The sequence below is a fragment of the Siphateles boraxobius genome, unplaced genomic scaffold (assembly GCF_051911475.1).
Source record: "Siphateles boraxobius isolate OS27281-9 unplaced genomic scaffold, OSU_SipBor_1 26, whole genome shotgun sequence".
NCBI lineage: Eukaryota > Metazoa > Chordata > Actinopteri > Cypriniformes > Leuciscidae > Siphateles > Siphateles boraxobius.
The window spans coordinates 10,617,220-11,770,652 of record NW_027508876.1 but is presented as its reverse complement, the minus strand read 5'-3'; the positions used below and the strand labels follow the sequence as shown (position 1 = coordinate 11,770,652).

Here is a 1,153,433-nt window from a genome sequence, read left to right as displayed (position 1 = left end):
AAATAGTCCATAAGGACATCCTATAGTTTTATAAGCCTCTTGAGGACCCTTTGACCAGAAAAGAAGTTCAAAAGGTCGGATACAGATTACTTTCTGGCGGACTTAACATAAGAAAAGAGTCCGAGGACATCATAAAGTTTTATAAACCTCTTGAGGATCCTATGACCAGAAAAAAAGTTCAAACGGTCCGATACAGACAACTGTCTGGCGGACTTATCATAAGAAAAGAGTCTATAAGGACATCATATAGTGTTATAAACCTCTTGAGGAGCCTTTTGACCAGAAAAAAAATTCAAAAGGTCCGATATGGACTAGTGACTGGCGGACTTAACATAAGAAAAGAGTCCGAGGACATCATAAAGTTTTATAAACCTCTTGAGGACCCTATGACCAGAAAAAAAGTTCAAAATGTCTGATACGGACTACTCTCTGGCGTACTTAACATAAGAAAAGAGTCCATAAGGACATCATATAGTTTTATAAACCTCTTGAGGACCCTTTGAGCAGAATTTTTTTTCAAAAGGTTCGATATGGACTACTGTCTGGTGGACTTAACATAAGAAAAGAGTCTATAAGGACATCATATAGTTTTATAAACCTCTTGAGGAGCCTTTTTACCAGAAAATAAATTCAAAAGGTTCGATATGGACTACTGTCTGGCGAACTTAACATAAGAAAATAGTCCATAAGGACATCCTATAGTTTTATAAGCCTCTTGAGGACCCTTTGACCAGAAAAGAAGTTCAAAAGGTCAGATACAGATTACTGTCTGGCGGACTTAACATAAGAAAAGAGTCCGAGGACATCATAAAGTTTTATAAACCTCTTGAGGACCCTATGACCAGAAAACAAGTTCAAACGGTCCGATACAGACAACTTTCTGGCGGACTTATCATAAGAAAAGAGTCCAGAAGGACATCGTATAGTTGTATAAACCTCTTGAGGACCCTTTGACCAGAAAAAAAAGTTCAAAAGGTCCGATACGGACTAGTGACTGGCGGACTTAACATAAGAAAAGAGTCCAGAAGGACATCATATAGTTTTATAAACCTCTTGAGGACCCTTTGACCAGAAAAAAAGTTCAAAAGGTCCGATATGGTCTAAGGTCTGGCGGACTTAATGTAAGAAAAGTGTCCATAAGGACATCAAATAGTTCTATAAACCTCTTGAGGACCCTTTGACTAGAAAAAAAAGTTAAAAAGGTCCGATATTGTCACGGCTTCCAGTCCCGCTGTCTCTAATAGTAACCGGCAACGAACGCCCTCTTCTGAATACTAATATCTCCAGTACTACAAATCCCATTATGCATCACTCGCACTGATTGCCTGTCACCTGTGTCTAATGATTGCCTGTCTGTTACCTATATCAACCATGCCCACGGCTCACTCTGTGCGAAGTATTGTTTCACAGTTGTGTTGCATGTCCGAGCCCTTCCCTGAAAGCTTACCTGACTCTACCCCTTGCAATCCTAGATCTTCGTGTCTGTCAGCAGCCTGCCTATTGACCCTCTGCCTGTCCCTGGACGTCGTTGGTTTGCTGCCCGCCTCTCGATCCCCTGCCTGGCTTACTTCACGTTTCTGCACGCCCCACTACACTGGTTAAAGCTGTCCTGTCTTCTGTTGAGCGACTTTAATAAACGTTGTTGCAAATGGATCTGACTCCGACTTCTGATTCACAACAGATATGGACTAAGGTCTGGCGGACTTAACATAAGAAAATAGTCCATAAGGACATCCTATAGTTTTATAAGCCTCCTGAGGACCCTTTGACCAGAAAAAAAGTTCAAAAGGTCAGATACAGATTACTGTCTGGCGGACTTAACATAAGAAAAGAGTCCATAAGGACATCATATTGATTTATAAACCTTTTGAGGACCCTATGACCAGAAAAAAGGTTAAAAAGGTCCTATACAGACTACTGTCTTGCGGACTTAAAATAAGAAAAGAGTCCGAGGACATCATAAAGTTTTATAAACCTCTTGAGGAGCCTTTTGACCAGAAAAAAACAATTCAAAAGGTTCGATATGGACTACTGTCTGGCGGACTTAACATAAGAAAAGAGTCCATAAGGACATCCTATAGTTTAGTAAACCTCTTGAGGACCCTTTGACCGGAAAAAAGTTCAAAAGATCCGATACAGACTACTGTCTTGCGGACATAACATAAGAAAAGAGTCCATAAGGACATCTTATATTTTTATAAACCTCTTGCAGACCCACTGACCAGAGAAAAAGTTCAAAAGGTCCGATACGGACTTCTGTCTGGCGGACTGAACATAAGAAAACAGTCCATAAGGACATCATATTGATTTATAAACCTTTTGAGGACCCTATGTCCAGAAAAAAGGTTAAAAAGGTCCTATACAGACTACTGTCTGGCGGACTTAAAATAAGAAAAGAGTCCGAGGACATCGTAAAGTTTTATAAACCTCTTGAGGAGCCTTTTGACCAGAAAAAACAATTCAAAAGGTTCGATATGGACTACTGTCTGGCGGACTTAACATAAGAAAAGAGTCCATAAGGACATCCTATAGTTTTATAAACCTCTTGAGGACCCTTTGACCAGAAAAAAGTTCAAAAGGTTCGATATGGACTAGTGTCTGGCGGACTAAACTTAAGTAAAGAGTCCATATAAGGACATCATATAGTTTTATAAACCCCTTGAGGACCCTTTGACCATAACATTTTTTTTCAAAAGGTCCGAGATGGACTAAGGTCTGGCGGACTTAACGTAAGAAAAGATATAGTTTTGTAAACCTCTGGCGGACTAAACTTAAGAAAAGAGTCCATATAAGGACATCATATAGTTTTATAAACCCCGTGAAGACCCTTTGACCATAAAAATTTTTTTCAAAAGGTCCGACATGGACTAAGGTCTGGCGGACTTAACGTAAGAAAAGAGTACATAAGGACATCCTATAGTTTTGTAAACCTCTTGAGGACCCTTTGACCAGAAAAAAGTTCAAAAGATCCGATACGGACTTATGCTAAGTCTTGCTGACTTAGCATAAGAAAAGAGTCCATAAGGACATCATATATTTTTATAAACCTATTGAGGACCCTCTTACCAGAGAAAATGTTCAAAAGGTCCGATACGGACTTCTGTCTGGCGGACTGAACATAAGAAAAGAGTCCATAAGGATGTCATATTGATTTATAAACCTTTTGAGGACCCTATGACCAGAAAAAAGGTTAAAAAGGTCCGATGCAGACTACTGTCTGGCGGACTTAACATTAGAAAAGAGTCCGAGGACATCATAAAGTTTTATCAACCTCTTGAGGAGCCTTTTGACCAGAAAAAACAATTCAAAAGGTTCGATATTGACTACTGTCTGGCGGACTTAACATAAGAAAAGAGTCAATAAGGACATCCTATAGTTTTATAAACCTCTTGAGGAGCCTTTTGACCAGAAAAAACAATTCAAAAGGTCCGATACAGATTACTGTCTGGCGGACTTAACATAAGAAAAGAGTCTATAAGGACATCATATCGTTTTATAAACCTCTTGAGGACCCTTTGAGCAGAATTTTTTTTCAAAAGGTCCGTATCGGACTACTGTCTGGCGGACTTAACATAAGAAAAGAGTCCATAAGGACATCATATAGATTTATAAACCTTTTGAGGACCCTATGACCAGAAAAAAAGTTCAAAAGGTCCGATATGGACTACTGTCTGGCGGACTTAACATAAGAAAAGAGACCATAAGGACATCATGTAGTTTTATAAACCTTTTGAGTACCCTTTGACCAGAAAAAAAGTTCAAAAGGTCCGATAGTCAATGACAATGTGTAGAAAGTTAAATATAGTCTACTCTCTAACCAGAAATATGTTCATTTTGGAATACTTTACGACTGACGTCACATCAGCTGGAGTCCATGAGTTTATAAAGTAAAAAAAAAACATGAATAACAAGAATAGCCAAGAGTTAATGAAAATATATAGTAATTTGCCTTTAGGGGACCCTTTGGCCAGTAATATTTTCAATGGGCCAAATATAGGCTGGCTGATGTAAAATCAGAAGGAGTCCATGAGTTTATATAGTAAACAAATTTTTTGAGGACCCTTTGTATTTCCTTGTACATAACTGAGGACCCCCGTCAGTTTATATAGCAGAAAATACATTTTGCGCACCCTTTGGCCAGAGATATGTTCAATAGATTAGGTATGGGCTACTGTATGGCTGTATGACAATATATTTCGCTGTGCATTAAAGAGATGTGCAATGCAATCTGCTGTTGCATCACATTGCACATACGATTAAGCGTTGTGCATTGAAGAATAACATATAAGCAATGTGCACGCATTGTAATGCATTCAAGAACTAACTCATTTTGTAGTGATTTCAAGAGATGTGCAATGCAATATGTTGTTTTAATAAAATTTTTGTTGTTTCATTCCATTGCATAAAACGTCTGACTTATTCCTTTGTGCAATGAAAAAACTAACCATTATAATTTTTGTATGAAGATAAATCATTGCATTAGCTGTTGAAAAGACAACATCACAGAGCTGTCGCTTTCCAATGCATGCAATAACTTATTCTTTCCTTTGTACAACGAAGTAATGTCCAATGCAGCGTGCAGTGCACAAACGTTGTGCATGGAAGAATAACATAAAGTAAGATGCACCTTGTTGCATTGCAATGCATTCAAAAACTAACTAATTTCGTAGTGCATTGAAGATATGTGCAATGCAATCTGCTGTTGCATTGCATATTACACACGATCAAGCGTTGTGCATTGAAGAATAACCTATAAGCAATATGTATTTTTTTGCGTTGCAATGCATTCAAGAACTAATTCATTCCGTAGTGCATTGAAGATATATGCAATGCGATCTGCTAATGCAATGCATTGCACATACGAACAAGCGTTGTGCATTGAAGAATAACATATAAGCAATATGCACTTTGTTGCACTGCAATACATTCAAGAACTAACTCGTTTTGTAGTGCAAAAAAGAGATGTGCAATAAAATCTGCTGTTGCATAGCATTGTACAAACGATCAAACGTTGTGCATGGAAGAATAACATAAAGTAAGATGCACCTTGTTGCATTGCAATGCATTCAAAAACTAACTAATTTCGTAGTGCATTGAAGATATGTGCAATGCAATCTGCTGTTGCATTGCATATTACACACGATCAAGCGTTGTGCATTGAAGAATAACCTATAAGCAATATGTATTTTTTTGCGTTGCAATGCATTCAAGAACTAATTCATTCCGTAGTGCATTGAAGATATATGCAATGCGATCTGCTAATGCAATGCATTGCACATACGAACAAGCGTTGTGCATTGAAGAATAACATATAAGCAATATGCACTTTGTTGCACTGCAATACATTCAAGAACTAACTCGTTTTGTAGTGCAAAAAAGAGATGTGCAATAAAATCTGCTGTTGCATAGCATTGTACAAACGATCAAGCGTTGTGTAGTGAAGAATAACATAAACAATATGGACTTTTTTGCATTGCAATGCATTCAAGAACTACTAACTCATTCCGTAATGCATTGAGGATATGTGCAATGCAATCTGCTGTTGCATTGCATTATACACACGATCAAGCGTTGTGCATTGAAGAATAACCTATAAGCAATATGTATTTTTTTTGCGTTGGAATGCATTCAAGAACTAACTTATTCCGTAGTGCATTGAAGATATATGCAATGCGATCTGCTAATGCAATGCATTGCACATACGAACAAGCGTTGTGCATTGAAGAATAACATATAAGCAATATGCACTTTGTTGCATTGCAATACATTCAAGAACTAACTCATTTTGTAGTGCAAAAAAGAGATGTGCAATGCAATCTGCTAATGTTGCACTTTGTTGCATTGCAATGCTAACTCATTTTGTAGTGATTTAAAGAGATGTGCAATGCAATATGTTGTTTTAATAACATGTTTGTTGTTTCATTCCATTGCATAAAAGGTCTAAGTTATTCCTTTGTGTAATGAAAAAAACTAACCATTATAATTTTTGTATGGATAAATCATTGCATTAGCAATGTTGTTTAAAAGACAACTCATGGCATATTGTTTTTCGCATGCATACAGCTCATTAATTTGTGCACTAACGAGAAAACATCACAGAGCTGTCGCTTTCCAATGCATGTAATAACTTACTCTTTCCTTTGTACAACGAAGAAATGTCAAATGCAGCGTGCTGTTGTATTGCAATGCACAAGCGTTGTGCATGGAAGAATAACATAAAGTAATATGCACTTTATTGCATTGCAATGCATTCAAAAACTAACTAATTTCGTAGTGCATTGAAAATATGTGCAATGCAATCTGCTGTTGCATCACATTGCACATACGATTAAGCGTTGTGCATTGAAGAATAACATGTAAGCAATGTGCACGCATTGTAATGCATTCAAGAACTAACTCATTTTGTAGTGATTTCAAGAGATGTGCAATGCAATATGTTGTTTTAATAAAATTTTTGTTGTTTCATTCCATTGCATAAAACGTCTGACTTATTCCTTTGTGCAATGAAAAAACTAACCATTATAATTTTTGTATGAAGATAAATCATTGCATTAGCTGTTGAAAATACAACATCACAGAGCTGTCGCTTTCCAATGCATGCAATAACTTACTCTTTCCTTTGTACAACGAAGAAATGTCCAATGCAGCGTGCAGTGCACAAACGTTGTGCATGGAAGAATAACATAAAGTAAGATGCACCTTGTTGCATTGCAATGCATTCAAAAACTAACTAATTTCGTAGTGCATTGAAGATATGTGCAATGCAATCTGCTGTTGCATTTCATTGTACACACGATCAAGCGTTGTGCATTGAAGAATAACCTATAAGCAATATGTATTTTTTTTGCGTTGCAATGCATTCAAGAACTAACTCATTCCGTAGTGCATTGAAGATATATGCAATGCGATCTGCTGTTGCATTGCATTATACACACGATCAAGCGTTGTGCATTGAAGAATAACCTATAAGCAATATGTATTTTTTTTGCGTTGCAATGCATTCAAGAACTAACTCATTCCGTAGTGCATTGAAGATATATGCAATGCGATCTGCTAATGCAACGCATTGCACATACGAACAAGCGTTGTGCATTGAAGAATAACATATAAGCACTTTGTTGCATTGCAATATATTCAAGAACTAACTCATTTTGTAGTGCAAAAAAGAGATGTGCAATAAAATCTGCTGTTGCATAGCATTGTACAAACGATCAAGCGTTGTGAAGTGAAGAATAACATAAACAATATGGACTTTTTTGCATTGCAATGCATTCAAGAACTCCTAACTCATTCCGTAGTGCATTTGGGATATGTGCAATGCAATCTGCTGTTGCATTGCATTGTACACACGATCAAGCGTTGTGCATTGAAGAATAACCTATAAGCAATATGTATTTTTTTTGCGTTGGAATGCATTCAAGAACTAACTTATTCCGTAGTGCATTGAAGATATATGCAATGCGATCTGCTAATGCAATGCATTGCACATACGAACAAGCGTTGTGCATTGAAGAATAACATATAAGCAATATGCACTTTGTTGCATTGCAATACATTCAAGAACTAACTCATTTTGTAGTGCAAAAAAGAGATGTGCAATGCAATCTGCTAATGTTGCACTTTGTTGCATTGCAATGCTAACTCATTTTGTAGTGATTTAAAGAGATGTGCAATGCAATATGTTGTTTTAATAACAAGTTTGTTGTTTCATTCCATTGCATAAAAGGTCTAAGTTATTCCTTTGTGTAATGAAAAAAACTAACCATTATAATTTTTGTATGGATAAATCATTGCATTAGCAATGTTGTTTAAAAGACAACTCATGGCATATTGTTTTTCGCATGCATACAGCTCATTAATTTGTGCACTAACGAGAAAACATCACAGAGCTGTCGCTTTCCAATGCATGTAATAACTTACTCTTTCCTTTGTACAACGAAGAAATGTCAAATGCAGCGTGCTGTTGCAATGCACAAGCGTTGTGCATGGAAGAATAACATAAAGTAATTGCACTTTATTGCATTGCAATGCATTCAAAAACTAACTAATTTCGTAGTGCATTGAAAATATGTGCAATGCAATCTGATGTTGCATCGCATTGCACATACGACCAAGCGTTGTAAATTGAAGAATAACATATAAGCAATATGGACTTTTTTAGATCGCAAGCACTAACTCATTCCGTGGTGCATTGAAGAGACGTGCAATGCAATCTGCTATTGCTATGCATTGCACATACGTTCAAGCGTTCTGCATTGAAGAATAATGTATAAGTAATATGCCTTTTTGCATTGAAATGCATTCATGAACTAGCTCATTCCGTAGTGCGTTGAAGAGATAACATTTTTGCTGTTACAGTATATTGCATATACTAAGGATAGTCAATTAATATTTTTATCAAACTTGCATCAAACCAACCATTTTCAGTTTTATGAAGGAAAATCATTACATTAAATGTTGAAACGACAACACACAACATATTGGTTTTCGCTTTGCATGCAACTGATATATTTGTCTACTAACGAGAAAACATCACAATAGCTGTAGCTTTCCATTGCATAAAATAACTAACTTATTCCATAGTGCGTTGAAGAGATGGATGATGCAATCTGCTCTTACTTAAAAGGTATCTTACTATATTTGATCTCATAGACTCATTTTGAGAAGTCAGTTTGTTATCTATTAAACATATATCTGGCCTAAGAATCCTCAAAAGACTCCTGATGTGAACTCTATCCATAATCTAAAGGTCCTCTATCCATACTCTATATTTAATTTTTAGTCCATATTTAATCTACTGGACATATTACTGACGGAAGAGTTCTCGATTATGAACTTTCTGCACATTCTCATTCTCAGTAACTTCTGTTACTTGTAACTGAATGTTGTAACTTATGTTACTTTCAGCCATCCTGTATTTGTCCAAATATGGACTACTGACTTAACTTTAGAAAAAGTCTATGATAATATATAGTATGGTTCCATTTGACAACCCTTTGGCCAGAAATATGTTTAATAGATCAATCAGATATGGATTTTTTTATGACTGATGAAACAGGAGTCAATGAGTATGCAGAGAATAAGATGTACTCTTTGGCCAGAATATGTTCAGTAGGTTAAATATGGACTACCATTCAACTGAGGTAACATCAGAAAAGAGTTATGTAAAAAAAATTCAAGATCAAGTACTTATTGCGACAGAAATATATATGGTAGGTCAAATATGGACTACTCTCTGGCTGATTTAACATCAGAAAAAGTCTATGAAAATGTAAGGTATGTTGCCTTTTGACAAACCTTTGGCCAGAAATATGTTCAGTAGGTCAATTTTGTACTTGTGTAGGGCTGATATAACATTAGAAGAAGTGAATGAGAATGTATAGAAAGTTTATAGGTCAATTATGAACTACTTTATGGCTGAGATAACATCACAAGGAGTTATTATGTAAAGAATGTTCAAGATCCAGTACTTTTGGTCCAGAAATATCTGAAATAGGTACAGTAATGTACAGTAGGTCAAATATGGACTATTATCTGGCTGATTTAACATCAGAATGAGTTTATGAGAATGTATAGTAAGTTGCCTTTTGGTAACCCTTTGGCCAGAAATATTTTTAATGGGTCAAATAAAGGATTGGCTGATGAAACATCAATAGTAGTCGATGGAAGTCTGTAGAGGGTTCAATACTCTTTGGCCAGAAATATGTTAATTAGGACAAATATGGACTGCCATATGGCTGACGTAACATCAGAAGTATGCATTCATTATATATAGGTTGTTCAAGAGTGATTACTCTTGGCCCAGAAGTATGTAGGGCCTACAGTATCTCAAATATTCACTGTCAATGAGAATGTGTAGAAAGTTAAATGTAGAGTACTCTCTAGCCAGAAATATGTTCATTAGGTCAAATATGGCTGATTTAATATAAGAAGGAGTCTATAATTTTATATAATTTCTAAATTTCTCTCATTTCTTTTGAGGACCCTTTGATCAGAAAAAAGTTCAAAAGGTCCGATATGCACTTCTGTCTGGTCAACTTAACATACTTCGAACTCCTAAAAGTCTATAATAACAAGGATATAAAGCTATACTTTGAGGACCCTTTTATGGATTCTATGGATCTAAAAGATCGATAGAAAAGTGTTTAGGCCCAATTGTATCCCTTTGTAAGCGTTTTCATCTGGGCTTCAGTGTTGCCCTTCAGCTCACAATCTGAACTGGGAACTTGATGCAAAATAAATCTTAGTTATGTCGTCTCTTAATTCCCATTCCACAACCAGTTTTATTAATTTATACTGGTTCTTGAAGGGCAGCTGGGTGGCATAGCTGTACATTTTTTGTGGAGCAAATAGGACACTGAATTCCAGACTTGCAACCATCATCAATAGGGAAAAGGGGCGATCACTCCATGAACCACAGCTTTACTGGTCTGACTCGCAACAGTGCTGCTGAAGGTTACATTGACTGTATAGGACTGTCCCTTATGATGCATGAGAAGGAATGTATGAGTATGTATAGAAAGTTCAAGATCAAGTACTCTTGGGCCAGAAATATATTCAGCAGGTCAAATATCTGTCATGTCATTAGGAGTCAGTCTCTATCTATCGATTGTAAGGCTAGAAAGCTATACTTTGAGGACCCTTTTAACAGAAAAAAATTCAATATGTCCGATATGGACTTCTTTGCGGCCTCTGAAGCATGAGAAGGATCATAAGAAATCAATCTGTATAGTATTGTATAGTATAGTATAGTACAGATAGTATTGTTCAAGAACAATTTGTTCAGAAATATGTTCAGTAGGTCAAAAAGGGACCTCTGTATGGCTGATTTGCATCAGAAGGAGTCTACAGAAGTCATCAGAAGTTTGTATTGTTTAAAACGTTTTGAGGTCCCTTTGACCAAAAGTAAATTCAATAGGTCAGATTTGGACTTCTATATGGCTTATGAAGCATCAGAAGGAGTCTATATAGAAAGTTCAAGATCAAGTACTCTTGGACCAGAAATACGTTCAGTAGGTCAAAAAGGGACCTATCTGTGGCTGATATATAATATTTAAACCCTTTTAAAAACCCTTTGACCAGAAAAAAGTTTTGATATGGTCTCCTCTATGGCGGACTAAACACCACAAAGAATCTATAAGGATATAAAGCTATACTTTGAGGACCCCTTTTAACAGAAAAAAATCAATAGGTCAGATATGGACTCTGAATCATCAGAAGGATCATAAGAACAATCTCTATGAAAAGTTAGTATTGTGCAAGAAATCTATGTCCAGAAATATATATAGTTCATATAGATCATATAGTTCATATAGTTGTATAAACCTCTTGAGGACCTTTTGACCAGAAAAAAAGTTTAAGAGGTCCGATATGGACTTACTGTCTGGCGGACTTAACATAAAAAAAGAGTCCGAGGACATCATAAAGTTTTATAAACCTCTTGAGGAACCTATGACCAGAAAAAAAGTTCAAACGGTCCGATACAAACAACTGTCTGGCGGACTTATCATATGAAAAGAGTCAAGAAGGACATCATATAGTTGTATAAACCTCTTGAGGACCCTTTGACCAGAAAAAAAAGTTCAAAAGGTCCGAAATGGACTAGTGACTGGCAGACTTAACCTAAGAAAATAGTCCAGAAGGACAACATACAGTTTTATAAACCTCTTGAGGACCCTTTGAGCAGAAAAAAAATTCAAAAGGTCCGATACGGACTACTGTCTGGCGGACTTAACTTATAAAAAGAGTCTATAAGGACATCAAACAGTTTTATAAACCTCTTGAGGACCATTTGAGCAGAAAAAAAACTTCAAAAGGTCCGATACGGACTACTGTCTGACGGACTTAACTTAAGAAAAGAGTCCATAATGACATCATATAGTTTTATAAACCTCTTGAGGAGACTTTTGACCAGAAAAAACAATTCAAAAGGTTCGATACGGAATACTGTCTGGTGGACTTGACTTAAGAAAAGAGTCCACAAGGACATCATATAGATTTATAAACCTCTTGAGGACCCTTTGACCAGAAAAAACGTTCAAAAGTTCCGATATGGTCTAAGGTCTGGCGGACTTAATGTAAGAAAAGTGTCCATAAGGACATCAAATAGTTCTATAAACCTCTTGAGGACCCTTTGACTAGAAAAAAGTTCAAAAGGTCCGATATGGACTAAGGTCTGGCGGACGTAACATAAGAAAAGAGTCCATATAAGGACATCATATAGTTTTATAAACCCCTTGAGGACCCCTAGACCAGAAAAAAATTCTAAATGTCCGATATGAACTACTGTCTGGCGGACTTCATATAAGAAAAGAGTCCATCATATAGATTTATAAACCTCTTGAGGACCCTTTGACCAGAAAAAAAGTTCAAAAGGTCCGATATGGACTAGTATCTGGTGGACTTAACATAAGAAAAGAGTCCAAGAAGGACGTCATATAGTTTTATGAACCTCTTGAGGACCCTTTGACCAGAAAAAAAGTACAAAAGGTCTGATACGGACTACTCTCTGGCGGACTTAACATAAGAAAAGAGTCCATAAGGACATCGTATAGTTTTATAAACCTCTTGAGGAGCCTTTTGACCAGAAAAAACAATTCAAAAGGTCCGATGCAGATTACTTTCTGGCGGACTTAACGTAAGAAAAGAGTCTATAAGGACATCATACAGTTTTATAAACCTCTTGAGGACCCAATGAGCAGAAAAAAAATTCAAAAGGTCCGTTATGGACTACTGTCTGGCGGACTTAAGAAAAGAGTCAATGAGGACATCATATAGATTTATAAACCTTTTGAGGACCCTATGACCAGAAAAAAAGTTCAAAAGGTCCGATACGGACTACTGTGTTGCGGACTTAACATAAGAAAAGAGTCTATAAGGACATCATATCGTTTTATAAACCCCTTGAGGACCCCTAGACCAGAAAAAAATTCTAAATGTCCGATATGAACTACTGTCTGGCGGACTTCACATAAGAAAAGAGTCCATCATATAGATTTATAAACCTCTTGAGGACCCTTTGACCAGAAAAAAAGTTCAAAAGGTCCGATATGGACTAGTATCTGGTGGACTTAACATAAGAAAAGAGTCCAAGAAGGACGTCATATAGTTTTATGAACCTCTTGAGGACCCTTTGACCAGAAAAAAAGTTCAAAAGGTCTGATACGGACTACTCTCTGGCGGACTTAACATAAGAAAAGAGTCTATAAGGACATCATACAGTTTTATAAACCTCTTGAGGACCCTATGAGCAGAAAAAAAATTCAAAAGGTCCGTTATGGACTACTGTGTGGCGGACTTAAGAAAAGAGTCAATGAGGACATCATATAGATTTATAAACCTTTTGAGGACCCTATGACCAGAAAAAAAGTTCAAAAGGTCCGATACGGACTACTGTGTTGCGGACTTAACATAAGAAAAGAGTCTATAAGGACATCATATCGTTTTATAAACCTCTTGAGGACCCTTTGAGCAGAATTTTTTTTCAAAAGGTCCGTATCGGACTACTGTCTGGCGGACTTAACATAAGAAAAGAGTCCATAAGGACATCATATAGTTTTATAAACTTCTTGAGGACCCTTTGACCAGAAAAAAAGTTTAAAAGGTCCGATATGGACTAGTGTCTGGCGGACTTAACTTAAGAAAACAGTCTATATAAGGACATCATATAGTATTATAAACCCCTTGAGGACCCTTTGACCAGAAAAAAAGTTCAAAAGGTCCGATATGGACTAAGGTCTGGCGGACTTAACGTAAGAAAAGAGTCCATAAGGACATCCTACAGTTTTGTAAACCTCTTGAGGACCCTTTGACCAGAAAAAAGTTCAAAAGATCCAATACGGACTACTGTCTTGCTGACTTAACATAAGAAAAGAGTCCATAAGGACATCATATTGATTTATAAATCTTTTGAGGACCCTATGACCAGAAAAAAGGTTAAAAAGGTCCGATACAGACTACTGTCTGGCGGACATAAAATAAGAAAAGAGTCCATAAGGACATCCTATAGTTTTATAAACCTCTTGAGGACCCTTTGACCAGAAAAAAAGTTAAAAAGGTCCGATATGGACTACTGTCTGGCGGACTGAACATAAGAAAAGAGTCCATAAGAAAATCATATAGTTTTATAAACCTCTTGAGGACCCTATGACCAGAAAAAATGTTCAAAAGTTCCGATATGGTCTAAGGTCTGGCGGACTTAATGTAAGAAAAGTGTCCATAAGGACATCAAATAGTTCTATAACCTCTTGAGGACCCTTTGACTAGAAAAAAAGTTCAAAAGGTCCGATATGGACTAAGGTCTGGCGGACTTAACATAAGAAAAAAGTAAGGACATATAAGGACATCATATAGTTTTATAAACCCCTTGAGGACCCCTTGACCAGAAAAAAGTTCAAAATGTCCGATATGAACTACTGTCTGGCGGACTGAACATAAGAAAAGAGTCCATAGGGACATCATACAGTTTTACAAACATCGTGAAGACCCTTTGACCAGAAAAAAAGTTCAAAATGTCCGATACGGACTACTGTCTGGCGGACTCAACATAAGAAAAGAGTCCATAAGAAAATCATATAGTTTTATAAACCTCTTGAGGACCCTATGACCAGAAAAAATGTTCAAAAGTTCCGATATGGTCTAAGGTCTGGCGGACTTAATGTAAGAAAAGTGTCCATAAGGACATCAAATAGTTCTATAACCTCTTGAGGACCCTTTGACTAGAAAAAAAGTTCAAAAGGTCCGATATGGACTAAGGTCTGGCGGACTTAACATAAGAAAAAAGTAAGGACATATAAGGACATCATATAGTTTTATAAACCCCTTTAGGACCCCTTGACCAGAAAAAAGTTCAAAATGTCCGATATGAACTACTGTCTGGCGGACTTCACAAAAGAAAAGAGTCCATCATATAGATTTATAAACCTCTTGAGGACCCTTTGACCAGAAAAAAAGTTCAAAAGGTCCGATATGGACTAGTATCTGGTGGACTTAACATAAGAAAAGAGTACAAGAAGGACGTCATATAGTTTTATGAACCTCTTGAGGACCCTTTGACCAGAAAAAAAGTTCAAAAGGTCTGATACGGACTACTCTCTGGCGGACTTAACATAAGAAAAGAGTCCATAAGGACATCGTATAGTTTTATAAACCTCTTGAGGAGCCTTTTGACCAGAAAAAACAATTCAAAAGGTCCGATATGGACTACTGTCTGGCGGACATAACATAAGAAAAGAGTCCATAAGGACATCCTATAGTTTTATAAACCTCTTGAGGACCCTTTGACCAGAAAAAAAGTTAAAAAGGTCCGATATGGACTACTGTCTGGCGGACTGAACATAAGAAAAGAGTCCATAAGGACATCATATAGTTTTATAAACCTTTTGAGGAACATTTGACCAGAAAAAAGTTAAAAAGGTCCGATACAGACAACTGTCTGGCGGACTTAACATAAGAAGAGAGACCGAGGACATCATAAAGTTTTAAAAACCTCTTGAGGACCATTTGACCGGAAAAAAAGTTCAAAATGTCAGATATGGACTATTCTCTGGCGGACTTAACATACGAAAAGAGTCCTTAAGGATATTATATAGTTTTATAAACCTCTTGAGGACCCTTTGACCAGAAAAAAAGTTCAAAATGTCCGATATGGACTACTGTCTGGCGGACTTAACATAAGAAATGAGTCCGAGGACATCATAAAGTTTTGTAAACCTCTTGAGGACCCTTTGACCAGAAAAAAAGTTCAAAAAGTCTGATACGGACTACTCTCTGGCGGACTTAACATAAGAAAAGAGTCCATAAGGTCATCATATAGTTTTATAAACCTCGTGAGGACCCTTTGACCAGAAAAAAAGTTCAAAAGGTCTGATACGGACTACTAAAAATCAAAAGGTCCGATACGGACTACTGTCTAGCGGAATTAGCATAAGAAAAGAGTCCATAAGGACATCATACAGTTTTATAAACCTCGTGAGGACCCTTTGACCAGAAAAAAGTTAAAGAGGTCCGATATGGACTAAGGTCTGGCGGACTCAATATAAGAAAAGAGTCCATAAGGACATCGTATAGTTTTATAAACCTCTTGAGTACCCTTTGACCAGAAAAAACGTTGAAAAGGTCCGATATGGTCTAAGGTCTGGCGGACTTAATGTAAGAAAAGTGTCCATAAGGACATAAAATAGTTCTATAAACCTCTTGAGGACCCTTTGACTAGAAAAAAAGTTAAAAAGGTCCGATATGGACTAAGGTCTGGCGGACTTAACATAAGAAAAGAGTCCATATAAGGACATCATATAGTTTTAAAAACCCCTTGAGGACCCCTTGACCAGAAAAAAGTTCAAAATGTCCGATATGGACTACTGTCTGGCGGACTTCACATAAGAAAAGAGTGCATCATATAGATTTATAATCCTCTTGAGGACCCTTTGACCAGAAAAAAAGTTCAAAAGGTCCGATATGGACTAAGTTCCGGCGGGCTCAACGTAAGAAAAGAGTCCATAAGGACATCATATAGATTTATAAACCTCTTGAGGAGACTTTTAACCAGAAAAAAAATTCAAAAGGTTCGATTTGGACTACTGTCTGGCGGACTTAACATAAGAAAAGAGTCTATAAGGACATCATATAGTTTTATAAACCTCTTGAGGACCCTTTGGGCAGAATTTTTTTTCAAAAGGTTCGATTTGGACTACTGTCTGGCGGACTTAACATAAGAAAAGAGTCTAGAAGGACATCATACAGTTTTATAAACCTCTTGAGGAGCCTTTTGACCAGAAAAAAAATTCAAAAGGTTCGATATGGACTACTGTCTGGCGGACTTTACATAAGAAAAGGGTCTATAAGGACATCATATAGTTTTATAAACCTCTTGAGGAGCCTTTTGACCAGAAAAAATTTTCAAAAGGTTCGATATGGACTACTGTCTGGCGGACTTAACATAAGAAAAGAGTCCATAAGTACATCCTATAGTTTTATAAACCTTTTGAGGACCCTTTGAAGGGGAAAAAAAGTTCAAAAGATCCGATACGGACTACTGTCTTGCGGCCTTAACATAAGAAAAGAGTCCAGAAGGACATCATATAGTTGTATAAAACTCTTGAGGACCCTTTGACAGGAAAAAAAGTTCAAAAGGTCCGATACAGACTACTGTCTGGCGGACTCAACATAAGAAATGAGTCCATAAGGACATCATATAGTTTTATAAAGCTCTTGAGGACCCTTTAACCGGAAAAGAAGTTCAAAAGGTCCGATTTGGACTAGTGTCTGGTGGACTTAACATAAGAAAAGAGTCCAAGAAGGACATCATATAGTTTTATGAACCTCTTGAGGACCCTTTGACCGGAAAAAAGTTCAAAATGTCCGATATGGACTACTGTCTGGCGGACTTAACATAAGAAAAGAGTCCGAGGACATCATAAAGTTTTATAAACCTCTTGAGGACCCTTTGACCAGAAAAAAAGTTCAAAATGTCTGATACGGACTACTCTCTGGCGGACTTAACATACGAAAAGAGTCCATAAGGACATCATATAGATTTATAAACCTTTTGAGGAACCTATGACCAGAAAAAAGTTAAAGAGGTCCGATATGGACTAAGGTCTGGCGGACTCAATATAAGAAAAGAGTCCATAAGGACATCGTATAGTTTTATAAACCTCTTGAGTACCCTTTGACCAGAAAAAACGTTGAAAAGGTCCGATATGGTCTAAGGTCTGGCGGACTTAATGTAAGAAAAGTGTCCATAAGGACATAAAATAGTTCTATAAACCTCTTGAGGACCCTTTGACTAGAAAAAAAGTTAAAAAGGTCCGATATGGACTAAGGTCTGGCGGACTTAACATAAGAAAAGAGTCCATATAAGGACATCATATAGTTTTAAAAACCCCTTGAGGACCCCTTGACCAGAAAAAAGTTCAAAATGTCCGATATGGACTACAGTCTGGCGGACTTCACATAAGAAAAGAGTGCATCATATAGATTTATAATCCTCTTGAGGACCCTTTGACCAGAAAAAAAGTTCAAAAGGTCCGATATGGACTAAGTTCCGGCGGGCTCAACGTAAGAAAAGAGTCCATAAGGACATCATATAGATTTATAAACCTCTTGAGGAGACTTTTAACCAGAAAAAAAATTCAAAAGGTTCGATTTGGACTACTGTCTGGCGGACTTAACATAAGAAAAGAGTCTATAAGGACATCATATAGTTTTATAAACCTCTTGAGGACCCTTTGGGCAGAATTTTTTTTCAAAAGGTTCGATTTGGACTACTGTCTGGCGGACTTAACATAAGAAAAGAGTCTAGAAGGACATCATACAGTTTTATAAACCTCTTGAGGAGCCTTTTGACCAGAAAAAAAATTCAAAAGGTTCGATATGGACTACTGTCTGGCGGACTTTACATAAGAAAAGGGTCTATAAGGACATCATATAGTTTTATAAACCTCTTGAGGAGCCTTTTGACCAGAAAAAAATTTCAAAAGGTTCGATATGGACTACTGTCTGGCGGACTTAACATAAGAAAAGAGTCCATAAGGACATCCTATAGTTTTATAAACCTTTTGAGGACCCTTTGAAGGGGAAAAAAAGTTCAAAAGATCCGATACGGACTACTGTCTTGCGGCCTTAACATAAGAAAAGAGTCCAGAAGGACATCATATAGTTGTATAAAACTCTTGAGGACCCTTTGACAGGAAAAAAAGTTCAAAAGGTCCGATACAGACTACTGTCTGGCGGACTCAACATAAGAAATGAGTCCATAAGGACATCATATAGTTTTATAAAGCTCTTGAGGACCCTTTAACCGGAAAAGAAGTTCAAAAGGTCCGATTTGGACTAGTGTCTGGTGGACTTAACATAAGAAAAGAGTCCAAGAAGGACATCATATAGTTTTATGAACCTCTTGAGGACCCTTTGACCGGAAAAAAGTTCAAAATGTCCGATATGGACTACTGTCTGGCGGACTTAACATAAGAAAAGAGTCCGAGGACATCATAAAGTTTTATAAACCTCTTGAGGACCCTTTGACCAGAAAAAAAGTTCAAAATGTCTGATACGGACTACTCTCTGGCGGACTTAACATACGAAAAAAGTCCATAAGGACATCATATAGATTTATAAACCTTTTGAGGAACCTATGACCAGAAAAAAGTTAAAAAGGTCCGATACAGACAACTGTCTGGCGGACTTAACATGAGAAGAGACACCGAAGACATCATAAAGTTTTATAAACCTCTTGAGGACCCTTTGACCAGAAAAAAAGTTCAAAAGGTCCGATACAGATTACTGTCTGGCGGACTTAACATAAGAAAAGAGTCTATAAGGACATCATACAGTTTTATACACCTCTTGAGGACCCTTTGAGCTAATAAAAAAATCAAAAGGTCCGTTATGGACTACTGTCTGGCGGACTTAACTTAAGAAAAGAGTCCATAAGGACATCATATAGATTTATAAAACTTTTTAGGACCCTATCACCAGAAAAAAAGTTCAAAAGGTCCGATACGGACTACTGTCAGGCGGACTTAACATAAGAAAAGAGTCCATAAGGACATCATATAGATTTATAAAACTTTTGAGGACCCTAAAACCAGAAAAAAAGTTCAAAAGGTCCGATACGGACTACTAAAAATCAAAAGGTCCGATACGGACTACTGTCTGGCGGACTTAGCATAAGAAAAGAGTCCATAAGGACATCATACAGTTTTATAAACCTCGTGAGGACCCTTTGACCAGAAAAAAGTTAAAGAGGTCCGATATGGACTAAGGTCTGGCGGACTCAATACAAGAAAAGTGTCCATAAGGACATCGTATAGTTTTATAAACCTCTTGAGTACCCTTTGACCAGAAAAAACGTTCAAAAGGTCCGATATGGTCTAAGGTCTGGCGGACTTAATGTAAGAAAAGTGTCCATAAGGACATCAAATAGTTTTATAAACCCCTTGAGGACCCCTTGACCAGAAAAAAGTTCAAAATGTCCGATATGGACTACTGTCTGGCGGACTTCACATAAGAAAAGAGTCCAGAAAGGACATCATATAGTTTTATAAACCTCTTGAGGACCTTTTGAGATCAAAAGGTCCGATATGGACTACTGTCTGGCGGACTTAACATAAGAAAAGAGTCCGAGGACATCATAAAGTTTTGTGTACCTCTTGAGGACCCTTTGACCAGAAAAAAAGTTCAAAAAGTCTGATACGGACTACTCTCTGGCGGACTTAACATAAGAAAAGAGTCCATAAGGTCATCATATAGTTTTATAAACCTCGTGAGGACCCTTTGACCAGAAAAAAAGTTCAAAAGGTCTGATACGGACTACTAAAAATCAAAAGGTCCGATACGGACTACTGTCTAGCGGAATTAGCATAAGAAAAGAGTCCATAAGGACATCATACAGTTTTATAAACCTCGTGAGGACCCTTTGACCAGAAAAAAGTTAAAGAGGTCCGATATGGACTAAGGTCTGGCGGACTCACTATAAGAAAAGAGTCCATAATGACATCGTATAGTTTTATAAACCTCTTGAGTACCCTTTGACCAGAAAAAACGTTGAAAAGGTCCGATATGGTCTAAGGTCTGGCGGACTTAATGTAAGAAAATTGTCCATAAGCGCATCAAATAGTTCTATAAACCTCTTGAGGACCCTTTGACTAGAAAAAAAGTTAAAAAGGTCCGATATGAACTAAGGTCTGGCGGACTTAACATAAGAAAAGAGTCCATATAAGGACATCATATAGTTTTATAAACCCCTTGAGGACCCCTTGACCAGAAAAAAGTTCAAAATGTCCGATATGGACTACTGTCTGGCGGACTTCACATAAGAAAAGAGTGCATCATATAGATTTATAAACCTCTTGAGGACCCTTTGACCAGAAAAAAAGTTCAAAAGGTCCGATATGGACTAAGTTCCGGCGGGCTCAACGTAAAAAAAGAGTCCATAAGGACATCATATAGATTTATAAACCTCTTGAGGAGACTTTTAACCAGAAAATAAATTCAAAAGGTTCGATTTGGACTACTGTCTGGCGGCCTTAACATAAGAAAAGAGTCTATAAGGACATCATACAGTTTTATAAACCTCTTGAGGAGCCTTTTGACCAGAAAAAAAATTCAAAAGGTTCGATATGGACTACTGTCTGGCGGACTTTACAAAAGAAAAGGGTCTATAAGGACATCACACAGTTTTATAAACCTCTTGAGGAGCCTTTTGACCAGAAAAAAAATTCAAAAGGTTCGATATGGACTACTGTCTGGCGGACTTTACAAAAGAAAAGGGTCTATAAGGACATCATATAGTTTTATAAACCTCTTGAAGAGCCTTATGACCAGAAAATTTTTTCAAAAGGTTCGATATGGACTACTGTCTGGCGGACTTAACATAAGAAAAGAGTCCATAAGGACATCCTATAGTTTTATAAACCTTTTGAGGACCCTTTGAACAGAAAAAAAGTTCAAAAGATCCGATACGGACTACTGTCTTGCGGACTTAACATAAGAAAAGAGTCCAGAAGGACATCATATAGTTGTATAAAACTCTTGAGGACCCTTTGACCAGAAAAAAAGTTCGAAAGGTCCGATACAGACTACTGTCTGGCGGACTCAACATAAGAAAAGAGTCCAGAAGGACATCATATAGTTGTATAAAACTCTTGAGGACCCTTTGACCAGAAAAAAAGTTCAAAAGGTCCGATACAGACTACTGTCTGGCGGACTCAACATAAGAAAAGAGTCCATAAGGACATCATATAGTTTTATAAAGCTCTTGAGGACCCTTTAACCAGAAAAGAAGTTCAAAAGGTCCGATTTGGACTAGTGTCTGGTGGACTTAACATGAAGAAAAGAGTCCAAGAAGGACATCATATAGTTTTATGAACCTCTTGAGGACCCTTTGACCGGAAAAAAGTTCAAAATGTCCGATATGGACTACTGTCTGGCGGACTTAACATAAGAAAAGAGTCCGAGGACATCATAAAGTTTTATAAACCTCTTGAGGACCCTTTGACCAGAAAAAAAGTTCAAAATGTCTGATACGGACTACTCTCTGGCGGACTTAACATACGAAAAGAGTCCATAAGGACATCATATAGATTTATAAACCTTTTGAGGAACCTATGACCAGAAAAAAGTTAAAAAGGTCCGATACAGACAACTGTCTGGCGGACTTAACATGAGAAGAGACACCGAGGACATCATAAAGTTTTATAAACCTCTTGAGGACCCTTTGACCAGAAAAAAAGTTCAAAAGGTCCGATACAGATTACTGTCTGGCGGACTTAACATAAGAAAAGAGTCTATAAGGACATCATACAGTTTTATACACCTCTTGAGGACCATTTGAGCTAATAAAAAAATCAAAAGGTCCGTTATGGACTACTGTCTGGCGGACTTAACTTAAGAAAAGAGTCCATAAGGACATCATATAGATTTATAAAACTTTTTAGGACCCTATCACCAGAAAAAAAGTTCAAAAGGTCCGATACGGACTACTGTCTGGCGGACTTAACATAAGAAAAGAGTCCATAAGGACATCATATAGATTTATAAAACTTTTTTGAGGACCCTAAAACCAGAAAAAAAGTTCAAAAGGTCCGATACGGACTACTAAAAATCAAAAGGTCCGATACGGACTACTGTCTGGCGGACTTAGCATAAGAAAAGAGTCCATAAGGACATCATACAGTTTTATAAACCTCGTGAGGACCCTTTGACCAGAAAAAAGTTAAAGAGGTCCGATATGGACTAAGGTCTGGCGGACTCAATATAAGAAAAGTGTCCATAAGGACATCGTATAGTTTTATAAACCTCTTGAGTACCCTTTGACCAGAAAAAACGTTCAAAAGGTCCGATATGGTCTAAGGTCTGGCGGACTTAATGTAAGAAAAGCGTCCATAAGGACATCAAATAGTTTTATAAACCCCTTGAGGACCCCTTGACCAGAAAAAAGTTCAAAATGTCCGATATGGACTACTGTCTGGCGGACTTCACATAAGAAAAGAGTCCAGAAAGGACATCATATAGTTTTATAAACCTCTTGAGGACCTTTTGAGATCAAAAGGTCCGATATGGACTACTGTCTGGCGGACTTAACATAAGAAAAGAGTCCGAGGACATCATAAAGTTTTGTAAACCTCTTGAGGACCCTTTCACCAGAAAAAAAGTTCAAAAAGTCTGATACGGACTACTCTCGGACGGAATTAGCATAAGAAAAGAGTCCATAAGGACACCATACAGTTTTATAAACCTCGTGAGGACCCTTTGACCAGAAAAAAGTTAAAGAGGTCCGATATGGACTAAGGTATGGCGGACTCACTATAAGAAAAGAGTCCATAAGGACATCGTATAGTTTTATAAACCTCTTGAGTACCCTTTGACCAGAAAAAACGTTGAAAAGGTCCGATATGGTCTAAGGTCTGGCGGACTTAATGTAAGAAAAGTGTCCATAAGGACATCAAATAGTTCTATAAACCTCTTGAGGACCCTTTGACTAGAAAAAAAGTTAAAAAGGTCCGATATGAACTAAGGTCTGGCGGACTTAACATAAGAAAAGAGTCCATATAAGGACATCATATAGTTTTATAAACCCCTTGAGGACCCCTTGACCAGAAAAAAGTTCAAAATGTCCGATATGGACTACTGTCTGGCGGACTTCACATAAGAAAAGAGTGCATCATATAGATTTATAAACCTCTTGAGGACCCTTTGACCAGAAAAAAAGTTCAAAAGGTCCGATATGGACTAAGTTCCGGCGGGCTCAACGTAAAAAAAGAGTCCATAAGGACATCATATATATTTATAAACCTCTTGAGGAGACTTTTAACCAGAAAATAAATTCAAAAGGTTCGATTTGGACTACTGTCTGGCGGACTTAACATAAGAAAAGAGTCTATAAGGACATCATATAGTTTTATAAACCTCTTGAGGACCCTTTGGGCAGAATTTTTTTTCAAAAGGTTCGATTTGGACTACTGTCTGGCGGACTTAACATAAGAAAAGAGTCTATAAGGACATCATACAGTTTTATAAACCTCTTGAGGAGCCTTTTGACCAGAAAAAAAATTCAAAAGGTTCGATATGGACTACTGTCTGGCGGACTTTACAAAAGAAAAGGGTCTATAAGGACATCATACAGTTTTATAAACCTCTTGAGGAGCCTTTTGACCAGAAAAAAATTTCAAAAGGTTCGATATGGACTACTGTCTGGCGGACTTTACAAAAGAAAAGGGTCTATAAGGACATCATATAGTTTTATAAACCTCTTGAAGAGCCTTATGACCAGAAAAAAAATTCAAAAGGTTCGATATGGACTACTGTCTGGCGGACTTAACATAAGAAAAGAGTCCATAAGGACATCCTATAGTTTTATAAACCTTTTGAGGACCCTTTGAACAGAAAAAAAGTTCAAAAGATCCGATACGGACTACTGTCTTGCGGACTTAACATAAGAAAAGAGTCCAAAAGGACATCATATAGTTGTATAAAACTCTTGAGGACCCTTTGACCAGAAAAAAAGTTCAAAAGGTCCGATACAGACTACTGTCTGGCGGACTCAACATAAGAAAAGAGTCCAGAAGGACATCATATAGTTGTATAAAACTCTTGAGGACCCTTTGACCAGAAAAAAAGTTCAAAAGGTCCGATACAGACTACTGTCTGGCGGACTCAACATAAGAAAAGAGTCCATAAGGACATCATATAGTTTTATAAAGCTCTTGAGGACCCTTTAACCAGAAAAGAAGTTCAAAAGGTTCGATATGGACTACTGTCTGGCGGACTTAACATAAGAAAAGAGTCCATAAGGACATCCTATAGTTTTATAAACCTTTTGAGGACCCTTTGAACAGAAAAAAAGTTCAAAAGGTCCGATACAGATTACTGTCTGGCGGACTTAACATAAGAAAAGAGTCTATAAGGACATCATACAGTTTTATACACCTCTTGAGGACCCTTTGAGCTAATAAAAAATTCAAAAGGTCCGTTATGGACTACTGTCTGGCGGACTTAACTTAAGAAAAGAGTCCATAAGGACATCATATAGATTTATAAAACTTTTTAGGACCCTATCACCAGAAAAAAAGTTCAAAAGGTCTGATACGGACTACTGTCTGGCGGACTTAACATAAGAAAAGAGTCCATAAGAACATCATATAGATTTATAAAACTTTTGAGGACCCTAAAACCAGAAAAAAAGTTCAAAAGGTCCGATACGGACTACTGTCTGGCGGACTTAGCATAAGAAAAGAGTCCATAAGGACATCATACAGTTTTATAAACCTCGTGAGGACCCTTTGACCAGAAAAAAGTTAAAGAGGTCCGATATGGACTAAGGTCTGGCGGACTCAATAAAAGAAAAGTGTCCATAAGGACATCGTATAGTTTTATAAACCTCTTGAGTACCCTTTGACCAGAAAAAACGTTCAAAAGGTCCGATATGGTCTAAGGTCTGGCGGACTTAATGTAAGAAAAGTGTCCATAAGGACATCAAATAGTTCTATAAACCTCTTGAGGATCCTTTGACTAGAAAAAAAGTTCAAATGGTCTGATATGGTCTAAGGTCTGGCGGACCTAATGTAAGAAAAGAGTCCATATAAGGACATCATATAGTTTTATAAACCCCTTGAGGACCCCTTGACCAGAAAAAAGTTCAAAATGTCCGATATGGACTACTGTCTGGCGGACATCACATAAGAAAAGAGTCCAGAAAGGACATCATATAGTTTTATCAACCTCTTGAGGACCTTTTGAGATCAAAAGGTCCGATATGGACTATCTGGCAGACTTAACATAAGAAAAGAGAGTCCAGAAAGGATATCATACAGTTTAATAAACCTCTTGAGGACTCTTTGGCCAGTAAAAAAAGTTCAAAAGGTCGGATACGGACTGTTGTCTGGCGGACTTAACATAAGAAAAGAGTCCATAAGGACATCATATAGTTTTATAAACCTCTTGAGGAACCTTTTGACCAGAAAAAAAATTCAAAACGTTCGATATGGACTACTGTCTGGCTGACTTAACATAAGAAACGAGTCCATAAGGACATCCTATAGTTTTATAAATCTCTTGAGGACCCTTTGGCCAGAAAAAAAGTTCAATAGGACCGATACAGATTAATGTCTGGCGGTCTTTGAGCAGAATTTTTTTTCAAAAGGTTCGATATGGACTACTGTCTGGTGGACTTAACATAAGAAAAGAGTCTATAAGGACATCATATAGTTTTATAAACCTCTTGAGGAGCCTTTTGACCAGAAAAAAAATTCAAAAGGTCCGATATGGACTAGTGACTGGCGGACTTAACATAAGAAAAGAGTCCGAGGACATCATAAAGTTTTATAAACCTCTTGAGGACCCTATGACCAGAAAAAAAGTTCAAAATGTCTGATAAGGACTACTCTCTGGCGTACTTAACGTAAGAAAAGAGTCCATAAGGACATCATATAGTTTTATAAACCTCTTGAGGACCCTTTGAGCAGAATTTTTTTTCAAAAGGTTCGATATGGACTACTGTCTGGTGGACTTAACATAAGAAAAGAGTCCATAAGGACATCGTATAGTTTTATAAACCTATTGAGGAGCCTTTTTACCAAAAAATAAATTCAAAAGGTTCGATACGGACTACTGTCTTGCGGACTTAACATAAGAAAAGAGTCCAGAAGGACATCATATAGTTGTATAAAACTCTTGAGGACCCTTTGAACAGAAAAAAAGTTCAAAAGGTCCGATACAGACTACTGTCTGGCGGACTCAACATAAGAAAAGAGTCCAGAAGGACATCATATAGTTGTATAAAACTCTTGAGGACCCTTTGACCAGAAAAAAAGTTCAAAAGGTCCGATACAGACTACTGTCTGGCGGACTCAACATAAGAAAAGAGTCCATAAGGACATCATATAGTTTTATAAAGCTCTTGAGGACCCTTTAACCAGAAAAGAAGTTCAAAAGGTCCGATTTGGACTAGTGTCTGGTGGACTTAACATGAAGAAAAGAGTCCAAGAAGGACATCATATAGTTTTATGAACCTCTTGAGGACCCTTTGACCAGAAAAAAAGTTCAAAAGGTCCGATACAGACTACTGTCTGGCGGACTCAACATAAGAAAAGAGTCCATAAGGACATCATATAGTTTTATAAAGCTCTTGAGGACCCTTTAACCAGAAAAGAAGTTCAAAAGGTTCGATATGGACTACTGTCTGGCGGACTTAACATAAGAAAAGAGTCCATAAGGACATCCTATAGTTTTATAAACCTTTTGAGGACCCTTTGAACAGAAAAAAAGTTCAAAAGGTCCGATACAGATTACTGTCTGGCGGACTTAACATAAGAAAAGAGTCCATAAGGACATCATATAGATTTATAAACCTTTTGAGGACCCTATGACCAGAAAAAAAGTTCAAAAGGTCCGATACGGACTACTGTCTGGCGGACTTAACGTAAGAGAAGAGTCTATAAGGACATCATACAGTTTTATACACCTCTTGAGGACCCTTTGAGCTAATAAAAAATTCAAAAGGTCCGTTATGGACTACTGTCTGGCGGACTTAACTTAAGAAAAGAGTCCATAAGGACATCATATAGATTTATAAAACTTTTTAGGACCCTATCACCAGAAAAAAAGTTCAAAAGGTCCGATACGGACTACTGTCTGGCGGACTTAACATAAGAAAAGAGTCCATAAGGACATCATATAGATTTATAAAACTTTTGAGGACCCTAAAACCAGAAAAAAAGTTCAAAAGGTCCGATACGGACTACTGTCTGGCGGACTTAGCATAAGAAAAGAGTCCATAAGGACATCATACAGTTTTATAAACCTCGTGAGGACCCTTTGACCAGAAAAAAGTTAAAGAGGTCCGATATGGACTAAGGTCTGGCGGACTCAATAAAAGAAAAGTGTCCATAAGGACATCGTATAGTTTTATAAACCTCTTGAGTACCCTTTGACCAGAAAAAACGTTCAAAAGGTCCGATATGGTCTAAGGTCTGGCGGACTTAATGTAAGAAAAGTGTCCATAAGGACATCAAATAGTCTATAAACCTCTTGAGGATCCTTTGACTAGAAAAAAAGTTCAAATGGTCTGATATGGTCTAAGGTCTGGCGGACCTAATGTAAGAAAAGAGTCCATATAAGGACATCATATAGTTTTATAAACCCCTTGAGGACCCCTTGACCAGAAAAAAGTTCAAAATGTCCGATATGGACTACTGTCTGGCGGACATCACATAAGAAAAGAGTCCAGAAAGGACATCATATAGTTTTATCAACCTCTTGAGGACCTTTTGAGATCAAAAGGTCCGATATGGACTATCTGGCAGACTTAACATAAGAAAAGAGAGTCCAGAAAGGATATCATACAGTTTAATAAACCTCTTGAGGACTCTTTGGCCAGTAAAAAAAGTTCAAAAGGTCGGATACGGACTGTTGTCTGGCGGACTTAACATAAGAAAAGAGTCCATAAGGACATCATATAGTTTAATAAACCTCTTGAGGAACCTTTTGACCAGAAAAAAAATTCAAAACGTTCGATATGGACTACTGTCTGGCTGACTTAACATAAGAAAAGAGTCCATAAGGACATCCTATAGTTTTATAAATCTCTTGAGGACCCTTTGGCCAGAAAAAAAGTTCAATAGGTCCGATACAGATTAATGTCTGGCGGTCTTTGAGCAGAATTTTTTTTCAAAAGGTTCGATATGGACTACTGTCTGGTGGACTTAACATAAGAAAAGAGTCTATAAGGACATCATATAGTTTTATAAACCTCTTGAGGAGCCTTTTGACCAGAAAAAAAATTCAAAAGGTCCGATATGGACTAGTGACTGGCAGACTTAACATAAGAAAAGAGTCCGAGGACATCATAAAGTTTTATAAACCTCTTGAGGACCCTATGACCAGAAAAAAAGTTCAAAATGTCTGATAAAGACTACTCTCTGGCGTACTTAACGTAAGAAAAGAGTCCATAAGGACATCATATAGTTTTATAAACCTCTTGAGGACCCTTTGAGCAGAATTTTTTTTCAAAAGGTTCGATATGGACTACTGTCTGGTGGACTTAACATAAGAAAAGAGTCCATAAGGACATCGTATAGTTTTATAAACCTATTGAGGAGCCTTTTTACCAAAAAATAAATTCAAAAGGTTCGATACGGACTACTGTCTTGCGGACTTAACATAAGAAAAGAGTCCAGAAGGACATCATATAGTTGTATAAAACTCTTGAGGACCCTTTGAACAGAAAAAAAGTTCAAAAGGTCCGATACAGACTACTGTCTGGCGGACTCAACATAAGAAAAGAGTCCAGAAGGACATCATATAGTTGTATAAAACTCTTGAGGACCCTTTGACCAGAAAAAAAGTTCAAAAGGTCCGATACAGACTACTGTCTGGCGGACTCAACATAAGAAAAGAGTCCATAAGGACATCATATAGTTTTATAAAGCTCTTGAGGACCCTTTAACCAGAAAAGAAGTTCAAAAGGTCCGATTTGGACTAGTGTCTGGTGGACTTAACATGAAGAAAAGAGTCCAAGAAGGACATCATATAGTTTTATGAACCTCTTGAGGACCCTTTGACCAGAAAAAAAGTTCAAAAGGTCCGATACAGACTACTGTCTGGGGGACTTAACATAAGAAAAGAGTCCGAGGACATCATAAAGTTTTATAAACCCCTTGAGGACCCTATGACCAGAAAAAAAGTTCAAACGGTCCGATACAGACAACTGTCTGGCGGACTTATCATAAGAAAAGAGTCCAGAAGGACATCATATAGTTGTATAAACCTCTTGAGGACCCTTTGACGAGAAAAAAAAGTTCAAAAGGTCCGATATGGACTAGTGACTGGCGGACTTAACATAAGAAAAGAGTCCATAAGGACATCATATAGATTTATAAACCTTTTGAGGACCCTATGACCAGAAAAAAAGTTCAAAAGGTCCGATACGGACTACTGTCTGGCGGACTTAACGTAAGAAAAGAGTCTATAAGGACATCATATCGTTTTATAAACCTCTTGAGAACCCTTTGAGCAGAATTTTTTTCAAAAGGTCCGTATCGGACTACTGTCTGGCGGACTTAACATAAGAAAAAAGTCCGAGGACATCATAAAGTTTTATAAACCCCTTGAGGACCCTATGACCAGAAAAAAAGTTCAAACGGTCCGATACAGACAACTGTCTGGCGGACTTATCATAAGAAAAGAGTCCAGAAGGACATCATATAGTTGTATAAACCTCTTGAGGACCCTTTGACCAGAAAAAAAAGTTCAAAAGGTCCGATATGGACTAGTGACTGGCGGACTTAACATAAGAAAAGAGTCCATAAGGACATCATATAGATTTATAAACCTTTTGAGGACCCTATGACCAGAAAAAAAGTTCAAAAGGTCCGATACGGACTACTGTCTGGCGGACTTAACGTAAGAAAAGAGTCTATAAGGACATCATATCGTTTTATAAACCTCTTGAGAACCCTTTGAGCAGAATTTTTTTCAAAAGGTCCGTATCGGACTACTGTCTGGCGGACTTAACATAAGAAAATAGTCCATAAGGACATCCTATAGTTTTATAAGCCTCTTGAGGGCCCTTTGACCAGAAAAGAAGTTCAAAAGGTCAGATACATATTACTGTCTGGCGGACTTAACATAAGAAAAGAGTCCGAGGACATCATAAAGTTTTATAAACCCCTTGAGGACCCTATGACCAGAAAAAAAGTTCAAACGGTCCGATACAGACAACTGTCTGGCGGACTTAACATAAGAAAAGAGTCCAGAAGGACATCATATAGTTGTATAAACCTCTTGAGGACCCTTTGACCAGAAAAAAAAGTTCAAAAGGTCCGATATGGACTAGTGACTGGCGGACTTAACATAAGAAAAGAGTCCATAAGGACATCATATAGATTTATAAACCTTTTGAGGACCCTATGACCAGAAAAAAAGTTCAAAAGGTCCGATACGGACTACTGTCTGGCGGACTTAACGTAAGAAAAGAGTCTATAAGGACATCATATCGTTTTATAAACCTCTTGAGAACCCTTTGAGCAGAATTTTTTTCAAAAGGTCCGTATCGGACTACTGTCTGGCGGACTTAACATAAGAAAAGAGTCCATAAGGACATCATATAGATTTATAAACCTTTTGAGGACCCTATGACCAGAAAAAAAGTTCAAAAGGACCGATATGGACTACTGTCTGGCGGACTCAACATAAGAAAAGAGTCCATAAGAACATCATATAGTTTTATAAACCTCTTGAGGACCCCTTGACCAGAAAAAAGTTCAAAATGTCCGATATGGACTACTGTCTAGCGGACTTCACATAAGAAAAGAGTCCATCACATAGATTTATATAAAAAAAAAAGTTCAAAATGTCCGATATGGACTACTGTCTGGCGGACTTAACATAAGAAAAGAGTCCGAGGACATCATAAAGTTTTATAAACCTCTTGAGGACCCTCTGACCAGAAAAAAAGTTCAAAATGTCTGATACGGACTACTCTCTGGCGGACTTAACATAAGAAAAGAGTCCATAAAGACATCATATAGTTTTATAAACCTCTTGAGGATCCTTTGTCTAGAAAAAAAGTTCAAAAGGTCTGATATGGTCTAAGGTCTGGCGGACTTAATGTAAGAAAAGAGTCCATATAAGGACATCATATAGTTTTATAAACCCCTTGAGGACCCCTTGACCAGAAAAAAGTTCATAATGTCCGATATGGACTACTGTCTGGCGGACTTCACATAAGAAAAGAGTCCATCATATAGATTTATAAAAAAAAAGTTCAAAATGTCCGATATGGACTACTGTTTGGCGGACTTAACATAAGAAAAGAGTCCGAGGACATCATAAAGATTTATAAACCTCTTGAGGACCCTCTGACCAGAAAAAAAGTTCAAAATGTCTGATACGGACTACTCTCTGGCGGACTTAACATAAGAAAAGAGTCCATAAAGACATCATATAGTTTATAAACCTCTTGAGGACCCTTTGAGCAGAATTTTTTTTCAAAAGGTTCGATATGGACTACTGTCTGGCGGACTTAACATAAGAAAAGAGTCTATAAGGACATCATATAGTTTTATAAACCTCTTGAGGTCCCTTTGAACAGAAAAAAAGTTCAAACGGTCCGATATGGACTAGTGACTGGCGGACTTAACATAAGAAAATAGTCCAGAAGGATATCATATAGTTTTATAAACCTCTTGAGGACCCTTTGACCAGAAAAAAGTTCAAAAGGTCCGATACAGATTACTGTCTGGCGGACTTAACATAAGAAAAGAGTCTATAAGGACATCATACAGTTTTATAAACCTCTTGAGGACCCTTTCAGCAGAAAAAAAATTCAAAAGGTTCGTTATGGACTACTGTTTGGCAGACTTAACTTAAGAAAAGAGTCCATAAGGACATCATATAGATTTATAAACCTTTTGAGGACCCTATGACCAGAAAAAAAGTTCAAAAGGTCCGATACGGACTACTGTCTGGCGGACTTAACATAAGAAAAGTGTCCATAAGGACATCATATAGATTTATAAACCTTTTGAGGACCCTTACACCAGAAAAAAAGTTCAAAAGGTCTGATACGGACTACTAAAAATCAAAAGGTCCGATACGGACTACTGTCTAGCGGAATTAGCATAAGAAAAGAGTCCATAAGGACATCATACAGTTTTATAAACCTCGTGAGGACCCTTTGACCAGAAAAAAGTTAAAGAGGTCCGATATGGACTAAGCTCTGGCGGACTCAATATAAGAAAAGAGTCCATAAGGACATCGTATAGTTTTATAAATCTCTTGAGTACCCTTTGACCAGAAAAAACGTTGAAAAGGTCCGATATGGTCTAAGGTCTGGCAGACTTAATGTAAGAAAAGTGTCCATAAGGACATCAAATAGTTCTATAAACCTCTTGAGGACCCTTTGACTAGAAAAAAAGTTAAAAAGGTCCGATATGGACTAAGGTCTGGCGGACTTCACATAAGAAAAGAGTGCATCATATAGATTTATAAACCTCTTGAGGACCCTTTGACCAGAAAAAAAGTTCAAAAGGTCCGATATGGACTAAGTTCCGGCGGGCATAACGTAAGAAAAGAGTCCATAAGGCCATCATATAGATTTATAAACCTCTTGAGGAGACTTTTAACCAGAAAAAAAATTCAAAAGGTTCGATTTGGACTACTGTCTGGCGGACTTAACATAAGAAAAGAGTCTATAAGGACATCATATAGTTTTATAAACCTCTTGAGGACCCTTTGGGCAGAATTTTTTTCAAAAGGTTCGATTTGGACTACTGTCTGGCGGACTTAACATAAGAAAAGAGTCCATAAGACATCATATAGTTTTATAAACCTCTTGAGGACCCTTTGACCAGAAAAAAGTTCAAAAGGTCCGATACAGATTACTGTCTGGTGGACTTAACATAAGAAAAGAGTCTATAAGGACATCATACAGTTTTATAAACCTCTTGAGGACCCTTTCAGCAGAAAAAAAATTCAAAAGGTTCGATTTGGACTACTGTCTGGCGGACTTAACATAAGAAAAGAGTCCATAAGGACATCATATAGATTTATAAACCTTTTGAGGACCCTATGACCAGAAAAAAAGTTCAAAAGGTCCGATACGGACTACTGTCTGGCGGACTTAACATAAGAAAAGTGTCCATAAGGACATCATATAGATTTATAAACCTTTTGAGGACCCTTACACCAGAAAAAAAGTTCAAAAGGTCTGATACGGACTACTAAAAATCAAAAGGTCCGATACGGACTACTGTCTAGCGGAATTAGCAAAAGAAAAGAGTCCATAAGGACATCATACAGTTTTATAAACCTCGTGAGGACCCTTTGACCAGAAAAAAGTTAAAGAGGTCCGATATGGACTAAGGTCTGGCGGACTCAATATAAGAAAAGAGTCCATAAGGACATCGTATAGTTTTATAAATCTCTTGAGTACCCTTTGACCAGAAAAAACGTTGAAAAGGTCCGATATGGTCTAAGGTCTGGCAGACTTAATGTAAGAAAAGTGTCCATAAGGACATCAAATAGTTCTATAAACCTCTTGAGGACCCTTTGACTAGAAAAAAAGTTAAAAAGGTCCGATATGGACTAAGGTCTGGCGGACTTCACATAAGAAAAGAGTGCATCATATAGATTTATAAACCTCTTGAGGACCCTTTGACCAGAAAAAAAGTTCAAAAGGTCCGATATGGACTAAGTTCCGGCGGGCATAACGTAAGAAAAGAGTCCATAAGGCCATCATATAGATTTATAAACCTCTTGAGGAGACTTTTAACCAGAAAAAAAATTCAAAAGGTTCGATTTGGACTCCTGTCTGGCGGACTTAACATAAGAAAAGAGTCTATAAGGACATCATATAGTTTTATAAACCTCTTGAGGACCCTTTGGGCAGAATTTTTTTCAAAAGGTTCGATTTGGACTACTGTCTGGCGGACTTAACATAAGAAAAGAGTCCATAAGGACATCATATAGTTTTATAAACCTCTTGAGGACCCTTTGACCAGAAAAAAGTTCAAAAGGTCCGATACAGATTACTGTCTGGTGGACTTAACATAAGAAAAGAGTCTATAAGGACATCATACAGTTTTATAAACCTCTTGAGGACCCTTTCAGCAGAAAAAAAATTCAAAAGGTTCGTTATGGACTACTGTCTGGCGGACTTAACTTAAGAAAAGAGTCCATAAGGACATCATATAGATTTATAAACCTTTTGAGGACCCTATGACCAGAAAAAAAGTTCAAAAGGTCCGATACGGACTACTGTCTGGCGGACTTAACATAAGAAAAGTGTCCATAAGGACATCATATAGATTTATAAACCTTTTGAGGACCCTTACACCAGAAAAAAAGTTCAAAAGGTCTGATACGGACTACTAAAAATCAAAAGGTCCGATACGGACTACTGTCTAGCGGAATTAGCATAAGAAAAGTGTCCATAAGGACATCATACAGTTTTATAAACCTCGTGAGGACCCTTTGACCAGAAAAAAGTTAAAGAGGTCCGATATGGACTAAGGTCTGGCGGACTCAATATAAGAAAAGAGTCCATAAGGACATCGTATAGTTTTATAAATCTCTTGAGTACCCTTTGACCAGAAAAAACATTGAAAAGGTCCGATATGGTCTAAGGTCTGGCAAACTTAATGTAAGAAAAGTGTCCATAAGGACATCAAATAGTTCTATAAACCTCTTGAGGACCCTTTGACTAGAAAAAAAGTTAAAAAGGTCCGATATGGACTAAGGTCTGGCGGACTTCACATAAGAAAAGAGTGCATCATATAGATTTATAAACCTCTTGAGGACCCTTTGACCAGAAAAAAAGTTCAAAAGGTCCGATATGGACTAAGTTCCGGCGGGCATAACGTAAGAAAAGAGTCCATAAGGACATCATATAGATTTATAAACCTCTTGAGGAGACTTTTAACCAAAAAAAAAAATTCAAAAGGTTCGATTTGGACTACTGTCTGGCGGACTTAACATAAGAAAAGAGTCTATAAGGACATCATATAGTTTTATAAACCTCTTGAGGACCCTTTGGGCAGAATTTTTTTCAAAAGGTTCGATTTGGACTACTGTCTGGCGGACTTAACATAAGAAAAGAGTCCATAAGGACATCATATAGTTTTATAAACCTCTTGAGGACCCTTTGACCAGAAAAAAGTTCAAAAGGTCCGATACAGATTACTGTCTGGCGGACTTAACATAAGAAAAGAGTCTATAAGGGCATCATACAGTTTTATAAACCTCTTGAGGACCCTTTCAGCAGAAAAAAAATTCAAAAGGTTCGTTATGGACTACTGTTTGGCAGACTTAACTTAAGAAAAGAGTCCATAAGGACATCATATAGATTTATAAACCTTTTGAGGACCCTATGACCAGAAAAAAAGTTCAAAAGGTCCGATACGGACTACTGTCTGGCGGACTTAACATAAGAAAAGTGTCCATAAGGACATCATATAGATTTATAAACCTTTTGAGGACCCTTACACCAGAAAAAAAGTTCAAAAGGTCTGATACGGACTACTAAAAATCAAAAGGTCCGATACGGACTACTGTCTAGCGGAATTAGCATAAGAAAAGAGTCCATAAGGACATCATACAGTTTTATAAACCTCGTGAGGACCCTTTGACCAGAAAAAAGTTAAAGAGGTCCGATATGGACTAAGCTCTGGCGGACTCAATATAAGAAAAGAGTCCATAAGGACATCGTATAGTTTTATAAATCTCTTGAGTACCCTTTGACCAGAAAAAACGTTGAAAAGGTCCGATATGGTCTAAGGTCTGGCAGACTTAATGTAAGAAAAGTGTCCATAAGGACATCAAATAGTTCTATAAACCTCTTGAGGACCCTTTGACTAGAAAAAAAGTTAAAAAGGTCCGATATGGACTAAGGTCTGGCGGACTTCACATAAGAAAAGAGTGCATCATATAGATTTATAAACCTCTTGAGGACCCTTTGACCAGAAAAAAAGTTCAAAAGGTCCGATATGGACTAAGTTCCGGCGGGCATAACGTAAGAAAAGAGTCCATAAGGCCATCATATAGATTTATAAACCTCTTGAGGAGACTTTTAACCAGAAAAAAAATTCAAAAGGTTCGATTTGGACTACTGTCTGGCGGACTTAACATAAGAAAAGAGTCTATAAGGACATCATATAGTTTTATAAACCTCTTGAGGACCCTTTGGGCAGAATTTTTTTCAAAAGGTTCGATTTGGACTACTGTCTGGCGGACTTAACATAAGAAAAGAGTCCATAAGACATCATATAGTTTTATAAACCTCTTGAGGACCCTTTGACCAGAAAAAAGTTCAAAAGGTCCGATACAGATTACTGTCTGGTGGACTTAACATAAGAAAAGAGTCTATAAGGACATCATACAGTTTTATAAACCTCTTGAGGACCCTTTCAGCAGAAAAAAAATTCAAAAGGTTCGATTTGGACTACTGTCTGGCGGACTTAACATAAGAAAAGAGTCCATAAGGACATCATATAGATTTATAAACCTTTTGAGGACCCTATGACCAGAAAAAAAGTTCAAAAGGTCCGATACGGACTACTGTCTGGCGGACTTAACATAAGAAAAGTGTCCATAAGGACATCATATAGATTTATAAACCTTTTGAGGACCCTTACACCAGAAAAAAAGTTCAAAAGGTCTGATACGGACTACTAAAAATCAAAAGGTCCGATACGGACTACTGTCTAGCGGAATTAGCAAAAGAAAAGAGTCCATAAGGACATCATACAGTTTTATAAACCTCGTGAGGACCCTTTGACCAGAAAAAAGTTAAAGAGGTCCGATATGGACTAAGGTCTGGCGGACTCAATATAAGAAAAGAGTCCATAAGGACATCGTATAGTTTTATAAATCTCTTGAGTACCCTTTGACCAGAAAAAACGTTGAAAAGGTCCGATATGGTCTAAGGTCTGGCAGACTTAATGTAAGAAAAGTGTCCATAAGGACATCAAATAGTTCTATAAACCTCTTGAGGACCCTTTGACTAGAAAAAAAGTTAAAAAGGTCCGATATGGACTAAGGTCTGGCGGACTTCACATAAGAAAAGAGTGCATCATATAGATTTATAAACCTCTTGAGGACCCTTTGACCAGAAAAAAAGTTCAAAAGGTCCGATATGGACTAAGTTCCGGCGGGCATAACGTAAGAAAAGAGTCCATAAGGCCATCATATAGATTTATAAACCTCTTGAGGAGACTTTTAACCAGAAAAAAAATTCAAAAGGTTCGATTTGGACTCCTGTCTGGCGGACTTAACATAAGAAAAGAGTCTATAAGGACATCATATAGTTTTATAAACCTCTTGAGGACCCTTTGGGCAGAATTTTTTTCAAAAGGTTCGATTTGGACTACTGTCTGGCGGACTTAACATAAGAAAAGAGTCCATAAGGACATCATATAGTTTTATAAACCTCTTGAGGACCCTTTGACCAGAAAAAAGTTCAAAAGGTCCGATACAGATTACTGTCTGGTGGACTTAACATAAGAAAAGAGTCTATAAGGACATCATACAGTTTTATAAACCTCTTGAGGACCCTTTCAGCAGAAAAAAAATTCAAAAGGTTCGTTATGGACTACTGTCTGGCGGACTTAACTTAAGAAAAGAGTCCATAAGGACATCATATAGATTTATAAACCTTTTGAGGACCCTATGACCAGAAAAAAAGTTCAAAAGGTCCGATACGGACTACTGTCTGGCGGACTTAACATAAGAAAAGTGTCCATAAGGACATCATATAGATTTATAAACCTTTTGAGGACCCTTACACCAGAAAAAAAGTTCAAAAGGTCTGATACGGACTACTAAAAATCAAAAGGTCCGATACGGACTACTGTCTAGCGGAATTAGCATAAGAAAAGTGTCCATAAGGACATCATACAGTTTTATAAACCTCGTGAGGACCCTTTGACCAGAAAAAAGTTAAAGAGGTCCGATATGGACTAAGGTCTGGCGGACTCAATATAAGAAAAGAGTCCATAAGGACATCGTATAGTTTTATAAATCTCTTGAGTACCCTTTGACCAGAAAAAACATTGAAAAGGTCCGATATGGTCTAAGGTCTGGCAAACTTAATGTAAGAAAAGTGTCCATAAGGACATCAAATAGTTCTATAAACCTCTTGAGGACCCTTTGACTAGAAAAAAAGTTAAAAAGGTCCGATATGGACTAAGGTCTGGCGGACTTCACATAAGAAAAGAGTGCATCATATAGATTTATAAACCTCTTGAGGACCCTTTGACCAGAAAAAAAGTTCAAAAGGTCCGATATGGACTAAGTTCCGGCGGGCATAACGTAAGAAAAGAGTCCATAAGGACATCATATAGATTTATAAACCTCTTGAGGAGACTTTTAACCAAAAAAAAAAATTCAAAAGGTTCGATTTGGACTACTGTCTGGCGGACTTAACATAAGAAAAGAGTCTATAAGGACATCATATAGTTTTATAAACCTCTTGAGGACCCTTTGGGCAGAATTTTTTTCAAAAGGTTCGATTTGGACTACTGTCTGGCGGACTTAACATAAGAAAAGAGTCCATAAGGACATCATATAGTTTTATAAACCTCTTGAGGACCCTTTGACCAGAAAAAAGTTCAAAAGGTCCGATACAGATTACTGTCTGGCGGACTTAACATAAGAAAAGAGTCTATAAGGGCATCATACAGTTTTATAAACCTCTTGAGGACCCTTTCAGCAGAAAAAAAATTCAAAAGGTTCGTTATGGACTACTGTCTGGCGGACTTAACTTAAGAAAAGAGTCCATAAGGACATCATATAGATTTATAAACCTTTTGAGGACCCTATGACCAGAAAAAAAGTTCAAAAGCTCCGATACGGACTACTGTCTGGCGGACTTAACATAAGAAAAGTGTCCATAAGGACATCATATAGATTTATAAACCTTTTGAGGACCCTTACACCAGAAAAAAAGTTCAAAAGGTCTGATACGGACTACTAAAAATCAAAAGGTCCGATACGGACTACTGTCTAGCGGAATTAGCATAAGAAAAGAGTCCATAAGGACATCATACAGTTTTATAAACCTCGTGAGGACCCTTTGACCAGAAAAAAGTTAAAGAGGTCCGATATGGACTAAGGTCTGGCGGACTCAATATAAGAAAAGAGTCCATAAGGACATCGTATAGTTTTATAAATCTTTTGAGTACCCTTTGACCAGAAAAAACATTGAAAAGGTCCGATATGGTCTAAGGTCTGGCAGACTTAATGTAAGAAAAGTGTCCATAAGGACATCAAATAGTTCTATAAACCTCTTGAGGACCCTTTGACTAGAAAAAAAGTTCAAAAGGTCCGATACGGACTACTGTCTGGCGGACTTAACGTAAGAAAAGATTCTATAAGGACATCATATCGTTTTATAAACCTCTTGAGAACCCTTTGAGCAGAATTTTTTTCAAAAGGTCCGTATCGGACTACTCTCTGGCGGACTTAACATAAGAAAAAAGTCCGAGGACATCATAAAGTTTTATAAACCCCTTGAGGACCCTATGACCAGAAAAAAAGTTCAAACGGTCCGATAAAGACAACTGTCTGGCGGACTTATCATAAGAAAAGAGTCCAGAAGGACATCATATAGTTGTATAAACCTCTTGAGGACCCTTTGACCAGAAAAAAAAGTTCAAAAGGTCCGATATGGACTAGTGACTGGCGGACTTAACATAAGAAAAGAGTCCATAAGGACATCATATAGATTTATAAACCTTTTGAGGACCCTATGACCAGAAAAAAAGTTCAAAAGGTCCGATACGGACTACTGTCTGGCGGACTTAACGTAAGAAAAGAGTCTATAAGGACATCATATCGTTTTATAAACCTCTTGAGAACCCTTTGAGCAGAATTTTTTTCAAAAGGTCCGTATCGGACTACTGTCTGGCGGACTTAACATAAGAAAATAGTCCATAAGGACATCCTATAGTTTTATAAGCCTCTTGAGGACCCTATGACCAGAAAAAAAGTTCAAAAGGTCCGATACGGACTACTGTCTGGCGGACTTAACGTAAGAAAAGAGTCTATAAGGACATCATATCGTTTTATAAACCTCTTGAGAACCCTTTGAGCAGAATTTTTTTCAAAAGGTCCGTATCGGACTACTGTCTGGCGGACTTAACATAAGAAAATAGTCCATAAGGACATCCTATAGTTTTATAAGCCTCTTGAGGGCCCTTTGACCAGAAAAGAAGTTCAAAAGGTCAGATACAGATTACTGTCTGGCGGACTTAACATAAGAAAAGAGTCCGAGGACATCATAAAGTTTTATAAACCCCTTGAGGACCCTATGACCAGAAAAAAAGTTCAAACGGTCCGATACAGACAACTGTCTGGCGGACTTATCATAAGAAAAGAGTCCAGAAGGACATCATATAGTTGTATAAACCTCTTGAGGACCATTTGACCAGAAAAAAAAGTTCAAAAGGTCCGATATGGACTAGTGACTGGCGGACTTAACATAAGAAAAGAGTCCATAAGGACATCATATAGATTTATAAACCTTTTGAGGACCCTATGACCAGAAAAAAAGTTCAAAAGGTCCGATACGGACTACTGTCTGGCGGACTTAACGTAAGAAAAGAGTCTATAAGGACATCATATCATTTCATAAACCTCTTGAGAACCCTTTGAGCAGAATTTTTTTCAAAAGGTCCGTATCGGACTACTGTCTGGCGGACTTAACATAAGAAAAGAGTCCATAAGGACATCATATAGATTTATAAACCTTTTGAGGACCCTATGACCAGAAAAAAAGTTCAAAAGGACCGATATGGACTACTGTCTGGCGGACTCAACATAAGAAAAGAGTCCATAAGAACATCATATAGTTTTATAAACCTCTTGAGGACCCCTTGACCAGAAAAAAGTTCAAAATGTCCGATATGGACTACTGTCTAGCGGACTTCACATAAGAAAAGAGTCCATCACATAGATTTATATAAAAAAAAAAGTTCAAAATGTCCGATATGGACTACTGTCTGGCGGACTTAACATAAGAAAAGAGTCCGAGGACATCATAAAGTTTTATAAACCTCTTGAGGACCCTCTGACCAGAAAAAAAGTTCAAAATGTCTGATACGGACTACTCTCTGGCGGACTTAACATAAGAAAAGAGTCCATAAAGACATCATATAGTTTTATAAACCTCTTGAGGATCCTTTGTCTAGAAAAAAAGTTCAAAAGGTCTGATATGGTCTAAGGTCTGGCGGACTTAATGTAAGAAAAGAGTCCATATAAGGACATCATATAGTTTTATAAACCCCTTGAGGACCCCTTGACCAGAAAAAAGTTCATAATGTCCGATATGGACTACTGTCTGGCGGACTTCACATAAGAAAAGAGTCCATCATATAGATTTATAAAAAAAAAAAGTTCAAAATGTCCGATATGGACTACTGTTTGGCGGACTTAACATAAGAAAAGAGTCCGAGGACATCATAAAGTTTTATAAACCGCTTGAGGACCCTCTGACCAGAAAAAAAGTTCAAAATGTCTGATACGGACTACTCTCTGGCGGACTTAACATAAGAAAAGAGTCCATAAAGACATCATATAGTTTATAAACCTCTTGAGGACCCTTTGAGCAGAATTTTTTTTCAAAAGGTTCGATATGGACTACTGTCTGGCGGACTTAACATAAGAAAAGAGTCTATAAGGACATCATATAGTTTTATAAAACTCTTGAGGTCCCTTTGAACAGAAAAAAAGTTCAAACGGTCCGATATGGACTAGTGACTGGCGGACTTAACATAAGAAAATAGTCCAGAAGGATATCATATAGTTTTATAAACCTCTTGAGGACCCTTTGACCAGAAAAAAGTTCAAAAGGTCCGATACAGATTACTGTCTGGCGGACTTAACATAAGAAAAGAGTCCGAGGACATCATAAAGTTTTATAAACCCCTTGAGGACCCTATGACCAGAAAAAAAGTTCAAACGGTCCGATACAGACAACTGTCTGGCAGACTTATCATAAGAAAATAGTCCAGAAGGACATCATATAGTTGTATAAACCTCTTGAGGACCATTTGACCAGAAAAAAAAGTTCAAAAGGTCCGATATGGACTAGTGACTGGCGGACTTAACATAAGAAAAGAGTCCATAAGGACATCATATAGATTTATAAACCTTTTGAGGACCCTATGACCAGAAAAAAAGTTCAAAAGGTCCGATACGGACTACTGTCTGGCGGACTTAACGTAAGAAAAGAGTCTATAAGGACATCATATCGTTTCATAAACCTCTTGAGAACCCTTTGAGCAGAATTTTTTTCAAAAGGTCCGTATCGGACTACTGTCTGGCGGACTTAACATAAGAAAAGAGTCCATAAGGACATCATATAGATTTATAAACCTTTTGAGGACCCTATGACCAGAAAAAAAGTTCAAAAGGACCGATATGGACTACTGTCTGGCGGACTCAACATAAGAAAAGAGTCCATAAGAACATCATATAGTTTTATAAACCTCTTGAGGACCCCTTGACCAGAAAAAAGTTCAAAATGTCCGATATGGACTACTGTCTAGCGGACTTCACATAAGAAAAGAGTCCATCACATAGATTTTTATTAAAAAAAAAGTTCAAAATGTCCGATATGGACTACTGTCTGGCGGACTTAACATAAGAAAAGAGTCCGAGGACATCATAAAGTTTTATAAACCTCTTGAGGACCCTCTGACCAGAAAAAAAGTTCAAAATGTCTGATACGGACTACTCTCTGGCGGACTTAACATAAGAAAAGAGTCCATAAAGACATCATATAGTTTTATAAACCTCTTGAGGATCCTTTGTCTAGAAAAAAAGTTCAAAAGGTCTGATATGGTCTAAGGTCTGGCGGACTCAATGTAAGAAAAGAGTCCATATAAGGACATCATATAGTTTTATAAACCCCTTGAGGACCCCTTGACCAGAAAAAAGTTCATAATGTCCGATATGGACTACTGTCTGGCGGACTTCACATAAGAAAAGAGTCCATCATATAGATTTATAAAAAAAAAAAGTTCAAAATGTCCGATATGGACTACTGTTTGGCGGACTTAACATAAGAAAAGAGTCCGAGGACATCATAAAGTTTTATAAACCTCTTGAGGACCCTCTGACCAGAAAAAAAGTTCAAAATGTCTGTTCCGGACTACTCTCTGGCGGACTTAACATAAGAAAAGAGTCCATAAAGACATCATATAGTTTATAAACCTCTTGAGGACCCTTTGAGCAGAATTTTTTTTCAAAAGGTTCGATATGGACTACTGTCTGGCGGACTTAACATAAGAAAAGAGTCTATAAGGACATCATATAGTTTTATAAACCTCTTGAGGTCCCTTTGAACAGAAAAAAAGTTCAAACGGTCCGATATGGACTACTGTCTGGCGGACTTTACATAAGAAAAGGGTCTATAAGGACATCATATACTTTTATAAACCTCTTGAGGAGCCTTTTGACAAGAAAAAAATTTCAAAAGGTTCGATATGGACTACTGTCTGGCGGATTTAACATAAGAAAAGAGTCCATAAGGACATCCTATAGTTTTATAAACCTTTTGAGGACCCTTTGAACAGAAAAAAAGTTCAAAAGATCCGATACGGACTACTGTCTTGCGGACTTAACATAAGAAAAGAGTCCAGAAGGACATCATATAGTTGTATAAAACTCTTGAGGACACTTTGACCAGAAAAAAAGTTCAAAAGGTCCGATACAGACTACAGTCTGGCGGACTCAACATAAGAAAAGAGTCCAAAAGGACATCATATAGTTTATAAAGCTCTTGAGGACCCTTTAACCAGAAAAGAAGTTCAAAAGGTCCGATTTGGACTAGTGTCTGGTGGACTTAACATAAGAAAAGAGTCCAAGAAGGACATCATATAGTTTTATGAACCTCTTGAGGACCCTTTGACCGGAAAAAAGTTCAAAATGTCCGATATGGACTACTGTCTGGCGGACTTAACATAAGAAAAGAGTCCGAGGACATCATAAAGTTTTATAAACCTCTTGAGGACCCTTTGACCTGAAAAAAAGTTCAAAATGTCTGATACGGACTACTCTCTGGCGGTTTTTTAAACCTCGTGAGTTTTAAAAAAGAAAAGAGTCCATAAGGACATCCTATAGTTTTATAAACCTCTTGAGGACCCTTTGACCAGAAAAAAAGTTCAAAAGGTCCGATACAGATTAATGTCTGGCGGACTTTGAGCAGAATTTTTTTTCAAAAGGTTCAATATGGACTACTGTCTGGTGGACTTAACATAAGAAAAGAGTCTATGAGGACATCATATAGTTTTATAAACCTCTTGAGGAGCCTTTTGACCAGAAAAAAAATTCAAAAGGTCCGATGTGGACTAGTGACTGGCGGACTTAACATAAGAAAAGAGTCCGAGGACATCATAAAGTTTTATAAACCTCTTGAGGACCCTATGACCAGAAAAAAAGTTCAAAATGTCTGATAAGGACTACTCTCTGGCGTACTTAACATAAGAAAAGAGTCCATAAGGACATCATATAGTTTTATAAACCTCTTGAGGACCCTTTGAGCAGAATTTTTTTTCAAAAGGTTCGATATGGACTACTGTCTGGTGGACTTAACATAAGAAAAGAGTCTATAAGGACATCATATAGTTTTATAAACCTCTTGAGGAGCCCTTTTACCAGAAAATAAATTCAAAAGGTTCGATGTGGACTACTGTCTGGCGGACTTAACATAAGAAAATAGTCCATAAGGACATCCTATAGTTTTATAAGCCTCTTGAGGACCCTTTGACCAGAAAAGAAGTTCAAAAGGTCGGATACAGATTACTTTCTGGCGGACTTAACATAAGAAAAGAGTCCGAGGACATCATAAAGTTTTATAAACCTCTTGAGGATCCTATGACCAGAAAAAAAGTTCAAACGGTCCGATACAGACAACTGTCTGGCGGACTTATCATAAGAAAAGAGTCTATAAGGACATCATATAGTGTTATAAACCTCTTGAGGAGCCTTTTGACCAGAAAAAAAATTCAAAAGGTCCGATATGGACTAGTGACTGGCGGACTTAACATAAGAAAAGAGTCCGAGGACATCATAAAGTTTTATAAACCTCTTGAGGACCCTATGACCAGAAAAAAAGTTCAAAATGTCTGATACGGACTACTCTCTGGCGTACTTAACATAAGAAAAGAGTCCATAAGGACATCATATAGTTTTATAAACCTCTTGAGGACCCTTTGAGCAGAATTTTTTTTCAAAAGGTTCGATATGGACTACTGTCTGGTGGACTTAACATAAGAAAAGAGTCTATAAGGACATCATATAGTTTTATAAACCTCTTGAGGAGCCTTTTTACCAGAAAATAAATTCAAAAGGTTCGATATGGACTACTGTCTGGCGAACTTAACATAAGAAAATAGTCCATAAGGACATCCTATAGTTTTATAAGCCTCTTGAGGACCCTTTGACCAGAAAAGAAGTTCAAAAGGTCAGATACAGATTACTGTCTGGCGGACTTAACATAAGAAAAGAGTCCGAGGACATCATAAAGTTTTATAAACCTCTTGAGGACCCTATGACCAGAAAACAAGTTCAAACGGTCCGATACAGACAACTTTCTGGCGGACTTATCATAAGAAAAGAGTCCAGAAGGACATCGTATAGTTGTATAAACCTCTTGAGGACCCTTTGACCAGAAAAAAAAGTTAAAAAGGTCCGATACGGACTAGTGACTGGCGGACTTAACATAAGAAAAGAGTCCAGAAGGACATCATATAGTTTTATAAACCTCTTGAGGACCCTTTGACCAGAAAAAAAGTTCAAAAGGTCCGATATGGTCTAAGGTCTGGCGGACTTAATGTAAGAAAAGTGTCCATAAGGACATCAAATAGTTCTATAAACCTCTTGAGGACCCTTTGACTAGAAAAAAAAGTTAAAAAGGTCCGATATTGTCACGGCTTCCAGTCCCGCTGTCTCTAATAGTAACCGGCAACGAACGCCCTCTTCTGAATACTAATATCTCCAGTACTACAAATCCCATTATGCATCACTCGCACTGATTGCCTGTCACCTGTGTCTAATGATTGCCTGTCTGTTACCTATATCAACCATGCCCACGGCTCACTCTGTGCGAAGTATTGTTTCACAGTTGTGTTGCATGTCCGAGCCCTTCCCTGAAAGCTTACCTGACTCTACCCCTTGCAATCCTAGATCTTCGTGTCTGTCAGCAGCCTGCCTATTGACCCTCTGCCTGTCCCTGGACGTCGTTGGTTTGCTGCCCGCCTCTCGATCCCCTGCCTGGCCTACTTCACGTTTCTGCACGCCCCACTACACTGGTTAAAGCTGTCCTGTCTTCTGTTGAGCGACTTTAATAAACGTTGTTGCAAATGGATCTGACTCCGACTTCTGATTCACAACAGATATGGACTAAGGTCTGGCGGACTTAACATAAGAAAATAGTCCATAAGGACATCCTATAGTTTTATAAGCCTCCTGAGGACCCTTTGACCAGAAAAAAAGTTCAAAAGGTCAGATACAGATTACTGTCTGGCGGACTTAACATAAGAAAAGAGTCCATAAGGACATCATATTGATTTATAAACCTTTTGAGGACCCTATGACCAGAAAAAAGGTTAAAAAGGTCCTATACAGACTACTGTCTTGCGGACTTAAAATAAGAAAAGAGTCCGAGGACATCATAAAGTTTTATAAACCTCTTGAGGAGCCTTTTGACCAGAAAAAAACAATTCAAAAGGTTCGATATGGACTACTGTCTGGCGGACTTAACATAAGAAAAGAGTCCATAAGGACATCCTATAGTTTAGTAAACCTCTTGAGGACCCTTTGACCGGAAAAAAGTTCAAAAGATCCGATACAGACTACTGTCTTGCGGACATAACATAAGAAAAGAGTCCATAAGGACATCTTATATTTTTATAAACCTCTTGCAGACCCACTGACCAGAGAAAAAGTTCAAAAGGTCCGATACGGACTTCTGTCTGGCGGACTGAACATAAGAAAACAGTCCATAAGGACATCATATTGATTTATAAACCTTTTGAGGACCCTATGTCCAGAAAAAAGGTTAAAAAGGTCCTATACAGACTACTGTCTGGCGGACTTAAAATAAGAAAAGAGTCCGAGGACATCGTAAAGTTTTATAAACCTCTTGAGGAGCCTTTTGACCAGAAAAAACAATTCAAAAGGTTCGATATGGACTACTGTCTGGCGGACTTAACATAAGAAAAGAGTCCATAAGGACATCCTATAGTTTTATAAACCTCTTGAGGACCCTTTGACCAGAAAAAAGTTCAAAAGGTTCGATATGGACTAGTGTCTGGCGGACTAAACTTAAGTAAAGAGTCCATATAAGGACATCATATAGTTTTATAAACCCCTTGAGGACCCTTTGACCATAACATTTTTTTTCAAAAGGTCCGAGATGGACTAAGGTCTGGCGGACTTAACGTAAGAAAAGATATAGTTTTGTAAACCTCTGGCGGACTAAACTTAAGAAAAGAGTCCATATAAGGACATCATATAGTTTTATAAACCCCGTGAAGACCCTTTGACCATAAAATTTTTTTTCAAAAGGTCCGACATGGACTAAGATCTGGCGGACTTAACGTAAGAAAAGAGTACATAAGGACATCCTATAGTTTTGTAAACCTCTTGAGGACCCTTTGACCAGAAAAAAGTTCAAAAGATCCAATACGGACTACTGTCTTGCTGACTTAGCATAAGAAAAGAGTCCATAAGGACATCATATATTTTTATAAACCTATTGAGGACCCTCTTACCAGAGAAAATGTTCAAAAGGTCCGATACGGACTTCTGTCTGGCGGACTGAACATAAGAAAAGAGTCCATAAGGATGTCATATTGATTTATAAACCTTTTGAGGACCCTATGACCAGAAAAAAGGTTAAAAAGGTCCGATGCAGACTACTGTCTGGCGGACTTAACATTAGAAAAGAGTCCGAGGACATCATAAAGTTTTATCAACCTCTTGAGGAGCCTTTTGACCAGAAAAAACAATTCAAAAGGTTCGATATTGACTACTGTCTGGCGGACTTAACATAAGAAAAGAGTCAATAAGGACATCCTATAGTTTTATAAACCTCTTGAGGAGCCTTTTGACCAGAAAAAACAATTCAAAAGGTCCGATACAGATTACTGTCTGGCGGACTTAACATAAGAAAAGAGTCTATAAGGACATCATATCGTTTTATAAACCTCTTGAGGACCCTTTGAGCAGAATTTTTTTTCAAAAGGTCCGTATCGGACTACTGTCTGGCGGACTTAACATAAGAAAAGAGTCCATAAGGACATCATATAGATTTATAAACCTTTTGAGGACCCTATGACCAGAAAAAAAGTTCAAAAGGTCCGATATGGACTACTGTCTGGCGGACTTAACATAAGAAAAGAGACCATAAGGACATCATGTAGTTTTATAAACCTTTTGAGTACCCTTTGACCAGAAAAAAAGTTCAAAAGGTCCGATAGTCAATGACAATGTGTAGAAAGTTAAATATAGTCTACTCTCTAACCAGAAATATGTTCATTTTGGAATACTTTACGACTGACGTCACATCAGCTGGAGTCCATGAGTTTATAAAGTAAAAAAAAAACATGAATAACAAGAATAGCCAAGAGTTAATGAAAATATATAGTAATTTGCCTTTAGGGGACCCTTTGGCCAGTAATATTTTCAATGGGCCAAATATAGGCTGGCTGATGTAAAATCAGAAGGAGTCCATGAGTTTATATAGTAAACAAATTTTTTGAGGACCCTTTGTATTTCCTTGTACATAACTGAGGATCCCCGTCAGTTTATATAGCAGAAAATACATTTTGCGCACCCTTTGGCCAGAGATATGTTCAATAGATTAGGTATGGGCTACTGTATGGCTGTATGACAATATATTTCGCTGTGCATTAAAGAGATGTGCAATGCAATCTGCTGTTGCATCACATTGCACATACGATTAAGCGTTGTGCATTGAAGAATAACATATAAGCAATGTGCACGCATTGTAATGCATTCAAGAACTAACTCATTTTGTAGTGATTTCAAGAGATGTGCAATGCAATATGTTGTTTTAATAAAATTTTTGTTGTTTCATTCCATTGCATAAAACGTCTGACTTATTCCTTTGTGCAATGAAAAAACTAACCATTATAATTTTTGTATGAAGATAAATCATTGCATTAGCTGTTGAAAAGACAACATCACAGAGCTGTCGCTTTCCAATGCATGCAATAACTTATTCTTTCCTTTGTACAACGAAGTAATGTCCAATGCAGCGTGCAGTGCACAAACGTTGTGCATGGAAGAATAACATAAAGTAAGATGCACCTTGTTGCATTGCAATGCATTCAAAAACTAACTAATTTCGTAGTGCATTGAAGATATGTGCAATGCAATCTGCTGTTGCATTGCATATTACACACGATCAAGCGTTGTGCATTGAAGAATAACCTATAAGCAATATGTATTTTTTTGCGTTGCAATGCATTCAAGAACTAATTCATTCCGTAGTGCATTGAAGATATATGCAATGCGATCTGCTAATGCAATGCATTGCACATACGAACAAGCGTTGTGCATTGAAGAATAACATATAAGCAATATGCACTTTGTTGCACTGCAATACATTCAAGAACTAACTCGTTTTGTAGTGCAAAAAAGAGATGTGCAATAAAATCTGCTGTTGCATAGCATTGTACAAACGATCAAGCGTTGTGTAGTGAAGAATAACATAAACAATATGGACTTTTTTGCATTGCAATGCATTCAAGAACTACTAACTCATTCCGTAATGCATTGAGGATATGTGCAATGCAATCTGCTGTTGCATTGCATTATACACACGATCAAGCGTTGTGCATTGAAGAATAACCTATAAGCAATATGTATTTTTTTTGCGTTGCAATGCATTCAAGAACTAACTCATTCCGTAGTGCATTGAAGATATATGCAATGCGATCTGCTAATGCAATGCATTGCACATACGAACAAGCGTTGTGCATTGAAGAATAACATATAAGCAATATGCACTTTGTTGCATTGCAATACATTCAAGAACTAACTCATTTTGTAGTGCAAAAAAGAGATGTGCAATAAAATCTGCTGTTGCATAGCATTGTACAAACGATCAAGCGTTGTGAAGTGAAGAATAACATAAACAATATGGACTTTTTTGCATTGCAATGCATTCAAGAACTACTAACTCATTCCGTAGTGCATTGAGGATATGTGCAATGCAATCTGCTGTTGCATTGCATTGTACACACGATCAAGCGTTGTGCATTGAAGAATAACCTATAAGCAATATGTATTTTTTTTGCGTTGGAATGCATTCAAGAACTAACTTATTCCGTAGTGCATTGAAGATATATGCAATGCGATCTGCTAATGCAATGCATTGCACATACGAACAAGCGTTGTGCATTGAAGAATAACATATAAGCAATATGCACTTTGTTGCATTGCAATACATTCAAGAACTAACTCATTTTGTAGTGCAAAAAAGAGATGTGCAATGCAATCTGCTAATGTTGCACTTTGTTGCATTGCAATGCTAACTCATTTTGTAGTGATTTAAAGAGATGTGCAATGCAATATGTTGTTTTAATAACATGTTTGTTGTTTCATTCCATTGCATAAAAGGTCTAAGTTATTCCTTTGTGTAATGAAAAAAACTAACCATTATAATTTTTGTATGGATAAATCATTGCATTAGCAATGTTGTTTGAAAGACAACTCATGGCATATTGTTTTTCGCATGCATACAGCTCATTAATTTGTGCACTAACGAGAAAACATCACAGAGCTGTCGCTTTCCAATGCATGTAATAACTTACTCTTTCCTTTGTACAACGAAGAAATGTCAAATGCAGCGTGCTGTTGTATTGCAATGCACAAGCGTTGTGCATGGAAGAATAACATAAAGTAATATGCACTTTATTGCATTGCAATGCATTCAAAAACTAACTAATTTCGTAGTGCATTGAAAATATGTGCAATGCAATCTGCTGTTGCATCACATTGCACATACGATTAAGCGTTGTGCATTGAAGAATAACATGTAAGCAATGTGCACGCATTGTAATGCATTCAAGAACTAACTCATTTTGTAGTGATTTCAAGAGATGTGCAATGCAATATGTTGTTTTAATAAAATTTTTGTTGTTTCATTCCATTGCATAAAACGTCTGACTTATTCCTTTGTGCAATGAAAAAACTAACCATTATAATTTTTGTATGAAGATAAATCATTGCATTAGCTGTTGAAAATACAACATCACAGAGCTGTCGCTTTCCAATGCATGCAATAACTTACTCTTTCCTTTGTACAACGAAGAAATGTCCAATGCAGCGTGCAGTGCACAAACGTTGTGCATGGAAGAATAACATAAAGTAAGATGCACCTTGTTGCATTGCAATGCATTCAAAAACTAACTAATTTCGTAGTGCATTGAAGATATGTGCAATGCAATCTGCTGTTGCATTTCATTGTACACACGATCAAGCGTTGTGCATTGAAGAATAACCTATAAGCAATATGTATTTTTTTTGCGTTGCAATGCATTCAAGAACTAACTCATTCCGTAGTGCATTGAAGATATATGCAATGCGATCTGCTGTTGCATTGCATTATACACACGATCAAGCGTTGTGCATTGAAGAATAACCTATAAGCAATATGTATTTTTTTTGCGTTGCAATGCATTCAAGAACTAACTCATTCCGTAGTGCATTGAAGATATATGCAATGCGATCTGCTAATGCAATGCATTGCACATACGAACAAGCGTTGTGCATTGAAGAATAACATATAAGCACTTTGTTGCATTGCAATATATTCAAGAACTAACTCATTTTGTAGTGCAAAAAAGAGATGTGCAATAAAATCTGCTGTTGCATAGCATTGTACAAACGATCAAGCGTTGTGAAGTGAAGAATAACATAAACAATATGGACTTTTTTGCATTGCAATGCATTCAAGAACTCCTAACTCATTCCGTAGTGCATTTGGGATATGTGCAATGCAATCTGCTGTTGCATTGCATTGTACACACGATCAAGCGTTGTGCATTGAAGAATAACCTATAAGCAATATGTATTTTTTTTGCGTTGGAATGCATTCAAGAACTAACTTATTCCGTAGTGCATTGAAGATATATGCAATGCGATCTGCTAATGCAATGCATTGCACATACGAACAAGCGTTGTGCATTGAAGAATAACATATAAGCAATATGCACTTTGTTGCATTGCAATACATTCAAGAACTAACTCATTTTGTAGTGCAAAAAAGAGATGTGCAATGCAATCTGCTAATGTTGCACTTTGTTGCATTGCAATGCTAACTCATTTTGTAGTGATTTAAAGAGATGTGCAATGCAATATGTTGTTTTAATAACATGTTTGTTGTTTCATTCCATTGCATAAAAGGTCTAAGTTATTCCTTTGTGTAATGAAAAAAACTAACCATTATAATTTTTGTATGGATAAATCATTGCATTAGCAATGTTGTTTAAAAGACAACTCATGGCATATTGTTTTTCGCATGCATACAGCTCATTAATTTGTGCACTAACGAGAAAACATCACAGAGCTGTCGCTTTCCAATGCATGTAATAACTTACTCTTTCCTTTGTACAACGAAGAAATGTCAAATGCAGCGTGCTGTTGTATTGCAATGCACAAGCGTTGTGCATGGAAGAATAACATAAAGTAATATGCACTTTATTGCATTGCAATGCATTCAAAAACTAACTAATTTCGTAGTGCATTGAAAATATGTGCAATGCAATCTGATGTTGCATCGCATTGCACATACGACCAAGCGTTGTAAATTAAAGAATAACATATAAGCAATATGGACTTTTTTGGATCGCAAGAACTAACTCATTCCGTGGTGCATTGAAGAGACGTGCAATGCAATCTGCTATTGCAATGCATTGCACATACGTTCAAGCGTTCTGCATTGAAGAATAATGTATAAGTAATATGCCTTTTTGCATTGAAATGCATTCATGAACTAGCTCATTCCGTAGTGCGTTGAAGAGATAACATTTTTGCTGTTACAGTATATTGCATATACTAAGGATAGTCAATTGATATTTTTATCAAACTTGCATCAAACCAACCATTTTCAGTTTTATGAAGGAAAATCATTGCATTAAATGTTGAAACGACAACACACAACATATTGGTTTTCGCTTTGCATGCAACTGATATATTTGTTTTCTAACGAGAAAACATCACAATAGCTGTAGCTTTCCATTGCATAAAATAACTAACTTATTCCATAGTGCGTTGAAGGATGGATGATGCAGTTGGATGATGCAATCTGCTCTTACTTAAAAGGTATCTTACTATATTTGATCTCATAGACTCATTTTGAGAAGTCAGTTTGTTATCTATTAAACATATATCTGGCCTAAGAATCCTCATAAGACTCCTGATGTGAACTCTATCCATAATCTAAAGGTCCTCTATCCATACTCTATATTTAATTTTTAGTCCATATTTAATCTACTGGACATATTACTGACGGAAGAGTTCTCGATTATGAACTTTCTGCACATTCTCATTCTCAGTAACTTCTGTTACTTGTAACTGAATGTTGTAACTTCTGTTACTTTCAGCCATCCTGTATTTGTCCAAATATGGACTACTGACTTAACTTTAGAAAAAGTCTATGATAATATATAGTATGGTTCCATTTGACAACCCTTTGGCCAGAAATATGTTTAATAGATCAGATATGGATTTTTTTTATGACTGATGAAACAGGAGTCAATGAGTATGCAGAGAATAAGATGTACTCTTTGGCCAGAATATGTTCAGTAGGTTAAATATGGACTACCATTCAACTGAGGTAACATCAGAAAAGAGTTATTATGTAAAAAAAATTAAAGATCAAGTACTTATTGCGACAGAAATATATATGGTAGGTCAAATATGGACTACTCTCTGGCTGATTTAACATCAGAAAAAGTCTATGAAAATGTAAGGTATGTTGCCTTTTGACAAACCTTTGGCCAGAAATATGTTCAGTAGGTCAATTTTGTACTTGTGTAGGGCTGATGTAACATTAGAAGAAGTGAATCAGAATGTATAGAAAGTTTATAGGTCAATTATGGACTACTTTATGGCTGAGATAACATCACAAGGAGTTATTATGTAAAGAATGTTCAAGATCCAGTACTTTTGGTCCAGAAATATCTGAAATAGGTACAGTAATGTACAGTAGGTCAAATATGGACTACTATCTGGCTGATTTAACATCAGAATGAGTTTATGAGAATGTATAGTAAGTTGCCTTTTGGTAACCCTTTGGCCAGAAATATTTTCAATGGGTCAAATAAAGGCTTGGCTGATGAAACATCAATAGTAGTCGATGGAAGTGTGTAGAGGGTTCAATACTCTTTGGCCAGAAATATGTTAATTAGGACAAATATGGACTGCTATATGGCTGACAACATCAGAAGTATGCATTCATTATATATAGGTTGTTCAAGAGTGATTACTCTTGGCCCAGAAGTATGTACAGTATCTCAAATATTCACTGTCAATGAGAATGTGTAGAAAGTTAAATATAGAGTACTCTCTAGCCAGAAATATGTTCATTAGGTCAAATATGGCTGATTTAATATAAGAAGGAGTCTATAATTTTATATAATTTCTAAATTTCTCTCATTTCTTTTGAGGACCCTTTGATCAGAAAAAAGTTCAAAAGGTCCGATATGCACTTCTGTCTGGTCAACTTAACATACTTCGAACTCCTAAAAGTCTATAATAACAAGGATATAAAGCTATACTTTGAGGACCCTTTTATGGATTCTATGGATCTAAAAGATCGATAGAAAAGTGTTTAGGCCCAATTGTATCCCTTTGTAAGCGTTTTCATCTGGGATTTCAGTGTTGCCCTTCAGCTCACAATCTGAACTGGGAACTTGATGCAAAATAAATCTTAGTTAAGTCGTCTCTTAATTCCCATTCCACAACCAGTTTTATTAATTTATACTGGTTCTTGACGGGCAGCTGGGTGGCATAGCTGTAAATTTTTTGTGGAGCAAATAGGACACTGAATTCCAGACTTGCAACCATCATCAATAGGGAAAAGGGGCGATCACTCCATGAACCACAGCTTTACTGGTCTGACTCGCAACAATGCTGCTGAAGGTTACATTGACTGTATAGGACTGTCCCTTATGATGCATGAGAAGGAATATATGAGTATGTATAGAAAGTTCAAGATCAAGTACTCTTGGGCCAGAAATATATTCAGCAGGTCAAATATCTGTCATGTCATTAGAAGTCAGTCTCTATCTATCGATTGTAAGGATAGAAAGCTATACTTTGAGGACCCTTTTAACAGAAAAAAATTCAATATGTCCGATATGGACTTCTTTGCGGCCTCTGAAGCATGAGAAAGATCATAAGAAGTCAATCTGTATGAAAAGATAGTATTGTTCAAGAACAATTTGTCCAGAAATATGTTCAGTAGGTCAAAAAGGGACCTCTGTATGGCTGATTTACATCAGAAGGAGTCTACAGAAGTCATCAGAAGTTTATATTGTTTAAAACGTCTTGAGGTGCCTTTGACCAAAAGTAAGTTCAATAGGTCAGATATGGACTTCTATATGGCTTATGAAGCATCAGAAGGAGTCTATATAGAAAGTTCAAGATCAAGTACTCTTGGACCAGAAATATGTTCAGTAGGTCAAAAAGGGACCTATCTGTGGCTGATATATAATATTTAAACCCTTTTAAAAACCCTTTGACCAGAAAAAAGTTTTGATATGGTCTCCTCTATGGCGGACTAAACACCACAAAGAATCAATAAGGATATAAAGCTATACTTTGAGGACCCCTTTAACAGAAAAAAATCAATAGGTCAGATATGGACTCTGAATCATCAGAAGGATGATAAGAACAATCTCTATGAAAAGTTAGTATTGTGCAAGAAATCTATGTCCAGAAATATATATAGTTCATATAGATCATATAGTTCATATAGTTGTATAAACCTCTTGAGGACCTTTTGACCAGAAAAAAAGTTTAAGATGTCCGATATGGACTACTGTCTGGCGGACTTAACATAAAAAAAGAGTCCGAGGACATCATAAAGTTTTATAAACCTCTTGAGGACCCTATGACCAGAAAAAAAGTTCAAACGGTCCGATACAAACAACTGTCTGGCGGACTTATCATATGAAAAGAGTCAAGAAGGACATCATATAGTTGTATAAACCTCTTGAGGACCCTTTGACCAGAAAAAAAAGTTCAAAAGGTCCGAAATGGACTAGTGACTGGCAGACTTAACCTAAGAAAATAGTCCAGAAGGACAACATACAGTTTTATAAACCTCTTGAGGACCCTTTGAGCAGAAAAAAAATTCAAAAGGTCCGATACGGACTACTGTCTGGCGGACTTAACTTAAAAAAAGAGTCTATAAGGACATCAAACAGTTTTATAAACCTCTTGAGGACCATTTGAGCAGAAAAAAAACTTCAAAAGGTCCGATACGGACTACTGTCTGACGGACTTAACATAAGAAAAGAGTCCATAATGACATCATATAGTTTTATAAACCTCTTGAGGAGACTTTTGACCAGAAAAAACAATTCAAAAGGTTCGATATGGACTACTGTCTGGCGGACTTATAAGAAAAGAGTCCATAAGGACATCATATAGATTTATAAACCTCTTGAGGACCCTTTGACCAGAAAAAAAGTTCAAAAGGTCCGATATGGACTACTGTCTGGCGGACTTAACATAAGAAAAGAGTCCAAGAAGAAAGTAATATAGTTTTATGAACCTCTTGAGCACCCTTTGACCAGAAAAAAAGTTCAAAAGGTCTGATACGGACTACTCTCTGGCGGACTTAACATAAGAAAAGAGTCCATAAGGACATCATATAGTTTTATAAACCTCTTGAGGAGCCTTTTGAACAGAAAAAACAATTCAAAAGGTTCGATATTGACTACTGTCTGGCGGACTTAACATAAGAAAAGAGTCCATTAGGACATCCTATAGTTTTATAAACCTCTTGAGGACCCTTTGACCAGAAAAAAAGTTAAAAAGGTCCGATATGGACTACTGTCTGGCGGACTGAACATAAGAAAAGAGTCCATAAGGACATCATAAAGTTTTGTAAACCTCTTGAGGACCCTTTGACCAGAAAAAAAGTTCAAAATTTCTAATACGGACTACTCTCTGGCGGACTTAACATAAGAAAAGAGTCCATAAGGTCATCATATAGTTTTATAAACCTCTTGAGGACCCTTTGACCAGAAAAAAAGTTCAAAAAGTCTGATACGGACTACTCTCTGGCGGACTTAACATAAGAAAAGAGTCCATAAGGACATCATATAGTTTTATAAACCTCTTGAGGACCCTTTGACCAGAAAAAAAGTTCAAAAGGTCCGATATGGACTAGTGTCTGGCGGACTTAACTTAAGAAAAGAGTCTATATAAGGACATCATATAGTTTTATAAACCCCTTGCGGACCCTTTGACCAGAAAAAAAGTTCAAAAGGTCCGATATGGACTAAGGTCTGGCGGACTTAACGTGAGAAAACAGTCCATAAGGACATCCTACAGTTTTGTAAACCTCTTGAGGACCCTTTGACCAGAAAAAAGTTCAAAAGATCCGATACGGACTACTGTCTTGCGGACTTAATATAAGAAAAGAGGCGGACAAAACATAAGAATAGAGTCCATAGGGACATCATATAGTTGTATAAACCTCTTGAGGACCCTTTGACCAGAAAAAAAGTTCAAAAGGTCCGATACAGACTACTGTCTGGCGGACGTAACATCAGAAAAGTCCAAGAAGGACGTCATATAGTTTTATGAACCTCTTGAGGACCCTTTGACCAGAAAAAAAGTTCAAAAGGTCCGATACAGATTACTGTCTGGCGGACTTAACATAAGAGAAGAGTCTATAAGGACATCATGCAGTTTTATAAAACTTTTTTGGACCATTTGAGCAGAAAAAAAATTCAAAAGGTCCGATATGGACTAGTATCTGGTGGACTTAACATAAGAAAAGAGTCCAAGAAGAAAGTAATATAGTTTTATGAACCTCTTGAGCACCCTTTGACCAGAAAAAAAGTTCAAAAGGTCTGATACGGACTACTCTCTGGCGGACTTAACATAAGAAAAGAGTCCATAAGGACATCATATAGTTTTATAAACCTCTTGAGGAGCCTTTTGAACAGAAAAAACAATTCAAAAGGTTCGATATTGACTACTGTCTGGCGGACTTAACATAAGAAAAGAGTCCATTAGGACATCCTATAGTTTTATAAACCTCTTGAGGACCCTTTGACCAGAAAAAAAGTTAAAAAGGTCCGATATGGACTACTGTCTGGCGGACTGAACATAAGAAAAGAGTCCATAAGGACATCATAAAGTTTTGTAAACCTCTTGAGGACCCTTTGACCAGAAAAAAAGTTCAAAATTTCTAATACGGACTACTCTCTGGCGGACTTAACATAAGAAAAGAGTCCATAAGGTCATCATATAGTTTTATAAACCTCTTGAGGACCCTTTGACCAGAAAAAAAGTTCAAAAAGTCTGATACGGACTACTCTCTGGCGGACTTAACATAAGAAAAGAGTCCATAAGGACATCATATAGTTTTATAAACCTCTTGAGGACCCTTTGACCAGAAAAAAAGTTCAAAAGGTCCGATATGGACTAGTGTCTGGCGGACTTAACTTAAGAAAAGAGTCTATATAAGGACATCATATAGTTTTATAAACCCCTTGCGGACCCTTTGACCAGAAAAAAAGTTCAAAAGGTCCGATATGGACTAAGGTCTGGCGGACTTAACGTGAGAAAACAGTCCATAAGGACATCCTACAGTTTTGTAAACCTCTTGAGGACCCTTTGACCAGAAAAAAGTTCAAAAGATCCGATACGGACTACTGTCTTGCGGACTTAACATAAGAAAAGAGGCGGACAAAACATAAGAATAGAGTCCATAGGGACATCATATAGTTGTATAAACCTCTTGAGGACCCTTTGACCAGAAAAAAAGTTCAAAAGGTCCGATACAGACTACTGTCTGGCGGACGTAACATCAGAAAAAAGTCCAAGAAGGACGTTATATAGTTTTATGAACCTCTTGAGGACCCTTTGACCAGAAAAAAAGTTCAAAAGGTCCGATACAGATTACTGTCTGGCGGACTTAACATAAGAGAAGAGTCTATAAGGACATCATGCAGTTTTATAAAACTTTTTTGGACCATTTGAGCAGAAAAAAAATTCAAAAGGTCCGTTATGGACTACTGTCTGGTGGCCTTAACTTAAGAAAAGAGTACATAAGGACATCATATAGATTTATAAACCTTTTGAGGACCCTATGACCAGAAAAAAAGTTCAAAAGGTCCGTTATGGACTACTGTCTGGTGGCCTTAACTTAAGAAAAGAGTCTATAAGGACATCATATCGGTTTATAAACCTCTTGAGGACCCTTTGAGCAGAATTTTTTTTCAAAAGGTCCGTATCGGACTACTGTCTGGCGGACTTCACATAAGAAAAGAGTCCATAAGGACATCATACAGTTTTACAAACATCGTGAGGACACTTTGACCAGAAAAAAAGTTCAAAAGGTCCGATACAGATTACTGTCTGGCGGACTTAACATAAGAAAAGAGTCTATAAGGACATCATATCGATTTATAAACCTCTTGAGGACCCTTAGAGCAGAATTTTTTTTCAAAAGGTCCGTATCAAACTACTGTCTGGCGGACTTAACATAAGAAAAGAGTCCATAAGGACATAATATAGATTGATAAACCTTTTGAGGACCCTATGACCAGAACAAAAGTTCAAAAGGTCCGATATGGACTACTCTCTGGCGGACTTAACATAAGAAAAGAGTCCATAGGGACATCATACAGTTTTACAAACCTCGTGAGGACCCTTTGACCAGAAAAAAAGTTCAAAATGTCCGATACGGACTACTGTCTGGCGGACTCAACATAAGAAAAGAGTCCATAAGAAAATCATATAGTTTTATAAACCTCTTGAGGACCCTATGACCAGAAAAAATGTTCAAAAGTTCCGATATGGTCTAAGGTCTGGCGGACTTGATGTAAGAAAAGTGTCCATAAGGACATCAAATAGTTCTATAACCTCTTGAGGACCCTTTGACTAGAAAAAAAGTTCAAAAGGTCCGATATGGACTAAGGTCTGGCGGACTTAACATAAGAAAAGAGTAAGGACATATAAGGACATCATATAGTTTTATAAACCCCTTGAGGACCCCTTCACCAGAAAAAAGTTCAAAAGGTCCGATATGGACTAAGGTCTGGCGGACTAAACATAAGAAAAGAGTAAGGACATATAAGGACATCATATAGTTTTATAAACCCCTTGAGGACCCCTTGACCAGAAAAAAGTTCAAAATGTCCGATATGAACTACTGTCTGGCGGACTTCACATAAGAAAAGAGTCCATCATATAGATTTATAAACCTCTTGAGGACCCTTTGACCAGAAAAAAAGTTCAAAAGATCCGATATGGACTAGTATCTGGTGGACTTAACATAAGAAAAGAGTCCATAAGGACATCATATAGATTTATAAACCTTTTGAGGAACCTTTGACCAGAAAAAAGTTAAAAAGGTCCGATACAGACAACTGTCTGGCGGACTTAACATAAGAGAGACCGAGGACATCATAAAGTTCTATAAACCTCTTGAGGACCCTTTGACGGGAAAAAAAGTTCAAAATGTCTGATATGGACTACTCTCTGGCAGACTTAACATAAGAAAAGAGTCCATAAGGACATCATATAGTTTTATGAACCTCTTGAGGACCCTTTGACCAGAAAAAAAGTTAAAAGGTCCGATATGGACTACTGTCTGGCGGACTGAACATAAGAAAAGAGTCCATAAGGACACCATATAGATTTATAAACCTTTTCAGGAACCTATGACCAGAAAAAAGTTAAAAAGGTCCGATACAGACAACTGTCTGGCCGACTTAACATAAGAAGAGAGACCGAGGACGTCATAAAGTTTTATAAACCTCTTGAGGACCCTTTGACCAGAAAAAAAGTTCAAAATGTCTGATACGGACTACTCTCTGTCGGTCTTAACATAAGAAAAGAGTCGATAAGGACATCATATAGTTTTATAAACCTCTTGAGGACCCTTTGACCAGAAAAAAAGTTCAAAAGGTCCAATTTGGACTAGTATCTAGTGGGCTTAACATAAGAAAAGAGTCCAAGAAGGACGTCATATATTTTTATGAACCTCTTGAGGACCTTTTGACCAGATAAAAGTTCAAAATGTCCGATATGGACTACTGTCTGGCGGACTTAACATAAGAAAAGAGTCCGAGGACATCATAAAGTTTTGTAAACCTCTTGAGGACCCTTTGACCAGAAAAAAAGTTCAAAAAGTCTGATACGGACTACTCTCTGGCGGACTTAACATAAAAAAAGAGTCCATAAGGTCATCATATAGTTTTATAAACCTCTTGAGGACCCTTTGACCAGAAAAAAAGTTCAAAAAATCTGATACGGACTACTCTCTGACGGACTTAACATAAGAAAAGAGTCCATAAGGACATCATATAGTTTTATAAACCTCTTGAGGAACCTTTGACCAGAAAAAAAGTTCAAAAGGTCCGATTTGGACTAGTGTCTGGCGGACTTAACTTAAGAAAAGAGTCTATATTAGGACATCATATATTTTTATAAACCCCTTGAGGACCCTTTGACCAGAAAAAAAGTTCAAAAGGTCCTATGTGGACTAAGGTCTGGCGGACTTAACATAAGAAAAGAGTCCATAAGGACATCATATAGATTTATAAACCTTTTGAGGAACCTTTGACCAGAAAAAAGTTAAAAAGGTCCGATACAGACAACTGTCTGGCGGACTTAACATAAGAGAGACCGAGGACATCATAAAGTTCTATAAACCTCTTGAGGACCCTTTGACGGGAAAAAAAGTTCAAAATGTCTGATATGGACTACTCTCTGGCAGACTTAACATAAGAAAAGAGTCCATAAGGACATCATATAGTTTTATAAACCTCTTGAGGACCCTTTGACCAGAAAAAAAGTTCAAAAGGTCCGATATGGACTACTGTCTGGCGGACTGAACATAAGAAAAGAGTCCATAAGGACACCATATAGATTTATAAACCTTTTCAGGAACCTATGACCAGAAAAAAGTTAAAAAGGTCCGATACAGACAACTGTCTGGCCGACTTAACATAAGAAGAGAGACCGAGGACGTCATAAAGTTTTATAAACCTCTTGAGGACCCTTTGACCAGAAAAAAAGTTCAAAATGTCTGATACGGACTACTCTCTGTCGGTCTTAACATAAGAAAAGAGTCGATAAGGACATCATATAGTTTTATAAACCTCTTGAGGACCCTTTGACCAGAAAAAAAGTTCAAAAGGTCCAATTTGGACTAGTATCTAGTTGGCTTAACATAAGAAAAGAGTCCAAGAAGGACGTCATATATTTTTATGAACCTCTTGAGGACCTTTTGACCAGATAAAAGTTCAAAATGTCCGATATGGACTACTGTCTGGCGGACTTAACATAAGAAAAGAGTCCGAGGACATCATAAAGTTTTGTAAACCTCTTGAGGACCCTTTGACCAGAAAAAAAGTTCAAAAAGTCTGATACGGACTACTCTCTGGCGGACTTAACATAAAAAAAGAGTCCATAAGGTCATCATATAGTTTTATAAACCTCTTGAGGACCCTTTGACCAGAAAAAAAGTTCAAAAAATCTGATACGGACTACTCTCTGACGGACTTAACATAAGAAAAGAGTCCATAAGGACATCATATAGTTTTATAAACCTCTTGAGGAACCTTTGACCAGAAAAAAAGTTCAAAAGGTCCGATTTGGACTAGTGTCTGGCGGACTTAACTTAAGAAAAGAGTCTATATTAGGACATCATATATTTTTATAAACCCCTTGAGGACCCTTTGACCAGAAAAAAAGTTCAAAAGGTCCTATGTGGACTAAGGTCTGGCGGACTTAGCGTAAGAAAAGAGTCCATAAGGACATCATATAGTTTTGTAAACCTCTTGAGGACCCTTTGACCAGAAAAAAGTTCAAAAGATCCGATATGGACTAAGGTCTGGCGGACTTAACATAAGAAAAGAGTAAGGACATATAAGGACATCATATAGTTTTATAAACCCCTTGAGGACCCCTTGACCAGAAAAAAGTTCAAAATGTCCGATATGAACTACTGTCTGGCGGACTTCAAAAAAGAAAAGAGTCCATCATATAGATTTATAAACCTCTTGAGGACCCTTTGACCAGAAAAAAAGTTCAAAAGGTCCAATATGGACTACTATCTGGTGGACTTAACATAAGAAAAGAGTCAAGGAAGGATGTCATATAGTTTTATGAACCTCTTGAGGACCCTTTGACCAGAAAAAAAGTTCAAAAGGTCTGATACGGACTACTCTCTGGCGGACTTAACATAGGAAAAGAGTCCATAAGGACATCGTATAGTTTTATAAACCTCTTGAGGAGTCTTTTGACCGGAAAAAACAATTCAAAAGGTCCGATATGGACTACTGTCTGGCGGACATAACATAAGAAAAGAGTCCATAAGGACATTCTATAGTTTTATAAACCTCTTGAGGACCCTTTGACCAGAAAAAAAGTTAAAAAGGTCCGATATGGACTACTGTCTGGCGGACTGAACATAAGAAAAGAGTACATAAGGACATCATATAGATTTATAAACCTTTTGAGGAACATTTGACCAGAAAAAAGTTAAAAAGGTCCGATACAGACAACTGTCTGGCGGACTTAACATAAGAAGAGAGACCAAGGACATCATAAAGTTTTAAAAACCTCTTGAGGACCCTTTGACCGGAAAAAAAGTTCAAAATGTCTGATATGGACTACTCTCTGGCGGACTTAACATAAGAAAAGAGACCTTAAGGATATCATATAGTTTTATAAACCTCTTGAGGACCCTTTGACCAGAAAAAAGTTCAAAAGGTCCGATATGGACTACTGTCTGGCGGACTGAACATAAGAAAAGAGTCCATAAGGATATCATATAGATTTATAAAACTCTTGAGGAACCTATGACCAGAAAAAAGTTAAAAAGGTCCGATACAGACAACTGTCTGGCCGACTTAACATAAGAAGAGAGACCGAGGACATCATAAAGTTTTATAAACCTCTTGAGGACCCTTTGACCAGAAAAAAAGTTCAAAATGTCTGATACGGACTACTCTCTGTCGGTCTTAACATAAGAAAAGAGTCCATAAGGACATCATATAGTTTTATAAACCTCTTGAGCACCCTTTGACCAGAAAAAAAGTTCAAAAGGTCCGATTTGGACTAGTATCTAGTGGACTTAACATAAGAAAAGAGTCCAAGAAGGACGTCATATAGTTTTATGAACCTTTTGAGGACCTTTTGACCAGAAAAAAGTTCAAAATGTCTGATATGGACTACTGTCTGGCGGACTTAACATAAGAAAAGAGTCCGAGGACATCATAAAGTTTTATAAACCTCTTGAGGACCCTTTGACCAGAAAAAAAGTTCAAAAAGTCTAATACGGACTACTCTCTGGCGGACTTAACATAAGAAAAGAGTCCATAAGGTCATCATATAGTTTTATAAACCTCTTGAGGAGCCTTTTGAACAGAAAAAACAATTCAAAAGGTTCGATATTGACTACTGTCTGGCGGACTTAACATAAGAAAAGAGTCCATAAGGACATCCTATAGTTTTATAAACCTCTTGAGGACCCTTTGACCAGAAAAAAAGTTAAAAAGGTCCGATATGGACTACTGTCTGGCGGACTGAACATAAGAAAAGAGTCCATAAGGACATCATAAAGTTTTGTAAACCTCTTGAGGACCCTTTGACCAGAAAAAAAGTTCAAAATTTCTAATACGGACTACTCTCTGGCGGACTTAACATAAGAAAAGAGTCCATAAGGTCATCATATAGTTTTATAAACCTCTTGAGGACCCTTTGACCAGAAAAAAAGTTCAAAAAGTCTGATACGGACTACTCTCTGGCGGACTTAACATAAGAAAAGAGTCCATAAGGACATCATATAGTTTTATAAACCTCTTGAGGACCCTTTGACCAGAAAAAAAGTTCAAAAGGTCCGATATGGACTAGTGTCTGGCGGACTTAACTTAAGAAAAGAGTCTATATAAGGACATCATATAGTTTTATAAACCCCTTGCGGACCCTTTGACCAGAAAAAAAGTTCAAAAGGTCCGATATGGACTAAGGTCTGGCGGACTTAATGTGAGAAAACAGTCCATAAGGACATCCTACAGTTTTGTAAACCTCTTGAGGACCCTTTGACCAGAAAAAAGTTCAAAAGATCCGATACGGACTACTGTCTTGCGGACTTAACATAAGAAAAGAGGCGGACAAAACATAAGAATAGAGTCCATAGGGACATCATATAGTTGTATAAACCTCTTGAGGACCCTTTGACCAGAAAAAAAGTTCAAAAGGTCCGATACAGACTACTGTCTGGCGGACGTAACATCAGAAAAGTCCAAGAAGGACGTCATATAGTTTTATGAACCTCTTGAGGACCCTTTGACCAGAAAAAAAGTTCAAAAGGTCCGATACAGATTTTGTCTGGCGGACTTAACATAAGAGAAGAGTCTATAAGGACATCATGCAGTTTTATAAAACTTTTTTGGACCCTTTGAGCAGAAAAAAAATTCAAAAGGTCCGTTATGGACTACTGTCTGGTGGCCTTAACTTAAGAAAAGAGTACATAAGAACATCATATAGATTTATAAACCTTTTGAGGACCCTATGACCAGAAAAAAAGTTCAAAAGGTCCGATACAGACTACTGTGTTACGGACTTAACATAAGAAAAGAGTCTATAAGGACATCATATCGGTTTATAAACCTCTTGAGGACCCTTTGAGCAGAATTTTTTTTCAAAAGGTCCGTATCGGACTACTGTCTGGCGGACTTCACATAAGAAAAGAGTCTATAAGGACATCATACAGTTTTACAAACATCGTGAGGACCCTTTGACCAGAAGAAAAGTTCAAAAGGTCCTATACAGATTACTGTCTGGCGGACTTAACATAAGAAAAGAGTCTATAAGGACATCATATCGATTTATAAACCTCTTGAGGACCCTTAGAGCAGAATTTTTTTTCAAAAGGTCCGTATCAGACTACTGTCTGGCGGACTTAACATAAGAAAAGAGTCCATAAGGACATAATATAGATTGATAAACCTTTTGAGGACCCTATGACCAGAACAAAAGTTCAAAAGGTCCGATATGGACTACTCTCTGGCGGACTTAACATAAGAAAAGAGTCCATAGGGACATCATACAGTTTTACAAACCTCGTGAGGACCCTTTGACCAGAAAAAAAGTTCAAAATGTCCGATACGGACTACTGTCTGGCGGACTCAACATAAGAAAAGAGTCCATAAGAAAATCATATAGTTTTATAAACCTCTTGAGGACCCTATGACCAGAAAAAATGTTCAAAAGTTCCGATATGGTCTAAGGTCTGGCGGACTTAATGTAAGAAAAGTGTCCATAAGGACATCAAATAGTTCTATAACCTCTTGAGGACCCTTTGACTAGAAAAAAAGTTCAAAAGGTCCGATATGGACTAAGGTCTGGCGGACTTAACATAAGAAAAGAGTAAGGACATATAAGGACATCATATAGTTTTATAAACCCCTTGAGGACCCCTTGACCAGAAAAAAGTTCAAAAGGTCCGATATGGACTAAGGTCTGGCGGACTTAACATAAGAAAAGAGTAAGGACATATAAGGACATCATATAGTTTTATAAACCCCTTGAGGACCCCTTGACCAGAAAAAAGTTCAAAATGTCCGATATGAACTACTGTCTGGCGGACTTCACATAAGAAAAGAGTCCATCATATAGATTTATAAACCTCTTGAGGACCCTTTGACCAGAAAAAAAGTTCAAAAGATCCGATATGGACTAGTATCTGGTGGACTTAACATAAGAAAAGAGTCCATAAGGACATCATATAGATTTATAAACCTTTTGAGGAACCTTTGACCAGAAAAAAGTTAAAAAGGTCCGATACAGACAACTGTCTGGCGGACTTAACATAAGAAGAGAGACCGAGGACATCATAAAGTTCTATAAACCTCTTGAGGACCCTTTGACCGGAAAAAAAGTTCAAAATGTCTGATATGGACTACTCTCTGGCGGACTTAACATAAGAAAAGAGTCCATAAGGACATCATATAGTTTTATAAACCTCTTGAGGACCCTTTGACCAGAAAAAAAGTTCAAAAGGTCCGATATGGACTACTGTCTGGCGGACTGAACATAAGAAAAGAGTCCATAAGGACACCATATAGATTTATAAACCTTTTCAGGAACCTATGACCAGAAAAAAGTTAAAAAGGTCCGATACAGACAACTGTCTGGCCGACTTAACATAAGAAGAGAGACCGAGGACATCAAAAAGTTTTATAAACCTCTTGAGGACCCTTTGACCAGAAAAAAAGTTCAAAATGTCTGATACGGACTACTCTCTGTCGGTCTTAACATAAGAAAAGAGTCGATAAGGACATCATATAGTTTTATAAACCTCTTGAGGACCCTTTGACCAGAAAAAAAGTTCAAAAGGTCCAATTTGGACTAGTATCTAGTGGTCTTAACATAAGAAAAGACTCCAAGAAGGACGTCATATAGTTTTATGAACCTCTTGAGGACCTTTTGACCAGATAAAAGTTCAAAATGTCCGATATGGACTACTGTCTGGCGGACTTAACATAAGAAAAGAGTCTGAGGATATCATAAAGTTTTGTAAACCTCTTTAGGACCCTTTGACCAGAAAAAAAGTTCAAAAAGTCTGATACGGACTACTCTCTGGCGGACTTAACATAAAAAAAAGAGTCCATAAGGTCATCATATAGTTTTATAAACCTCTTGAGGACCCTTTGACCAGAAAAAAAGTTCAAAAAATCTGATACGGACTACTCTCTGACGGACTTAACATAAGAAAAGAGTCCATAAGGACATCATATAGTTTTATAAACCTCTTGAGGAACCTTTGACCAGAAAAAAAGTTCAAAAGGTCCGATTTGGACTAGTGTCTGGCGGACTTACCTGAAGAAAAGAGTCTATATTAGGACATCATATATTTTTATAAACCCCTTGAGGACCCTTTGACCAGAAAAAAAGTTCAAAAGGTCCTATGTGGACTAAGGTCTGGCGGACTTAGCGTAAGAAAAGAGTCCATAAGGACATCATATAGTTTTGTAAACCTCTTGAGGACCCTTTGACCAGAAAAAAGTTCAAAAGATCCGATATGGACTATGGTCTGGCGGACTTAACATAAGAAAAGAGTAAGGACATATAAGGACATCATATAGTTTTATAAACCCCTTGAGGACCCCTTGACCAGAAAAAAGTTCAAAATGTCCGATATGAACTACTGTCTGGCGGACTTCAAAAAAGAAAAGAGTCCATCATATAGATTTATAAACCTCTTGAGGACCCTTTGACCAGAAAAAAAGTTCAAAAGGTCCGATATGGACTACTCTCTGGCGGACTTAACATAAGAAAAGAGTCCATAAGGACATCGTATAGTTTTATAAACCTCTTGAGGAGTCTTTTGACCGGAAAAAACAATTCAAAAGGTCCGATATGGACTACTGTCTGGCGGACATAACATAAGAAAAGAGTCCATAAGGACATTCTATAGTTTTATAAATCTCTTGAGGACCCTTTGACCAGAAAAAAAGTTAAAAAGGTCCGATAATGACTACTGTCTGGCGGACTGAACATAAGAAAAGAGTCCATAAGGACATCATATAGATTTATAAACCTTTTGAGGAACATTTGACCAGAAAAAAGTTAAAAAGGTCCGATACAGACAACTGTCTGGCGGACTTAACATAAGAAGAGAGACCAAGGACATCATACAGTTTTATAAACCTCGTGAGGACCCTTTGACCAGAAAAAAGTTAAAGAGGTCCGATATGGACTAAGGTCTGGCGGACTCAATATAAGAAAAGAGTCCATAAGGACATCGTATAGTTTTATAAACCTCTTGAGTATCCTTTGACCAGAAAAAACGTTGAAAAGGTCTGATATGGTCTAAGGTCTGGCGGACTTAATGTAAGAAAAGTGTCCATAAGGACATCAAATAGTTCTATAAACCTCTTGAGGACACTTTGACTAGAAAAAAAGTTAAAAAGGTCCGATATGGACTAAGGTCTGGCGGACTTAACATAAGAAAAGAGTCCATATAAGGACATCATATAGTTTTATAAACCCCTTGAGGACCCCTTGACCAGAAAAAAGTTCAAAATGTCCGATATGGACTACTGTCTGGCGGACTTCACGTAAGAAAAGAGTGCATAATATAGATTTATAAACCTCTTGAGGACCCTTTGACCAGAAAAAAAGTTCAAAAGGTATGGATATGGACTAAGTTCCGGTGGGCTCAACGTAAGAAAAGAGTCCATAAGGACATCATATAGATTTATAAACCTCTTGAGGACCCTTTGGGCAGAATTTTTTTTCAAAAGGTTCGATTTTGACTACTGTCTGGCGGACTTAACATAAGAAAAGAGTCTATAAGGATATCATACAGTTTTATAAACCTCTTGAGGAGCCTTTTGACCAGAAAAAAAATTCAAAAGGTTCGATATGGCTTACTGTCTGGCGGACTTTACATAAGAAAAGGGTCTATAAGGACATCATATAGTTTTATAAACCTCTTGAGGTGCCTTTTGACCAGAAAAAAATTTCAAAAGGTTCGATACGGACTACTGTCTTGCGGACTTAACATAAGAAAAGAGTCCAGAAGGACATCATATAGTTGTATAAAACTCTTGAGGACCCTTTGACCAGAAAAAAAGTTCAAAAGGTCCGATACAGACTACTGTCTGGCGGACTCAACATAAGAAATGAGTCCATAAGGACATCATATAGTTTTAGAAAGCTCTTGAGGACCCTTTAACCAGAAAAGAAGTTCAAGAGGTCCGATTTGGACTAGTGTGTGGTGGACTTAACATAAGAAAAGAGTCCAAGAAGGACATCATATAGTTTTATGAACCTCTTGAGGACCCTTTGACCGGAAAAAAGTTCAAAATGTCCGATATGGACTACTGTCTGGCGGACCTAACATAAGAAAAGAGTCCGAGGACATCATAAAGTTTTATAAACCTCTTGAGGACCCTTTGACCAGAAAAATAGTTCAAAATGTCTGATACGGACTACTCTCTGGCGGACTTAACATACGAAAAGAGTCCATAAGGACATCATATAGATTTATAAACCTTTTGAGGAACCTATGACCAGAAAAAAGTTAAAAAGGTCCGATACAGACAACTGTCTTGCGGACTTAACATGAGAAGAGACACCGAGGACATCATAAAGTTTTATAAACCTCTTGAGGACCCTTTGACCAGAAAAAAAGTTCAAAATGTCTGATACGGACTACTCTCTGGCAGACTTAGCATAAGAAAAGAGTCCATAAGGACATCATACAGTTTTATAAACCTCGTGAGGACCCTTTGACCAGAAAAAAGTTAAAGAGGTCCGATATGGACTAAGGTCTGGCGGACTTAATGTAAGAAAAGTGTCCATAAGGACATCAAATAGTTTTATAAACCCCTTGAGGACCCCTTGACCAGAAAAAAGTTCAAAATGTCCGATATGGACTACTGTCTGGCGGACTTCACATAAGAAAAGAGTCCAGAAAGGACATCCTATAGTTTTATAAACCTCTTGAGGATCTTTTGAGATCAAAAGGTCCGATATGGACTACTGTCTGGCGGACTTAACATAAGAAAAGAGTCCGAGGACATCATAAAGTTTTGTAAACCTCTTGAGGACCCTTTGACCAGAAAAAAAGTTCAAAAAGTCTGATACGGACTACTCTCTGGCGGACTTAACATAAGAAAAGAGTCCATAAGGTCATCATATAGTTTTATAAACCTCGTGAGGACCCTTTGACCAGAAAAAAAGTTCAAAAGGTCTGATACGGACTACTAAAAATCAAAAAAATCCGATACGGACTACTGTCTAGCGGAATTAGCATAAGAAAAGAGTCCATAAGGACATCATACAGTTTTATAAACCTCGTGAGGACCCTTTGACCAGAAAAAAGTTAAAGAGGTCCGATATGGACTAAGGTGTGGCGGACTCAATATAAGAAAAGAGTCCATAAGGACATCGTATAGTTTTATAAACCTCTTGAGTACCCTTTGACCAGAAAAAACGTTGAAAAGGTCCGATATGGTCTAAGGTCTGGCGGACTTAATGTAAGAAAAGTGTCCATAAGGACATCAAATAGTTCTATAAACCTCTTGAGGACCCTTTGAATAGAAAAAAAGTTAAAAAGGTCCGATATGGACTAAGGTCTGGCGGACTTAACATAAGAAAAGAGTCCATATAAGAACATCATATAGTTTTATAAACCCCTTGAGGACCCCTTGACCAGAAAAAAGTTCAAAATTTCCGATATGGACTACTGTCTGGCGGACTCAACATAAGAAAAGAGTCCATAAGGACATCATATAGATTTATAAACCTCTTGAGGACCCTTTGACCAGAAAAAAAGTTCAAAAGGTCCGATATGGACTAAGTTCCAGCGGGCTCAACGTAAGAAAAGAGTCCATAAGGACATCATATAGATTTATAAACCTCTTGAGGAGACTTTTAACCAGAAAAAAAATTCAAAAGGTTCGATTTGGACTACTGTCTGGCGGACTTAACATAAGAAAAGAGTCTATAAGGACATCATATAGTTTTATAAACCTCTTGAGGACCCTTTGGGCAGAATTTTTTTTTCAAAAGGTTCGATTTGGACTACTGTCTGGCGGACTTAACATAAGAAAAGAGTCTATAAGGACATCATATAGTTTTATAAACCTCTTGAGGAGCCTTTTGACCAGAAAAAAAATTCAAAAGGTTCGATATGGACTACTGTCTGGCGGACTTTACATAAGAAAAGGGTCTATAAGGACATCATATAGTTTTATAAACCTCTTGAGGAGCCTTTTGACCAGAAAATTTTTTCAAAAGGTTCGATATGGACTACTGTCTGGCGGACTTAACATAAGAAAAGAGTCCATAAGGACATCATATAGTTTTATGAAGTTCTTGAGGACCCTTTAACCAGAAAAGAAGTTCAAAAGGTCCGATTTGGACTAGTGTCTGGTGGACTTAACATAAGAAAAGAGTCCAAGAAGGACATCATATAGTTTTATGAACCTCTTGAGGACCCTTTGACCGGAAAAAAGTTCAAAATGTCCGATATGGACTACTGTCTGGCGGACTTAACATAAGAAAAGAGTCCGAGGACATCATAAAGTTTTATAAACCTCTTGAGGACCCTTTGACCAGAAAAAAAGTTCAAAATGTCTGATACGGACTACTCTCTGGCGGACTTAACATACGAAAAGAGTCCATAAGGACATCATATAGATTTATAAACCTTTTGAGGAACCTATGACCAGAAAAAAGTTAAAAAGGTCCGATACAGACGACTGTCTGGCGGACTTAACATGAGAAGAGACACCGAGGACATCATAAAGTTTTATAAACCTCTTGAGGACCCTTTGACCAGAAAAAAAGTTCAAAAGGTCCGATACAGATTACTGTCTGGCGGACTTAACATAAGAAAAGAGTCTATAAGGACATCATATAGATTTATAAAACTTTTTAGCACCCTATCACCAGAAAAAAAGTTCAAAAGGTCCGATACGGACTACTGTCTGGCGGACTTAACATAAGAAAAGAGTCCATAAGGACATTTAACATCAAGAGGTGTTAACTAAGGTTATACACCTCTTGAGGACCCTTTGAGCTAATAAAAAATTCAAAAGGTCCGTTATGGACTACTGTCTGGCGGACTTAACTTAAGAAAAGAGTCCATAAGGACATCATATAGATTTATAAAACTTTTTAGCACCCTATCACCAGAAAAAAAGTTCAAAAGGTCCGATACGGACTACTGTCTGGCGGACTTAACATAAGAAAAGAGTCCATAAGGACATCGTATAGATTTATAAAACTTTTGAGGACCCTAAAACCAGAAAAAGAGTTCAAAAGGTCCGATACGGACTACTAAAAATCAAAAGGTCCGATACGGACTACTGTCTGGCGGACTTAGCATAAGAAAAGAGTCCATAAGGACATCATACAGTTTTATAAACCTCGTGAGGACCCTTTGACCAGAAAATAGTTAAAGAGGTCCGATATGGACTAAGGTCTGGCGGACTCAATATAAGAAAAGTGTCCATAAGGACATCGTATAGTTTTATAAACCTCTTGAGTACCCTTTGACCAGAAAAAACGTTCAAAAGGTCCGATATGGTCTAAGGTCTGGCGGACTCAATATAAGAAAAGTGTCCATAAGGACATCGTATAGTTTTATAAACCTCTTGAGTACCCTTTGACCAGAAAAAACGTTCAAAAGGTCCGATATGGTCTAAGGTCTGGCGGACTTAATGTAAGAAAAGTGTCCATAAGGACATCAAATAGTTCTATAAACCTCTTGAGGATCCTTTGACTAGAAAAAAAGTTCAAAAGGTCTGATATGGTCTAAGGTCTGGCGGACTTAATGTAAGAAAAGAGTCCATATAAGGACATCATATAGTTTTATAAACCCCTTGAGGACCCCTTGACCAGAAAAAAGTTCAAAATGTCCGATATGGACTACTGTCTGGCGGACTTCACATAAGAAAAGAGTCCAGAAAGGACATCATATAGTTTTATAAACCTCTTGAGGACCTTTTGAGATCAAAAGGTCCGATATGGACTATCTGGCAGACTTAACATAAGAAAAGAGAGTCCAGAAAGGATATCATACAGTTTAATAAACCTCTTGAGGACTCTTTGGCCAGTAAAAAAAGTTCAAAAGGTCGGATACGGACTGTTGTCTGGCGGACTTAACATAAGAAAAGAGTCCATAAGGACATCCTATAGTTTTATAAACCTCTTGAGGACCCTTTGACCAGAAAAAAAGTTCAAAAGGTCCGATACAGATTAATGTCTGGCGGACTTTGAGCAGAATTTTTTTTCAAAAGGTTCGATATGGACTACTGTCTGGTGGACTTAACATAAGAAAAGAGTCTATAATGACATCATATAGTTTTATAAACCTCTTGAGGAGCCTTTTGACCAGAAAAAAAAATCAAAAGGTCCGATATGGACTAGTGACTGGCGGACTTAACATAAGAAAAGAGTCCGAGGACATCATAAAGTTTTATAAACCCCTTGAGGACCCCTTGACCAGAAAAAAGTTCAAAATGTCCGATATGGACTACTGTCTGGCGGACTTCACATAAGAAAAGAGTCCAGAAAGGACATCCTATAGTTTTATAAACCTCTTGAGGATCTTTTGAGATCAAAAGGTCCGATATGGACTACTGTCTGGCGGACTTAACATAAGAAAAGAGTCCGAGGACATCATAAAGTTTTGTAAACCTCTTGAGGACCCTTTGACCAGAAAAAAAGTTCAAAAAGTCTGATACGGACTACTCTCTGGCGGACTTAACATAAGAAAAGAGTCCATAAGGTCATCATATAGTTTTATAAACCTCGTGAGGACCCTTTGACCAGAAAAAAAGTTCAAAAGGTCTGATACGGACTACTAAAAATCAAAAAAATCCGATACGGACTACTGTCTAGCGGAATTAGCATAAGAAAAGAGTCCATAAGGACATCATACAGTTTTATAAACCTCGTGAGGACCCTTTGACCAGAAAAAAGTTAAAGAGGTCCGATATGGACTAAGGTCTGGCGGACTCAATATAAGAAAAGAGTCCATAAGGACATCGTATAGTTTTATAAACCTCTTGAGTACCCTTTGACCAGAAAAAACGTTGAAAAGGTCCGATATGGTCTAAGGTCTGGCGGACTTAATGTAAGAAAAGTGTCCATAAGGACATCAAATAGTTCTATAAACCTCTTGAGGACCCTTTGAATAGAAAAAAAGTTAAAAAGGTCCGATATGGACTAAGGTCTGGCGGACTTAACATAAGAAAAGAGTCCATATAAGAACATCATATAGTTTTATAAACCCCTTGAGGACCCCTTGACCAGAAAAAAGTTCAAAATTTCCGATATGGACTACTGTCTGGCGGACTCAACATAAGAAAAGAGTCCATAAGGACATCATATAGATTTATAAACCTCTTGAGGACCCTTTGACCAGAAAAAAAGTTCAAAAGGTCCGATATGGACTAAGTTCCAGCGGGCTCAACGTAAGAAAAGAGTCCATAAGGACATCATATAGATTTATAAACCTCTTGAGGAGACTTTTAACCAGAAAAAAAATTCAAAAGGTTCGATTTGGACTACTGTCTGGCGGACTTAACATAAGAAAAGAGTCTATAAGGACATCATATAGTTTTATAAACCTCTTGAGGACCCTTTGGGCAGAATTTTTTTTTCAAAAGGTTCGATTTGGACTACTGTCTGGCGGACTTAACATAAGAAAAGAGTCTATAAGGACATCATATAGTTTTATAAACCTCTTGAGGAGCCTTTTGACCAGAAAAAAAATTCAAAAGGTTCGATATGGACTACTGTCTGGCGGACTTTACATAAGAAAAGGGTCTATAAGGACATCATATAGTTTTATAAACCTCTTGAGGAGCCTTTTGACCAGAAAATTTTTTCAAAAGGTTCGATATGGACTACTGTCTGGCGGACTTAACATAAGAAAAGAGTCCATAAGGACATCATATAGTTTTATGAAGTTCTTGAGGACCCTTTAACCAGAAAAGAAGTTCAAAAGGTCCGATTTGGACTAGTGTCTGGTGGACTTAACATAAGAAAAGAGTCCAAGAAGGACATCATATAGTTTTATGAACCTCTTGAGGACCCTTTGACCGGAAAAAAGTTCAAAATGTCCGATATGGACTACTGTCTGGCGGACTTAACATAAGAAAAGAGTCTATAAGGACATCATAAAGTTTTATAAACCTCTTGAGGACCCTTTGACCAGAAAAAAAGTTCAAAATGTCTGATACGGACTACTCTCTGGCGGACTTAACATACGAAAAGAGTCCATAAGGACATCATATAGATTTATAAACCTTTTGAGGAACCTATGACCAGAAAAAAGTTAAAAAGGTCCGATACAGACGACTGTCTGGCGGACTTAACATGAGAAGAGACACCGAGGACATCATAAAGTTTTATAAACCTCTTGAGGACCCTTTGACCAGAAAAAAAGTTCAAAAGGTCCGATACAGATTACTGTCTGGCGGACTTAACATAAGAAAAGAGTCTATAAGGACATCATATAGATTTATAAAACTTTTTAGCACCCTATCACCAGAAAAAAAGTTCAAAAGGTCCGATACGGACTACTGTCTGGCGGACTTAACATAAGAAAAGAGTCCATAAGGACATTTAACATCAAGAGGTGTTAACTAAGGTTATACACCTCTTGAGGACCCTTTGAGCTAATAAAAAATTCAAAAGGTCCGTTATGGACTACTGTCTGGCGGACTTAACTTAAGAAAAGAGTCCATAAGGACATCATATAGATTTATAAAACTTTTTAGCACCCTATCACCAGAAAAAAAGTTCAAAAGGTCCGATACGGACTACTGTCTGGCGGACTTAACATAAGAAAAGAGTCCATAAGGACATCGTATAGATTTATAAAACTTTTGAGGACCCTAAAACCAGAAAAAGAGTTCAAAAGGTCCGATACGGACTACTAAAAATCAAAAGGTCCGATACGGACTACTGTCTGGCGGACTTAGCATAAGAAAAGAGTCCATAAGGACATCATACAGTTTTATAAACCTCGTGAGGACCCTTTGACCAGAAAATAGTTAAAGAGGTCCGATATGGACTAAGGTCTGGCGGACTCAATATAAGAAAAGTGTCCATAAGGACATCGTATAGTTTTATAAACCTCTTGAGTACCCTTTGACCAGAAAAAACGTTCAAAAGGTCCGATATGGTCTAAGGTCTGGCGGACTCAATATAAGAAAAGTGTCCATAAGGACATCGTATAGTTTTATAAACCTCTTGAGTACCCTTTGACCAGAAAAAACGTTCAAAAGGTCCGATATGGTCTAAGGTCTGGCGGACTTAATGTAAGAAAAGTGTCCATAAGGACATCAAATAGTTCTATAAACCTCTTGAGGATCCTTTGACTAGAAAAAAAGTTCAAAAGGTCTGATATGGTCTAAGGTCTGGCGGACTTAATGTAAGAAAAGAGTCCATATAAGGACATCATATAGTTTTATAAACCCCTTGAGGACCCCTTGACCAGAAAAAAGTTCAAAATGTCCGATATGGACTACTGTCTGGCGGACTTCACATAAGAAAAGAGTCCAGAAAGGACATCATATAGTTTTATAAACCTCTTGAGGACCTTTTGAGATCAAAAGGTCCGATATGGACTATCTGGCACACTTAACATAAGAAAAGAGAGTCCAGAAAGGATATCATACAGTTTAATAAACCTCTTGAGGACTCTTTGGCCAGTAAAAAAAGTTCAAAAGGTCGGATACGGACTGTTGTCTGGCGGACTTAACATAAGAAAAGAGTCCATAAGGACATCATATAGTTTTATAAACCTCTTGAGGAACCTTTTGACCAGAAAAAAAATTCAAAACGTTCGATATGGACTACTGTCTGGCTGACTTAACATAAGAAAAGAGTCCATAAGGACATCCTATAGTTTTATAAACCTCTTGAGGACCCTTTGACCAGAAAAAAAGTTCAAAAGGTCCGATACAGATTAATGTCTGGCGGACTTTGAGCAGAATTTTTTTTCAAAAGGTTCGATATGGACTACTGTCTGGTGGACTTAACATAAGAAAAGAGTCTATAATGACATCATATACTTTTATAAACCTCTTGAGGAGCCTTTTGACCAGAAAAAAAAATCAAAAGGTCCGATATGGACTAGTGACTGGCGGACTTAACATAAGAAAAGAGTCCGAGGACATCATAAAGTTTTATAAACCTCTTGAGGACCCTATGACCAGAAAAAAAGTTCAAAATGTCTGATACGGACTACTCTCTGGCGTACTTAACATAAGAAAAGAGTCCATAAGGACATCATATAGTTTTATAAACCTCTTGAGGACCCTTTGAGCAGAATTTTTTTTCAAAAGGTTCGATATGGACTACTGTCTGGTGGACTTAACATAAGAAAAGAGTCTTTAAGGACATCATATAGTTTTATAAACCTCTTGAGGAGCCTTTTTACCGAAAAATAAATTCAAATGGTTCGATATGGACTATTGTCTGGCGGACTTAACATAAGAAAATAGTCCATAAGGACATCCTATAGTTTTATAAGCCTCTTGAGGGCCCTTTGACCAGAAAAGAAGTTCAAAAGGTCACATACAGATTACTGTCTGGCGGACTTAACATAAGAAAAGAGTCCGAGGACATCATAAAGTTTTATAAACCTCTTGAGGACCCTATGACCAGAAAAAAAGTTCAAACGGTCCGATACAGACAACTGTCTGGCGGACTTATCATAAGAAAAGAGTCCAGAAGGACATCATATAGTTGTATAAACCTTTTGAGGACCCTTTGACCAGAAAAAAAAGTTCAAAAGGTCCGATATGGACTAGTGACTGGCGGACTTAACATAAGAAAAGAGTCCATAAGGACATCATATAGATTTATAAACCTTTTGAGGACCCTATGACCAGAAAAAAAGTTCAAAAGGTCCGATACGGACTACTGTCTGCCGGACTTAACGTAAGAAAAGAGTCTATGAGGACATCATATCGTTTTATAAACCTCTTGAGAACCCTTTGAGCAGAATTTTTTTCAAAAGGTCCGTATCGGCCTACTGTCTGGCGGACTTAACATAAGAAAAGAGTCCATAAGGACATCATATAGATTTATAAACCTTTTGAGGACCCTATGACCAGAAAAAAAGTTCAAAAGGTCCGATATGGACTACTGTCTGGCGGACTCAACATAAGAAAAGAGTCCATAAGAACATCATATAGTTTTATAAACCTCTTGAGGACCCCTTGACCAGAAAAAAGTTCAAAATGTCCGATATGGACTACTGTCTTGCGGACTTCACATAAGAAAAGAGTCCATCACATAGATTTATATTTAAAAAAAAGTTCAAAATGTTCGATATGGACTACTGTCTGGCGGACTTAACATAAGAAAAGAGTCCATCAAGACATCATATAGTTTTATAAACCTCTTGAGGATCCTTTGTCTAGAAAAAAAGTTCAAAAGGTCTGATATGGTCTAAGGTGTGGCGGACTTAACGTAAGAAAAGAGTCCATATAAGGACATCATATAGTTTTATAAACCCCTTGAGGACCCCTTGACCAGAAAAAAGTTCATAATGTCCGATATGGACTACTGTCTGGCGGACTCAATATAAGAAAAGTGTCCATAAGGACATCGTATAGTTTTATAAACCTCTTGAGTACCCTTTGACCAGAAAAAACGTTCAAAAGGTCCGATATGGTCTAAGGTCTGGCGGACTCAATATAAGAAAAGTGTCCATAAGGACATCGTATAGTTTTATAAACCTCTTGAGTACCCTTTGACCAGAAAAAACGTTCAAAAGGTCCGATATGGTCTAAGGTCTGGCGGACTTAATGTAAGAAAAGTGTCCATAAGGACATCAAATAGTTCTATAAACCTCTTGAGGATCCTTTGACTAGAAAAAAAGTTCAAAAGGTCTGATATGGTCTAAGGTCTGGCGGACTTAATGTAAGAAAAGAGTCCATATAAGGACATCATATAGTTTTATAAACCCCTTGAGGACCCCTTGACCAGAAAAAAGTTCAAAATGTCCGATATGGACTACTGTCTGGCGGACTTCACATAAGAAAAGAGTCCAGAAAGGACATCATATAGTTTTATAAACCTCTTGAGGACCTTTTGAGATCAAAAGGTCCGATATGGACTATCTGGCACACTTAACATAAGAAAAGAGAGTCCAGAAAGGATATCATACAGTTTAATAAACCTCTTGAGGACTCTTTGGCCAGTAAAAAAAGTTCAAAAGGTCGGATACGGACTGTTGTCTGGCGGACTTAACATAAGAAAAGAGTCCATAAGGACATCATATAGTTTTATAAACCTCTTGAGGAACCTTTTGACCAGAATAAAAATTCAAAACGTTCGATATGGACTACTGTCTGGCTGACTTAACATAAGAAAAGAGTCCATAAGGACATCCTATAGTTTTATAAACCTCTTGAGGACCCTTTGACCAGAAAAAAAGTTCAAAAGGTCCGATACAGATTAATGTCTGGCGGACTTTGAGCAGAATTTTTTTTCAAAAGGTTCGATATGGACTACTGTCTGGTGGACTTAACATAAGAAAAGAGTCTATAATGACATCATATACTTTTATAAACCTCTTGAGGAGCCTTTTGACCAGAAAAAAAAATCAAAAGGTCCGATATGGACTAGTGACTGGCGGACTTAACATAAGAAAAGAGTCCGAGGACATCATAAAGTTTTATAAACCTCTTGAGGACCCTATGACCAGAAAAAAAGTTCAAAATGTCTGATACGGACTACTCTCTGGCGTACTTAACATAAGAAAAGAGTCCATAAGGACATCATATAGTTTTATAAACCTCTTGAGGACCCTTTGAGCAGAATTTTTTTTCAAAAGGTTCGATATGGACTACTGTCTGGTGGACTTAACATAAGAAAAGAGTCTATAAGGACATCATATAGTTTTATAAACCTCTTGAGGAGCCTTTTTACCGAAAAATAAATTCAAATGGTTCGATATGGACTATTGTCTGGCGGACTTAACATAAGAAAATAGTCCATAAGGACATCCTATAGTTTTATAAGCCTCTTGAGGGCCCTTTGACCAGAAAAGAAGTTCAAAAGGTCACATACAGATTACTGTCTGGCGGACTTAACATAAGAAAAGAGTCCGAGGACATCATAAAGTTTTATAAACCTCTTGAGGACCCTATGACCAGAAAAAAAGTTCAAACGGTCCGATACAGACAACTGTCTGGCGGACTTATCATAAGAAAAGAGTCCAGAAGGACATCATATAGTTGTATAAACCTTTTGAGGACCCTTTGACCAGAAAAAAAAGTTCAAAAGGTCCGATATGGACTAGTGACTGGCGGACTTAACATAAGAAAAGAGTCCATAAGGACATCATATAGATTTATAAACCTTTTGAGGACCCTATGACCAGAAAAAAAGTTCAAAAGGTCCGATACGGACTACTGTCTGCCGGACTTAACGTAAGAAAAGAGTCTATGAGGACATTATATCGTTTTATAAACCTCTTGAGAACCCTTTGAGCAGAATTTTTTTCAAAAGGTCCGTATCGGCCTACTGTCTGGCGGACTTAACATAAGAAAAGAGTCCATAAGGACATCATATAGATTTATAAACCTTTTGAGGACCCTATGACCAGAAAAAAAGTTCAAAAGGTCCGATATGGACTACTCTCTGGCGGACTCAACATAAGAAAAGAGTCCATAAGAACATCATATAGTTTTATAAACCTCTTGAGGACCCCTTGACCAGAAAAAAGTTCAAAATGTCCGATATGGACTACTGTCTTGCGGACTTCACATAAGAAAAGAGTCCATCACATAGATTTATATTTAAAAAAAAGTTCAAAATGTTCGATATGGACTACTGTCTGGCGGACTTAACATAAGAAAAGAGTCCGAGGACATCATAAAGTTTTATAAACCTCTTGAGGACCCTCTGACCAGAAAAAAAGTTCAAAATGTCTGATACGGACTACTCTCTGGCGGACTTAACATAAGAAAAGAGTCCATCAAGACATCATAAAGTTTTATAAACCTCTTGAGGACCCTTTGAGCAGAATTTTTTTTCAAAAGGGTTCGATATGGACTACTGTTTGGCGGACTTAACATAAGAAAAGAGTCCGAGGACATCATAAAGTTTTATAAACCTCTTGAGGACCCTTTGAGCAGAATTTTTTTTCAAAAGGGTTCGATATGGACTACTGTCTGGCGGACTTAACATAAGAAAAGAGTCTATAAGGACATCATATAGTTTTATAAACCTCTTGAGGACCCTTTGACCAGAAAAAAGTTCAAAAGGTCCGATACAGATTACTGTCTGGCGGACTTAACATAAGAAAAGAGTCTATAAGGACATCATACAGTTTTATAAACCTCTTGAGGACCCTTTCAGCAGAAAAAAAATTCAAAAGGTTCGTTATGGACTACTGTCTGGCGGATTTAACTTAAGAAAAGAGTCCATAAGGACATCATATAGATTTATAAACCTTTTGAGGACCCTATGACCAGAAAAAAAGTTCAAAAGGTCCGATACGGACTACTGTCTGGCGGATTTAACATAAGAAAAGTGTCCATAAGGACATCATATAGATTTATAAACCTTTTGAGGACCCTTACACCAGAAAAAAAGTTCAAAAGGTCTGATACGGACTACTAAAAATCAAAAGGTCCGATACGGACTACTGTCTAGCGGAAGTAGCATAAGAAAAGAGTCCATAAGGACATCATACAGTTTTATAAACCTCTTGAGGACCCTTTGACCAGAAAAAAGTTAAAGAGGTCCGATATGGACTACGGTCTGGCGGACTCAATATAAGAAAAGAGTCCATAAGGACATCATATAAATTTATAAACCTCTTGAGGAGACTTTTAACCAGAAAAAAAATTCAAAAGGTTCGATTTGGACTACTGTCTGGCGGACTTAACATAAGAAAAGAGTCTATAAGGACATCATATAGTTTTATTAACCTCTTGAGGACCCTTTGGGCAGAATTTTTTTTCAAAAGGTTCGATTTGGACTACTGTCTGGCGGACTTAACATAAGAAAAGAGTCTATAAGGACATCATATAGTTTTATAAACCTCGTGAGGACCCTTTGACCAGAAAAAAGTTAAAGAGGTCCGATATGGACTAAGGTCTGGCGGACTCAATATAAGAAAAGAGTCCATAAGGACATCATATAGATTTATAAACCTCTTGAGGAGACTTTTAACCAGAAAAAAAATTCAAAAGGTTCGATTTGGACTACTGTCTGGCGGACTTAACATAAGAAAAGAGTCTATAAGGACATCATATAGTTTTATAAACCTCTTGAGGACCCTTTGGGCAGAATTTTTTTTCAAAAGGTTCGATTTGGACTACTGTCTGGCGGACTTAACATAAGAAAAGGGTCTATTAGGACATCATATAGTTTTATAAACCTCTTGAGGAGCCTTTTGACCAGAAAAAAATTTCAAAAGGTTCGATATGGACTACTGTCTGGCGGACTTAACATAAGAAAAGAGTGCATAAGGACAACCTATAGTTTTATAAACCTTTTGAGGACCCTTTGAACAGAAAAAAAGTTCAAAAGGACCGATACGGACTACTGTCTTGCGGACTTAACATAAGAAAAGAGTCCAGAAGGACATCATATAGTTGTATAAAACTATTGAGGACCCTTTGACCAGAAAAAAAGTTCAAAAGGTCCGATACAGACTACTGTCTGGCGGACTTAACATAAGAAAATAGTCCATAAGGACATCCTATAGTTGTATAAGCCTCTTGAGGGCCCTTTGACCAGAAAAGAAGTTCAAAAGGTCACATACAGATTACTGTCTGGCGGACTTAACATAAGAAAAGAGTCCGAGGACATCATAAAGTTTTATAAACCTCTTGAGGACCCTATGACCAGAAAAAAAGTTCAAACGGTCCGATACAGACAACTGTCTGGCGGACTTATCATAAGAAAAGAGTCCAGAAGGACATCATATAGTTGTATAAACCTTTTGAGGACCCTTTGACCAGAAAAAAAAGTTCAAAAGGTCCGATATGGACTAGTGACTGGCGGACTTAACATAAGAAAAGAGTCCATAAGGACATCATATAGATTTATAAACCTTTTGAGGACCCTATGACCAGAAAAAAAGTTCAAAAGGTCCGATACGGACTACTGTCTGCCGGACTTAACGTAAGAAAAGAGTCTATGAGGACATCATATCGTTTTATAAACCTCTTGAGAACCCTTTGAGCAGAATTTTTTTCAAAAGGTCCGTATCGGCCTACTGTCTGGCGGACTTAACATAAGAAAAGAGTCCATAAGGACATCATATAGATTTATAAACCTTTTGAGGACCCTATGACCAGAAAAAAAGTTCAAAAGGTCCGATATGGACTACTGTCTGGCGGACTCAACATAAGAAAAGAGTCCATAAGAACATCATATAGTTTTATAAACCTCTTGAGGACCCCTTGACCAGAAAAAAGTTCAAAATGTCCGATATGGACTACTGTCTTGCGGACTTCACATAAGAAAAGAGTCCATCACATAGATTTATATTTAAAAAAAAGTTCAAAATGTTCGATATGGACTACTGTCTGGCGGACTTAACATAAGAAAAGAGTCCATCAAGACATCATATAGTTTTATAAACCTCTTGAGGATCCTTTGTCTAGAAAAAAAGTTCAAAAGGTCTGATATGGTCTAAGGTGTGGCGGACTTAACGTAAGAAAAGAGTCCATATAAGGACATCATATAGTTTTATAAACCCCTTGAGGACCCCTTGACCAGAAAAAAGTTCATAATGTCCGATATGGACTACTGTCTGGCGGACTCAATATAAGAAAAGTGTCCATAAGGACATCGTATAGTTTTATAAACCTCTTGAGTACCCTTTGACCAGAAAAAACGTTCAAAAGGTCCGATATGGTCTAAGGTCTGGCGGACTCAATATAAGAAAAGTGTCCATAAGGACATCGTATAGTTTTATAAACCTCTTGAGTACCCTTTGACCAGAAAAAACGTTCAAAAGGTCCGATATGGTCTAAGGTCTGGCGGACTTAATGTAAGAAAAGTGTCCATAAGGACATCAAATAGTTCTATAAACCTCTTGAGGATCCTTTGACTAGAAAAAAAGTTCAAAAGGTCTGATATGGTCTAAGGTCTGGCGGACTTAATGTAAGAAAAGAGTCCATATAAGGACATCATATAGTTTTATAAACCCCTTGAGGACCCCTTGACCAGAAAAAAGTTCAAAATGTCCGATATGGACTACTGTCTGGCGGACTTCACATAAGAAAAGAGTCCAGAAAGGACATCATATAGTTTTATAAACCTCTTGAGGACCTTTTGAGATCAAAAGGTCCGATATGGACTATCTGGCACACTTAACATAAGAAAAGAGAGTCCAGAAAGGATATCATACAGTTTAATAAACCTCTTGAGGACTCTTTGGCCAGTAAAAAAAGTTCAAAAGGTCGGATACGGACTGTTGTCTGGCGGACTTAACATAAGAAAAGAGTCCATAAGGACATCATATAGTTTTATAAACCTCTTGAGGAACCTTTTGACCAGAATAAAAATTCAAAACGTTCGATATGGACTACTGTCTGGCTGACTTAACATAAGAAAAGAGTCCATAAGGACATCCTATAGTTTTATAAACCTCTTGAGGACCCTTTGACCAGAAAAAAAGTTCAAAAGGTCCGATACAGATTAATGTCTGGCGGACTTTGAGCAGAATTTTTTTTCAAAAGGTTCGATATGGACTACTGTCTGGTGGACTTAACATAAGAAAAGAGTCTATAATGACATCATATACTTTTATAAACCTCTTGAGGAGCCTTTTGACCAGAAAAAAAAATCAAAAGGTCCGATATGGACTAGTGACTGGCGGACTTAACATAAGAAAAGAGTCCGAGGACATCATAAAGTTTTATAAACCTCTTGAGGACCCTATGACCAGAAAAAAAGTTCAAAATGTCTGATACGGACTACTCTCTGGCGTACTTAACATAAGAAAAGAGTCCATAAGGACATCATATAGTTTTATAAACCTCTTGAGGACCCTTTGAGCAGAATTTTTTTTCAAAAGGTTCGATATGGACTACTGTCTGGTGGACTTAACATAAGAAAAGAGTCTATAAGGACATCATATAGTTTTATAAACCTCTTGAGGAGCCTTTTTACCGAAAAATAAATTCAAATGGTTCGATATGGACTATTGTCTGGCGGACTTAACATAAGAAAATAGTCCATAAGGACATCCTATAGTTTTATAAGCCTCTTGAGGGCCCTTTGACCAGAAAAGAAGTTCAAAAGGTCACATACAGATTACTGTCTGGCGGACTTAACATAAGAAAAGAGTCCGAGGACATCATAAAGTTTTATAAACCTCTTGAGGACCCTATGACCAGAAAAAAAGTTCAAACGGTCCGATACAGACAACTGTCTGGCGGACTTATCATAAGAAAAGAGTCCAGAAGGACATCATATAGTTGTATAAACCTTTTGAGGACCCTTTGACCAGAAAAAAAAGTTCAAAAGGTCCGATATGGACTAGTGACTGGCGGACTTAACATAAGAAAAGAGTCCATAAGGACATCATATAGATTTATAAACCTTTTGAGGACCCTATGACCAGAAAAAAAGTTCAAAAGGTCCGATACGGACTACTGTCTGCCGGACTTAACGTAAGAAAAGAGTCTATGAGGACATTATATCGTTTTATAAACCTCTTGAGAACCCTTTGAGCAGAATTTTTTTCAAAAGGTCCGTATCGGCCTACTGTCTGGCGGACTTAACATAAGAAAAGAGTCCATAAGGACATCATATAGATTTATAAACCTTTTGAGGACCCTATGACCAGAAAAAAAGTTCAAAAGGTCCGATATGGACTACTCTCTGGCGGACTCAACATAAGAAAAGAGTCCATAAGAACATCATATAGTTTTATAAACCTCTTGAGGACCCCTTGACCAGAAAAAAGTTCAAAATGTCCGATATGGACTACTGTCTTGCGGACTTCACATAAGAAAAGAGTCCATCACATAGATTTATATTTAAAAAAAAGTTCAAAATGTTCGATATGGACTACTGTCTGGCGGACTTAACATAAGAAAAGAGTCCGAGGACATCATAAAGTTTTATAAACCTCTTGAGGACCCTCTGACCAGAAAAAAAGTTCAAAATGTCTGATACGGACTACTCTCTGGCGGACTTAACATAAGAAAAGAGTCCATCAAGACATCATAAAGTTTTATAAACCTCTTGAGGACCCTTTGAGCAGAATTTTTTTTCAAAAGGGTTCGATATGGACTACTGTTTGGCGGACTTAACATAAGAAAAGAGTCCGAGGACATCATAAAGTTTTATAAACCTCTTGAGGACCCTTTGAGCAGAATTTTTTTTCAAAAGGGTTCGATATGGACTACTGTCTGGCGGACTTAACATAAGAAAAGAGTCTATAAGGACATCATATAGTTTTATAAACCTCTTGAGGACCCTTTGACCAGAAAAAAGTTCAAAAGGTCCGATACAGATTACTGTCTGGCGGACTTAACATAAGAAAAGAGTCTATAAGGACATCATACAGTTTTATAAACCTCTTGAGGACCCTTTCAGCAGAAAAAAAATTCAAAAGGTTCGTTATGGACTACTGTCTGGCGGATTTAACTTAAGAAAAGAGTCCATAAGGACATCATATAGATTTATAAACCTTTTGAGGACCCTATGACCAGAAAAAAAGTTCAAAAGGTCCGATACGGACTACTGTCTGGCGGATTTAACATAAGAAAAGTGTCCATAAGGACATCATATAGATTTATAAACCTTTTGAGGACCCTTACACCAGAAAAAAAGTTCAAAAGGTCTGATACGGACTACTAAAAATCAAAAGGTCCGATACGGACTACTGTCTAGCGGAAGTAGCATAAGAAAAGAGTCCATAAGGACATCATACAGTTTTATAAACCTCTTGAGGACCCTTTGACCAGAAAAAAGTTAAAGAGGTCCGATATGGACTACGGTCTGGCGGACTCAATATAAGAAAAGAGTCCATAAGGACATCATATAAATTTATAAACCTCTTGAGGAGACTTTTAACCAGAAAAAAAATTCAAAAGGTTCGATTTGGACTACTGTCTGGCGGACTTAACATAAGAAAAGAGTCTATAAGGACATCATATAGTTTTATTAACCTCTTGAGGACCCTTTGGGCAGAATTTTTTTTCAAAAGGTTCGATTTGGACTACTGTCTGGCGGACTTAACATAAGAAAAGAGTCTATAAGGACATCATATAGTTTTATAAACCTCGTGAGGACCCTTTGACCAGAAAAAAGTTAAAGAGGTCCGATATGGACTAAGGTCTGGCGGACTCAATATAAGAAAAGAGTCCATAAGGACATCATATAGATTTATAAACCTCTTGAGGAGACTTTTAACCAGAAAAAAAATTCAAAAGGTTCGATTTGGACTACTGTCTGGCGGACTTAACATAAGAAAAGAGTCTATAAGGACATCATATAGTTTTATAAACCTCTTGAGGACCCTTTGGGCAGAATTTTTTTTCAAAAGGTTCGATTTGGACTACTGTCTGGCGGACTTAACATAAGAAAAGGGTCTATTAGGACATCATATAGTTTTATAAACCTCTTGAGGAGCCTTTTGACCAGAAAAAAATTTCAAAAGGTTCGATATGGACTACTGTCTGGCGGACTTAACATAAGAAAAGAGTGCATAAGGACAACCTATAGTTTTATAAACCTTTTGAGGACCCTTTGAACAGAAAAAAAGTTCAAAAGGACCGATACGGACTACTGTCTTGCGGACTTAACATAAGAAAAGAGTCCAGAAGGACATCATATAGTTGTATAAAACTATTGAGGACCCTTTGACCAGAAAAAAAGTTCAAAAGGTCCGATACAGACTACTGTCTGGCGGACTTAACATAAGAAAATAGTCCATAAGGACATCCTATAGTTGTATAAACCTCTTGAGGACCCTTTGACCAGAAAAAAAAGTTCAAAAGGTCCGATATGGACTAGTGACTGGCGGACTTAACATAAGAAAAGAGTCCAGAAGGACATCATATAGTTTTATAAACCTCTTGAGGACCCTTTGACTAGAAAAAAAGTTAAAAAGGTCCGATATGGACTAAGGTCTGGCGGACTCAATATAAGAAAAGAGTCCATAAGGACATCGTATAATTTTATAAACCTCTTGAGTACCCTTTGACAAGAAAAAACGTTCAAAGGGTCCGATATGGTCTAAGGACTGGCGGACTTTATGTAAGAAAAGTGTCCATAAGGACATCAAATAGTTCTATAAACCTCTTGAGGACCCTTTGACCATAAAAAAAGTTTGAAAGGTCCGATATGGACTACTGTTTGGCGGACTTAACATAAGAAAATAGTCCATAAGGACATCCTATAGTTTTATAAGCCTCCTGAGGACCCTTTGACCAGAAAAAAAGTTCAAAAGGTCAGATACAGATTACTGTCTGGCGGACTTAACATAAGAAAAGAGTCCATAAGGACATCATATTGATTTATAAACCTTTTGAGGACCCTATGACCAGAAAAAAGGTTAAAAAGGTCCTATACAGACTACTGTCTGGCGGACTTAAAATAAGAAAAGAGTCCGAGGACGTCATAAAGTTTTATAAACCTGTTGAGGACCCTTTGACCAGAAAAAAAGTTCAAAATGTCTGATACGGACTACTCTCTTGTTGACTTAACATACGAAAAGAGTCCATAAGGACATCCTATAGTTTAGTAAACCTCTTGAGGACCCTTTGACTGGAAAAAAGTTCAAAAGATCCGATACGGACTACTGTCTTGCGGACATAACATAAGAAAACAGTACATAAGGACATCATATTGATTTATAAACCTTTTGAGGACCCTATGTCCAGAAAAAAGGTTAAAAAGGTCCTATACAGACTACTGTCTGGCGGACTTAAAATAAGAAAAGAGTCCGAGGACATCATAAAGTTTTATAAACCTCTTGAGGAGCCTTTTGACCAGAACAAACAATTCAAAAGGTTCGATATGGACTACTGTCTGGCGGACTTAACATAAGAAAAGAGTCCATAAGGACATCCTATAGTTTTATAAACCTCTTGAGGACCCTTTGACCAGAAAAAAAGTTCAAAAGGTTCGATATGGACTAGTGTCTGGCGGACTAAACTTAAGTAAAGAGTCCATATAAGGACATCATATAGTTTTATAAACCTTTTGAGGAACCTATGACCAGAAAAAAGTTAAAAAGGTCCGATACAGACGACTGTCTGGCGGACTTAACATGAGAAGAGACACCGAGGACATCATAAAGTTTTATAAACCTCTTGAGGACCCTTTGACCAGAAAAAAAGTTCAAAAGGTCCGATACAGATTACTGTCTGGCGGACTTAACATAAGAAAAGAGTCTATAAGGACATCATATAGATTTATAAAACTTTTTAGCACCCTATCACCAGAAAAAAAGTTCAAAAGGTCCGATACGGACTACTGTCTGGCGGACTTAACATAAGAAAAGAGTCCATAAGGACATTTAACATCAAGAGGTGTTAACTAAGGTTATACACCTCTTGAGGACCCTTTGAGCTAATAAAAAATTCAAAAGGTCCGTTATGGACTACTGTCTGGCGGACTTAACTTAAGAAAAGAGTCCATAAGGACATCATATAGATTTATAAAACTTTTTAGCACCCTATCACCAGAAAAAAAGTTCAAAAGGTCCGATACGGACTACTGTCTGGCGGACTTAACATAAGAAAAGAGTCCATAAGGACATCGTATAGATTTATAAAACTTTTGAGGACCCTAAAACCAGAAAAAGAGTTCAAAAGGTCCGATACGGACTACTAAAAATCAAAAGGTCCGATACGGACTACTGTCTGGCGGACTTAGCATAAGAAAAGAGTCCATAAGGACATCATACAGTTTTATAAACCTCGTGAGGACCCTTTGACCAGAAAATAGTTAAAGAGGTCCGATATGGACTAAGGTCTGGCGGACTCAATATAAGAAAAGTGTCCATAAGGACATCGTATAGTTTTATAAACCTCTTGAGTACCCTTTGACCAGAAAAAACGTTCAAAAGGTCCGATATGGTCTAAGGTCTGGCGGACTCAATATAAGAAAAGTGTCCATAAGGACATCGTATAGTTTTATAAACCTCTTGAGTACCCTTTGACCAGAAAAAACGTTCAAAAGGTCCGATATGGTCTAAGGTCTGGCGGACTTAATGTAAGAAAAGTGTCCATAAGGACATCAAATAGTTCTATAAACCTCTTGAGGATCCTTTGACTAGAAAAAAAGTTCAAAAGGTCTGATATGGTCTAAGGTCTGGCGGACTTAATGTAAGAAAAGAGTCCATATAAGGACATCATATAGTTTTATAAACCCCTTGAGGACCCCTTGACCAGAAAAAAGTTCAAAATGTCCGATATGGACTACTGTCTGGCGGACTTCACATAAGAAAAGAGTCCAGAAAGGACATCATATAGTTTTATAAACCTCTTGAGGACCTTTTGAGATCAAAAGGTCCGATATGGACTATCTGGCACACTTAACATAAGAAAAGAGAGTCCAGAAAGGATATCATACAGTTTAATAAACCTCTTGAGGACTCTTTGGCCAGTAAAAAAAGTTCAAAAGGTCGGATACGGACTGTTGTCTGGCGGACTTAACATAAGAAAAGAGTCCATAAGGACATCATATAGTTTTATAAACCTCTTGAGGAACCTTTTGACCAGAAAAAAAATTCAAAACGTTCGATATGGACTACTGTCTGGCTGACTTAACATAAGAAAAGAGTCCATAAGGACATCCTATAGTTTTATAAACCTCTTGAGGACCCTTTGACCAGAAAAAAAGTTCAAAAGGTCCGATACAGATTAATGTCTGGCGGACTTTGAGCAGAATTTTTTTTCAAAAGGTTCGATATGGACTACTGTCTGGTGGACTTAACATAAGAAAAGAGTCTATAATGACATCATATACTTTTATAAACCTCTTGAGGAGCCTTTTGACCAGAAAAAAAAATCAAAAGGTCCGATATGGACTAGTGACTGGCGGACTTAACATAAGAAAAGAGTCCGAGGACATCATAAAGTTTTATAAACCTCTTGAGGACCCTATGACCAGAAAAAAAGTTCAAAATGTCTGATACGGACTACTCTCTGGCGTACTTAACATAAGAAAAGAGTCCATAAGGACATCATATAGTTTTATAAACCTCTTGAGGACCCTTTGAGCAGAATTTTTTTTCAAAAGGTTCGATATGGACTACTGTCTGGTGGACTTAACATAAGAAAAGAGTCTTTAAGGACATCATATAGTTTTATAAACCTCTTGAGGAGCCTTTTTACCGAAAAATAAATTCAAATGGTTCGATATGGACTATTGTCTGGCGGACTTAACATAAGAAAATAGTCCATAAGGACATCCTATAGTTTTATAAGCCTCTTGAGGGCCCTTTGACCAGAAAAGAAGTTCAAAAGGTCACATACAGATTACTGTCTGGCGGACTTAACATAAGAAAAGAGTCCGAGGACATCATAAAGTTTTATAAACCTCTTGAGGACCCTATGACCAGAAAAAAAGTTCAAACGGTCCGATACAGACAACTGTCTGGCGGACTTATCATAAGAAAAGAGTCCAGAAGGACATCATATAGTTGTATAAACCTTTTGAGGACCCTTTGACCAGAAAAAAAAGTTCAAAAGGTCCGATATGGACTAGTGACTGGCGGACTTAACATAAGAAAAGAGTCCATAAGGACATCATATAGATTTATAAACCTTTTGAGGACCCTATGACCAGAAAAAAAGTTCAAAAGGTCCGATACGGACTACTGTCTGCCGGACTTAACGTAAGAAAAGAGTCTATGAGGACATCATATCGTTTTATAAACCTCTTGAGAACCCTTTGAGCAGAATTTTTTTCAAAAGGTCCGTATCGGCCTACTGTCTGGCGGACTTAACATAAGAAAAGAGTCCATAAGGACATCATATAGATTTATAAACCTTTTGAGGACCCTATGACCAGAAAAAAAGTTCAAAAGGTCCGATATGGACTACTGTCTGGCGGACTCAACATAAGAAAAGAGTCCATAAGAACATCATATAGTTTTATAAACCTCTTGAGGACCCCTTGACCAGAAAAAAGTTCAAAATGTCCGATATGGACTACTGTCTTGCGGACTTCACATAAGAAAAGAGTCCATCACATAGATTTATATTTAAAAAAAAGTTCAAAATGTTCGATATGGACTACTGTCTGGCGGACTTAACATAAGAAAAGAGTCCATCAAGACATCATATAGTTTTATAAACCTCTTGAGGATCCTTTGTCTAGAAAAAAAGTTCAAAAGGTCTGATATGGTCTAAGGTGTGGCGGACTTAACGTAAGAAAAGAGTCCATATAAGGACATCATATAGTTTTATAAACCCCTTGAGGACCCCTTGACCAGAAAAAAGTTCATAATGTCCGATATGGACTACTGTCTGGCGGACTCAATATAAGAAAAGTGTCCATAAGGACATCGTATAGTTTTATAAACCTCTTGAGTACCCTTTGACCAGAAAAAACGTTCAAAAGGTCCGATATGGTCTAAGGTCTGGCGGACTCAATATAAGAAAAGTGTCCATAAGGACATCGTATAGTTTTATAAACCTCTTGAGTACCCTTTGACCAGAAAAAACGTTCAAAAGGTCCGATATGGTCTAAGGTCTGGCGGACTTAATGTAAGAAAAGTGTCCATAAGGACATCAAATAGTTCTATAAACCTCTTGAGGATCCTTTGACTAGAAAAAAAGTTCAAAAGGTCTGATATGGTCTAAGGTCTGGCGGACTTAATGTAAGAAAAGAGTCCATATAAGGACATCATATAGTTTTATAAACCCCTTGAGGACCCCTTGACCAGAAAAAAGTTCAAAATGTCCGATATGGACTACTGTCTGGCGGACTTCACATAAGAAAAGAGTCCAGAAAGGACATCATATAGTTTTATAAACCTCTTGAGGACCTTTTGAGATCAAAAGGTCCGATATGGACTATCTGGCACACTTAACATAAGAAAAGAGAGTCCAGAAAGGATATCATACAGTTTAATAAACCTCTTGAGGACTCTTTGGCCAGTAAAAAAAGTTCAAAAGGTCGGATACGGACTGTTGTCTGGCGGACTTAACATAAGAAAAGAGTCCATAAGGACATCATATAGTTTTATAAACCTCTTGAGGAACCTTTTGACCAGAATAAAAATTCAAAACGTTCGATATGGACTACTGTCTGGCTGACTTAACATAAGAAAAGAGTCCATAAGGACATCCTATAGTTTTATAAACCTCTTGAGGACCCTTTGACCAGAAAAAAAGTTCAAAAGGTCCGATACAGATTAATGTCTGGCGGACTTTGAGCAGAATTTTTTTTCAAAAGGTTCGATATGGACTACTGTCTGGTGGACTTAACATAAGAAAAGAGTCTATAATGACATCATATACTTTTATAAACCTCTTGAGGAGCCTTTTGACCAGAAAAAAAAATCAAAAGGTCCGATATGGACTAGTGACTGGCGGACTTAACATAAGAAAAGAGTCCGAGGACATCATAAAGTTTTATAAACCTCTTGAGGACCCTATGACCAGAAAAAAAGTTCAAAATGTCTGATACGGACTACTCTCTGGCGTACTTAACATAAGAAAAGAGTCCATAAGGACATCATATAGTTTTATAAACCTCTTGAGGACCCTTTGAGCAGAATTTTTTTTCAAAAGGTTCGATATGGACTACTGTCTGGTGGACTTAACATAAGAAAAGAGTCTTTAAGGACATCATATAGTTTTATAAACCTCTTGAGGAGCCTTTTTACCGAAAAATAAATTCAAATGGTTCGATATGGACTATTGTCTGGCGGACTTAACATAAGAAAATAGTCCATAAGGACATCCTATAGTTTTATAAGCCTCTTGAGGGCCCTTTGACCAGAAAAGAAGTTCAAAAGGTCACATACAGATTACTGTCTGGCGGACTTAACATAAGAAAAGAGTCCGAGGACATCATAAAGTTTTATAAACCTCTTGAGGACCCTATGACCAGAAAAAAAGTTCAAACGGTCCGATACAGACAACTGTCTGGCGGACTTATCATAAGAAAAGAGTCCAGAAGGACATCATATAGTTGTATAAACCTTTTGAGGACCCTTTGACCAGAAAAAAAAGTTCAAAAGGTCCGATATGGACTAGTGACTGGCGGACTTAACATAAGAAAAGAGTCCATAAGGACATCATATAGATTTATAAACCTTTTGAGGACCCTATGACCAGAAAAAAAGTTCAAAAGGTCCGATACGGACTACTGTCTGCCGGACTTAACGTAAGAAAAGAGTCTATGAGGACATCATATCGTTTTATAAACCTCTTGAGAACCCTTTGAGCAGAATTTTTTTCAAAAGGTCCGTATCGGCCTACTGTCTGGCGGACTTAACATAAGAAAAGAGTCCATAAGGACATCATATAGATTTATAAACCTTTTGAGGACCCTATGACCAGAAAAAAAGTTCAAAAGGTCCGATATGGACTACTGTCTGGCGGACTCAACATAAGAAAAGAGTCCATAAGAACATCATATAGTTTTATAAACCTCTTGAGGACCCCTTGACCAGAAAAAAGTTCAAAATGTCCGATATGGACTACTGTCTTGCGGACTTCACATAAGAAAAGAGTCCATCACATAGATTTATATTTAAAAAAAAGTTCAAAATGTTCGATATGGACTACTGTCTGGCGGACTTAACATAAGAAAAGAGTCCATCAAGACATCATATAGTTTTATAAACCTCTTGAGGATCCTTTGTCTAGAAAAAAAGTTCAAAAGGTCTGATATGGTCTAAGGTGTGGCGGACTTAACGTAAGAAAAGAGTCCATATAAGGACATCATATAGTTTTATAAACCCCTTGAGGACCCCTTGACCAGAAAAAAGTTCATAATGTCCGATATGGACTACTGTCTGGCGGACTCAATATAAGAAAAGTGTCCATAAGGACATCGTATAGTTTTATAAACCTCTTGAGTACCCTTTGACCAGAAAAAACGTTCAAAAGGTCCGATATGGTCTAAGGTCTGGCGGACTCAATATAAGAAAAGTGTCCATAAGGACATCGTATAGTTTTATAAACCTCTTGAGTACCCTTTGACCAGAAAAAACGTTCAAAAGGTCCGATATGGTCTAAGGTCTGGCGGACTTAATGTAAGAAAAGTGTCCATAAGGACATCAAATAGTTCTATAAACCTCTTGAGGATCCTTTGACTAGAAAAAAAGTTCAAAAGGTCTGATATGGTCTAAGGTCTGGCGGACTTAATGTAAGAAAAGAGTCCATATAAGGACATCATATAGTTTTATAAACCCCTTGAGGACCCCTTGACCAGAAAAAAGTTCAAAATGTCCGATATGGACTACTGTCTGGCGGACTTCACATAAGAAAAGAGTCCAGAAAGGACATCATATAGTTTTATAAACCTCTTGAGGACCTTTTGAGATCAAAAGGTCCGATATGGACTATCTGGCACACTTAACATAAGAAAAGAGAGTCCAGAAAGGATATCATACAGTTTAATAAACCTCTTGAGGACTCTTTGGCCAGTAAAAAAAGTTCAAAAGGTCGGATACGGACTGTTGTCTGGCGGACTTAACATAAGAAAAGAGTCCATAAGGACATCATATAGTTTTATAAACCTCTTGAGGAACCTTTTGACCAGAATAAAAATTCAAAACGTTCGATATGGACTACTGTCTGGCTGACTTAACATAAGAAAAGAGTCCATAAGGACATCCTATAGTTTTATAAACCTCTTGAGGACCCTTTGACCAGAAAAAAAGTTCAAAAGGTCCGATACAGATTAATGTCTGGCGGACTTTGAGCAGAATTTTTTTTCAAAAGGTTCGATATGGACTACTGTCTGGTGGACTTAACATAAGAAAAGAGTCTATAATGACATCATATACTTTTATAAACCTCTTGAGGAGCCTTTTGACCAGAAAAAAAAATCAAAAGGTCCGATATGGACTAGTGACTGGCGGACTTAACATAAGAAAAGAGTCCGAGGACATCATAAAGTTTTATAAACCTCTTGAGGACCCTATGACCAGAAAAAAAGTTCAAAATGTCTGATACGGACTACTCTCTGGCGTACTTAACATAAGAAAAGAGTCCATAAGGACATCATATAGTTTTATAAACCTCTTGAGGACCCTTTGAGCAGAATTTTTTTTCAAAAGGTTCGATATGGACTACTGTCTGGTGGACTTAACATAAGAAAAGAGTCTATAAGGACATCATATAGTTTTATAAACCTCTTGAGGAGCCTTTTTACCGAAAAATAAATTCAAATGGTTCGATATGGACTATTGTCTGGCGGACTTAACATAAGAAAATAGTCCATAAGGACATCCTATAGTTTTATAAGCCTCTTGAGGGCCCTTTGACCAGAAAAGAAGTTCAAAAGGTCACATACAGATTACTGTCTGGCGGACTTAACATAAGAAAAGAGTCCGAGGACATCATAAAGTTTTATAAACCTCTTGAGGACCCTATGACCAGAAAAAAAGTTCAAACGGTCCGATACAGACAACTGTCTGGCGGACTTATCATAAGAAAAGAGTCCAGAAGGACATCATATAGTTGTATAAACCTTTTGAGGACCCTTTGACCAGAAAAAAAAGTTCAAAAGGTCCGATATGGACTAGTGACTGGCGGACTTAACATAAGAAAAGAGTCCATAAGGACATCATATAGATTTATAAACCTTTTGAGGACCCTATGACCAGAAAAAAAGTTCAAAAGGTCCGATACGGACTACTGTCTGCCGGACTTAACGTAAGAAAAGAGTCTATGAGGACATTATATCGTTTTATAAACCTCTTGAGAACCCTTTGAGCAGAATTTTTTTCAAAAGGTCCGTATCGGCCTACTGTCTGGCGGACTTAACATAAGAAAAGAGTCCATAAGGACATCATATAGATTTATAAACCTTTTGAGGACCCTATGACCAGAAAAAAAGTTCAAAAGGTCCGATATGGACTACTCTCTGGCGGACTCAACATAAGAAAAGAGTCCATAAGAACATCATATAGTTTTATAAACCTCTTGAGGACCCCTTGACCAGAAAAAAGTTCAAAATGTCCGATATGGACTACTGTCTTGCGGACTTCACATAAGAAAAGAGTCCATCACATAGATTTATATTTAAAAAAAAGTTCAAAATGTTCGATATGGACTACTGTCTGGCGGACTTAACATAAGAAAAGAGTCCGAGGACATCATAAAGTTTTATAAACCTCTTGAGGACCCTCTGACCAGAAAAAAAGTTCAAAATGTCTGATACGGACTACTCTCTGGCGGACTTAACATAAGAAAAGAGTCCATCAAGACATCATAAAGTTTTATAAACCTCTTGAGGACCCTTTGAGCAGAATTTTTTTTCAAAAGGGTTCGATATGGACTACTGTTTGGCGGACTTAACATAAGAAAAGAGTCCGAGGACATCATAAAGTTTTATAAACCTCTTGAGGACCCTTTGAGCAGAATTTTTTTTCAAAAGGGTTCGATATGGACTACTGTCTGGCGGACTTAACATAAGAAAAGAGTCTATAAGGACATCATATAGTTTTATAAACCTCTTGAGGACCCTTTGACCAGAAAAAAGTTCAAAAGGTCCGATACAGATTACTGTCTGGCGGACTTAACATAAGAAAAGAGTCTATAAGGACATCATACAGTTTTATAAACCTCTTGAGGACCCTTTCAGCAGAAAAAAAATTCAAAAGGTTCGTTATGGACTACTGTCTGGCGGATTTAACTTAAGAAAAGAGTCCATAAGGACATCATATAGATTTATAAACCTTTTGAGGACCCTATGACCAGAAAAAAAGTTCAAAAGGTCCGATACGGACTACTGTCTGGCGGACTTAACATAAGAAAAGTGTCCATAAGGACATCATATAGATTTATAAACCTTTTGAGGACCCTTACACCAGAAAAAAAGTTCAAAAGGTCTGATACGGACTACTAAAAATCAAAAGGTCCGATACGGACTACTGTCTAGCGGAAGTAGCATAAGAAAAGAGTCCATAAGGACATCATACAGTTTTATAAACCTCTTGAGGACCCTTTGACCAGAAAAAAGTTAAAGAGGTCCGATATGGACTACGGTCTGGCGGACTCAATATAAGAAAAGAGTCCATAAGGACATCATATAAATTTATAAACCTCTTGAGGAGACTTTTAACCAGAAAAAAAATTCAAAAGGTTCGATTTGGACTACTGTCTGGCGGACTTAACATAAGAAAAGAGTCTATAAGGACATCATATAGTTTTATAAACCTCTTGAGGACCCTTTGGGCAGAATTTTTTTTCAAAAGGTTCGATTTGGACTACTGTCTGGCGGACTTAACATAAGAAAAGGGTCTATTAGGACATCATATAGTTTTATAAACCTCTTGAGGAGCCTTTTGACCAGAAAAAAATTTCAAAAGGTTCGATATGGACTACTGTCTGGCGGACTTAACATAAGAAAAGAGTGCATAAGGACAACCTATAGTTTTATAAACCTTTTGAGGACCCTTTGAACAGAAAAAAAGTTCAAAAGGACCGATACGGACTACTGTCTTGCGGACTTAACATAAGAAAAGAGTCCAGAAGGACATCATATAGTTGTATAAAACTATTGAGGACCCTTTGACCAGAAAAAAAGTTCAAAAGGTCCGATACAGACTACTGTCTGGCGGACTTAACATAAGAAAATAGTCCATAAGGACATCCTATAGTTGTATAAGCCTCTTGAGGGCCCTTTGACCAGAAAAGAAGTTCAAAAGGTCACATACAGATTACTGTCTGGCGGACTTAACATAAGAAAAGAGTCCGAGGACATCATAAAGTTTTATAAACCTCTTGAGGACCCTATGACCAGAAAAAAAGTTCAAACGGTCCGATACAGACAACTGTCTGGCGGACTTATCATAAGAAAAGAGTCCAGAAGGACATCATATAGTTGTATAAACCTTTTGAGGACCCTTTGACCAGAAAAAAAAGTTCAAAAGGTCCGATATGGACTAGTGACTGGCGGACTTAACATAAGAAAAGAGTCCATAAGGACATCATATAGATTTATAAACCTTTTGAGGACCCTATGACCAGAAAAAAAGTTCAAAAGGTCCGATACGGACTACTGTCTGCCGGACTTAACGTAAGAAAAGAGTCTATGAGGACATCATATCGTTTTATAAACCTCTTGAGAACCCTTTGAGCAGAATTTTTTTCAAAAGGTCCGTATCGGCCTACTGTCTGGCGGACTTAACATAAGAAAAGAGTCCATAAGGACATCATATAGATTTATAAACCTTTTGAGGACCCTATGACCAGAAAAAAAGTTCAAAAGGTCCGATATGGACTACTGTCTGGCGGACTCAACATAAGAAAAGAGTCCATAAGAACATCATATAGTTTTATAAACCTCTTGAGGACCCCTTGACCAGAAAAAAGTTCAAAATGTCCGATATGGACTACTGTCTTGCGGACTTCACATAAGAAAAGAGTCCATCACATAGATTTATATTTAAAAAAAAGTTCAAAATGTTCGATATGGACTACTGTCTGGCGGACTTAACATAAGAAAAGAGTCCATCAAGACATCATATAGTTTTATAAACCTCTTGAGGATCCTTTGTCTAGAAAAAAAGTTCAAAAGGTCTGATATGGTCTAAGGTGTGGCGGACTTAACGTAAGAAAAGAGTCCATATAAGGACATCATATAGTTTTATAAACCCCTTGAGGACCCCTTGACCAGAAAAAAGTTCATAATGTCCGATATGGACTACTGTCTGGCGGACTCAATATAAGAAAAGTGTCCATAAGGACATCGTATAGTTTTATAAACCTCTTGAGTACCCTTTGACCAGAAAAAACGTTCAAAAGGTCCGATATGGTCTAAGGTCTGGCGGACTCAATATAAGAAAAGTGTCCATAAGGACATCGTATAGTTTTATAAACCTCTTGAGTACCCTTTGACCAGAAAAAACGTTCAAAAGGTCCGATATGGTCTAAGGTCTGGCGGACTTAATGTAAGAAAAGTGTCCATAAGGACATCAAATAGTTCTATAAACCTCTTGAGGATCCTTTGACTAGAAAAAAAGTTCAAAAGGTCTGATATGGTCTAAGGTCTGGCGGACTTAATGTAAGAAAAGAGTCCATATAAGGACATCATATAGTTTTATAAACCCCTTGAGGACCCCTTGACCAGAAAAAAGTTCAAAATGTCCGATATGGACTACTGTCTGGCGGACTTCACATAAGAAAAGAGTCCAGAAAGGACATCATATAGTTTTATAAACCTCTTGAGGACCTTTTGAGATCAAAAGGTCCGATATGGACTATCTGGCACACTTAACATAAGAAAAGAGAGTCCAGAAAGGATATCATACAGTTTAATAAACCTCTTGAGGACTCTTTGGCCAGTAAAAAAAGTTCAAAAGGTCGGATACGGACTGTTGTCTGGCGGACTTAACATAAGAAAAGAGTCCATAAGGACATCATATAGTTTTATAAACCTCTTGAGGAACCTTTTGACCAGAATAAAAATTCAAAACGTTCGATATGGACTACTGTCTGGCTGACTTAACATAAGAAAAGAGTCCATAAGGACATCCTATAGTTTTATAAACCTCTTGAGGACCCTTTGACCAGAAAAAAAGTTCAAAAGGTCCGATACAGATTAATGTCTGGCGGACTTTGAGCAGAATTTTTTTTCAAAAGGTTCGATATGGACTACTGTCTGGTGGACTTAACATAAGAAAAGAGTCTATAATGACATCATATACTTTTATAAACCTCTTGAGGAGCCTTTTGACCAGAAAAAAAAATCAAAAGGTCCGATATGGACTAGTGACTGGCGGACTTAACATAAGAAAAGAGTCCGAGGACATCATAAAGTTTTATAAACCTCTTGAGGACCCTATGACCAGAAAAAAAGTTCAAAATGTCTGATACGGACTACTCTCTGGCGTACTTAACATAAGAAAAGAGTCCATAAGGACATCATATAGTTTTATAAACCTCTTGAGGACCCTTTGAGCAGAATTTTTTTTCAAAAGGTTCGATATGGACTACTGTCTGGTGGACTTAACATAAGAAAAGAGTCTATAAGGACATCATATAGTTTTATAAACCTCTTGAGGAGCCTTTTTACCGAAAAATAAATTCAAATGGTTCGATATGGACTATTGTCTGGCGGACTTAACATAAGAAAATAGTCCATAAGGACATCCTATAGTTTTATAAGCCTCTTGAGGGCCCTTTGACCAGAAAAGAAGTTCAAAAGGTCACATACAGATTACTGTCTGGCGGACTTAACATAAGAAAAGAGTCCGAGGACATCATAAAGTTTTATAAACCTCTTGAGGACCCTATGACCAGAAAAAAAGTTCAAACGGTCCGATACAGACAACTGTCTGGCGGACTTATCATAAGAAAAGAGTCCAGAAGGACATCATATAGTTGTATAAACCTTTTGAGGACCCTTTGACCAGAAAAAAAAGTTCAAAAGGTCCGATATGGACTAGTGACTGGCGGACTTAACATAAGAAAAGAGTCCATAAGGACATCATATAGATTTATAAACCTTTTGAGGACCCTATGACCAGAAAAAAAGTTCAAAAGGTCCGATACGGACTACTGTCTGCCGGACTTAACGTAAGAAAAGAGTCTATGAGGACATTATATCGTTTTATAAACCTCTTGAGAACCCTTTGAGCAGAATTTTTTTCAAAAGGTCCGTATCGGCCTACTGTCTGGCGGACTTAACATAAGAAAAGAGTCCATAAGGACATCATATAGATTTATAAACCTTTTGAGGACCCTATGACCAGAAAAAAAGTTCAAAAGGTCCGATATGGACTACTCTCTGGCGGACTCAACATAAGAAAAGAGTCCATAAGAACATCATATAGTTTTATAAACCTCTTGAGGACCCCTTGACCAGAAAAAAGTTCAAAATGTCCGATATGGACTACTGTCTTGCGGACTTCACATAAGAAAAGAGTCCATCACATAGATTTATATTTAAAAAAAAGTTCAAAATGTTCGATATGGACTACTGTCTGGCGGACTTAACATAAGAAAAGAGTCCGAGGACATCATAAAGTTTTATAAACCTCTTGAGGACCCTCTGACCAGAAAAAAAGTTCAAAATGTCTGATACGGACTACTCTCTGGCGGACTTAACATAAGAAAAGAGTCCATCAAGACATCATAAAGTTTTATAAACCTCTTGAGGACCCTTTGAGCAGAATTTTTTTTCAAAAGGGTTCGATATGGACTACTGTTTGGCGGACTTAACATAAGAAAAGAGTCCGAGGACATCATAAAGTTTTATAAACCTCTTGAGGACCCTTTGAGCAGAATTTTTTTTCAAAAGGGTTCGATATGGACTACTGTCTGGCGGACTTAACATAAGAAAAGAGTCTATAAGGACATCATATAGTTTTATAAACCTCTTGAGGACCCTTTGACCAGAAAAAAGTTCAAAAGGTCCGATACAGATTACTGTCTGGCGGACTTAACATAAGAAAAGAGTCTATAAGGACATCATACAGTTTTATAAACCTCTTGAGGACCCTTTCAGCAGAAAAAAAATTCAAAAGGTTCGTTATGGACTACTGTCTGGCGGATTTAACTTAAGAAAAGAGTCCATAAGGACATCATATAGATTTATAAACCTTTTGAGGACCCTATGACCAGAAAAAAAGTTCAAAAGGTCCGATACGGACTACTGTCTGGCGGATTTAACATAAGAAAAGTGTCCATAAGGACATCATATAGATTTATAAACCTTTTGAGGACCCTTACACCAGAAAAAAAGTTCAAAAGGTCTGATACGGACTACTAAAAATCAAAAGGTCCGATACGGACTACTGTCTAGCGGAAGTAGCATAAGAAAAGAGTCCATAAGGACATCATACAGTTTTATAAACCTCTTGAGGACCCTTTGACCAGAAAAAAGTTAAAGAGGTCCGATATGGACTACGGTCTGGCGGACTCAATATAAGAAAAGAGTCCATAAGGACATCATATAAATTTATAAACCTCTTGAGGAGACTTTTAACCAGAAAAAAAATTCAAAAGGTTCGATTTGGACTACTGTCTGGCGGACTTAACATAAGAAAAGAGTCTATAAGGACATCATATAGTTTTATTAACCTCTTGAGGACCCTTTGGGCAGAATTTTTTTTCAAAAGGTTCGATTTGGACTACTGTCTGGCGGACTTAACATAAGAAAAGAGTCTATAAGGACATCATATAGTTTTATAAACCTCGTGAGGACCCTTTGACCAGAAAAAAGTTAAAGAGGTCCGATATGGACTAAGGTCTGGCGGACTCAATATAAGAAAAGAGTCCATAAGGACATCATATAGATTTATAAACCTCTTGAGGAGACTTTTAACCAGAAAAAAAATTCAAAAGGTTCGATTTGGACTACTGTCTGGCGGACTTAACATAAGAAAAGAGTCTATAAGGACATCATATAGTTTTATAAACCTCTTGAGGACCCTTTGGGCAGAATTTTTTTTCAAAAGGTTCGATTTGGACTACTGTCTGGCGGACTTAACATAAGAAAAGGGTCTATTAGGACATCATATAGTTTTATAAACCTCTTGAGGAGCCTTTTGACCAGAAAAAAATTTCAAAAGGTTCGATATGGACTACTGTCTGGCGGACTTAACATAAGAAAAGAGTGCATAAGGACAACCTATAGTTTTATAAACCTTTTGAGGACCCTTTGAACAGAAAAAAAGTTCAAAAGGACCGATACGGACTACTGTCTTGCGGACTTAACATAAGAAAAGAGTCCAGAAGGACATCATATAGTTGTATAAAACTATTGAGGACCCTTTGACCAGAAAAAAAGTTCAAAAGGTCCGATACAGACTACTGTCTGGCGGACTTAACATAAGAAAATAGTCCATAAGGACATCCTATAGTTGTATAAACCTCTTGAGGACCCTTTGACCAGAAAAAAAAGTTCAAAAGGTCCGATATGGACTAGTGACTGGCGGACTTAACATAAGAAAAGAGTCCAGAAGGACATCATATAGTTTTATAAACCTCTTGAGGACCCTTTGACTAGAAAAAAAGTTAAAAAGGTCCGATATGGACTAAGGTCTGGCGGACTCAATATAAGAAAAGAGTCCATAAGGACATCGTATAATTTTATAAACCTCTTGAGTACCCTTTGACAAGAAAAAACGTTCAAAGGGTCCGATATGGTCTAAGGACTGGCGGACTTTATGTAAGAAAAGTGTCCATAAGGACATCAAATAGTTCTATAAACCTCTTGAGGACCCTTTGACCATAAAAAAAGTTTGAAAGGTCCGATATGGACTACTGTTTGGCGGACTTAACATAAGAAAATAGTCCATAAGGACATCCTATAGTTTTATAAGCCTCCTGAGGACCCTTTGACCAGAAAAAAAGTTCAAAAGGTCAGATACAGATTACTGTCTGGCGGACTTAACATAAGAAAAGAGTCCATAAGGACATCATATTGATTTATAAACCTTTTGAGGACCCTATGACCAGAAAAAAGGTTAAAAAGGTCCTATACAGACTACTGTCTGGCGGACTTAAAATAAGAAAAGAGTCCGAGGACGTCATAAAGTTTTATAAACCTGTTGAGGACCCTTTGACCAGAAAAAAAGTTCAAAATGTCTGATACGGACTACTCTCTTGTTGACTTAACATACGAAAAGAGTCCATAAGGACATCCTATAGTTTAGTAAACCTCTTGAGGACCCTTTGACTGGAAAAAAGTTCAAAAGATCCGATACGGACTACTGTCTTGCGGACATAACATAAGAAAACAGTACATAAGGACATCATATTGATTTATAAACCTTTTGAGGACCCTATGTCCAGAAAAAAGGTTAAAAAGGTCCTATACAGACTACTGTCTGGCGGACTTAAAATAAGAAAAGAGTCCGAGGACATCATAAAGTTTTATAAACCTCTTGAGGAGCCTTTTGACCAGAACAAACAATTCAAAAGGTTCGATATGGACTACTGTCTGGCGGACTTAACATAAGAAAAGAGTCCATAAGGACATCCTATAGTTTTATAAACCTCTTGAGGACCCTTTGACCAGAAAAAAAGTTCAAAAGGTTCGATATGGACTAGTGTCTGGCGGACTAAACTTAAGTAAAGAGTCCATATAAGGACATCATATAGTTTTATAAACCTTTTGAGGAACCTATGACCAGAAAAAAGTTAAAAAGGTCCGATACAGACGACTGTCTGGCGGACTTAACATGAGAAGAGACACCGAGGACATCATAAAGTTTTATAAACCTCTTGAGGACCCTTTGACCAGAAAAAAAGTTCAAAAGGTCCGATACAGATTACTGTCTGGCGGACTTAACATAAGAAAAGAGTCTATAAGGACATCATATAGATTTATAAAACTTTTTAGCACCCTATCACCAGAAAAAAAGTTCAAAAGGTCCGATACGGACTACTGTCTGGCGGACTTAACATAAGAAAAGAGTCCATAAGGACATTTAACATCAAGAGGTGTTAACTAAGGTTATACACCTCTTGAGGACCCTTTGAGCTAATAAAAAATTCAAAAGGTCCGTTATGGACTACTGTCTGGCGGACTTAACTTAAGAAAAGAGTCCATAAGGACATCATATAGATTTATAAAACTTTTTAGCACCCTATCACCAGAAAAAAAGTTCAAAAGGTCCGATACGGACTACTGTCTGGCGGACTTAACATAAGAAAAGAGTCCATAAGGACATCGTATAGATTTATAAAACTTTTGAGGACCCTAAAACCAGAAAAAGAGTTCAAAAGGTCCGATACGGACTACTAAAAATCAAAAGGTCCGATACGGACTACTGTCTGGCGGACTTAGCATAAGAAAAGAGTCCATAAGGACATCATACAGTTTTATAAACCTCGTGAGGACCCTTTGACCAGAAAATAGTTAAAGAGGTCCGATATGGACTAAGGTCTGGCGGACTCAATATAAGAAAAGTGTCCATAAGGACATCGTATAGTTTTATAAACCTCTTGAGTACCCTTTGACCAGAAAAAACGTTCAAAAGGTCCGATATGGTCTAAGGTCTGGCGGACTCAATATAAGAAAAGTGTCCATAAGGACATCGTATAGTTTTATAAACCTCTTGAGTACCCTTTGACCAGAAAAAACGTTCAAAAGGTCCGATATGGTCTAAGGTCTGGCGGACTTAATGTAAGAAAAGTGTCCATAAGGACATCAAATAGTTCTATAAACCTCTTGAGGATCCTTTGACTAGAAAAAAAGTTCAAAAGGTCTGATATGGTCTAAGGTCTGGCGGACTTAATGTAAGAAAAGAGTCCATATAAGGACATCATATAGTTTTATAAACCCCTTGAGGACCCCTTGACCAGAAAAAAGTTCAAAATGTCCGATATGGACTACTGTCTGGCGGACTTCACATAAGAAAAGAGTCCAGAAAGGACATCATATAGTTTTATAAACCTCTTGAGGACCTTTTGAGATCAAAAGGTCCGATATGGACTATCTGGCACACTTAACATAAGAAAAGAGAGTCCAGAAAGGATATCATACAGTTTAATAAACCTCTTGAGGACTCTTTGGCCAGTAAAAAAAGTTCAAAAGGTCGGATACGGACTGTTGTCTGGCGGACTTAACATAAGAAAAGAGTCCATAAGGACATCATATAGTTTTATAAACCTCTTGAGGAACCTTTTGACCAGAAAAAAAATTCAAAACGTTCGATATGGACTACTGTCTGGCTGACTTAACATAAGAAAAGAGTCCATAAGGACATCCTATAGTTTTATAAACCTCTTGAGGACCCTTTGACCAGAAAAAAAGTTCAAAAGGTCCGATACAGATTAATGTCTGGCGGACTTTGAGCAGAATTTTTTTTCAAAAGGTTCGATATGGACTACTGTCTGGTGGACTTAACATAAGAAAAGAGTCTATAATGACATCATATACTTTTATAAACCTCTTGAGGAGCCTTTTGACCAGAAAAAAAAATCAAAAGGTCCGATATGGACTAGTGACTGGCGGACTTAACATAAGAAAAGAGTCCGAGGACATCATAAAGTTTTATAAACCTCTTGAGGACCCTATGACCAGAAAAAAAGTTCAAAATGTCTGATACGGACTACTCTCTGGCGTACTTAACATAAGAAAAGAGTCCATAAGGACATCATATAGTTTTATAAACCTCTTGAGGACCCTTTGAGCAGAATTTTTTTTCAAAAGGTTCGATATGGACTACTGTCTGGTGGACTTAACATAAGAAAAGAGTCTTTAAGGACATCATATAGTTTTATAAACCTCTTGAGGAGCCTTTTTACCGAAAAATAAATTCAAATGGTTCGATATGGACTATTGTCTGGCGGACTTAACATAAGAAAATAGTCCATAAGGACATCCTATAGTTTTATAAGCCTCTTGAGGGCCCTTTGACCAGAAAAGAAGTTCAAAAGGTCACATACAGATTACTGTCTGGCGGACTTAACATAAGAAAAGAGTCCGAGGACATCATAAAGTTTTATAAACCTCTTGAGGACCCTATGACCAGAAAAAAAGTTCAAACGGTCCGATACAGACAACTGTCTGGCGGACTTATCATAAGAAAAGAGTCCAGAAGGACATCATATAGTTGTATAAACCTTTTGAGGACCCTTTGACCAGAAAAAAAAGTTCAAAAGGTCCGATATGGACTAGTGACTGGCGGACTTAACATAAGAAAAGAGTCCATAAGGACATCATATAGATTTATAAACCTTTTGAGGACCCTATGACCAGAAAAAAAGTTCAAAAGGTCCGATACGGACTACTGTCTGCCGGACTTAACGTAAGAAAAGAGTCTATGAGGACATCATATCGTTTTATAAACCTCTTGAGAACCCTTTGAGCAGAATTTTTTTCAAAAGGTCCGTATCGGCCTACTGTCTGGCGGACTTAACATAAGAAAAGAGTCCATAAGGACATCATATAGATTTATAAACCTTTTGAGGACCCTATGACCAGAAAAAAAGTTCAAAAGGTCCGATATGGACTACTGTCTGGCGGACTCAACATAAGAAAAGAGTCCATAAGAACATCATATAGTTTTATAAACCTCTTGAGGACCCCTTGACCAGAAAAAAGTTCAAAATGTCCGATATGGACTACTGTCTTGCGGACTTCACATAAGAAAAGAGTCCATCACATAGATTTATATTTAAAAAAAAGTTCAAAATGTTCGATATGGACTACTGTCTGGCGGACTTAACATAAGAAAAGAGTCCATCAAGACATCATATAGTTTTATAAACCTCTTGAGGATCCTTTGTCTAGAAAAAAAGTTCAAAAGGTCTGATATGGTCTAAGGTGTGGCGGACTTAACGTAAGAAAAGAGTCCATATAAGGACATCATATAGTTTTATAAACCCCTTGAGGACCCCTTGACCAGAAAAAAGTTCATAATGTCCGATATGGACTACTGTCTGGCGGACTCAATATAAGAAAAGTGTCCATAAGGACATCGTATAGTTTTATAAACCTCTTGAGTACCCTTTGACCAGAAAAAACGTTCAAAAGGTCCGATATGGTCTAAGGTCTGGCGGACTCAATATAAGAAAAGTGTCCATAAGGACATCGTATAGTTTTATAAACCTCTTGAGTACCCTTTGACCAGAAAAAACGTTCAAAAGGTCCGATATGGTCTAAGGTCTGGCGGACTTAATGTAAGAAAAGTGTCCATAAGGACATCAAATAGTTCTATAAACCTCTTGAGGATCCTTTGACTAGAAAAAAAGTTCAAAAGGTCTGATATGGTCTAAGGTCTGGCGGACTTAATGTAAGAAAAGAGTCCATATAAGGACATCATATAGTTTTATAAACCCCTTGAGGACCCCTTGACCAGAAAAAAGTTCAAAATGTCCGATATGGACTACTGTCTGGCGGACTTCACATAAGAAAAGAGTCCAGAAAGGACATCATATAGTTTTATAAACCTCTTGAGGACCTTTTGAGATCAAAAGGTCCGATATGGACTATCTGGCACACTTAACATAAGAAAAGAGAGTCCAGAAAGGATATCATACAGTTTAATAAACCTCTTGAGGACTCTTTGGCCAGTAAAAAAAGTTCAAAAGGTCGGATACGGACTGTTGTCTGGCGGACTTAACATAAGAAAAGAGTCCATAAGGACATCATATAGTTTTATAAACCTCTTGAGGAACCTTTTGACCAGAATAAAAATTCAAAACGTTCGATATGGACTACTGTCTGGCTGACTTAACATAAGAAAAGAGTCCATAAGGACATCCTATAGTTTTATAAACCTCTTGAGGACCCTTTGACCAGAAAAAAAGTTCAAAAGGTCCGATACAGATTAATGTCTGGCGGACTTTGAGCAGAATTTTTTTTCAAAAGGTTCGATATGGACTACTGTCTGGTGGACTTAACATAAGAAAAGAGTCTATAATGACATCATATACTTTTATAAACCTCTTGAGGAGCCTTTTGACCAGAAAAAAAAATCAAAAGGTCCGATATGGACTAGTGACTGGCGGACTTAACATAAGAAAAGAGTCCGAGGACATCATAAAGTTTTATAAACCTCTTGAGGACCCTATGACCAGAAAAAAAGTTCAAAATGTCTGATACGGACTACTCTCTGGCGTACTTAACATAAGAAAAGAGTCCATAAGGACATCATATAGTTTTATAAACCTCTTGAGGACCCTTTGAGCAGAATTTTTTTTCAAAAGGTTCGATATGGACTACTGTCTGGTGGACTTAACATAAGAAAAGAGTCTTTAAGGACATCATATAGTTTTATAAACCTCTTGAGGAGCCTTTTTACCGAAAAATAAATTCAAATGGTTCGATATGGACTATTGTCTGGCGGACTTAACATAAGAAAATAGTCCATAAGGACATCCTATAGTTTTATAAGCCTCTTGAGGGCCCTTTGACCAGAAAAGAAGTTCAAAAGGTCACATACAGATTACTGTCTGGCGGACTTAACATAAGAAAAGAGTCCGAGGACATCATAAAGTTTTATAAACCTCTTGAGGACCCTATGACCAGAAAAAAAGTTCAAACGGTCCGATACAGACAACTGTCTGGCGGACTTATCATAAGAAAAGAGTCCAGAAGGACATCATATAGTTGTATAAACCTTTTGAGGACCCTTTGACCAGAAAAAAAAGTTCAAAAGGTCCGATATGGACTAGTGACTGGCGGACTTAACATAAGAAAAGAGTCCATAAGGACATCATATAGATTTATAAACCTTTTGAGGACCCTATGACCAGAAAAAAAGTTCAAAAGGTCCGATACGGACTACTGTCTGCCGGACTTAACGTAAGAAAAGAGTCTATGAGGACATCATATCGTTTTATAAACCTCTTGAGAACCCTTTGAGCAGAATTTTTTTCAAAAGGTCCGTATCGGCCTACTGTCTGGCGGACTTAACATAAGAAAAGAGTCCATAAGGACATCATATAGATTTATAAACCTTTTGAGGACCCTATGACCAGAAAAAAAGTTCAAAAGGTCCGATATGGACTACTGTCTGGCGGACTCAACATAAGAAAAGAGTCCATAAGAACATCATATAGTTTTATAAACCTCTTGAGGACCCCTTGACCAGAAAAAAGTTCAAAATGTCCGATATGGACTACTGTCTTGCGGACTTCACATAAGAAAAGAGTCCATCACATAGATTTATATTTAAAAAAAAGTTCAAAATGTTCGATATGGACTACTGTCTGGCGGACTTAACATAAGAAAAGAGTCCATCAAGACATCATATAGTTTTATAAACCTCTTGAGGATCCTTTGTCTAGAAAAAAAGTTCAAAAGGTCTGATATGGTCTAAGGTGTGGCGGACTTAACGTAAGAAAAGAGTCCATATAAGGACATCATATAGTTTTATAAACCCCTTGAGGACCCCTTGACCAGAAAAAAGTTCATAATGTCCGATATGGACTACTGTCTGGCGGACTCAATATAAGAAAAGTGTCCATAAGGACATCGTATAGTTTTATAAACCTCTTGAGTACCCTTTGACCAGAAAAAACGTTCAAAAGGTCCGATATGGTCTAAGGTCTGGCGGACTCAATATAAGAAAAGTGTCCATAAGGACATCGTATAGTTTTATAAACCTCTTGAGTACCCTTTGACCAGAAAAAACGTTCAAAAGGTCCGATATGGTCTAAGGTCTGGCGGACTTAATGTAAGAAAAGTGTCCATAAGGACATCAAATAGTTCTATAAACCTCTTGAGGATCCTTTGACTAGAAAAAAAGTTCAAAAGGTCTGATATGGTCTAAGGTCTGGCGGACTTAATGTAAGAAAAGAGTCCATATAAGGACATCATATAGTTTTATAAACCCCTTGAGGACCCCTTGACCAGAAAAAAGTTCAAAATGTCCGATATGGACTACTGTCTGGCGGACTTCACATAAGAAAAGAGTCCAGAAAGGACATCATATAGTTTTATAAACCTCTTGAGGACCTTTTGAGATCAAAAGGTCCGATATGGACTATCTGGCACACTTAACATAAGAAAAGAGAGTCCAGAAAGGATATCATACAGTTTAATAAACCTCTTGAGGACTCTTTGGCCAGTAAAAAAAGTTCAAAAGGTCGGATACGGACTGTTGTCTGGCGGACTTAACATAAGAAAAGAGTCCATAAGGACATCATATAGTTTTATAAACCTCTTGAGGAACCTTTTGACCAGAATAAAAATTCAAAACGTTCGATATGGACTACTGTCTGGCTGACTTAACATAAGAAAAGAGTCCATAAGGACATCCTATAGTTTTATAAACCTCTTGAGGACCCTTTGACCAGAAAAAAAGTTCAAAAGGTCCGATACAGATTAATGTCTGGCGGACTTTGAGCAGAATTTTTTTTCAAAAGGTTCGATATGGACTACTGTCTGGTGGACTTAACATAAGAAAAGAGTCTATAATGACATCATATACTTTTATAAACCTCTTGAGGAGCCTTTTGACCAGAAAAAAAAATCAAAAGGTCCGATATGGACTAGTGACTGGCGGACTTAACATAAGAAAAGAGTCCGAGGACATCATAAAGTTTTATAAACCTCTTGAGGACCCTATGACCAGAAAAAAAGTTCAAAATGTCTGATACGGACTACTCTCTGGCGTACTTAACATAAGAAAAGAGTCCATAAGGACATCATATAGTTTTATAAACCTCTTGAGGACCCTTTGAGCAGAATTTTTTTTCAAAAGGTTCGATATGGACTACTGTCTGGTGGACTTAACATAAGAAAAGAGTCTATAAGGACATCATATAGTTTTATAAACCTCTTGAGGAGCCTTTTTACCGAAAAATAAATTCAAATGGTTCGATATGGACTATTGTCTGGCGGACTTAACATAAGAAAATAGTCCATAAGGACATCCTATAGTTTTATAAGCCTCTTGAGGGCCCTTTGACCAGAAAAGAAGTTCAAAAGGTCACATACAGATTACTGTCTGGCGGACTTAACATAAGAAAAGAGTCCGAGGACATCATAAAGTTTTATAAACCTCTTGAGGACCCTATGACCAGAAAAAAAGTTCAAACGGTCCGATACAGACAACTGTCTGGCGGACTTATCATAAGAAAAGAGTCCAGAAGGACATCATATAGTTGTATAAACCTTTTGAGGACCCTTTGACCAGAAAAAAAAGTTCAAAAGGTCCGATATGGACTAGTGACTGGCGGACTTAACATAAGAAAAGAGTCCATAAGGACATCATATAGATTTATAAACCTTTTGAGGACCCTATGACCAGAAAAAAAGTTCAAAAGGTCCGATACGGACTACTGTCTGCCGGACTTAACGTAAGAAAAGAGTCTATGAGGACATTATATCGTTTTATAAACCTCTTGAGAACCCTTTGAGCAGAATTTTTTTCAAAAGGTCCGTATCGGCCTACTGTCTGGCGGACTTAACATAAGAAAAGAGTCCATAAGGACATCATATAGATTTATAAACCTTTTGAGGACCCTATGACCAGAAAAAAAGTTCAAAAGGTCCGATATGGACTACTCTCTGGCGGACTCAACATAAGAAAAGAGTCCATAAGAACATCATATAGTTTTATAAACCTCTTGAGGACCCCTTGACCAGAAAAAAGTTCAAAATGTCCGATATGGACTACTGTCTTGCGGACTTCACATAAGAAAAGAGTCCATCACATAGATTTATATTTAAAAAAAAGTTCAAAATGTTCGATATGGACTACTGTCTGGCGGACTTAACATAAGAAAAGAGTCCGAGGACATCATAAAGTTTTATAAACCTCTTGAGGACCCTCTGACCAGAAAAAAAGTTCAAAATGTCTGATACGGACTACTCTCTGGCGGACTTAACATAAGAAAAGAGTCCATCAAGACATCATAAAGTTTTATAAACCTCTTGAGGACCCTTTGAGCAGAATTTTTTTTCAAAAGGGTTCGATATGGACTACTGTTTGGCGGACTTAACATAAGAAAAGAGTCCGAGGACATCATAAAGTTTTATAAACCTCTTGAGGACCCTTTGAGCAGAATTTTTTTTCAAAAGGGTTCGATATGGACTACTGTCTGGCGGACTTAACATAAGAAAAGAGTCTATAAGGACATCATATAGTTTTATAAACCTCTTGAGGACCCTTTGACCAGAAAAAAGTTCAAAAGGTCCGATACAGATTACTGTCTGGCGGACTTAACATAAGAAAAGAGTCTATAAGGACATCATACAGTTTTATAAACCTCTTGAGGACCCTTTCAGCAGAAAAAAAATTCAAAAGGTTCGTTATGGACTACTGTCTGGCGGATTTAACTTAAGAAAAGAGTCCATAAGGACATCATATAGATTTATAAACCTTTTGAGGACCCTATGACCAGAAAAAAAGTTCAAAAGGTCCGATACGGACTACTGTCTGGCGGACTTAACATAAGAAAAGTGTCCATAAGGACATCATATAGATTTATAAACCTTTTGAGGACCCTTACACCAGAAAAAAAGTTCAAAAGGTCTGATACGGACTACTAAAAATCAAAAGGTCCGATACGGACTACTGTCTAGCGGAAGTAGCATAAGAAAAGAGTCCATAAGGACATCATACAGTTTTATAAACCTCTTGAGGACCCTTTGACCAGAAAAAAGTTAAAGAGGTCCGATATGGACTACGGTCTGGCGGACTCAATATAAGAAAAGAGTCCATAAGGACATCATATAAATTTATAAACCTCTTGAGGAGACTTTTAACCAGAAAAAAAATTCAAAAGGTTCGATTTGGACTACTGTCTGGCGGACTTAACATAAGAAAAGAGTCTATAAGGACATCATATAGTTTTATTAACCTCTTGAGGACCCTTTGGGCAGAATTTTTTTTCAAAAGGTTCGATTTGGACTACTGTCTGGCGGACTTAACATAAGAAAAGAGTCTATAAGGACATCATATAGTTTTATAAACCTCGTGAGGACCCTTTGACCAGAAAAAAGTTAAAGAGGTCCGATATGGACTAAGGTCTGGCGGACTCAATATAAGAAAAGAGTCCATAAGGACATCATATAGATTTATAAACCTCTTGAGGAGACTTTTAACCAGAAAAAAAATTCAAAAGGTTCGATTTGGACTACTGTCTGGCGGACTTAACATAAGAAAAGAGTCTATAAGGACATCATATAGTTTTATAAACCTCTTGAGGACCCTTTGGGCAGAATTTTTTTTCAAAAGGTTCGATTTGGACTACTGTCTGGCGGACTTAACATAAGAAAAGGGTCTATTAGGACATCATATAGTTTTATAAACCTCTTGAGGAGCCTTTTGACCAGAAAAAAATTTCAAAAGGTTCGATATGGACTACTGTCTGGCGGACTTAACATAAGAAAAGAGTGCATAAGGACAACCTATAGTTTTATAAACCTTTTGAGGACCCTTTGAACAGAAAAAAAGTTCAAAAGGACCGATACGGACTACTGTCTTGCGGACTTAACATAAGAAAAGAGTCCAGAAGGACATCATATAGTTGTATAAAACTATTGAGGACCCTTTGACCAGAAAAAAAGTTCAAAAGGTCCGATACAGACTACTGTCTGGCGGACTTAACATAAGAAAATAGTCCATAAGGACATCCTATAGTTGTATAAACCTCTTGAGGACCCTTTGACCAGAAAAAAAAGTTCAAAAGGTCCGATATGGACTAGTGACTGGCGGACTTAACATAAGAAAAGAGTCCAGAAGGACATCATATAGTTTTATAAACCTCTTGAGGACCCTTTGACTAGAAAAAAAGTTAAAAAGGTCCGATATGGACTAAGGTCTGGCGGACTCAATATAAGAAAAGAGTCCATAAGGACATCGTATAATTTTATAAACCTCTTGAGTACCCTTTGACAAGAAAAAACGTTCAAAGGGTCCGATATGGTCTAAGGACTGGCGGACTTTATGTAAGAAAAGTGTCCATAAGGACATCAAATAGTTCTATAAACCTCTTGAGGACCCTTTGACCATAAAAAAAGTTTGAAAGGTCCGATATGGACTACTGTTTGGCGGACTTAACATAAGAAAATAGTCCATAAGGACATCCTATAGTTTTATAAGCCTCCTGAGGACCCTTTGACCAGAAAAAAAGTTCAAAAGGTCAGATACAGATTACTGTCTGGCGGACTTAACATAAGAAAAGAGTCCATAAGGACATCATATTGATTTATAAACCTTTTGAGGACCCTATGACCAGAAAAAAGGTTAAAAAGGTCCTATACAGACTACTGTCTGGCGGACTTAAAATAAGAAAAGAGTCCGAGGACGTCATAAAGTTTTATAAACCTGTTGAGGACCCTTTGACCAGAAAAAAAGTTCAAAATGTCTGATACGGACTACTCTCTTGTTGACTTAACATACGAAAAGAGTCCATAAGGACATCCTATAGTTTAGTAAACCTCTTGAGGACCCTTTGACTGGAAAAAAGTTCAAAAGATCCGATACGGACTACTGTCTTGCGGACATAACATAAGAAAACAGTACATAAGGACATCATATTGATTTATAAACCTTTTGAGGACCCTATGTCCAGAAAAAAGGTTAAAAAGGTCCTATACAGACTACTGTCTGGCGGACTTAAAATAAGAAAAGAGTCCGAGGACATCATAAAGTTTTATAAACCTCTTGAGGAGCCTTTTGACCAGAACAAACAATTCAAAAGGTTCGATATGGACTACTGTCTGGCGGACTTAACATAAGAAAAGAGTCCATAAGGACATCCTATAGTTTTATAAACCTCTTGAGGACCCTTTGACCAGAAAAAAAGTTCAAAAGGTTCGATATGGACTAGTGTCTGGCGGACTAAACTTAAGTAAAGAGTCCATATAAGGACATCATATAGTTTTATAAACCCCTTGAGGACCTTTTGACCATAAAATTTTTTTTTCAAAAGATCCGATATGGACTAAGGTCTGCCGGACTTAAAGTAAGAAAAGATATAGTTTTGTAAACCTCTGGCGGACTAAACTTAAGAAAAGAGTCCATATAAGGACATCATATAGTTTTATAAACCCCTTGAAGACCCTTTGACCATAAATTTTTTTTTCAAAAGGTCCGATATGGACTAAGGTCTGGCGGACTTAACGTAAGAAAAGAGTACATAAGGACATCCTATAGTTTTGTAAACCTCTTGAGGACCCTTTGACCAGAAAAAAAGTTCAAAAGTTCCGATACGGACTACTGTCTTGCGGACTTAGCATAAGAAAAGAGTCCATAAGGACATCATATATTTTTATAAACCTATTAGGACCCTCTTACCAGAACAAAAGTTCAAAAGGTCCGATACGGACTTCTGTCTGGCGGACTGAACATAAGAAAAGAGTCCATAAGGATGTCATATTGATTTATAAACCTTTTGAGGACCCTATGACCAGAAAAAAGGTTAAAAAGGTCCGATACAGACTACTGTCTGGCGGACTCAACATAAGAAAAGAGTCCGAGGACATCATAAAGTTTTATCAACCTCTTGAGGAGCCTTTTGACCAGAAAAAACAATTCAAAAGGTTCGATATGGACTACTCTCTGGCGGACTTAACATAAGAAAAGAGTCTATAAGGACATCATATCGTTTTATAAACCTCTTGAGGACCCTTTGAGCAGAATTTTTTTTCAAAAGGGCCGTATCGGACTACTGTCTGGCGGACTTAACAAAGAAAAGAGACCATAAGGACATCATGTAGTTTTATAAACCTTTTGAGTACCCTTTGACCAGAAAAAAAGTTCAAAAGGTCCGATAGTCAATGACAATGTGTAGAAAGTTAAATATAGTCTACTCTCTAACCAGAAATATGTTCATTAGGTCAAATATGGAATACTTTACGACTGACGTCACATCAGCTGGAGTCCATGAGTTTATAAAGTAAAAAAAAAAAACATGAATAACAAGAATAGCCAAGAGTTAATGAAAATATATAGTAATTTGCCTTTAGGGGACCCTTTGGACAGAAATATTTTCAATGGGCCAAATATAGGCTGGCTGATGTAAAATCAGAAGGAGTCCATGAGTTTATATAGTAAACAAATTTTTTGAGGACCCTTTGTATTTCCTTGTATATAACTGAGGACCCCGTCAGTTTATATAGCAGAAAATACATTTTGCGCACCCTTTGGCCAGAGATATGTTCAATAGATTAGGTATGGACTACTGTATGGCTGTATGACAATATATAGTAAATTGCTATATATTTAGCAACAAGTTCTTAATCTTAATCTTTGCTGGACCCCTTGGGCAGAAATATTTTCAGTGTGCCAAACATAGAATGGCTGATGTAAAATGAGTTTTATATTGCGAAAAAAACATTTTTAGGAAACTTATTAACTAATTGATTTAACATTAGAAAGTGTCTTTGAGAATAAATAGTAAGTTGACTTTTGGTGACCCTTTTGCCAGAATTATTTTCAATGGGCTAAATATAGCCAATAATTCCGTAGAGCATTGCACATTTGTGTTGTTTCATTCCATTGTATACAAAGTCTAACTTATTCCTCTGTACAATGAAAAGAAAATACATAAAATAACACATGTGCATTGAATTCCCATACTATAACTAACTTATTCCGATTTGCATTGAGGAGATAACATTTTTGTTGTTTCCATTCCATTGCATAAAAGGTCTAACTTAATCCTTGGTGCGATGAAAAAGCTAACCATTATCAGTTGTGTATGATGGGAAATAATTGCATTAGCTGTTGAAAAGACAACCCACACTTTCCTTTGCACAACGAATAGATGAGAACTAACTCATTTTGTAGTGAATTAAATAGATGTGCATTGCATTGCACATATGATAAAGCGTTGTGCAGTGAAGAATAGCATACAAGCAATGCACTATGTTGCATTGCAATGAATTCAAGAACTAACTCATTTCGGTGTGCATTGAAGAGATGTGCAATGCAATCTGCTGTTGCATCGCATTGCACATAATTTTAAGCGTTGTGCATTGAAGTATAACATATAAGCAATGTGCACGCATTGTAATGCATTCAAGAACTAACTCATTTTGTAGTGATTTCAAGAGATGTGCAATATAATATGTTGTTTTAATAACATTTTGTTGTTTCATTCCATTGCATAAAACGTCTAACTTATTCCTTTGTGCAATGAAAAAACTAACCATTATAATTTTTGTATGAAGATAAATCATTGCATTAGCTGTTGAAAAGACAACATCACAGAGCTGTCGCTTTCCAATGCATGCAATAACTTACTCTTTCCTTTGTACAACGAAGAAATGTCCAATGCAGCGTGCAGTGCACAAACGTTGTGCATGGAAGAATAACATAAAGTAAGATGCACCTTGTTGCATTGCAATGCATTCAAAAACTAACTAATTTCGTAGTGCATTGAAGAGATGTGTAATAAAATCTGCTGTTGCATAGCATTGTACAAACGATCAAGCGTTGTGAAGTGAAGAATAACATAAACAATATGGACTTTTTTGCATTGCAATGCATTCAAGAACTACTAACTCATTCCGTAATGCATTGAGGATATGTGCAATGCAATCTGCTGTTGCATTGCATTGTACACACGATCAAGCGTTGTGCATTGAAGAATAACCTATAAGCAATATGTATTTTTTTGCGTTGCAATGCATTCAAGAACTAACTCATTCCGTAGTGCATTGAAGATATATGCAATGCGATCTGCTAATGCAATGCATTGAACATACGAACATGCGTTGTGCATTGAAGAATAACATATAAGCAATATGCACTTTATTGTATTGGAATGCATTCAAAAACTAACTAATTTCGTAGTGCATTGAAAATATCTGCAATGCAATCTGATGTTGCATCGCATTGCACATACGACCAAGCGTTGTAAATTGAAGAATAACATATAAGCAATATGGACTTTTTTGGATCGCAAGAACTAACTCATTCCATGGTGCATTGAAGAGACGTGCAATGCAATCTGCTATTGCAATGCATTGCACTTACGTTCAAGCGTTCTGCATTGAAGAATAATGTATAAGTAATATGCCTTTTTGCATTGAAATGCATTCATGAACTAGCTCATTCCGTAGTGCGTTGAAGAGATAACATTTTTGCTGTTACAGTATATTGCATATACTAAGCTATATATATAGCTATATACTATATAAAATGTCAATTGATATTTTTATCAAACTTGCATCAAACCAACCATTTTCAGTTTTATGAAGGAAAATCATTGCATGAAATGTTGAAACGACAACACACAACATATTGGTTTTCGCTTTGCATGCAACTGATATATTTGTCTACTAACGAGAAAACATCACAATAGCTGTAGCTTTCCATTGCATAAAATAACTAACTTATTCCATAGTGCGTTGAAGAGATGGATGATGCAATCTGCTCTTACTTAAAAGGTATCTTACTATATTTGATCTCATAGACTCATTTTGAGAAGTCAGTTTGTTATCTATTAAACATATATCTGGCCTAAGAATCCTCAAAAGACTCCTAATGTGAACTCTATCCATAATCTAAAGGTCCTCTATCCATACTCTATATTTAATTTTTAGTCCATATTTAATCTACTGGACATATTACTGACGGAAGAGTTCTCGATTATGAACTTTCTGCACATTCTCATTCTCAGTAACTTCTGTTACTTGTAACTGAATGTTGTAACTTCTGTTACTTTCAGCCATCCTGTATTTGTCCAAATATGGACTACTGACTTAACTTTAGAAAAAGTCTATGATAATATATAGTATGGTTCCATTTGACAACCCTTTGGCCAGAAATATGTTTAATAGATCAGATATGGATTTTTTTATGACTGATGAAACAGGAGTCAATGAGTATGCAGAGAATAAGATGTACTCTTTGGCCAGAATATGTTCAGTAGGTTAAATATGGACTACCATTCAACTGAGGTAACATCAGAAAAGAGTTATTATGTAAAAAAAAATTCAAGATCAAGCTAGGTCAAATATGGACTACTCTCTGGCTGATTTAACATCAGAAAAAGTCTATGAGAATGTAAGGTATGTTGCCTTTTGACAAGCCTTTGGCCAGAAATATGTTCAGCAGGTCAATTTTGTACTTGTGTAGGGCTGATATAACATTAGAAGAAGTGAATGAGAATGTATAGAAAGTTTATAGGTCAATTATGGACTACTTTATGGCTGAGATAACATCACAAGGAGTTATTATGTAAAGAATGTTCAAGATCCAGTACTTTTGGTCCAGAAATATCTAAAATAGGTACAGTAATGTACAGTAGGTCAAATATGGACTACTATCTGTCTGATTTAACATCAGAATGAGTTTATGATAATGTATATTTCTAAGGGTTCTAAGGCAACTTACCCTTTTGGTAACCCTTTGGCCAGAAATATTTTCAATGGGTCAAATAAAGGCTTGGCTGATGAAACATCAATAGTAGTCGATGGAAGTCTGTAGAGGGTTCAATACTCTTTGGCCAGAAATATGTTAATTAGGACAAATATGGACTGCTATATGGCTGACGTAACATCAGAAGTATGCATTCATTATATATAGGTTGTTCAAGAGTGATTACTCTTGGCCCAGAAGTATGTACAGTATCTCAAATATTCACTGTCAATGAGAATGTGTAGAAAGTTAAATATATAGAGTACTCTCTAGCCAGAAATATGTTCATTAGGTCAAATATGGCTGATTTAATATAAGAAGGAGTCTATAATTTTATATAATTTCTAAATTTCTCTCATTTCTTTTGAGGACCCTTTGATCAGAAAAAAGTTCAAAAGGTCCGATATGCACTTCTGTCTGGTCAACTTAACATACATCGAACTCCTAAAAGTCTATAATAACAAGGATATAAAGCTATACTTTGAGGACCCTTTTATGGATTCTATGGATCTAAAAGATCGATAGAAAAGTGTTTAGGCCCAATTGTATCCCTTTGTAAGCGTTTTCATCTGGGCTTCAGTGTTGCCCTTCAGCTCACAATCTGAACTGGGAACTTGATGCAAAATAAATCTTAGTTAAGTCGTCTCTTAATTCCCATTCCACAACCAGTTTTATTAATTTATACTGGTTCTTGACGGGCAGCTGGGTGGCATAGCTGTACATTTTTTGTGGAGCAAATAGGACACTGAATTCCAGACTTGCAACCATCATCAATAGGGAAAAGGGGCGATCACTCCATGAACCACAGCTTTACTGGTCTGACTCGCAACAATGCTGCTGAAGGTTACATTGACTGTATAGGACTGTCCCTTATGATGCATGAGAAGGAATGTATGAGTATGTATAGAAAGTTCAAGATCAAGTACTCTTGGGCCAGAAATATATTCAGCAGGTCAAATATCTGTCATGTCATTAGAAGTCAGTCTCTATCTATCGATTGTAAGGATAGAAAGCTATACTTTGAGGACCCTTTTAACAGAAAAAAATTCAATATGTCCGATATGGACTTCTTTGCGGCCTCTGAAGCATGAGAAGGATCATAAGAAGTCAATCTGTATGAGAAAATAGTATTGTTCAAGAACAATTTGTCCAGAAATATGTTCAGTAGGTCAAAAAGGGACCTCTGTATGGCTGATTTACATCAGAAGGAGTCTACAGAAGTCATCAGAAGTTTATATTGTTTAAAACGTTTTGAGGTCCCTTTGACCAAAAGTAAGTTCAATAGGTCAGATATGGACTTCTATATGGCTTATGAAGCATCAGAAGGAGTCTATATAGAAAGTTCAAGATCAAGTACTCTTGGACCAGAAATATGTTCAGTAGGTCAAAAAGGGACCTATCTGTGGCTGATATATAATATTTAAACCCTTTTAAAAACCCTTTGACCAGAAAAAAGTTTTGATATGGTCTCCTCTATGGCGGACTAAACACCACAAAGAATCTATAAGGATATAAAGCTATACTTTGAGGACCCCTTTAACAGAAAAAAATCAATAGGTCAGATATGGACTCTGAATCATCAGAAGGATCATAAAAACAATCTCTATGAAAAGTTAGTATTGTGCAAGAAATCTATGTCCAGAAATATATATAGGACCTTTTGACCAGAAAAAAAGTTTAAGAGGTCCGATATGGACTACTGTCTGGCGGACTTAACATAAAAAAAGAGTCCGAGGACATCATAAAGTTTTATAAACCTCTTGAGGACCCTATGACAAGAAAAAAAGTTCAAACGGTCCGATACAAACAACTGTCTGGCGGACTTATCATATGAAAAGAGTCAAGAAGGACATCATATAGTTGTATAAACCTCTTGAGGACCCTTTGACCAGAAAAAAAAGTTCAAAAGGTCCAAAATGGACCAGTGACTGGCAGACTTAAACCTAAGAAAATAGTCCAGAAGGACAACATACCGTTTTATAAACCTCTTGAGGACCCTTTGAGCAGAAAAAAAATTCAAAAGGTCCGATACGGACTACTGTCTGGCGGACTTAACTTAAAAAAAGAGTCTATAAGGACATCAAACAGTTTTATAAACCTCTTGAGGACCATTTGAGCAGAAAAAAAACTTCAAAAGGTCCGATACGGACTACTGTCTGACGGACTTAACATAAGAAAAGAGTCCATAATGACATCATATAGTTTTATAAACCTCTTGAGGAGACTTTTGACCAGAAAAAAAGTTCAAAAGGTCTGATACGGACTACTCTCTGGCGGACTTAACATAAGAAAAGAGTCCATAAGGACATCATATAGTTTTATAAACCTCTTGAGGAGCCTTTTGACCAGAAAAAACAATTCAAAAGGTCTGATACGGACTACTCTCTGGCGGACTTAACATAAGAAAAGAGTCCATAAGGACATCATATAGTTTTATAAACCTCTTGAGGAGCCTTTTGATCAGAAAAAACAATTCAAAAGGTCCGATACAGATTACTGTCTGGCGGACTTAACATAAGAAAAGAGTCTATAAGGACATCATATAGATAAACCTTTTGAGGACCCTATGACCAGAAAAAAAAGTTCAAAAGGTCCGATACGGACTACTGTGTTGCGGACTTAACATAAGAAAAGAGTCTATAAGGACATCATATCGTTTTATAAACCCCTTGAGGACCCCTAGACCAGAAAAAAATTCTAAATGTCCGATATGAACTACTGTCTGGCGGACTTAACATAAGAAAAGAGTCCATCATATAGATTTATAAACCTCTAGAGGACCCTTTGACCAGAAAAAAAGTTCAAAAGGTCCGATATGGACTAATATCTGGTGGACTTAACATAAGAAAAGAGTCCAAGAAGGACGTCATATAGTTTTATGAACCTCTTGAGGACCCTTTGACCAGAAAAAACAATTCAAAAGGTCCGATACAGATAACTGTCTGGCGGATTTAACATAAGAAAAGAGTCTATAAGGACATCATACAGTTTTATAAACCTCTTGAGGACCCTATGAGCAGAAAAAAAATTCAAAAGGTCCGTTATGGACTACTGTCTGGTGGCCTTAAATTAAGAAAAGAGTCCATAAGGACATAATATAGATTTATAAACCTTTTGAGGACCCTATGACCAGAAAAAGAGTTCAAAAGGTCCGATACGGACTACTGTGTTGCGGACTTAACATAAGAAAAGAGTCTATAAGGACATCATATCGATTTATAAACCTCTTGAGGACCCTTTGAGCAGAATTTTTTTTCAAAAGGTCCTTTATCGGACTACTGTCTGGCGGACTTAACATAAGAAAAGAGTCCATAAGGACATAATATAGATTTATAAACCTTTTGAGGACCCTATGACCAGAACAAAAGTTCATAAGGTCCTTTATCGGACTACTGTCTGGCGGACTTAACATAAGAAAAGAGTCCATAAGGACATAATATAGATTTATAAACCTTTTGAAGACCCTATGACCAGAACAAAAGTTCAAAAGGTCCGATACGGACTACTGTCTGACGGACTTAACATAAGAAAAGAGTCCATAATGACATCATATAGTTTTATAAACCTCTTGAGGAGACTTTTGACCAGAAAAAAAGTTCAAAAGGTCTGATACGGACTACTCTCTGGCGGACTTAACATAAGAAAAGAGTCCATAAGGACATCATATAGTTTTATAAACCTCTTGAGGAGCCTTTTGACCAGAAAAAACAATTCAAAAGGTCTGATACGGACTACTCTCTGGCGGACTTAACATAAGAAAAGAGTCCATAAGGACATCATATAGTTTTATAAACCTCTTGAGGAGCCTTTTGACCAGAAAAAACAATTCAAAAGGTCCGATACAGATTACTGTCTGGCGGACTTAACATAAGAAAAGAGTCTATAAGGACATCATACAGTTTTATAAACCTCTTGAGGACCCTATGAGCAGAAAAAAAATTCAAAAGGTCCGTTATGGACTACTGTCTGGCGGACTTAAGAAAAGAGTCAATGAGGACATCATATAGATAAACCTTTTGAGGACCCTATGACCAGAAAAAAAAGTTCAAAAGGTCCGATACGGACTACTGTGTTGCGGACTTAACATAAGAAAAGAGTCTATAAGGACATCATATCGTTTTATAAACCCCTTGAGGACCCCTAGACCAGAAAAAAATTCTAAATGTCCGATATGAACTACTGTCTGGCGGACTTAACATAAGAAAAGAGTCCATCATATAGATTTATAAACCTCTAGAGGACCCTTTGACCAGAAAAAAAGTTCAAAAGGTCCGATATGGACTAATATCTGGTGGACTTAACATAAGAAAAGAGTCCAAGAAGGACGTCATATAGTTTTATGAACCTCTTGAGGACCCTTTGACCAGAAAAAACAATTCAAAAGGTCCGATACAGATAACTGTCTGGCGGATTTAACATAAGAAAAGAGTCTATAAGGACATCATACAGTTTTATAAACCTCTTGAGGACCCTATGAGCAGAAAAAAAATTCAAAAGGTCCGTTATGGACTACTGTCTGGTGGCCTTAAATTAAGAAAAGAGTCCATAAGGACATAATATAGATTTATAAACCTTTTGAGGACCCTATGACCAGAAAAAGAGTTCAAAAGGTCCGATACGGACTACTGTGTTGCGGACTTAACATAAGAAAAGAGTCTATAAGGACATCATATCGATTTATAAACCTCTTGAGGACCCTTTGAGCAGAATTTTTTTTCAAAAGGTCCTTTATCGGACTACTGTCTGGCGGACTTAACATAAGAAAAGAGTCCATAAGGACATAATATAGATTTATAAACCTTTTGAGGACCCTATGACCAGAACAAAAGTTCAAAAGGTCCTTTATCGGACTACTGTCTGGCGGACTTAACATAAGAAAAGAGTCCATAAGGACATAATATAGATTTATAAACCTTTTGAGGACCCTATGACCAGAACAAAAGTTCAAAAGGTCCGATACGGACTACTGTCTGACGGACTTAACATAAGAAAAGAGTCCATAATGACATCATATAGTTTTATAAACCTCTTGAGGAGACTTTTGACCAGAAAAAAAGTTCAAAAGGTCTGATACGGACTACTCTCTGGCGGACTTAACATAAGAAAAGAGTCCATAAGGACATCATATAGTTTTATAAACCTCTTGAGGAGCCTTTTGACCAGAAAAAACAATTCAAAAGGTCTGATACGGACTACTCTCTGGCGGACTTAACATAAGAAAAGAGTCCATAAGGACATCATATAGTTTTATAAACCTCTTGAGGAGCCTTTTGACCAGAAAAAACAATTCAAAAGGTCCGATACAGATTACTGTCTGGCGGACTTAACATAAGAAAAGAGTCTATAAGGACATCATACAGTTTTATAAACCTCTTGAGGACCCTATGAGCAGAAAAAAAATTCAAAAGGTCCGTTATGGACTACTGTCTGGCGGACTTAAGAAAAGAGTCAATGAGGACATCATATAGATAAACCTTTTGAGGACCCTATGACCAGAAAAAAAAGTTCAAAAGGTCCGATACGGACTACTGTGTTGCGGACTTAACATAAGAAAAGAGTCTATAAGGACATCATATCGTTTTATAAACCCCTTGAGGACCCCTAGACCAGAAAAAAATTCTAAATGTCCGATATGAACTACTGTCTGGCGGACTTAACATAAGAAAAGAGTCCATCATATAGATTTATAAACCTCTAGAGGACCCTTTGACCAGAAAAAAAGTTCAAAAGGTCCGATATGGACTAATATCTGGTGGACTTAACATAAGAAAAGAGTCCAAGAAGGACGTCATATAGTTTTATGAACCTCTTGAGGACCCTTTGACCAGAAAAAACAATTCAAAAGGTCCGATACAGATAACTGTCTGGCGGATTTAACATAAGAAAAGAGTCTATAAGGACATCATACAGTTTTATAAACCTCTTGAGGACCCTATGAGCAGAAAAAAAATTCAAAAGGTCCGTTATGGACTACTGTCTGGTGGCCTTAAATTAAGAAAAGAGTCCATAAGGACATAATATAGATTTATAAACCTTTTGAGGACCCTATGACCAGAAAAAGAGTTCAAAAGGTCCGATACGGACTACTGTGTTGCGGACTTAACATAAGAAAAGAGTCTATAAGGACATCATATCGATTTATAAACCTCTTGAGGACCCTTTGAGCAGAATTTTTTTTCAAAAGGACCTTTATCGGACTACTGTCTGGCGGACTTAACATAAGAAAAGAGTCCATAAGGACATAATATAGATTTATAAACCTTTTGAGGACCCTATGACCAGAACAAAAGTTCAAAAGGTCCGATATGGACTACTGTCTGGCGGACTTAACATAAGAAAAGAGTCCATAGGGACATCATACAGTTTTACAAACCTCGTGAGGACCCTTTGACCAGAAAAAAAGTTCAAAATGTCCGATACGGACTACTGTCTGGCGGACTTAATGTAAGAAAAGTGTCCATAAGGACATCAAATAGTTCTATAACCTCTTGAGGACCCTTTGACTAGAAAAAAAGTTCAAAAGGTCCGATATGGACTAAGGTCTGGTGGACTTAACATAAGAAAAGAGTAAGGACATATAAGGACATCCTATAGTTTTATAAACCCCTTGAGGACCCCTTGACCAGAAAAAAGTTCAAAATGTCCGATATGAACTACTGTCTGGCGGACTTCACAAAAGAAAAGAGTCCATCATATAGATTTATAAACCTCTTGAGGACCCTTTGACCAGAAAAAAAGTTCAAAAGGTCCGATATGGACTAGTAATCTGGTGGACTTAACATAAGAAAAGAGTCCAAGAAGGACGTCATATAGTTTTATGAACCTCTTGAGGACCCTTTGACCAGAAAAAAAGCTTAAAATGTCTGATACGGACTACTCTCTGGCGGACTTAACATAAGAAAAGAGTCCATAAGGACATCATATAGTTTTATAAACCTCTTGAGGAGCCTTTTGACCAGAAAAAACAATTCAAAAGGTCCGATATGGACTACTGTCCGGCGAACACAACATAAGAAAAGAGTCCATAAGGACATCCTATAGTTTTATAAACCTCTTGAGGACCCTTTGACCAGAAAAAAAGTTCAAAAGGTCCGATATGGACTACTGTCTGGCGGACTGAACATAAGAAAAGAGTCCATAAGGACATCATATAGATTTATAAACCTTTTGAGGAACCTTTGACCAGAAAAAAGTTAAAAAGGTCCGATACAGACAACTGTCTGGTGGACTTAACATAAGAAGAGAGGCCGAGGACATCATAAAGTTTTATAAACCTCTTGAGGACCCTTTGACCGGAAAAAAAGTTCAAAATGTCTGATATGGACTACTGTCTGGCGGACTTAACATAAGAAAAGAGTCCATAGGGACATCATACAGTTTTACAAACCTCGTGAGGACCCTTTGACCAGAAAAAAAGTTAAAAATGTCTGATATGGACTACTGTCTGGCGGACTCAACATAAGAAAAGAGTCCATAAGAAAATCATATAGTTTTATAAACCTCTTGAGGACCCTATGACCAGAAAAAATGTTCAAAAGTTCCGATATGGTCTAAGGTCTGGCGGACTTAATGTAAGAAAAGTGTCCATAAGGACATCAAATAGTTCTATAACCTCTTGAGGACCCTTTGACTAGAAAAAAAGTTCAAAAGGTCCGATATGGACTAAGGTCTGGCGGACTTAACATAAGAAAAGAGTAAGGACATATAAGGACATCCTATAGTTTTATAAACCCCTTGAGGACCCCTTGACCAGAAAAAAGTTCAAAATGTCCGATATGAACTACTGTCTGGCGGACTTCACAAAAGAAAAGAGTCCATCATATAGATTTATAAACCTCTTGAGGACCCTTTGACCAGAAAAAAAGTTCAAAAGGTCCGATATGGACTAGTATCTGGTGGACTTAACATAAGAAAAGAGTCCAAGAAGGACGTCATATAGTTTTATGAACCTCTTGAGGACCCTTTGACCAGAAAAAAAGCTTAAAATGTCTGATACGGACTACTCTCTGGCGGACTTAACATAAGAAAAGAGTCCATAAGGACATCATATAGTTTTATAAACCTCTTGAGGAGCCTTTTGACCAGAAAAAACAATTCAAAAGGTCCGATATGGACTACTGTCCGGCGAACACAACATAAGAAAAGAGTCCATAAGGACATCCTATCGTTTTATAAACCTCTTGAGGACCCTTTGACCAGAAAAAAAGTTCAAAAGGTCCGATATGGACTACTGTCTGGCGGACTGAACATAAGAAAAGAGTCCATAAGGACATCATATAGATTTATAAACCTTTTGAGGAACCTTTGACCAGAAAAAAGTTAAAAAGGTCCGATACAGACAACTGTCTGGCGGACTTAACATAAGAAGAGAGACCGAGGACATCATAAAGTTTTATAAACCTCTTGAGGACCCTTTGACCGGAAAAAAAGTTCAAAATGTCTGATATGGACTACTCTCTGGCGGACTTAACATAAGAAAAGAGTCCATAAGGACATCATATAGTTTTATAAACCTGTTGAGGACCCTTTGACCAGAAAAAAAGTTCAAAAGGTCCGATATGGACTACTGTCTGGCGGACTGAACATAAGAAAAGAGTCCATAAGGACACCATATAGATTTATAAACCTTTTGAGGAACCTATGACCAGAAAAAAAATAAAAAGGTCCGATACAGACAACTGTCTGGCCGACTTAACATAAGAAGAGAGACCGAGGACATCATAAAGTTTTATAAACCTCTTGAGGACCCTTTGACCAGAAAAATAGTTCAAAATGTCTGATACGGACTACTCTCTGTCGGTCTTAACATAAGAAAAGAGTCCATAAGGACATCATATAGTTTTATAAACCTCTTCAGGACCCTTTGACCAGACAAAAAGTTCAAAAGGTCCGATTTGAACTAGTATCTAGTGGTCTTAACACAAGAAAAGAGTCCAAGAAGGACGTCATATAGTTTTATGAACCTCTTGAGGACCTTTTGACCAGAAAAAAGTTCAAAATGTCCGATATGGACTACTGTCTGGCGGACTTAACATAAGAAAAGAGTCCGAGGACATCATAAAGTTTTGTAAACCTCTTGAGGACCCTTTGACCAGAAAAAAAGTTCAAAAAGTCTGATACGGACTACTCTCTGGCGGACTTAACATAAAAAAAGAGTCCATAAGGTCATCATATATTTTTTAAACCTCTTGAGGACCCTTTGACCAGAAAAAAAGTTCAAAAAGTCTGATACGGACTACTCTCTGGCGGACTTAACATAAGAAAAGAGTCCATAAGGACATCATATAGTTTTATAAACCTCTTGAGGAACCTTTGACCAGAAAAAAAGTTCAAAAGGTCCGATATGGACTAGTGTCTTGCGGACTTAACATAAGAAAAGAGTCCATTAGGACATCCTATAATTTTATAAACCTATTGACGACCCTCTGACCAGAGAAAAAGTTCAAAAGGTCCGATACGGACTTCTGTCTGGCAGACTGAACATAAGAAAAGAGTCCATAAGGACATCATATTGATTTATAAACCTTTTGAGTACCCTATGACCAGAAAAAAGGTTAAAAAGGTCCGATACAGACTACTGTCTGGCGGACTTAACATAAGAAAAGAGTCCGAGGACATCATAAAGTTTATAAACCTCTTGAGGACCCTTTGACCAGAAAGAAAGTTCAAAAGGTCCGAAATGGACTAAGGTCTGGCGGACAAAACATAAGAAAAGAGTCCATAAGGACATCATACAGTTTTTTAAACCTTTTGAGGACCCTATGACCAGAAAAAAAGTTAAAACGGTCCTATACAGACAACTGTCTGGCGGACTTAACATAAGAAAAGAGTCCAGAAGGACATCATATAGTTGTATAAACCTCTTGAGGACCCTTTGACCAGAAAAAAAGTTCAAAAGGTCAGATACAGACTACTGTCTGGCGGACGTAACATCAGAAAAGAGTCCAAGAAGGACGTCATATAGCTTTATGAACCTCTTGAGGACCATTTGACCAGAAAAAAAGTTCAAAAGGTCTGATACGGACTGCTCTCTGGCGGACTTAACGTAAGAAAAGAGTCCATAAGGACATCGTACAGTTTTATAAACCTCGTGAGGACCCTTTGACCAGAAAAAAAGTTCAAAAGGTCCGATACAGATTACTGTCTGGCGGACTTAACATAAGACAAGAGTCTATAAGGACATCATGCAGTTTTATAAACCTCTTGAGGACCCTTTGAGCAGAAAAAAATTCAAAAGGTCCGTTATGGACTACTGTCTGGTGGCCTTAACTTAAGAAAAGAGTCCATAAGGACATAATATAGATTTATAAACCTTTTGAGGACCCTATGACCAGAAAAAGAGTTCAAAAGGTCCGATACGGACTACTGTGTTGCGGACTTAACATAAGAAAAGAGTCTATAAGGACATCATATCGATTTATAAACCTCTTGAGGACCCTTTGAGCAGAATTTTTTTTCAAAAGGTCCGTATCGGACTACTGTCTGGCGGACTTAACATAAGAAAAGAGTCCATAAGGACATAATATAGATTTATAAACCTTTTGAGGACCCTATGACCAGAACAAAAGTTCAAAATGTCCGATACGGACTACTGTCTGGCGGACTCAACATAAGAAAAGAGTCCATAAGAAAATCATATAGTTTTATAAACCTCTTGAGGACCCTATGACCAGAAAAATTTTTCAAAAGTTCCGATATGGTCTAAGGTCTGGCGGACTTAATGTAAGAAAAGTGTCCATAAGGACATCAAATAGTTCTATAACCTCTTGAGGACCCTTTGACTAGAAAAAAAGTTCAAAAGGTCCGATATGGACTAAGGTCTGGCGGACTTAACATAAGAAAAGAGTAAGGACATATAAGGACATCCTATAGTTTTATAAACCCCTTGAGGACCCCTTGACCAGAAAAAAGTTCAAAATGTCCGATATGAACTACTGTCTGGCGGAAAAGAGTCCATCATATAGAAAAGAGTCCATCATATAGATTTATAAACCTCTTGAGGACCCTTTGACCAGAAAAAAAGTTCAAAAGGTCCGATATGGACCAGTATCTGGTGGACTTAACATAAGAAAAGAGTCCAAGAAGGACGTCATATAGTTTTATGAACCTCTTGAGGACCCTTTGACCAGAAAAAAAGCTTAAAATGTCTGATACGGACTACTCTCTGGCGGACTTAACATAAGAAAAGAGTCCATAAGGACATCCTATAGTTTTATAAACCTCTTGAGGACCCTTTGAGCAGAATTTTTTTTCAAAAGGTCCGGATCGGACTACTGTCTGGCAGACTTAACATAAGACAAGAGTCCATAAGGACATCATATTGATTTATAAACCTTTTGAGGACCCTATGACCAGAAAAATAGTTCAAAAGGTCCGATATGGACTACTGTCTGGCGGACTTAGCATAAGAAAAGAGTCCGAGGACATCATAAAGTTTTATAAACCTCTTGAGGACCCTATGACCAGAAAAAAAGTTCAAATGGTCCGATACAAACAACTGTCTGGCAGACTTATCATATGAAAAGAGTCCCTTACTGTCTCTTGAGGACACTTTGACCAGAAAAAAAGTTAAAAAGGTCCGATACAGACTACTTTCTGGCGGACGTAACATAAGAAAAGAGGCTGAGGACATCTTAAAGTTTTATAAACCTCTTGAGGACCCTTTGACCAGAAAAAAAGTTCAAAAGGTCCGATATGGACTAGTATCTGGTGGACTTAACATAAGAAAAGAGTCAAAGAAGGACGTCATATAGTTTTATGAACCTCTTGAGGACCCTTTGACCAGAAAAAAAGTTCAAAAGGTCTGATACCGACTGCTCTCTGGCAGACTTAACATAAGAAAAGAGTCCATAAGGACATTATACAGTTTTATAAACCTCGTGAGGACCCTTTAAACAGAAAAAAAGTTCAAAAGGTCCGATACAGATTACTGTCTGGCGGACTTAACATAAGAAAAGAGTCCGAGGACATCGTAAAGTTTATAAACCTCTTGAGGACACTTTGACCAGAAACAAAGTTCAAACGGTCCGAAATGGACTAAGGTCTGGCGGACTAAACATAAGAAAAGAGTCCATAAGGACATCATACAGTTTTTTAAACCTTTTGAGGAACCTATGACCAGAAAAAAAGTTACAACGGTCCGATACAGACAACTGTCTGGCGGACTAAACATAAGAAAAGAGTCCATAAGGACATCATACAGTTTTTTAAACCTTTTGAGGAACCTATGACCAGAAAAAAAGTTAAAACGGTCTGATACAGACAACTGTCTGGCGGACTTAACATCAGAAAAGTGTCCAGAAGGTACGGACTACTGTCTGGCGGACTCAACATAAGAAAAGAGTCCATAAGAACATCATATAGTTTTATAAATCTTTTGAGTACCCTTTGACCAGAAAAAAAGTTCAAAAGGTCCGTATCGGACTACTGTCTGGCGGACTTAACATAAGAAAAGAGTCCGAGGACATCGTACAGTTCTATAAACCTCTTGAGGACCCTTTGACTAGAAAAAAAGTTCAAAAGGTCCGATATGGACTAAGGTCTGGCGGACTTAACATAAGATAAGAGTCCATATAAGGACATCATATAGTTTTATAAACCCCTTGAGGACCCCTTGACCAGAAAAAAGTTCAAAATGTCCGATATGAACTACTGTCTGGCGGACTTCACATAAGAAAAGAGTCCATCATATAGATTTACAAACCTTTTGAGGACCCTATGACCAGAAAAAAAGTTCAAAAGGTCCGATATGGTCTACTGTCTGGCGGACTTAACATAAGAAAAGAGTCCATAAGGACATCATACAGTTTTACAAACCTCGTGAGGACCCTTTGACCAGAAAAAAAAGTTCAAAATGTCCGATACGGACTACTGTCTGGCGGACTCAACATAAGAAAAGAGTTCATAAGAACATCATACAGATTTATAAACCTCTTGAGGACCCTTTTAACCAGAAAAAAAATCCAAAGGGTTCGATATGGGCTACTGTCTGGCGAACTTAACATAAGAAAAGAGTTCGTAAGGACATCCTATAGTTTTATAAACCTCTTGAGGACCCTTGGAGCAGAATTTTTTTTCAAAAGGTTCGATATTGACTACTGTCTGGCGGACTTAACATAAGAAAAGAGTCTATAAGGACATCCTATAGTTTTATAAACCTCTTGAGGACTATATGACCAGAGAAAAAGTTTAAAAGGTCCGATACGGACTACTGTCTGGCGGACTGAACATAAGAAAAGAGTCCATAAGGACATCATATAGATTTGTAAACCTTTTGAGGACCCTATAACCAGAAAAAAGGTTAAAAAGGTCCGATACAGACTACTGTCTGGCGGAGTTAACATAAGAAAAGAGGTAAAACTATAGGATGTCCTTATAGACTCTTTTCTTATGTTAAGTCCGCCAGACAGTAGTCCATATCAAACCTTTTGAATTTTTTTCATCATAAAGTTTATAAACCTCTTGAGGACCCTTTGACCAGAAAGAAAGTTCAGAAGGTCCGAAATGGACTAAGGTCTGGCGGACTAAACATAAGAAAAGAGTCCATAAGGACATCATACAGTTCCCTTACGAAGGGAACTCAACGATGCGTCCATCGACGCCATGGGAACGCCCCCAGCGTGACTGCGTCTGAAGCATCTATGTCAACTAGTCCAATGGAAAGAATGAGCGTCACGGGCGGGTGACGTCATGACCAGGAATTGATAAAAGCACATCCGGTGCAAACCGGCATCAGCTTCTGTTGCCTCAGCAAGCGATCTGTGTTATACTGTCTCTGTCTATTTATTGTTGTCTGTTGCAATTTATTCGGAAACGTTATGGCGAAACAAGTGTACAAGCAGTGTGTTCCTCCCTGCCCGCGTTATTTAACGGGTGGGGACACACACGAGCTTTGTGTCATTTGTTTGGGAGTGGAGCATGCGGTCTCAGCCTTCGAGGGGGCTGAGTGTCAACACTGTGAAATGCTACCGCTCCGCATGCTCCGCTCTCGCCTGTCACTCTTTGATGAAAAGAGTGGGCAGGCTCGCGATCCTCAGGGATCAGGACCCGCGTCTGCCGAGGCGGCGCGGAGAATGCATTCCTGGGGATCGCAAAAGGATCTTTCGGAGGGGTTGGAGACGGGTCCGCGGGCCTTTTCTCCTTCCTTACCCGGAAGATCCAGCGCTCTCCCCCCGGTGTCGGAAGCACGCACTGCGGTTTCTTCCGCCCGGGGAGAGAGCCCTCCATTACTTCAATGCTCTTCCTCCGAGGAGGTCGATGTTATGAGTATGGAGAGTGAAAGCACACACATGGGGGAAAGAGATTCACAATTTATTTCCCCAGCATATGATGAGCTGGTGGATGTTATGTCACGGGTTGTAGAGAAATTAAATATTGAATGGCCATCTGAGAATAAAGGCGCTCGTCCTAAAAGTAAATTAGATGAGCGCTTTTTATCTTCCACGACATTATCTCCACCACGAGGGCTTCCCTTTTTTCCCGATCTTCATAATGAAATATCGAAATCGTGGAATAAACCTTACTCTTCACGACTTTTTAGCCCTCAAGTTAACACTTATTCGAGAATAAGATGGCTAAAAGAGTATGGTTATGAGGCGATGCCCCAGGCGGAACAGAATTTAGCCAGCTATCTTTCGCCTGGTCCCGCATCGTCCCTGAAAGCCTCGGCTTTGCCCACTAGACCGCTTAAAGCCACCTCGGTTTTAGTGGGCAAAGCTTATACGGCAGCAGGTCAAGCTGGAGCATGTCTGCACACAATGGCAGTGCTTCAGGCTTATCAAGCTGACCTGCTGGGGGATCTGGATAGTAGTGAGGGAATTTCTCATGACGATATTCGAGAACTTCGTCGGGCTACCGATCTTTCTCTCAGGGCTACTAAGGAGACCGCCAGAGCAATTGGGCGGTCTATGGCAGCCTTGGTAGCTACTGAGAGACATTTATGGTTAAATCTGTCAGAGATTAAAGAAAAAGATCGAGCTTTTTTATTAGATGCTCCGCTTGAACCTTCTGGTCTCTTCGGCGACGCAGTCCACGCGGTCGTCGAGAGATTTCAGGAGTCTAAAAAACAAGCTGACGCTTTTAAAAAGTTTATCCCTCGCCGTGTCCAGCCCCCTGGGGCTGCTGGGCGTGAGCAGCCCAGCCGTCGAGCTCATCATATCGTGTGCATCAGAAAGAGAGTGTTGCATCTCGTGCACCTCCACGTAGAGACTGGAGACAGACGCAACCCTCTCAACCGAAGTCTTCTAAGTCGAAGCCGGATCTGAGGACCGTTCTTCAGGCGAAGAAGACTTCGGTTCAAAAAAAAAAAATGTGATGTTCACGCATCAGGCCTGTGAGGACAGCCCCGACCGAAGTGGAGCGGTGTACACCTCATTTTACGGTGCCCGTTCCATTTCGGGGTCCTCACGTGACCGTTCTGCCAACCCTGCCACCCTCGGTGCTTCAGGGCGCAGCGGTCTCCAGCGAGTCGCTGATGCTATGCTGCGGCACAGCATCGGTTTCGCGCCCTCTGAGGGGGGCCTTAGAGCGGCCAGTTCAGGTAGTTCCTGCCATTATGTTTCAGGCTCCGGAATTGGCTGTCTCGATAACACCAGAGACCAGCCTCGAGAGGCTGGTTCCCTTAGTAAATTTTCTGGCAGCGTGGAAGCTTCTGCCGAATATTCTCATTGGGTCCTGCAGATTGTAGAGAAAGGATACAGAATCCAGTTTGGTTTTCGTCCTCCTCGTTACAACGGGGTGCTGCCCACAGTGGTGCATCCCGAGCAGGCTCTGGTAATGGAGCAAGAGGTAAAGGCCCTGTTAGCAAAGGAAGCTATAGAACAGGTGTACTCACCCGACAGAGAGTCGGGTTTTTACAGCCGTTATTTCATTGTTCCAAAAAAGGATGGGGGGTTGCGTCCCATTTTAGATCTTCGTCTGTTGAATCGTTCAGTACAGAAACTCAAGTTCAAGATGCTGACACTCAAACAGATCGCGACTCAAATCAGATCCGAGGACTGGTTTGTCACGATAGATCTGAAGGACGCCTACTTCCATATCTCCATCCTCCCTCAGCACAGGAAGTTCCTAAGGTTTTCTTTCGGGGGCAAAGAATACCAATATCGGGTTCTTCCTTTCGGTCTAGCTTTATCACCCCGCACGTTCACGAAATGCGTGGATGCAGCTCTAGCCCCTCTCAGGCTTCAGGGCATACGTATTCTGAACTACATCGACGACTGGCTGGTTCTGGCGGAATCAGAGCAGTCGGCGGTTCGGCACCGAGGTGTCGTTCTCGCTCATATGCAGATGTTGGGGTTGAGGCTCAACGCCAAGAAGAGTGTTCTTTCTCCAGTACAGAGAACCACTTTCCTTGGTGTGGTATGGGATTCAGTGACGATGCGGGCCACTCTATCGCCCGTTCGTGTAGCTGCTATCCTGACAGCCACCAAAGAGCTAAAGCTAGGCCAGTCACGCACTGTGAAACAGTTCGAGAGACTGTTGGGTCTCTTGGCGGCAGCGTCCAACGTGATTCCTTTTGGCCTGCTGTACATGAGACCTTTACAGTGGTGGCTAAGGACCAGAGGGTTCTCCCCGAGGGGAAACCCACTTCGTATGATCAAGGTCACGCGGCGGTGCCTTCGTGCCTTAATTATATGGAGGAAACATTGGTTCTTAACCCAGGGTCCGGTATTGGGAGCTCTTTGCCATCGTGTTACGATCTCGACAGATGCTTCCCTCACCGGCTGGGGAGCGGTAATGGAAGGCCCCTCGGTTCAGGGTCTGTGGAAAAGTCATCATCTTTCGTGGCACATCAATTGCCTGGAGATGATGGCTGTCTTCAATGCGTTGAGACAGTTTCTCCCAGACCTGAGGGGCCATCATGTGCTTGTACGAACAGACAACACATCAGTGGTCTCTTATCTGAACCGTCAGGGGGGTCTGCGGTCGCGTCCGCTCTGCAAACTGGCGCACCAGATCCTCCTGTGGTCTCTGGGGAAGGTACTCTCCCTGAGGGCAGTGTATATTCCTGGGGACCAGAATGTGGGGGCAGACATCCTGTCGAGGCAGGAGCTGAGGCCAGGGGATTGGAGACTCCACCCCGAGGCGGTGGAGAAAATTTGGGAGTTTTACGGCCAAGCAGAGTTGGATCTGTTTGCGTCTCAGCACACGACGCACTGTCCACTTTGGTTCTCCCTTACTCACCCAGCCCCCCTGGGGCTGGATGCTATGGTGCAGACGTGGCCGAGGCTACGTCTGTACGCATTTCCCCCTGTTGCTCTGCTCCCAGGAGTTCTGGAACGAGTCCGCCAGTACGGAATAAGCCTACTGCTTGTAGCACCACGCTGGCCGAGTCGGATCTGGTTTGCGGACCTGATCCATCTCTTAGACGGTCCTCCCTTGGAGATCCCGATCAGGAGAGACCTTCTGTCTCAGGCCGGGGGCACAATATTTCACCCTCGGCCAGAGATTTGGAACCTGTGGGTTTGGCCTCTGAGGGGGCCCAACTCATAGAGAGTGGTCTCTCAGCTGAGGCTGCTGAGACCATCCTAAGCTCCAGAGCTCCAGCTACTAGGAAACTATATGCGCTGAAATGGAAAGTTTTTTCTGTATGGTGTCACCGACATCAGTGGGATCCGGTTAACTGTTCTGTGAACACAGTACTCGAGTTCTTGCAGGAGCGCTTTACGTCAGGTTTATGTCCTTCCACACTTAAGGTTTACGTGGCGGCCATTGCGGCTTACCACGCCCTGGGTGGGGGTACATCGTTGGGTCGAGACCCCCTGATTACACGTTTCCTTCGTGGCACACTGAGGCTGAGGCCTGCAACTCGCACTAGGGTGCCAGCTTGGGATTTGGCATTAGTACTAGAAGGCCTGTCTAGGGCTCCATTCGAGCCCTTAGATTCGGTTTCAGAGAAATTTCTTACCCTTAAGACTATCTTTCTGCTAGCTATTTCGTCCCTTAAGAGAGTTGGAGACCTTCAGGCCCTTTCGGTTTCCCCCACTTGCCTTGAGTTTGCACCGGGGATGGTCAAGGCATTCTTATATCCAAAACAGGGATACGTCCCTAAGGTGCCGACCTTGATTCCGAGGCCTATCGTGCTGCAGGCTTTCTGTCCTCCTCCTTTTACATCTGCGGACCAGGAAAGGCTGAACCTCTTGTGTCCAGTGCGAGCACTGGATACTTATGTTCATCGGACATCTTCTATGAGGAAGTCCGACCAGTTATTTATTTGCTTTGGATCACCTAAGAAGGGTCTTCCTGCTTCTAAACAGACGGTTAGCAAGTGGATAGTCGAGGCTATTTCACTTGCATACGAGTACTCTGACCATCCGTGTCCCTTGGTGGTCAGAGCTCACTCAACGAGGGGTATGGCGGCCTCTAAAGCCTTGTTATTTGGGGTTTCCCTCCAAGACGTTTGTGATGCGGCAGGCTGGTCCTCACCGCTCACATTCGTCAGGTTTTACAGTTTGGACCTGGATGCTGCCCCAGGTTCTCAGGTGCTTAGTGCTTAGTTACAAAAGACTGACACTCAGGTACTTGGAATTCTGGCGCTTTGGGTATTCTCGTTCCCATGGCGTCGATGGACGCATCGTTGAGTTCCCTTCGTAAGGGAACGTCTCAGGTTACTATTGTAACCATAGTTCCCTGAGAACAGGGAACGAGACGATGCGTCACCCTGCCATACTTCCTGCATCCCTGTGATCGGCTTGCTTCGGCAATTTTCGAAGCTAATGCCGGTTTGCACCGGATGTGCTTTTATCAATTCCTGGTCATGACGTCACCCGCCCGTGACGCTCATTCTTTCCATTGGACTAGTTAACATAGATGCTTCAGACGCAGTCACGCTGGGGGCGTTCCCATGGCGTCGATGGACGCATCGTCTCGTTCCCTGTTCTCAGGGAACTATGGTTACAATAGTAACCTGAGACGTTTTTTAAACCTTTTGAGGACCCTATGACCAGAATTTTTTTTAAAACGGTCTGATACAGACAACTGTCTGGCGGACTTAACATAAGAAAAGAGTCCAGAAGGACATCATAAAGTTTTATAAACCCTCTTGATGACCCTTTGACCAGAAAAAAAGTTCAAAAGGTCCGATATGGACTAGTATCTGGTGGACTTAACATAAGAAAAGAGTCTATATGGACATCATATAGTTTTATAAACCTCCTGAGGAGCCTTTGACCAGAAAAAATGTTCAAAAGGTCCGATATGGACTAAGGTCTGGCGGACTTAACGTAAGAAAAGAGTCCATAAGGACATCCAATAGTTTTTAAACCTCTTGAGGACCCTTTGACCAGAAAAAAAGTTCAAAAGATCCGATACGGACTACTGTCTTGCGGACTTAACATAAGAAAAGAGTCCATAAGGACATCGTATAGTTTTATAAACCTCTTGAGGGCCCTTTGACAAAAAAAAAATTCAAAATGACCGATACGGATTACTGTCTGGCGGACTCAACATAAGAAAAGAGTCCATAAGAACATCATATAGTTTTATAAATCTTTTGAGTACCCTTTGACCAGAAAAACGTTCAAAAGGTCCGATATGGTCTAAGGTCTGGCGGACTTAATGTAAGAAAAGTGTCCATAAGGACATCAAATAGTTCTATAAACCTCTTGAGGACCCTTTGACTAGAAAAAAAGTTCAAAAGGTCCGATATGGACTAAGTTCTGGCGGACTTAACACAAGAAAAGAGTCTATAAGGACATCATATAGTTTTATAAACCTCTTGAGGACTATATGACCAGAGAAAAAGTTTAAAAGGTCCGATACGGACTACTGTCTGGCGGACTGAACATAAGAAAAGAGTCCATAAGGACATCATATAGATTTGTAAACCTTTTGAGGACCCTATAACCAGAAAAAAGGTTAAAAAGGTCCGATACAGACTACTGTCTGGCGGAGTTAACATAAGAAAAGAGGTAAAACTATAGGATGTCCTTATAGACTCTTTTCTTATGTTAAGTCCGCCAGACAGTAGTCCATATCAAACCTTTTGAATTTTTTTCATCATAAAGTTTATAAACCTCTTGAGGACCCTTTGACCAGAAAGAAAGTTCAGAAGGTCCGAAATGGACTAAGGTCTGGCGGACTAAACATAAGAAAAGAGTCCATAAGGACATCATACAGTTTTTTAAACCTTTTGAGGACCCTATGACCAGAATTTTTTTTAAAACGGTCTGATACAGACAACTGTCTGGCGGACTTAACATAAGAAAAGAGTCCAGAAGGACATCATAAAGTTTTATAAACCCTCTTGTTGACCCTTTGACCAGAAAAAAAGTTCAAAAGGTCCGATATGGACTAGTATCTGGTGGACTTAACATAAGAAAAGAGTCTATATGGACATCATATAGTTTTATAAACCTCCTGAGGAGCCTTTGACCAGAAAAAAAGTTCAAAAGGTCCGATATGGACTAAGGTCTGGCTGACTTAACGTAAGAAAAGAGTCCATAAGGACATCCAATAGTTTTTAAACCTCTTGAGGACCCTTTGACCAGAAAAAAAGTTCAAAAGATCCGATACGGACTACTGTCTTGCGGACTTAACATAAGAAAAGAGTCCATAAGGACATCGTATAGTTTTATAAACCTCTTGAGGGCCCTTTGACAAAAAAAAAATTCAAAATGACCGATACGGATTACTGTCTGGCGGACTCAACATAAGAAAAGAGTCCATAAGAACATCATATAGTTTTATAAATCTTTTGAGTACCCTTTGACCAGAAAAACGTTCAAAAGGTCCGATATGGTCTAAGGTCTGGCGGACTTAATGTAAGAAAAGTGTCCATAAGGACATCAAATAGTTCTATAAACCTCTTGAGGACCCTTTGACTAGAAAAAAAGTTCAAAAGGTCCGATATGGACTAAGGTCTGGCGGACTTAACACAAGAAAAGAGTCTATAAGGACATCATATAGTTTTATAAACCTCTTGAGGACACTTTGAGCAGAATTTTTTTTCCAAAGGTCCGATACGGACTACTCTCTGGCGGACTTAACATATGAAAAGAGTTCATATAAGTACATTATATAGTATTATAATCCCCTTGAGGACCCTTTGACCAGAAAAAAAGTTCAAAAGGTCCGTATCGGACTACTGTCTGGCGGACTTAACATAAGAAAAGAGTCCGAGGACATCATACAGTTTTATAAACCTCGTGAGGACCCTTTGACCAGAAAAAAAGTTAAAGAGGTCCGATATGGAATAAGGTCTGGCGGACTCAATATAAGAAAAGAGTCCATAAGGACATCGTATAGTTTTATAAACCTCTTGAGGACCCTTTGACCAAAAAAAAGTTCAAAAGGTCCGATATGGACTAAGGTCTGGCGGACTTAACACAAGAAAAGAGTCTATAAGGACATCATATAGTTTTATAAACCTCTTGAGGACACTTTGAGCAGAATTTTTTTTCCAAAGGTCCGATACGGACTACTCTCTGGCGGACTTAACATATGAAAAGAGTCCATATAAGTACATTATATAGTATTATAATCCCCTTGAGGACCCTTTGACCAGAAAAAAAGTTCAAAAGGTCCGTATCGGACTACTGTCTGGCGGACTTAACATAAGAAAAGAGTCCGAGGACAACATAAAGTTTTTTAAGCCTTTTGAGGAACCTATGACCAGAAAAAAAGTCAAAACGGTCCGATACAGACAACTGTCTGGCGGACTTCACATGAGAAAAGAGTCCAGAAGGACATCGTATAGTTGTATAAACCTCTTGAGGACCCTTTGACCAGAAAAAAAGTTAAAAAGGTCCGATATGGACTAGTATCCGGTGGACTTAACATTAGAAAAGAGTCCATGAAGGACGTCATATAGTTTTATGAACCTCTTGAGGACCCTTTGACCAGAAAAAAGTTCAAAAGGTCTGATACGGACTGCTCTCTGGCGGACTTAACATAAGAAAAGAGTCCATAAGGACATCCTATAGTTTTATAAACCTCTTGAGGACCCTTTGAGCAGAATTTTTTTTCAAAAGGTCCGGATCGGACTACTGTCTGGCAGACTTAACATAAGACAAGAGTCCATAAGGACATCATATTGATTTATAAACCTTTTGAGGACCCTATGACCAGAAAAATAGTTCAAAAGGTCCGATATGGACTACTGTCTGGCGGACTTAGCATAAGAAAAGAGTCCGAGGACATCATAAAGTTTTATAAACCTCTTGAGGACCCTATGACCAGAAAAAAAGTTCAAATGGTCCGATACAAACAACTGTCTGGCAGACTTATCATATGAAAAGAGTCCCTTACTGTCTCTTGAGGACACTTTGACCAGAAAAAAAGTTAAAAAGGTCCGATACAGACTACTTTCTGGCGGACGTAACATAAGAAAAGAGGCTGAGGACATCTTAAAGTTTTATAAACCTCTTGAGGACCCTTTGACCAGAAAAAAAGTTCAAAAGGTCCGATATGGACTAGTATCTGGTGGACTTAACATAAGAAAAGAGTCAAAGAAGGACGTCATATAGTTTTATGAACCTCTTGAGGACCCTTTGACCAGAAAAAAAGTTCAAAAGGTCTGATACCGACTGCTCTCTGGCAGACTTAACATAAGAAAAGAGTCCATAAGGACATTATACAGTTTTATAAACCTCGTGAGGACCCTTTGACCAGAAAAAAAGTTCAAAAGGTCCGATACAGATTACTGTCTGGCGGACTTAACATAAGAAAAGAGTCCGAGGACATCGTAAAGTTTATAAACCTCTTGAGGACACTTTGACCAGAAACAAAGTTCAAACGGTCCGAAATGGACTAAGGTCTGGCGGACTAAACATAAGAAAAGAGTCCATAAGGACATCATACAGTTTTTTAAACCTTTTGAGGAACCTATGACCAGAAAAAAAGTTACAACGGTCCGATACAGACAACTGTCTGGCGGACTAAACATAAGAAAAGAGTCCATAAGGACATCATACAGTTTTTTAAACCTTTTGAGGAACCTATGACCAGAAAAAAAGTTAAAACGGTCTGATACAGACAACTGTTTGGCGGACTTAACATCAGAAAAGTGTCCAGAAGGTACGGACTACTGTCTGGCGGACTCAACATAAGAAAAGAGTCCATAAGAACATCATATAGTTTTATAAATCTTTTGAGTACCCTTTGACCAGAAAAAAAGTTCAAAAGGTCCGTATCGGACTACTGTCTGGCGGACTTAACATAAGAAAAGAGTCCGAGGACATCGTACAGTTCTATAAACCTCTTGAGGACCCTTTGACTAGAAAAAAAGTTCAAAAGGTCCGATATGGACTAAGGTCTGGCGGACTTAACATAATATAAGAGTCCATATAAGGACATCATATAGTTTTATAAACCCGTTGAGGACCCCTTGACCAGAAAAAAGTTCAAAATGTCCGATATGAACTACTGTCTGGCGGACTTCACATAAGAAAAGAGTCCATCATATAGATTTATAAACCTTTTGAGGACCCTATGACCAGAAAAAAAGTTCAAAAGGTCCGATATGGTCTACTGTCTGGCGGACTTAACATAAGAAAAGAGTCCATAAGGACATCATACAGTTTTACAAACCTCGTGAGGACCCTTTGACCAGAAAAAAAAGTTCAAAATGTCCGATACGGACTACTGTCTGGCGGACTCAACATAAGAAAAGAGTTCATAAGAACATCATACAGATTTATAAACCTCTTGAGGAGCCTTTTAACCAGAAAAAAAATCCAAAGGGTTCGATATGGGCTACTGTCTGGCGAACTGAACATGAGAAAAGAGTTCGTAAGGACATCCTATAGTTTTATAAACCTCTTGAGGACCCTTGGAGCAGAATTTTTTTTCAAAAGGTTCGATATTGACTACTGTCTGGCGGACTTAACATAAGAAAAGAGTCTATAAGGACATCATATAGTTTTATAAACATCTTGAGGACCCTTTGACCAGAAAAAAAGTTCAAAAGGTCCGATACAGATTACTGTCTGGCGGACTTAACATAAGAAAAGAGTCTATAAGGACATCATATAGTTTTATAAACCTCTTGAGGAGCCTTTTTACCAAAAAAAAAATTCAAAAGGTTTGATATGGACTACTGTCTGGCGGACTTAACATAAGAAAAGAGTCTATAAGGACATCCTATAGTTTTATAAACCTCTTGAGGACTATATGACCAGAGAAAAAGTTTAAAAGGTCCGATACGGACTACTGTCTGGCGGACTGAACATAAGAAAAGAGTCCATAAGGACATCATATAGATTTGTAAACCTTTTGAGGACCCTATAACCAGAAAAAAGGTTAAAAAGGTCCGATACAGACTACTGTCTGGCGGAGTTAACATAAGAAAAGAGGTAAAACTATAGGATGTCCTTATAGACTCTTTTCTTATGTTAAGTCCACCAGACAGTAGTCCATATCAAACCTTTTGAATTTTTTTCATCATAAAGTTTATAAACCTCTTGAGGACCCTTTGACCAGAAAGAAAGTTCAGAAGGTCCGAAATGGACTAAGGTCTGGCGGACTAAACATAAGAAAAGAGTCCATAAGGACATCATACAGTTTTTTAAACCTTTTGAGGACCCTATGACCAGAATTTTTTTTAAAACGGTCTGATACAGACAACTGTCTGGCGGACTTAACATAAGAAAAGAGTCCAGAAGGACATCATAAAGTTTTATAAACCCTCTTGATGACCCTTTGACCAGAAAAAAAGTTCAAAAGGTCCGATATGGACTAGTATCTGGTGGACTTAACATAAGAAAAGAGTCTATATGGACATCATATAGTTTTATAAACCTCCTGAGGAGCCTTTGACCAGAAAAAAAGTTCAAAAGGTCCGATATGGACTAAGGTCTGGCGGACTTAACGTAAGAAAAGAGTCCATAAGGACATCCAATAGTTTTTAAACCTCTTGAGGACCCTTTGACCAGAAAAAAAGTTCAAAAGATCCGATACGGACTACTGTCTTGCGGACTTAACATAAGAAAAGAGTCCATAAGGACATCGTATAGTTTTATAAACCTCTTGAGGGCCCTTTGACAAAAAAAAAATTCAAAATGACCGATACGGATTACTGTCTGGCGGACTCAACATAAGAAAAGAGTCCATAAGAACATCATATAGTTTTATAAATCTTTTGAGTACCCTTTGACCAGAAAAACGTTCAAAAGGTCCGATATGGTCTAAGGTCTGGCGGACTTAATGTAAGAAAAGTGTCCATAAGGACATCAAATAGTTCTATAAACCTCTTGAGGACCCTTTGACTAGAAAAAAAGTTCAAAAGGTCCGATATGGACTAAGGTCTGGCGGACTTAACACAAGAAAAGAGTCTATAAGGACATCATATAGTTTTATAAACCTCTTGAGGACACTTTGAGCAGAATTTTTTTTCCAAAGGTCCGATACGGACTACTCTCTGGCGGACTTAACATATGAAAAGAGTCCATATAAGTACATTATATAGTATTATAATCCCCTTGAGGACCCTTTGACCAGAAAAAAAGTTCAAAAGGTCCGTATCGGACTACTGTCTGGCGGACTTAACATAAGAAAAGAGTCCGAGGACATCATACAGTTTTATAAACCTCGTGAGGACCCTTTGACCAGAAAAAAAGTTAAAGAGGTCCGATATGGAATAAGGTCTGGCGGACTCAATATAAGAAAAGAGTCCATAAGGACATCGTATAGTTTTAAAAACCTCTTGAGGACCCTTTGACCAAAAAAAAGTTCAAAAGGTCCGATATGGACTAAGGTCTGGCGGACTTAACACAAGAAAAGAGTCTATAAGGACATCATATAGTTTTATAAACCTCTTGAGGACACTTTGAGCGAAATTTTTTTTCCAAAGGTCCGATACGGACTACTCTCTGGCGGACTTAACATATGAAAAGAGTCCATATAAGTACATTATATAGTATTATTATCCCCTTGAGGACCCTTTGACCAGAAAAAAAGTTCAAAAGGTCCGTATCGGACTACTGTCTGGCGGACTTAACATAAGTAAAGAGTCCGAGGACATCGTACAGTTTTATAAACCTCGTGAGGACCCTTTGACCAGAAAAAAAGTTAAAGAGGTCCGATATGGAATAAGGTCTGGCGGACTCAATATAAGAAAAGAGTCCATAAGGACATCGTATAGTTTTATAAACCTCTTGAGGACCCTTTGACCAAAAAAAAGTTCAAAATGTCCGATACGGACTACTGTCTGGCTGACTCAACATAAGAAAAGAGTCCATAAGAACATCATATAGTTTTATAAATCTTTTGAGTACCCTTTGACCAGAAAAAAACGTTCAAAAGGTCCGATATGGTCTAAGGTCTGGCGGACTTAATGTAAGAAAAGTGTCAATAAGGACATCAAATAGTTCTATAAACCTCTTGAGGACCCTTTGACTAGAAAAAAAGTTCAAAAAGTCCGATATGGACTAAGGTCTGGCGGACTTAACATAAGAAAAGAGTCCATATAAGGACATCATATAGTTTTATAAACCCCTTGAGGACCCCTTGACCAGAAAAAAAGTTCAAAATGTCCGATATGGAATACTGTCTGGCGGACTTCACATAAGAAAAGAGACAATCATATAGATTTATAAACCTCTTGAGGACCCTTTGACCAGAAAAAAAGTTCAAAAGGTCCGATATGGACTAAGTTCTGACGGACTCAACGTAAGAAAAGAGTCCATAAGGACATCATATAGATTTATAAACCTCTTGAGGAGCCTTTTAACCAGAAAAAAAATTCAAAGGGTTCGATATGGACTACTGTCTGGCGGACTTAACACAAGAAAAGAGTTCCTAAGGACATCCTATAGTTTTATAAACCTCTTGAGGACACTTTGACCAGAAAAAAGTTCAAAAGGTCCGATACAGATTACTGTCTGGCGGACTTAACATAAGAAAAGAGTCTATAAGGACATCATATAGTTTTATAAACCTCTTGAGGACTCTTTGTGCAGAATTCTTTATCAAAAGGGTCGATATGGACTACTGTCTGGCGGACAACATAAGAAAAGAGTCTATAAGGACATGATATAGTTTTATAAACCTCTTGAGGAGCCTTTTGACCAGAAAAAAATTCAAAAGGTTCGATATGGACTGCTGTCCATAAAAAAAGGTGGACTAAGGTCTGACCAGAAAAAAAGTTTAAAAAAAAAGTTTCTAAGGTCTGGCGGACTCAATGTAAGAAAAGAGTCCATGAGGACATCATATAGTTTTATAAACCTCTTGAGGACCCTTTGACTAGAAAAAAAGTTCAAAAGGTCCGATATGGACTAAGGTCTGGGGGACTTAACATAAGATAAGAGTCCATATAAGGACATCATATAGTTTTATAAACCCCTTGAGGACCCCTTGACCAGAAAAAAGTTCAAATTGTCCGATATGAACTACTGTCTGGCGGACTTCATATAAGAAAAGAGTCCATAAGGACATCATACAGTTTTAGAAACCTCGTGAGGACCCTTTGACCAGAAAAAAAAGTTCAAAATGTCCGATACGGACTACTGCCTGGCGGACTCAACATAAGAAAAGAGTCCATAAGAACATCATGCAGATTTATAAACCTCTTGAGGAGCCTTTGACCAGAAAAAAAAGTTCAAAATGTCCGATACGGACTACTGCCTGGCGGACTCAACATAAGAAAAGAGTCCATAAGAACATCATGCAGATTTATAAACCTCTTGAGGAGCCTTTTAACCAGAAAAAAATTTCAAAGGGTTCGATATGGGCTACTGTCTGGCGAACTTAACATAAGAAAAGAGTTCGTAAGGACACCCTATAGTTTTATAAACCTTTTGAGGAGCCTTTTGACCAGAAAAAAAGTTCAAAAGGTCCGAGATGGACCACTGTCTGGCGGACTTAACATAAGAAAAGAGTCCATAAGGACATCATATAGTTTTATAAACATCTTGAGGACCCTTTGACCAGAAAAACAGTTCAAAAGGTCCGATACAGATTACTGTCTGGCGGACTTAACATAAGAAAAGAGTCTATAAGGACATCATATAGTTTTATAAACCTCTTGAGGAGCCTTTTTACCAGAAAAAAAATTCAAAAGGTTTGATATGGACTACTGTCTGGCGGACTTAACATAAGAAAAGAGTCTATAAGGACATCCTATAGTTTTATAAACCTCTTGAGGACCATCTGACCAGAAAAAAAGATCAAATGGTCCGATACAGACAACTGTCTGGCGGACTTAACATAAGAAAAGAGTCCAGAAGGACATCATATAGTTGTATAAACCTCTTGACCAGAAAAAAATGTTCAAAAGGTCCGATATGGACTAAGGTCTGGCGGACTTAATAAAAGAAAAGTGTCCATAAGGACATCAAATAGTTCTTTAAACCTCTTGAGGACCCTTCGACTGGATAAAAGTTCAAAAGGTCCGATATGGACTACTCTCTGGTGGACTTAACATAAGAAAAGAGTCCATATAAGGATATCATATAGTTTTCTAAACCTCTTGAGGACTCTTCGACCAGAGAAAAAGTTCAAAAGGTCCGATACAGATTACAGTCTGGAGGACTTAACATAAGAAAAGAGTCTATAACGACATCATGTAGTTTTATAAACCTCTTGAGGACCCTTTGACCAGAAAAAAAGTTCAAAATCTCCGATACGGACTACTGTCTGGTGGACTAAACATAAGAAAAGAGTCCAGAAGGACATTCTACAGTTTTATAAACCTCTTGAGGACCCTTTGACCTGAGAAAAAGTTCAAAATCTCCGATACGGACTACTGTCTGGTGGACTAAACATAAGAAAAGAGTCCAGAAGGACATCATACAGTTTTATAAACCTCTTGAGGACCCTTGGACCAGAGAAAAAGTTCAAAAGGTCCGATACAGATTACAGTCTGGAGGACTTAACATAAGAAAAGAGTCTATAAGGACATCATATAGTTTTATAAACCTCTTGAGGACCCTTTGAGCAGAATTTTTTTCAAAAGGTCCGATACGGACTACTGTCTGGCAGACTTAACCTAAAAAAAGAGTCCATAAGGACATCATATAGATTTATAAACCTTTTGAGGAGCCTTTTGACCAGAAAAAAAGTTCAAAAGGTCCGAGATGAACCACTGTCTGGCGGACTTAACATAAGAAAAGAGTCCATAAGGACATCATATAGATTTATAAACCTCTTGAGGACCCTTTGACCAGAAAAAAAGATCAAAATGTCCTATACGGACTACTGTCTGGCGGACAAAACATAAGAAAAGAGTCCATGAGGACATCATGTAGTTTTATAAACCATTTGAGGAGCCTTTTGACCAGAAAAAAAATTGAAAAGTTCCAATATGCTCTACTGTCTGGCGGACTTAACATAAGAAAGGTCTCCATAAGGACATCAAATAGTTCTATAAACCTCTTGAGGACCCTTTGACCAGAGAAAAAGTTCAAAAGGTACGAAATGGACTACTGTCTGGCGGACTCAATATAAGAAAAGAGTCCATAAGGACATCAAATTGTTTTATAAACCTCTTGAGGACCCTTTGACCACAGAAAAAGTTCAAAATGTCCGATACGGACTACTGTCTGGCGGACTAAACATAAGAAAAGAGTCCAGAAGGACATCATACAGTTTTATAAACCTCTTGAGGACCCTTTGACCTGAGAAAAAGTTCAAAATCTCCGATACGGACTACTGTCTGGCGGACTAAGCATAAGAAAAGAGTCCAGAAGGACATCATACAGTTTTATAAACCTCTTGAGGACCCTTGGACCAGAGAAAAAGTTCAAAAGGTCCGATACAGATTACAGTCTGGAGGACTTAACATAAGAAAAGAGTCTATAAGGACATCATATAGTTTTATAAACCTCTTGAGGACCCTTTGAGCAGAATTTTTTTCAAAAGGTCCGATACGGACTACTGTCTGGCGGACTTAACCTAAAAAAAGAGTCCATAAGGACATCATATAGATTTATAAACCTTTTGAGGAGCCTTTTGACCAGAAAAAAAAGTTCAAAAGGTCCGAGATGGACCACTGTCTGGCGGACTTAACACAAGAAAAGAGTCCATAAGAACATCATATAGATTTATAAACCTCTTGAGGACCCTTTGACCAGAAAAAAAGATCAAAATGTCCTATACGGACTACTGTCTGGCGGACAAAACATAAGAAAAGAGTCCATGAGGACATCATATAGTTTTATAAACCGTTTGAGGAGCCTTTTGACCAGAAAAAAAATTGAAAAGTTCCAATATGCTCTACTGTCTGGCGGACCTAACATAAGAAAGGTGTCCATAAGGACATCAAATAGTTCTATAAACCTCTTGAGGACCCTTTGACCAGAGAAAAAGTTCAAAATGTCCGATATGAACTACTGTCTGTCAGACTTAACATTAGAAAAGAGTCCATAAGGACATCATATAGATTTATCAACCTTTTGAGGACTCTGAGACCAGAAAAAAAGTTCAAAAGGTCGGATATGGACCACTCTCTGGCGGACTTAACATAAGAAAAGAGTCTAAAAGGACACCATATAGTTTTATAAACCTCTTGAGGACCCTTTGACCAGAAAAAAAAACGTTCAAAAGGTCCGATATGGACTAAGGTCTGGCGGACTTAATGCAAGAAAAGTGTCCATAAGGACATCAAATAGTTCTATAAACCTCTTGAGGACCCTTTAACTAAAAAAAAGTTCAAACGGTCCGATTTGGACTACTGTCTGGCGAACTTAACATAAGTAAAGAGTCCATATAAGGACATCATATAGTTTTATAAACCCCTTGAGGACCCTTCGATCAGGAAAAAAAGTCCAAAAGATCCGATTACGGACTACAGTCTGGGGGACTTAACATAAGAAAAGAGTCTATAAGGACATCATATAGTTTTATAAACCTCTTGAGGACTCTTTGAGCAGAATTTTTTTTCAAAAGGTCCGACACGGACTACTGTTTTGCGGACTTAACATAAAAAAGAGTCCATAAGGACATCATATAGATTTATAAACCTTTTGAGGACACTATGACCAGAAAAAAAGTTAAAAATGTCCGATACGGACTACTATCTGGCGGACTTAACATAAGAAAAGAGTCCATAAGGACATCATACAGTTTTATAAATCTCGTGAGGACCCTTTGACCAGAAAAACAGTTAAAGAGGTCCGATTTGGACTACTGTCTGGCGGACTTATAAGAAAAGAGTCCATGAGGACATCATAAAGTTTTATAAACTTCTTGAGGACCCTTTGACTAGAATGAAAGTTCAAAAGGTCAGATATGGACTAAGGTCTGAAGGACACAAAATAAGAAAGGATTCCATAAGGACATCATATAGATTTATAAACCTCTTGAGGACCCTTTGACCAGAAAAAAAGTTAAAAAGGTCCTATATGGACTACTGTCTGGCGGAGTTAACATAAGAAAAGAGTCCATAAGAACATCATATAGTTTTTATAAACCTTTTGAGGACACTATGACCAGAAAAAAAGTTAAAAATGTCCGATACGGACTACTGTCTGGCGGACTTAACATCAGTAAGAGTCCATAAGGACATCATATAGATTTATAAACCTTTTGAGGACCCTATGACCAGTAAAAAGTTCAAAAGGTCCGATACGGACTACTCTCTTGCGGACCTAACATAAGAAAAGGGATCATAAGGACATCATATAGTTTTATAAACCTTTTGAGTACCCTTTAACCAGAAAAAAAGTTCAAAAGTTCCGAGAGTCAATGAGAATGTGTAGAAAGTTAATTATAGATTTTTGCCAGCAACACAGGGTATGTTCATCAGGTCAAATATGGACTACTGTATGGCTGACAGAAGATCAGAAGGAGTCCCTGATTTTATATTGTAAAAAAAAAAACATTTCAAGGACCCTTTTGCCAGAAATATAGGTCAAAATATAGGAAAAAAATAGGTCAAATATGGACTACTGGTATGGCTGACGTCAAATCAGCAGGAGTGTATGAGTTTATATAGCAGAAAATACATTTTGCGCACCCTTGGGCCAGAGATATGATCAATAGATCAGATATGGACTACTGTACGGCTGAGGTAACACCAGGAGTATTTACAGAATATTTAACATCGAGTTCTCCTTGTCAAGAAATATGTTCAGTAGGTTAAATATGGACTTCCATCTAAGGTAATATCAGAAAGAGTCGAAAATATAGTAAATCTATATATTTAGCAACAAGTTCTTAATCTTAATCTTAACTCGACCCTTTGGCCAGAAATATTTTCAGTGGGCCAAACATAGACTGGCTGATGTAAAATGAGTTTTATATTGTGAAAAAAACATTTTTAAGAAACTTAACTAATTGATTTAATTTAACTAATTGATGTAAGTTGACTTTTGGTGACCCTTTTGCCAGACTTATTTTCAATGGGCTAAATATAGCCAATAATTCCGTAGAGCATTGCACATTTATGTTTTTTCATTCCATTGTATACAAAGTCTAACTTATTCCTCTGTACAATGAAAAGAAAATACATAAAATAACACATTTGCATTGAATTCCCATACTATAACTAACTTATTCCGATTTGCATTGAGGAGATATTATTTTTGTTATTTCCATTCCATTGCATAAAAGGTCTTCCTTATTTATATTTTTATATTTATTTACTTATTTATATTTGTTTACGTATTATATCATTTGTGTATGAAGGGAAATAATTGCATTAGCTGTTGAAAAGACAACCCACAGCATATTGATTTTCGCATTGCATACAGTTCATCAATTTGTGTACTCACGAGAAAACATCACAGAGCTGTCGCTTTCCAATGCATGCAATAACTAACTCTTCCCTTTGCACAACGAAGAGATGAGAACTGACTCATTTTGTAGTGAATTAAATAGATGTGCATTGCATTGCACATATGATAAAGCGTTGTGCATTGAAGAATAACATATAAGCAATATGCATCTGTCGCATTGTAATGTATTCAAGAACTAACTCATTTTGTAGTGATTTAAAGAGATGTGCAATGCAATATGTTGTTTTAATAACATTTTTGTTGTTTCATTCCATTGCATCTAACTTGTTCTTTTGTGCAATGAAAAAACTAACCATTATCAATTTTGTATGAAGATAAATCATTGCATTAGCTGTTGAAAAGACAACATCACAGAGCTGTCGCTTTCCAATGCATGCAATAACTTACTCTATCCTTTGTACAACGAATAAATGTCCAATGCAGCGTGCAGTGCACAAGCGTTGTGCATGGAAGAATAACATAAAGTAATATGCACTTTGTTGCATTGCAATACATTCAAGAACTAACTAATTTCGTAGTGCAAAAAAGAGATGTGCAATGCAATCTGCTGTTGCACAGCATTGTACAAACGATCAAGCGTTGTGAAGTGAAGAATAACATCAACAATATGCACTTTTTTGCATTGCAATGCATTCAAGAACTAACTAACTCATTCCGTAGTGCATTGAGGATATGTGCAATGCAATCTGCTAATGCAATGCATTGCACATACGATCAAACGTTGCGAATTGAAGAATAACATATAAGCAATGTGCACTTTGTTGCATTGCAATGCTAACTCATTTTGTAGTGATTTAAAGAGATGTGCAATGCAATATGTTGTTTTAATAACTTTTTTGTTGTTTCATCCCATTGCATAAAAGGTCTAACTTATTCCTTTGTGTAATGAAAAAAACTAACCATTATAATTTTTGTATGAAGATAAATCATTGCATTAGCTGTTTAAAAGACATTTAAGACATAAAAGAAGATATTGTTTTTCGCATTGCATACAGCTCATTAATTTGTGCACTCACGAAAAAACATCACAGAGCTGTCGCTTTCCAATGTATGTAATAACTATTTCCTTTGTACAACGAAGAAATGTCAAATGCAGCGTGCTGTTGTATTGCAATGCACAAGCGTTGTGCATGGAAGAATAACATAAAGTAATATGCACTTTGTTGCATTGCAATGCATTCAAAAACTAACTAATTTCGTAGTGCATTGAAGATATGTGCAATGCAATCTGATGTTGCATCGCATTGCACATACGATCAAGCGTTGTACATTGAAGCAATATGGACTTTTTTGCATCGCAAGAACTAACTCATTCAGTAAGTGAATTGAAGAGATGTGCAATGCAATCTGCTATTGCAATGCATTGCACATACGTTCAAGTGTTCTGCATTGAAGAATAATATATGTAATATGCTTTTTTGCATTGCAATGCATTCATGAACTAGCTCATTCCGTAGTGCGTTGAAGAGATAACATTTTTGCTGTTGCAGTATATTGCATTTACTAAGGATAGTCTGATATTTTTAGCAAACTTGCATCAAACCAACCATTTTCAGTTTTTATGAAGGAAAATCATTGCATGAAATGTTGAAACGACAACACACAACATATTGGTTTTGGCTTTGCATGCAACTGATATATTGGTCTACTAACGAGAAAATATAACATTAGCTGTAGCTTTCCATTCCATAAAACTTATTCCATAGTGCATTGAAGAGATGGACGATGCAATCTGCTCTTACTATTCTTAAAAGGTATCTTACTATTTGATCTCATAGACTCATTTTGAGAAGTCAATTTGTTATCCATTAAACATATATCTGGCCTAAGAATCCTCAAAAGACTCCTGATGTGAACTCTATCCATACTCTAAAGGTCCTCTATCCATACTCTATATTTAATTTTAGTCCATATTTAATCTACTGGACATATTACTGACGGAAGAGTTCTCGATTATAGGCTTTCTGCACATTCTTATTCTCAGTAACTTCTGTTACTTGTAACTGAATGATGTAACTGATGTTACTTTCAGCCAGCCTGTATTTGTCCAAATATGGATTACTGACTTAACTTTAGAAAAAGTCTATGATAATATATAGTATGTTTCCATTTGACAACTCTTTGGCCAGAAATATTTTTAATAGATCAGATATGGATTTTTTTATGACTTATGAAACAGAAGTCCATGAGTATGCAGAGAATAAGATGTACTCTTCGGCCAGAATATGTTCAGTAGGTTAAATATGGACTACCATTCAACTGAGTTAACATCAGAAAAGAGTAATTATATAAAAAAAAATTCAAGATCAAGTACTTATTGCAACAGAAATATATATGGTAGGTCAAATATGGACTACTCTCTGGCTGATTTAACATCAGAAAAGTCTATGAGAATGGTATGTTGCCTTTTGACAACCCTTTGGCCAGAAATATGTTCATTAGGTCAATTTTGTACTTGTGTAGGGCTGATATAACATTAGAAGAAGTGAATGAGAAAATATAGAAAGTTTATAGGTCAATTATGGACTACTTTATGGCTGAGATAACATCACAAGGAGTTATTATGTAAAGAATGTTCAAGATCCAGTACTTTTGGTCCAGAAATATCTACAATAGGTACAGTAATGTACAGTAGGTCAAATATGGACTACTATCTGGCTGATTTAACATTAGAAAGAGTCTTTGAGAATATATAGTAAGTTGACTTTTGGTGACCCTTTTGCCAGAAATATTTTCAATGGGCTAAATACAGCCAATAATTCCGTAGAGCATTGCACATTTATGTTGTTTCATTCCATTGTATACAAAATCTAACTTATTCCTCTGTACAATGAAAAGAAAATACATAAAATAACACATGTGCATTGAATTCCCATACTATAACTAACTTATTCCGATTTGCATTGAGAAGATCCCCATGTTTGTTATTTCCATTCCATTGCATAAAACGTCTAACTTATTCCTTTGTGCGATGAAAAAACTAACCATTATCATTTGTGTATGAAGGGAAATAATTGCATTAGCTGTTGAAAAGACAATCCACAGCATATTGGTTTTCGCATTGCATACAGTTCATCAATTTGTGTACTCACGAGAAAACATCACAGAGCTGTCGCTTTCCAATGCATGCAATAACTAACTCTTTCCTTTGCACAACGAAGAGATGAGAACTAACTAATTTTGTAGTGAATTAAATAGATGTGCATTGCATTGCACATATGGTAAAGCGTTGTGCAGGGAAGATTAGCATACAAGCATAATGCACTATGTTGCATTGTAATGAATTCAAGAAGTAACTCATTTCGGTGTGCATTGAAGAGATGTGCAATGCAATCTGCTGTGGCATCGCATTTGCATATACGATTAAGCGTTGTGCATTGAAGAATAACATATAAGCAATATGCACTTTGTCGCATTGTAATGCATTCAAGAACTAACTCATTTTTTAGTGATTTAAAGAGATGTGCAATGCAATACGTTGTTTTAATAACATTTTTGTTGTTTCATTCCATTGCATAAAAGGTCTAACTTGTTCCTTTGTGCAATGAAAAAACTAACCATTATAATTTTTTGTATGAAGATAAATCATTGCATAGACAACATCACAGAGCTGTCGCTTTCCAATGCATGCAATAACTTACTTTTTCCTTTGTACAACGAATAAATGTCCAATGCAGCGTGCAGTGCTCAAGCGTTGTGCATGGAAGAATAACAGAAAGTAATATGCACTTTGTTGCATTGCAATACATTCAAGAACCAACTAATTTCGTAGTGCAAAAAAGAGATGTGCAATGCAATCTGCTGTTGCACAGCATTGTACAAACGATCAAGCGTTGTGAAGTGAAGAATAACATCAACAATATGCACTTTTTTGCATTGCAATGCATTCAAGAACTAACTAACTCATTTCGTAGTGCATTGAGGATATGTGCAATGCAATCTGCTAATGCAATGCATTGCACATACGATCAAGCGTTGCGAATTGAAGAATAACATATAAGCAATGTGCACTTTGTTGCATTGCAGTGCTAACTCATTTTGTAGTGATTTAAAGAGATGTGCAATGCAATATGTTGTTTTAATAACATTTTTGTTGTTTCATCCCATTGCTTAAAAGGTCTAACTTATTCCTTTGTGTAATGAAAAAAACTAACCATTATAATTTTTGTATGAAGATAAATCATTGCATTAGCGGTTTAAAAGACAACTCATAGCATATTGTTTTTCGCATTGCATACAGCTCATTAATTTGTGCACTCAAGAGAAAACATCTAAGAGCTGTCGCTTTCCAATGCATGTAATAAATATTTCCTGTGTACAACGAAGAAATGTCAAATGCAGCGTGCTGTTGTATTGCAATGCACAAGCGTTGTGCATGGAAGAATAACATAAAGTAATATGCACTTTGTTGCATTGCAATACATTCAAAAACTAACTAATTTCATAGTGCATTGAAGATATGTACAATGCAACCTGATGTTGCATCGCATTGCACATACGATCAAGCGTTTGTACATTGAAGCAATATGGACTTTTTTGGATCGCAAGAACTAACTCACTCCGTAGTGCATTGAAGAGATGTACAATGCAATCTGCTATTGCAGATAGCTACTGCTATCTGCTAACAAGAAAACATAACATTAGCTGTAGCTTTCCATTCATAAAATAACTAACTTATTCCATAGTGCGTTCAAGAGATGGACGATGCAATCTGCTCTTACTACTGCTCTTAAAAGGTATCTTACTATTTGATCTGATAGACTCATTTTGAGAAGTCAATATGTTATCTATTAAACATATATCTGGCCTAAGAAACCTCAAAATACTCCTGATGTGAACTCTATCCATACTCTAAAGGTCCTGTGTCCATACTCTATATTTCATTTTTAGGTCATATTTAATCTACTGGACATATTACTGATGGAAGAGTTCTCGATTATGAGCTTTCTGCACATTCTCATTCTCAGTAACTTCTGTTACTTGTAACTGAATGATGTAACTGATGTTACTTTCAGCCAGCCTGTATTTGTCAAAATATGGACTACTGACTTAACTTTAGAAAAAGTCTATGATAATATATAGTATGGTTCCATTTGACAACTCTTTGGCCAGAAATATTTTTAATAGATCAGATATGGATTTTTTTTATGACTGATGAAACAGGAGTCAATGAGTATGCAGAGAATAAGATGTACTCTTTGGCCAGAATATGTTCAGTAGGTTAAATATAGACTACCATTCAACTGAGGTAACATCAGAAAAGAGTAATTATGTAAAAAAATTCAAGATCAAGTACTTATTGCAACAGAAATATATATAGTAGGTCAAATATGGACTACTCTCTGGCTGATTTAACATCAGAAAAAGTCTATGAGAATGTAAGGTATGTTGCCTTTTGACAACCCTTTGGCCAGAAATATGTTCAGTAGGTTAAATATAGACTACCATTCAACTGAGGTAACATCAGAAAAGAGTAATGTAAAAAAAATTCAATATCAAGTACTTATTGGAACAGAAACATATATGGTAGGTCAAATATGGACTACTCTCTGGCTGATTTAACATCAGAAAAAGTCTATGAGAATGTAAGGTATGTTGCCTTTTGACAACCCTTTGGCCAGAAATATGTTCAGTAGGTCAATTTTGTACTTGTGTAGGGCTGATATAACATTAGAAGAAGTGAATGAGAATGTATAGAAAGTTCATGATCGAGGACTGTTTGAACATATGTATAGGTCAATAGGTCAATTATGGACTACTTTATGGCTGAGATAACATCACAAGGACACAAGGACCTTTTGAGTAGTCTCTAGCCAGAAATAATATTTATGTTCGTTAGGTCAAATATCGCTGATTTAATATCAGAAGGAGTCTATAATTTTATATATTTCTAAATTTCTCTAATTTCTTTTGAGGACCCTTTGACCAGAAAAAAGTTCAAAAGGTCCGATATGCACTTCTGTCTGGTAAACTTAACATACTTCGAACTCCTAAAAGTCTATAATAACAAGGATATAAAGCTATACTTTGAGGACCCTTTTATGGATTCTATGGATCTAAAAGGTCCATAGAAAAGTGTTTAGGCACAATTGTATCCCTTTGTAAGCGTTTTCATCTGGGCTTCAGTGTTGCCCTTCAGCTCACAATCTGAACTGGGAACTTAATGCAAAATAAATCTTAGTTAAGTCGTCTCTTAATTCCCATTCCACAACCAGTTTTATTAATGGATACTGGTTCTTGACGGGCAGCTGGGTGGCATTGCTGTACATGTTTTGAGGAACCTATGACCAGAAAAAAAGTTCAAAAGGTCCGATATGGACCACTTAACATGAGAAAAGAGTCCATAAGACATCATATAGTTTTATAAACCTCTTGAGAACACTTTGACCAGAAAAAAAGTTCAAAATGGCCTATACGGACTACTCTCTGGCGGACTAAACATAAGAAAGAGTCCATAAGGACATCATACAGTTTTATAAAACTCTTGAGGACCCTTTGACCAGAAAAAAGTTCAAAAGGTCCGATACGGACTACTGTCTTGCGGACTTAACATAAGAAAAGATTCCATGAGGAGATCATTAGGTTTTATAAACCTCTTGAGGACCCTCTGCCCAGAAAAAAAGTTCAAAAGGTCGGTCAAAAGATATGGACTACTGTCTGGCGGACCAACATAAGGAAAGTGTCCAGAATAGACAACATATAGTTTTATAAACCTCTTGAGGAAACTTTGACCAGAAAAAAATATCAAAAGGTCCAATATGGACCACTGTCTGGCAGACTTAACACAAGAAAAGTGTCCATAAGGACATCAAATAGTTCTATAAACCTATTGAGGACTCTTTGAACAGAAAAAAAGATAAAAAGGTCCTATATGGACTACTGTCTAGCGGATTTAACATAAGAAAAGAGTCCATAAGGACATCATATAGTTTTATAAACATTTTGAGGACCCTATGGCCAGAAAAAAGTTCAAAAGGTCCGATACGGACTACTGTCTGTCGGACTTAACATAAGAAAAGATTCCATAAGGACATCAAATAGTTCTACAAACCTTTTGAGGACCCTTTGACTAGAGAAAAAAAGTTCAAAAGACTTGCCTCAACCTAAAAGTAAGTCTATGAGTATATATAGTTTATAAACCTCTTGAGGACCCTTTGACCAGAAAAAAAGTTCACAAGGTCCGATATAGACTAAGGTCTGGCGGACTCCACATAAGTCCAGAAAGGACATCATATAGTTTTATAAACCTCTTGAGGACCCTTTGACCAGAAAAAAAGTTCAAAAGGTCCGATATAGACTAAGGTCTGGCGGACTCAACATAAGGAAAGAGTCCATAAGGACATCATATAATTGTATAAACATTTTGAGGACCCCTTGACCAGAAAAAAGTTCAAAAGGTCCGATATGGACTACTGTCTGGCGGACTTAATGTAAGAGGTGTCCATAAGGACATCAAATAGTTCTATAAACCTCTTGAGGACCCTTTGACTAGAAATAAAGTTCAAAAGGTCCGATACGGACTACTGTCTGGCGGATTTAACATAAGAAAAGAGTCCAGAAAGGACATCAAAGAGTTTTTATAAACCTCTTGAGGACCATTTGACCAGAAAAAAAGATCAAAACGTCCGATATGGACTACTGTCTGGCGGACTTAACATAAGAAAAGTGTCCATAAGGACATCAAATAGTTCTATATTTATAGTTCTATTGAGGACCCTTTGACCAGAAAAAAAGGTCCAATATGGACTACTGTCTGCCGGATTTACATTAGAAAAGAGTCCAGAAAGTACATCATATAGTTTTATAAACCTTTGAGGACCCTTTGACCAGAGAAAAAAAGATCAAAAGACTTTCCTTAACATAAAAGTAAGAGTCTATGAGTATATATAGTTTTTAAAACTCTTGAGGACCCTTTGACCAGAAAAAAATAATAAAATGGTCCCATATGGACTACTGTCTGGCAGACTTAACATAAGAAAAGAGTCCATAAGGACATCACATAGTTTTATAAACCTTTTGAGGACCCTTTGACCAGAAAAAGGTTCAAAAGGTCCAATATGGACTACTGTCTGGCGGTCTTAACATAAGAATAGAGTCCAGAAGGACATCATATAGTTTTATAAACCATTTGAGGACTCTCTGGCCAGAAAAAAATGTTCAAAAGGTCGGATACGGATTGCTGTCTGGCGGACTTAACATAAGAAAAGAGTCCAGAAGGACATCATATAGTTTTATAAACCTCTTGAGGACCCTTTGACTAGAAAAGTCCAGAAGGACATCTTATAGTTGCATAAACTTCTCAGGGACCCTTTGACCAGAAAAAAAGTTCAAAAGGTCCGATATGGACTAGTCTCTGGCGGACTTAACATAAGAAAAGAGTCCAGAAGGACATCATATAGTTTTATAAACCTCTTGAGGACCCTTTGACCAGAAAATAAGTTCAAAAGGTCCGATACGGACTACTGTCTGGCGGACTCAACATAAGAAAAGAGTCCATAAGGACATCATATAGTTTTATAAACGTCTTGAGGACCCTTTGACCAGAAAAAAAGTTCAAAAGGTCCTATATGGACTAAGTTCTGGCCGACTAAACATAAGAAAAGAGTCCATAAGGACATCATATAGTTTTATAAATCCTCTTGAGGACCCTTTGACCAGAAAAAAAGTTCAAAAGGTCCGATATGGACTACTGTGTGGCGGACTCAACATAAGAAAAGAGTCCAGAAGGACATCGTATAGTTTTATAAACCTCTTGAGGACCATTTTACCCGAAAAATAGTTCAAAAGGTCCGATACGGACTGCTGTCTGGCGGACTTAACATAAGAATACAGTCCAGAAGGACATCATATAGTTTTATAAACCTCTTGAGGACCCTATGACCAGAAAAAAAGTTCATAAGGTCCGATATGGACTTCTGTCTGGTGGACTTAACATAAGAATAGAGTCCATAAGGACATCATATAGTTTTATAATCCTCTTGAGGACCCTTTGACCAGAAAAAAAGTTCAAAAGGTCCGATATGGACTACTGTCTGGCGGACTTAACATAAGAAAAGACCAAAAATAAGTTCAGTACGTCAGGTTATGGACTTCTTATGAAGCATCAGAAGGAGTCTATATAGAAAGTTCAAGATCAAGTAATCTTGGACCAGAAATATCTTTAGTAGGTCAAAAAGGGACCTATTTAACATCAGAAATAGTCTTTGAGTATATATAGTAAGTTGCCTTTAGTTAACCCTTTTGCCAGAATTATTTCCAATGGGCCAATAATTCCGTAGTGCATTGAATATATTGAATTTTTGTTGTTTCATTCCATTGTATACAAAGTCTAAAAGAAAATACATGAAATAACACGTGCTTTCTTATTGAATTCCCATACTAACTTATACCGATTTGCATTGAAGGAGATAACATTTTTGTTGTTTCATTCCATTGCATAAAAGGTCTAACATTCCTTTGTGCGATGAAAAAACAAACCATTATAATTTGTGTGTGTGATGCATTGCACATACGATATAGTGTTGTGCATTGAAGAATAAGATATAAGCAATATGCACTTTTTTGCATTGCAATGCATTATTTAAGAACTAACTCATTTTGTAATGATTTATAGAAATTTGCTGTTTAATAACATTTTTGTTGTTTTAATCCATTGCATAAAAGGTCTAAATTATTCAAAATTATTTCTTTGTGCAATGAAAAATCTAACCATTATCAATTACATATGAAGGAAAATCATTGCATAAACTCATAAACGCATAAACAAAAAGACAACTCACAGCATATTGTTTTTCGCATTGCATACAGCTTATTAATTTGTGTACTCGCGAGAAAACATCACAGAGCTGTCGCTTTACTATTCAATGACTAACTATTTCCTTTGTACAACGAAGATATGTGTAATGCAGCGTGCTGTTGCATTGCATTGCACTGCACAAGCGTTTTGCATGGAAGAATAACATTTATTAATATGAACTGTATTTGCATTGCAATGCATTCAAGAACTACCTCATTCCGAAGTGCATTGAAGAGATTGTAATGCATTCTTTTGTTGCATCCCATTGCACATCGATCAAGCGTTGTGCATTGAAGAATAACATATAAGCAATATTCACTTTGTTGCATTGCAATGAATTCAAGAAGTAAACTCATTTCGTAGTGCATTGAAGAGATGCCATTGCACATCGATCAAGCGTTGTGCATTGAAGAATAACATATAAGCAATATGCACTTTTTTGCATTGCAATGAATTCAAGAACTAACAAATTTCGTAGTGGATTGGAAGAGATGTGCAATGCAATCTGTTGTTGCATCGCATTGATCAAGCGTTGTTTTTCGCATTGCTTACAGCTCATTAATTTGTGTACTCACGAGAAAACATCTAAGAGCTGTCGCTTTCCAATGCATGCAATAACTAACTCTTTCCTTTGTACAACGAAGAGATGTGCAAAGCAGCGTGCGTTTGCATGGCACAAGCGTTTTGCATGGAAAAATAACATTAAGTAATATGCACTTTGTTGCATTGCAATGCATTCAAGAACTAACTCATTCCGAAGTGCATTGAAGAGATTGCAATGCTATCCGTTGTTCATTGCATTGCACATATGATAAAAGCGTTGTGCAGTGAACAATAACATATGCACATTTTTGCATTGCAATGCATTCAAGAACCAACTTATTCCGTAGTGCATTGAAAATTTGCTATGCAATGCATTGCACATCGATCAAGCGTTGTGCATTGAAGAATAACATATAAGCAATATGCACTTTTTTGTATTGCAATGAATTCAAGAACTAACTAATTCCGTAGTGTATTAAAGAGATAACATTTGAGTTGTTTCATTCCATTGTATACAAAGTCTGACTTATTCCTCTCGGCTCTGAAAATAAAATACATAAAACTCATTAATTTGTGTACAGACGGGAAACTATCACATGAGCTGTCCCTTTCCAATGCATGCAATAACTAATTGTTTCTTTGTACAACGAAGCAATGTGCAATGAATCGGATGTTGCATTGCATTGCACGTATGATAAAACCTTGTGCATTGAAGAATAACATATAAGCAATATGCACTTTGTTGCATTGCAATGCATTTAAGAACTAACTCATTCCGTATAGTGGATTGAAGAGATGTGCTGTTGCGTTGCATTGCACATACGATCAAGCGTTGTGCATTGAAGAATAACATATAATCAATATGCACTTTGTTGCATTGCAATGGATTCAAGAACTAACTCATTCCGTAGTGTAATGAAGATATGTGCAATGCAATCCACTAATGCAATGTACTATTCTTCAAAGCATTATGCAATATGCACTTTATTGCATTGCAATGAATTCAAGAACTAACTCATTTTGTAGTGCATTAAAGAGATGGGCAATGCAATCTGCTAATGCAATGCGTTGCACATACGATCAAGCACTGTGCATTGAAGAATAACATATAAGCAAAAATGCACTTTGTTGCATTGCAATGAATTCAAGAACTAAGTCATTTTGAAGTGCATCAAGAGATGGGCAATGAAATCTGCCGTTTTAATAACATTTTTTGTTGTTTCATTCCATTGCATGAAAGTCTAACTTATTCCTTTGTGCAACGAAAAAACTAACCATTATCATTTGTGTAGGAAGGAAAATCATTGCATTAGCTGTTGAAAAGACAACTCACAGCATATTGTAATTCGCATTGCATACAGCTCATTAATTTGTGCACTCAGAGAAAACCTCACAGAGCTGTCGCTTTCGAATGCATGCAATTACTAACTCTTTCCTTTGTACAACGAAGAGATGTGCAATGCAGCGTGCTGGCATTGCATAAGCGTTGTGCATGGAAAAATAACATTAAGTAATATGCACTTTGTTGCATTGCAATGCATTCAAGAACTAACTTTTGCATTGAAAAAACCTTGTTTCTAAAGCTTGTTCTCATACACAGATATGGCCTAGTTATGATTGAAATTCATGCCTTTATTTATCATTTAAACTGATGCAAACAGGGAAAGACAGTAGAAAAGAATTATTATCCTGTAGCCCCCTCTAGTGGACAGCTTTAAGTATTACGGCCTTCATTGCTCAGATAACGCAAATCCATGGGATTTTTTGGGACAGTAAATCTGACTGATAATCTGAAAAGTTATAAGCGAGTTATTCCTCATTAACTTATAACTTATTCCTTTGTGCAACGAAAAAACTAACCATTACCATTTGTGTATGAAGGAAAATCATTGCATTAGCTGTTGAAAAGACAACTCACAGCATATTGTTTTTCGCATTGCATACAGCTCATTAATTAGTTCTAGGTCTTTTGTTGTTTGACTAGAATTAATGGCTCAATCGTCAGCAGGTTTATTAGACTGAGTGCAGTCTACTTTAAGACCGAGTGCAGATCTAATAGGTGACTGATGCACCATAATTTTCTCCCAACTATTTACGTCCATTGAAGACATACACTGTGAATAAACTGTTTCAGTGAATCTCAGAGCTGGTAATTTTTATATTTTTATGTATATTTGATAGTTTAGATGCGCACATGAAGACCAAAGTTAAGTATAGGCCTACGTTTCTTGTCTCCTTGCAGTCCATTTCGGAGCGCGCGTTACCTTGTGAACTACACGCGTCCGCAATTTAGCAACAGAAGAGACTACATTTTACAACAATCATGTTGATTCTGACGGTACGGTGTCTGCATCACAGACAAATGGTTTAATATTATTATTATTATAAATGGCTGGCGAGATAAACATGTTCAAGATTACGTCTTTATAGCAATAATAAATACGTGTATTTTCTTAATTTCCCCAGTACCGACAGCAGAACCCATAACGCCCGAGCTTATCGATACAGCGGTCTTTCAAAATTCCGTTAATACCGAGTTTCGGTACCCATCCACTGATTCTAGCTTCTCTCTTTTCTGTCTCTTTCTTTTCATGTGAAATGAGTAGGCTACACATGCTTATAAATATAAACTTCATTTCTATTCAATTTTCAAAATTATTTACATGTGTCGGTCGGCTACACGCCAGTAGCCTACCTGCCTTTTGATGTAAATACTTTTAAAAACGAGAGTGGTCAATGTAATGGACATATTAGGCTATCATGGTCCAGTTCAGCCTATTATTGATTTTTATTTCCACTTCTCTTTTATCCTAAGAGACGGAACTATTTGCACTGTATTTATCAATGGGAAATACATCATGCTAAAATAATCTGTCATATACTGTGGTTCACATTAATGGGGTCGCTTGCAAGTCGCAGCAGCACAGATTACGTGACCAGCAACATATTTCTGCTTCAAATACTTCAAATACGTTGTTAACAGTGAGTGGGGGTTTCAGACATTATTTTATTAAAGTGCATTTGTCAGTGCCGCCCTCGTAGTGACTCTTATTCTGCCTAACAGGGCAGAATAAGATTAACCATAGAATGGATTAACCATTAGGGCAACTGGGCATTTGCCCAGGGGCCCACGACATCTAAGGGACATCTAAGGGGCCCTGGGCACCAGGGGCGGAGTGGCAATCGGGAGAGTCGGGAGTTTCCCCGGTGGGCCGGTAGTGTTTCGAGGCCGCGAGGGCCGTACTGATAAAATGTATTATCATTTTTGTATGAAGATAAATCATTGCATTAGCTGTTGAAAAGACAACATCACAGAGCTGTCGCTTTCCAATGCATGCAATAACTTACTCTTTCCTTTGTACAACGAAGAAATGTCCAATGCGGCGTGCAGTGCACAAGCGTTTTGCATGGATGAATAACATAAAGTAATATGCACTTTGTTGCATTGCAATGCATTCAAAAACTAACTAATTTCGTAGTGCATTGAATATATATGCAATGCGATCTACTAATGCAATGCATTTCACATACGAACAAGGGTTGTGCATTGAAGAATAACATATAAGCACTTTGTTGCATTGCAATACTTTCAAGAACTAACTAATTTCGTAGTGCAAAAAAGAGATGTGCAATGCAATCTGCTGTTGCATAGCATTGTACAAACGATCAAGCGTTGTGAAGTGAAGAATAACATCAACAATATGCACTTTTTTGCATCGCAATGCATTCAAGAACTACCTAACGCATTCCGTAGTGCATTGAGGATATGTGCAATGCAATCTGCTAATGCAATGCATTGCACATACGATCAAGCGTTGCGAATTGAAGAATAGCATATAAGCAATGTGCACTTTGTTGCATTGCAATGCTATCTCATTTTGTAGTGATTTAAAGAGATGTGCAATGCAATATGTTGTTTTAACATTTTTGTTGTTTCATCCCATTGCATAAAAGGTCTAACTTATTCCTTTGTGTAATGAAAAAAACTAACCATTATAATTTTTCTATGAAGATAAATCATTGCATTAGCTGTTTAAAAGACAACTCATAGCATATTGTTTTTCGCTTTGCATACAGCTCATTAATTTGTGCACTCACGAGAAAACATCACAGAGCTGTCACTTTCCAATGCATGTAATAACTATTTCCTTTGTACAACGAAGAAATGTCAAATGCAGCGTGCTGTTGTATTGCAATGCACAAGCGTTGTGCATGGAAGAATAAACATAAAGTAATATGCACTTTGTTGCATTGCAATGCAATTAAAAAACAAACTAATTTCGTAGTGCATTGAAGATATGTGCAATGCAATCTGATTTTGCATCGCATTGCACCTACGATCAAGCGTTGTACATTGAAGAATAACATATAAGCAATATGGACTTTTTGAATTGCAATGCATTCATGAACTAGCTCATTCCGTAGTGCGTTGAAGAGATAACATTTTTGCTGTTGCAGTATATTGCATATACTAAGGATAGTCAATTGATATTTTTATCAAACTTGCATCAAACCAACCATTTTCAGTTTTTATGAAGGAAAATCATTGCATTAAATGTTGAAACGACAACACACAACATATTGGTTTTCGCTTTGCATGCAACTGATATATTTGTCTACTAACGAGAAAACATCACATTAGCTGTAGCTTTCCATTCAATAAAATAACTAACTTATTCCATAGTGCGTTGAAGATATGGACGATGCAATCTGCTCTTACTATTCTTAAAAGGTATCTTACTATTTGATCTCATAGACTCACTTTGAGAAGTCAATTTGTTATCTATTAAACATATATCTTGCCTAAGAATCCTCAAAAGATTCCTGATGTGAATATCCATACTCTAAAGGTCCTCTATCCATACTCTATATTTAATTTTTAGTCCATATTTAATCTACTGGACATATTACTGACGGAAGAGTTCTCGATTATGAACTTTCTGCACATTCTCATTCTCAGTAACTTCTGTTACTTGTAACTGAATGTTGTAACTGATGTTACTTTCAGCCAGCCTGTATTTGTCCAAATATGGACTACTGACTTAACTTTAGAAAAAGTCTATGATAATATATAGTATGGTTCCATTTGACAACCCTTTGGCCAGAAATATGTTTAATAGTTCAGATATGGATTTTTTTTTATGACTGATGAAACAGGAGTCAATTGAGTATGCAGAGAATGTTTAAGATATTGTACTCTTTGGCCAGAATATGTTTAGTAGGTAAATATGGACTACCATTCAACTGAGGTAACATCAGAAAAGAGTAATGTAAAAAAAATGCAATATCAAGTACTTATTGGAACAGAAATATATATGGTAGGTCAAATATGGACTACTCTCTGGCTGATTTAACATCAGAAAAAGTCTATGAGAATGTAAGGTATGTTGCCTTTTGACAACCCTTTGGCCAGAAATATGTTCAATAGGTCAATTTTGTACTTGTGTAGGGCTGATATAACATTAGAAGAAGTGAATGAGAATGTATAGAAAGTTTATAGGTCAATTATGGACTACTTTATGGCTGAGATAACACCACAAGGACTTATTATGTAAAGAATGTTCAATATCCAGTACTTTTGGTCCAGAAATATCTACCATAGGTACAGCAATGTACAGTAGGTCAAATATGGACTACTATTTGGCTGTTTTAACATCAGAATGAGTTTATGAGAATGTATTGTAAGTTGCCTTTTGGTAACCCTTTGGCCAGAAATATTTTCAATGGGTCAAATAAAGGCTGGCTGATGAAACATCAATAGTAGTCGATGGAAGTCTGCAGAGAGTTCAATACTCTTTGGCCAGAAATATGTTAATTAGGACAAATATGGCTGACGTAACATCAGAAGTATGCATTCATTATATATAGGTTATTCAAGAGTGGCCCAGAAATATGTACAGTAGCTCAAATATTCACTGTTTTCTGGCTGATTTAACATCAGAAAAAGTCTATAATAGTGTACATTATGTTGTCTTTTGACAACCCTTTGGCCAGAAACATGTTTAGTAGGTAAATTATAGAATTGTCTATGGCTGACGTAACATCAGAAGAAGTTAATGAGAATGTATAGAAGTTCATGATCGAGGATATATGTTAAGTAGGTCAAATTTGGACTACTATATGGCAAAAAGATAAGAATGAGTCAATGAGAAAGTATAATATGTTCATGCTCGAGGACTTTTGGGTAAAAAATGTGTTAAGTAGGTTAAATATTGACTTCTGTCTGGCTGAGGTAATATCAGTAAGAGTCTCTGCCCAAACATCAGAATTAGTCAATGAGAATGTCTAGAAAGTTAAATATAGAGTAGTCTCTAGCCAGAAATAATATTTATGTTCGTTAGGTCAAATATCGCTGATTTAATATCAGAAGGAGTCTATAATTTTATATATTTCTAAATTTCTCTAATTTCTTTTGAGGACCCTTTGACCAGAAAAAAGTTCAAAAGGTCCGATATGCACTTCTGTCTGGTAAACTTAACATACTTCGAACTCCTAAAAGTCTATAATAACAAGGATATAAAGCTATACTTTGAGGACCCTTTTATGGATTCTATGGATCTAAAAGGTCCATAGAAAAGTGTTTAGGCACAATTGTATCCCTTTGTAAGCGTTTTCATCTGGGCTTCAGTGTTGCCCTTCAGCTCACAATCTGAACTGGGAACTTAATGCAAAATAAATCTTAGTTAAGTCGTCTCTTAATTCCCATTCCACAACCAGTTTTATTAATGGATACTGGTTCTTGACTGGCAGCTGGGTGGCATTGGACACCCTATAGTAAGGACACCCTATAGTTTTATAAACCTTTTGAGGAGCCTTTTGACCAGAAAAAAAGTTCAAAAGGTCCGAGATGGACCTAACCAGTCTGGCGGACTTAACATAAGAAAAGAGTCCATAAGGACATCATATAGTTTTATAAACCTCTTGAGGACCCTTTGACCAGAAAAAAAGTTAAAAAGGTCCAATACAGATTGCTGTATGGCGGACGTAACATAAGAAAAGAGACTGAGGACATCATAAAGTTTTATAAACCTCTTGAGGACCCTTTGACCAGAAAAAAAGTTAAAAAAGTCATATATGGACTAGTATCTGGTGGACTTAACATAAGAAAAGAGTCCAAGAAGGACGTCATATAGTTTTATGAACCTCTTGAGGACCCTTTGACCAGAAAAAAAGTTCAAAAGGTCTGATACGGACTGCTCTCTGGCGGACTTAACATAAGAATAGAGTCCAGAAGGACATCATATAGTTTTATAAACCATTTGAGGACTCTCTGGCCAGTAAAAAATGTTCAAAAGGTTGGATACGGATTGGTGTCTGGCGGACTTAACATAAGAAAAGAGTCCAGAAGGACATCATATAGTTTTATAAACCTCTTGAGGACCCTTTGACTAGAAAAGTCCAGAAGGACATCTTATAGTTGTATAAACTTCTCAGGGACCCTTTGACCAGAAAAAAAGTTCAAAAGGTCCGATATGGACTAGTGTCTGGCGGACTTAACATAAGTAAAGAGCCCAGAAGGACATCATATAGTTTTATAAACCTCTTGAGGACCCTTTGACCAGAAAAAAAGTTCAAAAGGTCCGATATGGACTACTGTCCGGCGGACTCAACATAAGAAAAGAGTCCAGAAGGAGATTATATAGTTTTATAAACGTCTTGAGGACCCTTTGACCAGAAAAAAAGTTCAAAAGGTCCTATATGGACTAAGTTCTGGCCGACTTAACATAAGAAAAGAGTCCATAAGGACATCATATAGTTTTATAAAACCTCTTGAGGACCCTTTGACCAGAAAAAAAGTTCAAAATGTCCGATATGGACTACTGTGTGGCGGACTCAACATAAGAAAAGAGTCCAGAAGGACATCGTATAGTTTTATAAACCTCTTGAGGACAATTTTACCCGAAAAATAGTTGAAAAAGTCCAATACGGACTACTGTCTGGCGGACTTAACATAAGAAAAGAGTCCATAAGGACATCACATAGTTTTATAAACCTTTTGAGGACACTATGACCAGAAAAAAAGTTCAAACTCTCCGATACGGACAACTGTCTGGCGGACTTAACATAAGAAAAGAGTCCATAAGGACATCATATAGTTGTATAAACCTCTTGAGGATCCTTTGACCCGAAAAATAGTTGAAAAGGTCCAATACGGACTACTGTCTGGCGGACTTAACATAAGAAAAGAGTCCAGAAGGACATCATACAGTTTTATAAACCTCTTGAGGACCCTTTGACCCGAAAAAAAATTCAAAAGGTCCGATATGGGCTACTGTCTGGCAGACTCAACATAAGAAAAGAGTCCAGAAGGACATCATATAGTTTTATAAACCTCTCGAGGACCCTTTGACCAAAAAAAAAGATCAAAAGGTCTGAAATGGACTACTGTCTGACAGACTTAACATAAGAAAACTGTCCAAGGACATCAAATAGTTCTATAAACCTTTTGAGGACCCTTTGAATAGAAAAAAAAGTTCAAAAGGTCCGATATGGACTGCTGTCTAGCGGACTTAACATAAGAAACGTGTCCATAAGGACGTCAAATAGTTCTATAAACCTATTGAGGACCCTTTGACTAGAAAAAAAGTTCAAAAGGTCCGATATGGACTAAGGTCTGGCGGACTTAACACAAGAAAATAGTCCATATAAGGACATCATATAGTTTTATAAACCCCTTGAGGACCCCTTGACCAGAAAAAAGTTCAAAATGTCCGATATGAACTACTGTCTGGCGGACTTCACATAAGAAAAGAGTCCATAAGGACATCATACAGTTTTACAAACCTCGTGAGGACCCTTTGACCAGAAAAAAAGTTCAAAATGTCCGATACGGACTACTGTCTGGCGGACTCAACATAAGAAAAGAGTCCATAAGAACATCATATAGTTTTATAAACCTCTTGAGGACCCTTTGACCAGAAAAAACGTTCAAAAGGTCCGATAAGGTCTAAGGTCTGGCGGACTTAATGTAAGAAAAGTGTCCATAAGGACATCAAATAGTTCTATAAACCTCTTGAGGACCCTTTGACTAGAAAAAAAGTTCAAAAGGTCCGATATGGACTAAGGTCTGGCGGACTTAACATAAGAAAAGAGTCCATATAAGGACATCATATAGTTTTATAAACCCCTTGAGGACCCCTTGACCAGAAAAAAGTTCAAAATGTCCGATATGAACTACTGTCTGGCGGACTTCACATAAGAAAAGTCCAGCATATAGATTTATAAACCTCTTGAGGACCCTTTGACCAGAAAAAAAGTTCAAAAGGTCCGAAATGGACTAGTATCTGGTGGACTTAACATAAGAAAAGAGTCCAAGAAGGACGTCATATAGTTTTAAGAACCTCGTGAGGACCCTTTGACCAGAAAAAAAGTTCAAAATGTCCGATACAGATTGCTGTATGGCGGACTTAACATAAGAAAAGAGTCTATAAGGACATACAGTTTTATAAACCTCGTGAGGCCCCTTTGACCAGAAGAAAAATTCAAAAGGTCCGTTATGGACTACTGTCTGGCGGACTTAACTTAAGAAAAGAGTCCATAAGGACACCATATAGATTTATAAACCTTTTGAGGACCCTATGACCAGAAAAAAAGTTCAAAAGGTCCAATATGGACTAAGGTATGGCGGACTTAACATAAGAAAAGAGTCCATATAAGGACATCATATAGTTTTATAAACCCCTTGAGGACCCCTTGACCAGAAAAAAGTTCAAAATGTCCGATATGAACTACTGTCTGGCGGACTTCACATAAGAAAAGTCCATCATATAGATTTATAAACCTTTTGAGGACCCTATGACCAGAAAAAAAGTTAAAAAGGTCCGATATGGTCTACTGTCTGGTGGACTTAACATAAGAAAAGAGTCCATAAGGACATCATACAGATTTACAAACCTCGTGAGGACCCTTTGACCAGAAAAAAAGTTCAAAATGTCCGATACGGACTACTGTCTGGCGGACTCAACATAAGAAAAGAGTCCATAAGAACATCATATAGTTTTATAAACCTCTTGAGGACCCTTTGACCAGAAAAAACTTTCAAAAGGTCCGATATGGTCTAAGGTCTGGCGGACTTAATGTAAGAAAAGTGTCCTTAAGGACATCAAATAGTTCTATAAACCTCTTGAGGACCCTTTGACTAGAAAAAAAGTTCAAAAGGTCCGATATGGACTAAGGTCTGGCGGACTTAACATAAGAAAAGAGTCAATATAAGGACATCATATAGTTTTATAAACCCCTTGAGGACCCCTTGACCAGAAAAAAGTTCAAAATGTCCAATATGAACTACTGTCTGGCGGACTTCACTTAAGAAAAGTCCATCATATAGATTTATAAACCTCTTGAGGACCCTTTGACCAGAAAAAAAGTTCAAAAGGTCCGAAATGGACTAGTATCTGGTGGACTTAACATAAGAAAAGAGTCCAAGAAGGACGTCATATAGTTTTAAGAACCTCTTGAGGACCCTTTGACCAGAAAAAAAGTTCAAAAGGTCTGATACGGACTGCTCTCTGGCGGACTTAACATAAGAAAAGAGTCCATAAGGACATCATATGGTTTTATAAACCTCTTGAGGACCCTTTGACCAGAAAAAACGTTCAAAAGGTCCGATATGGTCTAAGGTCTGGCGGACTTAATGTAAGAAAAGTGTCCATAAGGACATCATATGGTTTTATAAACCTCTTGAGGAGCCTTTTGACCAGAAAAAAAAGTTCAAAAGGTCCGATACAGATAACTGTCTGGCGGACTTAACATAAGAAAAGAGTCTATAAGGACATCATATCATTTTATAAACCTCTTGAGGACCCTTTGAGCAGAATTTTTTTTCAAAAGGTCCGTATCGGACTACTGTCTGGCGGACTCAATATAAAAAAAGAGTCCATAAGGACATTATATAGTTTTATAAACCTTTTGAGAACCCTATGACCAGAAAAAAAGTTCAAAAGGTCCGATATGGACCACAGTCCACGGACTTAACATTAGAAAAGAGTCCATAAGGACATCATACAGTTTTATAAACCTCGTCAGGACCCTTTGACCAGAAAAAAAGTTCAAAATGTCCGATACAGATTGCTGTATGGCGGACTTAACCTAAGAAAAGAGTCTATAAGGACAACATACAGTTATATAAACCTCTTGAGGACCCTTTGAGCTGAAAAAAAATTCAAGAGGTCCGTTATGGACCACTGTCTGAAGGACTTAACATAAGAAAAGAGTCCATAAGGACATCACATAGTTTTAAGAACCTCTTGAGGACCCTTTGACCAGAAAAAAAGTTCAAAAGGTCTGATACGGACTGCTCTCTGGCGGACTTAAAATAAGAAAAGAGTCCATAAGGACATCATATGGTTTTATAAACCTCTTGAGGAGCCTTTTGACCAGAAAAAAAAGTTCAAAAGGTCCGATATGGACCACAGTCTGGCGGACTTAACATTAGAAAAGAGTCCATAAGGACATCATACAGTTTTATAAACCTCGTGAGGACCCTTTGACCAGAAAAAAAGTTCAAAATGTCCGATACAGATTGCTGTATGGCGGACTTAACATAAGAAAAGAGTCTATAAGGACATCATACAGTTTTATAAACCTCTTGAGGACCCTTTGAGCAGAAAAAAAATTCAAAAGGTCCGTTATGGACCACTGTCTGGCGGACTTAACATAAGAAAAGAGTCCATAAGGACATCACATAGTTTTATTAACCTCTTGAGGACCCTTTGACCAGAAAAAAGTTCAAAAGGTCCGATGTGGAGTACGGTCTGGCGGACTCAATATAAAAAAAGAGTCCATAAGGACATTAAATAGTTTTATAAACCGTTTGAGGACCCTATGACCAGAAAAAAAGTTCAAAAGGTCCGATATGGACCACAGTCTGGCGGACTTAACATAAGAAAAGAGTCCATAAGGACATCATATGGTTTTATAAACCTCTTGAGGAGCCTTTTGACCAGAAAAAAAAGTTCAAAAGGTTCGATACGGACTACTGTCTGGCGTACTCAACATAAGAAAAGAGTCCATAAGAACATCATATAGTTTTATAAACATCTTGAGGACCCTTTGACCAGAAAAAACGTTCAAAAGGTCCGATATGGTCTAAGGTCTGGCGGACTTAATGTAAGAAAAGTGTCCATAAGGACATCATATGGTTTTATAAACCTCTTGAGGAGCCTTTTGACCAGAAAAAAAAGTTCAAAAGGTCCGATACAGATAACTGTCTGGCGGACTTAACATAAGAAAAGAGTCTATAAGGACATCATATCATTTTATAAACCTCTTGAGGACCCTTTGAAGAGAATTTTTTTTCAAAAGGTCCGTATCGGACTAGTGTCTGGCGGGCTTAACATAAGAAAAGAGTTCAAAAGGACATCATATTTATTTATAAACTATTTGAGGACCCTATGACCAGAAAAAAAGTTCAAAAGGTCCGATATGGACTACTGTCTGGCGGACTTAACATAAGAAAAGAGTCCATAAGGACATCATACAGTTTTATAAACCTCGTGAGGACCCTTTGACCAGAAAAAAAGTTCAAAATGTCCGATACCGATTGGTGTATGGCGGACTTAACATAAGAAAAGAGTCTATAAGGACATCATACAGTTTTATAAACCTCTTGAGGACCCTTTGAGCAGAAAAAAAATTCAAAAGGTCCGTTATGGACTACTGTCTGGCGGACTTAACTTAAGAAAAGAGTCCATAAGGACACCGTACAGATTTATAAACCTTTTGAGGACCCTATGACCAGAAAAAAAGTTCAAAAGTTCCGATTTGGACTACTGTCTGGCGACTTAACATAAGAAAAGAGTCTATAAGGACATCATATCGTTTTATAAACCTCTTGAGGACCCTTTAAGCAGAATTTTTTTTCAAAAGGTCCGTATCGGACTACTGTCTGGCGGACTCAACATAAGAAAAGAGTCCATAAGAACATCATATAGTTTTATAAACCTCTTGAGGAACCTTTGACCAGAAAAAACGTTCAAAAGGTCCGTTTTGGTCTAAGGTCTGGCGGACTTAATGTAAGAAAAGTGTCCATAAGGACATCAAATAGTTCTATAAACCTCTTGAGGACCCTTTGACTAGAAACAAGTTCAAAAGGTCCGATATGAACTACTGTCTGGCGGACTTCACATAAGAAAAGAGTCCATAAGGACATCATACAGTTTTACAAACCTCGTGAGGACCCTTTGACAAGAAAAAAAGTTCAAAATGTCCGATACGGACTACTGTCTGGCGGACTCAATATAAGAAAAGAGTCCATAAGGACATCGTATAGTTTTATAAACCTCTTGAGGACCCTTTGACAAAAAAAAATTCAAAATGTCCGATAGGGACTACTGTCTGGCGGACTCAACATAAGAAAAGAGTCCATAAGGACATCATATAGTTTTATAAAGCTCTTGAGGACCCTTTAACCAGAAAAGAAGTTCAAAAGGTCCGATTTGGACTAAGGTCTGGCGGACTTAACATAAGAAAAGAGTCCATATAAGGACATCATATAGTTTTATAAACCCCTTGAGGACCCCTTGACCAGAAAAAAAGTTCAAAATGTCCGATATGGACTACTGTCTGGCGGACTTCACATAAGAAAAGAGACAATCATATAGATTCATAAACCTCTTGAGGACCCTTTGACCAGAAAAAAAGTTCAAAAGGTCCGATATGGACTAAGTTCTGACGGACTCAACGTAAGAAAAGAGTCCATAAGGACATCATATAGATTTATAAACCTCTTGAGGAGCCTTTTAACCAGAAAAAAAAATCAAAGGGTTCGATATGGACTACTGTCTGGCGGACTTAACATAGGAAAAGAGTTCCTAAGGACATCCTATAGTTTTATAAACCTCTTGAGGACACTTTGACCAGAAAAAATTCAAAAGGTCCGATACAGATTACTGTCTGGCGGACTTAACATAAGAAAAGAGTCTATAAGGACATCATATAGTTTTATAAACCTCTTGAGGACTCTTTGAGCAGAATTCTTTATCAAAAGGGTCGATATGGACTACTGTCTGGCGGACTTAACATAAGAAAAGAGTCTATAAGGACATCATATAGTTTTATAAACCTCTTGAGGAGCCTTTTGACCAGATAAAAAATTCAAAAGGTTCGATATGGACTGCTGTCCATAAAAAAAGGTGGACTAATGTCTGACCAGAAAAAAAGTTAAAAAAAAAAAGTTTCTAAGGTCTGGCGGACTCAATGTAAGAAAAGAGTCCATGAGGACATCATATAGTTTTATAAACCTCTTGAGGACCCTTTGACCAGAAAAAAAGTTCAAGAGGTCCGATATGGACTAAGGTCTGGCGGTCTCAACGTAAGAAAAGAGCCCATAAGGACATCATACAGTTTTATAAACCTTTTGAGGACCCTTTGACCAGAAAAAAAGTTCAAGAGGTCCGATATGGACTAAGGTCTGGCGGACTCAACATAAGAAAAGAGTCCATAAGGACATCATATAGTTTTATAAACCTTTTGAGGACCCTATGACCAGAAAAAAAGTTCAAAAAGGTCCGATACGGACTACTGTCTGGCGGACTTTATAAAAAAAAAGAGTCCATAAGGACATCAAATAGTTTTATAAACCTTTTGAGGACCCCTTAACCAGAAAAAAGTTCAAAAGGTCCGATATGGACTACTGTCTGGTGGACTTAACTTAAGAAAAGAGTCCATATAAGGAAATCATATAGTTTTATAAACCCCTTGAGGACCCTTTGACCAGAAATAAGTTCAAAAGGTCCAATATGGACTAAGGTCTGGCGGACTTCACGTAAGAAAAGACTCCATAAGGACATCATATAGTTTTATAAACCCCTTGAGGACCCTTTGACCAGAAAAAAAGTTCAAAAGATCCGATACGGACTACTGTCTTGCGGACTTAACATAAGAAAAGAGTCCATAAGGACATCATAAAGTTTATAAACCTCTTGAGGACCCTTTGACCAGAAAGAAAGTTCGAAAGGTCCGAAATGGACTAAGGTCTCGCGGACTAAACAAAAGAAATGAGTCCATAAGGACATCATACAGTTTTTTAAACCTTTTAAGGACCCTATGACCAGAAATTTTTTTAAAACGGTCAGATACAGACAACTGTCTGGCGGACTTAACATAAGAAAAGAGTCCAGAAGGACATCATAAAGTTTTATAAACCTCTTGAGGACCCTTTGACCAGAAAAAAAGTTCAAAAGGTCCGATATGGACTAGTATCTGGCGGACTTAACATAAGAAAAGAGTCCGAGGACATAATAAAGTTTTATAAACCTCTTGAGGACCCTTTGACCAGAAAGAAAGTTCAAAAGTTCCAATATGGACTAAGGTCTGGCAGCCTATCCATAAGAAAAGAGTCCATAAGGACATCATATAGATTTATAAACCTTTTGAGGACCCTATGACCAGAAAAAAAGTTCAAAAGGTCCGATACGGACTACTGTCTGGCGGACTTAACTTAAGAAAAGAGTCTATAAGGACATCATATAGTTTTATAAACCTCTTGAGGACACTTTGAGCAGATTTTTTTTTCCAAAGGTCCGATACGGACTACTGTATGGCGGACTTAACATATGAAAAGAGTCCATATAATTACATTATATAGTATTATAATCCCTTTGAGGACCCTTTGACCAGAAAAAAAGTTCAAAAGGTCCGATATGGACTAAGGTCTGGCGGACTTAACGTAAGAAAAGAGTCCATAAGGACATCCAATAGTTTTTAAACCTCTTGAGGACCCTTTGACCAGAAAAAAAGTTCAAAAGATCCGATACGGACTACTGTCTTGCGGACTTAACATTAGAAAAGAGTCCATAAGGACATCGTATTGTTTTATAAACCTCTTGAGGGCCCTTTGACAAAAAAAAAATTCAAAATGACCGATACGGACTACTGTCTGGCGGACTCAACATAAGAAAAGAGTCCATAAGAACATCATATAGTTTTATAAATCTTTTGAGTACCCTTTGACCAGAAAAAACGTTCAAAAGGTCCGATATGGTCTAAGGTCTGGTGGACTTAATGTAAGAAAAGTGTCCATAAGGACATCAAATAATTCTATAAACCTCTTGAGGACCCTTTGACTAGAAAAAAAGTTCAAAAGGTCCGATATGAACTACTGTGTGGCGGACTTCACATAAGAAAAGAGTCCATAAGGACATCATACAGTTTTACAAACCTCGTGAGGACCCTTTGACAAGAAAAAAAGTTCAAAATGTCCGATACGGACTACTGTCTGGCGAACTCAATATAAGAAAAGAGTCCATAAGGACATCGTATAGTTTTATAAACCTCTTGAGGACCCTTTGACCAAAAAAAAGTTCAAAATGTCCGATACGGACTACTGTCTGGCGGACTCAACATAAGAAAAGAGTCCATAAGAACATCATATAGTTTTATAAATCTTTTGAGTACCCTTTGACCAGAAAAAAACGTTCAAAAGGTCCGATATGGTCTAAGGTCTGGCGGACTTAATGTAAGAAAACTGTCAATAAGGACATCAAATAGTTCTATAAACCTCTTGAGGACCCTTTGACTAGAAAAAAAGTTCAAAAGGTCCGATATGGACTAAGGTCTGGCGGACTTAACATAAGAAAAGAGTCCATATAAGGACATCATATAGTTTTATAAACCCCTTGAGGACCCCTTGACCAGAAAAAAAGTTCAAAATGTCCGATATGGACTACTGTCTGGCGGACTTCACATAAGAAAAGAGACAATCATATAGATTTATAAACCTCTTGAGGACCCTTTGACCAGAAAAAAAGTTCAAAAGGTCCGATATGAACTAAGTTCTGACGGACTCAACGTAAGAAAAGAGTCCATAAGGACATCATATAGATTTATAAACCTCTTGAGGAGCCTTTTAACCAGAAAAAAAAATCAAAGGGTTCGATATGGACTACTGTCTGGCGGACTTAACATAGGAAAAGAGTTCCTAAGGACATCCTATAGTTTTATAAACCTCTTGAGGACACTTTGACCAGAAAAAATTCAAAAGGTCCGATACAGATTACTGTCTGGCGGACTTAACATAAGAAAAGAGTCTATAAGGACATCATATAGTTTTATAAACCTCTTGAGGACTCTTTGAGCAGAATTCTTTATCAAAAGGGTCGATATGGACTACTGTCTGGCGGACTTAACATAAGAAAAGAGTCCGAGGACATAATAAAGTTTTATAAACCTCTTGAGGACCCTTTGACCAGAAAGAAAGTTCAAAAGTTCCGATATGGACTAAGGTCTGGCAGCCTATCCATAAGAAAAGAGTCCATAAGGACATCATATAGATTTATAAACCTTTTGAGGACCCTATGACCAGAAAAAAAGTTCAAAAGGTCCGATACGGACTACTGTCTGGCGGACTTAACTTAAGAAAAGAGTCTATAAGGACATCATATAGTTTTATAAACCTCTTGAGGACACTTTGAGCAGATTTTTTTTTCCAAAGGTCCGATACGGACTACTGTATGGCGGACTTAACATATGAAAAGAGTCCATATAATTACATTATATAGTATTATAATCCCTTTGAGGACCCTTTGACCAGAAAAAAAGTTCAAAAGGTCCGATATGGACTAAGGTCTGGCGGACTTAACGTAAGAAAAGAGTCCATAAGGACATCCAATAGTTTTTAAACCTCTTGAGGACCCTTTGACCAGAAAAAAAGTTCAAAAGATCCGATACGGACTACTGTCTTGCGGACTTAACATAAGAAAAGAGTCCATAAGGACATCGTATTGTTTTATAAACCTCTTGAGGGCCCTTTGACAAAAAAAAAATTCAAAATGACCGATACGGATTACTGTCTGGCGGACTCAACATAAGAAAAGAGTCCATAAGAACATCATATAGTTTTATAAATCTTTTGAGTACCCTTTGACCAGAAAAAACGTTCAAAAGGTCCGATATGGTCTAAGGTCTGGCGGACTTAATGTAAGAAAAGTGTCCATAAAGACATCAAATAATTCTATAAACCTCTTGAGGACCCTTTGACTAGAAAAAAAGTTCAAAAGGTCCGATATGAACTACTGTCTGGCGGACTTCACATAAGAAAAGAGTCCATAAGGACATCATACAGTTTTACAAACCTCGTGAGGACCCTTTGACAAGAAAAAAAGTTCAAAATGTCCGATACGGACTACTGTCTGGCGGACTCAATATAAGAAAAGAGTCCATAAGGACATCGTATAGTTTTATAAACCTCTTGAGGACCCTTTGACCAAAAAAAAGTTCAAAATGTCCGATACGGACTACTGTCTGGCGGACTCAACATAAGAAAAGAGTCCATAAGAACATCATATAGTTTTATAAATCTTTTGAGTACCCTTTGACCAGAAAAAACCGTTCAAAAGGTCCGATATGGTCTAAGGTCTGGCGGACTTAATGTAAGAAAACTGTCAATAAGGACATCAAATAGTTCTATAAACCTCTTGAGGACCCTTTGACTAGAAAAAAAGTTCAAAAGGTCCGATATGGACTAAGGTCTGGCGGACTTAAAATAAGAAAAGAGTCCATATAAGGACATCATATTTTTTTATAAACCCCTTGAGGACCCCTTGACCAGAAAAAAAGTTCAAAATGTCCGATATGGACTACTGTCTGGCGGACTTCACATAAGAAAAGAGACAATCATATAGATTTATAAACCTCTTGAGGACCCTTTGACCAGAAAAAAAGTTCAAAAGGTCCGATATGAACTAAGTTCTGACGGACTCAACGTAAGAAAAGAGTCCATAAGGACATCATATAGATTTATAAACCTCTTGAGGAGCCTTTTAACCAGAAAAAAAAATCAAAGGGTTCGATATGGACTACTGTCTGGCGGACTTAACATAGGAAAAGAGTTCCTAAGGACATCCTATAGTTTTATAAACCTCTTGAGGACACTTTGACCAGAAAAAATTCAAAAGGTCCGATACAGATTACTGTCTGGCGGACTTAACATAAGAAAAGAGTCTATAAGGACATCATATAGTTTTATAAACCTCTTGAGGACTCTTTGAGCAGAATTCTTTATCAAAAGGGTCGATATGGACTACTGTCTGGCGGACTTAACATAAGAAAAGAGTCTATAAGGACATCATATAGTTTTATAAACCTCTTGAGGAGCCTTTTGACCAGAAAAAAAATTCAAAAGGTTCGATATGGACTGCTGTCCATAAAAAAAAGGTGGACTAAGGTCTGACCAGAAAAAAAGTTCAAAAAAAAAAAAGTTTCTAAGGTCTGGCGGACTCAATGTAAGAAAAGAGTCCATGAGGACATCATATAGTTTTATAAACCTCTTGAGGACCCTTTGACCAGAAAAAAAGTTCAAGAGGTCCGATATGGACTAAGGTCTGGCGGTCTCAACGTAAGAATAGAGCCCATAAGGACATCATACAGTTTTATAAACCTTTTGAGGACCCTTTGACCAGAAAAAAAGTTCAAGAGGTCCGAAATGGACTAAGTTCTGGCGGACTCAACATAAGAAAAGAGTCCATAAGGACATCATATAGTTTTATAAACCTTTTGAGGACCCTATGACCAGAAAAAAAGTTCAAAAAGGTCCGATATGGACTACTGTCTGGCGGACTTTATATAAAAAAATAGTCCAAAAGGACATCAAATAGTTTTATAAACCTTTTGAGGACCCCTTAACCAGAAAAAAGTTCAAAAGGTCCGATATGGACTACTGTCTGGCGGACTTAACTTAAGAAAAGAGTCCATATAAGGAAATCATATAGTTTTATAAACCCCTTGAGGACCCTTTGACCAGAAACAAGTTCAAAAGGTCCAATATGGACTAAGGTCTGGCGGACTTCACGTAAGAAAAGAGTCCATAAGGATATCATATAGTTTTATAAACCTCTTGAGGACCCTTTGACCAGAAAAAAAGTTCAAAAGATCCGATACGGACTACTGTCTTGCGGACTTAACATAAGAAAAGAGTCCATAAGGACATCATATAGTTTTATAAACCTCTTGAGGACCCTTTGAACAGAGAAAAAGTTCAAAAGGTCTGATACGGACTACTGTCTGGCGGACGTAACATAAGAAAAGAGTCCATAAGGACATCATATAGATTTATAAACCTTTTGAGGACCCTATGACCAGAAAAAAGGTTGAAAAGGTCCGATACAGACTAGTGTCTGGCGGACTTAACATAAGAAAAGAGTCCGAGGACATAATAAAGTTTTATAAACTTCTTGAGGACCCTTTGACCAGAAAGAAAGTTCAAAAGTTCCGATATGGACTAAGGTCTGGCAGCCTATCCATAAGAAAAGAGTCCATAAGGACATCATATAGATTTATAAACCTTTTGAGGACCCTATTACCAGAAAAAAAGTTCAAAAGGTCCGATACGGACTACTGTCTGGCGGACTTAACTTAAGAAAAGAGTCCACAAGGACATCATATAGATTTATAAACTTTTTGAGGACCCTATTACCAGAAAAAAAGTTCAAAAGGTCCGATACGGACTACTGTCTGGCGGACTTAACATAAGAAAAGAGTCTATAAGGACATCATATCATTTTATAAACCTCTTGACGACTCTTTAAGCAGAATTTTTTATCAAAAGGTCCGTATCGGACTACTGTCTGGCGGACTTAACATAAGAAAAGAGTCCATAAGGACATCATATAGATTTATAAACCTTTTGAGGACCCTATGACCAGAAAAAAAGTTCAAAAGGTCCGATATGGACTACTGTCTGGCGGACTTAACATAAGAAAAGAGTCCATAAGGACATCATACAGTTTTACCAACCTCGTGAGGACCCTTTGACCAGAAAAAAAGTTCAAAATGTCCGATACGGACTATTGTCTGGCGGACTTAACATAAGATAAGAGTCCATATAAGGACATCATATAGTTTTATAAACCCCTTGAGGACCCCTTGACCAGAAAAAAGTTCAAATTGTCCGATATGAACTACTGTCTGGCGGACTTCACATAAGAAAAGAGTGCATCATATAGATTTATAAACCTTTTGAGGACCCTATGACCAGAAAAAAAGTTCAAAAGGTCAGACATGGTCTACCGTCTGGCGGACTTAACATAAGAAAAGAGTCCATAAGGACATCATACAGTTTTAGAATCCTCGTGAGGACCCTTTGACAAGAAAAAAAAGTTCAAAATGTCCGATACGGACTACTGTCTGGCGGACTCAACATAAGATAAGGGTCCATAAGAACATCATACAGATTTATAAACCTCTTGAGGAGCCTTTTAACCAGAAAAAAAATTCAAAGGGTTCGATATGGGCTACTGTCTGGCGAACTTAACATAAGAAAAGAGTTCGTAAGGACATCCTATAGTTTTATAAACCTCTTGAGGACCCTTTGAGCAGAATTTTTTTTCAAAAGGTTCGATATTGACTACTGTCTGGCGGACTTAACATAAGAAAAGAGTCTATAAGGATATCATATAGTTTTATAAACATCTTGAGGACCCTTTGACCAGAAAAAAAGTTCAAAAGGTCCGATACAGATTACTGTCTGGCGGACTTAACATAAGAAAAGAGTCTATAAGGACATCATATAGTTTTATAAACCTCTTGAGGAGCCTTTTTACCAGAAAAAAAATTCAAAAGGTTTGATATGGACTACTGTCTGGCGGACTTAACATAAGAAAAGAGTCTATAAGGACTTCCTATAGTTTTATAAACCTTTTGAGGACCATATGACCAGAGAAAAAGTTTAAAAGGTCCGATACGGACTACTGTCTGGCGGACTGAACATAAGAAAAGAGTCCATAAGGACATCATATAGATTTGTAAACCTTTTGAGGACCCTATAACCAGAAAAAAGGTTAAAAAGGTCCGATACAGACTACTGTCTGGCGGACTTAACATAAGAAAAGAGTCCGAGGACATCATAAAGTTTATAAACCTCTTGAGGACCCTTTGACCAGAAAGAAAGTTCAAAAGGTCCGAAATGGACTAAGGTCTGGCGGACTAAACAAAAGAAAAGAGTCCATAAGGACATCATACAGTTTTTTAAACCTTTTGAGGACCCTATGACCAGAATTTTTTTTAAAACGGTCCGATACAGACAACTGTCTGGCGGACTTAACATAAGAAAAGAGTCCAGAAGGACATCATAAAGTTTTATAAACCTCTTGAGGACCCTTTGACTAGAAAAAAAGTTCAAAAGGTCCGATATGGAGTAGTATCTGGTGGACTTAACATAAGAAAAGAGTCTATATGGACATCATATAGTTTTATAAACCTCTTGAGGAGCCTTTTTACCAGAAAAAAAACTCAAAAGGTTCGATATGGACTACTGTCTGGCGGACTTAACATAAGAAAAGAGTCTATAAGGACATCATATAGTTTTATAAACCTCTTGAGGACACTTTGAGCAGATTTTTTTTTCCAAAGGTCCGATACGGACTACTGTATGGCGGACTTAACATATATAAAAGAGTCCATATAATTACATTATATAGTTTTATAATCCCCTTGAGGACCCTTTGACCAGAAAAAAAGTTCAAAAGGTCCGATATGGACTGAGGTCTGGCGGACTTAACGTAAGAAAAGAGTCCATAAGGACATCCAATAGTTTTTAAACCTCCTGAGGACCCTTTGACCAGAAAAAAAGTTCAAAAGATCCGATATTCTCCACCGTCCTTCTACTCGCCTCGGGAATTTTCCTCTTTCATTCTCGTGAATGTTTACATCCCTCCAGACGCGTGCGCGAGCGCGGCGCTACAACAGCTGGCTGAACAAATATCTGAAACGGAACAAAGGTACCCAGACTCTCTTTTAATCATTCTTGGGGATTTTAACAAAGCAAATCTTTCCCGTGAACTACCAAAATACAGACAGCACGTTACATGTCCCACCAGAGACAGTAATATACTGGACCACTGTTACACCACAATAAGAAATGCATATCACTCCGTCCCACGGGCAGCTTTGGGGCTCTCTGATCACTGTTTGGTTCATCTCATACCGACCTACAGGCAGAAACTGAAATCAGCTAAACCTAAGGACTGTGAAAAGATGGACTAATGAAGCAGAGCAGAATCTACAGGCCTGCTTTGATTGCACTGATTGGACTGTTTTTGAAGCTGCTACCAATGATCTGGATGAGCTCACAGATACTGTAACATCATATATAAGTTTCTGTGAGGATACATGCATTCCTACCAGGACATTCTTATCATTCACTAATGATAAACCATGGTTTACTGGGAAACTCAAACACCTTCGTCATGCCAAAGAGGATGCTTACAGAAGTGGGGATAAAATCTTGTATAACCAGGCCAGAAACAGATTGACAAAGGAGATCAGAGTTGCTAAAAGGAACTACTCTGATAAACTGAAAAACCAGTTTTCATCCAACGACCCATCATCAGTCTGGAATGGCCTGAGGAACATTACCAACTACAAGTCACCATCCCCTCGATCTGTGGACAATCAACACCTGGCTGACGATTTAAATTCATTTTACTGCCGGTTTGAAAAGCCCTCATTCACACCACACACCCGGTCTGATCTGCACTTCACACATTCAGCATCACCTCCTGTTCTCCAATTATCACTCCCCCCTCCTGCCATCCAACCTGAGCTTAAGGTCTGTGTGTAGGACGTGAGCCGAGTCTTCAAAAAACAGAAGACTAGGAAAGCCTCAGGCCCAGACGGCATCTCATCTGCTTGTTTAAAAGCCTGCGCTGACCAACTGGCCCCGGTCTTCACGCAGATCTTCAACAGATCATTGGAGCAGTGTGAAGTTCCCTGCTGCTTCAAACGCTCCACTATCATTCCTGTCCCCAAAAAACCCAAAATCACTGGACTTAATGACTACAGACCTGTCGCTCTCACGTCTGTGGTCATGAAGTCGTTTGAAAGACTGGTGCTGGCCCACCTGAAGGACATCACTGGACCCCTGCTGGATCCCTTTCAGTTTGCTTACAGAGCAAACAGGTCTGTGGATGATGCAGTCAACATGGGACTGCATTATATCCTGCAACATCTCGACAGACCAGGGACTTATGCAAGGATCCTCTTTGTGGACTTCAGTTCGGCCTTCAATACCATCATGCCTGGTCTTCTCACAGCCAAACTGACCCAGCTCTCCATACCATCCTCGATCTGTCAGTGGATCACCAGCTTCCTGACGGACCGGCAGCAGCGAGTGAGACTGGGGAAACACACATCCAAGACACTCACAATCAGCACTGGTGCTCCCCAAGGGTGCGTTCTCTCCCCACTGCTCTTCTCCCTGTACACTAATGACTGCACTTCTAAAGACCCCACTGTCAAGCTCCTGAAATTTGCAGACGACACCACTGTCATCGGTCTCATCCGAAACGGTGACGAGTCTGCTTACAGACTGGAGGTTGAACAGCTGGCTGCCTGGTGCAGTTATAACAACCTTGAGCTGAACACGCTCAAAACAGTGGAGATGATCGTGGACTTCAGGAGGAACAGCTCAGCACTCCTCCCACTCACCATCATGAACAGCACTGTGGAAGCAGTGGAGTCATTCAGGTTCCTGGGCACTATCATCTCTCAGGACCTGAAGTGGGACAATCACATTGACTCCACTGTGAAAAAGGCCCAGCAGAGACTGTACTTCCTTCGCCAGCTGAGGAAGTTCAACCTGCCACAGGAGCTGCTGATTCAGTTCTACTCAGCCGTCATTGAGTCTGTCCTGTGCGCTTCCATCACTGTCTGGTTTGGTTCAGCTACCAAATCAGACATCAGGAGACTACAACGGACAGTCCGGACTGCGGAGAGGATTATTGGTGCCCCCCTGCCAAACCTCCAGGACCTGTACTCTTCCAGAGTGAGGAAGAGAGCAGGTAAAATCATCACAGACTCCACTCACCCTGGACACCACCTGTTTGAACTGTTACCGTCAAGACGGAGACTCAGATCACTGGCCACAAGAACATCTCGGCACAGGAACAGTTTCTTCCCACAGGCCATTTCCCTCCTGAACAGTTAACACTCCTCCCAAGGCATATGCCTGTAAGTGCAATACTGCCACTGTTTAGTGCAATATCCCACAACTCAGGTGATACTTATATGTAGATTTATTTATTTATAATATTCAAAACACTGTAAATAGGTTCATAATCTGTAAATCTGAAAATGTCTATTCTGACTAAACCCAACTGTGATAGTTTTATTCTCATATATTTATATTTTTATTTTTTATTCTTATAATTTGTAGTATTATGTTTCATGTTGTATTTGTATATGTCCACTGGAAGCCTCAGTACCAAAACAAATTCCTTGTGTGTGCAAGCACACTTGGCAATAAAGCTCTTTCTGATTCTGATTCTGATTCTGATTCTGATACGGACTACTGTCTTGCGGACTTAACATAAGAAAAGAGTCCATAAGGACATCGTATTGTTTTATAAACCTCTTGAGGGCCCTTTGACAAAAAAAAATTCAAAATGACCGATACGGATTACTGTCTGGCGGACTCAACATAAGAAAAGAGTCCATAAGAACATCATATAGTTTTATAAATCTTTTGAGTACCCTTTGACCAGAAAAAACGTTCAAAAGGTCCGATATGGTCTAAGGTCTGGCGGACTTAATGTAAGAAAAGTGTCCATAAGGACATCCAAATAGTTCTATAAACCTCTTGAGGACCCTTTGACTAGAAAAAAAGTTCAAAAGGTCCGATATGGACTAAGGTCTGGCGGACTTAACACAAGAAAAGAGTCTATAAGGACATCATATAGTTTTATAAACCTCTTGAGGACACTTTGAGCAGAATTTTTTTTCCAAAGGTCCGATACGGACTATTGTCTGGCGGACTTAACATATGAAAAGAGTCCATATAAGTACATTATATAGTATTATAATCCCCTTGAGGACCCTTTGACCAGAAAAAAAGTTCAAAAGGTCCGTATCGGACTACTGTCTGGCGGACTTAACATAAGAAAAGAGTCCGAGGACATCATACAGTTTTATAAACCTTGTGAGGACCCCTTGACCAGAAAAAAAGTTCAAAATGTCCGATATGGACTACTGTCTGGCGGACTTCACATAAGAAAAGAGACAATCATATAGATTTATAAACCTCTTGAGGACCCTTTGACCAGAAAAAAAGTTCAAAAGGTCCGATATGTACTAAGTTCTGACGGACTCAACGTAAGAAAAGAGTCCATAAGGACATCATATAGATTTATAAACCTCTTGAGGAGCCTTTTAACCAGAAAAAAAAATCAAAGGGTTCGATATGGACTACTGTCTGGCGGACTTAACATAGGAAAAGAGTTCCTAAGGACATTCTATAGTTTTATAAACCTCTTGAGGACACTTTGACCAGAAAAAATTCAAAAGGTCCGATACAGATTACTGTCTGGCGGACTTAACATAAGAAAAGAGTCTATAAGGACATCATATAGTTTTATAAACCTCTTGAGGACCCTTTGAACAGAGAAAAAGTTCAAAAGGTCCGATACGGACTACTGTCTGGCGGACGTAACATAAGAAAAGAGTCCATAAGGACATCATATAGATTTATAAACCTTTTGAGGACCCTATGACCAGAAAAAAGGTTGAAAAGGTCCGATCCAGACTAGTGTCTGGCGGACTTAACATAAGAAAAGAGTCCGAGGACATCATAAAGTTTTATAAACTTCTTGAGGACCCTTTGACCAGAAAGAAAGTTCAAAAGTTCCGATATGGTCTAAGGTCTGGCGGACTTAACATAGGAAAAGAGTTCCTAAGGACATCCTATAGTTTTATAAACCTCTTGAGGACTCTTTGAGCAGAATTCTTTATCAAAAGGGTGGATTGTCTATAAAGTATAGATTTATAAACCTCTTGAGGAGCCTTTTAACCAGAAAAAAAAATCAAAGGGTTTGAGTCTGGCGGACTTAACATAAGAAAAGAGTCTATAAGGACATCATATAGTTTTATAAACCTCTTGAGGAGCCTTTTGACCAGAAAAAAAATTCAAAAGGTTCGATATGGACTGCTGTCCATAAAAAAAAGGTGGACTAAGGTCTGACCAGAAAAAAAGTTCAAAAAAAAAAGTTTCTAAGGTCTGGCGGACTCAATGTAAGAAAAAAGTCCATGAGGACATCATATAGTTTTATAAACCTCTTGAGGACCCTTTGACCAGAAAAAAAGTTCAAGAGGTCCGATATGGACTAAGGTCTGGCGGTCTCAACGTAAGAAAAGAGCCCATAAGGACATCATACAGTTTTATAAACCTTTTGAGGACCCTTTGACCAGAAAAAAAGTTCAAGAGGTCCGATATGGACTAAGGTCTGGCGGACTCAACATAAGAAAAGAGTCCATAAGGACATCATATAGTTTTATAAACCTTTTGAGGACCCTATGACCAGAAAAAAAGTTCAAAAGGTCCGATACGGACTACTGTCTGGCGGACTTTATATAAAAAAAGAGTCCATAAGGACATCAAATAGTTTTATAAACCTTTTGATGACCCCTTAACCAGAAAAAAGTTCAAAAGGTCTGATATGGACTACTGTCTGGCGGACTTAACATAAGAAAAGAGTCCATATAAGGAAATCATATAGTTTTATAAACCCCTTGAGGACCCTTTGACCAGAAATAAGTTCAAAAGGTCCAATATGGACTAAGGTCTGGCGGACTTCACGTAAGAAAAGAGTCCATAAGGACATCATATAGTTTTATAAACCTCTTGAGGACCCTTTGACCAGAAAAAAAGTTCAAAAGATCCGATACGGACTACTGTCTTGCGGACTTAACATAAGAAAAGAGTCCATAAGGACATCATATAGTTTTATAAACCTCTTGAGGACCCTTTGAACAGAGAAAAAGTTCAAAAGGTCCGATACGGACTACTGTCTGGCGGACATAACATAAGAAAAGAGTCCATAAGGACATCATATAGATTTATAAACCTTTTGAGGACCCTATGACCAGAAAAAAGGTTGAAAAGGTCCGATACAGACTAGTGTCTGGCGGACTTAACATAAGAAAAGAGTCCGAGGACATCAAAAAGTTTTATAAACTTCTTGAGGACCCTTTGACCAGAAAGAAAGTTAAAAAGTTCCGATATTGACTAAGGTCTGGCAGCCTATCCATAAGAAAAGAGTCCATAAGGACATCATATAGATTTATAAACCTTTTGAGGACCCTATGACCAGAAAAAAAGTTCAAAAGGTCCGATACGGACTACTGTCTGGCGGACTTAACTTAAGAAAAGAGTCCACAAGGACATCATATATATTTATAAACTTTTTGAGGACCCTATGACCAGAAAAAAAGTTCAAAAGGTCCGATACGGACTACTGTCTGGCGGACTTAACATAAGAAAAGAGTCTATAAGGACATCATATCATTTTATAAACCTCTTGAGGACCCTATGACCAGAAAAAAAGTTCAAAAGGTCCGATATGGACTACTGTCTGGCGGACTTAACATAAGAAAAGAGTCCATAAGGACATCATACAGTTGTACAAACCTCGTGAGCACCCTTTGACCAGAAAAAAAGTTCAAAATGTCCGATACGGACTATTGTCTGGCGGACTCAACATAAGAAAAGTGTCCATAAGAACATCATATAGTTCTATAAACCTCTTGAGGACCCTTTGACCAGAAAGAAAGTTAAAAAGTTCCGATATTGACTAAGGTCTGGCAGCCTATCCATAAGAAAAGAGTCCATAAGGACATCATATAGATTTATAAACCTTTTGAGGACCCTATGACCAGAAAAAAAGTTCAAAAGGTCCGATACGGACTACTGTCTGGCGGACTTAACTTAAGAAAAGAGTCCACAAGGACATCATATATATTTATAAACTTTTTGAGGACCCTATGACCAGAAAAAAAATTCAAAAGGTCCGATACAGATTACTGTCTGGCGGACTTAACATAAGAAAAGAGTCTATAAGGACATCATATAGTTTTATAAACCTCTTGAGGACCCTTTGAACAGAGAAAAAGTTCAAAAGGTCCGATACGGACTACTGTCTGGCGGACGTAACATAAGAAAAGAGTCCATAAGGACATCATATAGATTTATAAACCTTTTGAGGACCCTATGACCAGAAAAAAGGTTGAAAAGGTCCGATCCAGACTAGTGTCTGGCGGACTTAACATAAGAAAAGAGTCCGAGGACATCATAAAGTTTTATAAACTTCTTGAGGACCCTTTGACCAGAAAGAAAGTTCAAAAGTTCCGATATGGACTACTGTCTGGCGGACTTAACATAAGAAAAGAGTCCATAAGGACATCATACAGTTTTACAAACCTCGTGAGCACCCTTTGACCAGAAAAAAAGTTCAAAATGTCCGATACGGACTATTGTCTGGCGGACTCAACATAAGAAAAGTGTCCATAAGAACATCATATAGTTCTATAAACCTCTTGAGGACCCTTTGACTAGAAAAAAAGTTTAAAAGGTCAGATATGGACTAAGGTCTGGCGGACTTAACATAAGATAAGAGTCCATATAAGGACATCATATAGTTTTATAAACCCCTTGAGGACCCCTTGACCAGAAAAAAGTTCAAATTGTCCGATATGAACTACTGTCTGGCGGACTTCACATAAGAAAAGAGTCCATCATATAGATTTATAAACCTTTTGAGGACCCTATGACCAGAAAAAAAGTTCAAAACGTCCGATATGGTCTACTGTCTGGCGGACTTAACATAAGAAAAGAGTCCATAAGGACATCATACAGTTTTAGAATCCTCGTGAGGACCCTTTGACAAGAAAAAAAGTTCAAAATGTCCGATACGGACTACTGTCTGGCGGACTCAACATAAGAAAAGAGTCCATAAGAACATCATACAGATTTATAAACCTCTTGAGGAGCCTTTTAACCAGAAAAAAAATTCAAAGGGTTCGATATGGGCTACTGTCTGGCGAACTTAACATAAGAAAAGAGTTCGTAAGGACATCCTATAGTTTTATAAACCTCTTGAGGACCCTTTGAGCAGAATTTTTTTTCAAAAGGTTCGATATTGACTACTGTCTGGCGGACTTAACATAAGAAAAGAGTCTATAAGGACATCATATAGTTTTATAAACATCTTGAGGACCCTTTGACCAGAAAAAAAGTTCAAAAGGTCCGATACAGATTACTGTCTGGCGGACTTAACATAAGAAAAGAGTCTATAAGGACATCATATAGTTTTATAAACCTCTTGAGGAGCCTTTTTACCAGAAAAAAAATTCAAAAGGTTTGATATGGACTACTGTCTGGCGGACTTAACATAAGAAAAGAGTCTATAAGGACATCCTATAGTTTTATAAACCTCTTGAGGACCATCTGACCAGAAAAAAAGATCAAATGGTCCGATACAGACAACTGTCTGGCGGACTTAAAATAAGAAAAGAGTCCAGACGGACATCATATAGTTGTATAAACCTCTTGACCAGAAAAAAATGTTCAAAAGGTCCGATATGGACTAAGGTCTGGCGGACTTAATGCAAGAAAAGTGTCCATAAGGACATCAAATAGTTCTTTAAACCTCTTGAGGACCCTTTGACTAGATAAAAGTTCAAAAGGACCGATATGGACTACTGTCTGGTGGACTTAACATAAGAAAAGAGTCCATATAAGGATATCATATAGTTTTATAAACCTCTTGAGGACTCTTCGACCAGAGAAAAAGTTCAAAAGGTCCGATACAGATTACAGTCTGGAGGACTTAACATAAGAAAAGAGTCTATAAGGACATCATATAGTTTTATAAACCTCTTGAGGACCCTTTGACCAGAAAAAAAGTTCAAAATGTCCGATACGGACTACTGTCTGGCGGACTAAACATAAGAAAAGAGTCCAGAAGGACATCATACAGTTTAATAAACCTCTTGAGGACCCTTGGACCAGACAAAAAGTTCAAAAGGTCCGATACAGATTACAGTCTGGAGGACTTAACATAAGAAAAGAGTCTATAAGGACATCATATAGTTTTTTAAACCTCTTGAGGACCCTTTGAGCAGAATTTTTTTCAAAAGGTCCGATACGGACTACTGTATGGCGGACTTAACCTAAAAAAAGAGTCCATAAGGACATCATATAGATTTATAAACCTTTTGAGGAGCCTTTTGACCAGAAAAAAAAGTTCAAAAGGTCCGAGATGGACCACTGTCTGGCGGACTTAACATAAGAAAAGAGTCCATAAGGACATCATATAGATTTATAAACCTCTTGGTGACCCTTTGACCAGAAAAAAAGATCAAAATGTCCTATACGGACTACTGTCTGGCGGACAAAACATAAGAAAAGAGTCCATGAGGACATCATATAGTTTTATAAACCGTTTGAGGAGCCTTTTGACCAGAAAAAAAATTGAAAAGTTCCGATATGCTCTACTGTCTGGCGGACTTAACATAAGAAAGGTGTCCATAAGGACATCAAATAGTTCTATAAACCTCTTGAGGACCCTTTGACCAGAGAAAAAGTTCAAAAGGTCCGATATGGACTACTGTCTGGCAGACTTAACATTAGAAAAGAGTCCATAAGGACATCAAATTGTTTTATAAACCTCTTGAGGACCCTTTAACTAAAAAAAGTTCAAACGGTCCGATATGGACTAAGGTCTGGCGAACTTAACATAAGTAAAGAGTCCATATAAGGACATCATATAGTTTTATAAACCCCTTGAGGACCCTTCGATCAGAAAAAAAGTCCAAAAGATCCGATTACGGACTACAGTCTGGGGGACTTAACATAAGAAAAGAGTCCATAAGGACATCATACAGTCTAATAAACCTCGTGAGGACCCTTTGACCAGAAAAACAGTTAAAGAGGTCCGATATGGACTACTGTCTGGCGGACTTATAAGAAAAGAGTCCATGAGGACATCATAAAGTTTTATAAACTTCTTGAGGACCCTTTGACTAGAATGAAAGTTCAAAAGGTCAGATATGGACTAAGGTCTGAAGGACTCAAAATAAGAAAGGATTCCATAAGGACATCATATAGATTTATAAACCTCTTGAGGACCCTTTGACCAGAAAAAAAGTTAAAAAGGTCCTATATGGACTACTGTCTGGCGGAGTTAACATAAGAAAAGAGTCCATAAGGACATCATATAGTTTTTATAAACCTTTTGAGGACACTATGACCAGAAAAAAAGTTAAAAATGTCCGATACGGATTACTGTCTGGCGGACTTAACATCAGTAAGAGTCCATAAGGACATCATATAGATTTATAAACCTATTTATAAACCTATTTGAGGACCCTATGACCAGTAAAAAGTTCAAAAGGTCCGATACGGACTACTTCTCTGGCGGACCTAACATAAGAAAAGAGATCTTAAGGACATCAGATAGTTTTATAAACCTTTTGAGTACCCTTTAACCAGAAAAAAAGTTCAAAAGGTCCGAGAGTCAATGAGAATGTGTAGAAAGTTAATTATAGATTTTTGCCAGCAATACAGGGTATGTTCATTAGGTCAAATATGGACTACTGTATGGCTGACAGAAGATCAGAAGGAGTCCCTGATTTTATATTGTAAAAAAAAAAAACATTTCAAGGACCCTTTTGCCAGAAATGTAGGTCAAAATATAGGTCAAAATAGGTCAAATATGGACTACTGGTATGGCTGACGTCACATCAGCAGGAGTCTATGAGTTTATATAGCAGAAAATACATTTTGCGCACCTTTGGGCCAGAGATATGTTCAATAGATCAGATATGGACTACTGTACGGCTGAGGTAACACCAGGAGTATTTACAGAATATTTAACATCGAGTTCTCCTTGTCAAGAAATATGTTCAGTAGGTTAAATATGGACTTCCATCTAAGGTAATATCAGAAAGAGTCTATGAAAATATAGTAAATCTATATATTTAGCAACAAGTTCTTAATCTTAATCTTTACTGGACCCTTTGGCCAGAAATATTTTCAGTGGGCCAAACATAGACTGGCTGATGTAAAATGAGTTTTATATTGTGAAAAAAACATTTTTAAGAAACTTAACTAATTGATTTAATTTAACTAATTGATGTAAGTTGACTTTTGGTGACCCTTTTGCCAGACTTATTTTCAATGGGCTACATATAGCCAATAATTCCGTAGAGCATTGCACATTTATGTTTTTTCATTCCATTATATACAAAGTCTAACTTATTCCTCTGTACAATGAAAAGAAAATACATAAAATAACACGTGCATTGAATTCCCATACTATAACTAACTTATTCCGATTTGCATTGAGGAGATAACATTTTTGTTATTTCCATTCCATTGCATAAATTGTCTAACTTATTCCTTTGTGCGATGAAAAAACTAACCATTATCATTTGTGTATGAAGGGAAATAATTGCATTAGCTGTTGAAAAGACAACCCACAGCATATTGGTTTTCGCATTGCATACAGTTCATCAATTTGTGTACTCACGAGAAAACATCACAGAGCTGTCGCTTTCCAATGCATGCAATAACTAACTCTTTCCTTTGCACAACGAAGAGATGAGAACTAACTCATTTTGTAGTGAATTAAATAGATGTGCATTGCATTGCACATATGATAAAGCAGTGAAGAATAGCATACAAGCAATATGCAATATGTTGGATTGCAATGAATTCAAGAACTAACTCATTTCGGTGTGCATTGAAGAGATGTGCAATGCAACTGCTGTTGCATCGCATTTGCACATACGATTAAGCGTTGTGCATTGAAGAATAACATATAAGTAATATGATTTAAAGAGAAATGCAATGCAATATGTTGTTTTAATAACATTTTTGTTGTTTCATTCCATTGCATAAAAGGTCTAACTTGTTCCTTTGTGTAATGAAAAAACTAACCATTATCATTTTTGTATGAAGATAAATCATTGCATTAGCTGTTGAAAAGACAACATCACAGAGCTGTCGCTTTCCAATGCATGCAATAACTTACTCTTTCCTTTGTACAACGAAGAAATGTCCAATGCGGCGTGCAGTGCACAAGCGTTTTGCATGGATGAATAACATAAAGTAATATGCACTTTGTTGCATTGCAATGCATTCAAAAACTAACTAATTTCGTAGTGCATTGAAGATATATGCAATGCGATCTACTAATGCAATGCATTTCACATACGAACAAGGGTTGTGCATTGAAGAATAACATATAAGCACTTTGTTGCATTGCAATACTTTCAAGAACTAACTAATTTCTTAGTGCAAAAAAGAGATGTGCAATGCAATCTGCTGTTGCATGGCATTGTACAAACGATCAAGCGTTGTGAAGTGAAGAATAACATCAACAATATGCACTTTTTTTGCATCGCAATGCATTCAAGAACTAACTAACGCATTCCGTAGTGCATTGAGGATATGTGCAATGCAATCTGCTAATGCAATGCATTGCACATACGATCAAGCGTTGCGAATTGAAGAATAGCATATACGCAACTAAAAAAAAATTAGTTTGTAGTGCAACTTTGTTGCATTGCAATGCTATCCTCATTTTGTAGTGATTTAAAGAGATGTGCAATGCAATATATTGTTTTAACATTTTTGTTGTTTCATCCCATTGCATAAAAGGTCTAACTTATTCCTTTGTGTAATGAAAAAAACTAACCATTATAATTTTTCTATGAAGATAAATCATTGCATTAGCTGTTTAAAAGACAACTCATAGCATATTGTTTTTCTCATTGCATACAGCTCATTAATTTGTGCACTCACGAGAAAACATCACAGAGCTGTCACTTTCCAATGCATGTAATAACTATTTCCTTTGTACAACGAAGAAATGTCAAATGCAGCGTGCTGTTGTATTGCAATGCACAAGCGTTGTGCATGGAAGAATAAACATAAAGTAATATGCACTTTGTTGCATTGCAATGCAATTAAAAAACAAACTAATTTCGTAGTGCATTGAAGATATGTGCAATGCAATCTGATTTTGCATCGCATTGCACCTACGATCAAGCGTTGTACATTGAAGAATAACATATAAGCAAATGGACTTTTTGAATTGCAATGCATTCATGAACTAGCTCATTCCGTAGTGCGTTGAAGAGATATCATTTTTGCTGTTGCATTATATTGCATATACTAAGGATAGTCAATTGATATTTTTATCAAACTTGCATCAAACCAACCATTTTCAGTTTTTATGAAGGAAAATCATTGCATTAAATGTTGAAACGACAACACACAACATATTGGTTTTCGCTTTGCATGCAACTGATATATTTGTCTACTAACGAGAAAACATCACATTAGCTGTAGCTTTCCATTCAATAAAATAACTAACTTATTCCATAGTGCGTTGAAGAGATGGACGATGCAATCTGCTCTTACTATTCTTAAAAGGTATCTTACTATTTGATCTCATAGACTCATTTTGAGAAGTCAATTTGTTATCTATTAAACATATATCTTGCCTGAATCCTCAAAAGATTCCTGATGTGAATATCCATACTCTAAAGGTCCTCTATCCATACTCTATATTTAATTTTTAGTCCATATTGGACATATTACTGACGGAAGAGTTCTCGATTATGAACTTTCTGCACATTCTCATTCTCAGTAACTTCTGTTACTTGTAACTGAATGTTGTAACTGATGTTACTTTCAGCCAGCCTGTATTTGTCCAAATATGGACTACTGACGTAACTTTAGAAAAAGTCTATGATAATATATAGTATGGTTCCATTTGACAACCCTTTGGCCAGAAATATGTTTAATAGTTCAGATATGGATTTTTTTTATGACTGATGAAACAGGAGTCAATTGAGTATGCAGAGAATGTTTAAGATATTGTACTCTTTGGCCAGAATATGTTCAGTAGGTTAAATATAGACTACCATTCAACTGAGGTAACATCAGAAAAGAGTAATGTAAAAAAATTTCAATATCAAGTACTTATTGGAACAGAAACATATATGGTAGGTCAAATATGGACTACTCTATGGCTGATTTAACATCAGAAAAAGTCTATGAGAATGTAAGGTATGTTGCCTTTTGACAACCCTTTGGCCAGAAATATGTTCAGTAGGTCAATTTTGTACTTGTGTAGGGCTGATATAACATTAGAAGAAGTGAATGAGAATGTATAGAAAGTTCATGATCGAGGACTGTTTGAACATATGTATAGGTCAATAGGTCAATTATGGACTACTTTATGGCTGAGATAACATCACAAGGACACAAGGACCTTTTGAGTAGTCTCTAGCCAGAAATAACATCAAATAGTTTTATAAACCCCCTGAGGACCCTTTGATCAGAAAAAAAGTTCAAAAGGTCCGATATGGACTAAGTTCTGGTGGATTCAACGTAAGAAAAGAGTCCATAAGGACATCATATAGATTTATAAACCTTTTGAGGACCCTATGACCAGAAAAAAAGTTCAAAAGGTCCGATATGGACAACTGTCTGGCGGACTTAACATAAGAAAAGAGTCCAGAAGGACATCATATAGTTGTATAAACTTCTTGAGGACCCTTTGACCAGAAAAAAAGTTCAAAAGGTCCGATATGGACTACTGTCTGGCGGACTTAACATAAGAAAAGAGTCCAAAAGGACATCCTATAGGTTTATAAACCTCTTGAGGACCCTTTGACCAGAATAAAAGTCCAAAAGGTCTGATATGGCGTACAGTCTGGCGGATTTAACATAAGAAAAGAGTCCATAACGACATCATATAGTTTTATAAACCTTTTGAGGACCCTATGGCCAGAAAAAAGTTCAAAAGGTCCGATATGGACTACTGTCTGGAGGACTTCACATAAGAAAAGAGTCCAGAAGGACATCATATAGTTTTATAAACCTCTTGAGGACCCTTTGACCAGAAAAAAGTCCAAAAGGTCCGATGTGGACTAAGGTCTGGCAGACTCAACATAAGAAAACAGTCCATAAGGACATCATATGTAGTTTTATAAACCTTTTGAGGACCCTATGGCCAGAAAAAAGTTCAAAAGGTCCAATACGGACTACTGTCTTGCGGACTTAACATAAGAAAAGATTCCATGAGGAGATCATTAGGTTTTATAAACCTCTTGAGGACCCTCTGCCCAGAAAAAAAGTTCAAAAGGTCGGTCAAAAGATATGGACTACTGTCTGGCGGACCAACATAAGGAAAGTGTCCAGAATAGACAACATATAGTTTTATAAACCTCTTGAGGAAACTTTGACCAGAAAAAAATATCAAAAGGTCCAATATGGACCACTGTCTGGCAGACTTAACACAAGAAAAGTGTCCATAAGGACATCAAATAGTTCTATAAACCTATTGAGGACTCTTTGACCAGAAAAAAAGATAAAAAGGTCCTATATGGACTACTGTCTAGCGGACTTAACATAAGAAAAGAGTCCATAAGGACATCATATAGTTTTATAAACATTTTGAGGACCCTATGGCCAGAAAAAAGTTCAAAAGGTCCGATACGGACTACTGTCTGTCGGACTTAACATAAGAAAAGATTCCATAAGGACATCAAATAGTTCTACAAACCTTTTGAGGACCCTTTGACTAGAGAAAAAAAGTTCAAAAGACTTGCCTCAACCTAAAAGTAAGAGTCTATGAGTATATATAGTTTATAAACCTCTTGAGGACCCTTTGACCAGAAAAAAAGTTCACAAGGTCCGATATAGACTAAGGTCTGGCGGACTCAACATAAGTCCAGAAAGGACATCATGTTTTATAAACCTTTTGAGGACCCTTTGACCAGAAAAAAAGTTCAAAAGGTCCGATATAGACTAAGGTCTGGCGGACTCAACATAAGGAAAGAGTCCATAAGGACATCATATAATTTTATAAACATTTTGAGGACCCCTTGACCAGAAAAAAGTTCAAAAGGTCCGATATGGACTACTGTCTGGCGGCCTTAATGTAAGAGGTGTCCATAAGGACATCAAATAGTTCTATAAACCTCTTGAGGACCGTTTGACTAGAAAAAAAGTTCAAAAGGTCCGATACGGACTACTGTCTGGCGGATTTAACATAAGAAAAGAGTCCAGAAAGGACATCAAAGAGTTTTTATAAACCTCTTGAGGACCATTTGACCAGAAAAAAAGATCAAAACGTCCGATATGGACCACTGTCTGGCGGACTTAACATAAGAAAAGTGTCCATAAGGACATCAAATAGTTCTATAAACCTATAGAGGACCCTTTGACCAGAAAAAAAGGTCCAATATGGACTACTGTCTGCCGGATTTACATAAGAAAAGAGTCCAGAAAGTACATCATATAGTTTTATAAACCTTTGAGGGCCCTTTGACCAGAGAAAAAAAGATCAAAAGACTTTCCTTAACATAAAAGTAAGAGTCTATGAGTATATATAGTTTTTAAAACTCTTGAGGACCCTTTGACCAGAAAAAAATAATAAAATGGTCCCATATGGACTACTGTCTGGCAGACTTAACATAAGAAAAGAGTCCATAAGGACATCACATAGTTTTATAAACCTTTTGAGGACCCTTTGACCAGAAAAAGGTTCAAAAGGTCCAATATGGACTACTGTCTGGCGGTCTTAACATAAGAATAGAGTCCAGAAGGACATCATATAGTTTTATAAACCATTTGAGGCCAGAAAAAAATGTTCAAAAGGTCGGATACGGATTGCTGTCTGGCGGACTTAAGAAAAGAGTCCAGAAGGACATCATATAGTTTTATAAACCTCTTGAGGACCCTTTGACTAGAAAAGTCCAGAAGGACATCTTATAGTTGTATAAACTTCTCAGGGACCCTTTGACCAGAAAGGTTCAAAAGGTCCGATATGGACTAGTGTCTGGCGGACTTAACATAAGAAAAGAGTCCAGAAGGACATCATATAGTTTTATAAACCTCTTGAGGACCCTTTGACCAGAAAATAAGTTCAAAAGGTCCGATACGGACTACTGTCTGGCGGACTCAACATAAGAAAAGAGTCCATAAGGACATCATATAGTTTTATAAACGTCTTGAGGACCCTTTGACCAGAAAAAAAGTTCAAAAGGTCCTATATGGACTAAGTTCTGGCTGACTAAACATAAGAAAAGAGTCCATAAGGACATCATATAGTTTTATAAATCCTTTTGAGGACCCTTTGACCAGAAAAAAAGTTCAAAAGGTCCGATATGGACTACTGTGTGGCGGACTCAACATAAGAAAAGAGTCCAGAAGGACATCGTATAGTTTTATAAACCTCTTGAGGACCATTTTACCCGAAAAATAGTTCAAAAGGTCCGATACGGACTGCTGTCTGGCGGACTTAACATAAGAATACAGTCCAGAATGACATCATATAGTTTTATAAACCTCTTGAGGACCAGAAAAAAAGTTCAAAAGTTCGGATACGGACTGCTGTCTGGCGAACTTAACATAAGAAAAGATTCCAGAGGGACATCATATAGTTTTATAAACCTCTTGAGGACCCTTTGACCAGAAAAAAAGTTCAAAAGGTCCGATATGGACTTCTGTCTGGTGGACTTAACATAAGAATAGAGTCCATAAGGACATCATATAGTTTTATAATCCTCTTGAGGACCCTTTGACCAGAAAAAAAGTTCAAAAGGTCCGATATGGACTACTGTCTGGCGGACTTAACATAAGAAAAGACCAAAAATAAGTTCAGTACGTCAGGTTATGGACTTCTTATGAAGCATCAGAAGGAGTCTATATAGAAAGTTCAAGATCAAGTAATCTTGGACCAGAAATATCTTCAGTAGGTCAAAAAGGGACCTATTTAACATCAGAAATAGTCTTTGAGTATATATAGTAAGTTGCCTTTAGTTAACCCTTTTGCCAGAATTATTTCCAATGGGCCAATAATTCCGTAGTGCATTGAATAGATTGAATTTTTGTTGTTTCATTCCATTGTATCAAAGTCTAAAAGAAAATACATGAAATAACACGTGCTTTCTTATTGAATTCCCATACTAACTTATACCGATTTGCATTGAAGGAGATAACATTTTTGTTGTTTCATTCCATTGCATAAAAGGTCTAACATTCCTTTGTGCGATGAAAAAACAAACCATTATAATTTGTGTGTGTGATGCATTGCACATACGATATAGTGTTGTGCATTGAAGAATAAGATATAAGCAATATGCACTTTTTTGCATTGCAATGCATTATTTAAGAACTAACTCATTTTGTAATGATTTATAGAAATTTGCTGTTTAATAACATTTTTGTTGTTTTAATCCATTGCATAAAAGGTCTAAATTATTCAAAATTATTTCTTTGTGCAATGAAAAATCTAACCATTATCAATTACATATGAAGGAAAATCATTGCATAAACTCATAAACGCATAAACAAAAAGACAACTCACAGCATATTGTTTTTCGCATTGCATACAGCTTATTAATTTGTGTACTCGCGAGAAAACATCACAGAGCTGTCGCTTTACTATGCAATGACTAACTATTTCCTTTGTACAACGAAGATATGTGTAATGCAGCGTGCTGTTGCATTGCATTGCACTGCACAAGCGTTTTGCATGGAAGAATAACATTTATTAATATGAACTGTATTTGCATTGCAATGCATTCAAGAACTACCTCATTCCGAAGTGCATTGAAGAGATTGTAATGCATTCTTTTGTTGCATCCCATTGCACATCGATCAAGCGTTGTGCATTGAAGAATAACATATAAGCAATATTCACTTTGTTGCATTGCAATGAATTCAAGAAGTAAACTCATTTCGTAGTGCATTGAAGAGATGCCATTGCACATCGATCAAGCGTTGTGCATTGAAGAATAACATATACGCAATATGCACTTTTTTGCATTGCAATGAATTCAAGAACTAACAAATTTCGTAGTGGATTGGAAGAGATGTGCAATGCAATCTGTTGTTGCATCGCATTGATCAAGCGTTGTTTTTCGCATTGCTTACAGCTCATTAATTTGTGTACTCACGAGAAAACATCTAAGAGCTGTCTCTTTCCAATGCATGCAATAACTAACTCTTTCCTTTGTACAACGAAGAGATGTGCAAAGCAGCGTGCGTTTGCATGGCACAAGCGTTTTGCATGGAAAAATAGCATTAAGTAATATGCACTTTGTTGCATTGCAATGCATTCAAGAACTAACTCATTCCGAAGTGCATTGAAGAGATTGCAATGCTATCCGTTGTTCATTGCATTGCACATATGATAAAAGCGTTGTGCAGTGAACAATAACATATGCACATTTTTGCATTGCAATGCATTCAAGAACCAACTTATTCCGTAGTGCATTGAAAATTTGCTATGCAATGCATTGCACATCGATCAAGCGTTGTGCATTGAAGAATAACATATAAGCAATATGCACTTTTTGTATTGCAATGAATTCAAGAACTAACTAATTCCGTAGTGTATTAAAGAGATAACATTTGAGTTGTTTCATTCCATTGTATACAAAGTCTGACTTATTCCTCTCGGCTCTGAAAATAAAATACATAAAACTCATTAATTTGTGTACAGACGGGAAACTATCACATGAGCTGTCCCTTTCCAATGCATGCAATAACTAATTGTTTCTTTGTACAACGAAGCAATGTGCAATGAATCGGATGTTGCATTGCATTGCACGTATGATAAAACCTTGTGCATTGAAGAATAACATATAAGCAATATGCACTTTGTTGCATTGCAATGCATTTAAGAACTAACTCATTCCGTATAGTGGATTGAAGAGATGTGCTGTTGCGTTGCATTGCACATACGATCAAGCGTTGTGCATTGAAGAATAACATATAATCAATATGCACTTTGTTGCATTGCAATGGATTCAAGAACTAACTCATTCGGTAGTTTAATGAAGATATGTGCAATGCAATCCACTAATGCAATGTACTATTCTTCAAAGCATTATGCAATATGCACTTTATTGCATTGCAATGAATTCAAGAACTAACTCATTTTGTAGTGCATTAAAGAGATGGGCAATGCAATCTGCTAATGCAATGCGTTGCACATCTAATACATCATACTTCAAGCACTGTGCATTGAAGAATAACATATAAGCAAAAATGCACTTTGTTGCATTGCAATGAATTCAAGAACTAAGTCATTTTGAAGTGCATCAAGAGATGGGCAATGAAATCTGCCGTTTTAATAACATTTTTTGTTGTTTCATTCCATTGCATGAAAGTCTAACTTATTCCTTTGTGCAACGAAAAAACTAACCATTATCATTTGTGTAGGAAGGAAAATCATTGCATTAGCTGTTGAAAAGACAACTCACAGCATATTGTAATTCGCATTGCATACAGCTCATTAATTTGTGCACTCAGAGAAAACCTCACAGAGCTGTCGCTTTCGAATGCATGCAATTACTAACTCTTTCCTTTGTACAACGAAGAGATGTGCAATGCAGCGTGCTGGCATTGCATAAGCGTTGTGCATGGAAAAATAACATTAAGTAATATGCACTTTGTTGCATTGCAATGCATTCAAGAACTAACTTTTGCATTGAAAAAACCTTGTTTCTAAAGCTTGTTCTCATACACAGATATGGCCTAGTTATGATTGAAATTCATGCCTTTATTTATCATTTAAACTGATGCAAACAGGGAAAGACAGTAGAAAAGAATTATTATCCTGTAGCCCCCTCTAGTGGACAGCTTTAAGTATTACGGCCTTCATTGCTCAGATAACGCAAATCCATGGGATTTTTTGGGACAGTAAATCTGACTGATAATCTGAAAAGTTATAAGCGAGTTATTCCTCATTAACTTATAACTTATTCCTTTGTGCAACGAAAAAACTAACCATCACCATTTGTGTATGAAGGAAAATCATTGCATTAGCTGTTGAAAAGACAACTCACAGCATATTGTTTTTCGCATTGCATACAGCTCATTAATTAGTTCTAGGCCTTTTGTTGTTTGACTAGAATTAATGGCTCAATCGTCAGCAGGTTTATTAGACTGAGTGCAGTCTACTTTAAGACCGAGTGCAGATCTAATAGGTGACTGATGCACCATAATTTTCTCCCAACTATTTACGTCCATTGAAGACATACACTGTGAATAAACTGTTTCAGTGAATCTCAGAGCTGGTAATTTTTATATTTTTATGTATATTTGATAGTTTAGATGCGCACATGAAGACCAAAGTTAAGTATAGGCCTACGTTTCTTGTCTCCTTGCAGTCCATTTCGGAGCGCGCGTTACCTTGTGAACTACACGCGTCCGCAATTTAGCAACAGAAGAGACTACATTTTACAACAATCATGTTGATTCTGACGGTACGGTGTCTGCATCACAGACAAATGGTTTAATATTATTATTATTATAAATGGCTGGCGAGATAAACATGTTCAAGATTACGTCTTTATAGCAATAATAAATACGTGTATTTTCTTAATTTCCCCAGTACCGACAGCAGAACCCATAACGCCCGAGCTTATCGATACAGCGGTCTTTCAAAATTCCGTTAATACCGAGTTTCGGTACCCATCCACTGATTCTAGCTTCTCTCTTTTCTGTCTCTTTCTTTTCATGTGAAATGAGTAGGCTACACATGCTTATAAATATAAACTTCATTTCTATTCAATTTTCAAAATTATTTACATGTGTCGGTCGGCTACACGCCAGTAGCCTACCTGCCTTTTGATGTAAATACTTTTAAAAACGAGAGTGGTCAATGTAATGGACATATTAGGCTATCATGGTCCAGTTTATTATTGTCCTATTATTGATTTTTATTTCCACTTCTCTTTTATCCTAAGAGACGGAACTATTTGCACTGTATTTATCAATGGGAAATACATCATGCTAAAATAATCTGTCATATACTGTGGTTCACATTAATGGGGTCGCTTGCAAGTCGCAGCAGCACAGATTACGTGACCAGCAACATATTTCTGCTTCAAATACTTCAAATACGTTGTTAACAGTGAGTGGGGGTTTCAGACATTATTTTATTAAAGTGCATTTGTCAGTGCCGCCCTCGTAGTGACTCTTATTCTGCCTAACAGGGCAGAATAAGATTAACCATAGAATGGATTAACCATTAGGGCAACTGGGCACTTGCCCAGGGGCCCACGACATCTAAGGGACATCTAAGGGGCCCTGGGCACCAGGGGCGGAGTGGCAATCGGGAGAGTCGGGAGTTTCCCCGGTGGGCCGGTAGTGTTTCGAGGCCGCGAGGGCCGTACTGATAAAATGTATTAATTGCAAGTTCGCCATGCGCACTTGTGGCCCAAGCGAGGGGAATAAAACAAATATTTTAGATAACGGAGCGTATATTTATATAGCTACAGTGGCGCAGGTCGTAGCGCGTGAGGTACTGGAAAGCATCTTTTGATGCGCTCGACCCGAGTTCGAATCCGCCTTTTGCCGAACTCTCTCTTCTCCCTTTTCCCAACACATATGAGATGTAAAATGTATAACTTTACCTAACATAAAGGTCTCTAGCGTTATATTTTGCCAACGAACTAAAATCGAAACCATGATATGGCTTTGTGCCTTTATAAAACAGCACACGACTTTAAGAATATAGGCATCCTGTTTGTGCTGCGTGATTTAAAGAAAAGTGCGCTCTTTGCTCACGCGATCAGCATGGTTATCTAGTGTGTTCTCCTAAATAAAAGCTCAAGGGTTTATTTCTTGCAAGTAAAGAAATTAGGACAAAAGTATTTTAATGTTCCTGTATTATAGTGTAATGTAGACTAAAATATACTTTTGAAATATTCATTTTCATTTATATAGAACATTTATAGGCTATATGGATTTTACGTCATAGGAATAATTATATAAATAATTATTACATTATTATAATAATTGTTTTGGCATCCTAAAACACCATTGATAATGTAATGTAGACTGAGACTCTCATAACTAAAAAGATGTTCGAGCCCTCTTTATTTTCCTGGTACAAATCACAAGGCACAGAGGTCCACCCAACATAGTTTTACAAATTCCAATGGGAAAGAACGACCATTTAGGAACTTTACTCCAGCATAGTACAACAAGGTTTCTTTTAAGTCTGTAAAACTGTAAATGCCATATTAAAATGTCCTTGGACAAAATATACATTTGGCCTGCCTAAGGGGGGGCCTACAAGACATTGTGCCCAGGGGCCTCTGAACCCTTAATCCGGCCCTGCTGCCTAATAATGTAAAATCCAATATTCGATTATTTTGTCATAATCAGATCAGTTACACTGCTGATAACTGTCCTGTTTGCATTTAAATCATGTTATTTTTAAACAAGTTCATATGATTATTGCTTGCTATTAAAGACATACTTTTAATCATGCCCACATATCAGTGAACTTACATAAATGCATTTAACATTTAATTATGCAACACTTTTTACTGAAAAATATCCCACAGTTATGGATAACAGCATCATCATCAAGTCCTGTGCTGGGCATATTGGGCAACAAGTTCTCCACATCTTCCCATGGAACACTGTGACATTCTTCAGATCTTCGGGAAACATCTGTCTCCATGTCTTCCTTGGTCTTCCCTGTCTCCTGGTGGTGTCCACTTCATAACTGTCTTTGGGTGTTGTTGTTTGGGCATACGCAGGATGTGTCCAGCGAAATGTGCACCCTTTGCTCTGTCACAGTTTCTGAAAGTCTTCATGTGGAGTCACACTCCTCCTCATGATCTCTTTGATAAATGCAGAACCAATATTTAAAATAATCGTTTACCTTTTTCCACATTGTTAAAGCATTTTGTTTTCTATTTTCAGCTTCATAAACTGTCAATGACTGTCAGCTACGGCTGCCAAACAAAAACCGTAAAAATAAAGTAAAATATACTAATTTAAATAAAGTGCAAAAAGCTTTTACAGAATTTTTCCTTAAATGTTTTACAGAAAACAGTGTTATTTTACAGCTATTTCCTCCAGCTATTATTACGATCAAACACCTTTACTGTAAAAAAACCCCAATAAAAACAGTCAAATGACTGTTGGTTGCCATACAAAAACCATAAAATGAATGCAAAATATCCTAATTTAAATAAGTGCAAAAATCTTTTACACATATCTTCAATAAACTTTTGAACAAGAAACACAGTTATTTCATATATATTTCCTGAATTTTTACTAAAAACACATTCACTAAAGTGAATCTCTTGCACTGAACTACATGCATGATTTACTGTGACTATGCCCACTGCATCAGCAACTACACAGTTACTGTCAGTTATTTAAAGCAACATGCGGCATTATCATCAGTGTTTCTCTGCTCATCCTGGACTGAAGCACAGGCTCTACTCTTCAGCTTAATGCTGACACACAAAACAGACCATTCAGAAACACTTTAATAGAACATTAAACACTAACAGATCTCTCAAGATCTCAGCATCTTCACTTATTACAAACCAGACTTTATTTCTTCCATACTAACATCCTTGTTGAGAATTAACAGAGTTGATTCTCAACAAGAAGTTGATGTTTTATTGAAAATAATAAAGTTTGATGTCACCATTTTGATGATCAGTGTTTGCTTTAGTTGGCCTCTTGACCCTTCCGATTTTAACTTTAGTTTTTCTCTGGTTGCTTTAACTGTGTGTCTCTGATACATATTTGTTAATGTAGGAACCAAGCAAAAGAAACTCAGATCAAGTAGTGCCTCGATTTATAGATACTACCTGAAGTCTAATATCTGATTAAGTCGTTAAATATTAGTTGTTAGTTTTGTATGCCAAAACTGGTGCAGAAATTCCTGCAGTGTACTCTGAAAGATTTTATTGAGTCATTATACAGAAAATGTTTTGACAGATTCACTCAGACATCAAGAATCAGCTTATGAAGCGCAACAATGGTGACAATGTTAAAAAATTCAGATGAACTCTGAACTCGTCACAATATAAACTACTAAAGTAACAAAAAAACTTTGTTGATTGTCACCATTGTTGAGATTGATATGTTGATTCTTCATGTCTCTATACTCCTAAATAAATAAAGCAGGGGCCCGTTCTTCGTACGTTGCTTAAAACATCCGAGATCAAATGAGACATCCAAGATAATATCATTGTGCTAATCATGATCCGGCTAATTGGGTTCTTCTAACACACCTGTTGTTTATGATTAGTATCACTGGATTGAGTTATCTGAGATAATTGCGCGTTCATGCGCTGGGTTAAAAGGACTTGTATCCATAGTAGAAACATTGATCAACATTGCTATTGGCTGTTCACCGTGGCCAAAGAGCGCACTCAGTTTTTCACCGCAGCAGAGCAAGAGTTATTGCTTGAAGGATATGCAGAGTTTGAAAACTTAATTAAAAGTTTTAACCTCAAATGTGCAAGAGAGGGCTGGCAAAAAGTTGGCTACCAAATTAAGTGTGTAGTGACTATGCTAGATGTTTTTATCACTTAGCCTATTACAGTAGGCATATATATTTTAGTATTTTAACATCTAAATAATTAATAACTTTGTTCATTGTAATGTCAGTCATGTTGGTTGCACCTGGGTGCAGCCGCTACTAGAACATGGGAACAAGTAAAAGTAAATTACTAGACTATTCTACTTAATGGTAATTTGTACTTATAAGGCACTGCTAATAAATGTTTGCCTTTTTATAAAAGCATCCAAAAAAAAAAAAAAGCTGAGAAAAAATGAAAAGAAAAACAAACAAGTGGTCCTGCACCCCCACATTATACCCAGGCAGAAGAGCTGGCCCTTGAGTTAAATGTGAACCGACCCATTGTGGAGGGCATCCCTGGGGGCCGCTCTTCCTCAGACCCAGAGGCCAGTCGAAGCAACACCTTCATTACTGGTAAATGAGCATTAAATGATCCTAGTACACTGTAAAATAATTAGTTTCTGCATTAAATTAAGTAGGCCTATAAGCCCAATGGCAGTCCAGTCATATCAACTGTTAAACGTTGATTAGTAATGAATTGCTTTGACTTGTGAAACAATTGTGAAACTACATGTAGTTAATGTAAAAAAAATATGTTGCCATGAGTTATTGATCACATTTCCCCCCAGTGTATTTCATTGCAATGAAATTGTGTTTTCCTCTTTTGTGCAGTTTTAAACAATACACCAACACTTTTATCTGTTCCCAAGAAAGTGTTGGCTGAAGCCTGCAGGAAGACTTTTTCTAACTTTACATCAAAAGGGAAGAAAGTACAACACTTTGTAATGCCCATTTTCCCCAATGCACAGGACAGTGAAGAAACCCACTCAGGTGACTGTCTTTTGGAGAAAGTATCTGTAAGTGCTTAAATAACTTTACTTCATTTACACTTGAGTTACCTATTATTTCTGAATGCAATATGAGTTGCAGGAGTCCACATCTACAGAAGAGTCTGCACAAAGCAGTGATACAGAGGTGGCCAGTGTTGTACTTTTCCTTTTAATGTTTGTTGCATAAGGCTTGTGTTGACAGGTATACCCCAAGTTCCCCTGCCCCACCACCCCACCCCTAGAAAATAGAGTATTTTGAAAAAAACTTGACAACTTAAAGAAAAAAAAAACTGGCTCTAGAGATAGAGTTGCTTCAAAGGAACTTCAGAGTAAGTGCTAATATTATTTCACACGGAGTACTATTGCTGACCTTGCAAAATATCTCTTGCAGGCAAACTTTTCTTTACAAAGAACAATTGAAATAAAACTCAAGGAACTAACCATTTTGTCTTGTCTTTTATTAATGAAAAGTTTTTTTTTCTTTTTCTGATGGTGGCAAATGTTGTGTAATATGGCACATGTAATGTCACAGGCCCTGTCAGGTGCAATAGTTGGCCAAAGTTAATTTCATTGTGTGCCCTTGTCCTGGCTAGAGCTGCATTGTAACTGGTCTGGGGTTTGGGTCAGGGAATGGGGTCATAAAACACCTCTTTGTCTTTGTGTATATAACACAGTGAGCTTTATTTATATTTTTCCTTACCACATTCAAATAATGTGCGTAATGTGAATCTCTGAAAATTATTGAGTCATGCATTTTGCTTCCACATTTGTGATATGGAACATAGTCACACACCATCTAAGAGATTTTAGTCTGTCAACCATAGGTGTCATTTACACTGGGGACGCTCGGAACATGTCCCCACCGCTTTTTGAAATGGCTGATTTTGTCCCCACCACTTTTTGAAAGCATTTGGTTAAAATGTTCAGAAAAATCAAGCAAACCAAGAAATGTTAAAGGTTTATTTGCACAAAATAAAACATGCAATACAGTTTATATACAGAAAGAAACAATGTACATTGTCCAAAAAAAGTAACTTAAAATAAACTATTACTGATTCTAAAATGACCCAAGAACATGCATGCGCCGATCAGTAACTTGAACAAATTCTTGACACAGTTTCTTCTTGTCCAAGTTATCCATTCTCTCTCATGACAAACAGGCACTGCATTCTATGTGGGTTGCAAATCCAACATTGTTTTAATTTTATCTGGTGTTATTTGATGCAGATATGTTGCGTTGTATGCTTATGGTGTGTGTTTTCTTTTACATATTGTAGGATTACAAATTTTATTTAAATGTTTAATTGAGCTTCCAATACAATAGTATAGAAACTGAGAAAGTTATGTCACAAACCTGCCTGTTCCTGTCTGTCCAGCTCTCTATTGTAAGTTAAATTGGTCAGAGCACTGAGACTATCACCTTTTGTCTTTATGCACTGCCTGGCCATTAAGATAATGTGAAGGTATCGGTGAAGAGTCTGGCTGATTGGATTACGATATTTACATTACACTGTTATGCTGATTGGATTAGGATTGGTAACACTCTCAGTCTAGGGCACATTCCTTAACCGGTATGCCTCATTTACATGCTTTTGTTTCCACCTTTATGTAACTCCTCCCCCTGAAAGGGTATATGAACTAAATGTATACTGCCTTAGTTAGACTTGATTGAGATGACTACAGCGACGAAATAAAGAACTTATACCTCAACAATCTCCTGGTCTGCAACTCTATCTTTTCTACACTTGAGAAGAAAAAGTTCACAACAGATGCTGCCGTGACCCGGATGGAGAAACTGAAACTCAACAAAGAATGAACTTTTCCCGACTGATTTGAAACTTCAAAGCTCAAAGATCTCAACAAAGCTAACTGAGTTCCAGAACTGAAGCTCAACAAAGATCTCAACAAAGATCTCAACATCTGACTTTCCAGTTCCAGACTGAATCTTTTGAAATCAGATTGAGCTCAACAAAGATCTGACTTTCCAGTTCCAGACTGAATCTTGAAACTTCAAGCTCAACAAAGAAAGAACTTTCTTACTGAGTGTCCAGACGGAACTTTTCCGTACAGCGAACGATTTGGTGAGTTTCACTCTATTCAAAGAACCAATAAAGACCAGTACAAATTTGTCATTCCTCTGCGCCGCCAGAGAAGAAGTTAACAGACAGCTGTAGGGTTTGTTAACTAAAGTTATCCTCTAAAGTTGCTTTTAGAGATGAAATGTATCCTCTGTTTTTCAGGCAGGGAAGATTAACGTACATGTTAATATTGCTTATCCTCTAAAGTTTCTGTTAGAGATGAAAGTGATCCTCTGTTGTCAGGCAGGGAAGATTTTAGCATTACGTGTTATTATTTGGTGATCCTCTGTTTCAGGCAGGGAAGTTTAGCATTACGTGCTAGTTATTTTGTTTTTGTTTTTTGGTGATCCTCTGTCCACGGAGTAGAATTAGCATTATGTGCTAGTTATTTGTTTTTTTGTTGTTCATCCTCTGTTCACAGAGAAGGTTAGCATTACTTGCTAATATTTGCTATCCTCTGTTTTCAGCAGAGAAGAATTGTTTTTATCCTCTGTAAAGTTAGGGAAGACTTATCCTCTGCTTTACCAGGGAAGGTGATACATCCTCTGTGTAGTCATAGAAGATTAATCCTCTGTTCAACAAGGGACGTTTAACAGCAGTTACAACAGTTAATAGTTTAAACTGTTAACAGTAGTTTGTCCTCTACTTTGCTTAAGAAGGTACATCCTCTGTTTAATCAGGAAAATTTAACAACTGTTAAAAGTGTGTTTGCAAAGTGGTATACCCTCTGCTTTGCCAGGGAAGTGTTTTATCCTCTATAAAGTTAGGGAAGATTAGCATCAAGTGCTAATATATTGTATCCTCTGTTTTCAGGCAGGGAAGATTTTAGTATAAATTGCTAATATTTTGTGTGTTACCCTTTGCTCTGGGCAAGGAAGGTTAACTGTGTTATCGAGTGTAGCCTCTTTTGATCAGAGAAGATTTAGTGTTTTTGTTTGTTTTATCCTCTAAAAGTTAAGAAGGTGAAAGATCCTTTGCATTTTTCTTTTAGGGAAGATTAGCGTAACATGCTAATAGTTTGTGATGTGTTGGTAACAAGGAAGTTTAACAAGATTTGATCTGTGTTAACAAGTATACCCTCTGTTGATCAGAGAAGTTTATTTTTTGATTGTGTGGTAACAAAAGAAATCCACAAAATGGTTAGAAGAAATGCTAGGCTAGTTCCATCAACTGAGAAAAATGGACTACCTAACCCTTTATGGACAGACAGTGAGTTCAAGTCATTGTTAGGAGAGAAAATGGATTCCATAGTGACTGAGTCAGTTAGATTGGATTTGACAAAGAAATTTGGTATTGATCCAGACAAAGTTTGGTCTATTGAAGGATTCAAGAAAGTGTTAGGTGCATGTATCAGAAAGAAAAACATGAAAGGCATAATCTGTTGCCATAGAGAATATAGCTTATCCATTGCACAAGAACAAAGTAGGTGTATTGATAAGTTAAATGAACAAAACAAACAATTGCAGACTCAAGTGTCCTGTTTCAAGACAAAGGTGAGCCATAACAAGGCCTCAACCAAATGTGACTCAGAAGACCAACAGTCAGATGAAACTTATCCTGACTTACAAGCATTCTTTGAAACAGATGTAGACATCCCATCAGTAACTGATAAGCCTGTAGATTCGGTAAAGGTATGTGTCGCAAGAAGATCTCAGGGAATTGAGAGAACTGAAAGTGTTCCTCCCAACTCTTCTGTTGTCCAAAACCAAAATGTTGCCAAAGCACTCGGACCTAGAGACATAGAAACACTATCCCAAAGCTTACCTTCAGTACGCACAGATTTTTCTGAATTTAGAAGGGCATTGATCAGTAAAATGCGTCTTTACGACATGCCGTTGGCAGAAGTCACACAGCTGATGTCACAAATTCTAACTGAATCTGAATTCAACAATTTTGAGTCTGCTGTTACTTCTGAACTACAACATGCCAGAAAAGATGAATCGAGAGAGGGAGTTCTGAAAGCGTTGAAGAACATTGTTGGACCCAAAATTGACTGGTCGAAGATCACTTGTTGTTTACAGAAGAAGGGTGAAACTGTTAGTGAGTACACTCAAAGATTTTGCCAGTCAGCAGCAGCATACAGTTGAAGCTGACACTTCAGAGAAGGTGCTAGAAGATAATGGTCCCCTAGTTCGCACATGGTTTGATGGTCTGTTGTCAGAACATAGAAAAGCATTGCCTTTCTTAGACTTAACATGGTCCACTAGAACCATACAAAACAACTTGGAGAGGTTAGCTACTTGGGAAAGAGATTCTGATGTCAAGGCAAGAGTAAAAATTGCAGCAGCATCCTTTAAGGTCAACACAGAGAATCAACAGAAACGCAAATGTCCTAAGAGAGAGGGCAGCAGTTGTTATTACTGTGGTAAACATGGACATTGGGGAAAGGAGTGTAGGAAAAACAAAAAGAACTTTAAACAAGTTAACAATGTTACTCAGCTCCTACTCAGTCTGCTTGCTACTCTGAAGCAGCCCGTCCCCTCGTCATTAAACTCGTTGGGCAGCTTGTTGATGTGTTAACAATTTGGGCTGTGAGTGCTTAATTTCCCCAGTAACTTCCAACAAAGATGAAAGACTTATTTTTGTTTAATAGAACAAAAGGAAAGTGACTGTCTCACCCTTCCTTTGGGGAACACCACGTTAAGTAGACTCACAGCCTTAAATGTTATGCTACAGCACAGGCCCTTCATCAGTAATGATGTTAGGTCAGACTGTAAATGTAAAATGCCTTCATGCAGTGTCCACACTGATGAATGAAACAAAAGAAACTTCTGTCACCTCCTCCCATTGGGGAAATTGGTTAGCAACTCTCACAACTCCGAACATTGTCTTACAGCGTGCACCTGTCACAAATCCGTCCTCATGTATGATGTCTGCTATGACTGAAGTTTTGTTAGAGGATGAATGAGAAATTACTCACGGTTGTGTTACGCTTACATATACACCTATGAGTGAAGTAAAATAAAAAGGTAACAGACGAGCAGGTTATGCAGTAACGTCCACCACGGAAGTGTTAGCTTCAGGACGTCTTCCAGATCATTTTTCAGCTCAAGCTGCAGAACTAGTAGCCCTAACAAGAGCATGCACGCTAGCTTCAGGATCAGTTGCTAATATCTACACAGATTCCAGATATGCTTTTGGGGTAATTCATGATTTTGGTGTCTTTGGCAAACCAGGCAGTTTCTAACTTCTGCGGGATCCCCCATTAAGCATGCTGAATTAGTGAAAGATCTAATGTTTTCCATGAAACTTCCAAAGAAATTAGCTGTGATCAAAGTGAAAGCTGATCTCACAACTAATACTACAGAAGCTAAAGGTAATGCTCTTGCTGATATGGCAGCTAAACAGGCTTGTTTCTATACAACTGTACAAGTGTGTTCAGGTAGTGCAGCACAGAAGAAAATGATGCCTCCTGAATCAATAATTGATCTGTATAAAGACGTTTCCTCCATTAGAACCAAAGTGACATGGGACACATTAAGTGATGTTGATTACAGCAGCTGCAGTATTGTGTCAGGGAAGGAAAACCTGGACTCATATGTCACACTGTAAGGTTGTTCCTGCTCCAACAGGGATAGGATAGGACACGAACCAGTGGGGAACCGAGGGAAGAACCGATTGCAACAGGCGTCGGGGGGACCAACCCTTCGGTGAAGAATCCCTCATAGGCCTTCCCATCCATTAATCCATCCTCACCTCACTGCGTTCTTTAGGTGTCAAAGGAATTAAGAAATAGGGAAAGATGGAACAACAATAGCAGACCCAGAAAAAGTTTACAACCCTAGTGTTTGAACAAATACTGCTCTACTGTCTAGCAGACTCAGAAAAAGTTTACAACCCCAGTGTGTGAACAAATACTGCTCTCCTGTCTTTTGTTTTCTTTCTTACTCTGTGCAGATACCACTGATGACTTCCCGAGACCCATACGCACTGACCTCGTCATCTGCGTATGAAGCCACAAGAAAACCTCAAGAAACAACTTGACCCACTTCCGAGCCAACTATCACAAAAGGATAAAGAAAAGAAAAAGAAAAAAATACACAACGCAGAGACTACGAAACCTTCAGTCATCCATCGACATGATCAAGATTGTCCTACTACTACACATCATAAAGATCGCACAAAGTCCGGACTCCAGAAACAACATATTCTTAGAGCTGATGAATATGTCACAAATGCCTTGTTTGCTGGAAAGAAAGTGTGCATGTCACATCCGAAGATGACTGCATTCCAGGACTCACTTGTGCACAAACATGTTGGTCCAACAAGACATTCTTGATCTTTCAGCAAAATTACACCAAGATGACTGAAGATAATTCTTCATGGTTCAGAAACTTGATTGATCACAAGAAAATCACAGTTCCAACCAGAAAAGCGCACGGACCCTAATTGCATGTTTTGTTTCTGTGTCAACATGCAATTACAGAAAAACAAACACAGAACATGCCTTATGTGCCTGTAACTATCACAAGTTGAAGAATGAATTTTTAATTGTTTAAATTTGTATATAATGTGAGAGTAATTTAGAACTCTCAAAGGGGGAAATGTAGGATTACAAATTTTATTTAAATGTTTAATTGAGCTTCCAATAAGTATAGAAACTGAGAAAGTTATGTCACAAACCTGCCTGTTCCTGTCTGTCCAGCTCTCTATTGTAAGTTAAATTGGTCAGAGCACTGAGACTATCACCTTTTGTCTTTATGCACTGCCTGGCCATTAAGATAATGTGAAGCTATCGGTGAAGAGTCTGGTTGATTGGATTAGGATATTTACATTACACTGTTGTGCTGATTGGATTAGGATTGGTAACACTCTCAGTCTAGGGCACATTCCTTAACCGGTATGCCTCATTTACATGCTTTTGTTTCCACCTTTATGTAACTCCTCCCCCTGAAAGGGTATATGAACTAAATGTATACTGCCTTAGTTAGACTTGATTGAGATGACTACAGCGACGAAATAAAGAACTTATACCTCAACAATCTCCTGGTCTGCAACTCTATCTTTTCTGCACTTGAGAAGGAAAAAGTTCACAACAATATGTAATGAATTTCATTGTAATCATTAACTTAACGCACTGCTGTTTTCTACATTAGACATTAAGCCTTTTCATGTGCTTGTCCTTCGGACAAGTAATTCTGTCATTCACTTGTCCGAGTAAAAAAGTTGCTTGTCCGGATTTTTTTTGTGAGTGTGTGTGTTAATTTATTCTGAAGCAATATTCTCATCAGTGTTCAATCAGCTTTGATATTTAAATCGGCATATTGTAATATCTGCACCTTTAAAGCTGAATGCATTCATGAATGCATGAATGCATCTCCTCCCCCAATCTTATTAAATGTATGCTTTATCTTTCATTTTAAAATCCTTAATTTGATCAATAAATTCAATTATTAAGAATAATAAAACACTATAAGGCTTTTACCCTAGGTAGGGCTGATCAAATTAAATCATTTAAACTGAAAAATTACTCTTGCATAAAATAATGTTATTAATAATGTTAATTGATAAAAGTGGCATGGGAAAAGCAGGTTGTACCTTGAGCATGGCGCGGAACAGGTGGAGTCTTTATACCTAAAGAAAAAGATGCTACAAGCATCAGTCAGTTTCGTACTATTTCACTATTAAACTTCAAAGGTAAGATTTTCTTCAGCATTATTGCGCAGAGATTGTCAACCTACCTATTAAAGAATGGCTTCATTGACACTTCAGTTCAAAAAGCGGGAATTACAGGGTTCTCAGGATGCTTAGAACACATCAATGTTATCTGGCAACGAATTCAATCAGCTAAAAAGGAGAGGAAGGAGCTCCATGTGACATTCCTGGATTTGGCTAATGCATATGGTTCAGTGCCACATGAGCTTCTTTGGGCCAATGTCAATGTCAATGTCCAATGTAGGCTACCAATGTCAATAACAAATTTAGTGAAAGCCTATTTTGGAGATTTGCAATTTAGTTTCTCAACTCCAAAATTCAGCACCGCATGGCAATGCGCTGGAATAATGGCAGGATGCACCATTTCTCCACTGGCTTTTACCATTGCAATGGAAGTAATCATTAGGGCATCAAGATGGGTAGTAGGAGGAGAGCGCTTGGCTTCTGGGATGCGACTACCACCAATCAGAGCATACATGGATGACATGACAACCATGACTACAACAGTAGCCTGCACTAATCGGTTATTGGGGAAGTTAACAGATAATATCGAATGGGCATGAATGCAATTCAAGCCCTCTAAATCAAGGAGCATCTCGATAGTTAAAGGAAAGTTAGTTGATAAAACATTCTTCATTAATGGTGAGGCAATACCAACAGTTTCTGAGAAGCCAGTGAAGAGTCTTGGGAGATGGTATGATGGGGATCTAAAGGACACAGTTCGAGTGGGAGAAGTTAGACGACAAGCGGTGGAAGGGTTGAAGAGCATAAACAGCTGTGCTCTACCAGGCAAACTAAAACTCTGGTGCTTTCAGTTTGGTCTACTGCCAAGGTTGCTGTGGCCACTGACTCTGTACGAGGTTTCTTTGACAACAGTGGATAAGCTGGACGCGTTAATAAGTTCATACATCAGGAAATGGTTGGGAGTTCCACGCTGCCTCAGTAGAGTGGGACTTTATAGTAAAGGAGTATTGCAGCTGCCAGTCTCTGCTTTAACCGAGGAGTTTAAGTGTGCCAAGGTCAGACTGGAAATGACTTTAGATGCAGCCTCCATGCACTTTAACTACCCAGGCCAGGAATCCTTGCGAAATGCCAATCAGAAAACGGATGGGAGGAGATTTCACTCATGGACTGTTAACATGGCTTTATGATATAAGCGTACATTTTACCAGTTGTTACTTACAGTTTATACAAAATTTATCGACCAGTGGTTGATATCTCAAACATAATAATAGCGTGTTAAATAATACGATCGCATTATGATTCTTTACATAAATAGAACCGAATGTCATGGCTTTACTGAGTCATATAAACGTAGTATGAATTGAAACCTATAAATTTTTCTTAAACTCATTTACATTTTAATTTTGTGTTAAAATTGAACATTATGTATTATTATGTACAACTGTATTGATCATTTACATAACCATGACATCTATTCTAATGCCCAGGTGGCATATACAATTATAGAACTGTAAAAGCAGGCTGTGTAGTTCACATGGACAAAAGATTTGGGAAAATAAAATAAATCCTGTTCTCGATGCTAAAGACTGTAATTTTTTTTAATGATATTTGTGATATTTTTCTAATAAAGGGACTGATGAGATGACCTTTAAGTTTATTCAGCTTTGACGTCTGAGCTGAGACCTTCTTCCTGTTTCCGGCGTGACGATCGACTCTGTCCCAAAAATACCTCTCAATGCGCCCTCGCGGACTCGCGCTAAGGGCCCTATAGGTCTGCACTACATGACGTCACCGAAGTCGGGACTCTGAGGAAGTCCAGAAGTCCGGAGTGTGCCATTTGGGAAGGGCCACAGATGTTTATGAATGGGTCATTGAATCTTTGACTTAACCGATTGTTCAAAATTCTGAATCATTCAGTAATGAAAACAGGTTAAGTGTTCCTGTAAGATGGGCCGTGGTTCTGCTGTGATTTTTGTTTGGAACTATTTTTGCTGCTGTAACAGAACAAAAACAGGCAATATTGCATCTAAAATGTAATTAACTTAATTTTAACTGTTTATTGAACTGTTGTAGGAAATCAATGTCACATTTTCAATCGTGATAGTATTCAGGAAAAATAATTGAGGTTGCTTAACATATGTTAAAAATATAAAAACTAGATTTTTTATAGGCAGTACGTTGTTAACTGAGTGTGTGTGTGTGTGCTCAGTGCTGCGCTCATTTGTGTAGATTTCTCCTCGAGAGGCTGCGCGAGCGTCAACAGCTCAACCTTACCGTCAGTAATACATTATCCACAATCGATCCCAACTTACAATAAATGTAATAAAATCAGAATCATTCTCTCGGATTAGTGATTCCCTAGTTATTTGTTTATTTTTGTTATTGATATATATATATATTTGTTCTAATCAGGCTACTTGTCCGGTCGGGCAAGTAAAATTCTCTTTTACTTGTCCCTTCAAAAAATCCACTTGTCCCGAACAAGCGTTAATGTTGAGCCCTATATGGGCCACAGTATGGTGCTTTGGCACTGTTTGGTTGAGCTGGTGTTGCAGGGACTGTTACATGTGCAGTTGACATTGTTGAGGGTTTTATGCTGAGTATTTTTGTGTTGCTGACTGGCCTACGCTATGCCTATTTATGATGCGTCGTACTCAATATTTTTCCCGCCCTGCTGTAATGTTTTTTTCATCTGATCTTTTGTCCCCACCACTTTTCAACACAAACTGACGCCCCTGCTGTCAACTGCCTTTTTTTTTAAATTTGATATAATATTAATAATACGGAATATTAAGAATCGCTATTATAGTAACTTATAGCCTACACATTTACATTGTGATCCCCCTTTCCATTCACAGAATCCCCTTAACTGCACTGTGTGCGCAGTCTATGGCACCAACCAAAACCCATTCTCACTCCCAAGGCGTCAACAACTGAAGCATGGTCAAGCGCCCGAGGCGTCACATAGCAGGCGCCCCTTGGCGTCACTCTGTGACACATTAGGAACTCCATTGCTTTCAATGGGAAACCTGTGGCGTCAATAACAGATGCGAATTTTATCAGTAGGAAATCGCGCTGAAGAAGTCTCATTCCGAACCCATCGCGATGTTTGGCATCATGTCACGTGTGCCAGATGTTTTAATTCTCATTATTGTTTGTAAGTAGTCGTAAATACGCTGTCCAAATAATGTTTGTTATAATGTCTTTTGTGTTTGTCGATATTAATCAGATTAGCTCTCTCATGTTCAGTCACTGCATTATATCTATCATCTCCACGGAGGCTTTGCGTTTCATTGGTTTCTAATTCAAAACACATTACTATACTAACGTGATTAAACACTGTCTGTCACGTGACGTGCTATAGGCCTAGACCTTCAATCAGTTAATCATATTATATATCTGTTAGAATGGAAATGAAATGGTCCAAACGAAAAGTGCCCCAAATCTTGGTCTTTATTATGAACAGAGAATACAATATACCCGGCGCCGGCTGGAGTAAAAAGCTCAGCTCAATATCCTTTGTCTAGAGTTTATATAGTGAAAGTCTTAAAGAAAAGAATACAGGTCTAACCAATAAAATCAAACATTACATCATAGATATCATATAGACGTTATATAACAGCTTCTTAATATGGGCAATATCCTGTTAGATTTCCAACATATCCCTGGGACCCTAGAAGCTTTTCAAACACACAATGTATAGAAAGGAACGAACATTGAGAAAGGAGGGGCTGAGTAGTCCTCTATTAATGGATACCAGATGTTTAGCTTAAACAAAAGAAAAGAAGAATGTGCAGACGTGGCAGTTATGCTGGCTAGAATAAAGAAATGCACATAGACTGCAATATTGTATGCTGAAGGAGAAAGATATTCTAACAATATCCTATATTCATTTCAGGGTTCAAAGTAGTAATTTGTTCCAAAGTGGTATTTGTGGTAAATGCACATTAACCACATGATTTCCATTACACAAGAGTAGATGTTAAAACTTCATGCTGATTTGTACTCGGCTTTCGCCAAGATAAGCACCAACTAAGACGTAGCTTTACAGTAACCTATGCTTCTCCTCCATTTACGCTTCTTTCCAAATGGTGATGTGTATCTCCTTCTGTCTGGTGTTTATAACTGCAGTGTATTTGCGCACACAACGGCTGCAACCACAGTGCGGTCCCCTCATGAAAACCGTCTGGATTGAGCAGAGTAGGGGACATCTATAGGGTTTTCAAGTGGGCACCTTCCGTCCTCAGTGTTTCGTCGACTAGCCCACGACACCTCAAGAGGGCTCGACAGTGACGCTGGCGTCCCAGAGTCACCCCCTCCGCCCCCCACTGTACTCAGCCCAGCTTTCTGACCTTTACATCCCTCCTGCTGCTGAGGCTGCTCCTTTGACCTAACCACAATCTCTCGCAAACTCTCCACAACCCGACCATACGAGCCAACCCGTTTGACTAAGGCTGTCGAGCCCTACTGCGGACGTTAAAGCAGTCAGTGGCAACGGTTCCGTATGACATACTACCGCAAAACACAATATCTGTCCAAACACCAATCCTCATTCACGCAAAATACACAGGAACGTAATAACTGTAATTACTATGCAAACTATACAAATAAACCAACAGACTCATCAAATTTTCAAGAATTTTTCGAAACCGTAGCATGGCGGCCTGTACACAGCCAGTTGCTGCTCATCTCTGCTGCTTCAGATAAGTTCTTTACTCTGTGACGCAACTCTTGGCCACTGAATCCGACGTCTCTGAGAAACCGGGTTGTGGAGTGTGCCACAAATCCTCGACAACCCACTTCCACTGGATAAACCCGACTCTCCATCCTCGCTGTTCTGCTTCAGTGGCCAGCTGAGCATAGAAACTGTGGAGTTTCTTCCTCTCATATGCCTCATCTACAGCATCCTCCCATGGCACTGTTAACTCTATCAGTTGAACAATGCGTGCTGATCCAGACCACAAAACAATATCTGGTCGGAGGTTAGTGGTGGCAATCTCAGGTGGAAAAATAAGCCGTTAATCAAGATCAGCCAGCATTTTCCAGTCCCTAGCAGCTTCCAGTTGTCCTGAGCGAGAATTGGTTTTAACACCTTTTCTTGGTGGTTGCTCGCCTGGGCGGAGGAATATTGTCTTCTGTGTGTAATGTTTTGCTAGAACAGGTGGCAACTTATTTGTCATGTTACGCTTGTCTTCCAATGCTAAAGCCAAACATCGGAGTACTTGGTCATGGCGCCAAGGTAACCGACCTTGGCTAAGAGCCACCTTAAATCCTGTCAAAATGTGCCTTAATGTGGCAGGTGATGAACACAAAGGACAAGAGGGATCCTCTCCTACCCAGAGGTTTAGGTTCTATGGTGATGGGAGAACATCATATGTTGACCTGATAAGGAAACTGATCCTACTGTCTTCCATTGACCAAGGGTCTTGCCAGCCCATCTTGCGTTGTTCCACACTATCCCATCTCATCCACTCTCCCTGCTTGGCCTGGGAAATGGCCTTTATACACCTCCTCCTCTCCTCCTGCTTTCGCACCTCGTTGACTACCAGCTTCCTCCTTTGAGCACAGGCTGCCTTGTGCCATTTAGGAAGCTAAACTGAGCCCAAAACCCCCTCTTCCATGCTGTACCTGCCCCACGATATCACCAATTTGGAGGGCAGCCTTTGCCTCTTCCACAGATTTCTTTGCTGACCACTTTCTACCAGTTTTAACACAGGTGCTGCCCACATTTGTGGCGTGACTCTACTAAGGTCATTTCCAGTCTGACCTTGGCGCACTTAAACTCCTCAGTTAAAGCAGAGACTGGCAGCTGCAATATTCCTTTACTATAAAGTCCCACTCTGCTGAGGCAGCGTGGAACTCCCAACCCTTTCCTGATATATGAACTTATTAACGCTTCCAGCTTATCCACTGTTGTCAAAGAAACCTCGTACACAGTCAGTGGCCAAAGCGACCTCGGCAGTAGACCAAACTGAAAGCACCAGAGTTTTATTTTCCCTGGTAAAGCGCAGCTGTTTATGCTCTCTTTAACCATTCCACTGCTTGTCGTCTAACTTCTCCCACTCGAACTGTGTCCTTTAGATCCCCATCGTACCATCTCCCAAGACTCTTCACTGGCTTCTCAGAAACTGTTGGTATTGCCTCACCATTAATGAAGAATGTTTTATCTACCACCTTGCCTTTAATTATCGAGATGCTCCTTGATTTAGAGGGCTTAAATTGCATTTGTGCCCATTCAATGTTATAGGTTAACTTGCCCAATAACCGATTAGTGCAGGCTACTGTTGTAGTCATGGTTATCATGTCATCCATGTATGCTTTGATTGGTGGTAGTCGCATCCCAGAAGCCAATCGCTCTCCTCCTACTACCCATTTTGATGCCCTAATTGGTACTTCCATTGCCATGGTAAAAGCCAGTGGAGAAATTGTGCATCCTGCCATTGTTCCAACCTCTAAGCATTGCCATGTAGTGCTGAATTCTGGAGTTGAGAAACTAAATGGCAAATCTCCAAAATAGGCTTTCACTAAATTTGTTATCAACATCAGTACCCTGAAAAAATCAAATGCTGCCCAAAGAAGCTCATGTGGCACTGAACCATATGCATTAGCCAAATCCAGGAATGTCACATGGAGCTCCTTCCTCTCATTTTTAGCTGATTGAATTTGCCAGATAACATTGATGTGTTTTAAGCATCCTGAGAACCCTGGAATGCCTGCTTTTTGAACTGAAGTGTCAATAAAGCCATTCTTTAATAGGTTAATAGGTAGGTTGACAATCTCTGAGCAATAATGCTGAAGAAAATCTTACCTTCGACGTTTAATAGTGAAATAGGACGAAACTGACTGATGCTTGTAGCATCTTTTTCTTTAGGTATAAAGACTCCACCTGCTCGGCGCCATGCTCTAGGTACAACCTGCTTTTCCCATGCCACTTTTATCAATTTCCACAGTATTCGTAGAATTCCTGAAGCACTCTTGTACACTCTGTACGGAACTCCATTGGAGATGATGAATCCACTCCGTGGAGATGATGAAGCCCTTGCCTTTCTCACAACCTGCTCTATCTCATTCCACTTAGGTGCACAGACCTGCATTTTGTACTCTGGTGGATTGAAAGGTGGGATGTCTGACGGAATTGACATAGGCTCATGCCTTTTTGCATCTGTATGCGTTTCCTCCAAATATTTCTCTAGCTCAAACCTAGATGCTTTTAAAGTGCCATTCTTCTCACTGTTGAATAACTTCTTGACGAATTTGAATGGGGCTTTATAGAAATTAGCCCTTGCACGCTCCTTCTTTTTGTAGCGTTTCCGTAGGCGCTCAGCTCTGCGTAATGTTGCAAGCTTATCTTTTATGGCCCTTTGTAAGAGATTGAGTCCCTCCTTCTCACCTTGCTCTGCTCTTTTCCATTGCTTCCTCAGCTGCCTCCTTTCTCTAACTAACCCTTCAATTTTCTGCTGCCGTCTAGACATTCCAGGAGTAGTTTGTACTTTTTCCTTCCTTTTTTCCACACCAAACCTCTCACTTCCATATGCGTAAATGATGTCCCCAAATTTATCCAGCTTCTTTTCAACTGTACCAGTTAATCTTTCCAATGCAAAGCAAAGATCTGTGTTTACCGTGTCCCATGCAGTTTTCTCACAAGCTCTTGGCCATCTAACTCCAGGCATATGCCCGTTGAGGTTCTTTTCTCTCTTTTGCTGGTTAATCAAGTATCAATGTGTTCATCACTAACTGTGCAAACCCTCCTCTACTCTATGAGAGGGGTGCTGATATCCTGCGAACTGTGGTTTGCTTCCTGTCGCTGGATTTCATTCGACTGACTTGACTGACTTCGTAAGAAGTACTGATCAATGCGAGGCCCTTGTCCCTTGTCTCTCAAGCATTTCATTTTCCCTTGATGAATCTTCAAACCCCTGACCGTTGTCGCCTTGCTCCAGCCACAGACACAAGCTTGGAATTCAATGACTTTGCTAACTGCAGAACCTGAACTAGTCTTTTGTGAAGTACTCTCCATACTCATATCCGTTTCCATTCCAAAGTCGTTAACCATGTTGTCCAAAATTGAGTCATCTTCCGCCCCCGCTCTCGCAGACTCTAGGGGTATTTTCCTCTTTCCGAAGGAACCTTGGGCTGGTGTCTCCAGCATCCTGTAAACACAGAGCTGGATACTGCCGACAAGGGTAGCTAACCCTTATCAGCCCCATTGGGGTCTCTTTCCTCCTTTCAGCTGTCTCTCCAGGCTGTCGCAAGGTCTTTCCCTTGTTGCCAGCAGCACTATTCACCGCAGTCAATGGACGTATCCAGATAGAGGATACGTATGAAGACTTTGGTTAAAATGTTCAGGTGTGCTCAATTAGGGTTTGATGTAAACTTTCCACCTCAAAAAGGAGAACGCAAAAGGGCCAGAGTTGCGTGTTCCTTATTTAGATTTACAAAGCAGCAGTCAGTACATTATATAATATACACATTGAAGTAGTATATATATATATATATATATATATAAAATTGTAGCACATACAGGTGAAACTCGAAAAATTAGAATATCGTGCAAAAGTTCATTTATTTCAGTTATTCAACTTAAAAGGTGAAACTATATATAGACTAATTATATATAGAAACATTATATAGACTAATTACATGTAAAGTGAGATATTTTAAGCCTTTATTTGTTATCATTTGGATGATTATGGCTTACAGCTATGAAAACCCCAAAATTAGATTATTGTGAAAAGGTTTTCATAGCTGTAAGCCATAATCATCAAAATTATAACAAATAAAGGCTTGAAATCCCACTGTCAGGAGCCAATCAGATCCCTCACATGTCACCACGCAAAGATCACTGTCCCCAGATTACTGATCACCTGCACCTGTTTCCACTCAGCACTCACTTCCCAGCCAGCACAAAAGCACCCGATTCACTCCCAGTCATTGTCAAGCCTCCAACAGGAACGACCCTTACCAGTCACCACTTGTCTCACTCTGAGCCATCCTTCTGCAACGGACGTAAAGTATACTTACCTGAAAGAAACTAACCTTGTTGTCCTTGTTCTGATGTTCCCAGGATCCGCTCCATGACTCATGTTCTCCGTTTCCTGGAATCCGCCACGAGTCCCGTTTCCCACTGGATGAGCTGCAAGAGAAAGGGAAAGTATCACTGAACTGGTGAGCTCATTGTCAAGTGCACTTCAAAGGATCTACTCACCTGGAATCCTTCCTGAATCACGCCTATCCACGAACGATCTGAAAAGAGAGAAAAACTCAAGTTATTGATCTGTGTTACCCGCCACGTTATTCCTTAAGAAGAGGATTCACTCACCTGGATGCATTCCTGCCACATATATCCTCTTCGAGATCACCGTTGAACTCCCGAAACCCTGCATACTTACCTTTGAGTTAAATAAAGATACATTTATGTTTATCACTTACCTCTGTCTCCGAGCCTGAATCCTGACAGAAGGCTTGACCTAACAACAGAAAGAGGTGAGAGATGGATTCCGGACAGCCCGCTGTTGCTACCAGCTCCACACCTACCACCGATCCTCCGACAGAACCCATGTTTACTCCAGTGAGAACTTCCGCGAGCGCCGCTTCTTCGATTACCTGCTTTGCAACTCCCCCGTCGCGCCCAGCGCCCTTCTCTGGCCGGGCGGAGGACTGCAACGGATTTTTACTCCAGTGTTCGCTAGCTATGGAACAGCAAGTTCAGCTCTATCCCAATGAGAGATCGAAAGTGGCATTTATCATTCAGCAACTCTCTGGAGCAGCTCTGAGGTGGGCAGAGGCGTTATGGGTGCAGGAATCCACAGTGGTTGCGTCAGTTCAAGAGTTTGTCAAACATTTTAAGGAAGTTTTCGGACGACCCGTGGATGATTCCTCATTTGGAGAACAGCTCCTACAATTACGTCAAGGAAAGAAGTCATTGACTGAGTATTCTGTGGAATTTCGCACACTTGCATCAAATAGTGGATGGAATGAGAGAGCTCTGATTTCTGTTTTCCGTCGAGGTTTAAACCCAGCTTTGCGCCTCCAACTGGCGATCTATGATGACAGCTTAGGAATTGAGAAATTCATTCAGCAAGCCAAGCGAGTCCATCAACGATCTTTGAGTTGTTACGCTGATCAGTCTCATCACCATCCTGTGTCTTTTCAGAATCCCAAGAATCTCAATCCAGAAAATCAAGTTGAAGAGATGCAAGTCGACACTTCAAAAATTTCTCAGGCTGAACGTGTTCGTCGAAGAGAGATGAAGTTATGTATGTACTGTGGTACCAAGGGTCACTTCAGACTTAACTGCCCAATTCGACCGGGGAAAATGATGGTAAGCTCAGTCTTTAATCAACCCATTGTCTCAGCACCACTCACGATTCCTGTGATATTAAAGATTCAAGAAAAACACATCTCTGTAACAGCTATCATCGACTCAGGGTCCGCGGGAAACTTCATTTCTGGAGAACTCTGTAAGAGGCTCAGTCTGCGAGAGATCAACACTCCCAAGTCTTACGCCATCTACGCTGTAACGGGTGAGTTAATTAACAAGACGAACGTTACTACCCAGATTGGTCCTATTCAATTGTGTGTGGGAGAGACGCACCAAGAGTGGTTTGAACCATTTGTGTTGCTAAACAGCCAAACAGATCTCATCCTTGGTCGGCCATGGCTCGTCCATCACCAACCCACCATTGATTGGACGTCTGGGAAAATCCTGCAATGGGGATGTCAATGTCCAGAGATCAACTATCCAGTATCCCGTTCATCCAGTAACCCAAGGACCCAAGTGCTCAAAGTTAACTCCACGTCCATAGAGAGTCCCATGGAAAACTTGTCAACTAATATCCCAGCCTGTTATTCTAAGTTCTCTGACGTCTTCAATCCTGTCACTGCTTCCAAGTTACCCCCTCATCGACCATGGGATTGTGCTATAGACCTGATCCCTGATGCACGTCTCCCCAAGGGTCGGATTTACTCCTTGTCCATTCCAGAGCAAGAATCCATGAAGAAATATATCCACGAAGCTTTAGATCTGGGTTACCTCCGACCCTCCACATCTCCTGCCGCCGCAAGTTTCTTCTTCGTGGCCAAGAAAGACGGTGGTTTAAGACCATGCATTGATTACAGAGCCTTGAATCAAGTCACTGTGAAGTTCAGCTACCCTTTGCCTCTCATACCTGCTGCTCTCGAACAACTCAGAGAGGCAAAGATGTTCACCAAGCTTGACTTACGGAGTGCGTACAATCTAATCCGTATCAAAGGAGGAGATGAGTGGAAGACTGCTTTCATAACCCCTGCTGGCCACTACGAATATCTTGTCATGCCATATGGTTTGGTCAACGCTCCTTCCGTTTTCCAAAGTTTCATGGATGAGATCCTCAGAGACTTTCTAGGGAAGTTTGTTCTGGTCTATATCGATGACATCTTGATCTATTCCAAGAATCCAATCGAACACCAGAGACATGTGTCTCTAGTCCTACAACGTCTCAGAGAATTCACTCTGTTCCTGAAAGCTGAGAAGTGTACCTTTCATCAAAGCACCATCGACTTCCTGGGATACATACTCAGCGATCGAGGAGTGGAGATGGACCAACAAAAGACAGAGACCGTCCTGTCCTGGCCAACTCCCAAGTCCGTGAAGGAGCTTCAGAGATTTCTCGGGTTCGCCAACTTCTATAGGAGATTTATCAACCAGTACAGTCTTCTCACTTCTCCATTGACCTCCTTGCTAAAAGGAAAACCTAAGATCCTGCAGTGGAACCCCGAGGCTGAGAAAGCTTTTCATGCTCTGAAATCTGCCTTCACCAGTGCCCCTTTGCTTCACCATCCAGACCCTGAAAAACCATTCATGGTGGAAGTCGATGCCTCCACCACCGGGGTTGGAGGAATCCTGTCCCAATGTTCCGAGTTCTCCTCAAAGCCACTCCCTTGTGCATTCTTCTCCAAAAAGTTTTCTCCAGCAGAGGCAAACTACGATATTGGAAATCGAGAACTTCTCGCAGTAAAACTTGCCTTGGAAGAATGGCGACATTGGCTAGAGGGAGCCAAGAACCCATTTCTAGTCCTAACCGATCATAAGAATCTCCAATACCTGAGAGATGCCAAGCGGTTAAATCCACGTCAGGCCCGATGGGCGTTATTCTTTACACGCTTTCATTTCAAGATTGCCTATCGTCCAGGATCCAAGAATACCCGTGCAGACGCTCTTTCCCGTATCCATGCCCCTGAGAGCCCTGTTGATCAACCTGAGACCATTCTACCCGAGAGGTTATTCGTAAATCCTATCCAGTGGGAAATAAACGAACAGCTTCAAGAATTGGCTCATCAGCAACCCAGAGTTCCCGGATGTCCTCCCGGGAAGATTCATGTCCCTGAAGAATTTCGCAACGCCTTGATTTCCTCAGCTCATTCTTCAGTGGCCACTGGACACCCAGGTATAACCAAGACCTTAGCCACACTTCAGGAGAAGTATTGGTGGGCTCACATGCGCCAAGATGTCACTCAGTTCATTCAAGGTTGCATCCCATGTGCCATCTCCAAGGTCCCAAGAAATCTGCCAGTGGGGAAACTGGTCCCCTTGCCTATTCCAAATAGACCTTGGTCCCACATCGGAGTGGACTTTGTTACTGACCTTCCGATTTCTGACGGAAATACTTGCATCCTAGTAGCCATCGATCGGTTCGCGAAGGCATGCAAGTTCATTCCATTAAAGGGACTTCCAACCGCCTTTGATACTGCTGAGCTTCTCATGGAACATGTCTTTCGAAATTTCGGTCTGCCAGAGGACATTGTCTCCGATCGAGGGCCACAGTTCATTTCCCGAGTCTGGCGATCATTTTTCACTCTCATGAATGTGACAGTGAGTCTGTCTTCCGGGTATCATCCACAAACCAATGGACAAACCGAGAGAAAGATCCAGGATCTAGGTCGGTTCTTGCGCACATTCTGCCACTCCAACCAGAACATCTGGAGTAGGTACCTCATCTGGGCAGAATATGCACAGAATTCCCTCCGACAAGCATCCACTCAATTGACTCCATTCCAATGTATCCTTGGTTACCAACCTCCGTTATTCCCATGGTCCGGTGAACCTTCAGAAGTGCCCACGGTTAACAAATGGTTTGAGGAGAGCGAACAGGTCTGGAACCAAACTCATCAGCACATCCGACAAGCTGTGAATAGACAACAGCAGTTCGCTGACACCCGCCGAAGATCCACGCCAGAATACCAACCTGAGCAACTAGTCTGGCTTTCCACTCGAGATATCAAACTGCGCCAGTCATGTAAGAAATTAAATCCCAAGTACATCGGACCCTTTCCAATTGTCAAGCAAGTCAACCCAGTCACTTACCAGCTCCGGTTGCCCCCAGAATACCGTATCCATCCCACGTTTCACGTCTCACTTCTGAAACCCCATCATCCACAGATTCCCCAGTCAGTCAACGAGGTCGAACCCGAAGAAAACTCCCCGATACCACCCGTTGAACCCGAGCCCATCTACCTCATCAAGGAGATCTTGGACTCTCGACGTCGGGGAGGTCAGTTAGAATACCTCATTGATTGGGAGGGATATGGGCCAGAAGAGAGAAGTTGGGTACCTCGTAATGATGTTCTTGATCCCAGTCTGCTCCTAGAATTCCATGCTCAGCATCCCGAGAAACCTGCACCACGACCCAGAGGCAGACCCCCACGACGTCGAGGTCTAAGGTCCGCTGGCGCGGACTCTGGAGGGGGGGGGGGGTACTGTCAGGAGCCAATCAGATCCTTCACATGTCACCACGCAAAGATCACTGTCCCCAGATTACTGATCACCTGCACCTGTTTCCACTCAGCACTCACTTCCCAGCCAGCACAAAAGCACCCGATTCACTCCCAGTCATTGTCAAGCCTCCAACAGGAACGACCCTTACCAGTCCCCACTTTTCTCACTCTGAGCCATCCTTCTGCAACGGACGTAAAGTATACTTACCTGAAAGAAACTAACCTTGTTGTCCTTGTTCTGATGTTCCCAGGATCCGCTCCATGACTCATGTTCTCCGTTTCCTGGAATCCGCCACGAGTCCCGTTTCCCACTGGATGAGCTGCAAGAGAAAGGGAGAGTATCACTGAACTGGTGAGCTCATTGTCAAGTGCACTTCAAAGGATCTACTCACCTGGAATCCTTCCTGAATCACGCCTATCCACGAACGATCTGAAAAGAGAGAAAAACTCAAGTTATTGATCTGTGTTACCCGCCACGTTATTCCTTAAGAAGAGGATTCACTCACCTGGATGCATTCCTGCCACATATATCCTCTTCGAGATCACCGTTGAACTCCCGAAACCCTGCATACTTACCTTTGAGTTAAATAAAGATACATTTATGTTTATCACTTACCTCTGTCTCCGAGCCTGAATCCTGACACCCACTTTGCATGTAATGAAGCCCACTTTGCTATATAATATATTAGTTTCACCTTATAAGTTGAATTTTCTGAAATAAATGAACTTTTGCACTATATTCTAATTTTTTGCCTAATCTTTTCACCTGTAATATAAGCCAAGTACTGAAAAAAAACTGTTTTACCCATATCAACAGTAACCTGTTTTAAAAGATATTTTAGAAAGGCATGGTCTCTTTTGAGCCTTTGCCAGTGATGCTTGATTTCTTTCAAGACAACATACTCTTCTGTCACTTGTTTCAAGAGCTTTACTTGGTCAAAAACCAATTGATAACCTGTACAATGTAAAATTGTCAACATCAAATGATGTACTAGTCTACATATTACAGCATTGTTTCAATACAAGACATACCAATGGACTCGCACACCTTTCTGTCTTTGGGCACCGGATGTTCCTTCCTCACCGAAACAAAAGATTCATTAGGACTGATCTTCCTTCTCTGCTGTAAAACAAAAAAAGTCTCTACTCTACTATGTGCAATTACTATTGTTCTTAAAACATATAAATGAAGACAGTTATAAATAAGTTATTTTACCATACGATTCAGGAGAGAGCATTTGATGAGTAAATACTGATTGAAATATTGTAGAAACTTTACCTGGGATGGGCTGATCACGGCAAGATTTGCTGCGACTCACTAGTAGCTCTTGTGAGGGTTGGCTCTTAAAAGAGCTGTTGAGTTTGATGTTAAGAGATCTTAAAAAAGGACTAAGTGATCCTGCAAGACAGAAAGGAAGGTAATTTTATTACATTACATTCAAGTAAAAAGTTTATAAATAACAGTAGGATTTATTTCTGTATAGAGTGTTGCATAATTAAATGTTAAATGCATTTATGTAATAAGTTTACTGATATGTGGGCATGATTAAAAGTATGTCATTAATAGCAAGCAATAATCATATGTATTTGTTTAAAAATAACACGATTTAAATGGGACAGTTATCAGCAGTGTAACTGATCTGATCATGACAAAATAATCGAGTATCTGATGTCGTGTGACAAGTCAATTTAGCTTTTCCACTCTTGCAAACAGAGGAAGATTATGAGGTGTGGAGAGACATCATGTATCATTGGAACATGAACAGACAGGGTCCAATTTGTCATAATTTTAAATAATACAATGCAATTAATATAAACTTTCTGACAGTCAGTGGGGCATCCGCCACGGATTTGCAAATATTGCGATAAATATGTACAGGAATTGAGGCAGTAGCCAATGACAGCACTAGGAGTAAAAGCTGCAGGATTATGTACGAGTATACAAATATGTATGAGCTTCTTATGAATTTGAGAACTTGTTAAATCTTGTGAATTATTAAGACTAAGAGACTATGTTTGTACTGATTGGGCTATGGGTTGTGTAAGAAAAGGTTTAAGAAACAACAAATGCTTGATAAAATGTTTGATTACAGGTTAAAACCAACACATACATACCATTGTGAGTAATGTCTTTGTAGCTTTTCGTCTCCTCCGTTTACTTCTCCTCAAACAATAATGAGCTGACTGGATCCGAAAGGCCCTTTTGGTCTTTTCAGCTGAAAAAAAAAGAGTAAATAATAAAATAAATAAATAAATAAAATAAATAAATTTCATAAATAAATAAATAATTTAATAAAAATAAATAAATAAAATATCATTATGTATAATATATAGGATTATTTAAAGGAAAAATTACAGATTTACCTTCCAATTTTCGGATTTTAAATTATTAGGCATTAAAAGCATGGTAAGTGTTGTGGTTACTATGTATTTACAACAAATGACACATTAAAACTGCAAATACTGTGGTAAAAGCATAGTAAGTGTTGTGGTTACTGTGCATTTACAACAAATGACACATTAAAACTGCAAATACTGTGGTAAAAGCATGGTAAGTGTTGTGGTCACTGTGCATTTATAACAAATGACACATTAAAACTGCAAATATTGTGGTAAAAGCATGGTAAGTTTTGTGGTTACTGTGCATTTACAATAAATGACACATTACAACTGCAAATACTGTGGTAAAAGCATGGTAAGTGTTGTGTTTACTGTGCATTTACAACAAATGACACATTAAAACTGCAAATACTGTGGTAAAAGCATGGTAAATGTTGTGGTTACTGTGCATTTACAACAAATACCACTTTGGAACTAATTACTACTTTGAACCTGATAAGAATATATGATATATCATGATTAACTGATTGAAGGTCTAGGCCTATAGCACGTCACGTGACAGACAGTGTTTAATCACGTTAGTTTAGTAATGTGTTTTGAATTAGAAACCAATGAAATGCAAAACCTCCGTGGAGATGACAGATATATGCAGTGACTGAACATGAGAGAGCTAATCTGATTAATATCGACAAACAGAAAAGACATTATAACAAACATTATTTGGACAGCGTATTTACGACTACTTACCAACATCTGGCACACGTGACCTGAGGGTTGTTCCATAAACCAAGATTAGAGTATAAGCCAGGCTTATTTCGGTTAGTCAGGCTTATTTTTGGTAGATTCGGTTTCATAAATCAAACTTAAAAAAGTTCAAACTTAGTTACCCCGGCAACTTATGCTGGCAAATTAACCTGGTCCGGGGCAGGCTAACTGTCAGGCTAAGTCTGAGTTCAGGCTTAACGAGCATACCATTTATAATCACCTGCTGGTATTTCGATGTCATTTTATTTTACTTAACCACTATTAATAAATAAAAAAAATTAAATAAATAAATAAAGACGGAAATGTACTTTACTAATAAATGTAAGAAATTATAAGGTATAAATACACTAAGAAATGTTCAAAACTTGTGTGTTTAATTGGTGAGTTTGGTTAATGAGTTTGGTAATTAATTAATTAAAAGTATATAAATAGGGAGCTGAACTCGTTTCCAAACTTAACCATGGTGAGTCATTTCATAGATTAGGTGGTGGATGAGGGGGCTATAGTCTTGCGGAGGGCATTTCAAAGAGAGAGAACTTTCAGAGACAGGTCAGACCCATTGGCTTTTAATTACAGCTACCTGTATGAGCGATATGGGTTCTCAAGAGATGGGATTGCATATATTTGTAGATTACTAAGCCCATACATTGCAAATAATACACGCCGCAACAGAGCGCTCACAGTCCCACAGACTGTGCATTGCGTTTCGCTTTTTTGCCAGTGGAACATTTTTGTACACAGTTGGAGATGCAGAGAATATCAGCAAAGCATCAGTTTGCCGCTCTGTACTAACTGTGTACCTTTCTTTAAAAAGACTACTCAATGTGTTCATCACATTCCCTGGCAACAAAGCTATTCGTACCATTAAACATGCCTTTCATGGAATAGCTATGAAGTTCAAATATCTATAAAACATGGAAATATTTCTTGACTGTTGATTTTACATGGGACATATTTAAAACAAACAAATAATTTTCCTAGGTTTCCCAAATGTTATCGGTGCATTGGACTGCACCCATGTGTGTATTAAGTGTCCGTCTGGTCCACATGAAGCGGACTTTGTGAATAGGAAATCAGTACACAGCATTAATGTACAGGTATGATCCCACTGAGTTGATATTGAAGGCTATGCTCTAGCACTGAGTGTTCTGTACTAAGCTGAGCACCAGTGTTTAGTTCATTGCAATTAAAATGTAGTGACCTACAGCTTTAATTTATTTTAAATGATAAGTGATGCAGATTGCATCATCACAAATGTAGAGGCCAAATGGCCAGGCTCTGTGCATGACTCCAGAATCTTTGGAGCCTCATCTCTCTACCAGCAACTAGCAAGAGGTATGCTAGTAATCACTTAATCGCAAAAAGTCCTAAAAAAAAAAGAAGAAAAAAAACTACATTATATATCTATATATATTCATTCATTCTGTCTATGCAGGAGAATTCTCAGGAGTTTTGCTGGGAGACAAGGGATACCCATGCCTGCCTTACCTCTTGACTCCCTATCAGGAGCCCCAGACAGAGGCACAGCACCGCTACAACATTGCCCATGCACGCACAAGAGGTCGTATTGAGATGGCATTTGGGCTGATAAAGTCAAGGTTTCAGTGCCTGAAGCACCTCAGAGGGACTCCACCCAGGGCATGTGACATTGTAGTTGCTTGTGTAGTGCTCCATAACATTGCTTGTCTGAGGAGAGAGAGGCAACCAATGATGGTTCAAGAGGAAGACTGGGGCAATGAAGCAGTATTGGAAGAAAACGATACAGGCAGACTTATGAGACACATATGCAAATAATTATTTTGCTTAATATGGTCTAAACCATGTGTAGCCTTTAAAATTTTCCACTGGCCCCTCAACTTTCTCCTTAGTTGAACAAACACACAGAAGTCAAAGTATTTAATGTAATTTGTCTTTATTCATAGTGAATCTGCCTGTTAGGGGTGAAAACACACAAATAAATGTTGTGGGAAGTGATCAAAAAGGTAATGTTTTTTTTTTTTTTTTTAAATGGTAGTTCTACTGTTGAATTTCCAGCTCCAACTTCCTCATCTTCAGTTTTTTATACTGGATGTCGATATCAATCGCTTCCATTTGTATAAGGACGTAGCGTTTATACACTCCTTTTATGTTTTCTGGGTTCTGTAGCAACATAGATTTAAAGCTACACTGTGTAACTTTTTTAGTTTATTCTTAGCTAAAAACACTAAGTTCTTTCAAAAATATATGTGCTCATTAATGTATATTTACTTCGTTCAAGTAATAAAGTATTCTCGTGAGTGTATAATATGCCATTGAAAATACATACGGGTGGGGGGTTCTAATGTCGGTCGCCATGTTGCCCCTCCATCTTGAAAGTACATTAGCCAAAGAGGGACATACGGTTAATTCAAGCTTCACCTTTCACTCATGGACGAGGTCGAACTGGAAGCCATGCTAATCTTGGACTACATTGGCCACCGTAGGAGTTAAAACGAAATCGGAATTGAGAGGAACAGAAACTAATATTCACTGGATGGTCATATACCTTTTCACCGCTAGATGGGGGTAAAAATCACAAAGTGTAGCTTTAAGTTATTTCATTGAATACTCTTGTCACATTGTTTTCATTTCTTAATACTCACTTTGTCACATGTGGTCCCAGACTGAGAGGGCTCTAGAACAGTGTCAGCATCCTGAAATCAGATTATGATCATTTTATCACACAAGTACACTTTTTAATATTCAATACAGTATAGCATGGAACCTGTAAGTACCTCAGGCCTCCTTGAACATACAGACACAGTCTCCTTATCCTCCTCAACTGATGGGCCTTCTCTCTGTGACCACTGATTAAACTCAGTTAAACTCATTAGCTTACATGACTGATTTAAAAGGTCTCATACTCACAGGCAACATGATGTCTGGTGGATCCATAAAGCATACAGAATCTTGATAGAAAAAAATATATATTTTTGTACCAAAATGCACCATTACAGTAGCACAAGTACCTCTACATGACATTACTGCTATGATGTACTTAGGCTTACAATGCCTAAGGAAGGAGGAAATCAGTTAGTCAGGAAGGAATAATGACAATAAAACACACACACACACACACACCTTTTATATACTCACTCCTTATACTATGTGATATGATTTTAGGTGATGCCCCCCCCCCCCCAATTAAAAATAATAATAAAAAAACCCTGAATAGTTGTAACTTCAAGCTGGCATTGATTACATATGTACATACCATTAGATTTACTTACCATTCTGAACTATATTTTTATATTTTATTTTCATCTGCTGCCAGGTTCTTTTTCCTTCACTTAAGTTGCTGCTGCGTGAAAGCAATTAACGTTACTGTTATTCACACAAACTTTGCAATGTATTGTGACACACATTCAATGTTGATAAAGTATTTTAAATAGTTTACACCGCTACTTACGTATTGAGACGATCAGCAATTTCCTGCCAACCTTTCTCTCTTGCTTTATTTATTGCCGCTGTATTGCCTTTTTTGGTGATGACATCTTTAAATTCTTCATATGTTTCCAATAGCAAACGCTGTTCCGTTGCTGTGAACATCGCTGTTCTATCTTTTCCTATTGTTGCCATGGTAGCCCACAGTAAATCGATTGACCCATGCTCGACTTCTCAGGACTTTTAAACAATGGCGTGCACGCGCATTTATCTAGACTATTTAAACCTGACTCAAATTAGTAAGATCACATGATCCTCAACTTACTGTTATGGAACCAATTTAAGCGCGGATGTTTAGCTCGGCTCATTCAAGTCAGGTTTTGGACTTTAATCCCCGCTTTTCTAAGCGGCTTTTATGAAACAACCCTCTGATGCCAAACACCGCGATGTGTTCGGAATGAGACTTCTTCAGCGCGATTTCCTACTGATAAAATTTGCATCTGTTATTGACGCCACAGGTTTCCCATTGAAAGCAATGGAGTTCCTAATGCGTCACAGAGTGACGCCAAGAAGCGCTTTCGGTGTCTGCTATGTGACGCCTCGGGTGCTTGACCATGCTTCAGTTGTTGATGCCTTGGGAGTGAGAATGGGTTGACATTAGGGAAGCCTGAGGGACATACTGTGTCATATTAATCGGCATGGTCATGATTGCATGATCTTCATTAAAAATTATAATATACCTGCGTTGGCACAAAAACAAAACAAAAAAACTGCTATAGCCTACAAGTACAACCTTGGGTCTTAAGTGGCTTGGAAATGTCACAAAACCCCCCTAAAAACTGCTTGAGCGCCGGGTAAACTTTGCGAATGGCACAACAGACAGCACTTTTCAAGTTCTCCGCATCTATGGATGAAAGAGCCACTCGCAAAGAATCTCAGGACAATGCACACAGTTTGTGCTGTTATTAAAGGCCAACTCCGAGTCGAACATTGAATGTGCGTTTAGAAAAAATTAATGATGTAAACAACATCCTCACGAGTCTTGAGAAATATTATATATCTAAAAAAAAGTACACTATAGCGATGCGTTTAAAGACCTCCCATATCACCTCTGCATATTAAGCCGCGATCTAATCCTGTTTACATGAAATAAGCCTGCTCGCGAGCAGGTTCAAGCTAGCGCACCTGTTGCTATGACAGCAAGTCTAGCATGAGCTTCGAAGAACCAAACAATCCAAGATCATGCCAAATCGTCAACAATCAAATCCAGCTAACTGAGTTAGCGACGCACGAAGAACGGGCCCCAGCTCAGAACTTTATCTGTATAATATTTTTTTGTTTTAAATTGCAGAATTGTTATAATACTAATGCCACAATATAACAAGAGTCATGTAAAAATTATGACATTAATCATAAAATTTGTATAAAACTAAAGTCTGTATCTGTATATCATGTAATCTTAGCTAATATATTCAGAGTTTTGACTCAAAGTCATATCATTGAATTAGGTGTCCATGACTATTACATCATCTGATGACATTTTCTACTGCATTTATTGCCATAACAAATGTGTATCAAAAATACAGTTACAACATCCAGAAAATAACTTAAGTTAATAACTCAAGAGCCAAGAGTCCAACTAAAGCAAACACTGTTCCCTTTCGAAGGGAACTCAACAATATGTCATCGACGCTATGGGGAACGCCTCAGGCGTGACAGGTGTCTGAAATCAAGTATCAACTCACAGCAATCATGTTGACCGGCGACAGCCCGTGCTTCATCAGCTCGAATGATGAGCATGCAACCTGGATGTATAAAAAGGGCGCCTTATGACAGTGACAACATCATTTTCGTCTTCAGGGACTGTTTTGTCTGTTTGAAAGATAATCAACTAAGAAAATGAAGCGTACAGAGAAGAGGAAGAATTCCTTTCGCAAGTGTGCCGACCCGTGTCCCAGATATCTGACACCGGAGGACTCACACGATCTGTGCGTTTTCTGCCTGGGTGAAGAGCTCTCGAGGGAGCTTCCTGCGCAAACTGTGGGAGTTTTTCTATCAGAACTCTCCGCTCTCGTCTGTCCCATTTCTCGAGGGGAGTGGGTGCGGCATCTGAACCCCGCGGTTTCGGTCCCGCTCGGGCTGAGGCTCGGCTGCGCTTGAGTTCGTGGGGCTCTCAGATGGAGCTGGCAGATCGTCTAGAGAGGGGCCTTAACCTCGCGGGTGATCTGCCAGCTGACGAGGGTGAGTAACAGGTCGATGTTGAAGAGGTTCTTTCTCTTTCTGATGGATCTGTAACTGGTTCTCTTCGGGCCGGGAAGGAGTTGGCTGCTGATGATGTCAGTCTGGTTGAGACTGAACCATCTCAGCCCTCCTTCCCAGTGTACGCTGAGTTGCTGGACGTTATGGGGCGCGCCACCAACAGATTGCAGCTACAGTCTCCACTCTGAGATCGAGAAGGCATGGAAGAACCCGTTCTCTGCGCGTCTTCATCTGCATCAGCGGAATAATTTCGCTGCTGTGGATGGGGCCGCGGAGCACGGGTATGTGTCGATGCCGCCAGTGGACGAGACGTTGGCCGACTATCTCGTCTCTGGTTGGTCTTCTTCACTAGGAGCTCCGTCTCTGCCATCCAAGCCGCTTAAGACTACATCACGCTTGAATGGCAGAGCGTACAAAGCAGCAGGTCAGGCAGGAGCGGTTCTGCACACCCTTGCGGTCCTTCAGGCCTACCAGTCCGACCTGCTGCGGGACCTCGATCAGGGGGTCGGTCTGTCCCCTGACGCGGTCGCAGAGCTGCGCCGCACCACGGATTTGTCTCTCCGGGCCACCAAACAGTCTGCTGCCTCCATCAGTCGTTCGATGGCGGCTATGGTGGCCACGGAAGGTATCTGTGGCTCAACCAGGCTGACATCGGGTAGAAAGAAAAAACCTTTCTCCTCGATTCGCCGGTTTCGCCTTCCGAGCTTTTCGGACCTTCCGTCGAGACGGTGGTCGATAAGTTCAGGGAAGCTAAGGCACGCTCTGCGGTGTTTAAGAGCTGCATACCCACGGAGGTCCTCGGCCCAGCCCAGGCAGGCGGGAGGGCCTGGTCCATCGTGGTCTGAGGATCACAGACAGACCCAGAAGGCCAGTGTCGCTTCCCGCGCGCCCCCTCCTCCTAGCAGAGGGAGCAGGGCGCGCAGGAAGCGTAACTCCTGCGCACGGGAGGCACGATCTCAGGGAGGTGATCCAGAGCAAACGTTCTCAGACCAAACGTTAACATCACCTCCCTGGATCTTGTCTCCTAACCACCATCGCTCCCAGGCTCCTCCTACATCAGGCCTGGGGCGGGGCCCATGATGAGTTCATGAATTCTCTGATGGCCCGCTTCAGCTTGGTTGATAAGAGCGCCTTACTTTTACTTGTGAAACAGTAAAAAAAAAAGAAAAAAAAGAGGGGGTTACTGAGTTTCTCAGTCCCGGTGTGCCTCATTCCGCACGCTGCAGGTTTTTATGCTGAGTGAAAATGTTCTTTTGCGCAAATAACATTTTTCTCCTCTTTTTTCAGAACTTGCCTCCTGTATAGAGCCGGGGACATGTTCGGTAAGCAAGGTTGTGAGTCGAGCTCCCACATACTGTGGTTGCCAGGTTACAGGCCTAGCCAGGCCTTCCGGGTTATGAGCTTCCATATGTCAGGCTACAAGCCTTACCCGGTACTTTCTAAAATGCATATTTATGGCCTTTCTGGAAGTAGCCCCACATGGTGTGGTTGTCAGGTTACAGGCCTCACCAACCTTCCTGAGTTTGAGCTCCCACCTACTATGGTCGCCAGGTTACAGGCCTCACCTGGCCTTCCTGAATATGGGCTCCCACATATTGTGGTCACCAGGTTACAGGCCTCACCCGGCCTTCCTGAATATGAGCTCCCACATACTGTGGTCGCCAGGTTACAGGCCTCACCCGGCCTTCCTGAATATGAGCTCCCACATACTGTGGTCGTCAGGTTTCAGGCCTCACCGGCCTTCCTGATATGAGCCCTCATGTAATGGAGCTCCCCACATAGGGGGTCATCAGGTCTTAGGCTTCAGAAGACCTTCCTGGTTTTGATCCCTCTTACTTTCTCAGTGTTCAGAACGAGCACTGGGTAGACCCATGGATTGAGTGGACGTCTTCCGTCATTTCTTGAGGTTGAGTCACCCTCTCCGGGGAATCCCATCTCTGTGATCCGGAACTGAATGGTTTCTGCCAGCTTCGCAGGCTATCAGTTTTTCGGATGCCTTATTCACTGCAATTTCCGGAGGCTCTGTCTCGGACAGACAGGCAATGGCCAGTTGGTGCGTCTTAGTATAGGGAAGCATTTCAGGAAGCATGCTCTCCTGAATAGTGACTGGCTGGGGTCCCTTGGGTCCCCTAGCCACACTCCCTAGAAGGGACCCCTTCTATTAGGAAGTTTTGGTCCTAAGCCTCTGAGCTGGCCCAGATATTTCCCCCATTAACTATGTTCTGGCACTTTCTCGGCTCATTAGCTTGGGCTATGACCGGTAGGGAGTGCTGTCACTGACAGCCCAATGTGACCTTAGGTTGAGTGGTTTCAGTGTTCTTTGAATTACTGGTTCTGACGGTTGTCACTGCCCTTGGGCATGCACTCCCCTCAGCATGGTCGAGTGGGTATTTCATTCACCATAGCGTCGATGACGTATTGTTGAGTTCCCTTCGAAAGGAAACATCTGAGGTTACGACTGTAACCTATGTTCCCTGAGAACAGGGAACGAGACAATACGTCTCCCTGCCTGCCTGCAACAGTCCCTTCAGACGATAGGATGTTTTCACGGTCTCAAGGCGCTCTTTTTATACATCCAGGTTGCATGCTCATCATTCGAGCTGATGAAGCACGGGCTGTCGCCGGTCGACATGATTGCTGTGAGTTGATACTTGATTTGAGACACCCGATCTGAGGCGTTCCCCATAGCGTCGATGATGTATTGTCTCGTTCCCTGTTCTCAGGAAACATCGGTTACAGTCGTAACCTGAGACGATCTCCATCATGGTGACATCCAATTTCTGATTAAATTATTGATTATTAAAATAAAAAGTTGTATTTGTTAACATTACTTAATGCACTGAGAACTAACAGGGTACTAAAAGGGCACACTTCTCAGATTATTAAAGAAGTAAAACAAAGTTGTAAAAGTAAAGTTTAGAAGTGAATGAAAATTAAAAAAATATATAAAATACATATTGTTGTATTTTGTATATATTTACAAAGCATTTTCAACTCTAAAACGTCAAGAAAACCAATGCGGCCATGAATACTATTAATTAAAAATACTATTAATCACAACCGCAAAAGAACTGAAATGACAGTCTTCATCTTCGTCATCTTCTTCTTCTTCTTCTTCTTCTTCTTCAGCAAGTCAGCTTTTGTTCATTTCCGCCACATTCCGCCATATCTGAACAAGTTCTGGGCCAGATTTTAGGATGATGTCTCAATAAATGAGCTTTAAGAAAGATTGTTTTGTGCGCAGTACCAAATTTTCCACTAGATGACATCCAGACTCCACCGATGACTCTTCGATTTCCATACATGTTTTTAGTGATCTGAAACTTGTATTTCCATACTTTTCCAAATATTTATGAAGTGCACATCCTATTCAGAAATAGTTAGGGCAGTAATGTTAATATTTGATTTCAATTCAATCTCTAAAACATATAATAAAAATGTATGGAAAGAATCGAAGCGCATGTTATAAGTTGCCTCCACACCACAAATGAAGAATATATTGGTATTTGTCTATTGCTGTTATTTCTTTTGATAATTAGTCTTCGAATATGAATAATAGTGTCTGAAAGCTTTTAAATTATATCTAGTCAAGATTACTTAAGGTTTAGACTAAGATAATTATTGTTATAAATGTAGAATGGCAAGTGTCCCGTACATTATTATACTAACCACATTTTATGACATGCATTGTAGATCCGTACACAGAAGCTAACTGCATTTTTAATGTATCTTCCAAAAACAATGTTGACAGCAACAAACTTTTCCATAAAGAGATAAAGATAATTCCGCTATAAATTGATTTCCTGGGGCATATTTTAAAACCTTATTATAGGCTATATGCATCATCATGTAGCCTATAAGTTTTTAAGTTTAACTGATCAATTCAGTTAATAAGGCACTACTATAGGGCTGTTACCAGTCAAATTAAATCAGTTTCAACAAAATCTATCTTCGCACTGCAGATGTGACGTGCAGACGCTGACTCTGAATGGCATTAGATATTATTTACACAGACTGTTAATGCAGAGGAGCCATGGATGCATTTACACTGCAATTACAATTGCGTAAATAATGTTATGAGATTCATTTTTTAATATAATATTTTGAATATTGAAATATGAAATGATAGAATCGATGAAATTATACGTTTAAGTATGAAACTAAAACAGCCAGTAGGTGGTGCCAAGCCACCGTCTTAACGGGTGAGTTCAATCATTACAGTTTTTTACAGTCGCTAGGACACATTTCTCAATTTCTTAGGTCACTTTTTTAAAACTCTTCACACAGTGAGCACAACAGAAGTATGTGGGCTAAACTATGGATCATTTATCATTGCTTTGGCACAAAATGCATTCAATGTATTCAAATCTTTCAAATTACATTAATTCTTTTCTCACTTCGACACAACAACCACCAAAACTCTGTGTACTTACAGGCGAATTTGCACATGCTTACATACTGTTTTCAAAACTGGTAAACTTAAGTTCAAAACTATAACATAATACAAAACATAATATAACAGCGATTTGCTACATTTCTTGTAATGAAATATATTTAATAATGAAATGCTATAAAAACAATTGGACAATTGGACCAACCACAGCTGATTCCTATTGTATCTGTATCGTTGATGGTGTGTAAATTATTGTATTTTAGAATTACTCCGTGCAAAAAAAAAAAAAGACAAAATATATTGAAGCATTCTGCATCATGTCTGATTCATTCCAGTAACATATATTGCAGTGAATTCTAAACAGTAGAGATGTGTGCTTGTTTTACAGAAGAAAACATTGTATAATGCTACCTGTTGTTAGTGTTTATTAGGTCATTGTTTTGTGGGTGACAAAGTGTGTTTGTTGTCTGTCAACCTTTAGTGTGATGGAAGAATATGTTGATTTGAGACATGTATGAAGTGATTTGGTAGTTTTAGTGCATTTTGAAAGTGAAATTAACTGCTGTGCCGAGCTGAAAGTTGGTTTGGAGAACTGTGTGAAGAGTTTTGAAAAAGTGACCTAAGTATTGAGAAATGTGTCCTAGCGACTGTAAAAAACTGTAATATAATTAACTTAATGTAGTAAAATTAATTTTTACTTCAACCCACCTGTTTGTCTCGTGGACACTCAGCTTTAATTGTTTATTAATTCTAAGAAATACTAATTTCCGGGGAAGGGATATGTCTTTCTTACTGTACAGTACTGCTGACTATTAAGAGCATGTAGTCACAATCTAGATCGTAAGGTAAACTTCGTATGCAAGCAGATAATCAGAACCAAATGCATATTGTGCACAAGTTTTATTAACGAAAATATAACTAACATACAAACACTTTCATTCATGCATTCAAATGGAGATGGTTAAAGTGACAGAATTAAACCGGAGGTAGGAAATGGAACTAAGGAAAAGATCCATTTAACTATGAAAAGAACCATCAATATTATCATTGTCAAAGCACCTTCTTAAAATGGCCTTGCAGAGAACATAATTCTTGAAGTTGTTGAAAATTGACGTTTGTTGGTTCTGTGAGTGTCATATGTGGAAGTTGCAATCGTTTTCTTCTCCGTTGGATGAAGAAGGTATGATGAACTTGCGTGGTTAGTTCGACTCTGTTGGGAGAGCCTGCTGGGGCCCATGGGCCCTGGTGGGGGGTCCATGCAGACATCAACCCAAAGTAGTGAAGGCCAGAGAAAGAGAGGACTAAGAGAACCAACGGTAGGAGTTGCAATGGACTTCTGCGTTGAATGAAGACGTTGTGCGAAACTGCTGAGGTTGTCCTGCATGCTGTAGTGGTTGAGAGAGTCTTCTCTCTCCTGAATGAGCACATGGCTGGTTGTGAGTCAAGGCCCGGGGCCCTGGGCCTGCTGAGGCCATGCAGGACAGCACAACACCGCAAACGTACTGAGAAGTAAAGAAGAGGAGGGCTTGTTGAGGATGCAATTTGAAGCTTGAGAAAGGTTCCACCTCTCAGGGTTGGCTCAACAAATTATAAAGGTGGAGTTTCCAGGTGGGAGAATTTGATTTATGGGTCTTTGTTCCAAGAGCTTTAATTTGCATGTGCACGGTGGATGGGTGGTAGCTTGATGAAGAATGAAATATTCTTGTAATACTAATATGTTGTTGTTATCAATATATCATGTACACAGCCATTTCTATCTTCAAAGTACCAAGTAAGATCAAACACCGCGTAGGTGAGGTTACATTGACCGTTGGTTCCACCAAAATAATCCACAGCATCAAAACAATAAAAGTTAATACAATTAAAAGACACTACACAAAACAGTAAATCATTCACACAATTTCCTGGCGGTGCGTGTTCATTTATAGATCCGTTCGTTTATTTATTAATGCAGCAAAGTTTGTTTCAAAGTCTGTTTCTGTCTTCACATTCTTTCACAGCAATAAAACCAACTTATCTAATCGTAGTCATAGTAACCAAAGATCCTTCTTGTCCTTGTTGGGGGATGGGACCACAGGTCCCAGAGTGAGTTTTAAATATTATTTGTTACCTAAAACAAATAATTGTGTCTGATTTTTCTCAGTCGTAACAAGTGATTTGTCTCAGTCGTAACAAGTGATAGTTTTGGTGCATTTTTAAAGTGAAATTAACTGCTGTGCAGAGCTGAAAGTTGCTTTGGAGAACTGTGTGAAGAGTTTTGAAAAAGTGACCTAAGTATTGTCCTAGCGACTGTAAAAAACTGTAACAATTTACAATTCTCAAAAGGTAGATGTAGTTGCAAATTACAATAAATAACATCAATGAAGTCTCAAATCATATACAACCATGAAAGGCAAGGAAGAGAAAATAAATAAATACATTTAAAATATTATATTTTAAATAATTGAAAGAACAACATTTGCAGTTTTTTTCAATCGCTAACAAGCGCTTACACATACTTCAGTTCAGATACTTTTTCTAAACTCTTAACACAGACTTAAGACTACAAAACTACAAAACACAATTGGCCAAATGGATAATTTTCTTCTCAAAAACAGATTTTGTTAAATATATACTAACTCTTCATTTAAAAATAGAACACATCTTTCACACTAACTTTACCAAAACACTGGAAATCTGACTCAAAATGAAATTATTCTGTCAAAGAATAACACATATGTGACTGGATGAGGGAAAAGCAAAGCAAGAAGGAAGCATTTTAGTTTAGGTTTAGTTTTTCAGTCACATACTGTAACTCCAGTGTTTGCCCTGCCTTGTACTTATTGTACTTGTTCCTATCAGAGGATGCAGAAAGGGTGCATTTCTCAAAGCACTGGCTATCACATTGTGGACAAAATTGGCTTATGAATCACATTGTTCGCAGAGACCATTGTTATTAAATTGTTATTAAATTATTAATGTGTTATTAAAGTTATTTATGTTTATACATTGACGCAATGTCTGCATCTCAGAGATCTATATTGAAAAAGCTAAGCTTGTTTCTGCCACAGAATAAAAAATAAAAAATCTAATTTCGACTTTTTATCTTTACTATTCCGACTTTTTCCCCTCACAATTTTGAGTTTACATCTCGCAATTCTAACTTTATAACAAACAATTGTGAGATAGTCAGTCAGAATTGCATGATATAAAGTCGCAATTGCGTGTTGTAAATTCTAATCAGAATTAGATGAACTATCAATTAAATAGTATTTACAAAATAGCAACCACATGTACATGTGCATGTGGTTGCTATTTGCTAAATGTTAAAAAGTTCATTACAGGTAAAATTCTTTCATCATTTACTCACCATAAGGCGAGGCATGGAAATAAATCAAATAATTTGAGACGTTTTCAAAGAGACTTTTATGTTGAAATTATTGTGTGACGTCATTTAAACATGGCTGAACTAGACGTTGGAAAACATTGTGAAATTAAATCTTGCAAACAAAAAGGTATGCTCTATATAATGTCATCCAACCAGCTTAAAAATGTCAGTACATCAATAATTAGGTTTCCACGGTCTTTATTTGTACAAATAGCCATTGTAAACAGTGTTAACTTCACTGTGACGTGAGTCAGCAGCACAGCAGCAGCCATCTGCTCTCATGCTAATTATGTTTGTATAACACAATCATAAGAATTATTTTAAACTTTGTTTTATGTTTTAATGCAGATTTTCTACCATTCGTTTGTAGCAGCTGTTCTGGAGTGTTTTGGTAAGATTTTGTGTCGTTGGTTTTGAAAACTCTCACAATTACAATACAAGTAAACATCAAGATTAATAATTACGACAAGGAAATGACTGAACAGAAAAAAGTAGGCTACTATGGTCCTACCATGCTTTTTTTGTGTGCCATCATTGGCTTTTTTGTGTGTGGAATACATACCAAAATTGTAAATAATACCATGATACACGGTAATCACTTGCTGGTTGCTACCATTGCATTTGAGACATTTCACTCTATTCATTGCAATAATTTTATTTTTAATGTAACATTTTATCTCCTCTACTGGTTATAGTTTGGAACACAGAAGCCGGGACTCCCATTCTTGTCCAGAGGTGAGTGAGAAATGTCAGGTGGTAATTACTGACAGTTTTACTAAAGACGATGAAATAAAACCATTACAAGTAAATATAACCATTACAAGTAAATATATTTATATATATATATATATATATATATAAATAAATGTGTGTGTATATATATATATATATATATATATATATATATATATATATATGTGTGTATATATCACTGAGTGACTGTTTTGATGATTATGGATGATTCTTTCAGGTCACAGTGAAGAGAGAGATCTCTGTGTCTGAGGGAATCTCATCATATCCGTGTAGCTTTGAGGACTGCAAAGGGAAAGAGTTGCTGCCTGTCGTCTGTCCACACTGTGAAAAACACTTCTGCCTCATGTACAAAACCTCTTACAAATGTCATTTTAATAACCCTACATTTTTTACTTTAAACTGACTTGCTCAAAGTCTCACCCTGACTATATACGCTGACTATACATTCACTATACGAATGACTATAGTGGGAAAACAATAAATATTATTATTTTGTGTATATAATCACAGCAGCTGGAGTACTAGGTGGTGTGTCCTAATCTAATATGCAGTGCTCTTCTAAGAATGACTAAGAATGACTGTTTTTGTCTGGTCTCAGACATCGGCATCAGGATGACCATAAGTGTGAGAAGCTGCAGACCCCGAAGCCTCGCATGGCTGCAACACAGGAGCTGGTGCAGAAGATAGTAGGTCCGTTTTTTTAGCAGTAAACTGCAAACTTACATTCAGATCTGCTAAAGCACTGTTTTATATTGGCTTTAAATCGTTTAGATTGCAAATGGTGTACTTGCTCTTCTTGACCACATGAGGGCAATGGAGTCTCATTTTGAAGAGCTTGTGATGCCAAAGAATTCTTAGAAATCCAAAAAATTATTTCATCTTTACTTCCAACAGAGTCAAAGAAGAATGTACCACCAAGTAAAGGTAGAAAAGGAGCGAAAAATGCTGCAACTGCTGCAAAAGTTGCCTTGATGAAGCTGAAAATGCATGCGTCAGGAGATAAAGGCCTGCCACAGGTATCAGAGCAAAACTGATATTATAATGTACCTGTCATTGCATTCATTTATGAGCAAATATCTCATCAGAAATTCCTCTACTGATGTCCTCTGAAGACAGAACGGACATATTTCCAGGTGTTTCTGCCCAAAGAGGCTAAAGACTCTAGTTTGCCCATGTACTTCTGCTCTAAATGGAGTGTTGGCAAAGTAGTGGACTTTGCAGCATCTCAGGCCAGTCTGAAGAACAACAACAATGTGCTCACAGCTAAGGTCAGCCACACAGAACTACATTAAACTTTGTTCACATTATACTGTTACTTAGATTTATTAATTTATTGTTTGTTGAATACAATTTGCATTACCATAACCAACCATATACTCTGCACAGAAACTGTGTTTGTGTCACCCCGAGACGGGTGAAGCCTTTAAGATGGACACTAGCCTCCAGTCGCTGCTTTTCCACACAGACTGTCCCCTGCACAACGGAGGCAACGTCATTCTGGAATATCTGGATAATGAGAGCTCTGGACTAGATGATGTCACAGCCTATATTCCATCCTCCTGATAGAAAATCCCACAACCACTCAGAAGAGTTTTATAGTAGTTTGAGGAAAGCAGGAAACAAAGGGTGTTAGATTGGTAACCAGAGGATTGTTATATCATAGAGTCTGTCTATTGTAAATGTATTCCACATGATTTTCTATTAAATGAGTCAATGACATGATGCTTTTTCTTTTGTCTCATGTTTCATGTATGAAATTACTTGAATACTCCCAATTTATGCTCCCAATTTAATTGACCATGCAAGGTTTCAGAGTAAATGCATTGATGGAAAGGTGCTTGGTTCTAGAAAAGAATTTCCACACTTAAGCCATGAGAGAATGGTACATTGCTGTCAGGCAGAAATTATGTACTTATGTATCCTCTCACCAATCTAAAGCCATTAAGCAGAATGTGACGCATTGATGTGTCCCCTAATTGCCTCAAATATCTCAAGGCTGCCAGAGACAGATATTTTTCTTCTCTACTTTTTTTTGTGTAAAACAGAGCTTTAGTTCACATGATGAAATGGTATAGACTGCATTATATGACTAACTTTCAGAATGCATTATATATAAATATATTATATAATGCATTCTGAAAGTTAATGTGTGAATTAAATATGATTAAATATTGCAACGATAAAGATCTGTATTTAAACTAATCCCTTGCCTGAGTAACGGAACATAATGTAAACTTATATCAGATAATTTGACATTTTCGATTTTCTCTGGAACTTACAGATTAATTGATAACTACAAATTTAACTTTCCAAGTTCTTGATTTTTACATTATAGAATGAAATTGTAAAGTTTCCAACAAAATGATTTAGTAAAGAACTGCTTGTTATTATTCTCCTTTGTTAGTCGCTTTATTTAAAAGTACAGTGTTTGCTAAATGAATATTTATATAAATGCCAAAAAGCAAGTTATGTTCTTCTATAGAGGCCTGACAAATGACATGATAAAACTAGACGTCAATAGACGCACTCCTACTGACTTTTATATTTTCGATTGAGGAAGGTTTTACCTTCCTTCCAGACCTTTTCTTGCTCTTGATTGGTTGTTGCAGGTCATTTCACTGTTGGTTTATTAAAGATCTGTATATTAAGGGGCATAGTGAGTAAAATAATTACACTTTATTTCAATGGTCCATTTTAGACATTCTACTAACTTTGCAACTACATGTCAACTTATGTTGACTAACTAACTAACTAACAGAGTTAGTAAAAGATTAACTGTAGAGTACTAACCCGAACTCTAACACCGAACAGTCTAATACTCTACTGAGAGTTAGTTGATGCAGTTGCAAAGGTACTTATAGTAGTTGTCTTAAGTGGACCATCAAAAATAAAATGTAACCACAAATTAAAATACATTTAAAAAGCTAACCTGCAGTAAATTTGGCAATTGATAAAAAAAAAAAAAGACTGTGAGGTCAGAGACCTCTAATATTGTTTTTTGGATATTTGTGTTTCTGAATTTGCTAAAACACTAAACCCCATTCTCTGAACCAAATAGCCTTTAGCCTAAATCAATTTGTCAAATACATAACTGTTAAACCTTAAACAAGTTTAGGCAGTTAAAAACCATTTGCAAATCTCATGCACTCTAAACACAATCTCACTCACTAAAACACATTTCACACTGTGATGCACTTGTCTTGCAAAATGCTAAACCTCAGGCAGGCAGAAGTTAAACACAACTAAAACATAGTTGTTATCGTTAAACACAACAACTCAAAATTGTTCACACATTTCTAATGATTCGATCAAACCAACTGTACAAAATAAGCCAGTTCAGAGTGCACATGTGGCACAGGTGCACTGAATGTTGATATGAACAATAGATGGAAACAATCTGAGAGGAGGAAGAGGATGAGAAAGAACAAGGTGTGGACAGTGTTGTCAAGGCTGGATCTGGCACACTACAGGGGTTTTCCCCTTTGCATTGCAAGAGACATGATGCTGAGGCAAAATGAATCTCTCTCACTGACTTTGCTTTAGCAGTTACACAACTCTTTAAATTATACTGTAACATGCTTTTCATTGAGAGTTTTTTTCTTTCTTCCTTTTTGGCTTTTGCAGTTGGTCTACTGTATGTTTACAGTATACAAGAGCTCATTATACAGACATTCACTAATATTCAGTACAAAATACTTGCCGTGCATACAGTATACAATACATTCACCATTCAAGTTGCGATTACTATAATTTTTTTAACGTAATTACTGTTACAATATGCTTTTTTCTGTAACTGCATGCTTTGAATGCTGTGTTCTCCATTTAAGTGGACAGTTAAGAGGTCGTTATACTATACAAATATCCTGATACTCAATTTTTTTTAATGTAGTGTCTAATGAATTGTCTGTAGTTTTTATATTTTGACTGTGTGTAAGCATTATTTGATTTTGATCACAGATAAAATGATTTTGAGGGAATTGTTTGATTTTTGCCAGAAGAGTCAGATGTTCTCTGACTGTAGTTTGACGATTTGGTTTTGTTTAAGGTTTTGAGAAAGTGGGTGATGGTTTCGAGAAATGTGTTTTAGCAAATCTGAAAAACTGTAATATAACATTCAATGGAAAATGTCTGACTCGTTACAAAACAGAAATCGTCTGTATCAACAGCAGCAAAGAATATAAACATGGCTGTTGCTGAGGAAAAGAACACATGCACTTAATCTTTACTGTTGGTTTAAGAGAGGCTTCTACATTGTGACTATTATTATGCAAAATATGTCTCTTGTGGAAGGCTTGTCAAAAGCATTAAATCGAAAGCATTATTTAAATATGGTGACAAACGAGTCCCTTGACTTTTCAGTCACGAAGTAGTCAAGAAACTGAACTCCATATAAAAAGTATAATTTATATAACAAGTTATAAAGTCCACATATACATTACATTTATAAACTGAGAATTAAAATATTCCTTGATCTTTTGACAGTTAAGAGGTAAACGATACTAGAATAATATAGTATTTAGTATAGTATAACGATACTATACAAATATCCTGATATCCTGAAAAAACTGGATGACTAGTAATTTCCTACTACTTAAGTCTAAAAAAACAGAGATTCTAATCTCTGATTAAAGACAAAAAACTTCTAATTGGAAAAAGCATTGACAAATGCGGAACAGTTAGTTCATGCGTTCATGACATCAAGGCTAGATTATTGTAATGCTCTTATGGATGCATGATATTATGGATGCATGCATATTATACCCTGTATGCATAATAAACAAACTACAGCTGGTCCAAAATGCAGCAGCTAGAGTTCTTACCAGAACCAGGAAGTATGACCATGACCCGGTTCTGTCAACACTGCATTGGCTCCCTGTCACAATTATGTTCTGTCTAGTCTGCAACTGTTCTCGTTCTTGTTAAATTAGTCCCTGATTAGTTTACCTTTCTCCACCTGTGTCTAGTTAGTTTCCTCATTTCCTAATGTGTATTTATACTCCCTGTTCTGTTTAGTCCCTTGTCGGTTCTTGTTAATGATGGATGTGGTTGTGTTTGTCCTGCGAGTGAGTGAGTGAGTGAGTGAGTGAGTGAGTGAGTGAGTGAGTGAGTGAGTGAGTGAGTGAGTCAGTGAGTGAGTGAGTCAGTGAGTGAAAGTAAGTAGATCTTCGTCTTGTGCCTTCAACTACCACCACATAAGAAGATTTGATAAAAAAGAAATGGACAAGATCAGTGTGTCTTTGCCCACTGGCGCATAAGTGAAATGAGAACGAGAAAAAAATCGACACAGGATCATTACCTTCCAATGGGTCATAATGCTAGTTTTTTTTTTCAACAATGTGAATGTTTTAGCAGTGCATTTTTTTTTTGTATTCGGTGCATTTCACTGTGGATTATTTGGTAAATCAGTCGCAATTACGACGCAGGCTTTGAAACAGACTTTTACAATATGGATCTGCCAGCAACACCACAACTCACCATGGTAAATAACCATGTTTATTGAGCCCGTTCTCATCCTTTGGCGGCATATGTGACGCCATATGACAAAACGGCGAAATACTACGCACATGGCACCCTTTAGCGTGAATATAACACGCGAACCCAAGGCGCCATAAAGTTGACTGGCATCCTTTAGCGTGAATATGAGACGCAGACCCTACCCCACACCTAAACCTACCCATCACAGTGCCTGTTATATTGACGATAAAGGGTGCCATGTGCGTAGTATTTCGCCGTTTTGTCATATGGCGTCACATATGACGCCAAAGGATGAGAATGCGTTGGTTTATTCTAATGTCTCATCTGTGATCAGTGATTTCTGATGTGTAATTATTCAAGTTCAAACAGATTATCTTTCTCTCAAAATCGTTTAATATTGTTTATGCAGCAGTAAATCAAGCAGTGACTAAACGATCAACTTCACATTGTTTCTCTTAGTAGGATGAAAATAATCTCATTTAAACTGTGATTAAATTATATACAGAAAGTAATCAAAGAATGCTCCCTTTCCAATCGGTCAATTGTCAATCACACAGTTTATCTGGACACTTGCCAAAACTCGTTATGAAATCAATGATGCTGTTACACTGCACAACTTAGCTCTTACTATATTTACATCGTGTTTACATTATTATTAGGTGAAAGCATTTGTGAGTTCAGAAGTTGCATTGCAATGATGAGATCACTTCATTCACACGATCAACAGACTGTCTGTCATCTGCTCAATGCTCATCACTGCAACCTCTCATGGGATGGGAATAGATCTAAATATAATGCTATAATAAATAGTTTTCACGATTCGTTAATCTCGATAGCTGTAATAGAAAAAAAGTAAAAGTTTTCGAGAGAGTTCAACATGCAATACTAGCTATTTCATATGTCATATGCAACATGTCTGACCAGTACCGCTGCTAGACATTTTGGTGCCCTAAGCATAATTCCTTTATGGTGCCCCCCGCCCCCGGGGGAAAAAAAAACGTTTATTTTTACCGGTTTAACTTTAACTTTTTAACGCGCAATCCAACGGAACACTGAGGCGGCGGCGGCACCATCGTTACTTTCTAGAGCAATTAAATACTCTTGTTCCGCCTGTCTTGTTATATACATCCCTAAAAAGTGCCTAATAATATTTCTATAATGAAATAATATCGGCACTATAATTATTATGACTATGATATGATGATTGATTTTTCATTTAATAGGCTATTTTTGGTGCCCCCCTCAGCACTTGGTGCCCTACGCACAGCGCGTGATGCGCGTGGTGGGAGCGGCGGCGCTGAAATCACAGCAGTGGGCGTTTACATTGAAGTCTCACAGCAGATATGCCCCTTCAAACAGAGCGTTCAAATCAGACGGCTAAAATCAGGGTAGGAAAAATGCCTTTTATTTCTAAATTATGACAATTTTTGATGTAAATCAAGCAATCAGGCAAAATTATAAAATAAAATAATCCAGTTCATAACCCCTCTAAATAATTTGAAATAATTGGACTCTTTATTGTTTTGCAAATAAAAAAAAACTTCTGTTTACACCTCCTCTTCCCCAACACCACCTGTAGAGATCTGCAATGGCGGTTTTAATATATTCTTGAAGCAGTATGTCCTTTGTTATTTTAACTAAGCTGTGTTTGCTCAGCAGCAACAGCGTAGCAGATCTCATCCACCGAAATCAAGCATATGTACATTCCATGCCACATGCCAATAAATGCTGGTTACTTAATTCACTCCGAGAGTTGTCATGATTGAATTTTGAGTTTTTTATTTTTTTTTTTTGTCATTTTGATTTCCAGGGTTAAGTATTACTATAAGGTCTAACAATTTCTGCAAAATGCAAGTAAATTATTAATATCAATTCATTTGACAAGAATATTTGTCCTGATGTTACAAGCCTAGAAACTATGCATTTAAGCAATCAGCATTCAAGTTACTTAATATGCTGGACATTTACCTGTGCAGTGACTATTAATATTGAACCAATCATGCTGCTGTGTCCACATTAATCAAGCATGAGTCAGAATAAAAATAGCTGCATTCTCAAAGATTGTGTGCAAGTTATAAAGATAATCAAAAATCAAATCAGGTTTGTGTGTTTAAAATGCACCACTGAACTGCATACTGATTCTGGCCTTCACAATAATTGTCTCTGCAAGTCATGCCTGCTCACACACACATACACACCCACACTGGTTAGACACACATGATTGCTCATTGAACAGTTTGTAAGGATTGCTGCTAGTCTGGACTTTATCGCAGAGAAAACTACAGTTGATCAATGCTTGTACCAACCCACTCTCTGTGTAGGCTAAGATTTACACCCCAAATGTCCCCAAAACAGCACGGGGTGAATGTGAATGATGGAAGTTGCTGTGTCTTTGGGGTGAAACCTCTTAATAAATCCGTCAAACACCGTCTCAATGAAAGCCACACAGCTAGAAAAAGTCCATTCACTCCCATCATAGCTCAGTTTAGTAATAAGATTAGGTTTAGATTAACTAACAGAGAGGGTTTGTTTAGAGATTGGCATTGATACTTTATTGATCCTTTGCAGGAAATTATATTCTCACGGCAGCTTTAACACTCAATAACAATACATAATACATAACAATAATACCTATATAGAATATTCAGTAACAGATGCATATTCAAAACAGGATATTCAATAACATAATTAATGTAATATATTCAGTAACATGTGAATTCATAACTCATTGGCATGTTTCAATGACTAAAAATTTGAATTGTATGAAAACAAATCCTTCCTTGTTCTGGATATTTAACTATAGAACTTTCACTTGCGATTGTTACATTTAAAACTAGATATATTCATATACAAGCTTGAAATGATAAAACTGATAGATGATTCCAGTTACACTTTACTGATAAGCTGTATCGTACTTACTCAATGTAAGTACGATACACTTTACAAAAAGATGTGATGGACAATTGCCGAAAAACCCTCAAGGGGCTTAATTAGTGGCAATCATAGAAACAATTATATTTAACAAATTAAAAACATTTATAAAACAATTTCAAATTGGATTTAGAACACAAACCCATATGGAAAATTCAGACAACTTAGTAGCAACAATTTTACTCTGTTTAAACTGTTCTTTAGAAACCTCAATAAGTGACGTGGAAGACTGTTCCATACCTGTGTTTGAGTCGTACGAGAGTAGCAAGGCCTAATAAGACTACTATAGTATATGAGGTATACACTAGTATACAGAAATGAGAAACATAGATGTGTACTTAGTTTACCACTGTTACACTTCTAGTACACTTAAAAGTTTACTTTACTAAAGGTGGGCCAATTTAGTCCCAAACAATATTGAAATAGTGAAACAAATAAGTTTACTTCAAGTACTCATTGTTATTAGTCTACTATACTAATATGTATACTACATCTACTATATATACTTAAAAATATACTTGAACTTTACTTAAGTATATATGAATATAGTAGTACTACTAGTGTATATATATATATATATATATATATATATATATATATAATAGTAGTACTACTATTTTAATACAAGTAGTAACTTTTTTAGTTTATGAAAGTACACACTGAAGTGTACTCAGTAAACTACTAGTTTAGTAGTTTATACTGCAAGTATACTTGTAATTGAACATAAAATTATATTTATAATTCACTATTTATATACTATTTGCACTTGCAGTATACTACTATGTTCAAATGTAGCTATTTTTTATACTTGAAAAATACCTTTAACTGTACTTTTAAATAATTTTAAAAACATTTTATTAGCTTTATTAGCAAAGGGCGGGATTGCCGCTGAAGTGGTTTGGTACTGAAGTGGTTTGGTACAAAAAAATGAGTACTACATACTCAATGAGTAGGTACTTAATTTCAATGAGTACTTACTTAAAGAGCGCTAAAAGAGTAGGTAGGCTACTTTATAGCCAAATCTCGTTGAGTATGAATGCGATCCGGACATCATACGTCATGTTGACGTTATCATGTGACCTACGACACGTTATCACACTTAAAAGATATGAACAATACACTTAATTCATCTATCTGTAAATATCTTGATATTGATGAAACTTGCTCAATTTGTGGTAGCCTATTGTTGAAGAAACAGCTGTCCATTATTTTGTGAATATATTTAGGGTTGATTTAAGTTGTTATATTTTAAACCCTACTAATGTGACCCACAGTTTTATCCTTATAGGGCCTAACGATATAACTTTTTACTAAGAAACACCAACATCGTCATCTCTTGAATATGTTGTTAATTTCTTTATTTTATATCCAAAAAGTTTCTCCTTTAAGTTTTCCTCTTTTTCTTGATGAATTTACCTCTTGTTTGATCCCTCAGAATTTTTTATGTATTATGAAAAACTATTTAAAGATATTTAGCCTTGTTATTGTTCTTTTTTCCTGTAAAGCCTATAAATATCATATTATGATGTACACAAACCAATTATGATTGTTCATTGTTAGATACAACTATGGTACAGTATCTTTCCATGATCTTGTATGTAATAAGTTTAAATGATATGAGCGACAGGTGCACTAACAATTCATAACATCAGTAACTCGACAGCACAACCTAGAACCGTTTTCCTCTGCGTTTGTAATGTCTGCACAAAGGAGACGGGCAGCTGCTCGAAGATCTCTCCTTTGGAGAAAACTGTTGATTTTATACTCGAAAATTTTAAGTATCGCTCCTTAAAAATTAATATTAGCTCAGAATGAATTACATTGTTGGCCCACCCCAAAACTTAAACAAAATAATAATATTAAATGCTGACCAATACTTAATTATATTACTTTTTTACATACAATAAATTATATAATTTAATAAAACATACAAAATGTAATTTGTTTTGTCATATGACATAGTTATGCATGAATACACACTAGATAAATGCAGTGAAACATCTCAATTGTCAGTCAAGCAATTGATTCATTAATTAAATGATTATATTTTATATACGGACAACAATAAGAAACATGAATAAATGAGTAAAAGAACAAATAAAAGTAACCATCACAATAAACAAATGCATATACAAGTCAACAACACATGAAACAAAGCTTTATTCAAACTACAAGCATGTATTTACAGGCGCTGAACCCCACATTCTGCCATCTCAACACAGCGGTTCCCATTCTGCGGCTTTATTCTGATGAATTCACCAGAGGTGACCGTGCCTTCGTGCCGGAGCTTGTTGCTGTGCTGCGCTTCACAATCTGAGGCAATAAGGGCCGGTGGAGTGATGGAGCGTCTCATCCATGGCACCGTTTCCAGGATTCAGCTACGGGCTCCTCATCCTCAGTGCTCACACCAGTCTGCAGACATTTCAGATCCTACAAAAATGCACAAACATTATACAAAAGCAGTCATCGACAGTTATATGGAACAGATAAAATATATAATATGTTTAGTTACTTTATAGATTTGTTTATTTACCTTATTTATAGCACATTTGTCTAATGTAAACAGTGTTGACAACAGTGAATTATCCTACATAATAGTACACATAAATCACTCAGATGTCTTTATCATGTTGTGATGTGCTCATCTGCAAAACTTATACAATATTTTCCTTTCAGATGTAAATAGACATTTTAAATAAGCGTGTTTAAGATGTATATGGTTATGTAAATCCACTTTAGAGACGCAACTTTAACGTTACATGTGCTTACTGGAGCTCCCCTGTTAGCTAGCTATACATAATAAAACATGTTTTTACAGCATAATCACAACTATAATATACTGTGTAACTCCTTTACACCTTCAACAGTTAAAACATTTACTCTATAGTAGTTTAACATATAAGTTACTATTTAAACATTTAAACAAACTATTTTACGCAGTGGGGAAACTCCTTTTCCTCGATTTACTGAAGCCTTTATGTAAAGCGCATTTGCAGCTGCACAGCTAGAACATGAGCGTCTGGCTCGCTCATAGGCTGCGCTGTGGCAACTGCACATCCAATGGCGCGGGCGCCTCTGACGTGCGACCAATGAGATCACTCTGCGTCATACACATCAGAGCCCGCCAAGGGCGCGTGACCTCAGTCTATAATAGTCCCCGAATTCGCCATTATAGTAGGTTTAACGACTGAAGTGACAACTTGCCATATAACCGGGCAAAGCGGGTTTTATATATGTATGGAATATAACCGGCAAAAGCGGGTTTTATATATGTCATATAACCGGCCAAAAGCGGGTTTTATATATATGTAAATATAACCGGCAACAGCGGGTTTATGCATGAAATACAACCGGCCAGCAGCGGGTTTTATATATATATGTGAATGTGATAGTGCACAGTAATATATGACAAGACCGGCCACCGACCGGTCTTATTCACACCGAAAGCACCTTCGCCTGCAGGGAAGGCAATTCCCTACTATAGAAACACATAAATGTGGAAGGCCGGCCGCATCACAAATATCACTAATGGGAATACCAGATGACCAAGCCCATGACGAGGCCATATCTCTGGTCATATGGGCCTTGATACCTATAGGGCAAACTTGACCCGCTGCGGTATAAGCCATAGAAATAGCATCCACTATCCATCTAGACAGTCTATGCTTAGTGACTGGATCCCCCTTGGATCTACACCAAAGCAGACAAAAAGCTGTTCTGATTGTCTAAAAGACGCAGAACACTCCCGATAGATTCTCAGCGCTCAGACAGGGCAGAAAAGATTAACCCTCCATCCTCTGCAGAAGGAGGTAGGGCTGATAATGTTCAGGTGGTGACCTGTGCTCTGAACAGTGTTGAGGCACTTTAGGAACGTAACCATGTCTGGGCTTGAGGATGACTCAGGAGTCATCTGGACCCAACTGCAAACATGCAGGGCTCACAGAGCATGCCTGCAGATCTCCCACTTGCTTGATAGATGCCAACGCAAAAAGGAGACCGGTCTTCAGCGAGAGGGTTTTTAGATCAAACGACTGGAGCGATGTAGTGCTTAAAACTTACTCAGGAAGGTCCTTGGGTACCCGTTGAGGGGCCAAACATGGAGGGCCCATAAATCGGGTCTCGGATGCCACAATGTCCCGTTCGCCTGTGTGAGGAGGTCTTTCCTCAGTGGGACAGGCCATGGGATTGTGTCCGATAACTGAACCAGTTCCGGGAACCACGGTCTGGTTTTCCAGAGAGGGGCCACCAGAAGGACTGGGCACCCGCTCTCTCTGACCCGTTTGATGACTTGTGGAATCATCGAGAGGGGGGGGGGGGGGGGGGGGGCATAAAGGGGACGGTTGGGCCAGCGCGCCCCTGTTCTTCGAGAAGAACAATTTGCAGTGGATGTTGATTCTCGAGCCGAAAAGGTCGATTTCGGCCTCGTCAAACACCTTCCATATCAGACTGACCGTCTGTGGGTTCATGAGCTGCTCTCAGAGAGCTCAGGTTGGTTTGTGCCCATATAGAGGAGGTCTCTCGCCATCGCATGCAGGTTCCCTGACCTGATGCCCCCCTGGCGATTCATGTAGGCCACCACTGACATATTATCTGCGCGGACTAAGACGTGGTGACCTCTGAGGTTCGACAGAAATGCCTTCAGGGCCAACCCAATGCTTTCATGATGCTTTCATCTCCAGACAGTTGATATGTAAGCTCTGCTCCCTGCTCGACCAGAGGCCGGATGCAGGCATGCCCTCGTGCAGCGCTCCCCAACCCAAGTTGGACGTATCTGTAAGAACCACTTTCCTCCTGGAAATTGTTCCCATTGTCACCCCCCCGTGGTGCCATTTCTGAGCCCGCCAGGGAATCAGGGTTCTTAAACAACCGTGATTCACCATAACAAGCTGCCTGACTGCCATGCATGAGTTGACACACGTCGTTTCAGTCAATGCTGCATCGGGCGCATGCGCAGTAATCCCAATGCATACTGGCAATGCTGCTGCCATGAGACCAAGCAATTTCTGAAATTGAAACTGCAACTGTGATCGCTCGCGCAATCTGAAAGTGCCTGCAAGCGCTCGCACCGAGAGTGTGCGCTCTGGTGTGAGTCGCGCTGTCATAGCTCTCGAGTCTAAAACTGTGCCCAGAAAGATCATGCTCTGGCTGGGGGTTAGTTTGCTTTTTGAAACATTGATTGTGAAACCCAGGCATTTTAGATGGCCGAGAATCAAATCCCTGTGAGCTAATAAGTCGATTCTCGACTGTGCCAGCTGTCGAATTTAACATGCGCACTCCCTAATGTCTCAGAGGAGAAACCGCTGCATCCACACACTTCGTGAATGTACGGGGTGCCAACGATAGACCGAACGGCAGAACGGTGTATTGATAAGCCCGGCCCTCGAAGGCGAATCTCAAGAATGGCCTGTGACGAGGATTTATTTGAATGTGAAAGTAAGCATCCTTAAGATCGTTAAGACCATAGGTGAAGGCTGTCCGGCCGCTTCATAAGCCAATGAAATAGCCTCGACTATCCATTTACTCATCACCTGTTTAGATACAGGGCATCCTCTCTTGAGTGAACAAACAAATCAACAAATAATTGCTCAGATTTACGCCACAGAGCAGCTCTGTGAACGTAGGCATCTAAAGCCCGGACTGGACATAACAGGTTAAGCTGTTCCTGATCTGGGGTATTAAAGGGTGGAGGATAAAAGGCCTGCCGCACTATTGGGCCCCCAACATTTAGTGGGACATTAGGAATATAACCCGGTCTAGGGTAGAGGAATGCTTTCACCATACCAGGTGCAAATTCCAGACATGAAGGAGCAACCGACAGAGCATGTAAATCACCAATTCTCTTGATAGATGAAATAGCAAGGAGAAATATAGTCTTTAGAGTGAGGAATTTTTCTGAAACCTCCTAGATGGGCTCGAAGGGAGCCAAGGCCAGACCCTCAAGTACAATGGCCAAATCCCAAGCCGGTGCTCTAGATTGCAGTGCAGGCCTGAGCCTCAATGTACCACGGAGAAAACAAATAATAAGAGGATCTCTCCCAAGAGAAGAAGCCCCGAGAGGGGTGATAAGCAGATATAGCCGCTACGTACACCTTTAAGGTGAAGGGAGATAATCCAGCAGAGAAACGGTCTTGTAGGAAATCGAGAACTGTACCAACCGGGCAGTTAACAAGATTAAAAAACGTTCTCCACGCCATGTAGAGAACAGTTTCCATTTCAATGTACATAGTTTTCTCGTGGAAGGAGCTCTGGATTGATGGACGGTCTCAACGACCTCAGTCGAGAGACCGGATTCTATGAGCTGGGCCCCCTCAGAGGCCAAGCCCACCGTTTCCACAACTCCGTTTAACCCTTTTCTATTATGTGCAGGACCCATAGAGAAATATTTGGCAGAAGTTTCCACGCTGCTAGAAATTCCAATAAGGGAACCAGTCTCTCGAGATTGGCCTCTGGATTTGATTGAACAATCATTTCGGTGCCCTGAAGCGGCGAACCGGCAGGGAACAACCGAACTGACCGTTCTACAACCCTCCTCAGAGGATTGCACGGGGACGCTGACACCTCGGCGCCCTGAAGCGGCGAACCGGCAGGGAACAACCGAACTGGCAGCGCTGCGACCCTCCTCAGAGAGTCGCACCCCAGAGGGCGCCGTTAGGAGAAACGATTTCTCAAAACCGTCCCTCTTTTTTTTTTTTTTTTCATTCGACAGGACTTCTTGTCTAAGCTTTATTAGAGATGACGACAGTCCTCAGATCTTGCCTACCTCTAACTAGCTTAGTTCCTACGACCCTCCTCGGAGGATCCTAGGAAAAAGCAGGCACCTCGGCACCCTGAAACGGCGAACCGCCAGGGAGACCGAACTGACTGCTCTACGACCCTCCTCGGAGGATCGTATGGGGACGCTGACACCTCGGTGCCCTGAACGGCGAACCGGCAGGGAACAACCGAACTGGCAGCGCTGCGACCCTCCTCAGTGAGTCGCACCCCAGAGGGCACCGAGGAGAAACGATTTCTCAAAACCGTCCCTACCCCGGAGGGGACCACCCTTAGAAGCCTGTTAGCCTCGGCATCAGGTCTTCTTCTTTGTACTCTATGCCAGTTTCAGGAACATAGATTGGTGAGGAAGAAACCTCTGGAACGCCGCTGAAAGGTTTAGTTTTCTTGAAAGCGGAGCGTCCAGAAGAACAGACATTTTTATCTTTCTTTTTCTTTATTTTTATATCAGAAAAACGTATACATATAAACATACATATATATATATATATATTCTCGAATAGAGTCAATGCTGACATCCTCACATTCATCTATGTCCTTAAATACTTTACCCAACAGTACTGCCTAATAATATTTATTTATTATTAAAGATGGCTGGTGGGTAACGTCGGGGTTAAAAATGATGACGCCGACTCGGGAGAGAGAAGGCTCGCAAGCGTCTCTATAATCCAAGGCACTGTCATACCATGATACTTAATACCCATAACATTACTCTAGTTAGACGTTTGGGTATTAAACACATAAAATAGAAACCGGTTTATTCCACGATCTTGACACCTCAGTGTGGAGATAGGGAAAAACCAGTAGTCCCCGACGAGGAGGCTGAGATACAGAGTTTTCCTGTTTTTTTTAGATATATTTCATCTAATAAACTCTTTTTATTTTCACTCTCATAATGTTCAGCTGTCCAGTAAATATTTAACTAGCAACAGCATTAGAAAAACCTCCTTTTTAAAAGCTCCTCTTTATTCAACAGAGTTATGAGCTGCCTATTTATTGAAAAATCAAACATCTGCCTAAAAAACAATATTTTTATTTGTTTTGTTCACTTTTTCTTAACAAAACACTAACGATACCAATTCCTCAGAACTGGAAATCGCAGCACACTGGATCTGCAGGTGAAAGCTGAGATAGGGCGGGGCCCGTCCCAACCCACGCTGTCAGATCCGTTTTCGAACCCCAAAATGCGAGTCGCCGCCGTGTCTAGACAACCGCGGGACCCGCGCGGGGAGCGCGAACCGTACCGTCCTCCTCAAAGAACGATCGGCGAGAGCAGAGCGTCTTCATAGATAGACTCATACACTGCTCACAATCAGCCCCCTCGAGGACTGACTGAGCATGCTCCACTCCCAAACAAGCAACACAAAGCTGATGTGTGTGTCCCCACCCGTATATAACGAGGGCAGGGAACAACACACCGTCTATACTCTTGCTTGCTCACCATAATAATGATAGATATATTGGGCTTGACAGACAACAATAAATAGACAAGGACAGATATACAGAGAGCGCTTGCTGAAGGTGCATAAGCTGTCGCGGTCTGATTTCAAGGGTGCTTTATAGTTTCCTGGTCAATGACGTCACCTATGTCGTAGCGGGCTTCCATTGGACTGATTTTACACGTGCTTCACGACGTATCACGCAGAGCGTTCCCACCGCGTCTCAAACGCAGCTCGAGTTCCCTTGAAAGGGAACCCTAATTCTATCGCCCCTTTTGCTAATGAATTCTGTACATCGGTGCGAAGCATGTGACCCACGTTGCTTCTGACCGAAGTGTCGAGAACCGCCTGAAACTTTGGGGGTCAGCGAGCGAATTGGAGCGAGTAGCCTCGCTTTATAGTGTTTATAACCCAACTCGACACATCGGGGATAGCTTGTCAGGCTATAACCCGTGTGGCTAGGGCTTGACACACTGATTGGGACGGGCCGCCTAACATAGGGTGACCTGATACCCTTATATTGTGATTTTTGCACACATTGAGTGTTGGACTTACTGTACAAGCATTTGCGTGTGGGGAAGTCAGTGTTACAACAGGGGAGGGGCCGCCTAGTGAAGGGGGACCGTGAACCCATATATTGTGATTTGTGCACACATTGAATGTTGGACTGACTGCACAAGCATTTGTGTGTGGGGAAGTCAGTGTTACAACAGGTGAGGGGCCGCCTAGTGAAGGGGGACCGTGAACCCATGTGTTGTGCTCGTGTGCTTTATTTGGGTTGCCGTGAAAACGGCGTTTGTTTGCAAAGACGCGCTCACTGCTGCGGGCCGGTTTACAATAATAAAATCCCCAGCCGCCTGAACTGAACAGGGGGCTGATCTCCCTCGAACAGGACCGGAGATGACTGAGCTGGAGGTTGAGATGTGTGGTCTCACAACTGTAGCTCGCTCAGGCTGAAGGCTTGTTCGACGGCGAAGGCTCAATAAATGGTCAGAGACGTGAAGTTTGTCGCTGAAGGAGTAAAATCTGCTATAATGGCGAATTCGGGGACTATTATAGACTGAGGTCACGCCCCCTTGGTGGGCAATGAGTGATCATTGGTCGCACATCAGAGGCACCCGCGCCATTGGATGTGCAGTTGCCGCAGCGTAGCCTATGAACGAGCCAGACGTTCATGTTCTAGCTGTGCAGCTGCAAATACGCTTTACACAAAGGCTTCAGTAAATCGAGGAAAAGGTTTCCCCACTGCGTATAGCTACGCAATACGAAGTGACCGTTCGAAAGGGAACCGTGTTTACTCACATTTGAAAACCCCCACGTCGCTGATCTCCATGATGTTTGATAACGTATCCTCTCGCGTGGTCTTCTGGGATAGAAGAGTATCCATTGGTTGAGCACTCAAAAATCTGGGCGAAAGCAGTAAGCCATCCGGGAACTTCTCGCCTACTCTTTTATGAATACTGATGTTTCGAACGTACTGCTTCTTTCACATACTTTTTTCGCCTACTATATAGTAGGAAAGTAGGCATATTCGAACGCACTATCGTCCGAATCTCGCGATAATTAGCACGTCACCCAGGTAATTCTCGCCTACTCTTTTATGATTCGTACATACTTTTCGCTCGCCTACTGTTTTTCCCCTACTATATAGTAGGGAAGTATACGATTCTGAACGCAGCCACGCACTTGTTTCAGCTTCTTCTTCTCCTGTGTTTTGATCCTGAGATTCTGTACTAGAAGATGTGTCATAGTTCCCCCTACAGTATAGCAGTGAAAACATGGATAGCTGGAAAATTCTGTCAATGGTGGGGAAAGAGTAAAGCAGAATGAAAGTAAATTCCTATGTACACTTTCAGTGGACTAGCCTACACAAAAATTCAGATACGCAGAATTAGAAACATATCTGTTTTATATCAATATTCTAATCAATATTTTCAAACAATGTAAGTTTCGTAAGACGGTATGAAAAACTATGTAAAAAAAAACTGTATTTAATAGGCTTCTCGATCAAAAGAGTTAAAACAACTACAAGCCAAGTGTACTTTGAATACTTAATTGTACTTTTAAGTACATCTCGATCAAAAAATTTAGTACAAATACTGAGAGAAAAGCCCAAGTATATTTGGCCTGTACAAGTCAAGTACACTTAAGTGTAATTTTAAGTATATTTCTGAGAAGTACATAAAGTATATTTTTGAGAAGTATAAAATGTAGAATGAAAGTAAACTTATTTTTAGTTTAAAAGAAGTATACTAATAGAACATCTAAGTTCAACTAATGGTGCAATGCAAAAAATATTTAGTAGTGCGAAAGTTATATCTTTGTGCCCATTTACGTCAGAACTAGGCTAAGTTGTAACTTACGCACAGACATGGGCAGTATTTCAATTAAATGTATTTTAAATACGTATTTAATTACTTTAGTATATTTTGTAATTTGTATTTTGCAGGTGTGGAAAAATTTAAATGTATTTTGTAACAAAATATTTTGAGGGAGTGTATTTGGAGTATTTCAAATACTTAAATACTTTAAAAAAATCACCATAGTAAATGACTTTGCCATATTTTCGGTCTGATGTTGGCAATGCAATGTCCAGGTTAGATGCACGAAAATCACGTGACCCGTGACCCTGAACCCTGTAGGCTCCCTCCAAGAAGTGAATGAGTTTCGAACTCTTAAAAACGGCATTAAAGGGTTAGTTCAATCAAAAATAGTTCTGCTAACACTAAAAATTCTCGGGACAGCAGCATTTGTCCAAATTTTAATCTTAACCATTCTATTTCATCAGAAACGATCTTAAAACAGGGCTTTAATTGTAAAATACCAAACTTTTCCTTTAAGGCACGAGTAGAGTAATGGTGATAATATGGCTACGTAGCTTACATCAAACACGTTTTGCTATTAAGGGCAGCCTACCAGACCATTGATGTGAACTTAGCTATACATGCCATTTACGTCAGAGGGAGCTATTTCAGGCCCTGTAGAGGTTTAGTGAAATGCCCATACTTTTTTATTTTGCTTCTTCGCCATTTTTAATTTACACATGTCTCATATTTGTGTTATTGCTACTATTTGTGTTATTGAACTTTCAGTAATAAAAAAAAAGACTTAAGATTATTGTGGGAGTATTTTTTTATTTTCAAAATACTAATTACTTGTATTTTATTTAAATACAATTTTCACATCAGTATTTTGTATTTTATTTTGTTACATTTTATGAGCCAGTATTTGTATTTTGTAACAAAATAGTTTTTGATGTATTTGTGCCCACCTCTGCTTACGCACATACTTACGTTGGTGCAACCGGCCCCTGACCTCAACCCGATAGAACACCTTTGGGATGAATTAAAGCGGAGGCTGCGAGCCAGGCCTTCTCGTCCAACATCACTGCCTGACCTCACAAATGCGCTTCTAGAAGAATGGTCAAAAATCCCTATAAACACACTCCTAAACCTTGTGGAAAGCCTTCCCAGATGAGTTGAAGCTGTTATAGCTGCAAAGGGTGGGCCAACTCCCTATTAAACCCAACAAATTAAGAATGGGATGTAATTAAAGTTCTTGTGCATGTAAAGGCAGAGGTGTTAAAACTTTTGGCAATATACATTACTGTGTACTCAATTGGACCAGTTGACTCTATCAAAATTGGATGTAATAAATGTGGTAGTCAATCATTACATATTTACTACATACAAATGTACTAAATTTACAGTAATTAAATAGGTTAACAGGGGGCCATAACTATACATTTCATAAGCAAATACTTGTCAGACATGTTTTTTAGATGATGGTGTGACATGGCAAATAATTAGAAGATTACAGGTGTTAACAGAATTATATTAATATTAGCCTGTGGTTCTTGAAATCAACAATCAGTCATTAAAGCTACTCAAACTTGACACAAAAAAGCTACTCAAAAAATACACTCCGTGATCAAATAGGAGCAGAGGATATCTGAAAAATATATATAATATAATATATATAATATATGAAAAAAAATTCATCACACCATGTAGCTCGGATTTGACAAAATGAGTTGTCCTCAAAGCAATTGTTTACAACATTACATACACATTATTCATAATATTGAACATGCTAAATAATATCAGTAGGGCTCCAGCACATTCAATGCTTGAGCCCATAATGACAGGAACATCAGCTCATCTCTAGCATCTCATTGGATGCATACTCCAGAAAAGAGGATTTTATTTGTGGTCCATCTGTTTGGTTTGGGGACATCTCATATTTGTAATATCATTATGGTAATTAATGCGGACGGATTTAGGCCTTATTTGCTGCATGTATGATAGTGGGGCTATTCTCTCCTTCTCATCATTATACATCTTCATCATGTTCCTCAAACCATTTTTGAACAATGTGTGAACACTGTGCGGTGCGGCAGGATGCATTATTCTGCTGAAAGATGCCACTTCCACCAGGAAACACCATTGTCATGAAAGGGTATATCTAGGCTGAAACAATGTTTGTGGCACTTGTCAAGTTTATGTCCCTCATGAATGGCCAGACTCAGGGTTTCCCAGCAGAACATTGCCTAGAACATCAAACTCCCTCTACGTGGCTTGACGTTGTCCCACATTCCATCCTGGTGCCATCATTTACCCAGGTAAATGGCGCACACATACCGTTGGCCGTTCACGTGATGTAAAAGAAAACGGGACTCATCCGACCAGGCGACGTTCTTCCACTGCTCTAATGTTCAGTTCTGATGCTCGCATTGTAGGTGCTTTCGACGGTGAACAGTGGCACTCCGATTGGTCTACGCACCCCATACACAGCAGTGTTGTGACACATTTCTCCTATAGCCATCATTCAAATTTTGTGTGACTTGTGCCACAGTAGACTTTCTGTTGGCTTGGACCAAAAGGGATAGCCTTTGTTGCCCTCATATATCGATGAGCCTTGGGTGCCCAACACCCTGTCGCCAGATTGTGGTTCTAGGACCACTATTGGTAAATTCTCACTAATGCTGAGCAGTTTTAATCAAAACTTAAACCATCTAAAGGAATAATTCGCTCATAAATTTAAATATTTGGCTTCTGCTGCAGCTTTCAAATTCAAAATCTCAGTCAACATGTTGTATTTGTGTTTTTTTGTTTTAAAAAAAGTTTATGTGTCGTGTCAGATCTGCTGATGTAGTGTGTCAGAACGTGTCTGATTCACAAATGGACGAGTTCTCTCATTGCTCTTTCACTGCAGTGGGTCCAAGTCAAGGGATCAAAGCAGTGGAGATGCTGATGGGAGATGAGAAGAGGAGGAGGAGGAGAGGAGAAAGGGGGGGAAGTGGGAGGTGTGCGTGTGTAAGGAGGCACACCTCCCACTCCCAATCCTGCAAGATTGACGTGATCTAATCCATTTTGTGACAGACTCCTCGCAATATATAAACACGACATCTTCACATTCCTGAATTACTTGGACTCTGACCCCAGAACAGGTGTTACTGAAGAGCAAACGTCCAAAGACACGTGTAAGTTCAACAACTCTTTCTGATTTAATCAATAGAGGTATATATTAAGTAAAAATGTGTATGGTGATTTCTAAAGTTAATTTCTCAACAGAAATTTATCTGAGAAAGTTCATTCATTAAAGTAATTTATATATAGGTGAAAATAATTAATTTTATTAATTCTGTGAGGAATTTGATTACAATTACTAGTGCACAAAAAATGTGCGACCTGATCTGACTCTTAAAATTACTTTCAATGTTGTGATAGTTGATCAGTCACAAAAAAATTCTTACTTGTATTTTATTCAATTATCGGCATAGTATGCAGCTATACTACGATTAATTCAAGTGTTGTGCTTACTGTCATAGCTCTTTGTGTCGTACAGTGCCCTGTCTCACACTCAGCATGCTGCCCGCCGCCTTCACTCGGCCCGTGACGAAGTGCCTGATTGGCTCGCGCTTGGGGACCGTCGCGTTCCTGCTTCTGCTCGTTCTGTCTGCCACTGAATCCTCTGCACACGGCACCACAGTCGAGCACGACCTCCACATCATCCACAACGTTGATAACAGAAGTAAGTTTTTTTGTTGTTGTTTTTTTCTCGATCAGTTTTTTCATTGTAACGAATTTATTATTCATAGTATTCATATAACAGCTTCAAGAGACCTGACTTAACATTGGATAGAGCAGCACGCAATGTCATTAAGTGGAGCAGCTTTCAGACGTTCTTGGATTTTAAAAATATTCATAATGGGCTTAAAATGCACTGTGTAATCAGTTATATCTTTTCATAAATAAGATGTAAATTTTATACAGTGATTACAAAGTAAAATAACATGTTAATATCTTAAGTTTACCAGTAAATAAAATGAATAAAAAAAGATCAGTGATACAGCATTTTTTTTTGTGCCTGTATGTTTATACCAGTTAATTAAATATAATGTCATGCTGTTAAAATGCCAACCCTGACTGAATTGCTTAAATCTGCTGTGGCTTGATTTAATGATTAATGCAGATGGTGAAATAAATGGCCAACGCTTCCTCAAAAATGCCCTTTCCATTAAGCATTGCAAACAAACATAATCAGGAGACTTATTTTTGCTTACAAAAATATTTTACTTTAAAATATAGAATTTGACTGTAAACGATGTGGAAAAAAATAAAGTTTATAATCAGTTTATATATGTACAGTGTAAATTTAGATTTAAAATAACTATTCTAGTTATTTTACTGTTAAAACACTGCTATTTCGCAAGTTATCTGCCATATACAATTGTTTGAGCATTTTACCCTCTTTTAGTCAAATCACTGTGCTGTTGCTATCTTAAAGAACAATTTGAATTTGATTTAACTCCTAAAATAATGTTCATTGGTTTAACCTCGTTCATTCAAGTTGATTCAGTCAATATTAAATTATGTTTTTGACTTGAATAAAACCAGTTAATTTATAGATTTGACCATGGCACATTGATTTTTTCTTTTTTTTCCCCTTTGGCAACCTAAACAATGTACTTTGAAGATTCTATGCATTCTAAAATGTGAAATTTGGTGTTGCTTATTTGTTTTAATGCATTTTATAACTGTGCATTACAAGAACATAAAACAATCATAAGACTAATGTGTTTAATGTTAGATATAATCTAAAATAATCTAAGATAATCTTTAATCTAAGATATAACAACCAGAAATATCGATATAACAGTGAAACTGGAATTAGATACATTTTTGACAAGAAATAGACAAACATGATTTGTTATATGCATGCATGTGCCAAATATACACTTTAATAGTGACATTTGTCTTAACCTGCCCCAATCAGGCCCAGAGATCGACCCGTTCTGGTATGTGGGTCGCGGTGTGAGACCCATCGGGCGGTTTGGAAAGAGACAGAGCGGAGGTGATCTGCAGCCGGTGGTCAAATCTCTGGAGCTCCTGTTGAACACTATCAGGAATAAAGAGAGCTTGCGGAATGCGCTGGCACAAGAGGAGTCAGACTGGTTACCATGAGATCTACTACCTACAGCAACCTGTTGCCTGTGATATTCCAATGTGTTTTAGTGTGTATAACTAATCGCAGTTTTATCATTATCTCCATGGCTGTGTGCCTCTCAATATTCATTTAAAATAAACTGACTGGCAGGTGAAAATATCTGTACATATTACATATGCAATCTATATTAATAAATAAATGTAAAAATGTATGTATACGTTTTCCTCTTATTAGTTGTTTACTGAAATGGATTATGCAAACTACTGCGCCACAATTTAATTAAAATATAATCTACCAAAGAAAAACAAACATCTCTGAATCTCTTCAGGAATGCACACTTTATTCATATTTATTTGAACACTGCTTGTCAGAACAAATTTGGCACATTGGCTTTTTTCTTTTCGCTACAGAATATTTTATCCCCCCTTCCCATTAAATCTTTATTACAACCCTAAATTACACAGAACATTCTGATAAGAGGCAGTTAAGAGGCTAATGCCCTTTCATTCAAGACAAACGCAAAGAAACACTTGAAAAGCCTACGATATTTCATATCCTGTCTTTTTATACCTCATTCAAATGTAAATATGCATTCGATTTTTAAATAGAAAAATACATGACACTGTAGGACATTTTCAATTTCTTGACTGTGCTTTTCATGGGATATTTTAGACCTATTAGAAACGTGATACATGCTTTTATACACTAACATTGCCATAGACAACAAGGAGCAGGACCCGTTTAAGAGCATGAATGCTGAATAGCTCTGTAGAGAGAGTGGAATGGAGAAGACAAGTTTGGGATTATGGTGCAAATTGTAATTTGCATGCTAGTTTAGTCTTCATTAGCTAAAAAAAAGAGAAGACAGTTCTGTGAAATATCTCAAGGTAACTAAAGATCAATCTTTCACACTTCTGTGATTTCTCTGAGCTAAAAGGGCCAATTTGTGTGACTGAACACACATCACACAGAACAGACGTCATCTTAGTCACTCACTAAGACAATAATGCACAGCTGTAATTCTGCATAAAGAGGTGGATATTCCTGCTTTATAAAATGCTCAAAAAGAATAACTCAGCTATTATTGTAAGATTTCTAATGTTAATTACAATAGCTTAAATTTAGGCTATTGTGATTTGTATTGTGGTACAAATGTCCAGGCTAAATAGCATTATAACAAACTTAAAGATTATCTCTGTGAGAACATAATGCTGTGATAAAACACACAGGTGGTTTGGCTTAGTTTATACAGTTTATACAGCTCAAAGAAACAACTCCAAAGTGACCATCGGAAAAAGTAACCTGAGATATTTGCACCAGATATGAGCAGAACAGAAACACAACAATGAAAATCAAACAGGTCCTGTAGATATTTTGTGTTTACTTTCACACAGACATTTCACACATTTAAAACTTTTACCAAATGTGCTCCAGCTTCTTTGCAAAACAAAAGAATAATAAAATAAAGGTCACATTGGTCATCCCGAGAGGGCTTTTTCTAATCACATTGCTGATATACAGATTTTAAACATGTACAACACTCAGCAAAAAAGAGGTGAGTTCCCAGATTTTTAACATTTACAATAGTTTATTGTTACACATACAGTAATTACATGAGTAATTACATGAGTTTAAATCAACAATTACAACCCTCTGTGATGGTTAATTGTAGGAGTTTGGTCTCCATTAAGGCAGAGAGAGAGAGAGAGAGAGAGAGAGAGAGAGAGAGAGAGAGAGAGAGAGAGAGAGAGAGGTCCCCTGGTAACCAGAGGTGTTGAGCTCCAGGGTTTGGTAGAGTTCTTGGGGTTAGACGTTATATCAACCCTACATAGGTTGAAGGACCAGAAGTTGGATCAAGGCACTGGTGTGGAACAGCCTGATGGTCCTAGCAGTCACAAGCGGTGCGATATTGAGCCATATAGCTTATCTGAGGATCACAGAGGTCACGTCCTCTTCTCATGGCCTCATAGATCTCACCTGCAGCTCAGATTTGACTTCCGTTTCTGCTTAGAAGAAATTCAAAACGCCCTCTTAGAAAACACATTTTCTTTTATGGAAATCCATTTTCATAATGATATATTGGCTTAATGTGCAGATGTGTTTAACACTTAGCCCTCTTAGCCCAGAATGAAAATGTACTTTTGGATAATCTAATTACATGAATCTTGAATAAGCTGTTGATTACCTGTGATTGTAATAGCCAATTAGGGGTGTCACGATTCTCCAAATCCTCAATTCGATTACATTTTCGATTCTAAGGTCACGGTTAGATTCGATTCTCGATTTTTTTTTTAAGCACAGGTTGCTGTTGCTCCTAAAAAACTGACATCAGTTCATCGCAATCTCACACATCTCTGTTATTATCAGTGAAGCTGACTGCACAATGCATCTTTCATAATATATAGCCTACACTTTGTTTGTTATAATTAGAGGATTTGCCAGCTTACAGAATTCAGCACTGAACAAAAAGTCAGTTTTTAACGGTGAGGAGAGTCTATCTTAAATGCTTCTGATTGGTCATTGCGTTCAAGAAATCAACACATTATGTCTGTGATTGGCTAAATCGTTCAACGCTGCAAACATGTTATAAATAGAAACTCTGGCCTGTAAATCGTTACTGTTTTGTTTTAGTTGTTCTTGTTGCTTTTCTGCAACAGATGTAAACAATGTATTCGTTTTTTATGTTTTATTCATAGATATTTCTAGTTTGCGGGAGTCAACTAAATCGTTTTATTCTCCCGCACACACAGAGTGAGTGCATTACCGCCCGCGCTCACACTCGGCCATCAAATCTAGTCCCGCGCCGCACTCTATTGCGTTGGGAGTGCACGTCTATAGATCAAGAGCCCGGCCCGAGAATAGTGACGGGAAATATCGGCCAAGTTCGGGCTCGGGCATAGAATCCAAGTTAGAGGACTCACAGCCTTTCAACACGTGTGTTTTTTTCCCGCGCCGTGATGAGTCGTTCATGAACGATCCGTTCATTGCCTCTGTCACGCGACAAATGAACAAAAGACTCGGAAGGTCAAGTAATTATTAATGTTCCCTGTAAATTACTTTTGACTGCATTTTAATGATTTCTTAATTCAGAATATGATCAAGTTGGTGGATGTGTTCGGGGAATTTGCCTGTTAAAAGTATAACATTTAAAGACCCTGAAATGACTAGAAAAAAGATTAGTTCATTTTGATGAACGAGATTGAACAATAGAGTCAGTAAAAGGATCCGAACTTTCCATCACGGGCGCGACATGGGGTGTGGCAGTATCAACGATTCCATTTTTTATTTCGATTTTTGAGTTTGTGAATTAATTTCGATCGATTTCGATTTAAAATCGAAATCGTGACACCCTTATAGCCAATAGAAGGGAATTTAAAGGGATATAGTTCACGCAAAACTTGAAATCCTTACATCATCGGTAACACAGCTGGGTTCTTCAACCTTGCTCCTGGAGATCTACCTTCCTGCAGACTTCAGTTCGGCCCAGTCACAAAAGGCACCCTAAACACTCACTGTCTTTCTATGAGTCCCCCTCTACGAGTCGGGTAGAAGTCTGCCGCGGAGCTCGTTTCAGTGCGCATTTTCCTCGATCTTCTCAGTCTGGCAACCATGTGCCAGAAACCAGAAACAAGCCATAATCTCTCTCTGCGCTGCAAAAAAGTGGCCTTTTATAATAATACGTCTGACAACACGACAAACATTGATGTTAGAGTTTAGCGATGTTCGTTGTGAAGTTTTGCTTGAATTAAAGTTTCATTCAGTCAGTCTGTTCTTTCATGAGCAATTTGATTCTACTAAGAAGCTTCGTTGTAACGAACTATAATAAATCCGAACATGATTCTTGACCTTAGTGACGAGAAATGGCAATTATTGGAATTATTTTGATAATTATGCAATTGAGGGTAAATATATATTTAAGCCATAATGGTGATTACCATTTTAACCATTATCGGTCTGCCCTACTTGCAAGCACCCTTCTGAAACCTACAGTAAATTGACAAATGGGACACCCTGTCTCGTTCAGTGGCCTAGTAGTGCAGCCCAGTAGTTCACAACACAATGAAATTTAAACAACACAACAGAAACAAGCCACAACAACGGAAACAAACCACAACACAACGAAATCGCCACAACACAACAGAAACAAGCCACAACACAACAGAAACAAGCCATAATACAACGGACACAAGCCACAACACAACAGAAACAAGCCACAACACAACAGAACCAAGCCACAACACAACAGAAACAATCCTCAACACAACAGAAACAAGCCACAACACAACAGAAACAAGCCATAATACAACGGACACAAGCCACAACACAACAGAAACAAGCCTCAACACAACAGAAACAAGCCATAATACAACGGACACAAGCCACAACAGAAACAAGCCTCAACACAACAGAAACAAGCCATAATACAACGGACACAAGCCACAACACAACAGAAACAAGCCTCAACACAACAGAAACAAGATATAAAACAACAGACACAAGCCACAACACAACAGAAACAAGCCATAATACTACAGAAACAAGCCACAACACAACAGAAACAAGCCATAATACAACGGAAACAAGCAACAACGCAACAGAAATCAGCCCTAATACAAAGAAAATGCTCCCACTCCCTTTCTAGGTCACTATAGAGGGTACGTTAAGGCTAAGGACTTAAAAATGACTAAGGACTTACGAAAAGGACTAAGGACTTAGGTCAAAGCTAAAAATAAAAATAAAATAAAATAAAACACCTCGGCAAATATATTTGAATGAACTGTTATTGCCGCTTCCATAGACACTATTGTGTATTTTACAAACTATAAATGTATTGTTCTTCTATAAATTATATGTATTTAAATGTCTGAAACCTAAAATAAACATGATGTGGTTAAAAACACTGAATAGTTATCATATACGGTATGACAAGCGCTGAAAGTCCGTCTTTAGCTCAGCGTGAAAGCACAATTTGAATCTGGCAGTTATGTCGCGTCAGAGCGGGCCGACATCGATGATGAGATGTAGAGGAAAATATCTAGTGGAAAATGAGTATGTTACGTTATGTCATTATATGAAAGGCACAGGAGATTACCTATCAACACTAAATTTTCCCCGGCCTTAATTTGAGACCGGCCTTTATTTGTCTGTGTTGACTCCGCCCCCGGCCACTATCAGAGGCCCGGCGTTTAATTGACTAACGTTACCGGTTTTTATTTAAGGAATTACGGTTTTCAGATAATTTTTTTATGGGCCATAATGAAGAAGAAAAAAACTAATTACAAAATGTAATTATTGTAAAGAACTTAGTTTAACAATCTAATTTTTAACAAAACTGCTCCACTGCTTACTAATATTTGAAAGAAGAATATTTGACCTTTTTATGACAAGGCAAGGTGAGTACAGGTTGCAAAATATAACTTGGTGTGGTGACTCCTTTATTAATTCAGAATTTCAAAAAATAAGGGCAGCATGAACGTTCTGCAAAACATAATTTTTTGTGTTCCACATAAGAAAGTCATACTGGTTTTAAATTACGTGGAGGAGTTACAACAACATAATGTTCTTTTTTTTTACTTTAATGTCAACATACAGAACACTGTCCAGCTTTCTGATGTGTTGACTTGGATTCTGCAGTATTAGAACATGCAACATTGACTAAAGAACCACTTCAGGCTTTGTACAAGCTGTTACCGTCTCCTATTGGTAAATTTGTGTGACTAACAGCTGAACTGGAAAAGTAAGCTTGTCCTTTGAAGCTGCAGCTAATGTGAAATAAAGAAATCAAGATGAATCATGGTCATATCAATGGGCAGCGCTAAACAGAAACCCTGATAATTAGTAGGAAGATTAAGCAGAAAAAGACAAGAGATGAAAAAAGATAATAATGCTGGCCGACTCTCTGTTTTTTCTCTAATGGACCCTCTTTTCTTCTCCCAGTGTCTCCACATGGTGCATTAAGTTTTGCACCTTTTCACTGGTTGCTCATTCCACCTTTCTTTTCAAATCAAAATGTGTAATGTCACTAGGTGTGAATATAGATCCCCCCCCCTTCCTCAACGTCAGTGGAAGAAGAAGCAGCTTCTTTTTTTTCTGAACAACATGAAATTGTTGCCTGTGGGATTTTAGCAGGTTCATGATGTGATCACACTTACAGTACACAGAGTTCTGCATCTATAAGACATGCAGGATTTAAGCGTCGTTGTGTTTCTAAAAATTCTACTGATTCCATGGAGGGTATTACAACCTCTTTAGAGATACAAGATATTTCTCATAAAAAAAAAAAGACCGAAGATTAATTTAGATTTCTTAAGACAATGATTCCTTAATCAGAGTTTGAGACTAACGCTTTAACCTTAGACAAAATAACATATACAGTAAAAATGTACCAATAAATCACATTTGGCATACACTAGATACTTTCTTAACTGCGGCAAGATGGCGCCGCAGATGGCTGCCTCGGTGTGGAGCTCTCCAGCTATTGTGTTGTTTTTGTTGGTTTGTCCTGTGTTTAGTCAATATAGGAGCAACAACCGTAGATAAATTCCTACAAAAACAGCGGTAGAATCCCACCAGACCTAGAAAGCTCATTAACTCCTTTTTAGTGTTCGGAACAGGATATTCATCTATTGCTCTCATCTTCTCCCTCACTGGACGCACCTGTCCTTGCCCCACTATCTTACCGAGATACGTAACGGTCGCTCCTGCAAATTCGCACTTAGCAAGATTCAGTGTAAGAATTGATTGAGAAAGACAGACTAAAAGTAACCGTAACCGTTTAAGATGTTCTGACCATGTATCACTTACCACGATCGTATCATCCAAATAAACAGTCACGCCTTTCAGTCCTGCTATTACTCTATTCATCATCCTTTGAAACGTCGCCGCAGCGTTTCGAAGACCGAAGCTCATAACCCGGTAAGAAAATAATCAGTAAGGTGTTATAAATGAGGATACCTCGCGCGCGCGTTCTGTCAGTGGAATCTGCCAATAGCCTTTAAGTAAATCTAATTTTGTCACAAATTTCGCGGCACTGACCTGATCGACACAGTCCTCCATTCTCGGCAGAGGAAAGGAGTCTGGTCTTGAAACAGAATTCGGTTTCCTGTAATCTGTGCAAAAACGGAACGTACCATCAGATTTTTTTACCAACAAACACGGCGAAGACCAGCTGAAAAATTAAGGCTCGGCTAATCCATTATCCAGCAAATACTGCACTTCCTTTTCCAAAACCTCTGGTTTATTCAGCGGAACCCTGTAAAAACGCTGACGGACAGGAGCAGCCTCGCCCACCTCTATATCATGCTCTAACTGTGTCGTTTGGGTTGGAACATCCGAAAACAGCTCCGGAAACTCAGAAAGCAAACTAATCAATTCATGACTTTGCGTCTCGTCTAAATGTTTAAGATTAGAAGACAGATTTTTCAACGTTTCAGCATTCTTTAGACGACCCAGTAACAGGCCGTCATCAGGAGACTCTAATTCGTCCACAGACATAAGGCCCGTTCACACCAAGCACGATAACTATAAAGATAACGATAAAGATATAATTCTAAAAATCGTTCTCCATATTAAAGATAACGATAAAGATATAATTCTAAAAATCGTTCTCCATATTACAGAATAGCAGAGTTCACACCACAACTATAACGATAAAGATATGAGGAACGATATCGTTGGGATCACTTTCAGAACGATTTTTTTCCAGCTGTCGAACGATAAAACACTGACAGCCAATCAGAATCCATTCTAATTTAAAGGTCTCGCGCATTTAAAATGGCAAATGACATTGCAGAGAATTTAATCGTCGAGTTACAAAAAAATCCTCCACTGTTTGACAAGTCAACCCCCCCTTTTCAAGGATACGTTAAAAAAGATGGATATATGGAAAGCAATCGGTCGTATCCTGGGAATAAATGGTGAGAAGTATTAACGATGAGATATTATGCAGTCTAGCATAGTGTAACAAAATTACCTCAAGTAACTTAGGCTATAACTTACAGCGCTAGTTTTGACAACATTGCTGAAGTTGCAGTGAAAAAGGCGTTGTATACATAAAGGTGTTGTTGACTAGGCGATATTTTTATCCATCATTGACTTCGTCAGCTGAATTCACAGTTAGATTAGATCGATTACACTAGACTTGCTAGATTCACTGTTTAGATTTGCTCGGGACATAGCATGCTGGCTGAGGACATCTGCTGGCAAAGACGTGTAAAGGCAATAAGAACAGCAAAAACATATTCAATGACATTGTTGTAAACAACAATTATAATAAAATGTAATCTATAAAATCAGTCAATATCATTAAAGCTATTGTAGTACGTTTTTATGAATGAAACTGTTGTTGATTCATTCGAAAATATGAATACAATTTGTCTTCAAAAGACGTCAACTCTCTAATCAGTGATGGATTCTCCCAACTCCCAACTTTTCGCTATTTTGAAACCGTAGCGCGGGCGCGCGCGTGCTTAGAATAAAAAGACCGTTATCGGTTGTTGGTGTGGACGCATATATAGTTATCTTTATCGTTATCTTTATAGTTATCGTGCTTGGTGTGAACGGGCCTATACTCATCATGTCCTGTGGAATGCCTGACTGAGGGGAGCTGTCTACTAGCACCACAGGCGCAACTGGCACTGAGACTGGTCGGTTTCGCTGATAATAAGGCCTAAGGAGATTTACATGACAGACTTGGGATTTCTTTCATTGGTCTGGTGTAAGAATCGTGTAATTATCCATGGCCCCGCAATGTATTCTCATACGGCCCAGTATATTTGGCCTGAAACGGGGAATGTATTACAGGCAGAAGCGCGATGACCTGATCTCCTACACTAAACTTTCGATGTTCAGTGTAACGGTCAAACAACTTTTTCATTTTCCCCTGAGTTCTACTCAAACTTTTCCCAGCTAACTCCCCAGCCAATGAAAGCCGACGACGAAAACCCAGCACGTACTCCGAAAAACGTATCGGTGGTTCTGACTCAATCCATTGAACACGTAAAACAGCTAATAGTCCACGTACTTTATGTGCAAAAACCAGCTCGTTAGGGCTAAACCCAATGCTCTGCTGGGTGACTTCCCTGGCTGCTAACATCAACCACGGAAGACCCTCTTCCCTGTCCCGCTGCATTTTCAGACAGTAGGCTCTCAATAGTGATTTTAACGTGGAATGAAAACGTTCGAGTGCCCCTTGGCTCTGGGCGTGATACGCTGTTGACAAATTGTGTTTAATACCCAGCTCGAACAACACCTCCGCAAACAATTTCGAAGTAAAATTACTTCCTTGGTCCGATTGAATAATTTTCGGCAACCCAAAAATAGACACGAACTGAGTGAGCGCCTTCACAATAGATTTTGTATTTATCGAGCGCATTGGGTACGCAGCTGGATAACGCGTAACTTGACACATCACGGTCAACAGGTACTCACTTCCAGCTTTCGAACGAGGAAGAGGGCCGACGCAATCAACAATAAGGTGTTCAAACGGTTGACATACAACCGGAATTGGACGCAGAGGAGCCGGTTTTAACGACTGGTTCGGTTTGCCGGTAAGTTGGCACGTATGACAGGTCTTAATAAAACTGGCAACGTCCTTTTTAACACGAGGCCAGTTAAAGTAACGCAGATTTCTGTCATACGTTTTCTGTACACCCGCATGACCGGCGAGCTGATCGTGAGCCATTTTCAACACTAACGAACGAAACTTTACTGGTATCACGACTTGAATGACAGAATCTCCCATACCATCAATAGCATGCGGGGACCACTTCCTCAGTAGAACATTCTATTTTCCTATCAGTTTCACCAAAGACGAACTACTGGACATTAGGAAACACACACCAGAAAATTAAAAATACTATTAATCACAGCCGCTAAAGAACTGAAATGACAGTCTTCGTCTTCGTCGTCTTCTTTGATTATTCAGACGTTTTGCTGGACATTCTCGTCGGAGGTGCAGCGGTGTTGTTCAAACGCGCGGTCAGACGCAAACGCGGGAAGCGTGCAGGCGCGCTGGTTAAACTCCGCGAGCGCGGCCTGCGCACTGCATTCACCAGCATTCATCTTGCGAACCTCCGATCCCTTCCTAACAAAATGGACGAACTACTTCTCCTCACAAGGATTAACAAGGATTTTTCTAACTCTGCTGCTCTGTGCTTCACTGAAACCTGGCTGAGTTAAGCCATACCGGACAACGCAATACATCTGCCGTGTTTCCAACTGTTCCGAGCGGATCGCATCGCGGAGCTAACGGGGAAAACGAGAGGTGGTGGATTGTGTTTCTACATTAACGAAAATTGGTGTTCAGATATAACAACACTGAACAAGATATGCTCTCCTAACTTAGAGACCCATTTCATTAATTGCAAACCTTTCTACTCGCCACGGGAGTTTTCCTCTTTCATGCTCGTGAATGTTTACATCCCTCCAGACGCGTGCGTGAGCGCGGCGCTACAACAGCTGGCTGAACAAATATCTGAAACGGAACAAAGGCACCCGGACTCTCTTCTAATAATTATTGGGGATTTTAAGAAAGCAAATCTTTCCCGTGAACTACCAAAATACAGACAGCACGTTACATGTCCCACCAGAGACAGTAATATACTGGACCACTGTTACACCACAACAAGGAATGCGTATCACTCCGTTTCACGAGCAGCTTTAGGGCTCTCTGATCACTGTTTGGTTCATCTTATTCCGACCTACAGGCAGAAACTGAAATCAGCTAAACCTGTGTTAAGGACTGTTAAAAGATGGACTAATGAAGCAGAGCAGGATCTACAGGCCTGCTTTGATTGCACTGTTTTTGAAGCTGCTCCCACCGATCTGGATGAGCTCACAGATACTGTAACATCATATATAAGTTTCTGTTAGGATACATGCATTCCTAACAGGACATTCTTATCATTCACTAATGATAAACCATGGTTTACTGAGAAACTCAAACACCTTCGTCATGCCAAAGAGGATGCTTACAGAAGTGGGGATAAAAGCTTGTATAACCAGGCCAGAAACAGACTGACAAAGGAGATCAGAGTTGCTAAAAGAAGCTACTCTGAAAAACCAGTTTCCATCCAACGACCCATTATCAGTCTGGAATGGCCTGAGGAACATCACCAACTACAAGTCACCACTCCCCCGATCTGTGGACAATCAACACCTGGCTGACGATTTAAATTCATTTTATTGCAGGTTTGAAAAGCCCTCATTCACACCACACACCGGCTCTAACCTGCACTTCACACATTCACCATCACCTCCTGCACTCCCACTCCCCCCTCCTGCCATCCATCCTGAGCTTAAGGTCTGTGTGGAGGACGTGAGCCGAGTCTTCAAAAAACAGAAGACTAGGAAAGCCTCAGGCCCAGACGGCATCTCATCTGCTCATCTGTCTTGGTCTTCACACAGATCTTCAATAGATCATTGGAGCAGTGTGAAGTTCCCTGCTGCTTCAAACGCTCCACTATCATTCCGGTCCCCAAAAAACCCCAAATCACTGGACTTAATGACTACAGACCTGTCGCTCTCACGTCTGTGGTCATGAAGTCGTTCGAAAGACTGGTGCTGGCCCAACTGAAGGACATCACTGGACCCCTGCTGGATCCCTTTCAGTTTGCTTACAGAGCAAACGGGTCTGTGGATGATGCAGTCAACATGGGACTGCATTATATCCTGCAACATCTCGACAGACCTGGGACTTATGCAAGGATCCTCTTTGTGGACTTCAGTTCAGCCTTCAATACCATCATGTCTGATCTTCTCACAGCCAAACTGACCCAGCTCTCCATACCATCCTCGATCCGTCAGTGGATCTCCAGCTTCCTGATGGACCGGCAGCAGCGAGTGAGACTGGGGAAACACACATCCAGGACTCTCACCACCAGCACTGGCACCCCTCAAGGGTGCGTTCTCTCCCCACTGCTCTTCTCCCTGTACACTAATGACTGCACTTCTAAAGACCCCACTGTCAAGCTCCTGAAATTTGCCGACGACACCGTCATCGGTCTCATCCGGAACGGTGACGAGTCTGCTTACAGACTGGAGGTTGAACAGCTGGCTGTCTGGTGCAGTTACAACAACCTTGAGCTGAACACGCTCAAAACAGTGGAGATGATCGTAGACTTCAGGAGGAACAGCTCAGCACTCCCCCCACTCACCATCATGAACAGCACTGTGGAAGCAGTGGAGTCATTCAGGTTCCTGGGCACTACCATCTCTCAGGATCTGAAGTGGGACAATCACATTGACTCCATTGTAAAAAAATCCCAGCAGAGACTGTACTTCCTTCGCCAGCTGAGGAAGTTCAACTTGCCACAGGAGCTGCTTATTCAGTTCTACTCAGCCGCCATCGAGTCTGTCTTATGCACATCCATCACTGTCTGGTTTGGTTCAGCTACCAAATCAGACATCAGGAGACTACAACGGACAGTCCGGACTGCGGAGAGGATCATTGGTGCCCCCCTGCCATCCCTCCAGGACCTGTACTCTTCCAGAGTGAGGAAGAGAGCAGGTTAAATCATCACAGACTCCACTCACCCTGGACACCACCTGTTTGAACTGTTACCGTCAAGACAGAGACTTAGATCACTGGCCACAAGAACATCTCGGCACAGGAACTGTTTCTTCCCACAGGTCATTTCCCTTCTGAACAGTTAACACACCTCCCAAGGCATATGCCTTTAAGTGCAATACTCCCACTGTTTAGTGCAATATCCTACAACTCAGGTGATATTTATACTTATATTTAGATTTGTAATAATATTCAAAACACTGTAAATATGTTCATAATCTGTAAATCTGTAAATGTCTATTCTGTCTAAACCTAACTGTGATACTTTTATTCTCATATATTTATATTTTTATTCTTTATTCTTATAATTTGTAGTATTATGTTTCATGTTTCTTGTTGTATTTGTATAGTCCACTGGAAGCCTCAGAACCAAAACAAATTCCTTGTGTGTGCAAGCACACTTGGCAATAAAGCTCTTTCTGATTCTGATTCTTCTTATATGTATTGAAAAACATACATGTACAATTGAACATTCTAAATAATGACAGTTACAATTCAAAAATAAAAGATTAGCAAATGTTTCCATAGATGGTCTAATATTTGTTATATTTGATGAAGTTTGCATCATTAATTCTGTTACTTTCCTGTTTAATGTTGTGAAGCTGCTTTGAAAATATTTCAATTGTATAAAGCAAATATATAAAAATAGAGGTGAATTGACTATAGTGCTTGAAAATGGATGGTAAGACATGACTCCAAACAAAATATAATGTCTGTCATTCATAAAATTCACAAGTCCCTTATCAACTTTTGTACGTTTGTTTATTAATTGCTGATTAAGACTTTTTATGAACTGGTTTGAATTCATTAATTGACAAGAACTTACTTGCACAGAACAATTCGCTGAAAAATCGAAAGTCATTATGGCTTGAAAGCAGATTTTGCTCTAAACAAACTTGACTAGATGTGCAATATCGACCTGTTTAAATATTAGAGCAGATTTAAAGCTGAACACAGCTAGAATAACGTATATTACCTAAAGAAATCTTTTTTTAAGTTCAGCAAATTTATTTGTTAATATGTTAATTTAGTTAATTTAAAATGCACATTTTAAAATTCCCTGGTTTTCCATGAGTGTGGAACCTTGTTTATATGAATTAAAAATGTAGGCAAAGTTGATTGTTTCCAGTCAAAACATTTGTCAAGAACGTTCCATAGAATTTCCTACAAAATCGTAAGGAAATGCGAAAAAAAGTAATAGATCATAAATAGAAAGAGATGAAGGTGGAAAATGGCAGAAGGGAAAGGATGTCCTTTCTGCCATTAAAGGACAAGTGCGGTATTTTACACTTAAAGCCCTGTTTTAAGCTTGTTTCTGATGAAATAGAACGGTTAAGATTTGGACAAATGCTGCTGCCCCGAGAATTTTAGGTTTCTGTGTTAGCACCCCCACAATGGTTTCGTAGGGGAACTGGAAGAATCATTCATGAAATCCATTAAACTTTAGTTTACAAAGACGTGAAACTCACGAGTGGTCTGGGGTGTTCACTGATATGCTCACACAAAAATCGCTGCAAAAGATGCTTTCCAACAGGTGTTTTACCATTCGTTGTAAAACTGTGGACCTATTTTTCCAAACGCCTCACAACCGGATATTCTTCCGTTGAGAGCTTGAATAGACACTCCAGCCCAGTTGGTGGCGATAATGCTCCTTTGCCAATGCTTGGATAGCGTTAGCCTACGATACCGCAACTGGAAGACTACAGAAAGAATACAAACAACCCCATTTCCGTTTCCGTCGACACTGAAGCGCAAAAGAAAAGCGAAATCTGAGCGCTTTATTAAACAGAAATTTGATGTTGGTGTGTTAGCCTAAAACAACATGCTCGCCAGATTGTTTATCGCCAGATTGTTTATCTAAATAGCCCTATGTTGTTAGAATTTACTGTTTACCAGGTTTTAGGTTTTTGGTAATTTCCTTGATTTAAATTTTTTTATTCTTTTTTTAAATGAAAACTAACATCATAAAGTATGATTGATATTTGTTTTTCTTTGAGCAATTCTGGAGCTATAATTGACTATTCTTAGGAGCATATAAAACAAAACAGCTCCTTGGAAAAATTTAAATGCAATATTGTAGTAGTTATTAGTGGTCGACCGATATATCGCCACGGCCGATAATCGGCCGATATTTGGCTTTTTTTAAATATCGGCATCGGCCGATAAGTTTTTCTGATTGGCCGATGTGTTGGAAGCGGGACTATTATTTTGACGGCGCTACGGACTTTTATTTTGACGGGTGGCGCTGAGAACACCAGCACCTGAGAAGAGAACACAGCACTCATTCACATTCTCGTCTTCATTAGTTTACGATCTCTGTCAGTCAGATCTAATATTTTGTTAGACAGAACCGGTGGCTACAGAACTGGTCAAAGAAAGTAAATGGTATGCGAAAAAGTAATACGTTTGCTTTTATATTATTTGTAACCGAAAAGGCAAACAATCAGTCTAAAATACTTTCTCATTTACTGTCAACATTCAGCAAATGCGCATCTACATAATTTAAACAAATCTCTTTATATCTAATAAACATTTAATTTCACCAACCTTGCAGATTTAATCGAATCCAGCTGTGATATCTTGTGAAGTGTGCGTTTGTAGCCTGCATAAACGTGTTACTGCGAGTGACGGTCGGTCCGTGTGAAGTGAGTGATTGCGAACAGAAGATCAGCTTCACAGGAGACGCGATCGAAACACTTTAAATCCTTCATTTTAAAATATGCTGTGCTATATCCAGTGGCCCACTGTGTCATATTCATGTTGTTTTCACTGTGTGCTGTATGTAAAATTAGCGTTACCTTGTCAAAAGTCAAAGTAAAAAAAAAAGTATTTATTTGAAAGAATATGATTATCAGTGATTACTGATTAATTACCAGATTACTGAGTGCCCTGTTACAGTGTTTACTTCCTTTTTATTCACATATTCATATATTCAGGGGTGATAGTAGAAAAAAATCCTGAGATAACCCATGGGATTGCGATCACTCCGTGTGATAATAGAATCCAGATTAAGTTAACTCAATACAATACTTCAACTTTCCACATACGCCCCAGCCCGTTTACCTTCAGGAGTCAGAAGTACCGTGACTATACTGTAGCCTACTGTCCTCGCTCATGAACTCAGTCAGACTGCGTGCGGGCCGCGGGAGTGGAAGCGGGATCGAGCGGGATTCTTTATTGCTGTCGATTTTCAGTCTCTTTTTAATGATAGGCCTTACGCATCTGTCAATCATACCCGCTTGCTATTTGGGGAATGAACCCAGCGCTATGATTGGTCGAACTCCGCTTCTTTTGCTGTTGCTTTTTTTTTTTTTTTTTTTCGCAGACACACGTCTGTACGCCGGAAATCCGGCGTGGCGCCGGATCGCTATCAGGCCTGTATATTTTTAAGCAATTACTTTATTTGTGAAAAATTCTGTAATAGGATTGCAGATTCAAGAAGTTGCCATCTAGTATAGGGCCTAAACATTTTTATTTTAAAGATTTTTAAATATGTATTAAATTTATCAAATTTATTAAATATTGATTTATATAAATCTAAAGTGTGTGTGAGTGTATGCATGTATATATATATATATATATATATATATATATAATATGTATATGTGTGTGTGTATATATATGTGTGTATATATATGTGTGTATATATATATATATATATATATATATATAAATATCGGCTTTATATCGGCCATCGGCCACCCTGCTCTCTTAGATATCGGCATCGGCAATCAAAAAACCCATATCGGTCGACCACTAGTAGTTATAAATAAAGGTTTATTTTAGTTCAGATTAGTTTGAGGGCAGCAATTGTATTCATAATGTCAATATAAAACCAACGTAATATTACTTGAAGGCATTATAGCCTACTATTCCTGCCAAACTTCCATGGTTGCAGTTAGTGTTACTACAGTATATCCTTGGTGAATGTTGCTGATCTGTGGAAACTGGATAGTTAATTCATGGCACAATGTTTCTTCCTGGTTTCCACGTCAGTGCTGTTTGATCCGTTAATAACGGAGAAATGTGAATGTTTCTCACTAGATCTCGTAGCAATGTTATTACTTCTGTGGCAAATTCAAATTCTTCCTTTACTTGGGGCCTATACCATGAAGCCGGTTTAGGTGGCTAGCCAGCTATGTTTCAGTTTAGTTTGCGTCAACCCTGGGTTTTAGGGACCATGAAAGTGGTTTGGCTTTTAGCAGTGTATATCGCCATAGTAACTTATGCTCCACGGCTAACCTGGTCCGGGGCAGGTTATGTTCTAGGGAAGAGGTTGCAAACTGAACTTGGACCAATCAGCTGTGAGCAAAGTGACACATGTCGTCTGCGATAAAGTCATTCCACCTGTTTCTACTCCAAATTAAAGGTCACTACATAGCAAATGATTTTTAAAGACAAAATCTTCTGGTTTTTAGTGATGCTTATTTAGAATAATAAATTTGTATGATTTAGATATTATTTATGTAATTATTATACCCTTTATCAATCACACATGTACAATTTTAGTTAATCAATTATTATTACGCAGTTTAAATGAATAAATATATAAAGGTAATATATATACACTTTAGCATCAGTACATGTGAGCTTAAATGTTCAACTCTCTCTATACCTTTATCAGCTGAATAAAATAACTTCACAACTTTACTTGCACTGATATACAGTAGCGAGACTTTTTCTTTTAGTTGTCCTCTTTCATAGACAGCTGTTTTCTTCTTGCTGTGTAAATTTGTTTACATTCTTACTATTTTAATACTTTTATTTAATAAGTGAATTGCGCTGCTTCTCTCGCGAGAAATGAATCTCAGTTTCACTCTTTCTCAAAATGTGATTGGCTGTTCGCTACTGATGTCACACTTAAACTCCTAAACTCAGGATCAAAGCCTGGGTTGACAGAGAAAGCTGATGATCAGCATCATGGTACCAACAAAGCCTGGTTGGATTGGTTTGGTTTTGTCAACTCTAAACTAATCCTGTAACCCAGAGTTTGTTCAACTACCATCATGGTACAGGCCTCTGATCTCTTATTAGCGCTGTGTAGTAACAGTGTCGCTTGATCAAGATCGGCTCGCGCTGGTTTGGTCCAAACTGATAAACGGTCCGTCAACCACATAATAACGAGCAGTTTCGTTCCGCCAGAGCCTAAAAGGTCTTTGGTTCCGCTTGCATTACGTTTGCCATTTGATGTTGGGCAATGTTGTGGTGGCTCCGGCGGATTATGAGCGCGCTTACCACGCGCAACGAGGCTACATTTGAAATAACGAAATTTTGGTCGGAAGGAAAAATTGCTATGATTTTAGCTGTGCTCCAAGGAAAGATAGGAAATCTTACAGGTTAAAAATGACTTAAAACATGATGGTGAGATCCCTTTTGAGTCAATAAACCCTTTCAAAGTGTAGTATTTGTGTGTTCATACCTGATGACAGACTTCTGAGGGGAGGAGCAGGAAGCTTTCTCCTCTGATGACGAGAAGAGTCCAGAGTCTGGGACTGATGTAGGACAAAATTTACATCATTAATAAGTCTTAAATCATGAAGCAAAACCATTTCAATTGTACATGTATACTTGTTTTTAAAGTTTAGTCTTAAGTGTAATATTAAAGTGCATAGGAAACTCACCATGGGTTTAGATTTGTTCTTGGAAAACCGTGTGCATGCAGATACATTTAGACCTGCAGTTTTGAGGGCTGATATTCTTGCCTCAATATCTGAGATCTGCAGATGACAGATAAACTTCTAAATTTACACTCAAAGAGTCTGAGTACTATAGATAGCACATAGCAAGTGCTCACCTGGAGCTCGGACTGCTGCACCTGGGCGGCAGCGGTGGCCACCTGGTCTTCCAGGAAGGCCAGTTCAGTCTCTGTGGTGGAGCTGCTGATGTTGCGTGCACAGTCTTCTAAGTCACTCAGTGCCCCCTCTAGGTTGTAGACAGCACCTGCAGCCAAATACACCTGTACACAGATCACAGAAACCATTAGAATTTCACAGATGAATGTGAGAGCTGAATGATGAGGCAACACAAAAACCACGGATTTTCATAGTGGGATTTTGGGTGTTAAGCTTTCAGTAAGAAAGGTATATATTTAAAAATATATATATTTTAATCATGACAAATTTCTGAGAAGTTTTGGCATGTCAATGAATATGGCAATATTAATGAATTTGGTCTTGGCAGACTAGATCTACTACGTATTCTGCTGCTGCTATGGACTTGCTACTGCCAATAGATTTACATAAACGCTGCTGTGAGCATATAAGATATGCTGCTGCTGCATAAAAAATCATGCATAAATCCCATAGCAAATCTAGGCAGGTGGAGCTGGGAGGAGGTGGAGGATTTTAGAGGAACTCTGATGCGCTGTAGGACGGTGACTACAGCGAACACTGAACCACCAGACTATTTAAATGTTGAGCAAGAAATGTAACTGGCTGCAGAATCAGCAGCTTGTGCCATGTGGTAATGGTGTGATTGCTTGCAGATTGCATGTAAAGGACCTATCAACCTGTGCCATTATTTAATGACTGATCTAGATATTTTAATCATGAAAACTCAAACTCATAAAGTCCTCCTGTGGTGAAAAATCAAGCTAATGTTGTTTATGTTCATGTGGTGTTTTAAATATTCTTGTTTAAGACAAACCATGTGCAAATTCATGTCAACACCATTTTCTCCTTAAAACTACAGTGAACCAAAGACAAATCGCAGGTGTTTCTGTGTTTCATCCCCAACTCAAACATCACAAACACAACTCTTGAGGGTGTATTATTGTAAAATATTAAGAATACTTTTAGCTGTGTTGCTACACATCGTGAGTAAGCAATTAAGTTGGATAACACTGACAAGAGCGAAGAAGAGTATCTTGTTCAACCCAACCCAATGTTCAAAAGATAGGCACATTTTTTGACATGGAACACCACAAATGTTTAGGCATTATAAACTGGCACATTTGTCTTTCTGAACAATTGCATGATGATGCTGTATGATAATGTCTTTCACCGTCTTGAACCCAAAGTGGTCATATCAAATATTGCTTTGATTTAGTTTATAGAAGGTAGTTGATAAATGAAATCTATTTATGATATTCTTATTTTTCTTATTTCATTAACTCTATCGGGACAATTAAAGCAGATGTAAAAGACTAGTACGACGTCATAAATTTCAATCGATTGCTCACAGAAAGTGGTTCCAAGACTTCAGAAAGCCTGAATATACATCACTGGGCTGGTTTTATTGTCGCTTGGTAATTTTTGAAGCTCAGTGTTCCATTAGCATTGCTCCATTCCATGGTAAAACATACATACTTCGAAATACTGTTAAAAGTCCAGTAAACATAAACAATAAACATCGGGGCGAGTCATTGATCTTATTTATACAGCTTTAGAATCATAGCACAAAACTGGGACCGTGAATCACCTTCTTTTTCTTTTTCTTTAAAAAAACAACAAACGGTGACTAGCTGTCTTCCCCGTCTTGATCTCTCCTCTTTTTCGTGCTTTTGTTTCCTCTTTTGGGATCCTGATTTTGCCTACACCATTTTTGCCATCTACCTGATGCACGAAGAGTCAGAACTGTGAAGTGCACTGCCGCGTTTCTGAATCACCCACAAACCTCTTAAGGGGACACACACACATATGACGAATGTCCGTTCATTATAGTGTGCTTCGTAAAAGATTAGAAGATTTTACGAAGAGTTAATTTAAATACCAAAATCATACAAGAAATGATGAGGTTCTGCTGGGCCCCATGTGTGACCAGGGTCCTTAGAATCATCCTCTAATTAGTTTGTCTAAATAAACTGATCTTGGATTTCTTCTCTTTATTAAAACAACAACAACAACAACATTAGAACATTTTCTTGTAATAAATCTTACATTTTCCTCCATCTTAGTGAGGTGCTGATCCAGTTTCCTAGTTCCCGGGCCTGAGGACATGGGTGTGCCAGTCGGAGAAGGGTCAATAACTTTGCCTTCTGCCTCTCCGAGCAATTCCTCTGTAGCATTTAGGACCTTTAGAACCTCTGTGGTGATGCTGCACAAAGACGCGGCGGAGTACTTCTGCTCCATAAACATGAGAGTGAGCATAAAACAGAGGGAGAAAACCACTGATAAACAGATAGGCCTATGCAAAACAGAAGAAATTCAAATGCATCAGGTTTTCTTGAAATGTTCCATAAAATCCATTAAACCTTTTATTAATAAAAGAATAAAAAACATTGAAACATTCAACTGTTGTGTGGATAACAACTTCCAAATAGCTACCCAAGATCTCACTCCCAATTAAGCATGGATGCTTTGCTTGTCATGTACAAGCTGTTCAATCAATGAACAGGATAAGAGGATTGAAATAATTGGTACTATGCTCATGTTTCATGTGAGAAGAGGAGTGTGACATGAATGTATGTGGACGAGAGATGCTCTTACAGAGGTGAAAGGTCATCATTGAGGGTGTATCAAAAGGGAGTAACACACACTCATCAACATACATACAAATAAAGCAAATTATTAATTCAAAAATGAATTTTCTGTCATCATTAAATAACCCTCATGTTGTTCAAATCCACCACAAAAAATAATAGGATCCAGGTTAAGGACATGAGAGTGAGAAAATAAAGACCGAATATTCATTTTAGAGTGAGCTATTTCTGTAAGAGATACAAGGTCAAAACACAATGTGCCAGAGAACGTGACATATAAACTCTCATACGAACATCAGAACGCACGTCATAGCAAGACAGGGAAAGAACAGGGATGAGAAGTATCTAATTACTATTAGTATCTAGTTCTTGTCAATACGTTTTTCAAAGTACAGTATCTCAAGTACTAAGCCATCAATATGAGATGTATATGTTGACGCATGCGTGCATGTGTTTGTAAGTAAGACAGTAAGCACACATGAGAGAGGGTAATATGAAGAGATAAAATGACTTTTCAAGATGAGAAAGTGAGAATGAAAGAGATCGGAAGAAAGAGAGGAGCAGTGGGATTCAGGAATGAATACTTGAGGAATCAATTAATGGTTGGGTTGGTGTATGCTTTGATCACAGAAATAATTGATCCAAACTCAGTCCTCAGGGCATGTGTGGCCCTGAAAGTGGCTGTGTGTGTGTATTTGTGTAAAAACGGACATCTAATGTGAGGGAATATGTAGAAAACAGGTAGGCATGCAGCACTGCATACATCTAACACCCAATGAAAATTACTCAAGAAACACATTCACACTCTGATAAAATATGAACAAATATTAAAATTAAAACAATATGTTAATGCTTGCCCAAAAGACAACAAAATGGTTGTAGGCACTGCCTATTAATAGGGGAAAGTGCTCTTAGTAGACTAATTTCTATATCAATAAAACTCATGTTCTTTAGACATGTCAGACCACTATGTCCGATAAACTATTTTTAACACAAAATTTACAGCATGAAAATGAGCTTGTTTAAAAATATAATTTCAGTTAAGGTTTTTGGCCTCTACACCCTAGCAGGATGTGTCCGTGTCTATTATATCCAATGATTTAATTTTAATTTGTTTTAATATTTTTTTTTACATTACATTTTTACATTCAGATGTGTCCCAGAATTTTAAGCAATCTTGTTATAGCATTATTTTTATGCATAATTTTAATAAAAGAAATACAAATTAAATATTTTTTATATTTTCACACAATTAAATGTTTTTCTCAGCATTTTAACATATTCACCGTACCGTATTTTAACCCTACTATTTTTAAGAAAAATTAACAAAATATAATATAATTAAAATATAAAATGTTTATCTGTACAAACCAACATGTCATCCCACCTTTGCTGAGTACCAGCTTATTTTAAATTAAATTGCAATCCTGTTAACCAATTCTGCCATGTTTCATTTTATTAGAAACTTTTACCCATTATTTAATTAATATGTTTATTTAAATATCACATTTATTTCTTATTGCTGGAAAATCATATGAATCACAATTCTAAACAGTATTCAGAAATAATTAAGTAACATGGTTGCAAATAAATATTATACATACCATTCAAAAGTTTAGGGTAAAAAGTATATTCAAGAAATTAATACTTTTAATCAGCAATGATTTAAACTGATCAACAGTGACAGTTGAACACATTCGAAAGTGTTGCAAAATATTTTTATTTAAAATAAATATTGTTCATTTGAACTTTCTATTCCTCAAAGAATCTTGGAAAAAAAATCAATAATCCTGTGCCATCACAGGAATGATTTACATACTAAAATATTTAAAAAACAATATTTTTTTATAATAATACAAATGCCACAATATTGCTGTATTACTGTCTTTTTGATCAAATAAATGCAGCCTTGGCGAGCCTAAGAGACTTAATTCAAAAATATTTAAAATAACCTTACCGGTCCCTCATTTTTTAACAGTGTAGGCTAATAAAAAGATGTTAGATTTTTTTTGTCCTAGTTTTGAACCAACATATTCAACAGACTGAAGCGAGCAGCTCAGAACCAGAGTGAAAGGCTATTGTACTATTGTACACACCATCATGTGCTGCTCTCAGTATCACCACCAGTACTGAGATAAAAGAGAAGTCTAAAGACCCCACTGTGTATCTGGCTCTAACATACTCTGTAGTGTCATAAGCAGGTTCTGAGACAGGGAATAATGGACTACACATTTGATTCAGGAGGAATCTCTACAGCTCTACTGCATCTTCTCATTATGATGTATCTCACCTGCTCTAAGAGAGAGGAGAGTAACTGAAGCCTCTGCTGTAGGGAACGATCACTCAGACCCCCCTGAACCAACAAGAAAGGGTGGAGAAAGAGAGACACACACACAAAGAGAGAGAGAGAGAGAGAGAGAGAGAGAGAGAGAGAGAGAGAGAGAGAGAGAGAGAGAGAGAGAGAGAGAGAGAGAGAGAGAGAGAGAGAGAGAGAGAGAGAGAGAGAGAGAGAGAGAGAGAGAGAGAGAGAGAGACAAATGAGAAAAAAAGACAGATACAGAGATAAATGGGAATGGAAAGAAAGATAAAAGAGGTGAAAGACACAAGACAGTAAAAAAGGAATAGTTCACTCCAAAATGAAAATTCTTTCATAATTTATTCAATCTCATGCCATTCCAAACTGGTATGACTTACTTTCTTTTTTGCCAAATACATTAAGAAGCCCCGAGGATTGTACTGGTTCTGTGCTTTCAAAGGGATGCAAATGCACCATAAAAAAGTTATTAATGTTGTAAATGTGACTCATGTGCTATTCAAAGTCATATACTGTAGGCTAATCGTCCCCTTTGGTAAGCTGGATCATACAATCAGTGAGTTAAACTCAAGAACCACATTAGTCAGATTTGGGAACTAATCATTCAGACTGGTTTTGTAAACTAAAAATCGGACATTGTTACTACTCTCATGAACTCGCCGAGGAGAGGAAGAGCAGTTCCCTCTCAAGTGGAACTCAGCGGTGCATCATGGCTAGACGCTATGGGAACACTTCACGTGAGCCAGTGTCTGAAGCACGTGTTTACACACGTCAGTCCGTAATTGGTTGAGCATGGTATAGCGACGTAACGTAGTACGTCACCAAAACCATAAATAGATGCCATACCAGTATGTCGCCAGCTTCTTTGTCTTCAGAAGCCGCATGTATAAATGCATGTTTTCTCCTCTGTGTGTGTGTTTGACAAAGATAGGAGTTATGACAAAGATAGGAGTTGTGTGTGTGTTTGTGTAAAAACGGACATCTAAAGTGAGGGAATATGTAGAAAACAGGTAGGCATGCAGCACTGCATAAATCTAACACCCAATGAAAAGTACTCAAGAACCACATTCACATTCTAATAAAATATGAACAAATATTACAATTAAAATAAAAAAACTAAATTTCTAATAGATTCCACGATGTCAGAGAATAAGTATGATACAATACGGGTGATGACCTACACAACATTGTGTGAACTGCATGGGTGAGGAGCATTCAAGGTCAGTCCTCGAAGGGGTTGACTGTGGTCATTACATCAAGTTTAATCTCCGCATGCTCCAATCCTGCTTGGATCTATTCGATGAGAGCGACACATCCTGTGGCTTTGGTCCCGCGGCTGGTCATGGGGCTCTCAGGTAGATAAGGCAGACGAGGAGTGCAAGACGGGCAATCAACCCTTTCTCTCATCCTCTACAACGACTCTGAGGATCCCATTCTGTATCTTGAAGCTCGCTCCATAATTTCTTCAGACCAAAATGTCTGATTCTGAGAAGTTGGATGCAGACAGACAGGTGGGTGCATCAAAAGAGCAGTCCTCTCAGTCAGTCGTGCTCAAGGAGCTGTTCAAGGTTGTGACTCGTGCTGTGGCCAAGTTAAAATTTGAGTGGCCTAATGAAAAGAAACAGTTCACACGGTCTAAACTCGATGACCGCTACCTAACATCTGGCCGAGAGCCACCTCCATACCACCATCTCCCGTTCTTCACTGACCTTCACACAGAATTGTTTAGGTCTTAGAGGAATCCGTAATTGGCAGCAGTGCATATGCAGGCCACCTCAACATTCTCTGCAGTGGTCGTTATGCGTGAGCACAGTTACAGGGTGGTGCCGAGGGTGGAAGAGACACTTGAGGACTACCGCTCCCCCTCAAGTGTATCATTGTGGAGGAAACCCGCCTTACCCATCAAGCTTTGTAGGGCTACTTCAGCCCTTGTGGGTGAGGCTTACACAGCAGCAGCTTAGGCTGGTGTGTCCCTGCATACCATGGGGTGGTATTGCAGGCCTATCAGGCTGAGCTGCTTAAAGAATTGGATTATGGTGAGGAGTTAAAGAGGCCACAGATCTAGGCCCGTGTTCCGTGACTGGAAAGCATACTCAGGCTCAGTCATCCCGGGGGAGACAGGATCTCGGATCTGTTATCACCTCCAGGATGGCAAAAAAAGTCCTGATGGTCATGGGCCCTGGCCCCTGAAGGTGTCCCCTCCTGAGAGAGGTCCGTTCACACAAAGACATCATGTGCCTGACCTTGCTCTGTGTCCTCGGCAGGTCTTTCCACCTAGCCCGCCACTACAGAGGAGGACTTTCAAGGACTTTGCGCGCAGATCAATGCCTTCCACCGTTTATATTTATTCTACGAATCTTTGAGTTAACATGTACTAAACATGATTGGAATTTGCACCGCAGCGCCACCACACCTTGATGCTCATTACAAGAATCGCATATCTGAAGTTATGAGTACATATCAAGTTATCTTTATTGAAGTGAATTAGGTTTAAATCGCCGTCATGCATGCATGAATGAATGAATGAATTATATTTTTGCTGTTTTAGACATAATACTCCACGATGATCACATTACACAAAACTGAAATTGCACGTCAAAATAAAACGTCAATATTTTTGGACTCCCCCTAGCTTACCCATAGTTCTCACCCTGACTATCTGTGCAGAAACACAGCCTTGTGGGCAGTCTCGTGACGTGGCGACATTGGCATTGAAGTTCCCGTAGCATCAAGCCATGATGCGACTGAGTACCACTCGAAAGGGAACGTCTCAGGCAGGCTGCCAAGACCCCCGCCACGCCTGCAATTGTCTTCAGACAATTCGAATCTGGTCTTTCACACAGCATCTATTTATGGTTTTGGTGACGTAATGCGCTACGTCATCACGCTCAGCCAATCGTGGTTCCCATAGCGTCAAGCCATGATGCAGCATCTCGTTCCCCTCTCAAGGAACCAGGTTACATACATTAACCAGAGATGATTTTAAGGTTTTTCAGTGAATCTGGGGTGCTTTAGTTTCCTATATCAAGCAAGAAATCTTCAGTCTCCATTCACTGTAGTTGTATGAACTGGTAAAAAATAGAAGAATAAATTTGGCTTCCCCAAAGAACCTTTCAGCAAACAGTTCTTAAAATATTTTTTTTTTCCTAGTGTGAAGAACATTTAAATAATTTGTAATCTTTTTCCACTATAAAGAGCCTTTTGTGAAATCGAAAGGTTCTTTAGATATTAAAAGTTCAACATGTAACCACAGATGCCAATAAAGAACCTTTATTTTTAAGAGTGTGGAAAAGAGCATGGAAATTTGATTTGTGTGTGTTTGGTGTGTGTGTATTCTGCATAACACAAAAAGTCAAACTGGTTTGGAACATCACGAGGGTGAGTAAATTATGAAATAATTGCCAATTTTGTTTTAACTATTCCTTTAATGGACAAGAAGCAGGCTGAAAATGAAAGGACAGGACAAGATGCAAGGCGAAGAGGATCCATTGAGGAAGACAATACCTTCCTTATGGTGTACATTCCCCTCACATCATCTAGAGAGGTTCTATATTAATTTTGCAGGCTGGTTCATGCATCACACAATGCCTCATGCACGATACAGGTCTGAAGTAGCAACACAGAATTGGGCTTTCATCAGACATGCTTTTCATTATGCGCTTGGCTTCTCATCACCAATAAGAGCGAAGACCTTCATTCTGAGTTCGATCAATAACATAGATGTACATTTTAGGGTTTAAGAGAGAGCAGCTTAGTTCTAGAGGTGCAGGCATCTTCTAAAGGAGCTCAGTCGCAAGGCACCTTGTAATTTACACAAGAATGACATCAGCATCCTTTCATGTTCCTGGAATCCAACCAATCACTACATTCAACCTCAGGTTTTAGGTGTTGGGTTATGATTGGTTGACAGGAATTCTGATTTAGTATCAAAAAGAATGTTGATCCACAAACTCATCCCTTGTTTTGAAATCACTTAACATCTTCATGCTTTTTCTTTATCAGACTGGATAAAGGAAAGTTGGGTGCATACAATCACTTTATATTGACCCATCCACAGTAAAAAAAAAGTAAAAAGTAAATTGGCACTAAATTTCAAACCAAAGTGCCCTACATGCTCTTACAAAAGTACTGTGCCTGTACCACAATACACCTATTAATAGTATATATATATATATATATATATATATATATATATATATATATATATATATATATATATATATACACACAGCATAAATTAGCACACTCCCTCTTAACATAAAATATTTTTTTCTGTTCCATAATGATCATTGTTTCACCTGTGGCACCTGAGACCAGCAGTGACGGATTAATTGACTGCTGCTGCCTGCTGTCAGACTCTGAGGGGGCTTTCACACTGGCAGTTTAGTTCTCGGCACGGTTCACATGAAAAATCGTTAATGTGAACGCTGTCATGTGGACCTGGGTGCGCACTGGGCTACCGAACCCGAGACTACATGGAGGAGGTGGTCTGAGTTCGGTTGCTCCCGAACCGTGCTGCGGTTCGCGTGTATGTGAAAGCAACATGGACCCGACTGCACACTTGTTCAGTAATAAAAGTATCCTGCGCATGTGTTTTAGCCGATTATGATGTATTTAGTTAAATAAAACACATGTAAGGGATGATAGTGTTGATGATTTACCTTGGATACGAGCAAGAGTGATCCTGCAGTGTATTTGCGCGTAGTGCGTGCAATCAGGGCAACAAATTAATGGAAATCCACGGTCTCCTTTTGCAAGGAGCGGAAAGACACGACACACACACACTCACACACACACACAAAACCTTGTGAAAATTTTTTTCACAAAAACACGAAATCCTAACCCCACCCACCTTCTGGCCAATCCATATATGGAGTATAAACTTTAGAGTAAGTTAGACAGGTACTCCAACTCACTACAGATACATTGATCTTTGGCTTTATTTTTTGTGATTAACGTTGCCCATCTCTATACTCATTTTATTATTCGTAATGTAGTTATCCAATGAAACGTTAACTTGACCGTATGACCCTGTGACATAGAATATGCGGCGGCCTTTTCATTGTTAACATTCATTTACGTTAACATCAACTAGCTCGCTTTATTCCGTCAACATTTTGCAAAATCTTAGAATTGTATTAGGTGTACATCATTTATTTATTTTATTATTTTTAACATAATATAACATCTATATTGCGCTAGAGTGGTCAGTGGCATATACAAATATATTAACAATGTGAGACATATCAGTCTATTCTTATGTCACATTTATTCATTTGGCAGACGCATTTACAGTGTTTCAAACATCAGTTATAACAATAGGTAAAGTACCTCGGACACTAACTTATCTGAGGCGATTTAATGGTAACTCCCAGATAGCAAAAAAATATCGGCACGGCTTCTTTTTGCCGCCGGCCCCAAACTGTCGGCTATAGGTGCGCCCCGCTGGCGGAGATGAAACGTTTGCCGCCGAATACGTCACTCCCATTTCTTGCGAGATGCCGCCGGCGAACAGCCGCCGGGCCGCCGACTTCATTCTCTCTGGCGGTTGCCGCCGTCTAAATGAACCGCGGCCGGCTGGCGGCAAGCCGCTTTGAAATCGACCAGCCATGTCATTGGCATGAGTGGAACTGACAGCATTTTAACTTTCACATTTAAAGCGATTATAATTATTATGTGAATTATATCAAATTTTGTTGTTGTTGTTGCTCCAAAGTCATTAGGGTTTATAACAGATTTGACTCAGTCTGATTCCATGATAAGGTTTAGGAAAATACATTTAAATTACGTTGAAACTCTGAAGCGATTCAGTGATATGCCTATGTAAAATATATAGAATTATTTTAGTCACTTAAGGTGACAATTCTTTACATTTCTTTGATTTATGCACAATTGAGATGCACAAATAGTCCAAAAAGAATTCCTTTTGTAAAACTTACTTGGCAATAAATATCTTTCTGATTAGGTTTTAAAATAAATATTTCATTCATGGTATGAACAATTTAGCAGAATAAATGGATGAAGTTAGACTTTTCACCAATGCCTGAAATCAGTGAACAGTGAAAGACATCTGCAACTTGGCCAAAAGCTTGGGTATGCTTTAGATTTTTTTTATTAATTTGCAACCATGGTAATATTTATAATAAACATGAAAATCCCTGTTTTGACCTGAAAGATAAAGTGAAATATTTAGAAATATTTTGTCTCTCTGTCACCCCAGGAAATTTCGTTTATGTCTTTCATTTTTTTACAAGCTCGATTTTTTTATTTATTTGACCTTTTACAGGTATAAGGGATTAATTTGCAATTGCGAGTTTTGCAATCTGTACAAATGTTTAAGAAAGTATTAAAGCACAAACAGAGAAGTACCTCCACCGGCCGAGAGGGGCAGTACCTAAAAAACGGAAGCAGATTTACCAACACAACAGTGGCCACTCGTCACACGATTTCAGTATTTGGAGAGGATATCCTATCTAGTCATTGACTACGATCTTTAAAGTAAGTACATTTTTCCTTTTTGTGTAACGCAATATTATGTTCATTTTTTACATTTTTAGTTCATCTTTTTCAAATATGTTCTTGCCTTACTAGTCAACCTAGTAAGTTAGCCTTGTTTACAAAGTTTCCGTCATGTTTCTGGCATAGCTAACGTTAGTTAGGCTAACGTTACTTAGTTTCTTCCTGGCGTTAGTTTTTTCTTTTCTTCTTTTAACTATATTTACGTATATTTATGCCAGTGTGAGTACTACAGTATGTGGTTTAAGATAGTATTGGTCAGTCGAATAATTAACTAACTTAACCAAATCCTGAAGGACAATTCTCCCGCCCACGTGGGAATGGTAACGTTAGCAAAATCTTTACGACAAGAAAGACTGATCAGTATAACTTGTGTTGTTTTCTAACTAAACATAATGATGTTTTGTTTGATTCGACAACCATGCTGCTAGTCTAGTTTAACTTACAGTGTTAGCTAACACATGCTGCTTCGCCTTTTTTACTCACTGAATTCAAGCATGTTCGACATGAAATGTATCTAGCTACAGTAAATCGCCAATGCTTTACATCTAGAAAGAAAGCTTTACATCTAGAAAGTTTAACTTTTGGTGTTTATATATATATATATATATATATATATGTGTATATATATATATATATGTGTGTGTATATATATATATATATATATATATGTGTGTGTATATGTATGTATATATATATATATATATATATATATATATAATGTGTATATATGTGTTTATATGTATATATGTGTGTGTATATGTATATGATTGTGTTTGTCTGAACATGGTTTTCTGTTGATCCACTTGTGAAAATGACTCGTTTTTTTTAAGGGGTGAGCATTTTAATGTTATTGATTTTGCCTGGAAATTAATCAAAAAGTATACTTTATGCAAAATGTTCTTCTATTTTAGATGGTTCACATTGTTCAGTTTATCAACGAGGAGGATCTGCCATTTGCAGTGGTTCCGCAAGAGTGGCTCAGCGAGAGCATGTGCCATTGGCCCCCATTTAACCTCAGCAAAAAGACGAAGGCAACAATTTAGCCATCCTCTGCACACCTCCACACAGCACCTGGGAGAAACATCATTTTAAGTTCATGAAGGGAGCAGGTAAATGGGTCTGACTTGTGTATTTGATTTTCCTGTATTTCATCTGTGTAATTTATTTTCTGTTTATTGTGATAACTGACTCTTTCATTCATTATTCCCTACTCTAGAATCTTGGAAGTCTCAAGAAAAAAAAAAACTCTAGAAAGATGCATCGATTCCAGAAAACCAGAAAAATGCTGAACTGGTATGTAAAATCTATTGCTGTGATGCTGGATTTGTGATCCTGCCACTAAACTATACCATTTGTTAGATTTTCAAATTTCTGTTTCCTCTTTCTCGCAACCAGGTTTCTCCCCAGTAATCCAGACTCCACTTCACAGAGCCAAGAGTTTGAGTACAAGTAAGTGATGTTATTTGTGAAGTTTTTTTGTCTTGGAAACTATTGCTTCTATTTGATGTCGGCATGAACCGGAAGTTACAAACGACTTTTCTCCAGTGTTGTGACGTATTTAAAAGTGAACCGGTATATTGAACGGAGGGCAGGGTTTTACTCTAGCGCTCCTCTTCTCCATCTCTGCTCATAGCACGGTTTGAGGGGAGTTGCCACGCCCTCGCACCATAGCACATGACCGGAAGAGAAGAGAAGTCGTTTCGAGGGGGGAGGGAAGGGTAACGTATTTGATTAAAGATTATAAGGCTACATGAATTTTAAAAGAATAATGAAGTGCACAGATAAATCATTTATAATAAACACTACAATATTACATATAAAAATACGAATTGTAAAATCTTACTTCAAGAGCAGGTGAAAGAAGTTCAACAAACAATGTTGAAGACGTTTGCTTGCACTGAGCAATTAGGCACAACTTGCAAACAGCACCTGTGGTTGTCGGTTTAATTCCCACTGGGGCTACCTGTACATGTAGTAGACCTAGATATAAAGTAAAATTTAAGATTGTATACTGCATATATTACAGTCTGAATCCTTAGCCTTTCACATTTTTTATTTATTTATGAGAAGCTTCAGAGAAATGTAATTTGTAACACTTTTTTGGATTTTCAGCTTGGTGTAGGGGATAAAGCATGTTTTAGAGACATGTTCCTGAAGACCATTGTTCAAAGTAAGTTGGATATTTTTTTTAGATTTAAGTAGATGTGTATGTCCTATTGTCCTCATGCAATTCAAATTAAATGACAGATCTGTATTTTCTATATTAGCCATCCGGAAGGACCCGGCAACCCAGGATGCACTGATGAGGTGGTCCAGGTTAACGTTACGCGTTACCTGAAAGGAGCATCTGACCGTGAAGGCAGAAAAAGGCGCCGCACAGCTGAGAGGGACCCACAGCCGACCACTTAAAACTAGACTGACTACTGACACCCCAGAATCACTGACAACTGGAATCCTTTCTTTATCTTGCAGTCAGTAGAATCAAGACCCCTAAAGAAGTCAGAAGTGTCAGACTACACTCACTCACTGTGGAAATTACTTTCTTTTTTTCTTTTTCAAATAAAGCTTGTAAATCCTTGTGCCACAGGTCAGCATTGCCGTTATAATGGCCTATTCTACTCCAGAGCTTTACTATAAATTACTACCACTTATCATATTGTTAAAAATGGCTTGTAAATGTAGTTATACTTTTATTTATTTGGTATCTTGCACATTATTTGGTATCAAATATCCTCTTTACTTGTCATAATGTTTACTGGTAATTTTTTACCCTAGAGCTGTCCTTTTTATATGAACACTTATTGTAAGTGTTGTAATTTGCTTGTAAGGCTGTTTAACCAAAATTGAATTGGAAACCTGCATGTTAGTATATTGATTTATTTATTTTTCTGTTATGTTTCAGTGATCTGAAATATCTTGTTTAAATGACAGTTACTGTACTTTGAAATGTGGAATAAAAATGCCAATTGTAAATTTGTCTGGTTTGAGCAATCATTATTCTTGCTAAACTGCATGCTATAAATAAAAAAAATATATATATAGCCAGAATAAGCGGCGGCAGAGCGCTCGAAAATAGCGTTTGCCTCCGGCGGGCCGCGGAAGGACGGCCTTCAATATAAAGGCGGCGGAACGGCGGTTGGCCCGCGGGCCGGCCGCTTAACGAAGGCGGTATGAAGGCGGCTGCCGCTTTTAAAAAGCGGCTGCCGCCGGCGGTGCGCCGTCCAACGTGTTTGCGATGTCGCCATTCTGACGCTTCTACTGCCGCCGGAGAACCGACGGTGGTCCGCCGACTCATTGCTATCTGGGCTGTTGCAGTGCCACTGCCCACAAACATTGATGCTAAATAGTGCTAACTACGTGAAATAGTAGTGGAATGTCACTTACCGGAAAAAATGGGGACAAGTACTCCTACAGTGTCGGTTAGTGCAGCTTATAGCAGAGCAACCGATTTTATGTACGATATTTCAATAAAAATGTTCAGAAAGGATACAGAGGTGGTATGATGTGTTGTGTCAGATCATGGCCGAGACTAGCCTGGGAAAACCCAGACCACTTCCGGCAAATTTAGATTTGCTCTGCAAGTAGGTCTGGCAAAGAGCTCATTGAAGTCCATTTCCAATCCGTCGAAATCGCGGCACCAATCAGAAACGTTGGGGCGGGCTTTACACGATGAGGACAGCACAGACGGTGAAGCAGATTTTTTACATTTACTAAGATGGATGCCGCTGTGGAACTATGTTGAACACCGTCATTAGAACACTATAACCGCCAAAACCATGTTATTAAAATATTTTTTTTCACAAACATTTATCATAGAGAATGTTTAAATACTAATATCAGCTTACAAGGGAAACGGAGGTGGAGTTAGTGGTGCTTCGGAGGCTGCTACTGCTGGAGATGATTCGGGAGAGGTCTGTGCCCCTTTACCGATCAGAGCGCGTGCTGACACGGAGTAAAGCCTTGTTTGTACTCGACGCGTCCGCACGAGCGCGAAGGTGCGCGGGGCAAAAATCACGCGTTCGGTGCGGAAGACCGGCAAGACCCCATTTCGCTTGCCTGTGTGCACGGGTATTTTGTAACAGCGAGCGCGGCGCCGCATCCGAGGATGAACGACTTCAAGCCGAATCTGCCCGAGCCGTTCGTCTCACACCACCGGCACTCAGTTTGCGCGTCTAAATTGCAAAGTTTTTTATGTTAAGGTTTTGTTTACTGTGTGTGATTTATTTAATGGAAAGCACATTCACTTCCAGTTGTCTTGCTGTTAATTTTAAATAAATGTAGAGCAAGTAGCTGATCAGTGTCTGCTCGTTTGTTCAAGCTAAGTTGTTCTATAACAGACGAACGTCACTCTGCATTCGTCATCTTCTTCGCTCTGATTGGTTTTAGGTCTATCCAATTGCTCCAAGAGGCATTTGAGCTACGTCCGTTTGTGACGCCCCTTTGGAAATGATTTGTCTACGAAGCTTTGCCAGACCCTAAAGGCGGGCATACACTGTGCGATGTCTGTGCGATTTCAGCAAGGTACTTTCTCACACTGAACGAGTAAATCGCATCCGATGTAAAGCCAAAGCTCAGGATTTATGTGCTCACACTATACGGTCCGAACGTCGAGCTGCGACTTGACTGCTCACACTATACGTGTGAAATATGTGCGATAACCCCCCGTGTTGGGTTGGTAGACGATATCATATAGCCTATCCAGAGATATTGTCAAAACAAGTATCAGCTATCAAGATGATTTAGCACTTCCAATTTATGTATTAAATTGTTATTAGTATTATTGTATTAGGGAAGGCTAATTTTATTATTAAATTGATCTGCTATTATAATTAATTTGCCACGCAATAATTTCACAGCACATCACCGCAATGCGCGCTGAGGATAATAAAATATTAAATAGAAGCCTACTCCTCGAGGAATAATAAAATAATAATAATATAATTATATGCCTATAATTCATTGTAATCTACCTAAATGTTTTAGACAATTTTCAATGAGGATCCTAATTGAAAATTGTCTTGACATTTAGGCCGATTACAATGAATTATAGGCATATCATTATGTTAACAGTCTATAATATGTCCGAACACTGGAATAATTAGTCATCAATGAAAATTAAAAACAGGTTTATTTCAAAAACATTTTTTGACAAATTAATAAAAGAGGCACGGTGCTACATCGCAGCTTGGAAGACGTGGGTAATAACTGGACAAACTGTAGATAAGCAACAGTAATTTGTAGCTAGTTTGAACTACAGAACTTAAAGACTTCCCTCTGTTCGTTTTTTTTTTTTTTTTCAGATTGAAATGCTTAAACTTCTGTTTTCGCGCAGGCGCAGTGAGGGAAAAAAACACTGAGTTTAGGGCGATCGGTTCGTAGCTCTGCTTCAACTGTGCGATATAGTCACGAGGAGCGACCAAAATTTCTGACATGCCAGAAATTCATCCGACCATCCGATTGCCGATCGGGAGAGGTTAATCGCCTCTCGTTTCCCCTTGTACACTGCACGAACACTGCACGACAAACGACGCACGACAAAGCTGAAAATCGTCCCGACCCGAAAAAGAGTCGCACGAGTTAGAATTCGGCTCAAAATCGGACGAAATTCGCACAGTGTATGCCCACCTTAACTCAATTACAACTGAAAATGGTCTGGTTTTAACCAGGCTAGGCCGAGACATCAAATTTCAAGAATTCCCCTCGGCGCAGCCCATTATCAGCTGTCAATCAAGCTGTCAATCAAAGTTAACCACGCCCTTATTTGTCATACATTTTATATCTACATGCGATCTAAACTAACGAGTTAGAAAAAAATTCACATCCCTCACAGTTGTCAGGCACTCGGAACCTATCGAAAAATACAATAAAAGTCCATGGGACCAACCTGTAAAAACATGAATTTATGCTGTGAAAACGGCCATTTTAACATGGGGTCTATGGACATTTGCTCCCTTTTGGGACCTGCCCCTAGCAGATTTTCGATGTATTGCAGTTTTTCGCATTTCCGTGTAGGCTTCATTTTTCAGATTACAATGTTGCCGCTTGGGAGATACCCAAGGTATAGCTATGAAATATGACAAGACCAGAGTGGTAAGTCCAGTTAATTCATTAATTCATCCTGATCGTTTTCAATACTCGCAATTCAAACTCCTGACTCGCTCGCTACGGTGGTTTTGACGAAACAAGATGGTTTTATACTGCCAAGGGCGTGGTGAGCTGGAACCTGCTTACGCCACCTCCCACCCCTTACGTCACGAACCACCGCAAACATCCAATAGGAAAATTCAACTGCAGTAGCCACCGTTCAACCTGAATAAGACAGCACTCAGACGTTTTTACACCATATATTGTAGAATTAAAACACTTTATACACAAATGTCAAAAAAGTTACTCAAATCAATGAGTAGTACTAATAAAGCCCCATTCTTACAGATCATTAACTAAAAAAAGTTAGTTTAGGGTTTAGTTATTACCCTTTAATAACACCGAGAATTAGGAGAAGGTAGCATCTTGTATTTCATGATTTTTCATGACAAACCATCACACAAAGGTGTGTAAATTCATGACACCATTGATTAAGCACAACTATCCCACTCCTTCAGCTCTCAAACATCATAAGAACCTCTTTAGGACAGAACTTCAATGTGGGGACCAGGCACTTCTCATTGTAATCTTCCCACTTGCAAAGACATAGATTTTAGGTGATGTTAGATCCAAAATGATCGATTTGGTCTAATGAGACCAGAGTATATCCATATACCAGAAGTTCTCCTGATTTTTTCTTAGCAAAAATAAAATAAAATGTAATTAATCACAAAATTAAAGCCTGATTGTTTCAGTCCATTCTTTTGGGGTTTCTGTGTTACTTTTACTATATTTTCACACTTAAAACATTGCATTGGAGATGCGCACACACACACACACACACACACACACACACACACACACACACACACACACACACACACACACACACACACACACACACACACACACACACACACACACACACACACACACACACTTTTTTCTATTATTATTTAATATTATTATATTCCTACAATAATAAAATATACTCATACTAAACCTTCTTTATAGGCTATTAATAGGTATATGCTGAACTTTGTACTACAACTACATCTCCCTTTATATAACACAATCCATACTCTTAATCCTGTTTTACTACTTTTCTTTTACTGCTTTAACATTTCAATTTCACGAGCCATGGCATATTTTACAATTGTCTTTGTAATTATCTGTCTCTTAGTATATCTGTATTCTATTGTTGTAATACAAATTTTAAAGGAAGCCTTCATTATTTGAATTGTAATTGACCATCAATGATGGCCTTAAATATGCATATATTTAAGATTTACAGTGATTTAATGTGAATATGCAAAAAAAAAAAAAGGCTAAAATTATGGGGTTGAAGACAGAACAATCTATTTCCACAATGAAAAATCTTGTAATGTACATTACATTATATTAAAGGCACACTATGCAGGAATTCTGTTTTTGTCAAACAGCGACCCGTAGAGTCGCTGTGGAATACTTGCACTGTCGTAAATTTGTGATGTCATTAGACATGATAATTGCAATTTATCATAATAGTTTGCAAATTGTGCTCGTTTACACATTTTTTACAACCTTCTAGGCTTAACTTAATTTGTGTCCTGATAACTTTGTGAGATATTGACAACTGTTCTCATGATAATCTCATGATAAATTATTGGACTGGTCTAATTATCAACAATGGATGAATGAACATCATCGTAAAAAATGATATACTACAAGCAAGCGCAACAACATACAATATAGAACGCAAACAAGTTCACAAATAAGATATTTACTTACTAGTCCATCAACAAGATCGCCAGGTCAGCATAGCTGTTGCATCCAGTGCTGCTTTTTAGATCGCGCCAACGAGTAAATGCCCGACCAAGTGGGACTCTTGTCCGGTTCCTCACGCGGTCAGATTCTCTTTTCCTTTTCAAACTTTCTTCCGACCGCTTTTTCTTTGCTAGTCGTGATTCTCGCGAGATTTGTCGGGGGGGCTCCTCTCAAACTTACATAGCCGGTTTTTCCAGCGACGACCCCCCCAAGCTTTACTATCAGGATGATTCGTCCTACTATGAGTTTATTTACCACCGAAATTACTTTGAAGCTGTTATATTAAGGTGCAATTGTTACATAGTGTGCCTTTAAATAAAAAAAATCTCCACAATTACTGACTAAGAAAAATAAGCCACATCTTTGAGATTTGAGTGAAAGTCTATCTATCAAGATTCTACGTTAATGGAGAAAAAACTTTTTGGTACTCTACCTATATCATAAACCACTGAAATTTTTTGAGCAATGTAAATATATTGTGCTTTTTATCCAGAAAAACCACAGTTCTTCCATTTATTTATATAATTTAGGGTAGTCTTGGCCAGTCAAATATGGTGGATTTGTTAACATATCGCAGCAATGGGCCAAAGTGGCCAATAAAGCATATTTTAAAGCAAATATAGCAATATTTTCCTCAACTGGATAAAACGTTAAGCTTGTTGCAATTCAGTATGAGCTTTATTTAGGCCTGAGACATAATGCATTATGTGTTGTTGCAAAATGTGTTGCATTACATTCTTATCAGTGCTACAACACTAGACGAGCATTAGCATGCTCTAGTGAGCATTGAACCCTGGTTTACTTTTTTTTTCTCTTTTAGGTCATCTACTGTCCTGGTGGAGCAACAGTTTAAAGAGAATCATGCTGATCAAGGTAGTTAAAGTTGGTAAAACTGTCAAAAAAGTCTTCCTGAATAACTGTACAAGATTTTGCTGTCCAGTTAGGCAGCTCACTTCAATTTAGAACAAAACCTGGGTGAAGTATGTAGGAGAGGAACTTTTAGTGGAACATCCTGGAACCGGTGCTTACCTCTGATGGAGACAGTGGCTCCTCCAGACCACAGGGGATGCTGTCTGGAGATGTAGTTGAAGACCTGGTTGTCTTTGTCTCAATTTGTTCTTGTGTTTCTGACCCTGTTTCTGATTTGCTTCTCTGTAGTGACATTCTCTTCACTTTTTCCTTCTCTGTTTCATTGTCTTCATCTAAATCGTTATTTTGTTTTATTACTCTAGCTGATGCTCCCTTAGTTTCACAGGGCCCTTCCTGTTTATCTTCTTCTTTGGATTTCACACTCAATTTAGGCTCTAATTTCTCTTTTTCCATGCGTATGCTTTTCCTCTTGCTTTTTATCTCTCGCTCAACCTCTGATTGCCTCTCTTGCCCTTGTTTCAGTTGTTTCTCCAGTTCCCTCTGTCTTTCCTGTTTCCTCACAACCTGCACCTCGATCTCTCGTTGTCTTTCTCTGTCCCTCTCGATTTGTTTCTCCAGCTCTCTTTGTCTTTCTCGCTCTCTTTCTACTTGTCTTTCGATTTCTTTCTGTCGCTCCCTTTCTCTTATCAATTCTATCTCTATATTTATCGGTTTCACTGCATCACTTGTGTCCATCTCTCTAACAGTTTGTCTTTCATTCAGCTTCTCGGTTTCCCTCGGTTTCCCCTCCTTCTTGTCTCGTTGGCTCTTGCGTCTCTCTTTCGGTCTCAGTTTCTCACTTTCGTTCTCCCATAACCTGTCTTTTTGCCTGTCGCCCACTTCCCTGATTGGCTCAAAATTAGATGACATTACATCCCACTCGCTGACTTGGCCAACCAGCTCACCGAGCTTGAATCTCAGTTCCATTTCCTGGGTTTCATTTACAGAGGAGCCCCTGAGCAAAGGGCCCTGCAGGTTGAACCCTGGTTTGCTGGCCCCTGATTGGCTCCACGTCAGCGGGCTGGCGGCACTGGGGTTGTGAGCCACAGTGTTCTGATAGTCAGGTTCAGGGGTCATGGCGTCAGAGGTCAAAAGGTCAGGAGGGGTCACAGTCTGGCAATTCAGAGGAACTGGGTTCTCCTGGCTCTGTTGGCGGCGTATCAGCATGGCGTTGAGGAGGACTGCACTGTTCTCCTGAGATGTTTTAAATAGAAGGAGAGTTGAGGAGCAGAGAGAGAGAGATATAAATTATAAAAGGGAAAAATGAGATTATAAAATAAAGACTTCATGGCTGAGATAAATGATTTAATGGATGGTCACACCATTTATCCCAATATAAGCCCAACCCCTGCCCTGCAGTGCCACCTACTGGAGTCAAATCAAACCACATTCAAGTTCACAACATTTCCAAAAAAAGATTGCTGCTTTTCTTAATTTTTGCTTTTAATAATTGTATACTTTCTGTCTCTGTTTCTGCAACTCTTGCTAAAATTGTCCCTCTCATTAGTATCTAAAAGGATGACAAATAATAAGTAACAAACCTTCACCTTTCAGTCATATACTACAATTTTTTTATGTAAATACTCTAAAAACTGTCTTGTTTTAGGAACGATCAAATATGTTCTCTGAAAAAGAGAAAACAGTTATTAATCAATTCATCAAATAAAAATTGCAATAGAGCCCCCCCCCCCCCCCCCAAAAAATGTATGTATGTATGTATATATATATATATATATATATATATATATATATATATATATATATATATATTTAATATTCGATATATATATATAATATGTGAATGCTCCAAATAACTGCAGACTTCCTCAGTAGGAGATATTTGATGTCGTAAAAGCAAAATCTGCCACTTAATTTTTTTAATTAATTATTTTTTTATGAACAGAGGGGGGGATTTCTCCAGAAGATAAAGAGTTGAGTATTAAAAGTTTTTCACTACAAGGAAAGGACAAGAACTCAACAGTAATGCCTTAAAAACACACACACACAAAGCTGAAGAAATTACAACTGAAATATGTTACCACTATATTATAATATTTGAGGTGATAATATATGAATATGATAACATTAATATATTATTGTACATTATTTATATAATATTAATAAGTTGATAAGAATCAAGGCTACAATGATATTCTATAAATTACAATGATATCCTAATCAATTGAGTGGGGTTAAAAAACAGACTGTAAGATACAAGTCCACTTTCATGGCTAGGGTGTCACTCGATTCACTTATTGGTGAAAAGTTGATTAAATTGAGGTATCAATTGCTTGTCAGTTTCTGCACAGCTAGCTGAAAACATCAGTGTATTTTTATGCTAAATTGTGCTTCCAGGCTTGATATCTAAACAGCAGCAAAGACGTTAAATCATTATCATACTATAGTTGAAAACATACCACTATATGTGGCAAAATAGTCTCATTATGATTTTTATCAATCTTATAATTAACCAGAAGGCTGCTCTTTCTCTTACCACTGTGGCAGAGCTGTACAGTTCATCATGTGCTCGGCTGTGCTCTGATGTCTCACGTTTGGTCTTTCTGCGCCTCCTTGACCTTTTGATCTGCGCGCTCCACTCCTCCCCATCACTACTGTCCCCTTCCACATGGGGGTTAAAGTTCACATCAAGAACTTCTGGCCTCAGCAGAGGTGAAGCTACACTGCTCATGGGGTGTCTGTAGGGAGGATACAGGTGTGCTTCAGGCAGCCCTTTTTTCCCATGGGACGTACTGTGGGCTGCTCTGCTCGCTCGAGTGGATGGGGCATGAGAAGTCTCCGAGTCTGAGTTTAGGGTCTCAGTGTTGGTGTACTGACCCGAGGAGGGTGAGGTGATGGGTGGGTGTTGGGTGTACGTCCATTCCGGGTCATGTTGAGAGTCAGTGTAATAGGTTTCGTCAGAGAGACGTCTGCGAAACTGTAACAGGGCAGCCCCCCAGCCTCCCTGGTCCTCGGGGTCTGAATCAGAGCCCATTCCGTCATACGCGGACACAACGCCTGATTCTTTCTCCAGCACACTGAAAACAAGGCTCTTGCGCTTGGTCAGCAGACTGGGCCGGGAATGCTGGAAGCTCTGCAGGGCAATCCAGTTACCATCAGGGGACTGCAGGACTGAAGATGCACCTGTGGAGAGAGACACAAACACCTGGACAGACAAATATAGAGGATATGTGTAATTGTATGTGTGTGTGTGTGTGTGTGTGTGTGTGTGTGTGTGTGTGTGTGTGTGGCACCACATACACAAACAGAAAATGAGAAAATGTCAAATAAAAAAAAAAGGTGGTCATTTTCTTGTGTAATTTTTTTCAATACCAGCCAGATGTGAAATTATTTTTGCAATTATGTTTGACACTCGACACAAAAATAAACACTTTGCCTTGTATGCCTATTTTGCGCCCAGTAAAATGCATCAAACTTTTAAAGAGTTTAAAAGGGACCCTAACCCTAAAGGATAGTTCACCCCAAAATTTAAATTCTCTACTTTACTCAACCTCAAATTCTAAATGACGTTCTTTCTTCTGTGGGATAGCCTACAGAAGACAATTTGCAAAATGTATTTTTGTCCATACAATAAAAGTCATTGGGGTCCAATATTGGTATTTTGGGACCACAATGACTTTTATTGTATGGACAAAAACATTTGAAAACTTCTTCAAAACATCTTTGTGTTCAAAAGAATAAAGAAAGCCAGATTTGGAACAGCATGAGTTATGTTAACAGAATTTTCTTTTTTGTATGAACTATACACTCTCAGAAAAAAAGCTACAAAAGCTGTCACTGGGACGGTATCCTTTCAAAAGGTACTAACATGTACACTTTTGGTACCAATATGTACATTGTAGGTACTAATATGCACTCTTTAGGTACAAATATGTACCTTTTGAAATGGTACTGCCCCCGTGACAACTTTTGGAGTTTTCTAGTGTACCTTTAAATCTTGCAATGAATCAACAATTAAATTATGTAGAAAATTAAATTGTCTGGTGTTTGTTCTGGTGCACTAGACCAATGATGAACAGTGTGTGATGGTATATTCTTACTAGTGTTGTCCAGGCGGTCAACACTCTTCCAACCAGGAAGTGATGATGCTCTGGACTCCCTCCTAAGTGAAGAGTAGTTCTGGATGTCTGTCTCTACCTCCGCACTCTTCGGGACCCCTGGGGCCATTCCCACCTCAGGGCCCTTCTCAGGAGAATCGTCACTTGTCAAAGAGAATGCTGATCTTGACTTCTAAACACACCCATCAACCCACATGGAAATGATGGAAAATGCAAGTGTGAACAAATATATCATTATATATATATCATACCTTTTTTTTTTTTAGGAAATCAATAATTTATTCAGCAAGGATGCATTAAATAGATCAAAATGTAACAATATATAAATTTAGAATGTTACAAAATATTTGTATATATCTAACTTTATTGCAAGATATACAATTTAAAAAATATATGATATACATCTGCCAATTAAATTGTTCCTTTCATCTTGCAATTAGAAACCCTTCAGTCAAATATCTATAATATGAATTAGTTAATTAGTTTACTGTGGTATACATACTGAGTTACACAAAAATAGTAATAACCTCTAGAAGAATAGTAATAATTGTTATGTTATGTACAAATGTCTGACAGTTTTCTGCACAAAGTTTAACTGTTTTGCCTTTATGTACAATTTGCAGTTGGTTATATTTGGTTTGGAAAAATGTATGGGCTTTACCAGTTGGGGGTGCTAGAGACTTGCATTATAGCTTATTGACTTACTGTTATTGCCCATTAGAAATGTCTGTACTACAGCAATATTGAATAACACTAAAACACTGTGTTATTACTGAGAAATAAGCATTTTTCCGTTTTTTTAATTGCTTTTCCAACATTTCAACATTCCATCATTATTCTTACACCATCTTGTTTTTTCAAGCTGCAGTAGAAGAGATTATGTATGTGTTACAGATGAGGTAAGGAATATTTAATAAGCACCGTAAAACACATAAATACTGTATGATAGGTGCTTGTAAAGTTAACTTTAACATGCTCTTACCAACAGTGGATAGAAGCTGGTGATGTCGGCCTGGGCTACAGCGCCATGATGACAGATGGTGTGTGAATGCTGTGTGGCGTGTGTGTGTTGTGTTGAGTTAGGGGACAGTAGCTCACTACTCTGATTCTGAGGCCAAACAAACTCATACTCAGCCTGAATCTCAGACCGTTTTCCCCTTTGAATGATCTACAGAGAGAGAGAGAGAGAGAGACATGGAAAAAGGGAAAAAACAGACCATATTGCATCCGTATGAAACACAATTCATATCTGTACTATATTGTATAGTGTGCAAGATTATGATTATTGCATCTCAAACTGTACCATTTTGTAGTGAAAATAGTATGCTAAAGAAGGTCTATGGATGGATTTTCGAAGTTATTGGGCTAATTTTGATTTTAATACCTTATGACGGGACAAAGTTGACATGTCAAAGAACATGAGGTCAAAACTGCTCTATGAACTCAAATGTGAATGAAGTTATGAATTATACGTAATAAATGTCGTTTTTTTATACTAAGTTTAGTTAGATTATAAACTCTATGGTCTCAAGCATGGAATCAAGCTTTTCTGATGTCGCCAAATATTGTCTCACTACATCCTGTCAAGAGCATTTTCATCACAAAATTAAAAGAAATGAAGTGTAACACTTTAGAAAACTGTTTCGTCATTAATGAATAACCAGGGTGCGAACCATGGGGGAGCTAGGGGAGCTCGGCTCCCCTTAATAAGACATGGGCTCCCCTGAAAACGTGATTCGTGAAATTTTGGGGGGTCTCAAAAAATATTTACTATGTTTTATTTTGACGTGTAATTTCAGTTTTGTGTAATGTAATCCATCGTGGATAATTATGTGTAAAATAGAAAACATATCATTCATTCATGCATGACGGCGATTTAAACCTAATTCACTTCAATAAAGATAACTATACGTGCTATTCTTGTCATGAGCATCAAGTTGTGGTGGCGCTGCGGTGCAAATTCCAATCATGTTTAGTACGTTAACTCAAAGTTTTGTCGAAAAAATATAAACGTTGGAGGCCATTGATCTGTGCACAAAGTCCTTGAAATCCATTCTGTGTTAAAGGCATGTTATTCCCAATTATGTGTTGTGGCTGGGTTGTTAGGTCTGCGTGACTCTCGATATCTTAGGCCGAATTGAACGGAAGAATTATGGTATTCTTCTGTAGCCTGACGAGTAATTTAACCCTTGTTCAAGTGAACTCAAAGACATTTATAGACTTTTTTTAGGTGGCTGTTTGCTGTTTGACTTATCAATTTATGTTGATAAAGTATAATAGGGTGAATCCTGTATATAGTGCATACACTTGTAGCTGTTATGTATCTTTGGAAGTCTTTGAAATGAATGGGTTTCATAGCGCAGCACCGCACATTCTGCGTCCTGTCAGAAATGCGCTTCAGTCCTCGGCACGCGCAAGTGCACAAACCCCCCCAAACAAGTGGGCTCCCCCAAAGGACAAGGTATAGTTCGAACACTGTGAATAACTACACAGGAACAAATGAGTAATGTACTATTAACATTTTAGTAACTGCTATTAACTAACAGGAAACTCTGATTAACAAATTAGTAAGTATTGCGCTCAGTTGAATATGGTAGTTCACTATTAGCTAATCAGTATTTTTTTCATACTAAGAACTATACAGGTTCATAATTAATGTTAATAATGCATAATGTATAATATCAGGTAATGGTAACCCATTAGTAATGGTGACTCTAGTGTTACTACATCCTTCTAAAGGAACTACTAATAATTTGGATCAGTATTCTACATTTACATTTATTCATTTAGCTGACGCTTTTACCCAAAGCGACTTACAATTGCTATTTATGTCAGAGGTCACACGCCTCTGGAGCAACTTGGGGTTAAGTGTCTTGCTCAGGGACACATTGGTGTCTCACAGTGGATTCGAACCCGGGTCTCTCACACCAAAGGAATGCGTCTTATCATTCTAAAGTGAATAGCTTGATAACTACCTAATATTGACTGAAGTCATTGTAAGCTTTTGAGGTTTTTGTAAGATTTTGAATAGTATTGACTCAAGTGTCACTACATCCTTTTAAAGGAACTACTAATTATTTGGATCAGTCTTCTAAAGTAAAGATCATGGGAACACACTAGTAATGACTCAAGCATTACCAAATCCATCAGAAGGAATTATTATTCAAAATCTTACAAAAATCTCAAAAGCTTACAATGACGTCATTACTAGAGAGTTATCACTAGAGAGCAGCTAATTGAGCAACAGAAAATTTATCCATCTCTGTCTTCTTTTTTTTCAGAAGCTATGTCTGAAGAGAACATTGAGCATTCGCCAGACACGGCTATTTTTTACGAGATGGTGTCTTATTGCGCAAGTGGAGACCTCTTATGGCCTCAGCGCAAGATGAGTGGAGAGTTCTTTTGCAAATTGTTGTCCCAGTCTCTTTTCGTGATAAGGTTTTGAGTTTAGCTCATGACCATCACTTTGCAGGTCATCTTGGCGTAAATAAGACCAGTGACAGAATTTTACGGCATTTTTTTTGGCCAGGTATTAAAAGAGATGTCGTGAGATATTGCCGAACATGTCATTTATGTCAGGTCACTGGTAAACCTAACCAGGTGATTCCGCCTGCGCCTTTACAGACGATTCCTGTTACGTCTGAACCTTTTGAAAATGTTATATTAGACTGTGTTGGCCAGTTGCCTCGAACAAAGTCTGGTAATCAGTGGTTACTCACCATAATGTGTAGCGTGACTCGTTTTCCAGAGGCCATTCCGCTCCGTAAAATTACAGCTCCTGTCATCATTAAAGCCCTGATGGGTTTCTTTTCTCTTTTTGGCCTTCCGAAAACCGTTCAGACAGACCGTGGTACCAATTTTATGTCCCGAGTTTTTGCACAAGCTATTTTTCAGCTCGCGGTCCACCATGTTACATCCACCCCGTATCATCCGCAAACTCAAGGTGAACTCGAGAGGTTCCATCAAACTTTGAAAAATATGCTCAAGTGTTTCTGCCTCAAGTTCCAGCGTGATTGGGATGAAGGTGTACCGCTTGCTCTTTTTGCTGTGCGTGAGGTAGTACAAGAGAGTTTGGGTTTTAGCCCGTCGGAACTTGTTTTCGGGCACACGGTTCGTGGGCCTTTAAAGCTGTTGAAGGTGTCGTGGCTCGTTGAGCCTAAAGAGTGTCTCAGTTTGTCTGATTATGTGTCCTACATGCGTAATAGGCTCGGTCGTGCATGTTAGTTGGCTAAAGATAATTTAGGCCTTTGTCAGAGGAGAATGAAGCAGAGGTTTGATCAGAGGGCTGTCTCTCGGAGTTTCAGTCCTGGTGATAAAGTTCTTGTGTTGATTCCTGTGATGGGCTCTGCTTTGCAGGCTCGTTACAGCGGGCCTTATCGTGTTGAACAGCGATTGAATGATTATGTCATCTCCACCCCAGATCGACGGCGAAAGACAACTCTATGTCATATTAAACGTTTGAAGTTGTATTGTGTTCGAGGAGAAGGTTCAATTTCTGAACTTGAATCTCCTTGCACTTCAACTGTCACAAACGATGATGCTCACGCAACGGAAGTAGCGCCGTCCAAGAAGTTTGGTGCTGAGGTTGTTTCTTCGCTGGTGGTTACGGCACAAGCTGAAAATGCGTCTCTGTCGGTACAACACGGTGCTATGGCGAGTGCTTTGTTGGAAGATGAGGGTCATACTCCGTCGGTTGAGGTAATTGAAGTGAGATTGAAGAATTCTGAGGTTCTTAATGACCTGATTCATTTTTGTCTAGTTTATCCACAGTAGAACGTAATGATTTAATCTCCTTGATTAAACAACATGAGAATTTGTTTCCTGATGTGCCTCGTTGCACTACGGTAATCGAACATGACATTGATGTGGGGTCCACATGCCCAATCAAACAGCATCCTTATCGTACAAACCCACATAAAAGGTTGTTGTTTCAGAGTGAGGTAAAATTCATGTTGAAAAATGGCATTGCAGAATCTAGTAATAGCCCATGGAGTTCGCCATGTTTACTTGTTCCAAAGAGCGATGGTTCCATGCGTTTTTGCACAGATTTTAGAAGGATGAATGCCGTTACAAGATCTGACAGCTATCCATTACCGCGTATTGACGATTGTGTTGATTATCTTGGTTCAGCGGTATTTGTCAGTAAAATCGACCTGTTGAAGAGTTACTGGCAAGTTCCGCTGACACTTCGTGCTAAGGAGATCTCAGCCTTTGTGACGCCAGATCACTTTTTACAGTATACCGTCATGGCCTTTGGCCTTCGTACCGCTCCCGCCACTTTTCAACGGCGTTCTTGATGGTGTGTCCAATTGCGAGGCCTATTTGGATGATTTGGTGATCTATAGTGCCACCTGGCCTTCGCATATGGCCCATATGGAAACTGTGTTTCGTAGGCTATCGGAAGCTAATTTGACCATTAACCTGGCTAAATGTGAGTTCGGCCAGGCTACCGTGGTATATCTGGGTAAAGTGGTTGGCCGTGGGCGGAGCGCCAGTCTAAACTTGAGGCGATTTTGAATTATCCTCCTCCCACCACCCGCCGCGAACTCCGTTGCTTTCTTGGCATGGTAGGTTACTATCGGTCATTTTGCAAAACTTTCTCTGCCTTTGCCTCGCCCCTCACTGATTTGCTCAGTTCGAAAGTGACCTACAACTGGACTTCATGAATTCAAGCTGTTTTTCGAGTCTGTTAAAGCACTACTGACTACTGCGCCTGTGCTAGCCACTCCTGATTTCTCCCGGCCTTTTTCCGTCGCTGTGCACGCGAGTGACTTAGTAGTGCTGTTCTTTTACAACAGGACAGGGATGGTCTTGAACCATCAGATGGTCAACAGAGGGATGGTCTGTTTCTTTTCGCGCAAATTTAACTGTCATCAGCGTGCTTACTCGACTATAGAAAAGGAAGCTCTTGCTCTTGTGCTTGCCTTCCAGCACTTTGAAGTTTATGTTGGAGGTGCTGCATGTCCGGTTGTGGTATACACAGATCACAACACATTGGTTTTTCTCGATCGCATTCACAATTCTAATCAGCGCTTAATGCGGTGGAGTTTGATTCTGCAAGGTTATAACTTGGAGATTAGACACATCCGAGGACGTGACAATGTTGTTGCAGATGCATTGTCTCGTGCTTGATGGGAATATCATTGTAAATAAATTGTGGGATATATAAAATGTATTTTTTTGTTTTGTTTCTTCTGCTTTCAGGTTTTCAGGTGTTTGGAGCCATTGCTGAATACTAATACGTTTGTAAATTTGTTCCTTTGTAAATATTTATTAATTATATTGTTAATTTAACCCCCCAATTTTTTTAAAGGGGGGGGGTTATGCTGTTAAGAGCGGAGTGAACAGTGTTTACGATTTGTTGCGTCCGTGGTGTCCCGCTGGCTGCTGATTGTGGGTTGGGCCACCTCTATAAAGACGCCTTGTTTGACGTCCGGGCTCTCTCTCGCTCTTACTTCCCATCCGCTCTTGCCAGCAGACGGAGCGCAGCTCCGCGGTGTCTCGCTGGCAGGGCTCGTTATGTTCTTTGTTGTGGTTTTGGGTGTTGATTTAATGATTTTTATTTGACAAGCACGTTCCCGGTATGGGACTGAATTCTGTTTTCAGTGTTTAATTTATATTTAGAGCTAGTGGTATTTGGTGACGGGTTTTCATGATGTTTAGTTTAGGGTTAGTTTAGTGTAGCAGTTAGAGGAGCCGGAAGACTCACAGCAACTTGTCTTTTGATTTTGGTCGGGAGGTAGGCAAGTTTTTACTTTTCTTGTAGATGTGTGGTCAGGGTTTTCTTTCTGTTTGTTTTGATGTTGTTCATTTTCTTACCACCATGCTCTGTTTATGTCAAATCATTCTTTTTCATTAAATTAAGTTGATATGCACTGTCACTGGGTCTCTATGGCTTTTGTATGTTATGTTGTACCATTTCAGTTTTTTTTTTTGATGGTGACGTAACAGTATGAAAAAAAAGTAGTCACTGATTAGCTAATAGTGAACTACCACATTCAACTGAGCGCTATTACTTTTCTAATTTGTTAATCAGAGTTTCTTGTTAATTAGTTACTAGAATGTTAATAGTGCATTACTCATTTGTTCCTGTGAAGTTATTAATTAATGATGGAACAGTATTCTAAAGTGTTACCGAAGTTGTATTTTACTAACAGGAAATTACATCTAGTTTTACAATTGTTACATTATCTTTACAAATAATTATTTGTTAATAATATAAACTTTTTACTTATCAAAGTGATTTAAAAAATGATCTCTCTCTATTTTCTTAATTTCTTATTTCGTAATAAGTATTTTTATTTGATCAAAAACACAATTAAAACAGTACTATTGTGAATTTTTATAATGTTCTCTATTGTGTTCTATGTTTCTATTCTAAAAGTATTAATTTCTTTAAAAAAAGAAATGAAAGAAAAAAATAGTACTAATCCCAAACTTTTAAACAATAGCGTAAGTTTCATGTTCCTCGATTATTATGATTTTGGGCAAATTTTGACCTTAACATGTTAAGTAATTTTAATAGAATTATGTGATTTGGTATACAGTTACAGTTAATTAAAACTACTATAAACTACAGTATTCTCTCAATCATAGAACAGCTCTTACTTTTTGAACAATTGTCGTTGCAAGTTCCTCTATGAGCTCTTCCTTGTGGTCACGCAAATAGCGAGCCTCATTCTGTTTCTCCTGTCATATAAGACAAAAAGAAAGGCAGCAATAAGAGAGAAAATATCTGCAGTTAGATATCATCATTCTTTATTCAGGACATACATATAAAATGGTCCCTAGCACTATACAAGATAAAATACACACACACACACACACAAAAAAAAAAAAAAAAAAAAAAAAAAATTCAGGAAACATGAGGAAATAGTCTAAATGGAGTGATGGATAAGTCAACAACATCTGAACACTACAAGTTATATTTGGTGTGTAAATGGGTGTGCAGAAGAACAGATGGATGTACGCAAAAATGTCTGATTGATGAGTGAATATTTGGATGTCTGAATGAAAGATGATATATAAACAGGACTTTCTAACCAGGCTGTCTTTGTAGCTCTCTGCTTTAGCGATGGCTTCTTCTATCGCCTCCTCTGCCACACGTAGAGCAACAGTAAGCGTGTCTGCCATGCTGTGACCTGTATCCACACATACACACATCTTATTATATGTTTAATGTCTATAAAACTAGATGCACAATGAAAGCAGATTGTTTTCTCTGTGTTCTTGTGTGTGTTTGTGTATGTCGTGAGTTAATCTTCATAGAAATTCATAGACCATTCGAGTGCCGTAATGATTACAGCAATTGACCAGCACTCATAGGGCCCTATTTTAACGATCTGAAACGCAAGTGTCAAAGCGGAAGTAATTTTGTGGGCGTATCCCGGCGCTGCTGCTATTTTCAAGGCGGGATAAATGCCTTTTGCGCCTGGCTCAAATCTAAAAGGGGTTGGTCTGAAGTAGCTTCATTATTCATAGGTGTGGTTTGGGCGTAACGGGAAACAAACCAATAAGAGCTTTATATCACATTCCCTTTAAGAGCATGATGAACTAGGTGCGCTTGTTCCATGGCGCAATACTATTATAACGGCGCATTTACCAGGCGCGCTTCAGAATCGGTTCACAGCCGAGGAGATCGATGTTCTCGTCAGGGCCGTAAAATAAAGAGAAGTGACATTGGGGATGGAACAAACCCACCCAAATTAGCTTCGGTTAAACATGCATATAATAATTTGGGTAAATGTGTAAGCTTTATGCCTATTTTCCCCATCGTCATGGACACAACAATGATTTCCCTCGTGTTTTAATATTTTCCTTATAATAATGTATCATTTGCAAAAAGTTAAATGCATCTGTGTAGATGAGAGAATCATCTAGAGTGTATGCGCGTTGTTCACACTCTGTATTATGGCCAAGCATGCGTGTCACGGTTGGTAAATCCTATGTCTTCTTCTTGTCTCGTGTATCTGTTGTTGTATGTGTGTGCGCTGATCAGAGGGGCGTGTCCGCTCATCAGCGCTCGTTCAGCAATCACTCATTACCTCATCACCAGCTGCAGTCTATCCATTCCTGTGTATATATTCTCAATCCACTTCTCATCTCCATTGTCAGATCGTTGTTTGTTGGTGTTCGGTGTTGATCCCTCTTCGTTTCCAGTCTCAGTCCTTCATTGTTCCTGTCGTGTTTCCCGTGGATGTCCTGGATTCGTTGTGTTGATCGTCACTCTCCCCTCTCTTGCACCTGGTTTTCATCTGACCATCGGAGTCCCTGCGCCGCTAACCTGCTGCCCTGGGAACCTCTCATATTGACTTCCATTTAATAAACAGAGTGTTTACTTGCAATTGCTTCCGAACTTTATTCGTTACAGAACGATCTGACCTAAGATGGAAGCAGCGAGTAATTCTGCAGAGAGTCTGGACGAGTTCGTCAACAACAGCAGATGCCGAATGGAGAACCAAGAGAAAAATCTCAACGAAACAGCTCGCGCTGTTCAGGCGTTAGTGGCGCAGGTGTCCGGGCTCACCCAGCAAGTCCAACAGCTGCGCATTCCCTCTGCGCCAAACCCACCGCCGATTCCCCAATCACCACCAGCGGACCTCTTCCAGTCAGAGCCCCGCCTACCAGCCCCGGAGACATACTCAGGTGAACCCAACTTCTGTCGAGCTTTTCTAACAAAATGCTCAATGCATTTTTCTCTTCAACCCAGAACCTTCCACGAGGAGAGAACCAAGGTCGCCTTCGTGCTAACACTACTGACTGGGAGAGCGGCTCTATGGGGAACGGCGGTGTGGGAAAACCAGGAAGATTGCTGCACCTCGTTCCAAGCGCTCTCCGACGAAATGAAGCGAGTCTTTGACCGTGCAGTGGCCGGCAGAGAAGCAGCCAGAGTGCTGGCCGATTTGCGTCAAGGACAGCGATCCGTGTCGGACTTCTCGATCGAGTTCCGGACTCTAGCGGCGGAGAGCCAATGGAACGAGGAGGCGCAGTGGGACATGTTCCTGCATGGGCTGGCTGACCGCGTCCAGAAGGAGATTTATGCCATGGACTTACCCCCTAAACACAACGACTTAATCGCCTTAGCATTGAGAGTGGACGCCAGGCTGTCACGAGCGGAACGGCGAGTGCCCACTGTCCGCTCTTCGGCGGAATCCGAAGGCCAACGCTCTGGAGACGGGGACGCGGTCAGCCATGTCTACGATCCCGAGCCCATGCAGGTGGGTAGAGCCCGGCTTTCCCGGGAGGAGAAGGAAAGGCGGAGATCCCAGGGCCTCTGCATGTACTGTGGAGGAACTGGACACTTCGCCTACAACTGTCCTTTAAAAGGCCCAGCCCGGCAGTAAGTATGAGGCTACTGTCGGGTGGGATCTCCGCCGAGAAGACCTCATCAACATCGACTCTCCTTCCGGTTAGACTCCGATGGTCCAACCATCATCACGACTGTCACGCACTTCTGGACTCGGGCGCCGAAGGTAACTTCATGGACCACACCTTTGCACTTAACCACCAAGTTCCCCTCAAACCCCTCACCCATCAGATTGCAGTACACGCCCTCAATGGCCAAGAACTCCCCACCATATCTCTGGTCACTGAAGATATCACCCTCCCACGTCAGGCAACCACTCAGAAACCATCTCCTTTTATATCCTGGACACTCCGCTTGCACCCATCGTTCTTGGTCACCCATGGCTCACTCGTCACAACCCCAAAATAGACTGGCAGCTCAAATCAATAGCGGCGTGGAGCAATTTTTGTCCTGTCTTGTGTCTGCCTGTCCGTCTGTTTCTGTTCATGTGTTGCAGAAGGAGACAGTGGATTTATCTAACGTGCCCACGGAGTATCGGGACCTGAAGGAGGTGTTCAGTAAGTCTCGGGCTGATTCTCTTCCTCCACACCGTCCCTATGACTGTGCTATAGAGTTATTGCCAGGTACATCTCCGCCTAAGGGCAAATTATATTCACTCTCTGTCCCAGAGAGAGAGGTCATGGAGAAATACATTTCTGATTCTCTAGCAACGGGATTCATCCGCCCTTCCTCTTCTCCAGCGGGGGCGGGGTTCTTTTTTGTGGGGAAGAAAGATGGATCGTTGCGACCTTGTATTGATTACCGGGGGTTGAACAACATCACGGTAAAGAATACTTATCCTTTGCCGTTGATGTCTTCAGCCTTCGAGAGGTTGCAAGGAGCATCTATTTTCACGAAATTGGATTTAAGAAACGCATATCATTTGGTCCGCATGAGGGAGGGGGATGAGTGGAAGACCGCTTTCAACACCCCTAGGGGGCACTTTGAATACTTGGTTATGCCGTTCGGCCTTTCCAACTCCCCAGCGGTCTTCCAAGCACTTGTCAATGACGTTTTGCGAGACATGGTCGATCAATTCATATATGTCTACCTGGATGATATATTGATTTTTTCATCGTCTCTCCAGGAACACGTGCAACACGTCCGACAAGTGCTTCAGAGGTTGCTAGAGAATGGGCTTTTTGTCAAGGCGGAGAAATGCGTGTTTCATGCACAGTCTGTTCCTTTTCTAGGTCACATCATCTCGGTTGAGGGAATGCCCATGGATCCTGACAAGGTTAAGGCTGTGGTAAATTGGCCAAGTCCAGATTCCCATAAGGCCCTACAGAGGTTTCTGGGGTTCGCCAATTTTTACCGGCGTTTTATTCGCAATTTCAGCCGACTAGCCGCGCCTCTGACCGCCTTGACCTCCCCCAGAACGACGTTCAGGTGGTCAGACGCAGCAGAAGCTGCGTTTGCCAAACTGAAGAGTTGCTTTGTTTCAGCCACCATCCTGATAACCCCTGATCCATCACGTCAGTTCGTGGTGGAGGTCGATGCGTCAGAGGTGGGGGTAGGTGCAGTGTTATCCCAGCGCTCTCCTTCAGACGACAAGATGCACCCTTGCGCGTTTTTGTCTCATTGTTTATCCCCTGCCGAAAGCAATTATGACATTGGCAACAGAGATTTGTTGGCGGTCAAGCTAGAATTGGAGGAGGGGCGCCACTGGTTAGAAGGGTCGGGGGTACCTTTTATCGTCTGGACCGATCACAAAAATTTGGAATACATTCGTACGGCTAAAAGACTTAATTCCAGGCAGGCTCGGTGGGCTCTTTTTTTCGGACTCTTTGACTTTACTCTCTCGTACCGCCCGGGTTCTAAAAACATCAAACCCGATTCTTTATCGCGCATTTTTGACCGCTCCGATCGCTCGTCTACTCTCGAGTGCATTTTACCAGAGACCCTATTTATCTCTACACTCACATGGGAGGTCGAATCGAAGGTCAAGAAGGCCTTAGAAGGGCTAACGCCTCCGGCTCGTTGCCCATCGAACCGTTTGTTTGTGCCGGAGAGTTTACGGTCCAGCGTTATTCAGTGGGGACACTGTTCCAATGTGGCTTGTCATCCGGGAGTTAATCGTACTATGTTTTTAGTCAAGCAACGATTCTTGTGGCCTCTCATGGCTCGTGATGTTCACAATTTTGTATTGGCCTGCTCAGTTTGTGCCACGGGTAAGACTTCCAATCGACCTTCGGATGGGTTACTCCAACCGCTGCCGGTACCTTCGAGACCCTGGTCCCATATCGCACTAGATTTTATCACCGCCCTCCCACCCTCCCAGGGTCACACGGTAGTTTTGACTGTGGTGGACCGGTTCTCGAAGGCTGCCCATTTTATTCCCTTGCCCAAATTACCTTCAGCCAAGGAGACAGCGTTGATTGTCGTTGATCACGTCTTTCGGATTCATGGCCTCCCGACAGACGTGGTTTCTGACAGGGGACCCCAATTTGTGTCCAAATTTTGGCGAGAGTTTTGTAAACTTCTGGGGGCGACTGTCAGTCTGTCCTCTGGGTTCCATCCCCAGAGCAATGGTCAAACTGAGCGAGCCAACCAGGATTTGGAGCGAACGTTGCGATGTTCAGTGTCCAAGAATCCTTCCTCTTGGAGTCAGCAACTGTCTATGGTGGAGTACGCCAACAACACATTGCCAGTGTCATCCACGGGCCTATCACCATTTGAGTGTAGCGTAGGTTACCAGCCACCTATTTTTCCTAGTCTGGAATCCGAAGTCGCGGTCCCCTCCGCCCACGCCTTCGTCCAGAGGTGTCACCGCACTTGGACTAGAGCTCGTGAGACTCTACTCCAAGTGGGGGCACGCAAGGCCAAAGCCGATCGCCACCGGCGGAGGCCTCCCGTATACGTCGTCGGTTCTAAAGTGTGGCTTTCTACCAAGGACATTCCTCTCCGCTCCGTTTCGAATAAACTCGCACCTAAATTCATTGGCCCGTTTTCTGTCACCAAAATCATTAGTCCGGTGACAGTCCGCCTGAATCTTCCTCCAGTGTACAGGAGGATTCATCCCGTCTTTCATGTATCTAAATTAAGCCCGTTTTTTTTGCTCGCATTAATCCGCCAGCCCCGGTTCCCCCCCCCGCCGCGTCTCGTAGACGGGGAACCCACTTATTCGGTCAATCGTGTTCTGGACTCGAGACGGAGGGGGCGCGGATTCCAGTACTTGGTGGACTGGGAAGGTTACGGTCCTGAGGAGAGAAGTTGGGTACCGGCTAGAGACATCCTGGATCACTCCCTTATCGATGATTACAATCGGCAGGTAAGGGAGTCTGGGAACGCCAGGAGGCGTTCCTAGGGAAGGGGGTACTGTCACGGTTGGTAAATCCTATGTCTTCTTGTCTCGTGTATCTGTTGTTGTATGTGTGTGCGCTGATCAGAGGGGCGTGTCCGCTCATCAGCGCTCGTTCAGCAATCACTCATTACCTCATCACCAGCTGCAGTCTATCCATTCCTGTGTATATATTCTCATCCACTTCTCATCTCCATTGTCAGATCGTTGTTTGTTGGTGTTCGGTGTTGATCCCTCTTCGTTTCCAGTCTCAGTCCTTCATTGTTCCTATCCTGTTTCCCGTGGATGTCCTGGATTCGTTGTGTTGATCGTCACTCTCACCTCTCTTGCACCTGGTTTTCATCTGACCATCGGAGTCCCTGCGCCGCTAACCTGCTGCCCTGGGAACCTCTCATATTGACTTCCATTTAATAAACAGAGTGTTTACTTGCAATTGCTTCCGAACTTTATTCGTTACAATGCGCGCTTAAAATAGCATCTGAATGTACGCGCAACGCGCCATTGACTTTAGACTAGTTTTTTTCTGGTCAGTGGCGCAATTGTTTTATAGAACAGCAAAATAGCATGAGGGAAAGTTTGCGCCAGAACACGCCTCCTCTTTGCGCTGAACCACCCCGGGGAGCGTAAGTGTATTTCTTAGTTAACCGACGTGTGTCTGTGGAGGGAAAAGTCCGCTTTGCGCGGGTGCAAAATAGGAATGATACATGCGTCAGTGTACAAAGTCATTTGCGCCGGGTGCAAGCTAGGGCCCATAGTCAAGAGCCCTTGTTCCTCATGCGAATGGGTAATACAATATACCACAGGATTTATTCCCAAATTTCTGTGTGTGTGTGTGTGTTTGTGTACCTGGTAAACCCTCTATTGTGAGGACCAAATTTAGTTTTCTTGGTCCCCATGAGGAAAACAGCATCATACTAAATTAAGTGTTTTGAAAATCAAAAATTGCAGAGTATTCTCAAATAGGAAGGTACAGTATTAGGGGATAGAATATACAGTTTGTACAGTATAAAAATCATAACATCTATTGGAAGTCCCCATAAAACATGGAAACCAGTATATAATAAGTAAGTGACATGTGAAGGCCATGGTAACCCATGCTCGGAATTTGTCCTCTGCATTTAACCCATCCAAGTTAGTGCACAAACATTAGGAGGAGTGATTAGTGAACACGCACGCACGCACAACAAACTATGCACACAATGTGTGTGTGTGTAGTTACAGATTAGGCAATGTGTTCCATATACAATAGATTAATTACAAAGAAATTAATACTTTAATTCGGCAGGAATGCATTAAATCAAACGTGACAATAAAGACATTTGTAAATTGTAATATACAAAAGATTGCTATTTCAAGTAAATGCTGATCTTTTGGACTTTCTATTCATCAAAAAAAAACTGAATTTTGTTTTATCACGATTTCCACACAACTGTTTGCAACATTGATAAGAAAAGCACTAAATTAAGACTGAGCTGTTTTAAATTCAGCTTTGCCATCACAGGAATAAATTACATATATTAAAATAGAATATATTAAAAACAGTTATTAAAAAATTGTGATAATGACATTACAGGACTGAGATTAAGGATTAAAAGGTACTTGGCAGATTCAAAGTATCGTTATGGGTCTGAAATTTGAAAACATACAGTATGTGCAGTGAGCAGAAGTATATTGATTTTTCATGTTACCTTCACTCTGCCTGTAAAGCGTGGAGTCACTGCCATCACAAACACTGCCATTATCATTACTGCCTTCATGAGCGCTGACCTCTAACAAAACAAGAGAGAAAGAGAGACATAAATCAAAGGAAAACAAAACATTACAAAGCATTACATTACTTAGACATCTAGACAATGTACACAGACGACTCTTTTCAGTAAAGTTCCCTTCTTTACTTGTGTTTGCCAAATAGGTTTTTGAAGAATAATAGGCAACTATTTAAATGCAGACAGCACCTGGTTGAAATTCTAAACTACTATCACTGTTTGGCGAATTCACCGCTCAGGGTTTTAAATGGCCCTCCTTCCACCTCCTCTTTAAATGTCATAAACTCCTCTTTTTGTCTGTGAAAAGTCAGTGTTTGATTTAGAGCAAAATACTTATGGGATGTAATGACGTTTTATATCTGCTAGCTTGTAATTTTTGACAAAACTGATGAGAAATTTACAGAGAAACTAGGAATGTCAGGAATAAAATTTTGCTGGAGTGTGTTTGTGTGTGTTTAACAGTCAGATTCAAAGTACTCAAGTTATATTGTATTATATCTAATAATTATATATTATATAATTCATAAGTTAAATAAAATAAAATAAATAAAATAATTTTAAATAATAAAAAATAAAATAAAATAAAATATTGTTACAAAGTAAAATTTCCAAACTGGTGTCACGGGATAATCTTTCTTATTTACATGCACACTTCCGAAAACACTCGGATACCAGGTTTGTAAATGCAAAAATATATACACACTTCTTATCCATGTTGTGCAGGGACTCTCAGGTCTGTGTGACTAAACACAATGATACACATACTAGTTGGAGGCCAAAACTAAAGGGTTAGCCTGAGAAAAAAAAGTGAGAGACGTTACTGTGAAATGGATATACACGTCATTGCGCCCACCTGACCAGACGGTTACCTTTTCACTTTCTTTTTTCAGCTGACCCCGAGAGCGCTAGCTCAATATCACCATGACAACAGCACAGAGAAAAAGACCACCACACATCCTGCCTGGTCTGTAACCGCAACACGCAGAGCCAGTATCACTACTACAGACAGAACGCAGCCAGGCAGAGATTGTCATGTTTACTGTGTGATTGGAGAGCCATTATCATAAGAAACATCAGGAATGTTTTGAGTAAATATCGTATAAAATAAAATAATCACAATAAAAGAATATTCAGCTAATAATAAAACTTATATAGTAATAATAAAAAAAAAAATATTGAGTTAATACTGTCCAAAATACTACTTAAAAAAAAAAAAAAAAAAAAAAAAAAACACCTCCAAAACAGCAACTTCTGATTTTGATAATATTTTGAGTAAATATTTTGTAAAATTATCATACAAAATACAATAAAACAAATAATAAATCATGTAATTATAATTTATAATAATTTAAATAATACATAATAGAAATGATAATAGAAATGTTTTTGTTAAGCTTTACCAGAGCGCGGACGCACTGAATCGTTCTTTGTTTAAATAGTTCAAAATTACTATTAGAATAATGTTATTACCTTGACAAACTATACATCATTAAAAAGATATAAGACTCAAGTTTCAGTATTTGACAACTATTTTATTCTCAGAAACTTATGGTGACAGTTATGTCATAATTTGTGTCAGGAGATATGAAATTAAAAATAAGTCGATACCACTGATCTATATAGACCTTATGCACCAGAGAAACGAGGGCGCCACCATCTTTAGAATATTGTCTTTGAACTTCCGTTTTTGCGGTTGCTCTGTATATTTCTATGGCATCGCTGTCCAGGAGTAATTAGCTGGTGAAGTTGATTTACTTATTGTAGAGTTAACGAAAGTTATCATGAGCATTGTAATGTTTATGATAAGCATTTTAAAGCATATGTCTTAACAAATGGACCTTGGATTTTTTTTAAACGAGCCGTTCATTCATAACTACGCAAGATCGCTGTGAAAATACAGACCGGAAGTCAAAAGACAACGAGCTCAGTGCTGAAAAGGGGCGTGGCTACATAAGGTATAGAGTGCCGAAGTTATGACATCACTTTGTAGGCCAAAGCGCGGAAGTGAGTTAGCATTTTAGCACTTCCGGTTCACTCGCCCTAAAGTCCATAGCTGCGTCCGAAATCTAGTACTTTGTGAGTAGGTACTACATTTAAATTAGAACGTACTTCTCGACCGTTAAAAAAAGTACGTTCTATATAGTATGAATACGGGTTGTATGAATGGAGTTCGGACGTATTACATGCGCCATGTTGGTATTGTCACGTGACGTGCACTATCACATAAAGAGCCCATTCCACTGACTGCACCAACTTCGAGCAGTGGGTTTAGTTCTGCTTTTTTACACCGTTCGAGCTTACAATTCAGAGTTGTCGTCGGTCAGCTGCTCGCAGATGACGCCTTCGTCGAGAGCTTTTGTGTAATTTCTCAAATAATGTAAGTATCATCATTTATTTAGCTAATCATTTTTACCTTAGAAAAAAAAACACACATGTACATATCTGTGAACACATGTTGATTTTTGGTAATTTGCTTGTGATATTACTATCATTCATGATGGCAATATCACAAGCAGTGTGTGTGTGGGTCACCATGGTGGACAGTAGGATAACGCACTGCGATCAGATACAATACACATACATGTGTATATATGAAGACCTTAGATGTAAAAGCCTCTATGCCATCAGAAATCTTCTAAAATAAGCATTTTTATCAAGCTTGTGTATTTAGGTTCAGTAATTTCACTTTAATAGCAATTAATAGGTCTTTTCCATTGACATTAAATTGAAATAACTGAACACAGACATACAAGCTTGATAAAGTTATCATTCTAGAAGAAAATTTCAGGTGGCACTTAGAGGCTTTTGAATCTGAAGTCTTCATTTATATATATATAGATGCACATGCACAGATAAATACACAAATACATCATACATAAGAAATTGATCATATACATATTTATAAATAAGCCAACACAGGAAACAAGTGTCTTGTCGATTCAAATTGTATTCTAAAATTAACTTTAACTATATACGTGTTTACAGATTGTGAGCCCTACAACCTCAATGCTGCTGTGCCAATTCTTCATCTATATTTTGAAGATGGAGCTGACCTCCACCACCCCTACCTCCGACTCTTACGCCAGTCCATCTGATTGCTGCAGTGAAACCTGATTGTTAATCCAGTGAAACTGGTGCTGGTGTTCTAGCTACATATAACATATTTGAGCTTAATGTTTTTTTTTTTTTTTTTTTTTACAAATTATTTACTTTACATTTGGGTAGGAAAAATTCAAGTGGAAATCCAAAAATGACCCAAGGTGTAAAGTCCTCATTTTGTACACATACTTTGAAAGAAACAGATTTTGAATTATTGTAAAGTGATAACTCAGACCTACAAATGATCACTAGTATCAAAGTCCCTTTAGTTCTTTTAGATACCTGTGAAAGTTACCTTACTGAAGCTGCTGAAGTTCATTTTCTTCTCTCAAGATGACACTATAATACAAATGTTTTAAAACGTTTCCTTTTGGTGGTGCTTTATACTACTTTGTGCCAAAGTTTTGTGATTTTGTTTTAAGCTTTGCATTCTGTATCCATTTAAAAGTTAAATAATACACACACAAAAAAGCAAATACATTTTAAAGGTGTCCGGAGTGTCTGAGTATTTCTCTACAGTGCAGCACTCATTTATACAACATTTTTCAGATAGACCTGCAATTTGCTTCTTCAAAAAACCATCTGGAATCTGCCACAAAATAAGTGCACACACAACACACTTTAAAAATATGAATTACTCAATGTCACATATTAAACACTTTACAACTGACAATCTAGCTACTGTAAATCATTTGGAAGTAAGTGTTTTGTAATAAAACGTGCTTACTTACTAACAAATAAATGGAAAAGTGCTTTCTTTATTAATAATTTTTTAGCAATTATTTCTAAAAGCTGAAGGGATCTTTCCTCTCTCTCTTTTGTCTCCCTTTCTCTCTCTCTCTTTTTCTCTGGCCTCAGGATCTTGTCGCTCTATCTTTTCTTTCTTTCCAGTCTTTAAGAACACAGGCGTGTTCATCAGCCCCCTGCAAAATCAACACAGGATTTAACATTAGTGATAAACCATGATCATTCTATATTATTAATATTAATGTTACAATATTAATGGACAAGTTGAGGTAACACTTGTTAACAGTAGCTTGCTATGTAGCCAACAAATATTACATAATATCAACACTGGTAAAGAAGAAGAAAAATCTTTGTAAAATAAAAAAATAAAAGTTCCCTTTCAAAGGAACTTGAGTTGCGTTGAGACGCGGTGGGAACACTCTGCGTGATTGCGTCGTGAAGCACGTGTATAATCAGTCCAATGGAAGAGCGAGACGTCATAGGCGGTAGAGTTGGGCGGTTGGCGGTTATAGCCGCGGACTCAGTGGATAAACCGCGGATCGGGCGGATGACATGACGAATACAAATATTTTAATTAAATTCGGGCGGGTAGCGGGCGATTTCTAGTCTCGCGGCTGTCATCAGCAGCGCCTTGTATCAGTGGATGGCGGGCGGGAAAATTGGTCAAAAACGTTGGTGCGGATGGATGGCGGACGAATGATGAGTCTTATGATGCGGTTGCGGATGAAATAATTGCCCATCCGCGCATCTCTAATAGGCTCAGAGGATCCAGTTCAGAGGATCTGGATGTCGTCCGTATTGATATGGGGGATTATGAGTCTTCGCCAGCTCATACCCCCGGTAATGATGAGGAGCTTATGGAGGTTTTATCTCTTGCTGTAGCTAGATTAAATATTAAATGGCCAGCCGATGATTCTCAGAGTGTTACTAAAAAGAGTGTACTAGATGAAAGATTTCTACCATCTAGAACACAGCCTCCGCGTCGGGGACTCCCGTTTTTTCCCGATCTCCACACTGAGGTGTCGTCATTCAGAGTGTTTAACCCACAAACTTCCAACTATAGTAATGTTTTGGGTGCATCTGATTATGGTAATTTGACGGTGCCTCGGGCTGAAGAACCGCTCGCGAGCTATCACTCTCCCGAGTCAGCGTCATCATTAAAAGCCCTGACGTTACCCACCAAGCCATTAAAATCTACATCTTCGCTGGTGGGTAAAGCTTATTCGGCAGCAGGTCAAGCTGCGTCATGTCTGCACACTATGTCTATACTGCAGGCATACCAGGCTGATCTGCTGAAGGATATCGATGAACGTGTGGAAGTCAGCGCTGACGCAATTCGAGAATTGCGTCGCGCAACAGACCGGTCTCTCCGGGCCACCAAGGAGACGGCCAAATCAGTGGGCCGTTCTATGGCAGCCCTGGTGGCCACGGAGTGGAATCTTTGGTTAAATCTGTCAGATATAAAAGATAAAGATAGGTCTGTTCTTCTGGACGCAGCACTTTCACCATCAAGTTTGTTCGACAACGCTATCAACTGTGTCGTCGATAGGTTTCAAGAATTGAAAAAACAATCTGCTGCCTTCCAGAGGTTTCTTCCTCGACGTTTCTATGTCCCCAAGACTGCTGGGCGGAAAGTGATAATTAAATCGAGCAGTCTCGTCCGAGTACAAGCTCCTCACAGCACAGAGTGCATCAAAAACAGAGCGTCGCCACTCGGGCTCCTCCATAATCTGGGGAACCTGGCTGGCGGTCGCAGTCCAGGCCAGCTAGGGGTAGACAAGATCTGAGGACTGTCATCTCTAAGAAGGCTTGGGCTAAGAAGAAGTCCTGACGCCCAGGGTGTCAGGCTTCTGAGGGTGGTCCCCTCCGGGAAGGGACGATTTCGAGAGATCGTTCATCCTCGGCGCCCTCTGGGGGGCGATTCTCTGAGGAGAGTCGCAGCGCTGCCACATCGGTTGTTCCCTGCCGGTTCGCTGCTTCAGGGCACCGAGGTGTCAGCATCCCCATACGATTCTCCGAGGAGGGTCGTAGAACGGTCAGTTCGGTTGTTCCCTGCCGGTTCTCCGCTTCAGGGCACCGAAGTGTCCGTTCAACCGAATCCCGAGGCCAGTCTCGAGAGACTGGTCCCCTTAGTAGAATTTCTGGCAGCGTGGAAACTACTGCCAAATATTTCTCATTGGGTCCTGCATATAATAGAAAACGGTTACAGAATACAGGTTCTCGTCCGCCCAGATTTCAAGGGGTCCTTCGCACAGTGGTGGACCCAGAGCAGGCCCGGGTCATGGAGCAAGAAGGAACGACGCTTCTGCAAAAAGGGGCTATAGAAAGGGTTTCTCCTCCCAGCAGAGAGTCAGGGTTTTACAGCCGTTACTTCATCGTTCTCAAGAAAGATGGGGGGTTGCGTCCTATTCTAGATCTGCATCAGTTACACAGCAGAGTTCAGAAACTCAAGTTCAAGATGCTTACACTCAAAAAGATTGTATCACAGATTCAGTCCGAGGACTGGTTGTCACAATAGACTTGAAGGACGCCTACTTTCATGTATCCATTCATCCTCATCACAGGAAGTTCCAGAGGTTTGCTTTCGGGGGCGAAGCATACCAATATCGGGTACTTCCATTCGGCCCAGGTTTATCACCCCGCACCTTTACGAAATGCGTGGATGCAACGCTGGCTCCTCTGAGACTCCAGGGCATTCGCATATTAAACTATATCGACGACTGGTTGATCCTGGCTCGTTCCGAGCAGTTGGCAGTTCGGCATCGAGATGTCGTTCTGTCTCACATAAAGAGGTTGGGGTTGCGGCTAAACACCAAGAAGAGTGTGCTCCTCCCAGCCCAGAGGACCACTTTTCTAGGGGTGATGTGGGATTCGACAACAATGCAAGCACGATTGTCTCCAGCACGTATTTCTGCTATTCTCACAGCCGTAAAGAGGGTAAAACTAGGCCAGTCACTCACTGTGAAACCGTTCCAGAGACTGGTGGGTCTCATGGCAGCTGCGTTCAACGTAATTACTTTTGGCCTTCTGTACATGAGACCCCTGCAGTGGTGGCTCAGGACCAAGGGGTTTTCTCTGAGGGGAAATCAGTTTCGCACGATCAAGGTCACGCGGCAATTCCTACGTGCCTTGGTCATGTGGAAGAAACCTTGGTTCCTCGCCCAGGGCCCAGTATTGGGGGCTTCTTGTCGACGCGTACCGCTATCGACGGATGCTTCGCTCACAGGCTGGGCGGCGGTCATGAGTGGCCGCTCGGCGATAGGTGTCTGGCAGGACCATCAGCTTTCGTGGCATATAAACCGACTAGAGATGATGGCGGTATTTCAGGCTCTCAAATACAGGTCCTTCTCAAAATATTTGCATATTGTGATAAAGTTCATTATTTTCCATAATGTAATGATAAAAATTAAACTTTCATATATTTTAGATTCGTTGCACACCAACTGAAATATTTCAGGTCTTTTATTGTATTAATACTGATGATTTTGGCATACAGCTCATGAAAACCCAAAATTCCTCTCTCAAAAAATTAGCATATCATGAAAAGGGTCTCTAAACGAGCTATTAACCTAATCATCTGAATCAACTAATTAACTCTAAACACCTGCAAAAGATACCTGAGGCTTTTAAAAACTCCCAGCCTGTTTCATTACTCAAAACCGCAATCATGGGTAAGACTGCCGACCTGACTGCTGTCCAGAGGGCCATAATTGACACCCTCAAGCAAGAGGGTAAGACACAGAAAGAAATTTCTACACAAATAGGCTGTTCCTAGAGTGCTGTATCAAGGCACCTCAGTGGGAAGTCTGTGGGAAGGAAAAGTGTGGCAAAAAATGCTGCACAACGAGAAGAGGTGACCGGACCCTGAGGAAGATTGTGGAGAAGGACCGATTCCAGACCTTGGTGGACCTGCGGAAGCAGTGGACTGAGTCTGGAGTAGAAACATCCAGAGCCACCGTGCACAGGTGTGTGCAGGAAATGGGCTACAGGTGCCGCATTCCCCAGGTCAAGCCACTTTTGAACCAGAAACAGCGGCAGAAGTGCCTGACCTGGGCTACAGAGAAGCAGCACTGGACTGTTGCTCAGTGGTCCAAAGTACTTTTTTCGGATGAAAGCAAATTTTGCATGTCATTCGGAAATCAAGGTGCCAGAGTCTGGAGGAAGACTGGGGAGAAGGAAATGCCAAAATGCCTGAAGTCCAGTGTCAAGTACCCACAGTCAGTGATGGTCTGGGGTGCCATGTCAGCTGCTGGTTTTGGTCCACTGTGTTTTATCAAGGGCAGGGTCAATGCAGCTAGCTATCAGGAGATTTTGGAGCACTTTTTATTTTTATTTTTTATTTTTTTTATTTTATTTATCAGGGACAATGGACAGTAAAGAACTGCCCCAGAATTAGCTACAAAGCTAAATTTCATCTGCAGTCCCTGGGCAGGAAAGTACCAAATCACATTACATACAATAAAATCAACTCACAAATGGGAAATATACAAAATAGTATCCACGACTTAGCATTAAAACCACAATCTTAATTAATACCAATTATACCTCAAAATATACATCCTACAAAACGACAGAAAAACATCCTACAAAAAGACGACTTCATGCTTCCATCTGCTGAAAAGCTTTATGGAGATGAAGATTTCATTTTTCAGCACGACCTGGCACCTGCTCCCAGTGCCAAAACCACTGGTAAATGGTTTACTGACCATGGTATTACTGTGCTCAATTGGCCTGCCAACTCTCCTGACCTGAACCCCATTGAGAATCTGTGGGATATTGTGAAGAGAAAGTTGAGAGACGCAAGACCCAACACTCTGGATGAGCTTATGGCCGCTATCGAAGCATCCTGGGCCTCCATAACACCTCAGCAGTGCCACAGGCTGATTGCCTCCATGCCACGCTGCATTGAAGCAGTCATTTCTGCAAAAGGATTCCCTACCAAGTATTGACTGCATAACTGAACATAATTATTTGAAGGTTGACTTTTTTTGTATTAAAAACACTTATTTTATGGGGCAGTCATGGCCTACTGGTAACAGAGTTGGACTGGTGACCCAAAGGTTACTGGTTCGATTCCAGTACTGGCAGGAATATGACTGAGGTGTCCTTGAGCAAGGCATAACCCCCAATCGCTCCCCGGGCGCCACTCAAGGCTGCCCGCTGCTCCTGGTGTGTGTATCCACGTTTGCAGTGTGTGTGTGTTCACTACTCACTACTCTGCTCCTAATGTGTGTGCACTTACATGGATGGGTTAAATGCAGAGGTCAAATTCCAAGTATGGGTTACCATACTTGGCCATCACGTGTCACTTTCACTTCACTTTCACTTTATTGGGCAGATGAAATATACTAATTTTTTGAGATAGGAATTTTGGGTTTTCATGAGCTGTATGCCAAAATCATCAGTATTAAAACAATAAAAGACCTGACATATTTCAGTTGGTGTGCAATGAATCTAAAATATATGAAAGTTTAATTTTTATCATTACATTATGGATAATAATGAACTTTATCACAATATGCTAATTTTTTGAGAAGGACCTGTACTTCCTGCCAGACCTGAGAGTCCATCGTGTGCTTGTCCGCACAGACAACACATCGGTGGTCTCTTACATCAACCATCTGGGAGGTCTGAGGTCCCGATTATTATGCAAACTGGCTCATCAGATCCTCCTATGGGCCCAGGGGAAATTACGGTCAGTCAGGGCAGTTTATATTCCAGGGTGTCTGAATGTGGAAGCAGATGTCAAGGCAGGGGCTGAGGCCCGGGGAGTGGAGACTTCACCCCGAGGTGGTGGAGCTCCTATGGGAGAACTATGGTCAAGCTCAGGTCGATCTTTTCGCATCTTACGATACAACCCACTGTCCGCTTTGGTTCTCCCTCACATATCCAGCTCCTCTCGGACTGGACACTATGGTGCAGCTGTGGCCGAGGCTGCACCTGTACGCATTCCCCCCGATATCATTGCTTCCAGGAGTTCTGGAGAGGGTTCGCCAGGAAGGGGCTCATCTATTATTAGTAGCCCCGCACTGGCCAGCCCGAGTGTGGTTCTCGGACCTAGTGTCCCTTCTGTATGGCTCTCCCATGGAGATTCCTGTTCAGAGGGACTTGTTATCTCAAGCGGGGGGCACGATATTTTACCCTCGCCCGGAGTTGTGGAAACTGTGGGCTTGGCCTCTGAGGGGGCCCAGCTCTTAGAATCCGGTCTCTCGACTGAGGTCGTTGAGACTATCCTTCAATCCAGAGCTCCTTCCACGAGGAAACTATATTCTTTTAAATGGAAACTACATGGTGTGGAGAACGTTTTTTAAATCCTGTTAACTGCCCGGTTGGTACAGTTCCCGATTTCCTACAAGACTGTGTCTCTGCTGGATTATCTCCCTCCACCTTAAAGGTGTACGTAGTGGCTATATCTGCTTATCGCTCCCCTCTGGGGGCTTCTTCTCTTGGGAGAGATCCTCTTATTATTCGTTTTCTCCGTGGTACATTGATGCTGAGGCCTGCACTGCACTCTAGAGCACTGGCTTGGGATTTGGCCATTGTACTTGAGGGTCTGGCCCTGGCTCCCTTCGAGCCTATTGAAGAGGTTTCAGAGAAGTTCCTTACACTAAAAACTCTATTTCTACTCGCTATTTCTTCTATCACGAGAATTGGAGATCTGCAAGCCCTGTCGGTGGCTCCTTCATGCTTGGAATTTGCACCTGGTATGGTGAAAGCATTTTTACACCCTAGGCGGGTTACATTCCTAAGGTCCCCAGTAATGTGACGGGCCCTATTGTGCTGCAGGCTTTTTGCCCTCCACCTTTCAATACCCCATATCAGGAAAGTCTCAATCTGTTATGTCCCATTAGGGCTTTGGATGCCTACGTTCACAGAGCTAACCTGTGGCGTAGATCAGAGCAGTTGTTTGTCTGCTTCGGTTCAACCAAGAAAGGTTGCCCTGCATCGAGACAGGTAATGAGCAAGTTGGTAGTTGAGGCTATCTCACTTGCTTATTAAGCGGCCGGACAGCCTTCACCTATGGCTGTCCACGCCCATCCCACAAGGAGTATGGCTGCCTCTAAGGCTTTAATTTCAGGTGTTTCCCTTCAGGACATTTGTAATGCGGCAGGCTGGTCTTCACCGCATACATTTGTCATATTTTACGACCTAGACCTCTCCACTCCCGGGGCTAGGCTGCTTGCTTCTTACTGTGTGCAAGGACTCCACACAGAACGGGCATTTCTCATTATGGCGTAGTGGGTATGGGGTTCCCACCGCGTCTCAACGCAGCTCGAGTTCCCTTGAAAGGGAACGTCTCAGGTTACGTATGTAACCATGGTTCCCTGATAGGGAACGAGACGCTGCGTTCTCCTGCTATACTTCCTGCATGCCCTGATCGACTTGCTTCAGGCTTTTCAGAAGCTGTCGCGGTCTGTTTTCAGGGGTGCTTTATAGTTTCCTGGTCTATGACGTCACCCGCCTATGACGTCTCGCTATTCCATTGGACTGATTATACACGTGCTTCACGACTTAATCACGCAGAGCATTCCCACCGCGTCTCAACGCAGCGTCTCGTTCCCTATCAGGGAACCAGGGTTACATACGTAACCTGAGATGTTTTGTAACCATCTCATTAAACTGCGAAACAACGAACGTGGTTGTTTAAAGAAAACGTACTCTGTTAATAACATAACCTCGGTTCTCTCTAGAGAGGGAACGAGTACTGCATAATATCTTACGCTATGGGGGAAAACCTCTTTTCCACGAGATATTGAAGCCAAAAATTATCCTTAATTTTGAATTAATGTAAAACGCTGTGCGGCAGCATGCAGACAGGCCAGACGGCTCGCGCGCCTATTGGCTGCCCTGCGGCAACAGCAGCAGCCTATCGAGAGAGGCCCTGCGTGACGTGATACCCAATGGGGGCGCTTCGCGGCCATTTCGTAACGTCCCGCCAGAATAGGCGTGGCCTTGGCCTATAAATACGCTCGACAGGCTGATACAAACTGGTTTTCATCACTGAAGCGAACCAGCGCTGTTGTATGCACGGCATGATACACAGTACTCGTTCCCTCTCTAGAGAGAACCGAGGTTACGTTAGTAACCGAGTACGTTCTCTTACGAGAGTATCTCTCGTACTGCGTAATATCTTACGCTATGGGGAACACAATGCAACACGCCGTGATTACTGGGATCCGACACCAAAGTCCCAAGGGCAGTAGCCCGGGGCTCATATTGTGCATAATCACCGTAGACTCACAGAGAGTCGGAGAAGAGAGGCTACAAGCATCATTCCCCATGAAATAGCATCCCACAGGAGCTAGTTATGTTAACAGTGTTTCACGCAGACAGGGTAAACGTGTTCAGCCTGAACTGGGTATAAGTACGGGTTATTCAACATCCATGGAGCTGTTCTATCGATCAGTGAGCGATGCACAAGCAAAACTCAGCATTCTGCGCCGGCGCAGCGGGGCAGATAGTACTGAATTCTAGACCGACAGCAGCTTGGCCTGTAAGGTGGGAACCTCTAGGTTATAAAACCTGATAAATGTAGACGGCGAGGCTCAGCCTGCCGCCAAACAGATATCCTGCAAGGAAATGCCGCTAGACCACGCCCACGACGAGGCCACGCCTCTCGTGGAGTGCGCCCTGACACCCAAAGGACACTGCAGGCCATTAGAAGTGTAAGCCAGCGCTATGGCATCGACTATCCATCTGGATAGGCTCTGTTTTGATGCAGCCAGTCCCTTGGAGCGTCCGCCGAACAAAACAAAGAGCTGCTCGGTCTGTCTGAAGACAGACGAGCGGGATACATAAGCTCTCAGTGCCCTGACAGGGCAAAGGAGACTCGCATCCTCCTCCTCATCATGAACTGGGAGGGCGCACAGGGAAATAACCTGGGCCCTGAATGGTGTGTTGAGGGATTTGGGCACGTACCCGTGCCTTGGTTTGAGTATGACTTTTGAGTCATTAGGCCCAAACTCCATACATGACGCACTTACTGAGAGCGCTTGTAAGTCTCCTATGCGCTTCACTGAAGCGAGAGCCATAAGAAACACCGTTTTGAAAGACAGATGTTTCATGTCTGACAAATGGATTGGCTTGAATGGGGCACCTTTCATGGCTTCCAAAACCGTAGAAAGGTCCCACACAGGGATTGAGGGGGGTCTGGAAGGATTCAGCCTCCGAGCTCCCCTGAGGAATCGCACGACCAGGTCGTTTTTCCCCAGTGCCTGGCCAGACGTTGGTTTTGCAAACGCCGCTATGGCCGCCACGCATACTTTGAGCGTGGATGGGGTTCTGCCCTTATCCAACAGCTCCTGAAGGAAGGAGAGCACTTCCGTGACCTCGCAGTCTACGGGTGAAAAGCCCTGAGCTTGACACCAGGCAGAGAACACTGACCATTTCGAGGAATACAGCCGTCTAGTAGACGGGGCTCTAGCCTGCGTGATCATGTTTAACACTCCCTCCGGGAGGTTAGCGGGTACCCGTTGATGGCCCATGCATGTAAGGACCATAATTCTTTGCCTGAAGGAGGAGGTCTCTCCTCACCGGTATAGGCCACGGGGCAGTGCTGGTCAGCCGCATTAGGACTGGGAACCAAATCTGGTTCGTCCAGAGCGGAGCCACGAGCAGCACTGGGCATCCGTTCTCCCTGATTCATTCCAGCACTTGAGGGCAGGAGCGAGACGGGGGGAAAAGCATAGAGGGGGTAGCGGGGCCATACGTGGGCCAGTGCATCCCTGCTCTTGGAGAAAAAGTTCAGACAGTGAGCGTTCTCTTGGGACGCGTACAGGTCCACTTGCGCTCTGCCGAATGTATCCCACAGCAGTTGGATCGTCTGCGGGTGCAGCGACCATTCCCCTGCTGGGACATTGTTTCTGTACAGACTGTCTGGTCCCAGATTCAGGCGACCAGGCACATGTGCTGCTTTCAGTGAAAGCAGGTTGTGCTGAGCCCAGACCAGGAGGGGTTCCGTCAGCCTGTAAAGGTTTCGGGACCTGACGCCGACCTGGCGATTTATGTATGCCATCACTGACATGTTGTCCGACTGGACCAAGACGTGGTGGCATTCTAACTGGGGAAAAAAGCGCCGTAGCGCGTTGTCGACTGCCAACAGTTCTAGACAGTTTACGTGTAGAAGCTTCTCCCGTTCTGACCACTGGCCAAAGAACAGTTTGCCCTCGAGCAGCGCTCCTCATCCCGAGATGGAGGCGTCCGTGGACACCACCTTCACACTCAAGGGAGTCCCCTAACTCACGCCTAACTGATACCAGTCGGCTATTTACCAAGGTTCCAGAGCCGAAACGCATTCCATGTCGACCTTGAGGCGAAACAGACCAAAGGTCCATGCCCGGGGTGGAACTCGCGCTTTCAGCCATAACTGCAGTGGGCGCATGCGAAGCAGGCCCAGCTGAAGTACCGAAGATGCTGAGGCCATGAGGCCCAGCATTTTCTGAAACCTTTTGAGCGGGACTATAGAGCCAGAGTGGAAGGATTTTGCGGCGCGCTGAATGTCCAGTCCGCGCTCCGGCGATGGACATGCTGTCATAGACAGCGAGTCCAGCACTGTTCCCAGAAAATAAATTTTCTGGCTGGGAAACAGCGAACTCTTCGCCCAATTGACTGTGAGACCCAGATTCTCGAGATGCTCGAGTAATGTGGTTCTGTGTTCTATGAGCTCTGAGTGTGATCGAGCTAGATTCAGCCAATCGTCCAAGTAGTTCAAGACTTGCATGCCCTGAAGTCTCAGGGGTGCGAGAGCCGCGTCCATGCACTTCGTAAATGTACGGGGTGCTAGGGACAGGCCGAAAGGCATTAACTAGGTATGTGACAAAAAGAATCAATACTAGAAAATTCATAAATAATCATAACCATGTGATAGATAATAAAAATACCTTTAAAATGTTTTTTAAATGATGAAATCGGATAATATTCAAGAAAGTTATGGAATTTTTTAATTCGAAAATTAGGGGTCATTTTTGTACCTAATTAAAACAATAAAACAATGAAAAACTGTGACCTCTTCCGCTTGACCAAACACTTCAAAATATCATAACTTCCTCATTTCTTGGTCTATTTGCATAATTCAAACACCACAGTGTAGGTAATTAAAAGCACAACAAGATTAAGATGGCATCTTTTTAATATGAATTTTTTATTATTTCTAATTAATCACTAATTAATGAAACCGAGAGCATCAATCCACGCATATCTTTCCATATGAAATCAAAATCCTCTGAAATAAAAGCTATATTCACATATTTATTGTATTAAACAGACAATTGGCATTGAATTTAACATGAATTTCATTGTTTATTTAGTATTTCTTAATTGACTAAATGCTGGCGAGCAATTTAAATAGTCAAATATTATTAATACATCTTAATCTACAACTACAAAGCAATTTTACTTCTGCTTACATATTAGGTTAGATAGAGATTAGTTTACATGACAAGATCTAAAGAGACAGGGTTTTCGTCAAAAAATACTAACTTTTATTTTAATTCTGGCTCAAATCAGAAAATTCTGTCAACAAAACGATTACTAAAATAGTTGAAATTATTTTAGTAATTGATTAGTCGTCAATAAATCGTTTCAGCTCTAGGATAATGTTAGATCTTGGCATATAAAGTCTGCTGCTAATTTATACTGCGACACTTCAAAGTCTACAGCAGCATCATACGATTCATTCTCACCCCAATAGGCGATTACATAAGTTTCTTTTTTTCAGTTTCTTGACATGTCCTGAGTAAACAGTCTTCTCCCCAGAATCACTATCAAACCGTAAATGACAAATATTACGGCCCACTAAAGCACCAGAGAGAATATCAGTCACAGCAGAAATGGAGTTTTCTTCCAACTCAGGAAACTCACTCTCGATCAGGGACACAACTAACATTTTAAGTTTGTTTTCAATAGCTTTCCGCTTCTTTTGATCCTTCTTTTGACGCTTCAGGGCAGCCCTTTGTGATAATTCACGCCTCATCTCCACATGACTTTGCAGATTAATTTGTCTTTTCTTTCGAGCCATACCTACTGCCCAATAGATGATCTTTTCCTTTTTAGGATATTTCAGTTCATCGAGGTACTCAACTAGATGTTTTTTTTTAGCCCTATTCCTAGATGACATGAAGCATAGGGTGGTATTAGGAGCTCGGTGCTTGGCAGCACTAAACATACCCATAATTTCTTCAGAGTCAATGTTGTTTGGCCTAGCTGTTTCTGTTTCTTTCCATAATTCATCAGTCACAACCAGTTCTAAATATCATTTGTACTGTCTTTCTTTTTTGTCCGATGGAAAATCTAGGAGTATATATATATATATTTTTAAATAAAAATATTAAAACACGAGGGAAATCATTGTTGTGTCCATGACGATGGGGAAAATAGGCATAAAGCTTACACATTTACCCAAATTATTATATGCATGTTTAACCGAAGCTAATTAGGGTGGGTTTGTCCCAACCCAATGTCACTTCTCTTTCTTTTACGGCCCTGGCGAGAACATCTCCTCGGCTGAGAACCGATTCTGAAGCGTGCCCGGTAAATGCGCCGTTATAATAGTATCTGGCCATGGAACAAGCGCACCTCGTTCATCATGCTCTTAAAGGGAATGTGATATAAAGCTCTTATTGGTTTGTTTCCCGTTACGCCCAAACCACACCTATAAATAATGAAGCTACTTCAGACCAACCCCTTTTAGATTTGCGCCAGGCGCAAGAGGCATTTATCCCGCCAGGAAAATAGCAACAGCGCCGGGATCCGCCCACAAAGTTACTTGCGCTTTGACACTTGCGTTTCAGATCGTTAAAATAGGGCCCAGAGTGTTTCATTCTCTAAGTACCTTATCTCGTCATCTTTTTCAGTTAACAAGTTTGAGAGTCTAGTATGGTCATTCTCATGAAGTTTTATACAAACGGTAGTAAGATGCCTGTTCTTGTTGGACTGCTTCAATCTGCGGTGCTTCTTTATCAGTCTGGCCAACTTAAATTTAGTTTCCTCTAGTTCAGTAGCCCATTTTGTTGTTTTCAGTTTATGTCGAAAAATCCTAATTGTAGATTTTTTCCATCTATGATTTCATCTTTCCTTTTAAGACACTGGTTCAGGTACTTTACACTCTTATGCGGTCTCAGCTGCTTTCTCAACAACTTCATCTCCATAGCATGCTTTTGCTCCATTTCACTTCTAGATTTTGCCATGAATTCCAGTCTTCTCCTGATTTTGAGTTTTCGTGGAGTCGAGACATCTCCCCTTAGCTGTGGAAGGGTGATCGATTCAGTGGTCAAGGCTGAGGGTGAAGGTGTATTCTCAACTGATGATGTAGGTCCTAACGGTGGAAAGGTGGGTTCGTTACTCATAGATGTAGGAGGATCAGTCCTGGAACTAGGGGAATGATGAACAGGGAAAACTTCATTGCAGATCTCCCTAAATTTTGCCATCTCTGCATCACGAGAGAGGTTCTTAAATCTGTGTAATAATCTGGACACAGGGGACACCACTTGATGCAGTAGAATTGAGATTTCAGGAATTTTGTTACTTATATCCCGGACAACATTCATCCAAGAATGGTCATTAGAGATGAATGAGAGTAGCACGTGACCATTCTTTAGCTCCTCATGATTAGCTGGTACAGCAGTGAAATGTTCCATCAAATACTGACAAAACAGGCCTGGCTGAGGAGAAAACGATCCCCGCTTTGACTTTTTCTTTGGTGGCATGATGGTATAACCTAGGGGGAAAAAAATAAGTTTTTATTTAATTTATATCCAATTTAATTAATGAATATTGAATGCAGTTCCAAGATTGCTCATCTAGAAGAAAATTCTATTTTGTTGTTTTGGAAATATAAATATGTAAACACCACAGGATCTACTCCAGTTTTTCAGTATAATTTAAAATAAATATATACATATTAAGACTACTACTCCATAATTTTATTTATTTCAGTTAGGATGAAAAACGACACACCTTGGATGATATGGAAGTCAAGTTATTTTCCCACCACTGGCATCGTTTCATCAAGAAGGGCCGCCCATTAGTAAAAATACCTAGAAAATAGACAATTATTTATTTCTCAGAAGTAATATTAATTCATGATTATGTTATTTATCATTTAGAAATCAATAAATGCATGTATGTTGAATTTTGTTTAAGAATAAACATCTATAGGCCAAAGAAATTCATTCTCACAACACACAGCAATGAGGCCTACAAGTACTACAGACATTTGGTTGTTTTTGCTGCTTTAATTTACTTTTGAAAAAAAAAAAGACATTTCAGTAATTGTGAAAATAATTCAATTTGACCAACTCTGTGCAGAATAATACAGCACACATGGGCTGAAATGTTTGTAAGATTCGGCCAATCAGCTTGCTAGAAACGGGTCACATGACCTAGCAGGCAGCTAGAAGCACAGTTGTTCCTAAACAAATCCATAACCATCCATGGTATTCATTTATATGTTTGACAAAATCATGCCAATAATGTAATCTAGAGATTATAAACCTTCTATAAAAGATTATAAAAGTAAGTATGATTACTTTAAAAAATACTGCACGGATTGATGAAAACTGGGAGAAGTTTGGGAAGCCAATATGGTTGAATGGCCGATTCTGCTTTTGACAACAACGTCACTTGCGGATCGTAAAAAAACACATGTGAATGTTACAATCAATCCCAAACTTCACCTAATTCAAGATAAATGTATATTCTATCAAAAGTATTGGGTTTGAAGCAAAAAAAATACTCACCTTCATAGCGGATTTTGATGCCAAACACGAGAGAAATTTTGCTTCGCTTTTATAACGTTCTTCTTACAGCAGCCATCCAGTAAACTCGAACATGAGAATCAACGTGATGACGTAATTTACGTCACTAGTATATGGGCATTAGAGGTATTCACAAAGCAAAGATATGATAGATTCCTAAGTCACCAGGAAAACCCATCTGGCGATGATTACATGCTGGGAACACAGCCGCTGGAACAAAGCGCTCGTGCGTATATAGGTCAGTTTGTCACATACCTACATTAACGTTAGCTCGTTCTGTTCGGTAATAATAATAATAATGATAAAATTGTAATTTTGCAGCCAATTCACAAAATTGTACCCTCAATTTACATTATTTAGGCTAAACTTTTAACAAGTCAATCGTTTACTTATATGATGTTAAACAAATAAAATTTTACCACAAAGAAACAAAAAGTGTTTTATAAAGTACTTACACTTCATAATAGTTTCCCGTTTTCCGCCATTTTCAAATATAACGACGACAACTTTTCCGTGGCATCATGGGATACTGAAGTGTCCATCGTATGCGCACTTCAGAATCTCGGCGGGAGTAGTAGGTCATCCGGGTACTTTTCGCCTACTGTTTTTCGAATTCTATGATTTCGGACATACTACTCTGCTCGCGTACTGTTTTTTGCCAACTAGGAAAGTATTCGATTTTGGACGCAGCTAAACAAAGCTTCCAGAGATCGCTGATGTAGATAAAGATGTTTTGGAGACAAAAAACATAATTTCAACAATATATTATTTATCTGTGTTCTTCGAGCTATGTCAGGTATTTTCATAATAATAAATTATATTTATAATGTAATGCTAATCGATTCTAGACTTTATCATTGTGCGGAATACTATACAATAATATATTTTCTGTCTGATTTTTTTATCCGAAGCCAAATCAGATCACAGAAGGTTATTTAAAACACTCGACTTGCGTTTTGAAGTTTGGAGCAAAAACATGGTTTTAATTTCACAAATTCTCTTGTATTGATGGTGTGCTAAGCTAACATGCTACATAGTCCTCAGATGCACCTGCCACATAGCTGTTATTTTTATGAAAATTTTTCAATACGAATGCTTAATGAAATGTTTTTTTTTCAAGATGGGCATTTGATACAGTTTCAAATGTGAAGAGAGAAATTTGAAAAAAGAAATGAGGGATTGAAACAGCGTGAATAGCCAGTCGTTAGTAATTATAATGAAGACAAAAGAAAAACATAGAGCCATAACCAGGCTGGAGAGATGTGAATGTGTGCAGGGGAGACTGAGACTGAATGGGGCTCGTTTGCACCACAAAACAATAGAGAAAATAGACTGAATGGATCCTTAGAAGATGACAATAAACATCAGTTTGCATTTTAGAGTCTAATCAAAATAAAGTCATATTACATGATTTTTAAAAACATTTAATTAAATTCAGAGTTTAAAACTTATCATCTTCAAATTTTAAATATAACATGGTCAGACATGTGGAGCAGCAGTGTGTATTTATTGATTGATACAATGCCTACTTCAATATTATTTTTATGGAGATATTTCATAAAAATACATTTCTAATAACTTTACAAAACTTTGAAGCTATTTATAAAATTTTTTTTTTCATTATGACAATAATTAATTCTAAATTTACAATAAACTGTCAAGTGTCAGCTTTCAAATGAGATCATACTTGCTTTTAGTGCAAAGGGTTCATGAACTGTATCTGTTTTAGTTTGGGTATGCCATTTCTGGGGATTTTCCAAAAGTGGGGTTGCAGTTTAACAGGTTAAACAAATACAAATATAATTATTATAATATTATATAAAATATTACAATAATTAACACCAGAAACAGATGTACCTACTAATACCTACTACTACTACAACTACATAAAAAAATAAAACAAACTGTCATGCTGTGGCTGTATAAATGAGTTCATGATGAAAAAGAAAACAGAATCAACAGTCTTTAATAAATACACGTAAGGGAAACACAAGGAGAATGACTGTTTTTAAGTTTTGAGTAAATATTGTGTAAAATAAAATAAAATCTGTATTGGCATTGGTCATCCAAAATCTTATACTGTATGGTTCAAGAACAATCTCACTAAAGATTCACAGAGCTGAAGGTCCTGGTATTCACAGCAAAGCAGAAACAGGAAATGCGATCTGGACACTGGAAAAGTCTACATTCACTGCAGGAAATCATATCACCTCTTGAGTTCAGTACAGTCCCACCTTCACAGAGTCATTTAAACTGAGTCTGGCTCATAGCTTAGGGATCACACACTATGAAATAACTTTCAATATAGAATCACTGAGAATTCAAATGAGTTAATTTAGGAAATGTCAGTTCATGTGTGTGTAAACAAACTGATATAGACTAGCAGACTCACTCACTGACAGACAATCAGTTCTAAGAATAGCCCTTCATTTGCCTGAAAACAAGCTGAAAATCTAGAAACAGTATGTGTGCGTCTGACAAACTGATAATGGCACAGTTTTACACTATGACAACAGTATAATATGTGATCTTTGTCACACCCAAACACATAAACCATAAAAATAAACATGTGCTAACCTTGCAAGGCATTTTCAGTGTATACAGCACACAAAACACATGTCTGTATTACTCTCTCTTATTTATATTAACTCATACACAGAGTATGGGTGTATTTTAGAGTATGGGTGAGTCATATTCCCTACAGTTCAAAGACATAAATCAAGGTCAACTTAGATACAAATACACATCCCAAGCTGAAAGGTTTATCTCCATATTTGCCAGACCAGAGCTTAACAGTAATGATTGTTCTATGACATCAAGGTGACATTATCTGGCACAGATGAAGTTGAAATTGCGAATATGATTTGTGATAAGAAGCATTAGAAAAAAACATGTTTATAAATATTAAAAGTATAAATAAATCCCCATATGCATCTGTTTTCCATTACATTATTTGCCATTTGAAAACCTTATAATAAATGATTTTTTGTAAAATAAAGTTGATTGCTAATTGTTTGATACAATTGCTAATATAGTTGATTAAAATTTGTTCTAAAAACAATTTAATAAAATTAATTATTATAAAATGTTATCCATTAACATTATTTTATTATATTTAATAAGTATACAGTAATAAAGTTCTTACAACTCATTTGCAAACTATTAGTTTATAGATAATTCATAGCTATTTTTTTTAAATTGCTTACAATTTCTCTACACATAAAACCACTTCATTAAAAAATACTTCATTCAAAACTATTTTAACTCTTTAAAAATTGTTTTGGCATATTAACTCTACACACGAACATCAAATGATTAGCCATATAAACATCAAACTACACACAGATGTGAAAAATGTAAAACCACTCTTGTGTCTGTTGCTTGTGTTCAGTGTGCAGCAGTATGTGCACAAATACACTCTATACAGTATGTATGCACAATTGCTAAACTTTATAGTTATTGAACTGAACTGAATCAACACTGAATTGACTTGAGCTCTATGACGACACTATTGGATTGTTAGAGTTGTTTTAAAGCAGAATTTGAATTTGACTATTGTGAAGCTGCTTTGAAATTGTGTAAAGTGCTAAAGAAATAAAGGTGACAACTTGTATGCATATTCAATAGGGGTGCATCGAAATTTCGCCCGCCGAAAATGGCATTATCGGTTTCGGGCCGAAATAAAAAAAAACAGCCGAAAACATAAACCTAAAATGAATGTCACCCGCCCCTCCCATCCGTGCGCGAGCGCTTAGGTTTCACTCACGGTCAAGCTGTTATCACACGTCTGCCTATCAAAGATAGGGATGTCTCCCGCATATTGATAGCGGCTCCCTGATTGCCGCAAATTAGTTCAAATCTCCCGGAAGAGCGAGCGAGCAAGAGCTCATGCTCCAAACCGTGTAGCGCGCGCACGCCAGACAGGGAGAGAGAGAGCGAGAGACCTTGTGTGTGTATGCTAGTGTTCCACATGAAGCGCATGTAAGACCCCAGTTCAATTTTCTATGTATAGCAGTCACATTAAAATTGGCGTAGCACTGCACAACTGTGTTTCCTAAGGCTACATAGGCTTACATGGTGTTTACAGTTTGAGTTTGGATTAAGTTATAGTGCTGTTTTTGCACTGTTGTTTTGCATTGTTTTGCACAGATATTTAAAATGCAAGTAAAAAATTGTTTACATGCAGCAGCAGAATAGAGGCCCACTGCCATTCTGTGATTTTGTGTGCAGTTATTCAGATAATTGTGGATCGTTTTGCACAACTGTTAAAAAAACAATTTTATTTGATGGAACATAAAACTTGAAGAATAATATTATTTTGTATTATTATTTATATTTATTGTTAAAAATATTTTAGGTTTTGTACTGTATATATATATTAGTATACTTTTTTAAAAGAAGCCATTTTCGGCTTCAGTTTCGGTTTTCGGCCAAGTGCATCCTAAATTTTCGGTTTCGGTTATGGCCCAGAATTTTCATTTCGGTGCATCACTAATATTCAATATATATTTACAAAATAAAAAGAGATGCAAGAGGCTGAAAACATTGAGTTTTGATTTATAAGAGATATCTTATTTCACACATGTAGGCAGGGTTTAAAATGAACACCCGCCAACCCGCAAAATGCAGGTAAAAATGAACCGTGGCAGGTAACGCTGTCAAATCACTAGCCAATTTAGCGTGTTACTTGTTATGTTTACTCACTTTGTTGGGGAAGTTCATGGAAGCCAAATCTGCACAGATTTAGTGCAAATACTCAACTCGTAAGTCATCATGATATATTAAATACAGCGTATTGAGCAGAATCTGTGCATATCTGGCTTACTTGAACATGCACTACGCAACAAAAAAAGGTGCGCTTGTTCATTTGCATTGAAGCAATAGTGAAAATTAAAAAGTATTTGTTTAACATAAAAGACATTGTTATTTTCCAACATTCTATTTTTTTTTCATGTTCTTCGTACTGTATTGATCTGTCCACCTAAAAAACATTTTGGTGAAAAGGATGAGGATGAAAGAGGGAGGGAGGAGATGCTGGATGACCTGATTTTGTTTGAATAAGAAATGAATGTATGAAATCCAAAATTTATAGCTGTGATGTTGTTAATCTAGTACATTTTGTAGCCAAATTGGCCGGTGAGTGAAAAAGTAAATCTCAAACCCTGCATGTAGGTAATAGGGAAATTATTGTGGCATTTACAGTTTTTTAAGCTTACACACAATTTCTGAAACTAAGGCTCCATTTCTCAAAACCACAAAAACAAACACACACACACACACACACACACACACACACACACACACACACACACACACACACACACACACACACACACACACACACACACACACACACACACACACACACACACACACACACACACGAAGCAAAACGTCAGACATCTCTTGGAAAAAGCAAACACCTCATTCAAAACTATTTAAACCTTTCTGAAGGATCTGGAGAGATTTTGTATGGAGGAATGGTCTCTGATCTTGTCAGGTGTTCTCCAAACTCATGGCATTATAAAAGAAAACTCAGAGCTGTTATCTTGGAAAAAGGAGGTTGCAAAAAGTATTTAATAAAAGGGGGCAAACAATTGTTCCCTACTCGTTTTGGAGAAAAACATTTATTTCATAATGTGATTTCCCCCCCACTTTCAATTCTTTTACTTCAATGAAAGGTTAGATTTTTGCTAATTTTTTTAAATAATATATCAAAAGGATTAACAATGCAGATTAATTTTTTTATACAGCCATTTTTGATCATATTTACCAAGGGGGCAAATAATTCTGACCAGCACTATATATATATATATATATATATATATATATATATATATATGTGTGTGTGTGTGTATATATTTATATATATATATATATATATATATATATATATATATATATATATATATATATTATACACACACACTGAATATGCATACAAGTCAAATCAGAAAGTCAACTTTATTTCTAAAGCACTGTGTGTGTGTAAATATATATGTCACTGTTCATGGGTTCACTAACTCGCCCTTGTTCTGTGTGTGTGTGTCTGTGTTTGTGTGAGTGGGCGTGATGAACTGATGAACTGATCAGCACCAGCTGTTTCTAATTTAGTCTGATTTCGTCCTGTCTTTGTCAGATCATTGTGAGGCTTCCCTGGGATCACTGCCTAGCTCTGTGCCTTCTGGTTCTCCGTTGCCTGGCTCATGTTGTTTCTCGTTTCCTGGATTTCCTGAAGTTCCTACTGGATCTGCCCGGACTTCCATTTTGCCAAATGCATCCCTGTGTGACTCTCCAGCCTTGGCCCTTCGTCTCTGGCCAGCACTTTCTACTCTGTTCTCCTAACTGTTGTAAATAAACTGTTTTTCACTTGCAACTGGATTCTATTTGCCTTCTTATGTTACAGTTTCTGACCAGTAATGGATCCAGCGAGTTCAGCCGACCTTCAAGATTTCCTGTCTAACAACCGTGTCCAGATGGATCGTCAGGAGGAACAGATAGTGGCTACTGGTCGGGCAGTACAAGCGCTGGTTACGCAGGTGTCCGAGCTCACTACTCAACTACAACAACTGAGATCGCCCACTGCGCCACCCATGCCGCCTGTTCCCCATGATCCACCTAACATCAACCAGCATGAGCCGCGCATTCCAGCCGCGAGAGATATTCCGGTGAGTCAAATCGTTGAAAACCTCATGGGAATTTCTTTGGCTCAGCATCTCCAGATTCCTAATACGTCACCTCTGCACAGGATTTCAGTCAACGCCCTCACCGGACAGGAACTCCTGGATATCACTCACTCTACTGGTCTTCTAACTCTCACCTCGGGGAATCACACTGAAAAGACTTCCTTTTTCATCACCAAGTCACCATTTGCACCTGTTGTATTAGGAGATCCGTGGCTGGTTCAACACCAACCCAAGGTGGAATGGGGTCAGAGCTCAGTTTCGGCTTGGAGTAATCATTGTTATGCCTCTTGTCTTGGGTTTACTTGTCCATCTGTCTCTTGTTCTGTGTTGCAGGAGGAGCCAGGGAATCTGTCAAACGTGCCACAGGAGTATCTCGACCTGAAGGAAGTGTTCAGGAAATCCCGTATTTAATACCCCCAGGACACATTTTCAATATTTGGTTATGCCTTTCGGCCTGTCCAACTTCCCCACAGTTTTCCAAGCACTCATCAATGACGTGTTGAGAGACATGGTCGATCATATACAGTATGTCTACCTGGATGACATATTGATATTTTCTTCTTCTCTCCAGGAACGCGTTCAACATGTCAGGCGAGTGCTCCAGAGGCTGTTCGAGAATGGGCTTCTCAAGGCAGGTTTCATGCACAGTCAGTCCCGTTTTTGGGGTGCATCGTCCGAAGGAGTGCGCATGGATCCTGACAAGGCTACTTTTTCGGTCGTTTTGACTTTTTGTTTTCTTACCGCCCGGGTTCCAAAAACATCAAACCCGACGCATTGTCTCGTATTTTTGATCGTTACGAATGCCCGTCCACTCCCAAGTGCATTCTACCTTGTGCCGTGTCATCCAGGAATTAGTCGTACCAGATTTTTGGTCGAACAAAAGATTCTAGTGGCCCTCTATGGCTCCTGGTATTTGGGATTTTGTTTTGGCCTGCTCAGTTTGTGCCGTGCCAAGACTTCCAATCGACCCCCAAAGGGGTTGCTTCAACCGCTGTCTGTCCCTTCCAGAGCCTGGTCCCATATTTCGCTAGATTTCGTCACAGGTCTCCCACCCTACCACAGCAATACGGTCATTTTGGCTGTAGTGGAGCGGTTCTGTGGGGATTTTATTCCCTTGCCCAAATTACCCTCAGCCAAGGAGACAGCGGTTACTGTCGTAGATCACGTCTTTCGCATTCATGGCCTCCCGACAGACGTGGTTTCCGACAGGGGGCCCCAATTTATCTCCAGGTTTTGAAAAGAGTTTTGTCGGTTACTGGGGTTGAGTGTTAGTCTGTCATCTGGATTCAATCCCCAGACTAACGGTCAGGCCGAGCGGGCCAACCAAAATTTAGAAAGAGTTTTACGATGTCTGGTGTCTCAGAATCCTTCCTCCTGGAGCCAGCGACTCTCTTGGGTTGAGTACGCTCATAACTGGTTACCAGTTTCGTCTACGGGCCTCTCTCCGTTTGAGTGTAGTCTAAGTTACCAGCCACCTATCTTTCCTAGTCTGGAATCCGAAGTTGCGGTCCCCTCTGCTCAAGCCTTCGTCCAGAGGTGTCGCCACACATGGAGAAGAGTCCACGAGACTCTTCTCCAGGTGGGAGCACGCACCAAGGCTCAGGCCAATCGCCACCGGCTGAAATCTCCCGTATACGTCATTGGTCAAAAAGTGTGGCTTTCTTCTAAGAAGATTCTTCTCCGCTCCGTTAGTAATAAACTGGCTCCCAAATTTATCGGCCCGTTCACTGTCTCTAAAATCCTTAGCCCAGTGGCAATCCGCCTAAAACTCCCTCCTGCGTACAGGAGAGTTCATTCTGTCTTTCATGTTTCCAAATTAAAACCCATGTTTCATTCTCGTATAAATCCGCCTGCCCCGGTTCCTCCTCCCGCTGCGTTTTGGATGCGAGACGGAGGGGACGCGGATTTCAGTATTTGGTGGACTGGGAGGGTTACGGTCCGGAGGAGAGAAGTTGAGTCCCTGCTAGGGACATCCTGGATCACTCCCTTATTGATATTACAATCAACGGGTAAGTTCTCCTGGGAGCGCCAGGAGGCGCTCGTAGGAGGGCGGACAATATATGCATACATACATTTATGAATATATATATATATATATATATATATATATATATATATCGTCGCTGTCCGATGAAAACCGCGTATGTCCATTTTGCCGATTTTTAGATTTTTCGACGGATAGAATGTCCAGCTTCATTTCCGTATACAGTATGTTTCACGTTATCTAAATGACCAATGAAAAGTTGTGAAATCATGTCATCTGATTTTCACGTATATCCATTTGGTGTCAAAGCTGTCAATCACGCTGCGTATCTCCCACCCTGTGGAGGCATCTCGCCGGTCTCGTGAAGTTTCATCTTAAGCGTCTCTGGAAGCTCAGCATTGGATAGCCGAATAACACTGTGAGGTAAAGTATCAGCAAACGTTTGTTTTTGACAACTGTTCACAAGTTTAGTATATATTCACAAAATTACGGTAGGACTGTGCAAACAAAGTATCAGTCTAGCATTGCCATGTCAGTGCATTGATTCATTGTCCCTTCATAGTTTGCAAGAGACATTTAATAAACCGAGCGCATTTAATAAACTGAGACGTAGGCTATTTAATAAACTGAGCGTATTTAATAAACTGAGACTTAGGCTATTTAATAAACTGAGCGTAGCCTATTCATCTGTCAATATGAAACGCGACTTGGTCATTCTAATTAATGATCGGAAGAACGCGTATCGACCACCGTTACTGTAAAATATGTACGTTTGTCCATTTAAACTCAATTTTGGTCAAATGTGGTTTTTATCATTACGCTGGCAAGAATATGGTTACATTTAAAGATGCCGTACCAAGTATGCAACGCTACGTTCAACTGCTTTTGAAATTACGGTGTTTTTTTCACTTCCTGAAAAAAGTTTCATCGGGCAGCGACAATATATATATATATATATACATACATACATACATATATGTAAATATATAAACATATATATATATTTACACTATAAACAGAAATTCAAGGGGGTAAAAATAATTTCTTTCTTTCTCAAAACACTGAATTTTGATTCCTAACTAATCAAGTAATGTATGTTTTTTCACATACTGTAGGTCATCAGTAAATTATTGTGTCATTTAAATGGCAGTGTTTCCCAAATGAAACACACGAGCTGTTAGTTTTTTTGAGTAAGTAATTTTGCCCAAAAAGTTTTGCAAAAAGTTATTTTTTCAATTGCAAACTGAGTGTAGAGTGTATAATGTGCTTGCAGTTTTGCAGACTTGGTCTGAAGATTAGGTGCATGAGTAAATGGTTTCGATAAGTGGGCCTCAAGTGCCACTTTTAGTGTCTAAGCAGTTTGAGAAAAAACTGTAAACAGGGATACAAAAAAGTTAACTTTAAAATGTGTTTTTAATACATCACAAAGCACCACATGCATGCTCTAACAAATGTAGTGTGATTGCAGTGTTAAAAAGTAATTATATTATTCCATTATTATATAAATTAATTAATAATTTAATGATATAACATATGATCAAACCTATGAAATAAATATTGCTACTCTATCTGCTCTGTTCTGTCTTTTTGCCTCTCTCTCTCTCTCTCTCTCTCTCTCTCTCTCTCTCTCTCTCTCTCTCTCTCTCTCTCTCTCTCTCTCTCTCTCTCTCTCTCTCTCTCTCTCTCTCTCTCTCTCTCTCTCTCTCTCTCTCTCTCTCTCTCTCCCTCCCTCCCTCCCTCCCTCCCTCCCTCCCTCCCTCCCCCTGGGTGCAGTAAAAATGTGGTGTTATAGAGACAGACCATTTAACAACTGCAGCCATGACCTACTGTGAGATCACTTTGATGTTTCACATCAATGTTACTTGTTTAATTTGATCTGTGTGTTGAGAGAAACAGTCAAGCAAGCTTGAACACACACAAACATGCAATTAATTTGCTTACAAGCTATAGCTGAACTACACAAGCTGCGACTACACATAAATACTCACTCTCCTGCACAGATTAACCTGTACAAGGACGTGAACCCTAATGACACACAAGCACACAGACAAACACGAGGACTAGAGTGGAAATGAAAATATAACACAGTGACAGATCATTTATGAGGAGGAGGAAGTTACTCAATCATCACGTCACTGTCCACACACACATTCAATGTGCTCACTGACTCATGTTGGATAATACGCATTTCTCATTTCAAATGAAAGCCTAGCAGCAGTAATGCTATTTCTTCTGATAGCCAGAGATAGAGAGAGATGAAAGGTATATGTGGGTGTTAGTCTGATGGTAAGGGGATTCTTTCATTTTACACTAAACTACACAAAAAATAGTTTTAGTAGTGACTAGTGAGCTACTGTATATCACCATTACACTGTTACCCTTTTTATCACATGGACTGATAGCAAAGTTATAGTATAGGTCAGTTATGCTAGCATAGTGATACTAACATGATGCTGGGAGATGCTAAAGCATTAGCATATATCACTTGTTAATATGTAGCCTACTGTGGTATCATTAATTTTGGATGTAACTAAACCCTGAATGCTTGTTGAAAGAATATGCCTCTACCTACCTTTTTGCAAAACTCATACATTTCACTGCAATTTCCAGCTGAAATGAACTCTAGATGCAGTAAAACACCAACCTGTTTTTGTTCACAAAAATAATGATCACAAGGGCAGATTATCAATTAATAAAAACTTTTCCTTGAGCGACTCCTTGTACAATAGGCTACTAGCCTATGTTATGACCTCAAAACACTTTTCCATAGTACATTTGTAAACTAATGTATTTTGAGGTTTGCATCACATTATCAACTGCATATGTACTTCTGTACTTCTTTCTAACAGAGTAAACTTGCTCTGCTCACATTACAACATTGCACTTGGGTGCGAGTCCCATAAATGTGACAAATTGAGTTGTATGTAACTTAAAGTATTAAAATTATACACACACTAAATTCTGGATGTATGTGTGTCTTTGGTACCTGGTAACTCAGATAATGCTCCTCTTTCGATGGTGTGTTTCCTGTAGAGGGTCTTCAGCACTTTGGCACTGCCAAATCTCTTAAATCGACTCTTCACATTATTGTAGTACCATTCTAGAGACTGTGTCCTCAAGATCCTACACACAAAAGACAGTGGTTGGATGTTAAATTGAACATAATAGTCTAATTAATTCCACTATACAAATAAACACAAAGAAATAGTAGATGAAATGCTATTCTTATTCTCGCTGCAGGATTATTCTAGTTATAGTAGTGTGTAACCAGTGTCACTGTTTTATTACAAATACTATAAAGCAAATGCTGTATTTCATTTATAATAGACCATTACTTTAAAAATCAATTGTGTATGCATTGCCAAAATAGAAGTAATGTCTTTTCTCTGCACTATTTCATCGAGTAAAAATACTTTGTAATTAGTGTGTAGTCATTGCTCAGTGACAATTATTAGGCTGACATTGCTTTATTATAGACATTGTGCAGCCATTGCTCTATTTTAATGATTGTACTGCCTCTGCTCTATTATAACTATTTAAGATCATTGACCTATTGCAATTCAATGTAAAAATACCTTCATTATTATAAATCTGCATTGCCCTTTGACTTGCTTTATCACATTAATTTTGGAGTCATTGTTCGAGAGTCAACTATTTGGAGTCAACTATTGTGCTTTCACTACTCCGGTTAGGCTATAACACTTCTTTAATAAAACTTTCAATTAATCTCTATGACAACTATGTGCTTTATGGCAATATAAGTAAATTAGTTCTTTACTGTGTTGTACAGTTTATTAAAATGACAAAAATAGAACTGCTCAATTTTATTTTCACATTTTCTCCATAAGAATTCCTATAAATCTTCAGAGTTTTCCCAAAATTCATAGTTATTCAAGAGGAAATTTTCATCTAGATGAGATCTGAATTAAATCTGTGAAGGGAATTAAAATACTCATCTGTGAGTCGGCCAAGCTCCCTGACACTTCCCATGGCAAAAGAGATCATTACCATAATTGGTTTTCTGAAGCTTTTAATGAATATAACTTGTGTCCATTGGGCAACATGAGCAGAGTAGGACAGAGATGGATGACAAGAGAGAATCAGGGACAGGGTTTGTAGTAAACGAAATCCCAAATTAATGTTTTTCTCTTTCTGTGAATACTGAGAAATTATGCTTATTTAGTAGTATTACTAGTATTGCGTCAACATTTTCTCTGTTAAAAGTCAAAAACGTACTTCAGCGAAAGAAACGCTGAAATCAATAGCGAACACGGCTGCGAGCGTAATGTCTCGTTCCTTGCCTTTCAGGGAACCGGGGTTACGAAAGTAACTGGAGACGGCTCCGGAACTTTGATCATTACGGATGTCGTATATGGGAACTGTATAGAATCCTGCCGTGGCAGCATAGCAAACCACTGACAACAGAACCCAACACCAAGACCGCTCCCCAGTATGCAAGCATCTGATAGGCCGAGATTGGCCAATAGCGAACCTCTAACCTCTGATAGGCCCAAAGGGACCAATCATAAGCTCACAAAACACTGCCAGAATTTGCATATCCCGAGCATTATAACCGGGGAAAGTTTGCACTGCCGACCAACAGGGCAACAACAACATTAGCAGAAGGCCAACGCATAGCAGTGACAACAGTAAAAACACACATAATAGCACACAAAACAACTCATGAGCAAAGCGCAGAGCAGCTCTCTCAATGCTGTGCATGCAATCAACTCACCGAAAGCACTCGAGACACTACAGAAGGCAAATCCAACTTGTAAAACCTGGCAAACGTGTTCTGAGAAGACCAGCCAGCCGCAAGACATAAATCCTGAATAGACATACCCTTAGTCCAGGCCCACGAGGAGGAGGTCGACCTCCGCTCTGCCGAAACGTTTCCATATCAGCTGAACCGTCCCGGGGTGAAGCCTCCATTCCCCTTGAGGAATCCCGCTCCTCGAGAGCATATCCGCCCCGCGATTTAGAACACCGGGGATGTGAGCCGCTCTCACAGAGAGGAAAAACCGGTCCGCCCACAGCAGAAGGGATTCCGCCTGCTTGAATAGGGCTGTGGAATGTACACCGCCTTGACGATTTATGTACGAGACCACGGAAGTGTTGTCGGTCCGAATCAACACATGCCGCTGCTCCAGCCGAGACCAGAAAGCTTTTAGAGCTAGAGAGACCGCTTTTAGTTCCAAGCGATTTATGTACCACTCCATCTGAAGGCACCGGGTCACTCCTCTGACCACCGCCCCGTAAGCATCCTTAAGTCCACTGAAGCAAACCAGTCCCCAAATTTGCGCCAGGATCTGCTTCAGAGTAATCAACCTGAAAGCGCGCTTGTGAAGCGCTCTGTTGACGGGTCTCAGATCCAGTATGGGGCGGAGACCCCCTCCCTTCTTCGGCACTACAAAGTAGCGACTGTAGAACCCGCCCTCCCGCTCGCTCGGGGGAACCGGTTCTATCGCCTTCTTCTCGAGCAAGCTGAACACTTCCTGCCGCAGTACATGAGCGTTTTGGGGCAAAGTTAATGACTGGGTTACACCGCGGAAGCGGGGTGGCCTGCGTTTGAACTGAAGTGTGTACCCGTGCTGAATTACATTCAACACCCACGGCGAAATGCCCGGAATAGCTTCCCACGCTGCCTGAAAACGACTGAGCATGGGCTGATCTAAACCTGCGGTCATCGCCGCTCGCGTCTCCCGCGAGATGCCTTTATAGTTATTGACCGTGACTTTGCGCTGCTCGAGGGCAGGGCGGGTAACACAGTCTGTGGTGCAAGAGGGGAAAAAAGCTCTGTTTGTGAGGTAGTATTTTGCTTTATTGAACAAGAAACAACATTTACAACATTCACAACACAACCGCACGTGTCGCTCGTAGAATGTTGAGGGACTAAGTGCTCTAGAGCGCGTCGCTTGGACGCGGGGCCAACTTGGTGCTCTTTCCTCCTCTTGCCTGAGCGGTCAGGACGATTGCTTGGGCCTCGCAGGGGACGCGGCGGGTTTTCTGCGGGGGCTCCTCTGCATCCCCCCTACTTCTATTTAAAGGTGATTCTGTTCCCAGTACTTTTCCAACTCACCACCACTATTCAAGGCCATGCTCTTTGGTTCTTAAATAGGTTTGTGTGAACTAAACTTCAGCCAATCACTGGTGAGTGTCAGTGTTTCTCTGTTCTTTCTCTTATTCATTGTCCTTTTTATTTGGCAGGCTGAGAACCTTATGTTAAATTCATTGCACATCACTGCATTAAAAACAGAGGACAATATCATAATTTTTTCAAACACAGTGTATTTTAATTTCTATTATGACTACACTTGGAAGTGAGGTAATGGTAATGGATATGACAAGGTTAATGTATTTGGTCTTGGTGGAATAGATCTGCTACGCTGCTGCTGCAGAGCAAGGACAGAGACTTGCTACTGCCAATACATACACAAACACACTGCTGTTAGCATGTAAGACATACATATACATATACATAAGCATATATGAAATTACCCATTGCAGATCTATACAGGTGGGGCTGGGGAAGGTGGAGGATTTCAGAGGAACTTTGAAAAAACTGCTTCAGCTCACACTGACCAACTGTTTACACATTGAGCAGCACGCTCATTGGCTACAGATGTTATGTTAAAGTAGTTAATAATGTAATTATCAGCCATGTAGATTAATGAAAGAACTTTGTATTTATTTCGCAATTGAATTTCTGTTATGATTTGAGGTAACGCTAGAAATGATCTTTCCCCATTAAAGAAAATAATCTGTTTTGCACTGAATATGTTATTTCTATATTAGCTTTTAGTTCATTACTTCTATGTTCTTAACTTTAACTGGTGTGTAGGAAAGACAAGCTGCCTTATCTCAGAGCAGTAATTAAAGTTATTGACACATTAGATTGATTTACAAAAATGCATACATGAGAAAATAAAGCACGGGATGTTAAATGAAAAGAGGTATAAAGCATGATAAGTCACAAAAAAATTAGATACTTGCCCTGTCTGACACAGGGGTTTACAAACTGGTCACTGCACATTTTGTATGGGTGCGTCTCAATCAGCACACTAGTTCAGTAGTCAGGGCACAGGGAGTCAGGCTCAGTACATATTGGGAACTGATGACTCTATTTCCACACACATGACAATGTCTTCATTGTACAGCATTACTACTGGTATTTATCAACAACAGCAGAACTGAAATCTTTCTGACGTTATTTTTAAATGTTATTTGTGTATTATGATAAATAATTTGCTTGTTTATAAATTATAAATGCAATCTAGATTATGTCTATTACCTGTCCAACAATTTGTGTTTATAATTAAATAATATAATTAAATGATTAAGCATCTATCACGTGTCATTATGTGTTGTGAGATGAATCACGTGATTTACGTTTTTTTATGCTACAGAACTTCCGTTAAGGGAACATAGTGAGCTTTGATTCACCCTGGTTTTCACGGTGCATTGTGGGCATTTTTAAGGAGCAAACTTTCAGTGCATTGTTATGGTTTTGTCCTTAAAATGGCCGACACCCTATTCAGTGCCCAGACAACTGAACTAGGGATCTGATTGTGACACACCCTTTGTCTCCCCTTTCTGACACACCCACTTCAGTTCTTGCAGTCTCTACTCACAAGCTGATGAGTTGAATCAAGTGTGTTAGATGATGAGACATACAGAATGTGCAGCGCAAGGGGTCCTCCAGGTTTGAATACCCCTGGTCATTATGCATGGCCATACAAATGTGGCCATTGAAAATGCGTGCCAAAGTGAAAGGGACCTGCCAAATCAAGTGGTAGCATTGATTTGGCATTGAGAACACAAGGGATGCTTTAGCACAGCAAAGACATGATCATTAGGGGGCAGTCATGTTTCATTCTGAGTCATGTCACGTAGTGAAGCCAATTATCTGTCTGGCCAGCAGATGTGAACCTGACGTGCTGAATTGAGTTCTTTTTTGTGGATAATTGCACTTGAATGGTCAAATACAAATACAACACTTTTTATTTAATGGGTGAATATCCACCAAAGGACTTGCTGTTTATATCGTGTTCCCCTCTGTTTAGCTGAAAAACTCAAGAGCTGGTAATATGTCAGCGTGATCACGGACAGCTCATTGGGACCGTGACCTTTTGTCGTTCTTTTCTATTGAACATTTACCTTTATAGTTGCAATCTATACGTGAAGTGACTAGAGCATGTATAAGAATGGCTGTGGAATTGGTTGTGAGAAATGGACGAAGACAGCTGATGTTCTGTAAGTGGAAATATGCTGACCGAGTAACATTGTTCACATATGTTTCAAAACACAAAGTACTATCAAGGATGACACCCAGACTCTTAACCTGAGAATCAAGAGAATTAAAAGCTGCAAGATTTTGCCAAATTGGATTTAGTTCCAACAAGAAGAACCTCCGTTGTTTCAGTATTCAGCTTGAGGAAATTGCATGAAAAACAGGATTTAACCTCCTTTAGACAGTCCAAAAGAGAAGAAGGAAGAGTAGAAGGCTTGGAAGACAAGTAGAGCTGGGTGTTGTCGTCCGCATAGCAATGAAAGCTAATACCATATTTCCTAAAAACTTGATGGGAAATAGTATCAAAGACCGTACTCAAATCAAGTAGGATAAGTATAGTTAAGAGTCCAGAATCAGCTGCCATCAGCAGGCCATTAACAACTTTTACCATGGCAGTGTCTGTACTATGCAATGGACGAAAACCGGACAAAATTTTTCAAATAAGATATTTTTTAAAAGGTGACCATGAACCTGAGATGCAAGAACCTTTTCGAGGATTTTTGACAGAAAAGGTAGATTGTAAATTGGGGAAAAGTTATTAGGATCAGCGCCCGGTTTCTTGAGTTTTGGCGTTATTACAGCAACCTTAAAATATGAAGGAACAACACCTGAGATGAGAGAAGAATGTATAATACCAGTTACTATACCAGATGGAGAAGATAAACAGGCTCTGACCAAGTGAGTAGGAAGTAGATCTAACTGACAGGTGGAAGACTTAGATCGTCAAATAAGACATGATGGTCGGACGTTCAAAACAATAAAATAAGGAAAGAAGAGAATCATGGGAAGGCGGATACAAAGGATCATATGGCATATTATTTTGAGGAGTTAAATATACAATATGTAAGATTTTTGTAATAAAATATCCAAAAACCACTTGCACAGTGTGATATACTTCATGCAGTTGTGTACTTACATTATCACAAAAGTTCCCAAGGATTCGAAAACCCAAAGAAATTCCAGTTTTAAATAATGGCTCGTCCCTTCTCATTGTCGCATATCAATTACGTAATATCTGCGCTATCCTCGGTTTTCGCTTGTAGAAACCATATATATATATATTAACTTATTAGCTGCCGTTTCAATGGGCCGCTGTACGTAAAACGCAAGCCGCTAATGAGGATCTATGTAAATATATATCTATGATACAATATCTCGCACGCCGCTATTGTGTCGTTCAGTCATCATGGTACATGATTATTGTTTACGAGTACAGAAAATCCCCCCCAAAAAAAGGTAAACGTAGATCAACTGAGTCAAGCAGGCTTTGGGAAAAACAGAAATAAAACAAGGATCAATATCGGTGTGGCATTTTCGAGATATAGAGAGCTTCACGACAAACTTAGACTTGATCTGTCCACATAGAGTCTGCTCTCGCATGTGTTTTAATAGACAGGTAGGCAAATATATATTATTCATTGTACACATTGCACTTTGTTTGCACTTCAGTGACGGTTTAAATCAAGTCTGGTGACCAAGTCTATGGCAGATAAATTAAATACAGTATGTGTGACACAAAAATATTTAAACATTACTTGCAAATACTCTGGGTTTGTTCAAAAGTACTTCTAGTACGATTGTTTTAAACATGTAATACTGGGCAGCATTAAGCCAAAAAATCATTTGAAAAATAATCACATATCAGTAACAGGCTAATATTGTTCCTTGCAGCTAATTCATTACAATGACATAAAATAGTGTGATCAAACAATTAGGTAATAAAAAACTAATGTATTAGTTAATATATAATTTATATGATTTGTGAATTCCACACATCTTTGCATGGTGAAAACGACATCTCCTATCGTTCCACTCTCCTTCATAGCGCTGTCAAGCTTCGTCTTTGTTATTGGTTTGAAAATGCAACCTCTGGTGGCGAAAAAATTACAGATTGTTTCTTTAATTGTTGATAAATATTGTCAGTTTTGGTATTAAAAAAGGTCATACATCTGTTACATAGATATAATATACTGTAAGTGAAAAGGAAGGGTACCAGGTGCCCTTAAAAGGGTGGTAAAACACGATTTCCCTTTTCTAACTTTAGCTAGTGTGTAATGTTGCTGTTTGAGCATAAAGAATATCTGCAAAGTTACAACGCTCAAAGTTCAAAGCAAACGGAGATATTTGCTTTTAAAGAAATCAATTTCTAAGGACTACAGCAAAAGGCCGGTAGGAACTACACGACATTCCTCCAGGGTTGCTGACATCACTAACCCCACTAAACCCCTCCTCCGAAAATACTAAATAAGGGGGGCGAAGCCATTTTATATTGCTTTGGAGAAGAGTTGTTGTGGTATAACGTTAGTAGGCTGGAGTGTTGCCGCAATGCCGTCAAAACGCTGTTATTTTCATCCGGATTGCAGGTCCACTTTCTTCAGCCTTCCAAGGGTCGGGGGAGTTAGGGATCAATGGTTAAAATTTATTTTTAACTCGGTCCCTCATAATTATTACCCAAATCTCACTCTCTGTGCTGCACATTTTATGGAGGAAAGCTTCCTCAATCTTCGCGAGTTCAATGCAGGATTCGCACAACGGCTTGTCCGTTGGAGCAGTTCCAACTTTAAGAACAGAAGCTGTTGTTTACGGGCCAAAACCTGTAAGTATGATTCATTTTTCGTCGATGTGTTTTCCTGTAATAGTTCGTATTGTTAATTGTATGTTGTAGCAAGGAAGTAAACAATTGACAACGAAAAAGATTTTATGTATTGTTTATCTACATGCTTGTTTATCTACAGGCATGCTAAACATGGTTCTGTGTTTGATTTGGCTACTGTAGTAAAGCCAATGTTTAGTGTTCGTTTTGCGTTAATAGTTCTGGCGAGAGATATTTGGCTACAATCGTTCTAAAAATACAAAAGTAACAGTGCCGTATACAGTCAGAAACGATCACTATACTAGATCCGCAGTCTTTACTCAAAAAAATCCCTTTGAGGACTGTAGTATAATTCGTTAGAACAATTATATGAAATTCTTGTTTATGAAGATTATTTTTTGTAATACTTTAATAATTATTACAATTAAATAACAGCGTATCTAAAAAGTAATGAGAGAACAACAAAAAACAAACCTTTCTGAAATGTCGTTTAACAGCCTTTCTTGAACAGGTTCTGCTCGACCATCTTCACTAACATTCTCTGGGTCCGATTGGTTTTATTGACACCATTGTTTATAATACACCAAAGCATAAACTACCGGTAAAGTTAAGGGGTGTGACGTTTCCAAAAAACATAAACTAGGCGGTTAGCGAATCACAACACACTGGGCCAGCTAACCAATCTGAGCCCATTGCGTATTTTTGAGGGACTGGCTTCATAGAACCCGGAAACCATCAGACCGTTTTTACAAGGAGGGAGCGAGCAGTGTAGAATAAAGGTAAAATATATGAAAAATAATGCAATTTTTTAAAAACAAAGCATGAACACGTTACAGTGCACCCCACAAACACAACCAATCCTTCGAAAAAAATTGTTTTACCACCCCTTTAATATATTATTTACTGTATTAAACAAAGATCTTGTGTTCCCTAATTATAGTAGAATAGTAATCAGATTTAGCTGTTTAGATAGCCTTCTTGCAAGAGAGCATGTGATCTGTATCTTAATGAACAGTAAGTCCAGTTTTAATGCATAAACGTTCCAATCGACGTCCCTTAGTTTTAAGTTGTCTCTGTTCAGATGTTTTTAAAGGTGCAAGTGTATCAACAACACTATGCAGTCCCTCATTATAATAGGAAACCAAGTCATCCGGAGTAGAGAAGGTCCATCAGAAAGAGCGGATAGATCAATGTTCTTAATATTCCGAAATGAGTTGGAACATGATGGTGCCATGGTAATTTGTTTTTACAATTAAGTAAAATTGTGTACAGTTAAGTACAACATAACACTGAATGATTTTCAGCGTTATAAAAGTAATGCATTACAATAACAGATTACTTTTTGCTGTAATGCAGTAGTGTAAGGCATTACTAATCAATTTTCAGTAATATTTTACTCTATTACATGCTCAGTTAGGCTTGCGTTACAACACACTTTTAGTTAATTGTAAAAAAACAACAACAAAAAAACACCAAGACCGCGAGACATTAACGAATGAAAAATGCAAGTAGGCTAAGTTACCTGTTCGTGGTCAGTCAATAGCCGCGTGTGGTGTCCAAGTTTATAAATAAAGACTAAATGGCAGCGTCTGATATATTTTTTAATAGCGATTTATTTTTTACAGGAGTGCTGTGAGGCATGATTTCGGCCTCTGTGCTCGCGCTGCCCAGTGGAAAAGCGGCTAATGGGTGAAGATGCAATGAAGAAGACTGTACATTCGCGAGATGGACCTATGAGCATTAGGCTACTCTATTTGTTCTGTGTTTTCTTTATAAACAGTTAGGCTATGTTTAGGTGGTATTTTTCATGTTTTCATCACGCAATCATTTTTGTGCGTTCACGTAACATGATGTAAGGAAAGCAACTAAAAGCTGTCACAAAGTACCGGCAAAAGCAATGATTATGAATAGGCTATGTGAAATATAGCAAGGAGACATTTTAATTGTTTATTAATAAAGATAAAGTTGACTTTACTGACTCGCGATCTTCGCAGTGAATGCGCCAGAGAGAAATGCACATTTCATACAGATAAGCAGAGAGCAGTCCATTTTGTTTCGTTTTGAATTGTTCTGTTTACAAGTAGACATTTCAATATATATATATTTTTCAGGTCTGTGAAGTAGGCTAGGCTACCTTATAGCCTATGCTGAGTTTCGGTTAATTTATGAGACGCGCTCCAGTTCATGCACAAGCGCCTCCGTGTCCTGATTATCTATTGTCTGCTATATTTACTTCTTATTTATTAAATCCAGGCAATTGGTTGATGAAACATTGATTAAAATTAAGATACAATAAGTACAAATCGAAATTCACTTTAAAGAAATTTGTGTCTTCTGTTTGAGGTCTCTATGAAAGTTTTAAAACAGTCCTTTAGTGCCGCTTCAGAGCGGTCACGTCCGTAACAAGAACTGTCACGTACATTGTTTTTTCCTCATAAATGCCAACACGAAAAATAAAATAAAATGAATATTTAATGTTCTGTGGAGAGCCAACCCTTCTTCACCTCGTGGGTAGTATTACTTTTGATTTGCGCAGTGTAATTCACAGAATTACAAAAAAATATTTTGCCTCCTCAAAGATAATTATTTTTTTTGTCATGCATGAATGAGTGTATTTCCCTCATATTAAATATAAAACGCATGTGTAGACTGATATTTTTCTAATGTCTGGACTCTTTTAAGGGGGTATCCTATGGATAAACAGACGTTTCAATATATTGGTATTAAATGCATTTTCTGAGAATTTATATTTCAAGTTTTGACACGTCCAAAACGCTGGAATTCCCCAATTTAAAATAATTTTTCCTCAACTAGTTTTGTGGTGTAGGTCTACGTATTTCATAATGTTAACTTTAAAATTCAAATAATACTAATAGTAATTTAAAGATGTGGTAGCATTGGATCTGGACGGGAAGGATAACTCTTGGAGTTGGAAGGGGTGTGTCGCCATTCTGCAGGTTTGTGGATCTGAGTGTTTCATATTGCATATCGTTACAGCCTTAGAATATTAAGTTCTAGCCTACTACTGTATAGCTATTTTGGTGAAAGTAACTCAAAAGTAATACAGCAGTAATGTAACGCATTACAATTCTGAGACAGTAATATTGTAAGGTAATTAATTACTTTTAAATTACAGTAACAAGTAATGTATAATGTATTACAGTTTGGAAGTAACTTGCACAACACTGATGATATTAACTTGTGATCTGATATGGGCAAGATATATGGCTACATTAATAAATAAACACAAAAACGAAAGTAAAAGTGACAGCCCCTCACGGACGACCAGGGGCGTGGTAGCGGGGGGAAAAAGGGTACCGAGTACCCAGGGCCCGAGGCAGGGGGGGGGGGCCCTTAGAAGACGCCGAGCTGAAGTCAAAAGTCCGTCCACGGGGGGCGGGGGGCCCAGCTAGATGGTTTGTACCCAGGGTCCAAAATTTGGTACTACACCCCTGCCCACACATATTGGGTCTCATTCATGAAACACGAGCAGAACGAATTTTTGTGTAAATCGTGTGTAAAGTGGTTCTGGCGTAAATTTTCGGATTCATTAAAACGTTCGTATTTTCCAAATGTTAGTTGGTAGGCTACGCAAGAAATCTACACCTGCTCCCAGCCACACGTAAATGCGCTTAACACCCGAACATTTTGCTCATTAATAAGGCTGCATTTTAATTCACCTTAATCGGGTTCATATTTACACAGCATTTTGAAAAATATTATATATAGTAATTAAATACGTTTTTTCTTATTATGAGAGCCAGTAATAGCATCTGCGATGGTGGTCCTTCTCCAGTTTTAATACGATTTTTCCGAAGTGAACTAATTCGTTTTTTGCTCTCAAGCTTAATGTCGAACCATTTTCTTCTCACTTCTGGGAATGTTCGATTAACAGATGAAAGTCCATTGACTGCATCTGTAATATGCTGCCAAGCTTCCTTTTTTTTAGGACCCAATACGCCACTATGTATGCTTGAAAATAAAATCTGGCGTTTTGAATGAACTTCTGATTATAAAACTTCAATTTCTGCATCTGAGAAATTTTTCTTTTTCATTCGCATTCATGTCATAAAATGATGCCCAAATATAGTTGTCAGTCGGATTTAATGGGCGGGATTTATGGTAATTGAGAATGAACGTGCACTGCATCCCATTTACGACTGATTGGAATTCATTAACACACACACACATTTCACTATCACATCTGACATTTACGAAGTATTTGTGAATCAGGAGAAGAGTTTTCAGGAAGGTCTCTTTCCGCGCAAATCACTCAAATATTTACTCGAATATTTACGAATGTTTCATGAATGAGACACATTATGATTAATCATATATTAAAATGGAATTTTGATTTTGTGACGAAAATTCTCGGTCTGTTATTTTTACACAAAAATCGCTGCAAAAGATGCTTTCCAACAGGTTTTATCGTAGTTTTTGTCCAACTCCATTGACTTGTATTGGATGTTCTGTGAGGTACGGTATTACTCCGCCGCCAGAGATGGAAATGGGGTTGTTTTTTTTATTTCTGTAGTCTTCCAGTCGCGGTATCGTAGGCTGCGGTACCGTAGGCTCATAGCGTAGACTACGCTATCCAAACATTGGCAAAGGTGCATTATCGCCACCAACTGGGCTGGAGTGTCTTTATTCAAGCTTTCAACAGAAGAATGTCCGGTTGTGAGGCGTTAGGAAAAATAGGTCCACAGTTTTACAACGAATGGTAAAACACCTGTTGGAAAGCATCTTTTGCAGCGATTTTTGTGTGAACATATCAGTGACCACTCTTTGTAAACTAAAGTTTAATGCGTTTTATGAAAGATTGTTCCAGTGCCCCTATGAAACCATTGTGGAGGTGGGGGGTGCTAATACAGAAACCGAAAATTCTCGGGACAGCAGCATTAGTCCAAATTTCAATCTTAACCGTTCTATTTCATCAGAAAAGATCTTAAAACAGGGCTTTAAGTGTAAAATACCGAACTCGTCCTTTAAGGCACGAGTAGAGTAACGATGATAATATGGCTACGTAGCCTACATAAAATACATTTTGCTATTAAGGGCAGCCTACCACACCATTGATGTGAACTTAGCTATACATGCCATTTACGTCAGAGGGAGCTATTTCAGGCCCTGTAGAGTTTTAGTGAATTGCCCATACTTTTTTATTTTGCTACTTCACCATTATTGTGGGAGTATTTTTGTATTTTCAAAATACTAATTACTTGTATTTTATTTTAAATACATTTTTCACATCCGTATTTTGTATTTTATTTTGATACATTTCATGAGCCAGTATTTGTATTTTGTAACAAAATAGTTTTTGATGTATTTCTGCCCACCTCTGATTGCAGCTATAGCTTACGTGACACTTACGTTAGCTAACTTACGGTAACCTGATGTATATAATATTATTAATAATAATATTAATAGTATATACTGTATATATATGTATATATATATATATATATATATATATATATATATATATATATATATATATATATATATATAAAATATTATATATACATACATACACACACAATTCATTTATTTAAATGGGTTAGGGGTTATGTGTGTATATATGCATATTTGTCAAAATGTGTGTTTGTGTAATACATATAGGCCTACATAAATACAAATGCATGCATATATATATACACACACAATTAATATATTATATGTATGGGTTAGGGTTAGTTATGTGTGATTGAAATATATATACATGTGTACTGTACACAGTACATCGTATACATGTATTTGTGTTTGTTTTCTGATGAATGGTTTAGTCTACGATTAGGGTAGGATGAAGGGGTACATTAGCCATACTGAAATGAATCCCGTTAACAGTTATTTAGCTACGTATTTAGGAACATAGTTAATTCACTCATTAGCCTACTATCTCTCCGGTTTCATTTTATTAAGTTAATATTTACTGAACATTGCTGCAAATATAGTCGTTGCTTTCTACGTTATGGGAGCAGTCCATTTCCCTCCTAAATCATTCATTTGTACATGCACAGCATAATTATTTATATTTTATGTTGGTTGGAATTCTGAACGGAGCGCCACTGCAGACCTCTTTGCGTGATCATGAAGGTAGGCTAATGGCTGAATCGGAATTTAAAAGCAAGATCACGGATCAATAGTCTAATACAGCCCAGTTGTGCTAAAATAAATATCATGAGACGTCCATCATCAGATGAAAGCTGCTAAAGCCAGTGCTAGTACTCATGCGAACATGAACACTAAGCTTTCCCTAAAAAAAAAACCCTAAAACTTATCTAAGTAATATAGGCTGCAGTATTTCGTTGTCCCCCTGCCTCTCCAAATGCAAAACTGACATTAACTAAATGCAATAATGCAGTAACAGCTGAAAAAGTACTTGGGTGTGTGTTTTATTTTATATTTATCGTTCAATAATGTAATCGCTGCTGTCTGTCCCATAGAAGAACATGACAGCCAGCGTATGTTTTGGAACTATTGGGGCTTACATGAACCACGTGACAGCCATAGCGGCGACATCAAAGCATGTCGCAACTCGTTCTCTCTATGGCTCTGGCTCCACACAATAGTCTCTGAAGACACGCCCATTGAAATAGAATTAGCCGACAGAATGAAGTCACACAATGGGCACGTCAAGGAAGCCCGAATATTATGGAGGACCAAACCTGCAGAAATTAAAAATGTATAAATGAATAAATAAACAAATATGCCAATAAATGCAAAAATAAATAAATAAATTACTATTTATACCTTTATTTCCTTATTTATGTATAATTATATTGTTCCCACACTTATTTATTTTTTCATTTATTTATGCATTTATTTATTTTCAATTATATTTATTTATGTATATATGTATTTATGTCTACATTTATTGCTCTGTATGCTAATGTGGGGGGCGTGTTTTACCTAAGACATAGCAATCGAGTGGCAGTGCTGAAACATTGAGGCCACAGTGACACCTTGTGGTGTGACCAAACAATGCGCAAGAGGTTTGTGGGCGTGACTTTACAGGTCACGCGGAAATAAATGACTTAGATGGGAAATATGGGCAAAATCTTATATCATGGTTTATATTTTAAACTGTTGACTTTCAATCAGTTTGGATTTGCCAGTAGGGGACTAGTTCACCACAGATGTCCGGATAGAGACATGAAGAAGCAGCAGAAGTTTTCTTTGCAGCTTTTATTTTCTCCACAACAATTCCATAAAGCTTCAGTAAAGGTTTAGCACATAAGTGCTGATGAGTACAACCCTAATGCCATGAGTATGGGTGTGGTCTAAAACAGTACATAATATATATATATATATATATATATATATATATATATATATATATATATATATATATATATATATATATATATATATATATATATATATATATATATAACATAACAGAAACAAATTGATAAAATAAATACAATGAAAGGTAGCAGAAATGCTTCCATAAACATAAGCAACATCATGTAAATGAGTGAACAAATCAAATCACTACTTCTGTGTGAAGTATCCTTAAACATGGAGTAGACAATAATATCAAACAATTAACATAAGTTGAAATACATAAACCTACTTACTTGTATAATATACGCACACATCAATGGCAAGACAACACAGAGTCTGTTTGCTACACTCACCCCATGCAGAGCGATTACATACAAATGCTAATCAATGCCACCTGCTGGAGTGCCTTTTCACATTGCTGCTTTAACAGCGTGCTCTGCCATTGGCTGATTGCCACAGCAATTCTCACAGACTCAAACACAAATACAATTACACTGAGCCTTTTTAACAGGCGCCCCCAGATTTTTAAAGAATGAGGACATCTGCCCACTATAAAAAAGGTCAAAGTCAAATTTTAGTCTGGAATCTCAGGCAGCTGTATAACCTTAGCCACAGGTCGCACATAAAACTTGTCCTTAATTCTCACTTCAACAGTCCGGACTTTATTATCCATCCCAGGGAATACTTGTGAGATCTGACCAGTAGACCACAGGGCCCTGGGGAACGACGTAAACTCAGTATTTCACCTTGAGGGTATATCACTAGAGGAAGTGATGAATCAGGCCGTCCAATAAGGAGCGAATTAGGAGTAATAGGATCTGGATCAGAGGCATTCAAGGAGATATAACCAAGAGGTTTAGAATTTAAGATCCCTTCAATCTCAATGAGTGTAGTGAGAAGAGTTTCCTCGGGTATAGGCTGAGTTCCCAGAGTGACCTGTAGAGCCTGTTTTAGGGAACGAATCTCCCTTTCCCAACACCCACCGAAGTGTGGAGCATGAGGTGGGTTGAATCGGAAGTTAATCTGCTGATGGGCAAGCTGTTCCTGAAGCTCTGGAACTAGTTCGCCAAATGCCTGTCGTAGCTCCCTTTCCCCTCCTTTAAAATTCATACCTTGATCACATAAAACTTCCAAAGGCTTCCCATGTCGGGCTATAAAACACCTGAGAGTCATAAGGAAGGAGTCTGTATCAAGTCTGGGAAGGAGGCCGATGTACACCGCACGAGTAGTCATGCAATTGAACAAGATACCCCAGCATTTCTCATTCCTGCGTCCAATTTTTACTATACAGGTATATGGCCCGAAACAGTCGATACCAGTAGAATAAAATGCGGGTTTGAAGAGACGTAGTCTGGCTGGAGGCAGATCTGCCATTCGGGGTATATGTGTGTTTTTACGAAGCTTCTGACAATCTGAACAATCCTTATGCTGATAACGTTGGATTGCTTTTCTACCCCGAGGGATCCAATATTTACTATGCATTTCTGCCAATACTCTCTCCTGGGTGAAGCAGCTTGGTATCATAGTCCTTAATGAGAAGGGGTGATAGTGACGGGATGATGGGAATCCAGCACAATAGGATGCATCAACTCAGGCTCAATCTCTTCACAGCAGCGAAGATGACCTCCTACCCCAAGAAGGTGACTTACACAGTCAAGTTCGGGAGCAAGGCTAAGGAGCCGACTGTTACTATTCAGTTGTTTCCCCGCTGTAAGTTGTGCCATATCAGAGGGAAAGCTTTTCCATTGGGCTTGCTAAAGGATAGCTATCTCAGCCTGTTGAAAGGCTTCAGCTGATGGATTGACCCCATCCTCCCGGACAGATTCTGCAATGGCTGTCAGGGACGACTGCCGCACACACATAAACAAAACAATAATAATCCAGGCCTGGTCCTCTCTCGTCCTCCACTGTCATCACTCCTCCTTTTATGATTCCGACGCTCATTATTGTAGCAACTGAGACCAATCAGACACAATTATTTGTTATGGTTAACAAATAATCTTTAAAGCTCACGCTGGCACCTGTGGCCCCATCCCCCTAGCGGGTGCAAGGGGGGCTTTTGGGTTAGCATGGATACGATCAGATAAGTTGCTTTTATTGCTGTCAAAGAAATGTGGCCACATGCGCAAGAGAGAAAACAATCTTTAATACAGACTTTGCTGCATTAATCATAGACTAACTGATCTATAAATGAACCTGCATCCCAGAAACTGTGTGAATGATTTACTGTCTTGTGTACTATTAAGTATATACTATGGTATGTATTTTATTATACAACCAACCAACGGTCAATGTAACCTCACCTGTATTATGTCTCCTACCTAATTAATCTTCATTTAATGACTCGCACTTTGATGTACATCACCTTCTCTTAGAATACAGTGTGGATTTGTTATATCTATCTGAGCATTAATGAACAGAAAAAGGGTTAAGGCAGAGGTCTAACCACACTTAGGACAAAGACTCATAAATCTTGCCCACAGAGGAAACTCCCGCCAGAAAGTCCACCCTTCTCATTGGTAAAGCAAACTCGGAGGTGAGACTTTCTCCTCAGGCTTTATTAGAGACAGTCCACAGTGACCTCGCCCTCTTAGTTTTTCTCATCTGGCCACAACACTGCTTCTGCTGATACTGGGGAACATTATGTATACATGTATGTATGTTTGTTTAGTTGTTATGTTCGTGATTTAGTTAATATAACTTGTGCAAAATATGTATTTGGTTCGACTTCACTGCTTGCAAAACAAAGCCTCTTATACGATTTATGATCTTGTTACATGCTCAAAGCGCTGTACATGCTAATAAATAATTATTCTTCCATGGCCATGGAAGATACCCTTTTCTTAGAATAAATGAATAATAAAAAAAGAGTTCGTTGGAAGAACTGATTAATTGATTGTAATATTAAGTTAGCTACATCAAGTTAATACAATTAACTGACCCAAATATTCATAATTAATCATAACCAGTTATTATTGATTATTAATATTTCCCCTCTGAGCTGACTCCTTACATTATCAATCACACCACCAGCCTCGCGCCAATCTCTCACGGCTCTCGGCCCTGCCCTGCTTGCCCTATAAAAAAACCCTCAGAAATCCAAGATGGCAACAGTGTGAGTGGCCAGCCGACTGTTGCTCCCGGTTGTATGGATGTTTGTCTTGCTTTTATTGACTGATATGAATACTGCAGACTCTCTACTGGTGTACGATTGTCAAACACTTCTGGCCATTAGGTTGGCTAAGGGTAATACGTCGATCTATAATGTTAACCAGGGTGGAAAAAACAACTCGCCCCCTCCTCCGCTCCGGCGTAGATTACCTGCCTATCTCTGCCAGACCCCATGCTCTCTCGGGAGTAAGAACAGCCGGGGCAAACTAGGTGCCAATCTTCGCTGGATTTTGGAAGATCTTGATATGGACTGTCGTCGGTACGTGCTTCAATGCTTTTGGGATCCTGCATATAAGAGGCTGGTACCTGTGATTGACGTGGATAAGGAGCCTCCGGTCATTATTCATCGGCCAGCCCGTCTTAGAAGAGGTGGTGTGGACGCTATTCTCCATCGGTCTTTTGATTATGAATCTCCGTCGTTAGAAGACTCAGCTCCAGTGAGGATAGCCTTGTAAATGCTAGATCACTACATGTAGCTAACAAGTCCTTTATTTGGAATGACTATTTTACTTCCAAGGACCTGGGCATGTTGTGTGTGACTGATTTTAGAAGTTTTACCACTGAACTGTACCTATTTTAACTCTCCACGGCTTACGGGACGAGGAGGTGGAGTAGCAACTATTTTTAAAGAACATTTAAACTGCCGGCATTCGTCATCTTACTCCTATTCCAGCTTTGAACTCAGTGTTTTTTAACTAATGTCACGGTAGACACATTCTCTGTTCCTTCTCGTCTCGTGTTTATGTTGTGGTATGAATACACGTGTGTAGTGGGCGTGAGTGTATGACATCACCTGATCCTCATCCACTTCACCAGCTGCAATCAATCTCACCACTCTACTTATACTTACCGCTGTTCTATCATCCTTGTCAGATCGTTGTTTGATGTCGTTCGTGTTGGTGTTCCAGTGTCCGGTTCCTGCCTTGTCTTCCTGTTCCTGTTCTTCGTCTTCGTCGCTGGGTTTTCGTCTGCCGTCTCACCGTCACCGCACCTCTTCACTTCATCACGGATCCTGACCACCGAAGTCCCTGCGTCACCTTGTTTACATCCGCCTGTACTGTTTCACCTTCATCATTAAATTACCTGTTTACTCGCTATTGTTTCCCGTCATTCATCACACAGATCATGACAACTAAGTCCGAGTTATCCGTTGTTGTGCGCTGTTGTTTATCGCCCACCCAAATATAACAAGGACTTTATTGATGATTTTTTTCAGATTTTTTTTTGCCAGAATCATGACGAAATATGATCGGGTCTTATTTGCGGGGGATATTAATATCCATGTGTGCTGTCCCGCCAAGCTTCTGGCTAAAGCTTTTTTAAATGATCATATCGTCAGTTTGTGTCTAGTCCCACACATATATGTGGACACACTAGATTTGGTTTTATCATTTGGGGTGCCTATTGGTAATATTGAAGTCTGTCATGCCACTTTCTCTCATTTACCTGTTTTATTTGAGATATGTATTTCTTGTGATTCTAAAGTGACGGTTCCAAACCGTCGCTGTCAGACGATTAATCCTTCAACTGCTCAATTATTTTTTGAGGCTTTTAATGGCATTAATGATGATTATTCAATGTCCTCATATGGCCTTAACACCGATGACTTAACCTCAATATTCTTTTTAACCTGTCAAAGTATTTAGGATACAGTGGCCCCTTTTAGGATGGTTCGAGAAAAAACTAGTTCAACCGTGGCTGAATGCTACTATTCGAGCTATACGGCTTGAGTGCAGAAGGGTGGAATGCCGCTGGAAGAAGGATAAATTACAGATCTCTTTTGATATTTTAAAGGAGAATTTGTCTAAATATAAAAAAACTGTTAGATCTGAGAAATCAAAGTATCTCTCTAACATCATCTGTAATAACTCTCATAAGCCAGCTGTGCTGTTCAGTACTATTAACCCTCAGGGGTCTGAGGGGTTTTCTGGGTCCTGGAGGTGTTTTGACATGCTCTGACATTTGTGCTTTTTTCAGTTATTTATAAACATCTTAATGGCAAAGGTGTAAATTCACTCTATATAGCACAAACGGGGCTACCGTAATATGTGAGCAACATGTATGAACATGTTTGTATTTTTGAGAGAATATTGTTTATGCATGGTTATTGAAAAAACTAAAACTTAAAGTGTCTGAAATAAGGCCACAAAACACATACTAAATAAGTGTCTACAAGACTTTTGACTAATGAGTGCTGTTGCCTAGAGTTTTTGCTTCAAAATGATCTGAAAATCATCCTGCCTAATCATTTACACAAAACAATACATTGATTTAAATTTTATAAGACACCTTTTGTTTGGAAAGGCAATATGCGTGGAGGCATGTTCACACCTGAGAAGACAAAGGCCGGATAATGTGCCACATACATAATGAGCTGCATATTAATTAGCCTTTCACACAGGAGTGTCACAGGGTCCCAAAGAACGCAACGACAAAATAAATTATCTATATATACATATTTTACAATTAGAAATTGTAACCATTTACAAATAGGTTACAATTACAACAACAATTACAATTTTAACAATATTTCAAGTGTATTCTTTCTTTGTAAAAAGTATACATTTTATCATACGTATTAAAAAAGGTAAGGATTCATTAGTTTGAATATTGGAACAAACACTATAATAACATCTTAGTTGATAATTCAATATACCAACTTTATTTTTGACAAAACATCATACTATAGTATATTTAACAAGCAGAAATTGGTGAACAAAAGCTTAACTATTTAATGTGACAGTAGTCTTTTTTTACAGTCAAAACGTTATAATCTATCCAAAACTCATCACAAAATCTTGTCTAAACATTCATATTTAGTCTGTAACATATTGTGTATGAAATATTTGCATATATATTATATATTAGCGCGCGTGCCTGTGCCGTTCATTCATCATTTAGCCTACACACAGACACGCAATTCATATTTAAACAGTCTTTTTGCGGTTTATAGAAATTATTCAATATCGCGATTAGAACAAAGCACTTAAGAATAAATGACTTACTACATCAGCTGGATCCGTTGCTCCTCGAAATGAAACTGCCAGCACTTCTGATACATTTTCCAGGGTTATTAGATAGTATCATTCCTCACAGGGTAGGGATACACAGCGGTAGTAAGAAACTTACTAAACATGATGTGTTTTATTATCCAGCTGGTGTGCGTTGGCATGTTTGCATGGCTTGCCTTAGATCATTTGCGTTTGAATACCGCACGCTCTCCGTGGGCGTGGCACATTAACGCGTAATGAGGTATAATGAGCTGGAAAGAAAAATACTGACATCTCTCTCTTTTCATACAGATTACATAAACTGAGAATATTTGTTTTTTATATAAATTACTTCATTTAAAAGAAGAGAATTTCAGCTTCATAAAGAGAAATCTCTCGTATCTCTGTGACACATGAGTCTCTGTACATGACAATGGTTAAATGAAAAATCAAACTCCTTGGAAATGACATGTATGTAGGCTACTATGTTTCAGGAATAGCACGAAGTTATGTGACTGTTCAAGTCTCTGTCTTTAGTTCAATGTGTTCAATAATGTGCTTTTTTGTCCTTTGTTGTGTATCTTTGGATTATGTTGTGTTGTAAATAAATCCAAACAATCAAAAAGCCATTCTTTTTTAAATCTCCTCATTCTTTGTGCAAGGCTCCTCATGATGATAGGGCCTCTATAGCACCTGATGGGGCCATTTGGGGAGGGTCTTTGTCTTTCTCAGGTGTAAAATGCATTCATATTAATGAGAGATCACGCCCCTCCGCATAAAGCTTTCTTACACAAAACACGTCATACAAATTTTAAATGACTTTATTGTCTTATCTGAATGAGTAGTCGGGATGATTTTCACATAGTTTTGGAGCAAATACACTAGGCTGCATAATACCATTTTCAAAAGTCTTGTTAAGAAATAATCAGTTTGGGTTTCATGACCTTATTTCAGTGACAATTAATTTTTTTCACAAACCACGCATAAACGTCATAATCTCAAAACCACAAACTTTTACATACATGCTGCTGACATATTATTGTAGCAGAGTTTGTGTTGAATACAGTGCAATTTAGCCATGAAAATGTCAGAGCATGTCAGAACACCCCCAGGACCCAGAAAACACCTCAGACCCCAGAGGGTTAAATCCTGATGTACTCGTTACATCATAAGAAGAATGGCATCTACACTAATTTTAGTGTCTTTGTTTATCCCAATGTTTTCCCGCAGCCTGCCGGATCCAGGCCGTTTCCAGATCTGTCGAAGGACCTTCGCCTGGACCCGATGACAATGCAGTGCTGAAGTGCCAACTAGCCTCTCCCTATTGAGGATCCCTATACCACTCTACAGATAAAGAGTTGTGGAATTTTCGGTTTTGCGTACCTACCCGAAGTGATAAAATAAAATTGTGCATCAAAATTTACAGGCAAGACAAGTAGTTTGTTAAGGCATGGTTTGTGGGGAATTACAAACCTGCGCACATATATTCAAACGCACATAACTATAGAATCAATTCTTAATGCGCATGTGAACGCCATCAGGGTCTATCACAGGTTCGCGTTTAAAGTCTGTTTTGAGAGAACAGTGTCGTCTTAGCGGCCCCTAATTTAATAACAAATGACCATTTCGACGGAAGTGAATCAATCAAAATTAACTTTAGCTGGAAATAACATTTATTCAAGTACCACTATAAAACCAAACCAATCTCTGTTACCTTAAATTATATGTTTATCTCTGTAAAAAGCTGCTTTGAAACAATCTACATTGTTAAAAGATTTATATAAATGAGGATGACTTGACAGAGTACCTCTGCTCTGATTGAGGGCCCGCGACACAAATGCGATGGGCTTCTCCATGCCCCGCTGAGTCTGTGACAGCACTGCTCCTATGGCTGTAGCTGACGCATCGCAGGTCACCAAGGTGGGGCTAGAGATAACGAAGTGAGCCAACACTGGAGCTGTAGTGAGCTGCACCTTGAGCACACGCACCGCCTCAGAGCATGCCTGTGACCACACCCACGGCTCATCCTTACGCAGCAAACGCCGTAGTGGAGCAGTGGTAGCAGAATAATGTGGCGAATAATCATTCTAAGCTAAAAGCGACTGAAAATAGATAGGTTTTAAGACAGGACTTGAACTCAGACAGAGAGGAAGTTTCTCTAATATAAAGTGGGAGCTTGTTCCAGAGTGTGGGACCAGCCACTTCAAAAGCTCGGTCTCCCCTTGATTTTAGCCGGGTTTTAGGTATCTGAAGAAGAAGTTTCGTTTCAGATCTAAGACTTCTAGTGGGAGAGTAGAAATGAAGTAAATTGGATAGATAAGAAGGTGCTAAATCATTTTAAGATTTATACACCGGTATTAAAATTTTATATTCAATTTTAAAATGTATCGGTAGCCAGTGAATGTATCTCAGCAGGGGGGTGGCATGTTCAAATTTCCCTTTTCCCATAAGGAATCTCGCCGCAGCGCTTTGAACAATCTGTACGGGCCGTTTGGGACTTTGATGCACCGAAATAAAGAAGGTTACAAAAGTCCAGGCGCGAGGTGATAAGAGCATGGATCGCAATCTTCAACGAGCGTTTAGGTAGATAAGATTTCATTTTCGCTATCGAGCGAAGATAGAAAAAGCTAGATCTGATGACAGCACTAATTTGTTTATCGAATTTAAGGGAGCTATCTAAAATCACACCAAAGTTCCGTACGTGGGGAGCAATAGATAGATAGATCTATAGATACCAGGTTAAAATCATAGATTTGCCTAGTTTCTGAGGGGTTAAAAACAATTACTTCTGTTTTGTCTGAGTTCAGAAACAGGAAGTTTCCAGCAAGCCATGCTTTTACCTCCTCAAGACATGTTGTCAGACTGTCTATAGCACTCTTATTTTTCTCAGACAAAGGCATATAAATCTGCATGTCATCAGCATAACAGTGAAATGAGATATTGTGTTTTCTAAAAATAGAGCCCAGAGGAAGAAGATATAGTGAGAATAAGACAGGAGCTAAAATAGAACCCTGAGGCACACTGCAAGATAGATTTTGAAGTGAAGAAGAGAAATGTCCAATTTTTACAGAGAAACGTCTATTAGTTAAAAAAGATTTGAACCAGCTCAGGACCACGCCCCCTAGTCCAACATAAGACTCAAGTCGAGAAATGAGAATCGTGTGGTCAACAGTATCAAAAGCAGAGGACAAATCTAACATAACTAAAATGACGGAATCTCCCAAATCTGTAGTCATATAAATATCATTGAGAACTTTTGTAAGGGCAGTTTCTGTACTATGCAGTGATTTGAACCCTGATTGAAACTTTTCAAAGATATGATTGTCGGTTAAGAAAGTCTGAAGCTGTAAGAATAAAATTTTCTCTAATACCTTTGAAATAAACGGCACAATGGATATAGGACGATAGTAAGATAAAATAGAGGCCATCAATTGAGGGTTTCTTTAGTACCGGTGTAATTGAGGACATTTTCAAGCTTGAGGGTATAACTTCTTCCTGCAAAGATTTATTTAATAACAATCTCAACCCTGGGCTGACAGTATCAAATAATTTTCGCAGATAGCGCGGATGTAAAGTGTCATACATACAAAAGGAAGGTTTAAGTTTAAACATTATTTCCTTTACGTAATGTAAGGAGACAGGATTGAATGAGGTCCAGAGGGTAGATTAACTCATCTCTGTTGGTATTTCCTGTTCAGAGACTTGAAATTGAGCTCTCAGGTTAGAAACTTTATTGCCAAAGAATCTAGCAAGATCCTCACAGAGTGCCAAAGATGGGCAGCGAAGAGAGTTTATAGAAAGATTTAAAATAGAGTTAATGACCGAAAAGAGTGCCTTAGGGGTGTGGTGACATTTCTCAATCAATGTAGTAAAATAAGAAGCTTTAGCTTTCTTAACCGCATTCTGATATAGCGATAGACTGTCTCTTAAGATCTCATACGAGACCTGTAATTTGTCTTTTTTCCACTTCCTTTCTGCTATTCCTATTCACTGCTCACAGGTCGACTCACACCCGTAGGACCCCTGATTTCTTCTGAGCTACCACCAGGTTTGAGACCCAGGGCGATGCATCCACTAGTTCGATAATGCCAGCGTCCAGCAGCTGCTTAAGTTCAGCTGAGACACCATCACGGAAAGCCAGGGGAATGCGGCGAAGTGGTTGAACAGCGGGGTTAAGGAGAGGTTGGTGGGCAAAAAAAAGCATTGAGGCAACCCAAGTCTTCAAACAGGGACGGCCATTTTTGATGCCAAGGGGTGGAGACTGTCAGGATCGCAGCTCCCATTGTGTCCACTAGGGAGAATCCCAGAGCCGAGAACAGATCCAGATCCATCAGATTGGCCCCGCGACGGGCAAAATGGAAGGTAAAGCTGGGTATCAACTATGGACAAGTGGCTGTTGGGTATGGCAACAAGTTAATACCCAGCTTTACCTTCCATGTTGCCCGTCGCGGGGCCAATCTGATGAATCTGGATCTGTTCCCAATCCTGACAGTCTCCACCCCTTGGCATCAAAAATGGCCGTCCCTGTTTGAAGACTTGGGTTGCCTCACTGCTTTTTTTTTGCCCACCAACCTCTCCTTAACCCCGCTGTTAAACCAACCATTCAACCACTTTGCCGCATTCCCCTGGCTTTCCGTGATGGTGTCTCAGCTGAATTTAAGCAGCTGCTGGACGCTGGCATTATCGAACCAGTGGATGCATCGCCCTGGGTCTCAAACCTGGTGGTAGCTCAGTGGAAATCAGGGGTCCTACCCAGTAGATCAATCTTTGAGTCGCCATAGCCACAGAGTGAAGCAGAGGGTGGTGAAAGTGGCAGCGTTCTGAAAAAACAAATGTATGTGTGCCTGTTCAAGACAGACACGCTGGCACCAGTGTCCAAAAGTAGTGGGATACACACATCATTTAGGTGCACTGAAAATGTTTTAAATGGGACTGGTCGAGAGTAAACATTGTGAATGATAGAAGGTGACTCAGCTGGAGCTAAGTGGCAGACTGAAGGAAAATGGTTGCGTTTGCCACAGTTGCAACACGTTTGGCCACGGGCTGGGCAGTTCTGTGCTCTAGACAGATGAGATGAAGATCCACAGTTATCACAGGGCCGTCACGGAGCCCACAAGCTAGTGCTTGTGGGCGTGGCTGAGACCACTGTGGGCATCTCAGTAGCATAACTGAGGAGTCTGCTGCTGCCAAAGTGTTGTTCTGGCTGGGCTATAATGTTGATGGGGGCATGGGGGAGGGGGCTGGGTAGTCTGTGACTGTTTGCTGTTTAGTCAAAGCTGACGCACATGCAGCTGCACTCTCTATTTGTAATGGAATCGCTCTGACCCTCGGCTCCCAAGCAATGCAGTAACAACGCCTTTTTGCGGGCTGTGCTCACATCAGTCAGCCCCACTGCCAAGATGAAAGCCTCGAAGGACTGTAACCAGTGAGTCCAGGGAATCGGAGGCTCACCAAGTAGAGCAAGGAAAGGAGCAGGAGGTGGTAGTGCGATATCAGCCATCCTCGTCGCCAAATGTTATTTTTGAGAAGGATCACACTGACACAGCGAGTAACATTAATTTATCGTAACTTTTACTTCAAAACTCACTGTCCTTTCAGACCCAAGTAAACGAACCATACATTCATCAGGCATAACAGAATGCTCCCAGCACAATCAAACTCTATCCATCCTGAACACTAACTCAATGCATTATTAAACCCCCACTTGAGAACACAACACAGGGGACTGTGCGATTTTAAGTTTACTAGACCTTTCAGCTGCATTTGATACTATAGATCATAAGATCTTAATTACACATGTAGAACAATGTGTTGGTATTAAGGGTACTGTGTTTGCATGGTTTAGATCTTATTTGTCTGAAAGAACTTTCTCAGTTTGTTTTGGAGACTTTGTCTCCTCAATGGCTTCTTTCACATGTGGGGTCCCCCAGAGGTCCATTTTGGGGCCTATTTTGTTCTCCCTGTATATGCTCCCCTTAGGACATATTGTCATGAAATTTGAATTTTTTTTCATTGTTATGCAGACGATACGCAAATTTATCTGCCTTTGAAACGAAAAGATACTCACACTTTAGCGCCTCTATTGCAATGTCTTGAGGAAATTAAGATCTGGATGGCACTAAATTTCCTTAGTTTTAATGAAAAGAACAGAAGTTATGCTGTTTGCACCGGGAGGCACTTATGAGTCATTAGATTTGGACCTTGGTTAATTGAATCCACTTGTGAAGCCCTATGTAAAAAATGTAGGTGTATTATGGATTGCGATTTTAAATTGGACAAACAGATTAACTCGGTAGTTAAATCTATTTTTTTCCAATTGAGACAACTCACCAAGGGGAAATCTTTCCTGTCTAAGAACTCTCTGCGCATCCATGCATCCTAGCATGGATAAGAGCAGGGAGAGTAGCAATAACCCCCCTTAGGGTAAACAGAACAGAACCAACATGAATGCATTGCAGATATCATTAATTCAAGATTTTAAAGTACAACATATTTTGAGAATTATTCTGATTCAAAGGGCAATCAGAATGCCAAATACTGACTGCACGAGAGGAGGAGCTGGGGATGGAGGAGGGTAATTAGCTCCTGAGAAACGCGATAGCTGCTGATAATACTGAGGGAGCTTATATATATATACAGTGATAGGCGTCGTATTCCTATAGGTAGCCGTGGATCAGCTGAGGATCAGCTGAGAGTCAGCTGATGCGAGCATGACTAAGGCCCTGTCCACACGGAGATGCGTTTAGCTGTATAGGTAAAAAAATTTTATCGGATCGGCGTTTCGTCCAGACGGATCCGGCGTTTTGGGAGACTGAAACCGCAATTTTTTGAAACCGGGTCCCAGGGTGGATAAATCTGAAAACGACACCCTTGTGTTTTCGTGTGTACGGCCAATCCGTATATTTTGTGAAACGATGATGTAATCATCCCACGTGTTGACTAGTCAGACACACTAAATCAGTAACAACAACTGCGACTGCTTGCTTGAGTTCATGCTTCAGAAGCTACTGAGCCTCTTTTATTTCTTTATTTATTATTTAGGCCTACTTTAATGGATTTTTATTTTATTTCTTTATTTTACTTCTTTATTTATTTATATTTCTTTCTTATGCTATGATGATTGTATTTAGTCTGATTAAGACATTTTGTACGGATGGGCATTTCAAGCAAAAATAATATTCGACGATCGCTGGGAATTATTTTATTATTATTCAAAAAACGCACCTCTGCCCCCTCATGCTCACCGGTAACACGGCGTTCGCTCCGACATTAACTTTCTCTGTACTGTAGGCCTACATGTTGTAGCCATTAAAGAAAAGTTAGTTTCATATTTATGTTTAAATATTCTGTTATTTTTTCCATTTCATATATGTTGATTATATGAAAAGTGAACAGCGTGAGTAGCCTAATCATAAGATGCGCAATATCGAGACAAATCATTTTGACCACTTCTTTAAGTTTTGTTTTGTATAAAGCCTTCCTTTAAAGTGAATTTCGTTTTGTATAAATTGTCTCTTAATTTTAATCAATGTTTCATCAATCAAATTCCTGGATTTAATAAATAAGAAGCAAATATAGCAGACAATAGCCTATAATCAGGACATGGAGGCGCCGACGCGATATAACTTGCATCGCACGTGAACTTGAGCTTATCTCATAAATGAACAGAAACTCAGAAATATATCTAAGCTTGAAATGTCTACTTTTAAACAAAACATTTCAAAACGAAAAGAAACAGACAACTCTAATAATCCGTATGAAGTGCGCATTTCTCTCTATAGGCACCTTCACAATACTGCAAAGGTGGCGAGTCAGCATCGTCACAGAAAACACTAGTTTATTAATAAACAATTAAAATGTTTCCTTGCTTTATTTGACACATTCATTGTGAGTAGGCTATTTGCCGGTTCTTTGTGGCAAGCTTTATGTTTTAGCTAACCAATCGAATATCGTGACTCATCCCATTTTGGACCAGGCCATTTATGGTTTTTCATATTGTTCAATAAAGTTCTTGGTAAAAAAGAAAAGAAGCTACTGTGCCTAATATTACATACTGTATATTATTGTATACAGCGCGAAAGGTTTATGCGCAAGTCTTCTTCTCTGTTTTTAGTGTATCTGTGTCAGAAATACAGCGCCTCATACTGGTCTGGCATGTATACTACATCGGTTTGAGTCGGTTTCAGTGGTTTCGTGTGTACGCAGATATTTCTTGAGACGGGGAATGTTGCCATGTTTACGGAATCTTTTTTTGGAACGAGGAAAAAAAAGATCGGATAGGGAAAGCTCTGGCTTCATGTGGACGTGGCCTAAAGTGACCTGCCAGGACTGACGCTACGCTTAATTTTTATCAACAGAAACTAATCATTGTAATATGGCTCAACAAGCTTAGTCTTATTGCTTGAATGTCTTGTTTTCTTGATTTACGGCAAGTAACATGTTTGTACCATACCTTAGAGACAATGCTATTTTTTCAAGTGGCTAACATAACATAATCAGAAAGAGCTTTATTTGTAGTAATAGTAATACAGCATTTTCTCCACCATACAATCGATCTAGATTACTACAGGGTGCAACAAGTGTCTTATACAAGCCACCGAGCGAACACATAATAATGTTATAAAATAACTTTTTCAACACATTCAAATGTATTTTAGTATGATTGTTTTGACCAAGTAAAACTGTCCTGCGTTACCCCACAATTTTAATACATCAAATAAAGTGACCTGTGTGAGTAGTAATTCAGCACTTGCACTGTTTTGTTCAAAGAAACTGTGTGATGACGTGTTGTCAATTATAGATTATCAAGGGGCTTAAGTGGTTACATATGTAACTTTGTTGATTGGTCATGTGTGTATTTAAAATAGGAAGAGTTTGTAAATTTGTATATGCCTGATGAAGGTCGAAAGACCGAAACGTTGCTGCTAAATTAAAGTTTTATTTGCAAGCAATGATAGTCTGCAGGGAGTTCCTATTTGTAGATTGTCGATCAAGCTTGGTCTTCCTTTCCTACGCACCTATCACCAACAGGTGTGCGATGGCTTTTGTTTGTTAAAAGGAAATAAAATGTACAACATAAACAATGTACAACAATAAAAGGAGGCAGACGTTAAACGTAACTTTAATCATAAAATAAAATATAAGCAATAAAACGAAAGGAGCGGCAGTGGCCTACTGCTGCATATAAGCATAATAAAAACATCAATGTTAAATGTCCCAGGCTCTCTGCCCCGCCTGTAACGTAAATACAACTTTAATACATTAGCTTATCCATGAGCATTATTTCTGCCTGAATCCCGTCGGATTACTTTCCAAAGGCTGTGAAGGTGAAGAAGACAACTCCCATGATTCCACGCTCATTCACTGTATCATCAAGCTACGCCTTTATTATTGTTTGGAATAAGCGACTTCTAGTGGTGCTACATACCTTTAAGGCAAAAAAAAAAAATACTATATATATAGCGGTGACTTTTTTAATTGGGTATGCTGGGTGACACATTATGTCTTTCAGAAAGTTATCATGACAGAAATACAAAGTTCTTGCATACAACTCTAGATGGGGCAGACTAACTCATTTGGTAGCAATCGCATAGTCATCTTCATAGCGCAGCAGATTAGCTGCTATTGCATCAGTGGCCAATGAGCTGCAGCTCAACATTTAAATACCGGTAGTGTTCCTGTTAGCAGTCTGCAGCGCGCTTCAGAATCCCTCCACCTTCCCCAGCTCCACCTGTATAGATCTGCTACTGGGAGTTATTTTATGTAAGTTGCATTTGCTGCAGCAGAATGTCTTACACTCTCGCAGGAATTTCTGTGATTGTATTGGCAGTAGCAATTCTCTGGACTTGCTCTGCAGCAGCAAATATATTAACATTGTCATATCCATTACCATGCCAATCTCTCAGAGAGTTGTCATAACAGAAATATATACACTCACCTAAAGGATTATTAGGAACACCTGTTCAATTTCTCATTAATGCAATTATCTAATCAACCAATCTCATGGCAGTTACTTCAATGCATTTAGGGGTGTGGTCCTGGTCAAGACAATCTCCTGAACTCCAAACTGAATGTCAGAATGGGAATGAAAGGTGATTTAAGCAATTTTGAGCGTGGCATGGTTTTTGGTGCCAGATGGGCCGGTCTGAGAATTTCACAATCTGCTCAGTTACTGGGATTTTCATGCACAACCATTTCTAGGGTTTACAAAGAATGGTGTGAAAAGGGAAAAACATCCAGTATGCGGTAGTCCTATTTTGCCAATAAGGCAAAAATGCCTTATTGATGCTAGAGGTCAGAGGAGAATGGGCCGACTGATTCAAGCTGATAGAAGAGCAACTTTGACTGAAATAACCACTCGTTACAACCGAGGTATGCAGTAAAGCATTTGTGAAGCCACAACATGCACAACCTTGAGGCGGATGGGCTACAACAGCAGAAGACCCCACTGGGTACCACTCATCTCCACTACAAATAGGAAAAAGAGGCTACAATTTGCAAGAGCTCCCAAAATTCGACAGTTGAAGACTAAAAAAATGTTGCCTGGTCTGATGAGTATCGATTTCTATTGAGACATTCAGATGGTAGAGTCAGAATTTGGCGTAAACAGAATGAGAACATGGATCCATCATGCCTTGTTACCACTGTGCAGGCTGGTGGTGGTGGTGTAATGGTGTGGGGGATGTTTTCTTGGCACACTTTAGGTCCCTTAGTGCCAATTGGGCATCATTTAAATGCCACGGCCTATCTGAGGATTGTTTCTGACCATGTCCATCCCTTTATGGCCACCATGTACCATCCTCTGATGGCTACTTCCAGCAGGATGATGCACCATGTCACAAAGCGTGAATCATTTCAAATTGGTTTCTTGAACATGACAATGAGTTCACTGTACTAAAATGGCCCCCACAGTCACCAGATCTCAGCCCAATAGAGCATCTTTGGGATGTGGTGGAACGGGAGCTTCGTGCCCTGGATGTGCATCCCACAAATCTCCATCAACTGCAAGATGCTATCCAATCAATATGGGCCAACATTTCTAAAGAATGCTTTCATCACCTTGTTGAATCAATGCCACGTAGAATTAAGGCAGTTCTGAAGGCGAAAGGGGGTTGTGATCGATCTGCCATGTACCTTGGCAAATCACATCTAAACTATTAGTCCATCGCCACAAACAGGGAGCAAAGTAGTCTTCAATTGTGATGTTTTATTAAATCTTGGTTACACAAGATAAAAAGTGATCAAGCCTCATTAGAGAGGAAAAAGGCGAAAATTTGTAGCAGTTAAAACAAGAAGGTCCAAAAATTGTATTCCATTCAGGTTACATCACAGGAAAACCCAGTATTCAAAAAGGGCATAATTGGGCTTGAGCCTCTCAAACTGACAGAAGACAAAATTCAAAACCACCTTTCCCAGGGTACAATAAGTAACAACTCTCTCTAGACAAAACATACACTGAATTTATAAGCGGTGGCCAGCACCATAAAAACAAAGGGGAAACATTACCATACAAATTTTCACAACAATAACACAAACCCTGGAATAAAGACAATACATTCAACTAAATTTAGAGCCATGGATACATTTTAGTTAATGCATAAGAATCATATTAAACAAACATCACATTGATCAAGACATCACATTTTCCTATGTCCCCTCTAATACATCAAAGTAGGTACAGTTTCATTTCCTTTAGAACTCCCATAAAACATAACTTCCTGTTTGAATCTCTTTGTCACCAGGCTGGTCCATACCACAACAGAACAGGTACTAAACATTTCAAGTCATCTTAATTACAGAATGAACTAAGAATTTGAGCTATGTTTTTCTAAATCACATTTTAGCTAAAGAGGAATTTTAGCTGGTTTTAATGTTTTAATCTTAAGCCAAATAACTAAGCCCGTGCACTGACTCAGTACAATGACAAATAAAGATCTTAAACCAAACCATAGTAATGTCCTTTTATTTATAAATCAAATGCAAATACGAATAGATAAAACTTGTGTGGCTTAAATACTGGCCATCACAGGGGTCAAACACAGCATTAGTATAGTGTTCCTAATAATCCTTTAGGTGAGTGTATACTGTATATATAAAAACAGTGCTTCATACTAGATATTTGTTCAAGCTAAAACATTACAGATAAAATAGTGTTGAGTGTTAGCACTGATCTATATAAATGACTGGATTGCTCCTGATGTCATAAAACGTGAAGCCACCATGCCGCCATATTGGTATTCCCTAGTATTCCCTCACATTCTGTATTCTGTTGAACAAAACATTTAAATGGTTATTTGTTTAAAGTTGGGTATTTCTCCTCATTAAAAGTTACGTTCATCTTCACTACAGAAGCGAATATCAGATCAGCTGATGGACGAGACACCATTCTTCTCAAATGGGAATTCAGATTTATGCTTTGCAATGCATTCGCATTCAACTTAATTCGTCATGTAAAGTTATTATCTGTGGTTATGTATTCATATCATGGATGGGCAACTTCGGTCCTGGAGGGCCACTGTCCTGCAGAGTTTAGCTTCAACCCTAATTAAACACAACTGAACAAGCTTATCAATGTTTTCAGGATTACTAGAAAAGAGTTTTTGTCAGGGTTGAAGCTAAACTCTGCAGGACAGTGGCCCTCCAGGACCGAAGTTGCCCATCCCTGATTCATATTATGTTATATACTAATACTGTTTTATTTGTACAGTAACTATAAATGATTCAACAGTGCTTTCATTAACAACATGCCATATTCGGAGAAATGACGCTGACTGCGTATGGATTTAAAGCATAGACTGTAAAAAAAGATGGACGACGCCCGCTCTCTTTCATTGGTGAGAAGTGAAGCCGCCAGTGTCCCTATATGGCGCTGACATTTTGGGACTTGAGTCTGCGCAGTTGTGATCTCGGGACCAGACCTGCGCAGTAGTGAGCAGGAAGTAAAGCCTCGAAATCAACGCCCCGCCCTCACTCTCGCCGTATGCACTTTGCACTTTTTTATTTTTAAGTGGCCTATGTCTGCTCCGTTCCTCCATTCTGCTCCAATTTTGATGTTCGTTGATTGCAGTACGCCAAGGGGTTTGTTAAAATAAAGTAAACACAATCTCCTCAGTCCTCCGAAGATCCCGAGTTGGTGCTTCAGTTGGTGCTTCAGTGACTACTTCGCTCAGAGAACCTGTCAATCATGACGTCCCACCACCGTTTTTATAGCATCACATAACTAACTAAAAATCTCGCTTGATCTTCATCGATATGCTTGAATCGAGCCGCTTTGGCTTCACTTTTCAGGGCTTGTGCGGCACGCTTGATTTAAAGACATGAAGCTTTATTTCCAAGCATTTATACAGTCGCTCAGAGCAAGATAATGCACTGAAACATTTTTAATATAATATAGTGCAATTTATGGTAACACTTTACGGTAAGGGTACATGAATTATCATGAATTCATGTATAAACTCATGCATGAATTCTGCATTCATTCATGCATTAATATCTCATGAATCATCAGGAACTAACACGAGTTCAATGTTTTTCATTCATGATTTCATGGATGAACAACACCTTAATTAAAACATTAACTAAGATGAGCACATCATCATGAATTATGATTTATTACGCATGATCATTATGTTTTCTTTGTTCTTTGTCTAGGTCAGTGACCTAGTCACCACTTTAGTTGAGGGGCCACACACATGTTGAAGTCATTTGTTAGATAATGCTTAGTTAATGATGACTACTGTATTGGACAGACCCCAAAATAGACCAATCACAACTCATAGCACACAAATTCTGTTGACATTCAAATACAGTAGTCATCATTAACTAAGCATTATCTATCAATGACTTCATCATGTGTGTGGCCCCTCAACTAAAGTGGTGACTAGTCCTTTGAAACACTGATGAACAATGTGCTATTAATGGTGGCATAACTGTGAACAAAGAAAACATCATGATCATGCGAAATAAATCATAACTCATGATGATGTGCTCATCTTAGTTAATGTTTTAATTAAGGTGTTGTTCATCCATGAAGTCATGAATGAAAAATGTTGAACTTGTGTTAGTTCCTGATGATTCATGAGATATTAATGCATGAATGAATGCAGAATTCATGCATGAATTTATGATAATTCATGTACCCTTACCGTAAAGTGTTACCCAATTTATTAATAGGGAATTGTATGTATTGTAATATTTAATGTATATATGAATCAATTTCTGCTAATAATTCCCAAATATGTTCATGCTTAATATTTCCAGTAAAGTTCATACATAAAGAAATTTATTTTGTGTTTGTTCAGCTACCCGTGTCGGCAGTGTGCAGTAGACACACCCATCTTAACTATTTTTATACATCAATTATCCTGCCCCAAAAGACCATAAACATTACAGATAATGTTCGAAGTATCAATTAATGTTCATACATATTTCTTAAAAAGTTTAAATTATTAATGTGCGACTGATATGCTGCAAATTGGATGATTTTAGGTAATTGTTTTCCCTGCAATTCAATGATGCCCTATGTCGGTAGGAAATCGTAAGATGCTTGAACACTTCCTGTGTCTGCCTGCTGGCAGGTTAGAACCTATTGAACAATCTACTAATTCATATAGCTCATTGAGTGTTATGCAACTTCATGACCCACTTTGAGAAAGAGGATGCAGACTTGAAATTCATTAACCACAATGGCAATGATTTTTGCAGTAATTTACATTATAATATCTTATGCAATGTAATGAAGCCGTGGCCTACAGCAGAGAGCAATCTTTTTCTGTTCAGATGTTCATTTATGTTATAAAGGAGCTGTCTCACACTGAAAAACTCTATGTTCTTCCATTTGATGTCGATCCAGCATGAAAGTTAAGGTCAAAAATAGTGTGGGTGAAACAGACCATGTTAATATTAAAATGAAAATTATGATGACTTAAAAAATTGCAAAAACTTCCCATGTTCTTTCGATAGTACAGTATGTATAGAATGGTATGGCATCATAAGACCCAGGGCAGTAGTTTGCACACATGCAGAATGCACAATAATGAGTCACAGAGTGGTTCAACTGGCCAAATAAAGAGTCCAGGACATAATGTTCACAGACGCAAAACAGCATAATGATAAACACACAAACATACATAGAAGTAAAAATGAGGTATTCAAATATACATAAATACAAAATATTTTATACAGTGCCTAAGAACGTTTTGTCCAACATGCACATGGGTACCTGTACAAATCAAAAATACATAAAAGTGTAAAAGTGGTTCTGTGAGTGTGTGAACTTGAGCTAATATACACATGATCAGGAACGTCCTGGTTGCGTATGCAACCCACCGTTCCCTGAAGGAGGGAACGGAGGACGTAGTCGACGTCGGCTGAATTGGGATCTCGCTAGAGAGCCTGTCTTCTTCGAGTACTATTGAACGAGCCAATGTAATTGGCGTGCGTGATTCGCATCACACACTCCGCCCCCGCGGCGCGGGTATAAATACGGAAGTGGATGCACGCACTAGTTGCTTTTTCGCTGAGGAGCCGAGAGTAACCCGGGGTCAGCGGTGGTCCAGCGGTAGTGGCAAGGGGACTACATCCTCCGTTCCCTCCTTCAGGGAACGGTGGGTTGCATACGCAACCAGGACGTTCCCTTTCAGTCGATAACGTCGGACGTAGTCGACGTCGACTGAATTGGGATCACCCTTTGAACACGCCACTAACGCTGCCACCTTCCAGTGCCTAAACCAAAGCCTCCTGATGCCCCCGCAAATTTAAGGCGGGGAAGGACAGGGCTTAGGCCAGGGAAGTCACTGCTGTTCCTACAGGACCACTGGGAAAGCGTTCCCCGTACATTGGAAGGAAGGGACGCTGCGGAAGCCACGTCCAACCCAGAGGGAGGTAACGTGGAAAATACACATATGAACTGGGTCGGAAACCGGGCAGTCTAACATATGGAATGACACTGGGGTGGCTCCAGCCTAAGACGGGGGGAGACACACCGGACAGTGACGGCAGAGAGACTCTGCCGAGGGAAGACACGGGCTCACCGCAGGGAGCCGTATCGTGGAAGAATACACATATGGGGTCGCCGAAGGGGCCGCAACATATGGACCCAGCCTAACACAGGTTCCACACTGCTTACGAGTGGTAGGCCTAACACCAGACGTTCCACACGTCCGACGTCGGAGGGGTGTGGAGGAACTCAACAGGGTTCAATTTTAAGGGAACTCAACTGGAGTAGAAAAGCGCACGTATCCAGTCCATAGGAGGGGAATGGCGCAGCAAGCCGACACTTGAACCAGGCTCACGGTGAAACTGGCTTCATGAGAAGGGAGCCCACGGGAAGCAGCGGTTCAACTAGGTGTCGTCCAGCCCCCAACTCTAGAATCTGTTTTAGCAAAGCATATCGTCAACGCCCAGGCGGAGCACTTTACACTCTTCATAGAGGAGCTCAACACCTAAGTGGACATGTTGCATCTCGGATCTTTACCGAAATGAAGGCAAGCACTAAGTGCAACTTTGCATGGAAACAGCCTTCCCTCTCTGCTGAATTCCAACAGATATTTGTAGAGCTGGTCTGAGGTCTATGACTTGCATTCTGTACACGTCCAAGCGAACGGACAGAGAAGCCAGGGCTGGATCTGCCTCCTCCAGGGCAGCGCTTGCAGGCTCACCACCTGCTCCTATTACGGGAGAGGTAGGAACCTTGGGCACAATCCGAGCCGGGGTCTCAGCTTGTGAGAGTTAGCCGGCCCAGACTCCAGGCACAATACGTTGACCGAAAGCGAGCAAGTCCCTACCCTCTAGTAGAGACCACGCGAGCAGGAGAACTGATATAACAGATTTTCTAACTCACTGCCTGCAGTGGCTCAGGGGCGGTCTCTGCAGTGCAGTCGCACCAGGGACAAGGCCCAAGAGGATAAAGAGGGACACAAGGATTTACAAGACCTTGCTCCTCAGGAACCTGACGATCAGAACGTGCTTCTGCATACTTCTGCAACACGATGAGCGTCGTTTAAACACCGAGGCAACATCATTTTGAGGGTGAAGGAAAACAGCCTACTGCAACCCATTTAGCAGGAAAGAGAGCACTGAAGTGATCGAAAGCTTTCAGGATCTCCTCTGGAGAGAAGACGCACTCAACGACTAGGTTCCACTTCTAAAGGCGTAAGCACGCTACCCAATTCTAGGGGGTGCTCGCAGAAGTGATGGTAACTATCACATGTTCTTGTGATAGCCACCTGAACCTCCGCGTTCAGATGTAAGATCGCCCGGAATCTCCGGGGGCAGAACGCGTGTGCCATCGTGCCCCGTCCCCGAAAGAGTTTTCAGGGGAAGTCAGGAAGGCTGTTGATGGGAACCAGGTCTAGTTGGCCAATAAGGGGCAACTATGAAGACCTGTTCCTCTCCTGACTTGGCACGTAGGTGCAAGCGACGGGCGCAAAAGACAGGAGCATTGCTCAACACAACATGTGAAGATCACTGGGCTTCAGGAGCATTTTCTGCTCAGCACTTGGGTGTGACAAGTTCACTGAGCTTCAGGAGCATTCCTGCTCAACACCTGAGTGTGATAAACTCACCGAGCTTCAGGAGCATTTCTGCTCAACACTTGAGTGCGAAGAACTTCACTGAGCGACAGGAGCATTTCTGCTCAGCACTTGAGTGTGACAAGTTCACTGAGCTTCAGGAGCATTCCTGCTCAACACCTGAGTGTGATAAACTCACTGAGCTTCAGGAGCATTTCTGCTCAACACTTGAGTGCGAAGAACTTCACTGAGCACCAGGAGCATTTCTGCTCAGCACTGCGTGTGACGAATTCACTGAGCTACATGTGATGAACTCACTGAGCTAGGAGCATTGCTGCTCAACACCTGAGTGCGAAGAACTTCACTGAGTTTCAGGAGCAATTCTGCTCAACATGAAGAGTGATGATTTCACTGACTTGAGCAGGCGCAAGGCGACCATGATTCGCAGTCACTTTTAGAAGGCTCACTGGGGTTAAACGCATTTCTGCGGGCCCCTGGGGCAGCTGAGACCCAGTGTTTGTCCAAGGGTAGTCCGCTCAGTTTACACAAACACTGGCGGAAAAATGAAACCGGGGGGGGGGGGGGGCAACTGAGCGGCCCTGGAATGGTCATGACCCAGCCGGACCCAGGGGATGGAGTCTCCACTTGCCCTGGCTAAAACTGTCGTGAGGCTCGATGGCGGCACGATTGAGTAAGCGGGAGGAGTGGAACAAGGCGCCCTCAGAAGCGTCTGACTCCAAGGAGGAGGTGACGGGTGAGTTGTGACATGCAGGGGAAGCTTGCGCAACGGTCGCAATGTCTAACAACTCGAGGCACGAATGCCCGTGTAGTCGGGGGTCGCCCGGGCCCCTGTTAAAACACGCCCTTTGTACATGGCCCCTCTGTTGAAGAGGGTTTGGCAGCAGACCGGGATGAACTATAGTCACACAGGGTGAGCTGCTCTGCCACTGTCACCTCGGGACTCGATCATGAAGCTAGCGCTGAAGCTTTCACATATGGAGGAAGCCAATGGCTGCAACTACCATATACCCCAGGAGACTCTGAAAGTTCTTCCAGTGGGACCCTTTCTCACTTCAAACACCAGCTGAACACATTCTCATTGGAGAAACGTGTTAGACCGAGTCCATCTCCAAAACTGAAAAAGAGATACTAAGCCCGTGGGCGAGATTACTCTCTTCCAGTTGACCTGAAGACCCAACGGGCTCTGGAGCACTCGAAGGGAAGGACACTGTACTGATACTCCACCCTTACACGCAACCCACAGGATGGCCTGCGGTGCGGAAGGTAGAGATCTGTTTTTAAGCACATGTCTTTCAGGTCGGAGCTGCAGACCAATCTTGGGCCAAGATGGTCACGACCCACCACCTAGTAGCACGAAGAACGAGTTTACAACTGGCCTTCGTACCGGCTGGAGGAGCGGCTATATCAAATCCTTCGCCAGCAGGATAAGATAAGCACGCACAAGTCAGGAGCACTGCTCAACGCTCGGTGTGATGAATATCACTGAATTTTCAGGAGCACGTCTGCTCAACACCTAATGTGATGACTATCACTGACTTGAGCGGGGTAGCCGAGCCTGAGGTGGGGCAGCAAAGTAGAGAGAGTGGTGTTAGTGTGCTGTGCAACACTTACCTGTCCCCACAAGCGGCAGGGGGCACAAAGCGACATTCATCCATTGTTGATAATTAGACCAGTCCAATAATTTATCATGAGATTAACATGAGAACAGTTGTAAATATCTCACAAAGTTATCAGGACACAAATAAAGTTAACCCTAGAAGGTTGTAAAAAGTGTAAACGAGCACAATTTGCAAACTATTATGATAAATTGCAATAATCATGTCTAATGACACCACAACGGCGAATGTTAAGAAATAATGTGACGTACATTTAACTTTATTGATGTCATCTGGCATTTTGTAATGTTTACATTACAATCAAAAAACACAAATGAAATTATACAGTAGTCCTAGACTATAGGCTATTTACTTGTGATTTAGCAGCAATCATGTAAAAACGTTATAAGCCAGCAAACGCGGTAGGCTACTTCATTATTGTAGGTGGGGGGTGGGGGTGGGTGTGGGGTGCATTTACGACAGTGCAAGTATTCCACAGCGACTCCAGGGGTCGCTATTTGACAAAAACAGAATTTCTGCATAGTGTGCCTTTGATTACTTAAAAACAGCGATGTTATCACCTTTTGCTGAGTAATAGCCTCTCTCTCTCTTTCTATTTTCAAAGCATTGAAGCATTACCCTGCCATCTCTCTTGACAGATGTGCCATCTTTAAACATGACATCTGCCAAATGAAAAAAAAATCAGCACATGTGCAATAAAGCTCCCACATTATTGCCATCAGAGACTGATACATAACAGCTTTTCCATAGGAACTTTTGCAGTAAGGCATCATAGGATGCCAAAAATGGAATAGGATGTCTAAAAACTCCAATTTAGTTTAAAGATCAAAATCAAAATGAGTGCATGTTACAAACATGTTGTGGCTTTAAGTCCAACTGAAAATGCCCAATTGACTGACTAGTAAGAAGCAAATCATGGTTAATGGTTGTGATAATTAATTAATTAATTAGTTACATTTATACAGCACTTTTCTAGACACTCAAAGTGCTTGACATATTGAAGGGGGAATCTCCTCAACCACCACCAATCTGCAGCATCCACCTGGATGATGCGACGGCAGCCATATTGCGCCAGAACGCCCACCACACACCAGCTTATTGGTGGAGTGATGAAGCCAATCATTATATATGGGGATGATTAGGAGGCCATGATGGATAGAGGCCAATGGGCAAATTTGGCCAGATAAAACTAAAATATATTTGCTATAAATGGGCCCTTCAATATATACTATACTGTGGTAATACAATATATACTGTGGGCAGTTGTGGCCTAATTGTTAGAGAGTCTAACTCGTAACCTGAAAATTGCAAGTTTGAGTCTCAGTACAGACAGGAAATGTAGGTGAGGGGAGAGAATGAACAGTGCTCTCTTCCAAGCTTTTTACCCACAACTGAGGTGCCCTTGAGTATGCACCTAACCCCCAATTGCTCCCAATTATTATTCTTAAATAATAATAATAAAACTACAACAAAACAAATGCCAGAACTGTTCAGATTAAATAAATCTCACAAATCTGTCTTCAGAGTCAGACTACACAATATTTTTGTATGTTACGGAAACAAGAGCATAAACCGAGTTGCTGAAGCACCTCCGCCATTGCTCCCTAGCATTTATCTTTTTTCACTCGGTCGTGGTAGTCCCTTGAGGAAGATCATAAAGGCAGGAGTATTGTTGCATAGCTCTACGAACCTTTACTCCATTGCATAATTCCACCTAATAGCACCAATACCATCAGCTCTCTCTCATTTCACCATGTTTGAAAGCAGTGTATGGAAGAGCTTCTATGCTCCTATTAGTCAATTTCACAGATATGACAAAAACCCGTTGTAGAGGACCGACAAAAAATTAAACCTGCTAGTCTTTCTGTCGTGACATCGTGAAGCATTGCAGGCATGGCGTCGGTTGTCATCCACTATGACACAATATAAGAGATGAACAGATTAATTCTTGTGTCCAGACGCCCATTGTCATTTACGAACCACCACAACACCCTAGTCAAAATCAGGCTGATATTGTGTAGTCTGAACAAAATCTGTCAGCATTCGGGCTGCTGAACCCTGTGATAAACCCACATATGGGCGGTTCACTTCAGTGCTGCTACATACCCTGTAGCCCTAGAATGAAATCAGTAAAATGGTCAATTAAGGGGATAACACGAGCACAACCTGGGAAAACACACATGAATTATGTTTACCATTTATAAAATAACATTGTTCAAAGATGATCTTTTATTGTCTTTTTATTGCTCTCTCTTTGCCTCTCCTCTTTTTTCCTGTCTTTAAGATGTCCAATGACAGCATAATGTTCTCTATACTGTGCTCTGCTTGACTACAAGTCATTATAAATCATGAAAACCTCCCCAAATATCCTTTCATTTCAAACATCTGTCAGTACATCTAATGAGCTTGATAAATGTATTCATTCTGTCACACCGATCCCAGTGAAGACTATTGCCCAGAATAAGCAGCATCACATCTGTTATCCCGCTGACATTAGCTGACCTAACACACTTGACGTGGACTCTGCACCCACGAAGAAGAGAGTATTAACAGCCTGGGTGAGACTTGTCCTCTGAAGGTGTTGTTACACTTAAGCTGAAGAACATTTTAAAAGCATCTGTGCTCTAAATCAAAATCCCACTTTACAGACAACGCATTAACTGGCTCTCAAGCAGGGCGAGATCTCACAAACATTTCATGAACAATCTCTTCTGTCTCTCACTCAGCGACCACAGTTTCCATCACAGCACTCCTTTTCTCTCCCTCTGTCCAACAAACAGCTTATGCCTATCCTTAAGCTTTCAGGATATGAAACGCCTACACCTGCTCATGAGAATCCATCAAAGATAAAAAAAACAACAACAAAAAACACTCTTATTATTCTGTTTTTCCTGTGTCCACAACAGTTTCATAAGAGATCTTAAGAATGTCTCAACCTGCTCTATTATTAACTTACTATTATTATGCTATGTGAATAAATATTTATTTTATATTAGATGTCTTTTTGCAGTGATGTTAACATGCTTTAAATTGCTAATAGGCTTTATAAAAATGTTAATGACGGCACTGACCGGCGCTGTGAACGTCAATAATAATATAAAACTCATTTTAACAGCACGGATCTATTCAATCTAAATAATTAAGTGAAAATAATAATCCAATCGCTAAAAAGCACATTTCCAAATAAGCACATAAATTCCATTAGGAAAGACTAAATGCGTTCTTACCGGATTCAGTCCATCTTGAATTTTTATTTTTTGTCTGATCCGACAGCTTCAAGTAGGGCCTTCTCATTCATTATGTGTCTGTAGAACTCCTGGCAGGTGTAGCTGTAGTTCACTTTCACCAAGAGTTAACTTTTTCTGAGGTCCACAGTTGCGCGTTTCCTTGTCTCTGTCCACGCAGCGAGAAAACACCCTCTCACTAACGCGTTGGTGACCGGATACCAGAGCTGTTATGTTTGTGGCACGGACATGCTTCAACAGAGCTGTCCACTTAGATGCAACAGGATTTGTTGTTGTTGGCGATAATTCTTGCACACGTTTAGCTGAAGACGAAAAGTGGTTGTAAACTTTTGAGACTATGTTCTCAATGTCAATTCTCAGCTTATCGCCTGCATGCCTTCTTGTCCGTCAGTTTTTTTATACACAGAGTTACGCACACCATAATTGATGCTGGCGTTATCAGCCGCGTATGCAGAGATCTTTTTCTCCCATTCCATATTATACAAACATAGACGCTTTTTCTTCTCGGGAGCTCCGGATAGCTCCATTTTTCTGTTGCAGTTCTTTTTTGTCTGTGTGTATGGTATTTTTTTCTCAGTGTTTATAACTGCTTATAACTTGCGGGACGCGGGACAAAGCTTCAAATTTCGGGACTACCCAGCAGTGGTACGACGCTATGTCGAACAGCCGGTTGGCAACGCTACCTGGTGTCAGTGTGGGAGTTGTCCTGCGATGCCCACCGTGTCAGAGTCCATCTGCTGTCAAGAGGCTGATCTTGACCATGTATTGCAACCATGGTGTTGACAAGAGACAGGAATATGATGGCAGACATTGCAAACAATGTTTCCATGTGCAGTTTGTTAACATATAACATTAGACATCGTCTTTTTGTCTGGTACTAATACACTTCACTAGCTAAACACTAAGTTAGTGTTAGCTAGTTCATGCTTACAGCTGTTAGCTAACAATGACTGTACCTAACGTTAGTTGTTCACTAATTTCGACCAGCTTACATGCATCTTTCACTGTGTTTTACTGAACTTAGCCCAGAGCCAACCAACCCCGTGACATCACAGGTTATGATACAGCACAATGGCGGCGCCCTTGCCGCGAAAGATATAACGGTGTTTCTTTTTTCTTTTATATGTTAACATTTGTCATGTTTCTTATATCATTTTTGATTATAGTGGAAATCCATCTTGTAAATCATGTAAACTTGACTGACTGCTTCATTTCACCTTTAAATTTCAACCAACCGCTTGGCCGTCTCATTCATCATCAAGCAAGGATACGTGAAAATTGCGTTTAATTTACCTCAGCTAAATAAGATACGGAAATTATAAAAACACAACCTACAACTTCCTTGTCTATTGTGACATTTATTTGAACATCTTCTGGTCAGGTACAGTATGACAAATATTTAACTTTATGCCTAAAGTTATAAGCCACAATGAAGCCAAAATGACTTTAATGATGAGTAATTGATTTCAGCACTCCTTGAACAAGTAGCGACTTAAGCGCGTACTTGTTGCATAATGTCTTTTCCTTTTTTTGGAAACGCACAGGGAGAAAACATTTTTTGTAACCGCTCACACACCTGTTTATTTTTCCTTTGACTTGTCGTCTAATTAGTTTCTTTGCTAGATTTTCATATGTCTGCTCATGCTAGTTAACGTTAGTCACTCCCTGTATATAATATGTTTTCTTTTCTCACAAATGTATGACTTTTGGAAGTGCAATTTGATTACCATATGCTTAATAAAGTTGAATTAGCTAACCTTCTATGCAATTTTTACTCTTCAAAGTGTACACTTGCAGGTGTTGATTATAATTAATTTACTGTTAGGCCCATAAATAATAATAAGGATAAACAATATTTTAAAAATATATAATTATTTTACATATGACTAATTAAAAATTAACCACAAAACATAACATGCTATATGGGGGATATCTATATCTAGCATATTAAAAATGTAATTGCCAGAACGTTGTCTCTCAGTTGCTGAATGTCGCACAACAACGTTGACACAGCTCTGTCGCGTCTTACACTTCTACGTTGTTACGTTGCGAGCACGTAGACAGCGACGTTGCCATAGCAGAAATGCAACGTGCCACAGACGTTGCCACAACGTAAATGTGTTTGCAGGGATTCTCCATAATTTTTATTTTGGTTTTTGTTCTAATATTTGTGTGAAATGGCGGATCCACTACTTATTTTCTTCTATCCTTCCGAGCGAATGTCCTGTAAATGACACGACATGGCTTGCAGCAATAACATTAATAAAACACACAAAAAATAGTTAATATGACCTAAATTATCATTATTATTATTATTTAGATGGATTACACTACATGGACGTCATATGGACTACATTTGTGATGCTTTTTGTCTATTTTGGAGCCTTTTCACTTTCACTGTATAGAGAGCAGCCGTGACATTTTGCTAAATTTCTCTTTTGTGTTTCAAAGACAAAAGACAGTAAATGATGATAAAATGATGATTGGGGGCAGTCGTGAGCTAATGGTTAGCGAGTGCAACTGGTAGCCCAAAGGTTGGTTCAATTCCAGTACCAGCAAGAAATGACTGAGGTGCCCTTGAGCAAGGCACCTAACCCCCAATCGCTCCCCTAGCACCACAGCATAAAACAAACATTGTAACTATTGTTACACAAGAAATAAATCATCCATAGAAACACACACTCTACTCATAGATCACTCAGACCGCTGAACCATTCTTAAGATGTCAAAGAAGACAAAAAGCTACAATATTCCAGCTGAAATTGCAGATGGTATTTACTTCTTTATATGCCCAAGATGACTGATTCTACATGGGTCTTAAAGCACAGTGACTAATAGAAATGACACAGAGCTGTGTGCCTAATGGAGTACAGCACATATACGTTCTATTTTCAGAAGAGTATATAACCTTGGTAGCACTCAGATCCATAACAATGACTTGCATTACCCAAGGACTCAATGTTCTATTTTATCTGTTTTATAATTAAAAATAAAGAGCCCTACAATAGTTACAATGTCTATACAGTATAGTTGTGTTTTTATAGTCGATAGTCTGGCCTTTATACAACTGAAACTTTTTCCAAGCAATTTGAAAAGAAAAAGAACCCCTATAATTATGATGTGCACTGAGGAACTAAACAGAGATGCTGCTGTAAAATGTTAGCAGTTTAGTAGTGTGGAACTAATGCTATTAATTAATGTGTTTGAATTGGACTCTTGATTCAGCCTAGTTAATTAACTAGAATTGTATTTCCTAAAGGAAATATCAGTGTTTACAGAGGAACGGAATAGGGTTGTAATTTCAGGTTTTAGGCTTTGGTTCTATGGAAATTAAACACCACATGAGAGCTGCATCTTGTTTGCAGTCAGGTACGTACAAGAATCAATAGATAATCCCTATTGAGAGTGAGGAGTTGTCGTCATTGTACAGAGCCCCTCCCCTCTCCGCCATGTTGGCAGGATTACCGCGGCAAAACAATGAAAACATGATTGTTTACGTGTGTTGTTAACTCGGTAGTAGAGGAGATTCTCGCAATTCCGCACTGTTTTACCATGCCTGGACGTCACTGCTGCGTTAAAAAATGCTCCAGTACCTCACACGATACATACGGAAAACATAGGAACAATGGAATACAGTTTTTTAGGTTACCGAAATGGACACAGCATCAGGGAAAGCAAGTCTCTGACCTGACGAGACGCTGGATTGCTTGGTTGGCTGATGCCTTTGATTGTCTGCTGTGCCTTAACGAACATGTGCAAAAGTGTTGTTTGAGTGCCTTGTTCATTACTTTTTTATTTCTTTGAAATAAATGCTTGAAACAACTTGATATGGCTTAACAATATTTATTGAGAACTGATTATATATTTTTTGGACAACATAAGTAATACTAATAATAGGCCTACTGTTATTAGTGCAAAAGAACAAATATCTTGATGCTACTTCTCCAAATACCGCTGTTTTGCGCTTGGTGTGAGCTTGTACCTGTAAGGTCCCTTTTCTTTCGCCTTATCTTTTTGCATTGCTTTACTTTCTTCCTTTTTTCCCCTCATATTCGTAGATCCGTCTCTGTCCCGCCAAAATAATAAATGCGTGAAAATAATAAATGAGCTCTGGAATGTTTAGTAGCGCCTCTGTGAAGTTCTGAAGGCGTTGCCCCTGGCAACCGATAGCATCTCCTACCATCATGGCCGACAGGCTCAGACCCCGCCCAAATCGGCACGTGACTCCTCACTCTCAATAGTTAAAAGGCAGTTTTAAACAGTTTTAAACATTGTACCTTTTTAGCCTTTTTTCGCCTTTGTTGCCATTGGCTTTTGGCTTGCTTAGTTGGGGACATTTAATTTTATATTTAACAATATTATTACAACATTATTTTCCTGTTATCTCTGTAAAGCTGCTTTGAAACAATCTGTATTGTAAAAAGCGCTATTTATAAATAAAGGTGACTTGACTACTGTAAATACTTGCAGGTGTCAGGGGTTCATTGTTCAGGCAGAATGAAGACAAGGGAGAATCACGATAACAGTCTTTCAATGACAAAACTCAGGAGAATAGGGAGTTCCCAATCAGGGACCTCGAGTTGCGTGACAACGCTTTGGGAATGCCCCTGCGTGAGTGCATCATGAAGCACGTATGAAATCAGTCCAATGGCGAGACGGAACATCATAGGCGGGTGACGTCATCGACCAGGAAACTATATAAGCACCCCAAAACACAAGCGCGTCAGCTTCTGAATCTTCAGCAAGCGCTCTGTGTGTGAAATATATCAGTATGTGTCTCAAGTGTTTTTGTCTGTCCTTAGAATTTGCAAGGCAGGAGTGTTTCACATATAAAGAAACTATAAAGAGACGATATACACACATTTATATATATATATATATATATATATATATATATATATATATAATATGACGAGCGAACAGCAGTTCAGAAAGTGTGTTCATCACTGCCCACGTTATATCACGGGTGGGGACACGGGTGTGTCCCACGTGTGTGTAACAACACGGGTGTGTTGTTTGTATGTGAGTGCAGCATGCCCAGTCAGCTCTCGAGGGAGCTGATTGTGTGCATTGCGAGCGTATGTCTATGGAAACGCTCCGCTCCCGCCGAGCCTTCAGCGAGAAGAGTGCTTCGGTGCGCGCTCCCCGCGGTTTGGGTCCCGCTGCTGCTGAAGCACAGCGGAGGCTTCAATCGTGGGGTTCGCAGATGGATCTATCAGCGGGGATTGAGACGGGCTCTGCCCTATCTCAGCCCTTACCTGGTAGATCCAGCGCCTCAGATCCGGGTTTGGAAGCACGCGCTGCGGTTTCTTCCGCCCGGGCTGAGGCACCATCACTTCAGCTGTCCAGTTCTGAGGAACTGGATGTTGAAAGTGTGGATACTGCAGAGACTGGGGACTCGTCACTTCAGTCTCCTGCTAGTGAGGAGCTAATAGAGGTGTTGACTCGTGCAGTTGAAAAATTAAGCATTGAGTTGCCAGCTGATAGGCAGGAGTCTAGATCTAAGAGCAAGTTGGATGAGAGATTTTTGCCATCTCGCACTGCACCTCTACGCCGGTGTCTGCCATTCTTTCCTGATCTCCACACCGAGGTGTCGAGATCATGGAAAAAAACGGTTTCGTCCAGAATATTTTCACAACAGACATCTATATATTCAAATATTTCTGAGGCTAAAACTTATGGCTACGGGGCGATGCCTAAGGCTGAGGAAGTGTTGGCGAGCCACCTTTCTCCGGACACGGCATCGTCCTTTAAGACACCGGCGTTGCCCACCAGACCACTAAGAAACACCTCGGCTCTGGTGGGCAAAGCTTACTCGGCGGCTGGACAGGCAGCATCTTGTTTACACACGATGTCTATTTTACAAGCTTATCAAGCTGATTTATTGAAAGACATTAGTGAAGGGGAGGAAATGAGTGCTGATGTATTAAGAGAGTTACGTCAGGCAGCCGATCTCTCTCTCCGTGCCACCAAGGAGACGGCCAGATCAGTAGTTCTATGGCAGCCCTGGTGGCAACGGAGAGGCACTTATGGTTAAATCTATCTAACATGAAGGAGAAAGAGAAATCCTTACTTCTGGACGACCCGCTGTCGACCACTGGCCTCTTCGGTGACTCTGTAAATACGGTCATCGAGAGGTTTCAGGAAGAAAAAAAGCAGGCGGCGGCGCTCCAGAAGTTCCTCCCCCTCAGGGTGCATGTCCCTACTCTTTGCCAGCAGCCCCGGCCGTCGAGTAGCTCCTCGCACAGGGCGCAACAGAAAAGTTCTCTCTCGGTTCCCTCGGGGGTCCGTTCTGCCAATCCCGCCTGCGTGCCGGTGCGTAGACGGTCCCAGCGAGAGCTTTCCCGAGGGACGCTCGCTCGCTCCGAGGAGCGGTGTGGAGCAGTTAGACCAGTTGTTCCCTGCCGGTGTGGCGTTACAGGGCACTGTTTCTGCCACTCAAAATATTCCAGAGGCCAGTCTCGAGAGACTGGTACCCTTAGTAGAATTTTTGGCGGATTGGAAGAGCCTTCCAAATATATCTCAGTGGGTCCTGCAGACTATCGAGCACGGGTACGCGATTCCGTTCAGATCACGCCCGCCACGCAGAGGGGTTCTTCCCACAGTGGTGGACCCCGAGCAGGCTCTGGTTATGGAACAGGAGGTGAAAACTCTTCTGCTGAAGGGGGCTATAGAACAAGTTCTTCCTCCCAGCAGAGAGTTGGGTTATTACAGCCGATATTTCATCGTTCCAAAGAAGGATGGGGAGTTGCGTCCAATTTTAGATCTGCGCCTATTAAATCGCTCAGTAGGGAAGCTCAAGTTCTAGATGCTGACTCTCAACCAGATCGTGTCACAGATCAGGTCCGAGGACTGGTTTGTCACGATAGATCTAAAGGACGCATTAGATTCCACATTTCCATCCTTCCACAACACAGGAAGTTCCTGAGGTTCGCTTTCGGGGGCAAGGCGTACCAATATCGGGTTCTTCCGTTCGGCCTAGCACTGTCTCCCCGAACTTACACAAAATGTATGGATGCAGGTCTGGCTCCGCTGCGACTCCAGGGCATCCGCATTATAAACTATATCGACGATTGGTTGATTCTGGCTCAATCGGAGCATCAGGCGATTCGGCATCGAGATGTCGTTCTCGCCCATATAAAAAAGTTAGAGTTGAGGCTCAACACCAAGAAGAGTGTGCTTTCTCCAGTACAGAGGACCACTTTTCTGGGCGTGGTTTTGGATTCGACGACGATGCAGGCACGTCTGTCTCCTGCTCGTATAGCTTCGATTCTCTTAGCCGTCAAACAGGCAAAGCTAGGCCAGTCACTCACTGTTAAAGAATATCAGAGAATTCTGGGTCTGATGGCAGCAGCGTCCAACGTTATACCTTGCGGCCTGCTGTACATGAGACCACTGCAGTGGTGGCTCAGGACCAAGGGGTTCTCCCCTAGGGGAAACCCGCTCCGCAAGATCAAGGTCACGCGACGGTGTCTCCGTGCCCTGACTATGTGGAAAGAACCTTGGTTCCTGTCTAGCGGTCGACCGATATGGGTTTTTTGATGGCCGATGCCGATATCTTAGAGAGCAGGGTGGCCGATGGCCGATATAAAGCCGACATATATATATATATATATATATATATATATATATATATATATATATATATATATATATATATACATACACACACACACTTTATATTTATATAAAGTAATATTTAATAAATTTGATAAATTTAATACATATTTAAAAATCTTTAAAATAATCATGCTTAGGCCCTATACTTTAGATGGCTACTTCTTGAATCTGCAATCCTATTACAGAATTTTTCACAAATAAAGTAATTGTTTAAAAATATATGAATATGTGAATAAAAAGGAAGTAAACACTGTAACAGGGCACTCAGTAATCTGGTAATTAATCAGTTATCACTGATAATCATATTTTTTCAAATAAAGACTTTTTTTTTACTTTGACTTTTGACAAGGTAACACTAATTTTACATACAGCACACAGTGAAAACGAAATGAATATGACACAGTGGGCAACTGGATATAGCACAGCATATTTTAAAATGAAGGATTTAAAGTTTTTCGATCGCTTCTCCTGTGAAGCTGATCTTCTGTTCGCATTCACTCACTGCGCACGGACCGACCGTCACTCGCAGGAACACGTTTATGCAGGCTACAAATGCACACTTCACAAGATATCACAGCTGGATTCGATTAAATCTGCAAGGTTTGTGAAATTAAATGTTTATTAGATATTCAGAGATTTGTTTAAATGATGTAGATGCGCATTTGCTGAATGTTGACTGTAAGTATTTTAGGCTGATTGTTTGCCTTTTCGGTTACAAATAATATAAAAGCAAACGTATTACTTTTTCGCATACCATTTACTTTCTTTGACCAGTTCTGTAGCCACCGGTTCTGTCTAACAAAGATTAGATCTGACTGACAGAGATCATAATGAAGACGGAGAATGTGAGTGAGCGCTGTGTGATCAGGCGCTGCCGTTCTCTTCTCAGGTGCTGGTGTTCTCAGCGCCGCCCGTCAAAATAAAAGTCTGCAGCGCAGTCAAAATAAAAGTCCCGCTTCCAACACATCGGCCAATCAGAAAAACTGATCGGCCGATGCCGATAAAAAGCCAAATATGGGCCGATATATCGGCCGTGGCGATATATCGGTCGACCACTATTCCTGTCCCAAGGGCCTGTGTTGGGGGCTCCGTGTCGTCGTGTAACACTAACGACGGATGCCTCTCTCACAGGCTGGGGGGCGATCATGAGTGGTCGCTCAGCTCAGGGTCTGTGGCAGGACCATCATCTTCAATGGCATATAAATTGTCTAGAAATGCTGGCGGTGTTTCAGGCTCTGAAACACTTCCTCGCAGACCTGCGAGGTCATCATGTTCTTTGGCTGTCCGGGCTCATTCAACCAGGAGTATGGCTGCCTCTAAGGCTATTTTGTCAGGAGTATCAATTCAGGACGTTTGCGATGCGGCAGGATGGTCCTCACCGCATACATTCGTAAAGTGTTATCATCTTGACCTCAGCTCCACTCCAGGGGCGCAGGTGCTTTCGTCCAAATGTGCGCTCTGACTTCACACGACGGACACTTGCTCTTATGGCGGCGTTGGTATTAGCGTTCCCAAAGCGTTGTCACGCAGCTCGAGTTCCCTGATAGGGAACGAGACGCTGCGTGTCTGTGCCATACTCCAAGCATGCCCGTGAGCACTTGCTTCAGTTTAATCAGAAGCTGACGCGTGTTTTGGGGTGCTTATATAGTTTCCTGGTCGATGACATCACCCGCCTATGACGTTCCGTCTCGCCTTTGGACTGATTTCATACGTGCTTTATGACGCACTCACGCAGGGCCGTTCCCAAAGCGTTGTCACGCAGCGTCTCGTTCCCTTCAGAACTTCTTCAAAACAATAACAAAGGTGTAGATTGATGACGAAGTGAATAAGCATGGAATCATGGAACTTGTCGTCATGCTGATTGATCTAATAATGTTTATGGGGAAATAATGTTTATGGATGAGTGAATACATTCATGTTTTTAACTTGATGCTAATGAGAGATAGATATCAGCGACACACGTGAGTCTCGGGGGATATATAGGAAGGAGGACATTTCATTCTACCGAACTACCCGCAAGTGCTGAATTAGGTACTCTTACAAGTCAGTTTATTTAACAAAATAAAATTGTGAGGTAACACAGCGCTGTTTCACTTGTTCTACACTCATAATAAACTGCATTTGAGTGTGTTGAAAGTTATGTTATTCTATGTGTTAGTTTGTTGGCTGAATGAGATTAGCAGTAAGCTAGATCAACATTAGAATATCATACTGATCATATTCTAACATTTCATCATGTTGAGCTTAGCTATACAACATTGACTAGTTGTATGTACATTTGCTCACCTGTCTATTAAAGTACATGCAAGAGTGGCGTCTCTGTCAAGTCGAGGTTTGTCACGGATGTGGAGCTCTCGGCATCTTGAAAACGCCATGCCGATATTTGATCCTCGTTTTAATCCTCCTTTTGTCCCAAAGTCTGCTTGCCATGGTCCATAATGTTTGAACGAAACAACAACAGCCTCTAGACGTTGCGCAGTTGTCCACGTCTGTTGCCATGGTTATTGTGGCAGTACAAGCGGAAGCAAGGGATAACGCAGATGTTATGTCATTGACAAGCGACAAGTGACAAAGGGTGGGCACTATTTAAAATTGTGCATGAACATATGAAATAATAATTGCATTGCTTTTTCTGATCACTTATATTTGCTTATTCTACTGTTAGTTAATTTTTCCGAGGGTTAAAGTCATCTGCTAATTCATTGATACAAATGCTATTTTAACAGTTTCTACCTGGAGATTTTAGTTATATTTTCTAAATCTCAATGCATTTGCCCTGTTTTGTTCCAAGTCTTTCTTGGAAATTTATTTATTTTTATTTTGTCATCATTATTATGTTTTAAGAAGAAAAAATGGTCCTTTTCAACCTTGATTGACATGGGAATACAATTGTATCACATTGTTTTGGAAGTTAAGGTTTTGTGTGGGTTTTTCTTGGAGTGGGCGGGTTTTGGTAAGCTTTTACGTTGGAAATCGTCAAGCTAAATTGGGCAACATTGTCATCGATTGTCGCACGCCATGTTTCAGGTGATGTACAGGTTTGAATGAGTTTATTGGAATACAATTTTCAGCTATTAACAATGTAAATTGTTCCCTTTCGAGGGAACTCGCGATGCGTTGATGACGCTTTGGGAACGCTGAATGCGTCTGAAGCATCTATTTCAACTAGTCCAATGGAAGGAATGAACGTCACGGGCGGGTGACGTCATGACCAGGAAAGGATAAGAGCACATCCGGTGCAACCAGCATTAGCTTCTGTTGCCTCAGGAAGCGATCTGTGTCAAACTGTCTGTTATATTTACTGTTGTCTATATGATATATATATATATATATATATAAATATATATATATATATATATAAATATATATATATATATATATATATATATATATATATATATAAACATTGTGGCGAAACAATTGCACAAACTCTGTGTTCTCCCTGCTCGTGTTATGGGGACACACACAAGCTTTGTGTGATGTGTTTGGGAGTGGAGCATGCAGGGCTGATTGCCAACATTGTGAGAAGCTTTCGCTTCGCATGCTCTGCTTCCGCCTGTCACTTTTCGAGGAGAGTGGCCAGGCTCGTGATTCTCAGGGTGCAGGACCCGCGTCTGCCGAGGCAGCGTGGAGAATGCACTCCTGTGCATCGCAAATGGATCTCTTTATTTACGGGTCCACGGATCTTATCTCCTCCCTTTCCCGAGGGATCCCTTGCTCTTTCACCGGTATCGGAAGCCCGCGCTGCCGTCTCTTCTGCCCGGGGAGAGAGATCAATGCTTCAGTGCTCTACCTCCGAGGAGGTGGATGTGCTGGGCATTGAAAGTGGCACAATCATGGGGTAAGTGGATTCGCCATCTCTTTCCCCAGCGTATGAAAAATATATATATATATACAACTTTGACTGAAATAACCACTCGTTACAACCGAGGTATGCAGCAAAGCATTTGTGAAGCCACAACACGCACAACCTTGAGGCGGATGGGCTACAACAGCAGAAGACCCCACCGGGTACCACTCATCTCCACTACAAATAGGAAAAAGAGGCTAAAATTTGCAAGAGCTCACCAAAATCAGACAGTTGAAGACTGGAAAAATGTTGCCTGGTCTGATGAGTCTCGATTTCTGTTGAGACATTCAGATGGTAGAGTCAGAATTTGGCGTAAACAGAATGAGAACATGGATCCATAATTCCTTGTTACCACTGTGCAGGCTGGTGGTGGTGGTGTAATGGTGTGGGGGATGTTTTCTTGGCACACTTTAGGCCCCTTAGTGCCAATTGGGCATCGTTTAAATGCCACGGCCTACCTGAGCATTGTTTCTGACCATGTCCATCCCTTTATGGCCACCATGTACCCATCCTGTGATGGCTACTTCCAGCAGGATAATGTACCATGTCACAAAGCTTGAATCATTTCAAATTGGTTTCTTGAACATGACAATGAGTTCACTGTACTAAAATGGCTTCCAAAGTCAACAGATCTCAACCCAATAGAGCATCTTTGGGATGTGGTGGAACGGGAGCTTCGTGCCCTGGATGTGCATCCCACAAATCTCCATCAACTGCAAGATGCTATCCTATTAATATGGGCCAACATTTCTAAAGAATGCTTTCAGCACCTTGTTGAATCAATGCCACGTAGAATTAAGGCAGTTTTGAAGGCAAAAGGGGGTCAAACACAGTATGAGTATAATGTTCCTAATAATCCTTTAGGTGAGTGTATATACATATATATATATATATATATATATATATATATTTATTACACATATATATATAAAAGCTGGTGGAGGTGATTACTAGGCTGTAGATAAATTAAATATTTAATGGCCAAAAGAAATAAGGGGGCTCGTCCTAAAAATAAAAATAAATTAAACGAGCTTCCCTCTATTTTTTCACCTCCATCACGGGGCCTTCCTTTTTTTCCGATCTGCACAGCGAGCTGTCTAGATCATGGAAAAAGCCTTACTCATCTTGTCTTTCAGCCCCCAAGTAAGTGTACATTCAGATATTAGGGGGTTAAGAGAGTATCGCTATGGGGCAATACCCCGGGTAGAACAGACGCTTGCGAGCTATCTGTGTCCTGGTTAAGTATCGTCCCTGAAGGCCTCGGTTTCTCTCACTAAACTATTAAAGAAAACTATTTTTAATGTAGTGGGAAAAGCATATATGACAGTGGATCTAGCAGGAGTCTGCTTGTACACTATAGCAATGCTACAAGCATATCAGGCTGACCTGCTGGGGTATTTGGACAGAAGTGAGGGAGTTTGGCCAGATGGGGTTCGAGAACTTCATCGGGCCACAGATTTTACAGTCAGAGGCGTTAAAAAATCTCTCCCTCGCTATGTCCAACCCCCTGGGGCTGCTGGGCGTGAGCAGCTCCAGCTGTCTAGTTTCTCATCCGCAACACAGCAGTCAAAGCCTTCAAATTAGAAGCCGGATCCGAGGACCATTCTTCACGCTGAGAAGACTTCAGCTCAAAAGAAAAGGTCTTGGCGCCACCGGCGTCAGACCGGTGAGGGCAGCCCCAACCGGCGTGAAACGATGTACACCTCATTATACGGTGCCCGTTCCATCTCGGTGCCCTCAGGGGACCATTCTGCCAGCTCCGCCACCCTAGGTGCTTCGGGGCGCAGCGGTCTCCAGCGAGCTTCTGGCGCAGTGTCAACTCGACATTGCGTCAGACTCGCAATGACCTGAGGGGGGTTCAAAAACAGTCAGTTCGGGTAGTTCCTGCCAGTATGCTTCAGGTCCTCGAACTGGCTGTCTCAACTACACCAGAGACCAGCCTCGAGGGGCTGGTTCCCTTGGTAGATTTTTTGGCAGCGCGGAAGCTACTGCCAAATATATCTCTATGGGTCCTGCAGTTAGTAGTAAGAGGCAGATTCCAATTTGGTGCTCACGTTAGTGCATCCCAAGCAGGCTCTGGTAATGGAGCAAGAGGTAAAGGCCCTGTTAGCAAAGAAAGCTATAGAGCAGGTGTACTCACCCGACATTGTGTCGGGTCTTTACAGTCGTTATCCAATTGTTCCAAAAAAGGATGGAGAACTGCGTCACATACTAGATCTTCGTCTATTTGAGTGTTCAGTGCTGGAACTCAAGTCCAAGATGCTGACACTCAAACAGATCGTGGCTCAAATCAGATCAGAGGACTGGTCTGAAAGATGCATACTTCCATATCTTCATCCTCCCTCAGCACAGGAGGTTCCTGAGGTTTTCTTTCAGGGGCAAAGAACACCAGTATCAGGCACTTCCTTTCGGTCTAGCTCTATCACCCTGCACATTCACGAAGCGCGTAGGTGCAGCTCTGCCCCGCTAGGCTGCAGTGCATATGCATATGCATTCTGAATTGCATAGACGACTGGCTGATTCTGGCGGAATCAGAACAGTTAGCGGTTCGGCATCGAGATGTCGTCCTCGTTTATATGCAAAGGTTGGGGTTGAGGCTCAATGCCAAGAAGAGTGTGCACTACAGAGGACCACTTTTCTTGGAGTGGTCTGGGACTCAGTCACGATGCGAGCCGTTCTATCGCCCGCTCGTCTAGCTGTTATCTTTACTGCCACAAAAGAGCTAAAGCTAGGCCAGTCACACTGTGAAACAGTTCAAGAGACTGTTAGGCCTCAGGGCAGCAGCGTCCATTGTGATCCCCTTGGCCTGCTGTACATGATACCTTTTCAGTGGTGGCTCAGGACCAGAGGGTTCTCCCTGAGGGGAAACCCACTCTGTATGATCAAGATCACACAGCAGTATCCCCGCGCCTTGGTTATATGGAGGAAACACTGGTTCTTGTCCCAGGTTCCGGTGTTGGGAGCTCTTTGCCATCGAGTTGCTATCTCGACAGATGCTTCCCTCACCAGCTGGGGAGCGGTATTGGAAGGCTGCTCAGCTCAGGTCTTGTGGAGGAGTCATCATCTCTCTTGGCACATGAATTGCCTAGAGAGGAAACTATGGTTCTTGTCCCACAGACAACACGTTGGTGGCCTCTTATTTTGGTCCCTCAGGAAAATACGCTCTCTGAGGGCACTGTATATTCCAGGGGGACAGAATATAGGAGCAGACACCCTATTGAGGCAGGGGCTGAGGCCAGGGGACTGGAGACTCCACCCCGAGGCGATGGAGCAAATATGGGAGTTTTACGGCCTTGGGTATTTTGTATATATTGGGTATTCTCATTCCCAAAGCGTCATCGACGCATTGCGAGTTCCCTCGAAAGGGAACGTCTCAGGTTACGACTGTAACCATAGTTCCCTGAGAAAGGGAACTAGACAATGCGTCACCCTGCCATACTTCCTGCATCCCTGTGATCGATTTTCGAAGCTAATGCCGGTTGCACCGGATGTGCTCTTATCCTTTCCTGGTCATGACGTCACCCGCCCGTGACGTTCATTCCTTCCATTGGACTAGTTAACGCATTCTCATCCTTTGGCGTCATATGTGACGCTATATGACAAAACGGCGAAATACTACGCACATGGCACCCTTTATCGTCAATATAACACGTACTGTGATGGGTAGGTTTAGGTGTGGGGTAGGGTCTGCGTCTCATATTCACGCTAAAGGATGCCAGTCAACTTTATGACGCCTTGGGTTCGCGTGTTATATTCACGCTAAAGGGTGCCATGTGCGTAGTATTTCGCCGTTTTGTCATATGGCGTCACATATGCCGCCAAAGGATGAGAACGGGCTCGACTAGTTGACATAGATGCTTCAGACGCATTCACACTGGAAGCGTTCCCAAAGCGTCAGATGCATCGTCTCATTCCCTTTCTCAGGGAACTATGGTTACAGTCGTAACCTGAGATGTTCTCTGTATCTCATACAAAACTACCACCAGAGAGAACTGAGAATGCAAAACATCGTCATTTGGTCTACTGTGGTACTGCTTTTTACGGAAGCCCCGAAATGCAATGTAAAAAAATAAAATAAATAATTAATATATATATATATATATATATATATATATATATATATATATCCTAAAAAAGATTAAAGTTGAAATATTTTGAGAATAAAGTGTTCTCAACCCAGATGGCATTGCCTATAGACGAGCACCACAATCCTGGTCCAAACTTTATGTGGCACGTTGAGTCGTAAGTGTCTTCGTGCTCGTCTATATTACAAATGGTAATGCCATGTTGGTATATTAGTATCTGTAGAATTTCCTTTTGTTGAAAGGCAAGCCCAGATAAAAGTAAAAAGCTACTATTATATTTAGATCCTTGTACGAGGCAGTTTGACTTCACGAGCACATTTAATAAAAGAAAAAGAAAAAAGAACTTCTACGGAAGACTGTAGGTTATTCTCATAATTTTGACTTTAACCTCTAAATGTTTTCGACTTTATTCTCGAAATATTTCGACTTAAATCTCAAAATTAGATTTTAAAATTTAGATTTTTATTTTTTACACCGATTTTTTTTTTCTACATTGCGGTTCAGGGCTTCTGTAGCTTTTTGATATTTTGGCAATAAATTTATTATTGTGATTAACTATGCCTATTTGATAAGTTTGTCTTTATATTGTAAATATTTTTAAGAAATGTTTAAGGCTAGGTTTAGAGGTAAGAGTAGGATTAGCGGCTCAAAAATATTTTTAAGGCAATTTCTTTTTGCCCGTTACGTTTTATATATTCTTTTGGTTATGTTTAGGCGGGCTTAGGATTAAGGGATCAAAAATGTATAAAAGGGTTAAAAAATTGCATCAACATATTTATTGTCAGAGTTACGTTCGAGTTTGTTTAGTTTTATTGTGTTTTGGTCTCATTTTCCCTGTTACCATTTTCCTTGTGTTCATGGTCATTATTAGTTTCCATAGTTACTCATTTGTTCCTCGCCTGTTCTCAGTTCTGTTGATTACTCTGTCTTTGTATTTAAACCTGTAGTTTCCTCTGTTTATTGTTTTGTGTTGTTTATGTTGAAGTGGTTGTGTCCTGAGTCTTATTCCTGTATTCTCCTGTGTGTTTTCCAAGAAAAGACTTTATTGAATTTTCTGCGGCGTGCAATTATTACAGCCACCCAAATCGTTACATTTATGTTATGAATGATTTGTATCTTACATTTCTATAGCTGTAAATACATAATGTTTTATGTTTTAAAATGTTTATGTTTTAGATACTGTCAATATGTCCATATTGTACATTTCAGAATCTATCCAAACATATAACAACAAAAAAAGTATTTTTTGTAAATGTTATGTACTAATACCTACATATAAACAATGAGACCATGTTGTTAATACTTACGTTAGGGGATTAAGAAAACAGAATGTACGAGGAATATCAAGCACTGCTAGTATTACCAATGTAATTATCTGTGCATGTCCAGAGCACAAAATTGAGTTTATCCTCAGGCTGTACAAATAAGCACAAAACTCAAATTTAGTCCCACTGGGACTACACTATTTGTACACTACTGGGACTACACTATTCTCAAGAGAAATTAGTTATGCTACAAGAAAACCACTAATAATTATAGACCATATGGTTTTGAAAGCTGGGCATGCAGTACAATGAATAAACTAACATCTCTAAGATGAGGAAAAATACACATGAATTCCAAGTCATTTGTTAGCTTTCTGTGATGAACAGATTAAAATGTAAATTATTTACTAATAATCTTACAATCCAGTGAGTTGTCACCAGACTGCAATTCAGTAAGACAAACTCGAGAACTGAATCACTCTGATTTGTGAACAAACCATTCATACAGGTATTGTAAATTGGAACAACAGAATCATTGTAAATATCTGACTCAAAAGAATAACAGCAAAGCCAGATGTCAAGTTTATCAGTAAACAATAACTTAAATGTGCTTTGTTCCTCATTCAGAGCTATCGTCTGGCTTCAGATAATTGTGGAATACAGGGCACAGGTTGTTTGAACCACATGGTGTTTAAATTGGTATGTAACAACATGAGGGAATTTTCATTTTCAGGTGAACAATTGCTTTAAGACCCTGAAAATGTTTGGTGAGATAAATATGATCAATGTAAACATTGCATCCAGCATCTTTCATACTGGTTCAGACAGACATACAGACAAATTACACGCACTCATGTCAACTTTTGACAATTTACTGTTTGTAATGAGTCGTCTCAGGTCACCTCTCTGCCGAGTCATTTTTCCAGTTTGCAGTAACAGATAACCAGAGCAGTGATTAGTCAGAGTGTTTTGTCACATAGATCCAGAGGCTTCTGTCAGATCTGTCACTTCAGTGACTCAGCTTTAATTTCTATATCATTATACACAAGTTTTTGTTTCTGCTGTGGGGTTATTCATCAGGCAGTGCTTGAACACAAGCAGCCAATCAAGCCTAGATGGTATAAGCAGATAATGTCCGAATAATTACATGTTATTATCCTATAGCTTATGAATATGAATTAACAAATGTCTTCTACATTAAAGTTCAAATGTTTATTTGACATCATTGAAAACTAGGGCTGTATATTTATCACGTTGATTTAAAGGTGGAATTACAAAAGGAATTACAAACCTGCGCACATATATTCAAACGCACATAACTATAGAATCAATTCTTAATGCGCATGTGAACGCCATCAGCGTCTATAACAGGTTCACGTTTAAAGTCTGTTTAGAGAGAACGGTGTCGTCTTAGCGGCCCCTAATTTAATAACAAATGATCATTTAGACGGAAGTGAATCAATCAAAACTAACTTTAGCTGGAAAAAACATTTTTCAAGAGCCACTATAAAACCAAACCAATCTCTGTTACCTTAAATTATATGTTTATCTCTGTAAAGCTGCTTTGAAACAATCTACATTGTTAAAAGCGCTATATAAATGAGGATGACTTGACTTAGCTGCAGTGTGTAACTTTTGGCGACATCTAGCGGTTCGGTTGCGAGTTTGCACTAAGGGCTCAGCCCACTGCTCACCCCTCCCTTTCGAAGAAGCTACGGTGGCTAAAACGGGACAAACAACGTCGTCTGAGACAGCAGAGAATAGCCAGAGTAAACCAAGTTTCTGTACCACAGTCCATTATAAACCACATCATGGATAAAGATTACAAAGCCATTGTCAGGTGAGGATCAAGCGTCTTAATACATAATATAATAATAGTAATCAGCTGATTGTCTCACGAACGTAACCAGCACATTCTCCCCACATAGCAAACCCATAATATAGCGAGGGAGAAGAACCACATGAAACTATGCAACTATATATTTTTTCTAACAGGGTAGTAAAAGTTTAGCTGGCTAATATGAGCTGTTACTGTGGCTGAGCTGGTTAAAGCGTTAAACCTTGTTTATACTCGACGCGTCCGCATGAGCCCAAAGGTGAGTGCGGCAAAAATTACATGATTGTAACAGCGTGCGCGCCTCCGCATCCCCTAGACACCACTTACTACACACAATAGGCTTTTTTCTCTGATTTTGGAAACTCGATCGACCTAAAATGCTTCCAAGTTCGACGGGTTGGTGATTCCTGTAACTGTTTTACGCTCAATGACAAGAGTAGCCTACTAATCAGCTGTCTCACGAACGTAACCAGCACATTTATCCCCACATAGCAAAGCCATAACACAGCGAGGGAGAAGAATTAAGTTACATGAAACAATCCAACTACATATTTACACCACTGACAAGGGAAAAGTCACTACTCACGGTGTTTTTGGCTAGCTTCTTCTAGCTTTCTGCGGCTTCTCTTTCAAGGTAGTGACGAAACGCGCTATGTAACGCTGTTTGTTCGCTGTCGGCTACGGTAGAAACATGACGTCACAATATGGCGACCTTCATAGAAGGGGATTCCCGCGCCTATGTAGATATAAATGTCTCACTCTAAGGTAATAAAAACATTACGGTTTATTAAGTAAGTTCTTTATACACCACTGAACACATAGTTATGGATGTCATATTGCATTTCTGTTAATAGATACTCAGAATGTTTACACACTGCACCTTTAATCAATTACTTTTAAAAATTAAAAAATTAAGCATTAAAATTATTAACGTATTTAACAAACCCGTCCATTTCATAAAGTTGATTTGGTGACGAACATGAAGCAGGCAGACAACTCATTGCATGATGTAGCCTATAGAATGCACCTAAAATTCAAGATATCAGGGCAAAAATAAAGTTAAAGCACATTGATGGCGCGTTGCTATTTTGAGGCAACTAAAATAGACTGCGCCATTGACCAACTGAAACCTGGTCAAAAGCCAATGGCGCACTATTCTTTTTGTTATTTAAGGAGCACGTTAGTAATGTGGCCTATAGGCAGGTCCACAACGCGCATGCACTTTGTCCAGTAGATGGTCTGTTTGCGCACTTTAACCTTGCGCACAAGCAGATCCATTTCCTCGCTAGAGAAGCATTTTTTTGCTTGTAAATTCCATAATGCAAATATCTAATCTGCCACGGCAAGAGCGCAAATGGCTTTTAACGGGAATGTGAGATGAGACTCTGATTTGTTTATTGCACGTTACGCCCAAAACAGACCCATTACTCATTAAGAAAATAGGGACAACCCTTTTAGAACATGTGCCGTCGCGTGCACTTGCGCCGTGCGCTTTAGACCATGTGCTTAGATCGTTAAAATTGGGCCCATTGACTTACTCATTTAGACATTTACCGCCACCTACTGGCAGTTTTAGTTTCTTATTTAGAGTATAATTTCATTAAAAAAAAAAATCACATTTCCATATTAATAAAAAAAACAATAAAAAGTATAGTTCACCCAAAAATGAAAATTCTGTCATCCTTTACTCACCAGCATAGCCGTTAAAGCGTTTAATAAATTCTATGTAGAATCAATTTTTTGAAAAAAAAAATTCTAATGCTAATTTCTTCGCAAATTATTCATTTATCCTTTTGGCTATTGATTAGACTAATACCATTATTTTTTAGATTAGATTAGATTTATATAGACTTAATTGCTAATAATTAATTGCCACATCTTGTAATTAATTAGATTCAAATTTGAATTGCTTGACAGCCCCAGTTTAAATACATGGCATACAAGTTTCAGTAGAAATTCAGTCATTCAGCAGTACACTTTAACTGTAAATGTATATATCGGATTTGGGTCACTTTTAAAAGAAGATGTAAGCTGGATGTCAAACATTCGGATATAGTCAACAATTCAGAATTGGGCATCAAGACCTGCGGTGTAAATGCGGCCATATTTCAGGACACCTAAGTTGGTAATACGAATCAGATAATAGTGATATTTTGTTCAAAACTGCTTACACTTTTAATGGAGACATGGATCGCTTTTTAAGATGCCACTTAACTGTTACAGGCTCATACGGAATACATCTGCAGCTGTGCTTGAGATAGATGTGCATGTCACCAGTGCCATACTGAGATTTGAGAATAATGAGAGAGCTACTGCAGAGACATAAATTCAATGCCTGTTTCCCCTGGAGCCACACACACAAAGACTCAGTCCCACACTGCAGGCATACACACAGCAGCGGCTTTGATGAGGCTCCAAGCGCACGCAAAATGCACCAGCATATACACACTACCCTAGGTCACATTTGCATCTGGGCATTGTCTGTGGAATACAAACAAAATTGTTATTGTATATGTCATTAAAATGAATGCAAGTTCTTATTTCTACATTCACTTCTCTATTTCATCCATCCATTTCTGTCTGCCCATCCATCCACTTGTTTATCCGTCCGACCAGCCAAACATCCAGCCAACCGCTTTTCCATCCATCCCTCGATCTGTGGGTCTACCATTACAGTAAGTGCCAATAAACAAAAGAAACCTGTTAAAGTATTACAGCAAATAACAGAAAACTCTCTAACTGTTGTAAAACACTGTTAAACGCCTGTTATTAGAGCAGGGATTTCCAAACTGGCCTCCAAGAGAGTGCAGTGGAAAAGTTGAGAGAAAAACAGTGTAAATAAAATAATGATAAAAAATTAAATTAAACAAAAAAATATTTAATTTAAATAAAATATTTGAATAAAATAAAACTGAAATTCATTTGGATTTAAATAAATAGATAATCCAACAGAACAGTATAGTGAGTAGTTTTCTAATTTTCGAAATTCTTTAAATAATATTTTACACATTTATCATTTTTTCACAGTATAAACTAGGTTTTTATATATGAAAATATATAGATAGCTACCTTTTAAATTTTAGGATGGAGTACCTCACTCAAGGATATATATTTATATTATCACAATATCATTATTATTATAATCAATTATATTTGGGGGTCTGTACTCTGTAGCATCTAAAATTAAAAAAATAAAAATAAAAACTTGGATAAGAGAACAAAACCTTTGTGTTTACCCAGGGCTGCTGCTCAGCCCTTTAAATCAGTTTAAATCAGACAACATGAATATAGGGAGGGATCCCTCATCCTTGAAAACAGATCCAGTCCAAGCTGGCTGGGAACACTGAAAAAAATTATTTGAAACAGTTTTACCTGAGTCTGTGAGAGAGTGTGTGACTCACCAAACTGAATCAAAGGGTAACCACAGCACAGGAAAACTCGCTTTAAACATCAATGAAGTAAAGTGAATTATATCAATGAAAACATATCTGAAGATTTTCTTCTCTTTAGAAATTTTACCTGAAGATGAAAAGAGAGCCATGTATTTTTCCCCCACAGGAAAAAAAATTGCACACCTCTGTTAAAGCACCAGGGGGCTTTTCCACTGCGCAATCATTGATATGAGAGTGTGTGATTAGTTGGAGTGAGAATGAAAGAAAAGAAACATCAATTAGAAGTGTCTTTGAACAAATGCACATTAGGGACAAAGGAGAATGCACATTAGCATATCCTTTAATTGTTATGCATGCACTCGGTCTCCCTTCAAGGAACCGAACAATGTACTGCGCTAAATATGTGCCCATACACCATACTCATTTGTTTTGTTTTTTACTAGAGAACTGCAAAAGAAAGAGAGAGATAAAGGCAAAAAGGCAGTGTTTGCGGTACTACCAGAATTATTCACATGTATCCTAAGTGAAGCAAACAGATAATACATTGTGATGAGGCTAGTTTATGTGCTGTGTGTTTTATGCTTGTTAGAGTATCACATTGTTAGCATAGCAAAATGCTAACAGCAAAAGCTATTGAAATTAATTGTTAGTCGAGTATACTGTGCACTCAGCATGATTATCCAACCCAGGCACATTGGAAAACCATGGTGACATTTCTGCAAAATTATATTACATTGCTTCTTGCACGTTTTGTATGGAAGTAAAATAACGCCAAATGTTTTTGAAATAAAAAAGCCTGTTGAATTGTTGAAAAATATGCATTGCATTAACCATGCTTTTATTTTTAGGGCTTGCATTTTTATGGGCTGAAATTTAGCATGGTTGAATATTTAAGCTGTGAATATTTACATTCAAAACATTTCAAACACATTTTCATTAGTAAAATTTCAATAATCGATATTCACCTTTCATATTTAACTTCCAAAATATTCAAATTGATTAAAAATACAACCTATAATATTCAACAGGCCGTTTTCAGTCCATTTTATTTCGCTTTGCAAATTCGCTTCCACAAAATCAGTGGTTCAAATTCGACAGTAAATTCAACGTTGACGTCCAGGAACTGCAGTAATTCAGGAAAAAAAAATCTCTGAATGCTCCACATGAAACTTTGGTCTTCCGACCTTTTAACATTGTGTCGATTTATTTTGGTTAATATGTGTATGGGAGAGAGAGCAAGACAGCGCTTAGTGTGGAGATGGTGAAGTCGCCTGGCTCCGAAGTGAGAGAGTGCGCGCGACCGGGTCTCTCTCTCTCTCTCTCTGCTCGTTCTTTCAGTTAAACATGTGCCCTGTCACAAGTGCAGCAGTTCATCTACATTACTCACCGATCAAATAAGACTTTGACGGGACAAAAATTTGCTTTGGCGGGCGCTAAAAAAAATTCAATGCAGGAAAAACCCTGTTATTGCAAACAGGAAACCGCATAATTTGTCTCGTTTAGTAAAATAAAGCCAAGCTTTAGATCGTCTTTTCCACTCCTCCATGTTTACCTCCTCTGCTCAAATCGCTTTGACAACATCATGAATGATGCACAGATGTGTAGCCTATAGGACGTCGCGCTATGGTGCCCGATAAAGGACAAAAGGGAAAGTTGTGAGTTCACGGTCTGTATATTATGGCTGGGACTCGGAGCAGGAGCATCGATAAGAGGGATCGTTAACGTCGAGGGCATACAATATCGATGGTTCGTAAAACTTAGAACCGGTTCTCGAGTGGAACCGGTTTTCGATTCCCATCCCTGTCCCCTACAGTGCAATTCGGCTAGGTATACATCCGCGCTAAAATATCAAGGTGAAAGTCATCATAGCTTGCGTAGTACAGACCCAGCTCCCAACCCAACTTTGAGAATAGATTAACGGCGATATTTTTTTTATCGCCCGATAAGAGTCTCACGTTAACGCAGCATGTTAACGCTGATAACGGCCCAACCACTAATATTTACGTTATGCATCCAGTGCAGATATTATTTATCTATATTGTGGATTATGTAGTTCGATACTTTGAATCCTTTAAGTAGTTATATTCCATATAATCCGTTACTCGTGTATTATTGCCACTCACGTTTCTGTACATGTGACACCACCTAACGGCAGTTCGTATTCATTTGACTGTTAATAGTTATTGCATCGTTACTGTTTAGTATTGGAATGTATATATATATATATATATATATATATATATATATATATATATATATATATATATATATATATATATATATATATATATATATATTCTTAATACTGTTATTCTTATTTATTTGTTTTCATTTAGAACCACACATCTGAATATATACATATTGGAAGATTGTATGCCCATGCCTACTGCAAAAGTTTATTAAACACTGTCTAATCAGTTATTGGTCTGGTTCTTGTGTTCTGACCGACACCTGAGAGTGATTATCACACAAAAGTAGTTATTATACAGCAATAGAAGTATAATACAGTCCTTTTAAGTCTCCCCAACAAAATGGTCCTTCGAGACGGATATGTGGTAATTTCTCTTTAGAAGATGGATGATAGAGTTTCAACCAGACCTAAGTGTCAGACTTACCCGCCACGCCATTATGATGAGTATGAGATGGGGTATGTGCTGCCGCCCAGATCTGAATCAAGAATCAGTGGGCATGGGCTAGAAGAGGCGTTATATTAGAGGGAGCAGCCAAGATGACACCCTTTCCTCTTAGCGACCATCAGACACTGCGGGATGCTGGCTATACAGAAGAAGACCCATATGCTGGATCGAGACAGCGCAGTTACAGACCTGGTCTTGAGAGTCAGCTAGCTGAACCGTACCCAAAAGGAACACATCCTGGCAGATGTAGAGAATCAGCTACACACGTCTGGTCTACAACACTGCAAAATCTGCCCCCAGCCTCTCAGGCAGACCCTCGTCATGTCAGCGAAGAGCAGTTTAGTGCAATCTTAGCAGAGATCCGACAGACTAGATCGGAGTTTAAGTTACTCGCCGAGACGGTGCACAGTCTTCAGCAGACCCCTCAACTAGCTATAACACGCTCTCGTTCCAGTACATCTGAGCCACTAATGCCTGCTAAATTTCCCATATTCCCCCTAGACCACAGATTTGTGCCTCCTCCTTATGCAGAGCCAGTCAGCGATGAAGTCAGCGAATGCGAAGAAGTAGACTGGCCTGACCCTCCCCCCTGGCCAGAGCCAGAGGAGCCACGGCCTATTGGTGATGCTCCCATCGTGGGCCTTTTGGAGAAGATGATGAGTGAATTGCAAGTATTAAAGCAAGCTGCCATCCATCCAAGTAGAAGTCTTGCAGAACCATCAGCGAGTCTTCCTGTCAGAGACTCCAGACCTTCAGACCATCAGACAAACAGGATGCTTCTGGGCCATTCGAGTCAACGACAAAGCCGTCATCCTCAGCCACCTCCCAGAACCGGTCCAGCTTATAAGTCAGAGCAGTACGAGTCTTACCTTCAAGATGAGCATGCAGCGATCTCCCAGCCATACCTGCAGAGGAGGGCCCAGCCGAGAACCCCACTTGATCTTCGGCATCAGACTGTCCCACCCTCTGAGCCGACATACCAAGGTCCAATGCCAACGATCCCCCATTTCAGTCACAGAGACCCCAGTGAGTTTGCTAGATTGAAGATAGCTTTGGAGAATCTACTGCCCCCAGATTGGACGGAGCTGTTCAAATACCAAATCCTAGTGGATCACTTGAAGCTAGAAGAGGCAAAGCTGATAGCAGATTCATATCTGAACTCCCCCACACCTTACAGCAATACCATGGCTGCTCTTAATCAGAAGTTCGGCCAACCCCATCAAATGGCGTTGAACAAAATAGCCAGTGTTATGGACTCGCCTGATATTCGACGCGGTGATCAAGCTGCCTTTGAGAAGTTTGCCCTTCAGATCCAGGCACTCGTGGGCATGCTTCAATCCCTTGGCCCCCCAGGAGAGATAGAGCTACAGTGTGGATCCCACGTAGCAAGCCTGTTGAGTAAGTCACCGCCAGAGATGAGAGCTGAATTCAGGCGCAGCAAGGTCCATCATTCAGGAATAACCTATACCCTGACTGACCTCTCTGAGTGGCTGCAATATGAGTCCTGGTCCCTAGACAGGAACGTCGCCAAAAGAGGTGGACCACCGCTGTGTTGAATGGAAACAGAGAAGCGACGGAGAGAGAAAATTCAACAGTGCCTGTGAATCTCCCTGCCAAAAGCAGAATTAAGCCTTATTGTCCATTCTGTAACAACTCAGATCACTTCTTGAGCCAATACACAGAGGTTGTAAAACTGACAAAGAACCAATTATCAGAATGGATCCGTACCAATAAAAGGTGCTGGCGATGTGCTAGAACCCACCAAGCTGCGCAGTGCAACCTGCGGAAACCCTGTAACATTTGTCAAGGTAAACACCAGTGCTGCATGAAATTAATTCCATGACACCTAAGACTGTGATCAAGACAACCAAAGAGGAGAGCTGTCTGGTAGACAGACCAGTAGATGGTAGTCGTGTGCTATTAACCCTCTGAACGATAGTCTCGTTATTTTTTTGCACTTTATCAGTGCAAAAGAAACTCAAAATACTCTGTTGATTTTGATCTTACATATTAAGTGTTATACATCATTAGATCCTGATAAGTGTCTATTTTTTTGTGGATACACGAGTGTTTTTCCATGATGAAGCTTGAACTGTCCTCTTTTAAATGACTTAATTTATATTAAAAAAAAAATATTCTCAGTTTATGTAATCTGTATGAAAAGAGAAAGATGTCAGTCTTTTTCTTTCCAGCTCATTATACCTGATTACGCGTTAATGTGCCACGCCCACGGAGAGCGCGCGGTATTCAAACGCAAATGATCTAAGGCAAGGCATTCAAACATGCCAACACCCACCAGCTGGATTATAAAACACATTGTGTTTAGTAAGTATCTTACTACAGCTGTGTACACAGCGTATCCATATGCTGTGAGGAATAATAACCCTGTAAAATGTACCAGAAATGCTGGTAGTTTCATTTCGAGGAGCAACGGATCCAGCTGATGTAGTAATTCATTTATTCTTAAGTGCTTTGTTCTAATTGCGATATTGAATAGTGTCTGACTGTAAACTGCAAAAAGACTGTTTAAATATAAATTGCGTGTCTGTGTGTAGGCTAAATGATGAATGAACAGCACAGACGCACGCGCTTTGTTTACTACAGTTATACAGCGCGTGTCTGTGCCGTTCATTCACTCTTGCACCTACATTAGTAAACATTATGTTTACATGAACACATCCAAACTATATTGCTATAGCCTACTAAGATGAATAAAAATAGACTGATTTTGGATAGATTATAAAGTTTTGACTGTAAAAAAAAGACTACTGTCACATTAAATAGGTACGCTTTTGTTCACCAATTTCTGCTCATAGTTAAATATACTATAGTATGATGTTTTGTCAAAAATAAAATAGGTATATTGAATTATCAACTAAGTGTCACAGTGTCTGGTTGTGTTTCCCTTGTTTGTCACTAGAGGTCCTCGTTCTCACGGTGTCCGTCACATTTGACTTCATTTCCCAGCTTCTGTCTGTCACTGTCACTTATCAGTCCATTGCACTCAGCTGTTCCCCGTAATCATTGTTCCCAGCTGTTCATTGTTAGTCTTGTTAGATCTGTGTATATATTCCCAGTCTGTGTCATTATGTGTACGGAGTCGTTGTATTATGTCCCCACACTTCCGTTCTCGTTTGTGTTTCTTGGTCTGTGTTGTTCTTGTCTTTTGGATTGCTACATGGTATTTGACCCCTGCCTGGACTGGATTATGATGTAACGGATTGGCCCTCAATAAATATACTGCGCTTGGATCTTCTCTGTCTCCTTGAGTGTGTATCGTGACAGAACGACTCCGTCTCACCCAGATCCAGTGGTATATTTTCTAATATCTCTTCCCCAGTCACCGAGCGGGAGAGAAGGGAATTTTTTAAGGGGACCCGGTTGGTCAAGTTTCGCGGGTCCCGTGGAGGTCACAGTGGAGGAGGTAGTCGGGAGATGATCCCTGTTCCGGTGGTCCCGGTTCCGGTGGTCCTGAGTCCGGTGGTCCGGAGAAGGAGAAGGAGGAGACACAGCCCGTTTGCCCAGTCAGAGACTGTTCACGTTCCGTCTGCCCAGTCAGAGACTGTTCACGTTCCATCTGCGCAGTCAGAGACTGTTCACGTCCCGTCTGCCCAGTCAGAGACTGTTCACGTCACGTCTGCCCAGTCAGAGACAGATCATAAGATGCCCATTCGTCTGGCCGCCAAGGCAATGCAGGACTATATGGAGCGTCTGGCTCGGATCCTGGACATGCCAGTGTCTGCTGTTCCTGAGCCGGAGCCAGTGTCTGTTCCTGAGCTGGAGCCAGTGTCTGTTCCTGAGCCGGGTTCCGTTCCTGTGCCGTGGCCGCCCGAGTGGTCGTCTTCGCCCTGGTCGTCACCGCCATGGCCGCCCGAAGGGTCTTCACCGCCCTGGCTGGCCGCCCGAAGGGTCTTCACCGCTCCGGCCGCCCGAGGGGTCTGCACCGCCCTGGCCGCCGAGGGGTCTGCACCCCCCTGGCCGCCCGAGGGGTCTTCACCGCCCTGGCCGCCCGAGGGGTCTTCACCACCCTGGCCGCCCGAAGGGTCGTCTGCTTCGCCCTGGCCGCCCAATGGGTCGTTTGCTTCGCCCTGGCCGCCCGATGGGTCGTCTGCTTCGCCCTGGTCGCCCGATGGGTCGTCTGTTTCGCCCTGTCCACCCGATGGGTCGTCTGCTTCGCCCTGGCTGCCCGATGGGTCGCATGCTTCGCCCTGGCCGCCCGATGGGTCGTCTGCTTCGCCCTGGCCGCACGATGGGTCGTCTGCTTCGCCCTGGCCGCCGGCTAAACCATCACCCCCTGTTTCTGTTCCCTTCCAAGTACCTGGCCGCCATCCCTCCCCCTGATCCTCCACCACTACACCTCCCGCCTGGACTCCTGTGTGTTTGTTTGTTATGTTGTGGAGCGTCTGGTAGCCGCTCCAGTAGAGGGGGTGTTATGCCACAGTGTCTGGTTGTGTTACCCTTGTATGTCACTAGAGGTCCTCGTTCTCACGGTGTCCGTCACATTTGACTTCATTTCCCAGCTTCTGTCTGTCACTGTCACTCATCAGTCCATTGCACTCAGCTGTTCCCCGTAATCATTGTTCCCAGCTGTTCATTGTTAGTCTTGTTAGATCTGTGTATATATTCCCTGTCTGTGTCAGTATGTCTACGGAGTTGTTGTATTATGTCCAAACACTTCCGTTCTCGTTTGTGTTTCTTGGTCTGTGTTGTTCTTGTCTTTTGGATTGCTACATGGTATTTGACCCCTGCCTGGACTGGATTATGATGTAACGGATTGGCCCTTAATAAATATACTGCGCTTGGATCTTCTCTGTCTCCTTGAGTGTGTATCGTGACACTAAGATGTTATTATAGTGTTTGTTCCAATATTCAAAATAATGAACCCTTACCTTTTTTTAATATGTATGATAAAATAACCTTACTACCCAAATAGTAACCTATTTGTAATTGGTTACAATTTCTAACTATAACATATGTATATATAGATAATTTATTTTGTCCTTGCATTCTTTGGGATCCTGTGACACACCTGTGTGAAAGGCTACTTAATATGCAGCTCATTATGTATGTGGCACATTATCCGGCCTTTGTCTGCTCAGGTGTGAACACGCCTCCACGCATATTGCCTTTCCAAACAAAAGGTGTCTTATAAAATTTAAATCAATGTATTGTTTTGTGTAAATGATTAGGCAGGATGATTTTCAGATCATTTTGAAGCAAAAATTCTAGGCAACAACACTCATTAGTCAAAAGTCTTGTGGACACATATCTAGTATGTGTTTTGTGGCCTTATATCAGACACTTTAAATTTTAGTTTTTTCAATAACCACGCATAAACATTATTCTCTAAAAAATACAAACATGTACATACATGTTGCTCACATATTACGGTAGCCCCGTTTGTGCTATATAGAGTGAATTCACACCATTGCCATTAACATGTTTATAAATAACTGAAAAAAGCACAAATGTCAGAGCATGTCAGACCACCTCAAGACCTCAGAGGGTTAAAGGTTATTAAAGTACTACTCCACCATGGCAAACACACCCTGAGCACATATGCCATCCTGGACGATGGCTCAGAACGGACTATGCTCTTATCAGCTGCAGCGCGCCATCTGGGCCTCCGAGGGGAGCCAGAAGACCTTCCCCTGCGGACTATAAGACATGACATTCAGTCCTTCATGGGTCCATGTTGTCATTCCGTATTTCACCTGCTGATAAGCCTCAGCACAGCTTCCTCATCCCTGGTGCCTTCACCGCAGAACATCTGGGTCTTGCACTTCACTCTTACCCCATGGACAAATTGCAGAAGAGGTACAAGCACCTTGTGGGCCTCCCAATACAGGCATTCAAGCAGGCGCAGCCCTTGCTGCTTATTGGAGCTGACCACCCTCACTTAATTACTTATTGGAGCTGACCACCCTCACTTAAGCCAGTAAGGTTAGGACCCCCAGGAGGACCTGCAGCTCTTAAGACACATTTAGGATGGACATTGCAGGGTCCCACTAGACTTAGACTCTGGTGTAATGCATCAAATGTTTACATTTATGTTATCAATTGCACATGGTCCTTTTTAAATAAACAAACAAACAAACAAACTTGTCGAGCAGTACATTCACTCGCAGCAGTGTTTGTTGAGGTCCACCATTCCCCACATGGCAGAGCTCTTCAGGAACATCAAGAAACTGTGGCAAGTTGACGTAATTCCCCTCAGAAACGAGAAGGAGGTCACCAGATCTCGACCAATATGCTGTTCATATGCTTCAATCAAAGACTACCCAAGTTGAAGAGGACGGAGTCTTACGTTATGCCACCCTTCTGCTTAGGCGTAAAGAAATGACATTTCCAAGCCCCAAAGGAAATGGTAATTCCCAGCCTCCGGAACACTGAACGGTGCCTCGCTAAACACCCAGATCGAGCCAAGGCGTATATTGCTGAAATTCAGAAACTGACCCTGACAGGAACTGTCAAGAAGTTGAGTTCCCACGAGTCAGGGGAATCATGGTATATTCCACATCAAATGGTGACCCATAACAATAAGAACCGTATTGTGCTCAACTGTTCTTATCAATACCCAGGTCTGAACCTAAATGAGTGGTTGTTACCTGGCCCTACCTTAGGACCTTCACTCCTAGGAGTTCTGTTACGGTTCCGGGAACACATCGTAGTGGTGATGTGAAAGCCATGGTCCGCCTGCTCCCTGAAGATTGCCCCTTCTGATATTTGTCTGTTGTGACATGGAAGGAGACCGAAGTCCATCAGTTTTTGAGTGGCAGGTCCTGCCCTTTGGTACCACATGTAGCCCGTGCTGTGCCACTTTTGCCATGCAGCACCATGTTATCAGTCATAGCCAGCCAGAGGATGATGTGAGGTTTTCCATTGAGAGATGCTTCTATGTTGATAATTGTCTGCAAAGCCTCTCCTCCCCTGACCAAGCACGAACACTGGTAGATAATCTAAGGGAGATTTTAGCCTCTGGTGGATTTGAACTCCGCCAATGGGCCAGCAATAAGCCAGAGGTCATCAGACATCTACCGAAAGAAGCCCGATCAGACAGTCTAGAACTCTGGTTCGCTCACGACCGAATAGATAATCCTGAATCCCCCCTGGGCCTCAGCTGGCACTGTTCCACAGACACACTGAGGTACAAACATCGACCAGTAAATGATGATGCTCCTACCATGCGGAACATCTACAAGGTCTTAGCTAGTCAGTACGACCCCCTCGGGTTTATCCTACCATAAACCACCCGTGCTAAAATACTAGTGAGACAGCTTTGGGACAAACAGAGGGACTGGGATGATCCCATACTGCCCCATGATTTGCTACAAGCTTGGAGAGACTGGGAGGGAGTGTTACAAGTCCTGCCGAGAATCACCTTTCCCCGAGCGTACGGAACTCCTGCCATGAATGAGAGAACTACTCATGAGATACATGTGTTCTGCGATGCTTCGGAGCAAGCATTTGGAGCTGTCGCTTACTTGAGGACAGTAGACAGTCAAAATCAGCCTTATCTCTCCTTTGTTGTGGCCCGTTCAAGAATTGCACCTAAACGACTGCATTCGATGCCCAGATTGGAGCTTTGTGCTGCCCTCACAGGAGCCCAACTCAGTAGGTTGATGGAGCAAGAACTTACCCTGCAAATTAGCCAGATTACCCTCTGGACCGACTCAACCACGGTCTTGTCCTGGCTACAATCTGCGTCGTGCCGATTTAAGGTATTTGTTGGCACCCGAGTGGCGGAAACTCAGGAGCTCACCGATCGACATTCTTGGCGATATGTTGACTCGGCGAATAATCCTGCGGATGATCTCACTAGAGGTAAAAGGTTAGAGGAACTGGCTAAGCCTAACCGTTGGAGCCATGGACCACCATTTCTCCTCCAAAGCTCAGATAAATGGCCAACCCTGCCAGCAACAGTAGTGTAAGAGTGCCACTCAGAAATTTGCAAGTCTATATTCTGTGGAGTTGCGACCATACCTGATGAAGAGCCTCAAATACCCGATGCGCATCAGTACACCACTTGGAAGGAGCTTCTAGAGGCCACAGTGCAGATGCTTCACATGGCGGCAGGTCAGAGCGAGAACCCTAATGCTGACAACTACCGTACAGCCGATATTCTTATCCTGAGAGGGGCACAACAGGATAGCTTTGCAGAGGAGTTCAGACTACTGCGAAATGGGAAACCAGTCCAACGAAGTAGCCGTTTACTTACCCTGTCTCCAGAGCTTGACAAGACCGAGGATCTCATTAGGGTCGGGGGCAGATTGCGCAGATTACCTGGTTGCTGTGCATCCCATCATCTTGAATAATGGCCATCCTACCACTAAGCTTCTGATCCAAGACTATGATACCCGACTCTGCCACCCAACCGCCCTGAGAGAGTGCTCGCAGAGATCCGCCGCAAGTTTTGGATCTTACGAGGCCGAGAAGCAGTTCGACAGTATCAACATGCTTGCACAAAGTGTCGTAGATGGATAGCAAGCCCTCAAGTTCCTAAAACGTCAGACCTACCTGTAGCACGCTTACACCTGTATAAGCCCGCATTCTCCTCGACAGGCATGGACTGCGTCGGACACATTATAGTGAAGGTGGGCAGGCGCACCGAGAAGAGGTGGGGAATTATCTTCAAGTGTCTTACAACAAGATGTGTACATCTAGAGATCCTCACCAATCTGGATACCGACTCCTTCTTGATGGCCTTGAGGAGGTTCATCGCCAGGCGAGGGACACCAGCCGAGTTGTTCTCTGACCAGGGGACAAACTTCCGTGGAGGAGAAAGAGAGTTGCGGGAAGCCCTTGCAGAATTATCTCCAGAACTCCGACTCCAGCTTGCCAAACACAAGATAAAGTTTCACTTCAACCCCCCTGGTGCACCCCACTTCGGCGGAGCTTGGGAGAGGGAAATCCGCTCAGTGAAAACTGCAATGCACCGGGTAGTAGGCAGTCAATCAGTTACGGTGGAAGTGCTACATACTGTTCTTCTGGAAGTAGAAGGTATGTTTAATGCTAAACCATTGGGATATGTGTCTTTCAACCCTAAGGACCTTTGATCCAGTGATGCCAAATGTTCTCCTGATGGGGCGGCGGGACGGGTCCCTGCCCCAAGTGGTCTATCCTAAATCTGAACTCCTGAGCAGACGACGCTGGAGACATTCCCAAATTCTGGCTGACCAGTTTTGGTCTAGTTTCATTAAGAACTATCTCCCGAACCTGCAAACCCGCAAGAAATGGAATGCCAACCCTACAGATATGACCTTAGGATCAGTGGTACTGATGATGGACCCCCAACTGCCCAGAGCATGCTGGTGGGTTGGTCTTGTCACCAAAGTTTACCCCAGTGCAGACGGACACATAATACAGTGGATGTAAGGATAAACAATAGAACTTACACTAGACCTGTAGCCAGGCTGATTGTTCTACCAGAGGTTTCAGATGAGGATGAGAACTAAGACTTTATACCTGTCCCCAGATACTGAACTGATCACCTATTCAGGAACAAATGTGCTGCGCACATTTGGGGGCGGCTGTAAGAAAGGCCGCGCAGATGACTGTATAATCGTGTATGCGCACCTCTGGCGCATATTGACGCGCTCTAACACACCCTGAGCGCACGCAACGTGCAGCGCTCTGCTCTGTGCAGATTCACAGACGATGGTGAAGCAAGTGTGTGACTGGCAGTGTTGGGAGTAACGCGTTACAAAAGTAATGCGTTACAGTAATGTATTACTTTTTGCTGTAACACAGTAGTGTAAGGCATTACTAATTAATTTTTAGTAATATTTTACTCGGTACATGTTCAGGAAAGCTTGCGTTACAACACTTAACATTATTTATTTTATTTTTTTTAAAGACTGCGAGACCGCGAGACATAACATAGTCCAAGGAAGGAGGGTTTAGGGCGCGTTTTACAGGAGTGGCGCGAGGCATGATTTCTGGCTCTGTGCTCGCGCTTGCCAGTGAAAAAGCGGCTAATGAAGATGACAGAAGACGACTGTACATTCACGAGGTGGACGTATGCTCATTACTTCGAATTTGTCAGAGATAAGGACAAGAACGTAATAGTCAAATGCAACCTTTGTGTAAAACCGAAAGAACTGTCGACGTTACAAAATAGTACTTGCAATTTAAAAAAAAACATCTCGAACGGTGCCATGCGACCACTACACTTGCTGAGAAGAGAAAAATAACAGAGGACGAGAGTGATAAGCCAAAGCAGAAGAAATTAAATTTCTCTCGGCCTGCCATCATGCCTCTTGAACCTCGAGAAGTCAGAAGACTTGTGGCAGAGTATGTCGTCGAAGAGATGCTACCATTGACTACGGTGGAATCTCCTGCTTTCAAGAAGTTAGTTAGCAAGATCCCTGTGACCAACAATGACAAGGTAAGATAACGTTTCCATGATGACTAGCTAGAATTTTATATAATCCAGTTCATATAGATTCTAGGTCACTGGGTCAAAATGTATTGTCAAAATATTATAGCCATCAACAGACCTAAACTGAAAAAAAAATGATTTATTGAATTTACAAAATGTTTTAAAGTGGTTGCAATCAATTTGTTTTAGCTACATTTAAAATCAAAAATAATGTTGAAAGTTAGTCACCTAAATGTGTTTATTTAAATTTAGCTAAAATAAATTGACTGCAACCACTTACTTAAAAAAAGCACATTTATTTTTTCAATGTATATACAGCAGCATAATGTGAATGTATACTCTTGCATATGATTGGAACATTGATTTTACAAACGTGTGATTAAGCATAGCATGATCATGAACTGCTGTTTTAATATATATTTTAATAATATATGTGTATTTTACTTATTTTTCAGCATGTACTGCCATGCAGAACAACATTCGCCAAAGAACTGGATAGGACCTATACTGCCATGGAAAAAGAGCTAAAGAAAACAATTGATGAGCAGCAGTACATGTTAACAATTGCAGACATATGGACTGCCTACAACAGGAGTTTTTTGGGGGTGACGGTCCATTGGATCGATTCAGAGACGTTGCAACGGAAGAAGGCTGCGATCGCTTGTATAAGGTTCAGAGGTAGACACACTTATAACGCTATTGCATCTGAACTTTTATATTTCTTCCCAGTATGGATTAACCACTGAAAAAGTGACTGCATGTGTGACAGACAATGGCAGCAACTTTGTTAAAGCTTTTAAGGAATACCAACAAGTCGAAACTGAGGACGAAGAAGAGGAGGTGGAGGAAGATGATGATGGGAAAGTGGCCTTCACTGACCTCCACAGCGTTCCCACTGGAGGAGACGACGAGGATGCACAGCAAGGACTGTGTTTGCTGCCTGCACATCATAGATGTGAGATTCAGAGAGAATGAGATTCATAAATGGTTGGCATCAAACCCAGAATCCAGGGCTGTTTACCGCAGTTCCACAGCTAAGTGTTCAGCACTATGGACCAAAGCTAGCCGGTCCACAGTTGCATCTGAGTGCCTAGAAGAATTCAGTGAAAGGAAGTTGATTGTGCCCTCAGTAACCCGGTGGAACTCTTTTTATGACGCCTATGTTCGGATCATGCCACTAACTGACATTAAAAATTGTAACGAAACCTGGGTCAGGCTGTGGGGATACTTATTCAAAGATTAGTAATTTACAATTAATAATCGTTCATACGGGTTTGACCCAGATAAACATACATGTTAAATCTCCCAAAAAGGGATAATATTTCCCTGCATCTGCATTCATATATGTACTTAGGCAATTAACACAAAGCATTATAATTAATTGCATATGTAGACCATATTTTACAGACAGGTTAAAATTAGCTCAGTTGTACATCAATACTTAATCAAAACGGATTATAATTAAATATTTAATATATCAATTATGCCTATCATAGATCGATCGTCGGGATAATCTTTAAGGGGATTCATTTGTGACCGAATCATCTTTTTGTCCAGCAAAAACCTGATCATTCGACCTCAATCAAACCTCACAAAATTATCCTACTTTATAGACTTTCAGGAGAAGCTATTTCTCTGGCCAGAAGGAACAGCCTTCCTGTTCTATAACGAAGTAGGCTATCAATACATTTGTAAAGCACGTAGCTTTGGATCGAATAACATTAAAGGGACTTGTATCAGCAATAGAGACAGAATCAATAAATGAACATAATGCATTTAATAAAGGAAAACTACGTATACAGTTACTAACGTTACAATAAATGTATTTACAAACACAATAATGGCAACGACAATGGAAAAGAATGCATCAATAAAGAGAGAGAAAGAATGAGAAAGAGAGAGAGAGAGAATCTGGAAGGATCAGTGGCAAATTACAGACCTTAAAACCTTTGAGAGACAACACGGGGTAACACATCTTAATGCTCTAAAAGCCCGATACGAATATATATACTTGCACTGGCTCGTTGTGTGGCTGCTTCGAAGGCATGTGGATGTGTTCCGTGGAAGAGTCACGTGGCCTGCGGATGGGTCCGGAGCGCGCACTTTCGAACGAAGGTTTAAAGGTCTTGGACGTGAAATTACCAAAGAAACGATTCAGGCTAAGTTCAGTTACTCGTCTGAGAAAATTAACAAAGTAGAAAGGAAAAATAAAACTTAAACAAAGAAAAGATCCCCAGAGGGGGATCACGCGGAGCAGTTACATGATGATGCGAAGAGAGGAGAAGGTAAGAGAGGGAGACTGATCTCTATCAGTCATTTAAAAGGGGTGAATGTGAGCCAATCCGAAGTGGTCCCTTTGGAGAGAGATTTTATGACTCTTTGTGTTCAGACAGCACATTTGAATCTGCAATTTCATTGGGTGTTTTAAGAGAAAGAGTCTTTGATTCTTATAATACCCTTGTGTCACAAAGTTAACAAAATGTAATGTAAATTAACAAATGGGGAACTGGAATTCATAGAGACCAAATATGGTTCGGATATTTGTATGCAAATATTAACCCATTAGAGTTTGCAAAAAAACAACGGCTAAAACAACATCCGAAGGAAAATCATGAGATGTGAAAATTAGATACATGTTTATACATTTCTCAAGTGTTTTATATATATATATATATATATATATATATATATATATAAAAGAATAACAGGGTTTATTTCTCCTCCTCAGGAGAATTAAGCGAGTGTCACATCTCTCAGGAATTCCCTTTTAGAGGTCGTAAAAATCCTTATCTATTGTAACAGGATATTCACTAGGCAAAACCAACACTCTGTGTGTGTGTGATTGGTCCAGACACTACAACTACAATACACTTCCCAGATACCTTCATAGGACCAGGGCAATCGGACAGACATAACAACATATCAAATATATTTTGGTAAAGTCTTTATATGATGAAGTTAATGAAAGTTTTGTGTGTGTGTGTGTGTGTGTGGGTGTTACAATGTGCTCTGGTCTCCATTCTGGCCTGGCTCTGAGGAGATAACATTATCTTTGAGGCCTGACCCCCTGCTGTGTTTGTGTGTGTGTGTGTGTGTGTGTGTGTGTGTGTGTGTGTGTGTGTGTGTGTGTGTGTGTGTGTGTGTGTGTGTGTGTGTACACAAGTTGCTTCTCGTTGGAAAGGGGGAAGCTTGGTTTTAACTCACTTCGCTATGAAAGTGTCAATGAACGACATTAGGGGCAGACTCTGTGGTGCCCAACATGAGTTATGAACCAGAGTCAGACAGGTTAGAAGCATTCTTACATGTATAAGTGCATGAGTCATCCTCACAAATTCCAGATACTCTACACAATCTATGCACACAGATTCAGATTAAATGTATGAATGACAGGGAATACCAGTTTCTGTAGGAATACTGCTCCATTATGAAGCCTTTCTGTGTTGCACTGGACATCCTAAAGGCTGAGGAAACTTGTTTTTATGGGACACTTCAACGAACACTTGAAGTTCTAATGACCAAAATTTTAGCAATGCAAAATGGCCTTTCACAGATGATCACTGGGTTGCCTGAAATAATTGTGGGTGCAATTAAAACTCGCTTTGCCACAACAATTGACTCCAAGAATGCCCTACTGGCTGCCGTCTCGCTGCCCAAATTTAAACTTCGCTGTGTAAAAGAGGAAACAAGAAGAGATCACATGAAGTACCTTCTCACCACTGAGTGCCGCACCCTAACAGTTGAAGAGCCTGCCACCCCAATGAGTGATGCTCCTCAACCTGCTGCAGTCACCTCCTGTGAGGATGACTTCTTTTCATTTGATGAAAAGCCCAATGCCATGGCTGATGCACTTATGTCAGTGGAAACAGAGGTAACATCTTATTTCAATTCTGATCCGGTGATAGAAAGCCTGCATCAGTTTCCAAGAATTAAGCAAATTGCATTACGCTATAATGCACCAACACCATCCAGTGCACCAGTAGAAAGACTTTTCAGTCTTGGGAGTCTGGTACTCACCCCAAAACGCAACCGTATTGGTGATGAACGCTTTCAGCGCCTTATTCTGATGCGCACAGATATTTCAGTCAAGTGGGTGTAATGGAATAGGCTAGCCCCCACCATACCTGGAAGCACAGCTTCAATTTCCCTTTACTTTCATTGTTTCAATGTGTTTAGCTTCACGCTACCTCTGTTTTATGTTAGGCAGGAAACGTCTCGGTTACGCATGTAACCCTCGTTCCCGTTCTCGTTACGTCGGATGACCACGAATGGGGTTTCACTTAGAAAGCCTATCGACTTCGAGTATTACAAAACGAGCCAATGGCAAAGAAATGCCATGGGTCTGCGGATATGCATAGCGTATCTCCGCCTTACCTCGTGGGTATAAAAGTAGGCAACGTGAGTAGGGAACGGAGACGTTACGTCGGATGACGACGAATGGGGTTTCACTTAGAAAGCCTATCGACTACGAGTATTACAAAACGAGCCAATGGCAAAGAAATGCCATGGGTCTGCGGATATGCATAGCGTATCTCTGCCTTACCTCGTGGGTATAAAAGTAGGGAACGTGAGTAGGGAACGGAGACGTTACGTCGGATGACGACGAATGGGGTTTCACTTAGAAAGCCTATCGACTACGAGTATTACAAAACGAGCCAATGGCAAAGAAATGCCATGGGTCTGCGGATATGCATAGCGTATCTTCGCCTTACCTCGTGGGTATAAAAGGAGGACGCTGGCAAGATGCAGATATGTGTCTTCACTGAGGAGCCGAGACTGATCTCAGGCGATCCCCTCTGTACAGCGGAAAGTGGCACGCCACCTTCTCAGCTGCTTCCAGTGCCCTGCGTAAATCTGAGATCCCTGTCGTGAGACTGGCACGGACGAAGGACTCCTATTTAGCACAGGAATACCAAGGTACACTGGGGAGCATATCCCAAGGTTTGGGGGAAAATGCAATTATTGCCAACCCAGAGGGGGGTACTTAGAGAATACACATATGACCCGAAGGATGCATACGGAGAACACTGGGGTGTCCAGCCGCAGGTGGAATATTTCAACCCCAGGGGTGGCAAGGTGGCTTGCCAAGGGAAAGACACATGCTCAGAGAGGCTTACAGTAGAAATACACACGTGGGGGTCACTCAGAGGAGGGACCATGCACACGGGAGGCACCTAGCTGACGCGCAGGCAATAGACACTGGCGCCAACGTCAGCAGTGCTGGAGGAACTCAGAGCTTCCGGGGAAGCTCACCTGAGGAGAATATCGCACGTATCCAGTCCGTGGAGTGGAATGGCGAGCAAGCGAAGACACCTGAGCGGGTCCAGTAGTAGCTGGTTGAAGCGAGTACATGAGAGGACACTGGCTCCACTCGGAGATTGTAGAATCTGGCGAATGTGTTCTGTGTCGCCCAGCCTGCAGCTCTGCAGATGTCTGTCAGCGAGGCGCCATGCGCTAGAGCCCAAGAGGACGGAACACTCCGGGTGGGCACATCAAGGGGGCACGGTCGACCTTGCTGCTGGTAAGCCAAAGCAAAGGCGTCCACTATCCAGTGAGACAACCTCTGCTTTTAGAGAGCCTTTCCCTTCAGATTCCCACCATAACAGACAAAGAGCTGGTCTGAGGTCCTGAAACACTGCGTACTGTCAACATAGGTGAGGAGGTTGCGTACTGGACAGAGCAGTGCCAAGGCTGGGTCTGCCTCCTCCAGGGGCAGCGCTTGCAGGTTCACCACCTGGTCCCGGAAGGGAGTGGTTGGAACCTTGGGCACATATCCAGGCCGGGGTCTCAGGATCACGTGAGAGTAAGCCGGCCCGAATTCCAGGCACGCTTCGTCAACGGAGAATGCGTGTAGGACCGCTACCCTCTTGATGGAGGCCAGTGCAACCAGGAGTGCTGTCTTCATTGACAGGAACTTAAGCTCCATTGATTGCAGAGGCTCAAAGGGAGCACTCTGCAGGGCAGTTAGCACCACTGAGAGATCCCAAGAGGGAACGAGAGGAGGGCGAGGAGGATTCAGTCTCCTCGCTCCTCTCAGGAACCTGACGATCAGGTTGTGCCTTCCCAAGGACTTACCTTCAACAAAGTCATGCTGTGCGGCACTGGCGGCGACACAGACTTTTAGGGTGGAGGGAGACAGCCTTCGCTCCAACCCATCTTGTAGGAAGGAAAGCACGACACTGATCGAACATCTCTGGGGGTCTTCTCGTGAGAAGAGCACCAGTTGACGAAGAGGTTCCACTTGAACGCATAGAGATGTCTCGTGGACGATGCTCTAGCGGAAGTGATGGCAGCCACCACCGATGGTGGTAGGGTACTAAAACCTGCCTCGTCCCATCCAGGAGCCACACGTGGAGGTTCCAAAGATCGGGACGAGGGTGCCATAGGGTGCCCCATCCCTGAGAAAGGAGGTCCTTTGGCCGTAACCCACCGGATTTCTCCGGGACAATGAGGTAGGGGCTGTAAAACCCGGACCTCATTTCGGCAGGAGGGACAGTCTCGATCGTACCTTTCGCCAGTAGGGTAGCAACCTCCGCTTCCATGATAAGGGCATAGCCACCGACCATATTGGAGCGGACTCCCCAAAAAGCGGGGAGGAGACCGTGCAAACTGAATCGCATAGCCGAGCTGATGGTCCGCGCGACCCAGCGGAACAGATTGGGAAGCTCTAGCCAGGCTCCCAACAACTGTGCCAGCGGAGTCACGCGAACCACAGACGTCCCCACGGTGGTGTAGCGAAGCGCAATGACCGGCCCGGATGTGGACGGCATAGCGGCCCGGTGTGGGGGCACGGTCATAACCGTGACAGAGGAGGCCAGGGAAGGACCAGCGTTCCGCGGGGGCCTGCTCTGCCAGGAGTCTGGCGACAGAGTGGGATGAGAGCGCTACGGTCCAGGGACGGCACGCACTGTCGTCCGAGAACTCTGTGTGCTCAGAGACGGGAGATTCAGTTCTTTCTGAGAATAAGGGCCGGGGAAAGGAGTGGCCCTGCTACCAGCTTCTGGAAAGAACTGAGTCCCATCTCTGAGCAGCCTGTCTCAAGAGCGCCGCTTAACCTGGCGTATAGCGGGGGTAGGGGCTGGAGAGGGCAATGGCGTCCCCCTGCAGCCTCCAGAACCAGCCCGGGTGAACGGACGGGGTGGGAGCCGCAGGAGGGCGCCTTCGGCGGTGGGCAGACTGAGGGATCTGAGCGGACGGCAGGGCCTTCGGGACAGAATATGCCTCAGTCTGCTCATGGGCGGTTGAGTTCTCAACCACCCATGAGCAGACTGAGGCATATTCTGTCCCGAAGGGCCTGCCGGGAAATGGACATGGCATGCAGTGAGGCGACTGCCTGTCCTGGGCGCTATAGGATTTCGCCACAAGTGTAGACGAAAAACTACAGGCTTCGGATGGGTGCTTAGGATCGCACCGATGTTCAACCGGGGGACCCCATTTTACCCATGGGCAGCGGCCCCATGGAGGGGAGGAAGGGCGGAGAAGATCAACGAGGGATCGCTGGAAGACAGGGTCTTCGAGGATTTCGAGATCTCCTGATGCACATCCGGGAAGAAAGTTATTGGAGTGGACGCCGACAGGTGTCGTGCTGCAGCGAGCGCACAGGACAGGGTGGAAGGTTCCACTCTAGTCCGACGCTCGCGGCGGCCCGGGAAAGCATGGCCGTCATCTCAGGATCTGACTCGACAAATGCCATATGCACACCCGAAAGTGGCAGCACTGTCAAATCTTCACTTCCTGAAGATTCTAGCCCGCCCTGTGATGCTGCGATGGACAACAGATCCGATTCTGGAACGTCAAAGAAAACCCGCGGGGGGTCCGAAGACGGGCCCGCGGGATCCCCTTGATCGTTCACGGGTTGCGTCAATAAAGAGGGGGGCGTGGGGCACGGACAGATAGTCGGCGCCTTTGTTCCACACCATCCCCCTCAGGTCACCCTGGCCACCAGCCGAAGTAGCACCTCACGTGGAGAGTGTTAGATCGGGGTGTGGATGAGGGGACTCTCTCTCTAACGCGATCATTGAGTCTCGACCGTAATGACGCGATGGTCACGTTCCCGCGGGGAGAACGTGAGTCATCCACAAATGCTGCTCTAGCGTGATCAAGCCCAAGCACCCAGAACAGAGAATGTGCCCATCAAAATCGGAAATGAACCAACCGCAACCAGAAATGCACGGGCGAGCCGTCTTTAAAAAGACGTGCTGCGTGCAAGCTCTTTTGTGAGAGGAATAAACTCCACGATGTTGAAGCGAGCAGGGAGAAAAGGTAAGGCGGAGATACACTATGCAAATTCCGCAGACCCATGGCATTTCTTTGCCACTGGCTCGTTTTGTAATACTCAAAGCACTTTATACTTCCTGAGAAAGCATAAGCTATGTTCATCATGTGCACTTTGTTCATGACAGTTTTGTGTTGTGAACCTCTTGAATTCAAAGAGAATAAAGAACAAATGTGCATCTTGTCATGGCATTAGAGTTTACATACAGTTCTGTGTGTCTAATATGAATAGACCCAAGCTATTCACGGATATTGCCAGATAATCACTTTACCTCTACCATACTTTTAACAGACTTGGATCATTTGTGATTTTGTCTGTCATCCTTTCTTGTCTTGAGCCTTCACTTTAACAATTATATGCTACATTGTTAGTGGCCTGGATAGCCCACAGTCATTTTGGAACATCATATTGCCTTCTACTGGATGTAAAATGCTCTGTATTACATTTTGTAATTTTAGAATTTGAAGGTCTACCTTGTAGTTATTTTGGTGAAAGTAACTCAAAAGTAATACAGGAGTAATGTAACATTACAATCTGCTATTGAGACATCTGCTATTTAGTGATTAAGATTATCGTTTTTGTGTGTTATAATTTTATATTTATCACTAATGTCTGACTGACGCGATGCTAGAGTTATTGGAGCCCGTTCTCATCCTTTGGCGGCATATGTGACGCCATATGACAAAACGGCGAAATACTACGCACATGGCACCCTTTAGCGTGAACATAACACGCGAACCCAAGGCGTCATAAAGTTGACTGGCATCCTTTAGCGTGAATATGAGACGCAGACCCTACCCCACACCTAAACCTACCCATCACAGTGCGTGTTATATTGACGATAAAGGGTGCCATGTGCGTAGTATTTCGCCGTTTTGTCATATGGCGTCACATATGACGCCAAAGGATGAGAATGCGTTAGTTATTGTGCTAATCACCTCGTTTATTTTCATTACTCTCCATGTATATTTACATTATGCATCCAGTGCAGATATTATTTATCTATATTGTGGATTATGTAGTTCGATACTTTGAATCCTTTAAGTAGTTATATTCAATATAATCTGTTACTCGTGTATTATTGCCACTCACATTTCTGTACATGTGACACCACCTAACGGCATATATATATACATGTGACCCTGGATCACAAATCCAGTCTTAAGTAGCACGGGTATATTTGTGGGAATAGCCAATAATACATTGTATGGGTCAAAATTATCAATGTGTCTTTTATGCCAAAATTCATTAGGATATTAAGTAAAGATCATGTTCCATGAAGATATTTTGTAAATTTCCAACCGTAAATGTATAAAACATTTATTTTTGTGAGTGAATGCAGCACAATTGCAAACATAAATGGACAACTTTAAAGGCGATTTTCTCAATGTTTGGATTTTTTTGCACCCTCAGATTGCAGATTTTCAAATAGTTGTATATCGGGCAAATATTGTCCTATCCTAACAAACTATACATCAATGGAAAGCTTATTTACTCAGCTTCCATGTGATGTATAGATCTAAATTAAAAAAAAAAAGATCCATATGACTGGTTTTGTCATCCAGGGTCACATTTGTATATTATATATATATATATATATATATATATATATATATATATATATATATATATATATATATATATATATATATATATATATATATATATATATATATATATATATATATATATATATATATATATATATAATATACATGTATATATATGTATATTATTTCATAATACTGTTATTCTTATTTATTTGTTTTCATTTAGAACCACACATCTGAATATATACATATTGGAAGATTGTATGCCCATGCCTACTGCAACAGTTTATTAAACACTGTCTAATCAGTTATTCGTCTGGTTCTTGTGTTCTGACCGACACCCGAGAGTGATTACCACACAAAAGTAGTTCCAGCAATAGAAGTATAATACAGTCCTTTTAAGTCTCCCCAACAACAGTGATATAAAAGACCAAATTCGCAGGTAAGCAGGTGGACTCAGAATATGAACTTAACGCGCAAAGTTTAATGCTGAGCGTTTCCCAGTGATATACTGGCATTAAGCTGGCTTGACATTGGACATTCACACATTTAGGGACCGTCTCTAAAGTTAGATACGACAGTATACACGTTTCCAACTTCAATAGCATTTGAAGAGAACAATTTACAGTCATAAAACCAACTGTGAAGTGTTCATGTGGGTGTCAGGCATAATGCACAATTTATTCAAATAAATTGAAGTTTGCTATTGAAGTTAGAAACGTGTAGGCCTAAACCAATGTTGTGTAGGGTCTGGACCAATCAGACACACCCTATTTATTCATATTCACTATATTTAATGAATATAAAGGTCTATGAAACTCTCCCCCAAAACTAACCTCACAAATGAAGTTACTTTGTCAGCCGGGTGTCCGGTTACAGAACACTTTAAGACTGATAACAGACTTTACGACCTCAAAGGAATGTGGCCACATGCGCCACATGCTTAAGAGAGAGAGACCATCTTTAATTAAATAAACTTTGCGGTGTTACTCTGATCTATGAAGGAACATGCCTCACAGAAACTGTGATGATTTACTGTCTCGTGTACTATTAGGTATAACAACATGGTATGTTTGATTGGGGTGTATGTGGTTGAACGACCACCCAACGGTCAATATAACCTCACCTGTATCATGCTTCCTAGCAAATTAATCCTCATTTAATGACACACACTTTGATGTACATCACCTTCTCTTAGAATGCAATGTGAATTTGTTATGTCTATTTGAGCTTGAATGAACAGTCTAAGCATGCTGGGGACAAAGACCATAAATCAACTAAGAGCCGCTTCCCCTCTCGGACATGTCACCTTACTCATAGGTCCATTCAAACCTTAGGGGTTGGTTCTTTCTCAGGGTATATCAGAGGCAGGCAACAGTGACCGCCCTCTCTTAGTTTTTTCATCCAGCCGCAACACTGTTCTGGTGAGACTGGGGAGCCCCCTCCCCCTCCACGGGGGCCCCAGGGCCCAGCAGGCCTCGATTCCAACCAGATCCGGCCTCATGGAAAAGAGAGACGACTCTCTCACAAAGAACCAAGGACAATCTCAGGAGTTTTGGAACAAAGACTCCAACCAACAAAGACTCCAACCAACAACGACTCCAATCACCCATCATTCCGACTTCCTCACTTCTCCTGGGTGCTCGGCGTGGCCTCAACAGAGTCCCAGGCCTTCACCAAACCAGTCATGCGTTCCTGGAGAAAGAGAACGCTCAACCAACTTCCACTTGACACTGCCGGAACCATCAACGACTCCAATTTTCAACAACTTCAAGAATTGTTCCCATTACAAATGCAAGTATTCAATTCAATGAAATGTGAAAATGAAATTCTGATGGTTCTTCTCATAGACCCTCTTCCGGTTTCCAATTTCATCCTATCACTAACCTATTTATGTATTCATGTGTGTATGTTGTTTAGTTTATTTATATTCATATAAATATCTATATTTAGTTAATAAAACTTGTACATAATATGTATTTGGTTCTGTTTTGTTTGCAATACAAGTCACTTTACGATCACGGTTTTTGCTACTGGCTCAAAGTACTGTACAGGCGAAGAAATAATTATTCTTCGGTGGCCATGGAAGATACCCTTTATTAGAATAAATTAATAATCAACATAGTTCGTTGGAAGAACTGATTAATTGATTGTAATATTAATTCAGCCACATCAAGTTAATCCAATTAACTGACCCAAATATTTATAATTAATAATAACAAGATATTATTGATAATTAATATTTCCAAAAAGCTGAGTTCCTTACAGTTGTATGCCACTTTAGAGACAGTCCCTAAATGTGCGAATGTCCAATGTCAAGCCAATTTTACATTTAGTCATTTAGCAGACGCTTTTATCCAAAGCGACTTACAGTTAAACTAACAATATAGGACAACAATATGCAAGTGCTATGACCCTTCCCAGTTTAATCTAATGCAGTAGGTAGGCATACTTCCCCAATAAGGTGCGATTTGGTCTTTTATATTACTGTATTAGTCCATTAAGCAACGTTAAGCGTTTTGTCCCGACGGAAGGGGAATCCTTGAGTATGAGGAGGTATTGAGGGAAACCGATTATAATCCCGTTCATGGTAGAGAAAGCTGCAACATGCAAGGCTACACAGGGTAAGTAACAATGTAACACAGTTAATGAATGAAACAAACACAGCTTTTGTGCCTTCATCATCTTTCCCGCATATATACTGACCCAGATAATCATCACAAAAACGTAATACATGCTCAATTGCTGTAAATGAGGTTCGTCAACAACATGCGCTTGCACCCCCTGCTAGTGAGGATGACTAACAGGAGATGGAGAGTACTACTGCTTTTCCTGCAATTACTGGATGTCAATGTTGAATTTACTGTCGAATTTGAACCACTGAATTTGTGGAAGCGAATTTGCAAAGCGAAATAAAATGGACCGAAAATTGCCTGTTGAATATTATAGGTTGTATTTTTAAACAGTTTGAATATTTTGGAAGTGAAATATGAAAGGTGAATATGGATTATTTAATTTGTAATAATGAAAATGTGTTTGAAATGTTTGAATTTAAATATTCACAGCTTAAATATGCAACCATGTTGAATTTCAGAACATCAAAATGCAAGCCCTAAAAATACAAAAAAATGCAAGCAGGGTTAATGCAATGCATATTTTTGCAAGTAGTGCAATTCAACAGGCATTTTTGTTTCAAAAACATTTGACATTATTTTACTTCCATAGTTTTGTGACAAATTTTTAATTTCCAGTGGGTGATGCAAAAAGTCTGTTGTGGAACTGTACCAGGTGAGCTACCGAAACAAGTTTACTATTGTCAAAAAAGCCATATATGGAGCTGGTTATGTTATGCAAATGTAAAAATGTATTTGTTTATACAAGTCATGCACTACAGTAAAAGTGTTTTGAGGTTATAACATAGTATTGTGCAAGGAACCACAGCGAAATTAGTCTTTATTAATCGATAATCTGCACCTGTAATCATAATTTGTGATAAGGAATAAAAGTTGTTGGTGTTTAACTGCCTGTAGTGTTCATTTCAACTTTAAACTGCAGTCAAGTATATATGAATAGGTACTTTATTGGACCTCTACGTAAATTTGACAAAAATCTACAAAGAGGCACATATTTCCAATCAGCCTATGTTGTGATTATTGCTATTTATGTAATGCACGGAACTGCTGCCTATGTACAATGTTTCAAATGAATGAAAAAAGAGGTCCATTTCAGTGTGACGTTTGAAAATGAGTCAAGAGGGGAAAAAAGGACAAGAGACTTGTGGCACTGTGACAATGAAAAATTTCAGCAATTATGAAAATGTTTGCACAGAAGCTTGGTTCCCCTCCTTCTCTACCATAGGCCCTTCTCATCTCTTGCTTGCCCTCAGTAACCAGTAATTGGTCAAGCACTGGAGTATGTGTTTGAGTACTTGCCCATAATATTTCTGGCCTAAAATGCACATGTGCATGTGCTGGACAAACACTATTAATAAAAAGCAAAATTTACAATATAATTTTTGTCAGATCTGATTTGCGATTTGACATACAGTACTGTGCAGAAGTCTTAGGCAGTTAGTATTTTCACAAAAAAATTTTTTAAAGTCCCTGTAAAGTCAAAATTAAGTATGTGTTCTGAGTTTGTGTCACCACAGAAAAATGTGTTATTAGCCACCCAGCCAAATTTGAATGATAAAAAAAGTATATAAAATAAGCTATCAAAATCTTGAAAAAATGAGCAGTAGTCTCCGCTCTCAAACACTGGGGGCGTGTCCGCTGGCTGCGCGGAAACCAAGCCCACTCGCGGGAAAGCTGCCGTCGCCACACTCAACTGTCACCGCTACAGCCGGAATGGATGCTCGGTTTGATGACTTTGCCCCAAAATAAGGTTTAAAACGCCTTTTCCCCCCCAGGTTATACTTTTACTACTGAAGGGGGTGGATTGGAATCCACTGCTGCTTCAATGTATATGTAATGATTGATTATAATTAAGGTATTAATCAATATTTTTCCTTCTAAATATCAAATGAGTTGAATGACTTCACTGGAGATTTTACTTTATTTATATAAGTTACCATTGTGATTACTGAAATGTTCTTTTCATGTATTCTTTAATGTCTGTATTTGATATCTGAATGCAGTGCTTGCTTATTTAACCCAGCTTCCAGAAATGAAATAGGGACTTGTTTTGTGTTTGAGAAAGGTCTTCAATGTGTTTAAACATATAGGGGTCATTGAAGCCAATAGTTTAAGGGGCCATTTCTTTGTTAAAGCCTTTCTTTCCAGTTAGACTAAAGTTTAGCTATCCTTGAGAGAAAGAACGCATTATCTTGATGTTTTGAGAGGACTCTCCTGTTTATAGTGAGAGCCTGGCCAAATCCAACCTTGGAAAAGCTGTGTGTCGGTGTGTGTGTTAGTCTTCTTGGTTACAGGTTAAGGAACCACTGGCGTTATTGGAGATTGACTGAGTTGTTGTTCTGGACATGCTGGCGCCCAGCAACCCAAATCTGCGACCTGGAAGGTCATGACGTGCCTAACTTCAGCTGCATAATCGATGGAGATATGCTTCAGTCTATCTGTATATGTGTGGAAAATTACTGTGTTTATCTATTTCATAGCCAATGAGAATCATTCATCCTGTAAGCAATGACGTAGCTTAGACCTTGGAAATCTTATAACTGCTGTGATCTTTGTAACTGTAAGCGGGGCGGCCTACGAACTCCTGTGCGAGTATTGAAGCTGACTTCTGCTGATGAAACTGCAAACTATCTTCAGTAAATATTTTCATTAATTTTTTATAATTCTGACTCTGGGTCTTCATTCTTCATATCTGGTTCTGGGTCTTTAACTGTACACCCCTTACAGTTTGGTGGAGGATGCGGCGGGCAATCATTCCGTGGTGACATCTCTGGCAAATCAACAAACAAGGTAGTAAGCTTTTATTAATTGTTAGGGCTGTCTGACTGGAAGAGATTTTGAAGGAGAGCGGGAGAGCCTTCACTCCGATGAGGCGAGTGAAGGAGTAAGTAGCCTTCACTCCGATGAGGCGAGTGAAGGAGTAAGTTGTAGGCCTACTGCTGAGAGGATAAGAAGTCACTGAGAGCGTCGTTAAGGGTAACGGCAGCAGACAGCGCAAGCGAAGCGTGCTCTGTGGGGGCCCTGCTGGGCATTAATGGTGTAGCACCACCCCAGCAGAGTACGTCCCTGGACGGGAGGTCCAGTGGCACCGTAAACCTGCTCAATCTCTTCCATCTCAGATAGGGGATCCCCGAATTTAGTGAATCAGGCAGTTAGGGATACTAACAAAAATAGGGTTGTTTGCCAGGGATGCATCAGGAACGATCCCGAGGGGGAAAAAAATAAATAAAAAAAAGTTGTGACCCAAATTGGCATGGACCAGTATATGTAACTGTGATTTTGGAGTATACTCTGCAGTTTCATCACGGAGAAGCCAAGCTGTGTTGTTCAAAGATCGCCGCCTCCATTTCTGCAATGACTTCAGGTGAGTTTGAACTGTTATTAAGATATGGCAGACAAACTGAGTAACTTGATCAGTAACCTGAACAGTCCTGAAACTAATAGTGAGACAGAAAAGAGCGAACGCTGTAAGCAGCTGTGCTCTGAAGCCCTCACTTCAGAGAAATTTGCAGAAATTATTAAGTAAATGGTTGTCTTGATAAGTTTTGCCTCTGTTTGGAAATTTAAACAACAACTTGACTGGCTACAAACAAACAAAGAAACTGAAAAATTAAAATGTTTAGCCTTGTATTGCTTACGATGATTACAAAAAGCAAGTATATTAAATTATGGGTCGAAGATCATTTCCTTTGACAAGTGTGACTAAAGTTAAACAGACACTTTGTGAAAACAACTTAGAATATTTTGCAGCTTATGAAAATGAATGTTCTGCCAATAATAATGATGAAGATTATGATTGGGCTATTATTGTCACGAAACTGCTCCGAGACACGAAGGTGGAGAATCCAAATGCAGTTTTTATTAAGGGCTAATCCAAAACAGGCAAGGTCAAACACAGGCAGGCAGTCCGTACAAACAAACACACAAAGCAGGCAGGGGTCAGAGGCAAAAGAGTAATCCAAAACAGGCAAGAAATCCAAAAAGACCAAGAGACAAGAAAACGGGGAGAATGCTCAGAATTGCAGTGTGACACTAAAACAAGACTTCGCGGTGAGTGAAAGAATGAACCTGGTATAAATAGACAGACTAACAGGATGAGACACAGGTGAATGCAATCAGTGAATGAGGTACAGGTGAATGTGATCAGTGATGGTAAGTCCGGGCAGTGAGTTATGGGAAATGTAGTTTGTGAGTGATAATAGTCTTTTCTGAAGTGCCCTCTGGTGGCTCTCAAGGGCACTCCAGCTGGTGACCGTTACATAGCCCCCCCTTTAAGGAGCGGATTCCAGACGCTCCTCAAATTGTCCAGGAGGGAGGTGGAGCGGAGGCGGACCCGGGGGTGGGATGGAGGGCCAGGCCCGTGGAGTGGAAGAGGACCTGGAGACTGCGTCAGGACGGAAGGCCAGGGTGGAGCAGGATGTGCAGGTGACCAGGGCGGAGCAGGCTGTGCAGGCAACCAGGGAGGAGCAGGCAGTTCAGGCGGCCAGGGCGAAGCAGACGACCCATCGGGCGGCCAGGGCGAAGCAGACGACCCATCGGGCGGCCAGGTCGGTGAAGAGCCCTCGGGCGGCCACGGCACAGGAACAGAACCCGGCTCAGGAACAAACACAAGGACAGACACAAACACAGAAACAAAAATGGGTTCAGGAACAGACGCCAGCTCAGGAACAGACACTGGCTCTGGCTCAGGAACAGACACCAGAACAGTAACGGCCACAAGGACAGACACAAACACAGAAACAAACATTGGTTCAGGAGCAGATACCGGCTCCGCTGAGCGTTCAGGTTCAGGCGTGACTTGAACAGTCTCTGGATCGGCAGGCGTGACTTGAACAGTCTCTGGATCGGCAGACGTGACTTGAACAGTCTCTGGATCGGCAGACGTGACGTGAACATTGTCTGGATCGGCAGACGTGACGTGAACAGACTCTGGATCGGCCATCTTGTCCTTAGACACTGGCTCAGAGGCGGCCATCTTGTCCGTAGACACTGGCTCAGAGGCGGCCATCTTGTCCGTAGACACTGGCTCGGAGGCGGCCATCTTGTCCGTAGACACTGGCTCGGAGGCGGCCATCTTGTCCGTAGACACTGGCTCGGAGGCAGCCATCTTGTCCGTAGACACTGGCTGGACGGTCTCTGGCTGGACGGCCTCTGGCTGGACGGTCTCTGGCTGGACGTGAAGCTCTGGCTGGACGTGAAGCTCTGGCTGGACGTGAAGCTCTGGCTGGACGTGAAGCTCTGGCTGGACGTGAAGCTCTGGCTGGACGTGGCTGACGTGAAGCTCTGCCTGGACGTGGCTGACGTGAAGCTCTGGCTGGACGTGGCTGACGTGAAGCTCTGGCTGGACGTGGCTGACGTGAAGCTCTGGCTGGACGTGGCTGACGTGAAGCTCTGGCTGGACGTGGCTGACGTGAAGCTCTGGCTGGACGTGGCTGACGTGAAGCTCTGGTTGGACGTGAAGCTCTGGGTCTGGCTCGGCAGGACTGAACCCTTGAACGATGGCCCTCTTGGCAGCGCGTGCAGACATAAGCGGGGGATCGGCCACGCTGGAAACCGGTCCTGTACGTCCATAGACCGATCCAGTGGCTGGCTTGATAGTTAGCAAGACGTGATGATTCCCAGGCCAGGCAGGCGAGACGTAAACTGACTCTGGCTGGGCAGACTGGACATGGAGCTGTGAAGACCCTGAACTGGACGCGGCCAGCGGTGAGGGTTCTGGGGGTACTGTGAGCTTGCAGGGATTTTCATCAGCCAAGCCCACAGTAAATGCCGTACCGCTCAAGGAGAGGGCTAGGTCGACATACCCTTCTAGGGTCCAGCCGGTATAGTCCTCCGGCATCAATTGAGCAACGTCATCATCCAGCCCACTCAAAAACAGGTCCATGAGCTGGGTGTCATTTAACATTCCCAGATGACAGCAAGACAAAAAGTTCCTTGCATACCTCTCAATAGGCTGGCCATCTTGGAACACAGAAGAAAGGAACTTCCTCAGGGCCTGGTTGCTGACAACTGCTGGATCCATATGTGGCGAAGTCTTCTGTCACGAAACTGCTCCGAGACACGAAGGTGGAGAATCCAAATGCAGTTTTTATTAAGGGCTAATCCAAAACAGGCAAGGTCAAACACAGGCAGGCAGTCCGTACAAACAAACACACAAAGCAGGCAGGGGTCAGAGGCAAAAGAGTAATCCAAAACAGGCAAGAAATCCAAAAAGACCAAGAGACAAGAAAACGGGGAGAATGCTCAGAATTGCAGTGTGACACTAAAACAAGACTTCGCGGTGAGTGAAAGAATGAACCTGGTATAAATAGACAGACTAACAGGATGAGACACAGGTGAATGCAATCAGTGAATGAGGTACAGGTGAATGTGATCAGTGATGGTAAGTCCGGGCAGTGAGTTATGGGAAATGTAGTTTGTGAGTGATAATAGTCTTTTCTGAAGTGCCCTCTGGTGGCTCTCAAGGGCACTCCAGCTGGTGACCGTTACAATTATGATTAAATCAGCCACTGGTGGACTGTAAAAGAATACAGAGAACTGCTTATCAGCTCGGTTTGCATTCCTGTTTGGGACACACTGCTTCAAGGGTGTGCAGTAAGTTGGAGCCGAGAGTGTTTTAATGGTGGTCATTAGGACCATTTAATACCGTTACCCATACCCACCGAGAAGGTGTTTAAAATGTGATAAAATGACAACACATTTTTGGTAATAATATTGGTTTGAAAGTAGATCAGTGTTTAAATGACGACAGTGACATTTTTCGTCCGAGAAATAAGAGATAAAAAGGTCAAAAGATTGAAGTCTTAAAGTGAATCCTTTTGAAGAAAATATCTATAATAGTAATTTCTATAATAGTAATTTTTATAAGTGAATTGATGAATACAGGTTGATGTAAAATTAATGACTCCAACAGATGTGAGTTGCAAAATATATCAAAGTAACTAAAAGGATGATTGTGTTGTAATTAAACATTTTAAAAAGGTTTTAGATGATATAGAGAGACTAATCTCACAGATGATTTACAATAACTGCAAAAGTATCACAAGCAGAGAGTGCTTGCCTCGTCAAACTTATAGTGTGAATCCTAATTGGAGATTGATAAACTCCAAGAGAAAACTAAAGTCAAATATTAAACTATGGTTGAGAACTTGACAATTAAAATTGAGATTGAGAAATGTGAAACGTTATTGAGAACTAGAATAATTATTTTTATGTAAGAACAAATAAGCAGAAGCAGTACTGGATTAACAGTTGCTAAATGCTGATTAAACAAACTGCTTGAAAAGTTGACCATGAAAGAACTAGAAGCTGATGTTTTGCTTTCAAAGGATAAGGTTGTTATTGGCTGTAATGAAACAGTGTGCTTATCTGAATCTGATGTGTGCTGTGGCTGAAATTGCCAGTGCAACAGACTCAATCTGAGTGGAAATTTGTAATGCCTAAATGTCCTGATGTGTGGGCAAAAGACAAATATAAATAATATGTTTATTTGAAACCGTATGTAATATCTGGCAAAGATGCCTTAAGCTGGGATAGAGTTAAAAGATGGTAGATAAAGTTAGACGTTCATGAGAGTGCAGTGTACCCGTCCCTCTCTCATTCAATGTCTCTCTCTCATTCAATGTCAGCTAAAAGCTGTTACCTGAGTCGGTGTCATAAGTGATAAGCTATTTGTAGTGACATCTTTGATTAGGTTATTTTAGGACCAGTAACTTCTTTGTCTGATCTTAGTCCCCACCATGAAACGGGGGCGGGGCCGACGGAAATGTACACTGAATGTACGGTTGTGATGTAAATCCACTGAGTAGCTAGGTTGCTGCTTTTAAGATGGTTAATGGATTTAAGTGATTAAATACTGTTGTTATTAACCTGTCTCCCTGTGTTACAACTATTAGGCAGTCCAAATGGCCCTGGTGACTCTTGATTGTGTCTTTCCTGAGCTCCAGAGAATAACAGATTTTGTTGAAGAAAACGGTCAAAGATTCTGTGATGGGAAAAAGCGGTTACCAGTGGGCACGAGTGACCATCTCTATGACGGGTAAGACCTTCTTTGGCCAGACAGGGGGCAACCTAAGGCAGGGGGGGTTACGTAAAGTCACTGGGCATCTCCTGAATGGAGGTGTGTTATGTGAGACAGGTATGAGAGTTGAGCAGGAGCTGTGAGGCCAGCAGCGACCTTATACCGTTAAGGGGAGATGAAGCGGTGACGAGTTACTGCAGTATGCCCCAGAAACAAAGCTCCTCTATACCACTCCCCAGAAACCGCATTAGTTGTATGGCTTGTTTTTCATTGTGACAAGCGTCTGAAAATATGCCAGGGGGGACAACACCCTGATGGAGGTTATAGATAAAGAGCTAACTGGAATGGGCTTTCGGGGTTCAGTCGGGGCCATGAAGTGATTCCCATTAGTTGTTGTGGAGACAGTAATAAAACTTTTTGATGTCGGTTGCCTTATGGGCAAGGAAAATCATAGTGTTGATTTTGAACTAATATGTCTATAACATAGTTTTAACTCTTGAAGGTCGTTAGACATGGTGGTGGCTAAAGATGAAGACAGCTTTTGATTTAAGAAAAGTCTGGATAACAAAGGTGAATGGTCAAAGATTATTGTAACGAATTTAATATTACATTTTATATAAGTCACAGTCTTAGACATTTATTTATAGTGAGAGAGACTGCTTGAGCGGAGGAAGGGATGGTAACTGTGTCTGTCTTTCTGTCATCGGCCTGCTAGAGCAAGCTGAAGCAAAATAATGATAATGAAACAAAACAACCCAGCTGACCTCGTTAAATTCTAATGAATAATGAACAGGCATGCTTTGAAACTGGTTAAGAGACCATGTAAAATTAGGTAGAAGCTACAGGAAAATGGGAAGTTTAAAATCTTATTTAAAATTTAAATCTTTTAGCAATAATATAAAGAAAAATGAACATTGAAAATGAACAGTTAACATATGTGTGTCTAGTATGAGTGCGTGTGATGGTGACAGCACTTTATGTCTTGTATGTATTAGTTTGGGGTACTATTATTTCCTGATTTTGAGGATATTGTGTCATTAACCTCTGGAATTAGTGTTTTATCATTACAGATGGGTTAAGTGAAATGACCAACTTTAAAAAAGTTGATAATTCTAAGTCAATCTGATGAAAAGACAATGCAGAACATGGGACGAGCTTTAATTGGAGTGGTTCTCCAGCTCTGTCTGCTATTGGTAATTATGAATGCTTTTGTCATTTATGATATTGAACTGAATTACTCTCTGGATTAGTATTTTATATAAATTGGAATTGTAAAGAAGATTGCCGTCCATTCTGGGGTAAAACTCTTGTCTAAATTCAACTGAGGGTCTAAATTTAAATAGACAACTAGGTGGGATCATAAGGATAAACATAGGAAAAAAAAAATATATATATATATATATATATATATGTATATATATATATATATATATATATATATATATATATAGACTTGACGGCAGAGAGACAAAGTGACACATTGGCTAAGTCACTATCCAAATTATCCAGAGTGAGCTCCCTCATTTTTATTGAAAGGCCGGAGGGCGAACAAAGGAGGAGTGAATATAACTTCTAAAAAGAAAAGGTTTTATTTCTCAATCCATTAAATGTATGTATGACATTAGATGTCTAAGAAAACTAAAATTTAATAAAGGTAAAAAGAGAAAGCAGCTATATGGCTGTGGGCTGGGATCTGAGTAACATAATATTTTGGTTTCTGTAAAACTGTAAAGATAAGTGGAACTGAGACAAATACTGTGAGAAGTAGTTATAATGAAAAATAAAGTTGAAGTTAATGATAAGAAAACAAGAGTATTGAAGAATTAATAAAATACCATGATTTCCCTAACGAGGGAACTTTAAGTGTCACTAGGCTGACAGTGGTGAGAGACTCGGATGCAGAAGGAACTGGCATGTAGGGCAAGATGGAAGAAATATAGTAGAAAAAAAAATGTATGTTATGAAAATACAATTTCTGATAGAATTTATGGAAGTCAAATTAAGTTTAAATGGTATGGAAAAGTGAGTTTCAAAATAAAAATAATAAGACATTGTATGATTGACAGGGATTCAAGTGATATAAGGATAAGGAATGAACAAAAGCTTTATTAAGCAGAATGGGGAACGATCCTATATTTTAGTGGTAAAATAATGACTGAAATGATGATGTGAATTTGTTTTATTTTATTTCTATTTTTGAAACAAACAAAAAAGGGTATAAGATGTTATACAATTAAAATGGTACATGCTATGTGACTGTAAACTGAAGGATGATTTCAGTAAAGACTTAAAGTGCTTACATCGATTATTATGGGCCTTAATTATTAATATTTTATTTGTTTGTTGTTTATTTTTAGTTAGACAACCATTGTGTTTTGAACCTTTTGGGTCTATAAATGGGAGTAGTGAAAAGAACGGATTAACTATTCTTCTCAGTTTATTATAAAATGAATTGGAAATTATAAAAACTAGTGCATATATCCTGGTATTTATGATTATAGACAATGTCTGTATTTGGGATCTGAGTAGTGACTGCGGGTCTAGCCCATGCTAGGAATACAGCAACAGTGCTTGCTTATTTAGCCGGCTTCCAGAGAATAAATATGTACTTGTATTGTATCAGTTAATTTGATGATGAAACCAAATTAGCCAAGATGAATAATAGCTGTGAAAGACATGTAAAGACAGCTATGTCCAAAGGTTCTGGAGATCAATATTGTAGTATGTGGGATATTTTGTTGATATTAAGTCATTGAAGGAAAAAGATATTGTTTGTTTTATAAAAATTAACCTGACAGAGCAGCATGGGTCAGAAACCTAACATTTTGAAGCAGCCTCTTTATGGATAGACCTGATGTGGTGTTTAGGACTCCACATTGGTCTAAAACGGGGGACTGAAGGGGGTGGATTGGAATCCACTGCTGCTTCAATGTATATGTAATGATTGATTATAATTAAGGTATTAATCAATATTTTACCTTCTAAATATCAAATGAGTTGAATGACTTCTCTGGAGATTTTACTTTATTTATATAAGTTACCATTGTGATTACTGAAATGTTCTTTTCATGTATTCTTTAATGTCTGTATTTGATATCTGAATGCAGTGCTTGCTTATTTAACCCAGCTACCAGAAATGAAATAGGGACTTGTTTTGTGTTTGAGAAAGGTCTTCAATGTGTTTAAACATATAGGGGTCATTGAAGCCAATAGTTTAAGGGGCCATTTCTTTGTTAAAGCCTTTCTTTCCAGTTAGACTAAAGTTTAGCTATCCTTGAGAGAAAGAACGCATTATCTTGATGTTTTGAGAGGACTCTCCTGTTTATAGTGAGAGCCTGGCCAAATCCAACCTTGGAAAAGCTGTGTGTCGGTGTGTGTGTTAGTCTTCTTGGTAACAGGTTAAGGAACCACTGGCGTTATTGGAGATTGACTGAGTTGTTGTTCTGGACATGCTGGCGCCCAGCAACCCAAATCTGCGACCTGGAAGGTCATGACGTGCCTAACTTCAGCTGCATAATCGGTGGAGATATGCTTCAGTCTATCTGTATATGTGTGGAAAATTACTGTGTTTATCTATTTCATAGCCAATGAGAATCATTCATCCTGTAAGCAATGACGTAGCTTAGACCTTGGAAATCGTATAACTGCTGTGATCTTTGTAACTGTAAGCGGGGCGGCCTACGAACTCCTGTGCGAGTATTGAAGCTGACTTCTGCTGATGAAACTGCAAACTATCTTCAGTAAATATTTTCTTAAATTTTTTATAATTCTGACTCTGGGTCTTCATTCTTCATATCTGGTTCTGGGTCTTTAACTGTACATCCCTTACACTACGCATGCGCAAGGGTTCTCTCCCTCTCTGCCATGCGCGAGCTGCACGATTTGATGCACAGTATGCAAACTACCCGGAACTTCCGGGAGACTTGGGATGTCTGATATTTACACAACGCACACATACACTGCATATCAAATCTGCCGCCTTTTCAAACAGTAACGTATTTTCCGCTGTCGCAAACCTCAACTGTGCGCATGCGTCAGTGGAACCAGACGATAGGCTTAAATGTTTCTCGGCTTGACTGTTAAAAGCAGACGATTGGCTTTCCAGTGGGAGGAGCGGGACATGTGCATATAACCGCCATCTTTGGCGTTAGGGGTTTTCCCTATATAGTTGTATTGAGGATTGAGGAAGTGGCATTTATCTATATAAATTGTCTCTGGTGAATCCCAGTTGTCTCCGACGAAAGTTTATAAAACTATCCCGTGTAAAATGATCACTACAGAGGCGGATTTTGGCGGTGATCCTCAGCTCTCCATCAAGGTGGCTCTTCACAAAATTAATCCACCTCTTCTTGATGTGATTGTTTTTCGGAAATTTAAATAAGGAAACCGATCTGTTACGTGATCGCATCCAGGTAGTTTGCATTTCCGTGACGAAGGCATAGCTAGCTAGCAAACTGTAGGCTGTAGTAACTAATACTAGTACTGACAATAACTCGCGATTGAGCGGCAAACTGATGTGAATGTGCTCTATTTATATTGTTAGGGGAGGGGTAAGCCTCAGTGGCTCCAGTGCTTCATCAAGTAGGGGTGTGTCCAGGAGCTCAGGGGCTCCAGTGCGTCATCGAGCCCCCGGTTTGGCCCCGCCCAAAAAATCCTGGTGGTATTCTACTTCTGGATGAGCGGCGTGGACTCTGAGCCACCCCTGTAATCCCTCCACAGTCCTCTTGAGAAGGCTCAGGAACTGCTTGTTTTCCCTCCTCTGGTGCACAAGGTTGAATCAGTGTGTCAGTCCCAGAACAGTCAGTCTCTTTAACAAGCTCATCCTCTACCACCCGGGGTCTCAGCTGGTCGCCATGTCTCCTGAAAGCGACATCTGTGTCTCGTCCCTGAACCTTGTAAGACACTGGCCCGGTTTGCTTTACTATCATACCTGGAATCCATTTGTTCCCTCCTCCTGTGGTGTTACGGAGGTACACTGCATCTTTTGCAGAAAAAGACCTCTCCACAGCACGTTGGTCATGATAGAACTTTTGCAGGTATTGCTTCCTGCGCACCGCGGCAGTGACATCTGGATGAACAAAGTCCAAGCCAGTGCGCACATGTCTATTAAGGAAAAGATCTGCTGGCGATTGGCCTGTAGTGCAGTTTGGAGTAGTGCAATACTGCATTAGGAAAAGAGAGATCTTATCTTCCAAGCCCATTGTTAAGTGTGCAAGTTTCTTTATTCCGTTTTTAAATGTCTGCTCATACCTTTCAGCAAGGCCGTTGGTAGCTGGATGACCTGGCGCACTCGTTGAATGAAGAATGCCATTGAGCTGCATGAAGTTTTTGAACTCCTCAGACGTAAATTGTGTTCCATTGTCTGTGACAATTTGCTCCGGAAGTCCGTATGCCGCAAACAACCTCAGTCTTGCGATGGTAGCTTGTGAGGTAAGGTTAGGCATTCTAAACACCTCCAGCCACTTTGAGTATGCATCCACAAGTATCATAAATGTCTGTCCAAGAAAAGGACCAGCAAAGTCTATGTGTAGTCTTCTCCAGCTTTGACCTGGAAATTCCCAAGGGTATAACGGAACCTGACGTGGAGCCTTTTGTTCCATCTGGCACGGCTCACAGGCTCTGCTAACCTGCTCCAGATCGGCATCCACTTTAGGCCACCACACATACTTGCGGGCAAGAGTCTTCATCTTTACTATTCCTTGATGACCGACATGCAGTTCTTTCAGCACACTTTTTCTCAGTTTATCAGGTATTATCACCCTGGTGCCCCAGAGCACGCATCCTCTCTCTGCAGACAATTCATATCGGCGGGAGTGGTAAACTTTCAAACTTTCATCCACATCCATCGGCCAACCCTCCATTATATACTTCAGGACTTTGGATAACACCTTGTCTCTGCGTGTTACTCGAGCCACCTGATCTGCATTCAAGGGAGCTTGTTCGAAGTGTTCAGCTATTAGTGCATGAATATTTTCTGACAAGGCAGCTGTGCCCACATCAGTCGTTTCCGGCAGGGGAATACGAGAAAGGCCGTCTGCATTACTGTGTTTCTCTGAGGGACAGTATTCAATATGGTAGTCATACGCTGAAAGAATGATTGCCCATCTTTGAATCCTGGCCGCTGCCATGGTGGGTAGACTTTTATGCTCTCGGAACAGAGTCAACAAAGGTTTATGATCAGTCACCATCTTGAATTTCCTTCCCCACAAGTATTGGTGAAATTTTTTTACCCCGAAGACGAGCGCCAACCCTTCTTTTTCAATTTGTGAATACTTTTTCTCTGCAGGTGCCAGAGTTCGTGAGGCATAAGCCACAGGACATTCCTCTCCAGTGGGCATGGTGTGTTGCAAAACAGCTCCAATCCCATATGCTGAAGAATCGCAAGCTAAGTTGAGTGGTAGACTTGGATCATAATGTACCAGAACCCTTTCGTTCGTCAGCAAGTCTTTACATTTCTCGAAAGCTCTTTGCTCTGACTGCTTCCATTCCCATAGTACATTATCTCTCAACAATCTGTAGAGGGGAGCTGCCACTGTACTTTGGTTGGGCAGAAAACGTCCATAATAGTTGACCAAACCCAGAAATGCTCTCAGCTCCTTCACACAGGTGGGTGCTGGTGCATCCCGGATTGCAGCAACTTTGTCTGGAGATGGATGAAGGCCCTGACTGTCAAGCACAAATCCTACATATTCAATTTGCTTTTTCCCAAACTCACATTTGGACTTTTTCACTCTCAAGCCATTCTCCTGGAGTCTTTGCAGCACTGTCTGTAGCCTCTGCAGATGTTCATGCTCTGTCCTTCCAGTGACCAGTAGGTCATCAAGGTAAACGACGACATCCAGATCTTTCATGATGTTCTCCATAATTCTTTGAAAGATTGAGGGTGCTGAACTGACACCAAATGGTAGTCTATTGTAGACAAATAATCCTCTGTGTGTGTTGATGGTTAGCAGCTGTTTGGACTCATCATCAAGAAGAACCTGCTGGTATGCTGAAGCCAGGTCAACCTTAGAAAACACAGTTCCTCCAGTCAGTGTAGCCATCAACTCCTCAATCCGAGGTATTGGGTAAGTCTCTGTAGTAGCTGCTTGATTCACAGTTAACTTATAATCTCCACACAGTCTTATCGTTTTGTCCTTTTTTACCACTGGCACAATGGGTGCTGCCCATTCACTGTGTTTTACTGGCGTGATTATTCCAGCCTTCTCCAGTCGGTCCAGTTCTGCGTCAACTTGAGCTTTCATGGAAAAAGGCAGTGGGCGTGATTTACAAAAACGTGGGGAAAATTCAGGATTCACCAATATCTTTGCCTTAAGCCCACAGAGTGTGCCTAGTTCATCTTTGAACACATCTGAGCACGAATCTAGCACCTCTTCCTGGGACTTTACTTGATCCACTTGGCTGACATGTTTAATTTTTTTCCAGTTCAAGGTGAGCTTTTGAAGCCAATTTCTGCCACACAGAGCTGGCCCCTCCCCTCTTACTACTATGATGGGTAACAATTCACATTGTTTTTCATAGCTCACATTAGCTTGAAACTGTCCCAACACAGGCATAATCTCCCCTGTGTACGTTTTAAGCTTGACTCCGGCGACCTCTAGTGGCTCTTTTGAGAACGCAGCTTGGAATAATTCCTCAGATATGATACTCACGGCCGCGCCGGTATCAATTTCCATCATAATTTCTTTGCCATTTACTTTAAATGTCTCTATAAATGACTTTTTTGTGTTCTCATCACTTAGTAGGGGAAACATGGGCAACTCAGCTTCCTCTACCCCCACAACTTAGTGTTTTTCTCCACATAACGTTTACTTTTCCCAGCCTCCATTTTTCCTCTGCAAGCTCGTTTGATGTGGCCCGTTTTCCCGCAATTATGGCATTTTGCATCCTTGAAATAACATACCTGAGGGCTGTGATCTTTGCCATGACATCTATAGCACTTTTTCCCTCTCTGATCGGAGTGTTGCTCTGTTCGTGCCCGCGCATCCACTTTATGTACTACTGCCGAGCGCGATTCAAGCCCTCTCAGCTGCTGCGTGTCCTTCTCCGCCGTCTCCATACTCAGTGCGATCTCAAAAGCACGTGCAAACGTCAGATTAGATTCTGACAACAGTCGCCGTTGGCAGGCTTCGTTGCGGATTCCACTTACGAAACGGTCACGGAATGCCTCGTCCAGCGTTGCTCCGAACTCACAAACCACAGAGCACTGTTTCAGCTAAGCTGCATATTCCGTCACCATCTCGTCAGCTCTTTGATTGCAATGATTAAATCGGAATCTTTCCGCTATCAGCAACGGCTTTGGCTCAAAATGATTCTTTAAAGTGTCCACGATGTCTTTGTAAGACTTATCCTTTGGCTTCTCTGGTTGTACCAAGTTCCTTTGTAACCCGTATGTAGTTGCTCCCATCACACTCAACAGGGTCGCAACCTGTTTCTCCTGGTGTATGCCGTTCGCCTCGAAGAACTGCTCAAGCCGTTCAATATAAGCCGACCAAGACTCTGCTTTCGGAACAAACTCGCTTATATTTCCAATAAGCGCCATAATGTGAACAAAACTTTATCCTCATCGCCAATTTTTCTGTGATGTATCTGTTCAAGAATACACGCGAGACGGAATGTCTGTCTTTCTTTTAATCACCACTCTCTTTTCACATGTGCGCGGACGCGCGCCCCCGAACATTACCCGACATTCCCAGCACCAGACTACGGAATCTCTACTGTGTCAAGAATGCAAAACTTACAAGCACACAATCCATCACATAAACATTCTTGTGTAAAATAATTTAAATCTGGTGATGTACCAAAAGCCTTTTTTTTGGTGGAGATGTAATTGAGCCATATACATAGGCTCGATTTCATCATGAGTCATTTTGTACCCACCACTTTTTGAAACATTGAGGCACGGATGTACCTAATACAAATAAATAAAACATCTCCAGTTAACTAGCAGAGCATTCATTTAATTTGCTATTAAATAAGAGATCTAGCGCTAAAATGTGTGCGATCAGTTGCATGGATACAGTGTTCTCTTGCGGCTTGCGCAGTCTTCACTCGGACGCGCGCTTCAATCTATCGCCGTTATGGAGACTCTCTATTCATTCCGGTGAAATCACAAAATAATGAGAGAAACAAAACCTATACGAGTGCGGATTAGAACCCGTGACCTCTGAATCGCTTGGCAAAAGATCTACCACTAGACCATTCAAGAACTCAAACAAAACTTCCTAAATGGATTTATTACTGAGCAGAGAGGCTGCACAGTTTGACAAGTTTGTACCCAGCACTTCCGAATGCGTCTCTGTCCCCAGCACATTTCAAACCAAACTGATGCCCGTGGTCATATAGCAAAAAATATATTTTTTTCTCCATGATCTTAAGAGTTTGATGTATTGTGTAAAAAATAAATGCTGGTCTTTTGAATCAAAGAAAATAGTACCATAGTTTCCATAAAATATTAGGCAGCACAACGGTTTTCAACATTGTTAAAAATAAGAAATGTTACGGTAATACTTTATAATAATGTTCAGTTATAAGTTATTTATAAGTTATTAGTTAATGATGACCTAATCATTTAAACATGACTGTACGTTCATAATTGATTAATAAGTGGTATGCTAACAATTTACAAATGTAGGTAAGCTGGTGTATCCGGGGCCCGGGTGCAGGTTGTTGCTGTGGGCCCCCTTGAAATCACCTGAGGAGGTGGGGTTATTGTTTTGCGCCCCTGTTGAAATTGCGTTCTCGTGGTGAGCGGTTTGGGTTTCCCCTCCCCTCACGTTCTGGGGAGGCCCCCTTAGTTGAAATAGTGGGGCCTTCCTAAGGCTGGGGGCCCCTAATATTGTCACCAACTTTCACCCCGCTAGAGATAGCGATTAGTAAAAAAAACATCGACATAAATATTTAATTTACTTATAATTTATGAATAATATATCAACAAGTTACTTATTTACCATCTACTAATGATCTGTTTGATTTTTTTCATGATTTACATTTTTTTTAAGATAACTTAAAAAAAAAGATAAAAAGAAAAAAAAAGACCTTTAACAAAAGTTCCTGCAAGTTAAAGGGCACTTTCATATGCCAACAAGCTTTTAGAGGCATTAGGTTAGAATTCACTCAACCTTCTTTCTTTCAGCTGCAGTGGCTGACCCACAACTAAAAATACTCCTCCACTGAAAATGAACAAAAGGAAAAGAGAGGGACCCATTCGTTTTATCCCTCCTGGGCTATTCTATCCAATCCTTTTAACTGAGACCAGAGAAAAGAGAGACTAAACAGGCAAGCTGTTGGTGACACTTCAATTTACGGCTGCTTCAAGCTATAACTCAGCGTTTACAACAGTGACATAATCACAGAAATACACACATGCGCAACTAAAAAGCCAAAACCAATCAGGCAGATGGAATACCAGTGCCTTAGATTTTCAAATAAAACAATTGCTGGAAGTGTGTCTAATCTAGATCAGAGAAGACCATTAGAACATATAGCAGCACCTCTTCTAAAACTGTGCCCTTGGGACTCAGCCATGCATTATCGCCAGATATACTCGGCAGAGAAGATCATATCTAATGTGTGTTCTGTTGATTATATAACCGTGTCTGCTGGATGACTGTAATATGATTATGGGCAGCAGAATACACATCAAATGTATGCATTTGGCAGATGCTTCTATCCAAAGCAACTTAACATTTTATCAGTTTGTGGGAAAAATCTTTTGTGCTGCAAGAACCAAAACCATGCTATAGGAAGCGTGTTCATTCCTAATACACATGCTCATACTGCTGGAAGAAAAAAAGTAATTTATAGAGATGAATGATTAATAATCAGGTATTTCTTATGTCTTTTAATAGCACAGATGAGAATCCTCATCCATTAAGATGTCAGATATACACTAATGTATCCATTACCTCAAACCATTAATGTACAGATTAAAGCATTACCACAAATGTACCATTAATGCTAATGATAATGAAGGAAAAGCCATTGTTAGTCTTTCATGACAGAATTTACTCTAGAGGTTGTCATATGGTATCTGAGAGAGAGAGAGAGAGAGAGAGAGAGACAGCTCTCATGCTCAAGATAGTTCACATTAGTTCATGCTTGGCACCGAAATGCACAGTGACAAATAAAAATTAGCAATAAAGCATACAGATACAGCCTATCAACACAATATGACAATCACACATTATTTTTATTATTATTTATTTAGTTTCATGCAGTATTATATTTTTGGAGTATTAGTCAAGTCAAGTCATCCTCATTTATATAGCGCTTTTAACAATGTAGATTGTTTCAAAGCAGCTTTACAGAGATAAACATATAATTTAAGATAACAGAGATTGGTTTAGTTTTATAGTGGTTCTTGAAAAATGTTTTTTCCAGCTAAAGTTAGTTTTGATTGATTCACTTCCGTCTAAATGATAGTTTGTTATTAAATTAGGGGCCGCTAAGACGACACCGTTCTCTCTAAACAGACTTTAAACGCGAACCTGTGATAGACGCTGATGGCGTTCATATGCGCATTAAGAATTGATTCTATAGTTAAATGCGTTTGAATATATGTGTGCAGGTTTGTAATTCCTTACAAACCATGCTTAAACAAACTACTTGTCTTGTTTATAAATTTTTATGCAGAATTTTATTTTATCTTATCACTTCGGGTAGGTACGCGAACCAAAAAAATCCACAACGTTTTATCTGTAGAGTGGTATAGGGATCCTCCATAGGGAGAGGCTAGTTGGCACTTCAGCACTGCATTGTCATCGGGGCCAGGCGAAAGTCCTTCGTCAGATCTGGAAACGGCCTGGATCCGGCAGGCTGCGGGAAAACCTTGGGATAACAAAGACACTAAAATTAGCATAGATCCCATTCTTCTTATGATGTAACGAGTACATCAGGATTTAAGGGAAGTTCTAGCTTTGAACTGACAGACGTGTCTGCTTCCCGGACAATGTTAGGAAGATTGTTCCAAAGTTTTGGTGCTAAATAGGAAAAAGATCTACCGCGAGCAGTCGATTTAGATATTCTAGGTATTATCAACTGGCCAGAACTTTGAGATCGCAATAGACGTGAAGGACTATAATGCGTTAAGAGCTCGCTCAAGTACTGGGGAGCTAAACCATTTAGTGCTTTGTAAGTAATCAGCAATATTTTAAAATTTATACGATGTTTAATAGGGAGCCAATGCAGTGTTGACAGAACCGGGCTAATATGGTCGTACGTACTTGTTCTGGTAAGAACTCTAACGGCTGCGTTTTGAACCAGCTGCAGTTTGCTTATTAAGCGTGCAGGGCAACCACCCATTAAAGCATTACAATAATCTAGCCTTGATGTCATGAACGCATGAACTAGTTGTTCCGCATTTGTCAATGAGAGCATATGACGTGATTTAGATATATTTTTAAGATGGAAAAATGCGGTTTTACACTACAGACACTAGACATGAGACTTTCAAATGAAAGATTGGTATCAAAGAGCACACCCAGGTTCCTAACTGACGGCGAAGACTTAACAGAGCAGCCATCAAGTGTTAAACAGTATTCTAGGTTATTACGTGTGGAAGTTTTTTGTCCAATAATTAGAATCTCTGTTTTTTCTGAATTTAGTAGTAGGAAATTACTAGTCATCCAATTTTTTATATCAACTATGCATTCCGATAATTTTGTGAATTGGTGATTTTCGTTAGGTTTGGAAGAAATATAGAGCTGAGTATCATCAGCATAACAGTGAAAGCTAATTCCATGTTTCCTAATGATATCTTCTAAAGGTAGCATGTACAGAGTGAAAAGCAGCGGTCCGTGAACTGAGCCTTGTGGTACGCCATACCGAACTTTTGATCGATAAGAAATCTCTTCATTACTGCTACAAACTGATAGCGGTCAGATAAATATGATTTAAACCATGCTAATGCAATTCCACTAATGCCAACTTAGATTTTTAGTCTATTTAAGAGAATGTTGTGGTCAATGGTGTCAAATGCAGCAGTAAGATCAAGTAACACTAATAGAGAGATACAACCACGATCGGATGATAAGAGCAAATCATTTGTGACTCTAATGAGAGCTGTCTCAGTGCTATGGTGCGGTCTAAATCCTGACTGGACATCCTCGCAGATATCATTTCCTTTAAGAAAGGAACACAGTTGTGAGGATACTGCTTTTTCTAATATCTTTGATAGAAAAGGTAGATTTGAGATCAGCCTGTAATTGACTAATTCTGTAGGATCAAGTTGCGTTTTTTTAACAAGTGGTTTAATCATAGCCAGCTTAAAGGTTTTTGGTATGTATCCTAGAGACAAAGACGAATTAATGATGTTAAGAAGAGGATCTATGACTTCTGGAAGCATCTCTTTCAATAGTTTAGTCGGTATAGGGTCTAAAATACATGTTGTCGATTTGAATTATGATGAATTAACCAGTTTGCAAAATTCTTCCTCTCCTATGGCAATGAATTAATCAAATTTTACCTCAGGGAGACTGTAATGCACTCCCTGATGCGATGCTGTAGTAGACGGTTGCATAGTTATAATTTTGTCCCTAATATTATCAATCTTATAAGTGAAGAAGTTCATAAAGTCATTACTGCTGTGTTTCTTGGAAACTTCTGGCTTGAAGAAATCTTTTTTTCGTTAGTGTAGCCTCTTTTTCAAATAAATACCTAGGATTATGTTTATTTTCTTCTAATAGGGTTGAAAAATAAGCAGATCTAGCAGCTTTTAAAGCCTCTCTGTAAGCAATCGAGCTCTCCTTCCATGAAATCCGAAATACCTCTAGTTTTGTTTTCTTCCAGTTGCGCTCCATTTTTCTGGCTGCTCTCTTAAGGGCCCTGGTGTGCTCTTTGTACCACGGCGTTGGACTATTTTCTTTAATCTTCTTTAAGCGCAACGGAGCAACTGTGTCTAAAGTGCTGGAAAGGAGAGAGTTAAAAGGTTCTGTTCCAATATCAAGTTCTTCTAAGCTATCTGGAATGCTGAGATGATGAAACTGATTAGGAAGATTATTGATAAAGCAATCTTTAGTGGCAGAAGTGATAGGTCTAACATACTTGTAACATGGAGTTGGCTTTGCAGCCTTGGCTAAATGTAAATTACATGAGACTAGATAATGATCTGAGATGTCGTCGCTCTGCTGCAGAATTTCAACAGCATCAACATTTATTCCATGTGATAATATTAGATCTAGAGTATGATTACGACAATGAGTAGGTCCTGACACGTGTTGTCTAACTCCAATAGAGTTAAGAATGTCTTTAAATGCCAATCCCATTGCATCTTTTTCATTATCTACATGTATATTAAAATCACCAACAATTAGGACTTTATCTGCAGTCAATACTAATTCTGATAGAAAGTCAGCAAATTCATTGATAAAATCTGTATAGTGCCCTGGTGGCCTGTATACAGTTGCCAGCAGAATTCTCAAACTTGATTTATCGTTCACATTATATATTTTTACATTAAGCACCAACACTTCAAAATAAGTATATTTAAAACTAGATTTTTTAGTGGTTTTGAAAATATTACTATAAATTACAGCAACACCTCCCCCTTTGCCTTTCAGGCGAGGTTCATGTTTATAACAGTAATCATGGGGGGTGGACTCATTTAAAGTAATGTAATCGTTGTCATACACGGCACATCTAGGTTATAATCTGAAATCATATCATTAACTATGAGCGCTTTTGAAGTAAGGGATCGGATATTCAGCAACCCAAGCTTTATCGTTTGTTCATTATTATACTAATTTTTTATTTGTTGAATATAAATTACATTTTTAACCTTAGATCGGTTTGGAAGTTTTTTTGATTTCCAAATTCGGGGAACAGACACAGTCTCTATATGATGATATCTAGGTGAAAGAGGCTCTATGTGATGGGATTTATCTGTCCTTGGTGACGCGAGGCCGCTAGCAGACGGTCGGTTTAGCCAGTCTGTCTGCTTCCTGACCTCAGCCCCAGATTGTCATGTTTTGTCTCTAAAACTATGAGCCAAATTACTAGAGAGAAGAGCAGCACCATCCCAGGAGGGATGAATACCATCTCTTTTCAACAGGTCAGGTTTGCCCCAAAAACTTTTCCAATTTTCTATGAATTCTAAATTATTTTGCGGACACCACTTAGACAGCCAGCCATTGAGTGATGACAATCTGCTAACTATCTCATCACTCCTTCGAACAGGAAGGGGGCCAGAGCAAATTACAGTGCCTGACATCGTACTTGCGAGTTCAAACACCTCTTTAATATTAATTTTGGTGATCTCCGACTGGCGGAGTCGAACATCTAAGTGCCGACGTGAACAACAATCTTAGAGAATTTACGATTAGCATTAGCCAGCACTTTTAAATTTGCTTTGATGTCAGGCGCTCTGGCTCCCGGCAAACATGTGACTATGTTGGCTGGTGTCCCTATTTTCACGTTCCGTGTGATCGAATCACCAATTACCAGGGCACAATCAACAGAATTCTCAGTGGGTGTTTCACTGAGCGGGGCAAATCGATTTGTTATGGTAATCGGAACGGAAGAGTGTTTTTTTGATCCGATATTACTATTTCAGGCCATGGGAGATGTTCAAATTCATGTTTCTTGTTTCATAAAACCATTCTGTCATAAGTCTTGCTGTGTTTTGGTGCATTAACATGCTGATACACGGAACCCCCTTCTGGGTACAATGTTTTAACCATTAGGTGCACATGGTCCACCAGAATGGTTCGGTAGTCCTTGGCAGTGACGTGCATATCAAGTACAGTAGGGAACGTCATGGTATTGCAGCCCAAACCATCAATGATCCTCCACCATGCTTCACTTTGGACACGCAACAGTAGGGGGTTACACCTCTTTGGGACTTCTCCACACCGCAACTCCGATGGATGTGGGAAAGACAGTGAAGGTGGACTCAGAACACATTACATGTTTCACATTGTCCACAGCCCAAGATTTGCACTGTTGGCACCAATTGAACCGACATTTCGATTGGCACGAGTGACCAAAGGTTTGGCTATAGCAACCCAACCATGAATATTGACTCTGTGGAGCTCCTGACAAACACTTTTGGTGGAAACAGAAGAGTCGATGTGCACATTTAATTCTGCAGTGAGTTGGGCAGCTGTGATTTTATGTTTTGGGTACAATAAGAGTTAGTAGTTTCTAATTATTGGGCAAAAAACCTGCACGTATTAACCTAGAATACTGTCTAACAATTGATGGCTGCTCTGTCAAGTCTTCGTCGTCGGTTAGGAGCCTGGGTGTGCTCTTTGATACTGATCTTTCATTTGAAAGCCATGTTTCTAGCATCTGTAAAACCGCATTCTTCAATCTTAAAAATTAATCTAAATTACGACGTAAACTTTCAATAAAAAATGCGGAACAGTTATTTAATGCGTTCATGTCCTCAAGGTTAGATTATTGTAATGCTCTTATGGGCGGTTGCCCTAATTATAAACATAATAATAAATAATAATAATAATAATAAACAAACTCTCCCTATTAAACATTGGCTCCCTATTAAACATCGTATACATTTTTTTATATTTGGTGATTACTTAAAGCACTAAAAGTTTTATCTCCCCAGTACTTGAGCGAGCTCTTAACCCATTATAGTCCTTCACGTCTATTGCAATCTCTAAATTCAGGCCAGTTGATAATACCTAGAACATCAAAATCAATTGCAGGTGGTAAATCCTTTTCCTATTTAGCCCCTAAACTTTGGAATAATCTTCCTAGCATTGTTTGAGTAGCAGACACACTCTGTCAGTTTAAATCTAGATTTAAAACACATCTCTTTATCCCTCATACACATAACACATTATACATATATAGGAACACTTCCTATAACACCCGATGTACTCGTTACATCATAAGAAGAATGTCATCTACGCTAACGTTAGTCTTTCTGTTTATTCCGAGGTTTTGTTGTAGTCAGACAGATCCGGGCCGTATCCAGATCATCTGGTGGACCTGCGCCTGGCCCCATCCACAACGCATGATGTAGACAGCCGAATCTGGGCCGTATCCAGATCAGATGGTGGACCTGCGTGTAGACACAACCACAACACATCCCTGAAGTGTCAGCAGAGCTTGTGTCAACTAGACTCTCCCCTGTGAAGGCCTCATCAACACTACAGCCATTGACAGTGATCCTCAACAAACCCGTCTCCATACCGGCATGACTCCGATCTTTAACCGGATGGAATTGGATAAATATTCGGAATGTTCTGAGCCAATCTGACTTCTGAATTAACTAAATTAATAACATTTTTACAACAAAAATGAACCATCACTGAACATACTTAAGCTGGACTTTTTTTTCTAGAAACAAACTTTGTTACATTATTTTCCTGTCATCACTGTAAAGCTGCTTTGAAACAATTTGTATTGTTAAAATGCTATATAAATAAAGGTGACTTGACTTAGTACCTGGACATCCCTTTCAGACATCTTCCTCTTGCGTCAAAAATTACTCCTGTTGGATGTGGTTCGTGCTACGTGGTGGTATGCAGACATTACCCAGAAAAACCATAGCTCTCGATACACCACAAATACTTGTTGTCCTGGTCACAGATGAGCCAGCGAGACACGCAGCAAAAATTTGTCCCCTTTCAAAATTTGAACTCTAATATGTCAACCATTATGTTGTGTGGATTGCAATATTGTATGTATAGCTGTGCTATTGCTCTACTTATTCAACACTCACACTCTGCTCTTACTGATGGAACGTAAAGTCAGTGAAGATCGGCCACCAGGCCGCACACTATGTGTAGGTGTGAAACCACCAACATTATATTGGCCAGTGTTTCAGTTTCATTGTCCAACCCCTGTATTTACAAAAGCATCAAATCTTACCAACCTCAATATATATATATATATATATATATATATATATATATATATATATACACTTTACTTTACTTTATATATTACTCCAGTCTTCGGTGTCACATGATTTGAAGCGCAAGAAACTTTTCTTATTATCATCAATGATTAAAATAGATGTACTGCTTAATATGGAAACCATGATGCATTCTTTACAGGATTCTTTAATAAACACCATTTATTTGTAATAGAAATATTTTGTAATAATATTAATATATATCTTAAAATTAAATAAAATTAATATATGTCTTGACTGTCACTTTTGAATAATTAAATGCATCCTTACTGAATAAAAGCATATTTACACATATTTCTATTTATTTCCACATAACAAGGTTGGGAGTTTATGTGAGGTAAAAGCCTTCAGGACAGGGTCAAGTAAGGAGGCAGAGCCGTCTTTCCAGACGGCTTCCTCTCTGTCAACTCAGATTACAGAACATTTAAAAGCTGCTCTTCTCTCTTCAATTACTGGCATTCTCATCCTGGGATGCTTTATGACTGCCCCATGTCCCTGAGTGTATGCACACTAAAAGCATTTGAAAATCTGTTTTCCAGTAATAGTGTTCAGGTAATGTTCTAAAAATGAATTATTATGATAATTACACTTTAAACTAGAAGACATACTCTAAATATAATTTGTGAGTGTGTGGTGCCGCCACAACGTCAGTGTGTTCTGGATTCTTGCTGGCCCACGTCATTGCTCACTATCAAGTCTATGTGGTATTAAGGTCTGTCTCTGATGCCTCCTAAACAAACATGTTTCAGCCCATTTTATCATCCAGCAAGCAAAACTATTAGTGCATAGGCATAATCCAGGCTTAATCTAAGACCTGTCTGTGAAACTTGGCCTATATTTCAGATAAATGCTGTTCTTTGACTTTCTAATGACTTTCTATTTATCAAAGATTCCTGAAAAAAAATTATCAAGGTTTCCTACAACAACAACAACAACAAAAAAAAAACAAAAAAAAAGAAGGGGAAAAAAAGCCATTGAAAGCTACTGTGACTTCTGAAGGATCACGTGAAACTGAAGAGTGGAGAAATAGCTGCTGAAAATTCAGATATTCCACACAATAATATTATATTTTAAAAAGTAATAAAATAGAAACAAATTATTTGAAATTGCAATAATAATAATAATAATGGTTTAAAAAAAAAAGCTGCTAGAAATGAGTCACACAAACATTTCAAAGGCTCAATATGACATTGATTTCAAATGGGAAATTTGGTGGTTTAATTTCACAGATGGATAAAGGTTATGCTGAGAGAGACCTTTCCCTACATGAAGTTTTCTAGAGGTTTCTTCTTTGCCTCTAGCTTTACACAGATTTCTTGTATCTTTCTTATACACCCACCCACAGAGTGGATGATTGTAGCAGACCTCAACGTATTACGCCTGTCAGGCCCCATCTGCACATGCACACAACATTATTTCACCATCTGTATGTTGCACCATACAAACGCTCGCGTCTGTGTTGCTGTCTGTAGCTTGTGCAGTGATACTTAATGACAGAGCAAAGAGACCAATCTCACTTCAACTTCAAAATGGCAAAAACATAAACATACACAAACACGAAAACACATTTGTTCACAGTTAAAAGAGAACATGCACTCTTATATGTGTTATTGAACTTGTTAATGCACTAAGTGTAAGTGTGAGTGAGAGGAGATGTGTGACTGTAACATCTGAGTCAGCATCTTTCTCTCTCACATTCGATACATCTAGTTAAAGGAATGTTCTGGGTTAAAATAAATATGACTAACAACAGCATCTGTAACAATACCACAGACAATAATGACTTTTACAAAAACAAAACAAAATTGTGCATCTATGGGGCAAGCAATTGTGTATAAATGCAATAAATGTTAAAATACTATTCAAAAATCAATTCAAAGCTTAATTTCCATCCACTATAATTACATCTATAACATAAAATGAGACATTTGTCCATCTAAAAAAGTAATCCTACCGAAATGGCCCAAATTTGGCTTTATAGATCTTAAAACATTTTTTTTTTTTTTTTTTTACAATAAAACCCTCTGTAATATCTTGCCCCATAGACATCAATTTAATTGTCTAAGTGTAAATGTATTTCTTCACTTGTCACAGATTGGATGCTGCCGACAGAAATTAACCTGTTTTGAACCCGGGACATCTCTTTAATTACAAACCCAATAAAAATGCTAATAAAGGCTCTTTACAAAAGCAATTTAAATGCTTTCCTTATCACCCGTAGATGATCATTAAAGCAAAAAAACAACAACAACAAAAAAACAACAACTTAATTTAGATGGAGATATTCATCTCTCTCAAAAGGCCATCTGACTACATAACCACATTAATTTTGAGTAAGGCGTAATTTCATTCCATGTTGGCGTAATCAGTTTTGTGAGTGGAAAGCCGGTGCTACATCTCTTGAAATATTGCTAAGCAAGAGAAAAGGGAAACCATTATTTGCTTATACCATAAAATGCATGTTGATATCTGGTAATGTGAAATCTGTGAGTCTGATTTTTCATACAGTGAACATTTCATGGAGGGAACATGAAAGGAAACTCGCAGAGAATTAATCCTTGTGGAGAATCCACGCCTCGGGCATGGAGTGAGTGTACATGAGAGAAAGAAAGATATGAAGAGAGAGGAGGAAAAGCAAATAAGACAGTAAGAGACAGCGTGAGCAAGAAACAGCTAAGGATGATGGAAGTATTTTCCTGATTGATTCATATTGTGTCGCACACCACTGATTTACACCCCTGATCACTTTTAAAGGAACAGTTGTTCTAAACCTTTTTGCTGTTATATTTACTACATTAAAAATAATAATTCAGGTGGTCTTTTCCATACAAGTCATAGTCATCACAACCATCAAGCTTACATATATGTGTGTGTGTGTGTGTAGAATGCACAATTTTAAGATTCTCCTTTGTGTTCCCCTCAAAGGGTTTGGAGTAAAATATAGAGAATTTTCATTTTTGGGAATGAATTATGCCTTTTACACAAACTCTATCAGGTCATTTGACCCACACAAACTATAAATCAAAATATGCTGCAGATATTCTTACCATCTCTCTCGCTACTGCAGCCTCTCCTTATTTATCCTGCTCTCTCCTATCTTTCCAATCTTGCTTTCTGAAACATGCTTACACACCGTCTCACACAGTCAAAATATCAGTGGACTGTGCACGTATTCAGCAGTCATAAAGCCAGTATTTAGGAAATCAAACAGGGCTAAACATGAGTTATCACACTCTAAAAAAATGCTGGGTTGTTTCAACCCATGTTTGGGTCAAATATGGAGAAACCCAACCGTTGGTCAAAATTTTTAAATTCAATTCTAAACCCAACGGCTGTGTTTGTCCACACTTGACCCAAACATGGGTTGAAACAACCAAGCATTTTTTAGTGGAGACATTAAGTATAGGGCTCTAAGCAAAAATGCTACTGGGAGTGACAAAAAAGAAAACAGCAGACATTTAATATGTTGAGGCCAAAAATTACTAGCTTTACAAGGAATAGTAAGGCTAGGAAGAGGGAACTCCTCGAGATGTTTAAGTCGATGAAGAAGGCGGCAGTGGTCCCCAGTGCTTCCCAACCTATTTTTTCTTAAGTGTCCCCACAGCGCCATCAGTGATGCTCAAGTATCCATTTATAAACACCAAAGCAGACAAATGTGCTTTAAGATCTTATAAAACCGTTTAGTGTAACATTTCAAAATGATTAATCACTTAAAAATAATCAAGGAATACTGAATGTGTAAAACAGAATCACATTACATAGGTTTTGTTTTATTTCCTTATTACCATGTGCCCCTTACATCCTGCTTGAACAGTGTGTGTGTGTTGCCACGTACCAGCAGGTTGTGGTGTCTCCCAGTCCAGATGTTATTCCATATCACTGTGCATTTTGACATAGCATGTCCATTTCTAAGGAAGTACAGATGTGGTCCCTCTGTCCTTCAGTGTACACGTTTATGCACATGTATGTGTTCGTGTGTAACTAAGGACACCTACCTGCTCTTTTGGCAGGCGGTGCAGATATAGCCCCTCTCGCTCTGGCTGTAGGTGCGGCAGGATTTGCAGATGTTGTAGTGGCAGTCCAAACACGGGCGTTTGGGGTTGAGCAGGAAGGCGAAGGGAGAGCAGCAGCGGATGCAGCAATGCTCGTTGAACTTGTGCTGCTTGGACAGAAGCAAACAACGACTGCCCTCCTCCTCCAGCTCCTGCTTCATTTCACTACAGAGAGAGACAGGGGGGATTGGAGGGGAGGGGTTGGTGGAAAGCGAATGAGAGAGGGAGTGGGAGGGGATAAAGAGAGAGAAGGGGGGTGTGAACGAGGGGATGGAGAGAAAGGGAGAGAGAGAGAAAGAGAGAGAGAGAAGGAGAAAGGTGAGCAAGTGCATCTGAAGGAGAGGTTGAAGGCGCACAGTCATGCAGAATAATTGGAGACGCTGCAAGGAATGAAAAATTAAAGGGAGAATAATTCTGGAGAACAATTATTCTATTCCTTTTCTCTTACTAAGTTTCTATTTACACACATACACACACGCAAAAAATTACAGTGTGAGGATAAGGGCTGGACTAGCATTGAAAAACAGACCACACAGCAGATTCCCACTGTATAGTTGTGAAACCTAGCAAGGTGCCTTCTAAGTTGCAGTTCACACAGACAACGTTTTATTTTTTGCATTCCACTATACTGCACTTCCATTGTTTTTCTATGTAAACATGCGCTAGACTGATGCGTTTTACCAGTGTGATCACATTCCGCAACTTTTGCACTACCTCAGTTGGACCTTATGCGGTGTGAGGACGCAGCTTTCCAGAGGGGGGCATACTGTCAGGAGTATGTTTTGTTTCATTGTGTTTGTTATTGTGTTGACCTAGTTTATAGTCTTTGTTTCATTCAGTTCGTTAATTAACTCATTATTTCCCTCGTTTAATTCTGGTATACTCCCTGTTTTGTTCAGTTTTTTTTCCTGTCTTGTCAGTGTTAAGAGGTTGTTTCCTGATTTTTGCTATTATTGTTTAATTAAAGACTATTTCCTGGTATTCTCCTTCATCATGTGCTTCCATGCAACAGATACCCTTGACATAGGGTAACAAAGAACAAATGTGACCAGTCACGGAAACTAGGGACACAAGTCGGTTCTGGGGCATTTTGAGTTATTCATAGATTCTGAGAGTGTAATATCCAAGCTTTCCAACGATGTGTAACATGTGGAAATCTGATAATATTTGGAGAAGTTGTGGCCATTTTAAAGTAGGCACTTAAAAAAGCTCAAAGAGGAGAAAACGAGCTCTAAAGATTGTGCAGTTCTCACCTGTCTCTGCTGCTGGGGGTGACAATAGGGCTCATTTACATCTCATTTAGATAAGCCATACCCCCTGTAAAGCTCCTCCATGTGCTTTACAGCTTTTTTTACACTTCGAATGAGTGCACTTCTGCCGCACTAGGCGAAAAACAATTGTGCTGCCCCTCTATTTGCAACGTACCAGCAACAACACACAAAGACCAATAATGCCATATAGCCTGCATATAACACGAAACCAGCAACAACACATAAAGACCAATATGCCATATACATATAACGCAAAACCAGCAACAACACACAAAGACCAATATGCCATATAGCCTGCATATAACGCAAAACCAGCAACAACACACAAAGGCCAATATGCCATATACATACGTATAACGCAAAACCAGCAACAACACACAAAGACCAATATGCCATATACATATAACGCAAAACCAGCAACAACAAACAAAGACCAATAAGCCATAGGCCTACATATAGCGCAAATAGTGCGCAACGCTCGTGTGCCCAAAATGTCAACAATATTAAAGTTTATGTAGGAGGCAAATGCCTGCTGGCATTTTTCTTTAAGCAGTCATTTCTGCAATTTTCCAAATAATCACATTTCACCTCCTCAAATTACTGTTGCAAATCTCTTTACACCACTTTCTTATGTGCGTATACACACACAAATGAAATGTCCGCAAGCACATTATATCATCAGCAGGTTCAGCATCTTAAATAACGACTAAAGAGCAAATGAAGCTTAACTTACATTTCAGAAACACGCACGGCAGGCCTTCATCGCAGCAAAGGTCTTAACTGCATCCTCTATTTCGATTCTCCGTCACATATGAAATAGCTAGCCACCGCTGTCAGCGAGCCGCGCCGCCGTATTGAAGCACTGAGGCTTCTTCGTGATTTCAATTAACAGATTCTCCAAAAAATTGAAAATCACCAATTTTGAAAAAAAACTCTTCTTTCTCATTTTGCTCGAAAGTTGTGCTGCCGACTTGTGTCCCTGGTTTCTGTGACGGATCACAAATATTGGGTAAAATAACCTATTTTTCTTTTACAGTGTCTCGTGCATGACACCACAGGCCCTATTTTAATGATGGTCTAAAGCGCAAGCGCACTTTTGCCAGTTTAACGACGGGAAAAAGGGTTGGCGTGCCCAGCGCATGGTCTAAAAGGATTGTCCCTATTCTCTTAATAAGTAATGGGTGTGTTTTGGGTGTAACATGCAAAAAAACCAAAAAACAATGAGAGTCTCATCTCCCATTCCCTTTAAAAGCCAGTTGCCCTCGTGCCATGGCGGATTCGCTATTTACATGGAGGAATTTGCAAGAAGAAAAACAGAACATTTCTCTAGCAAGGAAACGGATCTGCTCGTGCGTGATGTTAAAGCGTGCGAGTAGACCATCTACGGGACAAAGTGTATTTATTATCTTTAAATAACAAAATAAATATTGCGCCATTGACTTTAGACCAGGTTTTAGTTGGTCAATGGCACAGTCTATTTTCAGACTAGCCATGGGTGCACATGGGTGCACAAATGCATTTGCTTTTTAAACATCGTGGTGCAGGAGGTGAAAATGATAACTGCGTCGGGCTAAAACTAGCAAAAAACACTTGCGTTGTGCCTGGCGTCTAGGTTTATGATAGGGCCCCATGTTCTAAATCAGGGGTGTCTAAACTCGGTCCTGGAGGGCCACTGACCTGCAGAGTTCAGTTCCAACTTGCCCAATTTGCTTTGTAACATGCCTAGTTAACCCATGATTAGCTGGTTCAGGCGATTAATTGGGGTTGGAGCTAAACTCTGCAGGTCAGTGGCCTTCTAGGAACAGGATTGGACACCCATGTTCTAAATAGTTAAACTTTTAAAAATGAGACTCTAGAAGGTGCTCTTTTTTTCCATTTCACTGCCTCACATCTCGTGTTTTCAAACACAAAAGCCTGTTCTGTGCTTTTTAAAGCTGATCTTGTTTAAACTTGACACTGCATCTTAAAAACATGCCACACAACACTGAAAAAGCAGTGAGATATAGCGTGACTGCAAAAGATGCCCATCTAGCACTTTTACAAAGACAAACAATTAAAAAGCAATGAAATAAAATGTATTTTGAGTAAATCTACCCTAAGAATCTGACTAAAACTAGGTAGGAGACTACATAATTAAATTGCCTACCTTTTGGCCTACCTTAACAGTCTTTGCGTAGGGAGCAAGTCTATGATCCCATTGAAATATTGCCTTCATAGGCAGCTCACAGGTCAACCAGCTCATCAGGAAAAGTTCTGATGCCCTGACTCACATGCTATACTTTTCACTAGGCAAATGAACAGTAGATTTAGTCAACCCACCGTTACTGTGTTTATCAGCACAAACAAATGATCATTCCATAAAATTCTTCTACTTTACGTGTAGAGGATTGCTCCAACTCTTTGCTTTCCTTTTCATATATTCAATATTTTAAACTAGATGTGTTGCTTTGATACTCAGACAACAGGACACCTACACACAAAGCGAGCGGTTACGTTCCAGCAGGGGCGGATGGCCAATAGAGGGCGCTAGTCGACCTCACCTTAAAATAAGATTTAAACTGAGCATATTTTTCAATCAGGTAAAATTCTGTAAATACACAACATCCTTGTGCAGATTTCTGCCTTGGCAAATCGCACTATACTACCGTTCTAGACAATGTACCTTTGTAAAATAAGAGATTTAGCACTTACTAGCATGCAGAACAAATATAGACGCAGGCTGTGCATGGAGATCGATATAAGATTCAAACTCTCTTCGATACAGGCACATTCCCTGTGTGAGTTCCTTTGTTTAATGTTGATCACATTATATGAAGGTCCACACGATTGAAAATGTGACACTGATTTTATACAGTTCAACAAAAGAAATAATATTAAGTGATGTTCATTTAGGCTACACCACAGTTGTCAGTATTTTTTACAACAAAATAATAGCTCCTGTAGTGTTAAAACTGTAGTAAAATGTTTTAATTTAAGTTCAACAGTATTTTAACTGAGAAAGTTACCATTTTGAGGCATAGGACATTAACCGTTTTGTTACTTCTCATCTGATGTCACAGACCTGCCTGTTCCTGTCTGTCCTGCTCTCTCTATTGTAAGTTAAATTGATCAGAGCACTGAGACTATCACCTTTTGTCTTTATGCACTGCCTGGCCATTAAGCTCTATGATAATGTGAAGGTATCGGTGAAGAGTCTGGCTGATTGGATTAGGATATTTAAATCACCCTGTTATGCTGACGAGATCAGGGCTGTGGAACTTCCGGTAAAGTGCTGATTCCTGTACTTCAAATTTACATGCTTTGTTCAGATTGCCTCCCCCCTTTTATGTAATTCCCTCCCCCTTTGGGAGGATAAAACACTGTGTTTTTAGATATTGAGTTAGACTTGAGTAAGAGTTTAGACTTGGTGACTACAGCATCGCAACTGCAAAGTCTTCAATAAAGAGTAACTTCTGCATTGAAAGATATCCCAACGTCTCCTGGTTTTTCGCTTCTAAGTCTCCTACACTTAAGAAGAACAAGGTTTACAACAGATGGTGGCCTGTGACCCGGCTGGAGAAACTGAAACTCAACAAGGAATTAACATTTGAAACTTCAAAGCTCAAAGATCTCAACAAAGCTGACTAAGTCTCCAGACTGAATTTTGAAACATCCAGCTAAACAAAGATTGCCAGACTGAATCTTTCCAGCTTCCTCCAGATTGAAAACTTCAAGGTGAAATAAAATTTCCAGGCGGAATCTTTCAATACAACAAAAATTTGGTGAGTTTCACTCCATTCAAAGAACCGTTGAAAAACCAGAAATTTTTTTTTGTTATTCCTCTGAGCCATCAGAGAAGAAGTTAACAGACAGCTGTGGGGTTTGTTAACTAAAGTTATCCTCTAAAGTTGCTTCTAGAGATGAAATGTATCCTCTGTTCTTCCCCCAGGGAAGATTAGCATCAAGTGCTAATATATTGTACCCTCTGTTTTTCAGGCAGGTACGATTAACGTACATGTTAATTTTGTTTTACCCTCTGCTTTGCCAGGGAAGTGTTTAATCCTCTATAAAGTTAGGGAAGATTAGCATCAAGTGCTAATATATGTGACCGGTCACGGAAACCAGGGACACAAGTCGGTTCTGGGGCATTTTGAGTTATTCATAGATTCTGAAAGTGTAATCTCCAAGCTTTCCAACGATGTGTAACATGTGGAAATCTGATAATATTTGGAGAAGTTGTGGCCATTTTAAAGTAGGCACTTAAAAAAGCTCAAAGAGGAGAAAACGACCTCTAAAGATTGTGCAGTTCTCACCTCTCTCTGCTGCTGGGGGTGACAATAGGGCTCATTTACATCTCATTCAGATAAGCCATACCCTCTGTAAAGCTCCTCCATGTGCTTTACACCTTTTTTTGCACTTCGAATGAGTGCACTTCTGCCGCACTAGGCGAAAAACAATTGCTCTATTTGCAACGTACCAGCAACAACACACAAAGACCAATATGCCATATAGCCTGCATATAACGCAAAACCAGCAACAACACACAAAGACCAATATGCCATATACATATAACGCAAAACCAGCAACAACACACAAAGACCAATATGCCATATACATATAACGCAAAACCAGCAACAACACACAAAGACCAATAAGCCATAGGCCTACGTATAACGCAAATAGTGCGCAACGCTCGTGTGCCCAAAATGTCAACAATATTAAAGTTTATGCAGGAGGCAAATGCCTGCTGGCATTTTTCTTGAAGCAGTCATTTCTGGAATTTTCCAAATAATCACATTTCACCTCCTCAAATTACTGTTGCAAATCTCTTTATACCACTTTCTTATGTGCGTATACACACACAAATGAAATGTCCGCAAGCACATTATATCATCAGCAGGTTCAGCATCTTAAATAACGACTAAAGAGCAAATGAAGCTTAACTTACATTTCAGAAACACGCACAGCAGGCCTTCATCGCAGCAAAGGTCTTAACTGCATCCTCTATTTCGATTCTCTGTGCCAGTTCATGTTCTATGGAGATTGTTGCCAGTCCATTAACTCTGTTCCCTGTTCACAAAACGTTCCCCATTCAAAGCAATCGGGACATCACATATGAAACAGCCAGCCACCGCTGTCAGCGAGCCGAGCCGCCGTATTCAAGCACTGAGGGCACGCGCGCCGCGCCCATACCTCCGGTTCAGTTTCCCGAGCCCACGAAGTGCGGCGAAAACATTTTCGGTGTAACTGCCAGACGGTTCAGCTCGTCTGCGACAATCTTTGCGGCATCCATCTTCATTGAATTTTGATATCAGATAGAGCCGGCCAGAGCACAGCATAATAAGTAGCCATGCGGTTCACTTGGAGGGCGGGGGCAAAAGCGCCGGGTTATTCAGTATGGAAATACACACAGACAATGACACGCCACGCCCCTACTGCATGCTAGAATCTCCGAAAACAAGCCGATTTCAACCTCAAAATGTAAGCTTTTAAATATACCAATACTGCTATCTCAAACATGGAGAGGCTTCTTCGTGATTTCAATTAACAGATTCTCCAAAAAATTGAAAATCACCAATTTTGAAAAAAAACTCTTCTTTCTCATTTTGCTCGAAAGTTGTGCTGCCGACTTGTGTCCCTGGTTTCTGTGACGGGTCACATATTCTACCCTCTGTTTTCAGGCAGGGAAGATTAACGTACATCGCAATATTGTTTTATCCTCTGCTTTGCCAGGGAAGTGGCAAAAGTTATTTTTTTACAGGCAGGGAAGGTTTTTTTGCGTAAATTGCTAGTAATTTGTGTATCCTTTGCTTTAGGCAGAGAAGGTTAGCATTAACAACAGTAATCTGTGTTAACGAGTGTACCCTCTGTGAATCAGAGAAGTTTTAGTGTCTGTTTGTGTTGGCAACAAAGAAAACTCACAACAATGTTTAGAAGGAATGCTAGACTAATCCCCACAACACAAAAAGGTGGTCTTGCTACTCCTTTATGGACAGACAGTGAGTTCAGGTCATTGTTAGGGGAGCAGATGGACTCCATAGTGACTGAGTCAGTCAGATTGGATTTGAGAAAGAAATTTGGTATTCACCCAGAAAAAGTATGGTCTATTGAAGAAAGCAAGAAGGTGTTGGGTGCATGTATCAGGAAGAGACACATAAAAGGCATTATTTTCTGTCACATGGAATTTAGCTTATCCACTGCACAAGAACAAGGAACAAGGAAGGATTATCCTTTGGAAAGATAAAACGCTGTGTTTTTAGATATTGAGTTAGACTTGGGTAAGAGTTTAGACTTGGTGACTACAGCTTTGCAACAGCAAAGTCTTCAATAAAGAGTAACTTCTGCATTTAAAGATATCCCAACGTCTCCTGGTTTTTCGTTTCTAGTCTCCTACACTTAAGAAGAACAAGGTTTACAACACTCCAACGAAAGCCGCAGCAGAACTGCAGCATACAGCAGTGTTTGTGAACAAATCTGAATTTTGAACGAATCATTAGAGTCAATGATTCAATTATTAATTCATAAATACATCCACTTTCTTCGCTACTGAATGAATGACTCGATGACTCACCACCTATTGGCAGTTTTAATTTAACATTTAAAAGCATCACTTTGTTTTTACCATCATTGCGCATTTCTCTATTGATTTTTTTATTTATTTAAATCGATTTAAGGGGGCAAATATCATCCCTTACTGAAAAAAGTGTGAATGAAGAGTGGGGGTACGAAGCAAGATGTTAAAAGCCTCATGGGGTACAACTCTAAAAAGATTGAGAACCACTGGGACTGGGTTAAGGAATAGAACAATCAGCATCAAAGCACAATACACATACCAAGGGCAGAAAGTAGGCCTAATATACAGAGGTCACTTACAATGTTAGGTTAAAGATACAAACAAAGAGGGATTCAAACAAATAGCATATCAATAACAATGTTTAATTTACAGACTGTGAGCTGAAGATTAATATACAGAATCGGATCAAATATGTGTTTTTGAAGGAGAGAAGGGTGGATGTTGGACGGATGTCTTGAGGAAGAGCATTCCACAACCTCAAAGCCACTACACTAAAAGACTCCCATGTTACCGACAGAAAATGACACAGCCCCACCTCAGATATTTTTCACCAGCCGCCACTGCGTTCCAGAGAAACATTCAAGACCAGTATCAAGCCTCTTGTTTCAGAGGAGGGGCTAGAAATTTTATTTACCACAGTGGGGTTTAAATTATCCTAATTAATTGTGGAAAGCTTATGAAGCAAACACTGTAAAGCCATGTGGATGAGAAAAAGATTGAGGGTTTAGGAAACACATGGATGCCTGTGAATGCACACAATGTGCACAATATTCCAGTACTTCAAAAGCATAAATTCAGACTTTAATGGTTAGAGATGTTTAATGGACTTGCACGCTCATATCACCAATTGTTACATTTAGATTACCTTTGCTGGTGTCATCTAATGCCCACTTAAAGTTAATCTTTAAAAGCACAAATAAGTTAATAACACTGTTAAATGTAATCTGCAATCAAACATACGAATAGGCACAGCTGACAGACAGCAGTATGCATTATGCTTTTCTATGAAATGTTACATTACACCACTGTTACAATTGTGTCCACTGGAGGCGAGTTACAGCTAGTGATGTTATGTGGTGGTGAAGCCCATTACCTTCCCTAATAAGTATAGTTGGGTCATTGGCCAATTAGCTGTCACCATGGCAATATAAAGGGCGATAGATCTGTGCTTGAGGTAAGCGTCATTGTAACGTCACTAACGCGTCGCGAACACTCTATTGTTGCTGCTTCCGGTGTTGTGCCGAATTTCGACTCCCTGCCAAATTACTACCCCCCTCTTTGAAATCAGTATCTGATTGCCTAATCCTAACCCCACCCCTAATCCTAACCCCTCGCCCACAACTAATCCTAAACCTACCATACTAGGGGGGTAATAATTTGGCGGGTGTCAGAATTCGGCACCACACCGGCATCAGGTGTGGACATTGGAGAGAGAGGTATGAGCGTTTGGCGACTTTGTGAGGTTGTCTTTTAATTTTAGTAATTAAATGTCGCTGGTTACATGTTTTCTGTACCAGGTGTTTTCAGGTGCTCTCCCTAAAACTTTGGGAGTGTTGACTGCTAGTCCGGGCGCGTTTCACGTCCTGCCCACGGATAGCACGGCTGCTTTGTTTTGTGCTGATTTTGCTTTATATTTTCGATTTCTTTTGTTTTTGTTTAAGTTGTCTTTATTTACATTTAGGTAGAAGTGATGCATTTAGGCAGAAGTGATGCTCTCTATTCTTCTGTGCCTTTGTATTTCCTAATATGATTTTTTGCTCTTGATTCTGTTTGTTAATTTTCATTTGGCAAAGAGCGTTTCAGTGCAATATTTTTGTGTGGCTTGTTTGCTTTTCTTTGTTATTTTCGACTACGAGTTGTGACACTCTGCTTTTGTTTTGCACAATCTTTGTTTGGTATGTTTTTGTTGGCTGTTTTGATTTATTATATCTATAGTTTGTTGAACGCATCTTTGTTTTTTTTCTTTTGTATGTTTGTAGTTATTTGTTTTGTTGCTTAGTTTATTTTCTTGCAGACTGATAAAACCAACTTTTTCGTTTGTATTTTGCTTGTATTTGTTTTTTGTTGAATTTATTCATTGTAATTTGAAGGCAAATACGCCTTGATTGTTTCTTTTGTATTTTTGTTTATCCTTATTTGGTATTTCGGTCTTTTCATTTGCGTGGTTGTCCATCCAGCTTTGGGGGGCAGTTCAGTGCTTTGTCCTTTTATTAATGCTGTACATTTTAGTGTCTCTGTTTCTTGTGTCACAGGACCTGGGTGCCAAAGGCAGGGAGGTCGGCTCAATTCCGTTCTAGCGGTGGTGGTGTTACTGTCTGTACGTTCACACCGCCGCCGACTTGAGCTTCCAAAGCGGCCGGAAGTCATTAATTTTCAATGGAAGCTGGCTTCTCTCAGCTGCAAGGAGCGTCAAATCCCTCGGCGTCGCGTTTTGGGCGTTTTGAGCGTTTTGAGCGTCAATCAGAAAGTTGAAAGAAGCTCAACTTTATGGTAATGAGCTATGACGCGGTTCAGCGGCAAGCAGCGGCAAAACGCCAGAAACCAATCAGAATAAAGACGTCCTTCACTCTGGCTGATTCCGGAGAAACATACGATGTGAACTTTCGTTCCTACTAAAACATTAGTTCCGAGAAAATGGAGGAGAAGCTGATAATCGCTGTTGCTGGGTTTCCTATCATATATAATATGACATTGTTTACTTACAGGGACCAGTTACAAAAGAATGAGGCATGGGATAAAATAGCAGCACCAAACACAACAAATTCGCGATTTTCCATAATGATCCAGTGATACACATTTGAGAATGAGCACAACTTTTATTTGAAATATTTACGAACGCTCGTTTTAAGCGGGAATGCAATTCATTTTCTCACGGTGACAACGATTTGACCAATTGCACTAATGCAAATAATAATAATAATAATAACAATAATAGCTAATTATTATTTTTTCCCCCGACCAAATGTGACCAAAACGGTTATAAAAATGCTGTCATTATAAAAGGTTTCTTCAATGTATTGCTTGTTTTTTCTGTTTATTACATTTCATGTTGTGACACTTCTCTTCTCCCTGCTACGTCAGAGCATCCAAAGCGTCCAAAGCGTCAACGAGCTTCCCCGTGCTTTTTGACAAGCGTCCTTGACAAAGCGGCCAGAGCTTCTTTGACGCTCAAGTCGGCGGCGGTGTGAACGTACAGTTAGTCACAGTGTGCGGTGTCAATCCGTGGAAAGTGATGTGCGTGTGTGTGTTGCGTGCACTGGTGAAAGGAATGATTTGTCTGCTATAGGTAGATGAACCCTCTGATAGTCTGACCCTGCCGGTAAGCCCCAGTTATCTGGTGTCCCCGTGACCTCCTTAGAGCCAAACTCTTGTGAGCTATTCTTTGGCTGAGGGCCGATGTGTTTGAATGATTGTTTAAAAAAGGAACTGTGATTTAATAAAGTGAATTATTTTTGTACTATTCCCCATGCCTCTGAGCGCTTATTTGATGAACTAACTTGCGTGTCCTTTGGTGACACTATTTTCTCTAGGTGGAATTCCCAGAGTGGCGTAGTTGTGCACAATTGTCAATTAAACCCACCTGCGGGTTGCCACATTACATATGACACTGAAGCTTAAAAGCATGTATCGAGTTTGCAGCGCAATTTCTCATGAAGCTCCGTGCCGGAGCGCGTATTGTTTTCAGAGAAACACGTGATCAACGAAAAACAAAGCCTCACTTTCTTTCTAGTCACGTGAATGCTTCACTTTGCGTGCCGGAATGTTTGAACCCAGACCAATACTCCAATAGGTCAGGTTTTTGGATTTACTAACATTTACATTACATGATGCATAGAGCATAGAAACAGCATAGAAACTATAAAAGAATTAGACCACAATTTACTTGCATCAAACAACTCTGTTGGTATTTTTATAATTAGTATTAATATAATTGTTTCCATTTAATTTATTTCCACACTTTAATATGTGAACTATACTATTAGAAAACTGAACATTAAGCGTTGTCAGGCTTTTATTTGTGTTTAATAGATAAAACAATGGCGCTGCGCTCTCAGGTTTATGGCTGCTATAAATTTGACCTGCCACAGAATGCGCTGTTTTCAACACTTTTGATGCTTCAAATCTTTTCCCGGAACAATCAGGGGAAAGCCTCAGTGCTTCATGAGGCTTCATTTGCCCATCCCTAGTTACAGCTGAACCCAAGTGCAGTTTATTTAATATAATCCAAAGTGAGCAAAACAAAGACTTGACTTGCCCAATAACATAAACATGAAAACAACTCACCAACAGAGGTAACACAGACAATACTAAACAAGAGACAATGGGAAAATTAAGGCTCTTTATACACACAAGACTAATGACCAAACAAGAAACACCTGAACACAATGAAACAATGAACCAAATTAAAGCGTGACACATAAGACAAGGGAAGCACAAGACATGATCACATGAGGGCAAGGAAATCACACAGCACAGGTACCATGATTGTGAGAAATTACCAAATTAAAGAAATGAAACTACAAAAGTGAACCAAAACAAACAAACATATATATATATATATATATATATATATATATATATATATGTTTGTTTTGTGTATATATATATATATATATATATATATATATATATATATATATATATATACAGGTCCTTCTAAAAAAAATAGCATATTGTGATAAAGTTCATTATTTTCCATAATGTAATGATACAAATTAAAGTTTCATAGATTTTAGATTCATTGCACACCAACTGAAATATTTCAGGTCTTTTATTGTTTTAATACTGATGATTTTGGCATACAGCTCATGAAAACCCAAAATTCCTATTTCAAAAAATTAGCATATTTCATCCGACCAATAAAAGAAGTGTTTTTAATACCAGAAAAGTAAACCTTCAAATAATTATGTTCAGTTATGCACTCAATACTTGGTCGGGAATCCTTTTGCAGAAATGACTGCTTCAATGCGGCGTGGCATGGACGCCATCAGCCTGTGACACTGCTGAGGTGTTATGGAGGCCCAGGATGCTTCGATAGCGGCCTTAAGCTCATCCAGAGTGTTGGGTTTTGCGTCTCTCAACTTTCTCTTCAGAATATCCCACAGATTCTCTATGGGGTTCAGGTCAGGAGAGTTGGCAGGCCAATTGAGCACAGTAATACCATGGTCAGTAAACTATTTACCAGTGGTTTTGGCATTGTGAGCAGGTGCCAGGTCGTGCTGAAAAATTAAATCTTCATCTCCATAAAGCTTTTCAGCAGATGGAAGCATGAAGTGCTCCAAAATCTCCTGATAGCTAGCTGCATTGACCCTGCCCTTGATAAAACACAGTGGACCAACACCAGCAGCTGACATGGCATCCCAGACCATCGCTGACTGTGGGTACTTGACACTGGACTTCAAGCATTTTGGCTTTTCCTTCTCCCCAGTCTTCCTCCGGACTCTGGCACCTTGATTTCCGAATGACATGCAAAATTTGCTTTCAACCGAAAAAAGTACTTTGGACCACTGAGCAACAGTCCAGTGCTGCTTCTCTGTAGCCCAGTTCAGGCGCTTCTGCCGCTGTTTCTGGTTCAAAAGTGGCTTGACCTGGGGAATGCGGCACCTGTAGCCCATTTCCTGCACACGCCTGTGCACGGTGGATCTGGATGTTTCTACTCCAGACTTAGTCCACTGCTTCTGCAGGTCCCCCAAGGTCTGGAATCAGTCCTTCTCCACAATCTTCCTCAGGGTCCGGTCACCTCTTCTCGTTGTGCAGAGTTTTTTTGCCACACTTTTTCCTTCCCACAGACTTCCCACTGAGGTGCCTTTATACAGCACTCTGGGAACAGCCTATTTGTTCAGAAATTTCTTTCTGTGTCTTACCCTCTTGCTTGAGGGTGTCAATGATGGCCTTCTGGACAGCAGTCAGGTCGGCAGTCTTACCCATGATTGCGGTTTTGAGTAATGAAACAGGCTGGGAGTTTTTAATAGCCTCAGGAATCTTTTGCAGGTGTTTAGAGTTAATTAGTGATTTAGATGATTAGGTTAATAGCTTGTTTAGAGACCCTTTTCATGATATGCAATTTTTTTTAAATCTAAACCTGAACTGGTACAACAGTGGTCAAATTTATATGCGGCCTGCCGTGAATTACCCTGATTCGCCACTCTGGGCCTGGTTGAGACATTGGTACATCAGGCATTGTCAATGACTTATTTTAGCTGCATGGCTACATAGTGCTCAACATTCCTAATATTCAACTGTGTGCAGAATTTATGGGACGCTGTTGGGCAGTTGGTCATTTTGAACTATGGATCTAGCAGTGGTACAAGTGCAGATCTATGAAATGCCATTGCAAATGCACTTGTGCTGTCCATAGCCCTGAAAAAAACAAATCAAACTAGCTACAACAAAAACTACAGCAATATTCCACCATTTCTTGCCTCTGCATGTAGTCTGGTGGTTATCAAGGCTAAAGGCGAATGTACAAAGCCATACTACAATCTGTAGTTTTGATTATTTGTATAACCACATCCGATCGTGGTTGTATCTCTCTATTAGTGTTACTCGATCTTAGTGCTGGATTTGACACTATTGACCACAACATTCTTTTAAATAGACTCGAAAATTATGTTGGCATTAGTGGAATTGCACTAGCATGGTTTAAATCATACTTACCTGGGGCCGTATTCACAAAGAATTTTAAGGCTAAAAGTAGCTCCTAAACTGGTGAATTTAGGAGCAACTCCTAAAAATAATGGGCGTGTCACTCCTAACTTTAGGACTCCTAATTTTTTTCACTAAGAGTAATTCACGAAGCATTTTAGCCCTAAAAGTAGCACCTAAGTCTGGGACAGCTTAAAAGAAGTCGAGAGGACTCCTAACTCACTAAGACCTATTCACAAAGGATTGTAGCGCATACCACCGCCTCTCGCAGTCGTCCGGGCTCCGCGACACAAGCGGGAATGCTGGATTGATCTGCAAACAAAACCTCTCCCATGTCTCACGCTTAGTTTTACTTGATATCCCAGTGTCAAATTTCCCTTTTATTTTTTTATTTTATTTTTTTCAGCACCAACTGGGCCGGCAGGAGTAACTGATCCTGCATCTAGTTGGGCTTTCTTTTCAGTTTTGGCGAGTTCTTAATCCACCGTCATTCAACTATTACATTACTTCAATAGGAGCAACATTTCCTTGCTTTAAGTAGTCTATTTAGGCTATGGAAGCTTGTTTCCGCCACAGAATGAAAAATAAAAAAGGTAATTGCGACTTTTTATCTCACAATTGCGACTTTATTTCTCACAATTACAACTTTATTTCTCACAATTGCGAGTTTATTTCTCACAATTCTGGCATCATATCTCGCAATTGTGAGATAAAAAGTCACAATTATTATTATTTTTTTTATTCAGTGGCGGAAACAAGCTTCTATACTAATAGGATGTCAATTAACCAAGCAAGTGTTGATGCAAGTGTCGTTTTTCATTATTAGGCAAGTGGCGGTTTCATTAGGGTATTAGGCTACCTTAATTTAATTTAATTGAATTCACCACTTTTCTCTCTCTCTCTGCCTATTTAGAATTACACTTCACTGGGGCCTGCACAAAAATGTCATTATATATGCATTTCAATTACATTACTATTATTATTTTGTGTAGGACACAGACATATTTAGATGTCGTAATTCCATGATTTGTTATGTTCCGCATGATGGCCCTGTCATCTAACAACCAATCACCGTGATCATTGCGAGGAAACTCGTGCATGAGAATTGATGTCATCCATAGCAACGAAGACTCACTCTTAGTTTAGGAGTTGTCATTTTTCCTTACTAAGAGTAGGTCTGAAAGGCGTTGTGAATAACTTTTAAGAGAAAACTCCTAGCTAAAATATTTTAGTGTGATTTAGGAGTACTCCTAGTGGTAAAATAAAATTCTTTGTGAATACGGCCCCTGACCATTATCAGTTTGTAGCAGTAAATGAAGAGATGTCTTATCGGTCAAAAGTTCAGTATGGTGCACCACAAGGCTCAGTACTAGGACCGTTGCTGTTCACTCTATACATGCTACCCTTAGGAGACATCATTAGGAAGCATGGCATTAGTTTTCACTGTTATGCTTATGATACTCAGCTCTATATTTCTTCACACCCTGACAAAACTTACCAATCCACAAAATTAATGGAATGCATCGCTGATATAAAAAAACTGGATAACTAGTAATTTCCTACTACTTAATTCTGAAAAAACAGAGATTCTAATTATTGGAAAGAAAAAACTTCCTCACGTTATAATCTAGAATACTGTCTAACACTTGATGGCTGTTCTGTCAAGTCCTCGTCATCGGTTAGGAACCTGTGTGTGCTGTTTGATACCAATCTTTCATTTGAAAGTCACTTGTCTAGTATCTGTAAAACTGCATTTTTTAATCTTAAAAATATATTTAAATGACGTAATATGCTCTCAATTGCTCTCAATGCAGAACAATTAGTTAATCCGTTCATAACATCAAGGCTAGATTATTATAATGCTTTTTGCTTTTTGACATTTAATTTTATATTTAACAATATTATTAGAACATTATTTTCTAATTATCTCTGTAAAGCTGCTTTGAAACAATCTGTATTGTAAAAAGCGCTATATAAATAAAGGTGACTTGCCTTGACTTATTTTGCCACATGGGTATAAATGAATGTACAAGTCTGCTTCATATATGTGTCGTTATACGAATAATATTCCATTCTGTAATACTGTCATATCATTAGTGTTGGGCAGTAAAGCGTTACTAGTAACGCATTACTGTAACGCAGTTACTTTTGACAGTAACTCATACTGTAACGCATTACTTTTTAAATAAATTAACTCTGTTACCGTTACCATATGGTGCGTTGTCCGTTACTTTTTTAAATTAATTAATTTTGGCTGAAGTATAGCCTACAGCCTAACCTGTTTGCAGCAGCGACGCATTGTAGGATTGGTGGTAGGGTTGCTTGCCACCCGTCCCTTAAAATATGGAATTGTCCCGTATTTACAAGTAAAATGATGCGTCCCGTTTCAAATCAATAAGGGAAGCGATTTGTCCCGTATTTTACATAAGGCCCACACATAGCCTAGTTGGATAAAAACATAAGGATTTACTATACTAATAGCAAATAGCCTATAAAGAAATCAATTTCACAATAATGTTACATTATGATTAGAATCAAATGAAATATGTCCATTTTCTAATCTTAGAAAATGCACATTTATACGGGCTGAATTTTATAGGCCTAAAATATTGTTTAGTAATTCTGTGAATTACACTGCGCAAACCAAAGTTGGCTCTCAGTCTCCACAGAACAAAATATTTATTTTATTTTATTTTATTTTTAGTGTTCGCATTTATGAGGAAGAAACAATGTTACGGACGTGATAGTTCTCCGTACGTGACAAGCTCTGAAAGCGGCACTAAAATATGCTTTAAAACTTTCACAGAGACATCAAACAGAAAGCACAAAACCTTTCTTTAAAGTGAATTTCGTTTTGTATTAATTGTATCTTGATTTTAATCAATGTTTTATCAACCAATTGCCTGGATTTAATAAATAAGAAGTAAATATAGCAGAATATAGATAATCACGAAACGGAGGCGCCAGTGCGTGAACTGGAGCTCGTCTCATAAATGAACCGAAACTCGGCGTATAAGGTAACCTACTTGCCTCAGAGACATGTCTACTTTTAAACAGAACAATTCAAAACGAAAGAAAACAGACTACAGACTGCTCTCTGCTTATGTAATCCGTATGAAATGTGCATTTCTCTCTGCCGCGTCTACTGCGAAGATCGCGAGTCAGCATAGCGAGTCACCTCAGAAATCCTTGTGATATATTCAGTTTGTGCTGGTCTGGCATAAATAAAATAGTGTTTAAAAATTACTTTCTGTTTAAGTCAGTTTTGTGTTTGTGTAGACCATAACGCATAAAAGAACATTAATGGGAACAGTAAAGAAACTTTTTTTAAAGTAACTAAAAAGTTACTTTTAACAGTAATGCATTACTTTTTGGTATAAGTAATCAACAAAGTAATTGAGTTACTTTTTGAATGAAGTAACTAGTAACTGTAACTAGTTACTATATCTTAGTAACTAGCACAACACTGCATATCACCAAGGTGAACATGTAAAGATGTTGAAGATGGACTTTTGAATTATTAGAAAATAATGCACACCCGAATTGCACACACATGATGCGAAGCGGGTGTGGATTAGTGTTGTCAAAAATATCGATATTTCGATAAATATCGATACTGAAATATCTGAACGGTACCAATACTAATTTCCCGAAGTATCGATACACCAATACTAGCCGAGCAGTCACTTTCACTTCTCTCCAAAGGCGCGTTGACAAACACCACACGTGACGCACTCGTCTCATTCGCTCTGGTTAAATAGCAAAAGTGAATGGAAAGATGGCGAGTGCGGCGTCCCCGCGACCGGCTTTGGTTGATTGATAAAGAACACCGCGAGCGGGCATGTCGGAGTCGGAGAATGGCGTGGACAGGACACGCGCTACACACCGCGAGCGGGCATGTCGGAGAATAGCGCGGACACGCGCTTCACACTGCGAGCGGGTTGCGGGCACCCAAAAGATTGTTTGACTATCAATATCCCTCTCATCACTCATTTTGTAAAATTATTTAATAGATGAAAACATTTAAGGAATTGGCTCCAGGGGTACCATTTAGCAAGCATATGCTCAGCATCAGGGGTGTTTGTTTTTTGGACAGACCTGCACCACTGCTAAAAACATCCTAACACTGTAACTCTTCTCATTTTAACTTTTCTGAAACATTAACCAAGATGGCCTAGTATTGTTGTTGATATGAGTCTGTGTTTCGTTTTTTCACTGTAATTCTTAAAGTTAACATAATCTGACTGAGGAATCGTAGACAAGTAAATATTGTAACTGTGGTCAGATGTAAATTAACTTGTGTCTGTTTAACTTTATTCAAAAATTATTATTTAATTCTGCAATTTGCCTTCATTAGCGATTATCATCAATTTGATTACACATATACTAATTAAACTAAACTGAGCTAGACAATGGCATCTCTGAATTCAATAATGAAATGCCTTTAACTGAAAATTGAATGTTTAACCTTATTATTATACATTACTGACACTCTATCCTCCAATTTGATACAGTTAAGTGCTTCGTCACAATCTGTATTATTAAAAGCAATATATAAATAAAGGTAACTTGACTAGATGCTGATCCAGTGAGCATTGTTTCCGCGTGTGATGCACACACGTTTGCGTTTAAATCTGTTCATCAAATTAAGTTAATGTATTAACCAGCATTTATGACCGATGACCAATGCATTTGTTACAGTATATTTTAATCTTTGATAACAGTAGGTAATAAAAACACAACGGATCATGTTAGCTCTGGTCCAATGAAAAAATATTAACAGATAGAACTCAGGACATTTTTGTTCATGTAAAATATACCTCATTGTCATGTTCTAGACTTGTAATATTTAGCTTTAAATAAAAAAAAGACCCCCTTAATATTGTGGCAGTTTTTTTCTCTGTGGTATCGAAAATGGTATCGAATATCGATATTTTTCAAGGTATCGTATCGAAGTTAGAAATTCTAGTATCGTGACAACACTAGTGTGGATTATTTTCTAATAATTCAATGGACCGGAGTCAATTATTCCATTTATACTATGTGTGGCAAAGTGGGGAGGAGCATACTCCAAAGGAGTATGGCAACAACGGTAGACTACGCCACACCAGAATACTGGGGAATAAAAGCCCTAAGGGCACACAGGTTCTTAACAAAAATGGGTGAGGAGATGTGGGTCATATATAGAAAAATGTACAAGTTTATTTTCATCAACATTGAATAATAAATAGCTAAAACGTCACAGCAAAATTCTTGAAATCAGCTATACAATAATATGCAGCAATCTGCATCAGACACACACGTATACAAAACAAACAAACCTATATTTAAATTGAGCGAGTTGACCAGTAGCGGAGGTACCTGGAGGTACGGGCTAGCAGACAAATTAGAGAAGCCCCAGTAACCCGATACACGTGCCCACATACACACACATGTAAGGATTGAATGCAAGAAGACACACGGCACTAGATGTAATCACCACACACCATACAGTAGCAGCTAGCCTCCCCTCTCCAGAAACCCCCAGCTCCTGCAAAAAAAAAAAAAAAAAAAAAAAAAAAAATACAATTGGCTTTGCTTTTTTTTTTAGAAAGAACAAATTAAACTTAAAGCACACAATTCGCGTATGATTTGCCAATAGGTAGATTTAATCCACCCTGCTACATATGGTTACCACACCTAAAAAATAAATGGTTCAGATGTTGTATTTCAAGACATTTGTCAGGTTTTTGACCTTAAAACGCTCTTGTGTGAAGGACTATTTTTTTTCGCATCTTATCCCATGCCTATTAATTCCAAAATGTCATTTTGGAGCTAGTAACGGAGGCTCGAGCCATTGCTAGCAGACTAAGCAGTTCTTAATTATTATTAGAGAGAGAGAGAGATTAAGCGTGTGTGAATTACCTGAACCTGTAAGTATCTTAAAAGATTTGTTCACCCATTAATTCCTCTCATTAATTCCTCACCCTCATGTCGTTCCAAACCTGTAAGACCTTCGTTCATCTTCGGAACATGAATTAAGATATTTTTGATGAAATCAGTTACTGAACCATCCATAGGTAGCAACGTCATTGGAACTTTCAAAGCCCAGAAAGATAGTAAGACGTTAAAATAGCCCATGTGACAGACTACATTGGTAACATCTTAATGTTATTATAGTCATGAGAATACTTTTTGTGTGCAAAAACAAAAATATCTTAATTCGTGTTCCGAAGATGAACGAAGGTCTTACGGGTTTGGAACGACATGAGGGTGAGTGAGTAATTAATGACAGATTTTTCATTTTTGGGTGAACTAACCCTTAAACAGTGTTCAGCAGCACCGTCTCTATTAATAGCAAAATTGTACGTTTATCTGCTTCAAGAATAGCACCGTAATTACAGCGCTGAGAAATCTCATATAGATTTTAAGTTGCTAAACTATTTTACTGATAAAATGGACAGAGCAGCGCTGACAACACGTTTCTGTGAGAGTGTGTTACTGCACTGTATGTGTGTGTTTGGAATAATTTGGCGAAGTGATATGGGCATGTAATGTGGTCAAGACCTGCCTGGAACTACTTTAGCCGTGAGTTTCTCTAAAAATAATTGCACACTTTAGAAAGTTTGTCAGCCAATCAGATCAATCAACAAACCCGTTGTATAAAATATATGTGTGTAATCCAATGTACATAATTTTTTAGGTTGTGATAATCATCTGTCAATAATGGACACGACTAGCCTGGCTAACGTCAGACCTAGTCTCATTGAGACGTGGGTCTGGGAACCACATGTTCATTTTCAAGTATTTGAGGCGTGGTTTATGAATGCCCAGAGCCGTTTATTGGGTGCTATGAATGTCTTTCAAATGCGCCTGTACGTAGCTCATAGCCAATCGTTTCAATTATACCAGATGACGTATGTAGAGCGACAGGAATTATACGAGGAAGAAGACGATGGGTCAGAGATTTATGTGTACACGATGGCATTCAGCGACTATTGCCGTTTGTGCTGCATCGAAAGGTAACTTCGCGTCTGCTGCCATGTTGGATCCATAGGTATAAACAAACTGCTTCGGTGTGTCACATAGACGATGTCATCGTCTTGCTGCTCCCTCCCCGTTCTGTGATTGGTCCCCTCGCTGAGGTGAAAATCTGGTCCATGGAATCCAGACTGCCTAGCAGAGTGAATAAAATCATCAAAGCAGCATGGGGAAACCCAGGCTAGGACAGGACTATTATAGAGTCCAAATAGGCATTTTACTTTACTTAAGATCAGCTTGCTGTACCAAAAACCCAACTTACTGTAACTGCAATAATCACAGTCAATAATCACCTATTCCAAATTCCAGAAATGACTGCTTAAAGAAAAATGCCAGCAGGCATTTGCCTCCTGCATAAACTTTAATATTGTTGACATTTTGGGCACACGAGCGTTGCGCACTATTTGCGTTATATGTAGGCCTATGGCTTATTGGTCTTTGTGTGTTGTTGCTGGTTTTGCGTTATATGTATATGGCATATTGGTCTTTGTGTGTTGTTGCTGGTTTTGCGTTATATGTATATGGCATATTGGTCTTTGTGTGTTGTTGCTGGTTTTGCGTTATATGCAGGCTATATGTCATATTGGTCTTTGTGTGTTGTTGCTGGTACGTTGCAAATAGAGGGGCAGCACAATTGTTTTTCGCCTAGTGCGGCAGAAGTGCACTCATTCGAAGTGCAAAAAAGCTGTAAAGCACATGGAAGAGCTTTACAGGGGGTATGGCTTATCTAAATGAGATGTAAATGAGCCCTATGGTCACCCCCAGCAGCAGAGAGAGGTGAGAACTGCACAATCTTTAGAGGTCGTTTTCTCCTCTTTGAGCTTTTTTAAGTGCCTACTTTAAAATGGCCACAACTTCTCCAAATATTATCAGATTTCCACATGTTACACATCGTTGGAAAGCTTGGAGATTACACTTTCAGAATCTATGAATAACTCAAAATGACTTGTGTCCCTAGTTTCTGTGACCGGTCACATATTGGTCTGCTTTTACTAGGGCACTGGGGTATAAAACACAACCTTATTCGCTGAATTAATTTCAGCTGGGTTAGAATAAACAAGTGAATATGTTATTTACTGTACACAGTGAGTACACTGTGAATTAATGAGTGGATGTGTTGTATTGATACAGAACATAACTGGTCAAATATTTGTTTTACAACATTAGAAACACAAATGTGTGAATAAGTCAAAATACTTTTTTTGTTTTATATTAGAATTTAAAATAAAATAAATACATACAAAATAAAATTTAAAATATTAAATGAAATATTAGATTTAATTAAACAGTCTAAATAAATAAGATTTATATGATCAATTATTTTAAAGGTCATACATAGTGTGCAAGAGAAAAGGAGTGTGTGCTTATTTTGTGGTCTGCTTTATGTCAGGTTATATTAAACATTGATTGTAATGGCCAGAGCACCACACCAGCCATGCATAACTTCCCCTCTTATAATTCACTTCCTCCTTAACTGGTGATAATAATGGACCTATTAACATTACATACCCCTGATTGTCCTGCGAGATTGATCACTTCACCAACCAAGCATTCTCACAAAAGAAACAGCTCTTCTCTCCCAGCCTCTCTCTATTCTTCTCTTACAGCAAGTCGACATTCAATCAATCAGAACATAAAAGAGCGCCATATGCAGTTAAAATGGCATGTACATGCCATGAACCAAGAGGAGTATTGATTAATTTCCTTGTTGTCTGACCATTGTGCAAAACACTAAAGAAAATCATCCTAAAAACATTTAATTTTAATTAAATTATGTACATAAATTGAATGTTTATTAATTTAAAATTTATTTAAATATATATCAATAATATTATATTACCTAATTAATAAATGAAATAATATAAACAATATATAATTAATTAAATACAGCATACTTTTTTCATAACCGTAATGAGAATTGGTCCTAAAAACAATTTATTTCAGGGTGAAATATGACCAGGAGAAGTTCTTGTCAGGTTTCGTTACATTCACCCTGCTCTAGTCGGTTACCATAAATTTAGCTCTGTACGCCTCTCTTCTGAAACGGTGAGTCACAGCATTCATAATTCTGGTCTTCAAAGCCCTTTTGGGATCAGGGTTGTGCAGAGAATGTGCAGGCAGCTCAACTCATTTATACTAATTAAAAGGCAGCTGTTTGGCCGTGCAATGTGGTCTACATGCATAAAATTAGGGCTGGGTAAAAATATCGATTCATCAATGCATTGCAATTATTTGTTTCTCAATTCAATATCGATTCATCAAATCCTATGAATCGATTCAGCCCCCCGGCCAGTGGCGGCGCTGTGGGCAACACTCTACTGAGAGCGTTCAGCGTTGTACAAGACGCGCTTTACCAAAACAGCAAGATGACGGACAGCAGCTGCACTCCGTTCAAGCCTGCACCACCAACCAGGGACGTCGTTAGGCCTATTTTAGGGGGGTTGAAGCATAGTTCGAATTACAGGGGGACTGAAATATCAGTTTTGGGGTGGTCAGATAATTTTTCTGATATTGTGAAAAATATATAATTACAGTTACAATACAAGTCAACTCCTATTTTCACTGTAGGAACATTTTAATGTAAAGCGATTTCAGACCCCCCTATTGTGGACCGTACTATTTTTAACCACCGTGGCTAGAAGCAACGGCTATAAAGAACGTTTTGCTGCTGACGTGCATGGATAAATGTAAGTTGCTAGCTGACAACGACGTCTAGCTTGTTGATTTTACAACCTTCATTTATTAGCGTCAGTAGCGGTTTTTGATATGGGGGTGCACCCAAACATGTGGGTGTATTTCTCTTCTCCGTAAATAAATCTTGTAGCAGAGCTACAGCAAGCGTTTTTCTGTGGTGGAAATCCATTAGCTACTAAAACTTCTTTGTCGTTGTCGAGAGCGCAGTGCTTGGTTGCATAGCAACGACAGACGCCATGGGAAAATCAGATCGAATTTAATAATAAAAGATAAGCTAATGTGCATTGTAAATTAGGGATAATCCAAGGCTAGCCATACATTAATGGATTTTAATGCACGACGTAGAGGCGAAGAACTGCAAGAACTACGTTGTGCATTAAAATCCTTTGGCGGCAGTGGCTCAGTGGTTCATGTAGGTTGTCTACAAACCGAAAGGTTGGTGGTTCTATCCCCGGTTCCACCTGACCAAATGTCGAAGTGTCCATGAGCAAGACACCTAACCCCAACTGCTCCCGACGAGCTGGATGGCGCCTTGCATGGCTGGCACCGCCGTCGGTGTATGAGTGAATGGGTGAATGTGAGGCAATATGTAAAGCGCTTTGGTGGCCATTGGGTCAGTGAAAGAGCTATATAAATGCAGTCCATTTACCATTTAATGCATGGCTAGCCGTGGATTATCCCCCTTATACCACGGTTATTTACCAAGTTAAAAATAAGTTAAAGCTGTAACTGATGTTTACAGTGTAATTTTTTAACAGACGTGTAAAAATGACGGTTACTTTCTTAAGTTACGGCTCGTTAGTTCTAGCACTCCGTCCGCTTTAAATAAAGTAGAGCCATCGGATTGCTTTTATTTGAATGAATTATCACATTTATTTAAATTCATTATTAAAAGAGAGAGACAAAGAACTGAAAGAGTCCCAATTGCCAAGATAGTTGAGCCCCATCGGCTCCCTGGTGAACCACATTTCGGTGCTCTCGAGTTTGCACAGAGGGATGCGTCTCGGATGCAAATAGAACGCTCCGGCATTATCTGGACACTTTGACAGATATTTTTTAAAGCTGTCCACGAGACAAAGTGGGTCGCCGGGGCTCGCAAACATAAATCCTCGTAAATTTGTTACGGTTTCCTTCTCTTCCCCGTGCAAAACACAGCTGTATGTCAAACCAAACTTTTCTTACAAGTCCTGTGGGTGTGAAAGGGGAGAGGTCAGGTGCATTTCTAATTTTCTCCAAGTCAGACAGTAATACGCGGATGATGAACCCCAGTGTCTTTTCCATTTTTCCTGTAAGTTAGTGCTTTAAAACTGATTTAAAGATGGCATTGCTTGACTTGAAGTCTTTATCACTTAATGTTGTATTTTGTAATGTGTATACCTGCTCTGAGACACATCAAACTTGCAACTCTGTATTCGCGTCCAGTGGTAGACTGAACAGAGGCATAAAACTCCCGCAATGTCTCATTTAAAAGAGAAGCAGAGTAGGTCTCGAAATCACAATTTTTCTGTCTTTGCCGCAAAAAGTCACTGAAAGTGTTAACTGCCCATTTAGTTGTCTTTTTCGTATTGACCTCATCTTTGTTGTCTTCAATCTTATCCAGCTCTGTCGGTGTGAATTCTTTGTGTCGCTTTTTATCATTCAACGTCTTCTCCAAGTCTTCTATTTCCTCTTGTGCCTGGGCCCATTTCTCAAAATTGCCATATTCACCATTCAAATTAAACGATATTCAAAAATCCTCCATTTAGCCTACCTAAATAAACATTTTCATATGTGTCTCTCACTCTGTTTGCAAGTGTAACTGTGTTACTATGGTTACCAATGATTATAGTAGCGGATTAATTTCGAACTGTAGGCTAATCAAACTGACTGGAACTACCTGTGCATTAAACGGTTTTACTGCACACCTTCCAGCCAATCAGAATCGAGTATTTAAACAGCCCGTGGTATAAATGTCAGAAATGTATCTTTTTTGACTCATTCTTTTTATAAAACCTTTTTTGTCAACTTTATTTGAATGTGTACATGTTAGATAACATAAAATACACTTTAAAATCTGGCCATCATCTTTAATGTTATTATTTTAATGTGTATGTAAACAAAAAGTGCATATTGATGCTAATTTTATACGTTATTTGCAGCTGTAAACTTGGTGAATTGATTTCATTGTGTATTAGTAGGCCTACTTTTTGAACAAGATTCTGTGATAACTGTGATCATTTTGGTCAACCCAAATCAATATGTCATGAAATAGGCAATAGGCTTCTTGTAAAGGTATTACTTTTACTAGTAATTAGAATGGTATTTCAGTGCACTTAACTTCTAGGGAGTTAACTTTTGGGAGTTGATCAAAACGGTTCTCTTTTGGATATATAATAACAATGAGATATTCTGTAGCCTACTGATTTTCAGTTTGTCACATGTTTAGACCTTGTTTGTGTGTTGCACAACACATGTTGCACTTGGCGATCACGGTGGGGATTGATATGGTAGTGGACCATGATGGTCATAGAAGAAGTGAAGGAGCAGTACCCCCCAATTATGGGCTGAAGCTACCCCAAAATGTTCCTAAGCCCCCCTAAATGATAACAAGAACAACAATAAGTCTCCGGGAGTCTCCCGCATATTTATAGCGGCTCCCTGATGTACGCAAATTAGTTCAAATCTCCCGAAATCTAGAGCTCGCGAGCTCCAAACCGCGTAGCGTGCGCACGACAGAGAGGAAGAGTCCTTGCATGTGTGCAAATGTGTGCGCGTGTACCTCACGAAAAGCATTTTTTTTATAAGTATGCACATTTTGTGTTTCTGTTTACATTTCTTTTATAACTTTAATGTATAGGAAGAAAGAAATATACTTTATATTACAGTTATATGCACTTTAGAGGTGTTAATAAAGCACCGTTTGTTACAGTTGTGATTTGTATTCAACAAATGTACAATGTTGTACAGTATGTTCTGCTAAATAAACCATGACAGGAAACATGCTGGGGTCAATTTGTTCTTAAACATTGGTAGTACTGCACACATTATTTAAAAATATACTCAGGTACTTAATTACTTGTGTATTTACTAATTATTGAATCGATATCAAAGCCTCAAGAATCGAAATCGAATCGAATAGTGAAATTCCTAACAATACCCAGCCCTACATAAAATGAGAAAAATTAAGCTGTTAATTATTTCAGAGTTGCAAAATATTCATTGAGCAGGTAGCCCAATAATGAAATAATGAATTATGCCGTTATGCCCCCGCTGAAAAAGTCAGAAAATATACAACACAACTGAACACTTCTTGCTCATTTATCAAATATAATCAGGCTGGTCTCAGGTCTTTACGAATGGAAGAAAGACTGATGCACAGCATGTGAACTCACATCTGCAAACACACACCTACACAACATCAGTTCTGGTGACAGCAGGAAGATACCAGAAGCTGTATATCGAAGCTAAGAGGTGCAACATTTACAGCAGCTGTCCTTACTGTCTCACAAAATTCCTGCAAACCCAGAGTGCACACACACTGATATAGACCCCAGGAGCTTGATCTCCACCCAGCTCTGCTTTCATTAACAGAGGAAGCAAATAAAGCTGGACACACAGCAGTAGTTCACAGGGGCTGTATGACCTGTGTGCGGTCCTACATGAACAGAAGAGCACGGCATGGTCATAAAATGTTTCAAACACACACACACACACACACACACACACACACACACACACACACACACACACACACACACACACACACACACACACACACTCACTCTCACACTCACACTCACACTCACACTCACACACACACACACACACACACACACCTCATTCCTTTCATTTCCCTGTCTCCCTGTCTCTTTGAATGCCAAAAAGTGATACCAGATACTGCCATGTTTTTTGGAGAAATGGTATTGTATATGGTCCAATGGTCATACCATTTTTTAAAGTATATTGACATTACCATGGTATATTGTTTGTATTTGTTTATTTGTTTTCATACATGCACCATTGTGTTATATGGCACTATGTTTTTGGGCATATACCTTGGAAACTATGTTTTTTGCACATTTAGGGTACAATGTATTTTTTTGCACCATGGTAATACGTTGTTGGATGTCATCATGTTTTTTTTTGGACATATACCATGGCAATAGTATGTTTTTAGACAGGTACTATGGTAACGACATACACCATGGTAATACCATGTTGTTGTTTTTTTGGACATTTCCCATGTATATCATGTTTTTTGGAAAGGCAATATAGTTTAGCACCATGCTTATATATATATATATATATATATATATATATATAATGTCCTCAAAAAATTAGAATATTGTGATAAAGTTCATTATTTTCCATAATGTAATGATAAAAATTAAACTTTCATATATTTTAGATTCATTGCACACCAACTGAAATATTTCAGGTCTTTTATTGTTTTAATACTGATGATTTTGGCATACAGCTCTTGAAAACCCAAAATTCCTATCTCAAAAAATGAGCATATCATGAAAAGGGTCTCTAAACGAGCTATTAACCTAATCATCTGAATCAACTAATTAACTCTAAACACCTGCAAAAGATGCCTGAGGCTTTTAAAAACTCCCAGCCTGTTTCATTGCTCAAAACCGCAATCATGGGTAAGAATGCAGACCTGACTGCTGTCCAGAAGGCCATCATTGACACCCTCAAGCAAGAGGGTAAGACACAGAAAGAAATTTCTGAACAAATAGGCTGTTCCCAGAGTGCTGTATAAAGGCACCTCAGTGGGAAGTCTGTGGGAAGGAAAAAGTGTGGCAAAAAAACTCTGCACAACGAGAAGAGGTGACTGGACTCTGAGGAAGATTGTGGAGAAGGACCGATTCCAGACCTTGGGGGACCTGCAGAAGCAGTGGACTAAGTCTGGAGTAGAAACATCCAGATCCACCGTGCACAGGCGTGTGCAGGAAATGGGCTACAGGTGCCGCATTCCCCAGGTCAAGCCACTTTTGAACCAGAAACAGCGGCAGAAGCGCCTGAACTGGGCTACAGAGAAGCAGCACTGGACTGTTGCTCAGTGGTCCAAAGTACTTTTTTCGGTTGAAAGCAAATTTTGCATGTCATTCGGAAATCAAGGTGCCAGAGTCTGGAGGAAGACTGGGGAGAAGGAAATGCCAAAATGCTTGAAGTCCAGTGTCAAGTACCCACAGTCAGCGATGGTCTGGGGTGCCATGTCAGCTGCTGGTGTTGGTCCACTGTGTTTTATCAAGGGCAGGGTCAATGCAGCTAGCTATCAGGAGATTTTGGAGCACTTCATGCTTCCATCTGCTGAAAAGCTTTATGGAGATGAAGATTTCATTTTTCAGCACGACCTGGCACCTGCTCACAGTGCCAAAACCACTGGTAAATGGTTTACTGACCATGGTATTACTGTGCTCAATTGGCCTGCCAACTCTCCTGACCTGAACCCCATAGAGAATCTGTGGGATATTGTGAAGAGAAAGTTGAGAGACGCAAAACCCAACACTCTGGATGAGCTTAAGGCCGCTATCGAAGCATCCTGGGCCTCCATAACACCTCAGCAGTGCCACAGGCTGATGGCGTCCATGCCACGCCGCATTGAAACAGTCATTTCTGCAAAAGGATTCCCGACCAAGTATTGAGTGCATAACTGAACATAATTATTTGAAGGTTTACTTTTCTGGTATTAAAAACACTTATTTTATTGGTCGGATGAAATATGCTATTTTTTTGAAATAGGAATTTTGGGTTTTCATGAGCTGTATGCCAAAATCATCAGTATTAAAACAATAAAAGACCTGAAATATTTCAGTTGGTGTGCAATGAATCTAAAAACTATGAAAGTTAAATTTTTATCATTACATTATAATGAACAAAATAATGAACTATCACAATATGCAATTTTTTTAGAAGGACCTGTGATATATATATATATATATATATATATATATATAACCAATTTTTTGGATATATGCCATTGTGACACTATGCTTTTGGATATTTACTGTGGTGTATCATGCTGTTTTGCACAAGAATCATGGTAACAGGGTACCATGGTAATGCCATTGTTTTATGGACGTGTAGTATGTAGATACCAAGATGTACTTCGAAATACCTTAAAGCTGCATACTGTATAAATACCATAGTACTGTATATATATATATATATATATTGTACTCATTCAGTACCATATATCATAGCATTATTTTGTAGGGTCCCAGTTAGCTCTGTAAATTAATTCTGATTGGTTGTCCATGCTGCAAAGCATAATAGGAATGTGCTGTATTGGTCTCAGCCTCTTGTAGAAGAGAAGAGTATGTGCTAAGTCCAAACTCATTCTGGTCCAACTCTTTTGTCAACTCTGTAACATTATAATTTAAAGAATGATGTTTTTTTTAACCATTTGTGTGTGAATAATGGTTTCATCTTCAGCTCTCAGTCTATAGGAGACTTTGCATCTTTGAATGTGTAGCTTCGAGAACACAACTTGACGGAGCAGAAATGTGAATATGACATTATCAATAATGCATTTACGATCTGATAAGCCCTTGCCGGCAGCTCGCTCTCTCGCTCTCTCTCTCTCTCTCTCTCTCTCTCTCTCTCTGTGTTTATGAGAGTGGTCTTGCAGTGATCTCATTAGGCTGTCCTTTGGAATGCTATAAATAATTCATTCATCAACTCATTAATCTAATTATAGACTAAATCTCAGGATGTTTACCTTGTGTGTATACAATATATGTGCGAGTGAATGTGTTTGAAAGACTAGTGTTTTAGCCATTAACTGTTATACAATTAGAATATGTCAGCATAAAGGAACCTCAAATGTGTTTCTAGTCTTTCACAACAGCCACAACAGAACGAGAATAGAACATCGGGAAAAGTAGCTCAAACACTCCTGACAATGAGTTCAAAAGACTTAGTGACATGATGCTGACAGGAACAGCATTTTTCTGCTTTGTTATTTTTGAAAAATGGCAATACAACAAAAATGTGACCACAAGGCAGTGTTGATGTTTGATGTCTTCAGTAAGGACACAACTCCAAACCCACAAGACCTTAATAAAAGAGGACTGTGTTTTCAGAATATACTGGAGTGTATTAGAACCGATTTATGTGTTTGCCATTTTCAACCAGGAATATGCATACTCTTGTGGTACTTAAGTAGACTTTGCTTATACCAAGAAATCAGAAATGACAGCTATTAGGAACTAATTTTTGTATTAGTATTAATAAAAATATTAATATTTCCAGAAATGTATCAAACATAAGCAGCTTTGATGAGAATAAGAGATAATATATATATATTTTTTTATTTTTTTTCTCCATTCTGTCATCTGATGGAGTTTGGGTTCCTTGCCACTGTCGCCTCTAGCTTGCTTAGTTGGGAACACTTACTATTCTTAATATTTTGTTCTGCCTGCATTGTATAAGAACTGAACTGAGCTGGACGATGACATCCCTGTTTTCTCCAGATAACTAAGGATTTTTACACAACGGAAATGAAACAATGCTAAATTTACTTAAAGCAACAATATGTATTTTTTTTTCACCGCTAGGGGTCGCTAACCTCTTACAATAACAAAGGGACTTGCAGTCAAGCTGATGGATCTAATAATGTTTATGGATGAGTGAAAACATTCATGTATTTTAACATTACAGTGGTATGAAGCATGTCGCAATTGCTAATAAGAGACAGATATCACACGCGAGACCAGCGGATATAAAGGAATAAGGACATTTAATTCTACCAAACTACCCACAAGTGCTGGATTACTACTCACACAGGTCAGTTTATTAGATGAATTAAAACTTGTGAGGTAACTCAGCACTGTTTCATTTGGTCTAACGTTACACTATCACACTAAACAACATTTAAATGTTTTGAAAGTTATGATGTCATTCTATGTGTCATTCACTAGTGTTAGTTTGTTTGCTATATGAAACTAGCAGTAAGCTAGATTAACATTAGAATAACATACTGATCATATTCTAACATTTTATCATGTTGAGCTATATAACATTGATTTGTTTTATGTACATTTGCTCACCTGTCTAATAAAGTATGTGCAAGAGCAGTATCGCTGTCAAGTCGTGACTCGTGAAGCTCTGTCAAGTCCAAGTTAGTCATGGATGTGGAGCTCTCTGCAACTCAAAAACGCCATGCCGATATTGATCCTCATTTTAGTTCTCCTTTTTTGTCCTAGTCAGCTTGCCATGGTCTATAATGTTTGAACAAAACAAGAACAGTGTGCCGCTGTTACGCACGTTACGCACTACGCAGTTGTCCACGTATGTCGCCATGGTAACGTCATGGCTATGGCAGTACGAGCGGAAACCGAGGATAGCGCGGATATTGCGTCAATGACAGGTGACATTTTTTTCCAGGACGAACAATTATTTAAAATTAGAATTTCTCACAGTGTCCTGTTAAATTGATAAGAATTTTTTTACGATCCCTACAAGGGAATTCCTGAGAGATGTGACACTCACTTAATTCTCATGAGAAGGAGAAATAAACCCTGTTAATCCTATATATTCTATATATAACCACTTGAGAAATGTATAAACATGTATCTAATTTTCGCATCTCATGATTTTCCTTCTGATGTCGTTTTGGCCTATGTTTTCTTATAAACTCTAATGGGTTAATGTGTCACGGTTCATGGATCCGTGTGTTCATTTTGCCTATCTGTCGGTTGTGGGGTCTGTGTGTGTGCTGCTTGTTTGTTGCTTAGGAACCAGCTGATCACCCAAATCAGTCTCCACCTGCAGTAAACCTACTGCTTGTTAAGCTGCCTATATCTAGTGGGAGTGTATATTGCCTTGTGTCGGTTCGTCACTCTTGTATGTTCTCTCACCTAGTTCCTGTGTCAGAGTTTCCTAGTGGAGTTATTTCCTCCTTCACGTCTGTGCTTCCAAGCAGTACGGAGACCGCCTTGAGTTCTCTTCAACCAGCCATCGGTCTGAGTTCCATGCTGTGTTGTTTCCTGTCACTGCCTACACTACTTGGATTGTGTATTTCAGGTTGCCCGCCTGCAAACTGTGGCGTATTGAGTTTTGTTTCCTGTGTTGGCCGTCACAATAAACTGTTTACTTGCAATTGGATCTATGACTCTGTTGCTAACAGAATGAACCGACCATAGAATGGAATCCAGCAAGCGCGGCAGAATTGCATGATGTACTGGTCAAGAGCGACGTTCGTCTTCAGCAACAGGAGGAACAAACAATAGTCATGGGCCGTGCTGTTCAGGCGCTCGTAGTCCAAGTGTCGAAACTGATGAGACAGGTAGAACAATTATGAACTGAGGCTAATCAACAATAGACCGCGGTTAACCCACCTGCTTCGGTGATCCAGTCCGTTCTTTCAACGGAACCTCGCCTTCCGCCTCCAGCGTTCTACTCTGGTGAGCCCCAGTTGTGTTGCCCTTTTCTAGCCAAATGCTCTTTATATCTCTCACTTCAACCCTCTTCATTTCCCACGGAGGAATCCAAGGTGGCCTTTGTGATTACCTTGCTCGCGGGAAGAGCGGGCGGCTGGGGAACGACTGTTTGGGAGCAGAAACGTCTGTTAGTAGGTAAGAGGTTACTAACGGGTCGGGTTGCACGGACTGAATCCTCTTTTTCTGCCACTCATCTTCCAGTGAGTTTAATACTACAGACTTCGAACTTTGACTGTGAGGCTCTAATTGACTCAGGAGCTGAGGGTAACTTTTTGGATGCCGATCTGGTACAAAGACTCAAGATACCAGTGGTGGCCCTCTCCCAGCCCATTTCTGTGGTTGCACTTAATACCCTCGGTTACACACTCTACTGTAACTTTAAGATTGGTCATCTCAGGTAACCATTCTGAGAACATTGACTTCATTTTAATTAACACTCCTTCTGCTCCTGTGGTGTTAGATCACCCCTGGCTGGTACTCCATAACCCACATATTAACTGGCGGAGGAATTCTGTTTTTTCCTGGAGTAGATCTTGTCATGCTTCTTGTTTAGTGTCTGCGTGTCCTTCTGTGTCTTCTTCTGTGTTTCAGGATGAACACACCGATTTATCTAACGTGCCACATGAGTATCTTGACCTGAATGAAGTGTTTAGTAAGTCGCGGGCTGCTTCTCTCCCTCCGCATCGTCCCTAAGACTGTGCTATAGATTTACTGCCAGGTATGTCTCCGCCTAAAGGCAAGTTATAAAACACTCTCTGCCCCAGAAAGGGAGGCCATGGAGAAACACATTTCTGATTCTCTGACAGCCGGGTTCATCCGCCCTTCCTCTTCTCCAGTGGAGGCAGGGTTCTTTTTCGTGGGGAAGAAGGCTGGTTCTCTGCGACCGTGTATTGACTACCGAGGGCTGAACAACATCACGGTAAAGAATACCTATCCTTTGCCGTTGATGTCTTCAGCCTTTGTGCGGTTACAGGGAGCATTCATCTTCACGAAATTGGGTTTACGTAATGCTTATCATTTGGTTCGCATAAGGAAGGGGGATGAATGGAAAACTGCCTTTAACATACCCAGGGGGCACTTCGAATATTTGGTCATGCCTTTCGGTCTGTCCAACTCCCCCGCGGTTTTCCAGGCACTCGTGGATGACGTGCTGAGAGAAATGGTAGATCAGTTCATATGTTTACCTGGATGACATATTGATATTTTCTTCTTCTCTCCAGGAACACGTTCAGCACATCAGGCGAGTGCTCCAGAGGCTGTTAGAGAATGGGCTTTTTGTCAAGGCGGAGAAATGTTCATTCCATGCACAGTCGGTTCCATTTCTGGGTTATATCATCTCCTCCGAGGGGGTGAGCATGGATCCCGACAAGGTTAAGGCTGTGGTGGATTGGCCAACCCCAGATTCCCGTAAGGCACTACAGAGGTTTCTGGGGTTCGCCAATTTTTACCGGCGTTTCATTCGCAATATCAGTCAACTAGCCGCTCCTCTGACTGCCTTGACCTCCACCAAGACGACGTTCAGGTGGTCTGGTGCAGCTGAAGCTGCATTTGCCAACCTCAAGAGCCACTTCGTTTCAGCTCCCATTCTTGTAGCCCCTGATCCATCACGTCAGTTTGTGGTGGAGGTCGATGCATCGGAGATGGGGGTAGGAGCAGTTCTTTCCCAGCGCTCACCCACGGATGACAAGATGCATCCTTGCGTGTTTTTTTCTCAGCGTTTATCCCCTGCCGAGCGCAATTATGACATTGGTAACAGAGAGTTGCTGGCAGTCAAGTTAGCGTTGGAGGAGTGGCGTCATTGGTTAGAGGGTTCGGGGGTACCCTTAATCGTCTGGACCGAGCATAAGAACCTAGAATATATCAGATCAGCTAAACGACTCAACTCCAGGCAGGCTCGGTGGGCACTTTTTTCGGCCATTTTGAGTTTTCTCTGTCATATCGTCCGGGCTCCAAAAACATCAAGCCCGATGCTTTATCTCATATTTTTGACCGTTCCGTTCGCCCGTCCACTCCCGAGTGCATTTTTCCTGAGAGACTCATTGTCTCCACACTCGTATGGGAGATCGAGTCGAAGGTCCGTTCGGCCTTAGAAGGGGTAACGCCTCCGCCCGAGTGTCCACCGAGTCGTTTATTCGTGCCGGAGGGATGACGGTCCGACGTCATTCGGTGGGGTCACTGTTCCAACGTAGCATGTCATCCAGGAGTTAATCGCACTAGTTTTTTGGTCAAGCAACGATTCTGGTGGTCCTCTATGGCTCGCGACATTCAAAGTTTTGTTTTGGCATGTTTGGTCTGTGCTCGTGGTAAGACTTCCAATCGCCCACCTGATGGGTTACTCCAACCGTTGTCTGTCCCTTCGAGACCCTGGTCCCACATCGTGCTAGATTTTGTTACTGCCCTCCCAGGGCAATACGGTCGTTTGGACCGTAGTGGACCGGTTATCGAAGGCGGCTCATTGCATCCCCTTGCCCAAATTACCGTCTGCCAAGGAGACAGTGGTTGCTGCCGTAGATCACGTCTTTCGTTTACATGGCCTCCCGATGGACGTGGTTTCTGACAGGGGTCCCCAGTTTATTTCCAAATTTTGGAGAGAGTTTTGTCGTTTATTGGGGGCAAGTGTCAATCTTTCTTCTGGGTTTCATCCTCAGAGCAACGGCCAGACCGAGCGTGCCAACCAAGACATATAGAGAGTGTTTCGATGTTTGGTTTCTCAGAATCTTTCCTCCTGGAGCCAGAAACTCTCATGGGTTGAGTACGCACTTATCTCTTTACCAGTGTCATCCACTTGTCTATCTCCATTTGAGTGTAGCGTAGGCTACCAGCCACATATTTTTCCCAGTCTGGAATCTGAAGTTGCGGTCCCCTCCGCTCACGCGTTTGTCCAGAGGTGCTGCCGCACTTGGAGTAGAGCCTGTGAGACGCTCCTCCAAGTCGGAGCGCGCACGAAGGCCCAGGCCGATCGCCACCGGTCGAAGCCTCCCGTCTATGTCGTGGGGTCAAAAAGTGTGAGTTTCCTCCAAGAACAGTCCTCTCCGCTCTGTATGTAACAAGTTAGCTCCCAAATTCATCGGCCCGTTTCCTTTCACCAAGATTCTTAGTCAAGAATTCATCCCATTTTCATGTATCCAAATTAAAGCCCGTGTTCCATTCACACATTAATCCGGTTCCCCCTCCACCGCGACTCGTAGGTGGGGAACCCACTTATTCGGTCAATCGCATTCTGGACTCGAGAAGGAGGGGATGCGGATTTCAGTACCTGGTGGAGTGGGAGGGTTACGGTCCGGAGGAGAGAAGTTGGGTTCCTGCTAGGGACATACTGGATCACTCCCTTATCGATTATTATAATCGCTAGGTAGGTTCCCCTGGGAGTGCCAGGAGGCACTCTTAAAGGAGGGGGTACTATCACGGTTCATGGATCCGTGTGTTCATTTTGCCTATCTGTCGGGTGTGGGGTCTGTGTGTGTGGTGCTTGTTTGTTGCTTAGGGACCAGCTGATCACCCAAATCAGTCTCATTTGTTAATTTACATTAAATTTTGCTAACTTTGTGACACATGGGTATTATAAGAATGTTGAAGATTCTTTTTCTTGAACACCCAACGAAATTACAGATTCAAACGTCTTGCTCGAACACAAAGGGTCATAAAATCTCCCTCCAAAGGGACAACTTCTTATTGGCTCACACACCTCCAGAGGGTGTGACATCTTCACCCTTTAAATTCACTGAACACAAAATCTCTCTCTCTCTTGTCCCTCTTGACCCTCTTGACTCTGTTAGCTCTTCGCACTCTCTTAGCTCTCTCTTTCTCTTGGTCCTTCCTGAGAAGTCCTGATGTGAAGATGATGCTAGAAGTATTCTAAGGACCCCAAGCTTGTGCCAGGCTGCGGCCTTGTCTTTCCATTCACCAAAGATCCTCTGACTTCAACTGGTTCTCTCTCATCAAAACAACATCAGCAAAGATCAACTGGAGCCTCAACATATTGCATCAGGACAGTTTAATTCAAATGGGCAAGACATGCAAGTATCAAACTTAGTCTAATTATTTGATACATTAAAGGGTTAGTTCACCCAAAAATGAAAATGATGTCATGAATGACTCACCCTCATGTCGCTTCAAGCCCGTAAGACCTCCGTTCATCTTCAGAACACAGTTTAAGATATTTTAGATTGAGTCCGAGAGCTTTCTGTCCCTCCATTGAAAATGTATGAACGGTATACTGTCCTTGTCCATAAAGGAAAGAAAGACATTAACAAAGTAGTCCATGCGACATCAGTGGGTTAGTTAGAATGTTTTGAAGCATCGGAAATACATTTTGGTCCAAAAATAACAAAACTATGGATTTATTCAGCATTGTATTGTCTTCCGGTTCTGTTGGGGATCTAAAATCTAAAATCTGAAATAACTTAAACTGTGTTCTGAAGATGAACGGAGGTCTTATGGGCTTGGAGCGACATGAGGGTGAGTCATTAATGCCATCATTTTCATTTTTGGGTGAACTAACCCTTTTAGTATCCTTACACCTTTTAAAGGACGTGTTAAAACTAAACTGATGGTTTGCTCAAGACTCTCAAGATCTGCTGAATGTCAAACAATGCTATAACTTCTTGCTTTCCTGTATTCTTCTTCAGCTCTCTTTCCCTTAGTAAACTGTATGCATGTATGTATGTGCATGTTAGAGTAGTTTACATATTTAGTCTAGTTAATAAAGTCTTGTTCATATCACATGTAAAGTTGTCCGTGTCTCAAGCTCATATCCGGAGTCACTAATCATTTCGATCTTAACTACTTGCTCTTAGTAGTACTTAGTAAGAAAGACATTTGCCATGCCCCGGAAATGTACATTTCTATTAATTAATTAATAACCAATGTTGAGGGTTCACAGGATGAACTGAGTAATTGGTTGTAATGTTAATGTAGCTACATCAAGTTAACCTGATTAACTGACACAAATATTCATAATCAATTGTAACAAGTTATGATTGGTTATTAATATTTCATGAAGCTAATTCGCTACATAAACATTTCTAGTAACTATGCAGTTAATTATCATACTGTATTTTCAGAAAGTGTTGGAATATATCCTCTCCACAAATGTGTCACTAATAAAAAAAACAATAATAAATAATTTAATGAGAAGGCTTATATTGGCATATTAAGATATTGCTTACTTCTTAGATACCTTGTAAATATATATTTTTGTTATTTTATTAAAAAGTGTTCACATGTAAATCAACAACAATTAAAATTAACAATATTTCAAGTGTAATCTTTCTTTTTTTAAAGTATACATTTTATCATACATATTTCAAAGTTAAGGATTCAAACACTATAATAACATCTTAGTTGATGAGTTTTTTTTGACAAAACATACTATATATTTAACATATGAGCAGAAACTGGCTAACAAAAGTGTATTTGATGTTTATTTTACAATAAAAACTTGCTTTGAATCACTGGACAATGACTTTCTTCTAGAGCTGCTGTACAGCCAAAACAACATTTGTTGCATTCATTTCCTGTTATAACTGTAAAGCTGCTTTGAAACAATCTGTATTGTAAACACCTTTGGTTTAATATTTTCTTATTTTTTCTTTTTTTAAATTCAGCTATTGATTAAACATTTACTGGTAATTGTTGCATGTAATAATCTATCAATTGGAAATTGCTCCTCTAAGATATTTCACAGCTATGAATATGAAATAAAGTATATTACGTTTTTGTGGGTTCTTCCATAAACAGTAGCAATCCAATAGTTCTGCTAATGGAGTTGATAAAGATGCTGCAGTCAATGAGGACTTCCTGGAAAGAAATTTGCAACACACTACTCATGTTTTTAGTTTCATCTCCTTCAGAACCTGCTTTTACTCTTTTGGGTTGACTGGATTGGTTTTGACAGGCATGACAAGCCGAGCACTGAATCCCAGGCTGAATCTCCTCCACATAGCGCAATCATGAATCTTCCTTTCTGTTGTTGGCTAGCTGCCTTGCCCTCAGGACTTCACAGAGATTGTTAGTAGAGCTCCATGACATGTGAATGGTAGTGATTGTCACATATATGAACACAATATGTCCAGAAACAGACCTTAGTCGGAAGCTAAATAAGCTCAGGAGTCAAACAAAGATAAAAGATTGAACTTTTAGACACTCACAGAGCTCTTTAGTGGGATTTTCACTTTCTATTTTAAGACTCTCTTGTGATTATGTGTCTACTGCTACATCTGTCATCATCTAACTGGGAATGCACTGAAGTTCACTAAAATATTCAGGAACAAATTTTAATATTAATTTCCATGTTTGTTTTAAGAGTCGGAGCACTGTGCCCAGTGTGAGTTATAATTGAAGGCTTCATGACAAGAGTTGAGTGGGAGGGAATTTCCAGAATTAACATTTCACCAAGCGGGCTTATGGGATATGTGAACTTGATCTACTATAGCTTATGGATATTAAAGGATTAGTTCACCTCAAAATGAAAATTTCCTAATAATTTACTCACCCCAATGCCATCCAAGATATTCATGTCTTTCTTTCCTCAGTGGAAGAGAAATTAATTTGTTTGAGGAAAACATTTCTGGATTTTTCTTCGAATAATGGACTTCAATGACAACCAACGTTTTGCAGTCCAAATCAATGCAGTTTCAAATGTCTTTGAAGTGCTTCAACGGACTGTGCACGATCGCAGCTGAGGAAGAGGGTCTTATCTAGCGAAACGATAGGTCATTTAAAAAAATAATAATAATTGAATGACAAAATTATTCATGTTAGCAAAAACATGTAAACTTACAAATAAATCAAACATAAACATAAAAGCGTCTGCTAAATGAATAAATGTAAATGTAAATAAAAAAAATAATAAAAATGTCAATAAAATAAGTAAAATGACAAATCTATTTATTTTCAGACTGAAACAAACGTCTCTGCTAGACTTTAGTTGCTTTACGTAATTCAGCTCTGAATTTACTCCCAGCTTAAGTTATTTAACTTCTGCTGGGTGAATGGGGCTGATAAGGCTTTCCAATTAAAATGTTGATACCCTGCAAACTGCAGAGGTTTTTCAGGTGGGCCATATGGTGTGAAGAATCCTGTTAAAGAAACTTGGAGTAGAAGGACGTCTGAGGGGAATCTGTTATGCAATTTGCATTTTAAACTTTATGATTTTGAATTGGTCTGTCCAAAAACTGGGACAAATACTGGGGAAATATGAATATGCTCCAGCTCCATCTATCTTGTAGGACCAATGTGACCAAGAGAACACACAGCCTTCTCCTTGGCCTGATTTTCTTCCAATTGTTCCATTTGCCTTTTGTCCTCAATATTAATTTAGTTTTCAGCACATTTCTCTTTTCTATATGGTCATATTCTAATCTTTTTTTTTCAGAAAAATAATATTGTGAATAAATTTGAGAGGTAATTAATTATGAGAACTTAAGTAGTTATGAGTAATTAGCATATCCAGGTTATGACAAATGAGTGGCAACTACCATTTATAAATGTAATTGTTATTATTATTATTTATTTTAAACAAATTAATTCAGAAAGGAAATGTAAGGGTGGTTTGTCTACAGAGGTTCAGGCTGCGGGATTGCCGAATGACTAAAGAAACGTTATCTGCAAGATGGTAGAAAACTGTACATTTCTTTTCCTTTAGCACCCACTGCTACTTATACCAACAACGGAAATAAGCACAGTTACAATAGCAAAATATGTGGGAGAGCGTTGCTATAGTGTGATGATATTATATTGCAATAGTCAAGTCAAGTCACCTTTATTAATATAGCGCTTTTTATAAAACAGATTGTTAAAGCAATCTTCACAATTCCTTACAGTGATAACAGTATGCATAAATAATGCAACAAAGTTTGTTTCTGCTATATAGCTGATCTAAAAGAAAATAGCATCATAGTCCAGCTTAAGTAGGTTCAATGATGGTTCATTTTTGGCGTAAAAAAGTTATTATTTTAGTTTATTTATATATATATATATTTATATATATATATATGGAGAAAACAGTGGTGTCATCGTCCAGCACACCAATTAGGTGTGACGATGTACACATCTTGACCTACAGTCCTTGATTACTATCAACACCTCTTTGGGCCCTATTTTAATGATCTAAGCGCATACGCATGGCACAAGTGCACTCAGGGCGTGTCCGAATCCACTTTTGCTAGTTTAACGATGGGAAAAATGGCCGGCACGCCCGGCAAATGGTCTAAAAGAGTTGTCCCTTTTCTCTTAATGAGTAATGGGTGTGTTTTGGGCGTACCATGCAAAAAAACAATCAGAGTGCAATTTCCCATTCCCTTTAAAAGCCAGTTGCACTCGTGCCATGGTGGAATCGCTATTTACATGGCGGAATTTGCAAGAAGAAAGACTGAATGCTTCTCCAGAGAGGACACGGATCTGCTCGTGCGCGAGGTTAAAGCGCACAAGCAGACCATCTACGGGACAAGCCGGATTCCACCATATCTTCATGAACACAATATTAATCTTTTACATTGTAATCCTTTTATTTTTAATATTTGGCTAGTTTGTGTAACCTGCATTGCGCTGGGTGTATGATAGGGCCCTGTGTCTTTAGGAATTCCAAATGGCCCTTGTGGTAAGAAATAGAGGGGGGTTGAAACAGTAAAGCAAATGTCTTTGTTCATTTTCAAATATCTTTGATTATTTTCAATCCAACAGACTCGTTCCACGACATCTCAAAGGTGCTCTATTGGATTGAGATCTGGTGACACTGGAGGCTGTTTGAGTATGAACCTGTTTCAGATGATTTAAGCTTTGTGACATGCTGCGTTATTCTGCTGGAAGTAGCCATAAGAAGCTGGGTACACTGTGGTCATAAAGGGATGGACATGGTCAGCAACAATAGGTAGGCTGTGGCATTTAAAACAATGCTCAGTTGGTACTAAGGGGCCCAAAGTGTGCCAAGCAAAATACCCCCCCCCCACACTATTAAAAAAACAGCTTGAACCGTTGATAAAAGGCAGGTTGGATCCATGCTTGCATGTTGTTTATGCCAAATTCTGACCCTACCATCTGAATTTCGCAGCAGAAATCGAGACACATCAGACTAGGCAACGTTTTTCCAATCTTCTATTGTTGGTATTTTTTTTTTTGGTTAGATGAATGTATAAATTAAATAATTAAAAAGGGCAGAAAACTAAAAAAATTAATCTAATAATATAATTTTAATCTAAATTAAATAAATGAACAAAATGAATGAATTAAATTAAATAAATTAAATGAATGAACTCTGTCTTCTGTCAAAAATCTTGCCTTGCTGATGTGCACGAAAACCAGCCATGTATTGGGCATTTCTTGGTTGGCCATGATGTGGCCCCATGCCATCTTTGGCCTCCCACTCCTCCTCCTCCTCCTCCTCCCCCCCTTTTTTTTCCTAGGATGGTAGGGGAAGACTCATAAATGGTATTAACCCCAGTGACGGGTAGGTTTAGGGACGGGGTTGGGGTAGGTCAAATTTTTTATAAATACAGTAATGTAACGTTAAGTCAATGGCGTTGATAAACACGCTGAAAAGCGATTATGCGTGTTGATAGCACGCCAAAAATGGAAATACGAATTGCCGTGTCATGCATATGCCATTTCATGAGATCAGTCTGAAAATGACATTAATCTCCTCTTTTTGAAAAATGTATTTTCTTTGTTTTTTGGTTCAGCCATTTTGCTCGTGTCTCCACCATGGTTTGTGCTTTTATAGATTATTGGCCTCATAGAAAATGCACATAAGGTGAAAACAATTACGCTAAACATTTCAAGATACAAGCGTGTGCTACAATTATGAGCCATTCTACAAGGTGACATTTCAGCACTTGACAAACAGAGAGCGACTCTTAAGTACCACTTTAAGCACAGCTGCGTGCAATCGTGCTAAGTGCGTTTTTGTGAAACGCACGTGAAATGAGCACGAATGTATGTAAAGTCGCTCGTAGAAAATGCTTGTACGTGCTAAAATCCATCGTTATTTCGAAACGCAACCCTGGCCATTTTCCTCTGATCTCTGGCATCAAAAAGGTATATTTTTACCCACAGAACTGCAACTTACTGGATATTTTCTCTTTTTCAGACCATGCTATGTAAACCCTAGAGGTGGTTGTGCATGAAAATTCTAGTAGATCAGCTGTTTCTGAAATACTCAGAGCAGAGCATCTGGCACAAACAGCCATGCCACGTTCTAAGTCACCTAAATCACCTTTCTTCACCATTCTGATGTTAAGTTTGAACTTCAAGAGATCATCTTGACCACATTTACATGCCTACATGCAATGGGCTGCTGTCATGTGATTGGATAATAAGATATTTGTGTTAACGTGCAGTTAAACAGGTGGACACCTGATAAAGTGGCCAGTGAGTGTATGTTTGTACAAATAAAACTAATTTACATAAACATAAACCTTTAATGAGGTATATCTAACTAGAGAATTTGAATAACGTTTGCGGAAGGTTTTGCCAATGTGATGACAACATGACAATATGCCATGAGAAAGCCTGAAAACGAAATGGTGAGGAGATGTGTGAAAAGAAGGAAGGATGACAAAGAACAAGAGAAAAACAGATTGAAGTGTTGTTAAAGCACTTGTCATTTTTTGGAGTGTATGAACAGCAGATGAGCTCTCTAGAAGAGATGATGTTGGTCTTGCAAAGCAGGGTGACAAGGCCCACCTGCTCGTCTCTGAGACCCTGAGTTAACATCCTGCCTAATATATTATTTTTCTCTCTTTCAGCTTCCTGCTCCTTGGTTAAAAGTGTTACGCATAGGTTTCGGATTTCAGTGTTTTGTACAGACACATGGAAAACTGTAGCTATGCTATAAAGTATGGTTTCTAACACAACTATGCACAGCTCACACACACACACACACACACACACACACACACACACACACACACACACACACACACACACACACACACACACACACACACACACACACATTAATTTCAACTTCAACTTCATTGATTGTTTGTGTAAATATTGGTAATATTTAATAAAATGTAATATTGATTCATTGATGAAAAATCTAGACATGATTTATATTCATATTTCACAGGGTGCACAGAATGAGATTTCAAGATTGATGTGGATGCTAATTTGTCAGATATACAGTGGCATCTAAGTCACATTGAAAGCATGTGTAATGGCATACACTGAAGGCAAGTTTGAAGAGAACCCAAGTGCAGTTTATTTATAAATATAACAAGATAAAAAAAAAACCTTAACATGGCGTTAACTCAAAAACATGAACTTGAACATGATGCTTGCCAACAGTGGTTCTTTACAGAAAACTTGACCCACCATGAACCCAGCAGTTGCTCTCCTAAATCTCCGTCAAGGAGATCTCACCATAGAGGATTATGTAGCAGAGTTTTGTGAACTCTCTCACCTGTTGGACTTTCATGATTTGGCCTTTAAGGACATATTTAGGGTAGGTTTAAATGAACCTATCCGGTCATGTTCGCCAGGTGGGAAGATTCGCTTTTGCCTGGCCCAATACATAGACTATGCCCTTTTGCTGAGCGGCTTAACTTTTACTGTGGATTTTGCGGATGAGGAACCCCGCAACCCCACAGAACCTGCCAAGCCTGAGTCTCTTGATGTCATGTCTGCCAAGCCTGAGTCTCTTGACGTCATGTCTGGCAAGTCTGAGTCTCTTCACGTCATGTCTGCCAAGCCTGAGTATCTTCACGTCATGCCTGTCGAGTCTGAGTCTCTTCACGTCAAGCCTACCGAGCCTGAGCTTCTTCACGTCAGGCCTGCCGAGCCTGAGCTTCTTCACATCAGGCCTGTCAAGCCTGAGCTTCTTCACGTCATGTCTGTCAAGCCTGAGCTTCACGTCATGCCTACCCAGCCAGAGATTGTTCACGTCATGAGTGAACAATGTGTCACGTCATGAGTGAACTCTGTGTCTTTGGTCGAGTTGAACGCAACCACCCCAGAGTCTCTTCCCAAGATGGCCGTCACCACGCTGCCTGAGCCCTCAGTGACTGCAACATTGGGCATTATGGCCACAGCCATATGGTGTGTGTGGGGTACGCACACATCGGAGCCGGTGTCTGTTCCTGAGCAGGTGTCTGTTCCTGAGCCGGTGTCTATTCCAGCCCATAATCCCATAGCTGCCACCAAGAATTTTTTTTTGGGGGGGGTGGGGGGGTTTTAACAGTAGGTCCCTTGATGGGTCCCCTGCACTGCCGACGCCCTGGCTTCCTGCGCCGCCCTGGCTCCCTGCACTGCCGGCGCCGCCCTGGCTTCCTGCACCTCCGGCGCCGCCCTGGCTTCCTGCACCTCCTGCGCCACCCTGGCTTCCTGCACTGCCGGCGTCACCCACGCTCCATGGCCCAGGTCCGCCCACGCCATGTCACAGCCCAGGTCCGCCCACGCAATGCCACGTCCCAGGTCCGACCACGCCATGCCACGTCCCATGTCCTGTCCCCCTGCACGGGCCGGGCCCCCTCCCTCCCCAAGACTTCCTCCGCTCCACCACCCTCCTGGAATTATGTTTTGTTTTTTTGGCAGCTCGAGGGGAGGATCTGTCACGTTTTGGTTTTGTTCATGTCATGCTTCATGTCTGTCATGTGATCCCCTGTGTCTTGTCATTGGTTAATCGTCTGTTCATTGTTCACAGGTATCCCTTGTCTTGTCATTAGTCTGTGTATTTAAGCCCTCATGTTTGCCATGAGTCCTTGTCAAGTTTTGTTCTACTGTAACCACTGTTGGTATGTGTCATTTTCATGTTTATGTTTTTGAGTTCATGCCACGCCATGCTTTTGTTTTGAGTTCATGCCACGCCATGCTTTTGTTTTATGTTTAATCTTGTAAACTGCACTTGGGTTCTCATCTACACTTGCCTCCAGTGGATCTTTACAACATGGTATTTAAAATTCCATTTAAACGAGGAAATAAACTGAAAGATCTACGTTTTTGAGACAAACTGAAATTAATTTATTATTAATAATACATTATTATTAATTTATTATTACTACTTGATAATGATATATACATTGTGTGGTTTGAAAATGTACTGCTAAGACAAAACACAACGGCCCTGTTTACACTTGGTGTTAACATGCGCCTTGGGTGATTTGATCACAAGATGTCAATCGAGTAAGACCCCTAACTACAACTGATAAAACATGAGCTGAAATTGGTAGAATAACTACAGATGTCTTCACACCTGTCATAACATTCCTCAAATAGTGATCGACCGATGTATCGGTTTACCGATATTTTTCCCGATATTTAAGCATTTTCCCATAATCGGGAATCGGTTTTGTAATATCGGATTTTCCGATAAACGGCGCCATCTTGTGGCCGTTTTGAGAATTCCGCCATTGCAGCCCGCGTCTGAGGAGATCAGTCAATAACAACTCTGTGCACAGGTAAAGTATATGTTCTACTTGCTTTGCTTTAATTATTCAACTTTATTTAACATAACAGACATGCAGAAATGAGATTTGAGACATAAATGCCTGATATAGTTTATTTATGCAGCTTGGTTCTAAAAAATTGAGACGAACTCATTGAGCCACGTAGCGTAATCCGTCATGTCCTTCCCCAATAAAGACGTAACTTTACATGAATTAAATAAAACAGACATGAATGAGTGCATGTTGAAAATAAAAGCGCTGAATTTAATTCTCTATCTGTTGTATTTGCTCACCATTAGTCTCGAAAAAAAAGTTCGTTCATATTGCTGAGCACTCACTGGGTTGATGATCAGGAATGCTCAAGCACGGCCACTGAATGAAACTTTTGACAAGATTATCTTGTTTAAACACCCTAGATTATATTATCATTTACTACATAGCAATTATTTCGCTAATACACATCTAAATATACCGCTTTGTGGAAATTAATTATTTATTATCTGCACGCGCGATCGCGGTTGAGTAACGTATAGCCTAATGTTATAGTTATGTGTATAGTATAGTTTCGCTTTGTCATAAAGCATTTCATGATCTAGACCGACAAAAATATTAATAATAATTAATAACATACTAGTTGGAAAATGCAATGATGTATATGCTGTTTTGTTTGTTACTTTCCTGATGTTATAGGCTATTCCAGCTAATATTATGCAGTGAATTAATATTACCCTGTGAATTATTCCTCACTCTTAGTTTAAACCTATTAAACGGCACATAAACCTTCTAAAACTGTTTAAAATGAATTACATTTCAGCAAAGGTGATATGACTCCCCTGTCAATTATTTTTCCCATATGAAAACATTAGACTTTTAACATTTATTTTGCATATTGTTAACATTGTTGCTGCTGATGCTTATAAATGATATGTATAATTTAGATATAAATTATATAATGTAATAATATAAATGTTTTTATTGTAATTTGATTAGTTTACCATTTATGAAAACAAATAAACATATCCAAATATGTTAGAATAGTTTTTGTGCTTTATTTTTTACCTCATCAAAGCTTTTATTTTTAAACAAAGACACTTAGTAACAGTGCACTTTATTTTGTGGACTCAGACCCCTCTATTTATTTGTGTATAAATATAAAGGTTTTTTTTTGTATGCAAGGAGGGAGTGATTGTTATAAATAAAATGGTTTGTTCAGTGCATTTGTGTTGTAATAATTGTGCCAAAAACAGAAGTATAACAGTAAATAAATATCGGTTCTGCATATCGGTTATCGGGCACATACACATGCAAATAATCTGTATCGGTATCGGTTATAAAAAATCAATATCGGTCGATCACTACTCATAACGTCCTTTTTTTCTATTACCAAGTGAATATCACAGTAAGAATTAACAGACAAAAACATCTGCTTGCTCACAGTCCTGAACACTAATTCGATCTAAAAAAAGAAAGAAAGAATGTCCACTTGTTCCATTCAACTCAAAAAGAATCAATTTCAAATTTCCGGGCAAAATGCAATTGAATACCATTTGATGTCATGTCTGCCAAATGGTAAAACATAGGTTTCACTGAAAAGTGGGTGTATGACGTCCAGCAAACGTAGCAGTACCTTTTTATTCTTTAAACAGTATGTCATCATAGAAAGCCTTGTATAACAGAGAGCTATAGACTCGGACAAACTTGGAATGGAATGCAGCATTAAAATATGTGTTTAAAACAGTTTACTTAATTCCATATAGTCACTTTATCTCTATAACCTTGTTTTTTTATAGTGGTTTTATAATGTTTATTTGTAAACCAACAAATGTAGTTCAGACAGTCTCTTTACTTGATAACTCACTAGATACACAATGAAGAAGTGTAAACCACATCTATTCACAGACAAGACCGAACAATGAAACACAAACAGAACAGAACGTCCTGGTTGCGTATGCAACCCACCGTTCCCTGAAGGAGGGAACGGAGGACGTAGTCGACGTCGACTGAATTGGGATCACGCTAGGGAGCCTATCATCTTCGATTACTATTGAACGAGCCAATGGAATTTGGCGTGCGTGATTTGCATCACACACTCCGCCCCCGCGGCGCGGGTATAAATACGGAAGTGGATGCACGCACTAGTTGCTTTTCGCTGAGGAGCCGAGAGTAACCCGGGGTCAGCGGTGGTCCAGCGGCAGTGGCAAGGGGACTACGTCCTCCGTTCCCTCCTTCAGGGAACGGTGGGTTGCATACGCAACCAGGACGTTCCCTTTCAGTCGATAACGTAGTCGACGTCGACTGAATTGGGATCACCCTTTGAACACGCCACTAACGCTGCCACCTTCCAGTGCCTAAACCAAAGCCTCCTGATGCCCCCGCAAATTTAAGGCGGGGAAGGACAGGGGTTAGGCCAGGGAAGTCACTGCTGTTCCTACAGGACCACTGGGAAAGCGTTCCCCGTACATTGGAAGGAAGGGACGCTGCGGAAGCCACGTCCAACCCAGAGGGAGGTAACGTGGAAAATACACATATGAGCTGGGCGGAAACCGGGCAGTCTAACATATGGAATGACACTGGGGTGGCTCCAGCCTAAGACGGGGGGAGACACACCGGACAGTGACGGCAGAGACACTCTGCCGAGGGAAGACACGGGCTCACCGCAGGGAGCCGTATCGTGGAAGAATACACATATGGGGTCGCCGAAGGGACCGCAACATATGGACCCAGCCTAACACAGGTTCCACACTGCTTACGAGTGGTAGGCCTAACACCAGACGTTCCGCACGTCCGACGTCGGAGGGGTGTGGAGGAACTCAACAGGGTTCAATTTTAAGGGAACTCAACTGGAGTAGAAAGGCGCACGTATCCAGTCCATAGGAGGGGAATGGCGCAGCAAGCCGACACTTGAACCGGGCTCACGGTGAAACTGGCTTCATGAGAAGGGAGCCCACAGGAAGCAGCGGTTCAACTAGGTGTCGTCCAGCCCCCAACTCTAGAATCTGTTTTAGCAAAGCATATCGTCAACGCCCAGGCGGAGCACTTTACACTCATCACAGAGGAGCTCAACACCTAAGTGGACATGTTTTTCGAAATGAAGGCAAGCACTAAGTGCAACTTTGCATGGAAACAGCCTTCCCTCTGCTGAATTCCAACAGATATTTGTAGAGCTGGTCTGAGGTCTATGACTTGCATTCTGAACACGTCCAAGCGAACGGACAGAGAAGCCAGGGCTGGATCTGCCTCCTCCAGGGCAGCGCTTGCAGGCTCACCACCTGCTCCTATTACGGGAGAGGTAGGAACCTTGGGCACAATCCGAGCCGGGGTCTCAGCTTGTGAGAGTTAGCCGGCCCAGACTCCAGGCACAATACGTTGACCGAAAGCGAGCAAGTCCCTACCCTCTAGTAGAGACCACGCGAGCAGGAGAACTGATATAACAGATTTTTTAACTCACTGCCTGCAGTGGCTCAGGGGCGGTCTCTGCAGTGCAGTTGCACCAGGGACAAGGCCCAAGAGGATAAAGAGGGACACAAGGATTTACAAGACCTTGCTCCTCAGGAACCTGACGATCAGAACGTGCTTCTGCATACTTCTGCAACACGATGAGCGTCGTTTAAACACCGAGGCAACATCATTTTGAGGGTGAAGGAAAACAGCCTACTGCAACCCATTTTGCAGGAAAGAGAGCACTGAAGTGATCGAAAGCTTTTAGGATCTCCTCTGGAGAGAAGACGCACTCAACGACTAGGTTCCACTTCTAACGGCGTAAGCACGCTACCGAATTCTAGGGGGTGCTCGCCGAAGTGATGGTAACTATCACATGTTCTTGTGATAGCCACCTGAACCTCCGCGTTCAGATGTAAGACCGCCCGGAATCTCCGGGGGAAGAACGCGGGTGCCATCGTGCCCCGTCCCCGAAAGAGTTTTCAGGGGAAGTCAGGAAGGCTGTTGATGGGAACCAGGTCTAGTTGGGCCAATAAGGGGCAACTATGAAGACCTGTTCCTCTCCTGACTTGGCACGTAGGTGCAAGCGACGGGCGCAAAAGACAGGAGCATTGCTCAACACAACATGTGAAGATCACTGGGCTTCTGGAGCATTTTCTGCTCAGCACTTGGGTGTGACAAGTTCACTGAGCTTCAGGAGCATTCCTGCTCAACACCTGAGTGTGATAAACTCACCGAGCTTCAGGAGCATTTCTGCTCAACACTTGAGTGCGAAGAACTTCACTGAGCGACAGGCTTCACTGAGCACCAGGAGCATTTCTGCTCAGCACTGCGTGTGACGAATTCACTGAGCTACATGTGATTAACTCACTGAGCTACAGGAGCATTGCTGCTCAACACCTGAGTGCGATGAACTTCACTGAGTTTCAGGAGCAATTCTGCTCAACATGAAGAGTGATGATTTCACTGACTTGAGCAGGCGCAAGGCGACCCTGAGTCGCAGTCACTTTTAGAAGGCTCACTGGGGTTAAACGCATTTCTGCGGGCCACTGGGGCCGCTGAGACCCAGTGTTTGTCCAAGGGTAGTCCGCTCGGTTTACACAAACACTGGCGGATAAATGAAACCGGGGGGCGACTGAGCGGCCCCGGAATGGTCATGACCCACCGGACCCAGGGGATGGAGTCTCCACTTGCCCTGGCTATAACTGTCGTGAGGCTCGATGGCGGCACGATTGAGTAAGCGGGAGGAGTGGAACGAGGCGCCCTCAGAAGCGTCTGACTCCAAGGAGGAGGTGACGGGTGAGTTGTGACATGCAGGGGAAGCTTGCGCAACGGTCGCAATGTCTAACAACTCGAGGCACGAATGCCCGTGTAGTCGGGGGTCGCCCAGGCCCCTGTTAAAACACGCCCTTTGTACATGGCCCCTCTGTTGAAGAGGGTTTGGCAGCAGACCGGGATGAACTATAGTCACACAGGGTATAGTCACACACGGTCACCTCGGGACTCGATCGTGAAGCTAGCGCTGAAGCGGTCACATATGGAGGAAGCCAAAGGCTGCGACTACCATATACCCCAGGAGCCTCTGAAAGTTCTTTCAGTGGGACCCTTTCTCACTTCAACACCAGCTGAACACATTCTCACTGGAGAGACGTGTTAGGCCGAGTACCTCTCCAAAACTGAAAAAGAGATACTCAGCCCGTGGGCGAGATTACTCTCTTCCAGTTGACCTGAAGACCCAACGGGCTCTGGAGCACTCGAGGGGAAGGACACTGTACTGATACTCCACCCTTAGACGCAACCCACAGGATGGCCTGCGGTGCGGGAGGTAGAGATCTGAAGCACATGTCTTTCAGGTCAAAGCTGCAGACCAATCTTGGGCCAAGATGGTCACGACTCACCACCTAGTAGCACGAAGGCGAGTTTGCGACTGGCCTTCGTACCGGCTGGAGGAGCGGCTATATCAAATCCTTCGCCAGCAGGATAAGATAAACACGCACAAGTCAGGAGCACTTTTGCTCCACACTCGGTGTGATGAATATCACTGAATTTTCAGGAGCACGTCTGCTCAACACCTAATGTGATGATTATCACTGACTTGAGCGGGGTAGCCGAGCCTGAGGTGGGGCAGCAAAGTAGAGATAGTGGTGTTAGTGTGCAGTGCAACACTTACCTGTCTCCACTAGCGGCAGGGGACGTGAGAAGGCGGATGACCGGGTCCTCGAACGCCCCAAGCTGCCTGCTGGCGACCAAGGGAAGCTGGGGGATGTAAGGCTAATACAGGGTCACACCCGCCAGACTAGTCCACTTGGGACTCAGGAATAGAAAATTTGCTCTTTTTCTGAATATGTGGGTACCGCTGACCCCGTTTTTATAGGGGCCAGCGGCGGAACAGACACACACATAACAAAAAACTCCAGCCGGCCCTCCAACCAGCCAGAGGGAGTGGATCGGCGACCACTCCACGAGCAACTCCTCCATCCCTGAGAGCCCGTCCAGGTTCAGCGTTTTCTTTTGCGCTGATGCTTACCACCTGGCTTGGCAGCGCCTGGAGCAGGCTGGGCGCCCCTTCCGCGGCCGGCTCCACGCCGGAACCTGGGAGAAGGCTGCTGCGATGGTCCGGCGGGAGCTGAGGCGGCTGTGGGCAGACGCCCTCGGCGACGAGCAGGCGGAGGATCTGACCTCGGTGGGCGGGTGTAGGCAGCAGCGTCCCTCCGAGGCAGGATGTGCCGGATGGCCTCCGTCTGTTTCTGAGCTGTAGAGAACTGTTGGGCAAAGTTCTCCACAGCGTCGCCGAATAACCCAACCTGGGAAATGGGAGAGTCCAGGAACCGAACCTTGTCCGCTTCTCTCATATCGGCCAGGTTGAGCCAGAGATGTCGCTCCTGGACCACCAGTGTGGACATCGCCGAACCGACCGCGCGAGCTGCAACCTTCGCCGCCCGGAGGGCGAGGTCAGTTGCAGTGCGGAGCTCACCCATGAGCTCACGGTCCGAACTACCCTCGTGCATGTTCATGAGTGCCTGGGCCTGGTGGACCTGGAGCAACGCCATGGCATGCAAGGAGGAAGCGGCTTGCCCACAAGCCTTGTAAGCCTTGCCCGTAAGAGCGGACGAGAACTTACAGGCTTTAGAGGGGTGACGAGGATCACCCCTCCAGGAAGCGGCCGCCGTTGGGCATAACTGCATCGCAACGGCCCGCTCCACCGGAGGGATAGCCTCGTAACCCTTCACCGCTCCCCCATCAAGGGTAGTGAGGGGGGAGGAGCTACTCAGGCGGTTTCTGGCAGAGAAATGTGCCATCCATGCCCTCGTCAGCTCCTCATGCACTTCAGGAAAGAAAGGAACCGGGGCGGCGGACTGAGAACCAGTACGGCCCGCCCCGATATACCAATCATCCAACCGAGACGGCTCGGGACACGGTGGAGGGTTCCACACGAGTCCTACCGCCTCGGCGGCCTTTTTCAGCATAGCTGACATCTCTGGATCTGGCTCGGGCAACACTGGTCTCTTGGAGGGAGGCAGTGCAGCTGAGTCATCATCTCCAGCTCCCCCTCCGTTCAGCTCCCCCTCCGATGCTGCGATTGACATCGTATCCCCTGGAGGGGCCCCAAATGACACGGCTGGCCTGTCCATTACAGAGGGACCAGCGGGACCAATGGGGAGCTCCACCGGTTGCGGTGTGAAAGAGGAGTGAGGGACCCCCGGGGCCTGGCCGGGCGGATTACCCCTCGCTGTGATCCTCAGATCACCCAGCTTGGACGGCGCCCCAGTCCTCCTCTGGGAAGGTAACCGAGAGGAAGAACAAGGGCGGGACCCAGAGGTGGGGACTGCACCAACGCTTTTGACGAAGGCGAGTCTAGATCTCAACACCGAGATGGTCATGTTCCCGCAGTGAGAACATGACTCATCCACGAAAGCTGCCTCAGCATGCTGTAAGCCCAAACATGCGACACAACTTTCGTAAACGTCAGAGGGGGATAGTGCCAGACCGCACCCAGAAACGCACGGATGGAATGGCATCTTGAAAAAGACGCACTCACACCCGTGTTGCTCTTTTAGAGCACACAGCTCACAGGGAATGACCGCGGCAAACACTGAATAGTCTTTCAACTAACAGTGAAGCACTCACTTCTCGCCCTCTAACCAACCGTCAACACACAAACAAACAATATAAATTTGATGCTGTTAAAACAGCAGTAGAGAGCTGAGAAGCTCGCGATCACCGCTGCACCACGCTGTAGAACACCAACACTGGAGAGGTCTTCCCGTAAGAACACCGACACACTCGCTCGTTGAACACAACAGCACTCTTCAGAGACATCAAAGACGAACGGCTCCGAAGCGAAAGGCAACTAGTGCGTGCATCCACTTCCGTATTTATACCCGCGCCGCGGGGGCGGAGTGTGTGATGCAATTCACGCACGCCAAATTCCATTGGCTCGTTCAATAGTAATCGAAGATGATAGGCTCCCTAGCGTGATCCCAATTCAGTCGACATCGACTACGTCCGACGTTATCGACTGAAAGGGAACTTAAGTACACGTGATAATGAGTCTGCCTTTTAATGATCTCGAATCTACCTTTTCTGTCAAAGATACTAGAGTATCCTCACAACTATGTTCCTTTTTAGAAAGAAATAATGATAATCTGCGAGGATTTTCAGTCAGAATTTAGACCGTACCATAGTACTGAGACAGCGCTCGTCAGAGTCACAAATGATTTGCTCTTATCATCCGATCGTGGTTGTATCTCTCTATTAGTGTTACTCGATCTTAGTGCTGCATTTGATAGCATTGACCACAACATTATTTTAAATAGACTTGAAAATTATGTTGGCATTAGTGGAATTGCATTAGCATAGTGTAAATCATACTTATCTGACCGTTATTAGTTTGTAGCAGTAAATGAAGAGATGTCTTATCAGTCAAAAGTTCAGAATGGTGTACCACAAGGCTCACTACCAGGACCGTTGCTGTTCACTCTGTACATGCTACCCTTAGGAGATATCATTAAGAAGCATGGCATTAGTGTTCACTGTTATGCTGATGATACTCAGCTCTATATTTCTTCATGCCCTGACGAAACCTACCAATCCACAAAATTAACGGAATGTATAGCTGATATAAAAAACTGGATGACTAGTAATTTCCTACTACGTAATTCTGAAAAAAAAAACAGAGATTCTAATTGTTGGACGAAAAACTTCCTCACATACTAACCTAGAATACTGTCTAACACTAGATGGCTGCTCTGTCAAGTCCTCGTCGTCGGTTAGGAACCTGGGTGTGCTTTTTGATACCAATCTTTCATTTGAAAGTCACGTGTCTAGTATCTGTAAAACCGCATTTTTCCACCTTAAAAATATATATCTAAATTACGTCATATGCTCCCAATGACAAATGCGGAACAGTTAGTTCATGCGTTCATGACATCACGGCTAGATTATTGTAATGCTATTATGGGTGGTTGCCCTGCACGCTTAATAAACAAACTACAGCTGGTCCAAAACACAGCAGCTAGAGTTCTTAGCAGAACCAGGAAGTATGACCATATTAGCCCGGTTCTGTCAACACTGCATTGGCTCCCTATTAAACATCGTATACTTTTTTAAATATTGCTGATTATTTGGTGATGGCGCAATGGATAAGACACATGCCTTTGGTTTGAGAGACCCGGGTTCGAATCCACTGTGAGACACCAATTTGTCCCTGAGCAAGAAATTAAACCCCTAGTTGCTCCAGCGGAATGTGACCTCTGACATATATAGCAATTGTAAGTCGCTTTGGATAAAAGCGTCAGCTAAATGAATAAATGTAAATGTACTTACAAAACACTAAATGGTTTTATAACACTAAAACGCATTATAGTCCGTCACATCTATTGCGATCTCAAAACTCCGTCCAGTTGATAATAACTAGAATCAGGGTTTCCGTTGTCCGGTAATTACCGGACATTGGCCGGTAAAAAAATGAAATGTCCGACAAAATTAAATCTCTCCGGTCAAATTGTCCGATTAAAATTGCCTAAAAATCCCGCCCCCCTAACACAATCTGAATTTGAGAATAAGCCTAAAATGTATAAAGCAAAAATACACCGATCTTTGGCTATGTTATAAATATAAAGGAACAGGCTCTACCGTTTGAAAGTTATATAACAACATCGCATGCTGCATTTCAAATAAAGCGCACACCTAAAACGGCTGTAATATAGGCCTAAACAAAGAACGCTTGAGTGAAACGTTTAAAATATGGCCAGGCCCAGGCAGACTAGCCATAAAAGCTTTTTTCCAGAGGCCAGACGATGGTGAATCAGGAACATCTCATTATAGCCAGTGGTTCTAATCCGCGCACTCGTACAGTTTTTTTTTCTCTCTCATCAAAACTGAATAGCCTAAGGCTATGTTCACCAGTGGTTACAGTCTATATCAACCAGGGACACGTTTGTGTGCATTTTATTTTGTGATTTCACCGGAATGAATAGAGAGTCTCCGCAACGGCGATAGATTGAAACGCGCGTCCGAGTGAAGATTGCGCAACCTGCACAGCGCGTCGTCCATGCAACTGATAGCAGCGGACACGAGCGCTCAGCTTGATTTTAAAAACAATAGATTTTAGCGCTAGATCTCTTATTTAATAGTGAACTAAAGGAATGATCTGCTAGTTAACTGGAGATGTTTTATTTATTTGTATTAGGATCATCCGTGCCTCAATGTTTCAAAAAGTGAATGTGTGTGAAACCGTAGTGAAAAACAATTGGCGTTGATTAACGCCAATCGGACGTTCATGTTTTTTTCCGTCTATTTGAAAGTTAAGCTAATAATAACATGTTGCATTCTATACGGTCTGATTATGTAATTTTTTAAGTTACATAGACTGCCTCCAGTTTTCCTCAACTTGACTAATTAAGAGGCGATATTTGACCGGCATATCATCAAAATGTCCGTAAAACGAAACCTCTGCCGGTCACTTTGACCGGCACCATTTTTTTCTAGCGGAAACTCTGCCTAGAATATCAAAATCGACTGCTGGCGGTAGATCCTTTTCCTATTTCGCACCAAAACTTTGGAACAGTCTTCCTAACATTGTCCAGGAAGCAGACACAATGTGTCAGTTCAAATCTAGTCTAAAAACACATCTCTTTGACTTAGCATACATATAACACATTATAGACATCTATAATTCAATGTTAGGCTGCATATATTAGGTCAGCCGGAACCGGGAACACTTCTCATAAATCCTGATGTACTTGTTACATCATAAGAAGGATGGCGTCTACGCTAATATTAGTCTCTCTGTTTATCCCGAGGTTAACCGGAGTCCGTCGGAGCTGCGCCTGGACAAGATGACAACGCAGTCCAAGTGTCAACTAGAAACTCCACTGTGAAGGCCTCCTTCCCTTCCCTTTACCTCTGTATATATAAAACGTTGTTGGGATAAGTGGAAGCGATAAAAAATTCTGTATTATAAATTTTTCAAGGCTTGTACCTTGCGACCTATTTCATGGTTTGCGTTCTCGAGCCACCAGGCACTGTTTTGTTCAAATGATCATTAAGGTTTTTTTTTTATAACGGTGTTGTTTTAGCGGACCCTAAGTTAATAACTAATGATCGTTGCGACGGAAGTGAATAAATCAAAACTAACTTTAGCTAGACAATAACTTTATTCTAGAGCTGCTGTAAAGCCAAAACAATCTCTGTTACTTTAATGTCCTATTATCACTATAAAGCTTCTTTGAAACAATCTATATAGTTAAAAGCGCTATATAAATGAAGGTGACTTGAGTGAGATAATGAGTGCACAGCTTAACATAATGTGTAACCAAGACAACAAACGACTAACTCAGGCAGAAGGTAGTGAGACACAAAATATCCAAACTAACAGAACCTTGACAGAACACCCCCTCCCGGAAGGTGCGTCCTCTCGCCATAGAGAGGAGGCGGCGAGGAGGATGAGATGGCGAAACAGGCAGAGCACACTGGAGGCGGCTCTGGAGGTGGACGGCTGACCGGGAGGAGGTGAAAAAGAGGAGTCCAGGGCATTGATGACGGTAATGGGACCCAGGGAGGAGCCTTGAACATGAAGCGGCAGATGGTTACCCACGCCACAGCCAGGATGGTGAACCACATCACGCTGGAGAGAGGAGCCATGGTGGTTAAGGCCTCAACGCCACCTCGGAGATAAGCGAAGGCGACGGAGACAAAGGAGGTGGAGCCCACGGTGCAGACGGAGCGCTAATGGAGAGGAGTGAAGCAGAAGACCCAGGTGGCCACGACGGAGCCGCAGCGACTACCCCCCAAGATGGACGTAGGGATCCGGAGGGCTGAGGTTGAGCTAGAGTGACCAAGGGTGGAGGCGGAGCCTGAGGGAGGGTGGAGCTAGCCACAGCCGTAGGGGTGGAGGGCCAGAGAGAATCCGACGGCCCATAGGTCCGTCAGAAAGTGACGTAATGTCAGACTCAGGTGAAGTCTTTTGTCATTTTTGTAATTAAAAATATATATTAATTACAATTAATGATTATTAATTTGGGTAAAATGCATGAATAATAATAATAATAATAAACATGATCAAATAAAAATAATTGTGATTTTTTTTTTAAATATTTTATTATTATTATTAGTAGTAGTAATATATTTTTGCTCCCAAAATGTTTTTTTTGTATAAAACATTTATTTTAATTAATTAAACTTCCAACTATAGATATTATATACATCAAGTACAACAGCACTGGACAAGTAAAGGTGCCTAGATGATCTTAGTTTGTGTCTACAGTAGATGATTCATGAACATTTCATGAGGAAAGATATTTTAATTCAGGCTACATTTGCAACGGCAAACATGTTAACACAATTAATCTGTCAGCTTTATGTATCGTTTTTTCTGTATTTGAATTTAACGCTGAGTTGGTTTTGCTCTGTATTCTGTTTCCTTTGTTCCCGATTCTGGCTAGTCTCCTTGGTTACTCATTGTTTGATTAGTGTTCACACCTACTATTCATTGCATTGATTGGTTTGGTCTGTGTATTTAAGTTCTGTGTTTTCCTCACTTAGTTGTTTGTCTACGTTAGATATCGTTGCATTGTTCTGTTTGTGTTTTGCAAGTTATAGTCAAGTCAGCTTTATTTATATAGCGCTTTTTACGATACAGATTGTTTAAAAGCAGCTTTACAGAGATAACAGAAAAATAATGTTGTGATAATATTGTGAAATATAAAATTAAATGTCCCCAACTAAGCAAGCCAAAAGCCAATGGCAACAAAGGCTTAGAAAGGTGACAGTGGCAAGGAACCAAATCTCCATCAGGTGACAGAATGGAGAAAAAACCTTGGTAAAAACCAGGCTCAGTCGGGGGGCCAGTTCACCTCTGGCCAACGAACGAACAGTATGATTGTGATTCAGGCAGCATTACAGGTCAGTAGTCAGATTGGATCGAAACATTATATTATGCATTTCATCTGGTTGAAGATAGGATTCATCACGCGCGTATGGAGACGAGTTTGTTGAGGATCAGTGCCGATGGCTGTCGTGTCGATGAGGCTTTCACAGGGGTTCTAATCACCTCTTTGAGAGTATCTTGTTATTTTGAATTTTGTTTTATTAAAATAATTGCTGTACTTATATCCTGACTTATCCTGAATTAGGAGGAAAACAGCGCCTCAGCCGCAGCCACCATCCCAGCGATTTTCAAGCCCGAACCCACCGCAGACACAGGGCCGGAGACTGCGATGAGAACAGCGCCAGTGACAAGGGCAAGGGCAAGGCTTGATGATGGACAGGACAGATTTAATGGAGTTGTCACCGAAAGCAACAGATATGAGCTGCATTTTATTGATCATCAGCTAAAATTTAAAAATCAAAGACCGCAATAAGAGAGAGCGGCAACAGCACTGGTAAGATCATTTTGTTTCTTTACTTTTAATGATGATGATGATGGTTGTGTGTTAAGCGTCTGTGACTTACTTTCACTTTGATTTGCGATAGTTTGCTCGTTGGCTTGATGAATAGATGCTCAGCTTCTCATCTGCGGTAATGCGTGTTGCAGTAGCGCCGTCATATCTGGCTATAACATTGTATATAGCATATAACACGCTCCCACATGTTTATTTTTTAGCATTTTTGGGAAGAGTGAAATTTACATATGTGGCTTCAACAACCAGATGCATTTACACTTGTCCAGTTTCGTCTGGAACTAAAGTTTCCTCTTCAATCTCTCTTATTTCGTCTTGTCCCTGAGCAACACACATTTTCTTACTTTTGTGATCTCTCTTTTGCTCCCTTTGCTCTCTCTTTAGGTCCTTTCTTTTCTTTTGCTTCATTTTGTTGTCTCTGTCTATTTCTTCACTGATTTATGTTCCTGCAGAGGCTCCACGCTAGCCTGGCTTCGCCCTCCTACATACTTCCTCTCAATTTTCATTTTCCTTCAGTACTCCGTCTGCATGTCGGACGGGACGCATAAAAAGAAAAAATATCGCATAATTATCGCGAGACTTTCGATAATGATATCGGGCAACGTGATATTGCGATAACGATATTGATTCAATATATCGTGCCCCCCTATTCTGGATAGACTCCTTGATTACTCATTGTTAGTGTTCACACCTGGTATTCATTGCATTGAATGGTTTAGTCTGTGTATTTAAGTTCTTTGTTTTCCTCAGTTCCGGTATTTTGCCAGTTCTTGTCACCAGAGTATGTTAGTTTTTTTTAAATTAAAAGAATTGCTGCAATTAAATCCCGACTTGTATCATCATTGCCTGTAACCAATGCTGACATCATTATTGAATTCAGGAATAATCTACTTCCATATTCCACATAGTCTGATCTGAAAAGATGTGGCAAATCCTCTCATAGATTTCATTATATTAATTTAAACCACATTTCAAAAATACTGTAGGCCTACGCATTTAACAAAGAAAAACAGATCATCCATAGTTAAGACAAAATAAAGGTAAACTGGACCAACTATGTTTAAAATTGAAATACAGGTAATACCTTTTTAAAAGGTCAACGTCATTGTAATATTCCAATATATTTACTTGGCTGTGATGCAGATTTACAACACCAGGCATTCTTCGGTTTGTGAATTAATCCTAATATTAGGAGCAATAAGCCCCTAATTTTTAAGAGTTAATCCTAAATTTACGCATTAGGAGCAACTTTTAGCCTTAATATATATATTTGTATTTGTGAATATTGGCCATGGTTCTCGTCATAGGAGCTATGTTGCCCATTACAGTTCGGTACAGGCGTCAGAACAGCCATCTTCTTGCAGCAGAGGAATTCCTGGCAATCTTTTGACTACAAATTTTATAAGCTCTCTGCGAGTTCTCAGCTGGTAAAAATACCACTGTATGTAATGAGTGCATTTAGCTCAGCACACAGCATTGTTTTGGATGTTCAGTATGTTCCGCTGCAAAATATCATAAAATCTGGCCAGTCAGGTTGTGACCTTATCCTTATGACTTTTGTTTTGAATATTTAAGTTCTGTGTTAAAATTGACAGTGTGAATGCTAAGTGAACCAGGACTAAATGTATCATTCTCTTTTATGGTCCGGGGCAAAAGAACCAAGATAACCAAATTAAGTGTGAACACAGCCTTAGTTTGCTAAACTAATACAGAGAAATGAAAGGTGCAGTGAGGTCATTGGCTGTTCATACACCCTCCGGTTGAAATTCATTCACAAAAAAAAAAAAATACTAACATTCACACACACATTCACAGAACTATTTTTAAGGGACAGCATCAGTGACGCTCCTGTCACACTTTGTCAAATCAGAAAACATCAAGGCACACAAAGAAACACACCCGTACACCCAAGAGGAAACGTTCACTGATGCATTCACAATAGCAGACAAAAAAGTTCAGCCTGCACAGGCATATTTGAAATACAAGAACACACAGCAGTCTATAAACCATTTGCCTCAATGTCACAATACCACGAGGATGTACTTTGGGGATTTGCATGTGACAATTAAGCTGCTTTTGATGATACAATCCAAAGACAGATGGGACTGAATGAAATGACATTTTTGGCTGGGGATGAATATGAATATTTGGACCCATTTTTATATTAATCTATCTTTATCCTAAGGTGACTATAATGCAGTGTGCATTATGGGAATTATCATTTTCATTATTTTCAAATGTTGAAATGTGAGAATTGACGCAAGACTTAGGTTTTCCTAAGAAATGTCATTTAGATTATATAAGATTTCTTTCTTTCTTTCTTTCTTTTATTTATTTTTTATTTTTTGTGGATTAATCCAAGTAGATTTCTGACCAAAACACCCGTTTACATTTTCCTGTTGTGTCACTGTGGACATTATTGCTGCCTCTGTATCAAAAGCTGCCAATGTACATGTTGACCTTGATTAAAGTGGAATGTATTCGCTTTATGGTGCAGAGAACGCCAGTTGGACTCAGTTTACTGCCCAGTGGCTTCAGTGCTGGAGTTCCTCAGAAGCCGTTTCTCTGATGGTCTTTCACCGTCCATGTTTAAGGTCTACGTGACGGTCATAGCTGCCTTCCACACACCTTTAAGTGGTGGCCCTCTTGGGAAACACCAACTAATCGTCCGTTTAGGGTTCCTGTTTGGGACCTGGCAGTAGTTTTTGAGGGGTTATACACCCTGGCACCCTTCAAACCCATTGACGAGGTGTTGGAGAAGTTTCTCGCTTTCATAGTGGCCTTCCTGCTAGCTATTATATTCCTCAAAACATTTGGGAATCTGCATGCTCTGTCAGTGGGTATTCAATTCCCCAAAGTGTCGTCTTAAACACACAGCGAGTTCCCTTGAAAGGCAACGTCTCGGGTTACGACTGTAATTTTTGTTCCCTGAGAAGGGAGTGAGACACTGCATCCCTTTGCCACACTTCCGGAGTGCCTGAGAACGACTTGCTTTGACCTACCAGAAGCTAACACTGTTGTGTGCCGGCTACCCTTTGTAGCTTTCGTGTAGGTTGTCACGTGATGTCTAGGGATGCAGCGATTACCGGATTTCACAATTAACCGCGCTTTAAAACGTCACGGTTAATTAATCGTAAAGACTATGCTACACCGAGTGTTCTGCAGGGAACGGACATTTTGTAACTAAATAAATAATAAAACTAATAAACTAATAAAACCTTGTTTTGAATGACAAAAACTATTAAGAAAACCTATTGACATTTTCGTCAATGAGTAAAAACTAGATGAAAATGTTAGATAGTGACGATTTGGGAAGCGATCCAGTCAGAACTGATGGCATGCGTTTGTGGTAAATGCGCACATTTGTATTGTAACGTGCTGATCTACCCAGCAGTCCAATAAAACGTAAAAAAAAATGTAAACCTCTGGGAGAATGAGTAGAGCAGACATATAGATCTGAATAAGAGTGACGATGCAAAAAAGAGCTCTACTCGGTACGGTTTCTGTGCGCACACACCCGACCCGAAGCGTGCAGCCATGCACATAGACCCCTATACAGCGCGCGAGTACTGAATTGAGCCCTCTTTCGTGTCTGAATAGACAAATACACACAACATTATGTAAATGTCCGTCTTGGAGAGTATTCATGTAAACTATGTCGGCTATGTCTTAAACAGTTTTGAGTGAATCGGATGTGCTTCAGTGCAATTGGATCCGCATGACATTGGACATGATCCGACGTCTTAAAGTGATAGTGAATAATAAAACTAATGCGGTCTGTGTCAAGCAACAAAAGAAGAAGAGAAAAGCATTCACTGTTTGTTAATAGCTTTAATAAGGATTAATTATATTCGTACAAATAAATATGTCTGCTTTAAGGAATAAAGAATGATGTATGCAAGTAGTTGTAAAGAATGCATATATCATTCATTGAAAAGAAGACTGTGTTTTACTTTTGGAAAAGTGGTTTTAATTTTTTACATTTGTTTTCTTTTAAAATAAATACATGGTTAATATTTAGCTTACATTTAATTCAATAGATCCAAAGACTTTGTTTATTCTTATTTTCATTGGGATTTATTATCCCTTTATATTATTATTATTTATGTTTTTAAGTAAAATACCAACAAGATATTGTTTTCATGTTTTCAAGTTTCAACCCAGTCTCACTAAACGCTTGATAATTTTCTGATCTATTTCAATCAAAGAGCCCTGCAGCCTTTGACTTAATTTGTTATTTTTAAAAGGAAAATACTGGATGTTTACAAAGCATTTCTCTTTAATTCCAAAGAAAGAGATTGATTATTGTTTGTCATTTTATAATTTTGTACTGTGTTGTGGCAGCAATAAATAGCACATTAAAATCTAGTATTGAGTGTTCATGTGACATTAGTAGTGTTGTGAAATAAATTGATGCATAATAATCGTGATAATCGTTAAATCGTGATTATTTCTCAGACAATAATCGTACTTACAAAATCTGTAATCGTTGCATCCCTAGTGATGTCATGACTCAACACCAATCGAGATTAGTTTTAGACTAGTTTTGTACTAGAACGTGCTTTAGACGCTATCATGCTAGAAGCGCTCCTCTAAGTGTCATTCTCAGGGAACAAGGGTTAGAGTAGTTTTTTGGACAAGAACTTTTACACTACATTATTTGGAAAGTAATCCAAAGTACACTTTCCATCCCTGTTGGTTACCAGATTAATGTACCATGTTATTTACAATGTATTCCATGACATTTCAAAGAATACCAAGATCAATATTACCAACAAAAAAACAAAATATTAGTGAAACTATAAAATACCTATAACCACAGAGTTTTACAATCACCCTTGGAGATGTCACACAGCCCATTGAAGCTGAGCTACCATTAATAATACACCCATATCAATGATAAAATTATGGCCTTTTTAAATGGCAACCTTCTGCAGAAACACAGCAGTTCAGCACACATCTGCCTGGAAAACCTCACAGACCTGGCTTTAAATTGCATCAGTGATAACTCCCCTGAGAACCTCTTAGAAAAACAACAAGCCATGTTCACAAAATGGCAGAAGAATAAATAGCAGGGCTTTTTAATATGCTCGCAGCTTTCTTCCAGTCCCACTACAGAGTGAAATAAACTGTTTCATCTTAATGACTCCCAAAGGACACTGATACACACAGGAGACTCAGTCCCAGGCTTATATATGTATCTTATACATGTTTTGTTTGCACGTGTAAGTGTAAAACAGACAATGACAAGCCTTAACAGGTCATCAGGGCTCTCATCAGTCTGCTTGTCAATGGAGCAGAGCCTTCACAGCACAGGACTAAGAGCTCACAGGCAGACAGCCAGAGGAACATGAAGTAGGAGCAGAGATTCTGAGGATGAGTCATAATTCTCTCTCTCTCTCTCTCTCTCACACTCACACAGAGAGAGAGAGAGAGAGAGAGAGAGAGAGGGAGAGAGAGAGAGAGAGAGAGAGAGAGAGAGAGACAATACACACACAAACACTCACAATGACAAAAACACTATCAATCTGAAACAAACAAAAAAAATTGACGATGAATAGCAAGAGTTAGCCATTATATACATGAACACACACACACACACACACACACACACACACACACACACACACACACACACACACACACACGCACACACGCACACACGCACACACACACACACACACACACACACACACACACACACACACACACAACTTATACAACTTATAACCGTATATCTGAGATATAATATTTGCCAAGCTACTTGAAATACCAGAATATGATTGTTACCTAAAAATATACTGATAAACCTCTTGATAATGCAGGTGGTAAAATAGAAAGGCACATGATAAATAATTAGAGTTCATCTCAAGTGGCCTCTAAATTAAACTCAATATTCATACATATATAGACGATGCACAGGGTCATACACATACACTAAAAGACCATAAGGGTAATATAAGCGACACTAAAATAAACATTAAAGGCAGGGGGGGTGTTTGGGGCGGGTGAAATGCTATTTCATGCATAGTGAGTTTTTTACACTGTTAAAGAGTTGGATTCCCATGCTAAACATGGACAAAGTATCAAAAATTGCGTTGTACGTTTGATGGAGTATTTCTGTGCAACAAATACTCATTCCGGTTTGTCACAAGTTTCTGAAAGTTTTTTTCGAGTAAGGATGGAGCAGTTCCAACAGTAAAGGTTCTCGGTCGTGCGTTGGAACCGCAGGCGGTAAAACTGCTTCAAATATCTGTGTGTTGTTAACTATCGCCGTGTAAGCACAGCAAGTAAACAACATGATCACGTATAGTTAATGTATCGTACTCGGTTACTAACGTAACCTCGGTTCTCTCTAGAGAGGGAACGAGTACCGCGTAATATCTTACGCTATGGGGGAAATCTCTTTTCCACGAGATATTGAAGCCAAAAATTATCCTTAATTTTGAATTAATGTAATACGCTGTGCAGCAGCATGCAGACATAGGCAAGATGGCTTGCGCGCCTATTGGCTGCCCTACGGCAACAGGAGCAGCCTATCGAGAGAGGCTCTGCGTGACACATATCCAATGGGGGCATTTCGCGCCCATTTCGTCACGTCCCGCCAGAAAAGGGGTGGTCTCGACCCTATAAACATAGCTCGATTAGGCTGGTACAACTGGTTTTCATCGCCGAAGCGAACCAGAGCTGTGTATGCACGGCAAGATACGCAGTACTCGTTCCCTCTCTAGAGAGAACCGAGGTTACGTCAGTAACCGAGTACGTTCTCTTACGAGAGTATCTCTCGTACTGCGTAATATCTTACGCTATGGGGAACACAATGCAAAACGCCGTGCGTACTGGGATCCGACACCAAAGTCCCAAGGGCAGTAGCCCGGGGCTCATATAGTGCATAATCACCACAGACTCACAGAGAGTCGGAGAAGAGATGCTGCAAGTATCATTCCCCATGAAATAGCATCCTACAGGAGCTAGTTATGTTAACAGTGTTTCACGCAGACAGGGTGAACATGTTCAGCCTGAACTGGGTAATAGTACGGGTTATTCAACACCCATGGAGCTGTTTTATCGCTCAGTGAGCGATGCACAAGCAAAACTCAGCATCTGGGCCAGCACAGCGGGGCAGATAGCACTGAATCAGCCCACGGCCGTACAAATATCGGTAACCCCATTATACCACACCCACGATGAGGCCACGCCTCTCGTGGAGTGTGCTCTGACACCCAAAGGACACTGCAGGCCCTTAGAAGTGCAAGCCAGTGCTATGGCGTCGACTATCCATCTGGATAGGCTCTTTTTGGATGCGGCCAGTCCCTTGGAGCGTCCGCCAAACAAAACGAAGAGCTGCTCAGTCTGTCTAAAGACTGACGAGTGGGACACATAAGCTCTCAGTGCCCTGACAGAGCAGAGGAGACTCGCATCCTTCTCCTCATCACGAACCGGGAAGGCGCACAGGGAAATAACCTGGGCCCTGAACGGTGTGTTGAGGGATGTGGGCACGTACCCGTGCCTTGGTTTGAGTATGACTTTTGAGCCATTAGGCCCAAACTCCATGCATGGCGCGTTTACAGAAAGCGCTTGCAAGTGCTTTTGCAAACGCCACTATGGCCGCCACGTATACTTTGAGCGTGGATGGGGTTCTGCCCTTATCCAGCAGCTCCTGAAGGAAGGAGAGCACGTCCGTAACCCCGCAGTCTGCGGGTGAAAAGCCCTGAGCTTGACACCAGGCAGAGAACACTGACCACTTTGAGGAATAGAGCTGTCTAGTAGACGGGGCTCTAGCCTGCGTGATTGTATTTAACACTCCCTCTGGGAGGTTAGCGGGTACCCGTTGATGGCCCATGCATGTAGGGACCATAATTCCGGGCGAGGATGCCAAATCGAGCCCTTTGCCTGAGAGAGGAGGTCTCTCCTCACCAGTATCGGCCACGGGGCAGTGCTGGTCTGGCGCATTAGGACTTGGAACCAATTCTGGTTTGTCCAGAGCGGAGCCACGAGTAGCACTGGGCATCCGTTTTCCCTGATTCGTTCCAGCACTTGAGGCTGGAGCGAGACGGGGGGAAAAGCATAGAGGGGGCAGCGGGGCCATACGTGGGCCAGCGCATCCCTGCTCTTGGAGAAAAAGTTTGGACAGTGAGCGCTTTCTTGGGACGCGAACAGGTCTACCTGCGCTCTGCCGAATGTCTCCCACAGCAGTTGGATCTCCTGCAGGTGCAGCGTCTATTCCCCTGCTGGGACATTGTTTCTGGACAGACGGTCTGGTCCCAGATTCAGGCTACCAGGCACATGCGCTGCTGTCAGTGAAAGCAGGTTGTGCTGAGCCCAGACCAGGAGGCGTTCCATCAGCCTGTAAAGGTTTCGGGACCTGACGCCACCCTGGTGATTTATGTATGCCACCACTGACATGTTGTCCGACCGGACTAAGACGTGGCGGCCTTTTATCTGGGGACAAAAGCGCCATAGCGCGTTGTTGACTGCCAGCATTTCTAGACAGTTTATACGTAGGAGCTTTTACCGTTCTGACCACTGGCCGAAGAACGGTCTGCCCTCGAGCAGCGCTCCTCATCCCGAGGTGGAGGCGGCTGTGGACACCACCGTCACACTCGAGGGAGTCCCCAGACTCACGCCTGACTGATACCAGTCGGCTATTTTCCAAGGTTCCAGAGCCGAAACGCATTTCATGTCGACCCTGAGGTGAAACAGACCAGAGGTCCATGCCCGGGGTGGAACTCGAACTTTCAGCCATAACTGCAGTGGGCGTATGCGAAGCAGGCCCAGCTGGAGTACTGAAGATGCCGAGGCCATGAGGCCCAGCATTTTCTGAAACCTTTTGAGCGGGACTATAGAGCCGCGGCGAAAGGATTTTTGCGGCGCACTGAATGTCCAGTTCTCACTCTGGCGACAAACGTGCTGTCATAGACAGCGAGTCCCGCACTGTTCCCAGAAAAGAGATTTTCTGGCTGGGAAACAGCGAACTCTTCGCCCAATTGACTGCGAGACCCAGATTCTCGAGATTCTCGAGATGCTCGAGTAATGTGGTTCTCTGTTCTATGAGCTCTGAATGTGATCAAGCTAGAAACATCCAATCGTCTGAAGGAATACAACTTTGTCAAATGTTTAATTTAACTTCTAATACTATCATATATAAACTGAGAAAGTTCTGTAAATTGAATTTAGCATTCAGCTGTGGAGCACGAAAGTCCTGTCTTATTCTGTGTCTCTATATACAGCTGTCAGACGGGTTTTCTTTCTATTGTAAGTTAAATGAAACACGTTAGTGAAACTCTTGGAGACTCTCGCGAGCTTTTGTCTTAGCAAGAGAGAGTCCTGTCATTCCTGTTCTGGAGTCTCAGGGTTTGAATAGGTTTTTTCCCTCTCTCTTTTAATACAGGTTCCTAAACCTATATATGAGTTTCCACCATCACAATGTAATCCCTCCCTCTTATAATGTATATATATTACAATGTTTGACTCAAGAAGTCAGACGATGTTGGAATGACTGCAGCTACCGACAAGCAATAAAGAACTTCTGCTTGGAAAACTTCCACCGTCTCCTGGTCTGAGCTTCTAACTTTTCTACAAAGAAAAGGTCACTACAGATGGTGCCGTGAGCCGGATAGACTTAACTTCACCTGAATCCAGATTGGAATTCCAGCTCAAAGATCTGACTGCATTCCAGAGAGAATCTTACCTGAATCCAGAACTGAAATCTCCACTCAACAAAGACTGAGTTCCAGAACTGAAATCTCCACTACTTAGTTCCAGAACTGAAATCTCCACTCAACAAAGACTGAGTTCCAGAACTGAATCCTGAAACTTCAAAGCTCAACAAAGAACAAACTTTTTTTGACTGAGTTCCAGACGGAATCCTTTCCGTATAAACAACGATTTGGTGAGTTTCACTCTATTCAAAGAACCACTGAAGACCAGTACAATCCTCTGCGCCGTCAGAGAACAGTTATCAGACAGCTGCAGTGTCTGGCTAACAAAGTTACCCTTTAAAAGTTTATTTTAAAGATGAAAGTATAGCCTCTACGTTGCTAGAGAAGGTATCCTCTAAAGTTAGGGAAGGTTAACATTACGTGTTGTTGACGATTTGGTGAGTTTCACTCTATTCAAAGAACCACTGAAGACCAGTACAATCCTCTGCGCCGTCAGAGAACAGTTATCAGACAGCTGCAGTGTCTGGCTAACAAAGTTACCCTTTAAAAGTTTATTTTAAAGATGAAAGTATAGCCTCTACGTTGCTAGAGAAGGTATCCTCTAAAGTTAGGGAAGGTTAACATTACGTGTTAATATTGGTGAACCTCTGTTCAAACAGGGATGTGTTTATCCTCTAAAAGTTAGGAAGGTGAAAGATCCTTTACATTTCCTTTTAGAGAAGATTAGCGTAGCGTGCTAATATTTTGTGTTACCCTTTGCTCTGGGCAAGGAAGGTTAACTGTGTTATCGAGTGTAGCCTCTTTTGAGCAAAGAAGATTTAGTGTTTTTGTTTGTTTTATCCTCTAAAAGTTAAGAAGGTGAAAGATCCTTTGCATTTTTCTTTTAGGGAAGATTAGCGTAACATGCTAATAGTTTGTGATGTGTTGGTAACAAGGAAGTTTAACAATAGTTGATTTGTGTTAACAAGTGTACCCTCTGTTGATCAGAGAAGTTTTAGTGTTTTTGATTGTGTGATAAAGAAACATCACAAAATGGTTAGAAAAAATTATCGGCTGGTTCCAACAACGGAAAAAGGTGGTCTTGCTACTCCTTTGTGGTCAGATAACGAATTTAAAACACTGTTAGGAGAACAGATGGATCTAATAGTCACTGAAAAAGTTAGACAAGAACTAACACAGAAATATGAGATTCATCCAGATAAGATGTGGTCTGTAGAAGAGTGTAAAAAGGTTCTAGGAGCAAGTGTTCGCAAGAACAATGTGGAAGCAATTATCTGTTGTCACAGAGAATTTGGTTTAGCAGTAGCTACACAACAGTCTCAGCATAACTCAGAACTAGAAAAAGAGAACAAAGAGCTACGTGCTAGAATTTCTTCTTTGACTAAGAAATTGAACCGCAACAAACCTATAGAAAAAAATGATGTAGAAGAAGTTAGTCAGCCGGATAACATTTACCCTGACTTACGAGCGTTTTTTTGAAACAGATGCGGCTCTCCGCCCAGTAACTGATGTGCCTGTAAATTCAGTAAATGTGTGTGGTGCTAGAAAGAGATCGCAGGGAATTGAGGGAACTGAAAGTGTTCCTCCCAACTCTTCTGTTGTCCAAATCCAAACTGTTGCAAAAGCACTTGGACCTAAAGACATAGAGCGACTGTCCCAGAGCCTACCTTCAGCACGTAAACAGTTTTCTGAATTTAGAAGAACATTAATCAGCAAAATGCGTCTATATGACATGTCGTTAACAGAGGTCACACAGTTAATGTCACAAATTTTAACTGAAACTGAATTCAACAGTTTTGAATCTGCCGTGACTTCTGAACTACAACATGCCAGTAGAAGTGATATGAGAGAAGGTGTTTTGAAAATCCTAAAGAATATCTTAGGGCCCAAAATAGATTGGTCTAGAATTACTAGCTGTGTACAAAAGAAAGATGAAAATGTGTGTGAATATACTGAGAGGTTTTGTCAGTCAGATGTAACGTACAGTGGAATAGTGGATGACTCTGAAAGTGTGCTTGATGACAAAGGACCACTGATTCGTATCTGGTCAGATGGTCTTGTTGCTGAATACAGAAGAGCTTTGCCATTCCTAGATATAGCTTGGTCTAACAGAACTCTCAGAAGTAACTTAGACAGTTTGGCAGCATGGGAAAGAGATACTGATGTTAAAGCCAAAGTGAGAGTAGCAGCAGCAGCTACATTTAGCACAACGCCACCAGTAAACAGGTGGTCTAAAAAAGAAGGCAAATGCCACTACTGTGGAAAATTAGGACATTGGGAGAAAGAGTGTAGGAAGAAGTTGCAAGATACAAAAAGAAATGCTATGCATAATTCTGCTCCTTCTCAGCCTGCATACAACCCTGAAATAGTTCCGCAAGTGTCCACTGAAACTTTAGGACAGCTAGTTCAGGCTCTTCTAAGAGCACAAAAAGACCAGGAAAAAAACTAATTGTTGGGGCTGTGAGTAGCTACCTTTCACCTGTAATCCATCATAATGACAAAAGAATTTTTGTGAAAGGTAGCATACAAGAGAAAGAAATTGATTTTTTGTTGATACAGGTGCAGAGATTACAATAATTCCTACAAAATTGGCTAAAGGTTTAGACATACCGTACAAGAAGACCAAACTTTCTTTAACTGGTGTAGTAGGTGAAGATTCTGTTTTGTATGAAACCCCGCCCATAGAGGTACAATTTGGCCCTAAAACTCTGACTACAAAACTGCTATGTGCTCCATTAAACACAGGTGCAATTTTAGGCATGGATCTCCTGAGACAGGTACATCTAACTTTAGACATGTCCTCAGAATCTGCTAGCATTCGAATTTCCTCAGCACAAGTTTCTACCAATAATGTAATCCCTCCAGAGTATGCTTTCTTACAGAATCATCCAATTTGGGCTAAAGACAAGGATGATTGTGGTTTGTTGACAGGCGTAGAACCAATAAAATTGACGGGGACTCCACCTCCGGTCACCAAACAATATCCGATCAATAAGGAAGCTATACAGGGGATCAAACCTATTGTAGAAAAGTTGCTGATGCAGGGAGTGCTAGTTAAAACCAATAGTCCCTGTAACTCGCCCATATGGCCCATCAAGAAATCCAATGGGACATGGAGACTTACAATAGACTACAGAGTAGCCAATAAAAATATTAATAAAATCACCCCTCTAGTGGCAGATCCTTCCACAATTTGTAATGGCATACTATTAGAGAGTAAGATCTTTTCAGTAATTGATATGTCTAATGGATTCTTTTATGTACCGTTGCACTCTGACAGCCAGCCATGGTTACATTTCACAGTTGACTATGAGCAATACCAGTGGACACGTTTGCCACAGGGATTTCAAAACTCCCCAACCATATACCATCAGGCTGTCAGACGTGATTTGTGTGACCCAGAATGTCCGGTAAAACAGTCCACTATGATCCAATATGTCGATGATATTTTGATTGCCTCAACAGATCACGAGGTACATCAAACTGAATTGGCATCATTGTTGGACTATTTGCATAAGGACACAAATGCAGCTTTCACAAAGCTCAAATTGCTAAAAAGCAAGTCACATTTCTGGGTCAAACAATTGGTGCAGGAAACAGATCCATTACACAGGATCGAGCGGCTTCAGTCAAAGCCATACCCCCGCCTACTACCATTAAAACACTCCGATCATTTTTAGGAACAGCAGGTTACTGTAGACCTTGGATTGAAGACTATGCCTCAATTTCACAGCCGCTCTATGACTTGTTGAAAGGCCATGGTAAAGATTCTGATACTGTTTGTATGGAAGAATGTCACCTCAAAGCGTTCAATGATTTGAAGAGAGCACTATGTCAAGCACCAGCATTAGGAATTGCCCAAACTGATAGACCATTTGTGCTTTATGTCCATGAACATTTAAGCTTCATGACTGCATGTCTAATGCAAGATCATGGGGGCAGTTTACGCTCAATTCATTACTATTCTGGTAAACTTGACATAGTAGCTCAAGGTATGGGCCCATGCCTCAGAGCAGTACAGGCAGTGCATCTAGCGTTTCAGGCTTCATCAGGAATGGTGTTAGGACAGTCTGTAAACGTAAGATGTCCGCACGCAGTGTCCGCATTAATGAATCAAGCAAAAGTCACTTCTGTCACTTCCTCTCGCTGGGGAAATTGGTTAGCAACTCTCACAGCCCCGAATATTGTCTTAGAGCGTGCACCTGTCACGAACCCATCCTCATGTATGATGTCTGCAATGACTGAGAATTTGTTAGAGGATAAAGGAGAAATGACTCACGATTGTGTTACGCTTACATATACACCTACGAGTGTAGTAAAAGAAACTGCCATAGAGAATTCAGATTTGAGTTGTTTGTTGACGGTTCAGCTCAAGTAATTGAAGGTAACAGACAAGCAGGTTATTCAGTAACGTCCACCACGGAAGTGTTAGCTTCAGGACGTCTTCCAGATCATTTTTCAGCTCAAGCTGCAGAACTAGTAGCCCTAACAAGAGCATGCACGCTAGCTTCAGGATCAGTTGCTAATATCTACACAGATTCCAGATATGCTTTTGGGGTAATTCATGATTTTGGTGTCATTTGGCAAACCAGACAGTTTCTAACTTCTGCTGGATCCCCCATTAAGCATGCTGAATTAGTGAAAGATCTAATGTTTTCCATGAAACTTCCAAAGAAATTAGCAGTGATCAAAGTGAAAGCACATCTCACAACTAATACTACGGAAGCTAAAGGTAATGCTCTTGCTGATATAGCAGCTAAACAGGCTTGTTTCTATGCAACTGTACAAGTGTGTTCAGGTAGTGCAGCACAGAAGACAATTATGCCTCCTGAATCAATAATTGATCTTTACAAAGACGTTCCTCTGAATGAAGCATGGACATGGTTAGACAAAGGAGCCACAGTGGATTCATCTGGTTGCTGGACCAAAGAGGGAAAGTATGTTGCTCCCGAATCACTGTTGCCATATTTGGCTCAACAAATACACAATTTGGGTCACAGTGGTCCAGCAACGATGAATCACAGGTTCTCAAATCAGTGGTGGAATCCAAAATTCAGAAATGTAGCCACAGAAACAGCCAAGAGGTGTGTTACATGTCAGAAAAATAATGATGTACCAGCAGCCACTACACCAGCAGCACATACCCCAGCCCCACCAGGACCATTTCGTCACCTGCAAGTTGATTACATATCATTGCCTCATTGTAAGGGAAAAACTGATGTTTAGGAAGTAATAGATAAGTTCTCAAGATGGGTAGAAGCTTATCCAACAGGGCGTGCTACAGCTGCACATACTGCTAAATGTCTTGTCACTGATTTCATTCCCAGATGGGGATTACCAGATTGCATTGACTCAGATCAAGGTACACACTTCACAGGACAGATAGTCAAGGAAGTGTCTAGAATGTTGCAGATTAAGTGGAACCTTCACTGCCCATACAGGCCACAAGCATCAGGACAGGTTGAATGATCGAACAGAACAATCAAAACCAGACTAAGCAGTTGAGTCATGTTGGCAGACTCCACCAGAAGGTGGACACACAATCATCCCAGGTCAATGGGTCATGATAAAGTCATTCAGAAACAAGCCGTTAGAACCTAAGTGGCATGGGCCACATCAAGTGATGTTGATTACAGCAGCTGCAGTATTGTGTCAGGGAAGGAAAACCTGGACTCATGTGTCACACTGTAAGGTTGTTCCTGCTCCAACAGGGATAGGATAGGACACGAACCAGTAAGGAGCCGAGGGAAGAACCGATTGCAACAGGCGTCGTGGGCCAACCCTTCGGTGAAGATTCCCTCATAGGCCCTATCCTAGTCCATCCTTACCTCACTATTCCTTAGGTGTCAAAGGTTTAAGAAATAGGGAAAGATGGAACAACAATAGCAGACTCGGAAAATTTACCACCCTAGTGTTTGAACCAATACTGCTCTACTGTCGAGCAGACTCAGAAAAGTACAACCCTAGAACAAATACTGCTCTCCTGTCTTTTGTTTTCTTTCTTACTCTGTGCAGATACCACTGATGACTTCCCGAGACCCATACGCACTGACCTCGTCATCTGCGTATGAAGCCACAAGAAAACCTCAAGAAACAACTTGACCCACTTCCGAGACAACTATCACAAAAGGATAAAGAAAAGAAAAAGAAAAAAATACACAACACAGAGACTACGAAACCTTCAGTCATCCATCGACATGATCAAGATTGTCCTACTACTACACATCATGAAGATCGCACAAAGTCCGGACTCCAGAAACAACATATTCTTAGAGCTGATGAATATGTCAAAAACGCCTTGTTTGCTGGAAAGAACTTTTGCAGGTCACATCCGAAGATGGTTGCATTCCAGGACTCACTTGTGCACAAACATGATGGTCCACAAGACATTCTTGATCTTTCAGCAAAATTACATCAGATGACTGAAGATAATTCTTCATGGTTCGGAAACTTGATTGGTAAACCCTGGCTGTGGATAAAGGAAATAGCAATTATGTTGTTGTTTGTTCTACTGGCGTACTATCTATGCGTCCACAGTATCAAGTGTTTTATTCAACATATGAATCACGCCTCTCACGAGGAAATCACAGTTCCTACCAGAAAAGACTATTATCCGTAAGAACTTCACAAACCCTGATTGCATGTTTGTTTTCTGTGTCAGCATGCAATTACAGAAAAGCGAACACAGAGCGCATTATGTGCCTGTAACTATCACAAGTTGCAAGAATGAATTTTTAATTGTTTAAATTTGTATATAGTGTGGGAGTTATTTAGAACTCCCAAAGGGGGAATTGAAGGAATACAACTTTGTCAAATGTTTAATTTAACTTCTAATACTATCATTATAAACTGAGAAAGTTCTGTAAATTGAATTTAGCATTCAGCTGTGGAGCACGAAAGTCCTGCCTTATTCTGTGTCTCTATATACAGCTGTCAGACGGGTTTTCTTTCTATTGTAAGTTAAATGAAACACGTTAGTGAAACTCTTGGAGACTCTCGTGAGCTTTTGTCTTAGCAAGAGAGAGTCCTGTCATTCCTGTTCTGGAGTCTCAGGGTTTGAATAGGTTTTTTCCCTCTCTCTTTTAATACAGGTTCCTAAACCTGTATATGAGTTTCCACCATCACAATGTAATCCCTCCCTCTTATAATGTATATACAGGTCCTTCTCAAAAAATTAGCATATTGTGATAAAGTTAATTATTTTCCATAATGTAATGATAAAAATTAAACTTTCATATATTTTAGATTCATTGCACACCAACTGAAATATTTCAGGTCTTTTATTGTTTTAATACTGATGATTTTGGCATACAGCTCATGAAAACCCAAAATTCCTGTCTCAAAAGATTAGCATATCATGAAAAGGGTCTCTAAACAAGCTATTAACCTAATCATCTGAATCAACTAATTAATTATAAACACCTGCAAAAGATTCCTGAGGCTTTTAAAAACTCCCAGCCTGTTTCATTACTAAAAACCGCAATCATGGGTAAGACTGCCGACCTGACTGCTGTCCAGAAGGCCATCATTGACACCCTCAAGCAAGAGGGTAAGACACAGAAAGAAATTTCTGAACAAATAGGCTGTTCCCAGAGTGCTGTATAAAGGCACCTCAGTGGGAAGTCTGTGGGAAGGAAAAAGTGTGGCAAAAAAACGCTGCACAACGAGAAGAGGTGACCGGACCCTGAGGAAGATTGTGGAGAAGGACCGATTCCAGACCTTGGGGGAACTGCGGAACCAGTGGACTGAGTCTGGAGTAGAAACATCCAGAGCCACCGTGCACAGGCGTGTGCAGGAAATGGGCTACAGGTGCCGCATTCCCCAGGTCAAGCCACTTTTGAACCAGAAACAGCGGCAGAAGCGCCTGACCTGGGCTACAGAGAAGCAGCACTGGACTGTTGCTGAGTTTTGCATGTCATTCGGAAATCAAGGTGCCAGAGTCTGGAGGAAGACTGGGGAGAAGGAAATGCCAAAATGCCTGAAGTCCAGTGTCAAGTACCCACAGACAGTGATGGTCTGGGGTGCCATGTCAGCTGCTGGTGTTGGTCCAATGCAGCTAGCTATCAGGAGATTTTGGAGCACTTCATGCTTCCATCTGCTGAAAAGCTTTATGGAGATGAAGATTTCATTTTTCAGCACGACCTGGCACCTGCTCACAGTGCCAAAACCACTGGTAAATGGTTTACTGACCATGGTATTACTGTGCTCAATTGGCCTGCCAACTCTCCTGACCTGAACCCCATAGAGAATCTGTGGGATATTGTGAAGAGAAAGTTGAGAGACGCAAGACCCAACACTCTGGATGAGCTTAAGGCCACTATCGAAGCATCCTGGGCCTCCATAACACCTCAGCAGTGCCACAGGCTGATTGCCTCCATGCCACGCCGCATTGAAGCAGTCATTTCTGCAAAAGTATTCCCGACCAAGTATTGACTATTGTGTGCATAACTGAACATAATTATTTGAAGGTTGACTTTTTTTTTGTTGTATTAAAAACACTTCTTTTATTGGTCGGATGAAATATGCTAATTTTTTGAGACAGGAATTTTGGGTTTTCATGAGCTGTATGCCAAAATCATCAGTATTAAAACAATAAAACACCTGAAATATTTCAGTTGGTGTGCAATGAATCTAAAATATATGAAAGTTTAATTTTTATCATTACATTATGGAAAATAATGAACTTTATCACAATATGCTAATTTTTTGAGAAGGACCTGTATATTACAATGTTTGACTCAAGAAGTCAGACGATGTTGGAATGACTGCAGCTACCGACAAGCAATAAAGAACTTCTGCTTGGAAAACTTCCACCGTCTCCTGGTCTGAGCTTCTAACTTTTCTACAAAGAAAAAGATCACTACACGTCCAAGTAGTTCAAAACTCGCATGCCCTGAAGTCTCAGGGGTGCGATAGCCCCTTTGCTCAGCAGTTTCACTATTTCGGCTCGAAGTAGATGAGATACTTCGTTGTTTACCGTGGTTTCGACTCGCGCCGTGTAACGGCAGGGACGTCGAGCGAACTGTAGCGAATAGCCTCTTTTTATAGTGTTCAACACCCATTCTGATACCCCGGGAAGCTTTGCCCACGCATCTGCGTGAATAGCTAGGGGTAGAATGAAAACCGGGCGCTGGCCACAGCATAGTGGCGGCTGCAGAGCTTCGGTGTGCTGAGACATAAACACTGTGTTTATAGAGTGCGAGGCGGGATCGAATTCTCTATGACAGGTTGTGGAGAGAGAGCGAGCGGGACAAACCCCGTGGGGTTGAGCGTGTCTGTGAAGGAATGTGGGCGCGGGACGGCGGGCACATTCACTGCACTGAGAACACCGTCGGCTTGTGCTGACCGAATGTGTGTCGGTTTCGTTTTTACAAAAAACGAGGGACACGCATCGTGTAGTGTTTGTGCCACATTTACTACATTTTTGCACAATCGACATGAGTCGATTTTATTTATGCTGGCCCTGAACTGTGGCGGGCTGTGTCTGGGAATGGGCACTGAGATGTGGGCATTCTTACAACCCTCATAACTCCATCGGCCGTGGCCGGAATACCAGAAAATACACTCTTTTGGGATTTATCTGGGTCGCCGTAAAAATGGCATTTGTGTGCAGGCAAGCGGGCTGTGGTGCCGGCTTGTTTACTGCGAAATACACTGGAACAGTCACATTGTTTGGAACTGAACGAGCGAGAAGTTTCGGCGGAGTCTGGCCGCGGCGAGACTTAAACACCGTGAGTCTTAGCTGACTGTATGTGTGTTGGTTTCGTTTTACAGAAAACGTGGCACATGCAGTGTGTAGTGTTTGTGGGCACTGGGTTTTCGGCACATTCACTGCATTTAATGCACAATGACATGAGTCGATCTCATTTGTGCGAGACCTGCACTATGGCGGACTGTGTTTGTGTGTAGAAATGAACACTGGGCTATGGGCATTTTTATTACACTCATAACACCATCGGCTGTGGCCGGAATACCAGAAAATACACTGCTTATATGATTTTTCTGGGTCGCCGTGGAAACAGCATTTTTGTGCAGGCAAGCAGGGCCATGGTACCGGCTTGTTTACTGCAAAATACACTGGAACAGTCGCATTTTCTTGGAACTGAACGAGCGAAAAGTTTCGGTGCAAGCCTGGCTGCGGCATGACTAAATTTTATCTGCTGCGAGACCTGGGATCAAACACGGGTCTCCCGTGCGAAGGCTTTGGGTTTCGCCACTGAGCCACAGGGGGAAACGACAAAAGCTTAAAATAGCTCGAGCACATAAGAGAGCGTCATCACAGTTTGTGTGTGTTGGTGTTTGTTTGCAGGCGTGCGTGTTATACAACAGGCTCATTCCTGCAATATTGACATTTTCAGCCGCTCAAACTAAGAGGAGCTGAGAAATGTTTGAGAAATGGAGATTGGTCCGGCCTCGGTGGTACCAAAACACACTCTTTCCTCATTTCGCCGGTGACGCATGTCCACGGGGGGCGGGGTAGCTTTCTTGTAACGTAAAGAAAGCTAGCCGCGCAACGGTTTTGATGCTGGCCCGTTTCCCTGACGACTCTCGGGCAGAGGGGGGGAGGTCCACAGAGCTCGCCCAGTCCTCACTGTCCGACGCCAGGATAGAGCAGCTGGCCTTCTCTACAGATGCAGCTATCTCGTCGTCATTAACGGCGGAAGCGGCGGCGCACGGCGGCCGTTGTCCGTCAGCGAGCGACTCGAGTGAAGCTGGTGAAGCTGGCGGGTGAACCGGCGAGCTATCACGGCCTGGAGAAGGCTTGGGGCTGTTTCGTCGACCTCAATGGCGGAAGCGGCAGCAGACGGCGGCCGCTGTCCGTCGACCGGCGAGCTTTGGCGAGCAAGAGAAGGCTCGGGGCCGCGCTGGGCACGGCGCGGCGCTACAGCGGGCTGAAGTGCAGGCTCTGAGAATGATGCCAGGCGAGTCCTCAGAGTCACCATCAGCAGTAGCTCACAGTGAGGGCATCCGCCGTCGTCGAGAGCGAGAGCCGCATGATCCTCACCCTGGCAGGAAACGCAGATGACATGGCGATCCTCTTGACTGAGTGTGGCTCAGCACGAGCCGCAGGATCTATGCATCTTGAAAAAGACGCAGCTCTTTTAGGAGAGGGAGAGAGACAGTTAAAAAATGTGTGTCGCAGCGGCAAACACACACACACACTTGCAGAAAAGGATATAACGTCGAAAAGCGTAGCAGGTACGGCGGCTAAAGGCGGCGATGCCAGCGACTTCAGACTCAAAGGCTTGTCCCGCTGTGTGCTTTTTCTCAGACGGCGTGGCTTCTCACTCCGGATCCAGCGATGCGGTGATGCTTCGCTGAAGAGATGAAAATCAATTGTACCAGCATAATCGAGCTATGTTTATAGGGCGAGACCCCGCCTTTTCTGGCGGGACGTGACGAAATGGGCGCGAAATGCCCCCATTGGATATGTGTCACGCAGAGCCTCTCTCGATAGGCTGCTGCTGTTGCCGCAGGGCAGCCAATAGGCGCGCAAGCCGTCTTGCCTTTGTCTGCATGCTGCTGCACAGCCTTTTACATTAATTCAATATTAAGGATAATTTTTGGCTTCAATATCTTGTGGAAAAGAGGTTTTCCCCATAGCGTAAGATATTACGCAGTACGAGAGATACTCTCGTAAGAGAACTATGGAGCATGCGATGTATTGTGTATGTGTTTAAATACATCTGTTTAGCTGGCCACTGTAGGTGTCTGTTTGTTTGTAGTAAAACCAAATCATGTCCTCATAAACCACGAGTTAACACACACAAATGTTGTAAACTCACGCATGACATGGTGTTATAAAAACACTGCGCTCAAGTTCAAATAATTTCTACTTTTAAAAAACTCGAGACCATGTGTTTTCCCCCCATTTCACTGCCCATCTAACGGGATCTGATTCGGGATCAAAAATGAATGGCTGAATCTGATTGTTAGCCATGGTTTGTTTTGGGATGTCACAGCTTCCAGACGCTCTCAACGCAAAAGGTTCGCGGGCTCGTGATTATTTAGCTCCGCCCACACCCGCTCGATCTTTCTTTTTTAAATATAATAAAACTAAAGACTTTTTGGAGATATGACGGATGCAATACTACTCTATAGGTACTCGAGATTAACATGAGATTGACCGAAACTGAGTGTTTCACCCCCCCCCCCCCTTTAAACATTAACTGAACAACAGCAAATTAACATAAAACACCATAATGTACATTACTGATAACAACAATTAGAAGAAACTAAATTATTTATACAAAATTTAATAATTTGTGGTATGTCACACAGAGACTTGTTAGGCAGGGAATGTCCTTTTACCATAAATCATTTGGTAATTAATAGTTTTTACTTCCAAAAACCATACATTTGAATGAGTGTGCATGTGTACAAGGGAAAGACTGTTTGTTCTGTGGATCCAAAAAGCATCAGCCTAATGGACTGAGAAAATTCAGCAGCAATTTTATCGCAAAATGAGTCAACCATTTACATTTTCACATAAGATTGACACTTCTCCATGGACAAAACACATATATGCATTAAAACAGTGATGGGTGTTTGTTTGTGTTTGAGAGTGTATCATAATGTTTTTTGATTACAGCAATGCAATAGTAATCTGGTTAGATGGTGGTCTTTCATTTCCTCTCTCTCTCTCTCTCTCTCTCTCTCTCTCTCTCTCTCTCTCTCTCTCTCTCTCTCTCTATGTGTGTCTTTCTCTGGTAAAACATTCTTTATGTCCTATTAATAAACTTTTAAGGCATTAGCTAGACAGATTTTCAGATTAATATTTTCAGATTAAAGTTTTCTAATGCTTAAATCTGTGAAAATATTAATAAAGCCACTCAACCATATTGCAAAGAAAAAGTTCGGCATGACCCATTATGCTCAGTTATGGGAGTCTGTGAGCTAAAAGCAGGGGAGGGAAATGTCTGCTTAGTTCAGAAGGCAGCATTTACTGTGTTTAGAGATCAGAGAGGGTATTTCCGAGTCTCTGCGATGCACCACCAACACTTACAAGAGCCTCAGTAATTATTAAAGCCCAAAGTATGAAGAACACAAGCTGTTCCCTTTCAAAAGCTTCTTTCTATGCTGTGCTGATTGTAGTGCTCTGGGAACACTTTGTGTGACCGGCTATGAAGAATTGTACAAACAATGAAATTGGCCTTGAACTTGGAGGCTACAAATATATGTGCAATGGGTTCGCCTTTCAGGTTTCTTTGTCTTCAGAGACTGTTTTGTGTGTGTTACACTCATTCTGTCACTCTCTTGTCAGGAGTTAGTTTCCAGCTTGCAGTGTGCAGAAATGTATTTGCGTCTACAGCGAAAAGAGAAAAATAAGCGTCACTCAAGGTAAACAGTGTGTGCCTCTGTGTTCACGGTCCATGCCTGAATAAGACACACAACAGTTTTGTTTTGTCTGTTTGGTGGAGCCCCGTGGTGACGAAGCACGAGAGGAACTACTCAAGGTGGTGACTCGTGCTGTGGCTAGACTACAATTAGACTGGCCACAGGAACAAGAGCCCCCAAATGCTCTAAAATGGAGGACAGATTTTTGTCAGGTGGCCAGGAGGTCTCTCCTTTTCTATGACGACCTCCATGGCGAGTTAACTCACTCATGGGGGAAACCTTAAACATTGCATTTCTTTGTGCCTTCTATGTTGACATATTCGACTATCGTGGGTGCAAAGGCACGCGGTTATACGATGATGCCTCAGGTTGAAGAAACACTTGTGTGCTATCTCGCCCCTGAGTCTGCATCATCGCTAATTAAACCAAATCTCCCCACCAAGCCAAAAAGAACAGCCTCCACGCTGGTGGGGAAAGCGTTTCAGGCAGCGGGTCCAGCTGGTGCTGAGCTGCACACTATGGTAGTGTTACAGGCGTACCAGGCTGACCTGCTGAAGGATTTGAGTGCGGATGGTTTGATTGACAAAGAGTTGTTCTCTGAGTTTTGTCGAACCACAGATTTGTCTCTCTATGTGACTAAACAGACGGCCTGGACCATCGGCAGTTCAAGGGGTGCGCTGGTCATCACGGAGAGGCACCAGTGGTTGAACCTAACAGGCATCAAAGACAAAAAAAACAACGATTCTGCTCGATGCCCCTCTTTCATCTTCCGGGCTGTTTGGCGACTCAGTCAGAACAGTCGAAAGCAGATTCCAGGAGGTGAAGAGACACGAGGAAGCGTTCTTCCATTTTCTTCCTCACCACATTCATGGGGAGGGGCTGTCGGCCACCCGGCCAAAACAAGTCCTGCTCAGAGACGTGAACCACAGAAACAGAGTGTGACGAGTCGCGCTCCCCATCGCCAAGATTGGGGACAGGCTCATAGCTCTCAGCAGCCTCATACGAGACATGATGCAAGGAATATCATATCCAAGAAGTCCTGATAACCTTTACCCAGGTCTGTGGGGGTTGCCCCACTCGGAACGGGGCACATACATAAATGAACCAAGTAGTCAAGATGCTGCTAACGCTATTGGCCAACACGGTCTCATCAGTGATCTGCTCAGCTGATACCCTCGCTGCAAATGATTACGCTCAAATAAGGGTGCCCTATTTAAACAGATTCAGTTCACTCCTAACTGCTTGCTGCTCGCTCTCTGCAACTCACCACCTCCCCAGCTCCACCTTGTCGTGTATAACATGGCATTTGCTATTCTGTCATCGTTGCTGCTCTGTTCATGGGGGGGGGGGGATAGTTCTGCTCACAGTGCTAAACTGTGAGCGTTCCCTAATGCTGCTGCTATCCTCTGACTCTGTGCTATTTCATGGTGCTCATGAAAGGTCAGAGGACTCCCTGAACAGAGCCATACTGCCAAATTTCAATTATCAACTGAATTGCAATTTATTTTACAATTACCTAATCATTTCTATTGTCTTGTGTGTTCTTGACTTAAATGGACCTGACAGAACTATGATAAGTACATATGTAACAAGGACACTGTAAAATAAAGTGTTACCGAAATAGGTTACAGAGATCAGTTTGCACACTGCCCTCCGTGTTTCAACAGTGTGGTCCCCACTACCATGAATCCGGAGCAGGTGCATCTGCTGTCATAAGAACTGCAATCTCTGCTGGGCAAAAGGGCCATAGAACATGTTCCCCTCCAAAAGAGAGTCAGGTTACAACAGTTGGTACTCTCTGGTTCCCAAAAAAGATTTTGAATTACATAGATGATTGGCTGATACTGGCCGAGTCTCAAGAGCTTGCGCTTTGACATCGAGATGTCATTCTAGCTCATCTAGTCACTCTGGGACTGAGACTCAGTCAAGAAAAGCGTTCTCTTTCCCACTCAGAGGACAAAGTACTTAGGGGTTATATGGGGCTTGTGTCCAGAAAATTGTAAACACCCTAAGCAATATCAGGCTTGATCAGGACATTCAAAATGACAAAAAGTCATCAGGACATTTCAAAAAGTCCTTAAGTCTCATGACAGTTGCGTCCACTGTGTTCCCTATGGGCCTTTTGAACATGAGACTGATTCAGTTTTAGTTGTAACGGTTACATGATTTCATACAGGCCTTATGAGCCTGAGTGGGGCCACTGAAAGGCTAGGACGCAAGGCCGCTATTCCCCTCAAGTGTCGTGGCCTAAAGAGGACAAGGCGCTATGCCGAAGCCATCGTCCCTCGCGCCTCAGACAGAAGATAGAGAGAAGTGTGTGCGACCACCGGACACTGCCCCCTTACCTGGACCCATCCTATCTGATCACTCCCCATCCTTCACGATGCCCTGGCACAACAAGGACACCAGATCCCCTTTTTGTTTGAACACGTTATTTCCCCATTTTTGGACATTTTATTTTTGTTTGTTACATTTCACCATCATTTCAAACAGAGCAGAATGAAGGTTGAATCACTCTAATGTTGTGTTTCCGAAAGAAATGTGTAAAATGGCGAAGTTTTCTGTTACGAACTGCTCCGAGACAAGGTTGAGGATCCGAATGCAGTTTATTAGAGTACTCCAGAATCGTAATCAAACACAGGCAAAGGATCAAGCACAGGAAGGCAGTCCAAACAAACAAACAAACAAACAAACAAAAAACAAACAAACAAACAGGCAGAGGTCAAAGGCAAAAAGGGAATCCACAAAACAGCCAAAAATCCATGAGACAATGAAACCAGGGGAAAAGCTCATAAATGCAGCGCAACAGCATACAAAACTTCACAGTGAGTGAATGAGAAAACCAGGCTTATATGGGGTGAGCTAAACAAGATAATAAGACACAAGTGAATCTGATCATTAATGATGAGTCCGGGGAGTGACTTATGGGAAATGTAGTTTGTGAGGGAATAAAAATAGTATGATGAGCTGATGCGTTACAGATATTATGAATAATTGTGTTTGTAAGGGTTTATGATGATGTGGTTTTAAGTATTCAGTCTCATTGAGCTTAAATGTTTACCAATGGATCTTTACGCTGATTTGTCATGTGAACATTTTAAATGGGATTGAGCATGAATAGTTGTATATGCCTGATGAAGGTTGTGAGACCAAAACATTGCTAATAAATTTTTGATACTCATTGATAATGTCAGAAAATGTCAGAATCAGAAAATTAATACAGCAATATTTTACCTAAAGGGCAATAGGAAGAGTGCAGAGTTAGATCTTGCATGTGATGAGAGTGAGGATGAGTTAGCCAAATGATAGGGAATGATAGGGATTCCATGATAGGGATCTACTTATTTTTAGTTTGCATGGGTTCCAAGTATATCAATCCATCCATTTTTAAATGAAATGTCCATTTAAATAGAAAAGAAAATCATAATTTGAAAGAGAAACCACTTTTTTGACCGTTTTCCATTGTGGTACAGCGTTGCCACATACCAAAATCTTTTTTTGATTTGTATGATTGAAGTCATATTACCATTTCATGTAATAAAAACTTATTTGAAAAAAATATTTCATGGTTAGAACATAATAGATACCATAGAGGGTTAATATATCCTGCTCACTTTATGACTTAAAATAAGTCCAGAAAATCTGATTAATATTTGTTGCAGAATGCCGAACACATTCAACATTTATTATTAATTCACTGCATTTAGAGGTCTATGTTTGGATGAATATTTTGGTGGGGCTGTGGCTGGTTGGCTCTGGCTGGTGGCTGGTTGCCAAAAAAAAATATTAATCAGCTCAAATTAAAAATAATAAGACCTGTTTCTTGAGTACCAAACATCTCAGTTTACGACTGTAACCAGGCAGGTATATAATTGGTTAGTATACCACGGCAGCAGTTGCAGCAGCCCTCGTGTAAAGCACTTATTGTGTGAAGACCTAAGAGTGTAAAGACCAGCGAGTCTACCTGTGCAAGTCCACCGAGCAAGGACCTCCCTTCCTCTTTTCTACAGCTTGTTCTCATCTGCTTGTTTTTGTGACCGGTATAGATGAAAACTGTCCTTGTATAAAAAAAAAAAGACTTGGCAGGTTTACTCAGTAACCATTTATTCCTGTAACAATAACAGGACAGGTCAGACCAATGACTGGGTCAGACGAACACTCTTCTAACAAATTAATTAATAATACATCCCCACATACATCCAGGCTTAACATTCCTGTAACAACAGATCAGACACACAAGAGGGGAACATTTTCTCTATTCATTAGCAGAAATGTTCAACTGAGTCCATTCACCCCAGTTTACATACTGTAAGTATAATTTGTCAAATACAATTAGCAATATGAACATGACTGTTTAAAACAATATTCTTTTGGCTTCCCAACACAGCCCGTGCGTTTTGAGGTCAAATGTCTCTGCAGCTTTAATAGGTTTAGCGCCACAAAATTTCTCCACATTCAACACACTGCACCTTCGGGTCGCACACCGAATGAGAAGCATTATTTTCTCTTAGTGTACACACACCGGCACCCAGCTACAGCTCAGGACCTTGTTCAAAATCCTGCTGCGCCACAGAGTGCCATTTATATCGTTTTATATTAAATTTACAATATATTTGTCTCAAATCATTGTTAATGTATATACGGACTTGACCCTGTGCTGCAATATACATTTAGTTTTACATTCATTTACAGAAATCAGCTGCGTGGATGAAAATTATCGCATTTTTAGGTGAGATTCTCAATTGATTATGTTTACGTACGTCTTGAGGTAAAGCGTTCAGACTGCAGACTCAGCAACTATTGTATTTAATTGTACAGTACAATCATAACATAGTACAGACATTATCTTAATTTCATAATGTCCTTAAAGAACAATATTGCAGGCCATAAACTGAGAAAGTGCGCGTCCGGTGTGCGATACCTCGAGTTGTCCTAGATGCGGCGCTGCCCTTCTCGTCCGGTGTGCGACCCCCTTTAGTCTCAGTACCTTCCCTTATAAAACTAAATTTAATGAATAGAGGGAATGCATTAACGTCACTTTCCAGCCGGAACACGCCCCCTCAGCCGGACTGAGTGGCAGAAGAGCAGCTGCGTGACTGGATTTAATAGGGGAAACTGCGAAAACTCAAGTAAAACAAACGATTATCAGTTTAAACTAAAGATTGGAGTCAATATAGTGTTCCTTACAACTTACTAAAGATCCAGTGATCATGGATATTGACATGCAGCCAGGAATCGTGTTTCCTGACATTTATATGTGCCTGATTTTGACACCGGGGAAATACATATAGCAAATTTGCCTGTGAACGCTTTATATAAATACAATATAGGCAGGTCTAAATCCAGGTGATCACAATGTTATATATATCATCATATCGTCTAGACTTAAAACTTGTATAGTTTTTTGTCCGTGTTTATTTAAAAATGTAAAATTATACAGAATATACAGTGGTAAATATTTGATTGATGAGTTGTCACTGCAATATATAACAATACAATATATAGAGAATGATTTTACCACCAAATTCATCATATTGACACAAAAATGATAACTGCAAATCCACCTTTCGCTGCCTGGAGTCCAGTTGTTTCTATGAATTGCACTGTAGTGGAAATTTTAATAGTGATTGATCCCAAACAGGTATCATAAGAGAAAGAACCTATTCAATGTATAAAAGTATATGTGTGTACGTGCTTGTGCGTGACGTTTCAGGAACATATAGGACAGGACCTCTGACCTTAGGGACGGTCAGTTTTGGCCAGTTTATTTCAGTACCAGTTTGTGTCTTTAAGTAGAAACTGAACAGCAGTAAGGACCTTATCTGAGTGGATGAAAGGTACAGCAAGGTGAGGAGGAACCTTGAAAACAGTATAAAGGCTGTCTCATATCTTCCTGTTGGGTGTCACTCTCTTGCACAGCGTAACTTCTGTGTACTAGACTGGACCTATTCTTGCAAGAATAAATACTTTTCTTTTTATTAATTTGACTCTGAGTGTCTCTTACGCAGTGATGATGTTTAACAGAATTTTTGCCACAACAGCACCGATCTATTTGCTTCTCTGTTCTGTAGCTTTAGGTAGTCTGTAAAAATATACCTCATTTCTTGTCAAATCTAGTTGTACAGTCAGTCGCAAAGATCGTTCCCGTTTTAGACGCGTTTTGTGTATTTTTCCGCAGCATTCACGCTGAAAACCAATGCTGCCGCTCAGTCTTTTTGCCACTTAGTGGGCGTAACCGCAGTCACTCCGGCCAACGGTGACGTCACATGCATTCCCTCTATTCAGCGTTGTATTTTCTCACCACACACTTCGAAGCTTTTGCTTGCACAGGTCTGTCTCCCACATCTGCTTTTCTTTTCAGAAAACAATCCTTGACTTGATTGTTTTTGATCATATAAATTGATAAGAACTACGCCCACCGGTTGATAATCACTGCTTTAGACCATTACTTTCTTTTCCTACTGGTCTCTGGAATTGCCAGTCTGCTGTAAACAAAGCAGACTTCAATACATCTATTACTAGTCAGACAGGTATCTATCTCATGGCCCTGACTGACACCTGGATCTGACCAGAGAACACTGCCTTATTTACAACATGACAATGTGTAGATTGGACTGATATCTGAATAAGGCTTGTGACACTTGAACGAGTCATGTTTAACCAAGTCTTTACCTTTCTTACACAGAACAACCTCCTGGACCAACCAGTGTGGTTTCAAAAGCGGCCCTTCAACTGAGGCTGCCCGGCTCTGAATCTGTTTGCTGCTTTTGACTCAATTAACCAGATGTCAACCCTTGTGATGAAGGGCATCTCAGGAACTGCACTACTCCAGAGGTTCAAGTCTTACCTTTCAGGTAGGTCCTTCAGATTGTCATGGAGGGCTGAGGTGTCCAAGTTGCAACATCTAGCTACTGGGGTGCCTTAGGGCTCTGTGCTTGGACCCCTTATTTTCTTCCTCTACATTTCATCGCTAGGATCTGTCATTCAGAAACATGTTCTTTTTCCCCTATCACTGCTTTTCTGATGACACACAACTGACTGAGCCTGGTTTCTCCCAAGATTTTTTTCTCCATTCTGTCACCTGATGGAGTTTGGGTTCCTGGCTTGTTTACTTGGGGACACTTAATATTCAACCAAAGTATTGATCTGACTGTACCACCACTGTTGTATGAGAACTGAACGGAGCTGGACAATTTCTTTTTTTCATTTTTTCATAACTGTTTTATAAATTAAATGAACTAATTTCATAATTGATGATCTTTACAATGGAACTGAATCAACACTAAACTGACTTCAGCTTAACAACAGCCAAAATAATTTTCCTGTTATCACTGTAAAGTTGCTTTGAAACAATCTGTATTGTATAAAGCACTATATAAATGCACAACTCTACCTCTCATTCCAACTAGATGATCTGACGGTAGCAGCACTCAGCCTGCCTGACAGACATTTCTTGCTGGATGAGACCATCACCTTCAACTCAACCTTGCAAAGACAGAACTGCTTGTGGTTTTAGCCAACCAAACACTTCATCACAAATTCTCCATTCAGCTAGTTTTGTCAACCATAACTCCATCCAGGACAGCCAGGAACCTTGGAGTTGTGATTGATGATCAGTTAAACTGGAAAATCACGCCCTACCTATTAGAGCATGCTATACATGTCCCAAGTCCAAGCTCTTGTTCTATCCCACCTGGACTATTGTAATGCTCTTTTCCGTCCAGCATGCACTGTCAAACCTCTGTAACTGATCCAGAATTCTGCAGCAAGAGTGGTCTTTCACGAGCCGGAGAGAGCGCACGTCACACCTATCTTCATCAATTTGCACTGGTTTTCAATTGTTGTTCGCATTAAATTCAAGGCACTGATGTTTGTCTATAGAACATCCACTGGCTTTGCACCCCTATACCTAAACTCACAGCTTGCATTCTGCAAGTGAATGGCACCTTGCGGTACATCCCAAAAAGGCACGAAAGCACTTTCACAGAGCTTTACCTTGACTGTTTCATATTGGTGGAATGACCTTCTTAACTAAACCCAAGCTGCTGTCTTAAGACATTTTTAAGAAACGACTATCTTTTTCGCCAATACTTGACCCATTAATACTAACACTTACAAATCTATTCTGTATATCTATTTATGTTTTATTTATTAAAAAAGAAAACTTGCTATGTGTACTGTGCTAGACTGACTGGAACTAGTTAGCTTATCCAGTACAGTGCAGTGCGGCCGCATTGTTACTTTGAAAAATGGCAGAAAAAGGCTACCTGCTGACAAAAACCCTCTCAGTTGGTGGCAAAAATCATGTGGTATGTATCCACATATTGCGCAGCTGGCAAAGACATATTTGGCCATACCTGGCACAGAGCTGAGCATGTTTTCATCAAATGGAAACATTGTCAACAAAAAACGCTCAGCACTCGCTGCAGATCAAGTTGACCGTCTGGTGTTTCTGAAGAACAATATGTAGATATGTAGTGATGTGTAGTGAGTTGAAATGGATTGTTTCTGAATGGCAGTTTTCTATTTTGTGTTCATGTAGTACATTATGCAGTCTGTTGAAGCGTGTTCTCTAAGTTTACTGATGCACTTGTACAGTTTTCTGCACTTTTGTTACCTAATTTTCCCCTGCAGGCACATAAAGTAAAGTAAATTTGATTTAAGAACAATTGTTTGAAAAGGTAATGCACTTTAATAAGTGAATGTCATTTCATTTCAATAAAAGATGCGATGATTGATTTGGTTTCTATTTGCTTATTGTGCTCGCTTGTGCCCTCTTGTGGGCATATGAGACAATAAAGTACTTTTTCCCTTTAACATTAAGTATTGCCTTTAGAATTCAAATATAATTCGAATTTTGATAATATTTAAGAAATAAATTTGAATTTAGCTTTTTAGCCATTTTGACAGAGACGAGACTATCACGGTTCTGTTTAGTTAGTTTCAAATTCCTTGTATTTGTTTCTCACAATTCATTATTTTCTATGGACACTGATTATTCTAACAGCTGCTTATCATTTAAATCTAATATCTCTATGCATTTAAGTTCCTCCCTGTTCAATCTCAGTTGTCGGTTGTTGTTGATGTTTGTGCTTGTGTATAGCTCACGCTGTTATGCCTGATTATTTTCTTGTTTATTAAACCTCCTTTGTATTTTAAATCCTGCCTTCAGTCATCACCTTCTTCAGTATTGTAACAGAACAACCGACCAAAGAAATGGATTAGCTGTGAAATCCGCTGTGATTGCTCAGAAGAGAATACATTTTTTTTAGTTACACTGAACAGTTCTGTCATCTCGCCACCTATGGAAGTAAAATAATGCCAAATGTTTTTGAAACAAAAAGCCTGTTGAATTGTACCACTTGAAAAAAATATACATTGCATTAAAGCTGCAGTAGGGAGTTTTGAGAAAATGTTGACTTGAATTTGAACAAGCACAACTTACAGGTCCAACCCCCTTGCTCTCTGCTGCGCTACAGCCCTCCCTCCACAGCTCCTCCCCCACAGCGGAGCCAGCCGTGAACGCACAGGCTAGTAAGCAGGACCACCGATGACGGCGGATTATAAACAGTTATGGAACATTCACTAATAGGGACGAAACATCAACAATATGCTTTACATTGACTATGGCCTGCCCATACTTTGACTACAAACTTGGTCCTCAAATCATTATGTATTTCGCAATACATGTAACTTTATAATGTTGCACTCTTTCTATAAGTTATAAATAGTTTGTAAGATAACGTTAAAAGATTAGTTCACTTTTAAAAAAACTTTTGCTGATAATTTATTCACCCCCATGTCATCCAAGATGTCCATGTCTTTCTTTCTTCAGTCGAAAAGAAATTAAGGTTTTTGATGAAAACATTACAGGCTTTTTCTCCATATAATGGACTTCAATAGGTCTCAAACGTTTCAAGGACCAAATAACAGTTTCAGTGCAGCTTCAAGGGGCTTTAAACAATACCAGACGATGAATAAGGGTCTTATCTAGCAAAACAATCTGTCATTTCAAAATTAAATAAAAAAAAATTAATTTTTATAAGCACAAATGCTCGCCTTGCTCTGTTCTGTGATGCACGTTCGTGATCCTGTTCAAACTCGTTCATCAAAATGAACAAATCTTTTTTCGAGTCATTTCGTTCGTTGAATGAACAAAATGACTCTGAAAAAGACTCGTTCAAAATGAACGAATCTTTTTTCGAGTCATTTCGTTCGTTGAATGAATTAAATGACTCGAAAAAAGATTTGTTCATTTGGATGAACGAGTTCGAACAGGAGAGTCACGAACGACGGTACGCGCTCGCGCTGTGCAAGAGAGGGGTGATCAGCACGTACACAAACGTGATTGACACTGCTAAGACATTCCTCCTGGCTCTGATTGGTTGTTTCTGACCGGGAGCGGTGTATTTCTGCAAATGACAATAGGACCACTGGGAGGAGCCAGAGGAGCTTGATTTTTTCACAGATTACCTGTCTCATATTCTACTGTCAGGACATAATGACAGTTTTAACAAATATTTGTTTACAAAAGTTACCTACTGGAGCTTTAACCCTGCTTGTATTTTAATGCATTGTATTTTTTGGGTTTGCATTTTTATGGGCTGAAATTTAGCATGGTTGAATATTTAAGCTGTGAATATTTAAATTAAAAAACAAATTCAAACACATTTTCATTAGTAAAATTTCAATACTCCATATTCACCTTTCATATTTCACTTCCAAAATATTCAAACTGATTAAAAATACAACCTATAATATTCAACAGGCGGTTTTCGGTCCATTTTATTTCGCTTTGCAAATTCACTTCCACAAATTCAGTGGTTCAAATTCGACAGTAAATTCAACGTTGACATCCAGGAACTGCAGGAAACGCAGTAGATTACCGAGCATAATCTCCATCTGCTGTTAGTTGACCTCACCAGCAGGGGGTGCAAGCGCGTTGTTGACGAAAGCCCGAGCAACAGTTAGAGCAAGCCATTCATTCATAAAAACTATTTACAACAATTGAGCATGCATTAAGTTTTTTGTGATGATTATCTGGGTCAGTATATATGCAGAAAAGATGATAAAGGCACAAAAGCTATTTTTATGTTTCATTCATTAACTTCATTGTTACTTTCCCTGGGTAGCCTTACATGTTATCAACTTTTTTTTTTTTTTTATAATACCATGAACGGGATTATAATTGGTTTCCCTCAATACCTCATTATACTCAAGGATTCCCCTTCCATCCGGACAAAATGCTTAATGTAGCTTAATGGACTAATACAGTGATATAAAAGACCAAACTCGCACCTTATTGGGGAAGTTTTCCTACATACTGTACATGATTAATCTGGGAAGGGTCTTAGCACTTTCATATTGTTGTCCTATATTGTTAGTTTAACTGTAACTTAAGTCGCTTTGGATAAAAGCGTCAGCTAAATGACTAAATGTAAAATTGACTTGACATTCGCACATTTAGGGACAGTCTCTAAAGCAACATTGGTAGTCCTATAGGCCTAAACATTTCTAACTTCAATAGCAAACTTAAATTTATTTGAATAAATAGCTGGGTTTCAGTCACGTGATTATGATGACGATTATGATGACGCGGGAAGGCGGTGCGATTTCAGATGGAGGGCAGGAAGGAAACATGGAGAGTACGTCTATGGAGGAAACCGTTGCGGAGAGTCCGTATTGAGTCTAATTTACTTTGATCATTTAATGTCCCATTCCCACTGATCCCCTCAACGACAACCTAAACCTTATATGAACACAGACACAAAAAAACACGTTGGCTACCTAACATACCGTCGCTGCAGAAACGGCATTAACAGACTCTGCTCCTCCCAAACCGCAGACGTAACGTTAAAAATCCAGTTTTTACGACGTTGTTCTGTGAGCTTTTTACATTTCTCACCTTTATGAATGACAATCTTAGGTACTCTATATAAACCCTTTCCCTTTCCTCGATTAGAAAGATTGGAGCAGCCGTAAACTACACAAAACATTGATGGCAGATCCTCAGCTATTTCACTTGCTGCCCTCCATCTGAATTTTCGCGCTCTCGCGATGCAGCAGCGTGACGTCACGTGAAACCAACCTATTGCGCATTATGCCTGACACCTACATGAACACTTTACAGTTGGTTTTATGACTGCAAGTCGTTCTCTTCAAATGCTATTGAAGTTAGAAACGTGTATACGAATGTCGTATGTAACTTTAGAGACGGTCCCTAAATGTGCGAATGTCCAATGTCAAGCCAACTTTATGCCAGGATCACTGAGAAACGCTCAGCTTTAAACTTTGTGCATTAAGTTCATATTCTGATTCCTTCTGCTTGCCTGCAAGTTTGGTCTTTTATATCACTGTATACGTTAAGCGTTTTATATGTCCAGCAGGGGAATCCTGACGTATTGAGGGAAACCCTAGTAGCCTACTGCCGCAAAATAACGTTGAGGCAACTAAACAACCAATAGATATGTCAAACTCAAATGTAACATTGGATCTGTATACATCCGCATCGGGGGAATAACATTATAATCTCGTTCACGGTAGAGATGCATGTAGGCTACACAGGAAAAGTAATCGCGAAGACACTGAATTTCACATAAAATAATCACAGATACACTTACATTGTTGTAAATGAGTTTTAATGAATTAATGGCTTCCTCTAACTGTTGCTCTGGTCTTCGTCAACAACACGCGCTTGCACCCCCTGCTGGTGAGGTCGACTAACAGCAGATGAGATTATGCTCGTTAATCTACTGCATTTCCTGCAGTTCCTGGACTTCAACGTTGAATTTACTGTCGAATTTGAACCCTTGAATATGTGGAAGCGAATTTGCAAATCAAAATAAAATGGACCGAAAACCGCCTGTTGAATATTATAGGTTGTATTTTTAATCAGTTTGAATATTTTGGAAGTGAAATATGAAAGGTGAATATGGATTATTGAAATTTTACTAATGAAAATGTGTTTGAAATGTTTTGAATGTAAATATTCACAGCTTAAATATTCAGCCATGTTAAATTTCAGCCCATAAAAATGCAAGCCCAAAAAATACAAAACATTAAAATACAAGCAGGGTTAATGCAATTCATATTTTTTTCAAGTAGTACAATTCAACAGGCTTTTTGTTTCAAAAACATTTGGCATTATTTACTAACATACACCAGTGTGCCATTGGATGACGAGTCACTGAAATCGTTGTTTTGGATCGGGGCCAACTACCACCAGCCAGTAGACCTCCCAGACACCCAGGGACTAGACTGGAGGGAGGGCATCATCTGGTGTCTAAAGAACATTTATCCCCAATCCAGACTACAGCCAGACCCAGAGCCAAGCCCACCACCACCCTTGACTGTGGAGACTTCGCGAGAGCCCCCCGCAGATGGAGAGCACCCGAATGTGATGAGTGAGCCAGAGCCCGAAGAGGAAGAGAAGGCGCCGACCATCGGCTCCAGTCTGCCTGCCTGTCTGCCTGCTGCTGCTGCTGAGTTGGTTTGCGTCTGTAAGCTTTGTATATCTTTCTGTTTTGAATAATTATTAACTATCATTTCCTGTTGTTTATACTGCTAGATATAACTTACTCAACATTCACATATTAACCTTACATCGCTAGCTTCAATCTAAATCGTTGCTAGCACAACACGCTAGTAATTCGCTAACCTGTTAGCGTGCCATCAGTGCACTCTTTATTTATTTATTTATTTTGCTCGTGCGCTCGCGCCTTTAACAATACATAAAATAAATGGCGAGTATCAGTCAGACAAACAAACATGGTGAGTCATGTCATCTTCTCTTATTGTCACTTGCACTTCATGTAACATGTATAGCATAGGCTTCCCTGTCAGCACAGGATTTACATGTGATAAATGCAGGGAGTCTGGCTGACGGAGAAGATTTCAGACACGCATCAAAACTTCAATTGAGGTTAATTGTAAGAGTGCAAGGGCTTTAGATACTACTTTGGGTGTGATTAGCTTAGAGAACACTGTACATTGGTCGGTTCCGGCTGTAGTAGAGCCCGTGCAGCAGGGCAATTGGGTGACGGTGAGACGCTGTAGTCGCGGCACCAAACACCGCTCTTCCGTTCCGATTACAACATCAAATAGATTCTCCCCACTCAGTGAAACACACACTGAGAATCCTGTTGAATGAGCCCTAGTTATTGGCGATTCTATTACACGGAAAGTGAAAATAGAGCCACCAGTCACCATAGTCACATGTTTGCCGGGAGCCAGAGCGCCTGACATCAAAGCAAATTTAAAAGTGCTGGCTAATGCTAATCGTAAATTCTCTAAGATTATTATTCACGTCGGCACTAATGATGTTCGACTTCGCCAGTCGGAGATCACTAAAATTAACTTTAAAGAGGTGTGTGAACTCGCAAGTACGATGTTAGGCACTGTAATTTGCTCTGGCCACCTTCCTGTTCGAAGGAGACATGAGATAGTTAGTAGACTGTCCTCATTCGATGGCTGGCTGTCTAAGTGGTGTCCGCAAAATAATATAGAATTCATAGACAATTGGAAAAGTTTTTTTGGGCAGACCTGACCTGTTGAAAATAAATGATATTCATCCCTTTTGGGATGGTGCTGCTCTTCTTTCTAGTAATATGGCACATAGTCTTAGAGCTCAAACCTGACAATCTGGGCTCAGGTCAGGAAGCAAACAAATTGGCTAAACCGACCGTCTGTTAGCTGTCTCACGTCACTGAGGTCAGATAAATCACATCACATAGAGACTCTTTCACCTAGATATCATCATACAGTATTGAGACTGTGTCTGTTCCCCGAATTAGGAAATACAAAAAACTTCCAAACCCATTTACCCAAGGGTAAAAATTTAATTGGTGTTCAACAAATAAAAAACAGATATAATACAAATGAACAAATGATAAAGCTTGGGTTGCTGAATATTTGATTCCCTTACTTCAAAAGAACTTATTGTTAATGATATGATTACAGACTATAACCTAGATGTGCTGTGTTTGACAGAACCCTGGCTAAAACCAAACAATTGCATTACTTTAAAGGGCACCTATTATGCAAAATTCACTTTTACATGGTGTTTGAACATAAATGTGTGTTGGCAGTATGTGAGCAAATCCACCCAGTGTTTTTTTACAATCTCAATAAATCATAAGCACTGTCTCAGAATGAGCTATTCTAAGATTCGGCTCAGTGTGACGTAGAATTGAGCAAGCCGCACCGACGTGGTTTGATTGACACTGTGGTTTTGGCATAGACCCCGCCCTCGGTGATCTGTTCACCATCCTCCATTGTTTCTATGACAGCCGGTGTTCTGACGATTTGTGCTGCCTTGTCGAAAATGTCTCCTAAGAAACATAATTGTTCTGTTGTGGGATGTAATAATGTTCATAGTAGTTTTCACTTCCGACATCAGAGCCACTGAAAACGCAGTGGATGGATTTTATTTAAGAAGGAAAGGCGCCACTTAAACTTCCAAAATACATTTATGTTTGCATGAATCATTTTCTGGCAGACTGTTTTGTGAACGAGGGTCGCTTCAAAGTTGATCCTCAAGTGTGGATGGTTGCCTACTGTTCGCGATCCAATGTCACCTCCAGTAGAAGTAAGTGTATTTTATGATTTTTGAGCAAATAGTCATATCAGTCGATGTCAGGCAATTCAACAACAAATGCGTCTAAAGTTGTTGTCGTCGTCGTCGTAGGATGTCTGTGTAATAATTTAAACCTTGTTTGTATGGTGTGTAACCACACGTTTATAAATATATTTTTTAAAGATATTGTATTAAAAACTCTGCATGTTTTCTGTAAAGACAAGACATCAAAATTGCTGTTTCATCCGTCTTGTAACCTTCCATACAACGACTAGCGTCAGACAGTTTTATGTCACGTATAATTTTTTGCAACAATTACAAATGTAAATAAATTAATACCTGTTCTATCTCCCTGCAGCATATATTTTATTGTTCTGTAGCCATCTCACATTTGCCACATAAGCACCTGTACGACAAGTAATGTAAACATGACGCAACAGGTCCCTCGCATAAATGTAATTTCGTTTGTACGTAGCAAACGTTATCACAGTATTTGTGTTTGTAGTTTCAAAAAATTGCGCCAACGTTATCACAGTTTGAGTGTGTCTGTGTGTGTGTGGCACATCCATAATTGCAAAGGGGACGCGATTACAACTCTATAAGTACATACATGTATCAAATAACCATTCCGAGACATCCTGGTCCATTCTCATTTGTGTGTTCTGCCCAGACTGATCTCATGAAATGGCGTATGTATGACACGCCAATTCGTATTTCCATTTTTGGCGTGCTATCAACACGCATAATCACTTTTCAGCGTGTTTATCAACGCCGTTGACTTAACGTTACATCACTGTATATATAAATATATGACCTACCCCAACCCCGTCCCTAAACCTACCCGTCACTGGGGTTAATACCATTTATGAGTCTTCCCCTACCATCATAGGAAAAAAAATATCGCTCCCCAGATGTAGATATACATTTTGCTTCGTTTCGCTCGGACATTTAACAGCGTACACATACACGCTGAATCACTCGGACATTTAATGGCGTAGACATACACGCGGAAGATGACAGTTCGTTTCGGCGTGGACATACACGCGGATAGATAAAAATGCGTATAGATAACACGCCACTTGACTTGAAAGTGGCGTGTATGTTTACGCAAAGTCATGATGTCATGTTGGTTCTGCCAGAGTCTCTTCATCATCGGGGTCTGATTCCGGTTCAAACATGTACGGCTGAATGCCATACAAAACAGCGGGTCTCTCACTCACTCTCAGCCATTCTGCTTCTACCCACTGTTTATTGCCATAGGTTTGCAAGTTACGCCCTCCTCCAAAGTCTGGGCGGGGATATGCAGCTCATTTACATTTAAGGTGGTACACACCAAAACAGCTCTTTTTAAAACAGGCCCCAAAAATGACATTTTCAAATGGTTATAATAAATTAATTGTGGGGTATTTTGTGCTGAAAATTGACAAATACATGCTGGGGACACCCAAGACCAATATTACATCTTGTAAAAAGGGGCATAATAGGTGCCCTTTAAATGAGTCCACCCCCCAAGATTATGGTTATAAACATGAACCTTGTATGAAAGGCAAAGGGGGAGGTGTTGCTGTAATTTATAGTAATATTTTAAGAATTACTAAGAAGTCTAGTTTCAAATATAATTATTTTGAAGTGTTGGTGCTTAATGTAACAATATCTAGTGTAAATGATAAATCACATTTGAGATTTTTTTGCTGGCTTCTGTATACAGGCCACCAGGGCACCATACAGAGTTTATCAAAGCATTTGCTGACTTTCTATCAGAATTAGTTCTGGCTGCAGATAAAGTCCTAATTGTTGGTGATTTTAATATACAAGTAGATAACGAAAAAGATGGATTGGCATTTAAAGACATTCTTAACCCTCTGGGGTCGGCAAATGCGCCGTTGGCATTACATACACATTATGTTGGCATTAGTGGAATTGCACTAGCATGGTTTAAATCATACTTATCTGACCGTTATCAGTTTGTAGCAATAAATAAAGATGTCTTATCGGTCAAAAGTTAAATATGGTGTACTACAAGGCTCAGTACTAGGACTGCTGCTGTTCACTCTGTACATGCTACCCTTATCATTAGGAAGCACGGCATTAGTTTTCACTGTTATGCTGATGATACTCAGCTCTTTATTTCGTCACGCCCTGACAAAACTTACCAATTCACAAAATTAACGGAATGCATAGCTGATTAAAAAACTGGATGACTAGTAATTTCCTACTACTTAATTCTGAAAAAACAGAGATTCTAAATATTGGACAACAAACTTCCTCACGTAATAACCTAGAATACTGTCTAACAGTTGATGACTGCTCTGTCAGGTCCTCGTCGTCGGTTAGGAACCTGAGCACTGAGTGTGCTCTTTGATACCAATCTTTCATTTGAAAGTCACGTGTCTAGTATCTGTAAAACAGCATATTTTCATCTTAAAAATGTATCTAAATTACGTCATATGCTATAAATTAAAAATTAGTTCATGCATTCATTACATCAAGGCTAGATTATTGTAACGATCTACTGGGTGGTTGCCCTGCACGTTTAATAAATAAACTACAGCTGGTCCAAAATGCAGCCACTAGAGTTCTTACCAGAACCAGGAAGTATGACCATATTAGCCCAGTTCTGTCAACACTGCATTGGCTCCCTATTAAACATCGTATTAATTTAAAAAAAAATGCTTATTACTTACAAAGCACTAAAATGGTTTAGCTCCCCCAGTACTTGAGCGAGCTCTTAACGCATTATAGTCCTTCACATCTATTGCGATCTCAAAATTCTGGCGACTTGAATGTACATCTAGAATGTAAAAATTGTCTGCTGGCGGTAGATCCTTTTCCTATTTAGCACCAAAACTTTGGAGCAGTCTCCCTAACATTGTCCAGGAAGCAGACACACTCTGTCAGATCAAATCGAGTCTAAAAACACAAACTCGTCCCCATACCGGCGTGATGACTCCGACCCCCAATCAGATGGAACTGGATAAATATTGTGAAAGTTCTGATCCAATCCGACTTCTGACCTATAATGCTGCCTGAATCATAATCATACACAGTCCGTTCGTTGGCCAGAGGAGAACTGGCCCCCTGACTGAGCCTGTGTTCTCCCAAGGTTTTATTCTCCATTCTGTCACCTGATGGAGTTTTGGTTCCCTTTCAGTCGAGAATGCAGACGTAGTCAACGTCGACCTCCCTCCGAGTTACGCTCGGCTCCTCAGCGAAAAAGCAACTAGTGCGTGCATCCACTTCCGTATTAATACCAGTGCCCGCGGGGGCGGAGTGTGTGATGTGTCAAGCACGCCAATTCCATTGGCTCGTTCAATAGTACTCGAAGATGACTGGCTCCCTGGCGTGATCCCATTTCAGTCGACGTCGACTACGTCCTCCGTTACCTCCTTCAGGGAACGGTGGGTTGCATACGCAACCAGGTCATTCCTTGCCACTGTCTCCTTTTTTGCTTTTCTTCGCCTTTGTCGCCATTGGCTTTTGGCTTGCTTAGTTGTGGACATTTAATTTTATATTATTATTATTACCATTTAATTTTAACATTATTAATACAACATTGTTCCTCTTATCTCTGTTAAGCTGCTTTGAAACAATCTGTATTGTAAAAAGCACTATATAAATAATAATAATAAATTAAATTTTTATAGCGCTTTTCTCAAACTCAAAGTCGCTTTACAGGGCAGGTGTGTAAACAAGAAAAGACAAACAAGATTCCGGCACAGATGGAAATGGGAGGGGCGTGGGGCTACGGATAAGCAGAGGTAAAGGGATGGGTCTTGAGGGAATGATTGGAAGATGGTGAGGGACTCAGAGGTGCGGATCTCATGGGGGAGAGAGTTCCAGAGCCTGGGAGCTGCCCTGGAAAAGGCTCTGTCCCCAAAACTGCAGAGCTTTGACTTGTGGCTGCAGAGGAGACTGGCTGAGGTGGATCTGAGGGACCATGAGGGTTGGTAGGGGGAGAGGAGGTTAGTGAGGTAAGAGGGGGACAAGTGGTGAATGGCTTTGTTGGTAAGGACCAGGATTTTGTATGTGATCCGGTGGGAAATGGGAAGCCAGTGTAGTTGTTTTAGGACAGGAGTGATGTGGTGCCAGGATTTGGAGTGGCTGCGTTCTGGACCAGTTGGAGTCTTTATGTAGGTCGAGCTGATACCAAGGAGTAATGAGTTGCAGTAGTCCAGTCGTGAGGAGATGAAGGCGTGAATGAGTCTTTCAGCAGCAGAGGGTCTGAGTGAGGGTCTGATTTTGGCGACATTGCAGAGGTGAAAGGAGGAGGTTTTAATGACATCACGGATGTGAGGCTCAAGGGAGAGGGTTGAATCTAAAATCACGCCGAGATTCCGGGCCTGAGGAGATGGGGAGACAATGGTGAGAGTGGGGTTATTGGTTTTGCTGAGAGTGGATTTGGAGCCTATGAGGAGGAATTCAGTTTTATTGCTGTTGAGTTTGAGGAAGTTGTGTTGAATCCAGGTTTTAATAGCTGAGAGACAGGAATTGATGTGGGAGAGGGGAGGATTGTGGGGGGATTTGGTGCTGAGGTAGATCTGGGTGTCATCGGCATAACAGTGGAAGTTCAGGTTGAAGTGGGGGAGTATCTGGCCAAGGGGGAGGATGTAGATGATGAGATGAGGGGACCGAGTACGGAGCCTTGGGGAACGCCTTGGGTGAATGTGACTGTCGCAGAAGTATGGTTATGAAGAGAGATGAAGTGGGATCTGTTGGAAAGGTAGGAATGGAGCCAGCTGAGTGCAGTACCTTCGATACCAAGGTTTTTGAGTCTGGTGAGCAGGATGTTATGGCTCACGGAATCAAAGGCTGCACTCAGGGCGAGAATAATGAGGGTGTTAAGGGAATCGGTGTCAGCGGAGGTGAGGAGGTCGTTGAGGACTTTGAGAAGAGCGGTTTCTGTGCTGTGGAGGAGGTGAAAACCAGATTGGAGAGGTTCAAGTTGGTTATTGAATAAAGGTGACTTGACTATCGCCCCGAAGCCGGTACCCCATAGTGCGTCTGACCAAGGGTGTGAGCCAGAGACAGCAGCAAAAGAGGGAATACAGTTGGAATTGGACAACGAGGACTGGCTGATTGAGCAGGAAACAGAGGTACTGCATCCCACCCGATATTATCTGTTTATTATTCATCATCGCTGTTTAGAGACAGCACTGAAACTTGTATGGACTGTGAAATCTCTGTTTGTTCGTCATCATCGCTGTTTCAAGCAGCAGTAAGATAGATATATCATCGACCTGTTGGGAATTGGAATTACCGTCATTGATCACGTCAAGCTTCCCTTTCTCACCTTCACCCCAGAGCGCAGCCAGTCCTCCAGCCCCACCTCTGCTGGATGCTTGCAGCCCTTTGTCTTCCCCGTGAACGCCTTGCAGCGATGGAAAGCATCAGGTCATGCTATCACCAGCCTCGCCTGAGCGAAAGGGATCCTTTGGCTCCGCCTCCGGCCTCTGATCCCTTCACCAGATACCCTCAGCCTTACAGCTCCGCCGGGTTCCATCGTCCCACGGCTGCCCCTTGGTAAATAGTCACTCTATTTCCGCCATGGACTTGCGAGCCGTAGTACGCTGCGCTCAATCCCTCCACCCCTAGGGATGCAGCAGGTTCCTCCTCCTTCAGGGCCGGAGCCTGTTGCTGTCGGCCATGAATGGGGGCGGAGCAGGGAAAGGGGGACTCACTGCCGGCTGCCCTCAAAAGGAGGAGTGTCAAGCCATCCCCCAACTGATGTTCAGTACCCTCGCATGGCACCACGATTGAGTCTCTCAGCTGGTTGAGGGCCGAGCGGCAATGTGTCCGGGAACCGGACCAAGATACCCAAGATTAGGTTATGTGGCGAGCAGGACTAGGTTGAGGGCCGTTGAAGGATGGTGCGAGGTCGATGCCGTGATTACTGATGAGCGACACCTGCGCGATGCACCGGTCTCTTATCTCTCATGGAGGAGCGGAAGTATAAAAGGACGACAGTGGAGATCGAGAGAGGCCATGTTTTGTTTCACGTGGCAGCAGTTGTCCATGAGGGACTGCTGACTTTATTTTCGTTTAGTATGTGTTTATTTATTTAAGTCTTTAAATGTTTGCTGGTTCTCGCCTCCTTCTTCCCATAACAACGAACAGTGTTAAAAACCTTGTTTGTAGTAGTACTCAAATGGTACTCCACTGTATGTGCAATGCCATTTACAGTAGTACTTTGGAACTTTTAGTTTAGCGAACTTTAAGTTTATTTATGAAAATGAATTTGCCTTGTTTTTTTGTTGTGATGAAGATTGCTCTTTGTATGGGTGGACTGACTTATCTTCTGGCTGTGTGTTTATAAGTGGTGTTATTTAGTAATTGTGTCATGCCATTTAGCTGTGGTTTAGCTATGATTCACACTGAGGAGCTGCATTCCAAAATAATGCTACATACATGACGTCAGTGAATAATCTTTTAAAATAATCCAAGAATCAAAGGAGGGCTACAAGAATCACAGCATGCATATAAATGAATTGTTCTGGTTGAAATCCCAGCCCCTGATGCAGCTTTCTAAAAATATATAGTTTCTGTAAGAAATAACATGCATTCATGAGTGATAACCGCAGAGGGCAGAAATAAAGCAGTTTATTTTTAAAAGGATAGTTTTAGAAAAATTTTATGATCTTTTTTTCTTCTGATGAACACAAAAGAAGATATTCTGTAGAATGTTGGTCACCAGACAGTTGATGGGCCCCATTGACCATGGTATTTTTTCACTATAAGTCAATATAGAAGTCATCAACTGTTTGGTTACCCATATTCTTCAAAATATCTTACTTTGTGTTTAGCAGAAGAAATAAATGTTTGGAACAACTTGAGTGTGAGTAAACAATAACAGAATTGTCAAGATAGTTCAACCAAAATGAAAAAAAAAAAAATATATATATATATATATATATATGTTGTGTTCTGCAGAAAATCATTAAGGTTTGGAAAGAAATAAGAGTGAATAAAGTGAATAGTTTTGCATTTTGGGGTGAACTATCCCTTTGTATTTAATCACCATTCCCTTCATTGTGTGGAGAAGAGCAGCATGAACATTCACCAAAATATCTTTGAGTTCAACTAAAGAAAGACAAACTTTAGGGTAAGTGGTGAAATATTTATTTAAAATTAGGTCCAAGTTTTCAACTTATTTATGTCAAGTGAGGCTAAACCATCTGAAGTGTGTCTGAAGTGTGTTTTGGCTCAGGGTGTGAAAGTCCTCACAGGGGGGAAAAGTAATCTTCTCTAGCCTGTCGCCTTCAGAGTTCTGCAAATAATTTACTGATGAGGAAGCAGCATGTGTAGGTCTCCTTGCAGATGTGTCATTATGTGGCTGAATTTATATTCGAGTCGAGTTTGGCAAGAAAATTATAGAAAAGAGGGGGAAAACGACTGAAGCCAAGTGAGCTGAGAGAAAGAGAGTCCCGCTGAGACACGCTTAAAGCTGCCATGATAAGCCTGACTTGTACTTTCTGCCCTCGGCATGTGCTGCCTGAGATAAATTTCTCAGTGTGTGTGGCTGTATGTGTGAGTTGATTGTCTTGAATTGTTAATGTGCTCTCTGGTATTCCCTCTGTAAATTTAGTGCTGGGGGTGGGGAGAGTGGATGCATAATTCCAGTAATCTGAGTGATTTGGACATAGCAGCTGATTTGTTTCCATTCTAATAGCATTAAAAGACAACCTTTAAACAATATTGACCCTATACTGCTCCTGTTTCAGTCCGTGAGGGTGCACCTCAGATAATAGTAATAATATACACTAAGAATAAAGCCTGTTTTTGCATTTTTAATATGCGCTGCATTGTGGCATTATTCTAATGACAATTAAACACATTTTCCACCTAATTATTCTGATTCTTATTATTCTCAATGTTGATTCTCATTAGATTTTCATTGCTGTAAATGTAATTCAGAGATGAAAACCACCCTGTCTAGATGCAATTATTAATTTATTCTTACATTACCATTCAAAAATTTGGGGTCGGTAAGATTTTTAAATGTTTTAGAAAGAAGTCTCTATGCTCACCAAGGCTGCATTTGTTTATATATATATATATATATATATATATATATATATATATATATATATATATATATATATATATATATATATATATATAGTAATTGTTTAAAAATATATGAATATGTGAATAAAAAGGAAGTAAACACTGTAACAGGGCACTCAGTAACCTGGTAATTTCATGCGCACTAGGCTTGGGCGGTATCCAAATTTTGATACCGTCAAACCTCCTCCCTATTTTACCGGGGTATACGGTATTACCGTGACTAATTAAAAATTATGACATAAGGCTCAGACAGCATCACCAAACTGTTGGCTTGTGCCTACACAGTTCAGAAACTGAATACCAGATCGGGCAAAAAAAAAAAAAAAAAAAAAATCAAGCCCAACCCGTGCACGTTGTGTCTGATCCCGGCTGACGGCATTAAATGTAATTATGAGCCGGAGCCCTATTTAGACTCGACTATTTTTAATACGTGGGCCGTTATAATATGGTGGCGCCAAATAATTGGTAGATATAAATACTATTTATAAATGAGCAAAAATGGGACACTTAATAATATTTAATTATTTTAATTATTACAAGTAAAGTATTCATTTTATTAATTAATTTAAATTAAATTAACAAGCAACAAGCAAGAAATGCATTTGTAAATCCGGTGACACGCGTCCATTGATTTTTATTAATACAACTTTTCTGTCAGTGCTGCAAGGATTAACTTGACGATCGCCATCTCCTAGTGAACGCGCATATATAGAGAGAAATGCAAATCATGGATTACATAATCAGAAGATATAGGCTAGCCTTTTTCTTTTCGTTTTGAACTGTTTCGTTTAAAGAAATTAATATTGATATCTCCGTAGGGAACGCGCCTATAGAGAGAAATGCACTTCATGGATTAATCAGAGAGTATGCTGCCTATATTTCTTTTCCTTTTGAATTGTTTCGTTTAGAAAAATTGATGAATCGCCATCTCCATAGTGAACGATAGAGAGAAATGCACATCATGGATTACATAATCAGAGAGGTACTAGGCTAGCCTATTTCTTTTCGTTTTGAATAGTTTCGTTTAATGAATTTGATGATCGTCATTTCCGTATGAACGCGCATAGAGAGAAATGCACATCATGGATTAAAATAATCAGCGAGTGGCCTATTTCTTTTCGTTTTGAATTGTTTCGTTTAATGAAATTTCAAGCTTTATTTAGATATAGGCCCATCTGTCATGTCTGTTAGACATACACTGAGTTTCGGTTAATTTATGATGAGATTTCAATGCAAGTGACCGCGGCGCGCCAGCGCACGATCATGTCATGATTATGTTGTCTGCTATATTTGATTCTTATTTATTAAATCCAGGCAATTGGGTGATAAAAAAAATATTAAAATTAAGATTCAATTTATACAAAATGAAATTCACTTTAAAGAAAGGCCTTTTACAAAATGAAACTTAATTAAGTGGTCAATGTCTGACTCCCGATGCATCCCATCTTACTCGTGCTGTTCAGTTTTCATTATCAACGTAAAAAAAATTACATTATAATATTTTAACAAATATAAACTAATGCGCTTATTTAATGAACTCGGCGGAAAATGTATCCTCGCAGCAGTGAGTGGGTGGTTGTTTCGGAGATGCGACATTAGGTGTTTCCATCTCTCGCGGTCACCTTTTTTATTGCAACATTTACAAATTGCCTCATCAGTATTTACCGCCTCTCCCTTCTCTCTCTCTCTCTCTCTCTCTTTCTCCTCCACACTGTCACTTGATGACAACTACATAAGCATTTTTAGGCAATGAATAAATTATATTTATATATATTATATACAAGTGCCGGTAATGACGGTATTGAAACTGATACCGTTGCTATTTTAAGACCCCGCGGTATACGATATTACCGTAATACCGCCCAACCCTAATGCGCACTGATAATCATATTTTTTTTTACTTTGACTTGACAAGGTAACTCTAATTTTACATACAGCACACAGTGAAAACGACATGAATATGACACAGTGGGCAACTGGATATAGCACAGCATATTTTAAAATGAAGGATTTAAAGTTTTTCGATCGCGTCTCCTGTGAAGCTCATCTTCTGTTCGCATTTACTCACTTCGCACGGACCGTCACTCGCAGGAACTAGGGATGGCCCGATACCATTTTTTTTCAAACCGATACGAGTACGAGTATTTACATGTGTACTTGCCGATATCGAGTACCGATACCGATATTTCTACCGCAAAAGTAACTATAGGCTCCCAGAAAAGAAGACAGAAGACTATTTTAGAACACAGGTTAGAAGACTGTTTTTATTTTCTTCTCTGCTTGTTTTAACAAGTCTAAAAATAAATAATAATGAGTAAAATAATAAATGTATTAACAGGCAAACCACTGTTAATTTAACATAAAAGCAAGCAGTTACTGCGTGCATGGTCTGACATGACTGAATGCGCCCAAAGTGCGCTCCCTTAATAGTCTAATTCCTAAAAAGCTGACAGTTCATCGCGATCTCACACATCTGTTATTATCAATGAAGCTGACTGCACAATGAATCTTTCATAATATCCACACACTGTTATAATTAGAGGATTTGCCAGCATACAGAATTCAGCACTGAAACAAAAAAGTTTTGAGCAGTGAGGGGAGTCTATCTTAAATGCTTCTGATTAGCCATTGCGTTCAAGAAATCAACACACATGTCTGTGATTGGCTACATCGCTCAACGCTGCAAACATGTTATGAATAGAAACTCTGGCCTGTAAATCGTTTCTATTTTGTTTTAGTTGTTCTTCTTGCTTTTCTGCAACAGATGAATGAAAATCTATTAGTTTTAATATGTTGTATTCATAGATATTTCTAGTTTGCGGGAGTCCCGCGAATCGTTTTATTCTCCCGGAACCCGCACACACAGAGTGAGTGCATTACCGCCCGCGCCCGCGCTCGCGCTCGGCCATCAGATCTAGTGCTGCGCCGCACTCTTTTGCGTTGGGAGTGCACGTCCCTATGCCTCAGTTCACCTCGACAAAGCACTCGCGGCGGCCAGTTTCGTTTCGCAAAATGTACGTGGTATCGGGGCGTGGTATCGGCGAATTTTTATGAGTACGAGTACGAGTATATGAGGACAGTATCGACCCGATCCCCGATGCCAGTATCGGTATCGGGCCATCCCTAGCAGGAACACGTTTATGCAGGCTACAAATGCACACTTCACAAGATATCACAGCTGGATTCGATTAAATCTGCAAGGTTTGTGAAATTAAATGTTTATTAGATATTCAGAGATTTGTTTAAATGATGTAGATGCGCATTTGCTGAATGTTGACGGTAAATGAGAAAGTATTTTAGCCTGATTGTTTGGCTTTTCGGTTACAAATAATATCAAGGCAAACGCATTACTTTTTCACATACCATTTACTTTCTTTGATTACCAGTTCTGTAGCCACCGGTTCTGTCTAACAAAGTATTAGATATGACTGACAGAGAGAAGGAGAATGTGAGTGAGCGCTGTGTGATCAGATTCAGGCGCTGCCGTTCTCTTCTCAGGTTTGGTGTTCTCAGCGCCGCCCGTCAAAATAAAAGTCTGCAGCGCCGTCAAAATAAAAGTACCGCTTCCAACACATCGGGCAATCAGAAAAACTTATCGGCCGATGCCGATATTTTAAAAAAGCCAAAAATCGGCCGATATAACGGCCGTGGCGTAATATCTGTCGACCACTAGTACATGGTGGCCATAAAGGGATGGACTTGGTCAGAAACAATGCTCAGGTAGGCCGCGGCATTTAAACGATGCCCAATTGGCACTAAGGGGCCTAAAGTGTGCCAAGAAAACATCCCCCACACCATTACACCACGGCCACCAGCCTGCACAGTGGTAACAAGGCATGATGGATCCATGTTCTCATTCTGTTTGCGCCAAATTCTGACTCTACCATCTGAATGTCTCAACAGAAATCGAGACTCATCAGACCAGGCAACATTTTTCCAGTCTTCAACTGTCCAATTTTGATGAGCTCTTGCAAATTGTAGCCTCTTTTTCCTATTTGTAGTGGAGATGAGTGGTACCCGGTGTGGTCTTCTGCTGTTGTAGCCCATCCGCCTCAAGGTTGTGCGTGTTGTGGCTTCACAAATGCTTTGCTGCATACCTCGGTTGTAACGAGTGGTTATTTCAGTCAAAGTTGCTCTTCTATCAGCTTGAATCAGTCGGCCCATTCTCCTCTGACCTCTAGCATTAGCAAGGCATTTCCGCCCACAGGACTGCCGCATACTGGATGTTTTTCCCTTTTCACACCATTATTTGTAAACCCTAGAAATGGTTGTGCGTGAAAATCCCAGTAACTGAGCAGATTGTGAAATACTAAGACCGGCCTGTCTGGCACCAACAACCATGCAATGCTCAAAATTGCTTAAATCATCTTTCTTTCCCATTCTGACATTCAGTTTGGAGTTCAGGAGATTGTCTTGACCAGGACCACACCCCTAAATGCATTGAAGCCACTGCCATGTGATTGGTTGATTAGATAATTGCATTAATGAGAAATTGAACAGGTGTTCCTAATAATCCTTGTTCTTAATAATCCTGAGTGTGTATTTATATATATATATATATATATATATATATATATATATATATATATATTGATTGATTGATTGAATTTTATTGTCCAGTCTGTTTTCACAGACCGGAAATTTTTCTTTGACACTGTAACACATCAACAGCACAAAAAAAAAAAAAAAAAAATTAATATAGTAAAACACTGTAAGAAAGACAAGAAAAATGTAACAATATTAACAGTCGTTCTATTGTTTCAATTAAAACACTGTACGATTTAAGGTAATCACTGCCATTGGAAGAAAAGATCTTTTATAGAAATGTTTTCTAGCCAAGGGAATTTTTAGTCTACGTCCAGATGGGAGCAATTCAAAAGCAGAGTGAAGAGAGTGGGTGTTATCTTTAAAAATCGCAATTGCCATTTTTTTCATTGAATAATCGAACGAGCTCTGAAGAGGCTGTTGTTTTTGTCCAGTAATCTTATTAGCGTAATTAATTATTTGTGAGAGTTTGTTCTTTTGTTTTAATGTTAGATTGCTGTACCATGAAACAATATTGTATGTGAGAATACTCTCAATCATTGATCGATATAACATAGTTAGGGTCTGCTGAATAATATTGAAGCTTCTCAATTTCCTAAGGAGACCCAGTCACCCAGGCGTTGTCGTGCGTTTTTATGAATGTACTCCACATTACTTAACATAACTACTCTCAAACCAACAGATAATACTGTGAATGTACTCAAAATATGAGGTGCATTTCATTTCTTTCTGACATGAGACCAATGCCATATCATCGGCATGTTTTATAAAGGTAAGGTTATCGTCATTGCAATTCAGTTCATTTATGTATACGGAAAAAAAGTATTGGAGACAGTACACATCCCTGCGGTACCCCAGTATCTAAAACCAAGCAATCCGACATAACATTATTATTAACACAGACTCGCTGAGGGCGACCTTTTAAAAACTCCTTAATCCATAAAATCATCCAACTACTAGCACCTAACTCATAAAGGCGCTTTAAGAGAAGATAAGGTTGGACAGTATTCAAAGTGGATGAGAAATCCATAAAGAGTATTGGAACATAGGAATTTGAGTTGTCTAGATGATTTTGAACCTTATTTAAAAGAGTGAGAGAGGCATCCACAGTGCTCCTACTGGCCCGATAGGCAAATTGCAGGGGGTCTATGCATGTCTCAATTTGGGATAACAGTTCCTTACATACTATACGCTCCATACATTTACACAGAATAGATGTGAGTGCGATTGGGCGAAAGTCTTTGAGAGATTTTGCATTAGGTATTTTCGGCACCGGAATGACAATGGAATTCTTCCAGGCTAATTGTACAAAACCATTGTCCATGAGGATTTGAAACAACCTTGTACACACATGACCAATCTGTGCTGCACATTCTTTCAAGACTTTCCCCTTCAGGCCATCTGGGCCAGATGCCTTATGTGGTTTAATTTTATGAAGCACTGCGACAACCTCCCTCTCCTGTATAATCATAGGCTGTGATTGAGTCATGGTCATCATTAATTCATTACTAACAGACAAATCATCATTGTAACTGTCCGCTTGGAGTCATTTAAAAGGTCTTGATTTAATGAGTGTAAATGTATATTTGTGTATTTATAAAGGACGTTTATTAGGATTGTGGTGTAGATATGAGCACATCACTCTGCGCAGGCACCATTGACTTCCACCAGTGGGCAGTATAGTTTCAGCCACTAAGCCAAACTAACCCCTGTAGACCCTAGATAAGCCCTGTGCTTACGAGTACAGCGATCGCAAACTTATAAGCAAAGTAATAGCGAACTGACTGGAACACACAGTAAAGACGCCAAACTTAGGACGATTAGGACGATAAGGAAATTGCAAGGTTTTGGTTAACGCCCTTGGGAAGTGGAACGAGGTACGTTTAGTTGTTTATATGTGGGTGCTGCGGGAAGTGTTCATGTTTATTGGTGTAAGTCGTTTAAGCTATGCATTGACAAAGAGCCATTTTGCTTTGATATGTAAATTAGTGTGTGAGTTAAAGGTTATGATGTAGTGTATATAGATTTTAGTAGAAAGTGATGATTGTTTTAGTGGTGTATTTAACTAGGTTTGTTGCTTGAGTATGTTTGATTTAGCTAAGGAAATGTGTATGAAAGTACTTATGTTTGTATCGATTTGTATATTTTTATAGTTTTCACGATGCATTGCGGATAAGGAAAGGAAACCGTAAAGAAATCAGTCGAGACTCTCTCCATAACACCGAGGGCCGTTACAGTAAAAACTCGCCGCGACGCCCAGAGAGTGAAACTACGGTGCATCCAAATGAGACTCACAGCCTCGGCTGAGGTCCGCATCGAAGAAATCGACTAAAACGGACCACAGTCAGGCAAGAGGAAGATAACACACGTAAGAGGGTGTATAACGGGTGCAACAAAGGACATTTTATAAGAAATGACTAATAAGACTGTGTTCATACTCTCATGAAAGTGGCTTAATCGCAGTAATATAAACTGTGCTTGAAAGCTGAAAGACCCAATTGTTAAAGAGTGTTTTGACTATCCTTAGATAAAGGTTTTACGGTGTGGAGACTATTGTGAAGATGTGGTCAGGGGTTTATAAACAGCAATTTTAAAGCTGTCATTACATAGAGGTTCCAAAGTGTGGAAATGACCTAACTTAAAGCACGAAACTGTCCAGAATTTTTATATTTGGATTTGCAAAAATTCATAATTTGAGTGTCTAAATGAGGTTGTAGACGTGGGTTAAAGGGGTAATACTAAAATAGGGTATTATAACTACTGCTTGCAGAAATAAATCCCAATCGTCTTACATAACATTCAAATTAGCGTCTATTAAAACTTGCAAATCAAAATGTCACTCCACACAGCAGAAACAAGTAAACCTTTAGACCTACCTTCTGGCAGAGCAAGCTCTCGTCAGAGAATTGTGACAGAGAAAATGCAAGAGGTAAATTAACAAAACGTCATTAAACATAAAAAGGCCTTTTACAAGGCTTATGACGCTTGGAAACAGACCGCAAAAGAAAGTAGGGCAACAATGAAATGTTGTTGCTCTATGGACGATCTTGACAACATTGAGCAAAATATTAAAACAAAACGTGATGGGCTTCAATGCCAATACGATCCCATCCTGCGTAACCAAACCAATACTCCAGAGATAGTGGGGAAAATGGATACCTGTGCCCTTCTCACTGATGAAATGCTTGCTCTGGTGAGTAAAAGAAGAGACGCTATGGATGAAGACTACCATGAGCGAGTAGAGAAAGAAAGAGTGAGGATTGTCTTAAATAAAAAAAGAATATGAATCTGTGTTTGGTGGTACAAAAACTGACACTGTTGTTTCTCAGCATACTGACTGTTCCAGTGCAAGTTCCAGCAAACGACAGGACGCAGAAGCAGAGCTTGCATCCAAAAGAGAGCAAGCAAAGGCAATGAAGGACATTCATGCCCATCAGGCACACATTAACAAACTTGAAAATGAATGGAAACTCGAAGAACAGAAAATAGTGGCTGATTTGGAGTGCAAAAGGGAAGAGCGGTGGCTAAAACTGAGAGAAGAACAAATGAAGCTGACACAGTTAAAGGCTGAAAAGGAGGTCCAGATAGCAGCTGCTCGAGTGAGAGCGTACGACACCTCTGGAAGCGACTATGAAGAGGAGAGAAATCTAGTAACAGACAATGACAACTTGGAACCGGAACCTGCCGCTCACATTGACACAAACACTGCATCGCTTCAACCCCAACAAACATTTATAGGAACAACTGTAAATGAGGACACAGCTGGCTTAGTCCAAGCAATAACCAGTTCATTGAGCTTAAATCGCCTGCCTGTGCCTGAGCCGACAACATTTGACGGTGATCCCATGAAATATGTTGACTGTAAAATGTCTTTCACAACTCTCATTGACCGAAAGCCCCTCTCAGCAAACGAAAAAATGTTTTATTTGAAAACCTATCTCACTGGAGATGCACGTAAAGCAGTGGAAGTAATGGCTATTGTAAACAGCCGTCCACTTTCCGTAGATGGAATCAATGACCCTCAAGCACTGGAGCCTCTCACGCCAAATCACCTTATCATGATGAAGTCCAAGGTTGCTTTACCGCCTCCCGGGACATTTGTGAAGGAGGATCTGTATGCTTCCAAGAGGTGGCGCAGAGTTCAGTACCTGGTCGAGCAGTTCTGGAGTCGATGGAAAAAGGAGTATCTTCTTAACCTCTCTATTTCGACAGAAGTGGCATGTGCCTAAATGTAACCTCAAGGTGGATGACGTAGTTATCGTCAAAGACGACAATCTTCCAAGAAATCAGTGGTTGTTAGCACGAGTAGTCGAAGCCATCCAGGACAGCGAAGGATTGGTTCGCAGAGTCAAAATTCAGATAGGAGAATGGACCGCTGTAAAGAAAGGGAACTGCCCTCGTAAACCTTCAATCGTTGAGCGTCCAGTACAGAAATTGGTTCTCCTCCTTGAGAGCAAATAAGATGATCGCACTATATACACCACACATGCTACAGTATATATATATATATATATATATATATATATATATATATATATATATATATATATATATATAACACACACACACATATATATATATATATATATATGTATGTAATTACAACACATGTAAGTGTTTTAGTTTAAAAGACGGGCAAATGTGATGTAGGCAATTCTGCTTAAATTTGCTTGTATATTTAGCAGAATTGTGTGGGAGTGTAACTGTCCGCTTGGAGTCATTTTAAAGGTCTTGATTTAATGAGTGTAAATGTATATTTGTGTATTTATAAAGGACGTTTATTAGGATTGTAGTGTAGATATGAGCACATCACTCTGTGCAGGCACCATTGACTTCCACCAGTGGGCAGTATAGTTTCAGCCACTAAGCCAAACTAACCCCTGTAGACCCTAGATAAACCCTGTGCTTACGAGTACAGCGATTGCAAACTTATAAGCAAAGTAAGAGCGAACTGACTGGAACACACAGTAAAGACGCCAAACTTAGGACGATAAGGAAATTGCCAGGTTTTGGTTAACGCCCTTGGGAAGTGGAACGAGGTACGTTTAGTTGTTTATATGTGGGTGCTGCGGGAGTGAAGTGTTCATGTTTATTGGTGTAAGTTGTTTAAGCTATGTATTGACAAAGAGCCATTTTGCTTTGATATGTAAATTAGTGTGTGATTTAAAGGTTATGGTGTAGTGTATATAGATCTTAGTAGAAAGTGATGATTGTTTTAGTGGTGTATTTAACTAGGTTTGTTGCTTGAGTATGTTTGATTTAGCTAAGGAAATGTGTACGAAAGTACTTGTGTTTGTATCGATTTGTATATTTTCATAGTTTTCACGATGCATTGCGGATAAGGAAAGGAAATAAAGAAACCGTAAAGACATCAGTCGAGACTCTCTCCATCTTGCTTAAATAACACCAGGGGCCGTTACAATCATTAAAATCGTTATCAAATCGTGAATAAAAAATATTAAGATTATTTGCAAAACAATGAGGGTGTTCATATTGTTGAATTCTTTTCTTTTGTCTACCCATCATTGTATTCAAACCCTTCCATGCGTCTCTTACATTCTCTTTATATTCATTCTGTGCATATTTTATCTTATGTTTTACTGCTTTGTTGAACTCTTTTACTGTCTACTGATCATTTTGCAAGAAGGCAATTTTCTTCATGTTTAGGTAATGTTTAAAATCTTTGTTAATCCACGGCTTATTATTTGGATAGACTCTAATATTCTTTGTTTGAACCACTGAATTTACACAGAAATTAACATAACAGGTTATTGTATCATTCAACAATTCATGCTACTACAACAGTCATCATCGTTAAAAAATAAATCCCATACAGTGCAGTCAAAACAGCCTCTTAGCTTTTCTATTTCATCTCTGGACCACCAAAGCATTTGTCCAGAGTCTTGACCAGTCTTGTACGACAGATTACTGTTCAAGGTTTGGCAACAGCGACAAAATACATTGCATTAAAAACTCCAAGCAAGAAGACTGGGTCATCGGCAGAATTGCAAAGCGCTCTGTTGTAACTAGCAGCTATGCATTCGTCAGCAAGTGCAAAGTTTGGTCCAGGCACATAAACTAAAATAATTGTTATTTGTCCAAATTCACGAGGCAAATAGTATGGCCTAAAAGAGACAGTCAATAGTTCATAGTGAGCAGAGCAATGCGTTTCACGTACCGTAATATTATTCGCCCACCTGCTGCTAACGAACAAACACAGTCCTCCTCCAATTGTTTTAGTTGACTTGGCACTGTCGCGGTCAAAACGGATTAATGAGTATCCTTCCAAGTGTATGTTGTCAATCTCCTCCGTCAGCCATGTCTCTGTGATGCAGATCAGGTTAGCTCTTTTAAAGTATCTGTTATATTTCACCAATGCTGTGAGTTCGGACATTTTATTTTGAAGCGAACGAGCATTAGCTAAAGTTATTGTAGGAAGAGGAAACCGACTGCCGCGAGATTTAAGTCTGTTTCGGATTCCGCCTCTAGATCCCCTCCGTTTTATTTTCTTCTTTCTGTTTGTTGTGTGGATGGAACAGATTATTTCAGAGGGTTCATGAAGGAACTTTGGTAGGGTTCTAACATTGTGTCGGAATCTCATCAGATCTTCGCGGCTGTAAAACATTGTCCTCATTAGTCCGTTGTTCCTTAGTTTTCCTGAATCCACTCCATCTCCCAACGCAGATGCACAGTCTATAGCGCATTTTATAATCCAGAACACAACGAATATCTTAAAAAGCATGTTGCTTTTTGGAACGTGGACTGTTTAGACAGTTTAAAGCAAACACACGAGCACACCAGCGTCTGGGGTCAGCACTTGCGCATGCGCCCCCGCCCTAGCAGACGTCCAGACGTATATAAACAGAGAAAGAATATATATTCTATTATTTGTTATCATCATCATGAACTGCATTAAACATTACATCACCCCTGGATTTTTACAAATTGGGGTTCCTGAAAGAGCTGCACGGTGTTTGTGAGTTGATGCAAATCTAATAATTAACGAAACCATTAAAAATTTAAATGAATACATTATTTTATTTTATTTATAAAAATAAAACACTTAAACAGTGAAAATAAAAATACTTTTAATTGTTACTTGCATCTCAGTGTGACATCAGTTTGACTTTAACTGACATCAGAGAACCTTGAACATGCAAATGTGTTATTAAATTGTTGAAATATTAATTTTAAATCTCAGGGGGACTTCAAGTAAATATTTTAGGTCAAAGGAATTTGGCTGAAAAAAAAGATTGGGAACCCCTGCATTACACGAATAAACATAAAAACAGCAATGACATTACATGGACAAAGTCTTCATGTTTTAAATATTTTGTCAAGACTGGATATGATGAAAACAGCTATACATCGCCAGTGTTTAGTAACAGGATTATTTTGCCATTAAAAATCTATGTGTGTGTGGTAACAGATCAGTCCAGTTATATATCTGAATCAAAGTCAAATGGTCTAAAGTTATCATAAAAGCACATTTGTGTACACTTTTAAAGCAGTACACAATTCATAAAACTAAAACAAACTTTACCAAACTAATGCATGTTATTTGGCATGCATGTCTCGATTGTAAATGATGTGATTTTGTGCATTTACATTTTTTTTATAATTGATTATGCATTTTTAGGCTTTATAAGAAATACAATTTTGAAAAAGATAAAATAAGAATCAGGGAGAATCAACTTGTGAAAAATTTACCATTTTGTGAATAATATGTAATCATGTAATCTAGGGATGGCCCGATACCGATACTGGCATCGGGGATCGGGTCGATACTGTCCTCATATACTCGTACTCGTACTCATAAAAATTCGCCGATACCACGCACCGATACCACGTACATTTTGCGAAACGAAACTGGCCGCCGCGAGTGCTTTGTCGAGGTGAACTGAGGCATAGGGACGTGCACTCCCAACACAAAAGAGTGCGGCGGGGCACTAGATCTGATGGCCGAGCGCGAGCGCGGGCGCGGGCGGTAATGCACTCACTCTGTGTGTGCGGGTTCCGGGAGAATAAAACGATTCGCGGGACTCCCGCAAACTAGAAATATCTATGAATACAACATATTAAAACTAATAGATTTTCATTCATCTGTTGCAGAAAAGCAAGAAGAACAACTAAAACAAAATAGAAACGATTTACAGGCCAGAGTTTCTATTCATAACATGTTTGCAGCGTTGAGCGATGTAGCCAATCACAGACATGTGTTTTGATTTCTTGAACGCAATGGCTAATCAGAAGCATTTAAGATAGACTCCCCTCACTGCTCAAAACCTTTTTGTTCAGTGCTGAATTCTGTATGCTGGCAAATCCTCTAATTATAACAAACAAAGTGTGGATATTATGAAAGATTCATTGTGCAGTCAGCTTCATTGATAATAACAGATGTGTGAGATTGCGATGAACTGTCAGCTTTTTAGGAATTAGACTATTAAGGGAGCGCACTTTGGGCGCATTCAGTCATGTCAGACCATGCACGCAGTAACTGCTTGCTTTTATGTTAAATTAACAGTGGTTTGTGTGTTAAAACATTTATTATTTTACTCATTATTATTTATTTTTAGACTTGTTAAAACAAGCAGAGAAGAAAATAAAAACAGTCTTCTAACCTGTGTTCTAAAATAGTCTTCTGTCTTCTTTTCTGGGAGCCTATAGTTACTTTTGCGGTAGAAATATCTGTATCGGTACTCGATATCGGCAAGTACACAAATGTAAATACTCGTACTCGTATCGGTTTGAAAAAAAATTTTTATCGGGCCATCCCTAATGTTATCCATAAAAAAGTAACTATAATCTATTTATGAGCATTCTAAATGTAATATAATCTAATTACAAGTACTTAATTTTAAGAATCTGATTACGTAATCTAGATTACATGTAATCAGTTACTACCCAGCACTGTCATTCTGATATGCTGATTCTCTTACAAGGGCACTGCACGCTGCATCTGACATAAACGCAGTGTCTCTGTAACCCAATGTTGCATGAAGACACGATGATGAAGATAAAGTTCCAACAGAGTCTTTAATATGAATTCACAGGGTAAACGAACAAAGGGCATTGATTAGAACGCAACATACACAGACGAGACCGGACACTGGAACTTAAATATCATGATACATGAATATTGCATTCGGTACCACAGTGTAGCATGATCAATTTTAGTAAGGGAAGACATAGGTGGGGAGGATGTTTCTGAGTACAGCATATAAAATATTCTATGACAGAACTGAAACATTTTCGAGCTTATATATATATATATATAGGCTATATATATATATATATATATAGGCTATATATATATATATATAGGCTATATATATATATATATATATATATATATATATATATGTGTGTGTGTGTGTGTGTATATATATATATATATATATATATATATATATATTTATTTATTTATTTATTTATTAAGGGTGTAACGATATTCAAACCGAACCGAAAACCTGTGATACAGAACCCAAGTTACGAATCGCGATTCTCTCATGGCAAACCGAACATGCCCCGCCCCCTGCTCCCCCGCTCAGCCCTGGGTCATCGGACCTCATGTGTACACAACGAAGTCAGTTATGTAGCCTAACCACTTAACACCATATAATAGCAAGCTCCATGTGTTGTTACTTTAGATAATAAGCAAGGTGTAATCTTTCAAATTCTGTCTATTTGATCACGAAATTCAAACAATAAATGCCGTTTTGGCGCTCTTTGTTGTGGCGTGACAGATCGCTGTACTAGCGCCTCATTTCAAGCGGCAGTGCGGAGCGTGAGTAAACGTAATCATCTCTTCCTCAGTTACAGAATAAACATGAATGGACACCTGAAGGTATGTTGAAAGATACAGTATACTTACTGAAAGGCATCACAACTCGTGTAATCGCTCAATCAGTGTTTCAGCAGCGGAAAGACGTCAATAAAACAGCTTTTTCACATAGCATTATATTTACCTCAGCAGGCAAGTCTCCAAATGAACTCTTGCACTAAATAAATGCACTATATTAGCCTATATTTTAATTAACCTGTTAATGATATCTTGATTATTTAATGTGAGTTTAAAATATCTTTCATGAAAATGACAGCAACTGTGTAAATTATTATATTCCAATAACGAATTAGAGTAAAAACACAAGTTAATGCAAAAACTGCCTTATGTTCAGTTTACATGTTTTCATACAATGTGTTGGGTGTTTATTATTATATCTAAAAAATAAATATCATCTGAATTTAGGCTAAAAGTCTAGGCTCTGTTGTTAACCTTTAATGCTATAGTAATGTACGGGCTCCCTATATAGTTTACAGCATTAGCATATCTTTTTTTTTTTAATCCTTGCAAAACATTTAATTGTAATTGAATTAATTTAAAGACAAAGACACAATTTTTTCATTAAACCACAGTTAGAAAAAAAAAACAATTTTAGCTTTCTAAACCCCACCCAACCGAACCGAAACCGAACTGAGACGTCAAAACCGTGGGAAGAACCGAACCGTCAGTTTTGTGTATTGTTACACCCCTAATATAAAAATATATATAACCGATGACACGTCTGTGACGCTTAACGACAGAAAGATTAGCATGCTTAATTATTTTTGGTCCTCCAAGACAGATTCCGTCACGTCTGTGACATTGACCAATAGGAGCGCAGAAGCTCTTCCATAAACAGCTTTTACACATGGTGAACCAAAAAAGAGACAATGTTATTGGTGCTGCAAGGTGGAATTATGAAATGGAGGAGAGGTATGTGTAGCTGTTGCAACAATAATCCAGCCTTTATGATGTTTATGATGACCACGACGTGAAAAAAGATAAATGTTGGTGAATGATAGCAGAGGCACTTTAAAAACCCAGTGAATTAGCATTTAGGTAACACACCACTTCAGCTTACGTTATTGTTTCTGGAAGTCAGTCACTAATTTCACCTTCTCTATTAACTTACATCACACACTTCGTTAAAGGCGGCAAGCAATGATTGGTCAGGAAGGAAAATGTAGTCTGACATGTTTCTTGTCTGACACGACAATAATTTAGTAGTCAAAATCACATAATCTGACACAGTGACTATCGCACCAGACAACAATATTGTGTAGTCTGAACCTGGCATAAGGATCGCCGAACATTTGCAAAAAAGACAGAAATAGATAGTGTAATGTTTTGTCTTAAAGGGTCACTCCACCCATTTGCATTAAGATTTCCATTGTTAGAAATCCAGTCATACTATTGAATGGTTGTGCAACACTCTTTCATTTTCCCCTGAGACGAGAGAAATCCTCTATTTACCTTTTTCACTTCCTCCTACAATGATGCAAAAATCGTCATTTTACGTCATTGTAGGAGGAAGTGTAAAAGGGGGGGATTTCTGTGAAGACTACAAGCACTAGTTCCCACCCTTTCAAACCCGCCCATAGGGGGTTGGACCTAATGCGCTAACAGACCTATCAGATCAGTGCCAGTGCGTTTGATTTCACCGGGAGAAACTTTTTGAAAATATGGATGATGGTAGTGAATACACAGGCGGATGCATTATAGAGGATCTGGATTTTGACGAAGTTATGGTAGAAACGGATGTTCGTGGCTACCTTTATGAGCCACAGTATAGCGACGAGTAGCTGAGGGCTATGGAGGAACCGGAGGCGGCTGAAGCTGCTGTCACCACAGCCGATGCAGACGATCTGCTTGCCGCGGACGAGGAGCCCGCAATGGCTCGAGCTGGGGCAGATTGGTGGTGCCTGTGCTCTCACTGTGCGCCAATGGACACAGAACAAGAGTCTGTCTGCTGCCGAGAATTGCAGCGGTGCTACGGAATCGGAGGATGACACGGACGTGTGTGTTGTTACTCACCCGAGTTTCGCACCCCATATGGATAGCGGCATCCTGGAGACCTACTTTACAATACCTAAGGTCAACTGGCAACGTCAGCCAAAGCCTACAGGGCAAATGGTCGTCTATCTGTAAAGTAAGTTTATTTTCATTTTGTTAACACGCTAACGTGGCAGGTTCATTGCACAAATATCTTGCAGTTAAGCTAGCTACTGTAGTGGGAGTGGCCTGCGGAGCTGAGCATTGCAATGCACTATGGGGATTGTTGTCTACAATCCACAAGCACTAAAAAGTCATTTTCTGCCTTTTATCGGCCAAGAAGGTCCCAAATTAGAAATTTATGATACTATTCTCCTACATACATGACCCACTTTCAATACATATTCATGTCTCCACTGGTGGAATGACCCTTTAAGTTCCTTGATTTCACCACTAGATGGTGTTATTTCTGCCCAGATTATTTCTCCTTGGTTAAATGGTTGTCATACTCCCACCTGTGTTGAATCACACCTAATGATAAACCCTATTTAAGGCCTCACTGCCTTTTTGTTCTTGTTCAGTCCTGATGTTAGCCAAAGCTTTGTCATTTCTAAGAAACTTTTGGATTTGAGATTTTTTCCCTGCCTTCTGTTTTGTTCTTGGATGGTATGTTTTTGTTAACTTTTTGTGGATTTCTGGTTTTATCTCTCTGGACTGATGTTTAAGAAGATCTCTTCTGTCTGGATTACCCTTTTTTGTATTGCCTCTCAAGGAGAGTTGTTTGAGTTTCCCTGTAGCACATTCACCTAAAGTGCTAACTAAGACCGTTGTTATTACTTTGTTTTTTTCCATCGGAAGTAAAGAGTTAAGATTAAACTCAGACTTTTGGCACTTGACTGTTCTTAATTCCTCTGCATTTGGGTTCAACCTCCTCCAGTGGTGGAGTGGTTAGCATCAAGGACACACACACCGGAGATCCGAGTTCGATCCCCAGCTGGATCATAACAGTAGGACTGAACCATGGATACAAGCCCAGCAGAGGAAGCCCACCCGTTGACCAATTCAGAACAAATCTTAGCTGGTGTTTCAAACCAGGCAGCCACCATGGAACGACATGAAAGAGTCCTTGCACAACAAGAAGTTGCCATTTCAAAACTGGGTAAAGCTATTATAGAGATCCTACAGCAGGGTGACATGATCCAAATTCCCCCTGATTATGCAGACCTTTCAAATCCACAGCGGGATGCTGATTCTCAACCCCATGCACGATCAGTAACTCTGAGATTCATTTGCCTCACCCTGAAAGGTATGATGGAAGTCCTGGTGGATGTAAAGGCTTCCTCACCCAGTGCTCATTGAACTTTGAATTAAAACCTAATAAGTTTCCAACATCACGTAGCAAGGTGGCCTATATCATTACGCTTTTATCTGGGAAAGCCCTAGCCTGGGCCACTGCACTGTGGGAGCAGTCTCCACAACCAGCAGTTTGCTCCGTTTACAGTTGTTTTATTGACGAGATGAGGCGGGATTTTGAACATCCAGTAATGGGACGTCAGACAGCTAGCCGCCTCCTTCAGCTAACCCAGGGTACTCAAAGTGTTGCAGAATTATCTGTGGAATTTCAAACTCTTATCTATGGAGAGTGGCGGGAATCAGGAGGCACTGACTGTTGCTTTCAATAGAGCACTTTCTGATGAACTCAGGGATGAATTGGCAGCCCGAGACCCTGCAACAGACCTAGAATCCCTGATTGATATGGCTATTCGATTAGATAATCGTCTTCGAAAGAGGCGTAGGGAGCGCACAGAGTCTTCTAGATATTTTCCCAGTCAACATCCTTTGGTACTGCCCTTTCCTCATGATCACCCTGTCTCATCTGTAACCTGCACTGAGGAGCCCATGCAGCTAGGCCGATCACGGCTCTCCATATCGGAGCAAAATCGCAGAATCAAGGATAAATGCTGTCTGCACGGTGGCGAACTTGGCCACTTTCAAGCTTTTTGCCCGATCCTTTCGGGAAAAGCCAACTCTCGTCCAGTAAAGGGAGGACTGTGTTGAGAGAGACCACCCCTCCAAACCCAGCATCTTCTGGGGTTCTATTGTCTACCCACCTTTTATGGAATGATCATGGGGTGGTGATGGCGCAATGGATAAGACACATGCCTTTGGTGTGAGAGACCCGGGTTCGAATCCACTGTGAGACAACAATGTGTCCCTGAGCAAGACACTTAACGCCTAGTTGCTCCAGAGGCGTGCAACCTCTGACATATATAGCAATTGTAAGTCGCTTTGGATAAAAGCGTCAGCTAAATAAATAAATGTAAATGTAAATGATCAGTCACATCCCCTAAAGGCCTTAATAGATTCCGGGGCTGCTGGAAACTTTATGGATTTGGAAACTGCCAGACATCTTCAGGTGCCACTTACCAACCTTGATGACCCACTGACCATCACGGTATTGGATGGAAGGCCTCTTGGTTCTGGTCGGGTGAGTCTGAGGACTATTCCTGTAGATCTCGAGGTTGGGGGTCACCAAGAAACTATACAGTTTTATGTAATCAAGTCACCAGAATTTCCTTTAATCCTAGGTTTTCCTTGGCTAGCTCTTCATAACCCCCATATTGACTGGTCCTCCGTTAACATTGTCAAATGGAGGCCTAATTGTGATAACTCGTGTCACTCTACTTCATCTCTTGAACTTCTTGTCTCTCCCGACTTAAGTCAGGCTACCCCATGGGCTGATAAGGACTACTCTGCAATTATCCGGGACACCTCCAGAATTATCTCGTCTTCCCCCTGATTATATAGACCTTTTAGACGTGTTCAGCAAAAAGGCAGCCTTATCCCTCGTTCCCTCTTGGGACCTCTCAGTGGTTTAAACTGCCCTGCAGAGTGCTCCCTTTGAGCCTCTGCAAACAGTGGAGCTTAAGTTTCTGTCAATTACGACAGCGCTCCTTGTTGCATTGGCCTCCATTAAGAGGATAGCGGACCTGCAGGCATTTTTCTCTGACGAAGCATGCCTGGAATTTGGGCCGGCCTATTCTCACGTGCTACAGAGACCCTGGCCTGGATATGTGCCCAAGGTTCCCACCACTCCCTTTTGAGATCACGTGGTGAACCTGCAAGCCCTGCCCCTGGAGAAGGCTGGGAGAAGGCTCCATGGTTCACCACCACCGCTCTCTCCAAGCAAAGGCTGTCTCACTGGATAGTGGATGCCATTGCTTTGGCAAACCAGCAGCAAGGTCGACCATGCCCCCTTGGTGTGAAGGCCCAGTCCACTCAGAGTGTGGTTTCGTCTTGGGCTCTAGCGTATGGCACCTCTCTAACAGATATATGCAGAGCTGCAGGCTGGGCAACACCCAACACATTCGCGAGATTCTACAATCTCCGAGTGGAGCCAGTGTCCTCATGTACTCGCCCCCAGTGGCCGGTAATAGGACCCGCTCGGTGTCATCGCTTCTCTGGGCGACCCCCATGTGTGTATTTCCACTGTAAGCCTCTCTGAGCATGTGTCTTTTCCTTGGCAAGCCACCTTGCCACCCCTGGAGTTGAAAGATTACACCCTATGGGCTGGATACACAGGGCACTGGAAGACAGCTGTGTCATGATTAGACTGGGAACCCCATTCATCCTCACGACGTAACTCGTAGTTACTACAAAAGGGAACGTCTCGTTTACGTATGTAACCCCCGTTCCCTGAGTAGGGAACGGAGACATAACGTCTCCCTGCCACTTCCACTGTACCGCGGGAACGCCCATGGCATTTTCTTGCCATTGGCTTGTTTTAAATTCTCGAAGTGGATAGACTTTCCAAGCGAAACCCCATTCGTTGTCACGACATAACGTCTCCGTTCCCTACTCAGGGAATGAGGGTTACATACATTTTTGGGGGTCTTTTAACATGGTCAACTCTGTTAATGATATCAACTCTGTTACCATCAATGTCAACTCTATTTGTTTAAGGGTTTGCTTTAAAAATTATCAATATATGTGTTTTATTGTCAGAAACTGATTGTTATAACTAGTATTTTTACTACATGAAATGTTAAAGGATTTCCTTAATTTTTAAAAACTATGTTGAGAGAAAATGCACACCTTCTTGGCAACTTTTCAGTTAAATGTGTTAATATTTTTTACTCCAAAACAAAACGTTTCTATTTTATTAGGCTTAAATTTGAATTAATGGATGAAGAGACAAAAGTTTTCTTAGGAAAGACAGGGTTTTAAATTGTGTTACAATTGTTAACTGTATATTTGACCCAATTTGTCTATAACAGACTTGACAGATTTTTCTGTTAGTACATTGATTTTCAGAATTAATATTTTAAATCTTAGAAATTAAAGATCGGCAAATATTGAAATATAGTGTGCTCTATTAAAATAAAAAAAGTTTAACAGAAAATAAATATTCATATTTTTAGTTTTTCTTGCTCTACTTGAAATGTACCTGCAATTTTGGAATCGGTCATATATACAGTGTGTATATATATATATATATATATATATATATATATATATATATATATATATATATATATATATATATATATATATTACTGCATTATAAGTATATTTATCTGTTATACACATTCATGTCAGTTGAAAAAATTAAATAAAAAAATGTACATAAGAATGTGTGTTTGTGGGACAACACAGGAGCAACACTAATCTGGTTATCTGTACAACGACACCACCTGCAGGTCGAATTAAGTAAAATCAATGAAGTAACATGATGTAAAAGCAATTTAATTTTATAAGTAGGCTTCTAATTATATTATTATTATTAGTGGTGATTACTATGGCAAGGAATTGCTACTATTGCTTGCATTAATATTTAGGGATCTGAACTATTACCCGAGTCTGAGTAAGCTATTAAATTTAAAGTTTGTGCTACGGTCATGAATTATACCTCAAATCACAGTTTAGATTTGTTTTTTTGCCTGGCAGAAGAGAAACCAGGTAAAAAAAAAAGAACAAAAATCCATACACTAACACTGACTCACAAGGACTGACCTGAGCCAACTCTAGTGAAAAGAAGTACACTTTAGCATACCTTTAAAAGAGTACTTATTATAGAAGTAATACACTCACCTAAAGGATTATTAGGAACACCATACTAATACTGTGTTTGACCCCCTTTCGCCTTCAGAACTGCCTTAATTCTACGTGGCATTGATTCAACAAGGTGCTGAAAGCATTCTTTGGAAATGTTGGCCCATATTGATAGGATAGCATCTTGCATTTGATGGAGATTTTATGGGATGCACATCCAGGGCACGAAGCTCCCGTTCCACCACATCCCAAAGATGATCTATTGGGTTGAGATCTGGTGACTGTGGGGGCCATTTTAGTACAGTGAACTCAATGTCATGTTCAAGAAACCAATTTGAAATGATTCGAGCTTTGTGACATGGTGCATTATCCTGCTGGAAGTAGCCATCAGAGGATGGGTACATGGTGGCCATAAAGGGATGGACATGGTCAGAAACAATGCTCCGGTAGGCCGTGGCATTTAAACGATCCCCAATTGGCACTAAGGAGCCCAAAGTGTGCCAAGAAAACATCCCCCACACCATTACACCAGCACCACCAGCCTGCACAGTGGTTACAAGGCATGATGGATCCATGTTCTCATTCTGTTTACGCCAAATTCTGACTCTACCATCTGACTGTCTCAACAGAAATCGAGACTCAACAGACCAGGCAACATTTTTCCAGTCTTCAACGGTCCAATTTTGGTGAGCTCTTGCAAATTGTAGCCTCTTTTTCGTGTTTGTAGTGGAGATAAGTGGTACCCGATGGGGTCTTCTGCTGTTGTAGCCCATCCGCCTCAAGGTTGTGTGTGTTGTGGCTTCACAAATGCTTTGCTGCATACCTCGGTTTTAACGAGTGGTTATTTTAGTCAAAGTTGCTCTTCTATCAGCTTGAATCAGTCGGCCCATTCTCCTCTGACCTCTAGCATCAACAAGGCTTTTTTGCCCACAGGACAACTGCATACTGGATGTTTTTCCCTTTTCACACCATTCCATATAAACCCTAGAAATGTTTGTGCATGAAAATCCCAGTAACTGAGCAGATTGTAAAATACTCAGACCGGCCCGTCTGGCACCAACAACCATGCCACGCTCAAAATTGCTTATCACCTTTCTATCCCATTCTGACATTCAGTTTGGAGTTCAGGAGATTGTCTTGACCAGGACCACACCCCTAAATGCATTGAAGCAACTGCCATGTGATTGGTTGATTAGATAATTGCATTAATGAGAAATTGAACAGGAACAGTTGTTCCTAATAATCCTATAGGTGAGTGTATACTTAGATACTTAAGTGCAAAATGAATGTAATGTTTTCATACACTTAGGTGCATGCAGGGCCGGCGATTGCTATAGGCAAACTAGGCGGTTGCCTAGGGCGACAAATGGGTTACGTTACGTTACGTTAGGCAAGTGCTCAGCTGCTGGCGCGTTGATCGAAACCCTCTGATGCACAGGGACGAAAACGGAGAAAGCAACAAGATAAAAAGAAAGCCCAGTATAGAGGTAAGTCTTCTCATCTAAGCCATTTAGAAAAATGTATTTAGTATTGTGCACAGCACAGGCATGCTGGCCTTCGGGACTACCGGGAGCGAATTCTTTTTCCCCCAGGATGGTAGAGATTCCACGTGCTTTTCGGGCCGATACATCATACTTTTATTATTTATTTATTTTGTCTTAGTGGCCCATAAAACTCGTACATCGGCCCATTCATTTTGTTTTGTTTTGTTTAATTGGCGGCGCTGGGTTACTTCCAAGTAACAAAATTAATTATGAAAGTTTCCTTTATTTTTCAGTGCATTTGTTTTACAATAGCTTATGGCTATTACTGTCATGGGATTAATATTATAACTATCATTATGTAGTAGTGTAATGTAGACAGAAACTGTAACTAAAAGAGGTTTGAATTTTTCTTTGTTCAATTTGCACACTAAATATGGGTTGGAGCTTTTAATTTTGAGCTCTCAAAGTGCACCAGATTGATGAATTTACCATTAAAATGCACAAAATGTTCTTACGGGGGGCATACCCCCGAAACTCCCTAACCTTGTAGCAGCCTAATTGATTAGCAATAATAGTAGTGGTGGTAGTATATTACAATTACTTATATTGACCAAGTTATATGGTCAGACAAAATGTATTTGTACAATACAACTATGTAGGAATATCATTGAACGTACTTTGTAGCATTTGTATGAACAATTTATTATACAGTTGAAGTCATAATTTGCTTGTTGAAGTTTTGGAGAGACTATAAGATAATTTTTGTTTAGTTTAATAAATACTTATCATTTGTAAGTATTTTTAATGGGGGGCGCAAAACTCAATCTCGCCTAGGGCAAACAAAGGGCTAGAGCCAGCCCTGGGTGCATGTTAATTGCAATTAAATTAAACACAATAATTAATTTAAGAGTGCTTTTAAATAGGAAAAGAGTGCTGTAAATAGGAAAAGTACACCTTTAGATGTAATTTCATAAGTAATTATATTGTCTTTGAAATATTATTAAAGTGTACTGCTGAATGTACTGACAAGCATTAAATATCCTTCAATGTAATTTCTATTGAAACCTGTAAGTCATGTATTTGAATATGTTTGTATTTAGTACATTTATAATATATTAACTTTAAATGTAATATCGGATAACACACTATACTTAAAATTATAACTGTGTACTTTATATGTGCTTTATGTTATGCAACGCATCAAAATAAATGTACGTCTTTAAAGCACAACAAAAGGTTATTGTTAAAAAGTATTTAAAATATAATTAATTTTACATTATTACAAAGCAGACTTTATAAAAGTGTACTTAAGTGTGTTAGAAACCGTCATGAAAGTCTCTTTAAATACAATTAAGTGGTCTTTTATTTCATTATTTTATATCATAGCTAGAACACCCAGACATCATGCCAGTTGTTGTAACATTGGTTAATTGAGTCTAATGTGCATGTCACATCCAATAATTAGGATTGTACTTAGACTATTCGATTGCACTAAACCTAAATACTAAAATAAAAATACTAACCATGAAACCGTATGAGAAAGATTCTTGTCTGGAGTTATTTGAGTTTTAATATTAGCAGGTGTTTATAACAAACACTTCTGAATCAATATGACTTCCATTAATGTTAAAGCTTGGATCTGTTCTTAAAATGGTTTGATCAAAATAAATCACATTGCTATTATTTTGATAAATTGTGATTTGAACCACAATTTGTGATTTAAACTCTGATTTAAATCTGTGAGATATCTTGAAGTAATCTGTGAGTCATCTTAAAGTAATAAAATGTCAAATAAATATTTTATGTTTAATTATTTTCTTATGTGGCAAGTATTTGCATAATAAGCGGGATAATTTGGCATGGAGTTTTTGTATCATCCTGAAGAGGTTTCTTTTGCATAACAATCTGCTGACTGTAGGCAGAGACAATTTATATAGAGGCATGCCACTTACTCAATCCTCAATACAAATATATAGGGAAAACCCGTAACACCAAAGATGGCGGTTGTATGTACATGTCCCGCCCCTCCCGCTGGAAAGCCAATCGTCTGCTTTTAACAGTCAACCCGGGAAACATTTAAGCCTATCGTCTGGTTCCACTGACGCATGCGCATATTTGAGGTTTGCGACAGGGGAAAATACGTTACTGTTTGAAAAGGCGGCAGATTTGTTATGCAGTGTATGTGTGTGTTGTGTAAATATCAGACATCCCAAGTGTCTACCGCATTTTGATAGCGGCTCCCTGATGCCCGCAAATGAGTTCAAATCTCCCGGAATCTAGAGCGAGTGAGCAAGAACACACACATACTGTGCTTCAAGCTGCATAGCAAGTTTTTCAGCGATTTTTATCATATTTTACTGCTGTTTCTATACATGCAGTTCTTATGTCCCGTTGACCAGTGAAAGTGCAGTTCTGACTCTCTGCCCATTCATTTAGATAGGAGCCTGGTCTTGTTAGTCCGAAATAGCTGCCCGGAGGCGTTGCCAAGATGGCGGCCGAGTGGCATGACTTGCCTAAAAGGACTTTGCTGTAGGTTATACACTAACTATCCCTTGCCCTTTTTATAACTCCGAGCCTTCACTATAGGGGTACGCCCCCTAGTTTGTGAACCACAGGTTTAATAAAAGACAATTTGGTGAATTTGATTCAATTCAGATGAAAGCAGCCCCAGTAGGCAGCTTTCAAGTTTCAAGTTTGTATTTATTTATATAGCACATTTAAAAACAGAAAACAGGGCTGACCAAAGTGCTGAACAATACACAAGATAAAAAAAAGAAACAAAAAAAAGAAAAAAAAGTTAAACCACACATTCATGACAGAAGCTCAAAATGAATTAAAAGCTAAATAAAAAAAATAGGTTTTAAGAGAGGATTTAAAAACAGTTAAAGATTGAGCAGCTCTGATGTAAACCGGAAGGCTGTTCCACAGCCTAGGGCCCGCAATCGCAAAGGCTCTGTCCCCTCTATTCTTTAACTGTGATCTGGGGACAGACAGAAGTCTCTGATCACCAGACCTAAGGTTTCGTATGGGATTGTGTGGGCAGAGTAGCTCAGACAAATAGCTTGCTGCCAGGTTATTTACGGATCACACTTTTAAAAGGCCTCAAATAATCTGTCACTGGTAAAACCTCTGCCTGTTTAATATACAAATGATGCTTTTAAACACAGGTCAGTTAGACAAAGATTTTAAAATTTGGATATGATATTCAAAAATGTGGAAATAGGCGTATGCCAGAAATATAAAAAGAAAATCCTGCAGAAGAATATTGCACAGGGTCAGACAAACAGAAATCTCAGAATGCCAAACTTGCCTTCCTAAAAACAAATTATTCAGTGCAGTAGAAGGAGAAAATCAATATCTTAAAAAAAAAAAAAAAAAAAAAATTGCCAGTGCTCACAAAAACACAAACAAGCTTTCAATCAGTGAGGCCCAGTTCCCCCGGTCACATTCATCTGTGCATGTAATTTCAGCCCATTTCATTGAGTTCTTTGTTTAGACACATTCACAGACCAAATGAAATCAATGCAGTTCCTCGCTTTCTTTACCACAACCTTGAGCCAAGGATCACACTCTGAACTCCTGTTGCCATAGAAATTCACAGACCAAGTCAAGGTGAGACTTCATTGTTGTTGTAACTAAATGTGTCAGTATGTGTGCAGTAAACTGTCAAAAATGTAGCATAAAGGCCCATATTGCAGCTTATTCTGGTAGAGAACCACCTACTTAGACCAGAAGAGACTATGTGATTGGCATTTTAATAAACCAAGTTTTTTCACAACATTTATAGGCAACCCAGACTCATTGGAAAAACAGGGTTTGTGGCAACATCTTCAGCAAATTTATATTACATTGTGTCTTGCACATTTCGCGACACATCGTGAGTGAAGCTAAAAGAGTGTAGTTTTATCGGAAACAGATGAGCCTGAAACTGGCTATGCGTTATTATGTTGGTTGTATGTATTGCAGCACTTCGAAAATGAAATGTCCGGTGAATGATGCTAAAAGGTTAATGCTCTATCAAGTTTGAAAATACTCGTTTCACACCACATCACAAGTGCAATGCTGTACCAGGTATCTACTGAGCAAGGCTGCAATGTTAGAAAAGCTACACATATGGAGCTTGTTATGTACTGCAAACGTTCAAAATGTATTAGTTTAGAAATTATGCATTATGGTAAAAATGTTTTGAGATCATAACATAGTACTACTGTGCATGGAACCGTGCAAAAATAAGTCTTTATTAATCAATAATCTGCCCCTGTAATCATAACTTTGAGTGAAAAGGAATGAAAGCTGTTGCTGCTTTAAGTCAATCAAGTCACCTTTATTTATATAGCGCTTTTTACAATAAAGATTGTTTCAAAGCAGCTTTACAGAGATAACAGGAAAATAATGTTGTAATAATATTGTTAAATATAAAATGAAATGTTCCCAACTAAGCAAGCCAAAAGCCAATGGCAAAAGAAAGGTGAAAAAGGGGACAGTGGCAAGGAACCAAAACTCCATCAGGTGACAGAATGGAGAAAAAAAACCTTGGGAGAACCCAGGCTCAGTCAGGGCGCCAGTCCTCCTTTGGCCAATGAACGAACAGTGTATGATTATGATTTAGGCAGCATTACAGGTCAACACTTAACTCTAGTGTTCGTTTCAGCTGGAAACTGCAGTGGTTTGTATGTATTGGTATGTGTTTCTCGTTTTGCAAGAATGTAGGCATAGGCATTAGTTTCTCTAATGAGACTGTGTTGAGCCTTATACATTTTTCAGGATTCTTTAATGAATATAAAGTCCAAAGAACAGCATTTCTTTGTAATAAATGTAACATTTTGTAATTTGTAAAAAAAAAAATATATATTTCTGTCACATTGGATCAATTTAGTGCATTTTCTGTGAATAAAAGTATTCATTTCTTTATACATATAACCCCAAACTTTTGAAAGTGTATCTTCCAGATTTTCTTTGTGTGACTCTTAAAGGGGTGGTAAAACAAGTTTCTAATACTATTATTTGATGACAACAATACATTTGGGGAACAAAATACAGCCAATTCTGTTTTTTTTTCTTTTAAACAAAAAACCAAGCTGCACCCTTTTTTAAATTTCATATTTCATTCCGAAATAGAATAATGAATGAACGAAAAAGTACACGGACCCTCAAATTAATTTTATTCGATAAATTAATTCTTAAATCTGCCTTGCTCAAGATTTTCTGGGTCAATAAATAAATGTAATTGTAAAAAAATAAAAATGGTCATGGTGGAAATGTTTTTGCTTAAAATACAAGGGATTATGGATTCTAATCCACACTAATGTATAACTTTTTATTCCACACCATAAACCAAAATTGTATCTGTATAAGTCTCAAGTCTTAAATTTTATAAGAAAAGACTTAATTATAATTTCAAGAGGTCTTAATTTTGGGGACAGAAAAACAGGAATCGCAATATGGATTAATATGATCATTAAACTTCACAAGGCTTTAATAGTTGTTTTATTTGTGTCTTATGTTTTATATGTCTTAAAAAAGGTCTTTAAAGGCTTTGAATTTGGAAAACCATGCAGATACACTTTGTTTTTTATTTTTTTATTTTGTGATAGTCTGAGAGCTTTGTGCTGTTTTATAAAGTGGTTGCTAAGTAGAAAAAAGAGAAGAACAGGGATTCTATTCAGACAGCCTGCTCTATTTCAGGCCACAAATGGAATGAACAGAGCAATTACAATAGGGTCCTCTCACCATCCTGCCCATTCTGCTCCCAAAATCAAAATAGGGACTCATTTGCCATTTTAGCTGCTCATGTTTTCATTGTAAAACCATTCATACACACTGTTCACAAACACCCAGCCCTTCACTGTTCATTCATGTTCTCACACCTTCCTTCTCTTTCTCTGATCTTTACTTTTTGATATTCTTCTCTACACTTGCACTGTCAGTTCAGATGCTGAGGTACAGAATGTGTAAATGCTGGATCTCACCTAGGGGAAAGAAAGAGAGACATTCAATAGTTTGGGGAGAGTTTTTTGAAAGAAGAATATTATTTTTGAATGAATTTAATGCTCACTTTTTTTTAATGAATGGTTTCTATTTTCATATATTTTAAAATGTAAATTATTTATGTGATGGCAAAGCTGAAATTTCTATCAAATTTCAATTACTCAAGTCTTCAGTGTCATCTATGATCCATTAGTATGATCTATTAGAAATCGTTTTAATATGCTTATTTTGTGCTTTAGAAACATTTCTCATTATTATCAGTGTTGAAAACAGTTGTGCTGCTTAATATTTTTGTACCAAACATAATATATATATATATATATATATTTAGGGGCCAAGTATGGCGATTCGATTGCACCCTATGACGTCATTTTCCATCAAGAAAATATGGCCGCCATTTTGAAATGTTCAAATAATCTACTTTTTCGAACTCGTCCTAGACGGTTTGTCCAATTTTCACCAAAATTGCATCAGATCATCTTCAGGCAGTGGGGACCAAAAATCTTGGAATTCAAGTTGATTCGTCAAACCGTTTTCGAATACCGTGCAAATTAATTTTACGTAGCGCTTGCGAAAACAGACCTAAGGCTGTATCTCCGCAACGCTTTATCGTATTTAGACCAAACTTGGTACATGTCATCACAAGCATGACCTGAGGCTACATGCTGCGTTTCGGTGCAGCGCCACCTACTGGTCCGGAGATACAGAAAATGGCTATTTTTGCTTATAACTTCAGATAGGTTTGTCCAAAAATCATAAAAGTGGTCTCGTTAGATTTAGGGCGTCATGTCGAGTCGACTGATATCCAATTTTCCCAGATCGGACATTTTGGCTGTCGGCCATTTTGAATTTTGTGCTAAAATGCTGTATTTTCTGAACGCATGAACGAATTGTTACGAAACTCTGTATGGGTCATCAGTACGATGCCCTGAAGGAGCCTGATAAGTTTCGAAACAGCGGCACCTAGTGGTAATTTAAAAAAAAAATGCTTATAACTCTGGGTGTGGTTGACTTATTTTCACGGGAGTCATCTCATTAGGTTCCTGAATCCTTACCAAATATACAGATACCAAACATGCTAGGTTTCGTCTCTAGCGCTTTAGCGCTTAAAAAACATTTACCGATATCTTCGAAACCGTTAGTCCGATCGAGACGAAACCACCGTCAGAACTTTGGAACCATAGCTCGTTAACTACATGTAAATGCCCAAATGTCAAAAAATTGATAGTAAAGGGTAGTAAAATTCAATCAAAGTCACGTGTCAGTCATTTTTTACGTGTTTTTCATATAAATGTCTATAACTCCGAAGCGAATTGAGATATTTTCACCAAATTTGGCACACACATGTATGGGTTCATTCCAAGGACACATAAAAAAAATTGTGAGATTTTGCCTCTTGCTGGCGCTATAATAGAACAGAACATGAAATTCCTATTGACTTCAATACAGTTTTGTGATATAAAATGCTATATTTAACAAATGCATTGCTGTAACATTGTGAAACTCAGAATTTGCCACCAGCACCATCCCCTGAAGGTACTCAAAAGATTTCGAGACAGCTTGGATTTCGAGACTCTTGGTCAAAAGTTAAAATTATATTTTCAAAATGCTAATAAGTTTTGAAAAAATATGCCTATTGTAATGATACTGGTCTTAATAGATTCCTTGGGTCATGCCGAGAACATAGATACCATGTTTGACGTATTTGGACGAACTTCCTGTCCGCCATCTTTATTTACTTTCAAAACCTTCTCTTTCAAACTTCTCCTAGACCATTCGTCCGATTTTCACCAAAATCGAATCATATCATCTCCAGACCATGCCGACTAAAAGTTATGGATTTCGTGACGATAGACGAAACCGATTTTCGTATACCGCAGCAGTTGAGGCATGCTGCCAAAATGACTATTAAGTCTTTATCTCTGCAATGCCTTCACATTTTGACACCAAACTTTGTATGTGTCATTGTCACCTCACTCTGACCTCATCAAATTGATTTCATAACTGCGCCACCTATTTGTCGAAAGTGGTAAATCATTTAATCATCTTAAAAGTTACTGTATATATGATTTTCCAGCCATTTTGCCAAAATCCTCTTAAAATGTCTTTAATTGCTCCTTGCTGCAGTTGGTCTGCCACTCCCACCCATGATGGCATCTGTTGACGCTTATTGCGCTTGGCCCCGGTAATGGCTGCTTGCAGCTATATTTAGGGGCCAAGCACCGAAGGTGCGGAGGCACCTATTGTTATTGTTCCCGTTCTTATTATTATTCCTCTTCTTCCGCTCTTGGAGTCTATGGCAGCCCATAGAACCGATTGCGGGAAAGTTGTTTTGGTTTGACATTCTAATAGAGGACAGTCCCAACATTAAATACACCAATTTTGGTGTTTCTAAGTCATTCCCTCTAGCGCCACCAGCTGTCCAAAATTTCACTTTTTTTTGCTAATAACTTTTGAACCGTAAGGCCAATCGACAAAATTATTTTTTTCATATGATTCCTGAGCTCATGACGGTTCGATTGCACCCTATGCCGTAATTTTCCGTCATAAAAATATGGCCATCATCTTGAACGTCCTGAAAAAGCTACTTTTTTGAACTCGTCCTCGACGGTTTGTCCGATTTGCACGAAAATTGAACCAGATCATCTTCAGGCAGTGCTGACAAAAAGTTATTAGATTCAAATTGATTCGTTAAATCGTTTTCGATAACCACTCGAACAAATTTTACGTAGCGCTAGCAAAAACAGTTGTAAGGCTGTATCTTCGCAACGGTTAATCGTATTCAGACCAAACTTGGTACGTGTCATCACAAGCATAACCTGAGGAAACATGCTGCGTTTCGGCGCAGCACCACCTACTGGTCCGGAGATATGAAAAATGGCTATTTTTGCTTATAACTTCTGAACAGTTTGTCCAAAAATCATAAAATTGGTCTTGTTCGATTCAGGGCGTCATGCCGAGTCGACTGATATCCAATTTTCCCATATCGGCCATTTTGTCTGTCGGCCATTTTGAATTATGTGCCAAAATGCTGTATTTTCTGAACGCAAGAACGAATTGATACGAAACTCGGTATGGGTCATCAGTACGATGCCCTGAAGGAGCCTGAGAAGTTTCGAAACAGCGCCACCTAGTGGTGAATTTTTCCCCAAATGCTTATAACTTTGGGTGTGGTCAACTTATTTTCACGGGAGTCATCATTTTGAGTTCCTGAATCGTTGCCGAGTCCAACGATACCAAACATGCTGGGTTTCGTCTTACGGTTTGTGTAGCGTTGCGATTTAGCGTGAAAAAAACATTTGGCTATATCTTCGAAACCGCTTGTCCTATCAAGACGAAACCACCGTCAGAAGTTTGATACCATAGCTTGTTAACCTCCATTTAATACCCAAATGCGAAAATATGGATAGTAAGGGGTAGTAAAATTCAATCAAAGTCACGTGTCAGTCATTTTTGACGCGTTTTTTCATATAAATGTCTATAACTCCAAAGCGAATTGAGATATTTTCACCAAATTTGGCACACACATGTATGGGCTCATTCCAAGAACACATGAATTTTTTTTTTACATTTTGCCTCTTGGTGGCGCTATAATAGAACAAAACATGAAATTCGCATTGACTTCAATACAGTTTTGTGATGTAAAATGCTATACTTAACAAATGCATTACTGTAACATTATGAAACTCAGAATTTGCCAACAGCACCATCCCCTGAAGGTACTCAAAAAATTTCGAGACAGCACCACCTGTTGGTCAAAAGTTAAAATTATATTTCCAAAAATGCTAATAAGTTTTGAAAAAATATGCCTATTGTAATGATACTGGTCTTAATAGATTTCTTGGGTCATGCCGAGAACATAGATACCAAGTTTGACGTATTTGGATGAACTTCCTGTCCGCCATCTTTATTTACTTTCAAAACCTTCTTTTTCGAACTTCTCCTAGACCATTCGTCCGATTTTCACAAAAATCGAATCATATCATCTCCAGACCATGCCGACTAAAAGTTATGGATTTCGTGAAGATAGACGAAACCGTTTTCATATACCGCAGCAGCAAAGTTGAGGCATGCTGCCAAAATGACTATTAAGTCTTTATCTCTGCAACGCCTTCACATTTTGACACCAAACTTTGTATGTGTCATTGTCACCTCACTCTGACCACATCAAATTGATTTCATAACTGCGCCACCTATTTGTTGAAAGTGATAAACCATTAAATCATCTTAAAAGTTACTGTATATATGATTATCCAGCCATTTTGCCAAAATTCTCTTAAAATGTCTTTAATTGCTCCTTGCTGCAGTTGGTCTGCCACTCCCACCCATGATGGCATCTGTTGCCGCTTCTTACGCTTGGCCCCGGTAATGGCTGCTTGCAGCTATATTTTTTTATTATTCTTGGTGAATAGATTGTCCAAAAGTAGCATTTGTTTGAAACAAAAATATTCAATGTGAAAGTCTGTACTGTCAATTTCATGTCCTTGCTTGAATAAAGAATTTTCTTAAAAAAAAAAAAAAGAAAACCTGACCGAACTTTTGATTAGTAGTGTAGCTACCCCACTGGAATGATGGTCAAGTACTCCTTAAACTGATGTTTCCATTGGTGTTTTATTCGTGACACTCATGAAGACACCGTAAGAGCTACAGCAAAACAAACAATACAAACAAACACTTTATCACTCAAACCCGTTAACCAACATCACAATAAAATGATACAATTACAAAAATGATAAACATTAAACTTAGTTACCTTATAACCCTCAAGTGGGATGCACAAAAACTTCATGGGGAGAGAAAACCGTTGTGTATACAAGCTGCGTCCTTAACAGAAGTGTGCGCACATCAGGGGTGGTAAAAGTACTCAAAAATTATACTCGAGTAAAAGTATATATACCTAAATAAAAAATGACTCCAGTAAAAGTAGAAAGTCCTCCATTCAAATATCACTTGAGTAAAAGTACAAAAGTATCCGATTTAAAACGTACTTAAGTACCGAAAGTAAAAAGTAAATATTCAAACTGTAAATATCAATAATTAAACATTGCATATCACTCCCAAAACAATTGATCTGTTTTAATTGAACAAATTATTAGATACTGCAATTAAGAATTTGTTAGATTTGCAATCAGTCAAGAGACAATGAAGCACCTTGCATCAATTCTAAACAATTTCATTAAGTTTAGTGACAGCATATTATGGTGCAATGACTGGTAGGCCATTCTTTGATACAAATTTTACAATTTCAATTAAATTATTGTGGTTTGATTCCGATCTTGATTCAATAGATTCATTTTGATAAATATTTGGTACAGTAGATGCATGTTAATTTTTAAATTAAGAAAATCTCACCTAATTCTGTAAACATAGGCTACAGAGAGCCCTGTCAGCTGGTATTATTATATGTTAAAAATACATGTGATTTTTATTATAATAACAACTTTATAATATTTTAATGATATAAGTAAAAATATAATAAATATATAGTGCACATTAAACAAAATACTAATTTATACTAATATTACATATATTATAAAATACAAATTTTTCTAGCCAAATAACATACTATGGTCATTAAATGTTTGGTTTTTTTCCTGGGGTAAATGTAACGTTATGTGACATTGTTCTCCAGCTGTTTTATTGACCTCTATCCGCAGTTGAAAAACACTGATTTATTGATATTATGTAAAAGGTATATACATTTTGGTAAGTTGTACTGTATCTTTCAACATAGGCTACCTATTATTGTTCATTTGTGTTTATTTACAATTAACTAGTAGTAAAGAGATTAACGGCACCCCATAGCAGGCGCTAGCTATCTGTCACATCACATTTAAAAGCTCCAAAACGGTATTTATTGTTTGAATTTCATAATAAAATTGACAGAATCTGAGAGCTGAGAATTTGTTCCATATCAAAAGTAACCTACTCTGTCTTGTCTGTTGGTGTCAGTGTCCTCTTTGCTTTGCTTGAGAAAATCTCTCTGCGTGAGAAAATGGATGTGTGTCGTGAGAGCGTGTGGAAAGTGTCAATTGCGTGAGTCTCACACTGAATGAGTGAGAGTTGGCAGCTCTGCAATAGACATGTTCCATAACATTAGCTGCATCAAACAGAAGATCTGCAAGATACAGTGTAAGCGGGAATCTCTGGGTCATTGCTGGGCAGAGCTGCACCTTCACCTGTTTCTGCGGTCATCTTCCACAATGGCGAACTGACTGCTATGTGAGCGTATGCTGGCAAAGAGCTTGCGCGTTCTTTTTTTCAAAATAAAACCAAGTTTTTATTGGTTTGGAAAGCCAGTGTAATAAATACTTGGAGCAGGCATGGGGAAATGTAACTGAGTAAAAAGTAAACTTTGTCTTCAATATTGTAGTGGAGTAAGAGTAAAAGTAGATGCAAATAAAAAATACTCAAGTAAAGTACAGATCCCCGAAAAAAATACTTAAGTAAAGTAACGAAGTATTTCTACTTCGTTACTTACCACCACTGGCGCACATGCACATAGCGGAAACAGAGCGCGCTCTAAACACCCATGATGGCACACATTAAGGCCGTATCAAAATAAAAGTCCTTCAAAATAGCTATACAAATAAATTGATAATGACCTTGTAAATTCAGACAATTTGGCCGTCACTTACACTCCCACCAAATCATGAGTTATAAAAAACGACTGATTTCAAAATTACAATGACACTTCAAACAATACAACCCCCCAAAAAAATAATAATAAAGAAACAAACAAACATCAAAAAAAACTTTAACAAGTCTCCAACAGTAAAACCAACTTCTGAACAGGACGTTTAATAACAGAAGGCTTCCCTAGACGTTCTCCTTTCTTTCCCATATTTTTATCCCCAAGATAAATCCTAACTATCCGCACAAGTCCATCCGAGTCTATAGTCGTTTCTGCAATCCTACCTAATGACCATGTATGTCTAAGTAGATCATTGTCCTTGACGATCACCACGTCCCCTATTAACAGATTTCTCCTAGGGGTGTGCCAACACTGTCTAACTGCAATATTTGAGAGATACTCTTTGCGCCAGCGACTCCAAAATTGTTCAGCAAGATATTGGACATGGCGCCACCTTTTTCTGGCATAAAGATCTTCTCTAGTGAACTTGACTAGCGGAGGTAAGGCAATGGTGGATTTCATGGTAAGAAATTGATTCGGCGTTATGGGTTCAAGGCTATTTGGGTCGCTTAAATTATTGACAGTAAGTGGACGACTGTTTACAATTGACATGGCTTCGTAAAGGAACGCTCTTAAAGATGAATCGTCAATCCTTTCAGAGGCAATTAAAAGTGTAGACACTTCTGACAGTCCTGATCTGTCGCTCCCATACACCTCCTGCATGACTTGTGCATGGTGCATTCATAACAAAGTCGCACTGATTTGAAGCCAAGAAGTTATTCAACTTCTCCGTGTCAAGTTCTTTGAGTGCTTCAGCCAACTCATTCTTAGCCCCCACAAAGTTACTCCCCTGATCAGATCTAATCTGCCGCACAGCCCCACGTATGGCAATAAAACAGCGCAAGCTGTTAATGAAGGAATCTGTTGACATTGAATCAAGCATCTCAATGTGAATGGCACGGGAAGACAGACAGGTAAGGATCAATCCATATCTTTTCTGCACCTTTCGTCCTTGTTTCACAGATATGGGCCAAAACAATCCATACCACAGTAAGTGAATGGAGGGATTCACTCTCTCTGAAGGCAAGTCAGCCATCTTTTGCTCTTCTAGTGGACGCCTGTGTTTTCTACAGGTAACACAATTACGCACATGAGATGCTACAATACGATTGATGCCTGGGATCCAAAACCCCTTTGAACGAATTTCATTGATAGTAAATCCTTTGCTGACTGCCATGAAAGAGTTAAACATCAAGGCAATGATCATCTTAGTAACGTGATGGTCTTTAGGGATAATTGTAGGATGTTTGAGTCGACTACAAAGAGAAGAATTGCGAAATCTTCCTCCCACCTTAAGCACACCATCACTATCAAGAAATGGATTAAGGTTGTACAATTCACTGTGTGATGTCAATTGGATTTACCTTTACCTAATGGCTTCAATTCAATTTCAAACACATGTCTTTGCAGAAGTTTGATTATGAGGCACTCAGCCTTTTCTCTTTCTTCAACCGTAGAAAGTCTGTTTGACTTATCCTTACGAATCCATCGTTGAATGCGTGCGATTGCTCCTATTACCCGAGACCAAGATGAGAACTGCGACAGGCGATTTACAATAATTTCCTGTTCTGCTACCTTTGTGTTAAGTGTTTGAAAACATCTGACTTCTGAGTCACTTGGTTGTAATTCTGGAATCTCATTGGCAGGAATAGCCATTTCCTTATTCCATAGGAATCTTGGCCCTGTGAACCAGTCAGATGAAATCATTTCATTAACGGTAAGACCTCTTGAGACATGATCCGCAGGATTCTCCTTTGATGGAACAAACCGCCATTGCTGCAGAACTGTACTCAAATGAATCCTTCAAACTCTGTTAGCAACAAACGCATGAAATCGTCTGGCCAATTAAAGTATCCTAGAACAACCTTGGAGTCAGTCCAGAAAAACTCTGTGATGTCAATATACCGAAGTTCTTGCTTAAGGATTTTACTGACATTCACTGATACTACTGCAGCCGTCAACTCCAACCTTGGAATAGTTGTAATCTTTAAAGGAGATGCACGAGACTTCCCCATGACAAGAGCAACATGGACATCTTCCCTTTCATTTTTCAATCTCAGATATGAGCACTGTCCATAGCCACTAGTACTAGCATCTGAAAAATGATGCAGCTCTACTTCCTTTACCTTTCCAAACCCAGGAGGAGCATATGTGCGGGGAATATTCACTTTCTTCAATTTGAACAAATCTCTTCTCCAGCACTCCCAACTTGGCTGCAACTCATTTCTCAGTGTCTCATCCCAACCTATACCATGTCTGCATACTTCCTGAAGTATTTTCTTTCCATGAAGAATGAATGGAGCTAAGAAACCTAGTGGGTCTTACAATGATGCAATCGTAGATAAGATTCCACGTCGAGTTGCTGGCTGTTCCTTGAGAGAAATATCAAACTTAAAACAATCAAGTTCCATGTTCCACTGAATCCCCAATGTTCGCTCTGTCAAGGAATCAAATGAGAGATCAGGTTCTTTTACATTTATTGCTCGTTCTGAGGGAGGAATACTTTCCAGCACAGCATTATAATTGGACACAAATTTGTGAAGTCTAAGGCCATCAATGGCACAAAGGTCCCGTGCTTCTTGAGCAAGTTGAATTGCATCCTCTGTTGTTTGTACACTTGTAACACCGTCATCTACATAGAAATCATTCATTACAAACTGAAATCCCAAAGGGTACTCATCCTTGTTACCTTCAGCCAAATGCTTCAATCCGTAGTTCACACATCCTGGAGATGAAGACGCTCCAAAGAGATGAACTGTCATTCTGTACTCTCGAGGTTGTTCTTTCAAGTCTCCATTTTTCCACCACAAGAAACGCAGAAAGTCTCTGTCCGCTTCGGGCACGTGGAACTGATGAAACATTTTCTCAATATCACATATTAGGGCAACAGGGTGCTGGCGAAATCTGAGAAGAACCCTGATCAAATTGTTCATCAAATCGGGTCCTTGAAGGAGATGATCATTTAAACTCATTCCATCATACCTCGCAGAACAATCGAAAACAACTCTCAGCTTGTCTGTTTTTTTCGGGTGATAAACACCGTGATGAGGAACATACCATTTTCCACCTTCACTCCCTCCATCCTTAACCTCCTCTGCCTCTCCTCTGTCAATGACCTCCTCCATAAATTTCACATAATGCTCTTTCTACCTTTGGTCCTTTAACAATTTTCTCTTTAGATGGTTAAGTCTCACAAGAGCAAGTTGTCTGTTGTCTGCCAAATTAGGTCTCTCTTTAAAAAATAGAGGCATTTCATAGTGCCTAGAACTATTTCTCCTTATACCATCACTTAACTTGTTCAAAAAGGTGATGTCATCTTGGGAAAGAGTTTTGTCATCATCATTAGCATCCTTAAAATCAGATTCTAAAATGCGTATGGCATCTTCTGGAGTCAACGGAGGAATTTCTTTAACAGAAAGTCTATGACAGAGACTAGTGATACCTGAAGAGTCAAGCCTGGGTAATGAAGGTCCAACAATGCTCCAACCCAAATCAGTCTTGACAGCATAAGGTTCATCGTTCTCTCCTAAAATCACTTGTCTTGGTGCCAGTGCTCTAGCAAAATTATAGCCAATCAAAATACCATCTTCACAGTCCTTCAAAGAAGGTATCTCTTCAACAATTGCAGAAAGATGATTCCTAAGTTTAGCGATTTCACACGTAGGTATATGTGCATGGTTGACAGGAATACAGTCTTTAGTATAGACAGGGGGGAGTTCAATATAAGTGGCAGAACTATAACCCCTTACACAAAGTCCTGAAATCCTTTCACTCTTCACTATGGTATCCTTTCCAGTCATGGTGGTCAGTTTTAACTTGACAGTAAGTTTATCTACTTGCAAGACATTGCTAAATTCTTGGTCGATAAAGGTTGTATCACTCTGTGAATCGAGCAAGGCATAAACTAGTTTTTCCGTACTTGCATTGTTGCTTGATAACCATACTGGCACAACCATCGATGTATAAGATGATCCCTTTCCGGCCACACTCAGAGACAGAACAGCTGTTGACTCATCTTCTGACCTTGGAGCAGATGCCGTTAATGGAACTAGCCTTTCTCTTTTGGTGAAGTTATCATCATGAAGGCAAGTAGGATGTTTCCTTTTACAGGAGTTACAAGAATGACGATGACGACAGTCTCTTGCTCTATGGCCAGTTTTCAAACATCCATAACAAAGATTATTTTCCTTTATGTATGCCCGTCGTTCTGCTAGTGTCTTGGTCATCAGTTTGGAACAATCATAGAGCTGATGTTTAGGATCTTGACAAAATACACAGGAAGGTTGGACAGTTTTCTTGATGATCTTTGGTCTATTAAAACCCAAATCAGTCTGAGTATTAAGGACATTAGCCTTATTTCCTTTAGACTCTCTGAGATTTTGTTTGTTAACAGATGTTAAACTGTGAGCATAAGATGACGTGACTGGATTACAACCAATCTCTGCTTCTAATGAAACGAATGCTGTAAAGGTCTTAAAGTCAGGAAAAGCATTATTGTCTCTCAAGGCTTGTGTAACTTGTCGATTCCAACGTGAAGCAGCCCATTCAGGTAGTTTTTGAACTAACTTTTGGTTTTCGTCACAGTCATTTAAGATTTGTAGACTTGCAACATAAGGTATGGCATCTTGGCAGGCATTAAGAAAATCCGAAAATTCTGTAAGTCCAATAGCATCCTTTGATTGAATTGGCCAATTTGCAAGCTTCTGGCGAAAAGCACGTTGAATCACAAATGGTTGACCATACCTATTATCCAATTTACTCCAGGCATCCTTATAAGCTTCGTCGTCACTCCTGTATAAGGTACCATCCAAGGTTTTGCGTGCCGATCCACCCACATACCTTTTTAGATAATACAGTTTGTCAGCAGCAGATATACTCTTTCGATCGGTCTACTCTTTTCGATTCGATTCGGTCTTGTAAGGCTTGAACAAGAAAAGCCAGTTCATTTTGAGATGGAGATATATAATTAGCAGGTTGGCTAGAAAGGCTTGGAGGTAGGCAATGTTGTTCTCTGATAACATGGTTTGTTAAAGGATCAGCAACTTCTTGCACTGCTATCCGATTATAGGCCTCGAACCTTGCCTTAGCTACTTTTAAATCCTTTTCTGCCTGTAACTGCTCTAGTTCACGTTTTTGAGCATCTAAGGTTCTTTCTTGCCTTTCTTGCAATTCTTGAATTTTCTCCTTCCGTTTATTTACCTCCATTAACGTTTTGTACTCTTCTTCCTTAGCCGCCAATTCTGCGGCTGCTTCAGCATGTTTTGATGCTACACATGAAGATGCAGTACGATGACTTAATTGAGCACTAAACTTATGGCTAATTCGAGAAACAGTGGAGCCATAGATAGAACGAGCATGGCTAGATTCAAGTAAATCTTTTAAGCGATGTTTTACTTGTTCTACATCGAATTCATCAATGCCTGATATTCTTTCATAAGCAACTTTTATTATTTCTGTTGTCACCGCCTCACAAGCATCAATACGACGTCTCAATTCAGTAGATGGCGTGACATAATTTCGAACTTCAACATAGATAGGCATAACTTTCTCCTTTTCCTCTTCCAAGGTATCAATAAGAGTTGCTAGCTGGCTCTCAGTAATATCAGACTTGAGGTGATCTCTAGCCTTTCGTGCCAACATTTTCCATTGTTCGTACATGGAAATTATCTTTCTTTCTTTCTTCTTAATTTCATCTTTTTGAAATGCAAGCATTTTCTCTGTGGGATTTCGTGGACGAACAGAACGTCGGGGACCTTGAAATTCTGCTAAATCTTCTCGGAGTTTACTTTTAAGTTCACTCAAAGATTGTTCTTTAGCCTCAATTGTCTCTATTATCTGTTGTCGCTTTAAACTCTCTGTTGATGTTTGATACTCATTATTAAGGGTTTCAATATCGTGTTGGAGACTATTAATCAGCCCTTCACATTCAACATTATCAAAAGAACAATTTGACTCAATCATTTTAAAATTACCAGATTAACACACGCAGTAAAAAATGTTCAGCACAGTTAAAAAGTTATTCAAATTCCCAAACAGTAATCATGTAGCCTCAAACATTAATACCAAGTGTTTTTGTCTTTTTAAAACAGCCCTTTGTAAATAAAAATATTTCCTTTCAAAACTCATATATATATATATATATATATATATATATATATATATATATATATATACACACACATATATATATATATATATATATATATATATATACACACACACATATATATATACATATATATATATATATATATATATATATATATATATCACTTCTTCAAACACAATAAATTATTCGGTCTTTCAAAATGCTTTAAATATTTCAAACCTCTGTTTTAAGCTTAATGTCCTTTTACTGCTGTAGAAGTGCGTCAAAGGATAAATGTCACCTGAAGAAGAACACAGTCTTTCTCAATCCGTAGTGTAAGTTTAATCCTCGTTTTCAGCCGTAGTTATCCATAAACGAACCATATTTGGAAATCGACCTGCTGCCTGTGAACATCCACTTCTCACAGACCCGTCGGCATGGACACCAGACATTAACACAGCAGACTCGAACGACGAATGGCCAATCACTTACTGTAGCTACACCACTGGAATGATGGTCAAGTACTCCTTAAACTGATGTTTCCATTGGCGTTTTATTCGTCACACTCATGAAGACACCGTAAGAGCTACAGCAAAACAAACAATACAAACAAACACTGTATCACTCAAACCCGTTAACCAACATCACAATAAAATGATACAATTACAAAAATGATAAACATTAAACTTAGTTACCTTATAACCCTCAAGTGGGATGCGCAAAAACTTCATGGGGAGAGAAAACCGTTGTGTATACAAGCTGCGTCCTTCACAGAAGTGTGCGCACATGCACATAGCGGAAACAGAGCGCGCTTTAAACACCCATGATGGCACACATTTAAAGCCGTATCAAAATAAAAGTCCTTCAAAATAGCTATACAAATAAATTGATAATGACCTTGTAAATTCAGACAATTTGGCCGTCACTTACAAGTAGTAAGTTACTCAATATCAACATCTTGTTCAGTGGCGGCTTGTTAGGGGAGGCAAGGGAGGCACAGCCTACCCAAAATTGTATATCTCAGAATGTGTATTTCTTGTTTATAATTTCACCTCTGTAAGTGTAACCACCGCATGCTTCTTCCCAGAATATGCGGAATCTGCGAAACGTGAGTCTGAGGGGATACTCTCAGTAATCTCTCAGAAATCACCATCGAGTATTTCACTTTCAGCGATTAGGAGTGTTGAAAAAAGTAACATGGCAGAGAAGGCTAGCTTCCCTTGGTATATCAACTAATCATCGACAAGATGATCGACTAACTATACAGAGTAGATTTACTAAAAGCAAATTTACTAAACTACCATTCAAACAACAGCTACAAATTAAAAACAAATGAAGACCACATGCCTAAATTGGATTAAGGCTACAGCAATCAGCTTCAATAAACGGCCGAACGTGCTTTTTTAACTCGGACATTTAAAAGGACCGAAGGATGGATTTTTTGCTTCAAGTGATAAGATTAGGTTAGTGTAGGTGAACTTATATTTGTATTGCATTGATCATTGTCTGTGTCGTTTTCTATAAATATTCAGGTATATAAGTGACCAAAAAAGCAATTTTAAAGTAGTTAAAAAATCAGATCGTTAAAATTGTGTGTGCCTCCTCTATTTTAAAACCCAACAGGTCTTGTTTACCGAACTGGCCATCAGAAATCATGCAATTAGACGCAAAAAGTTGTATCAGTAACTATAGGCTGAAGGAAATAGTTTTCTTTATTACAATTTTTTTATACTGAGATTGATCTGTGAGAAAGAAGTACACAATTACAGTAATATATAATGAACAGTAGTAGAAACTGATCATATAAAATGTATACACTGATGAGTCAAAACATTACGACCACCTGCCTACTATGCTGTTGGTCCTCCGCATGCTGCCAAAACATCATAGACACACTATAAGGCATGGACTCTACAAGACCCTTGAAGTATCTGTGGTATCTGGCACCAAGACGTTAGGATGACATGGCAGAAGGCTGCAGAGTAAGATTGAGGTGATTTTGAGGGAAGTGAGTGAACGCTAGCGCGGTTAGCTGCCGCTACTACAACCCCCCCCCCCCCCCCCCCCCCCTTTTATTGTTTTTAGTCAATTTTACCTGTTCTTGATTTTTTAACTGGTGCACTCTGGCCTGCTTTTTAACTGATGCAGTTTGGCCTGATCTCACGCTGTTTTAACTGACTGTTGAATAGTTGTAGTCTGATCTGCTCCACCCCCTCTGAGGGGGAGGTCTCGCCATAATATACCGCGAGAAGTGGAAAATCTCACCCGTTTCTGTACCTTCTCACGGTTCATTTGAATCCATTGTCCTACAACTGAACGGCCCTACTCCAACTATAGTGGCAACTGTCTATCATCCACCCGAGCCCAATACTGACTTTATAAATGAATTCGCTGCTTTTCTCACATTTATCTGCTCACTCTCCCCTAACGTAATACTTCTGGGGGATTTTAATATACATATGGACAATACCACTAATGCACACACAAGGGAATTTACATCTTGCCTGGACAGTTTTGGATTGGATCCCACTCACTCCAAAGGTCATGTTTTGGACTTGGTTTGCTGCTCTGGTGTCACTCCTCATGGTTGCACTGCGGTCGACATCCCCATTTCTGATCACATGTTAATTTCTTTTAAAGTCAACTTAACACTGTCCAAAATAAAACTGCTATGTGTCATTTCATTCAGAGATATTAACAACATTAATTCAAACACTCTCTCTACTGAAATTGACTGCCTCCCCAGTATAAACTGTTATTCCAACCCTGATGAACTGGTTTCTCACTACAATGAAGGCCTACAAAACATTTTAAATTCTCTGGGTCCTTTAAAAACCCGGACTGTTTCCTTCACCCATTCTGCCCCATGGTTTACATCAGAACTACGTAAGCTCAAGTTAAAAGGTCGTCGCCTGGACGCCTTTACAAGAAAATTGGTCTTGTTGTGCACCAAGAAATGTACAAAAAACACATTTTCCACTACAAGGATGCTCTTTCTACATCCAAATCCAACTATTATGCAGATATAATCAGTTCAGGCGAAGGTAACACCAGAACCCTGTTCTCCATGGTCAACAACAAACTACGATCACCGGACTCTCTCACGCCTCATCTGTACCCATCTGCTTACTGTAACTCCTTAATGTCATTTTTTTAAATTACAAAGAACACAAGATTCACCAGCAACTGACTTCTAATACCTCTCAGAGTCTGACTTTTTCATTTCTCCCGACACCTCTTTCTTGTGCATTTTCAAGTTTCTCGCTTCCTTCTGTTGCTGAAATATTGGACAAACCAACTACTTGTCACGTTGACCCTCTTCCTACCATCTTAGTAAAAGTCTGTTCCCCCCTCTCTCTTCCCCAATAATTAGCATTATAGATACCTCTCTCACCTCTGGTATTGTACTTTCATCTCTAAAATTAGCTGCAATAACTCCTATGCAATGGTCTTCATTTCCTGTTTACACTTCTGGGCTTTGGGGTCCATATGACCTCAACAATTGAACAATTGAATTGTACAAAAAATATACATTTTTAATCATACAAATAATATATACATATATATATTTTGTTAACTTCTCATCTATTCATTAATGCTGTGTTTTGGGAGATATGAAGTACTTTTTTTACCTATTTACTGCAGAATTCCTCAACTACACCATTAGGATACGTATGAAATATTACATTTTCATGAAAAAAAAAACACATTTATGATGATCAAATTTAAATAGGAGTTGTTTCTGGATATTGATGTTAGATGCATAATTCTGCCATCTGCTGGTTAGATGTTTTTTTTTGTAGATAATGTATTTTTGGCCTGAAAGAGTAATTACCATATGCATCCAGCAGAGGCCCCATAGAGATCCATTCATTTTTCTGAATGTGACTTTTTTTATTTTTTTTATTTTTTTTCTGGATATTGATGTTAGATGCATAATTCTGCCATCTGCTGGTTAGATGTTTTTTTGTAGATAATGTATTTTTAGCCTGAAAGAGTAATTACCATATGCATCCAGCCGAGGCCCCATAGAGAACCATTCATTTTTCTGGATGTGATGTTTTTTATTTTTTTTATTTTTTTTAATTGCAAATTAAAGAAAACATACAATAACAGAGAGCAGAAGAGAAAAAGGAAAAGGAAAAAAAAATAATTATACTAACAATAAGAGAGGGGTTACAGACATCAAAATAGAATGCATTAGGTTATACAAAACAATACAATATTACAATTCGTTAAAATAACAAATTTAAGGTTCTTTACAACAGACTCAAGGATATTATTTGTTTTAGAAACCTTAGAGTTTAAAGGTTTTGAAAGATTCTTAAAGGACGAAAAAAGGGACTTTATATCAGATGAGAAAATTCTAAAATCAGGATTACAATGAATTGTTCTGGCTTTGTGAAGATGAAACTTGCCCAGAAGACAAAGCAAAAATACCGTATAATAAAGATTAACATCGTTAGAATGAAAATCTGATAAAAAAAATAATAGGTTCTGAAATTTGTACCAATTTGTTGCAACAGTAAAAAACTAACAAGGTAACATCTGAGCAGAAAGATTTAGAAAATGGGCATTGATAAAATAAATGTAGAATAGATTATTCTTCAATATTGCAAAAGGAGCACAAAGAAGATACATTCTCAGAAAACTTACTCAAAAATAAATTACAAAGGTAATATCTATGAACAATTTTGAAATGGAGTTCTTTTATTTTATTAGGAATAAAAAGTTTGTGAGAAAAAGCCCATAAGTAATTCAAAACAGAGTTTGGATAACAGATACTCCATTTAGAACGAGCTTTAGGAAGAGTTCTTGTAGTTGAAGAAAGAGCATTCCTAATAAAGAAGTTGTTGCATTTTTTATCTAATACATTAACACCATTGAATGCAAGTGTAGGAATAAAGTTGTTTAAACGGTTGTAACTTAAATGCGCTTTAAACAAGGTTCTTACACTTACAGGAATACTTTTAGTCAACTTATTAAAATCTCTTACAGAAATCACAACACATTTCAGGGACATACAATCATAAAAAGAAAGAAGGTCTCCTCGAGCACTAAACAAATCAGAAACAAAAAGAATATTTTGATCCACCCATTCTTTAAAAAAAAGAGATTTGCTACCACACAGTACATTTTCATTATTCCAAATAATACACGTGTGTGGGGAGAAATTATGTTTGAAAGCAATCTTCCAGGATTCAAGAGCTAGTTCATGAAAATTTGAGAGTTTAATAGGTAATTTGCTGCACTTAAAATTACAAGATAATAAGAATTTAAGGTCACCACAGTGTTTAAAGATTTAATTTGGGATCCAAAACCAGGGTAAACTATTGTTAGAAATACAATACTTAATCCAATTAATTTTGAATGTCTGGTTAATAGTTTAAAAATCTAAAGCGTTAAGACCACCCTCCTTGTAACTTCTTATCAAAGATTTCCTTTGAACACATTCTGTTTTATTTTTCCAAATAAAACGGAATAGCAGAGAATCAATAGATTTAATGATTTTTTATCAACATATAGGGAAAGAGCAGGGTAAACTAGGCGAGATATGCCCTCAGCCTTAGACAGCCGGACTCTCCCATAAATTGTCAAGTCTCTCTGCAGCCAGCAACATAATATTTTTTTGGCTTTATCTATCCTTGGTTGAAAATTATTATGAATACGTTCTGAACCTGATTTGCAAATATCAACCCCAAGGTATTTTACCTGATGTTTAACTTTAATACCATCAACAGAAACTTTATCTGAATCATGCACATACAAAATTTCACTTTTCGTAGGATTTACCACCAATCCAGAAGCTTTGGAGAAAAGATTAAAACTGCTTAGGGCACCAGAGACTTGTGAATCATTTTTAAGAAAGAGACAAGTATTGTCAGCTAACTGACTAATTATTAAAGTGTTCTCTCCAATATTTGTACCCTCAATATTTGAGTGTTTTATATACAAACTTAGAAGCTCAGCAGCCAATAGAAATAGAAAAGGAGATATGGGGCATCCCTGGCGAATACCTCGACCCACTGAAAATCAGGGAGAAGTGCTGGAAGCTAAGGAGACACAACTGTTAATACCATTATAAAGAGTACGAATCATATTAATAAAGGAACTACCAAAACCAAATTTAGAAAGGGCTTAAAAAATAAAGGAATGCTCAACTGTATCGAATGCTTTGTAGAAGTCGATAAACAAAATGAAAGCCTCTTCGTTTATTAATTCAGAATAATCAAGAATATCTATAATTAATCTACTATTATTAGAAATATGTCTACCCTTTAGAAAACCAGATTGAGTGTCAGAAATTATGTCTGCCAAACAAGGCTTAAGCTTTTCAGCATATATAGAAGCCAATAACTAATAATCAGAGTTCAAAAGGGTGATCGGGCGCCATTATCTAAAAATTTGTTATCTTAAGTTTGGGTATAAGAGAAATGAGACGTGGTTTCATAGATTCTGCCAATTCACCTTTCATTGAACACTCAATAAGATTCACTCAGAAGATGTTTAATAGAGTCCCAAAGACTTAATAAAATTCAAAAGGTAAACCATCTGGCCCCGGGGATTTATTATTTGGCATTCTTTTGACTATATTATAAAGATCGTCTATATTAAAAGGATCCTTGAATCTTATGAAAAAACAAAGATGAAGCGTTGGGGTCAAAAGAGGAGGTATACAAATTTTGATAAAATTTAAAAACATGGGAAGAAATCAAAGAGGAAACATTAGATAACGTATTATTAATATACAGAGAAGAGTTTTTTTGTTACTGCCGCATTTCTTCTCTAGGTTGAAAAAGTAGGCAGAATTTTTTTCCCCAAACTCAAGCCATTTTGACCTTGATCTAATTAATGCGCCTTTTGCCTTTTCTAGAAAGAGATCATCCAGACAGGCTTATGAAGTATAAAGAGATTTTTTTTTTTAAAGTTTGCAATTTCCTTATTTTTAACGGATATTCTATTTTTCCCAAATTTAACCGAAAATTTCCTACATTCGTATTTATATAGCTCCCATTTAGAAATAGCCGAGATATTAGCCTGAGATTTAACACTCTCTGCGATTTTCTCAATCTCCTGACAATATGATTCAGAGAGTAAAAAGGAGCAATTTAACTTCCAGTACCCAGGGTTCATTTTTCTTCTTCGCCTGGATTTATCATCCGATAACGTAATGTCAATTACTGCATGATCAGTTAAAGGTGAGGGTGAAATTTCTGCTGATACCAAAAACGAATTTGGTTGTTTGACATCAGCCACATCAGCCACAGGTCTATACGTGATTTTTGAGAAAAATCTGATTTAAACCAAGTATACATATCGGGGTTTAAATATCTATGTGCATCGATCAGGTTCAGACAATGACAGAGATTTGCTATCAGGGGGTTGACGCTTTTAGACACATTTCTAGGCGGGACTCTATCAGCAACTAAATCTGGTGCCTCGTTGAAATCGCCACCAAATAAAATAAAAGCAGAGGGATATTTAAGTTTTAAATTACTTATATAAATGACTATACTGTTAAGTAGAGTTTTGTTGTTTGCCGAACTATTGAACCCATATATGTTAATCATTATAAAAAAAATGCTGTCCAAGTGAACAACTGAGATAATCCACCTTCCAATCCCTGAAGAAAGCGTTTCTATAACCTTTCCTTGAAATCCACTATTAAGCAATATAGCGACCCCACCTGATGAACTAGAGTTATGACAGAAAGAAATAGTACTCCCCCACTGATTACGCCAGAATTTTTCATCGTATACACAAGAATGTGTCTCTTGAAAAAAAAATATGTCCCTTTTCACGGATTTACAAAACAAAAATCAAGCTTTTCGCTTTGTTAAGTCACGTAGCCCCCGAACATTCAGAGAGAAACATGAGAAATATGAACTAAACATAAATTCAGAACTCAAACTCTTGAGTAGCCTAATACGACTGTCAGAACAAGTACAGTAACTAAATATGCTACTTAGAAGAAAAAAAAAAAACGCCTCCCCATTTCGCAAAATTCAGAATATAAGGGGCATATTAAATATCGTAAACAGAAATTCTCTTCCCGTTAATGAAGGCAACGGGCCCATTAAACCCAGCTTTCTTTCCTTCCCTTCTTGCCTTTTCAACGAGTGGCCAAAGTTTGTTTCTCGCCTCTTGGTCTTCCTGCGTAAGATCTTCCAAGATCCGAATTTTCTTCTGTTTCAAAAGTTCGGAACGTTTGGCTTCAGCCCAAATTGCATCTCGACAAGTGCGGGATAAAAACTGAACGATGATCCATCGCGGAATGGTGTTTCCAGACTTGGGACCAAGCCGATGTGCTATGTCGACCATGTCCTGCAGTTTCTCTGCGGAGTGTGGAGAGAGGTTCCAGAACAGCTCGATGACGACCATTTTGACGTTTTCCCCTTCGTGCTCAGGTATCCCGGCTACACGGAGGTTCCATCTGCGCTTGTAACTGCCCAAACCGCTGCATTTCTCATTGAGAGCTTTATTTTCCTTTTCCAACTTCACAACTTTAGTTTGCAGAGAAAGCACCTCATCCGTCACATCCTCCACCTGCTTGTTGATAGATTCAAGCGAGCAGGTGAGGTTACAGATTGAAGCAGTGTTTTCCTTCACCGATGCCTCGACGGAATGCAGTTTTACCAAAGACTCTTCTTGTAGCTTGCTAACCTTTTCGATTGCCGCTAGCACCACAGAATTAGAGACCGTGTCGGAGGCATTAGAACGAGGTTTCTTCATAGCAGGGGACTAACTAGGAGTGTTGGGAGAGCCCCCAAATGCATCTTCTAGACGTCTTGTGTAGTTATGTGCCTTTAGATTTTCGTTGTTTGCAGAAGCCTCGACAGAGGCTGTATCCATGTTTTCTTCCATGGTTATATCAACGGCGCTAATGTACTTCACACAGGCGTAGAAATAAACTAACTAAAATAAACGCATGGAGGGTCCCAATAAATGTTAAAAACAGACTTAATTAAAAGGATATGTTAAGATTCCAATACAAGTTATATAGAAAATTGAGCATAGAAGTTCAAGCCTTAAGCACAGCACATAATAAAGGATTAGAGCGTAATAAGGTTCCTGTTAACACGGCGCCATCTTGACCCGAACTCCCTGGATGTGACTTACAGCTCTTATAACAGCGTTTGTTATGAATATATATATATTTATATATTTAAACGTTTAAAATACATTAAATCAGTATTTTGTCAAAGTTTGAGGTCTTTTGAAGTATCTTGTTATTGCAATAATGCTATATAAATTTGCAGTAATGCCAAATAAATTTGCAATAATGCCACATAAGTTGCCACAAAAAGAAAATACTTGATTGTAATTACATATTATTTCAATAATCGAAATGTATAAAATTATTAACTTTAGAATAAAATTATTAACTTTAGAATAAAAACAAAAAACAAACAGCTGCAGGCGGATATGAACAGGAGTAAAGAGTAAACACACCTGTGTGTCTGTGTGTGTTTGTGTGCGCGCACGTGCATGTGTGTGTGTGTAATCATGCTCATTCCACATTGTTTTTTTCTCTAATGCCAGGCCTTCATTAATGTGTGAACATTTTTAGTTTCATGCTGGAATTATTGATTTTATTTCCCAATTTCTATAAAAATGCTCTCTTTTGCTGTAACACCTGTTTGTTTGTGTGTCTCTCTGTGTGTATGTGATCTGTGTGTAGTCATGTTCTTTCCATATTGCATTTGTGCTCTCATACCATACCTTCATTTGTGTGTGAAACATTTTAGATTCATGATTTTATTTCCCAATTTCTATAAAAATGCTCTCTATTGCAGTCACACCTCTCTCTATCTGTGTGTGTATTTGTGTCTGTGTCTGTGTAGTCGCACATGTGTGTGTGATAATGTTCATTCCACACTGTATTAGTGATCTAGTACCAGGCCTTCATTTATGTGTGAGGATTTTCAGATTTATGCTGGAATTATTGATTTTATTTGCCAATTTCAATAAAAATGCTTTCTATTGGAGTCACACCTTTGTGTGTGTGTGTTTGTGTGCGCGTGCATGTGTGTGTGCAAGTGATCATGTTCGTTCCACATTGCATTTGTGCTCTAGTACCAGGACTTCATTGCGGTATGGTAATTTTCAGATTTATTCTGGATTTATTGATTTGTTTTTTTTGACAAATGAAAATTAAAAAACACATTTTTTTCGATTTTCCCATTCAATTCAATGTGGGATCATATTGACCCCGAAGACCAGAAGTGTAATTTTTTTTTTTTACATACCTATAGAACAACTGTGTGTATGGATAGATGATGTAGGAAAAGTCAGATAATTTTATTCCACTGAGATGAAGGGAACCTTTTTTTTTTTACTAAGGAAAAGTTGATTGGTAAATATATAGACCCCGCTAACCAATTGAAGGTTAAGAAACCTGGTCCAGACCCCAACAATTTCAACAACTTCTGTCCTATTTCTAACCTACCTTTTCTTTCTAAAATTCTTGAAAAAAACAATTGCACATCAGGTCCATGTACACATGTCTGACAATAACCTTTATGAACAATTCCAATCTGGTTTCCATCCCTGCCCAGAAACAGCTCTGATAAAAAATCTCCAATGATCTTCTCATGGCAGCAGATTCCAGACTACTAACTATTCTCATCCTCTTTGATCTGAGTGCAGCCTTTGACACCATTTCTCATAACATATTCCTTGACAGATTAGTCTCTATTGCTTTCACTGATACACCCTTGGAGTGGTTTAAATCATATCTCTCTGACCGCACTCAGTTTATCCAGCTCAAACATTTCAAATCAAAGCTATCCCCTGTCACTACTGGTGTTCCCCAAGGCTCTGTCCTGGGGCCCCTTCTGTTCATCATCTATCTGCTTCCTCTTGGCCACATGTTTCGTAAATTTAACATCCATTTCCACTGCTATGCAGATGACACCCAGCTCTACCTGTCCACCAAACCTACCACATCTCTCCCACCTACCTCCCTCTCTGATTGACAAACGGAAATCAAATCCTGGTTCTCTTGCAACTTCCTCAAACTTAACAGTGACAAAACTAAGGTTCTCCTCTTTGGCAGCAAATCCACATTGACTAAATTTGACAGTTTTTCTCTTACCATTGACAACTTCACAGTTTCCCCCTCCCATCAGGTCAAGAGTCTGCGTGTGATCCTCGATAGCACACTTTCATTCCAAGGTCACGTTAATAATGTCACTCGGTCTGCATACTTCCATTTACGTAGCATTAATCGCCTCCGACCATCTCTCTCACCCACTAGTACAGATATTCTCGTTCACACACTGGTTACATCCCGTATTGATTATTGTAATTCTCTTCTTGTTGGTCTTCCTCTCAAATCCATACATAAACTTCAACTGGTTCAGAACTCTGCTGCCCGTATCATCCCCAGAACCCCTTCTATTAAACATATTACTCCTGTCCTTCAGCAGCTTCATTGGCTCCCAGTTAAATACCGCATTGATTTCAAGATTCTGCTCCTGACCTTCAAGGTCACTCATAACCTGGCTCCTCTGTATCTCACTGACCTCCTTCATATTAACACACCCACCCGTACTCTTAGGTCTTCTTCTTCTATTCATCTCACTGTACCTCTGGCTCGTTTGACCACCATGAGGTTCAGAGCCTTCAGTCGCTCTGCCCCTTGTCTCTGGAAATCTCTTCCACCAGACATCCGCAACATTGACTCGCTTTCCATTTTTAAATCCCGCTTGAAAACACATCTTTTTAAACTGGCATATCCCACGTGATCGCTCTTTCTCAATCTTTGTTTCCAGTTGTTATGTACTCTGATTTTATGCACTGTAATTATAGTTGTTAATTTTATCGATTTATTGCCGTACTGTTTTATTATGTTTTGTGAGGTGACCTTGAGTGCTCAGAAAGGCGCCTATCAATAAAATGTATTATTATTATTATTATTATGTGCCCATTGTAGGCACTTTCAATGTTGGATAGATGTCATCGTAAGTACTCTGATTGGTGTGCAGCTACGCACCTCATAGCAGCCATATCACCCTGTGGTCCATGTAGGTCCCATGGCACTTCTCATAAAAGTGTAGGGGTGTAACCCCGGTGTCCTGGCCAGATTCCCTCCATTGGTCTTTATCAATCATGGCCTCTTAATAATCCCCATCCATTGAATTGGCTCGATCACTTTCTCTCATCTCCATCTATAGCCGGTGTGTGGTGAGCGCAGAGGCGCCGCTGTACTGAGGCTGTCGTTGCATCATCCAAGTGGATGTTGCACACTGGTGGTGGTTGAGGAGTATCAGGGGATACAGTATCAGGGGATCTGTAGTACAGTAGTACATATTAAAGCACTATATAAATGCCTCATTTAATTTTATAAACAGCAGAGTGTGATGCTCAGTGTGTTGTGACACAATCCTCCCATTACCATCATTAAAATGTTGTGATTTGTGCCAGAGTAGACCTTCTGTTGGTACGGAGCAGACAGGATAGCCTTCGTTGCCCTCGTACATCGATGAGCCTTGGGCGGCCAACACCCTGACGTCGGTTTGTGGTTTGTCCCTCATCGGACCACTATTGGTAAATTCTCACCACTGCTGACCAGGAGCAACCCATAAGCCTTGCCGTTTCAGGGATACTCTGACTCAGTCACCTTGACATAACAATTTGGCCCTTGTCAAATTCACTCAGATCTTTATTCCTACCAATTTCTCCTGCATCCAACATGTTGATTACAATAACTGATCCACTAGATTTACCATTAGATAAATTACCATCTAATCTCAGACCTTAATATGTGGCTTTGTTAGGAGATGATCAATGCTATTCGCTTCACCTATGACTGGTCATAATGTGACTGGCTCACCAGTATAAAAAGCTAGCTTTAATCTAAAACGCTATCGCTATTACAATGTGTTAGCATTTCGCTAGCCTGTTAACCTGCCATCTGTGCTCACCGTTCTTTTTCTCTCTCACGCTCGCACCTTTTATGAGTCCATCAAACAGCTGTGGTTAGTCGGATCCGTTAACAAACACAGTAAGGCATGTCATCTTCTCCTGTTATTAGAACATTTATAGAATAGCCTTCTCTGTCAGTGGTGACGGTTTTACATGTCATAAATGCAGGAAGATAGTCAGGCTGATGTAGAAGATTTCATAATTAGAGACACGCATCCAAAATCGACACGGCATTGGTTACGGCTTTTGTTCACACAGCGCGGGTTCCGGGACTGATCCCGGCAATGTTGCTAGGTCCCCAACCCGGGATCAATCCCGGATCGTGTTTGCGTTCACACAGAAGGTGTTCTGGCAATTTCCAGGCAATTTCCCGGGATCAACGCGCTGTGTGAAAGGAGCTCTAGTAACATTGCCGGGATCAGTCCCGGAACCCGGGCTGTGTGAACAAAATGCCGTGTCGTAATGATGACGCTGAAGTGAAGTGAAAGCAGGCTAGTGAAACGGTGTGTAATCCACTAGTTTATGATCGAATCAGAGAAAAAAATGCACAAGCGTGGTTTCTCTCGAGAGAAATCGCAGCTCATAAGCAAACTATAGACGCTGCTGAGACATTACATGTCACATCGATGTCACGTGTCTTTACAGGATTTTTACGGGGTGTGTGTGAATGCACTCTCTGATTCCGGAAAATCACTGGCAGTGTGAATGAACCGAAATCAAATGAACCCGGGTCAAATCCCGTGTCGCTTTATCCGTGTATTTTCCGGAATCTCTGTGTGAAATGGGCTTTATATAGACAGTAGAACATTTATAGTTAAAAGTTAAACAGGCTCTTTGATGAATAGCAGCTATTGAGTAAAGTTGAGAAGGCGCTAAAAACAAGGTTTGTAAGTTAACTTTTTGTAACCTAGAAATTCGATAATATATTTTAATAGAGCATATGATTGTTCTTGCATTGTTTGTCATAGCTTTTTGGTACATAACAGCTACCGTATATGCTACACACATTTGAAATAGCGAGACGCTGAAGAGCACAATTCGTTTGAATGCAAAATAAAATTTTACCGCTAGATGGGAGGAATTCCTACACAATGTCCCTTTAACGTTATCCGACAAACACCTAACGTTACAAACCTTTTTTTAACCTAAACAGCAAACTTGGAATTACTGTAAATTATTATTTGATTAGAGCTTTTATGTATTGTTTATTACTGTGTTTGATTTGACTACTGTAGTAAAGGCAATGTTTAGTGTTCGTTTTGGGTTAGTAGTGCTGGCGACAGATATTTGGCTACAATCGTTCTAAAAATACCAAACTAAAGGTGCCATACAGTCAGTAACGATCACTATAGATCCCCAGTCTTTACTCAAAAAATCCCTTTGAGGTCTGTAGTATAATTTATTAGAACGATTATATGAAATTCTTGTTTATGAAGCTTATTTTTTGTTATATTATAATAATTAGTACAATTAAATAACAGCATATCTAAAAAGTAATGAGACAACAACAAGAAACAACAAACCATTCTGAAACGTCGTTTAACAGCCGTTCTTGAACAGTTTCTGCTCGATCATCTTCACTAACATTCTCTGGATCCGACTACAGCTGCTTGAGCGTTGAATCAGTGGCGGCCTGTATACAGCTCACTCCGGGCGGGTCTGTGTCCGTCAACAGTCGTGGGCGGGGCTTGTGCAAAAGTATGTCACATTGCACCAAATCTGAGAACGGCTTCTTCTGAGACAGTGCTTATGTCTCAGACAGTGCCAACACACAATTATGTTCCATCACCATGTTAAAGTGAATTCTGCTTAATAGGTGCCCTTTAAATACACAGACAAACGAGGTGATTACCAATACACAGCTGACAGAGATGATGAATCAAATAAGTATCTATGACAACAAACAGGCAGGGAAATAGTGCAAACAGAAAACAAAGTCACACAGTGATATTGTGTGCATTGTGCAATATTCGTGACAATATTGGGTATTTATGTCTTGCTTTAGATTTTTTTCAAAGGGTATGTTCAGATTACTGTCAAGTTAATGTTACATTTAAAAAACTAACACATTATTTGCTAAAGTGTATATCTGGAGAGGAAAAAATAATTGTTTCATTTTACCTCAGACTTTGCATGAGTTTGTTTTCTCTTTGTCACTCACGGAAGGCTCAGAGAAATGTCAACTCGGAAGATGAGCAAGATGAGGGAGTATACTGGGGACACACTTAATGACTGTAAGGCCAATGCCGATTATGAATGTAATCTGATACTTAACAAATGTCAGAGACATTTGCATTCAGTCGGTTTTCACAGTCGGTGTTTAAAATCTGCTCCAGTCATTGGAAACAGTCTGTAACTGTGTTCAGTTCACTCGTGAGCTAATCGTTAAGTGTGGTTAAGCATTAGAAGAAAACAAAAGTTTTGTGTACATTGTAAAAAAAAAAAATGTGCACAGTTTCATACACGAGAAGAGCGTTCAAACTGGGATGTGCAAGCAGTGGCCATGGTGGTAAAAAACAACACCTTGATGTGCTGGTTTCTGCTAACTAACTTTTATTTGATAAATTCTGAATTATATTGAGTTAGTACTTGTTGGTCTATTGATTCAGTTGATTTTAATAAATCTATATATGCTTATATGACTAATATGTTAATTAAAGGGACGCTTAAATTAAATACAATGATCACAATGCAAGGCATGTGCAAATGTATATGAATTTTTGGCATGTATATGATTTTTTTTTTTGTGGCATTCAGTATTGGATTTGACTATTTTCATAGATTAAGTAGGCAATTTCAAATGGATCGCTTATAGACTTTTTTACTGTCTTCTGGGGGTTTCTAAGACTAGACAACTAGTCGGTTACAAAATTTCTTTGAATGGAATTTAGTCATGACGCACATTCCTAACACTGTGTCTATACCAGACATGAGTGGTGCAATGCAGGTACAAAAAGCAAATAGAATCCATAATCAGTTATTCTGCTTACACTGGATGTGGTGTGAAGTAACACAACAAATTCCCAAAAGTAAACTGATGCCCTGTTCTATTTCTGACATACTCCAAGGCCTCACACTACTTCTGATATTAAGGAAATAAAACAAATGGATTTGCAATGGTTTCTTTGTCACGGCCAGTGTAGCCTCAAGCTATTGCAAAAATACAAAAATAGTATCAAATGAAATATTCATGTATTTTATTACATATTTTTTATTTTATTTTATTTATATTTATTTAATTTAATTACATTTAAATTTAATTTAATACACCACACTGTAAATCTAAATTAAACCTGGAAATAAACAGCAGGGATTTTGGCAGGGCTGTCAATTTAACATTAATTTACTGTAATTAATTAGAAGGAAAACAACACAATTAATCATGTCTTTCCAAACAATACACAAATTGGAGTTTTAATTTATAGATGTTTTGCACATGTTAGAAGAGCTTGAGTAGCTTGAGTTATTTATAGCTTTAGTTAATTTGGCTAACAATTGTTAATTTAGGGCTCCCTTTTGAAAGGGAACTCGCACTGTGTCAAGCGCTATGGGGAAGACCTCAGCGTGACTGATGACTAAAACACTGTATAATCACGACAATCACATTGGCCGGCATCAGCCATTATGTCATTCTATAGCGCTACCTGGAAGTATAAAAGGGGCGCCTAGAGAACATGTCATCCTCTTTTCGTCTTCAGGGACAGTTACACCGTTACTGACAATTATGGCTGGAAACAAGCCCCTTAGGAAGTGTGCCGACCCGTGTGAGAGGTTTCTCACACTTGGAGAAACTCACAACCTATGTGTGCTTTGTCTAAGTGAAGAGCACTCGCACTCGGTCCTTGAGGGGGCGGGGTGTGCAAACTGTGAGCGTTTCTCAATGAGAACGCTCTGTTCTCGTCTGTCTCTCTTCTCGAATCTTTGCCCCACGGTTTGGGTCCTGCTCGCGCAGAGGCCAAGAGGAGACTCAGTTCGTGGGGATCTCAGAGGGAACTCGCGGATGAGTTTTGAGAGAGGGGTGAATCTCTCACACTCGTTGGCGGGTGATGAGAACGACCTGCGGGACGGGGATTGACTCTCTGATGCATCCGGTCCAACAGCCAGTGCTCTTTTGGCTTCGAGCCCGGATGAGCAGGAGGGGGCTGAAGCGGGTGAAGATGCTGAAATGGCTGAACCCGCCCAGCCCCCCTGCCCCGCGTATGCGGAGCTGGTGGAGGTGATAGAGTGCACCACCGCCAGGCTTGAATTGCCATGGCGGCGTGTCAGAGGGGAAGCCGCTCATGGAAGGCTTGATGAGCATGTTCTCTCTGGCCACACCCCACCAGCCCCAGTGAGCCTTCCATTTCTTCCCGACCTCCACGCAGAGGTAATGAAGGCATGGAAGAACCAGTACTCTTCTTGTATTCACCACTTCCAGCATTCCAGTTACTCGAATGTGGAAGGAATGCGAGAGCACGGGTATGTGTCGATGACTCCCGTTGAGGAGACGTTTGCAAGCTATCTCTCGCAATGGGAGAAATCGACACAGAGAGCTCCGACCCTACCATCTAGACCAATTTAGACCACGTCTCGTCTAAATGGCAGGGCATATGCGGCGGCGGGGCAGGCTGGCACTGCACTGCACACAGTGTCAGTGTTGCAGGCGTACCAGGCAGACCTGCTGAGGTACCTGCAGACCTGCTCTAGACCAGGGTCAGAGTTGCACCGCACCACAGACCTGGCTCTCTGGTCCACCAAACAGACGGCTGCCGCGATCGGACGATCGTTGGCGGCCATGGTGGCCACAGAGAGGCATCTGTGGGTGAACTTGGCAGGCACCGTGGAGAAAGAGATAAATAAAGATAAATTCGAGACAGTGGTCAGATCACCTTCCTTCAGGATGGCGTCATGTGGTAAGGCCCTATTTGAGCCTCCATGAGGCTGTTTTTCCAAGTGACATAGATAGTAAGTTTGTTAAGCTTCACAGATCAGCAGTTAAGCTTCTACCCCACTTTTGAAAAATCCCCAGAAATGGCATACCCAAACTAAAACACATACAGTTCATGAACCCTTTGTACTAAAAGTAGAAGTATGATCTCATTTGAAAGCTGACACCTGACAATTTATTGTAAATGTAGAATTAATTATTGTCATCATGAAAGTTTTTTTATAAATAGCTTCAAAGTTTTGTAAAGTAATTAGAAATTTATTTTTTAGGAAATATCTTCATAAAAATAATATTGAAGTTGGCATTGTATCAATCTATGAATGCACTGCAGCTAAAGCCACATGTCTTACCATGTTATATTTAAAATCTGAAGATGACAAGTCTAAAACTCTGTATTTAGTTAAATGTTTATCAAGATCATGTCATATGACTTTATTTTGATTAGACTCTAAAATGCAAACTGATGTTTATTGTCATGTTCTAAGCATCTATTCAGTCTATTGTCTCTATTGTTTTGTGGTGCAAACGAGCCCAATTCAGTCTCAGTCTCCCCTGCACACATTCACACCTCTCCGGCCTGGTTATGGCTCTAAATATTTTTTTCTTTTGTCTTCATTATAATTACTAACGACTGGCTATTCACACTGTTTCAATCCCTAATTTCTTTTTGCAAAGTTCTCACTTCACATTTGAAACTGTATCAACATTTCAGTAAGCATTCTTATTTAGAAAAAATCATAAAAAATAAAAGCTAGCTGGCAGGTGCATCTGAGGGCTATGTAGCATGTTAGCTTAGCACACCATCAATACATGACAATTTATGAGATTAAAATCATGTTTGTTCTCCAAATTTACTTTATAACGCAAGTCGAGTGTTTTAAATAACCTTCTGTGATCTGATTTGGCTTCAGATAAAAAAATCGGACAGAAAATATATTATTTTATAGTATTCAGCACAATGATAAAGTCTATATCGATTAGCATTACATTATAAATATAATCTATTATTATGAAAATACCTGACATGGCTCGAAGAACACAGGTAAATCAAATATCATTGCAATCATGTTTATTGTCTTCAAAACGTCTTTATCTGCATGTTACAGCGATCTCTGGAAGCTTTGTTTTTGTGTCAGGACTTCCTGAATGTCACATGATTATGGCACTTCTTCTAGGGGTGTCGAAATTAATCGTTTATACGATGCATCGCGATGCAGACGAGGACGATTCGGTATCGGTTCAGTAATAGACCATAACCGGTTATACTGACGCTTTTCTGACGTCATTTGTCGCGTGTGTGCTTTGTCGCGGTAGCATACAATGGCAGAGGAGGCGAGACGGGAGTGCGAGTAATTAAAAATGCTCCGAATACTTTAAAAGCCTACATCTATTCTGGGCACATTTCGGCTTTAATGAACAACCTGGTAAGCACGACCTGGAGAAGACACGCGCTGTGCGTGCTCATGTCACGCACACATAGAGCTGATTTAAGTATCCGAACCCGATGGTCAAATTACAATTATTCTGTGTTGTTACGCGTGATTATAAATGGATGATCGTTACCTTCAACAGCGGGCTCGGTGAAGGTTGAGGCCCGCATCTCTATGGTAACATTATACACTGATGAATGAGCGCTGCTTTTAAATGAACATTTCTTTACAACAAAATTTATTTGACACAATTTCATTTACTAAATGGCATAAACAGGCTTTACTCCCTTGAAACTTAAACTGGAATGTCACTGTTTCTGTCAGTGTGACTTCCCGAACAGGCTAACACGCGCACGCACACATCACTTTTGGAGTAAAAATTTAAATTGCAGATGCAGTGCACCGCGATGCATCGCGATATAGAATTGAACTGAATCGATGACATGATAATCGTAATCGAACCGAACCGTGAGACCAGTGTAGGTTCACACCCCTAACTTCTTCATGTGTTCCATATATGGACTGCATGTGCACACGGCGGCCTCAGGCTGCCAGTATGGATAGAAAACACAGTACATCAGAGTATCCAGCGCTCATAATGATTACAACAGCCCATTTGGGTATAAATTCAATAAATATTATTCCTGTCTATATAAATCTGAAGTAAACCTATGAGAATCTATCAATATTTCTCCAAATCTGCAAATTTTTGAGCTAAAAGCCCTGAGAGACGCTGTCATGACGCTTTGTCAAGCGCTGTCATGACGATATCACAGGAGTTTTTTTTTCTGAATGAGACCGGCTGACGCTCATAATTCATATTAAAGGTATCGACTCATTTTTTGATTACATAACTCCTGACACAAATTAAGACATAACTGTCACTATAAGTTTCTTAGAATACAATAGTGGTCAAATACTGAAACTTGAGTCTTTTATCTTTTTAATTATGTATAGTTTGTCAAGGTAATAACTTTAAATCTGATAGTAACTTTGAACTATTTAAACAAAAAAGCGCTTCAGTACGCCGGCGCTCTGGCAATGGTTAACAGGTTAGCAGGGTATTTCTATAGAGTGCTCCATCTCACGGATAGCCACCGAGAAAACCTAGTACTCCCCTGGAGTACTTCGCCTCTGTTCGAAATTTTAGCAGGCCCTCACAAAATTTGGGCCACTATACTCCAAGTAGGCAGGTGTCTTAAGGTGACAGGCTTCCAGTGTTAGCCTCCCTCATATGGTCAGGCCGCCCCAAAGGTAGACTCCAGTACTCCCCTTAGTCTCGGGTAGTTATGCTGAGTATGTCTCCAGCGGCCATATTTCTGAGCACATCAAGATGTTGTAGGCTTCCTCTTATTTGAGAGTTGTCATGCTGAGGCCTCCATCCTCCAGAGTTCCGTGCAGATTGATCTGGTCTCTGCATATGGAAGAGGCCTCTCTCTTTAGTTCAGAGAGTTGTGTTTTGGCCCTTCGCTTCTTCAGCTCTGTGTTGTGCATCGCTAGACCTTAGCTGGTTCTTAAAAGTATGGTAGGCCTCCTCTCCCTTAGGGTAGTCATCCTTCTGCGGCCTCCATGCAAACAGCCTTCCAGATAGAGCTTGAGAAGTGGCCTCTCCCTCTCTGAGGAGGGGGGTTTCAGGCCCCTTGCTCCCTAAACTCTAATGGTAGTCGAGCTAGCTGTCCTAACTATAAGTGTCATGCCTCCTCTCCTTCGATAGTCAACCTGCTGAGGCCTCCAAGCATACAGCTTAGTAGGTAGAGCGTGAAAGGGGTTCTTCCTCATGTCTTGAGTAGCTCCTTGAACCGTCACTCCCTGAACTCTGTGTTTATGTTTTTGGAAACCTTGGTCCAAAAAATCTCTGGTGTGAGTCTGTCAGGCCCCTCTTACTTTAGAGTCATCCTGCTGAGGCCTCCAGGCGAGCAGCCTGTCAGGTAGAGATGGAGGAGCGGTCTCTCTCTCTAAAAAGGAGAGCAGTTAGGCCCCCTCGCTCCCTGAGCACTGCGATAGATGAGCTAGCTGTCCTCTAGCATGTGTCAGGCCTCCTCTCTTTCGAGAGTAATCCTACTGAGGCCTCCATTCAAACAACTTTGCAGGTATTAGTAAAAAGGGCTCTCTCACTAACGGAGAGTTGTTCTTAGGCCCTTCACTATGAACTTTATTCACACTATGAGAAAAAGCTCTAGACCACATTGGTGTAAGTGTGGCAGGCCTCCTCTGCTCTCAGAGTCATCCTGCTGAGGCCTCCACTTCCCATAGCACTGCGAAGGAGCTATCGTCTCTGACTAGAGACTGTGGTTGAGTAATATAAACCCAAACAGGTTGTTGGCTTCAGCGTCAAGCATGATAGCCTCCCTGGTATGGGGGTTGACACTGGTCCCCGCGAAAGTAGCAGGCTAGCGCCCATAAGTTCTGGGCCGTACTCCCTTAACCCCTTAACCCCCTGAGGCCCGCGCGATAGTCTCGCTTATTTTCTTATCAGTGCAAAAGAAACTCAAAATACTCAAAATGTTGATTTTGATCTTACATATTAAGTGTTGTACATCATTAGATCCTGATAAGTGTCTATTTTTTTGTGGTTACTCACAATAAAAACAAAGTGTTGTGCTTTTCGCCAAATAAAGAAAAACAAACATGATGTGCGTTCTGCCTTCTCTCTGTCAGTTAAGTCCATTCTGAAACACGTCCGAAAATTAACTGTAATTCCGCGAATACTTGTCATACAGGCACGAGTGTTTTTCCATAATGAAGCTTGAACTCTCTTCTTTTAAATGAATTAATTTATATAAAAAAACCAAAGTTTTCAGCTTATGTAATCTGTATGAAAAGAGAGAGATGTCAGTCTTTTTCTTTCCAGCTCATTATACCTAATTACGCGTTAATGTGCCACGCCCACGGAGAGCGCGCGGTATTCAAAACCAAATGATCTAAGGCAAGCCATTCAAACATGCCAACGCCCACCAGCTGGATTATAAAACACATCGTGTTTAGTAAGTATCTTACTACAGCTGTGTACACAGCGTATCCATACGCTGTGAGGAATAATACTATCTAATAACCCTGGAAAATGTACCAGAAGTGCTGGTAGTTTAAATTCGAGGAGCAACGGATCCAGCTGATGTAGTAAGTCATTTATTCTTAAGTGCTTTGTTCTAATCACGATATTGAATAGTGTCTGACTGTAAACCGCAAAAAGACTGTTTAAATATGAATCGCGTGTCTGTGTGTAGGCTAAATGATGAATGAACGGCACAGGCGCGCGCGCTTTGTTTACTACAGTTATACAGCGCTTGTCTGTGCCGTTTATTCACTCTCGCACCTACATTAGTAAACGTTATGTTTACATGAACACATCCAAACTATATTGCTATAGCCTACTAAGATGAGTAAAAATAGACTAGAATATGTTGAAATAAAATGTCTGTATAAGCAACAAACTGCAAATTCACATGTATATGCTAATATATCATACACAATATGTTACAGACTAAATATGAATGTTTAGACAAGATTTTGTGATTAGTTTTGGATAGATTATAAAGTTTTGACTGTAAAAAAAGACTACTGTCACATTAAATAGGTACGCTTTTGTTCACCAATTTCTGCTCATAGTTAAATATACTATAGTATGATGTTTTGTCAAAAATAGGTATATTGAATTATCAACTAGTTATTATAGTGTTTGTTCCAATATTCAAACTAATGAATTCTTACCTTTTTTAATACGTATGATAAAATGTATACTTTTTACAAAGAAATACACTTGAAATATTGTTAAAATTGTAATTGTTGTTGTAATTGTAACCTATTTGTAATTGGTTACAATTTCTAATTGTAAAATATGTATATATAGATAATTTCTTTTGTCCTTGCATTCTTTGGGATCCTGTGACACACTTGTGTGAAAGGCTAATTAATATGCAGCTCATTATGTATGTGGCACATTATCCGGCCTTTGTCTTCTCAGGTGTGAACACGCCTCCACGCATATTACCTTTCCAAACAAAAGGTGTCTTATCAAATTTAAATCAATGTATTGTAAAAATTCTAGGCAACAACATTCATTAGTCAAAAGTCTACTCTACATTACTCTCTAAAAAAATACAAACATGTACATGCATGTTGCTCACATATTACGGTAGCCACTTTTGTGCTACATAGAGTGAATTTACACCTTTGCCATTAACATGTTGATAAATAACTGAAAAAGCACAAATGTCAGAGCATGTCAGAACACCTCAAGGTCCCCAAAAACCCCTTAGACCTCAGAGGGTTAAGCCCTGAAGCCATTTTTAGAGTTGTTTTGTCTGAGTGACGCACATAAAAGTAAAGACTCATAACTCCAAAACTATAACAAGGAGAGTCAAAAGGTAGGTATCGTTTGATAGAACACTTTTCACATTTTTTGAAAATATAAATTACATTACATTTGGAAATTCTCCTGCCAAGAAACTGCTGATAAAAGACAAAATATATATATAATTTTTATTATAATTTTGCATATCTTTCTTGTTTGGCATGCAATAACTCTGGAAGGAAATATGGTAGGGGAATTTTTTTTTTTTTTGTGTGAAGTCCCTCTACATGTGAGCTGCATCTGGATAAATTGTTGTGGTGATTGGATAAGGGAATCAAAAGTTACAGCATTTGGAACCAAGATAGCCTTTTGTTCAGTCCTTGGGACTTTTAAATTGTTCCTCCATGGAGAATATCTTGTCATTAACGCAATAGATTGTTCATTTTGGGCTCATTTTAATTGTAATAATTTGCTGTGCCATTTTCAATGATCTGTGAATGTTTCATGAGCAGTATGATGTATTTGACAAATTGCAGTTCATAGTACAAAAAAGTATTAAATAAACTATATTTATCAGCAAATAACTCAGCAATACTTAGGAGTTTTTTTCAGACTCTAAGCTTTCAAATGACACCTATTTTGTGTTAATCAAGGCAATATTTTTGAAAAATATGATAATGAATATTTTCGCAGCTAGGTGGCGCCCGCGGGCGGTACACTCCGGTTTAGAGGGACTAGTCAGCTCTCGTTCAGAGTTGATCAAAGTGCTTAGATGCTTTAAAAGCTGAGATTCTAAGCTTTAAGGTGATACATATTTTGTGTTATTCCACGTTTGAGAAAAAGCACGGATGGTTCTGGGAACATTGGAAAACACATTGCATCCCGGAAGAGACAAGCTTTTTGGCCAAGTATGCATCACTTTGTGAGGTATATCTTGTGATCGACGCAATGGATTATGTTGTGTTTGGGCTCTTTGTAATCGTGAGAATCTGCTGTCAATAAAGATGTTCGATTTTCCGATGTTTCATGGATATATGAGCTGAAAAGTCACATCAAAACAACATAGCATCACTGCTACTTCATCGGTGCGCCTGTGCAACTTCATGTGTTAGAAGTCCATGAGGAATATCTTTAGATCTGAGTGATGGAATACGGTGAGTTTGGGCTCTTTTTAATTATAACAATCTGCTGTAAATAATGATGTGCCATTTTCAACAATTTATGCATGCTTCATTGAGTTATGAGTGAAAACACAACATCAGTGCTATCCATCTATATACAAGGCTCTGTGTTAGAACGACATGAGGAATATCTTTAGATCTGATTGATGGAATATAATGAGTTTGGGCTCTTATTAATCGTGAGCTCCTGCTGTAAATAACGATGTGTCATCTTTCATGATCGATGTATGTTTCATGAAGATACGAGTGAAAAGGCCAAGTCTAAGCTACCTTGCTAGGCTACGTGCGTCTGTGGATGATTTTGTGTTAGAACTCCATGAGGAATATCTTTAGTTCTGAGTGATTATGTTGAGTTGACTCATTTTAATCGTAAGAATCTGCTGTAAGTAATGATCATGCTGTCAATAATGTCATTTTCCATAATCGGAGCATGTTTCATGAAGTTACGAATGCAAATGTGTCTTAAATTAAGCATCCATATATGATTAACATATGGGTCTCTTGAGGGGCTTCTTGTACAAAACCTCGCTCAAGTTTAGTAAAAAGCCGAAACAATTATGCTTGTTGTATTCTACTCCTTTCAAATGACATATGACACAGGACTTTTTGCTGAGAGTGGCTTCTCGTGGCGGAAGACACGGCGGTGGCGGTTTGTTTGTATCTCCAAGAGATATTTTCTTTGCTTTTTTCTTTTGTTGTTTGTTTTGGTTTGTTTTGTTTATTTTTATTTGGCGGTTTGGCATAATCTGATTTGTGACTGGGTCTGGATAGTATAATGGAGGAAGATGATGAGAGTGGGGATTGGTTAAAAGGTCAAGAAGATTGGAAAAATCAAGGTTATGTAATCGGTAGAGGGAGAGGAGGAAATTATACTAGGTCTAATGGGGCTGAGGGAATGGGGAAAGGACCATCGAAGAGGAGTATTGAAGATGTATCTGATGAAGTAGGTAGAGATGTGAGAAGGAAGGTAAGTCAGGAAGATGATTTGAAAGTAATCGTTAAATTTAAAGAGGGGCATGATATAAACGAAATTGGTTTGTTTACATTGACGAGTGGATTGAAAAAGGTAGTAGGAGACATAGAAATGGCAAAAGTGTTACGAGATGGCAGATTACTAATTAAATGCAGGAACATTGAGCAAAGAGAGAAGGCTGAGAGATTACAGTCGGTGTGTAAGAAAGAAGTGAGTGAAGTACGAAGGTTTGTAGGTATAAGAACAAAGGGAGTGATCACAGGTATACCGATTGGGGAAAAATTAGACGATCTTAAAAAGAACATTAAGGGAGGAACTGTAGTGGACATAAAAAGACTTAAAGCAAACCGTAATGGAGAGAAAGTAGATAGCACTACAGTACTTTTGGAGTTCAAGGAGCAAGTGTTGCCAGATAAAGTGATGGTGGGCTATTTGAGTTTCAGGGTGCGGGAGTACATCCCTCCACCAACTCGATGCTATAAATGCCAAAGGTTTGGTCATATAGCAAATGTATGCAAAGGGAAATTAAGATGTGGGAAGTGCGGAGGAGAGCATGAATATGGGAAATGTGGAGAGGGGGTTGAGAGGAGATGTTGTAACTGTGGTGGGGATCATACAGCTGCGTATGGGGGATGTCCTGTAAGCAAAAGGGCAGTGGTGGTACAACAGATACGGACAACAAAAAAAATTACATATGCTGAGGCGGTAAAGGTCGTCAATATGGAAAGGAAAGAGACACAGGAGATAAATGCAACACAAGGTGGTGCTGAATGCAGAAGGCCAAAAGAGGATGTGTTAAGCTCAGAGAAATTGATACTGTTCATTGCGTACGTGGTTAATTGTTCTGATCAAGCTAAAACGAGAACTGAGAAAATAAAAATAATTGTTAAAGCTGCTGCAAAGTTCTTGAATGTGGATAATTTATCGTGGGAAAAAATACAAGCTGATCTTATGCAGGGTGAAACAAATGATCCATCATTAACACCTCTAAGAACTTATTGATTTTACAGTGGAATGCAAGAAGTCTTATAGCAAATGGGCAGGAGTTAAAAGGTTTTATTAATAATTTAGAGGTTAAGCCAGATGTAATTTGCATTCAGGAGACATGGCTTAAACAGTCATTAGATTTTGTTATAAAGGGGTACATAAGTATAAGAAGGGATAGAGTGGAGGGAAGTGGTGGAGGGTGTGCAACATTTGTTAAAAGAGGGATGCAGTTTAGAGAGGTTAAGAAGGGTGTGGATTTAGAATATATTGTAATAGAAATATGGACAGATAGTGGTAGTATGGGTATCATTAATTTTTACAATCCATGCAGACAACTAGAAGATGAGAATCTGGATGAAATGTGGGATAACTTAAATGGTAAAGGTATTTGGTGTGGTGATTTTAATGCGCATAGTACTCTTTGGGGGGATAGGGATGATTCTAATGGAAAAGTTATTGAGGAATATTTGGGTGAGAAGGGGCTAGTATGCTTGAATGATGGATCAGGTACGAGAATAGATATAGCTAGGGGATATGAATCTGCAATAGATCTGACTTTGGTTACAAAGACAGTAGCTGATAAATGTAGCTGGGAAGTATTGAGGGAAAGTAATATAGGCAGTGATCATTTTTTAATTACAATTAAGGTAGGAGTGGAGGTGATAAGAGAGAGTGTAATGAGGGAAGGTAGGTGGATGTTAGAAAGAGCTGATTGGGACACATTTAGAGAGTTGAGTGAATACAGATTGGTAGGTGTAAATAAGGATCAAAGTGTTGAGAATTTATGTAGGGAAATCAGCAGCAGTGTAATAGAAGCAGCAGAAGTAGCTGTACCTAAAACAAAGAATAAAAATGTCATCAAAATTGTTCCTTGGTGGACTAAGGATTGCAGTGAGAGTATAAAGCATAGAAATAGAGCCTTTAGAATTTTGAAAAGATCACACAACTTTCAGAAAATGATTGAATATAAAAGATTGCAAGCAATAGTGAGACAGACAATAAGGAAGGCAAAAAAAATATACTGGGAAAAGTTTTGTGAATCTATTGGTAGAACTACACCAATACAACAAGTGTGGGGTATGATAAAGAAAATGAGGGGTAATGGGAGAGAATATGAATATCCAATAATGTTAGATGATAATAGGATTATTACTAATAGCAGGGACAAGGCTGAAGTTATAGCAAAGACATTAGTAAAGGTACATAGTGAAGCAAATTTAGATCAGATAGAAAGGGAAGGAAGAGAAGCTACTAAACTAAGATATAGTGCTGAGTTGGGTAATGATAAGGAGGAAGGTGGTGTGATGGAGGTTCTATTTACAATGAAGGAACTGAATTGTGCTTTGAAGAAGGTGGGGAAATCTACACCAGGGAATGACAAGGTTTGCTATGCAATGATAGGAAATCTAACTGATAAAAGTAAGGAAGTAATATTGGCTCTTTTTAATAAAATATGGGTAGAAGGGGTAATCCCTTGCACTATGAAGGAGTCAATTATTATTCCTATTAGGAAACCTGGTAAAGACGCTAAATTGCCTAGTAGTTATAGGCCTATTGCACTGACATCTCAGTTGGGTAAGACCATGGAACGAATGGTAAATGATAGATTAGCATTCTATTTAGAAACTAAAAATGCATTGAGGAATTACCAGAGTGGTTTTAGGAAAGGTAGGGGGACTATGGACCCAACTGTGTTACTTGAAGATGACATCAGAAAAGCTCAGGTAAACAAAGAAACAGTTTTAGCTTTATTTTTTGATATAGAGAAAGCATACGACATGATGTGGAAGGAGGGGCTTGTTATCAAATTATATCAGTTGGGAGTAAAGGGGAGAGTGTTAGTGTGGGTAAAATCCTTTTTATCTGGGAGGAAAATTAGAGTTAAAGTAAATGGGGTTTTGAGTGAAGTGTATGAGGTAGACAATGGTACTCCTCAAGGGAGTATTATTAGCCCATTATTTTTTTCAGTAATGATAAATGAGATATTTATAAATGTAGAAAGGTCTATTGGTGTAGCTTTATTTGCAGATGATGGAGCAATGTGGAAAAGGGGAAGAAATATCAATCACATTGTAAATAAGATACAACAAGCAGTGGATACAGTACACACATGGACAATTGAATGGGGATTTAGGATATTTGTGGAAAAAACTAAGGTCATTTTCTTCACAAGGAAGAAAATAAGTCAGGAGTTACAGATTCAAATATCAGGTAAGGAATTGGAAAGAGTAGAGAGCTTTAAATATCTAGGTATATGGTTTGACAAAAGATTAACATGGGCAGTTCATATTCAGAAGATGGTAGAAAAGTGTAAAAAGGTATTGAATGTAATGAGGTGTTTGCATGGGGTGGAATGGGGTGCAACTAGGAGTGCTATGCATACAATATATACTGGACTGATTAGATCAGTTTTTGATTATGGGTGTGTTGTATATGGGTCTGCTGCTAAGACAGCTTTAAATAAATTAGACAGAGTGCAGAGTCGAGGTTTAAGATTATGTTGTGGAGCCATGAAGACAACTCCAGTGGCAGCCATCCAAGTAGAGATGGGGGAGTTGCCTTTAGATCTCAGAAGAGACCAGCTTAGCCTGGTTTTTTGGGCAAACCTTAAAGGTCATAGGGAAGACCATTTGAGTCAATCTACATTGGTAGAGTGTCAAGAGAGACAGAATGGTAGAAAAAGTAGTTTTGGGTGGACTATTGGACAGAAAATAAATGAGATGGAAATAGCCTTGTTGGATATAAGTCCCACGGTAGTATTTTCAAGAGTTCCTTTATGGATTCTTGAAGATCTTTCAGTTGATCTCAGTCTTTTGGAGGAAACTAAGAATGGGGATATAGATAGTAATATGGTGCAGGGGTATTTAGTTGAAAGATATGGGGATAGGATTATAATGTACACAGATGGGTCCAAAAGGGATGGGGGAGTGGGGGTGGCTTTTGTTATTCCAAAATTAAAAGTAGCAACACAAAAAAGAATTAATGATAATTTAGCAGTCTATACAGCAGAACTAATTGCTATTTTAATGGCACTCTCTTGGGCTGTGAGTAACAGGCCAAGAAGTTTAGTAATTGCTTCAGACTCAGCGTCAGCTCTGATGAGTATTCAGAACATAAATTCACAATCTAGACAAGACATTGTTGTAGAAATTGTCCAAATGGCTAGTACATTAATTAAAACTGGAGTCAATGTTGGACTTGTATGGGTTCCTGCCCACAAAGGAGTAATAGGGAATGAGTTGGCTGATAAGTATGCAAAAAAGGCAACAGAAATGGAGTATATAAGTTTAAGCATTAAGTATAGTAAAGAAGAGGTGAAATCAATCATTAAAAGAAAGATAAAGGAGAAGTGGCAAGTGTTGTGGGATAATGGTCAGACTGGTAGGAGACTATATAATATCCAAAAAAGAGTGGGGGTGAGTAGAAGTACTTGCAGAAATACACAGGAGGAGAACATCATTTCAAGAATGAGACTTGGGCATACAGGCTTAAACAGTACATTATTTTTAATGGAAAAACATGCTGATGGGAGGTGTAGTGTATGTAACACACAGGATACCATAGAACATGCTATTGAAGAATGTACTAGATATAGTAATGAGAGACAACAGTTAATCCAGCAGCTAGAAGATGAAGAGATACCTTTGAAAGTAAGAGATATTTTGCTAAGGAATTCGGGAGATTTTTGTTTTGGGTTTTTATTTTCCTTTTTTAGAAGAACAGGTTTAATAAAGATAATTTAAGTGTAGGGAAATAATTTATCCAGACCTACACTCCATTTCAGAAGGTGGCGGTAATGCAACCAGACGTTATTTGCCAACCGCCATAAAAACAAGAAGAAGAAGAAGAAGAAGACTTTTTGCTGATCGATTGCTGATCCTGATCGATTGCTCCTGTCTGCCTAGATGCCTGCTGTGTTTTGTTTGCTTCGAGGCTGTAAGCTCCGTCTAAGCCTCGTATTAGCTTTGTATTTCTTTCTGTTTTGAGCCATCATTTACTACCATTTCTAGTTGTTTATACTACTAAATACAGCTTAGACAACATCTCAGATTAACCTGACATCGCTAGCTTCCGTTATTGTTAGCACAACACGCTAGTAACTCGCTAGCCTGTTAACGCGCCACCCATGCGCTCAGTTATTTATTTATTTTTCTCTCGCGCGCCCGCGCCTCTGAGTTCATAAAAAGCCCAGGTGAGTAAGAATCAGTCAACAAACACGGTGAGTAATGTCTTGTCCTGTTATTGTCACCTGCACTTCATGTTACATGTTTAGCATAGCCTTCCCCGTCGGCAATATAGGGTTTATATGTGATAAATGCAAGGAGACAGTCAGGCTGACGGAGAAGATTTCAGAATTAGAAACACGCATCCAAACTTTATTGAGGATAGTAATTGTGCTAGAGCTTTAGATACTATTTTGGATACGCCTAGCATAGTGAACTCTTTACAGGATTCGGTTCCGGCTGAATTATTGCTTGTGCAGCAAGGCAAAAGGGTGACGGTGAGGGATCGCTCTAGTCGCGGATCAAAAAACCACTCTTCCGATTACCATAACAAATCGATTTGCCCAGCTCAGAGAAACAACCACTGAAAATTCTGTTGATTGTGCCCTGGTAATTGGTGATTCGATCACACGGAACGTGAAAATAGGGACACCAGCCAATATAGTCACATGTTTGCCGGGAGCCAGAGAGCCTGAAATCAAAGCAAATTTAAAAGTGCTGGCTAATGCTAATCGTAAATTCCCTAAGATTGTTATTCACGTCGGCACTAATGATGTTCGACTCCGCCGGTCGGAGATCACCAAAATTAATATTAAAGAGGTGTTTGAACTCGCAAGTACGATGTCAGGCACTTTAATTTGCTCTGGCCCCCTTCCTGTTCGAAGGAGTGATGAGATAGTTAGCAGATTGTCATCACTCAATGGCTGGCTGTCTAAGTGGTGTACGCAAAATAATATAGACTTCATAGACAATTGGAAAATTTTTTGGGGCAAACCTGACCTGTTGAAAAGAGATGGTATTCATCCCTCCTGGGATGGTGCTGCTCTTCTCTCTAGTAATTTGGCTCATAGTCTTAGAGACAAAACATGACAATCTGGGGCTCAGGTCAGGACGCAGACAGACTGGCTAAACCGACCGTCTGCTAGCGGCCTCGCGTCACCAAGGTCAGATAAATCCCATCACATAGAGCCTCTTTCACCTAGATATCATCATATAGAGACTGTGTCCGTTCCCCGAATTTGGAAATCCAAAAAAACTCCAAACCGATCTAAGGTTAAAAATGTAATTGATATTCAACAAATAAAAAATAGATATAATACAGATGAACAAACGATAAAGCTTGGGTTGCTGAATATCCGATCCCTTACTTCAAAAGCGATCATAGTTAATGATATTATTTCAGATTATAACCTAGATGTGCTGTGTATGATAGAAACCTGGCTAAAACCAAACGATTACATTACTTTAAATGAGTCCACGCCCCATGATTACTGTTATAAACATGAACCTCGCCTGAAAGGCAAAGGGGGAGGTGTTTCTGTAATTTATAGTAATATTTTCAAAACCACTAAAAAATCTAGTTTCAAATATACTTATTTTGAAGTGTTGGTGCTTAATGTAAAAATATATAATGTAAACGATAAATCAAGTTTGAGAATTCTGCTGGCAACTGTATACAGGCCACCAGGGCACCATAAACATTTTATCAAAGAATTTGCTGACTTTCTATCAGAATTAGTCTTCACTGCAGATAAAGTCCTAATTGTTGGTGATTTTAATATACATGTAGATAATGAAAAAGATGCAATGGGACTGGCATTTAAAGACATTCTCAACTCTATTGGAGTTAGACAACACGTGTCAGGACCTACTCATTGTCGTAATCATACTCTAGATCTAATATCACATGGAATCAATGTTGATGCTGTTGAAATTCTGCAGCAGAGCGACGACATCTCAGATCATTATCTAGTCTCATGTAAATTACCTTTAGCCTAGGCTGCAAAGCCAACTCCGTGTTACAAGTATGTTAGACCTATCACTTCTGCCACTAAAGATTGCTTTATCAATAATCTTCCTAATCAGTTTCATCATCTCAGCATCCCAGATAGCTTAGAAGAACTTGATATTCCAACAGAAACTTTTAACTCTCTCCTTTCCAGCACTTTAGACACAGTTGCTCCGTTGTGCTTAAAGAAGATTAAAGAAAATAGTCCAACGCCGTGGTACAACGAGCACACCCGGGCCCTTAAAGAGAGCAGCCAGAAAAAATGGAGCGCAACTGGAAGAAAATAAAACTAGAGGTATTTCGGATTTCATGGAAGGAGAGCTCGATTGCTTACAGAGAGGCTTTAAAAGCTGCTAGATCTGCTTATTTTTCAACCCTATTAGAAGAAAATAAACATAATCCTAGGTATTTATTTGAAAAAGTGGCTAAACTAACGAAAAAGAAAGCTTCAAGCCCAGAAGTTTCCAAGAAACACAGCAGTAATGACTTTATGAACTTCTTCACTTATAAGATTGATAATATTAGGGACAAAATTATAACTATGCAACCGTCTACTACAGCATCGCATCAGGGAGTGCATTATAGTCTACCTGAGGTAAAATTTGATTAATTCATTGCCATAGGAGAGGAAGAATTTTGCAAACTCGTTAATTCATCTAAATCGACAACATGTATGTTAGACCCTATACCGTCTAAACTATTGAAAGAGATGCTTCCAGAAGTCATAGATCCTCTTCTTAACATCATTAATTCGTCTTTGTCTCTAGGATACGTACCAAAAACCTTTAAGCTGGCTATGATTAAACCACTTGTTAAAAAAACGCAACTTGATCCTACAGAATTAGTCAATTACAGGCCGATCTGAAATCTGCCTTTTCTATCAAAGATATTAGAAAAAGCAGTATCCTCACAACTGTGTTCATTTCTTGAAGGAAATGATATCTGCAAGGATTTGCAGTCAGGATTTAGACCGCACCATAGCACTGAGACAGCTCTTATTAGAGTCACAAATGATTTGCTCTTATCATCCGATCGTGGTTGTATCTCTCTATTAGTGTTACTTGATCTTAGTGCTGCATTTGACACCATTGACCACAACATTCTCTTAAATAGACTAAAAAACTATGTTGGCATTAGTGGAATTGCATTAGCATGGTTTAAATCATATTTATCTGACCGCTATCAGTTTGTAGCAGTAAATGAAGAGATGTCTTATCGATCACAAGTTCAGTATGGCGTACCACAAGGCTCAGTTCTCGGACCGCTGCTTTTCACTCTGTACATGCTACCTTTAGGAGATATCATTAGGAAACATGGAATTAGCTTTCACTGTTATGCTGATGATACTCAGCTCTATATTTCTTCCAAACCTAACGAAACTCACCAATTCACAAAATTATCGGAATGCATAGTTGATATAAAAAATTGGATGACTAGTAATTTCCTACTACTAAAATCTGAAAAACAGAGATTCTAATTATTGGACAAAAAAACTTCCACACGTAATAACCTAGAATACTGTTTAACACTTGATGGCTGCTCTGTTAAGTCTTCATCGTCAGTTAGGAACCTGGGTGTGCTCTTTGATACCAATCTTTCATTTGAAAGTCACGTGTCTAGTGTCTGTAAAACCGAATTTTTCCATCTTAAAAATATATCTAAATTACATCATATGCTCTCATTGACAAATGCGGAACAACTAGTTAATGCGTTCATGACATCAAGGCTAGATTATTGTAATGCTCTACGGGGTGGTTGCCCTGCACGCTTAATAAACAAACTACAGCTAGTTAAAAACGTAGCCGCTAGAGTTCTTACCAGAACCAGGAAGTACGACCATATTAGCCCGGTTCTGTCAACACTGCATTGGCTCCCTATTAAACATCATATAAATTTTAAAATATTGCTGATTACTTACAAAGCACTAAATGGTTTAGCTCCCAGTACTTGAGCGAGCTCTTAACGCATTATAGTCCTTCACGTCTATTGCGATCTCAAAGTTCTGGCCAGTTGATAATACCTAGAATATCTAAATCGACTGCTGGCGGTAGATCCTTTTCCTATTTAGCACCAAAACTTTGGAACAATCTTCCTAACATTGTCCGGGAAGCAGACACAGTCTGTCAATTCAAAGCTAGACTAAAAACACATCTCTTTGACCTAGCATTCACATAATACATTATCGACTTCTATAATTCAATATTAGGCTGCAAAGATTAGGTCAGCCGGAACTGGGAACACTTCCCTTAAATCCTGATGTACTCGTCACATCATAAGAAGAAAGGCATCTACGCTAATTTTAGTGTCTTTGTTTATCCCGAGGTTTTCCCGCAGCCTGCCAGATCCAGGCCGTTTCCAGATCTGACGAAGGACTTTTGCCTGGACCCGATGACAATGCAGTGCTGAAGTGCCAACTAGTCTCTCCCTATGGAGGATCCCTATACCACTCTACAGATAAAGCGTTGTGGATTTTTTTTGGTTCGCGTACATACCCGAAGTGATAAGATGAAATAAAATTCTGCATCAAAATTTATAGACAAGGCAAGTAGTTTTAGGCATGGTTTGTAAGGAATTACAAACCTGCGCACATATATTCAAACGCCCATAACTATAGAATCAATTCTTAATGCGCATGTGAACGCCATCAGCGTCTATCACAGGTTCGCGTTTAAAGTCTGTTTAGAGAGAACGGTGTCGTCTTAAAGGCCCCTAATTTAATAACAAACTATCATTTAGACGGAAGTGAATCAATCAAAACTAACTTAAGCTGGAATTTTTTTTTTCAAGAACCACTATAAAACTAAACCAATCTCTGTTACCTTAAATTATATGTTTATCTCTGTAAAGCTGCTTTGAAACAATCTACATTGTTAAAAGCGCTATATAAATGAGGATGACTTGACTTGACAGGACTATCGTCTCAGGTTACTACTGTAACCATAGACGTCATGATCAAGAAGAGATAAGAGCGCATCCGGTGAAACCAGCATTAGCTTCGAAAATTGCCGAAGCAAGTCGATCACAGGGATGCAGGAAGTATGACAGGGCGACGCATCGTCTCGTTCCCTATCTTAGGGAACTATGGTTACAGTCGTAACCTGAGACGTTCCCTTTCGAGGGAACTCCCAAAAGCGTTGATGACACTTTGGGAACGAGAATACCCAAATCGCCAGACATTCAAATGCCTGAGTGTCAGCCTGTTGTCATACTTCACTAAGCACCTGAGACCCTGGGGCAGCATCCAGGTCCTGGCTATAAAACCTGACGAATGTGAGTGGAGATGACCAGCCCGCCTAATCGCAAACGTCTCAGAGAGAAACTCCAGATAACAAGGCTTTAGAAGCCGCCATACCCCTAGTGGAATGAGCTCTGACCATCAAAGGTCATTGCTGGTCAGAGGACTCATAAGCAAGAGAAATAGCCTCAACTATCCACTTGCTCACTGTCTGCTTAGAGGTAGGAAGACCTTTCTTGGGTGATCCAAAGCAGACAAATAATTGGTCAGATTTTCTCCACAGAAAAGTACAAGGTTTTGCTCGCACTGGGCACAAGAGGTTCAGCTTTTCTGGTCCGACGAAGTAAACGGAGGAGGACAGAAAGCCGGCAGCACAATAGGCCTCGGAATAATGGTAGGCACCTTCGGAAAATATACATGTTTAGGGTATAAGAATGCCATGACCATCCCCGGTGCAAACTCAAGGCAGATGAGAGAAACCGAAAGGGCCTGAAGGTCTCCGACTCTTTTGAGGGATGAAATATCTTGCAGAAAAATAGCCTTAAAAGTAAGAAACTTCTCTGTGACCGAATCTAAGGGCTCAAAGGGATCCCCAGATAGGCCTTCTAGTACTATTGCCAGGTCCCAAGCCAGAACCCTAGTGCGAGTTGCAGGCCTCAGCCTCAAGGTGCCATGAAGGAAACGAGTGATCAGGGCATTTAGACCCAAAGGTGTACCACCCACCAGCGCGTGGAAAGCCGCAATGGCCGCCACGTAGACCTTAATCCCCTGGAGTCGGCTATCGCGGCGGCGCTATAGTCTCGCTTTTTTTCTTATCAGTGCAAAAGAAACTCAAATAACTCCGTCGATTTTTGTCATACAGGCAAGTGTTATACATCATTAAAAACTGTTAAATGTCTTCTTTTTTTGTGTACACTAATAATAAAACAAAAAGTTGTTTTTCGTAAAATAAAGAAAAAAAAGTTCTGTCTTCTCTCTCAATGTGAAGTTCATTCTGAAACGCGACAGAAAATGATCTGTAACTCAGCCAATACTTGCCACCCACACATGAAAGTAATGTCTTTACAAAGCTTGAAGTCTCCTTTTTTTAAATGAAAAAACAAATATTCTCAGTTTAAGAAATCCGTATGAAAGCATCGACGTACAGTTTCTCCAGCCCGAGCTCATTAACTTTAATTTGACCACACCCCACGTGCTTGAGCTGTTCTCATTCAAATGATCCACGTGAAGGAACGCAGAGCTGTTAACCCCCTCATCAGCTCGAAACAAAGAATCAGCGACTCCAGTATTTCTCTACTTTTCATCAGTTTGGAAGACTGTTTGTGCTGTGGATTTACCTTGGATTTACCTCAGAAGGGCACGTTTTGATTATGAGAACAATTTTTTAAGGTAAGAGACATAATAGTAAGTGTTTTATTGTTGCATAAACTTTACATTGTAGCTACTAAACTGGTGCCAGCCTAAAATGTTATGAAATGAGATACAAGTATGCTAGTATGAGTGTTTATTCTAATATGGTGAATATTTTAATGTTTAGACCTGTGTTTACTGTTAAATACTGTGTTTGTGGATATCTGCTCAAATGTAGATGTATAATGTAACAATAATATTTCATAGTTTGGAGTGGCTCGATCGCTGCACGCGAGTTTGGGTCTGAGTCACGCTGTGTGTTTGAAAAGCAAAACCAACCACACATTAGGCTTCACGCCAAACTCATCTCATTTCATAACGAATATAAATATTTGAAGTAACATATGATAAAAAAATATATGTTTGTCTAGTGTAGTGTTACTGAAGTGTTAATTTTTAACGATTTATAGGCTGCCTGCTATCTAGGCTATTGTTATTATTTTATGCAGCCCTACACATGCCACATAAGGCACAACAAACTAGGTGTTCGTATATATATTTACAAAATACATATACATATATACACTGCCGTTCAAAAGTTTGGGGTCGTTAAGATTTTTAATGTTTTTAAAAGAAGTCACTTATGCTCACCAAGGCTGTATTTATTTGATTAAAAATACAAAACAAACGTCCTCGGGTTACGACTGTAACCCTTGTTCCCTGAGAAAGGGAACGAGAACTGCGTTGAATGACACTTTGGGGGGGAACGCTCTTAGCGTAACGCATCTGAAGTATGAATGAAACTAATCCAATCCTGATTGGTGTTGCGTCATGACGTAACATGTGACGGAATACACGGAAGCTACAAAGGCACTCCGGCACACAACAAAGTTAGCTTCTGCAATGAAGCAAGTCGCTCCCAGGCAGGGGAAGGCGTGGCGAAGGGACGCAGTTCTCGTTCCCTTTCTCAGGGAACAAGGGTTACAGTCATAACCCGAGGACGTTCCCTTCCGAAGGAACTCGAACTGCGTCGAATGACACTTTGGGGGAACGAGTACCCACTATGCCACAACGCGCCCTGCCTGTCCTAGTGTGAAGCTGCTCACAGGCACACCTAGGACGAGAGCACGAGAGTGCCAGGTGTTGACGGAATGTCCAGGCTATAGAACCTAATACAGGTATGAGGGGTGGGCCATCCAGCTGCATCGCAGACTTCCTGGATCGGGGCCCCCCCGAGAAGGGCTCTAGAGGACGCCATGCCGACCAGTAATGGTCGAATGAGCCCTCACGGCAAAAGGTGAAGGCAAATTGCGCACCTGGTAAGCCGTGGATATCGCTTGGACAATCCACTGGTCCGACTTCCGCCATGAAGAGGACTTCTGAATATATAATTTCAACGCTCTGACAGGGCAGAGCCAATGAAGTCTCTCCTCATCCGCCGTCACCTGAGGTGGAGGATGAAAAGCCTGAAGAACCGTAGGCCGTGCCACATTAGATGGCACCTTAGGCAAATAGCCTAATGTAAGATGTAAGATGGCTTTAATGTCGCCTGGAGCAAACTCCAGGCACCCATGTAGAGAGCGCCTGGAGATCTCCTACCCTCCTCAGGGAAGTAATGGACAACAAAACAACCACCTTAAGGGAAAGGTTCTTGGCCTCAGCCGACTCCAGTGGTTCGAAGGGGGACTCGGCCAACCCTTCGAGAACCACCGCCAGGCCCATGTGGGAACCCTGGCACAAGCCGCAGGCCTCATCCTCCAAGCGGTCTGCTGTCTCCCCAGAGGCCCATCACCCAGAGGAGCGTGGAAAGCCATAATGGCAGCCACGTACACCTTGAGTGTGGACGGGGTAGGACCAGCTGAAAAGCGATCTTGGGGGAACTCCAGAACTGAAGCCACTGGGCAGTTAACTGGATCCATCTCACGCTCTCTAAACCAACTGTTAAAGACATTCCACTTTAAGCCGTACAATTTCCTCGTGGAGGGAGCTCTAGAGCTGAGTATGGTCTCCACTACTCCAGCTGATAGGCCGGCCTCTAGGTACTGTGCCCCCTCAGGGGCCAGACCCACAGTTTCCATAACTCGGGCCGAGGGTGAAATATTGAGCCCTCTGCCTCTGTCAGCAGGTCCCTCCTGAGGGGAATCTCCCACGGAGGGCCGTCTAGGAGCGATATAATGTCTGCTTATGTTTTGTTCGCTTCGAGGCTGTAAGCTCCGTCTAAGCCTCGTATTAGCTTTGTATTTCTTTCTGTTTTGAACCATAATTTACTACCATTTCTAGTTGTTTATACTACTAAATACAGCTTAGACAACATCTCAGATTAACCTGACATCGCTAGCTTCCGTTATTGTTAGCACAACACGCTAGTAACTCGCTAGCCTGTTAACGCGCCACCCATGCGCTCAGTTATTTATTTATTTTTCTCTCGCCCGCACCTCTGAGTTCATAAAAAGCCCAGGTGAGTAAGAATCAGTCAACAAACACGGTGAGTAATGTCTTGTCCTGTTATTGTCACCTGCACTTCATGTTACATGTTTAGCATAGCCTTCCCCGTCGGCAATATAGGGTTTATATGTGATAAATGCAAGGAGACAGTCAGGCTGACGGAGAAGATTTCAGAATTAGAAACACGCATCCAAACTTTAATTGAGGATAGTAATTGTGCTAGACCTTTAGATACTATTTTGGATACGCCTAGCATAGTTAACTCTTTACAGGATTCGGTTCCGGCTGAATTATTGCTTGTGCAGCAAGGCAAATGGGTGACGGTGAGGGATCGCTCTAGTCGCGGATCAAAAAACCACTCTTCCATTCCGATTACCATAACAAATCGATTTGCCCAGCTCAGAGAAACACCCACTGAAAATTCTGTTGATTGTGCCCTGGTAATTGGTGATTCGATCACACGGAACGTGAAAATAGGGACACCAGCCAACATAGTCACATGTTTGCCGGGAGCCAGAGCGCCTGAAATCAAAGCAAATTTAAAAGTGCTGGCTAATGCTAATCGTAAATTCCCTAAGATTGTTATTCACGTCGGCACTAATGATGTTCGACTCCGCCAGTCGGAGATCACCAAAATTAATATTAAAGAGGTGTTTGAACTCGCAAGTACGATGTCAGGCACTTTAATTTGCTCTGGCCCCCTTCCTGTTCGAAGGAGTGATGAGATAGTTAGCAGATTGTCATCACTCAATGGCTGGCTGTCTAAGTGGTGTACGCAAAATAATATAGAATTCATAGACAATTGGAAAATTTTTTGGGGCAAACCTGACCTGTTGAAAAGAGATGCTATTCATCCCTCCTGGGATGGTGCTGCTCTTCTCTCTAGTAATTTGGCTCATAGTCTTAGAGACAAAACATGAAAATCTGGGGCTCAGGTCAGGAAGCAGACAGACTGGCTAAACCGACCGTCTGCTAGCTGCCTCGCGTCACCAAGGTCAGATAAATCCCATCACATAGAGCCTCTTTCACCTAGATATCATCATATAGAGACTGTGTCCGTTCCCCGAATTTGGAAATCCAAAAAAACTCCAAACCGATCTAAGGTTAAAAATGTAATTGATATTCAACAAATAAAACATAGATATAATACAGATGAACAAACGATAAAGCTTGGGTTGCTGAATATCCAATCCCTTACTTCAAAAGCGCTCATAGTTAATGATATGATTTCAGATTATAACCTAGATGTGCTGTGTATGACAGAAACCTGGCTAAAACCAAACGATTTCATTACTTTAAATGAGTCCACGCCCCATGATTACTGTTATAAACATGAACCTCGCCTGAAAGGCAAAGGGGGAGGTGTTTCTGTAATTTATAGTAATATTTTCAAAACCACTAAAAAATCTAGTTTCAAATATACTTATTTTGAAGTGTTGGTGCTTAATGTAAAAATATATAATGTAAACGATAAATCAAGTTTGAGAATTCTGTTGGCAACTGTATACAGGCCACCAGGGCACCATAAACATTTTATCAAAGAATTTGCTGACTTTCTATAAGAATTAGTCTTCACTGCAGATAAAGTCCTAATTGTTGGTGATTTTAATATACATGTAGATAATGAAAAAGATGCAATGGGATTGGCATTTAAAGACATTCTCAACTCTATTGGAGTTAGACAACACGTGTCAGGACCTACTCATTGTCGTTATCATACTCTAGATCTAATATAACATGGAATCAATGTTGATGCTGTTGAAATTCTGCAGCAGAGCGACGACATCTCAGATCATTATCTAGTCTCATGTAAATTACATTTAGCCAAGGCTGCAAAGCCAACTCCGTGTTACAAGTTTGTTAGACCTATCACTTCTGCCACTAAAGATTGCTTTATCAATAATCTTCCTAATCAGTTTCATCATCTCCGCATCCCAGATAGCTTAGAAGAACTTGATATTGCAACAGAAACTTTTAACTCTCTCCTTTCCAGCACTTTAGACACAGTTGCTCCGTTGCGCTTAAAGAAGATTAAAGAAAATAGTCCAACGCCGTGGTACAACGAGCACACCCGGGCCCTTAAGAGAGCAGCCAGAAAAATGGAGCGCAACTGGAAGAAAACAAAACTAGAGGTATTTCGGATTTCATGGAAGGAGAGCTCGATTGCTTACAGAGAGGCTTTAAAAGCTGCTAGATCTGCTTATTTTTCAACCCTATTAGAAGAAAATAAACATAATCCTAGGTATTTATTTGAAAAAGTGGCTAAACTAACGAAAAAGAAAGCTTCAAGCCCAGAAGTTTCCAAGAAACACAGCAGTAATGACTTTATGAACTTCTTCACTTATAAGATTGATAATATTAGGGACAAAATTATAACTATGCAACCGTCTACTACAGCATCGCATCAGGGAGTGCATTATAGTCTACCTGAGGTAAAATTTGATTCATTCATTGCCGTAGGAGGGGAAGAATTTTGCAAACTCGTTAATTCATCTAAATCGACAACATGTATGTTAGACCCTATACCGACTAAACTATTGAAAGAGATGCTTCCAGAAGTCATAGATCCTCTTCTTAACATCATTAATTCGTCTTTGTCTCTAGGATACGTACCAAAAACCTTTAAGCTGGCTATGATTAAACCACTTGTTAAAAAAACGCAACTTGATCCTACAGAATTAGTCAATTACAGGCCGATCTGAAATCTACCTTTTCTATCAAAGATATTAGAAAAAGCAGTATCCTCACAACTGTGTTCATTTCTTGAAGGAAATGATATCTGCAAGGATTTCCAGTCAGGATTTAGACCGCACCAAAGCACTGAGACAGCTCTTATTAGAGTCACAAATGATTTGCTCTTATCCGATCGTGGTTGTATCTCTCTATTAGTGTTCTTGATCTTAGTGCTGCATTTGACACCATTGACCACAACATTCTCTTAAATAGACTAAAAAACTATGTTGGCATTAGTGGAATTGCATTAGCATGGTTTAAATCATATTTATCTGACCGCTATCAGTTTGTAGCAGTAAATGAAGAGATGTCTTATCGATCACAAGTTCAGTATGGCGTACCACAAGGCTCAGTTCTCTGACCGCTGCTTTTCACTCTGTACATGCTACCTTTAGGAGATATCATTAGGAAACATGGAATTAGCTTTCACTGTTATGCTGATGATACTCAGCTCTATATTTCTTCCAAACCTAACGAAACTCACCAATTCACAAAATTATCGGAATGCATAGTTGATATAAAAAATTGGATGACTAGTAGTTTCCTAGTACTAAATTCTGAAAAACAGAGATTCTAATTATTGGACAAAAAAACTTCCACACGTAATAACCTAGAATACTGTTTAACACTTGATGGCTGCTCTGTTAAGTCTTCGTCGACAGTTAGGAACCTGGGTGTGCTCTTTGATACCAATCTTTCATTTGAAAGTCACGTGTCTAGTGACTGTAAAACCGAATTTTTCCATCTTAAAAATATATCTAAATTACGTCATATGCTCTTCATTGACAAATGCGGAACAACTAGTTCATGCGTTCATGACATCAAGGCTAGAAGATTGTAATGCTCTACGGGGTGGTTGCCCTGCACGCTTAATAAACAAACTACAGCTAGTTAAAAACGCAGCCGCTAGAGTTCTTACCAGAACCAGGAAGTACGACCATATTAGCCCGGTTCTGTCAACACTACATTGGCTCCCTATTAAACATCATATAAATTTTAAAATATTGCTGATTACTTACAAAGCACTAAATGGTTTAGCTCCCCAGTACTTGAGCGAGCTCTTAACGCATTATAGTCCTTTACGTCTATTGCGATCTCAAAGTTCTGGCCAGTTGATAATACCTAGAATATCTAAATCGACTGCTGGCGGTAGATCCTTTTCCTATTTAGCACCAAAACTTTGGAACAATCTTCCTAACATTGTCCGGGAAGCAGACACAGTCTGTCAATTCAAAGCTAGACTAAAAACACATCTCTTTGACCTAGCATTCACATAATACATTATCGACTTCTATAATTCAATATTAGGCTGCAAAGATTAGGTCAGCCGGAACTGGGAACACTTCCCTTAAATCCTGATGTACTCGTCACATCATAAGAAGAAAGGCATCTACGCTAATTTTAGTGTCTTTGTTTATCCCGAGGTTTTCCCGCAGCCTGCCAGATCCAGGCCGTTTCCAGATCTGACGAAGGACTTTTTCCTGGACCCGATGACAATGCAGTGCTGAAGTGCCTACTAGTCTCTCCCTATGGAGAATCCCTATACCACTCTACAGATAAAGCGTTGTGGATTTTTTTTGGTTCGCGTACATACCCGAAGTGATAAGATGAAATAAAATTCTGCATCAAAATTTATAGACAAGGCAAGTAGTTTTAGGCATGGTTTGTAAGGAATTACAAACCTGCGCACATATATTCAAACGCCCATAACTATAGAATCAATTCTTAATGCGCATGTGAACGCCATCAGCGTCTATCACAGGTTCGCGTTTAAAGTCTGTTTAGAGAGAACGGTGTCGTCTTAAAGGCCCCTAATTTAATAACAAACTATCATTTAGACGAGAGTGAATCAATCAAAACTAACTTAAGCTGGAATTTTTTTTTTTCAAGAACCACTATAAAACTAAACCAATCTCTGTTACCTTAAATTATATGTTTATCTCTGTAAAGCTGCTTTGAAACAATCTACATTGTTAAAAGCGCTATATAAATGAGGATGACTTGACTTGACTTGACTTGACAGGACTATCGTCTCAGGTTACTACTGTAACCATAGACGTCATGATCACGAAGAGATAAGAGCGCATCCGGTGAAACCGGCATTAGCTTCGAAAATTGCCGAAGCAAGTCGATCACAGGGATGCAGGAAGTATGACAGGGCGACGCATCGTCTCGTTCCCTATCTTAGGGAACTATGGTTACAGTCGTAACCTGAGACGTTCCCTTTCGAGGGAACTCCCAAAAGCGTTGATGACACTTTGGGAACGAGAATACCCAAATCGCCAGACATTCAAATGCCTGAGTGTCAGCCTGTTGTCATACTTCACTAAGCACCTGAGACCCTGGGGCAGCATCCAGGTCCTGGCTATAAAACCTGACGAATGTGAGTGGAGATGACCAGCCCGCCTAATCGCAAACGTCTCGGAGAGAAACTCCAGATAACAAGGCTTTAGAAGCTGCCATGCTCCTAGTGGAATGAGCTCTGACCATCAAAGGTCATTGCTGGTCAGAGGACTCATAAGCAAGAGAAATAGCCTCAACTATCCACTTGCTCACTGTCTGCTTAGAGGTAGGAAGACCTTTCTTGGGTGATCCAAAGCAGACAAATAATTGGTGAGATTTTCTCCACAGAAAAGTGGAGTAATAATGCTTACCTTTTATACCACTGCTGAATCAGATCAACGATCAATATACACGTTCCTGTGTATATTGCGTGAATGACGGGTGGTTGGGTAGATATTGTGTTTTGCGGTAGGTGGTATGCCATACGGAACCGTTGCCACTGAACCTGCTTTAACGACGACAGTGGGGCTCGACAGCCTTAGTCAAACGGGTCGGCGCGTATGGTTGGGCTGCGGAGAGATTGTGAGATTGTGGTTGGGTCTCAGCAGCAGGAGGGATGTAGAGGTCAGTAAGCAGGGCTGAGTTGAGTGGGGGACGGAGGGGGGTGACTGTGGGACGCAAGAATCACTGTCTTCATGTTTTTTATCATTTAAGCCCGTGTTATGGAAATCATTATGAACAGCAGCTACGCTAATTATTTTGCCTTTTTGCTTTTCTGCTGTTATCTCGGGACGCGAGTCCCGAGAAAAACGGCGTTCGTCAGCTCCAGTTTGTATGGTTTCTATGGTGGACGGCACTGATCCTCAACAACTCGTCTCAACACCGGCGTGATTACTTGGACTTCCAAAAGATGGAAATGGATAAATATTCTAAATGTTCCGATCCAATCTGCCTTGTATTGCTGCCCGAATCATAAATCATGCACTGTTCCTTCGTTGGCCAGAGGAGGACTGGCCCTCCGACTGAGTCTGGTTTCTCCCAAGGCTTTTTTCTCCATTCTGTCACCTGATGGAGTTTTGGTTCCTTGCCACTGTTGCCTTGGCTTTTGGCTTGCTTAGTTGGGGACATTTAATATTCAATAATATTATTGATCTGCCTTGCTTAAGGTGGACGTTGAATCAATTTTCTTTTAGAAACAAACTCTGTTATATTATTTTCATGTTATCACTGTGAAGCTGCTTTGATACAATCTGTATTGTAAAAAGCGCTATATAATTAAAGGTGACTTGACTTGACTTGAAAAGTACAAGGTTTTACTCGCACTGGGCACAAGAGGTTCAGCTTTTCTGGTCCGACGAAGTAAACGGAGGAGGACAGAAAGCCGGCAGCACAATAGGCCTCGGAATAATGGTAGGCACCTTCGGAAAATATCCATGTTTAAGGTATAAGAATGCCATGACCATCCCCGGTGCAAACTCAAGGCAGGTGAGAGAAACCGAAAGGGCCTGAAGGTCTCCGACTCTTTTGAGGGATGAAATATCTTGCAGAAAAATAGCCTTAAAAGTAAGAAACTTCTCGAAGACCGAATCTAAGGGCTCAAAGGGATCCCCAGCTAGGCCTTCTTTTACTATTTCCAGGTCCCAAGCCAGAACCCTAGTGCGAGTTGCAGGCCTCAGCCTCAAGGTGCCATGAAGGAAACGAGTGATCAGGGCATTTAGACCCAAAGATGTACCACCCACCAGCGCGTGGAAAGCCGCAATGGCCGCCACGTAGACCTTAATCCCCTGGAGTCGGCTATCGCGCCGGCGCTATAATCTCGCTTTTTTTCTTATCAGTGCAAAAGAAACTCAAATAACTCCGTCGATTTTTGTCATACAGGCAAGTGTTATACATCATTAAAAACTGTTAAATGTCTTCTTTTTTTGTGTACACTAATAATAAAACAAAAAGTTGTTTTTCGTAAAATAAAGAAAAAAAAGTTCTGTCTTCTCTCTCAATGTGAAGTTCATTCTGAAACGCGACAGAAAATGATCTGTAACTCAGCCAATACTTGCCACCCACACATGAAAGTAATGTCTTTACAAAGCTTGAAGTCTCCTTTTTTAAATGAAAAAACAAATATTCTCGGTTTAAGAAATCCGTATGAAAGCATCGACGTACAGTTTCTCCAGCCCGAGCTCATTAACTTTAATTTGACCACACCCCCACGCGCGCAAGCTGTTCTCATTCAAATGATCCACGTGAAGGAACGCAGAGCTGTTAACGCCCTCATCAGCTCGAAACAAAGAATCAGCGACTCCAGTATTTCTCTACTTTTCATCAGTTTGGAAGACTGTTTGTGCTGTGGATTTACCTTGGATTTACCTCAGAAGGGCACGTTTTGATTATGAGAACAATTTTTAAGGTAAGAGACATAATAGTAAGTGTTTTATTGTTGCATAAACTTTACATTGTAGCTACTAAATTGGTGCCAGCCTAAAATGTTATGAAATGAGATACAAGTATGCTAGTCTGAGTGTTTATTCTAATATGGTGAATATGTTTAGACCTGTGTTTACTGTTTAATACTGTGTTTGTGGATATCTGCTCAAACGTAGATGTATAATGTAACAATAATATTTCATAGTTTGGAGTGGCTCGATCGCTGCACGCGAGTTTGGGTCTGAGTCACGCTGTGTGTTTGAAAAGCAAAACCAACCACACATTAGGCTTCTTGCCAAACTCATCTCATTTCATAACGAATAGAAATATTTGAAGTAACATATGTTAAAAAATATATGTTTTTCTAGTGTAGTGTTACTGAAGTGTTCATTTTTAACGATTTATAGGCTGCCTGCTATCTAGGCTATTGTTATTATTTTATGCAGCCCTACACATGCCACATAAGGCACAACAAACTAGGTGTTCATATATATATTTACAAAATACATATACATATATACACTGCCGTTCAAAAGTTTGGGGTCGGTAAGATTTTTAATGTTTTTAAAATAAGTCACTTATGCTCACCAAGGCTGTATTTATTTGATTAAAAATACAAAACCCTTGTTCCCTGAGAAAGGGAACGAGAACTGCGTTGAATGACACTTTGGGGGGGAACGCTCTTAGCGTAACGCATCTGAAGTATGAATGAAACTAATCCAATCCTGATTGGTGTTGCGTCATGACGTAACATGTGACGGAATACACGGAAGCTACAAAGGCACTCCGGCACACAACAAAGTTAGCTTCTGCAATGAAGCAAGTCGCTCCCAGGCAGGGGAAGGCGTGGCGAAGGGACGCAGTTCTCGTTCCCTTTATCAGGGAACATCGTAACCCGAGGACGTTCCCTTCCGAAGGAACTCGAACTGCGTTGAATGACACTTTGGGGGAACGAGTACCCACTATGCCACAATGCGCCCTGCCTGTCCTAGTGTGAAGCTGCTCACAGGCACACCTAGGACGAGAGCACGAGAGTGCCAGGTGTTGACGGAATGTCCAGGCTATAGAACCTAATAAAGGTATGAGGGGTGGCCCATCCAGCTGCATCGCAGACTTCCTGGATCGGGCCCCCCCCCCGAGAAGGGCTCTAGAGGACGCCATGCCGACCAGTAATGGTCGAATGAGCCCTCACGGCAAAAGGTGAAGGCAAATTGCGCACCTGGTAAGCCGTGGATATCGCTTGGACAATCCACTGGTCCGACTTCCGCCATGAAGAGGACTTCTGAATATATAATATCAGCGCTCTGACGGGGCAGAGCCAATGAAGTCTCTCCTCATCCGCCGTCACCTGAGGTGGAGGATGAAAAGCCTGAAGAACCGTAGGCCGTGCCACATTAGATGGCACCTTAGGCAAATAGCCTAATGTAAGATGTAAGATGGCTTTAATGTCGCCTGGAGAAAACTCCAGGCACCCATGTAGAGAGCGCCTGGAGATCTCCTACCCTCCTCAGGGAAGTAATGGACAACAGAACAACCACCTTTAGGGAAAGGTTCTTGGCCTCAGCCGACTCCAGTGGTTCGAAGGGGGACTCGGCCAACCCTTCGAGAACCACCGCCAGGTCCCATGTGGGAACCCTGGCACAAGCCGCAGGCCTCATCCTCCAAGCGGTCTGCTGTCTCCCCAGAGGCCCATCACCCAGAGGAGCGTGGAAAGCCATAATGGCAGCCACGTACACCTTGAGTGTGGACGGGGTAGGACCAGCTGAAAAGCGATCTTGGAGGAACTCCAGAACTGAAGCCACTGGGCAGTTAACTGGATCCATCTCACGCTATCTAAACCAACTGTTAAAGACATTCCACTTTAAGCCGTACAATTTCCTCGTGGAGGGAGCTCTAGAGCTGAGTATGGTCTTCACTACTCCAGCTGATAGGCCGGCCTCTAGGTACTGTGCCCCCTCAGGGGCCAGACCCACAGTTTCCATAACTCGGGCCGAGGGTGAAATATTGAGCCCTCTGCCTGTGTCAGCAGGTCCCTCCTGAGGGGAATCTCCCACGGAGGGCCGTCTAGGAGCGATATAATGTCTGATATAAAGCGATCATGCGGAACAAGTTCCCCCTCGGGGAGAACCCCTTGGTTTACAACCACCACTAGAGGGCCCTCATGTGACGCTGGCCGAATGGAAAAATGTTGGACGCTGCCGCCATGAGCCCTAACACTCTCTGAAAATGTTTCACAGTGATGGCTTGGCCTAGCTTTACCCTGGACACTGTGGCCAGAATGGACTCGATTCGTGCAGGAGACAATCGTGCCCGCATCTTGACCGAGTCCCACACCACTCCCAGGAACGTGGTTCTCTGGGCTGGTGTCAACACGCTCTTTTTCGTGTTGAGACTCAACCCCAGGCTTTGGATGTGGGCGAGGACGACATCTCGATGCCGAACCACCAGCTCTTGTGACTGGGCCAGAATCAGCCAGTCGTCGATATAATTGAGCACCCTGATGCCCTTGAGCCTCAGCGGTGCTAGAGCTGCATCCATACATTTGGTAAATGTGCGAGGGGAGAGGTAGGCCGAACAGAAGAACCCGATATTGGTACGCTTCGCCCCCGAAAGCGAACCTCAGTAACTTCCTGTGAGATGGAAGGATGGATATGTGGAAGTATGCGTCCTTTAGATCTATCGTGACAAACCAATCCTCGGATTGAATTTGACTCACGATGATGGGTATAGTGAGCATCATGAACCTGAATCTCCTCAGAGAACGATTCAAGTGCCTGAGATCTATTATTGGACGCAACACTGCATGAAAAGTGGTATTTTCGTCCCTGTAAACGGCCAGAAATCTCCATAATTTTCGTCAGTTAACGACAATTTACAGCATGTGAACGTCGCGTTCGTCTGTGCCACATATTGACGGAAACGAACCATGACGAATGTGGAGAACTCGCGGGCGGTGCGAATGGCTCTAATTAGCATATGAATAGCAGCGCCGCGCGCCTTGCCAGAGAATGGCTTGAATTTCCTCACTCAGTATTGGTTGAACCAATTATAAATTTAAACCCCAAAATTATAATAATAATTATATATATATATATATATTATTTATATACAAATATATATATATTCATATCATATGCTATTATGTTGTATATTCATATTGTTATACTATGGACAACATTATTATTATCATCAAGGACATGTATGAATTTGAGGAAAATATATTGCCAGGGACATGCTGTTTATTCAAAGAAAGAGCTCTATTTGCACAAACACACAAACTATACAAACATATGAGATCTGCCCACACAACAAATTGGAAGCTCACGAGAAGCCCAAAATCCTACAGCACCATGAAGTGTCTGTTTTCAGCTTCGGAGCTGTAGGTAATTCTGTCCGAATTTGGTCCATTTTGCAGACGTCTGTGGTGCGTTGCCCTGTATTTTGGCATCGCCTCTAATCTAGACTGCAGTGTGGCACAGAGTTCTGTGAGTTTCTGGCTATGAAAAGACGGAGGTCGCACAATCCATCCAGACACCCCACCAACAATGCCGTCTTCCTCATCCGACATTAGGTCTATGGTAGCGCACTTCCAAAGGCCCACCTCATCCTCAGCCAGCACACTCTGTCTCGCTTCTAGCAGCTGTGAAAACAACCAATAAAGACAATCAGTACTGCGCGATGCACTGCGTATGGACACAACACATCTATTAATGCACTTGCAAAATAGTCACATTGACCAAAAAAATATCTAATCAAATAAATCTTACCCTCTTTCTTCTCGCTCGACTCCGACCTGAACTCTTCACAGCTTCCGCCTGCGATGCAAGATCTGGTTGTTTGTACATGAAGCTCCTGCGCACGGTCTCGTAATATGTTTTACAGGCAGCAGGAAAACGATTAAATGAGAGTGAAATGAATAAAAAACAAGTCACGGTAAAATTAAACAATAAAGGAGAAAATATTAAAAGTTACTTACACACAAGTATCGTCATTATCAGCATCATGTAAATCTGGACTTGGAGACATAGCTCCGAGCAAATATGAGGTCACGGCCTCGTTATGAGGCGAGGTTAGTCTGAGAAAACAAAATGTACGGTTAAGATCGGTATTAACGGATCTATTTTTCTTATTCAGGAGAATGAAAGTATATGTTTTAATCTTACCCTTGCTCCGGTTCGTAGCACCTACAATTTGTCTCGGAGTTGTGAAGACGGCGTACTGCTTCCTGAAAATGACAAGACCAAAAAATACACTTTAATAAAGCAACTTACACTTGTTCTTTTACAAGAATAAGTTACTTTTAGCTTGTGCTGCTTCTAGGGTACTTTAGCTTAGTTAGCATCTTACCGCAATCTTAGGATTGTGCACCCGTCTTCTCTTCCTAGAGGTAGTCTCTTCTACACCGTTTTTCGACTCCAAAGCAGCCAACCTATCCTCCATGGACAGCAATCTGGAATTTACTACAGTGAACTGCTCATTTACAACGGCAGCAAGCTGAGAAAGCTGACGAGACAGCCCACTGATAGCATTTAATAGTTTCTTCTCGCCGGTCTGCGGACTGTCTGAAAAGGGATGATTGCGTCCATGAAGAGGAGTTGAAGGGGAGTTGAAGGGAAGACGCCGTCCAGCCATTGTAGAACAGGAAAGCAGCAAAAACGTAGGAAATGTAGGAAAATGTCCGAGTAAAGGAGTAAAAACATCTGTCTGTTTATGTGCTCGTCTTGCAAGTACTGCCGTATGCGGCATCATGACCTCGCACCTGATTGGACGAGGTCTAGAAGGCTCGTCGGGCTCCTCCAATCACATGTGAGGTCATTGTTATACGGAAGAACTCGCGAGACAAGCTTGCATGCCTATGATATAAACAAGCTCTGTGATATAAACACTGTCACGGGGTGCCGTCAGTTGAGAGATGGAAGTCCCAAGACTAAATAATTTGGCCTTGATGCTGAATGTGGACTGGTTCCAACCTTTCAAAGATGCACCTTATTCAGTTGGAGCCATCTATTGGTTGTTTTGAATCTACCTCGTGAAGTTTTAAGGAAGAAAATATGATTCTCGTTGGACTGATACCTGGACCAAAAGAGCCATCACTAAACATAAATGCTTTCTTAGACCCCTTAGTTGATGAGCTTCAAGAACTTTGGCATGGCATGATTCTGGAAGACAGCTCTTTCTTAGGACATCAGGTTTACAGAGCAGCTCTGCTTTGTCTTTCGTCAGACATCCCTGCAACTCGAAAATGTGGAGGCTTTGTTGGACATGGAGCATACAGAGGTAATTTAAATATTTAAACATCCTTTGCTATAATTAATAAACATTAATATTGATCATTGAATCAGTAAAATCAATATGTAAATGTTTAAATTGTTTATTTTTTAATGGATAACAGTTGGTCTTTTTCATTGAATGCTCAAATATAAATGTGTGTGTGTAACATATTGTATTTAACTTACATTTGCAGGATGCCACAAGTGTTTGAAGACGTTCAGCAAGAAAGAATTTGTTTCTTTGTCAAGAAAGACTACTCAGGATTTGAACGGTCTTCGTGGGAGCCACGCACGTCGAAGGATCACATACACTATGCTGGGTTATCCAAACGGGCAAGGACGAAAGCAGAACAGAAAAGAGTTGAACGCAAGTATGGAGCTAGATGGTCAGAACTTTTCCGTTTGAGTTACTATGATGCCATCAGATTTGTCGTCATAGATCCAATGCACAACCTTCTCCTTGGTACGGCAAGAAATGTATTCAGATTGTGGAGAGAACTAGGAATTTTAACAACAAAAAGCCTTGATGAACTTCAAGTGGAAAACATCAAAGTACCATATGAGGTTGGAAGAATTCCCTTACGGATTTCATCTGGCTTTACTGGATTTACAACAGATCAGTGGAAAAACTTGACAACCATTTACTCACTTTTTTGTCTGAAGGGGCTTATCAACAACAGACACTATGACATGTGGTTTGACTTTGTGCAGGCTTGTATCATACTCTGCTCCAGAGTCATATCCATCAATAGACTGGAAGTAGCAGATGGATACCTGCAGACATTTCTCTCAAAATTTGTCGAACTGTTTGGCCCATTGCACTGCACCCCCAACATGCATTTACATCTTCATTTGAAAGAGTGCATGTTGGATTATGGACCAATTTATTCTTTTTGGTGTTTTTCATTTGAGCGTTTTAATGGAATACTGGGAAAGTTTAATAACAACAATAGGAGAATTGAAGTCCAGATTATGAGGCAATTTCAGCAGAGCCAACAGCTTAATATGCCATGGACTTGTGAATATGGTGCTGAATTTGCCAGTATTTTAGGAAGACAAATGGTTGGGACTTTGTCATGCAATGACACAGCTGATATAATTTATGTGAAGCACAGTGTTTTGGTGTCAGCAGAAAGACTTCTCTTAGAAAACTGTGCAGTGGTGCCTCTGTCTCCATTCCACCAGACAATCTTGGATGAGCCTGACAGACATGCCATTTTAACAATGTATCATCAGATGTACCCTTGTGTCACTGACGTTGACTGTTTTGCCATGACATGCAAACGGGTAACATATCTGAATGTAACTTACTCAATCGATGGATCTAGAGCGGAAAGGTCAGCATATGTACATGCTAAGTGTTGTGGAAACACTAACAGTTTTGAGGAACCCATCCTTGACCCTCTAGCAGAACTACGACCAGCCATTATAAAGCAGTTTATAGTTGTTAATGTTGTGTCAAAAGGTTCTGCATTCAAACATGTTGTTGTGCAAGTTTCCTGGCTTCATCCCCACCCGGACAGATATTTTTATGGAAAGCCAATAGAAGTTTGGAGCTTGCAGGGAACAGACACGTGATACCCAGCATCATTTCTGCCTGTTGAGCGCATTGCTGGGAGATGTGTGGTTAACACATCCACTGTGCATTTAAGCAAGACCAAAGAAAAGGTCACTGTAGTCATGCCACTATGCACAGTGGTTGAGCTCTAGGAGACTGTGATGTTGTTTGCATGGAATGCACATTTTACCTTTGTGGCAAAGCCTGAATAAAATTAATTGTTGAAATAAATTGTTTGTGTATCTTTTTTACACAATATTGGCCATTGCTAATGACATGCAGTAATTAATTTAGCATACTTTCATTAAATATATACATTTAAAATGTAGGCAAGGCAAGTTAATTTATATAGCACATTTCATACACAATGGTAATTCAAAGTGCTTTACATAGAAGAAATTAAAATAATCAAAATAAATCAGAATAATTAAAACAATTTAGAATAATAAAATAAAATACAGTAAATAATTAAAACAGTTTAGAATAAAATAAAATACAGTAACAGTCGGACGAACCGTGGCACAGTGCTCATTCAGTAAATGCATAGCTAAACAGAAGTGTTTTGAGTCTGGATTTGAATGTGACTGTGGGACCACATCTGATCTCTTCTGGAAGCTGGTTCCAGCTACGGCTGGCATAATAGCTAAAAGCGGACTTGCCATGCTTTGAGTGAACCCTTGGTATTTCCAGCTGATGTGATCCTAATGATCTAAGTGATCTGTTTGGTTTATATTCAGTGAGCATATCTGCAATATATTGCGGTCCTAGCCCATTGAATGATTTATATACCAGTAATAATACTTTAAAATCAATCCTAAATGTAAGAGTCTATAATTACGCTATACTGAGCCTGATCTATTTCTACCAGAGATTTTCTTAGAATTAAGTTATACCTTTTAGAAAAATGTCACCTGGGGTAAAACTCCCCCTGCTACCCTCATTTACATTTGTATAGCTCACAGCATTTTCATTTACATGTTAAAGCCTCCCATAGAATTAGGAGGAGGGGGGTCATGGGGGGACAACTGCCAAGCAAGGCCCACGTCAATTTCCCACAATTCACGGCAGTTTTGGGTGTTGCCTGCAAATTGCCGTGAGCAGTCGTAAACCTGAACTTCCACGACAATCTACAGTGACGCTTACTGACGAAAATCCCACTTTTCATGCAGTGCAACCCCCATCCTTCTTGGGAACTATAAAGTAGCGGCTGTAAAACCTGGACTCCTGGTCTGGTGAAGGAATACGCTCTATAGCCTCCTTTACCAGCAGGAAGTTTACTTCTTGCTCCAATACCCGACCCTGCACTGGGTCGACTACAGTCCAGACCACCCCGTTGAACCTTGGTGGGCGGAAACCGAACTGCAGCCTATACCCCTTTTGTATGGTGCACAGTGGCCAGGGAGAAATATTCGTGAGATTTTTCCATGCATCGAAATATTTTACCAAAGGAACCAGGCTCTCGAGCCTGGCTTCGGGTATCAATCGGGATTCGTTCTCGGACCCCTGAAGTGGATCTCCGGCAGGGTTCGACCGAAAACAATTCTCGATGGGCGAACGATTGCTGCCTGGCCGCAAGCCTGTGGGGCAGACAGAGCAGCGTGCGTTCGGTGGTAACCGATGTGTCCCGAAGCGTACTTAACGGCGGGATACAGACATCGACTTCCTGAGGGCTCTTTCGGTTTCGTTCTCGACACCCTGAAGCGGAGGACCGGCAGGGAATAATCGAAAACCGTTTCCGATTGGCGAACACAAGCAATGCCTGGCCGCAAGCCCTTGGGGCGGACACTGCAGCGCGCATTCGCTGAAAACCGATGTGTCCCGAAGCGCACTTGACGCTGGATACGAACATCGATTTCCTGAGGGCTCCGCGGAGGAGCGATTCTCGCTCGTCCCTCCACGGGGGGATAGCCCTGTTATTTTTGTCTCGTTTTCGATACCCTGAAGCGGAGGACCGGCAGGGAAAAATCGAAAAACGATTTTTGATGTGCAGAAGGAACACTGCATGGCCACAGGCCTGTGGGGCAGACAGAACAGCGTGCGTTCGCTGCTCATCATTTCAATTCCTCAGAATTGAATGCAGCCAAAGTGAAACACGGTCTGAATGGTAGGCCGAATTAAAATATCTAACTTCCTCAAAGTCAGATAAAATTTCATCATTTTAATTTCTTAAAATTAAATGCAGCCATAATTACCAGACAATACTGTTCTGTGTTGTGCCTCGGCAAACGCGAGATTCGAGTTGTTACAATATATTTGGCTTTCATCCCTCAAGAAAAAAGTCAACAGGTGCGAGGCTGAAACATTCGGGAGCGCACGGATATACGCGTCGAGATATTTCTCAATGAACAGCTGCCAGCACCCTCAGGAGCTGAATGTGAATGCCTCGCCCCCAAACAGTATTATTTCACAGATCGCGTGTGTCCCTTTCATTGCAGACCCGTACTCTGCGCGCTGCCTCAGCAAACGCGAGATTCGAGCCGTTCACAATAGAAAATCAACGGGCGCAAGGCTGAAACACCCGAAAACACACGGCTGTGCGCGTCGAGATATTTCTCAATGAACACAGCCAGCCCCCTCAGGAGCTGACTGTTCATGCCTTGCACACAAACAGAATCTTTATTGCAAAGTAGACCCGTAATCTAGGCGCTGCCTCGGCAAACGCGAGATCCGAACCACTAGATTCTGTATTGCAATGTACGAACTTTAATCTATGCGCTGCCTCGAAAACGCGAGATCAAGTCACAGAATCTTTATTGCAGAGTAGACCCGTAATCAACGCGCTGCCTCGGCAAACGCGAGATCCGAGCCACTATAGATTCTGTATTGCAATGCAGACCTTTAATCTACGCGCTGCCTCGACAAAGCGAGATCCCAGTCACATAATCTTTATTGCAGAGTAGACCCGTAATCAACGCGCTGCCTCGGCAAACGCGAGATCCGAGCCACTATAGATTCTATATCGCAATTTCTTTTTTCTTGCAGACCTTTATTTAGGACAATTCTTATGGGACAAACAACACCAAATAGGACAGACAGTTTAACACAGAGCGCTTGCTGAAGAGCAAAAAGCTAACTCTGTTGTGTGCTGGCGTGCCTTTGTAGCTTCCGTGTATGCCGTCACATGTTACGTCATGACGCAACACCATTCAGGATTGGATTAGTTTCATTCATACTTCAAATACGTTACGCTAAGGGCGCCCCCCTACCCCCCTACCCCCCCCCCCCCAAAGTGTCATTCAACGCAGTTCGAGTTCCCTCGAAAGGGAACCCAGTACTATTGTGAAATATTATTTCAATGAAAAACAGCTGTTTTCTATGTGAATATATAGTAAAAAGTGTAATTTATTCCTGTGATCAAAGCTGAATTTTCAGCATCATTACTCCAGTCTTCAGTGTCACATGACCCTTCAGAAATCAGTATAATATGATGATGTGATGCTCAAGAAACATTTATGATTATTATCAATGTTGAAAACAGTTGATTTCAACAGTCAACAGTTGATTGTATCTTTTTTTTAGAATTCTTTGATGAACATAAAGTTAAAAACAACAGCATTCGAGAACATACCAGAAGGATCGATACAAGAGAGAACAAGAGAACAATCAGAGATGGGTGCAGAGATGCCCATTACTGTCATAACTCAATAGCATTGGTTTTTGCTGGAGCAAAACGCAAACAGTATGTTCTTCAAAAGGTTGTTTTTGTCTAATAAGGGATGGACATATGCCAATGAGCAAAAAATGGAGAAACATGTTTTTCCACATTTGTGACCGGTCACGGAAACTAGGGACACAAGTCGGTTCTGGGGCATTTTGAGTTATTCATAGATTCTGAAAGTGTAATCTCCAAGCTTTCCAACGATGTGTAACATGTGGAAATCTGATAATATTTGGAGAAGTTGTGGCCATTTTAAAGTAGGCACTTAAAAAAGCTCAAAGAGGAGAAAACGACCTCAAAAGATTGTGCAGTTCTCACCTCTCTCTGCTGCTGGGGGTGACAATAGGGCTCATTTACATCTCATTTAGATAAGTCATACCCCCTGTAAAGCTCCTCCATGTGCTTTACAGCTTTTTTTGCACTTCGAATGAGTGCACTTCTGCCGCACTAGGCGGAAAACAATTGTGCTGCCCCTCTATTTGCAACGTACCAGCAACACACACAAAGACCTGCATATAACGCAAAACCAGCAACAACACACAAAGACCAATATGCCATATAAATATAACTTAAAACCAGCAACAACACACAAAGACCAATATGCCATATACATATAACGCAAAACCAGCAACAACACACAAAGACCAATAAGCCATAGGCCTACATATAACGCAAATAGTGCGCAACGCTCGTGTGCCCAAAATGTCAACAATATTAAAGTGTATGCAGGAGGCAAATGCCTGCTGGCATTTTTCTTTAAGCAGTCATTTCTGGAATTTTCCAAATAATCACATTTCACCTCCTCAAATTACTGTTGCAAATCTCTTTACACCACTTTCTTATGTGCGTATACACACACAAATGAAATGTCCGCAAGCACATTATATCATCAGCAGGTTCAGCATCTTAAATAACGACTAAAGAGCAAATGAAGCTTAACTTACATTTCAGAAACACGCACGGCAGGCCTTCATCGCAGCAAAGGTCTTAACTGCATCCTCTATTTCGATTCTCTGTGCCAGTTCATGTTCTATGGAGATTGTTGCCAGTCCATTAACTCTGTTCCCTGTTCACAAAACGTTCCCCATTCAAAGCAATCGGGACGTCACATATGAAACAGCCAGCCACCGCTGTCAGTGAGCCGAGCAGCCGTATTCAAGCACTGAGGGCGCGCGCGCCGCGCCCATACCTCCGGTTCAGTTTCCCGAGCCCACAAAGTGCGGCGAAAACATTTTCGGTGTAACTGCCAGACGGTTCAGCTCGTCTGCGACAATCTTTGCGGCATCCATCTTCATTGAATTTTGATATCAGATAGAGCCGGCCAGAGCACAGCATAATAAGCAGCCATGCGGTTCACTTGGAGGGCGGGGGCAAAAGCGCCGGGTTATTCAGTATGGAAATACACACAGACAATTACACGCCACGCCCCTACTGCATGCTAGAATCTCAGAAAACAAGCCGATTTCAACCTCAAAATGTAAGCTTTTAAATATACCAATACTGCTATCTCAAACATGGAGAGGCTTCTTCGTGATTTCAATTAACAGATTCTCCAAAAAATTTAAAATCACCAATTTTGAAAAAAAACTCTTCTTTCTCATTTTGCTCGAAAGTTGTGCTGCCGACTTGTGTCCCTGGTTTCTGTGACGGGTCACATTTACTTCGGCTCACTTTACACAAAGACAATGTAGAAAGGATATAATTTGCAAAAATAAAATAAAAATCATACGTGTTGTTTTAACACCTGATTCACTACTAAATTATGCAAATCAGGTAACATGTAAGCACCGGGTAAATGAACACTGATCACAACTGGATGAATCATTTGATGAATTACTGATGTTATATTATGTTTATCACTAGATTTCTATGGGCAGTAATAGCACAACATTAACTGCATCAGTCAAAAATAGCTGATGTTTGTGAATCATGCGCATCCTATAATGTGACTAATTTGTATAAAAGGGGCATGTCTGTGTGGGAAAAAAATATAATTTACTTGCTTACAGAGTGTAGTTCCTGGTTAAACTGAATTGTGGCTGTTCTGAATAAGAAACAAAGTGATGTGCTGAAATACAGAGTGTAACAAGAGACCTTAAACTGAATTGTGGCTGTTCTGAATAAGAAAAAAAGTGTTGCACTGAAATACAGAGTGTAACTGTTGAATGAATTCACTTCTGAATATTTTACAACAGAAAATACAGGCCTTATAAATGTCTCTGTCCTCTTTCAATACCCCATCAGGAGCACTCAAAAGAAAAGAGCATTTCAACATTCTAAAAATGACTCTCATCCAGTTCATTTAACTGCCCCTATTTGTTCCACATAAAAGCCACACAAAAATCCTTGATTTCCACAAAATTGAAGGGAATGTGAAGCATTTTACATAAATAGGGGTCTTTCAGCAACTCTATCACAGCTCAGCTCTGTCAAACACAAATAACTGAGCCCAGACCTTATACAATCTACACTGGCTCTTGTTGTATTTTTGTCTGCATCCAAAGATGAACTGTAATGCTGCCTGAATTATCATACACTGTTCGTTCGTTGGCCAGAGGTGAACTGGCCCCCCGACTGAGCCTGGTTTCTCCCAAGGTTTTTTTCTCCATTCTGTCACCTGATGGAGTTTTGGTTCCTTGCCACTGTCGCCTTTCTTCGCCTTTGTCGCCATTGGTTTTTGGCTTGCTTAGTTGGGTACATTTAATTTTATATTTAACAATATCATTACAACATTATTTTCCTGTAATCTCTGTAAAGCTGCTTTGAAACAATCTGTATTGTAAAAAGCGCTATATAAATAAAGGTGACTTGACTTGACTTATTTAATTACTCCATGACCACTAGAGAAATGTTTGTTCTATATCTTTTCTGAGTACTGTGAATTCTGACATACTACTCTTGTCACATCCTGTTTGCCGTTTACTATATAGTAGGGAAGTATGCAATTTCGGATGCAGCCGAAATTTCAGGGTACTTAACGTTAAAAAGGTGTGTGAACTCGCAAGTATGATGTCGAGCACTTTAATTTGCTCTGGGCCCCTTCCTGTTCACCGGAGTGAGGAGATACTTACTAGACTGTCCTCACTCAATGGCTGGCTGTCTAAGTGGTGTCCGCAAAATAATATAGGGTTCTTAGACAATTATTGGAAATATTAGACCTGACCTGTTGAAAAGAGATGGTATTTATCCCTCCTGGGATGGTGCCGCTCTTCTCTCTAGTAATATGGCACATAGTCTTAGAGCTGAAACATGAATTGGGGCTTAGGTCTGCTAGCTGTCTCACGTCACTGAGGTCAGATAAATCCCATCAAATACAGACTCTTTTCACCTAGATACAGAGGTGCAAAGTAACTAATTACAAATACTCTTGTTACAGTACTTGAGTAGATTTTTTTTTAAAAAATTCTACTTTCTTGAGTATAATTAAATTGTGGTACTTTTACTTGAGTAGAATAAAAATAAAGTATTCAACTTCGTTACATTTATTTTTCACCAAAAGTACAAAGTACGTTGACAAAGGTGCCAACGGAGCAACAGGGCAAGGTGACATTTGACAGACACTTTTCAAACTCCTGCAGTGGAGCCCTGCGCTTCAGCCAATAACAGACAGGTCTGACTCGGGTGCAAAACCAATCAAAACTTCCAGTTCGGGTGGGGGGCGGGGACTTCAAAATGTGCTTTGACATTCAATAACTGGCGCTCGTGGTTTGAATCAGTATCGCAGCTGATTGAATTATGCAAATATATACAATTATTTTTATTTATTTTATTCATTGCAGCAATTATGTCTCTGTCTTCGTTTTTTCATTACAGTAACCATACATTCTATAAAGCACTCTGAGATGGGTCTTTTTTCATTGAATTTCTGCAGAAAAAGACCTAAACCCAACAAAACTGTAGAGAGGCTTCAAAAGAAACTGCAGTGCAAAACACAATCTATCATCAATTCAATATACTGTCTGTTGTATAAGGGCATACCTGACATATAAAATAATCCAGTTTCTGTAATTCCATCTGATGTTAGTGTTTTTATGACATTGTGTTATGATTGACTAAATCTTCCTGTTGGACGAGAACATATATGTTAGTGTTTTGAAAAATTATTTGATTTTGAGACATGTTTGTGTATTGTTGCTAGTGTATTATTGTATTTTGAAAATTAGTGTTGGAGTTTAGTTTACAATGTGTGATTTTGAGCATGAAATGAACTGTTTTGCCAATTGTGTGTTGTAGGTGTGCTGGTGCGTTAAGAGTTTAGGAAATTTGTTAAAAATATTGAAAAAAAATTCATAGCGATTGTAAAAAACTGTATGTGGTAGAAACGTGAATTATATTTGAATTTGCCATTCCCAAGCCACGCCCTACCGGTAAGAGAGCGCAGTTAAACAACAAGGCTATCTACTAGTGAGTCTCCATGACAAGGCTGTCCGGGATTTCGAGATCGCCAAAAATGTCCGGGATTCGGCTTTTTCGTTCTACAGTCGCAATTCATTATGTTTACTGTGGCGAGCAGGACGACACTGAGGGCCGCGGGAGAACGACGCGAGTGATTACTGATGAGCGACACCTGTGAGACTCACCGGTCTCGTATCTCTCACGGAGGAGCTAGAGTGTTCTTTTATTGCTATATATCTTTTTTGTGCATGTTATAGGTTTACAAAGTGAAAAAGCCCAAAGTCCGCCCCCAAAGGGACTTACCATTTCCCAGAGAAAACACTGTTCACCATCTGCTCTATTGTAGTCCAGCCTTTACTTCAGAGACAAATGTGCTCACTTTGTAACACACGTTATAATGCCCGCCTAGCTGCAAAACATAATGTTGCATGTGACTTTGAAATGTGTTTTACTTTTACCTATTCTGTAAAAAAGAGTGTGTCGCCCGTTGTGTGAGGAGAGTGAGCCGCTGCGTGAGGAAAGTGGACGACGCTTTGCAGGAGACCGCAATGATTGGTCAAAGTTGCAGAAAAGTTGCGGTGATTGGTCAAAATTGAAAGCCGCACTGAATTCACGGGGATTCGTTGAAGTTGCGTTAATTGTTGCGATCGCACCATCGTGAAAATCCTGGAGGGACCGAACAATGTAAGTGTCTTAAAAACATGGACACAGTTCAATTGAATGGAAAAGCTCACCCTTTTTAACATCACAGTTAAACTAAATGTCCGAAGCAAACTTTGTACAAAGTTGAAAAAACCTGAAGAGCAGTGAAATATTATCGCATGATTAATCTGTCAATCAGATGCATGTAAAAGTGTAGTTCGTTACTATAGCAACAGTGGGCTCCCAGCACATTTTCGGTAGAATGAAAAAAGGGGGCATTTAGTTTAACATGTTAACCACACCCCACTTATTTTTATTATTGGCACTTTTTTATTCATACTGTTGTAGGCCTACATCTCTCTTTTTTATTGTTGAAATGATTCAAATGAAAACATTAAAATGATCTTACCTGGACTTACTTTTCAAAATTAGTAAAAAAAAAACAATTGCTCTTAACAAGAGGGAAAGCCAGGGAAAGCTAGTATGTTTGCGATAATACAATACATGTCAGTCGTGTTTGAAATTTCTTCTGTGGTTTCATGTTGCTACTTAACACAGAGTCAGAATGTATCATTTTATTAAATTCTATGATACAGGCTATGTTGATTAGCATTGCATTAAAGGCTTAGTTCACCCAAAAATGAAAATTAGCCCATGATTTCTTCACCCTCAAGTCCTCCTAGGTGTACATGACATTCTTCTTTCAGACGAAAAAAAAAATTAAACCCAAAAAAGTGCATCCATCATGATAAAAAAATACTCTATATGGCTCCAGTTGGTTAATAAAGGCCTTCGGAAGCGAAGCCATGGGTTTTTGTATGAAAAATATCCATATTTTTAACTTTATAATCTTAAATAACTAGCTTTCGCCAGACGACCGTAAGGATACTACACAAATTGACTTGCGCCACAAGAGTGACCTGGGACACATGTATGACATAGGATGTAGGAGTATAATAAACTTAGACGCCTCTCGTGGTTTAAACAAATAGGGCTGTGCAACACACTGAAGCTCCTCTTTTATTATATAGACATCCTCCGGCATTTCTCATTTAAAACTGCTAATTTACGGCCAAGGTTTCGTTTTGCTCTTACCTCTGAGCTTCCACGCTCGCTGTGTGTCGGAAGCTAGAGATTATAGTTTATAAAGTTTTAAATATGGGTATTTTCCTTACACAAACGCATGGATTCACTTCAGAAGGCCTTTATTAACCCCCTGGGGTAAAATTGGAGCACTTTTATTAAGGATGGATGCACTTTTTTGGGCTTCTCCAGCCATTCACTGCCATTATAAAGCTGGGGAGAGCCAGGACATGTTTTAATATAATTCTGATTGTATTCGTCTGAAAGAAGAAAGTCATATACACCTAGGATGGCTTGAGGTTGAGTAAATCATGGGCTAATTTTCCTTTTTGGGTGAACTATCCCTTTAAAAGACATACATCACTCTTTATGAAAATACCTGAGATATCTTGATGAACACAGATATATTATCACTACCATGTGTTTGTCTTCATGTTTCCTCAGTCAAAATGTCTCTATTTGCATGTTATTATATCCATATAAGGTATTTCCTAAAACGTCATAAGTTTAATACTTCTATGAATCTCACTTTCTGCGTGAGGTATGAATCAGTATGTACTGGGCTTCCAGTATGAATGTAACAGATATGACATGAGAGTGTATCTCTATACACTATTGCTGTATCAGCTGAATAGCTATCACTATCATCGCCCCATTTTGGGTAAAATAGAAAAATAATACGAAAGTACTTTGTAACGTAGTTACTTGAGTAGTTTTTAAGCCAACTACTTATTTACTCTTACTTGAGTCATATTATTTTTCAGTACTTCTACTTGTACAAGTAAATTATTACTTAAGTAGCAATACTTTTACTAAAGTACAATATTTTATTACCGTATTTTCCGGACTATAAGTCACACAATTTTTTTCATACCTTGGCTGGTCCTGCGACTTATAGTCAGGTGCGACTTATATATCAAAATTACCAAGATTTACTCGTCACAGGATCGCTGACGGCCCCAGATTATTATTTGCGAGTTTTTGATGTATTTGTGGTATGACGTGAATCCATCATTTGCCGAAATTGGGGGTGACATTACTGTCTACAGCCACGAGAGAGCGCTCTATGCGCTCTAGACTACAGCTAGTTTTACCGCTGAAAAAATTAACTGAAAACAACTGATATTAACTGAAATATTAGACTGAACATCCAACAAAATTCAAACAAAAAGCCCCCAAAAAGAAAATCATATTCTGCAGATTACAAACTGCAGGTAATAAAATATGCAGCCGAAAACGGTAATCGAGCAGCAGAAAGAAAGTTTGGAGTGAATGAGAAACTTGTGAGGGACTGGCGAAAAGCAGAGGTTACTCTAACTGAAATGAAGAAAACAAAGAAAGCTAATCGCGGGCTGAAAGCAAGATGGCCAGAGCTGGAGGAACGAGTCCACAAATGGGTGCTTGAACAACGCGCTGCCGGGAGAGGCTTGTCAACGGTGCAGTTGCGTCTCCACGCCCTGGTAGTTGCTAAGGAGACGAATATAAGTGACTTTGCAGGCGGACTTTCTTGGTGTTACCGCTTCATGCAACGCAACCGCCTCTCTATCAGAGCACGGACAACGTTGTGTCAGAAACTGCCAGCAGACTTCCAAGCTAAGATCGACAGTTTCCGTGAGTTTGTTGAAAAGCAGGTAACTGAACACAACGTGTCACCGGATCATATAATCAACATGGACGAGGTCCCCCTCACATTTGACATCCCCATGGGCCGAAGTGTCGCAGAGAAAGGGCAGAAAAGTGTGAAAATAGTGACAACTGGTCATGAGAAATCACACTTCACAGTGGTGCTGGCATGTTGTGGAGATGGATCGAAATTACCACCGATGGTCATTTTCAAACGGAAAACCATGCCCAAAGACGAATTTCCCCCCACAGTTGTCGTGGACGTGAATGAGAAAGGGTGGATGAATCAAGAAATGATGAACATTTGGCTTGCAAAGTGCTACACTAAGCGTCCTGATGGCTTCTTTAAAACACGCAAAGCCCTGCTTGTGATGGACAGTATGCGAGCGCACATAACGCCACAATTCAAAAATAAAATAAAAACTTTAAACTTGCAGCTTCACGGCAACCGGGAGGATGCGCCATGCAACTTACCAGCAAGTCCTTGGATGGGTCGACACTGCATGGACTGCAGTGACAACCGAAACCATAGTGTCGGGATTCAGAAAGGCTGGAATAACCGGAACTGATGCCGAGTCTGACGACAGCCCCGCAGAAGAGGAGACGGCGCTTCATCTTCCTCCGGAAATAGCGGAGTTGTTCAGAAGCGACACGGAGGATGAAGAATTCAACGGGTTCAGTGATGTGGAATAAGATCGCGGGAGCTTGGTGAAATTGCTTTACCGAAAACTGTTGGACTCGCTGTCTTGTTATGTTATTTTATTTTATTTTATTTTATCTTATTCAGCCTCTCAGGTATGTTCTTTATGCTATTGTGTAGCTAACTGTTGATGTGCTACGTTAACAACATAAGTTACCGGACACATATTCAGCCTGTTGTTCTTTGTGCTATTGTGTGTAGCTGAATAACTTAAATGCCTTCTGTTTTAATGAAGTCTGTTTAAATAACTTTTTCTTGGTCTTGGATTTTGTTAAATAAATTTCTAAATAAATGCGACTTATAGTCCAGTGCGACTTATATATGTTTTTTTCCTCGTCATGACGCATTTTTGGGCTGATGCGACTTATACTCCGGAGCGACTTATAGTCCGGAAAATACGGTACTCTTTCCACCAATGCCTAGATATCATCACATATAGACTTTGACTGTTACCCGATTTAGGAAATAATTATACACTATAAATGCATGTATGTATGTATGTATATATATCGGGCTTGACATTTGTGATAGCTACTGTATACAGGCCATCAGGGCACCATACAGACTTTATCAAAGAACTTGCTGATTTTTTATCCATTTTATCCATTTTTTATATTATTAGTTAGTACTGGCTTTAGATAAAGTCCTAATTGTTGGTGATTTTAATCTACATGTAGATAACGAAAAAGACGCATTGGGCTATACTCCATTTAGTCAAGGTTGCAAAGCCGACTCCTTGTTACAAATATGTTTGAACTATCACTTCTGCCACAAAAGATTGCTTTATTAGGGCCCGAGCACCGATGGTGTGAGGACCCTATTGGAATTGCTCTGTTTATTATTAGGGCCCAAGCCCTGAAAGGGCCCTTAACATGCTTGAAAACTCTTGAAACTTTTCACACAGGCCAGAACCCGTGGCCATCAGGGCCGGGCTGAAGCTGGTACCTGGGCATGGCAGGGGGGCTCGACAGTGCCCCCTTGAACTGGGTCCAAAAACTTGGTCCATATATCAAACACGCTTGCATGAATTAGTATGAAACTCGGTACACATATAGATCTCATCGGGCCGAACAACTTCCGTGCTCTAAGTTTTATGCCAGTCCAACAGGAAGTCAGCTATTATGGGTTGTTTGGAAAATGCATGCTGTGGAATTTGATATACTCCTCAATTCATCCGATCGCCACCAAACTCTGTGCGCATGAAGTAAAAAAATTGAGGATGCTAAATTGCCAGCGGATTGCAGTTTGAATGATGTCCTGTATGAGCTAAATGACGGAGTATGTTTTTATGTTTCCATTGTTCGAATATGTCCGTACCTCACACACACACACACACACACACACACACACACACACACACACACAGTGTTTCCATATTTTATGGGGACTTTCCATAGACATAATGATTTTTATACTGTACAAACTGTATATTCTATTCCCTTACACTAACCCTACCCCCTAAACCTACACATCACAGAAAACTTTATGCATCTTTACATTTTCCAAAAACATCACTTAGTATGATTTATAAGCTGTTTTCCTCATGGGGACCAAAAAATGTCCCCACACGAACAAGGATTTCAGATATTGCCATCCTTATGGGGACATTTTGTCCCGATAATGTAGGGTTTACCAGGCCACACACACACACACACACACACACACACACACACACACACACACACACACACACACACACACACACACACATCTATATTACTAACAGGGGACTATCGCTCTACACTGGCCAAGAGGGGACTAGTGTTTCTAGTCATTTTGAAGAAACAAAAATTACATACAAAATTTTCTTTTAAGGTATTTTTTCATAATATAACTTTAAGTATGCATTACATACCAAGTGGGGACATGAAGGAGGTCTACCTTACCAACAGGGGACTCTCATAGACTGCAATGGAACTCTGTGTGTGTGTGTGTGTGTGTGTGTGTGTGTGTGTGTGTGTGTGTGTGTGTGTGTGTGTGTGTGTGTGTGTGTGTGTGTGTGTGTGTGAGAGAGAAGAGTGAAGTCTGTCTTCATTATGTAAATTGCACGATAAACACAATGCGTGCTATAGAGATGCATTTTCATGAGATCAGGCTGGTCATGCACAAGCATATACCATGTTCACATGTGTACTTATGATCACGTGTTCACATGTTCATTAGTATTACGTGTTCGCCGGGGATTTTTTGACAAAGCGACATCAACTACTGGCCTGGCTTGCATAATACAGCCCTTTTAGTGTTTATAGGGTTTGTTTGTGAACAATGTTGTAAATGTATTTAACAATTTAACAATTACAAGCAGTTTTGACTGATATGTGTAGTGTATTACTTAAGTTTGAAAATTAGTTATCTTTTTAACTGTTAACTGGTTTGAATCTTATTTATGGAACAGAAAGTTTTTGGTCAAGATAGGTAATTTGTCCTCTTCTGTCGCTCACCTCACCTGTGGCCTCCCACACATATCCATCTCGATCCCTCCCTTTACTCGTTGTAAATGCTACCATTGGGGTCTATTTAAGAAGACATGGTGTTTCCTTCCATTTTTATGCTAATCAGTAGTTTTATGCTAAATATTGTTAAATACATTTACAACATTGTTGACAAACAAACCCTATAAACACTAATAGGGCTGTATTATGCAAGCCAGGCCAGTAGTTTATGTTGCTTTGTCAAAAAACCCCGGCGAAACCCCGGCCTCCAAAAGGGCATTTTCGTGTAAATGAGCGGCCAAAACGCATGAAAAGATTACAATTTTCAGTTGAAAATGATGTTGTGTAAATATATATAAATATATAGAGTTATATATACACTTTTATTCTGGTTTAATGTGTTCACAGAAGCACTGCGGGTGCTTGATGTGACGGTGTGTGTGAATTCTCATGTTCTGTTGTTTATGCTGCTATTAGCACATGTAGATTTACATTTTTGAGGTATTTGAATGGGTCACAGACACTTATCTTTTCTTCCATTAATTCTAATCTAATCTTCAAATCATGTCAGTTAACTGATGATGTTGCGCTTTAACAGACCGAGTGGCCACCAAAGCGCTTTACATATTTGCCTCACATTCACCCATTCATACACACATTCATACACCGACGGCGGTGTCAGCCATGCAAGGCGCCACCCAGCTCGTCGGGAGCAGTTGGGGTTAGGTGTCTTGTCATGGACACCTCGACACTTGGTCAGGTGGAACCGGGGATTGAACCACCAACCTTTCGGTTTGTAGACAACCTACATGAACCACTGAGCCACTGCCGCCCCATGATGATGACTGGTTAACAAGTATCGACTGTCAGACAGAAAACAAAATGTTAAATGAACATCCCTCCTTCATATATTTTAACTGAATGAAGTAAAAATGTTCAGTACAGAAAGTCAACATAACATTTTGAGATTGACCTCCAAAATCTTTACAGTGTGTGTGTGATGGCAAGAAATCTACAAAGCAACCAAACTGGTGTCGTTCTTGACCATCCAACTGGGGATGCGAAGGTTAATTTTGATTAATAAAATCATTATTCACTGTATAAAGTAGTGACCTGAAATCGTTACCTTGACGAGCCATTTCTGTTTGATTTATCCCATAAACCCTAAAGGGACTGCATAACCAAGCATAGAAAGTATCTATGAAGAGAGAGCGTTAAAGAAGAAAAACAATATTATGATTGATAAGAATATCTTCTCGCCTCTGCTTTTGAACTGTTGCGTTGGTATTTTTTACACCATTGAAAAACAGATTCAAATGGTCTTTCCTCAAAAATATTATATTTAAATTTTTGATAACTGATGGTTTGGTCATTCTTTTTTAATTGTATATTGAATATTTTTATCCGTGCATATTGTGATCTCTGATGACTGTTTGAAAATTATTTATTAATATATATATATATATATATATATATATATATATATATATATACATATACACACACACACTCACCTAAAGGATTATTAGGAACACCATACTAATACTGTGTTTGACCCCCTTTCGCCTTCAGAACTGCCTTAATTCTATGTGGCATTGATTCAACAAGGTGCTGAAAGCATTCTTTAGAAATGTTGGCCCATATAGATAGAATAGCATCTTGCAGTTGATGGAAATTTGTGGGATGCATATTCAGGGCACCAAGCTCCCATTCCACCACATCCCAAAGATGCTCTATTGGGTTAAGATCTGGTGACTGTGGGGGCCATTTTAGTACAGTGAACTCAATGTCATGTTCAAGAAACCAATTTGAAATGATTCGAGCTTTGTGACATGGTGAATTATCCTGCTGGAAGTAGCCATCAGAGGATGGGTACATGGTGGCCATAAAAGGATGGATATGGTCAGAAACAATGCTCAGGTAGGCCGTGGCATTTAAACGATGCCCAATTGGCACTAAGGGGCCTAGAGTGTGCTAAGAACACATCCCCCACACCATTACACCACCACCACCAGCCTGCACAGTGGTAACAAGGCATGATGGATCCATGTTCTCATTCTGTTTACGCCAAATTCTAACCCTACCATCTGAATGTCTCAACAGAAATCCAGACTCATCAGACCAGGATACATTTTTCCAGTCTTTAACTGTCCAATTTTGATGAGCTCTTGGAAATTGTAGCCTCTTTTTCCTATTTGTAGTGGAGATGAGTGGTACCCGGTGGGGTCTTCTGCTGTTGTAGCCCATCCGCCTCAAGGTTGTGCGTGTTGTGGTTTCACAAATGCTTTGCTGCATACCTCGGTTGTAACGAGTGATTATTTCAGTCAAAGTTGCTCTTCTATCAGCTTGAATCAGTTGGCCCATTCTCCTCTGACCTCTAGCATCAACAAGGCATTGTCACCCACAGGACTGCCGCATACTGGATGTTTTTCCCTTTTCACACCATTCTTTGTAAACCCTAGAAATGGTTGTGCGTGAAAATCCCAGTAACTGAACAGAATGTGAGATACTCAGACCGGCCCGTCTGGCACCAACAACCATGCCACGCTCAAAATTGCTTAAATCACCTTTCTTTCCCATTCTGACATTCAGTTTGGAGTTCAGGAGATTGTCTTGACCAGGCCCACATCCCTAAATGCATTGAAGCAACTGCCATGTGATTGGTTGATTAGATAATTGCTTTAATGAGAAATTGAACAGGTGTTCCTAATAATCCTTTAGGTGAGTGTATATATATACATCTCAGAGATCACAATATGCATATCACAATATGCAATAGATATATAAAAGTTACATAATGAAGACAGACTTCACTGTTCACACACACACAGTTCCATTGCAGGCTATGGGAGTCCCCTGTTCAATAGGTAGACATCGTTCAGGTCCCCACTTAGCCAGTGTAGAGCGATATTGGTCTATAAGTAATATAGACATGAATGTGTGTGTGTGTGTGTGTGTGTGTGTGTGTGTGTGTGTGTGTGTGTGTGTGTGTGTACTGTGTGCAATGGCACATAACAATGGCAAGTAAATTGTTAGGGACTGCATAACCAAGAATAGAAAGTATCTATGAAGAGAGAGCGTTAAAGAAGAAAAATAATACTAATATGAATGATATATTGGTCTTCGCGTCTTCGCGCCTCTGCTTTTGAACTGTTGCCGTCGGTATTTTTTACCCCGTTCTAGATTTAAATGGTCTTTCCTCAAGCAATTCAAATTTTTACATTATTGATAACTGATGGTTTGGTCATTCTTTTTTTGTTGTTGTATATGCTTATCTATGCATATTGTGATCACTGATGCCTGTGTGAACATTATATAATTACGTATGTTTGGGCATGTTTTAAAATACCTGAAAGTTCTGTAACAATTTATAATAACAGCACTCTATTAATAATTAGTTAATCATTAGTAAAGAGTTAATTCATAATGTGTAAAGTATTAATATGCATTAATAAGCAGTTTATAAATAAAGCTATAAATACTTTATTCTTGTATAAATGCTTTATTTTTTATTTAGAAGAATACCAATATTGTGTTTAATAATTGTATTTTCATACTTTATTAATAATCAATTTATAATTTCTAAATGAAGTATAGCATTATTTACAAACCAGTTATTTGGGAGTTGTCAGTGATTCATAAGATCACTTAAGTGTAAGTAAATGCAGTAAATTCAGTAGTGGTCAGTTAAGTATTTTTGTGAGCTCATCTAAAGTGAGGACTAGTTATGCCTTGTAAATCATTTATAAAGGAGATTTAAAGACTCAGTTATCTTCTAAACAGAAAAAGGAAACAAACACAACACTGTGATACAGAACATAGAAATATATAACTGAGCCTTTAAATCTCCTTTATAAAAGCTTTACAAGGCATAACTAGTCCTCACTTTATAAAATAGTTATACTGACCACTACTAAATGCTTTGCAACTACCTGAATTACAGTAGAAATACATGTTAATAAAGCATTTATTAACACACTAAGTATATATTACAATATGTCTGTATAACGTATCAATGTACATTTGAAATAGTTTATTAATCATTTACTCACACTTTCTACGTGATCTTATGAACCACTGACAACTCCTAAATAACCGGTTTGTATACAATGTTATCCATCATTTAAAAATTATAAATTGATCATTAATAAAGTATGAAAATACAACAATTAAACACATTATAAATATGCTTTTAAAATAAGAATAAAGCTTTTATAGCTGTATTTATATATTTATATTATATAAGGTCTGTTAATACTTTATAAATTATGAAATAACTGTTTACTATTGCTTAACTACTTATTAATAGCGGAGTTATTACAAAGTTACCGTAAATTCTTTAACTAAGCAGCAGTTAAACAGCAGGTCTACAGTCTCACAGCCTCTCTGGGACAGCAAGCCATTCAAACAATAGAGAAGTGTGAACGACGTGTTTTTATGGGCCATTGCAGTTCCTGCTCCAGCCTACAGGAGCGCTGCTGAGTATAGGCTTAAACACAAACAAACCTGCAGGTCCCCACCTGGTCAAAAATGTAAAAAATTCACCAGAGCGTATTTTAGATGATTTTAACATGTTTTAAAGCATGACCAACAGGGGACTTGAAAAATGTCCCCACTTGGCTCGGCGGTCCCCTGTTGGTGAGTGTGTAACGACACCGGGTCCCCACTTAGATAGGTAGACAAGTTGTAGGAATTGAGGGCGAACCAAACATATGAATCTTCCAGGTGATTCGTTCCATAATTCCACACAAAACTCAACATTCCAGAACCGTAAAGATCCCGGCTCTAGCTAGTCTACAAAACGACTTTATGGCCCTGCAAGCTTCAAAGAGATGAGCCTAAATAGAGGAAGAACTGGTCAAAGTGAGATGGTTTGGAAAAGGCTGATTGGTTCAGTGATGGCACGGCTCAGAACCCACCAAAATAACGGCAGAGGTTGATTGATCCCAAGACAAAGGATTTAAAACAGACCACCTCCTTTTTAAGGACCTTTTGACGACCCCAGGGTGGGAATCTCTTAAAACCACAGAGAGTGAGATTTTACATATAAAAATACATAAAATCATCCCAAAACAATTATTGACGGACTTCTAATCAAACATTGTTAAACTACATAATCCTATATTGTATCTACCACCTCTGTATGTGTCTATTATGCTTAGATCACATACAAGTCATGTAATTGTTATAACTATTAGATGTTTGAATGAAAGTGTGTCTTGTTTCCTATCAGTACGATCATATCGTCGCTGCCCGATGAAACTCACATATGTCCAAAATTTTCAGGAAGTGAAAAAATCACCATCATTTCAAAAGCAGTCGAACGTAGGGTTAGTTCACCCAAAAATGAAAATTGTCATTACTCGTCCTCATGTCGTTCCAAAGGCTTTAGTTTAACTTCAGAACACAAATGAAGATTATTTTCAATTTTTGGTATTTTGGCATACTTGGTACGGCATCTTTAAATGTAACCATATTCTTGCCAGTGTAATGATATAATCCACATTTGACCAAAATCGAGTTTAAATGGACATAGGCTACGTGCATATTTTACAGTAACGGTGGTCGATACGCGTTCTTCCGATCCCAACCAAGTCGTGTTTCATATTGACAGATGAATAGGCTACGCTCAGTTTATTAAATAGCCTACGTCTCAGTTTATTAAATACGCTCAGTTTATTAAATAGCCTACGTCTCAGTTTATTAAATATGCTCAGTTTATTAAATGTCTCTTGCAAACTATGAAGGGACAATGAATCAATATACTGACATGGCAATGCTAGACTGATACTTTGTTTGCACAGTCCTACCGTAATTTTGTGAATATATAATAAACTTGTGAACAGTTGTCAAATACAAACGTTTGCTGATACTTTACCTCAAAGTGTTATTCGGCTATCCAATGCTGAGCTTCCAGAGACGCTTAAGATGAAACTTCACGAGACCGGCGAGATGCCACCACAGGGTGGGAGATACGCGGCATGATTGACAGCTTTGACACCAAATGGATATACGTGAAAATCAGATGACATGATTTCACAACTTTTCATTGGTCATTTAGATAACGTGTAGCATACTGTATACGGAAATGAACCTGGACAATCTATCCGTCGAAAAATCTCAAAATCGGCAAAATGGACATACGCGGTTTTCATTGGACAGCAACGATGTGTTCTTAATTCATAAGATGGCTTGATTGAAATCTGTGTAAAATGTTTTGCTTTCTTATAATAGGAATCATGTCTAAACTGTACACTTTTGTACTCTGCTAGAGCCGGAGAGTAAAGAGATCACAGATAACGCATGATTTACGATGAGAGGTGAAGAGAACGCCACCTCCCAAATAAAGACAGTGCCTAATTGTTCAGAACTCATCTAAGAGGCTGGACAACAGCTGATTTTAAAATCTTAGTACCCAGAAAAAGAGAGTTAGTAGAAGATTTTGTTAAGTTGGGTTTAGGTTTAGTTTGTGAATTTTTTCGCTAGAGAAAATTTACAGAAGTCATGGAGAAGCCATGACTGGTAACCGGACAGACGAGTAACCATGTAGACCAGCAGACAAAAGAACCCAAACAAGATCAGAAGAACATCCATGGGTTAAACAGCTTCATTTAAGCCATCTATAACTACTCTCGTCTCACTTTTCTTTCTGTTTCTTAGCTTTATTTTTCTTTTCCGTTGAGAGTCTCAAAGTTCCGTTTAAACGATTTGACTGCAAAGCCCGCTTTCCAATTTCAAAGACTTTCATCCATCGCCAACACACCGGGTTAGACATCATGTCCGGGTCACATCATGTGATTGGCTGCCCAGAGACATCTATTCAGGCACGAGGACCCGCCAGTCAACGAACCCGGGAAACACCCTTTTATGCCGACAAAAGGAATCCCAAAGAAATGCACAGACAAACACAAGTATACCTCCAGACTCTTAGCTGAACTGGTGCATTGAGATAAAATTGAATAACCCGCCTAAGAAACGATAGAAGGGTTAAATTAATGATTGACGGTTCGTTCAGGTCATGTCTTATACGTGCATATAGAAACTTGGGATTTCACTATCACACTCTTGAACTCATTTTTCTTTCCTCACTCTCTTTCTTTCTGCAACTCGTATGAATGTGTGTGTGTGTGTGTGCGTGGGTTTGTGTTAGATATTAGTTTTATGTTTTAGAATAATCAATAAAGTCTTATTTATATTTTAAAGATAATTGTCTTGTGTTATGTGCTTACAGATTTAATGTCTTAAACTGCTGATCCAAGTTACCTTGCTAATAAATAGTGTTTCACTATAGTTTGGATATTTATATCCATTTTAGAGCTGATAGTTACGGCCAGTTCAAATGAACGCTGAACGAGTCATTTGCGAGCCGTTTATCCCTATAAATTAATTAATAATTCATTTTGAGCTAAGTTGACCTGTCTAACCCAGACTCGTTACTTACTTAGTTCCTTACAAAGTACACAAACACACACACAGCCTTGTTTTTGTGATTTGTGAGGACATTCCATAGGCGTAATGGTTTTTATACTGGACAAACTGTATATGCTATCCCCTTACACTGCCCCTATCCCTAAACCTACCCATCACAGGAGACATTCTGCATTTTTACATTTTTAATAAAACACTGCTTAGTATGTTTTTAAAGCCATTTGAAATATGAGGACTCATGAGATGTCCTCAGAAATCACGTTCAAGTTGTAATACCAGTGTAATACCCATGTCATTATACACATTTGTGTCCTCACAAATCACAAAAACAAACACACACACACACACACACACACACACACACACACACACACACACACACACACACACACACACACACACACACACACACACACACACACACACACACACACACACACACACACACACACTCCAGCATTGGAATCTTGACTTTGCAGCCTGTTCATTATAGCCGTAATAAAATACAATAATAAAATAGTCAACTTAACATATAAAAATTACACTGCTCTGTTTAAATAGTCAATAGTACAATTCGTACCGTAAGCACCACTCCACGGTGATGTTTCCAAGCACATTTTTGCGCATGTGAACAGGATGATTTTTTATGTCGATATTGGAACGTGAGTGAAGTACAAACACTATAATAAATAATAGTTTAGCATCCAAATACATTGCGATTGTTGAAACATTTTGATTATAATAAGAGAGTTATGTGAGCCCAACGCTGCTTACTTTCACACTTGCTTTAATTTAATTCATTGCTGAATTTTTGTGCCATCTGTCCACAACAGTGTTTTAAATGAGAATAAAGTCAAATGCCCCTTTAGCCACATTGTATATAAGTATTCTTATGCTGCGTTCACACCAAACGTGAATAGAGCGTCAAATTCGCGTCTACCTCATCTAGTTGAACGCTTGAACATTTTGAATCCATTCGCGAATTGAATCCAAAGCGAAATTGACGCGTGTAAAAAGCAAAAAATTGACAAACGTCTGAGGCGAAATCCACTTCTTGTGGGAGGGGCGAGTGGCGGTTTTCTGTTTGCAAGATGGCTGATGTTGATTCATCGAGAGTCACCGCTCTATATTTGCTCTGGAGAGAAGAACAGCGGTGTAGGGGTCATCGTCGCCATACTTGGGTCCACCAGACCCTCCGGAGACATTCCCAATTTACCATTTGCTCCAGGAGCTGCGCTTGAATGACGGCCGCTTTCAGCGGTACTTCCGCCTGTCCCGCGCCCAGTTTGATGACCTGCATCGGAGCGAATCACCCTCACCCTCACCCACCTAATCTGTCATTTATTTAATTGAATCTGTCACATATTATCGTGAACTGGACGCGCGAATGAGGCGAATTCGCGTCTTCCGCGCCGCGCTAAAGGCCTCATTCGCACCGCAGGACCTCTAGACGCGCGTAAACCTGTCTTTACATTGACTTAACATTGAAATCACTTGCGCCAGACGCTCTATTCGCGTTTGGTGTGAATGCACCATTATGCTTGGCTTAAGAATAGGCCTATGGGTCGTGTCGATTTTTAAAAAAAAGGGTCGCTCTTGAAAAAGTTTGAAAACCACTGCTCTAGTGCTGTATGACTGAAAAAACGGAATGATACTTTTAAACATAACACTAAACCGACAGAAGGTGGCGGCAGGCAACCGTCTTAATAAACGAGTCATTGATTCATTAATTCAAACGATTCGTTCAAACAACTGATTCATTCAAGAATGAGACATGTTAATGAATGGTTAAATTAATCTTTGAATCAACCTATTTGTTCAAAATGCTGAATCATTCAGTAATGAGAAAACATGGCTGACTGTTGTTGTGAGATGCGTAATGGTTCTGCTGTGATCTTTGTATTGGAACTATTTTTGCTGCTGAAACAGATCAACATTGCATCGAAAATGTAAGTGACTTAATTGTAACTGTTTATTGAAAAACAGTTTCCTCGTTGTGGGCCGGAGCCTGCTGCCATCCGCTGGTGTAGGGGAGGAGAATGGAGCGGGGGACTCGTGGCCATGGACGCCCGAGGCGGGGCGCTGGAGTGAGTTGCCTGGGGGACGGTGGAGCTCGCTGCCGGCCGCCTGGGAGTTGGAGGGGTGGCTGCCGTCCGGGAGGGAGCGGAGGAGTCGCCACTAGGGGTGGCACGATCCGAATTATTAATACTAAAATAATAATTAAAAAAACAGTGCCAAATTACCTAATAAACTGTATCTGTATGCCTCACTGTGGGGAAGAGACTGTGATTATTATTTTGTTAAAGGCATCAAAGCTTGACTTAAACATTATTTTCCTTACTTTGTAAAACAATACAGACAAAATATATACTATATAATTAAAAGACATTTATTTTTACATTTTAAGCACAACTTTTTAATGAAGCAGCAACATATGATAGATTGGACAGAACAACTAAGGCCATCAATAAACTGCAATTGCGCAAAAGTATTGTAATATGAAAGGCTCCAAATCAGAGCGGCACGAAACCTTATGCGCATCCCGTGCGTAGAATGATGCGCTCGAAGCAACAAGTAGTCACAGCGCGCAGCGCTTCGCATTGAAAAGTTCAAAGCACAAAAGTAAGATATACATATATATATATCTTTATTTATTCATTAGTTTGAGCCTTTTAACAGTTTAAATTTCAGTTAATGTGCGCGTGAAGAGCAATTATATCGCTCTCTACTCCAGTGTTGTGATCACTGATCAGTTGTGTTGTGATCTAACAGACACCCGGTAGAAAGTAACATGTGAAACTCCAGCACGTCAAATTCCTTTTATGCAAACCATAGACCTTTATCTACAGATCTATAGTATAATAATAGGAACATTGACTCATCTTGGAGAGAGTTTCATCGTGTTGACTGTTTTACCCGAGCGCGACGCGCTGTTTGAGTGCTGAGAATGACTGACAGCCGCACCGGAGGGAAGTACTTAGGTGAAGATTAATTTAACAATTTAAATCTGTACCTCACATTAAACTATATGCAATGGCTTCAGAAAACTTGGAATACAGTACACGGAAACATTATAGTGCTTTATGATGTTTTTGTGCCTTTTGTGTTGTATAACAATAACATTCGTAGGCTACAATATCGGATCGGATTTGGATGGTCTCGTCTGGCGATACCCGATCCGGCAAATATTGGTAGTATCGGAGCAATACCGATACTGAGTATTGGATCGGCGCACCCCTAGTCGCCGCCGCTCACCGATGGCCGGAGCCTGCTACCGTCCGCCATGAAGGGGAGGAGCAGGGAACGGGGGACTCCTGCCGGCTGCCCTAGGAACCCAAGGAGCCGTCGCCGTCCACCTGGGCGGCAGAGGAGTGTCGAGCCGTCCACCGAGGGCTACCCAGCGTCACCGCCAAGCACTGTGGAGGAGATCGCCCAGCTGGTGGAGGACCAGATGGCAGCGTGTTGTGGGAACCGGACCTAGTTTTTTTTTTTTTCTCTCTCCCCTCTCTTGTATCTGTCGCTCCTCATGCGTCCGTCTCCATTTCCCTCGGCTCATCGGTCCATCCCCCCCAGGGATCGCCACCGATCCCTTATTTATTTTAATAAAGTTTTTTTGATTGTCTGCCGGTTCTCGCCTCCTTCTTCCCTGAACTATGATCCTTGCTACACATATATTGTAGAATTAAAACACTTTAAACCCAAATGTCAAAAAATTTACTCAAATCAGTGAACAGCATTTATGAAGCTCCATTCTTATAGATCATTAACTAAAAAAAGTTGTTTTAGTGTTTAGTTACCCTTTAACTGTATTGTATGTTAATAATATAAAAACTCCATATTTTAAATTTGTATATGCTGTATGTTGTTAACTGAGTTTATTTTTTGTGTGCTGCACTCATTTGTTTACATTTCTCCTCGAGAGGCTGCCCAAGCTTCAGCAGCGCAAAGTTGTTACCATCAGTAATACATTTTATTACATATTATCCACTATCGATCGCAACTTACAATAAATGTAATACAATCAGAATAATCTCTTGTTTTAGTGATTCCCAAGTTATCTTTTTTCATTCTAAATCATGTGAGTGTGTGTGTGTGGGGGGGTGGGGGATTCAGTTGTCAATTACACTGAGTGACTGACAAGAGTTTAACCCTTCCATTGCTGTGTGCATTAGCCTGCATTGAAGGGTAAGAACTGTTTTAGGCCTTGTCTCATCTTAACAAGTTTGATTAACAAAGTCATAGAACGTCCTGGTTGCGTATGCAACCCACCGTTCCCTGAAGGAGGGAACGGAGGACGTAGTCGACGGTCGACTGAATTGGGATCTCGCTAGAGAGCCTATCCTCTTCGAGTAATATTGAACGAGCCAATGTAATTGGCGTGCGTGATTCGCATCACACACTCCGCCCCCGCGGCGCGGGTATAAATACGGAAGTGGATGCACGCACTAGTTGCTTTTCGCTGAAGAGCCGAGAGTAACCCGGGGTCAGCGGTAGTCCAGCGGTAGTGGCAAGGGGACTACGTCCTCCGTTCCCTCCTTCAGGGAACGGTGTGTTGCATATGCAACCAGGACGTTCCCTTTCAGTCGATAACGTCAGACGTAGTCGACGTTCGACTGAATTGGGATAACCTTTGAAAACGCCACTAACGCTGCCATCTTCCAGTGCCTAAACCAAAGCCTCCTGATGCCCCCGCAAATTTAAGGCGGGGAAGGACAGGGCTTAGGCCAGGGAAGTCACTGCTGTTCCTACAGGACCACTGGGAAAGCATTCCCCGTACATTGGAAGGAAGGGACGCTGCGGAAGCCACATCCAACCCAGAGGGAGGTAACGTGGAGAATACACATATGAACTGGGCGGAAACCGGGCAGTCTAACATATGGAATGTCCCTGGGGTGGCTCCAGCCTAAGACGGGGGGAAACACACCGGACAGTGACGGCAGAGAGACTCTGCCGAGGGAAGACACGGGCTCGCCGCAGGGAGCCGTATCGTGGAAGAATACACATATGGGGTCGCCGTAGGGACCGCAACATATGGACCCAGCCTAACACAGGTTTCACACTGCTTACAAGTGGTAGGCCTAACACCAGACGTTCCGCACGTCCGACGTCGGAGGGGTGTGGAGGAACTCAACAGGGTTCAATTTTAAGGGAACTCAACTGGAGTAGAAAGGCGCACGTATCCAGTCCATAGGAGGGGAATGGCGCAGCAAGCCGACCCTTGAACCGGGCTCACGGTGAAACTGGCTTCATGAGAAGGGAGCCCACGGGAAGCAGCGGTTCAACTAGGTGTCGTCCAGTCCCCAACTCTAGAATCTGTTTAGCAAAGCATATCGTCAACGCCCAGGCGGAGCACTTTACACCCATCATAGAGGAGCTCAACACCTAAGTGGACATGTTGCATCTCGGATTATTACCGAAATGAAGGCAAGACCTAAGTGCAACTTTGCATGGAAACAGCCTTCCCTCTCTGCTGAGTTCCAACAGATATTTGTAGAGCTGGTCTGAGGTCTATGGCTTGTATTCTGTACACGTCCAAGCGAACGGACAGAGAAGCCAGGGCTGGATCTGCCTCCTCCAGGGCAACGCTTGCAGGCTCACCACCTGCTCCTATTACGGGAGAGGTAGGAACCTTGGGCATAATCCGAGCCGGGGTCTCAGCTTGTGAGAGTTAGCCGGCCCAGACTCCAGGCACAATACGTTGACCGAAAGCGAGCAAGTCCCTACCCTCTAGTAGAGACCACGTGAGCAGGAGAACTGATATAACAGAATTTTTAACTCACTGCCTGCAAAGGCTCAGGGGCGGTCTCTGCAGTGCAGTCGCACCAGGGACAAGGCCCAAGAGGATACAGAGGGACGCAAGGATTTACAAGACCTTGCTCCTCAGGAACCTGACGATCAGAACGTGCGTCTGCACACTTCTGCAACACGATGAGCGTCGTTTAAACCCCGAGGCAACATCATTTTGAGGGTGAAGGAAAACAGCCTACTCCAACCCATTTTGCAGGAAAGAGAGCACTGAAGTGATCGAAAGCTTTCAGGATCTCCTCTGGAGAGAAGACACACTCAACGACTAGGTTCCACTTCTAAAGGCGTAAGCACGCTACCCATTTCTAGGGGGGGCTCGCAGAAGTGATGGTAACTATCACATGTCCCTGTGATAGCCACCTGAACCTCCGCGTTCAGATGTAAGACCGCCCGGAATCTCCGGGGGAAGAACGCGGGTGCCATCGTGCCCCGTCCCTGAAAGAGTTTTCAGGGGAAGTCAGGAAGGCTGTCGATGGGAACCAGGTCTAGTTGGGCCAATAAGGGGCAACTATGAAGACCTGTTCCTCTCCTGACTTGGCACGTAGGTGCAAGCGACGGGCGCAAAAAGACAGGAGCATTGCTCAACACAACATGTGGAGATCACTGGGCTTCCGGAGCATTTTCTGCTCAGCACTTGAGTGTGATAAGTTCACTGAGCTTCAGGAGCATTCCTGCTCAACACCTGAGTGTGATAAACTCACTGAGCTTCAGGAGCATTTCTGCTCAACCCTTGAGTGCGAAGAACTTCACTGAGCACCAGGAGCATTTCTGCTCAGCACTGCGTGTGATGAATTCACTGAGCTACAGGAGCATTTCTGCTCAACAACTAAGTGTGATGAACTCACTGAGCTACAGGAGCATTGCTGCTCAACACCTGAGTGCGATGAACTTCACTGAGTTTCAGGAGCATTTCTGCTCAACAGTCGCAGTCGCTTTTAGAAGGCTCACTGGGGTTAAACGCATTTCTGCGGGCCCCTGGGGCAGCTGAGAGCCAGTGTTTGTCCAAGGGTAGTCCGCTCGGTTTGTACAAACACTGGCAGGAAGACGAAACCGGAGGGGCAACTGAGCGGCCCCGGAATAGTCATGACCCAGCTGGACCCAGGGGATGGAGTCTCCACTTGCCCTGGCTATAACTGTCGTGAGGCTCGATGGCGGCACGATTGAGTAGAGCGGGAAGAGTGGAACAAAGCGTCCTCAGAAGCTTCTGACTCCAAGGAGGAGGTGACGGGTGAGTTGTGACATGCAAGGGAAGCTTGCGCAACGGTCGCAATGTCTAACGACTCGAGGCACGAATGCCCGTGTAGTCGAGGGTCGCCCAGGCCCCCGTTAAAACACGCCCTTTGTACATGGCCCCTCTGTTGAAGAGGGTTTGGCAGCAGACCGGGATGAACTATAGTCACACAGGGTGAGCTGCTCTGCCACGGTCACCTCGAGACTCGATCATGAAGCTAGCGCTGAAGCAGTCACATATGGAGGAAGCAAATGGCTGCAACTACCATATACCCCAGGAGCCTCAGAAAGTTCTTTCAGTGGGACCCTTTCTCACTTCAAACACCAGCTGAACACATTCTCATTGGAGAGACGTGTTAGACCGAGTCCATCTCCAAAACTGAAAAAGAGATACTCAGCCCGTGGGCGAGATTACTCTCTTCCATTTGACCTGAAGACCCAACGGGCTCTGGAGCACTCGAAGGGAAGGACACTGTACTGATATTCCACCCTTACACGCAACCCACAGGATGGCCTGCGGTGCGGAAGGTAGAGATCTGTTTTTAAGCACATGTCTTACAGGTCGGAGCTGCAGACCAATCTTGGGCCAAGATGGTTACGACCCACCACCTAGTAGCACGAAGAACGAGTTTACAACTGGCCTTCGTACCGGCTGGAGGAGCGGCTATATCAAATCCTTTGCCAGCAGGATAAGATAAGCACGCACAAGTCAGGAGCACTGCTCAACACTCGGTGTGATGAATATCACTGAATTTTCAGGAGCACGTCTGCTCAACACCTAATGTGATGACTATCACTGACTTGAGCGGGGTAGCCGAGCCTGGGGTGGGGCAGCAAAGTAGAGAGAGTGGTGTTAGTGTGCTGTGCAACACTTACCTGTCTCCACAAGCGGCAGGGGGCGCGTGAGAAGGCGGATGACCGAGTCCTCGAACGCACCAAGCTGCCTGCTGGCGACCAAGGGGGAGCTGAGGGGTGTAAGGCTATACAGGGTCACACCCGCCAGACTGGCCCTCTTGGGACTCAGGAACAGATGAAATTGCTCTCTCTTTGAAGTGTGGGTACCGCTTGCTCCGCTTTTTTTTTTTTTTTTTTAGGGAGCCAGCGGCGGAACAGACACACACACAAACAAAGGCTCCACCCGGCCCTCACCCGGGGGGAGGGAGTGACCGTGCCACTCCAAGAGTATCTCATCCATTCCTGGGCGGCCCGCTCAGGAATGCTTTCGCTGTTGCTTGCTACCTGGCTTGGCAGCGCCAGGAGCGGGCTGGGCGTCTCTACTGTGGCCGGCTCGATGCTGAGGCCTGGGTGGAGGCTGCTGCGGAGGGCCAGCAGGAGCGGCGGCCGGGGAACGCCCACGGCGACGAGCAGGCGGAGGAGCTGCCACCGGCGGCGGGTGGAGGCAGCAGCTGGCCACCGGGGCAGGATGTGCCGGATGACCTCCGTCTGCGCTTGAGCGGCAGAGAACTGTTGGATGCAGTTCTTCACCGCGTCGCCGACCAGCCCAACCTGGGAAATTGGGGAGACCAGGAACCGAACCTTGTCCGCATCCGCCATACCAACCAGGCTGAGCCAAGGAAGGCGCTACTGGACCACCAAGGTGGACATCGCCAGACCGATCACGCACGCTACGACACTCATGCCCCGGAGGGTGAGGTCGGATGCAGTGCGGTGCTCACCTATGAGCGCACGGTCTGGATTACCCTCGTGCATGCCATGGGTGCCCTAGCCTGCAGAAACGCCATTGCACGCAAGAGGAAGCGGCTTGCCCACAGGCTTTGTAAGCTCTGCCCGTCGGAACGGACGAAAACTCACAGGCCTTAGGGGGGAGACGAGGATCCCCCCAAAAGGCAGCGGCCGCCGGACACAGGTGCACCTGTGTCGACAGACCGTTCCAATGGAGGGACACCTCGCAACCCTTCACCGTTCCTCCATCAAGGGTAATAAGGGGGGAAAGCTATTCAGGCAGTTTCTGGCAGAGAAAGATGCTGTTCACCACCTGATAAGCCCTCCATGCATTTCGGGAAAGAAAGGCACTGGGGCGGCGAGCTGAGAACCAGCGCGGCCCGCCCCAAGATACCAAACTCCAGATTCCAACCGAGATTGAACGGGACACGGTGGAGGTTCCACTCGAGCCCGGCAGCCTCGGCGGCCCGTTTCAGCATAGCTGATAATTCTGGATCCGGCTCGGGCTACATTGAACTCCCGGAGGGAGACAATGCAGCCGAGTCATCATCTCTAGAAGTCAGCTCACCCTCCGATGCTGCAATCGGCGTCCGGTCCCCCAGGGGAGCCCCGAGTGAAACCGCTGGCCCACCCATTACAGATGGACCAGCAGACAACACAGGAGGCTCCAGTGGTTGCAGTGGAAGGGAGGAGTGAGGAGCCCACAGGGAATGGTTACCGGGCGGGACATCCAACACTATCCTCCGGTCACCCATCCCACACAGCACCCGAGGGTGGGGCATGGTAATGGGGACTCGCTCTCCGCGAACGAAGGCGAGTCTCGCCCTTAACACTGCGACAGTCATGTTCCCGCAGTGAAAACATGAGCTGTCCACAAAAGCTGTCTCAGCGTGCTGTAACCCCAAACACGTGACACAACAGTTGTGACCATCAGAGAGAGACAGGGAACGACCGCACCCAGAAACGCACGGGCGGAATGACATCTTGAAAAAGACGCAAAAGCACCCGTGTTGCTCTTTCAGAAAATAGGACCGTCACTAGTGCTGGAGCACACAGGGGAATGACCGCGGCAACACTGAACAGAGAACTGAAACAGTGAAGCACTCACTTTTCCGCCCTCTAACCAGCCATCAACACACACAAACATTTAGAAATTTGTTGCTGTTAAATCAGCAGTTGAGAGCTCAAAGCTCGCGATCACCGCTGCACTCGCGCTGTAGAACACCAGCACTGGGAGAGTCTTCCTGAAGAACACCGACACACTCGCTCGTTGTAGACAACAGCACTCTCAGAGACATCAAACGATCGGCTCCTCAGCGAAAGGCAACTAGTGCGTGCATCCACTTCCGTATTTATACCTGCGCCGCGGGGGCGGAGTGTGTGATGCGAATCACGCACGCCAATTACATTGGCTCGTTCAATAGTACTCGAAGAGGATAGGCTCTCTAGCGAGATCCCAATTCAGTCGACCGTCGACTACGTCTGACGTTATCGACTGAAAGGGAACCAGTTTATTAGAAGTACATTGACAACATAGTTTTAAATAATTAGTTTAACAATTAGATTAATAAACATATAAAAAAGACCTTGAGATAAAAACTGTCCTTATGCAAAGGATAACTTCGCACTCAATTTACAGTGACCTATGACATTCATGTGACACCCATTCATGTGACACATGGATGTATCTGTTGTGGTTCACGGTCATAGTGGCACCAGCTGCTGCAGTAAATGTGGCGCATTCAGACGACTTTGATGTGGTTCTTTTACATTTATCGTGTTTTCAATTCATATTGCCCGTCATGAACAGTTACCCTAAACCCTAAAGGGGGCGGTGCCACCGGCTTGGGCCCGTCATTGCTGCTTGCAGCTATATTTATTATTCTTCTCCAAAGTCTGTCGCATTTTTGAGGGCCTAAATATGCTCGAAACCTTATGAAACTTTGCACACGCTTCAGAACTGGTGTAAATTTACATCTGATATGGGTTTCAGAGTTGGGTGGGGCAAAATGGCTGGATAGCACCACCTATAAAGGTTCAACGAAGTGTGCCTTCCGCTATGTTTCATGTACGTGTACGAAAATCGGTACATATACATGTATTGACCCAATACCTACAAAAAAGAATCTTGGAGCGTAGCCCTAAACAAAATAGAAAGTCAGCCATTTTGAACTTCCTTTTAGATTTTTCTGCAGTTTTTGCCTCCTACAGTTTTAATCTCATCTTCAAATTTGGTGAGTGTAATCCTAACCCTCTGGGGTCGGCGGTCACGCCGGCGTGATTGTCTCGCTTTTTTCTTATCAGTGCAAAAGAGACTCAAATAACTCTGTCGATTTTTGTCATACAGGCAAGTGTTAAATGGTTAAATGGTTTTATTCTTTTTTAACTGACAGGGCACAGCAAAGTAAAGGCTAATGAGACACTATCAGAGATTAAATACTGTAACACAGGAGTTCCTCAGGGTTGTGTTGTTTCACCAATACTCTTCACATTGTACACAAATGATTGCAGAAATGTACACTCTAATAACCATATAATGAAATTTGCTGACGATACCGTGATCCTAAGCCTTTTGTACAAGAAAACGGACTCTTCTATGTATCAAAACGAAATAGACACATTTGTTAAATGGTGTGACACCAACCAACTAATTTTAAATATCCAAAAAACAAAGGAGATGGTCTTCGACCCGAGGCAAGTTACAGACCACAAGCCAGTGGTCATTAAAAACCAGGAAGTAACTCAGGTGTCCTCATACAAATATTTAGGTGTCCATATAGACTGTCTTCTTTGTTGGAATACACATGTTGATAACCTGTGTAACAAACTACAGCAGAGGCTATATTTTTTAAGGCGCCTAAGGTTGTGTGGTGTGAGCAGTCGTATCATGATGATCTTCTATCATGCCATCTTAGAGAGTGTCATCCGATATGGAATTACTGCATGGTTTGGCAACCTATCAGTTAAGGTGAAAAATAAGCTTGCTAACATGCACAAAATAGCCATGAAAGTTATAGGGAGGAGAGAATATGAGCCTATACAGAGCCTGTATGATCAGGCAGTTATAAAACAGGCTATGAAAATTAAGTCAGACCCTCAACATCCCCTCTTTCCTGAATATGAAACCTTGCCATCGGGAAGAAGACTCCGTGTACCAAAATGCAAAAGTAATCGCTTAAAATTATCATTCGTGCCAGTCTCTATTAAGCTGCTGAACGATGCGAAATAAAACTGTGTGAGCACTTCAGCACTTTACCTGTGATCTCAGTGCAATAGGGCAATGTGCAATATATATACTAGCACCTTAGCATATGAACTTTACAAAAACTTCAATACAATGGAGTAATTTCCAACAACCATACTAGCGCTTAAGCACTTGCACTTTAATCCATGGAATTGTGTTGTCAATTATGTCTCTTTTTCTTTTGTCTATATTTGCTTCTGTTTGTAATTTGTGATGTTTTGTATGATGTTCATTTTATGAAACAACTCTGCACTGCGCCCAAGCAAAATTTCCCCTCGGGGACAATAAAGTTAACTCAACTCAACTCAACACAACTATACATCATTCCAAACTGTTAAATGTCTTCTTTTATTTGTGTACACTCATAATAAAAACAAAATATTGTGTTTTTCGTAAAATAAAGAAAATAAACATGATGCGCGTTTTGCCGTCTCTCTCAATGTGAAGTTCATTCTGAGACTCGACAGAAAATGCCCTGTAACTCAACGAATGATTGTCACACAGACTTGAAACATATTTCTTTACAAAGCTTGAAGTCTCTATTATTAAATGGTGTAATAATACCATAATAATAATAATAATCATATCAAAATCAAATATTCTCTGCTTAAGTAATCAGTATGAAAGCAACGAGATGTACAGTTTCTCAAACGGTCCTTATTAGCTCTAATGTGACCACACCCACGTGCGCACGAGGGATTCACATGCAAATCGTCCACATGAAGGAACAGACCTGTAAATGCCCTCATTACCTCAAAAACAAAGAATCAGAGACATCAGCACTCCTCTGCTTTTCATCGAGTTTGGAAGACTGTGTTTCTGCTGTAAGAATTAGAAGAATTAGAAGAATATGATTTGAAGTTTGAAGTTTTAAGATAAGATTAAGTTAAGATTTTTAAGAAATTTCTACTCATAATAGTAAGCATGTTATTGTTGCATAAACTTCATATTGTAGCTACTAGTTAAACTGGTGCCAGACTAAAATGTATGTATATATACTGTATATACAGAAACATGTTGAAATATGAACTTTAGACAGGTAGGCAACCTTTCAATGCTAAATTTATATACAAGTACGACACGATGATGTTTTTATGTTCAATTATAAAACACAGCATGATATAGCCTAAAAGTAGGCTAGTATGAGTGTTTATTCTAAAATGGTGAATATTAGAATATGTTAAATACTGTGTTTCTGGATATCTGCTCAAACGTAGATATGTATAATGTGGTAACAATAATGTTTCATAGTTTGGAGTGGCTCGATCGCTTCAGTAAATGTTCTCTGCACGCACTGTGAGTTTGAGTCACTCGCACTGTGCGTTTGAAAAGCAAAACGCGCCAAACATAGGCTTCATGGTTTTACTCCAATCTCATTTCATAACATCATAAGGAATTGAAACATTTGAAGTAACATGATAATCCATATATTTTTCTCTAGTGTAGTGTAGCCTACTGAATTGTTCGTTTTTAACCATTTATAGGCCGTCTGCTACAGGCTATTTTTATTGTTATTTTATGCAGCCCTACAAGTATATGCCTTCAAGGTGTTCATCAGGTGTTCATTTATATATATATATATATATATATATATATATATATTGTAAATTTTAAATCACAATTTTAACTAGAAAAATCTAAAATGTATTCCCAAAATCGTGCAGCCATATAGTTCTCTTACGAGAGGTTCTCTCGTATTGCGTAAGTTTAGCTTACGCTACGGGAAAGATTCATCTTTTCGAGATATTGAAGCCAAAAAATTATCCTTAATTTTGTATCCATTGTCAACGCAGGGCAGCAGCTAGCAGACCTAGACCAGGCTGTCTAGCATGCTCATAGGCTGCCCTGCGGGAACTGCAGCAGCCTACCACTGAGCCCGACGTGATGTCTCGTCCAATATGGGCGTGGCTTAGTGTGTATAAGCAGGGCTCGTAGGCTGTTTTCTCAGATTTTTCATCATTTTTCAACTAGCCAGCTTAGGACAGCGCCTGAAGAAGCCGTCCGTCTTCGCCACCTTCAGCCATCTGTCCGAGCTACGCTATCCGGCGACGTATACTTTCATGCGAAAACTTACTGTCTAAAAGAGCAGCGAGCGTCTTTTTCAAGATGCCTTGCACTTCCTGCGGCTCGTGCAGAGCCCCGCTCAGCGACGGAGACCGCCATGTTATCTGCGCTCTCTGCCTGGGCCAGGAACACGCAGCTCTTGCCCTCTCGACAGGACGTTTGTGAGCTCAGCGACGCACTTCCGATGTCGACCCTGCGGGCTCGGCTGGAAGTGTTCAACCCTCAAGCTGTCACTCCACCCTTTGCAGGGCCGCGCAAAATTAGCGCCGTTTCAAAGGCCGCCGGAATAACTCCCTCGAGCGTCTATCTCTCCTTCTCTGCCCCCCCTCCCGGACGCGCAGCCGCCGGCTCCCGCCCGCGCTGCCACCGCCTCAGGGGACGAGGCGCTTGATATGGATGAGGACGCGCCGCTGACAGCTGTTCTAACCGCGGCTAGCTTTCTTTACATTACAAGAAAGCTACCCCACCCCGTGCGCATGCGTCACCGGCGAAATGAGGAAAGACTGTGTTAGTCCCGCCGAGGCCGGACTATCCCCCATTTCTCAAACATTTGTCAGCTCCTCTTAATTTGAGCGGCTGGTAATGTCAATATTGCAGCAATGAGTCTGTTATATAACACGCACGCCTGCAAACAAACGTCGACACACAAAAACTGTGATGACGCTCTCTTATCTGCTCGCACTTTCGCGCCAGAGACCTGTGTTCGATCCCGGCTCTCGCAGCAGATAAAATTTCTGTGAATCTCCTCAGCGAGCTGCCGTATTCAGATCCGCTTCACGCCGATGGTGTTTTTAGTGTAGAAAAGGTGCCCACATCTCACTGTTCACCCCTACACACAAGCACAACACTTCCCGTGTCACTCACAGAGCCCACTCTCATAAAGCGGAAAATAGCTGCTCGATGTGTCCACGAGTCTGTGCCCACGCCTGCATTCTGCCCGCTCTATCACACCGCTATTAAGACTCATATCAGTCAGAATATAAACGTAAGTCCCGTGCCCACTCACGAGCGCTCAAGCTTACTAACACACATCTCACCCCAAGCACTACACGCGCATTCCAGAGTTGTCACAAAACGCCGCCCATCCCAAGCGATCGCGGCGTCACATATAACTGTAAGTCTCGTGCCCGCTCACGCTTACTTATGAACACCCTGCTCAAAGCGCCGCGCGCGTCACAGAGTTATCATAAAACGCTCCCTATCCAAGCGATCGGGACGTCAAATATGTATGTAAGTCTCGTGCCCGCTCATAAGCGTTCACGCTTACTAATAAACACTTTGCCCAAAGTGCCATGCGCATGTCTCAGGACTATCATAAAACGGTCGCCATCCAAAGCGATCGGGACGTCAAATACGTATACAAGTCTTGTGCCCGCTCACGCTTACTAATAAACATTTTTGCCCAAAGCGCCGTGCGCACGTCACAGGGCTATCGTAAAACGCTCCCCATCCAAGCGATCGGGGCATCGAATATGTATGTAAGTCTCGTGCCTGCTCACAAGCGCTCACGGTTACTAGTAAACGCTTCGCCCAAGGCGCTGCTCGCTCATCATTAAGTGATCACAAGACGCTCCCCATGCAATTGGGATGTCATATATGAAACAGCCTGTGACCGCTGTCAGCGAGCCGTCGTATTCAAGCACCGAGGGCGCGCGCGTCGCGCCCACACCTCCGGTTCAGTTTCTCGAGCCCACGCAGTGTGGCGATCAGAACCCGGAGGCCATTCGGCCCCTAGCTGTACATATATAAAGCATGGAAAGCTATCCCAAGGGTTTCAAAATGGGTGCTAAGCACAATAAGGCAGGGCTATTCGCTAGAGTTCGTTCGCCGTCCCCTGCGCTTCGAGCCTGGACTGCGACTACAGTGAATGCAGAGGTAGCACATCTACTCCGCGCAGAAATAGCGAAGCGGCTGTGCAAAGGGGCTATAGATCTGGTACCACCTTCTCTGAATGAGTCAAGCTTTTACAGCCGTTATTTTCTCGTGCCCAAGAAGGACGGAGCGCTCGGGCTAATCTTAGATCTGAGACATTTGAACGAAGTGCTTATGAAAAGACTGTTCAAAATGCTTACGACCAGGAAAATCCTCGCGCACATTCGCCCGAGGGACTGGTTTATCCCTCTCGATTTGAAAGATGCCCCGTCCTGCCGTTCAGCCTGTCTCTAGCACCCCGTACATTTACGAAGTGCATGGACGCGGCTCTCGCCCCCTTGAGAAATCAGGGCTGGCGAATTATAACTATCTGGACGATTGGCTAGTTTTGGCACAGTCAGAGATGGAACATTTATCTCTCAGAATAGTACTCCTCAGTCATCCAGAAAGCCTGGGTCTCACGGTCAACTGGACCAAGAGCTCATTACTGCCCAGCCAGTCAATTCCTTTCTAGGAATAGAACTGGACTCTGTGGCCATGACGGCTCGTTTATCAACACAGTGTGCGCGCCGTGTTCGACACCTAGCCGCGTTTTTCCAGAAGGGCTGCATCATCCCTCTGAAGACATTACAGAGGATGCTGGGCTATATGGCCTCAGCTGCAGCAGTGCTCCAGCTGGGCTTACTGCGCATGCGCCCACTTCAACGCTGGCTGAATGCTCGAGTGTCTCGCCGAGCTTGGGCCTCCGGTTGCGAACGAATCAGAGTGACTCAGACCGGCATTACGGCTCTGCAGCCCTGGTTAAGCGGCTGACTGGTATCAGCGGGGAGTGATGATGGGAGCTGTCTCATACCGAAAGGTCATCTCTACAGATGCGTCCAACTCAGGTTGGGGCGCTCCCTTCGAGGGCAGACTGGTCTTTGGCCTGTGGCCAGACCAAGAGAAGCTCCTTCACATAAACTGTCTGGAAATGATAGCGGTCGAGAACGCGCTGAAGCGCTTCCTCCCGTTCATACAGGACCACCATGTTCTAGTCCGTTCAGACAACATGTCAGTGGTGTCATACGTGAACCGTCAGGGCGGCGTCAGATCCAGGAACCTCTGCGATCTGACAGAGCGCCTCCTCACGTGGTCTCAGCATCACCTGCGCTCGCTGAGAGCTGCACATGTGCCAGGCCACCTGAACGACGGCCCAGACAAACTATCCAGGGACAACATTCCCCCAGGGGAATGGTCCCTGCACCCCCAAACAGTCCAGAAATTATGACGCCTATTCGGCAAAGCGGAAGTCGACCTATTTGCGTCGACAGACAACGCTCACTGCCCGATGTTGTTTTCAAAGAGTGAGGACGCGCTGGCCCAAATCTGGCCCAGCCGCCCGCTGTATGCTTTCCCTCCGATTTCTCTGTTACCACAGGTAATCAAGAGGAACAGGGAAACGTGCCACTCGGTGCTCCTCATAGCCCCACGCTGGGAAAATCAGATTTGGTTCCCGGATCTGTTTATCACAAACAGCCCTGTGGCCGATTCCGGTGAGAACGGATTTCCTCTCTCAAGCTCGCGTCTTGATCTGGCATCCCCATTGATAGCGTTGGTCTCTGCACGCATGGTTAATCAACGGGTACCCATTGCCCTGCCAGAAGGAGTGATGAACACGATTACGCAGTCTAGAGCGCCTTCTACTAGAAAGCTCTATGCGTCTAAATGGTCTGTGTTCTCTAAATGGTGCACCGACCAAAACCTGGACCCTCGGACATGTGGGGTTTCGCGGCTGCTCAGGTTCCTACAAGAGCTGTTGGATAAGGGAAGGTCCCCATCCACGCTTAAAGTCTACGGGGCGGCCGTTGCAGCGTTCGTAGAGTCGACGCGCGGCCGGTCACTAGGGAAAGACGAGCTTGTCATCCGCTTCCTTATAGAAGCCAGAAGGATGAACCCTCCGCGCCCCCCGTCGGTTCCTATGTGGGATCTTTCGTTGGTCTTCGAAGCCCTGAAAGCTTTTCCCTTTGAACCACTAGATTCCGTGGAATTAAAGTACCTGTCACTCAAAACCGTTTTCCTGACAGCTCTGTCATCAGTAAAACGTGTGGGGGACTTACACGCGCTGTCTGTCAGTGCTGCGTGTCTTGAGTTCGGGCCAAATGACACAAAAGTCATCCTCAAACCTAGACACGGCTATGTTCCTAAAGTGATTGGCACTCCTTTCAGAGCGCAGGCCATTTCTCTATCAGCTCTGCCATCATCCGATAATGAGAGCGACACTAATCTCCTCTGCCCAGTCAGGGCACTGAGGGTTTACACTGCGCGCTCCGCCCCTTTCAGGCGCTCGGAGCAGCTTTTCGTTTCGTTTGGTGGGCGCACCAAGGGTCTCGCCGCCTCGAAACAAAGCTTATCCAGATTGATTGTGGACGCTATAGCAGCCGCTTATGCGTCGAAAGGTCTGCAATGCCCATTGGGCATTAGGGCTCATTCCACTAGAGGCATGGCCTGGTCGTGGGCATGGTCCAGCGGAATTTCTATTCATGACATATGTGTGGCGGCAGGCTGGGCCTCCCCGTCCACCTTTGTCAGGTTTTATAGAAGTTCCCGCTCTGCAGGAAAAACTTCTGTCAGTTTAAGTGAGATGTACGTTCTGTCCAAATATGTTCGTGCGCAGGCTACTCTCACGTGTCCTAGCTCTTCTGGTTGAGCTGCACTATGGGTATGTGCTATATGTTTATGCAGACCGGCGGCGCCGCTCTGTATTCCCTATGAGTGCTTATGTACTAGTGCTGGCCTGCGTTGCTGGCCGCCTTATTTTTCCCACTTATCTGGGTTCCCCGGGAAACCTGGGACTTATGAGTGGATGCTTGGCGTGCACGGCGTTGACAAAGGGTTCCCGTAGTGTAAGCTAAACTTACGCAATACGAGAGAACCTCTCGTAAGATAACGTATCGGTTACCTAACGTAACCTCGGTTCTCTCTAGAAGAGGGAACGAGTATTGCGTAACCTGGCGTACTCGCGCCACGAGTGTTTTCGCTTCAGTCGATGAAAACCAGAGAAAACAGCCTACGAGCCCTGCTTATATACGCTAAGCCACGCCCATATTGGCGGGCTAGGACGCTGTGAAGACGCGAGCGCCCTTTATTTGACGTGACATCACGTCGGGCTCAGTGGTAGGCTGCTGCAGTTCCCGCAGGGCAGCCTATAAGCACGCTAGACAGCCTGCTCTAGGTCTGCTAGCTGCTGCACTGCGTTGACAATGGATACAAAATTAAGGATAATTTTTTGGCTTCAATATCTCAAAAAGATGAATCTTTCCCGTAGCGTAAGCTAAACTTACGCAATACTCGTTCCCTCTTCTAGAGAGAACCGAGGTTATGTTAGGTAACCGATACGTTTCGCTTGATATCAGCATGTTCACAGTTGTTTAGTTTCTTACAGGCACCAGGGGACCGAATTTACAGGGAATTTGGTGCTTTTTGTGCATTCACGCGTTCGGCGCAAATTCGCGTCTGATGCCCGAGTTGAAAAATCTGAACTCTGGCGTCAGAAATCTGAGCCTGCTTGCTGCTGTCACATGGTGAAGTGACGTGATATATTGGGGCAGGCCCGGTTTTCAGTTTATAATGTTATTTTATATGTTTGGCCTCAATAAATTATTTTATATGTTTGGCCTCAATAAATTATTTTGTAATATGACTGTTAATATGGTGTGGTTCTAATGCACAACAAAGCAAATATTTTATCACATAAAAACTTGATTTCAATATATGAGACATTCATTTTGTATTAATTAAAGAAAAATAAATCACAGGACAGGTCAATCAATTTTGGAGGCTGGCTCTATTTATCATAGGGCTGGGCAATATGGCTAAAAAATCATATCTCGGTATCATCCTGCTCAATGACATCCCAACAATGTTTATATTGAAGAATATTGAAACAAATACAGGGAATGTAATGTAGGCTATGCAATATATTATGTGAAAAAAGGTGGTTTAAATCACATTACATTCTAACATTGTAACATTACAATCTAAAAACAAAAATAATGCTTTTGTTTTTAAAATGACTAAAGACTGAACTAAAAACAAAAATAAAAACAAAAGCACAAACTAATTATATTAGCCTGCATTTGATTACCCCATTATAATGGTCAATTTCATTAAAATATACTTGTAGGTTTAAAATGACACATATGGCACATTTATTGTCTCCAACAACAAATATTTTAGCAATATGTATATTTTAGTCAGAATTATTGCGCTAATATTCTATTGTGCTCCGTCTGTTTGGCGCGCATGCGTGCGCGGCGGTGCTCATTAACGGAAGCTTGAATATTAGCGGAGATTCACTTGCAGAAGCTCATCCTCTCCTGACAGTAAAATGGACATATTTGTTTGACTTTCTAACATTTACAGATGGAGAATATACCTGTGAAATGTAAGTTAAGCACTGAGGAAAGCACCACGTCTCAAATGCATTAAACAGCGCAAGTATATCTGTCAGTCAGCAACAGTATCTGTCAGAGCATCTGACAGGGCAAGTTGCTTTAAACTTAACTATATCTTACCAGTCATTTTGAAGCGATAAATATAAGCTTGTGTCATGTTTAGGACAAATTGTACTATGTACTTTCACTGCAGCAGCTCACACTGCATCCTCCGCTATTTTTCAGATGTGCCTGTATCAAACTACTGTATCGATATAAACGGTATTGTATCATTCCATATCGTTGAAATTTTTTTTTTTGATATATTGTACAAACTCGATATACCGCCGAGCCCTAATTTATCATCAAAACAAAAATAAATTACAGATTAGGTGGGTGAGGGCGAGGATGATCCTCGCTCCGATGCGGGACAACAGGTCATCAAACTGGGCGCAGGACAGGCGGAAGTACCGCTGAAAGCGGTCGTCATCCAGGCGCAGCTCCTGGAGCAAATGGTGAAACTCGCCAAACTTGGAACGCCTCCGGTGGGTCTGGTGGACCCAAGTACGGCGACGATGACCCCTACGCCGCTGTTCTGCTCTCCAGAGCAAATACAGAGCGTTGACTCTCTCGATGAATGCTCGATTAACATCAGCCATCTTGCAAACAGACAACCGCCTAGCACTTGCCCCTCCCACAAGAAGCAGATTTCGCCTCAGACGCGCGTCAATTTCGCTTCAAACTTTTGCATTTTAAGTGCGTCCTATTCGCTCTGGAATCGCGCTGAAGGATTCAAAATGTTCAAGCGTCCAACTTGACGCGATAGACGCAAATTTGACGCTCTATTCGCGTTTGGTGTGAACGCAGCATTACACAAAACATGTCTTACAAATATTATATCAATATATTGTTTTATCTGAATGACTACGCATGAGGCTGAATGAGGCTACGTGATACAATTTTCAAAAGTCTTGTGAAGAAATAATCAGTATGGGTTTCATGATCTTATTTCAGTGAGAAATTTTTTTTTCACAAACCACGCTTAAACGTCATTATCTCAAAACTACTAAAATGTCACAAGCAACAGAAATTAGCACAAATGTCAGAGCATGTCAGAACACCTCCAGGGCCCAGAAAACACCTCAGACCCCAGAGGGTTAAGGCCTTTGATACGTTAAATTACGAAGATCTTGGGTTTTCGTCGAATGGCGTGTCCTTGGTGGTCTGACAAATTTCTATGTTTCGCCATGGAACAGGAAGTTGCTGTAACTCAGGCAAACAACGTCCAATCTGCCCCAAACTTCACACGTTTGATAAGAGTTCTGTCCACGATATCCATGCTTATATTCAGTTATAGTCATATCGCCACCTACTGGCAACAGGAAGTGACACGTTTAACATTGTTGTGGACTCCTAATAACATATAAAAAAGTGCCAGCAAGTGTTAAACATGCTAGCAACATACTAGAAACATGCTAAAACATTCTAGCAAACACTTAGCTAAGTGCTAAAGCATGCTATTAATGCAATGAAAAGGGAAGTTGCTGTAACTCAGGCATGGAATGTCCAATCTGCCTTAAACGTCACACGTTTGATAAGAGTCCTGGCCTGAAAACATCGACATGACAATATTCAGTTATAGTAATAGCGCCACCTACTGGCAAAAGGAAGTGACATGTTTAACACTGTGATGCAGTTCTAGCAACATATTAAATATGCCATTGAGTTCTAAACATGCTAGAAACAGGTTAAAACATGCAAGCAATACTTAGCTAAGTGCTAAAGCATGCTAATACAATGAAACCGAAAGTTGTTGTTACCCAAGAAGGCAATGTCCAATCTGCCCCAAACTTCACAAGTTTGATAAGAGTCCTGCCCTGAACATATCTACATGACAATTTTCAGTTAAAGCCATAGCACCACCTGCTGGAAACAGGAAATGGCATGCTTTACACTGTAATTCACTCACAGAAACATATTAAAATATGCCATAAAGAAACAAACATGCTAGAAACATGTTAAATCATGCAACACTTGGCTAAGTGCTAATGTATGCGATTAACGTAAAAAAAAAAACAGGAAGTTTTTAACTCAGTTTTAACAGGCCATACGATGTCCGATCTGCCCCTAACTTCACATGTTTGATAAGAGTCCTGCTCTGAAGATATCTACAGGCCGATATTGAGTTGTAGTAATAGCGCCACCTACTGGCAAAAGGAAGTGACATGTTTAACACTGTAGTACAATGCAGTACTATCCACATACTAAAATATGCCATTGTGTGCTAAACATGCTAGAAACATACTAAACATGCTAGCAACACTTAGCTAAGTGCTAATGCATGCTATTATCACCATAATAAAGGAAATCTTCCTAAAGACACCGGGTGGCGGAGACACGGGTGTGAGGGGCCTTTCATCACTGCTTGCAACTTTAATTAATAATATTCCTGATCAGTTTCATCTCCTCAGCATCCCAAAAAGCTTATAAGAACTTGATATTGCGACAGAAACTTTTGACTCTCTCTTTTCCAGTACTTTAGACACATATGCTCCTTTGCGTTTAAAGGAGATTAAAGAAAATAGTCCATGAAACAACGAGCACACAGAAAACGATAAAAATGATACCGAAAACTTTTAAGCTGGCTATTATTAAACCTATTAAAAAATGCAACTTGATCCTAGAGAATAAGTCAATTACATCTCAAATCTACCCTTTTTGTCAAAGATACTAGAAAAAGCAGTATGTGAGGACAAATATGTTCCTTTTAGAAAGAAATGGTATCTGCGAGGATTTCCAGTCAGGATTTAGACCATACCATAGTACTGAGACTGCTCTCAGTAGAGTTACAAATGATTTGCTTTTATCATCCGGTCGTGGTTGTATCTCTCTATTAGTGTTAACCGTCTGAGGTCTGCGGTATCACCGGCCATACCAGCTCACTTTTTTTCTTATCAGTACAAAAGAGACTCAAAATACTCTGTTGATTTTGATCTTACATATAAGTGTTATATATCATTCAAAACTGTTAAATGTCTTCTTTTATTTGTGTACACTCATTATAAAAACAAAATGTTGTGTTTTTAGTAAAATAAAGAAAATAAACATGATGCGTGTTCTGCCGTTTCTCTCAATGTGAAGTTCATTCTGAAACGTGACAGAACATGATCTGTTACTCAGCTTATGTTTGTCAGACAGACTGAAATGTATGTCTTTACAAAGCTTGGAATCTCTCTTTTTAAATGATGTAAATTATATCAAAAGCAAATATTCTCTGTTTAAGTAATCAGTATGAAAGCAACGACATTTACGGTTCTCAAACGCGTCCTAATTAACTCTAATGTGACCAAACCCACGCGCGCAAGAGCGATTGACATGCAAATGATCCACATGTAGGAGCAGACCTGAAAACGCCCTCGTCACCTCAAAACAAAGAATCAGCGACTTCAGTAGCCTACTCCTCTGCAAGTTTGGAAGACTGTGTTTGTGCTGTGTTGTGCTGAGCACCTTGGATTTACATCAGGTAGAGGAACGCGATTTGAAGATGAGAAAGATTTTTAAGGTAAGACATCCACTCATAATGTTATTGTTATATACACTTTACATTGCGCAACTAGTCAAACTGGTGCCAGACTAAAATGGATGTTATGAAATGAGATTGGAGTAAAAACATGAAGCCTAATTCCAAATTTATATACATGTACACCACAGGAGGATAATAAAACACAGCATGATATACAAGTATCTTGTATAAGCGTTTACTCTAATATTGTCACGGGAACACACAGGAAAACAGGTAGATCCAAAAGCAGTATATTTATTGTTAGGGCAATCCAATTCGTAGTCATCCATGCAGGGTTCAAAATCCATATTAGCAGTCCAATAAACAAAAAAACAAAACAAGAACAGGCGAGAAACAAACGACTCCGTGACAAACACTAACCAGACAGGGTATATATACACAGAAACTAACAATGTGATATAGAAAAGCTGAGTACAATGATGACGGGAAACAGCTGAGTGCCATGAACAGTGATTGGTACAGAAAAGGATTGTGGGGAATGCAGTTCCAGAGTGATGGTGACAGTATGGGGAAGAGACCTCTAGTGGACACCCGAGGAACACAAACCAGACACTGTGACATAACCCCCCCTCTACGGAGCGGCTACCAGACGCTCCAAGACCCACAAAAAACAAACAAAACAAGAGTCCAGGAGGGAGGTGGAACAGTGGAAGATCAGGGGGAGGGATGGGGGGCCAGGTCAATGGAAGGGAACAGAAACAGGGGGTGATGGTTTAGCCGTCGGCCAGGGCGAAACAGAAAGTCCATCTGGCGGCCAGGGCGAAGCAGACGACCCATCGGGCGGCCAGGGCGAAGCAGACAACCCATCGGGCGGCCAGGGCGAAGCAGACAACCCATCGGGCAGCCAGGGCGAAGCAGACAACCCATCGGGCGGCCAGGGCAAAGCAGACGACCCATCGGGCGGCCAGGGTGAAGCAGACGACACATCGGGCGGCCAGGCCGAAGCAGACGACCCATCAGGCGGCCAGGGCGAAGCAGACGACCCATCGGGCGGCCAGAGCGGTGAAGACCCCTCGGGCGGCCAGGGCGGTGAAGACCCCTCGGGCGGCCAGGGCGGTGAAGACCCCTCAGGCGGCCAGGGCGGTGAAGACCCCTCGGGCGGCCAAGGCGGTGAAGACCCCTCGGGCCCCCAGGGCGGTGAAGACCCCTCGGGCGGCCAGGGCGGTGATGACCTCTTGGGCGGCCAGGGCGGTGGCTCAGGAACAGACACTGGCTCAGGCTCAGGAAACACCAACAGACACCGGCTCAGGAACAGACACCGGCTCAGGAACAGCAACAGACACCGGCTCAGGAACAGGAACGGACACCGGCTCAGGCACAGGAACGGACACAGGCTCGGCAGCGGCCATCTTGTCCAGAGACACTGGCTCAGCGGCGGCCATCTTGGCCGGAGACACAGGCTCGGCAGACGTGACCTGAACAGTCTCTGGATCGACAGACGTGACCTGAACAGTCTCTGGATCGGCAGACGTGACCTGAACAGTCTCTGGATCGGCAGACGTGACCTGAACAGTCTCTGGATCGGCAGACGTAACCTGAACTGTCTCTGGATCGGCAGACGTGCTGTGTCTACTCCATGCATGCAGTACTGCCACTGCATAAAAGAGGAAGACCGCCCTCCTTGCCGTGGCAGGATTGATGGTAGGCAGTTCCGAGACGAGATTACAGCGGGCTTCACGGGAACGACCTCCGGGATGACAGCGGGCTGCACGGGAACGACCTTCGGGAACGAAAGTGGGCTGCACTGGGACGATCTCTGGGAAGACAGTGGGCTGCACGGGAACGACAGCAGGTTGCACGAGAACGATCTCCGGGTCATTAGGCGGTTTGTGTTTGTGTTTGTAGCTCCGTCGAATTGATTCATTAATCCTTGATTTTCTTCTTTTCAACTCATTTATAAACAAGCACTTTCTATTTTTATATCATGGGAACTTATCCTCGCTACTATTCCTTATAAAAAAACAATCGGATTACTTTGATATCGCTACTTAGATCCAACTTTGCGAATCTTGGCTACTAGCCTTTAGTCCGCTAGCATTTCACGCGTGGCCTCGCGCCTACCGACCATCTTATTTTACACCCGTTTCACTGAAAGGATACAGGTTATATCCAGCATTTCAGTCCTAAATTAGTAGTGATATTGGTAGTATCACTACTAATTTACTGTTCATCTGTTATAATGGCGAACATATCGGATGTGTGTCTAACGTTACCTCTGAGTGCAGGTGAGGACACATTCGAGCTGATTTCGGTACGATTGGAGCTGGAATCGGTGGAGAAACAGATCCGTGGTCTGCTGGAAAAACAAGCCGAGCTGCGGGATCGGCGATCAGCGCTTGAAACGTCACGCGCCGATGCTCATAAGTCAGTGGTTAGTAACTTTTTGACTCCGACTTCGTCTACTCCGTGCGTTTCTCTGCCCAGGAGGACGCGATTATCTCTGGCATCATTCACTCCGGTACCGACACAACACCATGGACCCTGGGTGATCCCACAGCGAAAGACACGAGCCAGGACCAGAGCAAGAACCTCACCGCCCCTCCCGGTCTTCGAGATCTCCACCCGAAACCGCTTCTTCCCCCTTCGCGAGTCGGAGCACGACGACGCCGTGATCATCGGCAGTTCCATGGTCCGTCATGTCCGCGCTACCTCAGGTAAGGGTACGGTGCGCACTCACTGCTTTCCTGGTGCTCGTGTTCTTGATGTCGCCGCACAGGTTCCCGAGATCCTGAACCGTGACGAGCGCGTCGGAGCTGTGGTGCTGCACACGGGAGTGAATGACATCAGGCTGCGGCAGACGGAGGTTCTGAAGAAGGACTACAAGAGCCTGATCGAGACGGTACGCAGCACAGCGCCTGAGGCAACGATCATCGTGTCTGGACCGCTTCCCACGTACCGACAAGGACAGGAAAGGTTCAGTAGATTATTTGCACTAAATGAATGGTTAATGTCATGGTGTAATGAACAGAAACTGCTCTTTGTAAATAATTGGAATCTGTTCTGGGAGCGACCTAGGCTCTACCGTGCTGATGGCCTTCACCCCAGCAGAATCGGAGCGGCTGTTCTGTCGGACAACATCTCCAAGACGTTGCACACCATATGACTAGAAAATCAAAGTCCAAATCACAGTCTTTGCTGTGCCAAATTAATTGATATAAGTAGTGTAGAACATTATATAGAAACTGTGTCTATTCCTCGTTTAGTGAGGCCATATAATAAATCTACTGTAGGATCTAGGAAAAATCTTATTGTAATTAAACCTGAAAATCTAAATATCAGTGAACAAAAACAATTTCTAAAACTAGGTCTTCTAAACATTAGATCGCTCACACCTAAGGCGGTTATTGTAAATGAAATGGTCACAGATAATAGCTTCGATGTACTTTGCCTTACTGAAACCTGGCTTAAACCAAATGAGTATTTCGGTCTAAATGAGTCTAGTCCACCAGGATACTGTTATAAGCATGAGCCCCGTCTGATCGGTCGTGGCGGCGGTGTTGCAACAATCTATAGAGATATTCTTAATGTTACTCAGGAAACAGGTCACAGGTTTAATTCGTTTGAAGTACTTGTACTAAATATTACGCTCTTAGATGTAAGAAAGAAATCCCTATTATCTCTAGCCTTGGCTACTGTATATAGACCTCCAGGGCCCTATGCTGATTTCCTAAAAGAGTTTGCAGAGTTTCTCTCAGATCTATTGGTCAATACCGATAAAGCAATGATTGTTGGAGATTTTAACATACACGTAGATAACACAAATGATGCGTTAGGGACTGCGTTTACAGATTTATTAAACTCTTTTGGGGTCAAGCAAAACGTCAGTGGTCCCACTCATCGTCTAAATCATACACTAGACTTAATTATATCATATGGAACCAATCCAACTGATATAGATATTATACCGCAAAGTGACGATCTCACTGATCATCACATGGTAACTTGTATAATATGTACTGCTGAAATTTGTCATGTTGCGCCACGTTATAGACCAGGCAGAACAATCGTTCCAACCACTATAGATAGATTCTCAAATAGCTTACCTGATCTATCTCAGCTGCTCAGTGAACCCAAACAAACAGATGAACAGTTTGAGCACCATTTTCTCTAGTACATTAGATATTGTTGCACCAATTAGATCAAAAAAGTTTAGAGAGAAAACTAAAGCACCTTGGTACAACAGTGCTACGCATGTTATCAAGAGAGAAACTCGTAAATTTGAGCGTAAATGGAAACAAACTAATTTAGAGGTCTTTAGAATCGCGTGGAAAGACAGTATGTCACGTTATAAAAAGGCTCTAAAAGCAGCCAGGGCTGAGCATCTCCACAAACTAATAGAAAATAACCAAAATAATCCAAGGTTTTTATTTAACACCGTGGCTAGACTAACAAATATACAGACATCACCAGAGCAAAATATTCCGTTACAGTATAGTAGTAATGATTTTATGAACTACTTTAATGAGAAAATAGAAAGCATCCGTAACACAATTGTAAATGTACACTCTTTTATGGTGTCTTATGATTCAGCCTCAATTATCGCCCCTCTGGAACAACTACACCGCTTTACAACTATAGGACAGGAAGAGCTAAATAAACTTATCATTGCATCGAAACCAACAACATGTTTATTAGATCCAATACCCAATAAACTACTGAAAGAAGTGTTACCTGTGGTGGAAGAGCCTCTTCTCAATATTATTAACTCGTCTTTATTTTAGGTCATGTTCCAAAAATATTCAAGCTGGCAGTAATAAAACCTCTCATTAAGAAACCGCAATTAGACCCAAATAACTTAGCAAATTACAGACCCATTTCAAATCTTCCATTTATGTCTAAAATACTAGAAAAAATTGTGTCCGCTCAATTGTGCTCTTTCTTGCAAGAAAATGAGATATATGAAAAATTCCAGTCAGGATTCAGACCGCATCATAGCACAGAAACTGCGCTAGTTAAAATTACAAATGATTTACTTTTAGCTTCTGACCAAGGCTGTATCTCAATACTAGTTCTACTCGATCTTAGCGCTGCGTTCGACACTATCGATCATAAAATACTCCTGGATCGACTACAAAACTACACTGGTGTTCAGGGACAGGCATTAAGCTGGTTTAGATCGTACTTATCAGACCGTTATCATTTTGTCTGTTTAAATGGGGAAAAATCAAAGATAACGTCAGTAGACTATGGAGTGCCGCAAGGATCGGTGTTAGGCCCTCTGCTATTCTCAATATATATGCTCCCACTTGGTAATATTATAAGAAAACATGGAATTAATTTCCACTGTTATGCTGATGACACTCAATTATATATTTCATCACGGCCAGATGAAAACACTAACTTATCAAATTTGACAGAGTGTCTCAAAGATATAAAATGCTGGATGACGCGTAATTTCCTGCTACTAAATTCAGATAAAACGGAGGTATTACTTATTGGTCCAAAAAACTACCCACAAACTCACTTACAATACAACTTTAATATAGAAGGATGTCCTGTTACTTTATCCACTACAGTGAAAGACCTGGGTGTTATACTAGACCGCAACTTGTCTTTCGAAAATCATATTTCATATGTTACAAGAACAGCCTTTTTCCACCTTAGAAACATTACAAAGCTACGTAACATGCTATCTGTTTCTGATGCAGAAAAGTTAGTTCATGCATTCATGACCTCGAGACTAGATTATTGTAATGCTATATTAGCTGGCTGTCCTGCATCCTCAATAAACAAGCTACAGTTAGTGCAAAATGCAGCTGCTAGAGTTCTTACTAGGTCAAGAAAATATGATCATATAACACCAATTTTATCATCTCTACACTGGTTACCTATCAAATTCCGTATCAATTACAAAGTACTATTACTGACCTATAAAGCCCTAAATGGTTTAGCTCCTGTGTATTTAATGGACCTTCTATCGCCCTACAATCCATCGTGTTCTTTAAGATCACTAAATTCGAGGCTTCTGGTCATTCCTAGGATATCTAAGTCCACTAAAGGAGGAAGGGTGTTCTCACATTTAGCTCCAAAACTCTGGAATAGCCTTCCTGATATTGTTCGAGGCTCTGACTCTGACTGGTTTGTATTTGGAGCTCCGTCGAATTGATTCATTAATCCCTGATTTTCTTCTTTACCACTCATTTATAAACAAGCACTTTCTATTTTTATATCATGCGAACTTATCCTCGACACTATTCCTTATAAAAAAACAATCGGATTGCTTTGATATCGCTACTTAGATCCAACTTTCCGAATCTCGGCTACTAGCCTTTAGCCCGCTAGCATTTCACGCGTGGCCTCGCGCCTATCGACCCTCTCATTTTACACCCGTTTCACTGAAAGGATACGGGTTATATCCATCATTTCAGTCCTAAATTAGTAGTGATATTGGTAGTATCACTACTAATTTACTGTTCATCTGTTATAATGGCGAACATATCAGATGTGTGTCTAACGTTACCTCTGAGTGCAGGTGAGGACACATTCGAGCTGTTTTCGGTACGATTGGAGCCGGAGTCGGTGGAGAAGCAGATCCGTGTTCTGCTGGTGAAGCAAGCCGAGCTGCGAGATCGGCGATCAGCGCTTGAAACATCACGCGCCGATGCTCACAAGTCAGTGGTTAGTAACTTTTTGACTCCGACTTCGTCTACTCCGTGCGTTTCTCTGCCCAGGAGGACGCGATCATCTCTGCCTTCATTCACTCCGGCACCGAGGCAACACCATGGACCCTGGGTGATCCCACAGCGGAAGACACGAGCCAGGACCAGACCAAGGACTTCCCCGCCCCTCCCGGTCTTCGAGATCTCCACCCGGAACCGCTTCTCCCCTCTTCGCGAGCCGGAACGTGACGCCGCCGTGATCATCGGCACTTCCATGGTCCGTCATGTCCGTGCTACCTCAGGTAAGCGTAAGGTGCGCACTCACTGCTTTCCTGGTGCTCGTGTTCTTGATGTCGCTGCACAGATTCCCGAGATCCTGAACGGTGATGAGCACGTCGGAGCTGTGGTGCTACATGCGGGGACGAACGACATCAGGCTGCGGCAGACGGAGGTTCTGAAGAAGGACTACAGAAGCCTGATCGAGACGGTTCGCAGCACATCGCCTGAAGCAACAATCATCGTGTCTGGACCGCTTCCCACGTACCGACTAGGACAAGAAAGGTTCAGTAGATTATTTGCTCTAAATGAATGGTTAATGTCATGGTGTAATGAACAGAAACTGCTCTTTGTAAATAATTGGAATCTGTTCTGGGAGCGACCTAGGCTCTACCGCGCTGATGGCCTGCACCCCAGCAGAATCGGAGCGGCTGTTCTGTCGGACAACATCTCCAAGACGTTACACACCATATGACTAGTAAGTCAAAGTCCAAATCACAGTCTTTGCTGTCCCAACTTAATTGATATAAGTAGTGTAGAACATTATATAGAAACTGTGTCTATTCCTCGTTTAGTGAGGCCAAACAATAAATCTAGTGTAGGATCTAGCAAAAATCTTATTGTAATTAAACCAGAAAATCTAAATATCAGTGAACAAAAACAATTTCTAAAGCTAGGTCTTCTAAACATTAGATCGCTCACACCTAAGGCGGTTATTGTAAATGAAATGGTCACAGATAATAGTTTCGATGTACTTTGCCTTACTGAAACCTGGCTTAAACCAAATGATTATTTCGGTCTAAATGAGTCTACTCCACCAGGATACTGTTATAAGCATGAGCCCCGTCTGATCGGTCGTGGCGGCGGTGTTGCAACAATCTATAGAGATATTCTTAATGTTAGCAGAAATCTGCCTTTCTGCTGTTATCTCGGGACGCTAGTCCCGAAGTAAATAGCGTTCGTCAGCTCCAGTTTGTATCCAGCCTCTCACGGAGACTTTAGATGCCCCAACGCCTGTGAAGAGACGACTCGACGCCTGTGAAGAGACGACTCAAAGCCGGCGATATGTTATGCCATAAATTAATACATGATTAACTAACTGTATTTTTCTATGTACATTTCCGAAATGCACTTTCTGTAAAGCTGCTTTGAGACAATGTGTATTGTGAAAAGCGCTATACAAATAAATTTGAATTGAATTGAATTGAATTGACTCGCTGTCCCAGTTTAAAACTAGATTAAAGACGCATCTCTTTAGCCAAGTATTTACATAATGCTTACCTTTTATACCACTGCTGAATCAGATCAAATGCATTTAATATTATAAAACTTGAAGAGTCTGTAGGTTATTTGTATAGGTTGCATAGTATTTACAGTCATTACGTTCCTGTGTATATTGCGTGAATGACGGGTGGTTGGGTAGATATTGTGTTTTGCGGTAGGTGGTATGCCATACGGAACCGTTGCCACTGAACCTGCTTTAACGACGACAGTGGGGCTCGACAGCCTTAGTCAAACGGGTCGGCGCGTATGGTTGGGCTGCGGAGAGATTGTGAGATTGTGGTTGGGTCTCAGCAGCAGAAGGGATGTAGAGGTCAGTAAGCAGGGCTGAGTTGAGTGGGGGACGGAGGGGGGTGACTCTGGGACGCAAGAATCACTGTCTTCATGTTTTTTATCATTTACGCCCGTGTTATGGAAATCATTATGAACAGCAGCTACGCTAATTATTTTCCCTTTTTGCTTTTCTGCTGTTATCTCGGGACGCGAGTCCCGAGAAAAACGGCGTTCGTCAGCTCCAGTTTGTATCCAGCCTTTCACGGAGACTTCAGATACCCCAATCACAAAGCCTGTGAAGAGACGACTCAACACCGGCGATATGGACCCTCTATGGTGGACGGCACTGATCCTCAACAACTCGTCTCAACACCGGAGTGATTACATGGACTTCTAAAAGATGGAAATGGATAAATTTCTAAATGTTCCGATCCAATCTGCCTTGTAATGCTGCCCGAATCATAAATCATGCACTGTTCCTTCGTTGGCCAGAGGAGAACTGGCCCTCCGACTGAGTCTGGTTTTTCCCAAGGTTTTTTTTCTCCATTCTGTCACCTGATGGAGTTTTGGTTCCTTGCCACTGTTGCCTTGGCTTTTGGCTTGCTTAGTTGGGGACATTTAATATTCAATAATATTATTGATCTGTCTTACTTAAGGTGGACGTTGACTCAATTTTCTTTTAGAAACAAACTCTGTTATATTATTTTCATGTTATCACTGTGAAGCTGCTTTGATACAATCTGTATTGTAAAAAGCGCTATATAAATAAAGGTGACTTGACTTGACTTGACTCATTAGGGAGACGGGAAGTCTTCCTCCTCCGCCGTTTCTTATGGCGAGGAGCAGGCTCCGTGCTGGACAGGACCAGCAGCGAAGGGAGCTCTGGGCTGAGCATCACTGGCCCATGGTCGGAGAAAGACCGAAGTGGAGAGTGGGTCCGGGGCTCACCTCTAGCACCTCCTCCCCTGCGGCCTCGACGAGTCCCCAAAAACCTGGCCAGACGAGTTCCCCCAAAAGACTCTCTGTCATCGGTGGAAGGGTGCTCAGGGGAATTGACCGTCATGGCCTCCTCAGTCTGGCAGGCCCATAATGCAAAGCATTGAAAATGTTCATTCGGGTAGGGACCTCTTCTATTGGCGAATTCCCCCTCTGTTGCCTCCTCTCTGTCTTCGTGGTTGGGAAAGAGACACGAAAAATCCATACCGCTGGATCTATGTTCTGACGGAGTCGTTCTGTCACAGGAACACACAGGAAAACAGGTAGATCCAAAAGCAGTATATTTATTGTTAGGGCAATCCAATTCGTAGTCATCCATGCAGGGTTCAAAATCCATATTAGCAGTCCAATAAACAAAGAAACAAAACAAGAACAGGCGAGAAACAACTTTGGAAGTGTAAGTGACATCAAACAACGACTCCGTGACAAACACTAACCAGACAGGGTATATATACACAGAAACTAACAATGTGATATGGAACAGCTGAGTACAATGATGACGGGAAACAGCTGAGTGCCATGAACAGTGATTGGTACAGACAAGGATTCTGGGGGATGCAGTTCCAGAGTGAATGGTGACAGTATGGGGAAGAGACCTCTAGTTGACACCCGGGGAACACAAACCAGACACTGTATATGCCTACAAGGCACAACCAACCTGGTGTATATATATATATATATATATATATATATATATATATATATATATGTGTGTGTGTGTGTGTGTGTGTGTATTTTGTATTTTAAATCGCAATTTTAACCAGAAAAAATCTAAAATGTATTCCCAAAATTGTGCAGCCTATAGTGTTTATCCTGATATCAGCATGTTCACAGTTGTTTCTTTTTTCTTTTTTTTTTTCTTCTTTTTTTACAGGGACCAGATGCCACTGACGAGTCCTGCTAACTTCAACATTCACACAAGTCTCTGTACATGAACATGGTAAAGTGAAAAATCAAACACCTTGGAGATGACAGGTATGTAGCCTACTATGTTTTAGGAATGGCACAAAGGTGTGTGATTGTCCAATTCTCTGTCTTTAGATCAGTGTGCTTACTAATGTGCTTTTTTGTCATTTGTTGTGTATCTTTGGATTATGTTGTGTTGTAAATAAATCCAAACAATCTAAAAGCCATTCTTTTTTAAATCTCCTCATTCTTTGTGCAAGGCTCCTCATAATGATAGGGCCTGATAGCACCTAATAGGGACATTAGGGGAGGGTCTTTGTATTTCTCAGGTGTGAAAAACTATATATGAATGGGTGGTTTACGCCTCCTCGCATAAAGCTTTCTTACATCAAACATGTCTTACATATTTTAAATCAATATGTTGACTTATCTGAATGAGTAGTCAGGATGATTTTCACATAGTTTTGAAGCAAATATTCTAGGCCATGTGATACAATTTTCAAAAGTCTTGAGAAGAAATAATTAGTGTGGGTTTTATGACCTTAGTTTTTTTCACAAACCACGCATAAACGTAATTATCTCAAAACTAAAAACTTTTACATACATGCTGCTGACATATTACTGTAGAAGATTTTGTGCTGAATACAGTGTAATCAGACTTTAGCCATGAAAATGTCACAAGTAACAGAAATAAGCACAAAAGTCAGAGCATGTCAGAACACCTCCAGGACCCAGAAAACACTTCAGACCCCAGAGGGTTAATTGATCTTAGTGCTGCATTTGATATCTTTGACCACAACATCCTTGTAAATAGACTCGGAATTATGTTGACATTAGTGGAATTGCATTAGCATGGTTTAAATCATACTTATCTGACCGTTATCAGTTTGTAGTAAATGAAGAAATGTCTAATCGATCACAAGTTCAGTATGGAGTACCACAAGGCTCAGTACTAGAACCGTTGCTGTTCACTCTGTACATGCTACCCTTGGGAGATCATTAGGATGCATGGGATTAGTTTCAGCTCTATATCTCTTCGTGCCCCGACGAAACTTGCCAATTCAAGATATTAACAGAATGCATAGCTGATATATAAAAATTTGGATGACTAGTAATTTCCTACTACTTAATTCTAAAAAAACTGAGTTTTTAATGATTGGACCAAAAACCTCTGCACATACTAACCTAGAATACTGTCTAACAATTGATGGCTGCTATGTGAAGTCTTCGTCGTCGGTTAGGAACCTGGGTGTGCTCTTTGATACCAATCTTTCATTTGAAAGCCATGTTTCTAGCATCTGTAAAACCACATTCTTCCATCTTAAAAATACATCTAAATTACGACATATGCTTTCAATGAAAAATGCTGAACAGTTAGTTCATGCGTTCATGACCTCAAGGCTAGATTATTGTAATGCTCTTATGGGTGGTTGCCTGCACACATAATGAACAAATTACAGCTGGTCCAAAACGCAGCAGCTAGAGTTCTTACTAGAACCAGGAATTAAGACCATATTAGCCCGGTTCTGTTAACATTGCATTGGCTCCCTATTGTACATTGTATAAATTTTAAAATATTGCTGATTACTTACGAAGCATTAAATGGTTTAGCTCCCCAGTACTTGAGCAAACTCTTAACGCATAATAGTCCTTCACATCTATTGCGATCTCAAAATTACGGCCAGTTGATAATACCTAGAATATCAAAATCGTCTGCTGGCGGTAGATCCTTTTTCTATTTAGCATCTAAACTCTGGAACAGTCTCCCAAACATTGTCCGGGAAGCAGACACAATCTGTCAGTTTACGTCTAGCCATCGGCACTGATCCTCAACAAACCCGTCTCCATACCGGCGTGGCTCCGATCTTCAACCAGATGGAACTGCATAATATTCTGATTGTTCCAAACCAATCTGACTTCTGTCCTGTAATGCTGCCTGAATCATAATCATACACTGTTTGTTCGTTGGCCAGAGGAGAACTGGCCCTGCTTTGAAACAATCTGTATTGTAAAAAGCGCTATATAAATAAATGTGACTTGACTTGACTATTATTTGCATACTTTTATAGAATTTTTTTAATATTTTGAATTAGCTTTTATTAGTATATTTTCAATTAATTAAAATAATTGTTTTAATTTTTAGCTGACAATAATGGAATCGCAGAATGCACTGAAAAGAGCTCAGTAGACATCTTACAAGATGGCAGACTTAATATTCAACAATATTATTGATCTGCCTGCATTGACAACATTATATGAGAACTGAACTGAGCTGGACAATGACATCACTGTTTTCTCCAGAGCGGCTATCTATATATAAATGAACTAAATTAATAACTTTTTTACAACAAAAATGAACCATCATTGAACTTACTTAAGCTGAATTATGATGTTATATTCTTCTAGATCTGCTGTACAGCAGAAACAAACTTTGCCAACTGTTGCATTATTTTCCTATTACTGTAAAGCTGCTTTAAAACAATATAAGGTCCCACTTTATATTAAGTGGCGTTAAGTACTGTGCATTACATTGAAACTAATAATTTGATACAATGGAATTATTGTGTACATACATGTTTTTACATTGTACTTATATTTTAAAAATAGCTGCATGTAATCACAGCTGTAGTTAATGTATGTAATTACATTTTATTTACACTGTTGACCCTTCCCTTACACCTAAACCCACCCTTAAAACTACCCTCACACCTTACCCGTATCACACCTCAATAGCAGCAAAAGTGGTTTACAATACAACATGAACACAATATATATTTTTCAATGTAAGTACATAATACTTAAAGCCACTTAATATAAAGTGGGACCCAATATAACTATAGAAATAAAGCTGACTTGACTTGACAAAGTTAAGACTCAGAGACATGTTAAATAGACATCGCCAACAGTACAAAAATTATTAATAATAATTGTTTGATCATTTGAAAATAGCCTATTTAAAATTATTTTAATTATGATGGGAATATGAAAAAACAAGATATTAAATTTTTTTAGAAGAAGAAAACCCTAGAAAGAAAATTATACATTATGTAAATACTCCAACCATAGTCAATTATACCGGGAACTGCTCCGTGTTGATTGAGCTGATTCTAAGTCTTCTAAAGTTTTGTTTGAGAAACAAAGCAAAATTTAAGCTGCTATTTGCTGAAAATCATGCCCTTATTTTAGCTCTTAAATATAACATTTGCGCTTAATTCAACTGATCACATCACTATTGGCTGCAAGAACTCAAACCTGGCACAGCATATATTGAGGCACTATCTTTGAATTAGCATTATAGCAAATTCTGACAACATTTTCACTAAAGGAGGCTCATAGATGGCAACAACAGGAAATGAGTGTCATCAGAGCAACTTCACTGAGTGTCTTATTTTTCCTCATCAGCCAATGCAAACAAACACACAAACACAGTCTCATAATCAGACACACACTTAAGAACTGCAAGCCGAAAGAAATCAAATCAAAACTTGACTGATGTCTCACATTACTGTTACCTGAGTCTCTCCTCTTCCTTCTTACGGAGTTGCATGTCCCTCTGTACCACTCTGAGCACATGCTCTGCTTCATCATTGTTCAGACCGGACAGGTCCAGTTTACGTCCCATCACTGCTTCAGAGTCAAGGGTCAAGACGCTGGAACCACAAATGGTTGTCCTTAAATACTTTCAAGCTAAAGCCTGGTGGTCACTGAGGAATAAAAGAGAAATTAAAGTCATTCTGTATTCTATAAGGTCAAAGTTTTCTGTACAGTAGATTAGTGGCATCAAATCTTTAAAAGAATTTGTTTTCACAGTTGCATCTGTGGAATAATCAGTGTTTGTTACTTTTGGGTGGACAGAAATCCTGATTACAAAGTCTTTGTTTGTGATTTCAACTGTTTCATATGATCTCTTTTAAACCGTATATTAAAAAAACACCACAAACAAAGCAAAATACGTTTTGCTTGTATTGCGTCGCGGAACTGCACAAACCTACTATATATTTGTAAGACTGGAAAAACTCGAAGAACTGGAAGAGAGGGCTATTCTCTAAAAGAACAAAGGAAATTACCATTTGAACACACTCTTGTGCACCATTCGAAACGCAAGTCTCACCCCAGAATCATTCTAATCTACATCTTTTACCTTGGCCCCCCATTCTCACCCCACTTATTTTCCCTCATTCTGATATCATCTGAAATACATCCAAAATATATAGGTTTTAATGTGAACAATTATCATACAGTTTTATACATGTTTGGTATCATTTGAAATGTCTCAGTGCGACTGGTACAAATGTCTCATACCCAAAGAAGTAAACCAAAAGGTAATAAAGTTCTTAAGAGTTTAGAAATATCTTGCACACAAAAGGGTGTGACTTTCAGGCAAATGGTCAGAAGGTGTTAACTCAATGCAAATTTCCACTGATAGCAAATGGTTCAATGTAAATCCACTGTGAACTCATGTTTACATTTGAAATGAGGTCTGTCTATATAAAGAACTGCAATGAGAGCTCAGGGCCTTTTCTGTATCTCAGATCAGCCCGTGAGGCTGAGAATTGCCAAACTCTCAGCCTCATGTATTTCTTAAATGTCGGGTTAACATTTCTCTTCTTTATTCAAGAGCATTTGAAGTTTTGTATTGATTATCTTTGAACTGATTATGAAATTGGCATGATACATTTACCCGACATAATAAATTATTATATTTGATTATTCTAGTTGACTTTGACATTATTTTCATTCAAGAGTTGAAAAAGAATAGTAAAAAATTTGCTCACACACTTAATGATGCTCAGATATCATTAAAACCTTTTTCATTTATGGAGTCAGATGAAATAACGAGTGAATACATATGAGAAAATGTATTGAATTTAATCAAAAATACTTTGCCACGAGAAAAGACAGTAACACACAGAGACCTTCCGTGCTGGTTGGATGCCGGACTTTGGGCCAACCGAGCGTGAGTTTACATATCTATATAGCTATATATCTACCCATCTATAAGTGGGCATTTCGCCGTAGGATCTCAGAATAATTCTTCTTCAGCTATGAAGATCTTCTCCTCGCTGGACTCTTAGATTAGACAGAAGAAGGCTTCTCGCCACTGAACGAGCTTCGCAGCAGAGAAAGATGATTTAGCGACGCCCTGCAAGAAAGCTGACAAGCGGGGGTAGCATGGACGTGTAGAAATTAAAGTTGAAGCTCCAATCTCCTCCCAAAAATCCCCCAAAAAGTCTATTGGTGCCTCAGTGACTACTTTGTTTAGAGAAGCTGTCAATCATGACGTCACATTCCCGTTTTTATAGCATAAAATAACTAACTAAGACCAAACTTATTTAAGAAAAACGAACACTTAAACTTAGCATCAGCGTGATAAAAACCTAAAAGGACAGAAAACATCTTTGTAAAAAATGTATTTGAAGTGTAATTTGATTGTTTAGTTTCCATCGCGTCCATTAGACTACATGGATAGGGTGGGGATTATGACCTATACTGGGACCAACCAACGGGGGGCGATCGAGATGCTTTGGCTTCACTTTTGAGGACTTGTGTAGCACGCCTGGTCTTACTCTCCCTGCAGTGAGAGGATTCCCGTGTTGCTTGCCGGGACCACGCCCACCCCAAGCCACGTTCATCAAAGACGGTGATAAACACGATACAAATACACAATCCAGTTGAGAAGCACTCAGAAAATACACTGGACATGAAAATATATGCTTTTCCACAGACAGTGAGGCCTTAAGTGGTCTATGTCATGCTGTTGACTCATCAAAACAAGAAGCCAAAAGATCAAGACAAAAGTGAATCAATGTTCAAAATTATAACATTGAGAAATCTCAAGATTCATAACCTCTGCCCTCCAACAATCTAACCCTGCAACCAACTGCCAAACTTAAGTGGATGACTGATGGATAAGTAGAACCATATTTTGTCCGTAAGAACAATCCACATGTGCATTAAACCTAGGAGGTGTAACGACTGAGACAGACACAATTATAGAGGCAGACGTTATAGTTAACAAATAATATTTAAAACTCACTCTGGGATCTGTGGTCCCATCCCCCAACAAGGGCAAGAAGGGTCTTTGGTTACCATGACTACGATCAGATAATTTGTTTTATTGCTGTTAAAAATGTGATCCTGTGGTCCAGACAGAAAAGACAGAAACAGACTTTAAAACAAACTTTGCTGCATTAATCATAAACGAACGGATCTAGAAATGAACATGCACCACAGAAAATTGATTTGCTGTTTTGTGTAATGTCTTTTAATTCTATTAATTTTTATTCTTGATACTGTGGATTTATTATAGAACCAATGGTCAATGTAACCTCACCTATACCATGTTTGGTCTCTATAAATTGGTACTTTGAAGATCGAAATGACTGTGTACATGATAACATGGTAACATGTTGTCGATAACAACAACAGTATTACAAGAATCTTTCATAGTTTCTTCATCAGCAACCAATCCAGCTGCACATGCAAAAAAAACTTGGGCACAATATGTATTTGGTTCTGATCCTCTGCTTGAAACAATTTTTTTTACGATCTTGACCATGTTAAATGCTCTAAGCGCTGTACATGTGAAGAAAGAATTATTTTTCTGTGGCCATGAAAGATACCCTTTTCTTAGAATAAAAGAATATTCAAAGTAGTTCATTGGACGAACTGATTAATTGATTGTAATGTTAATTTAGCTACCTCAAGTTAATCCAATTAACTGACCCAAATCTTCATAATTATTCATAACAAGTTATGAGTTATTATTAATATTTCCCCTTCGAGCTAACTCGTTACAGAGGCCACCCCAAGCCCCGTTCATCAAAGATGGTCGCTCTTACCACGTGTCTGGCCTCGCTGCTTTCACAGACCACTTTCTCTAAAGAAAGCGGCTCCTCCCCTCGTTCTCCATTGTTCTTTTTCTCTCAAGCATGAGACTAAGAAACAATGGAGTCGCAAGGCTGAGTGAACGAGACTAAGTGAGCTCACGCTGGTCCATATCCCCCGTGTCTCACTCTCCCTGCAGCATGGTGATTCCCCAGTGCTGCTCGCACTGTAAGAGCGAGTACAATGCTGACAGCACTTCAGATGAGCACAGCACTGACTGCTCGGCAGCTGAAAATGACTCTTCTACCCTGTGACTATCAGGTGACACTCATAAAGCATATCTCTATCTAAATAGCATCTAATGAGCCCTCCTGGGAACAGTTCTTGATTTGGCTTAAATGCGGGCCAGACTCACGCCAGAGCAATTCAGCGGCTTGCTGCATCTTTCAGGGTCGGGGCAACTCCACCTGTGCCGGGCAGACTGAACCAAGGGGCAGACATGCTGTCCTGGGGCAATGTGTCCTCAGAAGAATGGACACTCCTTCCCCAGATGGTTCACATGATCTGGAGTATCTTCGGGAGGGCAGAGGTCAACATCTTCACCTCAGAAGACAAGTTTCACTGACATATATTTTTCCTCAAAGGACAAAGATGCGCTGGCCCACAAATGGCCCAGCCTTCCTCAATACGCCATTCCCCCGGTCGCGCTGCTTCCTCGGGTCATCAGATAGATCTGGAAGGACAGACGTGCAGTCCTTCTGGTGGCCCCTCTCTAACAGAACTGGTCATGGCTCCCTGTGGCCAATTCCCCTACGCTCTTGTGGACGGCCAATCTACAGGTAGGAACAACTTAGTTGTTCGTTTTCTGAAGAGGGCCATAAGGCTGAACCCGCCTTGTCCCCTCACTATTCTAAAAAGGGTCCTTAGGGCCCTGAGCTGTGGTGCCTTTCACAAAAGACCCTCCTGCTAGCCATAGCATCGGTCAAGCGAGTGGGTGACTTGCAAGCTCTCTCTGTGAGTCCTTCTCTACTCCGTTCGGAGCACAGGTCATTACTCTCACTGCTCTTCCCCTTTTAGAGAGCGATCAGGAATCACACTTCCTCTGCCCTGTTCAAGCCTTAAGGCGAGACACGGCAGGCAAAAACAGAGATTTTGGGCTATTTGTCTTTAATAACATGTCTTCTTTCAGACTTGTGCTGAAAAAAAGTCCAAAATACACATTAAGGTCTTTATTTTACTATACTTTGTCTGTTTGTGTGTTTGTAGATTTTGCATAAATTCAACAAAAGTTGGCGTTCTAAATCATCCTGCTGCTCCGCGATCGAGATCTGCACCCTGTCATCACACACACCGATAGAAAGCTCTCACTCTCCTTTGCAACGCTATCAGATCCAAATATGGTCATTTCCTGTTTACCAGCAACCAATCGTGAAAGTAAAACGGGCGATTTTACTCGAAATTGTAGGATTACAAATTTTATTTAAATGTTTAATTTAGATTTCCAATACAATAGTATTTTATATTGAGAAAGTTTATAAATGATGAGACCAGGAAATCTCTGCAAACGGTAGAGGTTCCCAGCATCATATCCCTGACTGTCCCATCTCAGTACGAGAAGGCTAGGCCTTTCCTGTTCTCGTGTCTCATGCTGAGCAGGTTCCAAATCTGTATACCTTATTTACATTTGCTTTGTTTCAGAGAAGTCTCCACCTATATGTAATCCCTCCCCCTTGAAATGTATATAAACTACAATGTAAAGTTCCCTTAGTTAGACGATGTTGGAATGACTACAGTAAAGAAAAGCAATAAAGAACTTCTGCTTGGAAAACTTCCACCGTCTCCTGGTCTGAGCTTCTAACTTTTCTACAAAGAAAAAGTTCACAATAAAATAATATAGAATTCGTAGACAATTGGAAAAGTTTTTGGGGCAAACCTGGCCTGTTGAAAAGAGATGGTATTCATCCCTCCTGGATGGTGCTGCTCTTCTCTCTAGTAATTTGGCTCATAGTCTTAGAGATAAAACATGACAATCTGGGGCTCTGGTCAGGAAGCAGACAAACTGGCTAAACCGACCGTCTGCTAGCGGCCTCGCGTCACCAATGTCAGATAAATCCCATCACATAGAGGCTCTTTCACCTAGATATCATCATATAGAGACTGTGTCTGTTCCCAGAATTTGGAAATACAAAAAACTTCCAAACCTATATAAGGTTAAAAATTTAATTGATGTTCAACAAGTAAAAAACAGATATAATACAGATGAGCAAATGATAAAGCTTGGGTTGCTGAATATTCGATCCCTTACTTCAAAAGCACTTATTGTCAATGATATGATTTCAGATTATAACCTAGATGTGCTGTGTTTGACAGAAACCTGGCTAAAACCAAACGATTACATTACTTTAAATGAGTCCACCCCGCAAGATTACTGTTATAAACATGAACCTCGTCCGAAAGGCAAAGGGGGAGGTGTTGCTGTAATTTATAGTAATATTTTCAAAACCACTAAGAAATCTAGTTTTAATATAATTCTTTTGAAGTGTTGGTGCTTAATGTAAAAATATATAGTGTAAACGATAAATCACGTTTGAGAATTCTGCTGGCTACTGTATACAGGCCACCAGGGCACCATAAAGACTTTATCAAAGAATTTGCTGACTTTCTATCAGAATTAGTATTGGCTGCAGATAAAGTCCTAATTGTTGGTGATTTTAATATACATGTAAATAACGAAAAATATTTTTTGGGATTGCCATTTAAAGACATTCTTAACTCTATTGGAGTTAGACAACACGTGTCAGGACCTACTCATTGTCGTAATCATACTCTAGATCTAATATTATCACATGGAAAAGATGTTGATGCCATTGAAATACTGCAGCAGAGCGACGACATCTCAGATCATTATCTAGTCTCATGTAAATTACATTTAGCCAAGGCTGCAAAGCCGACTCCGTGTTATAAATATGTTAGACCTATCACTTCTGCCACGAAAGATTGCTTTATCAATAATCTTCCTGATCAGTTTCATCATCTCAGCATCCCAGATAGCTTAGAAGAACTCGATATTGCAACAGAAACTTTTAACTCTCTATTTTCCAGCACTTTAGACATAGTTGCTCCGCTGCGCTTAAAGAAGATTAAAGAAAATAGTCCAACGCCGTAGTACAATGAGCACACCCGGGCCCTTAAGAGAGCAGCCAGAAAAATGAAGCGCAACTGGAAGAAAACAAAACTAGAGGTATTTCGGATTGCATGGAAGTAGAGCTCGATTGCTTACAGAGAGGCTTTAAAAGCTGCTAGATCTGCTTATTTTTCAACCCTATTAGAAGAAAATAAACATAATCCTAGGTATTTATTTGAAAAAGTGGCTAAACTAACGAAAAAGAAAGCTTTAAGCCCAGAAGTTTCCAAGAAACACAGCAGTAATGACTTTATGAATTCCTTCACTTATAAGATTGATAAAATCAGGGACAAAATTATAACTATGCAACCGTCTACTACAGTATCGCATCAGGGAGTGCATTGTAGTCTCCCTGAGGAAAAATTTGATTCATTTGTTGCTATAGGAGAAGAAGAATTTAGCAAAATCGTTAACTCATCTGAATCAAAAACTTGTATGTTAGACCCTATACCGACTAAACTATTGAAAGAGATGCTTCCAGAAGTCATAGATCCTCTTCTTAACATCATTAATTCATCTTTGTCTCTAGGATACGTACCAAAACCCTTTAAGCTGGCTAATTAAACCGCTTGTTAAAAAAATGCAACTTGATCCTACAGAATTAGTCAATGACAGGCCGATCTCGAGTTTGCCTTTTCTGTCAAAGATATTAGAAAAGGCAGTATACTCACAACTGTGTTCCTTTCTTAAAGGAAATGCTATCTGCGAGGATTTTCAGTCCGGATTTAGACCGTACCATAGTACTGAGACTGCTCTCATTAAAGTCACAAATGATTTGCTTTTATCATCCGATCGTGGTTGTATCTCTCTATTAGTGTTACTTGATCTTAGTGCTGCATTTGACACCATTGACCACAACATTCTATTAAATAGGCTAGAAAACTATGTTGGCATTAGTGGAATTGCACTAGCATGGTTTAAATCATACTTATCTGACCGTTATCAGTTTGTAGCAGTAAATGAAGAGATGTCTTATTTGGTCAAAAGTTCAGTATGGCGTACCACAAGGCTCTACTAGGACCGCTGCTGTTCACTCTTTACATGCTACCGTTAGGAGATATCATTAGGAAACATGGAATTAGTTTTCACTGTTATGCTGATAATACTCAGCTCTATATTTCCTCAAAACCTAACGAAACTTACCAATTCACAAAATTAACGGAATGCATAGCTGATATAAAAAACTGGATGACTAGTAATTTCCTACTACTAAATTCTGAAAAAACAGAGATTCTAATTATTGGACAAAAAAACGTCCACATGCAATAACCTAGAATACTGCTTAACACTTGATGGCTGCTCTGTCAAGTCTTCGTCGTCAGTTAGGAACCTGGGTGTGCTCTTTGATACCAATCTCTCATTTGAAAGTCACGTGTCTAGTATCTGTAAAAGCACATTTTTCCATCTTAAAAATATATCTAAATTACGTCATTTGCTCTCATTGACAAATGCGGAACAATTAGTTCATGCGTTCATGACCTCAAGGCTAGATTATTGTAATGCTCTACTGGGTGGTTGCCCTGTACGCTTAATAAACAAGCTATAGCTGGTCCAAAACGCAGCCGCTAGAGTTCTTACCAGAACCAGGAAGTATGACCATATTAGCCCGGTTCTGTCAACACTGCATTGGCTCCCTATTAAACATCGTATACATTTTAAATATTGCTGATTACTTACAAAGCACTAAATGGTTTGGCTCCGCAGTACTTGAGCGAGCTCTTAACCCATTATAGTTCTTCACATCTATTGCGATCTCATAGTTCTGGCCAGTTGATAATACCTAGAATATCAAAATCAACTGCTGGCGGTAGATCCTTTTCCTACTTGGCACCAAAACTTTGGAACAATCTTCCTAACATTGTCCGGGAAGCAGACACAGTCTGTCAGTTCAAATCTAGACTAAAAACACATCTCTTTGGCTTAGCATACACATAACACATTATAGATTGCTATAATTCAATGTTAGGCTGCATAGTTTAGATCAGCCGGAACCGGGAACACTTCCCATAAATCCTGATGTACTTTGTACATCTTAAGAAGGATGGAGTCTACGCTAATATTAGTCTCTCTGTTTATCCCGAGGTTTACCGCAAACGGCCGGATCCAGGCCATATCTAGATCTGAGGAAGGACCATCACATGGACACGACGACAACGCATCCCTGAAGTGCCAGCCTCATCAACACTGTGAAGGCCTCATGGACACCTCAACAAACTCATCTCCATACCGGCGTGATGACTCCGACCCTTAACCAGATGAACTGGATAAATATTGTGAAAGTTCTGATCCAATCTGACTTCTGACCTATTATGCCGCCTAAATAATATGCCACTGTATCATAATCATACAGTGTTCGTTTGTTGGCCAAAGGAGGACTGGCCCCCCGACTGAGCCTGGGTTCTCCCAAGGTTTTTTTCTCCATTCTGTCACCTGATGGAGTTTTGGTTCCTTGCCACTGTCGCCATTTTTTTTTCGCCTTCATTCGCCATTGGCTTTTGGCTTGCTTAGTTGGGGACATTTAACATTTGACATTTAATTTTGAATTTAACAATACTATTACAACTTTACTTTCCTGTTATCTCTGTAAAGCTGCTTTGAAACAATTTGTATTGTAAAAGCGCTATATAAATAAAGGTGACTTGACAACAAAATGCACAATCTCATCGGCTGATGCCAATTTCTGACAACGTGATTCGTTCAGGATCGTCACGTGACACGCTCTGACATTATATACATGCATCACATATATACAATACTTTACACTATACAAAACAATTACATTACACAACACATTTCAGTTTTTGTATAATATAATTACTATATAATACTAAACAAATCTGTTATTGTGGGATCCTAAAGTGGTTGTGAGTCCCTCAGGCAGATCATATTCACCTGTGTGATGGACTGTTGATGTGTTGTTTTGATGTGTTGAAGTGTTGTTTTGGATGTTATGATCAGTGATGGATGAAGCAATGATGAGTTTTGGATGTTAAACAGTCTGATACATTGATTTTACATGGACCTAAAGCATATTTTGTCTGTAATTCATGGCTTTCAATAGAAATTAGTGGAATTTTGCCATAAAAATCTTTAAAGGCCGTTTTCTCAAAATCTCACACTCCTAGTGGCGATTTTCCACTTCTGTAGCACCTACATACACCAAACTTTACAGTCCTATTCCTAACTATATTGTGAAGGTTTGTTCAGAGGGATTTGTTGATATATCATTCTTGGTCTGATTTATATGAAATTTTAAGCCTAAAAATAGGGCGGAAATCAATATATTAAGGCTATTGGCAGTATTTTCTGATTTACAGGGTAACAAAAGGAGATATTCATAATCCCTTCTGTAAATGTCTTTTCATTCAATATATCAACAAAATGCAAAAATAATTTTGAACCTTGTTTTTTTCATCTTCAAAAAACGTCACTTCAAAATATGTGCAAATCAGTGCATATTTATTTAGATATAGCCTGATTAGCATATTTAAACATAAAATTACAGAAAACTTGCAATAATTTTTTTTCTCCTATTCATGTGAGTAATATACTGGTAAAGTTTCATGGTGATATATGTAAGTTAAAATTTTTACCCTATTCACCTGTAGTGTCTCGCCTTAAGAGTAGCCCAGTTCAGGCAGTCAGAGCATCTCTTCGTGTGCTTCGGGCAGTAGCAACTCAATGCAGTACATGAGATCCACGGGGAGGAGTCGGATCAAGATCCAAGGGGTGGAGATGGGTAGGATTAGGGGTGGGTTTAGGGATTAGGGGTGGGTTTAGGGATCAGGGGGCGGAGATGGGTAGGTTTAGGTGTATGGAAGGTGGGAGGAGTTGGATCTGGATCCGACTCCTCCCCGTGGATTTCATGTTCTGCAGTGAGGACCATCTCGCTTCGGGGGCAGCACCAAAGGGCATCCGGTCAAGAAGCAAAGATTATCCCCATGGATAGTGGATGCGATTGCCCTAGCTTATGCTTCAATGGGCCTCCAGTGCCCAGTCGGAGTGAAGGTACAGTCCACCAGAGGCATGGCATCTGCCTGGGCTTGGTCTAGTGGAGTATCCATTAGCAACATCTGTGCAGCGGCCGGCTGGTCCACCCCAAGTCACGTCCACCTTCTCCAGATTTTACAACTTGGGCATCCCTGCTCTACAAGCATGGGTCTTGTCTGTTTAGCTGGGCTTTGACCTCTATGAGAGCTCAACCCACTTGAACCCTTTCCCTCGTGGCTCCGACATAGTAGTACCTTAGTCTCAGACGAGTACCTTGCCCTATCTTAGCCATGCTGCCTTCAAGGTCCGTATCCTCAAGTGTCTTCGGCCAGTTCTATAGAACAATTGTCGTTCTACAATTATATCATGGCACTTTTGGACTGGATACCCAATGTGTCTAGCGAAGCTATACCATTGAACCGTATCGATAGGTAACGTACTTGATTACTAACGTAACCATGGTTCCCAGAGATAACGGGAATAAGTATTGCGTAGCTGGCCGTGCTATCAAACTGCACAACTCGGCGATAGTCGTTTCAGTCGAACTATTCAGAGATCCTACGGCGAAATGCCCGCTTATATAGATGGCAGCCCCATTTCGGAGGGCTTCAGCGCCATAGTTTTGTGTATTTCTGCTGCACAGCCATTGGCTCGTACAGTTTTACAGCGTGATTTAACAAAGTTTCAGTATTTGGAGAAAAGGGAGTTTTCCCAGTGCGTCTAGCAACAAAATACTTGTTCCCGTTATGTCAGGGAACTGAGATTACGTTTGTAACCGAGTACGTTTCTCTAAAGAGAGACCATATAAACAGATATGAATGCACAAACATAAACCCATAAAATACATTTATTCTAAAAAGTTCCTAAAATACAAGTCTTCTTTAACAAGCAACACATGGATTTGGAGATGCATTAATGTGCTCAGCCAGGCTACAGTTATCGGGAGATTCTAACTGTGCGCCAAGATGTCTCTCTCTCTCTCTCTCTCTCTCTCTCTCTCTCTCTAAGTGCATGCTGGGAGTGAACGGAGTGTGATGAGGGTGAGTGCGTGTTGTGGCCGTGTGTGCTAAAAAAACGTTTCTATCTTCTATCTTGTTTGTGTATGTTTGTTTTTATGCGTTTAACTTGTTCGTGAAATAAAAATGTAAAGGTGTTTACGTCTGCAACCAGTGTTGTGCTGGGGGGCATGACGAACCAAAACACAATGAGTTTTAAAGATTTAACCGGCCGCCATGGAATGAAGGTGGAGTCTAGAGTTAATGTGGAGCAGTGTTGTTTAGCGGTGGGAGAGATTGTGGGACACGATCATATTGTCTCGGCATCGCGAATGAACAGTGCAATTGTTATTTTTTTTAAATCAGTTGAAAAGGCAAATGATGTTGTCCAACGCTGCGTTGTGTTGAACGGTTCACTCGTGACTGTTTTACCTTTGAGTACTCCGTCCAAGAAAGTCATATTGTCCAACGTACCCCCGTTTATCACAGACGAAATACTCGTGCAAGAGTTGTCTCGGTATGGAAAACTGGTTCCCTTTCGTAGTCACTCCGAGTTACGTCGGATGACGGAGAATGGGGGTTTCGCCTAGAAAGCCAATCATCTTCGTGTATTATAAAACGAGCCAATGGCGATGAAATGCCATGGGTCTGCGGAATTTGCATAGCGTATCTCCGCCCCACCTCGTGGGTATAAAAGGAGGACGCCGGCAACATGCAGATATGTTTTCGCTTCGGAGCCAAGAGCTTCTCTTCACTCCACAAGCCAAATCCTGTGACATCATCTTCTTCGAGACGAGCGAACTCTCCGGTGTTGGTGTCACGGCGGTACCCAGCGAGTTCACATTGCCTGCGATCTGAGCAGTGATCTACCAGTCTGTGTGTTTCTCCCTGGTCGCCTCAGCATCGCTGAGTTTTTCTCTAAAAGTGCTGCACGTGGCACGTCTTTTTAAAGATGTCTCGCCCGTGTTCTTCTGGGTGCGGTCGTTTCCTGTCTTCCTTTGATGGGCACAATCGCTGCTTTGCGTGTTTGGGCTTAGAACACGATAAAGCAGCGCTTGTGGATGACTCATGTTCCTTCTGTGGGAACATGCCCATTGCAACACTAAGGTCTAGACTCAATGATCTCATTCGAGAGAGAGTCCCCTCATCCACACCCCGATCTACATCCTCCGCGAGAGGCTGTACTTCGGCTGGTGGACAGGGTGACTTGAGGGTGACGGTGTGGGACAATCCGACGATGCGTCCTCGGACCACGCCCCCCTCTACAGTGTTGCAACCCGCGAGTGCTGCGGTGATTCTACCGGGTTCATCTTCTGTTGCCCCGCGTGTTTTATTCGGCGCTCCAGAGGAAGACTCGATGTCGATCGCGGCATCACAAGACGGGCAAGAGTCATCGGGAAGTGACGATGCGGCTGCGTTGCTGCCTCCTGGAGTTCCAGCGTTGCCCGTATCAGATCCCAAGATGACGGCCATGCTCTCCCGGGCCGCCGCGAGCATCGGGCTTGAGTGGAACCCTCCGCCCTGCCCTGAGCGCTCGCGGTTGGATGATTGGTTTTTGGGTGCGGCTGCCGCCTCACGGCCACAGCCAACCCCAATGCCATTCTTCCTGGAAGCGCATGAGGAGTTGACGAAATCATGGAAGGCTCCCTTGATCTCCCGTGTACGTTCGTCAGCTTTCTCCGCCTTTCCTCCCCTCGATGGGGCGGCCGCCCATGGGTACACTGGGATTCCCCCGGTTGAACGCTCTGTTGCCATGCAACTATGTCCTCAGAGTGCTTCATCTCGTGGTAATCCTAAGCACCCGTCCAAGGCCTGTAGATTTTCGTCCACCCTAGTGGCGAGATCTCACAGAGCTACAGGACAGGCGGCTGCCGCTCTGCATGCGATGAGCACCTTGCAGGTCTACCAGGCCCAGCTGCTCAGAGATATGCATGAGGCGGGGACTGACCCAGGGCTCTTCAATGAGCTGCGTGCCACCACTGACCTCGCTCTCCGTGCGACGAAAGTGGCCTCACGCTCCCTTGGTCAGGTGATGGCCACCTCTGTGGTCCAGGAGCGTCACCTGTGGCTGAACCTGGCTGATATGCGGGACGCCGAGCGAACCCGTCTGCTCGACGCCCCCATATCCCAGGCCGGCCTCTTCGGCGGAGCGGTTGAGGACTTTGCCCAGCAGTTCTCAACCGCACAGAAGCAGTCTGAGGCGATTAAACATATTATGCCCCGACGGCCTGCTGCTGCCTCCACCCAGCCGTCGGTACAGACACCTCAGACTGCCCGCCGCCGTGCCCTTCTGTGGCTCCCTCCCCTCCAGCATGGCCCCAGCAGCAGCCTTCACCCGGGCCGCGTCGTGGAGGAGGCCGCAGGAAGGCGCCACAGCCCTCTCCAGCCCCGCGCCCCGCTAAACGCCAGGCTAAGCGGCACTCCTGAGACGGGCTGCTCAGTGATGGTGTCAGTTTTTTCCCAGGAGGTGGTTGCAGGCCCCCTCCTTCCCCCGGCGGAGGGCCGGGGGAGAATCTTTTGTTCTCCCGCTGCTCACCCACGGGTGGGCAGTACCCTATTATGGTCAAAGAAAGAACCAATACACCCATCACTGAGCACACAGAGCCGGTTGACAGTGCGCGACGCCCCTGGGCCTCGCCGCTCTCATCCCTCTCTGTCACAGAGTTCTCGGACCGCAGTGTGTGTCGCCTCCGGGCCTCGCCACTCCCGTCCCCCTCTGTCCCAGAGGGTGCGGACGAGAGTGTGTGCCATCTCCGGACCTCACCACTCTCGTCCCCCTCTATCGCCAGACCCCTGGCAGAGCAGACCCCCGTGGAACGCTGGTCCTTCCCTGGTCTCCTCTGTCAGGACGCGGAGCATGACCGAGCCCCTGCACCGGGCCGCTTTGCCACCCTCGCCTGGGCCGGTCACTCCGCTTCGCTGCCCCTCCGGGGGGACGCCTGTGGTTCGTATGACTCAGGGGGTTCCTCCCCTGAGTAACCCCCACATGTGTATTTCCACTGTAAGCCTGCTTGAGCATGTGTCTTTCCCTCGGCAAGTCACCTTGCCTCTCCTGGAGTTGAAAGTTGCCACCCCACGGGCTGGTCACTCCAGTGTTCCTCCATATGTAGCCCTCCGGCCATATGTATTCTTAAGTCCTCCCTACGGGTAGGCATGCTGCAGCATATTTCTTCTGCGATATACTTCCCAGTGTACCTTGGTATTCCTGTGCTAAGTAGGACTCCTTCGTCCGTGCCAGTATCACGACAGGGGGATCAGACTTTTTGCAGGGCACTGGAAGACAGCTGTGAAGGTGGCGTGATTACACGGGTACCCCCATTCTCCGTCATCCGACGTAACTCGGAGTGACTACGAAAGGGAACGTCTCGGTTACGTATGTAACCCTCGTTCACTGAGTAAGGAACGTAGACGTTACATCTCCCTCCCACTTCCGCTGTACCGCTGGGTAGACGCCTGAGTTCAGTCTCGGCTCCTCAGCGAAGACATATCTGCATGTTGCGGCGTCCTCCTTTTATACCCACGAGGTGGAGCGGAGATACGCTATGCAAATTCCGCAGACCCATGGCATTTCATCGCCATTGGCTCGTTTTATAATACACGAAGATGATTGGCTTTCTAGGCGAAACCCCCATTCTCCGTCATCCGACGTAACGTCTCCGTTCCCTACTCAGGGAACGAGGGTTACATACGTAACCGAGACGTTTTCCCTATAAAGAAAATCCCTCTCGGGTGCAAGTCCCCCTTAGTGAAGCATCATGTCTCATTCAGAAGACAAGTTTTCATGGTGTTGAAAAATGGAGTTGATGAGATCGATCTGGTTTTTAAGTTCAAAATTGATGGGTTCGATTACACAGTGTTTGCAACATCTGACACTACAATTAAATGTTTTAGTTGTGGTAAGATTGGACATCTTGTTCGTGATTGTCCTAGTAAAAAGGACAGTGCAGGTGCGAGCACAAGCACGGGACAGGGCGTTTCTGTTCTTCTTCCGGCTGAGATCGCGAATCACGCTGATACCGCTGGTATGGCTGTGGTCGAGGCCGGTGAGATTGAGCTCGGGCCGATCGCAGTCGTGGCTGCCGAGAATAGTCAAGTCAAGTCAAGTCATCCTCATTTATATAGCGCTTTTAACAATGTAGATTGTTTCAAAGCAGCTTTACAGAGATAAACATAATTTAAGGTAACAGAGATTGGTTTGGTTTTATAGTTGTTCTTGAATAATGTTTTTCCAGCTAAAGTTAGTTTTGATTGATTCACTTCCGTCTAAATGATCATTTGTTATTAAACTAGAGGCCGCTAAGACGACACCGTTCTCTCTAAACAGACTTTAAACGTGAACCTGTGATAGACGCTTATGGCATTCACATGCGCATTAAGAATTGATTCTATAGTTATGTGCGTTTGAATATATGTGCGCAGGTTTGTAATTCCTTACAAACCATACCTAAACAAACTACTTGTCTTGTCTATAAATTTTGATGCAGAATTTTATTTTATCACTTCGGGTAGGTACGCAAACCGAAAAATTCCACAATGCTTTATTTGTAGAGTGGTATAGGGATCCTCCATAGGGAGAGGCTATTTGGCACTTCAGAACTGCATTGTCATCGGGTCCAGGCGAAGGTCCTTCGTCAGAGCTGGAAACGGCCTGGATCCGGCAGGCTGCAGGAAAACCTCGGGATAAACAAAGACACTAAAATTAGCGTAGATGCCATTCTTCTTATTTTGTAACGAGTACATCAGGATTTAAGGGAAGTGTTCCCAGTTCCGGCTGCCCTGATCTATGCAGCCTAATATTGAATTATAGAAGTCGATAATGTATTATGTGAATGCTAGGTCAAAGAGATGTGTTTTCAGTCTAGCTTTGAACTGACAGGCTGTGTCTGCTTCCCGGACAATGTTAGGAAGATTGTTCCAAAGTTTTGGTGCTAAATAGGAAAAGGATCTACTGCCAGCAGTCGATTTTGATATTCTAGGTATTATCAACTGGCCGGAACTTTGAGATCGCAATAGATGTGAAGGATTATAATGCGTTAAGAGCTCGCTCAAGTACTGGGGAGCTAAACCATTTAGTGCTTTGTAAGTAATCAGCAATATTTTAAAATGTATACGATGTTTAATAGGGAGCCAATGCAGTGTTGAAAGAACCGGGCTAATATGGTCATACTTCCTGGTTCTGGTAAGAACTTTAGCTGCTGCATTTTGAACTAGCTGTAGTTTGTTTATTAAGTGTGCAGGGCAACCACCCAGTAGAGAATTACAATAATCTAGCCTTGAGGTCATTGTTCCGCATTTGTCAATGAGAGCATATGACGTAATTTAGATATATTTTTAAGATCGAAAAATGCGGTTTTACAGACACTAGATACGTGACTTTCAAATGAAAGATTGGTATCAAAGAGCACACCCAGGTTCATAAATGACGACGAAGACTCAACAGAGCAGCCATCAAGTGTTAAGCAGTATTCTAGGTTATTACGTATTGAAGTTTTTTGCCCAATAATTAGAATCTCTGTTTTTTCAGAATTTAGTAGTAGGAAATTACTAGTCATCCAGTTTTTTATATCAACTATGCATTCCGATAATTTTGTGAATTGGTGAGTTTCGTTAGGTTTTTAAGAAATATAGAGCTGAGTATCATCAGCATAACAGTGAAAGCTAATTCCATGTTTCCTAATGATATCTCCTAAAGGTAGCATGTACATAGTGAACAGCAGCGGCCCTAGTACTGAGCCTTGTGGTACACCATACTGAACTTTTGACCGATAAGACATCTCTTCAGTTACTGCTACAAACGGATAGCGGTCAGATAAATATGATTTAAACCATGCTAATCCAATTCCACTAATGCCAACATAGTTTTCTAGTCTATTTAAGAGAATGTTGTGGTCAATGGTGTCAAATGCAGCACTAAGATCAAGTAACACTAATAGAGAGATACAACCACGATCGGATGATAAGAGCAAATCATTTGTGACTCTAATGAGAGCTGTCTCAGTGCTATGGTGCGGTCTAAATCCTAACTGGAAATCCTCGCAGATATTTTGAGTTGCGGTTTTTTAACAAGCGGTTTAATCATAGCCAGCTTAAAGGTTTTTGGTACGTATCCTAGAAACAAAGACGAATTAATGATGTTAGGAAGAGGATCTATGACTTCTGGAAGCATCTCTTTCAGTAGCTTAGTCGGTATAGGGTCTAACATATATGTTGTCGATTTAGATGAATTAACGAGTTTGCAAAATTCTTCCTCTCCAATAGCAACAAATGAATCAAATTTTACCTCAGGGAGACTACAATGCACTCCCTGATGCGATACTGTAGTAGACGGTTGCATAGTTATAATTTTGTCCCTAATATTATCAATCTTATAAGTGAAGAAGTTCATAAAGTCATTACTGCTGTGTTTCTTGGAAACTTCTGGGCTTCAAGCTTTCTTTTTCGTTAGTGTAGCCACTTTTTCAAATAAATACCTAGGATTATGTTTATTTTCTTCAAATAGGGTTGAAAAATAAGCAGATCTAGCAGCTTTTAAAGCCTCTCTGTAGGCAATCGAGCTCTCCTTCCATGAAATCCGAAATTCCTCTAGTTTTGTTTTCTTCCAGTTGCGCTCCATTTTTCTGGCTGCTCTCTTAAGGAGAGGCTCTCTTAACCGAGCCTAGTAAAAATGATACTCTCTCGATGTCCGATGAGCAGGCTGAAAACTCTGAAAATGTTTGTGTAACAGCTGATGAAATTGATGTGGAAGACAATGTTGATTTTGAAAAGGAAGCAAAATCTGTTTTCAAGATCCCAGTTAAAAGAAAGAAAAAAAGCTGTGGACAAGCTTTTAAACAAGTAAAGAAGAATGAGGGTGGTGATGAGAATATGGGATCAGACAGTGATGGGGATGCATCTGATTCAAATGTGTCTCAGGGTTAAAATTTGTCTATAAGTTCTCAAAATGAAAACTTGGTTTGTTTGTATAGAGCGTATGATATTAGTAAATTTTGGCAAGAAACAAATGGATTGAAAGGAGTGCAAGTTGAGAATTTTTTTCCTGATTGTAAACAATTTATCAATGATGCAAGGTATCTAATGAAAGAAGGAGCCTTTCAAGATGTAGAGATTTATCGTCTTAGAAAACTTGTGAACAAACTAAAAAAACAATTTAAAAAAAATTATGAGGCTGTCAACTTCTAAAATCCTGCCAATAATAGTTTTTTGGGCAACTCTTCTCATTTTTTTGTTCTGGTCTCTAAAATAAAAATGACAAATTTTAAAATCAAATCTTTAAACTTAAATGGTGCCAGAGATGGTCATAAAAGAATGATGTTATTTGAGTTTATTAGACAAAAGCAAAGAGATATTCTGTTTTTACAAGAAACACAGTGATTTTAAAAATGAGACCGACTGGAGAAGAGAATGGGACGGACAGATTGTCCTGAGTCACAAATCCTCTATTAGTGGAGGTGTTGCCGTTTTGTTTTCAAAGCATTTTTTACCTCTGTCTTGTGAAGTTGAGGAAATAATTAGTGGTCGTTTTTTAAAGATCAAAGTGAAATTTGAGAAAATCACCATGGTGCTTCTGAATTTATATGCTCCTACAAAAGGATTAGAGAGAGTTCTTTTCTTTGATAAGGTGGATGCTGTTTTGAAAGATTTAAATTCTGAAGATATGTTATTTTTAGGTGGAGATTTTAATTTTACCTCTAATGATAATTTGGACAGGAATCATATTGAACCACACGCTGCTTCTCAGAAAACACTTATACAACTCATTGAAACTCATGATTTATGTGATGTATGGAGAAATATGAATCAAGATGTTAGACAGTACACTTGGGCTCATAGTGCTGAACATACTATCTCTTTGGCACGACTTGACAGAATTTATAGTGTTCAACATCAACGTAATCTTTTTAATTCTTTTAAATTATTCCAGTGGGGTTTTCTGATCACAGTTTAGTTCTGTGCAGTGTTTTAATGAAGTGTGTGAAGTACAAGAGTGCATACTGGAACTTTAATACCTCATTGTTATAAACTTTTTATGGAAAATTTCAATTTTTTTTGGGAAACTTTTAAGCAGCAAAAACATTTTTATACTTCTTTACTGCAATGGTGGGACTGTGGAAAAGTTATTATTAGAGATTTTTGTAAAAAGTACACTGTGAATGTTACTCGAGACATAGCCCAGTCAATGAAGACATTAGAAACGGAAATTATTGTTTTCCAGGATTTATTAGCATCTAAAAAAAATAAAAAGCATTTTGATGGCTTAAAGGGAAAAAAAGCATTTATTTTAGACCTGTTGGGAGTTAAAGCACAGGGAGCTTTAGCCCGTTCACGGTTTCAAACTGTGACACAAATGGAGGCTCCCTCAAAATTCTTTAATTTGGAAATGAAAAAAGGTCAAAGTAAAATGTTCCATGCTTTACGTTCAGCTACAGGACAAGAACTAACTGAGCCTGCTGACATACGTAAACGTGCTGTAGAGTTTTTTTCAGACCTTTATAAATCTGAACTGAGGGAATGGGGTGCAGATGTTGATAATTTCCTTGAAGGACTGCCAAAGGTGGACGAAGAGTCCAACAATGAACTACAACAGACTTTGTCTGTACAAGAGCTTTATACTGCCATGATGAGCATGGAAAATGGTAAATCTCCAGGAATTGACGGGTTACCTGTTGAGTTCTATAAGACTCTACGGCCCGTCATAGGAGAAGATCTGCTGGCAGTTCTTAATGACAGTCTGGAAAGAGGACTATTGCCACTAAGTTGCAGGAGAGCAGTCATCACACTGTTACCTAAGAAAGGTGATCTTCAGTGTATTGGCAATTGGCCCTGTCTCACTCTTATCTTCAGAATACAAAATTTTATCTAAAAGTTTGGCTATAAGACTTAGTAAAGTTTTAAGTACATTGATACATTCTGATCAGTCTTACTGTATACCCAACAGGTCTATTTTTGATAATATTGCTTTAATTCGAGATGTTTTAGATGCTTCTAAACTCCTGGGAATAAACTCTGGTCTGATTTCTCTTGATCAAGAGAAAGCCTTTGACAGAGTTGAACATTTTTTTTTATGGAACACTTTAGAGGCTTTTGGTTTTAATCATTCTTTTATATCAATGATTAAGGCTATGTACTGTAACATTGAGAGTGTTCTTAAGATCAATGGTGATTTGTGTGCTCCGTTCACAGTTGAGAGGGGAATTAGGCAGGGATGTGCCATGTCTGAGATGCTGTATTCCCTTGCCATCGAACCTTTACTTCAAAAGTTGCGAGCTCATTTGAAAGGTCTGATTTTCCCTGGTTGTAATTACTCTGTTCATCTTTCCGCTTATGCTGATGATGTTATTGTCTTTGTAAATGGAAAGGAGGATGTTATTAAGTTAGAGAAGATAGTTAATGATTTAAAATGTGTTTCCTCCGCTAAAGTCAATTGGAAGAAAAGTGAGGCTCTCCTAGCAGCTTATTGGAGTGGAGATCTTCCCGCTTTACCTGGAGGTAGGCATGTGCCGGTATCAAATTTTCATGCTGCGATTAATTGATTGAGCTTTTATCACGGTATACGGTATTATCACGATATTTTAATTGCACAAGAGAAACAGACGGATTGGGGGTATCTAAAAAAAACTTGCATCACAATGTGTAATTGTGATTGTCAAAACATTAATTTTATTTTTTAGTGACAACATGTTATAATGTTTACATGGTACAGTTACTGAGGCTACTGTTTGTATTATTGCTTAACACAATTTTCATGATTTCAATTAAATTCTTGGATTTAATTTCAATCTTGATTCAATATTGACTCATTTGGATAAATATTAGGTAGGCTACAGTAGATAGCCTGCATTTAATTTTTTCTCAAGAAAAAATATATCTCACATAATGCTGTAAACATACAGAGAGAAATTAAATATAATGCATACAATATAAATATAATAATAATATAAATATAAAAATGTAATATGCCGTAATTTTCATTATAATAACAATTATATAATGACAAGTAAACATATATTAAAATATGTAATATAGTGCACATATTTAGCAAAATACTCCTCTCTATAGCTATTTTCTTATAGTCAACTAACATTAAATGGCTTTCCTGAGGTAAATGTAACGTTCTGTGACATAATTGTTCTCCTGCAGTGTTATTGACCTCTTTCCGTGGTTGAAAAACACTGATTGATCGAAAGTACGTATACCTTTCGGTGGGTTGTACTGTATCTTTAATAAAAAGTAACAGATGATCTGTTTACTTGATCTGAGGCGCGCGATCTGTCACGTCATTTACAAGCACCAAAACAGTATTTATTGTCTGAATTTCGTTATAAAACCTGAGAGCTGATATTTTTTTCATATCAAAAGTAACCTGCTCTGTCTAGTCTGTCGGTGTCAGTGTCCTCTTTGCTCCGCGATTTTTCTCTGCGTGAGAAAATGGATGTGTGGCGCGAGACCGTGTGAAAGTGTCAATTGCGTGAGTCTCAAGCTGCTGAATGCGTGAGAGTTGGCAGCCATGCGGGGGATAAATAGTCGGCAGCGTTCCTCCTTCCGCCGTGCTTCTTTTCCATGTGAGGATTGTTTACATTAGACTAGAGTGCACACTGCATTCACACAGTGCTTATACATGTGATGTGGGGATTGTTTACATCAAAGTGCACACGTGTTTTGCGCAGCATATACGCATTGTTTTTTTAAGCGGTTGATGGAAAATAAGCTGATGCGCGTTCTAAAAATCTAAATTCGGATCTATTATTTTTCACGGTATTTCGAAGTCCCCGCGATAACAATATCGTGCATATTCATTACCGCGATTTATCGCATTACCGAATACCGGCACATGTCTACCTGGAGGATTAATTTGGAAAAGAGGAGGTTTAAAATACCTCGGTGTCCATCTAGGAAATGAAAATTTTATTAAGAAAAATTGGGAAGGTTTAATAGAGAAAATAAAAGGTCGATTGGAAAAATGAAATGGCTGCTCCCTCAGATACTTATAGAGGACGTATTCTTATAATTAACAATCTTGTGGCATCTTCATTATGGCATAAACTTGCTTGTGTCGACCCTCCAAATGGACTGCTTGCAAATATTCAAAGAGAACTGGTGAACTTTTTTTGGGACAAGTATCATTGGACTCCTCAAAGAATTCTGTTCTTGCCCAAAGAAGAAGGAGATCAAGGACTGGTTAATCTCGCAAGCAGAAGAGCCACTTACCGTCTCCAATACATACAGAAACTTTTGATGGGACCGTATTCACTTGCATGGCGACCATTGGCTTTAAGCATCTTGAGAAGAGTGAGCAATATGGAATTAGATTTAACTTAGTTTTTAATGGATCATAAAAGATTGACTTTAACTGGAATTCCTCATTTTTGCAGGGTTCCTGCACACTTTTTAAAGTCAAATTTAAGGCTTTTTAAGACCTTTTTAAGACCTGAAGAAATCAAAATGAATACCGTACATTAGGGGTGTGCAATATTGACAAAAATATATCTCGATATTTTAAACGTTTTGTTGATAATAATTAGATGATATTTTACTGATTTGAGTTTTTTTGCTGGTGCAATGGCCGGTATTGGCCTGTTGTTGACAGCAGACTCACGAAAATATTCATATTTTTTATATTCTATGCAGTGGTCAGTTCACAGTAGTGACAGAAATGATTAATTAATGTGCAATATTTGCCACCTTAAATTGATTTCCAGGGGCATTTTCACCTATATATGGACATTTTTTCTAAACTTATTTAGAGTTATGCATTACCTTTTATGTCAAATACTAACATTCAAATTATTCAAATTAAATTATACAGTAATTATACTTATTTATACAATAATACTTAATTACACAATAATTATACAGTACCACCGTTACCAGTCAAATTAAATCATTCAATCAAAATCCATCTTTGCAGTGCAGAGGTGACACAGAAGCGGCATCAGAAGTGGCATTAATATTTACACTCCATTTACAATTGCATAAATAAAGCTATGAGATAGTTTTTAAAAAAATCAATATTCAATATTTAAATATGAAATGATTTCTAATTTTAACGTTTTAATTAAAGGGTACTTTAAATATGAAACTAAAACCGCCAGTAGGCGGCGGCAATTCACTGTCTTAATACTGTAAGCGAGTTGAGGGAGTCATTCATTCAACCGATTTGTTCAAACGGCTGATTCATTCGGGAAAGAAACAACTGATTGTTCATTGAATCGTTAAAATGACTCGTTCAAAACGCGGATTTCAGTCAAGAAATCATCGCTACGGTTTCATTTTGAAATTCTAGTTGGCGAAATAAAGGGAAAACAAACAATATTGACAATATGGTGTCTAAAAAGTAACACAATGTTAATTTATTTTTAATTTAACTATTGTATAACATAAATATATCACACTTGTGCACGGGAAAACGGCACTCTTACTGATGTGATATTCTAATATAAGAACATAATATGATATAAATATAAGACAAAAACTAATTTGGGGACATAGGCCTACCAATAACTGCACACATCATGCAGTGAAAGCACGAGAGACAAATGCGATGTCAGCTCACAGTGCCTCCTACATCATTAAAACAATGATTACAATATCATAGTAGACAACATCGCACACCCCTACCCAGATAGCAAAAAATATCGGCACGGCTTCTTTTTGCCGCCGGCCCCAAACTGTCGGCTATAGGTGCGCCCCGCTGGCGGAGATGAAACGTTTGCCGCCGAATACGTCACTCCCATTTCTTGCGAGATGCCGCCGGCGAACAGCCGCCGGGCCGCCGACTTCATTCTCTCTGGCGGTTGCCGCCGTCTAAATGAACCGCGGCCGGCTGGCGGCAAGCCGCTTTGAAATCGACCAGCCATGTCATTGGCATGAGTGGAACTGACAGCATTTTAACTTTCACATTTAAAGCGATTATAATTATTATGTGAATTATATCAAATTTTGTTGTTGTTGTTACTCCAAAGTCATTAGGGTTTATAACAGATTTGACTCAGTCTGATTCCATGATAAGGTTTAGGAAAATACATTTAAATTACGTTGAAACTCTGAAGCGATTCAGTGATATGCCTATGTAAAATATATAGAATTATTTTAGTCACTTAAGGTGACAATTCTTTACATTTCTTTGATTTATGCACAATTGAGATGCACAAATAGTCCAAAAAGAATTCCTTTTGTAAAACTTACTTGGCAATAAATATCTTTCTGATTAGGTTTTAAAATAAATATTTCATTCATGGTATGAACAATTTAGCAGAATAAATGGATGAAGTTAGACTTTTCACCAATGCCTGAAATCAGTGAACAGTGAAAGACATCTGCAACTTGGCCAAAAGCTTGGGTATGCTTTAGATTTTTTTTATTAATTTGCAACCATGGTAATATTTATAATAAACATGAAAATCCCTGTTTTGACCTGAAAGATAAAGTGAAATATTTAGAAATATTTTGTCTCTCTGTCACCCCAGGAAATTTCGTTTATGTCTTTCATTTTTTTACAAGCTCGATTTTTTTATTTATTTGACCTTTTACAGGTATAAGGGATTAATTTGCAATTGCGAGTTTTGCAATCTGTACAAATGTTTAAGAAAGTATTAAAGCACAAACAGAGAAGTACCTCCACCGGCCGAGAGGGGCAGTACCTAAAAAACGGAAGCAGATTTACCAACACAACAGTGGCCACTCGTCACACGATTTCAGTATTTGGAGAGGATATCCTATCTAGTCATTGACTACGATCTTTAAAGTAAGTACATTTTTCCTTTTTGTGTAACGCAATATTATGTTCATTTTTTACATTTTTAGTTCATCTTTTTCAAATATGTTCTTGCCTTACTAGTCAAGCTAGTAAGTTAGCCTTGTTTACAAAGTTTCCGTCATGTTTCTGACATAGCTAACGTTAGTTAGGCTAACGTTACTTAGTTTCTTCCTGGCGTTAGTTTTTTCTTTTCTTCTTTTAACTATATTTACGTATGTTTATGCCAGTGTGAGTACTACAGTATGTGGTTTAAGATAGTATTGGTCAGTCGAATAATTAACTAACTTACGTAACCAAATCCTGAAGGACAATTCTCCCGCCCACGTGGGAATGGTAACGTTAGCAAAATCTTTACGACAAGAAAGACTGATCAGTATAACTTGTGTTGTTTTCTAACTAAACATAATGATGTTTTGTTTGATTCGACAACCATGCTGCTAGTCTAGTTTAACTTACAGTGTTAGCTAACACATGCTGCTTCGCCTTTTTTACTCACTGATTTCAAGCATGTTCGACATGTTGAAATGTATCTAGCTACAGTAAATCGCCAATGCTTTACATCTAGAAAGTTTAACTTTTGGTGTTTATATATATATATATATATAATGTGTATATATGTGTTTATATGTGTATATATGTGTGTGTATATGTATATGATTGTGTTTGTCTGAACATGGTTTTCTGTTGATCCACTTGTGAAAATGACTCGTTTTTTTGAAGGGGTGAGCATTTTAATGTTATTGATTTTGCCTGGAAATTAATCAAAAAGTATACTTTATGCAAAATGTTCTTCTATTTTAGATGGTTCACATTGTTCAGTTTATCAACGAGGAGGATCTGCCATTTGCAGTGGTTCCGCAAGAGTGGCTCAGCCAGAGCATGTGCCATTGGCCCCCATTTAACCTCAGCAAAAAGACGAAGGCAACAATTTAGCCATCCTCTGCACACCTCCACACAGCACCTGGGAGAAACATCATTTTAAGTTCATGAAGGGAGCAGGTAAATGGGTCTGACTTGTGTATTTGATTTTCCTGTATTTCATCTGTGTAATTTATTTTCTGTTTATTGTGGATAACTGACTCTTTCATTCATTATTCCCTACTCTAGAATCTTGGAAGTCTCAAGAAAAAAAAAAACTCTAGAAAGATGCATCGATTCCAGAAAACCAAAAAAATGCTGAACTGGTATGTAAAATCTATTGCTGTGATGCTGGATTTGTGATCCTGCCACTAAACTATACCATTTGTTAGATTTTCAAATTTCTGTTTCCTCTTTCTCGCAACCAGGTTTCTCCCCAGTAATCCAGACTCCACTTCACAGAGCCAAGAGTTTGAGTACAAGTAAGTGATGTTTTTTTGTCTTGGAAACTATTGCTTCTATTTGATGTCGGCATGAACCGGAAGTTACAAACGACTTTTCTCCAGTGTTGTGACGTATTTAAAAGTGAAACGGTATATTGAACGGAGGGCAGGGTTTTACTCTAGCGCTCCTCTTCTCCATCTCTGCTCATAGCACGGTTTGAGGGGAGTTGCCACGCCCTCGCACCATAGCACATGACCGGAAGAGAAGAGAAGTCGTTTCGAGGGGGGAGGGAAGGGTAACGTATTTGATTAAAGATTATAAGGCTACATGAATTTTAAAAGAATAATGAAGTGCACAGATAAATCATTTATAATAAACACTACAATATTACATATAAAAATACGAATTGTAAAATCTTACTTCAAGAGCAGGTGAAACAAGTTCAACAAACAATGTTGAAGACGTTTGCTTGCACTGAGCAATTAGGCACAACTTGCAAACAGCACCTGTGGTTGTCGGTTTAATTCCCACTGGGGCTACCTGTACATGTAGTAGACCTAGATATAAAGTAAAATTTAAGATTGTATACTGCATATATTACAGTCTGAATCCTTAGCCTTTCACATTTTTTATTTATTTATGAGAAGCTTCAGAGAAATGTAATTTGTAACACTTTTTTGGATTTTCAGCTTGGTGTAGGGGATAAAGCATGTTTTAGAGACATGTTCCTGAAGACCATTGTTCAAAGTAAGTTGGATATTTTTTTTAGATTTAAGTAGATGTGTATGTCCTATTGTCCTCATATAATTCAAATTAAAAGACAGATCTGTATTTTCTATATTAGCCATCCGGAAGGACCCGGCAACCCAGGATGCACTGATGAGGCGGTCCAGGTTAACGTTACGCGTTACCTGAAAGGAGCATCTGACCGTGAAGGCAGAAAAAGGCGCCGCACACCTGAGAGGGACCCACAGCCGACCACTTAAAACTAGACTGACTACTGACACCCCAGAATCACTGACAACTGGAATCCTTTCTTTATCTTGCAGTCAGTAGAATCAAGACCCCTAAAGAAGTCAGAAGTGTCAGACTACACTCACTCACTGTGGAAATTACTTTCTTTTTTTCTTTTTCAAATAAAGCTTGTAAATCCTTGTGCCACAGGTCAGCATTGCCGTTATAATGGCCTATTCTACTCCAGAGCTTTACTATAAATTACTACCACTTATCATATTGTTAGAAATGGCTTGTAAATGTAGTTATACTTTTATTTTTTGGTATCTTGCACATTATTTGGTATCAAATATCCTCTTTACTTGTCATAATGTTTACTGGTAATTTTTTACCCTAGAGCTGTCCTTTTTATATGAACACTTATTGTAAGTGTTGTAATTTGCTTGTAAGGCTGTTTAACCAAAATTGAATTGGAAACCTGCATGTTAGTATATTGATTTATTTATTTTTCTGTTATGTTTCAGTGATCTGAAATATCTTGTTTAAATGACAGTTACTGTACTTTGAAATGTGGAATAAAAATGCCAATTGTAAATTTGTCTGGTTTGAGCAATCATTATTCTTGCTAAACTGCATGCTATAAATAAAAAAATATATATATAGCCAGAATAAGCGGCGGCAGAGCGCTCGAAAATAGCGTTTGCCTCCGGCGGGCCGCGGAAGGACGGCCTTCAATATAAAGGCGGCGGAACGGCGGTTGGCCCGCGGGCCGGCCGCTTAACGAAGGCGGCTGCCGCTTTTAAAAAGCGGCTGCCGCCGGCGGTGCGCCGTCCAACGTGTTTGCGATGTCGCCATTCTGACGCTTCTACTGCCGCCGGAGAACCGACGGTGGTCCGCCGACTCATTGCTATCTGGGTACGCACATAAAGAATGAACTTACGACTGAACTGACATTTGCCAACTTTCTTCTCTCCTCTCTCGCGTGCAGGAGACAGACGTTATTCTGCCGCAAATGTGATGCGAATTGTCACGTGAACAAGCAAATCCCCAAAGATAGAATAATAAAAAATAATACTACGCGTATTAGATAGTTTTAATTTGGAAAACATTTAGATATGTCTAAGTCGAAGTGTCATCTAAAATGTAAGACCTTTCATAAGTAAAAATAAGACTTTATAAGACTTTTTATGGACTTATATTTAAAAAATCTAATTTAAGACTTTTTAATTTGGAAAACATTTAGATATGTCTAAGTCGAAGTGTCATCTAAAATTTAAGACCTTTCATAAGTAAAAATAAGACTTTATAAAACTTTTTATGGCCTTATATTTAAAAAATCTAATTTAAGACTTTTTAAGACTTTTTAAGGATCCGCGGGAACCCTGTTTTTTATCAAAACTTGTTCAAAGTGTGGGATCTCTTTAAACATAGGTGGATGGAACCAGCAATTTCTCTTTATTGGTTGTTGGAAGAACCAGTTGTTTTTGGAGCTAGGTTTGATATTTCGGGAGAAGATTTTCCTAGTTTAATACATATATTATGTTATAAAAAAGCTTTTTAAGCTTAAAAAACATCATAAATGAATCAGGATGTAATTTACTGAGAGCTGAAAAAGTTGCTATCCTTTTAGGAGTTAGATCAATACGCTTTGCAAAGAAGTTTCTTGAAAAACTGAAAAAAATGTTAACTGTTGAAGAGAAGACACTTTTAGAAGAGTTTGGTGCAGCGACTTTAATCCCTGACCATAAAGATATTTTTCCAGATCTGGAAATTTGCCCTTTTATAGAGGAGTCTTGTCTTAATAGCCCCCTGTTAAAATGTGTAATTAATGAGTATATTGATTTTTGTACAGTAGAAGGGAAAATATTGTATAAATGCATTGTGAAAGTTATCCATCAGTGTAATTTAAGTACTAAAACAGATAAAGCATGGAGAAAAAAATTAGGAATTAATTCTGAAACTTAACCTGTTTGGCGAGCACTTTACAAACCACCATTAAAAAAGAAACTTGGTGATTTGCAATGGAGGATTTTACATGTTGCTATTGCTGTAAATGCCTTTGTATCTATTTTAAACCTCACTGTAAGTGACAAATGTCCTTTTTGTTTCGAATGAGAGACCATTTTTCATTGTTTTATGGACTGTAATCGACTTAACCCTCTTTTTGACTTAAGTGTTTTTTTTAGATTCTTTTAATATTTGTTTTTCAAAGCAAGATTATATTTTGGGTTTCTTTTACAGTTCAAAACAAAAGTTCAAATGTCAGGTCATTAATTTTATTGTGGGACAAGCAAAATATGCTGTCTATATCACTATGAGAAATAAGATAGAAGAGAAGTCAGGTCAAGATGTTGTATCAGTCTTTAAAAATATGGTAAAATCAGGAATTCTTATTGATTTTAATTTTCATAAATTGATGAGCACGATAAAAGCTTTTGAAATGCAGTGGTGTTGTAACTATGCTCTGTGTTCAGTTGATGATGAAGAAATTGTTTTTGTAAGAGAGTTAAAATAATTTTTATTTATTTATTTATTTATTTATTTTTTAGGTGTGTGTGTAAATTTGTTTAAAATGTTAACATTTTTTTTCCAATTATTTTAATAAATTGATTGTAAAAATCAAATCTCTCTCTCTCTCTCTCTCTCTCTCTCTCTCTCTCTCTCTCTCTCTCTCTCTCTCTCTCTCTCTCTCTCTCTCTCTCTCTCATTAAAGTCCTACATGGATAGAAGAGATCAGGACAATTCAGAATGGGTTCAGCAGAGGCGAACAATAAAGGACAGACAGATAAGATAAAGAGGGTGAGAGAAATATGCACTATAACAAACAGGAAGGCTACAGTACATTAGTCAGGATTTTTATAGGACATATCAAACATAGATGTTTATTCTGGTAACTGAGCTGTTGGGGTGCACATTAATGGGTGTACTGTGTGTGTGGCTGCTTATTGATAAAGAGCCATGAAATAAAATAGGAAACAAGAGGAGACTATGTGGAAGGAGGTGGGCCAATTATAGGAAGAGACAGAGATGGTTTTACAGAGAAGGAGAGGGGGAGAGATGCTGACAAAGAGAAGGAGAGAGAGTGTATGACGTTAAATGCAGCCTCTAGGTGATGACTCAGTCAGCTGTGCCCTTTAAGCTCCACCAATCACATTACACTCCACCTGTTTACAATCTTCTCTTTCATACGCTTACAACAAATACACACACATACACAGATATATATATATATATATATATATATATATATATATATATATATATATATATATATATATATATATATATATATATATATATATAGATATAGATATAGATATATAGATATATAGATATATATATAGATATATAAACAGATATATAAGGAACTATTTTCTCGCCAGCATTTCAGAAATAATCAAATATCCGGAAGTCTAATTTCACACACAACTACCCAAAACTTATAACACACCTCTATATTCAAAAATCCTGGAAAACTTTTCACAAAAACTTTTTCAGTCTGATAGATACATCCAATAGTGCTAGCTAACTATGCATATACTGGACATAAACTTACTACTTAATAAATTGCCTGATTAACATTAAGTTCTTTTTGTTTTTACATGTGTTTCTGTAGAGATTCAGCTCACCTGTAGAGTTAAATCCGTGTAGGAATGAGGTTGTAATGCATGAAAAACATGCAATACAACTGTAATTTTCCATAGGTTATAGGCTAAGCTAGCAGGCTGATCAGCTAACAATATGCTAGGCTGGTAATCTAATAGGTTTTCACAAAACATAAGCAAAAAAATGCAAAGACCAATAAATGTTTAAATTCACAATCTGTAGCATTACTTATCATATGTAACATTGAATTTAACAGTCAAAATACAGTGTCTTTTAAAGGATTTCTAATCAGACATTGAATAGAGTAACTGTTAAAAGTTATTTTTATATGCTGTAATTTTATTTATTTATTTATTGGCTAGTGTGTAGCACACTGAGGATGAAAAGAGAAAATATTTTGCAGAATGAGAAGCAATAATAATACAGCACAGGGGAATTTGTGTGCGGCAGAGGAAGGTTGTTCTAGAGGCCACTGTCACAATCAAGATTCCTGGTGGACATCTCAGCTGCAGCACATGCATAGAGTATACAATGACCCAACATAACCTTGTTGTTTTGTAAACATCATCTGTTCATGGTCAAAAATTCACTTACTGGGTACAGGCTATTAAGAAAAAAAATACATAAACTCTTTAATCTATAACAAAACTTTTTAATGGTTTACCGTTTGTAGAGGCTGCATGATTTGAGGTATCATTCATGTCCACTGCACAAACATCATCAGTAATAGTAATGTTGGCATTAGCAAGCACTAATCACTGTTCAAAGTGTTAATCATAATGGCATGAAGGTTAATTCGCGAATGGGGCAAATTAAATTACTATGTAGCCATAATCAAAAAAACGTACATTATTGTCAATGGCAATGCCCAGGTTTCATAAATAACAGTCTGCCATTTTCTTTAGAAAGAGATCAGGCATAAATTCGCCCTACAAATAAGAAACATTGTGTGGAGTAATTGTTTTTCTCTCTTTGTCATTTGGGTTGTTTGTATGCACTAAATTATGAAACTGGTGAGAGGAAGAAAATGTGTTCTCTTTTAGGCTCAAACGTAACTATCCCAAACGTAAGACTAGCCTCTGTTTCAGCTCATGCTGCAGTGTTTGATTCAAGTATCATTTTTCAGAGCTGCTCAAAATACCCTGATTGCAAGTTTTCACTACACAAAAGAGTTGGATCACAGGATTCTAGCTTCACAATTATTGTAATTAACAGTCATTATCTCAATTTATTACACGGCTCTGTGGAATACCTGATTCTGATTCGTCAATCGCGCCATCCAGCGGTAAGTTATTCCCAGATAACAACCGCTCAAAACAGATAATGCAGGCTCATCCGGGTCACTAATTCAACAGTGTTATACGCCTGCTAGGAACGGTTTTTCTTCGTGGAAGTTTTGCGTTTGGTGAGCTAATAAAATATTCAAACTCAGTTGATTCAATATTTTGTGTACAGTTATTTAATTATGCCATTCATTAACGTGGACTTGCTCTCTCTTGTTTCATACAAACGCAGCTGCTGCCATTTTGTGACTATTGTTTTGTACAAACAGGAACGATTTTGCAACAGTTTAATCTGAAATCAATATATCTTACACCCAAAATTATTTATGTGGTGAAATGCTGTGTAATAAGTGATATGACTGTATACCGTATCTCTTAAATATCCGTTTAGTCTGAACTTTCCACGCTGCAATGGTTCTCTCCGCGGAAGCTTTGCGTATAAAGACCTAATAAAATATTTCAACTCGGATCAATATTTCGTGTCAAATTATTCACTTATGTGACAAGTAGCCGTGTAATAAGTGGGATAATGTATATCCAGCTGCTGGTTCTCTCAAAATAACCACCAGCTGGATGTACATTATCCCTTACATAAACCACAACTGAACCTCAATACAGGTCTTAAATCACCCTGAAGGGGGTTTATTTTGGAATTATGACTGCACATTGTCCAGCTTTTTATGTGACTACTTGGCAAGGAAATAAATAAATGGACATGAAATATTGATTTGAGAAACACAAAACTATTATATTGTGCTCTTGTCATGTACAGCGGTCAATTAGGCAGTTTAACAGTCATCATATAAAAAATATTTGACCACAAAATGCTGAGATTGGCAAATCAGAATTAATTATTCCAAAGAGCTGAGTAATAAAATACTATAAGAAAAGGTATATTCACTAATTCAATGGTTAAACAGCTATGAAAACCCTACCAACATGCAATGTCTAAAATGGGAACTAGTACTATGGGTAAAGTAAGTCACTAACTCTCCCTGCTCTTGTGACCAAATCTCCATCACAACAGTACTTATGATCTATAAGCGGTCCTGTGACTCTTCCTAATGGGTGTGTGTTCTGTACATCCCCAAAACAATGCAGCGAAAACAGCAGGCATTAGTCTGTCATTATACACTGTCATGTTGAATCAAAGCAGCTGTGCAGGCAGGTTGGCTCAATGCCTGCAGAGAGGTTGATTCATTGAGCTGTCTTCATCCACCACTAACGCAACCATGAGGCAAAATGAAGTGACAGACAGATGTTACATTCACACGATGCATTCTCCGCAAACTCTCTATGTGTTCAGCTGGGATTTACAGAGGAATACTACTGCAATTGTGCAAAAAAGTATGAATGAATGTAAAACCATCAGCTCTCTCTGGAAAGAATATAACATCATTGTGATCAGAAGGGGGAAAGTATGGCAAGCTGTCGTAACATTTATTCCTAAAAACTATATTTACATCTAATAATAAATTTAATTTATTTAGCGCTTTTCTGGGTACTGAAAGCACTTTGCATATGGAAGGGGGAATCTCCTCAACCACCACCAATGTGCAGCATCCACCTGGATGTAGGGCTGGCGATATGACCAAAATCTCATATCACGATATAAGTCATATCACATCCCGATAACGATATCACGATATAGTACCTTTTCTGTAAATTTAATCAATTAAGAGTTGAAATATGTATTGAGTATATATTAAGTATATACTCAAAAATGTACTCATTCATATGTGATTATTTTTTATCTTTTTATTTAGAACTGCTGATGTTTGATTAAGAATGTAGAAATATAAAATATCAATGAAATATAAAACACTTTTCAAAAACAAATGATTACAGGTCCAACATAAAATATTGCTATATAAAATACCAAATGTAAACATTGTACTTTCAAGTTTAAAATGTAGCATAAATCAGGGCTCCGAACCTGTTCGATGAATGAAAACAAACGAACGAAATTTTGACAGGAACATAACCAGAAAAGGAAACAAAATCAAATTGAATCATTCTGAACAGACATGCTTATTTGAAATGGCCATTAACCGGTTAATATCGTTATTTTATCGTTCTGTTAAATATTTTAATTTGCCAGTGAACCAATCACAAATTCAAATAGTATAGACTGTGCAAATGTAATATTTACGCATAGCCTATCCAACGTGAGTGAAATGCCTGCGCTCAGCTGTCAAGTCATCAGGCAAGTCGCAATGGCAATGCGCTGGCGTTAGTTTTCCAAGGATAGGGCTATACTGTATATGTCACCAACTGTCAAACAATTAGGCCTGCATTTCAGCAGGTAATATGCAACTTTTTGTTTTTTGAAACCAGCTAAAATTGCAGGATAGTATAGAACATGGATTCACACAATGCAAATCACGCACTTAAAGCGATTCTGTGAATGGAGAAAACAGAATAAAACTAAATATAGGCTATACAACTAATATATAGGACTATACACGAAATATAGGCTATTTCCCTTTAAAATTACAGATTAACAAAAACATTTTTTTTTTTTTGCTGAGCTTCGCTTCATGCGACGGGGTCCAAACTAAGTTCACAAAAAGGAAACAGAGACGACAGAAAACAGCATTGTGCTTCTGTATGTTTTCTGTATTTTACAAAAGCTTTACAGTTTTGAATAATTTCTTGCTTCTATCCGTATGACCATAAATTACGGAGTAACAGGTTCCTCAGAAGGACAAAACTTCCCGTGATCGATGCCTCACACGCACACGTTCTACCATTGCTAACTTGACATCGTTGAATATTTATTATCGAAATAAAATAGTCAACCAAACATATAGAAATTTAACCAAACCATGTTTCATACTACAGAGGTAGCCCCTCGTTTAGGAACGAGTTCCTCAGTGTTCTGGCTGGTCCTGCTCGGAGCCACCCGGTTCTGTCACCCCTTCACTCGCCAAGTTATTCATGTTTCTGCCTGCATCCCCATGGCAGGGTATAAGATTGCAGTCATGCAAATGATGAAAAAGTTTTGCCATAAACAATGTTTTTTGCGACACCACGATATAAACGATAGAGCATAATATGAAACGATAGACTTTTTATATCGTAAATCCAATATATATATTGTCATATCGCACAGCTCTACCTGGATGATGCGACGGCAGCCATATTACGCCAGAACGCCCACCACACTCCAGCTTATTGGTGGAGAGGAGACAGAGTGATGAAGCCAATCATTATATATGGGGATGATTAGGAGCCAATGAAGATAGAGAGAGACCAATGGGCAAATTTGACCAGGATGCCGGGTTAATTTTTTGATTTTTAATGACCACAGAGAGTCAGGACCGTCGTTTTAACGTCTCATCCGAAGGATGGTGCTTTTTGACAGTATAGTGTCTTCATCCCTATACTGGGGCGTTAGGATCCACACAGACCTCCTTCCCCTAGGAGGTCTCCGATCTAGGTACTAACCAGGCTTAATCCTGCTTAGCTTCAGTGGGCAACCACTGAAGCTAAGCATGTAAAGTTCATTCATGTAACGACTGAGACAAATCAGACACAATTATTTGTTATATTCTTCTGTTTGCTCTGCGTGTCCTCTCCGGCCTCAACCTGCACTCCAGCCAGGGGAAAAGAGTCAAACCAACCACGTAAATTCATCACCATTTCTTCAGTCCGGTCTGAAGAAATCGATTGAGACTCATGGGTAAGGCTGTGACGGTATGGGATTTTTTTTACCGTGGTGGAGCAGCAACATATCACGCGGTTTGGCGGTTAACCGCAAACACACGCGCACACATGCACACTAGAGGTCTGCTACACGACCCAAGCCCAAAGGATCCCGAAAAATTAATGTAGCTACAAACACAGTTTCACCAAGGCACAGCGGCCCCCTCAGCAGTCAGCACACAAGAAAAAAAAGAATAAGCACGGACTTACCAATTACGAAACTTTGCTGTGGTTGAACATTCGTACCCTAACAGTCACAAATTCCTCTGGAACTCAAACATATAACTTCAAAACAAAGTTTGCACACTGTTGCACAACTATTTACACAAATACATCCCTCTCAGTACGAGTTATGAAGGCAGAGAACAGCATCGAAAGTTGATGGTTTCAGCACCGTCCTCATCTGATTTTTGTATAAATGATATATAATGATGAAATAAAAATTATAAATAATTATTTTGTATAGCCTATATATATATTTAGTGTGATTTAACGTACTTGTTTATTTAGGCTACTCATTTATTTAATAATTTACGTGATGTTATCACGGGGAATGTGCATGCAAAATCTAAATCTCTGTCAATCATTTTGCGAGCAATTGTTGATTGGAAAGGAATTGTTGATTGTTGAAAGGAAATTTTGGCACAATGTTGGAAATATTTACATTTTAAACCATGAAGGCAATTCAGTGGATATCACACTTAAGCAATGTGCAAACTTGGCTCTAGAGTTACGGCAGTGATGAAGAAGTCTTAAACCCCAGTCAATTATTCACTATACAGAAAGTGAAAGTAAAAACATTTGACGCTGCATTAACGGTGTATTTTCTCTCAGAGACAATGAGAGCTGAATCTATACTTCAACGTGCTGCTAACGGTAGGCTATATAACGGTCTTAATTTATTTTCTTAATATTTCTCTTGCTGTCCAGAAGTAGTGAAAAATTAGAAGAGAAGTATTTTGTGTTAGACAAGTTGTTTTAGAAATGAGGAGTAAGCTAATCTAACCAATCTTTTATTTTCATCGCAGTGCATCGGTTATGGGGTGATGCGCTATAAAATTATTGCGGGGAAATTGAATTGTAGCCTAATAGCCGATTCATTTAATAATAAAAGTAATAGGCCTAGTAATTATAATTTTATAGGCCTACATTAATGTCAAATCCTCTTGATAAGGCTATCGTCTTATCTAGTCTATCGGCGCATCAGCTGATTCGGTTTTCGCGGGGCTCTCCAACAAGCGTTTGCAACACAGCAAGCAGGCAAGCACACAGCACGCAAACTATATGTATAACCTATACAGTTTTTCTTAGTTACAAACCCAAACCCGAGGCTATTCAATAAACATTAACCCTAACCCGACCCGAAATGTGCACACGCACAAAAAATAAAATAAAATAAAGTCCGGTGATGACCTAAACACCACGGTAGCCATCTCATTACTGCGGTATTAAGGTAATGCAGTTATCGTCACAGCCCTACTCATGGGACCATCAAAAATCCTTCTTCTGGAACTTCACACGAAATGTTTCACTGCAAAGGCCATGCAAAAATGAGGTGTTCTGAAAATGATAAGCTGATTGTTCTTTTAATAGTTAAATGGATCTTTTTCATAGTTCCATTTCCTGCTTCCCGTTTAATTATGTCACTCACCATTTTACCTATGCATGTATGTATGTATGTATGTGTGTTTAGTTTAGTTATTTTTGTGATTTAGTTAATACAACTTGTGCACAATATGTATTTGGTTCTGATTCTCTGCTTGAAACTAAGATTATTTTACGATCTTGATCTTGTTACATGCTCTAAGCGCTGTACATAATAAGAAATAATTATTTTTCTGTGGCCATGAAAGATACATTTTTCTTAGAATAAATGAATAATCAAAAGAGTTTGTTGGGCGAACTGATTAATTGATTGTAATATTAATTTAGCTACATCAAGTTAATCCAATTAACTCACCCAAATATTCATAATTAATCATAACAAGTTATGAGTTATTATTAATATTTCCCCTTTGAGCTAACTCTTTACATATAGCAGATAGAAATTCATCAATTTTATTAGTATGCAAGCAAGAGCTGAAGTGAATGCAGAAAAGAAGAAAAAGAACAAGTTTATGGTTGTGCAGTAGCGAACCGTGACTTGACAGGCAAACGGCACAGTGAGAGTTATAAAAAAATGCGCATAATGGTACTGAGTTGGTAAATTTACTGACCAGGGATTCTGCAAAATGACTGTTTTATAAAAATTAAGCTTAACATATATGTATTTATATATATTTATATATATACCCAAACAGCAAACAATTCCAGCAGTAAAGCTTTTGCTACTTGTTTGCTGCTGTCATCCAGGAGAATCGCTTGTAATTTATGGGGTTGAAATGCTTTCAGAAGCTTTGGTTCCCTTTCGTAGTCACTCCGAGTTACGTCGGATGACGACGAATGGGGGTTTCGCCTAGAAAGCCAATCATCTTCGTGTATTACAAAACGAGCCAATGGCGATGAAATTCACATTGCCTGCGATCTGAGCAGTGATCTGCCAGTCTGTGTGTTCTCCCTGGTCGCCTCAGCATCACTGAGTTTTCCTCTCTAAAAGAGCTGCACGTGGCACGTCTTTTTAAAGATGTCTCGCCCGTGTTCTTCTGGGTGCGGTCGATTCCTGTCTTCCTTTGATGGGCACAATCGCTGCTTTGCGTGTCTGGGCTTTGAGCACGCTAAAGCAGCGCTTGTGGATGACTCATGTTCCTTCTGTGGGAACATGGCCATCGCAACACTAAGGTCGAGACTCAATGATCTCATTCGAGAGAGAGTCCCCTCATCCACACCCCGATCTACACCCTCCACGAGAGGTGGTACTTCGGCTGGTGGACAGGGTGACTTGACGGTGACGGTGTGGAACAATCCGACGATGCTTCTTCGGACCACACCCCCCTCTTCAGTGTTGCAACCCGTGAGTGCTGCGGTGAATTTACCAGGTCCATCTACTGATGCCCCGCGTATTTCATTCGGCGCTCTAGAGGAGGACTCGATGTCGATCGCGGCATCACAAGGCGGGCACGAGTCATCGGGAAGTGACGATGCGGCTGCGTTGCCTCCTTCTGGAGTTCCAGCGTTGTCCGTATCAGATCCCGAGATGACGGCCATGCTCTCCCGGGCCGCTGTGTTTGGGCGATTGGTTTGATTGGATGATTGGTTTTTGGGTGCGGCTGCCGCCTCACGGCCACAGCCAACCCCAATACCATTCTTCCCGGAAGTGCATGAGGAGCTGGCGAAGTCATGGAAGGCTCCTTTGACCTCCCGTGTACGTTCGTCAGCGTATGCCACCCTCGCCTGGGCCGGTCAATCCGCTCCGCTGCCCTTCCGGGGTGACGCCTGTGGTTCGCATGACCCTGCTGGTTCAGTTTCTGGCAGCTTGGTTAGAGCTTCCCTGCCTGTCCCGTTGGGTCGCCCGAACTATCAGGCTCGGTTATGCGATTCAGTTCGCACGGTCTCCTCCCCGCTTCAGGGGAGTTCGCTTCACTATGGTCGGTGGCAATGCCCCTATCATGAGAGCGGAGGTTGCTACCCTGCTGGCGAAGGGTGCAATCGAGACTGTCCCTCCAGCCGAGATGAAGTCAGGGTTTTACAGCCCGTACTTCATTGTCCCCAAGAAGACCGGTGGGTTACGGCCGATCCTGGATCTGCGCGTCTTGAACCGCTCCCTTCACAGGCTGCCGTTCAAGAGGCTCACGGCCAAACGCATTTTCGAATGCGTGCGGCCACAGGATTGGTTTGCAGCGATAGACCTGAAGGACGCCTACTTTCATGTCTCCATTTTACCTCGACACAGACCGTTTCTCCGGTTTGCTTTCGAGGGGCAGGCATACCAGTATGCGGTTCTCCCATTCGGGTTGGCTCTGTCTCCTCGCGTCTTTACGAAAGTCGTCGAGGCAGCCCTTGTTCCCCTACGCCAGTGCTTCTCAATTATTTTCTGTTACGCCCCCCCTAGGAAGAAGTAAACATTTCGTGCCCCCCAACTCTCCGCCACGACTGTAAATAATATAATTTGTCTATAAAATTGTTATAAGTACACCTCTGCAGAACATTGTATCCTTATTAACATAAAAAAGAAATATAGATCAACTTACAACAAAGAATAACTTTATTAACATTGTTTTTTAGTCTGTAACAGAAAAGACTTATGTTTTTTAGGCTGTAACAGAAAAGACTTAAAGTGCATCAATTTGCCTGAAAAAAAAATTAAATCCTTATTTAAACTGTAAACATTTTTTGACCATTTGATACTAAATTTGTTTTTTATATAATCAATAAATAATAATAAATTCAAATTGATCAAATTGATCAAATTGATCAGCAACAGTGCTCGCTGGTTTGCTGAAGTAGCATTCACAAATCGGGGCGATTGTTGACAATATTCGGCACGTTTTCGCTGAAAAAATTCAAGCGGCTTATCAGCGTGATTGGGGTGTAATGTCTTTAAGTGACGCCTTAATTTATTTGGCTTCATGCTGTCCGCTGCCAACATTTTTAGACACAGTAAACATACCGGTCTTTCCTCGTCTCCCACCGTAGTCACAGTGAAGCCAAGCGCTACATACGCTTCGTCATAGTTCCTCGTCTTAGCTTTAGGGAGACTTACGTTTGTCTCATTATCTCCGTCTTTCTCCGCCTTTCTTTTCATCCCTGTTAAATATTTTTCCATGGTGTCTCACGGGTTTGTTATCTGCACTTCATATCTCGTACTCTGTGCTGTGAGTTCTTCTTCGTTGCAAAAAAATCATGTTCCCTGAGGTCACATGCGCCCCTGGCATCGCTTCAAGCCCCCTCAGGGGGGCGTGCCCCACTATTTGAGAAGCACTGCCCTTCACGAACACGGGGTTCGCATCCTGAATTACCTCGATGACTGGCTAATACTGGCTCACTCTCGAGATCAGGTTTGCGAACACAGAGACTTAGTGCTCCGGCACCTAGCCCGTCTGGGCCTTCGGTTCAACTGGGAGAAGAGCAAACTCTGCCCCGGGCAGAGGATCTCTTTTCTCGGTATGGAGATCTACTCGGTCGCTATGTCCGCGCAGCTTACGAGCGAGCACGCACACTCACTGCTGACTTGTCTTCGACAGTTTGATGGCAAGAGTGCGGTCCCACTGAAATTGTTTCAGAGGCTCCTGGGGCATTTGGCATCTGCAGCCGCGGCAACGCCGCTCGGATTGCTTCATATGAGACCGCTTCGCGATCGAGTCCCGAGGTGGGCATGGCATCATGGCACGCTCCGAGTTCCAGTAACTCCGACCTGCCGTCAGACCTTCACCCCGTGGAGGAACCTCAGTTTTCTACGGGCCGGTGTTCCCCTAGAACGAGTTTCCAGGCATGTTGTTGTCTCCACAGATGCCTCTTCCACGGGCTGGGGTACCATGTGCAACGGACATGCTGCCGCGGGCTCCTGGACAGGACCCCAGCGTCTTCTGCATGTCAATTGCCTCGAGTTGCTGGCAGTACGCCTTGCTCTGCACCGTTTTCGCACGTTGCTCAAGGGTCAACACGTACTAGTCCGTTCAGACAATACCGCGACAGTAGCGTACATCAACCGTCAGGGTGGTCTACGCTCCCGCCGTATGTCGCAACTCACACGCCACTCTTATGGAGTCAGAAGCACCTGAGGTCCCTTCGTGCTATCTACATTCCGGGAGATCGGAACTTTGCAGCCGACGAGCTGTCACGGTTTCGGCCCGTTCCTGGTGAATGGGGACTCCATCCCCAGTCGGTCAAGCTGATCTGGGACCAGTTCGGGGATGCACAGATAGACCTGTTTGCCTCCCACGACTCATCCCATTGCGCCCTGTATTACTCCCTGTCCGAGGGCACGGATGCACTGGCGCACAGCTGGCCGCGGGGCCTACGCAAATATGCGTTTCCCCCAGTGAGCCTTCTCGCACGGACCTTGTGCAAGATCAAGGAGGACGAGGAGCAGGTCATTCTGGTTGCGCCGTACTGGCCCACCCGGACCTGGTTCTCCGAGCTGATACTCCTCGTGACAGCACCTCCTTGGCCAATTCCTCTGAGGAAGGATCTCCTTTCTCAGAGAGGGGGCACCCTCTGGCACCCTCGACCCGATCTTTGGAGGCTCCACGTGTGGCTCCTGGATGGGACGAGGCAGGTTTGAGTACCCTGCCACCAGCGGTGGCGGCTACCATCACTTCCGCTAGAGCATCGTCCACTAGACATGTCTATGCGTTGAAGTGGAACCTCTTCGTCAACTGGTGCTCTTCTCGCCGAGAAGACCCCAGGAGATGCCCGATCACTGTCGTGCTTTCCTTCCTGCAAGATGGGCTGGAGCGAAGGCTGTCTCCCTCCACCCTGAAGGTGTATGTGGCCGCTACTGCCGCATATCACAAAGCAGTTGAAAGTAAGTCTCTGGGGAAGCACGACCTGATCGTCAGGTTCCTGAGAGGAGCGAGGAGACTGAATCCTCCTCGCCCTCCTCTCTTTCCCTCTTGGGACCTCTCTGTGGTGTTAAAGCCTTACAGAGGCCTCCCTTTGAGCCTCTGCAATCAGTTGAGCTTAAGTTCCTGTCTATAAAGACAGGCTCCTGGTTGCATTGGCCTCCATCAAGAGGGTAGGGGACCTGCACGCATTCTCCGTTGACGAAGCGTGCCTGGAATTCGGGCCTGGTCACTCTCACGTGATCCTGAGACCCCGGCCTGGATATGTGCCCAATGTTCACACCACTCCCTTCCGGGACCAGGTGGTGAACCTGCAAGCACTGCCCTGAAGGAGGCAGACCCAGCCTTGGCACTGCTCTGTCCAGTACGCGCTCTACGTGCCTACATAGACAGGACGCAGTGTTTCAGGACCTCAGACCAGCTCTTTGTCTGTTATGGTGGGAGACTGAAGGGAAAGGCTCTCTCAAAGCAGAGGTTGTCCCACTGGATAGTGGACGCCATTGCTTTGACTTACCAACAGCAAGGCCGACCGTGCCCCCTTGGTGTGACAGCCCACTCCACCCGGAGTGTGGCTTCCTCTTGGGCTCTAGCGCATGGCGCCTCGCTGGCAGACATCTGTAGAGCTGAAGGCTGGGCGACACCCAACACATTCGCCAGATTTTATAATCTCCGAGTGGAGCCTGTGTCCTCTCGTGTACTCGCTTCAGTTAGCTAGTACTGGACCCCTTCAGGTGTCTTCACTTGCTCGCCATTCCACTCCACGGACTGGATACGTGCGATATATATTCCTCAGGTGAGCCTTCCTCTCTGAAGCCCTGAGTTCCTCCAGCACTGTTGACGCTGGCGCCAGTGTCTATTGCCTGTGCGTCGGCTAGGGGCCTCCGTGTGCATGGTTCCTCCCCTGAGTAACCCCCACATGTGTATTCCCAGTGTAAGCCTGCTTGAGCATGTGTCTTTCCCTTGGCAATCACTTTGCCAGTCCTTGAGTTGAAAGTTGCCACCCCTCGGGCTGGTCGCTCCAGCGTTCCTCCATATGAAGCCCCCCGGCCATATGTGTCTTCTTAAGTCCGCCCTACGGGTAGGCATGCTGCGGCATATTTCCTCTGAGATATGGTTCCCAGTGCACCTTGGTATTCCTGTGTTAAGTAGGACTCCTTCGTCCGTGCCAGTATCACGACAGGGGGATCAGACTTTCGCAGGGCACTGGAATACAGCTGTGAAGGTGGCGTGATTACACGGGGACCTGCCACTTCCACTGTACCGCTGGGTAGACGCCTGAGTTCAGTTCATGTTGCCGCCGTCCTCCTTTTATACCCACGCGGTGGGGCGGAGATACGCTATGCAAATTCCGCAGACCCATGGCATTTCATCGCCATTGGCTCGTTTTGTAATACATGAAGATGATTGGCTTTCCAGGCGAAACCCCCATTCGTCGTCATCCGACGTAACGTCTCCGTTCCCTACTCAAGGAACGAGGGTTACATACGTAACCGAGACGTTTTCTGCACCAAATTAAGCTCTGGTGTAGGTCTTCCTTTGCCAATTAACTTGGCAATTAACTATTAAAAGTTAATCTTGAAAATGGTGTAGATTAAAAGAATTAGCAACAATCCTCATGTTACTTGCAGTTTCCATAGTGAACAGTGCTAGTATTTTATCAGCTTTTTTCCACAAATAGTTTTCCCGCAAATAGTTTTCCCGAAGGCAATTTGTCAAAGTTAGTGATGAAAAACCCCACCCATTTAGAGGGATGATATGATTTGTCCATTTTACTGTCATTTGAAATTACCACACCATGTTGCTTTATTTGGCAAGGGGAGAACAACGACTTGCGATATCTGAATGATTAAGACATTTAAGAGACTTTGCAGAGATACACTGGATGGCTTGCGACTTGCAACTGTTACTTACGTGTGACTTGCTTGACTTTAAAAAGAGTTATTTTACTCTTGTCAGTAATTTACTCATGCACGTCATCCAAGATATTCATGTATTTCTTTCTTCAGTCGAAAAGAAATTAAGATCTTTGAGGAAAATCTTTCTCCATATAGACTTCAACGGGAACCAACGGGTTGAAGATCCAAATTGCAATTTCAATGCAGCTTCAAAGGGCCCTACACGATCCCAGCCGAGGAATAAGGGTCTTATCAAGCGAAATGATCTGTCATTTTCAAAAAAAAAATAAACAAAATAATTTTGTGGGGGGGGGGGGGGGGTCCTCTTTTATGAATGCCTGTGCGGAATAATAACAATTTGGGTGCGGCAATTGCTTGAACGGTGGGTTCAGGGTTCATTCTTATTCTTAATTAAAAACACAACAACAAAACAGTACTAGGGATGCACCGAAATGAAAATTCTGGGCCGAAACCGAAAGTTCTGGATGCACTTGGCCGAAAATTACCATTTAAAAAAAAAAAAATTCTTATTTTAAATTTGTTTGTTTTTTTGTATTATTGTATTATTATTAAACTTTTTAATTAAATTCAATAATTTAATGAATCTGAATAAAAAAAAAATTCAATTCAAAAAATAAAAAAATATTTTATAAAATAAAATAACCACACTGTTATTTCACGTAACACAAAAATTGGACAAAAAAATAGGCCTACTGTATATTAAAATAATATTAAATATCATTGAATTAATATCAAAATTTTCAGTTCTATGCAGCATAATCAGATTTTTTTTGTTTGACCTATTATCAAAATAAAGTAGTCCTACAAAGCAATTATTATCAAAGCATGTGGGCAGATAGAAGGGAGAGGATCAGTGAAGGAGAGGGTATCGTCATTTTACCAGCGTTGCCCAGCACGGCTATACACACCATGTTACAGCACAGGGCTATTGCAAACAGAAACAAGTCCAGCAAAATTTCATGTCGGCACGTTTTTTAGTGGACATAGTGCCATTCCGGTGAGCTTGAGCAGTACATGCGTTTGGGCCGTGAGCGACTGAGCAGAGTGCAGCAACACACACAGAGAGGTTGCAGCGGAACACTGGGCAGAACACACTGCGAACACGGAGCATAGAGCACAGCACACACAGCGGGAACACGTCTCGAAGTTGTGCATCTTCAGAAGCGGAGCCGCTCACAAAGTCACAAAACATGCAGAGCCAGAGTGAAACCTGATCGCCGAACACAGAGGGGCGGGGTGGCATATTTTTGGCCTTTTTTCTCTTTCGACCAAAAACCGAAAATGCCATTTTCCGCCGATAATTTCCGGCAGCCAAACTTTCAGTGCATCCCTAAACAGTACAATGACAAACTCGCTTAAATAGGCACAAACTCGCTTAAATAGGATTTCCTTTTGAAACCAAATATTCGGCCATTATCTTGTCATTCAAGAATGAGGTGAAATCTGACTCCTATTCTGTATAGTATTCCTATACTATTCTGCGACTCTTGATCAGCTCAAGCTGAATTGAGAAGACGCGTTCAGTTTTTAATTCCAGTGTCTGTTCTCTAACTGAAGTAAATGATTTTCATTACTATAAAAAAGAAAAATGAAGGTAGAGGTTGGTGCCGCGGTGGGCAAGTGATGTAACTGTTGTTGCAGCTGAACACCTAGCCTAGTGAGTATTCATGTAAACAATGTTATGTGTTAAGTGAACGTGAACCGTTGGGAAAGAAATCGGATGCGTGTCAGTGTGATCCATGCATTATTTCTTAAAGTGACAGCAACCTATACTGTAAACCTGCAGCTGTCTGTCAAACAACAAATAATAAAGAGAAAATAACTCACTGCTCTTGACTGAAGAGCTTTATTATGAATCAATGTACATTTAATTCATATGAAGACTATGCAGTGTTTAGTTTTACATTTGATTATTCAGTTTCTGTAGTTTCTTACTTGAATGTTACTGCTAAATAAATCTAATGTAAGCCTACCTGAAAAACCTAAAGCAGTTTATTTAATGTGTAACTTGGTTTTATTGTATTTGTCCTATTGTTTGTAATTTGCCTCTTTGTTCTTATTTTTAATAACAAAATTAATTAAAATAACAAAAATAACTAATTGTCCACCCCTAGTAACTAATTGTTACCCCCTTGATGTTAATTTTAAATTTTTTCATCTTAGTTTTCATTTTAAATATATTTAAATATAATTTACATTAATTTTATACACTTAAAGCAATATCGTATTACAGCTATCGCATATCGCATTTTTCTTCAATATCATACAGCCCTAATTTAATCATTATTTTCCTGTTGATCACTGTAAAGCTGCTTTGAAACAATCTGCATTGTAAAAAGCGCTATAAAAATAAAGGTGATTTAACTTGACAATAGTTTAGGCCTCTCTTGAGGGCCCTGAAGGTTCTCCTCTGTGGTTGTGAATTAATGTCCGTTCAATTCCTCCTGGGAAGTTCGTACTTACGAGGTGGGAAGTCATGTTTACAACGGCAGGTGCGTTCAAGTCTTTTTCGTTGGAGCAAGATGACAGTGTATTTTCTCTTAATTAATAACACAAACATACAGCAAGGTTCTTAAACTCTAGTTCTAGAAAATGAAGAACAAAGGAATGTGCATCAGGTGTGCTTTGCTTTTTTATGTTTTTAATTAATTTATGAACTACTGCAAACTTTATTGTTACATATTACATTGTTACAGGGGCGGAGTGGGACAAAAAAATCTACCGGGAAATTTCGTAGACCACCGCCCAGGTTTTTTTTTTTTTTTTTTTTTTGCAAGAACCCTTGCAAAATTATTTTAAATAGATTAAGAAAGCCACAACTACTGGTCACATCTATGGTTAGATTGATTTGTTTAGATCCAGTGAAATCGTGTCCCACCAATTTTTCTCAGGATCGATATTGCCCCCCACCACTTTTTGAAACATTGAGGCACGGATGTACATAATACAAATAAATGAAACCTCTCCAGTTAACTAGCAGAGCATTCATTTAGTTCGCTATTAAATAAGAGATCTAGCGCTAAAATGTGTTGTTTTTGAAATCAAACTGAGCGCTCGTTGCCGCTGCCATCAGCTGCATGGATACAGTGTTCTCTTGTGGAGTCTTCTCACGCAGTCTTCACTCGGACGCGCTCTTCAATCTATCGCCATTGCGAAGACTCTCTATTCATTCCGGTGAAATCACAAAATAAAATGCACACAAACGTGTCCCTGCTTGATATAGACTGTAACGACTGATGAACATATTCAGTTTTGATGAGAGAAAAAAAAAACTATACGAGAGCGGATTAGAACCCGTAACCTCTGACATGCTTGGCAAAAGATCTACCACTAGACCATTTAAAAACTCAAACAAATTTTGCAGATCGATTCATTTATTTACGGCTTTAGCAAAGAGGCTGCACAATTTGACAAGCGGGCAGCGGTCGCACACCAGACCGTCGGATGGTGTTGCTAAGAACTTGCAATGTATAACTATTATCAGACCCGCCCCCGCGGCCTCGAAACATACCGGCCAACCGGGAAAAGTCCCGACTCTCCTGATTGCCTCTCCGCCCCTGCATTGTTATATGCCATCATCTTCTGTGCAGGCAATTAGCTTAATGCGCTGTAAAAAGAAAAGCCTGACAATATCACTGCTAAATACCTTTCGGTATTGTAGTATTCCTCCATGTTTCTCACTGACACGCCCCCAACTCGTAAAGATCGGGGCTTAAAGAGAATCCCGAGCTTCCCACTCATATTTACACATTGTGGAGCCGTTCATGTGCGTTCAACTCGTAACGGTATTTACGAGATGACTTGAAAGCACCATTAGTTAAATGTGGGGTAATTTTATTTTTATAAACACTTGTTTATTTTACTGGTTGAAACTCTTTTTACATCCTGATAACAATCAATAATAGAAGTGGTCTAAAAATACTAAATTTCCGAGCTACCTGCCTGTCAACCAGAGCATGTGAGCGGAGCGGAGCGGTAATACTTCCTCCTGAGCGGAGAGCGCCTTTCTGAAGATTCCGCTCCGCTCGCTCCGTCCGCTCAGCGCCGCTCGCTCTACCCAGAATGCCCTATTGTGATTTGCTAGTTCGAGAATCGGTGAATTAGCTAAAGCAATAGTGGGTTGGTTATGGAGATCAAATATTGTTTTAAGGAAGTTGCGAGCCTTATGCATAAATGCACAGTAAAAATCACAGTTAAGAACGAGCAGGGAGGACAAATTGAAAGGGAGTGTGGAGAGACTGTGAGAGTTTGCTAAAGCCCCTTTCACACAGAGATTCCGGAAAATACACGGAAAAAGTGACCCGGGATTTGACCCGGGTTCGTTTAATTTTTGTTCATTCACACTGCCAGTGATTTTCCGGAATCAAGAGAGTGCGTTCACACACAACCCGTAAAAATTCCGTAAAGACACGTGACATCAATTTGACACATAATGTCTCAACAGCGTCTATAGTTTGCTTATGAGCTGCGATTTCTCTGTGGAGAAACCACGCTTGTGCATTTTTTTCTCTGATTCGTTCATAAACTAGCGCATTGCGTACCGTTTCACTAGCCTGCTTTCACTTCACTTCAGCGTCATCATCACGACACGGTATTGGTTACGGCTTTTGTTCACACAGCGCGCGTTCCGGGACTGATCCCGGCAATGTTACTAAGTCCCCAACCCGGCATCGATCCCGGCATCAATCCCGGGTCGTGTTTGCGTTCACACAGAAGGTGTTCTGGCAATTTCCCGGCAATTTCCCGGGATCAACATGCTGTGTGAAAGGTGCTAAAGATTCATATTGGAATCTAAAGCGTCACATTGCCAGAAAGCAATCCAGGTGTAATTTATACATTTATAAGATGTTGTTAAGTGCATTTCACCTGTGTGTACTTTTATAAGCATGATAGTCCAGACGTGGAGTTCTACATGCATTTCATCTTGTTTGTTTTAATATGCCTGTATTGCAACTACAGTTATGTTCACGGAAATAAAATAACGAAAATCAAATATACCTTTTCAGTTATTGCATTTAATAGGCAAGTTTGCCAAAGGGCTAGACATGATTTTTAATTAAGTTGATTTAATGCATTTAAATGAATAAAAAGAACAGACTTTTATTCAGAATCACCCCGAAATAACTTCTATTTACAATCCTAGCTACTGTAATTTATACATTTATTCCAGATATTCATTACAAAGTACAAACAGAAAGCAAGTAGCCTACAGAGACATTTTATGTCTGAGCGGGATTTGAGCGGGATTTATTTCACCGGTTAGCGTGAGCGATTCATCAGTGGAGCGTTCGCTTGGGACGCGAGCGACTGAGTGGAGCGCTCGCGCATAGAGAGGATTATTGAGCTGAGCGCCACACCGCTCCGCTCGCATGCTCTGCTGTCAACATACAGTGGCCCAGTCCCAATTCGCATACTATTCGTCCTAAATAGTATTCGAAAATAGAATTAGTTCGTCCCAAATCGTAGTATGTTGAAATGAGTGTTCCAAAGATACCCGGACGGTCTACTATTTCCGGTCAGAATCTGAAGTGCAGATCGATGCATACTCTAACCCCTAAAATCCACTGGATCCGTCTACTGCGCGGAACGTCAGCGTCGCGGATGCCGGAGCTAATCGCGGCCATTATAGTCAATGCTCTTAAGTCCACCAGCTGCGGACGCAGAAGCGTCCCAGAAGCGTCTCTCCGCTCCGCTCCGCAGAGAATAGGTAGCAGGTCTATTTTCGCTGCTTGCCGCGTCAAGCAGCACAGAGCACATCGTACCGGGCAGGAAGTCAGACACAGAACGGCATTGAGGATCCGGTCGATTTTCAAAATAAAAAACCCTTGAGTGATTAATTATCAGTATCTAACCTGACGAAAATTTATTTATTCAACGTTGTCTACATTATATTATGATGTACGTTCAACGACTGTCTGAATTCGCGTTCTCGTTTTCATTCACTCCCTCAAGTGAACAATAATTAGTGGACTAACGTAGGGAATAGTGAATGAGGGTTTAGGGAGTGATTTCGGATTCAGCCACAGTCATCAGGCACCAGGCACCATCAACAAACAGCAGCCCTCATTTAGGCCGGGGACACACTGGCTGCGTGGCGTGAGCGTCTCAGCTGCGTGGCGTGTCCGTTTTTATTTCGGCTCCCATGTTAACAGGTTAGAGCTTGCATACTGCCTGCGTGACATGTGCGTCTCAGGCGCCGAAAACGTGTGCATGCTAGAAATAGAACCGACACCAATTTTTCACGCGACACGCAAGCGTGTTGGAAGCGCTTCCAGGCAAAATAGAATAGGAAAAGATGTGTATGTCATTTTGACACAAATACATATTAATAAATTGCATTTTTATGTTCAAAGGGGTCATATAATGCCATTTTTGTACAAGTTAATATGAATCTTTAGGGTCTAAATGAAAACTTTGTAATATACTTTTATTAAAAATTCTCATTAGTATTGTAAGAAAACACAAATTTTACCTGGTCAAAAACAGCTCTGTTTTCAGCATGCCGTTTTAGTGCATATGCCTTTAAATGATAATGAGCTTTGCTCACTCCGCCCCTCTGTTCTGTGGGGCGTTTTGACACCACAGGTGGAGTGTTGCCTTGACAACAGTTTAGGGTATATTTTGGAGAAAGAATGGAGTCTCTGAGGACACATCTGTGCAACCGTATCAATTTTAACCGGAGTCAGACCCGGAACAAGATGACGGCCGCAAAGAAGTTCGACAATTAAGGCTCGAACAGGACGTTTCTGAATGGTTGGTTAACGTAATGTCACTTTGATCTATTTTCATATGTACTGGCAGGGTTTTTAATAACACATTAACCATAACGCGTTGTTCATTATAAATGTGGGATTATGAATTATATTGAGAACGTCGTTACGTTACAGAGAAAACATGGCGCAATATACCCTGAGTGTAAACATTAGCCCGCATTCATTGTGAAGCGTGCAAGCGATTTGCAAAGATTAATATTTAAAGGTTAATAAAACGTTACACTTACTTCTTCTGGAGGTGCAGTAGGAACACGAATAGTTGGTACCGATTCTGTTTTCAGGGCCAGCTTCTTAGCAAAACCAGATTTACACTGACCCTCGTTTAGAAAGCAGTCTGGTGAGAAATGATTTGTGCAAACTTAAAAGCATTGACGTAGATCGTTGGGAATATTCCCTTCAAAAATAAAACTCAGCGGTTCGAGTTTAGGAACACCAAAATGACTGCTGTGTTCCTTATTACAGCCAAGAAAAGCTCCAGTGTATCAACAATGGCGGACTACGATGACAGCTCGCTCAGGGCGGGTCTGTGTTGAAACGCTGCTGTCAATTAACAATCATGGGAGGGGCGTCTGCTTTATCACTAAAGTCACTAAATCAAATGGCTCAATTTGAGGCAGGGGAAAACATATAAGGAAATTAAAACAAAAACGCTGGATGGATTTTTATCATTATAAGATAGTTGTGTACAGGCACTGCAAACACACATTTCAGTACAATCAGCTTGTAAAAATGTACCATTATATGACCCCTTTAAAAGTCTATAGGTTTTGACATAAATGCATATAAATATATATATTTTTTTTAAATAATAATAATTTTCGATTTTCAAATATTGCACCTGTCAATACAGAACAAAATATTCTGTAGCCTATTTTGCAGTCTATACTGCTGACGTTGTCTTTGCTGTATCAGTAGGCTATATATTTGTTTATATAAACATATATAAACGGCGACTATGTCCCGAGATAGCCCTCCCTGTACGTCACCTAGCAGCAGCAGCGCCGCATCAGACACATTTGTGGTGTGCAAAGACACAGAAAACGCCACACAGCCGCCACGCAGCTGACATGCAACAGAAATGCCACGCTCACGTCACGCAGCCAGTGTGTCTCTGGCCTTATACCGGTTTCACACTGCACGTGTTAGCAGAGCGTAAAGGCCTCATTATGCTTCTGCGTCAACTCCACGGCATAGCTACGCCGTCACTCCTACGGCGTCGTGGCTGTTTTATGGTTCTGCGTCAGGTTGAGTTGCATCGCGGTGCATCTGACCAATCACAGCCCTTGTGGTCTGCGTCGCCTCAACGCGTAGTTACAATTTTTTGGAGGTGCACGTCGAGCTACGGCGGAGGGGTTCACGGCGACGCAGAGGGGTCTGCGGGGGTACGCCGTCGATTCGACGCAGAAGCATAAAACAGGCTTAACCCCTAAAATCCACTGGATCCGTCTACGGCGCGGAACGTCAGCGTTGCGGATCCCGCAGCTAATCGCGGCCATTATAGTCAATGCTCTAAAGTCCACCAGCTGCGGTCGCAGCTCGTCTCAAAAGCGTCCCAGAAGCGGCTCTTCGTGCCGCTTCGCTACAGATAGGCGCCTAGTCTATTTTTGACGGACCCGCATCCAAGCCGCACCGTGAATACAAAATAAAAGTCAAAAAACACTATCAATTTCAAAATAAACACCCTGTGGAGACTCCGCATCCCTACAGTTTGGACAACAATGCCTCTGATTGGATACCAAGTAGGAAATAACAACAGAAAAAACTAATAGAAAGAATTCACTTTAAGTAACCCACTTACCTATTGTAGAAGCACAAAGAGGAAAATTGAAGAAAAAAAATCAATAAGGTAGCACAATTAACTGTCTGCTCCTGAGCCAAAAGAAGACAAATGAACAACAAATAAACAACGCTCCGATTCTGAGGAAAAATGAAGACGTCACCAACGCTCCGCTGCTGAAATGCGTCTGAGACGCTTCCAGTGGACTTTGACGCCGAGCTAGGGACGCATCAAAAACGTGGAGCTGACGTTCCGCGCCGTAGACGGATCCAGTGGATTTTAGGGGTAAGCAGCGCATATTTTTTTCCGGCGCCCATGTTAACAGATTAGAGCATTTACACCGCACGCAGAGGCGGCGCAGCAGTGCATGGCAGGAGCAGAGCAGGAGCAGCAGTGCCGCGATAGTTTCGGCGCCCAGTCTATTTTTGCAGTGCCGCTTACGCTGAATTAAAGTGACAATGCATTGATCATGGACAAAATACATAGCAGTTTTACCCAAAAAATCGCATTAATGATAACTATTGTGTTTTAAACAGTCAATCAAATGACCTTCATCAATTTAAAAAGAAAACAAATGTCCAAAAACAAACTTGTTGCCGAAACTACAAAAACAAAGATGAACCAAACGTTATATAATATATGAATTAATAAAATAAGCTAAATGTACTTGAAAACGAAATAAAGCAATGCCAACTTACCCATTATAAAGTACAGTTCAGCCGCGCGGGTCAAACGCTGCCAGTGTGCAAACAAAACGCGCGTCTCCTGCTTCCGCTCACCCTACGCACTGCTTTTCCGCGCGGTTCAAGCGCCTGGGACATTTTTGGAGAGGTGCACGTCAGGGTACGCCGAAGGGTACGCGCGCTACGCACAGCCTACGACGTAGCTACGTCGTACGTTCGACGCAGAAGTATAAATTGGGCTTTACGCTCTGCTAACGCGTGCAGTGTGAAACCGGCGTTACAGTTGACCTTTTTAAGTGAACGCTAAATCGGCTTTCCATAGGCAGATGACTAAATGAGTCAGGTGCACCTAGAACACTTTGCATGTAAAATAAATCGATGACTGTAATAAACACGCGTGGTCACACACTCTCACACGCACAAACATTCACCTCCCTCCATCCTCTCATTGTATTGGTAGTACGATTCACACAGAAACTTTTGCACATTCATTAACGATTCAAACAGCTCAAGCAATAGGATCCAAACAGAATCAATGTGGCATCTGCTTCAAACTTACGTGAAATAAACATCCACGGAATGTCCTCAGGCTACAGACGTACACGCGCTGACAGCGAGGCGGGTTTGGCTCGGTTAACTTCCATTGATCGGTGATCTGTGATTTCCCACGCAGGCACACACAGTCACGCGCTTTGACTTAAGGGGCGCCGACTGGTGCGAAATGATTTACAGGATTTCCTTCTATTTACAGCAATAGGCTATAGCTATTTACAAATATCGGCAGCGGATAAGTTATTGTTTGATGAATAAATGAAACGGCTAAAAATGTATTAGCCCTTTATCAGACAGCTTTCTTTCCCCCCTCAGTGTGGCTATCTCTTCTCAGACACATGGTGACATCCAGCGGCTGCTTGCATCCTCCTCCAACACCTGAGCATCCCGCTGATCAGCCAATCACATCGTAGGGTTCTGCCCGTTTTTGAAACATCCTAACACGCAGAACCAGGCACTCCATGCTCTCTCAAAGTAAAGGCGACTGAAAAGCGAGGTAATCGAATTGGTAATTTTGCAGTTCATATCAGAAAGCTTAATTAAAATAAAGCTGCAACATTTAATTAATTTGGCATTTTTGTGAGTCCAGGAACTTTCAGCTAGATAATATAGCCTAAGTAACTCAGTTGTTAGATGGATTGATGATTGGATGAAGTTATAGAAAAAGGAATATGATTAGACAAATGGATGGATGGATGGATAGATAGGTATTTCACAAATCATTTCAATCTAAAATGTGTGTTTTATTCAATGAAAAAAAATAATTACTATTATGCTCAGATGCAGTGTTTAAATCAGAAAGTTAAATCATTCATTAAATGTATTGACTGCATGGAGCAAGGTTTAAAGTATCACTCGCCAAGCACCAAATGTTTCAAATCAGGCTATGACAAGTAAATAAAATAGTTGGTACTTATGGCTGGCTTTCTTGATTTACCCGCTATTGGCAGGTGACAAAAAGTTTTGACAAAAAGAAAAAAAATTAACCCTGGATATGCAGTGCCTTATAAGTGCTTTATTCCCTGGACCTTTGAATCACAATATAAGATGAGGAGACAGAGACAATAGAAATGACAGAAAGCACTGACTCTCATTAACACATTAAACGTCAACACACATAGTCTCAACAGTCTAATCTATCAGTATGCATCCATACAACCTGTAAACACATTCCTCATGATGGTGGTTTGGAGAGCAGCCAGAAAAAGGATAAAATAGAAAGGCAAGACAACCCTTAGCTCCTTATCGCTACAGTGCAGTGAAACTGCTGAGAGCAGCAGGCTTCAGGGGACTAACTAAAGTGCTTCACGGTGGATGTGAAGAAAATAACAGAAGAGAATTAGGATAAACAACAATCACAGTTCAAATATCCCACAAACAGCCACTTCTAATTGAGCCTGACAGAGATTAGGGGATCCAGCTGCTGCTCAGATTCACGCAAGCCCCTTAATCTAAAGGGACGTGTACAAAAAAAAGACTCCTTTTGTCTCCTATCCATACAAATTACAGTATAAACATGGATCTCTAGTAAAATGTTAGTCTATTTTCAAAAGAAATTAGTCTGTGCATATTGTGCACGTAATGCAAATTGCATGTATGCATACATTATAGCTGACTAATAGTACAGTAATAATTCAGTCTGATTAGATATGTGGTTTAGTTATATATTTTTTATTTTATTATATAGAGTGAATAAGATATGAAGTAATGGTTCCCAACTGGTGGAGAGTAATACAAAAGCAAAGCAAAGTAAAAACAACATGGCATTTCTTTCATTTTTGGACAGATTTTTTAGGGAACATTGTAGACAAAGCTACATTTAAATGGCAAAAGTTTGCATCACACAGGATTTGATCAAAGTCTTAATAAATACAGCCCCATTGCACTACGCAATACACAAAATAAATGGTTATAGGTTTAGGAAGTTAACTTAAGTCAAAAGCACACACACAATTTTTCACTCAAACAATAAATCTCTAAATGTTATGACCAGTGGCGGTTCTAGACCATTTCAACTGGGGGGGCCAAGCTGGGGCCAGTTGTACTGTTAGAGGGGGCAGTTACATTTAGACCTTATTGTTGTCATATCATTTTCTGCACTGCACTGCAGGCATTAACAGGCAAAATACCATGTTTATAATCATTCAACAATGCATTTGCATTTCCATTATATTTTCACATTTGCATTACATATTCAGTATTAGTCACAGTAACTGTAATTGACATGATGTCCTTCTTTCTCTTAATTTTGGTGAGAACTATAGAGCAAAAGCAATGGGGACCAAGAAGCGTATTAATTCATTTACTGAAAATAACTGATTGCTAGGTAACTATGTCTAACCGTTTACAGGGTTCCTGCACACATTTAAAGTCAAATTTAAGGCTTTTTAAGACCTGAAGAAATCAAAATTCATACCGTACATTAGGGGTGTGCAATATTGACAAAAATATATCTCAATATTTTCAATGTTTTGTTTATAATTAGATGATATTTTACTGATTGGGTTTTTGTGCTGGTGACATGGCTGGTTTAGGTCTGTTGTTGACAGCAGACTCACAAAGATATTCATATTTTTTAATATTCTATGCAGTGGTCAGTTAACAGCACATTTTTTATTAATTTAATTTGCCACCTTAAATTGATTTCCAGGGGCATTTTCACCTATATATGGACACTCTTTCTAAACTTATTTAGAGTTATGAATCACCTTTTATGTCAAATACTAACATTCTAATTATACTTATTTATACAATAATACTTAATTATACAATAATTATACAGTACCACTGTTACCAGTCAAATTAAATCATTTAATCAAAATCCATCTTTGCAGTGCAGTCTAGAGGTGACACTGAAGCGGAATTAAAATATATACACTCCATTTATAATTGCATAAATAAAGCTATGAGATTTTTTTTTTAAATCAATATTTAAATATGAAATGATTTCTAATTTTAATGTTTTAATTAAAGGGTACTTTAAATATGAAACTAAAACCGCCAGTAGGCGGCGGCAAGTCACGGTCTTAATAAGTGAGTTGAGGGATTCATTCATTCAACCGATTCGTTCAAACGGCTGATTAATTCGGGAAAGGAGCAAGTGATTCCTTCAAAATGCGGATTTCAGTCAATAAATCATCGCTGTCAGTTGCATTGAGACGCTGCTACGGTTTCATTTTGAAATTCTAGTCGGCGAGATAAAGGGAAAACAAACAATATTGACAATATTGTGTCTAAAAAGTAACTCCCAATGTTAACTTATTGTTAATTTAACTGTTGTATAACATCAATATCACAGTTGCAATTGTGCACGGGAAAACGGCACTCTTTCTGATCTGATATTCTAATATAAGAACATAATATGATATAAATATAAGACATAAACTAATTTGGGGACATAGCCTACCTATGAACCACACACAGCAGTGAAAGGACGATAGACAAATGCGATGTCAGCTCACAGTGCCTCGTATACAGTTAAGACATTGATTACAATATCATAATAGACAATACACATCGCACACCCGACACGCACATAAAGAATGAACTTGCAACTGAACCGACATTTACCAGCTTTCTCCTTCTCTCCTCTCTCGCATGCAGGAGACAGACGTTATTCTGCCGCGATTCCTGCGAATGTGATTCGAATTGTCACATGAACAAGCAAATCCACAAAGATAGAATAATAAAAAAATAATACGCATACAACGATAACAACGATAGCAAAAAAACAGTTTTGTAAAAATTATTTCACACTCCACATTTAGGGGGGCCACAAAGGGGGCCAAGCTTGTTGTCACAGGGGCACGGGCCCCCCTGGCCCCCCCTCTAGAACCGCCACTGGTTATGACATTTGGTCCTAAATGTCTCTAAACTTTCCTATAAATGTTAAGGTCTCATTGTAAGAAATTACCAGAAATATAACAACAACAACAACAACAACAACAAAAAGCTCTAGGACAAAGGGTTAAAAGCTATAAAAGCTATAAGCATAAGAAAAGTGAATTTTTGAACTGGTGGTGGCGCTAACGATTTGGTTCTAGAGACTCCAAATTTGGTCAGATTATTTTTCAGGACCACCCCTATAAGTAAACCTTATTTCATAATTTTAGAAGGTACAGTTCATAAGGCTGCCTTTGACTCCCATTGGAGGAATAATAAAAATAAAGAAAACCGACAGATACAACCAAAGGCTAGGGCACCTTTGGTGCTTGGCCCCTAACAAAACAAAAACAAAGGAAAACACAATATGTTTTAGCTGCAGCTGCTTATTTGACACTCCTGCACACACCTTCAGACAATACTTACATCTACATACTTATTAATCTCTTGGACCGTTCCATTATGGACTCATTGGACTCTGCCTGTTTCACGGGTTGTGTGTTGTGAACTGCTGTGGCTTCAAGCACTGCTTATTGAGTGAATGTTGAATGTTGTATGCTCATTAATAACTTTGACCTGAATACTACCTATGTGCACGTTATTGTCCTATATTTATGTAATACAATTCACAATTGCACTGCAGCAATGAGTCTGTGTTTCATTGAACTCCACCCTTTCCTCCTTGAGCTGAAACTAAGATTTTCTGATACTGGTCCACTATTTTTACATTCATTTGCAGCACTTATATATGCTACATAAGTCTCCTGGCTGGCTCGCCAAACTTATTGACATATAAGTGCTGCAATTGCAAATCTTAGACGCATATCGTTGCAACTGTATTGCTATTTTTATGGCATAATTACCTACAGCACCAACTATACACAAGGCTAGTTCAAATTCGCCAAATGAACGTCCTCGTCGTGCGAACATTTTATCGTCGCCGGCAGGAAAGGAGGAGAAGACTGCAAGCAATCATGAGAGCGTTTTTTCCAGTTGACTTTTTATTAACTGTTATGTCATCAGACTATACTTCAATTAAAAACCTCGTCTCCTCTCCCCATGTGCTACCACGGCTCATTTTTCCTGCCACCTTCTGTTTTTTCGGCTATGCGGGAACCACCGGAACTTCCTGTTAAAGGTCCGAACCATACAGAAATGCTATCACACTAGAAACGAACCAAAGTTTGGTTCAGTTTGATCCGGTTCAGTTTGATCCGGTTCAGTTTGATCCGGACCGAGACTACCTCTTTTCGTCGGACCAAATTTCATCTGTTTGACTGTCCAAACTGAAAAGTCCGAAAGTCCGGACCAAACAAGGTAGGTGTGAAGGGGCCCTAATAAAAAAAATGAAAGCTGCTTGTAAGATCTATTCCCCGGATTGCATGGTCAGTCCCTATAGCAATCCAGGATTTAGTGCTTTTCTCAAGGGTACAGTGGAAAATTGTGATTTCAATAACATCTCAACCTCTTGATGATTGTTGGTCTTTCTGCTTAGAATTGAATCAGATTGACATGGCAAAACAATTATGGCTAGATTACCATGTTCACCTTTTTTCCATTATAGGGATTACAAAGGGTACATCCTGTACAATTATCTAATTACTGACACCCTAGCATAATTGTGAAAACTCAGTATTGCTTTAAAATACATTTTGGGAAGCAATGACCAGTTTTAGTGATAAAATGATTTAAAAAAATTGTTTAGATCCTGTAATCTTAAAATTGTAATCTTGTATTAATTGTGTGTGTGTGTGTGTGTGTGTGTGTGTGTGTGTGTGTGTGTGTGTGTGTGTGTGTGTGTGTGTGTGTGTGTGTGTGTGTGTGTGTGTGTGTGTATGGTTGCATGAGTGCGTGTGCTTGGCTGAATGTGGATAATCTTCAGTGCTGGAATGTTTAAAGCTCTTTCCGACTTGCTTTCCTTTGATTAAATGCTCCCTGTAAGTGCATTCCTCATGAAAATGTCATACTTCAAACTGGAGTAACTGGGCCACGTAACCTCACCGCAACTCAAAAACAGGGTAGCCGTGGATTTATGAGATAAAATAACAGCTCAGGTGGGCCCAGCAATTTAAATTTAACCACTGTTCGGTGGATATATGTTTGTTATTTATTGTGTTCAGGAGAATAATTGTATTGTTGTTGTACTGTTGTACAACCCTGTATTGTTGACTACTGTTTTGAAGTGTTGTGTTCAGACATAATGTGTGGAAAATGGAAGTGATGAGTAAAGAAATGAAGGATGAAGTTTGCTACTCCTGTCTCGTGTGCCTCATGTACTCATTGCTTAACACAGCTACAAAGAATAAAGATGCAGAGAATTGAAAGCCTTTTTTCCTGCCAAAAGCTAACATAGTTGCTGAACGCCATGCCTTCCGTAAACGCTGTCAGGCACCTCACAAGATATTATAGGTATTATCAACTGGCCAGAATTTTGAGATCGCAATAGATGTGAAGGACTATAATGCGTTAAGAGCTCGCTCAAGTACAGGGGAGCTAAACCATTTGTGCTTTGTAAGTAATCAGCAATATTTTAAAATGTATACAATGTTTATAGGGAGGCAATGCAGTGTTGACAGAACCGGGCTAATATGGTCATACTTCCTGGTTCTGGTAAGAGCTCTAGCAGCTGCATTTTGGACCAACTGTAGTTTATGTATTAAACATACAGGGCAACCACCCAGTTGAGCATTACAATAATCTAGCCTTGATGTCATGAACGCATGAACCAATTGTTCTCCATTTTTCATTGAGAGCATATGACGTAATTTAGATATATTTTTAAGATGAAAAAATGCAATTTTACTGATATTTTACATGTGACTTTCAAATGAAAGATTGGTATCAAAAGCACACCCAGGTTCCTAACCGACGACGAAGATTTGACAGAGCAGCCATCAAGTGTTAGACAGTATTCTAGGTTATTACATGTGGAAGTTTTTTGTCCAATAATTAGAATCTCTGTTTTTTCAGAATTAAGCAGTAGGAAATTACTAGTCATCCAGTTTTTTAAATTAGCTATGCATTCCATTAATTTTGTGGATTGGTAAGTTTCGTCAGGGCGTGAAGAAATATAGAGCTGAGTATCATCAGCAAAACAGTGAAAACTAATGCCATGCTTCCTAATGATATCTCCTAAGGGTAGCATGTACAGAGTGAACAGCAACGGTCTTAGTACTGAGCCTTGTGGTACACCATACTGAACTTTTGACCGATAAGACATCTCTTAATTTACTGCTACAAACTGATAAAGGTCAGATAAGTATGATTTAAACCATGCTAGTGCAATTCCACTAATGCCAATATAATTTTCGAGTCTATTCAAAAGAATGTTGTGGTCGATAGTGTCAAATGCAGCACTCAGATCGAGTAACACTAATAGAGAGATACAACCATGATCAGATGATAAGAGCAAATCATTTGTGACTCTAATGAGAGCTGTCTCAGTACTATGATACGGTCTAAATTCTGACTGAAAATTCTCACAGATACTATTTATTTCTAAAAAGGAACATAGTTGTGAAGATACTGCCTTTTCTAGTATCTTTGACAGAAAAAGTAGATTCGAGATCGGCCTGTAATTCACTAATTCTGTGGGATCAAGTTGCATTTTTTTAACAAGTGGTTTAATCATAGCCAGCTTAAAGTTTTTGATACGTATCCTAATGACAAAGATGAATTAATGATATTAAGAAGAGGATCTATGACCTCTGGAAGCATAGAGTTTAGTCGGTATAGGGTCTAACATACATGTTGTCAATTTAGATGATTTAAAGCAACACTAAGTAAGAATTTTTACCTTAAAATAATGTTTCCAAAATCGTTTCAGTGGTTCATCAAGTCGTGACATGGTGAAATGCACTTATGCCACAGCTTTACGATCCTTTATCTGATATATCCACGCTATGTAAGATTGCCAGATCGGGTCGCGTTTCTGTAGTTCTAATGAGACATAAGAAAACTACTAATTTGACTTGCTCTACGGCAAGCGTTACAATTGCTACAATTGCTCGTTTGTGATGTCGCAATACATCATACTTTCATAAAATCATGCATCATACTCTACCTTTTCTTTGGCCATTGTTGATTCCAAAGCCGGTGCTGGATAAACAGAGAGCATGTGCGTGCACGTGCCACAGTAGGCTCCAGTAGGCTAAATTATTTACGACAGCGGTAATTGACAATTCAGCTTCCAACCTGTAGGGCGACCGCAGAAGAAAAGTCACTTGGTGTTGCTTTAACGAGTTTATAAAATTCACCCTCTCCCATAGCAATGAATGAATCGAATTTTTCGTCAGTGAGACTACACTGCACTGTCTGATGCGATACTGTAGTAGATGGTTGCATAGTTATAATTTTCTCCCTGATATTACCAATCTTGTAAGTAAAAAAGTTCATAGAGTCATTACAGCTGTGCTGCTTGGAAACATCTGGGCTTGAAGCTTTATTTTCCGTTAGTTTAGCCACAGTTTCAAATAAATACCTAGGGTTTTGCTTATTTTCTTCTAATAAGGTTGAAAAATAAACAGATCTAGCCGTTTTTAAGGCCTCTCTGTATGCAATCATGCTCTCTTTCCATGAAATGGCGAAATACCTCTAGTTTTGTTTTCTTCCAGTTGCGCTCCGTTTTTCTGGCTGCTCTCTTAAGGGCCTGAGTGTGCTCATTGTACCATGTGTGTGGAATTTTTCTTTCTGCGTTAAAATCTTCTTTAAACGCAAAGGAGCAACTATGTCTAAAGGGCTGGAAAAGAGGGAGTTTAAAGTTTCTGTCGCAATATCAAGTTCTTCTAAGCTATCTGAGATGCTGAGATGATGAAACTGATCAGGAAGATTATTTATAAAGCATTCTTTAGTGGCAAAAGTGATAGGTCTAACATATTTGTAACACGGAGTCGGCTTTGCAGCTTTGGCTAAATGTAGTTTACACAAGACTAGATAGTGATCTGAGATGTCATCGCTCTGCTGCAGAATTTCAACGGCATCAACATTCATTCCATGTGATAATATTAAATCTAGAGTATGATTACGACAATGAGTAGGTCCTGACACGTGTTGTCTAACTCCAATAGAGTTAAGAATGTCTTTAAATGCCAATCCCAAAGAATATTTTTCGTTATTTACATGTATATTAAAATCCCCAACAATTAGGACTTTATCTGCAGCTAGTACTAACTCTGATAGAAAGTCAGCAAATTCTTTGATAAAGTCTGTATGGTGCCCTGGTGGCCTGTATAGAGTAGCCAGCAAAAATCTCAAATGTGATTTATCATTTACACTATATATTGTTACATTTAGCACAAACACTTCAAACGAATTATATTTGAAACTAGACTTCTTAGTAATTCTGAAAATATTACTATAAATTACAGCAACACCTCCCCCTTTGCCTTTCATACATGGGTTCATATTTATAGCTGTAATCTTGGGGGATGCACTCATTTAAAGTAATGTAATTGTTTGGTTTTAGCCAGGTTTCTGTCAAACACAGCACATTTAGGTTATGGTCTGTGGTCATATCATTAACAATAAGTGCTTTTGAAGTAAAGGATCGAATATTCAGCAACCCGAGCTTTATCATTTGTTCATTTGTATTATTTCTGTTTTTATTTGTTGAACATCAATAACATTTTTACCCTTAGATGAGTTTGGAAGTTTTTTGTATTTCCTAATTCGGTGAATATACACAGTCTCTATATGATGATATCTAGGTGAAAGAGGCTCTATGTGATGGGATTTATCTGACCTCAGTGACGTGAGACAGCTAGCAGACGGTTGGTTTAGCCAGTTTTTCTGCTTCCTGACCTGAGCCCCAGATTTTCATGTTTGAGGTCTAAGACCTCAAACTGTAGGGTACGGACCAATGCTGTAGGGTATGGACCAATCAGACACATACTATTTATTCATTATATACAAAGGTTTATGAAACTCCTCACACAGCCCAAATGAACAAACACAAGTGAAAGAAACAGTGTCAGGGCATGATAAGGAGATTTTACGACCTCCGAGGAATGTGGCCACATACTCAAGAGAGAGACTATGAAACAGAAACCCTCTTTAAAACAGACTTTGCTGCGTTAATCATAGACTAACTGATCCAGCGCCGCCGCTCCCACCACGCGCATCACGCGCTGTGCGTAGGGCACCAAGTGCTGAGGGGGGCACCAAAAATAGCCTAATGAAAAATCAATCATCATATCATAGTCATAATAATTATAGTGCCGAAATTATTTCATTATAGAAATATTATTAGGCACTTTTTAGGGATGTATATAACAAGACAGGCGGAACAAGAGTATTTAATTGCTCAAGAAAGTAACGATGGTGACGCCGCCGCCTCAGTGTTCCGTTGGATTGCGCGTTAAAAAGTTAAAGTTAAACCGGTAAAAATAAACGTTTTTTTTTTCCCCCGGGGGCGGGGGGCACCATAAAGGAATTATGCTTAGGGCACCAAAATGTCTAGCAGCGGTACTGAACTGATCTATAAATGAACATGCATAAAACTGTGAAAGAAACAGTGTAAATGGTTTACTGTCTCGTGTACTATTAGGTATATATTATGGTATGTATCCTGGTATACAACCAACTAACGATCAATGTAACCTCACCTGTATAATGCCTCCTACCTAAATAATCCTCATTTAATGACTCACACTTTGATGTACATCACCTTCTTCTAGAATGCAGTGTGGATGTGTTATAGCTATTTTAGCATTAATGAAGGTATAATCATATTATGGGACAAAGATCCGTAAATCAACTAAGAGCCACTTTCCCTCTCAGACATGTCCCCTTTCTGATTGGTCGAGTTCAACCCTTAGGGGAGGATCTTCTCCAGGCCTTATTAGAGACAGTCCACACGTGACCTCCCTCTCTTAGTTCTTTCATCCAGCCGCAACACTGTTCTGGGGATACTGGGGAAACCCCTCCCCCTCCACGGGGGCCCAAGGGCCCAGCAGGCCTCGATTCCAACCAGAGGTGGGCTCAGGCAGGAGAGAGAAGACTCTCTCACAAAGAACCAAGGACAATGGCCTCAACAGAGTCCCAGGCCTTGCCCAAACCAATCATGCGTTCCTGGAGAAAGAGAACGCTCAACCAACTTCCACTTGACGCTGCCGGAACCATCAACGACTTCAATTTTCAACAACTTCAAGAATTGTTCCCATTACAAATGCAAGTATTCAATTCAATGAAATGTGAAAATGAAATTCTGATGGTTCTCCTCATAGACCCTCTTCCGGTTTCCAATTTCATCCTATCACTAACCTATTTATGTATTCATGTGTGTATGTTGTTTAGTTTATTTATATTCATATAAATATCTATATTTAGTTAATAAAACTTGTACATAATATGTATTTGGTTCTGTTTTGTTTGCAATACAAGTCACTTTACGATCACGGTTTTTGCTACTGGCTCAAAGTGCTGTACAGGCGAAGAAATAATTATTCTTCTGTGGCCATGGAAGATACCCTTTTCTTAGAATAAATTAATAATCAAAATAGTTCTTTGGACGAACTGATTAATTGATTGTAATATTAATTCAGCCACATCAAGTTAATCCAATTAACTGACCCAAATATTTATAATTAATAATAAAAAGATATTATTGATTATTAATGTTTCCAAAAAGCTGAGTTCCTTACATATATGGTGGAGAATTTTAAGGCATCGTATTAAACATTGCATGCAAGCAGACAGTAATCAATCATATGTTGTCCCATAAGTTTTATTAACATCTCATACATGCACGTACAAGTTTCTGGGTAAATCAGCAAAACTATAGCTTGAATATGCCTTCCTACGATGGCAGAAAGTTCACAAATGCTATAATGCATATTTAAATCGTACGATAAGAAACTCCTGATATTAGCGAAGACTAATTTCAGATATAAATCGAGCATAAGCCTTCTCTGACGAAGAAATCTCAGATTAGCCGCACGCATAAATGGTACCAGAACAAATTAACCTGATATGGACGAAGAAATCTCCATTTTCAGCATTTTTGAATGTGATCTGAGCGATGTTCCTCAATCACCGATTAAGGCCTTATTATGCGTTACGTCATTGTATTCATATTAAACCGCTGAAGCGCTCATATGAAACAATCGCGTCGAATTAGTGGTATAAATTCTAGCTTAGCTAACTAGTAATTTGCCATTGTCTGTGAAAGAATGGTGCTGTTTTGATTTGTTAAAAAGAGTCACTCACACGCAACGTCGTGTCTAAGCGAGAGACTCAGTGCAAACTGTCAGCACAGCTCCTCCGCTGCTCCGGCCGATCTGTGTTGTTGGTTGGCATTGCGTCCGGAACGCGAGCAGGCGTTCCTATCTAGTTTTTCTGACAACAGCACCAATCTCACAGACCCTCGTGTAAACAAGCGACGGTTGTAGCCAATAGCTCCCTCAATCCTAACTTACACGCATGACTTACAAGTAAAACCCTCTACCTCGAGTGAGTTTTAGCACCGCCTAAAAACTTAGACACGTTAGAGCGTAAAGTGTAACCTTAAACCAAAGACTATAGATTTTGCGTGATTTGAACTGAGTGATTTGAACACGAGTAATGAGAGTCAAAGCTCTTCGAGGCTTTGAATCAAAGGAGTCAACTGAGTCACAAATGATTCTTTGTTTGAAGCGCCCTCGCTGGCGACCCCTGCTGGTCAAAACAGTGGAAGTGTAGCGGAAACTCAAATCAACGGAACACCTTTTACAAACCAATCGCAAAGGTTTTATCAAAAGGTGTAATCAGGTAATGGCAATCCGCGAGCTACCTAATATCGTTTAATATGAGGTGTCTTTCAAGGCATAATATCTTAGTAAACCGTAGGGCTCGTTTTATGAAAGCTTGACTTGAAAGTCAATCAGACCCTTTATCAAATGCGTCATTAAATGTGTACGAATCTATAAAGTGATACGAGATCACATAGAGACCAGATACACAATGGTTCACGAACCGTTGAAATTTAAAACAATTTCGAAACAGCTATGACGCGTAACGAAGCCCAGTTTAATAAAATCACGTGACCTTAGCAGTGATACACTCCGAATGATTTGAGACGAATGATTCACCCTGGTGTCAGAGCTTCACGAAGCACGTCTCATAAGAGGGTTAAACCACCCTCTTCTCTCTCTCTTTCTCTCTCTCGACCCCTTCCTCTTGGTTTCACTTTCAGATTGAAACCCAGATACTTTGGGTTTTTATTTGTGTTTCTTTTATTTTTACTTAAATCTACCCCTATTTTATTTTGTGTATTTACACATGTTGAGCCTGAATAGTCCAATTCAGTTAAATTGAATTTAATTAAATTGGGAATTTAATTAAATCAATTTGCTTAGTCAAGTTCCCCTCTAGTTACCAGAGCTATGAGAACACACAATGTTTACATACATTTTTTTATTTTTTTTTATTTTATTTCAATTTAGTTATTTACGTTTGTTTCAGCCTGAATTCTTATATTCAGCTAAAGAAAAAAAGAAGGGCTTAACTAAATTTGAAATTTAATTAAATTACTTGATACGCTTCCCTTTCCTTTTAGTTTTCTTAGAGCTATAAGGACGTTCTAACTTTACCTTTACCTTATTTTAGATCACTAGTCACTATCCTCATCTTCTCTCTCTCTATAGGATTACAATATCTAGCGACTGTTGTTTCCATAGCGAGTTACACAGGTCATTAATATCCTACTTCCTGTCTGTGTTTTACCCATCCTCACTCCTTAGCACCAAGCTAAGTACATGAAGTACGGCTAAACACAAACGCACAGTAGGCCCCAGACAGAACTGGAAACACTTCCCATTGTTTCTTCTTCCTCTTTTGGACCTTGAGATGTCTGATGTGTCCCTGGTAGCTTAGTCTAACTGCAGCATAACCCATAAGTGACTCCTGTTTACCTATGTCTCCTAGCTAAACCTAAATAGGTAAAACACTCCTTTCTTCCTCTTCTTTTCTGGTTTCATCCCATTGTTTTATTTTGGTTTTGCTCTATCTGTTACTCTCGTAGCACAACATGTGAGAAGAACCATCAGCATTTTTGAGTAATAGGTTATGACATGTAAGAGCCCAGTCATCAGTCGATGCTGCTTAAAGCACGTCAACTAAGATACTCAAAACTTTTTTTTTTTGTTGTGTGTCATAGCCATTCTCCCACACAGATAGCTCACCACCTCTGTAGAAACTTGCATTTGCCTTTGCCATTTCTCTCTCGTGTTCCCACAAGTGTTCCAGTAGGCCTCAGACACCCAGCCCTGCCACCAGGACCACCTGAAGACCCGGCAGAGCAGTGTCATGGACATCCTTCAGCCTGAAGCAGGCAACGACCTGCAACGGCAGAGGAAGGAACAGTTAGGCAAAAATGAAAGCAGACGTCTGACACCCAGCCTGAGCCACCAAGAGCTGACCAGCATTATCTTCTCCTTGGCCATGCTCCCGCAGGCCTCAAACAGGAGGTAAATGAACTAACGCTGCCAGCCACAGGACTCCACAGAGAACGAACCCTGCTCAACGGGAGAAGGCACAGGACAGATGCAAGGACCCTGACAGAGCAGAGCAACTGAAAGAGATCATCAGTTTTCAGGCGGACGACAGCTCTGAGCACCTGCAAACCGACGGGTAAAGAACTGTTTCACTCAAAGAACTTAAAGAAATGGTTGAACTCAAAGAGAGCTAAAGCCATCAATGTGCAGCGGAAGTCCGAACACTGACTTAGCGATGCTGTAACATTATTGACGCACTCCATGTGGTCCAAAGAGAGCTGCAACAGTCCAACCCACTGCAAATGGACCACACAAGAAAGATGGACCCTGCTGACCTTCACATTAGCAGCGTAAGCTTCCCCAGCCCTGCACAAAGGGGGGGAGGAGCCAAAGCCCTCGGCTTAACACTTCACCAGACAGTGTCCTGAGAGCCCCTGCAGCTGCAGGAGGAAAAGGTAACTCAGACAATCCCTGAAATGGCACATGAAGTGACACTCAACAATCTCAAGTGAAAGGTCAGAGACATCCCTGCCAATCCACGCGACATTGATTTTCACCTGCAGTCTGCACCTGCAGCCGGTGTGGCACACCGAGACAGACTCCATCTGATCTAGACACATCCAGCCCAGCTGGGCCCTGCCCAAACACCAAGCAGGACAGACCTAGAAGGGCCTGTGCTACCACCACCGACTCCGAACGAGTTTTCTGTGTAACTTACACACGAACCTGTGACGGAGGAGGACACCAGCTTCAAGAAACTTTTCCTCCAAAACCAGTTAGTCACCATATTTTCACCTGCCCCCACGCAATGCCCACTCAACAATGCGTGACCTGATGCAGAAGGCCTCTAACACAGAAGTCCTCCCCAGATAAGGTTCCTAAGACCCCATTGATTCTGAACTGCAAAGCCAGAAGGCACACAGCATGAAAACAATGCAAGACTCTGCTAAAAAGTCCCTGGTCAACATAGGACATAAAACTTTTAAAGTAGATGAAAATGTGTGCTCAAAGAGCAGCAAGACTCTGCATTAGTAAAAGTAGAATTTTACTGATATAAAGAAAATCTTGAATGGACGTGTAAGCCTCACCTGCCAACAGACTATGCACGACTCTTTTGAAACAAACATTTGCTACATGCTGGTTGAATTGGCACTGCTACACATTAGTTTCCATGACAATGAAGGGTTACAGGAAACACTAGCTCCAAATAGGGCATACCTTGATGCCATAGTGTAGGAAAACCACCTGAGTTTTAAACTACTGTTAACCTACAGGCGTGCATTTGACCATTGCGGTCCAACATGCGATACGCATTTTGATCACTGGTTGCTGGCTTGTCTAAATGCAGATAAAACGATAGCGGGAATTGACATCTCTACTGTAAGTGAAAGAGTCTTAGATTTCCAACTGGTATCAGTAAGTTCAGCATTAAAGCGTAAGTCTGTTTGACAAAGGAATCTCATCTCAGCAGCTTGTAAACTGTACCGATATCTATCCTGCTTTGGTTAAAGAAATCCAAATTGCAGTATTGCTAAACCTGTTTCTGACAAAGAAAGCTCAGGACAGTGTTATATATACGTAGACCTGGGTGATGCTCCCCTTTCTACAATGTAAAGGCCTTACAAATTATTGTTAGATTGATGTAATTCACCTAAATTTTTAGCTGCATCCACAAGCAGAGAGCTACCTAGTGATCAAAACTGTTCACTCCCTGAAAAGTCAGCATTTATGCATGAGAGGGACGTAACTATATAGGCTTAGACAAGCTTTGACTTACAGCAAATCTATTTCCTTACTCTGTAAACAAATAGAATAAGTTGTGTAAAGTAAAGAGAAGAGTTCCATGAGTAAAATCAGCAAATGCCAAAACACATTAGCATTTTACTGAATGTAACATCAAGTTCTTGAAAGACTTAAAGTATAGGCGCCCCCTTTTAACCCGTTTAAACATGCATAACTCATTTAAAATGTGCAGACATTCTTCATGGACTGTTGAATTGTTCTGACATGCACTGGTTCCCATGACAACGACTTGTCACAGGAAGTGCTAACTCGTGACGTCATCTTGTAAACAAACCAGCCTAGGTGGCTAAGCTAACTTAACCTAGCGTCCATCCAGCTTAGGCTAAGCTAAGCTAACCTAGCATCCATCCAGCTTAGGCTAAGCTACATAATAACTTCTACAGTTAGCGGTTAGCATCATTTACTTGAAGCCTTAATTACAGCTTTTATGTATACAGCGCAAAGTATTCTAAAATAATTTCTTTAACCCCATTTAGGGTTTCAAATTTTTCTCTTTCCTTACTTTCAATTCTTCTCAGCTGAATTTCACCTTCACTAGTTTAGGCATAGTCCTTGCTGAGCGCTGTAGGCTAAATTTGCAGATGCCCTGTCAATTAAACCCAAGTTTAATTACATGTAAGTTGTGTAGCTAGAGAAGAATTCTTATAGTTATGAGAATTTTCATCAGCATGTTGACTAAACCTTTGGAGGGACACACACGGTGTGGTCTTAAACACGCAACAGCTGTGACCCACTATGGAGTGTTGGTCCAGGCAAATCTAAAGGTTAGTCACTAGTGCTATTGATTACTCTCAATTTCAGATCATTCCGGCTGTTTTGATCACTTACTTAAGTCCTTTTTATTTTTATTTTACTTCGATAATAATAGCAGTCCGCTATTCACTTGTCTATACTGTCATGTATATGATTTATTTCCATTTCTTCTCTTGTTCAAATGTGGTTCCATTTCCCATAGGGCCCAGAAAGGAACCAGAGACACCTTTATTTGTGATTTTGTTTATTTTCAACAAGTGCACTAATTTTTATGACCCTGCAACACAAGTAACTTCAACGATTACTAGGGCATAACTATAGTCCTGAGGATTGATAATAAGCATAATTTGAATAGGAAAGCTGTCCTTTTTCCTCCTATTCTTCACTTCGTCAATCCGTAGTGAACCACCAGTTAAGTCCAGAGAAATATTTTAGTCATAAGAACCATCTTAAGTCATTTATTTCATCTCGGCTATGCCCTTTCCAGGAAATACTCTCGGAACCACACAAGTCTTAGCCTCCTAACATTCACAGCTAAGATGATAAGGATACAATACACACTTCACTAGCTAGCTACACATGAAATACCTAGCTTTATGCTACATATCTAGCGAACCCATTAAACCGTGGCTATGAACTTTCTAGGGTCATGCATTAGTCTCTCACCACAGGTGTGCCAAAATGTTGCAGATCCTCTGCTTAACCTGACCTTAACCGGTTAGGAGACCGAAAAGACTGACAAGCCATCGCGAGGAACACTGTTCCACCCATGGCTGCTGACATCCGACGGCACCGGAGCCAACGGAACTGCACCATGAGAGAAGAGGACAAACGACCCATGACCCAAGCCAGAGTTACAGCCACACCGGGGTGATCAAGATTCTCATCTCCTTACCCCACCTTATGGGTATAAAACAGAAGGTAAACAACCTCACATAATAGATCACAGCGTCCCACAAGGAGCGGACCTGTGCCCAAAGCCTTACAGACCAGCTAGACACTGAGGTTCGAACCAGATTCAATGCAGCTGGACTGAGCATGCCCAGGACCAGCACAGAACTGTCACCATGGCAACAACCCAGGTACCAGCCAAGCCCCTTGGAGAAGCCATGGAGGACAGCACCCTCAACCTGCAAACACCACAGGAAGACCACGGCTGTCAACGACAGCATCCTCTTCCATACCCTTCACACAGGTGTCAATCTGAGGCTCCGCAAGGACAGCTGGACGCACCTGCCTCAGAGTTACTGGAGCCGCTGACACACGCAAAATAGCTCCCTGCACAGGACTCACCCGAGGAGTCCTGTAAGGTACAAGCTTCCGACTCCTTGCCCACCCCAGCTTAGGCAAGCTTGCGTCGGCACCACCATAAGGACAGAACAACACTTCAATCCTTCAGACCTCTCGTGACTGAGAGGCTAACAACCACCTTCTGACCTCCGGCCACCAGCACCATGTCAGCTTGAAAACCTCTCTATGCTACATAGAGGCCTAACCACTTCCTGCAACCACAAGGAAACACCTGCCCCAAAACTAATGAACTTCAGAATGTCCCAACACCTGCTGCCTCAACACCTGCTGCAGAGACCTGGACTTGGCTACTGTCCACATCACCAGCCGTGGAACGACCACCGCTCCAGAAGACACGAGCAACCAGAGGCCACCATGGCCTTCCAGCCTTCTATGGCAAGTGTGTTTCCGATCTCTCTGCACTTCCAACTTCGCTCGTGGTTGTCCTTGAGGGGGGACAACAACGATCGAGAGGGGGGATCTGTAGGGTATGGACCAATCAGACACATACTATTTATTCATTATATACAAAGGTTTATGAAACTCCTCACACAGCCCAAATGAACAAACACAAGTGAAAGAAACAGTGTCATGTTACAGGGCATGATAAGGAGATTTTACGACCTCCGAGGAATGTGGCCACATACTCAAGAGAGAGACTATGAAACAGAAACCCTCTTTAAAACAGACTTTGCTGCGTTAATCATAGACTAACTGATCTATAAATGAACATGCATAAAACTGTGAAAGAAACAGTGTAAATGGTTTACTGTCTCGTGTACTATTAGGTATATATTATGGTATGTATCCTGGTATACAACCAACTAACGATCAATGTAACCTCACCTGTATAATGCCTCCTACCTAAATAATCCTCATTTAATGACTCACACTTTGATGTACATCACCTTCTTCTAGAATGCAGTGTGGATGTGTTATAGCTATTTTAGCATTAATGAAGGTATAATCATATTATGGGACAAAGATCCGTAAATCAACTAAGAGCCACTTTCCCTCTCAGACATGTCCCCTTTCTGATTGGTCGAGTTCAACCCTTAGGGGAGGATCTTCTCCAGGCCTTATTAGAGACAGTCCACATGTGACCTCCCTCTCTTAGTTCTTTCATCCAGCCGCAACACTGTTCTGGGGATACTGGGGAAACCCCTCCCCCTCCACGGGGGCCCAAGGGCCCAGCAGGCCTCGATTCCAACCAGAGGTGGGCTCAGGCAGGAGAGAGAAGACTCTCTCACAAAGAACCAAGGACAATCTCAGGAGTTTTGGAACAAAGACTCCAACCAACAACGACTCCAATCACCCATCCTTTTGACTTCCTCACTTCTCCTGGGTGCTCGGCGTGGCCTCAACAGAGTCCCAGGCCTTGCCCAAACCAATCATGCGTTCCTGGAGAAAGAGAACGCTCAACCAACTTCCACTTGACGCTGCCGGAACCATCAACGACTTCAATTTTCAACAACTTCAAGAATTGTTCCCATTACAAATGCAAGTATTCAATTCAATGAAATGTGAAAATGAAATTCTGATGGTTCTCCTCATAGACCCTCTTCCGGTTTCCAATTTCATCCTATCACTAACCTATTTATGTATTCATGTGTGTATGTTGTTTAGTTTATTTATATTCATATAAATATCTATATTTAGTTAATAAAACTTGTACATAATATGTATTTGGTTCTGTTTTGTTTGCAATACAAGTCACTTTACGATCACGGTTTTTGCTACTGGCTCAAAGTGCTGTACAGGCGAAGAAATAATTATTCTTCTGTGGCCATGGAAGATACCCTTTTCTTAGAATAAATTAATAATCAAAATAGTTCTTTGGACGAACTGATTAATTGAATGTAATATTAATTCAGCCACATCAAGTTAATCCAATTAACTGACCCAAATATTTATAATTAATAATAAAAAGATATTATTGATTATTAATGTTTCCAAAAAGCTGAGTTCCTTACAGTGCCATATTACTAGAGAGAAGAGCAGCACCTTCCCAGGAGGGATGAATAACATCTCTTTTTAACAGGTCAGGTTTGCCCCAAAAACCTTTCCAATTGTCTATGAATTCTATATTATTTTGCGGGCACCACTTAGACAGCCAGCCATTGAGTAAGGACAGTCTACTAACTATCTCATCACTCCTTCAAACAGGAAGGGGGCCAGAACAAATTACAGTGCCTGACATCGTACTTGCAAGTTCACACACCTCTTTAATTTTTTTTAGTGATCTCCGACCGGCGAAGTAGAACATCATCAGTGCCGAAGTGAATAATAATCTTAATGAATTTACAATTAGCATTAGCCAGCACTTTTAAATTTGCTTTGATGTCAGGCGATCTGGCTCCTGGCAAACATGTGACTATGGTGGCTGGTGTGTCTATTTTCACGTTCCGTGTAATAGAATCGCCAATATCTAGGGCACATTCAACAGGATTCTCAGTGGGTGTTTCACTGAATGGGGAGAATATGTTTGATGTTGTAATCAGAACGGAAGAGCGGTGTTTTTTCCCGCGACAACACCGTCTCAATGTCACCAAATTGCCGTGCTGCACGGACTCTACTACAGCCGGAAACGAACAATGTTCAGTGTTCTCTAAGCTAATCGCATCCAAAGTTGTATGTAAAGCCCTTGCTCTCTTACAATTAACCTCAATTAAAGTTTGGATGCGTGCTCTATTTCTGAAATCTTCTCCGTTAGCCAGACTGTCTCCCTGCATTTATCACATGTAAATCCTGTGCTGACAGAGAAGGCTATGCTATACATGTTACATGAAGTGCAAGTGACAATAAGAGGAGATGATGACACGACTCACCGTGTTTGTTTGACTGACTGATACTCACCTAAGTTGTTGATGGATTGGTAAAAGGCGGGAGAGCGCAACCAAAATAAATAAATAAATGAGCGCACTGATGGCACGCTAACAGGCTAGCGAATTACTAGCGTGTTGTGCTAGCAACGATTTAGATTGAAGCTAGCAATGTAAAGTTAATATGTGATATTGAGTAAGTTTTATTTAGCAGTATAAACAAAAGGAAATGCTTGTAAATAATGATTCAAAACAGAGAGATATACGAGGCTTACAGACGCAAACCAAACCCTATATATAGTCAAGTCAAGTCACAATACAGATTGTTTCAAAGCAGCTTTACAGTAATAACACGAACATTATGAATATTGGCTTGTTCAGCTACACTCACCTAAATGATTATTAGGAACACCTGTTCAATTTCCCATTAATGCAATTATCTAATCAACCAATCACATGGCAGTTGCTTCAATGCATCTAGGGGTGGGGTCCTGGTCAAGACAATCTCCTGAACTCCAAACTGAATGTCAGAATGAGCAATTTTGAGCGTGGCATGGTTGTTGGTGCCAGACGGGCCGGTCTGAGTATTTCACAATCTGCTCAGTTACTGGGATTTTCACGCACAACCATTTCTAGGGTTTACAAAGAATGGTGTGAAAAGGGAAAAACATCCAGTATGCAGCAGTCCTGTGGGCGAAAATGCCTTGTTGATGCTAGAGGTCAGAGGAGAATGGGCCGACTGATTCAAGCTGATAGAAGAGCAACTTTGACTGAAATAACCACTTGTTACAACCGAGGTATGCAGCAAAGTATTTGTCATCATCATCATCATTATTTATTTGTAGAGCACATTTAAAAACAACCCATGGTTGACCAAAGTGCTGAACAGGACAAAATAATCAATACAAAGATATAGTAAAATTGCAAGTGCAGGATACTAAAATAAATAACACATAGAATACAATACAGTTACAGGTTAAGAAAGTAGATTAAGAATCAGCATTAAGAAAGTGTCTTTTAAGCTTTGATTTGAAGGTGGCAACTGACGACTCTGTTCTAATTGATAATGGTAGGGAATTCCATAATTTGGGGCCTGCTATTTCAAAGGCTCGGTCACCTCGATGTTTCAGTCTCGATCGACGTACAGAGAGCAATCCAAGGTTACTAGACCTAAGTGACCTGGGTGGATTGTGGTAGTGTAATAGGTCCGATAGGTACCCCGGTGCTAGGCCGTGTAATGATTTAAAAACAAAAAGTTAAATTTTTAACTCTATTTTCTTTCTAACTGGTATCCAATTTAGAGAAGTTAGGATCGACGTAATGTGATCGAACTTTCGACTACCAGTCAGCAGCCTGGCAGCAGCATTTTGTGCTAATTGAAGGCGCCCAATTGATGATTGGTTAGCTCCAAAATAGAGTGAATTACAATATTCTAGTCATGAAGTGACAAACGCATGAATGACTATTTCGAAATTCTTAGAAGAGAGAAGAGATTTTACTTTTGCGAGACGTCGTAAGTGAAAGAAACAGGATTTAACAACAGAGTTAATTTGTTGATCAAACTTAAGGCCTGAATCGAACAGGAAACCTAGATTTTTTGCTGTGACGTAACATGACGTAACATGAGGATTTAACTCATCAAGATCTAATGTACCAGAGTCGTAGCGATCATTTGGTCCAAACAGTATTACTTCAGTTTTGTTTTCATTAAGAGCTAAAAGGTTTTGTGTAAGCCATAGCTTCACTTCCTGAAAACAGGCAAGAAGGACTTCTAAAGAACTTGAGTTGTTTTGCTTAAATGGAAAGTACAATTGGGTGTCATCAGCATATAAATGAAATGGCACTCCGTGTTTAGAGAAAATAGAACCCAGTGGTAACAGATAAAGAGAGAATAATATAGGAGCTAGAATGGATCCCTGAGGTACACCGCAGGAAAGATGTGCTGCTGAAGAAGTGCAGTTTTCAATACATACAGAGAATGTTCTATTAGTTAAAAAAGACTGAAACCAATTTAAAACAGTGCCATGAATGCCTAAATTCTTCAGTCTAATAATAAGGGTTGAGTGATCGACCATATCAAAGGCAGAGCTCAGATCTAAGAGGACCAGGGCAACAGCACTCCCAGTATCCGTAGCCAGCATAATATCATTAGTAACTTTCAGTAAAGCGGATTCAGTACTATGCAGTTTCCTAAATCCTGACTGGAAAGTATCATATAATGAATTTGTACTCATGTAGGAATGTAATTGATTGAGAACGACCTTTTCCAGGATTTTCTAAATAAATGGAAGATTAGAAATAGGTCTGAAGTTACTTAAATCAGATGTATCGAGATTAGTTTTTTCAATAGGGGAGTGACTGTGGCATGTTTTAAGCAATCTGGTAGCATACCAGTGTTCAAAAAAAAGTTGATAAAAAATAGGAGATCAGGCCCTATGATATCGATAATTTGCTTAAAGGAGCAGTATGTAGGATTGTGGCGAAAACTGGTACTGCAATCACCTTGAAATTACTGTAGAGCGGTGTATCCCCTTCCCCTCCTCCCTGACTCGAGGTTGCCAGATAGGCTGCAGGATACAGCAGGAACGTAGGCTGCTACAGAAGCTTCCAATAGCAAGTGACGAGTCCTACACAGTAGGCTAAGTTTTTTTTCTGTTAATTATGTTTATGCTTCAAATTAGAGATGTTTTGCAAAGTAATTATATATCGCAAAAATTTATTAATGGCGATCAGCCAAATATAATAGTAAAGATGTACGCTTGTATGTGACTGTACATTGTTAGAACAGTAGCTGTTAGTATACTAACGGTAGGTATCTGTCATTAACGTAAGTACAAGCACAAGCCTCGGTCACTGTGTGTAATCAATATCAAAGATACTGCTATTCATTTAGCTGACACTATAAGTGAATTCGACCAGCTGTATTTTTAAATTACTCTGCAGTACACGTCCATAACGCTAAAATATGTGATGTGAAAGACTACATGTCATTCTATTATTTTTGGCTGTAGAACTTGCATGATAAACAAGTAGGCTACAAAACGTTCCAAGTGGGACACATTATTCACATCATAGGCTACAATGTGCTTTGCATTGGTGTTATGGACGTTAGAAAAAGTTATTTTACCGTGGAATTGCGCCTATAGTGCTTCCAATTCGATGACACACCTCCTCCATATGGGCTAACGTAACGTTACTTTGCACGAACATGCATAACTTTGTTCGCCTGTCATGAATATTTGAAATGTCCATTTACATCAAGTACAAGTTAGCCAAACAGAGATGAATCTTACCTGTCCAGAAATTCTTCTCCGTTTTCAGCCGTCTCCATCTTTCAAAGGCATCTCCTATACAGATCCTTGTTTTATTTCGGACTTTGTAACGAAGTATTTCGGATTCATAACGAGTTTATGAGTTTATCAGTTTATCTGATTCGCAACGTTAGACTTTTTTTTATCCGATTCCGACACGTTTGTAGCTGCAGCTGTGGTAACTAGCAGAGCTGGCAACCCGGATGCCGCAACACTACTGAGTTTGTGATTGGTAGATAGGTGGAGGGTGACGCATCAGACCAAAACACAACATGACAACATCAACATCAGTTCAGGGCTGCAACTTCACTTTTTAAATGGCAATATCCTGGCCGGACTACTGTTGTCAGTGATATAAGTATTTTAAATGAACATGATTTCTTAATGTCTAGTGACATATCAGGGCCATTTTATGATTCATTTAAATACATCTCTTACATACAGCTCCTTTAAAAAAGTATGACGGAATAGTATCATTAGGACAAGAAGTAGGTTTTAGATGTTCAACAATGTCTTTGCAGGTAGTTAATGAAATGGGATCAAACATGCTCCATGTAGCTGGGCACCTAGGCACTGCACGGAAAACAGGAGAGCTCTGCGTTGTATCTGGTCTTAACCTTCTTATCTTTGTGATAAAAAGATGCAAAATTTTCACATAAAGAGTCAGACACAGTGGGGAAAGCATCAGCCACAGGGTTTAAAACAGAATGAATGGTGGAAAATAAAATTCTTGGTCTATGCTGATTTTTGGAGACGATTTCAGCAAGATATTTTGATTTAGCAGACTTGACAGCTTTCTGGAAAGCATGAAGAGATTCTCTCAAGATATCATATGACACCTGCAGTCGATCCTTGAGCCATTTGCGTTCTGCTCGTCTACACTTTTGTCGGAGTGAGCGGATAGAGTCATTAACCCAAGGTGAACATTTTTTTATAGAACGTTTATATTTTAAAGGAGCAATGATATTAACAATGTCCAAGCAGGTATTATTGAATAAACTTAGACATGCATCAGCATCCGGGGATTCAGAGATCCGTTTCATAGTTAGTAGTTCATTAGCTGCTTTATAGGCAGTGGAAAAGTCCTCACTAGCTGTGGATGAGAAATAACGAACCCAACGTGTCTGAGCCGGTTTCGTATTTGATCGACAAGATAGGGCAGTTGTAAAAGTAACGGATTTATGATCAGAAAATCCATTGTCTCTTATGTCCATATCTGTGATAAAAAATCCATGAGCAAAGACCAAGTCCAAGATGTGACCATGAACATGCGTAGGACATTGTACATATTGAGAAAAATCAAGAGAATCCATTAGATTACAAAAATCTTTGATTAGCAGCTTATTAGGACAACAGATATGAATGTTAAAATCACCAAGCAGTAAAATTCGGTCATATATTGCTACTACATTCCCTAAAAAGTTCGCAAATTCGCTCAGAAATAGATTGTTGAACTGTGGGGGCCGGTAAACTACTGCGCATAGTACTGGAGTTTCTGTGTTCATTAAGGACATTTGAACCTCAAAGCTTGTGTAAGCGTCTGTCGGAATGAAGCGGCCCTGAAAAGAGTTTTTAAAAACAACGGCCAAACCTCCCCCGCGACCGGAGTGTCGTGGAGAATTAAAAAATGAGCAATTTTGGGGAACAAGTTCAGAAAAAGGACTTGAGTCCCCCCAATTTAGTCCAGGTTTCCGTCATAAACAGGACATCCAGATTTTGTGAAATAAAAAAGTCATGTAAAATGAAAGTCTTATTTACCAAGGATCGCACGTTAAGTAATGCCATCCTTGGCGGCAGAGAATCGCTCTCAGGTTGAATCCCTCTGTTTAGCGGGCGCAGAAGCGGAGGGTTCACTCCACCTCGACGAGCCCGGGGAAGTAGACACACCATAGAAACATTGAGGGAGTCAGGAACAATAGGCCAAATCCAACGACTCCGGTAAGATAGAGCTCCTGTGCAGCACAGCAGACAGAAAAATTCACTCTGGCTTTCAATCTAGTAGCGACACCTCCTCGTTTGCCACGTCTTGTACAGCGTTTTTTGCGAAGAAGATTAGAGGTGTGCCGGCACAGGTGCTCCGGGATATTCATCCAGGGTGATGAGGAGAACGAGTGAGAACCGCTCCATAAATCCTTATTAATATTAATGAATGAAGTTTTCAAATCTAGTAACATTTGCCGATCATAAGTAAAAGTTGTAGGCCACGTTTTGATCACAGAGAAGCAGAAAATACTGAAAATAATCCACAATAGGAAGAGCGACAGACAGCTTGCCAAACACAGCGGCACCATCTTGGATTCCTTGGATTTGTGAAGCCACAACACGCACAACCTTGAGGCGGATGGGCTACAACAGCAGAAGACCCCACCGGGTACCACTCATCTCCACTACAAATAGGAAAAAGAGGCTACAATTTGCAAGAGCTCACCAAAATTTGACAGTTGAAGACTGGAAAAATGTTGCCTGGTCTGATGAGTCTCGATTTCTGTTGAGACATTCAGATGGTAGAGTCAAAATTTGGAGTAAACGGAATGAGAACATGGATCCATCATGCCTTGTTACCACTGTGCAGGCTGGTGGTGGTGGTGTAATGGTGTGAGGGATGTTTTCTTGGCACACTTTAGGCCCCTTAGTGCCAATTGGGCATCGTTTAAATGCCACGGCCTACCTGAGCATTGCTTCTGACCATGTCCATCCCTTTATGGCCACCATGTACCCATCCTCTGATGGCTACTTCCAGCAGGATAATGCACCATGTCACAAAGCTCGAATCATTTCAAATTGGTTTCTTGAACATGACAATGAGTTCACTGTACTAAAATGGCCCCCACAGTCACCAGATATCAACCCAATAGAGCAGTGGCGTGCACAGGAGGGGGGCCGGGGGGGCTCAAGCCCCTGCCCCTTTGGTCTTAAAATGTATTGTGCCCCTCTCTAATAATTGTAAATAATAATAATTATTATTATTATAAATAGTATAATAAATAACAATACACTTATAGACTATTGCCACTTACAATAATAATAATACCAAAAAATAGTATATACATTTTTTTTTTTTTTGGTGGAAGCATTTGGCGGAGATGAAGTGGTAGGCGGAGTTTCCTGTGCAGCGCCTCGTACGAAGCAGTTCGCCACCTAAACAGAAGAGTTAGCATCTTAGCACTTTTGGTTATACTGTATTTGGTTATACTGTATTGAAGTCAATGGGTTTTTGAATGGGTTTTAGGTTAAATGCTTGAAATTAGATCTGTGGCGAGCACAAGCTCAAGATATTTTCACTTTTGTTATGAAATACATCAGTTAACTCTCTTTTGATTTTTTTTAAAAAGCTTTCACTTGTCTTGTTGAAAATGGTGACGTTCAGTCATTACGTGTTCAGTCTATACCTTTTACAGTCTATGGTCTACACGCGTGCAGTGTTTCTTCACAAAGTGACATCGCCAACTACTGGCCTGCTATAATTATGTAGCGTTTCTAGTCATTTTCGAAAATCCTTATGAAAGGGGATTTAAAAAAAATAATATGTTGTTGTCTGTTTGCGAAAAGTCTGTTTTTAGTACATCTGTCATGTCATGTCTTGTTCCTGTTCTTTCTATTTACTCTGTCTCCCTCTGCTGGTCGTATTAGGTTACCTTCTCTTTCTCTCCTCCTCCAGCTGTTCCTCATCTCCTCTAACTACCTCGTTCACCCTCTTCCCACCTGTTCCCTTTCCCCTCTGATTAGGTCTCTATTTCCCTCTCCGTTCCTGCTTCTTTCTTTGTCAGATTCTCGTTAGAGTTTTTCATGCTAGAAACAAACTACAGTCTCGTTTGCTTCATCCTTGTCCTGTTGGAATCCGCCTGGCAAGTGCAACCTGTTCTCAGTTAACTGTCGTGTCATTTGTATTGTGTCCAGTTCATCTGATACTACGAGAGATCAGGTACAGCTGTTTCTCTACGACCCGCGCCTACCCAGAGAGACCTGCAGCCTGTCGCTGCTAACCCTGCTATTCTCCTCTGCTGCTTAAGGCTCTTTTGAAGTTATTAGAAAGACTTTTTTGTTTCTTTTGTGGCCCTCTCTGCGGGTTGTTTATTTTTTCCATTACCACAACTGAAGAAGATCCGTGTCTTCTCCGTTACTTCCCTGTGTTTACATTAAAGACTGTGTTTTTGTTAAACCGCTTTTGGGTCCTCACTTACCTGCACAACAACATCGTTGTCATGTAAACGTACCCTGAAAGAGTTGTCGGAAGTATAGTGATGGTGACGTTGAAGTCATGCAACCGTGGGGTTGTTCATACGCTTCATAATTCATAAAAGTTGTGTTCTAAATAATATTTACTAACATTATAATTTCCCTATTTTCATTTGATGTGTTATTGTAGTACCCTAACCGCTGGTTAGGGGAGATATATAGTCAAAGAAGACACAGGACACGGAGCTGCTGCAATATCTTCTGAGTCTCTGTATTGTCTGACATTAATGCAAATATTTCTGCATTCTCATATGTCAATAAAACGTATAACAACATCTCTTTAGAGAAAAACACAATATACAGAAACCCATATAGAATTACTCGCATACAGCTTCTCAACAACAGGTACTGTTCCCACCAATTAAACAAATAATTTCAATAGAAACTTGAATTACAATGCACATTAATAATACTACGTACTGTATATTGCATACAATATTCACATATGATACTCTACATTTTAAACATATGTGCCGTTTACCATATCTTTAACTCTTTTAAACTTCATAAATTAGCTCAGGAATTATAGCATGTCAGCAAAACTAATTAGCTCTTTATATTACACATACATATTACACTTTCTCTTATGAACCAACAGACTCCTTTTCTTTAAGCACTGTCACCTGTAACTTAACTTTTAAATTAGTTCTCAAAACACCATTATGGTATTAATTATTCACTCGTTTTCACATGTTTATGACCGCATGGTCCAACGCTATCTCACGATCAATTCGTACGAATTTGTACAAGTGATTAAAAACTGGCTAATTCGTATGAATTCGTACGAATTTGTACGATTTGTCTGAACCCACGTGATGGGTAGGTTTAGGGGCGGGGTCAGGGGTAGGTCATTTGTACTAATTCATACGGATTGGGCAACTCGTAGAATATGTACGATTTAGCAAAAATCGTACTAATTAGTATGAGTGAGGCCGTATGAATTCGTACGAATTAGCCACCTCGTAAAATTCTTACCAATTGCCGTGAGATCGGTCTCTGCCATCAGTTAACCAGTTGTACAAGTGATACATAGCCTACGCGGTTAACTTGAACCGAACTTTTAGACATACATATACACAACGAATACACATAAAAACAATGACACTTGCCATTTTTCACATCCTTGAATTATATAAAGCATATTTCTGCTACAATTTACTAATATCATACCTGGTTAGGGGAGATATATAGTCAATAAAAGACAAAGGACACGGAGCTGCTGCAATATCTTCTGAGTCTCTTTATTGTCTGAGCAGCGCGCGCGCCACCTCCCCCAGTATGTGAAAATCCTAAGGCAAAAATAATCAAATGATCGATTATCCATACAAGGCAAGGAATACCAATCGCCATCATCCAAAATCATACACTATGCATGAATGACATTCAGTTTATTTCAATGACAACAACATATTCTGATGACACTAATTATTATTAGTTTTATTTTCTCTTTTCCTTTATATTTGTAACCCCCACATTATGCGTTCTAATTGTATCAACATCTTTTCATAGAATGCCAAGGAAATAAAGATAAAAAAATAACAAAAAAACAAGGAACTCTTCTTCTTTCTTTTTTTTCTTCTTTTTTTTTGCCCTTTTTGGTCCTTCGGCCCCTGCCCCTGAGGAGGTCTGTGCACCCCACTGCAATAGAGATCGCTAAGACATGTGACCAACTGGGCGGCAACGTCATCAGAACGCAAAGAAAGAATTATGGGTATGTTTGGCCCGTTTACATGGGCTGGCATAGCAGGCTAGCAGGGGCGTCACTAGGATTTTCATTTAAGGGGGGCTAAGCCCCCAATGAGGGTATGATTTTTTTTTAAATTATAAAAAAAGGTTTAGGATCTAATGCTCACTATTAACCAGTGCCATTACCATGCAAAGGCAGGGTTTTATAATCACTGTGGTCCCGAATGTGAGGTAGGGCAGATAGGGGGGTTCTGGGTTTCCCCGAGAAAATTTTGATTTCCCTGATCTACATATTTTAAGATGTTTTGAAGGCCAAAAAAATTGGATAACAGCTTTAAAACCATGTGGGCAGATGATTATTTTTCTCTCCTCATCAGACAGCTTCACACTCTTTTTCTCTTTGTTTTTGTCTTGCCCTGTCTCTTCCACTCCTAAAGCTGAGCTTTGACTGATATAGGCTTTTCATTTGTGTCTGTCAGTGAAGAAAGTAAACATAGGGTCAACTGATAGGTTGATTTTGCCTATGAATCATTTTCTCAGATGTGTTTATTTACTGAAAGCTACTAAAGCTGTGTAATTAAGTTTATTAAATACATTCACAGTATGTAGGCTACACATTCATTATTGATCTTATGCCTAATAAAGGCCTGTAGACAGGGTCCTAAATTTGAGGTTGGTAGGGGGTTCAAATTTTTTATTTCTCTGATATGTGCATTTCAAGACGTTTGACAGACCAAAAAAGAAAAGAATAAGAAATAGCTTTAAAACCATGTCATATGGGCAGTGACGTTAGATTATTTGTCAATACCTGCTCTCGCCTCATCTCCATCACTCTTTCTTTTTTTCTGTCTCTTCATCCCTTTCTCTTCTTCTCCTACAGCTTTTTTAATTTACTAAAGGCTACAATTTGTATTATATTCGCAATATGTACATAGTCCAGCGGTTCCCTCGTCTTCATCTGGTGTGTTGGATTCGCTCGCACATTTGTAACTGATTCATTGAGCAATCAAGATTGTCAAGGATCAATGTTCTTCACTTTTTCAACCAACTGACTGGTATTTGCTTTCAGAAACCTTTGATGATCTGAGAATATAAAAATTAAAACAATAACAGGAAAAAGGAAAATGAAGACAAAATGGGAAAGAATATAAAGATTGAATCTAACCCTGTTTCTTTTCTTTCCCAGTATCCCCGTTTGGGCAGTATTTGGCTTTGATCAAATCTGCAGTAAATAAATAAGTTTGATAAGTCTGCAGTAAAATAAAGGGCTGATGAAGGCTGTAGTAATAGTTACAATTCTGAGTCTGAATAATCCAGGAGCATGACACCGCATAAAATAAATTAATCTTGGCTTATTCTACAAAACTCGATCCAATAGTACCAAAAACATTTAAAAAATCTGTATTGCAAATGTGCACATGCCAATGTTAGACCAGAATGCAACCTTCCTTAAAATTGGCCCCAAATAGTTAACTACGACTGCTTAATTAAGATTAATTTTATACATTACATAGTTTCTGGTGTATTAATAGTTTCTCGTGTATTAATAGTTTCTCGTGTATTACACTTACAATATGCCGGCACATTTGGTTTGGCAGAAGTCATATTGATCTCAAAGGAGCCAAGAGTTAAACCAGTTATGATCGGCGAAAACACATGGCCATCATCAGATGCAGAGATTTTGCCTGTTTACATAAAATATCTGTCAGTTCATCTGTCATCATACATAGAGTGCAACAGTGCCTCCCCCCTTTTTCATTCTTATTTCCCATAGTGATTTAAAAAAAAAATATATATATATATATATATATATATATAAATATGCAAAATATGCATATATAGCTTATACAAACATTTCAGTATTTTGAGAGGGTAGGGAGATTATGTCATTCACAGTGCTTCATGGGAGTGGCCAGAGCTATTTTGGAGTGTGTTGCTTTTTTTTATTTTTTTTTACTATGTTTGACATAATTTTCACTACAGCATCATGGCTCATGGGTAATGTAGTTTTCACCAGGAGTTCAACTGTGAAACACGATTATTTACAAAAAAATAAGCTGAAGGCTTTATCAGAAGCAAATACCATGTATTAACAACCTCTTAGCTCACAGTAGGTCTGCCTTTAAAATTAATTTCCGTATGGAGAATGTAAATGTTTTTACTCCCAGAAACCGCCTGATGCACTCTATAATGTTTTCAAATTAAAAATAAAATATAAACCATACTAACATGTTACTTGGATGCCTGATTGTCCTTCAGTGTTTGCTGTCTCTAGAGAGAGAGAAGGAAAGACCATGTTATTTTAAATGGCAATGAAAAGCGCTAGCCTATATAAATAGCTTTGACTTGACTTTTATGTTTTGCTTATCACATTGTGACAGTGTCATTCATATAGCTTACATGTTAAACAATTTATCATGCAAATTGCTAAAAGTTAAAATCAAAGACAGAGTAAAAGAAGAATTAAAAAGTAACCTAGCCAAATTTAAAAAGTAAGTAACTGAAGAGGAATAAAATAGGCCTATGCACATATAAGCATGTCTGACTAAAATAATCTCTAAATAAGATTTAAAACTGAATACATCCAAAACATTTATTTTAAGGTCCTTTATGGAAACCCCGCAGCTTAAATAAAAGATGCTGCAGATTTTAGTTACATCAGATAAAAAATACAACATAGCATAATGCCAAATAAACATTGCTGTAAAACAGTCATGTTAAACTGATACGTTTGTGATATGGTTTAAAAAAAAAACATAGCATAATGAACATAAACAATGTTGTACATTTTTGAAATCATACTTTATGATAAATTAATATAGTAGATACATGTTAATATCTGTATCACATCAATATCATAATACAATGCTCCATATTTAAAAAAAATCATACTTTGATAAATCAATATAGTAGATACATGTGTTGTGAACTTTTTTCTTCTCAAGTGTAGAAAAGATAGAGTTGCAGACCAGGAGATTGTTGAGGTATAAGTTCTTTATTTCGTCACTGTAGTCATCTCAATCAAGTCTGACTTCTTGAGTCAAACATTGTAATATATATACATTATAAGAGGGAGGGATTACATTGTGATGGTGGAAACTCGTATACCAGTTTAGGAACCTGTATTAAAAGAGAGAGGGAAAAACTTATTCAAACCCTGAGACTCCAGAACAGGAGTGACAGGACTCTCTCTTGCTAAGACAAAAGCTTGCGAGAGTCTCCAAGAGTTTCATTAACATGTTTCATTTAACTTACAATAGAAAGAAAACCCGTCTGACAGCTGTATATAGAGACACAGAATAAGACAGGAGTTTCGTGCTCCACAGCTGAATGCTAAATTCAAGTTACAGAACTTTCTCAGTTTATATATGAAACTAAATTAAACATTTGACAAAGTTGTATTCCTTCACATGTTAATATCTGTATCACATCGATATCATAATACTATGCTCCATATTTTTAAACCCATACTTTGATAAATTAATATAGTAGATACATTTTAATATCTGTATCACCAGTTACAGCAGATAAATACTAATAGCATAGTGTGGATAAAACAAATACGTAGCCTGGGCTATTTAAAACACTAATGAATTATACTGTCTTTTCCTTATGTATAAACAATTTTTCAAATTAAACATCATTGCATAATACGGATAAATAGCACCGTAGCATAAATTAATTATAGAGAAAGTACTCACTGTTTTGCATTTTTGATGAGGTGGTCATAGAAGAGAGGGTGCAAAAGTTTTTGGTCCAGACATGGGGTATGGCACACGTCCATGTGTCTTGGCTATTTTATAGCCTTTTACAGTAAGAGCCTGTGGAAAACTATGCTGTGGAAAACGGCGGAGCTGTGTGTCCACTATATCCGTTCAGTACTCTATGAATGGAACTGTTTAGGTTCAAGGCCAATTCACATTCCCAGGGGGTAGCCAGACCTTTTGATTACACGAGCGCCATATTTCACTGATAACTGTCACTCCTGAAAATAGGTCTTATGAATTAAAAGTAATTTATTACCGGTGGTACGAAAACAGCGATGATATCACTTATTTGTCACGCACACTGTCCATGCTGGCAGGCACTACCTGTGTGATTTTTTTCTTCAACCCTGGTGAAAATGTAAGATAATTTTATCTAAATCTAACATAATTGGTACAGTAAATTTGTAAAATATTTATTTTAAATGAACAGAATGCTTTTCAACTTCAGTAATTTAGTAAGATTTTTTAATGAACGGCATGATTTTCAACTTCAGTAATTTAGTAAGATTTTAAATGAACAACAATTAGTAAACTATTTATTTTATATATGATATATTTTAATTTATACACTTTTAAAGGAACACAATGCTTTTCAATGGGCTCAGGAACGTGTCACAAAAAACAGATACCAGGCCAGCCACACGCTGGTGTGACAGAGAGAAAAGACTTCAGGGGAAACACTTGTGGGGTTTTTTTCAGCCATGATGAAACAGTAAGATGATTTTATTTTTGTTTAATTTATGTACTTTTAATTGAACAGCATGGTTTTCCAACTTGAGTCAGTGTCAAACATTTGTGAATGACTAAATGTAAATTTTATAATCATTTCATTTAAATGAACATAATGCTTTTTCAACTTCTGTGTGAGATAAACTTCCAAGGTCCTTAGCAATGCGGAGGGAGGGAAATTCCTGCTTTGACACACACACATACATAGACGCTCAACATGAAACCATAATAGTTCTACATTTTATTCAAACTTTTTGTGTGAGATTTTATTTTATATTCTTTTAAAGAACAGATAAACTTTCACCATTTTATTTAAACTGAAATGCTTGGTTCAGTGAATAGTTCTTCATTTTATTCAAACTTTTTGTGTGAGGTTTTATTTTATATTCTTTTACAGAACAGATCAATTTCCACAATTTTTTCTTATCACTTTCACAGCTGCCCTTGATAAAGCTCAGGGATATTTAGGGGATGCGGTGACCAAAACACCAACTTCAAACAATCAAACTAACTTTCACCATCAAAGCCAAAACATCTCAAACTAACTGTCACACTTTTTCTTGATCAAACTATCTGTCACATCACTTTGTAACTGTAACATCAAAGCTTATGTTAACATCAAAGGCCAATACCTCCATTTTCTTGATCAAATGAACTTCAAACGATCAAACTAACTGTCACCATCCATCATTTTGACAGAAACTGTAACCGCAAGGGGCGGAACTAGATCACAGGTCATCATCCATCATTTTGACAGAAGCTGTAACCGGATGGGGCGGAAACTAGGTCAAAGGTAACAGGAAGGGGCGGAACTAGGTCAAAGGTAACAGGAAGGGGCGGAACCGGAAGGGGCGGGACAAGGGGCAGGGCAGGAAGGGGATGAACCGGAAGGGGCGGGAAGATCAAAGTATAGACACGCCCACCTGTCAATCAATCATTTTGACAGTCGCTGTCTCATATATACTACTACTGTGACATAAAATCACAATCATGAAAAATGAATTGATTTCCTGCTCTAAATTCTATTATAAAACTCAATGAAGTAAAAGCACATGAAAGATGCACACATAGCTACTGACTAAACTTTAGAGTATCTTAAAATTTGCACTCCAAATAACATTCACAAAGTCACATAACTAAGTTATAGTGAAGGTCAAAATATACAGAATGGAGTTTTGGAACAGAATGAATTGATTTCAGAAAGTTGTGATAAAAAAAGAAAGCCAGTAAATCAGTCAGAATCTCAGAAAGGCAGCACTTTCTCTTATCTCATTTTAAAACACTGGATTTTACTTTCATCTTTTCATTCTTTTATTCCAGCCTGTATTTAATAATGAGGTCATTTTGAGGTTTTACTGCTTGCATATATGACAGAAATTTCTTAAAGCTGAATCTTTTTTATCTATTTTTTCAGTTAATCTTTGCTGAGCAGGCAGTATAATTTGCAATCAAAATGGGTTATTTCAATGGTCCACTTTAGACATTCTACTAAACTATAAGTAACTTTGCAACCACACGTCAACTAACTCTCATTAGAGTATTAGTTACAAAGTTACTTATATTCAGTAGAATGTCTGTTGGGGGACAATCACAATAAAGTATTAGCAGATATTAAGCAGACAGTCTACTAATACATAATCTACTAATGTAGGTGCAAAGTTACTTATAGTTAGTAGAATGTCTAAAGTGGACAAAAAGTAAAGTTTTACCTAAAAATGTTGCATACTAATCAAATTAGAAAAGAAAGTAGAAGCATTTCATTTTGAACCCTCTGTATATATATATCAGTGAAAATGGTTTAGAAAGTTGTCAGTGTCTGCACAGAGATTTAAACAGATTTGCTACATTAGGTCTGGTGCAGATGTTGACTCACACTGACACTGACACACACCACACGACGTACTGTAGAAGCAAATACCCAAGTGTGGTCAGGTTGGTTTTGAGATCGGCTTTGATCCCAACTATGGGTTGTAGTCTCATATATGTGTTGCCATGGAAACAGATCAAACATCTCTACAGCACACCACCTAAACATCACTAAAACCGATATTTGGTCAAATCAGGAGTGGGAGAACCAAGACCTGCTATCTCCTGAGCCATTACCATCTCTCTTTAACTCACTCACTCCCTTTACATTCACTTGTTCCTACTATTTGGCTTTCGTTGTGTCCTTGTGCCCAACAACACTCTCTCATGTCATTTCTTATCTTCTGCTGGAGGATCCTCTTTTTCTCCAACCACATCTAACCAAGGGTCTAAAAACCCTTCGTTTAAAGATGTGGCTTCATTTGTGGTTACATGTTTTCCACTTTTGTTCCACTTTACAGCTGCAATTGGCATTTAAAAAAAAAACTTTTTTTTAAGTTGATTAAAATTTGACAGATATTCTTTTAGACCAGTTAAGTTAACATGATATAAATTAACATTTCAAGTTCTCAGTGGTTTCACATTCTACATTTATTGTGCAATTTTGGCACTTTCTGTGTATTTTTGTAGTGAGAACTAAACCAGCACATTAAAAACTGCCAAACTCAAATAAAATAAATACAAAATAAAACAGCTTATTTAATATTTAATTGGACTACCTGAGGGTGACAATTGCCAATTCTATTTCAAATAAATGGTATTCTTTTAACTTTATATTCATCAAAGAAAAAAAGATACATCATGGTTTCCACAATAATATTAAGCAGCAACTGTTTTCAACTGTGATAATAATAAGAAATGGAAGCTTTAGCATTAAGTTCTGCTGGTGTAATGGTCCTCTTTGGATCAGTCTCAATATGTTGTATATGTGGAGCGGCATCTGCACATGGGGAAACCAAGCGGAATCAGGATAGGCATGTCGACATCACGGACAGAGACATAAACAGCCCACAACAGTTATCAGAAGTTCTGCTGTTTTTATTATTAAACTTGTTCAACTGTGATCGTATAGTGAAATGGTTCTTTTAACAAAAGTACAGTGATATATGTTTTACAATACTTTGTCTATTTCACAGTAAAATGAAAAATAAAATAAATTAAATTAAATCATTTCTGCTGTAGAAAACACAGTAGCAGTATATGAAACAGTACAGTGTCTTCACCACCGTAATATAGCTGTTATATTAACATTATACATTTTTCATATAACAAAAGTCAACATCAAATTCTATATCAGTTACCTGCACATGGGGAAACCAAGCTGAATCAGGATAGGCATGTCGGCATCATGGACAGAGACATAAACAGCCCTACACTACACAACGCACATTAAGTCAGACGGAGGAATAGCATTAGATGCCATAAAACTAATGACTCACTCGACTCCAAACAAACGGCATTCATCTCTAAATTACGTCACAACAAAAATACAGTAAATTAAAATATTGTGTGAAGGGCTTTAGAACATTTTGGCTAACATTGTCTCTGCAGCGTTTAACATGCGACTTACCACAACAGTTATCAGAAGTTCTGCTGTGGATTACCCAGAATTCATTATTCTTTAGCGCCGCGATGCAATGTGAAAGTGACGCCAGCAGAGGGCGCTGTCCCCATTTATGCAGCAATTTAAAAGAACCCATATACAACCCGTTACATACACCCCCCTAAATTTCTGCTAAATCAGGAAAGCGCATCCAAAAACAGAGAAAACAGAAGAAAGAAGAGAGAGAAGAAAAAAAATTGGATTACATTGAGCGCTACAGCGTAATAGTCAGTTACAAAACTCCTCCTACAGAAATATGCAAGTGTAGGCTGGTACCAAAACCTAAACCTTAACAGAGACACAAGAGATGCCGTTTACACCTCTCCTAATTGACACAGCTCAAGAAAAATAACTCCAGAGGAAAATGGAGTGTCTGTCTACACTCTTGAACAGAATTACTCAAATGTACATTATAAAGTCTCAGGCTACACTGCAAAAATATATCTCACAAAAGTAACAAAAGAACCCACTGAACACCTTGAATCTTTCACAACCTGGTCATTCATCTCACAAATTAATCTCTTTGGAGGTTTAATGGTCCTACCAGTCCGAGTCATAGGGCCCTATCTTGCACCCGGCGCAAATGACTTTGTACACTGACGCATGTATCATTCCTATTTTGCACCCGCGCAAAGCGGACTTTTCCCTCCACAGACACACGTCGGTTAACTAAGAAATACACTTGTGCTCCCCGGGGCGGATCAGCGCAAAGAGGAGGCGTGTTCCGGCGCAAACTTTCCCTCATGCTATTTTGCTGTTCTATAAAAAAACTGACCAGAAAAAAACTAGTCTAAAGTCAGTGGCACGTTGCGCGTACATTCAGATGCTATTTTAAGCGCGCATGCTTGGCCATAACACAGAGTGTGAACAACGCGCATACACTGTAGATGATTCTCTCATCTACACAGATGCATTTAACTTTTTGCAAATTATACATTATTATAAGGAAAAATCTTAAAACACGAGGGAAATCATTGTTGTGTCCATGACGATGGGGAAAATAGGCATAAAGCTTACACATTTACCCAAATTATTATATGCATGTTTAACCGAAGTTAATTTGGGTGGGTTTGTCCCATCCCCAATGTCACTTCTCTTTCTTTTACGGCCCTGACGAGAACATCGATCTCCTCGGCTGTGAACCGATTCTGTAGCGCGCCTTGTAAATGCGCCGTTATAATAGTATTGCGCCATGGAACAAGCGCACCTCGTTCATCATGCTCTTAAAGGGAATGTGATACAAAGCTCTTATTGGTTTGTTTCCCGTTACGCCCAAACCACACCTATGAATAATGAAGCTACTTCAGACCAACCCCTTTTAGATTTGCGCCAGGCGCAAGAGGCATTTATCCCGCCGGGAAAATAGCAACAGCGCCGGGATCCGCCCACAAAGTTACTTGCGCTTTGACACTTGCGTTTCAGATCATTAAAATAGGGCCCATAGTCATGTCAGGGAATACTCGCTTTGGCTGGGTGCAAATTACAGGCTCAACTGATTCTGAGTTTACACTACTGGAAACCAGTGAGTGTGCATCAGCTGGTGAATCTGTGGGGAGCTTTATGGGGTGTATGGGGTGACTGTGAGCAGACTGATCGTCCAGGAATGATAAATGCCTCACATCACTGTCCCAGCCAGTACATAAATTACTATTTTCAACCACATCATCCACATGAGGAGTATTCACTTTTGCATTGAATGAACTGTCATCGTCATCAGGGACACCATCCAGCCGAGGGGTCCTCTCTACTGCGTTGGATGAACTGGGTAAGTCGACAACAACTTCATCATGTCCAGCAGTCTTTCCCGATTGCAAAATCCAATGCAATGTTTTTTTCATCACTGTCAAGTAAGTCATGAGGCAGAGCATCACCTGATCAGTTCCAGCACCAACTGAGAGGGAATCAGACAACAGGTCAACATCATCGTCTCTCAACAGGAAACTAACAGGAAGGAGTAGGTTTCGGTGAACTGTTTTTTCTTTGCCGGTGACTGTGTCCTTCACACGATAGACATTGATTGCTGATCTTACTGACAACACTTCGTAAGGAACTGATTCCCATTTGTCTGCGTCTTTCCGTTTTCCTCTTTCACCTCTGTTTGCCAACAAAACCCTGTCACCAACAGTCAATGGAGAACCTTTTACCTTGCGGTCGTTGAGCCTGGCATGACGAGCCTGTTCAGCTGAACTGTGCCTCTGAGCAACCTCTGCTGCCTCACTCAGGTCTCTTTTGAGGTGGGACACAAACTTTGAATGGGTAAGGACACGATCATTCTTTAGAGCATGTTGGAACATCAAATTAATCGGGAGTCTGGGGACCCTCCCAAACATGAGGTAAAAAGGTGCGAAGCCTGTTGTTCCGTGGACAGTGCAATTATAACTGAATGTACAGCACTCTTAATGACTGGGGCCACTTTGCTTTAGACTTGGGGGGTAAGGCTATGATCATGCTCCCCAAGGTTCTGTTGAAACGCTCTGTGATCCTGTTACCCATCGGGTGGTAAGGGGTAGTGTGCGATTTCTTTATCCCAGCCATATCCAACAGTTCCTTGATGAGCTTACTCTCGAAATTAGCCCCCTGGTCAGAATGCACACACTTTGGGAAACCACATATGCAGAAAATATCATCCCATAAGCGGCGAGCTGACCGGTTCCTACAAGGAAAAGCAAAGGCCATCTTGGTGAAATGATCTGTCGCTATGGGAACATCAACAGATTTGTTGTCTCCCTGCTCTGTTGTCCAGAAATCAATGCAAATCAATTCCATGGGCTCTGTGGTGTGAATGTTCTCCAGAGGAGCACGAGCATGAGGCTCCGGGTCTTACCAACAATACAACGCTGGCAGTTTCTGACATAATGCACAATATCATGTGCCATGCCTGTCCAAAAAAATCTGTGTCTGGCCAGTGAGAGTGTGAGTGAGCGTCCTTGGTGACCTGCGGTATCATGTATGCCATGAAGCACTTGTTGTTTCAGGCAACCTGGTACAATGAACTGGTAGAGCTTCTTGTTCAAGTTGTGATCTCTTTTCACTTTAACCCTCTGAGGTCTAAGGGGTTTTGGGGATCCTTGAGGTGTTCTGACATGCTCTGACATTTGTGCTTTTTTCAGTTATTTATAAACATGTTAATGGCAAAGGTGTAAATTCACTCTATATAGCACATACGGGGCTACCGTAATATGTGAGCAACATGTATGTACATGTTTGTATTTTTTAGAGAATAATGTTTATGCGTGGTTATTGAAAAAAATAAAACTTAAAGTGTCTGAAATAAGGCCACAAAACACATACTAAATATGTGTCCACAAGACTTTTGAGTGAGTGTTGTTGCCTAGAATTTTTGCTTCAAAATGATCTGAAAATCATCCTGCCTAATCAATTACACAAAACAATACATTGATTTAAATTTTATAAGACACCTTTTGTTTGGAAAGGCAATATGCATGGAAGCGTGTTCACACCTGAGAAGACAAAGGCCGGATAATGTGCCACATACATAATGAGCAGCATATTAATTAGCCCTTTCACACAAAGAATGCAAGGACAAAATAAATTATCTATATATACATATTTTACAATTAGAAATTGTAACCAATTATAAATAGGTTACAATTACAACAACAATTATAATTTTAACAATATTTCAAGTGTATTTCTTTGTAAAAAGTATACATTTTATCATAAGTATTAAAAAGGTAAGGATTCATTAGTTTGATTATTGGAACAAACACTATAATAACATCTTAGTTGATAATTCAATATACCTACTTTATTTTTGACAAAACATCATACTATAGTATATTTAACTATGAGCAGAAATTGGTGAACAAAAGCGTACCTATTTAATGTGACAGTAGTCTTTTTTTACAGTCAAAACTTTATAATCTATCCAAAACTAATCACAAAATCTTGTCTAAACATTCATATTTAGTCTGTAACATATTGTGTATGATATATTAGCATATACCTGTACATGTGAATTTGCAGTTTGTTGCTTATACAGACATTTTATTTCCACATATTTCAGTCTATTTTTACTCATCTTAGTAGGCTATAGCAATATAGTTTGGATGTGTTCATGTAAACATAACGTTGAATAATGTAGGAGCGAGAGTGAATGAACGGCACAGACACGCGCTGTATAACTGTAGTAAACAAAGCGCGTGCGCCTGTGCCGTTCATTCATCATCTAGCCTACACACAGACATGCAATTCATATTTAAACAGTCTTTTTGCGGTTTACAGTCAGACACTAGTCAAGTCAAGTCAAGTCATCCTCATTTATATAGCGCTTTTAACAATGTAGATTGTTTCAAAGCAGCTTTACAGAGATAAAGATATATTTTAAGGTAACAGAGATTGGTTTGGTTTTTTAGTGGCTCTTAAAAAAAATGTTTTTTCCAGCTAAAGTTAGTTTTGATTGATTCACTTCCGTCTAAATGATAGTTTGTTATTAAATTAGGGGCCGCTAAGACGACACCGTTCTCTCTAAACAGACTTTAAACGTGAACCTGTGATAGACGCTGATGGCGTTCACATGCGCATTAAGAATTGATTCTATAGTTATGTGCGTTTGAATATATGTGCGCAGGTTCATAATTCCTTACAAATCATGCCTAAACAAACTACTTGTCTATAAATTTTGATGCAGAATTTTTATTTTATCTTATCACTTTGGGTAGGTACGCGAACCGAAAAATTCCACAACGCTTTATCTGTAGAGTGGTATAGGGATCCTCCATAGGGAGAGGCTAGTTGGCACTTCAGCACTGCATTGTCATCGGGTCCAGGCGAAAGCCCTTCGTCAGATCTGGAAACGGCCTGGATCCGGCAGGCTGCGGGAAAACCTTGGGATAAACAAACACACTAAAATTAGCGTAGATGCCATTCTCCTTATGATGTAACGAGTACATCAGGATTTGAGGGAAGTGTTCCCAGTTCCGGCTGACCTAATCTAAGCAGCCTAATATTAAATTATAGAAGTCTATAGAGTGTTATGTGAATGCTAGGTCAAAGAGATGTGTTTTTAGTCTAGCTTTGAACTGACAGACTGTGTCTGCTTCCCGGACAATGTTAGGAAGATTGTTCCAAAGTTTTGGTGCTAAATAGGAAAAGGATCTACCGCCAGCAGTCGATTTATATATTCTAGGTATTATCAACTGGCCGGAGTTTTGAGATCGCAATAGACGTGAAGGACTATAATGCGTTAAGAGCTCGCTCAAGTACTGGGGAGCTAAACCATTTAGTGCTTTGTAAGTAATCGGCAATATTTTAAAATTTATACGATGTTTAATAGGGAGCCAATGCAGTGTTGACAGAACCGGGCTAATATGGTCGTACTTCCTGGTTCTGGTAAGAACTCTAGCGGCTGCGTTTTGGACTAGCTGTAGTTTGTTTATTAAGCGTGCAGGGCAACCACCCAGTAGAGCATTACAATAATCTAGCCTTGATGTCATGAACGCATGAACTAGTTGTTCCGCATTTGTCAATGAGAGCATATGACGTAATTTAGATATATTTTTTAGATGGAAAAATGCGGTTTTACAGACACTAGACACATGACTTTCAAATGAAAGATTGGTATCAAAGAGCACACCCAGGTTCCTAACTGACGGCGAAGACTTAACAGAGCAGCCATCAAGTGTTAGACGGTATTCTAGGTTATTACGTGTGGAAGTTTTTTGTCCAATAATTAGAATCTCTGTTTTTTCAGAATTTAGTAGTAGGAAATTACTAGTCATCCAATTTTTAATATCAACTATGCATTCCGATAATTTTGTGAATTGGTGAGTTTCGTTAGGTTTGGAAGAAATATAGAGCTGAGTATCATCAGCAAAACAGTGAAAGCTAATTCCATGTTTCCTAATGATATCTCCTAAAGGTAGCATGTAGAGAGTGAACAGCAACGGTCCTAGTACTGAGCCTTGTGGTACGCCATACTGAACTGGTGATCGATAAGACATCTCTTCATTTACTGCTACAAACTGATAGCGGTCAGATAAATATGATTTAAACCATGCTAGTGCAATTCCACTAATGCCAACATAGTTTTCTAGTCTATTTAAGAGAATGTTGTGGTCAATGGTGTCAAATGCAGCACTAAGATCAAGTAACACTAATAGAGAGATAAAACCACGATCGGATGATAAGAGCAAATCATTTGTGACTTTAATGAGAGCTGTCTCAGTGCTATGGTGCGGTCTAAATCCTGACTGGAAATCCTCGCAGATACCATTTCTTTTAAGAAAGGAACACAGTTGTGAGGATACTGCCTTTTCTAGTATCTTTGACAGAAAAGGTAGATTTGAGATCGGCCTGTAATTGACTAATTCTGTAGGATCGAGTTGCGTTTTTTTAACAAGCGGTTTAATCATAGCCAGCTTAAAGGTTTTTGGTACGTATCCTAGAGACAAAGATGAATTAATGATGTTAAGAAGAGGATCTATGACTTCTGGAAGCATCTCTTTCAGTAGTTTAGTCGGTATAGGGTCTAACATACATGTTGTCGATTTAGATGAATTAACGAGTTTGCAAAATTCTTCCTCTCCTATGGCAACAAATGAATCAAATTTTACCTCGGGGAGACTATAATGCACTCCCTGATGCGATGCTGTAGTAGACGGTTGCATAGTTATAATTTTGTCCCTAATATTATCAATCTTATAAGTGAAGAAGTTCATAAAGTCATTACTGCTGTGTTTCTTGGAAACTTCTGGGCTTGAAGCTTTCTTTTTCGTTAGTCTAGCCACTTTTTCAAATAAATACCTTGGATTATGTTTATTTTCTTCTAATAGGGTTGAAAAATAAGCAGATCTAGCAGCTTTTAAAGCCTCTCTGTAAGCAATCGAGCTCTCCTTCCATGAAATCCAAAATACCTCTAGTTTTGTTTTCTTCCAGTTGCGCTCCATTTTTCTGGCTGCTCTCTTAAGGGCCCGGGTGTGCTCGTTGTACCACGGTGTTGGACTATTTTCTTTAATCTTCTTTAAGCGCAACGGAGCAACTGTATCTAAAGTGCTGGAAAGGAGAGAGTTAAAAGTTTCTGTTGCAATATCAGGTTCGTCTAAGCTATCTGGGATGCTGAGACGATGAAACTGATTAGGAAGATTATTGATAAAGCAATCTTTAGTGGCAGAAGTGATAGGTCTAACATACTTGTAACACGGAGTTGGCTTTGCAGCCTTGGCTAAATGTAATTTACATGAGACTAGATAATGATCTGAGATGTCGTCGCTCTGCTGCAGAATTTCAACAGCATCAACATTGATTCCATGTGATAATATTAAATCTAGAGTATGATTACGACAATGAGTAGGTCCTGACACGTGTTGTCTAACTCCAATAGAGTTAAGAATGTCTTTAAATGCCAATCCCATTGCATCTTTTCCATTATCTATATGTATATTAAAATCACCAACAATTAGGACTTTATCTGCAGTCAATACTAATTCTGATAGAAAGTCAGCAAATTCTTTGATAAAATCTCTATGGTGCCCTGGTGGCCTGTAGACAGTTGCCAGCAGAATTCTCAAACTTGATTTATCGTTTACATTATATATTTTTACATTAAGCACCAACACTTCAAAAGAAATATATTTTAAACTAGATTGTGTAAGGAACTCAGCTTTTTGGAAATATTAATAATCAATAATATCTTGTTATTATTAATTATAAATATTTGGGTCAGTTAATTGGATTAACTTGATGTGGCTGAATTAATATTACAATCAATTTATCAGTTCTTCCAACGAACTCTTTTGATTATTAATTTATTCTAAGAAAAGGGTATCTTCCATGGCCACCGAAGAATAATTATTTCTTCGCCTGTACAGTACTTTGAGCCAGTAGCAAAAACCGTGATCGTAAAGTGACTTGTATTGCAAACAAAACAGAACCAAATACATATTATGTACAAGTTTTATTAACTAAATATAGATATTTATATGAATATAAATAAACTAAACAACATACACACATGAATACATAAATAGGTTAGTGATAGGATGAAATTGGAAACCGGAAGAGGGTCTATGAGAAGAACCATCAGAATTTCATTTTCACATTTCATTGAATTGAATACTTGCATTTGTAATGGGAACAATTCTTGAAGTTGTTGAAAATTGAAGTCGTTGATGGTTCCGGCAGTGTTCAAGTGGAAGTTGGTTGAGCGTTCTCTTTCTCCAGGAACGCATGACTGGTTTGGTGAAGGCCTGGGACTCTGTTGAGGCCACGCCGAGCACCCAGGAGAAGTGAGGAAGTCGGAAGGATGGGTGATTGGAGTCGTTGTTGGTTGGAGTCTTTGTTCCAAAACTCTTGAGATTGTCCTTGGTTCTTTGTGAGAGAGTCATCTCTCTCCTGCCTGTGCCCATATCTGGTTGGATTGCGGCCTGCTGGGCCCTGGGGCCCCCGTGGAGGGGGAGGGGGTTCCCCAGAATCACCAGAACAGTGTTGTGGCTGGATGAAAGAACTAAGAGAGGGAGGTCACATGTGGACTGTCTCTAATAAGGCCTGGAAAAGATCCTCCCCTAAGGGTTGAACTCGACCAATCAGAAAGGTGACATGTCTGAGAGGGAAAGTGGCTCTTAGTTGATTTACGGATCTTTGTCCCTAGCATGATTATACCTTCATTAATGTTCAGATAGCTATAACACATCCACACTGCATTCTAGAAGAAGGTGATGTACATCAAAGTGTGAGTCATTAAATGAGCATTAATTAGGTAGGAGGCATGATACAGGTGAGGTTACATTGATCGTTAGTTGGTTGTATACCAGGATACATACCATAATATATACCTAATAGTACACGAGACAGTAAACCATTTACACTGTTTCTTTCACAGTTTTATGCATGTTCATTTATAGATCAGTTAGTCTATGATTAATGCAGCAAAGTCTGTTTTAAAGAGGTTTCTGTTTCATAGTCTTTTTTGTTTATGTGGTTTTGAAAATATTACTATAAATTATAGCGACACCTCCCCCTTTGCCTTTCAGGCGAGGTTCATGTTTATAACAGTAATCATGCGGGGTGGACTGATTTAAAGTAATGTAATCGTCTGGTTTTAGCCAGGTTTCTGTCAGACACAGCACATCTAGGTTATAATCTGAAATCATATCATTAACTATGAGTGCTTTTGAAGTAAGGGATCGAATATTCAGCAACCCAAGCTTTATCGTTTGCTCATCTGTATTATATCTATTTTTTATTTGTTGAATATCAATTACATTTTTAACCTTAGATCGGTTTGGACGTTTTTTGGATTTCCAAATTCGGGGAACAGACACAGTCTCTATATGATGATATCTAGGTGAAAGAGCCTCTATGTGATGGGATTTATCTGACCTTGGTGACGCGAGGCCGCTAGCAGACGGTCGGTTTAGCCAGTTTGTCTGCTTCCTGACCTGATCCCAAGATTGTCATGTTTTGTCTCTATTCAATATCGCGATTAGAACAAAGCACTTAATAATAAATTACTTACTTCATCAGCTGGATCCGTTGCTCCTCGAAATGAAACTACCAGCACTTCTGGTACATTTTCCAGGGTTATTAGATAGTTTTATTGCTCACTGCGTAGGAATACGCTGTGTACACAGCTGTAGTAAGAAACTTACTAAACACGATGTGTTTTATAATCCAGCTGGTGGGCGTTGGCATGTTTGAATGGCTTGCCTTATATCATTTGCGTGGCACATTAACGCGTAATCAGGTATAATGAGCTGGAAAGAAAAAGACTGACATCTCTCTATTTTCATACAGATTACATAAACTGAGAATATTTGTTTTTTTATATAAATTAATTCATTTAAAAAAAGAGAGTTCAATCTTCATTATGGAAAAACACTCGTACCTGTATGACAAGTATTCACGGAATTACAGTTAATTTTCGGACGCGTTTCAGAATGGACTTAACTGACAAAGAGAAGGCAGAACGTCCTGGTTGCGTATGCAACGGAGGACGTAGTCGACGGTCGACTGAATGGGGATCTCGCTAGAGAGCCTATCCTCTTCGAGTACTATTGAACGAGACAATGTAATTGGCGTGCGTGATTCGCATCACACACTCCGCCCCCGCGGCGCGGGTATAAATACGGAAGTGGATGCACGCACTAGTTGCTTTTCGCTGAGGAGCCGAGAGTAACCAGCTGTGGTCCAGCGGTAGTGGCAAGGGGACTACGTCCTCCGTTCCCTCCTTCAGGGAACGGAGGGTTGCATACGCAACCAGGACGTTCCCTTTCAGTCGATAACGTCAGACGTAGTCGACGGTCGACTGAATGGGGATAACCTTTGAAAACGCCACTAACGCTGCCCCCTTCCAGTGCCTAAACCAAAGCCTCCTGATGCCCCCGCAAATTTAAGGCGGGGAAGGACAGGGCTTAGGCCAGGGAAGTCACTGCTGTTCCTACAGGACCACTGGGAAAGCGTTCCCCGTACATTGGAAGGAAGGGACGCTGCGGAAGCCACATCCAACCCAGAGGGAGGTAACATGGAGAATACACATATGAACTGGGCGGAAACCGGGCAGTCTAACATATGGAATGTCCCTGGGGTGGCTCCAGCCTAAGACGGGGGGAGACACACCGGACAGTGACGGCAGAGAGACTCTGCCGAGGGAAGACACGGGCTCGCCGCAGGGAGCCGTATCGTGGAAGAATACACATATAGGGTCGCCGTAGGGACCGCAACATATGGACCCAGCCTAACACAGGTTCCACACTGCTTACGAGTGGTAGGCCTAACACCAGACGTTCCGCACGTCCGACGTCGGAGGGGTGTGGAGGAACTCAACAGGGTTCAATTTTAAGGGAACTCAACTGGAGTAGAAAGGCGCACCTATCCAGTCCATAGGAGGGGAATGGCGCAGCAAGCCGACACTTGAACCGGGCTCACGGTGAAGCTGGCTTCATGAGAAGGGAGCCCACGGGAGGCAGCGGTTCAACTAGGTGTCGTCCAGCCCCCAACTCTAGAATCTGTTTAGCAAAGCATATCGTCAACGCCCAGGCGAGGCACTTTACACTCATCATAGAGGAGCTCAACACCTAAGTGGATTTTTTTTTTTAATCTCGGATTTTTACCGAAATGAAGGCAAGCACTAAGTGCAACTTTGCATGGAAACAGCCTTCCCTCTCTGCTGAGTTCCAACAGATATTTGTAGAGCTGTTCTGAGGTCTATGGCTTGCATTCTGTACACGTCCAAGCGAACGGACAGAGAAGCCAGGGCTGGATCTGCCTCCTCCAGGGCAGCGCTTGCAGGCTCACCACCTGCTCCTATTACGGGACAGGTAGGAACCTTGGGCACAATCCGAGCCGGGGTCTCAGCTTGTGAGAGTTAGCCGGCCCAGACTCCAGGCACAATATGTTGACCGAAAGCGAGCAAGTCCCTACCCTCTTGTAGAGACCACGCGAGCAGGAGAACTGATATAACAGAATTTTTAACTCACTGCCTGCAGTGGCTCAGGGGCGGTCTCTGCAGTGCAGTCGCACCAGGGACAAGACCCAAGACGATAAAGAGGGACGCAAGGATTTACAAGACCTTGCTCCTCAGGAACCTGGCGATCAGAACGTGCTTCTGCACACTTCTGCAACACGATGAGCGTCGTTTAAACACCGAGGCAACATCATTTTGAGGGTGAAGGAAAACAGCCTACTCCAACCCATTTTGCAGGAAAGAGAGCACTGAAGTGATCGAAAGCTTTCAGGATCTCCTCTGGAGAGAAGACGCACTCAACGACTAGGTTCCACTTCTAAATGCGTAAGCACGCTACCCATTTCTAGGGGGTGCTCGCAGAAGTGATGGTAACTATCCCATGTCCCTGTGATAGCCACCTGAACTTCCGCGTTCAGATGTAAGACCGCCCGGAATCTCCGGGGGAAGAACGCGGGTGCCATCGTGCCCCGTCCCTGAAAAAGTTTTCAGGGGAAGTCAGGAAGGCTGTCGATGGGAACCAGGTCTAGTTGGGCCAATAAGGGGCAACTATGAAGACCTGTTCCTCTCCCGACTTGGCACGTAGGTGCTCAACACAACATGTGAAGATAGCTGGGCTTCAGGAGCATTTTCTGCTCAGCACTTGAGTGTGATAAGTTCACTGAGCTTCAGGAGCATTCCTGCTCAACACCTGAGTGTGATAAACTCACTGAGCTTCAGGAGCATTTCTGCTCAACACTTGAGTGCGAAGAACTTCACTGAGCACCAGGAGCATTTCTGCTCAGCACTGCGTGTGATGAATTCACTGAGCTACAGGAGCATTTCTGCTCAACACCTGAGTGCGATGAACTTCACTGAGTTTCAGGAACATTTCTGCTCAACCTGAAGTGTGATGAATTCACTGACTTGAGCAGGCGCAAGGCGACCATGAGTCGCAGTCGCTTTTAGAAGGCTCACTGGGGTTAAACGCATTTCTGGGGGCCCCTGGGGCAGCTGAGAGCCAGTGTTTGTCCAAGGGTAGTCCGCTTGGTTTGTACAAACACTGGCAGGAAGACGAAACCGGAGGGGCAACTGAGCGGCCCCGGAATGGTCATGACCCAGCTGGACCCAGGGGATGGAGTCTCCACTTGCCCTGGCTATAACTGTCGTGAGGCTCGATGGCGGCACGATTGAGTAGAGCGGGAAGAGTGGAACAAAGCATCCTCAGAAGCTTCTGACTCCAAGGAGGAGGTGACGGGTGAGTTGTGACATGCAAGGGAAGCTTGCACAACGGTCGCAATGTCTAACAACTCGAGGCACGAATGTCCGTGTAGTCGAGGGTCGCCCAGGCCCCGATTAAACACGCCCTTTGTACATGGCCCCTCTGTTGAAGAGGGTTTGGCAGCAGACCGGGATGAACTATAGTTCACCTCGGGACTCGATCATGAAGCTAGCGCTGAAGCGGTCACGTATGGAGGAAGCCAGTGGCTGCAACTACCATGTACCCCAGGAGCCTCTGAAAGTTCTTTCAGTGGGACCCTTTCTGACTTCAAACACCAGCTGAACACATTCTCATCGGAGAGACGTGTTAGACCGAGTCCATCTCCAAAACTGAAAAAGAGATACTCAGCCCGTGGGCGAGATTACTCTCTTCCAGTTGACCTGAAGACCCAACGGGCTCTGGAGCACTCGAAGGGAAGGACACTGTACTGATACTCCACCCTTACACGCAACCCACAGGATGGCCTGCGGTGCAGAAGGTAGAGATCTGTTTTTAAGCACATGTCTTTCAGGTCGGAGCTGCAGACCAATCTTGGGCCAAGATGGTCACGACCCACCACCTAGTAGCACGAAGAACGAGTTTACAACTGGCCTTCGTACCGGCTGGAGGAGCGGCTATATCAAATCCTTCGCCAGCAGGATAAGATAAGCATGCACAAGTCAGGAGCACTGCTCAACACTCGGTGTGATGAATATCACTGAATTTTCAGGAGCAAGTCTGCTCAACACCTAATGTGATGATTATCACTGACTTGAGCGGGGTAGCCGAGCCTGAGGTGGGGCAGCAAAGTAGAGAGAGTGGTGTTAGTGTGCTGTGCAACACTTACCTGTCTCCACTAGCGGCAGGGGGCGCTTGAGAAGGGGAATGACCGGGTCCTCGAACGCACCAAGCTGCCTGCTGGCGACCAAGGGGGAGCTGAGGGGTGTAAGGCTATACAGGGTCACACCCGCCAGACTGGCCCTCTTGGGACCCAGGAATAGATGAAATTGCTCTCTGTTTGAAGTGTGGGTACCGCTTGCTCCGCTTTTTTTTTTTTTTTTTTTTTTTTTTAGGGAGCCAGCGGCGGAACAGACACACACACAAACAAAGGCTCCATCCGGCCCTCACCCGGGGGGAGGGAGTGATCGTGCCACTCCAAGAGCATCTCATCCATTCCTGGGTGGCCCGCTCCGGAAAGCTTCCGCTGTCGCTTACATTTACATTTACATTTAATCATTTAGCGGACGCTTTTATCCAAAGCGACTTACAATTGCTATGTATGTCAGAGGTCGCACGCCTCTGGAGCAACTAGGGGTTAAGTGTCTTGCTCAGGGACACATTGGTGTCTCACAGTGGATTCGAACCCGGGTCTCTCACACCAAAGGCATGCGTCTTATCCACTGCGCCATCACCACCCATATGGCTTGCCACCTGGCTTGGCAGCGCCTGGAGCGGGCTGGGCGTCTCTACTGCGGCCGGCTCCATGCTGAGGCCTGGGTGGAGGCTGCTGCAGAGGGCCAGCAGGAGCGGCGGCTGGGGAACGCCCACGGCGACGAGCAGGCGGAGGAGCTGCCACCGGCGGCGGGTGGAGGCAGCAGCTGGCCACCGGGGCAGGATGTGGGGGATGACCTCCGTCTGCGCTTGAGCGGCAGAGAACTGTTGGATGCAGTTCTCCACCGCGTCGCCGACCAGCCCAACCTGGGAAATTGGGGAGACCAGGAACCGAACCTTGTCCGCATCCGTCATACCAACCAGGCTGAGCCAACGAAGGTGCTACTGGACCACCAAGGTGGACATCGCCAGACTGATCACGCACGCTACGACCCTCATGCCCCGGAGGGTGAGGTCGGATGCAGTGCGGTGCTCACCTATGAGCACACGGTCTGGATTACCCTCGTGCATGCCATGGGTGCCCTAGCCTGCAGCAACACCATAGCACGCAAGAGGAAGCGGCTTGCCCACAGGCTTTGTAAGCTCTGCCCGTCGGAACGGATGAAAACTCACAGGCCTTAGGGGGGAGACGAGGATCCCCCCAAAAGGCAGCGGCCGCCGGACACAGGTGCACCTGTGTCGACAGACCGCTCCAATGCTGAGACACCTCGCAACCCTTCACCGTTCCTCCATCAAGGGTAATGAGGGGGAAAAGCTATTCAGGCAGTTTCTGGCAGAGAAAGATGCTGTTCACCACCTGATAAGCTCTCCATACATTTCGGGAAAGAAAGGCACTGGGGCGGCGAGCTGAGAACCAGCACGGCCCGCCCCAAGATACCAAACTAAAGATTCCAACCGAGACTGAACGGGACACGGAACTGTGCCTAAACTGAACTCCCGGAGGGAGACAATGCAGCCGAGTCATCATCTCTAGAAGTCAGCTCACCCTCCGATGCTGCAATCGGCGTCCTGTCCTCCAGGGGGCCCCGAGTGAAACCGCTGGCCCACCCATTACAGATGGACCAGCAGACAACACAGGAGGCTTCCTATACCTCCCAGGGGGTTGGCTGCACCCCTGCCTTCATCTTCAGGCAGGAAATGCAGAGACCGGACCCTCGGATTACGAGCTATGGATGGGGCCGACGCCAAAGAACTTTATTGCTTGCTGGGCTGTCAATACATTTGGAATTGTTCCAGTATTTATTCTTCCGAGTCTTTCTGGTAGAAATGTTTATGGAGCACCCACTGCGTGAAAAGAGCTGTAATCGGGCATGTAAAACTCCTGAGTACTCCTGTGTACTCCACAAATAAACGTGTGTGTACGGGAGTTTGCTCTCCCGTCACACAATCCCGAATACTCCTGGATATGTACCAAGTTTGGGGCACAGCAGGGAGCCACTAAGGGCCATCAGTTACCATGGTGAATAATCCCCCGGTCGGGGTCAATGCAAGAGAAAATTAGCATTTCACACCTTTAGGACACAAGGCAGTGGCATCCTTCAATTGGTCAGAGGTCTTACATAGGATTGGCTGCTCAATGCTTTGTCCCTCCTCTAAACCCCCACACTATTGGTCCAGTTTATGGCCTCATTTGGGTTTATTATTACTCATTATTAATATTTATTATCATTGGTGTTCATGGTTATAATGTCATGACAATCAGATAGACAAAGTTGAGTTTGTTATTTTTATTATTTGTAAATGACACTGGGCACATGACATATATATACACACATTCAAAATTCTATAAATAAAAATACATTAGCACAGAATAAACTTTACTATTAGTCATACAATATATAACCCCATATAATATATAAGGTCTGTGTATAATATATAGAAAACAATATAATATACAAATACTTTAGAATATATAAATAGTACAATATATAAATAATATAATTTATAAATAGATAACAATATGGAATTGTATAGAATATATAAATGCAGTATATATATATAGAAAACTATATAGAATTATATATAATACAATCTATAAATAATACTTTATAATATAAATAATACTATATATAAAAAAACAACAGAATATTCAAATTATACTATAGAATAATATTTAGATGCGTAATACTAAAATAATTCACAGGTCAGCTTCTGTGGTCTCCACCGCGACTCGATCTGCACCAACTCGTGCATGATGAGTTCCCAAGTACTTCTGGTCTACTTCCAGTCTTTTTTGTAGCACCCCACACAGCGCAGACAAAACTGTACTGCGGGTTGGAGGTCGAACAACCCACACTGACTTTTCATCCAAGATAGCATCCTCCTCTTCAGACATGTGGTCAACTGTTGCAGTCTTCCAGATAGCTGCCTCTTCCTCTTGTCTGGAGAACGCCAGTCCTGCTGCTCAGCAGCTGCAAAATAGGAGGGAAAAAAGTAATTAAACCACTGAAAATATCAAATTGTTTGGGATGGGAGCCTCTCCCAGGCTGAGTCTTTTACTGAGATTTATATTTATTTACACTTACTCTTCTTTTTCTTTGTCTCATGCGCACAATGATCCTGCTGTCCTCCATCTTGTTTTTGTTCTCATCTTGGGTCATCCTGTAACCCCTTCTAACAGTTTCAAAATACGTCTTGCAGGATGCTAGAGAGGAAGATAGTGAGGGGGGAGAATGTGTTTATTTATAACTAACTAATCTATACAGATAAATAGTTGTAGCCTTGGGACATTCTCTTGTGACTCACCTTTAAAAACAGCAGGATCTACGTCCAGTACAGCCATGGAGAAGCCATTATAAAGATAGGTTGTGACCTCGAGGTTGTGGGGGGAGGATAGACTGTGGAGCAGTAATTAAAGAAGGTTGATTAAAAATATAATTTAGAAGAAAGGACTGTTATGAAACAATAGTTTTAAAGATATACCTTGTCTGTGGGTCATATTTGTGTATGTTGTTTTCCCCATTGTGCAATCTCAGTACAGCTTTCTGTAAACATCCAACATAGTATGAGGGCTCAATTCAAATATATTAATAAATAAAGCATACGAAATTAAGCGGACACCGTCAAATGTTTGTGACGGTCAGAAAATAACTTACCGCAACAGAATTATTCCCAGCTCGCTTTAATTTCTTTGAAGCAGGCTCCTCTTTTGCCTCTTTGAGCTCATTGATGTCAGCCTCCATCTTATCCAACCTCTTGTCCATCGTCTCCAGCTTTTCAAATATCCTCTTCAAACTTGCATTTACCATATACACCAGTCTGTTTTCGTTCGGACTCGGAGTTTGAATAGCCACATTGTCCCGACGTAAAGGAGTAACATCTCTACCCTGCTCTCCGTAAAACTCCAGCGATCTTTTGCAAGCCATCTTGAAGAGCAGAGGACACCCAGATAAAAACTGCTTTTCAGGGTCTACAGTCTTTGTTGTAGATTGACACAATGTAAAGCACTTATCAGCCCACCTTTCCTGAATACTAATGAGGGGGGCAGGGGAATAGGGGCAATCTTGAGCTGCCAGTCCCAAAACAAATTAGCATTTACAAAGCAAGCCATCAACTAACAGCATGTGGTCAAACAAGTTCCTGTTTTCGGGCCTTTGCGGGCATTTACAGGTACGCGTAACAAAGTTCCAAAGATCCCTGCCAAACAGCACATTTACCGGGCGTATTCATTGTCTGAATTCTCCCGTATACACCCCTTTTGACGCAGTGACCAAAACGGCATACAAGTGACAAAATGATTTTTGAAGGATTATGTGACACTGTAGACTGGAATAATGGCTTTTATGTCATGTCAATGCATCACAAGAGATATCAGTGTTCTACTTCTCATCTCATGACTCCACAATCACCTTAGTGGAGTCAGGGGGTCCACTCTGTGACCTAGGGCCCAAAGATAGCTGTAAGATAAGATCCTAAGAACACTAAAATCTTCTAAAACAGTAAATTAGTTCACCTCAACTGATTTCCTGCAGAGTAGCTCAGCTAAGCAGCAGGGATGCAGGAGCAAAATGGTACTGTTTGCCAAAGGTAGGAATTTATGAAGGATTACCTGTCTGATTGCTGTGGTTCTTAGACAACATGATCAAGCTTCTAGAATTGCTCAACTTCATTGTTTACAATGCTTTAAGCAACCATCTGGCAGCAGAGTCAGTGATGTTTGCCAATCTAAAGAGACTCCAGGGCCAGTGATATGTATTGAATGTGGGTGGATGGAGTGCATTATGCATTGGACTGAAGTATGTGGCATCTGATTGTTTACCACAGCAGTTTCAGAGTTTGATTTACCGATACACCAGAGCTTAGGCTGTCTTATTTGAGTCTGCAGTGCCAATCTGTTAGTCAAACAGTGTGCATTTACTTAGAAAAGAGAGAGAAGGAGAGAGACAGATCAAAAGAATTCTTAAAGGGATAGTTCACACACAAAATAAAAATTCTGTCATCATTCACTCACCCATAGTGTTTAACCCGTAAAACTTTTTTTTTTGCTCTGTAGAAAACAAAAGGAGATATTTGAATAATGTTCAGACTTCTCTTTTTTATAGAATGAAAGTAAATAATGATTTATACTGTTCAGCTCTAAAAAAGAAAATTCAGAAATTCTAAATAAATTCTTTTGAAGCCATACAAAAGCTTTATATGACGGTGTCATGATACCGGCCCCCCTGGTCTGCACCAGTTCTAAGCTGACTGCTAGGCGCAGCACCGGGGGGTTTCCTGCCCAGGCTCTCCCCCGGCCCAGCCCCGCTGCACGTCTCAGCCTGACCGGCCCAGTCCTTAGAACCACTTCTGAACCCCCTGCCTGTTCTGTTACAGCCAAGGACGCCATGTCTGAACTATCTGCCTGCCCTTGTATGGCCAAGGGGGCCATCTGTAAACTTCCTGTCTGCCCTAAGACGACCACGGAGGTCGTGCCTGAACATCTGCTCTGCTGTGGTGGTCTTCAGCTGGTTCTCTGGTTTTCATTAAATAAATGCATTTGGAGCCAGCTCTTCCTCGTTTATTGAGTGCACCTATCATTACAGAGGGAAAGACTGAAATGGTTAGTTCTCCTAAAAATGTTTAACTGTCATAATTTATTCACCTTTTCAAGTTTCCCAAACAATCCCCATGTCTTCTACAGGCCACTTAAACAGATTGCCCCGCCCCTAGCTCACTCTGATGGTTCAGCCATTGCTGTGCCAGGCTGGTCGGATGTTTTGGAGGCACCACACTCAGAGTGACGTTTATACACCTGCAAATGGCTCTTATAACTTGACTCTATATATTAATTTGATTAATATATATTATTTGTTTACCACAGCTTGTTTATTCATTTTATGATTCAATGAATAAAATACAATAATGTTGTGTCCTGACTCTATAAAGTGTTTGATGGCAGAACAGATGATTTTCCCCCCTCATCTTCAATCTCACTGTTTCTCAACAGGTTCATTTTCTCTCTGGTTCATGCTTGAGTGTGAGGGGGTGGAAATCTGACACATACACAACAGCAGTAACAGCAGCAGCTTAAAGCATGACTAATCAAGCATGAAGTGGCATGGATGCAATTGAGCACATTAAAAACCAAAAACAAATGCTAAACAACCATGACTCATATAACAAGTCAATTTCTTTGTGTGCCATTCTGTGCCTCCCAAAACCTCACTAATTTTTGACGTCAATGCCAAGTTATGGCATTCAAATCTCGATGAGCTTTTAAAGCAGGTACAGTATGCCAGGTGCATAAAGAAAAATTATATTAATTTTATTTTTTATAAATTTAAAACATCCCAACATTCTGGTTCATAAACATGACGAAGCACCGAGGTAATGGAGAGATTGCTCTTGGCTTTGCAGACATGCAGAATAAGACCTCAAACACCAGGGCCAATTTCTCACATTTGTTCGTGTGCAAGTTATGTGGCCTACCTATTAAAATGGTAATCTCAGCTCACAGCTGTTTTCACCATCATTCCAGATTGAAGTTTTGTGTCCTGGGTTACTCTTACATGTCACACGGACAATTAAGATGTGCAACAGATGGTAATAAACTGACATTTAAGAAAATAGTAACCATTAAATTTGCATACTGTTGCATACGCCCACTCTCCGAACTGCTTTTTCTTTGCAGGGTGATACCTGGATGCCAGGAGGCTATCCCAGCCAAAGGCAGGGAAACAACCTGGAAAGATGGCCAGTCCATCATAGGGCTACAGTGTACGTTAATTGAATGTGAAATGTAACAATGAACACATACTATTCTGAAACAATATTATTATTTGTTTTAGCAACAAAAAACAAAACAAAAAAAACTACACAAGTGGGTTATTCTCAGGAAATTACATAATTTGTGGGCTATATGTGTGTCTCTTTGACATACTACTGAAATTAGTCATATTATCATACATATCCATTTCCATTTCCATTCATCACCATTATATTTGCATATAAGAATATTAACAGAGTGTTCCTTTTTTACTGAAAGTAGGTTGTTTATGGCAAGAACATTGCAAGCTAAATCGATTATTTGAGATTTATCTTCAACCCAGTCGCATTTGACCCTTTGCTTCACACTTCATTCCTGTGGATTTACTACAGCTGAGCCAACCCTGACAATATTCAAGACATCATATCAAATATGTGCAGAGCATCTGGTGAGGCAGCACACAGGCTGCTGAGGATGAACACACAGTAGCAGAGGCTGTGATTGGTACGTAGAAAGGGGCTTTTCTGTCAAACTCTCTGCCAAAATAAAAATAAAAACACGGAACAGCAACTTCCTGTTTGTTACAGCAGAGAGCCAGAATGGAAGTGAGACAACCCTGGAGCCAAAGAAAAACCCACTGCATCCTGAGACACAGAGATGTAAAAGATTAAATTCTATACTGTAAATAAATAAATAAATAAATAAAATGTTTAGATTAATGTGGATTGTTATTGTATTCAAGCAATGAAATTACAATTAAGGTCTCATGTGGTTGTTTTTGTTTTTAGTTAAAATGTAAATGTTTAACGCTCCTTTCTTTAATCTCTTCATTTCATCTTGTATGCCACAACCTAACTTGAACTCAGTGCCGTCATGGCAACTGAACCGGCAAAGCAAATACGAAAAGAGTAAAAAATGCAGTCATTTTTCACACTGTCTTCCAGATCTGTATGTACTTATGTGCATTAGGTTAAATGGGTCATATCATACTACTCTTTTATACTTTTTTCTATATTTATATAGAACATATTATAAACACTACCTATAATTGTTATAATCATAATAATAATAATAATAATACATATTAACATCTATTATTAAATTCCATTCATACAGTCATTAAGTAATTTTTGGCAAAAGACTTTCACAAATTGTATATGTCAACTTCATAATAAGTTTATAACAACCTCTAATGATGTAGTTAAGCCTATGATTGGTTTAACTTGTACCTGTATGTGAAATGGAAAAACACATGCAATTTAACACACAAACAATCAAACAAACAAACCATGTACAACCTTCATCATTATTTCAATAACAGTGTTTGGTTTTTTGTTTAACCACTATAAGCTGATTTCGGAATATTATCATAAAAGTGGTGTAGAAATGATTGACGTGGGTGAAACACGGTCTCTCCAGAGCTCTTCGGAGAGCGTATGAGGACAGAATGATGGAAAATGCCTCGTCTATCTCCTCCCTCATTCACCTCATACATTTGTCTGCACCATCCTCTCATCCTAATGGATGCCACTAGCTTTTCTTAGATCCTTCCACTCCAGCAGTGTAAAATCTCTCACTGTCTGCACCTGCACTTTTTATATGAAAAATGATTGCATGCTGAGCACTTCAGAGACATGGTGGAGCACCGTTGGGAGAGAGTGCGAGGCAAAGCGTCTGGCTGAACTGAATAACTTCTTATTCATGCTCTCACGCTTGTGAGTGTGAATGTGTGATGGAGAAAATGGAGAATTAGGTTAATGATTCATCAACTCAAAACAAGTGAGGGGAAACTGTGGATCACTTTGTGTGACAGTGAAAGTGCAAATAATGGAGTGTTTTCCAGAAATCCCAGAACTTTCACACTTGCACACTACAGTCCTGTGACTTTTTAGAACCCTATTTTTAGCAAGAACTATTTTTTGCTGTATATAGTTCTTTGGAGATATATATATTTTTAATTATTATTAAAACTTTAAGTACTGGAAGAATCATAAATAAATGGTTTTCCTAAGATAACATGGGATTTTATTTGTCATGGGACAAATTTGCTATGACATCATACAGAACTTCAAAAGGTTATCTTATGACATCATATGGAATTTAAAAAGGCCCTTTTATTGTCTCAGTCGGTTTTGGTTTCAGTTCCTTGTCAAGTATTGTCTTTACGTTGGTTTGTATAGCGTTGCATTTATTTTTTTCTGCAATCTCTCTGTCTTTTTGCTTGTTGTTATCTTTGTTAATTTCATTTAAAACCGTATGTAAAAAGCTGTATTTAGAACATCTCCTCTCCTCCTCTGACACTATCATAACAATTATAGCATAATGGAACGCTGAAAGGAAATTATATTAAAAAATATAAATATATATATAAATTATAATGGCCGACAGGGCCAGGAGCTTGGGCGGCGCTGGAAGGGCTAGAAGCTTGGGCGGCGCCGGCAGGGCGAAACGCTTTGGCGGCTCGGCTGCAGGCCTCACTGGAGGCTTGGGGGTTAGGCTGCAGGCTTCACTGGAGGCTTCGGAGGTTCGGCTGCAGGCTTCAGAACCACCTCCGGGCCCTGTGGTTGGCCGGAAGCTCTCCTCCTCCTCTGTCTACGTGAGCGAGTTGGTGCTACAAGCTCCTCGGCCACCTCTGAGAGCGCTGCAGGGAGAGAGGACAGCTCTGGACCACAGGATTAGCATGTATAGTTATCTTTATTGAAGTGACTTAGGTTTAAATCGCCGTCATGCATGCATGAATAAATGATTGAATGAATGATATTTTTGCTGTTTTTGGCATAATACTCCACGATGATCACATTACACAAAACTGAAATTGCACGTCAAAATAAAACAGTCAATTTTTTTGAGACCCCCCAAAATTTCACGAATCACGTTTTCAGGGGAGACCATGTCTTATTAAGAGCCGAGCTCCCCCTAGCTCCCCCGTTGTCCGCACCCGGGCTGCAACTCCTTGGATCGCACCCTTTCTTCCTCCTCCCTCTCACCGAAGGGGTCATCGGAGGGCTGGGGACTTGGCAGTTTGTGAGGTCAGTCGAAGGTGGGCCAAGAGGTGAAAGACCACCCTCCCAGTCTGCATTGACCCCGCGATTGTAAACGTACCCCACAAACTGCCAGAAAGATAATATCCCCAGCATTCCCATCTCCCAGGTAGGCACAGGCTTATTGAGGCTGATGTTAAATCTGTCCTTAAGCACTGTGTCGCCGATGTTGAGCCCCTCCGCGAAATACAGGAACTTGTAGGCAAGCTCCTTCACACTGCTCTCCCCTTACCAAAGTGAAATGATCTTGTCCAGTTTCTCTGCCATCGAATAAGCAGAGGGGCAGGGAGATGAGAAAAGGAAGATCCCCATTGTTAGCTGAGTCCTCAGTTGGCTGGTTCGTTCTGTCACGGAATGGGTAGCTTAAGGTGTGAGGACTCAAGTGCATAACAATGAGTGATAATTTATTAACAACAAACAAACACAAACTACAAACAAAACTCCCTCGTGGGGGAAAACGACAACGATAACAAGCAAGATCTGGAAATACAGGGGACATGGATAACATGAACACGAACCAGCCCAGGACTGCAAACACAGGGAGATTAAATAGGGGAACAAACATAAGAGGGTAACGAGGCAGGCAGGTGGGGGAAATTAAACAATAACAAAGATAACAAGATGGGCAGGGTTTAGACAATTGACAGGAGAGCACATGGCACAAGGAAATAACATGACAGCAATGTGCTCACGACAGACCAGACTAAACACAAACACATGACAAACCGGGAGTGTCACAGCTCTGTCAATAAACCAAGAGAAAACCCAGACAAGGGTGACAGGACTGTGACACTTAAGAGACAGGATTTTAAGCTCTAGCGACTGCAGCGATTTGAAGGGCAGTCTCTGTAAAGCAGCTAAGATTAAGGAGAGGTCCCAAGAGAGTACCAGACAGCAGCAGCAGGCCGCAGGGGAAGGATGTGCTTAAATCACCACCGTCTGCTTCTGTGCAGCTGAACTGCTGGGCGAAGTTCTCGACTCCTAGAAGATGTTGGCCTGAGAGATCGGGCAGTCGAGAAAATGGTATTTTACCGTGAGCGCATACGCTTCAGTTATTGTGTGCGAGAGATCTCGGGACTGGTGGGAACATACAACACGATCTCATGAAAGTGCACATCTATACCACTAATTTTATTTCTCGCGCCATTTATACGCCAAAAGTATTTTTTGCGTGCATGATACGGACTGTAAACCCCTTGGGTAGGATTAGGGGTGTGGAGTGCGTGCGTATTACACGCAATAAAGTGCATATTATTGAAATTACCATTGCTTATTGAAAGCGCTATATAATTGCCTCATTCATGCATGCGAAAACGACGTATCATATGCACGCAAAAACAATTTTGGCGTAAATGGCACGAGAAATAAAATTTGTGCTATAGACACGCACTTTCATGAGATTGTGGCGGGCTTTAACGAGAACCAGTAGGTCCGAAATTTTAGGATGAGCTAGCCAACCTTTGATTTGTTGTGTCAACGTGTGTCCACACTCCTCTCCGATGACACCATCTGTCTCTTTACAGATGCGCGTCGGGATTGCTCTCATCATTAAACCGCAGAGACGTGGCCAAATGCCTCAGAAAATCCGATCTGCCTGTTTACATGACAGTCGCATTGGCACATATCTGATTCATTTCCACATATGAACGAGGCCTGAAACCGATCTCAAAATATCCGAATGCATGTGTTTTTTTTCCTTTTTACATGGTCATAGAACATATCCGATCTGTGTCACATATGAGCAAAAAATCGGAACTGGGTCACATTTCACTGACAGTGTAAACAAGGCCTTTGACAGAAAAGGTAGATTCAAGATCGGCCTGGAATTGACTAATTCTGTAGGATCAAAATTGCGTTTTTTTAACAAGCGGTTTAATCATAGCCAGCTTAAAGGTTTTTGGTACGTATCCTAATGACAAAGATGAATTAATGATATTAAGAAGAGGATCTATGACCTCTGGAAGCATCTCTTTCAGTAGTTTAGTCAGTGTAGGGTCTAACATACATGTTGTTGATTTAGATGATTTAACGAGTTTATAAAATTCACCCTCTCCTATAGCAATGAATGAATCGAATTTTTCGTCAGTGAGACTACACTGCACTGTCGGATGTGATACTGTAGTAGACGGTTGCATAGTTATAATTTTCTCCGTGATATTATCAATCTTGTAAGTAAAAAATGTCATAAAGTCATTACTGATGAGCTGCTTGGAAACATCTGGGCTTGAAACTTTATTTTTCGTTAGTTTAGTCACTGTTTTAAATAAATACCTAAGGTTTTATTTATTTTCTTCTAATAGGGTTGAAAAATAAGCAGATCTAGCAGTTTTTAAGGCCTCTCTGTATGCAATTGTGCTCTCTTTCCATGAAATGCAAAATACCTCTAGTTTTGTTTTCTTCCAGTTTTGCTCTGTGGCGAGGGGGGCGTGGTTCAGCGAAGTCTGTAGTGGGAGAGCGAGGACGGAGACGAGCGGTGAGTAAGTAGGTCAAGTGCAAAATGACGAACACCTGTCTCTGATTGCAGTAATTGGGATGGGGAGACCGCATAAAAGCTGGCTGGTGCGAGAGAGAAGGACTGGGAACTCGTGCACGACACACGAGCTGAGCGCTGAAAGCCAAAGTGGAAAGAGTGATATTTGATATAGTGGAAAGAGTGTTGCCTTATAGTGATAGAAAGAGTGATATTTTATATGGTGGAAAGAGTGTTCTCTGAACGTGAGTGGAGTTTATGTTAAAGCGCACACAGCGCATTTTTCTGTTCTATTTTTGGATCAAATAAAGTGTATGAGTCCCAGTCACGCCGACCCCTGTCTCCTTCCATCACACCTACACTGAACCTTCACTACACTGGTGCCGAAACCCGGGATGGAAGAAGAGGTCACCGCCAGACAGTCCCCATCACCACTTGCGGACATCATCCACGCGCTCGCGGGACTGGCCATGGAGGAACAACAGGAGCGCCGGTTCAAGACGCTCCTGCGGTCCCAGCAGGAGGACCGCGAGCAGTTCCGGAGCTGGATGGACCGGGAGGTTCGGGCCACACCATCATCGCCAGCTCCAGCCTCGGCCCTGCCCATGCCCCTCCATAAAATGGGCCCACAATGTAACCCAGGACACCCAGTCAAAGCAAGATACAACTCAGTTATTAGTTACGAAAAGCCACCGGGAAATGCTTTTCCAGGCAGCTCACTGTAATCCGATGGCTGGGCATTTAGGGCAGGCAGTTACACTAAATCGTTTAATGGCCCGATTTTTCTGGCTGGGCATTCACGAGAACATTCGCAAGTGGTGCGTGTCTTGTCGCGAATGTCAGTTGGTGAACCCACCGGCCAACCCAAAAGCACCTTTGTGCCCTCTTCCATGAATGGAGGTCCCCTTCGAGAGAATTGGTATGGACCTCATCGGGCCATTAGAACGATCTGAACGGGGGCATCGCTTTGCATTATTCCTGGTGGATTATGCAACGGGATACCCAGAAGTGGATCCGGGTGGGAATCCCGAAAGAGATTCTCACCGATCAAGGCACGGCGTTCATGTCACGCACAATTCGCGAACTGTACGAATTATTGGGCATTAAATCGATGCGTCTATCCAGCGTCTATCACCCACAAACATACGGCTTGGTGCAATGTTTTAATCGCACTTTGAAATCCATGATTGTACGCGAGGTCCCCCAAGCCTCCACGGGGTTTTCCCCCTTTGAGCTTCTCTATGGGCGTCAGCCCCGCTGGACGTGCTTAGAGAAGTTTGGGAGGACGGACCTTTGAATAGCAAAAATGAAATTCAGTATGTCTTGGACCTGAGAACAAAACTCCACACTTTGGGGCGGTTCTCTATGGAGAATTTGTTACAGGCCCAGGACAATCAAAGTCGGTTGTACAACAGGGGGGCTAGACCACGCAAATTTGCACCGGGAGATAAAGTACTTGTATTGCTCCCCACGTCCAGCTCTAAATTACTCAACTATGAGGTTATCTGATCAGATAGGGACAGGGCACATCAAATCTATCACCTCAACCTCCTTAAAAAATGGAATGAGGCGGAGTCAGTGATGCTGGCGACGGTGGTGATTGGGGAGGAGGATCTCGGTCCAGAAGCGAACTCAAAATCCCTCGCTCTGGCATTTGGAGGAGACCACCTCTCGCCGTCCCAAATCACTGGTATACGTAATTTACAAGCAGAGTTTGCTGATGTGTTCTTGCCTCTACCTGGTCGGACAAATCTCATTCAGCACCACGTTGAGACCGAACCGGGCGTAGTAGTGTGTAGCTGACCGTATCGTTTACCTGAACATAAAAAGAAAATAGTTCCGGATGAATTAAAAGCTATGCTGGACATGGGGGTAATAGAAGAATCCAACAGTGACTGGGCAAGCCTGATAGTTTTAATGCCTAAAACCGACAGCTTGGCCCTGTTGTGTGTGTATTATCGGAAGGTGAATGCTGTGTAATTCGATGCGTATCAAATGCCGTGGATTGACGAATTACTTGATCGGCTCGGTACCGCTCGATTTTATTCGACACTGGATTTAACAAAAGGATATTGGCAGATCCCCTTATCTCCAATATCTAAATATCTGCAATATCTGCAGAAGCAATATCTGCTTTCACGACGCCGTTTGGATTACACCAATTTATTACTCTTCCTTTCGGCTTGTTTGGGGCTCCAGCAACCTTCCAGCGCCTGATGGACAGAATTCTCCGGCCGCATACTGCATATGCCGCTGCTTACTTGGATGATATTATCATCAATAGTAACGATTGGCAGCGGCATATGCAGCATTTGCGAGCTGTCCTCAGGACGCTGCGACGGGCGGGGCTCACGGCCAACCCACAGAAGTGTGCAATTGGGCGAGTGGAAGTTAGGTATCTGGGCTTCCACTTGGTCATGGACAGATGCGTCCCCAAATTGATAAGACGGCAGCATTTGCGACCTGTCCGAGACCTAAGACCAAAAAGGGGGTTAGACAGTTCCTGGGGCTAGCGGGATATAACAGAAGGTTTGTGCCTAATTATTCGGACCCTGCTAGCCCGCTGACTGATCTGACTAAAAAGGAAGCACAAGGTACCATCCAGTGGACGGAGCGGTGTCAGCAGGCCTTTACTCAGATAAAGGCTGCTCTATGTGGCGGACCGCTATTACAGGCTCCTAACTTTTATCTCCCTTTTTTCCTACAGACTGACGCATCGGACAGAGGGCTGGGCGCAGTCTTTTCCCAGGAGATAGAGGGTGAAGAGAGGCCGGTGCTGTACATTAGTCGGAAGCTCTCGAAGAGAGAGACTATGTACAGCACCATTGAAAAGGAAGCTTTAACCATCAAGTGGGCCGTTCTCACCCTCCGCTACTACCTCCTGTTCGGACCACGCTCCCCTGCAATGGCTCCACCGCATGAAGGATACCAATGCGCGGATCACCCGTTGGTATCTGCTTTACAGCCTTTTAAGTTCAAGGTGATCCACAGGCCGGGTGCACAGATGGTTGTGGCTGACTTCCTCTCCAGGAGGAGGGGGGAGAGGGGGGAGGCTGCAGGCCGGACGGCTCCCCCGCCTGAGTCGCGCGGTGGGGGTATGTGGCGAGGGGGGCGTGGTTCAGCGAAGTCTGTAGTGGGAGAGCGAGGACGGAGCCGAGCGGTGAGTAAGTAGGTCAAGTGCAAAATGACGAACACCTGTCTCTGATTGCAGTAATTGGCGTGAGAGAGAGAGAGAGAAGGACTGGGAACTCGTGCACGACACGCGAGCTGAGGGCTGAAAGCCAAAGTGGAAAGAGTGATATTTGATATTGTGGAAAGAGTGTTGCCTTATAGTGGAAAGAATGATATTTTATATAGTGGAAAGAGTGTTCTCTGAACGTGAGTGGAGTTTATGTTAAAGCGTGCACAGCACATTTTTTCTGCTCTATTTTTGGATCAAATAAAGTGTACGAGTCCCAGTCCCGTCGACCCCTGTCTTCTTCCATCACAACTACACTGAACCTTCACTACACGCTCCATTTTTCTGTCTGCTCTCTCAAGGGCCTGAGTGTGCTCGGCGTTGGACTATTTTCTTTAATCTTCTTTAAGCGGAGCAACTGTGTCTAAAGTGCTGGAAAAGAGAGAGTTAAAAATGTCTGTCACAATACCGAGTTCTTCTTAGCTATCTGGGATGCTGAGATGATGAAACTGATCAGGAAGATTATTTATAAAGCAATCTTTAGTGGCAAAAGTGATAGGTCTAACATATTTGTAACACAGAGTCGGCTTTGCAGCCTTGGCTAAATGAAGTTTACACAAGACTAGATAATGATCTAAGATGTCATCGCTCTGGTGCAGAATTTCAACGGCATCAACATTTATTCCATGTGATAATATTAGATCTAGAGTATGATTACGACAATGAGTAGGTCCTGACACGTGTTGTCTAACTCCAAATAGAGCTAAGAATGTCTTTAAATGCAAATCCCAATGCATCTTTTTCGTTATCTACATGTATATTAAAATCACCAACAATTAGGACTTTATCTGCTGCCAGTACTAACTCTAATAGAAAGTCAGCAAATTCTTTGAAAAAGTCTGTATGGTCTCTGGTGGCCTGGATACAGTAGCCAGCACAAATCTCAAACGTGATTTATCATTTATAAACACTTAAAAAGAATTATATTTGAAACTAGACTTCTTAGTAATTCTGAAAATATTACTATACATTACAGCAACACCTCCCCCTTTGCCTTTCAGACGAGGTTTATAACCGTAATCTCGGGGGGTGGACTCATTTAAAGTAAATGTAATTGTTTGGTTTTAGCCAGGTTTCTGTCAAACACAGCACATCTAGGTTACAGTCTGTAATCATATCATTAACAATAAGTGCTTTTGAAGTAAGGGAGTGCAACCCAAGCTTTATCATTTGTTCATTTGTATTATATCTGTTTTTTATTTGTTGAACATCAATTAAATTTTTACCCTTAGATGGGTTTTGAAGTTTTTTGCATTTCCTAATTTGGGGAACAGACACAGTCTCTATATGATGATATCTAGGTGAAAGAGTCTCTATGTGATGGGATTTATCTGACCTCAGTGACGTGAGACAGCAAGCAGATGGTCGGTTTAGCCAGTCTGTCTGCTTCCTGACCTGAGCCCCAATTCATGTTTGAGGTCTAAGACTATGTGTAATATTAATAGAGAGAAGAGCAGCACCATCCCAGGAGGGGGAATACTATCTCTTTTCAACAGGTCAGGTCTGCTCCAAAAACTTTTCCAATTGTCTATGAATTCAATATTATTTTGCGGACACCACTTAAACAGCCAGCCATTGAGTGAGGATAGTGAATCTGTGAGAACATAAGACCTCTGGCACCAAAGACAGCAGATACAAATCCTGCAAGTTGCGAGATGTGACAACTATGGATCGTATTTGTTGCTTTAGCACATCCCCATAGATACACATAAACACCAATGTGACAAATTCAACCTTGTCATGTTCCTCAAGCTATACCTATATACCATGTTGCACAATGTATATTTGTATAACGTTATACAGATATAGCTTGAGGAACATGACAAGCCTCAACACAAGTTCCAAGGGTTAATAAAAGGCCTTCTTTTTGAGTTTGTGTAAGAAAAATATTCATATTAAAACTTTATAAAGTAAAATAACTAGCTTTCGGCCAAACAAACATACGGATTCGACTTAAGTCTTAAGCACAACTTATGCAAGTAATGCGACGTACTGCTGATATTTACACTACGCCGTGACACACTACGCTACTTCTGACGTCAAAAGTTGTGCTTTAGGCGCAAGCAGACTGCGTATGGCGGTTTGGCCGGAAGCTAGAATTTTACTTTGTACCGTGTTAAATATGAATATTTTCCTGCCAATGGAAATCCACTGCCATTATAAAGCTCGGAAGCGTCAGGGTGTTTATTAATATAACTCCGATTGTATTCGTCTGAAAGAAGAAAGTCGTATACACATAGGATGGCTTGAGGGTGAGAAAATCATGGGGTAATTTTCATTTTAAAGTGAACTACTCCTTTAACTGACTAAACAGAGGTTTAGTAATAGGCTGTGAACCCTTCAACAAGGCTATGCAAATAATAAACTGATGGTTCTTTTTATAGTAAATTTAATATTTTCCATAGCTTCATTCCCTGTTTCCAGCATCACACACATGACCAGCGTCGGCCAATAGTGAGCCTACGTTCTGACGTAGAACCCAGAAGCGCTGCACTATTTACACTACGTCAACAGCTCTATGAGAATGACATGGAAGAGAAGAGATTGTTGAATAAAGTCATTATTTTAGTTTTTTTTTTTCGCACAAAAAGTATTCTTTTTGAGAGAGGATAGAGAAATGGGGAACAGAGACATTTGGAATGAAGACCACCTCTCATGTAGCCTTATTCTTCTATGCCTGTTTCTCTCATATGTCCGAGACATGTATAAAAATAATAAATAAGAAACCTCTTGGCAAAGTAACTGGTGTAGCTTCCATAATTCAACAAAAATGGGGAAAAGCAAGATTTTCAAATCTACAGCCTTTGAAAGTTGTAATGACATTGCTGTCAATGGAGGGGCAGAAAGCTATCAGATTTCATCAAAAATATCTCCATTTGTGTTACGAAGATTAACGAAGGTCTTATGGGTTTGGAACGACATGAGGGTGAGTAATTAACGACAGAATTTTCATTTTTGGGTTAACTAACCCTTTAAAGATTTATTTTTGATAATATTTTTTTTGCCTTTATTATGACAGGACAGTTATTTTACAGGAAGCAAAGTTGAAGGGAGGGAGAGAGGGGGGTGGAGGGTGGGTGTTTGGGATCGGGAAAGGTCCACGAGGCGGGATTCTAACTCAGAAGGGCCGAAGAGCAACTGCACTATTATATGTTGATGGGCTGCCCACAAGGCTATTGTCACCAACGGGGTTTGCTCATTTGAAAATGAAATTGCCTCTTTAGAATGCCGCTGATGTACCCAGGGGAGCTCTCTTTTGAAATTTTATATCTGTATTTTTTTTTTAATCTCCATAAATATTATTGTATTGATTTTGTAATTTACATGCTGCTAATTAATTTTGGTTTAATGTGTAAATGTTAACTTTTGTGTTGCAGTGCATTTGTGATATTTCATCTGCTTTGGGGTGAATTATGTTGGACTTTGGGTTCTCATAATGCACTAAACAGTCCTATAAAATACATAAAAAAGAGTGTCTTTATTGCAGTTAAAACATCAGGATGTCTTTGCTGAAAGGAAGAAATTACATTTAATATTGAGAGCATAATGTCTAAAGGAGCATAAACGGAGCACTTGTCACTCCTGCACAAAAACTAATAGCTGTTTGGGGAAAGCAGTCTCTTTGTTCAGAATCAGAAACTAAAAATTCATGAATTTAAATTGAACAGAGCTGCTTCCTTTCATTTTCTGCAGTCAGCAGATCTAACAAACCGATGACTATGCAGAAAGGGCTGAGTATATTCTCAATATTTAATCCCTTCTTTCAAAACTCAAACGCCCTCCTGTGATGGAAGATTTGTCGACAAGTGTGCATTTATACTGCAACTCAAGTTTTTTTGGGATGTTTTCCTTCTCCGTCTTTAGATGCATGCCATTATTTTTCTTTCAAGACAAACAGACAAGCAGATTTTTCTTGGCAGATGATTAAACAGGTAAAAAATCCAATCCATTTACAGTGCCATATATAAAGATTACAATCACAGAGACCTGGGGGTTTGCTCTTTTTAGTTGGAGCAGTATGTAATCGTCTAACATCCATAACACCCTAGAAATCACACAGCAACAGCCTAGAAAAATGAAAACCATAGAAACAGCATAGCAACGTCTTGGCAACAACTTACTTGTCTTAATGGAATATTTTGGGTAAAATAAAAGTTAAAATCAATCAACAGCGTTTGTGACAATGTTGGCTAACACTTTATAATAACTGCACGCTATTAGTCATTAGTTAAGCATGAGTAAACAGTTAATTCATCATTGATAAAGCAATAATAGACATTAATAAGCAGTTTATAAATACAGCAATAAATGCTTTTTTCTTGATTTATAAGCATATCTATAATGTTTAACAATTGTATTTTCATACTTTGTTAATGATTAATTAACTTCTAAATGAAGTATAGCATTATTTACAAACCAGTTATTTAAGAGTTGTCAGTGGTTCATAAGATCACTTATGGGATGAATTAACGTCCCATACCGGCGTGATGACTTCGACCCCTAACCAGATGAACTGGATAAATATTGTGAAAGTTCTATTCCAATCTGACTTCTGACCTATTATGCCGCCTAAATCATAATCATACACTGTTCGTTTGTTGGCCAAAGGAGGAATGGCCCCCTGACTGAGCCTGGGTTCTCCCAAGGTTTTTTTCTTCATTCTGACACCTGATGGAGTTTTTGTTCCTTGCCACTGTCGCCTTTTTTCGCCTTTATTCGCCATTGGCTTTTGGCTTGCTTAGTTGGGGACATTTAACATTTAATTTTGAATTTAACCATACTATTACTACTATACTTTCCTGTTATCTCTGTAAAGCTGCTTTGAAACTATTTGTATTGTAAAAAGCGCTATATAAATAAAGGTGACTTGACTTAGAAAGTGTAAGTAAATGGAGTAAATTCAGGTAGTTATAAAGCATTTAGTAGTGGTCAGTTAACTATTTGTGTGAGCTCATCTAAAGTGAGGACTATTCATGCCTTGTAAAGCATTTATAAAGGAGATTTAAAGACGCAGTTATTTTCTAAACAGAAAAATGAAACAAACATAACACAGTGATACAGAACATAGAAATATTTTGTAAATGCTTTACAAGGCATAACTAGTCCTCACTTAAGATGAGCTCACAAAAATAGTTAACGGATCACTACTAAATGCTTTATAACCACCCAAATTAACCCTGAATTAAAGTATAAATACATGTTAATAAAGCACTTATTAACACACTAAGTAACTATTACTCTATGTCTGAATAATAAGATGTATGAATGTACATTTAAATAGTTTATTAATCATTTACTTACACTTTCTAAGTAATCTTATGAACCACTGACAACTTAAATAACTGGTTTATAAATAATGCAATACTTCATTTAGAAATGATAAATTGATCATTAATAAAGTATGAAAAATAAAATACAATTATTAAACACATTATAGATATGCTTTTAAATCAAGAATAAAGCATTTATAGCTGTATTTATAAACTGCTAATTAATGTCTATTAATGCTTTATAAATGATGCTTACTAATGCTTAACTAATGATCAATAGCATGAAGTTATTATAAAGTGCCACCCAATGTGGATTACAACAAATAACATTTTAAACTTGCCCCTCGTTAAGCAGTGTTTCACACTAAAATCATATCACAATTTAGTTGAAATTTGGTAATTCAATAGAAAAAAGTTTAACAGTATGTGTTTGTGCTTGTATTGAACCCAGAATATTTATTTAAGGAAATGTAAACATCTTATATTCCACATCATCATAAGATTCTCTATTGTCTCCATGACTAAAATAATAGTCCAGGTTACAAGAACTGCTAGCTTTACCTATACACCATACAGTGTGTATGTGTGTAACGCTTCCATACATGCCATGTCCGCTACGGGTCTGAGATTTAAATGTGTGTCTGTAAGGGCGCACACATATGTTAAAATGAGTGAACACTTTGCACATTTTCTCATATAAAAACACAGTTACTTCAAAGCATCTTTGCTATGTTCCAGAGGCTGGAATGTGATTATTATGTGGCCACAGAACGCTGCAAAAGGTTTTTTTCCAAACAACCCCACAAATTCCTCCATCTCTTTAGAAACTTTTGGCACAAAAGTTTATCTATATTACTTTTCAGTTACAACAAACTTTCTCTGTATTCTAGGTCTAGATAAATTGTAATCAATAACTGACACCATATATTTGCTAAAGTGTGTATGATATATATGTCTTATAAGAATGTGTGTTTTCTGTGGTTGCAAGCTTTTGGGTTTCAGTTCTTCTAACTGCTTGAATATGTCCGAGGTTTCCTTGCTATGTAGACAACTGCGGATGTGTGTGTGTGTGCGTGTGGTTGGCATGTTTTTTTCTCTCTCATCTCCATCTGGTCTCCATTAGAACTGGGAGTATAAAACTATTGCACTAAGAGAGGGAGCTCCACAGAGCCTCTGATCTCTTAACACACTAAGACACTCTTGCAGCTATGGCCACAATGCTATGGGTCTATCTGCTTTGTCTACAGGGTTGTCTGCTTACCCATGCTCTGGACTGCACAGGCAGAAGTGTGGACTGTGCCGGCACACAGCTTACAGAGGTCAAGGTAAGGTCTGGTTTGAGATCTTGCATGGCTAAAGAATACAATACGCTCCATTTGGGATGCACCATAGTTAGCTTAAAGTGCTTTGTTGTGGCACTAGTATAGTTGAGTTTACTTGTGTAATCACATTAATTACATATTAACAGCACATTAATTACACATTACATCAAAATACAACTGTGCTTAAGTTAATTTCAGGTAAATCACTGAACTTAATATAAGAAACAAGACTTTGTAGTTTGTGGTCTTTACTGGACTACAGTAAAAGCCTTGGAATGCTTACCCAGAACTTTCCATTCCAGCTTGGTTTTGCGTCACAATGGCAAAGCAAAAGAATAGGGCAATTATACTGGCCATGTGGCATTAAGAGTATTTTTTGATATTAAAGGAGGCAGTAAAGACACTGACCAGATGTGTTTGAAGGGTCAGAACCACAGACACAGATGTCATTTCACTCTTCGCTACTGTGGAGTCTGAAGAGCTGTGACTCAATAGTCTGTCATCCCAAAATACCCTGAAAATAACAAAAGTCTCCAACTTTCCATGGGATTTGAACGTGTCAGAGCGCTACTTGACTTTCCACTTACTTAGTTTTCCATTTCTTCTGTCTCATGTCCCCAGTTAACATACAGACATGAATACACACACCTGTGTGTGAACTATCACACAAACACACATACTCTCTACGGTTGCATTTCAATTTCAATTTGGTAGGTTCAGATGAATTTCCATAGTTCAACAGTACTTGGAAAACAATGCTTCATTTTTCTTGGCTTTCTGAAACCGTTATTTCTAGGGAAATATGTGCTGCTACTCTGCTAGATGTGGCTGGTTAATAAAGAAAGAAACATCATAAACACTGCGCTTCTTTAATGTCTAAATTGTTTTAAGTGAATGCAGTACATTAAGATATTGAGGTGGAAAGGAAGGGACGATATGGAGGAAAGAGTAGGAGTGCTGATAGAGTTTAATATTATTTCTTTTAGTCACTTAAAATAATTTTTGAATTTATGAACACATAAATAATTTAATAAAACTAAATAGTGGCTTGGTCGTGAAGAAAAGTATTAATTATAAAGCATAAACAGTATGTGCACTGAGAATGTATTACATAGTGGCCAATTATCAGAGCTTTGATCAATATTTATTTAGTAATATACATACTCCAGAGAAAGGAAATTAAACAGACCAACTGTCTAGCTCAAATGGTCACTATTGTGGATTTTTTTCTAAACAAACAATCTCCAAAGATTGCCATCTTTACAAAACCAGTGGAGGCCAGATAAACACTAGTTTGAATCAAAAAGTTGCTGTTAAAATAATTCATATCCCAATAATAATCCTCTTTCATGTCCTTTCATAGGTTGAAGTAGAGCCTTTCTCTTCTCTGGTGAGTCTGTGGCATACAGTTTAAGCGTTTGGGGTCAGTAAGATTATTAATGTTTTTGAAAAGTCTCATATGTTCACCAAGGCTTAATTTATTTGATCAAAAATACAATAAAAACTGTAATATTGTGAAAACTTATTACAATAAAACCGATTTACTATTTTAATAGATTTTAAAATGTAATTGATTCCTGTGATGGCAAAGCATTCAACAATCATTATTCCAGTCTTGACTGTCACTTGATGCTTCATAAATCATTGCAATATGCTGATCTGGTGCTCAAGAAACATTTATTATTATCAATGTTGAAAATATTTGCGCTCCTTAATATTTGTGTGAAAACTGTGATGCAATTTGTTTTATTGTTTGCTTTATGAATAGAAAGAACAATTTTTTGAAATAATAAACATTTATAATGTGACTTTTTCTTTGATCATAAGGCAAACATTTGCCAACATCTATTCTCTGTTCTCAGGTGAGAATGCGAAGACAAGCTCAACTCACTCAACGGCCTGGATCTTACTCAGTCAAAGGATCTCCAAACACACTCATCCAGGTGAGAAACACATTATTGTAACATACTTTAATAGGAAAAAAAGATTGTACTCTCGGCAGAAAACGAGAGAGAGTATAAAAGTTCATGTACTTTCTGTTCTGTTCTTTAGACCGATAGGTCAAGGCGACATTTGAATGCCAGTAAGAAGAAGCCCAACAGGTCTCGTATCGGCTCTTATTCACTTCTTTCCCACAACCACGCAACTAACCCACTACAGGTGCATATCCATGACAGCCACAATAACATTTTAAATCACAAGTGATGATATACACAAATTAGACTAAAAAAACAAACAATAATAGTCCAATTTTTCAAAATGGTACTATGATATTATCATCTACTACAATTGTACTGTATACTGTACAGACGTTAAATATGCAGCCACTTCAAAAGGCTGAAAAAAGAATAAACTCTGATGATCTCTGCGACAGGTTGTAAGTGTGCATAGACAGTTCGAGGATGTTCCCCATCCAAAAGTGGGTGCATTAAAGGTGAGTTCTATCAAACATACACACATTTCTGACAATTCAGTTTCAAAGGGTATAAGTACAACTCCATCTCTATTTTAGTCTGTGAAGAAGAGGTCAAGAAGAAGTCCACCCAAGAGAAAGAGGAATGTGAGGAATAACACATGCTCATGAGATGTTCTTCGAAGCACCAGACCCACACTTACTTCTGCTGAACTTCCTGTTGACTTTCTAACTCATTTAAATCTGAGATTATGTACTTAAAGAGAGTAGACTCTGTTGTGCAGATAATGTTATCACTATTAATGACAAAATTTGGACGGTCCCAGAATTTAGAATTAAACACACAAAAAAACTACTTCAATATGAACATATATGCAGCATACTAAGTTTCAAACGCTGCATAATACTCATTTAAAAGAAAGTTTATAGTTTGATTATCTTTTGTTAATATGATTCTGAACAATGAACTAAGTTATATAAGTCTATATACACTGCTTGAACCGATACAATATATACAAAATCTTTTGAAGATTCCTGATTAAATAACCTTTCATCAATGTGGATGGTCTGAACTACTTTACATAAAACTGATTATTTCAAACTTTAAAGGTTTAAATTAATATTTGGAGAGAAAAAAAATGCTAAGTAGCATTTAATCATTATATAATGTTTAATATCTAAAAAGGTCTGTACACTGACTGTCTGATGCACATTGCTGGGAAAGCATTTCCTCAATCTGGCTCAATCAAGCTCTAATCTGATTGGTTAGCTTTGCCTTCTGGGAGTCGGGGTACACACCTTATTTTATCAGGTTTATAGCTTAAGATGTTAGTCAAACGGTGGTTTCCTACCTAAGTGGTCGATTTTTGGCCAAGTGCACTGCAAAAGTGGAGCAGACTTGTCTGGTTATGCAAGACCAGCAAAAACCCAGTATGCTTGCAGACTGCCAGAGCACTTTGGCAAAGAGATCGGTGATGCCCAATTAGAGAGAAAACACTCAGACTTCATCTATAGCAACAGACGGCCCATTGTTGTCTGTGTGTGCGCATGTGTCTATATAAGGTACCAAACTACCAGCCCATCTGTGCATAATGTCCTTCCAGTTCTGAAGGAGGGACTGAGAAAATGCACTAAGTAATCTATTTAGTGACATAGCACTAGGCCAACCGACATAACACACACAGACACAGACACAGACACAGACAGACAGACAGACAGACAGACAGACAGACAGACAGACAGACAGACAGACAGACAGACAGACAGACAGACAGACAGACAGACAGACAGACAGACACACACACACACACACACACACACACACACACACACACACACACACACACACACACACACACACACACACACACACACACACACACACACACACACACACAAGCACTAGGGCTTTTATAAACACACCAGACTTAAGGACAACTAGACAAGATCTGATGAGGTGGGATGAAATTCTGTGAGGAAGCTATAACACAGAGACATGAAGAGATGCAATATTTAAACACACACATTCTTCCCTTTTTTCTGCTTAAAGGGGTGGTATAATGCCCTTTTCACAAGATGTAAAATAAGTCTTTGATGTCCCCTTAAGTGTGTATGTGAAATTTTAGCTCAAAATACCCCACATATATATTTTATATAGCATGTTAAAATTGTCACTTTTTGAGGGAGAGCAAAAATACACAGTTTTTGTGTCTGTCCCTTTAAATTCAAATGAGCTACTGCTGAAAAAAGACATACACTGAAAATTTCAAAAACTTTTACCCTTTTATGTTCAAATCGGAGTCAGACAATGATGGGACTCAAGAGACTCAAGAAGAAGTCACAACATGTAGAATGCAACAGGACATTTCTGAATGGTTAGTTGATGAATTTATGTAGCTTATGTGTAGTTATCTTCTAGTCGTTGATTAGCATATTCTGTCTTGATAACCTATAAATAGAGTTCCCGGGGGCGGGGCTTATGTAAATTTTAGGGTTAGTGATGTCACTAACCTGGGAGGAATGTCGTGTAGTCCCTACCAGCTGTTTGTTGTAGTCCTTAAAAAACAATTTCTTTAAAAGAAAATATCTCCCTTTGCTTTGAACTTTGAATATTTTGTTGTTTATGCTCAAACAGCAACATTACACACTAACTAAGGTTAGAAAAGTGAAAACAATCAACCACCCCTTTAAGTCTGACGGGTAGTGGATAGCCCGTGTGTAAGAGAGGAATCGTGCAGTTAGTTTACAAAAAACAATTATATTGCTATAAAATGTGCTCTATAATGTGCTGTATTCCCATTTCGCAAACAGCCATTTTTGATTACAGAATTAAAAATAAAAGAAAAAAACATATTATATACATTAATTTATAATAATATTTGATCTACATTAAATTAAAAAGTACAGTCACATTTCAATTAAAGACACAACTTGAACTTTCAAACATTTTCTTTATATTATGTATGTACTTGTGATATCCCAAAATGATTAGAGTATAAGAGTATGATTCATTGCTTATTTCTGGTTTAAGTAGGTCACTTAGAATCTAATCGCTGTTTTTCTAAGGTAGCCTTTAGTCACTTTTAAGAAATAATTAAGAAGTTTGTGTTTGGCTGATTTAAGGTGAATCAGAGTTTAGCTTGGGCTCGTCTCTGTTGGTCTCTGAGCTCCAGGAGAGCAATGGAGGACAAATGAACCTCATCAGGTCCGTCAGCTATGCGTAGAGTCCGTGCATAAGCATACCTATAAACATACAACCACAAAAAAATGCTTTAATATGACAGCACATCACTAAAAACTTCTAGTGATTCTCAAACAGCTATCAAATAGCTTTAAGAAGGTTGATTGTTTATGGTATACAATTATAATAATAATTACAATAATGACTGTAACATTTATATAATTATGACAATTAGTATTATTATCATCAATAAATAATTATACTAAAAACATTAGAACAATTATTTTAATTTACAATGATTATACATCAATAATAATAATAATAATAATAATAATAATAATAATATGTATATTTTATGATTATTATTATGAAATTATTATTATTATCATCATCATCAATAAATAAAAATTAAACTCTTAACACTAGTATAATTATTTTATTTACAAGTATTACACACCACATTAATAATAATGATGGTAATATAAGTTAATTATATTAGTTAAAATCAACTAACAATTAATTAATATGGTTTCAAATATATAACAACTTTTAAATAACTTTTAACAGATTCAGGTAACAAATACTAAAGAAATCAAGAAAAGTAATTAAATGTGAAAAAAAAACCACTGCATAGTCTTCACTGTGTAATTGAACAGATAAATCTTTATTTAAGCTACAAAAGTTATTCAGAGCAGTGAATGGTTTTCTTTCTTTTTGTTCTTTGAATAACATTAATGACACGGACAGCAGCAGGTCTTTTAGGCTAGTGTCACTTTAAGACCTGACGCACATGATGCAGATCTGACACACACAAATGGGCATTTTGACATAATTCATAATCTCAAAAAAAAAGAAAATTCCAATTCGATACTGCATGCTGTCTGAGAAGCGGCTTCTGTGCTTTTGTTTTTAAAAATATGAATCGCAGATGTTAACAATAAATAACATCTCTATATATTCCAAAACCCTGTCTTGATTATAGATATCAAGGGACTCTGATTCATATGTTCATACACCACATGGTATTTTCTTCAAGATAAAAGCAATGTCTTTCAATAGTATTTTATGGAAATGCCATGGTACTTGAAATAATTTAGAAACTCGTTTACCTCATCTACAAAATTTCAGGAAATGAAAATATGATGTACACATGTTTTCAGGAAACAATAATTTACTCACATTTCTGCCAGTGGGAAGTCATCAGACACTCCTGCACCACCGTAAACTTGAATGGCACAGTCCACCACCTTACTCGCCATCCTGCCTGCTGCCACCTTTATCATAGCAATCTAATGAAGAAGAAAAAAAATCCCACAAGGTCAATTTATTATGGGTGGCAAACAGATCTGTGTGCGTGTGTTTGTTTTGCTTATGTCCTTCATTTGAGAGTGGTTTAATTAAAAAGTACCACACTGGGACCTTACAAGCACAGACAGCTCCACAGGAACATGCAGTAAAAGCTAATAAGATTCCATTTCACTAACGTAATCCTAGGATGTTTCGTAGAATTATAGATTTGTGTGGATCTGGTATGCATCCAACAAGACATTTAATTTTGAATACACAGACATGAGAAGATAAATATGAAATCTGCAATTGTTCGCCTATCTGTTAAAGGACCATTATAAACTAATGTGTGGAATTCAGGAACAGGCTGTATACAGCATGTATCTACTTTTAAAACCACCCCAGCAGGAGACGTGCTTAAGGTGTTTGGCTTTTCTCCGAACCCGCAATATGAATCAAACATAAGGTGTTGGTTCAGCAAGTAGGAAACAGCAGGTAGGCTAACATTAACAGAATCGCTGCAAGAATATGCTTCATCTCTATTAGCTGAAGCCTGAACACTGTGTTACCGTGACTACAGACAGTGGGATACGGAGCCCTACTATTCTGGCTGAACCTAGAGAACTGCAAGTAGAACAAATGACCCCTGCCACAGCTGCAATGGAATGCATGGCAGACGGTGAAAAGTGTGTATATGGAGAGAGTTGAGGGCTGGAAGGGGAACTGGATTAAGACGTGTGTTTTTATTAAGTTTTAAAATAGAATGGTTTTATTCTATTACTTTTTTCCATTATTACAGTAGATGAGGATATATTTTTTGTAATACATAAACACCATCGTCTAGGCATTTACATAAGCACTTTCAAACTTTTTGATGTCAAAGTATGGAGCCCCTAAAGGGACATGGTGATGGTGGGAAAAAATTAAATAAGAGAAAAAACTACATTTCATGGCTTTTGAGTTTCATATTTCAATGCTTTTGCAAATTTTCCCTGGGGAACGCAATACTTTTGGCAGACAACACAAAATGTATTTCTTGAGGTATGAAAAAAAATTTGCGAGAGAATATAAAAGTTTCCCGGGTGAACACAAAACTTTTGTGAGAGAATGCAAAAGCACTGAAATATATATATTTTTACTCTCCTCTGAATTTTTTTTTTCATCACCATGTCAGGGGGTCTGTACTAAAGACCCTGAAAAATAATGATAATCTTGTGAGGGAATATTAAAATATCTCAAAATATTAATATATTTTAATGTATATAAGACAAGTATTCGGTAACACTTTATTTTGAACATTGCAACTACATGTCAACTAACTCTCATTACAGTATTAGTAGACTCTCTGCTTAATACCTGATAACTCTTTATTGTGATGATCCTCCAACAGACATTCTACTGACTATAAGTAACTTTGCAACTACATGTCAACTTATTCTAACCCTGACCCTTCCAGTCTACTAATACTCTACTAACACTCTACTGAGAGTTAGTAGATATGTAGGTGCAACATTACTTATAGTCAACAGAATGTGTTAAAGGGACCATCAAAATGAAGTGAAACCAAGTATTCTAATGTATAATAATAACCCATTTATTTACAGAAATTATGACCAAAATTAAATAACTGTTTCCTAAATTGATATTTACATGGTCATTAATTGTACTAAACAAATCACTACCTCACGATTTGGTGAAAGTATAATAATAATAATAAATTTTTAATACTTTAAGTACACACATGAACTTTAACAGCCCTTCTGAGATAATTCTCATATCTTTCGCACGACCCTTTGCATCCCCTTACAGACTCCTGCACCCCAGTTTTAAAGCACCTCTAACATACAGTACCTGCCAAAATTTTGGAAACATTAAGATTTTTTATGTTTATGAACGAAGTCTCTTATGCTCACCAAGGATGCATTTATTTAATCAAAAATACAGTACAAACAGTAATGTTGTAAAATACTATCACAAATGAAAATAACTGTTTTCTATTTAAATATTTTTTTAAATGTAATTTATTCCTTTGATGGCAAAGCATGAATTTTCAGCATCATTACTCTAGGTTTACACATGATCCTTCCGAAATCATTCTAATATGCTGGTTTGGTGCACAGGTAACATTTCTTATTATTATCATTGTTGAAAACACTTGTGCTGCTTAACATTTTTGTGGAAATGGTGATACTTTTTTCAGATAGAAAGTCAAAAGTTCAATGAACAGCATTTATTTGCATTTATTAAATAGAAATGGTTTTTAACATAATTTTCTTCACTGTCACTTTTAATCAATTTAATGCATCATTGATGAATGCAGACATTCATTTATCTTTTTTTAATCTTACCAAAAATGTTTGAATGGTATCATTATTTTCACAAAAGTTTTAAACAGCAACAACAGTTTGCAACATTGATAACAATAATAAATAGCAGCAAAACAACATATCAGAATGATTTCTGAAGGATCATGTGAAACTTAAGACTGGATTTATGCTGCTCAGGCTCTACTGCTCTCTGGAGCTGGACACATCCTATGTGAACATATCACTCCCACAGACACATCTGTTGATGAGGAGTGACAGAAAGAGAGGGGATGAGTTCTGAGATAAACTTTGTGTGTTTGTGTATGTGTGCGTGCGTGTGTCTGTGTGTGTGTGATGTTATGAAAGGTCAGTCTGTCAGAGTTGACTTCTGCACATCTTCCATCATCTATTGGAGTTTCAGGTCATGCATGAATGTCAAATCAGTTTAATTATTTCAAGAGCAATTCAGAAAATGTAACATGTCAAAGAAACAATAAAGAATGATAATGACAAAGTATAACAGTAAACTTTACCTGTTGTCTTGCAGCCTTGTTGCCCTGTGTGTCCAGTGTGTGAGCAGCATGTAATGTTAACAGACGCGTCTGCGCAATGGCGATTCGACACTCTGCTATCCAATGAGCTACCACCTCCTAGAACCAGAAGCAAACACTGGACAATAACACACTGAATATATTACACGCATTAAACCAAACAAAAAATACAGGATTGATGCATGATTTACAAATACACCAGCTGATATAAACAGCTCATCCACTGGGTGTCAGTAATGAGCCGTTTGCTATGAGGTAAGGCCAGCAAGCGGTCAACCAGAGCCGATTCCAAAAGAGTCCTCTGGCAAACATCTTGCATTATTGAGATCTAAGACTCTCTATGCACAACAATATTTAAAAAGAAGACTCTTCCATTCCATGGTCTATTTGATAATACTGACAGACATAGAATAACTTTCTCTACAACACAACCTCAGGATAACCTTATGAAAAAGAAGCACACAGTAGCATACTTTAATGCACATTACAAAAAAATATATACTTAATTGCTCATATTTGCTAATAAAATATATGCGAACTGGATGTTTTTGGATATTTAGCTGCAATTAAATTGTAATGTTAAATCTTAAACAGTTGTTAAAGGGGTAGTTCACCCAAAAATGAAAATTCTGTCAGTAATTACTCACCCTCATGTTGTTCCAACCCCGTAAGACATTTGTTCATCTTCGGAACACAAATGAAGATATTTTTGATTAAATCTGAGAGCTGGATCCCTCCTTCATAGGCTTCTAAGGGATTGAAACTTGTTCCCCGAAAAGTTATTAAAGTAACACTATGTAAATTTTTTTCACCCTTCGTAATATATTTCCAAGACCCTTGTGATGGTACATCGACTTACAATAGGTTAAATGACACGTCTGCCATAGCCTGACGTTGTCTGTATCACTTTTACTGGCACTATGTAACTTCAGGTTTCGGGTAGTAACCGGAGCACAAAGAGAAACTACAAAATTCGACTGCTTTACGGCATACATAGTTTTACTTCGTTTGTGATGTCTTTCATAAAATCATGCATCATACTCTACCTTGTCTGTGGCCATTGTTTATTCCAAAGCCGGTGCTGGATAAACAGCGAGCGTGCGCGTGCGACAGTAGGCTGCGGTAGGCTAAATTATTTGCGACAGCGGTAATGGACAATTCCGTTTCCAACCTGTAGGTCGACCGCAGAGGAAAAGTTCCTTGATGTTGCTTTAAAGACATCGATAAAATAGTTCAAGTGACTACAGTGGCTCAATCTTAAGTTCATCAAACGACGAGAATACTTTTTGTGCGGAAAAAAAACAAAAATATATTATTTGAACTATTCATTTCTTTCTCTGTTGGCCTTGAGTCAGTTCAATAGTGTAATAGCGTAAGCTTCTGTTGTTATAAGTCACACGCATCACCCACCTGACCAGCGCCGGCCAATAGTGAGCCTACGTGTGACGTAGCACTACGCTATCACACTACGTTAACTGACTAGAGGCCCACATAGAAGGAAATGAATATGGCCCATCCCCTGTTGAAATAAAGTCGTTATTTTTGTTTGTTTTTGCGCACAAAAAGTATTCTCGTCATTTGATAAAATTAAGATTGAGCCACTGTAGTCACTTGGACTATTTTAACAATGTATTTAATGACTTTTCAGGGCTGGCAATTTTCAATCCCTTTGACGCCTATGGTGTCACGGTTTTTAAATTCACTGTCTCTCTCTCGTCTCGCGTGCGGTTGTTTGTAGGGCTGCAACAACTAATCGATAAAATCGATTATAATCGATTATGAAAATCGTTGTCAACGAATGTCATTATCGATTAGTTGGTCTGCTTACGTCACGGGGAGCGTTTACTGGTACGCACACACACGCAAGGTCTCTCTCCCTCAGGCGCTCTGCCGAGCGCGCGCGCTACACGGTTTGGAGCAGTCTCTTCTGTCTATGCGAGACAGAAGAGACTGCTCCAAACCGTGTAGCGCGCGCGCTCTTGCTTGCGCGCTCTAGATTTCGGGAGTTTGAACTAATTCGCGGGCATCAGGGAGCCGCAATCAATATGCGGGAGACTCCCGGGACTTCCGGGATGTCTGTATTTTGTCTCGAGCATCAGGTTGTGCAATCAGTTCGCTCGCAACGTAAGTGATGGATTAAAATAGCGCTTGCGCAGAAATAGGTTAAATTAAAACGGTGTTTACAAAGTGAAGCATTAAATACAAAGGCAGTTAATAACAGCAGCAGTAAAATATTGTTTTTTAGTCACTGTACTCAGTGGTTTTCAGCGAATGCTTGTGCACTAATGCATAATTTCTCCTGTCCTTTACTCAAGCCTGTTAGCTTGCTGGGTAACGTTACTTCCATTCCGTTCTCTTTTTATAGCATTTGTCTACTAAGTTTTAATTGTTTTTCAAACGCGATCTACTGCGCTCTACATTCACACAATTGTTTTCAGTCTTTCTATATTTATTTAATCAATTTATCCTTATATTATATTATTTTATATATTATATATATAATATATATTATATTCTTTATCCTTATATTCCTTATATATAATTAATTTTAAATAAAAATTAAATGAATTATATATTTTAGATGTTTTTAGTTTGTTTTTAGTTCAGATATTCACATCTGAACAACATGTCTGTGTAAATTTGTTTTAACAAAAATTGTGTTAAAACATAATATGTTGGATATCATTTTTTTTAACAATAATCATGTTTGTCAACTTGCCATCAGCAATTATCATTAAAAACAATGCAAATATTGATATTAGTAAAACTCAATGTGTGGCTTTTGCACTTTTTAAAGTACACTTTTACACATAAATACCCTGATTTACGGTTTTATTTAGTTATAATAAAAAAAATCTAATTTAATTTCTATCCGATTAATCGATTAATCGAAAAAAATAATCGTCCGATTAATCGATTATCAAAATAATCGTTAGTTGCAGCCCTAGTTGTTTGTGTGTGTGTGTGTGTCTGTGGGCGTGGTCACTGATCACTGCTGATCAGCAGCGCCAGCTGGTTTCAATCCGTTTGTCCCTTTATAAGTTCAGTAACTGGTGTCTCATGTTGTCAGATCGTTGTGGTTTCCCCGGTGTGTTCCTGTGTTCGTGTTGGATCGTGTTCGTGTTGGATCGTGTTCGTGTTGGATCGTGTTCGTGTTGGATCGTGGATTCCCTGTGTTTTCGTTCATCTGGATTCTTCACCTGCACTGGAATACCAAGCACTGCACTGGTTCTTCACGGGAGATCACCAGCACCAGTCGCTCACCGAGGTCCCTGTGTCACCTTCCATCTAGCGCTGATCGCTTGACCTGCACCTGTTTGGAGAACTATTCCCTGTGTTTTTGTGTCTGATCTACGTGTGTTTGTACACGTTAATAAAGAGTCTTTGCTATTACATCCGTCTCTGTGATCCATTACAGAACGATCTGACCACCATCATGGATGTAGCAGAGACCACGACTTGGGACGAATTCGCCGCTCTAAGCATCTCGAGGATGGATTCTCAAGAGGAGACCATCGCCAATTCAGGTCGGGCGATTCAAGCGCTCGTGACACAGGTGTCCGAGCTCACCCAGCAATTTCAACAACTCAGATTTCCCACTGCGCCACCCACACCGCCTGTTCAACCCATTCCACCGGAGCCGCACCAGCAACGTGAACCTCGTCTTCCTACGCCTGAGGGCTATGCAGGTGAACCAGAGTACTGTAGAGCCTTTTTGACTCGGTGCTCGATGTATTTCTCGTTACAGCCACTGACGTTCAGCCAGGAACAGAGGAAGGTGGCCTTCGTTCTCACCCTGTTGTCTGGGAGGGCGGCTCTTTGGGGAACGGCGGTGTGGGAAAACCAAGACCCATGCTGCACCTCGTTCCTGGCACTCTCCGAGGAGATGAGACGTGTGTTCGATCGGGCGGTAGCGGGTAGGGAGGCGGCCAGACTACTCGCTGATCTCCGCCAAGGTAACGGCTCGGTGTCGGAATATTCCATTCAGTTCCGCACCCTGGCTGCAGAGTGCCGTTGGAACGAGGAGGCGCAGTGGGACCGATTCCTGCATGGGTTGGCTGATCGTGTCCAGAGGGAGATATATATGCTGGACCTTCCCACTAACCTTAATGGACTGATCGAACTGGCATTAAGAGTTGACGCACGACTGGATCGCATGGGCCGCTTCCAGCAGAGGAACCCGTTTCGCGGCATGGAGACCCTGCGCGTCGACAATCTGGACACGGTCAGCCCAGCTTCCGATTCTGAACCCATGCAGGTGGGCAGAGCTCGGCTTTCCCGGGAGGAGAGAGAACGGCGGAGATCCCAGGGACTTTGTCTGTACTGTGGGAAAGCGGGCCACTTCATCTTCGCCTGCCCGGTAAAAGATCAAGCCCGGTAGTAACATTGAGGCTACTATCGGGTGGGATCTCCGCTGGGAAGACCTCATCATCACCATCATCATCTACTCTCCTTCCGGTAAGACTAAGGTGGGCGACTCACATGCACGACACTGAGGCTTTGGTGGATTCGGGAGCGGAAGGTAATTTTTTGGACTCTGGACTGGCTCAACGTCTTCATCTTCCCATCTCCAGGCTCACACACACCATTTCCGTTAATGCTCTCAATGGACAACAACTTCCCCATATTTCTCACACTACTGAACCCATCACACTCATAACATCTGGCAACCACACGGAGACAATCACATTTCTACTCATGGACTCTCCACTGGCACCCGTGGTGCTGGGTCACCCTTGGTTACGGCAACACAATCCCAGAGTCGATTGGGGTCACAATTCTGTTTCCATGTGGAGTAATGTGTGTCATGAGTCATGTCTTGTGTCAGCATGTTCGTCTGTTCCTGTGTCTGTGTTTCAGGAGGAGGCGGTGAATTTGTCTAACGTGCCCGAGGAGTACCAGGATCTGAAGGAAGTGTTCAGTAAGTCTCGGGCTGCTTCTCTTCCTCCTCATCGTCCTTATGACTGTGCCATAGATTTAGTGCCAGGTCAGTCTCCGCCTAAAGGCAAGTTATATTCACTTTCTGTTCCAGAGAGGGAGGCTATGGAGAAATATATTTCTGATTCTCTAGCTTCCAAATTCATTAGACCTTCCTCATCTCCAGCGGGGGCGGGATTCTTTTTTGTGGGAAAGAAGGATGGATCTCTGCGACCGTGTATTGATTACCGGGGGTTGAACAACATCACGGTAAAGAATACTTATCCTTTGCCGTTGATGTCTTCAGCCTTTGAGCGGTTACAGGGAGCATCCATTTTCACAAAATTGGATTTACGTAACGCTTATCATTTGGTTCGCATAAGGAAGGGCGATGAATGGAAGACCGCGTTCAATACCCCTAGGGGGCACTTTGAATATTTGGTTATGCCTTTCGGGCTGTCCAACTCCCCAGCGGTCTTCCAGGCGCTCGTCAATGACGTGCTGAGAGATATGGTTGACCAATTCATTTATGTCTACCTGGATGACATTTTGATTTTTTCATCTTCTCTCCAGGAACACGTTCAGCACGTCAGACGAGTGCTTCAGAGGTTGCTAGAGAATGGGCTTTTTGTCAAGGCGGAGAAATGCGTTTTTCATGCACAGTCTGTTCCTTTCCTAGGGTACATCGTCTCATATGAGGGAATGCGTATGGATCCTGACAAGGTTAAGGCTGTGATAGATTGGCCTAGTCCAGATTCCCGTAAGGCCCTACAGAGGTTTCTGGGGTTTGCCAATTTTTATCGGCGTTTTATTCGCAACTTCAGCCAGCTAGCCTCACCTCTGACTGCCTTGACCTCCTCCAGAACGACGTTCAGGTGGTCTGATGCAGCCGAAGCTGCATTTACCAAACTCAAGAGCCGCTTCAGTTCATGCTCCCATCCTCGTTGCCCCTGATTCATCACGTCAGTTCGTGGTGGAGGTCGACACGTCAGTGGTGGGGGTAGGAGCAGTTCTCTCCCAACGCTCTCCTTCAGATGACAAGATGCATCCTTGCGCGTTTCTTTCTCATCGTTTATCACCTGCCGAACGTAATTATGACATTGGCAACAGAGAGTTGTTGGCAGTCAAGTTGGCACTGGAGGAATGGCGTCACTGGTTAGAAGGGTCAGGGGTACCTTTTATCGTTTGGACCGATCATAAGAACCTAGAATATATCAGAACCGCTAAAAGACTCAACTCTAGGCAGGCTCGGTGGGCACTTTTTTTCGGACGTTTTGACTTTTCTCTCTCGTACCGCCCGGGTTCTAAGAACATCAAACCCGATTCCTTATCTCGTATTTTTGACCAACCCGAACGCACGGCTACTCCCGAGTGTATTTTACCTGAGACATTAGTGGTCTCCACTCTCAGATGGGAGGTCGAATCGAAGGTCATGAAGGCCTTAGAAGGGGTAACGCCTCCGCCCGATTGCACAGTTTTGTTTTGGCTTGCTCGGACTGTGCCACTGGTAAGACTTCCAATCGACCCCCAGATGGGTTACTCCAACCGCTGTCTGTCCCTTCGAGACCCTGGTCCCACATCGCGCTAGATTTTATTACCGCCCTCCCACCCTCCCAGGGCAAGACGGTCGTTTTGACTGTCGTGGACCGGTTCTCGAAAGCGGCCCATTTTATTCCCTTGCCTAAATTACCCTCCGCCAAGGAGACAGCGGTAACTGTCGTAGATCACGTCTTTCGCTTACATGGCCTCCCGACGGACGTGGTCTCCGACAGGGGTCCCCAATTTGTGTCAAAATTTTGGCAAGAGTTTTGTAAATTACTGGGGGCGACTGTCAGTCTTTCTTCGGGTTTTCACCCCCAAAGCAATGGTCAGACCGAGAGAGCCAACCAAGATTTGGAGAGAGTGTTGCGATGTCTGGTTTCCAGGAATCCTTCATCCTGGAGTCAGCAACTCTCTATTGTGGAGTACGCCCACAATTCATTGCCAGTGTCAGCCACGGGCCTCACTCCGTTTGAATGTAGTTTAGGTTACCAGCCACCAGTTTTTGCTAGTACAGAATCCGAGGTCGCGGTCCCCTCCGCTCACGCCTTCGTCCAGAGGTGTCTCCACACTTGGAGAAGAGCCCGTGAGACTCTTCTTCAAGTGGGGGCACGCACTAAGGCTAAAGCCGATCGCCACCGGTCGAAGCCTCCCGTATACGTCGTGGGTCAAAAGGTGTGGCTTTCTACTAAGAACATTCCTCTCCGGTCCGTATCTAATAAACTTGCTCCCAAATTTATCGGCCCGTTCCCTGTCACCAAGATCATTAGTCCGGTGGCATTCCGCCTCAAACTTCCTCCTGCGTACAGGAGAATACATCCCGCCTTCCATGTGTCAAAAATCAAACCCGTGTTTCATTCACGAATTAATCCGCCTGTTCCGGCCCCCCCCCCCGCCGCGTCTCGTAGATGGGGAACCAACGTATTCGGTTAATCGTATTCTGGACTCGAGAAGGAGGGGACGCGGTCCGGAGGAGAGAAGTTGGGTTCCTGCTAGAGACATTCTGGATCACTCCCTTATCGATGATTACAATCGACAGGTAAGGCCATCGGGGAACGCCAGGAGGCGTTCCTAGGGGAGAGGGTACTGTCACGGTTTATAAATTCACTGTCTCTCTCTCGTCTCGCGTGCGGTTGTTTGTGTGTGTGTGTGTGTCTGTGGGCGTGGTCACTGATCACTGCTGATCAGCAGCGCCAGCAGGTTTCAATCCGTTTGTCCCTTTATAAGTTCAGTAACTGGTGTCTCATGTTGTCAGATCGTTGTGGTTTCCCCGGTGTGTTCCTGTGTTCGTGTTCGTGTTGGATCGTGTTCGTGTTGGATCGTGTTCGTGTTGGATCGTGTTGGATCGTGGATTCCCTGTGTTTTTCGTTCATCTGGATTCTTCACCTGCACTGGAATACCAAGCACTGCACTGGTTCTTCACGGGAGATCACCAGCACCAGTCGCTCACCGAGGTCCCTGTGTCACCTTCCATCTAGCGCTGATCGCTTAACCTGCACCTGTTTGGAGAACTATTCCCTGTGTTTTTGTGTCTGATCTACGTGTGTTTGTACACGTTAATAAAGAGTCTTTGCTATTACATCCGTCTCTGTGATCCATTACATATGGGGGAGTGATCCAGCTCTCAGATTTAATCAAAAATATCTTAATTCGTGTTCCGAAGATGAACGAACGTCTTACGGGGCTGGGACAACATGAGGGTGATTAATTACTGACAGAATTTTCATTTTTGGGTGAACTATCCCTTTAACATTTATTTTACAGGTGCTGGTCATATAATTAGAATATAATCAAAAAGTTGATTTATTTCAGTAATTCCATTCAAAAAGTGAAATTTGGATATTATATTCATTCATTACACACAGACTGATATATTTCAAATGTTTATTTCATTTAATTGTGATGATTAAAACTGACAACTAATTAAAATCCCAAATTCAGTATCTCCGAAAATTAGAATATTACTTAAGACCAATACAAAAAAAGGATTTTTAGAAATGTTGGCCAACTGAAAAGTATGAACATGAAAAGTATGAGCATGTACAACTCCTTTTGCCTGAATTACTGCAGCAATGCGGCGTGGCATGGAGTCGATCAGTCTGTGGCACTGCTCAGGTGTTATGAGAGCCCAGGTTGCTCTGATAGTGGCCTTCAGCTATTCTGCATTGTTGGGTCTGGCGTATCACATCTTCCTCTTCACAATACCCCATAGATTTTCTAAAGGGATAAGGTCAGGCGAGTTTGCTGGGCAATTAAGAACAGGGATACCATGGTCCTTAAACCAGGTACTGGTAGCTTTGGCACTGTGTGAAGGTGCCAAGTCCTGTTAGAAAATTAAATCTGCATCTCCATAAAGTTGGTCAGCAGCAGGAAGCATGAAGTGCTCTAAAACTTCCTGGTAGACGGCTGCGTTGACCTTGGACCTCAGAAAACACAGTGGACCAACACCAGCAGATGACATGGTACCCCAAACCATCACTGACTGTGGAAACTTTACACTGGACTTCAAGCAATGTGGATTCTGTGCCTCTCCTCTCTTCCTCCAGACTCTGGGACCTTGATTTCCAAAGGAAATGCAAAATTTACTTTCATCAGAGAACATAACTTTGGACCACTCAGCAGCAGTCCAGTCCTTTTTGTCTTTAGCCCAGGCGAGACGCTTCTGACACTGTGTCTTGTTCAAGAGTGGCTTGACACAAGGAATGCGACAGCTGAAACCCACATACGTCTGTGGGTTGTGGTTCTTCAAACACTGACTCCAGCTGCAGTCCACTCTTTGTGAACCTCCCCTACATTTTTGAATGGGTTTTGTTTCACAATCCTCTCCAGGTTGCGGTTATCCCTATTGCCTGTACACTTTTTTCTACCACATCTTTTCCTTCCCTTCGACTCACTATTAATGTGCTTGGACACAGAGCTCTGTGAACAGCCAGCCTCTTTAGCAATGAAGTTGTGTGTCTTGCCCTCCTTGTGCAAGATGTCAATGGTCGTCTTTTAGACAGCAGTCAAGTCAGCAGTCTTCCCCATGATTGTGTAGCCTACAGAACTAGACTGAGAGACCATTTAAAAGCCTTTGCAGGTGTTTTGAGTTAACCCTCTGAGGTCGGCGGTATCGCCGGCGATACCAGCTCACTTTTTTTCTTATCAGTGCAAAAGAGACTCAAAATACTCTGTTGATTTTGATCTTACATATAAGTGTTATACATCATTCAAAACTGTTAAATGTCTTCTTTTATTTGTGTACACATAATAAAAACAAAAAGTTGTGTTTTTCGTAAAATAAAGAAAATAAACATGATGTGCGTTCTGCCGTCTCTCTCAATGTGAAGTTCATTCTGAAACGCGACAGAAAATGATCTGTAACTCAGCTTATGTTTGTCAGATAGACTTTGTAAACAGGAAAGAGGGCGCACTATGCATAAATTGTTTTATTTGCACAAACGCGTTTGTGCAAATAAAACAATTTATGCATAGTGCGGCCTCTTACCTGTTTATATATTCTAATCATCAGGCCAGCATTCTTAAAGTATTAAGTTTAATCATTGAGTGAAGCCTGCTCCTATTTCGATTCATACATTGTCAGATAGACTTGAAATGTATGTCTTTACAAAGCTTGGAATCTCTATTTTTAAATTATGTAAATTGTATCAAAAGCAAATATTCTCTGTTTAAGTAATCAGTATGAAAGCAACGACATGTATAGTTTCTCAAACGTGTCCTAATTAACTCTAATGTGACCACACCCACGCGCGCAAGAGCGATTGACATGCAAAATGATCCACGTGAAGGAGCAGACCTGTAAACGCCCTCATCACCTCAAAACAAAGAATCAGCGACTTCAGTAGCCAAGCGTTACTCCTCTGCTTTACATCGGGAAGACTGTGTTTGTGCTGTGTTGTGCTGAGCACCTTGGATTTACCTCAGAGGAACGCGATTTGAAGACGAGAAAGATTTTTAAGGTAAGACATCCACTCATAATGTTATTGTTATATAAACTTTACATTGCGCAACTAGTCAAACTGATGCCAGACTAAAATGAAGGCATGAGATGAAATGAGAATGGAGTTAAAACATGAAGCCTAATTCTAAAATTATTTACATGTACACGACAGGAGGATAATAAAACACAACATGATATACAAGTATCTTATATGAGTGTTTACTCTAATATGGTGAATATTTAGAAAAGTGTTTACTGTTAAATAATGTGTTTGTGGGTATCTGCTCAAACGTAGATATGTATATGTGGTAACAATAATGTTTCATATTTTGGAGTGGCTCGATCGCTTCAGTAAATGTTCTCTACACGTGCTGTGAGTTTCAGTCAGTTGCGCTGTGCGTTTGAAAAGCAAAACACGCCAAACAATAGGCTTCATGTTTTTACTCCAATCTCATTTCATAACGTAATAACGAATGGAAACATTTGAAGTAACATAAGATCCATATATTTTTCTCTAGTGTAGTGTTTCTGAAGTGTTCATTTTTAACGATTTACAGGGCGCCTGCGATAGGCTATTGTTATTGTTATTTTATGCAGCCCTACACATAAAATGAACACCAGGTTGGTTGTGCCTTATAGGCATATTTATGTGTAGCCTACACGTATATGCCTACAAGCCACAACCAACCTGGTGTTCATTTTATATATATATATATATATATATATATATATATATATATATATATATATATATATATATATATATATATATATATATATATATATATAAATTAAATTAAAATAATTAAATATATATATATATATAAATATATATTTATATATGTGTAGCCTACACGTATATACACAACCAACCTGGTGTTCATTATATATATATATATATATATATATATATATCCCACGATTTTGGGAATACATTGTATATATATATATAATGTATGTGTGTGCGTGTGTATTTTGTACATTTTAAATCGCAATTTTAACCAGAAAAATCTAAAATGTATTCTCAAAATCGTGCAGCCTATAGTTTATCTTGATATCAGCATGTTCACAGTTGTTTCTTTTTTTTTACAGGGACCAGATGCCACTGATGAGTCCTGCTGACTTCAACATTCACATGAGTCTCTGTACATGAAAATGGTAAAGTGAAAAATCAAACACCTTGGAGATGACAGGTATGTAGCCTACTATGTTTTAGGAATAGCACAAAGGTGTGTGACTGTCCAAGTCTCTGTCTTTAGATCAGTGTGTTTACTAATGTGCTATTTTGTCTTTTGTTGTGTATCTTTGGATTATGTTGTGTTGTAAATAAATCCAAACAATATAAAAGCCATTTCTTTTTTAAATTTCTCCTCATTCTTTGTGCAAGGCTCCTCATAATGATTAGGCCTGATAGCACCTAATAGGGCCGCTAGGGGAGGGTCTTTGTCTTTCTCAGATGTGAAAAACTATATATTAATGGGTGGTTTACGCCTCCTCGCATAAAGCTTTCTTACACAAAACATGTCTTACAAATTTTAAATCAATATATTGTCTTATCTGAATGAGTAGTCAGGATGATTTGAAGCAAATATTCTAGGCCATGTGATACAATTTTCAAAAGTCTTGTGAAGAAATAATCAGTATGGGTTTTAAGACCTTATTTCAGTGAAATTTTTTCACAAACCACCCATAAACGTCATTATCTCAAAACTAAAAACGTTTACATACATGCTGCTGACATATTACTTTAGCAGAGTTTTTCCTGAATACAGTGTAATAAGACTTTAGCCATGAAAATGTCACAAGTAACAGAAATAAGCACAAATGTCAGAGCATGTCAGAATACCTCCAGGACCCAGAAAACACCTCAGACCCCAGAGGGTTAATTAGCTGATTAGAGTGTGGCACTAGGTGTCTTCAATATTGAACCTTTTCACAATATTCAAATTTTCTGAGATACTGATTTTGGGGTTTTCATTAGTTGTCAGTTATAATCATCAAAATTAAACGGAATGAACACTTGAAATGTATCAGTCTGTGTGTAATGAATGAATATAATATCCAAATTTCACTTTTTGAATGGAATTACTGAAATAAATAACTTTTTGATGATATTCTAATTATATGACCAGCACCTGTATATGCAATTAGCTGAACTTACACTTTTTCCCGTACATTTTTAAAGGGGTGGTAAATACATTTTTTCGAAGGCTTGATTGTGTTTGTGGGGTGAACTGTAACGTGTTCATGCTTCGTTTAAAAAAAATTGCATTATTTTTCATAAATTTTACCTTTATTCTACACTGCTCTGTCCCTGGTTTTCAGTCCCTCAAAAATACGCAATGGGGTCAGATTGGTTAGCTGGCCCAGTGTGTTGTGATTCGCTAACCGCCTAGTGCAAAACGTCACGCCCCTTACCTTTACCGGTAGTTTGTGCTTAAGTGTATTATAAACAATGGCGTCAATAAAACCAATCGGACCCGGGTAGAATGTTAGTGAAGATAATCGAGCAGAACCTGTTCAAGAACAGCTGTTAAACGACGTTTCAGAAAGGTTTGTTTTATTGTTGTCGTTGTTGTCTTATTACTTTTTAGATACGCTGTTATTTAATTGTACTAATTATTATAGTATTACAAAAAATAAGCTTCATAAACAAGAATTTCATATAATCTTTCTAACAAATTATACTACAGTCCTCAAAGGGATTTTTTTGAGTAAAGACTGCGGATCTATAGTGATCGTTACTGACTGTATGGCACCATTACTTTTATATTTTTAGAATGATTTTAGCCAAATATCTGTCGCCAGAACTATTAACCCAAAACGAACACTAAACATTGGCTTTTCTACAGTAGCCAACTCAAACACAGAATCATGTTTAGCATGCCTGTAGATAAACAAGCATGTAGATAAACGATACATAAAAGCTCTAATCAAAGAACAATTAACACTAATTCCAAGTTCGCTGTTGAGACTAAAAAAAAGTTTGTAACGTTAGGTGTTGGTCGGATAACGTTAAGAATGAATGAGCATTTAACAACATGGTTTGCAGAGCCAAACAGTGTTGTCATTTGTTTACTTCCTTACTACAACGTACAATTAACAATACGAACTATTACAGGAAAACACATCGACGAAAAATAAATCATACTTACAGGTTGTGGCCTGTAAACAACAGCTTCTGTTCTTAAAGTTGTAACGGCTCCATCTTTCAGGACAAGCCGTTGTGCGAATCCTGCATTGAACTCGCGAAGATTGTGGAAGCTTTCCTCCGTAAATTGTGGAGTACAGAGAACGAGATTTGGGTAATAATTAGGAGGGATGAGTTAAAAATAAATTTTAACCATTGATCCCTAACTCCCTCGACCCTATGAAGGCTGAACAAAGTGGACCTGCAATCCAGATGAAAATAACAGCGTTTCGACGGCATTGCAGCAACAACAGCCAACTATACCACAACAACTCTTCTCCAAAGCAATATAAAATGGCCTCGCCCCCTTATTTAGTAGGTTTAGTGGGGTTAGTGATGTCAGCAACCCTGGAGGAATGTCGTGTAGTTCCTACCGGCCGTTTGCTGTAGTCCTTAAAAAATTGATTTCTTTAAAAGCAAATATGTGACCGATCACGGAAACTAGAGACACAAGTCGGTTCTGGGGAATTTTGAGTTATTCTGTTCATAGATTCTGAAAGTGTAGTCTCCAAGCTTTCCAACGATGTGTAACACATGGAAATCTGATAATATTTGGAGAAGTTGTGGCCATTTGAAGGTAGGCACTCAAAAAAGCTAAAAGGTTAGATAACGGCCTCTAAAGATTGTGCAGTACTCACCTCTCTGCTGCTAGGAGTGACAATAGGGCTTATTTACATCTCATTTAGATAAGCCATACCCCCTGTGCTTTACAGCTTTTTTTTCTTTCCTGAGCTAGCCAATAACAATAGGTAGGTATGGGAAGGTCTAAACATGGACTAAACATAACGTGTACGTGTTCTTAGAATGAACACAAAACGACAAACTTTGATGTTTATTGAAACTCACCCACAGGACCGTCGAATGCACTTCTGCCGGTCTAGGCGAAAAACAATTGTGACGCCCCTCTATTTGCAACGTATACCAGCAACAACACACAAAGACCAATATGCCATATACATAACGCAAAACCAGCAACACAACACAAAGACCAATATGCCATACATATAACGCAAAACCAGCAATAACACACAAAGACCAATAAGCCATAGGCCTAATATTAACGCAAACAGTGCGCAACGCGCATGTGCCCAAAATGTCAACAATATTAAAGTTTATGCAGGAGGCAAATGCCTGCTGTTATTTTTCTTTAAGCAGTTATGACAGGAATTTTCCAAATAATCACATTGCACCTCCTCAAATTACTGTTGCAAATCTCTTTACACCACTTTCTTATGTGCGTGAAACACACACAAATGAAATGTCCGCAAGCACATTGTATCATCAGCAGGTTCAGCATCTTTAAATAACGACTAAAGAGCAAATTAAGCTTAACTTACGTTTCAGAAGCGCGCACGGCGGGCCTTCATCGCAGCAAAGGTCTTAACTCCCTCCTCTATTTCGATTCTCTGTGCCACTTCATGTTCTGTGGAGATTGTTGCCAGTCCATTAAGTCTGTTCCCTGTTCATAAAACGTTCCCCATTCAAAGCAATCGGGACGTCATATATGAAACAGCCAGCCACCGCTGTCAGCGAGTCGCAGTATTCAAGCACCGAGGGCGCGCGCGCCGCGCCCATACCTCTGGTTCAGTTTCCCGAGCCCACGAAGTGCGGCGATCGGAACCCGGAGGCCATTCTGCCCCTAGCTGTACATGTAAAAGCATGGGAAGCGATTCCAGGGATATCAGAATGCAAAGGGGCCATAGAACCGGTACCTCCTTCTCTGAGCGAGTCAGGCTTTTAAAGCCATTTCTATGGCCCCTTGGCACAAAAGTTTTGCTATTTCAGCGCGGCTTGTCGAAGAAGTACTTCAAAACATTTTCGGTGTAACTGCCACGGTTCAGCTCGTCTGCGACAATCTTTGCGGCGTCCATCTTCATTGAATTTTGATATCAGATAGAGACGGCGAGAGCACAGCATAATAAGTAGCCACGCTGTTCACTTGGAGGGCGGGGGCAAAAGCCGGCTTATCCAGTATGGAAATTCACACAGACAATGACACGCCATGCCCCTACTGCATGCTAGAATCTCCGAAAACAAGCCGATTTCAACCTCAAAATGTAAGCTTTTAAATATACCAATACTGCTATCTCAAACATGGAGAGGCTTCTTCGTGATTTCAACTAACAGATTCTGCAAAAAATTGAAATTCACCAATTTTGAAAAAAACAAAAAACGCTTCTTTCTCATTTTGCTCGAAAGTTGTGCTGCCGACTTGTGTCTCTAGTTTCTGTGATCGGTCACATATCTCCCTTTGCTTTGAACTTTGAGCGCTGTAACTTTGCAGATGTTGTTTATGCTCAAACAGCAACATTACACACTAGCTAAAGTGAAATTGTGTTTTACCAAACGTTTAAATGTAAAGTATTTACATTATATGACAATATATGACATTACATAATATGACAAGCATTTATAAATGTAAACTAAAATACACTTAATTCATGACTAGTATTTAAATAATTGTAATTACACATTTGTAATGATGAAGCTGCAATTTAGTATATTTAAAATACATAAATTAAACAATGTGTAATGTCAAACAACACACTACAGTTACAACAATCAAACTATAATCAAGTAATTCACGTGCTTTAGTATTTTAGTCAAAAGTGTACAACTTTAAAGCACGATTTTAGATTTAGAGCACTTAAAGGTGCATTGTGTAATATTTCTGAGGATATAATGACAGAAATGCAATATAAGATCCATAACTATGTTTTCAGTGGTGTATAAAGACCTTGCATAATGAACCTTTTATTTTTTTATTACCTTAGAATGAGACATTTATATCTCCATAACCGCGGGCACCCCCTTCTATGGAGGTCGACATATTGTGTGTTTCTACGGTAGCCAACAGCGAACAAACAGCGCTACAGGGCGTGTTTCAGTTTCAGTTTTCAATTTAAAGTTTTCAGTGGTGTATAAAGACCTTACTTAATGAACCGTTATATTTGAATTACCTTATAATGAGCAGTTTCTATCTACATACACCATGGTCCCCTTATATTGAAATGCGCCGACATGTTTCTACAGTAGCCCTAAACGGATAAACGCGTTTCGTTACTATGTTGCTCTTTGTGCAAGGAAGCAAGCTTAGTTCAGCGAATAAAACACTGACACAATGATGAACAAGTAACAATAATATTCGCAATAACATATAGTTTTTCTGAATAATTAAGTAAACATAATTTCTTAATTTATCCTTGTAAAGGAACTTCATTGCTATTTTCCTGTCGGCCACCGTAACTTTTGTTGGTTGCAATTCGTAACGTCACCACTAAGCGGTCTTTTCATTTCATGAATAATATATTATATGCAAGTTTTCTTTGTAAACCTTTTATGATCTGAAGTAAATTAGTGCACATTCAATACACTTCTTTTTCATAAGGAAAGTCTGACCCAAAATCTTCTTTAATTATAATGAATGAATGAGCATTCATTCATTCATTTTTCTATTGATAATGTTGGGTTGTGCATCAAAGAGTGTAATCTAAAAGATATCCAAGGTAGTACAATTAAAGCGGCACTATGCAGGATTTCTGTTTTTGTCAAACAGCGATCCCTAGAGTTGCTGTAGAGTACTTGTATTTAACGTTACTGTCGTAAACACCACTCACGCAGAGCGTATCTGCACTCACGGCCTCTGCACTTCATAATAATAAAGTAGCCTATCGCGTTAGGCTTACCTGAGCCTAAATGCCAGATGACACCAATAAAGTGTATCATGTACGTCGCATTATTTCGCAGGGCTCTCAAGTTTTGAAGACAGGCAAGAGTGACATCCAGCCGACAGATACATTTTTGTCATTGGTTGTTGCGTTAAATCTTACCCAGATACAATAGTGCTATTTTCTGATTGGCTATTGTGTAGCTTGACGAACAACACCAGAGGAGACGCGCTTGATTCCTGCCGGTTCCACAGTGAGAGCAGCGCGGCCAGAGTTTTGGCATATTAAATATATTACAAATAGTTTTTCAGCGTGAGAAATACAATGTGTGGCGGGAGAGCGTGACAAAAGACCGAAATGAGTGACTGTCACGCTCAATGCGTGACACTTGAGAGCCCTGATTTCGTAACAATGTCCGTTATGATGTTGTTAGACATGATTATTGCAATTTATCATAATAGTTTGCAAATTGCGCTCATTTACACTATTTACAACATGTAGGCTTATTTATGTCCTGATAATTATGTGAGATATTGACAACTGTTCTCATGATAATCGCAGGAATCAACTTTAACAGTGAAAGACTGAGCGAGTGGGACTCTTGTCCGGTTCCTCGTGCTGTCAGATTCTCGTAACCTTTTTTTAGACTCTTCCGACCGCGCTTTCTTAGTTTTTTTTCGCCATTCTGAAAACGCAAGTCCGATGTTTACTCGTGTCTGACTCCTCGCTCGGTCAGTCTGCCATTTCCTCTTTCTCTGCCATGGGACGATAGTTGTTCTTATAGCTAGCCGTATCCTGGATGGGGGCGTCTACGCGCGCAGTGCCGTAAAGCAATTCATTACCTCGCGAGACCTGATATCACACGATACTTCCTAACACTGAGGCCGGCGCCCCACCGGCCCAAAGTTGCAAGGGTGGTTTTGCGGCTCACAGGCACCAGGGGGGTGCGAGACGACCACCATTCAACACGAAATCAGTAATATAAACATTACAATGACTCCAAAGCTGTTCGGTTAAGTTAAAAAAGTTGCTTAGTTCTGCTTTAAAAAACAAAACAACAAACTATGAGTCAATCATATACGTACATGTTGGTACAGTCTCTTTCCAAAGGCTTGTCTATGAGCTGCACGTTGGCATAGCAGTTCCAGTGCCCACTCTGCCAGCCCCACAGCCCTCATACAGTGATGAAGTCTACCTGGTCCCAGCCGTCCCTGAGCGATCTCAAAGCCCCGACCCTCATCTACAAACAAAAGAGCAAACAATTTATCTAATCAATGAATCAATGAATCAAATGGCAACCATACATTAATCAGACAGCTCCACAAATAGTAATGCAAAATTATATTATATAACAAGCATAAATCTGTGCGTGGCAAATTGAGTAATTTTATAACAAGTATTGGGTGTAAAAAATAGGTTAAACCGAACAGTGAATATCCTAAAGGCAAGTTCGTTTTGTTAAGTATTTCCTTTAAGGGGTTTAATCAATATCTATTATGGTTGGTTTAATAAATTGATTCCAAGTATTCCAATAAAGCTTGTTTTATCTCTGCGAGTAAGTGCCCAGGGCACTGAAGTTATTGAAGTTTTTGTGGGCTCATTAATCTGCAAGAACAGTACACAAACATACTCACACACACACACACACACACACATACATACACATACACACACACACACACACACACACACACACACACACACACACACACACACACACACACACACACACACACACACACACACACACACACACACACACACACACACACACACACACACACAGAGTAGGTGCATACATAACGTGCACAGACAAACACACACGCACTCTGATGAATGAATCTTACCAAGAAGAATGTTGGAAGCAGGAACTCTCACATTGTCAAAGTGGATCTCAAAATGGCCACCATGGATCGCATCTACAGAGATAAACAATATTTCACTGTATAGTAAAAGCAAGGAAACCCTCTTTAATCTGTCATCACATATACTGAAAACACAGATGTGGAAGAACAGACAGAATCAAACGGAGGATGCTGATAGGGAGAATGTTGTGATAAGTGAGAGAGGAGGCTTTAAAACACAGAGATGAAAAAAAGATGAGTTGAAGATCTGATAAGCTTCATGTGGCACGGCAGATTGTGTTAATCAGAACTCACCGTCCTGTCCGAAAACAGTAAGCGGTCTTATCTTCTTCACTCCTGGAGTGTTCAGAGGGACCAGGATCATGGTGTGCAGCCCATGCCTGAAAAACATTTGCACATTTACACACACACACACACACACACACACACACACACACACACACACACACACACACACACACACACACACACACACACACACACACACACACACACACACACACACACACACACACACACACACACACTCCTGGGTTTTAAATATCCCCAACAAAGCAAACCAAAAGCAACAGTGACAAGGAACCAAAACTGGAGTTGTATGAGCTTCAAATCCATTTAAAGTTTTTTTTGTTACTTTTTAATGTGTTTAAAGCAGAAAAAGAAACTACACCAAAAATAATTTGAAAAGACAGCAAATAATTACTGAATATACACAAAAGACAAATGATTACTTTTAATTGACTCTTGATACTGCGTGTCGTTACCTGGATGATCAAAAGCTTTTTGAGCATGAATGAATGTTTGCACCTTTTGTAATAGTTGTGTATGACAGTCTGAGCTATAAAGGCTAAAATAAAGGCTATTTTGAAAACAACAAAAAGTACAACATGATTATAAAATATTTTAGAGCTGAGAACAACTGAGGAAAGCTGAGCAAAACTGTTCCACATACATTTTACAAGAAAATTTGATTTTTTTAAAGGTTTTAATTAGTTCCATGATTTTTCACTGACTGAAAAACAGGACTGAAACCCTAATATTTCCATGTTTTCCATGACAGTGTATCAATGTATCAATGATTTGAGCGCTTTGACTAGTGATTAAAGCGCAATTGTGAAAGAGTCCGTCCTGAGAAGTGACCAGACATCAGAAGCGTCAGAAAACAGCTCAGAAAGTTTCTATTATGAGAGTTATAGATAGAGGGGGCGTCATCCTGTAAAGAACAAAAAAAAAAGTAGTGTAGTGTATATAAGCTCAATCTTACTGTACCACCTCAGAGAAACATAAAGTAACATAGAGGCATGACGGGGTGAGAGGAAGGAGAAACAAAGAGATGAGGGGGTGAGGGAGGAGAAACACAGAGAAATGTACTCGGTTACATATGTAACCTCGGTTCTCTCTAGAAGAGGGAACAAGTATTGCGTAAGCTAGCTTACGCTACGGGTAAAGTCGCATCAGCTCCGGGAACCAAGTTTGATTCTCCCAGCGCGGGGCTATAAGGAGCACCGAGTGGAGCGTTTCCCTGATCCTCTTGATTACCTGTGGAAACACAGAGACGGGAGGGAAAGCATAAAGTGGGAGGCTGGGCCAGATTTGGGCCAGCGCATCCTCGTTCTTTGAAAAGAACATCGGGCAATGAGCGTTGTCTTTCGACGCAAACAGGTCGACTTTCGCTTTGCCGAAAAGGCGCAACAATGACTGGACTGTTTGGGGGTGCGAGACCATTCCCCTGGGGAAACGTAGTTCCTGGACAGTTTGTCTGGACCGTCGTTCTAGTGGCCTGGCACATGCGCAGCTCCTAGCAAGCGCAGGAGGTACTGAGACCATACAAGAAGGCGTTCTGTCAGATGGCAGAGGCTTCTGGACCTGACAACGCCCTGACGGTTTATGTAGGACACCGCAGACATGTTGTCCGAGCGGACTAGCACATGGTGGTCCTGTATGAACGGGAGGAAGCATTTGAGCGCGTTCTCGACCGCTATAATTTCCAGACAGTTTATGTGGAAGCGTCTCTCTTGGTCTGACCACAGGCCAAAGACCGGTCTGCCCTTGAAGACGGTGCACCAGCCTGAGTTGGAGGCGTCCGTCGAGATGACCTTTCGGTGCGAGACAGCCCCCATACGCTGATTTCAGGCAGCCGTTATTTTGAAATTGAAATCGAGGCTCCGGTGGGAAGAAAAGCGGAAGTGTCGCCTTTAATCTTTTTAAGTAAAAAAAGAAGCAGTAACGAACTGTATACATATCCTATATTGGATATTTACATCCAATAGTGTAAATCGTGGTAGCAGCTTCAGGTTGGTGGTCCAAGGCATTGTTGTTTATCTTTACTTCCGGGATTCTTCCCACCGGAGCCTCACTTTCGATTTCAAAATGGCAGCTGCGTGAAATCAGCGTATTGTCACTCCCCGCTGGTACCAGTCGGCCGCTAACCAGGGCTGCAGAGCCAAAACGCAGCTCTGAGTCACTCTGATTCGTCTGTAGCCTGAAACCCAATCCTGGTGAGGCACTTGGGCGTTCAGCCAGCGTTGTAGCGGGCGCATGCGCAGCAAGCCCAGCTGAAGCACAGCCGCAGCTGATGCCATGCAGCCTAGCATCCTCTGGAATGTCTTCAGAGATGTGATGCTGCCCTCCTGGAAAGACGCGGCCAGGTGTCGAACACGGCGCGCGCGCTGTGTCGATAGGCGGGCCGTCATAGCCACAGAGTCCAGTTCTATTCCTAGAAAGGAAACTGACTGACTGGGCAGTAAAGAGCTCTTGGTCCAGTTGACCGTGAGGCCCAAGCTTTCCAGATGACTGAGAAGCACTGTTCTGTGAGATAACAGTTCTATCTCTGATTTTGCTAAAATCAGCCGATCGTCCAAGTAGTTCAGAATTGGCCCTTTCACTCTCAAGGGGGCGAGAACCGCATCCATGCACTTCGTAAGTGTATGGGGTGCCAAAGACAGGCCGAACGGGAGGACGGTGTATTGATATGCCCGGCTGTTGAAGGCGAATCTCAAGAATGGCCTGTGACGGGGGACTATCGGGATCTGAAAGTATGCATCTTTCAGATCGAGAGAGATAAACCAGTCCCTCGGGCGAATTTGCGCGTGGATTTGTCTGGTCGTGAGCATTTTGAACGGCCGTCTCATGAGAGCTCTGTTCAAATATCTCAGATCTAAGATAGGTCTTAGAGCTCCGTCTTTTTTGTTAACGAGAAAATAACGGCTGTAAAAGCCTGACTCGCTCAGAGAAGGATATACTGGTTCTATGGCCCCTTTGCACAGCAGTTTGGCTATTTCTGCGCGGAGTAGATGCGCTACATCCGCTTTCACTTTCGTCTCGGTCCGTGCTCGAAAGCGAGGGGGACGTCGAGCGAACTGAAGCGAATAGCCCAGTCTTATTTTTATTCGCCACTTGTCAGTATAGCACGGCTCTATGATCAGTAGTTAATGCTGCTCCATCTGAAAGCAATGCAAGTTTGAGTCACTAATAATGTGCATTTGAAAAAACAACACACAAACATTTTTTTCAAACATGAGAAGCATTTATAAACCACTTGTCCAACAAAAGACAACATTTAATAACATGTTTCCACTCAAAACTCTTCATAATGGTAGCTAAGTGTTTGAACATCCTTCTGTGAGATGATGTGGCTTCTTACATAGAATAAGACATACAACATTATTTTATAGTATTCTATACAGTGGTAAAGGCTATGTCGATTAGCATTGAAGAATAAATATACATTATTATTATGAAAATACCCGAGAAGGCTAAAAGAACTTAGATAAACCATATATTGTCATAGTCGTGTGTTTATTAGTCATGTTTTAATCAAAGCGTTTCAATCTTGTTTATTAAGCTACAGCAATATAGTATGATGCCCATTGGGATATTCTGGACTTCTGCAAGGCATTTTTAGAGCTTCAATGCGAGAGCGCCCTCTGGCTTTCAGATGGAGCAGCATTTACTACTGATCATAGAGCCATGCTAAAAAATATATATATATATTAATAATAATAATAATAATATCACAGTCTATGCCAAATTGTGTCCGGTTCAAATTCGATTAATCGTGCAGACCTAGTATTCTTTTAAACTAAAGCTACGGCTATCTTAACCCCCTCACACAAGTGCTTGTCATTGCGGGCGTCTGTTGTTGTTGCAGTCTTTGTTGTTGTTGGTCCGTCTCTTTAGTTTAGTTTTCTGCAGTGTTGCCACCTTGTTGAACAACTGATTAGTGCAAAACAAATTCAATGCGCATGTGTGACCTACAAAGTATGCTCGGTTACAAAAATAGAGTGGCACGCTTACAGTACTATACAGTACAGTACTTTGCCACACATACTATTCTGGTGACAAAATTTGCGTCACCCTCACGTACGTGTAAAAACCGAAATATACTTTAGGCTGTACCTGAATACTACTGTTAGACCTAACTGAAAATCTTTAAACAGTGTTTATTCCATTTTTATCTTTGTTCTATTGCTTGTAATTTGTTTATTTGTTCTTATTTTATTACAGGCTATTTAAAAAATGACATTTTCGTTAGGCTAGTAGTTTTGGTTGTGGTATAAAATTGGGAATCAAGAATTGTGAAATTTTACTGATATGTAAAATACGAGGTTACATGGGTCAAAAACAATGAAAACAATAACTTTTTGTTGGTGCCTTTATAACATTTAATAAGTAGAATTATAGTATCAGTGATACTGGCCTTCATTGACTGTACTTTGTGAAGGGGGTGTATCCTGCCGCTTCAATGTATATCTAATGAGTGATTATAATCACGTCTCCAACGTGTTAAAACATATATCTACTCTTGTAGCTGACCAAGACAGCCGAGGTCACTGGGGTTACTTCACCTGTAGTTTACGTGACCACTTCTTAATTAAATCATTAAAGGAGCAGTATGTAGGATTGTGGCCAAAACTGGTACTGTAATCACCTTCAAATTACTGTAGAGCGGTGTATCCCCTTCCCCTCCTCCCTGACTCGAGGTTGCCAGATAGGCTGCAGGATACAGCAGGAACGTAGGCAGCTACGGAAGCTTCCAATGGCAAGTGACGAGTCCTACACAGTAGGCTAAGTTTTTTTTTCTTTTAATTCTTTTTATGCTTCAAATGAGAGATGTTTTGCAAACTAATTATATATCGCAAAAATTTACTAATGGCGATTAGCCAAATATAATAGTAAAGATGTACGCTTGTATGTGACAGTACATTGTTAGAACAGTAGCTGTTAGTATACTAACGGTAGGTATCTGTCATTAACGTAAGTACAAGCACAAGCCTCGGTCACTATGTGTAATCGATATCAAAGATACAGCTATTCATTTAGCTGACACTATAAGTGAAAGCGAACAGCTGTATTTTTAAACTTACTCTGCAGTACACGTCCATAACACTAAAATATGTGATGTGAAAGATTACATGTCATTCTATTATTTTTGGCTGTAGAACTTGCATGATAAACAAGTAGGCTACAAAACCTTCCAAGTGGGACACATTATTCACATCATAGGCTACAATGTGCTTTTAATTGGTGTTATGGACGTTAGAAAAAGTTATTTTACCGTGGAATTGCGCCTATAGTTCCAATTCTATGACCCACCTCCTCCATATGAGCTAACGTAACGTTACTTTGCATGAACATGCATAACTTTGTTCGACTGTCATGAATATTTCAAATGTCCATTTACATCAAGTACAAGTCAGCCAAACATAGATGAATCTTACCTGTCCAGAAATTCTTCTCCGTTTTCAGCCGTCTCCATCTTTCAAAGGCATCTCCTACACAGATCCTTGTTTTATTTCGGACTCTGTCACAAAGTATTTCGGATTCATAACGAGTTTATCAGTTTATCTGATTCGCAACGTTAGAGTTTTTTTTTATCAGATTCCGACACATTTGTAGCTGCAGATGTGCTAACTAGAGCAGAGCTGGCAACCCGGATGCCACAACAGTACTGACTTCGTGATTGGTAGATAGGTGGAGGGTGACGAATCAAACCAAAACACAACATGACAACATCAACATCAGTTGAGGGCTGCAACTTCACTTTTTAAATGACAATATCCTGGCCGGACTACTGTTGCCAGTGATATAAGTATTTGAAATGAACATGATTTCTTAATGTCTAGTGACATATCAGGGCCATTTTATGATTAATTTAAATAAATTTCTTATATACAGCTCCTTCAAATTAAACTTTTCATTCATCATATATGGTTCTAGGTCTTTAATATAAATGTGTGTTTAGTCGACTAATGGCTTAAATGAACGGAACAGTTAGTTTAATGACTTAAATATATACTGGAGGGGGCGGAATATATAGCCTATTCCGTGCTCATCAAGACAGTTTCTGTCTTAACTGACCCCACCAGAGACCGCTTTAAGTGCATTTTTACTATGAGCAGAATCAGAAGCAGCTGTCAAATTGTGTCATGACTTCTGTTGTCTGTGTGATCTGGTCTGATTCTGCTGTGTTTAGCAGAAATTTCAGACTGGTTCATATATAGATCAGCAAATATTGACCAACCATATCCCACCCCAAACTGAAAACACTTATGAGAGGAAAGGAAAAAACAAATAATAAGAAATGGAAAACCTGGCAGCAACAGTTGAGAAGGACAGAAAGAAAACTTTAAGGGAAAGAGTAACTAGTGTGTCTGCTTTTATCTCAGAGTAATGAGTAATGACAAATGACTAAAAAGTAATGAGACAACAACAAAAAACAAACCTTTCTGAAACGTCGTTTAACAGCTGTTCTTGAACAGGTTCTGCTCGATCATCTTCACTAACATTCTCTGGGTCCGATTGGTTTTATTGACGCCATTGTTTATAATACACCAAAGCACAAACTACCAGTAAAGGTAAGGGGCGTGACATTTCCGAAAAAACTTGCACTAGGCGGTTAGCAGTGTTGTGCAAGTTACTTCCAAACTGTAATACATTATACATTACTTGTTACTGTAATTGAAAAGTAATTCATTACCTTACAATATTGCTGTCTCAGAATTGTAATGCGTTACATTACTCCTGTATTACTTTTGAGTTACTTTCACCAAAATAGCTATACAGTAGTAGAACTTAACATTCTAAGGCTGTAACGATATGCGATATGAAACCGAAATCGCGACACTCAGATCCACGAACCTGCAGAATCGCGATACACCCCTTCCAACTCCAAGAGTTATCCTTCCCGTCCAGATCCAATGCTACCACATCTTTAAATTACTATTTGTCACGACCCGGCCTAGAACTCGGGTCTCTGGTGTCAGAGCTAGGCGGTAATACCACTGAGCCACCAGAAAGCAGGGGTTGGATCCAATCGAAACACAGGATACGAGGTCTCAGGTAAGATAGTTTAATAAACAGATAAAGATGGTGTCAAAAAAAATACAACAAAGAATCTTCTCACAATGGAGGTATAACAAAAACACAAAATAAAACTCCACGAGGGGAGAAAAACAAACAGATGCAAGAGAACTTCTAAAAATTACAACAAAGAATCTTCTCACAATGGAGGTATAACAAAAACACAAAATAAAACTCCACGAGGGGAGAAAAACAAACAGATGCAAGAGAACTTCTTCAAATAATTTAAACAACAAAAACCTTGCTTACTCACAGGGTCTCAAAAATCCAAAGAAACTCAGGACACCAGGCAGACACCTCATTCAAAGACCAAGTAACAAGAGAGAACCAAGACAGAGCTAAAATACACAGGTACCCCTTTTCCACCAAAAAAGAAATGGTTCGGAACTGGTGCTGGTTCAAAGTTAGTTCGGAGTTGGTTCAACTTGCGAACCTTCTCAGAACCGGTTTGTTTTCCCACTGACTAGAGCGCCCAGCGAACGACGTCGTTACGTCACTGTGTACGTCGCCATACAGAAACGCTAGCAAGTACATTATTTTGGGATTATCTCTAACTTGTGTACCATGAAGGCTTTAAAAACAATTGAAATAAGTAAGTCTTTTAATCTTTTCCTTTGATATGTAATCATTTCTGATTAGTTATGTACCTCTGTCTTGTGTCTTTTTTTCTTTCCGTTTATTTGTTCTATATTTTGACTGTTTTCTTCTTTGCTTACATAATGTTTTAAATAAAAAAATAAAATTTAAAAAAAGCTAGAAACGCTTGCGCCAACTTCAAGCATAATAATTACAATGGTGGACTACATCGTGTTTCTGCAAATGTTTCTCCTGGCTTTGCGGTCATAAAATATGTTTAGGACACATCTAAACCGGCCTCCAGCCCCGCCGTAAGCATGACACGGTGGTAAAAGAACGGTTCTCTGGTTCTAGTCCAGCAAAGAGTTGGTGCCGCTTTGGAACCAGTTTTCCTGGCCGAGAACCGGTTCTTTGGCTGTCGAAACACAAAGAACCGGTTCGCGAGTAGGCACCGGCTCCGAACCGGCTCTCAAAATGCTTTGGTGGAAAAGGGGTAAGGGGGAAACGAGGTGCAGGTGAAGACGATTACACAAATGAGAGGCCACAGGTGAGTGGCATGACATCTAGTGGTAAAACTAAGGAAACAGCAGCCCCAAATGCTGACACTATTAGTATTATTTGAATTTTGAAGTTAACATTATAAAATACGTAGACCTACACCACAAAACTAGTTGAGGATAAATTATTTAAAATTGGGGAATTCCAGCATTTTGGATGTGACATTTGCAGTTAAAACTTGAAATATAAATTCTCAGAAAATGCATTTAATACCAATATATTGGAACGTCTGTTTATCCATAGGATACCCCCTTAAAAGAGTCCAGACATTAGAAAAATATCAGTCTACACATGGGTTTTATATTTAATATAAGGGAAATACACACGCATTCATGCGTGACAAAAAAATATTTAACTTTTAGGAGGCAACATATTTTTTTGTAATTCTGTGAATTACACAGTGCAAATCAAAAGTAATACTACCCACCGGATGCAGAAGGGTTGGCTCTCCACAGAACATAAAATATTCATTTTATTTTTCGTGTTCGAATTTATGAGGAAAAAACAATGTACGTGACAGTTCTCCGTTACGGACGCGACCGCTCTGAAGCGGCACTAAAAGACTGTTTTAAAACTTTCACAGAGACCTCAAACAGAAGACACAAAGCCTTTCTTTAAGTGAATTTCGATTTTTACTAATTGTATCTTAATTTTATTCAATGTTTCATCAAACAATTGCCTGTATTTAATAAATAAGAAGTAAATATAGCAGACAATAGATAATCACGACACGGAGGCGCCTGCGCTTGAACTGGAGCGCGTCTCATAAATTAACCGAAACTCAACGTAGGCTATAAGGTAGCCTAGCCTACTTCACAGACCCGGAAAATATATATACTGAAATGTCTACTTGTAAACAGAACAATTCAAAACGAAATAAAACTGACTACTCTCTGCTTATCTGTATGAAATGTGCATTTCTCTCTGGCGCATTCACTACTGCGAAGATCGCAAGTCAGCAACGTCAACTTCATCTTTATTAATAAACAATTAAAATGTCTCCTTTGCTATATTTGACATATTCATAATCATTGCTTTTGCCAGTTCTTTGTGACAGCTCTTAGTTGCTTTCCTTACATCATGTTACGTGAACGCGTAACCACTGCATCTAAAACATGATTGCGTGATGAGAACAAGAAAAATACCACCTAAACATAGCCTAACTGTTTAGAAAGTAAACACAGAACAAATGGAGTAGCCTATTGCGCATACGTCCATCTCGCGAATGTACAGTCTTCTTCTTCACCCATTAGCCGCTTTTCTACTGGCCAGCGCGAGCACAGAGGCCGAAATCATTTTACTCCTGTAAAAAATAACTTGGACACCACACGCAGCTATTGACTGACCACGAACAGGTAACTTAGCCTACTTGCATTTTTCATTCGTTAATGTCTCGCGGTCGTGGTGTTTTTTTTTTGTTGTTGTTGTTTTTTTACAATTAAAACTAAAAGTGTGTTGTAACGCAAGCGTAACTGAACATGTAATATAGTAAAATATTACTGAAAATTGATTAGTAATGCCTTACACTACTGCCTTACAGCAAAAAGTAATATGTTACTGTTACTGGGTGGTGATGGCGCAGTGGATAAGACACATGCCTTTGATGTGATGGACCCGGGTTCGAGTCCACTGTGCGACACCAATGTGTCCCTGAGCAAGACACTTAACCCCAGTTGCTCCAGAGGCGTGCAACCTCTGAAATATAGCAATTGTAAGTCGCTTTGGATAAAAGCGTCAGCTAAATGAATAAATGTAAATGTAATGCATTACTTTTGTAACGCGTTACTCCCAACACTGGTGGTAAGCAAATCACAACACACTGGCTTCATAGAACCCGGAAACCATCAGACCGTTTTTACAAGGAGGGACAGAGCAGTGTAGAATAAAGGTAAAATATATGAAAAATAATGCAATTTTTTATATACGAAGTATGAACACGTTACAGTGCACCCCACAAACACAATCAAGCCTTTGAAAAAAATGTGTTATCACCCCTTTAAATTATTGACAAATTGATAATTGATTATTTTAGTGGATATCCTAAATTTCTAACCCCATGCATTAAGTTATGCACCATTTGTGCTAAGAACACGAATGAGACCCCCAATTCTGTAAGGGTTTAAGGCTTCAACCTAGTTATTGTTCATATTTGCAAGATCAAAACTCAATTTCACTTTATTTTAATGGTCCCTTTAACACATTCTGTTGGCTATAAGTAACGTTGCACCTACATGTCTACTAACTCTCATTAGAGTGTTATTACAGTATTAGTAGACTGGTAGGGTTAGAGTAAGTTGACATGTAGTTGCAAAGTTACTTGTAGTCAGTAGAACGTCTGTTGGGGGACCAACACAAAGTGTTAGCAGATATTAAGCAGACAGTCTACTAATACTCTAATGAGAATTAGTTGACACTAATTGTAGTTAATACTAATAGTTAGTAGAATGTTTAAAATGAACCATCAAAATAAAGTGTTACCCAAAACTGTAATTTTAATATACGAGTAGTACATTTTTAATATGCTCTGCAGTAAAATGGGATTAAAGTCTATATAGTCAGCTTAGTGACAGAATGCAGGCAAAGCAGATCTCAGAGCTGACCATAGGACCTCATGCCAGAATGTGTGTGTGAGTGAGTGTTTGTGTGTGTGTGTGTGTGTGTGTGTGTGTGTGTGTGTGTGTGTGTGTGTGTGTGTGTGTGTGTGTGTGTGTGTGTGTGTGTGTGTGTGTAACGATCTGCCAACGTTAGCAATACATTTTTTTTTTTTTCAAAATAAGCTCTGTGGGGGAATTTGCCCAGCCTGCCTAAAAAAATACAGGTCCAAAAAGTGACCAAAGTTACTTTATATTGTCAAACATTTAAACTGGCTATATTGCTGATAGAAACTTTTGCCGTGTGTGTCAGAGTTCCAGTACCTGTCACTATTTGAGTCCAGTGACTTGCTCCTGCACATGACTATGGCAATCTCACACTTTGGGTTACCAGCACCTGCAATAAAAAAAAACAAAGAAAAATAAGATCTCACACACACACACACACACACACACACACACACACACACACACACACACACACACACACACACACACACACACACACACACACACACACACACACACACACACACACACACACACACACACACACACACACACACACACAGTTAAACAGTCTGCCAGACAAATGTATAGCTAAATATCATATTTAATATTTAAAGTAGGGAAAAAAAACTTGTAGGTGGTTGCCGAGATGTTATGCACAATATGCAGCTGTCAAGGTGTTCTTTTGTGTTAGTGTCTCTAGAGGGAGCACTTTCTCACACTCACATGCACTTTGCACATGCACTTCTGAGTGTAGCACTAGTTTCTGTTGTACATGAACTGCAGTTGCTAGCATGTGCATGCACTTACACACAAACACTGCAATGCTCAAAGCCCTTACAACAAAAATCATTCACAGACTGCCATAATGTACATCATGACTCAAAGCTGCTATAATTCACAGCAAAGTGAATCAAACACAGGCCTGAGGCCAATCTATGATCCAAGGGACGGACAGATGGGTGTGTTCCATGAACATTCTTTTCCTGTTTATTGTCCAGTTTTCTGACAAACGACATAAGGATAGCAGATCAACATGATACTGCCCCAATCAAAGGAGTAAAGGCTCAGTTTATTGAATGTATAAGAGGTGGGTGTGATAAGAGTCTGCAGGGAAAATCGTCCCACATTGGCACAAATAGTCTTTCCCTACCTGCATATGTCCATTTACAAGATATTAAGAATAAAATAAAAAACAATCCTGAAGGAGGGAATGGAGACGTTATGTCAGACGTGAATTGACGAATTGGGATATCACCGAAGAGCCAAATCACCTTAGAGTGTAAACTAAATGAGCCAATGGACATTGGCGTGCGAGATTTGTATCACAAACTCCGCCCCGTGAAGCAGGCATATAAGAAAGGGCAAGTGCAACGCACATTCAGGTTTTCGCTGAGGATGGGTTGGAACATCTCTTTCAGGAAACAGGGGTTTACAATAGTAACCTAGACGTTCCCTTACGGTTAATCATGTTCGACGTTACGTCAGACGTGAACTGACGAATTGGCAGTCCCTCCAGAAAAACGCGATTATGCGATCGCATGATTTAGTGCATAATCAGCCAAAGTCCGCATATTTATGCGGGGCTGCATTTTTTCAAATACGCCGCACTTTCGCTGCATAAATTGCCGATTTCCGCGCAAAATATGCGGGGCTTGCATGATTTCATAATCCCCACATTTTGATTGCAAAAAAGTCACACATATCTTAGCAGAAAGTTGAAAAATGTTGCGTTTGCTTCACACAAGAGCAGCCATTTCCCTCTGTTGCCATGGGAACGTTATGAAGTCATGTAATTACGCGACGTGAACATCATCGAAAAACTGTAAAACAGGAGCACACTTTATTTTTTTATTTTTTATTTATTCATTTTTACAGAAGTTGTAGCATATTCCTTTTGTAAAGCTACAGAACTTGTTTGACTCATCAATGTTTTGTAAGTTTGATGTTTACTTAAGTCTGAATTAAAACAAGATTGCTGAAATATTTCAGCACTTTCTGTGATGTAGTATGGTTGCTTATCATAGGAAGTAATAAGAAATGACTCTTTACATTAAGGTAGTAGCCTAGTGAGAACAGGGTGTTGGGGAATCACTTTTTTTTCTCTTTTTCATCAAACCGCAATTTTTGCAAGTTCTCGCAATTTTTGCAAGTTCCCGCAATTTCATCGCATAAAATTGCATAAATATCCCGCATATTCCATCGCATTTTTTAAGAAAACGGGCCGCATAATCAAGGATTTTTGCCCACAACAATCACAAAACAACTCCACCTTTTTCTGGAAGGACTGAATTGGGATCACTACCAAAGTGCCACTATTGCTGCCCCTTCCAGCCCTCCACAAAAGTCACCTGATCCCCCCCGCACCTAGTGGGGTGGAAGATGGGACAGGGCTTTACGCAGAGAAGGTCGATCACTGCTGTTCCTTCTGACCCTTACAGTGAGACTACTGGACAACACTGAGAAAGCGTGCTTTTCCCAAGCGGAAAGGAACGCTACGGAGACCACATCCTACCCATAGGGAGGTGTCATGAGGAAGTTACACAAATGGACTGGGCATTAGGGCAGTGCTAAATATGGAAGGCCTCTTGGGTAGCTCCGGCCTAGTTAGGGGGGAGTCAATACCGGCAGAGATGGCGGGCGAGTTGCGACATACAACGGAAGCGTAGACCTCCTTGATGATTAATGTACGCAGCGGCAGCAGTGCTGTCCGTAAGCACCAGTACGTGCTCGCCTAGTAGCAGCTGTTTGATGCGGCCCCACGCAACTCGAGGCAGACATTCTCTCGTGGGAACAAAGGCCGCCTCCATGACTTTCGTGAATACGCGAGGCGACAGGGCCAATTTTCTTTTCATAATATGTTGTTTCAGACTAGTGGAAAGAAAACATCAACATACTTTGTGTTTATTTTATTTATTTTTATCTGTACATTTCAAATACATTACATACCTTTAAAGACTGTTTTCTCAAAATGAGTATTCACTTTTGTACTGAGCCAGAAATCTAATTAAATTTAATTTAATATGTCAACGAAATTAAATAAGCATTTTGAAACTGGCTTTATCTAATGTTCAGATTTCTGTTCTGGAAATGTATGAAAATTGGTGCATGTTTAATTTAGATTTTGCTAATTTAAACTAAGCTTCCGTAAACTTGTAATACAAAAATGTTTGCAATTCTGATGTTATCAATCAACTAGGTTATGGTGATATCTATTATTTTTTTTAGCCTATTCACTTTTAACCTACAGTAGAAAAGAAATACCTGTTATGATATAACCATGGGAAATGAAAACAAAAACCCACAAACTCCCACAAGGTAAAATTTGGACACACTGACTCATGTGCTTTTATGGAAGCGAGCACTGGACAAGATGCTGAATCCACAATTCCACACATAACAGAGGCACACCTTAGATTCTGATACACGCACACCCTTGAAACAAACACTCAAGGTTCACAATTTCTGGAAAGACAAGTGTTTTTCCTAAGGAAGAGTTAGTCACAAGCCTGCATGCGTTTTTGTGTGTGGGTGTGTATGTATATGTGCTGGCAAGCAACGGCTCTTACTTTAGTAATTTGTTTGATGAAAACACAGGTTGTTTCTCAGGGTGTGATATGACAGACTTGTCCTTTCATGTCTGCAGGTTGTCCCCGTACAAGCAGCCAAACACGCGACCGTTAGCTCCATGGTGCATTCCATAAAGAACAGACTCCATTAAACAAACAAATCACGCAGGGCCTTCGTAATGCAGTGCTCTCTTAAATAAAACGATTAAGCACAGATGAGCTCCTGCAAGGAATTACACCACTCAGACAAGACCCTCTATCAAAAAGTTTGTTTCACACCTCACAGCTAATATCCTCCATGAACATGGCCGTTCTTTAGAAAAATAATCACAGTAGCTATTTTCCTATGCAAACAAAGTAAATGATTACACTCGGAAAAGAGCAGTAACAAGACTGTAAAGTTAATTACGCACACTGATTTTCTGAACCACTGCCTATAACTAGCTTTGGAAAATATGCCAGTTGGGAAAAATACCACTAATTTATGTTCCACTGTTCTTTTAGCCCTATTTAGATTAGATAAATGATTTTTCCCCCCCAAAAGTGTATGCACTGTACAGGAATAACAAATGCTTCTGTGATTGAGCTGGTAACTTCGGAAGATATATTTTATTATTGGTGCACAAAAATGTGCAGCTTACCAATATAACCCAAGTCTGCATGGGTGCTGCACTCAGATATTGATCTTAGAGTCAGACTATATGCTCAATGCAGGGATAACATATAAATCATGAAATAAAAGCTATCTGCAAGAGGATAAGAAGATATCTGAGAAGATAAGATAAGACTTTTGCTCAATTTATTTATTTAATATGAGCTAAAGCAACACAAATGCTGAATTTATTATTACAACTCAATTCCATTAAATTTACTCCACTTAAATATATAACTATTAAAGTTTACTTAATCCATTTGTGTTGGGACTACATTAAGCATTTTTGTAGCATTAACAAACTTTTGATTGCTTTAACATCTCTTGCTCTGCATAGGGGATCAGGAGAATAAATGTTGAAATAGTGTTTTTATAATGCGTTTGTTTTATGTGTAAATTCAAGTTAAGTTAAGTAAAAGGAGACGAATGTCAGTGTTTAATGTTCAGTTATGTTGACATTTAAAAGAGTTTCTGTTTTGATAATGCTTTTATAGTTATCATTGTGCTTAATTTTGTGTAACCACTTCGTCATTTTTGGTTTACCTCTAAGTAAATATAATATATTTTATAATAACTTGTATTTGTTTGAATGATATAACCCTTTCGAAAGGTACCACAGTTATATATTATAAACAGTTATTATGCTATAAACACAATATACTGGAATTTCAAGAATTCAGCTTGAAGATGATCAGGAAAACATAGCGAGGGAGTTTGTGTAACCTGCTGGAAAAGGGTGATCCTTATTTTCTCTAAGTCTCTCTCTCTTTCCTCTGACGCACACACAAACACACACCCGTGGCCGTCCTCTTGCCCCAGCTGCAATTATCAACTGAGTGTTTCACTTTTCTGGACTAAAGGCAGTTCTTTCGGAGTGTGACTCAGACGCTACAAACAGAGGTAAGACATATCGCTGCAATTCACATGCAACAGTCGAATTTCAATCATCAAAGCTGCGGGAAGCTCATAGTCTAAGGGTTCTGAGACGCTTAGTATCAGAGCTAAACAGGGGACAATCGTGAGGGTAACTTTAGAGAATCACCATTCAAAGTAAACACTGGTTTAAGAATACAGCAAACAAATGCCAGACAAATTGACAACAGATGATGAATTATGGCAATTACATATACTATGCTTTCAAATGTCAGTATTTAGATTTCTTTAGTTGGTTTTATGTAATTTTGATGTATCACTTTATTACTCTGTATTTATGTATTACTCTTGGCTGTCATGTATTAAGTCAAACCAAAGTCCTGCACACCGATCCTCAAAAGGATTTATGACAGGGAAGGTTAAGTTCAAAATAAACAATGACACAGAAGAATGTAGGTTTCAGGTATACATTATAAATTTGACTCAATGAAAGATGTGTTTCCAAAGAAAGCTCTTGTTTCTGTATGCCAGTGAGAAAGAAGAATGGAATGAGGGTTTACCTGTACAGTGTTAAACTGACAGGGTATAAGGGTGTAACAACCCCTGAGCTGCATAGTAGACAGAGGTAATTCAATAAGACTACAAATTCAGCCATGGATTAATGAATAAGAAAAGTGGATCACCTTTCAGACACTAGATCACAGACACACTTATTATGCAGAGAGGCTACAAAAAACGTCCTGTGTTAACGGTTAAACTGCAACTTTTGTAATTAAATGATACAAGGTACTATGTATACAAACATTTCATATTTCTACAAAATGGCCTGAAAAAGTATCTGGACACTTTTGCCACCCGTCAAAATGAAAGACAAATAACGGAATTTAAAGGGAACAAGGGAACAAAATAAGGGAACTTTTATAGCAAAATACTCCACAAAAAGTTTTATTTTGTTATTTGAAAAATAATAAAGTATAATATAGGCTTTAGCTATGACATTATGAAATATAACACGTTCATGTTCAGAAATGTTGTATGGCCAAAAAATGTTGTATGGTACTCTTCAAGTAACCAAAGCATTTTTTAGAAAAATTAATTGACTAAAATTTAATAGACAAAAACAAACAAAAAAAATCTGCACTAGGTAAAGATCTTCATTTAACAGCAGGTTTGCTGATCACCCAGACACACAAAATCCGATCTGCTCGGAACCCCTATTTAAAGAGCATGTGCTTAGCAGATTGGAAGGTACACTCAGTGCTATGTGCAACTCCAGATGAGCAGATGGCAAAAGTCAAGGATTTGCGGTTTTGAAATGCAAACGACTAGCAGTATGTTTTTCTGGAACCTTCACCTGAAAGCGTTCAGGGTTAAATAAACTCTCCCTCACTCCAAACAAACTATAGCAAATATACAAAGCTTATAATACATCCAAAGCTCAAGTGCTACAAAGCTGCCCATGGGCTTTTCTTTACATGCGCTACTGTATATGTTGAAATAAATAACAGCACTGCAAGCTGCTCGGATACTGTTGGCCAGCTAAAAAAGTTGCACACACGTGCAGGGAGTTTTCTGTCAAAAGTAGATGTCTCTGTGTTGAGTTGCGTATTATCTCAATCAAGACCCTCTGGAAAACTGAGAATGACGAAATGGAAGAAATTAGCAGTATGGTTTTTGTTGCAGAAAAAAATTTAGTCTTGCACACTTAGCTCATTTAAAATGTGCATATTGAAGGTACACGTGGATCAAGCAAACAAAATAACACTCAAGTTAGAGCGAAGCACAGATGACACTAAATTGACAGTTAAATGAAAGAAGAAATAAAAAAAGATAAAGAGTGCACAGACATCTAAAAATCTAATCAGATTTGTTAGGCTGTGCAGAGTCTAACGGCATTATTATTATGTGAGTTTTAAGGCGCTGAATCTTAAGATAACTGATAAACCCCATAATTCAGAATATTGTCACAAAAATTCGCTAAATGAAAGCTCATTGCCTTGTAATGCAGAAAAACACGTGACAACTTTTTTCATCAAGTAAAAATAATATGCACTGAAAGCAGATAAAATATATTATATTAGATAATGTGTTCAATAAAAATTATGAATTTATACATATATTTTCTAAAGTTACAAAATACAATTAGAAGTAAAAACCTGTTTGAACTCTAAAAGCAATGTCCAAAACAAATTCAAAGTAGGGAAGGAGGAAAGCTATTATTTCTTGTTTGGAGGTCTTAATTGTGATTTAAATTATGTTTAAAGCAATTATGTCTGGAAACAAACAGACGTGAGCAATTTCATACTTCTATCTCTACTATTCATTTATTTTTCACTTAGAAGAAAAATCAGCTTTCTAGCACTAACACAGCGAAATAAAGAGCAAAAGACTCACATTAGGTGTGTAAATGATTCTTTGGGTGGCATTTTATTATTCTTGTGTCACCATTTTGTGAATTATTATATACTGATACTCCCAGACTGAACATACATTGAAGTACTTGAGTATTGTTCTAAGATTGTAATTTTAAATGTAAATACATATACACACACATATATACATACATATATATATATATATATATATATATATATATATATATATATATATATAGTTACAGGTATATATATTATTATTTTTTTCTAAGAAGAAACATTTCAGACTGCAAAGTGTTTATCATATCATATTGTATCGTGAAGGTCCACTGTAAAAAATATTTTAAGTTGTAAGTAAAGATTATTTCAGACATTCTACTTAAAAATTTCTAAGTGAAAATTGTTTCAAAGTAAATCCTACACTAAATATTTTTTCCAGTGTACAATTTTTTCACATTTTCTCTGAGAGTGTATAAAGAACTAAATGAAATTATCACCATCAGCAATATTTACATTCGTCCTCTCTCTCTCTCTCTAGATCAAGATGGAACACCTTTTTGATAACGAACATGACTACCACTACCATGACCATAACAACAGTTCTAACCACAGTGACTATGACACGGATTATGAAATACACACAGTTTGCGACAAACAAGAGGTCCGGTCTTTTGCTGGGTTTTTTTTGCCAGTTGCCTACACACTAGCATTGATTCTGGGCCTGGCCGGAAATTCCCTGGTTGTTTTCGTTTACCTTTCCCACAAGCGCTTACGGACCCTGACAGACGTCTTCATCCTCAACCTGGCCTTCGCAGACCTCCTCCTGCTCCTCACGCTGCCCTTCTGGGCAGTAGATGCAGTAAACGGCTGGGAGATTGGTATAGCCGCCTGTAAGATCACCTCCGCCCTCTATTCCACCAACTTCAGCTGTAGCATTCTGCTGCTAGCCTGCATTAGCATAGACCGCTATCGTGCCCTAGCCAGAGGCTCCACCACAACGCATGCCCCAACCAGAAAAAAAGGCCGAAGGCAGAGGATGATCATGTGCCTACTGGTTTGGGGGCTCGCCATTGTCCTGGGATTGCCAGATATGGTGTTCTACACAGTGACGAACTCCAGCGGCCGTAATACCTGCCGGGCGGTTTACCCGCAAAGCATGGCACAGGCAACTAAGGCAACTATGGAAATTCTGGAAGTGTCTCTGAGCTTTCTTCTGCCTTTTCTGGTGATGATGTTCTGCTATTGCAGGGTGGGAGTAGCATTGAGTCAGGCTGCTACAGCGGGGGTACGCGGCGGGAGAAGATGGCGAGCGTTTCGGGTGTTAATAGCGGTAGTAGGGGTGTTTCTATTGACTCAGCTCCCGTATAATCTGGTAAAACTGGTCAGAGCCCTGGATGCGATCTTCATTTTAGTGACGGAATGTGAGCTGAGCAAAAGCCTGGACCGGGCCAATCAAATTACTGAGAGTCTGGCCCTAACGCATTGCTGCCTGAATCCCGTGCTCTACGTCTTTATCGGTTCGTCCTTTAAAATGCATGTTCTGAAGCTCGTCAAACGCTGTAGCCAGACAGGCAGAGGGTATCGGCATGGCAACGAGCAGCCCACTGTCGAGATCTCCCTTAAGTCAGGCACACAAGTCCACACTCACTCGTTGTCGGAAAATGAAGACACGAGTGCGTTCACCATATGACATGGCAATAACTATGAGGACTGACAACTATATACCAGGACTTAATATCTTAATGTAAAGGTGTTTAAGTAACTTTGACAATAACAGTCATGTATAATGTTCATTAAGTATAGTTCAGTTTTGTCCTAGTAGTTTTATACTCCATTTAATAGCGAACACAGGGCCTCAACTGTCCAGTGTCTGTAATATTTCTCTCCAGAAGTTATGACAAATGTTGTTGTATTAGTTTAAACCAGAATTGCAGGTAAAAACAAAAGGCTGTGTTGTCGCATTGTAGACTAATTAATCTGTGCAAAAGAATTTATGGCATATGTGCAAGCTTGAGCATACAGAGTATGTGCAGTTAGAAAAATCCAGCTGGGTGTGTACAGTATGCACATACTATGGTGATGATGAAATTTACATGTGCACTGTACGCATTCCCTAACGAACAAGTAAAAATCTAAGTCAAGTTACCATTAAGTATATAGCACTTTATACAATACAGATTGTTTAAAAGAAGTTTTTGCAGTGATAACAGGAAAATTATTAAATGACGCAAAGAGTTCATTTTGGCTGCACATGTAGCAGCTCTAAAAGAAAATAGTGTCATTGTTCAGCTGAAGTCAGTTAAGTGATGATTCAGTTCCATTGTAAAGATCATCAATTAATAAATCAGTTCATTTAATCTATAAAGCAATCCTGCAGAAAAACAGAAATAACGTCATCCAGCTCAGTTCACTTCTCATCCAATAGTGTCAGTGCAGTCAAATCAATAACATTGTTGAATATTAAGTGTCCCCAACTAAACAAGCCAGAGGCGACAGTGGCAAGGAACCCAAACTCCATCAGGTGGCAGAACGGAGAAACAAAACGTTAAGAGAAACCAGAGTTAGTTCTCCTCTGGCCAACGATCGAACACATTGTGATTATTATTCAAGCTTCATCACAAGTCAGAAATCAGATTGTGGATCAGCAGCATTCAAATATTTAATTCAGTTCCTTTTGCTTGAAGATCAGATTCATCACGGCTGTATTGAGACGAGGCTGGTCATATGTCTGTGCAGAGCACTTGTCTTGTTCTTTCAGATCAAATCATGATGTTCATCAGTAAACTTGCACGGAATCTGTACCTAAAGAATTCCACAGAACCTGTTGTTAACAAGCCTTGTGTGTTTATTAAATATTTTGTTTACTAATGGCACCTGCTAACAAAAATATATTCCACATAATTCCCACATCAGTGCAGAAAATGGGAAAAACAGTGCACAGATTCCATTTGGGAACATTTATCAGTTATTATATTGACTACTTATAGAAAGTGTATAGTGAACTCAGGGATCTTGTGTATTAAAAATACCCTGTTTCCAAGACGTTACATATTTGTAAAGTAATAATATATATCTCCAATTTAAATATATTTTTATATTAAAGCATACTTTATACACTTGGAGTTTTGCCGTTATATGCCAATTTTGAATTACGTATGTGATTTCATAAGTTTGTACAAAAACACAATACACAGACATACACAAGTCACATGTACAGAAGATTATGCTTTATGCACAAGATAGAAGCCACAGCATCTGATTCTGGTTGTAAGTGTGTGGCTTTGATGGAAAGTATGCGAATTAATGGCGAGGTTATTTTGACAGCACAGATGATATATGGAAAGCAGACTGGAAAAAGAGGTCCAGAACAATAAAAGTGGTCAATCATCATTTTATTTAAATGGGGGAGAAAAATAACTATATAAAAAAAGTAAAAGCCCAGAGAGAGGCATGGAGAGAGAAACTACACAGAGATTTTGGGCTTAATGAGCAAGATTTTAGACATAAACAGCCATATGTTTTACTTTTATGAATTATTAATGGCTAAATGAATAAATGTAATGTAAATGTAATGGCATCAGCCATAAAAGTAAAGGAATTTAAGAGACAATTAAATGAAAGTTTTTACATTTTGGTGAAATATTTTAAAAAGACAAAACTTTACAACACATGCACAAAAAACATGAACATGAATTAAAGGGTAACTAAACCCTAAAACAACTTTTTTTAGTTAATGATCTATAAGACTGGGGCTTTATTAGTGCTGTTCATTGATTCGAGGAAATGTTTTGAGATTTGGGTATAAAGTGTTTTAATTCTACAATATATGGTGTAAAACGTCTGAGTGCTGCCCTCTTTGAGTTGAACAGTGGCTACTGCAGTTGAATTTTCCTATTGGAAGTTGTTTCCCCACGTGACGTATAATGGCTCTGCAAACGGCTCACTACCCACGCCCCTGGCACGAGCTCACCACGCCCTTTACTAGCATCGTCGGCTTCGGGAGTTAAGACCGATAAGAGATGACCGATAAGAGATTGATAAGAGATGCTAATACAATGCTAAATCTTTAGCGATGTCCATTACGATGTCCAGCAATCGATTTAAATAGTACATTGTGTTTAATTTGTCATTTAATGAGACCTAATATATGTTGTTAGTGCAGAGAATTTTCACGTGAATAAATAAATCGATCCGACTATTCTACGCATGTAATTTTGTAATACTCACACTATATTATACAGCAGAGTATACAAAATAAATAGGAATGCCTGTTCCCATTTCCTAGTCCCCATAAAAGTCAGGGACAACGGATTAAGCAATAAAATTTGATAAGCCAACAACCTCCGTGTATTTAAAAAACAAAAGAACAGCTACAATACAGTGGCAGAACTTTTGCCAAGTGTGTCAGAGGTTCTGGGTTCTAGTCTGCACTAAGAAGTATAGTTGTTTTTTTTCCTCATCAAAACCGATTATGTTTATCAGTGGTTGTATATCAAGCAGGGACACATTTGTGTGCATTTTGTTTTGTGATTTCACTGGAACGAATAGAAAGTCTCTCCGCAACGGATTGAGGCTGTGAAGCCATGTGAAGACTGTGCGGGAGCAACAAGAGAACCACTGATCGCAACGGCAACAAGCACTTTGATCACTTTTGAGCGCTAGATCATCTCTTATTTAACAAATAAACTAAATTAATGCTCTGCTAGATTTAACTGGAGATGTTTTATTTATTTGTATTGGTACGTCCGTGCCGCAAGATGTTTCAAAAGTGGTGGGGACACAATCGACCCTGGCAAAAAGTGTTGGGGACATGTCCCACCCGCAAATTACGCCCATGTGTCAATCAATCCGCCACTACAGGTCTCAGGTGCCCTGCTCAGCCCCGCCCTCGGTTCACCCCCTCTGTCTACGCTGGCTCTGCCAGGGGTTGAGTTACACTTTAAGAAATTAAAGTAACATATTAGGAAAGTTATGCTGAGCAGCATAAGAATGATTTAACAGCTTATCTAGGGCGCAGATGGTGAGGAACTGGAAAAAGTAAATTCATTGGAAAAAGGCAAGAGACAAAAAACAAAGAATATCATGTAGGCCTCATAGGCCTCGTTTACACTGTCAGTGAAATGTGACCCAGTTCCGATTTTTTGCTCATATGCGACACAGATCAGATATGTTCTATGACCGTGTAAACATGAAAAAAACACATGCATTCGGATATTTCGAGATCGGTTTCAGGCCTCGTTCATATGTGGAAATAAATCAGATATGTGCCAATGCGACTGTCATGTAAACAGGCAGATCGGATTTTCTGAGGCATTAGGCTACGTCTCCACGGTTTAATGAGGAGAGCAATCCCGACGTGCATCTGCAAAGAGACGGATGGTGTCATCGGAGAGGAGTGTGGACACACGTTGACAAAATCAAATAAAAGGTTGGCTAGCTCATCCTTAAATTTCGGACTCACTGGTTCTCATTAAAGCCCGCCACGATCACATGAAAGTGCGTATCTACAGCACACATTTTATTTCTCGTGCCATTTACACCAAAAAAAGTTTTTGCGTGCATATGATACGTCGTTTTCGCGTGCATAAATGAATGAGGCATTAATATAGCGCCTTCAATAAGCAATGGTAATTTCAATAATATGCACTTTATGGCGTGTAATACGCACGCACTCCACACCCCTAATCCTACCCAAGGGGTTTAATGTCCGTATCATGCACGCAAAAACTATTTTTGGCGTATTAATGGTGCGAGAAATAAAATTAGTGGCATAGATGTGCACTTTCATGAGATCGTGTTGTATGTTCCCACCACTCCTGAGATCTCTCGCACACAATAACTGAAGCCTATGCGCTCACTGGCTGCAATGATGTCCCTTTTCGTCCTCCGCCTCAAAATCATGGTGATATTTGGCGAACTTCGCATATATTGCAGAGGTAGCATCAAGCATATTTCGTGTTCGTCCATCTGTGCAAGAACCCCCTTTAAGCATGCGCAATGTTTCAGATAGAATGGCAAGTGTAAACACATGAATCGGATATGGGTCACAATTGAAAGAACGTGTAAACGGACGGTCAAAAAAATCTAATATAGGCAACAAATCAGAATTGGGCATCAAGACCGGCAGTGTAAACGAGGCCATAGATGGAAAATTGTCAAAAATCTAAAGCCAAATCAAGTGATTCAGACCCAAATCAGGTGCCAATAACAATAACTAATGATTTGTCATGCAGACCACATAAAAAAACACATATTCAGCCTCACAGCTTTAGATATTGTAGTATTCATCATGATAAATATTTACATGTATGGATGTCTATGTTTGCAGGGGAGTGTGTCTCGTTCCACCAAAGCAAATGTCAAATGTGTTTGTGCGTGCTTTACAGTGTCAGGACATTCATAGCATGCTCAGGAGCTGTTACTCACTATAATGACAGTGTTTACTACAAATGACTAGATTTCTCCGTTTGTGAGTGGGTGGTCAGATGCAAGCATGACCTGAATGTGACACCCTGTAAGGGATGTAATGACACATGAAGCGGCTGCACAAAGTATCATTGTTTTGTTCAGAAACCCTTTTCAACTTTTAATTTGACAATTTTAAGAAAATCCAGCATTTCAACTTGAAACATTAAAGGGGTAGAACTGTTTTTTATTATTATTTTATAATGTTCTCTGAGGTCCACTTGTAAAATTAAGATTACGATTCTCTCATGGTTCTCAAAAGACAACTAAATAAAATAACATGTTATTTACTGAGTTTCTGACAAATTGTAAATTGCTACAGTGTATTTTAAAAATATTGAATTATTCTGTTTAATTAAATTCTGTTTAATTATACATTTTTTAAATCAGTTTAACTGAATTTGAACTTGCTTCATTATCGAGTAAATCAGCATTTTTGAACAAATCACTTTTTGTTCAATGACAAATACATGTTTTTAACTGTCACTTGGTGTAACGATGTAATGATACAATCGTTATTTAAAGCCGCATTCCGTAACTTTTTTGGGTTAAAAATTATCCAAAATAAATTTGAGCAAGTACATAACCAGCCAGTGTTCAAAACGATCTGCTTGCCTTAGCTCGATTCAAAACGTTTTGGTAAGGCTTCATTTTACAGTACGTGCACTTTCAATGTACTTACAGTGTTCTTCCCACAAAAGTAATGAATAGTGTAAGGTAACTACATGGGTTAAGTTAAGATTTAGGGGCAGGTTCAAGGGTTAGTACCTAGTTAGTGTCATTATTTTTTTTTCATCCTCATTTATATAGCGCTTTTAACAATGTAGATTGTTTCAAAGCAGCTTCACAGAGATAAACATATAATTTAAGGTAAAAGAGATTGGTTTGGTTTTATAGTGGTTCTTGAAAAATGTTTTTTCCAGCTAAAGTTAGTTTTGATTGATTCACTTCCGTCTAAATGATCATTTGTTATTAAATTAGGGGCCGCTAAGACGACACCGTTCTCTCTAAACAGACTTTAAACGTCAACCTGTGATAGACGCTGATGGCGTTCACTTGCGCATTAAGAATTGATTCTATAGTTATGTGCGTTTGAATATATGTGCGCAGGTTTGTAATTCCTTATAAACCGTGCCTAAACAAACTACTTGTCTTGTCTATAAATTTTGATGCAGAATTTTATTTTATCTTATCACTTTGGGTAGGTACGCGAACCGAAAAATTCCACAACGCTTTATCTGTAGAGTGGTACAGGGATCCTCCATAGGGAGAGGCTAGTTGGCACTTCAGCACTGCATTGTCATCAGGTCCAGGCGAAAGTCCTTCGTCAGATCTGGAAACGGCCTGGATCCGGCAGGCTGCGGGAAAACCTCGGGATATACAAAGACACTAAAATTAGCGTAGATGCCATTCTTCTTATGATGTAACGAGTACATCAGGATTTAAGGGAAGTGTTCCCAGTTCCGGCTGTCCTAATCTAAGCAGCCTAATATTGAATTATAGAAGTCTATAGAGTGTTATGTGAATGCTAGGTCAAAGAGATGTGTTTTTAGTCTAGCTTTGAACTGACAGACTGTGTCTGCTTCCCGGACAATGTTAGGAAGATTGTTCCAAAGTTTTGGTGCTAAATAGGAAAAGGATCTACGGCCAGCAGTCGATTTAGATATTCTAGGTATTATCAACTGGCCAGAACTTTGAGATCGCAATAGACGTGAAGGACTATAATGCGTTAAGAGCTCGCTCAAGTACTGGGGAGCTAAACCATTTAGTGCTTTGTAAGTAATCAGCAATATTTTAAAATGTATACGATGTTTAATAGGGAGCCAATGCAGTGTTGATAGAACCGAGCTAATATGGTCGTACTTCCTGGTTCTGGTAAGAACTCTAGCGGCTGCATTTTGAACTAGCTGTAGTTTGTTTATTAAGCGTGCAGAGCAACCACCCAGTAGAGCATTACAATAATCTAGCCTTGATGTCATGAACGCATGAACTAGTTCTTCCGCATTTGTCAATGAGAGCATATGACGTAATTTAGATATATAATTTTTAAGATGGAAAAATGCGGTTTTACAGACACTAGACACGTGACTTTCAAATGAAAGATTGATATCAAAGAGCACACCCAGGTTCCTAACGGACGACGAAGACTTAACAGAGCAGCCATCAAGTGTTAGACGGTATTCTAGGTTATTACGTGTGGAAGTTTTTTGTCCAATAAATTGGAATAAATAGATTCTCTGTTTTTTCAGAATTTAGTAGTAGGAAATTAGTAGTCATCCAATTTTTGATATCAACTATGCATTCCGATAATTTTGTGAATTGGTGAGTTCCGTTAGGTTTGGAAGAAATATAGAGCTGAGTATCATCAGCATAACAGTGAAAGCTAATTCCATGTTTCCTAATGATATCTCCTAAAGGTAGCATGTATAGAGTGAACAGCAGCGGTCCTAGTACTGAGCCTTGTGGTGCGCCATACTGAACTTGTGATCGATGAGATCTCTTCATTTAATGCTACAAACTGATAGCGGTCAGATAAATATGATTTAAACCATGCTAATGCAATTCCACTAATGCCAACATAGTTTTCTAGTCTATTTAAGAGAATGTTGTGGTCAATGGTGTCAAATGCAGCACGAAGATCAAGTAACACTAATAGAGAGATACAACCACGATCGGATGATAAGAGCAAATCATTTGTGACTCTAATGAGAGCTGTCTCAGTGCTATGGTGCAGTCTAAATCCTGACTGGAAATCCTCGCAGATACCATTTCTTTCAAGAAAGGAACACAGTTGTGAGGATACTGCCTTTTCTAGTATCTTTGACAGAAAAGGTAGATTTGAGATCGGCCTAATTCTGTAGGATCAAGTTGCATTTTTTTAACAAGCGGTTTAATCATAGCCAGCTTAAAGGTTTTTGGTACGTATCCTAGAGACAAAGACGAATTAATGATGTTAAGAAGAGGATCTATGACTTCTGGAAGCATCTCTTTCAGTAGTTTAGTCGGTATAGGGTCTAACATACATGTTGTCGATTTAGATGAATTAACGAGTTTGCAAAATTCTTCCTCTCCTATGGCAACAAATGAATCAAATTTTACCTCAGGGAGACTATAATGCACTCCCTGATGTGATGCTGTAGTAGACGGTGACATAGTCATAATTTTGTCCCTAATATTATCAATTTTATAAGCGAAGAAGTTCATAAAGTCATTACTGCTGTGTTTCTTGGAAACTTCTGGGCTTGAAGCTTTCTTTTTCGTTAGTGTAGCCACTTTTTCAAATAAATACCTTGGATTATGTTTATTTTCTTTTAATAGGGTTGAAAAATAAGCAGATCTAGCACCTTTTAAAGACTCTCTGTAAGCAATCGAGCTCTCCTTCCATGAATTCCGAAATACCTCTAGTTTTGTTTTACTACAATAAGTACATAGTATGTTCATGTGGAACAGGACTGTAAAACAAAGTACTACTAATGTTTTTAATTCCAAGGGTACTGGTGGATTTCCGCGGGAAATTCGAGCATGTCTTCGCGTCATTACGTCACATCTGTACACGTAAAGAAGGTGTCGCGGCTAGAAGGCTATATTGCGTGTGAGGATGTTGGAGGTGGAGATTTATAGTGCTTTTCTCACAGCACTTGATATAATTAAACTTAGCAATTTGATGGTGGATATAGAAAGGTTCAAACGACAATCACCAGTGACAACTGGAGATTCATCCGTTGTAAATTGCAAAAGACTTTGTTCAGAATTCGGAGTGGCTACAGAATAATAGAGACCGCAAGCGGGCCCATGCGAAAACAAGGATAATACCGGAAGGGCATTAAATGTAGTCACGCAATGCTGATGTTGTTAACATTTACAATTTGAGAACAAAGTATAATTTGCACGGTTTGACGTGATATGATAAGTGTGATGGATTTTTTAATGAGATAAAGATTAATTATGATACTAACCACAAAGATATGAATTATACTAACATCTCGTGATAAGTTCTAACACTTCCTTTGGTCCTATGTCTGAAGATGACTAAAACTTCCATTCCTGATTCTAACAATAAATCTAAATTGAGCTTACTTCCTTTTTCTTCTAGGATGTAGCAGACTAGAGATGCGCGGATGGGCTATTATTTCATCCGCAACCGCATCACAAGACTCATCATCCGTCCGCCATCCATCCGCACCAACGTTTTTGACCAATTTTCCCGCCCGCCATCCGCTGATACAAGGCGCTGATGATGACAGTCGCGAGACTAGAAGCCGCCCGCCACCCGCCCGAATTTAATTAAAATATTTTTTTTTGTTTCGTCATACGCCCGATCCGCGGTTTATCCGCGGAGTCCACGGCTATAACCGCCAACCACGCATCTCTATAGCAGACAATGTCTAACCTCCTAAACATTTGACTTAATATAACTTTGGTCAAAGGAACTTTTAAATTTGACTAACCGTTATATTGTGAAATGATTGATTGAAATACTAACCTCTCACAATGTTTTTGATGATACAGGATATTTTTGCTGATGTTACTAACAAAGGGTAATGAAAGGGGGGACTTGCTTTGACAATGTAACAAATCGTGATGATTGAGAGCGTGATATGTTAGTCATGATGATTCTGTTTTGAGATGTCTGGGTTTGAGAACTCGTGGTAATGTATCATGTCTATTCTATAAAAACTGTTGTATTCGTGTTTACTGATGGGATTCTCAATGGGATTTGTCTGAGATTCACCGGCCTTGCTTCTACTAGGGAGATTCTCTGAGAACTGCTCGAGAACTCTCCTGGCCGTGATTAAAGCATTTAAAGGACATTTGCTCAAGCCTGTCTGTTATTTTCTGCTGCGCAGCAGGTTCGTTTAGGGTAAGTTAGAAAACAAGTTAGAATTAATACAATGTAAACTCGGCTGTAGTCGACTGTAGACTCGCTGGAGTATAGGACTAGACGGATGCTGTAGTCGACTGTAGACTCGCTGAAGTTTAGGTAAAAGGCTGTAGTCGACTGTAGACTCACCGAAGTGTAAGTTAGAGTAGTTAGGTTTAGGGAAAAATCCACAACATAAGCGATCGTTAGATTTAATCGGTGCAATTAACTGCAATGCATTTTTTACCCTTAGTTGGTCAGAACAAAAGAGTATGTTACTAACTTGTTCAGATTACATTTTCCGGTGAAAATTCTTACTAAGGACTGCAGCTTTAAAGCGTCAAAAAAAGTTATCACTGGGATAGACATCAGTGTTAACATCAGAACTAGAAACGTTTATACCAGTACTTCTGTGATCATTTGAATTATTATAACATTAATTATGATACTGCGTGGTTGAAAAGACTGTTGGGGACCCAGTGTTTCATTCGGGGCTCCGGTGGATGAGGCTCTGGTCCATTCAGACAACATGACGACAGTAGCTTACATCCACCATCAGGGTGGTCTGCGCTCCCGCTGTATGTCGCAACTCGCACGCCATCTCCTCTTATGGAGTCAAAAGCATCTGGGTTCTGTGGAAGATCAGGGAGGACGAGGAGCAGGTCCTTTTGGTTGCGATCTCTGGAACCTGCACGTGTGGGTCCTGGACGGGACACGGAAGGTTTGAGTACCCTCCCACCTCACCCTGTCCACTAGACACACCTACGCTCTGAAGTGCAACCTCTTCGTCACCTGCTGTTCTTCTCGCCGAGAAGATCCCAGAAAATTGGAATGAAGGCTGTCTCCGTCCACCCTGAAGGTTTATGTGGCTGCGATCTCAGTGCATCACTGCCTTGTGGAGTCTACGGCAGCAGGACAGCATGACCTGGTCATCAGGTTCCTCAGTGGGACATATGCCCTCTTGTGACATCGCAGTTGTTTTATCTGCGCTGCAGAGCTCCCTTCAAGCCATTGCACTCAGTCGAGCTAAAGTTCCTCTCCACGAAGGTGGCGCTCCTGGTTGCCTTGGAACACTTAATTTTGTAAAATATAATAATAATAATAATATATATATATAATTCTATAACTTATGAGATGTAAATGATTAGATATAGTTAATAATAATAATAATAATAGTTGTTATTCACATTTTGAATTAATTTATTATTTTTATAAAATAATACACATTTTATTAAAATGTTGAAAACATTTCAGAAATAATATTTTTATTTTGTATATATATATATATATATATATATATATACACACACACATATATATATATATATATATATATATATATATATATATATATATATATATATAACATACAGTATAAATATAATATAAAATATATGTAGTGTTAATATAATTTATTCATTATCGTATATACACAGATACATTTACTTTTGTTAAGAATTTGATAATTGATCATTTTAATAATTTTGAATCCACCATATAATTTAATAAGAAACTAATTGGATTAAAGTTTTAACAGCCCTAATTTAGATGTAATATAAATTGATATTCCATACAGTAAATACATGTGTCTTCTGTTCTGCACTATGATGTCCTTCAATACCCCCTATCCCTTTTCTCCAGTTTTTTCCCTTTCCACAAATCAGTAACTACCACTCTCAAAAGAACCGCACTGTCTTCACCAATTAAGTCATGCTAGAGGCGTCAGCATGCACATGGAAACGCACTAAGCTGCACAGCTTCTCTGGCCTGTTTTTTCCAGTGATGATAAGGGTGGTCTGGAAGTCATTGCACACACGCACAAAGGAGTAAAGGAGCTGTGAAAAGTTGAAGTTCAAAGCCACCAGATATGCACAAAACTCACCATAGGCCTGGGAGCTACCAAAGGAAATTGTCTATCCCAAGAGAGAAAAGTGAAAAGAAGGAAAAGAGGAAAAAATGTGGGGGGAGAAAAACATTGGGAGGGCAGCTAGTTCAGCCTTTGCATTTTTGTGGCTTCGTGGATGTAGCGGAAGTCACAAAAGAAAAGGATATGAGAACGGTTAAATGGAAATAGAGGAGAAGGACAAAGGGTAAAGACGACAGCTGTCTGGTTCTGTTTTTTTGCTCATAGGGATGAGTTAATGTTTAAAACATTCAGAAGGTTAATTCAGAAAAGAATGACAGGAAGAGTGAAGAGTGCTGAGAGAAATTATGTTTGCACAACTAGCAATGACAAAAGACTGTACTGACCAATGGAATACATGGCATTAGGCGAGGATGAAATTTGTTTTGATGAAATTTGTAAACAGATTTCCTATAAAAGCTGGCAAATTGTTAAACCTCATGGGTAATTATGCGAGTCTTAAGACAGCGGCCCATTTGCCAACTCAAAACAAATTGGTAACGGTAGGTTTGGCGAACAGGATGGCCGAGGGACGTGAGAGAACGGCGCGAGGCCGGTGGTGCGATTGCGAATGAGCAACACCTGTGAACACACCGGTCTCGCATCTCTCACGGAGGAGCGGAAGCATAAAGGAGGAGCGACGACGTTGATGATTGAGAGAGGAACAGGCCTGTATTTTAGTTGAGTATTTGTGTTTTATTTTAGCCAGCAGTCGTCCGCGAGGGGCTGCTGGCCGTTATGTTTATTTTAGGTAAGCCAGCAGTCGTCCGCGAGGGGCTGCTGGCGGTATTTTAGTTTGGTTTGTTTTATTTTAATAAAGTTTATTTGAATGTTCGCCAGTTCCCGCCTCCTTCTTCCCTGAACATTGCTACACTGGTGCCGAAACCCGGGAAGAGGGAGGAACGCGCTGTCAGAGAGTCCTCGCCACTGTAGGGGATCCGCGGTGCCATCGAGCATGGTGCGCGAGTCGCCGCCGCTCGCCGTGGGCCGGAGCCTGCTGCCATCCGCAGTACGAGGGGAGGAGCAGGGAGCGGGGGACTCGCGGCCATGGACGCTCGAGGCGGTGCGCTGGAGTGAGTTGCCGGTGGAAAGGTCGAGCTCGCTGCCAGCCGCCTGGGAGTTGGAGGGGCAGCTGCCGTCCGGGAGGGAGAGGGGGAGTCGCCGCCGCTCGCCGTGGGCCGGAGCCTGCTGCCGTCCACCAGGAAAAGGGGAGGAGCAGGGAGCGGGGGACTCCTACCGTCTGCCCTAGAGCCCAAGGAGCCGTCGCCGTCCACCGGGTGGCGGAGGAGCGTCGAGCCGTCCACCGAGGGCTGCCCAGCGTCACCGCCAGGCACCGCGGAGATCGCCCAGCTGGTGGGGGACCAGATGGCAGCGCGTTGTGGGAACCGGACCAATTTTATTTTATTTTTCTCTCTCTCGATCTGTCGCTCCTCATGCTTCCGTCTGCGTTTCCCTCGCCTTGTCGGTCCATACCCCCCAGGGATCGCCGCCGCCGGGGGGGAGTAGGCACAGGCTCGTGGGTACCCCCCGGCCTGTGAGGGGCGATGGGGGTATGTGGCGAACAGGACGGCCGAGGGAAGTGAGAGAACGGTGCGAGTCCGGTGGTGCGAATGCTAATGAGCAACACCTGTGAAGCACACTGATCTCGCATCTCTCACGGAGGAGCGGAAGCATAAAGGAGCGACGACGTTGATGATCGAGAGAGGAACAGGCTTGTATTTTAGTTGAGTTTCGTTTTTGTATTTGTGTTTTATTTTAGCCAGCAGTAGTCCGCGAGGGGCTGCTGGCGGTATTTTAGTTTGGTTTGTTTTATTTTAATAAAGTTTATTTGAATGTTCGCCGGTTCCCGGTTCCCGCCTCCTTCTTCCCTGAACATTGCTACAGTAGGTAATGTCATACTTTAAGATCATTCCTAACACAAAAAAGCTCATGCAGAAACATGTGCCTCGTTGCTAGGAGACGCATCACAAATTAAAACAATATGTGTTCTAAAATCGGCTCAAAATATGATGCATGCTTCATTTCCTCCAACTAGATGGAGTCCCAAGCTTTAAACAAAAAACAAAACAAAAATCAAAACAAAAATTCATACATTATGCTATTTTCCGTGAAAATTGTCAACTCAATTCTGAGTCAATTCTCGGCAACTAGCGCTGAGTCTTCCAAACTGTAAATCAGGGCCAAAAAAATGGGCAAATGTTGTGTTGTGTATTCCAAAATATGCTTTTCACTACTCCCATAGTGTACGGTTGCAGAAAAAATATATATGTTTTTATTGAACATTAAAGAAGCAACAGATTTTGTGTGAAAATAAATCATAAAAGTGGTTGGTTTGTTTGAAAATCTTATAATTGTATGAGGTGGCGAGGGGGGGACACAGGGTAAAAGGCTCACCAGCATGAGGCAAAAATTATTTATACAAATACTTTAGCTAAAATAATGTTTTTTAAAAATTCCTTAAGCTAATACTTGTTCAAAATGATCATTTGAGCAAAGTTTGTACTGTTTTTGATTTATTTTGATAAATAAATAAAAAATCATTTTTGCTCAATAAATAAAATCATTAAACTGTTCATTTTTCAAATACAGACAAAAAATATTCTAAAAAGTAATGTTTCTGAAAGCATTGAATGAGATCCCATAATAAATTAAAATAGCTTTATATTAGTAACAAATAAAGATGACTTCAAATATGCCCCGCAGAAGTACAATAACGCAAGTTGTTACAAAAATCCCCATGGGCATATTGCTGTATTGCCCCTATATTGCTGTAGCTGAATAAACAGAAGTTATTCAAGCCTTCTTGGGTATTTTCATGATAATAAAGTATATTCATACTTCAGTGCTTATCGACATAGCCTTTATCACTGTATAGAATAGTATGAAATAAATAATAATACGTTGTGTGCCTTATTCTGTTTAAAAAGCCACATCATCTCACAGAAGGATGCTCAAATGTCGATATGAAGTGAGTTTGGAGGAAAAGCATGTTATTAAATGTTGTCTTTTGTTGGACAAGAGGTTCATAAATGCTTCATGTTTGGAAAGATGTTTGACATGTGGTGCTTTTTCAAATGGATGTTAAAAGCAACTCAAACTCGCAGTGCTTTCAGATGGAGCAGCATTTATTTGCAACATTTTGGAAAATATCTGTTGACTAAAAAGTGTTTTAATCTGATCACAGAGCCGTGCTTCACTGACAATCTGCATAAAGCATAAAATAAATAAACCGCAGCCTTTGCGATTTCATAATCGCAATTAGCCAAATCGGTTTAAGCACAATTTCATGTTAATTGCGATTTATCGTGCAACCCTAATAATTATTGTGCCTTTCGCCCCAACCGCAGGAGCGCCTTTTACCCCAAATACCATACTTTTACATATTCTAAACTGTTGTGTTAAGCTTGAACAAAATTTAACATCAACAAGACATTTGTCACAAAATATAGTCAACAATTTTATCAATTCTCATTTGCTACATAAATGTACATTTAAAAAAAAAAGCACAGAATCAACTTTGCGTTGCTTTCCGTCAGCCCAATCAGATCAGATCATCTATATATTTCTACATGCATCCTCAAAAGCGTTTTTTAAGAAAAGTTCTGAGCTGAATTTTTATGCCATCTAGTGGCTTAAGAGAATAAAGTCAAATGCGCCTTTTACCCCATGCGCCTTTAGCCCAGTTGTACCCTATATCTCCATTTGTTGTTTGATCTAATTTGGATCGAAAAGAGATGTGTGACGTCAAACTTAACAATCCAACTGGTAGCCCCCTAATCCTACCGAAAAAATCATGATCCTAAACATGATATACATATCGAAATCATAGATGCTCAAACAGTGATTCAACTTTAAAATTGGGTGTCCAAGACGTAGTGAACCCAGAACTTGTAATGTGACTTTTTAAAAGCAGGCAAGTGATCAGCTGAAGACAAAAAATAAAAAAAATCTTGACCCCCCCAACCCCAGCGCAATTATGATTTTAAAAAAATACTATTAAATACAGTCTTGGACCCAGAACCAATTATCTTTGTTTCACGACTTAAGCATATATGGAGCAATTTTTCTCCAAGCAAGTGAATTAAGTTCAATATTCAGTTTAGATATGACAGAGGATTTTAGAAATGTATTGAGATAAGCGAAACAAATGCTTAACACCAGGAATCCAGTACAAGACATTATGACATTTACTGTATATAATCTATAAAATAGACAGTGTATATGGAATATATAAGTAAACAGTATGTATAAATCAAAAATGAACCTCCGATAATCATCCAACAAAATCCAGTTGTACTGTATGTAAATACAAACAAACCGCAATCCTGTAATTCAATAAGTTCTGTTTAATTAAAATCATGTAATTTCTATCTGAATACTGCAAGTGTGCTTAGGAAAACTAACGGAACTTAAACAATAACTACCCATCCGGCAAGACAACAACATGAAAAACAAGAGTTCTTATCGATAAAACAATACTTTGTATCCAATGTTGTCACATAATTCAATGTTTTTTTGTTTTTTTTACTAAAAAGTGTTTTTCCACTAAAAGTAGTTAAACAAAATTAGCCATACTTGCCGAAGGCTCCTAGGTGAAAAGTGTTTGGCCATTGAATGTCATTTCACCAAACTGTCTATGATTAACCGTTTGAAATTCACTCCAGATGTGTCAACAATAAAGATATGTTTAGCAATCCCCAGAACTGATGGTGGTTTATGATAGTAGTGGAAAACAACATCTGAACATCTTCAAAAACAGGAGATATGAAGAACTTCCACACAACAGACTCATCTTGTAACCAAATGATTTGGATTTGCCATACTTCAAATGTACCCTGATGAATCTGTACATCTGCACAAGTTTAACAGGGCAAGAGATACCACTGGACAGCTTGAATTTCCATTTCTCAAAGACACAAAGATCCCTGTTTCCACATACGCTGATGAGAGGTTTTTAAAACTCCTCAGAGAGACACAAAACAACTTTGGTGACAAGTCAGATCAGACAAAAAGATCTCAAACTTGTCACTATTCCTATCTGAAGATACTTCTCCCATAACTGTCAACCGACCACCCGTGAACTTCTCAATCCACAATGTCTTTTATAAGACATATTTCTAAACAACAGAATTTATGAGGTAACAAAATTTTGTTTCATGTGAAAGTGGTCTTTTAGAGGGGAAACTACTACATGCAATGGTAGTGTTGATGCAAAGACATGCACCAAAATAAAAAAAAAATTATTCTTAACTTTAACTTTCTTGTCAAGGTAATCTTTTTAGACCCATATTCAAACAGAAAAATGTGCAACCCATTTTACTGAAACGTGACGATTTAGAGTGAAATAAGATTCAATAATAATAAAAAAGTTTTATAGATAGAATGATAGAACAATAGATAGACAGAACAATAGATAGATAGATAGATAGATAGATAGATAGATAGATAGATAGATAGATAGATAGATAGATAGATAGATAGATAGATAGATAGATAGATAGATAGATAGATAGATAGATAGATAGATGGATACAATGTCTAAGAGGAAAATACCAAAGCAACTGTAAACATCCCATACAGATTAAAAAAACAACCTTCAGCACTGTAAACAGGATAAGATGGCATTTCATTGATGTTATCTCACCACAGTAAACGGTAAAACTGCCTTTCATCACATAAAGTAAATTTTTTTAATCCCTGTCGAGCAAGTCCCAGTCACTCAACACATCAACAAAATGCAATTATGCATGCCTGCGGTCAGCTTTCCTAAAAATATGGATAAAAATAAAAGAAGAGGGCAGACTGTTCATTCAAACGGATTCGGTTTAAAAATGACTCATGAAGATTCAGTTTTTAAGTGGAAAATTAGGTAAAAGACAAGCCACAAACTGGAAGTTTTACAAAAACAATGTTAGCCTGTCATTTACATTGGGAAAATCCAGTGACTTTTCCTGAATCTTGTCAAATGGAGGAAGAGATCATGGCAGGCTTATCCTCGTGGGTTAGATCTAGCTCTGAAGCTGTGAGGCGGGAACTTCGACTAATGGGTCTGTTTCTGCTTTGCCACCCGTTGCGAGCGCTTTGAGTTCCCCAAGTCTGTGTTTATCGTTCACAGATTCTGCATAGCTGGTTTGTGTAAACATCTTAAACAGTTTTTAAATGTCATGCCAGTCATCGTGAAGATTTGGACGAACATGGTCGTTTTGTGGAATGATTCATTCTGGTGATATATTTCTTTATGTCTTTGTGGTGAAATTGTGGTTAAAATACTAAGGCTAAGAAATTGGAACTCCTGCTGTTTCAGTGTTCCTTTTAACGTGTTTAGTCTCCACAGTGGAGAAACCCTAAAAAAATCTACATTTATTTTCTTGACAACTGACAAACAAAATATTTCTTCTCGCCTTCTACTTTCGATCTCATTCTGTGACATTCACACACTTACCGCTGCTCCACCACTTTTTGCCGTTAATGATAAAATGGTCTTTTTCCCTGTGAAGGGTGCACTCCATGTTTGTGGCATCACTTGAAGCAACATCTGGCTCTAAGTAAAAAAAAACAAGACAGAGTATCAGGTTCAGTAATAAAAATTATTTTAGAAAAAATAAGCAGTGAAGAAATGTTATTGAAAAATGTTTTAATATTATGTAAAAGTCTGGTTTTAGGGACAATGTGTTTTTAAAGATGCAAATTCACAAAAGGGTTATTTATTTGGTTATATTTTTGTGAACCAAAGCATAAAAAAATCTTCACATAAGCCCATTATGATAAATGTCATATTTAGCCTGTGCTTTTAATATAGCCGGGCTTTATGGTAATCTTTTTTTTTTCCGATTTTTACTTGCCCTGACAAAAGTTCACTGGCCCCGTCACAAAAAGTTTTTGACCCATGTTACTTTGTTGTTGTTTTTTTGTGTGCCACAATTCTCAATTCCAATTTTTATAGCGCATTAAAAACTCATATACATTTCTAAATATTTATGAAGACAAGTAAACAGTCAGTAAAAAAATGAGGACAAATAATAATAATAATAATAATAATAATAAAAAATGTTATTTATATTGCGCTTTTCTTGTACCCAAAGCGCTACAAGTACAGTACAAAAGTAAATACATTAACAATTAAGATACATTAACATACACCGATTAAGACACAGACACCTTCTTAAAAAAGATGGGTTTTTAACAGTTTCTTAAAACTCGTTAATGTTGTAGCATTCCTAACAGTTAAAGGAAGTGCATTCCACAACCTGGGGGCTGCCACAGAGAAAGCTCTTTCACCCATCGTTTTCAGTCTACAAGAAGGCTGTTTAAGTAGAACAAAGTGGGCGGAGCGGAGGGATCGAGAGGGCATATATGGCGTAATTAAATCACATATATATGATGGTGCAGTTCCATGTACGGCTTTATATGTTAAAATAAGATATTAAAAATTAATACGGGCATGTACCGGAAGCTAATGCAGGTTCCTAAGCACACCAGAGATATGCTGACGAAAAGGAGTATGTGTAAGAACACGTGCAGCTGAGTTCTGTATGTGTTGCAGTCGCTTAATAGACTTTGCAGGTAGGCCAAGATAAAGGGCATTACAATAATCAAGCCTAGAGGTCACAAGTGCATGGACAAGCCTTTCAGCATCAGGTAATGAAAGAAAAGGCCTGATCCTGGCAATATTCCTTAAATGGAAGAATGCAGATTTTGAAATGCTCTTGATATGTGCTTCAAGTGTTAAGTGAGAATCAAAAATTACACCAAGGTTGCGAACTTGAGGTGATGCAGATAGTACATTATTTTCAATGTCCAAATTACATTTTTTTCCATTACAGGAAGCTGCAGGGGTACCATCTAAAAGAACCTCTGACTTTGTACCATTTAATTTAAGAAAATTGTGGTACATCCATAATTTAATTTCCTGCAGACAGTCAGAAAGGGTTGCTGATATACCTGTGATATTAGTTTTTGTGCTAATATAAATCTGAGTATCATCAGCATAGAAGTGGAACCCCAAACCATGCTTTCTAATAATCTGTCCTAAAGGAAGCATGTAAATATTAAAAAGTATTGGGCCAAGGACAGACCCCTGAGGAACACCTTGACATACCTGTCCAATGTTAGATTTATTATTTTCTAAAGTGACAAACTGGCTACGATCAGTGAGGTAAGATTTAAACCATTCCAACACTGTACCGGAAATACCAAGCCAAGTCTCGTGTCTCTCAAACAATATAGAGTGACACACCGTGTCAAAAGCTGCACTCATATCTAACAGCACCAAGATAGTTAGGGCACCAGAGTCAGCAGAGACGAGGAGGTCATTCATAACTCGGACAAAGGCAGTCTCAGTACTATGTCCTGATCGAAAACCAGATTGAAAAGGTTCTTAAAGCTCATTCATGGACAAGTAAGAATGTAGTTGTGACATAACAACACGTTCCAAAACCTTCGCCAAAAAAGGAAGATTAGATATTGGCCTGTAATTAGACACATCAGACACATCACACCCAGGCTTTTTAAGAACGGGTGTGATGGAAGCAACCTTAAGGGCTTGGGGAACAAGTCCAGGGGCCAGTTGCATAAACGGCTAAGACTAGTCTTAAAAGTTAGTCATCACATTTTTTTTCTTTTAAACTGTTCGTAACCGTTTTAAGTCAGTTATATATAAACGTAGATTGGTCTAATTTGATACTAAAAAGTAAGACTAATTGCCCCTTGACTAACTGTTAGTTGGTCATACTAGAACTAAAGACACAGTCTTAACATATTGGCTATGTTTATGCAACTGGCCCCAGTAGTAAGAGAAGCATTAACAATGTTCAAAATGAGAGGACTGATAGATGAAAGACACTCCTTGAGAACATGAGTTGGAATAGGATCCAGAGTACAGGTAGTGGAACTCATCGTTATAATTAATTTGGAAATGTAATCAATGGTGACCGTTTGAAAACTAGAAAACCGGGTAAGTGGAGAATTTACAGGCTGAATCTCAGGAGGTGCACACAAAGAGACAGAAGTAATAGACAGATAAATATTCTCAATTTTATCAGCAAAGAATATCAGAAACTTATTGCACTGCTGCACAGTGGAACAAATAAGTGAATTGGTAGGTTTAAGGAGTTTGTTGATTACTTTAAACATCTTGTTTGGTTTTGCAGTACCGTCATTAATGATTTGAGAGTAATATTCGGTTCTTGCCATTTTGACAAATAAACAAATTACAAGCGATAGTACAAACAAATACAATAGAAGACAAATACAAATTAAATAAACAGTGAAAGGGTAGGTCTAACAGCATTATTCAGGCAAGAAATACTACAGAAATTGAATAACATGATCCAATGTAAAATAACACTTCAAAGTTTTCACAATATAAATTAAATAGAGATGAATCCTTATCAAAGCTACAAAAGCTATTCAGACGAGATCAAGTTATTTTTTTCTCTTTTTCTTTTCTTTTTTATTTGATCTTTGAATAACATTAATAACACAGATTTCAGCAGGTAAATTATGCTGTTGTCACTTTAAAGGGTAAGTTCTGCGTTTTACAAGTAAAGCCCTGTTTTAAGATCGTTTCTGATGAAATCGAACGGTTAAGATTAAAATTTGGACAAATGCTGCTGTCCCGAGAATTTTAGATTTTTGCGTGAGCATATCAGTGAACACCACAGACCACTCGGTGAGTTTCACATCTTTGTAAACTAAAGTTTAATGCGTTTATATGAATGATTGTTCCAATGCACCTATGAAACCATTGTATAGGTGGGGGGGGTGCTAACACAAAAACCTAAAATTCTCGGGAGGGCAGCATTTGTCCAAATTTTAATCTTAACAGTTCGATTTCATCAGAAACAATCTTAAAACAGGGCTTTACTTGTAAAACGCCCAACTTACCCTTTAAGACCTGAAGCATATGATGCTGATTTGACACCCATCCACTTTTCTGTCATCTCTTTACGTTCATTTAAAACTTAAGTAATTTAAGGCTGCTTACGAGGATACAAAACCTGGCATTTTGACATAATTGTATGCGTTTTTGTTTAAGCGCAATAAGACACAAAAGATAACTAAAACCAGTATTGCCGCACAGTCAGAGAAGTGGTGTAGAGAGAGCCGATTCACAGTCTAGACAGTGAGCCAGGCCCAGTACTGAATTTATGGACCATCCTCGGTCATCCACTTTCTCTTGCTTCACAGAGATGAAAACATTTAACAAGGTATTTATTATTTTAATTCACCCCCTCAACAAGAGTTTGTCTATGAAGAACCAGGATTCACATAGTCTTGGAAACCAAACATAGATCTCACATATACACTCTAGATTGTTTAAAACTCCATGACACTTAATTATTTTAACATGAATTATTATTATTTTAGTTACATAATTTAATATATGGACAAAATACTAGTGTTTATAAATTAAAAGGGCGGAGGTGGCTTTGAATATTGTTGTGGACAATAGGGAACCTTGTCAAAAGTCAAAAAGGTGGTAGAGGATAATCTCCTGGTTCTTTGCTAGTGAAAAAAAGAGAGACTGGCTGTAAAGGCGGAAATGATAACCTGGCGTAGAAATTTCATTTGAAATCTGGCATTTGTTACACACACAAGTAAGAATTTCAGCTATTGTCTGTATGACAGCTAAAACGACACACACACACACACACTAGAAATAATGAAATATGAAAACTCTGGGGGCATTACAACACCATCTGTATACGCATGTTGAGAAACTTGATGCCTTTTCAAATCACTATTACACATGTGCTCACACATATATACACTCTATAGCCATCTTTTGGGTTGCTCTATTAGCAGGAGAATCAAAATCACTTTGTTTTCCTAAATCTCATCCACCAGATATTCCACTCCTTGTTCACTCATTGAAAACAGATCTCATTATTAACCTAAATATAAATCCTCCATATAAGTCAAGTACTAATGAGTGTGTAAAATTAGAGAGGCTTGAGTGTGAACCATATCTGGAGACAACTGCGCTCTGTTCTATTATCTTATGCTGCGTTCAGCGGTTTAATAAATCTTATGTAAACACACCAAAGAAAAATGTCCAGTCGCGTTGGCTTTAGGGAGTCATTCATTAACTGGATCAAAATTCTATATAAATCACCTTCAACCAATTGACTAACATCACATAGCTTGAACTACACTGGGAACTAGACAAAAATGCCTACTCTCCCCCTAACTATTCACCATTTTAATTGAACCATTAGCAGCAGCCATCTGTCAAAACATCTATTCTAAAGGAATTCAAACACTAAATATAGGCCTACACCAAAAAATAAACCTTTACGCTGATGATTTATTACTGCAGGGTTCCTGCACACTTTTTAAAGTCAAATTTAAGGCTTTTAAGACCTTTTTAAGACCTGAAGAAATCAAAATGAATACCGTACATTAGGGGTGTGCAATATTGACAAAAATATATCTCGATATTTTAAACGTTTTGTTGATAATAATTAGATGATATTTTTTTACTGATTTGAGTTTTTGTGCTGGTGCAATGGCCGGTATAGGCCTGTTGTTGACAGCAGACTCACGAAGATATTCATATTTTTTATATTCTATGCAGTGATCAGTTCACAGTAATGACAGAAATGATTAATTAATGTGCAGTATTTGCCACCTTAAATTGATTTCCAGGGGCATTTTCACCTATATATGGAAATTTTTTCTAAACTTATTTTGAGTTATTCATCACCTTTTATGTCAAAAACTAACATTCAAATTATTCAAATTAAATTATACAGTAATTATACTTATTTATACAATAATACTTAATTACACAATAATTATAGAGTACCATCGTTACCAGTCAAATTAAATCATTCAATCAAAATCCATCTTTGCAGTGCAGAGGTGACACAGAAGCGGCATCAGAAGTGGCATTAATATTTACACTCCATTTACAATTGCATAAATAAAGCTATGAGATAGTTTTTTTTAAATCAATATTCAATATTTAAATATGAAATGATTTCTAATTTTAACGTTTTAATTAAAGGGTACTTTAAATATGAAACTAAAACCGCCAGTAGGCGGCGGCAATTCACTGTCTTAATACCGTAAGCGAGTTGAGGGAGTCATTCATTCAACCGATTTGTTCAAACGGCTGATTCATTCGGGAAAGAAACAAGTGATTGTTCATTGAATCGTTAAAATGACTCGTTCAAAACGCGGATTTCAGTCAAAAAATCATTGCTGTCTATTGCATTGAGACTCAGCTACGGTTTCATTTTGAAATTCTAGTCGGCGAAATAAAGGGAAAACAAACAATATTGACAATATGGTGTCTAAAAAGTAACTCACAATGTTAATTTATTTTTAATTTAACTATTGTATAACATAAATATATCACACTTGTGCACGGGAAAACGGCATTCTTACTGATGTGATATTCTAATATAAGAACATAATATGATATACAGGTCCTTCTCAAAAAATTAGCATATTGTGATAAAGTTTATTATTTTCCATAATGTAATGATAAAAATTAAACTCTCATATATTTTAGATTCATTTCACACCAACTGAAATATTTCAGGTCTTTTATTGTTTTAATACTGATGATTTTGGCATACAGCTCATGAAAACCCAAAATTCCTATCTCAAAAAATTAGCATATTTCATCCGACCAATAAAATAAGTGTTTTTAATAATAATAAAAAAAGTCAACCTTCAAATAATTATGTTCAGTTATGCACTCAATACTTGGTCGGGAATCCTTTTGCAGAAATGACTGCTTCAATACGGTGTGGCATGGAGGCAATCAGCCTGTGGCACTGCTGAGGTGTTATGGAGGCCCAGGATGCTTCGATAGCGGCCTTAAGCTCATCCAGAGTGTTGGGTCTTGCGTCTCTCAACTTTCTCTTCACAATATCCCACAGATTCGCTATGGGGTTCAGGTCAGGAGAGTTGGCAGGCCAATTGAGCACAGTAATACCATGGTCAGTAAACCATTTACCAGTGGTTTTGGCACTGTGAGCAGGTGCCAGGTCGTGCTGAAAAATGAAATCTTCATCTCCATAAACCTTTTCAGCAGATGGAAGCATGAAGTGCTCCAAAATCTCCTGATAGCTAGCTGCATTGACCCTGCCCTTGATAAAACACAGTGGACCAACACCAGCAGCTGACATGGCACCCCAGACCATCACTGACTGTGGGTACTTGACACTGGACTTTAGGCATTTTGGCATTTCCTTCTCCTCAGTCTTCCTCCAGACTCTGGCACCTTGATTTCCGAATGACATGCAAAATTTGCTTTCATCCGAAAAAAGTACTTTGGACCACTGAGCAACAGTCCAGTGCTGCTTCTCTGTAGCCCAGGTCAGGCGCTTCTGCCGCTGTTTCTGGTTCAAAAGTGGCTTGACCTGGGGAATGCGGCATCTGTAGCCCATTTCCTGCACACGCCTGTGCACGGTGGCTCTGGATGTTTCTACTCCAGACTCAGTCCACTGCTTCCGCAGGTCCCCCAAGGTCTGGAATCGGTCCTTCTCCACAATCTTCCTCAGGGTCCGGTCACCTCTTCTCGTTGTGCAGCGTTTTTTGCCACACTTTTTCCTTCCCACAGACTTCCCACTGAGGTGCCTTGATACAGCACTCTGGGAACAGCCTATTTGGTCAGAAATTTCTTTCTGTGTCTTACCCTCTTGCTTGAGGGTGTCAATGATGGCCTTCTGGACAGCAGTCAGGTCGGCAGTCTTACCCATGATTGCGGTTTTGAGTAATGAAACAGGCTGGGAGTTTTTAAAAGCCTCAGGAATCTTTTGCAGGTGTTTAGAGTTAATTAGTTGAGTCAGATGATTAGGTTAATAGCTCGTTTAGAGACCCTTTTCATGATATGCTAATTTTTTGAGATAGGAATTTGGGGTTTTCATGAGCTGTATGCCAAAATCATCCATATTAATACAATAAAAGACCTGAAATATTTCAGTTGGTGTGCAATGAATCTAAAATATATGAAAGTTTAATTTTTATCATTACATTATGGAAAATAATGGACTTTATCACAATATGCTAATTTTTTGAGAAGGACCTGTAAATATAAGACAAAAACTAATTCGGGGACATAGGCCTACCTATAACTGCACACATCACGCAGTGAAAGCGCGAGAGACAAATGCGATGTCAGCTCACAGTGCCTCCTACATCGTTAAAACAGTAGACAACATCGCACACCCCTACGCACATAAAGAATGAACTTACGACTGAACTGACATTTACCAACTTTCTTCTCTCCTCTCTCGCGTGCAGGAGACAGACGTTATTCTGCCGCGAATGTGATGCGAATTGTCACGTGAACAAGCAAATCCACAAAGATAGAATAATAAAAAATAATACTACGCGTATTAGATAGTTTTAATTTGGAAAACATTTAGACATGTCTAAGTCGAAGTGTCATCTAAAATTTAAGACCTTTCATAAGTAAAAATAAGACTTTATAAGACTTTTTATGGCCTTATATTTTAAAAATATAATTTAAGACTTTTTAAGGATCCGCGGGAACCCTGTACTGTATCCCTATCATCATTACATGAAATTATTATACTCATTGATTCTTTCTCTAATATTTCTGAATACTCATTTAACTGGAGTAAATCTTCTATTCTTTCATTACAGCTTGGATGTGACATCAAATAAACCACCTATTCCTCTGCACCAATCACATTACATACTTAGGCATTCATGTTTCCCCCAGGCTGTCGGAGCTGTTTTGTATTAACTTTACTCCATTCCTCAAAACAAGTGATATCTTCAACGCTGGATGAACTCATCATTATACACTTCGGGCAAAATATCAGTCATAAAAAAAGACAGCACTCACTAAATTAAACTATTTATTCTCAATGACTCCAATACAACTCACCCTCACCTGGTTTAAATCTCTAGACTCAACCATTACCAAATTCTACTGGAAAATAAGACCCCAAGAATTAAATTGACGACCCTACAGAAACTAAAAACACAAGGAGGACTGGAAGCACAACATTTCTACCACTAACTGGATGGAAATAGTTTCTAATAGGATTTACTTCAGAAACCTGTCCACACTGCACACAAAATAACCCACCCACCTAGGTTCACACCATTTGGCATTGCACCCCAATTAAACAAAATCAGGGAAAACGTTACTGAATCACTATCCGACCTTATGGGATGTCACATTCCAATATCTCCCTCCCTCTGCATATTGAGTCACATATCCATAATCAATTTAAACAACACAAACAGTCAATTACTTCTTGTGGCGCAAACTATCGACAAGAAACTATCCTCATCAACTGGAGATTAAGGAACACAATACATATATTGCATCTTGGAAAAACTTACTAATAGACAATATCTCCATGGAAAACCTGTCCACTTCTGTCCAAAACAATACACTAGACTTACACCCTTCTTGGTCATCTCTCATAACCTTTCAACCGTCATGAATCTGCTGAACTTCTTTGCCTGAAACCAACTACAACTTTACCAACTCACAGAGGTATAAATAGTCCACACTTTAGATGAGCTCACAAAAATAGTTAACTGACAACTACTAAATGTGTTATAACTACCTGAATTAATCATGAAATACAGTAGGAATACATGTTAATAAAGCATTTATTAACACACTGAGTAACTACTACTATATGTCTAAATAATAAGATGTATAAATGTACGTTTAAATAGTTTATTAACCATTTACTTACACTTTCTAAATGATCTTGTGAACCACAGACAATTCCTAACTGGTTTGTAAATAATGTAAAACATAATTTAGAAATTATAAACTGATCATTAACCCCTTAGCTGTTTTCCGGCCAAAAATGAACCTAGGGGTAAATAACACATGGGTACCGAGTCGACCGTTCTCTGGGATGCGTTTTCATGATAATCGAATGTACTCAGTTTTAGCTTTAGTTTTACCACAGATTAGCTTATAACGCTAGTATATAGGGCATAGAATAAGTAAAAAATAAAAATCGCTAGTTAATACCACTAACAAGGCTCAAAATAGCCCCACATTAACACGGTAGCATAATGAGGGTCCCTAGCTGCAAACCGAAGCATTGAGAACTTTGTAAGTGTACAGACAGTTTAATAAGAAGATACTTTATAAGGACAGTACACTTCGTGTATACAGGCAGGAGCCATCTTTGGAAAACAGTTTCGACCAGTCGAACCACAAACGTCGTGCTGGTCGATAGTCACAGTTCAGCTCACGTAGCACCGCATTCGTGGTTCGACTGGTCGAAACTGTTTTCCAAAGATGGCTCCAGCCTGAATGTATGAAAATACAATTATTAAATACATTATAGATATGCGTAGTAAATCGAGAATAAAGCATGTATAGCTGTATTTATAAACTGCTTATTAATGTATATTAATGCTTCATAAATGATTAATTAACTTTTTACTAATGCTTAACTAATATTCATAGCATGCAGTTATTATAAAGTTATTATAAAGTGTTACCAAAAATGTAAGAATTAACAGCTTTAAAAAAATGTCCAGACAGTCAGATGAACCAGAAACCAGCTTAATAATAATAAGCTTCCTTAAAACTGATCAGTTAGTTAGTAAGTTTTGAAAATAAGTTGTTTTACACGCATCACCTGTCATACAGAAGCAGGACCGTATGTCTCCTCTCAGCAAGGGCTCCAGCCAGAGTCTCTTCTGTTCCTCAGTGCCAAACAGGTGCAGCACTTCCATATTCCCAGTGTCTGTTAGACATTTACTGTATCAATATTACCATAAGTCACTCAGAATTTAGACTGTTGTTCCAAATTTAAGGTCAGTAAGATTGTTTTTAAGAAATAAATACTTTTATTCTGCAAGGATACATTAAATTGATCAAGTGAAAAACTTGTATAATGCTATTTCTAATATTTTTCTTAATGAGTTCTGAAGGATCATGTGACACTGAAGAGTAACAGATGCTAAAAAAACATTTTAAAATATGTTAAAATAGAAAACTTTAAATTATAATAATATTTTACAATATAACTGTTTTTACTTATTTTGATCAAATAAAAGCAGCTTTCATGAGCATAATAGACTAATGTCTTTCAAAAACATTTAAAATCTTACCAACCCCAAATTTTTGAACGGTACTGTAAATACAGTTATGTTGATTGCTGACATGTAGTATTGAGCGAGATTTTCTGTTTTAAATAGAAAATACGTCTACAAATCACACCAAATATAATTATATGACATTATACAACAATTTACACTAAATATAAAAAAAAATATCAGTATAGACAAAAAAAAAAGTAGATATACTCAAAATATGATATTTCTCTGATGAACCTGATTTTCACGAATTATGGTTGTAAAACTTGTTACATTTCATGTTACTATTATTATTCTGTACTATAATATATAATAATACACTTATATATTATAAGTAAGAAGTGTGTGTACCTTAAGTAGCTTTAGGCCAAAATCAAAAAGCCTCACAAAAACAATCACATTTCTGACTCATGCAGAGGCAACCACCCACCTGGGGCTTGGCAGTTGAAGACTTCGGGGGCGTAAAAGCAGTGTCCGGTCTCTTCTGCGATATGAGCATAATCCAGCTGAGAGAGGCCACTCTCTGCAGGAAGAAACAAATTCCACAAGCCTGCGGCTCGAGCCTTTGCCTGCTCACACAGATACATAGAGAAAATATTACTCGCTCCAGTTCAATTAGATACATTATTCTTTGCAGCTACACCACTGATGGGGTTGGTATAATTTACTCCAGCCATTACTCCAGTCTTCACTATCACATGATCCTTTCAGAAATCCTTCTAATATGCTGATTTGATGTTCAAGAAACATTTCTTATCATTATCAACGTTGAAAAAACAGTTGTGCTGTTTTTTTATGGAATCCAAATTTTTTGTGGAATCCATAATGGATTATTGTCTTTATGTTGTCACTTCTGATCAATTTAATGTAAATCTTAATGACCCCAAACAGCAGTATAAGTTGTGATATGATGGTACTATATAATATTCCAATGATTGTATGTATCATCACCTTCAACTCCTCTAACACAGGAGGTGTGTGCCATCTCTCAGGTGTGTCCTTGTGTTTGGCAAAGTACTCCTTTACTTTCTATACAAGAGAAAATAAAAGGGGGAAATAAGATTCTCCTTATAGTAATTAAAAACACAAACAATATAATTGTACACAAAGAAATAAATGATGATAATAATAATAATAATTATTATTATTAATCAAATACATTATCATTTTATTTTAATTGTATTCATTTTTTAACTATAATTTAATACAAAATTTGTAGACTTTTTTAGCATTTTATATTTGCATAAATTCAAATAACCAGATCATCTCCTGATAATATGAAAGATGTTTTGACATCATATCTTTCTGTTCTCTCGTGAGAATTATCCACACAGCTGACGACAGTGCTGACCTTTTGCGCAGGAAGTATGTGCTTTCTCATAAACTCTTTCACACGCTGAAGGACAACCTGACCTTTGGGTGACTGCATGAACAGCTGATCAGAGATCGGAAGGGATAATGTGGAGCTGCAATCCAAACCCACATCCTTTATAAAATACCATCATTATTTATAATTACATCCAAGCAAAATTTCAACCAACATACCCTGACAATAAAAATACAACCGATAATTATACACCCTGCTTACATGGAAACACCTTTAATTACATATTCTGCTGTTTCCGAAACAACTTCAAAGATAAGCCACAAAATAAAACCAAAACACACCATGCTTTATAAACAAAACTTGTTGTCGAAGTGAAATAATGAAAGATATCCTTATAAAGTCTTTTTAGAAAATTGTAAAACTGAAAATAACCATTAAGTCATGCTAGTAATTCCTCTAATGTGCATGAAGAGTTGAGATTGTGCTCTTGTACCTGAAGGCAATCTGTAAACCCAGCTCGGCTAACGGCTCCACGCTCTCTCCAAACTCAGCTGCGTTCATTGAACTGGCATTGCCCAACAAATGCCTTGCATAAATCCCCTCGCATAAAATGGGGAGAGAAAGAGAATTATTGGTCCTGAATAAGTTTAGCACCTGTGTGTTTTTCTCTGTGTATAGTTGTGTTTCATAAGACAAAATAAACAGAAGGTTCACCGGTCATTCGCAACCATGAACTACTGCATACAACTGACATTCTGGGAGTAAAATAATTTACCTTCATAGAAATATGTTTATTAAATATGTTTTTCTCATTTTAATACATGGCTCTGGAATACTTTGTGACAAGCAGGACAAGGCCAACTTGCCACAACTTGATTCTGATTGGTCAGTTGTAGTCAAACATACTGTAGTGTAGTTGGTTTATGGCCATGAATAATTGACAGTTTTTCCAAGCAACTGATTTCCTTCATGTAATTTGTTCCTGCTGGCAAAACACAGATTTTCAGCAGCCATTACTCCGGTAGTATCAGCTCTGGCAGTATCAGACTCCAGTCTTTAGAGTCACGTGATTCTTCAGAAATCATTCTAATATGCTGATTTTATGCTCAAGAAATTTTTCCTATAATTATCAATACTGAAAACAATTTGACAATGGACATGCTGCTTATCATTCTTGTGGAAGTCGTGATACATTTTGTCAGGATTCTGATGAATAGAAATTAATAGAACAGCATTTATTGTAAACAGATTTTTTTGTAAAATTATAAATGTCTTTACTGTAATTCTTTTTATTAATTTAATGCATTATTGCTGAATAAAGTATTAATTTTCATTAAAGAAAAACTTGATCCCGAACTTTTGCACAGTTTCATGTCTCTCATTGTACTACACTCTCCTTTTCCCCGCAAATAATGAATATTTCAAATCAGAATGATATTAAATGTCCATTAATCATGTAATAATCTTTGAGAAATATTACTGTGGCGAGCAGGATTAGGCCGAGGGCGGGGAGAGAGCGGCGCGAGGCCGGTGGCGTGATTGATAATGAGCAGTCTCGTATCTCTCACGGAGGAGCGGAAGAATAAAGGAGGAGCGACGACAGTGAAGATCGAGAGAGACCGGTGCGTCGCTCATTATCAATCACGCCACCAGCCTCGTGCCGCTCTCTCACAGCCCTCGGCCTCGTCCTTGCTCGCCACAATGACTATTTTATATTACTACTGTAATTTTGTGTAAAACTTTACGGTAACTTTAAAGTCTAGCAGCAGGTGAATGTACTTCCTTTATATAAGTGTGTGTTTTTATCTGATTGGCACAAACAGTTTAACTTTGTTTTAACAACAATGTCTTGACGTGGACTGCATGAACTTAATACCTGCGCAATTGCAGCCATTTTGAAAATGGCCATGGAAATAAAGAAGTTTAGCTGGGGGAGAGAGTTTGGGATCCCTCGACAACAGCAGTAAATGGAGATCAGGTCATCTGATGAGGGAATTCCTGCTCAAAAGCAACAGATGAATTAAAACATAAAATATAGAGAGGAATAATAAAATAGCATAAAAGGACACCGTTTCCTTAAAAGATTAGTTAACCCAAAAATGGAAATTCGGTCATCATTTATTCACAATCATGGTGGTCTAAACCCATAAGACTTTGGTTCATCTTTATTTTTTAAAGAAACCTGAGGGGTTTCTGTCCCTTCACATAAAGTCCAGGTAACCAAAAGTTAAAAGATCTAAAAGGGTTATAAAGGCATAGTAAAACCAAACCAATTAATCAAAGCCTTGTGGGTTTGGAACAACATGAGTATGAGTAAATAATGAATTATCCCATTAACGCTACAAAAATATAATAATAAAAAAAAAGAGATTCTCCACCTTCTACTCCTGTAACTCCGCCCATTGTGCTGATGACTTTGTAGTGACTGGGCCAATAGTGTGGCATGAGGAAATAAGCCAAGTCTGCTATTGGCTGTCCAGTAGTGGACAATTCCCAATCCAGCACAGCCAGCACACGAGCCTGAAGAGAGATAATAAAACTTTCAGGAGACCCATATGTTACCACATGTAAAAGTCTGAACTCTTTCATAGCAGGGACTGAGGTTTTGGTTTGACTGACAGAAACACATTGTTATATCTATTACCCATCATTACAAAATATTATGTGAGAAAATAGTGTTTCAATAAGCTTATTAAGAATGTTCTGCTAAAAGACATGTGACATTATAATGGGTGGTTCAATTAAGACTTGCTCTGCCAGTTGGTTTTGATTTACTTGATCTTTACAATTCTCTCTGTGATAAATCATCCGCTGACAATGGTATGTAAGCTTAAAAAGTCCTGAGGCTCTAAAAAGGTAATGCCACTGTAATAATGAAACATTTTCACTTTGCATTAAACTTGATTGCCAAGATTCTATGGAGGAATTTCCTTACTTCTTATTAAGTCCAACAAATAGACATAACATTTTTAAAAATGAATACTTTTATTCAACAAGGACACATATATTGATCAAAGGTGTCAGTAAAGTAATTTATAACTGTACAAAAGATTATATACAGGTCCTTCTCAAAAAATTAGCATATTGTGATAAAGTTCATTATTTTCCATAATGTAATGATAAAAATTTAACTTTCATATATTTTAGATTCATTGCACACCAACTGAAATATTTCAGGTCTTTTATTGTTTTAATACTGATGATTTTGGCATACAGCTCATGAAAACCCAAAATTCCTATCTCAAAAAATTAGCACATCATCAAAAGGGTCTCTAAACGAGCTATTAACCTAATCATCTGAATCAACTAATTAACTCTAAACACCTGCAAAAGATTCCTGAGGCTTTTAAAAACTCCCAGCCTGTTTCATTACTCAAAACCGCAATCAGTGCGGCGTGGCATGGAGGCAATCAGCCTGTGGCACTGCTGAGGTGTTATGGAGGCCCACGATGCTTCGATAGCGGCCTTAAGCTCATCCAGAGTGTTGGGTCTTGCGTCTCTCAACTTTCTCTTCACAATATCCCACAGATTCTCTATGGGGTTCAGGTCAGGAGAGTTGGCAGGCCAATTGAGCACAGTAATTCCATGGTCAGTAAACCATTTACCAGTGGTTTTGGCACTGTGAGCAGGTGCCAGGTCGTGCTGAAAAATTAAATCTTCATCTCCATATAGCTTTTCAGCAGATGGAAGCATGAAGTGCTCCAAAATCTCCTGATAGCTAGCTGCATTGACCCTGCCCTTGATAAAACACAGTGGACCAACACCAGCAGCTGACATGGCACCCCAGACCATCACTGACTGTTGCTACTTGACACTGGACTTCAGGCATTTTGGCATTCCCTTCTCCCCAGTCTTCCTCCAGACTCTGGCATCTTGATTTCCGAATGACATACAAAATTTGCTTTCATCGGAAAAAAGTACTTTGGACCACTGAGCAACAGTCCAGTGCTGCTTCTCTGTAGCCCAGGTCAGGCGCTTCTGCCGCTGTTTCTGGTTCAAAAGTGGCTTGACCTGGGGAATGCGGCACCTGTAGCCCATTTCCTGCACACGCCTGTGCACGGTGGCTCTGGATGTTTCTACTCCAGACTCAGTCCACTGCTTCCGCAGGTCCCCCAAGGTCTGGAATCGGTCCTTCTCCACAATCTTCCTCAGGGTCCGGTCACCTCTTCTCGTTGTGCAGCGTTTTTTGCCACACTTTTTCCTTCCCACAGACTTCCCACTGAGGTGTCTTGATACAGCACTCTGGGAACAGCCTATTTGTTCAGAAATTTCTTTTTGTGTCTTACCCTCTTGCTTGAGGGTGTCAATGATGGCCTTCTGGACAGCAGTCAGGTCGGCAGTCTTACCCATGATTGCGGTTTTGAGTAATGAAACAGGCTGGGAGTTTTTAAAAGCCTCAGGAATCTTTTGCAGGTGTTTAGAGTTAATTAGTTGATTCAGATGATTAGGTTAATAGCTCGTTTAGAGACCCTTTTCATGATGTGCTAATTTTTTTAGATAGGAATTTTGGGTTTTCATGAGCTGTATGCCAAAATCATCAGTATTAAAACAATAAAAGACCTGAAATATTTCAGTTGGTGTGCAATGAATCTAAAATATATGAAAGTTTAATTTTTATCATTACATTATGGAAAATAATTGACTTTATTACAATATGCTAATTTTTTTAGAAGGACCTGTATATTATTTGATGTCTGATTTTCAAACTTTTAAACATGTGTAACGGTTCAAATTACTCACGGTTCGGACTGTATTACGGTTTTAGTGCTATGTTCAGGAAAAATAAGGACTACTGTCAAATAAAAAAAGAAAATAAGAACAAATAATCAAACTACAAGCAATAGCACAAATAAATACAATAGCAAGACCAAATGTGCAAATAAAATAAAGTGTTTTTCAAGGTTGTCTAACAGTAGTTTTCAGGTACAGAAATTGAATCATCAAATGTAAAATAACACTGAATATAATCTTGACTAAATAAATTGATCCTTATTAAAGTTACAAAAGTGATTCAGTCAAGAGCAGTGACTGTTATGGCATTAATCAACTATTTATTTTGTTGAATTATTTAAGAAGAAAAAAATCATCAGAATGGAGGGAGCCCATAATTCAAATTAGAGCTGCTGTATAGATGAATTGAACTCTTTCCATAATTAAGGAACTTAATACAATAATTGAAAGGAACTGAATCAACACTGAACTGAACAATGACACTATTGTATTTCTAGAGCTGCTTTACAGCAGAATTGACCTCTATTTGCATCACTGATCATTATTTACCCGTTTATCACTGTAAAGCTGCTTTGAATAATCTGTATTGTATAAAGCGCTAATACCTATATAAATAAAGGTGACTTGACTTATCGTAGGTATTAGTACCTCTGTAGGGTGGAATATCAGGTTGTCAATTCGGAAATCTCCATGAACAAGGGACACTTCATTGTCACTGGTTGGCAGGTTGTGGTTTAGCCAATCACAAAGTTTATCCATGGCTGGATTCTCTTTGTGGGCAGAGGCTTTGTACTGCTTTGTCCATGTGGACACCTGAAAACAAGACATAATTTAAAAAATAAGTTCTTGGCGGGTTAAAAGATGACCATAGATATAGAGTTTAATAATAGTCTGAATTTAAAATTTTGATTTCAGGTCAATACCTCATGACTGATAATGTCTTTATCTCACCTGTCTTTTACAATAACCTGACCCCTTTCCGTATCCCAGGAGGCTGAGCGTATCAACGTCCAGAGAGTGAAGTTTGGCTAGAGTCTCCACTGCAGCCACATACAAAGCTGTTCGCTCTGCCGCACTGACCCCTGGGAGCCTCAAGTCCCTGAATATACGTCCCTGATGTGCAGACATACATATACAGAATAACATCACCCTTGATGTTCCTCCATTCTTAAACCATTGAAAACTACACAGACTAAAAAGGTGAGGTGAAAAATCAATCATGACTGCCCCCTTCTGGCATAGTGCAAAACTTGAACTGCTAGAGCTGTTAGATTGAATCTCAGAAAGAATTCAAAAACTGAGAAATGTTGGCTCAATGTGGCTATATTTAACTCCGATATGGTCCAACATTGTAACAACATAAATTAAATTAACAATCAAGGTAACTTCCACGGGGTACGAGTACCTGTACATGCTCCATGATGTAGAACTCTGTGCCGATGACACTAGTATCTGTGCAGTACATCACAGGGTGAGGAACAGGAAAGCCAACAGAATACAGAGCCTTTTGTACAGCATACTCTCTATCTACCTGCACACAAAAATTCAAACACTACATGATCATGTTTTGTTTGAGTGAAACCATGGTGATATTTAATATTACACATAATTACTATTTAATCTGTCTTTAAACAAAAAAATTACTTTAACAGAAATTAAAACATTATAATGTACAGTAGAAAAGGACACTGAATATAATAAGTCTAATGAGGTTTCAGTGTTATCTTAGAAATATTTATATATTAGTATATTATTTATTTATATTTTGAATTAATTTTCATTTATTTTTTTATTTTTTATATTGGTGTAAAGTAGTACATATACAAGTGCTATATAAATGCCTCATTCATTCAATCATTATATATTTTATAATTTAATATTAGTCTTGTGATTTAAAAATTATTTCAATTTTTTTAATTTTAGTACGTTATGTTATTTTAGTTATTTGCCAAGACCACATTTCTCATTTTAGTTTAAGTTTAACTTTTTAATCTAATATATTTTTAATTTCAGCCTTATTTCAATTTATATGTTTAGTTTGTTATATAAGTGTTTGAATATTCACCTGCCTCATCCAAAATGCACCTATTTCGAAATTTTAAGAGGAATAGATAGCAAATATTTTATGGCAGCAGATTTTAGAAATCTGTACGGTTTTGCCTTTTAAACATAAAAGCTGTTCAAGTTAGTTGAAAAACGTGACAAAATACAAAAGATGGATAACTGTTAAGTTACATGGCATAAAAAAAATGTAAAGCATTTACTGAGAAAAAAAAACAGCAAGAAGTTTACAATCTTGCACATTTGACTTAGTATTCTTTGGTTCTGTCTCCCTCTGCTGATTAACGTAGGCTACTACATGTAATTATGTTTTGCGTTGTCAAGTACAGTCACTGGTGTCAAAGTCCTTTTTGCATGTTCACAACAGCGTTTGATTGACCCAACTAAGCTGTATTAAACTCACCATTACAATATTCTATAAATATGCATGTTATCCTGCTTTTTTACATTAATACGATATTTAACAATAGTAGCCTACCTTATGAGCTCCAGGCAGCAGTTCTCCTGGAGGTTTCTTTCTGAGCACATAACGCTTGTCTGCAGTCTCAATGTAAAACGTTGGGTTGGACTGACCAGCTCTATTCAAAACAAATAAATAAAATGCAATACAATAACAAACCAACAAAGCATGGGTTTTGATGAGGTGCATCTAAAGGAGATGTGTTGGGAGATTTCTTACATGTACTGCTGCACAGTTAAAGATCTGTTGCCTGAAAAGCTGTCAAGTTTCCCTGACAAATATATTTTCAAGTTATTGGTGTCAAATCGATGTTCTGGACGGACAGCGGTGGTTTGGCGATCCATGACGACTTAAAATAAATTGAGAAATAAAGTTCACGATTCAAACTGTTGTGGGCGATTTCAAAATAAAAGTCATCAACTAACCGAGGAAAAAAATATCATAAAAGTCCCACTTCTGAAAAGTGGTACAGGAAGCACTTAGATATTTATGGGATAAATCTAAATGCGCTAAAATTCTAAAATCTAAAACTGATCCAAAGTTCTGATAAGATAATAATACAGATGTTCAGAAAAATTTATAGCATGTGCTTAATAACTGTTTACAATTTGACCTTTTAAACAGTAGGCCTATATTAAGCACCAAAATGAGAATTGACAACCTAGTTTAGCTGCAAAAGGTGTACAAATTGTACTAACGAATTAACTAACTTACTAACTAAATAAAGAAATAAATAACTTTTTCATGTTTCAATTTTCATATTAAATTATTTACCCTATAACATGGAATAAATATATGACCATTGCCTTGATTAAATTTCAATAAATGTAATATTTTTAATATATTTCTCTATATTTTATATATTTCTCATTTCTGATATCCCTGATATCCCCTAAGCTACCAGTGTAAATGAGTATGTAGCCCATATACAGCTCATGCATTATTTTATTTCTATTAAGCATTTAGTTGTGCTTGTTCTTTTCTTTTTCTTCAGATTTTTTTTTATTTCTTTTTTTATTTCTTACAAATATAAATTACACACACTTCCATTCCAAAAGTTTGGGGTTGTGGGGTTTTTGAAAAAAGTCTCTTATGCTCACTAAGGCTGCATTTAGTCAATCAAAATGTGAAATATTATTAGTTTAAAATAGCCATTTTACATTTTAATATCTTTTAAAATGTAATTCATTTATATGATGGCAAAGCTTTATTTTGAAGAATTACTCTTTCAGAAATATTCTAATGATTTGGTGATCATGGAAGCATGATCCTGTTTTTCAGGATTCTGATGAGTTAAAGTGTACAGAAACAGCATTTATTTGACATTATATGCATCCTTAATGATTAAAATTATTAATTCATTTAAAATTACTGACCCCAAACTTTTCAAGGGTAATGTATATTTAAGTGTATTCAAACCTTTAGCTATCTATTTTTAAAATGATCTGACAGTTAATAAAAATAATATTATGAATGAACCGCAGGTGTCAGTAAACTTTAAATAAATAATACTATAGGCTAGCTATGATGGTCTTCAGAGAAAAAAAAAGGGAAAATGGAACAGCCTTGTCAATATCCAAATTCATTGTACAGATGTGATTTGTGGAATCAGGTGTTGCATATAAACTTGCTATGAATATCTTTCTGTGAATAAAGTTTTAAATGAGCAAGTTTGATATTATAACCTGAGGATTCTGAAGAAGAAAACAATCTAAAACAATGCAAACTCATCCTTATTTACACAAAAGCTTTAGTGGCATGTTGTTAATAAATTATTCACAAGTTTTGTAAATCATTTCATATACTGTATGAAATACCAATAGCAATACATGATATGGTGCACATCAGTCCTTGACCCCCAAAATGTTAGCATATAAAAGTATGTACAATGTAAAACAATGTGAAATAGTTATTTTCAATGCTTACAAAAATAAAATAATCATTAAAATTCCAATGAACAAAAAAAATAACCTCTGTAAAATCCTTTGTATTGGATATGTAATGAGCTATGCATTTGATCATGTCCATGTAGGCCTACTTTAATCACTTTATGCAAACACAGTCTATTCTTCTGCTCTTGTGTTTGCTTGTGTCCAACAAGACTTCAGTGATATCTCTAGCAGTTTGCTCACATGCATCCAGGTTTAGGTTTGAAAAAGGGAGTCACAATTGTATGGCATGATGGACATGACTGTGATAAAATATATTATATGCATCCTGAAGAATAAAACAATTAAACCAAGCATCATTACTTGCATTTTGCAAAAAATATATAAATATAATCTCAAACCCAATTACTTAACCAAATTTCTAACAGTTGCGATCACTTTCTCAGCAGGGAAACATGACTGTATTACAGAGTGTGTGTTCGTGCATGTGTGTGCGTGCGTGTGTATATATTTGTGTAAGTAGGAGCCGTGAGCCAAGTATGTATGCAAGTCTTTTGTGTTCAAGAGGAAAGAAGAAAGTTCAGCTACTGCCCATATTCGGTGAGTAGAAGAGAGGTCACAAGCTAATAAAATTCACTTCAGAAATATATCTTTATACATTGGCAAATTTAATTTAACTAACCCCAAGTCTTTAAGGCAAAAATGGCTGTTAAGAATAATAAAGCAGTGATTTTGTACAAAATCAAAGGTTTCAGTTGTTGAAATGTACGGAGCCCCTAAAGTGACGTGGTGGTGGAAAAAAATTTAGGATGGGAGATTTTTCTTTTTTTAATCTTTTGCGTTCCCTTGCAAAACTTTTGCGTTCCCCCGAGAAACTTTGCGTTCCCTCGCAAAGTTATTTGCGTTCCCACGCAAAAGTGTTGTTGCGTTCCCTCGCAAAGATATTTGTGTTCCCACGCAGGGCCGGATTAAGAGTTCAGAGGCCCCTGGGCACAATGTCTTGTAGGCCCCCCCTTAGACAGGCCAAATGTATATTTTGTCCAAGGACATTTTAATATGGCATTTACAGTTTTACTGACTTAAAAGGAACCTTGTTGTACTATGCTGGAGTAAAGTTCATAAATGGTCGTTCTTTCCCATAGGAATTTGTAAAACTATGTTGGGTGGACCTCTGTGCCTCTAGGGGGGTTCGTGGGCATGCTCCCCCGCAAGAAAATTTTTTACATTTTAAGGTTAAATGCATCAATCTCGTGCTCTTTGAGAGATCAAAATTAAGAGCTTCAACCCATGAACTGCTCGTTGAACAAAGAAAAAGCATTGATTTGTACCAGGAAAATAAAAAGGGCTCAAACATCTTTTTAGTTAAAAGAGTCTCAGTCTCAGTCAACCCTGGCACCTTGTGTACAGCATGAAGTTTTCTGCTATGAAGGTATATTCTAGGCCTGTCTTAGTGTCCAGTGTTTTAACAGTATTGAAAATAGTGCCTTTAGTTGTATTTTTTTATATGTAGATTTCCAGAGACTCCAGAATGGAAAAACAAGCCCTGAGGGACAGCAATGCACCAGCAGGTGAGAACATGCACACTTTCTTAAATATAACTTTTTTTGTGTGTGATGTAGGTCCAAAATTACCATATGCCCTTCATTTTGTAGCTTCAGATGACAGCGGCTCACTTCGAGAGCAGGTTAAGCAAGTTGGGACAATGTTGAAGACGTTTGCTCGCACTGGGCAATCAGGTAATTCCCACTGGGGTCACCTGTATGTAGTAGACCTAGATATAACTGTCATAGTTTAGTAGTTGAGGGACCAGGACTGACTACTTTATTCTTTTATTCTGGGAACCCCTGTAGGTGCAGATCAGACCCCAATGCTGCAACGTCTTGGAGAGTTTGGTGATGTTGTGCGTAGCATGGACAACAAAATGGACACTATGCTGCAACATTTTCAGTGCCAATGTGTCTGTTGGAGAGTTATCCCTGCCAGGGGATCTGTTACTTCCCCTAGACACCCAGGAAGATTTGGCGTTACTTGACAACAGTATGAGGCAGGATAAAGAGCTCCAGAAACGATTTGTAAGTGTGCTGATTTCGTTTATAACGCCATAGTGAAAGAAAAAAAAACTCGTTAGATAAAGCGTTGTGGATTTTTTTGGTTCGCGTACCTACCCGAAGTGATAAGATAAAATAAAATTCTGCATCAAAATTTATAGACAAGACAAGTAGTTTGTTTAGGCATGGTTTGTAAGGAATTACAAACCTGCGCACATATATTCAAACGCACATAACTATAGAATCAATTCTTAATGCGCATGTGAACGCCATCAGCGTCTATCACAGGTTCACGTTTAAAGTCTGTTTAGAGAGAACGGTGTCGTCTTAGCGGCCCCTAATTTAATAACAAATGATAATTTAGACGGAAGTGAATCAATCAAAACTAACTTTAGCTGGAAAAAACATTTTTCAAGAACCACTATAAAACCAAACCAATCTCTGTTACCTTAAATTATATGTTTATCTCTGTAAAGCCTTTTGAAACAATCTACATTGTTAAAAGCGCTATATAAATGAGGATGACTTGACTTGACTTGATAATATAAATTTATCTCTAAACAGCCGATTGAGAGACAAGTCCAAATAAGGGGCCGTCTGCAAAGTTCAAATCCCAAACCCATCTGCACATTTTATATTATTAAACATATTCTATAGCTTCACTATGACATTGTGGCCAAATTCAGTTCACACATCACCGCTCTCCTGCTGGTTATACTACAATACTTAGTTTGATTAAAAAAAAGCATAGTTGTTATGATTTTTTATGAAATAAAATCAATAACTTCACACTTTTATGTGTAATGCCATCGAAATTCAGTAAGCAAATATAATGCATAAGCTATGATTGTAACTAGCTGCGCACAGTACCAATATAATTTTGTGTAATTAATAGGCCTACTTATTTTTTAGGTGCAATTACTTTCCATACTAGCTTTCCTGTAGCTCAAACAGTAGAGCGTTGGTGCATGTAATACCAAGGTCATAGGTTCGATTCCCAGGGAAGAGCAAGAACTCATAAGAATGTAAATGTATACCTTAGGATATAAGAGTTACATTTACAGTTATGCATTTGGAAGAAAAAGTGTTGTATAACCAATATTAGAGCAGTGATGTGTGAACTAAATTTGGTGTGTTACAGTGGAGTTATTGAATATTTTTCATAATATAAAATGTGCAAAAGCAGTGTAGTATGACCAGTGGGTCACCATTGATGTGTAAGCTGAATTGGGTGGCACTACAGTTTGTAACATTGAAGCTAATGACTATTTTTGTATTTTTGAATATGAGTTGATGCTGTAGTCGTTTGTTGGGTTATATTCCACTTTGCAGATGGTCCCTTGACTTGTCTCTCAGCCGCCTGCACATAAAGATCCATTTAGCCTATATTATAAAGCTCGTTTTGAGGAAAATTGGGTTGTAGCTCGTTGTCTAGGTTACTGTGATTGTAAATAGGTGTCGTTTGTGTTTTAACAACGTTTAGCTCAAGAATATTGATCCGGGAAGTTCCTTGAGTTAAGCACTGACCGCATTTCTTTATATTTGAGTCCAAGTTCAAACACTATGAAACGCTCGATTAACGTACGGAGCTCTGAAGCACTGCCAGCGGGACATTAAACAGGAAGTGTCTGTCCGAGCTCACAACAGGTTTTGCGTGGGAACACAAATAACTTTGCGAGGGAACGCAAAACTTTTGCGAGGGAACGCAAAAGTTTTGCGAGTGAACGCAAAAGATTTAAAAAAAAAAATTCTCCCATCCTAATTTTTTTTTTTCACCACCACATCCCTTTAGGGGCTCCGTAGAAATGGGTTTTCATTTTACATTTTGTCATTTTTTGTCATTATTTGTAATTTTTTTAAGGATTTGGTTGAATCAGCATTTTATGTTCAAGTTCTTTTACTATCACAGCCTTCCATTTTGATAAATCCTTATGCAAATCTTCTTCTTCGGGAGCATCTTTAGATCATCCACCAATGCCAAAGGATTGATTCTCATAGCGCAGACTATTTCTGAATAAGAAAAATAACTTTCCAGGCAGGTTCTGGGAAATCGGCCTTGAAAAAGATGAATCACTGGTACACTGTGGGCTTTAAATAAAAATAGAAATAAAATCTGTCAGGACACCATAAATCTGTGCACCAGGAATCTTTTTTTTTTTTTGTCGGTTCCTATTATATTTTCTTGTCTACAACATGACTCTAGGTTGAATAATGAGGCACGTTGGTGAATACAGTATCATAGTGGGCTCAGGCCAACAAATCTTATGGACAGATTCTGCGTCTAGTGGTGATCTCTTCATTCAGATTTCCTGCAGCATAAACACAATCAGAATTAGCCTCTAAACTGCAGCACATCCCATCGCTTGGCAAAAATGACATACAGGCTATCTGCATCGTAGAGGTGGGGTTTCAGTGCCCCCCTATAAATGTCCACCCATGCAGAATGGTCTGCATCACTCCAAGATGTCAGTTTCGAAGGGAACCAGATGGTAGTAGGACAGGTTAGTGACATAAGCTTCAGGATCATCGTCACTCAGGTCTTGATCCACAGGATCCAGAGATTCTCTCCCGTCCTCATCATACCTGTATTTTCAGAGATTTTTAAACAATAATTATATATGAAATGATGGGAAAACAACATCTTAAGAAACAATATAACTAAAACCCAGCAAGCTGCCTGTCTAGACCATTTTTAAGACATCGTAGGCATAGGCTGTTTTTATTTTTAAAGGGATAGTTCACCCAAAAATGAAAATTCTGTCAGTATTTACTCACCCTCATGTTGTTCCAACCCCATAAGACCTTCGTTCATCTTCGGAACACGAATTAAGATATTTTTGATATTTTTGAAATCTTAGAGCTGGATCACTCCTCCATACTCCTCCATAGGCTGCTTCAGGGATTGAAACTTGCCAGCCACGAAAAGTCATTAAAGACATCGTTAAAATAGTCCAAGTGACTACTGTGGCTCAATCTTAAGTTTACCAAGCGATGAGAATACTTTTTGTGCGCAAAAACAAACAAAAATAACGACTTTATTTCAACTATTCATTTCCTTCTCTGTTGGCCTCTAGTCAGTTAATGTAGTATGATTGCGTAGAGCTACGTCACACGTAGGCTCACTATTGGTCATGTGGGTGATGCGTACAACAACAGAAGCTTTACGCTATTACACTGGTGAACTGACTCGAGGCCCAGAGAGAAGGAAATGAATAGTTGAAATAAACTTGTTATTTTTGTTTGTTTTTGCGCACAAAAAGTATTCTCGTTGTTTGATAAACGTAAGATTGAGCCACTGTAGTCACTTGGACTATATTAACGATATCTTTAATGACTTCTCGGTGCAGGCAAGTTTCAATCCCTTAGAAGCCTATGGAGGAGTGATCCAGCTCTCAGATTTCATCAAAAATATCTTAATTCGTGTTCCGAAGATGAATGAAGGTCTTACGGGGTTGGAACAACATGAGGTTAATAAATACTGACAGAATTATTTTTGGGTGAACTAACCCTTTAACAAGACTTCACCTGCTGTTTTTTTTCCACATAGCAGCAACATAGACTTAAAATACTCTGTCATTTTTGGTCATATAAATAAAATCAATACATGATTATAAACTATAGAGGGTCTTCTTTTTTTGTGTACACTCACATTAACATCAAAACCGTATGCTTTTGTAAAATGAAGAAAATAAACAGGGTGTGCTTTCTGCCTCTCTGTCTCCGTTAACTTTTTTTCTGGAGCACGTCTCTAAACTTAAACAAAGCTCAGCGATTACTATTCACACAAGTGTAACCCGTGTCGTGGCAAGTGTGTTACCCTCACTCTCCTCAGTAAAAGACACGGAGGGGCGTGAACGAAGACACTGCTTCAATCTATGGACCAGCGATCAGAAGACCAGAATTCGCTCAAGAGACTGTGTTAGCAGCAAAGAAGCACAGGGACACACTGTTTAAGTTGGAAAAACAGGCAAGTTATATTTAAAAGGAATAACAAGTGAATAAAATAAAAGAAAGTATGTAGAAAACAATGAAATCAAATTATCACCACATCACATATAAGAAAATAAACCAGAAATTAATAAAGTATAACCCCCTTTGTTTCTCCTTTTATCTATTATAAAGGTGTGTTCCCTATTTAGTTTAAATCTAATTGCACCTGATTAACTTTTAATTTAATATGATTATGGGATACAATTTTCTTATTTATTTAAACTATTCCTAATTTACCTATTTAATATAAGGAATACTTTTCTCCCTTAATTTGATTTAAATATAGTTCTTCCAACTTAACCCTTTAAATTACTCCACGCTTTCAATTCTCGTTTTCCAAAATAGAAAAAATAGAAAAGAACCACCTCTCATCCGTCAAAAATGTCTTGTAGAGAGGTGCTGCTACATTAAATCATCAGGAATTGTAAAAATACAGCAGCCGCACACTCAAAACACTGTGCAAAATCAATTTTAATAGCAAGCTTTCCGTCTTCCGACCTTCTTCAGGCCTGAAGAAGGTCGGAAGACCGAAAGCTTGCTATTAAAATTGATTTTGCACAGTGTTTTGAGTGTGTGGCTGCTGTATTTTTACAATTCTCGTTTTCCAGAAATAGAAAAGATAAAACACTTAATCAATAAATCAAAAGAAATAATCACAATGAGATTGAAAGTACAATAAAGAAAATACATTTACACTCAAATGTGTTCAATGCTCACAGAAATCTCAATGTGATTTGAGATTTTACCAGTTCCAGTTCCAGTTCACAGTTCTTTCACGAGATCCTTCTTCCGCAAATTCAGCTCTGCTTAACAGTTAGGTAGGGAAAAAAAAAACGTGTGCTCAGTCCTACCCATAGACTGTAAAAAAATATGGACGTAGTGTCGATAAACGAAAATGGGCAAAAAGGCGGGACGTGGGTGGACTTGAGGTGCCTGGATGCTGAAACTACGCCCGCCTTGCTCGAGTTTGCTCAGGCTAAGAGCTAATGTGCTACTGGCCTCGCGCTAAAGTGACAGCTGACTTGAAGAAGTAGACCTAAAGCCAATAGTGAAAGTTCATGTTTTTGCCCTTTGAAATACTATAATAGTTAAAAGACATAACTAACCGTGAGACTATGTGTATTGTGATGCATTATTATTCTCATGCAGTAACTTACAATATTTGCTCTGAGTGTGTGTGCGACAGTGATGCGCATACATGTCAGTCAGCGCGGCACTGCACGTCAAGTTCGTAGAGAGCTTTATTCAGTCCATTTTAAATTCTGATAGATATTACCTAAGAAGTTCAAGTAAATGCACTAAAAATACGCGCTAATTTAAGGGACGAATAGAAAGCACTGACACCTGCAGGATTTAATCTGACGGTACTTTTTATTGAACACTAAAAAGTGAAATAAGCATATTATAGTCTATCTGCTCCATAAGATCAACGGTACAGCAGAACGAGTGTGGCCTCTATATCTTAGACGTTTTTAAATCTGAACTCCAAAAAGCAACGATATTGTCAGACATCCATGAGTGCATGTTCACAGAGGAAAACAACTGAAGAACAGCGCTGGTTGTTCACTCGACAACGACGGAATCCAACGGCGTGGGCGAAGGTAAGGGCGGCGTGTAATAAACTGTATAAAATAATCCCGAAAAAAGTAAAAACACGGCAGAGATGACAAGTTCAGCAGCTGGAATCAGCTGAGGTGACATGATGGCTAACAGAGAGCAGACAAACGGCTAGTAAGAGCAGCGGCAATCCACCTGTCACTCAAGTGGCCACGCCCCTGATTATGCAGCATTTTAAGGCTTAATATAATTTAAACTGATGAGTTCTAAAAAAATTCACCCCCCTCACAGTTGTCAGGAAGGGTAAAATTAGCTGTATAGACCAAAACAACTTAAGACACCAGGCTGTAAACTTTTTTTTTTCTGCGGTAAAGTTGGGCATTTTAACATGGGGGAGATACAGATTTGGCTCACTTTTGCAGTCAGCCTCAAGCGGCAAGGCGATGAATTGCAGTTTAATTCACTTCCGTGTTGGTTTCAAGAGAGAGACAGGGAGGTTGCCGCTTGGTCCTACCACACTGTTCATGCTGATTTACAGTTCGATCCTTATATGGGCATGGCTCGCCAGTTCCTGCTTGCAACCGTTTCTCGTTCTTTCGATGTGAAGCAGGGACAATACGCGTGCAAACTTCTCCAACTCGTCCGATGTTCCGGAATGCAGCATCCAACTCAGAAATTAGAAAAAATAACAGACAAAGAACCAACAGAAAACCCAAGAAAAGGAATAAAGGGGGGGAAAAACCAACCAAGAGTACTCTAATATCAATTAGAAAAAGTTTGCGGCAGCTCTTTCAGCTTTAGGCCCGTACTTCAATGCACGTACAAAAAAGCTAGATTCACTTTTACTCAAAATCAATTATAACAATATCAAATTCTGTTTCTATTTCTCAAAACCTTTATGTTCTATATCTCTAAATCTCTCTAAACAAACTACTAGATCGCTCAGTCTAATTCTTTCTCTTCCCAGATCGTGCTCACTGCTTCTTTCTCGGTGCTTCCCTCGGAAAAAGATCATTGCATCGATAGACATAATAAATACATAGACGCCCTATTGGCTGCTGGAGTGTCCGTCAACGGCGCCGCCATATTGCGGAGGGCAACTTTCTCATACTTCTCATAGCGAGAATTGAGAAAAATGCCTGTTTCGTGTGCTGTTTGGGGCTGGACACAATCGCCACACAATTGAAAACAGGTCTCGAGGAATTATCTTTCCCAAGCAAGACTGAACATTTGTTTCTGGTTGTATTTGGTCATGATATAATTAGTAATAGTAACTTCCAGAGGAGAAAAGCCGCGAAATTTAAAAATACTACAGTTATTGTGTCACGAAATGTAGTTTTAATTGTATTTCAGGCTACAATGTAGTTGTTTAAAGCTCAAATATGTGGTTTATTTATAAAGATAGCGCCTATTTAAAAATTTGATCTCGGAGTTGAGATCCAGGGATCAGCGCGCGCTCAGCGCTCTCATGTACCCCATGCTTCTGAAGTTTGACGCTGGCTCTGATGTCTCTAGTCTAATTAATTATATCTTCACAATTCTTATCCAAGAATAAAAAGCCAGATAGCCTACATGACAAGCCGGAGCTTTGACAATTCCTTATTTAAATTTTTTTTTTTTATAAATCTGTCTAACTATCGAGATTTTAAATAAATAGAGATGGAACTTTTTGTACACCACGTATACGTTTATCAAATTAAAATCAAAAATCAAAAATTACATTTATCAACTGATTTCAGTGGTTTGTATACAAACCACTGAAATCAGTTAATAAATGTAATTTTCTTTTTTGTGTTTATCCAGAAAAACCGCAGCTCACCGTTTACTTGCATTTGATTACAGTGCAGTCTTGCCCTCCGCAAAATGGCGGACGCGTTGACGTATCGCAGCAACGTTCCAATGCGGCCAATAGGGCATCTATGTATTTATTATGTCTATGATTGCATCATCTCTCGACTCCGATGACTCCACCAACTAAGGCGGCCAACTCTGATTCGTTTATTAGGACCAATCATCGTCTCATTAAATCAAATCACTCTTCTTTAATTTATGTATTCTTATTTTCTCTTTTCTTTACAGATATTTAATAAAATAACTGTATATTCACATAAGTGTCAGTTTCTTTCTTTTCTATTTCAAAAAATAAAACATCTTTAGGTTACACAAGCATGAGCAATATATCTTTATAATCATTTAAGTTTGTACTTTTAAAATATCTAATTCAAAACTAAAATAAATAGTCTCTGTTTATGTAATCTATAAAAAAAGAGAGAGTTGTCAGCCGATCTCATTACCGTTCTCTCAGCTCATTATTCTGCTAATGTGACACGTCCACGGAGAGCGCGTGTTATTCAAACGCAAATGATCTGAAGCAGCACATAAGTGTCAACGCCCCTCATAAACGCGATAACACAACAAATGTAAACATCAGATTAATGTACTATTTCTCTTGCGAGGCTGTGTGAGGAATAATCCTGGGACATTTACCTCAGAACATGTGCTGTTTTATTTTCATTTCGAGGAGCAACGGATCCATCTGAGAAGTAAGTTTTTTTTAAATTATTGTTCTAATCGCGATATAGTGTATGTAAACCGCAAAAAGACTGTTTTATATGAATCACGTCTGTGTGTGAATGAATGAACTGAACAGTTTTTACCAAACCCTATTGCTATACTGAGATGAGTGAAAATCGACTGAAATATGTTGAAATAACGTTAAAATGTCTTTGTATTAGCAGCGTATTAAACTGCAAATTAATATTTATATGCCCTAATATTGGCTCATAAAAACAACAAACGATATGCCTATGTTACAGACGAAATCTGAAAGACAACATTTCGTTGACTAGTTTTGGATAGATTATAAACTGTTTACTGTAAACTAGACTACTGCCACATTGAATAAGCTTTTGTTCACCAATTTCTGTTCAAATGTTAAATATATTAGGCTATGTTTGTTTTGTCAAAAATAAAGTCATCAACTAGGATGCTATTATAATGTCTGTTCCAATGTAGGCTTTATTGAAACTAATGAATCCTTAACTTTGAAATATGTATGATAAAATGTATACTTTAGTTTTTACAAAGAAATATTACACTTGAAATATTGTTATTTTAATTGTTGCTGTAATTGTAACCTTTTTAATAAAATAGAAAATAATATATTTACAAGGTAGATGTAAACAAAATCTTAAAAGGTCAATATAAGCCTTCTCTTCAAATTATTTGTATTGTGTTTTATTAGTGACAAATTTGGGAAGAGGATACATATCCACAACTTTCTGAAAATACAGTATGAGAATTAACTACACAATTACTAGAAATGTTCACCTTGGATATTATACAATTTGCAAGCAAAAATACAAGTGGAAAAATACTATTTTTTTCTGGATGTTTCCAACTGTGAATCAATTTTGTAGTATATATATATATTTCTTTTCTTGTGTCCTTGTATTCTTTCTTGTGGCTCAGTGACACACCTGTGAAAAGCTCATTATGCAGGCTCATTACATTTAGCTGACGCTTTTATCCAAAGCGACTTACAATTGCTATATGTCAGGGGTCGCACGCCTCTGGAGCAACTAGGGGTTAAGTGTCTTGCTCAGGGACACATTGGTGTCTTGCAGTGTATTCAAACCTGGGTCTCTCACACCAAAGGCATGTGTCTTATCCACTGCGCCATCACCACCCCATTAAGCAGGTCTTTTGTCTTCACATGTGTGAATCAGACCATTATACATGAGTCACGCCCATTTCGCATATTGCCTTTCCAAACAAAAAGTGTTTTACTAAATTTAAATCAATGTATTGTTTTATGTGAATGATTTGGCAGGATGGTTTTCAGATCATTTTGAAGCAAAAATCCTAGGCGAGAACATCCATTAGTCAAAAGTCTTGTGGACACATATTTAGTTTGTGTTTTGTGGCCTTATTTCAGAGACTTTAAGTTTTAGTTTTTTCAATAACCCATGCATAAACAATATTCTCTCAAAAATACAAACATGTACATACATCTTGCTCACATATTATGGTAGCCCTCTTTGTGCTATATAGAGTGAATTTACACCTTTGCCATTAACATGTTTATAAATAACTTAAAAAAAGCACAAATGTCAGAGCATGTCAGAACACCTCCAGGACCCCAAAAACACCTTGGACCCCAGAGGGTTAAAGGGATAGTGTGGCGAGCAGGATGAGGCCGAGGGCCGTGAGAGAGCGGCACGAGGCCGGTGGCATAATTACTGATGTGCGCCACCTGAGCGACGCACCAGTCTTGTATCTCTCAGCGGGAGCAGAAGCATAAAAGGAGGAGTGAAGAGAGTGGAGATCGAGAGAGGCCAGGCCTGGATTTTATTTGATGTTTTGTTTTATTATGTGTGGCAGTTGACCGTGAGGGACTGCCATCTTTACTTTCGTTTTTGTATTTGTTTTATTTTGTTAAAATAATCGTATCCTTCTTCCCATAACATCTGAACTACGTTACAGATAGTTCACCCAAAACCCAAAAATGAAAATTCTGTCATTTACTCACCCTCAAGTTGTTCCAAACCTGTATGAATTTCTTTCTTCTGTTGAACACAAAAGAAGATAATTGAAGAATGTCGGTAACCAAACAGTTGATGGGACCCCATTGATTTCCATATTATTTTTTTCCATACTATGGAAGTCAATGGGGTCTATCAACTGTTTGTTTACCGACATTCTTCAATTATCTTCTTTTGTGTTCAACAGAAGAAAGAAATTCACACAGGTTTGGAACAACTTGAGGGTGAGTAAATAATGACAGAATTTTCATTTTTGGGTGAACTATCCCTTTAATCAGCAGTGTTCAGGATGTAATGAGGAACTGTGTATAATCATGTATAATTGTGGGAATAATGTCATCAGACATCTAATTGAGAGGGTCTTGAGTTTCATTCCAGAGCTTCCTTCTTACACCCAGGGAAGGAAATACCACTTCCTGTGTGTGACACAACTATGCACTCAATGAAAACATTACATCAAGCCTTCTGTCAATGGCTGATGTAAAATGTAATATGTTGTGTGAATGTAATCAAGAGTCTAATACATGAAAGTTTATCACTATACATTTTCGTTATATTTATGTACTCAGAGAATTGGACTGGGATGACACAGAGGGAATGTCAGGCACTTACGAGTGCTGGGCTGAGTCAGTGGAGGAGGGTCTCTCTTTGTCCAGTGGAACGCTCTCATCAAACACAATGGTCTCAGTGTTCGCCAGGCAAAACCCATTAGACCTCATGATTTCTGTAGAGAAGTCAATGAATGATCAGAAATAAAATGATCTCCAAAAAAAAAAGTGTATAATTTTGTTTTTTTGTTATTTATAAAGAACATAATAAGGAAGGCTCTTACAGTATGTGAATCTGTATATATACGTATATATATATATATAAATTGGAAACATTACTATTTTTAATGTTTTTAAAAAGAAGTCTCTTATGCTCATCAAGCCTGCATTTATTTGATCAAAATACAGAAAAAACAGTAATATTGTGAAATATTATTACAAATGGACCTCGTAGAGTGGTCAGAGACCCTTTCTCTACCCTCACCAGCCAGGTCCAGTGCTTTATCTCAGGGTCTGGAAGCACACTTTTTTGGTTTCTTCCGCTCTGGGTGAAGCTCTAGGACCTGCAATTATCCAGTTCTGAGGAGTTGGATGTTGTTAGTATCAAAACAGGAGATACTAAGGACTCGCCACCTCATACACCTGCATATGAGGAGCTCATAGAGGTCGTGACCCATGCTGTGGCCAAACTTAACATTGACTGGCCAGCAGAAAAACAGGAGGTTCATCATAAAAGCAAGTTAGATGAAAGATTTTTACCATCTAGGTCATAACCTCCCCACTGTGGTAGACCCCGAGCAGGCTCTGGTTATGGAGCCAGAGGTAAAGGCTCTGCTGGACACGGGGGCCATAGAACATGTTCCTCCTCCCAGCAGGGAATCCGGGTTTTACAGCCAGCACTTTATAGTTCCAAAAAAGGATAGGAGGGTTACGTCCGATCTTAGATCTGCGCCATCTAAATTGATCTGTAAAGAAGCTCAAATTCAAGATGCTCACTAAAAAGCAAATCATGTCACAAATCAGTTCAGAGGACTGGTTTGTCATGATAGATCTCAAGGACGCATACTTCGACGTCTCCATCCTTCCACAACACAGAAAGTTCCTGAGGTTTGCTTTTTTTCCAGGGCATTCGCATGTTGAATTAGATCAGGGGTCGGCAACCTATTTGTCATAAAGTGCCATTTTTAAGTTTCCGAGTTCATTACTGTGCCATAGCCCCCCCCCCCCTCATGTATAAAAAAACATAAACATATTTTAAATATTCATAATGGCTAACACAGAAATAGTACAGAAATTAAAATGTTTCTCATGAAATTTGTTTTAGATTTGTCATCTTTGTTTTCAGGCCTAAATTAGACTTTGAAGAACAGATTGGATCTGGTCATTCGTGTTTTTACTGACTTCTTTCAGTTTTGTTAAAAGTGTTACACTTTCACTTGGCAACATAACTGCATCTCACTACTTTTAATGAAGACAACTGTGTGTTGAGCTTCAGAATGTAAGCTAAACTTTCAGTTTCATTTGCGCCAGTTTGCACGTCGGCTTGCTGAAGAGATGCGTGTTGCAGCAGCGCTGTCATATCTATAAACCGGGAGCCGTTATAACACTTGCATGTTTTTTGGGTTTTTTTACCAATTTGGGAGGAGTACAATTTACATTTGTGACTTCAACAAGCATATATAATGCATATATGCATTTTGTTCATTTTCATCTGGAATATGTAAAAGTGTGCTCTCAATCAGAGGGCATTTGTCTCACGATTGGATAGCTTTCCAATCAGAGAAAAAACATGAAGTGATCAGGTACGCATGAACGGAGTTTCCACATGCATCGCAGTCATTTTAATGTGTATGGAATGTTTAATAAGGACTCTATACACTTGGTTGAAATTTATAGCATTAACTATTTACAGCGGAACGAGCTTTAAGGTGTCAGTTGGATAACTTGTTTACGCTGATGCACAGTGGTCAGCGCGACCACTCTGACCAATGGTTTGTTAGAGCTGCACGCTTTCATTGAGTTGTGCAGTTTAATACTCACACTTTAATAATATTAATAACTCCTAACTTAATAAAACAAGCTGTTACTACAAGGAATTATTACATAAATATGTAGATCTGTATATAGGTGGGAGGTAGGCTACTTTATCTGAATGAAATACATACACCCCTCTCGCGCTTGCTTGCGTGCCAGCGATTAACCCTCCGCGTGCCAGTGTTGGCACGCGTGCCTTAGGTTGCCGACCCCTGAATTAGATCAATGATTGGTTGATTCTAGCTCACTCAGAGCATATGCCGGTTCAGCATCGAAATGTCGTTCTCGTCCATATGAGGAAGTTGCTGTTAAGGCTCAATGGCATCAAGAGTTTGCTTCTTCCAGCTCAGATAACCACTTTTATAGGCGTGGTTTGGGATTCGACGACGATGTAGGCACGTCTGTCTCCTGCTAGTATCGATTAGATTCTCTCAGCTATAAATGGGTTAAGGCTAGGCCAGTAACTCACTGTCAAACAGTTCCAAAGCCGGTTGGGTCTCATGGCAGCTGCGTCCAACGTGATACCTTTTGGCCAGCTGTACATGAGGCCCCTGCAGTGGTGTCTTAGAATCAAGGGGTTCTACCCGAGGGGAAACCCGCTTCGTGGCGATGCCTGCTTGCCTTGGTTATGTTGAAAAAACCATGGTTTCTTTCCCAAGGCCCTGTGTTTGAGGCTCCTTGTCATCGCGTAACGCTAATGACGGAATTGTTTTGCGACAGGATGTGTGATGCAGCAGGCTCCATTCCTGGGTCTAGGGTGCTTTTTGTCTTAGTGTGGACAACAATTTCACACAGACAGGCACTTGCTAGTATGGTGGTGTGGGTAGAAGGTTCCCACAGCATCTCGACACAGCTTGAGTTCCCTTAAAAGGAAAAGTTTCAGGATACGACTGTAACCCTGGTTCCTTGAAGAGGGAATGAGATGCTGCGTCGCCCTGCCATTCTCCCTGCATGTCTGTGGTTGACTTGCTTCAGCAAACTCTGTTTGTTCCGGGTATGCTTTTTAGTTTCCTGATTGTGACGTCACCCGCCTATGAAAATCCGTCACGCCATTGAGCTGATTTCACACATGCTTGTTGAAGCAGTCACGCAGGGGCGTTCCCACAGTGTCTCAACGCAGTGTCTTGTTCCCTCTTCAGGAAACCAGGGTTACAGTCGTAACCTAAGATGTTTTTTTGTTGTATTTTTGATCAAATAAATGCAGGCATTGTGAGCATAAGAGATTTATTTCGAAAACATTAAAAATAGTAATGTTTCCAAACTTTTGAACGGTAGGTAGGTTAGTTGCATTAGCTATAATAATATAATAATTATATAAAAAATACTATATTAATGTTATATTGTCAGGGTTCTGTCCCTTATGTCTAGTTTATTCTTGGTTTTGTGATAGAGCCCTAACACTACTGTACTGTCTTCTCTTGAGTGAGCATGCGGGAGTGTGCTTGAGCCGTGCGCTCTTCTGTCCAAGTGAGCTGTTTTCGACATTCATGCTCGGTGTGTTTGTCGTCTGTTGTGAGTGCACGAGGTGAGCATTTGGGGTACCCTTTGGGGTAGTTTTTGTTTGTTTTTGTTTCATTTTTTACTAATAAAAAGCCCATCATCAAATTGAGTCCTCGCATCACCCCAACCCTGACATATATAATATTGTAATATTCATCAATATAAACAAGCATTTTAACCTTAAAAAACTACCTGAAATAACTGGACTTTGAAAGCATGGCTGAATTTTGTGGACATTGTCGTTCCTCAGGACCTGATCTAGCGGCGAGCGTTCAAAGAATGTTAAGACAACCTCTGACCTAGAAAACTGAGAAAAACATACTGTTAGAATGAGCTTATGATAAGACCTTAGTAAGTAATTTAGGAAGATGTTCAGGTAATAAAGGAAAATAACAATACATGCTTCTTGTTCGTTGCAGTCACACTTTAATAATATGCAAGCCCTTTTTTCCTTATACTGGTGTCATCAGTTAGATCTCTTACCTTGCAGGGCATGCTAATTGTGTTTTTTAACACTAGCTCCACTTCATTTAGCTTTGTCTCAATGTCTGTTGCTTCTTTAATCTTCACAAGCCCTGTGAGAGCACAAACATATCAGCATATCCAACCTTTCTAAGAATCTTTTACATCAGATCAGTATTCTGCCTCTCAGCTCAAGATATTTTATTTGCAGTCTGTGCCGTTTATATGGCTCATTGACTAATTCACAAACAGGCCAATGACTACTTTACCTCTGACAAGCATTCCGATTATTGTGCTGTCTAGACAAAGTTGTGGTGATATAACTTTCAGGCAACACCTAAAACAACTTTAAGTGGCCCCATAAAATGTAAGAGACCACAGAGAAAACCCTGTCTGGTTTAAAAAAAGGTTGACTTAAAAGTGAGCGAGTCTGATAAAGGTCCTGACATTTGTATTAACAATTCTACAATTGACAATAATGAATCAGAATATCATCTAATAGATGGAATTACTTTTAATGGATTCATACTGAAAGTCATACTGAAAACAATGACAAATGCACGTCTAATCATCCAGACCATCCTAGAGCTGTAATTATGATGATGGTGATGACAAAACACCCACAATCTCTAGTCACAAACAAAGATTTTACACAACAGCCTCTTCTTATTCAGGCAGTGAAAGACTCCACAAAACTCCACACTGATGTAATGACTATTCATTACTAATGTCTCATGCTGATGACATCACCCATACGGGCAGTATATAGGTTTTAGGTCATTAAATCATCTTTCGATCATAATGACTCTACCACCCCTAGATGAATTATGCTATGTCTTTTAAAATCTCCCATGTTAACCATTATCATACATCTGAAAGAAAATGTTTTAGAGGCAACAAATCAGAGGATTTGGCTTGCTGACAGATAAAACCTATATGGAATAATTTCCCCTGTGTTTATTTTAACTTAACACATTTATGCACATCAGAAATACAAATGTAAAAAAAAATGTAATGTAAGGAATTAAAAAACAAAAAAGCATAAGATACTGTACTGTACAGCACTCTACTGATCATATATAACTGACCTTTAAATGTTACAGTGGACAGAAAACTGAGCTCTTTAGACTTACAGAAGTGATAATAACACTTCAGCACCATGAGTCAAGACATATGCATAACAACATTCATGTTGCAGTAAATCATCTATATTTAGGAACAAATGAGATGCTTAAGGAAGACATTGCTCTTTCCCAAACAAGAAGACACCAGCTAAAATTTTACTTAATAAAACTGTACTGTTTGCTGGAACAGATATCCATGCTCTTCCGGTGTTCTTCCTGTCAGGATTAGCTGTGGAAGGGTCCGTTTCCTGTGGGATAAAGATTTAAGCCTATATAAAGATTGCTGTGTTTGTGTGTTTAAAAAGACACTCTCAAGCTCTCTACTGTCAACATTCTCCCTATGGGGAAAGAGCACATATCTGATCCATTTTACATTTTGCCACCGTTTGGTTTGATCTGTTTCCATATGAATAACAAAAGAGGAGGAGCCATGTGTTAATACACACCAAACAGATGGGGGAAACCATTTTGACACCTGGTCTTCCCCAAACCAGCATTCACATTTTCCAAACTGCCCGTCAGACACAATATAACACTATAATATAACATAATTTATATATACATACATATATATATATATATATATATATATATATATATATATATATATATATATATATATATATATATATATATATATATATATATATATATATATATATATATATATATATATATACATTATTCAGTGCAGAATGCTGTTGTAAACACTCAGCATGATGTGGCTAAGCAAGCAGGTCACTCCTGCAGATGTACTAAACTCAAGAACTAATAACAACAAAACAGTTTCATAAGAAACCTGTCTGGTGCAGAAAAAGAGAAATAAGAGCTACAAACAATTTTCTAATGTTTCACAATGAGACAAACCTAACAGTCATCACATCTTGCACAATGAAGACATCTGTCAAAACTGATCACAAAGTCCTAACAGTGTAGTAAGAGAGGACACTACTGAGGAAAGGAAGCTGAACCAATTGCATCATAGTTGATCTATAGCTGAGCTATTGCTGCAGGACTCTTTTTTAAGTGCCTCATGGTGGGACTGTTACAGTTTGGGCTAATTTAAATTTTTAGCACTGCAGTTATGCTGCAATAATGCAGTTATGTGGGTTTCCATTGTAATTTTAGCCTGATTTATCAATTTAATCCCAATAGTAGTGTGTATGGCCTGTCTTGGAATGTGAAATCAAAAGAAAAAAGAAAAGAAAAAAAGGCTGCTCTATATTTAGAAAGCTAGTCACTGACTCATCTGTTTCAGACAGCAAGGAGCCACATGATAAGTCTGATTTGTGTGTCACTATATCTAGTACAGTGTGAATTATTAAGCAGATTACTTGAACCTTGTCCCCAAACAAACAAAAAAAGAAAAGTGTTTGCTTTTCTGGAGGAAAAATCTTAATTTTGAAATTACACAATATCCATGGTCAGGTTACCTTAATATGTGCTAAATTAACTGGTTTTATTCTCGACAAAATTATTATTTAATATGGCTGAATAAACCTTACTACATTGTTAAACCAACAGAAGTCATTTTAAACTGGTAGAAATAGCTTATTAAGATGACAACCGCATTTTTTCTAATTTTGGGGAAAAGTAGTTCAGAATAGAGTAGGGAACTGTAGTAAAATAGAGTATTGTAGCCTGCAATAGTGTAGAATATCCAATTCTATTTTCGTCTAGAGTATAGAGCAGAAAAGAGAAAAACAGAGCACTGTAAAGTACAATAGAGTAGAACAGTCTAGATTATGGAGTGATACAGAATATTTCCTGTGAGTAAACATGAATAGTTGAGTTGGGAGGAACAGGACAGCATGGTAGAGTTGAATAAATAGAAATCAGTTAGAATTAATCATTCAGTTCAATGACTGATTCAAAGAAACGGAATTGAGCAACAATTTGAGCAACATTCATTCGCTACCTGGATATCACTAATTGATCAGCATAGCTTATTTAGCTGAAATTCTTGTTTAGCTTTGCAATCTCAGATGTAAGGAAACGGGTTTTTAAGAAATACATCTGAGTGAAAGTATCAATTTGCTCTTTTAAAGTAACAACAGGTAACTTTTCAACCTTCATAATCAGTGTTGGGGGTAACTTATTACAAGTAACTTGAGTTACGTAATCAGATTACTTTTTCAAGTAACTAGTAAAGTAACGCATTACTTTTTCAATTTACAACAAAATATCTGAGTTACTTTTTCAAATAAGTAACGCTAGTTACTTTTTCACATTTATTGACTGACAGCTCTCCTGTCCCCATGTTGAGAGAAATAAAGTGAGGTGTTGTGTGTTGTGCATTGAACATGCATTTACTCATCTCACTTGCACAAAACATTCAGTATTCCTCAAAATGAATAAAAACAGTCAAATGCAATCTCAGAATTTTGTGCAAAAGTTTTATAATTAACTATGTTAAATTAAACAAGTATACTTTATGTATTTAATCTCACTTTATTAACCAAAGTCTTTGCTGCTGACCTACAATGATCTAATTCAACCATACTAATAAGCAAAAATGACTTTAGATTAGGTTTAGAAATAAGAGTGTTGAACTTCCTTCTCCTGTATCCTATTGTTATTTAATCAAGAACAGCAGCAGCTGAAAGGTTTGTTTGAGCGGCGCCCTCTACTGTACAGTAGTAAATATGCATTTCCTTCAGCCTTAGGCTTATTCATTTAACTTTTGATGTGAAAGGGCCTTAACAATTGGCAAAAATAGATTGTTTTAGCTGTTATTAAAAAACAAACAAACAAGCCCATGCAGGTGAGAAAAAGTAACGCAAAAGTAATGTAACGCATTACTTTCCATAAAAAGTAACTAAGTAACGTACTTAGTTACTTTTTTGGGGAGTAACGCAATATTGTAATGCATTACTTTTAAAAGTAACTTTCCCCAACACTGTTCATAATACATTTCCAAGTCTCTTGTGATGGTACATCGACTTTTTTTTAGTTTGAATGACACGTCTGCCATAGCCTGACGGGGTCTGTAGCGTTTTTAATTGTACTTTTAAACTTCGGGTTTCTGGTAGTAACCGGCGAACAAAGAGAACTACATAATTCGACTGCTTTACGGCGTATACGTCACTTCCACCACCACCCCCACTTCCTTAAAGTCGGACGTGCGAGCCAAATTTTATACTGTCATGGCCGAAGCACCACAGAGAAAAAAGAAAGCAAAGGTTTTGTCGGAGGAAAGCAAAAAGAGAAAAAGAGAAAGTGATCGCATAAAAGGCAGAACGAGGATCAACATTGGGCCAGCTTTTTCTCGCTGGCGTGAGCTGAAAGAGGAGGAGGGGTTCCCGACAGATGCTGACTTGGCTGTCATGCTTTTGGACCAGTAAGTATATTGCGTGCATACTATCTCTTTGTTTTTTTGGCTGTCTGATTATGTTATGGAAGCTATTTTATCCTCCGTTTATCTTCATGAATGAAGTAATGATAGTAGAGTAGCGAATTATCAATCTGGTAGCTAAACGCTATTCTCGTTCTTTTAGCATTCACGATCTGATTGGAACTTTGTAATCGAGGAAATGCAAATAACAAATGTTTGACCTAAAAAGTGTAGCCTACTCAACATGTACAAACAAAGGAGGAAGATAATAATATTATCATTGAGTTCATAGCTTCTCATTTGTTACATGTGTAAAGTTACTTGATTGTGTAATTTCCGATTATTGCTAGATATTATTGCTAGATACAGAGGCAAACGGGATTCTTGTAGCAATTTTTTCGGATGACTAATTTCCACCCTCATGTTGTTCTTGTGCAATACTTCTGTGTGATTGCATTGAAGTATCATATAGATTGAGAAAAAAGGTAACCAATAGACTAGGCTACTATAATGACGCTGGCTTGTAAAAGTGATCATCGCAATCATTTGTCGTTATAAAAAAAATAAAACACATGAAATTATATTCATATGACATGCTGAAATATATGCCACTGTACCTGGGATGAAGACATTTCACACAGGCGAGAACACCTGCATGTGACCTCCTCCTACAGTGTTCAGGGCTATCATGGTTGTCAACAAATGCACGTGCATGTAGGATGACAGTTTACGACAGTAGTAGAGGACAATACTGTTTCCCAACTGTAGGGGGAGCCCGAGAGCAAAAAACTACCTGTTGTTACTTTAAAATGTAGTGACGTAATAGTAGAAGTCAACACAAATGATAAAATGTTGAGACGTATTGTACCGTATTTGTACTTCATTACTATACACCTCAAATAGCATATAGTATCCTAAGTAGAGTTGAACATATAAAAGAATAGAACAGAACAGAATAGAATAGAATAGAATAGAATAGAATAGAATAGAATAGAATAGAATAGAATAAAGTTGGTCAAGTAGAACTGATTGCACTTTATTCATAATAACACTTCGCACACCCACCTACTATCAGAGGACACTTTGATAAATATCGTCTGTCTTCGGTGAAACACTCCAGGAGTCTTTTTAAAAGTCTTCCCAAATCCGAGGAGCTTCTGTGGAGGTAAAGAATGTTTCTGTCTGACCATTCAGTCCTTATTTCAAAGAGCTCCTCTTCCTCTCCTCTAATGATGAGCCTGCGGACCCCGTTAACCCAACAATCCTTCACGAACATGTTAACCAGGGATGTGCCCTCAAAAATCGCCGATGCCATCTTCAGTGCCTTCACTCCAGCATTCTGTGGAAGTTCTGCTCAACTTAAACAGCATTTAAGTCGCTCAAATACGAGTTTGAAGGGGAAACCACAAATGTACTGGTTAATAAATATGAGTTCGCATTTAAAAAAGCCTTTAAAGGAACTTGACGGTTTCGATTCGTAGACTCGTGCAAATAAGTAGCCTATAGTTAAAATATTATCCTAAAAATGTATGTAGTCCTTACGTTTTTCTATCCTGTGGTGGGTAGGTGCTAAAACGTTGCGCGTTTTATCCAAAATTACGCACATCTATCCATCAAAAAGTTTACACGTTCTCCTAAATGTCGGACGCAACTTAATATAACGGATTGCGAAAGTTGCAGTCTTAGCAATCGGCAATTGAGCCTCTTTAGTCCCGTTACCATTAGATGTTATTAATCACAGAAAAATCCAGACTCAATCAGCTGAGCAGAGTAAATAACAGACGCCGAAAACAGGCCGAGAGTTTGAGACATAAAAAAGGCAGCGTTTCCTTCTATTGGCAGAAGTTGCGTCTTCACCCCTCCTTCCCCCTCATTCACTTCCACACAAAGCGCTATGCGAGGAATTCACATAAGAGAGAGAGAGAGAGAGAGAGAGAGAGAGAGAGAGAGAGAGAGAGAGAGAGAGAGAGAGAGAGAGAGAATGAGAGAGAATGACCACTCACTCACACCCAGTGAACGTCATTCTGTGAGCTTGTGTCTATATTTGGAAAGTCTAGTCATTTTAAATGCGTGGTCTGTTGTCGTTTTAAAATCTATAAAATTCTGTGAAAATAATTTAAAATATACTATATATTATACTATATTACACTATATACTATATAACTATATACCACTATACGCAGTTATATTATTGTTGTTACGCAGGGAAGTTGTCACAAGGACAATTCTTAATAATTCATAGTTTTTTTATATTTGTTGGGGCTAAATACCTATAATTTGAGTTATGTATGATAAATTAACATATTTTTTCAATAAAGGTAGACATGTTCAGTAACTTGTAACTTTTTTGTAGTCAAGATTTAAGGTGTCATAGCACAATAGTATACACAGAATCTAACTTATAATTACAGTATTTGGAAAAAAAATACTACCAAGCATTTCCACCATTACATCAATGCACGTGATAAAATTAATTAAACGACTTGACTGGATTCATTTGAAATAAATGAAAATAACTTTCACATTATCACAGCAATTACATCAGTGAAACCAATAAATAACTTTATATTATTATTTTAATTAATTCCTACTTCCTATTCCTCTTTTAGTTTTGGATGATTCTCTTATAAAATAAACCTGCTCACCTGATTCCAATGCTGCTGATATCCACATTGTTGAGAACTTACATAATTAAAGTTATTTATTTTATATATTTTTATTTCTATTTTTTTTTTTTTTGCATAAAACATACACTCTTCAGCTGTCAAACGATGGATATAGTAAGTTCACACACACACACAAAAAAAACAGCCCTTTCAGGTCATTAGTCAAGTCAAGTCAAGTCAAGTCAAATTTATTTATAGAGCACATTTAAAACAACAGCAGTTGACCAAAGTGCTATACATCCAAAATCATAAAATAAACAACACAGATAAAATGACAACGAGAAGACAAAACACACAGCTCTCAGACTGAAGTAAAAGCCAAGGAAAATAAATATATTTTAAGACTAGATTTAAAATTGGAGAGTGTTGGGGCCTGCCTCACAGACAATGGTAAATTATTCCATAGTTTAGGGGCCACAACTGAAAAGGCCCGATCTCCAGTATTTTTTAGCCTTTCTCTATAGGGACAGCCAAGAGCAAGCAATCTGACCTCAATGGAACATGTTTTTGTATAAGGTCAGAGAGGTAGGTCGGGGCTAGACCGTTTAAGGATTTATATGCAAACACTAAAATTTTAAACTCAATCCTAAAATGTACTGGAAGCCAGTGAGGGGAGGCCATTATAGGAGAAATGTGATCACTTTTACGTAACCCTTTTAATAGTCTAGCTGCAGCATTCTGCACCAACTGCAAACGTGAGAGAGATGCCTGGCTGACACCAGCATAGAGGGCATTACAATAGTCTAATCTAGAGGAGATAAAAACATGTATAAGTCTTTCAAAGTCTTTGAATGACAAAAAAAGGTTTCACTTTAGATAAGAGCCTTAACTGATAAAAAACTGGCTTTAACCACAGAATTGATCTGTTTTTCAAGTTTAAAATCACTGTCCATGATTACTCCCAAGTTTTTAACGGATGATTTAACGTACGGAAGTAAGGAACCTAATTCTGTGTCGGGGGCCACATGGGTACTACTTGGGCCAAATATCACAATTTCAGTTTTACTCTCGTTAAAATGTAAACAGTTCATGGCCATCCAAGCTTTAATGTCTGTGAGACAGTCCAACAATAATTTTAAAGAGCTGGTATCCTTTCGCTTCATAGGCAGATAAAGTTGTGTGTCGTCTGCATAACAGTGAAACGAAATTCCATGCTTTCTTAGGATAGACCCTAAAGGAAGGATGTATAAGCAAAACAGCATCGGGCCATTCGGGATCTTTTAATTTTTTAGAGAAAGGTGACAAGAAGGATGGAATGTTATTTTTCTTCAGTTATGCCCATTTGGCATGAGAGCTCAGTAATGTATTTCTGATGTGCGTTGAGTGCTTCCAGTACGCTATCATATCCTCAGCCCAGTCTGAAAAAAACCAAACAATCATAATGGCCTCATATAAAAGCTTATGAATTTAGCTGTAATTAATTGCTGATTTTGATTAAGGCAGAAGGATTATACCTCAAATTAAATGTTGGACAAATAAAAGCAAGACCAAATTATTGCTAAATAAATAATATTTCACTCATAGCTTTATATGCTAAATGTTAAGTTCTGATTTATTACAGCAATTACATTAGAATCATTTTTTAAAATGTAAAAAAGTTTAATGAAATTTAATATACTGTCAAGTCTTTTTTTCTTTTTCTTTTTTATCTGTGCAGCTTCAAACCAGTAATGGTGTTTTCTCAAAATTAAGGCAGTGCTAAACCATTCTGCTTTTGACATATAGCACAATGAGAAATGTATAGTAAAAGGGTAAGATTTCGTATTTGTGCATGTGAGATTTACTTATTGTGGGGATTTATAGAAATTTCTAAACAAGGGAGTGAAACAGGCTAAAGTTGCTGATAATTGTAACATTACTCACACATCCTCCTGAAGTGATGCTGAAATTCAACACCTTCAGTCACAGAAAGATGCAAATGAAGCCAAATCATTTTAAATTACACAAGCTTTCAAGTGCTGACATATTATTGTATATTGAGTGTTCGTGACTGACATTCATGCAATTCTGTTTAAATGAACATTGACATTTTACCATTTCAGAGGGAGGAACAGAATGTTTCAAGTGTCAGATTCAGTAAGAGTCTCACTAGACATTCTCACTCTGAATCACAGATCAGTAATGGTCACACCACTGAGACATGACATTTCTGAATAGATCTGACCAGTCATATTGAGCATCAATTTAAGTCCAAGTTGGTTGCTAGCCAGTATAAAGCTATATGTAATATTTGCCAATCAGTAATTTACAGATATTTGCTTTATAATTTAAAAAATTCTTAAGAAACCAAAAAGACAACCCTTCAATATGAACATATGCCTTAAAATAGAAATTATAGAGAAGTGAAAAAGGGGCAAGCAAGCACGCAAGCACGCAAGCACGCAAGCACGCACGCACGCAAGCACGCACGCACGCACACACACACACACACACACACACACACACACACACACACACACACACACACACACACACACACACACACACACACACACACACACACACACACACACACACACATTCTATTTTAATCCAATGAGAGCCAATGTGTGGTTTAAAGGACACATCTCTATTTATATGCATGAAGAAACATGCAAATAACCATTACACCATTGTCATGTATGTGTCTCTTCCTGTGCATGTTTCTCAATACATATATGCTTGAGGTTATGGCCCTCTGTATGCCATATAAGGGCTTCACACTTCCTGAATAGGAACACAAAAACATTAGAAGGATTTCTAAAAACACACATAAAAAATAAATCTTGAGAAGATTTTCTTTAACAAAATATATTTAATTGAAATGTATGTACAAATATAAATATATCACAGACGATATAAAGAGCTTATTGTAAACTAATCATTGCAATGTTACAGAAAATAATATCAAAAACAGGATACACTGTAAAAAGTGAACATGCAGTTGTTGCTTTAATGAGGTATTTCTACCTGATTCTACTGTGCCTAAACTCTAATATTGTTGTTGTAACCTACTTCATAGGGTTTATAACATAATAATGTAAATGCAGTTATAGTTTAACTTTAATTAAGAGTGATTTAAGTATGTCAGTAGTATTTATGCAGGGGTATGTGTCCAAAATTGATTTATGACCCTTGATTGATTGATTTATGACAGAATGTGTAGATGGGAGGGGTTTTAATGAGCAAGAGGTGATATGTGAACTTTGGCCCCACCATGTTTTTCCGGAGTTTATGACTGTGTGTTTGTGGGTGTGTTTATGAGTGCAATTTGCTTGGTGTGACTGAGAGGAATGTAGGAATGTTTTTACAGGTGGATGTTTGGAATGGGGATGTCTTTTATTACAGCAGGATAATGTTCACAGAATGATGAAATGAAGAAATCTGACACTGGTATGATTTTCAAATGCATTGGCATTGTCCATAATGTCTGTGGAGGGAATGAAAAAAAAAGTGTTTAAAGAAATAGCATTGATTACAAATTATAACAAGCTGTTAATTTATTAAACATTTTACAAACAAGTTAGTTTTTAAATTTAAACAAGTGTTGAACTCGTTGAAAGCATGTTGAAATGAGACTCTGTTTGACTAAGTCTTTTCCTCTACGAGTTTAAGAAAATACAAAGCAATGTGCTTAAATGTATATATAATAAATGAAATAAGCTGTTAATTTTATAAACACAATTAAAAGGAAGCTTTAAACATGTGATGAACATAATGACCCATCTTTATGCGTCTACTTTCTGAACAGAGAAAATACCTTTTTTAATAGTCTAATAATCTAACAGTCTTTTCCTCTATGAGTTTAAGACATCAAAAAGTATTGTACTTAAAGTAAATAAATAAAATGAAATAAGGTGTTAATTTTATTTTAAGTAAGTTTTAAACTTTAAACATGTGTTGAACAATAAATCAAATAAATAATAATAGTTTATATTATTTGAAATAAGATGGTAAATTGACTATACGTATTTTAATCTATTACACCATGAATTGCTGCCTTACACAGTTAAATAAAACATATAAAACTGTGAGTAATAGTGGATATTATGTGAAGTAGAATGTTAAATTATCAAGCATTTTAATCTAATACACTATACTGACTTACAGATAAATAAACCATATATAATAGTGAATAGAAGTGGATATTACGCAAAATAAAATGTTACATTATCAAGTATAAGCATTTTAATCTATTACACTACAATATACTGACTTACAGATAAATAAACCATATAAAATAGTGAATAATAGTTGATATTATATTAAATAAGTTGTTAAATTACCAAGTATACACATTTTAATCTAATACACCACAGTTATAGGGTCACACTGCGATATACTGACTTACATAAATAAATAAAACCCATAAATATTAGATAAATGAAATAATCTGTTAAATTATCAAGTATAAGCATTTTAATCTAATACACTATAATATACTGACTTACAGATAAATAAACAATATAAAATAGTGAATAATAGTTGATATTATATTAAATAAGTTGTTAAATTACCAAGTATACTCATTTTAATCTAATACATCACGGTTAAAGGGTCACACTGCGATATACTGACTTACATAAATAAATAAATCCCATAAATATTAGATAAATGAAAAAATGTGTTAAATTACCAAGTATACAAATTGTAATCTAATAAATGTGAAATACTGTCTTACACAGATAAAAAAAAACATATAAAACAGTGAATAATAGTTGATATTATTTGAAATAAGTTGTTAAATTGCCATGTATACACATTGTAATCTAATACATCAGGGTATAGGGTCACGCTGCAATATACTTGACTTACATAGATAAATAAAACATATAAATTAGCGAATAATAGTTCATATTATTTGAAATAAGCTGTTCAATTATCAAGTATAAGTATTTTAATCTAATACAACACAGAATACTGTCTTATATAGATAAATAAACATATAAACATTGTTTATATAAAATAAGATGACATTGTATATGTATTTTAAATTAGTTTTAAACATATGTTGAAGTGAACTTACCATCAGTGAAATTAGGAGGTCTTTTTGGTTCTGTTTAAAATCACAGGTCTTGAATTTCTGAGCAGAAGAGATGTGTGCTCTCCGTTTGCTAAACTGAAAATGAAGAGTGTCTCCATCATGGCAGGAGCAGCGGACCTCCCCTTCCTCTCTGTGTAGCTGTTATGTGTTAGCATTTGCAGTTTGTTTCAGGAAACATCAAGCATTTAAAAGATAGGGTGGTCACCTGGTGTTTTACAATCAAAGACCACAACTGTCTCCTATCATAAAATCTCCTATCTGTAGCCTTTCATGTCTGGCAGGGAGACCCCAAATGTGACCATTTTGACACTTCACACGGCCCATGGTGTAAGATCAGAATCAGAATCAGAATCAGAAAGAGCTTTATTGCCAAGTGTGCTTGCACACACAAGGAATTTGTTTTGGTACTGAGGCTTCCAGTGGACATATACAAATACAACATGAAACATAATACTACAAATTATAAGAATAAAAAATAAAAATATAAATATATGAGAATAAAACTATCACAGTTGGGTTTAGTCAGAATAGACATTTTCAGATTTACAGATTATGAACCTATTTACAGTGTTTTGAATATTATAAATAAATAAATCTACACATAAGTATCACCTGAGTTGTGGGATATTGCACTAAACAGTGGGAGTATTGCACTTACAGGCATATGCCTTGGGAGGAGTGTTAACTGTTCAGGAGGGAAATGGCCTGTGGGAAGAAACTGTTCCTGTGCCGAGATGTTCTTGTGGCCAGTGATCTGAGTCTCCGTCTTGACGGTAACAGTTCAAACAGGTGGTGTCCAGGGTGAGTGGAGTCTGTGATGATTTTACCTGCTCTCTTCCTCACTCTGGAAGAGTACAGGTCCTGGAGGTTTGGCAGGGGGGCACCAATAATCCTCTCCGCAGTCCGGACTGTCCGTTGTAGTCTCCTGATGTCTGATTTGGTAGCTGAACCAAACCAGACAGTGATGGAAGCGCACAAGACAGACTCAATGACGGCTGAGTAGAACTGAATCAGCAGATCCTGTGGCAGGTTGAACTTCCTCAGCTGGCGAAGGAAGTACAGTCTCTGCTGGGCCTTTTTCACAGTGGAGTCAATGTGATTGTCCCACTTCAGGTCCTGAGAGATGATAGTGCCCAGGAACCTGAATGACTCCACTGCTTCCACAGTGCTGTTCATGATGGTGAGTGGGGGGAGTGCTGAGCTGTTCCTCCTGAAGTCCACGATCATCTCCACTGTTTTGAGCGTGTTCAGCTCAAGGTTGTTATAACTGCACCAGGCAGCCAGCTGTTCAACCTCCAGTCTGTAAGCAGACTCGTCACCGTTTCGGATGAGACCGATGACAGTGGTGTCGTCTGCAAATTTCAGGAGCTTGACAGTGGGGTCTTTAGAAGTGCAGTCATTAGTGTACAGGGAGAAGAGCAGTGGGGAGAGAACGCACCCTTGGGGAGCACCAGTGCTGATTGTGAGTGTCTTGGATGTGTGTTTCCCCAGTCTCACTCGCTGCTGTCGGTCCGTCAGGAAGCTGGTGATCCACTGACAGATCGAGGATGGTATGGAGAGCTGGGTCAGTTTGGCTGTGAGAAGACCAGGCATGATGGTATTGAAGGCCGAACTGAAGTCCACAAAGAGGATCCTTGCGTAAGTCCCTGGTCTGTCGAGATGTTGCAGGATATAATGCAGTCCCATGTTGACTGCATCATCCACAGACCTGTTTGCTCTGTAAGCAAACTGAAAGGGATCCAGCAGGGGTCCAGTGATGTCCTTCAGGTGGGCCAGCACCAGTCTTTCAAACGACTTCATGACCACAGACGTGAGAGCGACAGGTCTGTAGTCATTAAGTCCAGTGATTTTGGGTTTTTTGGGGACAGGAATGATAGTGGAGCGTTTGAAGCAGCAGGGAACTTCACACTGCTCCAATGATCTGTTGAAGATCTGCGTGAAGACCGGGGCCAGTTGGTCAGCGCAGGCTTTTAAACAAGCAGATGAGATGCCGTCTGGGCCTGAGGCTTTCCTAGTCTTCTGTTTTTTGAAGACTCGGCTCACGTCCTCCACACAGACCTTAAGCTCAGGTTGGATGGCAGGAGGGGGGAGTGATAATTGGAGAACAGGAGGTGATGCTGAATGTGTGAAGTGCAGATCAGACCGGGTGTGTGGTGTGAATGAGGGCTTTTCAAACCGACAGTAAAATGAATTTAAATCGTCAGCCAGGTGTTGATTGTCCACAGATCGAGGGGATGGTGACTTGTAGTTGGTAATGTTCCTCAGGCCATTCCAGACTGATGATGGGTCGTTGGATGAAAACTGGTTTTTCAGTTTATCAGAGTAGTTCCTTTTAGCAACTCTGATCTCCTTTGTCAATCTGTTTCTGGCCTGGTTATACAAGATTTTATCCCCACTTCTGTAAGCATCCTCTTTTGCATGACGAAGGTGTTTGAGTTTCCCAGTAAACCATGGTTTATCATTAGTGAATGATAAGAATGTCCTGGTAGGAATGCATGTATCCTCACAGAAACTTATATATGATGTTACAGTATCTGTGAGCTCATCCAGATCATTGGTAGCAGCTTCAAAAACAGTCCAATCAGTGCAATCAAAGCAGGCCTGTAGATTCTGCTCTGCTTCATTAGTCCATCTTTTTACAGTCCTTATTCCAGGTTTAGCTGATTTCAGTTTCTGCCTGTAGGTCGGTATGAGATGAACCAAACAGTGATCAGAGAGCCCCAAAGCTGCCCGTGGGATGGAGTGATACGCATTCCTTATTGTGGTGTAACAGTGGTCCAGTATATTACTGTCTCTGGTGGGACATGTAACGTGCTGTCTGTATTTTGGTAGTTCACGGGAAAGATTTGCTTTGTTAAAATCCCCAAGAATGATTAAAAGAGAGTCTGGGTACCTTTGTTCCGTTTCAGATATTTGTTCAGCCAGCTGTTGTAGCGCCGCGCTCACGCACGCGTCTGGAGGGATGTAAACATTCACGAGAATGAAAGAGGAAAATTCCCGAGGCGAGTAGAAGGGTTTACAGTTTATGAAATGTGCCTCTAAATTAGGAGAGCACATCTTCTTCAGTGTTGTTACATCTGAACACCAACTTTCGTTAATGTAGAAACACAATCCACCACCTCTCGTTTTCCCTGTTAGCTCCGCGATGCGATCCGCTCGGAACAGCTGGAAGCCCGGCAGATGTATTGCGTTGTCCGGTATGGCTTCACTCAGCCAGGTTTCAGTGAAGCACAAAGCAGCAGAGTTTAAAAAATCCTTGTTAGTGTGGGTGAGGAGAAGAAGTTCATCCGTTTTGTTAGGAAGGGATCGGAGATTCGCGAGATGAATGCTGGGGAGTGCAGTGCGCAGGCCGCGCTCGCGGAGTTTAACCAGCGCGCCGGCACGCTTCCCGCGTTTGCGTCTGAACGCGCGTTTGAACAACACCGCTGCCCCTCCGACGAGAATGTCCAGCAAAACGTCCGAATAATCAAAAACTGGAGAAAAGGTTTCTGGTGTGTGTTTCCTAATGTCCAGTAGTTCGTCTTTGGTGAAACTGATAGGAAAAGAATGACTAAACGCAGAACAAACGAACAAAAACAACACAATAGCTGGAGAGCTCCACACCGAGGCAGCCATCCGCGGCGCCATCTTGGATCTATATCCAAGATTTATTTTTTAGATTTATTTTTATTTATTTATTTATTTTAGATTTATTTTTTATAACATGTAAACTTAGAATACAGTATTAGAACACCATTTGACTTTATAAATTTGCACATAAATGACAGCTTAATGATTTTTAAAATATTTTTGTGCATTTATTTAAAGAAAGCATGTAGGCCTACCATTTTGACACGTGTTACCTTACTTCTTTGGCTATATTAAAGGTTTTTAAGAAATAGTATTTTAAAAATTCTCAGCACATGTAGTAAACAGAAATCATTAAGTAGATTTATGTTTTATTTATTTTAATCAGGTTTGTTAAAAGTATGCTTGTGTCACCGGGTGAACAAACCGGGAACCAAAAAATTGTTGACTCGTTTCCAGGGGGAAGGAATGCCGGTGTAACACCGGTCCGGTGCTGGGTTTACCTGTCATGGCCGCCGACCATAACAAGCGCCAGCTGAAGCCAGTGAGTAGCGCTTCATTGAAGCATGTGTCCGGGAAAAAGGAGTATAAAGAGAGGGGCTTGAAGCACAGTAGGGGGAGGAAAAATGCTCGGGCAGTAGGAAAGCTCTACATGAGTGCGCGAGTGGATTGAAGCAGCGGCAGTGAGCGGTGACAGGTGCAGAAAGCAGCGGTTTAAGACCTGATCAGTGTTCTATGTTGAGTCCCCCGAGACATGCTCATTAAGTGAGTCTTTTAAAAGAAACCACGAACAGCAACGCAACGAAGTAAGTGAGAAAACTTCACAGAGAAAGGAGTGTGACTGGCAGAAAAGAGAGTGGAAACCCGCTGCAGGATTCACGCGATTCACCGAGGGAAAGTTAAGTGCACCCTTTTATGATAAACCTTCTGGAGAAAATCACATGTAAAGATTTACCATCACTAGTGTACGACTAACCGGTGTTTGTGGGCAGTGTGTGTTATCCTGTTGACAGCGCAAAGAACAGTAATGGTAACGGCTGGGAAGATCGCTGAATCCATGTTCATCTTCTGAGACCACTATTCCTTGGATCATTCACCCTATGAAGAGAAACGAGTTGATTAATCACTGTGAAGGTAGCGTAAGTTTGCAGTGTCTGAAAGAGTGAAACAAACACGTGCGGAGATTTACAAGAGTGATTTATGCACAAGTGTGGTGAGATCAAACAACTGAGTTTTCTCTGAGTCGCTGGCGGATGAAATTGACCCATAACTTTGAAGATTCGTTCAAACTGATCTGTCCCCTCTGCTGTTCTGTGAACAGAGTCTACCGCTGCCAGGGGTGTAGCCATCATTTCAAAAGTGAGGGGGACAGAATGTCAAGTGTAATACCAGTTTTATTTTTCTTCAGACTTTTGTTGACAGGTTTTTGCTTAATTGGCTTAATATGCTATTTATTTTAAAGCAGAAAAAAAGAAAGTTGTCCAGTACTTTATATTGCACATGCAGGGTTTTTCCTGGCTTAAAATGAGGCGAAGGTGGTAAAATCCTGATCATGTATTTTAATAAGATAATAAAATGTGTATTTTTCATATACCATCATATAGTCTACTGTGTTACCACAGTATTTTCGTAGGTGGATCTCTGTACCTCTAGGGGGGTCCGGGGGCATGCCCCCCTGAAAGAGAATTTTGTACATTTTTTAAAGAGAAATTCACTAATCTGGTACACTTTGAGTGCCCCGAATCCGCTGTTAAAAATAAATAATCCAACTGCCCAAACATATGATATTCTCTGATTTAGATATCTGATCATCGCATTACAATTATTCAAATTATCAGTGTTAAGCATGATAAGATGGTTAAATATCACACTGAAGCTGATTTAAAAATAACATTTACTTAAAATAAAAGTTCTTCTTTTGGCAAAATTACATTTTCTTACTAGCCTAAACAAAGTCTGTCTTACTAAACTAAACTTTCCAATTGAAAACCTTCAAGCTTTTAAAACTACTACAAACTTTCTAGTTAGGCTTTTTCAAGAGAACTTAAAGTTTGTCTACAAACTTTTGTTATCTAATTGTAAAGTGTTACCAAATTATGATAAACATCATGTACACATGTTACAACGCTGCCTGATTCAAGCAGATCGTGGCTGTTAATGCATGAAAATACAAATTCAGCATTAACATTCACCATGTTTATTCTAATTTGAAGGGCTTTGATAACATATCTGTGAAAATAAAATTCATTACGAGTAAAAAAAGATTGAAAATATTGCATGTTTGTTCGGGTAGTGAATTTACAACACAACCTGTTAATTATTCAACAAGAGAAATAGGCGGAGTTATTCATCATTGTGCAACACAATTCGGATACTACATGACAACTTACTTACAGTGCTTGACTTTTTCGTGAAAAAGGAGTGAAGAGTTTTTTGCCATTTTGAACTCTATGAAACTGATGGATTAGGCGCGGGCGTGTCGTAAGCTAATGCACGAGTGACTGATTACCATGGAAACGTGAAAGTCACGTATAGACTATCCTTGACTCTTTTGATTTTAAATAGCGATGTATAACTTACACACCCGTGAAAACCTCAGCTTGTCGTTGAGACACTTGCCCTATGAAAAAGTGCGGGGGACAAATTTACATTGTATAAAAAGTGGGGGGGACACGTCCCCCCCCGTCCCCCACGTAATCTACGCCCATGACCGCTGCATTCTGCTATTGTTGTCCTGTGGTAAGCGAAGATTCAGTTATTAACTGTTGGATTCTGTACTCACCATTGCTGTTCTGTGAACAGAGAAATTCTGCCGTCCGCTGCTGCATTCTGCTATTGTTATCCTGTGGTAAGCAAAGACTCAGTTATTAACTGTTGGATTCTGTACTCCCCATTGCGTTTCTGTGAACAGGGATTCTGCCGTCCGCCGCTGTATACTGCTATTGCTGTTCTGTGAGTCTGCTGACTGCTGTGTTTGATCCACTGTCTGTCCTACGAGCTATTCAACGAGTCTGACGGCGAGAAAAGCCACTGTCTGTCCTACGAGCTGATTCAAAGAGTCTGACGACGAGAAAAGCCACTGTCTGTCCTACGAGCTATTCAACGAGTCTGACGGCGAGAAAAGTCACTGTTCGTCCCACGAGCTATTTAACGAGTCTGACGACGAGAAAAGCCACTGTCTCTCCCACGAGCTGATTCAACGAGTCTGACGAAGAGAGAAGTCACTGTCCGTCCCACGAGCCCACCCAGAGAGGAATATATTTACCTGACGAACGGAAGAATACCTACCAGCACTCCCCTCCCCGTATCGTACCAAAGCCACAGCCCCGAACGTCCCTGCCCCTGCTTTTATCCCTTTTTAATTTTAATAAAAAAAACTTTTTAAACTTACCTTGGTTGTCTGTCCTCTGGTGTCTGCTCCTCCGGAGTGTGGTAAATAACCCTTGGCCTTAACATCGGTGACACTTGAATGATGTTAGTTCATTCGCGCTACCATGTATTTGCGATAACAATGAAAATATTTGAGAGAAATTAAACTCAAGTAATGATGCAATCCTTTAAATCTTAACTTTGAGTGGTTCGGAATTAAATGGATGTAAAATTATTGTCAGGTCACATGTGACATTTTGTTTAACACCACAGTACCACCAATGACACATCAGGAGATCATTATTCTTCAACCATAATTAAGTAGATGAGACTAAATCGTTACATTTGGCATACGATGTAAATGAATAGCTTTGAATAACGTTTCTATAAATCTATTAATGGAGGTCACCGGTGTCACTGGTACCCATAAGAAAGTAAAACCAGTGACCATTTACAAAAGGGATGCTTCAAACCCCATCTTGTCAATCGTGGTATACTAACTAAATTAAGTAGTTTAATCCATAAGTATTCTAGGTTATTTTTTAAATATCATTTATATTTGATAGTTATGTATACATTATTGTATTTTAAATGGGGATAAAGTTGTCATTGACATTAAATTAAAGCATTTTCCCTCTGTAAAATTCTATATAATTAATTAAAAATCAAATATTGTCACATTGATGGCTCAAGAGGTCGTAATTGTTCAAATATAATATTGTTTTATTTTAAAACGTAAATAAATTGTAACCCTAACGTGTCTTTCTAGTGTTTTGTAAGGTTAGTGCCAGAAAATGGACATTTCCATAGAATGATCCAGAAATGATTTTGAATCATCTGAAGAGCTTTCAATTTCAATAACTGTAAGTTACTGAGAGCAGTTTATTTTACTGAAAAGATGACACCTTACACCTTGTGAAGATAGCACATTGTTTTATAATTTTACTGTCAAACACAAAATATGCAAAAATCCCCTATTTTAGAATCAGTTTCTAAAGGGTTTATTTGTATCTTTTAGGAAATAGCAGCGCATTTTCAGAGCCGAGATGTGTCTCTGTGGTCCACGAAGCAGCATAAGTAAAGTTTGTCTTGAGTGAATATTTAATTGTACTTGTCTTAAGGTCTTCAGAAGTCATAACTTCAGGTTCAATGGGGCTCTGAGAATATTTAATTTCCCTTAAAACCAAAGATTAAGCTAAATGACACAACTACTTTTAATCAAATACTTTTACTTTTATAAAATTTACATTTCTTATGTCTACAAAGGTTCAAAGTAAAAATATGATAAATATGGCTGATGCAATGTTTTTTAGAAATACCTGCTGCAATACTCCAAGTTCCTCACACAACGGCAGGATTAAGGATGGTCAATTAGTGAAAACACAACATATGTAAAGAATATTTCTATGCTGTAGTTTTTACAGACCTAAAACCATGATGCTTCAAAGTATGGAATAGAAGTTTTTTAACATTCATATGTTTTTGAACATTTATACATTTGTATGTTGCAAAAGTAGAAGTCTATCTTCTTCAAATAAAGATTCAAATTTATTTGTGCTTTAATTTCTTTAAAACAGTCTGACGACCATTATTTCTGTGATTACTTGATTGGTAATATTGCTAGAGGTTTCCTCACACGAGTAAAAACTCTTTAGATGTGTCTGTGACAGGCACATCATCTCCCCTTTGAAGACTATTTAAAATGTATGACCGAAACTTTTTTTTCTTCTGACAAAACTACATTTCATTAATTACCAGAGGCGTTTAACAACCACCAGAAATGCATGTTGATTAGTAAGTTTCAGGCATCCAGGCATAGGTTTACTAAAAGAAAATATTATGGAAGTCATTTTCAAACTGTAATTATAACATATTTCATTTATTAAGTTGGCTTGAGAAAGCCAACTTACTGAAATCCTATTTAAACTTATTATTAAGTTGGCTTGTGAGAGCCAACTTACTGATATTGTACTTAAAGTTATTATTATTAAGTTGGCTTGTGAGAGCCAACTTACTGATATTGTACTTAAACTTATTATTAAGTTGGCTTGTGAGAGCCAACTTACTGAAATCCTATTTAAACTTATTAGTGGTGCTTGCCTATGGCAAAGCAACACTAGTGTTATTGTGCATACTTATTATTAGTGGTGCTTGCCTATGGCAAAGCAACAGTAGTTATATGATTCGGCTTATGTCAAAATGATTTATGACCCTATGATTGACAGGTGGGCGGGGCTAACCTTTGACCTTCCGGAGGGTGTTCCGGAGGTCCTTTGATGTAGGGATTAACCTTTGACCTTCCGGAGGGGGTTGTTCCGGAGGTCGCTTAATTTAGGGATTAACCTTTGACCTATCGATCAAGTTGACAGTTGTCTTTACCCTATTGACCTTTGTATGATATATGAAGTTGCCAGTTGTCTTTGCCCCATTGATTTTGACCTATTGACCCCGGGGGAAATAACTTCTTGGTGTGGGAAATCCCCTCCGTGTCGGGGTGAGAAAATAATTTTTCTAATGTTGCATATAGATTAGAATAGATTAGAATTACAAAAGTAAAATCATCTTACCGTTTCACTATGGTGAAGAATTGGATTAAAGTTGACAGTCTCCGCACTGTGTGTGTGCGTCTGTCTGTGAGTGTGTGCGTGTCATCCGATATCCTGGCATTCCTGAGCACGCTATATAAATGGGGACTGTGTGTTGTAGCCAGACCAGAAAGAGAACCATGAGCTACATGAGCATGGATGGTTCATCCTCCCCTAAAACCCCAGAGATGGCGCTGACCAGCAAGATGATGGAAAGTCTGACTATGGCACCGAGAAAGGCCATTGGACACGTCCGTTTGACAAACTTTCTCCATGAAACTTCGGAATGGACTCAAGCTGAATATATGATGTGTAGTAACCGTGTATTCGGGTACAAATTTCATAAACCCTCACGAATTGTTATACTCTACACCGCCGACGGCGTGGGTGAGTTTCAGCCTGGGGAAGATCCGTGTGTTGTATTTCCTGAAAAAGACTGGACTCTATTTTACACGTTTGTCTGGAAGGATCTGCACGACATCGGCGAAGAGCCTTTGTACACTGCCGAGTGGGACGGTGTAAGCCCAAACACCCGGTACCGTGTGGTAGGTGACCATACTAAAAAGAAGCCGAATGATTCTGTCTACATATTCTGCTGTAAAGACAAGACAAAGCTCGACAGCACTCGATCAGGAGTTATCCGGCCTAACGAGCATCACGATCTGTACGAAATGCAATTTGTGTTCAATTGGTGCGATCTGAATCTGCTGACTAGTGTTTTTTCAGCCATCAACAAAATGTTCAAATGGTGTGACCTGCACGACGGATACAACAAAATCAAAGTGCAGCTGTTCCACCCCGAGAGATGCGCGCGCAGCAGTTCGTTTACTAAGCCATCCACGCCCATTCACTACAGTCATCCTAAAGCTCGACTGTCAGACCCTCCCAAGCGTCTATATAAACCGTGGTTAAAAGTCTAGAACGTTCCGCCCTCTTCTACAACCTCATAAATTCCAGCGACCAGACCCTCCCGAGCAAACACATATAAACCATGGCTGAAGACGGAGGTCCAGAACCCACACACGTGTGCAGCTGCGGTATCTCTTTCGGCAGCATTTTCGACCCTGACGATAGCGTGATCGACCATATTCTGACCGACGACGCCGGACCATCGGGTCTCCACAAAGACTGGGCCCCGGCCAAAACTACCAGACGTCGCATAGCCTTGGCACCGTGCTTTGAAAACGACTGGGCTCAGACTAAAACTACCAAACGTCGCTTAGACTGGGATTTGGAGATCGAGTGCGACTGCGCTTGCACTAAACCTTCACCACCATCCGACAAAAAGCTTGGATCTCACAACCTGACTTACGAGTCCGACGGACGCGACGACCCCGATGCTAAACCCAATTTAGACGCTACAGACGGATGTTTCAGCGACGTTGGATTCAAAATCATAAAAGCAGCGGTCGTGGTGCTGTTGCAACATCTCATTGGTGATAAGCTCAAGGAGGAATGTGAGGGGTGTGCGATTGATCATCCTAGCCAGCTGCAGCATTCCTGCCTGTTTGACCCTCCCAACTACTTCTTCGACACACACTTTGATGAACTGTCAGGCAAGCTGTTTAAACCCAATTTTCATACCATCATTACTATTATCCTCAACCGGTGTGGGTTAAAATCTCGACCCCACCGTATTCAAGGAACAGTCGGGGGTATTCTGCATGAATTAAAAGACGAACCATTCATCACAGCCAAGCTAGAAGAAATCAGGGGGAGACTTCTGGACAAACCCTGCAAGGAGATCATCTACGACGTCGTTGATCTCTGGGAAGGTCTCTCCATCGTGAATGGCGAGTGACCAAACCTCCTCCGACATGGGCGTTGTGGGGAGTATAACACACTTTATAGCATCCATGTTTAAAGATCATTACAAAGACCAGATCATCGGTCTTATGAACAAGATTATTGAGGACGCATCCGATTCCCCGTTTGAAATTTTACGTGATGATGACGACAGTACACGTGAGACCAATCTCAAGAAAATGATGATAAATGTAAGAGGTCTGGGTCGTAACAATACATGGTGCTCTATGATCTCCGCATGTCTTGACGATGACGAACAAGTATGCTATGTGATAAAACAGGTTCTCGATTGGCTGTACGGTTCACAGTCTGACATCGGTGTCTATGATACGTTATCCATGTTCACGTTTGTAGTTGATGTATGTATCCATTTGGTCAAAAAGTCAAAGGGGATAGACACTGATGATGAGGAGATGGTCGAACGTCGTCAATTGATTAACAACGTCGACCAAATTATTGAACTGTTTACCGATTATGTCCTAAACAGAAACATGTTTGTGTTCCGTGACTTTTTATTCGGGCTAGATTGTGATTAGACCGTTGTATTATATCCGTTTTACTTAGAGTGTAACGTCATTATATCCATTTTTTTACTATGTTGTATTATATACATTTTAACCTTGAGTGTGCATGTAGCATGATTATATCCATTTTTACTTAATGTTTGTTGTATTATATTCATTTTTTTACCTAGCGTGTACAGACATGTCATTATAACCATTTTTACTTAGCCTGTATATTCTGTAACGTCATTATATCCATATTTTTTTAATAAAAGATTGATTCAAATCATCCGTACCTCTCATTCTTTCACAGCGGGTGAAACATCATCATCATCATGTCCGAGCTCATGAAAAAGGCTTATTATACACCGTCCAACCCAGGTTCTTTAGGGGGTAAAAAACGATTAAAAGATGCCGTCTTAAAAGATAGCGGAGTCCGTCTAAGCGATAAACAGGTTTCAGAATGGCTGGCTGGTGAGGATGCTTACACATTACACAAAACAGCGCCGATAAAATACAAACGAAATAGGGTGGTTGTATACGGAATCGATACTCAGTTCCAGGCCGATCTGGTCGACATGACCGCTTATGCCAAGGATAATGACGGTCATAAATATCTGCTGACCTGCGTGGACGTTTTCACCAAACACGCGTGGACCAGGGTGTTGAAGAATAAGAGCGGGGTTGAGGTTACCAAAGCGTTCGAGTCTATACTCGAAGAGGGGCGTGTCCCGCAGAAATTGCAGACGGATCAGGGGAAGGAATTTTTTAACAAACATTTTCAAAATCTCATGAAAAAGCATGACATTAATCATTTCGCTACCGCTACCGATTTGAAAGCCAGCGTCGTCGAACGATTTAATAGAACGTTAAAAAGTCGCATGTGGAGATTTTTAACGGCTACCAATTCACGACGATACATAGATGTTTTACAGGACATTATTCGAGGGTACAATACCAGTTATCATCGCAGTATCAGAATGAGACCCGTGGACGTCAGCAGAGTCAATGAGGGTCAAGTGTTTCAAAACTTGTATGGGGATGTAAAGAAGAATAAGACCGAGAAACCCGTATTAAAGTTCAAAGTCGGCGACGTCGTCAGGATTTCTAAAGTGAGAGGTCCGTTTGCCAAAGGTTATGAGCAGAACTACACAGAAGAGTTTTTCACTGTATCCTCATGTATCCCGCGCCAACCCCCGGTCTACAGACTCAGCGATTATGACGGCGAAGTCCTTGAAGGGGTTTTTTATGAAAAAGAGCTGCAAAAAATAATTGTGAGTAAAAACAAATCTTTTAAGGTGGAAAAGATTTTAGGTCAGAAAAAACAAGGCAAATCTACGCTTGTTTTAGTGAAATGGCTAGGATGGCCTTCAAAATTCAACAGCTATGTAGATAAAAAAACTGTGGTGGACTTGCAATCTCCTTAAAACGCATCGACCATAACGGATGAGATCATACCATCATGGACGAGCACGGGTTCTACGTCACGCTACCATGCAATGCATCGTCGTGGGTTTACCCCCAAAATCGAATATCCAGCTATACAACCAGACTACCAAAAGCTATAAGCTTGAAAGGACCCTGGCAAGTCGGACTAGTCGAAATCGAATATCCTAGAAGTTGGTATAGCTTTAACGACAAAGAAGGATATTTCACCCTAAACATTGCGTCGGATGGTGATACGGTTAAAAAAAACACAGCGAAGCAATTAAACATAGCTGGAGGGTACTACCCGAATATTCGCGCCATCGTACGTGTTATAAATCAACTTATCCTAAATCATGGGGTATTGACTCATGATGAAATAAAAAACAAACTGTTTCTGGTGGCAAAACCCAATGTTTCACTCTACTTCCGAGGGAGACTCGGCATTATTTTAGGATTAGCGAAAGGTGGGTATCTTGGACAATCGAGCTATGATAAAGAAACAGATTTGACGAAAACCATTATGATGTACGCCCCCCATCAATGCGACATCAACGCAGGGTTCTACACACTCTACGTCTACACGGACATTATCCAATATCAAGTGGTCGGCGATTCTCACGTACCCCTTTTGAGATGCGTACATATATCGGGTAAAACCAACGAGACGGTCATTGCTAGATACGACAAGCCGCATTACGCATCGATCGCCAAGGATCACATCACTGACATCACCATAGAGGTTAAGGACGATCAAAACAAACCGGTACCCTTCACTTACGGGAAAGTCATCGTAAAACTACACTTTAAACCAAAAAATGAATTATCATTATAGATCTAGAGAGAGTCCGGACTATGTCGCCTACTATCAAAACCAAGCCGGGGGAGCTTTACCCGGTTATGCCGGGGGAGGGGTTATGTATGGTAGCGGCTTAGGGGGTATTTTTAGAGGTCTGTTCAGGATGGCCGTACCTCTGTTAAAAAGAGGCTTCAGCATTGCAAAGCCCCACCTAAAATCGGCTGCTAAAAATATAGTATCCGACGTCTTCTCAAATGTATTGATGCGTTCCCACGACAATGATGCTAAAGCTCAAGGCGGATCTGGTCTGATGGTCATGGCACGTAAGAGAACGTCCAAACCTCCCGGTGTGAGAAGGCGTGGTCAATCGGGGGTGAAAAGGAAGAAAACAACACATGTATCAAACAAACGCTCACTCGTACGTAGAAAGCGTAAGAAGACTGTTAGGCGAAACGCGTCGGTCAAGAGAGGGGTAAAAACCATATTCTAACATGGCGTTACTGCATCGTATGTCGGGAGAGTGCATCAAGTCCGAGCTGGACTTATTTACGGTACCTCTGACACAGAACATCATCGAGAAAAACAGCTATTTAGAAGTAGCTCCGTTATCGGCCCTTTCGGCCTCTGCCCCGATAGAGTTTTTTATCGCGGGAAACGGGGATGATTATATGGATCTCAATAACACCATGCTCTATCTACGGGTGAAAATCACGCAGCCTGACGGAGACGATATCCCGCATCCGGCTAGGGTTGGACTCATTAACTACCCGGGCGCTACAATATTTTCGCAAGTCGACATAACCCTGGGTGATCGCCTGATATCTCAAAGCTCAAGCACCTATCCTTATCGCTGTATCATAGAGAGTCTTCTCAACTACGGTAAGGATACGTTGGAATCTCTGTTCTCCACATCGTTGTTTCACAAAGATTCGGCGGGTCAGATGGATGTGCATGACCCCCCTGGCAATAACGCGGGACTGACAAAGAGGGCGACCTATACCAGCCGGAGCAGGGAGGTTGAACTGTTTACCCCCATACACGCCGATATATTCTTCCAGGAGAAACTTTTACTGAATGGGGTGGATGTTAAGTTGCGATTTATTCGAGCAAAAGATGAATTCTGCCTGATGAGGGGCGACGACATTGCTTACAAATTAAATATAACGGCGGCATCCCTATTTGTCAAGAAAGTGTCTGTATCACCCCCGGTGAGACTGGCTCACGCACAGGCGTTACTGTCAACAACGGCCAAGTACGCTGTCGACAGGGTCTGTCTAAAAACGTTCTCAATCCCTACTGGGTCTCGTGTTCTGAATCAAGAAAATCTATTTTTAGGAACATTGCCAAAGTCTATCATCATCGCCATGGTCGACAACGATGCATTCACCGGATCCTACACAAAAAATCCATTTGCGTTGAAACATTACAATCTGGAGTTCTTAGCCGTCTACGTCGACTCTCAGCAATTCCCCGCTAAACCTCTACAACCTAATTTCGAAGCCGGTCTGGCGGCGCGTGAATTTTATCAGCTTTCGATGGCGACCGGTAGACACCTTAAAGACCGCGCACTCTGTATCGACAGTAACGATTTCATAAACGGATACACGCTTTATGCGTTTAACCTCACCCCGGATGAAGAGTGTGGCCAGCACATTTCGCTCATCAAGTCCGGAAATATCAGAGTCGAAGCTCGTTTCAGACAACCGCTGCCAAATACCGTTAACTTAATCATTTACGCCGTTTTTGATTCTCTCATTGAAGTGTCTAACCGCAGACAGGTGCTGATCGATTACTATTGAGAGATGAACACGCTTCAACTCACAGCTATCGTGGATAAAATGACGTGCAGAACACATTTTCTTGGGGTTCTACCGAGCGATCAACTACCCAAAAAACCTGTGAGGACCTTACCTGCGATGGGGATCATTAACACCGACCCCGCTCGGCTACCCGGTGAGCATTGGATCGCCGTTTATTTACCCGAAGAGGGGCCCGCTTGTTTTTTCGACAGCTTTGGCAATCCACCCAACAGCACCCGCTTCCCAACCAGCATCGATCACTTTCTAGCGACCACCCACCCCCAAGTATTATATTCCGACAGACAAGTCCAGGATTATTCATCCAATACCTGTGGGGAGCACTGTTTGTTTTTTCTATATCATTTAACTAAAGGTTGTGACTATGACCGTGTGTTGAAACTATACACCGACGATTATATTAAAAATGATAAAATGGTATCCCTATTTGTGAAGAGATTAAGACCGCATGTGTGTAATGATAAAATGTCATCCTGTGTGCAAACGTGTTTGATCTATAAATAAAAAATCTTAAAACATTTTATTTTTTATCGTCTTTATTTAATCGTAAGATACATTCGTTAAAATTCCAACCATTGCCTCGGATCACCGGTCGATATTTTAAACACAGAGTCTTTCGGAGTCCTGTAGCATGAATATTTCCGTGCCTTTTTATAAGGTCTAACATCGGGTGTGGTGGCGGGGGTGGCGGGTTTACTCTTTAGAGACTTAATCACGCTCCTGACCTGTTGATTCGGCACTGTAGAAAAAGGAATGTTTAACTCGCCAAAAGCCTGTAGAAACTCCGTCCATCCCAGAGGTCTCCGGTCATCCCGAACCTTTTGGGGGGCCGTCACATTTTTTAACAAATCAACCATGTGTGAACCTGGTACGACTTTACCCTTGAACACAAACTCCCCCGATTCGTTCCACCCGCTTAGTCCTTTAGCTTTAGACATCTTGTCTAATATGTATCTACTGTTTTTCACGCTTCTCGAAAGGACATTCTTCAGCACTTCATCCACCACAGCCCCCTCAGCAACACCGTCTTCAACATTAGCAGTGCGGGGAGCGGCTGGCGTTTGCGCATCTTTAGGCTCAGGGTCACTATGGGGTAACGAGAGGGTTAAAACCCCGCTCTCACGATCCCCTTGTCTAACGATGGTCAAAAACCTGCTTAGGGTATTGGTGTAAAGTTTGGCTTTTTCGTACGGATTCAAATCGGTGCGATGTAAAATATTTCTTATGGCACCGTCCAAATCGTTTTCAACAGTCTGTTGAATGTTCTCGCGTACATTCTCAGTTTTCATCTTATCCAGCTGATGCTGCGGGACTAAATACATCTTCTCAGCGTACTCCATCCTATCGATTGGCTATCAAGCTTGTCAGGAACGGGACGGCGACGCTTAATAAAGGTAAAAGGAAGCCGCCCTTTTGGTTGATGACTCGTTTCTTGGCCGCTATGCCAATTTTTTTATCGGCCACAAATTTGATTTCCGCTTTTCTCTTTTTCAGTTTTTGGTACTGCTGGCGATTGACCGGGATCGTGCCGTAGAGGATGTTTAGCGCCAATTCGCACAGCGATAAAATGAATTCGTCGGACACCGATTGTAAAATATCACGTCGTTGTTTAGGAGACGCTTTATGTAGCAGTTTTAACACCGGCAGATGTTTACAAAGTCTGGCGGACATGACGATTTATCACGTTCTTCTTTTTTTCGGGATATAAACCACTTGACGGTCGGACAGCAATCCTGTTCTGAGACGGTACTGCTCCGGAGTTTTAGCTTTATAGTCTATCAATAGGTATCCGAAAGATCGGTTGACCGCGTCGTGATAACATTCCATAAAGTATTTTGTGTTTCCCGGGTACATTTGTCGTCCTAGCATCGCTACCTGATTGACGTCCCTGGGGTTTTTAAACAAAATCATATAATTGGCGTTTAAGCTGATGGTTCGACTGGACTTACCCTGTGCAAATAAATTTTGCACTATATAGATGCTGCTGAGATTCCGATGGTGACAATATTGCGTAAATACGCGCTGGAGTTCCAGGTTGGCGCTAGCTTGCTGCATCAAATCATCCACGATGAGAAGATTTGTTTTATGAACAGGGAGCAAATCATCATCATTCAGACTCTCGGGTATTCCATGCACAAATTTAATGTCGTACAATTTCAGTACATCGTCGTACAAAGGCTGCCAGCAATCATACAACCATACAATGTTTTCAATTTTCTTGGAGATTATAGTCAAACCCTTTTCCAACAAAAGTTTTACAAAATAAGACTTTCCAGAATTGGACGGCCCACTTATAACACAACTAAATGGATGTTGAAGTCTGAAATCAAAATCGGAAACAACCTGAGACCCTCTGTGCATCACCTGATCAGTAGCCATAAGGAAGAGTGGTGAAATCGGGCAAAAGTCTGCGTTTATTATACACCACCTTGAACTTTTTATCGACTGATTTGTTGTGCAATGTGAGAGTCTTTTTATTCCTCACAATATTTTCGGTGTGAGCCAGGATGTGTTTGGCGCTATCCTGCGACGTCACATAACCGTCAACCAGACCAATCAGGGATTCCAGACAGATGGCTCGGGAGTTTTTTACATTCAATGTTATACCCTTAGCTTTCATGCACGTCTTACCTTTTGCCGTCTTGTACCCATAAGATTTAGGCCCGCTCGCGCAAAAACACGTTATGAAATCACCGTCGTCTAGCTCGCTCGTCAGCTCCCCCAAATGATCCCCTAGAGGCGGTTCCCAGTCTCCCTCCCTGGACACAAAGACGACTGAGTCCGTATCTGAGTACAGAAGCCGGTCGCCGAGTCTGTCCATCAATTCGTACAATTCCAGTCGGGCGTGAGCCGTTGTAAACGCTCCTAGAAACACGTTAACGTCGCGCGCCTTACAAACATCGTCTTTGTCAGGTTTATGCTGAACGAGAGCTACATCGTCCGAGACGAATGTGAAATAGGTCAGTGTGTCGGTATTACCAAAAACTATTCTGGTGAAATCTTCGGGGTCGTTCACCAGGGTCGTTTGAGGCAGGTTTTGTCTTAACGAGAACCGACCCCAAAGCGAATTGAGAATCAATTTCGTGATTGCCCTCTGGGCGGCGTTGTACTTGATCTTTTCGGGGTCGAGTTGAACCCCTTCTTTTTCAAAATACTCGCGAATGTAAGTCTCTTTCTCAGCGTCCGTGACCACGTTCGACGGGTACCCTGACGCTTGTTGCTTCAAACGCAGAAACGTTTTGACATAATCGCCAAACAACGTGTCTGACCGCTGAGGAAAATGCCAAACCTCGTCTATCTTGGCTACCACATAACCCTTCTCGACGGCTTTTAAAAGCTCGATGCTGACCCAACAGCCCGACAGCGATCTTTCCTGATCCGTGTGGGTACAGGTTGAGGTCTGGTTTTGCTCGTGAGCGCAGGTTCTACATAACTGGAACATGAGTTTTCCTTCGCATCTGTAAGGGAGAACCGGGTGCAGTAATTTGCGGGGAGGGTACACGGTCGCTTTGATAAGACCGAAATAATTTTCAATCGGTTCAAAATCTTTGAAAATGATTTGTGGATGATCGATCGGATAGCTTTTCCTAGCCTGGCAAAAGGGGTAGAGGCTGGTGAAATCGAGATACCTTATTTTTTCATCTTCGGTCACCTTGTGATAGAGTTTATAAGCGTTAGTTCGACCACCAAACAGAGCGTCTCGCGGTTTCAATCTCTCGGGGGCCGAATAATTGGCCATAAATTCTATCACGGAGGGATCGGTCTTTTTCATTTTGCTTCATTCGCATTCCCAAAGAACCTCGATTTGCAAACCGTACGCGTTCTGCAGAATTTCGACCTTATCGTCAAACTGTCTCCTGAGAACCCCGTAAGGTACTCGCGACAAGGGGTGTATCTGATGGGGTTCAAAGCGACAGCAGTGTCCATGGTGTACACAACCATTGTATTCTAAGCCAAACCTCAACCCATTCTGTTCGTAGTAACCGTCTAAAAAGTACTTACCGAAGGATACTTCGCCATGGTTCAAGGCGTGGTGTAGGTCGACGTTTCTAGTCTTTTTTACATACTCCAGCCATTCTATTGAACCAGATGAATAGCATTTGCTCTGTCGGATGTACGCTTTGTTATGCGTGAGAGCCAGCGTATTTTTCTTAAGGAAATGTGTTTTGAAGATCCCCATCGTCACACAGAATCCAGGCTGTGTGACGAATTGGATGAAATCTATAAAATAAATAAATAAAACGTTAGATTTCCTTAAACGTAAAACATTACGTTGAAGCTGGATCTTGTTCTTACCATTGGCAGTGCTGTCTCCATCAAACCCATGCGTAGCCACTACGAATTAAAAATAAGTAAAACTTAAAATAAATTAAAATTAATAAATAAAGACGCATAAAAATTGGTACATTTAATTTATAAAGAATAGAAAATAAGTTGTCACATGAATTAATGGCATCAAAGGCGTTCCGCTCGACGTTTGAATCTGAGGGGGAAAAACATATTATGATTTGAAGCCGCCTGGTGGGGCCGTTTTATATGGTTGATGACGCGCACACACACACACACACACACACACACACACACACACACACACACACACACACACACACACACACACACACACACACACACACCTATAATTTATGAATCATACAACTTGGAAAATTTAAATACATCACATCAGCATTTAAATAGCTAGATTAAAACAAATTGCTCTAAACAAAATCATCTCCAACCATAGGATGACCTATCACAGTAAGGAGTGCATTGTATATCATTTCAGGGCACTAGGGGGGTCTATTTGCCTGTGAACTGGATGTTGTTTGAACTCCGGGACTGGTGGGGGCGCTATTTGCCTGTGAACTGGATGTTGTTTGAACTCCGGGACTGGTGGGGGCGCTATTTGCCTGTGAACTGGATGTTGTTTGAACTCCGGGACTGGTGGGGGCGCTATTTGCCTGTGAACTGGATGTTGTTTGAACTCCGGGACTGGTGGGGGTGCTATTTGTCTGTGAACTGGATGTTGTTTGAACTCCGGGACTGTGGGGCGCTATTTGTCTGTGAACTGGATGTTGTTTGAACTCCGGGACTGTGGGGCGCTATTTGTCTGTGAACTGGATGTTGTTTGAACTCATGGCCAACCATATCCATTCCATACCTGAATGTGACGCTTCAGAAAGTGTTTAAAACGATGATTATATGGTAAAATATATACCAGTATACCGTCAGAAGCATCAGCAATGTTTTTCTGAAACATATACAGACAAAAGCAAAATGATATAGCCCCCAAACAATGTGTGAGACCCGTTAGCAGCGTAGCACGAGATGCTAACCAACACACATGTTCTATCACCATGCCGCATGGTTAGCTATCCGAAAGATCGGTTTACTAAATTATAACGCTATATATATCACCGTCTTTTCACATTAAAAGATAGCGCTGCATTACAACACACAAATAGCATTCGTAGAAGAGTGAAGTATGTTGCGGTAAGCCGACGGCTGATCCATGATTTTCATAATAAAAGCTTTTTCACATAAAAAGTTTCACATAAGCAGTACATCCGATGATAATCCATATTAATACACATAAGCATGGATATGCAGACTGATTTGGTTTAAAATCACCAATGGTCCATATTTTAAAAATCAAACTTTATGATAAATGAATGTGATGTTGCATATTATTAAAAATCATATCTACTGTTTTTCACCCTATGTGAAAACAATATTTAAATCACCGTAGCATAACCCCATAAGCATGGGTATGCAGACTGGTGTGATTAAAAAAACAAACAAAACAAAAAAAACACCAATGTTCCATATTTTTAAATTTCAAACTTTTATGAATATAATCTTACTTATTTAAAAATCATATCTACTGTTTTTCACCATGTGAAAACAATATTTAAATCACCGTAGCATAACCCCATAAGCATGGAAATAAAGACTGATGTGATTTTTTAAAATTTACATATGCAGACTGATATTTTTAAAATCATAGTTTATGATACTTAATATCTGTACCCAGATATTTTTAAAATAATACTTTATTAATATAATTTTACATATTTAAAAATTCACATCTATTGTTTCACACCCTATGTGAAAAAACAATCTTTAAAACACCATAGCATAAAAGAATTACAAAGAGAAAATACTCACTGTTTTGCATGTTGATGAGTTGAGCTGTGCAGTCTTGAAGTTTGGACAAGATATGGTTTGCCAGGGTTCGAGCCGTCATCTATATATATATATATATATATACATTCTGAGATGCAGTGAAAATGTATGGGAAAGATATAACTATGTGTGTCCGCTAGATGGCGCTAGATAGATGTTCTATGAATGGTACAGGCGAGTTCACAGAGAGGTCGTTCTCAGAGATCTTTCCAACATTTGTCGCCGTATTTCACGGATAGAAGGTCAAAACTGTCACAAAAGAGACACTCCTCTCTTGAGATACGATTTTTTTTAATTGGAAAGCGTATCGGTAGGGTGAAGTGGCACGTACAGCGGTACCGGCTCCTTTGAGTCTTTTCTATACAGTTGTTGTTTTTCAGGATATGCTCGCGACCATAAATTAGTATGAATCGTGAAAACAACAGGTGCTAAAGACGGTCCATGGATACATCTCCCAGTGTTGCATGCACACACACACACACTTAGCGCTTTGAGTGTCAACTTTAATCCAATTCTTCAGTACTCTGAAACGGTAAGCTGATTTTTATTTTTGTCATCGGTTCGTAAACTGCATGAAATACGTTATGATTTTATTTCTGATCATCTGTTCATACTGTATAGCTTCTTCAACAGTCTAAATGGAAGATGATTTTTATTTTTGGACTGCTATAATTGGAATATTTTTTATTTACAATGAATGATGCAAGCATTTTATTTATATACTTTTAAATGAACAATGTTGTTCAACTTTAGTTACTGGGAGATATTTTCTCACTTTCACCCCCCAGCAGGGGGTGCAGGAATAGGGTGGTGTCTCACTCACAGACAGACGCACACACTTAGCGCGGAGACCATTGCTGTCATGCGCTGGTGTTTGAGAGACTGAGGGGAGGGAGGGTGTCATGAAACACACACGCACACACACATACACACACATACACACACACACACACACACACACACACACACACACACACACACACACACACACACACACACACACACATTCCTCCACCACTCTGAATCACAGAGTGTTTAAAAACTTTAAACTTATTTAATCTGAAATGACTGCTTCAGTAGATTTTTAGTAAGATATTTATTTTTGTTTTGAAAAGATTTTTTATAATCATTTATATACTTTTTAAAGAACAGAATGTGTTCAACTTTAGTGTAAGGTATTTGTAAATGACTAAATGTACATTTCATTTATATACTTTTAAAGAACAGAATGTGTTTCAACTTTAGTTACTGGGAGATATTTTCTCACTATCCCCATTTATATAGCGTGCTCAGGAATGCCAGGATATCGGATGACACGCACACACTCACAGACAGACGCACACACACAGTGCGGAGACTGTCAACTTTAATCCAATTCTTCACCATAGTGAAACGGTAAGATGATTTTACTTTTGTAATTCTAATCTATTCTAATCTATATGCAACATTAGAAAAATTATTTTCTCACCCCGACACGGAGGGGATTTCCCACACCAAGAAGTTATTTCCCCCGGGGTCAATAGGTCAAAATCAATGGGGCAAAGACAACTGGCAAAGACAACTCGCAACTTCATATATCATACAAAGGTCAATAGGGCAAAGACAACTGTCAACTTGATCGATCGATAGGTCAAAGGTTAATCCCTAAATTAAGCGACCTCCGGAACAACCCCCTCCGGAAGGTCAAAGGTTAATCCCTACATCAAAGGACCTCCGGAACACCCTCCGGAAGGTCAAAGGTTAGCCCCGCCCACCTGTCAATCATAGGGTCATAAATCATTTTGACATAAGCCGAATCATATAACTACTAGCAACACTAGTGTTATTGTGCATACTTATTATTCTTATTAGTGGTGCTTGCCTATGGCAAAGCAACACTAGTGTTATTGTGCATACTTATTATTAGTGGTGCTTGCCTATGGCAAAGCAACACTAGTGTTATTGTGCATACTTATTATTCTTATTAGTGGTGCTTGCCTATGGCAAAGCAACACTAGTGTTATTGTGCATACTTATTATTAGTGGTGCTTGCCTATGGCAAAGCAACACTAGTGTTATTGTGCATACTTATTATTCTTATTCTTCTTATTCTTCTTATTCTTCTGGCCACTTTTTGACGCGCTACTCCTCCCTCAGTTTTTGTCACAGACCCATGAATGAGGTGTCAAAACGTGCGGCCTGTTCGGGAATGGTGTGCTATGACTTTTATAAGCGATCGGGGGTACGATGTTTGCCCCAGGGGCGAAAAACCGGCCGAAAAATCCCATAGACTTAACATTGCGTCAAACTTTGACGAGTCGTAGCTCGGAACGAGGATGTCGCAGAAACGTGTAATTTACCACATTTGAAGAGGCTGACAGGCTCTGTAAGAACATACCACACAATGGGGTAAAAGTTGCACCCCTGGGGGGCAGGAGCTGCCCAAAGTTTCCCCATTGACTTACTATGGTGTAGGACGGCCCATGAAATACACCATAGAAACCGCTTTTATATTGAACATAACTCTGGATCACAGTGTCGTAGAGACAAAGGGGCGGGCTCATTTTACTCAGACAACCAATCAGTCTCTCAGGATCATTGTGAAGCTATCAAGCCACGCCCTAGCAACCATTTAGAGCACCTTAGCAACAACTCCCATAGACTTCCATTGAAAGAGATCGAAGGGATATCTCTGGACTGAATTGTCATAGACACATGAGGGTGGTCTCGTTTGACTCGGGGCAGCAAACAGCCAATCATGAATCACCTCAACACTTCCTAGCCACGCCCTAGCAACCATTGTCGAGCACCTTAGCAACCAAAATCCAAAGAGGAATATCGTCCATTCTGAATGTCACAGAGGCATGGGAGTTGGTTTATATCATTCATACTGACAAGCAGCCTTTGGAGTTTCATCATTGGCAGCTGCCAAGCCACTCCCTAGCAACCAAACAGAGTACTCTAGCAACCATTTTGCAAGACCTACATCTCTATATCAGAACATCGTATAGAGATGGGGGTTGGTTTATATAATTCATACTGACAAGCAGCCTTTGGAGTTTCATCATTGGCAGCTGCCAAGCCACTCCCTAGCAACCAAACAGAGTACCCTAGCAACCATTTTGCAAGACCTACATCTCTGCATCAGAACATCGTATAGAGATGGGGTTTGGGTCTTTTGACTCATGCTAGCACACAGGACTTTCAACATGCTAAACATGCTAGCTGTGAATAGCTACATGCTAATATTGATTAGCTAAGTGCTAAATCATGCCATTAACATTATAAAAACTCTATAGTAACCAAATGTGAACACTACCAACCACCTAGTAACACCATAGCAACCATCCAGAATACCATAGCAACCACCTAAAACACCCTAGCAACCACCCAAAACACCCTAGCAACCGCCTAGCAACACCATAGTAACCACCCAGAATACCGTAGCAACCGCCTAGCAACACCCTAGCAACCACCCAGAACACCCTAGCAACCGCCTAGCAACACCCTAGCAACCACCCAGAATACCCTAGCAACCACCTAGCAACACCCTAGCAACCACTCAGAACACCCTAGCAACCGCCTAGCAACACCCTAGCAACCACCCAGAACACCCTAGCAACCGCCTAGCAACCACCCAAAACACCTTAGCAACCACCCAGAATACCCTAGCAACCGCATAGCAACACCATAGCAACCACCCAGAACACCCTAGCAACCGCCTAGCAACACCCTAGCAACCACCCAGAACACCCTAGCAACCGCCTAGCAACACCCTAGCAACCAACCAGAACACCCTAGCAACCCCCTAGCAACCACCCAGAACACCCTAGCAACCACACAAAACACCTTAGCAACCACCCAGAATACCCTAGCAAACGCATAGCAACACCATAGCAACCACCCTGAATACCCTAGCAACCGCCTAACAACCAACCAGAACACCCTAGCAACCGCCTAGCAACACCATAGCAACCACCCATAACACCCTAGCAACACCCTAGCAACCACCCAGAATACCTTAGCAACCACTCAGAATACCCTAGCAACACCATAGCAACCACCAATAAACCCCCAGCAACGCCCTAACAACCACCCAGAATACCCTAGCAACCGCCTAGCAACCACCAAGAACACCCTAGCAACCACCTAGCATCACCCTAGCAACCGCCTAGCAACACCATAGCAACCACCCTGAATACCCGAGCAACTGCCTAGCAACACCATAGCAACCACCCAGAACACCCTAGCAACCACCTAGTAATGCCCTAACCACCCAGAATACCCTAGCAACCGCCTAGCAACCACCAAGAACACCCTAGCAACCACCTAGCAACCACCCATAACACCCTAGCAACGCCCGAGCAACCACCCACAACACCCTAGCAACCGAGTGGCGAGTTTTGCCACTGCAAGCACCACTTCACATTTTCTTCTGGAAATGTACATTCTAGTTATTCTTATTCTTTATTCTTATTCTTCTGGCCACTTTTTGACGCGCTACTCCTCCCGCAGTTTTTGTCACAGACCCACGAATGAGGCGTCAAAACGTGCGGCCTGTTCGGGAATGGTGTGCTATGACTTTTATAAGGGATCGGGGGTACGATGTTCGCCCCAGGGGCGAAAAACCGGCCGAAAAATCCCATAGACTTAACATTGCGTCAAACTTTGAAGAGTCGTAGCTCGGAACGAGGATGTCGCAGAAACGTGTAATTTACCACATTTGAAGAGGCTGACAGACTCTGTAAGAACATACCACACAATGGGGTAAAAGTTGCACCCCTGGGGGGCAGGAGCTGCCCAAAGTTTCCCCATTGACTTACTATGGTGTAGGACGGCCCATGAAATGGGCCGTCCTACACCATAGAAACCGCTTTTATATTGAACATAACTCTGGATCACAGTGTCGTAGAGACAAAGGGGCAGGCTCATTTTACTCAGACAACCAATCAGTCTCTCAGGATCATTGTGAAGCTATCAAGCCACGCCCTAGCAACCATTTAGAGCACCTTAGCAACAACTCCCATAGACTTCCATTGAAAGAGATCGAAGGGATATCTCTGGACTGAATTGTCATAGAAACATGAGGGTGGTCTCGTTTGACTCGGGGCAGCAAACAGCCAATCATGAATCACCTCAACACTTCCTAGCCACGCCCTAGCAACCATTGTCGAGCACCTTAGCAACCAAAATCCAAAGAGGGATATCTTCCATTCTGAATGTCACAGAGGCATGGGAGTTGGTTTATATCATTCATACTGACAAGCAGCCTTTGGAGTTTCATGATTGGCAGCTGCCAAGCCACTCCCTAGCAACCAAACAGAGTACCCTAGCAACCATTTTGCAAGACCTATATCTCTGCATCAAAACATCGTATAGAGATGGGGGTTGGTTTATACATTCACATTGACTTTGGAGCTTCATGATTGGCAGCTGCCAAGCCACTCCCTAGCAACCAAACATAGTACCCTAGCAACCGTTTTGCAAGACCTATATCTCTGCATCAAAACATCGTATAGAGATGGGGGTTGGCTCGTTTTACTCATGCTAGCAAACAGGACTTGCTACATGCTAAACATGCTAGCAGTGAATAGCTACATGCTAATATTGATTAGCTAAGTGCTAAATCATGCCAATAAAATGCTACAAACTCAACAGTAACCATCTTTGACAACTACCAACCACCTAGTAACACCATAGCAACCACCCAAATTACCCTAGCAACACCCTAGCAACCACCCAGAACACCCTAGCAACTGCCTAGCAACGCCCTAGCAACCACCCAGAACACCCTAGCAACCGCCTAGCAACCACCCAGGATACCCTAGCAACCGCCTAGCAACACCCTAGCAACCACTCAGAACACCCTAGCAACCACCTAGCAACACCCTAGCAACCACCCAAAACACCCTAGCAACCGCCTAGCAACACCCTGGCAACCATCCAGAATACCCTAGCAACCGCCTAGCAACACCCAGGCAACCACCCAGGGCACCCTAGCAACCGCCTAGCAACGCCCTAGCAACCACCCAGAATACCCTAGCAACCGCCTAGCAATGCCCTAGCAACCACCCAGAATACCCTAGCAACCGCCTAGCAACACCATAGCAACCACCCAGAACACCCTAGCAACCACCTAGCAACCACCCAGAACACCCTAGCAATGCCCTAGCAACCACCCAAAATACCCTAGCAACCAACCAGAACACCCTAGCAACCACCCAGAATACCCTAGCAACCACCCAAAACACCCTAGCAACCACTCAGAACACCTTAGCAATGCCCTAGCAACCACCTGAACAACATGAATAAGCCATATCTCAGCACCAGAACATAGTACAGACATGTTTGTTGCCTAGTATGCAATCATGTACCACACCCTAGCAACCGAGTGGCGAGTTTTGCCACTGCAAGCACCACTTCACATTTTCTTCTGGAAATGTACATTCTAGTTATTCTTATTCTTCTTATTCTTCTGGCCACTTTTTGACGCGCTACTCCTCCCGCAGTTTTTGTCACAGACCCACGAATGAGGCGTCAAAACGTGCGGCCTGTTCGGGAATGGTGTGCTATGACTTTTATAAGGGATCGGGGGTACGATGTTCGCCCCAGGGGCGAAAAACCGGCCGAAAAATCCCATAGACTTAACATTGCGTCAAACTTTGACGAGTCGTAGCTCGGAACGAGGATGTCGCAGAAACGTGTAATTTACCACATTTGAAGAGGCTGACAGGCTCTGTAAGAACATACCACACAATGGGGTAAAAGTTGCACCCCTGGGGGGCAGGAGCTGCCCAAAGTTTCCCCATTGACTTACTATGGTGTAGGACGGCCCATGAAATGGGCCGTCCTACACCATAGAAACCGCTTTTATATTGAACATAACTCTGGATCACAGTGTCGTAGAGACAAAGGGGCGGGCTCATTTTACTCAGACAACCAATCAGTCTCTCAGGATCATTGTGAAGCTATCAAGCCACGCCCTAGCAACCATTTAGAGCACCTTAGCAACAACTCCCATAGACTTCCATTGAAAGAGATCGAAGGGATATCTCTGGACTGAATTGTCATAGAAACATGAGGGTGGTCTCGTTTGACTCGGGGCAGCAAACAGCCAATCATGAATCACCTCAACACTTCCTAGCTACGCCCTAGCAACCATTGTCGAGCACCTTAGCAACTAAAATCTAAAGAGGGATATCTTCCATTCTGAATGTCACAGAGGCATGGGAGTTGGTTTATATCATTCATACTGACAAGCAGCCTTTGGAGTTTCATGATTGGCAGCTGCCAAGCCACTCCCTAGCAACCAAACAGAGTACCCTAGCAACCATTTTGCAAGACCTATATCTCTGCATCAAAACATCGTATAGAGATGGGGGTTGGTTTATACATTCACATTGACTTTGGAGCTTCATGATTGGCAGCTGCCAAGCCACTCCCTAGCAACCAAACATAGTACCTTAGCAACCGTTTTGCAAGACCTATATCTCTGCATCAAAACATCGTATAGAGATGGGGGTTGGCTCTTTTTACTCATGCTAGCAAACAGGACTTGCTACATGCTAAACATGCTAGCAGTGAATAGCTACATGCTAATATTGATTAGCTAAGTGCTAAATCATGCCAATAAAATGCTACAAACTCAACAGTAACCATCTTTGACAACTACCAACCACCTAGTAACACCATAGCAACCACCCAAATTACCCTAGCAACACCCTAGCAACCACCCAGAACACCCTAGCAACTGCCTAGCAACGCCCTAGCAACCACCCATAACACCCTAGCAACCGCCTAGCAACCACCCAGGATACCCTAGCAACCGCCTAGCAACACCCTAGCAACCACTCAGAACACCCTAGCAACCACCTAGCAACACCCTAGCAACCACCCAAAACACCCTAGCAACCGCCTAGCAACACCCTGGCAACCATCCAGAATACCCTAGCAACCGCCTAGCAACACCCAGGCAACCACCCAGAACACCCTAGCAACCGCCTAGCAACGCCCTAGCAACCACCCAGAATACCCTAGCAACCGCCTAGCAACGCCCTAGCAACCACCCAGAATACCCTAGCAACCGCCTAGCAACACCATAGCAACCACCCAGAACACCCTAGCAACCACCTAGCAACCACCCAGAACACCCTAGCAATGCCCTAGCAACCACCCAAAATACCCTAGCAACCAACCAGAACACCCTAGCAACCACCCAGAATACCCTAGCAACCACCCAAAACACCCTAGCAACCACTCAGAACACCTTAGCAATGCCCTAGCTACCACCTGAACAACATGAATAAGCCATATCTCAGCACCAGAACATAGTACAGACATGTTTGTTGCCTAGTATGCAATCATGTACCACACCCTAGCAACCGAGTGGCGAGTTTTGCCACTGCAAGCACCACTTCACATTTTCTTCTGGAAATGTACATTCTAGTTAAGTTGGCTTGTGAGAGCCAACTTACTGATATTGTACTTAAACTTATTATTATTATTATTATTATTCTGTCAAAAATTTACAACTCTATCTCCTCCTAGAGCTTTAACTCCACATACTCCAAACTCGGCACAGACACTCAGACTGTTCTGACTCGGTATGCTATATCTTTTCTAACTGATCGGACTTACGGTTTTCCTAAAAATGACGATCAAAGTCGGAAAAAACTCCCATTGACTTAACATGGCGGAATGTTCAGATTTTCAAACTCCCCAACTGTCAAAAATTCAAATCTAAATACCTTGAAGCCCTAGACTGAATCAAACTGCCATTCTATATACTATATGAGCCATTGAGACTCATTTAAACTAATAAACTCATATATCTATGACACTTATCTATCTACACTTAAACTCTTAAACTCATAATAAATTAATAAACTCTAAACTTGAACTCTTAGACTAATTTAAACTTATAAACTCTAAACTCATAAACTCATACACTTATAAACTCATACACTTATAAACTCATGAATTCAAACTCTTATGAACTCAAACTCATAAATTAATAAACTCTGAACTCTTACTCATTTAAACTTATAAACTCTAAACTCATAAACTCGTACACTTATAAACTCATGAATTCATACACTTATGAACTCATGAATTCATAAACTTATAAACTCATACACTTATGAACTCATGAATTCATACACTTATGAACACAATCTTTCTATCTCTCTTTCTTTCTTTCTCTCTTTCTTTCTAAATAATCTTTCTATATTTCTTTCTTTCTAACTAATCTTTTTATCTTTCTTTCTTTCTTTCTTTCTTTCTAACTAATTTTACTTTCTATCTTTCTTTCTTTCTAACTAATCTTTCTATCTTTCTTTCTATCTCTCTTTCTAATCTTTCTTTCTAACTAATCTTTCTTTCTTTCTTTCTTTTCTAACTAATCTATTTCTTTCTAACTAATCTTTCTTTCTTTCTTTCTAACTAATCTTTCTATCTTTCTTTCTTTCTTTCTTTCTTTCTTTCTTTCTTTCTTTCTAATCTTTCTTTCAATCTTTCTTTTTTTCTTTCTTTCTAACTAATCTTACTTTCTAACTTTCTTTCATTCTAACTAATCTTTCTTTCTAACTAATCTTTCTTTCTTTCTAACTAATCTTTCTATCTCTCTTTCTTTCTTTCTCTCTTTCTTTCTAACTAATCTTTCTATCTATCTTTATTTCTTTCTAATCTTTCTTTCAATCTTTCTTTCTTTTTAGCAACCACCCAAAATACCTTAAAACACCCTAGCAACACCATAGCAACCACCCAAAATGCTCTAGAACACCCTAGCAACCACCCAGAACACCCTAGCAACTGCCTAGCAACCACCCAGAACACCCTAGCAACCACCCAAAATACCTTAAATCACCCTAGCAACCGCCCAAAATACCCTAGAACACCCTAGCAACGCCCTAGCAACCACCAGAACACCCTAGAAACCAACCAAAATACCTTAAATCACCCTAGCAACTGCCTAGCAACCACCAAGAACACCCTAGCAACCACCCAGAACACCATGGCAACCATCCAAAATACCTTAAAACACCCTAGCAACACCATAGCAACCACCCAAAATACCGTAGAACACCCAAGCAACACCATAGCAACCACCCAGAACACCCTAGCAACTGCCTAGCAACCACCCAAAATACCTTAAAACACCCTAGCAACACCATAGCAACCACCCAAAATAGCCTAGAACACCCTAGCAACCATCCTAAATAGCGTAGAACACCCTAGCAACACCATAGCAACCACCCAGAACACCCAAGCAACCACCCAAAATACCTTAAAACACCCTAGCAACACCATAGCAACCACCCAAAATACCCTAGAACACCCTAGCAACTGCCTAGCAACCACCCAGAACACCCTAACAACCACCCAAAATACCTTAAAACAACCTAGCAACACCATAGCAACCACCCAAAATACCCTAGAACACCCTAGCAACTGCCTAGCAACTCCCAGAACACCCTAGCAACTGCCTAGCAACCACCCAGAACACCCTAGCAACCACCCAAAATACCTTAAATCACCCTAGCAACACCATAGCAACCACCCAAAATACCCTAGAACACCCTAGCAACACCCTAGCAACCACCAGAACACCCTAGCAACTGCCTAGCAACCACCCTGAACACCCTAACAACCACCCGAAATACCTTAAAATACCCTAGCAACACCATAGCAACCACCCAAAATACCTTAAAACACCCTAGCAACACCATAGCAACCACCCAGAACACCCTAGCAACTAATATAAACTTCAAACTACTTTAAAATTCAAACTAAATTTAAACTTTAAACTAATTTAAACTATAAACTAATTTAAACTTCAATCTACTTTAAACTTTAAACTAATTTAAACTTCTAACTACTTTTAACTTTAAACTAATTTAAACATTTAAACTTTAAACTAATTCAAACTATAAACTAATTTAAACTTCAAACTACTTTAAACTTCACACTAATTTACATTTTAAACGAATGTAAACTTTAAACTACTTTAAACTTCTTTAAACTTTCTGGTCCAAACTTTCACAAGCCAACTTAAAGTTTGTCTCGACGAACTTTTTCTAGTTATTATTATTCTTCTTACTAAAAATGTACAACTCTAACTCCTCCTAGAGCTTTAACTCTACATACTCCAAACTCGGCTCAGACACTCAAACTGTTCTGACTCGGTGTGCTATATCTTTTCTAACTGATCGGACTTACGGTTTTCCTAAAAATGACGATCAAACTCGGAAAAAATCCCATTGACTTAACATGGCGGAATGTTCAGATTTTCAAACTCCCCAACTGTCAAAAATTCAAATCTAAACTGCTTAAGCCCTAGACTGAATCAAACTGCCATTCTATGTACTATATGAGCCATTGAGACTCATTTAAAACTAATAAACTAATCTATCTATGACACTCATCTATCTATCTATAATCTTTTTTTTTTGACTCTGACTTCCTGTAAGGAGAGCTGTCCATCAAGGTACAAAGATGTCCCTGTGGTTGCGATTACGATTAAAGTGACCAATCATAAGAGGGTCAGTGCCCTCCTTGGTTTCCGCCCCCAAATTGTCAAAAGTCATGTAGACTCGAGGGAGCAGAAATCAGCTGAGCGAGCAGAAATCCACTGCGCGAGCAAAACAGCACTCCGCGAGCAGAAGCCCTCTGCGCGCGAGCAGGATTCCACTGTACAAGCAGAGTTAACCTATGAGAGTATGCCAGGCGCTCGCTCGCAGCTACCTGTACACCTCTCGGTTGTTGAATTTGTGCGCGAGTACTTTTATCATGCCAGCTGAAGGTTCATTTTTGCGCGTGTGAAATAATATAATGTGCTCGTGAGCATGTCTTACACGCTCATAACTTTTGACTAAAAAATAACGCCATATAAAACCACCATTCTATATGTACTAATAAACTTATCTATCTATCTATCTATCTATCTATCTATCTATCTATCTATCTATCTATCTATCTATCTATCTATCTATCTATCTATCTATCTATCTATCTATCTTTCTAACTAATCTATCTATCTTTCTTTCTAACTAATCTATCTTTCTTTCTTTCTAACTAATCTTTCTTTCTTTCTTTCTAACTAATCTATCTTTCTTTCTAACTAATCTTTCTTTCTTTCTAACTAATCTATCGTTCTTTCTTTCTAACTAATCTATCTTTCTTTCTAACTAATCTATCTATCTTTCTTTCTAACTAATCTATCTTTCTTTCATTCTAACAAATCTATCTATCTTTCTTTCTAACTAATCTATCTTTGTTTTTTTCTAACTAATCTTTCTTTCTTTCTAACCAATCTATCTATCTTTCTTTCTAACTAATATTTCTTTCTAACTAATCTATCTTTCTTTCTAACTAATCTATCGTTCTTTCTTTCTAACTAATCCATCTTTCTTTCTAACTAATCTATCTTTCTTTCTCACTAATCTATCTTTCTTTCATTCTAACAAATCTATCTATCTTTCTTTCTAACTAATCTATCTTTCTTTCTTTCTAACTAATCTTTCTTTCTTTCTTTCTTTCTAACTAATCTATCCATCTTTCTTTCTAACTAATCTATCTTTCCTTCTTTCTTTCTTTCTTTCTAACTAATCTATCTATCTTTCTTTCTAACCAATCTATCTATCTTTCTTTCTTTCTTTCTTTCTAATCTATCTTTCTTTCTTTCTAACTAATATTTCTTTCTTTCTTTCTAACTAATCTATCTTTCTTTCTAACTAATCTATCTTTCTTTCTAACTAATCTATCCATCTTTCTTTCTAACTAATCTATCGTTCTTTCTTTCTAACTAATCTATCTATCTTTCTTTCTAACTAATCTATCTATCTTTCTTTCTAACTAATCTATCTATCTTTCTTTCTAACTAATCTTTCTTTCTTTCTTTCTCACTAATCTATCTTTCTTTCATTCTAACAAATCTATCTATATTTCTTTCTAACTAATCTATCTTTTTTTCTTTCTAACTAATCTTTCTTTTTTTCTAACCAATCTATCTATCTTTCTTTCTAACTAATATTTATTTCTAACTAATCTATCTTTCTTTCTAACTAATCTATCTTTCTTTCTTTCTAACTAATCTTTCTTTCTTTCTAACTAATCTTGCTTTCTTTCTTTCTAACTAATCTATCTTTTTTCTTTCTTACTGATTTATCTATCTTTCTAACTAATCTATCTTTCTTTCTTTCTTTCTAACTAATCTTTCTTTCTTTCTAACTAATCTTTCTTTCTTTCTTTCTAACTAATCTATCTTTTTTCTTTCTAACTAATCTATCTTTCCTTCTTTCTAACTAATCTCTGTCTTTCTTTCTAACTAATCTTTCTTTCTTTCTTTCTTTCTTACTGATCTATCTTTCTTTCTAACTAATCAATCCTTTCTTTCTGACTAATCCTTTCTTTCTTTCTTTCTTTCTTTCTTTCTGACTAATCCATCTTTCTTTCTTTCTGACTAATCCATCTTTCTTTCTTTCTAACTAATCTATCTATATTTTTTCTTTCTAACTAATCTATCTTTCTTTCTTTCTAACTAATCTCTGTCTTTCTTTCTAACTAATCTTTCTTTCTTTCTTTCTTTCTTACTGATCTATCTTTCTTTCTAACTAATCAATCCTTTCTTTCTGACTAATCCTTTCTTTCTTTCTTTCTTTCTTTCTTTCTGACTAATCCATCTTTCTTTCTTTCTGACTAATCCATCTTTCTTTCTTTCTAACTAATCTATCTATATTTTTTCTTTCTAACTAATCTTTCTTTCTTTCTTTCTTTCTTTCTAACTAATCTATCTTTCTTTCTAACTAATCTGTCTTTCTTTCTAACTCATCTGTCTTTCTTTCTAACTAATCTATCGTTCTTTCTTTCTAACTAATCTATCTTTCTTTCTAACTAATCTATCTTTCTTTCTTTCTAACTAATCTATCTTTCTTTATTTCTAACTAATCTATCTTTCTTTCTAACTAATCTATCTTTCTTTCTTTCTCACTAATCTATCTTTCTTTCATTCTAACAAATCTATCTATCTTTCTTTCTAACTAATCTATCTTTCTTTTTTCTAACTAATCTTTCTTTCTAACAATCTATCTATCTTTCTTTCTAACTAATATTTCTTTCTAACTAATCTATCTTTCTTTCTAAGTAATCTATCTTTCTTTCTTTCTAACTAATCTTTCTTTCTTTCTAACAAATCTATCTTTTTTCTTTCTGACTAACTTTTATATCTTTCTCACTAATCTATATTTCTTTCATTCTAACAAATCTATCTATCGTTCTTTCTAACTAATCTATCTTTCTTTCTTTCTAACTAATCTTTCTTTCTTTCTAACCAATCTATCTATCTTTCTTTCTAACTAATATTTATTTCTAACTAATTTGTCTTTCTTTCTAACTAATCTATCTTTTTTCTTTCTGACTAACTTATATATCTTTCTCACTAATCTATATTTCTTTCATTCTAACAAATCTATCTATCGTTCTTTCTAAATAATCTATCTTTCTTTCTTTCTTTCTTTCTTTCTTTCTAACTAATCTTTCTTTCTTTCTAACCAATCTATCTATCTTTCTTTCTAACTAATATTTATTTCTAACTAATCTATCTTTCTTTCTAACTAATCTATCTTTTTTTCTTTCTAACTAATCTTTCTTTTTTTCTAACCAATCTATCTATCTTTCTTTCTAACTAATATTTATTTCTAACTAATCTATCTTTCTTTCTAACTAATCTATCTTTCTTTCTTTCTAACTAATCTTTCTTTCTTTCTAACTAATCTTGCTTTCTTTCTTTCTAACTAATCTATCTTTTTTCTTTCTTACTGATTTATCTATCTTTCTAACTAATCTATCTTTCTTTCTTTCTTTCTAACTAATCTTTCTTTCTTTCTAACTAATCTTTCTTTCTTTCTTTCTAACTAATCTATCTTTTTTCTTTCTAACTAATCTATCTTTCTTTCTTTCTAACTAATCTCTGTCTTTCTTTCTAACTAATCTTTCTTTCTTTCTTTCTTTCTTACTGATCTATCTTTCTTTCTAACTAATCAATCCTTTCTTTCTGACTAATTCTTTCTTTCTTTCTTTCTTTCTTTCTGACTAATCCATCTTTCTTTCTTTCTGACTAATCCATCTTTCTTTCTTTCTAACTAATCTATCTATATTTTTTCTTTCTAACTAATCTATCTTTCTTTCTTTCTAACTCATCTATGTTTTTTTCTTTCTAACTAATCTTTCTTTCTTTCTTTCTTTCTTTCTAACTAATCTATCTTTCTTTCTAACTAATCTGTCTTTCTTTCTAACTCATCTGTCTTTCTTTCTAACTAATCTATCGTTCTTTCTTTCTAACTAATCTATCTTTCTTTCTAACTAATCTATCTTTCTTTCTTTCTAACTAATCTATCTTTCTTTATTTCTAACTAATCTATCTTTCTTTCTAACTAATCTATCTTTCTTTCTTTCTCACTAATCTATCTTTCTTTCATTCTAACAAATCTATCTATCTTTCTTTCTAACTAATCTATCTTTCTTTTTTCTAACTAATCTTTCTTTCTAACAATCTATCTATCTTTCTTTCTAACTAATATTTCTTTCTAACTAATCTATCTTTCTTTCTAAGTAATCTATCTTTCTTTCTTTCTAACTAATCTTTCTTTCTTTCTAACAAATCTATCTTTTTTCTTTCTGACTAACTTTTATATCTTTCTCACTAATCTATATTTCTTTCATTCTAACAAATCTATCTATCGTTCTTTCTAACTAATCTATCTTTCTTTCTTTCTAACTAATCTTTCTTTCTTTCTAACCAATCTATCTATCTTTCTTTCTAACTAATATTTATTTCTAACTAATTTGTCTTTCTTTCTAACTAATCTATCTTTTTTCTTTCTGACTAACTTATATATCTTTCTCACTAATCTATATTTCTTTCATTCTAACAAATCTATCTATCGTTCTTTCTAAATAATCTATCTTTCTTTCTTTCTTTCTTTCTTTCTTTCTAACTAATCTTTCTTTCTTTCTAACCAATCTATCTATCTTTCTTTCTAACTAATATTTATTTCTAACTAATCTATCTTTCTTTCTAACTAATCTATCTATCTTTCTTTCTTTCTAACTAATCTTTCTTTCTTTCTAACGAATCTATCTTTCTTTCTAACTAATCTATCTATCTTTTTTCTTTCTAACTAATCTATCTTTCTTTCTTTCTAACTAATCTATCTGTCTTTCTTTCTAACTAATCTATCTTTCTTTCTTTCTAACTAATCTATCTTTCTTTCTTTCTAACTAATCTTTCTTTCTTTCTTTCTAACTAATCTATCCATCTTTCTTTCTAACTAATCTATCTTTCTTTCTTTCTTTCTAACTAATCTATCTATCTTTCTTTCTAACTAATCTATCTATCTTTCTTTCTAACTAATATTTCTTTCTTTCTTTCTAACTAATCTATCTTTCTTTCTAACTAATCTATCTTTCTTTCTAACTAACATATCCATCTTTCTTTCTAACTAATCTATCGTTCTTTCTTTCTAACTAATCTATCTATCTTTCTTTCTAACTAATCTCTTTCTTTCTAACTAATATATCTATCTTTCCTTCTAACTAATCTTTCTTTCTTTCTCACTAATCTATCTTTCTTTCATTCTAACAAATCTATCTATATTTCTTTCTAACTAATCTATCTTTTTTTCTTTCTTTCTAACTAATCTGTCTTTCTTTCGAACTAATCTATCCATCTTTCTTTCTAACTAATCTATCTTTCTTTCTTTCTAACTAATTTATCTTTCTTTCTTTCTAACTAATCTATCTTTCTTTCTTTCTAACTAATCTATCTTTCTTTCTTTCTAACTAATCTATCTTTCTTTCTAACTAATCCATCTTTCTTTCTTTCTCACTAATCTATCTTTCTTTCATTCTAACAAATCTATCTATCTTTCTTTCAAACTAATCTTTCTTTTTTCTAACTAATCTTTCTTTCTTTCTAACCTATCTATCTTTCTTTCTAACTAATATTTCTTTCTAACTAATCTATCTTTCTTTCTAACTAATCTATCTTTCTTTCTTTCTAACTAATCTTTCTTTCATGACAATTCTTCTTTTAGTGAAACCAATCTTTCTGTCTATCTAACTAATCTTTCTTTTCTTTTCTAACTAATCCATCTATCCGACTTCAAACTACTTTAAACTTCTTCAAACTCTCTGGTCCGGCTTTTTCAAGCCAACTTAAAGTTTGTCTCATCAAACTTTTTTCTAGTTAATGTTATGGCTTCATGTTAATTTATAGTTTTTATAGGTCTGTTATTAACTAATACCTTTTTATTTTTAACTAACACTTAAACATCCAGCACACAATTAAAGAGATGTATGAGCTAAGGATGTTCTCTGTCCCAAATAAAACAGATAATGGAGTGTTCACAATATACAATATACAGTTGGATATTATCCTACTATAAACTTCTGTATGTTTGTGTAAATAGTTGTGCTTAAATCTTTGTGTGTATTTTTACACACCAACATATTTTGTCACACCGTAGTGATGCAAAGCTCCACACACTTGTAAAGCCAATGGACTAACTTTAAAACAATCTTTATACAGGAATCACAAAGGTGTCCAAAACTCACATGCTTGAGACTGTTAAAGTTCCACACTGGTAAAAACTACAGATACAATTGCACAAAAGTAAATTCTAGAGGTCAACTTGCTAAAAAGTAAATATCACATGAGCCATTTAAAATTAATACAGAAAAGCCACTTGTGATCAGTTTTGAATGTTGTAATTGACATTTTGTATACTACTCGGTTACACTCTTTACATCTTGTTTGTTTTCGTACGGTGTGCAAAAACTACAGTGTCCGAGCGTGGTCAAACATGTTCATATAGGAATTTATGAAAAAACATGAACAAATATAGCATAACGAGAATGAAATGACAGTCCTTCTATATGAGACTGATTAAGACTATTTCTTTTAAATCATCATCTTTCCATGTCTTGACCCTTTTTCTTTATAGAATGCACTTTTTCTTATTTCTACAAACGTTCAATTACAATTCATTTCCTGGATAAAAATATGACGCACATGTCGAATACAATGTTTTTAAGAAATAGCTGCCGCAATATTTCAAACAGTTCAACACACAAGGATGTTCAGATCAATTGGTGAAAACACAGCATATGTAAGGTAGTTTTCCAAATACCCCCTAAAAGCAAATACTGTATGTTTGTATTAAGCTTTTCAAAAGATAATCTAGCTTTAAAGTTAGAATAAAAAAGTTAAAACCAAACATATCTTCATACCCGTTGTGTTCTGACACAAGGCCAGACACAGTGTTCTAACAATACTTTTAGTTTTATAAATACACTTTTCTTATTTCTACAAATATCAGTCTGATAAATATGGAGTAATACACAATGAAGCAAGAGAATAATGCTACAAATACGTATGACACACTAAAATACAGTGTAAATACAGATCTAAAATACAGATGATTTTTCTTTTGACAAACCTACAATTCAAATGATCACACCCCGTGGTGTTTAACATCCAAGAGCTCAAAAAGTTCTTTATGCAAAAAAAGAGCAATAATACAAATAGTTTAAGTTGACATAAACAAAACACCCCAGATCCTCCCATAAGTTATAGTAAACATTTACAACATGTAGATAGATTCTGTCAGTTTTGTCAGAGTACCCGTAACACATTATTGTAATGCAAACACATCTGAGGGCTAACGTTACCTGTCCTTGTAAAGGTTATGGATAAAATCTAAGCATCATCTTTATGCAACAATCACGCGTGCACAATTTACTGTAGAAGTATGCACCGTGTATAAGAAAAGAGACATTTATGACCAAAACCACCTTAAGTTGACGAATAAACACCGTGAGGAGTCCGAAATGGACTTTTGTTTCACTCCATCCTATCTGTCCTTTCTAAATGCATGTTATGCATCTATTGCAAACAATTCACCCAGGACATATGTTTTGACCTTGTAATGTTTAATCAAAATTTTGTTGGAAAATCAAAAATATATGGTGGATTTACTTAACTTTTTATGTTGACAGGTTCTACGTAACTGGGTAATGGAGCATTTAATTAACATTGTTTATTTCAGTAAACTTAAGTTTATTACATAAGATTAATTCAATGCCATGTAGTTGAAACAGGTTAACATTCTTAATTTAGTCCAAAACTATTAAGTTCAATTATCCTAAAAGTAATATCAAACAAAAATTAAAACAAATAATCCAATTGTTTAATTGATTCGTTTATTTAGGGATTGTGTTCAACCTTTACAAAAATTATCTAATAAGATAACCTTTTACAAAATCTTTACTCAGTAAAGACTCTTATTATTAGGCATTTGCTAGAAGATGGTTTTGTCACATCCAATGCATGTCCAAAGTAGTTGTTTTTATAATGATCAAAACCACTTTAATTCTCGTTAGCACGTCTTCATCCCAGCCACATGGTCTACACTTTGCCACAATGGTAAAATACTAACATATCAGAAATTCTTTTGAATATAAACATAAAAATAACATTAACAAGTCAACCATTTTTTTATCTTGATGAAAAAAAAACCATAAATAACGTTTTATGTTAAAATTTACACCCCCCTATCCAGCATGATGGGAAGGGGAAATCCTGTTCCTAGTTCTCTTACGAGAGGTTCTCTCGTATTGCGTAAGTTTAGCTTACGCTATGGGAAAGATTCATCTTCTCGTGATATTGAAGCCAAAAAATTATCCTTAATTTTGTATTCATTGTCAACGCAGTGCAGCAGCTAGCAGACCTAGAGCAGGCCATGTCGCGTGCTCATTGGCTGCTGCAGCCTACCAGTGAGCCCGGCGTGACGTCACGCCCAATGAAGGGCGCCCGCGCCTTCATAGCGTCACAGAATGGGCGTGAATGGGCATGGCTTAGTGTATAAAAGTAGGGGCTGTAGGCTGACTTCCCTGATTTTTCGTCTCTTCAGCGAGCTCTTCGCATCCCTGGATCTGAGAGAAGCTACCGCCGCCGTCGAACAAGCGAAACAGCCAATTTAGGACAGCGCTGAGGAAGCCGGCCGTCTTCGCCACCTTCAGCCATCCGTGCGAGCTACGCTATCCGGCGACATATCCTTTTATCTCTGTATTCTGTGTTCTACACTTCCTAAAAGAGCAGCGAGGCGTCTTTTTCAAGATGTCTTGCACTTCCTATGACTCGTGCAGAGCCGCTCAGCGTTGGAGACCGCCCATCTGCGCTCTCTGCCTGGGCCAGGAACACGCAGCCTCGCCCTCTCGATGGAGGATGTGAGCACTGCGAGGAACTTCCGATGTCGACCCTGATGCTCGAATCGAAGTCTTTAACCACAGCGCCGCGCGGCTAGCTCTCTTTACGTCACAATAGAGTTTCCCCGCCCTCTCGAGCTCTCTGCATGACCCGGACGGGCTTGCGCGCCGCCGTCGAAATGTCTCGCCCTGTCAGTCCCCTTAGATAAGGCTACTGCAGCGGTGTATTTGGCAGCCAACGAGCCGGTAGTGCAACCCGCTCGCTTGCACACATCCGCCGTTCTCGCGGCGACCCAGAGAAATCTCAAGTGAGTATAATGTCTGGTTATCCGGCTCACGCCGTTGGTGTCTTGAGTGTAGAAAAGGTGCCCACATCTCGGTGTTCACCCTTACACAAATCCAATACCCCCCGTGTCTCCCGCAGAGCCCACTCTCATAAAGCTGGCAAATGCCGCTCGAGAGCTAGATGTAGGAAACGTGCCCACAACTCTGTGCTCACGCCTATTTTCTGCCCGCTCTGTCACACGGCCAGAACAGCTTCATACATGTCAGGTTAAGAATAAAAGTTACGTGCCCGCTCACGAGCGCTCACGCTTACTAACATACACATCGCCTCCGAAAAGACGCGCGTGTCCCACTGCGGCCGGACCGCCGTCAAAGTTTATTTCCCTGTCAGTCCCCTTCAAACAGGCTACTGCAGTGGTTCATTTAGCAGCCAACAAGCCGGTTTGTTCACCCTCTCGCCTGCTCACAAACCCCGTTTTCACGGCGACCCAGATAAATCTCAAAAGAGTATAATGTCTGGTCCGGCTCACGCCGTCGGTGTTTTAAGTGTAGTGAAAGTGCCCACGCCCCAGTGTTCACCCCTACACACAAGCACTTCGAATCTCGTGTCACTCACAGAGCACACTCTCATAAAGCGCAGAAAAGCCGCTCAAGTGTTGAATGTAAGAAATGTGTCCACAGGTCTGTGCCCACTATCTGCCCGCTCTGTTACATGATCAAAAAAAGCAGGTTATGAATGTAAGTCTCGTGCCCGCCAGAGAGCGTTCACGCTTGCTAACACAAACCTCCCCCCGGGCTCCGCCCGCGCGTTTAAGTGTTATCACAAAACGCAGGGCATTAATAAGACGCTCCCCGTCCATTATGATCGGGACGTCAAATACACATGTAAGTCTCGTGCCCGCGCACACGCGCTCACGCTTACAGGAAGCTTTTCCGCCCGGAGCGCTGCTCGCGCGTCAAAAAGTGAAAAAAGAATGTTCCCCATCCCTTATGATTGGGACATCTCACATAAATCAGCCGGTTTCGGCTTTCAGCGAGTAGCCATTGCCCAGAACCGAGAGCGCGCGCGCCGCGCTTTCGGCTCCGGTTCAGTTTCACAAGCCTGGAAATGGCGGCGATCTGAACCCGGAGGCCATTCGCCCCCTAGCGGCTCACATAGCTGCGTGGGAAACTATCCCAGGGATTTCAGAATGGGTGCTGAGCACAATAAAGCAGGGCTATACACTTCAATTCATTCGCTGCCCCCCGCGCTTTGAAGCCCGGACCGCGACGATAGTGAATACGGAAGTAGCACACCTACTTCACGCAGAAATAGCAAAGCTGCTGTGCAAAGGGGCTATAGAAAAGGTACCGCCTTCTCTGAGCGAGTCAGGTTTTTACAGCCGATATTTTCTCGTACCCAAGAAGGACGGAGCCTTCAGACCTATCCTAGATCTGAGACATTTGAACAAAGTGCTTGCGAAAAGACCGTTCAAAATGCTTACGACCAGGAAAATCCTCGCGCACGTTCGCCCGAGGGACTGGTTTATTTCTCCAGATCTGAAGGATGCCTATTTTCAGATTCAAATAATACCCCGTCACAGGCAATTTTTGAGATTCCCCTTCGACGGTCAGGTATATCAATACACCGTCCTGCCGTTCGGTCTGTCCCTAGCACCCCGTACATTTACAAAGTGCATGGACTCGGCGCTCGCCCCCCTGAGAATTCAGGGGCTGCGAATAATGAACTATCTGGACGATTGGCTGATATTGGCACAGTCAGAGACAGAACTGCTATCTCACAAGAACAGTGCTTCTCAGTCACTTGGAAAGCTTGGGTCTCACGGTCAACTGGACCAAGAGCTCATTACTGCCCAGCCAGTCAATTTCATTTTTAGGAATAGAACTGGACTCGGTGACCATGACGGCTCGTTTATCGACACAGCACGCGCGACGTGTTCGCCACCTAGCCACATCTTTCCAGAAGGGCAGCTTTCTCCCTTTGAAAACATTTAAAAGGATGTGGGCTGTATGGCATCAGCTGCAGCGGTGCTTCAGCTGGGCCTACTGCGCATGCGGCCTCTCCAACGCTGGTTGAATGCTCGCGCGTCCCGCTGAGCCTGGGTTTCTGGCGGCCAGAAAATCAGAGTGACTCAGACCTGCATAGCGGCTCTGCAGCCCTGGTTAGTAGCCGACTGGTACCAGCAGGGAGTGATGATGGGATCCATGTCTTATCGGACAAGTCATTCGACAGACGCGTCCAACTCGGGTTGGGGTGCGCTGTTCGAGGGCAGACCGGTCTTCGGCCAGTGGTCAGACCAAGAGAAGTGTTTTCACATAAACTGTCTGGAAATGATAGCAGTCGAGAACGCGCTGAAGCGCTTCCTCCCGTTCATACAGGACCAACATGTTCTTGTCCGCTCGGACAACATGTCTGTGGTATCCTATGTAAACCGTCAGGGCGGTGTCAGATCCAGAAATCTCTGCAATCTGACGGAACGCCTCCTTATTTGGTTTCAGATGCACCTGCGTTCGCTTAGGGCGGTGCATGTGCCTGGCCATTTGAACGACGGCCCAGACAAACTGTCCAGGGACAATGTTCCCCCAGGGGAATGGTCCCTGCACCCCCAAACGGTCCAGAAGCTGTGGCACCTATTCGGCAGAGCGGAAGTCGACCTATTTGCACCAAAAGACAACGCTCAATGCCCGACGTTCTTCTCGAAGGATGAGGACACGCTGGCCCACTTTTGGCCCAGCCTCCCACTATATGGTTTCCCTCCGGTCTCTCTGTTATCACAGGTGATCAAGAGAATCAGGGAAACGCGCCACTCGGTGCTCCTCATAGCCCCGCGCTGGGAGAATCAGATTTGGTTCCCGGAACTGGCACGGCTGTCACTTACAGCTCTGTGGCCGATTCCGGTGAGGGCAGATTTCCTCTCTCAGACATATAGCAAACAATATCCGACTTGTTCTAGATTTATTAGACTATAGCGAATTAGTTGATGATGGCAGTTTTATTCTTTTTCTAGATTTTTACAAAGCTTTTGACTCTCTTGAACACGAGTTTATTTTTCTAGCTCTCCAAAAGCTTGGGTTTGGTGATCCATTCTGCAAGTTTATAAGAACTCTTTATAACAATGCCAACTGTTCCATCAACCTTAAATCGGGTACCTCGCCTAGATTTCAATTGTCAAGAGGAGTTCGTCAGGGTTGCCCTATGTCCCCTTATTTATTTCTTGTGGCTGCACAACTTCTTTCCTCCTTTCTTCTGAGAAGCCATCTGCAAGGTATTACTATTTCCAACAAACATATACTTCTTAGTCAGCTAGCTGACGACACTACCCTGTTTCTAAAGGATGAATTACAGATTCCGATTGCAATCCAACACATTACATTTTTCTCTAAAGCTTCCGGTTTAAACTTAAATCTTAATAAATGTGAGCTGTTAGCTGTTAAAACTTGTCCTTCTCTCTCTCTTTACGGTATTCCAGTTAAATCACAGGTGACTTATCTGGGTATATCCATATGTAAGGATGATAAAGTCAGATGCAGACTGAACTTTGACCCAGTTGTTGGGAAAGGTAAAAGGAAATTCAATTCATGGTTACAGAGAGATTTATCTCTGAGAGGAAGAACTCTTATTGCTAAAGCTGAGGGTATCTCAAGATTGACTTACCCTGCTCTCTCCTTATATGTGGATAAAGCTGCGTGTGCAGATATTGATAGAATGTTATTTGATTTCCTGTGGAAGCATAGAGGCATTACGTTAAAAAGTCTGTGATTATTAATAATTATGAGTGTGGTGGTCTAAACTTTCTAGATTTTACTTCTTTAAATAATACTTTCAAGATAAATTGGTTAAAACAGTACTTAACAAACCCTGATTCTTTCTGGAATACTCTGTCTTGTTTTCTCTAAGGTGGGAGGTCTCCCTTTTCTATTTTTATGTAACTGTAACATCTCCAAATTGACCCTTAAATTGTCAAATTTTCATAAACAAGCGCTTTTGGCCTGGCACCTTATTTATAAACACAATTTTAGTCCTCACCGGTACTTTATTTGGAATAACTGTGATATTACTTATAAAAATAAGTCATTGTTTTTCCCAAACTGGGTTGAAAATAATTTTATTCTGGCTTCTCAATTAATCAATTCTGATGGATACCTGTATTCATATTCAGAGTTTTTGAACAAGTACAATATACCTGTCACTCCTCGAGAATTTTCTATTGTAATGGATGCCATCCCTTATGGAGCAATAACTCTTCTTAGAGACTCAGCTAGATCCCAGATTTCTATGTCAGTAGCTCATCCCTTTGATACAATGATTGGAAATATTAGTTTTTTATCTAACTCTTCTAGTCGGAACAGAAGAATTAGACAGCTATTTCAAAATGAGATTGTCTCTCTTCCATACATTGTGTCGTACTGGAACGGCCAGTTTGTCAATATTCCATGGAAGAAAGTGTGGACTTTGTCTTCTAAATATTTAATAACCAATAAGGTTAAGGATGTGTCTTACAAATGACTTCATCTTTTTTATCCTGTGAATCTTTACTTGAAAAAGATGTTTCCTGATATTGACACTTTATGTTCTTTTTGTGATACTGAACACGAATCTATTTCCCATCTCTTCTGGGAATGCCCATATACAAGTCTGTTCTGGAAGGATCTCTGTATGTTTGTTCGCACATTTTCATTACAGAGTTTTTCTTTGTCATACAAAGATGTTCTATTTGGTCAGCACAACTTTGAAAAAGATGTAAAGGACCAATATTTTTTGATAAACCTATTTATTTTTCTTGCAAATTTTTTTTTACTCAAATGTAAATATCAGTGTGCTAAGCCCTACTTTTTTATTTTTTGTAAGGAACTTACATCCTACCGGGACACTCTCAGTACATCCAGCAACTCCAAAGCTCTTAAAATCATCTCACTTCTGAATTTATAACATGTAATTGTACTCTCAATTATATTTACCCCATGGCATTGATTTTGTATGTTCTAAGAAATGCAATTTAAAAAAAAAAAACATGGATTGGATGTGACAAAACCATCTTCTAGCAAATGCCTAACAATAAGAGTCTTTACTGAGTAAAGACTTTGTAAAAGGTTATCTTATTAGATAATATTTGTAAAGGTTGAACACAATCCCTAAATAAACGAATCAATGAAACAATTGGATTATTTGTTTTAATTTTTGTTTGATATTAATTTTAGGATAATTGAACTTAATAGTTTTGGACTAAATTAAGAATGTTAACCTGTTTCAACTACATGGCATTGAATTAATCTTATGTAATAAACTTAAGTTTACTGAAATAAACAATGTTAATTAAATGCTCCATTACCCAGTTACGTAGAACCTGTCAACATAAAAAGTTAAGTAAATCCACCATATATTTTTGATTTTCCAACAAAATTTTGATTAAACATTACAAGGTCAAAACATATGTCCTGGGTGAATTGTTCGCAATAGACGCATAACATGCATTTAGAAAGGACAGATAGGATGGAGTGAAACAAAAGTTATGGGAGGATCTGGGGTGTTTTGTTTATGTCAACTTAAACTATTTGTATTATTGCTCTTTTTTTGCATAAAGAACTTTTTGAGCTCTTGGATATTAAACACCACGGGGTGTGATCATTTGAATTGTAGGTTTGTCAAAAGAAAAATCATCTGTATTTTAGCTCTGTATTTACACTGTATTTTAGTGTGTCATACGTATTTGTAGCATTATTCTCTTGCTTCATTGTGTATTACTCCATATTTATCAGACTCATATTTGTAGAAATAAGGAAAGTGTATTTATAAAACTAAAAGTATTGTTAGAACACTGTGTCTGGCCTTGTGTCAGAACACAACGGGTATGAAGATATGTTTGGTTTTAACTTTTTTATTCTAACTTTAAAGCTAGATTATCTTTTGAAAAGCTTAATACAAACATACAGTATTTGCTTTTAGGGGGTATTTGGAAAACTACCTTACATATGCTGTTTTCACCAATTGACCTGAGCATCCTTGTGTGTTGAACTCAAATCAAATCAAATCAAATCCTTTTATTGTCACACAACCATATACACAAGTGCAACAGTGGGTGAAATTCTTAGGTGCAGTTCCGAGCAACATAGCAGTATGACACGATGTGACGAAAACAATTACAGCAAACATCAGATTACATAGATTACACATCTAATGTGCGCACAATTACTCACAGTACCATATACACTAACAGAACAATAAATAATATACAATGTACAATATACAACAGTTTACAATATACAACAATATACAATATACAACAATTTACAATATACAACAGTATACAAAAATACAAAAAGAGGTAATTATACATAGAATAGATACACGTAAGGTGCAATATATATATATATATATATATATATATATATATTATGTAAATGCAGTAGGTTATGTTGTGCTGTGTTGACAGTTAGAATGTTTATGGTTATTGATCATGAGGGATCAAGAGTTTAGAAATCTAATTACTTGTGGGAAGAAGCTGTCATGGAGTCGGCTGGTGTGTGTCCTGATGCTGCGGTACCGCCGGCCTGAGGGTAGCAGTGAGAGCAGCCCATGGCTCGGGTGGCTAGAGTCTCTGATGATCCTCCGAGCTTTCTTCACACACCGCCTGGCATAAATATCCTGGAGGGAGGGAAGCTCACCTCCGATGATACGGCTGGCAGTGCGCACCACCCTTCGCAAGGCTTTGCGGTTACGGCTGGTAGTATTGCCATACCAGGCAGTGATGCAGCCAGTCAGGATGCTCTCGACGGTGCTGGTGTAGAACTGTGTGAGGATGTGGCGGTTCATTCCAAACTTCCTCAGCCGTCTCAGGAAGAAGAGGCGCTGATGAGCCTTCTTCACGACGGCCTCAGTGTGGACGGACCATGTGAGTTCCTCTGTGATGTGGACACCAAGGAACTTGAAGCTGCTGACTCTCTCCACCGGTGCTCCATTGATGGTGATGGGGCTGTGTTCTCTGTCGTTCTTCCTGAAGTCGACCACTAGCTCCTTGGTTTTGCTGATGTTGAGGGAGAGGTTGTTCCTCTCACACCAGTGCGTCAGAGTGAGCACCTCCTCTCTGTAGGCCGTTTCATCGTTGTCGGTGATCAGACCTACGACCGTAGTATCATCAGCAAACTTGATGATGGAATTAGAGCTGTGAGTTGCCACGCAGTCATATGTGTACAAGGAGTACAAGAGTGGGCTGAGAACACAGCCCTGTGGGGCTCCAGTGTTGAGGGTCAGTGATGAGGAGATGTTGCTGCCTATTCTAACCACCTGGCGTCTGTTTGACAGGAAGTCCAGGATCCAGCTGCACAGCAAGCTGTTTAAGCCCAGAGCCCGGAGTTTCACATCAAGCAAGGAGGGCACTATGGTATTGAATGCTGAGCTGTAGTCAACAAATAGCATTCTCACATATGTGTTCCTCTTTTCCAGGTGGGAGAGAGCAGTGTGTATTGTAGATGCAATAGCATCATCAGTGGAGCGGTTATTGCGGTATGCAAACTGCAGTGGGTCCAGTGAGGAAGGTAGAACAGAGCAGATGTAATCTCTGACTAGTCTCTCAAAGCATTTACTGATGATGGGGGTCAGAGCAACAGGGCGCCAGTCATTTAAGCAGGTGATGTTGGTTTGCTTCGGTACAGGTACGATGATGGACGTTTTGAAGCATGTGGGGACTACAGACAAGGAGAGGGACCAATTGAAAATGTCCGTAAAAACACCAGCTAGTTGGTTCGCGCACTTTCTGATGACGCGGCCCGGAATACCGTCTGGACCCGCGGCTTTACGGATGTTCACCCGACGGAAAGATCGGGTTACATCCGCTACAGAGACGGAGAGTGTACTAACCTCTGTAGCTTCAGCCGCGAGAACTCTCTCCGCGAGGGGGATGTTAGTTCCCTCAAATCGAGCATAAAAAGTGTTCAGCTCATCTGGGAGAGAGGCAGTGTTGTTCACTGTGGAGTTTATGTTTCCTTTGTAGTCCGTAATGCTATTAATTCCCTTCCACATGCTTCTAGAGTCGGTGGTGTTGAACTGTCCTTCAATCTTGTCCCTGAATTGGCGTTTTGCTGCTCTGATAGTTTTTCGGAGGGCATAACTTGCTTGTTTTTGCTCCTCCGCACTCCCGGAGTTAAAAGCGGAGGTCCGCGCATTGAGTGCTGCACGAACATCGCCATTAATCCATGGTTTCTGGTTCGGGTAAATCCGTATTGTTTTGATCGGAACAACGTCTTCTACGCACTTCCTGATGAAACAGGTTACGCTATCAGCATAAGCCTCGATGTCGTCATCAGAGGCCGACCGGAACATCTCCCAGTCCGCGTGATCAAAACAGTCCTGAAGCATAGAGTCTGATTGGTCCGACCAGCACTGGATCGTTTTGAGGGCGGGTGTTTCCTGTTTCAGTTTCTGCCTGTAAGCGGGCAGAAGGAGAACGGAAGAGTGATCCGATTTGCCAAAAGGTGGGCGGGGGAGGGATTTGTAGCCATCCCGGAAAGGGGAGTAGCAATGATCCAAAACCCGGTCCCCTCGTGTGTTAAAGTTTATGTGTTGGTGGTATTTAGGTGCTATTTTCTTAAAGTTGGCTTTGTTAAAGTCCCCGGACACAATGAACGCGGCCTCAGGGTGCGCGGTTTCCTGCTCGCTTATTTCCCCATACAGTTCCTTTAGTGCCCGGTCTGTGTCGGCTTGTGGGGGAATGTACACAGCCGTGATAATGACCGCTGTGAATTCCCTCGGTAGCCAGAATGGTCGACACAGAAGCATGAGAAATTCCAGATCAGGAGAGCAGAAAGACTTGATAGAATGTACGTGCCTCTGATCACACCAGGATTTGTTGATCATAAAACATACACCCCCACCTCTGCTTTTACCTGAGAGGTCTTTAACTCTATCCGCTCGGTGCACTGAGAACCCCGCGGTTTCGATGGCCGAGTCTGGAATCTCAGCAGACATCCAAGTTTCTGTAAGGCAGATAATGCAGCAGTCCCTCGTCTCCCGTTGGAAAGAGATCCGCGCTCTCAGCTCACAGAGCTTGTTGTCTAGAGACTGAACGTTTGCTAGCAGAATACTGGGAAGCGGGGGTCGATTTGCACGCCGTCTTACTCTGACGAGAACGCCGGCTCTTCTTCCCCTTCTCCGGCTGCGTTTCCGCGGCCAAGCTGCCCAGACAAAGGGCTCCGCTGCCGTGTTTGTAAACAGCGGGGCATCACTGAAGAAATGAAAGTCCGGTTTTCGGTGTTCGATTGCGGAACCAATGTCCAAAAGTGTTTGTATGTCGTACTGAATAAGACAGACAACATCCGAGACAAAAAACAAAAGAACTGTAAACAGAACAAACAAAAAAACTACCATGTTGTGACGGAGCTCGCAACGCAGCAGCCATACTCGGCGCCATCTTGAACTTCAGAATCGTTTCAGAACTGTTTGAAATATTGCGGCAGCTATTTCTTAAAAACATTGTATTCGACATGTGCGTCATATTTTTATCCAGGAAATGAATTGTAATTGAACTTTTGTAGAAATAAGAAAAAGTGCATTTTATAAAGAAAAAGTATCAAGACATGGAAAGATGATGATTTAAAAGAAATAGTCTTAATCAGTCTCATATAGAAGGACTGTCATTTCATTCTCGTTATGCTATATTTGTTCATGTATTTTCATAAATTCCTATATGAACATGTTTGACCACGCTCGGACACTGTAGTTTTTGCACACCGTACAAAAACAAACAAGATGTAAAGAGTGTAACCGAGTAGTATACAAAATGTCAATTACAAACATTCAAAACTGATCACAAGTGGCTTTTCTGTATTAATTTTAAATGGCTCATGTGATATTTACTTTTTAGCAAGTTGACCTCTAGAATTTACTTTTGTGCAATTGTATCTGTAGTTTTTACCAGTGTGGAACTTTAACAGTCTCAAGCATGTGAGTTTTGGACTGTTACACCCCGTCTAGGGGGAAAGGGGCAACATGAAAGAGTCAACAAAAAGCGAGGAATTGGAACAAAAGTTATTTATTTTCTTACTTTGGGACTTACGATTCAGGAGCTGACAAAGCCAACAAACAAAACAACCTTAAATTTAAACCTCTTTCCTAAACCTTAACCCAAAAGAAAAGAAAATGAAGATACAATCAATAAACCTATCTCCCTAACCAAAAACAGAGATTAAACAGTTTACAATAAATAAAATAATGGCGTCACGCTCCCAACTTTCCCAAAAATCAATCAGTATTTACAATATATACAGCCAGGCAAACAAACTGAAAAGGGCAGTCCAAATCAGTGTCGGTAAACAGGCAAAGGGTCAAATAAACCAATGAGGATATTCAGATACAAACAGCTTTCAACACAAATACACAAACAGTACTCACAGTCTCAATACTCGTAACACTCAAACACTCTTAACAGTCTCAAATCACAAACTCTCTCTTTTAAATCAAACAAATGGCTACTCAGTCTCAAAACTCTTAACACTCAAATCACAAACTCTCTCTCTGCTCAAAACACAATATCTCCAGACTTCCTGTAAAGGAAGTGATGATGTCTCTTTTTAAAACAAGCTGCACCAATCAGGATCAAGTAGCAATCATCGTGCAGGAACCAATCAGATGGGCGTTCCAATCATCCGTCAGGAACCAATCAGATGAGCGTTCCCATCATCCGTCAGGAACCAATCAGACATTCCTAAACAGACACACTGAGAGACTGACAAAGCAACAGAGATAACAAAATACAAATCATAGGGTCGTAACATGGACACCTTTGTGATTCCTGTATAAAGATTATGTTTTAAAGTTAGTCCATTGGCTTTACAAGTGTGTGGAGCTTTGCATCACTACAGTGTGACAAAATATGTTTGTGTGTAAAAATACACACAAAGATTTAAGCACAACTATTTACACACAAATACAGTAGTTTATAGTAGGATAATATCCAACTGTATATTGTATATTGTGAACACTCCATTATCTGTTTTATTTGGGACAGAGAACATCCTTAGCTCATACATCTCTTTAATTGTGTGCTGGATGTTTAAGTGTTAGTTAAAAATAAAAAGGTATTAGTTAATAACAGACCTATAAAAACTATAAATTAACATGAAGCCATAACATTAATAAATTAAATATGGTATAATTACAGTTTGAAAATGACTTCCATAATATTTTCTTTTAGTAAACCTATGCCTGGATGCCTGAAACTTACTACTCAACATGCATTTCCGGTGGTTGTTAAACGCCTCTGGTAATTAATGAAATGTAGTTTTGTCAGAAGAAAAAAAAGTTTCGGTCATACATTTAAAATAGTCTTCAAAGGGGAGATGATGTGCCTGTCACAGACACATCTAAAGAGTTTTTACTCGTGTGAGGAAACCTCTAGCAATATTACCAATCAAGTAATCACAGAAATAATGGTCATCAGACTGTTTTAAAGAAATTAAAGCACAAATAAATTTGAATCTTTATTTCAAGAAGATAGACTTCTACTTTTGCAACATACAAATGTATAAATGTTCAAAATCATATGAATGTTAAAAAACTTCTATTCCATACTTTGAAGCATCATGGTTTTAGGTCTGTAAAAACTACAGCATAGAAATGTTCTTTACATATGTTGTGTTTTCGCCAATTGACCATCCTTAATCCCGCCGTTGTGTGAGGAACTTGGAGTATTGCAGCAGGTATTTCTTAAAAACATTGCATCAGCCATATTTATCATATTTTTACTTTGAACCTTTGTAGACATAAGAAATGTAAATTTTATAAAAGCAAAAGTATTTGATTAAAAGTAGTTGTGTCATTTAGCTTAATCTTTGGTTTTAAGGGAAATTAAATATTCTCAGAGCCCCATTGAACCTGAAGTTATGACTTCTGAAGACCTTAAGACAAGTACAATTAAATATTCACTCAAGACAAACTTTACTTATGCTGCTTCGTGGACCACAGAGACACATCTCGGCTCTGAAAATGCGCTGCTATTTCCTAAAAGATACAAATAAACCCTTTAGAAACTGATGCAAAAATAGGGGATTTTTGCATATTTTGTGTTTGACAGTAAAATTATAAAACAATGTGCTATCTTCACAAGGTGTAAGATGTAAGGATCCCTTAACTGGACTGCTATTTTCCTCCTGGTCGGCAGGTGGCGCTTCTCACCTGACTCCTGCTGAACACTACTTCTCATTATGCCTGATGTATCACACCTGTGTCTTGCCCTATTTAAGTGTGTTTGTGCCATGCTTGATTGTTCGAGTGGGTGGCTTCTCGTGGCGGAAGACACGGCGGTGGCGGTTTGTTTGTATCTCCAAGAGATATTTTCTTTGCTTTTTTCTTTTGTTGTTTGTTTTGGTTTGTTTTGTTTATTTTTATTTGGCGGTTTGGCATAATCTGATTTGTGACTGGGTCTGGATAGTATAATGGAGGAAGATGATGAGAGTGGGGATTGGTTAAAAGGTCAAGAAGATTGGAAAAATCAAGGTTATGTAATCGGTAGAGGGAGAGGAGGAAATTATACTAGGTCTAATGGGGCTGAGGGAATGGGGAAAGGACCATCGAAGAGGAGTATTGAAGATGTATCTGATGAAGTAGGTAGAGATGTGAGAAGGAAGGTAAGTCAGGAAGATGATTTGAAAGTAATCGTTAAATTTAAAGAGGGGCATGATATAAACGAAATTGGTTTGTTTACATTGACGAGTGGATTGAAAAAGGTAGTAGGAGACATAGAAATGGCAAAAGTGTTACGAGATGGCAGATTACTAATTAAATGCAGGAACATTGAGCAAAGAGAGAAGGCTGAGAGATTACAGTCGGTGTGTAAGAAAGAAGTGAGTGAAGTACGAAGGTTTGTAGGTATAAGAACAAAGGGAGTGATCACAGGTATACCGATTGGGGAAAAATTAGACGATCTTAAAAAGAACATTAAGGGAGGAACTGTAGTGGACATAAAAAGACTTAAAGCAAACCGTAATGGAGAGAAAGTAGATAGCACTACAGTACTTTTGGAGTTCAAGGAGCAAGTGTTGCCAGATAAAGTGATGGTGGGCTATTTGAGTTTCAGGGTGCGGGAGTACATCCCTCCACCAACTCGATGCTATAAATGCCAAAGGTTTGGTCATATAGCAAATGTATGCAAAGGGAAATTAAGATGTGGGAAGTGCGGAGGAGAGCATGAATATGGGAAATGTGGAGAGGGGGTTGAGAGGAGATGTTGTAACTGTGGTGGGGATCATACAGCTGCGTATGGGGGATGTCCTGTAAGCAAAAGGGCAGTGGTGGTACAACAGATACGGACAACAAAAAAAATTACATATGCTGAGGCGGTAAAGGTCGTCAATATGGAAAGGAAAGAGACACAGGAGATAAATGCAACACAAGGTGGTGCTGAATGCAGAAGGCCAAAAGAGGATGTGTTAAGCTCAGAGAAATTGATACTGTTCATTGCGTACGTGGTTAATTGTTCTGATCAAGCTAAAACGAGAACTGAGAAAATAAAAATAATTGTTAAAGCTGCTGCAAAGTTCTTGAATGTGGATAATTTATCGTGGGAAAAAATACAAGCTGATCTTATGCAGGGTGAAACAAATGATCCATCATTAACACCTCTAAGAACTTATTGATTTTACAGTGGAATGCAAGAAGTCTTATAGCAAATGGGCAGGAGTTAAAAGGTTTTATTAATAATTTAGAGGTTAAGCCAGATGTAATTTGCATTCAGGAGACATGGCTTAAACAGTCATTAGATTTTGTTATAAAGGGGTACATAAGTATAAGAAGGGATAGAGTGGAGGGAAGTGGTGGAGGGTGTGCAACATTTGTTAAAAGAGGGATGCAGTTTAGAGAGGTTAAGAAGGGTGTGGATTTAGAATATATTGTAATAGAAATATGGACAGATAGTGGTAGTATGGGTATCATTAATTTTTACAATCCATGCAGACAACTAGAAGATGAGAATCTGGATGAAATGTGGGATAACTTAAATGGTAAAGGTATTTGGTGTGGTGATTTTAATGCGCATAGTACTCTTTGGGGGGATAGGGATGATTCTAATGGAAAAGTTATTGAGGAATATTTGGGTGAGAAGGGGCTAGTATGCTTGAATGATGGATCAGGTACGAGAATAGATATAGCTAGGGGATATGAATCTGCAATAGATCTGACTTTGGTTACAAAGACAGTAGCTGATAAATGTAGCTGGGAAGTATTGAGGGAAAGTAATATAGGCAGTGATCATTTTTTTAATTACAATTAAGGTAGGAGTGGAGGTGATAAGAGAGAGTGTAATGAGGGAAGGTAGGTGGATGTTAGAAAGAGCTGATTGGGACACATTTAGAGAGTTGAGTGAATACAGATTGGTAGGTGTAAATAAGGATCAAAGTGTTGAGAATTTATGTAGGGAAATCAGCAGCAGTGTAATAGAAGCAGCAGAAGTAGCTGTACCTAAAACAAAGAATAAAAATGTCATCAAAATTGTTCCTTGGTGGACTAAGGATTGCAGTGAGAGTATAAAGCATAGAAATAGAGCCTTTAGAATTTTGAAAAGATCACACAACTTTCAGAAAATGATTGAATATAAAAGATTGCAAGCAATAGTGAGACAGACAATAAGGAAGGCAAAAAAAATATACTGGGAAAAGTTTTGTGAATCTATTGGTAGAACTACACCAATACAACAAGTGTGGGGTATGATAAAGAAAATGAGGGGTAATGGGAGAGAATATGAATATCCAATAATGTTAGATGATAATAGGATTATTACTAATAGCAGGGACAAGGCTGAAGTTATAGCAAAGACATTAGTAAAGGTACATAGTGAAGCAAATTTAGATCAGATAGAAAGGGAAGGAAGAGAAGCTACTAAACTAAGATATAGTGCTGAGTTGGGTAATGATAAGGAGGAAGGTGGTGTGATGGAGGTTCTATTTACAATGAAGGAACTGAATTGTGCTTTGAAGAAGGTGGGGAAATCTACACCAGGGAATGACAAGGTTTGCTATGCAATGATAGGAAATCTAACTGATAAAAGTAAGGAAGTAATATTGGCTCTTTTTAATAAAATATGGGTAGAAGGGGTAATCCCTTGCACTTGGAAGGAGTCAATTATTATTCCTATTAGGAAACCTGGTAAAGACGCTAAATTGCCTAGTAGTTATAGGCATATTGCACTGACATCTCAGTTGGGTAAGACCATGGAACGAATGGTAAATGATAGATTAGCATTCTATTTAGAAACTAAAAATGCATTGAGGAATTACCAGAGTGGTTTTAGGAAAGGTAGGGGGACTATGGACCCAACTGTGTTACTTGAAGATGACATCAGAAAAGCTCAGGTAAACAAAGAAACAGTTTTAGCTTTATTTTTTGATATAGAGAAAGCATACGACATGATGTGGAAGGAGGGGCTTCTTATCAAATTATATCAGTTGGGAGTAAAGGGGAGAGTGTTAGTGTGGGTAAAATCCTTTTTATCTGGGAGGAAAATTAGAGTTAAAGTAAATGGGGTTTTGAGTGAAGTGTATGAGGTAGACAATGGTACTCCTCAAGGGAGTATTATTAGCCCATTATTTTTTTCAGTAATGATAAATGAGATATTTATAAATGTAGAAAGGTCTATTGGTGTAGCTTTATTTGCAGATGATGGAGCAATGTGGAAAAGGGGAAGAAATATCAATCACATTGTAAATAAGATACAACAAGCAGTGGATACAGTACACACATGGACAATTGAATGGGGATTTAGGATATCTGTGGAAAAAACTAAGGTCATTTTCTTCACAAGGAAGAAAATAAGTCAGGAGTTACAGATTCAAATATCAGGTAAGGAATTGGAAAGAGTAGAGAGCTTTAAATATCTAGGTATATGGTTTGACAAAAGATTAACATGGGCAGTTCATATTCAGAAGATGGTAGAAAAGTGTAAAAAGGTATTGAATGTAATGAGGTGTTTGCATGGGGTGGAATGGGGTGCAACTAGGAGTGCTATGCATACAATATATACTGGACTGATTAGATCAGTTTTTGATTATGGGTGTGTTGTATATGGGTCTGCTGCTAAGACAGCTTTAAATAAATTAGACAGAGTGCAGAGTCGAGGTTTAAGATTATGTTGTGGAGCCATGAAGACAACTCCAGTGGCAGCCATCCAAGTAGAGATGGGGGAGTTGCCTTTAGATCTCAGAAGAGACCAGCTTAGCCTGGTTTTTTGGGCAAACCTTAAAGGTCATAGGGAAGACTATTTGAGTCAATCTACATTGGTAGAGTGTCAAGAGAGACAGAATGGTAGAAAAAGTAGTTTTGGGTGGACTATTGGACAGAAAATAAATGAGATGGAAATAGCCTTGTTGGATATAAGTCCCACAGTAGTATTTTCAAGAGTTCCTTTATGGATTCTTGAAGATCTTTCAGTTGATCTCAGTCTTTTGGAGGAAACTAAGAATGGGGATATAGATAGTAATATGGTGCAGGGGTATTTAGTTGAAAGATATGGGGATAGGATTATAATGTACACAGATGGGTCCAAAAGGGATGGGAGAGTGGGGGTGGCTTTTGTTATTCCAAAATTAAAAGTAGCAACACAAAAAAGAATTAATGATAATTTAGCAGTCTATACAGCAGAACTAATTGCTATTTTAATGGCACTCTCTTGGGCTGTGAGTAACAGGCCAAGAAGTTTAGTAATTGCTTCAGACTCAGCGTCAGCTCTGATGAGTATTCAGAACATAAATTCACAATCTAGACAAGACATTGTTGTAGAAATTGTCCAAATGGCTAGTACATTAATTAAAACTGGAGTCAATGTTGGACTTGTATGGGTTCCTGCCCACAAAGGAGTAATAGGGAATGAGTTGGCTGATAAGTATGCAAAAAAGGCAACAGAAATGGAGTATATAAGTTTAAGCATTAAGTATAGTAAAGAAGAGGTGAAATCAATCATTAAAAGAAAGATAAAGGAGAAGTGGCAAGTGTTGTGGGATAATGGTCAGACTGGTAGGAGACTATATAATATCCAAAAAAGAGTGGGGGTGAGTAGAAGTACTTGCAGAAATACACAGGAGGAGAACATCATTTCAAGAATGAGACTTGGGCATACAGGCTTAAACAGTACATTATTTTTAATGGAAAAACATGCTGATGGGAGGTGTAGTGTATGTAACACACAGGATACCATAGAACATGCTATTGAAGAATGTACTAGATATAGTAATGAGAGACAACAGTTAATCCAGCAGCTAGAAGATGAAGAGATACCTTTGAAAGTAAGAGATATTTTGCTAAGGAATTCGGGAGATTTTTGTTTTGGGTTTTTATTTTCCTTTTTTAGAAGAACAGGTTTAATAAAGATAATTTAAGTGTAGGGAAATAATTTATCCAGACCTACACTCCATTTCAGAAGGTGGCGGTAATGCAACCAGACGTTATTTGCCAACCGCCATAAAAACAAGAAGAAGAAGAAGAAGAAGAAGCTTGATTGTTCAGTCTTGAGCCTATGTTACCAGTTGCATGCCAGCCTGTTAATATTTAAGTTTATATCGTTGGACCCTTGTGTCTGTTTTTCTTTTACTGTTTTTCGGAAGCCCGGCTTCCTTTGTTTTGTTGTACTTTTTATCAGTAAAGATTTTCTTTCGTTGAAGATCTACGACTCCTTGCTTTTTGACCACCTCTGCTCTTGGATTCATCTATTGGGGAGTTAGCTCAATCTGTTAACTCAGTGACTTTGAACACAAGAGACCCGGGTTCTATCCCCACCTTGAACAGCCTCGTTACAGCAAGACTGAACCATATTATGAATCCAGCAGAGGAGAGTTCACCACCCTCTAATGTGGATCGCATTCTGTCTGCCATTTCAGGGCAAGCTGCAGCCATTCAGCAACATGAGCAGATCCTTACTGATATTCTTCAACGTTTAAATCTTCAGACTCCAGGCCCTTCAGCTCAAGAATCTCAGCCGACACATGGTAATCCTTCTCAAGCAGTGGTAGTTTCCCTGTCAGAACCCAAATTACCAGCACCGGAACGATTTGATGGCAGTCCTGAGAAGTGTCGGGGGTTTGTCACCCAATGCACCCTAGTATTTCAACTACAACCTGGCAGCTTCCCCACAGAGAGCAGCAAGGTTGCTTACATCATTACCCTTCTTACTGGCAAGGCTTTAGACTGGGCCTCGGCTTTGTGGGACCAACATGCACCACTCACTGCAAACAGTAATAGCTTCATTGCTGAAATGAAGAAAGTCTTCCAACATCCGGCCTGCACAGGTGATGTGGACTACCGTTTGCTTCGACTCTCTCTCAAGGCACTCGAAGTGTGGCGGAGTTCGCCATTGAGTTTCGTACCCTAGCTTCAGAGAGTGGATGGGACCAGTGTAAGGAACTCAGCTTTCTGGAAATATTAATAATCAATAATATCTTGTTATTATTAATTATAAATATTTGGGTCAGTTAATTGGATTAACTTGATGTGGCTGAATTAATATTACAATCAATTAATCAGTTCTTCCAACGAACTCTTTTGATTATTAATTTATTCTAAGAAAAGGGTATCTTCCATGGCCACCGAAGAATAATTATTTCTTCGCCTGTACAGTACTTTGAGCCAGTAGCAAAAACCGTGATCGTAAAGTGACTTGTATTGCAAACAAAACAGAACCAAATACATATTATGTACAAGTTTTATTAACTAGATTAGTTATTTTTAGAATTAGATATTTATATGAATATAAATAAACTAAACAACATACACCCATGAATACATAAATAGGTTAGTGATAGGATGAAATTGGAAACCGGAAGAGGGTCTATGAGAAGAACCATCAGAATTTCATTTTCACATTTCATTGAATTAAATACTTGCATTTGTAATGGGAACAATTCTTGAAGTTGTTGAAAATTGAAGTCGTTGATGGTTCCAGCAGTGTCAAGTGGAAGTTGGTTGAGCGTTCTCTTTCTCCAGGAACGCATGGCTGGTTTGGTCAAGGCCTGGGACTCTGTTGAGGCCACGCCGAGCACCCAGGAGAAGTGAGGAAGTCGGAAGGATGGGTGATTGGAGTCGTTGTTGGTTGGAGTCTTTGTTCCAAAACTCTTGAGATTGTCCTTGGTTCTTTGTGAGAGAGTCATCTCTCTCCTGCCTGAGCCCATATCTGGTTGGAATCGAGGCCTGCTGGGCCCTGGGGCCCCCGTGGAGGGGGAGGGGGTTCCCCAGAATCACCAGAACAGTGTTGCGGCTGGATGAAAGAACTAAGAGAGGGAGGTGACATGTGGACTGTCTCTAATAAGGCCTGGAGAAGATCCTCCCCTAAGGGTTGAACTCGACCAATCAGAAAGGGGACATGTCTGAGAGGGAAAGTGGCTCTTAGTTGATTTATGGATCTTTGTCCCTAGCAAGATTATACCTTCATTAATGCTAAAATAGCTATAACACATCCACACTGCATTCTAGAAGAAGGTGATGTACATCAAAGTGTGAGTCATTAAATGAGGATTAGTTAGGTAGGAGGTATTATACAGGTGAGGTTACATTGATCGTTAGTTTGTTGTATACCAGGATACATACCATAATATATACCTAATAGTACACGAGACAGTAAACCATTTACACTGTTTCTTTCACAGTTTTATGCATGTTCATTTATAGATCAGTTAGTCTATAATTAATGCAGCAAAATCTGTTTTAAAGAGGGTTTCTGTTTCATAGTCTCTCTCTTGAGTATGTGGCCACATTCCTCGGAGGTCGTAAAATCTCCTTGTCATGCCCTGTAACATGACACTGTTTCTGCCCTTGTGTTTGTTCATTTGGGCTGTGTGAGGAGTTTCATAAACCTTTGTATATAATGAATAATTAGTATGTGTCTGATTGGTCCATACCCTACAGATCCCCCCTCTCGATCGTTGTTGTCCCCCCTCAAGGACAACCACGAGCGAAGTTGGAAGTGCAGAGAGATCGGACACACACTTGTCAGAGAAGGCTGGAAGGCCATGGTGGCCTCTGCTTGCTCGTGTCTTCTGGAGCGGTGGTCGTTCCACGGCTGGTGATGTGGACAGTAGCCAAGTCCAGGTCTCTGCAGCAGGTGTTGAGGCAGCAGGTGTTGGGACATTCTGAAGTTCATTAGTTTTGGGGCAGGTGTTTCCTTGTGGTTGCAGGAAGTGGTTAGGCCTCTATGTAGCATAGAGAGGTTTTCAAGCTGACATGGTGCTGGTGGCCGGAGGTCAGAAGGTGGTTGTTAGCCTCTCAGTCACGAGAGGTCTGAAGGATTGAAGTGTTGTTCTGTCCTTTTGGTGGTGCCGACGCAAGCTTGCCTAAGCTGGGGTGGGCAAGGAGTCGGAAGCTTGTACCTTACAGGACTCCTCGGGTGAGTCCTGTGCAGGGAGCTATTTTGCGTGTGTCAGCGGCTCCAGTAACTCTGAGGCAGGTGCGTCCAGCTGTCCTTGCGGAGCCTCAGATTGACACCTGTGTGAAGGGATTTGGAAGAATATGCTGTCGTTGACAGCCATTGGTCTTCCTGTGGTGTTTGCAGGTTGAGGGTGCTGTCCTCCATGGCTTCTCCAAGGGGCTTGGCTGGTACCTGGGTTGTTGCCATGGTGACAGTTCTTTGCTGGTCCTGGGCTTGCTCAGTCCAGCTGCATTGAATCTGGTTCGAACCTCAGTGTCTAGCTGGTTTGTAAGGCTTTGGGCACAGGTCCGCTCCTTGTGGGACGCTGTGATCTATTATGTGAGGTTGTTTACCTTCTGTTTTATACCCATAAAGTGGGGTAAGGAGATGAGAATCTTGATCACCCCGGTGTGGCTGTAACTCTGGCTTTGGTCATGGGTCGTTTGTCCTCTTCTCTCATGGTGCAGTTCCGTTGGCTCCGGTGCCGTCGGATGTCAGCAGCCATGGGTGGAACAGTGTTCCTCGCGATGGTTTGTCAGTCTTTTCGTTCTCCTAACCGGTTAAGGTCAGGTTAAGCAGAGGATCTGCAACATTTTGGCACACCTGTGGTGAGAGACTAATGCATGACCCTAGAAAGTTCAGAGCCACGGTTTAATGGGTTCGCTAGATATGTAGCATAAAGCTAGGTATTTCATGTGTAGCTAGCTAGTGAAGTGTGTATTGTATCCTTATCATCTTAGCTGTGGATGTTAGGAGGCTAAGACTTGTGTGGTTCCGAGAGTATTTCCTGGAAAGGGCATAGCCGAGATGGAATAAATGACTTAAGATGGTTCTTATGACTAAAATATTTCTCTGGACTTAACTGGTGGTTCACTACGGCTTGACGAAGTGAAGAATAGGAGGAAAAAGGACAGCTAGCCCTAGTAATCGTTGAAGTTACTTGTGTTGCAGGGTCATAAAAATTAGTGCACTTGTTGAAAATAAACAAAATCACAAATAAAGGTGTCTCTGGTTCCTTTCTGGGCCCTATGGGAAATGGAACCACATTTGAACAAGAGAAGAAATGGAAATAAATCATATACATGACAGAATAGACAAGTGAATAGCTGACTGCTATTATTATCGAAGTAAAATAAAAATAAAAAGGACTTAAGTAAGTGATCAAAACAGCGGGAATGATCTGAAATTGAGAGTAATCAATAGCACTAGTGACTAACCTTTAGATTTGCCTGGACCAACACTCCATAGTGGGTCACAGCTGTTGCGTGTTTAAGACCACACCGTGTGTGTCCCTCCAAAGGTTTAGTCAACATGCTGATGAAAATTCTCATAACTATAAGAATTCTTCTCTAGCTACACAGCTTACATGTAATTAAACTTGGGTTTAATTGACAGGGCATCTGCAAATTTAGCCTACAGTGCTCAGCAAGGACTATGCCTAAACTAGTGAAGGTGAAATTCAGCTGAGAAGAATTGAAAGTAAGGAAAGAGAAAAATTAGAAACCCTAAATGGGGTTAAAGAAAGTATTTTAGAATACTTTGCGCTGTATACATAAAAGCTGTAATTAAGGCTTCAAGTAAATGATGCTAACCGCTAACTGTAGAAGTTATTATCTAGCTTAGCCTAAGCTGGATGGATGCTAGGTTAGCTTAGCTTAGCCTAAGCTGGATGGACGCTAGGTTAAGTTAGCTTAGCCACCTAGGCTGGTTTGTTTACAGATGACGTCACGAGTTAGCACTTCCTGTGACAAGTCGTTGTCATGGGAACCAGTGCATGTCAGAACAATTCAACAGTCCATGAAGAATGTCTGCACATTTTAAATGAGTTATGCATGTTTAAACGGGTTAAAAGGGGGCGCCTATACTTTAAGTCTTTCAAGAACTTGATGTTACATTCAGTAAAATGCAAATGTGGTTTGGCATTTGCAAATTTTACTCATGGAACTCTTCTCTTCCCTCTACGCAACTTATTCTATTTGTTTACAGAGTAAGGAAATAGATTTGCTGTAAGTCAAAGCTTGTCTAAGCCTATATAGTTACGTCCATCTCGTGCATAAATACTGACTTTTCAGCAGTGTTGGGGGTAACTTATTACAAGTAACTTGAGTTACGTAATCAGATTACTTTTTCAAGTAACTAGTAAAGTAACGCATTACTTTTTCAATTTACAACAAAATATCTGAGTTACTTTTTCAAATAATTAACGCTAGTTACTTTTTCACATTTATTGACTGACAGCTCTCCTGTCCCCATGTTGAGAGAAATAAAGTGAGGTGTTGTGTGTTGTGCATTGAACATGCATTTACTCATCTCACTTGCACAAAACATTCAGTATTCCTCAAAATGAATAAAAACAGTCAAATGCAATCTCAGAATTTTGTGCAAAAGTTTTATAATTAACTATGTTAAATTAAACAAGTATACTTTATGTATTTAATCTCACTTTATTAACCAAAGTCTTTGCTGCTGACCTACAATGATCTAATTCAACCATACTAATAAGCAAAAATGACTTTAGATTAGGTTTAGAAATAAGAGTGTTGAACTTCCTTCTCCTGTATCCTATTGTTATTTAATCAAGAACAGCAGCAGCTGAAAGGTTTGTTTGAGCGGCACCCTCTACTGTACAGTAGTAAATATGCATTTCCTTCAGCCTTAGGCTTATTCATTTAACTTTTGATGTGAAAGGGCCTTAACAATTGGCAAAAATAGATTGTTTTAGCTGTTATTAAAAAACAAACAAACAAGCCCATGCAGGTGAGAAAAAGTAACGCAAAAGTAATGTAACGCATTACTTTCCATAAAAAGTAACTAAGTAACGTACTTAGTTACTTTTTTGGGGAGTAACGCAATATTTTAATGCATTACTTTTAAAAGTAACTTTCCCCAACACTGCTTTTCAGCGAGTAAACAGTTTTGATCGCTAGGTAGCTCTCTGCTTGTAGATGCAGCCAAAATTTAGGTTTTGCAGCCAAAATTTACATCACCTAACAATAATTTGTAAGGTCTTTACTTTGTAGAAAGGGGAGCATCACCCAAGTCTACGTGTATATAACACTGTACTGAGATTCCTTCGTCAGAAACAGATTAAGCAATACTGCAATTTGGATTCCTTCAACCAAAGCAGACTAATAAATACCGGTACAGTTTGCATGCCGCTGAGATGAGATTCCTTTGTCAAACAGACTTACGCTTTAATGCTGAAATTACCGATACCAGTTAAGACCCTTCTTTTTTTATTTTATTATTATTATTATTTTAAGTAGAGATGTCAATTCCAGCTATCGTTTTATCTGCATTTAGACAAGCCAGCAGCTAGTAATCAAAATGTGTATCGCATATCATGTCCCGTTTGGATCGGAATGATCAAATAAGCACTTTTAGGATAACAGTAGTTACGAAGGGGCTCTAGGTCATGCTAGTTTTCCCAGCTTAGGTGGTTTGTTTACTATCTGGCATTAGGGTGAGGAATGCCCTATTTGGAGTTTGTATTTCCTGTAACAAGTCATTGTCATGGAAACTAATGTACAGCAGTGTATATTTCACCCAGCGGGTGGCACAATGTCTGTATGTTTCAAAAAGCAGTGCATAGTCTGTTGGCACGTGAGGCTTACACCTACATTCAAGATTTTCTTTAAATCAGTAAAATTCAAATTTTACTAATGCAAACTCTTGCTTCCTTTTGAGCACACATTTTCATCTACTTTAACAGTTTTATGTCCTATGCTGACTAGGAACTTTGTAGCAGAGTCGTGCATTGTGGTCATGCCGTGTGTCTTCTGGGTTTTGAAGTTCAGAGTCAAAAGGTTCTTGAAGCTGGTGTCTTCCTCCATCACAGGTTTGTTGCACGCTCCGAGGTAGCTCGCTTGATGTCTGTGGTAGTAGCACAGGGACTTTCAGGGTTACCCTGGTTGGTGTCTGGGACCGCGCCCAGTCTACATTCAGACTCTTAAGTTTGAAAATCCTGTTGTGATGGCTTGTTCCAGCTGCTGGTAGTTAGACTGGATGTTTTCTGGCTGCCGAGCCAGAAAGCGTCGCAACTCTGGGCTGGATGTGATCCAGATCAGATAGAGTCTAGCAAGCTCTGGTGTAAATGCAGGGATATGTCTGGCCATTCGGTTGAGGTCTTTGAGTGTCACTACAAGCGTCGTTTCAAGATTCTTCTGAATCAATCCTTTTCCTTCCACGGCTGCAGAAGCTTTAAGGAAATTGTCTGATGACATGTTAAGCAGAGGGGTTTGTCCCCCCCCCCCCCCCCCCCCCTTTTGTGCAGGGCTGGGGAAGCCTACGCTGCTGATGCGAAGTTCAGCAGGGTACATCTTTCTCGTGGGGTCCATTTGCAGTTGGTTGGACTGTTTCAGTTCTATTTGGACCACATCGAGCTGGTCTATAATGTTGCAGCATTGCTGAGTCAGTGTTGGGACTTCAGCTCTGGCTGCAAGCCGATGGCTTCAGCGTCTCTCTCTTTGAGTTCAACCAGTTCCTCTCTCGTCTGTTGGCAGGTGCTCAGCAGCTGTCAGAGCCGCTTGAAAACTGGTGATCTCTTTCAGTTGCTCCACGCTGTCAGGGTCTCTGCATCTGTCCTGTGCCTTCTCCCGTTAAGCAGGGTTCGTTCTCTGTGGAGTCCTGTGGCTGGCAGCGTTAGTTCATTTACCTCCTGTTTGAGGCCTGCGGGAGCATGGCCAAGGAGAAGATAATGCTGGTCAGCTCTTGGTGGCTCAGGCTGGGTGTCAGACGTCTGCTTGCGTTGTTGCCTAACTGTTCCTTCCTCTGCCGTGGCAGGTCGTTGCCTGCTTCAGGCTGAAGGATGTCCATGACACTGCTCTGCCGGGTCTTCAGGTGGTCCTGGTGGCAGGGCCGGGTGTCTGAGGCCTACTGGCACACTTGTGGGAACACGAGAGAGAAATGGCAAAGGCAAATGCAAGTTTCTACAGAGGTGGTGAGCTATCTGTGTGGGAGAATGGCTATGTGGAGCAGCTACAATTTAGTGTTGGTGAGCACACACAACAAACAAAAAAAAGTTTTGAGTATCTTAGTTGACTACTTTAAGCAGCATCGACTGATGACTGGGCTCTTACATGTCATAACCTATTACTCAAAAATGCTGATGGTTCTTCTCACATGTTGTGCTACGAGAGTAACAGATAGAGAAAAACCAAAATAAAACAATAGGATGAAACCAGAAAAGAAGAGGAAGAAAGGAGTGTTTTACCTATTTAGACTTAGCTAGGATTTAGGTAGACAGGAGTCACTTATGGGTTATGCTGCTGTTAGACTAAGCTACCAGGGACACATCAGACATCTCAAGGTCCAAAAGAAGAAGAAGAAACAATGGGAAGTGTTTCCAGTTCTGTCTGGGGCCTACTGTGCGTTTGTGTTTAGCCGTACTTCATGTATTTAGCTTGGTGCTAAGGAGTGAGGATGGGTAAAACACAGACAGGAAGTAGGATATTAATGACCTGTGTAACTCGCTATGGAAACAACAGTCGCTAGATATTGTAATCCTATAGAGAGAGAGAAGATGAGGATAGTGACTAGTGATCTAAAATAAGGTAAAGGTAAAGTTAGAACGTCCTTATAGCTCTAAGAAAACTAAAAGGAAAGGGAAGCATATCAAGTAATTTAATTAAATTTCAAATTTAGTTAAACCCTTTTTTTTCTTTTAGCTGAATATAAGAATTCAGGCTGAAACAATAGTTACTAACTAAATTGAAATAAAATAAAATAAAATATTATGTAAACATTGTGTGTTCTCATAGCTCTGGTAACTAGGGGGGAACTTGAATAAGCAAATTGATTTAATTAAATTCCCAATTTAATTAAATTCAACTTAACTGAATAGGACGATTCAGGCTCAACAGGTGTAAATACACAAAATAAAATAGGGGTAGATTTAAGTAAAAATAAAAGAAACACAAATAAAAACCCAAAGTATCTGGGTTTCAATCTGAAAGTGAAACCAAGAGGAAGGGGTCGAGAGAGAGAAAGAGAGAGAGAAGAGGGTCGTTTAACCCTCTTATGAGACTTGCTTCGTGAAGCTCTGACACCAGGGTGAATCATTCGTCTCAAATCATTCGGAGTGTGTAATGTGTATCACTGCTAAGGTCACGTGATTAATTAAATTAAATATAGATATTTATATGAATATAAATAAACTAAACAACATACACACATGAATACATAAATAGGTTAGTGATAGGATGAAATTGGAAACCGGAAGAGGGTCTATGAGAAGAACCATCAGAATTTCATTTTCACATTTCATTGAATTGAATACTTGCATTTGTAATGGGAACAATTCTTGAAGTTGTTGAAAATTGAAGTCGTTGATGGTTCCGGCAGTGTCAAGTGGAAGTTGGTTGAGCGTTCTCTTTCTCCAGGAACGCATGGCTGGTTTGGTCAAGGCCTGGGACTCTGTTGAGGCCACGCCGAGCACCCAGGAGAAGTGAGGAAGTCGGAAGGATGGGTGATTGGAGTCGTTGTTGGTTGGAGTCTTTGTTCCAAAACTCTTGAGATTGTCCTTGGTTCTTTGTGAGAGAGTCATCTCTCTCCTGCCTGAGCCCATATCTGGTTGGAATCGAGGCCTGCTGGGCCCTGGGGCCCCCGTGGAGGGGGAGGGGGTTCCCCAGAATCACCAGAACAGTGTTGCGGCTGGATGAAAGAACTAAGAGAGGGAGGTCACATGTGGACTGTCTCTAATAAGGCCTGGAGAAGATCCTCCCCTAAGGGTTGAACTCGACCAATCAGAAAGGGGACATGTCTGAGAGGGAAAGTGGCTCTTAGTTGATTTATGGATCTTTGTCCCTAGCAAGATTATACCTTCATTAATGCTAAAATAGCTATAACACATCCACACTGCATTCTAGAAGAAGGTGATGTACATCAAAGTGTGAGTCATTAAATGAGGATTAGTTAGGTAGGAGGCATTATACAGGTGAGGTTACATTGATCGTTAGTTTGTTGTATACCAGGATACATACCATAATATATACCTAATAGTACACGAGACAGTAAACCATCTACACTGTTTCTTTCACAGTTTTATGCATGTTCATTTATAGATCAGTTAGTCTATGATTAATGCAGCAAAGTCTGTTTTAAAGAGGGTTTCTGTTTCATAGTCTCTCTCTTGAGTATGTGGCCACATTCCTCGGAGGTCGTAAAATCTCCTTGTCATGCCCTGTAACATGACACTGTTTCTGCCCTTGTGTTTGTTCATTTGGGCTGTGTGAGGAGTTTCATAAACCTTTGTATATAATGAATAATTAGTATGTGTCTGATTGGTCCATACCCTACACCAGCGAGCCTTGAGGGCCACATTCCACCAGGCCTTGTCTCCAGAACTCAAGGATGAGTTAGCATTTAGAGACCCTTCTCCGGATTTGGAATCCCTAATCGAGGTGGCTATCCGAATAGATCATCGTATCCGAGAACGACAACAGGAACGACGTTGGGAGACCAGTGCGTATCGTCCTCAGGTATCTACTGTTGAACCACTCTGGAAACCCAGTGATCTGGAGGAGCCCATGCAGCTGGGTAGAACTAGATTAACCCAGACAGAAAGGGATCGACGGATGAGGGAGCGACGCTGTCTGTACTGTGGAAAGTCTGGTCATTTCCGATCCAACTGTCCTGAACTGTCGGGAAAAGCCAGTTCTCGTCCAGGAAAGGGGGATCTGGAACGAGAGTAGATATCTTCCCTCATCCTGCAACCTCTGGAGTTACGATCCAAGCCACCATCTTCCACGACAACCAAGAATCACCAGCTTAGTGCTTTCATCGACTCTGGGGCTGCTGGGAACTTTTTGGACCAAGATGTAGCCAGACGTTTGGGCATCCCATCCGTGCTCCTCCAGAAACCTCTAACCATCACGGCTCCTGATGGCAGACCTCTGGGGTCGGGACAGGTTAGTCACTGCACTTCGCTTATTCAGTTTGAAATTGGGAGTCACAAGGAACTAATACAGTTTTTTCTCATCCAGTCACCAGAACTCCCCTTAGTTCTTGGGTTTCCATGGCTAACTTTTCACAACCCAAATATTGACTGGTCAAGAGGTGTAGTTAAAGGTTGGGGAACTAACTGTTGTGTTTCTGCTCTTTCTTTTTGCCGTTCTACTGAGATACTGGAGGTAAACCCAGGGCCATTGTCGACACTCTCCAGGTGGCCCGCCAATCTCAATCCAGACATGTCTAACCTTCAAGGGCTACCTTTTTCTCAGGTCAAATCTGACACCACAAAGTGCCCAACTTTTCATCCCGAGTCGTCTCAAGTTCCCCAGCCCACAGATACACTTCAGCTTCCCATCGCAAAGACCCAGAGTATTATGCCTCCTATGTTTCTCCCTGAACTGTCACGAGTTCCTCCAGAGTATGCTGATCTCAAAGAAGTCTTCAGCAAGTCCCGAGCCACCTCCCTTCCTCCGCACAGACAATATGACTGTGCCATTGACTTGGTTCCTGGAGCATGTCCACCGTGGGGTAGGCTTTACTCTCTCTCTGCCCCTGAGAGGGCTGCTATGGAGAAGTACCGATTTTTAATGGTGATGTGGTTAAGACCCCTGTAGTCGATGCAAGGCCTGAGGTCACCATCCTTCTCAACAAAGAAAAACCCAGCTCCAGCAGGCGAGCTCGAAGAACGAATAAAACCATTATCCAAGGCTTCCTTGAGGTACCCCCTGCCCCTGATGACATCTGCTTTTGAGATCCTGCAAGGTGCCACCATATTCACTAAATTAGATCTTCGAAATGCCTACCATCTGGTCAGGATTCGAGAAGGTGACGAGTGGAAGACGGCTTTCAACACCCCGTAAGGGCACTATGAGTACAGGGTAATGCCCTTTGGCCTGGTCAATGCCCCAGCTGTCTTCCAGGCATTGATCAATGATGTCTTGCGGGAGATGCTGAACAAGTTTGTCTTTGTCTACCTTGATGACATTCTTATTTTCTCATGCAACTACCAAGAACACATTCAACATGTTCGACAGGTCCTGTCCCAGTTACTCAAACACAGCCTCTTTGTCAAGCTGGAAAAGAGCGAATTTCATGTGTCTTCAACCCCATTTCTTGGCTTCATCGTTTCCAAGGGCAACCTTCAGATGGATCGTGCAGTGCAGGAATGGCCTCAGCCTAACTCTGTGAAGCAGGTACAATGTTTTCTTGGGTTCGCCAATTTTTAAGCCAATCAAGCTTTTAACAAGCTCAAGAGACTCTTTACGTCTGCCCCTATCTTATCCCTTCCAGACCCAGAGTTGCCCTTTGTGGTGGAGGTTTACGCTTCTGATGTGGGGGTGGGGGCAGTCTTGTCCCAAAGAGCAAGGGTGGACAGCAGGCTTCACCCATGTGCTTTTCTGTCTCGTCGACTAACCACAGCAGAGAGGAATTACGATATTGGAAACCGAGAGCTGTTGGCAGTAAAGGTGGCATTGGTTGGAAGGGGCCAAGCATCCATTCATCATCTGGACAGACCACAGAAACCTGACCTACATTCGGGAGGCCAAGAGACTGAATTCCCGCCAAGCACGCTGGGCTCTGTTTTTTAATCGGTTTGACTTTGTTCTTTCTTACCGCCCAGGTTCCAAGAATTCAAAGCCAGATGCACTTTCAAGGCAGTTTGACTCCCCAGAGGAGGAGGCCAGACCGGAACCCATCCTACCCACCTCCAGAATAGTAGCAACTATCCAGTGGGGGATTGAGGCTGCCATTAAGAAGGCCCAACGGCAGCAGACGGATCCAGGTAATGGTCCACCTGGACGTCTTTTTGTACCTAACCGAATACGTTCTGATGTGTTGGTGGGCACATGCCTCCCTCCCCTCTGGGCATCCTGGGGCCACTAGAACTTGCAAGCTCATCCGGAGGAGGTTTTGGTGGCCAAAGTTGCAAAGAGACGTCCGGGATTTTGTCGCCGCTTGCACTGTCTGTCCCCAGAACAAGGAGAACAATCACACCACTTGGAGCTCTCGATTAGTCTGGGCAGAGTTTGCACATAATACTCTCTACCATTCTTCCCTAGGAATGTCCCCTTTTGAGTGCCAGTATGGCTTCCCTCCTATTTTGTTCCCTGGACAGCAGCCAGAGGTATGTGTTCCTGCTGCTGCTCAACTTGTTCGCCGTTGTCAACGGACTTGGAAGAAGGCCCGGGCAGCTTTATGGAAAGCCACTCAACAACAGCGAAGGCAAGCGAACAAGCGTCGGAGGTTGGGACCTATGCTTCGTCCGGGTCAGAGGGTGTGGCTCGCAACCAGAGATCTGCCTCTGTGGGTGGAATCTCGCAAACTGGCTCCACGTTATATTGGTCCTTTTAAGATCCTCAGGAAGATAAATCCTGTAGCTTACCGTCTACTTCTGCCTAGGTCCATGAGGATTCACCCAACGTTTCATGTCTCTCGGTTAAAGCCTGTTGTTTGTTCTTCTCTGTCCCCAGCTAGCAGACCCACCCCAGCAGTCCGTATCATCGACGGACAACCAGCTTACACTGTGCGTAGACTGGTGGATTCTCGTCGGGTCCATGGAAAAATGCAGTATTTGGTCGACTGGGAGGGTTACGGACCAGAGGAGTGCTCATGGGTGCCTGCTCGAGACATTCTGGACCCTACACTCATTAAGGATTTGCACCGAACCCAAAGACTCCACCAAGTGAACGTCAGGAGCCGTTCTTAGAGGGGGGGCTCCTGTAAGGATCCCTTAACTGGACTGCTATTTTCCTCCTGGTCGGCAGGTGGCGCTTCTCACCTGACTCCTGCTGAACACTACTTCTCATTATGCCTGATGTATCACACCTGTGTCTTGCCCTATTTAAGTGTGTTTGTGCCATGCTTGATTAACAGGCTGGCTTGCAACTGGTAACATAGGCTCAAGACTGAACAATGTTTAAGTTTATATCGTTGGACCCTTGTGTCTGTTTTTCTTTTACTGTTTCTTGGAAGCCCGGCTTCCTTTGTTTTGTGACTTTGAACACAAGAGACCCGGGTTCTATCCCCACCTTGAACAGCCTCGTTACAAAGGTGTCATCTTTTCCGAAAAATAAACTGCTCTCAGTAACTTATAGTGATTGAAATTGAAAGCGCTTCAGGCGATTCAAAATCATTTCTGGATGATTCTATGGAAATGTCCATTTTCTGGCACTAACCTTACAAAAACACTAGAAAGAGACTTTAGGGTTACAATTTATTTACATTTTAAAATAAAACAATATTATATTTGAACAATTACGACTTCTTGAGCCATCAATATGACAATATTTGATTTTTAATTATATAGAATTTTACAGAGGGAAAATGCTTTAATTTAATGTCAATGACAATTTTATCCCCATTTAAAATATAATAATGTATACATAACTATCAAATATAAATGATATTTAAAAAATAACCTAGAATACTTATGGATTAAACTACTTAATTTAGTTAGTATACCACGATTGACAAGATGGGGTTTGAAGCATCCCTTTTGAAAAAATTAATGTTTCATAAAAACTGTCACTGGTTTTACTTTCTTATGGGTACCAGTGACACCGGTGACCTCCATTAATAGATTTATAGAAACGTTATTAAAAGCTATTCATTTAGATTGTATGCCAAATGTAATGATTTAGTCTCATCTACTTAATTATGGTTGAAGAATAATGATCTCCTGATGTGTCATTGGTGGTACTGTCGTGTTAAATAAAATGTCACATGTGACCTGACAATAATTTTACATCCATTTAATTCCGAACCACTCAAAGTTAAAATTTAAAGGATTGCATCATTACTTGATTTTAAATTTTTCAAATATTTTCTTTGTTATCGCAAATACATGGTAGCGCGAATGAACTAACATCATTCAAGCATACTTTTAACAAACCTGATTAAAATAAATAAAACATAAATCTCCTTAATCATTTCTGTATACTACATGTGCTGAGAATTTTTAAAATAATATTTCTTAAAAACCTTTAATATAGCCAAAGAAGGAAGGTAACACGTGTCAAAATGGTAGACCTACATGCTTTCTTTAAATAAATGCACAAAAATATTTTAAAAAATCATTAAGCTGTCATTTATGTGCAAATTTATAAAGTCAAATGGTGTTCTAATACTGTATTCTAAGTTTACATGTTAGAGAAAATAAATCTGCTCTTCAAAAGGTGTCAGCATTGAGGTGTCATTATCGGGGTGCCTATTTCTTTCACTCTTTCGCGCAGAAAAACAGGATCTGTACAGCTCCCAGGGAAGGACTATTTAGCTTATCATAATAATCCATGTGTAGCAAGGTGGAATAACTCCACCTATTGGGAGATCGTGCGCATGCGTGTGGCTTATTGGCTGCCCTTGTATGGAGTATAAAACAAGTGGGCTTTGGCGACCGGATATGCGTCTTGGTATTGCCGTGATGTCACGACATATGTTGCCGCCGACGGTTCAAACTGTTCGTGTCTGCGGTGCGCTCGCTGCCTCCTTGTCACAGGTATGTTCAGCCCAGTCATAAATGAGTGTTGACCCTGTTTAGCTGCTATCCGTTTTATTCACAGTGAAATATTTATAGCATGTCATTTACAGCGATTATGTTTCTAATGGAGTGGCTGTATTCCCGCATGGTGTGCGACCATGAATGGTTTGGTTACATTGACCATCCCGCGGTATGTATAATTATAGCTCTGTTGTTCTCCCTGCCTACTGAATGGGATTGAGCGTCAATATTAACTCGTGAAGCGGCTAAGTGTGACTATGTTGCTGTTTTGCCTCTGTCTAGTTTTTATAGTAATGTTAAACTGTGTGCACGTTGGTGCGGTATCGTCATGCACCTCGGTCGAAGCTGGTGCGGCATTGGTTGGCTGGTCTGTCTTCACCATCTGCCGCCTGCTTGATCTTATGATTGTGCATCAGTACATGGAGTTTCTTTATGAATGTTTGTTATTTTGTTATGGTGCATTATTCACTCTGGGCATTGTAATGTATAACGGCTGAGTGAAATGTGTGTTCCCTTTCGTTGTCACTCCGAGTTGCGTCGGATGACGACGAATGGGGTTTCGCTTAGAACGCCTATCGACTTCGAGTATTACAAAACGAGCCAATGGCAAAGAAATGCCATGGGTCTGCGGAATTTGCATAGCGTATCTCCGCCTTACCTCGTGGGTATAAAAGGAGGACGCCGGCAACAGGCAGATATGTTTTCGCTTCGGAGCCAAGAGTATTTCTTCACTCCACAGTCATCTCTGACTTCGCTCTACGAGACGAGCTTCTCTCTCCGGTATTGGTGTGACGGCGATCTGCAGCGAGCTCACAGTGCCTGCTGATCTGTGCAGTGATCTGCCAGTGTGTGTGTCTCCCTGTGTGCTTCAACATCGCGGAGTTTTTTTCTCCTCTCATAAAAGAGCTCGCACGTCTTTTTAAAGACGGCTCGCCCGTGCATTTCTGGTTGCAGCGGACTGGTATCGGACTCTGATGGGCACGAGCGCTGTCTAGTGTGTTTGGGCTTTGATCATGCTTGAACAGCGCTCGTGGGTGACTCATTTTCTCGCTGGGAACGTGATCATCGCGTCATATATAGGTCGAGACTTGGTGAACTCGCAAGAGTGAGAGTCCCCTCATCCACCCCCCGATCTTCGGCTGGTGGCCAGGGTGACCTGAGGGTTACGGTCTGGATCAAGGCGCCGACTATGTGTCCGTGACCCCAGCCCCCCTCTTGAATGACGGTGCCCGCTAGTGAACTGCTGATTCCCGCGAGTCTACCCTCTGGTGGCCCGCGTTTTTCAGTTGAAGCTACAGAGGAAGATGCCATGCCTGTTGCAGCATCACTAGGTGGGTTTGAGTCTTCTGGAAGTGAGGGCTCGTCACAGCTGCCACCTTCCGGTGTGCATACGGCTGTGCCTGAGTCTGATCCGGAGATGACGACCATGGTTTCCTGGGACGATGGGTTTTGGGTAAGGCCGCCGACCCTCGTCCACGGCAAACCCCAATACCTCTCTTTCCGGACGTGCATGATGAGATCTCGAAGTCCAAGAAGACCCCCTTGTCTTCTCGGGACCGCTCGCTGATCTCATCCGCCTTTCCTCCCCTCGATGGGGCCGCTGCCCATGGGTACACTGGGGTCCCCCTGGCTGAACGCTCTGTTGCGATGTTATGTGTCCTCAGAGTGCTTCTTCTCGGCGCAATCCTAAGCACCCGCCCGTGGCCTGTAGTTTTTCGTCTACGCTTGTGGTGAGATCCTATAGCGCCACGGGACTGGCAGCCGCCTCACTGCATGCCATGGTCATTCTGCTGGTCCACCTGACCCAGATGCTCATGGACCTGCACGAGGGCGGGAATGACCCAGGGCTCTTCACTGAGCTGCGCGCCGCCACTGACCTTGCTCTCTGAGCGACGAAAGTGGCCGTACGCTCCCTGGGTCAGGTGATGCTCACCATTCTGTGGCTGAACCTGTCTGATGTGCTGGATGTCGCACGGACCCGTCTGTCCGACATTCCCATATCCCAGGTCGGCCTCTTCGGCGGTGCGGTTGAGGGCTTGCCCAACAGCTCTCAGCCGCCCATGAGCAGACTGAGGTTGATTCTGTCCCGACGGCCCCGCCGTCCGCTCAGATCCCTCGGTCTGCCCACCGCCGAAGGCGCCCTCCCGCGGCTCCCACCCGCCCGTTCACGGGCCGGCTCTGGGGGCCGCCGGCGGACGCCACAGCGCTCTCCAGCCCCGCCCCCCGCTACACGCCGGGTTAAGCGGCGCTCTTGAGACGGGCTCCTCGGCGATGGAGCAGACTGAGGTTGATTCTGTCCCGACGGCCCCGCCGTCCGCTCAGATCCCTCGGTCTGCCCACCGCCGAGGGCGCCCCCCCGCCCGTTCACCCGGGTCGGCTCTGGAGGCCGCGGTCGGACCCCACAGTCCTCTCCAGCCCCGCACCCCGCTACACGCCGGGTTAAGCGGCGCTCTTGAGATGGGCTCCTCAGAGATGGGACTCAGTTCTTTCCAGGAGTTGGTAGCAGGACCACTCCTTTCCCAGGGGGAGGGCCGGGGAAGAATCCTTATCTCCAAAGAGCTGACTCTCCCGTCTCTGAGCACAGAGTTCTCGAACGCCACAGAGCGCCGCCCACAAGCTGTGCTCTCCTCGTCCCCCTCTGTCCCAGAGGTGGTTGACATGGCGTGCCGTCCACGTACCGCTTCGCCCCTGTCCCCCTCTGTCGCCAGACCCCTGGCAGAGCAGGCCCCCGCGGGACGACCAGCTTGGTCCTCCCCTGGCCCCTCTGCCAGGGCCCGGTTGCTAACTGTGCCCCCACATCGGGCCGCTATGCCGTCCACGTCTGGGCCAGTTACTTCGCTTTGCTGCCCCTCCGGGGGGACGCCTGTGGTTCGCATGATCCCGCTGGTTCAGTTCCTGGGAGCCTGGTTAGAGCTTCCCCGTCTGTCCCGCGGGGTCGCGCGGACCATCAGGCTCGGCTATGCGATTCAGTTCGCACGGTCTCCTCCCTGCTTGGGGAGTCCGCTCCACTTTTGTCGGTGGCTATGCCCCCATCAGGAGAGCAGAGATTGCCACCCTGCTGGCGAAGGGTGCAATCGAGACTGTCCCTCCAGCCGAGATGAGGTCCAGCTTCTACAGCCCCTACTTCATTGTCCCCAAGAAAACCGGTGGGTTACGGCCAATCCTGGACTTGCGCGTGCTGAAACGCTCCCTTCACAGGATGCCGTTCAAGATGCTCAAACGCATTTTTAATTGCTTACGGCCCAGGATTGGTTTGCAGCGATGGACCTGAAGGACGCCTACTTCATGTCTCTATTCTCCTTGACACAGACCGTTCCTTCGGTTTTCTTTCGAGGGGCAGGCATCCAGTACGCGGTTTTTCCTTTCGGGCTAGCCCTGTCTCCTCGCATCTTCACGAAGGTCGTCAAGGCTGCCCTTGTTCCCCTTCGGGAACACGGGGTTCGCATCATGAGTTATATCGTTCATAGCTCACTCTCGAGTTCAGGTTGCGAACACAGGGACCTAGTGCTTCGGCACCTAGCTCGTCTGGGCCTTCGGGTCAACTGGGAGAAGAGCAAACTTTGCCCCGTGCAGAGGATCTCTTTTCTCGGTATGGATATCGACTCGGTCGCCATGTCCGCGCAGCTTACGAGCTAGCGCGCGCGCAGTCACTGCTGACTTGCCTGAGACAGTTCGAGGGCAAGAGTGCGGTTCCACTGAAACTTTTCAGAGGCTCCTGGGGCATATGGCTTCTGCAGCTGCGGCAACGCCGCTCGGATTGCTTCATATGAGACCGCTTCAGCTTTGGCTTCGCGACCGAGTCCCGAGGTGGGCATGGCAACACGGCACCCTCCGAGTAACAGTTACTCCGACCTGCCGCCAGACCTTCACCCCGTGGTCGAACCTCAGTTTTCTACGGGCCGGAGTGCCCCTGGAACGAGCTTCGCGGCATGTTGTTGTAACGACAGATGCCTCTTCCACGGGCTGGGGTGCCATGTGCAATGGACGTGCTGCCGCGGGCTCCTGGACAGGACCCCGTCGCCTCTGGCATGTCAATTGCCTCGAGTTGCTGGCTGTACGTCTTGCTTTGCGCCGCTTCCGGGCCGTGCTCAAGAACCAACACGTACTAGTCCGCTCAGACAATACCGCCACTGTAGCGTACATCAACCATCAAGGTGGTCTACGCTTCCGCCGTATGTCGCAACTCACTCGCCACCTCCCCATATGGAGTCAGAAGCATCTGAGGTCGCTTCATGCCATTTATATCCCCGCAGCCCTGAACTGTGCAGCCTACGAGCTCTCATGGCTTCAGCCACTCCCTGGAGAATGGCCACTCCATCCCCAGTCGGTCCAGCTGATTTGGGACCAGTTCGGGGACGCACAGATAGATCTGTTTGCCTCCCACGACTCGACCCATTGCGCCCAGTTTTATTCCCTGACGAGGGCACGCTCGGCACGGATGCCCTGGCGCACAGCTGGCCGCAGGGCCACAAGTATGCGTTTCCCCCAGTGAGCCTTCTTGCGCAGACCTTGCGCAAGGTCAGGGAGGACGAGGAGCAGGTCATTCTGGTCGCGCCGTACTGGCCCGCCCGGACCTGGTTCTCCGAACTAGTACTCCTCGCGACAGCACCTCCCTGGCCGATCCTTCTGAGGAAGAACCTTCTTCCTCAGGGACGGGGCCACTTATGGCACCCTCGTCCCGATCTCTGGAACCTCCACGTGTGGCTCCTCGATGGGACGAGGCAGGTTTGAGTACCCTACCACCAGTGGTGGTGGCTCACTTCCGCTAGGGCGTCGTCCACGTGACACGTCTATGCGTTGAAGTGGAACCTCTTCGTCAGCTGGTGCTATTCTCACCGAGAAGACCCCCGGAGATGCTCGATCAGCATCTGCCCTTTGGAGGAGGCAAACCCAGCCTTGCACTGCTCAGTCCAGTACGCGCTCTCCGCGCCTATGTAGACAGGACGCAGTGTTTCAGGACCTCAGACCAGCTCTTTGTCTGTTATGGTGGGAAGCTGAAGGGAAAGGCTTTCTCAAAGCAAAGGTTGTCTCACTGGATAGTGGACGCCATTGCTTTGGCATACCAGCAGCAAGGTCGACTGTGCCCCCTTGGTGTGACTGCCCACTCCACCCGGAGTGTGGCATCCTCTTGGGCTCTAGCGCATGGCGCCTCGCTAACAGACATCTGCAGAGCTGCAGGCTGGGCGACACCTAACACATTCGCCAGATTCTATAATCTCCGAGTGGAGCCAGTGTCCTCTCGTGTACTCGCTTCAACCAGCTAGTACCGGACCCGCTCAGGTGTCTTCGCTTGCTCGCCTTCATAAATTTCCCTCTGGCCAAGGCCATATGTCGAAGGCGTGCTCGCTTGCTCCCTCGATTCTTTACAATTTCCCTCTCGTGCCCTCAACGCTGAAACCCACAAAACTCTTCATCTCGGATGTGAGAACAAAACAAACCAGGAAGACAAAAGGAAAGAGGCACCTGGAGACAAAGAACATCGGCAGCCATTCCACTCAATCAATTCGCGAGACCATTACCTCCACAGCAACTGGGACCAAGGGGGAAGTCAGAGCATCCATAACTCTGCATGCTGCCCCGCTTGTAGACACAAGCACAAAAGCCCCGGAAAGGGATGCAGAAATCAATGCCAACAGTAGGCTATAGGTTTGTTTACAAACATTGTATTGGATTGTGGTCAGAGTTTAGAGACAACAGCTGGAGTTCATGTTTTATGGGACATGTGTCTGGCAGCAGACAGCCAGAAGTGCTGGCAGGGCTCAGGACGCCACAGTCTAAACGTTTAATGTGTTCTAATGGCAGTTTTGAATTCGGATGTTTTATGACAAATGTAGATAAGCCACAGGTCAGTATTTTTAAATGTTGAGTTTCATAAAAATTATTCCATAAAATATGGACATCATAAAGGTGCACTCAGTTATTTTTAATTCATGTTGGGCTGAGCAATATGACAATTGTCTTGGACTTCTACTGAGACTTAATAGCATAGAAGCAGTATCATGTAAAAAAAAGAAAAAAAAGAAAGAAAATTAAATTAAATGCTTTATGCATAATCAAGTCTAATTTATTCAGTGAGCAAATGGGTCAAATAACAGGTTAATGAGGCTTAGCAGTGGTATCTGGTTGGTCAAGTGATCCCATTATTGCGCTGCTATGACAGGATACGGGAGGGAGAAGAGAGAAGGATCTTGAGTAAGATTTATTATCAAGACAAACCAAAAAAACAAAGACAGTAAATCCAAAACAAAAGGCAAAAAGACAACAGCTAAGCACAGCACAGACAATACAGGACCAAGAACTGAATCAAACTGAGGGTTTAAATACACAAGAAAACAGGGGATTAAACAAGACAGGAGTGAACACCATAGAAACAAACTAGACACAAGAACAAAGGAAACAGGAACTAGGATAAAGAAAAACAGAAACATACCGTGTAAATGGAAATGAAACTAAACATTACAGCGTCCCACCATAAGGTAATCAGCTTCATGTAAAATAAAACAGCTTACTTAGGCTACCCATGTTAGTGCACATCATTTATAAATAATTATGTTTGAATAACATTTTGTTGTGATTTACAATTCTTTCTTTTGTTTGCGTTATTAACATACTAAATGCTTGGTTATAATGTTAACTGTAGTGTGTTATTCATTATTGCATTTTAAGTTAATATATTTTAACTTAAATTGAAATATTAAATAACTCAGTTAAATGTACTAAATTTCAACATTACAAATATGTAATTTCAAATATATTTAAATGCATAACTAACATGCAATTTTAGAAGAAATTACATTCAATTTTAGTTTACCATATGATTGTCAATACATTTGGCAGCACACTTGACCATATTTCCAACACAATAGATGTAATTATGAAATTACATAAGTAGTATTTATGCGGTTGTATGTGTCAAAAAGTGATTTATGACCCTTGATTGATTGATTTATGACAGAATGAGTAGATGGGAGGGGTTTTATGAGCAAGAGGTGGTATGTGAACTTTGGCCCCACCATGTTTTTCCGGAGTTTATGACTGTGTGTTTGTGGGTGTGTTTATGAGTGCAATTTGCTTGGTGTGACTGAGAGGAATGTAGGAATGTTTTTTTCTGGTGGATGTTTGGAATGGGGATGTCTTTTATTACAGCAGGATAATGTTCACAGAATGATGAAATGAAGAAATCTGACACTGATATGATTTTCATATGCATTGGCATTGTCCATGATGTCTCTGGAGAGAATGAAAAAAAAGTGTTTAAAGAAATAGCATCGATTACAAATAATAATAAGCTGTTAATTTATTAAATATTTAACAAACAAGTTAGTTTTTAAATTCAAACAAGTGTTGAACTCGTTGAAATGAGACTGTTTGACTAAGTCTTTTCCTCTACGAGTTTAAGAAAATGCAAAGCAATGTGCATAATAGTATATAAAATAAATGAAATAAGCTGTTAACTTTATAAACACATTTAAAAGAAAGTTTTAAACATGTGATGAACATAATGACCCATCTTTATGCGTCTACTTTCTGAACAGAGAAAATACCTTTTTTAATAGTCTAATAATCTAATAGTCTTTTCCTCTATGAGTTTAAGAAAACAAAAAGTATTGTACTTAAAGTAAATAAATAAAATGAAATAAGGTGTTGATTTTATTTTAAGTAAGTTTTAAACTTTAAACATGTGTTGAACAATAAATCAAATAAATAGTGAATAGTTTATATTATTTGAAATAAGATGGTAAATTGACTATACGTATTTTAATCTATTATACCATGAATTTTTGCCTTAAACAGTTAAATAAAACATAAAATTGTGAGTAATAGTGGATATTATGTGAAGTAGAATGTTAAATTATCAAGCATTGTAATATAATACACTGACTATACTGACTTACAGATAAAGAAACCATATATAATAGTGAATAATAGTGGATATTACGCAAAATAAAATGTTAAATTATCAAGTATAAGCATTTTAATCTAATACACAATATACTGATTTACAGATAAATAAACCATATATAATAGTGAATAATAGTGGATATTACACGAAATAAAATGTTAATTTATCCAGTATAAGCATATTAATCTAATACACTACAATATACTGACTTACAGATAAATAAACCATATAAAATAGTGAATAATAGTTGATATTATATTAAATAAGTTGTTAAATTACCAAGTATACACATTTTAATCTAAAACACCACGGTTATAGGGTCACACTGCGATATACTGACTTACATAAATAAATAAAACCCATAAATATTAGATAAATGAAATAATGTGTTAAATTATCAAGTATAAGCATTTTAATCTAATACATTACAATATACTGACTTACAGATAAATAAACCATATAAAATAGTGAATAATAGTTGATATTATATTAAATAAGTTGTTAAATTACCAAGTATACTCATTTTAATCTAATACATCACGGTTATAGGGTCACACTGCGATATACTGACTTACATAAATAAAAAAAAACATAAATATTAGATAAATGAAATAATTTGTTAAATTACCAAGTATACAAATTGTAATTTAATAAATGTGAAATACTGTCTTACACAGATAAAAAAACATAAAATAGTGAATAATAGTTGATATTATTTGAAATAAGTTGTTAAATTGCCATGTATACACATTGTAATCTAATACATCAGGGTATGGGGTCACACTGCGATATACTGACTTACATAGATAAATAAAACATAAATTAGCGAATAATAGTTCATAATATTTGAAATAATCTGTTAAATTATCAAGTATAAGTATTTTAATCTAATACACCACAGAATACATATATAAAATAAGATGACATTGTATATTTTAAATTAGTTTTAAACATATGTTGAAGTGAACTTACCATCAGTGAAATTAGGAGGTCTTTTTGGTTCTGTTTAAAATCACAGGTCATGAATTTCTGAGCAGAAGAGATGTGTGCTCTCCGTTTGATACACTGAAAATGAAGAGTGTCTCCATCATGGCAGGAGCAGCGGACCTCCCCTTCCTCTCTGTGTAGCTGCTATGTGTTAGCATTTGCAGTTTGTTTCAGGAAACATCAAGTCTTTAAAAGATAGGGTGGTCACCTGGTGTTTTACAATCAAAGACCACAACTGTCTCCTATCATAAAATCTCCTATCTGAAGCCTTTCATGTCTGGCAGGGAGACCCCAAATGTGACCATTTTGACACTTCACACGGCCCATGCTTTAAGATCAATATAATTAGATGTTAGTTTGTGTCTTCAGTTAAAGTCAAAACAAAATGACCACAAAGTTACATTTTATATGCCCTACTCTTATCCATGTGTGGCAAAGCGGGAGTGGAGGGAGCCACTGTCTCCTCTAAGAGCAAAATAAAAGCTCCAATAATGGCAACAACGGTCGACTACGCCACCCCAGAATACTGGGGAACAACCACCCTAAGGGCGCACTGGTTCGTCATATAGGACGTGGGTAAAGAGACGTGGGGCAACATATAGAAAAATAGACTTTTTATTTCTCTCATCAGCACTTCATAATAAATAGTAAAAAAAAATCACAAGATTCTCAGAATCAATTTTACAGTAACGTTCACGCAGTTTGCATCAGAAACACATTACAACAAACCTATATCTAAATTTAACTAATGGACCAGCAGTGGAGGTTCCTGGAGGTACAGGCTAGCTGCCAAATTAACAGGAGCCCCATACACGCGCCCCCCCACACACACACGTGAAGATTGGATGCAAGAAAACACGGCGTGGGTGTAAATCACCACACACTATAAATCACCACACACTATACCAGCTAGCCCTCCCTCTCCGGAAACCTCCAGCTCCTGCAAAGAAAATAACACAATGTAAATGTACAACAATAACAAGAAACCACAAAAAGAAACATACAAATAACTGTCCTCGTAAGGGAGAACAGTTAAAAAAATTACAGTTACGTCGGATGACGACGAATGGGGTTTCGCTTAGAACGCCTATCGACTTCGAGTATTACAAAACGAGCCAATGGCAAAGAAATGCCATGGGTCTGCGGACTTTGCATAGCGTATCTCCGCCTTACCTCGTGGGTATAAAAGGAGGATGCCGGCAACAGGCAGATATGTTTCTTCGCTGAGGAGCCAAGACTGAGCTCAGGCGATCCCCGTGGCACAGCGGAGAGTGGCAGGAAGACGTAACGTCTCCGTTCCCTACTCAGGGAACGAGGGTTACATACGTAACCGAAACGTTCCCTTTCGTTGTCACTCCGAGTTACGTCGGATGACGACGAATGGGGTTACCAGTCTAATCACGCCACCTTCTCAGCTGTCTTCCAGTGCCCTGCGTAAATCTGAGATCCCTGTCGTGAGACTGGCACGGACGAAGGAGTCCTATTTAGCACAGGAATACCAAGGTACACTGGGGAGCATATCCCAAAGTTTAGGGGAAATATGCAATTACTGCCAACCCAGAGGGGGGGACTTAGAGAATACACATATGACCCGAAGGAGACATAGGGAGAACACTGGGGTGTCCAGCCGCAGGTGGAATATTTCAACCCCTGGGTTGGAAAGGTGGCTTGCCAAAGGAAAGACACATGCTCAAAGAGGCTTACAGTGGAAATACACATGTGGGGGTCGCTCAGAGGAGGGACCATGCACACGGGAGGCACCTAGTCGACGCGCAGGCAATAGACACTGGCGCCGACGTCAGGAGTGCTGGAGGAGCTCAGGGCTTTCGGGGAAGCTCACCTGAGGAGAATATCGCACGTATCCAGTCCGTGGAGTGGAATGGTAATGTGCCTTACGCAGCATCCTGGATTTGAGGCATGCTGCCTGAATCCTTTTGTGCTACAAATAGCATATTCACACTTCAGGCAGGATCATAGCTCCCTTCAAGCCAGCACGCACGAGTATGTTCATGGTTTATGTTTACTTTACCAATCTTTTTACAGGGAGTCCTTTGAACAACAGCTATAGGTGACAAGAGATGTGTTGCATGCACAAACATGCATAAGAGACAGGCTTCAAATGACGTTTCCAACCTACTTATAGAGTTTAAAACTTACGAATCTTTCCTACTTATCCCTAGGCAATACCGGTACACTGCGTACAGGCAGGCTATACGGTGGGCTAATGGAGTTTTAGGGAGGAGTATAAGGAAGCCTCTACCCTCTTGTGTGGTTTCAACCATAAGGCAAAACTTCCAAAGTGGTGACCAGACCTATCAGGGCTTTCACTGGCCTTGTTTGAATGAGAATGAAAAAAAATAATTCTGTAAATAAATATTAATAAATAAATATTCTGTTGTGATCGCCCAATTGCCCTTAAAATGTTATAAAGTACACAGAACACATGAATTTGAATAAGTAAAAACAGTTTATTGGCATTGCTTGTAAGTAGAGGTGGGAGTAAGTCACAAATGTGCAAGTCACAAGCAAGTCTCAAGTCTTAACCTTCGAGTCTCAAGGAAGTCCAAGTACATTTTTTATAAAGGCAAGTCAAGTCAAGTCACTGCCTTATGTCAAGCAAGTCAAGTCAAGTCAAGTCGTAGCTTGGGTCACAAGTCACTGGCAAGTCATACAAACGTTTGACGATTTCACTGAATTTATATATTAAAATAATTTAAAACTACAGAAGTTGTGGACTATGGTTTTATTTGCAACTTTATTTTATTTTTTATATATGCATTTCCACATATAGCTGAGTGGTTACTACAATAAAAATCTAAATGTAACTGAAATTAGGCCAACATTAAAGCATGAAAAAATAAATATGCCTCAAACATTGCAGAAGACCATTAAAAGGTATTAAACAATTCACAATTCAAGTATAATCTCTATGCGACCAAAGGCATTCTTCAAACTGGCATCCCCTTAATACAAGTTATATATTTTTAATTATGAAGTTAAAACCGCCAATAGGTGGCGCCAAATTACCGTATTAATGTACGAGTCATAGAAGCATTCATTTAACTTATGTTCAAAATGGCAGATTCGTTCTGGAACTAAGCAACTAGGTCACTGAATCACAAATACGCATAACTCTTTCTGTGGCTTGTTTTGAACTATTGGAACTATTTAGTCAAGCAAGTCTCAAGTCCTTAAATTTGCGACTCGAGTCTGACTCGAGTCATGTGACTCGAGTCCCCCATCTCTGCTTGTAAGGGTTACTAAACATTTATTGAACAAGGACCAATATTACTGAACAAAGACACAGGTTGCAAGTAAACAAATCTATATAAAAAAGCCCACTGATGAAGGGCTAGACCTGATACCTTTCATAAATAATAATAATAATAAACATTTATTTGTATAGCACTTTTCATACATGGAATGCAACGCTTTAATTTCATTAGTACTCTGGCAGAAGCATTATGTATCAATTGTAGCTTCGCTAAAGAACTCTTCGAAAGGCCAGTGTACATAGCATTGCAGTAATCAAGATGAGAGAAAATAAAAATATGTATGAGTTGCTTAGCATCATCCAAGGATAAAAATGGTCGAATCTTGGCTATATTTCTCAGATGCCTGCAAAAGTGTGGTCTTACCTGAGGGTTAACTGATGGTTCTCGTACTCACTCACACTCACTTACACACACGCACGCACACAAAGTCACACACAGTCACACACACAGTCTCACACACACACACTCTTTCATGAATGCATATGCAGTGATACATGCAAAAGCACATCAAGCTGACACACAGTGAGCCCAGACAACACCGCACACAGACGTTGACAAGGCACAGGTAAAATGATTGGTAAATTATTTTGAATTACATACAACAAATTTCATGCAAATAACAGACAGAGGAGCAGACATGCAGCATGCAGGACCCCGTGAATGGGGTACAGCGACAATTATTGACACTTACAAAGACGAAAAAATTTAATGATTTAGTGCAAAGTAAAACCAAAGCAACAGCTCACAAAGAAAAAACAAAACATGCAGAATACAGGAAACCACCACCAAATGAGATGACAGGGACAGAAGGAAAGAAGATAACTAAATAAATACTTACTAAAATGAATTAAAATTAAAGCTGCTAGCAGCATTTAGCGGTGTTCAAGCAGTTAACCCTTCGGAGTCTTGGGCTATTTTGGAAGTTTTTGAGTACTTTTATTTTTTTTAAATTTTGCAACATAAACATATGTTTACCATACCAATGTTTGGTATAATTTTTTTCAGCAAAACATCACCTATATGATCAGACAATTAGTTTTTTACTTTGATGTACTCTATCTGTCACGGACCCGTTCAGGAAAAAGGACCCAAATGCAATCTGCGAGACAACAGTTCCTTTAATGAAAATAATGCAAGCTACGTAGGGTAGCAAAAACAGAAAGTCTCTCGTAGCAGATAATCAGAAGAACAGAAAGTCTCTTGTAGTCGAATCAAACTGAGGAGTGATCCCACAATGATACTCAGCGTCCCGCAGCAGAAACACAAATCAGGGCTCGTGGTCCGTCTGTCGCCCTCAGATACAGAGAAGCTGGGTAGAGAAAGACTTCAGTAATTTCCAGCACTGGCAGGGCACAGGTTGCAAACATACGTCACCAGGACAGGACAAGACAAGACAAGATGCGAACAGGTAAGCTCTGAAACACGCGTTAACATAGTCAATAATCTGGCAGAGAGAAGGGGAAAAAGAGAACTAGAAGTAGGAAAGCTAATTAGGAAGAAAGTGATAACAGGTGGAAATGGAGAAAGAGTAATGGAAAGGCTGATGGCAATCAGCTGGTGGAGAATGAATGAGCGTGATAGTAAGTGGGTGTGTCTAAGCGAGGTGTGTGTATGAAGGGAGCGCGTGTGAGAATGGATACAGAAAACAAAAAGAACACAAGAGGGAGACAGAGACAGAAGAGAACACCGGGATCATGACAGTACCCCCTCATCAACGAGCGCCCCCTGGTGCTCCCGAGGGTAGAGGCTGGCGAGTGCGGTAGAAGTCCTCGATAAGCGAGCGGTCCAAGACGTTCCGTGAAGGAATCCAGCTTCTCTCCTCCGGCCCGTATCCCTCCCAGTCGACAAGGTACTGGTGACCACGACCTCGCGGACGGACATCAAGTAACTTACGTACGCGATATACAGGACCTTCCTCCACCTGAGCAGGAGGGGAAGCCTGGCGAGGTGGGGGGCGGACGACGGGCTTGACGCACGAAACATGAAACACTGGATGGACGCGCCGGAGGTTAGGAGGCAATCTAAGTCTAACCGCGACAGGACTGATTATCTTAGAGATAGAATATGGCCCAATAAATTTAGGGACCAACTTGCGGGACGTGAATCGTAAAGGAAGATTGCGAGAGGAAAGCCAAACCCTTTGACCGCAGATGTATCTCGGACTCTTAATACGATGACGATTAGCGGCACGGCGAGTGAGAGAACGAGTATGGCATAGAGCAGACCTCACCCCTCTCCAGGTTCTTTTACAACGCCGAATAAACGCCGCGACAGACGGAACATTAGTCTCCGCCTCCTGAGAAGGAAACAGAGGTGGCTGGTACCCAAGACAACCGTGAAACGGAGATAAGCCGGTGGCGGAGGACGGAGAAGAATTATAGGCATATTCGGCCCACGGAAGTTGATCAGCCCACGAGGAAGGATTACGAAATGCGAGACTGCGGAGAATACGACCAACAATTTGATTAGTTCGTTCGGCCTGACCGTTGGTCTGTGGGTGAAAACCAGAAGATAGGCTGGGTGACGCACCGATCTGACGGCAAAACTCCTTCCAAAATAACGACGCAAACTGAGGTCCGCGATCAGACACGACATCCGAGGGAAGTCCGTGAAGCTTGAAAACATGACTAACGACGGCTTGAGCGGTCTCCTTAGCGGATGGGAGTTTGGGAAGAGGAATGAAGTGAGCGGCTTTAGAAAAGCGATCAACTACAGTGAGGATTACAGTGTTGCCTTTGGACTCCGGTAGTCCAGTAATGAAGTCAAGCGCGATATGTGACCACGGGCGAGATGGAATAGACAGGGGTCTAAGCAGACCAGCCGGTGGCAAATTACTAGACTTAGTCTGGGCACAGATAGAACAGGCGGCCACAAATCGACGGATATCGCGCTCGCGGGTAGGCCACCAGAATCTCTGACGGATGACAGCAATGGTTCCCCTAACTCCAGGATGGGCGAACAACTTGGAGGAGTGACCCCATTGCATGACAGCCAAGCGAGTGGGGACAGGAACAAAGAGTAGGTCTCGCGGACATTGGCGAGGAGTGACGACCCGAGATAAAGCCCGTTTAACCAAGCGTTCGATTCCCCAGATGGAAGAACCAACGACGTCGTTTAGCAGACCGTATGTACTCGAGGTTTTTATGATCGGTCCAGACCACGAATGGGACAGGAGAGCCCTCGAGCCAATGACGCCACTCCCCCAAGGCTAAACGAATGGCCAGAAGTTCTCGATTACCGACGTCATAATTTCGCTCGGGAAGAGAAAGACGGTGAGAGTAGAAAGCGCACGGGTGAACCTTATCATCAGAAGATGACCGTTGCGACAGAATGGCCCCAACGCCCACCTCTGACGCGTCGACCTCCACGATGAATTGTCTGGAGGGATCGGGAGTAACTAGAATAGGAGCAGACGTAAACAAGGTCTTTAAACGATCGAAAGCGGACTGGGCTGAGTGCGACCATTCAAAACGGGACTTGACAGACGTGAGAGCGGTGAGAGGAGCGGCGACCTGACTAAAGTTGCGGATAAACCTCCGATAAAAATTCGCAAAACCCAAAAAGCGCTGTAAAGCGACTCGTGAGTCGGGAACCGGCCAATCGGTGACAGCCTGAACCTTAGCGAGGTCCATGCTGACTCCGTCAGCAGAAATGACGGACCCTAAAAACGTGACCGACTTGGCATGAAAGGTACATTTCTCGGCCTTAACGAAAAGGCGATTCTCCAACAAACGTTGGAGTACACGACGTACGTGTTGAACGTGAACCTGGAGAGATGGGGAGAAAATTAATATGTCATCTAGATAGACAAAAACAAAGACATTCAACATGTCTCTCAAAACATCATTTACTAGGGCTTGAAAGACTGAAGGGGCATTGATGAGGCCGAACGGTAAAACCTTATATTTAAAGTGCCCGAGGGGGGTGTTAAACGCGGTCTTCCATTCATCTCCCTCTCGTATACGCACCAAATGATACGCGTTCCGCAGATCCAGTTTAGTGAAAATATTTGCCCCCTGAAGGATCTCGAAAGCTGATGACATAAGGGGAAGAGGGTAGCGGTTCTTGACCGTTATGTCATTTAGCCCACGATAATCTATACAAGGGCGCAAAGAACCGTCTTTCTTCTTTACAAAAAAGAAACCTGCGCCCGTGGGAGAGGACGACAAAACAATTGTACCTGCAGCGTGGGACTCTGAGAGATATTTTTCCATGGCTTCGCGCTCGGGCGCGGACAATGAATACAGCCTGCCCCGCGGCGGAGTCGTGCAAGGTTGGAGGCCGATACAACAGTCGTACGGGCGATGGGGAGGAAGAGAAGCGGCACATGATCGACTAAAAACCGCCCGCAAATCGAGATACTCCTCCGGAACCCCCGACAGATCACCAGGATCCTCCTGAAACACAGAAACAGAAGAGACAGGGGGAACAGCAGACACTAAACACTTAACATGACAAGACAATCTCCACGAGAGAATGGACCCCTTGCCCCAATCAATATGTGGACTGTGTTCAACGAGCCAGGGTTGGCCCAAAACAATGGGAGTGTAGGGCGAATGAAAAATAAAAAAGGTAATAGTCTCCCTGTGATTGCCAGAAAGCGTGAGACTCACCGGAATGGTAGTACGGCTGACTCTTTCAAGCTCGCTACCATCAAGGGCAAAAACAGGAGTACTGTCATTCAAATCAACTAAAGGAATGCCCTGTTCAAGAGCCCAAGTCTCGTCTAAAAAACTGGCCTCCGCTCCCGAGTCGATAAGGGCCTGACAGGTTACAGAAGAGCCGGACCATTGGAGAGTGGCAGGGAAAGAAGTGCGTGAACTTGGCGGAGGGACACAAGCAGTAGCGCTCGCCAGAAGCCCTCTCCTTACTGACGAGCGTTGGCTTTTACTTTGCATGTGGTAGCGAAGTGACCGGCAGATCCACAGTAAAGGCAAAGTCGGTTTAAGATGCGTCGCTCACGTTCAGCAGCAGTGATCCGAATTCCCCCCAACTGCATTGGCTCGGGAACCGGATTAATAGGAGGGGTATAAGAAACGGGAGGTGAGGAGAGCAGAGCCCTCTCCATGCCGCGTGCTCGGCGCCGAAGCTCGAAACGTCTGTCTATGCGGATAGCTTGGTCAATAAGAGAGTCAAGATGGGTCGGCACCTCCCGGGACAGAATCTCGTCCTTAATGTCTGTGTTGAGACTCTCAATAAATCGAGCAACAAGCGCTGGCTCATTCCATCCACATGTTGTAGCGAGCGTGCGGAATTCAATTGAAAAGTCCGGGACTGACCGTTTACACTGACGGAGAGATGAGAGCAAACGAGAAGCCTCGACACCATGTGAAGACCGGTCAAACACTCGAGTCATCTCCTCCTTAAATGTAGAGTAACAGCTGGTGCAATCAGAGTCGGCATTCCAGACCGCCGTTCCCCACTCTCGCGCCCTCCCGGTGAGAAGAGAAACAACGTAGGCGATACGAGTGCGGTCCAGCGAGTAGGTGAGTGGCTGTAAAGTGAAAACCACCTCGCATTGAGTAAGGAACGAGCGGCACTCTGAAGGGTCGCCAGAGTAGCAGGGTGGATTATTAATTCTGGGTTCTTGGATACCAGAGAGGCGCGGAGGAGGTTCCAAGCGTAGATGGTGCATCTGCTCTGAGAGATCCGACAGTTGACTCGCCAAGGATTCGACTGCTCGACGGGTAGTGGTCAGCTCGTTCTGTTGGCGGCCCAGCATGGCTCCTTGAAATTCCACCGCAGACTGAACGGAATGGTCAGTTGCTGGGTCCATCCCTTGGCCAGATTATTCTGTCACGGACCCGTTCAGGAAAAAGGACCCAAATGCAATCTGCGAGACAACAGTTCCTTTAATGAAAATAATGCAAGCTACGTAGGGTAGCAAAAACAGAAAGTCTCTCGTAGCAGATAATCAGAAGAACAGAAAGTCTCTTGTAGTCGAATCAAACTGAGGAGTGATCCCACAATGATACTCAGCATCCCGCAGCAGAAACACAAATCAGGGCTCGTGGTCCGTCTGTCGCCCTCAGATACAGAGAAGCTGGGTAGAGAAAGACTTCAGTAATTTCCAGCACTGGCAGGGCACAGGTTGCAAACATACGTCACCAGGACAGGACAAGACAAGACAAGATGCGAACAGGTAAGCTCTGAAACACGCGTTAACATAGTCAATAATCTGGCAGAGAGAAGGGGAAAAAGAGAACTAGAAGTAGGAAAGCTAATTAGGAAGAAAGTGATAACAGGTGGAAATGGAGAAAGAGTAATGGAAAGGCTGATGGCAATCAGCTGGTGGAGAATGAATGAGCGTGATAGTAAGTGGGTGTGTCTAAGCGAGGTGTGTATATGAAGGGAGCGCGTTTGAGAATGGATACAGAAAACAAAAAGAACACAAGAGGGAGACAGAGACAGAAGAGAACACCGGGATCATGACACTATCAACATACTGGACCCAAAATCACACAAAAAACACAAAATCCGAATAGAAAAATTATAGCTTTTCTACTACAAAAAACACAAACATGCTCAATGAAGCATTTTAAAAGGTTTAAAATGTAAAAACAAGTTTTAAATGTCAACATATACAGGTACAATTCAGATATAATCAACCTATATACAAAAAAAATATGATTTACAAAAAAAAGCGGGTGTAGCCATAGGCTTTTTTTCTTTCTTATTAGCTCAGCCACTTTTTAAAAAAATGTTGTGCACACAATTATTCAGAGAGCTATATTTAAGGCCTTGCATTCCCAGAGTATGAGGGTTCGCAAATAGTGCAAAAACAACATAAAAAAATGTAAAATTGAGATAAAATTAAACTAAATGCAGCAAAAAGCAGGTGTGGCAATAGGCGTTTTTTCTTTTCTTTTTTGCTTAGAAACTCTACAAAACACTTCATGTACAATTACACAGATAGCTACATTACAGGGATTTCATTCCTTGAGTAAGAGGGGTTCCTCAATAGTGCAAATATACCATACAAAAGGTAAAATTAACACAAAATCAAATTATACATACAACTATTTACAACAAATATCAGGTTTTTTTTATTTTTATTTTTTATCTGTGCCTCTCCTCAAAACAGTTTATCTAAATCTACTCCTAAACTACCTAAACTACTCCTAAACTACCTAAACTACTCTCAAAATCTACTCAAACTCTTCCAAAAACTAGCAATAATCTCTCTCTCTATGCATAACGTACAGGTCCTTCTCAAAAAATTAGCATATTGTGATAAAGTTCATTATTTTCCATAATGTAATGATAAAAATTAAACTTTCATATATTTTAGATTCATTGCACACCAACTGAAATATTTCAGGTCTTTTATTGTTTTAATACTGATGATTTTGGCATACAGCTCATGAAAACCCCAAATTCCTGTCTCAAAAAATTAGCATATTTCATCCGACCAATAAAATAAGTGTTTTTAATACAAAAAAAAAGTCAACCTTAAAATAATTATGTTCAGTTATGCACTCAATAGTCAATACTTGGTCGGGAATCCTTTTGCAGAAATGACCGCTTCAATGCGGCGTGGCATGGAAGTAATCAGCCTGTGGCACTGCTGAGGTGTTATGGAGGCCCAGGATGCTTCGATAGCGGCCTTAAGCTCATCCAGAGTGTTGGGTCTTGCGTCTCTCAACTTTCTCTTCTCAATATCCCACAGATTCTCTATGGGGTTCAGGCCAGGAGAGTTGGCAGGCCAATTGAGCACAGTAATACCATGGTCAGTAAACCATTTACCAGTGGTTTTGGCACTGTGAGCAGGTGCCAGGTCGTGCTGAAAAATGAAATCTTCATCTCCATAAAGCTTTTCAGCAGATGGAAGCATGAAGTGCTCCAAAATCTCCTGATAGCTAGCTGCATTGACCCTGCCCTTGATAAAACACAGTGGACTAACACCAGCAGCTGAAATGGCACCCCAGACCATCACTGACTGTGGGTACTTGACACTGGACTTCAGGCATTTCCTTCTCCCCAGTCTTCCTCCAGACTCTGGCACCTTGATTTCCGAATGACATGCAAAACTGAGCAACAGTCCAGTGCTGCTTCTCTGTAGCCCAGGTCAGGCACTTCTGCCGCTGTTTCTGGTTCAAAAGTGGCTTGACCTGGGGAATGCGGCACCTGTAGCCCATTTCCTGCACACGCCTGTGCACGGTGGCTCTGGATGTTTCTACTCCAGACTCAGTCCACTGCTTCCGCAGGTCCCCCAAGGTCTGGAATCGGTCCTTCTCCACAATCTTCCTCAGGGTCCGGTCACCTCTTCTCGTTGTGCAGCGTTTTTTGCCACACTTTTTCCTTCCCTCAGACTTCCCACTGAGGTGCCTTGATACAGCACTCTGGGAACAGCCTATTTGTTCAGAAATTTCTTTCTGTGTCTTACCCTCTTGCTTGAGGGTGTCAATGATGGCCTTCTGGACAGCAGTCAGGTCGGCAGTCTTACCCATGATTGCGGTTTTGAGTAATGAAACAGGCTGGGAGTTTTTAAAAGCCTCAGGAATCTTTTGCAGGTGTTTAGAGTTAATTAGTTGATTCGGATGATTAGGTTAATAGCTCGTTTAGAGACCCTTTTCATGATATGCTAATTTTTTGAGACAGGAATTTTGGGTTTTCATGAGCTGTAAGCCAAAATCATCAGTATTAAAACAATAAAAGACCTGAAATATTTCAGTTGGTGTGCAATGAATCTAAAATATATGAAAGTTTAATTTTTATCATTACATTATGGAAAATAATGAACTTTATCACAATATGCTAATTTTTTGAGAAGGACCTGTATGTCTCTCTTTATCAACTCCGTAAATCCTCTGCCTTTCAATTTTGCGTCTTAGCTCAGTTGGCTCCTCCTCCATTCCCTAAAATGTGCAGCCTGAAGAGCAGAGTCAGCAGATTCACACATTTTTCTCCGTTTTGTTTTATGACAAAAACCGACGAAGTTATTAGAATAAATGCAACGCCTGTCGCATCCCATCTTGCGTTCTTTTACGAACGCGTCAGTATTTTTTTATATAAAGTTTAAATGATCATATCTCCGTTTTTACTTGGTCTATCAACACAAAACAAAAAGTAAAATATAATTTCAAGCCAGCACTTTCGACAGAAGTGGACGGCAGCGCTCAACGTGACTTTGTTTTTATGCTTCGACGTCTTAAACTGGTCATGTAACTTGATCACGCCGGCGTGATCGGCGACCCCGAAGAGTTAAGGCATTTAAGATTTTTAACCACACAACCATCAAAAGACATTAAGTTTTATGCAGCAAGCATTTAACCACTGACATCATAGATGGAATAGACCTTGTTTTAGCATGATTTACCATGATATACCAAACTTTAGTGTGATTTTTCATGATTTGCCATGTTCCAGTATGATTTACCATGAATCTAGCATGATTTACCATAGTTTACCATTATATACCAAGTTCTAGTATGATTCACTATGATTTACCATCTTCTAGCATGGTTTACCACAATTGAACACATTGTAGTTTGATTTAATATGATTCTAGCATGATTTAGCAGTTTACCAAGATTTACCATGTTATAGGATGATTTATCATGATATACCACATTCTAGAATGATTTACCAGGATTGTAGCATGATTTACCATGATTCATCACATTGATAGTATTATTTATTATTTATGCAAACGATTGAACTTGAATAAATTAAATTAATGTTACTTATTTTCATATGCATTGTTTTAAAAAAAAAAAACATTGCATTATTCCGGCAATAAAATACAGTTTTGTTTTCTATGACTTGGTTTGATTCCATGTATTTTTTAATGGCACGTTTTTCATATTAACTAATAAAAATGCTTAAACACATTTTGTTATAGCTATAGATATTTGAAATCAATGGTAGGTAAAAAAAAATGCTTATTACAGGTTTCCCATTTAAAACGCAATTTTAAGTTTTCATTTTAATCATATAATTTTATTGAAAAAAATGTCTCAAATTTTCATGTTTACTCAATAATGCATGCTTAGACACAAACACACACACACACAAACACACACACACACACACACACACACACACACACACACACACACACACACACACACACACACACACACACACACACACACACACACACACACACTCTTTTGGGATGTTATTGTGAAAATCTAATTTAGTTTAATATAGTTGATAAAATCTAATTTAGTTTAGTTGAATATTTAGGTAATATAGTTTAATAATATTAAACTATATTACCAGTCCATCATAATAATAAAAAATAGCTTTAAGAAGTAAAATGACCAGCAGAGGGCAGTAGAAGACCACTTATTGGCTCACTTTCATTTTTAAACTACTTGGTTACACATTTATTCTTCACTAAAGCAAACCAGTTTTTTCATGTTAACTCCATAATGCATGCTTACACACACAGACAGAGACAAACACACACACACACACACACACACACACACACACACACACACACACACACACACACACACACACACATTATTGTGAAAATCTCTTTTAATGGTATATAAGCATTTCACATATTTCTTTGTGATGTAATAATATAAAACTAATTTAAAAAAATAGCTTTAAGCATTTGTTTGTAAGCCAATGCTGAAAGCTGATAAAAAGATTAAACATGTCTAATACTGCTGCTCCCTCTAGTGGACAACAGTGGTATTACAGCCTATAAAGTTGAAATGAATGAATGGAAATTAGGTTTTTCACTTATATCTCGGGAACGAGAAAGTGAAAAAATCTGAAACTCAGAACTTAAATAGAGTCCGAGGAGCCCTGTTGAACGAGACCATCCCGGTGTTGGTGGCCGATTGGGGCCCAGAGTTATGCTTCTTCAAATGCATATCTTTTGGGGCTTATATCTCGGGAATGCCCGGGCCAAATCGCACCAAACTCGAATCGAAGCTAGGTGTGGACGGGCTCTTTCCAACAAGCTATCCCACATTAATCTAGGTGGTCTAGGTCGGGAGTTACAGCCGTTCAAAGTCGGGGGTCTCTCGGATTAGCGGATCGCGGGGGGCGCTCCCGAGGCCCGCGACGCTAGATTTAGATCAAGGCCCAATAGAGGACCTTACCATCAAAATTTGAGCGCGCAGCGACTTTCCGTTTTCGAGTTATGAGTGAATTTGTACTGGGGGGCGTGGCCTAAATGGCGGTTAAAGTTTTACTTTCATTTTCACAATTGACATTATAGTAATACATCAATAGATACATTTTGACAAAATGTGATTGTAAAGGTTCAAATAATGATTTTATAAAGTCCAAATATGAATTATATATAAAAATATTAGGAAGTAGTATGATGAAATGACAGCAGGGGGCAGTAAAATACCACTTATTGGCTGTCATACACCCTATTATAGCCATCCAAATGAAGAAGTTATACCTTTTTTGATAATTATTGATCTAGAGAGTCCAGAGAATTGTGCTGCACTGGTTTAAAACATTATGATTTGAAAATAATTTGATCATAGATGGAAAATACCATTTACAGCCAATACAGGCAATTTACCATAGGAAATATATGGTTTTAAAGCTTTTTAACAGTTATAGCGCCACCTATTGTCCAATCTCCATGAAATCTTTGCATGCTTCTTCACCATGTTATGACACATATGCTCACCAATTTTTGTGAAGTTCTGAGTTTTAATTTATGATTTATAGGCTTTTGAGTGTATTTTGACACGCCCCCTTTTCTAAATGACCCTGTTATAGCAAACCAAATGACAAAGTTCAACTTTTTTTCAATGATTATTGATCTAGAGAGTCCAGAGAATTGTCCTACACTGGTCTGGTTCCGATCAGGCAAAAAACCAGGGACTAGTTCGCAAAAGTAGGATTTGGACAAAATTGGCAATAACAAATTATTTGTTGCTCAAATCGAGAATCCGAGATATACATCTTGTCCTTCTTGAGCCAAGGAACACAGTGGTGCAAAAAGCTTGATTCCAAGTCAAACGGTCTAGGAGTTATGAGCAATTTAGTACTTTTGGTTGCTGTAGCGCCACCTATGGGCCAATCGGGGTCATACTCTGATAGGTTCTCCCCAAACTGAGGCCCTACCACCTGGCCAGGTTTCAAGTCTCTAGGCCTTACGGTTTGGGCTGCACGATGCGTTTTAGGTTTTTTTTTTTTTTCAAATAGCAATTACAATAGGTTTTCAGCACTTCGTGCTTGAACACCTAATAATAGGCGATCTTTTTGACAGTTATAGCGACACCTATGGTCCGATCTCCATGAAACTCTGCATGCTTCTTCACCATGTCATGACACATGTGCTCATCAGCTTTTGTGAAGTTCTGAGTTTTTATTTATGATTTATAGGCTTTTGAGTGTATTTTGACACGCCCCCTTTTCTAAATGACCCTGTTATAGATAAACATATTGTCCGTCTTGAGCCAAGGAACACAGTGGTGCAAAAAGCTTGATTCCAAGTCAAACGGTCTAGGAGTTATGAGCAATTTAGTACTTTTGGTTGCTGTAGCGCCACCTATGGGCCAATCGGGGTCATACTCTGATAGGTTCTCCCCAAACTGAGGCCCTACCACCTGGCCAGGTTTCAAGTCTCTAGGCCTTACGGTTTGGGCTGCACGATGCGTTTTAGGTTTTTTTTTTTCAAATAGCAATTACAATAGGTTTTCAGCACTTCGTGCTTGAGCACCTAATAATAGGCTTTTGAGTGTATTTTGACACGCCCCCTTTTCTAAACGACCCTGTTACAGTGAACCAAAGGGCAAAGTTCAACTTTTTTTTGATAATTATTGATCTAGAGAGTCCAGAGAATTGTCCTAGACTGGTCTGGTTCCGATCAGGCAAAAAACCAGGGACTAGTTCGCAAAAGTAGGATTTGGACAAAATCGGCCATAACAAATTTTTTAGGTTCTCCCCAAACTGAGGCCCTACCACCTGGCCAGGTTTCAAGTCTCTAGGCCTTACGGTTTGGGCTGCACGATGCGTTTTAGGTTTTTTTTTTTTTTCAAATAGCAATTACAATAGGTTTTCAGCACTTCGTGCTTGAACACCTAATAATAGGCGATCTTTTTGACAGTTATAGCGACACCTATGGTCCGATCTCCATGAAACTCTGCATGCTTCTTCACCATGTCATGACACATGTGCTCATCAGCTTTTGTGAAGTTCTGAGTTTTTATTTATGATTTATAGGCTTTTGAGTGTATTTTGACACGCCCCCTTTTCTAAATGACCCTGTTATAGATAAACATATTGTCCGTCTTGAGCCAAGGAACACAGTGGTGCAAAAAGCTTGATTCCAAGTCAAACGGTCTAGGAGTTATGAGCAATTTAGTACTTTTGGTTGCTGTAGCGCCACCTATGGGCCAATCGGGGTCATACTCTGATAGGTTCTCCCCAAACTGAGGCCCTACCACCTGGCCAGGTTTCAAGTCTCTAGGCCTTACGGTTTGGGCTGCACGATGCGTTTTAGGTTTTTTTTTTTCAAATAGCAATTACAATAGGTTTTCAGCACTTCGTGCTTGAGCACCTAATAATAGGCTTTTGAGTGTATTTTGACACGCCCCCTTTTCTAAACGACCCTGTTACAGTGAACCAAAGGGCAAAGTTCAACTTTTTTTGATAATTATTGATCTAGAGAGTCCAGAGAATTGTCCTAGACTGGTCTGGTTCCGATCAGGCAAAAAACCAGGGACTAGTTCGCAAAAGTAGGATTTGGACAAAATCGGCCATAACAAATTTTTTAGGTTCTCCCCAAACTGAGGCCCTACCACCTGGCCAGGTTTCAAGTCTCTAGGCCTTACGGTTTGGGCTGCACGATGCGTTTTAGTTTTTTTTTTTCAAATAGCAATTACAATAGGTTTTCAGCACTTCGTGCTTGAACACCTAATAATAGGCGACCTTTTTGACAGTTATAGCGACACCTATGGTCCGATCTCCATGAAACTCTGCATGCTTCTTCACCATGTCATGACACATGTGCTCATCAGCTTTTGTGAAGTTCTGAGTTTTTATTTATGATTTATAGGCTTTTGAGTGTATTTTGACACGCCCCCTTTTCTTAACGACCCTGTTACAGTGAACCAAAGGGCAAAGTTCAACTTTTTTTTGATAATTATTGATCTAGAGAGTCCAGAGAATTGTCCTAGACTGGTCTGGTTCCGATCAGGCAAAAAACCAGGGACTAGTTCGCAAAAGTAGGATTTGGACAAAATCGGCCATAACAAATTTTTTGTTGCTCAAATCGAGAATCCGAGATAAACATCTTGTCCGTCTTGAGCCAAGGAACACAGTGGTCCAAAAAGCTTGATTCCAAGTCAAACGGTCTAGGAGTTATGAGCAATTTAGTACTTTTGGTTGCTGTAGCGCCACCTATGGGCCAATCGGGGTCATACTCTGATAGGTTCTCCCCAAACTGAGGCCCTACCACCTGGCCAGGTTTCAAGTCTCTAGGCCTTACGGTTTGGGCTGCACGATGCGTTTTATTTTTTTATTTTTTTTCAAATAGCAATTACAATAGGTTTTCAGCGACACCTATGGTCCGATCTCCATGAAACTCTGCATGCTTCTTCACCATGTCATGACACATGTGCTCATCAGCTTTTGTGAAGTTCTGAGTTTTTATTTATGATTTATAGGCTTTTGAGTGTATTTTGACACGCCCCCTTTTCTAAACGACCCTGTTACAGTGAACCAAAGGGCAAAGTTCAACTTTTTTTTGATAATTATTGATCTAGAGAGTCCAGAGAATTGTCCTAGACTGGTCTGGTTCCGATCAGGCAAAAAACCAGGGACTAGTTCGCAAAAGTAGGATTTGGACAAAATCGGCCATAACAAATATTTCGTTGCTCAAATCGAGAATCCGAGATAAACATCTTGTCCGTCTTGAGCCAAGGAACACAGTGGTGCAAAAAGCTTGATTCCAAGTCAAACGGTCTAGGAGTTATGAGCAATTTAGTACTTTTGGTTGCTGTAGCGCCACCTATGGGCCAATCGGGGTCATACTGTGATAGGTTCTCCCCAAACTGAGGCCCTACCACCTGGCCAGGTTTCAAGTCTCTAGGCCTTACGGTTTGGGCTGCACGATGCGTTTTAGTTTTTTTTTTTTTTTTTTCAAATAGCAATTACAATAGGTTTTCAGCACTTCGTGCTTGAACACCTAATAATAGGCGACCTTTTTGACAGTTATAGCGACACCTATGGTCCGATCTCCATGAAACTCTGCATGCTTCTTCACCATGTCATGACACATGTGCTCATCAGCTTTTGTGAAGTTCTGAGTTTTTATTTATGATTTATAGGCTTTTGAGTGTATTTTGACACGCCCCCTTTTCTAAACGACCCTGTTACAGTGAACCAAAGGGCAAAGTTCAACTTTTTTTTGATAATTATTGATCTAGAGAGTCCAGAGAATTGTCCTAGACTGGTCTGGTTCCGATCAGGCAAAAAACCAGGGACTAGTTCGCAAAAGTAGGATTTGGACGAAAAAGGCCATAACAAATATTTCGTTGCTCAAATCGAGAATCCGAGATAAACATATTGTCCGTCTTGAGCCAAGGAACACAGTGGTGCAAAAAGCTTGATTCCAAGTCAAACGGTCTAGGAGTTATGAGCAATTTAGTACTTTTGGTTGCTGTAGCGCCACCTATGGGCCAATCGGGGTCATACTCTGATAGGTTCTCCCCAAACTGAGGCCCTACCACCTGGCCAGCTTTCAAGTCTCTAGGCCTTACGGTTTGGGCTGCACGATGCGTTTTAGGTTTTTTTTTTTTTTTCAAATAGCAATTACAATAGGTTTTCAGCACTTCGTGCTTGAACACCTAATAATAAAAATCAGTACAAATACAATAGGTTTTCAGCACTTCGTGCTTGGACACCTAAAAATCAGTACAATTACAATAGGTTTTCAGCACTTCGTGCTTGAACACCTAATAAAAATCAGTACAAATACAATAGGTTTTCAGCACTTCGTGCTTGAACACCTAATAAAAATCAGTACAGAAACAATAGGTTTTCAGCACTTCGTGCTTGAACACCTAATAATAATAATAAAAATCAGTACAAATACAATAGGTTTTCAGCACTTCGTGCTTGAACACCTAAAAATCAGTACAAATACAATAGGTTTTCAGCACTTCGTGCTTGAACACCTAATAATAAAAATCAGTACAATTACAATAGGTTTTCAGCACTTCGTGCTTGAACACCTAATAAAAATCAGTACAAATACAATAGGTTTTCAGCACTTCGTGCTTGAACACCTAATAAAAATCAGTACAAATACAGTAGGTTTTCAGCACTTCGAGCTTGAACACCTAAAAATCAGTACAATTACAATAGGTTTTCAGCACTTCGTGCTTGAACACCTAATAAAAATCAGTACAATTACAATAGGTTTTCAGCACTTCGTGCTTGAACACCTAATAAAAATCCTTACAAATACAATAGGTTTTCAGCACGTCGTGCTTGAACACCTAATCAGTACAATTACAATAGGTTTTCAGCACTTCGTGCTTGAACACCTAATAATAATAATAATAATAAAAATCAGTACAATTACAATAGGTTTTCAGCACTTCGTGCTTGAACACCTAATAATAATAATAATAATAATAATAATAATAAAAATCAGTACAATTACAATAGGTTTTCAGCACTTTGTGCTTGAACACCTAATAATAAAAATCCTTACAATTACAATAGGTTTTCAGCACTTCGTGCTTGAACACCTAATAATTAAAGCTGCAAGCAGCATTTATCGGGGTTCAAGCAGTTAAGGCAGTTAAGGCAGTTAAGCTCAAAAGCATCAAAAGACATTAAGTTTCATGTAGCAAGCATTTAACCACTGACATCATAGATGGAATAGACCATGTTTTCGCATGATTTACCACGATATACCTAATTTTAGTGTGATTTTTTCATGATTTACCATGTTCCAGTATGATTTACCATGAATCTAGCATGATTTACCATAGTTTACCATGATATACCAGTTCTAGTATTATTCACCATGATTTACCCTGCTCTAGCATGGTTTACCACAATTGAACACATTCTAGTATGATTTAATATGATTCTAGCATGATTTATCATAGTTTACCATGATTTACCATGTTATAGAATGATTTACCATGATTTACCATGTTATAGAATGATTTACCATGATATACCACATTATAGAATGATTTACCAGGATTGTACCATGATTTACCATGATTCATCACATTGCTAGCATGATTTGCCATGATACACCATGTAATAGTATTATTTACTATGATTTACCATGTTTCTATCGTGATTTACCATGATTTACCACATTGCTAGCATTGATGTGAAGTGTCAATAGCAATGAAGTGATAAACTGACAAAAAATGATTGTCTTATAATAGTTAACAACTAACATTTGCTTTAGTGCAGAATAGTGATGAAAATCAAGTCTGTCAAAATGAAACTGAGCCAATAAGTGGTCTTCTACTGCCCTCTGCTGGCCATTATACTTATTAATAAAGTGCTTTCACAGGTCTCTTATTTAGACATATGCTTACACACACACACACACACACACACACACACACACACACACACACACACACACACACACACACACACACACACACACACACACACACACACACACACATACATAAACACACACACACACACACACACACACACACACACACAAAGACAAATGTTGTTGTTGTTGATTTTTTCAATGCTATTGGGATGTGTCATTATGAAAATATACTTTAATGGTCTATAAGCATTTCACATAATGTCTTTGTAATCTATTAAACCGATTATTCAGCATTTATTCAGAAATATAGGATTACACACACACATTCTGTTGTAGATACAGACATTTGAACTATGTGATGGAAAAAAATGTTTACTGCAAGTCTCCTTCAGGATTCACATTTCTCAATGTGCCACAATAGTCAGTAGCAATACTTCAATAGATGAATTTTGACTAAATGTGAGTGTAAATGTTAAAATAGTGATTTTATAAAGTCTAAATAAGAATTATAGAATTATATTAGTAACATGACAAAATGACTATTTTAAACAGCAAGGGTCAGTAGAATACCACTTATTGGCTTAATATGCCATTATGTTCATATCATTTTCACCTTTTTAACTGTTTAAAAGGCATATTTGCTCCAATTTGTCAGAAAATTGTCATGCTTATTTAGAGTTACATGTTCTGACTTGTTTTTAAGAAGATGTGAGCATTCATTGAAGAGATATAGGCTTTCATGGACACTTGGTCAAGGCCACATTTTGAAGTGACCCTATTAAAGTCATCCAAATGCAGAAGTTCAACTTTTTCTGATAATTATTGATCTAGAGAGTCCAGAGTATTGTACTGCACTGATTTTGAACATTATGATATGACCATTATATGATCATAGATGAAAAAAACCATTTACAGCCAATACAGGCAATGTACCATAGGAAATACATGGTTTTGAAGCTTTTTAACAGTTATAGCGCCACCTAGGACCAACGGTCGAGGAGTTATGAGCAATTTAGTACTTTTGGTTGCTGTAGCGCCACCTATGGGCCAATCGGGGTCATACTCTGATAGGTTGTCCCCAAATTGAGGCCTACCATCTGGCCGAGTTTCAAGTCAATGGGTCTTACGGTTTGGCCTGCACGATGCGTTTTAGGGGAATTTTTTTTTCAAATAGCAATTACAATAGGTTTTCAGCACTTTATGCTTGAACACCTAATAATAAGGAGACCTTTTTGACAGTTATAGCGCCACCTATGATCCGATCTCCATGAAACTTTGCATGCTTGTTCACCATGTTAGGACACATATGCTCATCAATTTTTGTGAAGTTTTGAGTTTTCGTTTAGGATTTATAGGCTTTTGACTGTATTTTTCCCCGCCCCTTTTCTAAATGACCCTGTTACAGCCACCCAAATGCAAAATTTCAACTTTTTTTCGATAATTATTGATCTAGTGAGTCCAGAGAATAGGCCTAGACTGGTTTGGTTCCGATCGGGCGAAAAACTAGGGACTAGTTCGCAAAAGTAGGTTTTGGACAAAATTCGACATAGCGGAAAATTTTTCTTGCCTAAATCGATAACGGTCGAGGAGTTATGAGCAATTTAGTACTTTTGGTTGCTGTAGCGCCACCTATGGGCCAATCGGGGTCATACTCTGATAGGTTGTCCCCAAATTGAGGCCTACCATCTGGCCGAGTTTCAAGTCAATGGGTCTTACGGTTTGGGCTGCAAGATGCGTTTTAGGGGAATTTTTTTTTTCAAATAGCAATTACAATAGGTTTTCAGCACTTTGTGCTTGAACACCTAATAAAAATCAGTACAATTACAATAGGTTTTCAGCACTTCGTGCTTGAACACCTAAAAGTCAGCACAAATACAATAGGTTTTCAGCACTTCGTGCTTGAACACCTAATAAAAATCAGCACAAATACAATAGGTTTTCAGCACTTCGTGCTTGAACACCTAATAAAAATCAGCACAAATACAATAGGTTTTCAGCACTTCGTGCTTGAACACCTAATAAAATAAATACTTACAACTAAATCATTGGAATTGTCTGTGGAAAAAAGTAATAATAATGTGAATTTAGGTTCTCTTGTAGCGTGACTGCCGGGTTAGGAAGAGGCTGACGGCCTCCTCCTTAGGAACCTGTTCAAAGGATTTGGCGATGGGGGCGGGTGCATCGGAGGACAAATTAGCGCTAACATCTCATAGAGCTGCAGGTGAATGGGTGTAGCTTTCCTGAAGGGCCTTCATCAATGATGTTGCATAACCTGCAGACATAATAATAATAATAACAATACTTAATAAAGATCATTGCCAGTGATCCCAGATGTCTCGTGAGCCATCTCAAAATATGATAGAACTGCATGACACTGCTTACCGTATGAGGCTGCCTCTTTGATGGGACGCACCACATGGGCACCTTTTTTCTTTTTGCTTAAATCAAAATCGGAGAAATACATATTGTCCGTCTTGAGCCAAGAATTACAGTGGTGTAAAAAGCTTGAGGCTAGGACCAACGGTCTATGAGTTATGAGCAATTTAGTACTTTTGGTTGCTGTAGCGCCACCTATGGGCCAATTGGGGTCATACTCTGATAGGTTCTCCCCAAAAGTGTGGCCTACCATTTGGGTGACTTTCAAGTCTCTAGGCCTTACGGTTTGGGCTGCACGATGCGTTTTAGCTTTTTTTTTTTTTTCAAATAGCAATTACAATAGGTTTTCAGCACTTCGTGCTTGAACACCTAATAATAATGAGACCTTTTTGACAGTTATAGCGCCACCTATGGTCCGATCTCCATGAAACTTTGCATGCTTCTTCACCATGTTATGACACATATGCTCATCAATTTTTGTGAAGTTCTGATTTTTAATTTATGATTTATAGGCTTTTGACTGTATTTTGCCACGCCCCTTTTCTAAATGACCCTGTTACAGCCACCCAATTGCAAAATTTCAATTTTGTTTCGATAATTATTGATCTAGAGAGTCCAGAGAATAGGCCTAGACTGGTTTGGTTCCGATCGGGCGAAAAACCAGGGACTAGTTCGCAAAAGTAGGTTTTGGACAAAATCCGACATAACTTTTTTTTTTTTTGACCAACGGCCTAGGAGTTATGAGCAATTTAGTACTTTTGGTTGCTGTAGCGCCACCTATTGGCCAATTGGGGTCATACTCTGATAGGTTCTCCCCAAAAGAGTGGCCTACCATCTGGCTGACTTTCAAGTCTCTAGGCCTTACGGTTTGGGCTGCACGATGCGTTTTAGCTTTTTTTTTTTTTCAAATAGCAATTACAATAGGTTTTCAGCACTTCGTGCTTGAACACCTAAAAATCAGCACAAATACAATAGGTTTTCAGCACTTCGTGCTTGAACACCTAATAAAAATCAGCACAAATACAATAGGTTTTCAGCACTTCGTGCTTGAACACCTAATAATAATAATAATAAAAATCAGCACAAATACAATAGGCTTCAGCACTTCGTGCTTGAACACCTAATAAAAATCAGCACAAATACAATAGGTTTTCAGCATTTCGTGCTTGAACACCTAATAAAAATCAGCACAAATACAATAGGTTTTCAGCACTTCGTGCTTGAACACCTAATAATAAAAATCAGTACAAAAATCAATAGGTTTTCAGCACTTCGTGCTTGAACACCTAAAAATCAGTACAATTACAATAGGTTTTCAGCACTTCGTGCTTGAACACCTAATAATAATAAAAATCAGTACAATTACAATAGGTTTTCAGCCTATTGTAGGAACACCTACAATAGGTGCACTTCGTGCTTGAACACCTAATAATAAAAATCAGTACAATTACAATAGGTTTTCAGCACTTCGTGCTTGAACACCTAAAAATCAGTACAATTACAATAGGTTTTTAGCACTTCGTGCTTGAACACCTAATAAAATAAATACTTACAACTAAATCATTGGAATTGTCTGTGGAAAAAAATAATAATAATGTGAATTTAGGCCTAGGAGGCCTAACGGCCTAGGAGTTATGAGCAATTTAGTACTTTTGGTTGCTGTAGCGCCACCTATTGGCCAATTGGGGTCATACTCTGATAGGTTCTCCCCAAAAGAGTGGCCTACCATCTGGCTGACTTTCAAGTCTCTAGGCCTTACGGTTTGGGCTGCACGATGCGTTTTAGCTTTTTTTTTTTTAAAATAGCAATTACAATAGGTTTTCAGCACTTCGTGCTTGAACACCTAAAAATCAGCACAAATACAATAGGTTTTCAGCACTTCGTGCTTGAACACCTAATAAAAATCAGCACAAATACAATAGGTTTTCAGCACTTCGTGCTTGAACATCTAATAATAATAATAATAAAAATCAGCACAAATACAATAGGTTTTCAGCACTTCGTGCTTGAACACCTAATAAAAATCAGCACAAATACAATAGGTTTTCAGCACTTCGTGCTTGAACACCTAATAAAAATCAGCACAAATACAATAGGTTTTCAGCACTTCGTGCTTGAACACCTAATAATAAAAATCAGCACAAATACAATAGGTTTTCAGCACTTCGTGCTTGAACACCTAATAATAAAAATCAGTACAAAAACAAAAGGTTTTCAGCACTTCGTGCTTGAACACCTAAAAATCAGTACAATTACAATAGGTTTTCAGCACTTCGTGCTTGAACACCTAATAATAATAAAAATCAGTACAATTACAATAGGTTTTCAGCACTTCGTGCTTGAACACCTAATAATAATAAAAATCAGTACAATTACAATAGGTTTTCAGCACTTCGTGCTTGAACACCTAATAATAATAAAAATCAGTACAATTACAATAGGTTTTCAGCACTTCGTGCTTGAACACCTAATAATAAAAATCAGTACAATTACAATAGGTTTTCAGCACTTCGTGCTTGAACACCTAAAAATCAGTACAATTACAATAGGTTTTCAGCACTTCGTGCTTGAACACCTAATAATAATAAAAATCAGTACAAATACAATAGGTTTTCAGCACTTCGTGCTTGAACACCTAATAATAAAAATCAGCACAAATACAATAGGTTTTCAGCACTTCGTGCTTGAACACCTAAAAATCAGTACAATTACAATAGGTTTTCAGCACTTCGTGCTTGAACACCTAATAATAATAAAAATCAGTACAATTACAATAGGTTTTCAGCACTTCGTGCTTGAACACCTAATAATAATAAAAATCAGTACAATTACAATAGGTTTTCAGCACTTGGTGCTTGAACACCTAATAATAATAATAAAAATCAGTACAATTACAATAGGTTTTCAGCACTTCGTGCTTGAACACCTAATAATAAAAATCAGTACAATTACAATAGGTTTTCAGCACTTCGTGCTTGAACACCTAAAAATCAGTACAATTACAATAGGTTTTCAGCACTTCGTGCTTGAACACCTAATAATAATAAAAATCAGTACAAATACAATAGGTTTTCAGCACTTCGTGCTTGAACACCTAATAATAAAAATCAGCACAAATACAATAGGTTTTTAGCACTTCGTGCTTGAACACCTAATAAAATAAATACTTACAACTAAATCATTGGAATTGTCTGTGGAAAAAAATAATAATAATGTGAATTTAGGCCTAGGAGGCCTAACGGCCTAGGAGTTATGAGCAATTTAGTACTTTTGGTTGCTGTAGCGCCACCTATTGGCCAATTGGGGTCATACTCTGATAGGTTCTCTCCAAAAGAGTGGCCTACCATCTGGCTGACTTTCAAGTCTCTAGGCCTTACGGTTTGGGCTGCACGATGCGTTTTAGCTTTTTTTTTTTTTCAAATAGCAATTACAATAGGTTTTCAGCACTTCGTGCTTGAACACCTAAAAATCAGCACAAATACAATAGGCTTTCAGCACTTCGTGCTTGAACACCTAATAAAAATCAGCACAAATACAATAGGTTTTCAGCACTTCATGCTTGAACACCTAATAAAAATCAGCACAAATACAATAGGTTTTCAGCACTTCGTGCTTGAACACCTAATAAAAATCAGCACAAATACAATAGGTTTTCAGCACTTCGTGCTTGAACACCTAATAATAATAAAAATCAGTACAATTACAATAGGTTTTCAGCACTTCGTGCTTGAACACCTAATAATAAAAATCAGTACAATTACAATAGGTTTTCAGCACTTCGTGCTTGAACACCTAAAAATCAGTACAATTACAATAGGTTTTCAGCACTTCGTGCTTGAACACCTAATAATAATAAAAATCAGTACAAATACAATAGGTTTTCAGCACTTCGTGCTTGAACACCTAATAATAAAAATCAGCACAAATACAATAGGTTTTCAGCACTTCGTGCTTGAACACCTAATAAAATAAATACTTACAACTAAATCATTGGAATTGTCTGTGGAAAAAAATAATAATAATGTGAATTTAGGTTCTCTTGTAGCGTGACTGCCGGGCTAGGAAGAGGCTGACGGCCTCCTCCTTAGGAACCTGTTCAAAGGATTTGGCGATGGGGGCGGGTGCATCGGAGGACAAATTAGCGCTAACCTCTCATAGAGCTGCAGGTGAATGGGTGTAGCTTTCCTGAAGGGCCTTCATCAATGATGTTGCATAACCTGCAGACATAATAATAATAATAACAATACTTAATAAAGATCATTGCCAGTGATCACAGATGTCTCGTGAGCCATCTCAAAATATGATAGAACTGCATGACACTGCTTACCGTATGAGGCTGCCTCTTTGATGGGACGCACCACATGGGCACCTTTTCTGAAGCACGGATACCGCACGCAGTACTTCTCCGTCCCATCACTTCTCCGTGCTGTCTCCCGGTTGGCATTGTGATTATAATGCAGCGCCGCTAAGAGAAGCCTACAAAATAACACATTTGAGAAATTTTTTGAAACTTGGTTTATGTATGACAAAATACTACAATAGGCATGATAATAGGTACTATTATTACTATAAAAGGCATAATAATTGGCTGTATTATTCCATCGGATAGCACTGACCTGCTATACATCCCAAGGTATGAAAACCCTGTGTGCTTGGGCGCGAAGTGCAAGATGAGGGAGTGGTAAGCCTCAAGGGAGAAGGTCTGGTGCTGTGGAGACAGCTGTCGAACATCTTTCAGTAAGGCAGTCCTCGCGATTATGTTCTCCAACTTTACTGCTGCCAATGAGCCTGCAAATTATATTACTTGATATGCACTAACAAAAACTGCTTCAAGGTTCCAACAATGGATACATACTTTTGGCAATGTGCCACACATCAAAATAATGCGGTGTCCCTTCAGGGCACAGCTCCTCTCTCACCCATTTGGCAACCTAAGGAGAAATAAACAAGCTTTTGTGGATGATTGACCTGTGTGGCCCTCAGTGCATCAGCAAACCACAAACATCCAGCTTCAGTGCAATTCAGATATTTACATTCTATACTGCATTTTTATTGTAAATACCTGCCGATGACGGTCCGTGATCAGCGTTGCCAAATGCAGGTCCTTTCCCCTCAGCAGGCCAACACTGCGCTTGAGCCCTTCAAGCTCACACCATGAGCTGTTGGGGACCTCTGAGCTCTGCAACATGACATAACAGTGTAAGTGTAGAATGCTGGTGTTGTTGAAGGAGGCGTGAATGAACCGACGCGTTGCTGGTCCAAGCATTATGATACACTGTACTCTAGTTAGGCAATACACAAAGCTCTAAGCATCGTTGTACTAGTGGAAAGATGTTATATTAATATACAATCAGTTTACTAAATTGCAGAGTTCATTTCTTTGTCTAATAACATCAGGTTTACCTGAACAAGCTGAACATCCACCACCTTGTTCACTCTGTCCTCGATCAGAGAGTAGGATCCATACTTTGCGAAGTGCCCAGGAGAATCTGACCTGGAATTAATTACAAATTTGAATTAGGTTTCAAGTTTTTAATAACCAAGGTCTGTAAAGACCATCCACCATGTCATCTGCAAATGCCAAATAAAGCCACCCTACAGGATAACAAATAACAAAATCAAAATGTGCAACTGGTCTATGAGCTCTCACACTGGTTTACCTGCAGTCACCAGCAAGAACTAGCCCACCATCCATTGCCCATAGGTCACTAAAATTCTTCGCTTGATCGTTTTGCCAGGCCTGAACGATTACTGGGATGGTGTAGCGCCGCTGATGGCGAGAGTAACTGCACCCACTGATGCACTGCAGGCCAAACAGAGTCAACATTCTTAATGTCTGGGTGGCCAAACATCCAGTGAAATGAATGGCCCCGCTTAACAGGAGTTTGCAGGTTGGCATGTTCCTGTGGAGCATTGGCTGGTTTTACCAGAATCGGTGGTAGCCACATGATGCACAGACCTGGATATGTCAAAAAAAAAAAAAAAAAGTAAAAAAAAAAAAAAAAAATTAATCAACAGTATATCAGGATTCTATATAGATTAAGTACTGTACATTACTGGTCAAAGATTTCATGTTTTCAATGAAACACACATGACCAATACAGTATAACACACAAATACGATGCCGTCACAAACCAATAGACTAAATCCAGCCTGGTACATACATTGTAAATTAACTGGCAAGACAGTCAGAGCTATCAGATTGTAATTAGATATTCTGATTTTCTAATCAGATGGCCTGCTGCGTAAACAAAACAGTACCTGCTTGATCTTTAGAAAAGTTCCTTCCTGCTGCACGATGCTACTATCTGACCTCTCACAACAGGCCGGACAGATGTCAAAGAGGCACATCAGCTAACAAGTCCTCCTCATGCTCCTCATGCATCTGCTCTTCGGGCACCCATGATAAGTCACTGATGACAGAGGCATTATCATCATCTTCATCTGTCTGTTCAGGACTAGCGAGGGGAGTGGAGGTTTGTGGGCAGAATGACGTCTGTGTGCCCACACTGACCATCTTGGGCTTCAGGTTAACCTGCACAGCTGTGGAGAGGCAGTAAACACCCAAACATGTGACAATCATGGCAAATCTAAAAGGCTATGTTTTTTGGTGTAGGCTATGTATTAATTTAATCAATGTGTATGGAAATGTTCTGATTACATAGATACTGGCAATGTTTTAGACTATATGATAATATCTACCCCTTAAAATACCCAAGTTTTACCGTAAGACCATCGGGGGGGGGGGCTTCAAAGAACACTGTGTCCCAGCGTCAGAAGTGGAGGAGGGCAAGGGCCGATCCCCAGTATAGACACTCTCCACAGTGTCTACACTGTCCACAGTCTCCTGCTGTGAGGCGTCTATCAACATCTTGCAAAAACAAATATGTAAAAGGGTCAGCAAAATTCAAGGGTGTAGTGGTAAAATAAGAGGTGGGTATACTATGAATACTTAGAAGTGATTCGCAAGCACATTGGGTGCACAACCACATTGCAGGAGCACATTAAACATTTAATCATTTATTTTCAACTTGGAAGTACTGAGAATTATTTACTTATCTTTGAAATTCCAAGACGTAAATATTCCCAGTCATTTCATAAGTCCATCAATAAAATGGGACGTGTGTGCTACAACTAACGTTAGTTTCCCAGTGGAAACAATAACCTATGGCACAGCCGTACCAAAATCAAAACAGTGCGAGTGGGTGAGAAAAATGCTAAGAGGGTACACAAGAGAAAAAAGGTTGGGAACCACTGACTTAGATTACAGTACAGTTGACCCAGATATGCGATACTAAATGTTTTACTTGCGTTTAGCCTTCACTACAGCCCTGGCGACACGGTCACGGTCAAATATATGTGAAAGAGAACCATAGCAGTCAAAAAACAAAACGCGAACAAACCATTGCGAAAGCCGCTTGATCTGATCCAAACACTCATGATGATATGGACTTTTACCTCAGGGCAATTTAGTTATTATTCAAATTTTTATTCGTGAATCACGAAATATGCTCTTCTAATGTCAGAGTGATCATGCTTGTAAATTAGTGGAGCCTGTGTCAAAGGGAGCACGGTATACAAAATACACACAAAGCTAGCTAACACGCAGCTTGTAAACATTAACGTTAGCATGATGCTTACCGTGGCAATTTCTCGCTTACGGTGTCTCTCGACCCCGAGACAGGGCAAGCAGAGAGGTTTGAGTTCACAGACGGCACAGCGGTAGGAAGTAATTTAGCACTTCTCTCACTCTTTAAATCAAGTGAGACCATCTTGGCGTCCCCTGAGTTGTAATCCTCCTCTTTGAAATGCGCGCTGCATATTCTCGAGTAGGCGGTGACAGAGCTAGCTGAAAAATCTGCCCGCCTAATCTTCACAAACTGCACCCAGCTTCGGAAGATCCCTTTGTCCTTGGGGAAGGAATGGACCCTATGTCCAGTTTTACTGGAGTTCTTGCACCTGCCACAAACACAGTAATAAACCATTTTGACTAACGTTATTTATGATCTACTCTTTATCTATCTCTAAGCTATATGTTATGCTATGCTATCTCTCACTGTATATGCTATGCTTATCTATCTATCTATCTATCTATCTATCTATCTATCTATCTATCTATCTATCTATCTATCGTTATCTATCTATCTTTACTTATAAATCTGTCACTGTCACTCTTTCACTAGCTAGCTACTCCTCGTATCACTCTCCCTCAATGGTAATGCGGGCCGCGGGCTTTCGTCTGTCGTCCAACAGTCAGCGAGTACCTCATGTGGCGTCATGGAATGCATTGTGGGAGAAATAAGAATCATCGCTAAGCTGTAGCTAAATGCTAACATATCGCCTACTTTTCCGTATTATATTTTAATTTTTTAGTACCCTACAACATCAAATACAATGGATAACTGTTTAAATGTTTATTACCACTTAGAAAATTGCCAAAAAAAAAAAAAACCTGCACCATGGCCTTTAAATAGAGATACCAATATGCCTGTCAATTAAAATGCATACTGGACATTAGCACTGACAGAATGCAGTAAGGTTTGTCTGCTTTAAAGTAGACCTAAAGGAGAATACCGTCTTTGATCATTCTTCCTTCCTTCTTTCTCTGCAACTGAATAATTTTTCTGGAATTAAATTGCCATCAAATAGGTTTCATCTGAAATGAAACCACTTTACTAACAATACTTTGTTGCAGTTGTGGCTGTTGTTACAGAGTCGGACTTGTAACCCGGTGGTCGAGGGTTTGATTCTCAATGCTGGCAGGAAACGACTAAGGTGCCCTTGAGCAAGGCAACTAACCCCCAATTGTTCCTCTGGTGCCGCAATGAATGGCTGCCCACTGCTCTGGGTGTGTGTGTCCACGGTTTGGAGTCTCTGGCTGTATTCTAAAGGTCTTGTATTCTAAAGGTCCTGACTATATCCGATTTTTTTGACGCCCGCTTACATCATCTTTTAAAAGTGACCAGTATCCGATTTTTGCATTTACACTATACACTGCTGAAACGACCAAATGTAGACGTTCTGACCCGTAAAAGGAAGTGAAACAGCACGAAATGCAATGAATGCAGATGCGAATAAAATTATCCAGTGTTTTGCTTTCCACTATATTTTGAAAAGTATTTAAAAAAGTCAGCAAAACATTTGTCTCATTCGGCGGTGAAAAAAGAGGAGAGCCCTTGTTGCAGCCTGGGCGAATTTAGCGATGATCGCTGCAATATCGGTTCAAAGGGAGGTTTGGATGCGGCAAAGGACTCAAGACTGGTGGGATCGCGTTGTTGGAACCTGGGGTCAAGAACTGTGGGTCAGCAACTTTCGCAGGCTATGCGACGAGAAACTTTTCAAATGTTGTGTGTGCGGTTGTGACCAATGCTCTTTTACAAGGACACAACATTTCGCCAGGCAATCTCAGTGCAGAAGCGTGTTGAAGTCGGACTATGGTGGCTCGCGACAGGAGCTGGTTATCGAACACTGGCACATCTGTTTGGCATAAGTGACGCATCAGTATGCCTAATAGTCCGGGGGTTTTGCCATGCCGTGCAAAATGAGATGATGCGCGAGTACATCAAGCTGCCAGAAGGCTCCAAACCGTACTTCAAGGATTTAAAAATCGCTGGGGTTTCCCTCAGTGTGCCGGGGCTATAGACGGGAGTCATATCCCAGTCATCGCTCCACCTGAGAACCATACAGATTATTTTAATCGCAAGGGATGGCATTCTGTGATCTTGCAAGCAGTTGTGGACCACAAATACTGGTAAGGACATACATAATTTATATTGATTTGTCTCCCTGGTTGTTGCTATGCCTTTTCCCATGTTATTGTGTTATTACGTGTTGTCTTTCATTTGTTTCTGTCACTGTCTTTACTCAGATATCATGTTTTTCTCTTTATTAATGTACAATTAATACCTACACCCCAATAGTTTCACAAACATTAAAATCGGATGGCCAGTAAGTGTTCACGACTCCAGGGTTCTTCGTTATTCTGTTATCTACGAGAAGGCAGAAAGAGGAGTCCTCTTTCCAAACGTGAGTTATTTTTTCTTGTAAACTCAAATTCAGCCTTCAATGTGTGCAAAGCATACATAGTATAGAAAGGTATGTACATAAATTATACTGAACTATCCCAGCTTTATCTACTCACATATTTATTAATCATGCTAAAATGTATTGTCATGAAGTATGGATCAATGATATTCACGTGCAATTATATAACTTAAAGGGATAGTTCACCTAAAAATCAAAATTCTGTCAGTATTTACTCACCCTCATGTTGTTCCAACCCCGTAAGACCTTCATTCATCTTCGGAACACGAATTAAGATATTTTTGATGAAATCTGAGAGCTGGATCACTCCTCCATACTCCTCCATAGGCTTCTTCAGGGATTGAAACTTGCCAGCCCCGAAAAGTTATTAAAGACATCGTTAAAATAGTCCAAGTGACTACAGTTGCTTAATCTTAAGATTATCAAGTGACAAGAATACTTTTTGTGCGCAAAAAAAAGAACGACTTTATTTCAACTATTCATTTCCTTCTCTTCTCTTGCGTCATTTTAACAAGAGACTAAGCAGGGCTATAATGACGGTGGAGTGTGCATTCAGAAGATTAAAAGGTCGGTGGAGGTGCCTGTCAAAACGTCTAGATGTGGAAATATCAATGGTCCCCACAGTTATCTCCACATGCTGCACTCTGCATAACATCTGTGAAAAACACAATGAGGCCTACAGTGAAGATCCTAGTGCAGCTGGAACTCCTGATGTACCACCAGGTGCTGTTGACCCGTTGGGCATTGCAGACATCCAGCCACTAAGAATCAGGGAGGCACTGACCCAATATTTTGCTCAATAATAAATGTAAACAATTTAAAGGGTTAGTTCACCCAAAAATGAAAATTAAGTCATTAATTACTCACCCCCATGCTGTACCAACCCCGTAAGACCTTCGTTCATCTTCGGAACACAAATGAAGATATTTTTGATTAAATCTGAGAGGTGGATCACTGCTACATAGGCTGCCAGAGGGAATGAAACTTGACGGCCCAGAAAGTCATTAAAGAACATGTTTAAATATTCCATGTGCCTACAGTGGCTCAACTATAAGTTTATCAAGCGACGAGAATACATTTTTTCCGAAAAAAAAAACATAAATAACGACTTTATTCGACTACTCCTTTTCTTCCTTGTGGGCCTGAGACGAGAGTTCAAGAGATTTCCACGACGCATGCGCGAGAACTGAGAAGAGGACGTTCTTCTTCTAATACTTCTTGTTCAGTTCTCGCGCATGCGTCGTGGAAATCTCTTGAACTCTCGTCTCAGGCCCACAAGGAAGAAAAGGAGTAGTCGAATAAAGTCGTTATTGATGTGTTTTTTTTCGGAAAAAAAGTATTCTCGTCGCTTGATAAACTTATAGTTGAGCCACTGTAGGCACATGGAATATTTAAACATGTTCTTTAATGACTTTCTGGGCCGTCAAGTTTCATTCCCTCTGGCAGCCTATGTAGCAGTGATCCACCTCTCAGATTTAATCAAAAATATCTTCATTTGTGTTTCGAAGATGAACGAAGGTCTTACGGGGTTGGTACAGCATGGGGGTGAGTAATTAATGACTTAATTTTCATTTTTGGGTGAACTAACCCTTTAATAAAAGATAGGACAACATTCCTAATGCTGAACTTGTATTTATTTTTACTGTTATTCAAACAATTATGTAGCGACTGACCGAATCCTGATTGTTCTCCTTTCACTGCTGAACAAATATGAACACATATATGTTTAATTCACAAAACCTTGAATCATGTGGTATGGTGCCCCAATGTCTGCCAGCAGGTCATTGATTAACTTCATTTATGACGCATTGCGCAATCAAGAAACAGGTCCCCGTTGTTCTCAAATCCTTACACTGCTTGCAATTTGTGTTCAGTCACAAAGAATAAGAACTGATTCATTCAGGGTCTCGAGCTAGTTTTTCCCCCCCTCATCAATTATTATCTCTCCGTAGACTGATAAGTGGATTTACACACAAAACTACCCTTTGTCTTGAAGACAACCATTTGCGAACTAAACCCTCGTGGTGCACACCACGGATGGACAGTATACCCTAAGGATACCCACACACACACACACCACACATACCCAAACACAAACGTCCTTTGTGTGCAACTTAGGATAGAAATGTCCTTAATGTATATAACACAGAATTGTATCTGACCTTCCTGTATGCATGCATATCTAATTAGTTTTTTCTTATTCTATAGATGTAATTGGAGACTGGTCTGTAACTTCGAATCTTGAGTGTATTTCTAAAGAAAGATTACCTAACAGGATCATCTTCTGTAACTCTCCCTCTTGCTAGGTTATAAAACTTTATGACCCCCAAAAGGAATTTCAGGGGAATCACAGCTCCCACTTGAATTCTGATAAAGAAAGAGGAATAGACTCTGCAATCTTATATTTTCTATAAGAATAACCACTTAAGAAATGTATAAACATGAATTTGATCTTTCCTAGGTCATGGTAGCCGGTATTATGGCTTTATAGTCATGTGAGTGAACATTAAATGTGTGTAATTCTGCATATGAATGTAACTTTATGTTTCTTCTACTCTTTCGTGCCATTCTTGGTACCTGTTTGACCGTCTTGTTTTGACTAAACAAGTCAGTAGTAATACGATTCACCTTATTTCAAAATGATTTATGACCCTATGATTGACAGGTGGGCGGGGCTAACCTTTGACCTTCCGGAGGGTGTTCCGGAGGTCCTTTGATGTAGGGATTAACCTTTGACCTTCCGGAGGGGTTGTTCCGGAGGTCCGTTAATGTAGGGATTAACCTTTGACATTCCGGAGGATGTTCCGGAGGTCCTTTAATGTAGGGATTAACCTTTGACCTATCGATCGATCAAGTTGACAGTTGTCTTTGCCCTATTGACCTTTGTATGATATATCAAGTTGCCAGTTGTCTTTGCCCCATTGATTTTGGCCTATTGACCCCGGGGGGAAATAACTTCTTGCTGTGGGAAATCCCCTCCATGCCAGCCGTGTCGGGGTTAGTGAGAAAATAATTTTTCTAATGTCGCATATAGATTAGAATAGATTAGAATTACAAATGTAAAATCAACTTACCGTTTCACTATGGTGAAAAAAAGTTCCTCCGAGTGATTCTCTCCTTTTGCATCTGACAGTCTCCGCACTGTGTGTGTGCATCTGTCTGTGAGTGACATCCAATATCCTGGCATTCCTGAGCACACTATATAAATGGGGATAGTGAGAAAAAGTTTTTCTAATACTCTCACACTAAAGTTGAAAAGCATGCTGCTCCTTTAAAATGGTTATAAATTTTAGTCATTTACAAATATCTTACACTAAAGTTGAAAAAGCTTTGATCTTTAAAAGTATATAAATGAAATGTACATTTAGTCATTTACAAATATCTTACACTAAAGTTGAAACACATTGATCTTTTAAAAAGTATATAAATGAAATGGTTAATACAATATCTTTTCAAAACACAAAATAAATAAATAAATTTTCACCTGGGTTGAAGAAGTAAATCTACCGCCATGTGTCTGGCCTCGTAGGTATAAGGGTTTGATTTAATGAAGTTGTGAAGGTTTTATGTTTGAACTTTGACACGCGGCTTCGCAGGATGTCCCTCCATATTCCAGAGGAGAGGGGATTGCTGAGGACGGTGGAAGTGAGAAAATATCTCCCAGTAACTAAAGTTGAAACACATTCTGTTCTTTAAAAGTATATGAATGAAATATTTATAAAATTTACATTTAGTCATTTACAAATATAATATTTTCACACTAACTAAAGTTGAAAACGTTCTGTTCTTTACAAGTATATATGAAACGGTTATAACATTTACATTTAGTCATTTACAAATATATTATCTTCACCCTAAGTAGAGTTGAAATACATTCTGTTCTTTAAAAGTATATAAATGATATGATTATATCGTTCATTTTAAAAATAACCATCTTTTCTAAATTTACTGAAACACAGTGCACCAATTAGTTTTGTTTTAGATGAACACAAAATAAAGAAAATCATCTTACATTTTCAGAGAATTGAAGAAGTAAATCCCAACACATCATTGTCCTTTTAACGTATGAATGTATTTACAACGAAGCAATAAGTTTAAAGTTTTGATACAAAATATCCCCTGAGTGTTTTTCTCCCACACCGGCGTTTTGACACTCTGTGATTCAGAGTGGTGGAGGAATGTGTGTGTGTGTGTGTGTGTGTGTGTGTGTGTGTGTGTGTGTGTGTGTGTGTGTGTGTGTGTGTGTGTGTGTTACATGATACCCTCCGCATTGCTGGGGACAGTGAGAAAAATAAAAGAAGATTTAAATTCAATTCAATGAATTATTTAAAGTCTTAATAAAACGTTGTAATACAGTCGTATCTTCTATTTATCTTTTGAATGATTTTGTTTAATGGTGCTCTAAAGTATAATGTTTATTAATATAGTCAAAGCCATAATGATTTTTGTACTGTAACAGCATATTCTATCCCGTACACCTAAACACGACCATCACAGAAAACTGCATCTTTACATTGTTTTTTACATACTGTTTTACTCTCACACACACAGTAACCCGGTTCCATGAAATTAACTAATCTCTATTTTTAAATTAAATGATTATAAATAACGTATATAACTCAATGAATAATAACAAGTATGTTACTAAAATGAATTCAAACAATTTAAACATAGTTTTAGCTAAATGTATCTATATATATATATATATATATATATATATATATATATATATATATATATATATATATATATATATATATATAAATAAATATAAAAATACCTTACATTTCCACAGTGCTGAAGATGTAGTTCTTTATGCAATGATAAAAACAGTCCAAAGTCATAAACAAAACCCTCCTGGTTCCTCCTGGAGTTACAGGACAGATGGACCTCTGGGGTACACTGTCACAGTAAAGTTAGTCTGATTTCCAGAGTTTTATTCATACTAAATTCATTTCAAATATTAAAAGTTTAAATTAGATCTTTTAAAATTAAAAGACTGTTTAAATTAAATCTTTAACGTTTTATTAAAATCGTATCTTCTATTTATCTTCTTAGAAAACATCTGTATGATATAAATGATTTTACATAAATTTAACCTAAGGTATTATTTTTACTAAAGCGTCTGTTCAAAAAATAAAGCAAAAACTGTACTTTGGTATCTTAGATCTTATACAAATTATTTCAAACAGTATTTTTTGTCCATGCCGCATGAAACATGTTGTCAAAGTTTGTCACAGTGTGTTTGTTTGTTTTTGTTATGTTTTGTTTTTAAGAAATCTTTTAAAATGTTATCATTTGTTGATGCGACAGTTTGTCTGTTGGAACAGCCTTTGGGGGAGCTGATGATACTCTATAGAAGGAAAACATGCCCTTTGACCTCCTCCATTTTGAAAGCTGTTTGTTAAAGACCCAACAATTTAGTCCTTTAAGGTACGTTGTGTAGGAATTTCTCCCATCTAGCGCCTCGCTTTTTCAAAAGCGTGTTGTTACTACGGTAACCATTATGTACCGAGAAGCTACGACATGTCTTCCGATAGCACTTCATCGAGTTTAACTATACATGTTCTGCTGTTATGCTGCCTATATCATGAATTAAATAATCAAGCAATGAAAAAAGCTTGTAATTTAAACCATAACATTGACTTACCTGCGAGAAGAAAGCAGGACTTCAGCGTCCCTTTTCAGCGTCTTTCTCATTCATTAGCTCTATCCACCGGGGAAAAGCTAATATTTACCCTCGTTTTGAATATGTTCAGAATATGCTTTTTGGTTACGAGGATTGCATTATGAAGTACCGGACAGTGCAGCCTTTCAAATTTGCCGGGGGGAGTGACAAGCGCCTCTCACTGACCTCCTTCGGGGGTTCAGCCGGGTTCAGTCAGCCGGCTCTGAGCGAAAACGCCTTGAGGTTGGCTAGTGCTTTTTGTCCCTCTCGGCTATTATAGTTTTTCAAGATGGCGGAACGACACGGAAGTCTCCATGGCCTTCCCATGTAAATAAAGATAAGAAATTCTTCGCTTTTGAGGATAAGTCAGATCATTGGCAGAGCTAATTTTACACCAATGAGATCATATTTATGAATAAAGACATTGATTTTAGCTAATAAAATACTACTGTACCTCCCCAAAAATCAAATACTGTATTAACCTTTTCAAAGGATAATCTAGCTTTAAAGTTAAAACCAAACATATCTTCATACCTGTTGTGTTCGGACGCAAGGCCATTAACTGGTTCTTTTGTTTTATACATTTACTTTGCTTATTTCTACAAATATCAGCCTCACGATGAAGTTATAACACGATGAACAAGATAATCATACTACCAAATACGCCTGACACAATGTTTTAAAATACAACTAAACAATGATAACAGATGATTTTTGACAGACCTAGAAATGCATGTTGATTACTAAGTTTCAGGCATAGTGCAATTGTGCAATGTTCGAGAAAGCCAATATTGGTGTAATCTTTTGTGCGGTCTCACCCTCAACGCAAAACTTTGTGTTGGCTGATCCAGGCATAGCTTTACTAAAAGAAAATAATATGCAAGTCATTATCAAACTTTAATTAAACCATATTTTATTTATTAATATTGTGGTTTCATGCTGATTTAACGTTTTCGTTTGGTTGTTATTAACCTTTATTTTTTACATCCAGCACAAATGAAAGAGATGTATGAGCTAATGTTGTTCGCTGACCCCAAATACACAGATGGTGGAATGTTCACAAGCGACAGTTAGATATTCTCCCGCTTAGTATGGGTGCACATAGTTGTGCTTAAATGTTTGGGTGTATTTTTACACACCAATATATTTTGTCACACCGCAGCGATATTTATTCAACATGTTTTGTCACACACTTGTAAAGACTATGGCCTACCTTTAAAACATAATCTTTATGATCAGGAACAGGAATATAAACAGGAATCACCCGGTCCAAAACATCCATGTAAGATTCAAAAGACCAAATCACTAAGAAAAGAGGATTGAAAAGCATCGTTTATAACAAATACACAAAAGTTTGCAAATTATGGTTTTATTACTAATACTATTCAGATAACAGACGACACTTTTTCACATTTTGAATGTCGGACTGTATGCGTTTTTCAGTTGAAGAATTTTCTTTGACAGCCGTCAACATTCACTGTTCATAGGAATAAATGACCATTAATAATTTAAGCGATAGTATTTCTGTTTGAGAACTAAATTGATACTTCGTTTTTTAGTGCAACTTTCCCTCTATCTATGATGTGAAATCACACAAAGTATTAACGCAAAAGTAAGGGCATGCTGTTTCACACTTAAACTATTACAGCAGAATCACAACTGACTATTGCGCTGAGATAGACCTATTCATTAAAGCTCGAGGCTGTTAAACAAAGTCCCGCACTACGGCTGATAAAATTGCACAAAAGTAAATTCTAGAAGCCAACTTGCTAAAAAAGTAAATACGGCACGAACCATTTAAAACAAATACAGGAAGACTAGTTGTAATCAGTTTTGAATGTTTGTAATTGACATTTTATATACTAGTCGATTACGCCGTTTACATATTGTTTCTTTTTGTTTTTGTACAGTTTGCAAAACTATAGTCTACGAGTGCGGTCAAACATTTAGGAATTTATGAGAAACATGGGCAAATATAGCATAAAGAGAATTAAATCCTTCTATGTGAGTGTTTAAGACTAAACCAATCAAATTTCTTTTAGAACATCTTTCTACTATGTCTACGAAACATCATCATGAAAGATGAGTGTTACCGTTTTTTATAGTACCTATAAAACTATTACGCTTCAAACTCGTCTAACTATTGCACATTTCACAGCATGGTCATAGATACACAGTTATTTTGTGCATGTAGCCGAACAGCAGTTAAGCTAATGAATTGCCCTTGATAAGCAGTATTTTTACGTGTAAGATGGGATGATTCGTTTTTATTCCGTCCACACCAATACTTTGACACCAGAGTTTTAGGTCTGATCCAGAAAACAGACGGTAAGCAGTAAGTTATGAAAACATGTGGTAAGCAGTTTTTGCCCCATCAACAAAATGTTTTAACATATCGTAAATTTCAATTGATTGATAAATTATCTAACGATTATACCTAACTATCAACAGTTATAAGTGAAACGAGCTCAGTCGCATTAGAGTTGGATTCTTGTTTATACTGAACATTGTTATTTGAACCGCATGTTTAACAGCGCTAGTGTTCTTAAATTGTTTACCGCGGTTTCATTTTAACAACACTATCGTAACACTTATCGTATCGCCGGGTGTGATTGTAATGTTTGGATGGTGTTTTTCTTTACACTTTCCCCATGGATATCTGTTTCCTACAGTTAGCGGTAATGTTAGTGAACTCTATGTCTTCTCTTTGTTCATATACGACAGTATTCACAGGAATTGGTGTAATTTAATAAAATGATGGTTCAAACCATCATCTGAACTTGAGACATGTAGGTTGTGTAAAACATCTATCTATGTTTTAAAAAATACACCAAAACAAAGAATGAATCTTTCTATAAGTGTCCCTCAACATCTGTGCATACAACAAAACACAGTGCATCCGTGTACGATGATTTATCAGAAAATTACTTTTTTCTGAATAATCTCACCAAGTGCGGGTGTTTGATAACTATTGAACAACCCTGAATTCGGTTACTCAATAAAAAAACTCAATAATGCGCTAAAGGTCTATAACTGAACTTTAACATCTTAATAGTTGGTAAAAGTTCACTTAAAGTCTGCGCAAAATAAAATACATCCTAGCTACTTTCTAAACAGAGTTTATCGCGATCCATTCACCCATCCATATGTTTTGAACTTTTAATGTTTAATCAACATTTTGTTGGAAAACATATGGTGGATTTACTCAACTTTTTATGTCAACAGGTTCTGCATAGCGGGGTAATGTCGCATTTAATTAACATTGTTTATTTCAGTAAACTTAAGTTTATTACATAAGATTAATTAAATGCCATTTAGTTGAATCAGGTTAACATTCTTAATTTAGTCCAAAAACTATTAAGTTCAAATAATCCAATTGTTTCGTTTATTTAGGGATTGTGTTCAACAACCTTTACAAATATATCTAATAAGATAACCTTTTACAAAATCTTTACTCGGTAAAGACTCTTATTGGTTTTAGCGCATCCAATGCATCCCCAAAGTAGTTGTTTTTATAATGATTAAAACCGCTTTAATTAATATTATCATGGTCTACACTTTATGGTAAAACACTAACATATCAGAAACTCTTTTAAATATAAACATTAAAAAAAAATTATCTTGCTGTTAAAACACATAAATAACGTTTCTAAAAGAAATTTGATTGGTTTAGTCTTAAACACTCACATAGAAGGATTTAATTCTCTTTATGCTGTATTTGCCCATGTTTCTCATAAATTCCTAAATGTTTGACCGCACTCGTAGACTATAGTTTTGCAAACTGTACAAAAACAAAAAGAAACAATATGTAAACGGCGTAATCGACTAGTATATAAAATGTCAATTACAAACATTCAAAACTGATTACAACTAGTCTTCCTGTATTTGTTTTAAATGGTTCGTGCCGTATTTACTTTTTTAGCAAGTTGGCCTCTAGAATTTACTTTTGTGCAATTTTATCAGCCGTAGTGCGGGACTTTGTTTAACAGCCTCGAGCTTTAATGAATAGGTCTATCTCAGCGCAATAGTCAGTTGTGATTCTGCTGTAATAGTTTAAGTGTGAAACAGCATGCCCTTACTTTTGCGTTAATGCTTTGTGTGATTTCACATCATAGATAGAGGGAAAGTTGCACTAAAAAACGAAGTATCAATTTAGTTCTCAAACAGAAATACTATCGCTTAAATTATTAATGGTCATTTATTCCTATGAACAGTGAATGTTGACGGCTGTCAAAGAAAATTCTTCAACTGAAAAACGCATACAGTCCGACATTCAAAATGTGAAAAAGTGTCGTCTGTTATCTGAATAGTATTAGTAATAAAACCATAATTTGCAAACTTTTGTGTATTTGTTATAAACGATGCTTTTCAATCCTCTTTTCTTAGTGATTTGGTCTTTTGAATCTTACATGGATGTTTTGGACCGGGTGATTCCTGTTTATATTCCTGTTCATGATCATAAAGATTATGTTTTAAAGGTAGGCCATAGTCTTTACAAGTGTGTGACAAAACATGTTGAATAAATATCGCTGCGGTGTGACAAAATATGTTGTTGTGTAAAAATACACCCAAACATTTAAGCACAACTATGTGCACCCATACTAAGCGGGAGAATATCTAACTGTCGCTTGTGAACATTCCACCATCTGTGTATTTGGGGTCAGCGAACACCATTAGCTCATACATCTCTTTAATTTGTGCTGGATGTAAAAAATAAAGGTTAATAACAACCAAACGAAAACGTTAAATCAGCATGAAACCACAATATTAATAAATAAAATATGGTTTAATTAAAGTTTGATAATGACTTGCATATTATTTTCTTTTAGTAAAGCTATGCCTGGATCAGCCAACACAAAGTTTTGCCTTGTGGGTGAGACCGCACAAAAGATTACACCAATATTGGCTTTCTCGAACATTGCACAATTGCACTATGCCTGAAACTTAGTAATCAACATGCATTTCTAGGTCTGTCAAAAATCATCTGTTATCATTGTTTAGTTGTATTTTAAAACATTGTGTCAGGCGTATTTGGTAGTATGATTATCTTGTTCATCGTGTTATAACTTCATCGTGAGGCTGATATTTGTAGAAATAAGCAAAGTAAATGTATAAAACAAAAGAACCAGTTAATGGCCTTGCGTCCGAACACAACAGGTATGAAGATATGTTTGGTTTTAACTTTAAAGCTAGATTATCCTTTGAAAAGGTTAATACAGTATTTGATTTTTGGGGAGGTACAGTAGTATTTTATTAGCTAAAATCAATGTCTTTATTCATAAATATGATCTCATTGGTGTAAAATTAGCTCTGCCAATGATCTGACTTATCCTCAAAAGCGAAGAATTTCTTATCTTTATTTACATGGGAAGGCCATGGAGACTTCCGTGTCGTTCCGCCATCTTGAAAAACTATAATAGCCGAGAGGGACAAAAAGCACTAGCCAACCTCAAGGCGTTTTCGCTCAGAGCCGGCTGACTGAACCCGGCTGAACCCCCGAAGGAGGTCAGTGAGAGGCGCTTGTCACTCCCCCCGGCAAATTTGAAAGGCTGCACTGTCCGGTACTTCATAATGCAATCCTCGTAACCAAAAAGCATATTCAGAACATATTCAAAACGAGGGTAAATATTAGCTTTTCCCCGGTGGATAGAGCTAATGAATGAGAAAGACGTTGAAAAGGGACGCTGAAGTCCTGCTTTCTTCTCGCAGCTAAGTCAATGTTATGGTTTAAATTACAAGCTTTTTTCATTGCTTGATTGTTTAATTCATGATATAGGCAGCATAACAGTAGAACATGTATAGCTAAACTCGATGAAGTGCTATCGGAAGACATGTCGTAGCTTCTCGGTACATAATGGTTACCGTAGTTACAACACGCTTTTGAAAAAGCGAGGCGCTAGATGGGAGAAATTCCTACACAACGTACCTTAAAGGACTAAATTGTAGGGTCTTTAACAAACAGCTTTCAAAATGGAGGAGGTCAAAGGGCATGTTTTCCTTCTATAGAGTATCATCAGCTCCCCCAAAGGCTGTTCCAACAGACAAACTGTCGCATCAACAAATGATAACATTTTAAAAGATTTCTTAAAAACAAAACATAACAAAAACAAACAAACACACTGTGACAAACTTTGACAACATGTTTCATGCGGCATGGACAAAAAATACTGTTTGAAATAATTTGTATAAGATCTAAGATACCAAAGTACAGTTTTTGCTTTATTTTTTGAACAGACGCTTTAGTACAAATAATACCTTAGGTTAAATTTATGTAAAATCATTTATATCATACAGATGTTTTCTAAAAAGATAAATATTAGATACGATTTTAATAAAACGTTAAAGATTTAATTTAAACAGTCTTTTAATTTTAAAAGATCTAATTTAAACTTTTAATATTTGAAATGAATTTAGTATGAATAAAACTCTGAAAATCAGACTAACTTTACTGTGACAGTGTACCCCAGAGGTCCATCTGTCCTGTAACTCCAGGAGGAACCAGGATGGTTTTGTTTATGACTTTGGACTGTTTTTATCATTGCATAAAGAACTACATCTTCAGCACTGTGGAAATGTAAGGTATTTTTATATTTATTTATATATATATAAATTCATTTAGCTAAAACTATGTTTAAATTGTTTGAATTCATTTTAGTAACATACTTGTTATTATTCATTGAGTTATATACGTTATTTATAATCATTTAATTTAAAAATAGAGATTAGTTAATTTTATGGAGCCGGGTTACTGTGTGTGTGAGAGTAAAACAGTATGTAAAAAACAATGTAAAGATGCAGTTTTCTGTGATGGTCGTGTTTAGGTGTACGGGATAGAATATGCTGTTACAGTACAAAAATCATTATGGCTATGACTATATTAATAAACATTATACTTTAGAGCACCATTAAACAAAATCATTCAAAAGATAAATAGAAGATACGACTGTATTACAACGTTTTATTAAGACTTTAAATAATTCATTGAATTGAATTTAAATCTTCTTTTATTTTTCTCACTGTCCCCAGCAATGCGGAGGGTCTCATGTAACACGCGCACGCACACACGCACACGCACACGCACGCACACACACACACACACACACACACACACACACACACACACACACACACACACACACACACACACACACACACACACACACACACACACACATTCCTCCACCACTCTGAATCACAGTGTCAAAACGCCGGTGTGGGAGAAAAACGCTCAGGGGATATTTTGTATCAAAACTTTAAACTTATTGCATCTTTGTAAATACATTCATACGTTAAAAGGACAATGATGTGTTGGGATTTACTTCTTCAATTCTCTGAAAATGTTAGATGATTTTCTTTATTTTGTGTTCATCTAAAACAAAACTAATTGGTGCACTGTGTTTCAGTAAATTTAGAAAAGATGGTTATTTTTAAAATGAACGATATAATCATATCATTTATATACTTTTAAAGAACAGAATGTATTTCAACTCTACTTAGGGTAAAGATAATATATTTGTAAATGACTAAATGTAAATGTTATAACCGTTTCATATATACTTGTAAAGAACAGAACGTTTTCAACTTTAGTTAGTGTGAAAATATTATATTTGTAAATGACTAAATGTAAATTTTATAAATATTTCATTCATATACTTTTAAAGAACAGAATCTGTTTCAACTTTAGTGTAAAATATGTGGCATCTTTAGAAAAACTCTTTTCTCACTTCCACCGTCCTCAGCAATCCCCTCTCCTCTGGAATATGGAGGGAGATCCTGCGAAGCCGCGTGTCAAAGTTCAAACATAAAACCTTCACAACTTCATTAAATCAAACCCTTATACCCACGAGGCCAGACACATGGCGGTAGATTTACTTCTTCAACCCAGGTGAAAATATATTTATTTATTTTGTGTTTTGAAAAGATATTGTATTAACCATTTCATTTATATACTTTTTAAAAGATCAATGTGTTTCAACTTTAGTGTAAGGTATTTGTAAATGACTAAAATTTATAACCATTTTAAAGGAGCAGCATGCTTTTCAACTTTAGTGTGAGAGTATTAGAAAAACTTTTTCTCACTATCCCCATTTATATAGCGTGCTCAGGAATGCCAGGATATCGGATGTCACGCACACACTCACAGACAGATGCACACACACACACAGTGCGGAGACTGTCAGATGCAAAAGGAGAGAATCACTCGGAGGAACTTTTTTTCACCATAGTGAAACGGTAAGATGATTTTACTTTTGTAATTCTAATCTATTCTAATCTATATGCGACATTAGAACAATTATTTTCTCACTAACCCCGACACGGCTGTCATGGAGGGGATTTCCCACAGCAAGAAGTTATTTCCCCCCGGGGTCAATAGGCCAAAATCAATGGGGCAAAGACAACTGGCAACTTGATTATCATACAAAGGTCAATAGGGCAAAGACAACTGTCAACTTGATCGATCGATAGGTCAAAGGTTAATCCCTACATTAAAGGACCTCCGGAACATCCTCCGGAATGTCAAAGGTTAATCCCTACATTAACGGACCTCCGGAACAACCCCTCCGGAAGGTCAAAGGTTAATCCCTACATTAAAGGACCTCCGGAACATCCTCCGGAAGGTCAAAGGTTAGCCCCGCCCACCTGTCAATCATAGGGTCATAAATCATTTTGACATAAGGTGAATCGTATTACTACTCAAGTCATACATAGGATATTACAGTAAAATGTATTGTTCTGTGTGTACAATCTTTCTGGGTAGAAATGACAAAATTTCATACCATAATAAATTATCCTGACAGGACAAAGAAGAACTTTTCCCGCTCGAGATACTCTAAGATAATTGGTTCACGTACGCGAAGCAGGCGTGAACCCCTCCTCTCCATAAAAGACTGACACAGAAGTTTCTCAGAGCACTAGAGAGCACTTACATTTCCAGATAGAAGACCCATGACTCCCGTTAGGGAGTTTTCCTCCGTTTCTATTTTCTTTTCTTTAAGTCTTTTCTTTATTTTCGTCTTCGGACCTTTCCTACGTTCAGTGAAATGAACAGCCTGCAACTTCAACTTTAAAAGGACTCTTTGAAATCCCCGCGGCTCTTAAAGGAAACACACAAGCTGCACTCAACGGAAGAAGATGGGAGTGTGAGCTCTCATCTCCGTTTTTCCTGTCTTTACTAAGTTTCAGTCTCATTTTCGCCTCTCCCTCCCGAGGGAGATGAACTCTGAACTATTTCCTTGGTAACTTCACGTTCGGTGAACTTTTAAAACTTCCCGCGAGTCTGCTCGCCCCGGAAGACACGAGAGAACAAGCCTATAGCGCCGAAGGACAAACACGCATACGACTCTGCATTCCTCAGCAACACAAAGAGAACCATACGCAAGTATAGGTTATTGATTTGATTTGATTGAGTGATTTCTTGTTGTCTCTCTAAGGGTTACGTTGTCTGTGATTTTTGCCATGCTGCGATCACCCCGGTGATCTCTCTCATCCTGACCGTTAGTTTCACTTTCTCATCCTCTTACTCTCTCTCTCTCTCTCTCTCTCTCTCTCTCTCTCTCTCCCAATCTCTCTCTCTCACTCCCGTTCGTTATTCGTCTGTCTCATTAGTTTTACTGTTTACTGTACATACATGTATCCCGTGTTTAAATGTAGAATTCTGTATCCGTAGTTTCATTTTATTAAAACCATTATATTCTTGATTGCTAATTGTCTAAAATGCTCATTTTACAAAGTCAATGAAATGTTGGTCCTTTAGCTACAAAAAGCTTCATTATTTACTACGTTGAGTAGTTTAATTTTATAAACACAGGAAAATGAATTCACGGCCAGAAAATTAATATTTCTTGGAGTTTATAAGAAGTGATAACTTTTGTTGGGAAGTTGATGAGTTAATCTTACGGCCGTTTGCTGGACAAACAGATTGTTCGATAACTAAATTAATTCCATCTAAGGTTATCTCATATAATCGATCTGTAATAAGACTATTGATATATTAATGACGAACCATAACCCATTATGGTGATCGTTCATATATACAATCGATCTATTTTCAGCTTCGATAATTTAACTGTAATATGCAATATATTAATCATTCATGATTAATTATTAAATTCCCTATATATATTTTGAGCTAATTTAATGTAAGACTCATTGTCGCTATAGTTTTGGTGGAGAATGCGGGCATTTCAAACTTTGTTTTATGAGCAAATTCAGTTTCAAGAGCTGAAAGTTCTTAGTTTGAATCACATTAAAGTCGGTTGTAATTCCGCTTGCTAAACACCAGAGGGCATCCTTTAAGTGTTTTGAAGTCTCGAATTACGCCCCGCCTTCTGACTTCAGCCTGCATGAGCGCAATTACGCCATATCGTGGCCGTTTCAGATAATGCTCTCTTTACTGCTGAATTCATTTCCCTGTGAATTAGCCTGTCTAAATTCTCAATAATTATTAGCATTTTCAGCTTTGCTCGTGCGAATATTATTTTGTGTTAGACAAATTTTTCTGCTTTTGACTGGTACATTTACTTTGAGTTTGGTTCAAAAACAAGATTTGAATTAAAACTTAAACTAAATCCCAGCACAGCCAGAGAGAGCCCACTTGGAAGTCCCCCACCTAGTGGCCGCCACTTTCTAAGTCGGCCTACTCAACTTTGAGTTGACTCAAGACCTTGTCTCTCTGTCCAATTCTGTTTCAATTGCCTATTTCTACTTTTCTCTTTTGACTATTTTATAGTTATTGACGATACTTTACTGTTGCCGTTAATTATTATAAAAGTTTATCCTGATTTCTCAATCTCCTTTCACGCTTATTTTAATTTGGTTTTAAACCAGTTTAAATTTACGTCGTGTTTGCCTGTCAGCCATTAATATCCATGTGGAGGAAACAGCGCCACCCTGCGGCCTTCCTCACTAAGTCGGTATCACGTTTTTCCTCCTTTCACTCGAATTGTGCATCCATCTCATCTTCCCCATTTTGATTATTTTATAGTTATTAATGATACTTTACGGTGTTATTAGCTATTATAGGATATCATTCTGATTTCCCTTTTAATTCTTTCCGGCATGTTTTATACATTTTAAATTTAAACAAGTTTTGAATTTTGAATTTGAATCAAGTGTTCTTTTTACCCAGGCAAAGCACGGAGGAGTACGCCCCTTTGTGGTGAAAACCCCCTACTGCGGCCTGCTTCTTCTACCGTGTTTCAATCCTGTCTCTTCATATTTTGATATTTATTATTTTTCCTCTCTTTTGGGTTAGGTTATTTTGATAATTACCAACATTATCATAATTCCCTCTTTTTATTATTATTTAGTAAAACCTTCGACTCTTATTGCTACATAAATAATTACTCAATTTGGTTTGAATAAACAAGCCTTAATTCACTTTAAGCTTCCCTTGTTCATCCTTTTGTGTATCTATTGTAGTACTCCCTTGGTGATTTGAAGTCATCTCTGGTTGTGTTCCGGCCAGCAGGGTTGTCCGACCAGCGTTACCAACACTGGCTGTGCGTGAATCTCGGTTTCTTTTATCTCTGTCCGTCGTTGCGGCCCGCAGTGCTGACATCAGCAATTTGGCACTCCAAAGGTAGTCAACCAGTCCAGCCGACACAAAAAGGCAATTTCTGGGACCAGTACCTAAACCGGGGCCTAAAAAGAGTCCACTCCTCCGGGAGGGTTCTGGGGAACAGCCCAATTTTGTAGTGTTGTCTGGCGGTTGACATCTTGGCGTTGCCGAGTTGTGTTTAAAGTCACAAAGGCTGTGTGGGAGGGCGCAACGCGACACAGAGTAACGGAGGGCCAAGGACACCGCGGTTGAGTGTTTGGGAAGCGCCAGGGAGGTTGACCATGCCACTGGTTCTCACCGGAGTGGACTCAATTCACCGCAGGTAAACTAAATTTAATAAAACCCATTCCACCTACTATGAGCCACAAAATACTAGATATCTCCCGGATATTTTAAGTGTTTGGCCCATCTCTTCTCCAAGCCACACCTCCTTAGGTTGCTATCCCGACAACCCCACTCACCCGTAGGCCCTATCTTAAACCCTATCAGCGGTAGTAGGCTTAGGCCTCCTTATTCTCCCTAACACTTCCAGTGTTAGTATTTATTCCAGTTCATTTCAGACCTATTCATTTTCATTGTTTCCTTTCACTCTGATCTCTTCTATCTCTGTGTTCTGTTGTGATTTGTTTCTTTCATTTCACTTAGAGACAGTAACCTGTGAGAGCCACCAAGGAAGCTAAATAATAGAATAGAGTGACAATTACGCAGCCGGTGTCATCACGTGACCCGCTAGGCTACTGCTTGTCAAATCTCTAGTTCGGGTCCTTCGTCGACCCAAGTTAATTGGCTCCGCTAACTGTTTACATCAGTTATCCCCAAAATTCTCATGAACGGCATAGCCCATATGAGTATAGCTTGTTAAGCTTAGAACGAACTTGCATTGGTCTCTTTGTTTGTGTGTGTTGTGTTCCTCTCGCCCACAGTGAGCCAGTATGTTCTGGTCCTACAGTCATGGTCGAGAGCCATGACGACCCCCTTCCTGCCCAATTACGCCAGTGACCTGCAGCATCTGAGCCAAACGCAGCTGGACACCGAGCTGGACAAGCTGATAGCCCTGGATCCAACCCAGAGCTACAACTACAAAGACTGGGCCAGAATCGTCGGAGGCATCGCACACAACCTCGTCGCCCAGGCAAGGCTCAGGGACCAGAGTAACATCGACCTGGAGCAGCAAGCAGCAGCGCTTCTGCTTGAAGCGGAGGAGGCCCGGAAGGACCAGGCCCGAACCCAGAGTCGTCTTGATCAGCTCCTCCTCGAGACCCAGAACCAGCGCGAGAAAGAGGACGACACAGATCCAGAGCTACAGAAAGAAGTAGAAAGACTTCAAAATGCCCTGCAAGATCTTCGCCTCAACACAGACCACCGAGAACAGTTGGAAAGAGAAGCCAGAATGGAACTCGAGGTAAAATTCCAACAAAATGATGCCCTCCTAGAGAGAGCAGAGACTGAACTCAAAGAAAGTGGCGCTAAAGCCAAGGCCTGCAAAAACCACTTGCACGCAGCCCGAGCTAAAATCCATGAGCTTACTCAGCAGAGACACGATCTAAAAAAACGAACTTGACATTGTTCACAGAGAGCTGAAACACTCTTATAGACTGCAGAATGACCGGGAAGGGGAAACTTACACCACAAAGTTTCCCGTAACCAGCCGGTCCGTACCTTTCAGCCACAAACTCAAAGCTGAAAGGGGGGTTAAAAGCCCATTGCTCAAGATGTCACCAGCCAGCTTCCAGACAACCCCTGCCGCTAACCACGGCATGGCCCGCAAAGAACTCGACAAGCTGGCCAGAAACATCCCTACGTTCAATCCAGACCCTGCAGGAGGTGATGACATTCACTCTTATCTACAGGACATTGACTTTCACTTGCAAACTGTCGCCAACTTGACAGCTTGGGACAATTTGTATCTGTTAAGAATCACGTCCAGCGGTGATGTGCGCAGCTTCCTAGACCGTCAAACAAAGACTGTCAAAACTGACTACCAGCAGCTGCGATAAGCTTTGATCCGAGCATTCTCTGATCCAGAATCAGACCAAGGGCTCATCATCACCATGGACCTCAAGCAGACAAGACTTGAAACCCCACAGACCTACTACGGCCGATTCCGACAAGCCTACTTCGGAGGCACGGAACGAGCCAGGTATGGAAGAGGATTTCAACTTCAGAACTCTGTTTCTCCGAAATCTGCATCCCACAGTGAGTCATCACCTGGCCTGTTCACGGACCATGTCTGCCCAACAGCTACTAGACTTGGCCAACAAAGCTTATGTCAAGCAAAAGACTGTGTCCAAAAAGACTGTAAAAAACCACACCATCTTCCCAGTCTCCGAACACTATTCAGAGCTGACTCTAGAGGGCGCCCCACAACACCACAGACCTTTGTACAGAGAGTCAAGACAGTTCCAAGCCAGCAGAGGGCAGCACAACCGCAATGGTGCTCGTCCGAAGCACCAGAGCGGGCGCTCTGAAAGATTCTGGGACCGGCAACACCCATCCAACAACCCAAGGGGTGGAGCCACCTGGGAAGCCAGCCGGCGTCCCAGAAATAGCCGATCCCCATTGTCCGGAGCATCAAGCCCAGAAAGCCGGCATCGGAACCCCTCTCAACGTGCCACTGGTAAGCCCAAGTCTGAGCCCACATCAGATCAAAACAGTGCAGCCACGTCAGAGAGGGCAGAGATCCTGAAGGTGCTGAAAGAGCTTCTTTACAGAAAACTCGCAAAAAAGACAAACCACACATCTTATGTCTAAGCATAAGAACTGAAACCAACGCCCTGTCTGACTACCAACTGACTGAGCCAAGCACCCCGAACACTGCTCCTCAGCCAAAGACCACAGAGCTAACTGTCACATCACAAGGTGACAGCATCACCCAAGCTCCACAGCTGACAGCTGCACACTCTGAACGAGACGGCACACTCCCTCACACCAGGTACCAGAAAATGCTGTTTTGGCTATCTGCACCTGCAGAGAGCCACACAAAACCGGTCCTAACCACCCATTGATCGTCACACCTGCCCCAATGACAACATTCCTGGGCAACCTGGTCGAAAAGGGGGTGGGCCGGTAACTCCTCCTGAACATCACGTTGGAAAAGGAAGTGAGCAGAGAACACACAGCATCACACCTTACGGTGATCTCATCTCAACTTTTCAAAAAGACTCCAATTTCAAGCTAAGAGACAAGATCGAACTCTTACACCTCAAACTTGTGAACTGAACGTGCAGTCATACAGCCAAAATGACCACCTGACAATTGGTCGTTTGAGTCTAGTCCATCCAGTGTTCATCTCAAAAATGGACACTTACCCGTTTCTCAGCGGCAGAGACCTTCTAGATCGCTTTGAACTGTTACTGGACTTGAAACAGCTGAAAGTCTGGGCTCAAGTACGAGAACTTGACCCCCTCCAGTCACAGCCAGACGGTCAGGTCACAAAGGTCACGGGAACTCCAGCAAAACCAGACTTTCAAGTCACAGAGTTCACGGAAACTCACACAGCCAGCCATGAAGACACAGACTCAACACCAACTGTAGGTTCGAATCCGCTACCATGCACCTTACAGCTCACTAAAGACTTTGACACCTGCTGCCCAAAGGTCATGACTGACCTGCAGCTATATGACCAAACCCATACCCTCACCAAGCCTGGCGCACTAAACGACTAGCTGTGGTCACTTCAAACCCGCCCACCCACCCTGAAGTTTGAAGTGATTACACACAGCATAAGAACTTTACAAACTAAACTGTCTACCTCAGAGCAGTTTACGCTAGCTCCGCTGTTTACAAAGACAAACATAACGAACATGCGGGCTTCTGACACAATAAAGACTTTGCTTCACCACCTCTCAGACCCCTCCAACCAACCCTTGAATGACGTCTACACTCACTGACAACCAGTTACTCAGAACACTGCATGACACCAAGCACATGCTGCGTGCACAGACCTACATTCTATGTGTGCACCGTCTGACACCACAACGCTAAGACGTGTAATGCAACGGCGCAAAGGGTGATAAGGCCAATGTACGTCCATGACGCATCATGCGCTGCAAACCAAAGCCCCAGTGCCACTGACAATACACTGAAGCAAGCGACATGCCAGCAGCAAGATGTGGCAAAACATGGGCCAAGGCAAGCTAAACCTAGTTGCCACCCATGAAATAAAAAGACTGCCCTGTCCAACCAAAGACAACCCTCGCTGTTTTTTTTCCTCCCCTTTCTTTCTCTCTCTCCCTGTTGTCTGTACCAGGTTGCTGCTGTGGTTCGCCATGCTGTGCTGTCAGCCACCCAGAGGACAGCTGCCACCGAGAGAACAACCGAGACTCCTGATCACCGACTGCAGGACCTACACCCATCAAGCGCATGTTCGACTCATCCAGCCCCACAAGGCCTACAGAGCACACTACCCCAGCTCCGTAGCCCAATACGGCTGGGCAAGTGCCCGATGGGCAGAGGACTCCCTCTCTCACGCCAAGGCCAAGGTCGAACACATGTCCAACCAACTTGGGAAAGTGACTGTTACACAATCAGGACTCCTAAGCACCAACTAACACTCCAAACGGTTCCTGGGAGCGTTGCGCAGAACCGTAGTTGCCGCCAGAACTCTGTTCGACACTGGTATGCGAAGTGTCCACACAGCAAACATAGCCACTGCGAAACGTATGTGGTTGAAATCCAGACTGAACTTTCACAGCTAAAAGAGCAACTCACCACGCAGAGTGCATCTTTCCAAACCATCGGCAAAACATTGAGAAGAACATGGTCATTCTCAACATTCACAGCGTCCTGCTGAATCAGACCATGAACTGCATGAAACCGCTGTTTACTGTCTTCCAGAATGACTTTGCCCAAACTCAGCTGGTTACAGCCCTGATAACAGACATACTGTGGGAGGTTAAGTCCTCAAATGACAGCCCAGCCACGGGTAGAATCCCACCGTACTTGAAACCCTTAAGCCTTGTGCCAACTACGCTGGTTTCCGCCATCACCAGACCAACTGATCCTCTTACAAATACACCTGGCCTACTCTCTGGGTAGCGCCATCCCACTCTACGTCGATCACGAGCAGAGGGAAGTGGATGTGCTCTTGAACCAATCCATCAGCGAGTCAAACCAAGTCTACAGACTTAAAGACATTGCCAATGTCAGGTTTTTGAAAAGCAACAGCCACATCAAGGCACACATTCCAGATGTGGTGGCCTACCACGACAGCGACACACAGCTGCACCTGGCCCCACACCTGTACATGTGTACCTCACCAAAGACATCCACTATCTCTGCCCTAGCAAACCCTTCCTCAGAGACAACACTGAAGGAACCTGCGGGTTGCAACCCCTGGTCAGCGACACACGCTGCCCTGCCAAAGCTAAGCCTCGAGCCAAAGTCACAGAGACGCAAGCAGAGATTGTAGGTGACAGGTGGCTCGTTAACACACCTGTGCGTACAGCTACTCTCACTTACGATCAGCATGACACAACCAGCCGTGTCAACATGCTCAACCAGAGTATGTGGATTCAAGCCCCGAAAGGTGCCATATTCCACCTGAATGATCTGGCATTGTACCATCTTCAGAGCAAAGAGTACCAGACAGCACTGGAACTCCCATCCTTCAAGAACTGCAACTTCACCTTAGATCCAGAACTGGAACTCTGGATCGAGGAAAGGGGGTCCCAATTCATTGACATGGCTCCGGTCAACACAGCCATCCAAGCACTGTCTCGACTGCCCGTTCTGAACACTTCATCTGCGGTCCTAGCCTGGACCTCAGCCGACATTGTGCTGTGCACCTTTACAGGTAATCAGCCACACTCTGACACTATGCGTGGCATTCATTCTGTACAGAAGACTCAACCAGATGCGACACAGCCGAGCTCACGAAAGCCGTGCCTGAAGGTCTCAGACAGAATCCCCGGAAAGGGGGTGCCAAGTCAGAGATTACGCCGAACCTCATCGAGCTGAATCCTCAACTTTAATGTTTAAAACTTTAATCCTCAACTTTAAAACCATCCTACCATCATGATCCACCTGCTACATGACCATCAGGATTCACCTGCCAGTCAGCCATTGCGATGATTGTCATCCGATGATGTCCACACAGGGACTACATCCGACGAAAAGGGGGAGCTGTAGCGACTGACCGAATCCTGATTGTTCTCCTTTCACTACTGAACAAATATGAACACATATATGTTTAATTCACAAAACCTTGAATCATGTGATATGGTGCCCCAATGTCTGCCAGCAGGTCATTGATTAACTTCATTTATGACGCATTGCGCAATCAAGAAACAGGTCCCCGTTGTTCTCAAATCCTTACACTGCTTGCAATTTGTGTTCAGTCACAAAGAATAAGAACTGATTCATTCAGGGTCTCGAGCTAGTTTTTCCCCCCCTCATCAATTATTATGTCTCCGTAGACTGATAAGTGGATTTACACACAAAACTACCCTTTGTCTTGAAGACAACCATTTGCGAACTAAACCCTTGTGGTGCACACCACGGATGGAAAAAAAAGCTTTATTATTTACTACGTTGAGTAGTTTAATTTTATAAACACAGGAAAATGAATGTTCACGGACAGAAAATTAATATTTCTTGGAGTTTATAAGAAGTGATAACTTTTGTTGGGAAGTTGATGAGTTAATCTTACGGCCGTTTGCTGGACAAACAGATTGTTCGATAACTAAATTAATTCCATTTAAGGTTATCTCATATAATCGATCTGTAATAAGACTATTGATATATTAATGACGAACCATAACCCATTATGGTGATCATTCATATATACAATCGATCTATTTTCAGCTTCGATAATTTAACTGTAATATGCAATATATTAATCATTCATGATTAATTATTAAATTCCCTATATATAATTTGAGCTAATTTAATGTAAGACTCATTGTCGCTACAATTAACATTTTCCAGTCTGTGTATATATCAAACATTTTATACACATTACAATAAGAAAAAAATGCTCTTCCAAAAAAAAATATATATACTATAGTTTAGTCTGAACTTGACATTCTCCTTAATACTAAGTCTGAAAACAGTAGAAAACATGTCATCCTGACTAGTCAAAAACTAGAAAAAAAAACTACAAGATTACTTAAATTACTAGTCATCCTCTGAAGGCAGGGGTGATGAAAATTGTAACTCGGGTATGTTTGAATTTGGATCCGGGGAACTGACTGGCTTAGAGCAGATGCGGCCCTGTTGAAAGGGTGGAGGTTGAAGGGTGGTGAAGGTTTTTGGAGGTGGGTTATCAGGAGGTAGGAGGGGTGTACGATTATCTGAAAAGAATGGAGGGTCGGAATAGTGAAAGGGACCAGCAGACATAATCCTGGTAAAAGGGGGGACAGGGGTGGCCATCTTTTTGGGGAAAACTTGGGCGTGTTTGATCCTGAGGAAAGGGAACAGGGTTGGAAAAATCTTGACTAAACCTAGGTGGGTGAACCTGATCTGGGTAATAGCTTGACCCTGTAGCATGGCCTGGGTGAGGTGGTGGCTGGTACGATGGTCTTCCTGCAATAAACTGTGTAAACAGTGTCATCATCTTTAATTCGTGGGCGTGCTGGGCTGCTTGCAATTTAAGCTGTAGCTCAGTATCATCTGCCTGAGACAGGGCTTCTTTGATGGTCTTTGAAAAAAACTCCATTGTGGACTCAAGCTTATTTTTTCGCTTTCTACGTGTGGTAGGTGCACCTGTAAAAATACAAATGTTTTTAGATATTGAGCAATTTGTTTGTTGACTACTTTATCAATTACTGCACTATGAGTGTTGACCAATAACATTATAGCTGTCTTGCTGTAATATTTATTTTTGTACAAAAAAATATGTACTTTACACCTTGAATGAATGAAATTATCTATTTGTAAAAAACAAACAAAAATTTAAATTACGGTTATACAAATGAAATTAATCCTACCTGGTGTACTACGGTCCGGTTGATTTTAGCAAGGTGTTGGTATTGAGGCCTTTGTAGGTAGGCTACTTCTGTGGTGCTCACACTGGATGAGGCTCTCTCATTGAATGATGTGGTATCATTGGATGAACCACTGGTCTCACTCGAGGCGGTCTGTGGCGTGTCACGGGGCTCATCTGTTTGACAAATGTTGACTTGAAAATTTACAAAAAGTGGCTGATATGAACTAAAGATATTGGATATTACTCTAAAGAAGTATGACTAACTGTGATCACATGTTTAAGTCTAGAGTCTATGATAACACAAAAATAAATGTAATATAAACAACTGAAGTAATAGCCTATTGCATATTATATAATATTGAAGCATTCATCAAATTAGATAGTCATGTTAGCTATCATACTTTTTAATGAATAATGGTAGCTGGTCACATCCCTTGTATGTAATACTTTAATTGCTAACATATTTTTCTAATCTGTCGATTGCTGAAACAACTTTAAAATGCTAGACTATCTAAAAAAAAAACTTTAGTTTGACCTTACCTGCAACGTTAATGTTCTCACACTCCGTCTGTTCACAGTCTACTAATGAAGCGACATCATCTTCTCTGAAGCTATCTAGTAATTCGGGTGGTCGGCAGATTGGCCTGTCACCCAAAATGCCTTCCATTTGGTCGAAGAATGGAAATGTTGCACGGCTATTTCCACTCTTACTGTTGTGGTCTTTTATCGCTTTGTATTTGTTTTTTAAGCTTTTTATCTTACGTTGGCACTGTAGCCACAAGCGCTTAAAACCGTGCCTCCCCATATCTCGTAAAATGTCTTCAAACACGGATTTATTTCTGTAACAATCCTGCATTTTTGCCTGCACTGTCTCTTCGCCTCAAACACTCAAAAGACATGAAACCTCTGCATTGCTCCACTGTATGTATCCTTCGTCCTCCATCGCGCCTATAAGTCATGTGATCTCAGTTGGTGGTGTCCACCTGAGTTGACGTCACTTTTTTAATGATGTACGACTCGCAATCACTGGGGAATCCGATTTGTCTGCTTACATGGCACATGCAAATGCACGTATCTGATTCATATCCGATTTATTTCCACATATGAGTGAGGCTTGAATCCGATCTGAGAAAATCGGAATCCATGCGTTTTTTTCCGGCTTACACATTCATGGGTCATATCCGATCTGTGCCACATGAGAGGAAAAAATCGGATTTGGGTAACTTGAACCATGCAGTGTAAATGGGGCCTTTGTGTGTTCACTGCTCCTAATGTGTGCGCACTAACTTGGATGGGTTACATTCAGACGACAAATTCCAAGGATGGGTCATAGTTAGCCTCGACGTCACTTAACTTACAGTAACTGTGTGACGTCCCTGTCAGCCTTTTCTTGTTTTGTGTGTGTGTGTTGCGTATGTATTGTTTGTAGGTGACTGGCTGATTGGGAGCAGGTGTTCTTCGTTCCCTACAAAAGCTGCATGTTTCCAATCGGTGAGAGTCTGCTTTGGGGCTGCATTGGACTTTGTGGCAGTTTCTTGTCCTTCGGGTTGATTCTCGGCTCATTTTGAGGAAGAATGTAAAATAAAGCTTAGATATTTTGAAGTGTAAGGTATTCGTCTCTCCTTATTTGTAGTGATCCTTCTGGATCTGAATGGGGATCTATCAAAATAAGTGAATTTATTGAAAGTCCTTCTGAGCAGTTTTTAAATTTATTAATGAAAGATCAGTTGACTGAAGTCGTAATGCATTATTAGAAACACATTAGAAAGGTGTTAGCCTTTCTACGAATGATAAAAAACTAAAAGAGAATATGCGCACTGTTTTAAAAATGGCACTTATAAATAAAGAAATGATGTCGTCTGTAGCCGAGTCGGTAGATTTACCGGTAACTGTGCCTTCTTCTTCAACTCTGTCTTTTGAACAACATACATTTATTTGTAGCCCAGTGAGTCTATAATTGCAGACCCCTTTCTCTGTCCCTGACCTGAAAAGTTGGTGTTTAGGTGAAGGCATAGATCCAGATTATGCCATCATTGTGAGTAGAAATCCAGAAGAGACAGATGTTTCTAAAATTGAAGACACTATGCATTCTATCAAAGCTCTTGGAAGAGTCAGATTAAGAGGACGGATGTATAGCCAAGAATCACAGTCTCTGATAGTGCTCTGTGAATGTCGTGAGAAGGTGCATGCAGAGAGACTCCCTCTTGATGTATTGCCTGCTGATGGATCAGACCCATGGATCCTGAGTGCTAACAGAATGGAGGGTAATGCTTTAGATGGTGAAGGGGAAAGTTTCGTCCCGCCTGATGAATCAGGGCTAAGAGAAGAACAAAGAATCAAGGTCACCTAACTTGTTAAATGCTTCTACACCTGAGTCAATCATCAGGGCGGTGGGTGAATTGCTTGCTAAAACCACCAAAATCTCAAGTGATCGCAGTTCCTTTACACGGCTGAGGACCTTTTCCGGTATCACTCCCATTCCGGCTGGAGAGGATCATTTAGAGAATTGGATGGAACAAGCAATGCTCATGGTTGAGGAAAGTGATCGTTCCGGAAAAGAAAAGAAGTTAAGGATTGTGGAGAGTTTGCGTGGACCAGCCTTGGAGATTATCCAAGCGGTAAGGTTTACCAATGCTGAAGCATCTCCCAAAGAGTACTTAGCTGCTATTGAAAGTGCTTTTGGAAGCTCAGAGTCTGGTGAAGATCTGTATTTCAAGTTCAGAGCACTACGGCAACGTCATGGAGAATGCTTGTCGGATTTTCTGAGGAGACTTGAGAAAATCTTGATCAGAGTTGTGCAAAGAGGAGGGCTAGCAAACCAGTCTGCTGGAAAAGCACGTCTGGAGCAGCTCATCAGAGGAGCCACACAGTCTGACATCATGCTGCTACAGTTACGGCTATGGGAACGAAAGAGTAACCCACCTGATTTTCTAGATCTACTACATGAGATTCGAGAGGAGGAGGTACGAGAAGCTGAAAGACGAAAGTCTAATCCAACAGTTCGTCAAGTGCATGTTGGACGTGAGAATATCAAAGACCCATTCTTTCAAGAGCTTGCAACTGAGATCAAAGACTTACAAACTATAGTGGCAGAGTTAACGGTTAAGTCAAAGGATGATGTAATTGATGAAAAGAAACATAAAAGCCAGCAAGCATCAGAGTTCACTGATGAAAGTTATGAGGTACAAGCTCTGAAGAAAGAAGTGAAAAAACTCAGACAGCAAGTGAACATGATGGCAGTGCAATCGACATCTAAGGTGGAGAAAGAACATTCTTCAGAGGGAAACCAAGCATGTTCAGTGAAGTTCACCTGATCAAAAGTACCCGGATCTTCTAAAAGCTCAGATGATTACTTCTGCTACAGGTGTGGAGGTGATGGGCACATTGCTTCCAAATTCAAAGCTCCTGTAAATGAGAAGAAAGTTATTCAGAAGCTCATTCAATCTCTGCGAAAAGCTAGAGGAAAACAGAGCAATGAGGAGGCTCCTGAAGAGGAACATAACTGTTCTGTGAAAAAAGTGCGGTTCAAGTCAAACCAACAACCAGTATCCCTGAAGGACTAGTGGGACCATGTTCTGTTATTCCGGTGACGGTAAATGGAACGCCTTGTCAAGCTTTGCTGGACAGTGGATCTGCGGTAACCATTATCTTTGAAGAATGGTATAACCAATACCTGGCTGATACTCCAATTCACCCCATTCCTGGACTAGCTGTATGGGGCTTGAGCGATTCCAGTTCCCCATATCGTGGCTATGTGGAAGTAGACCTGCAATTTCCAGAGAAGTTGACAGGAGTGCAACAATCCATCAGTGTGTTGGCTTTAGTGTGTCCAGAGCCTCATGGACCCAAATAGGTTCCATTACTCATCGGTACCAATGCCAGTATGTTCCAGCGGTTAGCCCAGCCTTGTAAAGAGTCAGCTGGAGTAGACATTGTTCGCACAATGCCAGTAAATCTTCAGAAGTCAAAGAAGTTTAAAATGGAAGCCAAAGAAACAGACAAAACCCGAAGATGCTGTGGCTGAAATTCACTGGTCAGGTCCAGGTCCACTCAGTATTCCACCAAGGAGTGAGTGTCAAGCTACATGCAAAGTAAAGGTAATGCAATCCATTGACAAGAGCATCTTAGTTGTTGATCAACCGTCCACTTCCAGTAGTCCTGCTGAGGTTCAAGTAAAGCCTACTAGCATTCCCTCATCAGCGATCCAAGTGAACAAATTTCCTGTGTTACTGAGGAATGTATCGCAGAAAGAAGTTTGTATTCCAGTGGGTTCAGTGGTGGCGCACGGATACACCACTGAAGTTGCGACCACTGTGGAAAAAGACCATTCAGTAAGAGGATCACCGCTAGATCCATGCTTGTTTAATTTTGGAGATTCACTGATTCCAAAATATTGGAAGGACAGATTATCCCAAAAACTGGCGGAGAGAAGGAATGTCTTTTAACTCCATGAATGGGATGTGGGATCTGCTAAAGGAGTGGAACACACCGTTTCGGGAGAGATCCCGTAGGCTTGCACCTGCTGACTTCGATGACATATGCCGTCATCTTCATGAGTTGTTGGCCACTGGAATCATCAAAGAGTCCAGGAGTTCATATGCTTCCCCCATAGTTGTGGCCAGAAAGAAGAATGGGACGGTGCGTATGTGTATCGACTATAGAACCCTAAACACTAGAACCATCCCAGATCAATACACAGTGCCGAGGATTGACGGAGCTTTAGATTGTCTCACGGGCAGCAGGTGGTTCTCCGTTTTAGACCTAAGGAGCGGCTATTATCAGATACAGATGGCTGATGAAGACAAAGACAAGACCGCTTTCATTTTCCCGCTTGGGTTCTATCAGTTTGAAAAGATGCCGCAAGGAATCTCTGGAGCCCCTGCTATGTTCCAGAGATTAATGGAGAATGCCGTAGGGGACATGAATCTGCTGGAAGTACTTGTGTACCTTGACGATCTTATAGTGTTCGGCAAAACACTAGAAGAACATGAAGAACGTCTGCTAAAAGTCCTAGATAGACTTGAAGAAAGTGGATTAAAAGTTTCACTTGACAAGTGTCAGTTCTGTCAACCTCGGGTAAAATACGTGGGGCATATAATTTCTGAGAAGGGTATTGCCACTGATCCAGCAAAGGTTGAAGCTGTGACCAATTGGAAGCACCCCTCTGATTTGAAATCCCTCAGATCGTTCCTGGGATTCTGTGGGTACTACAGGCGCTTCATAGCGAAGTACTCCGCTATAGTCAGACCTCTTACTGAGCTTACCAAGGGATATCCGCCTACCCAGCATGGCAAGAGAGCAGTAAAGAACAAAGGGATGTACTACAAGGAGTCTGAAACTTTTGGGGGCAGGTGGAAGGAAGAATTTGACCAGGCATTCCAGAAAGTCATCCATTGTCTCACTAACGCACCTGTGTTGGCATTTGCTGATTCGACCAGGCCCTACATTCTGCATTTAGATGCCAGCCTGAATGGTTTGGGAGCAGAGTTAAACCAGGAGTACCCAGAAGGCTTAAGGCCAGTAGCATTTGCCAGCCGCAAGCTGAAGGCATCGGAACAGCGTTATTCTGTCCACCAACTTGAGTTTTTAGCACTCACGTGGGCAGTGGTAGACAAGTTTCATGACTACTTGTATGGTGCACGATTTACAGTAAGAACAGACAACAACCCACTTACTGACATACTTACCACTGCAAAACTCAATGCAGCTGGTCACCGATGGTTAGCGGCCCTATCCACATACAACTACAAATGGTATTCAGGCTCTGTGCAAGACATTGAATACTCAACAGTGTGTAGAGCAGTTGGGAGTGTCCCCTGAAGTCATACCTGAATGCTATGCATTTCCCACCAGACTAGACGTTGGTTCCCTTGAGCATTTGAGTTCCCAAAGGTGCAGTGTGTGATTTTTAGCGACATCTAGCGGTTCGGCTGCGAGTTGCACTGAGGGCTCAGCCCACTGCTCACCCCTCCCTTTCGAAGAAGCTACGGTGCCTGAAACTGGACAAACATATCGTCGTCTGAGACAGCAGAGAATAGCCAGAGTAAGCCAAGAGTGTACCACACTCCATTATAAACCACATCATGGATAAAGTTTACAAAGCCATAGTCAGGTGAGGATCAAGGGTCTTAATATATAATATAATAATAGTAATCAGCTGATTGTCTCACAAACGTAACCAGCACATTTCCCCCCACATAGCAAACCCATAATACAGCGAGGGAGAAGAACCACATGAAACTATGCAACTATATGTTGTTTCTAACAGGAAAGTAAAAGTTTAGCTGGCTCAATATGAGCTGTTACTGTGGCTGAGCTGGTTAAAGCGTAAAGCCTTGTTTAAACTCAACGCGTCCGCATGAGCCCAAAGGTGCGTGCGGCAAAAATGGCATGATTGTACAGCGCGCGCGCCTCCGCATCCCCTAGACACCATTTACTACACACAATAGGCTTTCTTTCTCTGATTTTGAAAACTCTTCGCGATCGACTTAAAATGCTTCCAAGATCGACGGGTTGGTGATTCCTGTAACGTTACTGTTTTACGGTCAATGAAAAGAGTACTAATCAGCTGTCTCACGAACGTGCAGCACATTTATCCCCACATAGCAAAGCCATAACACAGCGAGGGAGAAGAACTAAGTTACATGAAACAATCCAACTACATATTTTACACCACTGACAAGGGAAAAGTCACTACTCACGGTGTTTATGGCTAGCTTCTAGCTTTCTGCTGCTTCTCTTTCAAGGTAGTGACGAAACGCGCTCTGTAGCGCTGTTTGTTCGCTGTCGGCTACGGTAGAAACATGACGTCACAATATGTCGACCTTCATAGAAGGGGATTCCCGCGGTTATGTAGATATAAATGTCTCATTCTAAGGTAATAAAAACATTACGGTTTATTAAGTAAGTTCTTTATACACCACTGACAACATAGTTATGGATGTCATATTGCATTTCAGTTAATAGATACTCAAATTTTGTACACATTGCACCTTTAATAAAAGCTCACGAAGAAGACCCTGCTATTTCTCCAGTGAGACATGCTGTGCAAAAAGGGCAGTTTTTTTCATTATCCAGGGACAAAGATCCTGAAGTACACCTTCTACAGAAAGAAGGATCCAAATTTGTAGTAAGGAGAGGACTATTATTCCGGGTGGTACAGAGACAACAACATGAAGAGTGTCTTCAGCTTGTTTTACCGCAGAAGTATCGGTCAATGGTCTTACAGTCCCTGCATAATGAAACTGGACATCTAGGAGTAGATAAGACCACTGCTTTAATAAAATATTGATTCTATTGGCCAAAGATGTCAAATGAAATTGACCAGTATGTGAAGAACTGCGGAAAGTGTATTCTTCGTAAGACACAGCCCCAAAGAGCCGCACCGTTGAAGCAGATCACCAGCAATGGTCCCATGGATCTTGTTTGTATTGATTTCTTGTCCTTGGAGCCTGATTCAAAAGGAGTGTTCAACATCCTTCTAGTTACTGATCACTACACTAGGTACGCTCAAGCCTTTCCGACGAAAGACCAAAAAGCCATGACGGTTGCCAAAGTGTTATGTGAAAGGTATTTTGTTCATTACGGATTACCTGCACGTATACATTCGGATCAGGGACGCGACTTCGAAAGCAAGTTAATCCATGAATTGCTGAAGATGTTGGGGATTCAAAAGTCAAGAACGACTCTATATCATCTTCAGGGGGATCCGCAGCCAGAACGATTCAACAGAACTTTGCTGTCGATACTTGGGACTCTTGACAAGTCTCAGAAGCAAAAGTGGAGTCAGCATGTCAGTCAACTAGTACATGCTTATAATTGTACAAGAAATGACGCAATTGGATATTCCCCCTATGTCCTCATGTTTGGACGAGAAGCAAGACTCCCAAATTGATCTCTGTTTCTCTGTCTCATCTGAAGGCGAAGCAGAAAATTACCAGCAATATGTATCTAAGCTAAGAACAGACCTAAAAAGGGCCTACCAAGTAGCTTCAGATGCTGCAGACAAGAGCCACCAGAAAAACAAAAGATTACATGATGCCAGTTCGAGATCAAATACTTGAAGGAGATCGAGTTCTAATGAGAAATCTAGGAGTCGCAGGAAAGAACAAACTGGGAAACAAATGGAGCTCCTTACCGTATGTGGTTGTCAGTAAGATGCAGAACTTACCTCTCTACCGTGTAAACACTGAGAAAGGTAAGGGAACTGTCAAGACATTGCATAGAAATCATCTTCTGCCTATCGGATACCTGGTGAGAATGCCAAAAGAAACAGAGGAAAAGAAAGTACCCCAGACACCAGTGACGAGGTCCCAGACTCTTCGACAAACTCCTCTTCATGAAGCAGGAACAGCTGATGTACCTGTGGAAGGAAGTTATGCAGAGGATGAGTTATCTTCAGATTGCGAGGATGTTGATTTATACATACCTCTAGAAACCATGGAAGAACTTCATAGCCAACCAGAATCCCAGAATCTGAGATCAGTTCTACAGAAAAAAGGAGTGTCTGTCCCTGTAGTGAGTGAACCATCCAGAGCTGTGACAACAGTGAGGGAAAAGTAAGACAATTTATTAGATTCTGAGCCAAAGAGGATGAGTGATACTCTGGAAAGGGAAAGACAGGATGATGAAACAACGCAAGAAGTTGAAAGACCTAACACTCCAGTGGTAGAAGGGAATAACTTACCTTTTCCTGAAGAACCTGACTGTGAAGAGAATCCAAATGGTTTGGAGCCCGCTCGAGAAATTAGGTCTAAAAAAGAAATAAAGCCAGTAGTAAAACTCAGTTATGATGAGTTGGGTAAATCTACAAACCGCCCAATATATACCATTACCCATGGTATGCCAGTGCACTGCAGTTTTGTTTCAGAGGGTAGGAGAAGTAATTGTAACACTATTTGGTGCCACCCTCCTGCTACTTGCTGTAAATGCAGTAGAGTAGCTGAGAGAAAAAGAATTAAAGACTTGTAAAGTCCCAAAAGTTTGATGAGGACCTCAAACATTTAGAAGGGGGAGGGTGTAGCCCAGTGAGTCTAAAGACACTAAATTACTGTTTGAAAGTAATATGTTTATTTACATCATAATGTGTGTATTTTATTTATTCTGTGCCTTTACAGTGTTTTCATATGTATGTATATAGTTATATATATATATATATATATATATATATATACATAATATTATTTAATGTTAAATGTCTTATTTATGTACTCACGTATCACGCAATGGACGTAAAGGAGGGGCGTGGCGAAGAGTGAAAAAACCCCCAGAAAAATGGGTCGGGAAAGAAAAAAGATTGTAGAGTGTAGAGGCTGAATAATAGGATTTTCACACGATAATCCACGATAAAAAAAGAGAGCGAAACATCCAGTCTTGCGAGCTGAAGCCGACATCATCGTATCGCAGGACACATCGCGTTCTGGAAAACTTCAGGCCTGCAATGTAGGGTGTGTGTGTGAATGAGAGCGTGAATGTGGGCCCAATTAAGTGAGTTTTGATTTAAATTACTGAGTATTTCATTGGGTTTAATACCAATTGAAAGACTGTGTTATTGAGTTGTACATTAATATGTTTCAGGGTGTTTAATACTTGTGAAGATAAGTGTTTGGTTTATTTCAAATAATTGTAAACTATTTATAAGGATTTAATTTGACATTTTATTTCATTTCAAAAGAGTTTATTTTCACATTTGATTACTTGTCACATTTCCTTACTCAATTCATTGGGTTATTTAAATATATAAAAAGACTCATAAGACCAGTATTGGATTCAATAGTCTTTATTGCTGCTGAAGGGAATGGATAATACATGTGATTATTATAGGTAATCATAAGAGTGAAACGAATACTTACCCAGGCCCCAGCTTTAACATAGCGGGTATCATTACTGGGGTTACATATTCTTCTCCAAATGGAACAGCGTAAAATGGAGTTCAAGTTGGAAATGGAGAAACGAAAATTAGAACAGGAGACAGTGTTTTCACAGCAGGTTTTAGAAAAAAGAAAATTAGACCTGCAACAACAGCATCTTGACCTTATGAGAGAAGGTAAGGTAAGAATGTTGAGTGACGGTGATTTACATGAAGTGGTAGAGAGTACTCCGCTTTCTTCTAATTTTAATGTGGCGGCAAATTTGCGGTTGATGCCTTTGTTTGATGAGGAAGATGTAGACACTTTTTTTGTGCGATTTGAACGCCTTGTGGACAAACAAAAATGGCCCGAAATGGAACGCACCTTGATGTTGCAATGTGTTTTGACTGGTAAGGCGAAGAGAGCTTGTTCTGCTTTGAGCTGGACTGATAGTTTAAGAACACACTGCCAAATCAAACGGCTATTTATATTTTGGAGCGGTAGGTGTCTACGCCGGCTGAAGCAGCGGTTTTAGTCGATGAATATGAGTTGATACATAAATCCTGCTTTGCTGTTGGCCGCTTGTAAAATGAACACACTGCAAAAATGTCAACAACCTCGCGTTATGCGAATACGAAATTGGCTGGTAAATTCGATTTGGCCTTAATTTGTAACTATTGTCCTGGTCATGGTCACTGGAAAAAAAGATTGCCCTGTACTTAAAGCAAAAGATCAAAATCACTAACAAGCCTTCGGCATTGGCTGCTGTAGTACCCATGACTGATGTCTTGGGTCCCTCTTGCTTCACGTCAGATGTTGAAGAAATTAACAAAACAGTTCATTCAAATTCAAATTTTTCACCTTTTGTTTCTGATGGTTTTGTATCTCTTCTGCAGGGTGAGAAAATTCCGGTGAAAATTTTGTGAGACACTGGCGCTTCTAATTAGTTTATTTTTGGATCGGTATTGCCTTTCTCAAACGAAACTTTTACTGGTGATTCACTGTTGATTTGTAAAGTAGGTCTGACAAAGATGTCTGTACCTTTACATAAGGTTGTTTTGTTCTCTAATTTAATTCAAGGTGAAGTCGAATTGGGGGTGAGACCAGCTCTACCAGTGGAAGGAATTTCAGTGATTCTGGGGAACAATCTGGCAGGGGGTGGGTTTGGAGTGATGACTTACCTTTACCTTTTACCCTTACCTTTGATTGTTCATCTAAACCTGTTTCTACTGAGGATGTTGATGAGAGTGTGCAGAGTTTACCTGATGTTTTTTTCAGCATGTGTGGTTACGCGTGCTGCCAGTCAAGCAGTTGCCACTACAAAAAGTGTAGAACCGTCTTTGGCGGAGGAAGGCATCTCGTGGCATACTATTCTATTCACATACTATTCTCTCTGTGTCTCAGGGTAAGTTGATTAAGGAACAAAAGGCAGATTTCACTCTGAATGTTCTATTTTCACAGGTAATAACTGACAATAGTGCCGCACAGGGGTATTTTGTTCGTGAGGGAATTCTGATAAGAAAATGGACACCGAAAGGCTAAAGCTTTCCTGAAAGAATCTGTTGTTCAAGTAGTAATTCCAATGCCGTTTTGTTAGATGGTATTAAAACTCACTCATGATGACTTATCTGGACATCTTGGAGTGAAGAAGACTTATAATCGCGTTGTCACGGTTTGGGTTTTGTGTGTCTTGTTCTTGTCTGTCATGTGATTCCTGGTTCGTCATGTGATCCTGCCATGTGTCTTGTCATTTGTTAATTGTCTGATCATTGTTCACAGGTGGTCCTTGTCTTGTAATTAGTCTGCGGCTGCGTTCCAAACCGCATACTCAATGAGTAGGTACTTAATTTCATTGAGTACTTACTTAACGAGCACTAAAAGAGTAGGTACTTAATAGCCAAATCTCGTTGAGTATGAATGCGATCCGGACATCATCCGCCATGTTGACGTTATCATTTGACCTATGACGTTATCACAAGCGCAACAATTTAAAAGTAATGAGCAACAGGTGCACCACCGACATCTCACTGCATCAGTACAACCTAACTAGAACAGTTTTTCATCAGCGTTTGAAATGGTTGGCATGTCTGCAATAGTTAGACGAATGTGTGCACAAAGGAGACGTCGGGCTGCTGCTCGGAGATCTCGCCTTTGGAGAAGACTGATGATTTTACACTCAAACAAAGCAAGTATTACTACTTAAAAAAAATAAGATTACCCCAGAATGAATTGCATTACTAGCCCACCCCAACACTTATGCACAATAATGACAAATGCTGACCAGCACTTAATTATATAACATTTTCTTAATTAAAATTATATATTTTGGTAAAACAAGCAAACTGTTGTATTGTCATATGACATAGATGTATGAATACACACTAGACAAATGCAGCTGATGTGAATACATACAATTTCATTCAAGCAATGATTAATGCAAGAATTCATGAAATGAATATTTTATTGAAACATGAATAAATATTTAATATGAAACATGAATAAAAATAAGTAAGTAAATGAATGAATAAAAGATATCATATCATCACAATAAATAAATACATATACAAGTCAATACCACATGAAACATTGCTTTATTTAAGCTTTTTGTTCTAACAAACTATGATGTATTGACAGGCGGTGAACCCCACATCATACTGCCATCTCAACAGAGCTGTTCCCATTCTGCGGCTTTATTTTGATGAAGCAGCTGACCACCGTGCCCACCTTCGCCTGTCTCTGCCGTCCATCAGGTCCCTGATTGCTGCAGTCAGACTGGGATCGGAGCATGGATGGGAACGGGAGATTGAGGTCCTTGTGTTCCTGCACTGGCTGGCCCATGCAGCATCCTACAGGGTGGTGTCGCAGGCCTTCGATATCCCAAAGACCTCTGTGTATAACATTGTGCACAGAGTGAGCAAGGCCATCATGGGAATTTTGAGGAGGGTGATCTGCTTTCCGACCGGAGATGACCTGGAGGCAGTGGGAGCAGGATTTGCACAGCTGTCTGGGTCACCAGCTTTCAGCAGAGCAGTTGGTGCAATAGACGGCTGTCATATCCGTATCAAACCTCCAGCAAATAACTCCCACTGCTACTTCAACAGGAAGCTGTTTCACTCCATCCAACTCCAGGCCATCTCTGATCACCGGGGGAAATTCCTTGATGTGTTTGTGGGGTATCCTGGGTCTGTGCACGATGCCAGGGTGCTGAGGAACAGTCCAGTGTATGCTGGCGGCCTTTATCCACCTGCAGGCAAGTGCATCCTCGGGGATGGAGGCTATCCTTGCCTGAGTGCCCCCATCTGCCTCATCACCCCGTACAGAGAGCCAGTACAGAACCCTGTGCAGGCTCGTTTCAACAGCAAGCACTCCCGTGCCCGCAACATCGTGGAGAGAGCGTTTGGGATGCTGAAGACACGCTGGCGCTGTATCTTCTTCAAGGCCTTGGAGGTGAGCCCTGCCTTCGTGCCTGAGGTTGTTGCGTGCTGCGCTGTGCTTCACAATCTCGCTCTAGCCAACGGGGACATCGTTGAGCCAGAGGATGAGGAAGACCTTGATGACGGCCTCCCTAATCCCCACAACCTTGAAGCAAGAGTGGGAGAACATGCACGGGACAATCTGGCTGCTGCGGTGTCTGCTCCAAACATCCCTGTGCCTGCTCTCCATGAGCACGACTACCTTTAAAACATTTAAGAAAATTAAAATGTTTTACAATTCATTTTGTCAGCATTCCGTTTCTTGCCAAATGTAATTTTATAGGTTTACAATTACATGCAAATATTAGTTAGAGCTTTACTACCTTTGTAGTGTAGTGGGCTAAACCACTGAACTGGTTAGCAGAAGATTGCTGGTCGATCAGCAAGGCTCTTTACTCCAGGTTTGTCCAGGGTCATTCTCCCTGTAATAAATGCATTTAGTCACTTTGGATAAAAACATCTGGCAAATGCATAAATGTGATTGATTTTTGTAAAGCTTTTTTTTTTAAATGGTCTCAGACATAAACGCTCAAAGCTGTTTATTTCATCAAGGTAGAACTATAATACAAAATGCATACATTTACTACAATTTCTATTTGGTGGGTGAAAGGGTTAGTTCACCTCAACATATAAATACAGCCATTATTTATGTGCTTTCATGTAAAGCACCTTCGCCTGTCTCTGCCGTCCATCAGGTCCCTGATTGCTGCAGTCAGACTGGGATCGGAGCATGGATGGGAACGGGAGATTGAGGTCCTTGTGTTCCTGCACTGGCTGGCCCATGCAGCATCCTACAGGGTGGTGTCGCAGGCCTTCGATATCCCAAAGACCTCTGTGTATAACATTGTGCACAGAGTGAGCAAGGGCATCATGGGAATTTTGAGGAGGGTGATCTGCTTTCCGACCGGAGATGACCTGGAGGCAGTGGGAGCAGGATTTGCACAGCTGTCTGGGTCACCAGCTTTCAGCAGAGCAGTAGGTGCAATAGACGGCTGTCATATCCGTATCAAACCTCCAGCAAATAACTCCCACTGCTACTTCAACAGGAAGCTGTTTCACTCCATCCAACTCCAGGCCATCTCTGATCACCGGGGGAAATTCCTTGATGTGTTTGTGGGGTATCCTGGGTCTGTGCACGATGCCAGGGTGCTGAGGAACAGTCCAGTGTATGCTGGCGGCCTTTATCCACCTGCAGGCAAGTGCATCCTCGGGGATGGAGGCTATCCTTGCCTGAGTGCCCCCATCTGCCTCATCACCCCGTACAGAGAGCCTGCTTGCTGGCTCTCTGTCTGGCTAGAGCGAGATTGTGAAGCACAGCGCAGCACGCAACAACCTCAGGCACGAAGGCAGGGCTCACCTCCAAGGCCTTGAAGAAGATACAGCGCCAGCGTGTCTTCAGCATCCCAAACACTCTCTCCACGATGTTGCGGGCACGGGAGTGCTTGCTGTTGAAACGAGCCTGCACAGGGTTCTGTACTGGCTCTCTGTAAAGCTAGATCCCTCTGTTTTTTTGTTGTTTAAATACAAAAGGGAATTTTTGTCAAGTTTGTTCTGCTGGTTTCATACAATATCAGTCAATGGAGCCCAACTTTCAGAAGCTTCCTGGCATTTTGATTATGCTTTTGAAGCTTCTGAAAGTCTATTGAGTGGTATTGTATTAAACCAACAGTACAAACCTGACCAAAATCACCTTTTGTGTTCAGGAAAAAAAAAACAGAGGGATCAAACAACATGAAGGGGAGTAAATAATGACTGAATTATTTGCTTGGGTTCATTAACCCTTTTTTTGCTTGGGTTCACTAACCATAGTTAATGCAAAACTTAAGGTAGTTTGTGTAAACAGTCTCAAGTTCAGCTTAGGTCATGGAGGGCTATTGTCCAACCCTAATTATACACACCTGAATCAATTTAAACCAATTAGTAACTGACTACTTGAAAATTACAGACAGGTGTGCAAGAACTGAACCCTCCATGACCTGCCTTGACAATCCCTGCATGAGCTCTGTGTGCATTTAGAAATCATATAATACACTCCTATAAAACAGTTGTTTTAAAGTTGTTGTTTTTTACATTACACCACACATTCACTAATTATTCATCACTTCATAAATATTTAATTTATGAATTTTATCACAATCTTAAAGTATCAATAAATTCCTAGAAGTCTATAATGTAGGCTACTGTGAATGCCTAGAAATTGTTTGTTTTATATACATAGTATTGTACAAAAATCTTAGGCCACCATTTGTTGTTGTTGCACAGTACTGTGTGTGTATGTATATATATATATATCATTTAATTCATTTTAACCCAATTGTGTAAATGATCATAAGATGTTTTTTGTTAATGAATTTATTTTTTTGCAAGGATTTCAAGGACAGAAAGGAATTTTTCATCCCTTTCTTTTGTTTCTTTATCTCTCCTTTCCTCTCTCTCAATTGCCTCCCGGTGCCATCTCTCTTCTCTTTCTCTTACTTCTCTTTCTTGCCTTTCGTCTTTCTCTCGTCTCTCCCGTTCTCTTCTGTCCTCCTTCTCCTCCATTCCTCTCCACAGTCTCTCCTCCCTCTCAGTTGCTTTCCTCTCTCTCTTCTCTTCTCTCTCCTCCATCTCCTGGATCAGGTCCTCCAGATCTTTCACCCTTTTCCTGGCTCTTGCTGGCTCTGGCCTCACTGAGGATGAAGAGGATGAAGAGGATGAAGAGGCCACAGCAACATCCGGCCCACATGAGGCAACGAGGGCAGGAGGAGTGATGGATGGTCTGCCCCCGATTGGCTCATCCATGGCAGTGTACCACTTCCAGGACGCTGCTGTGGCCCCTCCATCCTCAGTGCTCACCCCTGTCTGCGGACATTTCAGATCCTGCAAAAATGCACAAGCATGATACAAAAGCAGTCATTTTAACATCACAATATTTAATTATTTTATTTCTGTATTAGAAGTAACAAAATTATCTTACTTTGTATTTTTGTTTAAGGTTTTCCCATTTTTTTTTTTACAAATGCCGCCGTCACCCTGCCTTGTAGGTCCTGCTCCACCACAAAAGATCTGCAGCAAATGCAGAGAAATCAAGGATCAAAAAAGTGCTGTAATATCTCTGTTGAGATATACTACAAATAAACAATTAAATAGATTTTTAATTATTTCTGTATACTCACTCAAAGCCTTTGATGGCAGCATTCCGCTTCCCGGTGAAGAGGGCTTCATGAGCCACTCTCCACCGGATAAGCAGATGCGTGTGCTCATCTGTCCCTGTAACATCCAGAGAAGATTTATGTTACCTCTGTGATTTATAAGCTCAATACTACATTTACATGTTGATCATAAATGTTCCACAATTTTTCAACAGTACTTATGGACAAATGAAATAGATTACTTATGTTTAGTTACTTTATGTAAATTTATTAAACATTCGTCTAATGAAAACAGTGTTGACAACAGTGAATTATCTTAAACAATAGTACACATACATAACTCAGAAGTCTATTTCATATCTATTAGACGTAGAAATATGCAATTCTTATATTAGATTTTCTTACCAGATATTAAATAGACATTTAGTAATTGTATTAGAGATGCATACGGTTTAAAATGTATGCAAATCCACTTTGGAGACGTATGTGTCCTTACTGGAGCTCCTCTGTTAGCTAACTTAATAAAATGTGATTTACAGCAAAATCACAAATTTACCATACTATATAGCGTCTTTACACCTTCAACAATTCAACAGTTTACTGTTCAACACATGCGATCATTCGATTTGTAATATCTAATACTCACATTTGAAAACACTCTCGTCCGTCATCATTTGCGTCATGTTCGAGTATGACCTATCCTTCTTCTTCTTTTTTATGACGTATCCTCTCGCGTGGCCTCCTGGGATAGAAGAGTATCCATCGGTTGAGCACTCAAAAATCTGGCCGGAAGCAGTAAGCCATCCGGGAACTTCTCGCCTCCCCTTTATGAATACTGATGTTTCGAACGTACTGCTTCCTTCACGTACTGTTTTCGCCTACTATATAGTAGGAGAGTAGGCATATTGGAACGCACTTAAGTCCGAATCTCGCGATAATTAGTACGTCATCCAGGTAATTCTCGCCTACTCTTTTGGATTCATACATACTTTTTCGCTCGCCTACTCTTTTTCCCATACTAAATAGTAGGGAAGTATGCGGTTTGGAACGCAGCCTGCGTATTTAAGCCCTCATGTTTGCCCTGTGTCTTTGTCTTGGATTGAATGTTATATGTGAATGTTTTGTAGTCTTGTATGTTCCGGCCCTTGTTCTTGTTTCAGGCCTTGCCCTGCCTTTGTTTTGTGTTGATTTATTATTGGTATTAAAGTTTGCGTTTGGGTCCTCACCAGCTCGCCTCCAGTGGATCATTCATAACACGCGTAATGCATAATTTCTTTTGGCCTCGCCTAAAACGTAATGTGTCTAAATATATACGAACGCGTCATACATGTCAGTTGTCAGGCAAGCCTAATCAAAATCCCCGGCCAATTCCTGCTGTGTGTGGACCGTTTAACCACCTAATCATGGACTGTGTTGGACTCTTACCCCGTTCCAAATCTGGTAGTGAATATTTGCTGACCATTATGTGTCAGGTTACGTGGTGTGCTGCTGCCTTTGCGTTACGGTCAATCACAGCAAAATCCGTGATCAAAGCATTGTCTCAATTTATGTCGGTTTTCAGAATACCTAAAATTATACCGTCAGATCGGGGTACTAATTTCACTTTTGGTGTGTTTGAGGAAGTTTTGCGTCAACTTAATATTAAGCATAATATATCCACTGCATATCATCCTCAAAGTCAGGGTGAGTTAGAACGCTTTCACCAGTCACTTAAGTCCTTATTACGTGCTTATTGTACGGAATTGGATCGAGACTGGGAAGAGGGCTTACCTTGGCTTATGTTAGCGGCAAGAGAAGTGACTCAGGAGAGTACTGGGTTCAGCCCGAATTAACTCGTTTTTGGGCATACCGTTCGTGGGCCGTTAGCTATATTGGGAGATGCCTGGGTACCTACTTAACAGCCCAAAAAGTTGACTGAGTATGTTGATGGTTTTGAAA

The 1,153,433-nt window shown here is 40.0% G+C and overlaps 7 protein-coding genes and 5 long non-coding RNA genes across 14 annotated transcripts; 5 read left to right on the top strand and 7 right to left on the bottom strand.

Moving 5' to 3' along the window:
• Positions 1–239,823: 239,823 nt before the first annotated feature.
• Positions 239,824–240,521, bottom strand: LOC143751473 (uncharacterized). The gene is made up of 3 exons (XR_013207241.1): positions 240,460–240,521; positions 240,328–240,378; positions 239,824–239,845 (listed from the first exon to the last, which is right to left on the bottom strand). It is a non-coding gene; the product is annotated as an uncharacterized LOC143751473 (long non-coding RNA).
• Positions 240,522–251,172: 10,651 nt separating this feature from the next.
• zfand1 (zinc finger, AN1-type domain 1) lies at positions 251,173–253,602 on the top strand. Its single transcript, XM_077244324.1, has 8 exons — positions 251,173–251,254; positions 251,476–251,518; positions 251,823–251,862; positions 252,098–252,225; positions 252,479–252,570; positions 252,775–252,896; positions 252,993–253,148; positions 253,267–253,602. Exons 1-8 carry the CDS (start codon positions 251,200–251,202, stop codon positions 253,441–253,443), a joined length of 813 nt encoding a protein of 270 aa, XP_077100439.1. The 5' UTR covers positions 251,173–251,199; the 3' UTR covers positions 253,444–253,602.
• A 20,274-nt stretch (positions 253,603–273,876) lies between these two features.
• Positions 273,877–276,112, top strand: prlh2 (prolactin releasing hormone 2). Its single transcript, XM_077244044.1, has 3 exons — positions 273,877–273,978; positions 274,327–274,529; positions 275,775–276,112. Exons 2-3 carry the CDS (start codon positions 274,364–274,366, stop codon positions 275,960–275,962), a joined length of 354 nt encoding a protein of 117 aa, XP_077100159.1. The 5' UTR covers positions 273,877–273,978; positions 274,327–274,363; the 3' UTR covers positions 275,963–276,112.
• Positions 276,113–276,268: 156 nt separating this feature from the next.
• Positions 276,269–802,459, bottom strand: myripb (myosin VIIA and Rab interacting protein b). 2 transcript variants are annotated; one of them, XM_077244338.1, is made up of 17 exons: positions 802,121–802,426; positions 747,882–748,073; positions 485,462–485,683; positions 364,308–364,444; positions 333,975–334,055; positions 326,684–326,781; positions 326,249–326,329; positions 319,623–319,808; positions 318,623–318,812; positions 317,059–317,705; positions 314,685–315,758; positions 299,223–299,285; positions 296,391–296,573; positions 294,308–294,469; positions 294,135–294,230; positions 293,933–294,005; positions 276,269–277,948 (listed from the first exon to the last, which is right to left on the bottom strand). In XM_077244338.1, exons 2-17 carry the CDS (start codon positions 747,989–747,991, stop codon positions 277,902–277,904), a joined length of 3,450 nt encoding a protein of 1,149 aa, XP_077100453.1. In that variant the 5' UTR covers positions 747,992–748,073; positions 802,121–802,426; the 3' UTR covers positions 276,269–277,901. The 2 variants fall into 2 exon arrangements, with proteins under 2 accessions (XP_077100453.1, XP_077100454.1); XM_077244339.1 differs by lacking the exon at positions 299,223–299,285 and having other exon boundaries at positions 802,121–802,459.
• A 31,071-nt stretch (positions 802,460–833,530) lies between these two features.
• On the bottom strand, positions 833,531–834,865 carry LOC143751470 (uncharacterized). The gene is made up of 3 exons (XR_013207240.1): positions 834,595–834,865; positions 833,937–834,050; positions 833,531–833,587 (listed from the first exon to the last, which is right to left on the bottom strand). It is a non-coding gene; the product is annotated as an uncharacterized LOC143751470 (long non-coding RNA).
• Positions 834,866–836,755: 1,890 nt separating this feature from the next.
• LOC143751720 (uncharacterized) lies at positions 836,756–1,123,690 on the top strand. The gene is made up of 3 exons (XR_013207290.1): positions 836,756–836,844; positions 1,123,296–1,123,441; positions 1,123,653–1,123,690. It is a non-coding gene; the product is annotated as an uncharacterized LOC143751720 (long non-coding RNA).
• On the top strand, positions 875,712–878,876 carry LOC143751718 (uncharacterized). 2 transcript variants are annotated; one of them, XM_077244370.1, is made up of 6 exons: positions 875,712–875,909; positions 877,270–877,296; positions 877,769–877,849; positions 877,959–878,066; positions 878,281–878,340; positions 878,419–878,876. In XM_077244370.1, the coding sequence occupies exons 1-6, from the start codon at positions 875,793–875,795 to the stop codon at positions 878,488–878,490; spliced, it is 465 nt and encodes a 154-aa protein (XP_077100485.1). In that variant the 5' UTR covers positions 875,712–875,792; the 3' UTR covers positions 878,491–878,876. The 2 variants fall into 2 exon arrangements, with proteins under 2 accessions (XP_077100485.1, XP_077100486.1); XM_077244371.1 differs by lacking the exon at positions 877,270–877,296 and having other exon boundaries at positions 875,735–875,909.
• acad11 (acyl-CoA dehydrogenase family, member 11) lies at positions 880,593–962,110 on the bottom strand. The gene is made up of 20 exons (XM_077244352.1): positions 961,922–962,110; positions 961,721–961,820; positions 960,587–960,712; positions 960,133–960,294; positions 959,830–959,994; positions 956,829–956,970; positions 956,327–956,448; positions 954,944–955,050; positions 954,475–954,589; positions 954,075–954,152; positions 953,554–953,692; positions 952,664–952,771; positions 942,499–942,597; positions 915,674–915,746; positions 904,557–904,642; positions 904,245–904,316; positions 903,483–903,637; positions 885,126–885,242; positions 882,179–882,288; positions 880,593–881,061 (listed from the first exon to the last, which is right to left on the bottom strand). Exons 1-20 carry the CDS (start codon positions 962,044–962,046, stop codon positions 880,947–880,949), a joined length of 2,316 nt encoding a protein of 771 aa, XP_077100467.1. The 5' UTR covers positions 962,047–962,110; the 3' UTR covers positions 880,593–880,946.
• Positions 920,281–925,949, top strand: ackr4b (atypical chemokine receptor 4b). The gene is made up of 2 exons (XM_077244360.1): positions 920,281–920,479; positions 923,366–925,949. The coding sequence occupies exon 2, from the start codon at positions 923,372–923,374 to the stop codon at positions 924,515–924,517; it is 1,146 nt and encodes a 381-aa protein (XP_077100475.1). The 5' UTR covers positions 920,281–920,479; positions 923,366–923,371; the 3' UTR covers positions 924,518–925,949.
• Positions 962,681–986,628, bottom strand: pxdc1b (PX domain containing 1b). The gene is made up of 5 exons (XM_077244366.1): positions 985,798–986,628; positions 980,296–980,387; positions 980,005–980,119; positions 976,343–976,454; positions 962,681–968,222 (listed from the first exon to the last, which is right to left on the bottom strand). The coding sequence occupies exons 1-5, from the start codon at positions 986,045–986,047 to the stop codon at positions 968,093–968,095; spliced, it is 699 nt and encodes a 232-aa protein (XP_077100481.1). The 5' UTR covers positions 986,048–986,628; the 3' UTR covers positions 962,681–968,092.
• LOC143751469 (uncharacterized) lies at positions 1,104,750–1,105,317 on the bottom strand. The gene is made up of 3 exons (XR_013207239.1): positions 1,105,248–1,105,317; positions 1,104,907–1,105,023; positions 1,104,750–1,104,775 (listed from the first exon to the last, which is right to left on the bottom strand). It is a non-coding gene; the product is annotated as an uncharacterized LOC143751469 (long non-coding RNA).
• Positions 1,123,691–1,151,127: 27,437 nt separating the features above from the next.
• LOC143751719 (uncharacterized) lies at positions 1,151,128–1,152,317 on the bottom strand. Its single transcript, XR_013207289.1, has 4 exons — positions 1,152,142–1,152,317; positions 1,151,520–1,151,613; positions 1,151,321–1,151,409; positions 1,151,128–1,151,223 (listed from the first exon to the last, which is right to left on the bottom strand). It is a non-coding gene; the product is annotated as an uncharacterized LOC143751719 (long non-coding RNA).
• Between the last annotated feature and the right edge of the window lie 1,116 nt (positions 1,152,318–1,153,433).

Bases quoted from the DNA above. Each gene is read 5' to 3' on its own strand.
- LOC143751718 (XM_077244370.1), top strand. From the start codon at position 875,793: ATGGCCACAATGCTATGGGTCTATCTGCTTTGTCTACAGGGTTGTCTG. The intron at 875,910-877,269 runs GTAAGGTCTGGT...GTCCTTTCATAG, and splicing joins CACAGCTTACAGAGGTCAAG to GTTGAAGTAGAGCCTTTCTC. The intron at 877,850-877,958 runs GTGAGAAACACA...TCTGTTCTTTAG, and splicing joins CTCCAAACACACTCATCCAG to ACCGATAGGTCAAGGCGACA.
- pxdc1b (XM_077244366.1), bottom strand. From the start codon at position 986,047: ATGGCATCGGCGATTTTTGAGGGCACATCCCTGGTTAACATGTTCGTG. The intron at 980,120-980,295 runs GTAAGAGATCTA...TGTTTTTCTCAG, and splicing joins CAATTAGCATGCCCTGCAAG to TTTTCTAGGTCAGAGGTTGT. The intron at 968,223-976,342 runs GTAAGTGCCTGA...CTGAAAATACAG, and splicing joins ACTGACTCAGCCCAGCACTC to GTATGATGAGGACGGGAGAG.
- myripb (XM_077244338.1), bottom strand. From the start codon at position 747,991: ATGGGACGTAAACTGGACCTGTCCGGTCTGAACAATGATGAAGCAGAG. The intron at 317,706-318,622 runs GTAAGAATATAC...CTCTCTCCACAG, and splicing joins TGACCGCCTGGACAACACTA to GTGCATCTTCAGTCCTGCAG. The intron at 315,759-317,058 runs GTAAGAGAAAGA...AAAACATCTCAG, and splicing joins TGTACAGCTCTGCCACAGTG to GAGAACAGTGCAGTCCTCCT.
- acad11 (XM_077244352.1), bottom strand. From the start codon at position 962,046: ATGGATCGCCAAACCACCGCTGTCCGTCCAGAACATCGATTTGACACC. The intron at 956,971-959,829 runs GTACTAATACCT...ATCTCTCTTCAG, and splicing joins TGATATTCCACCCTACAGAG to GCTCGTGTGCTGGCTGTGCT. The intron at 904,643-915,673 runs GTACTGGAACTC...AATGTTTTTCAG, and splicing joins CTGGACTCAAATAGTGACAG to GCATGGGCTGCACACCATGA.
- prlh2 (XM_077244044.1), top strand. From the start codon at position 274,364: ATGCTGCCCGCCGCCTTCACTCGGCCCGTGACGAAGTGCCTGATTGGC. The intron at 274,530-275,774 runs GTAAGTTTTTTT...TGCCCCAATCAG, and splicing joins CCACAACGTTGATAACAGAA to GCCCAGAGATCGACCCGTTC.
- ackr4b (XM_077244360.1), top strand. From the start codon at position 923,372: ATGGAACACCTTTTTGATAACGAACATGACTACCACTACCATGACCAT.
- zfand1 (XM_077244324.1), top strand. From the start codon at position 251,200: ATGGCTGAACTAGACGTTGGAAAACATTGTGAAATTAAATCTTGCAAA. The intron at 251,519-251,822 runs GTAAGATTTTGT...TACTGGTTATAG, and splicing joins AGCTGTTCTGGAGTGTTTTG to TTTGGAACACAGAAGCCGGG. The intron at 251,863-252,097 runs GTGAGTGAGAAA...TGATTCTTTCAG, and splicing joins ACTCCCATTCTTGTCCAGAG to GTCACAGTGAAGAGAGAGAT.